Here is a 1,102,771-nt window from a genome sequence, read left to right as displayed (position 1 = left end):
AAATGCACTTACCTCTTTGGCTGACAGAACTAAAGAAATTAAGAGTTTTTGATCAAAAGTCTGAACCTTGTGGTTAGTACAATATCCTCAGAACACTTAAAATTTAGATGAAATTCACAACAGATCAGGCTCGTTTAATTTGCCTTTGAAATTGAATATGCAATTCATATGGTCATTGTATGCCCGTACAAGGATGTCATAATTTTTATTTATTGTGCAAACGTCTTGAGCCACCTCTCATTTCTTCACTTAACACTCACCTATGAATTTCCTCATACATAAAACAGACATCCTAACTCAAAGGATGAGCCGTGTTGTGTCTACACATAACAACTAAGCAAAGAACCAGTTTGAAATGTTATCTTTAGGCACTTTGTTACTAGGCGCCTGTTGCAAAAACATATCATTTGTTTCCTTTTTTTTTTGTTCTTGTATCTACAAATAATACCAAAGACAGAATAGTATTTCAGCACCAACAAGACCCAAAGAGACATTAGCCAAAAACTTGGCATATCTTGGCATAGTATGGAGTCTGTACTTAAAAAAACTGGACAAGCGGAGGACAAAAGAAGAAGTGGCAGGCCTAAATAAATATCTGCAAGAGATGAAAAGTATCTGAAAGTCATGTCCTTAAGAATAGGGGGGAAAGAAATCCAGCAAAGACTTGAAACAGGAGCTTAGAGATCCATCTGACCCTTTAGCTGATCCAGCTGTGAAGAAGGATGAAACAGGGAGAAAAGGCTGAGGTATAACAAAAAAAAAAAACAATAACTAGGCTGAAAATCAGTGACAACAGGTCTTATGGAGTGATTAATACAAATTTGAGCGTGTTAAAGTTTTTGTCAGTATGTATGGAGGAGGTCAGGAGAGAGGTACAGTGAGTGTCCACAGCTATCTGTAAAAAAAAAAGAAAAAAAAATGGTGGGTGGAGGCTCTGTGATGGTTTGGGGCTGCATTTTAGTCAGTGGTTTTGGGGATCTTGTCAAACATCATGGAATTATAAATGCAGAAAAGTATCAGATTTGTAGCCACCATGCTATATCACGTGGAAACTATCTTACTGGCAAGGCTTAATTTTTCAGCATGATAATGATCTCAAACTCACTGCCAGTGCAGTAAAAGTATATCTGTATAGAAATGCACACAATACATCTCCCCAGAGCCTGGAACTCAACATTATTTGTACTGTAATCAACAATACTGGAGCACCCCAGGGGACAGTGCTGGCCCCTGTTCTCTTCACCCTGTACACTGCGGACTTCTGCTACAACTCTGAGCTGTGTCACATTCAGAAGTTTGCTGTTGACACAGCCATTGTGGGGTGTATCAGAGATGACAGAGAGGAGGAGTATAGGAGCCTAGTGTTTGGTGCCACAGGAACCACCTGCAGTTCAACACTAAGGAGCTGGTCTTGACTTTAGGAAGTCCAGACCAAGGTCATCAGAATCAGAAGGTTTTTATTGCCATATGGGTGAACAGGTTCACAGCATTAGGAAATTGCTGCGGTACTTCGTGCTTACAGAAAAAAACAAATAAGTATAAAAACTATAAGACAATATACAAGTATACAAATTGCAAATATACAGAGATATTAGAGCTATAACTATAGCACAATATTACAAAATTACAAAATATACAGTGCAGAGACTAATTAAAAGATAAAAGAATGTAGACTATATTCCACTAATAGGTACATCAGTGCAATCAGACAGGTGCATAGACATAGGGTCATCAGCGTTTGTGGAGGGTGGTGGTAACAGTCTTAGGGTAATTGTTCATGAGTCCAACAGCAGAGGGGAAGAAACTGTTCTTATGGCGGGAGGTTCTGGTCCATACGGACCGTAGCCTCCTGCCTGAGGGGAGAGGGTCAAAAAGTCTGTGCCCAGGGTGAGAGTGGTCGGCTGTGATCCGACCTGCACGCCCCAGTGTCCTGGAGGTGTACAGGTCCTGGAGAGATGGGAGGTTACAGCCAATCACCTTCTCAGCAGAGTGCACAACGCGCTGTAGTCTCTGTTTGTCCCTAGTGGTGGCTCCAGCGTACCACACAGTGATGGAGGAGGTGAGGATGGACTCAATGATGGCAGTATAGAACTGCACCATGGTCCTTGCTGGCAAGTTGAATTTCTTCAACTGCCGCAGGAAGTACATCCTCTGCTGGGCCTTTTTGACAACAGAGGTGATGGTGGGCTCCCACTTGAGGTCCTGGGTGATGGTAGTTCCCAGGAAGCGAAAAGAGTCCACTGTGGTGATGGGGGTGTCAGTCAGGATGATGGAGGGTAGAGGGGCTGTGTGCTTCCTAAAGTCCACTATAATCTCCACTGTCTTCTGGGCGTTCAGTACCAGGTTATTGTGGCTGCACCAGGACACCAGACGTTTGACCTCCATCCTGTAGGCCGACTCGTCCCCGTCTGAGATGAGTCCGATGAGAGTCATGTCGTCTGCAAACTTAATAAGCTTGACAGACTGGTGGTCAGAGGTGCAGCAGTTGGTATACAGGGAGAAGAGCAGAGGAGAGAGGACACGACCAGTTCAAATTGAGAGAGCTGAGGTAGAGGCTGTAAACCAGGGGTGGCCAACTCCAGGCCTCGAGAGCCGGTATCCTGCAGGTTTTAGATGTGTCCCTGATCCAACACACCTGAATCAAATGGCGGAATTACCTCCTCAGTATGCAGTCAAGTTCTCCAGAGTCCTGCAAATGTCTTCTATATTTGACTCAGGTGTGTTGGATCAGGGACACATCTAAAACCTGCAGGAGACTGGCTCTCGAGGCCTGGAGTTGGCCACCCCTGCTGTAAACTCTTAAAAGTACTTTGGACTGTGGCTGGACAGCAAGCTGGACTGGACGTGCAACATCGATCACCTGTACAGGAAGGGACAGAGCAGGTTGTACTTCCTGAGAAGGTTGTGGTCTTTTAACATCTGCAGGAAACTCCTGGAGATATTTTATCAGACTGTCATGGCGGGTGTCCTATTTTACACCATGGTGTGCTGGGGAGGCAGCATATCTAAGAAGGACACATCCAGGCTGGACAAACACAATGTAATATAAAGCAGTACTGGACAATGTGCAACATCAAGGTGCAATACCACTATCTGCTAGACATTTTATACCCACCTTTTGTCTTTGTTGTTTTCTTACATCTTTGATTATTATTTATTCATTTATTAATTTGTTTATTTTTGACTACTGATGAGTTTGTGTGCCTACTGGAACTTTAATTTCCCTGATAGAATCTTCCTAAAGGGATTAATAAAGTAACCTAATCTATCTAACCTATTGAATCAGAGAACTGAACAGAAGGCAGGCAACATCCAATTAAAGAGCTTTGAATGTCCTTTAAGAAGCTTGAAGAACTATTCCTGAAGATTATTTGAAAGAAATTACAAGAAAGCTGCCACAGAGAGTTCAGACTGTGCTGGAATAAAGGTGGTCGTACCAAATAATGACTTTGAGGCTCGTTAGACTTGTACAAACTCAGTGTTTGCCTTATGCAGTATACTGTATTTCCATGTTTGCACATGTTTCAATAAATCACCCAACCATTTACCATTTTCTGGCAGAAATGTGCTCAAACTGTAAAGAGGTAGAAGGTAAAGCATTGTATGAAATACTGTAATAGACTGGAGGGAGCATTTCTTGCTTTATGATAATAAATAATCTATCTTGTGAATTATTTTTTAATTTGGAAAAGTAACATCATAGTATTTTCCTGTCACAGATACATCTACATATCCAAAACAACTCTATGACACTGTATGAAAAAAGATATATATTTTATATGAAAATATAGTGTATTTTGTGATCATTAATAATGAAGTATTTAAATGAGAGTGAACTATGAACGCACCATCGGTGTGTTGGTCCTCCAGTATCCCACAATGCACCGCTGCCGTACGCTGTGTCCACGTCAAACTTGCTAGCCTTCGCCACAGTGGAGCTGATAATGGCTGCAGTCGAGGTGGCACTTTTGGGTCGCTGTGGTGTTTAGACTGGCCTACAAACTGCGGAATAAAGCGCGCAGTCTGACCGCCAACGACACAGACATCAACATAAAGTCGTCATCTCGGGTATTAGCTGTCAGGCTTTGTGTCCGCTGAGCCGCCGGTCGTGAGGAATTCCTTCGTGCGGACGACCAGCTGTTATTAGCCGGGTTCTTTGCTTGCTAAATGAGCCTCCGTCGGCTTGGAAAGCGACTTTGTCACGCAGGGAAAAAGTGGATTTTAGAGTTAACGGGTTTCCCGTGGCAGGGCGTCTCCAGCTGAGCTTGATGACCGAGCTGACTTGATTATATTTCGAGTCAAAGCTAGGCTACCTGTCCTGTTCTCCTTGGCCCTGCTTTGTTTTTGTTTGGTTTTTGTCTTCTCCGAAGATGTCATCGTGGCTGGGGGGACTCGGCTCCGGCCTTGGCCAGTCTCTGGGCCAGGTTGGCGGGAGCCTGTCAACTTTCACCGGGCAAATCTCAAACTTTACCAAAGACATGTTGCTGGAGGGGATGGAAGAAGTCGGAGGTAAGTTTGTGTTCCTGGTTTGATCTCTGCGTTGTCCACATCACCATTTTAGCACACCTGAGTCACCTGTAGGAGACATGCTTTCTAGTTTGGGTATAAAACCCTTACTAAAGCTCATAAACGTCCAGAAGTAATTCCCGAAAACAGAAATTTTGGTCTTTAAGACGTTAAAATGAAGTACTCTTCTTGTATCTGCCTTTAAGGTCTTGCCAGAGTAGACCCAAAATAGAATTCATTTTAATTCATTTTTTCCCTGTAAATTGGCATTAAGTTAAAGTTAACCTGGCATCTGGAAACATATTTGGAGATGTTTAAAATATCAACAGGTGACATTAGTAAACACCATCTTATTTGCTTATTTTCAAGAGTCAATTCAGGCTGTACCCAATAATCAGGTTGTATCCATCAAAAAATAAACATTTGCTTTTTTTTTCCTGCCACTTTTGTTGAAAGAAATTACTTCAGCAAGCTAATTGTGTGTCAATTAACTAATCCTATAAGTGCTACAGTACTGCAGTGTACCTCTACACCCAGTTTATATCACTGTCAGAAATGTGTTGCCCTGCAGCAAAGCACATTTCAACAGCACCACAAACTCCATCCTGAAGTCGAATCATCTTGACTGTATAACAGTTTAAACTTTACTGACAACACATGTTTACAGCAGTGCTCTTGTGTTAAACTGTTATTTTCAGCAAAGAGTTTCCCATTAAATTGTCAAATGAGTGTGCAAATGCAGTTTCCTTTATTATCTAGGTCACTTCCAGTTCCAGTAAATAATATTAAGCTTTATTTGTATGGCACTTATCAAAGCTAGCATTGCATAGTGCGGAAACAACACATAATAAGCACAACGAAATACATAGCCATATATTAATCAGAGATGCATAACTTTAAAACACTGAATAATTAAAAACACAGAATAAAAGTTTAAAGAGTTGGTTTATTAAAAGTGAAAATAGAGCTCTGGAAAGCTCAAGTGCACTATCAAGTACAATATACGGTGCAACTCAAAAGTCTTTAGAAATTCATTGAAATTATAAGCATTTCTCTATTCTGCATTTACAGTAAAATATCTGGCAGGGTCTGTGTATCTAATCTAATAAAACAGCTGTGACCATCTAAGTACTGATTAACTGTTAAAAGTGATTCATGTTGTGTCGCATATAAATATATTTATGTACTATTAGTATATAAATTCTATTAAATAAAAGCTAAACAACTTTTTGGATCTCCAAAGGAGCTGCTCTGCTAACACTGGGACTACAAAAATGACAACAGTGTTTCAGTTTTATATCCAAGTGGTTTCATCATCAGTGAACTAGAAAATGTACGCATTTGACAGTGAGGTTAACATTTTAGAGCTGTGCACACAAATTCCAGTGACTAGATTTTCTTTGTCTGTTTTTCTGTATTTAGTTTCCAACTGTTGAACTGCTGATACAGCCAATGTGACTTACAGTGCACATTTTAGAGCAAGGGCATACTTTTTCCACATCACCACAGCACTATATTTAAGTTTGAGCTTTTGACAGCAGAAGCGCCGACAGGAAGGACTCCTGGTTCCTGAAAAATTTAAGTTTTCCTTTTGTGCTTGAAGCTAATTAAACACTCAATCCAGCCTGATCCAGAAAGAAAGTTAAACAAACTCTGAGGTGATCAACACTCAGATGGGAAACTCTTTGGTTCCAGAAAAGGCTGATCAGAGTTAGTCTGCTGAACTGTGTGGCTACAGTCTATCTCCAATACCATGATTAACCAAGGCAGCAGGTAAATAAAGAGCAGAGCCTCCATTTAAATCAAACAGAGCTGAAATATGAGAAGATTGACATTTATCTTAAAAAAACAAACAAACAAAAAAAAAACCGCAAATATAACATTTCATTCAGCTTTGTCCACTTTTATTAGACTTGAATTTTCCTTAATGGTTGGCAAAGCTGGGATCCTACATTATTGTCTCTAATATCTGAATTTAAAAATAAATATTCAGTTGTAACCTGACAGATAAAATCAAGATGACAGCAGCTGAATATGAAAATATGGATCAAATTAATTCAGCAGATTTTACTTATTGTAAGATAATAATCTGAACAATGATTTTTGGTGCTGTACAGTTAAAAATGTGTCACGCTTCAAAATGTCTGTTGTGGAACATGATCTGCTATGAGAACACATTCGGGCTATCTCCAGTGGTCAGAAACTAAGTTTAAACTACATTCAGCCCTGTTTTAGAATCTTAGTGGTTTCAGACATTACAAATATTATAAAATAAGATGTTTTTTTTTTTTTTTTAAAGGATGCACAAATCAAAAACAACCATTAGTGATGATGTTTTTTTTTTTGCTTCTTACGCATCTCTGTTGTTTTCCTGTTATGCTGGTGCATGTGTCATTTATGTAACACATATTCTTGTGTGTTGAAACACATTTATTCCCCGGCAGCCTTTTTTTTTTTTTTTTTTTTTTTTTTTTAACAATATTTTACAAATCCATGTTACCAAATATGTGCCTTGATAGAAAGCAGAGGTTATCTGTGAAGTAAAAGCTCCAGCTCTGAGTTCATTTAGGTGTAAAATTTTAAGCAAATAGAGTCCCTTCCTTTTTCATAGGCAGCAGAATTTTAGCAGTGTCATCAACACCAATAGAGGTATTGTTTGCATTCCAGATTTTCTCATGTTCATGTATTCATAACTGGATTTTGAACTCATCATCATTTCATTAATTTGCCTCATTGTTTACATCAAGACTAAACTGCAGAAACCCCCCCAGAGCATTGTAATCACTGAAGACTCCCCAGAATATTTTTGTTCTGTGAATATATACACACACACACACACTCTGTTGCTTAGTGTGAAAACACTGATGGCTGGAATATTTCATTAGTGTTGGGAAAGTGTTAAAATGCAGTTATTTTAGAGATTGCATAAGAGAAGCCATATTAAAACTGCCCAATTGAACCCTGAAGTGTCATCTTTGTAAAGCAAATAGTGACGAGTGATTAAATGCTGATGGAAAGAGAACTTTGGCCGCAGATTTCCAACTCACAGCTCCAGTCAAAAACAAGAGGCGTGAATTCTTATCACTGCAGGAAAGACTTTTAAGTACACTTTTATAGCTGAATATTTAGCTGAATTTGTCTTGTAGTGAATGTTAAGTGTTGGCTGAGATTCCTCCAGCTGTTAGATCACATAACATGACAAGAAGCCAAGGAATGTACAGCCTGCTCAGCCAAGCATGTTTATCATGTGAGCAAGTTTAGGCTCCAGTTAGTATCACTTGAATGTGCTGCGTGTGCCATGATGGATAAAATAGAAAAGCATTTCTCATTTAAAAAAAAAAATAAATAAAATCATGTTTATATAAATTGGGATAAAACTAATATATATGGATATTTTTTTTATTATGTTATGGTTACAAAAAAAATTAATCCATTAAAATCATGCAACACATTTACCATCATGTGCTGCATGATGTTTTTTTTTTTTTTAACACTGACGTGAATATTTTTGGTGTGATTCTCTTTCTGTTGTTACCTGCTCCAGTTTTTTATACTGTTTTTCCATGTAACCACAGATGCTGCCACAGAACTGCAGGTTTCCAATTCCAAGTTGGCTGAAGTTGAATCTTCCTTTGCTGCTCAGAAATCTGAGGTTAGATATTCTTTTTCCACTGTGTAATACTATGCACCTTTCTCACCAGGCTTTTTCACTTATAACAGGAGGTGAAACCCAGTATCGTTAACGGTGGGCTTGTAGTGTGTGTGTTCTGTTTGTTCCTCAAGCCTTGAGTCCTGGAAAGCCTTCATAGCTTTCATCAACCACAGTTGAACTTCATATGAGTACTATAAAATCAGGTTTCTTAGTTGGCAATAGGATCGTCCTTGATGGATTAAAATTAGCAGCGTTCTGTATTTTGTTTTACTGCCAGTTAAACCCATTGAGACAACAGTGAATTTGACCTACTAGCATTCACTGTCCGTGCATCCTAGGCTTCACATTGCTTATTCCTCATTTTCCCTTAAAACTATTGAAAACACATCGGTGAGCATTCGAATGGAAAGCAAAAACAATAAAATATCTAGGTGTAAATATTAGTAGTGACAAAATTAATTATGGGACTCTAAATCAAGAAATCCAAAAAGATATGGATAGATGGTCAATACTAACATTGGATTTTAGTTCCAGAATAGAAATCATAAAGATGAACGTTTTACCAAGAATCTTATATTTATTTCAATCATTACCAATAGACATCCCTACATCACAATTCAAAGAATGGAATAAAAAAATCTCACGCTTTATTTGGGGGGGGGGGGGCAAGGATAAAATTTACAACTCTCCAGATTCCCAAAGACAGAGGAGGGTTAGCTTTACCGAACCTCTTAGAATATTATTATGCGGCACAGATTTGACCCTTGGTGTATTGGTGTGATCCTGAATATACTGCAAGGTGGAAAGATATTGAATTGTCAGGAGAGGGATACCATATTCAGAGTATAATTGCTAACAGGGATATGTTTAGAAAATATAGGACTATGCTTGATCCATTTACTTTATTCACTTTAGAAATCTGGTTTATGGTTGTTTGGAAATATGATTTGGAGAGGGAAATAAAAATTCTGAACTGGTTGACCTGTGACTCTAAATTTAAACCAGGGGAAATGGATAGAAATTACAAACAATGGATAAACAAGGGGATTACAGCAATATGCACAATAATTGAACAGGGCAAAATTAAATGCTTTCAAAAACTGAAGAGGGAATTTGGACTGGAAGATTGTGACCAGTTCAGATACTACCAAGTTAGAGAGTACTTTGAGAAGGATATAAAGCCAGATCTTCCCCGGGAGTTGAACCAAATTACAGTAACAATATGTAAGGCATATAGGAACAGTGTGGGGAAAGTGGTATCATCATTATACCAGGGTCTGCAGAAAAACAGAAAAACCTCTACACTGTATATAAGAGACAGATGGGTAAAAGAAAGCAAAATACAGATATCTGAGGAGGAGTGGTATAATATTTGTGAAATTCAGAAAACCACTACTAACTCCAGGATGTGGAAAGAATTTTGTTGGAAAAACATTATCAGATTCTTTATCACTCCTAAATCAAAAAGCAAATTTTCAAGTACACAACAAACATGCTGGAGAGGGTGTGGGGATCAGAATGCAGGTCATAGTCATATATTTTGGGAATGTAATAAAATGGTTAACTATTGGAATGATGTATGGGTGGGCATTAGAACTTTTGGGGTATGAGATACCAAAGACATGTAAGATACTATACCTATGTAACCTGACAAAGGACACAATATAGCACGAGGACACATATTTAGTAAAAATTCTGCTGGCTGCAGCCAAGAAGGCTATCACCAGGAAGTGGCATAAAGAGGATCCTCCCACCCGGAGGAACTGGTTGGACACAGTTGAGGAGATCCTTGGAATGGACTCCAGCTGGCAAAATTCAATGGAAAATGCAAGAAATGGGACGAATACAAATCACAAAACAGAGACACCACTGGAATCTTTGAAATAGACGATGTTTGAATATTATCTTTAAGAATATGTATCCCACTGGCACTGCATTGAGTTTTGTGTTTGTTTTGTGTGTGTGTTTTTTTTTTTTTATATGTGTATATATAATAAAATAAAAACTTTGAGTTAAAAAAAAAAAAGAAAACACATCGGTGAGCAATATTGTTGGTATGTTTCTTTCTTACCATGAGCATTTGTCCTGTAGTTGATTTTCAGTCCATCACACACCATCCTGCTGCTTTAAATACTCAGTGCCAGATTTGTTGAAATCTGGCTAAAAATAGACCCAAACAAATGTACTACATTAGGCCTTCTTTTTTGAGTAACAGTTGCTCAAAGCTACAGCTGTCCACAACTGTTTTGTGGCCAGTGTTTTTTTTTTTTTTTTTTTTTTTTGTTTGTTTGTTTGTTTGTTTTACATATATGTATTTATATGTATATGTATACTGTATTTGTGATGTGGTTTTCATGGTCACAAACAGATTTAAGTCTCTGGTAGGATTAAATGAGCTTGTTGCTCAGTGCCTCTGACAGGGGGAGGGAAGTTGTATAATGGACAGAAATGCGTTAATGTTGTTTTTATTTTTTTTAGATAAAGTTTCGTTATAATCGAGAGAATGCAGCATTTTAGTGTCTCTTTAAGGTCCAGTGAGTCTGCTCTGTGGTTGATGGTGACCCCCTTCCCTGTAAAAGTTGTAAATAAATGCTGATTTCCTGCATGCTTCTGTATTGACTCTTTTCTCCTCCACTTGTTTTTGTTGTAGTATGAGAGACTGAGAAAGCTTCATGTAGAGCTTGAGGAGAAGCTGGAGGCAGCAGAGATCCAGAATAAACGCCAGTCTGCAGAATACAGGACCCACCTACAGCAGAAGGATGTAAGTGCACATGTATTTTACAGTGTTGGCTTTTAGATGGGCACAAACATCTGTAAAGTGAGGAAAGATTAAAAAAAATATTTTGGATACATTATTTCAGATCCAGCTTCATTAAAAAATGTTTTATAGAAACAACATATGTTTTCATACACCAACATATGCTGGCAGAAAGGGCAACAACATTGATAGTTTATTTTGCTTGTCAATCAGTGCATCTCTGGTCATTGGAATTGGAATGGAAAGCTGCTGTTATAAAAGGGATTTCAGCTCTAAATACACATGAATGTCCAGTCTAACGCCAACTCAGTTTTGTGCTTTCTTTAGAGTAACAGAAACCCAGTTTCATTTGGAAGTAATGTAAAGAAAGCCTTGTAATTTGTGTCCTTTCAGGTGGAGATCAGTCATCTGAAAGCTCGGCAGAGTGGGCTCCAAGAAGAAGTCCAGAAGCTGCAGCAGTCAGCACAGTCTGCCTCAGCTGGCCCTGCAGTCCTGCCCGTCACCACTACGTCCTCGACCACTACCTCCTCTTCGTCTTCCTCTTATCTGTCACGTCACACAGCCTCTCACCAGGGCTTCCATGGCGAAGAAATGGACCTCAGTGATGTGATCTGGTCACAGCAGGAGATCAACAGGCTGTCGACAGAAGTCATGCGTCTGGAGGCGGAGGTGGCACACTGGCGACGAATGTCTCAGGTAAAACTACCTGAATTGGTTATGATCTGTCCGGTATGATGACTTAAAGAGAAATTAACCTGAGTCTTGCCTTGAAAACAGTCCAAGACTTCTAAGGTGTATATCATTCTTTTTTTATTACAGGCATCAACAGGAGCTGGTAATGGAGACCAGAGTGAGATTCTCAAGCTCCAAAGGACAATTAAAGTAAATATTGTTACCTCTTATTGCTGCCAGTACAAATGATATTGCATTTTTTTTTAACCTTGATGTTGTTGGTTCTTCATTTCAGGAGCTACGAGATGAGATGAGTCGTGAGGTGGATGAACACCAGCATGAACTTGCAGCTCTGCAGGATGCCCAGCGTCAGAAGATGGCAGATGTTACCCGGCGGCACAGAGAGGAACTGGCAGAGTATGAGGAGAGGATAGAGGAGCTGGAGGAACAGATTCAGAGTAGTAAGCTCAATTATGAAACTTATTATGGCAACTTGGGACATTAGAAAATTGAGAGTTTTATTATGACAGTGATCTGCTATGACAAAAATTCGTAGACAGTGTATTAGAACAAGATTCTTTTGCTAAATGCATCTGATTGTAAAAGGAATCAATCCTATCAAAAAAAAAAGTATCTGTTGTACTACTGCAGTGTCACAGGTAAATGAAATTGCTCTTCTTAATCTTTTTCTCCAGGTGGTGGTCAGGCCAGCTCCTTATCAGATACCTCCAAGCTGCATGAACTCCATAAAACCATACAGTCCCTGCAGGGAGCAGCAGAGCAGCGTGAGAAGCAGCTGGCTGAACTGTCTGCCAGTCTGGAGGAGGCACAGAGGAAACAGGCCTCGCTGCAGCTCGAGAAAGATGATGCACAGGAAGAGAATGCCGGACTCCTGCAGAACTACACACGGCTGCAGGCCTCCGTGGCCGAGCTCCAGACACGAGTGCAAGAGCAGGAGGGGAAGGCTTTGCAAAAAGCCCAGCTAGAACATGAGATCCAAATGTTAAGAAATAACCTTGCAGGTAATTTTTGATTTGTGTTGATTATAGCTTCTTCATATGGATGTGTCTTATCTGCTTAATTAATGCTTATATTGATCACACTTGGATGCAGAAACTTGTCATAGACATCACACTTTTAGCCATTAGTTGTCTGTGTATTTACTCAAATTTCCATTTTCTAGCTGCAGAAAAAGAAATACAGAGACTGAAAAATCTGGCTGAGGTAAGAGTGAATATCAGTAATATGTGTAACTGGCTATAAAAAGCAAAAACTGTACCTGTTTCCAAGTTTGGATGCTCCTTCTTAAATGTTGTCTTCTTGTGAAGTGGCACACTGTTTTATGTGCACATGGTGTGTTTTGTTTCCGCTCTCAAAGTTCCATCCTGAACACTCTGCGTTTTCATCATGGACTTCAAACATCAGCTTCTGTGTCACACTGACTCAAGTTTCTTATTGAGGATTATCACTTGTGATAAGAGCTGGATTTCCAGCTATGACTTAGAGATCAAACAGCTGACTTCAGTGGAAAAGTTTCCACTGTCTAAGCACAAAGTCAACACATCAGGTCAGGAGTGCAAACAGGATCAGGCTTGCCGGGTTTCTCAGATTCAAGGGGGTTGTGTGTTATAACTTTGTTTCCTAGGGTGAAATTGTTGATGTAGAGTTCACATCCTGAGGTATCTGAGGGAGAACATTTGGCTCAAATAATCTGACCTGCAGTGGATAACATTGTGTGGCCATGTGCAGTGTATTTAAAAAAAAAAAAAAAAAAAAAAAAAAAAAAGGCATGGGTTTCTGGGAAGCATCAACAATATGGCTGTTCACCACACTCTCTCCTTACCAGATATGTCACATTGCGCCTTCATCCTTTGGTGTTTTGGTGCATTAAGAGGAGATTTTGTGCATGGTTAATGTGCACACAAAGAAGGACAGATCTTATAAGGAAGTGCACAAGAAGATGACCTTAAAGGGGAAAGCAGATACATTTAGATGGTGTACGGTTTTTGCTTTTGATGTCTGGAGTCACCTTTTAATTAAATATATTTTAATGACTCTTTTTTTTTTTTTATCTCAGGCACAACCAAAGGAAGAAGTTGAGCATGCAGACATCTTAGAACTGAACACCATTATTGGAGCACTGAGACAAGAAAAGGAAGTCCTAGAACAAGAAAAGGTTTGTTTATCTTGTACAGAAACATTATTTTAGTCACCAGTAAATGTGTGTATTTGACTTCATTCATTTCTTAGTAATTGTGTCATTTAGTGGTGAGAAAAACACAAGGGTTTTGTGTTGATCGGTTCCTCTCAATAATGGGTTGTGAAAGGTACACAGTCTCAGTAAGTGAGTTTATGGTTTTCTGTCCACAGCTTAATCTGCAAGAAAGACTTCAAGAGGCAGAAGAACAACTAGTTAGCAAAAATGGAGGAGAGTCTGATTCGGAGGAACTGGATGATTTGAAGGTAGAATTGGAGAGGAGAGAAAAGGTCCTGAGAGCTACTGAGGAGGAGCGGGACACCCTGATGTCTGAACTGGAGGAGCTGGACAGACAAAACCAGGAAGCTACACAGGTCTGCCTGTCTTTTGGTGCTTTATCTATTTATTTATTGTTTATCTGATTGAATTTTATTTCAGCATCTTGTTCAGAACTGTTTATCAGTACAGTCTCACATTTCAGCATGTCAGATTTTTAGATTCTTGTCACATTTTGACCTTTTTAAATAAAAAAACAAAAAAATGAAAAAATACAATAGATAACTCAGCGTTTCCCTCATCAATGCAGTCTACATAGTTTACCCTATCAAGAAAAACTGAAAATTTTAACACAAAAATATTAGGGTTTGAAAAAGAGAGAATGCATTGCAACTTGGCACAACAAAGCACAACAATATTAACACTTCTGTTTTTCTACTTAAGCATATGATCTCAGTGAAAGAGCAGCTCTCTGGACAGCTGAAAGAGGCCGAGACAGAGCTGAAAAGATTGACTGCAGAGCTGAACAGATCCAATGACCAGAAAAAGGCGCTTGAGCAAGAGCTGGAGACCCAAAAAGAGAAAATGAGCCAGAGTGCTTTCACCCTTAATGAACTACATATGGGGAAACAGCAGTTTGAACGGACAGTTAAAGAGCTGAAAGACAAACTGGGACATGCACAGGAACAGAGCCGGGATGCACGCAGGGAGGTCACAGAGCTGAAGAAGACCCTGCAGGAGAAAGAGGAGCGGTTATCTGCTGCTAAAGCAGAACTGGATGTGGGAGGGGAGAGAGCAAATGAGGCACAGGGTGCTAAAGAGGCACTAGCAGGGAAGGAGAAAGAGCTATCAGACCTCAGGAGAGAATTGGATGAGATTAGGAACTCTCATGAGAAGGTGATGACTGAAGACTATGAGTTGAAGGTGGAGAACAGGAGGTTGAAGGCGGATAATGAGCAGACCTTGGGTAAAGTGGAAGAACTAACAAAGCAGCTGAAGGAAAACCAGACTGTTCTGAACAGGGTTGTGAGGGAGAAGGAGACTCGTATTGAAGCTTTAAAACTGGAGAAAAATCAGCTTGAAGGTGAACTGATGCAGGCTGAGAACACACGAAAACAACAGGTAAAACAGTACCAGCAGACCATCGAGGAGTTAACTCGAGCCCGATCCATGGATGCCTCTGCTTTACAGACTGAGCATGAACGTGCTATCAAACTAAACCAGGAGAAAGACATGGAGATCGCTCAGCTGAAGAGAGATATGGAGCAGGTGGCAGCTGACCACAGAGACACCAATGAGATGCTTTCGATCACAGTTGCAGGGCAGAAGCAGCTGACGGATTTGCTGCAAGAGAAGGATGTCTTTATGGAGACTATAAAACAAAATGCTGCAGATTTACAAATGGAGTTAGACAATAAGGTTTCAGTTTTCACAAAGGAAGTTGAGACTCTCAAACAGGCACTAGATGAAAAGGATAAACAGCTCGGGGGTATGAAGGAGGAGAACAGCCATCTGAAAGAGGAGATTGATCGCCTCAGGGATCAGCAGAGCAGACCTCAACCTCTGGCTGAGCCCAGGACTCTGGACATCATCACCGAGCTGGAGACAGAAATCACCCAGCTCAAGTCCTCCCGGAATGCCCTGGAAGAGGAGGTCCAGACTCTGAGGACAACCACTGAGGGACAGCAGGCTTCTCTTCTTCTGTCTCAACAGTCTCTGCAGGCTCAGCTCAGTGAGCTTGAACAGGCCCGTGCGCACCATCAGCAGACCACACTAAATTATGACAGACTCATCCAGGCCAAAGATGAGGAGATAACCAGCCTCCAGCAAACGGTAGATCAGCTCAGTGAGAGTCAGGGCCGAGCCAACTCACCATCTGTGCAGGGTGAGGTCATCTTGCAGGAGGACAAGACCCAGACTCTAAATCAGGAGAATGGCAACGAGAAACACGACCTTTCTAAGGTAGATATAGAAAGACTGGTGAGGGGCATCAAGGAGAAAGAGACTGAGATCAGCCAGCTGAATGAGAAGAACCTCTCATTGACCAGGCAGCTGGATCAGCTGGTGGTTTCTCGTGATGAAGTGGGAAAACTGTCCCAGATGATCATGCAGAAAGATTTGGAAATTCAAGCGCTTCATGCCAGAGTCTCCATGGGAGGAGGTCACAGCCAGGATGTCATGTTCTTACAGCAGCAGCTACAGGCGTACGCTGTGGAGAGAGAGCAAGTGCTTGCTGTGCTTAATGAGAAGACCAGAGAGAACAGCCAGCTTCGATCTGACTATCATCGCCTCATGGATATCATGGCAGGAAAGGAAGCAGCCCTGTTGAAGCTTCAGCAGGAAAATCAGCGCCTCTCCAACATGAGTGATCCCTCAGGAAGCCAGGAGATGTTCAAGGAGACCATCCAGAACCTGTCTCGAATTATTAGGGAGAAGGACATAGAAATCGATGCTTTGACCCAAAAGTGCCAAACGCTGGTGACCGTCCTGCAGTCCACAGGAGGAGAGCCTGGTGCTTCCTCTGGAGGGGTCAGCAGCAACCAGTTTGAAGAGCTACTGCAGGAGAGGGACACACTGAAGCAACAGGTGAAGAAGATGGAGGAGTGGAAGCAGCAGGTCATCACAACAGTCAAGAACATGCAGCACGAGTCAGCTCAGTTGCATGAGGAGCTGATCAAACTACAGAGTCAGGTTTCTGCTGACAGTGACTGTAGCTCAAAGCTCTCAGTGGACTACGCTCGCCTGGTCCAGAGTTATGAGCAGAAGGAGAGGCGGTTGGGAAGTCTGAGTGTGGAACTTGCACAGGTCCAACAAACCATTACCCAGCTCAGCAGCACCAAGGACATCCTGTTAGGTAAACTGGACTGTGTTGGGCAGACACCTGAAGTTGTAGCCACTCAGTCTAGTGATCCCTCTCTAATTATTGATGCTTCAAGCTACCAGACAGATTCAGGTATAAAAGATGAGAAGCTGCAGCAAGAAATTGTTCAACTAAAGGCACAGTTGACTGAGAAGGAAAACATAATCAGGACTCTTCAAGAAACCAACCATCGCCTCTCCAACTCAGCGTCTGCCTCAGAAAGCGAGCAGAGAAATCAGGCTGAGCAAGCTCGACAGGTCAGAGAGAGACTGGAGGCCTTGCAGAGGTCTGTGAGGGAGAAAGACTTGCTCATCAAAAGCAAAGGAGACCAGCTGGCTCAAGTGAGTGAGGCACTGCGTAACCGCGAGAATGACAATGAGGTGCTGAAGCAGGCAGTGACCAACCTCAAAGAGCGAGCTCTCATTCTCGAAATGGACGTGAAGAAGCTTAAGGAGGAGAATGAGCTGGTAGCTGCACGCTCGCGAGAAAAGGAGTCAGAGTTTAGAGCGCTGCAGGAAACCAACATGCAGGTTTCCCTCCTGTTGCGAGAGAAGGAGTTTGAACTGACTGCAATTAGCGAAAAGTCTGCCACTGTGGAGAAGATGCTCAAGGACAAAGAGCAGGTCAGTTACTTTTTGTTTGCTGTTACTGTAGAGCAAAATATGGTACTTTGAGTAGAGACTTTCTGCTATACCTTTTGAATTTTTTTTTTTGTTTTTTTGGTGGTAGGATTTATACCATCACCAGTTCATAATGAAATTCATCCACAAATGTCATTTTAGACAGTAATCTTTGGGTTTTTTTTTTTTTTTTTTTTGTCATTTATTCTTACTTTTATGATTCACTCTATTTAATTATCTCATGTAGGGTAAATCTGGTGAGCTGAATCAGCTCCTGAATGAAGTGAAGTCCATGCAGGACAAAGCTGTGACATTTCAGCAGGAGAGGGACCAGGTGATGATGGCACTCAAGCAGAAGCAAATGGAGACAACGGCATTACAGACTGAGGTAAGGGGACAGTATTCACCCACTGCCCTTAATTTTAACTGTGGTGGTATTAGAACTTTATATTCACTACAGCTTTAAAGAACATGCAGCCCTCCAATTACTAAGTTGAATTCTTGTGCATCATCATACAAGTGCTCCTGTTCTCATTTCTAGCAAACGAGGTGGCATTCATTCGTTCCTAACACATTACCCAGTCCATATCAGTATTGATATCCAGTATGATTTTTTTTTTTTCCATTGAGATCTGAGGTTTTCAAAGTGTTCCTTAATTTTTTTTTTTTTTGAGCAGTGTAGTATCTGTGCTTCATCATGTTGCCCAACCATTGTACTGTCATATATGCTGTAAACCTGTATAATAAAGTGGGAAATAATACAGTTTGGTGATAAGACATGGCATTCTGCTACATCTACGTAAGTGACTGTTTTTGTTGTTTACAGCTGCAGCATATGAGAGATAAAGAGCAGCGCCTGAACTTAGAGCTGGAAAGGTTGCGTAATCACTTGTTGGAGATTGAAGATTCGTACACAAGAGAAGCCCTCGCTGCAGAGGACAGAGAGACGGAACTGCGCAGGAAGGTGGCTCTGCTGGACGAGAAACTGGCCACATCCTCAAGTGCTGTGGAAAATGCCAGGTTAGCATAAAACGGCCGTGTGTGTTTTGAAAGGAGACCAATAAAATCACCAGGAACTTCTCTATACTTTCTATAATTGGTTTAGATGTTTTCTCTCAAACAAAAATGTTGTTTGACCCACTTTTTTTTTTTTTTCTTTTTCACTCACTCTTTGCTTTGGTTTCTTTGGCCTTCCCTAACGAACCTGGTGAAAAAAAAATAGATTTAGCCATTCAGTGACTTGTTACTAAATTGGTTTAGGTCACACCTGTCAACTACATTTTACTTTGCTATGATGATAAGAGCCTACTTTTTGGGTCACTCAATGCCTCATCTTGACCATGCCTGTATGCACTGAGTTGCTGCCCATCTGATTGGCTGATTAGAAATTTGCATTAACAAGGAGTTCAACAGATATATCTAGCAGTGGCCAGTGACTGCATATCCTTACTGATAATGTTTGTGTTTTTAAATTGTGTGTGTCTGATATCAAATGTTCAAATATATTCAAAATGTTCCTCCAGTTCAAAATTTTAATTCCTTGTGTTTAACTAATTTCTTGCTGTGTATATATAACTACGACTTTCACGTGGGTCCAGCATCATTGAAAGTGGTTCGCAAAAAAATTTTTTTAAATGATTTTAATGTAATTCCTTTTGTGTTTCTTTCTTTCAGCCAACAGGCCAGCATGCAGGTGGAGTCTCTGCAGGAGCAGTTAATTGGTGTGGTGAAGCAGAGGGACGATGCACTGGCCCAGCTCAGAACCTCTCAGGATCAAGTCAACCAGTATGCAGTGTCACTTTCCAATCTGCAGATGGTGCTAGAACAATTCCAACAAGGCAAGTCGGAGGGCTTCAAAGTGATCTTTTCATGTTTGATGGAGATTCCTGCAGGCTGATTGTATCCGTAATGCTGGAATATTTTGAACTAAGTTTTTGTGACAGCACTTTGCAGTTGGTGTGCCCGGCAATAACATTTTACATTACTGGTAGTAATGCTTTTTAATTGTTACCTTCCCAACAGAAGAGAAAGCCATGTACTCGGCCGAACTTGAGAAGCACAAGAAGGAAAAAGGAGAGTGGAAAAGAAAAGCTCTGAAACTGGAGGACCAAGCATCTGCTCTCCAGGTAAACCACCAGTCAGCCACTTATCAGAGAATCATACCTGTGATTTAGCCAACATCAAGATTTAAAAAAAAAGTTGTTCAGTATCACATAGTTTCATTTTTTTTTTTTTTTTAAATTTCCACAAATTTCTTGAAGACAGTTGATGTCACAGTTTAATACAAATCAGTAAGACAAAGGTTATTTAATGCTGTCAGATGAACCTGGATGAAGCCAACGCTGCTCTAGATTCAGCATCTCGTCTCACGGATCAGCTCGATCTGAAGGAGGAACAAATTGAGGAGCTAAAAAAACAAGGTGAGGTGCAGCCAAGTGTTTTAACCTGCCAACTTCTATGTCTTTTTTGTTTGTTTGTTTGTTTGTTTTTTGTTTTGTTTTATCTGACTGTATAAAGCTCAACTTTTCCAGTTTTACTGAAAAATGAAAATATTGTCATGAATTTGTACTAAAATAAATGTCTTTAAAGGTTTGCTTGGTTTAAAGATCACAGCACTGCTCCGTTACATTTTAAAGATCTTATGGAAGGCGTCTGCCTGGCAGCCTTTGAAGAAAGACTTATCTTCCTTTCACAGGCCAAGTAAAGAACCAAATAAGTGAAACCGTAATCTCCACCCAATTGGGAATCCATTATTTGTTTCACACTCAGCAGCAGATTTCATTCCTATCTGATATGAACATTACATCACAGGAAATTCTGTTTGGTTTTTTTTTTTTTTCCACTGCTCTCTGGCTGCTTGTCTGGCTTTGTCCAGACCTGATATGACTGTCTATATTTTCTTTACAAATCAGTAACCTATAGGAAAATTTACATGACAGCTATTAATAGTTGATTAGCTGTGAGAATGCACTGAATAGTGACCTAACTTTGGTATGTCTGTGCTGCATTGCTCTAGTTTGTGCCTGTCATTTGAACCATAGATCAACATATCTGAAATTCAGAAAAGTAAATACCCAGCAATCTTTGTGAACCCAGATCATTTCACAACACTAACAGCTCTTCTCACAGTTTTTCTGACTCGTTTAAGACTTTGCCACTTTTTTTTTGTTTGTTTTGTTTTGTTTTTGTAATGTTGTTTTTTTTGTTTTTTTACGTGAGTGTATTTTCCCACCTTGGTAGCCAGGAAACACACATTCTTGTTTTTTGTGAGATGTATTTTCATACAAAGCAGCACAATTTCTTGCTCATGTTTTATAAGATTATTAAAGCCATTTGTGGTTACAGCTGTTTAGAAACAAGATAATCTTTTGTGTGTGTGTGCAGTGGACATGATATTATTTCGTTAACAAGGATTTAGAGGGAGTCTCATAGAGCAGCCGTAAAACATGTCACTATGGTTTGAATGCTGATGTTGATACACAGGACGCACAAACTGGGTCCATGTGCAGCAGGGGACTGTAGAAGAACTTCTTGTCACTGTGTGTGTGTGTGTGTGTGTGTGTGTGTGTGTTGCAGTGGATGTGAGACAGGAGATGCTGGAGGAGGCGCAGAGGAAACTCATGAACCTTTTGAACAGTACAGAGGGAAAGATAGACAAGTAAGTTCATTTCTGTTAAATCTTAGTTCTTTTATCCAGTTTATTTAGATTATGATTAAAAATTTCCATTGTTTTCAATGGACTGTTCTAAATTTATAAGCTAGATCTCCAAGTTTCAGGTTCTCTTTTTCTTTGAAAACTGTGAAAATGAGAGGATCAAGCTTATGATTGAAGCAGTTTGACATCAAGTGAGAACCATGTGACTTAAAATAAGATTATTTTTCCATTTAAACTGAAGGATTAAGCGATTCTTTCTGGATTGTGGAGAGAAAAAAAGGACTTTTTCCATCTTTAGCTACATAAATCCTTCTAAAGCGTACTAAATTTCCAGAAATTGGCCTGCGGCATTTATGGAAAAGAAATGTATCCTTTAGCGAGTTTAATGTTTTGTGCTATAAATAAACTTTGATAGAGACAGATATATTTTAGATTTGGGTATTGTTCATGCAGCTGCATAAAAATGGATCACAGCCACATTTTTTTTTTTTTTTAACCTTGAATTACATCATCACCCAACATTGTTGCTCATGTTGTTCTTTCTGCAGGGTCCTGATGCGTAACTTGTTCTTGGGATACTTCCACACACCCAAAACCAAGCGTGCTGATGTGCTGAAGCTCATGGGAAGTGTCTTGGGACTGAACCGAGAAGATGTTGAAAAGGTGAGAGATTTCTGGACCCACAATAATTACATAATTGCATCAGTCCGTGAGCATTGTTAATAAACAAATGACATGAATGGATACTAAACACAGCGAAAGGCTTGAATGTTGGTTATTTGCCAAACTAATTATGCGTTTAAGTATTTAGGATCCAAGGAGCCAGACTTTCCTGGAATTAATTTTAAAGTGCTCTTGAGCAATGGTTCTCCAGTTCTCTGAAGGTCTTCCAAAGTATTCACTGCTTTTTAACTCATTTTCACTCCAGTCCTTGTACCTGACCAGAGGACTATTTTTAGTTTGTTTAGCCACTTAACACTGTCCCATGGATCATTTAAACATTAAAAGGTACCAAACTCAAGGGATGAACCAGTGTTGTGTCTACATATAACAGACAACTTGGCAGAGAACCAAGTTAAATTGTGTCCTTAGGCACTTTGTTACTAGCAGCATGTAAAAAATACATAATTTGTTCCCACATCTTTGCCATTTTTTTATAAATTCAACTAAAGATAACACTTGTCCAGTTTCCTCAAATTTCTTTAAAGAACACACTGCACACCGTGCAGGTCAAAATAAGAAGTGGCAGGCCAAAAAAAAAAAAAAAAACTATCTACAGCAGATGAACAGTATCTGAAAGTCTTGTCCTTAAGAAATAGGAAAAAATCCAGCGAAGACCTGAGAGATGCACTTGATCCGTCTACTGTTCACCGAAACTCATCAGAAATGCTCTTTGTAGCACGGCTCTGTCTGCTGTGGGTTCACTAACACACTCAAACCCACTCAGCTTTCACATTTGCTCACTACTTTATTTACATATACAGTATACACTCTAGCACTGTGTTACACTCTTGTGTGCCCTTGGCACAGCCTAGCGTGGCTGTGCGCGCACAGGATCAGGCTTAATATGCCCACAGCTTCCCCAGCTGCTGTCTGTACTTCCATGGAGTGTCCAGGCCTGGCATGCTACTGCATAAATAGAAGAGACTGATTAGAAGATGTGCGACAGCTGTGCCACTCAGCTTTTCCTCAACACTGAACCCCTGAACTGTCCGCTGGCTTTTTCCCACTGCAGCTGAGCCAAAACCACAGTCTCAGTGGAAGGGTGGCTGTTAAGAAGCCCTTCTTAAGGAAGGGAAGCAAGGAGAAAAGGCTGAGGTATGCCAAATTACACAACTGGACTGAAAATCAGTGGCAACAGGTCTTATGGAGTGATAAATCCAGATTTGAGATTTTGGCTCAATCACATCAGTAAGTACAGAGGAAGCCAGAAGAGAGGTACAACAGTGCGGGTCTACAGCCAACTGTAAAACACAGTGGAAGCTCTGTCATGGTTTGGGACTGCATTTCAACCAGTGTTGTTGGAGATCTTAACATATTTCATGAAATGATGATCACAGAAAAGTTAGAAAAGCCATTTCATATACAAAATGTAAATGCTGGAGGCACGAGTTCATGAGCATCTCTACTATCCTTCCACGTGGGATGATGGGACTCCCAGACAGCACTTACGGATGGAGACTAATGCAACAGTAGGAAAAGAAGAGAATTTCTGCAGGAGGAAAAAACCACTTTCTGTACTCCCTCGTCCATCAGGATTTGAAAAGTATAGCATTCTACAGTAACACTTCTTATTTAGATTAAAACTCCAGCAAATTGAGCATAAATTTAAAACCTGCAATTAAATATTGATTGAAGCTAAATTGCAGCTGTGTAAGATTTTTAAATGCTTCACAGTTAACACTGCACTGGCAGTCTTTGCAAAAACAGCCACAAAACTTTTTATTAAAGGCTTCTTACCATTAGTTTAGTGCTAGGTCAATGGCTGATTCCATTGTTTGCACTCTCTGTCACAGGTCACTCTGACACTCTGTCAACAGGACTCTTCTTTTTTTTTTTTTTTTTTTTGGACAGAATTAAATTGGGTAATCATGTCCTTCATATACAGTTCAGTCAACCACAAAGCTGTCCAACAGTCTCTTTTTGACTCCAGCAGTCCCCGAAAATCCTCTCAGAGCTCAGCCCTGGAAAAAAAAAACATTTTCTTGTCCAGATCTTCTGGCAGGAGCCCTGTGGGAATCCCGCCAGAGTACTCCAAGTATATTACCCAACCCTCTTAAAGGAAAACAGATACAGAGTGAGGGGCAATGTGATTACAACTCCTCAGAAGAGCCATTTTTATTGTGTTGGCGATCATTCTTTTTTTTTCTCATCTCTTCATTTCCTGCTAATTCTATTTAAATTTTCCACTCAACTCGCGTTTATGGCAGCCAAGTGTCCCACAAAACCAGGCAAGTTTTCAGAATCTGTCTCAGTAGAGCAGCTATTCCCCTTTCTAGTCCCTTTTTAAGCCTAATGCTGTCATCTTTACAGTCTATAAAGGATCCATCCAGCTAAATCTTGCCAGAGAACTGATGATTATGATTAGGTATGACTGTGTGACAGTGAATGATAAAATTTCTTCTAAAAGTGTGGACTTGAAGTGATTGATAATGGGTAACTGTCCAGAAATTGTGGCACGCCCTGAAAGAAATACAGCTTTTTTTTTGAAAATGGCCTAAACAACAGTGTAATGTTTTCTGTGCCAGCACTATTCTTTACTGTTTTGTAAATAAGGGTTAATGTGTATTTGAGAATGTGTATTATTTAGTGTATTTGATGAAGTATGTTTGTATTTGTTCTAAAAATCCCAAATATTTATCTACACTTCTTCTGCAGATGCTGGAGGAGGACAGGGGCCACGGTGTTACTGGATGGGTTTCGAACTGGCTGGGAGGCAGAGGAGCACAAAGTGTCCCAAACACTCCACAGAGACCCACCAGTGGCCACGGGCTCAACTCGGTAAGAAACGACACATTTCTTACTGTATATGTTTTCCTCTGAAGAATAGGACCCAGAGGAAGGTCACATGTAATGGGTCCAACTCCTTAGACTGTCTTTCATCACCACAAAGCATAGCATTGATACAGGACTCATTACAGAGAAATACTGACACAATTACAAATAGGATCAAATAAAATGAATAAATAAGCAAAATAAATAATTCGGACACATAGAAGACCACACATGAACCCGCAGACCTGCTCAACCCAAGGTCTTAATTTCTAAAGCTCAGAGAAACTTGAAACAATTTTTTTATTTTTTTTTTTTGGTAGTAAATGTATCCATCAAAGTCAAACTTGTGCTCAAATTGTCGAAATATGAATTCATTAATTTTTTCAAGTATTAATGTAACTTATTCACACACATACAAACACAGCAGAGAATCAGCTTTTTAGTGAAGTGTATACTAATAAGGGGGGGAGGTAAGTAAAGATTGTGAAACTGCAACATGCAGTTTATCAAATAAAACTAATTTTACATTTCCCTTTTCCGAAAAGTGTAAGAAATTCTTCATTATAGAATATTGGTTCATTAAAATGTGATAACATTTTTAATAAATACTACCTTTTACACCATAAAGCCACTGTTCTTAACAATGAAAGTCTCGGTTTCCTGCATTCAGAATATGCCTGCGCTTCTGCAGGAATACACATTTATGGAAGCAGAGTACTTTTTTCTGCAGGAATACACAGGAATACACATTTATGGAAGCAGAGTACTTTTTTCTTTTTTTTTTTTTTTTTTTTTTTTTAAAAAAAAAAAAAAAAAAAAAAACTTCCACTCTGAAGCTAGCTCTTTACATTGGGCCTGAAGCTAGCTCTTTACATTGGGCCTGGAATTTCCCCATTTGGATCAGTAAAATGTCTCATTCACTCACTGTTATGTTCCTTGTTATTGCAGTCCTTCTCAGAGATGTTTGTAAAATTCCTGGAGATGGAGTCGACGCCTTCTCTGCCTGCACCAAAGCTTCCAGTCCATGACATCAAACCTCTGAGCGCCCCGCCTCCGGGAAGAAAAAATGGTGGTGCTTCCAGCACGGCCGCAGGTAAATGAACCGGTTTAAAGAACTCCTTACTCTTTATTTCTGTAAACACATCACACTTTATTTAAATTCAAGCCTCTCTCGCCTTAGGAGCTGCAGCTTCCCTCAAGCGAGCCGGTGATTCCAATCCGTTCCTGGCCCCTCGCTCTGCAGCAGTGCCTCTGCTGGCTGGTTCCGGCTCCGGGGGCTCAGGAGGTCACCTGCTGATGAAGCCCATCTCTGACACTCTGCCCACCTTCACTCCTGTGCCAGTCTCAGCTGAGGCCAGCGCTGGAGCCGTGCTCAAAGACTTGTTAAAGCAGTGATCAGCCCCATAAGGAATGCCACACAGTCTTAATTTAGCCAACATTAGTTTTACACTACACAGACTGAGACGTTGGAGCAGATCTGCTGCTTTTTGCTGCTTTCTTTATTTCCTGCAAAATAAATGAGCAGAGTATTCATAAAGGTTTAATATTACTGTTTCAGGGAGATGATTAAAACTGAAGTGTTTTTTTTTTTTTTTTTTTTTTTTTTTTAAAGATTCTCTTTCACTGCAATTACTGTTCTATGCAACAGACTCTCCCTTTACACATGAGTGAAAGCGTTTCCCACAGGTTATTGATAGGTGATCATTCAAAAAGGATGCAAGATCAGAGCACTTTCAAGTTTTTGAGTCATTCAGAGTGAGAGATTTCAAAGAAACTGTTCATCTGGTCATGAGTTACATTCTGATTTTTATTTATCGTACCACATATGAACACAAGTGACCTTTTTCAGCTCCGTGTGTGCAGTGCAGTACATGGCGGTTGAATCTAATTGTCACCTCTGTTAGCAAGAGGAAACGTCCTTCATGGAACACATTTTTATTTGTTGTACCCTTTTTTTTTTTTTTTTCTTTAATTATCTTTGCAACAATGCAGTGAGCTGTTTCTTATCCAGGACTTGCCTAAAATCCTCTGGCAGCAGCAGCCTGCATAGAGATTTATGTGGTTCAGTACATCTGTTAAAAGCATAAAGACATTTCTGCAGAAATCTTGTCTTTTCCAGACGGCTAGACTGTGATATGCAATAAGCGTTGTAATTATGGCTCTAACTGCTGACTGTGGTTGATCAGAAGCTTGAGACTGCTCTTATGTTCAAGTACAGTACTATTATATAGTTTATATATATATATATGTGTGTGTGTGTAAATGGGTGGTGTTTTTTTTTCTATTTATAGGCACTAAGGATGTTGTGGAAGTAAAAGTGCCTGTGTTTTTCTTAATCTCATAGTTGTATAATCAGGACTGTAAAAGATTAATATAAAAAAAATTATATTTAGAAGGACAAGAGCAGCCTGAAGCTGCTCCACACTTTTTTTTGTGTGTGTATAGACATCAATCAGCCGCTGCAGAAGGAATGTTACAGGGTTTCTCCAGGTGTAATGAAAAAATGTATAAACTGTAAATCCTTGAAAATAATTTTTGTAAATGTAAATTCTGAAACTCTGGCGTCAAAAAGGAGTTGGATTACCTCGGAGTAGGGTGAGCTTTAAGGTTAGTACCCGTGACTTAATTAGAATTTTAAATCAAATAAAGTTACCACTGCTGACCCCTTGCTGGTGTGCATCTTGTCTTTTTTTTTTTTTTTTTTTTTTGTACGCCCCAGCATCTAGGCATCTGAACCAGATGTGGCTACTACAGCCTGGATACGTATGTTGGCTGCGCCAGATGTGAAATGTCACTCAGCTCGGGTGGGGAGCTGTTTATGTCTAGAAAACACTGTATGCTTTCCTGTCCCCTAATCGCCCAGGAGAAGCCACTCGTCGGAGTGAGCGGGCCGCTGTGGGGCCGCTGTCTCCGTGCGCTCTGACCGGAGGGGGCTGGCTCTCCTGATTGAATCCAGCTGTTGGGAAAGTGCTCGGAGGGGGCCCGTTAATTTGCATTGCTAAATAATCTGTAGCGCCGACAGAGAGGGGGCAGAAGCAGAACAGTCCATTTTGAAAAAGCATTCCTCCAACACTTGGTCAATGTACCGAAGCTCGACCAGGCAGCGGTTAATGAAAACCTGGTGTCGGCTTTCGCGTAAAGGCGCATAGTTGGGGGTAGTGGTGAGAGCCCTGCTGAGTAGTGGCGAGGGGATTCGAATTTACGGGTCGTCTAAATCTTTCCTTTGAGAGAGCTCAGTTGGAGCCGTAAACTATGCATTTAGAAAGACGTGACTTCAGGTTTTGCTCTTCTTCAAGGTCAGTAGTCTCCACTTTATTTTCTTCGCAGTCATCTTTTGCGTAACGGACTTGTTTTTGCTTAAGTTACGTGTTTGAATGAATATGTGACGAATGTCTGTATCAAGTTCCTGCTTTCTTCTGCGAGAGGAGCGTAAAAACTTCAAATTTCCTCTTCGCAGGATGCTGACAGCTCTGGTATTTATTCTGCTTTGTGTCCAGCCCGGGTGCGGACAGGTAACGCAACACCTTCAGGGATTTCATCCATTTAGTCTAAAGCCGTGATCATCGACTACAAAGATGCTTTGAAATCTTATTTTGACACCCCAAAAGCAGTAAAGATGTGAATGCATCTTTGATATAATGTATTCAACTCTTTTATTAATGCATCAAACCCATATTTTTCGCGTTAGACGTGTCAGAATATCCCACCCCGTCAGTAGTGTGGCTCTAGCTTGTCATCTCCGCAGATCAATGCATTGAATTAAACATGTTCAAACAACATTTTTCATCATCTCTCTTCAGACCTGTACAGAAGGTTTTGCATTTGAGCGCAGGACAAGACAGTGTATAGGTGAGTGGCATCACACCTATGGCCTTTTATTGTGAAAAGTTACATTTATAGCACTAACAGGCGTGTCTGGAATGCAAACCCACTGTGTGCAAGAAAATCAAATCCCAAAGTACCAGGATTGGATGTAGCAAGATTCACACATGTTCTGGATGCAAGAATGTTCTTATCGGTGCACTGCTCTGTATTCCAGATGTGGATGAGTGCCGTATCCTGCCAGATGCTTGCCGGGGAGACATGCGCTGTGTGAACCAGAACGGAGGTTACCTGTGCATCCCGAGGAGCTTGTACAATCAGCCTTACAGACCGGAAGCTATACCACCTGAGCCGGTTTACCCGGACCCCTCAGCTGGATTTCAAGACACCTTTCTTCCGGGTCCCCCAAGATCAGTGGAGCCCAGCTACCCCAGAATGAGGAGCACTGTGCAATGTATCCTGGGATATGCTCTTGCAGAGGATGGCACCTGTAATGGTTAGTAGGAGTCTGGAGTTTTGTTCTCATTGGTGGAGGATTTAAACTAGTATAGTATATCCTAGTATTAGTAGAATATAGTACTGTGCAAACGTTTTGAGCCACCCCTCATTTCTTTACAGTTTGCTAGGAAAATGGGAAATAGGTGCTGTGATTTATTGAAATGTGCAAACATACACAGAAATACAGCCTATAAGGCAAAAACTGAGTTTGTACCATCCTAACGAGCTTGAATGTCAATATTCAGTATGACCACCCCTATTCTTCAACACAATCTGAACGCTCTTAGGCAGCTTTCTTGTAGTTTCTTTAAATAGTCTTCAGGAATAGTTTTCCAGGCTTCTTGAATGACACCCAATGCTCTTCTTTGGATGCTGGTGGGCTTTAGATGATCTCCCACTGCTTCAATAATGGTGAGGTCTGGGCTCTTGGGAGGCCAATCCATGGCTCATAGTGACTATCCAGGTTTGCTTCTACTGCACTGGCAGTGTGTTTGGGGTCATTGTCATGCTGAAAAATGAAGCTGTTGCCAATCAGAAACTTCCCATATGGTGTTGCATGGTGGATCAAAATTTGATGGTACTTTTCTGTGTTTATAATTTCATCAATTTTAGCAAGATCTCCAAACCACTGGGTGAAATGAGTGTAAATACTCACTGTTGTACCTCTCTCCTGACCTCCGTACATATTTACAAAAATTTGAACTAAAAATGTCAAATTTGGATTCTTCACTCTTCAGTATTGCAACTTAACATTCTACTTTACTACAGTACTGCAAGAAATGTACTGTATGACTTTAACAATCTGATTTTGTTTTCCATTTGTTCCATGTGGGTCTAGTCAACTGCTTTAAGCCAAGATTACACTTACACATCGATGCTAATGGGCAGTTGCTGACATCAAGAACAGTTTTTCTTATTATTCTACCTTTTTGTCCACTTGGAAGAAGCCTGTGCAGTTGGTACACTAGAAATTCTCTGCCAGTTGCGTGGTTAAATCTTGATAAATTGGAGAGTATGTGGTTGTCTGCACAGAGCCTCGTGTACACCCTCTGATGATGAAATTTGCATCCACTGGAAATTGATGTCACTTGGATGCTTGCATGCTTGTGCATGCAGAAAGTATTAACTCTGGGCTTAGGACAGCTCCTGTAGCTGCAGTTCAGTCATACATGACTGACTCATAAGAGGTTCTGCTGAAAACTTCATAATTCTTCTCTTCAAGCTAATTTTAAAAATGAGGGAAACATTGCTCGACCCAAGTCTTTTTGTTCTTGTTTATCAGGAGTCTCCAGAAGTTCAAAGCCGATGATTGTTTTCAGTCATTTGCTTACACCGGCCTGACAAAACAGTTGTTTGATTGTTCATAGTCGGTCAGTGTTTGCGCCCATTCATCACAGGCAGGGAATTTAACCACAAGTGCGGATGTGCATTTAGTGCCCAGCCTTTTTTTTTTTTTTGGATCCCTTACAAACAAACAATGTCCTTGCGTCTCATATTGCACAGAGAATTTTATTTTTGATTTTGCAATTCTGGGGACTGAAGATGTATAATTATCCATAAATCCACAATCAGCGTGGAGATCCATCCATTCTCTTCCGCTTATCCTTTTCAGGGTGGGGGGCTAGAGCCTGTCCCAGCTGTCATAGAGTGAGAGGGAGGGTACACCCTGTACAGGTCGCTAGCCTGTTGCAGGGCTAACACGGAGAGACAAACAACCATTCACACCTACAGCCAATTTAGAATCACCAATTAACCTAACCCCACTAACTGCATGTCTTTGGACTGTGGGAGGAAACCAGAGAAAAACACACGCAGACACAGGTAGAACATGCAACGTCTACACAGAAAGGCTTAGGCCAAGGTGGATTCAAACCCAGACTACCACATTACAAACGTTCAACCACAATCCCAGCAGATCAACTGATCTGCTGACACCAGCCACATCAGCCAGTGGTTCAGATGATACCCTTCTACATTTCCAATCTGGCCAAAGAGTGGCCTGTGTCTAATTGCTTGGAAAAAATGTAAGGGGTGGAAGGTGTCTGTCTTCGGCTGCAGCTGTTTCTGGTCTTGAACCTCTTTACTGGATTTCTGCAGAGGTTGAAAATGTGAATGTTTTGCAGAATATGGTCTTGACATCTGCCACCTGCTGCTGTTCATCAGATGTTAGAGTGACACTATGAAAGAGGTGACAGAAGTAGAAAAAGATAGAGGCTAGAAATTCACTGTGGTTGAAATCCAGCGGATTACATGAATTCATCACATCACAGGGACAGATGTTTTTCAGTGTTCTGTGTAGCAGCCTGTCTGTTGTCACCCAGCCAAACCAGAGGGCCGTTTAACTTTCCACAGTGAATAAATATCAACTTTTTTAATTGAGTCTTTTTAATTTCACAACTTCAAAGAGTTCCCAGCTGTTAGATAAACACTATACAGAATTTCCTTAGTGTGTCTCGCAGGGACAAGTTGTTTAAAATGGGTTCCTTAAGGTCCATTCAGGGAGTTTTTCTGTCATTTTGGATAAATTAGCCATGACTGCTCTGCAAGGAGGAAAATGTACATATGTGGTACAGTTTTCTCCCTCCAAAGAGAGCTTTAGAAGTATGCTCATGCACAAATATGGACTTTTTTTCCTCTTTGTAGGGGAGAAGGTCCTTGAGGGAATCGGCTCACAACCTTGTTTGGGTAAACTACTCCATCCGAGTGCCAAAAATGAGGTCATATGTTGCCAAATCTGTGCCCAGGCCAGGCCAAGAGAACAGGCATGCCTCTGTGAAGGCACCCCTGAAGGCTGGCATCTGGCATCTTTGTGTGGTGCGGTGATGTAATGAGCTGTTGATTGATGCTGCTGTAGGACAGAAACTACAGACTGTGACTTCCCGTCTGACCCTGAAACAAATGTGGTTTTGTCTCTGAGTTAATGACATAATACACTATCAGTGTTACAAATGGCACCAGTCTGGAGGAACAATAGAAATGATAAACTTCATCCTAAAGGTGTTGAATAAGGTGAAGGGCACAGATGTGTGCAGACCATTCAAGTTCTTCCACACCAGCCTTTTCTTTTCTTTTCTTTGTGGACCTACACAGAAGCACTGAGAAACTGACAAACTATCCCTTTAACTGGAATTGAGGGCCTTGCTCAAACCTCACTAAACAACTTCACTCTGTATAGTTTTCACTCCATATAACCACACCATCTCAATGCAATAGACCCTAATAAAAGTGTTCACGGTGAGCTTTATAGATGCAACGCATAATATTTGTTTCAGGGAAGATCATGTAAGCATGCAAACACATCAAATTAATATTGTAAACATGGCACCTGCTAAAAATCAGCATAATACTGTCATTATATGGTCATGGATGAAATCAGATTGCTTAAGCATGCTTTTCATTCACTACCAAATCAGAAAAAATACCTTTAAAGTTCAGTATTTTTGATCCCACTAGGTACTGTAATATTCATTTCTGCTCATAACTCAGTTTTAGGGATTTTCAGATTTTTACTTGAGTCGAGGGATTACAGGCTCTGCTGTGGCTTGAGAAAAATTTCCAACCTTATGGACTTTTGAAAGCAGTGGATAAACTTAAAAATATACAACAACACATCTGAAACCAAAGACATTTTTCTGCTAGTGAAGTGATAAACTCTGATCCTTTTTGATCATTTCACATTTCATTGGCTTGTGCAGCCATATGTGGTCAAGCTCTTCCTGCTCAGGTTTTTTTTTTTTTCATCTACATCTGACCATCTTTCAGCCATTTGAAGCAAAGCCTCTGTCATGTCTTCTCTGAAGCTGATCAGGAGTGTCAGCAACCCCAAAGCTTGTGGGCAGCTCATAAAACAGCCTATATAAGGAGGTGAACTGAAACACTCCTGCAGCTTGTGTGTGTGTGTGTGTGTGTGTGTGTGTGTGTGTGTGTGTGTGTGTGTGTGTGTGTGTGTGTGTGTGTGTGTGTGTGTGTGTGTGTGTGTGTGTTGGAGCTCTGCTGTAAGTTCTACACATGGGGTGCAGATGAGGGGCATTCAGAGAGATTTTCACTGGAAACTGTAAGCAGGTGCCGTGGCCGTGTAGCTCTTGGCTGGTGGCCTAATGCTCCGGGTCTCCTCCACCCTCGTGAAGGGCCAGTGGTCCCAGCTGGCACAAAGGGCAATGGTCCCACAGACATTATCGCTTATCATAGCTGCCTGTTCATACAAAAAAAACAGGCTCCCACCCACTTCCCCACACCGGTTTTCTAGAGATTGGTGACTTCATTGTCTGAGAACCATAAACAGAAGTTGGAATTTTTGATTTGTCATGTCCTCATAAGGAAATGTGGCCATTATGATGCAGTGCGTGAGCTGATCCAGGAGCGTTGATGGAATTCAGATTGTAATCTGAGAAATCTGTAATTCTGTGCAGAAACAATCGTAAGCATTAAAATGTTAACTGTTTGGTTAAGCGTTCTTATTTTTAAGCACAGGGTGGTGAAAATCTCAGTGTTGGATAAACAGGTTTTCAAACAGAAGATTGCTGCTGCAATCTCCAAGCCAGCAGGAAAGATAGTTCAGCAGTGGATGTACTTTTGAGCAAGGCACATAACTATCAACTCCAGCAGTGGAGTTAGTGACTAAGAGAAGAGGAGAGGGTCAAACCTGGATGCAAAATGGCGTGTTTGGAATGAAATCAACAGACTTCTGAGAAGTGCAAAAAAACCATAACTCCCACATGGAAATCAGTATCATCACTGTACTTCTATCACATCCGCTCGCTTTGATGTCATTTGATAAATATTAAAGATAATAAATAAAGTAAATAAATAAAGATAATAAATTACACTCTTTTCCTAAAAAAACAAAATCTTGAAAGTGCCTCTCCGGGTGTTTACTTTTGTGCAGCTTTGAAGGGCAGATGGCCAAAATGTAACTGAAAAACATGTATGCAGATATTTTTTGTGTCAATGTGCTAATCCTCTGTTTAATTTTTGTTTTTTGTTCCCTTATTTCCACCCTAATTTTATGTCTTATGACTCTTTGAATACCCTTTTTTAAATTTTGTTGAATTGTGCATCTTTTTATAGAAGTCCGTCATTTTTTTTCTCCTCTTTTACTTTGTTGCAGACATTAATGAATGCGAGACAAACTCTCACCACTGTAACCCCACCCAGCTCTGCATCAATTCAGAAGGTGGCTACACGTGCTCCTGCGCTGAAGGCTACTGGCTCCTTGGTGGACAGTGTCAGGGTGAGTGAGGTTTTTCCTGCTATATTTTTAAACATCAGCATACACACAATACACATTGGTTAAATTCACATTGGCACAGTGATGCACAGTGATTCACATTGCATCACTGTGCATGGTCTGCCATGCAAAACCAGACATTCATTACATGTTGGTATTAGCACCATGCCATTTTTATGATCACTGTTGGACAGTGCAGAAAAATCTCTGCATGTACTTGCCCTCATTTACAAAAGAAGAACAACTTCATGTTTTGTGCTCACAGATTCACAGTAAACTGACCTACAACACAATATATAATATGGTCCATAACTACCTAGTCGTTCTTTTTAATTTAATTTAATTTTTTACCAGATATTGATGAATGCCGCTATGGTTACTGCCAGCAGCTGTGTGCCAATACCCCCGGCTCATATTCTTGTTCCTGTAACCCTGGCTTCATCCTCAATCCAGACAGTAGGACTTGCCAAGGTACACACACAAACACTAAGCCACGGTGCGGAGGGATGACTCCCTTTTAACAGAAAGAGAAACACTTCCATACTGCGGTACCAGTGTTGCTAACGTCCAGCCTCTGTTGTTGCTCCAGATGTGGATGAGTGTGCAGACGAACCTTGCAGTCACGGCTGCTTCAATACCTACGGCTCCTACATGTGCAACTGCAACGAGGGATTCGAGTTGGCATCCGATGGTACTACTTGCATTGGTGAGGAAGAGTTTATTCTTTTGATATGTAAATATTAATCTATCTTTGGAGTGGTGTGAGGAACTGAGCTGGTAAAGCACCAGAAAATAGCACCAATTCACAACAAGAGTCACCTGAAGGAGCTTTATATTGTAAGGGAATGACTTTGCAGTGTTAGAGAAAGAACCCCAACAATCAGGCAAACCCTGTAAATGAGCAGATGCTGACAGTGTGGAGGAAGAACTCCCTTTTAACAGGAAAAGATTTCTGCTTCTGTCAGAGATCTTTGGGGAGAAGATAGCACAGGGAGACAACACAAAACACAAACTATGGGAGAGAGAAGACAGAAGTTAATGGCATGCAGTACAGGTGAGTGGAGAAGAAATGCTCAGTGCATCATGGAAATTCGTCCAGCACCCTGAGCCTATAGCACCATAACTAAGCAGGGTTCTAGCCAGAAAAAAATTTCAGTCTAGTATGTTTATTGTTGGGGTATCATTAGCAAACTTATGCTAATTAGCTTGCTAATGTTAAACACTAAATGCCACGGCCGCTTGCTAATTGAGTGATGATGAACAGGAACGCAGATGTGTGACAACACAGGGAGCAACACAAAATACAATATGCACGAGACAAGGGACCAGGACAGAGGTACGACATAGAAACCTGAACACAGGGGCGTGAGGATGGCACGAAGAATATAGGGAAACAGGAATTAAATACCAATAACAGAACTTCAAAAACACAACCACACTGGGCAAAAGGCCCAGGACTGTGACAGACATAATGAGGCAGGCTTGTTTCAGCTTGAACCCTGAATTCTGTTGGTGTTAATGTCCTTTTCTGATGAGTGTTAATTCTGTTTTTTGCTTCATGCAGACCTGGACGAGTGCAGTTTCTCTGACTTTCTGTGTCAGTACAGATGTGTAAACACCCCGGGTTCTTTCTCCTGCATCTGCCCACCTGCATATTATGTACACGAGGACAGCAGGAGTTGTGAGGGTAAGAAGATGAGCGCTCTGGCATACCATGCAGTTCACACACACACACACACACACACACACACACATACTAACACATCATTTCCTGCCTGGAGGCATTAGTTTAAGTCATTTATTGAAATACTGCTCTCGAGTCAGGACACATGCATGTGCTTTTCTTTAATATTAACATTGTTGAAGCTTCTTTTTTTTGTTTCTCTCATCATGATGATGTTTTAACTGACTTTCATTGTTGTGTGTTTGATTTTAAAGATATCAATGAATGTGACACTGGTAACAACACCTGTACAACAGCACAAGTGTGTTTCAATTTCCAGGGAGGCTATACATGCCTGAATTCTTTACAGTGTCACCCTCCTTACATCGTAGTTAGCGACAAGTGAGTTTTCCTTCTTTGTTTACTCCAGTAGTATTTTGCTGCTTATTTTTTTGTAATATATTCTCTAAAGCCTAAACTGACTGTGTGTCCTCCTTTACAGTCAGTGTATGTGTTCAGCTGAAAACCCTGCCTGCAGGGATAAGCCCTTCACCATTTTGTACCGACACATGGACTTGCCGTCGGGGCGCAGTGTGCCTGCGGATATCTTCCAGATGCAGGCCACCACGCGCTATCCCGGCGCCTTCTACATCTTCCAGATAAAGTCGGGCAACGATGGACGAGAGTTTTACATGAGGGTGAGTATTTCAGAGATCCAGTCACATGAAGATAGTAGTAGATAGTAGTAGTAGAGTGGTAGGCAGAGAAGCATAATGTAGTGAATTAAGTACCACATTAGCAACCTAAAGGGAGAAAGAAAACATTCTCATGTATTGTCTCATGGAAAAGCATCTGCCATAATGAAGTTTGTTTCCAACAACAGCTAGCAGCTTCAGTTTATGTACAACCATGAAAATGGTGACCCCCCCCCCCCCAACACACACACATAGAAACTCACTCTATTGATGAGGAAATTCAAGGAAACTGCAGAAACAGGCAGGAAAGGAAATGACAGTAATGTTTGGTTGTTAAAAGAATGCAGTGTAGAAACTCCACAGCTGTGACTGTTTAGTTACCAAAGATGTTTCCAAAAGCAGTCTTGGACTGGTCTTAGAATATCATTATTCATAATCTTAATAGGGAGCAAAATAGAATCACTCAAGAAATGATATGATATGATACATTATATATCAACATGCCAGAGGAAGATTTTTACTGCGTTACTTTTATCTAAAAGTAAGGCAGATTATAACCGATTAGAAAACAATATAGAAAATTCCCCACTGGCCACCTGCAACATATAGTAGTCTTATTGATTCACTAATATGATATAATGTAACAAACTCACATCAGTTTGGTCTGAGTGTTTCTATTCTGATGCATACATTTTTCAGATGATACTTTGATTTACTGGCAGCACCTTTACTCGTAATGTAGTATTTGTTCCATGTGGTATTACTTGATGATACTTAATGATATGAGGACCTTTCTCATATGAGTGAGGAGTAAGATGATCTGGATTTGTTGGCCCACAACATAGAGTAGGCTTGTTTTAAATAGTCTTGGATTAGTAGACTATGTAACAGAAAATGTCACTAAGATTACACACGTGATCTTCATCCCAATACAAACTGAATTTAAAAATAAACAAACCTATATTTTATTCAAAAAAAGAACATAGAAAACATATCAAACTTTTTACTACTTCATAAAAAAATATAAATTCAGTTTGAATTTGATGGCAGCAAAACATCTTGTTGTGTTCCCAAAAATTGGGGATGTGGGAAACAAAAGGCTGGAAGAGGAAAGCAAAAGGCAAAGGAACAGCTGGAGGAACATTTCGCAACTGATTATGTTAACTGGCAACAGGTCAGTGACATTACTGGATATAAAAAGAACATCTTCAAGTTTATCAGAAGTAAAGATGGGCAGAGGTTCATCAATCTGCAACAAACTGCATGTACAAATTGTGGAACAATTTCAGAATAATGTTTATTGATGTAAAAATGGGAATATCTTATCATCTACAGTACATAGCGTCATCAAAAGATTCAGAGTATCTGGAGAACTCTCTGTGTGGAGAGGAGAAAGCTGAAAAACCAGTACTGGATGCCCGCGATCTTCAGGCCTTCAGGTGGCACTGCATTAAAAACAGGCATGATTCTGTCACTGTCTGTGAACACAGTTTGCCGTGTTGTCCGCAAATGCAGGTTAAAGCGCTATCATGCAGAGAAGAAACCATATGTGAGAACATGATTCAGAAAAGCTGCTGTCTTCTCTGGGCCAAAGCTTAGTTGAAATGTACTGAGGCAAAGAGGAAAACTGCTCCGTGGTCAGACAAAGCAAAATTTGAATTTCTTGAAAACATGGATACCGCATCCTCCAGACTAAAGAGGAGAGGGACCATCTGGCTTGTTATCAGTGCTCAGCTCAAAAGCCTGCATCTCTGTGGTATGAGGGTACATTAGTGCTTATATGCAGGTTTTAGAGCAACATATGCACCCATCCAGACATCGCTTTTTTCAGGAAAGACCTTGCATATTTCAGCAAGGCGATGCTAAACAGCACAGTACATCTATCACAACAGCATGGCTTCGTAGTACAAGAGTCTGGGTCCTGAGCTGGCCTGCCTGCAGTCCAAATCTTTCACCAACTGAAAACATTTGTTGCATCATAAAATGAAAAATACAGCAAAGACGACGCGGTTGAGCAGCTAGACTCCTCTATCAGACAAGAATGGGACAACAATCCTCTCCCAAAAATCCAGCATCTGGTCTCCTCAGTTCCCAGATGTTTACAGACTGTTGTTAAAAAAAAAAAAAAAAAGGAGGGGATGCTACACAGTGGTAAACATGGCCCTGTCCCAACTTTTTTTTTTTCTTTTTATGACATGTTGCTCCCATAAAATTAAGAATGACCTCATCTTTTTCTTAAAATGGTGTATTTTCCCAGTTTAAACATTTGAATGGGTTTATGAGATTTATGGGTTTATGGGATTATGAGATTTGCAAGTCATTGCATTCTGTTTTTATTTACATTTTGCACAGCATCCCAACTTTTTTTGGAACTGGGGCAGTACTTGTTAAATAAAGACTTGAGTTTGTGCTCAACAAAAGAAAGAAAAAGATGGTAGTTTTCATCCTGGGTTAAAAGCAGAATTAAATCACTTAATAATCACTGATTATGAACAAATTCTGGATAGATGCCTGAGAAACATAAATCATGCAGCTTTAACGTCAGTTGTTTAAATAACAGGGACTATTTCCACTGAAGCTGCTTTGAAATGTCACACGAGGAAGAAACACATAAATTAGGAATAAAATTCACTCTGGATTAATGTACAAAAAGTGTGAGTTGGCAGAACCTGATTGTTGCAGTTGCAGAGTGCAGCCAGTAGATGGCACAATAAGTATTTGTAATGTATTTGAGAAGTTGATTTTGCTCCACAAACCTGTTAAATAGTGATCAATCAGAAACTGCTAACTGGATTTGTAAATAAATGTGTTTTTGTGTTTTTGCTGGAAGTTGTATATCCAGGCAATGAGTCACACGTTCCTTCCATCATGTGCAGTAGTATTTCCTGAACTTCATCCCTCACACTCCTCTTTTTGTCTCTGTCCTCTTTATCTCACAGCAAACCAGTAATGTGAGCGCCACGCTCGTCTTGTCGCGGCCAATCAGGGGGCCGAAGGAGGTGGTGCTGGACTTGGAGATGGTCACGGTCAACAATGTCATCAACTTCAGAGGCAGCTCTATCATCCGTCTCACGATATTTGTATCAGAGCATCCGTTTTGAGGGTCCCAAATGAACTTTACTGCCACAAAAGAAAGTCAAGCATAAAGTGGCTGTTTTCACCTTCAGCTGATGTAATGGTTTGCTTGTTACCTTTTTTTTTTTTTTTTCCCTCATTATGTCACCCTCAGTAAAGACACATCAGGACTCAGCAGAGATCCGCTGATGGGAAGGCATTCCCGTGCTGGAATCTCCACCCTGGTTTAATAGACACTGAGCTTTTATGACTGCGATATTGACTTTCAACAGACACACACACACACACACACACACACAGGGATATTTATGGTGTACAATTTCCGACATCCTCCATTCAGAGAATGACCTGACAACAGCTGAATGATCATCACTGAGTATCAGTGTATACACGCAAGCTTTTCCAGTTGTCTGTGAATCTTCATCACTTCACATAAGCTGTGACTTTTATATTGTCATTTCCTCTCAAATGCCATCTGATCTTTGTTGTCAAGAGGAGAGCCAGTTATCTGAAGCAGAAGTGTAATTGTGCATTTACAGAGGCAGTATTTGAAATGATGTAACAACCAGTCATTAACTGAATTATTGATCACAGTTTCTTTTTGACCAATAAACGTCTTCACCACACAACTGTCCCTGGCATGAGGCGGCTCCTAGGCTAATGCATCAACCAGTTCTGTGGACACTTTGGGGAATTAGGGTTACACTACCTTTTACTCAGTGGAGCTATAACATAGCTATATTTTAGGGGCATGATAGCAAAAACTCCTGAAACAACAGCCAGTTTTTGAATTATAGTGTACATTTACAAAACTTTAATTATTTCTGATGGACCAAATTTGTGGGATTTGGGCACACAGTGATAATTTTTAGGAATATATAAAAATGTAATGATACACATTTGACTGGCACAAGCAGAACAAATTTTAAGAACAGCCTATATCAGCAAATTTTTGTAGGCTGCACCTAAGCAAATTTTAGACTCAGCCTACATTAATTAATTGGTGGGTAATATGCCGAATATCGACGACTTGGGAGCACAACAGCAGCCTGAGTATCGCCTTTCGATTTCTTTGTATTTACGTCATTGTTAGCTGTAAATCTGTCAGTAAGCGCTGATCCCAGGAGGTGTCTGTTTGAATGTTGACCGAAAATGAAGAAAAGAAAATAGACCGTGAGCATACAGTGTCAAGTGACACACACACACACACACAAACAGAGAGAGAGAGAAGCGCTGGGATCATAGCTGTTCGGGGAAGGAAGCGCAGGCCACTGACAGTCCGGGAATGAAAGAAGAGGGAGGGAGGGAGACGTGCAAATAAAGTCAGCCATAAACCTGAGATCGGTGGCATTTCTCTCCGGTCGGCCGGTGAGAGTGAACTGCAGCGCTGGATGGTCGAAGTTTAAATGAAAGCATCGCGTCTGTCGGTAAGTTTACATTTTTTTTTTGTGTGTGTGTGTGTGCGCTTTATTTGGTAAGTTAAAGTTTGATGATTTGCTATTTTGACCGTGTGGCAATGTCACACCTACACAAATCCCTCAATGCACTCGCAGCCCAACTGGTTTATTAAATAACTTTTTTTTTTTTTAAAATTTATGTTTTAAGCTGACCATTGTCACTGTCTAACTCAAAACTTGCCCCTGAAGCACGGCAGTGACTGTAGAGCGCTATGACTTGTTCTTTTGGCACTGTAGCCTAATTTGAGGTTTGGTGGTGATTATGTTTTATGTTACTTTTGGCTTTGTTTTGTTATCTTTGAAATGATTATTTTTGTGTTGTGTGCTGTGCTCCTAATTTGAGCAGTTTTGGGTGAAACAATAACAAATTTGTGACAGTATATCAGATTTGAAAAGTGTGGTCACACTATAGCACAACTTAGGATCATACCAATAGTTATTTATACCACATTTTTATGGCACTGTTAAAAAGTGGGATGTTTCCAAATGAATTTTTTTTTTGGGGGGGGGGGTGTTTGAGGGCACCTTGAGATCTCAAATCATATCAAAGATTGGAATTCAACAGAACTAAAACTTTTTAAAACAATCTAGCCTACCAAACGCTGGGAACTGCAGAGAAGGAAAACAAATTCAACACATTCTGGGGCTTCCTGAAATTTATGGAAGTGTGAGCACAATATTTGTTTTAAGGGGCTGGCCGTGGCTCAGGAAGCAGTGCAGATCATCCAATAATTGGAAGGTCTTTGGTTTAATGCCCATTTCCTCCAGTCTGCATGATGAGGCTTGTAGAAAAAAAGTGCTTTGAGTGTTCAGCTAGAGTAGGAAACTGTTATAAACTTTGCGGTCTAGAGTAGTATACCTGGGTAATTTTGGTGGGTCCCATCACCAAGTTTTAGCTTTGAGTTTTGGGATTTTCATTGTTAGCCCTCGTGGTATTACTGCTTACGATGTAAACTGCAATTTCCACTTATTATTTCAGCATTTAAATATTTCGAGATACAGCTATGGAGTGCATCAAAAACTGCTGCAAGACCCTCATGAAGAAGAAAGGGCAGGAGCAGGAGACCCCGGGTAAGCTGCCGTTCTGCATAGCTGTGTATCAGACAGCTTTTAACAGACCTATTTGTGTCTCACCGAATCATTTCTTCTGTTTTAAAGTGATTGCACTGAAGATGCCTCCAAACAAAGCAGCAGGCCCAGGACAGAAACTGGCTGAAGATTACCTACTTTCCAAACTGCCCCCAGACGGCAGAGAGGTGCCCTTTGTCATCCCGTCCTTCAAGGCTTCCTACATCCAACCCAGCTACCCTAATCTGCAGGCCGAGCCGCAGAGTATGTACCTGTATTAATTAGTACATTTTAAGTCAAACAAGCTGTTGCATGTGAGAGGATAGTGTTGACTTAAAGGATGGGCTGGTAAATAATAATGCTAATTAAATCATAGCTGTGTTGGAAGGTCCCCACAGTATGAACACACAGCATGTCATGATACTTCCTGTAATGAGAATGAACATTTGGTTTCTGTTCACCTCCTATCACCATTTAAATATTTTTATATGAAATCTGACTCAAGATTTATCTTTATCTTAAAAGCATAATTTTAAAATTAGCAGAGAAAAATAAAGAAAAGATAACTTCTGTTTGAACCCATTATCAGTGGCTGTACTGGAATGTGGGTTGACAAAATGGCTTCAGTTAGTTAGTGATTTTTCATGATTTACTGCAAGGGGATCAGATGGCACACTTGACTGGTGTGGGATACAGAATGAAGTCTGGCCCAAAGCTGGCCTGAACTGCTTCTAAATGGGGCTGATTTTCTGCTAAACTCAGCTCAGGTTCAGACTCAGATTCCAGGGAATATTGCATCAACAAATATGACTGTGTTGACTTTGATTTGGTTCCTCACAGACAGATTACAGTCAAAAATTCAGACCTCAAAAAACAGCCCCTGGTGTATTTCAGCAGCCTCTTCTAGAAGATTAATTTACTTGCACTGCTTCAAATGAGTTAAGTATGATAAACCAGTGCCGCATTAGGCCATTCATTGGCTGGATTGGCTGTGCAAAAAGATCCCTGCTCAAGAAGTTATGGGAATACTGCTGTCAGAAGTGGAAACATTGACTTTTGATTACAGCATGTCAGTCAACAAGAACCCCCAAAAGACAAATGAAGGTTACATAACATGCTGTGAACAAACGGAACCTAAACTGCAGTAAAACTGTCTCATATCTTATCTGCTTGCACTGAGGTAAAGTATCAAGACACTTTGTTTCTTGATGAATTGCCGCCTTACTTTCTATAGATACTTAGAACACTAATGTGGTCAAAGCATGATAATGACCAGCTGTGCTGTTTGCGTGCAGGTTCAGCCCGGTGCACATACGCAGCAAGGAAGGCGGAACTGGCGGGCACCACTCCCTTCATCTACTACCCCGAGTCCTTCTTCCACCAGGGTCGCGTGGCAGAGCACATCTCCCCCGGCTCGACCCGCCGAGACTCACTGAAGAAGAGAGACTTTGGTCCGCAAAGCCCAGGTAGCACAGACCAGAAAGAAAATGTTACTTTGTTATTCAGTATGAAAAATAATTTGGGAATGATTTGACTAAAATTGTAATAAATATGTTCCATAATAACAAAATGGGTCACCGATACATGTTTCATCTTACTCTTTTGAATAGTCATGTAACATCATTCCTTATTTATGGATTAAACTTCTGTGGCATGTGCATGCAGGTACACACAGCATGTACACTTGCTGAGAAAAATGTTTTAAATATTTTCAAATTGTACCTAAACTTATCAACAGATTCCTGCAGACTGAAACATGAAAGCATAATTATCTCAGGATTGAAACCGCTTCAGAAGCACACTGATCTTTTCTTCCAGGTTGGAATCTGAAGTTGGGTGGCCAAGAGCGACTGAGCAGCTCCATGTTTGATTTGTCCAGCCCCCAGGGTCACACGCAGGTGAGGCTGTTCTCTATCTAATCTGCATTTACACAGAAATTCTCACCTTGTCTCAACTTAGACTAAATATAGTTTTATAGTTTCCACTGTGCTCAGCAGCATTGCAAACAAGCCTCAAAAGCTAGTAGTTTGATTTAAGGGGCAAAGTGCGGGGGGTCAGTGTGTGATGTCTCCATCTCTATATTTACCATACAGACATGAGAATGGTGTGAATCTTCTCATCTAAGAGAATGAGTGTGCTAAGATAGGTTTACCAAGTATTTAATGGCAAAAAATAATGTAAAGCCTTTTTTTTTTTGCCAACTAATCTGAGATTGAGAGAAAGATGAAATACTCTCTAAAGGATGTTTCCAGTCCATTTTAATTATGTAACTGTCCAATTCATTTACAAAGCACTCAGTACTCAGTCAATGCATTCAGTCACCCTGTTTTATATTTAAACGTGGCTCAGTGTTTTTCTGAACTAACAATGTATAGCTGAAACAAGCTTGTGACATATGATTAGGCTCCAGCTTTTCTGATTGAACAAACCTGCTGATTGCCTTTGATAAAGTGTAATTTAATCAGTAATCCAACGTGGAAAACAAAGAGCAGGTTGGGTTGGATTTCTTTGTTAAATAAATGTGGTGTGGTGTGTCTGTCATCAGCTCCTTATTACTTTATATTAATAGTTGACACCATCTTACAAGTGGTCAATCTAAAGTCTCATTCTAAACCTTGATGAGCATTACAATATCTTATTTAGAGCCTACGTTGTGAAAAATGTCAGAGCGGCTTCATATCAACACTTCTTGGAAACTAACACAGATGCTTCTATGTTCACTTTCCATTTCTCTTGAACATCTCACTGCAATATCCAGTGCATGCATGAGTGCAGTTTAAATTAGCTTGTGTGTTTAGTTTGCCAACATTATGAGCAAACAAAACTAAGATGAACAGGAAAGCCACACCACCTTTCGGGTAATAGATATTATAGTAAACAAAACTGCTTCAAAGAAACACTGATCTGAACAAGCAGAGTGTGGATGTGACAAAGAAGCTGAGGAGACTGCATCCCCAGACAGTGCTTTATCAATCACAGGGGAGCCTCGCCAAACATTAAACTTTGGTTATTGTCCATTTTACGCTAAATGGCATCATCATTTATTGTTAAAGAAAACTATTGATTGAATCCATCAACTAATCTTTCAATAAAAATCAAAACTAAATTTTTAATTTTTAGACCCATCCATCTTTTGTATACAGTGCTATGAAAGTATTTGCCCCATCCTGATTTCTTTTTTTTTCTTTTTTTTGCACATTTGTTACACTTAGACGTTTCAGATCATCAAACAAATTTTAAAATTAGACAAAGATAACCCAAGTAAATACAAAGTGAACTTCTTAAATGATGATTTAATTTATTAAGGGAAAAAAATTCCTCCACAGTGATGTGAAAGAATCACTGCTCGCTACTGCAAACACTTGATTATCGTTCTTGCTGCCAAGGGTGGCACAAGCAGCTAATAGGTTAAGAGGGCAATTATTTTTTCACTTAGGGGCAGGTAGGTTTGGATCGCTTTTTTCTCCCAATAAATGAAATTATCATTTAAAAACTGCATTTTGTATTCAAAATGTGTTTGATGATCTGAAACATGTAAATATGACAAAAATGTAAAAAAAAGAAAAAAAAAGAAAAAAGAGAAATCAGGAAGGGAGCAAATATTTTTCACAGCACTGTACAAACTGAGTAAACTGTGTTGTGCAGGAGACTGCAGATAGACCCTTCTCAGTTATCATTTAGCTCAAAGAGCTGCTATCATAGCTGTAACCTTTTTAAATGACAGGCTTTTTTGTTCCATGTTGTCCTGATTCTGTTTTGTTTGACCTGCAGCGCTTTGAGTCCGTCAGCAGTGCATCCTCCAAGATGAGCTCCATGGCAAGCAGCCTGGGTAAACACTATACAAATAATCCTTTTTTTGTTCTAACAGATTCCTGATGTATAGAGGAACAAAAACACTTTGAACCTCTGTTCATGATATATATTGCTTCATATATATTTTTTCATATAGTTAGGTGCATAATTTGTTGGACAAAGGCACAGTTCTGTAGTTTTGTCGCAAACAATCAAGATGTAATTGCAGTGCAGACTTTCAGCTTTAATTTAACAATTTTAATGAAAATTATTTAGGAAACTGTTTAGGAATTATATATAATCCTTTATTTTCAGAGGCTCAAAATTAACCGGACAAACTAAACAAACTGCTTTTAATACTCGGATGAAAATCTTTTGTAGTTAATGACTGCCTGAAGTTCCCCCCCTGAGATGCTCTGCCAGCCCTGTACTCTAGCCACCTTGAGTTGCTGCTTGTTTGTGGGTCTTTCTGTCTTCAGTTTTGTAAACTTAGCACAAAAAGAGCAACCAAAGAGTATCTCAATGCAAAGAAATGGGGTATTGTACCTGATCTCAGCCCAACAGAGCATGCTTAAATCAAAGCACCAAGGATCAGAGAGCTTCGAGTACTAACAGAACAAGAATTCTAAAATCAAATCAGAAATCAAAATCAACCAAACATAACTCATGAAACTGGAAAACATAATAAAATGAAGGCACAAGGCTCCAAGAAACACAAAACCTCTAATCAGAAGCAAATAATGAAAAACTGACTGAAAACAACAAAATCTACAAACCATGACAGGAACAGGTTTCACCTGCACATTAAACTGGTGTCAATGAACTGTATAATGAATTTTGAGCCTCTGAAAAAAAGAGGAAAGTGTATAAAAAGGACTGTAATTCCCAAACAGTCAATGCAAAATTTTGTTAAAACCCTTGAAATAAACCTGAAAGTCTGCAGTTCAATCACATACTGATTGTGTGATTTAAAATCTGTGGTGGTGTGCAGAGTGTCTTCACCCAACAAATTATGGACCTAACTCTATCACTAAGAAGATCTTTAACTTTGCTTGATGTTGGTTAGATAAACACGCACAGGTGAATCAGGAAATTAGATCTTGGCTCATAATTAAATTTGGCATAAAGTGTTTTAAAACTTTCCTCTACATCCCCTTTAAATACTTTAAAACATCATATACAGTAGCTGCTCTGAAGCTCAAATGGTTACACCACCTCCTGCTGTCTGTGTATTTCTAAATGTTACAGACTCTATCACCTTGTCTGGGGATGAGCGTGAGCTGGGAAAGGTGTGCATCCAGCTGAACTATCAGGAGGCTCTGGAGCAGGTGTGGATCACCCTGGTTCAGGTAAGGTTACATACAGTGTGGAGGAGGGGGACTCGGGGACAAAAAGCCCCATTGTGGTCACCAGTAGCAGTTCTCAATGGACCCTGTGTGTGCCCAGAATGCAGCTCTCTGTTAGCTCCTCTCAATGTTCTGTTAAGTTTTGCTCAGGCACTCAGGAGGAAAAGTCCTTTTTTTTTTTTTAAGGGAACAGGACTGTCCTGATTGATGTTACAACAGTTACAACATAGTGATCATTGTATGAGGAAGTGTTTGTTTATTCAGAAACCTACACTAAGTAAACTTCTAATGCAGTGATGTGCTCTGATTCTGCAGCTTTAATTAAGGTTTTGTTGTTGGTTTGGGTTCATTTTCATCCTAAGGTCACATTGCTGTGGCATTTGATCCACTTACTGTTACATTTAGATGAACAGGTAGGTCAATGTAGTTGCATAAAAGCCCCTGTTGTCTGACTTAATGACTTTTTAGAGCAAAAACTGAATGAGTTTTCTGTTAATGTCTTTTGTGCTAAGTAGAGAACTGTGTATAAAACCTTTGTTTTACTATACATGGATTGAACTATATCTCCTTTTCTTATCAGTGCTCAGACCTCAACCTTAGTCTGGATGCAGGGGAACAGCAAAAGATTGGTTTCAAAGCAATCATCACCACCCCCAAACCTATACAGTTTAAGAGCTCAATCAAAGAGTACTGTCAGGTATTGGTGCAACAAAACCTGATATATATTTCTCAAGTATTTATAAGCCCTGAAAGAACTTAAGCAGGACTATCTCATCTCTACTTTAACCTTCCTCTGCTTTCAGGATGTGTCCTTCATGGAGACCTTTGTGTTTGCGCTGCGTCTCCAGCAGTTGCGCTGCAGCGCCTTGGTGCTGCGGCTGCAGTCACACAACCCCAAAAAACGTACGGTGGCAGAGTGTGTTCTTTCCCTGCGACATCTCGGTTCTCAGGAGGCAGAACACTGGCTTGAACTCAACCCTCCATCCAAATCTTCGGTAAGAGTTCATTACATAGTTTAACAGGTGGGCCTGTAGCACTGAAATTAGGTTTATAGTGTCTGTTTGTGCTTTCCATAGCAAGCTATCCCATTTTGCCAAAATTTCATTGCAGCAACTCAAGATGGAATTCAGTAGTTCGTATGGCCCCCACGTGCTTGTATACATGTCTGACAATGTCGGGGCTCCTAATGAGACAGTGGATGGTGTTGTGGGGGATCTGCTCCCAGATCTGGACCAGGGCATTACTGATAACAGCAGTAATGCCCTGGATTGACTGAAACATAATTTCCCAGAGGTGTTCTATTGGATTTTATTCAGGTAAGTGTAGAGGCCTGTCAGTGGTATCAGTTCCTTCATTTTCCAGGAACTGCCTGCATACTTTTCCCACATTAGGCCGGGCATTGTCGTGCACCAGAAGGAACCCAGGACCCACTGCACCAGCGTAAGGTCTGACAGTGGGTCCAAGGATTTCATCCTGATACCTAATGGCAGTCAGAATGCCGTTGCCTAACCTGTAGAGGTCTGAGCATCCCTCCATGGATATGACTCCCCAGACCATCAGTGACCCACCACCAAACTGGTCATGCTGAATGATGTCACAGGCAGCAGAACATTCTCCACCACTTCTTCACACCCTTTCACATCTCTCACATGTACTCAGGGTGAACCTGCTCCCATCTTAGTGACAGTGGCGCAGTGAGTAGGCACTCGCCTTGCAGCTGGAGGGTTGCCGGTTCGAGCCCCTGTCCCTGCGCTGTGTCCTTGGGCAAGACACTTAAACCACATTGCCTAACGGTAGTGGTCTCTGGCTGCATGACCGCAGATGCTCGTCTCTGGATGAGTGATCTGGAACAATTATTTTGTTGTGTGCACAATGACAATGAGTTGAATCTAATCTAATCTAATCTGTGAAAAGCACAGAGCACCAGTTCTGATATTCTATGGCAAATACCAACCAGGCTCCATGGTGCCAGACAGTGAGCACAGGGCCCTCAGGCCACCCTCATGAAGTCTGTTTCTGATTGTTTGGTCAAAGACACAGTTTAGTAGCACAGAATAAATCTTCTGTATCTATCTCGGCCATTCCTGTTGCCATTTTAGAGAAATTTTGCATGAATGTTGCAGCTATTTCTACTTTTATCTTGACTCCAAAACACAAGGTTTTTGATAAGATTGTGGATTATTTGAAAGTTAAAAGTAAGAAAGGTCTTAGTCAACCATGTAAGTAACTTGTGCTTAGTTTGGTGTCCCAAACTTTCCAACTGCTGTGGCCAAGAGGAAAAACCTGGACTTTTACTATCTATTCTTCAGCATTTCCTATGTTGGCTGTTTTCCTTTGTAAAAGTACAGAAAATAAGGACAAAGTGCTGAATGTGCCTCGAAAACTGTCCCCATGATGCACTGACACACACTATACTTTAGGCCAGAACAGAAAAATATTGATGCTGCAGATAAATTTGTTGCATAATCACAGAAAAAAAGTGAAATGTGATTCATTTTTCAGGGAATATGGAAACAAGCTTTAACAATGAGAGAATAAAAAGCAGAAAGCATATCCTGGAAATGTGAGACATTGAAAGTAGGTCAGACCTTAAACCACTTTACCATTGGAGAGGGGTTTTGTTGATAAATGGATTTATGTCTAGCCAGCGATGGCAAAATATGAACTGTCTGTGTAGTTAGAAGATCAGAGGGTGACTCATCATTAGACCTCAGAGGGACAAATTGATTCTGTCAGTGATTTCACCCATCTGCTGGACACAAAAGAGCAAAATTGTTCAAATCACTGTCATTTAGAGGAGGCTCTTAAGGGCGAAGACGGCTGAACCAGATGAAGTCTGGAACAAGAAAAATAAATCAACAACATTTTCAAGAGAGAAAAGTGGTTTATAGCAACTTCAGGAGTTCTGAGTTCTCAGATAAGTCCATAAGGTTTGGACAGTGACACATGCTTTGTAGTTTTGCCTTTGTATACTACAACAGTGGATTTTAAATCAAATGGATGTGACAGCTTTTACCTTTAATTCAAGAGGTTTGACAAAAATATAGACCAACTGTTTAGGAATTACAGTAATTTAGTCCCCAACTGCCAGAGGCTCAAAAGTAACTGAACAAATTGACTAACAAGTGGTTTCATGGCCAGGTGAGGATGTAAGCTCACACATCAGGTTTTTGAGGTACACATCACTGACGTTTTGACACTTTTTAATATTAATATATCAACACAATGTCTGGAATTTTAAGTATTCCCCACCAAAATTAATTTAATATATTCATTCTGAAAACAAATCAGAGATTAGTTAAAGTATATTTCTGTCATTTTAACTCGAAATAAAATGAGGTCACAGTGCTCGAAAATGGTCGAGTCACTAGCTTTTGCACTCTCCATCTCTCTTTGCAAATAAACAGCAACTGGTAGCTGCAGTCAAAGTCTGGCAGAGCGTCTCAAGGAAACACAGCATTTGATGATGTATGTGGGTTCGAGTATTCAGGTAGTCACTAACCACGCATTAAAAACAATCCTTATATGTAAAATCATGTTAGCTTGTCCAAAGTGCAGTTGTAGCTGATGGGATGTCAGTTAGTAGTTCTGTAGGTATCAGTCAGTCAGTCAGAATACTTTATTGATCCCAAAGGGAAATTACTACTGTTACAGCTGCAACCGTTTCATTTAAACGAGTAACCCTAAAACACAATAACATACACTAAAGGCATAAAAGTATAAAGACTAAAGAGATATTTTGACTATATACACATCTAAATCTATACACATATGAGAATTGTGAGTGCAAAAATTTTTAAATAGGTGTCATTATATATATATGCACAGTCCTTTTTTGTACAATGTATAAGTGTATGTACAATGTACAATGTATATAGTGTATGTACAATGTATATGGAAATTTAAACAATTTTATGTACAATTGAATACTGATAAGTGAATGACACTGATGAACCACAATGTCACCTATTAAGGGAGGAGTTATAGAGTCTGATGGCCACAGGTAGAAATGACCTCCTGTGGCGCTCTGTGGTGCATTTTGGTGGGATGAGTCTTGCACTGAATGTGCTCCTGTGTCCCATCACTGTGTTGTAGAGTGGGTGGGAGCCATTGTTCATAATGGCCTGCAGCTTAGACAGCATCCTCCTCTCCGACACTGCCATAAGCGAATCCAGCTCCACTCCCACCACATCACTGGCTTTGTGGATCAGTTTATTGAGTCTGTTGGCGTCTGCCGCCCTCAGTCTGCTGCCCCAGCATGCAACAGCATAGAGGATGGCACTCGCCACCACAGACTCATAGAAGATCCTGAGCATAGTCCGGCAGATGTTGAAGGACCTCAGGCGTCTCAGAAAATAGAGGCGACTTTGGCCCTTCCTGTATAGGGCATCAGTGTTCTTAGCCCAGTCCAGTTTGTTGTCAATGTGTACTCCCAGGTATTTGTAGTCCTCAACGGTGTCCACACTGACCCCTCCGATGGACATAGGGGCCACCGGTGCCTTGTCTTTCCTCAAGTCCACCACCAGTTCCTTTGTCTTTGTCACGTTGAGCTCTAGATGGTTCCGCTTGCACCATGTGACAAAGTCCTTCACTGTCCTCCTGTACTCATCCTCATCACCCCTGCTGATACATCCAACTATTGCAGAGTCATCAGAAAACTTTTGAAGATGGCAGGTCTCTGAGCAGTAGCTGAAGTCTGTGGTGTAGAGGGTGAAGAGGAAGGGAGAGAGGACAGTCCCTTGTGGGGCTCCAGTGTTGCTAACTACTCTGTCAGACACACAGTGCTGCAGCCGTACATACTGTGGTCTGCCAGTCAGGTAGTCAACAATCCAGGACACAAGGGGGACATCTACCTGCATCGCTGTCAACTTATCACCCAGAAGAGCAGGCTGAATGGTGTTGAATGCACTTGAGAAGTCAAAGAACATGACCCTCACAGTGCTGGCCGGCTTATCCAGGTGAGCGTAGACTCGGTTTAGCAGGTAGATAATGGCATCCTCAACTCCCAGGCGGGGCTGGTAGGCGAACTGGAGGGGGTCCAGAAATGACTGGACCAGAAATGACTTGGGGTATTGGGGTATAAACCAAGGATCGAGCAAAATTGTACTACATTCAGGAAAAATCAGGTAAAATTCGTCCTCTGTAGACCACAAATATCACTGAGATGGCACTTGCTCTGTAAAAGATGCCTGTAAAGCATTATGAGATTTAGTATGCTGGTGTGGCACATCACACTCAGTGTTGACAATATGGTGGAAACAGCAACGGAGGGAAACAGAAGCACAGCACTGGATAATGAAGGAAAAGTGCCTGTGTCAATCTCTTCTTTGTTTTTACCTGTTCAACAGGAACGTGTATGACGTCATTCTATCAGTTATACATCTGTGCCCTCTAATCAAGTGGCTCTTGAGTCTTTAACTTGCTTTATTTATTTTGGATTATTAAATGACTCAACATTGCCTCCTTTGACAAACAACCTTTACATTGTTTTAAGTCTGACTTATCTTGAAAACTTAAACTTAATCAGGATTGTACCCTGTAAATGTATAATGTGCAGAAAATTCCAGTTTTCCAGGATGGAACAACTCAAATAATATTTAGAACATATGAATACTGCAGTTTATATATTCCTAGATTTTGGACATCAGTCCCAGCTCCACCAGTCCACATGTCAAACCATACTTGGTCAAAATACCTTACGCCATAACTCCTCAAGATGTTTCCTCAATCTGTGTGCATGTGTGTATAACAGAAAAAGTACTTAATGTATAAAAAATGGGTAAAAGCACCCAGTGGTGTAAAACAAGACCAGAAAAGTGCTATATACTTTAAATGTAGCCACTTTATCCTTATTAAATATCAATCTGTTGTAGCTTTCATGTTGCAAGTGTAACTAAAACCTGCCCTGAAAATCTTCACTGATAATTTTAAAGACAGAACAGTCATTAAAGGTCAAAATGTGCAATACTGTAGCTGCTTCAGCTCTAATTCACCTGAAACTCGATGACGGGTGTTTACTTGATGCTACTAACAGTGCTGGTGTTCATTTGCTGCTTATTCCAGATAGAACAATTACAATGCAGAGATGACTGCTCAGCTTTCTGTGTGCCAAAGCAAAAATATATCTGCAACTTGGTAGTGTTGATGTAGTCTGGCATCCTGATTACCTTGATTTGGGAAGCATTTTTTTTATTTCTCATAGCTGTTTGGGACCTGATGAGTAAATAAACTAAGCTTCCTCTTTGAACAAGAAGTTGCTACCTTCTTATGCAGTCGTTACATACTTAAAAATATTTAATTTTACACCATAACAAATAAAATCAACATTGCCTAATGAAGTGTAAGGTGCAGAAAAGCCAAAATGTGATGTTCCCATATGAGGACACAGGGTTTCAGGAGCTTCATAATTGCTTTCTAAATGTCAGCAAAGAAAATATAAATGCTTACTACACCATTTTCTGTATGATTTCTTGATTTACACACTGATTCACACCATTTTCTTACAGGTATGTCACTCTGAGCTGCATCTTAGTACCTGCTTTCAGCCGGTGAATGGACGCATCCAGGTCCAGGTCCTTGCTGCTCAAAACCTCCCAGCATCTTTGTCACCGCTCACTCAGTGTAAGTGCATCTGTATTTTGAATATTTATCCCCTAAAATGAACTGTGCAGCTATGATTGATGGTAACTTCTCTTCTCTTGCGCCTGTCCTCTGAAGCTTTTTTTGTCAAAGTGGAGATGCACCAGATGGGGCAGGTGGTGATGAAGAAGAAGACTCGGGCACTCAAGGTCTCAGGAGGTCAGTGTCAGTGGACGGAGACATTTCACTTCCTCCTAACCACCTTAGACCATGTCTACTCACTGTCAGTCAAACTCTACAGTCGCAGCTCAGTCAGGAGGAAACAGTGTCTCGGACAGGTGAGTTTATCAGACATGCCATCCTTTATTTTCAGTTATGAAAATGGTGTATTTTATTGGTCTATTCTTTTACTGCTAATATGATGAAAAAAATGTCCTAATCAAAGCGTTTTTAAACTCTGTTTGGAACAAACTGAGGAATTTCCTTCTTCCCTGTTTGTGGCAGATTCAGCTGGGATTTAATAGCCCTGTCCCAGAGGCTGTGGAGCAGTGGAAGGACACGATGGCTCACCCAGAGAAAGTGGTGGCCGCGTGGCACAGGCTGAGTTCTTCCTAAACCTCTTCTCTTACCTGCCTCTTTACGCACTACTGATGTAATGCTCTCATGGTGCACATCAGGTTGTGACTGCTTACTTTTCCAGTTGGCCAGCCACAATTCTGTACGTTGACTAAGCCAGCTCTGATTTACTGGACTGTAAACTGCTGAACGTGCTCTGAATGCATCGGGAAATTTCCGCAGAGACAGTTCATGTGTTCAGTGATTAGTTGTAAATAGTGGTTTCGAACAAAGTGTAGATGTTCAAAAGGCTAAATGAAGGATTTTTCATAAAAACAGTAGAGCATTTCGCTGTACATAATGCTGTTTTCTGTAAATTACATGACTTAGAAGTAGAACTGCTTTATCAGTCTGTTTCAATTTACATAGAAGGTTTACAAGAAGGAAAAAGGTGATCAGAAAACCAAATTTACTTAAGTGGTCTATTATAGTTTTAGTCTATAAAGAAGATTCATCTAATAGATTAAGGTTGGTGGTATTCTGTATTTTTCAAACCCATAAAAAGTCTGCTCCTAAATTCTTTTGCTGAACATGTAAATTGTTAAAAAGGCCCAAATATTTAGTGTCATCTGTCATTTTAAAAGCAAAGCTTTATTGGCTTTAACCAACATGACAATAGCATCACAGAATGAAGTTTCCTGCATCTAGCTACCAAAGTGCAATGTTAGATTTATAAAATAATAAGAATACAAAAAAACAAAAAAGTAATTTGGGTTGGAGAACAATTCCTGAAGGCCACTTGAAGAAATTACAAGAAAGCTGCTTATGAGAGTTCAGGCTGTGGTGAAGAATAAAGATGGCCATACCAAATATTGATTTTAAAGCTTTGCCTTATATACTGTAGTGACAGAGTAAATACAGACACAAAGGAGTGAACTGCATAAGGTTTTGGTTACATAAAGAATACTTACTAGTAAGATTGGCTACTAAGTATGTGTAAAATGTGAGCTAGAACGTTTTCCTTTACCTTAATTTAACTTTACGGGATGTCATGTTACTGGAAAACGCAGCATCTTATGTATCAAACATTAGCTGTGTGCTTTTGATAAAAGCCCTTTTTTATATATTGAATGTAAAAAATGTTTAGTGTAATAAAAAGTTTATATTGTTTTAAAATGTGTTTATTGAAAGAATGAAGAGTGAGGATGGTGCAAATAGGTTTTGTTTTTCAAGTGCCATATAGAAAGGAAAAAGACCATACTACTGCAGCATACACTGTATATTACACACACTCTGCAGCACTTGTAAAACAGGTCAACAATTATAAACCACAGTGTCACTGTGTCATTATTTATTGAAGAAACCACTGATTGAAAGTTTTCCAAGCAAACAGCAAGAGAATCATCCACAGTGCCTCTCCTCCCGGACTGGAACATCCTGTTTTCCCATTTTACTGTTACTGGAAATGCAAGTTAACTTTTAATATATACAGCCATTATCATTCTCATGTGTAGCGTGACTACAAAAAAGGGACAATTACTGTTTGTGAAAAAGAAAAACAGTTTCCTATGTCAGTCAAATTTTACTCCCCAGTAAATCTGACCAAAAAGAAACACAACAAATACAGTCAAATAAACACATATGTGACAATTTTGAATTCCTTAGTTACAAGAAATGTTCGTTTAGATTTGAAATAATGAGTGTGTAAAATTTTTATGTGAATTTCTGCCATTTGGTAATAAAACAGTTATCATCCCAAAGGGAAATCCTTTCTCTACTTCATAAGCATGAGCTTGACCAATGATGTGTGACCAGCTGTGGACACGCAAACACACACCCAGCGAACAATGATTCAGTGGACCAAGAAAGCAGTGAGTGTTTGTGCTTAAGTGTGTGTGACCAGGACAACCGGGTGTACCACGTGGGCTGACCTGCGTCAGAGCTCTTCACATCCTGGTGTGCCAAAACATCTTTTTTTTTTTTTTTTTTTTTTTTTTTTAAGGAATCATGTTTGATTTATGGTTAATGTTATACAGAAGGAATTCCAGACACACAATTACCTATCTATAAAGTGGCTTAACACTCAGCTTTTATCTCAGATAAGCATGTCTGACTCTGACTTAAGTAAGGCGGTTGTGTCTGAAAAAGCAGGATTTGGTGTTATTGTTTCTTCTGTATACTTAACAGATTCCTTTGGCTGCTTGCCATCCTGGGTCCACTGCACATTCCCATTTTCCCATGAATGCATACTTGACTGTGCAGGTTTTCTCACCTGGGAGACACAACAGAGTTTATAGGAGCATTGCTGCAAAGAGTAGAGGCCCTCTAAAATCCTGGTGCTTTTTTTTAAGCTTTTCCAGCAGCTGTAGCCTATCAGCATCTGCTACGCCTCACCTCCACTAATTGGGGTCATTAAACTGAAATTCTCCACCATGTTTGTGCTTTTTGGATCAGACTGTCCAAGAAATTTGTGCTCTAGTTCTGGGGAGTGAAATTCTAGTGTTTTCTTAGTCTTTTAATTATTACAAATTACCAGATTGCATCTGTGTGTTGTGCCCATCAGGCACGTGTGATCCCCTCCAAAAAAAAGAATGAAAGGCACAGTCAGTGCCTTTTGTCCTCTTCATGCTGCCAGAGCCACTAGCTTTTCTCTTGCTGGTGCCATTTTTCCATTTGGAAAATAGCTGGGTAGCTTTTCACATTATCCCCACTTACAGGGGATTTATACTTCTGTTATAACAGCGAGCCTTTTTGAAACCCTACAATGTAACCTGCAATAACCTGATGTGCACCTCTCCAGAAAAGTAACTACACATTGTGTTGATGCAGCCCACAACTACTGTGATTGGCCTGTTCAGTACTGTTGATTCCTTTTATTTATTTCCAGCGCCTTTTTCGCTGAAGTTGTTGAATGAATCAGAGAGAATATAATAATAATTATTGCCTCAATATGAAGATTCACAGATTCTGGAAGGGAGCAATCTCTTCCAGAATCTATTCTATTGGAATGGATGTTAAGTAGTGTACAAAGTGGAAAAGCCTGAAGGACAAATATGTTAGGCTCTAAAAAAAATTCACTGCAGGAGTCTAAGGCAGCTGATTGCAGAGAGACGGTCACCTTTTTATCAGGTCATCCCCAGCTGAACATGTTCTTGACCTCTGACTCACGGAGTAACTGTGAGTCAGAGGTCAGTTGCAATGACATCCAGGAGGATCGGCATAAAAAAATGGAAAAAGATGGGAGAAAAACAAAGAGGTGGAGGACTGATAAAAAAAAAGGCCAGGCATGAGAGACTGAAATCTCTCATGCCTGGCACTTACATTTTATGACTGCAACTTGCTGGCTTTGAGTGATAACTTTGCACTCCAGCCTCTCCTCCAAATATGGCAGCTAACATGGCCAAAACACTAACGTTGAGGATTCAAAAAACCAGTGAGTCCAAAACCAGTGACTGACCGTACAGCTGCTACAGCCACCTTTTATACAATTTATGGATACCAGAGTATACATAAAGTCAAATTTTTTACAAAGACAAAAAAAATTTCATGATGCATTTTGAAATGATTCGGGGACAACTAAGAAAAGTAAAAGAACTGTAATGCTTTTACTGTATTTTTTAAGTGAACAAAAACAGGGTACAGTGCAGTTCTGAGCATGTGGATCAATGCAGGTGTTGAATGTCATGTTTGCACATTATACTCATAACAGTGAGAAAGCATATTAAAAAAAAAGTTGACTGTGAAAGTACAATTTGTTTCTAACATTATCTGATTAAAAAAAAATCTGTGTGCAAATCAGACTTCATTACTTCAAGCATTACATTTCATAAAAGTATTACACGTATACTACAGTTACATATATGTAACAGTTACTAGAACATAGGGCTGGGTGATATATCGAGTTTTTAAGAAATATCGATATATTTTCATACGCCATATGAGACAATATCATTTATATCGACATAGTCTATGTTGTGTTGCACTCACACTTGTAGAGCCACCAGTTCACCTCTCTCTTCTCCCAGTTTGTCTCTGCACAACTTCACACTGCCCCGCCTCTCTCCCTCACCGCTTCACCTGTAAATGACGCAGGAAGCGACAGAATGGCAGTGTTGCCAACTTAGCGATTTTGTCACTCTGATTTAGCGGCTTTTCAGACCTCCCTAGCAACTTTTTTTTTCCAAAATGCAACTAGCGACAAATTCAGTGACTTTTCCAGTGACATTGGTGACTTTTGGAGTGTTTTGGAAACCTGAAGTCCTCTGCTGTTGCTGTGTTTTGTGTACATACAGCCTTCATACTGCGTCCATTTGTACGCTTTGGTATCGCTTGGACCCCCAAGAGTACCTGGCTGCAGGTAAGAGGACGCCGCCATACCACAACTCCATAGCGAAAGTTGGTTTGTACCATAAGTCACGTGACCTTAATAGCGGAAATGGCTCTTTTTCGTGTGTTCGTGATGCAGCGGGCGGATACGTAGACTCCGCAGTCAGCAGGTGGGCCTGTTGCTGTGATACGTCAGCGCATATGTCTATGGATTTACTGAGCTGGCTAAAACCCTGCTAACTGAAGGAATTTTGTTCATTCAGTCTGTTTACATGTTTTATTTGCACAGAGTACAAGATGTACAGGAGTACACACAGGAGGAAGCACTTTGGTGAAGTCTACTTCATTGCAGACTGGCTTTCTAAAGAATAAGTCAGCCTTTTGCTATTTTTGCTCTGTATCTTTTTTGTTTATATTTTAATAACACAGCTGTGAGTCTTTTGTTATGGGGGGAAAAAGTATTAATTTATTAGAGGAGCATTATTATTTAAATATGCCTATAATTTATTTTTGAGCAATTTCTCATGTACATCTACAGCTGAATGTTAATAAAACTGCCTGTGTGACATTTGGGACATGTAGCTCAGAAGTGCCTTCTTGTTTATATCTTTTGGGAAGAAAAAAATATCGGGATATATATATCATATATTGCCATTCAGCTAAAAAAATATCAAGATATTATTTTTAGTACATATTGTCCAGCCCTACTAGAACATTTTTCCTTATTTTAAAAATGAATCACCGCTGTCACAGATAAAATCTGGGACTGCGGATCAGTCAGAAATAAAATGTTCATAACATGTTTTTTTTTTTTTTAGAGTGCTTCTGTCAAGTGTTTGTTTTTAATATTATAACTGTGTTGTTTTAAATGTTGTATAGTGCAACAATGCAGTTTCTATAATATGTGGACCTTCATGTGTGCTTTAAAACTATACTGATGTCTATAAGTTCGACCACAAAAATCACAGTCAAGTGGTTTCTCTTCAGTGTGGACTCTAGTGTGTGTCTTTAGATTTCCCTCCCGTTTGAATGTGTTGCCACAAACACCACAAACAAACTGTTTCTCTCCCCTGTGAAGTGCCATGTGCCTCCTCAGATTACACCGATATCTAAATGTATTACCACAGTGATCACAGACAAATGGTTTCTCCTCTGTGTGAATTCTCATGTGTCTCTTAAGATCTGTCTTTTGGTAAAACTTCTGACCACAGACATCACAGCTAAAGGGTTTCTCCCCTGTGTGTACTCTTATATGTATTTTAAGATTCGCCTTATGGTTAAATCTTTGGCCACAATCGTCACAACCAAATGGTTTCTCTCCAGTGTGGACTCTCATGTGTCTGGTAAGATTTGTTTTTCGGCTAAACCTTTGACCACACTCAGCACAGCCAAATGGTTTTTCATCTGCATGGACTCTTATGTGCATCTTCAGATTTCCTTGATATCTGAATCTTTTGCCACAGTCTGCACAACCAAATGGTCTTTCTCCTGTGTGGACTCTCATGTGAACTCTAAGATCTTTCTTTTGGTTAAATCGTTTACCACAATCATCACATCCAAATCGCTTCATCTGAGAATCTACACTTTGCTCCACTCTAGATTTGTTATTAACCAATTTTGAATGACATGTCACATGTTTCTGTAGAGACAGCTTGCAGAGAAACCATTTACCACACTCAGAACAGCTTAAAGACTTTTTTGCAATGTTACCTCCCACATCATTATTTACACCTGACTCAGGTAATCTGCTGTCTTCAGTTTCTGATCCACAATCTGACAAGGGTTCCTGCCAATGATCATTGTCATCATCACTGACTTCAGTCTCAGAAGACTCTGAGGGCTGTCCATCTGTATTTGATTGTAAATGACGGTCTAGATGTGGGTCCCAGACTAGCTCTGGTGATCCACAGCCTTCTATTTTCATCTGTTCAGCTGAGCTGCTAGCTGGAGTCTCTTTCTCACTGTTGCTTTCAGTTTGGCTTTGATGAAGTGGTAAGGACTGAGATTTTTCATCATCATCTTCACTCTTCACTTGAACAACAGTGAATGGAAACTCTGTGATACTTTCCTCCAGCTCATTGAGCTGTTCTCCCTCTTCACTGTTCCAGAGTTCCTCCCGTTCCTCCTTTATGTGGGGGAGCTCTGAGTCGTGGTGGTCCAGACTGAGGTTGCATTCACGGGGAACCTCTTCTTTTATCACCAACAGCTGTCGGACATCTGCAGGGAACACTGAACACACACATAATGAACAAAGGAAACTTTATAATCACACAGTTATTGCTGGTGTTATTACTCCATGTGCAGATAACCAGCACTCTAGCATATCAAAATACTGAGAAAACAAAAAGATTCTGGCAGCAACCTTCGGGAAAATAAATTACGCAAAATGAAATGTCTAGCCATATGTCCACTTTGTACCACCAATCTGTGTGCTGAGGTGTATGCGATGAATAAAGTTCAACACAGTCTGGCTTTCTTTGCATTTGACAAAACCTAAAGTCCCTGCTGGGGGTGACAGGTATCACAATGGTGGTTATCAACTTTCTTTGTTAAGCAGGGTTTTCTGTTTCAGGATCTAAACACAGTCACATTAAAAAGGTTCATTTCACAAGTCATATGGCTCTTATTATACACAAAAAAATCCCTGTAAGTGCCACCTACTCCAATCAGAGATGTTATTAGATGATGCTAACGTCTGTTATTTTTTTTATGTTCTTAAAGAACATAAAAAAAATAACAGACTGATTTGGTGAATGGCAACAGGTGGCATATATTGTCACATGCTCAAACTATGAGCCACCCTGGCACCCTACAAAACTTTAAATATTTAACCATTAAAGGTTACTGTTACAAAGCATAATAAAGGAGATGTGCAAATTGCTTTAGTTTGTCACCAAATCAAAGTGAAATTAACTGGATTGACTGAATGGGTATTATTGGTGTGTTCTGTGTTCCAGTGGACTTAGCAGTACATTAGAATTAGATAATACAACATTCATACATTTTGCATACAGTTGTGATCAGAAGTAGTCGATTATTTTAGTAATCGAGTATTCAACAAATTATTCCATCAATTTAATCAGATAAGAAATACTTTTGTCTTATTGAGGAATAATAAATAATAATCAAAAAATATTCAAAAGAGAAAAAACACAGGTCTTTTAAACTGTTCATTTAGAAATATTTTTAATAGTTTAAAAAGCAACAAAAAGCAACCCTTTCATTGTATTTATGTGCCATATTTAAAAAAAAAAAAAAAAAAAATCAAAAAGTGTCACCTGGATGAGGTAAATTTGATGTGTGCTTATGAGTTTTTGTGTGTGTGTTGGAGTGTTTACTAGTGAATGAATCAGTATGCATGTCTGTAAGCCTTTAAAGCATGAACTAAGCATATCAACATTTTTAGAACATGGGTTTACCCTGTGCTTCGATGTAACATTTCCTACCTGCAGAAAACACACGTTCTGATGGTGTACATGTTAAAAATTAATGTTAATAATCCATCCGTCCATCCATCCATCCATCCATCCATCCATCCAGGGCCTAAGCAGAGAAACCCAGACCTCCCTCTCCCTGGCCACCTCCTCCAGCTTATCCGAGAGAACACTGAGGTGCCCCCAGGCCGGCCAAGAGATAATCTCTGCAGTGTGTTCTGAGTCTGTCCCAGGACCTCATCCTGGCAGGACATGCCCGGAAAACCTCACCCAAGAGGTGCCCATAGTTAGTTAATGTTAATAATAATTCAGTGGTCCAAGCATTTCAGCAGTTCCAGGTCAGTGGGTCAGAGTTATACTAGCCCATGTGTATTTATTACACATGGGCTATATTCTCATAGCAAATACTGGTGTCAGGTGTTCTGTTGGTAAGTGATGCATCTGGCCATCCATGTGACATAAAAGAAAACATGATTGATCAGACCTGGCCACCTTCTTCCATTGCTCCATAGTTCAGTTCTGATGCTCATGTGCCCATTGCTGGCGCTTTTGGCAGTGGACAGGGGTCAGCGCGGGCACCCTGACTGGTCTGTGGCTATGCATCCGCAACAAACTGCAATGCACTGTGTATTCTGACACCTTTCTATCAGAAGCAACATTAACCTTTTCTGCAATTTGAGCTACTGTAGCTCATCTGTTGGATCGCACAACACAGGCCACCCTTCACTCCCCACGTGCATCAGTGAGCCTTGGCTGCCCATGACGCTGTTGCTGGTTCACCACTGTTCCTTCCTTGAACCACTTTTGATAGATAGTGACTGCAGACCAGGAACATCCCACAAGAGCTGCAGTTTCGGAGATGCTCTGACCCAGTCATCTAGCCATCACAGTTTGGCCATTGTCAAACTCACTCAAATCCTTAAGCTTGCCCATTTTTCCTTCTACTGACATACCAACTTTGAGGACAAAATGTCCACTTGCTCCCTAATATATCCCACCCACTAACAGGTGCCATGATGAAGAGATAATTAGTGTGATCGGTGTGTGTTAGAAATAGGAGAGAATCTGGTTCACGTCATGGCATAACATGACATAAAGCAAACGTGACAAGCTGCGCGCAGTTTGGAAGCAAATGTGTAGATTTTCATTCACAAAAAATTCGCTGGCTTCACAGTTCGCCGTTAATTATTTTTAACTAATTTAAAACACTCACCCGCGGCCATTAGACAGCTTCAACTGCTCCTCTGGATCCGCCTGCTTGATCATGCGCCACCCATACCGGAAATACAACCTGTCTTCTCCCTGTGCAACAATACACCTACATCCGGTCTCTACATTTCATAATAAACGTTCTAGAGGCACACACTGCTTACTATTCTTTAAATTTATATAAATATGCCAGAATCTGTAGGGAAACGATCATCAGTTTCTATACCATAAGCAGGAAAACAGTCTGTGTGGAGCAAAAGAGGGACTGAAGGCAAAATGTAATCTAGAGACAGTCAGCTATTAATTTATCTGCATACAGTAAGTAAGTCTTATACTGGATATCTGTTATTATCTACTTTAATTAACAAGGTAACACAGAAGTAACAGATTCCCAGACTAAGTGCTTACCAGAAGGAAACTCACACATGAAGCAGCTTAATAAAGCAGTGTACAGAAATTTGTTTATAGCAGTTTCTGGAAACATGTTTTACTGGTTAAGAGCTATTCTTGTGAAATGAATATATATATATTTTTTTGGCTTGAAACAATTATAATATTTGGTACTAATAAGATAGAACACATTTTTAGTAGGCCTATACAAAGAATCGCTTTATTCATGTTTTGGTAAAGAATGTCTATAAAGCTAATTGTATCATCCACGAACAACAACAACAAAAAAATCTGTTAAAAGAAAGCACACTTGCCATTATTATTTATTAAATTATAAAAAAATGCAGGCCAGCATGGTGGTGCAGTGGTTAGCGCATGAATCCAAGACTCAAAACCTTGTTGTCTTGGGTTTGAATCCAGTCTGGGGGAGTCTGCATTTTCTCCCCATGTCTGTGTGGGTTCTCCCTGGTTTCCTTCCACAGTCCAAAGACATACACATTAGGTTAACTGGTGAATATAAAAGTAAAAGTCATCGTGGACATATTTTATCAATATGTAATACAAATATGTTGTAACTTCAGTTTAAGGTTTATTTAACAACAACAACAACAACACACACACACACACACAGAGCAAGAGAAGAGTGTTAATAGTAGAAACCCTAGCAGTAAAAAAAAAAAATCATTCTTTGCAGATGCAAACACAACAATGTATGTTGTTGCTGTGGTCAAAGGTTTAGCTGAAGGACAACATACATAAATTCAGCTCTATTGATGTGAACATTTTTACAAGTTCAGAGCACACTGTACATATTCATTTTAAAAATATAAATTTTTTCAACTCTCTTTCAAGTCTTTCATGATTTTGATTTGTTAAAATATTTGTTATTTGTTATTATTAATCTCTGGCTCCCTTCCACAGCATGTCTTTTGTCCTGTCTTGCTCCCTTCACCCACAACTGGCTACGTCAGATGGTTGCCTCTTCCTGAGGCTTGTTCTGCAGGAGATTTCTTCCTGTTAAAGGGAATTTTTCCTTTTCACTGTCACCAAGAGCTTGCTTTGGGTTTTCTCTGTATTAGTGTAGGATTGTCAAGGTCCTGGGTCTAGGAACCAGCATTTTCTGTTTGGACATTCAAATTCTGTTTTATGTCTGAGTATCATTTTTTGCAATTTTGTATCTTTTGTAGTAATTCCTCGTTGGTTTCTTTGTATCTTTAAATCTTTTTAGTTTAGTTATTTGGGTTATGTTCTATATAAGTTATAGGTTATTTATATTTGATTCCTGGTTTCCCTGTGTTCCCATGTTGGTTTGGGCCTTCTGTGTCCTAGTCCTCTGTCTCTGGTATTTTGTATTTAGTTTAACTTCCCTGGATTCCTCTGTGTGCTTTCCTCCCAGTATTGTATCAAGTCTGCATTTTGGTTTCCTGGTTTCCTGTCTTCCTGTTTTATTTTGCCAGTCCCTTGTTTTGTGTATATTGTGTTCAGTTTTGCTTCCCTGTCTCATTAGTGTCATTCAGTTGCACTGTTCTCTCCAGCTGTCTCCACTCTCACCTTGTTAACCTCTTTTATATATTGTCTGTGTTTTCCTCAGTCCTTGGCTTCCCTATGCTGTGTGGTCCCTTGTGTCTTCCTGGCTCCTGACCGTTTATATTTTGCATTCCTTCCCTGAGTTTAGCAGTAAATAAAGCTGCATATTTTTAAGTTCAGTCTTGTCTTTGGAGTCCTGCACTGCATCTAAATAAAACTGAATTGAAATGAATTTAAAATAATCAAACGTTTGCCATATCACATAAAATAAATTACCATTTTCTCTCATTGAGAATCTGAGCTTTTCCAGCTGTTTTGTTACATCAGCAAGATTAGGTGGGTTGGTGGCTTATTTTGTATCAAGCTCAACAAAATAAGTCTCCATGCTCATAATTGCACAAACTGAATCAGTGTATACTGATGACAATTCCAGGGTGGGTGTTTTCACCTCAAATAGTGCCAAAACTGAATCCACAGCAATCTTTTTTGCAGAACCTCCAGCAGAGTCTGAGATGTCTTAGTCCAAAAAGCTAAAACTACCTGGGCAGTTCCAGGATGTTATGAGCTAGAGAGACTAGACCTGGACTCCTAGAATTAATTCTAGACACTGCTAGACTCCTGACAAAGGAAAAGAAGAATCAGCTGCTTTCAGCTGCTCCCTTATCCACAAGGGGTTGCCACAGCAGGTAGCCCACATATTTGGCAATTTTTTTTTTACACCAGATGTCCTTCCTAACTTCACATCATTACACTTGCTATCTGTGCAGTTTAGGATTCTCTTTAAAATCCATTTGTTCATTTAAAAATGCTTGCATGGGCTTGCCTCTAAGTAGCTATCAGAAAGGTTAAAGTTTTACACCCCTTTTTTAAATGCTTAGTTAGCTATTCAGCAGCCTCCCCTTTTGGATAGGACTGTCTGCTTCAAATCTCAACTAAAAACTCACCTTTTTGCTTTAGTCTTTACAGTTTAGTTTTAATTTTCAACTGTGTCACTTTGTGAGCAGTATAGCCTATTTCTAATTATTTTTAAATTATGTTCTTACTGTTTGTAAATCTGTTTACTAATTTTTCTTGACTGTTGTGCAGCACTTTGGTTGATGTCTGTTGTGACTAAATGTGTGATATAAACAACCTTGGCTTGACTTGAAATTTTTTACTGAATTCAGTAACAAAACAAAACAAAAATTAACTATTGTACAAATTAAAAATTTTTTTAATGTATTAAAAGATCTGGCTCATGATTTATCACAATTTACAGGCTGTTGCGTGCAGAGTGACAAATGTGACCTTGACTTTAAACACAATTTTGGTGAAGACCCATTAGGTGATCACTATGTGCAAGTTTGACCAATACTGTAACAGGAGTGATGAATAATGATAAGCTCACTGTTCTGTTGGCTGGATGATACAATTAGAAATTAGCAGAAATCATTCCCTTAAGATTAAAAAAAAAAAAAAAAATGTTACCACAAATATATGCTTATGATACAGAGGTTTCCTTTGGCTGCTCCTTTCTTCACAAAGGGTCACCACAGCAGATGGATCCTCATATTTGATTTTATACAGATTTTTTACATCAGATGCCCTTCATGACACAACCCTCCCAAGAATTTGTGTCTCCTCCTGGTCTGGAGACACAAACATTTCATGTGTTAAGCAAATGTGTAAACCACTACCGAGCCACAAATACTGATCAATACTTGAAAAAGGAAAATAACAAAGAAATCAACAGCACCCCTTGGACTGTGCATCCATTTTTTTAATATACTACACTAAAATAAATTACAGTTTTGACAATAACAGAGCCCATCTTTGCATTCTTCAACTGTTCAAAGGGCCTGTGATGCAGTGTTGGCTGAATTTTCCATCATGACAAAAAATATGTGTGTTAACATTTCTTACTCAGTTTGGAAATGTGGATTTCAATGATCTTGCGTGACACAAAGCAAGTAAGGAGTTAAGAAATGAGCAAATGAAAACAATTTTGAAAACAGAAAGAGTCATTACTGACACCTGCAATGCTATTAATGATGCCCAAATCTACTGCCGGTGGTAAGCACTCAGTCAGCTGTTTAAATTTCTCATATTTTGGGGTCTAAAACATTAAAAGTGTTGGGAATTGGTCACGTTTTGAGCGAGAAAGCTGTAATTAGCAATCATAAAATTAAAAAGACTTTTTAATGTTCCTCACAGACTCATTTCAACAAGACTACAACTGTAACAGAGGTGGCCACAGTACTTGTGTAATTTGCAATTTGCAAATTCACATCTATGACAAGAGTGAAATCTTTGTAAAATACAACTTTACAGTTAAAATTTGCTCTGCGGTGAAGACGGAATAAAGAACATGTGACAGGACTGATTAACGAGACTCACCAAAAATTAGTTTTTCAGGAAGCATTACAATATAGTTACATTGTTGCAACTGCGTCGTTTTTTTTTTTTTTTACCATTGCTGCAGCATCAGACAGCATGATACATCTGAGAGCATAAAGTTATAGAGTTGTCCACTCCTGCGGCACAACAGCAGTAGTGATTACTGCTAGACCTGTTCAATCAAGAAATCACTTAAATAGAACCTGTCTGACAAAGTGAAATAGGCTAAAAGATCTCAAAAAGCAGCAAATCATGCAAGGCTCAAAAGAAACTCGAGAACAGATGAGAAACAAAGTCACTGACAACTATCAGTCTGGAAAAGGTTACAAAGACATTTCTGAGGCTTTGGGAACCACGGTGAGAGCCATTATCCATAAATGGACAAAACTTGGAGCAGTGATGAATGAAGCCATGAGGAATATTAAAGTGGCCTACGTCTGACTAACAGACTGCCATCGATTACCAGAATGATGAAGCCAGTTACATATTATGAAACAGATCTCCTAAAGAGATAACCGTGTTTGAGTGCCCCACTCTGAAGCCCGTTTCCAAAAAAGTATAGTTTTCACTCCATTCTCGTGTAAATGGGAGGCCGAAACGCATCACAACGGTGCCGTTTTCATTTTGAAACGGTATGGTGTAAACGGGGCCTAAAAGACTGAAAAAACAATCACTGGTTCACAGCTACTAGACCCAATTCCTACAAGACTGCTCAGACATCCTACCATTAGTTAATGCTTCCATCTTAAATATGACCAATCTATCGCTATTAAATGGCTATGACCACATGCCTTTAAGGTGGCAGTAATTAAACCATTACTTAAAAAGCCATCACTTGACCCAGCTGCCTTAGCTAATTATAGGCCAATCTCCAACCTTCCTTTTAGCTATAAAATTCTTGAAAGTGTAGTTGTGAAACAGCTAGCTGATTATCTGCAGAGAAATGGTTTATTTGAAGAGTTTCAATCAGGATTCAAAAGTCATCATAGTACATAAACAGCACTAGTGAAGGTTACAGATGATCTTCTTATTGCCTCTGACAGTGGACTCATCTCTGTGCTTGTCCTGCTAGACCTCAGTGCAGCGTTCAATACTGTTGACCATAATATTTTATTACAGAGATTAGAGCATAGGTATTAAAGGTACTGCACTGCAGTGGTTTGAATCATACTGATCTAATATATACCAATTTGTTCATGGGTGTCGGGGTCCCCCTTCAATTCAATTTTATTTATATAGTGCCAAATCACAACAGTCTCCTCAAGGTGCTTTATATTGTAAAGACCCTACAATAATTACAGAGAAAACCCAACAGTCAAAACAACCCCCTATGAACAAGCACTTGGCGACAGTGAGAAGGTAAAACTCCCTTTTAACAGGAAGAACCCTCCAGCAGAACCAGACTCAGGGAGGGGTAATCATTTCCCATGACCAGTTGGGGCTGAGGGGAGAGAGACAGGACAAAAGACACACTATGGAAGAGAGCCAGAGATTAATAATCACACACATTAATAATGATTAAATGCAGACTTTTGTATAAACAGAGTGAAAAGAGGTGAATGACTCATGGGAATCCCCCAGCAGCCTAGGCCTATTGCAGCATAACTAAGGGATGGGTTCAGGGTCATCTGATCCAGTCCTAGCTATAAGCTTGATCAAAAAGGAAAGTTTTAAGCCTAATCTTAGAAATAGAGAGGGTGTTTGTCTCCCGAATCCAAATTGTGAGCTGGTTCTGCAGAAGAGGCGCCTGAAAGCTGAAGGCTCTGCCTCCCATTTTACTCTTAAGTATCCTAGGAACCACAAGTAAGCCAGCAGTCTGAGAGCGAAGTGCTCTACTGGGGTGATATGGTACTATGAGGTCTTTAAGATAAGATGGGGCCTGATTATTCAATTAAGAGAGGAGCCAATGAAGAGAAGTCAATATGGGTAAATATGCTCTCTCTTTCTAGTCCCTGTCAGTACTCTACCTGCAGCATTTTGGATCAGCTGAAGGCTTTTCTGGGAACTTTTAGGACAGTCTGGAAGTAATAAATACATGAATTAGATTTTCAGCATCATGCTGAGACAGGATGTTTGTTTTTGTCTAGTCTTTGTGGAGTTTGATGTGTATCTTTAGATTACACTGGTGTCTAAAGCTTTTGCCACAAAAACCACAGTCATAAGGTTTCTCCCCTGTGTGAACTCTAATATGTGTCTCAAGATGTATCTTTTGATTAAATCTTTTGCCACAAAAATCACAGCCAAATGGTTTCTCTCCTGTGTGGACTCTCATGTGTATCTTTAGATTTCCCTCTTGGTTAAATATGTTACCACAAACACCACAAACAAACTGTTTCTCTCCCTTGTGAAGTGCCATGTGTGTCTTCAGATTACATTGATAACTAAATGTTTTACCACAGTCACCACAGACATATGGTTTTTCTTCTGTGTGACCTCTCATGTGTCTTGTAAGTTCTATCTTTTGGTTAAATTTTTGTCCACAATCTTCACAACTAAAGGGTTTCTCGCCTGTGTGTACTCTTATGTGCATGTTAAGATTTCTTTTATAGTTAAATCTCTGTCCACAAATTTCACAGCTAAATGGTTTCTCTTCAGTGTGGACTCTTATGTGTCTGTTAAGATTTGTCTTTAGGCTAAATCTTTTACCGCATTTATCGCACGAAAATGGTTTCTCTCCAGCATGGAGTCTCATGTGTACTTTCAGACTTCCTTGATATCTAAATCTTTTTCCACACTCATCACAAACAAATGGTCTTTCTCCTGTGTGGACTCTCATGTGTACTCTAAGATCTTTCATTTGGTTGAATCGTTTACCACAATCATCACAGCCGAATCGTTTCATCTGAGAATGGACACTTTGCTCCACTCTGCAACTTTTCTTATTCACCAAACTGCTCGAAGGTATTTTTTCTGAATGACATGTCACATGTTTCTGAAGAGACTGCTCACAGACAAACTGTTTACCACACTCTGTGCAGCTTAAAGACTTTTTTTCAGTGTTACATCCCAAATTATAATTTACACCTGACTCAGGCATTCCGCTGTTATTCAACCCACTGTCGCTGTTATCAGCTTCAAGTCCACAGTCTGACAAAGGTTCCTGCCAATCATCATCATCATCCTCACTGACTTCAGTCTCAGAAGACTTGGATGGATGCGGGCTCCTAAATGGCTCTGATGGTCCACAGTCTTTTTCATCAATTTCTATTTTCCTCTGTTCAGCTGAGCTGCTAGCTCGGGTCTCTGTCTCTCTGTTGTTTTCAGTTTGGCTTTGATGAACCTTTAAGAATCGAGGTTTCTTTTCTTCATCTTCCCTCTTCACATGAACAGTAGTGAATGGAAACCTGCTGATATCCTCCTCCGGCCCAATACTTTGTTCTTTCTTTTGATTTTTCCAGAGGCTTGAGTCCACACTGGGGTTCCATTCATTGGGAACCTCTTCTTTTATGACCAATAGCTGCTGGAGATCTGCAGGGAACACTGAAACACATTCATAATTAAGAACAATAACTTCATAATCAGACACTTATCACTGGTGCTTATACTCCATAGTAGTTAGATCAGAGACCACTGCAGATCCACAGCACTATTAAATATAATCTATTTTAATCTAAACTTATAGAAAATTACATTTCCATCCATCTGTTCACTTTGTATCAACAGTCTAAGCAGATTCGTCTAGATCTCTATCATGTTATTACACACTGTGGCCATATGTATGATAGTAGAAGTTTAAGCAGAAAAAGGAGCAAACAGTGTGAGTTTGCATCAGCCTCACAAACTTTGCATTCAGAATAGTCATTTGGATTGTGGGAGAAAGCTGAAGTACCTACTAGTGCTAACCACTCCAACACCACACAGCTTATCTTCAATTATTACATTCAGAATTTAGAATTACGATTATCTGGAGTGTTTTCTGTTATGGCAAGGCTACTCTGAAAACAAAAAAAATTATTTCAGTTGTGAGCATCCAACTGAATCTTCAGTTATCATCTCTGTAGAAAATACACTACTAAACACTTGAGCCATGTAGCTCCTCCTCTGGTATGTGCAGCTAGTGGAATCATGCATCTTTACGATTCCCCAAATTAATTCTCACCCTACCATTCTCCTACTACTGAATATTACGCCCCCCTAAAATTAACAACTACAGAAAAGTCAACAGGTTAGATTTCCTTTTAACTGCAGGTTACACTATTTGTATATGATGAAAGGTTATAATTTTAGCTGTAAAATCAGGTACCATTTTAGATCATTTCACTTTAGATGTGTGCTGTGTTTAAATGGCATAGTTAATATTAAACCATCACACAAGGAACTGACCCATTTTAGACTGGGAAATACAAAACCAAACATTTCAAGCAATCCTTTTGCCCAAAGAACCTGCAAGATTTTTAAATACAGGTGTACAGCTTTGTCCAGTATGTTCAACACTGACCGAGAGTGAGTGCAGAACTCTTACTGTTCGTTCACTTAGGACAGCTAATTGATGGGCACTGCCTTCTTTGCACAGCATCAATTCTCTGCATCCTATGAACCACAGTCCACTATGTTTTTTTTGCCCATAATCTGTATACTAGTGATCACAAATCACAGGAAAATCCATATGCAAACAATTAAAAAAAAGTTGGGTTTAAAATGTAAATAAACAGAAAGCAATGATTTGCAAATCTCATAAATCCATATTTTATTAACAGTAGAACACAGAAAACATGTCAAATATTTAAACATGTTACTTTAACGTAAAAATATCAGCTCATTTTGAATTTGGTGGCAGCAACAAGTCTCAAAAAAGTTGGAATGGAGCAACAAAAGCCTGGAAAAGTAAGTTGCACTAAACAGAAATAGCTGGAGGAACAATAACAGGTAAACTGGCAACAGGTTAGCTACATGACTGGGTATGATAAGAGCATCTAAGAGAGGTAGAGTTTCTCGGATGTAAAGATGGGCAGAGGTTCACCAATCTGCAATAAATGTATCTACAAATTATGGAACTATCATTGAGTAACTCAAATGATTCGATGATAAAAAATCCTCGACACAAATTTGTTGCTTCAATGCTTCGTTTAAACTGTGAGGCTCAGGTGTCACAGATTACTCGATTAATCAATGGAATAATTGATAGAATACTCCAGGGTTCTAGCCAGCAATTGATCGCCCGACGCTGTGCCTTGCTGAGGTGCCGTTGCGCCGCGCTGAATTTCAGCAGTTAGCTACCATACCCCCCCCAAGTCATACATTCGGTACCGAGAGACACCCCCCCCTTTCGTATTATCATGCCAGCCTGTAAAAATTTTCTGACTAGAACCCTGTACTCGCTTACTAAAGTACCGTATTTTTCGGACTATAAGCCGCTACTTTTTTCCCACGTTTTGAACCATGCGGCTTATAGCCCGGTGCGGCGTTTCTGTGGATTTTTCTTTAACCACCAGGGGGCTCTTTAGCAGGATATGAATCATGGGACGTCAAAGTTGGAAATCAAAGAAGAAAGCGCCAACAAGTGCTAGCAGCAGGCACAAAAGAGATTTTTTTCAAACTCCCTCATCATGGAAACCACAAAAAGAACTTCCTATGATGCCGCTTTTAAGTTGAGGGCTATCGACCTGGCACAACAGGAGGGAAATAGAGCCGCTGCACGTAAGCTCGGCGTGAACGAATCAATGGTGAATTGACTTGTTATAACTCAAATTTGGGGTTGTCTGTCCCCCTCTGCTGAGTGCCGAGTAATTGTGGAAAACCGAGAGCGGCGGAGATACCAGCGGCTTATAGCCCGGTGCGGCTTATATATGTACGTTTCCAGTTTTTTCCAAAAAATTTGTAGGTGCGGCTTATAGTATGGTGCGCTCTATAGTCCGGAAAATACGGTAATTGATACTTGCAGCCCTAATTTGGAATAATGTTGCTCAAAGTAAAATTTTTAAAAACTTTGAATATCTCATCTACAGTACATAATATCATCAGAATTTGGAGAAGTCTGTGCGCAAGGGGCAAGACCAAAAATCACTATTAGAGGCCCATGATATTCAGGCCCTTGGGAAGCAGTGCATTAAAAACAGGTAAGATTCTGTCACTGCGGGCGCCTGGGTGGCTTAGTGGTGAAGCCAGTGACCACATACATATGCCACGTTGCGGCACAGGGTTGAGTTCTGGCCCGTCGCCAATTTGCCCACATGTCTTCCCCTGTATCTTTCTCCCATTTCCTGTCTCTCTCTCCACTGCCGATAAAACCTGCTGTGGCCAAAAATGCAAAAAAAGAAAAAAAAAGAAAAAAAAAAAAAGATTCTGTCACTGCATAGGCTCAGGAACACTTCCAGAAACCACTGTCTGCGAACACAGTTCACCATGCCATCCACAAATACAGGTTAAAGCTCTGTCATGCAAAGAAGCAGCCATATGTGAACATAATCCAGAAACGCTGGCATCTTTTCTGGGTCAAAGCTCATTTAAAATAGACTGAGGCAAAGTGGAAAGAGGTTCTGTGGTCAGACAAATCAAAATCTAAAATTATTTTTGGAAAACATGCAAGCTGCATCCTCTGGAATAAAGAGAGCGACTTATTTTGCTATCAGTAAGGTTGGGCGAGATCTCAGAATTATAGAACGATAGTAAATCTGCGACAATGACATTTTAATGATATAGAAAAAAATATATCAGTGATTGCAACTTGCAGACAACAGCACTTATTTGTGCAAACAAAGTGAGTGGTATTTTCCATCCTTATTTTCCAATGAGCTACTGTCATTGATGACAGACTACCTAATTTGAAGTGTGAATCTACTGCTACAAGGTGCCCACAACAGCATTATAATACAATAGTAGTGACACAGCCTTATATACAGTGACATGGCACAAGTTTACACACTTTGAATTGGAATCAAATACTTGGCCAAACAATATTTAACCGAATCAGTAATTTCCATCCACCATATTTGTTCTTCCTGTGATACAGAGTGTAACTAGTGGGTTCAGCAATGGTCCGTTGAGCTGTGTTTCCTTTTGGGCTGTACATCATTTGCTGCTTTTATCTCCACCTTGGGTGCTGTGATAGTCTGGTTGTTCTCCAAGATGTGTTTTTACCTCAAATTGTGAAACAAGCTTGCCGTTTTCACCGTAAGCAGGAATAATTTTCTTGCATACTTTGCAAAACATTGTGCTTTGTTGGAGGACATTCACACCCAGGTTTGTCTCTTGTGTGTCCTAATTATCACCTCTCAATTAAGTGCCTATGGAATTGGCAGCTTGCACTTCCAGAAAGGCACTATCAGTGCTGGAAGATAAATACAGGTTTTAGAGTAACATATGCTCCCATCCAGATGACATCTTTTTCAGGGAAGGCCTTGCATGTTTCACCAATACAATGTTAAATTTCATACTGTATCTATTACATAGCTCAAAAGCACTAGAGACCCAGGACATTCCTCTCCCAAAAGTCCAGCAGCTGGTCTCCTCATTTCCCAGACGTTAAGGGACTATGGTTAAAAGAAGAGGAGATGCTACACAATGGTAAACATCTCCTTTATTTGAAACGTGTTGCTGCCATCAAATTCAAAATTACCTCTTTTTTTTTCTTAAAATGGTACATTATCTCAGTTTAAACATTTAATATGTTTTCTCTGTTCTATTATGAATAAAATACGGGTTTGTGAGATTTGCAAACCATTGCATTGTTTTCATTTTAAATTTTAAACAGCGTTGGACTGTATTTGTCAAATGAGCCAGCAGACTCACTGCCTTTACCGCTTCGCTGCCTCCTTCGGCTCTTTCTCGCCTCCTTTTGGAAGGCAGGTTTTCTCATGTAGCTGATTATATGTTAGGAGGGAAGCTTGCTCGGATTGGTTCATGCCACAGCATAACATGACATTAATGCCCGACATGATGCAAACGTGAGAGCTGCGCACAGTTTGGAAGCACATGTGGAGATTTTCATTCACAGAGATGGCTTCACAGTTTGCTGTTGATTATTTCAATAAGTTCATAACACTCACCCGCGGCCATTAGACAGCTTCTATTGCTCCTCTGGATGCTCCTGCCTGATGATGCGCCACCCTTACCAGAAATACAACCTGTTTTCCCCCTGTGCAATAATACATCTACTTCCGGCTCTACTTTTCATAATAAAAGTTCTAGCTACACAGTGCCGACGCTTCAAATTCACATGACTGTGCGGAATCTGTTTTTACCATCTACTAATTTACTAGAAATGTATCTGTATTTTAAACAATACAGTAAGTCTTGGTCTGCCTACTATTATGAATATGCAGAATATGCAAAAGGAAAATACCATCACTTTCTGTACCATAAGCTTTCCTGTACTTAGTGATTCTCCTGACCAGTCACACAGGAGGTTTTTGCTGCATGTTGGAAAAAAAGTCCGTGTGAAGCAAAAGTGGGGAATGAAGTCAAAAGGCAATCCTGAAATAGCTGACTATTAATTTACTTTTAATTTAAACCATCTGGATATATGTTATCCATTATCTGAATATGCAGGGTACACCAAAAGGCTTAAAACTTTGCCTTTGCATTTTCATGTGTGCACATCTTCCAGAAGACAGAACAGATTCCCAGTCTGAATGATTGCCAGAGGGAAACTCTCACTATGAAGCAGCCTAATATAGAAGAAGTATGCTGAAGCAATTTACAGCAGTTTCTAGGATAAAAAAAAAAAAAAATCACATCACAACTATTCTTGTGAAATAATTACAACATTTTCTTTGTAAACATCATCCAATATGTAGTACTATTAAAATAGTACCACTGTTTTTGTTTTGGTAAACAATGTCTGTGAAGCTAATTTCATTAACCATGAATTAAAAAGTCTGTCAAAAGAAATCATACTTGCCATAATTAATTCAATTTAAAAAAAAACTGTAATATGTTTATATTAAATGTAATACTTTTAACATAAGACATATTTTAAATTGATAAAGCAGATGATAATTTATTTAAAAAAATATTTTATCAATATATATTAAAAACATGTAACTTTAACTGAAGATTTCTTTAATAAAACACATGTGTGATCCAACCTTAAGAGTAAAGAAAGACATCTTTGCTGAGACAAGAACATACAGTACATATATAACACTAATATTGATATGAACAATATATACAGGTGTTGGGTATGCTTAATAGTCACGTGCCACAACCACTAATGTTTCAGCTGTCAGGCAAATGCAATGAAGTAAAAAGCGCATTATTTCCATCTGAAATAATACTTAGATATTATCCACCAACATATGCATCAACATAAATCCAGGAAAACTCAAATATAGACAAACCTGGAGTCAACAGAAGTTTTACTCAAACTGCACCCTGCATTTTTCTGTTTTCAATATAAATGTTTTGTAGAGGTGAATCTCACAGTGAAATATATGTATATACTGCTCAAAAATTTAAGAAAAACTTTTTGATCAGTGCATAGTGTCAGGTAACAGCTGTGTGGCAGGCAGGAAGAGGACCCCAATGCAGGATGCACAAGACGGAGGTAAAATATCAACTCAGCTTTTATTTGGCGAGTGCAAAACAGAACGCAGGGCTGGATCGGACCAGCAGCAAGTTCAGGAGAATAGAAAATGACTTGACTTGACTTGACTTGCCGTCCAAGCGCGACGGCAAAAACAGGATGCACACAGCAGGGGAACAAATAACAACAACAGGCAGCGAAAACACGGGACTTAAATACACAGGAGGGCTGATGAGGGAAGTAGAAACAGGTGGGAACACAGGTGATGCTGATTACCTTGACGAGACCAGAGGAAGCAAAATTGAACACAACAGACAGGGACCAGATGACTATCAAAATGACACAGGAAGACAGAAGGGGGAACATAGACGCAGACTAGATACCGGGAAACAAAACCAAACCAAAACAGAACAGACAAAATCAAGCAAAACAAAAACATGGGGTCCAGTGGACCCCAGACCATGACACATAGCATCAGTACAGTTTAACTTGTACTGATCTGGTCAGTTAAGTAGCAGTGGGGACTGATAATCAGTTTCACCTGCTTTGGTGTTAATGGAATTAACAAGAGGCGCACTAGTGAGGCATTAATGAGACAAGCCCCCAGAATAGAAATGGTTTGACAGGTGGAGGCCAGTGACATTTTCCCTCCTCACCTTTTCTGAATTTTCTTTCACTAGCTTTGCATTTGGGGCAGCACACACACACACACACAACCCTGAACAGGATAAGCAGAAGTGAATGGATGGATAGTTTTGCATTTGGTTAGGGTCAATGTCACTACTGGTATCACAAAGCATAGCCCTGGTCCAGACCTGGCAGGAGATCCCCCAGGAAAACCATCCATCGTCTCATTAGGAGACGACCAAACAAACTGAGTACCGTTTTGAGTTGCTGCAGTAACATTTCAGCAAAATGGACTAGCCTGCTGCATTTTTTCACTTTGAATTTCAGGGTGAATTCTGTAGGTTGATAACTTTCATTTTCATCAAAAATAAATAAATAAATAAATGTGGCAACCTTTCATTCTTCACACATTACCCAGTCCATATCAGTATAGACAGATATTTTTCCCCCAATTGAGATCTACTGCGTTTTTAAAGTTTTCCTTTAATTTTTTTGGAGCATTGTATTATTTTCCATGCAGTGTTACATCACATGGTTAATAACATAATAACCAATCATAGAGGAGCAGCTCTGCAGATGATGCACATGCAATTTGCAGCTGTGCAATTTCCATATTAGGTCTCAAAACAGTTCAGAGATCAGATCAGGGCAGACCCTAAACTGTACTGTAAATATATTGAAAACAATACACTGAAATAAATAAATACACTGAAAACATTAAACATACACATTTCTTACTCAGTAACAAAACAAAAATAAAACTGTAAACATTATATAGCACATTACACAGTAACATCAACATTGGGCTCATTGTTGACACTTCACCTCCTATCACACTGTTATAATCCAGGTTTAAACATCACTGATTGTCAAACAACAAAATAATGAATGTAAACTCATTCAAGCAAAATATCTCATAAATTTACAAAATACAAGACAAAGTGACATACACTGTATATATGTATGAACTTTATAGAAATTTATGTGCTATAAAGAAAAACAGAAAACAAGAAGATACATAGAAATTATGAAGGGAAATTACCAGAAATAAGTCCATTAAGACAAAACACAAATACAAAAGTATTGAAACTGTCTGCAGACAGACTGGAGGTAATGTTATCATCTGAAGTTACTTTGGTAGCCTGGCATCAACATACACAAAAACACAGGGACTGGGGTTAAAAATGTTGAAGGAGTTTTCCAAAATGACAGGACAATAGTCTTAGATTTTATCCCTGGTAGAACCCAAATGGATAAATGGTATTTATTCATCTATTATTCATATAAATTATAAATGGCTCCATAGTGTAGCAGTTTACACCTTTGCCTAACAAGTGAAAGATCCCAGTTTAGTCCTGGGAAGAGACATAAATACCTGGGTTGTCAGGAAGGGTATTTGGCATAAAAAATGTGCCAAATCCAGAGGTGGGAAGTAACAAAGTACAAATACTTTGTTACTGTACTTAAGTAGATTTTTCAGGTATCTGTACTTTACGTGAGTATTTATTTTTCTGACTAATTTTTACTTTTACTCCCCACATTTTTACACAAATATCAATACTTTCTACTCCTTACACTTTGAAACAGACTCGTTACTTTAGGTTTAACATCTGAGAGAAGTTTTTATTTCTGGTCACTGCGCCATCAATATCAAAAAAGCTGAGCCTAAATGGAAGAACCATAACACAAGAGATAATCCTACTAGCATATCCTCCATCTCTGGGGTTTATCGTGTACAAAGGGATTAAATACGCAAACCCATATAATTTATTTATCATTTATAGCGCTATAATCAGGGGTTACAGTGGGCCGGACTGAGGGCAGATGTCCATAAGTTGTGCTCACAGGACATAAACAAATGAGCTAGCGCTACTGAAGAGGAGTGAGCATAAAGGGAGTAACATGTGGCAGGTAATTTTAAATGCAACATTTCTAAATGCTCAACAAATATCAGCAAACACAAAAAGTTTCTGCAGTGAATCACACAGTGCGTCTGCTAGCTAAAAGAACAGCTGCTGTGTTTCAGGGAGAGAAAAGAAAGAGAGAGAAGTTCACTCATGTAAGAAAGAGAAGAGGAGAGGAAGAAGAGAGGTTAGATTTAAAGGTGAGGACTGCAAAACAAACTGAGGTATGCTAATGTGTAATTCAAAGATTGTATGAAAACAGGCCAGCTTACTGTACTGTATTTACAGTAAAGCTCTGTGTTGGTGCACAGAGGTTGTGTTCAGGTTCAGAGTTACAGGTTTCATGAAGTGTAGCAGAGATGAGTTTGAATGACAGCTGTTGATGCTTAGATTCATTTAATGAATTCAATATTTATAAAACCTGTATGCTGTTAGTATAAAGATAGTATAAACCATATGCTGTCAGTGTAGGGATTGGAAATCAGCTAAGATAGCTTGTGAAATACTGTGTTACATCTTTTTGAATTCAGTTCATCCACACAGAGCCGTAAACCTCAGAGCAGTAGTAGGTCAGCTGATCACAGCCTGCACACAAAGAAAATTTACTGGAGCCCACAATAGAAAGTTGTGATTCTTCTCCCCATGCAAAGCCACTACAACTAATCTTAGGGTTCCTCCACCTTATGAATCCCACTGTAACACCTGAATATCCTCATTTTTGTGTTTAGGTGGGGAGGCACAGTCACACTTTACAATGTAGGACACAGAGAATAGATTAGTTTTTAACTTCCCTTTCACAGCTTGTGTCCTACATAACAGATTCAAGCTGAGTACATTCATTAGAATTAAAATTTAGATTGGAATAACCTTTGTATTCTCATGTATTATTTTATATTATTACAATATACAATGAGGTTCAGTAAAATAAAATAGCTGGTAGAAACGTCCTCCAAAGAGCTGCTTTTACTTCTTACTTTGAGTACATTTCAGAGCCTGTATTTACTTTTACTTAAGAAGTTGAACCAGTACTTTGACTTTTACCAAAGTATTTTTTCTACTTAAGTACAGAATGTCAGTACTTTTGCCACCTCTGGCCAAATCACACAAGCAGAGCTACCTGCTATGGTGTCCCCTTGAGAATAAGGAGCAACTAAAATTAGCTTTTTATCTATCACTTAATCTGTGTGGCCTTTCATGTGTATCTTTAGATTACACTGATGTCTAAATCTTTTGCCACAAAACTCACAGTCAAAAGGTTTCTCTCCCGTGTGAACTCTAATGTGTGTCTCAAGATGTATCTTTTGATTAAATCTTTTACCACAGGTATCACAGCCAAATGGTTTCTCTCCTGTGTGGACTCTCATGTGTATCTTTAGATTCCCCTCTCTGTTAAATGTGTTACCACAAACACCACAAACAAAACGCTTCTCTCCTTTGTGGAGTGCCATGTGTCTTTTCAGATTACACTGATAACTGAATTTTTTACCACAATCACCGCAGACATATGGTTTTTCTTCTGTGTGAACTCTCATGTGTCTCCTAAGATCTCTGTTTTGGTTAAATTTTTGTCCACAATCATCACAACTAAAGGGTTTCTCTCCTGTGTGTATTCTTATGTGCATGTTAAGATTTCTTTTATAATTAAATCTTTGTCCACAAATGTGACAGCTAAATGGTTTCTCTTCAGTGTGGGCTCGTATGTGTCTGTTAAGATTTGTCTTTAGGTTAAATCTTTTACCACATTTATCACAAGAAAATGGCTTCCCTCCAGCATGGAGTCTCATGTGTACATACAGACTTCCTTGATATCGAAATCTTTTGCCACACTCATCACAACCAAATGGTCTTTCTCCTGTGTGGACTCTCATATGTATTCTAAGATCTTTCATTTGGTTAAATCTTTTACCACAATCTTCACAGCTAATTGATTTCTCTCCTGCATGGACTGTCACCTGAGAATCACAGTTTTGTTCCACTCTACAACTTTTCTCATTAACCAAACAGCTGGAAGACCTTTTTTTTGAATGACATGTCACGTGTTTCTGAAGAGACAATTTGCAGAGAAACCGTTTACTGCACTCAGAGCAGCTTAAAGACTTTTTTGCAATGTTACATCCCACATCATTATTTACAGCTGACTCAGGTACTCTGTCGCTGTCGTCAGTTTCAGGTCCACAATCTGACAAAGGTTCCTGCCAATCATCATCATCATCCTCACTGACTTCAGTCTCAGAAGACTCTGAGGCCTCTCCATCAGTATTTGATTGTAAATGATTATTTGCATGTGGGTCTCTGACTGGTTGTGATGGTCCACAGTCTTTTTCATTGATTTCTGCTTTTATCTGTTCAGCTGAGCTACTAGCTGGGATCTCTGTCTCTGAGTTGTTTTCAGATTGGCTTTGATGAAGTGGTAAGAACAGAGGTTTCTCATCATCATCTTCCCTCTTCACATGAACAGCACTAAATGGAAACCTAGTGATACTCTCCACTGGCCCACTGAGCTGTTCTCCCTCTTCACTTTTCCAGAATTCCTCCTGTTCCTCCTTTATATGGAGAAGCTCTGAGTCGTGATGGTCCAGATTGGGGCTGCAATCATAGGGAACCTCTTCTTTTATCACCAACAGCTGTTGGACATCTGCAGGAAACACTGAAACACACACTCATAATCACACAGGTGTCTCTGGTGTCATTACTCCATGTTATTGAGTTCAGACATGATGTGAATACATAGCACTGTTTAATTTGATCAAAATGTATTAAAAAAATTGCTAGTTGGTAGATTTTTCAAACCATATCTCAATCTCAGTACAAATATTTAGATGGCTGATGGTTGCTGAAATAGCTCAATTACAAAAAATCCTTAATGCAAATTTTTTGCTTTAATACTTTGTTTAATCCACTCTGCAGCGTTCAGTTGTCACAGTGGAAGCTTTTCACCCATATTTGCAACTAAAAATAGACCTGCAACAGAAATGCATTTACGAGCAGGCATGTGAATAAAAAGTATTACAACATTAAGCCTAAGCAGCCCCAAGTTTTCTTTATAAAAGACTGATAACACAACAACAGCAGTGACGATGGTCCTGTCATAGTTTAACATGGAGCTGGACTCTGTCTACACCAGGGCTCTTCAACTCCAGGCCTCGAGAGCCCCTGTCCTGCAGGTTTTAGATGTGTCCCTGATCCAACACACCTGAATCAAATGGCTGAATTACCTACTCAGTATGCAGTCAAGTTCTCCAGAGTCTTGCTAATGACTTCTATATTTGACTCAGGTGTGTTGAAGCAGAGACACATCTAAAACCTGCAGGACAGGGGCTCTCGAGGCCTGGAGTTGAAGAGCCCTGGTCTACACACGGTGAAGGGTGAAGAAACTGAGCTGTTAACGAGACAGTGAGCTCAGGTGGACTGAAAGAAAACATTTTTTCTAGTATCCAAAACAGCAGTGCTTGTTAATGTTATTGCCACCTTCATCAAACCACCTGTTCAGCAAGCTCCAACAGCTGCTCCCATCCAACCCCGTTTGTTTTACACAGCAAAAAATTGTCAGTAAAGCTGTATAAGTTAAAATAAAAGTGAATGTATGCAGTTAACTTATGTTAACGTAGTCTGACATGATCTGTAAATTAGGCAGCTTGTTGAAGGCTGACAGCAGCTGTCCTGCTTTCTATCACAGCGATACCTGCAGCAAATGGTTGAGTTTAAAGGGGGACACGGGGTGTACTAGGCCATAATTATTTCAAGGCTTTAGTAACATTATTTTGCAGGTTTAGATTAATATATAATATTAATTAATTAATTAAATTGTATTAATTGTATTAATATTTCAAACTATAATATTTCAAACTATAAAAAAAGCTTCTATTTCTGCAAGCCAGTAAAAAAGTACGTGGACCAGTAAAACTGAGCCACTGACTTGGGGCTGTTAGGCAGGACACTGAATTATTATTAACATTAATTATTAACATCTACACCATCGGAACGTCTGTTTCCTGCAGCAGGAAACGCTGCATCAAAGCAAACCTCAGCTCTGAGAAAATTTATATGCTCACTTTTCTTCATTGCAGTCGCTACATACCCCTTTAAAGGCTTACAACCACACATACTCACTCATTTATCAGCACACTTGCACACACATACATAAACACACAACAAATCTACTTCACCATTGAGATACAGTACTGTCAGCACCCTTTTTTTGCCTCCTAGTAATGTAAGAAATCCTTCCAAGAAGACAGAGTAAAGGCTATTTTAATTTATGCCTAAATTATGCAGTTAAACTATTACAAATACTGGAATTTCTAAAATGGATACCAATGAGCAGTTAATTTTAAAAGACCTGTCTTTTTTTGGCCACAGTGGCTTTATTGATAGCATAGGTTATGACAGGAAAGTGGGAGAAGAGCTGGGGGAAGACCTGCGGCAAGGTACACAGGTTTGAAATGCACTGCCAGCTTTTGCCTCACGGCATTATGTGGTCGCCTGCTCTACCACTGAGCCACCCCAGCACCCCACGACCTGTCTTTTTTCTCTTTAGAATGTTTACTATTGCTCATTAATAAGACAAAGAATTTCCTAACCAGTTAGGTGATTAAGTCAGTCTACACTCAGAAATTCACATTAACTATTTGCATTCAGAGTCCAGCCAGAACCTCATAGATCTGAAACAGAAATTCTGAAAATTCCTCCATAAACAGGTATTCGGCAACCTTTTTTTAATATAGAAATATAACCACAATACAACCAGTTGGCAACACGTTGCAGATGAGTTACGCTCACTGACATAGACTTTTTCCGACTGATTGCAACGTGTTGGCAATCTGTCTACATTTATGAATTAGATGGCAACTAATTTGTAAACCTTCATAAATCTGTCTGAAAGCATTTGCAGTTAGTCCAAGTCAGACAGTGATTGTTTGGAGACAAATTGCCAGGCACCAGGCAACCTGTGCAATTGCTTTTCAGTTGAAACTGGTCGCCCAACCTCTGGACAATGAGCTGGTTGATGCACCTACTGGCAATCAGTCACTGAATTTAAAAAAATTAAATGCAATCATCAGGCAACCCCTGATTTTTCCTACTTGCAAGGAGGTTGCCATCCCATTTTTACTGCACTGTGACTGAGCCATTAATAATTCCTAGTAAATACCAAAAATTATGAAGAAGGAAATTCTAGTTCTGCATGTAAAACCCTCAAACACTTATTGAACTAGTGATTTAGAGGTTAGATCCGTATCTAAAAGCACTCTTAGTATTATGTTAAATATGAAACTCTTTTAAAATACAATGCACACTTATCTTAAACTTCATATCCGTCCTTCATTATTTCTTAGATAGAAAACTCATCTTTTTTTCACAATAAAGGAATTACGCTTCAACCAAAGTTGTGCCTCTCCTGGCTGCCTTTTCCGTATTTTGAAGTCTTCCTTTGCAGCCTCTTTCATGTAGCTGTTTATGTGTTAGCATAGCACAATTGTTCAATATACGTGATTATTCGGAAGCGGATGTGGAGACTTTTATTCACAGGACATCGACTGACTAGATAATTAGTCGTCTTTATTACAGCATCTTTAAGAGACTCACCTGGAGCCATCACACAACGTAAACAACGCATCTGGATGCCTCAGCCCGCATCTGTACCGGAAACACAGCGGCTCCTCGATGATGAAGACATTTCCTGCTTCTACCTTTCACACTAAAAGACCCAGACACAGTGTGGCTATGATATGCATGTGCAGAATCTGTAGGTAAGGATCATGATTATTGGTATCGAAAGCCTTCTTATACTGACTGATTTGACCAAGCAAGAAAATATCATTTTAAATTCTTTCAGATTTTTATCAGCTTTATTATGTTATTACAAAAGGCTACAATAAATATTGTGAAGATGCAAGGAGTAGATGTAGTGAAGATAAAGGATTTTAAACACCTCAACAATTCAAAGCAATGGATAGCGCACAAGAGAGGTGAAGAAGAGAGTGCAGGTAGGGTGGAGTGGGTGGAGACGAGTGTCGAGGTGATTTGTGACAGAGGGATAGTAGCAAGAGTGATGGTAGTGAGACCTGGTATAATTTATGGTTTGGAGACAGTGGCACTAACAAAAAGTGAGGCTGAGCAGAAGAGGCAGAGTTGAAGATGTTAAGATTTTAACTGGGAGTGACCCAGATGGACAGGATTAGAGGATTACATCAGATTACTCAGGTTGAGCAGTTTGGAGACTGGCTGAGATGGTCTGAACATGTGCTGAGGAGGAATAGTGGATATATTGGACAAAGAATGTCGAATATGGTGCTTCCAGGCAGGAGGAAAAGAGGAAGACCACAGAGAAGATTTGTGGATGTAGTGAAAGGGGACAGGCAGAGGGTTGGTGGGACAGAAGAGGATGCTGGGGATAGGAGGCAGATGATCCACTGTGGTGACCGTAAAGGGGGCAGCTGAAATAATAATAATAATAATATGTTTAAAAAAAAATCAGGCCAGAGGAGATCAAGGCACGTATCTTCTTTTGAGTTCAAACATACTGTTCACTCTCTACCAGTGTTTCCAGGTTCCAGTTTTTCCTTCCCCCAGTTTATTTTCTAAGTTTAGGTTATTAGTTTGCATTTTGTACTCCTCCCATCAGCTCCTCAATAAAAGGCTCCGTTTTAGTTCACCTCAGTCTGCCTCTGCATGTCTGCGTTTGGGTCCTCATTTCCACAACAAGCCATCTCATAGCATTTTGTTTGTTTTCCAGCATTTGGACCCAGTCCATTTTAACTTGGGGATGGGAAATTTTGATCTGTAGTTGGTATACTCAACAAAAATATAAATGCACAAAACAGTTAATCTATTTCATCTCATAACTAATCAACAATGTATAAGCACAGCAATTTGTGTATACACCCAGTATCATTTCAGGCTTCAATAACAACCAGTGTTTAATTTGATTTGTGCAAAACATCTTCAACAGGGTAAATTAGATGTGAAAACTTGAAGCTCACATACAATGATTCCATAAACAAAAAGCACAGCAGTACGGTGGTTAGCACAACACAACACAAGAAGGTCCTGGGTTCAAATCCACCATCTGGCCTTTCTGTGTGGAGTTTTCATGTTTTCCCCATGTTTACGTGGGTTTTCTCTGGGTGCTCCAGCTTCCTCCCACAGTCCAATAACATGCAGTTGGTGTGATTAGGTTAACTGGTAATTCTAAATTGTCCATAGGTATGCATGGTTGTCTGTTTCACTGTGTTAGCCCTGCAACAGGCTGGTGACCTGTACAGGGTGTACCCTGCCTCTGGCCCTATGGCAGCTGGGTTAGGCTCCAGCCCCCTGCAACCCTGAAAAGGATAAGTGGAAGAAGATGGGTGGAACTATTAATACATTATAACAGAAATAAATTTAAATTAAAAAAAAAACTGAAATTTTATGCCTGTTTTATTGTATATATGGTATGTTTAGCTGAGGTTCCCATGTTTGAACATAATGTTAATTTCGTACTTTGCTAAATTTGATCACGTAGTGCTGATTAAAGAATTACAGCACACACAATAAATCTAACTTAAATGAAAACAGTATAATTGTTTTAATGTATTTAATCCAAAGCACCTCAAAAGTTATTAATTTCATGAGAAGCAAGAAAGGGAGATGAAGCAGACAGGGCCACAGATGGTTAAGCAGGAGTCTGAGTAAAAATTCTTATTTCTTAGAATCTCATTAACTGGGTAGATGTGTACTGTGCAGGAATACACATCTGAAGGAGACTTGAACCCATGTCTCCTCCTATTGGGTACAGCTGCTGCAGAGGAGGTGAGCGGTGGTAGACCTCCAGCTGGTGTTTTTTTTACATCATAATGGGATAAAATTCTCTGGTGCATCTGGAGGATGTTCCCTACAGTCACATTTCCTGGATCTGAATTTTTCACATACTAAAACCGATTGAGAGAAGTCTTGTGGATGCCACGTGCATGCCAGTCATTAGAAAACATCCTTACCCAGTCTCTAAGGGAGTCAGAGCACCCTCGTGTGATAATGAGTAGAAATTGCAGCATATGTGATAATTCGCACAGTGTTGAGCAAGCTGCTTGTGTGGGTGTGAAAGTGGGTGTGGATCGGGTGACACATATACCCTCTACATTTAAAACCTGAGCTTGCATGAACAGGCAAAGCTTAGTTGCCAAGCTCACACTGAAGAGCATGGATACAGACAAGAAGATCACTATTCTTCGAGAGGGATTTCTGGTGAAAAGGGTAAGATAGATTTAACTGAGTCTGGTGTATTGGGCGTGAATAATAACTTTTATAACACTGGGTCATCTCTTCACAGGGTCATGTTGTACACAACTGGAAGGCACGCTGGTTTGTGCTGACCCCAGACAAGCTGCTGTATTACAAATATGAAGGAGGTAAAAGGGACTCATGTCAGCGAGGGAAAATCCTGCTGAAGGACTGTGTGATAACTTGTCCTTTCCTGGAGTATGAAAATCGTCCGGTAGGTTATTGTAGACTGCATTCTACACAACCAAATTGAGAGAAAAAATAACAAAATATGAAAAAATAAAAAATTCAAAATCTTCAAAGTTTGAGAAAATGCTCAGAGTATTCACTGCTCAGAGGATGGGTGATTCCAACATTTCTGTTAACGTATGTATGTGAATTGAATTTAACTGTTTAGAACGTCTGAATATAGACATGTACCTTTTTTTCCATCTGATGTTTTCATACACTTCAAGCCAAATAATGTGACAAATTCATTGATATTTTTACCCTTAAACACGAAGGTTTGAGTCTGATAGAAGTCCAGACAGAGCAGAGCTATTTTCAATTCTAGTATTCATGAAGACTTTAATTCCCATGTAGAATATTGTATTTTATTTGTGATAGTTCCCAGTTATTGTCTCTGCCATTTTCTAGCTATTCTTTTCTAGCTAGAAGCCATTCTGAAGGTGTGTTTCTCCAGGTGAGGCTTTCCACCTCACTCAAAGAGATAATTTATTGCCCCAGGTTTCTGTTTTTTGCCTGGACTTGATCTCTATCATCTGCCGAGAACAGTTTGTTACCTTTTCTTTTCTTTTTTTTGGCACCAATAATAACAGTCTTCTTATTGTTTTGTCTAATAGTTGGTGTTGAAGCTCCAGGCAAAGCATGGGGTGGATCACTATTTGGAGGCTTGCTCCAGGGAGGAGAGAGATGAATGGGCAGCTGATATCACTGCTGCAATCAACAATCTACGCAAGACTGATGGCAAGACTGAGACAAACCAGAATGACCCTGCTGAATGCCAGTTGCACAATATCAACCTGAGGTAAATCCTCCTCACAAAAATCCTCCCACAGAGTTGCCCACAAGTTTTCACTGCCTCCTGTTTATCTGAGACTATATTCAGTATATCTCTTTCTGAAAGTCTCAAGCTTGTTTTGTCCTCTTTTTCAAAGCAAGGTGTTGGACTCAATGTATGATGTGCACAGTGGCATCAAACTGAGCAATCACGTGGAGCAGGGCAACACTTACCGCAACTGTTTCTCAGGTGAGTCTTTGAATCAAGTGAAACAAGGTGCACCTTTGAAATGCAAATGACTTGAAACAGTGTTTAAAAAGATAACGCAAAATATGGTGCAAATATTACAAATTATAATAGGAAAAAATAGACAAAAGGTTACTTCAGTAATATTTTTCATGGTAATATTATCGAATTGGTTGCAAAGCTGTTTCAAGCTAACTGTGGATGTGTGATGTCCCCGCAGGTTCGGCGGTGGTGGACTGGCTGGTGTTCATGCAGCTGGCTCTTACCCGTGTGGAGGCCGTGACGCTGGCCTCGGCCCTGCTGGAGGAGGGTTTCCTGTGGACTGTTGGCCTGAAGAGCGTGGAAGCACTCCGCACTGCCGGCCCCAGCCAACAGTTCGTGGACGACTCCACTGCTCTGTACAGCTTTGTATGTACCACTGGATAATGCAAAACTAACAGGATCTAAACACTGAGCATTTTAGAGTTAATGAGTTCATTGCATTGATCTGAGGAAGAAAATGAAAGTTTGGAGTTTTTCTTGGTTTGGAACATATTTTGTGATTTATTACAGTCCGACAGTTTAAAGAAGAGAGGCAGTGTGAAGGCAGAGACATCGCTGTCTGCGATGGAGCTAAGTGGGAAGGTGATAAAGAGAGGATATCTGCTTAAACAGGTAAAAACATTACATTGATGATGTGTTAAGATGCTAAAAATAATATCTACTAATTATATACTGTATAAGGAAATGACTTCTGAGTTATAAATATTAGTTTTGGTGATTAATAAATGATTGGATATGGTTTCATTTGTCTCTTAAAACCATTAATAATGACTTTGGGATTAGCAGGCTGTGAAAACACCTCCGGTTGATTGAACCATTTGAACACTTCCTGAAGAGATATTGCAGAATAGGCTGAAAAAAATAAATATATCAATCATTCATTAACATTTATCAACACTGTTGTTAGCAGCTCATAATTCAAGCTGCACCATGTACAAGCCCTTTGACTTAAAGGTGTTTGCATTGCAGTTTGTTTGCATTGTGTTTGAACAAATTACTCAAACCAACACTTTGTTAATCTTTAAACAGGGACACCGAAGAAAGAACTGGAAAGTGAGACTGTTTGTTTTGCGTTCAGAACCTGCTTTCCTTCACTACTATGATCCGACCAGGGTGAGTGCACAGTCAGTGCTAAAGAGAAAAAAATCATGAGAGTAAATACAATAATCCAAATCACCCAAAGAATGAATATGTTCAATAAAATAAACTGAGCTGATTGCAGACATGCCCAACCTGTTTTGTTCTCATGTGTTTGAAACTATGTGTTTATTCATAATTATCAGTAATTCTTCTACATGGTTGACTCAGTCTGATCCATTTCCTGTCTTGTGTCATTCCACAGGATGACATCAACCCCGTTGGTGGTTTCTCACTGAGAGGCTGCCTAATCTCTTCTCTGGAAGATAACGGAGTTCCCTCAGGTGAGTCACCTGCTAATATCTAATATTACTTTGTCACACAATTACAAAATAGGACCAAACAATTGCAGAAGTATGTAGTTTGAATCAGACTGTGGAAGTTTTTGTTATTTTTGGAGAAGACTGAAGAGCTAAATGTTTTCACTGATGCTGCAAACTTGCTCCTACTAACAAGTCTTTGCATATCAATGCCAAAGCCTGGCCTTGTTTGTGTTGTCCAAAATGTACTTGTATTTTGACACAGTCCCATAAACCCAATCCTTCTTATAATGCCCTGATGTTTTAAGCAGCTGTTACATATTTAAAAATTTGAGGGAAGTCCAACATACCACCAGACTTATGGTTTAAAATGTCGATGCAATCCACTCACAGATCTGTGCTCCTAATCATCCTATCTTTTATATTATTCAACACTAAAATGACTGATCAGTGAAATCAAAATGCTAAGAGTATGTTTCATCTTTTTGTCATTTTCTTTTGTCAGTTTTATTTGTCAGTCTCTCCATCCAAAGCAGGTTTAATATGTCTGCACATATACACTTCACTGACCCTATTTTCTCCTCTCACGCAGGTGTTAAAGGCAACATTCAAGGCAACCTGTTTAAAATTATCACTCAGAAAGACACACATTACTTCATCCAGGCGCCAAGTCACCAGGAGAAGATGGACTGGATAGACGCAATAAGATCACAGACATGATTCATGTTTAAACTTCACTCTTTCAACATATGAAGAAGACTTAATTTACACATTCAGAGCATGTGTAGCACCAAAGCTAGTGGTTCCATAACATTTCTGTGCTTTTCTGTCTTAAATGCAATTTTTGGTTTGATTGTTGTGTATCTGTGAGTTTGTGAAAGGAGGCTTTGAAAGTTGTAGCAGTTTATCTTGTAATCAGTCTGTTTAAGTTAAACTTTTTTAATGGATTAATAAAATATGAATAATTAAACATAATTATCTGAACTCTATGTCTCATGGTGAATTTTATCTAGCAAAGTGGTGAAAACTGCAAAAAGTACAATTATTTAATTACGGTGCTTTTTTCCCCCCTAAATTCTATTTTCTCCTACTTTATACTTTAAGCCTCCTCTCCTTTTATAAACTAAATACTAAATTCCCAAAAGTAAGTCTTTAAAAAATACAAAGTTGTGAAGACTTTAGAGATCTCATCATCTACAGTACATAATATCATCAAATGATTCAGAGAGTCTCAAGAAATCTCTGTGCAGAAAAACTGAAAATCACTTGTCTGCCTGTGATCTTTGAGCCCTCAGGTGGCATTGCATTAAAAACAGGCCTGATAGAAATCATTGCATGGGCTCAGGAACACTCCAGAAATCAGTGTCTGTGAACACAGTTTACCGTACCATCTACAAATGTAGATAAAAGCTCTATCATGCAAAGAAGAAGCCATAACTGACCATGATCCAGAAACACCGCCATCTTCTCTGGACCAGAGCTCATTTAAAATGGACTGAGGCAAAGTGGAAAACTGTTCTGTGGACAGACAAATCAAAATTTGTCACTCTTTTTCAAAAATATGGACACTGCACTAAAGAGGACTAAAGAGGAGAGGGACCATCAGTGCTCACTTCAAAAGCCTGCATCTCTGTGGTATCGAGGCGCTTTAGTGCCTATGGAATTGGCAGCCTGCACATCTGGAAAGGCTTCATAAAGGTATATACAGATTTTAGACCAACACATGTTCCCATGCAGACATTGTCTTTTTTTATGGAAGGCTTTGCATATAACAGCAAGACAATGCTAAACTGCATACTGTGTTTATTACTATAGCATGGTTTCATTGTAGAAGAGACCAGGTCCTGAACTGATCTGCCTGCAGTCCAGACATTTGTGGATTCTCAGTCATCCAGGTCATTATAGTCTCAAGAGCTTGGAAAAGGTGAATGGACTTCTTTCAGTTTCGCAGTGCGACGCAGTGGTAATCATGGCCCTGGCCAACTTTTTTGAGACATGTTGCTGCCATCAAATTAAAAATAATAAAATGGTGCGTTTTCTACTTTTTTTTTTTTTTTTAAATACAAGTCACTATTTTTTTTCAACTGCTTTAACAGTTTCACAACATCTCAGATTTACATCTGTGACTCAGTGAAGAAGGCCCAACCCCACTTTGTGAATCACTACACTAAACTGTAATAAATAATTAAACTTACTCCACCTCGAATAGCTTCAAAAGACTTGTTGCAATACTGAAAAACAATCTACTCATGCATCATATGATAACACATCACAAGTAAAACAAACACATTTTTGCCTGAACAAGACACTTTGGCTTTTGAGGCCTCCAAGAAAGACATTAGAAAGTATTAAACTGTGTTCAGTCTAATAAACTAAATTACATGTGTAAAAAAAAACGTGTATGTATCCTGCTGTATACTATTGTAAGATGTTACATACATATAACAAACTAAAAGCATGACTCTTGTGCCAGTGCATGGTGCTTCTGGAGCCTATTCAGTCATTTCCTTTCAGCACCATATGAAACCTATATGAAGCAGAGTTATTATAGATGTAGAGGAAGTTGTATCATAGGTGTGTATTTTATCAAAAGCATTACTAATTTGTCCTTTTTACTGGTAACCCCGTCCTTCATTTTTCCTACTTCATGTCCATAATTTCATAGTCACATACTCCAGGAAAACAATTATAGGGGACAGTATTTTTACTGAATTTCAATTATAGCTTCATACTTTGGTCCATGTGATCATGAAATAGGTGTTAAATTACACTCTATGTGATGCCAACATTTCTCAGAAAGTCATAAATCTGACCTGGCAATCCCTAAAGAGTGAGCTGTTGTCTCTTAAGTAAAGGGTCTGACACGAAGGGGAAGTTCAATACAAGTACAGACTAGAAAAGCCTGAAGCTGTACTTGCCACAGTCGTCTCTTTGGTTCAGGCTGGCTGCATGAGGTGCTCTCAGGAATCACAGACAGACACTCCCACTCAGCAGGCTGAGTTGAGCTTTTAACTGAATGACTCAAGCTGAGGTTTTGCTGTTTTAGAGCCTGCTGTCATCAGAATCATGACACAATTTCCCCACAAATATTACATGATGATGTAGAGATGATGCTGTGTTTTGGAAAAAAAATCCAGGCAAACAAAAACATAACAACAAAGGTGATTTATTGCAGTGAAATAAAGTCAATATGAAACATTTACATAAAAAGTGCTAATTGTAAATGAAGCACACAAACCGGTGGGTGTTTTCAAAGCCAAAGTTGGTGTAAAAAACAAAAAGTTGGACAGGATCTAATCCTTCCAGCGTTGTGTTTAATCAGGACACAAGCACACTGTGACACTGGCATGCACTAATGGAGGCTAATAATTATTTTTTTTTTACATTATTACGCCTGTTACAGTACTTAGTCGGGCACAGAATGACAATCTTTGTTAGGTATTCAGTTTCGGAAACATTCGTCTTCATGCAGGCGCTCGTAAACATAAGTGCTTTCAAAGGTTAACCTCAGAGAAATAAAGACAAAATGCCTGAAATCTCTTTCTTAGATCACAAAACACTTAATTTTTGAAATAACACATCATGTTTGTACAAATATTCATTCAGGAAAAATAGTATAGCTCAGATCGCGTTGTTTATAACTTAATTCGCTTCAGTTAAAATCACATTCCTCATTTGATTTGAGAGATTGATGACTTCAAGTCTCCAGACAGGTAATCTTAGTGAAGGCACTTTGTCTTAACACGTGATTACGAGGCAGGTATAACTTTGTCTGAAAATGGAAACACAACATCCCCCACATGGGAAAATTTATGCACTCAGAAAGTAGATCTATTCTAATGTCCCAGGGCATCCTCATGTTAGTTATCTGTGGATGAGACGCTGGTGTTAGGCCACCTTGGTGAGCTGTAGATCGCCAAAAACTCGTAAGGCTGTGAGGGAGGCGAGCTGGGAGAGCCGGTGGGTGAAGCCGCACAGAGGCTGTCCATCCACCAAGATACGAAACTGCTGGTGTTCACAAACTATTTCCATCTGAGGGAATATAGAGTCAGTCAAAGTTATTTTGTTACACATACGTTTATGTGAAAATATACATATTGCAACCTAAAGCACAAACTGAGGCTGCAACAGAGAAGCCAACAAGACGGGTCCCATTAAAGCACTAGAGTTATTTGCCACTATCTGCACCATAGAGAATTATCTCTGTGAGCAGGACCTATTTTGTTTTGTACATGAGCATGCAGTGACACAGTGGTTAATTCCTTTTGTACTAACTGACACCTGGTAACAGTAATGCGCCAAAAAAAGAGTAAAGCAAAGGCACAAATGAGGAAGACCCGTGGATGTGTAAGCCACCAATGGATTAGAGAGCTGGATCAGTTGCAGACAATTTTTCCCAGCTGTCATTCATGATATTACGAAAAAAGAAAAAAAAAAAGTAGACACTTTAAAACTGTGTGTAAAACTGTTGATAGGACACCTCCTACTGCAAAACAAGCAGTTTTTACTCAGTTTTTACTAGCAGTTTCTTTCTGGAGATTTTATATATATCACACCTCTCATCACACCTCTCCGGGACCAGCTCTTGGGGGCTGTTGTCCAGTTATTCTTAAAATATCCATCATATTCAGCAGTGCCACTCAAGCCTTCCTGCCAATATTGTAATGGAAAAATGATTTGTGGCACACAGAGTATTTTTATAGGCCACCAACATGAGCAAATGTGGAAGCTAGACAACTTTTTTGGAGAGCTGTTATTATTCAAGTGAGCAGTTGCCATCTTTGGCTCCAGTGCCCAGTTCTTATTCATTATGATACCCATGCAACAGGACTTAAAGTCTTTAACAAACATATTTTGCAAATGTTTTAGGATCCAAGAAATTCAAAACTGAAGCATAACAGACATTTCTTTCTACCAGTCATATCCTCTCTCACTCTGGGGAAACAGCGGCAAACAGTAACTTGTTACCAGGACAGCAAAACACACAAGTTGTTTATAGCGCAGCTGTAAATGCTGACTGTGTAAAATGAAGGTAAAAGTAACTATCATACACATTACTACCAGCCAAGATACAAGGCTGTTATGGCAACAGCTTGAACAAGAAAAATCAAGATGAAACTGTATAACTGTGTAAACCATGTTCTACTCTCACTTTTGGGTGCAGCAGTCTGAAATACATGGATGACATTTGCTGTTTCCCAGACTGTACTTGGACAACATGGGTTCACTTTGCCAATGCAGGAGTTGAAGCTTACTGAACTTGTTACTTGCTTTATGTAAGAGTGCCGCCTTAATTAATACAGTCTAAATGTAAAAGTATCAGAGATTATAAAAATACCTTGAAGGATTCTCCAGGTGCAAAAGGAAAGAAGGAGAGAGTATTTTCAGAAGGACCCCATTTTCCATCCAAGCGGGCGTTTCGTTGGACAGCCTTATCCCTAAAGCTGACCTTTAGCTGCAGACCCACATCCGCCTCTGTGTCTTCTTCCTGTGGCTTAGTGGAAAGAGTAACCTCAATGCTGCAGAAACAGAAATCAAACATAAACAGAGACAAAGTTTAAAGAAAGGAGAGACAGATTTTCTGTTATCTTTTCTTCTAAAGGAAGTGCGGTAACTTGGTTATCAACAGGACAGTGACATCTTCTGGTCTTTATCACAACTGTAGTTTGTCAATGAAAGAGGAGCGAGTGACAAATTATTTTGAGGTGGATAATTAATTTTACAAATGGACCACATAAGATACTGGGGCTGTTGTGGAGGGCAGCACCAATGAGCATTTAAAGAGATAAAATTAGTATTGAGCAGGATTGATTTCAGCTTATTGGCGCGGCCCTCCACTGCAGTCCCAATTTCTCACATGGCCCTTGGGGAAATGAATTGCCCACCCCTGAAAGTGTCTTGATTAGTGGTAGAACATTTTAGCACATGACTGTGATCATCTAGACAACAGGCAAAAGGCATGCTGGTTAATTCCTACAAAATAAAGGTATAATTTTCCGTTTTAAAATTCATATGAAATCTGTAGTTACTTTACAGTTGGACTTCTGTATCAGTAACATTTTGTAATTTGTCATTTTAATTCTTTAGCTTTTAAAAAAATTCAGAGAAAGGTGAGTGTGCTTGGCATCATGTTTTTTGGAGAATGAGGGTTTTAATTGTCAGGATGTAGTGTATTAATCCACAAGCAAAGAAAATCTATGGTAACTTTGATAAAAGTATCTAAAAGAACAGCCAGGATGTATCTTAATAGCATTTGGCCTCAAAACCCTCAAAAACCCTCAAAGATACTTCAGCCAAAAATAACTTTCTTGACAACAAAAAAGTCTGTCAGAGTTTATTTTGTACTTAATGTTGCTTAAAGTCTGCTATGTTTCTTTTTCTTTTTTAATTCTTATTGCATTCAGGCTACTGGATGACTAATGAATAATAGCCAGCCGATGTTATCAATCAAAAAAAATTCCACTGACTCTAGATTTCATGGGATTTGCTCCTCTCCCACGCACATTTCACAGACTAACCCTAATTAGGAAATGCATTGGCATTGCGAAGATATTTTCCCAAAACAGGGACTAGCTGGGTGGTTGACATAAGCACTCACAGACACCAGCTGCTTTAAATGTGCATCTTTCTCACTAAATTTCATTGGTTGTCCTGAAATGTGCTCAACAGTAACTTAGAAATAAAGTAATCACTTTTCCCCTTACAATTAGACGCTTAAAACGAGAACAGGTGTGCACTAACCTCTTGGCTTTTTTGTCAACAATTCCCATCACAACCAGTTTCATTGAAGGCCGCAGCCCACCTTTTATCTCTCCGATATACTCCCCCTGTGAAACAATAGAGATTAATACGGATCAGGATGAGGCCTACAAAAGCCAGCTCTTTCTCGGTTCATTGTCGGAAGGATACGTGTCTCTAAACGCTGGCTCCTCATCCCTGCACTGTGCTGTTGTCTTAATATGCGGTGAGTTGCAGTCTGTTGCACCGGCCGGAACAATAGCTTTATTGATCCCGGTTTTAAACAGTCAGTGACTCAGCTGCACAAACTATATTTGTATATGTGTATTCATCGTGCACTAATTGAAAACAATAACAAAAGGAAAATGCAGATATGTTGCTTACATGAACAAAACAAAGGGAAAAGCAAAAAAGGAAGCTACGTACATTTTCTTTATTGTCCTTTTCTTCCATTCCACTCAGGGCGTGATGCAGTGTGGAGATTTGGAGCGGCGACACACACTGAGGACCGACTGACTCTGCCTCCAGCCGGCAAACCCCGCCTGCACTGCGTTGTCATAGAGACTGTCTCTCACTTCGGCAGTGATGATGGTGGGAGAGGCAGACAGAGAGTGAGGGATGGGGCAGCTGAAAACACTCTTCCATCCACTCTTATTGATATGGAGAAAATCTGGGTGAAGGTCAGTCAGCCTTGGTTGCATCTGTTTACTGTTATCTCACAAATATTTTGCCTTTCTATTGTCATTAGCATTTTTTAATGATAAACTCATCAGTTTAATCAACCTGAGTCTGATGCGTTCACTGGCCATGGTTACACCATAGACCTCACCAGACCGCTGCATCAATGTTAATGGTCAAGTCAAAAATAATGATACAAAGCAAAAACGATTAGATGCACCACCTGCAAGAGGGCCCCTTATAAAACAATAAGTCATTGGGTCCATTTCATAAGAGCATTTCCAAGTTAGTTGAGTTATAATATCCCTATAATAAAGACTGTATTACTAGACTGAACTGGCACATTGCATTACAGGCTTTAAAATTAAATTTTAAAATGGACTTCTAGTGCTGCATGTTATTTTATTTATTTATTTTTAATGAATAATCTTATAAATGAGTACATCAGAGGGACAGCTCAGGTTGAGTGGTTTGGAGACAAAGTTAGAGAGTCAAGGTTGAGATGGTTTGGACATGTACAGAGGAGGGATGGTGGATATATTGGACAAAGGATGTTGAATATGAAGCTGTAAGGCAGGATGAAAAGAGGAAGACCCCAGAGAAGATTTGTGGATGTAGTGAAGGAGGACATGAAGCTGGTTGGTGTGACAGAGCAGGATGCTAGAGAGGGAGATGATTTGCTGTGGTGGGCCCCTAAAGGGAGCAGCCAAAAGAAGAAGCAGAAGATATGGTCTAATGCATAATCATGGTTATTCCAACCACTGAACCTTTTGCTGGACTGCTGTGTTTTATAGCCCAACTTACTGCAACATCATATTATATGTTAAAACCTTTTGATAGTTCACAGAAGTGTTGAGATTTTAAATTGATCATTCATTTAAAAACATGCTTTAAAAAGGAGAATATGGTTGATTTAGAAATATTATTCCAAGTCAAATCCCTTTCCTGTGATCCCCAGCAGCCTGATTTAATAAATAATTTTTAAGGAACCTGTTTTTTTCGACTGCACTTTAAGGTATCAACTAAAAAACGCCCTCCTCGCGCCAACCTTTGACCAACCAGCGTGGGAGAATCAGCTGATTTTGTCACATGACTTTCGTTACGCAGCCTGTCTGCAGCTAGCATAACAGGCCGAGAGACAGTCGTGGGTAGGAGTAACTTTCACCCAGTCTGGACAAAACCAGCCCAAAGAAATGAGTAAGTAACTTTACTGAATTTTGACTGAATTGTGTGAGTGCAAAGATATGCGCCTGCTAACTGTTAGCGAGGCTATCCGACTTTTTTCAGCTGCAGCCAGTCACAATGACAGTTACTAGTTAGCTAATGCTAACTAATAACTGTCAGATAAAATCAGAGACGAAAAAAGAAGAAGAAAACACTTTTGTAAAGCGAAGTTATGGTTCTGACTCCGGGAACCGGTTTGGTCCCACGTTTCCCTCTCTGCAGCAAATTCGAGGTACAGCTTACTGAAATACAGTTTGTAGATTTTCATGTGATTCAAATTCTTCTTTTGGGTTGCGTCAATTAAAAAAATAATAAATTCATAGTGTAAACACAAAGCGTGGATGCGATACCTAGACTGAAACTAAGAATGTGCAATACGCCATAAATGTTTAAACCTTATTTCGAGACGCAATGCCATACATGATCTCATATGTAAAAGAATGGGCACATTTTATACTTCTTCTTCCATACAGTTTGATTAAATACTCAGTACAATGTATAACAATGCCATAGATAACGTATAATACAGTGCTGTGCAAAAGTCTTTTCTTTATATTTTTTGCTTGGAAAATGGGAAATAGGTGCATCGATTTATTGAAACATGTGGAAACATACATGTAAATACAGTATATAAGTTAAAAACAGAGTTTGTACAATTATAAGATATATAAAACATATTTGGTATGACCACCTTTACTCTTCAAAACAGCCTGCACTCTCTTTGGCAGATTTCTTGTAATTTGTTCAAGTAGCCTTCAGGAATAGCTCTACAGGCTTCTTGAAGGACATTCAAAGCTCTTCTTTGGATGTTGGCTGCCTTTTGTATTGTTCTCTGTTATGATCCCACACTGCTTCAATAATGTTGAGGTCCAGGCTCTGACGAGGCCAGTCTATGAATCATAGTGGTCCATTGTGTGCTTTTCTATCCAGGTATGTTTTACCTGCATTGGCAGTGTGTTTTGGAGCATTGTCATGTTAAAAAATGAAGCCGTTGCCAATCAGAAGCTTTCTAAATGGTGGATCAACATCTGATGGTACATTTCTGTGTTCATAATTCTATCAATTTTGACAAGATCTCCAACACCACTGTCTGAAACGCTGCCCCAAATCATGACAGATCCTCCACCGTGTTTTAAAGATGGCTGTAGACATTAACTCTCCTCTCTCCTGACTTCCTCCATACATACTGATGACAATTTGAACCAAAAGTCTCAATTTTGGATTCATTACTCCATAACAGCTGTTGTTTAAGGACACATCTTGGAAAATTCCAAGATATGCCAAGTGTTTGACTAGTAGCGCTTTGGGAATCACCTTGTTGGTGCAAAAATATTATTTTTAATGCCTGTCAAACTGTGTTATTGTTGACATTTTTTGTAGACTAAAGAAATGGGAACAAATTATGCATTTTTGTGACAGGCTGCTAGGAACAAAATGCCTAAAGATAAAATTAAAAATTGGCTCTATGCTAAGTTGTCTGTTATGTGCAGATACAACACTGGTGGAGTTAGGTGCCCTTTTTATGAGTGAACGATCAGTGGGTCTGTGTTAAGTGGCTTAACAAATAAAAAAACATTCCGCTTTTAATGGTCAGGTACAAAAACTGGACTAGACTGAAAGTGAGTGAAATGGGAGCCAAAGAAAAACTTAGAAAGACCTTCAGAAAGCCTGGAAAACTGTTGCTCAAGACCACTTAAAAATTACAAGAAAGGCTGGTATCTTGGAAGCAAAATGCAAAAAAATAAAAGACAATGGTTGCCTCAAGACTTTTGCACAGTACTCAGATAAACAGTTTATTACCTGATTGTACCCAAAAGCTGTTTAAAAAGAGAGAAGTGTTGTGGGTTTCTGGACTAATGTAACAAAATTAATTTCATTTTGTGTTTCAGATAAAGAAAGCGTGCTCCTTGGCTACCTGGTAGTGAGGTTGTATCTTCAGGTGTGACTGCTGAGCAGAAAGTGTCACTGCGAAAGTGGCCATGCATCCCTTTGGCTGTGAAGCTGAAACCTCGCTTCAGGACCTGTTTGAGTACTTCAAGAGGTGCCTGCAGGATGGCGAGTGGGAGCTGGCGAGGGCATGTGTGCCACAACTGATTAATTCCGAGGGAAAACTTACAGAAAATTTACTGGGCATGATCAAGGCTATTGTTTGCCATCCTTACAGTTTAAAGTGAGTCACAAGTAAATTATAATAAGAATTAAATTTTATGCAGAATATTTTTATTTGAGGTTCTTTAAATGACTGAGTGTAATTTAATGGTTTTGATAGATGGGAGTCAGTAGGCAGTCCACACCGACTGGCTTGGTTTTGGCTGCAGGTCTTGGAGAAATGGGCAGAAGGACAGGTAATTGTCACAAAAGTCGATATGTAATAAGAGTGAGCATTTTAAAATTTATTTTCAGAAACTTTACAAACACATTATTTGAAGATTTTTTTTCAGACTAATATAGAAGACTCAAAATAGCACTTTGCTCTTGCAAAAAGAAGATAATATTTTGTTGTGAAGTAGGGTGAAAAGGCATTTGAAAAACCACAGCACAGCAGTGAGATAGCAGTGAAATACCTTTACACCTTTTTTCCTTCACTTTAGGTTACTCCTAATGTCAGAAGAGAGCTGGAGTTTCTGTTACTTCTGGAGGAACTGGGGTCAGAGGGCATACCTGAGACTGTTCTCAAGGTTAATTCCATTTTTATTGCTGCCTGCAGTTTAGCTCACATTTAAGAATGAAAACTTTTTTGTTCAGTAATTATGTAACCCCAATCTTTCAGCAGGAGTTGCAACATGCTTTTTTAAATAAACAGTCTGAGCAAATGGTGCCGGAGGATTCAAGAACAACAGCTGCTGAGTCTTGTTTGCTAACCCTGTTGGAGAAAAAGAAGCCAAGACTTGCTCAGTCTTTAGCACATTTTTTACAGGTAGAGTCTAACATGCCATTACTGTGTATGACTAAAAATACTTTAAAAATATATCAGTACAATTATCACATCTTAAAAAACAAGAACACATAATTTTCCTAATTTCCTTAATCTCCTACAGGAGCAGGCATGCATAGAGGACCATACTCTGCAGCATGCATTCATCCAGCACTTGATAAAGAAACTGGGAAAGCCGGAGAAAAGGCCAGAGAAAGTGGAGGAGTGGGTAGAGGAGATATACGCTGTGCTGGCTGTGATACCGTGGAACTCCCGTAGAAGCGATGGGCAGTTGGAGGCACTTTGTGAAGCATTATGGACAGTCAGAGAGGGCCCCCTCAAGGAGGAGAGGATCCTCAGCTCCTTGCTTCGCCCTCAATGTGACGCTCTTGTCTCAGTGTACTGCTCCACTGCTCTAAGGCTGCAGAGAGATCATCTGCTTAGGAGCTCACCTCACACACAAGGTAGTCCATTTAAAAAGTTTACATTATCCTGCTCACTGCTTCCAGTGACTTATAAATCTTATTCTAAGCCTCAAGGTTAGGATCATACTGATCCTAACCTTAAGGCTTAGGATCAGTATGATGGGTGACATAGTTGAAATAAACTGCTGGTTTCAGCTAGAATATTTGATTAGATAGCATTTTAATTAGTTTCCTTGTCAGTTAGACAGCTTTGTAGCACATCCACATGTGCCTATAAATCAGTTCCCCTTTTGTGGTTCCCTTGGCGTTTTGTTTTATAATTCTGATATTGATAAGGTATTCATAGTTTAAAAACCAGACATCCTTTCCTTATGCGTGTTTAAGGAGAAATGCTGGCATTACCCCTTTCCTCTTTCAGTCACACTTCTGCATCTGCGGGTGTAAAGCTGCAGCAGACTTCACTGGCTGTCAAGAAGATTTCCTCTTTTCTGTTTACTTTCTTTTTGTGTTGGTTTCTACTTTGACTATTTTGATTTAGTTTATTTTTGCTTCAGATGTGGTTGTTTGAATCTCACTAATGAAAGTATTTTACTAATGAGGAATAAAAAGCTTATGTGGGAACAGTGATATCTAAAAATGTATGAGGCACACTGAGTTTTTATTTACAAAGTCTTTTTTTTTTTTTGTTTAAAAAACACATTTTTTTATGAATTCATTTGCTATTTTTTTATATCCTCCTCTTAGTTGAGCTTCCTGAAGCAGAGCAGCTTGCCCTCAGTTTATGTTGCCACAAGGACCGTCCATCTATTTGGAAGGTCATTTACTTCGAGTGCCTTAGTAGTGGAAAGCACTTCCTGGAGCAAGTCTTGGTAAGTAAATCAATGGAAACTTGTAATACTAGTTCAGTAACCAGATTTAAATTCCTTCAAGACATAATTCAGAAGTGCGCAGCATGTTCCTTCAGTGGTATTTTCATACTGTGTACTGTATCTTGATGGTCAAGTAAACCAACTGCATGTGATAAAATGCAGTAATATAATAAGGCCGGATCCTTCCTGTAGGTTACTGCACTTGACCTGATTAAACACGAGGAATTCAGTCAGCTGAAAAACTTGCTGCAGCTGGAGTTCCAGCCCTTGTCCCGTCTGCTGCTGCTGCTGGGATGGACTCAGTGCCACAGTCTTAGCTCAGCTCAAAAGCTGCTCAGCATCCTTCACAAAGAGCAGGTGATAACCAAAATCATTTACCTGTCCAGACATCTATATGCCCCCTATCTTCTATAGCCTTTTAGCCATTTGCTGTAACAGATCAGCGCATTTTTCATATTTTTGATACTTGTCTGTAGTGCTTTATTGATACTGCTTTCACCTTCACAGGCAGCAGCCAATGACTCTGTTCTGCAGGAGTTTGCTAATCTTTTGTCATCTCAGCTTGGAATACTTGAATGGTGCAAAAACAACAATCCGTATGCATTGGCTTTATCTAAATTTAAAACTGTCATTTAATTCCAACCTAATCCTTTTTTAGTTTTTAATTATATTTGTGTTTTGTCTCTCCAGAGAGGTTTCCATGGAGGCACTGCTGGCAAAGCTTCACACTCTGGACAGTCACTCAGCCCTCTATATCCTGCATTCTCTGACTCCTTTGGCTCAGTTTGAAGAACGCAGGATATTAGATCTACTACAGCAACTGCCAAATTTACCAGAAGCAGGTTTGTGTTATTCATTCCTTGTCTTTTGTTCAAATTAGTCAAGAATAATGATTTTTTTTTTTTTTTTTTTTGGTGCATAGTATACAACTTTAAGGGTGACTGTGGTTCTTCTTTTGTGTTTCTTGCAGAGGGCACTGGGGCAGTCAGCACTCTCAGCCCTCCTGTGCAAAGAAACATAGTTTTGTTCCAGGGGTTCTGTGCTATGAAGTATGCCATCTATGCACTCTGTGTGAATGCACATAAATACTCAAATTGTACCAAGTGTGACCCCATGCAGCAGCACCAGCCCTCGGATGCAGAAACGGACCAAAATAAAACCTCAGCTTCCTCAGAAGGTACCAAGGCTGTCTTTCTTTTAGGCAGTGAAGCTTTACTTTGATGACAGATGATAGAAATGTCATTTTTTTTCTGATTATAATTTGTGGCAGAAACATAAATAGAAATGTGATAGCTGATGTTATTCTGAGGAATTTCTGGATTTTTTTTCTAGCAGTACAGAAATGAGACAGGACATTTAGAAAGATAGACAGAGGGAGCATGGGGAGAGAGCAGGGAATACAATAAAGGTCAAGCTGGTCAAAACAGGGACTTCCACTCCTACATAATTTCTTTATTGTGCTATAATACTGAAAAAAAAATACTGAAAGAAATTGTCAGAAAGCCATCAAGGTTGTTTATTGTGTTTCGTAGTGGTGTTTTGACTTTGTTCTTATTTGGTTGTGATCTTTTTCAGATTGCCATTTGGTGTTCCAGCATTACCTGTCTGAGTGTCAGCTCTATCTGGAGGCTGTGCCGGCCATGTTCCGCCTGGAGCTCCTGGAAAATATCTTCTCCCTTCTCTTTCTGTCCACCACTGACTTTGCTCAGCAGATTCAAAAAGATGCAAACTCAAGTCAGAACATGGGTAATGACAGGGAAGGACAGATGGATGACACTGAGGACCAAAAAAGGGGGAAGCAGAAGCTATCTTCAAGTCCAACAGCAGCCCACTGTAGTCACCTGGACCTGGGACACTTTATCCAGAGCTGCAGGGGGTTTCTGGTCGATGTGACTGCCATGGAGGGATTTCTGAAGCTGTTGAAAGAAGGGCTGGAGGGAATGTGTGTGGTAGGTCAGCAGGACGGACAGGAGGAAGGAAGAGCTTTGCCTCGAGAGGCAGAGGCGGCAGCAAGTCTGGGCTGCTCGGTGACTCCTGAGTCTTTTGGGGCGCGCTTACAGAGGTTGACAAAACGGACTGCGGAGGCTCAGTGGAGGCTGCAGATTATCACCAGCAACCAGGGCAGTGGAAGTGGTAAGCTAGCAATTTCTTCTGCTTCTTTGCTTTGTTCTTCTGTATGTATTGTTCAAGTAAAACATTTGACTGGGGGCTCTTCTTAGAACTGCACCCTGTACATGTAACTATGTTCATGCCAATGTAAGTGCTGAGCATAAACTCTTTGAGCCCTGATGTTGGATTGATGTAACTGCAGGTTCAGAAAGTCCTCTTACGATGTCATCAGTCGGCTGTACTGTCATTCCTCTGGGACACCCCAAGAGCTCGAGCCTGAGGAGGCGAAGGAAACCAGGAAGGCATAGCATAGAGAGGCACTCCTCCACAGAGAAACATAATGGAGAAGTCAGCACGAGTGCATCAGGTAAGAGAAAAACACCCTGCATTTAAATGGAAAATGTGCTGGTTCTTATATAACCCTTTTCTACTCTACTTTGAGCACTCAAAATGCTTTATGCAACATGTCTTCATTCACCCATTCACACATGCACTTTTTTCTACACCTAAGTGCTTTCTATCTAGCATTCACACACTCATTCACACTCCAATGAACACAATCGAGAGTGATTCAGGGTTCAGTATCTTGCACAAGGATACTTTGGTACACAGACTGGAGCAGCCAGGGATTGAACCACCAACCTTCCAGTTATTAGGTGACCTGCACTACCTCCTGAACTACAGCCACCCCACTTGTGGTTAAATCAGAAATTGTAATTGTTTTACATCAGTTAACATTTTTTTAGGACTGCAGGTCTTAGAAGCTGTAGGAGCAATTTCTTTGTGTGTGTTTTCCTCCGCTTTCATCTTTGTTGAGAAACTATGTGGATTAAGTTTTTAGGAAGGATGATTTACATGATTCTGTATTTCATGTAAAATTACTTCAACCTGGGCATTTGTTCTTCAGGAGAATTCAGAGTTATTTTTCTGTTATTATTGTTGATTTATTGATACATTGTCAGATGGTGGAGGAGGGATGGCAACAGGCTGTGTGGAATTGGAGTTTTGCCCATGTGGAGGTCCCCACAGCTGGTTGGTCCCTGCCATGTTGTCCCCTCCAGAGTCTCTGCTAATGTCCTGCATTCGACGAGGAAACTTCATGGAAGCTCATCAGGTGTGTGATTTAAAATTTGGACCCGAATATCTGCTCTTGTGTCTGGACAAAACCAAAATCTGAGTGTTTGCCACTCAGTCAAGTGGATTTCTTTGCTTCTTCACAGGTGTCTGTGGTGTTTGATCTGGAGGCGTCTGCCTGTTGTGGCGAGCTGGTGTTCATGGAGCGCTACAAAGACGTCCTGGTGGAGTTGGCACAGGTGGAGCAAAAGATGGAGGGTCAGTCCATGTCTTCATCGTCATCCTCATCAGAGGGCTTAGGGTCAGCAGCTGGGTCGGGCATAGGGAGGAGTCGGCTAGGCAGCAGTGGTCGCTCAACACTGCAGGCCATTGGAAGTGCTGCTGCTGCAGGTTTGACATTCTGTTGTAAAGCTTTCTTCCTTTCACTCTTTCTGTATATATTTCACTTAGATTGTAATGTTGCTCTTAAATCTCCGTTTTCTCCCTTCAAGTGAATGTGATTTTTGTTCCGCTGTGCATTTTAACTTGGATCCTGGTATACCTGCTTGCAGTTTTAGTTTACCCTCCTTTTATATTGGTTCTAGCAGAGATTGTTTTAACAATGCCCAGCGAAGGCACAGGAAACTGCTACAGGCAGCTGTGCAACATGTGAAGATATAGCAAATGGTGTGCAAAGATCTGACACATGCGTGTGTTTTTCTTCAGGAGTGGCTTTCTACTCCATCTCGGACATAGCAGCCCGTCTCCTCAGCACTCCTGCTCACCCTCTGCCCTCACTGGAGGAAGGCTACTGGCTGAGCCACTGCTCTCCAGATGCCTCTGGCCTTCTCTACACATTGCTGGAGGAGCTCAGTCCAGCAGCCATGGCTGCCTTCGACCTGGCGTGCTGCCACTGTCAGCTCTGGAAGACTTCTCGACAGCTGCTGGACACAGCTGAGCGCAGACTCAACACCAGCCTGGAAGCTCGAGGTATGAAGCCCAAATTTCAATCTGGAAGAATTTCTTTCAAAATAGAGATGGGAACGAGAGCAAATGATGTCTTGTGTTTATCCGTGTCTGCTTCCCCAGGGGTAAGAGTTGACCTTAAAGTGCCTCATTCAGAGGGGATCTGTGGATTTCCCATGGTATTACAACAGATCAACAAGATCCTGAATCATTCAACTGCCAATAAGAGTTCTGTCAAAACAGGTGGCTGCATATGCTCAAACACTTGAAGTTTCTACATGTAGCTTTATAAATATTTAGTTTGAAATGTTAAAAAAAGATGAGAAAATTATTTTGCTGACAGTACCGTGTTAATAACTCTGTAATTCACATAATATGATGCAAACCTCCTGACCAGAGATTCATTCTAATAATGAATTAAGTATACAGAATAGTTTCTTTGTTACTGATCCACTCTTCTTCATAGAAGTTGTTGGGGAAGACCAGGTGTCTGCCAGCCCATTTGGTTGCTGCATCCAGGAAGTGCTGCTCTGTTGCCATCCAGCACTGAGTGAGGAATTCATTTCTGGCAGGCTCAGTCTGGCGCAGCGTTTGGAAAACACCCTGCACAATCTGAGTTCTGCTACAGATGGCACAGGTTGGCACGGTTAACATGTGCTACATTTGATCAAATGTTTTCATTTAAATGTTTTTGGGCAGCTGCAATAACTTAAAAAGAGCTTCTTTTTTTTTTCCTCTTTCCTTTTGCTATTTTCTTTTTTTTAAACAATACTCTTTTCTTTTTCTGATGTCACCACATAACAGAGGGCAGTGCGGGAAGCGCTCTACTGGCACTTCTGGTGGAACAGGCCAGTCTGAAGCAGTCAGAACTGGATGCTCATGCTGTGCGCTCCAGCATGAAGCAGCTACTTCGTTCTCTTGACAGCCTCTGTCCCTTCGAGCCAGACAGAGACCTTGCCAGACCAGATTACGTGCGCAGTTTCTTTGACTATGTCAACACACTAGCGTCTGTGTTAGTGCGTAGCCTCAGTTCAGAAGGTAAAATAATTTGACTTGATACCCACTTCTCCCACCTATGTTATCCCTGATAGTTCAAGGACTGATGTTTACAGCTCTTTTATTCCAAGTTACGGCTGTCCTGTCTAAATTGTGACTAGTGCATTTCTCTTCTACTACCTGGTCTTGCTCTGATTTGCCTTTCTTGTGGTTTCTCTTAGACCAAAGCACTGAAGTGAAGCTTGGGAATCCACTGCTGGTGTTGCTTCAAGCCCCATTTCAGCTTCTCTCTCACTTGCTGTTTGACCGGCAGGTGTCTCCTGAGAAGTACGCACAGTGGTTACGCCACATCAGCATATACACACATACATAAGTCTGTAGTTTGTATGTTATCATGATCCTCTTTAACATACACAGACCTAAACAGAACAGCAGCTAAATTGTCCATCTCACAGCAAAGCTTTCCAATTAAGCAAGAGATGGTGTTTAAATGAAAGGCATCATCACTTTTTAAAAAAATAAAAAATCACATGGTTGCCCTGTAAGGACAGCTTGGGTTAAAACTACAGATATAACTTATGTTCAGCATACTGACCTTTTTTTTTTTTTTTTAATATCCTGTTATGTCTCCAGAGTGCTTTCCTTGCTGGAGCAGGAAGGGCTGCGACTGAGTATCCAAAAGGTGATTGTTCAGCGATGCTGTGAGGCTCTTCCTTTGTGGGTCTCCTACCCAGATCATGGAAATGTGTCAGATCAGGCTAGGAAAGATGACGGTGCTTTTGGAGTTGCTGCTTTGTCTAACCTGCTCCAATGCCATGCTCAAGATCACATGAGAGTTCTGGGACATCCAGATCCTCAGTCTGATGTGAGCTCTGAGTCTGAGGCCTCAGTGGAGGATCGTTCCTCTACACCCACCAACCTCTCCACATCTCCACCTTTGTCATCATCCTCCTCCTCGTCGTCGTCTTCTTCTTCTTTAAATTCTTTTCTTCTTACACCATCAGCTCTGTCTTTCCTTAAGTCTCGCTCCCCTTTATTGGCCACACTAACATGTTTGAGCGCCTGTAAAGGAGAAACTGCCCGGACACAGTCCTCTGGATGGTCTGGATATTTCCGCAGTGGACGTAAAGAGGCTGTCTTAGATGGTGACCAGATTTCTCGTGAAGCTGATAACCTCCTGAGGGAGTTCCCTATTCTTCAGGCTTACCTTCACACCATGGCTGAACCAGTGCTTGGCACACCGTTAAGCGAGAGCGAGGAAAGCTCTCTTGGACTGGGGGCAGTTGTCTGCGGGAAACCGCTCATCAGCCTCCTGCTGTCTGGGCCACAGGAAGTGGCGGCGCAGGCTGTAGCTGCTGACGCCTTTCAAAAGGCTCTTGCCTCCAGAGACCTGGGCCGAGCCCTCAGTCTGCTGGAGCTGTATGGTCAGGGCTGCAACCAGGAGGGGGTGCTAAGAGACCGCATACTTGCCTGTGCTGCTTTACAAGGTGAGGAATTAATTTTCTCTGCTTTGTAATGAGTGTCTTTGTAAAGAGTGTCTGTGTGTGTCTGTTGTTCACACAAAACTAAACATTTTAAGATACTGCTTTTGGCGCTTGGAAAGTTATTTTTTTTATACATTAACAGAATAGGTAGACAATAAAGAGATAAATACATTTAGTGAAATTGAGTAATCACAATTATGTAGCGTAAAACTTTAAATTAACAAATAATTATTTAATATAGCATTTAAAATTTTACTAAAATGTCTTTGTCCTCAGATGGAGATGAAGGTATAGGCCATCTGTTCCGAGTGCAGGATGCTAATCTGCGAGCCCGTGTTGCTCTCCAGGCTCTGGAGCGGTGGCCACTGTCAGCCTGCCTCGAGCTGCTCGAGTTCTGCCTTAATGACCCGAGCACAGAGACCTCACTGAAAACAGATCTAGAGCTCAAGAAGAAAGAATTGGACCTTTACTGCCAGGTAGTGCTAAATTTATTTTTGTTATTGAAAAAAAAAAAATCTGTACTCTTAACAAAGTGGTCACAGAAATACTGTATATACATTTCCTTCTCGTAGGCCTTCTTACAGAAAGCTTGTGTAACTTTGCAGATCAATACTTGTTGGTTTAGTAAGTGACTCCAGTTCTTGTTTTGCAGGATGACGTCATGAGTTGAGTTCAGCTTTCTATACATGTTTTTTTGTCTATTATATAATATATCTTTCAGAGACTTTATTTGACTTTCCATTGTGACTTATCAAGTGTTTGTGCTTCTCCTCTTCATCACAGATGTTAAATTTACAGCCTCCGTTGCCCTGGGCCACTTGGCAGGAGATGAGGAATGAATCCAAGGCAAACACTGAGTCGGTGTTATCTATGATATTGGAGGCAAAGGTAGGTGTGGCAGGCCTGCAGCAGCTTGGGTTGTGCAGTGTTATTTATGTACACTAAATAATAACGTTTTTCTTTTTCTTTTTTTTTTTGCAGAAGTTTGATCTTTGTGCACAGTGGGTTGAGCTGTATCCTGTATCAGATGAGCTGAGGCTGCAGCTGCAAGCTGAGCATTTGCTTTATCTACTGGAGAAGGAACAGACAGATGAGGCTTTTCAGGTCCAGACTGTTCAGCATCTTGTAAATTTAGAGTCAAATCAATATTAGGTTTTATTAACATTTGTTAGAGATTGGCCATGTATCACTAATCCTTGACCTGGCAGAAATCAGCTCTGTTCAAGCATATACAATTTCTTTCCAGAAAACTCTTTAGCTAAAAGTAACTTCAGACTGGTGTTTATGGTGTACTCATGGAAAAACAAATGATCCTTGCAGGGTTTTCTACCTTACATTAAGTAGAAAAACCATATGATCATTTTTTTAAAGCTCTTCTAAGATCTTAGAAGATCTTTTTAACATTTCAGAACTCATTTACCCTCTCAAACTGTGATTTTTATTATTATTTTCTACATTGCTATGTGTTCTTCTCTCCTTGTTAACATCCTTTGTCCCTCACTTGGTTTGCTTAGTTACTCGAGGGCCTCTCAGATTTTGCAGCTGGTCTAGATGTTTGTGAGCGTGCCCTGGATCGTTGCCCTGGATTGGATGCGTGTCACTTCCTGGCAGACTACCTCACCCTGCATTTCCAGAGGCAGGTGTCTCCTGCACGTCGCCAATACATCCATGCTCTTCATCTGGGCTCTAAGGTTTGTGATTGGGACCTTTGTGCGCTAGTATGTTTCATGCATGTTAACATATAGATAAAACAATAAACAGCATTAGTAAATGGAAGACTTATGATAGATAATACTATTAAACGATCATAACTGGGCTAAAATGTTTGTGATATCAGCTTTTGGATGTGTTAATTGATTTCTAAAACGTGTTTTAAGTAGTATTGTGTTCACACAGTGCAATTTAATTCATCATCAAAATAGAATAATAATAATACTGCATGTTGTTTTTGTGTAATTTATAATTTCCCTTCAGCTGCCTTGTAAATTTCCCTTTTTGCAACAGAGTCTTACCTAAGCCTGCTATGAACTTTTCCACAAAAAAAAAAACCCAGAAGCTCTTACAATTAATGTGGAAATATGTTAATATGCAGAGAGCATTCTTTTATTACAAAGGGCCAAAGGGATGATCATGTTTTCCAAATCTGATTTTTGCTCTGTAATTGACTGGATGATATCTGCATGGATTGGTGTTCTGTATCAGTGTTTTGTTTTTGTTTTGTTTTTTTGCATAACACTGAGACCACTTTAAACCTGTTTATTAATAATCATATTAATGTCATTATTGTCAGGCTTGAATGAATCTGGCCTGAAATTTTAGTTTTATTATATAAGATTTTTTTTTGATTGTTCTCCAAGTGAGTTGCTTCCTGTCTTTGGGTTAAATAAATGTGTATCCTCCTGCAGGTGTTGCTGACACTGCCCCCAGCTGCCAGGCAGGACTACTTCCCCCTGCTGTCGGACCCTTTGCTGATGCTCGAGCAGCTGTTGATGAATCTGAAGGTGGACTGGGCCGACATAGCAGTGCGGACCCTGCGGAGCTTGTTGGTTGGCCAGGAGGCTGGCTTCAGTGCTGAGGACATCGATAAGCTACTGGCAGACTATGCCTGCAAGGCTCTCAACTTCTCCTGTGCCCCAAGAGAGAGGACTCGATCTGGTCAGTGCTGATCTTACAGCGCACAGTGGCCATCACTGACTCAAGCAGACAAATGCGTCGGTGATGGCCACTTGAGTTGAACAAAAGGTTTTGATAAACTGCTGAAAACTGAATTGAATCCAGTCCAGACTCTTAGTATTGTTTATGTATTCTTGTCTTAGATGTTTTAGTTGATGGATGGATAAACAGCCATCCACCTTAGTGACTGGTTGTGTCTAAATATATGACACTTTATTTTCCAGACTCTGTAATTAGTCTTCAGGAAGCACTAATACAGTGTCCTGCTCAAGACAGCTCACTCTCTTCCAGTCGAACTGAATCTCCGGCACCCTCCAGAAGTGAGATATTTGGACACATTTAATAATGATACTACTGTAGTTTTTCTGTTTTTAATTATTGTGATTGTTTCTGTACTTGTGTTCAGGCAGCACCCCTACACATACACCCATGGGAAGCAGCACAGACCGGGAGAAGGATCGTGGCTCAGCAGGGAGAAAACGCCGCTCGCCTGCGAAGTTCCAGCCTCCAGATCAACCCCCAGCCCGCAAAGACTGGGTCCCGGACACCCAGCAGCATGTGTGCATGGTTTGCAAGCGTGAGAGGTTCACCATGGTGAGTGGCACTGTTATAGATAAAAAATAACAAAAGGAATAGTACCATAATGTCTAGAATGTATAGAACCAAATATGTAGAAACTCTGAGAATAACATGACTGTTGATGTGAATCTCCTTGACAGATTACAAAATCTAATATTTATGCATAGTTACTAATTAGAATTATGTAATATGTAATTAATTGGGATTTTTTTATCTTGCTTTTCTGCTCTTAGTTCAACAGACGCCATCATTGTCGAAGATGTGGCCGTCTTGTTTGTAATGCATGTTCAGAGAGGAAGATGCCCGTTGAGGGTTGCCCAGGAGAGGAAGTCAGAGTCTGTGACCAGTGTTTTGCTTACTTTCACCCAGAGTAAGACCCTTTTAGTATTGTAGCTAGAAGTGGATCCAGTTGCATATGAAATACGGAGACTAAGTTATTTTAAAAAATCAAAGGAAAAGGGAAGGGTCTGGATATGATTTCTAATTTACTTTGTTGTCTCCATTTGCAGTTCTGATGATGATCTGGAACCTGCTGAAGGTAAATTTTAATACTTTTATGTTGTTGTTTTTTGTGCTTTTATCTACTACTTTGCATTATTAGTTTCACAATATGTTAGGTTTGTCAGGTAAAGCAGGATGAAGGGCCACCTAACTGCAGTCATTCCCAAATCAGTAATTAATAAAGGCTGTAATGATCAGCTTTTGCCCCTGAGCCCCCATTCTCTTCTTTCTTAGCAGTGGCTGGTAGCCCTGTGGTCACAGAGCAGTCCATGGATGGGATGCTGCATCTGCCTGAAGTGGTCCATCAACAGTTCCACCTCAGCATAAACCCTGCAGAAAGCGAACGTCTGCGGAGCGAGTTCTACTATGAACAGGTCTGGATTTGGACATTTACCATTCCTCCCAGTGTGCAGGTTTACTTTTACATGTTAATTATAGAGCAGTGGGGATTTTTATAGAGAAAAAACTTTATATTGAGCTAGTGCCTCGGTTTTGTGGGGTTTCCATCTTTGTCTCCTTTATCGGCTTTAGGTTGGTGGAATTAACTCATCATTTTAACGTTAACAATGTTCTTTCACTAAAACCTGTAGGCTCCCAGTGCGTACCTCTGCGTGGCCATTTTATCTCTGCACAGCGACCAAACTGCCTGTGGTCATCAGCTCATTAGCCATTGCCGCTCCTTGTCTCGTAAACTGACCAACCCAGAGGTGGATGCCTGTCTGCTTACTGACATCATGAGGCGGTTGCTGTTCAGTGCCAAGCTGATGTTTGTTAAAGTAGGCCGCAGCCAGGATCTTGCGCTGTGTGACAGGTAAGAAGAAAGCCTGGGTAACCTACATTATGCAACAGTTGAAATTTGCATGTTTGTATGCACACTGGACAATTATTGGGAGGGTGAGTGAGAGAAATGAAAAGAAATATAGTACAAAATGTAGATCAGAAGGATATTTGACTGTGGTATAACATACGTAAGTTTTGTGAACTTAGTTGTTGTTTGATTCTTTCTTAGCATTATTTTAAATGATTGGGTTTTTTTTGGCCTTTTTTAAACTGTCACATTAGGAAGACAGGAAACAGAGAGTGCATGCAGCAAAGTCAGAAAGAAGAAATTCATCTCTGGCAGTTTGTGTGTGCGCAGAATAACAACAAATCAGAATGAGACATGCAGAGAAAATAATAAACCTTATAAAACTGATACAGCTAACAAGCCAACTAACAGCTTTATTTGTACACATCCAAATGATTCAGAGCAACATAATACAACATATACATCTGCATAACAACAGCATTCACTGTTTTGTTTTGGGTTTTTTGTGTATTTGTGGTCACCGGCTGATTAGAAGATATTTGACTTTCGATAAGCATCAGTTTCCAAACGGTGAAATAAGCTAACTTAGAACTGTTATGGGCACCATAAAAGACACCTGGCCATAGGACTTGAGTTTGCTCTAAAAATCTTGACTAATGGAGGGGAAGTTCAGATGATTCAGTCATGAAATCAGAGCAGCCAAGGTTACAGCAAGTATGCTCAAGTAGTGTGCAATCACCACTACTCAATGGATAGCCCTTTATTTCACAAGACTTAACACAAGATATTATGAAAGCAGGTGTTTGACTGTATTTCTTATTTCTATTTCCACAGTTACATCAGTAAAGTGGATGTGCTTAAAATTCTAGTGACAGCCAATTACAAATATGTTCCCTCTCTGGATGACATTTTGGAGACCTCTGCTGTGACACGCCTCCGCAATCAACTGCTAGAAGCAGAACACTACCAGCTAGCTGTTGAGGTGAGAGGTTGTTGGTGTTTGTTTTTATTTTATATTTATTTATTTTTTAAATCAGACTTTAATTTCAAATAAATACCAAGTTGTGGATTTAAATCCCAAATCTTTTGTCATCTTTTCTGCTTGTTTGGCTTCTAGGTGTCAACCAAGAGTGGCCTTGACCCTGGTGGTGTTTGGCAGGCATGGGGCATGGCATCTCTGAAAGCAGGGAACCTTTCAGGGGCACGGGAGAAGTTTGCTCGCTGCCTGAAGCCCCCAATGGACCGCAACCAGCTCAACCTGGGTCCCTTATTGTTGCAGGAGCTTGTCCAGCACCTTGAAACCACAGTGCGGCCCTCTCTGCAAGCAGTACGTAGACTCTTTCATCGTGACACTCTTCTTTTCTAGCCAAGCAATATTGCACCTGGAATAATAGTGTGTAGAGCCTTCAATATACAACATATAATAGCAGAACTTATTTGCTGAATTATGCTTTCAACAACATTTTACAACATTCAGTGATGCTGCACCAGCTGCAGAATCCTTCTCAAATGTTTTTATATAACCATATTAATTTTTTTTTTTTTTTTAACAGGACTGCACTGCTTTGCATGCAGCTAAAAGGTCAAACTGTACATGAATGCAAATGCTGAAGTACAGGACATTAAAAGAATTTTAAACTAGCTAAAAATGTCCTTTTGTGAAGCTAGTTAGGAAAGTATGCAGTAGCAGCTGCATTGCTGAAACTGGTAGCTCAAACAGAATCAAACACTGTCCTGGACAGTGTTAACGCAAATCAATTGCCTTTTAAATTGATTTAAAATCAGGTTTACATTATAAACACATAAAACAAGTCAGCAAGGAAGATCACAGGGGTGCATGTGGGTCAGGATGTAGAGTGGGTCATCATCTACCTATCAGACAGTCGGTGGACCGATTTTCTGGTTACACCGGTCTACATGTCAGAATATCCTTGGACAAGATACTGAATCCCGAGATGCCCCTGCTGCATCTTTCGGAGTGTGAGTGTGTGTGCGAATGTTAGACAAGGTGCTTAGGTAGAGAAAAAAGTGCTTGTATGAATGTGTGTGTGACTGGATGAATGAGGCTTGTAGTAAAAAGTAGAGTAGAAAAGTGCCATATAAGTACCAGTCCATTTACTATCACAAGCACACACACACACAAATTTATCACAAATCTGTTAAATGTTTGATGTAGCAGCAGAACAAACAAGCAGCACTCTGAGTGCAAACCTCTGCCAAGGCAGCTCACTGTCCGGGCAGTATTAAATGTTAAGGGAATAGTGTTGTATTTTGGACAATACCAAAAACATAACTCATCTCCATACTTCCCGTACTACTTATCACTGCTAGTCACTGTCTGTTTCCTTTTACTGGTCTGGACAGTGAAAGGAAACATGCATGTGACATGGGCTGAAAACATGTGACATGGGCTCTGTATGCTGACTCCAATAATTTTCTTTCACATAGGCAGAGAAAACAATGATAAACCCAAATCCAAAAAAAGGTGCCCATACATGTTTTCTGACTATTTACATTTTTTTCCACGTTTTAAAATAAGGTAATGAATTATAATTTTACCAATATGTATTTTTTTTTTTTGCGATCACATTTTTATTGCCTATATAAACATATATAAAAACTTTTCCCAATATGTATTTGTTCATTACATACAGCAGTGTGGAGGTCAGGCAGAGTTGATCTTCAGACAAAAAGTGTTGGACCAGCTCTGCTACTCAACACCTTAGGCATCTAGCACATATCATGCACTCTACGCGAACCTTGCAAGTTCTGGCATGTGAAGCAATCCGACACGTGTAGTGTTGGATTCTACTGCTTGTTAGCTTCCAGAGTAAGAGACAGTATAGACAGACCTGTCCTATCTGACCTCATCGTGTAGTGGTGCTTTGGATTAAAATGTAACAAAAAAGCTTTGATTTTTTTTTTGTACCTGCTTATGTAAAAAATTCATAACCCTTTGCATTAATGTTTATGTTCTCCTATATATTAGTCTTACGGTGAAGATATTTTGGCACCCCTTCGGGAGCTGGACGATGTCCTGCTGGAGGTCGGTCCTGTGGAGCGGCCAGAGGCACTGATGCAGAACAGCATCCTCCACCAGGAGTGTCTCTACTTCCTGAACACATACGGCACTCACCTGGCATTGATCAGCTTCTATATGCGCCATGACTGTGTAACAGAGGCTGTGACATACCTTCTTAAAAAGGTGAGGCTTAGATTGTTAACGGTTTCCATGTCCTAAAAGCATGTTTGGAAGCATTAATTAACCATTTTTCACTGTGAGGTATAGGTCTAAGTCAGAAAACAGAAATCTGAGTCCTCTTTTGTGATGTAGCTTGTGTGGGATCAGAGGATCATCTAACCCTCCTTCAGATATTCTTTGACACCCATCTGTTTCCAAGATCTCAAATCATGCAGGATGTCATGTTACCCAAACTCCCTGGGGAATGAGGTCTATGTGATATTGATTTATTAGCTGTGGTTCGTTTTGGCATACATACAGTTACATTTAATACACTTTGTAACGCGACCCTTTGTACCAAGAAGACAGACTGTAACTTGAGTAAGCAGCACCGCATTAAGTATATGGCCTCACTTGTCTGAAATTATTGCTGCATGTTTTATCCAAGTTTGTCAAGTTTTTGTTTTGTTTTTGTTTTGTTTTGTTTACTCTGTCATGGCTCAGGAGTGCCCAGAGGAAGTGTATCTAGAGGGTGTGTTGCAACCCAGTCTGGAACGGGGCCATCTCAGCAAGCTCCAGGGAATACTGGAAAAGCTGGACCCTGGCCTGGAGACATGTAGCCGCTACCTCATTGCTTCCTGCCAGTTTCTGCAGCGACGGGGATACTATCACTCTCTCTACCAGCTCCAGCAGTTCATGATGGTTGGAGGGTTTTTTTTTTTTCTCTTTATGCTCATTTGTAGGATATATTATGAACATCTAAAATGACTATTTGGCTATTTTATATTTCCATATGAATGTTCCAAAGTGTTAGGAGGAAAATTAGGAGGAGTACGATATAATTGTCAAATTTCCTGTTTCCCTTTTATATTGATAGTTTCTTGCTGTTGGCCTCTTAATATTAAGATATATTAACCTGCAGTTCCAGTAACAGTTTGCTTGCCCATTCCGGTTTTCAAAGAACGTGATTTGAATCATTTTTAGAGGCCTAAAAATGTAAAACTGTTCAATAATTTGCATGAAAAAGTGAAAATCGGAAGTCTGGAAGATCTGAAAAGGAGAGCTTTGTATGCTTTTCTGCTCTGATAGTCATATCCCTACCTCTTATTAGTTAAGTTATACTTTGGCAGTGCAAAGTGAGGTCTTCGTGATGTTTTTAGACTTCCTGGTGATGATCCTTTTGCTAATAAATAAAATGGTGATGGTGTCTGGACAGGATCACGTGCGAGCAGCCATGACCTGTATTCGATTCTTCACACATGGAGCCAGTTCATACCTACAGCTGGGAGAAAAGCAGGTATAACTCTTATTTTTCCCTCTACAGTCACACAGTTTGTAAAACTCTTTTTTCCACTGCTTCTATGAGAAAGTTGACCTTAAACTTTATTTTGTACAGCGTTGGTTGGTCAGGGCCAAAGAGCACTTAAGAACGTACTTGCAGGAGCACCAAGGCCGGGGTTCTGGGAGGAGAAAATCACAGCCCAATTCTTTCAGGAAGACGATGTCATCCAGTGATGTGTCCAGGTTATTTAACAGCTTTATATAAATTAATGGGATAGAAATAAATCTACTCTTGACTATTTATCAGCACTGATTAAGAAAAAAAAGAGTAATTTAACCCTGAAAACTTTATTTAAATGCTTCATTATTACCACTTTTCCTTCAGGCTTATTTTGATCTTTGCCTCTTGCATTTTTTTTATTATTATTAGGCATATGAATACAATTGAGCTTCAGCTAGAGGTGACCCGTTTCCTCCATCGCTGTGAAACTGCAACATCCTCCAAAGCCCCACAGACCAGTACGCCTTCCACCAATTCCTCTGCGCCCACCACACCACCTACGCTTTTTGGAGGAAGCCCTATGAAAGTTGAGGTTGCCTGCAAGGTGAGGCTGCAGTTTTTTTTTTTTTTGGTTTTTTTTTTGAAGGTTTAAAGTCAAATGTGATGGAAATATATAACGTCTCAAAAATAAATGTTTCAGGATGATTCAAAAAATATTGTTTAGCATGTTTGAGTCACTAAGCTCTCTATAGCTCTATATCTCCTTGAGGTGACTATTGTGAATTGGTATTATATAAATAACAATTTATTTAATATGTAGCTGAAAATAATGCTAAATTTGTTTGGCCTTGTTTTGCATATCATGTAGTAAAAAGGCTCTATCAAAACTTTATCAATACAATGTTATATGCTTGCAGGTGATGCTTGGAGGTAAAAACATAGAAGAAGGTTTTGGCATTGCTTACAGAGTCATACAGGTATGTTCATATGTGAGATGAGTAACTACTTTTTATGTTACTGTTGTGCTCTTCTTCTCATTTAAAAGTTGAAAATATGTCGGTCGTCTCCCTTTCCTTCAGGACTTCCAGCTGGACGCTCAGGCTGTATACGTACGAGCTGGTCAGTGGCTCATCCGACGCAAGCAGTACGCATCCGTGCGGCAGCTGCTCAAGTGTGTGGGCGAATCAGGCACTGCCACTAAAAACGACTGTGACACCCTGATCCTCACCTACATCTCCAGTGCAGAGAAGGGACCAGCTGATGTGAGTGACAGAAATGCTTTGGAGATGCATATGTAAGAGACATTCCCTATAATATAACCTTATGGTTCTGTGTTGTATCTCTGATCTGGTTTAGGCCAAGGAGCTGGAAAGTCTCATTCTGGACATAAAAAGCACAGAAAACAAGGTAGAGTAATAACTGCCTTGTTTTATTCTCATTTGCCTTCTATTATTGTTGCTTTTCTTGCCAGAGGCTTTTGTTAAAAAAATGCAGAAATCACACGACCCTCACTGTGCCTGTCATTTTATTTGGTTTTTACTTCTTCTTTATTAGTATCTTTAGATCTCAGTGAGTAAGTCTATTTGAAATGCTCCCTTCCAATCTTTATTTCTGCTCTTTCTGCAGATCAAGGCCTTCCTGATGTGCAGTAAGCTCAGGAAAGCGTACCTGCTGGCAGTCAAGCTGGAGCCGAGCCGGGCGGGCCCCTTGGTCCAGGATGTCCTTCAGGCTGCTGAGGGAGCACAGGACTCAGTAATGCAGAATATCTGTCATCAGTGGCTGGCTGAACATAACAAGTCACCTCAGCCGCATCAGGGCCGCACAAGGTAAAGGCACAGTGGACATAACAATGGATTACACTGGGAGCACACAGATGAGCCCCATTAAGGACAAATGAGAGGATTCTGCATTTTTGGGAAGAAATTAGTATATGTAATTGATATAAAGAGCTTTTCACACCTGCCATTTTATTAAAATCAGAGCCTTCTTATTAGATGTTTGGTCTAGACATGCACTGCTAACACTTTAGCATACACTTCTAGATGATCCATTGTGTTTCATGGAAAATGTACCAGTACTTCACAGTAAAGCAACACATTTAGTTAGATCTTATTTATATTTTCTCTGAATGAAGATTACACTAGACCCTTAATACTCAGAGATGTGTTGCTGTTGAGTTTGCATGGGACAGTGGAGTCAAAATGTGGAGGAAATTTGGCTTGTGTCAGTATATTGTTAAACTTGGAAAAGATGTCCTTTAAAAACCTGAAATCAGCTTCACTCTTTGGGTGAGTGACCTTTATGCCTCTGTAAAACAAACGTATCACCACTGTGCTTTATTTCCATTCTGGAAATATTTTTGTTTTTTTCTCATCTGGGCAGTATTTGAGATGGAACAAAGTTACTGCATTCAAGTGGCAACCGCTATTACATGACAGAACTGCTAACTAGTTGCCAATAGGTACAGTTACACTCTTGCAATATGAGCATATTCACAGTAAATCAGTATATGCTTAAGATTTGTTTCCTACCTCAGCTTAAAGGGAAAACTTATTGACTAGAAGGCCGCTGACAAATTTATTAACTGTGGATGGGTTTTTTTGTTCCGCTGTTCGTTTTTCTGTGCTAATTGTCTGTGAGTAGATGGGTTTATATTACTTGTAATGAGGTGGCCTCTGCCAAAAAATAACATGTTTAAACCTTGAAGAAACGGTCTTGTTTTTGTAACCCCTAATGAAGATGTTTACGTGTTGTACCCGTAAAGCACATTTTGTGGCCAGCTCCTTGTTCCTTTCTGATAAAAAAATAATTAACATCACTTTGAAATACGTGAGGGCATTTTGCATGAAGAAAACAACGAGACAGTTTCAAAGATCAAGTTTCATAAATTTTCAAGAAATTCAGATCTCGACAGTTGTTGGTTATTTTGGTCGCCGATTGTAGATCATGCTTTTTGCTTTGTTCTCATGGCAGATGTGAACCACAGCTGTCTGAACAATATAAACTGCTGAAGACTGACATATACAGATGAGTTAAACAATATTTGAAAAAGGGATTGTGCTGTTGCCAGATTTTTTTTTAATGTATTTGTGTTTTGTTTTTTTCTCTGGTTATACAAACGGGCAACCTGGAAGGAAAAAAAAAGAACAGCCATGATGCAGCTGTATAGTGACCATATATCACTTTTTTTTGGATAATGTGACAATCATCCATGATGCTGAAGCTGCCTTTTATGTGTACTTGGAAAGTTTTCTGATGACACAGAGAAGAATTATGTCTTCATTTAGAACTGACACTGTGGTGTGTCTCTGCCTTGCTTCCCTCTGCTGCACTAGTCAGAAGACTGAAATGAGTTTCCTGTAATTAGTGAGTGTGTCGAGCCAATTTAGACTTGAGATTCACTCTGATTCTCCTTAACTTTGACTGTTGTCTCATCACTGCCGCACTTTATAAATGGTACTAAAAAAAGTAAAGTATGTAATATTGTAACTGCTTTAAGGATGCGGAAACTAATGGGTCTGAAATGTAAGTGGTATTGCTATCCCTTGTCAAATAAAATGAAATATGTAATACTGCAGTTTACTGTTGTGGCTTTTTTTCCCCTCCAGCATTTTGGTGTTTGGGTTATTCACTGCACAGTTAATCTACTATTAAAGAACAAGCTTGTGAGATAAATTAATAATGAAAGCAGCTTTTGGTTCCAGCCTTGCTGCCCTGTGATGGAATTATGCAACCTTTCCTGAGGCAAACAGTTGGCAAAATTTGTTAAGCTTTTGTTTTCAACTGTTTTTAGCAAACTGAGATTTAATAGATGATACGGAACAAACTTAAGCAGTTCAGCAACTGTAGAACTATGTAGATATATTTTTAAAAAACAACAAACTGAAAACAAAGCTACCCATTTCACTGTGCCCTCATGGCACCCCTCCCATATAACTGCTGATGCTGGCTTTTAAAGTGTGCTGATAAGCTGGATGGAAAACGCAGCGTTCATGATTTTTAAAATGGGTTTCACACTTTTACTCACGAGACCACGCCACAGTTTTTCCACTTTGCCTCAGTCCATCTGAAATCAGCTCAACCCCACAGATCATGATTGTGGATGGTGCTGGAATAGCAAACTTCATAACTAAAACTGTGCAATAAACTGTGTTCAATAACAATAATTTTCATAAATGCTTCTGAAGATTTCCACTAGAGAATTACGCACGTTTGTAATGCTGTGATGTTCATTCATTGCTGAGATTAGTCACAATTCTCTTACATTATAGTGAAAATATGCACCACGGGCAGTTTTATGTTGAGAAACATTATTCTACAATTGTGAAACAGATGTGAAAGACTGAGGCTCTCTTTGGTGCCCTTTTCTTGCACTGTCATGTTTTGACGTGTTGCCACTTAAACAAAGCAGCTGCGATGCGGAGATGTTCCAAGTGATTTTGTTTCAGCATTACACAACTGTGGTAACTCCCCCTGCAGCTGTTAGAAAGCTGCATTTTCAGACACACTGTTACTCGCACAGTTCTTTACACACAATTGTTGGCAATCTCTGTGCCCGGCTGTGGAGCGCTGCCTCTCAGGCTCCCTGCTGAGTATCTTTCGTCTCGCCTCTCCAGCCCCGCACCTGCTATCAGAGGAGAGGTTAATTAGCCACCCTCATCACCGGGCACTGCTTCCCCAAACACATTGCTCCACCACTCCTTCCTGCGACTGACCCCACCACCACTACAACATGGTGACATCTAATTCAATATGAGCATAAATTTAAAAAAAATTAAAATTGTTTCAAAATTTGATGTATTGCCTTTATGCTATTTTTAAATAAATATAGGATTTTAATGATTTGCACATGTCTATGCATTCCTTTTTTATTTGAATACAAAAGCATCCCAGCTTTTTGGATAGGGGGCCCCTGGACATTTGCCTGGATTCACTGGTTGGTCATCCAGTCTTGGGGACATTTGCTTATTATCAATATTTTAACTTTGGGTGAAAATGTGACACCTTTGCTTTAAGTTCTGTAATGTTTTCTCTTTTACTTTATTTATCGGTAACAATGTGGTAGTGAAACCTGAATCATTTGTTCTGTGTAAATCATCTTTGTCCATCTTTTTTTTTTTTTATGTACTCATACATTTCATTCTCTTAGATGTGGATTTAAAAGGATTCAAGGATTCAGGATTTTCACTGGGAGTGACCAGGATGGGCAGGATTAGAAATGAATATATAAGAGGGACAGCTCATGATGCGTGGTTTGGAGACTAAGTTAGAGAGGTAAGGCTGAGATGTTTGGACATGTGCAGAGGTGGGACAGTGGATATATTGGGCAACAGAGAAGATATAGATGTAGTGAAGGAGGGTTTATGTGACAGAAGACAGAAGGGGGTTCAAGGGATAGGGTAAGATGTGGCAACTCCTAAAGGGAGCAGCCAAAAGAAGACAACCAACTTTATAGTAATATTTCTGTTTATTTACATAAAATGTAAACATTCAACTGGTAACATGAATGTAAGTGTAATAAAAGGCATGTTTCACCTGTATAAAACACACAATGTAAACTCCTGGCAAACCTGCATGTGAATGCTGCAAAGGAAACATGATTAAAGAGATCCTTAGAAATTTAAAACTGTAATTCTTGCAGGAATGTGCAGATCACACTGATGCAAATATGGGGTAAAAAATGCTAGAAATATGGACATAATCTTGGCTGTTTTATTGTCTAAAATAGAAAAAAGGCTTATCTTGTACGTCAACTAGTAGAGTTATGACAAAATACATGTAATTTAAGCAGTGATTTTTGGCTCAGACTCACGTGCATGTTTGATAGATCAATAGTTTTAATCAACCTGGAAACACTGTAAGAACCCCTGCAATTGTTTAAGAAAATGCTGGCACTAAAGTCAAGCACTTTAACTGCAAATTCAGGAAAAATCATTTCCAAATACACAATACTTGATAAAGATGCTGGTCTTTTACCCTGTGTTAACCCCACTCTGTATCCTACAGCATTACAACACATCAAGTTGCTTTTTTGCCTACACTATTCACATTGTGTCACAAAAAATATAAAGTCAAAAAGGTATTTGTGTTTACAAGATAATACAGTTGAGTGGTTTTGGTTTGAGAAGCTGTTGTAGAGCACCAAAAATACCCAAGTTATTATAATGTAATTAATATATTATTACACAAAAAAGCAACTTCACATTATAGTACCTCTTAAATTACCTGCTTATTAGGTAGGAAAGCACAGAACAAGAAAACGATAATGGAATAATTAAATTAATGAAAAAACATGACTGTTAAGGACTCCTTGGAGAGTTGAGATAGATGGCAGTTAGAGGCTGAATCAGTCCCACTCGATGCCAAGAAGCTCGCAGCTGACGTCCCACAGTCTCCTCGCTGTCTCCTCACTTCTTCCCTGTGGGGCCACAAAGGCAGGGGTGCAGTCACTGAAATGAAGGAGGAGTGCTGATTACATAAGAGTGTATGATGCTATGAGTCATCATCCTGGGGTGCATTCGTCTTTCACCTTGTGTGATATTATAAGCTTTAATATCAGATTTTTTCCCCCCCAAGGACCTTTTTTAATAATAAAAAGTAGCAGTCACTCAGCTCCAAACCCTAAAAAATAAATGCTAGAAGACAGTCAGATGTTCATCTATGTCACAGTTATAGACAAAACTCTGACTAAACTAATAACAGACAAACATTTGTACAGTGAACAATCACTTACACTGCAGACTGGAAAATCATTTAGCAGCAACAGCTCCCATCAGATGTTTTGTGGAGCTGCTCCTACAAAACTTTCAGTTCATCATTAGTTCTTCATTTTAGGCCACAGTATCTGAGCTGGGTTAAGATCAGGAATCTGACTTAACCATTTCAAAACCTGTTCCACTTTTTTCAGCTTGCATGCACTGTTAATTTAACCGCATGTTTTTTTTTTTTGTTTTTGTTTTTTTAAGTGACTTTGAAGGTTGCATGGTTGTTGAGTATTTTAGAAACTGCAGACATCTGCTGGGAATTTACCACACAACAATCTCTGGGGTTTACAGAGACTGCTGTGGTCTGAAAAAGAGAAAATATCCAGTAAGCGGCAGTTCTTTGGGCAAAAATGTCTCGTGCCACTCCTGTCAGCTAAGAACAGGAAACTGAGGCTGCTGTTCACACAGGCTCCCCAAAACAGGACAACAGAAGTCTGGAAGAACATTGCCTGGTCTGACGAGTTACCAATTCTTCTGCAAGATTCAGACGGCAGGGTCAGAATTTGGAGTAAACATCATGAAAGTATGAGTCCATCCTGCCTTGTATCACCCACAGGCTGGTAGTGGTGGTTTAATCATGTAGGGGATATTTTATTGGCAGATGTTGAGCTTCTTAGTACCAGCTGAGCATTGCTGAAATATCAAAATCCCACCTGAGTACTGTCCATCCCTTTATGACAACAGTGTATCCATCTTCTGATGGCTGCTTCCAGCAGGATAATGCGCCATGACACAAATCTCAAATCATCTCAAACTGGTTTCTTGGACATGACAACATGTTCACTGTGCTCAAATGGCCTCCACATTCACCAGATCTCAATCCTATAGAGCACCTCTGGCATGTGATGGAGCTGGAGATTCCCATCATGGATGTGCAGCTGACAAATCTGCAGCAACTGTGTGATGCCATCATGTCAATATGGACCAAAATCTCTGAGGAATGTTTCCAGCACCTTATTGAATTTATGCCATGAAAAATTAAGGCAGTTTTGAAGACAAAAGGGGTCCATCCCAGCACCAGAATGGTGTTAGATTACACACTGTGCTCTTGGTGCAAGCCACAGAATAGGCAGACTGTTTATGTTCTGTGGTGCAGCCTATGCAGACGACTGCTCTAAAGAGGAGTAGCCAAAGTCCTGAATTTCCTCCATTTGTAGACAGTTTGTGTTAATGTGGAGTGGACAACTTAGTTACCCAGATAGTTTCCTTTTCCAGCTTAGTGCTTCTTCAGAAGTCTGCTGACAGTTATTGTGATCAACGGATGGCCTATACCAATCAATCTTTTTAAGAAGGCCTCTGATTCACCTGCCCCCTCCTTTATAATGCTGTCCCCACACTGGTCTAAAAAGTCCCAGCAGCGTAACAACAAGCTAATAAATTAATTACAATGACTAAGTCTTTAATGGCAAAACCATGTTGGAGTCACTCATGTAAACTAAAAGGTGCCAAATGCTCTGTGGTCTTGATGCAACATTTTAAAGCAGGAACAAGTTCCAGTTTTGTGTTTATACAGATTTTTTTTTTTTTAAACTTTCTTTGTCTCCAACCTGAAATGTTTCCCAGAGATAGAGTGCAGTTCTTCTGCGATGGCACAGTAGATGCTGGTCTGTGCTCCTTACCGTGAAGTTTTCAGGAACATGGAGAACACAGTGAACAATATCGTCATAAGAGTCGAATGTCTGGTCAGGTCAGAGTTCACTGTCCCCGGGTGGACTGAGTTCACTGTGACATTGGTACCTGTGAAAGAAATACACCCACTGTTTGTCATAATTGAATTACCTAGAATTTAAGGTAAAAACATCTTCTGTGGAATTTCAGGTTTACTCCCATTTCAAAAACTTCCTTTTGAAAGACTGTGTTGTCACATTATAGCTGCCAAAGCAGGTCATGTGCAGTTTCTCCCACATTTTGTATGACTGATTACATGTTTTATGTTTGTGTACCTTTGAGTCTGCAAGCCAGCTCTCTGGTGAACAGCACATTTGCCAGTTTGCTCTGGCAGTATGCTAATCCGCTGTTGTAGCTGCCCTGGCTGTGAAGGTCGTGGAAACGGATCCAGCCAAAGTTGTGTGCCAGAGAGGAGACCACCACAATCCGGGCTGGAGCGCTGCGCTTCAAAAGCCCAATCAGGAGGGACGTCAACAAGAAGTGGCCTGCAACATGTAAGGGTCGTTCTTTCAGCGTATTATATTTCTGGAATAACTGCTCCCACATTAGAGACTGATTGATATACAGTGATTGTGGACAATAATTACAATGATTCACTGATTACAATAGATTCTATAAGAGCCCTACCCAAATGATTGACTCCGATATGCATCTCAAAGCCATCCACAGTTTTTGTGTAGGGGCACATCATCACCCCAGCGTTGTTTATAAGGATATGGAGCTGGTTGACTTCTGAAGAAGAAGAGAGCATCGCACAAAAAGATAATAACAATGCACTTTGGCTCTGTAGGTTGATACGAGTATGGAAAAGCTACCAATGCTCACCTCTGAGGAATTTCTGTGCAAAGGCTCGTATAGAACACGTATCTGCCAAATCCAGCTCTCGAACCTCCACCTGTGCTTTGGGGTTAGCTGCTCGTATGCTGGCTGCAGCTTCCTCACCCTTTTCCACATCTCGGCATGCCATAATTACCCGAGCTCCTGCCAACATGAAAAAGAAGCAGCAACTAAAGTGTTAAAAAAGAGATTGAGACAAAGATTGATATGTAGAGGCTTTTACTGAAGGTGACCTGTTAGTAAGTCAAACATTTTCACTGATGACTCAAGAAAGCTTTTAGAAAATGCAATTTAGTATTCAAGGTCTAGTATTCATTCAATCTCACATGCTGGAAATCTGGGAGAGCTTTGGAAGATTGAAATTGTTACAATGTCATACAGTAAAAAGTATTAAAAGCGCCCTTAAAGCTGCGAAGTATACAGTAGTGTGAAAAAGTATTTGACCCCTTCCTGATTTCGTATTATTTTGCATATTTGTCATACAAGTGTTTCAGCTCATCAATTAAATTTTAATATTAGACAAAGATAACCCGAGTAAATACAAAATGCAGTTTTTAAATGATGATTTCATTTATTAAGGGAAAAAAACCTAATAACTGGTTGTGTCACCCTTGGCAGTAAGAACTCCAGTCAAGCATTTGTGATAACTGGCAATGTCTTTCACATCGCTGTGAAGGAATTTTGGACCACTCTTCTTTGCAGAATTGTTTTAATTCAGCCACACTGGAGGGTTTTCCAGCATGAATGGCTTGTCTAGTGTCATGCCAAAGCATTTCAATTTATGTTGAGCCATTCAGAGGTGGGCTTGCTGGTGTATTTTGGATCATTGTCTTCCTGCATAACACGAGTGTGCTTAAGCTTCACAGCATGAACTGATGGCTGGATGTTCACCTTCAGGATTTTCTGGTAGAGAGCAGATTTCATGGATCCATCAATAACACCATGTTTGTCAGTTAGTATGAGGTTCTTTTTATGAAATGCTGTGTTAGTTTTTTTCTTCATTAAAACAAAATAGAACTTTATAACTCTTTTTAAGTGACATTACTAACCAAGAATGGTGACATATTGAATATCTGAAAATCATACAAGTCATAAGTATTTTGGGTTACTACATTTGAAGTGAGGATAACCTTGAAAGCACCACAACTAATTATGTCCGATCATAACATGGTCCATATTAGTTTGTTTTTTTTAAGCAATGACACTGATTTCAGCCTTATTGCCTTTGAGACTGCTGTTTTCTCTCAGTAGTAGGTTATGGCTTTAAAGCGGCACCTCGCATTGCCAGATCCAGGGCAGTCTCCTTCCCAATCCCTGTGTTGGCTCCAGTGATGAGGACCGTCTTCCCATCCAGACGACTTGTGGACTTGCACACTCCTCCTGCTGCATATTTTCTACACACACACACACACACACACACACACACACACACACACACACACACACACACACACACACACACACACACACCACTAATTTATACTACGCACACTTTGTCACCAAGTGCAGCAGTTATGTCCCCATTATTGCTGGCAATGTGGACAGCCCGGGTTAATTATTTATATAGAAACTTGGATCATGAACTGTGCAAGTGGTGCGAAACACACGCCATTGAGCAGGGCCGCCACATAACCAATAGCTGTCTTGGAGTATTGCATGCATATATAACTCCTCCCACGCGCAGGCTGCTGATAGGCCCGAGCAGCTCAGACGGAAGACACCCGGTTCATCTGTGCAAAAACTCCCACAGCTCCGTCTTTCTATTTCATTGATCAGCGAGCCTCGTGAGAATTCACTGTTAACGTAACACAGTTAAAAATGACGATCAGGCGGCTCAATAATCAAAATGAACCTCATCATAGTAACTACCCAGACCCTTGTAACATCTTGTTAACCAACTAACAACCTGCCCTGGCATCCAGTGTTAAACTCTGGATTTATATTACAATGACTGAGCGCGTGAATTGGCTGCTTACCTTATTTGTGGTGCGAATAAAATCACCAGCAGCGTCACCACTCCGAGGCCCGCGATAATTAATAAAAGAAACATCATGCTACGGATCTGCGCTCCTCTGCCTCTTCCAGCAGGATGCTACTGATGTGTAGGCGGAACAGCTGATGTCAAAGCAGAAAAGGGGGTGCGAGCTGCAGCGGAGGGGTGAAGGATGAACCGCGCATAGCATCATGGGATTGTAGTTCAATGCGTGACAAGACAGGATCTGGAGATGTACAGTGACATAACTGCGTCCATGTGTGTTGATTGTGTATATCTTCTGATTTTACAGTCGGATGTCACTACAAAAAGACACAGATGGGGTGGCTTAATTTCAGATGTTGCTGAATTTTTACTATGCACACACAGGTCATTTTGATTATATCATATCCCCTTCACAGCAGTAAAAATACCCACTTTTAGGCTGAAATGTAATGACATTTTCTGAAATAACCCAAAAAACACAAAACTTGAGGACGTTCTGGGTCAAATTGGACCAAACTTTTAGGGAACATCTGTTTGTGTATTTTTTAAGGGAAAGTGGTGACAGAGTTCAAAGGTGACCTTGACACTGGTGATAGATCTGTCTATGTTCCTGCAGAGACAGGCACCTGCTCGTCTTTGAAACAGTGAAACAGCATAAGAAGAATAAATAATGGGTGGAAAAAGGTATTACAGCCATGTGTATACTTATTAAAAAAGGGTCAAATGCAGAGGTTTCACAATCTGAAAATCATATACAATCTTACAAACCAGAATTTCTTTAGATATTTACAATTATGGGATTAATATATAAGCAACATAAGACAAATTTGAGGATAAAATACATCCCATTATAAAGACACTTGCATGAGCTTATCAAGAGGCAGCTCCCATTGTGCAATCAACTTTATAAAAAAAATGGGAACAAGAGCTGGAGGAAGAAATCCCAGAAGAAATGTGGAGTGATGTCTGGATAACATTCTACAACACAATCACTCAGTCAAATGGAAGGACTTTAGCTGGAAGAGCCAGATTTGGTATTTTGTAACACCTCAAATTAAAAGGCAAACAGACAAATACTAAACAACCATATTGGAGATTGTGTGAACACATGGAACCCCAATCATACTCATGTTTATGGATGTGGAAAAATAAAACCCTTCTGGGACAGTATTCATTCTATTCTTGGTGAAATATTTGGTTATATAATTCCCCAATCATGTCTGATCTTATACTTGGGTCACTTTAAAGGACATATGCATCCAAAACACCAATACCTGTTGAAGATTTAGCAGCAAAGAAAACTCTAACTAAAAACTGGCCAAGGATTGAAACACCAAGCTATAGACAGTGGTTCACTGTTGTTAAGAAGGTCCTGGTGATGGAAAAACTGACATACAGATTGAAAATGAAAAGGCAGACTTCCTCCACCACTGCAGGCTTGGGACTATTTAGATGATTTTTTTCAGTTTTTGGATAACTCCCAGTTTTGTTTTTGCTTTTGCCTGATCATCATTTGTGTTAATGCTCTTAATGTTTAAACAATGCAAAATAAAACAAAAACAGCATAAGTGATTATATGAGGTGCATGTGAGGAACAAAGGTCATGTAGAGGTCACAGGGTGCCTAGCCGTAGACATAAGATCTGTAGGGCTGCACAGCAGTACAGGAGGTAACACTGTCACATCCTGGCTGTGCAGGTTTCCTCAAGGGATTCTGGCCTTCTTTCAAAGATCTGGATGTCAGGTTAAATTTAATTTAAATTTATGGTTAAAATCCAGAAAATAGTGTACTTTATATTGTATTTGCAAACACAGGCACCTGCAATGTAACAATGTAACAAAATAATCTAAAAACCAAAAACAAAAAAACAAATTGGAATCAATTTATTCTGAGCTAACTGAGATTAAAACACAGACCAGGGAGGGACATAAGATTATGAAGGCACCTGGGATGCCATTTCAGTTTTTGCAATGAACAAGTTTTGTACACTAAGTGTTGATTAATGTCAAATTAATATTGATAAATATAAATGGTAGGACCTACCTAGGACCTACTTGCTGTGAAGCAAGTAGGTCCTAGGTTTGATTCCACCTTGGCTGGGGTCTTTCTGTGTGGAGTTTGCATGTTCTTCCCATGTCTGCGTGGGTTTTCTCCAGGTACTCCAGTTTCCTCCCACAGTTAAAAGACATGCAGTTACTGGGGTTAGGTTAATTGGTGATTCTAAATTGCCCATAGGTGTGAGTGTACTCGCACATTGGGTGCGAATACAAAAGGCAAATAAAGTCTCTTGAATGTTGTAAATTTTCATGAGGATGTTTTTATGACATAGCAGTGAGAACAGTGTTTAACAGTTGTAATGGTTATACATGGTTATATAAATCTCAACAGTTCCAGGCCATACTTGCCATTTTCACTTTCAGTAAAATATATTTAAACCATTATGGCTGTTATGTTTTGATGTCTTTTGTGTGATATCACATGATTTTCTCTTAAAACATGTCGTTAAACCTAAAAAAGTACACCTTCCAGCTCTCTGAAACATTAAGGATTAATCATCCATTTATTAGGTCAGATATGCTATTTATACATTCTAAATAGATCTGTAGTTCAAAATTTGCTATAGACACTTATTATGAGGGAATTCGTCTTCATCGATGAGGGGATCATATTTTGAAGGCATGAAATATGTTATAAGATATACATTTACGTATGGAATACTTTACTTTCAGTAACAGAGTAAACACAAACGTTTACCAGGAAGCGCGGTTTAAAAACTACATTCCCCAGAAAGCCCTGTTAAAGCTGTCTGCGTAGCGCCTGAGTAAAATAATCGTAAAAAATAATTATCCAAGTGATTTTAAAGATGCTTCCCTCTATATTTGGCTATTGTTCTAAAAGTATAACACAATACGTGGTGTAAATTTTTTCCAGTGTAATATCTAGTAAAAAATAATTACATTTTAATATGTTTGCGTTTGATTTTTGTTCCGGAGTTACGACGTTTGGTCAAAAATCATGCGGAAGAATCCCGAGGAACTGATTATCGTCAAAGCAAAACTGCATACCTTCACTTGTGACTGTAATCATTGTTGTATTTTACACCAAAATACAAAATAGTTTCTTAAGAAAGGACATCTAAACTATAGTTACGGCAAAATGTCGTCGGAGGAATTCGAGAAGTTGCACGAAATGTACCAATCACTGTATGATGAACTCAAGCTGATGCCAGAAAAGGCTCTGAAATCCAGCGGAGGTAAATAACTGCTCATAAATCCGAGATTAGAGAAATAATTACGCATTATAATTGAAGTCATGTGCTGTTAAAGTAACCCTTGTGTTGTCACCTCTGCAGAGGAGAGGAAGAGGTTGGTGAGGACCTTCGATGAGAGGCATGGAGAGGCTGAAGAAGTGGTGAGCAGCTTCTCTTCTCCCAGTTGCAGCTGGCCAGAGTTCACTTTTACATGTTAATACACAGAATTTCCCACTGAAGCTGAGGGCGAAATTAATTTTGAAAGAAACTGGGGGCAATTTCCCACCACAGAAATAAGTAGTGAACTACCAAAATTCCACTCCTTGTATCCCGTGTCATGATGAATAAGGTTTGTGGGCCATGCTACAATTTCAGGACATTTTCTGGCCCACCTATGAATTTGAAAATAATCCATCCGCAAAATACTAAAATATAAATTTGTTGTGTAAATTACACCAGTCCAGAGAAAAAAATGTTAACCTAGTTGTTGAAAAAGTGGGCCCAAAATGTTATTTTAACTACAAAATAGTCTTGAGAACCCTCCAAAAAAGTCCCAGCTTTTTGACAACAGTTAAATAAGTTATAAGTTCACTTTTTTGTTTGTTAAACCATTTTTTAACATCCACGTCATTGAATGTAAGTGTTTCAATCACTTCCATGGCCACAGGTGTATAAAATCAAGCACCTATGCATGCAGACTGATTCTACAAATATTCGTGAAAGAATGGGTCGCTCTCAGGAGCTCAGTGAAGTCCAGCGTGGTACTGTGATTTTGTATTTTTCCAGTCTTTTCTGACTAGATTGTCACTCTAACAATGCAACCCTGTCACCCATGTTACCAAAAAAAGGGACTTTCAAACGTCCCTTCCTTTATTTACATAACAACATTTATCATTGACTTTCACGGTGGGTTACATTCCACAGCTCAGATCTTTTTTCTGAGAAACCACTAATGCTAGCACTGATTTGCAACCCTGTTATGTGTAATCTTGTTACATATTTGTTAAAAACGTAAAATATATTAAACAACATTTCTGTGCTCCTGGGTATTTATGTCATAATCAATTCAGACATGTTATCTTTTGCAACCCCGTTACACTAAGTTTAACTCTGAGGTCACGTGCCTATTTGAAAAGGCATTTATGATGCTGTTGAACTGCAAGAATGACAAATTAAAGGAAAAAGCAACGTAGGGTCTTTTAGTAAGATGTTGGGCCTCTACATGCTAACAGAACAGCTTCAGTGCACAGTGGAATTGATCGTACAAGTCTACGGGAGGAATTAAATTTTTTTTTTTTTTTTCCAGTTTTGAAGATGAGGAACACTGTGGAAAATGCTGGTCCAGCATCTCCTGCAGGTGTTGAATTTGGTTGAAATCTGGTTACTGCAAAGGATGGCAAAGTGCAGTTTTAAGTTTTGCAGCTTCATCTTTGTTATACTCTGCAGCAATACTATATGTTATTATCCACCGGCCATTCTTGTTGCAGTTACAGTTTTAAAAACCCGAGGAAGGGTTGCTCTTCAGTTTGTTCTTGAATATTTAATGTATATTGTATGTAGATCGACAGATGGATGGATGGATGGATCTTTCATAGTCACATAGAGCATTTGAATAATGAGAATGAGAGCAGACAGAAAATACAAGAACCTCTCATTAAATGTAATTAACACCTCTAGTGGATTTTTAACTATGCATGAATTCAATCAGTATTTAAATGTTGTAACTTGTGGAGGTGGAGACATTTTATGAAGTTGATGTAGATTTGGTCGGTTAAACCTAGACTAGTGAGTAAATTGATGATATATGCTTGAGTAAATTCTGAAGTAAAATATCACAGAATCATGCTTGTACATATTACATCAGTTACTTGTTTAAAACTAGTTAGAATCAAACAGGAAGTAGCCTATTTTGACTTTGAAATCAGGTCACTGGCAAACATCGAGCTAAGTTGATCTCTGTTTCAACGTTGTTATCTTTGTTTCTACTCAGTGAGATCCTTTTTCCTCAAACAATAAAATTTTCTCATTTGTCTCCAGTTACAAGGAATGGAAGAGGAGCTGCGTGTTGCCCCTCTGTCCTACCGGAATGCAATGAGCACAAAGCTGCGTATGTACCGCCGGGACCTAGGCAAGCTGCAGAGGGACATGAAAAACTCAGCGCCTGGGTTTGGCTCCTCGTCCAACACAGTGCAAGGAAGTCATCAAGGCATCTACTCATCACAAAATCAGCACAGTGTGAGTGAAGGGCCTTTGGGTCTGTTTAGAGGAAGAAATAAAATACACAAAGATATTTAAAGCATCCAGTCACTGAGAGAGCTCAATGCACCATAATATAAGAAAACACATGCAAATAGGACATAAGAAACCATCATCAGTTTTACACAATATGCTCTGCAAATACTCACATTATTTTCCAACACCACTTACAGGTCAAGATTGCACTATTTCACATCACATAAAGACATTTACAATGCAGTTAGATAATAACAACAAATTAAAAGAAAGAAATGTTTAAATTATCTAAAATATAAGAGAAAAAGGTCAACCCTGACTGCCTGGTATATCTTAGGAATCCTAACATTAAGTTTGCATGATAACTGTAATGTATTATTTAAAGAAGTAAGTGTATTGCCAGAATAAATCTACTTTGGTTTTTCTAACTTTGATTTAATTTGTCACTTTTTTCCCAATCTATGCAGACACACCTGCAGTCCCAGAGAGCTCTGCTTCTCCAGGGTACAGAGGCTCTGAATAACGCCAGCCAGAGTATTGAACGAAGTCAGCGCATCGCTGCCGAGACGGACCAGATCGGCACAGATATCATCGAGGAGCTGGGAGACCAGAGGGAACAGCTGGACCGAACCAGAAACAGAGTGAGCTGTGAATCATTATTACTCTTGTGTTCATGAACAGTGCTGTGCAAAAATCTTGAGCCACCCCTTTCTTTATATTTTGCTAGGAAATGGGCTTCCAATGCTTCTAAATTGCCAGACTTGTTAGTAATTTTTTTAAGTCGTCTTGAGTAATAGTGCTTCAGGCTTTCCTGCTTTTCACTCATTTTCAGTCCAGTCCTTGCACCTGACTGTCATCAGAGGCATGTTTTTACCCCTCAGCCTAAAAAGGCTGACTGGGTATTGTCACCTCTCCGGGTAGGCGGGCAGCCAACTTTCAACTTTGTGAACGCGATAACTTGAGAACGATGTGACCCAGGATGTTCAAATTGATGCCATAGATGCATCTACGGTAGTTTGAATCTCGGCGTCCTTGACTTCAAGGTTGGAGGTCAAGTTTTCTGAAAATCTTGTGACCTTGATAACTGAATAAAGCTGTCATCTAGGATTTTCAAACTGATGCCATAGATGCTGTCATCATCTTGGGTCTATGACCCAGTGTTTTGTGTCCGTCACGTTGTTTTGTTTTCGTTCTCTGTGTATTTTCCCAAGTCTCTATCTCGGTTTGGTGTTAGTTTGTTTCTGCTTAATTTTGTTGGTCTTGTGTCTCGTGAGCGTTGTGTTTAGTTTTGCTTCCTTTGTCTTATTTTCCCCGATTAGTTCAGCCACATGCCATGTGTTTCTCGTTTCCGTAATTATTCACGTGCATGTTTAAGTTTTCCCACTGTTCTTTGCTGAGTCCTCCGTCTCTCCAGTTCTGTGCGATTCGTAGTTTGTACTTCTGGCTTGAGTCCAGCCCTGTCTGCTTCTGTAATTAGTTCCATCAGATTTTGATCCACCATGCAGTACCACCTGGAAAGCGTCTGAATGGCAGCAGCTTCATTTTTCAGCACGACAATGATCCCAAACACGCTGCCAATGCAGTAGAAACATACCTGGGTAGAAAAACACACAATGGAACACTATCAATCATAGATTGACCTCCCTGCACCTCAACATTATTGAAGCATTGTAGAATCATCTTGACAGAGAAACAGAACAAAAGGCAGCCAACATCTAAAGAAGAGCTTTGAGAGTTCAGGCCAAATATCGACTTTCAAGCTTGTTAGAATTGTACAAACTCTGTTTTTGATTATATACTGTATTTCCATGTATGTTTGTACCCATTTCAATAAATTACTGAACTTATTTCCCATTAACCTAGCAAACTATGAAGAAATGAGAGGTGGCTTAGACTTTTGCATGGTACTGTAGGATGAAGCTATAACCTGAGATTGGTAGGTTTGTTTAAATCTCTTCTGTCTGTTGTTTCTGTGTAGCTTGTGAATACTGGAGAAAACCTGAGTCGCAGTAGAAAAATTCTTCGTGCCATGTCACGTCGGTAAGTGTGCCCTAGAAGACATCACACACCATGTTTATCCCCTTTTTTTTTTAATGAGAATTTTTTTTTTAGTTTTATGGCAGAGCTGTGTGTCTGAGATGATTATATTAGGGACATCCCCCTCACTGACATCACACAGATCCAAGAGTAGAAAAATTTTTAATGAAGCTGATCATTTAGAGCAGTCTGAAGGCTGAACTCTTGGCTCCAGGGATTATTGCACATAGGCTGACATCTCACAGTGTAACAGTTTATATATGACAGAAAATATGGAAAAAGATAATAGGCCCATATTAAGTGTTCAGGAATATTTTATTGAGTTATTTTCCACCAATTCCACCAATAATTTCACTAGTATCTTATGATTCTGATGATTGGGGTCTATTTAAATCATCCTGGAATATTCAAGCAAAGTCTGAGCAGCTTATTGTTGTTTCTTTTCTGTCTTGCAGGCTGGTGACAAACAAGTTGCTATTGGGTGTCATCATTTTAATGGAACTGGCCATTCTGGGTGCTGTGATTTACCTGAAGTTCTTCCGAAAATGAGAAAACTTTGCTATAAGTTGTGGATCCGGGGCAAACTCAGACTCTGGATATCTGTCTCCACTGACTATCCAATAGCATATCAATAACACTGTCCTGCTGTTTTCAGTCAGCAGTTTCTCTGAGGGCAATGAAGGATGAACCTTTACTGAAAGGGGATTTTGTCCATCAGCAGGTGAAGATCATTTAACCTGAATGGCAATTTGCGAGCCTGTTAATGGACCAACCCTACAGAAGCTCTTAGAACTAAGATTTGCACTGTCACTTAATCCCAGTGATGTCCTGCAGGATGATGATCTGGACTTGTCTGCTGGCTGTTACAGATCCCACGGATGATTCTCTGTAAAATCTTGGCTGAGTCAAAACTACTTACCCCCCACATGTCTCTCTGATGGCAGTACTTGGGAAATGTGACTGATACTGGCAGCAGTTCTCGAAAATTCTCAGATCAGGTTACAAAACTGCTCAAATTCAACTGCTGATGTGTGAATGTCTTTTACAATATGATGAAATGGCACCTGTTGAAACCAACAGTGTTGACATGCCCAGTATTTACGTGGTTGTGTAAAAAATGGGACTAAATCAGATGTGTGAATAAAAAATGGATGCAACATCTTAATACAGATGCAATGTTCTTAACAGTTAATGTAAAACTACTGTACAATACAAAATCACTGTTAGAAATAGGTATCATGGTTTCTTATTTGGTGTTCTTCATTAAAGTTAATCTTTAACCTCAGTTTGCATTGTATCTGATATTTTCAAGGAAGGAAGCCAAACGGTTTAAACAGAAACATCCTCTGTGGAAACACCAGACCAGGTTAATGGAGGGTAAACGGCACCTGTTACTATGGAATTCATTCTCAAATAATTGGCCACATGATTTCTGCTTTGGAGTTAGGGAAACGGTACACCTGCCACACAGTTTTTTTTTCTGTTACATCATGCCTACCTGGTGTGCTGTGGAGTATGTGAACAGGTTTGTTGACCTGCTTGTGTCTGTCTGAGTTAGATTAGGAGCATTGGCAAAGGAAATATCTTTTAAACCCTTTTACTACCACAGGGGTCAAGGCCACCAGTGACCCCTTTTCCATAAAAAGCAGGACTGTATAAAATGTGAATCAAAACAGAATGCAGTGATTCTGAATCATTTGGTTTCCATATTTAGTTGAAAATATTACAAAGACAACATAAAATATTACAACTGAGAATTGTATTGTTTAACTTGAGCCTTGTTGACAGGTTTGGATTGCAGCCAGGCCAGTTTAACACTTTAATGAGTCATGTTGCTGTGCAGAGCATGTTTTGGCAGTTTGCTGAAAAATCCAGTTTTCATGTTCCTGAGCTATTTTTTAAGCACTAAAGGACGTTTCTAGACATGTTGCCCCTCCTCAAACTTTTTTGAGACAAGTTGCAGGCATGAAGTTTAAAATGAGTGTAGAATTTAAAAACAAACACACACACATTTCTCAGCTTCAGAATGTGATGTATTGTTTTTGTACTATTTTCACTGTTTTCAATAAAAAAAAAGTTTTTGAATTATTTGCAAATCATTTTTTAAATTAATCTGTAAATTTTCTTTTGTGTTACCAGCAACAACAATTTAACAGGTACTGTGTTGTTCAGACAGCAATGTGCATTCAAGTGTTGAATGAACTTTTTGTTGCCATTAATTATGGAAGGCTTCACTTTTCTGCTTGGAGGTCAAATGTTCCGGTTATCCTGTGAAATAGCTTAAATATGTTGATAATATGACTAATAACTTGGCTTTCCCTACAGAAGAGCCACCATGAGATTCTTTGTCAGGGTATTTGGTGATCTCTCAGCAACTTTCGGGTTGAATGCATGAAATGTTGTAGATATTCATGTTCTCTTTAAGGTGTCAAATTTGGTGTTCTTTGCTTACTTATTTAGTGCCATCATAAGAATTATTTGAGCATGTATTACTATGGTTACCACACTAAATTAAACTAGTGAATTTCACATATTGGAGTGAAACAGTGTAGCTATACTTTGTGCAAAGTAAGAAGACAGCTGTACGAACAAACAAAAAATTTAATCAAGACCAAAATAGAAGTTCTTTGTTACAAGGACAATAATCATTCAGTGACCATATTAAGATAAACATAGATAACAAGCCATATATCAGTTCAAACATAATGATTAAATAATTACTTTTCCAGGGATACTGAAATAGTCCAAATCACTATAGTCCATGTACTGATAGGTTCACAGTAAAAATACAAAAGTAAAGTCTAAAGAAAATACAGTAACTACAGCTATCACAAAAGTGATAGCATATTTCTGGTCTTAACTAGTGGCACAGCCTCTGATGCAAGTGCAAGTGCAAGAGTTCTGTCATAAACCAAACATGATAAATATGTGGGCAGCTGTGTCCCATACATTTCATTTAAACAGCCATCCATCATTTTGTAACTACTTATTGCAGGTTTGCAAGAAAGGAGGCCATCCCAGCTGTCAGGGCAGCGGCAGGGTACACCCCTGAGTTAAGTTATTATATATAATAGTAAAATAAGTTTATATTGCTGTATCCCGAATAAGTATAATGGTGTGTAAATTGTGTCAAATGCTTTTCTCCGCATTATTAACATGATTTAAAACTTTATAGTTTTCATGAATCCAGACATAATTTAGCTGTCAAAATGAAACATAACACCACGCAGCAAAAAGATCACCAAGGTCTCCTTCTAATAGATATAGTCTTTGTAGTCTTATATTTAAAACTGTGGAATGGTCAGGGATGACAGTGGTAAAGTCCATAGCTTTCCTTATGCTCTCAGAGGCGGAGCAGCTCTGTGTCCTTTTTCACAGCGGGAATTTCATCCATGGATGCGTGAGCACCTTCTCTCGTCTGCCCCAGTGACGATGCAATGACGTCAACCGCTAAAGAAGCGGTGGCCTCCACAGCTTCAGGGCTGGCCCCCAGGACAGGGTTAACTTCTACCAGGTCCATGACTGACAACAGACCTGCACATCAACACAAAGACCCTTAAGAAAAGGAATCTAGAAAATGTGCAGCTGCTGATTGAAAGTATTTCTTTGTCACGTGATAGTGTTTTTAAAAGACCAAAGGGATGATAACCATAACTGCGGTGATGTGTACCTGTGTTATGAATTTCCTCTGCAATGTAGATGCCCTCTCTGTAGGTCAGACCTCCATTCACTGGGGTTCCTGTGGCGGGGGCCAGAGATGGGTCGAATGCGTCGATGTCAAAGCTTAAGTGTATCGGTCGCTGTTTTCTATCAGGATGGTAAGAAATGAAACACTTCAGTTAATAACTGGTTTTATTACATCAATAAAAATACACATTAGAAATAATTACATTTTAAATTCAATTAACATTGCCATCTATTACAATCTGTTAATAATACCTTGCCAGAACGTGGTCAAGAGTGACTTCCATGACCCTTGGATGCCTAGTCTGTCAATATCTCTCATGGTGAAATACTGGATACCAGGCTCTTAAGGATTTGGCTGCAATTTGCAAAATAATTAAAAAAAAATTATTTTCAGAGTGCAAATCAGCTTTACATACTAAAAGTTTAAAAATGAGTATGTACTTACTACTCCCCAGGGTCTACATCCCGCAGTCCGATGTACACCAGGTCCCTTGAGTTGAGAAATGGCTTAGGTCCAGGAGAACCCAGGGATATCTGGCATCTGGTATACAAAAACAGGTAGTATAATACATCAGACGTCTATTATATGTCCTATATATGAATACAGAGACTGAAAGAAACAGTATTTTTTCATTTTTATGAAAATAGCACTTCACCTTCTGTAACTGCACAATAGCAGGGTTTTTTTTAAATATATTTTTTAGTGAAGCTGTTTTTCCTCACCTTGTCTTGCAGCTCTTTCAGCATGAATGCCACAGGTAGGCCATGGAGGTTCCTGATGGAGAAGTGTGGGTGTATTGATATCTGCATGAGCATCAACCCAGATAAGGCACAGGTCAGGACACTGCTGGGCATGGCCGCTCACTGATCCATAGCAAGGCTATAACAGAGGAAGAGCAGCCTTATAAATATACTTGCAAAAGGGCCCTTTGGAAACCTATCTAAATACTGTACTGCTTGTACAGAGTAGGCTATCTTGTCTATACTTACCTGTGATCACCTCCCAGCATAATGAGAGTGTGCCCAGCACTGACAGCACTGCTCACTGCACCAGACAGCCTCTTATTGCTGCACCCACAGTGCGAGGGAAATTACATCCATGTAGGGTTCATCCCTCTCCAGGTGGTGGAAGTTGAGATCGCCAAAGTCATGCACAGAATAGTCTAAAAACACAACAACAAACATTCATATATTTAAACTACTTCATGCTGTCTCACTCTTGGTGCAGTTTACAATGACTTATTGAACAGGAGTGCACTCCTTTCTCAGGACATGTGAAAAAGGGAACCTGCAACCTGACGGTTTTGAACAGCCTGAGCATTTGTAATTAGCAGGCCATACGTGTCATTTGCAGGTGTCAGCTGGACAGTCCAAATAATCCGTAGCTCCCATAGCATGACTTAACATGATTCGTCTGACCTTGCAGTCTCATGAATTTGAGTCATTCAATGCGGTGGAACTTTAGTGACGGAGCACTTTCCATTAGTCTCGTTTCTCACTTTGGGTCAGGTTCAGTGACTGCAGTTTGCTCTATACTAGGTGGCTGTAGAAAACCAAAAAGGTTTAGATATAGACTGTGAATAAACATGTGGAGTGTTTCACCATATTAGGGTTCATCTGGCTATATGAGCCTTGACGGTAGTGTAGTATTACTCCAGGCAGATCTAACGTTGACTACTGTGGCTCATGACCATTCGTAGACAGGACAGGATAGCCTTTGATGCAACTGTGAGCATCTTGCAGGACAATTCAAAGTTTGTCAAAAGGATGGGCTTTTCATTGTTTGCTTTTAGTGTTGGTTTCATGTGTTTTCTGTTAGTGACATAACAGCTAGATCTCTCAAAAACTTTTAGATATTAATTTTGCTTTTTAAAACCACTTTGAAATAAACAGTAAGGTTGTGAGTTTACAAAAAGGAGAACAGAAATGGCTTCAAAGTCATCACACAGAAAATAAAAAAGTAATATACAAAAGTAAAAGTAATACACACACAAAAAAATGAAAGTAGCTCAGTGATGCACTACAGAAATAGTGTTGCTGTTGCGCAAATGTGCTGTTCCTTTTGCATAACATGGTTACAACTGACGTCTGGAACAGAGCGAACTATGATTACATCGGATTTCAGGTGAAGATCTGCATTAAGCTGGCATTGTCACACACAACTGCATTCGTTTTTTCTATGATATGTCTAGAGACAGAAACAGTTTGTGGTACACATGGGCATCCTGGGAGCTAAAAAGTATCACTGCCTACTGCTGCCTACAGTTGGAGCCTGCTTTTTATGTGAAATTTCAAGACAGTACTTTGGGCATTTTTCAGTATATTAACCAAAAATAAAACAGATTAATTGGAAGAACTTAAACTTTTACTGTAACAATTAGCGGAGGCCATTATGACTTGTATTGTGTGTGCGCCATTTTAATCTACATTAACCTTATCACTCCAGAGGGACTTATCCACGCCTGGACCACAGATAGACTTTAAGTACCCTGGGATGGCTGTGCCATGACCTTTTCACAGCCTGCTAAGCAGCATTTAAAAATCTGGAGCTGAAGGCTCTTCTCACATTATTCATGAATGCTTTTCTCTGGTCAATCCCCTCCCCCGGCCCCCGTTTGGTGTGGAATTTCAATCACAATGGTACCTCAATGACATGCGCACAGAATGGATCCTTTCCACCTGCTGTCTCTTTCTCGTTCAAATAAGAACTCCTTTTCACACTGCACGTCGTGGGCACTTGAATTTACAGCACATAAAAAGTAAAAGAGCGCATGACTGCAGTGACACATTGGAAATACCATTCAGCTCTTACGAGCAGGAGCAAGAATCGCGGTGGGGGGGGGGGTTGGAATGAGTGTAACAAAAAAGAGCAAGAAACCAGCGTGCATTGTGAACAGTTATTACAACGCCCTGTAATGTGTGTGTGTGCTGGCGACTCAGTGACAAGTTATTGTATTGTCTGTTCTTTTCTTCCTGTGACCTGAGTTTGTAGTCATTAGGCAAGAATATTTTGATGAGGGTTTACATCAAACCCCGGAGAGGATGTTAAGTCTTTTTTTCGCTTGCATTGGCTTTAATCTGACATCCAAACATACAAAACATATTCATTCAGCCTACAAAGAAGTAATTTTACATCCTATTTTACACGTCGTATTATACTGCAAATCTGATGAGCAAAGCTTCAAACCGATTCAAACTGCACTTGCGCGTAAATCACTTTGTTCTCCAAACCCGGTCCCTCAAATAGCCTCTCCTAGGTTACATGTCATTTGTTATATTTACTGGCTCCCGGTGATGTAACAGGCTGGCTGAAGACCGGACGCAGCAGTTAATCTGTCTAAAAGTCTAACAGGCTGGAGGTTACACCCTCCGACAAGTTACATAACACAGCGCCTCGAGGAGCTCCATTATTATCCGTGCCCGTCACCTACCTAAATTTGAAAGCCTCTCGATAAGCCCCGCATCTCTGATGACTTTAGGGCCATGCTCCACACCTCTTCTTTTCTGTCGGGAAAAGAAAAAAAGCGAGTTATTGATTGTTAAAGATGCTAGGCTGTTAGAAATTATTAATAATAATAATTAAAAAACAACTAAATCTTACCTGTCCCTTCGAAAACGGAGCGCCAAGCACGGCCACCGATTGAGCTCTGCTTTGCTGGCAAGTGTGGTTGAGATGAGTTCTGAAAAGACGGGAAAGCGCTCCTCTCAAAGCCATTTTAGGAAGAAAAATCTCCCCGGTCAAAATGAACCCGACTCAAGGTCTGACGAAAGCTCAGTGAGATGTTGCACCGGAGGATGCTGAATGTATCCGCGTGGTGCAGGAGGGGGCGGTCTTTATAGCTTCCCGAATGCACTGAAAATGTATGAGACTGTAAGAATCAAAGAGGTTTCGCCCTAATTAAGTCATAAAATCGTTGTTGCTCACCATAAAATTTTTTAGATTTCTTTCAATCGTTTACAGCATGTTGTAAACTTTTATTTTATTACCGGGAGGCGTCCTGATATATATAGAGCGTCTGACGTCAAGTTGAACGACACACCTTCGTAGTAGCCAATAGGAATTATGGAAAAAAGTGGGTTCGCTTTTAGGCGTGTCCTGCAAGCTGATGTGGGCCATGGGTTGCTTTTTTGAAATGTTGGGAACCGCTGCTGCAGTGTCATCTACGTGGAAATTTCCACAGACGCAGCGTAGCGGGAATGATCCGCTTGTTTACAGTAAGGCTCGTGGCCGAAGTATTTGTCCACACGTGTCCCACAGCTCTGGGCAAAACACACCCTCTTTGATTTCAGGCCAACATGTAAACATGTTGTTATCTAGGTAACCTTATTATTACGGGGTTTATCTTTCTTTAGCGAAAGATGTTCCCCGCTGTAAAGGAATACAACAATCTCAAGTACAAGTTAATTAAAAAAAAAAGAAAGAAGAAGAAATCCTTTTATTGTACCACGATGGAAAAATTCAGTATAGCAGCGACAAAGGTGTAACAATGAGCACAAACAATAACTAAGATACAATAAGAATAAAAATAGAAAGCAGAACGACAAAAAAAGCAACCAAAAAACAAAAAAATCAGTGCACGATAGAATAGATTATATAACAGATTACGAAATAAATAATTATTATAAATACCTAAACAAAACCAAAGTAATCATAGGCAATTAGTGAAAAAATGTACTTAAAAACAGCAGAAGTTTCTAATAAATACAAATAACTTTTTAAAATGTCATGTTTATTTAATTGGTGAACTGTGAGTAATTTATAATTATAACTTTATTTTACAAGAAAATCAACATAGAATGGTTCTCGGACTTCCATCCCTTAACATCCAATCACTGCCGTTTATTACTGTCAGGTGTTGTAGCAGTGAACGGCTATGATGAATAAACCATATCTTTATGTAGTCGTACTCGGAGTTCACTTCATAAAACAATACACAGTGTTCAGGGGGAACACTGTGTATTGTTTTAGACACACTGTACCATTAACACAGGCATTTCTGGAACTTTTACCACAGTTGCTGTTGGAGACAACAAACCCGGGAGTGTTTTTCTCCTGACGTAATCAGCATGCCTCAGATCCGCAGCGTGACGCAGCGTATGAAAATAAACACACCTGAGAAGACCTGTAGTTACAGGACTTTAGCGCCACCAAACGTCTGAAAATAGAGCTATAGAGGATATATTTGTATTTTAAGCTCCCAGTAAAGCTTGCCAGGCAAACCTGATCTGAATGTGTAAAGATTTCGCCCTGATTTGTTTATGAGATAAATGCCTCGGATCTTATTTTGTCTATTATTGAAGGCTAGGTACAAAGCAAAGCTGGCACTTGAAAATGTTTTGTACTTGCAATACTGTGCAAAAGTCTCAAGCCACCACTCATTTCTCTTCATTTTACTAGGAAAATGGGAATTAATTGCAATGATTTATTGAAACGTGCAAATATAAATGGAAATACAGTAAACAAGGCAAAAACAGAGTTGGTATGTTTCTAGTGAGGTATGGAATGCTCACCTTAATTCTTCAACACAGTCTGAGCTCTCTTAGGCAGCTTTCTTGTAATTGCTTCAAGCAGCCTTCAGGAATTTTTCTGTCAGCTTCTTGAAGGACATTCAAAGCTTTTCTTTTGTCAACTGTGATCCTACACTGCTTCAATAATGTTGAGGTCTGGGCTTGAGAGAGGCCAGTCCATGACTGATAGTGTTCCACTGTGTGTTTTTCTACCCAGGTATACTTTTACTGCATTGGCAGTGTGTTTGGGATCATTATCATGCTGAAAAATGAAGCTGTTGTTAATCAGATGCTCTCCAGATGGTATGATATGGTGGCTCAAAATTTGACAGTACCTTTCTATGCTCTGGGGATCTTTTCAGTTCTGACATCACTGGGTGAAATGCAACCCCAAACCATGACAGAGCCTCCACTATATTTTACAGATCGGTGTATACACTCTCTCCTGATCTCCAAGGTAAACACTGATGACAATTTAGACCAAAGATTTCAAACTTGGATTCATCACTCCATGAGACTTGTTGTCACTGATTTTTGAGTCCCATTCTTGTGTGATTTGGCATACCTCAGCCTTGTCTCCCTGTTTCCCCTCCTTAAGAATGGCTTCTTCCACTGATAACATTTCTGATGACATTTCATGCCACTTCACTCAGTCTCAGCCATTTCTACATTTACAAGGACTGGACTGAAAATAAGTGAAAAAGCAGTCAATGTCCAAAGAAAAACTTTGAAAGACCTTCAGAAAGCCTGGAGAACTATTGCTCAAGACCACTTTAAAAAATTCCAAGAAAATCTGGCTCCTTGGAAGCAAAAGAAAGAAATGAGGGATGGCTCAAGACTTTTGCACAGTACTGTATATAACAAGGCACAGTGTATGGTCATTTTCAACAAATTATTAATTGTATTCTTAATGTATCAATTTTTTTCACTGATTCAGTAAGTAACAGTGTGTTCCCATTTATGGAAAATATTTTACAACATGTACTACTAATCTACTATAAATTTTCATGTCTAATTTTTGATGAACTCATGAAATTGCCCGGTTTTATGACTCTAAGAATTGTATAAAACATAAACATTTACTATTGAAGGGAATGGGGATTTTTCTTTACAAGTCTTTTTTGCAAGCAAAGTTCAGATAAATGTCATCTATATTCTACAGGACATTCGTAGGTCCCGTTATTTTAGGAATGCACATGGGCGTGTTTTCTGCCTGCCAGCCTGAAAACAGGGCAGTAAAGAGAACCCTAAAGCTACGCTATCCCATGATTCATTTCGAAAAAGAATAGGTGTCAGTTATTTGTATCCGAAGGGTTCCCGTAGCTCACCGATGAAAATTACAACGCTAATCATTAGCGTTCTGGTTTTCTGTCCACTGTATTTAATTGGAATTTATTTGGATCATTAATTGCGTGATTAGGCCCTGGTTTTGTTTTACTCTTGGTGTTCTAGGTGGGTAAATCCGTGGATGACCGCTGCAGCTAATGTTTAGCAGCTAATGTGTAGCAGCTAATGTGTAGCAGCAAGGCCAGAGAGAATGCGTTAGCTACTCTCAGCTAATTTAGCTAGTTAACGTGGCTGCTTTTACGTGACTGAGCAGGTATCCCACCTGCTCAGTTTGACTGCCATGTCAGCAGTCGTCTCGTCTGTCCGAACTTTCTCACTTGACCCGAGGCTGAACAGATAAATATATGTTCCACTGGTGTCTTGCTAGTTTGCTGAATATCTTTTCTCCTGTAGGTTTCTGGAGACTTCAGGATGTCGTACCCTCCTCCAATAAACCGCCAGCAGATCGGTATCCCACAGTTACCTCCCAGGATCCCCCCTCCACAGTATGGAGGCTTTGCCCCTGGAGTCCCACCAGGTACTGAACAGCTGTGTGTTTGTAAACTAGCCCTCGAGTCGGTTAAGGAACACATTGTGAAGTGCCAGCTGTGTGACACTGAAGGAGAAGCAGCAGTGATGTTACATTCCTGATAAAGCTGCAGCTACTGGCCTCACATTATGAGTGAAGCATCAGCTAATAGTAGAGTGATCACACATAACCGTCAAGAAGCAAGATATCTAAAGAGCCAGTAAACTGATATAACTTAAAACCTGTACCTTTAAAACAAGTGAAGAAAATTACGGGAAATTGCCCTTAATTAACATTCAAAGTTAAATGTTTACATAACAGATCACTTTCTTGTTATTGACTTTGGGAATTGTGTGTGCAGCAATATATATTATCTGTTGTTGTTTGGTTTAACTCCTGACTGAGTGCTGTATCTTATTTTCTGTTTCAGGTACTCCTATGATACCGGTTCATATGGGTGTAGTGACCCCCACACCCACAGTGAGTTTGAAAACAGGAGCTCCTACTGCACGACAGCTTCCTACTGCATTCTGAATAACCTGCTCTTAAAAACATAATATTTTCACATCACCAATGACACTTGGTGCAGCTCATTTTATTTCTTATTTAGTCAAGGAAGTAAAGCCCCTAGACCCCCTAGTAGCTGCTTATTGTGTTTGCATTTTTTTTGTTCTCATTGGTGTTACCCCTGCATATAAGTGACGTTTGAATACCACAAATTTATGTTGCAGGTTCTCGTTCCAGCCACAGTTGCTGTAGCACAGAAGCCGATGACTCCAAAAAAGGAGCCTGGCACAGTCAGAGCCAAGGATGCAGAGGACAGTGGTGGCCCCACCACCACTGTGTTTGTCGGGAACATTTCTGAAAAGGCATCTGACATGTTGGTCAGACAGCTTCTGGCAGTGAGTTGACTGTTACTGAAACAAAATAATCCTATGAATGTAAATTAGTGGTCTTTTGATGTGAAACGATTGTAAATTTGGTGTGAAAAATCTTGACTTTTTTTGTGACAGAGCTTTAAATATTGAGAAGCTGCAATCAGATAAATATTGAATAGACAGCAATGGTAAAAGAGTTGCAGGTGACATTTATTCTTGTTTGGTCACATGCAAATCTCCAACATATGATGAAGTTAAAGGGCAGTGAGGTTTTCACATGGTGTGATCATTGTTTCAGTCTCTCAAGTAGCCAATATCCAGGAAGTATTGTTACAGGGATACACAAATACTGTTTTCTATGTGATCAGTTAGTCATTAATTAATTGTTATTGTCATCATTTGTACTATGAATGAAATGGTCTTTTTTCTGTCCTTTTCCAATATAGAAATGTGGTATTGTTCTAAGCTGGAAAAGAGTCCAGGGTGCCTCTGGGAAACTTCAAGGTAAACACATTTTAAAAATCTTCTCTGGGGGTTTATGGTGCATAGTCCTAACACTCCTGGTATTTTAAATCCTTCTGATACTTCCCTTCCTTCAAGCTTAAATGGTCTATTTTCATGTGTTAATTTTCTGTATGTGGTTTTTGTCATTTTTCTATTAAAGTCAATAAATCAGTGATTTGGGGAAAATATCTTTTCCCCAAATATTTTTATTTAATAAAGTTATCAGATATTTTGGTATCTCTGCTTAAAGATCTCTTGAACTAACTTTATTTTATTCTCAACTCCTACAAGCTTTTGGTTTCTGTGAGTATAAGGAACCTGAATCCACACTGCGAGCCCTCAGACTTCTGCATGAGTTGCTCTTAGGTGATAAGAAGCTGTTGGTGAAGGTTGATGCCAAGACTAAGGCCCAGCTAGATGAGTGGAAGGCCAAGAAGAGGAGTGCAAATGGGGTATGCTGTTCATCTGTTGTTTTGATGATTGTGATAAATTGTGTTTGAAAGTTTTTTGTTTTTTTTTCTTGTTTTAACCAATAGGGAGTCAGTGGCAGTGGAAAAAATGGGGATGAAGATGAGGAGGAGGTTCTTGATGAAGAAACTCTGCGTAGGGACCAGGCTGTGAAGGGGGCAATAGATGTCCTAATCAGAGAGTATGCAAGTGAGCTTAATGCTCCCTCACAGGATCCTGACAGTCAGCCTCGCAACAAGAAGCGGAAAGAGAAGAAAGATGAGGTAGTCTTTGCATGATGCACATGGAAAAAAAAAAAGGCTGGAGCAAGACTCCAGGTGCTGTATTTTTATTTATTTATTTTTAATAGCAGTTGGTGAGTACTTAGTGTTCTTGTTTCTTGTCTTTCTTTCCTTTGTGTAAGGAGGATATCAATGCCATGGAGATGGAGGATGACAAGAGAGACTTGATTTCCAGAGAGATCAGTAAATTCCGGGACACACACAAGGTAATGTATCAGACTGTTCTTGCTACTCTGTAAATTAGGTTTTGAAGAAGAAATCCTCCAAATTTGTTAGTAGAAATTCCTCTAACGCAAACTGGATCTGCAGCTTAAGACTATTCTGTTACTGTCAACCATAGTCTCTTGGTAGTCAGTTAGTTCTTAGATTACCTTAATGAAACTCAAACAATCAAGGAGCAGAAAGTAGTGGATGTTGATTTTAATATTTAATATTATCCATTAATACTTAAGACACCCATTAATTACTTTATAGTACCTGTCAGTATTTCCAAACTGGCCAAGAGTTGTCACTGTTCACAATACTGATTGAAACTAAAATATTTCGCTCTGCACAAGCTAAATTCATCACACAGAGTGCATGGACACAATGTTAAATTCCAACTAAAGCTAATCTATTGATTAAACCCCACCAATATGGTAGAGTTCATTTGGTGACTAGAGCAAGATGAATCTCAGAATCTCAGCTTTGGAAAAAGTTGCGAGGATAGGATGTAAGTATGATCTTTCATTTCTTCTTTACTCATTTTGGGCGCTCCCTTCTGTAGGATTTGCAGAGGGGCAGCTGGCTCTCAGTGCACTTGTATTACATTTTTTCGCGGACTCTGGTGATTAAAAAGTGCCACAGCTATTGGTGCTGGGATTATAATGGACCAATTCCTAGTAGGTGACATTTCCATTGTCAGGTTGGGTAGCTCAGTGAACCTCTGCATGTCCTCAGATGATAAATAACGTGTTTGAAAAACACACAGACTGAAAGAGCCTAACCACTGCAGCAGTTTGAACTGCAGCCTGTAGTATTACTGAAGCAGGGAGCGCCCCTTCACAGCACTCTGTGGTCTGAAGACATGTGAGGTAAGTAATGGCTTTCCTGTCTCTCTTTTGTTTTTTTACCCTTAGACCCTCACGCTGCAATTTAGCAATGAGAGAATGCATTCAGTAAGTCAAGTTAGTAAATAAGGAAGCTGCAGTTTAGGATGAACACCATTTAGCGGCTTTATTTGCTGCTTTTTAAAATAAGGGATTTCCCATCAGTAGTATGCTGTTTTTTTAAGTAATAGACAACTAACAAAATAAAAAAAAAAAAAAAAAAAAGGTCTGATTATGTGTATCAGAACTGCAAGTGCCAAAAATAAAAATTTCTTAGTATTTCCAGGTGACAACCCCCCCCCCCCCCCCCCCCCCCCCCCCACACACACACACACACACACAAAACATAGTTGCTATTATATACCAAACTAACTGCCATCAACAAAGAGGAACAAACTTAACATCATATCAAACACACAGTATAAATTAGGAACGTCGTCATGACATCATTTTTGAGATAATTTTTAAAGTCCAATTTTTCACAGTCATCACTAAATAATTTCAAACATGAGGTAAGTTACAGGTTGGAAAAATTATGTTGCAAAACAGTGAGAGTGAACTGCCAGGTCTTCTATCGAAACTCTCCCTTAGGCATTAAGGTAAAAGTGCTAGAAATGGCGTTGAAGCAGACTTAAATGTAGTTAAATTTAATTGCTATAATTTCTGCCTCTGTGGTCCTTTTCTACTTTTTGTTTCCTAGTTAATAGCTGTCAGACCCACATTTTCAGTACCGTAGTTTAAATGTTAACTAGTCAAATCGTCAAAGCTACCACCTCAAACATTTGTCAGATCAGTCAGGAGTCTGTTTGAACTGTGGGTCTGACACTGAAGGTTTTTTTTCATTGGGTTGGAGAGACCAGACAGGCACCACAAGACAACCTGCTGGTAAGACTGCTTCACTAATTTCTTTGTGGCAAAATGAAATGCAGTATCTGATCTGTTTGAATTTAAAAACACGCTGATATTGATGTTATGTGGATGAGTTGTAATAAGATGAAACTGCTTCACAGGCATCGTTTGGACATTTTTCTTCCTGATTATATTGACTTTGCTCTTGACTTGCTTTTCCTTCCACATGTAGCCTGTAGGATGTGTAGGGGCAGAGAAGTGCTGAAACCCTAGTTCATCATCTGTAAGTTTCACACCAGTAGCTCCAGAACAGACTGGGGAAAATGCCATGATTTAAATGTTATTTAGTGAGAATGTAGATAAATGGTTCATACTTTGTTTACTCAGATTCTCAATGAGCAGCTGTGAGAACCAGTCAGCAGTGATTGGGTTTCACAGATATATAAAACGGGTTCAAATGATTGTTCAGTTGCTCGGCTTCATACTGAAGTCCCGCACTGCTGTGGAGTGGAGGGGATCGCTTACGCTGCAGTCTGGCATTGCTTTCTTGCTTCTCAGATGACCATGTAGAAATGACATGGGAACAGATTATGTAATTTACTTAGTTTGGCCATTCGCCGTGTTCAGCTTGGGCTTGTTTTAATCCACTTGGCACCTATATGTAAAGCCAGGGCATTATATTGTGGTGATCTTAAGTTTATAGTTGGATCTTTATAACCTTGGTGGACTAAAGCTTCAAAGCTGACTTTGCAGATACTTTCATTTTCAGAGCTTTGTTTTACTGAGCACAGTAAAAAAGACCCAGTTTCCAGTAAATTCCTATGTATATGCAATTTAACATTCAGGATTGATTACATAAGTTAAAATCTGTCACTTTTCTGCTTTCACATGAGTGCACTTTGATTTGGAAAATGACCAGATGTTGGTTTGACCGGTATTTATTTGCCTTTTGACATCAGATAATAATCCCAGATCATCATAGAGCCCATCATTACAGCAGAAGATGTGTTGACTTATTATATATGCTGGGGAAAAAAATGATTCAGTGCTAAATAATATGATAAAGAAGGGAGGCTGAATGCTGAGGCCAGAACAAGAAATGATCTCACGACACAGGAAAAGAAGACTGTAAGTGTTTTCAAAACACCTGAAATGGTTTCTTTGGTGGAACCCCTCATATAAACCCAGACACCCCCAATTTTTTAGGTGTCTTTCAAAAATAAACTGTCATTTATGGTTTTACATAAGTGTGTCCCGAAACGAGCATTATATACATTAAACCTGCTCAAGCTGTGGACCACTCTACCTGGAGGAAACCAGTTCCCGTCTTGGAGCAGCCAGCTTCTCCAAAACAATGAGTCATGGTAGTACGTGAGCATTTCTGGAACAGGGAGTCTAAACCATTTTTTTTTTTTTTTTTTTTTTTGCTGATAAATTGTTTATATTTGTATGTGTTTAGTATTTTTTGGGGGGGGGGGGGGATTTTGCATCCAGTAACACAATTTCCCTTTTTTTTTTCCCGTGTGGGCTCCTGCAGAAACTGGAGGAGGAAAAAGGCAAGAAAGAAAAGGAACGCCTGGAGCTCGAGAGAGAAAGGAGAGAGAGAGACAAAGAGCGAGAGCGCGAAAGGGAGCGTCGCGATCGCGAGAAAGAGAAGGAAAGGGAGAGAGAAAGGGACAAGGAGCGGGAAAGAGACCGGGATCGTGATCGTGACCGTGAGCGAGAGAGAGAGAGATCGTGAACGCGAGAGGACGAAGGAACGGGAGCGGGAGAGGGAGCGAAGTCGAGATGTCAGTGAAGCCCGCAGCAGATCGAGGTCAGTTCTAATGCAAGACAGCATGGACTGGCTCATAAAACCTCTGCACTGATTCATCTTAAAGGCTAAAAAATGTGTCTGTGTTTGTCCAAGGAGAGCCAGCTTCTTTTTATAGCACTGGCAGTTTGTTAATAACTTAATTATTAATACCTGTAAGCCCTTTCATAAGACACACATTTCTTTCTGTTAATCTGAATGTGTTTGCTTCATATCTGAATGAGCATTCTGGTCACTTGTGTTGGACTTAGCATCATTTATGTATTACTTTTATCTTGGGAGAAGTCTCAGTGTATATTGTTGTGTCAACGGTGATGCCATCCATCATTAGTGCCTGTCTCTTCTGCATCTTGAATTACCCAGCTCACTAAAAGACATGATTGTTTTGAAGAATGCCGTAAACATTGACTTTCATTTTCTGCCTGATAGTCTCGCTCTGCAAAGACTATTCTAAAGGAAGGCTAACAGACATTCCTTTATTTATTTATTTATTTATTTTTAAGTTATTCATAACACATCTGAAAATCAGGCAAACACCAGTACAAAAATAAAACATTGCACAGAACACAAAAGACAAAGTTGGTGTGCATTTAGTTTGGTAGGACATGCAGACCTCCCCAGAATTGCCAAACTCCTTTCTTATATGATGAGTTTTCTATTTACTTTGATTTGCAATTTTATATCCATGACAGATTGAAATGTTATAAATACAACTTTACGCAATTTATAGGGATCAAGACAGAGATTGTCATAGATTGGATTAATGACACCTATCTGTTATTAACAACAGTTTGGGATTTGACAAATCTCTGCCTGAAGCTGAAGTTAGATTGTTGCTTCCAGCTGTTTTTTGATGTCTTTCTCCTGAGTTTACAGCAGACATTAAGGTCCATCCATAAGTTTCTCCAAAGTGAGAGCGTCATGGCAGTCCCATCGCCAGATCTCAGTCTTAAGGGGGGCTTATGAAATCCAACAGTGGGGCACCACTATTATTAGCTTGATTAGTGATCTGGCTTGGGTGGGCGGGCCAGGGCGGCCCCAAACATATCAGCGGGCGGGCACGCCCCCTAGGGCCCAGCCATAGCGACAGGTCTGCGTCATGGGCCTGTGTGCATGTGGCAGTATTACTGGTAACTTAATAAATTACTTAGATTAAATTATCCATAACATAAAAACCTGCTAGATGTGTTCCCCACTTCAAACTTTCATAAGGTACAATTAAAAATTCTTAGATTTATTTAGTAGCTCTAAATGAAACCCAGGATATTTTGTCAGTAGTTGTTTGGATAATTTTGATTTTAGAGGCTGTTGTGTTGAATTGATTATTTGTAGAAAACAACTATATTATAAAAAAAAAATCCATATTGAAACCACTGTAGTGAAATGCATTTAGCAGTTGTTGCTGACTGTGGCCAAATATTTGCTTGACCTTTTTTTTTTTTACATTTTTCCCTGCATTTCAACTTTATTTAATATAAATAAGTTGGTCAGTAACCCATCATTTTTAACAGAGAGAGGTCTAGAGACAATAAAAAACGAGACCGTGAAGAAGATGAGGAGGACATGTATGAACGGCGGAGACTTGAGAGGAGGCTTAGAGACAAGGAGGCAGCTTACCAAGAAGTTTGTATATGATCTCTCCTGTCATTTTAATCTGATGAAAATTGCACATAAGTAAATAACTGTTTATATTTGACTGATTACTGATTTGAAATGCTTTTCTGTGCCTTCTTAAAGCGCCTGAAAAACTGGGAGGTCCGAGAGAGGAAGAAGGCTCGTGACTATAGCAAAGACGCCGAGCGAGAGGATGAGAGGCGTCGTGAAATGGTACACAAAAACGAATACCACACTGGATGAAACTGTTTTTAAACTATTTACTATTTATAGTTATGTGAAAATGTTAGGCTTGATTTACTGTTTAAATTTCATTTTGTGCATAAAATCAGATGAAAGAAGCCAAAAGGCTCAAAGAGTTCCTTGAAGACTACGACGACGACAGGGATGACCCAAAATATTACAGGTGACCGTTAATTTGCATTTAAAAGTGTGAGGTGCTTTTTTTTTTTTTTGTTTAATTACGTAACTTTCCAATTCTTATTTTCAGGGGCAGCGCTTTGCAGAAGCGACTTCGTGACCGAGAAAAGGAGATAGAGTTGGATGAACGAGACCGGAAAAGGGAGAAAGAGGAGCTCGAGGAAATTAGACAAAGACTTCTCGCTGAGGGTCACCCTGACCCTGATGCTGAGTTACAGAGGGTAAGTCCACCTGGAACTGTTTCTGTCCTCTGAAAAAGACATTTGAAAGATACAGAGAATTTTAGTTTGCTCCAGCAGAATTCCCATTTTTTCCTTTTTCCTCAATCTGTAAGGATGATAGTGCATTTATTATTAATATATAAATCCACCAGTCACCGAAGAGTTCCTGAGGTTGCTTATGTGTTGCATATTTATGTAGATGGAGGAGGAAGCAGAGCGCAGACGACAGCCACCTCTGAAACTTGAACCTGAGGAGGATGTGAAGCAGGAGAAAGCTCACAAGGATCGGGAGAAGAGAGGCTCCGGAAGGCCTGTAGAGCCGGAGCCTCAAGTTCCCCCGCAGCATTCAGATGATGATGATGTGGAAGAAGGGGATGAAGATGATTACCGCGATGGGGAGGACTCACAAGAAGCTAAGCCGCAACTCAAACCCGTCATGCGACCAATCACTACTGCTCCCTCGGTGTCCTCTGCCAGTGGAAATGTGACTCCAAACACACCCGGCAATGAATCTCTCTGCGGCATCATCATTCCAGGCGAGAATACTCCAGAGGTCCAACCTCCAGAGGAACACAGGCCCAAGATTGGCCTCAGTCTCAAGCTTGGTGAGTACAGCAGAAAAGCCAAGAGCACATACAGATCTGTTTCTTTAGTGGTACTGCTTTTTCCATGAATAAACCATCTTTCCTGCTCATTTTTTCCTTCAGGTGCCACCAACAGTCCCAGTCAGCTCAGTGCAGGAAAGCGAAAGAAATTGGCAACTGTGGACAGTGTTTTCAACAAGTTTGATGAAGAGGAGGCAGATGAGCAGCCTCGCAAACGGAAACTGGTTCCACTGGACTATGGTGATGATGATAAGAGCCTGGGACTGGATGGAGCTGAAATATCAGGGGCCAAAGGCAGCATCAACACAGAGGAGAAACGCAAGCACATAAAAAGCCTTATAGAGAAGATCCCCACCGCCAGGCCAGAGCTCTTCTCCTATCCTTTGGACTGGGCTATGGTTGATTCGGTAAAAAGCTTGACAACCTTTGGATTTGCACCTATTTCCATAACCAGTAGCTAAAAAATAAGCTATGTTTTGTTTTTTATGTACTTTCTATAGACTCTGATGGATCGTCGCATTAGACCGTGGATTAATAAGAAAATTATAGAGTATATTGGAGAGGAGGAACCCACGTTGGTTGATTTTGTCTGTTCTAAGGTCAGTTATCATTCTTTATAGAAATCCTGGAAACACAGTGTTTAACAGTTCTAAAGTTTCTGACCGTACCTTTGAAATTTCATGCCTCCTTATGCTTGTGGTGCTGAATTGTTTGGCATGTTGCTCACTCTTGATTTATTTTTCTTTTACGACTAGGTAATGGCACACAGCACGCCTCAGGGTATTCTTGATGATGTTGCTATGGTAAGTTAAACTTTTTTTCTGGATTCCAAAGCCAAGTCTTTGAACATCTCACATATGTAATCCATCTTTTGGGGAAGTTTGGTTGTTTGAAGTTCTTTGTAAAATGCCCTGTAGACTTGACTAACACAGTGCAACACTACAACAATTACTACAATATTTATTACTAAATGAGTTCTTGTTAATTTACCCTTAACATTGATGGATAGCAGGCTAATAGGCACAAAAGTAAAGTTTTCTTTCCAAGTAGAGAAGTGTCTTTTCAGCTCTGGCTGCTTCAGATTAAACTCGACTCCTGCTGCCTAACACTATATAACCACATTTGGTTTTTAAAGGATGCAGGTAATCGCCCACAGCATCCCTTTCCAAGGAATTACTACTGTCACATGGATGCAGGATATAGATACTGTTTGAATGCTGTGCAAATAAGCAATAATAGCCAAAAGCTCAGGCTTCTTACTGCTCTCATTGCTAAGTTTCTGACAGTTAAAAAAAAAAAAAAAAATATCCTAGCTGTATTATGTCAGTGAGTTTACATCCTTACTATGGTCATCTCAGGCTCACAGCTGACTGTGAGCGCAGAAGCCCTGCCCACCTGGTGTTCAAACCTTTTGTTTGCTCATTGGAAAGAAGGGGAAAAGGTGTTCAAGGCTGTATCAGACAGCAGATGAACTGAGGGGCGCTGCACCAAGGCCCAGTATAAAATAATTATGTATAATTTTGAAAGGTGAATCATGAAAATCTACTTTAGTAAAATCAAAGAATAAAAAAAAAAAAAAAAAAAAAAGAAGATGAAAGACTCATTTCATGCATTTATTCAGCTTTGTAATATATAATTTGTTTAACTGACCTGTTTGTGTTTAGGTTCTCGATGAAGAAGCAGAAGTCTTCATAGTAAAAATGTGGAGGTTATTGATATATGAAACAGAAGCTAAGAAGATTGGGCTGGTGAAATAAGTAAGCGCGTCTCTATGACTGACTTCCTGAGCTTTCAGTCCTGCTGTCTGCAGTTTTCTGGTCCAGCAGACTGTGAACATGCCACACGGCCCTCCATTCCATCGGCAAGGAGCTGCTGCCCTGTGTGTCTGTGTGTGTGTGTCTGTGTGTGTGTGAGTGAGTGAGTGAGAGAGAGAGAGAGAGTGTGACAGAGTCTAAATTGTGGACTGAAAGTTTTGGGGGAAAATGTGCTGCATGATAAAACTTTGGTTGTATTTCTTTTCTTTGTTAATGCCGTTCAGGAGGAATTTCATTCATCTGTTCTCCAACATGTTGGACACATTCTGCTTTAATTTAGTGGTGGTGTTTGGAGGCACTACTCCATGTGAACTAATAAACATGCATTTTTAAAAAAGGAAATGTCTGTTTTTCTTGAATCTGCTGTCCTTCATAATTAAAAAAAAAATTATAATGTTCTATTCAAACATAAAACTTCAGTGGATCAGACTTCCATATACAGATGTGATTAGTGTTGTAAAATGTTTATTTTTGACAACTGGTTTGCTCCCTCTGATGTTCTCTGTACTTCTCAATCAGCATTCTCAAAGCAAACCATATTTGTAGTGCCTTTTCTCTGCTTTAAGCTGTACTACTTTTCACTGATAACCACCTCTCTTCTCTTATTGTCTAGAGCAGTGGTTCTCAAATCCAGGCCTCGTGGCCCAGTGTCCTGCAGGTTTTAGATGTGTCTCTGCTTCAACACACCTGAGTCAAATATAGAAGTCATTAGCAGGACTCTGGAGAACCTGACTGCATACTGAGGAGGTAATTCAGCCATTTGATTCAGGTTTGTTGAATCAGGGACACATCTAAAACCTGCAGGACACTGGGCCACGAGGCCTGGATTTGAGAACCACTGGTCTAGAGCAAGGCTCTTCAGCTCCAGGCCTCAAGAGCCCCTGTCCTGCAGGTTTTAGATGTGTCTCTGCTTCAACACACCTGAATCAAATATAGAAGTCATTTGCAGGACTCTGGAGAACTTGACTGCATACTGAGGAGGTAATTCAACCATTTGATTCAGGTGTGTTTGATCAGGGACACATCTAAAACCTGCAGGACCGGGGATCTCGAGGCCTGGAGTTGAAGAGCCCTGGTCTAGAGAAAGCATGTGGTAGGGTACCAAAAGAGAAACTGGCAGGAAGTATGTGAGGGTGGTGCAGGACAGAGAGACAGTGGTAAGGTGTGCATTAGGTGTGACAGATGGGTTCAAGGTGAGGGTGGGATTGCATCAGGGATCAGCTCTGAGGCTGACAGAAGAGGTCAGGCCTGATGTTTGTAGATAACATTTTGATCTGTAGTGAGTGTAGGGAAAAGGTGGAAGAGAATCTGGAGAGAAGAGGAATGAAAGTCAGTAGAAGCAAGAGCGAATACATGTGTGTGACTGAGAAGGAAACGGGTGTAATAGTGAAGGTGGATGAGTTGAAATACCTTGGGTCAACCATCCACAGCAACAAACAGTGGATAGCGGAGGTGAAGAAGAGTGCTAGTAGGGGGTAGATGAGTGTCAGGGGTCATTTGTGACAGAAGAATATCAGCGTGAGTGAAAGGGAAGGTAGGTAGCGAGACCTGCTATGATGTATAGTTTGTATATGGTGACACTGACAAAAAGCTGAAGCTGTTAAGATTTTCACTGGGAGTTATGTAGATTGGAAATTAATACATCAGAAGGGTTCAGCAGTTTAGTTGGAGAGGCAAAGCTGAGCTGGTTTGGACATGTGCAGAGGAGGGATAGTGGACATATTGGACAAAGGATACTGACGGTGGAGCTTCCAGGCAGGAGGAAAAGAGGAAGACCTTAGAAGAAGTCCATGGATATCCCTAAAGGGAGCAGCTGAAAGAAGATGATTAAATATTCCCAATCAGTACATTATAAGTCTTATGTAATTAGGTTATACTTTACATTAAAGTGTATTCATTTTTTGCATAAATTAAATAAATGTGCGGGAAAAAGAAAAAAAATTCCTTGCAGAACTTTGAGAAAACTGTAAGAAATGCATTTTTTTTTAAGTGTGACTTTGCGCTCCCACCCCCCAGCGAGTCTCGCGGATACGTGGCAGGTCTGTCTGAGCGCCTGAACTCTAACCCGGAAGTACTTTGATCGGCTCCAAACAAGATGTTTCGTTAGCCGGGTTGTTGGACGCTAATTGGGTCGGGAAGTTGCAATATTATTCTGACAGCTGGACTTGACAGAAAATATGCGGGGTGTCGGTTATTTGCACTGGACGGTGAACCCCCCCCGGGCTCCATATGCTTAAATATTGAGAGTTAGATAAATACTGAAGCTAGTTAGCTTAGCTTTGTCTACGTTACCGAGGCCAAAGCGACACACTGACCAGTTAACGTGGATGTTTGGCACCAAACCGGGCTGATAACGAAACAGGGTCCTGACGTGTGTTAAATGAATAGCTGTCGTCCAGCAAAAACTAATGTTGTTGAACTTTACCTTTTACCTTTAAAAGTCCGTGCTAAAAGCGCAGGTGGAGGTTGGATTCGGTGGTGTAGCTTAGCAGTAGGTTTGCCGAAGAGAAAAGTGCAGTCATGGACGATTTTAGCTCGATCAGCCTGCTTTCCCTTGCGATGCTGGTGGGATGTTATGTGGCCGGCACGATACCTTTAGCGGTCAACTTTTCAGAGGTAAGTTTTTGACATACACAGCTTCACACATATGTGCATCATTATAACTGGAACTTTGAAGCAAACTATAGCCACACGTCCAAATTTTGGTGCGTTTAAGTGATAATATGCGGTGGGCTCAGATTTCAGACAATGAGAAGGTATTGTGCTTAAGGTCTGTGTTTCTGCTTGTCCAGGAGAGGCTAAAGCTGATCACTGTGCTGGGAGCAGGGCTGCTCTGTGGGACTGCACTTGCTGTCATCATCCCTGAAGGGGTCCACGCACTTTACGAAGAAATCCTTGAAGGTAGGGTTCCCCAGTAGAGGAAATGATGATGATGATGATTAAAGTCATTAATGGACAGAAAAAAGTATCAGCTACTGTAATAATAAATTTAAACTTATGAAATGTAAAAAAAAAAAAATTATGTATATGCTGTTTATCTTTTCTTATTGAGTGGATTGGATTTTTGGGATTAGGAACATTTGAAGACAATCATTATTATTTGGTTAATATTTTAGTCTGTGAACTATCAGAAAACAAGTAATGATGCCTTTCACAATTTTGGAAATTCCTGTGATGGACTCATTACCTCTCTAGGGTATACTCTGCTTCTAGGTGACTTCAGCCACTGATTGTTTGTTCTTAATGTACAATGGGTATCAAAGACTGCCTAGAAATTAGTACTGACTGTCCTGGTGAAATGAAGTTAAACAAATTAAATTAAACTAAATTAAGGGATGAACATCTCTCTTAATCCACTAGCAGACTGATATAAATCTATTGATTAGCTGTTTGATTATTGAACAAGAAAGCCAAGTTTTCTTTCTCCAGTGTCTCCTGTGTGTTGTTTTGCTGCTTTACTCTTTGATGTGTAATTAAAAATGTAATCTTTGTGAGTGTACACTGAAGATCTTTGGCCTTTGGGTTGTTAGTCGGACAAACCAAGTTGTTTAAACACTTACCCAAAAGTGGTCAAATGATGTATAAAAATTTTAAATGAGAAGCAAGTTTTGTCATCTTCTTTTAGCTGCTCCCTTTAAGTTCAGAAAAAAATATTCTTGACGAAAGACCTTCAGCTAGTGATTGTTTTGCCTTGTTGATGATGCTGATTATGTCTATGAGTCTGTTTTTTTTCTAGTAAACAAAATAGTGAACAGGACATGGTGACATATTCATACTTTTGCCTGGCTGACAATAAAAAATCCAAAGATATTCAGGTTTACCGTCATATTAAATCAACTTACTTCTTAATTTTTGTCTTTATTTACGCGTTAGTGTCCCACGTTTTTTGGAAACAGGATGGTAGATTAAATAGTTGATTGAACCTTTTTACAGATTAATTCTATGTCAGATAATTGATTATTTGAAAAATCTGTTCAGCTGTCATTTAAATTTATTTCACCAGGGCAAACCAGTCAGATTTAGTTCTGGTCTCCAGGCATTTCTTAGTACATGCATTAAGAACAAATATTAAAATAATAGGGCAGTTTAAATACTAAAAAACTGCACATTCTGTCTATTAAATACACCGGATTTGTTTTTTGTAGATCCATATAACTGATAGCAGTTCCTCAGTAGTACTGAAAACAATTTCAGGCTTTTACTTGACAAAAGTTAAACAATGTTTGGGACAGTTGGTGTTTTTCAGTTTTTTGGCAGTAGCTTGCAGGTTCTTCTATAGCTTCTATAGAGTGTATAATCATAACTGCATGGCTCTCCTTTCCTCATTTCCTGTCAGCTCACTTTTGTGTATGCTCTCTATAATGTAAAATCTAAAATAGTCTTTAGATTTTTGTCAGAGCTTCAGATGCCTTCATGCTTACAGCACGCGTGAGCTGAATTAGACCAGAGGAAAATTAAGTAGAGAGCATGCAGACAGATGGTATAGGTACATGTACTTGTGTAGATTTTAACAGTCTGAATCTTATTCAAACAGAGCAAAGTTTGCAAGTGGTAAAGTACAACCACTTGACATCAGTTTCTGTTGCATAACAGACTTTTTGAAACTTTAGTGTTTTTGACTTATCATTCTTTGCACATCAACTGTATTTGTAATGTCTCTGTGCTAAGTTGTTATGGGATTTTTAATTTAACTCACTTTGGTTCTGATGCATTAAGGTATTTGTGTCCTTAACAGTCCATGTTTCTGCTGTTTTTCTCTTTTGGCAGGTGGACACCAAAGTCATGGCCAGTCTGCAGTTGTAGAAGCATCTGAGGGAAAGGGTGAAGCAGAGGCAGCTCTTGCTGCCAGCGGGAAACATGAGCACAGTCATGAGCAGCTTCATGCCTGCATTGGAGTGTCTCTGGTTCTGGGCTTTGTCTTTATGCTGCTGGTGGACCAGATAGGCAGTTCTCATGTTCACAACACTGAAGGTAAGCATTCAACTATCCTTGGCCAGAGTTGGTTAAGGACAAACCGGTTTCTCATGATCCTCAGCTTGTGTTTTTCCTCTCAAGATGGATGGGGGAAAAAAAAAAAATAATTAAATTATACCCAAAACACGTCCAAATGTTTTAACTGCAAATTCTCACACAATTTCTGGATCTTTATTTGAGCAGCTAATGCTATTCAAACTGTTCACACAGTCTGCCAACAGTGTGATGCTATCCAGCTCTTAGTGTGGGGATGCTGTTCCATCAATATCACTCCACTAATTATTTCTTCACCATTTATTGTTTGCTCTTCACAAAACATGAGTGTTTTTTTTTTTTTGTTTTTTTTGTTGTTATTTGTTTGGTTTAGATCCAGAGTCGGCAAGAGTCGCCTCCTCCAAAATCACCACCACTCTGGGGCTTGTGGTCCATGCTGCAGGTGTGTCTGGTTTCATATCGTCTAGTAATGCTACTGTACATGAACTAATCTTAAGTTTCTGAATCACTGCTGTGGTTGACGAATAATAGTCCTCTCTACATTTTAGTTTTACAAAATTAACTTTTATACTTGTGACATTGTATAAATATTCATTTACATTTTGTCTAGCTTATGAAAAAGGTCTAATTTTCATCTATACTTAGTTTGTGTTAATTTAATTCATTTTTTTGAATTCCTTTTATTTGAAAAAAGTTCAGTTTTAGCAGTAGCAGTCTCTTTTTATTACAGTACTGGAATATGAATTTTATTAAGGTTTTAATGACAAATTACTGCTTCTAAAAATGGCTCAATAATTCTACCTTTTCTTTTCTTGCTGCAGCTGATGGCGTCGCATTAGGAGCTGCTGCCTCAACTTCTCAGACCAGTGTTCAGCTCATTGTCTTTGTAGCCATCATGCTGCATAAGGTAAGGTAAACACTCATCAATGCAATCAGTGGTTGACATCTTTGTGTAGTTTGATAATTTACACACTCAGGCATGTGAAAAAGAGTTCTCACACAACTCTGGGGTCTGTGAAAAACCTCATGATGCAGAACCTTGTGTAGAGTCACCTTTAGCAGTAATAACTTGAAGTAATTTTCTGTACAGCTTTATCAGTCTCTCACATCATTGTGGAGGATTTTTTTTTTTGTGTTGTGTTGAGGTCTAGACTTTGACTGGGCCATTGCAACAACTTGATTCTTTTCTTTTTCAGCCATTCTTTTGTAGGTTGGCTGCTGTGCTTGGGATCATTGTCCTGTTGCATTAGCCAGTGTAAGCTAAGCTTTAGTTTTCAGATAGATGGCCTCACATTTGACTCCAGAATACTTTGGTATACAGAGGAGTTTATGGTCTACTCAGTGTCTTCAAGGTGCTCAGATCCTGTAACTGCAAAACAAGCCCATATGATCACCTCACCACACCCCGCTGACATTTGGTATGACGTGTTTATTCTGTTATGTTGTGTATGGTGTTTACCAAATATCTCCACTTTGGTCAAGGACAAGCTCTTGGGTTTTTTGCAACTTCTCTGAGTGTTGCACAGTCTGACCTTGGGGTGAATTTGCTGAGACGTCCAGGAAGATTGGCAATTGTTTTGAATGTTTTCTACTTGCAAATAATCTTTCTCGCTGTAGAATGACAAAGTTCAAATTGTTTAAAATTGTCTTATAAACCTCCCAAAACTGATGGGCAGCAACAGCTGCTTCCCTAAGATCATTGTGTTAACACACACCTGAATGCTTCAGATCAGAAAATTGACAAAACTGCGGTTATAGAGGTGCTCACAGTGGTTGATTAGTTAATCAAGTGCATTTAATTAGCAGCACCTGGCTGCTATTTACCCTGTTATTTCCTATGGAAGCAGTAAGGCTGGATTTAGTTTTTCACAGAACAGCATATGAATTAAACTTGAGTAGTAGCACAGTAACAGAGTTTGTAATGCACAGAAGAATTTTTAGCATTAATTTAACCAATAATGAAATAACTGTTGGTTGCTGCAGTAAACCGCTATATTAACTCCTCGATTGTGTCAATTGCAGGCCCCAGCGGCGTTTGGCCTGGTATCCTTCCTGATGCATGCCGGTCTTGAGAGAAATCGTATCCGCAAACATCTCTTGGTCTTTGCCTTGGCAGCGCCGGTCCTTGCCATGCTCACATTTTTAAGTCTCAGTCAGGTAATTATTATATTTTTGCATTGCTCCATCATAATTTTGCTAGATATTTGATTGGTATTTGGTTCTCAGTGTGAAAAAATACAACTCTCTGGCACAGTGTAGTACTTTGAAAGACTACTTAGCACGTGAAAATCTATCTGTCATCTTACTAACTTGTGTTGCAATTTATACACTACAGCCAAAATACAACAGAGGCGACATTTCATCAACATTTGAATTACTAGAAAAACAGAATATTTAGCTTCACACTGTTCTTGTTTGTTCCCCTCTCAGAGCAGCAAAGAGGCCCTGTCAGATATCAACGCCACAGGTGTCGCCATGCTCTTCTCTGCCGGCACATTCCTCTACGTGGCCACGGTCCACGTTCTCCCTGAAGTGGGGGGCGGCGGCGGTCACAGCCACGCTCCCGCAGGAGGGAACGGAGGGAAGGGACTAAGCAAGGTGGAAGTAGGAGCTCTGGTGCTGGGCTGCCTCATTCCTCTGGTGCTCTCCATCGGTCACCACCACTAGAGCCACAGCTCAGGATGGGTTTAAGACGGGTGTACAGGGGAAAGAAGCTGAAACAAAGACTTCAGACACAGCAGATTCAGATGTCTTATTGCTTGGTGTCTGTTAATGGACCTCGTGCAGGGACTTTTTATGACTTGATAATGAACTTGAAGCAGGGAAAAAGTGAAAATCAGAGTTGCTGCAGTGACAACCAAGGCACATGATGATATTTTATGTACTGACTCTATCAACAAAAGATAATGCATCTACTGTATGTATGCATTAATATCACCTGAAGTCTTTTTTTTTTCTTTCTTTTTTCTCCAAGATGCCAGAGGTGGATCTTTTAGCTGGGTTCATTTAGGTCACTCTTTTCAGTGTTGCATTATCGTGCTTGTCCAAAGTCAAAAAACAGCCCTGATTTCATTAGTGGTCTTTTACTAGATGGCAGTTGCACAGTGAGATTTAGATAGTCTTGATTAAGCTTGTAATATTGCAAAAGCAGTGAAACTCACTTTTTTAAAAAATAACTGTACAGAATATAGATGTCTTAGCCACAGTACTGATGGACTGGAACTGATAAGTGCCATAATAGCCAGTCTGAAACAGATCTCTGAAGAGGATGGCACCAAAAGGACATCGGTTTGTAGAAGACGTTCTCTTCTTGCCAACAGAGGTTATGTTCTCACAGCAGATCAGCCACATTAACCAGCAAGATGCTTGTAACTATTTTTGCGTGGCTAGTGAGTTTGTCATAGCAAGTAAAGAGTCCAGTACTACAAGAAAAACCAGTTGCAACAAGCTCTTTCTTTGTGCGATGAGAAGCCTGTGTTTGAGGGATGCTCAAATGTTTCAGTAAAATCCTTTAAATCCTGCATAAGGACATACACAACTAGCCTCCTGTCTAAATGTCAACAGTCACTTTTTTAATTTCTGTAGTTTTCAGATTCTATAATTTGTTTATAATTTGTTCTGTTTTACTTGGAAAAGCTCTGTATTGTATAGAGAGTTGCTAGTTTATTTCAAGGTGGTGGAGGGATGGTGGAGAAGGAGGATTTGTCTTGTTGAGGCCATTAATTGTGTGAAACCTTTTGGGGACAGCAGAACAAACTTATTGCAGATTGTGTGAGGAGCATTATGAAGAACCTTTTCTTTTAAATTTTATTTAGATTAACTCTAGTAATTATACAAATAGCAATAACCATAAAAAGTGAAATTGAGGCCAGGTCACTTCTTTGCCAGCAGTGCAGCAAAGTTTGAAACGTGTACAGAGGGTTTGTCTTCATCATCAAGGCGCTCCTTATGCGATTCATGTACCAAGATCTGTCAGTTAGATGCTCTCGAGCGCAGCTCTGCCTCAAATACTTTTCTTCTCCACTACCATTAAAATGTAACTAGGCTGATTTTTGGATATCTTAATGTATCACTGTGCCTGCTCACTGCAGAGCTCATGTGTTTGTATATGTATGTATGTATACTGTACAGAGCAACTTCTTCCCTCCACAATCATCAGGACTTCTTGTGTGAGACAGAACTGCTTTCTCACAAATACTTTTTTTTTTTCCCTTCTGTTGAATTTTTGGACATTGATTAACTGGACTTCGCAGTACCAACTCAAGAGACTATGACTGTCTTGAGGAGTCTTTGATTTATGTATAAATTTAAGGTTTTTACACATGACTTGTGAATTAATTCCAACTGTATGAGAAGAAACACCATAATGTTTTAGGTTTTTTTTTTTTTTTTGGGTGACTGTTTGAAAAGGTGGGGGGAATTGCATGCAGACGAGAAGCTGCATGACTGTTTTGTTTTTCTGTGAAGCTGTTTGTGTGTACAAAAGGGAACTGGGAACCGTCCCCCTCCACTGTGATGCTTGACAACTTGGCACACTAGTAGGCAGCCTCATTATAAGCCATTATGTTTTTCTAAACAGTGCTGTGTCAGAGTCCCTGTAGAGTTTTGGAATCTACAGCTTTGCCATCCCTTATAAAAGATCATTAAATTTAATTCAGGGTTAGCTGGTATATATGCGTTCAAGACTTAAGTTGTTTTCAAATATCAAAAATGTAAAAACCTTAAATATATCCAGAAGACTTTGTAAATACATCAGTTACTTCCAGGAACTAAAATCCAGCAGATATTTGGCATTTTTTAACTCCCAAATTAAATAGCTGATTTATTAAAATGGACAGATTTTCTCCCTGTTGCAGTTGCTGTGCTCTGTGTGTGACTCGTGTAACTGCATTGAAAGAAGCTGAACACTTTAAATTTATTTATTTTTAATTAACACCTGATCATTTGGCGGGGGGAGCTTATCATCAGGGTTGTGCTTGTGTTGTTTGATTTACAGAACAAGGAAACGGCTGAATAATGGTTAAATTGCCTCTTAAATGTTGCCAAACCTAAGGAGTTGGCTACATACATGAGCTCTCTCTAGTTTTTACAGAATATAATTACAGTAAGAAGCCAACTGAAGCAAAAGGAGTCTTAAGTTTAAAGTTCAGTCATGCAGGTCACATGATTTCTATTATGGGGAGGATTAAGAAGCAGTGAGTTGATGCAGTTAAAATGTAATTTAAATCAAAGTTGAAAGGAAATGTGACTTATGTTGCTTAGTAACATTTCACTAACTGCATGCTGTGCTGTACAAACTGTATAATTTGATTTGCAGCTGTCTCTGTTAGTCTCAACCCTGTTTTATCTCTTACCTATTGTTGTGTTGCTTTGTTGCATCTTCATCTAGCGGTGATATCAGTAGGCTCTGGAGTCAGTGGAGTGGGGTGAAGAAAAAAAAAACTTACCAGATGAAGAAAGGGACAGGTGTTTTGTAGCTCAATGTAGGTTATTTTGTTTTGGGGATGTATGGCTTTCACAGGATGGTGACAGGGCTTTTAAAGTTTCATTTTTTTTTTTTTTTAATATTTTGCAACACGAGGCTTCGTTATCTTTTCGTAAACCAAAATATAGAACTTTCCCTTCAAATTAAAATGATCTAAATGCATCTTATGCTAAGAGATAATGGCTCATATTGAGGCTGATTGGAATCAGGGGGCAATCAGGCTGATAGTTGTGTAGTTAATTTCAGTGGAGGCTGGTGTGAATCCGTTTTATTTTCTTTTTCTATCATTCCAAAATGAGTCTGCCTTATTTCCATACTTTGATTGTGAAAATCAGTTGTAAAGCAGCGTGTTTTATGATGACTAAATTAAAATTTTTTAATTCCTGACAATGGCTGGGTCTAGTTCGATGATTTAACCAACAAACACGATTGGTCAGTAACCAGGGTACGCCCTGGACTGGCAACCTGTCCAGGGTGTGTACCCTGCTTCTCACCCTATGTCAAATGGGATAGGCTCCAGCTCCCTTCGTGACCCTGAAAAGGATAAGTGGAAGAGGATGGATGGATGGTGTTTTTGTGATTTCCTTAGATCTTTTGGTTTTGATGGGTTTTTTTTTTGTGTGAGTTTGTTTGTTGCCTTGTGTGCTGTTCAATGTGTACAAGGCAACAATTACGAAGCATTTCTCTGCCCTGGATGTCGAGGCTGAACTAGCAGTATCTATAATCGGCTGTCCATCCGCTCGGACACATGTTCTGTAAATTAATCTGATACCCGTGACACTAAAGCTGCATGACAAGTGCTCTTACTCTCCAGCCTCTTTACTAGAAAGTTGTGCGGCCATGCCTCTGCCAAGGCTTTCCTCCTGATTCACTGCTGGGGTGACAGATGGAGAGACCGGAGAGTTCATACCTGCCAATAGCTGGAAACTGCTGCTCTCGGCGAGTACTGTAATCTGAATAACGGCTTTTACTGGCTGGAATATATTGACCGGCTTCAGATTTAGCAACTCATTCCTAAAGCTTCTCTCCCTCCCCCTATTGCCTCCCAGTATCCCTCCTCATCCTCCGCCCTCTCTGTCATCCTGTTTTCATCATTGCTGTGCAGTCAGTCTCCCTCCAGCTGATGATCATATTGGCAGCTGCATCGTTCCGGCCTGCTGAGTTATTGGAATTTGTTTGCTGCTTTTCCTGCTTTGTATCGAAGCTACGCCTGCAGCACCTCTGTGCTTGTGCATGTGTGTTTATCGGGTGTTGTTGGTCTAATTGTTATTGACTGATTGCATTGTGCTTTATTTATTTATTTTTTTGTTTAATTGATCATTTTTGCTCCGCCTCCCAGAGTGAGGGAAGCCACAGAGGATGTTCTCGTCTTCATCCAGGAACTCTCTGTTCTCTCCCTGGTCATCCATGGAGCAGTCAGACTCGGAATTGCTGGACATCAGCACCAAAGTGCAGCTGCATGGCGTGCTGTGGAAGAGGCCATTCGGACGACCATCAGCCAAGTGGTCCCGCAGGTGAGGGTGAGGTGTGACTTTTTTTTTTTTTTTTTCTCTCTCTGTTGATGCCTCAGCTTTTTCTTTAGTTTACGGGCCGGCCATTGACAGCAACAAAATGATCATGTTTAGAAAATATAATTTTCTGTAAGCAAGTATTAAAGGCTGAACTAAAAGTTTTAATCAGCTAGATTATATTCTACAAATAAATAAAGCATTTATTGGCTATTTCAGCTATAAAATAAAAATTCTTATGTACTGAGGGTAAATTTAACTTTTTAAATTTGCGTTACAGCTAAAAATATCTGCATTGATTTTCCCTTTAAATTACCACAAACTACTGAAAATCATTCTTTTATTTATGATCTTTTATTAACTTTTATTGATAAAGCTTAATTTTTTTTTTTTTTTTAGCCCAGGGGAGATCCATGGGATTTTGTAACTAAACTGCTGACATGTCTTCTATCAGAGGATTGCTTTATATAATAACAGGAAATACTTATCCACACACACACATTTTCAGTATATCCTGAGAGCAGTTTAGATTTGGTTAAAGTGCCTGGATTGATACCTTGAGTCATAGTAATGCTCTTAGTTTACATAACAGTTAAAACGACAATATACAGTGGATCCAGAGAATCCATTTGCAGCACACTCTTTGTGACCTATCCCAGCTGCTTGTGTCATAAAGGTCACCGCAGTTTTAAATAAATTCTCCTTTGGATTTCTGTGCCAAATTAGGTTTAGTAGGTATTATTGTTGTTACCAGCTGTTTGATACAAATCTCCCAACCAGTGGGATGAAATATACATAAAGTCTTAATGGTCCAGGATATTTCACAGCTTCTTTTATGGCTAAATTCAGGATGAGCACTATACATCAACAGTCCATGTTGAAACATGTTGGAAGAGTTTTCTAAAAACAGGAACGTCTTGTATTGTTGGAAATGTAAGATGTACTCACACTAGGAACTAAAAGTTGGAAACATTAACATTTGATTCACCAGTTTTGACTATTTTCTAAAATAAATCTGTCTCTTATTAGTCCCTCAACTCCACTGAATGCCATACTAAATCACAAAGCTGCTCCCTAAACTAATGCAGTACTGTGCAAACATGTTGAGCCATTCCTCATTTCTTTGCATTTTGCTTCCAAGGAGTCAGATTTTCTTGTACTTTTCTATGATGTGATGAAATGTTTGTTTGTTAAACCATTTCAGACTGACCTATGAATCATTCAGATATTAAAATTTATACATAACAGACAACTTTGCAAAGAACCAGTTTAAAATGGTATCCTTAAGCACCTTGTTCCTAGCTGCCACAAAAACATTATTTGTTCCCATTTCTTTAGTTCAGTCTATAAAAAAAATGCCAAAGATAAGACAGTTTGACAGGCATTAAACAGGATTTTTGCAGCAACAAGGTGATTCCCAAAGAGCTGCTAGCTGAAAAGCTGTGATATGGTGTGCAGTGTGAAGGAGGACAAAAGAAGTGGCCGGCTTAAAACACTATCTCCATCAGATGAGCAGTATCTGAAAGTCATATCCTTAAGAAATAAGAAAATCTGTAAAGACCTGACGCAGGACCTGAGAGATGCATCAGACCCTTCGGTCGATCCATCTACTGTTCACTGAAGCCTCATCAGAAATGGTCTCAGTGGAAGGGTGGCTGCCAAGAAGCCATTCTTAAGGAAGGGAAACAGGCAGAGGGATGCCAGATTACACAAGAACTGGACTGAAAATCAGTGGCAACCAATCTGATAGAGGGATGAATCCACATTTGAAATTTTTGGTTCAAATTTTTGTCGATATGTACAGAGGTGGTCAGGAGAGGTGCAAAAGTGAATGTGTACAGCCATCTGTAAAACACAGTGGAGGTGGTGAAGACTAATTACCGCCTATTTCTCATTTTCTAGAAAAATATAAAGAAAGGAGTGGCTCAAGACTTTTGCACAGCACTGTATATGGACTACTTACTAATTTTACTGTGGATCTTTTATATGTGTCAAATTTAAATTCGTGCAATGATTCAGTGAAGCAAACAACCTCATTTTAAGAAGATGCTTCATGAGTCCAGTGAGTGTAATTACTGGACCAGAGGTGGTGGCGTCATCAAAAAGGAAACTTTGAATGGGACATTTGACACTACTGATTAATAGACGAACAAATGAGTTTATGCTGCTACAAAAACTGGACGTCTGAAGCCAATATCACAATATTTAAAAGAAAACTGGTATAAAATTGCTTAATAGATTTTATAATCATTAAAATTATAATTAGTATATCTCCAATAAATGTCACACCACTGGGACTATAATCTTCATTTTAAAATGTTTTAATAAAAATTTTTCTGTCTGTCTTACTACCCATTTCTCTGTGTATGTACACGTATCTAAAATGACACAGATGACCTCTCATTATTTAATGCAGCAGCAATAAAGAAAATGGCACTGCCAGACGTTAGTTCTTTCAGCCTCACAGAACTGACTCACTGCTGCTTTGATTGTCTTCCTCGGTACGAAGATTCTTCATCATCAAAGACAGCTTCTTGCTCTACTATGCAGAAAGTGAGAAGAGAAGCTTTGAGACCAACAGGTACTTCAACATCCACCCAAAGGTGAGCAGCTGCAGCATCTCTGGTACCCAGTAGGGAAAATGAGCAAAAGGTAGAAGATTTGTGCTTGTCTTCTAATGTTTTTATTTTAGATTTGAATGCTCAAAGTTAAAAAAACAAAAAAAAAACAAAATCTGTTCCTGTCTCAGGGAGTGATTCCTCTGGGAGGATGTGTGGTGTCAGCAAATGAGGACTTGGGGATGCCCTTTGCCATCATTATCAACCTTGAAGATTTCACTGTAAGCCCGTGATCCTGTCACACCTTCACAGTTTTGTTTCCTACTCTCCCCAAGTGGCTAACAAAAAACGGGGACAGATAGTTGATTGGACACTGGATAGTGGCTCACAACCATCACAATCGCAGCCAAAATTCATTTTACAGCATGAAACAATCATTGATTAGATGCTAACGTGTAAAACATATTGTGTCCGGCCCCAGGGCACCATAGTGCTGGCTGCTGAGTCTCAGGAGGAGCAGGTCCAGTGGATGGAGATGCTCCAGGAGTCGGGGAAAGTGTGCGTAACCTATTTGCTTTTGAAGGAATTATTATTTTAGATACAAGTTTCCACTGCCCTTTTAAAGGTTTGAAAGGGTTTGGCTTAGGAGAACATGCTTCCTTTGTTACCTGCAGCTTTTTTAAAAAAGATATTTGAATGTTTTAATTTTACTGATAATCCTCTGATTTTCTCAAATCACTGCATCTGACCAACAGCACATGGAAAAACGCCCAGCTGGGGGAGGCCATGATCGAGAGTCTGGAGGCTCAGGGCTTGCAGCTAGCCAAAGAGAAGCAAGAATACCTGGGTAAACAGGAGAAAGGTCATCTGAATAAAAGAGCTTTTCAAAGGGCCAACAAGTAGAGGCAGGCTATCAGCAATATATATTTTTTCTTCCAGATAAACTGATGGAAGAGACTGAAGAGCTTAGTCATCAAAGAGCTCAGAGAGAGGTGAAACTTTGAGGATTAAGAGATTTTTTTAAATAAAAGAAAATCATTTGATATTTGTTGTTGGGTGATAAAATGAAAGCTACAGATCATATGCTACCCAGCTTCATTGATATGCAGTTATTCACTTCACTGAAACTGGTTTGTGTCGGTGCAGGAGCTGGAGCGTCTGAACCAGATCCTGGAGGAGGAGAAGCAGAAGTTCGAAGAAGTTGTGATGGAGCTAAAGGCAGAGCAGGACCAGATCAAACTGTACACACTCGGCTTCATTCGTTTTCTGCTAACATTCACTGGTGCTGATGATGTGAATTGAATTAACTTTTTTCCCCCCTGTGTGTGTGTGTTTTCTGTTTTGCGCTGACTGCAGAGACCTGGATGGCACAGCTCAGTCGCTGAAAGGTGTTGAGCGTGAAAAAGAAGAGCTGAGCAGCTTAACGATTACTCTACAGAAATCCATTGAGGTATTTATAGAAAAATCTCTTTGTGTGGCCGGACTCTATTAACTCATGATACTCATGGTATCATGAAAGACCTATTGATGAGATGAACAGACTGCATGATTTTAGATCATGTAATCTTACAATGACTGATGTAACATGGTAAGTTACGCAAGATCTGTTAAGGTTCAATTATGTAATAAAATTGCACATTAATCAAGGGATTACCATCAGAAACTGGTCAATGGTTCCAGTAGAGAACTGGTTTGACAGTCTGCCTCTAAGTTTTACATTTAAAAGAATGTTTTTGGGGGAAATTAATATCAAAGATTAGACAAGAGATATTTTTAAATTGTACGTGAAATATGTGGCAGTAGTTTTATCAACTTCTTTTTAATCTTTTAAATTATTGAGATTAAGCAAAATCCGACTCTCACCTGTTTTTATTTTTGTTCAGGAGCTCTCTCAGGAGAAACAGCGGACGCTGCAACTGCTGGGGGTAAAGGAGCAGGAGGAGGCGGAGGAGGCAGAGGAGGAGAGTTCAGAGTCGGCCCGCAGGGAGTCTGAGGACGGTGACCTGCTGCAGGATCTGCATCACATTGAGGAGCAAATGAAGATCCTGCTGAAGGAGAAGCAGCAGACTGAAGAGAAGTGAGTGAAACCTCAAGAACAAACCAGTCAGCAAGGAATATTTTTGGGATTTTGGCGCCGGGGTGGCTCAGAGGTTGAGCAGGCGACCACATACATATGCTGCGTAGCGGTGCGGGCGGTGCAGGTTTGAGTCCCGGCCTGTTGCCATTTCCCGCCTGTCTTCCCCCGTCGCTCTCTCCTCCTAATTTCCTGTCACTCTCCACTGTTGATAAAAGCTGCTGTGCCCCCCCCCCCCCCAAAAAAAGGAATATTTTGGGACTTTTATTTTTTAAATTCTTTTTAGAGGCTACACGCAGTACGGCCATGTTCTGATTTGATGTTCAGCTGAGGAATTATACTGCATGTTACAGTGACTTCATTTAAAAAACAAAAAACAAAAAAAGAAACAGTCTGACATTTTCAGGGAACTTCCATAATAATGTAACACAGGATGTAACTCTTAGTGGAAATGTATATTGATCCTAAAAGAAGCAGTGGATTGATTGGCGGCAGTAAGTGGAGTATTACAGGCAGCTGTTATTGACTGTGCAGCACTAATGTTCAGTTATAAAATGCTAAAACATATGACTTGTAACATCGCCTTTTCCATATGCTTTGCCTTTACACAGCCATTTCTCTCAGCACCATAAACCTACCACATTAAAGGTATAGTACAGAGAATTCTGTTGGTGAGATTTAAAAGCCAAAACGCTCATAAAGGGGTCTCAAAACATTGACAAACATTGACTTTAAAGGCAGCATGGTTGTTGGTGCCAGCATTTCAGAACCTGCTGATCTGCTGTGATTCTCCTGCACAGCCATCTCTAGGGTTTACAGACATTGGTCTAAAAAAGAGAAAATGCCTAGTGAGCAGCTGTTTTGAATGCACAACACGTCGGTGCCACTCCTGCCAACCAAGAACAGGGCACTTAGGCCATAATTTGTACTGGCTTTCACTACATGATTTGGTCTGATGGGCAGCACGGTGGTGCAGTGGTTATCACTGCTGCCTCACAGTTAGAATACCATCTGGAAGGCCTGGGTTCGATTCTACCTTGGCCCAGGTCTCTTGCATGTTCTCCCCGTGCTTGCGTGGGTTTCCTCCGAGTACTCCAGTTTCCTCCCACATTCCAAAGACATGCACTTACTGGGGTTAGGTTAATTGGCTACACTAAATTGCCCATAGGTGTGAATGAGAGCGTGAATGTGAGGGTGAAAGGTTGTTTGTCTCTCTGTGTTGGCCCTGCGACAGGCTGGAGACCTGTTCAGGGTGTACCCTGCCTCTTGCCCTATGACAGCTGGGATAGGCTCCAGCCCCCCCGCGACCCTGAACAGGATGAGCGGAATGGATGGATTTAGTCTGATGAGTCTTGATTTCTGCTGCGACATTTGGATGGTAGAGTCAGAATTTGGCGTAATAAAACAAACAAAAACCATGAAAGAGTGGATCCATACTGCCTTGTATCAACAGTTCAGGCGGCTGCTGGTGGTGTAATGATGTGGCACACTTTGGGCCTCTTGGCACCAACTGAGCATCATTAAAATGCCACAGCCTATTGGTGCTGAACATGTCCATCCCTTTATGATGGTCATGTATGTTTTTGGTGTGTCTTTTACTTTGTGCATCTGATTCTTTTTGCTATGGAGGAGGAAATGAAGCCAAGCAAACAAAAAGGTAAGATTGGGGAGAATTTATTCCAGAGAGGTTTCATAACAATCACTTTGATTTCAGTTTTTTTTTCTTCACTCAGATCACAAATTTATACAATTTATTTTGAAACCCTGTTGACATAAGTTTGACGTTTTATTATGTGATTCCTTTCAGTTAGTTTCTTCCACTTTTCATAATCATATCATGATGAATGTATATATTTTCTCAGTTTTATCTGACATTCAGGACTTCAGTTAATTCAAAAGCAGATGAAATTATTTTACCCAAAGGGAAACAAAACAAACAGTGACCTGAAGTGTGCATTCATGCGTCTCCTGTAGAGCTCAGTGAGCTTCATGACAATAAGAAAACTGACAGCTGCATCTGCCACACAGGCACTGATGTTTGAAAACCAAACCAGCATCATTTCAATCTTACAGAAGTCTTAAAAATAGTTTTGTTTGTTTACGTTAGACAGGTTTTGTGTGTGCATTTGTGTTTAATATTAAATATGGTTTCTTTTTATTCAGGCTCCACGAGAATGAGCAGCTGGCTTCGGTCCTGCAGCAGGAGAGGGAGTACTACTCGTCTCAGGCCCGGACGCTGCAGCATTCGCTCTCTCAGCTCAGTGTGGACAAGCAGCAGACTGAGGCTGAGCTCAAGGTAACACAGTGTGACTCAGTGGCTCTCAGTCCGCATGTAAATGAAACACCTTTTCAAAGATCACTGCTTTAATCCGCACTCAGACTTTAGTCTTTAAATTGTTTTGTCCTCACGGGCTGATCAAATCACAAGTTCTCCAAATTCAAATGAGGTTGAGTGTGTGCGTGTGTTGATGTGTGACAGTTCAAACCCTGCAGCACAAGCTGCTGGAAAAATATAACAGCATCTGGCTGAGTATGGATCAGAACTAGTACAGTTAGTTAGTCTGGATCAGTTGGCCAAACAATCAGTTTAGTCTGACAGGCTGCCAAAGACTTAAGTCATCAATCACAGAAAAATTTGCATGCATTAGTCTCTTGAAGATACACATGCTCACTCCCCTGTTTCCTGTCTGCTCTGCTGCATCACCTGCTTGCAGACAACTTCCTCTGCCTGTCTTTTTTTTCAGGCCTCAGTTGAAGTAGATTATTTGAAAAGTGCAGACGAGCAGTTTCAGATGCAGAGTGCCCTCATGTGGGATAGCCTAATACTCTAGAGGTATCCATAATTGAGTTTTACAGAGATGTTTTTGGACAAAAGCTGTTAGTCAATATTTATTCTGTTTAAATTCAATTTTCAAACTCACATTTTAGACAAACAGACCAAAGACACATCAGCAACTCATCACGATAACATGGACCAATAATTTCTTTAAGGTATTTCGATCTGTAGGTCTTAAATAAAGTTTGCTTTCTGTTCCCATTCTGTCCAGGCAGAGATAGAGTCTCGGATGGAGCTGGAGAAGAGGCTGAAGGAGGCCGAAGAGGCTCTGCAGAACTTGGAGAAAAGCCTGAACTCGGTGGAGCGAACCAAAGAGAGAGATGAGAAGATGAAGGGAGACGTCACGCAGCTGAGGAGTGAGTGCATTCACTGGTGCCGTCTGTTTGGATGCAGTTACCTGGTCGATATGTAATGCATTAAGTGCACTGAAAAATTCAAACGGTCAAGTGGGTGATTGGAGAAATCTGACTGTGGCAGTAGATCATGCACATTTGGAACAAGTGGGAGTCGTGTTATTGCCTGACCTAATCTAGCACTTTTCACATGTGTGACTTTATATTTTCACCAGCTAAATAGGAATCAGGATGATGGATGTGTCCTTTCTTATTAAGTAATTGAGTAGATAAAGATGTAATAGATTTTTCTCCATCTCTACAGGAACTGGTTATGTTTTTTACATTTCATGTATCCAGGGTTCTTTGAGGAGTGTATCTGTGCAGCGGAGATTGAGGCGAAGCTCCCAGCCATAATGAAGAATGCAGTGTATCTTCACAAAGCTGCTGCTCGCAGAATCAAGAGCTGCCGAATCCAGAGGCGAGCTTCCAAGCGCCACTGGTGTAAGTCTATCATGAAATGATCATAGCACAATGATAAATGTGAGAAACATGCTTCCAAAGTCTGCTTTCAAGTGCCACAGTGTTTCTTTCTCAGGTATTCATATGCTTGATGCCATTTTACTCCATTTCTATTTGTTTTATTGTGGATGACAGAATTATATCTATTAATGCAAAACTATGTGTCATTAATTTATGATTTATGCACAAGAAAAGCACCTCTGTGTTGTATAAATTGTTCTAATGTATTGTACTTGACAAGAAGGAGTAAGAATAATTGAAAGCATTGGTAGTTGGACCAGTTGCAGCTGCAGACCGATAAATAATTAAAAAAAAATAATTTGAGGTTTTGCCATAGAGGCTGAGTAATTATTCAGTGAATACGTTTTTCAGAGCCTCGGTTAGCAGTCCAAGATCTTTGCTTAACAATATTATAAAAACAAAGAAAAGCAACATGTCACATTTGAGAAGCTGATACATGTGAAAATGATTTTTTTTTTCCTCAACAAATAGTTAAAACCATAAATTTTCCACATTTTGTTGCCTCTCTGCAGTGAAACACTCCAAGTCTTTTGCTGTAGCCAGCACTGACGGCGGCAGCATAGAGGAGCTGAGGGAGACGGCCCGACGCCTGACCTCTGACAGCAGCTTCAGAGAGAGCGTGTACAAGATCATGGCTCGCAAGGATTCCACGAACATAACAGACGTCTGAGAGGAGACAGAGCGAGGTAAAAGAAGAGAAATGGTCCTTAGCTTTACCTCCGTCTCACAGAGAGTCACCCAGAGATGCTGTTACCAAACTCACCTTTAAAACATTGTAAATGAATGTGCACAGAAATCTGTGTTATCTAAAGCCATGACAGAATTTTGTTAGTATGTAAGAGCACTGTTCCTGTGTTCCCTCATGGTCTGATGGCTTTGTTGTTTTTCTTCAGTTAACAGTTCTGGGAACAGTAGGGCCAGAGGAGATGAACCGGGAACTAAACTCCTGTTTCCACTGCAGCTACTTCTTTTTTGCGGTTACTGTTCATTTTTAGCACAACCTCCATGTAACTGTTAGGAATAATGTTATTTTATTCTTTTCCTTAGTTTAAAAAGCAGGCTTCATTTTTGTCCGAAATCATTATTTACTAGGTAATGTTGATTGTATCAGTTTTTTCACCAAATAGTGTCATCAGAAATTAAACAGCAGCAGTAGCCCGTGGTCTGTACAGTAGTTTCTTCTAACAGTCTTGACTTTATAAATGTGAAAACGATGGCTACATGGCTGACAGTGTTGAGTCAAAAAGAAAAAGGAAGTAGTGAATGTGTGAATAGCTTTATTTTCCAGATTCTTGCAGTGGAAATATCCTGATAGCTGCTGAGCTTTAGTTCCTGATGTTCATCAGTTCCTGGAGGTTAAAAAAACAACCATAAGAAAACTTCAGATCTGATTTAGCCATATGCGAATATCCTAGAGCTAAACTCGGACCACTTTATGTAATCAACTAGAGACTAGTTACTTTTCATGCTGAAAAATGAACAACAGAAAAGAGTTTTTTTTTTTTAAAGTTTACTGTCAAAATCTTAACCAGTGGTTCCGTGTCTTTGGTTTGTGGCCTCTTGTAGAAAACGTGTTTAAACTGTAGGTAAAATAGGTCATTTTCACACATTCACTACAGCCCTAAACCTTTCTTTAGTGGAGGTGGCTGTGAGAACAAAAATGTTTAACACACAACAGACATTAAATGGTCTTTAACCTGCCAGCCCCCTATCACAAAGTCTGGATGATTGCCGATTGTAGCAGTTTGCACTGATGTGAGAGCAGCTGCAAGTGATACTCAGGTGAATCCACTGGGAGTGTGTAATTGTCCTGTGTCCTGCTTCGTGCACACTATGGTAAGGTAGCACCCTTGTTAAACCACACGTGATGCAATGTATCTGTGTGCCACATGGGAGGGAAAAAAAAATGGGACAATGACCTGATTATCCTCACATTTCAAAGAGAAATAATTCTCTGACATCGCTCAGTTTAAGGCTCAGAATTGAAAACCAAATGTAGCAGAAACCTGACAGATTGATTTTGCAACCCTCTGGAGGAGCCCGGCCACTGGGTTGGGAACCACTTGGGATTAAAATACCTTGCTGTATAAAAATGTTGTAAAAATACAAAAGAAATATGATGCTAAATATAAATTAAACTCACTGTTAAAATTTGAATTACACATTTCTGCTAATACTTACATGTTTGTACTTAATATGATTAAGTCTCCCAACAATAAGATGCCATATGTAATTTTAAACTGTATTTCACACAACCAGTTAAGTGTGTAAATGTATGTGTAAGCATTTTCACCACTCTGTATTCCTAAAGAAGCTCCACACTAAATGAAGCAGATGGCACAGACGATGCAAATACAACTTGAAAAATGTGTTTTTATTTCTCCACATTTGATTGTAAGCACAGACCTTCACTTTAGAGGACTGACGGAAACGATGAACTGACAGATGTGTCCGATATCATCCATGACCATTTCATTATTGCTACATCTCAAAATCTTTTCTTGACAATGCAACTCAGTGTATGCACAAACGTCAAATAACTCAACACCAGAAATGCTACAGAAACGGAGCCCACATGTCACGGGAAGATGAGAAAAAACATATTGGACTAAACACCATGCCTTGATGCTAATAAAGCTGTGTTTGAACCTTGCACATGTTGTTTCATTGATGCAGGTAAGAAGGCGGTAGGGTTCTTCTTTGCAGCACAATAGTTGGCACTGTTAACGGGTACAAACTGAATAAAAACCTATAAAATAAGATCTGATATGATTGCATTTCCACCGGGAAAGACTTTGTTTTACATTTTGATAAAGCTCAGTGTGGGAGGAAAAGCTCTGACAGGAGGATTGTGGGTTACATCACCAGCTCTTGTTCACCACCAGGACCTGCAGCACAAAAAATAAGACAGTGATGAATGTGGGTATCAGCAGTACACTTTGGTCTTCAGTAAAACAGAAGTTTTACTGATTTTTTTTTTTTTTTTTTTTGGGCGGGGGGGTCACATACAGAAGTACAGTTAGAGGTGCACCTATAAGGCTAGTCTTAAAAATAAGAATAATAAAGAAATCTAAAACTGCAGTACAGTAAGTTTTAGGCACTGCATTGACTTTGCTGGAGATAAGAATGCACTCTTGGCTGAAATATCTGCCTTTTCTTGAATATAATACTCATAAATGGTACTCGGTTTGTGCTCTAAGTCCTTCCCACATGAGAAAAGACAAAAACACCCTGTGTGCAGCTCGTTGATCAGCTGAGGTGGGATTCAGTTATGTTTATGTTCTTTCAACCTCTCATTAATGTGAGCCTCTCCTCGCTGTTAGATCTGGATAATGATAGCGTTGGTGGATGCAGTTAGGCAGACACTAAATAGTTCCTGCATGAAACTGCTTACAGCGAGGGCTGTGGAAATTTTTCTGGCACTTTCAGCACAAGGTGTGGCATCTTTTTCCATTATATTCAAGAAAAAGCAGAATTAAAAAAAAAAATACAATAGCAAACCTGGGATGAATAGTCTCTTTAATGAGTTCCTGAATTTCCAGGGGCGTTCTCGGTGCACATGACTTAAGCACTGATTCTCTTCCTTCCAAGTTTTTGACATAAGCTCTGGCACACACAGACAACTAATTTGAGTTTTTAATGTGTCATCACTTTAAATCAGGTGTTGGCACATGTGCAGGTCAAATCAGGTTTTCTGTGTTTCATCTGAGGTCTGGAAGGTCTAATTTTTCTTTAGAGATTAGTCATACCTGCACTTATGTTCATAATTGCTAGACTCACTGCATTTACTGTATTTGAAAATAACTATATTTCAGATTGCTGACTTCACCTTCTGAGTCGCATCCTAAGCACCTACAGATATGCTGTCTCATCCTTCGACCTTACATCACCTCCCTATGATTACATGCTTGGAACACTGCGGCTCAGTCAGCTATAAGCCTGTCAGTCCTCTGCTGGCCATGTTTATTCTGGCTTTAGGTATCCGACACGTGACTCCCTAAAATGATCAGCTCAGTCTACTTCCTGGCTGCAGTTGCTGTGTAGGTAAAGCAGCTGACTCTCCGCATCAAGGTCGACTCCTGAATAAGTGAAGAGAAGGAACGCTGCAGTAATTTCCCACTGCCTCACACTGATTTTAACATCAAAGACTGACCTGAGTGGTCTTCCTGTAACGCCCTGCAAATAATGAGCTGCCATAAGAGCCAGATTCCCACAGACAGCCCCCTCAAATTCCCACGCACTCTTCGTTCTCAGTGGTTCACCTCCTGCTGCCTCATCCTGATTTCTATCACTATGGTAACAGCTACATCTGAGAGCAAAAACTATGCATATCCTCCTTTTTTTAATCTGAGATTGTAGGATTAGCACAGCCAAAGGCCTTTAAAACCTGCTGTTGGCTTCTATGTCGACTCATGCATTTTTACTTCCCTCTGTGCTGTTGAGTCAGGGTCAGTGTGAGCAAGGTTTTTTTTTTTATTTTTTTATTTTTATTTTTTTAATTGCAAGCACTTCAGGGCAGCAGCATTGTATAAACTGTAGAAGCAACAAAAAACCCGTACCTGTTGACCTTGATTGGTCACCAGGCAGCTGTGAGAGTAGATCGGTGGCCGGAGTGCTTCACTGTTTACTTTAATCTAATGTGACCAGGAGAATTGTGACACTGATGCATTGCACGCTGCTTATCCTCCCCCTTGTTCCCTTGAAAGGGAGGCAAAACGGGCCCTGCTGCGGAAGCCGGTGTCCTTCGAAGCTTCATCAGCAGAGGGCTCGTGCACACGACCCTCCAGTGCTGCATTGTCAGCGGTTAAGTGTCCAGCCCGGGGCTATTTTTCCATGCTGTGTCACAGTGCGTGTTCAAAAGGATCCCACATTTGCCCTGAGGGTCCAGAATCATTTGCGTTCTGCCTTTTCTTTTTCTTATACTTCTTTTTCTCTTACATGAGTGCGCTCTTAAAAGCCTCTGCAGTTGTCATGGAGTTGTGCTTCCTGGTAAACAATGACTCTTTTCATTCCAGCACAGCTTTCAGTCCAGCAGCTGACATAGATGGAGCAGAAGGCAAAGAGAAAGAGAGGGAAGGGGTTTGTTGCTGCTCAAGACTCATATCTAACATGAAGTCCACTGTATGTGTTTCACAGGTTTGACTGTTAGTTTGTAGTTTCATTACATACATGATACAAAATTATTTTGTTTGTGTTGCTAATAAAAATGATGAAAAATGTAATAAAACCAGCTGTTGGATAAAGATAAGTGAGGAAAAAAACAACATTGCAGGTGCTTATGGGTAGAACGGTAAAGCTGTTGAGTGACTGGGGCCATAATGAAGGCAAGAGCCAAGCACATGACCAGAAGTAAGGAGTCCACAACAAAGCTATGGTTATTTCTCATCGAGACTGGCTTTGAGCTGAGCTTCCAGAGCCATTTTATCAAAAGTACGCATGTTGGTCTCCTCCCGTACTTTGTCTCGCACGTGAAAAGAGGCTCTAGCCACGGATCGGGCGCTCTCTAACACTGCCTTCTTCTCTTTGAAGATCTGCTCACTCTTCTCCAGCTTCCTCTCAATGGACTGGAGCAGCTCCAGGCGCCTCTGCTTCTCCTCCTCCTCGACACGCTGCCTGTTGAGCTTCTGGAGTCTCTCCTTCTCCTGTCGGCTCTGGACTGCCCGCTGAGCTTTCTCCTTGGCCCTCTCCTCGGCCACCAAAGCTGCCTGCTGGGCTCGTTTTTCTGCTTCCTTCACACGAGCTTCCAGCAGCTGCTGCTGTTGCCTCTCGCGCTTCTCTGCTGCCTTGCGTGCTTTCTGGATCTGCTTCTCCTCGCGCTTGGCCTTCTCTCTCAGCTCCTTCCCTCGACGTTCAACTATCTGTTCGTAGTTTTCAAGGGAACGGCTGAGCTTCTCCTCTGCTGCCCTCTTGGCCTCATCCCTCTCCTCCTGCTCTCTGCGGGCGATTTCCTGTATCAGGGCGGCATGACGTCTCTTCTCTGCTTTGTTCAGACCTCGTCTCTCCTCCTGGGCTTGGTGCTCTCTCTCTTGCCTCTTCAGCTCAGCCATGGTGAGCTTCTCATTCAGCAGCAGCCTCTCCTGCTCCAGCATGGCAGCCCTTTCTTCCTCCAGGGCCTTCAGGTTCTGCTCCTGAAGAGCCTTCTTGTGCTTCTCTTCTCGCGCTGCCTGCTGTAACTTCAGCAGGCGATTTCGCTCTTGCTGTTCTGCAAGCTCCCTCCATCGCTCCTCGCTCTCCTCGGCCTGTCGCATTTTGGCAGCTGCTGATGCTCGCTCCTGCTGGCTGAGTCTTCGCTGACGCATTGACACCTGAGTCTGCCACACTCTCTGACACTGAAGCACGGCACGCTGCTTCTCTCTGTCCTCCTGCTCTCGCCGTAGCTCCTCCATTCTGCGCTCACTATCCCACTGAAGGTGAGCCACATAACGAGTCTGACTCATGATGTCTTCCTCTTGATATCTGGCAAGCATCAAAGCCGCAATCTTGCGGTCTCGCTCGGACACAGCCTTCAGGCCTCGGCGCTTCACCTCCTTCACTATGCGCTCCACCTTCTGTGTTGTTTGAGGAGAGTGGCTCAGATCGCCGAGGCTGAGGCTGCGGCCCATTAGGGAGTTGAAAGTGGCCAGAGTGCGAGCTCGAGGACTGGAGACTCTAGCCCAGTGATCTCGTGCACCATCCCAACTGTACGAAGAGGAAGCGCCCGACTCTGATGAGGTGCATGTAGTCGTAGTTGTAGTAGTGGAGGTTGAAGAGCAGATGGGATCCATCCTTCGCTGTAAAGATTCCAGCGAATGGCTTTTTCCTCGCACCTTGGAATGAAATCCAAGATGTCCATTGTGCTGTGAAAATGATCCTCCTGTTACACCGTTCAGAGGCACCCCAGAGCTCTGAACTGCAGGTTTTGACACTGATGGAGTTAAAGTGGAGTTGGCTCTGGGGAAGGAAGGGGGTTTTGGTGTCGGTCTAGGAAAAGTGTTTGAAGATTTGCCATCAGAGGATTTCCTAACTACTGGTGGGGGGCCAGATGAAAGTGGCCGTATGGGTTTTGTTAATTCAGGGGATGAGGACAGAGGATGCTTTGCAGATCCTACAAATCCAGTTTTGGAAGCTGGTGTAGAGGTTGTGGAGCCAGTTTTTAAGGATGTGGTAGATCCCGCATGAAAAGATTTAGGGGAGGTACTAAGAGTGGAGGGAGGTGCTTTGGATAAAAGAGCTGCACCTGTTTTAGAGGTTGGACCTGATGCTGTGGCTCTCGAAGCTGTTCCAGCATTGATGGCGGAGCTGGAGGTCACTGGCACCGACTTAGAAGCCTGGGTGGATCCAGAAGATGTTTTATCCACAGAAGATGCACTGCTGCTGTTGACTGCTGCCTGTAGAATCCTTCTTTTTTCCTCCCTGACAATCCTTTCCCTCTCTTCCCTGCACTGCCTCAGTTTGGCATGCCTGTCCCTCTCATAGACTTCGAACAAGCCTGTGGCGACACGCATGGAGCGGCCAGGAGCCTCCCGGGCAAAGTCAGAGAGCGGGCGGGGCAGCAGCTCCACAGGTTTGACCCCACATCGAGCACAAGCCTCCAGAGAGCGGGGGCTTGTTAACACGTAGCGGCTGCCCTCTGCGGCTGGCGAGTCAAAGTTGTACAGATCCAGGTGCAGTTTTGGAGACATTTCTGTGTCAGTCTGAGTCTGTGGTTGCTGAGGTGCTGAGCCCTCAGAGGTGACCTCTGGTGCTGCTGAAGATGCAGTGTGGCAGGGGCTCTGCTCAGAACTGCCAGTTGGTGGTGTCTCAAAACCAGCATCCCCATCTTCCTCTGTTGTCGTGCTATCCGTGTTTTCTGGCAGTCGAGGGTCTTCGGTGGCCACAGCTGGTGTGTCAAATTGTGGGCCTTTACATTTAGTCTGCTCCTCAGCCTCCGAGGGGTCAACCATAGTTGGCTGCAGGTACAGAGAGGGAGGTGTGCAGAGAAGGATGGATGGATGGATGGAGGGAGGGGGGATTGTATGAAACATGAGAGGAAATAGATGAAAAAAGTGGAAAGAGGTTTCAATTAGAGGATTATAGCACTGAGACAAGAGCTTAAGAGAGATGCAGTCTGTGGGGGGAGGGTCATTACAAAGGTCCAGAGATGCATGCACGCATGAACACATATTTGTGCACTTGCTGATTTTACAACAGATGAGACATTTTCCCTTCAGGGAACTGACATAACACGCAGAAAAACACCACAGTCTTTTAACAGAGAATCTATTTTTGGCAGAGTTACTGGGCTGAGAGAATCTGATTACTCATAGCAATATTTTTCACTCTACATCACACAACCTACAAATGCTTTAACGCACACAGACGCCTGGGATATTCATTATTAACCAACTGATAGTAAAAGCTTACTTGGAAAAAAAAAAAAAAAAGGGATACTATGGAGTCTGAAAGTAGTAAACAGCCAGTGCACACTAATATGCTCACTAACATGGACCCACACCTGGTAACAAACAGTGAAGGCCTAGACTTTTCTCCTGCATATCAGCAGAATGTTGGGAGACAAACCCCTCACCTCATTCTCAACACAAACAGCTCAGGTTCAGATTTTAACACTACAAAAAGAAAAAATACTGCTGATTGCTGCTGCAGTGCACAACAGTCATTACAACTGTCTAAACCCAGTGGACTGGCTTTAATTTAATGCGGTATTACATCGCGTAAACATGCACTGACCTGCCAGTTCGCAAAACGTTTTCTAAACCGGTGCTTTGTTCCCCTTTAATCCGTCCACCAACCCTCGTTTCCTGCATAATATCAGGTTTCAGGGAAAAAGGCTTCGGCCGTCGTCCCAAAGATGGAGCATCACATCGTCGCAATCTCCAGCGACGCGACAGACACAGACGGAGCCTTTCCCAGCCAGTCAATCTCTGTGCGGCGGAGCGCAAAATGTGCCCTCTCCGCGATCCGAAACAAAGATTAAACCCTCCGCACGGTCAAATCTGCTCCCTATGATGAACCTCCTATCCAGCTTCTTCTGATCCTGCCTCGGCAAAGGGCATCCTGTAAACATCAGCGGTCTCCACCTGCTTTTCAGCAGCATCCCTCCATCTCAGCCTCCTTAGCTCCGCCCGCTTGTGGCAAACATGCTAAAAATACTGAGTGCACCCTGCAATTATCCGAGCCCCTGTCCACTCCACTTACAAGTGTTGCAGCTGGCGTAATGGTGCTGAATGTCAGCCGGGAGCAAAGATCCTCCTGCAGGCCTGCTTTTCTACCACGCACGCACAGTTTATCCAAAGAAGATGAATTTGAGTTTCCAAAAATTTGTCTATTTTCCGCTTCTATAAGTTATTTCGTAAACTGGAAGATACTTCCAAGATCCTGTCGGAAGAAAAGGATAACGCATCGTATGAACACGTGTAGTTTTAAAAGAGGTGTTTGTTATTCTGCTGCTGGCCCATCACTTTCTGTAAAAGCTGACATCTGCCACCACTGCTGGGTGTGAAATCAAACTGCATGTAATTGCTCAAAATTAGCAGCAGAGGGCGAAAGAACACTGTAGATTTATGCTGTGGGTGTCTCGGCATCCTTTGCGCTCATAGAACTTGAATTATTACTGCCCACCCCTCCGTTTTTTTTGGCCTGAAAGAGTAAGTAATTATTCTCCAACATGACAGACGCTTTGACGGAGGATTTAGCTTTTAGTTTTATACATAAACACCACACATACAATAAAACTAGACGCTTGAAAACTTAACTATTGGATGAAATAAATTACAAATCACCCTAGTTTATAGCATCCATTACAGTTAATTTAGGTTTAAATGTTTATTTTCTTTTTTACAGGAGACATACTGATATATAGGAAAAACATAGATGTAAATAACCTAAATTATGGGAGTAACGTGCCATCTAGAGGTATACATGAATTGGTTCAGTGTCACAGTCATAAGAAAATTAATTAGAACCATCACAGATCTTATCAGTGTTCTGTTTCTTCTAAGACAAGCCAGCATGCCTGTTGTGAAAAAGGTTGCGTGTCAGAGATTAATGTCGGCCAGCTCGACTAACATTCCTGTATTTGGACTGTATGTGATTATTTATCTGTGTTAGGCCTTAAAGTGTGTGTAATCTCTTGGCAACACTTAAGATGCACTCCCAACATATACAATTGACGAGCATTTATTTATAGACTTTTAACACTCTATAAGAGAGTACAAGTCACATTCACATGAACATTAATTAGTGGGGGTATACAGCACTGTGCAAAGGTTTTGAGCCACCCCTCATTTCTTTATATTTTGCTACGAAAATGGGAACTAGTTGTAGTGATATATTCAAACATGCAGTATAAAAGGCAAAAACAGAGTTTGTGCAATTCTAATGAGCTTGAAAGTCAATATCTGGAATGACTGAACTCTCTTAGTAGTCTTCAGGAATAGTTCTCCAGGCTTTTCTTTGGATGTTGGCTACCTTTGTTCTCAAGATGATCCCACACTGCTTCAGTAATGTTGAGGTCTGGGTTCTGGAGAAGCAAATCCATGACCGATAGTACTCTATTGTGTGTTTTTTCTACCCAGGTATGCTTTTAATGCATTGGCAGTGTGTTTGGGATCACTGTCATGCTGAAAAATGAAGCTGTTGTAAAACAGATGCTTTCCAGATGGTATTGCATGGTGGATCAAAATCTGACTGTACTTTTCTGTGTTCATAATGTCATCAATTTTGGTGAGATCTCCAACACCACTGGCTGAAATGCAGCCCCAAACCATGACAGAGCCTCCACTGTGTTTAGGATTGAAGGCTGTAGACTTACAGTTGTACCTCTTTCCTGACCTCCACCATACATACTGATGACGATTTGAATCATTTCAAATTCAGTTTCATGTCTTCATAAGACCTGCTGCCACTGATTTTTTCAGTCCATTTCTTGTGTAATTTGGCATCCCTCAGCCTTTTTTCCCTGTTTCCCTTTATTAAGAATGGTTTCTTCACAGTCACCCTTCCACTGAGACCATTTCTGATGAGGCTTCAGTCAACAGCAGATTGAGCAACTGAAGGGCCGGATGCATGTGTCAGGTCTTTAGGCTTGCCACTTCTTTGTCCTCCGCTTGTCTAGTTTCCTCAAACATTTTTAAGGACACACTGCACACCATGCTGGGATGTGCAAAGTTTTGGGCTGATAGCTCTCCAGGACTCGCCTTGTTGGTGTAATAATATGATTTTATGCCCATCAAACTGTGTTATTTTTGGTATTTTTGAAGATTCAACTGAAGAAATGGGAACAAATTATGTGTTTTTGTGACAAGCTGCTACTAACAAAGTTCCTAAATATACAATTTAAAATAGGTTCTTTGCTAAGTTGTCTGTTATGTGTAAACACAACACTGGTTCATCCCATGTGTGAGGTGTCTTTTTAAATGTTTGAATGATTCATAGGTCAGTGTTAAGTGTCTCAACAAACAAATATAATTCCTCTGAAAATGGTCAGGCACAAGGACTGGACTGGAAATGAGTGGAAAGTAACCAATGTCCAAAGACAAACTTTGAAAGACCTTCAGAAAGCCTGGAGAACTATTGCTCAAGACCACCTTTAAAAAAAAAAAAAAAAAAAAAAAAGTACAGGTCTTGCTCCTTGGAAGCAAAAAATGAAGAAACAGGAGCTGATTCAAGACTTTTGCACTGTACTGTACATCACAGTGGATTCTAAATAGTTTATTAAAAGACTTTATTTTCAGTATCAGAAGGGAGATGAAGTATTATTGAAAAAAGACAAATTATTTACAGTGATTTATGAAATATGCAGTGACAAGCCTCTTATTCATCACTGTAAAGAAGATTTTGAATAAGAAACTTTAATACACCAGGTAGCCTCCCTACTTGACACTAGTAACCGTAGTGCAGTTACTTTTTACTATTGCTTGTATCTTTGTCATTACAAATACTGCTACTTTCACTTCACACATAAGTGCTTTACATTTATCCTAATATTGATGCAATAACATCAACAACACCTCTTACTGTAACACAATTGGCAGCAGCAGCAACACAATTATTTGTCTCACCAATCTAACAGAATTAATCAGAGTTTGTCTCTGTTATATTTTCAAACATCACACGCAACTACAATAATAAATGTAGTGGATTCATTGAAAGCCCCCTTCTGCAGACAGACTGCTCTGGTTCGGTCCAGTCAGAGTTTCATGATTAGATAACTCTGGGTGAAAATAGCTGTGATGATGACCCACTAAACTCCTGACCCATTGTGGGGAACAGTGCGAGTTTAATTGGCCCCACCCGCAAGCTGTATCAGGAGGACAGCGGGTAACAAGTGACAACAAGGAACATGCTGGCTGGCTTGTTAACTGGGGGCATGGGGTCTGAGAGGGGAGCCAAAGGAGAGTGGGGCATGGTGTGCTTGCTGCACAGTTCACTGGTGCAGGGTTATGCTCTGCAGAATTTTTGTATTTGTGATTTTGTTTTTGGTAGGGCATGCTCCCCACCACCAAAGCTGGACTGGGGGGTTCATCGAGAGGTGAGCTGCTTGGTGCAATCATGGAGACCACTACAAAGCCCATGTAGTGGTGAGACCAGCAGCATTTCATCACATGGTTGTGTAGTAGGATCCAGTCTGAAGGTGCCAAAATTCTGATTCTAGATCAGCTTTAAAAAGTATCACATGAGAAAAGAAGTTTGTACCAGTTGCTATTTTTTCTCAGAGGCAATACATAAATCCAGGCAGGAAATTATAGCAAGAGGGAAACTCAGATAATATGTACTTTTGACTACATGACTCACAGCCTCAACAGCCTCAGTTGAAATGAATTCGCCTATGTCATTTCCCTGCAAAGGCAGATCAGATTTTCAGCTGAACATGTGTGCGGAACTTTGACAAGTATGGATAGAGACACGGCAAACTGAAATAAAGAGGAGTCGGCCTCAGTACATTTCCACCTCTCCAGAGAGCTTCTGATTTTCCACATTATTATATTTTACTACTATTGTAGTGCACCACGCCAGGAGGACACTGTAATGGTGTGCACGCAGGTTTGAACACAAGAAGGGACTATGAGTCTAGACATGTTTAGTGAACAAAACTTAAGACTGGATATTATATACTTTATATTTTACAGTGTTTCCTATTTAAAGACAGCAAATGGGCAATGTTTCATACGACATATATTAGATCTGACAAACTTGCAGTAATATAGTTTTTCTTTTCTTAAATGTCTTTAAATGTTGACTTATATTTGTGATCTTTTTATTTATGAAACTTCCTCTAATATTTAAAAGGTTTAAGAGAATTTAAGGGATAAAATCATGAAGTAAATGTTGCTTTCTGATCCCAACAAAGTAATGTATGGATAATAATTCTTAATTTTTGGGATACATACTAATACACTGATAATTGTAGTGCTTTCCAACCAGGCAGCCTGGACACTTATATGGTTTCAGAAGACAAATATGAAAGGCCACATGATGATGACTGCAACAATAAAGCACAGTGAATTGAATGCTGTTTATTTTGTCAGCATTTCCACTCTTATTTGCCAGTTTTCTTGTAAATTACTAGATAATTTTCCAGTTGGAAATTATTCATATTTAGAGCATGACTGATATATTTGTTTGCCGATATTAAATGTCGATATTGGTCATTCATCCATCTGTGCTTATCTGGGTCCAGTTTGCAGGGGCTACTGGGCTCACTCTATTTGTAAGGCTGAGCCCAGACACCTTTCAGAGAAACCTTAATAAGATCACCGCCGTGATCTTTTGCTTTAGTCACTACCCAAAGATTGTGACCATAGCAAGGGAACGTAGATTAAGTGGTAAATTGACAACTTGGTTTTCATGCTCTCTATTCACCACACCAGATAGTTACAGCATCCACATTACTGCAAATAAGGCATCAATCTAGCCCAGACACTCCACCCTTTTCTGAGTGAAAACCAGGGTCTCAGCCTTGGAGGCACTAATTGTCTTCCCAGCTGCTTCACATTCAGCTGCAAACAGTCCCAGTGCCAGCTGGTGGACATAACTTGATGAAACCAATAGTCACTGATCTGTCTGAATATATGACAACTTCATCTTTTTCTGTCTGTCTGTCTTTCTTTTTTTTTTTCGTTTTTTTTTACATAATGCAGCTTTTATTGTTTTAGGGGAGCTGAGCCACTCTGCTGCACAAACTACACTATATCCCAATCCAAATAATTGAATTCAGGTGTTCCAGTCACTTCCATGGCCACAGATGTATAAAACCAAGCACCTAGGCATGCAGACTGCTTCTACAAACATTAGTGAAAGAATGGGTCGCTCTCAGAAGCTCAGTGAATTCCAGCGTGGTACCGTGATAGGATGCAACCTGTGCAACAAAACCAGTCGTGAAATTTCCTCATTACTAAATATTCCACAGTCAACTGTTAGTGGTATTATAATAAAGTGGAAGCGATTGGGAACAACAGTAACTTAGCCATGAAGTGGTAGGCCACGTAAAATGATAGTGGGGTCTGCGGATGCTGAGGCGCATAGTGCACAGAGGTTGCCAACTTTCTGCAGAGTCAATCCTACAGACCTCCAAACCTCATGTGGCCATCAGATTAACTTACCAGTGTGTTGAAAGCTTCATGGAATGGGTTTCCATGGCCAGGCAGCTGCATCAAAGCCTTACATCATGAAGCACAATGCAAAGTGTCAGATACAGTGGTGTAAAGCACGCTACCAATGGACTTTAGAGTGGTGGAGATGTGTTCTCTGGAGTGACAAATCACACTTCTCCGTCTGGCAATCTGATGGATGAGTCTGGGTTTTGCAGCTGCCAGTAGAACGGTACCTGTCTGACTACACTGTGCCAAGTGTAAAGTTTGGTGGAGGAGGGATTATGGTGTGAGGGTGTTTTTTAGGAGTTAGGCTCGGCCAAGCATTAAGAGTTCCAGTGAAAGGAACTCTTAATGCTTCAGCATACCAAGACATTTTGAACAATTTCATGTTCCCAACTTTGCGGGAACAGTTTGGGGATGGCCCCTTCCTGTTCCAACACCAGTGCACAAAGCAAGGTCCATAAAGACATGGATGAGCGAGTTTGGTGTGGAAGAACTTGACTGGCCTGCAGTCCTGACCTCAGCCCAATAGAACACCTTTGGGATGAATTAGAGCAGAGACTGCGGGCCAGGCCTTCTCCTCCAACATCAGTGTCTGACCTCACAAATGTGCTGCTGTTCCCATAAACACTCCTAAACTTTGTGGGGAGCCTTCTGAGAAGAGTTGAAGCTGTCATAGCTGCAAAGGATGGGTCAACATCATATTAAAGCCTATGGATTAAGAATGTGATGTCACTCAAGTTCATATGTGTGTGAAGGCAGACGAGTGACTACTTTTGACAGTATAGTGTAGTTTGTGCAGCAGAGTGGCTCAGACTTAGTTGTCCATAATAGTCTCTGTGGAGTAAGTATGTTGCTAATTAGGTTAATTAGTAAGTGAAAAGTTAATAAAGAATTACCTCATAATCCTTCCTTTACAATGTAGCTCTAACATAGTGTATATATAAACATGAAGAATATCAGCTGATGTATCGATGTCAGATTTTCTACTCTCTAAATATCAGGTGCAAAGTAACTAAGTACATTTACTCCAGTACTGTAATTTAGTCGACATTTGATGTGCTAGAAAAATACCCTTTATAAATTCTACTCTGCAAATGTATATTTCACATATTAAACATATTACAATGATCTTTTGAAATATATATTTTTATATATTAAACAAAAAAGGAGTAATGGTAAGTTGCTGCTCGTACAATTATAGATCAATTACATCATATAATCAGTCACGTAACATTTTTTTCTGGATTTTTCTTCTATAAGAGTGCAACACCCTGTCTGGCAATGTTTAAGACTGATCAGCATTTTCAACATTTTCAATTTTTCTTCGACTTTCCTTCTCCACTAACTTGCATGAAATTTGCCTTTGTAAAATTTTGTGTCTCATTGACAGACAAACAAAGAAAACACACTTGTGCTTCCTTGGTGGAGGAACAAGAAATATAACAGCAAACAGTAAAATAAAGTATAAGATTATTTACATGGATTGTGGGAAAGTTAATACTGCACAAGCACTCAAATAAATGTGTGTGTGTGTGTGTGTGTGTGTGTGTGTGTGTGTGTGTGTGTGTGTGTGTGTGTCTGTGTGTATGTGTGTGTGTGTGTGTGTGTGTGTGTGTGTGAGATACTACATGCCAATGTTGTGGATGTTCTCAGCAATCCTGCACACTTTACACACTACTGGAACTCACTGGCCCTGTGAAGACTGAGACCTTTCATTGCCCCCAGTTCACATTTCCAGCCTTGGTTTGCCAACAAAAAGGGCCACGTTTTCTAGACAGCTTCAACAACTCCCGCTTCTAACCCTTTGCTATGTTCAGCCACCAACCCCCTCTCTCCCTGCTTTCTATTCTGTGGGATGGTACAGGGGTCTCATGCGGGTGTGGAACAGTCCCCCCCCTCCTTGGTGGAAGGGGAAAAGGTCCCAGAGACATAGCTGTTAATTCAATCAGGAGAGCGGTATGCTCAATTAGGCATCCATAAGGGCCCTGGATGGGTCTGGGGGCCCTGTAGAGGGCAAGCAGCCCAGTCCCCAGGAGGTATTAATTGTGGATGACAGTGTGTAAACAGTGGGGTGAATAGACAGCGCAGGTGCGCGACACCCCATTCCAGACTCAATAGCCCTTTTCACACCCGTGGCTCTCTGTTGCCACTTTCTCTTTCACTCTCTCACTGCGTAAAAATCCCTCACATCTCTGATTAATGTCATAGATAATTTAGCTTTGCGGGCTTATTTATTTGTTGCTGTGCTTTTCCGTCACCAGGCATGCTTCTACATCAGCTTCAGTGTGTGTATGTTTATGTGCAAGTGTGTATTTGAAGAGGGTAATAAGAGGCCAGGTTGCTGTTGTCCAGAAGTTCTGGCCAGCCAAGGGCTATACAGTCCTCCTTGTGTTCAGGAGCTAGTGAAAATTGTGGCCAGTACATGTAAAATATATTGAATTTATGAAATGAAATCCAGCTGACACTTTAAAAGGAGAGGGCTTTCTATCTGACCTCCGATTTTTCCGTTTAGCACACCAGCCGCCCGCTTCCCTCTCTCTGTCTTTCATTGAGTGCTGCAACTGCATCCTGCTGTGTGTGACAGTACTCACTTTTTAAGTGAGTACTGTCACACACAGCGGCAGCATCAAAGAATTGCACTGCTAGAGAAAGCATTCAGACCCTGCACATGTGTAAAAGTAGTAACACCTCAGGGTAGTAATACAAGTAAACTAACTACAATTAAAGATAGGCGCAAGTGGAGAATATTTATCATGAAGAATGTGTTCTCTTTTTTAAAACATGTTAATAAACCCAAAAAATTGTTGATTTTTTACTGATACAGCAACATATAAGCAGAACTTTATTAAAGCTGATTATACATTATATTACAATTAAAACAATAACTGTACATGCATTTCTCAAAACTAACCAAAGTAAAATTACATTCTGTAACCTTTTTACATATTTTTTGTACTGATTTACAGTTAACCTAAAGTAAACCTCCTGAGACCCTGTGTCCTCATAGAAGAACATTACATTTTGGCTTTTTTGCTCCCTATGCCCTATGCTGATTTTATTGTGTTATGTAAAATAAACCCATTGCACCCACATGATGACATTATTTATTTATTTTTTTAAAAAAATTACTTTCTGGTCAAAGATGGTGCTTAGTTTTTAGATTTATTGGGTCCAACTAATCCATAATAGCGAGAATAACTTAAAACTACATCCCAAACAAGAGCTTATTTTGTCTTAGTTTAACCAAGGTGGTTAAACTAAGACATTTGAAATGGAATAAAAGCTACAGTATTTTACAGTGAAATGCAGGGAAGTAACACAAGAGTTGCAAAGACCTCAATAATTTGTGTGCGCTCAGCACCTGAAAAACCTCAGTGATGGAAAAAATAAAAAGCTTTCTTGGCAATGATGTAGTTATTTAGCATTAAATTGTAAAAAACATTTTTTTTGCCTATGTTCCAACTAACATTCAGCATACTATGTCTGAACTACATGTCCACCTAAACTGTACTTGCAGGCAGTGTAAGATTATGGCTGCACATCTGTACTAAACCTGCCCCTCTCCCCAGGTCGTCACATCTCTGGGTGGCCTCAGTACTGCTCCATCTGTTTCTGTGTCTACAGACACTCGCTAATTTTCGGCCGTATGTAGGTGGTGTAAGCCGGTGGGGGGGACCAGAGGCTGGGGCATCTTTGGAAGGGCCACTGCAGTAATTGGGAAGTACATTTTCTTTCAGCATGCCCATTCATTCCTCCCTTTGTTTTTGTTGTCAGAGGTTTTCTTTCATGTTCGGCCAAATGACAACAGAATTAAAGTGTCAAGCCATGCTTTCACTACAACAGCTTTACAGCCCAGAAAACTTTGTCTTCATTGTTCAGGGTGGAGGGTTGAAGTGAGAGGGAAGAGCAGATATAAACTGATCTCGTTAACATTCCAAGAGACACGCCTGTTGCCCCTCTCTGCTCCTCATCCTCACCTCTCACAGCATTACTCCACTCACCCAAGGACATGAGTGGACCGGCTGGCACAGAGCAAGGGGGGGTTGGGGGGTGGGGGTTGGCGGGATAAGTCTATGAGCTGGGAAACAACTTGGAATGAGGTGCATCCCGTCTCTCACAGCTCTGATAATGACACTACATGGATGGTTTACTGAGTCTCTATGGTGGCCTGATAAGCAAGAGTCCAGATAATTCACTATCTTGAGACCACTTAGGCCTTAGTTTTTCTTCCTTTTGTAAAACTGCCCTGTCCATTTTTATCTCTCCCATTTGTACTGACCCTCTTTTTGTATCCTTTCTGCAAACCGTGCTTTACAGAAACTGGCCAGAGCACAGAGGAATAATTAATGCTGACCCTAATTGTGCCAGTTCCAGAAGCTCAATAGCTCTAATTACAGGACTCTTCACTGAGGCACTCAAAAAGCCACTGAACTGTCAAAACCATCAATTAAAAAATATCTATAGAGACAAAGTGTGAGAGAAGGGGATTGGGAGTGGGGTTACCCATTCCAGGAAAGGGTGACTGGACACCTGCACTAAACACTGCTTCTCTCACTCTCAATGGGCCTCACAATTTATCTGAAAGCAAAAAAGATGGCAAAATGGAGAGCACGGAGGGGAGGAAGATGTGAGAGCCAGAAGCTGACAGGTTGTAGGATGATTACAGTGTGTTTTGTGAATGCATTTAGTGTGCTTTCCTGGTCAGGCTGGTGATAGTGCAGTATGATCCGTGGTGGAAAAGTACTGAAAACTTTTATCTTTCTCAAAGTAGTAATAACCTTAAGCCTCCCACTGAAATGCCAAAAAAGCAACGTGTTATTAGTAAAATATGTATAAAGTGACAAAAAGAGTAACAATGCTGCAGAAATGTTGTCCCTATATCAATGATGTGATGCACTACAAGCTATTGATGGGTGATTATAATTAATGCATTCATGTATAATTGTTGTAGGAGGTCGAAATAGAGCTAGTTTAACCTATATAACATCATATTTTATGTGCATTATCTCAATCTGGAAAGTAGCAGGTAAACAAAAAACACTTGAATAAAGGGTACAGTATTTTCCCCTGAAATAAAGCAGAGGAATACCTTTGATTATACACTGCATGAGTAAATGTACACAGTTACTTTCCCTGACTGAATGTAAGCATAAATCTGCTTTTGGTGAATTAATTAAGACAATATTATTATATTATTGACTTTATATACTTTATATTAAGGTTTCCTATATAAAATAAAAATGATCAAAAGGCATTTGTTTTACAGATGTAAGAAGTTATTTTCCTTTGTATTACAGTTTAGGACACATAATCATATTGATCATTAGTTTTATATATTACCGGTCATTCATTTGTTATGCATCAAACAAAGTGATAACCTGAATAATATTCTTCAGCATTTCAGTCTTACTTTTACATTAATACATCACAGGAGGTTTTGAGTATTTGCAAATACTTTTATCAAGTATGGTGTTAATATACATATTAATTATTTAGTTTTTTTTTTTTTTTTGCAGGTTATCTCAGATGAAGAAATCCTGATACTTAAGGCAGTCTAATTCTTTGCTATAATAACATAAAACTAGCTTCATATCAAATGGCCATTTGCACGTTTATTTTGAAAAAACAAACAAACAAACAAAAAACTCTCCACCACAGCTACTCCTGCAGAAAATAAAGCACTTTCACTTAAAAACGTGTTAAATTACGACCAGTAATTAGGGATAAAGTGACACAAACAGCTGTTTTTTGCTCTATCAACCTATGAAACCTCTGCCAACTAAAACCCACACAGGGACTCCAACACACTCAGCCAAATCTGCAAACACAGGCTGCCCCCCTGCAGTGCTTGTGACAGCTATTGACTTTACTCAATAGATGTTTTCCATTGTAACCCAAGTACGCAGGGTAAATGTCACGGCAGCAGGATACTAGGCTATTATGGAGCATTATATGTCTCTGAATGGGGATGAGAACCTAAAATTTGACCTCACAATTGCTCGGCTATTGTCTCTGCTCTCAAAGACTCGTGATAATACACTGAGTATTCTTGCAGCTGCTGCCTCTCCTGCTCCTCTCCCCAAACTAACCGGAGAAGCTCTTTCTCCTCTGCGGACAGTTAATCTTGGAGTGAGGTGGGCGTGGATTTGTCACCACCCGCCGCTGCTATTGGGCCCTCCTAGTGCCAGTTAGCGACGCTGCTCCCTCCTTTGCTTTTAAATGAAGGTGCAATGGATACAGGCGCGACTCAACCTGTGGAAGCCGCGATGAACAGCTGATCCTCCCGCAGTGGATAAAACCAGTCACAATGGTGACCGCCAAGTCCTGATTTCTGATCCTACGCATGGCACTATGTGAATAGATATTGGAAGAGTAGAAAAAGGAGAATTATTAGAAGGAAAGTAGGGTTAAGGAGTGTTTTGGAGCGTGTTATTAAGTTTTTTTTCTCGGTTTGGACCTGTCGATCATCGGTGTCACAGACGGACACGCTGTGCGCTCAGACTACCTGCCGCTCCTCGCTCTGCGCTCACCGACGCTCAATTATGTTATTGTCCAGTTTCCTCATTTTTACCTTTTCTTACTTTATGGCGCCTCTGTTCCTCTGCTACCTGCCTCAAGTGTCGGCACAGAAGTCTGGGTCACGGGTGAGTGCATACCTGTGGGTCTGCTGGCTCACACTTCCATAGAAGTCGCAGTTTGAAACATAATACTTGCATTAATTACGAAAGTAAAAGTGAGTCAAAGAGATTAGAAATGCTAGATTTTATCTTAATGAACGGTAACATAATTAATGGGATAAATAATAGACTTCTGGTAATCCTGAAATATGCTGAGATCTTCCTTTAATGAGCCTTTAGTAGAGATTTTTTTTTTTTTGCACAGTGAAAGACAACCTTTATCAACAATTTGCTTCAAAACAGTCAAGTAATTCAACATCTCGCATTAGATTCAAGGCCTTTTCAAACTCATGTTGTGTGGGGAAATTTGAGGACTAAATGAGCATCTTGGCTTTTGGTGTCTAATTTTAAGACTTCCTAAAGTTTTCATCTGATCTCACTCTTTAGCGATGGCAACTCAAACCCCGATCTTCATCTCCAACTGGGTTTGTAAAGCTGAATCCCACCAGTATGCTAAGTTTCAACCTTGTGTTTGGCCAAATCTAACTTATGCAATACAAGTGTAAGAGATGAAACTGATGGCAAAATCCTATTTGCCATGGAGTATAAATGAAAATTTCTCTTTTCACTCTGATCACTCACCAGAGCTTACTCAGCTTTTCCTTCACCACAGCATCCCTGCTCCCGTCCTCTCTCCTTTTCCTAGAACAGATCTTTGTTACTGTCATGCCTCTCAAGCTCTTTCTTTTCTCTCTCTCCAGTCTCTCACACACTGCTTTGCTTGTTCAAGGTTCTTTACAAATACCCATTTCACTGTCCTGGCACAGGGGGAAATAAGTGATGCGAAGTGAAGGGGAACACCATTGTTTCAGTGCACAGATGCACTGTAATATTTGTGGTCAGAGGCAAGGGGTGACTCACAGGGGGTGAATATGTAATGCTCTCACATACTGGAACTATTTCACAACATCTTTGAACCCCCCCCACCCCTGTCCTCCATACACAGTATGCTCTGGTCAAGACTGCTCTTTGGAAAGAGTCACAGTAAATTTTGCCTAATAACTTATTTGTTGCTCCCTTTATAACTGTTTTCCTACTGTTCAAATAATGACAGGATCAAAGTGGAGTGTGTGGTTGTACTGCAGTATGTACACAGTGCTTACTTTGAATATTTTGGGGCCTGATTCAGATGGCTGCTCTCAGATTAGCTTACATGCGCTAGGATGTTTAGGAAATCAAAACAAAGGGGATTTTTTTTGGATTTATGATGATTGATAATCTGAGCTGTCCCTTTGTAGTGAAGTTCTTTCTTCCTGTTGTAACTCTAGCTGAAGGATTTTATGTACTTCGCAGACTGTGAAAGTCTATCAGTACCAGCTTTAGTAAACCCTTTCAAAATCACACTGGATAAACTCCAAAACACAGGGTGGCCAATGTGAAAACGTAGTTTCTTGGTTCTCTAAAATTTGATTATTTATACACAAAAGCTTTTCATAAAAATGGGGATAAAGCACTGAAAATCTGAACAGGGTTCAGTGAACAACAAGAGCATCTCCATCAGCTTTATCCCATCAAATTAAACTCGCTCTGCATCCACTTCTTCCTCCTTCTGGCATGGATTAGGCCCCAAGGAGCAACAGTTAGCCTGCTGTACACCCCCATTCACTCCATAGTGATTACTTCTAACATTTCTCACAGCTGCTGTAATACCAGAATTCACACCCCCACTTTCCACGTTGATATCAGCAGTGAATGCCTGAGCTAATTTCACTGCGTAGACCTGCTCCTTTCTCATTTCTCTGGAGGGTCCATGATGCAATAGTACAACATTCCTCAGAACTGGGGAACACAAGTTATTGAGAGACTAAAGAAAGCCTTTAAAAAAAAAAAAAAATCTTGAAGTTAGTTAATGCAGTTTGGACTGTTAATGCAGTTTGGACAAGCCTGGCTGCCTCTTCATTCTTGACAGCGTAACTTTGACGAGTAGTTCAATAGTTTAATGGTGAGTTAGTGGGTGAACAGCACCCCTTGAGTGCTAAGGATGTGTGATTTTTAATCAATTGTAGGAAATTAGAGTAACACAGTTTGTGCCGAATTTGGTAGAAATAAAAGTTACAGTCTAAATTATTTAGATAAAAAAGGGTAATGGACCTTAAAACTGCTTCTTATGAACCTTAAAACAAAAATTATGCTTCCTTTACAGAGATAGGATTAAAGTTCACAAGGGGTTGGCCTTATTTATGAGTGCAACAAGATATTTCACAATTTTTGAATGCCGTAAAACCAGGAATGATCAATCTCATGTGGTAGGTGGTTGGCAGGGATAATTTCCTCAAATATTTAATACTAAGAATTCAGTTTTCCCAGTGGGAGGTGTGTTCCAAAATTATAAATGCTCAGCTCTGTACCCTTAATTCCCCTCATCAAATCAACCTGTCATTCTCAGGTTGCCCATAGGTTTGGGATGCTATGGGACAGTCTGCTTGCATTCTTTAGTGACAGCATCAGTGAAGACTCTTAAAATTTAAAAAAAGAAACAACAAAACAAACAAACAAAGAGACAGACAGCCTAAGCAGCAAAGCACCAAGACTGCATACCTTCAGCATGGGAAAGTAGAGTCCTGGTTCAAAAGCAGGAAAGACTTTTTATTGGTGTGAGGTAGATCACAGCAACAGTGCAGGTGTGAGTGGTCTGCGTGTGTGTGTGTTGATGCATGCAGTGTATGGGTGCAGGTGCCTGTGTAGTGAGCCGTGTAGTCTTAATTATGCTTACAGCGTACAAAGGAATGGAGGTCAAGAACTGGCCTGTTTTAAGTGAAAGAAAAATTTAAACATGAAAACAGAAGTGACTAAACTTCATCCATCCATCCATCCATTCGCTTCCGCACATCCTGTTAAGGGTCGCGGGGGGGCTGGAGCCTATCCCAGCTGTCATAGGGCGAGAGGCAGGGTACACCCTGAACAGGTCGCCAGCCTGTTGCAGGGCTGACTAAACTTCAGTGCAGTATTTAATTTTGATAAATTAGATATTATTTATTTTATATTTAACTATTAACTGCATCGAGTTTCGTGGTCCCGTGCCTTCTTAGCACAGGGAAATTCTCCTAACAGTACCTGCAGAGTGCAAAGTATTTCTGAACATTACAAAAAATAAAAAATCATCTTCTGTTTTATCTTGTGTTTGAAAAAAAAAAAAGCAATCATCAAATTAATATTTGTTATCTGGAGGTTGTCAGAAAGAATATGGGGAAACTGAAGAATTCAGACACTAAGGGCAGCAGAGGCAGATTAAGAAAAAAATTGATACACGAGAGACATTATTACTGAGTTTATACAATTAACATCAGTTTAGCTTTGTCTTTAAATATCTGTCTTCATACCTTAAAGTTCTAATCATAAAGGCAATAGTTACGTATGTCAGATTTATTTTCCTCTACAAGAAGCAGCTTGATGAAATCAAATCTAAACACATTAAGATAAAAAGTGAAGCATCAACAAGAGGCTGGACACCAGCAGAATAAATCAAAGATGAAGAAAGACAACAAATGCAGTGATTTTGTCAGTATTCAGGCCAGCTGTTCAAATGAGAACTGCAGGTTTGATAATATAAGTAGTGAAAGTAAAACCCATAGCAAACAAAAGCCATGTAGTCTTATTATGAAAGCTCTCTCTCAACTAATAAAGCAAAAGTTGTCAAAAGCAAACTTAACTAGATATTAACTAGATAAAAAAAAAAAAGATATTGTTCTGAAATATTTTAACAAGGTCCATTTGTAACCTTTATGCCTTTTCATCAGTAAAATACATCATACTGAAAATAAAAGCAGAATTGTTGATTAATAAAAATAATAAAAGAAGTTTATTTACTTCTACTTTTATTCTCTTAGAATATAATAAAGCGGTGCTTAGCAACAATTAAAATTGGATTTGAAGTTGTCAAAGGGATTAACAGAAAATAGTTAGAAGAAGTAGTCAACAGTTAATAAATGTGGGATAATTAGAACTAGAGAGATAAAATCTGCATAACAAAGAAAACAGGTGACACATATATAATTGAAAGAGATCAAGGACAGAGTGCGAAGTTTGTTCCTTAACCATAATGAACCACTGAGCTGCATATGAAGAAGAGCTGTTGACCATAATCATGCAGATGTGCAGCACACATTTCCCCATTTAGTCTTTATGAGGGGAAAAAAGATTCCTGGCAAAGTGATAAGGTCATAGTTTGGTTTCACCGTCGTCTGTGAAGAGAAGTCATGAAGTACAAACCTTTTAGATTAACTTTGTACTGACTGCTCAACAGCAGTTTCTGATTAGGCAGTTAAGGGAAGAATCCCGGCACACAGTCATTGATGACGAAGCTTGTGGTTTGGGGTTCTTTTGTCGTATGGTAAAGTACATTTGCATGATTACGCTAGTGTTAATCAAGGGTTAGTGTGGATCTGGGAGGTGGAGCACCACCCTAGTGGTGCAATAGAGAAAAATAACTCACCTTAAATTAAATTGGTGTGTACTCCGAGTGGATTTGTTGGCATTGAGGTTTACTGCTCTTGTGGATTTACTTAACTGCATTCTGCAATCTATTAACAAATCTTACATGAGCTATCATTCTATCAAAGTTGCTCCAGCCTGGGGCCATAAAAGTGGAATTTGGCAAGTGTTACTTAAGAGCATCAGCTTAAATTCAAATTGATGGCTGCTACCCTGTACCTAACCTACAAGTGAACGTGGACACTACAGCCTGCCGTGCACCACGCAAATCAGTCCCTTTTCTTTAAACTACCCAACTATATAACCTGCACTTGTTTGAACTCTTCAGTATTCTCACACAGTGGCCATGCTACACTATAAGGACAACAGCACTGGGCCACACCTCTTATTCTTTGAATTCAGGTGTTTTCAGTCCCTTTGTCACAGGTATATAAAATCAAGTACCTCGCCATTTGCCTTTATAAATGTTTGTGATAGTGTAATAGGATGCCACCATTGCTACAAGTCAATTTTGTCCCTCCTAGATATTCTACAATCAGCTGTAAGTGGTATTATTGCAAAGTGGAAACATTTAGGAACCACAGCAACTCAGCCATAGTGTGTCAGACCACATGAAGTTACAGAGTGCAGTCACCCAGTGTTGAGGCGCCCAGTGTGTAAAAATTGCCAATGCTCTGCTGATTCAACCTCCAAACCTGTTCTGGCATTAAGATCAGCAAATAAACTGTGGGCCAGGAGCTTCATGGCACGAGTTTCCACAGCTGAGGTATCCAGGTACTTTTGTTCATATAGGATATTTTAGTGGCAAAAATGACAGAGGAAAGACATTTATGGCCATATACAGGAATACAAATGGCAAATATTCTAAAATCTTCTAATATAGTTATTATGGCTCAATTATTTTTATGCAAAAATGGGTTAGCCATAGTTCACCCCAAAACATTAAAATGTAGTGATTAGAAGTGGAAAATTAGAATAAAATAAAAGCCTATATATAGAAAAATGAAGAAATGACCTCATATAACTCTCCTGTAAAAAAAAAAAAAAAAAAAAAAAAAAAAAAAAAAAAAAAAAAATATATATATATATATATATATATATATATATATATATATATATATATATATATATATATATATATATATATAACAATAGTACATGTAATTATTTGTCTGGGGACATAAATGATCCCACCCAGTCACTCGAAGGTTAAATCACCAAAAAAACATACATACAATTTAAAAAAACAATCTAAATCATTGACATTGCTTATGTAAGCCTTAAATTTCCTTATAAGTAATATGTGTTCCTCTGCTTCTGTTCTCTTTGTCTGCCATCTTTCTCCATCTCTGAAATTAAAGTTAATGCACACTAACCTTAATAACGTACTTCCTGACTGTGAACGTAAATTCAACTGCAACAGCAGACAGATAAGCCAAGCTGCATGCTGAAAACAATTTGTGTGTTTGTTGATATTATTTAAGCTTCTCAAGTTTTCTGTAGTTAACTGAGTGTAAGTACCACAACTCCAAATTTGCTGACTTATCCAGTACATGCACACATGAAATGAATAAAGACATAGATTGTTTTATTTGTATTCATTTTGTGAGGTGCATGAAGGGAAAACCTCTGCAACTTCAATTTAATTGCAAAAGGATAATTTTACTAAATTGTAATGTGGGTTCTGGGTGTAGGAGTGGCACTGTGAGGTGATTACTTTCTGATTTGTTGAGTGATTACCTCCACGGCATCAGTTGCAGGACAAGAAAAATGAACTTGCTAAGCATGTAACAGCCAATCATCATAATTTTTACATTAATCAAAAGTGCCAGAACACCATGCTGGATTGTTCTGGCTCATGACGATGGAAACACAAAATCCAAAATGATTCTCGTAGGCGGTGGATCCTGAAATGTGCTGCAAAGCCAAAAGCATTATCCATTATTGTGTCTGCGCATGGAAGGTATGTTGATGAAGTACAAATGATTTAACAAACCTTTATGGAAAACTCTGATTTTAAACACACTCATAAGCCAAGGGCTCTTATGACTAAACACCTAGGCTCCATCTATATCTCATTGACACTAACAGATTGCTTTAAGGGTGACTCAATAAGTGACCAAGCAAATTGCTTACATATGTTGATTCCCTCTCATGATTGCATGATCATCAGATGTATTTCATGCTCAATTTCAGGGCATTCTAATCAGTATAATGAAAAGCAGTCTTAAGCCTGTTCTGAGAATCAGTCCAGTGAGCTCCACTCACGGATCACCGCTGCTTAATTCGGCCTCTCTTTTCTTTTGCAGATCGTGATCAGTTTACTTTGTAGGGCGTGTTTGCATTTATGAAATCTATCCCAGTATGGAAGCTTGCTCTATGTAAATTTGGCATTATAGTGACAACCACAGGCTCTTGTTTGAGAGGAAGACTGCTTGTTGAAAGAGTTATGGCTCTCTGTAATCCTTCTGATTATCAGGACGGCAGAAACACTTCCTCTTCCCTATCAAACTGGTTCAGCAGATTAGCTTCTGCTCTGCCTCATATTTAAGTTTCCTTTGATTTAAGTGAGTGTGTGGTCTCAGCGTTAGTATGCAATGGCGACATGGAATCTATTGTAATGTGTGACGGGCACACACACACACACACACACACACACATACACACACATTTCCTGGGAACAGCAGAGACAGCTGACTGTTCTTTAGCCAGGATGTAGCATTAGTGACAAACAAGGAATGTTGTTAATCAGATTTAGGGCCATTTCCGAAAAGGAAGAACATGTCTCCCCCCTTCTTACTTAAACTTTGATTTAGATTTCTTCACACCACTTCAAAAGGAAAATAAGGATGGTTTCCACATTCATTAATCGTGTATATTTGTCCTGACCATCATCAAGGGGAAATCTGATTTCAGGATGGTGAGAAAATGTGAATTGTCAGCTCTTTATGGCTCTTTACTGAATCGACTGGACTTCATTTAAGTGATGTGTTGAGGCAACTATATTTTTATATTAACAGCAGTAATTGAAATGTAGTTGCTCATGACAAACCCACAGAAAGTCAGGGCTGTTTTTCCCATTTATAATGTGTGATAGCTGTAAAGTTGCCGGTTTTCTTTGTTTTGGGTCTTAGAGGCAGAAACTTCATCTCAGTTCTTTGTAGTCCTTCATTTCACAAGTTGGCATCTTCCATGCAAACTATAAGCATCAAGGACAATCTGCTAGTAACCAAAGCAATTGCAAGGAGGTTTTCTGTGCGGCACTGCTGGTTGCCAGATGGTCAGCAACCACCAGTGCCGCCTTAACTTTAAGGTGATTTTCTTCTGATTGGCTGCCCTTCACAAAAATTTTACATTTTAAGCTGCAGGTAGGTGGGGCTGCTGTGCTCATATGACAATATCAAGGGTATCTGCTCTTGATGACGCAATACAGTGCCATAAGTAGAAAAAAAAAAAATCAGAAACCAGGTATTTAAAGCAAAGTGAAGCTTGAGTTTTTGACTCATAGGGATTCTTGCTGAGATATAATATCTTACACCCAGTCGGTTCCTCCTGCTGTGGATGGCTCACAGACAAGTTGTCCACCTCCTGTAAAGCCTTCCAGTCCACAGAATGTTAAAATTGTGTCTCGAGCCGTTTAAAGCATTACACTAAAATTGGTCAGTTGCAGTTGTTTCTTTTTCAAGACAAACCTCAGAAAGAAGGGGCAAAAGCATGATGTAGCTTTTCATACATTCCTTTTATTTTCGACACTGTTTTTTTTAAAACATTTTGTGTTAATTCAAACAGCATGACGGATGGCATTCACTTTATAGATTTCCTGAAAACTAAATGCTAATTATCGGACAAAAGTGATTACCTCTGCCTGTTAAAAGCCCACAACAGTACACAATTAACTCTGACTTTGGTGGACAACTTTCATTGGCTCGTTACCTCTGTGGTTGGCTCACTTTCATCCTCCTTTTCCTCCATTTGACTAATCCCGTTATTTCCCAGTGAGGGAATGCCAAAACACCTGATGATTAATGACAGAGGGATGCATTAGATGGCCATGCATGTATGTCTTTATATATGAGTTGGTGTTGTTGTATTGTTTGTTGTTGTTATGCCCAAAGGGTATAATGAGCCCATCACACGTTAGCGTGGAGCTGGCACACAGAGTTCCCTCTCGCTGTTTTGCACACACACACATACACTGATGCAGCCCAGGCTGTAATGAATCCATCTGTGCATGCAAAAGCCTTTTCCTTAGAAGCAGTGATGTCATTCATGTTAAGGTGCATGGTGCTGTTAGTTAATCTGATGTAACCATCTCTTGTGATAGGGTAAGAGCTGAGGTTAACCCTTGTTTTAAAAAAGTGAGAGTGGGCTTTTCCAAGTAAAGAGTTAGGATTATTGACTACTGTATGTTTCAATCAGGGAAAAAAGAATGAGTGAAGCTGGCAAAATTTGGACCACTGTGCTGTATAATTACAACCATATTGCAGCCTGTATTTGTATTGCACTGCCTGCAATTCTACACAAACTAAACAGCCAAATATCCAAAATATGTTTTCTGTGTATGATTTACAAGTTTGCAAATCTCATAATTAAGGCAGTTTTGACAGCTACATAACTAACATATCACCTTCTGTTCTGTGACAGAACAAGCGGCTCTGGAAAATATCATCTCTAATTAACATGCAGAGATTTTCTGGAAAGCACATACGGAGATTGATGTCAATGATGCCTAATCACACTGAAACGTCTTTAAACATGTCAGCACTACAAATTTTCTTGTCCTTTTTTTGTTAATGTGCTCTTTTCTCTACAGTTATTTGGGAAGAAAAGTGCAGAGTGCTGGCAGTAAAAATCTGAAACCACACAGAAGTATTAAATATCTTCAGTGCACTGGTATGTTATATTTCACAGTTTTAACAGTGACACCATTACAGGCAGTGACTTCCAAATGTAACATCAGCCTCAAGTGCAACATCTTGCTTACTGGAAGGCCTGACTGCAGGTTTGAAACTTTATCTCTCCTGGCAGCTCATGAAGGCTTTTAAACAAACACTCAAAAGCTGAATTTTTATGCAGTCTTCCACATAACAAAGAAACACACAAACACGCCGCAGCTCATTGTTGCAAACTACAGCTGATAGTGGCAAAGCCACGGGCCATACCAGTAAATTCGCTCAGTAAGTGTTAGTTCCTCAAATCAAACAATCATGTTTTCGAAGAAAATCTTTTTAATTTTGGATTTTAAAGCAGTGTTCCTGTTAAACCAAGCCCTCAGCTGTTTGCAATTTTCTATATTTGTAATTTGTGAACCGCTGTTATGTTTTAGAAACTTGAATGCAGTTTTCTATTGTTCAAACCATCATAAAATGCCAGGCAGCTTAAAAAAATGTTAATGTTCACTGTGATCAGTTTTTAAAAGTGTTCCAACAGATTTTCACACTAATGAATGAGAACCACTGTTTATTGGTTTTACACACATATAAATGTGTAAAAGTTGCACAGTGGCGAAAGCACAGGTGTATTGTGTCCACTATCATTGTAGACATATTCTGCTTTGACTGTCTTCATGTTAGTTTTATCTTACTAAAATGCTGTATATTGATATCTATGCAAATTAGTATATGATTACCATAGTTATTACATAATTATTTGTGTATTTAATCTAAGATTAAATATCAAATATCAAATATAAAAATACTTTTCTTAATATAATGCACTTGCTTGGGGAACGTTTCACGGGATAGGTTTTTATTTTTTTTCTGCCCATAAACAATATCTTACAATAAAAATATATGGATTTTTTTTTTTTTTAACAACACATAGCTCCAGAGTATGAGTCTTCATACCCTCTATGTAACTTTACTGATGTGGAACCACAAATATTGAGTTTAGCAGCAGATGGATAAACTTTCTAGCTTTATACCTGTAAAAAATTCTGAAGGTTTCTACAGAGGGGTTTCATCAAGTACCATTCTGAGCTTAACTTATAAGGTGGCACAGTGGTGCAGTGGTTAGCACTGTTGCCACAAGGATTCATGGTTTGAACCTTGGTCTGGGCTATTCTGTGTGGAGTTTGCATGCTCATCCTGTGTTTCCATGGGTAATGTAGGCACCAGTTTTTGACAAGGAAGACAAACCCAGGGAATGAAAAAGACAATATCTCTGGTTCTAATGCCTCTGTTTAGATCCGTTGTTTATGATCTGTTCACTTTGAGTGCAATAATTTTGGTGGTGCACACATTTAGGCACATACAGTACCGCATCTGAGAATAAAAGCTATAAATAAAACACAGTAAGTATGCTGCTAGTGTTGTGCTGTGCAGCCTTCGGTTCATTTACGTCATCACAGCTCTATTAAATCTGGGAAATAAATCAGCTAAGTTGTTGTTAAACAAAACTTCAGCAAGTCTGTTCCCCATTAAAGCATTACCTGATAGAGGTGAAAATGGGCTCAGCCATTTATACTAAACTAATCTGTCCAAAGAAATGAGTTATACTAAATAAAAACATTTACTGTTGATATAATCTGTATATTACCTACTGCCTTGGTTCTGTTTCACATAGCCAACATTTTACTCCATTCAGCCCTTTCAGCATGCATATATAAAAATGATCATTTTCTAATCATATTCTTTCTTCTTGTTCCACTCCTGTGGGTTGGGCTGGACTCCCTGCCAGTGATGGTAAAAAAGCCCATTTTGCTAATGCTGTAATGGTTGCACAATGGGGTTGCATTTCACTTATTTTATGAGTGGCGGAGAGAGGGCTCAGGGATCTGTGTTATTCTGACTTAGATGCGTGTGTGAGCTTGTGTACTTGTGTGTGTTGGGGGAATGTGGCTTGTTAAATGTGAGAATCTCAGTGCTCATTGTTTTCCGGTCAAGATGTCAGAACCAAACCTTCATGTAACTCCCCTGGTGTTTTACCTTCAGCTAATCTTTCACTTCATCTCTTTGGTGGTCCATCAGGAAAAGGAGGATCTCACATCCTCATAATGTAAGGGAATTTATAAGCTGTCTCTCTGTCTATTAAAGGAACAAAAAAATTATGCATTTCTTTTAGTTCTCCTCTGGAAATTGAAGATAGTTCCTCTGAGTGGTTGTTAAAGTCAGATTATTTACTCAGGGATGTATATAATACTCCATTATGTTTGGCGATGTGGCTCCTCTATAAATCTTTGAGTATTGTCTGTTGCGCTATTATCAAATGTTTGCAAAATGATCTGCAGCAAAAGATTTAGGCAATAAATGCTATTTTGACTTATGCTTGTTCCTTAACAGTTCCAGTTACATGTTAGCGTTTTTAATTTAGATGTGTTTGTTTGGTTTTAATTACGGGGCGTCAACCCCAGCCATTACTGGCCTAACAGTTGGGGCTGTTTTTCCTCAGGAGATAATGCCATGTCCTGTCAGCCTGGTTTATACTGTATCAGCTGATCGCTGTCACACAGACCTGGGTCAGGCAGTGACTGAAAATAACTCTTAATGTTTGTTTTAACTTCTTTAGGCTGTGTGATCCGTGGGGTTAATCACATCAGAACAATTCAGATAGTAGTTGGTAAGCTGGAGATCTCAGGAATGAACTTTCCTGAAGGTTAAGGGCTGAAATTTTGTCCGGTGCTAAAAGGCAAACCTCACTTATAGTTTTATTGGTTAAGAGAGTTGTTTTTTCATACTAAGTAATATTCATTAATTTGACAGTATTTAAATATGCAGCATGTTCACATTGATTATAGTGAAAAACTGATGTGAGGAATCGAAATCAGAGGCACTGTTTAAGACAGTTTGAGACATTACTGTGAAAGAAAGCACTCATTAGATTAGATTAGAAAGAGTTTAGCATGCTACAGACTTTTTGATCTTCTTTCTAAAGGGTTTGACTCATTATTCTCTGTTAAGCTAGATGTTTTTCAGGTGGTTGTTTAAATCTACAGTACTGCAGAAATGAACCACCCCTCATTTCTTTATATTTTGCTTCCAAGGAGCTCGATTTTCCTGTAATCTTTTCTAGTGGCCTTGAGCAATAGTTCTCCAGGCTTTCTGAAGGTCTTTCAGTTTTTCTTTGGACATTGGCTGCTTTTTCACTCATTATTAGTCCAGTCCTCATACATAACCATTTTTAGACAAATGTGTTTTTGGTTTGTTAAACCACTTAACAATGACCTGTGTATAAAAAGTGTATATGAAAGTATAACAAAGGCACAAACTCAAGGGATGAACCAATCTCAGCATAACAATTATCCCAAACACAGTGCCAATGCAGTAAAAGTATACCTTGATAGAAAAACACACAATGGATCAGTCAAGGATTGGCCTCTCCAGAGCCCGGAGCGTGACATCTTGACAGAGAATGGAACAAAAGGCAGCCAACATCCAAAGAAGAGCTTTAAATGTCCTTCAAAAGCCTGGAGAACTATTCCTGAAGACTACTTAAAGAAATTACAGGAACGATTGTGTAAGAGAGTTCAGGCTGTGTTGAATAATAAAGATGGTCATACCAAATGTTGACTTTCAAGCTTGTTAGAATTGTACAAACTCTGTTTTTGTAAATTTTCTGCATTTGAGTGTTTGCACATGCTTCAGTAAATCTTTGCACCTATTTCTCATTGTCCTAACAAAATATAAAGAAATCAGGGTTGGCTCAAAACTTTTGCACAGTACTGTAAAACCATTCATTGCCAAATATATGTTATGGGCTTTAGGGTGTGTGAAACAGTAATTAATATTCATTTAAAAATGAAACAAAGTACATTACGAAGCTCATCAAAAGGATTTCATCAGTAACGAGTCAGCTGCTGGCTGAGGCTTCATGGCACAGAGACAAGAGAGCGGTATCAATCATTTCAAGTCACTCTGGGAAGTTAACTGATGATGTTTCCTTTGGGTTCTGTTGTTTGCAAGCCTGTTCTTGTGCATCTAGTGGATGCTTGATCAGATCGGTATGCGGGGCGTTTTAAGGTTGGTGAATGTCGGGACTAATGGTTTCCGAGCAGGACTTTGCGCTGCAACGAGACGATCGCCTGTCAGCAATTTTAATGTTTTGGCTGATTGGTGTAAGTACCTGTACATACCTTATGTTAACTTTCCAGGAATGCATTTCACCGACTAGTTACCAACTTACCGTGAAGACACCGCTGTGATGCTGATAAAGCTCAAAGAGTGACACACAGCAGTGCTCTCTGCGATGTGCTTTTAGTTTATCTTAGAATTTAAAGTGCTACTTGAAACATACTGAACAATAATTCACACTTGATAAATTTATATGCTGTCACATTGAGAGCCAAACAATGGGTAAAATGTTCCACTTACTGCTTGAGTCATGGTTTCCTACCCTTTTAGAGTACTTTATTAAAAAAAAAAATTAAAATAAAACTACTCTCAACCATAAATTGGGAGATGTCTTATGATCTGCTTCAGTGTCTGCTTTCACCTTTGCCAGAGACGAGTCTGTGGGTGGGACAGTATGAGTAAGAAATGTGGGAGACTTGGTAGAAATGTTTATTTCCCCTTACCAGACAATGCTGTCTCAAAATCTGTGATTTAACGCTTTATTATGACAGTGGAGGTAGAGTGGCTGCATCCATTAAGCCTGTGAGTCAGTGATGGGGAGGACAGGTCAGTCTGTGGGCAGAGGCCAGACTCTTTTGCTTTTAACCTGGAGGTAAAGTTGGATAGAGCTAAATATATATATATATTTTTAAATGGTTTGCTTTGGATAGTGATGTACCAGTTTAACAGTTCACCACATAGACAAACTGCTTTCCATCCACAGTCCTTTGGCTCAGGCCAGTAGACTATTTTTTTTATAATTTCTCCTGTGGAAGAAACAAGTAACCGCTCTTTCCTTTTCTAAAACTTAAAAAGAAAGTTGACGTGGTCGCTCTCTACCTGGATAATGAATAATAGTCATATGTCTGGTTATTCTGGAAAAAAGAACGATATAATGCAGATACATGCTTTTTTCCAATTACTGAATGATTGCTGTCCTTGACCAAAGCCAAGAGGAAGACACACAAGTTAAAACTTTAAATGATGTGCCACGTTTTTCTCCCTGTCTGTGCTTTCTCATGTAGAGGTGCGTCATGATTTAGTTTTACTCTGCGCTATCTGACAAGAGTTTCTCTCTCTAACAGTTCAGTGCCGAGGCTGGAATCACATTAAACTCTCTGCCATGTTCTAGAGATATTCTCGTGGCATGGCAAGCTGTATTTGTGTCTCACTGAAGTATTAATCCTTTAGTTTGAATTTCAATTCACCTCGAAGGTTCTTCTGCATGGGAAGTATCGACATTTAACTGAAAGAGTTTGAGGAGCCAGACATTTATGTCTTTGTTCAGAAGCTGGATACAAGACACAATGTTTGGAAGGGATTAAATCTGTGACAATCCAGCTTCAGAACATTTTCCTAAACTTTGTTTTCATCACCCTCTGACCTTAGCTTCTGATTTATCTGGCTGATAACCTCCGGTAGCTTTTTCTATTTCAGGGAAGATAGCAAATACTGGAGTATCCGAAGCTGTGATCATTTCAATAATATGGAAAAAGAAAATGCCCAAACAATCAACTTAATAATAAAATCTGATTTTCTAGGTACAGTTAAATATTTTGTAATGGAGTAAAATGATTTTCCAATTTTCCAAATGAAGCTATAAAGAAAAAAAAAAAAGCCAGAAAATCTCAGTCCTCTTCATTAATATGAAGAAAACGCTCCACGTAGTCTTGAAACCAGTTGATTTGCATTGGACACTGGTGATATTAACTCACCGTTTGGCAGATATTTTGTTTTTTGAATTTGGGTCTCAGTTTTGGATTAAAATGCTGAGATTTAAAAATTATGTTCTTGACTGTCATAACTGTCAGCGCTGGCAAAGATGGTTTTGTATCTGTAGAGTAAAAAAAACCGCAGAGACTGTAAATGGATGATTTTCTGACCTGCGTCTCATTTTCCTTACCACGTTTTGGCTTTGTACTGCAGACTATAACAAGTTTAAAATCCTGTTTTCTTTCCAGGTCACTGAAGAGAAAGAAATATCAGCCAGATGATGACAAAGAATATAAAATTCAAGTAGTAAGAGAATTTTGCCACTGTGGCTGAGTGATACTTCACTTTTTAACACCATACATAGCCAAGGGATGGCTATGTATTTATTTTTTTAAAGCGTCAACAACAATTACCATAATTTGGATGGACATTAATTATCCCCTCTGGATTCACTGTAATATCTCATTTATCCCCCTTGTTACCTTGTGTCACAATTAGGTCACAGTTTGTTCAGTACTGTGGTTTATGACCTGTTTAGCGCTAGCAAATATTAGCATCCTAACACATTAAACATTAAACTACATAATTAGCATTTAGCCCAAAGCAATGCTGTGCCCAAGTGCTGCCTTGGGCCAGTGTTGAACTTTGCAAATCCACAACTATGAGGAAATTTGTTTTGAGCTAGCAAACCTTTCTGGACAGTTACAACTCATTAAGGGAGCCAATTAAGTATGTGTCCCCTGAGTGGACTCACAGTATGCAAGAAAGTAAGATAAAGAATAACTCCTTGTAAAAAAGTGAGTATAATTTAGGCTTTACGGAGCTTGACTGCATATGTTTAAAATATATTTTGTGCTTCACAGTTTTTCTGTAGAATATACTATCCGAAAGTCTTGAGCCACCCTTCATTTTCTTTATATTTTGCTTCCAAGGAGCCAGACTTTCTTCTAATTTTTTTAAAGTGGTTTTGAGTAACAGTTTTTCAGGCTTTCTGAAAATCTTTTGTTTTGTTTTTTTGTATTTTTTTTTTAGATTGGCTGCATACTCATTTTCAGTCCATCCATCTGACCATTTTCAGAGGAATTTTTTTGTTAATTTTTGTTTTCAAGCATAAAAAATGCACCTCACTAAAGGGATTAACCAGTGTTGTGTTAACAGACAACTTAGCAAAGAACAATTTTAAATTGTACCTTTGCAAAATCAGTGGTAACAGGTCTTACAGAGTGATGAATCCAAATTAGAAATTTTTGGTTCAGTAGTTATTGATGTGCACGGAGGAAGTCAGGAGACAGGTACAGTAATGTGTGTCCACAGCCATCTGTAAAATACGGTAGAGGCGCTGTCATGGTTTGGGGCTGCATTTCAGTGTTGAAGGTCTTGCCAAACTGGCGGAATAATGAACACAGAAAAGCACCGTAGATTTTGATCTACCATGCAGCATCATCTGGAAAGAGTCTGATCAGCAGCAGCTTCATTATTCAGCAAGAGTGTTTCTAAGCACACTGCCAATGCAGTAAAAACATACTGAGATAGAAAAAGACACAATGGAATGAAGCAGTGGAGGATCCTCTCGACAGAGAACAAAACAAAAGGCAGCCAACATCCAAAGAAGAGCTTTGAATGTCTTTCAAGAAGCCTGAAGAACTATTCCTGAAGACTGCTTAAAGAAACTACAAGAAAGCTGCCTAAGAATAAAGGTGGTCACACCAAATATTGACTTTGAAGCTCATTAGAATTCTACAAACTCTGGTTTTTCCTTATATACTGTATTTCCATTTATGTTTCAGGAAATTGCTGCAGCAATTTCCCATTGTCCTAGCAAAATAATAAAGAAATGAGGGGTGGCTCAAGATCTTCATGTGAAACGTGATAGATTTTAGTATAAACTTAATACTACAGTAAAAATAAAATGTGAAGCTTTCTCACTCTATAACAACAGTAACACCAATGCAAAAGCACAGAGGAGTTGATCTGTTTAGAGCATGTTTGATGAAAACTTCTGGTTTGTAGATGAGATCCAGTTGTGTACCAGCTCATTCATGACATCAGAGGTTTGGCATAGTTACAATCTACACTTTGTTCAAGTCTGCCTGATTTTATGTTCAGAGAAAATCTGTCTCCAAGCAACATTTTTTAATGTTTTTCAAAATAAATTTTTTAAAAATGCGTTTTGAAATTGAGGACTGGGGCTGCGGGGTGGGGTGGGAGAAGCATGCAAGCTCAATGTAGATCACTTTGAAAATGGCCTCAGATTCTCTGATAAGATTTGGCAAGTGAAGGATGGAAAATTGTGTCCTTTGTTTCTGGGAACGTCTCATTTTCCACCACCTTCTACACACAGTACCTGCTCTTAATGCTGTGTTGGACTCAACCAAACCTCTTCTAGTCACTTTAGAGACCTTGGGTATGAAACACATTTGAGAAAAGATTTCACTTGCATGACATTTTTTTCCCATGTTTTGGCTTTTATGAAAAATGTGCTTATGATAAAGAAAAAGAGTTTAATTATCACCAGCGAAATGAGACAGTTCACGTGCTTCTTGGGTTTTCTTTTTGGAATCGTGAAAATAATTTCAACAAGAGTTGGCTCAGGTACACTACTGGGACACTTCTCACAGCAGAGGATTCTGTAGCTGCTCAATGCACACCTACTCTCGTCACTCACTAATGCACAACTCCATCCTTCTGGCAAAGTTTGTACTCCCCTGAAATCCTTTAGTGCCTAAATATATTTGAGGCTGCTGCAATGCCAAGGACCATTACTGCTGTCAGAGAGAAGGCCGTCTTCCAACAGTACAGTATAATCGACTCACTAATAGATCATGAGTGATCTTGGGAGAGGGGGAGGAAAGATTCCTATTGCACAGAGTGTGATTTGGCTACTTTGAAACTTAATAAAGGTTGAACTTGTCTTCGGCCAAAGATCAATTAGATAAATTAGCCTCTAGGTCAAGTGCAAAACAGGCTCACACAATCTCATTATGGCGGCCTAAACAATGCAAGGAAGCAGCTGACAAGTGTTTGAGAAACACAGAAATGTTTTAGGCAAAATGGGCAAGTGACCCATGAGTCCAATTTGTACGTTAGTTTGGCATAATCTCAGATTCAGCTGAATGCTGCCTTTGTTCAGACACAGGGGAGCTAGAAAGAGAAGTAGCCAAAAAGTAAGAACAAACCAATTTTTCAAGGAATGACAAAAAAGTTCCAAACTCACTAATCTCAAAATGTATCTGTCCTGTTATATAAAACCTGAAGTGAGCTAATCATGTGTTGCACCAGTGTTATGCTACGTAACATGTTGCTGCATTTCTCATTGCAGTGGCTGATTGGAGACAGAGACAGAGACTGTGGGATCGCCTGCTCACGGACGGGGAAGCCGGTGTGTGGTTCAGATGGGCGGAGTTATGAGTCCAACTGTGAATTGCAGAAGGCGCGCTGCAAAGACAAGACACTCACACTGGCACACCGAGGTCGTTGTCGAGGTGAGAGCTAAACTCTGGTTAGGAATCTATAATGACGCGCTAACAAAATCTTTTCTGCAGATACACAGAGCTATTCTATAACCAGACACACAACATATGACACTAAGTCAGGTACAGCATTAATGAGAGGAGTTGGGATGGAGGTTGGTTGCAAAGCGGCTTGCAGTGGCACAGCAACTGTGGGCTGACAACTTAAATAGCACGCTCTGTATAACATTTGCCAGGTGGATATTGCCAACTGAGCCATCGGCTGATGTGAGCTGGCACTAAGATTAGCTGATCTGCAGGATTACAGTTGAGGTTAACTTGGCCTACCTGCACTAATGCTATGCTCAAATTCTGGATCTACATCTAGGGCTGGAGAAGAGCTGCATAGAAAACCACCCTAAAAAACAAATGGTATACCATAGCATTGCCATTGTAGATAGTTTGAATGGGTAGATTGGTCTGAAATGTCAAAACAAATCAGCTGACTGTTGTACTAAAGCATACAAAAAAAAGGGAGTTAACAGTCTAAACCACACAGAACTTTTTGCGACTTTTTTGTCGTTCAGGTAAAAACTGGGTGTTGCCGGTGGCTCCAGCACCGACTGCCACATCTGAAGGGAGAGACCTCGAGCTCAAAGGTAAGAACTGTGACACTGCACACAGTTGAATTCAGGGCATGGGATGGATTTCTGTCACCAGTCTTCAAAGCAGCCTAAAATGCAAAAGTCTAATACTTCATCATAACCTCATATGGACACTAAGGACTGTAAACTAAAAAAGTTCATTTATTAAAAACTTAAAAAGCATATTTAAGTAACTGCAGCTTGTGGCCACAACACAGAGTTTGGGAAAAGTGGAACTAAATGAAAAGATGTCTTTAATTTTCTGCCTGTGTAGCCGTGTAAGTTTTAACAGACCAGGATCACACAGTTCCTCGGTCTCTGGATGCCAGCCACTCAGCAACAGCAGAGATTGATAGGTCTAAAGTCAAGGTTGAAACCTGGCATTTTACCCCCTTTTTTCCCCCAGCCCCCTTCTATCCATTAGGAAAACAGCAGTACAACCAAATCCATTTTTGGAATGAATTTGACTCCCTTTGTATGATAATATGTGGCTTTGTTTCATAATACCAGTGTTGTGCCAAGGGAAGGAAAGCCGGGCAAAGCTCACGCAGTCTTTGCAAATGCAGCAGGCCTGTGCTGTTGTAATGAAACTGCTCCTTTATTTAGGCAGGCAGTTCATGAACCAGTCCTTGTTTACAATGACAAAGCCAGGCAAAGACTGGCTGAAGTGTGCGTGAGATTCAGATTAAACACAACAGATTAATTTGAATACGAGGCTTATAAATTGCTAACAAGTACAACAAACAACCGCAAACAACAACAAACACAAAGCTGCGGCTGATTTAACCGGCAGACCTGCATATTCATCATTTAGCTTTAAAATCAACACATCATGCATGAGCTTATTATTCAAAGTCTCTCATAGGGAGATTTGTCTGTGTGCATATGCTGTATTTCTGTTTTGTTACAACTAACAAGCTCAGACAAGCACAAGACAACAAACTGCTGTGCTTGAAGTTGTTTTTACATTTACATAAATCAGACTTATTTTGGTTAGATTTTGGGGTTGCTTTTATTTCTTTCCATAAGATATGAGCGCTACAATATTCTATAAGAATTTTCTCAACACTATGATTTATAAATTTGTGCATTCCTGTCCTTCTCATTGACATCACCACCCCGTTCTGGCCTTGTCAGTCTTTTGCACTGAAGGAGACATCACGTCTGTCTCCTTTCTGGTCCAGAGAAGACTTTTTAAAATTTTTATTTATCCAGGAAAAATATTTGTAAAAAGTGGAGGACTGTGGTCAATTGGTCAGCCTGGTGTGACTGTGTATACAGAAACAGCTGAACATGAACTTGGGTCCACAGGATTTTTGAGTGCAATAAAAACAGTAGTCGCTGACGGGAGTTTGAACCAGTGAGCAGCTGGTGTGAAGCCCACTTCAGTCTCTGACCTTTAAAGCCGCTTCCATCTCTGTTCCTTGAGAGCAGGACTGGCTCATCGGAGCTGCAGGAACACAAGCTTATTTTCCACTGACATTTCCAAATATCAATGTAGAGTACATGACGCACTCCTCAGCACTAACAATGCAGTGCCCATAGCCTACATCTGGCACTAGCAGTGGTCAGTGTTGAGGAATGTGTTGTTTTAGTATTTTTAAATAGTGCTAAAAAGTCTCTGCCTTGTCTGGAGTGGAGTTACCTGCAGATTTTAAAATCAGTATGGATGGAGGGTTTTCTGAACTTGTGAAAAACCAGATGCTGAAAGGCTGATGAAGTGTTTCAAGGATCGGATTAAAAAAGAATAATGTGGAAAAAGTGAATAAATGTTAAATAATGTAAAAACATTTAAAATAACGTTTATTTTCCCTATACAACAATCACATGCCCTTGAGCAAGGCACTTCAACATCCGCTGTTGGCTCAGTGGCCACACATGTTCTGTGTCAATAACACTGTTTACAGGTGTAAACAGTGTTATTGACACAGAACATGTGTCTTCAGTACAACCTGGACGTGTGTGTATGCAGTGTTTGAGAACAGACGGTCCTTTCAATACTTTACAGATGCAGGACAGTCAAAGTGTCGTGTTGAGAGGAACCAGGCTCTGGAACAAGCCAGAAGACCTCAGTCTTCCGAATCCATGTTCATCCCAGAATGCAATGAAGATGGAACATTTGCCCAGGTCCGTATCCAATCATCCACGTTTTTTTCCTTCCGTTTTAAATCTTTCACGCTTCATCTTTCTCTTTCCATAAGTCTCATGTGGACCATCCTCTTCAACTCATCCAAACATTTTCTTCGCTGACAGAAATGTCCACCCCCTTGTTCTTTATTTACACTCTCGTGTGTTTTACCTCTTCCATCTGTCTTGCCTCTGCAGGTCCAGTGCCATACTTTTACTGGTTATTGTTGGTGTGTTACCAGCGACGGCAAGCCAGTGAGTGGCTCCTCTGTGCACAACAGGACCCCGGTGTGTTCAGGTACTAAACAGGGTGGGAAGCAGCCTGGCAACCTGTTGATGAGGAGCTTTTCCAAATCATCTTCAAACATCTGCTGTAGTACTGTGCAGATGTTTGAGATTATTTGATGGTTAATTATTTGTGGAATCCGAGCAGCAAAAGAGTAATGTTTAACAGTTTGTGTGACTAAACATCAGAGCTGGTTAGATGTATCCTCACAATTCCTTGTTTGCATGAAAAACAGCAAAACAAGCTTTAAGACATGATAGTTGTGGCTATGTTTGCTGGATCTTGCAGGCAAGTATGCTTGGAAGCCAAGTCACTGGGGTTTGGGGCCAGTCAATCATTTTAGGAAATGAACTACTTTCATAATTCAAAAAACATCTGGCAATCATTCATAGGCTTTATATAATTTTAGTATACTAGTAGAATTTAAACTGCAGTTTTCATTATACTGATATAAATGACATTCAGGAAGCCTGGCTGTGCTGATGGAGGATAAAGAGTCAACAAAGCCTTTGGATGATAGTTACAAAGCATCTGTCTGTAAGCGGCCAGCCATTCTATGGGCACATGTGTATTAAATGTCATGTGGCTTATAGCAGGTGCAAGGTCAACGAGAAGGCTAATGGCCATACATGTAGGGGCCTCTCGGCACTCAAACTCTCTCCCTCCCTCTAAGTGCTCTCAGCAGGCTGGAGGAGAGAGAGAGCGGGGTCCTGCGCACTCATCCTGGATGGGAACACTTTATGATAATCACCATCATTTTCTCTCAGAAGATAATACACAGCAGTCTTTGCCAGAGTTGGATTGCAAAGCCACTAGAGCATATGGTGCAAATTTTGTGTGGAAAGTGTGGTGAAAGTGGTCGCATGCCCCTCTGAAGCTCAGCAAACAGAGCACCCCCCAACCAAAACTCCCCTTTGGCTTTTCTCTTCAGTTCCTTTATCGATCGCTATCTGCCTAATCCTCTGTGCTTTCTCTTTTCTGTGTCTCTCTAACTTGTGCCACATTTTTCTGTTTGACCCTTTGAAGAAAATCAGTGAAGTTCACAAATGAATCACACTTATCTATGCTTAAAACAATAAAACCTCACCGTACTGCTTTTCCAGTTTATGAAGGTATTCTGTCACAAAGTAGCTCTAATTATTTTTTTGTTCTGTTGATCTCTGCACCAGATTTTTTTTTTGGAGCAAATTCTTCATTTTTCAGGTAAATGCTTCACAACAGAGTGACAGTAAATTAATTTGTGCAGCCACATAAAACATTTGGTCCTGAAAGCTTTGTGAGATTTTTGTATCTAACCCTACAAAAACCATTATGTTTTTTTTTTCTGTGCAGCTTTCTGTTTCCTTAGACGGCAGTGGCAAAACTGCATGTATTGCCAGACTTCAGCTAAATGCCAAATACCCCACATGGCTTAACTTCACCTCTGATAGAAATTAGACTGAAATGAATTTATTTGGGTGCAAAAGTCCATTTGCTCCAAAACAGAGCTGCAACAAGTCATATTTGCTGTTTTTGTTTCTTAAATTACAGGATTTGTAGCATTTCTTTTTATAAATGATAGAAAAGGAAACATCTGTGTTCTGGGCCATTGGTTTGACAAATTAAGCAATGTGAAAGTGTCACTTTGGCCTATATGAAAATGTAAATGATATTTTCACTACCTTCTGACACTGAATAGTCCAGAAATATAAAATATACTTCCTGGGCATCTTTTTTAATAGCTATCTGTCTGAGTATTTCTGAAACTTCTGATCTACTGGGATTTTCCCACACACCCATCTTTAGGGTTTATAGAGAATGGTCCAAAAAAGAGAAGATATCCAGTGAGCAGCAGTTCTCTGGGTGAATGCCCTTGTTGATGTCCGAGGTGAAGAAGCGTATCTCTGAATGCACAACACCTTGAACCTTGATGCAGACGGGCTGCAGCAGAAGACCACACCAAGTGCTACTCCCGTCAGCAAACAACAGGAAACTGAGGCTACAATTCAAACTGGCTCACTTAATTGGACAACAGAACATTGGAAAAACGTTGCCCAGTTTGATTAGTTTTGATTTCTGCTGCAACAATTTGGATGGTAGGGTCAGAATTTGGTCTAATCGGCATGAAAGCATGGATTCTTCTTGCCTAGTGGTGTAATGGTGTGGGGGATATTTTCTTGGCATACTTTGGGCCCCTTAGTACCAACTGAGCATCGTTTAAATGCCACAGCCTCCCTAAGTATTGTTGCTGACCATGACCATCCCTTTATAATGGCAATCTACCTATCTCCTGATGGTTGCTTCCAAAAGGATAATGTGCCATGTCACAAAGCTCAAATCATCTTGAACTGGTTTCTTGAACATGACACTGTACTCAAATGGGCTCCATAGTCACCAAATCTCAATCCTTTAGAGAACCTTTGGGATGTGGTGGAACAGGAAATTCCCATCATGGATCTGCAGCAGACAAATCTGCAGTAGTTGTGTCAATATGGACCAAAATCTCTGAGGAATGTTTCCAGCAACTGGTTGAATCTATGCCATGAAGAATTAAGACAATTCTGAAGGCAAAAGGGAGTTGAACCCAGTACTAGCCCTACCTAGTGGCCAGTGAGTACCAGATTAATTAAAAGCAGTTCATTTTTTAAAACTCTACTAGCACAGGGTGCAAAGTGTACTTTCATTTAACCAGGTTTAAATAGACTCTTTATAAAATCCTGAAATGTAGTTTATTGCACAACACAATCTCTACCCGTCTCCTTTCTGTCCTGCATAAGATCCAATATCTTCATTGTTTCTTGCAAAGGTATGTATGACACTGGAACCTGAATCTGGGCACAATAAACCTGATCGTGCATACAGATGCTAAAGTTACTATTCCTTCCCTATCAAATAACCTTTGACATGCTCAGATGCCCCTGTCTACTGTGACCCAAATCAATCATCTTGCATACATTTGCAGGAAACTTCCGTGAATTTATGGGAACTCATGCTGGGACAAGTGGATTGTCAGGTAGTAACTTTCTTTCTAGTTGATTTAACTTAATTAAAATCTCCCATTTCCTTTTCTGTTGTAATTGGTCGCACCGTTTAATTGTCCTCCGTGCATCTGTGCATCCGTGCATGACACCAAATACCTGCATGCACCAAACGAGAATGACATTCGGAACTTGGAATTTTTTCATGATTAATTTCCACAGATGAAGCAGATCCCTCAGGTTTGCGTTGGTCTGTATTATAATGATGCAAAATGCCTAATGTTTTAATATGTACCTACTAGTACTAACACTATGTTTTCATCCACCTAACCAAACCAAGACACCAGTGGAGTGGGTAATCAGTAGGAGTGCTTTTTTTCAGATGTGTTGACTGTTTTTAAAGAACTATACTTGCTGTAAGGTGGTTACTTTTTACTTTTTGAACAAATGAAAAGAAACTGTTTTGAAGTCAGATCCTTTAAATTTAAATTCACTGGCTGTTGCTGCTGTCTAGTCTTTGGTTTACACTGTCATGCTGTGTTTCTTCCTCTTCACAGGGTCAGTAACTGATAAGCCACCAGGGCCACCAAACTCGGGTAGAAAAGGTGAGTTGTGATCTGCTGTTATCTGCACATGTGCCCAAGCATTTCTATTTGTATGAGAGAGCATAAACAAGTTCAAAAAGTCTTTTGACCTGATTTTGCGCCATCTAAAAGTCAATATTTGTGCAGAAGACAAACTAACGTGTACAGGCTTTCACTGTTGAATTTGAGGGAAATCTAAAAGCTACAACACTAAGAGATGTTCTTCCCTTTTGTAAAATGCAAATGAGGCAGAGCTGCTTCAGTGAACAAGATAAAATCTCAAATACTTAAATTGTTTTTTCCTCGCACAGTTTACAGCTCATTGTCCAGGCTTGGATCAAACACTAATTAACAAATACTGTAAGTTACAAGTTATTTTGACATGCTTAGCACACTAGTAGGGTTTGCACAGAGAAGTCTATAGGGTAATTAAAAAAATGTGTAAGAAACGAAACAAACAAATAAAAAAAATACTGCTGTTCATTCTTTCACCTGGATTTGCAGAGACCAACCCAGTCACCGTCGCATTTCATTTATAGTTTGACCTGAATAGGTCAGTTTGACCTAAGATTATTCAAAATACTGACATGTCATCTGATTTAAGGACTTAACATTAGTGTTTACCTCCAGTCAAAGTTTCTCTGTTGTTTGCTTTTGATTGAATTATTTCCCAAGGAATTTTCCAGATGCTACAAAACTACACATGGGTGAGTATTCTAGGCAGTTCAATTCACAGCATTACATGAGATCCTTTCAAGTTCTGCAACTCTACCCATTAAAAACAAACACACACACGCAAAAAACAAACAAACCACAAAACAAAACTTTAATTTTACCAGGTTTCCCCACAAGGTTACCTCCTTTTGTACATCTGGACTACTTTCAGCAATTTTTAGAAATCTTCCTGGAAGTCCTGTTCTAACTGCACATATGTAACACATAACCATGGACTTCAAACTTTTGCAGGGAGCAAACATCAACTTCTGCGTCAGAGGATCATAACGGTGGATAATAACTGGGTCTCTGGCCCCTGAGACCAAACCCAGTTTTTAATAGAAGTGTCCACCCAAAGGCAGGAAATAACAGCAGGAGCACAGCCAGGGGCACTCTCATTGTTCACAGGGTTTGAGTTTGCCAGTATCTGACCTGCAGCACAGAGCTGTGCTATATGTTGTGCTGAGGGGAAAGATTAAGTGAACTGTGGTGCTTGCCATTGCGGATGCGCTCACAGTGAACTGAAATGCAGGAGTATTTTCACTTCACCAATAAAAGTTTTGCTCACCAGCTTAACAGATTTACTTACCTGCCACTTTGTTCTCTTCCCCCAAATGAAATTCAAATTGAAACAGTGTAGGAGATGTGGGCTGCATTGCAAACACAAAAGTCCTGAGGTGATAACAGAAGGGGACTTCCAGGAAGCGCTCCACGTGTTCTAGAAGAGGCGAATTTCAAATCAGCCGGGTTTTTATAGGTGGAGTTGCAAAACTTTATAATCACACCTTTACATGTAAAAACGGATTTAAAATGTTTCTAGTTTTTGTTTAATAAAAAAAGTGCTATTTTTTTGTTATTTATGAGAGAAATATCTAATATTCAGTAAATAAATCCAAGAAAATTGAAGACAACAGTTTATTCAGCCCTCTGTCTGGGAGCCAAGACACAAATATTTTACCTGTGTTTAACTGTAATGAATAATGAGGAATACGTGAATACTGTGATCTTCAATTATATTACTTGTAGTTTTGGTTAGTATTTAATGTGAGTTGCATGTTTTGCAGAGCCACAACAACTTTAAAATATCCTTCTATACTGGCATGTATTTTAATAAAAGTAAAATACTCTTTAAAAACAGAGAAAAATATAACTCTACAAGGTTCCTCTGTGGCTTGTTAGTGCTTTTTTTTTCGGTGTCTGGGACAGTTAACTATCTAATACTTCATGCACTTAGAAGACACATAAAAAAAATTACCCTGAGGTTGGTGCTTGGTTATGTTTAATGGGGAGAATAAATGCTCTCGTATTACAAATGACTAAAACTCTGGGTGCTGTAAAAAAAGATCTGCAGGAGGGAATTTTTTAAATTTTATTTGAAACCAGTTTTGACCAGTTTGAAGTCTTTCACCAAGGTGGGAAGGACCAATTTTCCCTTGTGTGGTGATGCTTGAACTAGTGATGAGACCATCACCAAAGTTACTACACCATCAGTATATCATTTCCAAATTTTAATGCAGCCGAGCAACTTGTTGAGATCTCACTAAAGACCGGCATTTTCATTGGACCAAATAACTGACCTACTTTGGCATCCTAGTTAAAAATGATAATGCTCACAGTTAAACTCCTTTGCATTAAATATTGATGCATCTTTCTGATGCCACATCTGTACTGCATTTGTGCGGGTCCTGAGGACTGGTGTCCTTCTCATATGAGTGCGTGGGTGTGTGGTGTACAGCGCGAGTGTGAGGAAGTGTGCTAAATGTGCAGCTGATCATGTTGGTGTGAGAATGATTTATTGATGCATGTGTGCAGAACCACATGTGGGTGTTTGTCTCTCTTGTTTTTCCCCTATATTATTCAGTCTGTTTGTCTGTCTGTCTTGGCCGGGCCATGTGCAAATCCCAACCATTCAACAGTTCTGGAGAGTAGATTGTATTAACCTCAATAATGGTAGTCTCTTTCCGTTTCTTTCTCACCCTCAACCCAGATGATGGCTCCAAGCCCACACCCACAATGGAGACTCACGTTCCCCCTGAGGGTGATGGTAAGCCTCCTCTAACTACTCCTCCTAACTAGTGTGCATACAGTATATTTATAATGACCCATGGGTTTAAAGGCAGCTCACAGCATTGCTCCTTTGTATGCTTACATCCCATTTCTTAAGAATGCACCATTACATCAAATGGAAAAGGCCAGATGTTAAAAATACCAGATGATGCATTTGATATTTTTGGAAATACTGGGATCTTGGATGCAATTTTAGCTTTGGTTTTGTGGGCAAAGCTTGGCTGTGCATGTTGCTTTTTCAAATAAGTAGCTACTGGTGAGGTTAAATAAAGCACAGCTGTGTGTAAAATTTTCTTGAGATCACCTAAATGTGTGAAAGCTATTTATCTAGAACTTGTCATTCTGTCACTGCAGAGATAACTGCTCCAACTCTATGGATAAAACAGCTGGTTTACAAGCAGAACAACTCCTCTTCCAGGAAACCAGGTAAGGGAAAGAAAATTATTCCACTTGTTTGCTTTGCATATTTATTCTCGGTAAAATTGTTCAAAAAAGGCATTAATATGGCATTCTATGCATTCATTTAGGAGTTTTTGTGTATAAGAAGTGAGCAAGGGACTGGATTCTTTAACACTGATAAATCCACCTCTCTTCTACTGCACTATTTACACACACAGGCTAAATTATTAGCTATATTGACCTTAGGAGGATATGAAAACTATACCAGAGAAGTTGTTAGAACTCTAAACAAAGCATATATCAATGTGGCTCCGGTGAAACCAGTTTCAAAACCACCAGATTGAGATGAAATGTAATCTGCTCTAACTTGAAGACAGCCCTACACTGCCAGGGTACTGTTTTGTGGTTTCTTTTCTTTGGTGTAATTTGTTTAGCTTTCTCTGTCTCCTTTTTGATTACGCCTTGACGTGTCCACTAAACTCTGGGCGGCTGGATGGCTGTACCAAGTCAAGGAGTGAATGTGGGGGTGGCCCGTGAGTGAGCATGTGTGTATTAGGCGTAGATGGAGTCCATGAAAATGGATGTGAAAGCGCCTTGAAGTATTTGCCATTAAAAGACTAAAAGGAAAAAAAAGAAAGAAAAATTTCACAGCAAGCAGGTTATCTGCCTGTCCACCTGCACATATCAGTAATTTGTATCTAAATATCATTGATGTATCCGTGTGACCTCTTCTTTCATTTCTAAGCCTTTTTTGTCTGCCATCTACCACACAATCTTATTCTACATGCTACACTGCGAACAATGAGGCATACAAATACTTGATTGTAACATGGGGTTTCTTGGGATTGTGAATGATGGTGATGTGGCAGGGGAAACTGTGGTCGGCATTGAGGGGTGTATTTTATCTGAGAGGTATTCGCTGTGACAGCTCTTTGAAACTTCTGTGGAAACACCAGCTTCCTGTTTCAAATTAGCATCCGGTGTCCTCAAAGGACAAGCGACAAGGCCGAGTGAGGGGGAGATGTCATCACATTTGAGACATGAGCGATGTGTGTGTCTACATCTGCATGTGATTGCAAACCGCACGCGTGTGTGTTTGTGTGTGTGTTGTCAAAGGAGATTGTGTGCCTGTGCCTAATTTAAAGTTGGAAAGCAAATAACAGTTACTGGTGGGAGTGTACTTAAACCTCTTCTCCTTTCAGCTGCTCCCTTTAGGGGTCGCCACAGCTGATCATCTGCCTACTTCTCACCCTATCCCTTGCATCTGCCTCTGTCACACCAAACCTCTCCATAGCCTCCTTCACGACATCCATGAATCTTAATGGTGGTCTTCCTCTTTTTCTCCTTCCTGGCAGCTCCATATTCAATATCCTTTGTCCAAACCATCTCAGCCTCGCCTCTGTACTTATTTCCAATCGTGTCCATCCTGGTTACTCCCAATGAAGATCCTAACATCTTCAGCTCTGCCTCCTGTCTTTTTGTCAGTGCAACTGTCTCCAAACCATACATCATAGCAGGTCTCACTACCATTTTGTAAACATTCCCTTTCATTCTTACTGCTATCCTTCTGTCACAAATCACCCCTGACACTTGTCTCCACCCATGCCACCTTGCCCGCACTCTCTTCCTCACCTCTCTTATGCACTGTTCATTGCTTTGGATGGTTAACCCCGGGTGTTCAAACTCTTCTATCCTTCACTATCTCTGCTCCTTCCATGTTCATCTTTCCAACTGCTTCCTTCTCATTCACACAAACATGTATTCTGATTCCACTGACTATCATTCCTCTTCTCTCCAGAGCATACATCCACTTCTCCAGGCTCTCTTCCACCTGCTTCCTACTCTCACTACAGATCACAATGTCATCTACAAACATCAAAGTCCACAGAGACTCCTGCCTGACCTCATCTGTCAACCATTGTAAACAAGAAGGGGCGCAGAGCCAATCCCTGATGTAATCCTACTCTATCTTGAACTCATCTGTCAGTCCTTCCCCTACACCTCACCACTGTCTTGCTGTCCTCATACATGTCCTTCGCCACCCTCACTTTCTTCTCTGTCACTCCTGGCTTCCTCATATGCTTTCTCCAGATCCACAAAGACAGAGTACAACTCCATCAACACTTTGAAAGCAAACATCACATCTGTAGCGCTCTTTCTCAGCATCAAGCCAAACTTCTGATCACTGATTGTCATGTCTCTTCTTAACCTAGAATCAACAACTCTTTCCCATAACTTCTTTGTATGGCTCATCAGCTCTGCACATCACCCTTGTTCTTGAAAAGCAGTACCAGTACACTTCTTCTATACTGAAGTGTACCTAAACCTGCAAAAGATTTTTGGTCACTTGAGGGCAGCTGAACCAAATTGTGAAAACAACATTGTCACATTATTATATTTTTAATTAATATAGTGACCTTATTGGCTAACAATCACTTATTTAGCAATTTCAGACATAATGTAATGTTGTCATACGTTTGATGTCATCTTTCTGGTGAGTTCGATGAACTCTTGGCTGAAACATCTGACTCTTTTGTAATTCTTTAAATTAACAAGCTAGTAACCAGTGCTGGGTAATTTTACTTTTAAGAGTATCTTATGTTACAAAATTAACACCCTATAAAGTAATTTCTTACATTACATTGTAACATTACATTGCTACCTACCTGAAAATCTAACTCTGTTTGTACTTTGCGTTATGAGAAGGAACAAGCCTTCACAATACTTTGCACATGTTGATGATATTGTCCATGTAGCCTGCTGTACATTTCAGATAAAGATAAGAAGCGATACGATATACTTTGTTTTGTCGGGAAAAACCCTTTGTTACAGTAGTTACAAGTTAGGGTAAACACAACAAACATAAACCGCTTTAATATGTTGCTCAATAACACAGAATAGAATATGACAAAACAAATGTTGAAATATGGTAAAAATGAATCTGAAATCAAAATTAATAAGATAAGTAAATTAAATAAATAAATACATTTATACAAATAAAAATATGACATAATATAACACAAATACAAAAAGTAAAAACCTACTATTGGCTGCTCCCTTTTTCACGAGGTGTCACCACAGCAGGTAGCTCCACATATTTGATTTGGCAGATTTTTACACCTTTCTGACTTCCTGATGCAACCCCCCCAAAGGGATTTGTGTCTCTTCTCAGAATCAAACCAATGTGTAAATCACTACACTATGGAGCCACGATAATATATAACAAACAAAATATTTCAGAATTAACAGAACAAAAACTGAATCCAACCTACTCTACTACAATTTTGTTATTTCATCATCATTTCAACTGCTGTAACAAAAGAATTTCCCAATTATGTAATAAATAAATTATTTTGTATCATATAAAAACAGCATAGAACATATAAAATGGCATCAAAGTGACAGAATAACAGTGTAATAAGTAATGGACAGTGCAGTACAGCAAACTGATTTACTGTGTGTTAAGTGCTGTGACAGTGTAGGGTTGAAATAAACTGTTAAGATGAGAGGACAGGACCGCCAAATGTAGTGACTTTACCTCACTGTAAAGCAAGTTGGTACTTGTAACATCTCTTCTATTAACTGTAGCAGGTGTAAGCATTGTTTGCAGGTACTCTTATCAAATTTAAGGTAGCTGACAGACACAATTTTAAACAAGCAGAAGAGCCTCTCTGAATGCACAACACATTGAACCTTGAAGCAGATGGGTTACATCAGCAGAAGACCACACCAGATGCCACTGCTGTCAGCCAAGAATTGAGGCTAGAAATTACACCAAAATTGGACAACTGAAGATTAAAAAAACATTGCCTGGTATGATGAGTCCTGGATGGTAGAATCAGAATTTGGCATAAACAACATGAAAGCATGGATCCATGCTGCCCTGTATCAACATTTCTGGCTGGCAGTGGTGGTGTAATGGGCACTTGGGGTCCCTTAGTACCAACTGATCATTGTTTAAATGCCACAGCCTACCTGAGCACTGCAGCTGACCATGTCCATCCCTTTATGGCCACAGTGTACTGAGCCACACCACAAAGCTCAAATCATCTCAAACTGGTTTGAACACGGCAGCAAGCTCTTTGTATTCAAATGGCCTCCACAGTCACCAGATCTCAATGCAATAGAGCACATTTGGAATGTGGTGGAACAGGAGATGCACATCATGGATGTGCAGCTGACAAATCTGCAGTAAGTCATTATGGATCAACATTTCTGTGGAATGTTTCCAGCACCTTGTCGAATCTATGCCATGAAGAATTAAGGAAGTTCTGAAGGCAGCAGGGTCATCAGGAGCAATTCATGTAAAAAAGGAAGAGAGAGTGAATAAATCAGGAGCCACTTGTCCTAGAGTCAAGTGGAGGGACTGTCTGGACTCATTATACAGACAAACTGCTTCCTTTCCTCCTTGACAAAATTGCTTGTAGGCAGAGAGGATTTGGTACATCAGTCCTTATTATTTAAAATTTTCGGAATCTGAGTCTTCCTGAATTTAAATATAAAGCTCGACAACCTGAGTCCTCATAGAGCAGACCTCCCGTGCACACATAAACTGCATTATTCATTTACAGGCTCCGTCTCTGGACACCCCATAATTCTGATTTAGAGCAACGTGGAGATTGTGCTAGTGAAATGTGTTTGCTTAGGCAAAGCAATGCAAGGTCAATTTTTCAAACAGATGCTTTGTTGCCAGACGTTGACGTGCTGTTGATCAAATGTTGCAAGGAGGGGGAAGCGCTCTGTCATGCAGCTCATTTATAAAAGTGTGCAGAGAAGCAGAAATTCACAAACCACCGCTTCTCTCTTGTGGTGAGGCAAACAAAAGAAAAACAAAATGCTGAGGAGATATAATGCGATCATGTCATTTATGAGCATGATTCTGTATAAATGTTTGCAGTTTTAAAAAGACTTTTGTTTCTTGTAATCCCATTTACATGTCATGCATGAGACAGGATACAATTGTTTAACTTTTAAGGACAATAAGTGTGGACAGCCACAGGTTTTGACCAGTGATATGTTCAAAAGTAACACAACTGTGTGTGCTGTTTTAACTGCAGCAAAGGCAGACAGACAATGTTGCAGTGATTACTCAACAGCTGAAAGCTATTGGAGTGAAGCAAAGAGGAGAGTGATGGGAGGGGTGAAGCAGGTTTAAAGAGGGAGGAATTAGGATGGAGGGAAGCAGAGTAAAAGAAAAAGAAAGAAAAAGATGTAGAGGAGTGGAGGAAGGGAGTGAGAAAGCGAGGGCAGTCACGACAAACAGAGGAATAAGGAAAAAAGGAGCTTAAAAATAGTTTTGCTACGGTCGGAGCCTCAGTAACAATGGGGCAAGCGTGTTATCAAAGATACTGCAGACAGCCATCTTTTGTTCATTATCAATTTGCCCTGAAGAAAATCACGACAACAATGATCACATTGTTACAACTGTTCCTGACTTCCACTTGTGTGGGTTTCTTTTCTTTTTTTTTTTTTTAACTACAATATTTGTTTTCTGAGGGTTTGTGTTTCTTGTCTTTCAGTTCCTGTCGAAGGAAGAGAAATAAAATTGAAAAAGAAACAAAAACAAAAAATAAATAGAGCAGAAATGCAGATTTCCAAGGCAGGCCTGGACGACGTCGATTGAATTTCATGTCCACACAAAACTGAAAGGATTACATTGCAAGCATTCAGCCTTTTTCCATTTATATGTACAAAAACAATTTTCTTTTGGGAATCCTAGTGCCTGGCGCCAGCATAACCTCTGTATAATAAACAGTGCTAAATAATTTGGATGTGAAGGAACCTTGGCGAGGACAGCACTAAGAACACTTGAGTATGAGTCTTCACAGGACAAAAAAATGTTCTTCAGTGTAGGGACACGTTTAGCTCTGTGTTGGCAGCAACGCTCAGGAAATATGACCTCCCCATCTCCCACTCTCCTCAGATAGGTCTCAGGCCTGCTGCTGAACCTGCCACCACTGTCATCCATCCATCTTTATTAACTTCACCATGGATTATGATAAGGGACTATTGTGTTTCACTTTATAAATACAATGTCTTAAAAAAAATAGTGATGTGCTATCTTCTTCATGATACAATGTTCTCAAAAAAGCCACCTATGGAGAAAGAGAGTTTTGCTGGGTTCATATGGATGACATCAGGTTGATTATGCCCTGATGTGGACAAAGTAGGGCGCTGGATCAGGCTGGGGATGAAAATGAGCATCGTGCACAACAGTCAGCATCACAGAAAGACTTTCATTTTAGAATCATTGTGGAAGATTCAAGACAATCCTGTCACTTCTGTAAAGTTGACTGATGTGAATAGAGTGCTTCACCAGCTGTTTTGACTTTTTCCACTGCTCAACTGTGCAAAATTGGAAACAAGGTAAAGCAAAAAAGATGAATAATGTTGGTGGTGAAAAGGAGCAACACAAGACAGCCAGTATCGTGATACTGTCTGGTTACCATTGGCTCCATTCTTTTCCTGAACCTCCATCCAGTGACATCAGGGACCTTGTGAAAAATGGCATGCATGTTTGATCAGGGACCAATGTATATCTGTCATGTGTCTCAGTCATAAAAAGACAAGTTTTTATGACTTTATAATTGCCCAAATGGATACGGCACCCATTGAAACAGAAAAAATATTGTTTATTCTGAGCCCAAACTTTTATGATTTAAAAGTCAGCTGTTAAATCAGCACTGTAGTTTTTATTATTATTCCTTGCTAAGGCTCCAGAATACTGTCGTGGAATTAGGGAGCAGAGTGGCCGTGGATGGATTTAATTCCCAGAATTTGGCAGAATGACCATGATGCCATCAGTTATATTTGCTATTGAAATAACTAGGTGTAGGTAAGGGGAGTGGGGGGCTATAACCATAAGTGTACAAAAGAATTACACAAGATGTGAAGATTTCATTTTTAAAAATCAAAAGTTCTTATCAATACTGCTATAAACTAACCAGGACTTTGTTAGGTACACCTTGCTAGTACTGGGTTGGACCCCTGTTTGCCTTCAGAACTGCCTTAATTCTTCATAGTGTAGATTGTACAAGGTGCTGGGAACATTCCTCAGGAATTTTGGTCCATATTGCCATGATGGGATCGCACAGTTGCTGCAGCTTTATCAGCTGTGCATCGATGATGCAAATCTTCTGTTCCACCACATCCCAAATGTGTTTTATTTGGTGACTCTTGTGACTTAATTCACCTTCCTTCCCCATTCTGATGGTCATTTTGAACTTCAGCAGGTCATCTTGACCATGTCTACATGCCTAAATACACTGAGTTGCTGCTATGTGGCTGATTATATGTCTGTGTTAACAAGCAGGTGTGCCTAATAAAGTGGAGTCTATATTAGTGAGAACTCTAGAGTTTTTCTAACATCTACCAGACTACTTACAAAGTTGCCCATCTAAGACTATTCAGTTATATGGTTTAAAGTCATGGAGGTAGCAGTACAGGCAGAGATGCACTGACTCCTCCATCCAGGAGTCAGATGCCTGGACAAACACAATCGGCTACTTTTGATTACTGTTGATTGCAGAGGAGCAGATCCCTCCCGAATGACTGAGCTCCCTATCACTAAGGCTGAACACAAAACTTTGTGTCCAAAATCTTATTCTTTTGCACACTGCCCACAATTTGTGGACGTACATGAAGGTAGGAAAGTAGACTGAAAGTAAATTGACAGCAGCAGAGTCTGAAATGACCAGGATGGTGAAAGTGATGTTATTCTGAGTTATTTTCTAGGGTGACCGATTGTCAATTTTATAATTGCTTTCCTTTTAGCTCTGCTTTGGTCTCCATCACCTCCTGAGAAAAATAACTCTGCTTTATTAGTTTATTCTCCACAAAGCCAAAACGATGAGCCAAAAAGATGCAAAAACTGTCCTGTAATAATTAACAAAAACAGTGAAGCTTTCACAAACAGTGATTTGCTATTGATTTACTTTTCTAATATAAAGGAGGTGTACACTCCCACCATTTCTGGGTTAGAGAATATACCTTAAACTACGCAGATGACCAGAAATCTAATTTCTATTTTCACAACTCTTCTTCTGATGCTGATTTGAATCAGACAAGGGCTGTTTTTGGTAACTAAATCTGAATAAGCTAAGACTGCAGGCATTGTCTTAGCACTAGTCAGCCCCTTAATGTGAAAACACCACCACATGAACCGAACCACACCACCGCTTGAAGAAAAGGCTCCTAACAGTCACTGTGGCTCTGTTCTTGTTACTTAATGCTTCATCATAACGCACTTGAATGTAAAATGAAGAATAGATTTGTAGTGGCAAAAGCACACTTCATCGCCTTGGTAACCATCTCAGCAGACAACTCTGTTGGACGTGGCTTAAGAGTGATCAATGGATTAAATGGATGTGAATGTAAATACAGTGCACTGAGACAAGGTGCTGCAGGAGCATCTCTCAAGGGCCGAGGCTTGCTTTTGAACAGAAATATGCAAGACTGCGGTGGGTAAAGCCCTTTGCTGCTAATGGCATAACTTTTGGGGTAGTCAAAAGTTGGTGATTTAGTCATAACTTATTTGATGAAAAAAAATCTGTGTGAGCCCAGCACCTTTGTACAAAGTTTGGGCTCACACAGACTTTACGCAAAGGTGCTGGAATGGAAAAAGGCCCTAGTTTAATATGATCAAGTGGGACACTTGCTTTCTCAAATACACCTCTGTCAGGTAATATCTACTGTTACGTCCCTGAATAAAGGCTAGGGGATGAGGGAGAGTAAGTTTTTTGAAAATGATAAGGTTTTATTAAAAAGGATTCATCTCAGAGAAACAGCTATGCTGCCATATCAGTCAAACAAAAATCGCAAACTAAAATATCCTGAAAAGGAGGGAGGTTACTAAACAAATCAAGTGGGGTGGCTGATTGTTGAGTGGAGCTAGCTGTGCAAAGGCTCCTCACAGGAAATGGGTGGCAGCTGAGTTCAAGAGAGAGACAGGATACACCACAACACTCAGGCCATAACAAAAGTTGTACTACAACAATGTTCTACTACATTTGTGTAAATTGCATGAACTTAGGCCTCAGTCACACAGACACAGACCTGTCGGTGACCTCCTGAAAACCACAGCTAGGGAAAAATGTGTAATGTGTGACCAGTTGGCAAGCGGTTGCTGGCTGTTGCCAGCTGAAATCGATTGCAAATAGGGTGCTGCACCAAAAAACAAGTTATGATTGCTGCGGTTACCTGTAGTTTGCATGGAAGACGCCATGTCACTTACTCTTAAAGCTGTAGGAAAACTTGAAAAAAGTGCAACATAAACCATTTGTCTTCAAAGTAAAAGTTGTCTTGCCACTGCAACCAATAGGTGCAACTTTTACTTTGAAGATGAACAGTCTCCGTTTGCACTTTGTGTTGCATATTTCAGTTTTACTACTAGTTGCAACATAGTTAGCATTTGCAGAGAAGCAAAATCTCGCTTCCATGCAAACTGCAGGTGACCACGGCAACCTGCAACAACAGTCACCTCAAGGCTACAGCAACCACTTGCCAACTGCTCACAGAGTACACACTGACTGGTCATGAATTGGACTTAGCAATCTTTTTCACAGTGAATGTCAGCAACCACTCACAGTTGGTTGGGGAATACGCATTTTTCCCTCCCGACTGGTGGTTACCAGATGGTTGTTGACAGGCCTCTAGGCCTGTGTGACTGATACCTTAAAGAGACAGTGCATGACTGAGGATTTACTGGGAAATGCACACAAGAACCTTTGGTTTGTGTTTAAGAATTGCGTGGTCAGAACATGAGGCTTTACAGTATGTTGACAATTGTCATGTGCTGAATGAAATGCACATTAATGCATTTTTCCCTTTTTGTGCTCACAGACTACATAAAATGTTACCAGAGGCCACTATCTGGTATGCGATGAACACTTTCAGAACCCTTTTCCGCAAATGTCACATTTAAATTTTGTAGCAGTAATTTTTCTGGATTTATGCAGTCTGCGTTTGGTTTCCCAAATCACTTTCTTGGTATTGAGTGTGTTTCTCATACTTTTAGAGAAAGTTCCCTCTTGTGACCAGGAGAGACAGGGCGCTCAGGAAGAGGCTCGGCAGAATTCCCGCGAGACCATTTTTATCCCCGACTGTGGGCCTGGAGGCCTTTACAAACCGGTCCAGTGCCACCAGTCCACAGGCTACTGTTGGTGTGTTCTGGTAGACACGGGACGCCCTATTCCTGGAACCTCCACCAGGTAATATATAATTTATCAGAAAAATCATGAAAACAAACAATATTGTTTGGTATTGATTTTTTTTAAATATGTGTTTGATGTCTTTGTCTGCCATCATAGGAATAACTGACATACTAGTAACAAGACTATTTTAATCAGGCTCAAACAATAATATGCCTAATTTTAAACAGAAGTGCTTTACAGTAGTTAATTTGAGGGTATCTGTGAATTAATGATGATGGAATCATTATCACCAGATATTCCTGATAAATTCCTAAAAAGCACATGCATATTGTTTTCAAATCTAGAGGAAATCAACCTGATAAATAATTCAGTCAAGGAAAGGAAAACCTGGACAAAAAGCATATTTTTTGCTTTAAGTCAGGCCGGCCTAAAGTGGTGCACCCACCAACAGAGTGGTCAGTTATTTGTTATCAAAAAAGCCCCAAGGTTTGGACCCGAGCTCTCTTGCCGGTTCACTTGCCAAAGCAATTAGTTCCAAGATGATGTGAATTTTGGTCAGCTAGCTATAAACACTCTGTTTCTGGGAGGACTTTGTTTTTAGTGCAGTTGCTACTGTTTACATTGCTTTGGGGAAAGCACAATGTTTTTTGTGCATGCGCTTCGTGTTGGGGGATCTCCAAATTAAAAACACGTTCGAAAAATGATTGTCCGCTGCTCATGTTTTGGTTCTGCAAAATGTTTTTGCGATTTGTAATCAGAAGATGAATATTACAACTTCAAACAAATGGCGAGACAAAGAAAAAGAGTGGACTGCGAGCATGCACGGGCGAAGAAACAAACTGATTCTGTTCCTAAAGGGGAATCATTATTTCCTCTCAGTATGACGTAAAGACATTTTTCAAATCTGAAGATATGGTCTTCTGTTTGAATACACAATAGCTCAAGTTTAGTTTAATCTCAGTGAGATAGCAGCGGGTTTATTTATTTATTTATTTTGACAGCCTAGGATAAATCACTTGCACAATAGGAAATTCTAGACCGTGCTAATTCTGATCTGCAGCTCAGAAATCTTTTATGAAAACCCTGTGGTGATTATTCCTTTACATAATAATACATTGCATTTTGGACTAGAGCTCATGTCACACATCCCAGTTTCTCTTCTCTGAACAGCAATGCGCGGAGTCATCCATCAGATATCCCAGCTTGGATCAGTTGCTGTGCAGACTGTGAAAAAAAAAAAAGAGCTGATAACTTGCTTTTGCTTTTAAAAAAGAAAGCCAAATGAAACACACATGCTCAATTTTCCATCGTATCCATGAACCACCGATATAATAGCCAGGAGAAAACGAGTCATGCCACGCGTAATGCTGAACAGTTTGTTATGGCTTTGAAACGAAGTTTTGTGCACTTCAAATCCAATTTATTTATCAAGCTGTAAAGAAAGGTTAATCACGGTCAATTGAGATCAAGAGTGGACATACTGATCAAAGACAAAGAGCAAGAGGTTTTAAAAAGTCAGAATTTGTATCATTTAGCATATAAATACATGTTGCAAAATAGATCAAGGAAGAGTGCATGTTTTTGTAATGTTTTATAACAAAGACGGAAAAACAATATCTCCTGGCTCCACGTCAGACTGTTCTGGATTGTGGTGTTTTTTTTTTTTTGTTTTGTTTTGTTCAGTTTTAGTTTCGGGCCATGTTGGAATTTTTTTTCCTTCTCTAGCCGTTCATATCTTTCGAAATCGACTGGGTGCACCCAGATTTTTCACACTTTGCTTGGACAGATTTACTCTTTTCCTCTTCAGCTTCTATCTCATGAAGCCATGTGCTTGCCTCTTTGCGACAGGTACCAGACGCCCGAGTGCGATGGAGCTGCACGATCTCGCGTCTCAGACACAGAGGAGGCATTCCAAGGCAGAGAACTAACAGGTTTCTTCCCTTTTTCTTTTTTACTGCAGCTCAATCCACTTTGGGTGTGGGAATGCGGAAACTTTCCATTTACTGTCTTGGAGAATTTTTATAGCCGATTTAGAGATTAAAGCTGCATTCCTTCAAATGCACTCCAAACCTGTGGTCACCATAATAACTGTCAGCGCCCTTTAGTATCAAAAAACTAGCAGCTAGCCAACAACACAGATCAGCTGAATGGGATACCATCAGTGTTTACACCCTGCCACCCTGTCACTAGCATTGGCCACTTGTGATGGGTAAATGGACGCTTTCTTCTGCAGAACGAAACGGTTAGCAGGTGTAGTTTAGTAGAAAGAAAATGATTCCTACATCAAACTCGTTATCTGGAAAAAGACATTGCTGCTGAGCACCACAAGGCAGCTACTGTTATATTATATTATATTACATTAAAAGAGAACTCAGACACTTCTACAGTCAATATCTCCAAAACTGAGAAACTTACACCAAAATAATCTGAATAGAAAATATCTGTTTAAAGCTATTCAGATATGATACACATGCATTTTATTTAATGTTTTACTGCCCTTTACATGGTATATGCTGTTGCTAACAAATGAAAAATAGTATATATTTATAGAGAGAGGTGGTTTGGATAACCTTGAAACTATGAATTATGTATCACTTTACTATTTAAGCTTATCAGATATAACATTTTGATTAGGAGTCAACCAGACCACACTCAGTGATCTTAGATTTCCTGGCAACATTAGATTAGACAATTTCCCCTGAGCCAGAGGTCATAACAGAGACTCATACTCCTTACTGCTCACTTTCTTTTGTTGCCCCTCTGTTTCCCCATCATTTAAGGCTGCATTGTAACTCTTATTTAATTCCCCATCTGGTGAGTTTACAGAGTCAAGCATACTCCTGACTGTGTAGCAGATGTGTGGTATGTTTTATGGAAGGTGTTAGGGTTGTGGGGTGTGGTGGCAAGGTGTGTGGGGGAGCTGCTGAGGGTGTTGGATACTGCAGGGGGCTGAGTGCAGATATTTTTATGTACTGTAGAGGGATGTTCTGAACCGCCACAACAAAGCATGATATTTCGCAGTCGTCACATCAAGGCAGTGGTAGGAAAGAATACTTAAGAGGGCAGTCTTAACAGCATGCAGCTACAAGTTCAGTCTCACCGTACACACACAGTCAAAAAACCACCTCTGTCTAGTTGAGCATTTAAGAGCTCTTCCTCTGAGACCAAAGACATCTGTTAAATTCAAGTTTAGTAATTTATTTCAGTCTTATTTAAAATAGAGCCTTAGATGCCTATAGCTACACTTTTAACAGAAGTGGAAAAATTATATATAAATTTAAGACCATGCATTTTGGAATGTGATAATGGTGTCTGTTCTGCAGGTAAAGCCTGACATCATCAGCTGATATAGATATATCAGTACTGGTGCAGTTGCAGAATATCCAACAATATTTAACAACCATGTTTGGGGTAGCTTTCATGTGCCCGCAGCCTCTTTTACGCTGCCAGGCATCCTGTACCACCTTGCCTCATAAGCTACATACAAAATAGCAGTTTGCGCTTCATAGCAACCCAATTTAACACTTGGATTAAGGCACAGCGAGGTAGAGATTCTTCGAGCTTGTCATGCTGTAGGAAATGCTAATTGGATTCACCTGGTGGGGCATCGGCCTACCTCCCACAGAACGACCTGAGCCGACACAAAAGGAAAGAAAAGACATGAATGGTGCAGGGGGCAAGGAGGTCACAAATCCTTAGAGAAAGAGGGAGGGGGATCTACAGAGAACGCTTGAGAGAAAGATGAAGAAACTGAGAAAAAAAAGGCAGAATAGGAAGATTAGTTTACAGTGCAGCTGCGTTTGAAGTTTCCCTTTAAGAGACACAATTAGGAGGGAAAAAATTTGCACTGGTTTTGCGTGCTTTTAAAGCCATACATCTGGGCAATTAAAAAGAGCTACCCAAGGTGTTCAAAATTGTGCCATAAAAGTTAACAGGTCTGCACTGCTCAACAAAGCTCTCTCATCACAGCACACTTCTGCCCCACCTCTTGTGCCCCCCATGTGCCTCAGCTGTTTTTTGGGGGTTTTTTTGAAGTCTGACAAAACAGCCAAACGGTGTATTTCACCTACATTAAAACATATTATTCACCTTGTTATTAGTCATATAAAAGATTCACTTTGTCATTAAGCTCTATATAAGGTTTGCTTTGAGGGTGTAATAAATGTTTTCCATTTGACATCTGTCACAGTGAAGGTTCTTCATTGTCGCCTAATGGCTCAAATTAGTTGTGGTAGGTAATTTTGGCTTATTTTTATCTTTTATTTTTACCAGGCTGCCCTGAGGGCAAGAAAATGGAATTCATTACAAGCTTGGTAGATGCCCTCACCACAGACATGGTGCAAGCCATAAACTCACCAGCCCCCTCTAGTGGTGGGAGGTAAGTATTGTCACTTACCACTGGAGACTGATTTATTGACTGTTCGTGGAAAACTTTGTTTCACTCTGGTTTCATAAATATGAAGTTCCGGTCACAGACAATAAACTTTAGCACTTACTGTCAGTGCTAAAGATGTGTATATGATGGAAATGAACGAAAGTTGATATCGTGTCATAATTCAAAGACAAGAAACTAAATTCAGGGTACATAGATGAGGACACCCAGTTATGTTTTACAATAATAACCTGTTAATAGAATGCACAGTAGAAACATTAAAATAACCGTAAAAGAGTCACCACACAGCTGGCAGTATTCTACTTTGGCACCTAAATTTATGCTAATCATTTTCAGTTTTAGAAAAATCTATGCTGCCTGTGATATCTACTCAGGTTTGTGGAGCCTGACCCCAGTCACACTTTAGAGGAGAGGGTGGTGCACTGGTACTTTGCCCAGTTGGACGACAATGGTAGCCAAGACATCAATAAGAAGGAACTAAAGCCTTTCAAGAAGTATTTGAAGAAGAAAGCCAAACCCAAGAAATGTGCCCGAAGGTTCACCGACTACTGTGACCTGAATAAGGACAGAGCCATTTCCCTGCAGGAGCTGAAAGGCTGCCTGGGCGTCACCAAGGAGGGTAAGAGAGAAAGAAAGATGCTGAGAAAAAAATAACAGTGAGGAACTTAGAGCAGCTGCAGTCCAAATATTTGGGAACAGAAGAAACTTTTTACTTGGTTTTGAATATTAAGAAATATTTGAAGAGTTTTGAAAAACCCTAATGAAAACTGAAACCTTTAATTCAACCTTTCAACTAAATATTCTCCCCCCCCCCCCCCCCCCAAAAAAAAAACAAAACAAAACAAAACAAAAAAAACCCCCATCTCCCATTAAGTTTTATCACTGTTCCTCTTTTTTGCAGGTAGCTCAACAACAAGTGGCAACCAAGGGACAAGGCAAGGGACAAATTTGTTCAGTAAGGCAGACTAATACACTTTCACTAACCCTGCCTGTTGCTTTGGGAGCTGTAATTGGCTTATTGCGTAATCCATTAACACACATGCATACATGTGAAATGTGTCAATCTGGCATAGTTAAACCTAATACCAATGCATGCAAAGCTTTGTGTGATTTGTACCAAACACAGTTAATTTAGCCTAGACTGTCCTTGAGTGTCTGTACGCACTTCTGTGTGATGTGTGTAGAAATGACATTCATATTTCTTTATATTCAAGCTGCACTTGAGCAGCTACCCAGTGTATAGTGGGCAGACGCTGTAAGATAAAGAGATGGTGTTAGCCACAAATGTAATTGATTATCATGTGGTTAAGAAAAGTGTAGATAATGTATTTGTGCAGTTATTGTGACTATAGGTGCTGATTTTGTGCAAGTGGGTTTGTGGTGTAGCAATCCGTCACCTGTTTGTGCTTTGTCTTCTCCGGGGTGTGTTTGGACAAATGTGTCCCCAGGGGTCTGAACACTATTTAACGTTTCTGGGAGGGACCACAGAGGAAATTGGGTGGGGGACTTGCTTGAGCTTTTTAGGTGTTTGGGGTGGATTTATAGGGGACTATGGTTTTAGTGTAGATATGGAGTTTATGGATATTGTTATATATAAATGGTTACATGTCTTAAATGCCTTTTTGGAAAGTGTGTAGACACTCCTGCAGGATTGTTAGCAAAGTGTGGCTCATCATCAGTAGGTAACTAGGATTACCTAGTTAGGGCTGGTTTTGTTTGTGCTGCTGGTAGAGGTCACATTTGCTTCACAAGGCAGCTGAGTTAAGTGTTGTAAATTAAAGCCTTGATAAATAAAAATGACAAAGCTTGGACTGTATTAAAAATCCTGTCTCTGCCTGCAGTGACTGAAGCCTTGCTGCTCAAAGGTCATTCCTCACACCACCTGATAGGTCATTTCTAGTCTAGACTTATTCAACACAGCAACAACAAAAGAATTATAACTAACCGATTAATCAGTCTTGAACTGCATCTTGTTCTCCCTTTCCATCTTTCTGTCTCCGTCTCCTTTCAATCACTCCAATGAGATTCCCCTCATTGAGTGATGATTAGTCCCACTGGTGCTGCTGACTCTAACCACCGGGACTATTCAACACCACGTAGCACTGAGGTCATGTGTTTACCCTGGCTCTGCCCTGCAGTGTCTGCAAAACAGTGGCTCCGAGGGGGCATAACGTCAGGGTTCTTGGACCCTGGGCATGGCTGCCAGGATAAACAGCCTCCCTTTGCAGGAGCAGAGGACCAGGCTCAGCTAGTGGTTTCACTACAGTTACTGAATCTATCACCTTCATGCTTAAGAGCTGGAGGTAAATGGCCTGACAGCTTTATATGGCTCCTAATGCTGCCACTCAGGCACTATAAGCTGCTGATGATGGTGGACAGAGTGAGGTATGAAATGAGGAAAGAAGAGGCAGAGAGCCTGCAGGAGAGAAGCTGGAGTCTGTAGGAACATATGGCACTGGTCTGCCTTGACTAAGATAGACAACCATTGTGTTCAGGTATGCCTAGCTGTTCCTTAATGGCCTGGATCTTTTTAAGTCAAGCTGCCTTTGTCAGGCATTAAATCTTATCATGCAGTGTGGCAACTCCGGATCGTCATCGGGTTCCTGTTTGATATATTTACTGCTTACAGTGTATGCTTTTTTTGCTGAAGGGATTTCACCAATTTGGGGTAGAGTGGCGCTCATCTGTATGAGGTTTTTCCCTCCTGACATGTTGGCAAAAGCAAAGGAAAACATCTGAATACCTTGTGTGATATTTCCTGAAGAGGGTGGCATCCATCTTGTGAAGACAGTGGAAACGTCATTACAGATGTAGCCAAGGGCAGTGATTTTTAGTCTCTGTAAACCCTTCTTACTGGTGAGCCATAGGTCTCGAAGTTGAGATAACTCCTGAACAAAGCACATGAATGTTTCACTGTTAAAACAAAAAGTTGAGCAAGGTTAACATTGTGCTTTTCAAAAAGACTTAATTCCATTTAGAAATACGTAAACACATTTTAGAGTAAGTGCAAACACATGGTGTTGTGCATGTATGAACGAGCACAAACACCTCACAGGGCCACACACAGTTAAAATATCTTGAGGATCTAGTGATAGTGACTGTAGAGATCTTAGTTTTCAGGATGTGTCACTTGTTGTCAAGAATAGCTCCAGCTTCGTGGATGAGGGTTTGCCTGAAAATAAACAGGCTAATCAACAAGTTCCACGTGTGGTGGTTTGCACATTGTCAGATTACCAGTGAACTGAAGTTGCTCCAGTTGCTTGCTTTGTGAAATATTTTTTTTGCCATGTATGTTAATTATAATCCTTTAATTAAAAATAAGTCTATGGTCATATAGATATTTTGTTTTATAGCATTTAAACAAAGATTAGGAAGGAAAATAATGAACACTGCCAGCTTATCATTGAAGGTATTCATAAACTTATTTCCCCTGGCAGAGGCCAATATAATTCTAGCGCTGTTATGAGACACGTAACAAAAACAGATGAGACAGTCTAGCACAGAGAATTATGCTTTTTCTTTTTTATGTCAAACTCCTCTCTTCCTCTTCTCGTTTCATGCTCTCCTGTGTTCCTCTCCTGTTTGTCCTGGCTGCGTCTGTCACTAGGCAGGAATGAAAGGAGGGCATTATTGAGCAGTCTTGGCACCAGGGCTATAGGACCATTAGAGAACTCCTGTCCTCTCAGAGCCAACAGTAATTACTCCACACCACTTGTGTTTTAATTACAGTAACATCAGCTTGACCTTCTAGACTGATGTTACAGAGGTCTTCAGAGAGGACTCTGACAGAAAAGCGTTATTTCTTTATATCATTACCTTTAGGAGTTTGCTACAAAAATCCTTCAGTGGGCTGTTCTATAGAGTTGAAAATAAACTCAAGCCAGAATATCTCTCATTTTAGTGTGATAGTGATTCCCCCCCCTCCTGCTGCCATTATGTACAGGTATACCATGATTCCCAGCTCTTGAGCCAAGTGTCTTTATTGGTCAGTCCCAGGTGAGCCCAGGCGATTCACTGCTAGACAGGATCTGCTTTCAGCTCTTTATCAGAAGTGGGGCCAAGGTGTCCACGGAGAGGCTGGTGAGCTTTGTGTTGTTAATGGCACAGACAGTGTCCTTAGTGACTGGGAAGAGAGGAGGGAGAGGACCATTCGCTGCTCTGGAGCCTTGTAATTGCAAAGTCAATTCATCAGCACAACTGTCGCTCAGCTCCTCACAACAGAGATATTTATCTGAGCCAAAGAGAGGAACAGCATGACTTCAGTGGAAAAAGCTCTCAGGGAATAATGTGGTACTGCCTTAACAGGTAGAACATGCCACTAATATTGCCAAGGTAAAGGATTTATACTAAAAAGAATAGTACCACTTAAAATCCATTAACATGAGAAAGGCCAAATTTCAATGGAAGATTTCATTATAGATCTAAAACATCCATCCATCCATGCTTATCCAGGTTCATGTCACGGAGCAGCAGTCTGAGCAGAGATGCCTAGACCTCCTTCTCCATGGCCACCTCCTAAAGCTTATCTGTTTCCAATCTAGCTGAGACATGATCTCTCCAGTGTGACCTGGGTCTCTCCTTGGGCCTCTTCCCACTAAGACATGCCCAAAACACCTCACCTGGGGGGCATCTAGCAAGCATCCTAGTCAGATACCTGAACCACCTCAAATGGCTGCTTTTCAATGTAGAGTAGTAGTGGCTCTACTTTCAGTCCCCCTCCCCCCAAAGTGACTGTGATCCTTACCCCATCTCTAATGGAGAGCCCAGCCACTCTGTAGGAAGCTTATTTCCGCTGCTTGTATCCGCAGTCTCATTCTTTCCGTCACTTTCAGAGCTCGTGGTAGGTGAGAGTAGGAACACAGATTGACTGGTAAATCGACAGCTTCATGCTCAGCTCCGTCTTCACCACACCAGGCTGGTATAGCATGCACGTCACTGCATACACCATCCTTTTTTTCAATCTACTGCTTCAGTCTCCTACTTCACTCCCCCCTCACTCATGAACAAGACCTTGAGATACTTAAACTGGATGATGACAATGATCTCAGATTTGAAGGTGGTGATTATCATCCTAGCCACTTCACACTCAGCTGCACACCACCCTAGTGCAAGCTGGAGGTCACCGCCTGATGAAGCCAAGAGAACCACATCATCTGCAAAGAGCAGAGATGTAATCCACTCTGGTCTACCAATATAGAGGCACTGTCTCAGACTTCCTCGTGATGTTGCAGAGACGTCAACCAGGAAACCCCTACAACATCCAGAACCTTTAGGAACTCAGGGCAAACCTCATCCACCCCAGGGGCCTGGCCTCCGGAGGACGTTTTGACTACTTCAGTGACCTCAGCCACAGTGATGGGTGAGTTGTCCCAGACTGTTTCCAGTAAGATGGTGTGTCATTGAGAATGAGGAGATTCTCAAAGTATTCTTTCCACTGTCTTACTATATACTCAGTTGAGATCAGCGGTACTGCCAGAACTGCCTTGAATCAGACCTAAAATCTTGTTCCATAAACTCCTCCCGCACCCAGGTTTTTGCTTCAGCTACTGCTAGAGCTGCACTCTGCTTGGCCTGTCAGCACTTGTCAGCTGTCTCTGGAATCCCACAAGCCAACTAAGGTCAATAGAACTCTTCCTTCATTGAAGATCTCATGGACCAGGGCCTCTGCTAGATGCCCCCAACACACCCTCATAATATGTTTGGGTGTGCCAGGTCTGTCCAGCACCCCCCCCCCCCCCCCCCCAGCACAGTATTTAAAGTGCTTTAGTCTGTCCACAGATGTGCTCTTGCACATCTGCAAACTGCCTTGCAACCCAACTCCTTCCCAGCTCCCCTTTTACATGCTGTGCCTACCTCAGTCAGTCCTGTCTGTTGTCACTGACCTGTTCTTTGCTGGGGTCTTGCTGTTCTTTGCTCACTGGTTTTCTATGTATGCACATAGAAGGGTGGGGTGTCCCAGAACAGATCCCAAATATAAATGACTAAACCTGGAAATGACACTAATCTTTTTACAGGTGGTCATGTAAGCCTCATTGCCGCTGTGCAAAGAGGAAGAAGAGGCTTTTAGCATTTCTGTTTCAAGCACAGAAACTATTTTTTTTATGATCTGGGTGGATACAAGATGATTCATTTGGTTCTGGTAACACATAAGACCTAAAGCAACATTTACTAACATAAAAGTGCCAAAGCTAGAACTGCAAACAGTAGTTACTTGGATTGAAATAGACTTATGGCAAGATTAGCTGGCCATAATATTTTATTTTGTACAGTTAAAGTAAAGGTGAAAACATCCACCACTGGACTTGCTCATATGGAACGTAACCAGTGATTTATGGAGTGGTGGAAGGATTGTGATGCTGAGTCTGAACTGAGTTCTTGGTTGTAAACGCATCATCTGAGACTACAGAAACCTCCAGAGTGAAATCAGCTGGCCTTCTTTTTCATCGCTAAGAAAGAAATCCAGCTTACTGACAGAGAATGCACCTGCACCACCCCACCCCCATGCTGCTCACAGAACACATGCAACACCTCATGCAGGCCAGTAAAGTCTACACATGCAAACAAACACTGCACAGAAAATGTGCAGATAGAAAAGTATAGATTTACATATGCATATATTTATACATCATCATTTGAATGCATGAAATGCAACATAGAAATGCTTGCATACAAAAGTGAAGACCCAGACACACAGCTTCAAACACAGCCTGAGCTCTAACAGGAGGACCTCTGCTCTGTTCTGACAGCCATCTGTAAGCAATCTAAGCTCTTGACCCATCTTCTTTTCTCCCAGGCCTGTTCTTCTTTCTTTCCTTCTTTATCGCTCTCTCCTACTCCCTTTTTGCCCCTGAATACACACATACCCACACAGACTCATCCGATTGATGAGTGAACAGCCTATCCCGTGCACAGTTCTCTGTCCCATGCAATTACAAAACAACACACAACTTCAGAGATTTTGCTGGGTTTTAACAAAATGGCAGCACATTTGAACATTTTTAGCTGGTACATATTCTTCTTCTAGTATAGTACAATCGAATGATAAAGAGACTGGGAGTAGGTATGCTGGTGATGGAAAGAAAAACTTGGGGCAAATGCAGCAGAAGAAAATGATTTTAAAGGGGTTTATTTTTTCTACATAGCTTTTAAATTAATGCAATATGAGAATAGAATTACAGTTTGACAAATTAAAATACAAAATGGATTAACTGAAACTAAAACTGCTTCATTTTTCCTGTAAAAACCTTGATGAGTAGCATGCGGAGGACAAATCTGCTTCCCACATGGTCATTCAGAGACTTTCACATGCACAAAAAAAAAAAAAGGAGCAACAGCATTGTCATGTGTTTGTGCACTGAAGGGCTAACTTTTATTGTACTCAGAAAGAGCCCACATCAGTAGTAACAAATTTCTACTTCTTACTCTGCCATTATTATAGGATTTATTTTGTCTTCCTTTTTCCCCACATGTTCCCAGTAGGTCGTCTGGTGTGAGAAGAGAAGGATCTAGAAGCTGAGACGAGAGCAGAGGGCACAGAGGGAAGGCATCTGCACGCTTGTTGATGGGACAGAGACAGGCGGAGCAGAACAATTAAGAAGTTCCTGAGTTTTGTAAATGAACAGAAAAAATGGAAAAGAAAAACAAAGTGGCGCCAAAATATTTGCACTTTCTTCTCCCTATGTTTGACATTTTATTTGTTTTTACTTTTTTTTCCCCCTCTCTTGAAGTGACTGAAAAATATCTAGGTAAGAATGAGAATATATTTGCAAAGATATGACAGGCTCACCACTGGAAGAGCAAGTATGTGTATATTACCACAACTCCCTGTGTCAAGTCCGATGTTTTGATTCCTTTTCTCTGTCCTCAGATAACACGAGGTACTAATACATGTTTTTTTTGTCGTGTGAATTAAACTTACTGGCCCTTTGTTACAAAAAGCACATAAGTCAGTTGCAACACATAAAAGAGGATCTTGCAGTGAGTCACATACAGGCTGAATAGTGCTCGTTTAAGATATATTCTAAAAGAAGATCTACAAGTCAGTCTAGACCAACTAAAACGAATGTGTAATGTTGTATGTGAGCATGCAATATTATGTGAATGGCATGTATTGGAATTAAACTGTGAGTTGAGTCTATGGAGTCTAATTTATCAGCACAGAATTAGCTGCATGAATCCTCTTGCATTGTACAGACCCTTCTAGATACATTACCATTTTGGATATCTGGTTTTTGTCAAGTCTCTCTCCCACACACACACACACACACACACACACACACACACACACACACACACACACACACACACACACACGTTTCGGATGGGGCTAGCTTGATAGGCATCATTATTTTACCTGCTTACTTTTTCTACAATCTAAAACCAAAACCAATGCAAGAACACTCTTCTTCACATATTACTAATTTATTTCCACACTCTGTAGTAGCAAAAACAAAATAAAAATGCAACCTGAATTCCCCAAAAGTGGGAAATGTAAATACAAACACCATGCAAAGATTGTCATAAACCCATATTTAATTCACAATAGAACATAGAAAACATATTGAATGTTTAAATTGAGAATATATATATATATATATATATATATATATATATATATATATATATATATATATATATATATATATTTTTTTTTTTTTTTTTAAAAAGCTCATTTTTAAATTTACTGGTAGTAACATCCCTCACAAAAATTGGCACAGGGCCATGTTTACCATTGTGTAGCGTCCCCTCTTCTTTTAACAGCAGTTTGTAAATGTCTGGGAGCTGAGGAGACTAGTCGCTGGATTTTGGGGGGAGGATTGTTCCTCTCTAGTCTTTCATAGGATTCTAGCTGCTCAGTAATCCTGGGTCTTCTTTGTCATATCTTTGTCATATCTTTCATAGTGCACCAAATGTTTTCATCTGGTGAAGGGTCTGGACTGAAGGCAGGCTATTATGAAGACATGCTGTTAATCATAGCTGCAGGATGTGGATTAGCATTGTTTTTCTGAAATGTGCAAGGCCTTCACTGAAAAAGACGTCTTCTCGATGTTGGTCTAAACCTCTATATACCTTTTAGCATTGGTGGTGCCTTTCTAGATGTGCAAGCTGACAATTACATAGGCACTAATGCACCCCCATACCATCAGAGATGCAGCTTTTGAACTGAGTACTAATAATAAGTTGGATGGTCGCTCTCCTCTTTAGTCTGGAGGACTCAGCATCTGTTTTCCAAAAAGAATTTGGATTTGTGTGACCACATAACAGTTTTCCACTTTTCCACTACTGATTTTTGGCCTTGTCCCCTTGCACACAGAAATTTCTCCAGATTTTCTTAAACTTTTGATGATGCATGTACTGTAGATGATGAGATATTCAAACCCTTCACAATTTTACATTGAGGAACATTCTGAAATTGTTCCACAATTTGTAAATATAACTTTTTTGAGACATGCTGCTGCCATCACATTCAAAATGAGCTAATATTTTTTAATGAAATAGCAAAAAGTTTCAACATGTGATGCTTTCAGTGTTCTATAATGAATAAAATGTGGGTTTATGAGATTTGCAAATCACTGCAATCTGTAACATGAGTGAGTCTCTAAACATTTTATACAGCATTTATACAACATTTTATACAGTATGCCCATACAACTTTACAATATTGCACCCAATGGGAGATATTTCAACATGTTTACACAGAGGTTGTAATATGAACAAACAGTATTAATATAATTAAAGGACTCAAACACCTGTCCACAAAGGCATTTTTAGTGCCGAGGGATTTTCAAGCTTCTTATTTGATGGGCAAGCTATTAGACCTTGACTGAAAGGTGCTCCTCTACAGCCAGGTAGAACCATGTAAACACTGAGCTGCAACTAAAATCATTTTAATGAGTGCACACCAATACAAAACAAAAAATATATGTTTCTTAAAAAAAATTTAAGCTATGCAGTAGCTAAATCTGTTTTCATTTTAGATTGATAGTGGTTAGTTTTTTTCTCCCAAGTTTCCAGAGGCACTTCTGTACTACGTACCTCTGGTTTGCGTAAAGTAGCATAGACCTCAACTTTATGTTAATGAGGAGCTGGCATTGCTGTTTACACTGACAATGAATTGGAAGTGTGAAAACCATCATAGGTGTAGCTGACACAGAGCAGCATTATTGTTCCATCAAATACGTCTGATAATAATCACTGGTTTTTGCTCTGCTTTGGTCTCGACCACCTTTTGGAAAGATATATGCTTTGTACTAATGGGCAGTATAAAGGTACTTTATCAGAGCTCAATTGAAAAACAGCTATAGATTACAATGGGAGCTGCATAACTGAGATTTGTGGGTGTTAGTGATCAACTGTTGCAATACATTTAATTTAAAGCTGAATAGGAATAAGACATTCATTAATGCAGCTTATGTGAAGGCCACAAATCATGCATCCCATTGTTTTATGTGTAAGGGTGTAAGTCATTTTGCAAGTTTTGTTACACTTTACTATTGTAATATTAGTGTTCATTTTCTACACAATCTGCTACAGTAATGCTTTTTTTTAAAAAAAAAAAAAATGTCTTCCACTGTTTACTGATCCAAATTGAACAAATCTTTGACTCTCTGGTGGGGATTCTAGTTTTCATAACAGATTACATTCCAGGAAAGAAGTTTTAAATATTATTAGTTTCAGAGAAAAACGGCTCCACAGTTGACTAAATCCAACCAGTAAATAGAGTAAGGAGTTTACACGGCTCAGTATCTTGTTAATCTCAGCCCATTTCATCTGTCATAGTCACGTTTACCTCGCCTACTGCAAGCAAGATGTGGCATGGTAGGGCATAGAGTAAATATTGGAATCTCCCCAGTAATATCAGACTATGTTGTGTGTATGTAAATACAATTATAGTCTGACCTCAAACAGCTGATGTCAGCCTTGGTCTCTGAAACACTTAAAACTACTCATACTGGAGCTTTTCCACTTTATGTAAGACACCACAGTAAGCCCTTTAAAATACTCACTGCTTGTCTGATAAATGCTAACATTTTCTGAGCAGTGAGAGGGAAAAAAACAAAAAAACAAAACTCCAGAGTCTTGGAATGTAAAAATTAAAAATTGAATCCTCACATTTGGGAACAATTGGAGAATCGTGCCTTTGCTGTTGTGGTTTGAATACTTTGTATTTGCTTTGAATTGTATTCCCCAATAGTCACTGCAGTGGCTCACAATTATGAGACGAAAAAAAGGCTCCTTTTGTAAATATGTACAATAAGCTTTGTTTTACTAAATGTCACTGTGGGGGTGTATGATTGTTCACGTACTTCACTGTCATTCTGGCTTATTGCAAAAAGATATGCTTTTCTCTCTGTTTACATCATGTCAAACATTAGGCTGTTACAGTAGCTAACTCACAACATGGAAATGCTTAGGCGAGACTGTATGTTGTCAGCTCCGAGGACTGTTTATTTTAACTATGGTGAGGTTATTTTACTATTTCAGTTTGTGTTTTAAGAGTCCCGTCTTCGTCGCTATACATAGTCAAGACTGTATTTGTGCAGTATCTGGTGCTTAATATGCTACAATCACAAGTCCAGTTGCATGTAATTTAAGCTGGACAGTTATGCCAAGAAACCAGAAAAGAAACCAGTCTTTCTTTGAGGGCTGTGCAGTCTCTCCTGTGTGCCTGTTTCAATCCAGGTTTGAACACAGTGAGCTTATGTGTGTCTGCTGAAGTGCTTCCAGACGCTGCAGAGCTGCAAATCACATGCAAGATCTAAAACATCCCATCAGGCTAGTAATCACTACAAATCACGGTGGGAAAAGCGTAGTGAAGGAGGCTTGTAGATGACTGTCAGCTTGCTAGGGAAAAGCCAGATTTTTAATTTTTTGTTTGTTTTTGCACTTCATAGGGTTGTCAAGATCATCCAAATGTGTTCTGATAATGTTTCTTATTCATAGCCAAGGAAATTAGATCCCGTTGAAAATAAAACTTTGAGATGTGTTATTTTTGAATAAAAATGATTCATGTGGACCATGCGGCTTTGGGTGCTGCTGTTTGCCCTAAATCGTTGACATATTCAAACTTGTGTCAAAACAGACAAAAGCGAAATGAAAAGAGCCTAAAGGGAAAATATGCTTTTTAAAATTTTAAATAAATCGATGGAGTCTAAACTGATAAAAATGCACATTTATGAGGTGCATCTTGGCACACAGCAGTAGCTTCCACCTGGGTTGTATCACTCTTGGATACTCCATGCTGTTTCCCACCTTAAGTGTGACATAAATTTCAAGCAGCCATCTAGAGGCCCTGTATTTGGAAGAACTGCAAAGAAAAACCTCCCAGAGATTTGTAATTTAACATCTCACTGTTGTATGGATGGAGAGAAGAACTAAATTCAGCAACAAGACACTTGAAATCTTGAATGATGCATTTATTAATTTCGTACAGTCGCATCAAAAAAATTAGTTACTTAGAGTTACTGTGCACCACTGGTTAGACTCATGCTAGTAGTCCTATAAACATAGAAGTGCTTTTAAAAGCTTGACAATGATGTTAGAAAACAATATGGAAATAATCCTGATAGTTTTTTATATTCTGGGGAGTCGAAAAGCATTTAGAGGTGACAAGCTTTCTGAGAGGAGGGAGAAGGAGTTCAATATTGACCCCAAATGGTGAAGATTGTTCACTGCAGGCTGCAGCTTCACAATCTGAATCCTGTTATCCATGTCTGCACGAGGAGTTTTCACGCATCAAGCAAGCCGACTGAATTTAATAAACTGAAATATTTTAATAAAGATACTGTTTTTGCTTCATTTCTCTGCAGACTCGTGTATTTTTGTGTTTTTAATATTTGCAAAAACTAAAAGACCACATCACAAGCCGCTGGTGGAATTTCCTGCTGATATATATAAAAAAAACTAAAATTAACTGTCCCCCATGTTTGAATGTTGAAATCTGCTATGTACAATTATTTGTGTGTGCTACCCTGATTTAGTGATGATACTTCAAAGGTGGAGATTTTATTAGTGCATGATGGGAGGAGGAGGGCTTGTGGTGAGATTGCTGGTGGTGTGGTTTGAAAAACGGTAAAGGGGGAGGCAGGGAGGGGAGAGGGGGGCTGGTATCATAGATGAAATTGGAGCCAAGAGGCAGCTGCAGTACATCTGTCTTGTACTGACACATGTGGCATTTGACTTCCAGTGTGAAGTTCAAAAGAGTTTTATAATGACGCAGCTGCTTAGGGATGTATGTGCGTGTGTGTTAGTGTGTGTGTTTTCTCTCCTTTGTTGAAGGGGGGGAGAAGGGTAGGCAGGTTGCCGGCGGGGTTTCATAGGTGAAGGCTGGAATTTGGATTTTTGAAAGTGACGTGGGCAGAACAGAAGCTGAATGATGTTTTAAGAGTTTTATAGTTTTGTGTTATCTAACTTTGTTAAAGGAGGGGTTCTTTTTTAAATCCTTTAAACACTATTTGAATGATGCAATCTTTTTTTTTTTTTTTATTACTTATCCAATTCAGGATAAGAGGTTAAGAAAGTGGACGAGTGGAATCTTTTGATTCTGGACTTGGAGTTGAAGACATCAATCTTGACTTTCTGAGATTTTACGCAAGTGACTGTTTTACAGCAATGTTGATAGTGCAGTTGACAGGAATGCATTCCAAAACAATTTCCGTAATGATCTAATGACTCGTCTATTTACAGGCATTATGTGTGGAAGAAATCAGTCCATGTAGTAGCTGTCCAATACAGTTACCCACCATCTAATATTTCCCACATGTTTTGGCAGTGATGAGTAAATTTGTGCATTTTTATCTTCCTTTGGTGCACTGAAACGCTTAGAAACAGATCAAAACCACCATTACAGGTAATTTAGAGAGAGCCATTAGCTTCGGTGAAAGCTAAACATTAGCGGTGGGGGGATGATGGTGCACACCGCTCACCATTTGTGCCCTTGTGTGCCTGCACAGCACCTGCCCAGTTGCTTGACTGCAAGGTCAAGGGGTTGCCTTCCAGGAGGCCAGGGCTCAGGGGTGAAAGGTCATGTTCCAGACAGGCGTATCCACACTCTGATTAAGAATTCAGCTGCACAGAACAGAACAGAGCTTGCAGGTGGATGATGCATTTAACCCCCACCCCCCTAAAAATACTTCTCATTTGTGCTCAGAAACTTCTAAATATAAGTATTTGCATGACTAGCTTTCCCTTGCAAATACAGAGTACCTTAAAAAAGTGTTGCAATTATTGCAAATTTCACTTTAAAAAAATAAACAAACAAGGATTTTATTCATTCTGAAGAAAGCACAAATTCTGTTTTGCTGTATCAAATGAGCAATCTCATGTACTCTAACCTCTCAAATAATCACAATATGGTAAACAAAAGTTAAACACTATGAGATTCCAATAATTGAAAAACTTTAAAATCAAAGTTATAATTTCTGCCAGCAGTTTAGAGCTTATAAGAAATAGTTTTTAAATATGAAGCTGGAGCTGTTTTAAGTATAAGGTTTAACTGAAGTTCATTGTGTTCAATCTCTAACAGAAAGCGCTTCACCTATGACTCAGTGTAGCTGGAATTATCTGCTTCTCATCACCTCCAGGCTCCAGGGGCCACTTAATATTTATTTGTATGCATTCAACTTAAAATTAATGATAGAAATTGTTTTCAAATGATGTGGATTATGCTGAGTGTGGGAAATGTTTACAAGATTCATATTAATTTGGCTCGTGGATCTCGGCAATGAAATACAGTAATGGGCCTTGTGGATTCGAGACAGGTGTGTGGTTAAGGTAACATGATATCGTCACAAAGATACACCTATAACCCACATTTTATTAGTGGAGATACATTCTGAGGGTACATATAGCATGTACAAGTAGGTGTATTTACTGAATTCCAGCACACAAACAAGCGCAGAGATAAATATAATTGCATGCTGAGTTGTGCAACAGTTATTCAATAAAACTGGATTGGATTAAATATTAATGACCCGTGTAAAGAAACAGGATGTACCAAAAAGAATGGAGCAATTCACTTACTGAAAATAAAGCAATAGAACAATGAGATTAGGCTTTTAAGTGTGATATGACTTCAAAGGTGAAAACTGGAGATGAGTTCATATTACCTGCAACATTCACACAATCATAAAGTTTATTTGGATGACTATTAGAACCCCAAGCAAGCTAATTATGCAAACATCAGACCACAATGACTTCAACCCTTAATGCTCCATGTGTCCCATTTTGTACATTTTCTCTCTTTGACCACCATCACTGTGGTTTGGGGAGCACTGGAATGTGTGCATAGTTCCTCTCTCAGCTCCACAATAGATTAGCAGGAACCATTTTAGAACAGTTTTTTACCCAAAGGTAAAAAAAAAAGCAGCACGTACCAAAAACCACAGAACAAAGTTGACCCATTAGACCATGAACTTGCATTTCTGTGTACAGGATATACCCCATCTTAGTACTGTCTGTAAAAGCCTTGAGGCCCTAAATTGTCACAGCATTGTGTTATGGGTGTTGCCTTTTCCATCCATGATAGCCCTACAGTACATATCACCTCTGCAGCAGCAGTTCTTGACCCATAATGTCAAATGAATTAACCTTCTGTTGCTATTTATCTTTGTTGCTTTGATTCAATTTCTCTACAGCAATGTGTTCTATGAGGGCAAAACCATAAAACAGGATAGGACACAGATTTATACTTCCAACAGACTCCATCCTGAAAAACTACCATCCACAGATGTGTGTCTCATTTGAAGGAATCCAAGAAGGAAAATGCTACCAGGTGCCTCAAGAACATATCAGCCAGAGCATGGGAAACCCTGCAAAGAATGCAATACAACCTCGTGATGATGATGATGATGCAGACATTTAGGCTGTGATAAACTTTAGCTAAATGCACTACAACAAAGTTTATTTTTTACTATACTATTTCCATCCTTCATAAACATGATTACAAACTGAGGGATAGGTCCCAAAATACATTTCATTGTTTGTTTAATCATAACTCTTTTTTAGTTTATTTTCACATTTGACTGTCAGTTGTGAAGTCTCTCTGTATCTTGATCGCTATGGGAAATATCTCACTGTTAGTTGTGTAATTTAAGAAATGTATGGTTCCTTAAATGATGTTATGAGACGCAAGATCATCGAGTACCTCTAAGTTTTCCGTTCAGTGAACCTCAATAAAGGGCACACACAAAGTTATCATATATGGCATACTGCTGACCAACAACACTGAGGTGGTGATGTCCTGAGTTACGTCACTCTGCAAAACACGCACGCACGCACGCACACACACACACAAAGCTAAAACCTATGGCTGAGTTATTGCCAAAATGCCTATTCAGAACTCCAGATGGTCCCTCTTAAGATCTGACTTGAGAGCAGTTTTGCTGTTTTGAACGTAATCTGAGGTTTGGGTGCAGCAGACCCAGAGTCAGTGGGAACTCAAGACGTCGATCAGCTGATTCATGAGAACCAGAGGAGGCCCACAGCTGGCATTTTATCAGGTATGCCCCAAATTCACCATCTGTGTGTGACTTCATCACTGTGGTCACTGACACAATATGTATGTGTGTGTGTGTGTGTGTGTGTGTGTGTGTGTGAGTTTTCAGCTGGTTGTTTAGATACACAGTCATATCTGAAATTCGGGGATGAAGACAGGATTGTTGTACGGCACTCAGGAACGGAGGTGAGGAAAACCTTATGTAGATTAAAGTGTTAATATAGATATGTTGTTTGCATTCTATACAGTCTTTTTGCCAACTTTTGCTTCTATACAAAACAAACAGTCTGATTAATGCAACAATGCAGGTAAGTTGGAGAGAAGCAAGAAGTGTGTGCATGCAACAACTATATATTTTTATACATCCTTGCTTTGTTTTGGTTTGATGAAACATGAAATGTTTTGTTGTGATGCAGGAGGGAGATTACACTAGTTTTAAAGTTTTAAAACTTCAAGTCACTGTTATAATTCATAATTTTATATTAAAGTCTTTTTTTTTTTTTTAAATAATTTGTGTCAGAATCCTATACAATTACTACTACTACCACTAGACATTAATTCTTCCACTATCTGATTTTCACAGAAAATAAAACTAGAAGAAAATAAATGCATATAGATCCTGAGGGAGTGATACACCATCTCAGACTAACAAATGGCATCCCAGGAGGTTTGTTTGAATCAACCCTTTTCTATGAATGAACATGGTCTAAACAGAAGGGGCAGTAGCACTTACTTGATTAAAACTCTGGACATCTTGCCAATGTGTGAAACTCTTGTGTTTCTTGCCAAGCTTGAAATAGTCATAGGATTGCACTTGTTGCTGGAATCCTGGAAGGGATCAACAAAGCTAGTCACTGAGCTGAGGTCATTAGGTCAGAAGTCAGCACAGAGGATTTGGGTGTAAAAGTGCAACATATATTTTTAATAATTTAGCTTAATACTAATTATAGCTATAATCTATTTAACTTTACAGATGATTCTTTTTAATGTTTGTAGTCAATCAAAAATAAGAAAAAATAAGAATGCAAAGGGTTAAAAAGACCTAATTAAGAACCATTTGAAACATTTTAATGTTGCTTTAAGGGGTAGGATTATCTTATACTAGTTATCAATTACAAAATAAAGAAATAAATGGTGCTAACCTCAATCCCATTACTGTTGTAGAGCCATTTGACAGTCACGCTCGTGACCTCCATCCTGGGAGCGGTTCTTGGCTCCCTGCAGATTGGCTACCACACCGGCAATGTCAACGCTCCAGCCAAGGTCAGCAGAACCTGCAGCAGCTGAGGGAGAGCACATGCAGTTATAATGTTTCAAACTGTATTATAAGTGTAATGTGTAAATTAAGATCTGTACAAAAAAAATGCAAATAAAAGGAAAAAAAAATGCATATGCATTAATCAATAGAATTATTATCACAAGTATAAAACTGCAACAAAACATAACTCCAGACATCAAAAAGTCCTAGTCTGGCTGATATTCCATAAAAGGCCTACATTGTCCAGATATAACAGTTATGCAGAAGGGAATGCTGGAAAGCATGCTGCCTGTCAAACAAATATTACAGAGCCTCAATAAAGCACTAAATAAGGTAACGTGGTCTCAGCTGCAGACCTGGCTCCCTTCTTTGGAAGGGTTTACCATTTTCACAGGTATACTGCTCTGACTTTACAAGAAGAGCACAGCTGAGCGAGTGCCAATGCTCGGCTGTTTTGGATCTGTATTGGGGGGAGGGGGTGTCTGTGAAAATGCTGTCATAGTAAAGTCAGTGTGAAGTTTGATGGATCTAGCTTGAGCAGTATGCATCTATAGTGTGAATTTGAACATCCTAGGTCACATCGTTCGAGTTATTGCACGCACAAGATTTTCAAAAAACCTCTGACCTTTACCCTTAGGTCAAGGTCACTGAAATTGGAATGCGTCAGATTTTTAGTAGATGCATCTATGGTGTGAATTTGAACATCCTAGGTCACATTGTTCTCGAGCTATGGGAAATGCTAAAGTTTTTGTGACACAGGTGCCACCACCACTGCCGATTCCGCAGCTATGACAACACCTCTACTTTTTCTTCAGCCGGGGAAACAACCGAGCTAAAAATGAAGAAGATCCACATTTAGTCTTAAACTTTCTACATTCTCCACCGAAAACCCTAAAAACATGCCTGCAATGTAACTTAAGTAACTTATGAAATACTTCTATTGGAGGAAGTTTTTCTGCAACATATAAGTGATTTAGAACACTGGTCGTCCGTAAAAAAAACAGGAATAAAAATACAACATTGTAAAACCTCCTGCACATGAAATATGTAATTGCATCTATTTACTGTATCCCTTTGCTGTTTAGATTATTGAAGAGTTTTTCAACCACACCTGGAGAGCCAGACACAACCAGTCAATGCCAGATCACAGTCTGACTCTCCTGTGGTCACTCTCTGTCAGCATAAAGGACTTTGGAGCCTTACTGGGGTCACTGGGAGTCAAATACCTGGCAGATTCTTATGGCAGGTAAGAAGAGAAGACAACAAAACTGAGTTTTGTACAGTTTCCACCAGCATTTTTTTTTCTTTTCTCATAAATTCTATTGTCTCCTCCAGGCGTAACTCCATCCTCATAGTTAACTGTCTGTCTGTGGTGGGAGCATGTTTGATGTTTGCCTCCAAAGCCAGCGAGTCATTTGAGGTCCTCATCCTGGGACGACTGGTGTTTGGTCTGTTCTGCGGCCTGGTGATGAGCCTTAACCCCCTCTATATCCAGGAAGTGTCTCCTACCAATCTCAGAGGGGCATTTGCTACACTGAACCAGGTGTCCCTCGCTGCAGGCATCCTGGTGGGAATGGTGAGTTGAACTTTAATTCAGAATTGACTTCCTTTTTACCACTCCTTTGCAGCAGCAGTTTTATCAAGAAGCAATGCTCATTAACGTCCATGACAGATAAATCATGATTCATATGATACACGGATGTCAGTGTAGATCCTCAGTCATTCAGGTCATGGTAGTCTCAAGGCTAACAATGGGTGACGTGTGGTTATCTCAAGTGGGTCTTCATCAAATCAGCTCCACTGTGAACTACCATCACTGAACAGAGGTGGTGGCTTATGATACCAGTTGTCAGCCACTTACAATGCAATGCTGAGCTCTCTTCCCACGTGCCTCAACCCCCACTTACACCTTACTTCAGGTGACCTCAATAGGTCCCATGATAGGGTGAGGCAAAGCCTCCAAAGGGGACAACCCCCACTAGGGTTTAAATACCCGAGACTCTCCACCTTTTGGCTTGAGAACTGAAGAAGGCTCCTTGATAAGAAGAAAAAATTTAAAGAAGTCCAGCTGCTTTTTTCAAGCTCTTGAGTGATACATGGATATGACATGAAATTTGTTTTTGCTTGTGCGCTGCAGGTGGCTGGTCTGGAGATATTGTTGGGCACTGAGCATGACTGGGCCATGATGCTGTCCCTGTCTCTCATCCCAGCCCTCACACAGTATGTGATCCTACCTTTCTGTCCTGAGAGCCCCCGCTACCTGCTAATCAACCAGCGAGAAGAAAGCAAGGCAAAAAGTGGTGGGTCCACTTTTTGATTTTGTTTTTCATATTATGTTACTGGTCGTATTATTTCCAATAAGTCACCGTGTGTCTAAAGAGATTACACTTTGTATTATGATTAGTTAGCTTTTTATGAGATTACCAAGTGGGTTCTAGAAATCTAAAAGTAAAATGTTACACTTAAATAGCTCCTTAAAATATGTCACAATTTGCTGTTTTAACTCTGCAGCTCTGCTGAGGCTGAGAGGCAGAACAAACGAGGTGTTTGCTGAGCTGGATGAAATGAAAGAGGAAGCTGCTCACACTCAGAGCGGTGTCACCATCCAGGAGTTCTTCACGAAGCGCACCTACAAGCAGCCGATCATTATTGTCCTGATCATCAGCCTGGGAAGCCAACTCTCTGGATTCAATGCGGTCAGTCATAAAATCCACTTTGTATGAAAAATGTTGATCCTCTCAACTTCAGCTTCATGAAGTGATCATTTTTAGACAGGATAGAGTCCTAATTTATTGGCTACTCAGTTATTATCTTGCCCAAGGACACTTCAGACAGGAGGAGCCAAGTTGATGGCATGCTCTATGTCCTGAGCTACAACCATGAAACTGCTGTCAAGAAATACTAATAATATACGTTCACTCGGCAAAGCTTGAGCACACACATGGACAGGCTGTACCACACAGGAAACTGTATTACTGGAAGATACTGAGACACTTTTGGAGCCTGTCTCAAGTCTCAAGGGGGCGTTAAAGGAATAACATTTTTGGCACTTTTGCATTGCTTTTATCTCTTTTCCAGTTTTGCACAGTTGTTGAAAACCTGAGAAGATTTTGAGGCAATAGCTTCGTTCCTAAAAACACTGAAAGACTTCTCCCTTTACCCACTAATCTAAATACATTCCTGTGCTTTTCTTCCAGATAATCAACTATTCCACCAAAATGTTTCAGGCCAAGTTTGACCAGGCCAAATATCTCACACTGGGTGTGGGGGCTGTCAATCTGATGTTTACTTTGGTAGCAGTGAGTACAAAATCTAGCGCTGATCTTTTATATTGCGCTTCAGCATTCCCTTGTGAGTGTGTGTTTTCTGAAAGCGTAACAAACTTATTTACAATATTTAATGGGCTGCCCAACCTAATCAGTAAATCAGCTGTGTTGTCTTTTGTTGATTTTGTCACAAAATGCATCAAAAACTCTTACATGGGGTCTAAGTTTTGTCATTATTTCTTCGCGAATGGTTTAACAGCATGAACCACAACAGGATAGAGTTGCATTTTAATTCCAGTGTGTTGTTTTTTCCTCTCTAGTTCTTCCTGATGGAGAGGGCAGGGAGGAGGAGGTTGCTCCTGACTGGTTTCATCTCCATAGCAGTGTGCAACTTAATCATGACCATAGTCGATTCTGTCCTGGTAAAATCATCTGTGTGTGTTTGTTTCCATTTATGCAGAAAAAGTTATGTGCTGGTTTTGAATGTATATCCAACATTTGAAAACCCTGAAATCTGAGCTCATGAAATTCTCCATAATATGCCGTAATAATAATATGTTTGAAATGGTTTAAACACATTTATAAGGTTACAGTCACCCCCTCACCCCCAACCTGACACATTTCTACATGCAACAAAACCCAAAAACATAACCTACAACCATCCTTCCAACTTCTCGTTCCACTGTACAGCATTTGGTCCCAGAGCTCCGAAGCCTACAAGTCCTCCTGGTTTTCTGCCTGACTTCAGCCTACGAGCTGGGCCCAGGTCCGATCTCCTGGTTCATTGCTGCTGAGCTGTTTGACCAGCCTGGCAGACCCATAGCCATGGCCTTCAGTAGCCTGCTCAACTGGGGAGGGAAGTTTGTTCTGGCACTTCTCTTTCCTCCATTACTGGTGCGTAACAGTTATACTGTTGGCCTGCATGCTGTATGACCAAGCAGGGGTCATACAGCACGCAGCGGAAACTTTAGAGCTGGATTTCTTGTTCACTTTTGTGAGTTTACTTACACCTCAGAGACATAGCCTTTAAATACAGGCTGTAAATCTGCTCCATCTGTTATTCTACACACATGTATCTGTCCTAAAACATATAAATCTACTGCTAAACCTTTTTAATACAGCTTGAAATCATTTAATAAGTAATTAAATTACAGTTAACAAAGGAAGCATCTGGTCCCTATAGTGCAGCAGGAATGGCAGCCAACCTGAAATTAATACCAGTGAACCAAATCAGTGCCTTTATCGTTTGCTTTCTTTCCTTCTCTTTTCAACATTGTTTTGCTCTTGTGGTATGAGAGTCTTATCTCAAGTGACGATTCGTAGGTAAGCAGAGGTCAAATAAAAACATTAAAATGGGATTTCTGTCTGTTTCTCTCATACAGAAAATCTGCGGTGCTTATGTCTACCTCCTTTTTATGATCCTGGCTCTGCTCGCCTTCACCTTCACCTGGATTCGCCTACCGGAAACAAAGGGTCGTACATTTGATGACATCGCGGAGGAGTTCAGAGGAGCAGAGGGCATCCCTTTGTACAATAAGACTGGATTCAACACTTTCACCTGAGGAACCCATTGCTTTTTATTGATTCTGGCTGATGATCAAAGTGTTAAAGAGTCAGTTTACAACAGAAAACTGTTTGGGTTAAACATGTAGTGCTCACAGCATTGAAAACGGCTTTCAAACAACTTTTTAAAAGAAATAAATATCCTATTTCAGAACCCTTAATATCTTTAACAAAAAATAAGCAAAAACCAAACAATTCTGATCTTAATTTCAGGTATACTGACTCGTTATCTTGGATGTTAATTGATCAGCGTTTTCAAGTAAATTTTAGAGGTCTATTGATTATAATATTGAAAGTCAATGACAGTTCATATTTATCCTTTGGATAGCTCGTACTGTAAAGAGGCCAGATTTGTTTTCTAACGATCAAAAACAAACACTTTTTTTATTTTAACGCAGAAGCTGTAATGTGACAACAAAATTACACACCAAAACTTTCAGAGTTCCTTTAAATTCCTGTTCTCTATGATATGACAGTTATTTCTGTTAAATATGCAAATTATAGTGTAAATCAATATCAGGTGTAGGTGACTCTAGCAAATGAGATTATTGCCATTATTAAAAATTATAACTGCTGTTGTGTTTGAGAGCTCCAAATATTCACATTTTCATTGCATATCTAAAAGTGATTATATGGCAATTATCCTTTTAAATATTTGGTCTGGTCTTTAAGTTTAAGGCACCATCTGTACCTGATCTCCCATCGAGTCTCTTTTGGTTCTCAGCTGTGCAGCCTCAGAATTCATTATTCATGTGTGAAATCGCACGTATCTCTGAACTGTGTATATTTGCAAGATGTCTGAAAACCAACCACAGCTCTGAGGATAAATATGTGATCCTGCATGATCTACTTTGACTCGCACAGACCACAGAGGGAGTGAGACGAGGCGATTAGAGGACAAGTTTGGGCTTTAAAACATCAGGGGGTCAGAATAAAATTTTAATGAATAATGCTGTACTTGTCCATTCAGAGTCAGTTTCTAATAACTCAAAAACACAGAGCCAGAACTCTGTCAGCTTGTAAAGTCTGTTCTCATTTGACTTGGGAAAGCTTGTTTTTCTTTTTAGAAACACAAGCAAAGGTTACTGAGACCATGATTTTTCCATAAAAAGGCAGAGATTCAATTTAGAATGGGATTTAAAAAAATAAAAGGCAGGATTTGATTTAATCTTCCAGCATTTTCTGTTGAAAAATATGAAAACAGTGCCATCTACTGGACAGAACAGTCTCTCATTCATCAATAAACTACATGCAGGTATATGTTGGTAAATGCAGAAGTTTTATGGGTTGCAGAGACTGAAGTCACTGGTGTAGAAAAAAAATGCAGACAACTGATCAAGTGGACAGTACAGTGGAAGGGAGACAGGAAACTGTTTTTAGAATGATATGTGTGGATTTCACCGTTTTGGAAAACACACGAGTTACTACAAGCAGCTGTAAATAAATAAAGTCAACCCTAAATTGTTATAACCCTTAAACTGTATTGACTTCCATTAATGTCATATATAAATATTGCTTCATGTTAAAAAAATTGTAGAAAAATTACAATATCAATTGATTTTCTCTGATAACCGTTTCTAATGCATTTGTTCTGCTTGAAGACATTTTCCACCACACGCTCGGCCGATACCATTTACCCACTGTGGTGTGACAAAAGCACAAAAGGAAGTGACAATCCCTCGAAGAAACGGAGCATTAATTATTCTCAGTGATAAAAACCAGACATGCAATCCTGCTTTACAAGCTGGACCTGTTTTCCTGTCAAGAATTTCATAGTCAGGCATATAAACTTTTAAACGATGATCAGAAAACACAAAATGTCCTAAAATCCACTTCCTCTCCCTTCATCTGGAATTATTTAACAGACCTGTAGGGGGACCAACAGTACCACACATACTCCCATCTACACTCAGAGAGACAGATTCATTAAGCAACAACTCATTAGGCAAACTCTTGATATAAGTATCGAAAGCAGCTTTTATCAAACAGAACATGGATATCTTCACCATGAACAAAGGAGGTCTTCTTATACTTTCAATCATTTTGCTGTCAATATCAGGTAATTCCCATTAACCCATTTATAATACAAATTCATCTCAAACTATTTCTTATTTTTGGAGGAATGTATTTAAATTGCCAATTCTTCTGTTTGAATAGATGTAGGATAACAATTTACACAATAACTTTTACTGTTACAAACAGGTCGAACTGATGGGAGTGATGTCACCCAGACCTCCATGCTGTGGAAATACCAGGGTGATAATGCAACAATAAACTGCAGCCATACCAAGGGTGCTTCCTATTTCCAGATGTACTGGTACAGACAGCTGCCTGGAGAACTAATGAAACAAATGGTATTTACTATTGCAAACACCAAACCTGACTTTGAACCAGATTTTAGGGATGAAAAATTCTCAGCCATCAAGACGGATGCTCTCAGTGGGACACTTATAATGAAGAATTTGGTGCCAGGCTTGTATTTCTGTGCTGTCAGTGAGCACAGTGATACAGTCACACTCAACACCTGAAAACCCCAGATCATGAACTGTAGGGGGATGTCAAGCTCCACAAATGCTCACAACTGCACTTTGAATGGTGACACCGCAGATAACAGGATGACAGAGTTGTCACCTCCCCTTTTATATTTTACCCATTACAAACTCCACAGAACAGAAACTGAAGGTGCTATGCTTAACATGATCTCCACAGTCTTCAAACTCTGTTTCCTTCATATGATGGTGAATAATGGTGAGTATTCAAAGACAAAGAAGAAGTCAAATAACTGATAATTTCATCATTTTACCATCACATATGTCCTTTTTTCTCCACATAGGTGCCTCCAGTACCTACACGGTGCAGCAAACACCTCCTTTCATCATAAAGAAAGCTGGTGAATCTGTTGTCAGTGAGATCCACTGTTCACACAGTGTGTCAACTTTTGATCGCATTCTCTGGTACAAACAAGACAAACAGAAAGCTCTGCAGTTCCTGGGATACCTAAATGGGAACTATCCCTATCCTGAGGATGATGTGAAAGGAAAAATCAGCTTTGATGGAAACGGCAGAAAACATTCAAATCTGACTATTTCCAATGTTTCAGTAACTGACAGTGCTGTGTATTTCTGTGCTGCTAGCACAGTAACACAGATCCCTTTAAACTCAATACAAAAACCTCTCCCAATGTCTCTGAGACAGATTAATATCTGAACACCTGCAGCCAGCCTGCAACTAAATCTAGCCTTTGAAATACTTATTCAAAGTTTTAAGACAAATTTGACCTTGTAAAGTCATGGTGCCTGTTTAAGTCAAACCTTAATAATTGGTGGAATCATTGGAAGAAACAAAGCATTAATTATCCTCAATGATAAAAACCAGACTTGTTATTCTGGTTTACAAGCACGACCTGTTTTCCTGCCAAAAATGTCACAGTCAGGCATGTAAACTTTAAACAATGACCACAAAACACAAAATGTCCTAAAATCCACTTCTTCAGCCCTCCTTGTTTATTGTTAATGAAAGTGATGACCTGTAGGGGGACCAACAGCACCACACATACTCCCATCTACACTTCATTGAGTGACACTCCCACCTGAAAGTCTTTATGTAACTATCTGAAACAGGTCCTTTTAAAAGACAACATTGACATCTTCATCATGAACAAAGGAGGCCTCCTCATAATTTTAGTCTTTTTGCTGTGTGTATCAGGTAATTCTCAATAAACATGTTTATTATACAAATTCGATTCAAACTATTTAATGTTTTTTTTTTTTTTAAAGGAATTTAGTTTGACAGCTTTTTTGTTTGAAGAAGTTTAGGATAAAAAAAAAATCTCCAATGCTTAGTAAAAATTAACATTATATGATAACTTTTACTGTTACACACAGGTCGAACTGATGGGAGTGATGTCACCCAGACCTCCATGCTGTGGATAAACCAGGGTGATAATGCAACAATAGACTGCAGCCATACCAAGGATGTTGGTCATAACCAGATGTATTGGTACAGACAGCGGCCTGGAGAAACTATGAAACTGATTGTGTTCACAACAACAGTAAAATCTGATCATGACTTTGGAGATTTCAGCCAAGAGAAATTCTCAGCCACGAAGCCCGACGTTTACAGCGGGACATTCACAGTGAAAAATCTGGAGCCGAAGGATAATGGCTTATATTTCTGTGCTGTGAGCAAACACAGTGATACAGATGCACCTAATAGCTGAACAAAAACCCCAGAACACTGTCAGCACAAAGCTTTAACTGCTAACCTCCTGCACTGTGGTACCCACCACACAATATATGCACCTGCAGCTCTTTATCTGTGACAGTTATGCTTTATATTTGATTTTACAGAGACGATCAAAAACTGTTTTGGCACCTTTTAACTGTTTAGTACAAAGAGAGGAGGACATGACGTGTGACTTAAATATATGTCAGAGAATAAGCAAGTGTTTAAAATTGTTTTAATGTTGTTTTGTATGGTAATTAAAGTATCAATGTCTTGTAATTTCTACTGTTTAAGATCCACTTTATTGAAATGAAAGGAATCCATTGTGCTTAATTACTTTCTTTTCTTCTTCTTTTTCTTTTCATTTTTATCTGTATAGAGCCAAATAAAAAAAAAAAAAAACACACACACACACACACACACACACACAAAAAAAAAACAGGCGCCTCAAGGTACTTTGTATTGTAGGTAAAGACCCTACAATAATACAGAGAAAACCCAAAAGTCAAAACAACCCCCTATGAGCAGCACTTGGTGACAGTGGGAAGGAAAATCTCCCTTTTAACAGGAAGAAACCTGCAGCAGAACCAGGCTCAGGGAGGGGCAGTCATCTGTCACAACCTGTAGGAGCTGAGGGGAGAGAGACAGAGATTAATAATAACTAATTATTAAATGCAGAGTGAAGTTAAAAACAGAGTAAATAAGGTGAATGGAAAGAAACAGTGCATTATGGGAACCCCCCAGCAGCCTGGGCCTATAGCAGCGAAACTAAGGGATGGTTCAGGGTCACCCGATCCAGCTCTAACTATAATCTTTATGATAAAGGAAGGTTTTAAGCATAATCTTAAAAATAGAGAGGGTGTCTGTCTCCCAAATCTAAATTAGGAGCTGGCTCCACAGAAGAGGGGCCTGAAAGCTGAAGTGCAATAAGCTGCCATTCTACTTTTAAGTATCCTAGGAACAACAAGTAAACCAGCAGTCTGAGAGTGAAGTGCTTTACTGGGGTGATATGGCACTATAAGGTCTTTAAGATAAGATGGGGCCTTATTATTCAGGACCTTGTAGATGAGGAGAAGGATTTTAAATTCTATTCTAGATTTAACAGGGAGCCAATAAAAAGAAGCCAATATGGGAGAGATATGCTCTGTCTTTCTAGTCCCTGTCAGTAGTCTAGCTGCAGCATTTTGGATCAGCTGAAGGCTTTTCAGGGAGCTTTTAGGACAGACTGATAATAATGAATTACAAGTCTAGAAGTAATAAACGCATGAATTAGCTTTTCAGCATCAATCTGAGACAGGATGTTTCTAATTTTAGAAATATTGTGCAAATACAAAAAAGTGGTCCTACATATTGGTTTAATATGTTTTGTATGCATTGACACTTCTAGTGAAGAATTTGGTGCCAGGAGATCAAGGCTTGTATTTCTGTGCTGTCAGTCAGCACAGTGATACAGCCACACTCAACACCTAAACAAAAACCCGAATACATTTTTAACTACTAATCTCCTGTGCTGTAATATCCACCACACAATATATGCACATGCAGTCTTTGTCTGATACAGTCATGTTTTATATTGACATTATAAAACTGTCTTTGCCACTTTTAACTGTACAGTGCTAAGAGAGGAACATATAAGTGCAATTTATATATATGATAGAGAATCAATAAGCAAGTGTTCAAAATTGTTGCAAATGTTCTGCTGTGTGCTTGTTAAAGTGTTCTGGTCATGTTTACTGTTGTAGTGCCAGGTGCATTGAAATGAAATGAAAGTGCTGAATCATTAAACAGTTATAGTGTGAGTCAGATCCTACAGAAAAATGAGTGCCAGGATCCAAATCCAGACGGTCATCACTCCATTTACAGCACCCTCAATCCAGCAGGTGGAGACAGACTTCAACAAATGAAATAATCACTTCCACAGACTGCAGTATGAAAATAGTGCTTTCCTCTGCTAGTTAAAGCAATGACGTAAACGACTGCTGGCACCTCCTCAGGTCATCATCTGGTAACAGCGCTCTATTCTCACCCACAGCTGATGAACTGACTACACTGAAAAGATACCTGGCTTGAAAATTCTCTAATATGATCTCTGTGGTCTCTATACTTTGCTTTCTTCACTTGTCAGGAATTAGAGGTAGGAAAATGAACAATAATGATGAGAGTATAATGCAGAGTTACTGATTCCTGTGTTTAATATCTTGTTTGGTTTTCCACAGGTGCCCCTGACACAAAAAGTGTCTACCAAACACCTCCTTCCATCATTAGCAGAATTGGTGAATCTGTTAAAAATGAAATCAAATGTTCACACAGCATACCAAGTTATCAGGTCATTCTCTGGTACAAACAAGATGAACACAGAGCTCTACAGCTTCTGGGATACCTAAATGTGGAATATCCAACGGTTGAGGAAAATGTCAAAGAGAAAATCAGCTTTACTGGAGATGGCAGAAAACATTCAAATCTGACCATTTCTAGTGTTTCAGTAAGTGACAGTGCTGTGTATTTCTGCGCTGCCAGTTAGCACAGTGCTGCAGATTCCCCTAAAGCCAATACAAAAACCTCCCGTAATGTCTCTGCAGATTAATATCTGAACACCTGCAGCCAGCCTGCAACTAAATCTAGCATTTGAAAATATTAATGATTGAACACAATTTTGATCTCCTCTGAAGTCATGGTGTTGATTCAGTTCCACCCTTAAAAGTTGCTATAATCAGTGGAAGGAGCAGAGCATTAATTAACCTCAATGATAAAAACCAGACCTGCAATTCTGGTTTACAAACTGGACCTCTTTTCCTGTCAGAAATTTCAGTGAGGCATATAAACTTTAAACAATATCAGAAAACACGACATGTCCTAAAATCCATCTTCATCAGCCTTCATCTGGATGTGTTAATGGAAGTGATGACCTGTAGGGGGACCAACAGTACCACATATACACCCATCTACACTTAAAAAGACAGCTTCATTGAGAGACACTCCCACCTGAAAGTCTTCACGTAGTTATCTCAAACAGGTCGTGTCAAACAGAACATGGACGTCTTCATCATGAACAAACGAGGCCTCTGTATATTTTTCATCTTTTTGCTGTGTGTATCAGGTAATTCCCAGTAAAGTTGTTTATAATACAACTTCAACTCTGATTTTGAAGGAGTGTATCTGAATTGACAGCTTTTTTGTTTGAAGAGATTTAGGATAACAAATAATCCTTAATGCTTTGTGGAAATAAATAAATTTACATGATACGGTTACACACAGGTCGAACTGATGGGAGTGATGTCACCCAGACCCCCATGCTGTGGATAAACCAGGGTGATAATGCAACAATAGACTGCAGCCATACCAAGGATGCTTCCTATTATCAGATGTACTGGTACAGACAGCTGCCTGGAGAACCAATGAAACAAATGGTTCTTACAGTAGCACGCTCCAAACCTGACTTTGAACCAGATTTCAGGGATGAAAAATTCTCAACCATCAAGACGGATGCTCTCACTGGGACACTTATAGTGAAGAATTTGGTGCCAGGAGATCAAGGCTTGTATTTCTGTGCTGTCAGTGAGCACAGTGATACAGCCACACTCAACACCTGAACAAAAACCCCAGATCATGAACAGTAGGGGGATGTCAAGCTCCACTAATACTCACAACTGCACTTTGAGTCATCATGTGAATGGAATAACCGGATCACAGAGCCCCACACAAAGCAACGACACCGTGAACTGCGCTCTTTATAGTAATATAAATTCATACTGCTTCTTCATCATATAAAGCATTTGTTCTCATTTGTCTAGAGACAGCCTGTTTGACATTTTATGACTGTAACCATAGTCTACTGAGACCATGATAATACTTTTCCCCATAAAAAGACACAGATTCAGCTGAGGAGGATGTTCAGAAAATGTGCCTCAATCTTTAACATGAATCACCATTATTTGCTTTTTTATTTGTGAAAAATTTTAAAAAGAGTGTTATCCAAATGCCAACAGTGTACCAAGGTTCATGCATTTATTCCACATCTTTATGATAAATGATTTTTATTAAAACTTCACAGAAGCACCAATTTTCTCCACAGTCTCAACTGTTACTGCAGTTTGACAAGAGATACAAACGTGGACAACTGTGTTACTCTAGGTAACCTTTGGATTTACAGTTTACTTTCATTTACTTCATTTTCATGAAGTTACAATGATAACAGCATGTGGAAAAAGATAAAATCAGAAGCGTTTTTTCCATCTGAGTGCAGAGATGCAATTAATCACTTGTTCAGCACACAAGCTGACAAACAGCTTGTCAGTGTTATAGTTTGAAATCACAGCTGATCCTGATGGCATTGATGAACTGTAGGGGGACCCCGAGTGCCATTTCTATTCCCATCTACAGTTAGACTGTGTAGATATGTACAGAGCTACTCATAGGAACACATCACACACTGTAGTGACAGTCCCACCTGCAGCTCTTCATCTCTCTGTAACTACATAAGATGCTGACACCTTCTGTTCAGTATAATATGGATACTGTTTTCATCAGACAGGTCGTTCTTGGATTATTCTTCATTTTACAGTACGCTCCAGGTAATTAAAAGTCTGATTGTGTTCATGTTTTTGCCAACAATGTGAGAGTCTCAGGGATTTTCAGAGTATTTCAGTGCAAAAACTGAGCTACATACATATGTCTGCATGTGGTAACATCTTCTGTTAAAATCATAGGTGATGGAAGTGATGTCACCCAGACCTCCATAATCTGGATAAACCAGGGCGAGAAAGCTACAATAAACTGCAGCCACACCAAGGATTTTACTTATAACCAGATGTATTGGTACAGACAGCGGCCTGGAGAAACTATGAAACTGATTGTGTTCACAACAACAGTAAAAACTGATCATGACTTTGGAGATTTCAGCCCAGAGAAATTCTCAGCCACGAAGCCTGACGTTTACAGCGGGACATTCACAGTGAAAAATCTGGAGCCGAAGGATAATGGCTTATATTTCTGTGCTGTGAGCAAACACAGTGATACAGATGCACCTAATAGCTGAACAAAAACCCCAGAACACTGTCAGCACAAAGCTTTAACTGCTAACCTCCTGCACTGTGGTACCCACCACACAATATATGCACCTGCAGCTCTTTATCTGTGACAGTTATGCTTTATATTTGAATTTATATAGATAATCAAAAACTGGCTTGGCACCTTTTAACTGTTTAGTACAAAGAGAGGAGGACATGACATGTTTGAGTTAAATATATGTCAGAGAATAAGCAGTTGTTGTTCTGTATGGTAGTTCAAGTATCAACGTCTGGTCATATTTACTGTTTAAGATCCACTGTACTGAAATGAAAGGAATACATCATGCTGAATTAATAAATAGCCATACTGTGAGTCAGTTTCAATAGAAAGATGAGTGCCAGGATCCACCTGCACAAATTCATTAGTTGATTTACAGCACCCTTAATCCAGCATGTGGAGACAGACCTCAACAAATGAAAACCATACAGCAGGGGTCATCAACTACATTTGTCCAAGAGCTGGAATTTTTCTCTGTAGACAGTGTGAGGGCCAGGTGCTCTGGTTAAGTAAAATAAAATTAATATTGTATCCAAAGTAATATATTATCATTTGATATATCAATTTTCCTTTCAAATGTATACTTTTTTTTAATGATATGACGTGTAAGTCTTGCACTTCCATGTTCTTCTCTGTTATGTTGAAGGTTGTTATGGAGACACCGCAATTGTGTGCAGATGTGCTCATTATAGATATAATGAGCACAGGAAACAATGAAATGTTACATGAGAGCAACAAATTTATCTCTGCACAATCTACTTTTCAGAAGATGTTTTTTTTTTTGTTTGTTTGTTTTAAATGAATATAGAAACATAAAGAGTTCAGATGCAAACCTTCTAAACCTGCCTGGACACTTTTCTTTTAAAAGAGCATTTTATTTTTTAATCTGGATCGTATGGTAAATTTTAGTAATTTCATTTCACAGGCAATGGTGAGGTGCCTTTATTCAAAAATATAAATATAGTAATTTACCTACTTTTTAATCAATATTTTGTTTTGAGGCAAAACCAACAAAATCTTCAGTCTGTCCTCTGCCCAGTGTGAATGAAGGCAAAAGGCCCAAATATCAGACTATGATAAAAAGATTTTGACACAGATTCACACAGTACAACTGTAATGATGGTAAAAAAAATGGCAGCACATTTATTTTAACAATAACAGAATAGTAGATACTAGGCCGTGGGGTTCGTGACACTGCTGAGCCACCTACCCGTCCAACACTCCCTATCCCAAAGTTCAACCTGTTGTGTATTAAGAGCTGCTCTTCTGTATTCCTTGGTTGTAACAACTGGTTATTTGAGTTACTGTTGCCTTCCATATTCCATATTCTCTTCTGATATCTGTAACCAAAAAGGCATTTTGCCCAGAGAACTGCTGCTCTATGCATATCTTCTCTTTTTCATGCTGTTCTCTATAAACCCTGGAGATGGCTCTGTGTGAAAATCCCAGTAGATCAGTAGTTTCTGAAATACTCAGACCAACCCGTCTGGCATCAACAAACATACCACATTCAAAGTAATTTAAGCAACATTTCTTACTCATTTTAATGCTCAGTTTGAACTTAAATGGGTCATCTTGACCATGTCTACATGCCTAAATGGATTGAGTTGAATGGCAGATAAAAACATTTGCATTAAAGGAAGACTGAACAGGTGTACCTAACAAAGTGGGTGGCGATTGTATACTCCCACCTAAACTTGGAGTGACACTCCCACCTGCAACTCCTCATGTAACCATCTCAAATGGTTTTGGTCACAAATCTTCATCATGAAGAATCAAGGAGGCCTCATTCTTTTAATCTGTCTGCTGTGGGGCTCAGGTAAGTCACAAAACAGAACTTATTTCATGCTAATGCTAATGTTTCAGGAGCTATTGCACGACAACAAATGTTATTGCTTAGAGGAAATTGACAAATTTAAATGACAACTTTTACTGTTACACACAGGTCTAACTGATGGGAGTGATATCATCCAGACCTCCATGCTGTTGAAATATGAGGGTGATAATGCAACTATAACCTGCAGCCATACCAAGGGTGAAAGCTATTATTATATGTACTGGTACAGACAGCTGCCTGGAGAACCAATTACACAAATGGTTCTAACTATTGCAAACACCAAACCTTTCTTTGAACCAGAATTCAGGGATGAAAAATTCTCAGTCAGCAAGACAGATGTTCACAGTGGGACACTTACAGTGAAGAATTTACTGCCAGGAGATCAAGGCTTGTATTTCTGTGCTGTCAGTGAGCACAGTGATACAGCCACACTCAACATCTGAACAAAAACACCCAATCATGAACTGCAGGGGGATGTCAAACACCACAAATGCTCACAACTGCACTTTGAGTCATCATGTGAATGATGACACCACAGATTACAGGATCACAGAGCTTCACACAAAACAGTGATGCTCCCACCTGCAACTCTTTATAGAAATGTAAATTCACACTGACATTTATTCATTATCTTTAACTTGTAGACCACGGACATTATCAAATACGATAAACTCAGCTATTTGATATTTCAATAAATTGATTGACTGATTTCCAGTCAAATGAACTAAGATTTCATTCATGGTGTTACCTACTTTAGAAATGGCAGAAGAAAGCATCTAATAATAAGGATAATGCTTTGCTATCATTACCTTTGTGTAAAAGTCATTGCAATGTGCTTTTTCCTTACAAAGCCACGTGTATGAAGCCTCAACATGAATGGGGGAAAAAAGAGTAGTTTGCACAAAAGTCAAACCATAAGTTCATATAAACAACATGAATCAATAAAATATTGAACGATCATTTAGTTGCAGCTTTAAATGGTCATCTGTGGTGTGTATGTCATATCAGTAATGGACATCAGCAAGCTGAAATTACTACCAGCCAAAGGGTTTAAAATCATCATTATTATAGACCCTTGCAGGAGGAGACAAATCTCAGTAAATGAAATGCACGCCCAAATATCCCAATGTGGATGAAATCACAGGTTTCACTTTGTATCTGTCACATCCCCTTTTATATTTTACCTGCAATGTACACCATGGGACAGAAACAGAAGGTGCTTCGTTTAACATGATCTCCAAAATCTTAGCACTCTGCTTCCTTCACATGATTTTGAATAATGGTGAGTATTCAGAGACTAGGAATAAGTCACACAACTGGTAACTGCACACATGGTCATTTTTTCACACAGGGGCCTCCAGTACCTACACTGTGCTGCAAACACCTCCTTTTATCATTAAGAAGGCTGTGAATTTGCTGTCAGTGAAATCCACTGTTTACAGTGTGCCAGATTACAAACAAGACAAACACAGAGTTCTGTAATTTTTTGGATTCCTAAATGTGAAGTCTTTCCCCAAATTCCCTTAAAGTCAAACAAACACAAAATTTCTCCTAATATTTCCAAGACAGATTAATATCTGAACACCTGCAGCCAGCCTGCAACTAAATCTAGACTTTGAAATAGTTATTCAAGGATTGAAGACAAATTTGACTTAATCTTAAGTCATGTTGTTGCTTTGCTGCAAAATGTAATAGATGGTGGAATCGTTTGAAGGAACAGAACATTAATTATGCTCAATGATAAAAACTAGACCTGCAATTCTGCTTTACAAGCTGGACCTGTTTTCCTGTCAAAGATTTCACAGTCAGGCATATAAACTTGTAAACAATGATCAGAAAACACAACATGTCTTAAAATCCACTTTATCAGCCTTCATCTGGGAGTGTTAATGAAAGTGATGATCTGTAGGGGGACCAACAGTACCACAGAAAACGCTTCACTGAGTGACACTCCCACCTGAAATCTTCATGTAGTCATCTTAAACAGATCCTGTCAAACAGAACATGGACGTCTTCATCACGAACAAACGAGGCCTCCTCATAATTTTAGTCTTTTTGCTGTGGGTATCAGGTAATTCTCAATAGCCATGTTTTTATACAAATTTGATTCAAACTCTTTACTTTTTTTTTTTAAGGAATGTATTTTAACAGTTCTTTTGTTTGAAGAGGTTCAGGATAACAATCTCTAATGCTTAGTAAAAATGAACAAATTTAGATGATAACTTTTACTGTTACACACAGGTCAAACTGATGGGAGTGATGTCACCCAGACCTCCATGCTGTGGCTAAACCAGGGTGATAATGCAGCAATCAACTGCAGCCGGATGCTATCAGTGGGACACTTATAGTGAAGAATTTGGTGCCAGGAGATCAAGGCTTGTATTTCTGTGCTGTCAGTGAGCACAGTGATACAGCCACATTCAACACCTGAACAAAAACCCGAGTACACTGTTAGGGCAAAGTTTTAACTACTAATCTCCTGTGCTGTGGTATCCACCACACAATATACGCACCTGCTGTCTTTATTGTCTGAGACAGTCATGTTTTATATTGACATTATAAACCTGTCTTTGCAGCTTTTAACTGTAGAGTGCTAAGAATGGAATACATTATATGTGCAATTTATATATCTCTATCATATATATATATGACAGAGAATTAATAAGCAAGTGTTGAAAATTGTTGCAAATGTTTTGCTGTATGCTGGTTATGTTTACTGTTGTAGTGCCAGGTGCATTGAAATGAAATGAAAGTGCTGAATCATTAAACAGTTATAGTGTGAGTCAGATCCTACAGAAAAATGAGTGCCAGGATCCAAATCCAGACGGTCATCACTCCATTTACAGCACCCTCAATCCAGCAGGTGGAGACAGACTTCAACAAATGAAATAATCACTTTCACAGACTGCAGTATGAAAATAGTGCTTTCCTCTGCTAGTTAAAGCAATGACGTAAACGACTGCTGGCACCTCCTCAGGTCATCATCTGGTAACAGCGCTCTATTCTCACCCACAGCTGATGAACTGACTACACTGAAAAGATACCTGGCTTGAAAATTCTCTAACATGATCTCTGTGGTCTCCATACTTTGTTTTCTTCACTTGTCAGGAATTAGAGGTAGGAAAATGAACAATAATGATGAGAGTATAATGCAGAGTTACTGATTCCTGTGTTTAATATCTTGTTTGGTTTTCCACAGGTGCCCCTGACACAAAAAGTGTCTACCAAACACCTCCTTCCATCATTAGCAGAATTGGTGAATCTGTTAAAAATGAAATCAAATGTTCACACAGCATACCAAGTTATCAGGTCATTCTCTGGTACAAACAAGATGAACACAGAGCTCTACAGCTTCTGGGACACCTAAATCTGGAATATCCAAACGTCGAGGAAAATGTCAAAGAGAAAATCAGCTTTACTGGAGATGGCAGAAAACATTCAAATCTGACCATTTCTAGTGTTTCAGTAAGTGACAGTGCTGTGTATTTCTGCGCTGCCAGTTAGCACAGTACTGCAGATTCCCCTAAAGCTAATACAAAAACCTCCCGTAATGTCTCTACAGATTAATATCTGAACACCTGCAGCCAGCCTGCAACTAAATCTAGCATTTGAAAATATTAATGATTGAACACAATTTTGATCTCCTCTGAAGTCATGGTGTTGATTCAGTTCCACCCTTAAAAGTTGCTATAATCAGTGGAAGGAGCAGAGCATTAATTAACCTCAATGATAAAAACCAGACCTGCAATTCTGGTTTACAAACTGGACCTCTTTTCCTGTCAGAAATTTCACAGTGAGGCATATAAACTTTAAACAATATCAGAAAACACGACATGTCCTGAAATCCATCTTCATCAGCCTTTATCTGGTATTGTTGATAAAAGTGATGACCTGTAGGGGGACCAACAGCACCACATATACTCCCACCTACACTTAGAGAGACAGCTTCAATGAGTGACACTCCCACTTAAATGTAAATATTTCAAACAGTTCTTGTTCAACAGAACATGGACATCTTCATCATGAACAAACAGGGCCTCCTCATCTTTTCAGTCTTTTTGCTTTATATATCAGGTAATTCACCAAAATGATAAATTGCTTCTAATACAAATTCAATGCAAACTATTTCATATTTTATAAAGATTGACAGCTCTGTTGTTCAATGAGATTTTGGACAACAAATATTATAATAAATGAGCAAATTTACACAATAACTTTTACTGTTACACACAGGTCAAACTGATGGGAGTGATGTCACCCAGACCCCCATGCTGTGGAAATACCAGGGTGATAATGCAACAATAAACTGCAGCCATACCAAGGGTGGAGGCTATTTCCAGATGTACTGGTACAGACAGCTGCCTGGAGAACTAATGAAACAAATGGTTTTTACTGTTGCAAACACCAAACCTGACTTTGAACCAGATTTCAGTGATGAAAAATTCTCAGCCATCAAGACGGATGCTCTCACTGGGACACTTATAGTGAAGAATTCAGTGCCAGGAGATCAGGGCTTGTATTTCTGTGCTGTCAGTGAGCACAGTGATACAGCCACACTCAACACCTGAACAAAAACCCCAGATCATGAACTGTAGGGGGATGTCAAGCTCCACAAATACTCACAACTGCACTTTGAATGGTGACACCGCAGATAACAGGATCACAGGGTTGTCACCTCCCCTTTTATATTTTACCTACTACAAACTCCACGGAACAGAAACTGAAGGTGCTACGCTTAACATGATCTCCACAGTCTTCAAACTCTGTTTCCTTCACATGATGGTGAATAATGGTGAGTATTCAAAGACAAAGAAGAAGCCAAATAACTGATAATTTCATCATTTTACCATCACATATGTCCTTTTTTCTCCACATAGGTGCCTCCACCAGTGCCTACACTGTGCAGCAAACACCTTCATTCATCATAAAGAAAGCTGGTGAATCTGCTGTCAGTGAGATCCACTGTTCACACAGTGTGTCAACTTTTGATAACATTCTCTGGTACAAACAAGACAAACAGAAAGCTCTGCAGTTCCTGGGATACCTAAATGTGAACTATCCCTATCCTGAGGATGATGTGAAAGGAAAAATCAGCTTTGATGGAAACGGCAGAAAACATTCAAATCTGACTATTTCCAATGTTTCAGTAACTGACAGTGCTGTGTATTTCTGTGCTGCCAGATAGCACAGTACCATAGATTCCTTTAACGTCAATACAAAAACCTCTCCCAATGTCTCTGAGACAGATTAATATCTGAACACCTGCAGCCAGCCTGCAGCTAAATCTAGTCTTTGAAAAGTTATTCTGTCATGTCCCGGGTCTAGGACCCAGTGTTTTTGTGTTTGTGGACTTTTGAGGTTTTGTTGCTTTATTATTCTGTGATCCCTGGTTTGGGTTTCCTTTGTTTCCTTTTAAGTTCAATTAATCATCTTTCCATTTGGGGTGCTAAGGTTAGTTGTGTTCTCTCATGTGCCTGCCTCCCTGTGTTGCCAAGTCTGCATTTCTGTTTCCCTGTTTGCACACTTCTTGTTTTATTTTGCCAGTCCCATGTTCACTGGGTGTTCAGTTTTGCCTTCTCTTGTCTCAGTTCCCGTGATTAGTTTCAGCTTCCCTCCCACCTGTTGCTTGTTCCCTTGTTATCTGGTGTGTGCATATATTCTCTTAGAGACACAAAGCCTTGAGGGAGCATGTGACAACAAACAGAGGGAAGACTTAGTGTGTCACCAAGTGGCATTATAGTTTGGCCTCCGGTTACAGCTACAGGTTGGTGTGTTTTGTAAGTTCAGCTCGTCCTCTGAGTCCTGAATCGTAGGTCCATTCTTTGCATTCCACACAGCTGTACATGACGTATTCAAAGTTTCAAGACAAATCTGACCCCCTCTGAGGTCATGTTGTTGGTTCAATTTAAACTTTAACTGATGGTGGAATCATTGGAAGAAACAAAGCATTAATTATCCTCAATGATAAAAACCAGACCTGCAATTCTGGTTTACAAACGGGACCTCTTTTCCTGTCAGAAATTTCACAGTGAGGCATATAAACTTTAAACAATATCAGAAAACACGACATGTCCTAAAATCCATCTTCATCAGCCTTCATCTGGTAGTGTTAATGGAAGTGATGACCTGTAGGGGGACCAACAGTACCACATATACTCCCATCTACACTTAAAAAGACAGCTTCATCGCGCGACACTCCCACCTGAAAGTCTTCATGTAGTTATCTCAAACAGGTTGTGTCAAACAGAACATGGACATCTTCATCATGAACAAACGAGGCCTCTGTATATTTTTCATCTTTTTGCTGTGTGTATCAGGTAATTCGCAGTAAAGTTGTTTATAATACAAATTCAACTCTGATTTTGAAGGAGTGTATTTTAATTGACAGCTTTTTTGTATGAAGAGATTTAGGATAATCTTTATTGCTCTGTGGAAATGAATAAATTTACATGATACTGTTACACACAGGTCGAACTAATGGGAGTGATGTCACCCAGACCCCCATGCTGTGGATAAACCAGGGTGATAATGCAACAATAGACTGCAGCCATACCAAGGATGTTGGTCATAACCAGATGTATTGGTACAGACAGCTGCCTGGAGAACCAATGAAACAAATGGTTCTTACAGTAGCACGCTCCAAACCTGACTTTGAACCAGATTTCAGGGATGAAAAATTCTCAACCATCAAGACGGATGCTCTCAGTGGGACACTTATAGTGAAGAATTTGATGCCAGGAGATCAAGGCTTGTATTTCTGTGCTGTCAGTCAGCACAGTGATACAGCCACACTCAACACCTGAACAAAAACCCCAGATCATGAACAGTAGGGGGATGTCAAGCTCCACAAATACTCATAACTGCACTTTGATTCATCATGTCAACGGTGACACCACAGATAACAGGATCACAAAGAAGTGACAACCCCCACTTGCAACTCTTCATAGGAGCATAAATTCATGTATTTATTTATTTTTTGCAATTTTGGCCACAGCAGTGGAGGGAGACAGGAGAAGACACAGATACAGGGGGAGACACGCAGGCAAATTGGCGACAGGCCAGGACTTGAACCCGCGCCGCAGCGCAGCATATATTCGTGGTCGCCGGCTTCACCACTAAACCACCTGGGAGCCCCTCATTCGTGTATTTATTCATGTATCTTAAACTTCTACAATATGGACATTATCAAAAATGATCAGCTCTGCTGTTTGATACTTCTGCTGTGGATGAAAGGTGACTTGGACTAAGATCACATTTACAGTGTTTTTATTTTAGGAAGAAGGTGGTTACAATTCACATTTCCCACTTACAAAGTTCATTTATAACTTCACTGATACACATAGGTCTGAAGGATGATAATGATGTCACACAAACCTCGATGCTGTAGAAAGACCAGGGTGCCACAGTAACAGTACACTGCCACATAGAAGGTCCTATGTATTAGGAGATGCACCAATACACAGCGGTGCCAGGAGAAACTATGGAACTATTCATATTCACAAGTACAGCAAAACATTGATCATGACTTTGGAACAGCAAAAATTGTTCCTTGAATTTAACTTTCATCTGGTGCAGCCTTATAGTTCATTATTTCTGTGTGAAATCTCACACATCTCTGAATTTCACAAATTTTAAAGATGTCTGAAAAGTAACCACAGCTCTGAGAATCAATACATCATCCAACATGGTTAACTACAACTGACAGGGCACCATAGAGGGAGAGGGACAGAGATTACAGGAAGAGTTTGGGATTATAAACACTGGGGAGCCACTTGTCCATTCAAAATCAGATTCTAATACCTGACAAAACAGAGCAACAGCTTTGTCATCATGTAAAACATATGCTCTCATTTGTCTAGAGGCAGCCTGTTTGACTTTTTAAAACTGCAAACCAAGTCTACTGAAACCATGATACTACTGTTCTAGATAAAAAGGCAGACATTCAGCTGAATTCTGTTGCATTATTTGCTTTTTCTGTGAAAAATTCTAAAACAGTGTCATCCAAGTACCAATAGTGCACTGAGTTTCATGCATTTGTTCCACATCTTTATGATTTTGAAAATCACAGCTATGTTGATGGGATTGATGGACTGTAGGGGGACCCAAAGTGCCATTTATATTCTCCTCTGCAGTTAGACTGAAAGTGTAGATATGTATAGGGCAGCTCATGGGATCACAGCACATACCGAAGTGAGTCAACAACAGCTCTTCATGGCTCTGTGATTATATAAGGCACTGACATGTTCTGCCCAGCATAACATGGATACCGTTTTCAACAAACAAGTCGTTCTCGGATTATTCTTCATTTTACAGTGAACTTTGGATAATTTACAGCCTGATAAAGTTTTTTATGTTTTTCTTCAATGTGAGAGTTTCATGAGTTTTTAATGTTTGAATGCAAAACAGAGCTACATACATACGTCTGCATGTGGTAACATCTTTTCTTAAACTCACAGATGATGGAAGTGATGTCACCCAGACAGATTTGGAAAAACCAGGGCGAGAAAGCTACAATAAATTGCAGCCACACCAAGGATGCTAACCATTACCAAATGTATTGGTACAGACAGCTGCCTGGAGAAACTATGACACCGATTGTGTTCACAACAACAGTCAAATCTGATCATGATTTCGGAGATTTCAGCCAAGAGAAATTCTCAGCCACAAAGCCTAGAGACGATCAAAAACTGGCTTGGCACCTTTTAACTGTCCAAAGAGAGGAACACATGATATGTTTGACTTAAATATATCAGAGTATAAGCAAGTGCTCAAAATTGTTGTAAATGTTAATACTATAGGATAGTTAAAGTGTTCACATCTGGTCTTTTTTCCTGTTTTAGATCCAGCTGAAACAAATTTAAATAAAAAGAGTATATTGTGCTGAATTAATAATCAGCCACAGTGTGAGTGAATTCCCACAGAAAGATGAATGCCAGGATTCAACCCCAGATAGTACTTTTACAGGCAGATAATGGAAAAGGTTTTTGTATTGACTTTACAGTGAGCTGCAGCACTGTGGCGTCTGGCAGCACAGAAATACGTCGCACTGTCACTTAACTTTAGATCATGAATGATGAGGGCTGACTGTTTTTACAGCATTTTTTACAGCATACTCCATTTACAGCACTCTTAATCCAGCAGGTGGAGACAGACCTCAAAAATGAAATATTCACCTCCGCAGACTGTAGTATGAAGGGAGAGATTTTCCTTCTAGTTAAAGTGATGACGTAGACAGCTGCTGACATCTCCTCAGGTCATCACCTGGTAACAGCGATCTATTCTCATCCACAGCTGATGAACTGACTACACTGAACGGATAGCTGGCTTTAACATGATCTCTGTGGTCACTATACTTTGTTTTCTTCCCATTCCAGGAATTAGAGGTAGGAAAAACAACGATAACACTACAATGTAAAATTGATAATTCCTGTGTTTAATATTTTGTTTGTATTTCCACAGGTGCCTCTGACACAAAAAGTGTCTACCAAACACCTCCTTCCATCATTAGGAGAATTGGTGAATCTGTTAACAGTGAAATTGAATGTTCACACAGCATACCAAGTTATGATCGCATTCTCTGGTACAAACAAGATGAACACAGAGTTCTACACTTCCTGGGATACCTGAATCTGGTATATCCAAACATCGAGGATAATGTCAAAGAGAAGATCAACTTTGATGGAGATGGCAGAAAACATTCAAATCTGACCATTTCTAGTGTTTCAGTAAATGACAGTGCTGTGTATTTCTGCGCTGCCAGTCAGCACAGTACTGCAGATTCCCCAAAAGCCAATACAAAAACCTCTCCTAATGTCTCTGCAGATTAATATCTGAACACCTGCAGCCTGAATCTAAACCTAACCTTTCAAAAAAGAAATGCTGATTCATAAACAGAAATGAAAGTCAAACTACTCCATGTTTTTGAAGGAATGGACTTTAATTGACATTTATTTTGTTTGAAGAGTTTTAGGATAACAAAAATCTTGAATGTTTTGTAGAAATGAACAAATTTACACTTTTACTCTTAAACACTGATGGGAGTGATGCCATGCAGAGCATGCTGTGGAAATAATAAACTGCAGCCATCCCAACTATGTTACATAATTCAAATGAACTAATACAGACAGCTGTATAGAGGCAGAACCAATAAAACAAATGGTTTTTACTACTGCAAATGCCAACTCTGATTTTGATCCAGACTACAGGAATGATACTTTCTCAGCCATCAAACCTGACTCTCTCAGTGTGACACTTACAGTGAGAACTTAAAGGCTTGTGTTTCTGTGCTGTCAGTAAGCCACACTCAAGACCTGAACAAAAACCCCAGATCATGAACTGTAGGGGGATGTCAAGCACCACAAATACTCATAGCTGCACTTCGAGTCATCATATGAATGGTGAAGTCAACATAAATGGCTTTTCTCTCCTAGTTAAAGTGACAGCAGCTGACACCTCCTCAGGTCATCATCCTGTAACAGTGCTCTAGTCTCACCCACAGCTGATGAACTGACTATACTGAAAGGACAGCTGGCTTTAACATGATCTCTGTGGTCTCTATACTTTGTTTTCTTCACTTGTCAGGAATTAGAGGTAGGAAAAACAACAATAATGATGAGAATATAATGCAAAGTTGATGATTCCTGTGTTTAAAATCTTGTTTGGTTTTCCACAGGTGCCTCTGACACAAAAAGTGTCTACCAAACACCTCCTTCCATCATTAGGAGAATTGGTGAATCTGTTAACAGTGAAATCAAATGTTCACACAGTATACCAAATTATGACGTCATTCTCTGGTACAAACAAGACCAACAACAAGTTTTGGAGCTCCTGGGACATCTCAACCTGCAGTTCATAAATATCGAAAACAATCTGAGTGGAAATATCAGCTTTGATGGAAATGGCCGTGAAAAGTCAGCCCTCATCCTTCATGATCTAAAGTTAAGTGACAGTGCAACGTATTTCTGTGCTGCCAGACGCCACAGTGCTGCAGCTCACTGTAAAGTCAATACAAAAACCTTTTCCATTATCTGCCTGACAGACCAACAAAGCATTCAGGCTCCTCAGCACCTGCAGCTAGCTTCCTTTTCAAGTTTGAATTTCTAAAATTTATGAACTGTAAGATTTTCAAATAATGTGATATTTTATATACAATTTGTTTTAGTAATGCTATCTATGCACTTCAAACAGCAGTAGAAAAACACTGAATAAAGCTAACTTTCATATTGTTATGATTAACTGAGCAAAATCTGAAAAATGCCAGCTCCCCAAGTCCCGAATTAGAAAAATCTCTGTCAGGTAATGTATGTAGGGGAACAAAAACCTCTTCTAATATCTCTGAGACAGATTAATATCTGAACACCTGCAGCCAGTGGAGATCGAGTCTTTGAAACAATTATTCAAAGTTTCAAGACAATTTCAACCCCATCTGAAGTCATGCTGTTGGTTCAGTTCAAACCTGAATAGTTGCTGCAATCATTGGAAGCAGCAGAGCATTAATGATGTTCAGTGATTAAAGCCAGACACATAATTCTGCTCTTTACAATCAAGCTGAATCTCTTTTTTTCAAACTTTTAAAAAATGATCAAAAAGCACATCATATCCTAAAATCCATCTTCATCAGCCTTCATCTGGTGTTAATGGAAGTGATGACCTGCAGGGGGAACAGCAGCACCACATAAACTCCCATCTACACTTAGAGAGACAGTTTTTTCAGTGACACTCCCACCTGAAACTCTTGATGTAACTATCTCAAACAGTTCCTGTTAAGCAGAACATGGGTATCTTCATCATGAGCAAACAGGGCCTCCTCATACTTGTTATCTTTTTGTTGTGGGCATCAGGTAATTCCCAATAAATCTGCTTATAATAAAAATTGATTTAAATTTTTGAATAAAGGTATGTCAGTTTTTTTTGAAGAGATTTAGAATAACAAAAAAATCTTAAATGCTTAGTAGAAATGAGCAAATTTACTTGATAACTTGTACTGTTACACACAGGTCTAACTGATGGGAGTGATGTCATACAAACACCCATTCTGTGGAAAAACCAGGGTGATGATGCAACAATAAGCTGCAGCCACACCAAGGGTGCATACTATATCCAGATGTACTGGTACAGACAGCTGCCAGGATTAAATATGGAACTGATTGTGTTCACAACAACAGCCAAAAAAGGTGATCATGACTTTGGAAAATTCAGCAAAGACAAATTCTCAGCCACAAAGACTGAGGCTGAAAATGGGGATTTCACAGTGAAGAACCTGGAGCCAAAAGACAGTGGCTTGTATTTCTGTGCTGTCAGTGAGCACAGTGATACAGACACATGTGAAAGCTGAACAAAAACCCCACTGAATGTCGGGCACAACTGTTGCAATGATTTCCCATACTGTAGGGGATCCCAAGTACAGAAACCTTCCATTTTCTCACCCACAGGGGGAGACAAATGCCAGCAAATGAAACCAGGGCACAAATATATTGCACACGCCCAAATATCACAATAAACTCAAAGCTTTTCTTTCATATCTGTCATGTTTTAACTGTGATGTACTCCACAGTATAGAAAAGGAAGGTTCTGTGTGTAACATGATCTCCACAGTTTTCATACTCTGTTTCTTTCAGCTGATAGTGAATGGTGAGTATTAAAAGATGAGAAAATTGCCACGCAGTTGTTATTTTCATTTTTTTTTTTTTTAATAACATGTTCTTTTTCATTCCCCGCAGGTGCCTCCAGTACCTACACTGTGCAGCAAACACCTTCATCCATCATTAAGAAAGCTGGTGAATCTGTTATCAGTGAGATCCACTGTTCACACAGTGTGTCAACTTTTAATCAAATTCTCTGGTACAAACAAGACAAACAGAGAGCTCTGCAGTTCCTGGGATACTTAAATGGGAACTCTCCAAACATCGAGAATGACGTGAAGGGAAAAATAAACTTTGATGGAGATGGCAGAAAACAATCAAACCTGACCATTTCTAATGTTTCAGTAGATGACAGTGCTGTGTATTTCTGTGCTGCTAGCACAGTAGTAGAGATTCTATTAAAGTCAATACAAAAACCTCTCTTAATGTCTCTGCAGACAGATTAATATCTGAACACCTGCTGCCAGCCTGCAGCTAAATCTATACTTTGAAATAGTTATTCAAAGTTTCAAGACAAATTTGCTCCCCTCTGAAGTCATGTTGTAGACTCAACTAAAACCTTCATAGTTGCTGGAATCACTGGAAGAAGCAGAGTATTAATTAAGATTAAAGCCAGACACATAATTCTGCTTCCTGCAATCAAGTTGGACCTGTTTTCCTGTCAAGAATTTCGGTCAGAAATATAAACTGAGTGTATGTCAAATACCACAATGACTCACACCTGCCAATGGTGACACCACAGACAGCAGGATCACAGAGCTCCACACAGAACAGTGACACTCCCACCTGCAACGTTTTATAGCGATGCAAATTCAAACTTTCATTTATTGATGTGTTCCTATCTTCTACAGCATGGACATTATCAGACATGGTCACCTCAGCTGTTTGATTTCTCTGCTTTGGATGAAAGGTGGATTGGATCTTGCAGATCTCACATATGCTGTTTATTTTTGTATTGATGGTGGAAGAAAGTGATAATGTGTTAAAGCTGTATAATCAAATCTTTCATTATTAACCAATCTGTTATCCACACAGGCCTAATTGATGCTGATGATGTCACACAGCCTTCCATACTGTGGAAAAACCAGAGTGACAAAGCAGAAATGGACTGCAGCCACACCAAGGGAATAAACTATTACCAGATGTATTGGTACAGACAGCTGCCAGGAGAAAATATGGAACTGATTGTGTTCACAACAACAATAAACACTGATCATGATTTTGGAGATTTCAGCCCTGAGAAATTCTCAGCCACGAAGCCCGACGTTTACAGCGGGACATTCACAGTGAAAAATCTGGAGCCAAAGGATAAAGGCTTGTATTTCTGTGCTGTGAGCAAACACAGTGATACAGATGCACCTAATAGCTGATCAAAAACCCCAGAACACTGTCAGCACAAAGCTTTAACTGCTAACCTCCTGCACTGTGGTACCCACCACACAATATATGCACCTGCAGCTCTTTATCTGTGACAGTTATGCTTTATATTTGAATTTATATAGATAATCAAAAACTGGCTTGGCACCTTTTAAATGTATAGTACAACAAGAGGAACACGTGACATGTGTGACTTAAATATATGTCAGAGAATAAGCAAGTGTTCAAAATTGTTGCAAATATCAATACTATAGGATAGTTAAAGTGTTCACATCTCGTAATTTTTACTGTTTTAGATCCAGCTGAAACAAAATTAAATAAAAGGAGTATGTTGTGCTGAATTAATAATCAGCCACAGAGTGAGTGAGTTCCCACAGAAAGATGAATGCCAGGATTCAACTCCAGATAGTCCTTACTCCATTTACAGCACTCTTAATCCAACAGGTGGAGACAGACCTCAAATCACTTCCTCAGACTGCAGTATGAAGGTATTGCTTTTCGCTGTTAGTTAAAGCGATGATGTAGACAGCTGCTGACACCCATGGTCATCATCTATTCTCACCTACAACTGACTATACTGAAAGGACAGCTGGCTTTAACATGATCTCTGTGGTCTCTATACTTTGTTTTGTTCACTTGTCAGTACTTAGATGTAGGAAAAACAACAATAATGATGAGAATATAAATGCAAAGTTGATGATTCCTGTGTTTAAAATCTTGTTTGGTTTTCCACAGGTGCCTCTGACACAAAAAGTGTCTACCAAACACCTCCTTCCATCATTAGGAGAATTGGTGAATCTGTTAACAGTGAAATCAAATGTTCACACAGTATACCATATTATGACGTCATTCTCTTGTACAAACAAGACCAACACCAAGTTTTGGAGCTCCTGGGACATCTCAACCTGCAGTTCATAAATATCGAAAACAATCTGAGTGGAAATATCAGCTTTGATGGAAATGGCCGTGAAAAGTCGGGCCTCATCATTCATGATCTAAAGTTAAGTGACAGTGCGATGTATTTCTGTGCTGCAGCTCACTGTAAAGTCAATACAAAAACCTTTTCCATTATCTGCCTGACAGACCAACAAAGCATTCAGGCTCCTCAGCACCTGCAGCTAGCTTCCTTTTCAGGTTTGAATTTCTAAAATTTATGAACTGTAAGATTTTCAAATAATGTGATATTTTATATACAATTTGTTTTAGTAATGCTATCTATGCACTTCAAACAGCAGTAGAAAAACACTGAATAAAGCTAACTTTCATATTGTTATGATTAACTGAGCAAAATCTGAAAAATGCCAGCTCCCCAAGTCCCGAATTAGAAAAATCTCTGTCAGGTAATGTATGTAGGGGAACAAAAACCTCTTCTAATATCTCTGAGACAGATTAATATCTGAACACCTGCAGCCAGTGGAGATCGAGTCTTTGAAACAATTATTCAAAGTGTCAAGACAATTTCGACCCCATCTGAAGTCATGCTGTTGGTTCAGTTCAAACCTGAATAGTTGCTGCAATCATTGGAAGCAGCAGAGCATTAATGATGTTCAGTGATTAAAGCCAGACACATAATTCTGCTCCTTACAATCAAGCTGAATCTCTTTTTTTCAAACTTTTAAAAAATGATCAAAAAGCACATCATATCCTAAAATCCATCTTCATCAGCCTTCATCTGGTGTTAATGGAAGTGATGACCTGCAGGGGGAACAGCAGCACTACATAAACTCCCATCTACACTTAGAGAGACAGTTTTTTCAGTGACACTCCCACCTGAACCTCTTGATGTAACTATCTCAAACAGTTTCTGTTAAGCAGAACACGGGTATCTTCATCATGAGCAAACAGGGCCTCCTCATACTTGTTATCTTTTTGTTGTGGGCATCAGGTAATTCCCAATAAATCTGCTTATATTAAAAATTGATTTAAATTTTTGAATAAATGTATGTCAGTTTTTTTTTTTGAAGAGATTTAGAATAACAAAAAATATGAAATGCTTAGTAGAAATGAGCAAATTTACTTGATAACTTGTACTGTTACACACAGGTCTAACTGATGGGAGTGATGTCACACAAACACCCATTCTGTGGAAAAACCAGGGTGATGATGCAACAATAAGCTGCAGCCACATCAAGGGTGCATACTATATCCAGATGTACTGGTACAGACAGCTGCCAGGATTAAATATGGAACTGATTGTGTTCACAACAACAGCCAAAAAAGGTGATCATGACTTTGGAAAATTCAGCAAAGACAAATTCTCAGCCACAAAGACTGAGGCTGAAAATGGGGATTTCACAGTGAAGAACCTGGAGCCAAAAGACAGTGGCTTGTATTTCTGTGCTGTCAGTGAGCACAGTGATACAGACACATGTGAAAGCTGAACAAAAACCCCACTGAATGTTGGGCACAACTGTTACAATGATTTCCCATACTGTAGGGGATCCCAAGTACAGAAACCTTCCATTTTCTCACCCACAGGGGGAGACAAATGTCAGCAAATGAAACCAGGGCACAAATATATTGCACACGCCCAAATATCACAATAAACTCAAAGCTTTGGTTTTGCATCTGTCGTGCTTTAACTGTGATGTTCTCCACAGAATAGAAAAGGAAGGTTCTGTGTGTAACATGATCTCCACAGTCTTTATACTCTGTTTCTTTCAGCTGATGGTGAAAAGTGAGTATTCTAAGATGAGAAAATTGCCACGCAGTTGGTATTTTAATTATTATTTTTTTTTAAATCACATGTTCTTTTTCATTCCCCGCAGGTGCCTGCAGTACCTACACTGTGCAGCAAACACCTTCATCCATCATTAAGAAAGCTGGTGAATCTGTTATCAGTGAGATCCACTGTTCACACAGTGTGTCAACTTTTACTCAAATTCTCTGGTACAAACAAGACAAACAGAGAGCTCTGCAGTTCCTGGGATACTTAAATGGGAACTCTCCAAACATCGAGAATGACATGAAGGGAAAAATCAGCTTTGATGGAGATGGCAGAAAACAATCAAACCTGACCATTTCTAATGTTTCAGTAGATGACAGCGCTGTGTATTTTTGTGCTGCTAGCACAGTAGTAGAGATTCTATTAAAGTCAATACAAAAACCTCTCCTAATGTTTCTGCAGATAGATTAATATCTGAACACCTGCTGCCAGCCCGCAACTAAATCTAGACTTTGAAATAGTTACTGAAAGTTACTTATGTTGTAGACTCAACTAAAACCTTCATAGTTGCTGGAATCACTGGAAGAAGCAGAGTATTAATTAAGATTGAAGCCAGACACATAATTCTGCTTCCTGCAATCAAGTTGGACCTGTTTTCCTGTCAAGAATTTCAGTCAGAAATATAAACTGAGTGTATGTCAAATACCACAATGACTCACACCTGCCAATGGTGACACCACAGACAGCAGGATCACAGAGCTCCACACAGAACAGTGACATTCCCACCTGCAACGTTTTATAGCGACGCAAATTCAAACTTTCATTTATTGATGTGTTCCTATCTTCTACAGCATGGACATTATCAGACATGGTCACCTCAGCTGTTTGATTTCTCTGCTTTGGATGAAAGGTGGATTGGATCTTGCAGATCTCACATATGCTGTTTATTTTTGTATTGATGGTGGAAGAAAGTGATAATGTGTTAAAGCTGTATAATCAAATCTTTCATTATTAACCAATCTGTTATCCACACAGGCCTAATTGATGCTGATGATGTCACACAGCCTTCCATACTGTGGAAAAACCAGAGTGACAAAGCAGAAATGGACTGCAGCCACACCAAGGGAATAAACTATTACCAGATGTATTGGTACAGACAGCTGCCAGGAGAAAATATGGAACTGATTGTGTTCACAACAACAATAAACACTGATCATGATTTTGGAGATTTCAGCCCTGAGAAATTCTCAGCCACGAAGCCCGACGTTTACAGCGGGACATTCACAGTGAAAAATCTGGAGCCAAAGGATAAAGGCTTGTATTTCTGTGCTGTGAGCAAACACAGTGATACAGATGCACCTAATAGCTGAACAAAAACCCCAGAACACTGTCAGCACAAAGCTTTAACTGCTAACCTCCTGCACTGTGGTACCCACCACACAATATATGCACCTGCAGCTCTTTATCTGTGACAGTTATGCTTTATATTTGAATTTATATAGATAATCAAAAACTGGCTTGGCACCTTTTAAATGTATAGTACAACAAGAGGAACACGTGACATGTGTGACTTAAATATATGTCAGAGAATAAGCAAGTGTTCAAAATTGTTGCAAATATCAATACTATAGGATAGTTAAAGTGTTCACATCTCGTAATTTTTACTGTTTTAGATCCAGCTGAAACAAAATTAAATAAAAGGAGTATGTTGTGCTGAATTAATAATCAGCCACAGAGTGAGTGAGTTCCCACAGAAAGATGAATGCCAGGATTCAACTCCAGATAGTCCTTACTCCATTTACAGCACTTTTAATCCAACAGGTGGAGACAGACCTCAAATCACTTCCTCAGACTGCAGTATGAAGGTATTGCTTTTCGCTGTTAGTTAAAGCGATGATGTAGACAGCTGCTGACACCCATGGTCATCATCTATTCTCACCTACAACTGACTATACTGAAAGGACAGCTGGCTTTAACATGATCTCTGTGGTCTCTATACTTTGTTTTGTTCACTTGTCAGGACTTAGAGGTAGGAAAAACAACAATAATGATGAGAATATAAATGCAAAGTTGATGATTCCTGTGTTTAAAATCTTGTTTGGTTTTCCACAGGTGCCTCTGACACAAAAAGTGTCTACCAAACACCTCCTTCCATCATTAGGAGAATTGGTGAATCTGTTAACAGTGAAATCAAATGTTCACACAGTATACCAAATTATGAGGTCATTCTCTGGTACAAACAAGACCAACACCAAGTTTTGGAGCTCCTGGGACATCTCAACCTGCAGTTCATAAATATCGAAAACAATCTGAGTGGAAATATCAGCTTTGATGGAAATGGCCGTGAAAAGTCGGGCCTCATCATTCATGATCTAAAGTTAAGTGACAGTGCGATGTATTTCTGTGCTGCAGCTCACTGTAAAGTCAATACAAAAACCTTTTCCATTATCTGCCTGACAGACCAACAAAGCATTCAGGCTCCTCAGCACCTGCAGCTAGCTTCCTTTTCAAGTTTGAATTTCTAAAATTTATGAACTGTAAGATTTTCAAATAATGTGATATTTTTAATACAATTTGTTTTAGTAATGCTATCTATGCACTTCAAACAGCAGTAGAAAAACACTGAATAAAGCTAACTTTCATATTGTTATGATTAACTGAGCAAAATCTGAAAAATGCCAGCTCCCCAAGTCCCGAATTAGAAAAATCTCTGTCAGGTAATGTATGTAGGGGAACAAAAACCTCTTCTAATATCTCTGAGACAGATTAATGGTAAATGGACTAGTTCTTATATAGCGCTTTTCTACTCAGTCAGAGCACTCAAAGCGCTTATACAACACGTTTTTTACATTTACCCATGCACACCCATTCATACAAGCACTTCCATGTTAACTAAGCTAAGTGCTTTTTTAATTATATAACATCCACACACATTCACACTCCGACGGAACGGTCGGGGAGCAACTTGGGGTTAAGTATCTTGCCCAAGGATACATTGGCATGTAGCCTGGAGTAGCCAGGAATCGAACCCCTGACCTTCCGATCAGTAGGTGACCTGCTCTACCTACTGAGCTACAGCCTGAACACCTGCAGCCAGTGGAGATCGAGTTTTGAAACAATTATTCAAAGTGTCAAGACAATTTCGACCCCATCTGAAGTCATGCTGTTGGTTCAGTTCAAACCTTAATAGTTGCTGCAATCATTGGAAGCAGCAGAGCATTAATGATGTTCAGTGATTAAAGCCAGACACATAATTCTGCTCCTTACAATCAAGCTGAATCTCTTTTTTTCAAACTTTAAAGAATGATCAAAAAGCACAACATACTAAAATCCATCTTCATCAGCCTTTTTTTTTTTTTTGAAGAGATTGAGAATAACAAAAAAAATCTTAAATGCTTAGTAGAAATGAGCAAATTTACTTGATAACTTGTACTGTTACACACAGGTCTAACTGATGGGAGTGATGTCACACAAACTCCCATTCTGTGGAAAAACCAGGGTGATGATGCAACAATAAGCTGCAGCCACACCAAGGGTGCTACCTATTTCCAGATGTACTGGTACAGACAGCTGCCAGGATTAAATATGGAACTGATTGTGTTCACAACAACAGCCAAAAAAGGCGATCACGACTTTGGAAAATTCAGCAAAGACAAATTCTCAGCCACAAAGACTGAGGCTGAAAATGGGGATTTCACAGTGAAGAACCTGGAGCCAAAAGACAGTGGCTTGTATTTCTGTGCTGTCAGTGAGCACAGTGATACAGACACATGTGAAAAAACCCCACTGAATGTTGGGCACAACTGTTACAATGATTTCCCATACTGAAGGGGGATCCCAAGTACAGAAACCTTCCATTTTCTCACCCACAGGGGGAGACAAATGTCAGCAAATGAAATTAGAGCACAAATATATTGCACACGCCCAAATATCACAATAAACTCAAAGCTTTGGTTTTGCATCTGTCGTGCTTTAACTGTGATGTACTCCACAGAATAGAAAAGGAAGGTTCTGTGTGTAACATGATCTCCACAGTCTTTATACTCTGTTTCTTTCAGCTGATGGTGAAAAGTGAGTATTCTAAGATGAGAAAATTGCCACGCAGTTGGTATTTTAATTATTATTATTTTTTAAATCACATGTTCTTTTTCATTCCTCGCAGGTGCCTCCAGTACCTACACTGTGCAGCAAACACCTTCATCCATCATTAAGAAAGCTGGTGAATCTGTTATCAGTGAGATCTACTGTTCACACAGTGTGTCAACTTTTACTCAAATTCTCTGGTACAAACAAGACAAACAGAGAGCTCTGCAGTTCCTGGGATACCTAAATCTGAACTCTCCAAACGTCGAGAATGACGTGAAGGGAAAAATCAACTTTGATGGAGATGGCAGAAAACATTCAAACCTGACCATTTCTAATGTTTCAGTAGATGACAGTGCTGTGTATTTCTGTGCTGCCAGTTAGCACAGTAGTAGAGATTCTATTAAAGTCAATACAAAAACCTCTCCTAATGTCTCTGCAGATAGATTAATATCTGAACACCTGCAGCCAGCCTGCAACTAAAACTAGACTTTGAGATAGTCACTCATGTTGTAGATTCAATTGAAAACCTTCATAGCTGGAATCACTGGAAGAAGCAGAGTATTAATTAAGATTAAAGCCAGACACATAATTCTGCTTCCTGCAATCAAGTTGGACCTGTTTTCCTGTCAAGAATTTCAGTCAGAAATATAAACTGAGTGTATGTCAAATACCACAATGACTCACACCTGCCAATGGTGACACCACAGACAGCAGGATCACAGAGCTCCACACAGAACAGTGACACTCCCACCTGCAACGTTTTATAGCGATGCAAATTCAAACTTTCATTTATTGACGTGTTCCTATTTTCTACTGTACAACATGGACATTATCAGACATGGTCACCTCATCTTTTTGATCTCTCTGCTTTGGATGAAAGGTGAGATCAAAGATTTCATTTATTATTTCAGGGATAGAAAAAGAAGGTGATTTTGGTTTAAAGTTTTATACTTAAAATTTTTATAATTAACCAAACTGTTACACACAGGTCTAATTCATGCCAATGATGTCACACAAACTTCAATGCTATGGAAAAACCAAGGTGATGATGCAACAATAAGCTGCAGCCACACCAAGGGTGCTACCTATATCCAGATGTACTGGTACAGACAGCTGCCAGGATTAAATATGGAACTGATTGTGTTCACAACAACAGCCAAAAAGGTGATCATGACTTTGGAAAATTCAGCAAAGACAAATTCTCAGCCACAAAGACTGAGGCTGAAAATGGGGATTTCACAGTGAAGAACCTGGAGCCAAAAGACAGTGGCTTGTATTTCTGTGCTGTCAGTGAGCACAGTCATACAGACACATGTGAAAGCTGAACAAAAACCCCACTGAATGGTGGGTACAACTGTTGCAATGGTTTTTCATATGGTAGGGAGACCCCAAGTACAGAAAACTTCCATTTTCTCACCCACAGGGGGAGACAAATGTCAGCAAATGAAATTAGAGCACAAATATATTGCACACGCCCAAATATCACAATAAACTCAAAGCTTTTCTTTCATATCTGTCATGTTTTAACTGTGATGTACTCCACAGTATAGAAAAGGAAGGTTCTGTGTGTAACATGATCTCCACAGTTTTCATACTCTGTTTCTTTCAGCTGATAGTGAATGGTGAGTATTCTAAGATGAGAAAATTGCCACGCAGTTGGTATTTTCATTTTTTTTTTAAATCGTGTTCTTTTTCATTCCCCACAGGTGCCTCCAGTACCTACACTGTGCAGCAAACACCTTCATCCATCATTAAGAAAGCTGGTGAATCTGTTGTCAGTGAGATCCACTGTTCACACAGTGTGTCAACTTTTAATCGCATTCTGTGGTACAAACAAGACAAACAGAGAGCTCTGCAGTTCCTGGGATACCTAAATGTGAACTCTCCAAACATCGAGAATGACATGAAGGGAAAAATCAACTTTGATGGAGATGGAAGAAAACATTCAAACCTGACCATTTCTAATGTTTCAGTAGATGACAGTGCTGTGTATTTCTGTGCTGCTAGCACAGTAGTAGAGATTCTATTAAAGTCAATACAAAAACCTCTCAATGTCTCTGCAGACAGATTAATATCTGAACACCTGCTGCCAGCCTGCAGCTAAATCTACACTTTGAAATAGTTACTGAAAGTTTCAAGACAAATTTGCTCCCCTCTGAAGTCATGTTGTAGACTCAACTGAAACCTTCATAGTTGCTGGAATCACTGGAAGAAGCAGAGTATTAAATAAGATTAAAACCAGACACATAATTCTGCTTCCTGCAATCAAGTTGGACCTGTTTTCCTGTCAAGAATTACGGTCAGAAATATAAACTGAGTGTATGTCAAATACCACAATGATTCTCACCTGCCAATGGTGACACCACAGACAGCAGGATCACAGAGCTCCACACAGAACAGTGACACTCCCACCTGCAACGCTTGATAGTGACGCAAATTCAAGCTTTCATTTATTCACGTGTTCCTATTTTCTACTGTACAACATGGACATTATCAGACATGGTCACCTCATCTTTTTGATCTCTCTGCTTTGGATGAAAGGTGAGATCAAAGATTTCATTTATTATTTCAGGGATAGAAAAAGAAGGTGATTTTGGTTTAAAGTTTTATACTTAAAATTTTTATAATTAACCAAACTGTTACACACAGGTCTAATTCATGCCAATGATGTCACACAAACCTCAATGCTATGGAAAAACCAAGGTGCTGATGCAACAATAAGCTGCAGCCACACCAAGGGTGCTACCTATTTCCAGATGTACTGGTACAGACAGCTGCCAGGATTAAATATGGAACTGATTGTGTTCACAACAACAGCCAAAAAAGGTGATCACGACTTTGGAAAATTCAGCAAAGACAAATTCTCAGCCACAAAGACTGAGGCTGAAAATGGGGATTTCACAGTGAAGAACCTGGAGCCAAAAGACAGTGGCTTGTATTTCTGTGCTGTCAGTGAGCACAGTGATACAGACACATGTGAAAGCTGAACAAAAACCCCACTGAATGGTAGGCACAACTGTTGCAATGGTTTTTCATATGGTAGGGAGACCCCAAGTACAGAAAACTTCCATTTTCTCACCCACAGGGGGAGACAAATGTCAGCAAATGAAACCAGGGCACAAATATATTGCACACGCCCAAATATCACAATAAACTCAAAGCTTTGGTTTTGTATCTGTCGTGCTTTAACTGTGATGCACTCCACAGAATAGAAAAGGAAGGTTCTGTGTGTAACATGATCTCCACAGTCTTTATACTCTGTTTCTTTCAGCTGATGGTGAATAACGGTGAGTATTAAACGATGAGAAAATCACCACACAGATGGTATTTTAATTATTAGTTTTTTTAAATCACATGTTCTTTTTCATTCCCCACAGGTGCCTCCAGTAGCTACACTGTGCAGCAAACACCTTCATCCATCATTAAGAAAGCTGGTGAATCTGTTATCAGTGAGATCCACTGTTCACACAGTGTGTCAACTTTTAATCAAATTCTCTGGTACAAACAAGACAAACAGAGAGCTCTGCAGTTCCTGGGATACCTAAATGTGAACTCTCCAAACGTCGAGAATGACATGAAGGGAAAAATCAACTTTGATGGAGATGGAAGAAAACATTCAAACCTGACCATTTCTAATGTTTCAGTAGATGACAGTGCTGTGTATTTCTGTGCTGCTAGCACAGTAGTAGAGATTCTATTAAAGTCAATACAAAAACCTCTCTTAATGTCTCTGCAGACAGATTAATATCTGAACACCTGCTGCCAGCCTGCAACTAAATCTAGACTTTGAAATAGTTATTCAAAGTTTCAAGACAAATTTGCTCCCCTCTGAAGTCATGTTGTAGACTCAACTGAAACCTTCATAGTTGCTGGAATCACTGGAAGAAGCAGAGTATTAATTAAGATTAAAACCAGACACATAATTCTGCTTCCTGCAATCAAGTTGGACCTGTTTTCCTGTCAAGAATTTCAGTCAGAAATATAAACTGAGTGTATGTCAAATACCACAATGACTCACACCTGCCAATGGTGACACCACAGACAGCAGGATCACAGAGCTCCACACAGAACAGTGACACTCCCACCTGCAACGTTTTATAGCGATGCAAATTCAAACTTTCATTTATTGATGTGTTCCTATCTTCTACAGCATGGACATTATCAGACATGGTCACCTCAGCTGTTTGATCTCTCTACTTTGGATGAAAGGTGGTTTGGACTAAGATCTCATATATGCTGTTTATTATTGTATTGATGGTGGAAGACGGTAATTATGGGTTAAAGCTGTATGCCCCAATTTTTCGTTATTAATCAATGTGTTACACACACAGGTCTTATTAATGCTGATGATGTCACACAAACTTCGATGCTGTGGAAAGACCAAGGTGATGATGCAACAATAAGCTGCAGCCACACCAAAGGAATAAACTATTTCCAGATGTACTGGTACAGACAGCTGCCAGGACAAAATATGGAACTGATTGTGTTCACAACAACAGCCAAAAAAGGTGATCACGACTTTGGAAAATTCAGCAAAGACAAATTCTCAGCCACAAAGACTGAGGCTGAAAATGGGGATTTCACAGTGAAGAACCTGGAGCCAAAAGACAGTGGCTTGTATTTCTGTGCTGTCAGTGAGCACAGTGATACAGACACATGTGAAAGCTGAACAAAAACCCCACTGAATGGTGGGCACAAGTGTTGCAATAATTTCCCATACTGTAGGGGGATCCCAAGTACAGATCAGAGCATTGTATGACGTTTTTCAACATTGCACCTTCCATCTCACGCACTGACAGAGACACTGGTTTCATAAAACAACTCAATTCAGTTTTATTTATGTAGGTTCAAATCACAACAAACATTCACCTCAAGGCGCTTTAGATTGTAAGGCAAAGACCCTACAGTAATTACAGAGAAAACCCAACAATCAAAAAGACCCCCTAAGAGGAAGCATTCGGCCACAGTGGGAAGGAAAAACTCCCTTTTAACCTCCAGCAGAACACGGCTCAGGGAGGGGCAGTCATCTGCTACAACTGGCTGGGGGGGGGGGAGGGAAAGAGGACAAAAGAAACACTGTTTTATTTTAGGTTCTTCAGAAGAACACAGTAAGGATCACAGGTGGTCTGATCAAGCAATATGCAGCTCTGTTCTTCATTGGAGGTACTGTCCATTATGAAGATGATGTGTACTTGTCACTCTGCTCACCAAATTCAAATTACACAGTGCATGCTGATCATTCTTTCTGCTTCAATCTGTGACTTAGCTGCACATCAAGAATCAAGAATCAAGAATCAAGAATGCCTTTATTAGTCCCACAAATGGGGAAATTGCAGTTAACAGAACATCCATCCAAAACAAAAACATAACACAGACAGGGGGGGACAGATGTCTGAGGTCATGCAACCGTTTCACAACGGCGCTACCTTTAGCAGAGAGACAGAAAGAGATACATTGGGATAGTTAGGTTCAAAAAAATCATCTCATACTGTGTTCATAAAGAACACCTTACGAGGTTCCAAAAAACACCTCAGCAAAAAGCATATTGCACATATAAAGCCGGGATAGCAGTATGGTGGGTAGGGTCAGGGTCAGGAGGGGACGCAGACGGAGACGAGAGGGTGGGGGCATTGTGGAGCCCAGATGCCAGCTCCCAGGCAAACAGTTTGCTGATAGTGATGGAAGTTCATCAGCAGCCTTGGTACACCAGATCCAGCTTCACAAATCACAGAGAGGGCTGAGGGGGATAGCGGCCTTCACACATAGTTCTGGAGAGATATGATTGCCAGCCAAGGCCGGCTAGGGAGCCGAATTCTGATAATGCAGGTATTGTTTTGGAACAGGCTGCTTGTTTTTTCAACAGCCTTCAGTCTCACTGGGAAACCATTCAATAAATCCAATAATCCAAATTCATTAGTTACCGTCCTCACTGAGCAGAACCGTACCTTATCTCCAGATCGAACCCCTCACACCTGCTACTCCCCAAGTCTACGGCTCAGGTTCATCAGGCTTTGAGTCTGAGTCTGTACCATTCTGGTCAGCCCATCCACCTGGGTCGGCAGCCTCTGCAGATGTCGAACTGCCATCCAGGTTTTCTTGATTTCACGGTAAATCAGGTATCCTCCAAGCCCAAACAGAAAAGATACCGCTACCAGATAGCCAAATATGTAAGCGTCTTCCACGTCTTCCACCTCTAGGGCCGAGAAGCACACAGGTCTCCACGAGCTCCAAGAGTCGATGACGTATCCAACCGGGTCTGTTCCACTCGGACACGCAGGCTCCCCTTTCCCAGATCTCATAGTGGAAAAAATTCGATCCATGGTCTTGAAGGCCCAGTTTGCCAAATCCATATTGCTCTCAATCTTATTCTTATTCGAACAGTGTGCAAGAGACGCTCTCACAGCAAGCAGCAAGCAGGAAAGATAGGGAGGGCAGGGAGAGAGATAGAATGCGACCGTCCCCGTCAGAGGCTGGAGCAAGATATAACCATATAACATATAACCAAATACAGGTGTCAGTAAAAAGAAGCCTGTCTCATACAGAGGGAGCTTTAGACTCAGTATCTGGAATGGTTCTTATAGACCAGGGGTCGTTAACCCGCAGCTCCAGAGCCACATGCGGCTCATCCACGCTTAATCTGTGGCTCTGTGCGGCTCACGGAAGTAAATTATGAGTATCCAATTGAAGTGCATTTTATTTTTGTCAGTTCGGTTTTTGTTGTAGTTTTAAATTGGAACATTATTGTGATCTTGAAATATTAAAATAAAATCATTTTATTTATTTTCGTTTCTCAATATATGCGTCACTTCCGCTAGTATTTGCGGCTCTCACTGTTTTTTTTTCCCCCCGTAGAAACCGGGTTCAAATGGCTCTTTCCGGATTACAGGTTGCTGACCCCTGTTATTGACTGTGGGTAGAACTCAGTATTACTATTATAGCTACTGTACAGAAAACTGTTAAGGCTGCAACTATAACTGAGAAGTTGTTCTGGTGCAGCAGTGGTAATGTCACAATACATAAAAAAGAATTGGAGATGAATACAGAAACTAGCACCATATACAGTACAAAGTCATGTGGGAAAGAAAGTAGATCCTCTTTCAGTTTGAAGGTTTTACATATCAGGACATAATAAATCATAAGATGCTAACCGGGTTTCAAAATTAGCTGAATCCAACCTCAGATGAACAGCAATGCATGGCATATTAAATTCTAATATTCTAATATACTAGTTCTTAAATAATATACTAGTTCTTAAATTTTATTTTAACATAGTTGCTTATTTCAATTGTTTGTAAAGCAGTCGCAAGTAAGAATTTCATTGCTCAGCATAACCACAGTGTTTTGCGGTGTACATGACAATAAACTTCTTGAATCTTGAATTCTGTTATTTATTTAGAATTTATTTTCCAAAAATTAGTAATTATTTTTAAATTGTATTTATTTAGCAGGGTCCATACAAAGGCAAAGGAGAAAATACATACACACATACAAGGACCCCAGATATAAAGCCCAGATAAAGAGAGCACTAGACTGAGTATTTATTTCAATTAAAACAATATTCACAAAATGTTCAGAGCAAGAATAAGATCACCAGGACTGATACACCTGTGATCTGAGTAAACAAAACTGATTCAGCTGTAAGGATCATGGACTGAGAATATTTCAATCATTCAGTGTGCTCAGGACGCATGTACAGATGAGCTTATTTTAAAATATTAGTTTATTATCATACTAGGAACGAGGTCTTTGATTTTTTTCTTCAAATTTGCTTGAATGACCTCTCCAGTGCTGTTGGTCAAAAGGGTGCTGGTGGAAACTGTGCTACTGTTGGCCAAAGACAATGAAAGAGGAGATGAGGAAGGCATGTTAGGAGGCAGCAAAGAAAATGCAGGAGTGTGGAGGTGAAAGTGGGGACGCTAAATGTAGGGACTATGACTGGTAAAAGGAGTGAGCAGGCTGATATGACGGAGAGAAGGAAGCTAGACATATTGTGGGTGCAGGCGACCAGGTGGAAGAGATCTAAGTTTAGGAGCACTGGAGGTGATGACCTTGTGATCTGTAGTGAAAGTAGCGAGCAGGTAGGTGGAGGTAAGCATTGGAATGAATGGAGGAATGAAAGTCAGGAGACGCAAGATGGAATAATTGTGTGTGAATGATAGGGAGACAGGTGTAACAGTGAAGCTGCAGGGACCAGAGATAGTGAAGTTAGCTGAGTTTAAATACTGGTGCACAGTCCATTGCTTTGGATGGGGCACAAGTGGTGAAGAGCAGACAGGATTTGTGCTAGAAGGATGGCAGCTAGAGTGAAAGAGAAGGTTTACAAGATGGCAGTGAGACCTGCTATATGTTGTTTGGAGAAAGTGGCACTAACAAAAAGACAGGAGGCTGAGCTGGAGGTGGCAGGTGGAGCTGAAGATGTTAAGATTTTAATTGGACATGACTGGGATGGAAGAATTATAAATATCAAGTATGTTAGAAAGATGGCTCGAGATGTCGAAGTTGAGATGGTTTGGACATGTGCAGAGGAGGGATAATGGATATACTGGACAAAGGATGTTGAAGATGGAGCAGCCAGGCAAGAGGAAAAGGGGAAGACCTCAGAGGAGGCTCATGGATGTAGTGAAGGAGGACGTGCAGAGGGTTGGTGCGATAGAAGAGGATGCTATGGGTAGGATGAAATGGAGGCAGATGACTGTGGTGATTCCTAAAAGGAGCAGCCAAAAGAAAAATAAGAAAAGAAAGCATTATGGCACCAGCCACTGACCATATCATATATATCATGAGACAGTATGAAGAATTGTTTACACATAATCTTAAACTCATTCACTGGCTGATTAATATAAGTTATTCAGTGGATACAAAAAAAAAAATATGAATCGGTAAATCATGGAAATTTAATTACAGGTTTAAAGGATTGTCTGTAGTCTTTATGTCCTATCAGTGAAGATATATGCACACTGAAATGACTACAACCATGAAGTTGAAAAAAATTCATTCAAAAAAAGTTAAATTTCATAAAACAGTTTATTTGCAGAGGACACATTGTATTTTTCACCCCACCCACAGGGGGAGACAAATGTCAGCAAATGAAATAAAGACGTAAACATAGCAGACGCCCAAATATCTCTGCATAGCCCACTGATAAACTCAAAGCTTTGCTTTCATATCTGTCGTGTTTTAACTGTGAAGGTTCCATGTTTATCATGATCTCCACAGTCTTCACACTCTGTTTCTTTCAGCTGATGGTGAATAACAGTGAGTATTCTAAGATGAGAAAATCACCACACAGTTGGCAGTTTAATTTCTGAATCATGTATTCTTTTTAATTCCCCACAGGTGCCTCCACCAGTGCCTACACTGTGCAGCAAACACCTTCATCCATCATTAAGAAAGTTGGTGAATCTGTTTTCAGTGAGATCCAGTGTTCACACAGTGTGTCAACTTTTAATCAAATTCTCTGGTACAAACAAGATGAGCACAGAGCTCTGCAGTTCCTGGGATACATAAATGTGAACTTTCCAAACCTCGAGGATGACGTGATAGGAAAAGTTGCCTTTATTGGAGATGGCAGAAAACGTTTAAACCTCACCATTTCTGATCTTTCAGTAAATGACAGTGCTGTGTATTTTTGTGCTGCCAGTCAGCACAGTACCACAGATTCCTTTAAAGTCGATACAAAAACCTCTCCTGGTGTCTCTGCAGGGAGATCAATATCTGAACACCTGCAGCCAGCCTGCAACTAAGTCTAGTCTTTGAAAAAGTTACTGCAAATTTGCCCCCCTCTGGAGTCATGTTATAGACTCAGTTTAAACCTAAATAGTTGCTGGAATCACTGGAAGCTGAATTACAGTAATTATTTTCAGTGATTAAAGTCAGATACATAATTCTGTTTCCTGCAATCAAGCTGAATCTCCTAAAAAAACAAACAAAAAAAAAGGAAAGGTAATAAACCCAACATGTCTTAAAATCCCTCTTCTTAGCCTTCATCTGGTATTGTTTATAGAAGTGATGACCTACAGGGGGACCAACAGCACTACATCTACTCCCATCTACATTTAAAGAGAAAGCTTTATTGAGTGACACTCCCACCTGCAGCTCTTCATGTACTCTTTCATGAAACTGTTTTTGTCAAACAGAACATGGACATCATCATCATGAACAAACAGGTAATTCGCAGTAAATTTGTTTAAAATTGAAATTTAACTCAAAATGTTATTTGATTTGACAGTTCTTTTATTTTAAGAGATTTGGGAAAACAACAAATCTTTAATTTTTTAGTAGAAATGAAAGAAAAAAAAAAAAGAGATAACTTTTACTGTTACACACAGGTCTAACTGATGGGAGTGATGTCACCCAGACCCCCATGCTGTGGGTAAACCAGGGTGATAATGCATCAATAAACTGCAGCCATACCAAGGATGCTACCTATTTCCAGATGTACTGGTACAGACAGCTGCCTGGAGAATCAATGGAACAAATGGTTTTTACTACTGCACGCTCCAAACCTGACTTTGAATCAGAGTTCAGTGATGAAAAATTCTCAGCCATCAAGCCAGATGCTCTCAGTGGGACACTTATAGTGAAGAATTCAGTGCCAGGAGATCAAGGCTTGTATTTCTGTGCTGTCAGTCAGCATAGTGATACAGCCACACTCAACACCTGAACAAAAACCCCAGATCATGAACTGTAGGGGGATGTCAAGCTCCACTAATACTCAGAACTGCATTTTGATAACAGGATCACAGAGCTGTCGCCACCCCTTTTATATTTTACCTATTATGAACTACACGGAAGCAGTGACACTCCCACCTGCAACTCTTCATAGCAACATAAATTCACACTGACATTTATTCATATGTGTCTAACTTCTTCAATATGGACATCAACCATGGTTACCTCAGCTGTTTGATTTCTCTCCTTTGGATGAAAGGTGAGATCACAGATCTCATTTATTGTGCTTATTATTTCAGGGATAGAAGAAGATGATGATTTTGGTTCAAAGTTTTATACTTAAAATTACTTATAATTAACCAAACAGTTATACACACAGGTCTAATTGATGCCAATGATGTCACACAAACACCCATTCTGTGGAAAGACCAAGGCAATAATGCAACAGTGAGCTGCAGCCACACCAAGGGTGCAGGCTATTACCAGATGTACTGGTACAGACAACTGCCAGGATTAAATATGGAACTGATTGTGTTCACAACAACAGCCAAAAAAGGTGATCACGACTTTGGAAAATTCAGCAAAGACAAATTCTCAGCCACAAAGACTGAGGCTGAAAATGGGGATTTCACAGTGAAGAACCTGGAGCCAAAAGACAGTGGCTTGTATTTCTGTGCTGTCAGTGAGCACAATGATACAGACACATGTGAAAGCTGAACAAAAACCCCACTGAATGGTGGGCACAAGTGTTGCAATAATTTCCCATACTGTAGGGGGACCCCAAGTACAGATCAGAGAATCATACGAATCTCCTCAGTGTCCTACCTTCAATCTTACAGACTGACAGAGACTCTGGGCTCTCAAATTTAGGTTCTTCAGACCAAAATAATGATCACAGCTGGTCTGATCCAGCTCTCGTTTTTTCATTGCAGGTACTGTCTGTTATGATGCTGATCTGTACTTGACACTCTGCTCAGTTAAATTCAAATTAATGAATCTATACTGATCATGCTGGCTCTATTCATAGGAACCAACATGACATTTTTTTTGCCTGTACATGTATTACACTGTCATTATTTATTTATAAAAACTAAGCTAAACATTGGAAATATCCATTCAAATTTTATTTCTATAGCATATTTCATAAGAAATGCAAAGTGGTAAAAATATATAGTGCTTTGAAAAAGCATTTGTCCACTTTCTGATCTCTTATATTTTTGCATATTTGTCACACTTACATGTTTCAGATCATCAAACAAAGTATAATCCTAGACAAAGAAAACCTGGGTAAATACAAAATGTAGTTTTTAAATTATTTCATTTATTAACAAAAAAAAAAAAAAATCAAAATCAAAATCTATATGCTCTTATGTAAAAAAGTAATTACTCTCCCTTGTAATATCATGAATTAAGTCCAAGTAATCACATTTCTTGGAAAGCTGAGTTTTATTTCATTAGCCACACTCAGGCCTGATTACTGCCAGACCTGCTGGATCAAGAAATCATTTAAATGAAACCCGTCTGACAAAAAAGAAGCAGATTAAAAGATCTCAGAAAAACACTGCTGACCAAAAAAGAACACAAAGGTTCATTTCACATTTACCCCGAAACATCTTGATGATGCCCAAGGATTTTGGGAAAATATTCTGTGGACTGACGACATAAAAGTTGAACTTTTTGGAAGGTTTGAGTCCCTTCACATTTGGGGTAAAATTAACACAGAGGTTCATTAAAAGAACAGCAAACTAACAGTCAAACATGGTGGTGGTATCATGGTGGTCTGAGCTGCTTTGCTGCTTCAGGACAACTTGCTGTAATTGATGTAACCATGAAAGTCCTGAAGGAGAGTCTCCGACCATCAATTTCTTCCCTGAAGCTCAAAGACACCCGGTTATTATCATACTAGGAAAGAGCTCTTTGGATTTATTTATTTTTTTTAATTTGTCTGAATGACCTACCGTATTTTTCGGACTATACGTCGCTCCGGAGTATAGGTCGCACCAGCCAAAAAATGCATAATAAAGAAGAAAAAAACATATATAGGTCGCACTGGACTATAAGTCGCACTTTTTTTTGGGGGGGGGGGTTTGATAGAATCCGAGACCCAGAGCAGAAATTCCATCTTGAACGGCAATTTAAAATAATGGATTAAAGAACAGGACGAACACGGTTACGCCTACGTTATGCTAACGTAGCACATTCAGCTACATGACGCACAACGAACACGTGTTCGGTATGTTAACGTAACATTAAGTTATTCAGATAACCATAGCATAAAGAACATACTAACAAGTTAACCAAACCATCAATCCATTGAATTCTTCATCCTCGGTGTCACTTCTAAACAACTCCGCACACTCCGTAGACGAAGCGCCGCTTCCTCTTCTGTGTCACGTTAGTCAGACTCGTCGTCAGCTGCAGTTCCAATTATTCCAGCCTTTCTGAATCCCAACATGATGGTTTGGTTGTCACTGAAGCCCAGGTTTTCTTGATCCATCCAATGACTTCCAGGAAAGTTGGGTGGCGCATTCTCCCAGTTGCCGTTAAGCTGTGCTCTCCATCCATCATCCACTGCGCCCACAGGTTTATTTCTGGGTAGGATGAAATGGAGGCAGCCTTTCTGAATCCCAACATGATGGTTTGGTTGTCACTGAAGCCCAGGTTTTCTTGATCCATCCAATGACTTCCAGGAAAGTTGGGTGGCGCATTCTCCCAGTTGCCGTTAAGCTGTGCTCTCCATCCATCATCCACTGCGCCCACAGGTTACGCAAGACTGCCTTAAAGCTGCAGTTCACGGAGATGTCAAGTGGCTGGAGTATTTTGGTTCATGTGTTATAAATGTCACATATACGTCGCTCCGGAGTATAGGTCGCACCCCCAGCCAAACTATGAAAAAAAGTGCGACTTATACTCCGGAAAATACGGTAGATTCCAACTGCTGACAAACTAGCTGTTCCAATCAGCTGCAGGAATTTCACAGAATATCTGACTAACTTCATCTAAGCATCTAATCGGGGAGCTCAGAACAACAGATGAACGCTATTCATATTCTACTAAAAGACCACGGTGCTGGGGTTCAGTTCAGCTCAAGTATTTTGATTCCTTTCGTCAGATGTCTTTTGCGTGCTTTTGCAGCATTTTTCTATCATACGTGGTGATATAAAATGCCAACCTCATACTTAAAATGTATGCATATGGTTCAAACATTAGGCACGTAAATGCACTTCTAACTGTGACCCACTGGTGTTGCTCAAGTTTTAAACATGAAACATTTGCTGTCATTATACTGTATAGGCTGCCACTGACTAAGATGAAGAGATGAAGATGAAGAGAAAAAATGTAAAATAAAATTTAGGAACACTACTGAGCCTCACAAAGCTTCACTGTTGGCCCTCCAACAAGTGCTGACAAATAACATTTTATTACACCGGGTTCAGGTCTGGTTGTTGTTATTTTGAGTCCTGTCATAAGGTGGCAGTATGTCAGCAGTTTAGTGGTTGTCCAGAATAGTGAAAAAAACAAAAAACACTTTCCAAATGGGAGGGGTTATAGGGAAATGAGATATAAATAATCAGTATCACTGAATTTACAGCTACAGTATGAAAACACAGAAGCAAAGCCCCTGAATTCAGCATGCAACACAAAATGCTGACCTGTTTGTTTTGTATGACCTTAAAAATGATGCTGGTGTCAGGTAACGTACATTTATTACATTTCCATTTTTGAAGATTCACGCTCATATTCCTAGTTTTACATTGTTGTGGGGTTTTGTTCATATGTTTTCACAGGTTCCTCACTCAGTGACCAAGTCGACCAGACTCCGGCTCATATGTATAAAAATCAAAAACAAACAGCAGAAATCCACTGTTCACATAGTATAGATGGCTATGATCGAATTCTCTGGTACAAGCAAATAAAAAACCATCTACAGTTCCTGGGGTACATGCTAGCAAACACAGGATATCCAGAGACTGGAGCAAATGTGGCAATAGAAGGAAACGCAAACAAAGGGCAGACCTGCACATTAACAATTAAAGATCTCACTGTGAACAGCAATGCAGTGTACTTCTGTGCTGCTAGATACCACAGTGGTACATTTTACTGATCCTCAATACAAAAACCTGCTTATCATATTTTATTTGATCTTTATGTAACCACTTACAGGCTTTCACAGGTGCACTACAATATTTGGATTATACTGATCCATTAGGGTGAATCTAAAAGATGTTTTCAGAAGCAGGTCTCAAAATGATCATCTTATTTCTTTGCATTATTTTAGAATGTGTTCTGGCTTCAGGTATTCCAGTGTTTAGCAAATTCTGTTTGTAAATCTGCAGTTTAAGTATGACATCATATTTCATGAGTTTGGCTTTTCAGTTTGGCACCGTCAATATTCATGCTCTCTTTTATCTGATTCTTTTTTCCCCTGTTTCTTTTCCCACAGGCTCCTCTCTCAGTGACAGAGCCTACCAGACTCCAGCTGACATTTACATAAATTCCACAGATAAAGCCAAAATCGACTGTTTACACAGAATTGACAACTATGATCAAATCCTTTGGTACAAACAGTTAAAGAACAAGCAGCTGCAGTTCCTGGGACGCATGCACAAAAGCCTGGGAAACACAGAGACTGGATTGAATGTGACAATGGATGGGAGAGCAGATAATGGCCAGACCTGCATGTTAACAATTAAAGATCTCACCCTGAACAGCAGTGCGGTGTACTTTTGTGCTGCTAGATACCACAGTCCTACATATCACTGATCCTCAATACAAAAACCTTATCAAAAGTGGTTTCCATGTCTTTATGACAGCTTAAAGCCCCTTGTATTACTTCCCTTCATGAGGTGGCAGCATATCCTCAAACAGGTTTTACTGAATCACCATAACAGTTGCTGACTTCACGACTGTAACTTTGAGAGGAGGTTCATACGAGTCCACCCATTTTATGAGTTCATGCCTGTTTGCTGATAGGCAGGTTGACTTGAAAGGAGGCCGGAAATAAAGACTGTAAGAACAACACTGTTGTTACTTATTTTTCTCTCTAACATTTGGAAAACAGAAAATGTTCGCCTTATTGCTCAGCATTGCTTTTAACACCATTCCGGTTTCAGGTAATGACATTTTTTTAAATGTACAAAATAGATTTATATTTGGCTAATGAGGCTTTTCTCCATTTGCTGCAATTACAGCATTTTAAGTTATTGCCTTGAATTAAGGCTCGTGTATTTTTTTTTTCTTCTGATTTTTGAACAGGTCTCTCTCTCAGTGATCATGTCCACCAGACCCCAGCTGACATGTACAAAACATCTAAAGAAACAGCCAAAATTGAGTGCTTGCAAAATATTGACGACAACCACGACCGAATCCTCTGGTACAAGCAATCAAAGAGCCAAATGCAGTTTCTGGGGTACATGCTAACAAGGACAGGATTTCCAGAGCCTGGACTGAATGTGACAATAGATGGGAGCGCAAGCAAGAACCAGATCTGCACGTTAACAACTGAAAGACTCAATTTGAGCAGCAGTGCAGTGTACTTCTGTGCTGCTAGTTACCACAGTGCTACATGTCACTGATCCTCAATACAAAAACCTCCCAATTGCCAATTTTTATCTTTTATAGCTCACAGCTCCTTGCACCTGTATCCTAACCAATACTGGTGTTCTGGTTAGAATCAGGCATTGAAATGGGAGGCCCTTATTGTGAAGAAAAGCACCACCTACCATTTTTAATAGGAGCAGGCTTTAAAATCAACAATGTCAGCTGTATCTCATCATATCACTATGCTTGCTCAAGTAGTCACCATATTTGTAGCCTCGTCTCTATGGCTTCAAGGTACATGGAAATGAGATAAATAGACTTTAAAGTTGCTGCTTTTTTTTAAAAAAATCAATTAATAACTCTTTTGTTCAGAGAATTATGACCGTAACATTGTATTTTCTTGTCACAGGTCATTCCCAGGGTGTGATTCAATACCCTGAAATCAGGTGGAATTATGTTAACAAAGCTGCAGAGATGAACTGCAGCCACAATAAAGATAAGGGCCATAACCAGATGTACTGGTACATTCAAAGACCAGGGAAGACCATGAGCCTCATCGTATTCGCCGTGTATGGTGGGAAGACCGACTACAGTGGTGCACGTGAAAATAAATATTTAGCCAACAGAAAAGAAATTGAGAGCGGGACGCTCACTGTGAATGACTTGGAGCTGAATGACAGCGGTGTGTATTTCTGTGCTGTCAGCAAACACAGTGATGTGAGAAGCTGGAGAAGCTGAACAAAAACTGCTTGACAACTCATCTGATATTAGAAATGACTTGACTTTTATGTCTTTCCAGTAGGTGGCACTGGTGCTCAAGAAATACTGACATCAAAACATGCAGTACTGTAGGTGATTTAAGGAGGTGGTTGTCAATAAGAGTCCATGGCAAAATGTAAAAGCCACTCAATGTTCTGTTTTCAGACAGCAGGTCAACCGGCTGGCATTATTCAAATTATTTGGGCTTAATCACATTCATATTTCAAGAATCCAACAATAATTTCTGTCTTTCTAGGTGTTTGTCTGGGTGTTGAAGTTTTCCAAACACCTAGAGACAAAGTCTAGCTGGTCTGCTGCCATGGAAAAAAATGACTTTATGCTCATGCAGTGGTGCCAGAAATTCCCTGTTCCAAGTCCTAAAATGAAGTGGACATCTGAATTATAGCAACAAAGGGCATGACAAATTGTTTGAGAAATAAAGTAAAAAAAAAAAAAAAATTCTCAGACTATATCTGCTTGTAGTTGACCTAGAGGCACCTGAGCACAGTGCAGTGTACTATATACACTGAGAGGAAAACCCCTCCCCTTAATACAAAACTCAGAACCATTAAAGTGGATGATTTTAAACTGAGCATACTCCTCCCACCTCTTGGTTAGATCTAAGTCAATATATTATTTACTTTATTCTGTAACCTGAGATAATTCAGTGGGGTCAGTCAGTTGATCTGACGTCAAATCCCAGAAATTTAAACCTCTAAAACTCTTAGGCACATTATCAAAGGAACGTCAACATGATTTATTTTCTCTTTTTCTGGTGCCTGACAGGTAACAACTTGTTAGCAAATAATAACATCCTCTGAAAGTTGAAATGGTCTCATTGAATGTAAATGTAAATTCTTTCTGTATCCAGGTGTCTGTGAGGGTCTTGAGGTCCGTCAGTCTCCCCCTGAGGTCATCACCGATGTTGGTTCCAAAGTGCAGATTTTCTGCACCCATGAAAAGACTGACTACAGAGTGATGCTCTGGTACCAGCAGATACCTGGAGACACGGCTATGAAACTCATCGGATTTTTAAACTTCAAAGCTGTCACATTTGAAGAGCAATATAAAGATCACTTCAATATCATGGGAGATTTGAGTGGGACTACAGCCAAAAACAGTTCTCTAATAGTAAAAGCTGCACAACAAGAGCACAGTGCAGTGTACTACTGTGCAGCTACAGAAGCACAATGACAAAAAGCCCCTCTGAACGTTACAAAAACTCCACAAGCTGGAATCATCAGTGGTTTGATGCAAAAATGAGAATAAACTGATCTCAGGCACCTGCTTTTGTGGTTTTGGTTTTCATATCTGATATTATTCTGGTAGTGTATTCTAATTATACCAGACTAATAACATTTCTAAAATCTAATAAAAATAAGTCAAAAGCAACAAATCTTTTGTGATTGATTCTGGTGAAATTATATACAGATCTAAACTGAGAGCATTATAGTGATCACACAGCAAAAAAAATTCCTGGGAAAACTCACCCCTTTAAGTTTCAGAGTACAATAAATCTTTGCATCTTGATGTAACTAATCAAAATTAACAGTCTGACATAGGCCTTCATATCTTGAATCTGAAGGTGCAAACAAAATTAAAATTTACCTCCACCTCACGCAAAAGCCTACGAGATCTCTTCACCTTTGCCTTTGGCGTACTAAGTATGTACTGGTTTCTACCCACATCCTACTGTATCCATCTCAGCCTCTGTATTTAAGATGACTGGGCAACATGGCGGCCTCTACAAAACTGCGCCCGCTAAAATGCATTTTTAATGGATTAGTTGAAAGCGTATGTTAATGTATTGGTTTGTTGGAAGACATATTTACACACTAATCAATGTGTATTTATGAGTGCAACATTTATTTATTCTAAACAAATGTAAAAAAACAAAAACACTGACTTCAGCTTAAAAGGCCGATTTCCAAACTGTCATTCATATAATAAACGAAACAAACCAAAACAAACAAACAAACGCAGCACTGAAACAGCATCGCTAAAAATTAGTTATGATATTCTTATGCGCTTCGATATGGGTGAATATACGGAGCTGGGCTGGCATCACTGCTCTCAGATGGTTATCATACTTACCTGACATTCATATTAACAACTGTGGGTCCTTTGTATGTGAGGCTAGACACTAAAGAAGAAGAAAGGACTTGTATTGATTGGCTATGCAGGGAAAAAAAAAATGAAAATTGTCCTGACATTTACTAAGGGAATTTATAGGACACGTCTTCAGAGAGGCCTAATTTTAGAAGTTAAATCCATCCACAACTATTATATTTGGTAATAAATATATTTTAAATTATTAGTGTGTCAGGACAAATTGATATAGCAATAACAAAACAGAAAACAAAAAGGACTTTAAAATTTTTGATCATGTTAAAAGCATGGCTGTGACTACGAAAAGAAAAAAAATGCCTTTTTTTTTTTGAAGCGGCTCTTACAGGTATGCTTGACTTTTCTTTAAAGCAGATCCTTTCCGGTCACCACCCACAGCTCATGGACATACAGTAGGTGCGGTTTGTTAAAAATGAACTTTGTCATAAAATTGTATATAGCAGAAAAGTGTAGTGGTATAGCTCGCAGCTCCTTGCACCTGTATTCTAACCAACATTGCTCTTGTGATTATAAGCCAGTGCTAGAATGGGAGGCACTTAGAATGAATTAAAGCCTTTAGCCTCCACCTACCATTATAAATAGCAGCAGGCTGTAATATTTACAGTGTCAATATGTCTATGATTGCTCACGTACTCATCACATTGCAGTTTCATCTCTGTGGCTTCAAGGTACATGCATGATATAGGCATAGCTAGGCTTTAAAGAATTTTGCTTTCATGCAATGCCTGAACAATTTTTCTCAAAGAATTATTATCATTGCCTTCTCTGCTCTTCACACAGGTCATTCCCAGGATGTGATTCAACACCCTGAAATCAGCTGGAGTTTCTTCGGCAAGGCTGCAGAGATGAACTGCAGCCACAGGAAAGATAAAAGTTATAGTCAGATGTACTGGTACATTCAAAGACCGGGGGAGACCATGAGCCTCATTGTCTACACACCCTTTGGTGGGAAGCCTGACTATGGTGGGCTCAGTCAAACTAAATATTCGGCCAGCAAAGAAGAAGTTGAGAATGACTTGCAGCTGAACGACATTGGTGTTTATTTTTGCGCCGTCAGCAAACACAGTGATGTGATAAGCAGGAGATGCTGTACAAAAACTGCCTGAGAATTAATCTGATATAAGAACTGTCTTGACTTTTATGTCCTTCCAGTAGGTGGCACTGGAGCTTTAGAAGTACAAACATCAAAACATGCAGTAGCTGGCAGGTTTTCAGACAGGAGCTCAAGATGCTGACATTCAGTTTATTTTGTCTTATTGGTAATCACATTAAATCACAAAGGCACCTGAGCACAGTGCAGTGTACTGCTGTGCAGCAAGTTATATACACTGAGAGGAAAGCCCCTCCCCTAATACAAAACTCAGAACCATCAAAGTGAATGGTTTTAAAATGAGCATACTCCTCCCACCTCTTGGTTTGACCTCAGCCAATATGGTGTTTACTTCACTTAACTCTTAAACCTTAGATAATTTGGTGAGGTCGCCAGTTAAATTCCAGCAAGTTAAATCCCTAAAACTCTTAGACACGTTATCAAAGGAACATCAAAATGATTAATTTTCTCTTTTTCTGGAGCCTGGCAGGTAATAAATTATAAAAACATCCTCTGAAAGTGGAAATTATTTAACTGAATGTAAATGTAAATTCTTTCTGTATCCAGGTGTCTGTGTGGGTCTTGAGGTCCGTCAGTCTCCCCCTGAGTTCATCACCGATGTTGGTTCCAAAGTGCAGATTTTCTGCACCCATGAAAAGACTGACTACAGGATGATGCTCTGGTACCAGCAGATACCCGGAGACACGGCTATGAAACTCATCGGATTTTTATACTTCAAAGCTGTCACATTTGAAGAGCAATATAAAGATCACTTCAATATCATGGGAGATTTGAGTGGGACTACAGCCAAAAACAGTTCTCTAATAGTAAAAGCTGCACAACATGAGCACAGTGCCATGTACTACTGTGCAGCTACAGAAGCACAATGACGAAAAACCCCTCTGAACATTACAAAAACTCCACAATCTGGAATCATCAGTGGTTTGATGCAAGAACAGGAATAAACTGATCTCAGACACCTGCTTTTGTGGTTTTGGTTTTCAAGTGTTGTATTATTCTGTTGGTGTATTCTAATTATACCAGACTCATAACTTTTCTAAAATCTAATGAAAATCAATCAAAAGCAACAAATCTTTTGTAGGTGATCAGGTGAAAATAGGAGCAGCTCTGCGGTATGTCGGGCGGTTCTTGGGCACCTAGGCCCTGGGGCCCTGCCGCCGGCCTGCACGGGGGGGGGGCCCTTGCCCCTCGACTGGGGGGGCTCCATCTGGGACCTCCCTCTCCCCTCTGCTGGGGTGGGTATGCGGTTGTCGCTGGAATGTGCGGCCGCGGGTTTTCGTGGCTTTTGATGGGCTGCGGATGGCTCGGATTTCCTGGGTCCTTCTCTGCCTGCCTCTGGCTCCTTGTGGGTGGAGCGGCGGCTTTCTGCCCTCGTTGGTAAGTGCATTCCATGACACAGACACTAACGCAATCACAGCATAACAAAATTGTTGTTCTTATACAACCATGCTTCATTTTGTTGTGCCTTTTCCACATAGTTATTTTTCCAGGTATTGCTTGTTCTGTTTTGGTATGTTGTCTTTTTTCTGTTTTTTTTTTGCAGTTGCAGCATTTGAATTGTTTTGGTTAGTGTAGTGGTGCTCTGTCCTCTTTTTCTGTTTTCTCCCCTCTCTCTCTTTTTTTTTTTTTTCTTCTTCTCCCCCAGCCTGTCCACTGGAATTAAATGTATATGTACACAAATAAATAAATAAATGAAATAAAACAAACAAACAAACAAAAACAACAAAAAACACAAAACACAAAACATTAACAAGAAAAGCTTATAGAGACTCTATAGAGCTTATCTTGGAAGAATAAATATGTTTGGCACAACAATGCATTCAGATCACAATTCTGCTTGCAAACAGTGCCAGACATGACAGGCTTTATAAAAAAGAAAAAAAAGAAAATAGGAGCAGTTTAGGGACTGCAGTCCCTAAACTGAAAGGATTGCAGTGATCGCACAACAAAAATAAACAGTGTGATATTATCTCTAGAGAATTTACACAATATTAATTAGCATTTTCCATGCTTTCTGATATTTTGCAAGTTAAACAGTAAATTAACAAAAGTATTTTCAGTTGCAGCTCGAACATAGAAGTCAAGAAGTATTTGGACATCGACAGGATTTTTGTCATTTTGTGTCTGTAAACCACCACAGTGGATTTTAGAATAATCGACATATGATTAAAGTGCAGACTTTCAGCTTGAATTCAGTGAGTTTAATCAGAATCAGAATCAGAATCAGAAGGTTTTTATTGCCATATGGGTGAACAGGTTCACAGCATTAGGAAATTGCTGCGGTACTTCGTGCATACAGAAAAAAACAAATAAGTATAAAAACTATAAGACAATATACAAGTATACAAATTGCAAATATACAGAGATATTAGAGCTATAACTATAGCACAATATTACAAAATTACAAAATATACAGTGCAGAGACTAATTAAAAGATAAAAAAATGTAGACTATATTCCACTAATATGTACATCAGTGCAGTCAGACAGGTGCATAGACATAGGGTCATCAGCGTTTGTGGAGGGTGGTGGTAACAGTCTTAGGGTTATTGTTCATGAGTCCAACAGCAGAGGGGAAGAAACTGTTCTTATGGCGGGAGGTTCTGGTCCGTATGGACCGTAGCCTCCTGCCTGAGGGGAGAGGGTCAAAAAGTCTGTGCCCAGGGTGAGAGTGGTCGGCTGTGATCCGACCTGCACGCCCCAGTGTCCTGGAGGTGTACAGGTCCTGGAGAGATGGGAGGTTACAGCCAATCACCTTCTCAGCAGAGTGCACAACGCGCTGTAGTCTCTGTTTGTCCCTAGTGGTGGCTCCAGCGTACCACACAGTGATGGAGGAGGTGAGGATGGACTCAATGATGGCAGTATAGAACTGCACCATGGTCCTTGCTGGCAAGTTGAATTTCTTCAACCGCCGCAGGAAGTACATCCTCTGCTGGGCCTTTTTGATGACAGAGGTGATGGTGGGCTCCCACTTGAGGTCCTGGGTGATGGTAGTTCCCAGGAAGCAAAAAGAGTCCACTGTGGTGATGGGGGTGTCAGTCAGGATGATGGAGGGTAGAGGGGCTGTGTGCTTCATCTCCACTGTCTTCTGGGCGTTCAGTACCAGGTTATTGTGGCTGCACCAGGACGCCAGACGTTTGACCTCCATCCTGTAGGCCGACTCGTCCCCGTCTGAGATGAGTCCGATGAGAGTCATGTCGTCTGCAAACTTAATAAGCTTGACAGACTGGTGGTCAGAGGTGCAGCAGTTGGTATACAGGGAGAAGAGCAGAGGAGAGAGGACACAGCCCTGAGGAGTTCCGGTGCTGATGGTCCGGGAGTCCGAGACATTCTTCCCCAGCCTCACGTGCTGCTTCCTGTTCATCAGGAAGTCAATGATCCACCTGCAGATGGGATCTGGCACGTTCATCTGGGACAGCTTGTCTTGGAGGAGATCAGGGATGATGGTGTTGAAGGCAGAGCTGAAGTCCACAAACAGGATCCTGGCGTAGGTTCCCTGGGAGTCCAGATGCTGTAGGATGAAGTGCAGAGTCAGGTTGATGGCGTCGTCCACAGACCTGTTGGCTCTGTAGGCAAACTGCAGGGGGTCCAGAAGGGGGGCTGTGAGGGACTTGAGGTGGGACAGCACCAGACGCTCAAATGACTTCATGACCACAGAAGTCAGTGCCACACACAGAAAGGCTCCAGCTGGCTGGTAGATTCCAACCCAGGACCTTTTTGCTTTGAGGAAACAGTGTTAATGACCACATCACCATTTTTTGATATAAATTAACTCCAAGGTCCATAAATGTAGCGTGTTATTTCATTGAAATTGACAGAATATTAATTAAAATTTACTACTCTCAGGGATTTGCTGCCTAGAGATAGAGACAGAAGTGATTCATCATCATCATCTTATTTTTCAGAAAACTGATCGGAATGTTCTGACTCACAGTCTCAGCTCTAATTCATCCCAAAGGTGTTCTATTGGGTTGAGGTCAGAACTCTATACAGGCCAGTCAAGTTCTTCCACATCAAACTCCCTCATCAATGTTTTTGCTCCTTGCTTTGTGCACTGGTGCGTAGTCATGTTGGAACAGGAAGGGGCTATTATCCCCAAACTGTTCCCACAAAGTTGGGAGCATGAAATTGCCAAAATGGTATGCCGAAGCATTAAGAATTCTTTTCACTGGAACTAAGGGGCCAAGCCCATCTCCTGTTAAAAACAACCCCAAACCATACCCCACCCCCCACCAAACTTTACATTTGGCACAATGCAGTCAGACAGTTCCGAAGTACCGTTCACTTGGCAACTACCAAACCCAGACTCATCCATCGGATTGCCCGATAGAGAAGCATGAGTCATCATTGCAGAGAACATGTCTCCACTGCTCTAGAGTCCAGTGGTGGCGTGTTTTACGCCAATGCATCTGACACACAGGCTTGGATGATGCTGCTCGACCATGAAGGCTATGCAGTTCTTGAGCTAATCTGAAGACCACATGAAGTTTGGAGATATGTAGTGACAGACTCTGCAGAAAGTTGGCGACCTCTGCACGCTATGCACCTCAGCATCCGCTGACCCTGCTCTGTGATTTTCACATCACTTAGGTACTTGGTTTTATAAAAAAAGAGCATTACATTAACTGTTTATGAATAGTAGCTATGAACAGCTCCCCATTTTCAGACTGTATTTCTGTGCTGCCCATTAACCAAAATACAGATAAATGTTTTGTCCTGTATCCTCTGACAGACATTATTTTCCATCATCTTAATAATCACTGGGACAGTGATATATAACAAATACACTTACCCACTAAAAATACATTGATCAGTTTTCAGCAGATTAGCCCAAGGGAAGGGCCAATCATATGAAACACAGCATCAAACATTTTCTAAGGTAACTTTTTAATGCAGTCACAGCAATGTGATCAACATGTTATTCTTGAATTACCCAATAACAAGCTGATAGGGAAAAAGTAGAAAAACGCAAAACAAAATAAAAGACAAGTTATTTGTCTTCAAAATGAATTATAATCTATTTACATTTGTGAAGTTTACACAATGCATCACTTCCTGTCCGTCCTTATGATGCACAAAACACTGCCTGACTATTTGGCTTCTAACATCCCTTCATTCCAGATTACTTTAAAATAGCCATCTTCTTCCCTCTGCTTTAAAAACACTCCCCAGATCCCACTGTAATAATTAATGATAATTAAAGTTACAGTACACAAAATTTCACTGCTGGATTTCAGTAGATAGATTACAGTCAATTGTACTGTACGACATGTTTTCTTACCCCTCCCAATTCAAGAGCATAATCCTAGCTACGGTGGCTGCTGTAGGACAAACATGTTTTGGTCAGCAAAGAGAGATCAAAAATCTGAAATCTACACTGTACCCCATTAGGGCTGCAGCTGGTCTGCATGTTTTTACTACTACTACTACTATTAATACTACTACTCCTTTAGCTGATTGAGGTAAACATTATATGACAAATTACAAAAAATTAAAAGGTCCATTTCCACACTGTTATTCATGTAAAAAAAGAAAAGAAACCACAGCATAGAAACAGCATTACTGACAATTACCTACGATGTTCTTATGTGTTTTTATATGGGTGAATATTTATTTTAGTCTTATTAGACTTATCTGCAGCCTTTGACTCCAGTGATCATACCATTCTTATTAACAGAATACGGAAATAGGTTGGCATTACTGCCCTCATCATACTTATGAGCTCATATTAACAACTGTGTGTCCATATGTGAGGGTGTCTTAACTATTATATTTGGTAATAATTATATTTCAAATTGTTTATCAGGAAACATTGATATGGCTTAAAAAAAAAAAGAAAAAACAAAACAAAACAAACTTTAAAATCTTTCATTGTGTTAAAAGCATGGCTGTAACTATCCATCCAGCCATTCTCTTCTACTTATCCTGTTCAGGGTCATGGGGGGGGCTGGAGCCTATCCCAGCTGTCATAGGGTAAGAGGCAGGGTACACCCTTTACAGGTCGCCAGCCTGTCGCAGAGCTACACAGAGATACAGACAACCATTCCTACTCATATTCACACCTACAGGCAATTTAGAATCTTCAGTTAACCTAACCCCAGTAATTGCATGTCTTTGGACTGTGGGAGGAGACTGAAGTACCCAGAGAAAACCCACGGGGAGAACATGCAAACTCCACACAGAAAGGCCCCTGGCTGTAACTAAGAAAAGAAAAGAAAAGCCTTTTTTTCTTTTACAGTGGTTCTTACAGGCATGCTTGACTTTTACTGGCTCTTCTTCATGGAAAGGTGCTGAGTCAAAACACCATTTTTGGACAAACTCTAAAAACAGTTCCTGTTCGGCAGCTTTGCTACTGAGTTTATTGGCAGTGACAGACAAATGTTTAATAAAATTAAAAAATCCAAATACATTTTTTTTTCCAGTCTTGTACCAATTTTGGTTGAGACCACAAGAAATTGTTTTGGAATATTTATTAAACCTTCTGATAAAATCCAATTTGATGGTTTTCAGCAACTTGGTTGGAATACTAATATTCAGGTTTATCTCAGAACCTGACAAAGTTTTTATCTTTGTCATAAAATTGGATATAGCAGAAATGTTTAGTAGGATATATTATAATGTACTTGGTGCGCGGAACACATCAGTACCCCATATTTAAGAAGGGGATGATTGTGCTGCCTTAAAGGCTTGACCCTCCAAAATGTGTAAACAAATAATATTCTATGAAACCAGATGTTTTGGACTCTCAGAAGGAGGCAGTATGTCTGTAGTGGCTGTTCAGAATTCAGTGAATCGCTGCCAATTTCCTGATGGGAGGGTTCATCCAGAAATGACATATGAACGATCAGTGGAACTGAATACACAGTTATGAAAGCACAGAAGACATACTGTAACAGCGTCATTTCCGAATTTAGTCATGCAACACAACATGATAATCACTTTCTTCTGCATAAGCTTTAACATTATACTGGTGTCAGGTAATGTGATCTTTTTACTTTTCAAATTTTCAGGATTTACTGTTTTAATGTTTTATATTGTTGCAGAGCTTTTGTTTATATTTTTCACAGGTTCTTCTTTCAGTGACCAAGTCGTCCAGACTCCACCTGAACTTTATAAGAAGCAAGAACAAACAGCAGAAATCAGCTGCTCACACAGAATAGACAACTATAATGTAATCCTCTGGTACAAGCAAGCGAAAAACAGCCAGCTACAGCTCCTGGGATACATGGTTGGAACCAGCAAATTTCCAGAGCCTGGAGTGAATGTCCAAATAAATGGGGACGCAAATATACGCCAGAAATGCACATTAACAATTGAAGACCTCACCGTGAACAGCAGTGCAGTGTACTTCTGTGCTGCTAGTTTCACAGTGCTACATATCACTGATCCTCAATACAAAAACCTCACTATCAGCTTTCATTTCCTACAGCTCGCAGCTCCTTGCATCTGTATTCTAACCAACATTGGTCTTATGATTGGAAACCATATGTGAATGGGAGGTCCTTACTGTGACGTAAACCCTTTAGCCTCAAGCTACAATTATAAATAGCAGCAGGCTTTAATATTTACAATGTCAGTTGTCTCTCATTGTAGTGTAGTAGTATGTTTTCTCAAGTACTCATCACATTTGCAGTTTCATCTCTGTGGCTTCAAGGTACATGAACTTTTTAACCATGCATGAGATAGGCATACCTAGGCTTTAAAGAATTTTGTTTTTATGCAATGCCTGAACAATTTTTCTCAAAGAATTATTATCATTGCCTTCTCTGCTCTTCTCACAGGTCATTCCCAGGATGTGATTCAGTACCCTGAAATCAGCTGGAGTTTCTTCAGCAAGGCTGCAGAGATGAACTGCAGCCACAGGAAAGATACAAGTTATAGTCAGATGTACTGGTACATTCAAAGACCAGGGAAGACCATGAGCCTCATCGTCTACACAGCCTTTGGTGGGAAGCCTGACTATGGCGGGCTCAGTCAAACTAAATATACAGCCAGGAAAGACAAGATTGAGAGCGGGGCTCTTACTGTGAATGACTTGCAGCTGAATGACAGCGGTGTTTATTTTTGTGCTGTCAGCATGCACAGTGATGTGAGAAGTTGGAAAAGCTGTACAAAAACTGCCTGCCAGTTAATCTGGTATTTTAAATGACTACAGTTTTATATTCTCCCAGTAGGTGGCACTGGAGCTCCAGAAATATATCAAAGCATGCAGTAGCATTCATTCATCATTCCATCTTCATATTATGTATAATTTCCCTGTTGATCATTCGTTTTCTCTCATTCTAGGTGTTTGAGTGTTGAAATGTACAAACAGCTGTGGAGGTTTTCCAAACACCTGGAGACAAAGTCCAGTTGGTTTGCAGCCATGGAAGGACAGTGGTACCAGAAATCCTGTGTACACCAAGTTCTGAAGAGCATTGGACATTTGTTTTACAACAACAAAGAATGTTATGATCCATGTTAATGTGCTGTTCATTTACATGTGTGGCTCTATAAGCCAGCAGTGAGATTACTAGTGGCAGTGAACGTTTGTGTGAGAAGCCCGAGTAGAAGCTAGTAATTGAATTGTGAGAGCAGATCCCTCTTTGTGGTTACAGTAGCTGAGAGCACTTTGTGAAAAGGGGGAGGAAATCCCCTCCCCTTAATAAACAAACTCAGAACCATCAAACTGCCAAAGTGGCTGGTTTTGAAACTGAACATACTCCTCCTATCTCTTGGTTAGATTCCAGCCAAAATAATGTTTACTTTACTTTTCTCTTAAACCTCAGAGAGTTCAGCAGGGCCGATCAGTTTATCTGATATCAAATCCCAGAAGCTGAATTCCCTAAAATTCTTAGATGCATAATTTGGCACATTATTCAAGGAACGTCAACATGATTAATTTTCTCTGTTTCTGGTGCCTGACAGGTAACAACTTATTTACTTAGAATAAGATCTGGAAAGAGAAAATGGTTTCATAAAGTGTAAATGTAAATTATTTCTCTATGCAGGTGTCTGTGTGGGTCTTGAGGTCCGTCAGTCTCCCTCTGAGGTCATCACAAATGTTGGTTCCAAAGTGCAGATTTTCTGCACCCATGAAAAGACTGACTACAGGGTGATGCTCTGGTACCAGCAGATACCCAGAGACACGGCTATGAAGCTCATCGGGTTTTTATACTTACAAGCTGTCACATTTGAAGAGCAATATAAAGAACATTTTGATATAACTGGAGATTTGGGTGGGAATACAGCAAAGAATGTCTCTCTGATAGTTAAAGTTTCACAAGAGCACAGTGCAGTGTACTACTGTGCAGCAAGCTATGCACAATGGCAAAAAAATCCCTCTCAACGTTACAAAAACTGAATAATCTTTTTTAATGATGGTGGTTTTGATAAGACAAGCTCTCAAACACCTGCTTTAGTGGTTATCTTGTGGCTTAATCCATTCATAAAAAATGTACTAATATACTCCTGTTCTATTCTCATTTTCCTAGTATGTGCTGTTTATCCAGGAAGGAAGCCCCAATTAGCAAAAATTAAGTACAGCTTTAATTCTCATAAGCAGTAAGATACCGCATAAATTCAAGCATATCCACCTCCAAGTTTGACTCAGTGGTGGTGTTTGAGGCTTGGACATACAGCTTGCTAAACAGACTCAAAAGGCTCTGTATAGACAACAAAAAATAATATGAAGATGTGCATGGAGAGAGAGAAAAACTCCATAAGGTGCTGACAAACAGGTTTTTGGGGTTCAACTCAGGTATTTGTTATATGAAGGCCTCTCATAAGGTGGCAGTATGTCTGTAGTGTAGTGGCTGTTCAGAATTCACTGCATCACTGCCCAATTTCCTGATGGGAGGGTTCACCCAGATATGACACATGAATGATCAGTAAAATTGAAAATGCAGTTATGAAAGCACAGAAGACTTAACAGCATCGCTCCCAAATTTAGCCAACATGATAATCACATTCCTCTGCATAAGCTTTAACATTATCCTGGTGACAGGTAATTCACACTTATTACTTTTTTGTTTTACAAGATTGACTCTCATTTTCCTTGTTTTATATTGTTGTGGGATTTATGTTGATGTTTTTCACAGGTTCCTCACTCAGTGACCAAGTGTCCCAGACTCCAGCTGAAATGCATAGAAATCAAGAAGAAACAGCTGAAATCAAATGCTCACACAGTATAGACAGCTATAACCAAATCCTCTGGTACAAGCAAACAAAAAACAGTCAGCTGCAGTTCCTGGGATACATCGTAGGAACCAGTGGAACACCAGAGCCTGGGTGGAACATTGAAATTAAAGGGAATGCAAACAAGAACCAGCCCTGCATGTTAACAATTAAGGAACTCCAATTGAACAGCAGCGCGGTGTACTTCTGTGCTGCTAGTTTCACAGTGCTACATATCACTGATCCTCAATACAAAAACCTCCTCACTGTCAGCTTTCAGCTCTCACAGCTCACAGATCCTTGCACCTGTATTCTAACCAACATCAGTCTTGTGATTATAATCCGGTGCTAGAATGGGAGAATTAATTAAATCTCCACCTACCATTACAAAGAGCAGCAGGCTTTAATCTTTACAGTGTCTCTCATTGTAGAATATAACTATGACAGCTCAGATAGTCATCACGCTTGTAGTCTCATCTCTGTGGCTTCAATGGATATTTCAACTATGCAAGAGATACCTTGGTTTTAAAGATTTTTTTTCCTTCATATAATGTCTGAGTACCCTTAGAGAATTATTAGTATTAAAATGAATTTTCTTCTCAGGTCTTTCTCAGGATGTGAGCCACAAGACAGAAGTCACCCCCAATTTCTTTTTTCTCATGTAATCCCTGAACAATATTTCTCAAGAATTTTTAGTACAGCCCCCCCCCCCCCCCCCCACACACACACACGTCAGTCCCTTATGTAGCCTTATCTCTAAATAATTTGGCTGAACACTGAATATGGTGGGGCCCCTGAAAACGAATATTAAAGCAGCAAACAAGACATTAACATTTTGTTCTCACAGTGAATGACTTTTTTCTACTGTCAAATACAGAGATGTGAGAAGTTGGAGAAACTGTCCAAAAGCTGCTTGATATTTAATCCAGTATTAGAAATAACCTTAATGTTCTTCCAGTAGGTGGCGATGGAGCTCAAGAAATACGAACGTCAAAATATGCATTAGTTGACTTAAAGAGGAGGGTGTCAATAGAAGAGTTCATGGGAAAATGTCAGTCACTCATTGTTCTGTTTTCAGATAGTAGCTCATCATGCCGACATTCAGTTTATGTTTGCTTGATGGTAATCGCATTCAGAACACATGAGGAGTGCTTTGAGAATCATTTTAACATTACTGGAGGCACCTGAGCACAGCAGCATGCTATGCACACTGAGAAGAAAACCCCTCCCTTTAATACACAAACTCAGAACCATCAAAACAGATGGTTTTAAACTGAACACACTCCTCCCACATCTTGATCCCAGCTAATATACTGTAGTGTTTACTTCACTTTCCTTCACTTCAGATAATTCAGTGGGGTCTGACATTGAAACAAGGCAATGAAAAATCCCCAAAACTCTTAGACACGTTATCAAAGGAAGGTCAACATGATTCATTTTCTCTTTTTCTGGTGCCTGGCAGGTAATGACTTGTTTGCATACAATGAGTCCCTCTGAAAGTGGAAATTATTTAATTAAATGTATCATCTGTTTTGGTTTAAACTGAATATTTTTTCTCATTCTGTATCCAGGTGTCTGTGTGGGTCTTGAGGTCCGTCAGTCTCCCTCTGAGGTCATCACAGATGTTGGTTCCAAAGTGCAGATTTTCTGCAGCCATGAAAAGACTAACTACAGGATGATGCTCTGGTACCAGCAGCCACCTGGAGATATGGCTATGAAACTCATCGGGTTTTTATACTACAAAACTGTCACATTTGAAGACCAAAATAAAGATCATTTCAATATCACTGGAGATCTGGGTGGAGATACAGCAAAGAATGGATCTCTGATAGTTACACGTGCAGGAAAACAGAACAGTGCAGTGTACTACTGTGCAGCTAGCGAAGCACAATGACAAAAAGCCCCTCTGAACTTTACAAAAACTCCACAGAACTATGCATCACTGGTGGTTTTGAAATACAAGCTCTGAAGCACCTGCTGTAGTGGTTGTCTTGTGGCTTGATCCATTGATATAAAAAATTACTAATATACCTTTGTTTCTACTGATTGTTTCATTAACAGGACGTGTTATTAACAGTAAATACTGTTTACATAATCAGGAAGGAAACCCAAATTAGCAAAAAGTACATGCAGTTTTCCTTCACATAACCAGAAACAGCACACATGCTCTTCCCAGCCTTATTTAAGTTTACTTTCATCTTTGTGCTGCTAAGAGTTTCAAAGACCTCTTCATGCAGTAAAACACCCTCACACAGTACTTGTGAAATATTCTTAAAGGTTGTGCAGAATAATTAATAACAATTTATAGTTTGTCATGAAACTCTGTGACAGGCAAGTTTTAGGACCCCAGTACAGGACACTTGAGACACAGGCCTAACTTTAACTTCAGCTTTCATTAGCTGGGAAACTGACTGAATTGGATGGGGCCAGTGGAACAAATTAGAAAACAAACTTGAGCAGACAGACAGCCGGCATAAACTGATAACTACAGCAACAAGGACACGACAGAGAACCAGGGAAAATACAACGTATTTGTTTAGGCAACTTGGTGAATTCAATTTTTCATAGACATATTACCCACTAAAAGTCAGTTCTGCAGTTTTCAGCTGATATGATGATGATATTATGGAACACAGCCTCAGACATTTTCTAACTTTTAAAGTTAATGCAGAGTCACAGCAATGTAAAAGAGCAACATTTCTCATAGCAGCATTTTGGTCCAATAAAGAAGAAATCCTTTATTTTTGGGGTTCAACTCAGGTATTTGTTATATGAAGGCCTCTCATAAGGTGGCAGTATGTCTGTAGTGTAGTGGCTGTTCAGAATTCACTGCATCACTGCCCAATTTCCTGATGGGAGGGTTCACCCAGAAATGACACATGAATGATCAGTAAAATTGAAAATGCAGTTATGAAAGCACAGAAGACTTGAAAGCTTTGTCATGCAACACAATATGATAATCACTTTCTTCTGCATAAGCTTTAACATTATCCTGGTGACAGGTAATTCACACTTATTACATTTCTGTTTTACAAGATTCACTCTCATTTTCCTTGTTTTATATTGTTGTGGGATTTATGTTGATGTTTTTCACAGGTTCCTCACTCAGTGATCAAGTGTCCCAGACTCCAGCTGAAATGCATAGAAATCAAGAAGACACAGCTGAAATCAAATGTTCACACAGTATAGACAGCTATAACCGAATCCTCTGGTACAAGCAAACAAAAAACAGTCAGCTGCAGTTCCTGGGATACATGTTAGCAACCAGTGGAACACCAGAGCCTGGAGAGAAAGTCCAAATAAAAGGGAGTGCAAACACACATGAGACCTGCACATTAACAATTGAAGACCTCACCGTGAACAGCAGTGCAGTGTACTTCTGTGCTGCTAGTTTCACAGTGCTACATATCACTGATCCTCAATGCAAAAACCCCCTCACTGTCAGCTTTGATCTCTTAGAGCTCACAGACCCTTGCACCTGTATTCTAACCAACATCAGTCTTGTGATTATAATGCAGTATTTGGATGGGAGGTCCTTACTGTGAAGTAAGACCCTTAGCCTCCACCTACCATTATAAATAGCAGAATACTTTAATATTCATAATGTCGGCTGTCTCTCATTGTAGTGCATCACTATGATTGCTCAAGTATTCATTACATTTGTAGTCTTAGGTCTGTGGCATCAAGGTACGTGAAACACTCAAGTGATACAGAAGCTTTCAAGAATTTTTTTCTTCCTGTGATGTCCTGAACACTTTTCGGAGCGCATTATTAGGATCGATTTATATTTTCTTCTCACAGGTCATTCCCAGAATGTGGTTCAGTACCCTGAAATCAGCTGGAGTTATGTTGACAAATCTGTAGAGATGAGCTGCAGCCACAAGAAAGATATAACTTACAACCAGATGTACTGGTATATTCAAAGACCAGGGGAGACCATGAGCCTCATCGTCTACACAGCCTTTGGTGGGGTGCCTGACTATGGTGGAGCACGTGAAAATAAATATTCAGCCAACAGAAAAAACTTGAGAGTGGGACTCTTACTGTGAATGACTTGGAGCTGAATGACAGCGGTGTGTATTTCTGTGCTGCCAGCAAACACGGTGATGTGAAAAGCTTGAGAACCTGTACAAAAACTGGCTGATAATTAGAAATCACTTGACATAGACTTCCAGTAGGTGGCACAAGAGCTCATGAAATACTAACGTCAAAACATGCAGTAGTTGCTTTAAAGAGAGTCCTTAGTAAAATGTTAAAATCACTGTCTATAGCTTCTTTGTATTAGAGATTATTCATTTTCTCTCTTTCTAGGTGTTTGTCTGGGTGTTGAAGTCCACCAAACACCAGAATTCCCTGGAGACCAAACTTTGACTCACATTGGACATTTGTATTACAGCAACAAAGAGTGTGAAGCAATATTTTAATATTACTGGAGATTTGAGTGGAGACAAAGCAAAGAATGCTTCTGTGTTTGCTGTCGACTTAAAGGTGCAGGGGATCAGTGCAATTCACTACTGAGCAGAAAGCCATGCTCACTGACAGGAAAACCCCTCCCCTTAATACCAAAGATCAGAACCATCAAAGTGGATGGTTTTAAAATGAATATACTCCTCCCAGCTAGTATATTCTTTCCTCATAACCCTCATACAACCTCATACAACCAAACCCCTAAAAAATTTTAAACACATAGATGGACATATTATCAAAGAACTCCTTTTAAGAAGGTCAACATGATTAATTTCCTCTTTTTCTGGTGTTTGACAGGTAATAACTTGATTACACACAATAAGATCCTGTGAAAGTGCAAATTATTTCATTAAATGTATCATCTGATGTGATTTAACCAAAATCTTTTCCCATTCTGTATCCAGGTGTCTGTTGGGGTTTTGAGGTCCGTCAGTCTCCCTCTGAGTTCATCACAAATGTTGGTTCCAAAGTACAGATTTTCTGTAGCCATGAAAAGACTGACTACAGGGTGATGCTCTGGTACCAACAGCCACCTGAAGGCACAGCTATGAAACTCATCGGATATTTGAATGTCAACAGTGTGAAACTGGAAGAGTCTGAGAAAAATGATTTTGACATGTCTGGAGATTTGAGTGGGAACGCAGAAAAAAACGGCTCACTGATAGTTAAAGCAGCACAACAAGAACACAGTGCAGTGTACTACTGTGCAGCAAGTAAAGCACAATGACAAAAAGTCCCTCTGAACTTTACAAAAACTAAATTTTTTTTTTTAATCATTGGTGGTTTTGATAAGCTCTCAAACACCTGCTTCAGTGGTTGTCTTGTGGCTTGATCCATTCATGGAAAATGTACTAATATGCCTTTGTTTCTATCTGATTGTTTCATTCTATTTTATGTAGTCATTAAATACTGATGACATAACCAAAGCTAAAGCTGACATTGGAAAAAATAAGTGATGTCTACCTTCACATTCCCAGTAACAGCAGACAAGTTCCTCTAAACCTTTTTAAAGATTTCCTTTTTCTGCCACTGACAGTTGCAAAAACACCTTCATCAGTACAAACATATGGATTCATATGCATCCTATCCAGTGCTAGAAATCCCTTTTCTAACTTTGTTCGGTGTTTCACAATGGGAATCACCTTGGTGTGACCAACCCTGGAAGCTCCAATGACATCATGTCTATCCTTGACAGACCTGTGGAGCCATGCTCAGGGCCCTGCCCCTCATACTCGCATAGCCAACCAGCCCCACACTATCAGTTTACATCTGTTACAGCTCACATGCCCTTGCCCCAGCATTCTAACCAATACTGGTATTGTGATTATAAGCCGGTATTGGAATGGGAGGTCCTTACTGTAACATAAAGCCTTTAGGCTCCGATCATAAATAGCAGCAGGCTTTAATATTTACAGTACAGTCAGCTGTATCTCATTGTAGAATATGACTAGGATTGCTCAAGTATTCATCACATTTGCAGTTTCATCTCTGTGGCTCCAAGGTACATGAACTTTTGAACCATGCGAGAAATAGCTAGACTTTAAAGAATTTTGTTTTCATTTAATGCCTGAACAATTTTTCTCAAAAGAATTATTAGCATTGCATTATATGCTCTTCCCACAGGTTATTCGCAGGATGTGATTCAGTACCCTGAAATCAGCTGGAGTTTCTTCAACAAGGCTGCAGAGATGAACTGCAGCCACAAGAAAGATATACGTTACACTCAGATGTACTGGTACATTCAAAGACCAGGAGAGACCATGAGCCTCATCGTCTTCACAGCCTCTGGTGGGAAGACTGACTATGGTGCACTTGATCAAACTAAATATTCAGCCAGCAAAGAAAAAGTTGAGAGTGGGGCTCTTACTGTGAATGACTTGCAGCTGAATGACAGCGGCGTGTACTTCTGTGCCGTCAGCATACACAGTGATGTGAGAAGCAGGAGATGCTGTACAAAAACTGCCTGACAATAATTCTGTTATTAGAAATGTCCGTCCAGTAGGTGGCACTGGAGCTTAAAAAGTACTAACATCAAAGCATGCAGTCGCTGCTTTAAAGAGGAGAATCCTTTATCTGTTCATCTCTGCTTACAGCAGGAACAGTCCAGTCCGTGTGTATTTGGACAATTAGGATAAAATATAAATAAAAAAATAATCAAACAGGACATTCAAAACTTGGGCTGTGGCTGTACACGTAAGTACTAATAAAAAAAAAAAAAGCTCCTTTCCCCCCCTTTTTAAGGTCAAAATATGCTTCTCTTTTATCGGTACATGTTCAGGAATGGGTGTAAGAGAACACGGCAAGTTTTTGGCCAAACTATTTAAACAGTTGCTCAGCAGAGACCATTTCCTGTTTTCCCTCTGTTGGCTTTGACTAGCTGTGACAGACAAATGTTTTATAAAATAATAATAAAAAAGAACCCCCCAAAATACAGAAATTACTCTGATTATAAAATGCACCTCCACTTTAGACCATATAGGTAGCACCTGAGTTTTAGACATAAAACTTGGTTAACAAAGACATAAGTTCAATTTCAGAACTATTCTGTGAGCTGCAATAGACAAAAGAGAAAGATGATGATGATGTGCAACAAAAGATAGGGATACTACGGAGGCCTTATGCAACCTCAAAGATTCGATAAGGTGCTGATAGTGTTCGAGGCTCAACTCAGGTCTTTATCATTTAAAATCCTCTCATAAGGTGGCAGCATGCCTGTAGTGTAGTGGCTGCATCACTGCCCATTTTCCTGAGGGGAGGGTTCACCCAGCAATGAAAGCAAACAATGAAAAACAGGGTCATTTTTGAAGATAGTCATGCAGCACAACATGCTAATCACTTTCTTCTGCATGAGCTTTGACATTATCCTGGTGTCAGGTAATGTGATCTTTTCACTTTTTCATGATTTACTCTCATAATCCATGTTTTACATTCTTGTGGGTTTCTGATGATATTTTTTCACAGGTTCTTCACTCAGTGACAAAGTGTCCCAGACTCCAGCTGATATGTATAAAAATCAAGAAGAAAAAGCTGAAATCGAATGTTCACACAACATCGACAACTACGATCAAATCCTCTGGTACAAGCAAACAAAAAACAGCCAGCTACAGCTCCTGGGATACATGGTAGTAAGCAATGGAAAATCCGAGCCTGAAGTGGATGTCATAATCAAAGGGAGTGCAAACAAACAGCAGACCTGCACATTAACAATTAATGACCTCACCCCGAACAGCAGTGCAGTGTACTTCTGTGCTGCTAGTTACCACAGTGCTCCATGTCACTGCTCCTCAATACAAAAACCTCATCATCAATTTGCAGCTCACAGACCCTTGCACCAATACTGGTAATTATAATCCAGTACTGGAATGGAAGTTCCTGACTGTGAAGTAAAGCCTCCATCTACCATTATAAATAGTAGCAGGCTTTAATATTCACAATGTCAGCTGTAACTCATTGTAGAATATGACTACACTTCCTTAAGCAGTCATCACATGTGTAGTCTCATCTTTATGGCATCATGGTAAATACACATTTTAACAACACAAGAGGAACCTAGGTTTTATCCCTACAACACTAAAGTCAAGTGATTGACTGCAGATGGGGCGCTGCTGACTTCAACTGCGGATAAAGTCAAGCAGTGGAAGGAATATTTTGAGAGCATCCTTAATCCCACGGACACATTTTCCGTAAAGGAAGCAGAGTCTGAAGACGACTCACCCATCACTGGGTGAGAAGTGACTTGACCTTCATGTCCTTCCAGTAGGTGGTGCTGGAGCTTAAGAAGTACTAACATGAAAAACATGCAGTAGCTGCTTTAAAGAGGAGGGTGTCAATAAAAGAGTCCATGGCAAAATGTTAAGAGTCACTCAGTGTTCCGTTTCCAGACCAGAGCTCATCATGCTGACATTATCCAGTTTATTTTGGCTTATTGGTAATCACATCATTCAGGAATCCCATTTCAAATTAGCCATACTTTTTATGTTAATTATTTATTTTCTCTTTCCAGGTGTTTGCCTGGGTGTTGAAGTCAATCAAACACCTTTGGAGGTTTTCAGAAGACCTGGAGAAAAAGTCCAGCTGGTCTGCAGCCATGGAAAGACTGACTACATACTCATGCACTGGTACCAGAAATCCCCTGGAGACCAAGCTCTGAAGCGCATTGGACATTTGAATTATGGCACCAAAGAGTATGAAGACCCGTTTAAGCAACATTTTAATATTAATGGAGATTTGAGTGGAGAGAAAGCAAAGAATGCTTCTCTGTTTATAGTCGACCTAAAGGCACCTGAGCACAGTGCAGTGTATTACTGTGCAGCAAGCTTTGCACACTGAGAGGAAAACCCCTCCCCTTAATACAAAAACTCCCAACCATCAAAGTGGATGGTTTAAAACTGAACATACTCCTCATACAGCCAATACAGTATTTACTTCATTTTCCTCTTAAACCTCTGTGGGGTCGGTCAATTGATCCGATTTCAAATCCCAGCAGATTAAATCCCTAAAACACATATTATCAAAATAAAGTCAACATGACTCATTTTCTCTTTTTCTGTTGCCTTATTTGTCTTACAATAAGTTGTTGGCGCACAGTAAGATCCTCTGACAGTAGAAATGGTTTTATTAAATGTATTATCTGTTGTGATTTAAAACAGAATCTTTTCTCATCCTCTACGCGGGCGTCTGTCTGAGTTTTGAGGGCCGTCAGCCTCCCTCTGAGGTCATCACATTCTCTGCAGCCATGAAAAGACTGACTACAACAGAGTTCTGCTGTAGTACCTGCAACCACCTGGAATGTCAACGCTGCCAAATTTGAAGACCAAAATAACAATAATTTCAATATCATTTAATATTTGAGTGGGAATACAGCAAAGAACTGACATTAGAAATGTCTTGATTTTTATGTCGTTCCAGTAGGTGGCGATAGAGCTCAAGAAACGTCAAAACATGCAGCAACTTATTTAAAGAGGAGGGAGCCAATAAAAAAGTCCATGGCAAAATGTTAAGAGTCACTCAGTCTCTGGTTTTCAGACCGGAGCTCATCATGCTGACATTATTCACTTTGTTTTGGCTTATTGGTAATCACAGTCATCATTCAGGAGTCACAATTTATATTGTCTTTAATTTATATGCCAATTATTTATTTTCTCTTTTTCTAGGCATTTGCCTGGCTATTGAAGTCAATCAAACACCTTTGGAGGTTTTCAGAAGACCTGGAGAAAAAGTCCAGCTGGTCTGCAGCCATGGAAAGACTGACTACACGTTCATGCAGTGGTACCAGAAATCCCCTGGAGACCAAGCTCTGAAGCGCATTGGACATTTGAATTATGGCACCAAAGAGTATGAAGACCCGTTTAAGCAACATTTTAATATTAATGGAGATTTGAGTGGAGACAAAGCAAAGAATGCTTCTCTGTTTATAGTCGACCTAAAGGCACCTGAGCACAGTGCAGTGTATTACTGTGCAGCAAGCTATGCACACTGAGAGGAAAACCCCTCCCCTTAATACAAAAACTCCCAACCATCAAACCATCAAAGTGGATGGTTTAAAACTGAACATACTCCTCCCACCTCTTGGTTAGATTCCAGCCAGTATAGCGCTTACTTAATTTTCCTCTTAAACCTCAGATAGCTCTTCAACTCTTAGACACTTTATCAAAGGAAGGTCAACATGATTCATTTTCTCTTTTTCTGGTGCCTGACAGGTAACAACATAAAACATACAATAAGCCCCTCTGAAAGTGGAAATGGCTTCATTAAATGTACCATCTGTTTTGGTTTAAACTGAATCTTTTCTCATTCCGTATCCAGGTGTCTGTGTGGGTCTCGAGGTCCGTCAGTCTCCCTCTGAGGTCATCACAAATGTTGGTTCCACGGTGCAGATTTTCTGCACCCATGAACAGACTGACTACAGGATGATGCTCTGGTACCAGCAGCCACCTAGAGACACGGCTATGAAACTCATCGGGTTTTTAGAATACAAAGCTGTCACATTTGAAGAACAGTATAGAGATCATTTTAATATCACTGGAGATCTGGGTGGAAATACCGCAAAAAAAAGCTCACTAAATATCCGAGGCATAGCACATGAGCATAGTGCAGTGTACTACTGCGCAGCAAGAAAAGCACAATGACAAAAACTCCCCCTGAACTTTACAAAAACTCAACATAAATTTTTTATCATTGGTTGCTTTGATAAGGCACGCTCCTAAGCACCTGCTTTAGAGGTTTTATTGTGGCTTGTTTGTTTCATTCTCATTTAAAGCCCAAGCAGAACCTTTCACATATCCCAAAACAGCTCCTACAAGCCAAGTTAGCATTTTCTTTTTTGCCACTAGGAAACAGATTCATCTTTATGCAATATCAGTACTTGTGAAACTTCAATTCACAAATCCTAAAAGACTGTGCAGTATAAGTAATCACAATTTTGGTTTGTATTGGTAACACTGTTTATTGTAAAGCCAGTCCATAAATATATTTTTCAATACAACATGTAGACTAGAGTGCACATTTACTCAAGTACCACAGAAACACAAACAGCTCAGGCATTCAAGTACAGTAATCCCTCGCTACTTCGCGGTTCGCTTTTCGCGGACTCGCTTGTTTCGCGGATTTTCAATCAATATTAGTGTAAAATATTTATTGCAGTATTTTCGCTGTTTCGCGGTACTCGTTCTTCACATGCGTAGTACGTGTTGTACAATAATGTACACAATAATGTGGGGAGGGTTTATAAAAACTTAAAATAGTGTATAACTACTAAAATAATGTATAAGTATTAAAATAAATATAGCGTCCCTACTTCGCGGATTTTCACTTATCGCGGGTGGTCCTGGAATGTAACACCCGCGATAAGTGAGGGATTACTGTAACTCGCAGCCACTAAGCCATGTTTCTAGTTTAAGCCATTTTCTGCTGCCTGCCAGGTAATTATTTGAAAAGGTGCTGGAAATAACTTTTTTTGTTAGTTTACCAACTGTCACAAACTAAAGTTCTCCTTTCTTCTTTGGTCTTGGTGTTTGTTGGGGGTCTGATCGTCCTCTGATATCATTGCAAACCCTGGTTACAAAATTCAGATTTTCTGGAGCCATGATAAAACTGACTGCAGGATGATGCTCCGGTACCAGCAGCAGCCTGAAGATACACCTATGAAACTCATTGGATATTTATACGTCAAAGCAAAAAAGGTGAAAGAGCTGTATAAAAACAAGTTTGATATCTCAAGATTTGACTGTGAATACATGAAGAAACAATTCTCTGATAGTTAAAGATGTACAAGAGCACAGGGCAGTGTACTGTGCACCAAGTCATGCACAATGACAAAAGTCCCTCTGACAATTGCAAAAATTACACTTTTTTTTTCTTTTTTCCATGAGATTCTGTCTTGTGGCTTGGTCCATTCATATGTATTTCAATAAGGAAGATTTAAAATCACTCATCTGCTTTTCCAGATGTTTTGGCATTTCTCTCTCACCACCTCCACTTTCCCACACTGTCAAACTCAGTGCTGACCTCATCTCTTCTACTCTAGTCGTCTTTCTGCCCCCCTTCCTGGAGCCAATCAGCCTCTGCACAGTGTGCTTTAAATATTGCTACTTATCTCTCATTCTCCCTTCCAGATTCATTTGTGCAACTCACCCCCCCCCCCCCCCCCCCCCCCCCCCACCACCACCACCACCACACCAGCCATAAGCTCCTTCCAAGCCTCCATCTTAGTCTCCACCACCCCCACGTCTAGACTCTGGGGTGCTCCTGCCTAATCCCTCTCTCTACTAGGATGCCGTTCAGCTTCACTGGGCCTTCGGAGTCCAATCACCAAACAGCTATTTGTATTATCAATAAATCTTGTTCAGTTTCTCCCTATGATCTCTCCTCATTGAAATAAAATATACTAATATACCCTTATTTCTTTTCTCTTTTAACTAGGCATGTTATTTAGAGGGTATACTGCTAATAAAACCAGGAAGGAAGCACAAATTAGCAACAACAAAAAAAGTGAGACATTCTTTCACATAACAGCAGACTTGCTTCTCCTGTTCTGCCACTAGGGGGTGCAAAGTCATCTACATTTATCTTATCTAATTCTAGTACAGTAACTTACATCCACTAAACTCTATTATAAACTGTCTTCTTTCTTCTCTTCTCTCTTCTGCTTCTAAAATCTGCCCTCTAATTTTCTGCTGCCTGCTAGGTAATCATTTCAAAAGGTGTTGAATTCTTTAATTCTGGAAATAATTTTTAAAAAACTGTAAAATTGGAAACCATCAGCGGGTTGAAAAAAGAAAGAAAACAAGCTGATATCAGACACCTGCTTTTGTGGTTCTTTTCTTTGTGATATTATTTGTTATTCCAATTACAGCAGACTAGTAATAATTCTAGTATATAATAAAAAGCAACACATTGTGTGTGGATGGTTAAAATAAGAGATCCAAGCTACAAGGATTACATTGATGAGCCACCACAAAAATAACCAGCAACATTTCCAAGTTTAAGTGTATTTCAGATTTACAGTGCAGTGCAATTTTCTGGTATTTTGCAAGCTAAACAGTAAAGAATTAAATCCAAAATGTTTTCAGCTGCATCTCTAATATGGATATTTGGTGTATATGCAGCCACTCCTCTTCTGCCTGCATCTCATTGGTTTCTTCCTCAACTGACAATTAGCTCAGTGAGAGAGCAGTTTCAGCACAGACTGTGTTTTTATGGTTTTATAGTCAGATCGCTACATGATGATTAGATTTATTTTCTTCTTTTGCCTCACAGGTAACTACTTCATGGTAAAGTGAAATGCACTGCATGTACGTACATTTTAAAAGCATTAATTTTTCTGTCTCTGCTTACAGCAGGCATTTCTCTGGGGATACAGGTCCATCAGTCCCCTTCTGCTGTCTTCAGAGAGGTTGGTGATGATGTACAGCTGACCTGCACCCATGAACAGACTGACTACAGAGTGATGCTATGGTACCAGCAGCCACCTGGAGACACGGCTATGAAACTCATCGGGTTTTTAAACTACAAAGCTGTCACAATGGAAGAGCAATATAGAGAGCATTTCAATATCACTGGAGATCTGGGTGGAGATACTGCAAAAAAAAGCTCACTAAATATCCGAGGCATAGGCCACAAGCACAGTGCAGTGTACTACTGTGCAGCGAGAAAAGCACAATGACAAAAAATCCCCCGGAACTTTACAAAAACTCGGCATCATTTTTATCATTGGTTGGTTTGATAAGACACGCTCCCATACACCTGCATTAGTGGTTGTATTGTGGCTTGATCCATTCATATAAAAACATAGTAATATACCCTTGTTTCTGTTCTCCTTTAACTACGCATGTTATTTAGAGGGTACACTGTTTATAAAACCAGGATAGAAGCACAAATTAGCAAAAATAAGCGCAGCATTCTTTCACATAACAGCAGACGTGCTCCTCCAAGTCTTATAAAAGTTTACATTTCCTTTTCTGCCACTAGAGGTTGCAAAATCATCTTCATCACTATGCATAGTCATTCAGTAAGACACCATTATGCAGTATTCGAGAAACACTGTAAATCTCATGTCCTTAAAGGCTGTGTGGTATAACTAATCACAGTTTGTGGTTATAAAGATAGATTTTATGGACAGCACTGTCATAAATTGCTTTTTCAATATACAGCGAACTAGAATGCACTTTTCCACCAATGCACAGAAACCTTTACGGAAACATCGTTCAAAGAGAAAATCCCCCAAAGCAACTGGAAAGTGATGTTTCTTCATTGTATGCATGTTCTCCTTAAATCTCAGTCATATCAGCTGGGCAGGTAATTCTTAGTGTAAACATTTGGCATAATCTAATTCTAGTGACTTATATCCACTAAACTCTATTATAAACTCTCTAAATGCTTCTAAAATCTTGTTTTATGTTAGTCCACACAAAATGATCTGCCTTATAATTTTCTGCTGTCTGCTAGATAATTTCAAAAGGTGTTTAATTCTTCAATTCTGGAAATAAGCCCCTCTAAAAATAAAAAAAAAAACTGCACATTTGGAAACCATCAGCGGTTTGAAAGAAGAAAGAAAATAAGCTGATAGACACCTGCTTTTGTGGTTCTTATATTGGATTGTGATACAGCAGACTAGTAATAATTATATAATAAAAGTACAGTATATAATAAAAGCAACACATTGTGTGTGGATAGTTAAAATAAGAGATCCAAGCTTAAGGAATACATTGATGAGCCACCACAAAAATAACCGGCAACATTTCCAAGTTTAAGTGTATTTCAGATTTACAGTGCAGTAAATATTTGCATCTTGAATTGATCAAAACAGTCAGTTATCATTCCCGTCTTAGGAAATGGTGATAAGAATTTTTCATATTTTCTGATATTTTGCAAGCTAAACAGTAAGGAGTTAAAACCAAAATGTTTTCAGCTGCATCTCTAATATGGAGATCAGTTTGGTTTATATGCAGCCACTCCTCCTCTGCCTGCATCTCATTGGTTTCTTCCTCAACTGACAATCAGCTCAGTGAGAGAGCAGTTTCAGCACAGACTGTGTTTTTATGGTTTTATAGTCAGATCTCTACATGATGATTAGATTTATTTTCTTCTTTTGCCTCACAGGTAACTACTTCATCGCAAAGTGAAATGCACTGCATGTACATACATTTTGAAAGCATTAATTTTTCTGTCTCTGTGTACAGCAGGGATTTCACTGGGGATACAGGTCCATCAGTCCCCTTCTGCTGTCTTCAGAGAGGTTGGTGGTGAAATACAGCTGACCTGCACCCATGAAAAAAGTGACTACAGAGTTATGCTCTGGTACCAGCAATCACCTGGAGACGCGGCTCTGAAACTTCTTGGATATGGATATACAGAGTTCAAAAACAACAGCGTGGAGGAACCATTTAGAAAACATTTCAAATTAGCTGGAGATTTGAAGGGAGACACAAAGCACGGCTCACTTTCCATCATCGATGTAAAAGCACCTGAACATACGGCAACGTATTTCTGTGCTGCCAGTCAACCACAGTACATCAAACACCCATCTGCTTGTGACAAAAACCTCTTCCCATGTATCCAATGACTGACAATATTATTAGTTATCATAATCACCAGCACTGAGTCCTGGGTATGGGTATCATTTGTCAAGGCAGCTTCCTGAATATTGCAAAATCTTCCAGAAATTATTGATCAGTTTTCAGTTGATGAGCTGGAGGGAAGTAAAAATGACACCATGAAACACAGCATCAGTATTTTTTTTTTTAAAAAACGAGATTTTAAAGTTAATGCAGACCTCGTCTTTCATATTCTTGAATTAAGCACTGCAGCAAGCATTTCTGCAAAAAAAATCTGACAGAATAACTTTTTTTTCCATTTTAAAGCCAATCCATTTGTCATAGAGGACACCCCAAAACACAAGCTGCTGCTAGACAGTTTGCTCATTTCTCTACATCACTTCCTGTCCCTCCTTCTGATTTGCAAAGCACTGCGGAGACTATTTGTCTCCTGACATCCAGCATGAAGCCATCTCATCTTATTGTTGCCATCCTAATTGTGTTCTGGATGAAAGGTAACACTGAACTCTTACAAAACATTTTAGTTGGAGCACCAAAAAACAGGCAAAGAAAACTAAATATTCACCCCTCTTTCTTCTTTTGTCCCTTCTCCAGGAGCTGATCTCAGTAAAGAGAAACAAGTGTCTCAGTCTCCAGCTCAGCTGTTAGGACAACCGACCACTCAAGTGAACCTGACCTTCACTCATGAAATTTCGAGTTACGATACGATTCTCTGGTATCAGCGCTCACCGGGAGAAACCTCCCTGAAGCTGATTGCTTATGTCTATTTTACGAATCTGAATGTTGAGAAGCCATTTGAAGGCAACTTTAAGGTGAGTGGAGATGGTAGAAAAACAGCTTATCTACACATCCTGAACCTAAGCCACCCCGAAGACAGTGGAGAATATTTTGGAGCAGCACGAATACACGGTGATAAAGATAATGACACTCTCATACAAAAACCCTCATACTTCAAACTGATCTGCCAGATATCAGCACCCCAACAGGAAACCACAGAGAAACTTTGTGAAACTCTACCAAATTAAAATACTGGAACTACAAAAAATGTCACCTTTTCAGACTGCCATTTTTATCCAAACTGTATTTAGCCTCATTAAAATGTAGTGAAGGCTTAATTAAATAGAAACAAGGGTGCATTACTTGCAAAACTTGGATCCCATTTCACCCAAGCTTTACAGTCATGGCAGCTGAGAAGTTTATATATGCATATTATACAGTATAGGCATTGATACTAACATTTCTGACACAACCACTAAGCTTTGCAAAGAAATATGTTGTTCAATCTGGAAACCACAGCAATACACATGCCATTTCCACACTGAACATCCATGCGCAGGCAATATGTTCATTAGGTAGGCACTACCACATGTGTGTAGAGCTTTTACAAAAGAACAAAAATCACAAAGTCCACACAAAGTGAGGTGGTCATTATGCAAAACACGCTAAAACATAATGTAGTGCTATCTATTGACAATTTCTAAAGAAGCTGTTGCATGCTGTTTTAGAAATCATCTGGATTTCCATTTCTGGAGGGCAGGTGTCAAAGTGATGGCCTCTGTATACGTATAAAACAAAAGCATGCATTCCTCACTGAACAGCAGAGAGCAGTGACAACACATGAAAATGGTAAGAACGCAGCTCCTCCCTCCTCATCACAAAAGTAAAGGAAGATGTAACGTCAGTGTTTTCATTAACAGCTCTGCAAAGCTATATCTAAGTCACAGTTACATAGAACATTGCAGATACATGAGGGTTTTCTCTTGCTAGTAAAAATATAAAATGTTTGTTGTCTTGTTGTCTTTGCTTGCAGGTAGGACACAAAAAACAAAGATGTGTGTGCTTTCTCAATATCAAAGTTTTCAGTGAATCTTCAGTTTTTGTTTTGTTTTTGTCCTCTAGACACTGTGCTGTCATCACTTGTGATTCAGCAATCACCTGCACATCTTCTGATAAAACCGGATCAACAAGGAGCCAGTCTTGAATGTTACCATGGAGACAATAACTATCTCTACATGTTCTGGTACCAGTACAAGACAGCAGCAGGAGGCCAGCGGACAATGGACCTGATTGGACGGCTTCAGTATAATTCACAAACTCTTGAAAAGAACTTTCAGAGCAGATTTAACATAACAGGTCATTCAAAGGACAAAGCCCAGCTTGTAATCTCCAACATTAATCCAGCAGACACTGCACATTACTTCTGTGCTGCGAGTCAGCACAGTGTTTCAACTCCTCTGGCTGCTTTACAAAAAGCTGGAGGCATCAAAAACACACCTGCATCACATGGTTGATAAAGGAGTGACACTTCTAATGCCTGCCTTCACACAGTTTTTCTCACTGCTCAGATTCTGATGTCATTTCCTCCCCAGAGAACCTACCTGAGTTGTTGACTCAGTCTATAGCCAACCATTTAATTTCCTCTTCTGAAGGGAAAATGACTCCCATCATCACCACCTTTACTTTCTTGATAATCTGGGCTGCAGGTAAAGTTTATAGATGCAAAGACACAAACACTCCCCTTTTTTTAAAAAATTTACTTGTATTAAATGATTCAAGAAGTTTAAATATACATTAACATATAAATGATATATTTATGCTCTCTGTGTTTCAGGTGTTTCTGAGTCTGTACTGATCACTCAGTGGCCCCGCTACATCTCCAGCTCTTCCAATGGCTCAGCAGAGATGCACTGTTACCAGAATGACACTGAATATCAATATCTGTACTGGTACAGACAGCTGAGAGGAAAAGGTTTCCAGCTGGTGGTGGCTACTGTAGCTGGCATTTCACAATTTGAAGAGGGATTCAAATCTGGTTTTCAGGCAGGGAAAAAGGAGAAGCAGTGGTCTCTGAGAATAACGAGCATTCAGGAGGAAGATGGGGCTGTTTATCTTTGTGCTGCAAGGCTACACGGTACTGTGGCAGACCTCAGGAGCATGACAAAAACATCTGAGTCAAGCATAAGTACTGATAAAAAGTTTGTGTAAGTGTGTGTGTGTGTGTGTGTGTGTGTGGGGGGGGGGGGGGTCAAACCACACTGTGCAGAAGATAATATCACCAATTTTTACGCTGCTTGTTTGTCATGTACAGTAAATAATAGGTCAGAAAATGGGAATGAGGAATAAACTGTATGATTAACACAGTTAATATGATTAATATGATTCATATCCTCTATTTTTTTGTTCAAAAAAATCTGAAAAAGTGGGCAATTTTATTCATTCATTTTCAATGAAATTTTTTTTTTAATGTCTCTAAATTTTGTGCAACTTTTTAAATTTTTAACATATGTACTTTGTCAGTTTGATTTTTTCTCTTTTTACTTTCAGTGTTAATTGGTAACATCGTGAATGTTACCACAGTTGGTTCCATAACTCTGCCAATATATAAATACTGCCCTCTTTCTTAAGCTCTCTTTGTTCTATAAAGTTCAAAAAATAAAAAAACTGAGAAAAAAACTCTAACATGGTTTATGTCTAAGATAAAACACCGAACAGCAGAGAGCAGTGACAACACATGAAAATGGTAAGAACGCAGCTCCTCCCTCCTCATCACAAAAGTAAAGGAAGATGTAACGTCAGTGTTTTCATTAACAGCTCTGCAAAGCTATATCTAAGTCACAGTTACATAGAACATTGCAGATACATGAGGGTTTTCTCTAGCTAGTAAAAATATAAAATGTTTGTTGTCTTGTTGTCCTTGCTTGCAGGTAAGACACAAAAAACAAAGATGTGTGTGCTTTCTCATGATAATATCAAACTTTTCAGTGAATCTTCAGTTTTTGTCCTCTAGACACTGTCATCACTTGTGATTCAGCAATCACCTGCACATCTTCTGATAAAACCGGATCAACAAGGAGCTCATCTCAAATGTTACCATGGGGACAACAACTATCCCTACATGTTCTGGTACCAGTACAAGTCAACCGCAGGAGGCCAGCGGACAATGGACCTGATTGGACGGCTTCATTATGAAACCCAAACACTTGAAAACAACTTTGAGAGCAGATTTAACATAACAGGTCGTTCAACGAGCAAAGCCCAGCTTGTAATCTCCAACATTAATCCAGCAGACACTGCACATTACTTCTGTGCTGCGAGTCAGCACAGTGTTTCAACTCCTCTGGCTGCTTTACAAAAAGCTGGAGGCATCAAAAACACACCTGCATCACATGGTTGATAAAGGAGTGACACTTCTAATGCCTGCCTTCACACAGTTTTTCTCACTGCTCAGATTCTGATGTCATTTCCTCCCCAGAGAACCTACCTGAGTTGTTGACTCAGTCTATAGCCAACCATTTAATTTCCTCTTCTGAAGGGAAAATGACTCCCATCATCACCACCTTTACTTTCTTGATTATCTGGGCTGCAGGTAAAGTTTATTGATAGAAAGACACAAACACACACTAGATTTACTCTAAATGTTAACACTTCACCAAGCCTTTTTTAATTTCCTGTACTAATCATTCAAGAAAATAATAAAATTAAAAAAAATATATATATATATTATATATATATATATGATTTAAGATACATTTCTGTGCTCTGTGTTTCAGGTGTTTCTGAGTCTGTACTGATCACTCAGTGGCCCCGCTACATCTCCAGCTCTTCCAATGCCTCAGCTAAGATGCACTGCTACATGTACCAGAATGGCACTCAATATCAATATCTGTACTGGTACAAGCAGCTGAGAGGGAAAGATTTCCAGCTGATGGTGGCTAGTGCAGCTGGCATTTCACAATTTGAAGAGGGATTCAAATCTGGTTTTCAGGCAGAGAAAAAAGAGAATCAGTGGTCTCTGACAATAACAAGCTTTCAGGAGGAAGATGAGGCTGTTTATTTTTGTGCTACAAGGCTACACGGTACTGTGGCAGACCTCATGAGCATGACAAAAACATCTGACTCAAGCATAAGTACTGATAAAAAGTTAGTGTGTGTGTGTGTGTGTGTGTGTGTGTGCAGATGCGTGTCTGCGTGGGGGTCAAACCACACTGTGGAGAAGATAATATCACCGACTTTTATGCTGCGGGTTTGTCGTGTAAATAATAGGTAAGAAAATGGGAATGAGGAATAAACTGTCTGATTAACAGAGTTAATATGATTAATATGATATAATGTTCTCACGCATGATATTCTCCCTATAATAACCACCTTGTGATCATGCAAACACTCTTAAATAAATTCCACCAATAGGTGGAAGCACAGCACGTGGAACGAGGCCCCTACAATGGGAGTGTGCTGACGAACTAAGCAGCACAATCTTCTCCCTTTTCACCCTGAGCCTTTCTATGAGCACTCTTCTTCTCACATCAGTGCTCGACAATGTCTTCACCTACTCTTCTTCTCATCAGCTGGTTTTCATGTAAGATCTCAAATTTCACCTTGAACTCCCAAAATAATCAAATACAAATACTGTATTTACTCATTGTATGCTGTTTTTTCCCCTTTTCTACAGGTCAGGTGAGGGCTGTTATATTTCAACAATCTCCTCCCCAGATAGTCAACGAGAAGCGTGAGGTCCAGATAAACTGCAAGCATGACGACACCTCCCTTGTAATAATGCTCTGGTATCAGCAAATAGAGGAGACTATGTCTATGACCCTCATCGGCTACGGATATGAGCAGGCACCAAATTATGAGGGTCAATTTGAAGAACAATTTAGCCTCACAAGGAGCAGCACAGTAGAAGGAACTCTGACTATAAAAACAGCAGATGTGTCACACTCGGCTGTTTATTACTGCGCTGCCAGCACACAGTGATGTGGTTTAATGCTGCTCCCTCACAGAAAACCCTCATCTTTTTCCTGTGAGTGAGGTGTTGTACATGTGCATATGTCTTTTCACAGATATTCCTAGAAGCAGCAGCACAAACCAGGAGGACTGTATTTTTCCATGGCTTGCTTCCATGTGTAATATCTTAAGTATTATAATAAACACCAAAACCTTGGTTTAATTTTGACTCATAATTATCTGCACCAAGGAGGTTATGCTTTTGGTAGTCTTTGTGTACACGTGTGTCATCATTCTGTTTGTAAACACAATAGCTCAAAAAGTTTTGAATGAATCCTGATAAAACTTTGTAGGGGTGTAGAGTGGAGTCATGTTAACAATCCATTCAAATTTGGCTTACATCCACCCAAGGTCAATAGATTGATGTGAAGGTCAAAGTGATAACGCTACAAAGAGTTATTGAATACTGTTTTTCCTCGTTGCCATTCTTTATATTGACAACATATACATGGAAGGATATATGGGGATTCTAAATATACTTTACTCTGGATCTCTGACCTCTTCTTCAAGGTCAAATAAGGTCATACTTTCATAAAATGTCTTATCTTTTAAAATAAGCTTAAAATTTTGCTGCCTTTGTTTGTATTACCAACTTTTAAGGAATGATTCTTAAAAGCTGGAGTCCATATGGGGACTCTAAATATCACATTATAATTTGCATTAAAATATGTCACATTTGACCTCTGATCACACTTACATTTCACATTTGTCTTTCTTTCAACTTGACACAAAATTAATTATATTTTTAAAGTATTGTCAAAAGAAAGAGAATGACCTGCCTTATTAGAAATATTCTGTAGTATAATAAACAGTTTATTCATGTGCAGTTATTTACAGATCAATACCCATCATCCATTACCTGCTCCTACATAATGTTTGTGTAATCAAAGTAAACATTTGCCATGCTGATTGTCACCTCTCTTCAACAACTCTTTCCCAGAGCTTCATGTTATCATCAGGCGTCATCACTTTTATCACTCTGTAGTTACTGCAGCTCTGCACATCTGTACCAGTGCACCATCTCTCCATTCCTCAGGCATCCTCCCACTGTCCAAGATTGTGTTAAATAAACCGGTTAAAAAGTCCACTGCCCCTTCTCCTAGACTACTCCACACCTCCACAGGTATGTCATCAGGATCCGCTTCCTTTCCACTGCTCATCCTCTTAATAGCAGCCCTTACTTCCTCCTTAGTAATCCTCTGCACTTCCTGATTCACTAACTGGCCTCCATCCATCAGCCTCACTTTCTCCTTTCCTACATTCATCAGCTCCTCAATTTACTCCTTCCATCTTCTCAACACACTCTGTCTAAAATGTCAAATTTTTAAATAAAAACAAAGGTGCAATAATACCAAAGAGGGGTTTTTAAATACATGCTGCTACTTTGTGGGTAACATTTCTAACAGTCATATTAAGCACTTCAAAAAAATAAGTCGTTCAATCTGGAAACCACAGCAATACACACAAAATTTACACATCCAGCATCCATGCACAGGCAATCTGTTCAGTAAGTAGCCACCACCACCACACACGTGTTGAGCATGTGCAGAAGATCAGGGCTCACACAGTAAGGTAGTCATTATGGATAACTCCCCAAAAACATAACATATCAGTTAACAATTTCTAAAGAACTTGATTGCATGCTGTTGTAGAAATCATCTGGATTTCCATTTCTAGAAGGCAGGTGTCAAACAAATGGTAAAATGGTAAATGGAGTAGTTCTTATATAATGCTTTTCTACTCTAATTGAGCACTCAAAGCGCTTATACAACATGTTTGCATTCACTCATTCATACAAGCACTTCCATATGTAACTAAGCTAAGTGCTTATTATCTAAGATTCACACTCCAACAATTGCGCCGGAGAGCAACTTGGGGTTCAGTATCTTGCCCAAGGACACTTTGGCATGCAGCCCAGAGCAGCTGGGAATCGAACCACCAACCTTCCAATTGGTAGATGACCTGCTCTACCAACCGAGCAACAGCATGAAAACGGTAAGAACACAGCTCCTCCCTCCTCATCACAAATGGTGTTTTCATTAACAGTTCTGCATAGCTATATCTAACTCACAGTTACATAGAGCACTGCAGCTACATGAGGGTTTTCTTTATCTAGAAAATATAAAATGTTTGTTGTTTTGTTGTTGTCTTTGCTCGCAGGTAAGACACAAAAAAAACAAAGATGTGTGTGCTTTCTCATGACAATATCAAACTTTTCAGTGAATCTTTGGTTTTTGTCCTCTAGACACTGTGCTGTCTTCACTTGTGATTCAGCAATCACCTGCAGATCTTCTGATTAAGCCGGATCAACAAGCAGCTCGTCTCGAATGTCAGCATGGAGACAGCGACTATCCCTACATGCTCTGGTACCAGTACAAGACAGCAGCAGGAGGCCAGCGGACAATGGACCTGATTGGACGTCTTCAGTATAATTCACAAACTCTTGAAAAGAACTTTGAGAGCAGATTTAACATAACAGGTCATTCAACGAGCAAAGCCCAGCTTGTAATCTCCAACATTAATCCAGCAGACACAGCACATTACTTCTGTGCTGCAAGTCAGCACAGTGTTTCAACTCCTCTGGCTGCTTTACAAAAAGCTGGAGGCATCAAAAACACACCTGCATCTCATGGTTGATAAAGAAGGAGTGACACTTCTAAAGTCACAATGTTACTCACTTTGGTCTTTTTTTCACTGCTCAGATTCTGCTGTCATTTCCTCCACAGAGGCCTACCTATACGATATATTTCTGCTCTGTGTGTTTCATGTGTTTCTGGGTCTGCACTGATCACTCAGTGGTCCAAATTTTTTTATACATTTTAATATAAATGAGTTTTTGCATGCACATCGCTACTCCATGGGTAACATTTCTGACAGTTCAAAGAAAAAAGTTTCCCCATGAACGCTTTATTATTACCTGCTCCAATGACAGGTGTAGAGAGGTTTTCTTTTCACTCCTGGTTGTTTGCTTGTTTGTCTGTTTTGTTATCAATATGACTCAAAAGGTTTTGAACCAAAATTAACAAAACTTTGTGGAAATATTCCTTGGGGGCCCAAGAACATACGATTTTGTTTTCAAGGTCAGATCAAAGGTCAAGGTCACTAAAGAAAATGTTTAAAAAAAATTGTAATATCCGTATCTTGTCATTCACAAATTTTTTAAAACATATCTCAGTGAATTTTTCATTTATCGCAATGAAAATTGGTCCTCTGGTATAAACAATTTACTTTTCATTTAGTTTCTTTAGAATTGAATTTAAAAAAAAAAAATCAAGACTATTTAAAGCGTTCCCAGTTCATGAGGATCTAATTTCTTAAATAAACATACAAAATCCTAGTTTACAGTTTGTAAAAGACAATAAAATAAATGTCTAGTCTTTGTGATCTAGTAATTTATGATGGAGTATCACAACATTAGGTAGTATTTACTGCTTTGTAGATTCAGCACATAGAAAACAACCGTGAACAAATGGGCACCTTTTTTAATGAATACATTTTTTTGCAGTATATAATTTCTTTGTTTCTTTTTTTGTTTTGTTTTTTTAACAAAGAATGTTGTGGTGATGGGCTACAATCGTTAAGATAGTATTTTTATTTTTTACTTTTTCCTGTACTGCAGATCAATTTTCGGTGTAATTGGTAACATGTAAAACTACCAAGAGATCCATCAGAAGAAGAAGAAGAAGAAGAAGAAGAAGAAGAAACAGCCTTTATTGTCCCACAGAGGGGAAATTTGGGTGTAACAGCAGCGGCAGTTATTATAAATATAAATAAAGATATAATAATTCACACTATTAAGAAAAGAATATATATAAAATCAACAAACAATATTAACCTTAATACTACTAATAATAACACTATATACAATGTACATGATGTGCCTGTGTGTTGAACCTTAACAGGCCGGACTATTTACAGTATATTATATATTATCCTACATTGTGTAGGTTATTGTGGTTTTTGTTGGGAGCAGTGATGATTATAAAGTCTTACAGCTGCTGGGAGGAAGGATCTGCGGTAACGCTCCTTTGTGCATTTAGGATGCAGCAGTCTGTCACTGAAGGAGCTCTCCAGCTCAGCAACAGTTTCATGCATGGGGTGGGAGACTTTGTCCATCAGTGATGTTATTTTGGTCAGAGTCCTTCTGTCTCCCACCACCTGCACTGAGTCGAGAGGACATCCTAGGACAGAGCTGGCTTTCCTGATGAGCTTGTCTATCCTCTTCCTCTCAGCTGTAGACAAGCTGCTGCTCCAACATACTGCTGCATAGAAGATGGCTGATGCCACCACAGAGTCATAGAAGGTCTTCAGGAGTGTCCCTTGCACTCCAAAAGACCTCAGCCTTCTCAGCAGGTAGAGTCTGCTCTGACCCTTCCTGTAGAGCGCATCAGTGTTATGAGTCCAGTCCAGTTTATTGTTTAGGTGAACACCCAGGTACTTATAAGAGTCCACTATCTCAATGTCCACTCCCTGGATGTTCACCGGTGTCCGTGTGGTGGGTCTGCGCCTGCGGAAATCCACCACCAGCTCCTTGGTTTTAGCGGCGTTGATCAGGAGGTGGTTCCGCTGGCACCAGTCCACAAAGTCCTGAGTCCACTGTCTGTACTCTGAGTCATCCTCACCTGTGATGAGGCCAACTATGGCAGAGTCGTCAGAGAACTTCTGCAGATGGCAGCGTGGGGAGTTGATGGAGAAGTCTGCAGTGTAGAGGGTGAAGAGGAACGGTGCCAGCACAGTTCCCTGTGGGGCCCCCGTACTGCAGACCAGCCTGCCAGAGACACAGCCCTGTGTCCTCACGTACTGTGGGCGGTCAGTGAGGTAGTCCAGTATCCACTCGGAGATGTGGTGGTCCACTCCTGACAGTTCCAGCTTGTCTCTCAGAAGTCCTGGCTGGATGGTGTTAAAAGCACTGGAGAAATCAAAGAACATGATCCTCACAGTGCTTCCAGGCTTCTCCAGGTGGGTCAGAGCTCGGTGCAGGAGGTAGATGATGGCGTCATCCACCCCGATGCCAGGCCGGTAGGCGAACTGCAGCGGGTCCAACGAAGACGACACCATGAGGCGTAGATGGTTGAGGACCAGCCTCTCGAGGGTCTTCATTAGATGCGATGTCAGGGCTACCGGCCTGTAGCTGCTGAGATCCTTTGGATGTTTGGTCTTTGGTACCGGTACCACACAGGAGGTCTTCCACAGTTGTGGTACTTTCCCCAGCTTCAAGCTCAGGTTGAACATGTATCCCATGATGCCACACAGCTGATCTGCGCAGCACCTCAGGAGCCTGGAGCTGATGCCGTCTGGACCAGCAGCCTTTCGCACCTTGATCTTACGTAGCTCCTTCCTCACATGATGAGTTGAGAGGGACAAGATGGAGGTGGGGGATGGGGGTTGTGAGATGGAGTCCTCAGAAGTGAAGGGGGTGGGTGATGGCTGAGAGCTGAGAGGTGTGAGGTCCCAAGAAGAAGAAAGGTTGGCAGTCATTAAAGATGGTGGGGCTGACAGCAGGGGGGACTGGGCTGGGGGAGGGGTGGGTGGCTGGTCAAACCTGTTAAAGAACTGGTTCAGGTTGTTAACCCACTCTAAGTCTCCCACAACCCTAGGGCTTGGTTTGTGGCCTGAAATTGAGTTCAAACTCCTCCAAACCCCACTGATGTTGCTCTGCTGTAGCTGGTCCTCCATCTTCTTCCTGTAGATGTTTTTTCCATCCCTGATTTTCCTTCTCAGATCCTTCTGCACGGCTCTCAGCTCCTCCTTATTTCCTGATCTAAAGGCTCTCTTCTTCTCCTTCAGGAGAGCCTTTATTTCAGAGTTGATCCAGGGTTTGTTGTTTGAAAAACACCGTACCCTCCTGGTGGGCACAGTGTTTTCCACGCAGAAATTGATGTAATCAGTGATGCAGTCCGTGATGCTGTCGATGTCCTCCCCATGAGGGGCACAAAGCTCTTCCCACACAGTGGAGCTAAAGCAGTCTCTCAGAGCTTCTTCAGTCTCCTCAGACCATTTCTTCACTGTGTGTGTCACAACTGGTTCTCTGTGTACCAAGGGTTTGTACACAGGCTGGAGATGAACCACGTTGTGATCTGAGCCCCCCAGGGGAGGCAGAGATGATGAGCTGTATGCCTCCTTGATGTTGGCATACAGTAGATCCAGTGTGTTGGTATTCCTGGTGTGGCAGGTGACATACTGGGTGAAGGTGGGGAGAGTGGAGGACAGGGAGACGTGGTTAAAGTCCCCTGAGATCAGAAAGAGGGCCTGTGGGTGCTGTGTTTGGAGTCTGCTGGTAGTAGCATGGAGGACATCGCAGGCTGCAGCAGCGTTAGCAGAGGGCGGCACATACACAGTTATCACAATAACATGTGAAAACTCCCGAGGAAGATAGTGCGGTCTCATACCAACAGCGAGCAGTTCAATGTCCTTACTGCAGAGCGTCTCTTTGATGGTTAGATGTCTGGAGTTGCACCATCTATCGTTTACAAACACAGCCAGACCCCCGCCCCTCTTCTTACCACTCTCATGAATGTTACCAGAGACACAAGTTGTTTTCATAGCTCTGCTAATATATAAATACTGCCCTCCTTTTTCAGCAGCTTTTCTTGTAAAGTAAAAAAATAAAGAGACTGAAAAAACTAACATGCTTTATGTCTAAGACAAAACACTGAACAGCAGAGAGCAGAGGCAACACATGAAAATGGTAAGAACACAGCTCCTCCCTCCTCATCACAAAAGTAAAGGAAGATGTAACGTCAGTGTTTTCATTAACAGCTCTGCATAACTGTGTAACTCACAGTTACATAGAGCACTGCAGATACATGAGGGTTTTCTCTAGCTAGTAAAAATATAAAATGTTTATTGTTTTGTTGTCCTTGCTTGCAGGTAGGAAGCAAAAACAAAGATATGTGTGCTTTCTCATGACAATATCAAACTTTGTGAATCTTCAGTTTTTTATTTTTGTCCTCTAGACACTGTGCTGTCATCACTTGTGATTCAGCAATCACCTGCACATCTTCTGATAAAACCGGATCAACAAGGAGCTCGTCTCGAATGTTACCATGGAGATAACAACTATCCCTACATGCTCTGGTACCAGTACAAGACAGCAGCAGGAGGCCAGCGGACAATGGACCTGATTGGACGTCTTTATTATCAAAACCCAGCTCTTGAAAAGAACTTTGAGAGCAGATTTAACATAACAGGTCATTCAACGGGAAAAGCCCAGCTTGTAATCTCCAACATTAATCCAGCAGACACTGCACATTACTTCTGTGCTGCAAGTCAGCACAGTGTTTCAACTCCCCTGGCTGCTTTACAAAAACTGTACCAGTGCAGATATCAATATCTGCACTGGTACAGACAGCTGAGAGGAAAAGGTTTCCAGCTGGTGGTGGTTACTGTAGCTGGTATTTCACAATTTGAAGAGGGATTCAAATCTGGTTTTTAGGCAGAGAAAAAGGAGCATCAGTGGTCTCTAACAATAACGAGCATTCAGGAGGAAGATGAGGCAGTTTATCTTTGTGCTGCAAGGCTACACGGTACTGTGGCAGACCTCAGGAGCATGACAAAAACATCTGACTAAAGCATAAGTAATGATATTAAGGGGGTAAAAACAAACCACAGTAGTAATAGTTCCTAATAGAAAATGGGAATGAGAAATTAATATGATTCACAATATTTCCCCAAATAATGTTCTCACATGGATATTCTCCCTATAATAACCACCTTGTGATCACACAACACACTTAAATAAATTAAATAAATAAATTCCACCAATAGGTGGAAGCACAGCACGTGGCACAAAACCTTTACAATGGGAGTGTGCTGACGAACTAAGCAATGCAATCTCCTCCCTTTTCACCCTGAGCCTTTTCTATCAGCAATCCTTTTCACATCAGTGCTCGACAATGTCTTCACCTACTCTTCTTCTCATCAGCTGGTTTTCATGTAAGATCTCAAATTTCACCTTGAACTCCCCAAAACAATCATTTTAAATACAAATGCTGTATTTAACAACTCGCTTTAATTTTGACTAATAATTACACAATGCACCCCAGCATAACTTATGCATGTCTTGCTTTTTAAACCCAAAGATCAGGCTAAGAGTGAAACAACACATCTCACCCAAGAAAAGTGAACAACAGAGAATGGGGAGGATTTCATATACAGTCATAACAATGATGCTTTTAGAGTAGTGTCCTGCTGTGAGCAAGCAGAGAGAAATTTCATAAACTTGAGTCAGGATCATAAAAACAAGTAGCTCTAAATATACAAACACAGAAAAACTTCATATACGAATTTTGTAAATATTCTCGTAACAGCAAAAATCTCCTCTGGTTTCCTGTGACTGCTTATGAAGTTTACACAGTAGTGATGGATACATTTTGACTATTACTATCAACAAAATTATTTCAGTTAATATTTCTGAATGGCCCTCTTCAGATCATGCCACAACATCTCAGTAGCGTCACATTGAGCACGTTGGCTGATCCAAAACATACATTTTCCTCTTTTCAGTCATTTTGTTGCTCTTTTATTTAGATTTTTCTGGTTATTATCTTTTTGTATCAGCCAACTCCTCTGAAGCTTCAGGTCATCACCTGCTCTGTCCAGAGAACAGAGAATTTTTGAGGACCATTCAGGTGTGATCCTTGCAAGATGTCCAATCTTAAGGAAGGTAGCAAAGGTCATAAATGTCCTCAATTTGAAGACAATTTGTCTCTTTGTGTCATTCTGAACAGTTGAGACTATTGGGGGGAGGGGGAGACTTGGACAGCATTTCCAGTTTTGCGTGATTAGTCTGAAGTCCTTTGAAATTTGTGATAGTCGTCAATGCATTTGATTTGATTTGATGTCAACCAACCTCTCTTGTGAGAACCAGGCTCCATCAGTAACCACACTTTGTAGGCTATGCCTTCATTTATAGTATTCATCTCCTTAACTGAACACCTGATTCCACAGAGTGGAGCTTCTGGACTAATCAAACAAGCAAATAAAGAGACTTTCTTTTTCCAGTCTCTGTGTGTGTCATTGTTCAGAGTGTTCAACACAGACATGGAAATAAGCTGACCTTCGCCTATGGCAGTGGTCTATATATATCTCTATCTGTACGTCTGTGTCACATTTTTGTGACAGAGGTAATATTGAGGTCAGAGGTCATTTGCAAACTAAATGACTCTTCTAATGTAAAGGTGTAGGATTGAAATTACCATGAAATATTTATGATAAAATATTACGGCTTTTAAAATGTAATGTAAATATGGAAAATAGCGTAGTGGCTATCAGCATATAATTGTACATACAGAGGAAATCTAAAGTAGAAATACAGGAAGGAAATACTTTATGTTCATCTGATCAGAGTTGTGGTGGGTCACAGAAGAATTTCAGGTCCTTGACGTTTTTTTATGTTGATATTAACTATGCGCGCAAAAACTGTCCAACCGACCATACATACAAGAGCAGACTAAAACCATCAGGCAGCTGAAATCAGACAGGCCAAATGTTATCTTAGCGTTCAAAACTTGATGAACAGAACCTAACACACGTTAGCAAAGTAAATGGGGGCTTACCTTGATTTTAAAAAATAAAGCAGCAGCTTCCAGTTTTTTAGGAAGAAGTATCCTTTCAGGAGAGCTCTGGTCTGCAGATGATTGTTGCTGTGGGACAAAAAGTTCCAGAAAAAACCTCCGAGGTGAAATGACAAAACTCTTCGCTGTGTGATACTGGATATTTAACACATCATTTATTTGTTGCAGTAAAGAGGTATAAACCAGCGTAGTTTATTTTTTGTAACGACCTCTTTTATTCAGAAAGGAATTCTGGCTCTGAAACTAACGAGGAAAGCCCTGCAGCCACGGCGCAGGCGCACGAAGCTGCGCCTCCTATGGCCAATTAAACAGCCCATTTCTCACTCACTCTTTGGGCTGTTCGCAGCAAGGTAATTATAGTTAACTAAAATTAAAGTAACTGCTAAAAATTATATATAAAAACGGACGCTAGCTGATGAGCTTTTTGTCAGTTTGGTCAAATATGTTATCACAACCTTTTTTTTTTTTGAGACCTGAAAGGTGAGTCACCTGACTGTTCTGTGTTTACTTTGTAATCCTGGTTCTGAACTTAATCTGAACAGGTGTCACACCGACCATGGCCTGAACCCTGAGCACAGTTTGGGTGAAGACCCATTAGTTGATTACTGTTTCAGGTTCCAAGTTTAACAAAGGCTCACCAACTTTTTTCTGATCTGAAAGACACTGATTATTATTTTCATGATTGCTGACTCATTTTTAACCAATTTCTGCTTTAGTTCTGTCATTTGTCCAGGATATTTGTTTCCAGTTAATCACCAACATGTTTTAACAAAATGCTATACATCACAAAATTACATAATTTTACTTAATTTGGAGATCAAGCCTGTCCTGTTGTCTGAAATAATTTTAATTACTATCATAACAGTGTTTCAATAGTAGTCTATCTTTACCATAACCGCTCCATACCTCTTTAACTATGAGAGTATCAGAGAACTTGGAGTAAACTTTGGACAGAAAGCACAGGGTTTTTTTGGCAAAAAAAAAAAGAAAAATGTATCTTTTTCCTCTTCTAAGGCTGACTTAGCAATTAGCAAATGAGAATCAGTTCCTGCCATGATTTTACACAACTGTCATCATGTGATCATGTGACTTCTTTCCTTTGTGCTGAACAGAGTGCAGTTTGGCATCATTCAGCTGAAGAGAGCTCTCCACTAACATGCCTGTCACAGTCTTCTGTCTGTCACTTCTTTTTCACTGCAGTGGGTGCTGCACATTTACTCTGAAAAGTTCAAGTTTCCATATCATTTTCAAACACAATGATCTGTAATGACATAAAACATTGTTCTTCATGTGTTGCAGGTCTCAGCATTGTAGTTCTTCAGTCTGAATATCAAACCTCTCACCCGGGAGTGGCCCTAACTTTGGAGTGCAGAATGGGTCCGGGGGTCAGCATGAGCGATTACACCTTTTACTGGTACCGACAAAATCACTACGGAGCTCCAATAGAGTTTCTGATCAAAGAGTACGACGAAGCTGTGGGGAACTTCCGATCATCTATCAATGCAAACAAAAACATCTTCTCTCTTCATATAACTGAGCTGCAGCTCAATGACAGCAGCACCTACTATTGCGCTGCTAGTCACAGTGAAACACACAAACCAGACAGTCATACAAATAACAAATCTGCCGCTCACAGATGACACAGCAGCAGGAAGGAGCCGTGGCTTCTTTGGTTTTTGTGTAGCAAAGAAAATTTTTCAGGACAGGAGATGCACATGGGCTGGTGTTGGCTTTTTATTGATATCACTCTCCTGTAATAAATCATAGCCTAATAATGATGGCATCTCCATTACAGTTTAAAATCAATGAATTGGTTATTTGCTGTCACCGGGCTGTCGATCGGGCAGTAGTGTAACACAATATCAAACACAGTAGATGACTACGTTCACTTAGGGCCCATAATTTGCTGGACAATGACACAGTTTTTGTACTTTTGCCTTTTGAAGGCTTTCACCTTTATAACAAAAGCATTGCATTAATTGTTTAGAAATTACAGCCATGTTTAGACATAATACCCCATAATAAGGAATGTTTTTGCTTGGTTGGAAATCTTTTTCAGGGACATCACCAAATGCTGCATTTCCCCCACTGAGATGCTCTGTCGGGCCTTTTAATGCAGCCGCCTTTAATTGCTGCTTGTTTGTGAGCTCTCTGACTTTAGTTTTGTCTTCAGTAACTGGACCTGAGTGAAAACACCACAAACTAATTTAAAGCTCAAAAAGTAAAATCTGTAATGTGCATCAAAAAGAACTTGAAAAGCAGCAATCATGCTGTTTTATCAAAAAAAAAAAAAAAAAGATTTTGTTGAAGCATTAATAACCATAAGCCCTATCAATACAAGACACTTGAAATGCAGTTGCTGCTCAGTGTCCACCAGGAGGTACAGAGAAACTTGTGCGAACCTACAAAATGTGATAGTGGGTGAAGGCTTCATGGCAAAATAAGAGGAGGAGGATGAACTGAGCTCATTTTAGAAGCTTTGATTGTAGAAGACGGTGAATTACACCTGCAGCTCTTCAGCCTGACAGAAAACTAAACAGTTAAACTGTAAATGAATGTTGATGGCCCTCACTTTTTTACTCTTAAGTGTATAATAACGATCATGATGCACATTTTTTTGGTTGCAGTACTAATCTTCTCCAGTAAGTTCTTTAACTTTAATTCTTAGATAAAAACTCCTTTGCTTGGGATGATCTCTGATTTGTGTTTTATCTGTTTTTTCAGATTTCTCCTTCTGTGTAAAAATTCAGCAGCACCCATTTATGATCAGCCACACGGGAACCCAGACTGCAACTTTGTCCTGTGAACAAGATGATGACGACTATTCCTACATGTTCTGGTACAGACAAAGTAGCAGTGGGAAAATAGAGCTAGTAACTTATTCTCTTGGTGAAAATGCATGGGACACTGAAGCTCCTTTCAACAAATCCAAGTACAGTATGTCCCGGCCTTCTGTCCTGAGCTCCTCTCTGCAGATAAACTCTGTCGAGGCTGGAGACTCAGCTGTTTATTACTGCGCCTCCAGAAGAGCACAGTGGTTCAGAAAGCCTCTGCAGCTAAACAACAACCTGCAGAGAACAGCAGGAGGCGCATCAAGTGGATTAAAGGGTTGGACTATGAGCAGAATTTTGTTGAGGGGTGAAGCATGAGACAAGACTAACATTAAAGCACTCAGTACTTTAAAGTAAATCTTAAAAAGAAAAATGTGCATGACCTTGGATAATTCTCCAAGTGTACAAAAACTGCCTCTCCACACTTTGGTGATGTTTCTACAAAGCCCACAAAGCTGATCTGTTCAGATAAGTGAGCAGGTGTGTTAACATTGTTGAGCTTTTACAATATTATGACCCTGCTCAGCATCATCTGTGTCACTCTGTGTTAAAGCCAGAACTTTCTTATATTTACCTATTATATTAGCCTGGCAATATAAAAGTATATCAACTTTACACTGACCTCTACAGGGTTAATGTGGGATTACACATTTAGATGATGCAGGGACTATCAAACTGAATGGTATATATTTGTTATCATGAACAGTCAATCTTGAAAATCATATTTTATAGTTTTATAGTACAGATCCTTGTAGATTCAGATTATGTAAGATTGTAATTGGTCCTATTAAGATATTATTTAATGGAGAAATTAATAAGATACAGAAATTTGAAAGAAAAACATCAGGATTCACAGACAGGTTTTTGACTTATAGAAATACATCACAACGTTAAACCACCATATGAAGTGAACAAAATTGAGCATGTCATTACAGTGGACATTAGTGGAGGGACACTTTGTCTCTGGGCATTTATGTGGATGTTTTGTTAAGCTGACATGAATCATCCATATAAACATTGTTGGAGACCAAACACACCCACCTGTGATAATGGTGCTCCCTGATGGCAGTGGTCTCTCCCATGAAAATAATGCACCACACCATAAAAACCGCACAGAAATGGCTTGATCAACATAATAAAGTGAGTCCCCACCTCGCAATTCACAGGACCCAAACATGTTTGTGGCCACGCGGGGGCAGAAGAACAAGCTGTTGTTCTGGTATTGTTTGGGGGAAAGTGTTGACTTGATGCACACCCAGGAGACACAGACCGAAAATTAGCGTTCATTTGGAGTTTTCACGCACCTCATGAATCTAAGTCAGTTTCTTTTAGCTCACAGGGATATATTTGGTTCTTTATCTTTAGTGTTCACCAGTCAGAGGAGAACATTGTTCTCTTTTTAGTGCTTTACAGCTAGTGTGCATTTTTACTTTATGAAACAGAAATTTAAATAATGAGACAACACCATTTTTCTAATTGCAACCATGACACCAGAAGAACAAGCTTAACAAATTAAATAATACTTCTGTAAGAGTCTGAGCTGCAGACTGTCTGTGGGTCACCCAGCAAATGATAGTCTGCCTATAACAATGTGCAGTTCTGACCTTAATTTGTGTTTTGAAGAATAAATGTGTATTGCTTTCTGCAGTCATTTGAAAGTTAAAATTTAGAAGAAAGACTGAGCAATTTAAAGGATAACTTATGGCATCTCTTTACTTGCTGATAACTGATTGGATAAAGAGCTGTGACCACCAGAGATGTCACTTCCTCTGAGCAGCTACAAACACAAGTAAAAGAAGTTTCTTTTTTTTTTTTTAGTTCCCTCCCTTCCTGCTTCTTTTCTTAGCTGTCACAGAAATAGCAGCAGTCAGGTCGGAGCCCGTTCAGCCGTCAGGCAGCCCGACCTGCGCAGCTGCTCTCACAGGCAGAGATGGAGGCTGAGATAGGGAGAAGCTGGGTGGGGGGAGGCGAGGGGAGAGAACGAAAAAGACGCGAGGTTTTTGTGTGATGCTTTTTCACCGTGGGGACAGGGGGCCACGGTGATACAAACCCATAGAGCCGCCGTACAAAAACCTCCTCCCATTAAAATCCATTGTGTAGACTGCTACAGGCAGCCTAAAATGCTGGGAGAGCAGAAAAATCACTAATCTGGAAGCGTCTGGGATGGTTGAACACTTTGGTAGTGAAAAGATGTTTATATGCAAAAATTTTTAATGGATAAAAGGTTTATTTTTAAAAACCTGTTGTTCATAAGTGCAACATTTGGATGTTTGTGTTGACACATTTTGGTACACATAAAAAATTCGGACATTGTGAAGCTCAACCTCCATGTTTAAAGTGTTTAAACATCATCTGGATTATTAGAATATGTGTAAAGATGATGTTACTGGAAAGTTTTGAAAGTTTTTGGTTGAAGAGGCCCTCAGTGTGACTCTGGAACTGAAGCTCACTTTGGAAAAGGAACAAAACTCACTGTTTTAGGTAAGTTGGAGATCTCAAAACTTTGGTTCACTCCATTAAACTTCAAATGATGTAAATGTTGGTGACAGTGCAGGAAAAATTTGTTCTCATAAAAATTAAAAATTATTGAGCTGAACACAGAGCACTGTGAGCTATAATAATCCTGCTTACTTCGGCCAAGGAACCAAACTGACAGTTTTAGGTAAATATTTCACTTTACTTCCATTTACTGATTAAGAAGACTTTGGCTACAGCCTTAGTATTAACAGAAGTATTCATAAAGTCTATGTTCAAAGATTATTCTGGTACAAAAACAGTTTCATGCTGAGTATTTTGCACTGTGACCAACGCTCAACCTGCTTACTTTGGCCAAGGAACCAAACTGACAGTTTTAGGTAAATATTCTATTTTACCACTATTTTTGCTAATTGTCACTTTGTTTAGAGCCTTAGCATTGACAGAAGTATTAGTAAAGACTTTTGTCAATAATTATTCTGATGCAAAAAGAGTTTCATGCTGAGTATTTTGCACTGTGACCAACAATCAACCTGCTTACTTTGGCCAAGGAACCAAACTGACAGTTTTAGGTAAATATTTCATTTTACTTCAATTTTCTGATTAATAAGACTTTGGCTACAGCCTTAGTATTAACAGAAGTATTCATAAAGACTATCCTCAACAATGATTCTGATGCAAAAAGAGTTTCATGTTGAGTATTATGCACTGTGACCTACTCTGAACCTGCTTACTTTGGAAAAGGAACCAAACTGACAGTTTTAGGTAAATATTTCCCTTTTCTGTTCCAATAAATGTACCTCTTTTTCTGAGCCTTAGTATTACCAGATGTAAAGATGATCCTCAGTGGTAATTCTGGTACATAAAGAGTTTCATCCTCAGTATTCTGCACTGTGACAATGTTAACGAAGCTTACTTTGGCCAAGGAACCAAACTGACAGTTTTAGGTAAATATTTCATTTTAATATCATGCTGTGGTAAATGTGACTTTGATTGGAGTATTAGTGTTGACAGGAGTGTTAGTAAAGACTATCCTCAAAGGTTATTCTGGAACAAATAGAGTTTCATGCTCAGTACTTTTGCACTGTGACAAACCAGTGAAGCTTACTTTGGAAAAGGAACCAAACTGACAGTTTTAGGTAAATATTTCACTTTACTCTGTTCCAATAAACGTACCTTTGTTCTGAGGCTTAGTATTAACAGATGTATTAATAAGGACTGTCCTCAGAGATAATTCTGGCACAAAAAGAGTTTCATGCTGAGTACTTTTGCACTGTGACAATGCTAACGAAGCTTACTTTGGCCAAGGAACCAAACTGACAGTTTTAGGTAAACATTTCATTTTAATTCTGTGTTTCGATAAATGTCACTTTGATTAGAGTCTTAGTGTTGACAGGAGTGTTAGTGAAGTCCTCAGAGAAATGTGTGGCAGAAAAAGAGTTTCATGCTGAGTATTTTGCACTGTGACAAACACTGAAGCTTACTTTGGAAAAGGGACCAAACTGACTGTATTAGGTAAGTGAAGGATGAAATTAATCATATAAATGCATTAAGGTAATCAGTGGGATGGCTGCATAAAGAAACAGAAGGTGCTTACATGTTTAGAGTGCTTTTTGACATTAAGCTTAAGCGCCGTGTCAATAGAGAAGCTTATTTCGGTCCAGGAACAAAACTGACTGTTCTTGGTGAGTAAAACTTTATCCACGATGGATTCATCACGAAAACATGTAAAACGTGTTAAAGGACACCTGTTGTTGCTTCAGGGGAAACATTTTGTTTTGTTTTATTTGTTTAACATTTAAACGTTAGTGTAACTGTGTTAGTCTGGAATTACATTAAAAATTAATGCTTTAAAGCTTAAAAGTTTATAGAAGCAAAGTAAAAGAAACATCTGGAGATGTTTTGAGCACTGATTAAGTTCACTGTGCCACTGGTGGTTATGAAGCTTTCTTCGGTGGAGGAACTAAATTAACTGTTTTAGGTAAGAAACAAAAATTATACGTACAGTTTGTAGTAAAGTTTGGGTCAAAGAAATAACAAATGTGAAAATCTTCCTAATGTGAGCAGTTTGTTCACAAACTTACTGTATTTGGACTCATTGTAGTCTCAGCTCAGTGCTTTTTGCTCTGAAGCTTGAACGCTGTGCCAATTATGAAGCTTATTTCGGTCAGGGAACAAAACTGACTGTTCTCGGTAAGTGAGAAAAAATCTACATTTCTTTTCATATACATGTTAAAGTGACACTAGTTAAACCAAGTCTGTGGGCTGAAAAAAGTGTTTTACTAAGGTGCTTGGCATTTCAACTTGTAAAAACTTTTAAACATGAAAAAAAACAAAAGTGGATTTTTAATTTAAAGCAAAGTAAAAGTAAAATCTTTAAAGCAATCAAAAAGTAAAGAAGCAGAGTAGAAGCAGCATCTTGGGCTGTATTGAGCACTGATTCACTTCACTGTGACTCTGGTGCTTCAGAGGCTTACTTTGGTGCAGGAACAAAACTAACTGTTTTAGGTAAGAAACAAAAATTATGTGTGGATATGTCTGAAGTAAGGTCTTAGATACATAAATCAGAACAAATGCAAAAACTTACTAACTTGAGTCGGTTGTTCACAAACTGTATTTGAGATCTTTCTGATCTCAGCTCAGAGCTTTTTGTTCTGAAGCTTGAACGCTGTGTCAGAATGAAGCTTATTTCGGTCAGGGAACAAAACTGACTGTTCTCGGTAAGTGAGAAAAAAATCTACATTTCTTTTCATATACGTGTTAAAGTGACACTAGTTAAACCAAATATGTGGGCTGACAAAGGTGCTTTGTACTATATTAAACTTTTAAAAAGAAATGAACTGCAGTGCAGCATATGTGGATGTATTAATTTAAAGAAAAGTAACATTAAGTCATTTTCAAAGTGACCAAAAAAATAAAGAAGCAGAGTCGAGGCAGCATCTTGGGCTGTTCTGAGCACTGATCAGGTGCACTGTGACTCTGGTACTGCAGAGGCTTACTTTGGTGCAGGAACAAAATTAACTGTTTTAGGTAAGAAAACCTTTTAAAGTTCACTAAATACTCCTGAGGACTGATTTTTGTTAAGATGTTTCTGAACTGTAAAATAACAGCAAATACTCAAGTTAAAGTCTTTACATGTAAAAAAGTGACAGTTGGAATAATTTCCACGTGGCACGGCTAAAGAGAGGCACTAGGAAGAGTTTTTGTCACAGTAGAGCGTCTCTGTGCTCCTACAACGAGGCTTACTTTGGAGCTGGGACTAAACTCACTGTTTTAGGTAAGAAAACTGCCAACAAAAATCATCTGAGCTTCATCTTCCTCAGTTTACACGCTGGTATCATAGACAGCATTTGGTAAATGTTTCATTTATATTTAATGTGATGGTAGTGAACAAAGTCTGCAGGTTTTAAAGTTAAAAAGATCTTTATGTGGAGGTTTATGTGTGTCAGTAGAAATGAGTGTTATCTGTGTTCTCCAGTTAAAGTAGTGTGGCTGTAAAACATTTGGCTCTAAGCCCAGAATATTGTTCTCACACTCAGTTCTTATCAGCTCTGTGAAATACTGTGAGTTTCCAGTCAGAGGCTTACTTTGGAGCTGGAACTAAACTCACTGTTTTAGGTAAGACTGTAAAAATTATTCGGACGTAAACCTAACACTGTCTACATAACAGAAAGGTATTTGTTTGATTCCACAGAAGATAAGCATGGTGCAGTATTTTTTTTAATATTTTAAATCATAATTATTTAGTAGTATGAGATAATCAAAAAGATTTAACTTGGTTAAATGATGTGTTTTATGTGAACCTGGGTGTTGTAAAGTTGCTAAATGTATCTAAAAAAGGACAAAAACGACAGACCAAAGCCGTCAGTGCTGAAAGCTTCTGCAGTTTTTTATGCAGCAGTTTATCAATGTGAACAACTATGACCCTGCTTACTTTGGCAGTGGCACCAAACTCACAGTACTGGGTAAGAAAGTGTTTCATACATAAGAAATCATGTTTTTTTATGTGTACTCTAAATCTGCAAAGTTGTTGTTGAGTAATTAATTGTGTTAATGTCTCACTCAGTGATTGCTGTGTTAATATGCTGTCGATATTTGAGAAAGAGTGCAAATATATAACAAGATAAATCTGTCAGTTCAGCTGCAGCATCAGTTTAAACATAAGAGTTTGTTATAGTTGATCAAATAATGTTTATAAGTTTTCATAAAGGTACAAAAAATGGCCAACACCGTCTTATTAGCAAAATGGTATGTTGGTTGATGCATTAGCTATAAAATGAAATGTGAAGAAAAAATGTGAAAACAGGCTGTAAAACAAGCAAACCAACCAACCAACAAACAAAATAACCAATAGAAATGCTCATTGTGATTGTGCTGGATGTGTCCTGGTATGAGTAATAAAAATTAAATTAAAATTAAATAAAAACTAATAAATGAAGTAGACAGTTAAAGTGTAGTCAGTTTTTAACACGGCAGTCAGCAGTGTGCTCCGGTAATTATCCTGCTTATTTTGGAGAAGGCACCAAACTAACAGTTCTTGGTAAGATCACAACAATAACTTCATAAAAACAAATGAATGAAATATGAATTCTTTAATCTGAATGCATCCTCAGTGTTAAAGAGTGTTTAAAAGTTCTCCTGTATCTTTTGTGCTCTAACAGTTATGTCTGACTGCTGTAAAAACGTACAGAAATGTTCTTCTACATATTGTTGCAGCTCTAAATGCATAAATATGTCCATGTGTCAAATTTTTGTAACAGTGTAATTTTTTCCTCTCTCTTTGTTCTTGCAGAGCAAGGGCGTACTCCCGTAAAACCAACAGTAGAAATACTGAAGCCATCAGAACGTGAGTGCAGAAACAACAAAGACAAAAAAAGGAAGAAGACCCTCGTCTGTGTGGGCTCTAAATTCTATCCTGACCACGTTAGTGTTTCCTGGGAAAGCGATGGGGAAGCCATCACTAAGGGTGTAGCAACAGATGAAGCTGCCCAGCGGGTTGGAGACTTCTACAGGATCACAAGCAGGCTGAGAGTCTCTGCTAAAGACTGGTACACGGAGGGAAAACCATTTACCTGCATTGTCAGTTTCTTTAATGGAACCAACACAAATGAAACTGCCACAATAATCGGTGTTAAAGGTATGTTTAGGAGCACAGAAATGATTCATAATGAATTACATGGGAGAAAGAAATTATGTTTCCTTTTCTAATTTCTTTTATTCTTCCATCAGGTGTTTCAGATGGAGGCATCACAAGAGGTAAATACATATTTTGTGTTTTTTTTTTTTAACCCTTCAAGTCATCAACACATACAAAACATTTCTTACAACGGTTTTAAGAAACTGTTAAAATCAGAATGTTCTGATCTCAACAAAATCTGCAACATTAATCTGCCTCCAAAACGTACACTTTTATATTTCCTCTATGACCTTTTTTGCAGAGAAATATTTGAACATCGCAAATCAAGCCAAACTCTCCTACTGTGTTTTTATCGTCAAGAGCTGCATTTATGGCGCCTTTGTTGGATATTTGGTGTGGAAGCTTCAGGTTTGTTGAACATGAGCTCCAGTTTCATCCCTTTCCCTGCAACATATTGTCCTAAACAACAAAACAGAAAGTAAAACGATTAACGCAGGCTTCCTTTCTCTGTGTTGCAGAGTTCATCAGGAAAACGCAAACATTAAGAGCTGAGCTGGCAACTGGCCAAAGCATCTTTGGGACATGGATCATTTAAGTTTTTGTAAATAAAACCTGTAAAATATGGTGCTTATACTGCCACAACCTTGTACTGCAGCACATTTGAATTCATATATACCTTCTAAACCTAGAGTAAAAGATCAATGCAGATTAAATTACAGATTAAAGCTGCTGTTTGTTGTTGTTGCTTTATGTTTTTTAGAAACCTTGGCTGTGTTCTTGTTGAATAATTTCCACTTAATGCTTAACTTTCTTATCAATAAACAATCATGAGAAGATCCTGTCAGTGTTCTCTCTTTCCTTTTGACTTTGCACCCACACTTCACCCCACACTGAACATTTTTTCCACAGACAAAGGTATTCTTAGTTTCTTGCCCATCTTCACTGTTTTCTGAGAAGTCAGTTTCTTTTCTTCCCACATAGTAATGAAACATTTCAGCTCAGAAAAGCTTCAGAAGCTGATTCATTTTGGCCATAAAATGTATTTAAGAAACTGAAAGGTGATGTAAATTTTCTGATTACCTTCACTATTTAATTAAAGTGGGCTGATCTACATTGCACATAAGATAATTTTATTATGTTTTATGTTCCCTTTATGTAAAAAAAAAAACTCTCAGTAGGAAAGTAACTGTAAGAATGTGAGTCTTCACATAACAGGAAACCAGCAATTCATCTGTGTACTGAAGAAGGTCAAAGCTGTTGTTGAGGGAAAGGTGAACCAGGCCATGAAACCCTGCAGAGGAGTAGAGTGCAACAGCAGGCGAGAGGATGTGGTCACAGATCAGCGTGCAGCTCGCTCTCTGTGCTAAGAAACGACGGCGCTGCAACCCTCCGCTTTACCACAACTTCCGGCTCACTGTGTGCACCTGCGCCTCTGCACCATCACCACCGCTCTGCACGTCTCTGAGCAAACAGCTGGGAAAACTTCCATTTCTGCATCAACTGAAGATGTAAAGTTAGAACACCTACAACAGCTCTTTACTGTAATCTGGAACAGACATTTGCATTTTAACTTTTTCATCGCAGCAGATAAGAGATGAAAAATGTGTTGCAGTCTAATGATAATCATTTGTATGTATGTAATGCATGTTTAACAAATAAAAAAAAAAAGTGTTTTAGTGAAGTCTTCTTACCATGTGACTACAGTAACACAACACATTACTGGATCTGAAACACTTTACAGCAATGACCTAATATCTTCTGTTTAAACAGTTCACTACATCTTATTTTTCTTCATCCAGTCCCACAGTGGGATGAAGAACATGTCCTATTTTCGTCATTTGTTTCCTTTAAAAAAAACATGTTTGCCCTCACTCCTGTCAGATAAACAGGAAATAACATCTGAGGCAACAACCGAAACTCCGAGTGGCAAACACGTATAAGATAATTATAGCTCCTTTGGCAAAACCTGAGCTTTTTAAGTTGAAAATATCCATGTTTCAGTATTTAAATATAAATATTTATGGATTTTTAATAACAGAGCAAAGTAAATGCATGACAAAAATTATGCAACTTTTTAATGAACCATATTTGAAGATGTAATCCATCCAGATGTAATGCATTCTGAGATGTCATTTTAGACAATTTTGGACATTTTCATATTGGCATTTTGTAAACAAAAACATCCTGTAACAAAAGTATTCAAACTGCATGAAATCAAACTGAAAAATAATTACAGCTATCATTACTGCAGTTATGTCTATGAAAAAAAAATGGACATTTTACTTCAGAAGTATTGTTTAACATCATGTATAAATGAGAATAGTGATTTGAAAGATTCCAGAGAAATGAAGGTTTGTGCTGATTCTGAACATCAGTATTTCATTTCTTATCTGTGACAACAAGAAAAGGTTCCTGACAATTATTCAGGAAACAGTTATTTTAGCAACAGATTATAGTTTATCAACAATATTGAACTCAAGTGATATTGTTTATAACCGTAAACTGAACTTGAAATCAAAATTTCTTTTTAGCAAAAATACAAACAAAATGTTGCACCCACGTGTTCAGTTTTAAGCAGGTACAGTCTTGTGCAAAAGTCTTGATCTGCTCTCGCTGCAGGAGTACTAACTGTATATGAGGTAGAAACAGAGTTTGTGCAATTCTAATTAATGTGGCAGTGTGTTTGGGATCATTGTCATGCTGAAAAATGAAGCTGTTGCCAATCAGATGCTTCCCAAATGTTACTGCATCGTGAATCAAAATCTAATGGTACTTTTCTGCATTCATAATTCCACCAATTTTTGACAACATCTCCAACAGCACTGGTTAAAATGCAGCTCCAAACCAGAATAGAGCCTCCACAGGTTTCCTTCACACTCACTGTTATACTTCTCTCCTACATATCAATGATGATTTGAACCAAAAGTTTGAAATTTGGATTCATCTCTCCATAAAACCTGTTGCCACTAAGTTTGAGTCCAGTTCTTGTGTAATTTGGTGCACTTCAGCCTTTCAGCCTAGGAAGGCCAACTGTTTTTCTATTTCTTAAGGATATGAATTTCAGATACTCCTCATTTGCTGTAAATTGTTTTGGTTTTTTTAGGCCTGCCACTGCTTCTTTTGTCCCCCACTTCTCCGGTTTCCTCATTTTTTTAAAGGACAGACAGCACACCAGCTAAGATATGCCACCTACCGAAATATGCCAGGTTTTCTGATAACAGCTCTTTGGGAATCACCTTTCTGGTGCAAAAAAGGGCTGCTTGTGACACAGTGCTGAAAGATACAATAAAATTCCACTGAAATTGGTCAGATAAGAACCGGACTGAAAATGAGTGAAAAAGGAGACAGTGAGAATTATTGCTCAAGACCTTTAAAAACTTTCAAAATAATATGAAAGTCTGGCTCTTTGGAAGCAAAATGAGGGGTGGTTTGAGACTTTTGCACAACACTGTAAATGTAACCTCAGTCGTGTTGCAGGACCCCTTGTGGTACAAACTCATCTTAAAGTGATGCTCAAAAGGAATTTAAAATTTAGATTTCAATTATTCAGAGATGCAAAAATAGTGAAAAGGGCACCATTCATCATACATTAGAAGCAGCACATTCAGGGCTTATGTATTTTGCACAGGCATGAAGTTGCATAAGTGTCTTCAGAATTTGTATTGATCTCTGTTGGAGAGCTGTTACTCTTGTTTAAACAAAAAACTCTGGGAAATTGTAACAGGGACACAGTCTGCTGATGCTTCATTATATGGATGTTTTTTAAATGATGTAAAAACTGACGCACAACAGAAGTATAAATTATATGAAAAACAGGATTTCTGCAACATAGTTTCTTCTTGCATTGTTACTTCTTCCTTTCCAACTGACTCTTCAAACCTTTAATCTCCATGTTTGGCACCATTTGACAGCATCCTGACAATTACACTGGGTATGATGATGTGACTAAAACTCATCTTAGATCCCTGACGCCTCATGGCTTGCTCTAACTGCTGCTCGGTGAAGCCTGTACATGTGTACAGAGCTCCCAGGGTTCAGCTTGACAGGTGTCAGGGTGCCCTCTGCTGGATGACAGCAGTTAGAGCATTTAATCACCGAAGTTTGAAGAAGAGTAGAACCAGAATTCTGCTTATGAAGACAGTGTTCATGTGTAAATCCCAGTTAAACATGGTCTGGTCATTACTGCTGTCATTACTGAGTTTAAGTATTCAAACTGTCCTTTGCAGCATTTTCGCTGATGAATTTAAGAGCTTGTCTGAAAAACAAATCCAATAAAAATTTGCCATTATGAAACACTGGCAAACTCCTGCAGCCATTTGAACAAGACTTCACACACTGAGTGTACCCGAAAAATCTTTCACACCTGCAGAAGATATCCTAGAAATAATAAAAGGACATCTGCTCACACTCTTACAGGTAATTTCACCATTATCTCTGCTAATAATTTGCTGTTCTGTGATACGCCCACAGTGACCTTTTCTCACACAGTGTCTTCTTTTTTAATTTATTGAAGAGTCTTTATTTTTATAATTTAATATGCACTGGAATAAGGGTGAAACACAAATACACATTCCTAATGTCAGTGTTAGGAAATCTGTTGACAGTGAGATCAACTGTGAATATATCATCTTAATGTTTACAGACAGAGAAATAAAGAGCTCTAATGCTTCTGATATACATCTGAATGTGAAGAAAAAGAAAAAAAAAGCTAATTTTCTTTAGTAGAGATGGGTGAATACAAATCAGCCTGCATGGATATATACTGTGGAGTTCCTCAGGGATCAATGCTAGGTCCAAAACTCTTCATATTATACATAAACAGCATATATAAAGTGAGCTAAGCTAAGGTGAGCTAAGGTGAGCTAAGGTAAGGTAAGATAAGATAAGATAAAATAAGATAAGATAAAACTTTAAACTTTAAACTAAGATTAAAACTTTAAAGTCTTGAACATACTGAAATTTGTTCTCTTTGTGGATGATACAAATATCTTTTGTTCAGGTGACAGTTTATATCAGCTTTTAGAAACAATATCAACAGAAATTAATACATTGAAACAAATCATTGTTTGTATGTAATGTAACAACAACAATAAATTAACATACTTTAACATCCTGACCATATGGCAGTTCAGCTTAGTTGCATTTTACAAAAAATTCCCTTTAAAGGACCTAGAGTTTACATTAAAAATAATCAGTATTGAACACCATTTTAATTTATTTAATTTAACGTATTAAAGGCAATCTTTGTTTGAGGGTTATTGGAAAATCTATGAAGTAATAAAAACAATGCACAATAATAAAATATAATCACATGTGAAATATAGCTTTAACTCAATGAATTTAAGCATATTTGAACTTATATATGCTTTATTTCCTGCAATAGACAATTGCCCTTAATAAAAAATTCTTATTATTATTAAGATTATTCAGGCTTGCTCACAACATTTAACAAAATCATAACCAGCCTTGGGTCCTGATGAGTGATTGTGCTAATAAGACCAAAACTATCTTATGATACAAGATCATTACTTTGATATTGATTTGGTAATTAAGAGGTGAAAACTCGCTACTTCCATATTATTGCCTTCTTGTTCTGGCTCATTACCCTACAATGGTAATGTTTATGTACTGGCATGACCTGTAGGGGGATCCACAGTACCACTACACTGTCAGACTTACTGACAATTCACAGTGCAGGGACACGCCCACCAGCAGCTTTTCATATAATCTGTGTGAGACTGTGGCTCAGTTCCTGTGCAACAAAAAATGGAAGTCATCATTAAAAAGGGTCTTTTCACACTGACACTCATTTTGCTGCAGACATCAGGTAAACAACAAAATCAACATTTAAGTTTACATGAACTTGCACATGTGACACTGCAGCAGTTATACTTTAATGATATTTTGGTGTGATATTGGGGAATCAAAAGTCGATATGATAGTCTGTATTGTTCTACACACACAGGTCGTGCTGATGGGAGCGATGTCACTCAGACCTCCATACTATGGAAATATATGGGTGACAGTGCAACAATGAACTGCAGCCATACCAAGGGTGATTTGTATTACCAGATGTACTGGTACAGACAGCTGCCTGGAGAGACAATGAAATTAATTGTGTTCACAACTACAACTAACAAAAAACATGACTTTGGAGATTTCAGCCAAGAAAAGTTTTCAGCCACCAAGCCTGATGCTCACAGTGGGACATTCACAGTGAAGAACCTGGAGCCAAATGACAAAGGCTTGTATTTCTGTGCTGTGAGCCAACACAGTGATGCAGATACAGCAGACAGCTGAACAAAAACCTCAGGGCACTGTTTATAACTGTTGATAATCATCTCATGCACTGAAGGGGGACCTCAAGGACCACACATATTTACAGTTACAAAATGATTCCCTGTGTGTATTGTTGGAAAAGCAACCACAGCATTAATTAGAGTACTTTTTGCTACATTTATACAGAAAGCAACAATCACCATAATGCACCATAATTTATTTTGGCAAAGATTAAAATATTATCGTGACTTAATATTTTGATTTAGGATTAATGTTAATATTATGGGGCCTGTGTGTTATTGTACTAATACTGTTATAATACTTTTCTCTACCCTGAAAAGGTTTTGTTTTCTGTTGACTTCTTCAGTTTTCTCATTTGTGAAATTTGTATTTCCAATTTCTTTAACATTAAAGAGATTCTGCTTTATAACTGCAATAATTGTACTGCATTATTTGATACAGTCCCACCATTGCCTGAATATTGAAATGAAACATAAAAACCGCTATCAACTTGTTGCATCCCTCTGGGGACAGTGACTACTGCTCGCACTAACCACATTCAGATATTCTCACTAGTTTTGATGAATTTTTAAATTGGGCTCAGTTTAAAATATAGCACATCAGCAAACCCAGCCTCCAGAGAGAAAGTATATTTTCCATCAGCCAACAGGATCAATGTGGCACAATGTGATGACACACCTATAGGTGTGTATCTGCAACTCTTCATATTAGTTTAACTACTCTGACAGGTGAAAGAGACTCTTAGTTTTAGAACATGACTATTATCAGACACAGTCTGCTCAGCTTGTTGGTAGTTGTGCTCTGGATAAAAGGTAATGTACTATAAGATTATCAGGTATATTCCATAAAATCAGAGATTTGGGAAACTGACAACTGCAAGAGTTAAGAACTTTACTTTCAACTTTCACTGTTATACACACAGGTCTGACTGATGGAAGTGATGTCCAACAGACACCCATAATGTGGGAAACGGAGGGTAAAAGTGCAACAATGCAGTGCAATCACACAAAGGGTGCTGACTATTTCTGGATGTACTGGTTCAGACAGCTGCCTGGACAAACAATGAAACTAATTGTATCCACAACAATAGGCAAAAAAGATAATGAACACGACTTTGGAGATTTCGACAAAGAGAAATTTTCAGCCAGCAAGACTGTTGCTGAGAGTGGGACATTTACAGTGAAGAAGCTGGAGCCAAAAGACAAAGGCTTGTACTTCTGTGCTGTGAGCAAACACAGTGATACAGACACAGCAGAGAGTTAAACAAAAACCTCTGTGCAAGGTTCCCTTTATCTGCTCTACTGTAGGGAAACCTCAAGTGCAACAACACACTGTCTCACTATAACCTGATGCTGTCAACGATATCTATAGTAATGCCAGAGCCCCCACCACTCACACTTATTTTTGTTCATGTAGGCACAAAACAGAAAATTGAAGCTTATGTACTGGGATGTCCTGAACGGGGATCCACTCCACTGTCAGAATTATTTAAAATTCACAGTGCAGGGACATGCCCACCAGCAGCTTTTCATATAATCTATGCGAGACTCAGTTCCTGTGCAACGAAAGATGAATGCCATCATCATTAAACAAGGTCTCTTCACACTGACACTCTTTTTGCTGTGGGCCTCAGGTAACAAACAACAAAATCAAAATGCAAGTTTACACAAACTTGCATTTGTGATGCTGCACTAATTATACTTTAATCATTTTTTGATGTGATGTTGGAGGACGTGAGCAATCCAAGTTCAGTATGACATTCTGCACTGTTCTACATGTCGTGCTGATGGGAGTGATGTCACTCAGACCTCCATTCTGTGGAAATACATTGGTGACAGTGCAACAATTAACTGCAGCCATAAAAAGGGTGATCTCTATTTCCAGATGTACTGGTACAGACAGCTGCCTGGAGAGACAATGAAATTAATTGTGTTCACAACAACAGGAAAAAAAGATGATCAACAAGACTTTGGAGATTTCAGTAAGGAGAAATTCTCAGTCACCAAGCCTGCTGCTGACAAAGGGACATTCACAGTGAAGAACCTGGAGCCAAAAGACACAGGCTTGTATTTCTGTGCTGTGAGCCAACACAATGATACAGACAAAGCCGAGAGCTGAACATAAACCTCAGTGCAGTGTTTACAACTGTTATATGTGGATTTCTGATACAGCTGCTAACAAGACCAGAGATCATCAAACGGTGAAAAGAGCTTCACGTAGGAATCACAGTCAATTAAATTGAAATATTGCGTTTCACTGTGAAAAAAAAACACAGTCACACAGGTGGTGATATTATTACAGTGAAGCACCTGGTCTCAGAAGATAAAAATGTGCAAACACACTCCCACCTGCAACTCATCTGTGCTGTAATATCACACCTCCCAACACAGAAAGAGTGAGAGTCTGGTCTCTTCATCTCATCAGAACACAGCGATGATCACAGCTGCTCTGATCAAGCTCTCTGCAGCTCTGCTCTGCATTGGAGGTACTTCACATCATAGTACTAACAATTAGATAAGCTGTCACTTCTTAATGCTAGCATTTCATGATGTTCTTTCAGCATGTATGTATCTGGAGGTATTATATCACAATGTGATTTTTGGCACCTACAGGTCTGACTGATGGGAATGATGTCTCCCAGACTCGTCTGTTATGGAAGTCAGAGGGCCAGTCTGCCACAATGAACTGCAGTCACACTAAGGATCATGGTTACTTACAGATGTACTGGTATCAACAGCTGCCAGGACAGAAAATGAAGCAAATTGTTTTCACAACTCCAAACAGCCGTCATACTTATGAAAGTGGCTTCAGTGAGGAAAAATTTCCAGCAACAAAGAACAATTATCAGACTGGATCTCTGACAGTGGAGAAGCTGATTTCTGGTGACAGTGGAGTGTATTTCTGTGCTGTGAGTAATGACAGTGATTCAGGTGGATTAAAGAGCTGCACAAATACCCAGCTACTGCTTTCACAATGAACTGAAGATGTCAGTGTGTTTTATTATCTGTAGGGGGAGCTCTATACCCAGTGTTCAGATTTACAGTCATATTCAGTATTATTTGTAGTAACAGTGGCTTTGCAATGATAAAATTCCTCTGTAATCCAGAAGTATGATTTTCTTTTACTGCTAAAGACAGAGCGAACAGATTTCATCATAAATCTACTTTAAATGCAAATAGCTACATTAATGTTCTAAGAAGTATACTCACCTTCACTTTCAACATTTTGATTTGGATTCCATTTGAATGTATTTGGAATGTGTATGCTCTCTCTCACCATGTGTGAGGAACATTTTTTAAACTGTCATTAAAAACAAATACCTGAAATAAAAACACCGCACTATTTATTTGTTTCTCTTTTTTTTTAAAAAAAAGCAATAATGTAAAAGGTACTCACTGAGCTCTCAGGCGCTCAGTGAGTACTGCTGTACAGTACCATGATGGGAAGTGCAACAAGTCAAGTAGTGAAATTTCCTTGCTACTAAATAATAACAGCAACTCAAAATGACAGAGCGGGTCCGTGGATGCTGAGGTGCATCGTGTCCAGAGATCACCAACTTTCTGCAGAGGCAATTATTACAGACCTCCAAACTTCACGTGGCCTTCAGATTAGCTCAGGAACAGTGTGTAGAAAACTTCATGGACTGGCTTTCTATGGCAGAGCAGCTGCATCCAAGTCTTACAGCACCAAGTGCAATGCAAAGCGTTGGATGCAGCAGTGTAAAGCACGCTGCCACTGGACTCTAGAGCCGTGGAGATGTGTTCTTCTCCATCTGACAATCTGATGGACAAGTCTGGGTTTGGCGGTTGCCAGGAGAACGGTACCTGTCAGACTGCACTGAGCCAATTTCACGCTTACAACTTTGTGAGAATAGTTTGGGGGAAGGCCTCTTCCTGTTCCAACATGACTGCACACCAGTGCACAAAGCAAGGTCCATAAAAACATGGATGAACAAGTTTGGTGTAGAAGAACTTGATTAGCCTGCACAGAGTCCTGACCTTAGCCTGATAGAATGACTTTGGGACAAATTAAAACTGTGACTGTGAGGCCGTCCAACGTCAGTGTCTGACCTCACAAGTGCAGTCCTGGAAGAATGGTCAAAAATTCCCATAAACACACTCCGAAACCTTGTGAAAAGCCTTCCCAGAACAGTTGAAGCTGTTATAGCTGCAAAGGGTGGGCTGACATCATATTAAACCCTATGGATAATGAAGATTTTACAAATTCATATGCATGTGAAGGCAGATGAGCAAATATAGTGTATGTTTGGTTCCGTTCATCAAATCCAACTTCTTCATCTCATCAGTGTGACCCGCTTTTGTCATCTATTCTTGACACTGTAGATTTACATAAGCGTACAGGATCAGAGAACGTCACACACTGCAGTGACACACCCACCTGCAACTCTTCATATCTGTATAACTACAGTTATGAGTTAATGAGACTCTTAGTTTTAGAACATGGCTATTATTATTGGACACAGTCTGCTCAGCTTTTTGGTATTTGTGTTCTGGATAAAAGGTAAAAAAAAAAAAATTCAGTATTGTTCTAATAATCAGAAGGTGACAACATTTATGAAGCTGTCAATTGCAAGACTTTAAATGTCCACCTGTAACTCACTCTTATACACACACAGGTATGGCTGATGGAAGTGATGTCCAACAAGCTCCCATACTGTGGGAAAGGGAAGGTGATAGTGCAACAATGCAGTGTAACCACACAAAGGGTGTTGGCTATCGCTGGATGTACTGGTTCAGACAGCTGCCTGGAGAAACAATGACACTAATTGTGTTTGCAGCAACTGGCAAAAAAGATAATGAGCACGACTATGGAAATTTCGACAAAGAGAAATTTTCAGCCAGCAAGACTGTTGCTGAGAGTGGGACATTCACAGTGAAGAAGCTGGAGCCAAAAGACAAAGGCTTGTACTTCTGTGCTGTGAGTGAGCACAGTGATACAGACACAGCAGAAAGTTAAACAAAAACCTCTGTGCAAGGTTCCCATTATCTGCAACCTCAAGTACAACCATGCAATGCCGCACAATAATGTGACACTCCTACCACCAGTTACTCATACTGTGTGGTTTTTATTTCAGTTTGCACATTAATGATCACAGCTGTGTTTGGTCGATTTTTGACATCACAGGTCTCACTGATAGGGGTGCACTGGTATCAAAAACTGCACTGGGAAGACAGATACAACTACATGAATATAAACTTCACTTTAATCAGGGAAAACATCCAGCACCAAAGCTCAGACTGGATCTCAGAGTGTTGAAGCTGCTGTCTGGAGACAGTGCAGTGCATTTCTGTGCACATATTCAGCCAGTGGGGTCACAGTGAGCTGAAGACATCAGTTTGTTTAACTGTCTCTAGGGGGAGAGCTATACTTGTTATGCATGCAGGGATTTTGTTTCATATTTAGCATTATAGCATTATTTGCAGCTCTGTAATGAAAAAGTTCCTCTGCAGGCTTAAAGTATATATTTTTTTGGATTGTTGGTGTCTGAGTGAACAGAACAGAAAAACAAGAACAACATGAGGACCACTAGGATCAACATGAACTGTTAACCAAACAAAGAATTAACTAAAAACAGTAATTAAGAAAATAATTAGGGCTGCAACTATTATTACCATCAATTAATCAAGTAGTCTGATAAGAAATACAGTTCATCTGCATATTTCAACTTTCACAAATTTACTGCAAATTTTTCACTCTGTGAAAGAAACAGCGGTGATGGAACAGATACAAAGTTCTCTTTTCTTCACATTTGCTGATCAGATGGTTGATGAAGGACCTCCAGCTGTTTCCCAGTTACAGGTACAAGTGTTGCTGTTCTGGATGCTATAAAAACATTTCGCTTCACCTGAACTCACCGTCTCTGTAACTGCTCCGCCTGTTTGCGCTTGCCCTGCGTGTGCAGACAGATTGCACGGAAAGCATGCTAATGATGTAATGCTTTGTATCCACACTCATTCTAAATAAGTCTATTGAGCGTCTTTATTTAGTTGCTAATTTGGGATTAAAGAATAAAAATGTTTTAAGGCAACAAATATTTTTTTTATAATCGAATTATTCGAGGAATCATTGCAGGCCTGGATCCATTTAAGCTAAAGAATTTTAAATGACATGACAATGCCACTTCTGACCTGCATTGCTGCCTGTTTTAACAATTCTCCAACCCAGGCACCCAACTGTAAGCTCTGGGGAAAAGTTTACTCATTCGCCAGTTCTGTGGAAAGTGCTGAGGCCAAAGCCATGACACCAAGATCTAACTATATTCTGCCAATAGAACAAATAATATCTGACTTTGATGTTAAGCCTTTGATAATATTTGACTAAAAAAAAACATTTGCAACAGGTATAACAAACGCACATTTCAATATCTGAACTGATGTTAAAATTTTTCATCACTGCTTGATATTTCATTTATCGCTTGATCTTCCAGAATGTTAAGCTCAGCACTTCATACTGTTCAAACCTGGCCAGTTGCAGTAAGCAGTGTTACTGATCTGAATGTAGGGGGAGCTCCTGCACAGGTGTTGTCTATGCATTCACACTTTGGCACAAGTAGAAACTTTTTTTTTTAAAACATCAACTTACAGATCAGAGAATGTCACACACTACAGTGACACACCTACTTGCAACTCTTCATATTTGTGTAACTATAATGGCAGATGTGTGAGACTGAGTTTTACAACATGACAATCAGACATCGTGTCCTCACCCTGTTTGTACTTGTGCTGTGGATAAAAGGTAAAGTACTGTAAGATCAGTAGATACCAGCTTTCAGAAGGTGGCAAAATTAAAATATTAATTTTTGTTAATGCCCATTTTTTATACACACAGATGGTACTGATGGAAGTGATGTTCAACAGACTCCCATACTGTGGGAAATGGAAGGCAGAAGCGCAACAATGCAGTGTAAACACACAAAGGGTGCTGGCTACAACCAGATGTACTGGTATAGACAGAAACCAGGAGAAACTATGGAACTGATTGTGTTCACAGTAATGGGCAAAAAGGATGATGAGCATGACTTCGGAGATTTCAAGACGGGGAAATTTTCAGCCAGCAGACCTGATGGTGACAGTGGGACATTCACAGTGAATAACCTGGAGCCAGAAGACAAAGGCTTGTATTTTTGTGCAGTGAGCCAACACAGTGAAACAGACACTGCTGAGAGCTGAACAAAAACCTCTGTGCGTCCTTCCCATTATCTGCTCTACTGTAGGGAAACCTCAAGCACAACCACACAATGTTGCACATTAATGTGACACTGCCAAATACAACTCTTTATAAATCTGTTGTGTTGTCAGACCTCTCACTCTGCTCTACTTGGGGGTACTTTACATTATGATACCAGTGAATCAAAAAATGTATATTAATTGTATTAGTTCAAAATTTAAAGTAATACAACATAGTGATTATTTCTCTAAGCTCCCTTATCATGCACATGAAACCATTTTGGAAAAATAAAAAAGAAAGAAGGAATGAAAACTGATAAACTTCCTTTATTGGTGAACACATAATTTAGTTTTAATACAAGTATTTATAACAATATAGATACTCCACCTATGAAAGACTAATAAAAATAAAACATATCCATGAACCACCACTGATTCTTTGCATAGTTCAGTTTTCTATTTATAAAAGACCAATAACATTTACTGGAGGCATTTCAATATTTGAATTGACATTATGTTAAATATATTTTAATACATTTGCTCAAGTAGACCTCAAGTGCATCCACACACCGTCTAACAATAATGTGACACTCCCAAAAACAGTTCTTCACACATCATCCGGTTTCTGTCTCAGTTTACTCAGAACACAGCGATGATCACAGCTGCTCTCATCAAACTCTCTACAGCTCTGCTCTGCATTGGAGGTACTGTACATTATAAAACTAAAAAAGATAAACTGTTACTTTATGGCAGAAGTTGTTATGCTGTTCTTTTAGTTAACATATAGTTCTTGGAGGTCTTGTAACATGTTATTTTTGACATTCCCAGGTCTGACTGATGGAAGTGATGTCTCCCAGACTCCTCTGTTGTGGAGTACTGAGGGTCTGTCTGTCACAATGAATTGCAGTCACAATAAGGGGGCTTCATATCGGCAGATGTACTGGTACCAGCAGTTGCCAGGGGAGGGAATGAAGCAAATCGTTTTCACAACTGCATTCAGTGCTCACAAATATGAAAGCGGCTTCAGTGAGGAAAAATTTCCAGCAACAAAGAAGGATGATGAGACGGGATCTCTGAGAGTGGAGAAGCTGGTGCCTGGAGACAGTGGAGTGTATTTCTGTGCTGTGAGTGAACACAGTGATACAGGTGGATTCAAGGGCTGCACAAATACCCAGCTTCTGGTTTCACAATGAACTGAAACCATCAACATGTTATCTGTAGGGGGAGCTCTGTACCTATAAGCAATGTGAAGAACTTGGCAAGCTTCAGTAATCACCTGGAATGGCTTAGCACAGTTACACTGCATATTTTTTAACAGCAGTCATGTTGCTTAACATTTGTTTAATTGATTTAGTTGCTAATTTAATTGTTGCAATGTATAACTCAGCAACTTTCGTAAACTTATTCAACATCTCAGTTTCACCTTACATTGCCAGAAATAAGTGATTTTAGACAAGTGGCTTAATTGGAACTGCGTACAGTAGGACTGTATCACGACTGTGTGTGTGTGCCATCATAATAATGATTATAGCATCATGTGACTGCTTTGTAAAATATTTCAGTGTGCATTGTCACCAGTTCTGCTTGTGCCCCCCCACCCCATGTTAGCCACCAGGTTTTCACTGTAATGTAGATGAGTATGATCCTTCCTACAGCCAGAAAACAACAACAAAACACATGTTAGATGCAGCTCCTAAGCATGATGCCTACATAGACAAAGAGTCATGTGACCATACTCTTTCAATTCTTAAGTTTTACATATCAGGACATTAAATAAATAAATAATCATCTGATCTGGTGTATTATGCAGCCTACACCCCCTCCGGTGACATACCCTGTTTTAGTATATATTTTATGTTTTGACTATATTTGAATGGATGGATCTTAGTTTATATTTCTGAGTATATTTTGATTATATTTGTAAACTATTGTATTTATATCGTTTATATTGTATTTATATTATTGAGGATCCCTGGGATAGAATATGTCATCATTGCCCTTCAGTGTGGTGCTGAGACGTTCCATTGGAAACACCTTGAATGTCTCACTATACCCCTTAGTTACTGACGGGAGTTTCTCTCTGATCCATTGGAACAGAACACATCACCATGCCAAAAGGAGAAGTTTGCCCATTAGGGACAGCTGTCCCGCAGATAATGAGAGCTGACCCGTAGGCATGTTTAGAAGAAATGAAACTGGTTCTGCTTTTATCGTTTTGTGGAAAATTGAGCTGAGTTCTCTAGTAATTTTTTTAACAGGCACTGCCAGATGCAGTGGAAGTAGGCTGCCACCTCCTTTTTACACTTCACACAAAGGGGAGAAATTTGGGGGTTGATTTTAATTGGAAAGTAAGGAGTGCGCTGCACCCTCTGTAGTATTCTATACTGGCTCTCTCTGAGTCTGTTGCAAGTACTTATTTTTTTAACAGATCCAAAAGCCCTTGACCAGACACTGACATCAAGTTCAACTTCCAAGTCTTTATTCCATAATTCTATGTTCCTGTTGGCAGCAGTAGAACAAATAGAGCGTAATTCAGCATAGAACAGGGAGATGAATTTCTTGCTATTCTAAGCAGCTGAATTAAATTTGAGAAGAAAGAAGTTGTGTAAATTACATAAAATTACCATCTTTAACTTCTTTGAGTGCCATTCCTTGAATATGCTCAATTCTACAGCTGGAGGGAAGGCTTTATTCTGAGTTAGAGGCTGTAGCACTGTTGAAAACATTCCCTGGCTAGCATGCCTGGCTATATTGCAACAGCTTAAATGTGTTAATCATGATATTATTTTTTTACCTCAGCAGGAAGTTCACTTATTTTAGTTGAGATAAAGCCGAGAGGGGAGAAAGGGGCACAACACCAAGCATCCACAGGGAGCTCCTCCTGATGTAAAAATTGTTTGAGCCAGTCCGATATTATCCGGCATGCCAGACCTAATTACAATAAAGAAAGTTAGGGAAGTCCTGACCCCCTTCACTTATTGGCGGCTGTAGTGTCTAAATTTTCAATCTAGCTTTCTTTCCATGCCATATAAAATTTGAAAGATATCTTTCAATGTCAAAAATAACTCTTATTAATTATAAGTGGCAGCATCTGCATTGGGTATAGATTAGATTAGATTAGATTCAACTTAATTGTCATTACCATGTACAGTACAAGCAGCAAAATGAAGTTTAGCATCTAACCAGAAGTGCAATAAACAGTAGTTAAACAATAGTCAAATATAGTAAATATACATGTGAGTATGTTCATGTGAATATATTAAGAGGTATTATAGTCGTAATATACAGATGTAATATAGAATTTCTCTAAGCATAATATACAGTTGAAATATAAAATGATACAAAATGCTGTATGTATGATATGTATTTCAGTTCAGACGTCGTAAACAAAACCGTCGTTGAATCAGCTTTAGGACATTGCTTCAGCCATTTCCCCGCTTCATCCAAAAATCTTGTTGTCCATACACAGATTAGTTGATACCGATCGATATGAGACACGATCATATTGTGTTATTATATCTCTCTCATTGACCTTTGTTTACAAAACAGCACACAGAAAGTGTGTTGCGTGCTATAACAACACTTTTTTTCCCACCCACACACGTATATATTTAATCAGACTAAACACACCTAGTTTGATTTCACTATAGTGGTCTTAAGTATTTTTCAGAGTAGCATATCACTGTTTGTTGTTGTTGTTCAAAGTCTGCAACAAGATGTTTTTTTAAAATAAAAAAAGTTGTAATGCAGTACTGGTGAGACAGCTGCAGTTTTATACACAAAACTTTTTTTTGTGTATTTCTGCCGTGTGGTACAGAGGGGAGCATTGAGCTTAGGAAAAGAAAAGTCGACACATACAGACCGCTACTCATAAATCCTAAAGGTGTTAAAGCATCTTTGTACTTGAGCCCTGCTGCAGCATCTTCGCTGTATAGCTGTTATCAACATTGTTCTTAAAAGATAATTACCCATCTATTCATCTGGTGGTGATCCATAAAGACTTCAGATGTTTTATTTGCATAGATGTGTTCATAATATATCTGTAGATTATCACAGCATCCATTTTACTGTTTCACAAATTCCAAGTTGGGCACACAGGACTAGTGGCTGTGTAGACACACAAAATATTTAGTTTATCTCCACAGTTTGTATAACACCCCTACTGTATATGATTTTAGTTTAAAGCAGTGTATAAAAGGAGAAAAAATATATATTCTAACAGCACACTTGAAAGAATGCTCAAAGTTTTACTTAAACTAGCGTTGCACCTCTCACATCTACTATGAAATGGTGAATAACAGATAGGATTAGCTACCAGGCGATGTTTTTATGAGTAAAATCATTGTATTGAATTGCATTACTTAAAATTAAGAGATGAAATCACACACATGCTTGTGATGTTTATGTATGCAAAAATCAAAACACTGAGTGCTCTGAAAACATTATTGCTGGTGGTTCCTTCCATCCTTTATACACACATATTACAAGTTTGACCCAATAAAGTTCACAGATATAAAGATTAAGCAAAAACGGACTGTAAGCAATGTAAAATCCCACAGACTGGAGGAGATAACTAAGAAACCCTCAAACACACAGATCAACAACTACCCCCACCCCAAACCCTATAACACCAACAGTACTCCACCTATTGTAACATCCCCTATTATGTAATCGCACCCATCAGAACCACATCAGCACCTCTCCTCCCCATCAGTGCAATACTACCCCCACCACATCCCATACCAACAGTCCTGCGTTTGATTTAAACCTACTTGAAGCACTCTGAAGCTGCTGATTGTGTCATGGTCCTGGGCCGGTGGCCCAGTGTTTTGAGTTTCTTTTGAGTAGTTTTCTTTGTTATACTTTTTAGGTTATGTTTCTCAGTGTTTCTTATAGTTATATTGTTTGAGTGTGATGTTTAGTTTCCCTTGTTGTTTTTGTGCATGTTCCCTTTGTCAAGTTTTCAGTATTAGGTCTGTGTCTGTTATGTTTAGTCAGTTCCTGTTTTATTTTGACAGTCTCGTGTTCCCTGTGTTTTGTGTTTAGTTTTGCTTCCCCTTTGTCATTAGGTTCATTTGGTTCACCTGTCGTCCCCTGTTGTTTCCACTTGCCCTAATCCCCTTGTGTGTATTTAAGCCCTGAGTCTTTGTTTCCCCAGTGTTACCCTCTTAGCTGTGTGTTTTGTTTTTGCTTTCTCCCAGGCTTCTGGTTTGTTTATTGCCTTGGTTGAGATTTCGGGTTTTTGTATTTTTCGAGTCCCTGCAAATAAACAAGTTTTAGTTTACGTCTACGTATGTCCTGCACTTGGGTCCTGTCCCTCCGCACACAGCCCCTCACCGTGACAGATTGGACAACTATTAATTGAAATATGTGATGAAATTGATTAATGTGCTGCAGTGATCATGAATATGTTTTACCTTGAAATAAAAATTATTTAACAAAATACAAAACAAATGTTTAACGTCTTGTTTCTGTAGAAATTAAGGGTTATGAGTTTTCTGTTTAGTCAGAAATCTTATGCAGAAATTTACAGGAACAATGTTTAGACAGTTTATGCTGAAAACCTGTTTGTTTTGAGAACTGATAAAAAAAAAATACAGTGACTATATACACTACATATTTATTTCATTTAAGGTTAGATGTAGAAACCGCACACAGGCGAAGGAAGAACCTGCCAACACCACATAAAAAGACCCCACCTAACCAGGAAATTCAAGCAAGAGACGTTCTTGCTTCCTTATTTGCATATTCTCATGCTTATTTCCTTTGTATCACAATTTCCGTCTCCTCACCTCTAAGTAATCACGAACATGTCTTCAGCCTGTCACTCAGTGCAGATACAAGGAGGAAGATAAAGACATGATGATGAGAAACCTTCTTCTGCTTCTCTGCTTCTCCTGTAGGTTTGAAACTAAACTTATTACTTTATGTTTAGTTCATTCATGTTCCATTGATATTGTTTTTTTTTCTCTCAATGCAGGTCATTCATTGTGCACCAGAGTTCATCAGGTTCCATCATCTGTATTAGAAAGTCTTCATGGTCACACAACAATCAGTTGCAACCATTCAGTCAGTTCATACAACGTAATATTGTGGTACCAGAAGCCAAGAGGTGGCTCTGCCCTTAAACTCATTGGACATATTTTATATACAAACCCAACCGTTGAGGGTGAATTTCAGCAGACGTTCAACATTAGTGGAGATGGTGCAGCGAAATCTCAGCTTCATGTGCAGAAACTCAAAGCCGAAGACAGCAGCGTTTATTACTGTGCAGCCAGTAGACACAGTGACTTAGTTAGTGTCTTGCTCCTACAAAAACCCTCCATGACATTATGCCACATAAATAAAGAAGAAGAGCACACCTGCATCCAGTTGCTGTTTATGGCAGGAAATCAGTGATATCAGCATCAAAACCTTCTCTTCCTGTGTTAACCCACACAGACGGATGCACTGATGAAAATGTGACACCCATGATGTAAATCCCTCCTCTTCATTTACATCCAGGCAGCTCTGTTCATATTCATTAAACTTTTCTTTTCATCCACGTAAAGATCATGATCAGACTCATCATACAATTTGGAGCTCTGTCCTTCTGTTTAGCAGGTAATCTTCAACTAATACATACAAATTTGTGTTAAAATATTTGATTTTCTTTTTTTTTTTTTTCCACTGTTAAAGCTTTTTCAACTCTTTTCTGCAGAACTCTCAAAATACAGTGTTCATCAGACTCCCACTGCACTCATTAAAGACCCAGGAGAAGAAATCCAGATAAACTGCAGTCATTCAAACAGTAATTTTGATATGATCCAGTGGTACAAGCAGTCTCCTGGGAAAAACGACATGGTTCTACTCGGTTATGCACGATTCACTTATACCACTGTTGAAGATAAATTTGAAAACACTTATTATGTGAGTGGTGTAGGGAGTAGTCTGTCATCTTTTCAGATTCCAAAGCTGAGAGAGCCTGAGGACAGCGCAGTATATTTCTGTGCTGCCAGTGCTGCACAGTGTTGTTTATGCCATTCTTCTTCAACAAAAACCTCCTCTAATGCAGGCAGTGGTAATCATTCACCTGCTGATAACAGCAGGAGCACCAAATAAACCACATTTCAAAGACTGAGCAGACAGCTGCCGTGCATGAAACTGCTATACTTATTTCATCTGCAAGGGGGCAGTGTTTCTCTCCACATTGTTTAATGTAGTATCATTTCAACTGGATTTGATTTTTGAGCAAACAACCTACCCATATAAAAACAAGGACAAATTTATTGTTCTATATTAATTCTTTAGGTCCTTATGCTGTGCAATAATCTGAAAGGTAACCCAAAACGTAATGAATTCAGACAGGAAATGAGAGAAGGAAAGAAAATGGAGGATGAAAAGAAGAAAAAGTGGAAGAGAAGAACTGAAGGAGGGGAATAAAAAAAAAACGTATAAGTATGAAGAGAAAAGATTTTGATGATGAAGACGTAAGAGGTTAATAATAACAACTGAATTAATAATAACTGATCACCACAAATTATGCTGAAAATTCAGTTCTTAATTTGTAGTTCACAATTTCTAACTATTTATTTATCCTCCCACACACCAGTTCTCAATGAATTTCAAGTCTATTACTAAAAACTCTCACCTTGTACAAACACTCCCATCACAGAAATATGCTTTTGTTATCATGGAGAATCTTGAATGTGGACTCTCCAGGAAATTGACACTCAGAGATTTTAAGATGGCTGTTCTGATTAATTTTGCTACTTTTTCACCTCATCAATTTGTGAGGTGACCACATGTCCTTGACTTCCTTTTGCCTCTGTAGTGGCAGCAGCCATGACAGGCTGCAATGTTTGAAGTAGAGCAGGGACAATGACTCCACCCACCCACCATGGTTTTCTGCATATTAAGTGGTGAACACACCACTAGAAGTGAGTTCATTCAGAATGAGCAGCTTGGTGATGCTAACAGTATGCTGCATAACTTTCAATGTCATACTGGTTTCAGGTAATGCCTTGAAGACTCGTTCAGATTTTATTAGATGTTTAAAGAAAAGAAGGGACCATGTTTCACATTTCTTTCCAGAACTTTAACTCAGCCATGTTTCCATCACTACAGTCATTAAAAACTGTGTGTTCTTTTTTGTTGTCTTTTCCCACAGGTTCATCTCTAAGTGACCAAATTTTGCAAACTCCAGTCGACACTCTGAAAGAACTTGGAGAAAATGCAGAAATTAAATGCTCACACAGTATTCAGAATTATGATCAAATTCTCTGGTACAAGCAATCAAAGAACAATCACATGCAGCTTCTTGGATACATGGCAGGAAAAACTGCGTTTCCAGAGGCTGAAGCCAAAGTAAAGATGAGCGGAAATGCAAATAAAGACGAAACCTGCACGTTAAAAATTGAAGGACTCAACGTAAACAGCAGTGCAGTGTACTTCTGTGCCGCTCGTTACCACAGTGCTGCATGTTCCTGCTTCTCAGTACAAAAACCTCATAATTACCACTTTCATCTCATACAACTCAAAGCCCCTTGCACCTGCATTACCATCTTTGCAGGGGTGGCAGCATTTCTCTAATTAGGCTTTCATGCTGGGCCAGCATCATATAGTGATTGCTTAAAACCTTTCTAATGATGAGCTAATCATTAATCTGACATTTTCATTTTGCATTATGCTTTATGTCCTAAGGAGTAAAAAACATTCAGCACTATGATGAAATCCTCTGGTACAAGTTCCTGGAATACAGGAATGTAACTGATGGCTATCCAGAGACTGGAACCAATGTGCAAATAAATGATAGTGCAACTCAAGGATGGGCCTGCACTCTAGCAATTACAAGAGTCAGTATGAACAGCAATGCAGTTTATTTCTGTGCTTCTAGTTACCACAGTGCTACGCATCACTGCTCCCCAATAAGATAAACCTTCAAATCACCAGTCAGCATCTCTTCTTCTCACAGCTCTTTAAGATTTCCTGTCATGGGGTGGCAGTATATCTTTGCTCAGACTTTTACACTGAACCAGGCTAAGATTGTGATAATTCTAAAAATAAAATGAGGATTCACTGAGACTCCGCCCACTGAATGATGGTTTGCTCAAAACCAAGTTTAGTCAGAAAGGTTGTAAATGATCAGTTGGTCTGAGAACATCTTTCATAGCAAGACATCATGATTATCCTACTCCTATTCATCTATTTGAACTGTATTCTGATTTCAGGTAATTTACACAGAGCCAGTCAACCAGTTCAAATGTATAATTTTTGGGGTAACTCTTATATGTTGTGTCTTTGTTGATGTCTATTCAGTAGGTTCCTCTTCAAGTGACGAAGTCAACCAGACTCCAGCTGACATTTACACAAAAGGAGACAATGCTAAAATCATCTGCTCACACAGCAATCCAAACTATGACCGAATCCTCTGGTACAAGCAGTCAAAAACAGAACTACAACTACTCGGATACATGTATGGAGGCAAAGGTTCCCCGGAGACTGGAGTGAATGTGGCGATTGATGGGGCAGCAAATAAAGGCGAAAAGTGCACATTAACTATTAAGGAAATTGAACTGAGCAGCAGTGGAGTGTACTTCTGTGCTGCTAGTTACCACAGTGCTGCACATCACTGCACCTCAATACAAAAACCTCCCCAACACATTTTTAATCTCTGTATTACAGCTCACAGCCCCACACACCTGGAATCAGCCATTATAACCAGTGTTGGTCTCACAAAGATCAGATATTATATTAGAAGGTTTCTTGTGGGAAACAATGCAACATTTAAGCTGATACATCTTGTTATAAAGCCCAAACTCCAATATTAAATATATCTGCAGTGCATCATTATTAGCTGTTGACTTTGAACAAAACAGTTTATGATTAAAATGCATTTAAGTACTATTAATTATGTTTAAAATGTTTGATCATTTAAATATACAATATTCCTGTAGTACTACAAAATTAGTGATTCAGTTATTTAAAATATATAAAGACCAATGAGGAAACTGATTCATTTTGAAAAATTTATGAAAGAAAAAAAAAAAAAAAAAAAAAATACAAGGTCAATACAATTCAGAGATTGATTTTTAAAAATTACTGTGACTGTTACATACTGATAATTGTTGTGACACCACTTCTTTGCTAACTAAATGCACACTAAAATAGTACAATATCATCCATTATAAGTCATACGAAATAAAAATCAGAACTGTAAATTGTGAATCAGTGCTGGTATTACTCTCCAATATATTTTAAAACTTTTAGAAAATATGTAAAAATAACCCTTGACAAATATATGATTTTGCATTAATAGTTCAAAAGAAGATCCATGCTGATTTGTTTCCTTCCATGTGAGGACAGTGCACCTTTGACCTGAGTGGTGCAGAGGGGAAGTTGAATGATTTTAATCTTTAGAAGCACTCAGTTATAATCCACCTTAAATGGTTGGGTCTGTGTACTAAATGGGAGGGTTTCCTCAGTGATAGAAATAATCAGCATATCAACATAAAATAGATGGAAACGCATCATTTGAACTGATATTCACCTTATTATTGCATTTCACTTCTTTACCTCTTAATTACTACAGATACTCAATAACACTGCTCCAAAATACAAAAATATGCCAAAGGTTTTCATCTCTTCTTCCTCTCACAGCTCTCAGACCCTTGCAGCTGTAACATTTCCTGTCATGAGGTGGCAGTATATATCTTTTACTTTTGCACTGAACCAGGAATGTGATTGGTGGTTGTGAGTGGCACAATCCTGTTTATACAAATCAAATTGAGATGCAACAGCTCTCCACCCACTGAAACATGATTTGCTCATTAGAGACTTTCATTAAAAAAAGTCTTCAGCACATCTCAGGAAATTTGTCAGAGAAAGGCATCATGATCATTCTGCTCCTAAGTATCTATTTTAACTCTATTCTAGTTTCAGGTAATGCTATGAATATGTTCAATATATTTTAGAACAGGTATTCATAACTGCATTGAAGCTGCATTTTATTATACTTTTTGGTGGGGCTTATTCTGATGTGATGAGTCTTACTTTTGGTTATCTGTTCCGCAGGTTCCTCTTCAAGTGATCAAGTCTACCAGACTCCAGCTGACATTTACACAAAAGAAGGAGAAACAAAAATCTCATGCTCACACAGTATTACAAACTATAACCAAATCCTCTGGTACAAGCAGTCAAAAACAGAACTACAACTACTCGGATACATGTATGGAGGCAAAGGCTCCCCGGAGACTGGAGTGAATGTGGGGATTGATGGAGGAGCAAATAAAGGCGAAAAGTGCACATTAACTATTAAGGAAGTTGAACTGAGCAGCAGTGGAGTGTACTTCTGTGCTGCTAGTTACCACAGTGCTGCACATCACTGCACCTCAATACAAAAACCTCACAAACACATTTTTTAATCTCTGTATTACAGCTCACAGCCCCACACACCTGGAATCAGCCATTATAACCAGTGTTGGTCTCACAAAGATCAGATATTATATTAGAAGGTTTCTTGTGGTAAACAATGCAACATTTAAGCTGATACATCCTATTATAAAGCCCAGACTTCAATATTAAATATATCTGCAGTGCATCATTATTAGCTGTTGACTATGAACAAAACAGTTTATGATTAAAAGGTTTTTAAGTTCTATTAGTTAAGTTTTAAATGTTTATTTAGGTAAATATACAATATTTTATTTTGGTAGTACTACAAATAGTACTAGAAAAATGTCATGTTATCCATTATAAGCCATACTAAATAAAAATCATAACTGTTAATTCTGAATCAACACTGGACTTAACAAAATAACATCTTACACTCCAACATAATTCACAACTATTAGAAAATGTGTGAAAATAACCTTTAACACATATATGATTTTGCATTAATAGTTCAAAAGAGGATCCATGCTGATTTGTTTCCTTCCATGTGAGGACAGTGTACCTTTGACCTGAGTGGTGCAGAGGGGAAGTTGAATGATTTTAATCTTCAGAAGCACTCAGTTATAATCCACCTTAAATGGTTGGGTCTGTGTACTAAATGGGAGGGTTTCCTCAGTGATAGAAATAATCAGCATATCAACATGAAATACATGGAAATACATCATTTGAACTGATATTCACTTCATTATTGCATTTCACTTCTTTACCTCTTAATTACTACAGATACTCAATAACACTGCTCCTTAATACAAACATATGCCAGTCAAAGGTTTTCATCTTTTCTTCTTACAGCTCTCAGACCCTTGCAGCTGTAACATTTCCTGTCATGAGGTGGCAGTATATATCTTTTACTTTTGCACTGAACCAGGAATGTGATTGGTGGTTGTGAGTGGCACAATCCTGTTTATACAAATCAAATTGAGATGCAACAGCTCTCCACCCACTGAAACATGATTTGCTCATTAGAGACTTTCATTAAAAAAAGTCTTCAGCACATCTCAGGAAATTTGTCAGAGAAAGGCATCATGATTATTCTGCTCCTAAGTATCTATTTTAACTCTATTCTAGTTTCAGGTAATGCTATGAATATGTTCAATATATTTTAGAACAGGTATTCATAACTGCATTGAAGCTGCATTTTATTATACTTTTTGGTGGGGCTTATTCTGATGTGATGAGTCTTACTTTTGGTTATCTGTTCCGCAGGTTCCTCTTCAAGTGATCAAGTCTACCAGACTCCAGCTGACATTTACACAAAAGAAGGAGAAACAAAAATCTCATGCTCACACAGTATTACAAACTATAACCGAATCCTCTGGTACAAGCAGTCAAGAACAGAACTACAACTACTCGGATACATGTATGCAGGCACAGGCTCCCCGGAGACTGGAGTGAATGTGGGGATTGATGGAGGAGCAAATAAAGGCGAAAAGTGCACATTAACTATTAAGGAAGTTGAACTGAGCAGCAGTGGAGTGTACTTCTGTGCTGCTAGTTACCACAGTGCTGCACATCACTGCACCTCAATACAAAAACCTCCCCAACACATTTTTAATCTCTGTATTACAGCTCACAGCCCCACACACCTGGAATCAGCCATTATAACCAGTGTTGGTCTCACAAAGATCAGATATTATATTAGAAGGTTTCTTGTGGGAAACAATGCAACATTTAAGCTGATACATCCTATTATAAAGCCCAAACTCCAGTATTAAATATATCTGCAGTGCATCATTATTAGCTGTTGACTTTGAATGAATCAGTTTATGATTAAAATGCATTTAAGTACTATTAATTATATTTAAAATGTTTGATCATTTAAATATACAATATTCCTGTAGTACTACAAAATTAGTGATTCAATTATTTTAAATATATAAAGACCAATGAGGAAACATTCATTTTGAAAGATTTATTATAAGGAAAAAAAAATCAACCAAATAAAAATACAAAGTCAATTCAATTCAAAGAAAAACATGAAACTTTAGATTGATTTTTAAAAATTACTGTGACTGTTACATACTGATAATTGTTGTGACACCACTTCTTTGCTAACTAAATGCACACTAAAATAGTACAATATCATCCATTATAAGTCATACGAAATAAAAATCAGAACTGTAAATTGGGAATCAGTGCTGGTATTACTCTCCAATATATTTTAAAACTTTTAGAAAATATGTAAAAATAACCCTTGACAAATATATGATTTTGCATTAATAGTTCAAAAGAGGATCCATGCTGATTTGCTTCCTTCCATGTGAGGACAGTGCACCTTTGACCTGAGTGGTGCAGAGGGGAAGTTGAATGATTTAAATCTTCAGAAGCACTCAGTTATAATCCACCTTAAATGGTTGGGTCTGTGTACTAAATGGGAGGGTTTCCTCAGTGATAGAAATAATCAGCATATCAACATGAAATACATGGAAATACATCATTTGAACTGATACTCACCTTATTATTGCATTTCACTTCTTTACTTCTTAATTACTCCATAACACTGCTCCAAAATACAAAAATATGCCAGTCAAAGGTTTTCATCTTTTCTTCTTACAGCTCTCAGACCCTTGCAGCTGTAACATTTCCTGTCATGAGGTGGCAGTATATATCTTTTACTTTTGCACTGAACCAGGAATGTGATTGGTGGTTGTGAGTGGCACAATCCTGTTTATACAAATCAAATTGAGATGCAACAGCTCTCCACCCACTGAAACATGATTTGCTCATTAGAGACTTTCATTAAAAAAAGTCTTCAGCACATCTCAGGAAATTTGTCAGAGAAAGGCATCATGATCATTCTACTCCTAAGTATCTATTTTAACTCTATTCTAGTTTCAGGTAATGCTATGAATATGTTCAATATATTTTAGAACAGGTATTCATAACTGCATTGAAGCTGCATTTTATTATACTTTCTGTTGGGACTTCTTCTCGTGTGATGTGTCTTACTTTTGGTTATCTGTTCTGCAGGTTCCTCTTCAAGTGATCAAGTGTACCAGACTCCAGCTGACATTTACACAAAAGAAGGAGAAACAAAAATCTCATGCTCACACAGTATTACAAACTATTACATAATCCTCTGGTACAAGCAGTCAAACACACACCTACAGTTGCTCGGATATGTAAGTTATGACAAGAGTTATCCAGAGGCTGGAGTGAATGTGGCGATGGATGGGGGTGCAGAAAAAAATCAGCGCTGCACATTAACAGTTAAGGAGCTTGATCTAAACAGCAGTGGAGTGTACTTCTGTGCTGCTAGTTACCACAGTGCTGCACATCACTGCACCTCAATACAAAAACCTCACAAAGAATTCTTTTTTTCTTAAATATCTTTATTACAGCTCACAGTCTCTCACACCTGGAACCAGCCACTGTAACCAATGTTGGTTCAACAAAGACCAGATATTATAATAAAAGGTTTCTCATGAGCGGCAATGCAACATTTAAACTGCCATATCCTGTTATAAAAAGCAACCTCATACCTAATAGTTACACTGTAGCTGATGCTCAATATGAAGTTTTTTTTGGGGGGGGGGTGTTAAAGTGTCCTGTAAACTTGAATATTTTTTAATCATCTAATTACAGAAGTTTTTTTTTCTGTTATCTAATAGCACCAAAGTAGTGATAAGATATTTCTTTCAGTACATACCTGAAAATGTAGTAGTTACAGAGGTCTACTGTTTAAGGTTCATATAAGAAGAAACTGTGTTATTAAATTTCAAAAAAAGGAAGGAAACTAAAAGTGATGGTTATGGGGTTGCTGTGTAAGTAGTGGGCCAGTGCTGGACTGTTATTGGGCTTAAACTGCTTTATAACTTAGTTATAACACTACATTTGGAAAAGACATGCTGTAACACATAGATACAGCATACAGTATGATGGAGACACAATAACAAGTAAATTGATGTTCATTCAGTCAGAAAACACAACATCATGATTGCCTTCCTGTCAGCTAACAGCCTATCACACTTATAACACTTCCTCTCAAAAGGTGGCAGTATATATATATATATATATATATATATATATATATATATATATATATATATATATATATATATATATATATATATATATCTTTTCTCAGACTTGTATACTGAACCAAAAGTGTTTATTTGTGGTGACTGACAGTGATGATTATAATAATGAGCTCTGGATATAATAAGACTCCGCCCACACAATGAAGGTTTGCTCACAAGAAAGCTCATTCGTTAGAGAGAAATAATCAGCACAACTGAGCTCAAAGCATCATGATCATTCTGTTCTTAAGTATCTATTTTTACTGTATCCTAGTTTCAGGTAATACCATTAATATGTTAAATATATTTTACAACAATATTATACAGTTATTGTTATAACTGTATCTAAGTTGCATTTTTTAATATAATTTTCTTATTTTTGTAAAATTGTGTCTTTGTTGATGTCTGTTCAGTAGGTTCCTCTTCAAGTGATGAAGTCAACCAGACTCCCGCTGACATTTACACAAGAGGAGAAGATGCTGAAATCATTTGCTCACACAGCAATCCAAACTATGACCAAATCCTCTGGTACAAGCAGTCAAAAACAGAACTACAACTACTTGGATACATGCGTTTTGGCACAAGTTCTCTTGAGACTGGAGTGAATGTGGCGATTGATGGAGGAGCAAATAAAGGCGAAAAGTGCACATTAACTATTAAGGAAATTGAACTGAGCAGCAGTGGAGTGTACTTCTGTGCTGCTAGTTACCACAGTGCTGCACATCACTGCACCTCAATACAAAAACCTCCCCAACACATTTTTTAATCTCTGTATTACAGCTCACAGCCCCACACACCTGGAATCAGCCATTATAACCAGTGTTGGTCTCACAAAGATCAGATATTATATTAGAAGGTTTCTTGTGGGAAACAATGCAACATTTAAGCTGATACATCCTGTTATAAAGCCCAAACTCCAATATTAAATATATCTGCAGTGCATCATTATTAGTTGTTGACTATGAACAAAACAGTTTATGATTAAAAGGTTTTTAAGTTCAATTAGTTAAGTTTTAAATGTTTATTCAGGTAAATATACAATATTTTATTTTGGTAGTACTACAAATAGTACTAGAAAAATGGGATATTATCCATTATAAGCCACACTAAATAAAAATCACAACTGTTAATTCTCAATCACTACTGGACTTAACAAAATAACATCTTACACTCCAATATTGTCACAGTTGGATGGTGTGGCGAACAGGGTGGACCCAAAAGCAGAACTCAAAAGGCAGGACTGAATGAACGTGATGAGTTTAATTACAGAAAATAATCCAAAATATACAGAACTGAGGTAGATGACGAGGCGGTAAAACAGAAACAGAACCACACCTTCATGAGGGAGGACGCGACAAGGAACAGAGGGAAATGCAGACAATAAATACACTGGGAGTGACAAGGGAAAACAGGAAACAGCTGGGGAGAACAGGTGGACAAAATCATACTAATGAAACACAGCAAGCAAAACTCCACACAACAGACAGGGAACATAAGACTGTCAAAATAAAACAGGAAACACCAAACAAGGAACAGGCAGACTTAACACAGGGGACTGGCACAGAGGACTATTACACATGGACCAAGGAACAGGGAAAAATACAGAAAAACAGGCACAGGGGAGACAGGAACAGAGGGAACTAGAACCACAACTGATAAGGCCAGAACTAAGCTGAATAAGGAAGATCAAAACAAAACTAAAAAATAACAAAACCCAGTGAAAACAGAACTAAACACAAAATGCTGGGCATACGACCCAGCACCATGACAAATATAATTTACAACTATTAGAAAATGTGTGAAAATAACCTTTAACATATATGATTTTGCATTAATAGTTCAAAAGAAGATCCATGCTGATTTGCTTCCTTCCATGTGAGGACAGTGCACCTTTGACCTGAGTGGTGCAGAGGGGAAGTTGAATGATTTTAATCTTTAGAAGCACTCAGTTATAATCCACCTTAAATGGTTGGGTCTGTGTACTAAATGGGAGGGTTTCCTCAGTGATAGAAATAATCAGCATACCAACATGAAATACATGGAAACGCATCATTTAAACTGATATTCACTTCATTATTGCATTTCACTTCTTTACCTCTTAATTACTACAGATACTCAATAACACTGCTCCTTAATACAAACATATCCCAGTCAAAGGTTTTCATCTCTTCTTACAGCTCTCAGACCCTTGCAGCTGTAACATTTCCTGTCATGAGGTGGCAGTATATATCTTTTACTTTTGCACTGAACCAGGAATGTGATTGGTGGTTGTGAGTGGCACAATGCTGTTTATACAAATCAAATTGAGATGCAACAGCTCTCCACCCACTGAAACATGATTTGCTCATTAGAGACTTTCATTAAACAACGTCTTCAGCACATCTCAGGAAATTTGTCAGAGAAAGGCATCATGATCATTCTACTCCTAAGTATCTATTTTAACTCTATTCTAGTTTCAGGTAATGCTATGAATATGTTCAATATATTTTAGAACAGGTATTCATAACTGCATTGAAGCTGCATTTTATTATACTTTCTGTTGGGACTTATTCTCGTGTGATGTGTCTTACTTTTGGTTATCTGTTCTGCAGGTTCCTCTTCAAGTGATCAAGTGTACCAGACTCCAGCTGACATTTACACAAGAGAAGAAGAAGCAAAAATCCACTGTTCACACAGTATTCCAAGCTATTTCGTTATCCTCTGGTATAAGCAGTCAAATAAACAGCTACAGTTGCTCGGATACATGCATTATGACAAGAGTTATCCAGAGCCTGGTGTGAATGTGGCGATGGATGGGGGTGCAGAAAAAAATCAGCGCTGCACATTAACAGTTAAGGAGCTTGATCTAAACAGCAGTGGAGTGTACTTCTGTGCTGCTAGTTACCACAGTGCTGCACATCACTGCACCTCAATACAAAAACCTCACAAAGAATTCTTTTTAATCTCTGTATTACAGCTCACAGCCTCTTACAGCTGAAATCAGCCACAATAACCAATGCTGGTCTCACAAAGATCAGATATTATAATAAAAGGTTTCTTATGAACAGCAATGCAACATTTAAATGGCCTGTTCAAAAATAATAGCCTCAAACAGCAAAGTATCTGATTTTAACATGATACTACTACAATTCAAAATCCAACTTTCAGTTAAGGATTTAAGTATTTGGGAGTGAAGTGCAGACTTTCAGATTTAATTAAAGGGGTTTAACAAAAGTACTGTGTTAACTGTTTAGGAATTAAAGTCAACTACCATAATTTTAAATATAAGCAGTATTTTTAAGCGTTTGCCATGAATGCCTGAAATCTACAACCCACCAAATGATTCATTTCTTTCCATTGAGATGCTCTGCTAAGCCTTTACAGCATCCACCTTCAGCTGCTGCTGTTTTTGTGTTTCACTCTGCCTTTAGTTCCATATTTAGTACCTAAAAATTATGGCCCTTTGGGTCATGATCAGATGGTTATCCTATTTCTTTGCCTTGAGAATCTTGGGTTGTTTTTGCAGTATGTTTTGGGTCATTATCCATATGCAATTTGAAGTGCTGTCCCAGTTTTGCAGCATTTGGCTGAATGTGAGCAGAGAGTGTATAGCCCTGTACAACTTAGAATTCATCCTGCTACTTCTATCAGCAGTAAACACTAATGCCCCACTAACACTGACAGCCATAAATACCTATGCTGTAACACCACCTCCACCATGTTTAACAGATATTGTGGTATGCTTCAGACCAGGAGCAGGTTCTCTCCTTCTCCACACTGTTCTCCTCCCATTATTCTGGTACAAATTCACCTTGGTTTCATCTGTCCAAAAAGAATTTTCAAAATTGTGCAGGCTTTTCTATATTGAGTCTGGAAACGTCTAAACTGGCCTCTCAGATTGTCATGGCTTGTGTGTGGCAGGAGCAGGAAAACCCAAAATGCAGGACTCGGAAGTGATGAACTTATTGTAATTTAATGAAATGAAGATTTAAAAAAAAAACTAAACTGGGCTGAAGCCAGAACTAAACCACAGGATACAAGGGCCAGAGAACACACACAAACAGATGCATTGACAACAACACAACAAAGAACAGAAGAAAACTGGGGGCTTAAATACACATTAGGTAATCAGGGCAAGAGGAAACACCAGGGCACAGCAGGTGAAGCAAATGAAACTAATAACAGAGGAAGCAAAACTAACCACAAAGCACGGGGAACACAAGACTGCCAAAATAAAACAGGAAGTGACTAGACCAGGTACACGTAGACTTGACACAGGGAAACAAGGGACTAGAAATAAACAGGAATACAAAACAGAACCAAACATAATCCGAGAAAATAACTGAAATAGCAACAAAAGAACACAAAACACTGGGCCACCAGCCCAGGACCATGACACAGATTACCAGCTTCAATTATCTTCTGTGGTCTTTCAGGCCTTTTTGGGGTAACTGAGCTGCCCAATGCATTTCTTATTTCTAAGAATGTACCAGATTGTTGATTTGGCCACCTTTGGCATTTCTTTTGTTAAAGTCCTTGAGTCAAAGCTGAAAGTCTGTACATTAATGGCATATTGACTGTCTGATTTCAAATCCACTGTAGGTGGTGTGCAGACAGAAAATTACAGAACTCGTGTCATTATCCAGATACTTATAAAGCTAAATATAAGAAAAAAAGAGCTTCCTGTATAGATGGGAATGCAACTAACTGGACCTGCACTTTATTTCATCTCTTCTTTTCACAGCACACAGCCCCTTGCACCTGTAACACTTGTTGTCATGAGGTGGCAGCACATCTGTGACTACCGTATTTTTCGGACTATACGTCGCTCCGGAGTATAGGTCGCACCAGCCAAAAAATGCATAATAAAGAAGAAAAAAACATATATAGGTCGCACTGGACTATAAGTCGCACTTTTTTTTGGGGGGGGGGGGTTGATAGAATCCGAGACTCAGAGCACAAATTCCATCTTGAACGGCAATTTAAAATAATAATGGATTAAAGAACAGGACGAACACGGTTACACCTACGTTATGCTAACGTAGCACATTCAGCTACATGACGCACAACGAACACGTGTTCGGTATTGTTACGTTGTAAACACACTTCCAAAGTCGGCGATATTCACAACAAAGGTTGTCTTTATTAACAGAAAAACGGCTGCTGTAGGCCACAGCCACGCCAACCACAACTACAACAGCGGAACAGCAACACACACACACAGGCAAGCTCTCGGTCTTTTTCTCTCTCTCCATGCTGCCTTCACGAACCTCCCGAACAGTCCGAAATCCCACAACATCAACACGCTCTCTAACTAAGAGAATCGCTACAGTATGTTAACGTAACATTAAGTTATTCAGATAGCCATAGCATAAAGAACATACTAAGTTAACCAAACCATCAATCCATTGAATTCTTCATCCTCGGTGTCACTTCTAAACAATTCCGTACACTCCGTAGACGAAGCGCCGCTTCCTCTTCTGTGTCGCGTTAGTCAGACTCGTCGTCAGCTGCAGTTCCAATTATTCCAGCCTTTCTGAATCCCAACAGGATGGTTTGTCACTGAAGCCCATGTTTTCTTGATCCATCCAATGACTTCCAGGAAAGTTGGGTGGCGCATTCTCCCAGTTGCCGTTAAGCTGTGCTCTCCATCCATCATCCACTGCGCCCACAGGTTACGCAAGACTGCCTTAAAGCTGCAGTTCACGGAGATGTCAAGTGGCTGGAGTATTTTGGTTCATGTGTTATAAATGTCACATATACGTCGCTCCGGAGTATAGGTCGCACCCCCAGCCAAACTATGAAAAAAAGTGCGACTTATACTCCGGAAAATACGGTATATCTTTGACTTTTACAGTGAACCAGCAGTGTGAATTTGTGGTCATGTTTGACATATTGATGACTACAAAACATAACTGAGGATATAATAAGACTCCACCTGCTGAATGATGCTGTTGTTCAAAGGGGCGGGGGAGGGGGGGGGGGGGGGGGGGGGGAGGGGGGCTCATAAATAAGGATAGAAATGATCAGCACAACTGAGAACATCTTTCATACCAAATCATCATGATTATCATACTCCTAAGCATTCATTTGAACTGTGTTCTAGTGTCAGGTAATGACATGAAAATGTGCTGTATTTTACTATTATCCAATGATACAATTATAACTGTACATTTGTATAGCTGCATGCTATAATTTACATAATTTTAAGGCTTATTCTTACATGGTTTGTCTTTTGGTTGATGTCTGTTCTGCAGGTTCCTCTTTAAGTGATCAAGTCCGCCAGACTCCAGGTGAAATTTACACAAGAGGCGAAGAAGATGCTAAAATCATCTGTTCACACAGCATTTCAGGCTATGACCAAATCCTCTGGTACAAGCAGTCACAAAAGCAAGTACAGTTGCTCGGATACACGCGTTATGACAAGAGTTTTCCAGAGCCTGGAGTGAATGTGGTGATGGATGGGGATGCAAGACAAAACCAAAAATGCACATTAACTATTAAGGAAATCGAACTGAGCAGCAGTGGAGTGTACTTCTGTGCTGCTAGTTACCACAGTGCTGCACATCACTGCACCTCAATACAAAAACCTCCAAAACACATTATTTTATTATCTATATTATAGCTCACAGCCTCTCACACCTGGAATCAGCCATTATAACCAATGTCGGTTTCACAAAGATCAGATACAATATTACAATAGAAGTTCCTTTTGAGCAGATAAAGCTCAACATTTAAGCTGTTATAAAAAGCAACCTGTAATATTAAATGTATCTGCAGTGCATCATTATTAGCTGTTGACAATGAATAAAACAGTTGATAAAAAAAATAAGCCTTTTAACACTTATTATTCAAGCTTTTAAATAATTAGTCATTGAAATATGCAAGGCTTAACATTTGTAGGACTACAAAATTATCAATTCAATTATTTTAAATACATAGACTAAGATGTAGTTCATTTTGAAAGACATAAGAAAAACCTGATTCAGTAAGTATGAAACTTTAAATGGATTTGTGGGCTTTATTCAGCAGTCATGGGTTGTGATAATTGATGTTGTAGAATTACCCTCAGAGTTATGTATTGATAATTGTTGTGACACCACTTCTTTGCTTACTAAATTCACACTAGAAAAAAAAAAAACATTACATTATCCATCCTAAATAAAATCATAACTGTAAATTCTGAATGGATGCTGAAATTTTAACAAACTAACGTCTTATGCTGCATTACAATTTGCAACTACTATACAGTAAAAACTGTATTAAAAAGTAACCTTTAGCACATACACCCCACTCTAAAAGTTTACTGCTATTTATTGTTTGAATAATCAATGTAACAGGATACATGTGAGCAACCAATCACACCTGTCAGTCACATGCTCCAATACTTTTGGAGGGGAGTGTATATCGTTTTGCATTAATAGGTCAAAAGATGATCCATGCTGATTTTCTTCAATTCATGTGAAAACAGTCTTCATTATTGCAGCATACTTCTTTACTTCTTAATTACTTTAATTTCATCTCTTCTTCTTACAGCTCTCAGGCCCTTGCAGCTGTAACATTTCCTGTCATGAGGTGGCAGTATATATCTTTGACTTTTGCACTGAACTAGGAGTTTGATTGGTGGTTGTGAGTGGCACAATGCTGTTTATACAAATCAAGCTCAAGATGCAATAGCTCTCCACCCACTGACTGATGATTTGCTCATTGGAGACTCTCATAAAATAGGTTAGAAGTCAGCAGCACAACTGAGGATATTTGTCATAGCCAGAAATCATGATCATTCTACTCCTAAGAATCTATTTTAATTGTATTCTTGTTTCAGGTAATGACATGAATATCTTTGGTATATTTTAGAACAGATACTCATAACTGCATTGAAGCTGCATTTTCTAAGGTTTTTCAGCTTGTTCTTATGAGTTTTGCTTTTGGTTGATGTCTGTTCAGCAGGTTCATCTTCAAGTCATCAAGTCTACCAGACTCCAGCTGACATTTACGCACAAGGAGAAGATGCTAAAATCATCTGCTCACACAGTGTTACAAACTATAACCAAATCCTCTGGTACAAGCAGTCAATGAAACAACTGCAGTTGCTCGGATACATGCGTTTTGGGACAAGTTCTCTAGAGACTGGAGTGAATGTTGGAATTGATGGAGGTGCTGAAGAAAAAGACAACTGCACATTAACAATTAAGGAGCCCAAACTGAACAGCAGTGGAGTGTACTTCTGTGCTGCTAGTTACCACAGTGCTGCACATCACTGCACCTCAATACAAAAACCTCCAAAACACATTATTTTATTATCTGTATTACAGCTCAGAGCCTCTCACACCTGGAAGCAGCCATTATAACCAATGTTGGTCTCACAAAGATCAGATATTTCAATGGAAGGCAGACATATTTAAAATGGAGCTCAATTTTAAGAAGGAAGATCTGTAATCACACATCTGTCTTTCCTGTGTCTATTCTTTACATCACTTCCACTTACCCACACTGTCAAACTCAATGCTGACATCATTGCTGTAGTCTAATCACCTTTTTGTCTGCATTCTTCAAGTGAATCAGCCTCTGCTCAGACTTACCCAAGTCACTCACTGCTCCATCCAAGCCTTTATCTTCATCACCATTAGGGTGTAGACACCAGGGGGTCCTGCTCTATTTCCTATGATGGCCTTCTGGAGTGTAATCACAAAAAAATCATGTTCAGGTCCTCCTAATAATCTCTATTCACTGAAATATCTGCAGTGACTGATTTCAACATGAGTGAAATAATGGCACAAATTCTTACATGTACCTGTCGTGTGCGGCAGGAGCAGGAAGACCCCAAAATGCAGGACTTGGGAGTAATGAACTTAGTGTACTTTTATTGAGGTGAAGATAAACAAATAAACTGGGTTGGGCTGAGGCCAGAACTAAACTATGGGACACAAGGGACAGAGAACACACACACACAACAGGTACATAGCCAACAACACAACAAAGAACAGAAGAAAACTGAGGGCTTAAATACACATCAGGTAATCAGGGCAAGAGGAAACAGCAGGGCACAGCAGGTGAAGCAAATGAAACTAATAACAGGGGAAGCAAGCTAAACTCAAAGCACGGGGAACACCAGACTGTCAAAATAAAACAGGAAGTGACTAAGGAAGGAACACGGCACAGGGAAACAGAGACACAGACGTGGGACAGAAACGCAGACTAGTCACAACACTGGGAATAAAACTCAATACGGAAACATAGAAGGTCAGGGGTAAGACAAAAGGACAAACAGACACCAGAACACCGATGCCGGGGAGACAGGGATGAAGGAACAAGAAAACCACAAATGATAAAGCCAGAACTAAGAACGATGAAAACCAAAACAAACCGGGAAAACACAGGGAAAATAAAATTAAACACAAAACGCTGGGCAGACGGCCCAGGACCATGACAGTACCATCATCTATTTGCTGAGTTGTACTCAAGTGATAACTCTAAATAAAGTAGTTCTTATTTAAAAGAAAAAGAAAATAAGCTTCCTGTAACCTTACAAAAGGCTATCATTTAATTACACAAGACTTTAGTTTCTATTATTTAACACTACTGAATCAGTGATTAGTGAATTTTTTCCATGTATAGTTTAAGACAAAAATGTCTGCTGTTAAAGTATTATTGTTAAAAAAAAAAATCAACTCTCCAAGAAATGATAAAATGATGGTCATGCTGTGTAGCTCTACAAATACTGGCTCAGTGCTGAGCTTACAGCAAGCTCAACAAAAACATGCAGAATATTAAAAGTTCTGCATGTTTCCCTAATGGGAGGATTTCTACAGAGGCAGAAAAAAATCATATTTGCACATAATAAAATGAAAATGCAGAAGTCATTAATCTGGATTTGTTAAACTTTTGTTAAACCACTGAAGTCTTTAAAATTTTGCAAAAAAAAAATTGAAAAGCATGCACGTTTTGTTCAGTGGTTTTTGAGAAGCAGTGAGGACGCTCCTGTTAACTCTTGTTAAACTTCCCAATCATCAGTTTTCAGCTCTTCTCACAGCTCACAGTGCATTCCACCTGTAACACTTCCTGTCATAAGGTGGCAGTATAGCTTTGAGCTTTACAGTGAACCAGTAGTGCAAATTTGTGACTGCCCACTGAATGATGGTTTCATTATTCATTTTTCATTCATTAGAGAGTTTATACATCCCGACGGCTCGAAACAATCATCACAACTGGCAACATCTTTCACAATAAGACATCATGATTGTTGTACTCCTAAGTATCTCTTTGAACTGTATTCTAGTTTCAGGTAATGCCAAGAATGTTTTGAATTCAATTTAAAACAGTATAGTTTCAGCCATATTTAAGCTGTATTTTTAACACCTGTCTGTTGTTATTATGCTGTGTCTTACTTTGCTTGACGTCTGTTCAGCAGGTTCCTCTTCAAGTAACCAAGTCTACCAGACTCCAGCTGACATTTACACAAAAGGAGAAGACACTAAAATCAACTGCTCACACAGTATTACAAACTATGACCAAATCCTCTGGTACAAGCAGTCAAAGAATCAGCTACAGTTGCTCGGATACATGTACATAGGCAAAGGTTATCCAGAGACTGGAGTGAACGTGGCAATAGGGGTGCAGAAAAACTCGAGAACTGCATATTAACTATTAAGGAACTCAAACTGAACAGCAATGGAGTGTACTTCTGTGCTGCTAGTAACCACAGTGTTGCACATCATTGCACCTCAATACAAAAACACATTTTTTAATATCTGTATTACAGTTGACATCCTCTTACACCTGGAACCAGCCACTATAACCAATGTTGGTCTTACAAAGATCAGATATCATGAAAGAAAATTCCTTATGAGGTTTTTTTTAATTCCCACTGCCGCCAAGTGCTTGCTAATGGGTGTGTGTGTGTGCGTGTGTAATTTTTTTTTTTTTTTTTTTTTGGGGGGGGGGGGGGGGGGGGGGGGGGGGGGGTTCTGCCTATTATTGCAGGGTCTTACAATATAAAATGATCTGAGGGCGACGTTTGCTGTTATTTCAGTGCCATAAACAAAATTGGATTAAATTGAATTATGATCAGCTATGCAATATTAAGGAAATAAAGCTGCCAGTGTGAGGAGGCTAAAATTACACTGTGTCACTGTCTAAAATCATACAGACCAAATTACATGGATTACATTCCTGTTGCTGTTATGAACAATAAGGTTGTTAAGTATTCCCAGTCACACATTTTCATCACTTCCTCGCACAGGTCACAGCCTCTTGCACCTGTAAAACCTCCTGTCATAAGATGGCAGTATATCTTTGACTTGCACACTGAACCAGTAGTATGACCTTGTGTCCATGGTTGACACAGTAATAATTACAAAACTCAGCTGAGGATATAATAAGACCCGCTGAATGATGGATTGCTGAAAAGCGAATTTACTCAGCAGAACTGAGAACATCTTTCATAGGAAGGCATCATGATTATCCTACTCCTAAGCATTCATTTGAACTGTATTTTAATTTCAGGTAATGACATTAATATAATATTTTAGTATGATGGCTGAATTTTATAATTGATTTACTTTTAAGGCTTCTTCTTACATGTCGTGTCTGATTTTTGGTTGATGTCTGTTCAGCAGGTTCCTCTTCAAGTGACCAAGTCTACCAGACTCCAGCTGACATTTTCACACAAGAAGAAGATGCTAAAATTAACTGCTCACACAATATTCCAACTCATAACCAAATCCTCTGGTACAAGCAGTCAAAGAATCAGCTACAGTTGCTCGGATACATGCGTTATAGCCAAAGTTTTCCAGAGACTGGAGTGAATGTAACGATGGATGGGGCTGCAGAACAAAATAAAAACTGTACATTAATGATTAAGGAACTCACACTGAGCAGCAGTGGAGTGTACTTCTGTGCTACTAGTAACCACAGTGCTGCGCATCACTGCAGCTCAATACAAAAACCTTCTAAATCACATTTTTTTTTACCTCTGTTGCTGCTCACAGGCTCTTACACCTGGAATCAGCCATTATAACCAATGTTGGTTTCATAAAGATCAGATATTACAATACAAAGTTAAGCAGAAATTTAATATTTAAACTGCCATATCCTGTGATAAAAAGCAGCCTCCAACATTTAAAATATCTGCAGCATCTGATTTCAACATGAGCGCCATGATGACACAAATTCTCACACCTCATTTTCAATTTGCTGAGCAGTGATGATGAAAATAGTAAGCTGAGGCTATTCTGAGACTCCACCCACTGAATGATGATTTGCGCATTTAGAGAGTTTATTCATAAAGATGGTTGGAACCAACTAACACAACTGAGAACACGTTTCAAAACAAGGCATCATGATTATTCTGCTCCTAAGCCTTCATTTGAGCTGTACTCTAGTTACAGGTAATGTCATGAATATGTTGCATGTATTTTAGGACACTATTATACAGTGCTACTGTTAGAACTGTATTTCAGCTCTTTTTCTATTTTGTGTCTTATTTTTGGTTGATGTCTGTTCAGCAGGTTCCTCTTTAAGTGACCAAGTCCACCAGACTCCAGCTAATATTTACACAAGAGGAGAAGAAGATGCTAAAATCCACTGCAAACACAGTATTAGTGGCTATTACCAAATCCTTTGGTATAAGCAATCAAAGAAACAACTACAACTGCTCGGATACATGCAATACAGCAACAGTTTTCCAGAGAGTGGAGTGAATGTGGCGATGGATGGGAGTGCAGAACAAAATAAAATGTGCACATTAGCAATTAAGGAACTCAATCTGAACAGCAGTGGAGTGTACTTCTGTGCTGCTAGTAACCACAGTGCTGCATATCACTGCACCTCAATACAAAAACCTCCCAATCACATATTTTTTTATACTTCTATTGCTGCTCACAGACTCCTACACCTGGAATCAGCCATTATAACCAATGTTGGTCCCACAAAGATTAGATATACAATAAAAGTTTGAGCAGAAGTGAAATATCAAAACTGTCGTATCCTGTGAAAAAAGCAACCACCAATATTTAAAATATCTGCAGTGTCTGATTTCAATATGAGCATTGGGATGACAGAAATTCTCTTACATATAATTTTTAGCTTGTTTAATATTGGCTCAGTGCTGGCTTTTGCACAAGCTTAAACTGCTTTATAAGTTATAATTATAACACTAGCTTTATTAAAAGACAAGTTATAACAACTAGATTGTTTTGTGTAAAGCTTTATAGAAGTAACACAGGTCTTTGTTGGTTTTGGTTCTATTTAGAAAAAGGTGTTAGATGTTTTTATTGTGTTCTGTGTGGCGCTAACTGTGAGGCAGCAGTGCTAACCACCTCGGCACCATGCTGCCAAATCTGCAATTCAGACTAGGCAATGTTTTTCCTTCTATGGTCCAATTTTGGTGAGCCTAAGTTTATTGTAGCCTCAGTTTCATGGTGTTAGCTGACAGGACTGGCACCCAGTGTGAGCTTCTGCAGCTGTAGTCCATCTACGTTAAGGTGTGACATGTGAATTCATGGATGTTCTCGTGCATACCTTGGTTAACATGCACTTATTTGCATTACTGTTGCATTTCTATCAGTTTGAAGCAGTTGGTCCATTCTCATCTGATCTTGAGTATCAAATAGCAAGAACGGTGTATATCCCTGAGAACTGGATCACTGGATATTTTCTCTTTGGACCATCTCCATGAACCCTAGAAATGGTTGTGTGGGAAAGAACCAACCAACAATCATGTCACCTTAACAGTGATTTAAATCACGTTTGTTCCCCATTCTGATGCTCAGTTTGAATTTCAATAGGTTGTCTTGACCATGTCTACTGTACATACCTAAAAACATTGAGTAGCTGAGTATAATTTATAGTTTCACTTTATTGTTTTTGTTGTAACTTATACAAACAGGAAGGCTGCTCATGTTGATTCTTGTTAAACCTTCCGATCATTAATTTTCACAGCTCACAGTCCATTACAGCTGCAACACTTCCTGTCATAAGGTGGCAGTATAGCTTTGAGTTTTACAATGAATAAGTACTGTGAATTTGTGTCTGCCCACTGAATGATGGTTTCCTCATTAGAGAGTTTATACATACTGAAGGTTGTAAACAATCAACACAATTGGGAACATTTTTCATAACAAGGCATCATGATTATTGCTCCTAAGCATCTCTTTTAACTGTATTCTATGAAAATTTCAAATACATTTCAGAACAGTACTATACAGTTCTACTTTTTTTTTAAATTTCATATGCTGCGTCTTATTTTTGGTTGATGTCAGCAGGTCCCTCTTCAAGTGACCAAGTCTACCAGACTCTGGTCAACCTTTACACAAAAGGAGAAGATGCAAAAGACTCACAAGATACAGTTATATTCATTTCAGATAAATATTTATTTAGTGTTTTGCTTTGTTGTTATTGTAGTCACTTTTTGAAACATGGATGTTGTTGTTAAGTCCTATTAAACTTCCCAATTTCCAATTATAATTTCTTCTTTTCCCACCACACAGCCTCTTGCAACACATCCTGTCACACAGTAAGTGGCAGCAAATCTTTGCTCAGACTTTTACATTGAACCAAGAGTGTCAGTTGGTGGTGGTGGTTGACACAGTGATGATGAAAATAGTAAGCTAAGGCTATTCTGAGACTCCACCCACTGAATGATGATTTGCGCATTTAGAGAGTTTATTCATAAAGATGGTTGGAACCAACTAACACAACTGAGAACATTTTTTTAAAAACAAGGCATCATGATTTTTCTACTCCTAAGTCTTCATTTTGGCTGTACTATAGGTTCAGGTAATGTCGTAAATATGAACATTATTTTAGGACACTGTTATATAGTGCTACTGTTAGAATCGTATTTTAGCTCTTTTTCTATGTTGTGTCTAATTTTTGGTTGATGTCTGTTCAGCAGGTTCCTCTTTAAGTGACCAAGTCCACCAGACTCCAGCTAATATTTACACAAGAGGAGAAGAAGATGCTAAAATCATCTGCTCACACAGTATTACTGACTATTATCAAATCCTTTGGTATAAGCAATCAAAGAAACAGCTTAAGTTGCTTGGATACATGCAATACAGCAAGAGTTTTCCAGAGCCTGGAGTGAATGTAACGATGGATGGGAGTGCAGAAGAAAATAAAATGTGCACATTAACAATTAAGGAACTCAAACCGAACAGCAGTGGAGTGTACTTCTGTGCTGCTAGTAACCACAGTGCTGCACATCACTGCACCTCAATACAAAAACCTCCAAAACACATTATTTTATTATCTATATTATAGCTCACAGCCTCTCACACCTGGAAGCAGCCATTATAACCAATGTTGGTTTCACAAAGATCAGATATGATAATTTAAAATTCCTTGTGAGCAAGAATGTGACAATCCTGGACTTTTCGGTTGCGATCAGGTGACTTGGCTCTTAAAGAATATCCCATTTCTTTGCTTTGAACATCTCTTGGGTTGCTTTTGCAATTTGCTTTGGGTCATTGTCCATTTGCACTGTGAAACATTGTCCAATCTGATTTGCAGCATTTGGCAGAATCTCAGCAGAGAGTATAGCCCTGTACACACCACAGTCACTTCTATCAGAAGTCCCACAAATACCCCAGTTCCAGTTGCAGCCATGCCAAGACATGTCCATGCACTGCCTCCATCATGTTTAATATATGATGTGGTACACTTTTGATTAGGAGCTGTTTCTCTTCTTCTCCATACTGGAAGCCATCCTGAACAACTCTGATCACCTACTTTATAACATCTTTATGGGAAAAAAATGACCAGTACTGGAAGACTCTTCTTTCTCTGTTGTAAAATGGAGAGATTCAGAAAATCATCTGTACCCACTCCCCATAGCCATCAGACTTTTTAGTTCTAATACACATGGAAGATGAGCTCTGTTGGACTGTTTGACTTGTTCTTATTTTCTCTTTCCATCATTTTGTAGCAATTAATCTCGGTTTTCTTTTTTTTTTTTTGTCAGAATTGTGTAGGCCCTTTTATATTCTTCTGGAAAAGTCTAAACTGGCCTCTGTGGTCTTTCAAACCTTTTAATGTTGCTGATCATGCATTTCTTCTTTCGAAGAATGTACCAGATTGCAGATTTGGTCACCTTTGGTATTTCTTTTGGTAAACCTCTTGAATTAAAGCTGAATGTCTGAATGTGAGTAAGCAGTAGGAGTGGCACAAAGTGTGGTCTTCTGCTGCTGTGGTCCATCCATATTACAGTATGACATGTTGTGAATTCAGAGAATTGTATAAACAAGATTTTATTCATATCACTGCTGCCTTTCTGTCAGCTTGAAGCAGTCTGTCTTTTCTCATCTGATCTCTAGCACCAACAAGAGAACAAAAAACATCATCATCAAGTTCTTGTGCATAAAAAGTTATTCTGGTTTTGCTTTGCTGTTTTAGTAGCCACTTTTATAAAGAATGAGGCTGCTCTTCTTAACTCTTTCTAAAGCCCCCAATCACCAGTTTTAATATCTCATGTGCACATTTCACAACCCTGTAACACTTCCTCTAATAAGGGGAAGTATATCTTTGCTCTGACTTTTACTGAACCTGTAGGGTGAATTGGTGGTGGTGGTTGAGACAGTTATTATAATAATAAGCTGAGGATTTCCTAAGACTCCACCCACTGAATGATGTTGCTGTTTCTCAGACAGAAGGCAAGAAATAACTAACACAACTGAGAAGAAGCTTCCAAAGCAAAGCATCATGATTACGCTACTCCTCAGCATTCATTTTAACTGTATTCTAGGTTCAGGTAAAACCACGAATATGTTCAGTCTATTTTCAAATAGTATTATACTAATCTATAGCTGTGTGTGGCATAATTTTTTATTTTTATTTTTTTTGCTTATTCTTTCAGGTTCCTCTTTAAGTGACCAAGTTTACCAGATTCCAGCTGACATTTACACAAGAGGAGAAGAAGAAGCTAAAATCTACTGCTCACACAGTATTCCAAGCTATGAACGAATCCTCTGGTACAAGCAGTCACAGAAACAGCTAACATTTCTGGGTCACATGTATTTAACAAACAATAATCCAGAGACTGGAGTGAATGTGGTGATGGGTGGGAGTGCAGAAAAAGGCAAGAACTGCACATTAACAATTAAGGAACTCAAACCGAACAGCAGTGGAGTGTACTTCTGTGCTGCTAGATACCACAGTGCTGCACATCACTGCACCTCAATACAAAAACCTCCCAGTCATTTTTTTTTCAATATCTATATTACTGTGAAGTTCACAGCCTGTTACACCTGGAATCAGCCATTATAACCAATGTTGGTCTCACAAAGATCAGATATTATAATAGAAACTTCCTTATGAACAGCAATGCAACATCTAAGCTGCCACGTCCTTTTATCAAAAGCAACTTCCAGTATTTAAAATATCTGCACTGTGTGATTTCAGCACACTGAACAATCAAATTTTTATATATATCCCCTTCAACCTGCTGACTTCTGTTCTTTAGCTGGTTGTAAATAATGTTTTTGAGCTTCCTGTGCTGAGAAATTCCTTAAATATTCTGTAATTATCAGGGTATACAAATTAACTTTTCTTTTAGCAATTACTGACAAACTAAATTATAGATTCTTGTAGACTAAGATGAAGGAGCTACCGTTGTCTAATGTTAGATTGTTATGTACAAAATAAAGGTGAATAATCTTAAAGTGAAAAGGAAAACTTTAGGATGATGGCTAATCTGCTCGAAACATGTTAAAATTGTCATGGTCTCTGGGTAGTTGACCCAGAGTTCTCCGTTTTGGTCTTCCGAGTTCTATTGATTTTTAATCTTAAGATTATTGTAATTTTCCTGTCTTGTGCTTGTGTTCCTGTTACTGTTCCTTTCAGTTAACCCTGCCTCCCCACTGTTCCCCGTGTATTGTCAAGTTCCCATCTGTGATGTGCCCCTGTTTAGTTATTTCCTGTTTTATTTTGGTAACCTTTGTCTCATGCGTTTAATATTTAGTTTTCCTGATTAGTTCCTTGGTCTATTCCATCTCCCTAATTACCTGGTGTGTATTTAGATCTGTGTCACAGACAGTTAACTGCAAGAGTGAAAGTGAAGGTTTAGAAGATGGCAGTGAGACTGAGGCAATGCTGAGATGGTTTGGATACATGCAGATGAAGGGTAGTAAATAAATTGGACAAAGAATGTTGAATATGGAGCTGCCAGGCAGGTGGAAAAGAGGAAGAGTGCAGAGGAGATGGATTTGGTGAAGGATGTGCAGATGGTTGGTGTGACAGAGGAGAATGCTAGCGTAAGATGGAGGCAGATGATCTACTGCTGCAACCCCTTAAGGACTCAGCAAAAAGTGGATGAAGAAGCACACAATATGATGGAAAGACAGTATTAAGTAGACTGATCAGGCACTTTCACATTTTCAAATAATGAGGTTGGTTTTGTTAACTGTTCCCAGTCACAAATTTTTATGTTAATCATGCAGCTTCCAGGCCCTTGGAGCCATAATACATCTTCTCAGAAGGTGGCAGTATATATCTTGGTACAGACTTTTACACTGAACCAGTGGTGTGAATTGGTAGTGGTGACTGACACAATGATGATTATGATTCAAAGCTGGGAATAATATGACTCCACCCACTAAATGATGATTTACTCATAAGAAAGAAAGAAGAAATAAGCAACACAACTGAGATCATCAAGACATCATGATTATTCTACTCCTGAGGATCTATTTTAACTGTATTCTAGTTTCAGGTAAGACCAGGAATATGATAAATATATTTGAGAACAATATTATCCAGTGCAACAATATTTTGTCTTAGTCTCATATGTTGTGTCTTACTTCTGGTTGTTGTCTGTTCAGCAGGTTCCCCTTCAAATGACCAAGTCTACCAAACTCCAGCCAACATTTACACAAAAGGAGAAGATGCTAAAATCTCATGCTCACACAGTATTACAAGCTATGACAGAATCCTCTGGTACAAGCAGTCAAAAAATCAGCTACAGTTGCTGGGTTATTTGAATATTGACCGAAGCTATCCAGAGCCTGGAGTAAATGTGGTGATGGATGGGAATGCAGAAAAAGACAGGGACTGCTCATTAACGATTAAGGAAATCAATCTGAACAGCAGTGGAGTGTACTTCTGTGCTGCTAGTAACCACAGTGCTGCACATCACTGCACCTCAATACAAAAACCTATCAACCCCCCTTTTTTTTATTCTCTGTATTACTGCTCACAGACTCCTACACCTGGAATCAGCCACTTTAACCAATGTTGGTCTCGCAAAGATATAAATGAGTAAGCACACATCATGCAGTTTGTCCCATTTCAGCCACCAAACCTCCCCATCAGAGAATGGCTTAATGTTTTTTGCAATTTCTTTTTTTTTTACTACATGCATCCAATGATCCAAGGATTAGACTTCTTCAAGATGTATTGCATTGAATTATAATGCATGTGGAACTTTCCACACCTTTGTTTGAGGAAATTTTCTCTAATTGGACTTTCTTAAACTTTAATTCAATGCCCTGCCTTAAAGTTAAAGTACTAACTTCGTCTACTGTTCCTTTATTGTTTTTGTCATCAATTTCACAAACAGCGAGGCCGCTCTTGTTGACTGTTGTTAAACCTCCCAATCATCAATCTTCAGCTCTGCACCTGTAACACTTCCTGTCATAAGGTGGCAGTATATCTTTAACTTTTACACTGAACCAATGGTGTGAATTTGTGGCCATGGTTGAGACTGTGATGATTACAAAACTGAGCTGAGGATATAATAAGAGCTGCTAAATGACAGATTACTGAAAACAACATCTTTCATAGCAAGGCATCATGATTATTCTATTCCTAAGCATTCATTTTAACTGTATTTTAATTTCAGGTAATGGTATAAATACATTGATGCATTATAACTGTATATCTGTATAGCTGCATTTTAGAATTTACATACTTTTAAGTCTTCTTCTTATATGTTGTTTCTTACTTTTGGGTGTTGTCTGTTCAGCAGGTTCCTCTTCGAGTGACAAAGTCCACCAGACACCAGCTAACATTTACACAAGAGGAGAAGATGCAAAAATCAACTGCTCACACAGTATTCAAAGCTATACCGTAATGCTCTGGTACAAGCAGTCAAAGCAAGAGTTAGAGCTTCTGGGATACTCATATTTAAACAACCACAATCCACAGCCTGGAGTGAATGTGGTGATGGATGGGACAGCAAAGAAAGATGAGAATTGCACATTAACGATTAAGGATCTCAATTTGAACAGCAGTGGTGTGTACTTCTGTGCTTCTAGTTACCACAGTGCTGCACATTGCTGCACCTCTATACAAAAACCTGTTTTTTTTAAAAAAAAAAAAAACATATCTCTATTACATCTCACAGCGCTTCACACCTGGAATCAGCCATTCTAACCACTGTTGGCCTCACAAAGATCAGAGATCACAATAATTCCTGATGAGAAACAGAGCAACATTTAAACCACATCCTGTGACAAAAATGCAACCTCTTATATTCAAAATATCTGCAGTGTCTGATTTCAACATGAGCACTATGATAACACAAATTATTACGCATTGTTATGAACTTGCGGTACTGTATCTGATGACTCTAAATGAAGTAGTGCATTTAAAATCTTACTTAGCTTAAAAGTTATCTCTGGTCCATGTTGACATGCTATCATGTCAACATGGACCAGATAGCATCACACAGTTGCTGCAGATTTGTTGGCTACACATTCATGATTTGAATTTTTGTTGTACCACATCCCAAAAGTGCTGTGCTGGACTGAGATCTGGTGACTGTGGGGGCCATTTGAGCACAGTGAACCAGTTTAAGATGATTTGAGCTTTATGACAGGGTGTGTTCCTGCTCAAAGTAGCCATCAGAAGATAAGATGGGTACACGTGGGTCATAAAGGGATGGATATGGTCAGCAACAATACTCAAAGCTCTGGCATTTAAACAATGTTCAGTCGGTACTGAGGATCCCAAAGGGTGACAGAAAAAGAAACACCCTATTACACGACCACATCCAGTCTGTAATAGTAGCTGATTGGTTAATTTTGAAAAGAGGAGGAAGCACTAAGAGACACAACACGTCTTGGAAGGCTGTGCTGCTTCCCTGATGGGAGGGGTTCTTAAGATGATGAGATGGAAATGATCAGTATGAACTGTAATGGAAACAGTATCAACTAAACTGATGTTCAATTCTGCCAGAAAACGCAACATGATGATCTTTTATTTCTGTGTAACCTTTGAAGTTTTTCTGGTTTCAGGTAATAAAGTCTTACTTGTTTTTTGTATTTCGGCGTATGTTGTTATAGCTAAAGTACCGTACTGTTTGCTATGAAAAAAATTCTTAGATCTCAGAAACTAAAAATGTGTTGATGTACATCTACTGATCCAAGAACTGTGTTTCATGTAAAGAATAACTGTTCTTATGTTATTTTCATGAACTCATGTATTCAAAAAATAATTTTTTGTTGAAAGGTTCTTCTCTCCTCAACCAAGTCCAACAGACTCCTGCTGACATATACTACAGGGCAGAAAAAACAGCTAAAATCGAGTGTTTACACAGCATTCAGCACTATGATAAAATCCTCTGGTACAAGCAACCAAAGAATGATCAGATGCAGTTCCTGGGATACATGAATGTAAAGGATGGATATCCAGAGACTGGAGCCAATGTGCAAATAAATGGGAGTGCAACTCAAGGAGGGACCTGCACTCTAACAATTACAAGACTCACTGTGAACAGCAGTGCAGTTTATTTCTGTGCTGCCAGTTACCACAGTGCTATATATCACTGCTCCACCATACATAAACCGCCCAATCACTAGTTTTCATCTCTTCTCCTCACAACTCACAGCCCCATGCACCTGTAACATTTCCCATTATGAGGTGGCAGTATATATTTGCTCAGACTTGCTCAAACTTGATAATTCTATAATAAGCTGAGGATTTATGATATACGGAGTTCAGTTAAGCTATTTGTTAATTAGACTCCAATGGGCCCACTGAAGCAGAATGGAATCCCAGCAATGATAGGAATTGGGGCAGGAACCCCCAGAGTCTAGATTCTGGTGGTGGTGAAGATAAAGATGGAGGCTTGGATAGTGCACTGAGTGACTTGGAAGTGAGATGAGGTGAGATAGGGAGGAGGTGCATTGCACAAATGAGTCTGCAAGGAAGAGTGACAGCTAAAGTAGTGTGATGATGTGATGTGAAGAATAAGCTTGCAGCCAAATACCCAGGAAAGCACACAGAGGAGTGAATACAGATCTTCCTTGTTGAACTTAGGCTTAAGCTTCATTAAACAATAGTGCCCCACTTCCACTTCTCTCCTTCGCAATACATTTTCTCCTCCCATCATTCTGGTACATCTTGGTTTCTTCTGTCCAAGCAATGTTTTCAGAACTGTTCATTGTCTCTTAGATTGTTTCTGGAAATGTCTAATTTGTCCCCTAAGGTTATCAACTTTGGCTTCTTTGGTCATCTTCTTTGGTCTTTCAGGACTTTTGATGTTGCTGAGCTGGCCAATTCTCTCCATCTTCCTAAAAATGTCCCAGATTGTTGATTTGGCCACTTTTAGCACATATTTTGTTTTATTCCTTTAAATTAAAGCTGAAAGTCTGCACTTCAATTCCATCTTGGCTGTTTGATTTCAAATCCAGTGTAGTGGTGTACTGAGACAATGTTGCAAAAATTGGGTCATTGTCCAAATACTTATTAATGTAGCAGTATCAGTGACAACCTACACTGCAGCAGTTCATTAAAAAAAATCAATTGAAGGAGTCATTCTGAAAAGCAGTGCAGTTTACTCCTACGGTGCTAGTTACCACAGTGATTCATCAATACATATATTTCCTGAACATCATCTCATCTCTCATCATCTCTTCTTCTTGCAGCTCACAGCTCCCTGCACCTCTAACACTTTCTGTCATAAGGTGGCAGCATATCTTTGACTTTCACTCTGAACCAGTAATGTGAATTTGTGGTCATCATTGATGATAACAACAAGCTGCACTTGCTGAATGACAATTTGCTCATTGGAGGAGTTACTCAGCACAACTGAGAATATCTTTCATAGCAAGACATCATGATAATTCTACTCCTAAGCATTAATTTGAACTGTATTCTAGTTTCAGGTAATACATTTAATGTGTTCACTATATTTTAATATGATACAGTATCACAATTATTAAGTGTCTAGCTGTATAGCTGCATTTTATAATTTACATAATTTTAAGGTTTCTTCTCATTTCTTGTGTCTTACTTTTGGTTGATGTCTCTTCAGCAGGTTCATCTTTTACCAACCAAGTCCACCAGATTCCAGCTAACATTTACACAAGAGGGGAAGAAGCTAAAATCCACTGCTCACAAAATATAACAAGCTATAACCAAATCCTCTGGTACAAACAGTCAAGAAAACAGCTTCAGCTTCTGGGATACATGGTTTTAACAGCTGGTAATCCAGAGCCTGGAGTGAATGTGGTGATGGATGGGAATGCAAATCAAGGACAAAACTGCACTTTAACGATAAAGGAAATCAATCTAAACAGCAGTGGAGTGTACTTCTGTGCTGCTAGATACCACAGTGCTGCACATCACTGCACCTCAATACAAAAACCTCACAAGCACATTTTTACAGCTCACATCTTCTCACACCTGGAATCAGCCATTGTAACCAATACTGGTCGCACAAAGATTGGATATTAATATAAAAGATTTCTTATGAACAGCAATACAGCATTTAATCTGTCACATCCTGTTATAGAAAGCCACCTGCATCATTCAAAACATCTGAAGTATCTCATTTTAACCTGAGCACTATGATGACACAAAATGTAACTATTGCTACAAGGTTTTGGACAGTGATACAATTTTTGTTGTTGTGCCTGTTATGACTGCGCACCACCACAGGAGATTTTCAACCAATTTTCACCTGTTTGAAGATATTTTTCTGGAAAAGTCCTTTTTTTTTTTTTAATCCACTTTAGTTACCTCATGTGGTTTTGCAGGTGTTTCAGTGTTGCTGAGCTTACTAATGCATTCCTTTAAAAAAAAAAAAATAAATGTTCCAGATTGTTGATATGGACATTTTTTATCCACAGCATGTCTTTTGTTCTTTCTCCCTCCCCTCATCTCCAACAGGTCATGGCAGATGGTTGCCCCTCCCTGATATTGGTTCTGCTTCTGCTAGAGGTGCCTTCCTGTCAAAGGCTCCCTGTGCTGTTAAAAAAACACAGTTAGTTATGGTTATACTGTGTAGCTCAACCCACCTTGTCTATTTTCCCAGTGGGAGGGTTTCTTCAGAGGTAGAAATAAAGAGCGTATCAGTGTACAGTAAGGTAAATACATGATTTCAACCTAACAGTTGAGTTAGAAAACAGCACCATGATCATCTTCCTGTGCTTCACCTTTCGACTGGTTTCAGGTCAATATTTATTCACTGATTCTTTTTCTTTTCATTACTTACTAATTTAACTGTATGTTATCTGCTCAATATTCTATAAATAAGAAATGCTGTTAATTCTGTGATTATGAAACAGTTTCCCATCTGCAACTGGAGTGTCAAGAAATTAATTTTCTTTTACTTTTGCTATGATTCACATTTAATGTAGATGTTTATTTCATTTTTTTTTTCTTTAAATCAACAGGTTCATCTTTAAGTGACAAAGTCCACCAGACTCCTGCTGAATCATTCTACACATCTGAAGAAACAGATGCCAAAATCAGTTGTACACATCATATTCAGGACTATACTCAAATCTATTGGTACAAGCAATCACAGAATAATCAGTTGCAACTGCTGGGATACATGAATGTAAATAAAGAATATCCAGAGACTGGAGTAAATGTGACAATGACTGGGCGTGCAACAAAAGGCGAGACCTGCACACTAACAATTAAAGGACTTAACCCAAAAAGCAGTGCAGTGTACTTCTGTGCTGCTAGTTACACAGTGATATCTATCCCTGCTCCTCAATACAAAAACCTCACAGTAACTTTTTTCATAGAGATTTTGCCTCTCACAGCCCTGTGCACCTGTATTACACTTCAAACCAATGTTATCTGTCCTCTAACCCAGATCAGATTTTATAATAAAATTTTATGAACAGTAATGTCAAGCTCCCACATCCTGTTATAAAACACAGCCTTCGATATTAAATATATCTCCAGTTTAACATAAGTACTATGGCTCCAATTCTCAAGTATGTCATTATCAAAATGCTGAGTTTTGCTGTAGCCAATGATTCTAAATAAAGTCGTTTGTTATTTGAAATAAGAATAAACATCCTGGACTGTAAACAAGCCTTATTTATTCATCATCTAAATACAAGTTTAACTCTACATCACCTAATACTACCAAATTAGTACAATGAGTGATTGAAGTTTTTTTTCATTACACAAACTAAGACAAAGGAGCTTAAGAGCCAAAGTAGTGTACTGTTAAACAGCTGTATGTAAAAAAAAAAAAAAAATTAAAAACTTTCACAGAGAAGAAGAAAACTTTAAAAAGAAGGTCATGTTGTGTATGTAGCTGTGAAAATAGTGACAGTCCTGGACTTTAAAGCTTATACTGCATTATAACCTGAATTTATTATATCACCATCAAAACTAAAAGACAAGCTTTATGAAACAGATTGGTTTGTGTGGAGATTTTTTTCTTCTTCTTTCACAAGATAACAGCACATTTTTGTCCTCAATGGGGTGTAGGGGAATTTGGGTGGCTTTAATGTTTAAACAGGAAGTACTAAGACACAACCCACCTTTAAAGGTTGTGTCTGTTTCTGTAATGGGAGGGTTTCCTCAGAGGCAGAGACACAGTAATCGGCATACAACATACAATAAGATGGAAACACAGTATCAGATAGACTGATGTTCAGTTCAGTCAGAAAACTCAGCATCATGATCATCTTCCTGTGTGTAACCTTTAGATTGATACTGGTTTCAGGTAAACATTGTTATTGTTTCTTTTTTGTTTTCATGAACTATGAGGATGCTCAAGCTATTTTATTTGCTGATTAATTCTATAATTAACGCATGCTATCAATATATAATTTTTTGGACTCAGTCGCACTTAATGTAAAAATATTTATTTCAACAGGTTCATCTTTAAGTGACAAAGTCCACCAGACTCCTGCTGAATCATTCGTCACATCTGAAGAAACAGATGCCAAAATCAGCTGTATACATCATATTCAGGATTATAACCGAATCTATTGGTACAAGCAGTCACAGAATAATCAGATGCAGCTCCTGGGATACATGAATGTAAATAATCAATATCCAGAGACTGGAGTAAATGTGACAATGACTGGGCGTGCAACAAAAGGCGAGACCTGCACATTAATAATTAAAGGACTTAACCCAAAAAGCAGTGCAGTGTACTTCTGTGCTGCTAGTTACACAGTGATATCTATCCCTGCTCCTCAATACAAAAACCTCACAGTAACTTTTTTCATAGAGATTTTGCCTCTCACAGCCCTGTGCACCTGTATTACACTTCAAACCAATGTTATCTGTCCTCTAACCCAGATCAGATTTTATAATAAATTTGTTATGAATAGTAATGCAACAATCAAGCTCCCACATCCTGTTATAAAACACAGCCTCTGATATTAAATATATCTGCAGTTTAGCATGCTGGCTCTAATGCTCAAGTATGTCATTATCAAAATGCTGAGTTTTGCTGTAGCCGATGACTCTAAATAAAGTTGTTTGTTCTTAAAAATAAAAATAAGCGTCCTAGACTGTAGCGTACTGTTAAATAGTTGTGTGCAAAAAAAAAAAAAAAGGATTAAAAACTTTCGCAGAGAAGAAGAAAACTTTAAAAAGAAGGTCATTTTGTGTAGCTGTGAAAATAGTGACAGTCCTGGACTTTAAAGCTTTTACTGCATTATAACTTGCATTTATAATAACACCATCAAAACTAAAAGACAAGCTTTATGAAACAGATTGTTTTGTGTGGAGATTTTTTCTTCTTCTTCTTTCACAAGATAACAGCACATTTTTGTCCTGAATGGGGTGTAGGGGAATTTGGGTGGCTTTAATGTTTAAACAGGAAGTACTAAGACACAACCCACCTTTAAAGGTTGTGTCTGTTTCTGTAATGGGAGGGTTTCCTCAGAGGCAGAGACACAGTAATCAGCATACAACATACAATAAGATGGAAACACAGTATCAGATAGACTGATGTTCAGTTCAGTCAGAAAACTCAGCATCATGATCATCTTCCTGTGTGTAACCTTTAGATTGATACTGGTTTCAGGTAAACATTGTTATTGTTTCTTTTTTGTTTTCATGAACTATGAGGATGCTCATGTTTTTGCATTTGCACACTATCTGTATAATTAACATATGCAATTAGTATATTTTTTGCACTCAGTCACACGTAATGTAAACATATTTATTTCAATAGGTTCTTCTGTCAGTCACAATGTCCACCAGACTCCTGATGAATCGTTCTACACATCTGAAGAAACAGATGCCAAAATCAGCTGTATACATCATATTCAGGACTATACCCGAATCCTTTGGTACAAGCAATCACAGAATAATCAAATGCAGCTCCTGGGATACATGCACCTAGATAAAGAATATCCAGAGACTGGAGTAAATGTGACAATGACTGGGCGTGCAGCAAAAGGCGAGACCTGCACATTAACAATTAAAGGACTTAACCGAAAAAGCAGTGCAGTGTACTTCTGTGCTGCTAGTAACACATTGATATCTATCCCTGCTCCTCAATACAAAAACCTCACAGTAACTTTTATTTTCTTTTTCAGTTCAGTTTTGCAGCTCACAGCCCTGTGCACCTGCATTACTCTTCTAGCCAGTGCTGATCTCCAGATCTGATATTATAATGGGAGGTTCTTATTTGCAACAATGGAACATTTAAGCTGTCACATTCTGTTATAAACAGAAACCTCAGAACTTCTGTATCTGTTTAAATTCAAAAGTAGATTAAATACTGTCAAATTAATCAAATGTCATGGTCCTGGGTCTGCGACCCCTTGTTTCTTTGGTTATGGTCTTTGTAGTTATGTTACTTTATTGTTACTGTTTTTTGTTTTGTTATATTGTTTCATGCGTTCCTCTTAGGTATTCCTAGTTAGTTCCGTTGCTTTACACGTTCTCCTTCTGTTCCGTCCCAAAGTGTTTCTCCTCTGTGTAGAGTTTCTTTTGTTATTTTTTACAGTGTCTGTCTTCCTGTGTTGTGTCTAGTCTGTGTCCTCCTTTTGTGGTGTCAAGTTTGCATTTGTGTATCAGTCTTCTCACTTCCTGTTTTGTTTTGACATCCCCTGTCTCTTGTGCTTTGTGTGTTTACTTCCCTGAGTCTCCTTAGTGTCATTCTCTTCACCTGTTTGCCCCAGCTGTTTCCACTCACCCCTCGTTCCATTTGTGTAACATTTTATAACAGAGAATAGAGCATGCCATAGGTATTACAGGTACTGCGCTGCAGTGGTTTGAATCATATTTATCTAAAAGACTCCCATTTGTTCATGTAAATGGGGAGTCTTCTTCACACACAAAGGTTAATTATGGAGTTCCACAGGGGTCTGTGTTAGGACCAATTTTATTTTAATTTTACATGCTTTCCTTAGGCAGTATTATTAGAAAGCATTGCATAAATTTTCATTGTTATGCAGATGATGCTCAGCTTTATCTATCCATGAAGCCAGATGATACACATCAATTAGTTAAACTGCAGGAATGTGTTAAAGACTTAAAGGCCTGGATGACCTCTAATTTCCTGCTTCTAAATTCAGATAAAACTGAAGTTTTTGTGATCAGCCCCACAAATCTTAGAAACATGGTATCAAACCAGATACTTATTCTGGATGGCATTACCTTGGCCTCCAGTAACTCTGTGAGAAATCTTGGAGTCATTTTTTTTTTACCAGGATATGTCCTTCAATGTACATATTAAACAAATATGGAGGACTGCTTTTTTGCATTTGCGCAATATTTCCACGGGGGTTCTCATAATGCACTGTTTCTTTTTATTCATCTCTTTCTACTCTGTTTTTACTTCACTCTGCATTTAATAATCAGTTATTATTAATCTCTGGCTCTCTTCCACAACATCTTTTGTCCTGTCTCTCTCACCTCAGCCCCAACCAATCATGGCCGATGACTGCCCCTCCCTGAGTCCGGTTCTGCCGGAGGTTTCTTCCTGTTGAAAGGGAGTTTTTCCTTCCCACTGTCGCTAAATGCCTGCTCATGGGGGGTCATTTTGACTGTTGGGTTTTCTCTGTAATATTGTAGGGTCTTTACACACAATACAAAGCAGATTTGTTGTGAATTGGTGCTATACAAATAAAACTGAATTGAATTGAATTGAATTTATTGTCTCACCAGAGTACCAGGAAAACCCCACACAAACACAGGGAGAACATGCAAACTCCACACAGAAAGGTCCCAGCCTGTATTCAAACCCAGGACCTTCTTATGAGGCAACATTGCTAACAGCAACGGTGCCACCATGCTGCCTTCGACTATGACAAGTAATCATTATTGATTTAACATTAAACTTGCATCTCCTCATTGTATTTGACTAACAAGGAGGTTGGTCTTCTTCTGAAGTGACCAAATGCCATGCCCAAGGAGCAGGGATTTTTTCTTTTTTTTTTTTTTATCTGCAATAAGCTGCAACCATTCACTTAGCTAATATATAGCCTCACCCAAAAATAGACAAACTATAGCGCAGCCTTTTATTAGTAAAAAGCTGACAAGCAACTTGTATGTGAAGCAAAATGTTCATATATACTAATGGAAAAATGTTAAACTTTTATAAAGAGACTGTTTTGTGGCTATGGCTGGCAGGCAAAGGTTGGACCCCAAATGCAGGACTCAGACAAAGAACTGAACTTAAAGTAGTTTACTGAAAATGATGATTGTACTACAAATAAACAGGGCTGGACCTAACACACACACAGGGGAGACAAGGACAAAGGGAACTAGAAAACCACAACTGATAACAAAACCACAACTAAGATTAACAATGAAAACCCAAACAAACTAGGAAATAACAAAACTCATTGAAAACAGAACTAAACACAAAATGCTGGGCACACAGCCCAGGACCATGACAGTTTTGTGCCTAATTTTGAAGATATTATCAGGTTTGTTTTGCCTTCTTTCACAAGGTGGCAGCATATCGTTGCTGAGGCAGTGGTGTATGGTGGTTAGGAACATTTTATAGCACATAGATGAGGAGGCACTATGACACCACCCACCTTAATAACTGTCTCTTGTAATCCTGACAGTCTTGCCTATAACCAGATTGCTCTTAAATTTGGTCAGCGAGCACAATGATGATCATTTTCTTGTATATAAGTTTTTGCCATGTTTCAGGTAAGGAAAAAAATGTATTGCATTTATTCTTTAAAACATTTATAGAGAGGTACAGTACTTTGGTTGCAAGCATGTGAATGCTGTGGTCTCTGAAATGTGGACTGGTTAACAGAATTTGAGAAAAGTAGATGGGCTGGATGCAATTAAGCATCACTCCTGGTCAATTTTCTAGTCTTCAGCAGCTGTTTTCCAAGTACTGAGCAACTGCAAATGTATATTACTTGAGTTATTGAAGTCCATCATATTTGCACAAACTAATTTGAAAAATTTGTCGCATTTCCATTTATGAGGTGTCACTTTCATATCTTGTGTTTTATTTTTGTTGTTGTTGTTGTTGTCTTTTCCGCAGGCTCCTCTCTAAGCGCCCAGGTTTACCAGACTCCAGCCCAGCTGTTAATTTTGAAGGAAACTGAAGGATTCGAAATAAACTGTTCTCACAGTATTCAGAACTATGATCGAATCCTCTGGTATAAGCAAATAGCCAACACATATCTACAATTCCTGGGATATATGTATAGAAACATGCCAAATCCTGAGGATGGCCTCAATGTGACAATAAAAGGAAACGCAAATGAAAACCAGAATTGCACATTAAAAATTGAAAAACTGAGCCCAAACAGCAGTGCAGTGTACTTCTGTGCTGTTAGTCAGCACAATGCTAGAAAGCACTGCTCCTCAATACAAAAAGCTCCCCTTCTCCACTCAGCCCATGCTCCTGCACCAGCACCTGTCAAAAGTTATGCATCTGATTCTGCAGAGATGAACTGCAGCCACAACAAAGATTTTTCCTGTTTCCAGATTCACTGCTACATTTAGCAACCAGGAAAGCCCATGACCTTTATTGTCTCCAAAGCTCTTGGTGGGAAGCTTGAATATTGAAAAGTCTCTGAAGCTAAATATTTAGCCAGCAAAAAAAAAAACTTTGACATCGAGACTCTCACTGTAAAAATTTAATGACAATGGTGTGTATTTTGGTGCCATCGGCAAATACAGTGTTGTGTGAAGCGTGAGAAGCTGAACAAAAATTGTTTGCCAAGCAATTTTGTGAGTGTATTAGAAAAACAAAAATGTTGTCATGTCAGTAGGTGGCGCTAAGGCTTAAGAAATAATACACCTTGACATGCAGTATGTGAAATATGAAGCAGATGGCTAAGATTTAAGAGGGCAATAACAAAGACTGCAAGCAAAACTACTTAAATGTCAGCAGTCTTCTCGTTACCTTTATCCTGTGGTAATCACTTTTTTTAATCAAGATATTAATTCTATAGCTTCTGAGTTGATGAGAATCTCTTCATCCGTCTCCCCCAATCTCAGCACGCAGTGTCGATTCTGTGCAGCTACAGAATTAGATATTTGCCTCTCCAAATTAAGTGTAGGAAAAAAAATCATTATTGCTGATATGGGCTGGAGCTGTAATGACATGTTTTTTTTATTTATTTTTTTTTTTCAGGCCACATAAATGCAATTGAGCTGCTGGCTCCTCCCCGTCAGCTGAAGACGTCATCTGGCTGGGAGTGTTTCTTCATCACTTTGATTTCCTCTTTAAAAGCCGTGTCAGTGGAACCAATCACCATTGCTATCAGCCAAAGTCACTTTAATTTCATGCTAAATCCCATGTGTAGTCTGAGTAGTTTTTTTGAGCAGTTGCTCAAAATGATCGGTTTTCTTTTCTTGTGCCTGGCAGGTAAAACCTTGTTCAAACAGTATTTGCTGTTGTTTGAATGTGCTAGTAATGTTTTTCTTCAGAACTGAGTACAGTGTAACTAATATTATTCTCCTTTTTTTTGGTACAGGTGCCTGTCAGGGTCTCAGGATTCATCAGACTCCCTCTGATGTTATCACACACCTTAGTGGCAAACCCGGTGACACAATTGAGATTTTTTGTAAACATAATAAAACCGACTACTGGGTGATGCTCTGGTACCAGCAGACACCTGGAGACACAGCTATGAAACTCATTGGGTATTTATACTCTAATGATGTCAACATGGAAAAGCCATATGAAAAGGATTTTGATATCTCTGGAGACTTGACTGGGAACACAGCAAAGAGCAGCTCTCTGAAAATTCAACTTGCAGGACAAGAGCAAAGTGCAGTTTACTACTGTGCTGCTAGAGAAGCACGCTGACAAAAAGGCCCTTTGAACCTTACAAAAACTGCACAATGTGGAATCTTCAGTGGCTTGAAAAAACAAAGGGAATAAACTGATCTCAGACACCTGCTTTTGTGGTTGTACTGTGGTTTGATGTAATCATGTTCACACTAGGGGGCAGCATGGTGGTGTGGTGGTTAGCACTGTTACCTCTCAGCCAGAAGGTCTGGGTTTGAATCCCCCTTGGCCTGGGCCTCTCTGTGTGGAGCTTACATGTTCTCCCTGTGTTTGTGTGGGTTTTCTCTGGGTGCTCTGGTTTCCTCCCACAGTCCAAAGACATGGGGTTAGGTCAACTGGTGATTATAAATTGCCCATAGATGTGAATGTGAGCATGGATGATTGCTTGTCTCTCTGTGTTGGACTTGTAGAGGGTGTACTTTGCCTTTTGCCCTATAGCTAGGATAGGCTCCAGCCCCCCACAACCCTGGGGTGGATGGATGGATGGATGGATGGATGGATATAAGGGAATCTGTCCAAAGCAAAACATAATTTGTTTAAAAAAGGGAGGGCGTTTATAGATAAATCACATGAAGCCACTCCTCCTCTGTCTACATCATGCTGGTTTCTTCCCACAGTGACACCAAGTTCTACAAGAAAGCATCTACAGCAGAGACCCTGTCTTGACTTAAGTACTCCAATACATCCATGATTTTATAGTAGTTCATGTCAAGAAATAATGATCAGAATTCTGTTTTGCTTTTTCCTCACAGGTAACTGCTTCACACTGAAATGAGATGTACTATGGTTACTTTTGAATTTTAAATCATTAACATGTCAACCTCTGCTTACAGCAGATATTTCTCTTGGGGTTCAGGTGCATCAGTCTCCCTCTGCTGCTATCAGAAATGCTGGCGATGATGTGCAGATAATCTGCACCCATGGAAAAACTGACTACAGAGTAATGCTGTGGTACCACCAGTCACCTGGAGACACAGCTCTGAAGCTCATTGGATATGTGGACTATAGAACAATAGGCTATGAAGGAGCATTTAAAAAGCATTACAACATCACTGGAGATTTAAGTGGAAATACAGCTAAGAATGGATCTCTGTTTATAGGAAGTTTAAAAGAGTCTGAGCACAGTGCAGTGTACTACTGTGCAGCGCGGTATGCACATTGAGGCAGATCTTCCATTACCTACACAAAAACTAACTTCCTACATCTTTTATCAACTGTGGTTTTGTGTCTTTAAACAACCTTCAGCCATCCAGGTGCCCCCGAGGTCTCTGTCATGTGACACCTACATCATTTCCTCATGTCTCATTTTTACTTGTGCAGACCATTCGTCAGTATCACATTTATCTTTCAACTGCACAGAGAACTAAAATGATAGTTTTTCTTATTTCCTGTTATCTTATAGGTAATTTTAACTTTCCTCTTGATCAAGAAGTTTCTATTTTGTGTCATTGTTAAAGAAAATCTCAGTTTTGTTTTGTTTTTTTCTGTTTTTGTAGGTTTTTCACTCGGGGTTCAGGTCCATCAGTCTCCCTCGTCTGTCATCAAAAAGGCCGGTGCTGACGTTCAGATTTGTTGCACACATGGAAAATCTGACCACAGAGTGATGCTTTGGTACCAGCAGTCACCTGGACAAAGAGCTCTGAAACTTATTGGATATGGATATGCAACATTCAACAATGACAGCGTGGAGGCGCCTTTTAGGAAGCATTTCAGATTAGCTGGAGATCTGGAAGGAGCGAAAAAAAATGGCTCGCTTACCATAGTTGATCTCAAACCACTTGAACACACCGCGACTTACTTCTGTGCAGCCAGGGAAGCACACCACCTCAAACACCCATCTACTCTTAACAAAAACCTCTTCCCTGCTTACCCCTGAATGTAGGTTAAAGAGTAAATTATCTGCCACGCAGTCATGTGATCTTTTGTGGTTTACTGATTTTCCAGTTTGTTACACTTCACTTCCCTGTCACCATCCAGACACAGCAACATGTGTTTGAATCACAATTACAATTCTGATTTTGTGATCATATTTATTCCTCAAACTTACTCCTCACAGGAAATATCAGACCACAAAACAATTGCAATGAACACATTTATGCCCAATGCTAGAAGATATGTGAGGAGTGAACACTGGAATCAGTGTCTTAAATGAGGATTTTAGCACAAGAACTCCTTCTTGAGGAGTAACTACAGACCATATACTTTTAAAAATATTTTGCTAGGAAGATGGAAAAAGGTGCAGCGATTAAGTGCAACATGTGCAAACATACATGAAAACGCAGCACAGAAGGGAAATACAGAGTTTTTTTACAATTCAATTATGACCACCTTTAGTCTTCAACACAGCCTGAACTCTCTTTGGCAGCTTTCTGGTAATTTCTTTAAATAGTCTTCAGGAATAGTTCTCCAGGCTTCTTGAAGAACATTCAAAGCTCTTCTTTGGATGTTGGCTGCCTTTTGTTCTGCTCTTAAAATCATCAGGTATAATCACTGGACTGAAAATGAGTGAAAAAGCAGCCAGAGATAAACTCTGAAATACTTTCAGGAAGTCTGGAGATCAAGACCACTTTAAAAATTAAAGGAAAGTATGGCACCTTAGAAGCAAGAGTAGGGGTGGCTCAAGACTTTTGCACAGTATTTTATATCTCAGCTTGTACACTGATCTCTCTACATCACTTCCTGTCCCTCCTTCTGTTTTACAAAGCACAGTAAAGGCTCCATTTGGTTCTTCACATTCAACATGACACCATCTCATCTTATCATCAGCATCATCATCTTTCTCTGGATTGAAGGTAAATGTTTAATGAAGTTTCTTCTTTAATTCATTTGTAAATTAATCTACTTCAAACTCTTTAAAGATGGAGGAACTGGAGGTGAAATATTTACATTCATCTCCTTTTTTTTTTCCAGAAATACAGCTGAAGTGCACAGCAGCTAACAGTGTTTCTAAATCTCTTTACAGGAGTTTACCTCAGCAAAGACAAACAAGTTTTTCAGTCTCCAGCTGAAGTGTTAGTACAACCAAACATTCCAGTAAAGCTGACCTTAACTCATACCATCCCGAGCTATGACACAATTCTGTGGTATCAGCGCTCAGCAGGCGACACCTCCCTGAAACTGGTTGCCTACATCTCCTATAAAAGCCCCTACATTGAGAAACCTTTTGAAGGCCTTTTCAATGTGAGTGGAGATGGAGAGAAAACTGGTTTTCTTCACATCCTGAAACCAAAACACCCTGACAACAGTGGAGAATATTTTGGAGCAGCGAGTATGCACAGTGATAGACAAACTCATTCTCCAATACAAAAACCCCCATAATGATCCAGCAGATATCAGCATCCCTACCAGGAAACCACAGATACACGTGACACAGTATCAGTGCTCTAAGAACAGTCTTTATTAAAACTGGCAGTGAGCTTTATAAATGATGATAACAATCACTACAATTGGTGTTTTAATAAACTCTTTGGGCCAATATTGTCAATTAAAAAAAAAAATGGCAAAGGACAGCAGGAAATCCTTCCCATTAAAAGATTTACAAATGACTGATAAATTATCATGATTAGTTAACTAACCAGCTGAGCAACAAACTTTTTTGAACTCATGGAGAAATAAAGTTTTGCAGCACTTACTACTTGTTATGGATTTATTAGAGAAGAAAACAGATAACTTTCCTCACTAAAAAAAACAGGTGGAAGATGGTTGAAAGAAAAAAGCACATCAGGGGCAGGATTGAACCAATTCAACCGATAGGTGGAGGCACAGCACGCGGTATGAAGCTTTTATCATGAGGATGTGGTGATGAATAAACCCGACGTGGTACGTCTTCACAGTGAGACTTAATCTCAGGGAAATACGTTTTTCTCATCAGTGCCTGAAATGTCTTCACTGCTTGCATTTGCTTCTTTCTTCATCTGCCTATATTGTAAGATGTCAAACTTCAGATCTTTGTGAAAGTCTTTATTTATTTTACATAATTATATGTTTTAACAGCAATGCTAAATATATATATATATTTAATTTTTTTCATTCTTCTTTTTTTTTTTTTTTTTTTTGTCCCTCCATGTAAAACATGTTTATTCTGTTTTCTCCACAGGTCAGGTGAGTGCTGTCACATTTCAGCAATCTCCTCCACAGATAGTCGCAGAGAAAAGTGAAGTCCAGATTGAATGCAGCCATAATGATGCTAACCTTCCTCTAATGCTCTGGTATCAGCATACAAAACAGAGCAAGTCTATGATCCTCATTGGGTATGGATATCAAAATGTCCCCCAAACATTTGAGGGTCAGTTTGAAGAACATTTCAAGCTAAGAAGAGGAAGCTCGACATCAGGAACACTTATCATTGAAAGAGCAGAAGTGTCACACTCTGCTGTTTACTTCTGTGCTGCCAGCACACAGTGATGTGGCTTAATGCCACTCCCTTACTAAAAACACTTTTTCCTATAACCGCAGGGGTGATGTGTCTCTCAGACCTTCGCTGAACAAAGCTGCGTTTATCTTACAACAGCACAAACTTGGAAGATGTCAGCTGTGATCGCGTTTCTTCTCATCTTGCTTTCAAGTAATTAATTTGGTTGTTCTGCTACTTTTAGACAGCAATTATATTATTTTTAATATGCCTTCTGCATTAACTACTTTTAACATTTTCCTTTTTCCCCCCACAGATCAAGCCGAGAGCGTTACCTTTCAGCCATCTCATCCCAGAATAGTCAGAGAAACAGACACAGTTGAGATTACATGCAGTCATGATGATGGTGGCCTCAATTCAATGCTCTGGTACCAGCAAAAAGAAAGTGGTTTACTGAGCTTCATAGGATACAACTACATTGGCAGTGAATCTGTCAATGAGGAGCAGTTCAAAGATCGATTTGAGATTAAAAGAAATGGTGTCCAAGCAGGAGCTCTGAACATTAACAGTGTGATTCCATCAGACTCAGCTGTGTACTTCTGTGCTGCCAGCACACAGTGATGTGTTTTGGTCTAACGCCAATGCTAAAAACCTCATTGTTTCTGCTCCAGGCTGCTGGGATGGGGCTCAAAACAAATGACAAGTGATTATTTTGGTACTAACAACAGGGTGTAGTTTTCAGTGGATGGAGAATAATGTCCTTTGAGGCAAATATTTTCAGTTCTGTAAGTTGTGAGGTGGGCCTTCCATTGATTGTTTTTCCATGGGCCAGTATGAGCAGTCTTACATGAGTTCTCACTTATTTGTACTGCAGTAGCTCTTCTTTGGCATCAAACTCACAATGCCTTTACTACTCATGCATACCAATGAGCTTTGGCTGCCCATGAAGTAGTTGTCTGGTCACTGGTTACCCTTCCTTTGACCATTTTGGTGGATGCTAACTACTGCAGACTGGGATCACCAAACATGACGATGTATTTACTCTGGCTTTGTTAAATAGGAGTTCAGTCCTCATCAGAGTCCTTTATATTCTTACACTCTCCAATTTATCCTTCTTTCAACACATCAACTTCAAGAAGTGTCACCTCACTTGCTGTCACATAATAAACTCTTCGATTGGTGTGACGATAATCAAACTTATTCGCGTCACCTGTCAGAGGCTTTAATATTTTGGGAAACTGGTGGTACATGTTGGAAAAAAGCATCCAGTGTTTATCTTGAAAAGGTGAAGCTGCAGAGAGCCCCCGTTAAATTACTGAATACATTTATGTAGCAATTAGTCTGAACATTACTTAGAATTATGTTTTTTTTTCTTTTTTTGTTTGTTTTATTGAATATTTTGCATACTCTGTTGTCTTTTATAATTAAAATACTGCATTTTCACTTATTTTCACTTACTTGGGATGCTGCTGCATGACACTGACAACAGCAGATGTAATTAAATGTCACTCCACCACAGAATACTAACAATACTTCATAAAGAAAAAAAAACATTTTCAAAGTGGTAGATACTAAGGACAGTTATAGATAATACTTCCCCCTTAAATCATGTGATCATGTGACCTCATCTTTCTTTGTGCTGAATTTAGTGACGTTTGCATCAGATGCATCATTCCACTGAAGACAGCTCATCGCTTAACATGGTTGTAGCAGTTATTTACCTCTCGTTTTTGATTCACTCGGGTGGGTGCTTTGTTTTTATTCAAGCTTTTTTTTCACTAGCCAATCAGTACATAAAATGTCTGGATAATTTCAAACTGACAAATGCAAGTAAATTCACTTTTCTCTGTGTTGTCTCCCATGGTTTGTAGGTCTCACTGTTGTTATTCTTCAGTCTGGAGATCAAATGTCTGACCCAGGGGGAACAGTGACACTGGACTGCAAAATGGGTTCAGGGTTCAGCATGAGCAGCTACACCATGCTCTGGTACAGACAGAACCACCACGGAGCTCAAATAGAGTTCCTTTTAAATGAATATGATAAAACTGTGGGGCGCTTAAAATCATTTCTTGATACATCTAAAAACAACTTCTCCCTACAAATAAGTGAGCTGTCCCTCAATGACAGCAGCACCTACTACTGTGCTGCCAGTCACAGTGATACACACAGAACAGACAGTCATACAAATAACAAGTGTGTCTGTCACAGATGATGTAAAGCAGGAAGGAGCTGTGGCTTGTTTGATTTTAAATATCAGTGATTTTGTCATGGTGGAAATGCAGGAATAAGATGGAGCACTCACAGTCCTCAAACTGATACACAATTAGGCTGGTGTGGGAGAACAATTTGGTGCATTTATTTTTAATAACAGATAAAAGCTGATGACTGATATCAAACATCTCGTACACAAAGAATAAGCAGACAGAAACATTTTAAAGTCACGTGGTGCTGTCCAACTACTGCATCTGAATGTGCTCACCAAAGTTTAGCCCATGCAGTATTCATTGTAGGGAATAGCTCCAATACTGCACAAAAATCCATTGGTCCAAATAGAGGATGAAGACAGCAGGTTAATGTTGGACTAGTAGTGGAAGTAAAATCGTGAAAGGAGCATACAATAAACTCAATGATTACAAGACAGAAAAAACAAGACCAAAGAAGAAAGAGAATTCACATAGTTCGGTCCAGGTGACCAGCAGATATAGTGGTTAGTTCATTTAGCAGTAAAGTGATATAAACTGCCTCCTTCAGTCCTGTACGCACGGCTGTCACAGTGCTCTGCAGAAAGGAAATGAAGCTGCAGTTGGCTTGGTGGCCACTGGGAGACTGTTGCTGTACAAAGGAAGCCCTTCAGATTCTCTGAATGAAAAACTGTGGGTTAAACACATCTTGTTTCACAAGCTTTGACTGCAGCAGTGCAATAAGTTGCATCACTGCTGTGCCTGTTCAGCCTGTTGTGAATATAAATGTCGAAAGTTGATTCATTTTTATATTTGTATTTCTTATGGTATAATCTCTGTAAAAATGAAGCTGCTCTTGTTTGGGCTTCTCGTATTCAATGGTAAGAGTATTTATACTTATATTAGACAACTGTAATTTCTCTGGTCATTCGTCATTATTTTTAGTCATTGAATTTGTTGATTTGTCTGTTTTCTGTGTTTTCAGGTTTTCCAGATTTCTCCCATGGTGTTAAAATTCAGCAGTCTCCGTTTATTTTCAGCCATGAAGGAACCCAAGATGTAACACTGCAGTGTGAACAAGATGACAGTGGTTATTACTACATGTTCTGGTACAGACAAAGCAGCAGCGGGAAACTGGAGCTAGTGACATTTTCTCCTGGACAAGGTTCCTGGAACATTGAAGCTCCTTTTGAAAAATCAAAGTACACCATGTCTCGACCTTCCATACTGAATTCCACTCTACAGATACGCCTTGTTGAGGCTGGAGACTCGGCTCTGTATTACTGTGCCTCCAGTATAGCACAATGATTCAGAAAGCCTCTGCAGCTAAACAACAACCTCAGGAAAAAAATCAGGAAGAGATGATGAGGAGGGATAAATGTGAAGGCTCATGTGTTGAACTCTGAGGGTCCCTTAAAATTAATTTCAGTCAAATACCAATGTGACGTGGAAGAATAAAATAAATCTTGTTAAAAAAGACAACATTTAATAATACATATAAAGTACAAGAACTGCCTCTGCGCACTTCATGCATGTCTCTGCATCACCACAAATTTGATCTGTGCAGATAAGAGTGCAGGTGGTACAGTAAAAATATTTCACCACATTCAGTATTGTTATTCAGAACAGTTTATAATCTATGTCACTGTACTTTAGTTTCTACTTTTTTTGGTATGTGTTAAGTTTGATAGGATCAAGTTTGGAGGATTATCTCATGCTAAATGAGGTTTACTGGGTTTATGCTAGATAACAATTAATCCTAGTAAAGTGCAATTTACACTTAACAGCTACAGAGCAGTGACATGCTGTCATAAAAATCCTCACAGTTTGCATTAATGAATCTGTACTTAATGAAATTGTTGGTTTAAGTGTGAGAACAGTCACAGCAGGATGTTGTGATTGATAAATCTACCCAGACATTTAAGATCGGCTGTGAGACTGCTGCACACTGTTGCAACATTACGTAAACACAACTCTTCATTATTCTGAAATGGTTCATTCAGCATCCGAACTATAATTACTTTGCTGCTTTGCTGCTCCCAGGAGGTGAGATCCCTAAAGTGACAACACTGAAACCACCTTCTTAATAATGATAAAACACTCTTTGTGCCACCCAAACTGCTCTGACCTGTCAAAGCTTGGAATCCACAGAGAGGTCAGCATGAGCAGTCTTACCTCACATAAGTTCTCACTCATTTGTGCTACAGTAGCTCTTCAGTGGCATCAAACTCAAAATGATTTTACTCCCCGTGCACACCAACGAGCCTTGGCTGCCCTTCGTTTGAGCGCTGATGCTGGAAACACCAAACAAGACTCTACATTTGCTCTGGCCTCATTGTATAAGAGTTTGGTCCATGAAATTATATTTCAGGTTAATTTGCACATTTGACTACAGCAGCAGAGAGACACCCAAACCACTCTGAAATATTGTTAGTTAGTTGATAACAATCATACAAAAAAAAGCAGCCTCGCCCACCCATCTGCTAACCATGCACACAAAAATACACTAATACTAAACACACATGTTCCTGATTGGGAATGTGAAGATGTGATTTCTGTCATTTCTGATAAGAAAATTAGTTTGTTTTTAAAATAATTCTGAACCACAATTCAAAAGCAATGTCTGATTTTCAGTAGTTATTTATTATTACTTTAGTCAGTTTCAAGTTATTTCAGTGACCACTGAGGGGTTTTTCGTTCTTTAACAAAAGAGTACCAACAATTTCCTCCATGTTTGTAATTCCCCTACACAGAAATCAGCATCAATGAACTGTCTCGTACCTCTGAAATATGAAAAAATGAAAATAATAATAAATGTAAAGAAGAGAACTGAAGTCATTTAATTGCATTACTATCAATAGAAAATATTTGATAAAGTTACATAAAATATGTCATGACGACTTCATTTCAAGGCCACATGTATGATATGACAGCTTATGCTCTTGATGGGAATGTAAATCCATATTCAGACAAAACTGCCAACTCTAAATTGACTCAAAATCAAAAGGTAAAGAAGTTTTATATAAGTGGTAAACATAAATTTCAAATATTACACAGCAAAATTAAGCCATTAAACTGTCTGCTATATGAAGCGTAGTTTTCTGAACTTACATCTTTTGGGCAGCAGTTCTTACATTTTTTTGAAATTCTTTTCAAAATCACTCTTTAATGAATTGTTTTCAGTGGCCATGAATGAACATATGGATCAAATGAAATGTGAGCAGTGGAAGAAGGCGGGACAGAGGAGGAGGCGTGGTGGAAAGAAGAGAAAACATATGAATGTAACTTAAAATATATAAATTTATTAGACAAGAGCAACATGATGTTCTATCTCTGATATGACACTTCTGTAATTTTGCTGTCAAAGCAGTTCATTTTGTGATTGATTGGGTTTCTTGATTTAGGTTTAGTTTCTAGAATGTCCTCAGCTTTGTACACATTTGGATTTTTACTCATGGTGCTTACGAGTCAGCTTAACTTTATTTTTCTTGTTTTGTTGAATTGCAAAGCTCAGATTCACCTCACATTAACTTTTTTTTTCTCACAGGAAAAGTGGAGAGTGTGAACTTTGAACAGTCCTCTGCTCGAGTTGTCAATAAAGGAACGAAGGAACTCAGGATTGACTGCAGTCATGATGACAGCAGCTTACAAGTAATGCTGTGGTACCAACAGAGTGCTCAGTCTATGAGCCTCATTGGGTACACAGTGCTCCAGAGTACCCCAACCTATGAGAACCACTTTAAAGACCGGTTTCAGATAATCAGAAACGACACACTGAAAGGCTGTCTGATCATCAGAAACCTCAATCTATCAGACTCAGCCGTGTATTTCTGCGCTGCCAGCACACAGTGCTGTGGTTTCATATCACTGCTGTACTAAAAACCTCCTACAGCAAACTAATGACAGCAGCAAGCAGTTTCTGTTATTTGGAAGAGGAAGATGTTCTTTTTATCAGGATAAAATTGGGGTGTATATAGGTAACAAATTTCTTTTAAATTACATCAGTCTGCTGGCCTCTATTTTCAACTTCAACTATTTTATACAGTTGGTATAAAATATGAGCTTTACAGTATAGCACTGTTTTTTGTTTCCATTCTGATGCTATTTTTGAGTATCTATTGTAAACAGTTTAAAAACACGTTTTTAGGATCTTATAGCTTCTAGCTAGTTGGATTGATGCAACCTGACTTTGCTCATTTTTAAGGCAATTTATTAATAAAGTGTTTTTAGAGTATTTTGGAAACAAACCTTTACCAAAATATCACATTAAAAAAATATCAGTACGATTAACTTGATCAAAAACAATAAGTTTTTTTTATGTAACCTTGTTATAATTTCTCAAGGTAATAAGATACCATATAATTAGAGTCTATGTAATATAGCAGTCATTTTGACCATTAGATGAAATTCTGTTTGACTTTTCATGTTTTTTTAATTAGTTTCCTGGCCGATTGTTTGCTTTAAATATCAGTAAACACCAAATATGTGCACAAAGTTAACATGTGTTATTTGTCAAAGTGGTATTCATAAAGGAGACTTACGGATGATACTTCCCCTCAAATCATGTGATCATGTGACCTCGTGTTTCCTTTGCACTGAATTCAGTGACGTCTGCATCAGATGCATCATTCCCCTGAAGACGGCTCATCACTAACATGGATGTGGTAGTTATTTACTTCTTGGTTTTAATTCACTCTGGTGAGTGCTGTGTATTTACTCAAGCTTTATTTAATAGCTAACAAGTACATGAAAGTACATGAAATTCACTTTTCTCTGTGCTGTCTCCCATGGTTTGTAGGTCTCACTGTTGTTGTTCTTCAGTCTGGAGATCAAATGTCTGACCCAGGGGGAACAGTGACACTGGACTGCAAAATGGGTTCAGGGTTCAGCATGGGCAGCTACACCATGTTCTGGTACAGACAGAACCACCACGGAGCTCAAATAGAGTTCCTTGTAAGAGAATATGATAAACCTGTGGGACGTTTACAGTCATTTATTGATACATCTAAAAACAACTTCTCCCTACAAATAAGTGAGCTGTCCCTCAATGACAGCAGCACCTACTACTGTGCTGCCAGTCACAGTGATACACACAGAACAGATCGTCATACAAATAACAAGTGTGTCTGTCACAGATGATGTAAAGCAGGAAGGAGCTGCGGCTTGTTTGGTTTTAAATGTCAGAGAGCATTTGTCAGTGAATTAGATGGAGCACTCACAGTCTTCAAACTGATACAGAGTTAGGCTGAAATGAGAGAACAACTTGGTGCATTTATTTTTATGTCAGACACATGAATTAGATAAACCTCTATCGCACAAATGAGCACACCAAAGCATTATAAAGTTACATGTTTCTGTCAGACTAATACATCTAAGCATGCATGCCAAAAGTTTAGACCATGCAGTATTCACAAATGAATATTGGATAAAAATCTGCCCTCACTCAGCATATAGATTCACAATTAGTCCAACACAGGATGCAGACAGCAGGTTAACTTTAAAGCTTTTACTACAATCAACTGTAAAACTATTAAAGAGCACAAAATAAACTCAATGATCATGATTACAAGTTAGAAACAAACAAGACCAAAGAAGAAAGAGAATTCACATAGTTCAGTCCAGGTGACCAGCAGATATATTGGTTAGTTCATTTAGCAGTAAAGTGATATAAACTGCCTCCTTCAGTCCTGTACGCACGGCTGTCACAGTGCTCTGCAGAAAGGAAATGAAGCTGCAGTTGGCTTGGTGGCCACTGGGAGACTGTTGCTGTACAAAGGAAGCCCTTCAGATTCTCTGAATGAAAAACTGTGGGTTAAACACATCTTGTTTCACAAGCTTTGACTGCAGCAGTGCAATAAGTTGCATCACTGCTGTGCCTGTTCAGCCTGTTATGAATATAAATGTAGAAAGCTGATTCATTTTTATATTTGTATTTCTTATGGTATAATCTCTGTAAAAATGAAGCTGCTCTTGTTTGGGCTTCTTATATTCACTGGTAAGAGTATTTATGCTTATATTAGACAACTGTAATTTCTCTGGTATTTCTTCATTATTTTTAGTCATTAAATGTGTTGATTTGTCTTTTTTCTATGTTTTCCAGATTTCTCTCACAGTGTTAAAATTCAGCAGCCTCTGATTATTTTCAGCCATGAAGGAGCCCAAGATGTAACACTGCAGTGTGAACAAGATGACAGTACTTATTACTACATGTTCTGGTACAGACAAAGCAGTAGCGGGAAACTGGAGTTAGTGACATTTTCTCCTGGACAAGGTTCCTGGAACATTGAAGCTCCTTTTGAAAAGTCAAAGTACACCATGTCTCGGCTTTCTGCGCTGAATTCCACTCTACAGATACACCCTGTTGAGGCTGGAGACTCGGCTCTGTATTACTGTGCCTCCAGTAGAGCACAGTGATTCAGAAAGCCTCTGCAGCTAAACAACAACCTCAGGAGAAAGTCAGGAAGAGATGATGAGGAGGAGGGATAAATGTGAAGTCTGATGTGTTGAACTCTGAAGGTCTCTTAAAATCAAAATCAGAGAAGTACTAATGTGACATGAAAGGATAAAACTAAAAACAAATAAAGAACATTTATTAATACATATAAAGTACAAGAACTCCCTCTGCACAGTTCAGTGAAAATGTCTCTGCATCACCACAAAGTTGATCTGTTCAGATATGTGAGCAGGTGTTGGCAGCAGGGTAAAGATATTTTGTTACATTTAGCATTGTTGTCCTGAACAGTTTGTAACCCATCATGCTGTGCTTTAGTTTCCACTTTATGTGTTCAGTTTGATATGATCATTTTCAGAAAATTATCACATGCTCACCCCGACTGGACTTATGTTGAATAACAGTTATTCTGAATAAGGTACAATTTACAGTTATCAGCTACAGAACTGTGAAATGTTCATGCTGCTAATCACTCAATAACCCTGAACAGACATTACTGTATTAAGGTTTTTTAAAAATGAATTAAGCATGTATAATCTTTGAATATGTTTTTTTTTTTAACACCAGCATGGCTAAAAAATTAATTAAACAAAGCATACATTCGATTTTACTCTGTATTCTCAAATTGCACTGAGACCATTTGTTCTCAAATTGTTCCAATGCAAACAATCTCATGAAACCAAAATTAAATTCAGACATGAGTTTGTAAATGAGGAACTTTAGGGCAAACGTGTACGTAATATCATCCACTAAAGAATGTGATGTAAATCAAACAATCACGATCTGATTTAAATGTAGACTTTCAGCTTTAATTCAAAGGCTTCTGCAAACAATTTTTGCCTGAACTGTTTAAAAATTACAGTTTTATAAACAGACCATTTTTAGAGGTTCAAAACCAATAAGACAAACATAAATGTTCTTGGATAAACTAATGTCTGCCTGAAGTCTCGAACCCATGGAAATCACATGGTATACGTTGGTTGTTCTGCTACAAGGTAACCATGGTTTCATCTGTCCAAAGATTTTTTTACAGAGCTGTTCAGGCTCCTTTGTTTCTGACCTCCTCCTTCTTGAGTGTAATCAGTGTTTTGCACCTTGTTGTAAGCCCTCTTTATTTCCGTTCATGAAGGTGTCTCTTGATTGGAGACTTTGGTAGTGATACATACGCCTCCTCAAGGGTGTGGATATCAAAATGTGACAGGCTGAGAAGAAGAAGCTCGACATAAGGAACACTTATCATTGAAAGAGCAGAAGTGTCACACTCTGCTGTTTACACACAGTGACTCCCTTACTAAAAAACTGTTTTTCCTATAACCACAGGGGTGATGTGTCTCTCAGACCTTCACTGAACAAAGCTGCGTTTATCTTACAACAGCACAAACTCGGAAGATGTCAGCTGTGATCGCATTTCTTCTCATCTTGCTCTCAAGTAATTAATTTGGTTGTTCTGCAACTTTTAGACAGCAATTATATTATTTTTAATATGATTTCTGCATTAACTACCTTTAACATTTTCCTTCCCCCCCCCTCACAGATCAAGCCGAGAGTGTTACCTTTCAGCCATCTCATCCCCGAATAGTCAGAGAAACAGACACAGTTGAAATTACATGCAGTCATGATGATGGTGACCTCTATTCAATGCTCTGGTACCAGCAAAAAGAAAGTGGTGTACTGAGCCTCATAGGATACAGCTACTACGGCAATGTCCCTGTCAATGAGGAGCAGTTTGAAGATCGGTTTGAGATTACAAGAAAAAGTGTCCAAACAGGAGCTCTGAGTATTAGCAGTGTGATTTTATCAGACTCAGCTGTGTACCTCTGTGCTGCCAGCACAGAGTGATGTATTCTGGTGTAACACCAATGCTAAAAACCTTATTGTTTCTGCTCCAGGCTGCTGGGATGGGGCTCAAAATAAATGACTGTTTTGGTATTAGCAACAGGAAGTAGTTTCTAAAGGTTGGAGAGTACTGTCCTTTCAGGTCAGAGTGTCTCAGTAATTTACATAAAAACACTTACGTATAAGAAGTGTTTAAAGCATCAGTGCAAGGGAGTAAATGTCTCCTATAAAACTGCATTTAAAATAACTTCTTTCTGTATCTCTGGTGGCTGATACTTTGTTACGTGCAGGAGGTAAAATACCAAAAGTGACAACATTAAAACCACCTCATTATTGTTAAGACACCCTTTGTGTCACTAAAACAGCTTTTATCTGTCAAGGCTTGGACTGTATAAGACCTCTCGTGGTGTTTTGTACTATCTGGCAGATCCTTTCACTTCTATAAGATGTGAAGGGAGTCTTCCATTGGTTGTTTTTTCAGAGGTCAGCGTGTGCAGCCTAACATAACTTGTGCGAAAACACACCAAACAAAACTCTATATTAACACTGACCTCATTGTAGAGTTAAACAAAGAACGTCATGACAAGTTTATTTCAAGGCCACACGTGTGGAGACAGCTTAAGCTCTTGATTCAAATATAAAACCCTGTTCAAACAAAACTGGGTACTATAAACTGACTTAAAAATCAAAAGGCAAAGGAAGCTTTATGTAAGTTTTAAACATAAATTTCAAATATTACACAGTAAATAAAACATTGCTACATGAAGCTCAGTTTTCATTGTTCTGGAGTTGCGTCTTTTTGGCAGCATTTCTTACATTTTTTATTCTTTTCAAAATCACTCTTTAGTGAATCGTTTTCAGTGGCCATGAATGAACATATGCATCAAATGAGATGTGAGCAGTGGAAGAAGGCAGGACAGAGGAGGAGGCGTGGTGGAAAGAATTGATATATGAATACCATGATGTAACTACAAGTTTATTAGACAAGAGCAATATGATGTTCTATCTCTGATATGATGCTTTTGTAATTTTACTATCAAAGCAGTTCATTTTGTGATTGCACTGATCTCGATTTATGTTTAGATTTTAGAATGTCCTCAGCTTTGTACACATTTGGATTTTTACTCATGGTGCTTACGAGTAAGCCTAACTTTATTTTTCTTGTTTTGTTGAATTGCAAAGCTCAGATTCACCTCACATTAACTTTTTTTTTCTCACAGGAAAAGTGGAGAGTGTGAACTTTGAACAGTCCTCTGCTCGAGTTGTCAATAAAGGAACGAAGGAACTCAGGATTGTCATGGTCCTGGGCCGGTGGCCCAGTGTTTTGGTTTCTATTTGTGAAGTTCTGTTCTATTTCTAGTTTTGGTTATAGTTTAGTATTTGAATCTTAGTTTCTTTGTTTTCTGTTTTTCATGTTCTGGTTTTCCCTATACTCCCGTGTGTGTGTGTGTGTGTGTAAGTCATGACCCTCTTGTATTTAGGTTCCCTTTGGTTTAGTTCTGTTTCTTAGTGTCTCTCCTTTGTCCCAGGTCTGGTTTAGTTGGTCATGTTCTCACTCCCTTTGTCAGTCTGTTAAGTCAGCATGTTTTTGGTTAGGTCAGTTCCTGTTTTATTTTGACAGTCTTGTGTCCCTTGTGCTTTGTGTTTAGTTTTGCTTCCCCTTTGTCATTAGTCTCATTTGGTTCACCTGTCATCCCCTGTTGTTTCCACTTGCCCTAATTCCCTTGTGTGTATTTAAGCCCTGAGTCTTCCTTTGTTCATTGTTGCGTCGTCGTCATTGTTTCACCCTAGTGTTCCCCTCCTAGCTGTGTGTTTTGGTTTTTGGTTTCTCCCAGGCTTCTAGTTTGTTCCTGCCCTGGTGGAGATTTAGAGTTTTGTATTTTTTGTATTTTTTGAAATAAAGTCGTTTTTAGTTTACATCTGCGTCAGTCCTGCACTTGGGTCCTTTCCCTCCGCACCCCGCCCCTCATCGTGACAGCACGACGCAACCCCCATGGACCCCGCGGACTACCCCTTTTTCGAGCCCGACATGTGTGAGCCGTGGCTCGCTTCTGAATGCGATTCACGGTACGTGGGCACTCGCCTGGCCCTGGGAGGGCCCGGCTGGAGGAAGAAACCTCAGCGTCGCCGCCTCCCACCTCTGTCTCAAGCTTCCTCACAGCAGCTGCCTGCCATGACAGCTACCACCTCTCCCTCTGCCATTACAGAGATAGGTGTGGGTGGCTATTTCTCTTCCCCTTCGCAACGGAAGACGCCACTCACACCACCCCCACTAACCTGCTCTTCGCCCGCCGCGTTCTTGGCTCAGATGTGGGACGTGGACGAAGAGCCTAACACCACCGCGCTTCCTGTTTACACAGGCAGGAGGAAGCGCGGCTCTCGGCGGCGAAATTGTCAGCCTTCGCCTGCCGCAGCTATGGACTCTGTTCAGCCCCAGCTCACCCCTGTTTCCCCTGCCAGACCACCAGTTAACCGGCTTCCTGTGAGTAAACATGCCCCTTTGTTGCATGAAGAGCCTTCGTGGGAAAATACGGGCTATTCGTGTTTCGTGTCTCCGCAAGGAGAATGTTATTGGTATAAGGACAGTGTGGAGATACTGGACTCTCCTTTGCTAGTGGAAGCCTACGACTCCATAAAGAGTGATCAGATGTCAAGTGGCTTTGTACAACTGAACCATACTTTTCCTGCATTCAAGCCTGATACTGGTAAAGACCTCTTGTCTTCTTCTGCTGAGACTGCTTTTGTTTGTGAGACTCCTACAACCCATCCTGCAAGATTCAAGTTATCCAAGACCATTTCCAACAATATAACCACTGTGAGAACTGAGTTTGTGGAGCCAGCTAATAGTGTCAGTTTGCATTCTTCTGATAGTCTAAAACAGGACCTTTCGGATTATGTTTCTGAACTATGTGAACAGTGGCTCAAACAACCCAGTGAGGGAAACAAGAAAGCCACTGTGCATTGTTTAAACAGTTTAGTGTCAGGTTTTCCCTGGCTTCTGGACTCCTTGCCTATTTTTGTTAAAGACTTTGTTAGTGAAATAATTCCCTCTGTGGTTAAAGTATCGACATCTGAAGAGACTGTTAGACACCCAGAACCTGCACCCATTCCTGCTCCTCGGGTGAGGAGCACCCAGCCCTCGTCTTCAGTCAGCACTTCAGAGCCCTTAGCTCCCTCTGCTCACTCAGCTCCCTTAGCTCCCTCTGCTCACTCAGCTCCCTCTGCTCACTCAGCTCACCTTGCCCCAGCTCCTTTAGCCCCAGCTCCCTCCGCTCACCTTGCATCAGAGCCTTCAGCTCCTGCATCAGCCGCCTCAGAGCCTTCAGCTCCCTCTGCTCGCCCTGCTCGCCCTGCATCGGAGCCTTCAGCTCCCTCTGCTCGCCCTGCTCGCCCTGCTCCCTTAGCTCCAGCTCCCTCTGCTCGCCCTGCTCGCCCTGCTCACCCTGCATCGGAGCCTTCGGCTCCCTCTGCTCGCCCTGCTCACCCTGCATCGGAGCCTTCGGCTCCCTCTGCTCGCCCTGCTCACCCTGCATCGGAGCCTTCGGCTCCCTCTGCTCGCCCTGCTCACCCTGCATCGGAGCCTTCGGCTCCCTCTGCTCGCCCTGCTCCTTTAGCTCCGGCTGCCTCTGCTCGCCCTGCTCCTTTAGCTCCAGCTTCCCCTGCACCCGTACCTGTTCCGCGGGTGGGGGCAGCCACGGACGGGCTGACCTCTGCACCCGTACCTGTTCCGCGGGTGGGGGCAGCTAGGTCCAAGCCTTTGTATCAGTTTTCAGCGTTAGCTGCAGCAGCAGGGACTCAGTCAGCCTCTGTGGCTCTCCCTCTATCCCAGTCAGCTGTAGCTCCAGCCTCCGCTCTCTCCAGCACTCAGTCAGCCCCGGTGGCTCTGCCTCGCACTCAGTCAGCCCCGGTGGCTCTGCCTCGCACTCAGTCAGCCCCTTTAGTTTTGGTTCCCCCTGCAGCCTCAGTCCCAGTCCCTTTGGTCCCAGCTCCCTCAGCATCAGCTTCAGTTCCTTTAGCGCCCTCAGCTCCACTTACCTTAGCTTCGGTCCCTTCAGTTTTGGTTCCTTTAGTCCCCTCACTCCCTCCTATCACCTCAGCTCCTTCCCCTTCGGCCCCTTTGGTCACTCCCTTAGCTCCCTCCTCTGCTCCGCCTCACCCTGCACCTGCACTTCATCTGCCTTCACCTCCATCTTCAGACTCACCCGATCCATCTGCAAAGCAGCCCCAGTCGTCGGAGGAGATGGCTGCGTGCCCTGCAATGCAGCCAGGGAGTCTCGCTCAGTCCGAGCTGCCGGAGAGTCCTGAGGGTCCTGCGCCAGAGCCCGTGCGTCCCGCTCAGTCCGAGCGTCCTGAGAGTCCTGAGGGTCCTGCGCCAGAGCCCGTGCGTCCCGCTCAGTCCGAGCGTCCTGAGAGTCCTGAGGGTCCTGCGCCAGAGCCCGTGCGTCCCGCTCAGTCCGAGCGTCCTGAGAGTCCTGAGGGTCCTGCGCCAGAGCCCGTGCGGCCCGCTCAGTCCGAGCGTCCTGAGAGTCCTGAGGGTCCTGCGCCAGAGCCCGTGCGTCCCGCTCAGTCCGAGCGTCCGGAGGGTTCCGCTCAGCCCGAGCGCCCTGAGCCAGAGGGTCCTGCGCCAGAGCCTGTGTGTGCTGCTCAGCCAGAACCCGTGCTGGAAAGTCACGCTCTGTCCGAGCCTCCTGTCCTGTCTCGTCGCCGCCGCTGGGATCACGGCCGGCCTCCTGTCCTGTCTCGTCGCCGCCGCTGGGAGCGCGGTCGGCCTCCTGTTCGGCAGCATGGCTCTTTCGAGTTTCCTGGCTCCTTTAAGTTCCCTGGCTCTTCTAGTGTTTCTGAGCCTTTCAAGTGTCTGGAGCCTTTTGAGTACCTTGAGCCTGCTCACCTTCGTCCTCTCCGCCGCCGCTGGGAGCGCGGTCGGCCTCCTGCTCGCCTTCGTCCTCTCCGCCGCCGCTGGGAGCGCGGTCGGCCTCCTGCTCGCCTTCGTCCTCTCCGCCGCCGCTGGGAGCGCGGTCGGCCTCCAGACTTGTGTTTTCTTTTGTTTGGACTTTTTTCCAGCCGTGTGCTGCCGCCTTCTGTTTCATTCCTGGTTTGTTTTTTGGACATTGTTGCTCCTTGGGATTTTGTTTTGTTTTTGTCTCGAGCCCTCCGTCCTGGTCCCCCGCCGCCCGCCCAGGTCTGGCTTTTGTTTTCGTGTTTTGGGCCGTCTGGAGCCGGCCCTTGAGGGGGGGGTACTGTCATGGTCCTGGGCCGGTGGCCCAGTGTTTTGGTTTCTATTTGTGAAGTTCTGTTCTATTTCTAGTTTTGGTTATAGTTTAGTATTTGAATCTTAGTTTCTTTGTTTTCTGTTTTTCATGTTCTGGTTTTCCCTATACTCCCGTGTGTGTGTGTGTGTGTAAGTCATGACCCTCTTGTATTTAGGTTCCCTTTGGTTTAGTTCTGTTTCTTAGTGTCTCTCCTTTGTCCCAGGTCTGGTTTAGTTGGTCATGTTCTCACTCCCTTTGTCAGTCTGTTAAGTCAGCATGTTTTTGGTTAGGTCAGTTCCTGTTTTATTTTGACAGTCTTGTGTCCCTTGTGCTTTGTGTTTAGTTTTGCTTCCCCTTTGTCATTAGTCTCATTTGGTTCACCTGTCATCCCCTGTTGTTTCCACTTGCCCTAATTCCCTTGTGTGTATTTAAGCCCTGAGTCTTCCTTTGTTCATTGTTGCGTCGTCGTCATTGTTTCACCCTAGTGTTCCCCTCCTAGCTGTGTGTTTTGGTTTTTGGTTTCTCCCAGGCTTCTAGTTTGTTCCTGCCCTGGTGGAGATTTAGAGTTTTGTATTTTTTGTATTTTTTGAAATAAAGTCGTTTTTAGTTTACATCTGCGTCAGTCCTGCACTTGGGTCCTTTCCCTCCGCACACAGCCCCTCATCGTGACAAGGATTGACTGCAGTCATGATGACAGCAGCTTAGCAGCCATGCTGTGGTACCAACAGAGTGCTCAGTCTATGAGCCTCATTGGGTACACAGTGCTCCAGGGTGAACCAACCTATGAGAACCACTTTAAAGACCGGTTTCAGATAATCAGAAACGACACACTGAAAGGCTGTCTGATCATCAGAAACCTCAATCTATCAGACTCAGCCGTGTATTTCTGCGCTGCCAGCACACAGTGCTGTGGTTTCATATCACTGCTGTACTAAAAACCTCCTACAGCAAACTAATGACAGCAGCAAGCAGTTTCTGTTATTTGGAAGAGGAAGATGTTCTTTTTATCAGGATAAAATTGGGGTGTACCAAATGTATGCATTCTTTATGAAGTGTAGTGTAACTATACATATGTCACAAATATCTCTCTGGAATTTTATCAAACTGCTTGCACCTATTTTCAAATTTAACTACAGTTTGGTAGTGTATTTTTTTGTTTATAATTTGAGCTTTACAGTAACAAACTGTTAATTTTTTCCATTCTGATTTTGCTTTTGAGTTTCTGCTGTAATCTCAATAACACTGTTTTATAACAGTGAAACGTATTAAGGCACACATGATCTTATAGCTAGTTGGACCTGATCCGACCTGATCCAACCTGGTTTTGCTCTGATGAGTTGTTTTGAAATAATACATATTACTATTTATTTTAAGGCAAATTTATTGCCATGCATAAAGGCAAAGGGTGTTTGTAAAACATTTTTTAAACTGTAGAAAAAAATCCTACACCAAAATATGACATTATAAAATATTAACTTATAAAGCAGTAAAATTAACTTGATCAAAACTAATATAGATTTTAAGAGAGCTCTTACACATTTTACCGTACACGTTGTTATAATTTCAAAAAGTAATATGACAGTGTTGTTGTTGCTGTTGTTGTTGTGTGGGACATAATTTTACCATACAATTATAGTGGATGTAATATAGCAATTATTCAGAAGATCTGAACTGGAATTGGACATCAGAATTTTGTTGACTTTTCATGTTTTGTTTATTACTTTCATGGCTTATTCTTAGCTTTAATTAAAATGTATATACACTTACTTTCACTTGCTTAGGATAATGCAATAAATACAATGAAATAATTGTCACTGAAGGCTAATTATATGTACAAAATATTGGTAACATCTGCCAGTTTTCACACTGGTAGCTGTGGCTTGTTTGGTTTGATATTTATTAAGTGTATCTAAGACAAAACAGTAACACTCTTTAAATTAATGTAGAATTAGGCTGACATATGAGAACAATTTGGTGTATTTATTTTTAACTTCAGAAAGAAACTAATGGCTATTACCAAACACCTATCACACAAATAAGCATGCACTAATATTGTAAAGTCCAACTAGTACATCTGTGTGTGCACACCAAAAGAGTTTAGATCATGCAGTATTCATTGGAGGTAGCAGCATCATTTGGAAATCCTAATATTGCATAAAAATCTGCCCTCACTCAGCATGCACGTTCACAGTTAGTCCAATAAGGGGTGAAGACTGCAGGTTAACTTTGAAGCTTTTACTACAAGTAAATCTGTGAAAGGAGGACAGAATAAACTCAATGATCATGATTACAAGTTAGAAACAAACAAGCCTAAAGAAGAAAGAGAATTCACATAGTTCAGTCCAGGTGACCAGCAGATATAGTGGTTAGTTCATTTAGCAGTAAAGTGATATAAACTGCCTCCTTCAGTCCTGTAAGCACGGCTGTCACAGTGCTCTGCAGAAAGGAAATGAAGCTGCAGTTGGCTTGGTGGCCACTGGGACACTGTTGCTGTACAAAGGAAGCCCTTCAGATTCTCTGAATGAAAAACTGTGGGTTAAACACATCTTGTTTCACAAGCTTTGACTGCAGCAGTGCAATAAGTTGCATCACTGCTGCGCCTGTTCAGCCTGTTGTGAATATAAATGTAGAAAGTTGATTCATTTTTATATTTGTATTTCTTATGGTATAATCTCTGTAAAAATGAAGCTGCTCTTGTTTGGGCTTCTTATATTCACTGGTAAGAGTATTTATACTTATATTAGACAACTGTAATTTCTCTGGTCATTCTTCATTATTTTTATTCATTGAATTTGTTGATTTGTCTGTTTTCTTGTTTTCCAGATTTCTCCCATGGTGTTAAAATTCAGCAGCCTCTGTTTATTTTCAGCCATGAAGGAGCCCAAGATGTAACACTGCAGTGTGAACAAGATGACAGTAATCATTACTACATGTACTGGTACAGACAAAGCAGTAGCGGGAAACTGGAGTTAGTGACATTTTCTTTAAGTCAAGGTTCCTGGAACATTGAAGCTCCTTTTGAAAAAACAAAGTACACCATGTCTCGGCTTTCTGTGCTGAACTCCACTCTGCAGATACACCCTGTTGAGGCTGGAGACTCGGCTCTGTATTACTGTGCCTCCAGTATAGCACAGTGATTCAGAAAGCCTCTGCAGCTAAACAACAACCTCAGGAGAAAGTCAGGAAGAGATGAGGAGGAGGGATAAATGTGAAGGCTCATGTGTTGAACTCTGAAGGCTCCTTCAGTGATATACCAGAGTGACATGAATGAATAAAATACATTTTATAAACAAAAATAAAAAACATTCATTAATAAATATAAAGTACAAGAACTGCCTCTGCACAGTTCAGTCATGTCTCTGCATCACCACAAAGTTGATCTGTTCAGATAAGAGAGCAGGTGTTGGCACAGTAAATATATTTTTGCTACAGTCAGTATTATTGTCCTGAACAGTTTGTAATCCATGTCTGTGCTTTAGTTTCTACTTTATTTATTTATTTGTTTATTTATTTGTTTAGGTATGTGTTCAGTTTTGTGGGATCAAACTCAAAAGATTATCACATACTAACCTCTACTGGGCTTATGTGGGATAGCAGTTTTCCTGAATGAGGTACAATTTATACAGCTACAGAACGGTGACATGCAGTCATAAAATGATCAAAGTTTGCACTATTAACTCTCTATTTAGTGAAATTGTGGGTTTAAGTATGAGAACCATTCTTGTGCTTCTAATATCTTAAGATTTTTAAAAGATAAATTAAGCAGGTATAATAAGTAAATACTTTTTGAATAACCCCAAAGTGTAGCCCAAATTTTCAGTGGACCAAATGGAACTAAGTACATTTATTTACACCTAATTACAGTTTTACAGTAGTTGTATTTCCCTGTTGGGTTCAGTATGCGACTACTTTTCTTAGCTGTAACCTTTGTGGTGCAAAATCTCATGAATAAAAGTTTAAAATTGGCTATAACATTGCTACGCACACTTTGATTTTATTCTGAAATGACTAATTCTGCATCCAGACTATAACAACTTTGACACTTGCAGAAAGTGAGATACCAAAGAGTGACTACATTACAACTAACCTGCTTAATATTGTTAAAACAGTCTGTGTACCACCAGAACATCTCTGATCTGTCCACAAGCTCTTTAGTGATAAAGTATCAGGCAGAGTCCATCAGGCTGGCCACCTCCTGATTGCATACAGGGCTTTTCCTCCCTAGAGTCCCACAGCACACAGGTTCCTACAGGTAGTTTGCAGTCCAGTCCGTTTACAAAAACTCAACACATGCCCTGATTAAAAAATAGATCCTCCTTCCAATAAAAATCAGATGAATAAATAATCAGCCCGGCCAAGATGAAAATTATTTTCGTTTAAAGGTGTGCTTACTTCCTGTGTCTCCACCCATGGGTTTCCTCCTTTCTCCCCCTTTAATAGAGAAGAGTCCAAACCCACACCAATCAGCTTCCCCCCAGTACTGAACTCGAAAAACTGGAGCTCGCACCTGGACTAGAAGAATCTCCACTCCCACACGGGTGTGGGCTACATCTCACATATCATGATCTTCCATTGATTGCAATAATAATAGTAAAAATAAGTCAAAAAAGCAGCCTCACAAAGCCAGAATTAAGATATCCAGACAGAGAGACTGCAAAGGTAATCAGGCCCATAGTGTCAGTAAAATCTGCTAACCACTGGCTTAATCCCAAATCATGTGATCATGTGACCTCATCTTTCTTTTGCACTAAATTCAGTGACGTTTGCATCAGACGCATCATTCCACTGAAGACAGCTGATCGCTAACATGTTTGTAGCAGTTATTTACCTCTCATTTTTTATTCACTCTGGTGGGTGTTTTGTATTTATTCAAGCTTTATTAATCGCTACATTAAATTCTTAGATAACTTCAAATTGACAACATAAATTCACTTTTGAATAAATTCACTTTTCTCTGTTTTGTCTCCCATGGCTTGTAGGTCTCACTGTTGTTGTTCTTCAGTCTGGAGATCAAATGTCTGACCCAGGGGGAACAGTGACACTGGACTGCAAAATGGGTTCAGGGTTCAGCATGAGTGGCTACACCATGCTCTGGTACAGACAGAACCACCACGGAGCTCAAATCGAGTTCCTTGTAAAGGAATATGATAAACCTGTGGGGCGCTTAAAATCATTTATTGATACGTCTAAAAACAACTTCTCCCTACAAATAAGTGAGCTGTCCCTCAATGACAGCAGCACCTACTACTGTGCTGCCAGTCACAGTGATACACACAGAACAGATCGTCATACAAATAACAAGTGTGTCTGTCACAGATGATGTAAAGCAGGAAGGAGCTGCGGCTTGTTTGGTTTTAAATGTCAGAGAGCATTTGTTAGATGGAGCACTCACAGTCTTCAAACTGATACAGAGTTAGGCTGAAATGAGAGAACAATTTGGTGCATTTATTTTTGATATCTGATAGAAACTAATAAATAATAATAAATAAGCACAAATAAGCATGCCAAAACATTTTAAAGTTACGTGTTTCTGTCAGACTAGTACATCTGAGTGTGCACACCAAGAGTTTAGATCATGCAGTATTTATTGGCTGTAACAGCTTTTACTGTAAACACCTGTAAAACTGAGAAAATATAGTGAGAATAAACTCAATGATCATGATTACAAGTTAGAAACAAACAAGACCAAAGAAGGAAGAGAATTCACATAGTTCAGTCCAGGTGACCAGCAGATATAGTGGTTAGTTCATTGAGCAGTAAAGTGATATAAACTGCCTCCTTCAGTCCTGTAAGCACAGCTGTCACAGTGCTCTGCAGAAAGGAAATGAAGCTGCAGTTGGCTTGGTGGCCACTGGGACACTGTTGCTGTACAAAGGAAGCCATTCAGATTCTCTGAATGGAAAACTGTGGGTTAAACACATCTTGTTTCACAAGCTTTGACTGCAGCAGTGCAATAAGTTGCATCACTGCTGCGCCTGTTCAGCCTGTAATAAATATAAATGTAGAAAATTTATTCATTTTAATATTTGTATTTCTTATGGTATAATCACTGTAAAAATGAAGCTGCTCTTGTTTGTGCTTCTTATATTCACTGGTAAGAGTATTTATACTTATATTAGACAACTGTAATTTCTCTGGTCATTCTTCATTATTTTTATTCATTGAATTTGTTGATTTGTCTGTTTTCTTGTTTTCCAGATTTCTCCCATGGTGTTAAAATTCAGCAGCCTCCATTTATTTTCAGCCAAGATGGAACCCAAGAAGTAATCCTGCAGTGTGAACATGATGACAGTAATCATTACTACATGTACTGGTACAGACAAAGCAGCAGTGGGAAACTGGAGCTAGTGGCATTTTCTATTAATAAAGACATTTCAAACATTGAAGCTCCTTTTGGAAAATCAAAGTACACCATGTCTCGGCCTTCCGTGCTGAATTCCAGTCTGCAGATACACCCTGTTGAGGCTGGAGACTCGGCTCTGTATTACTGTGCCTCCAGTATAGCACAATGATTCAGAAAGCCTCTGCAGCTAAACAACAACCTCAGGAAAAAAATCAGGAAGACATGATGAGGAGGGATAAATGTGAAGGCTCACGTGTTGCACTCTGAAGGCTCCTTCAGTGATATAGCAGTGTGACACGAATGGATAAAAGAAATCTTATAAGCACAAATAAAGAACATTTATTAATAAATATAAAGTACAAGAACTGCCTCTACACAGTTCAGTCAAGTCTCTGCATCACCACAAAGTTGATCTGTTCAGATAAGTGAGCAGGTGTTGGTACAGTAAAAATATTTTTGCCACATTTAGTCCTGAACAGTTTGTAATCCGTGTTGCTCTACTTTGGTTTCTGCTTTATTTGTGTATTTATTCATTTTGGTGAGTGTTAAATTTGATGGAATCAAGTTCGGAATATTATCACATACTGACCTCTACTGGGTTTATGTGGGATAACAATTAAAACAAAGAAAGTGCTGTTTTTAAAGCTACATTTAATGAAATTGTGGGCTTAATTATGAGAATAGTTCTTGTACTGCTAATCATTTAGTTACTCTTAAATGTCAAACATGTAAATATATATGTCAGCTACTAAAAATGTGATTGATCAGATATTTCATTATGTAATTAACTAAGTTATGAAACATCCCAAAAATATATTGTAAAGCATAAATTAACAATGTGAAACAGCATAATCAAAATAAACCCAAAATATAATGTACTATATGTTAAGTTTACTCCAGGCTCGGTTGCAATACAGCTTTAAGGAATTTGTACTAAACTACTGTGTTCAGTTTATGATTACTTTGGTTAGTTGTAAGCTTCATGGTGTAAAATATATCAAATAAATGTTGGGATTTTACATCAGTACCCACTCGCAATTTTTATATTATTCTTACATGGCTCAGTCTGCAGCCACACTATAATTACCTTTCGTGCTTAATTCATGCTATGAAGGTAAATGTTGTACTTTTCCTTTAGGAAATTTTAGACGGTATGACATATATTGTAAGTTTTGTTGTTCTAGTTTAACAGCTTTACACCTACACAATTCGAGATGATGTCATAATTTGTCAAAATGTCCGTTAAATTATATAAATTGTATCACTTATGTGATTAATACATTTTTACGCACTGGACCGTTGCCGCATAAATTAGTTCATAAGTAAAGACGCATTTAACTCTTTTCTGGTACAATGATAAAACTAACTTCACATAAAATAGCTTCTGTTCTTTATTCTGATACTGTCTTATTATTTTATACTAAATTTCTGGTTCAACTTACAGTTTCCTTCTTAAGGTTACAGTACCAGACGGAGTGAACGCGTTAAAGGATCACTTATAGCGTCTGTCACTTTACTTGCTGATAACTGATTGGATAAAGGGCTGTGACCACCAGAGATGTCACTTCCTCTGAGCAGCTACAAACACAAGTAAAAGAAGTTTCTTTTTTTTAGTTCCCTCCCTTCCTGCTTCTTTTCTTAGCTGTCACAGAAATAGCAGCAGTCAGGTCGGAGCCCGTTCAGCCGTCAGGCAGCCCGACCTGCGCAGCTGCTCTCACAGGCAGAGATGGAGGCTGAGATAGGGAGAAGCTGGGTGGGGGGAGGCGAGGGGAGAGAACGAAAAAGACGCGAGGTTTTTGTGTGATGCTTTTTCACCGTGGGGACAGGGGGCCACGGTGATACAAACCCATAGAGCCGCCGTACAAAAACCTCCTCCCATTAAAATCCATTGTGTAGACTGCTACAGGCAGCCTAAAATGCTGGGAGAGCAGAAAAATCACTAATCTGAACGCGCCTGGGATGGTAGAACACTTTGGTAGTGAAAAGATGTTTATATGCAAAAATTTTAAGGGATAAAACATTTTTAAAGTCCTGCAATTTATAAATGCAGCTTTTGGATGTTTGTGTTACCACCTCAACAAACGCATAACAAATTCGGACATTGTGAAGCTCAGTCTCCATGTTTAAAGTGTTTAAACATCATCTGGATTATTAGAATATGTGTAAAGATGATGTTACTGGAAAGTTTTGAAAGTTTTTGGTTGAAGAGGCCCTCAGTGTGACTCTGGGAGTGAAGCTCACTTTGGAAAAGGAACAAAACTCACTGTTTTAGGTAAGTTGGAGATCTCAAAACTTTGGTTCACTCCATTAAACTTCAAATGATGTAAATGTTGGTGACAGTGCAGGAAAAATTTGTTCTCATAAAAATTAAAAATTATTGAGCTGAACACAGAGCACTGTGAGCTATAATAATCCTGCTTACTTCGGCCAAGGAACCAAACTGACAGTTTTAGGTAAATATTTCACTTTACTTCCATTTACTGATTAAGAAGACTTTGGCTACAGCCTTAGTATTAACAGAAGTATTCATAAAGTCTATGTTCAAAGATTATTCAGGTACAAAAACAGTTTCATGCTGAGTATTTTGCACTGTGACCAACACTCAACCTGCTTACTTTGGCCAAGGAACCAAACTGACAGTTTTAGGTAAATATTTCACTTTTGTACCGTGTTTCAATCATTGTAACTTTATTTAGAGGCTTAGTATTTACCCAAGTGCCAGTAAAGACTCTTGTCAAACATTATTCTGGTACAAAAGGAGTTTCATGCTGAGTATTTTGCACTGTGACCTACACTGATCCTGCTTACTTTGGCCAAGGAACCAAACTGACAGTTTTAGGTAAATATTTCATTTTAATATCATGCTGTGGTAAATGTGACTTTGATTGGAGTATTAGTGTTGACAGGAGTGTTAGTAAAGACTATCCTCAAAGGTTATTCTGGAACAAATAGAGTTTCATGCTCAGTACTTTTGCACTGTGACAAACCAGTGAAGCTTACTTTGGAAAAGGAACCAAACTGACAGTTTTAGGTAAATATTTCACTTTACTCTGTTCCAATAAACGTACCTTTGTTCTGAGGCTTAGTATTAACAGATGTATTAATAAGGACTGTCCTCAGAGATAATTCTGGCACAAAAAGAGTTTCATGCTCAGTACTTTTGCACTGTGACAATGCTAACGAAGCTTACTTTGGCCAAGGAACCAAACTCACAGTTTTAGGTAAATATTTCATTTTAATTCTGTGTTTTAATAAATGTGACTTTGACTGGAGCCTTAGTGTTAACAGGAGTGTTAGTGAAGTCCTCAGAGATATGTGAGGAACAAAAAGAGTTTCATGCTGAGTATTTTGCACTGTGACCACCGGCAATCCTGCTTACTTTGGCCAAGGAACCAAACTGACAGTTTTAGGTAAATATTTAATTTTAATTCTGTGTTTTAATAAATGTGACTTTGACTGGAGCCTCAGTGTTGACAGGAGTGTTAGTGAAGTCCTCAGAGATATGTGAGGAACAAAAAGAGTTTCATGCTGAGTATTTTGCACTGTGACCACCGGCAATCCTGCTTACTTTGGCCAAGGAACCAAACTGACAGTTTTAGGTAAATATTTAATTTTAATTCTGTGTTTCGATAAATGTCACTTTGATTAGAGTCTTAGTGTTGACAGGAGTGTTAGTGAAGTCCTCAGAGAAATGTGTGGCAGAAAAAGAGTTTGATGCTGAGTATTTTGCACTGTGACAAACGCTGAAGCTTACTTTGGAAAAGGGACCAAACTGACTGTATTAGGTAAGTGAAGGATGAAATTAATCATATAAATGCATTAAGGTAATCAGTGGGATGGCTGCATAAAGAAACAGAAGGTGCTTACATGTTTAGAGTGCTTTTTGACATTAAGCTTAAGCGCCGTGTCAATAGAGAAGCTTATTTCGGTCCGGGAACAAAACTGACTGTTCTTGGTGAGTAAAACTTTATCCACGATGGATTCATCACGAAAACATGTAAAACGTGTTAAAGGACACCTGTTGTTGCTTCAGGGGAAACATTTTGTTTTGTTTTATTTGTTTAACATTTAAACGTTAGTGTAACTGTGTTAGTCTGGAATTACATTAAAAATTAATGCTTTAAAGCTTAAAAGTTTATAGAAGCAAAGTAAAAGAAACATCTGGAGATGTTTTGAGCACTGATTAAGTTCACTGTGCCTCTGGTGGTTCTGAAGCTTTCTTCGGTGGAGGAACTAAATTAACTGTTTTAGGTAAGAAACAAAAATTATACGTACAGTTTGTAGTAAGGTTTGGGTCAAAGAAATAACAAATGTGAAAATCTTCCTAATGTGAGCAGTTTGTTCACAAACTTACTGTATTTGGACTCATTGTAGTCTCAGCTCAGTGCTTTTTGCTCTGAAGCTTGAACGCTGTGCCAATTATGAAGCTTATTTCGGTCAGGGAACAAAACTGACTGTTCTCGGTAAGTGAGAAAAAATCTACATTTCTTTTCATATACATGTTAAAGTGACACTAGTTAAACCAAGTCTGTGGGCTGAGAAAAGTGTTTTACTAAGGTGCTTGTAAAAACTTTTAAACATGAAAAAAAACAAAAGTGGATTTTTAATTTAAAGCAAAGTAAAAGTAAAATCTTTAAAGCAATCAAAAAGTAAAGAAGCAGAGTAGAAGCAGCATCTTGGGCTGTATTGAGCACTGATTCACTTCACTGTGACTCTGGTGCTTCAGAGGCTTACTTTGGTGCAGGAACAAAACTAACTGTTTTAGGTAAGAAACAAAAATTATGTGTGGATATGTCTGAAGTAAGGTCTTAGATACATAAATCAGAACAAATGCAAAAACTTACTACCTTGAGTCGGTTGTTCACAAACTGTATTTGAGATCTTTCTGATCTCAGCTCAGAGCTTTTTGTTCTGAAGCTTGAACGCTGTGTCAGAATGAAGCTTATTTCGGTCAGGGAACAAAACTGACTGTTCTCGGTAAGTGAGAAATCAAAGTTTCTTCTCATAAATCTGTCAAAGTAAAATTAGCTAAAGGAAGTATGTTTGCTTGGAAAAGGTTTTTGTGTTATATTAAACTTGTAAAAGCTTTTTAAAAAGAAATGAACTGCAGTGCAGCATATGTGGATGTTTTAATTTAAAGAAAAGTAACATTAAGTCATTTTCAAAGTGACCAAAAATAAAAAAAAAATAAAGAAGCAGAGTCGAGGCAGCATCTTGGGCTGTTCTGAGCACTGATCAGGTGCACTGTGACTCTGGTGCTGCAGAGGCTTACTTTGGTGCAGGAACAAAATTAACTGTTTTAGGTAAGAAAACATTTTAAAGTTCACTAAATACTCCTGAGGACTGATTTTTGTTAAGATGTTTCTGAACTATAAAATAATAGCAAATACTCAGGGAGACAAAGTTAAAGTCTTTACATGTAAAAAAGTGACAGTTGGAATAATTTCCACGTGGCACGGCTAAAGAGAGGCACTAGGAAGAGTTTTTGTCACAGTAGAGCGTCTCTGTGCTCCTACAACGAGGCTTACTTTGGAGCTGGGACTAAACTCACTGTTTTAGGTAAGAAAACCGCCAACAAAAATCATCTGAGCTTCATCTTCCTCAGGCTGTTTACACGCTGGTATCATAGACAGCATTTGGTAAATGTTTCATTTATATTTAATGTGATGGTAGTGAACAAAGTCTGCAGGTTTTCAAGTTAAAAAGAACTTTATGTGGAGGTTTGTGTGTGTCAGTAGAAATGAGTGTTATCTGTGTTCTCCAGTTAAAGTAGTGTGGCTGTAAAACATTTGGCTCTAAGCCCAGAATATTGTTCTCACACTCAGTTCTTATCAGCTCTGTGAAATACTGTGAGTTTCCAGTCAGAGGCTCACTTTGGAGCTGGAACTAAACTCACTGTTTTAGGTAAGACTGAAAAGATGGATTAAAATAAAAGTAGTAATTACTGATGTCATTTGCTTTGGGATCATACTGTAAATTAGTTGTTTTTATGTCTACCATTTTATAGTTGTGCTTTTCAAAACATATGTAGACAAAATCTGCATTATAATGCAGATGTTTGGCTACATTATGTTTTGGCTGTAAAAAGCTGTTTAGTTCTGAAAAAGAGCACAAAGACAGACAGCAGCTTTCTGCAGTGAAAGCTCGCGTAGTTTTTTCTGCAGCTGTTTATCAGTGTGAACAACTATGAACCTGCTTACTTTGGCAGTGGCACCAAACTCACAGTACTGGGTAAGAAAATGACAAAATAACATTTACATTAATCCTTATTTTTAAAGTTGGTCGTCATCCACTGCTGTAAACCTTAAAACTGCATTTTGGTGATGTCTGAGTCTCTGTTCTGTGACAGAAAAAAAGTGACATCTGAAAAGCTGAATTTAAGTTTCACATGGCTGAGTAATTGTTTGGTATGTGAACTCTCAAATGCTGTGAAAGAAACAAGCTCAAGGTGTATCCAGACGTTGTAAGTCTTGTGAGTTTTTGTGACTGTGACTTGGCATTGTGCTCTGGCACTTATCCTCCTTATTTTGGAGAGGGGACCAAGCTAACAGTTCTTGGTAAGCTCGCTGCAATAATTTGATTTAAAAAAAAAGAAAGAAAGAAAGAAAACAATGTGAGTTTTGTAATCTGGATTCATCTTTTGTGTTTATGTTTTATGTTTGCCTGGTGTAAAGATGTCACATGTGCACAAGATTGGTTATCCAACATTTGTTGTAGCTCTAAAGGCAGTTTGATGCTGTATATGCATCAGTATGATTTTTCTTTGTCCTTTGTCCTTGCAGAGACAGGCAGGGAGATCACTGAACCAGAGGTAGAAATACTGGAACCTTCGAAACACGAGTGCAGAAACAACAAAGACAAAAAAAGGAAGAAGACACTCGTTTGTGTGGCCTCCGGTTTCTACCCCGATCATGTCAGTGTGTCATGGACTATCAGTGGGATTAATGTCACTGATAATGTGGCAACAGATGATGCTGCCCATAAGAATGGCAGTACCTACAGAATCACCAGCAGGCTGAGGGTCTATGCCCCAGAATGGGAAAATCCTGGAAATACATTTAAATGCACAGTCACCTTCTTCAATGGCACAGGATATACATATCATTCCAATGAAATCAGTGGAGTTGAAGGTAACTTCTTTTGGAACTTAATCTTTTTTGCTTTTATTAATATATGCAAATATATGTTCATCATTCTGTCATCTCTTGCTGACTAATAATTTCTTCTTTTTCAAACAGCTCAAGGAAAGGGCATGACAAGAGGTAAATACTGTAACTTATTCCCTCAGTGCATCAGTTCTACCATGATTAACATCACTGACTTTGTTGTTTCACTGCTGTTTCACACGCACTGAATGTTTCTTCTTTGCTTCTCTACAGACACATTTATGACAACAACACAAAATTTCAAGCTCACCTACGCTGTGTTTATTGCCAAGAGCTGCGTCTATGGAGTCTTTGTTGGATTTTTGGTGTGGAAGCTTCAGGTTTGTCCAACACTTACTGTTCTTGACACAACACCTGTTGCCATCTATAATAATAATAGTGATACAAAGGGTTTATTACTTTCTTTCTATATTTTGCAGAGGTCTGGTGGAAAGCAGAGGTACTGAGACCTGAGATGAAGCCTCAACAAATGAGCTCAGATGCAAGTTACCTTGCTCTCTGTAAATATTATTCACAAGCATAGTTTTTCTGTTGCTACAAAACTCTGTGTTAAAGTGCACACTTATGTTAACTGGCCATTCAAATTCTGCACCAAGGGGATTTTTATTTGCTTATTTTTCTTTACATAATAACTGCCTTTCAAATAAACTGATGTTCATTTTTATGGCTACAAAGTAATTTCTGTTTGTGAAATGCTTGTTTGTTTAATTTTCTTCTCAATAAAAATATGTTGGAGTATTTTAAAGTTTGTGTTGTTCTTTTGTAATTTGTCCTGGAAATTATTCTTCAAGTTGTGAAACATATAATATCAGACACTATTAATTTAAAAATAACAATTTGAAAAAGTTATGTTGAGACAGATGAATAATAATATGTCATTTGCTCAAACTTGTGACTGAAATGCTGCAAGAATATCATCCCCCATCTTTGCTCTTATGTCTCAAGTTTTTCCAGAGATTGTGTAAGAGCTGTTTTTTAGCAGCTCATCTTCCAGCCTGTTTTCTGAGAAGTCACGTTATTTTTCTCCCACATAATCTTGAAACATCTCGAGCTTATGAGTCATTCATTTTGCTCATAACAAGATTTTCCATTCAGAAAACAGATGACTAAAAAAAAAAAATTCTGGCGAAATTTATTAAATTAATTTTCATCCAGTAATTTGATTTTAAAAATATTTTCTTGGAATTCAAGTAACTATTTTTTTGAGTCACTTTTTCCACAAACACAAACATTCCTCTCTTAAACAAAGAATATCTTTCTTTAGCTCCGTCAGTAGCAAAATAGGAACATGAATCTAACCCATAACAGGAAATCGGCATTTCATCTGTGTACTGAAGAAGGTCAAAGCTGTTGTTGGTGAGAAGCATGAAACCCTGCAGAGGAGTAGTAAGCGACAGCAAAGGGGAGGATGTGGTCACAGAGCGGCGTGCAGCTCGTTCTCTGTGCTGAGAAACGGCAGAGGTGCAAGCTTTCCGCTTTACCACAACCTCCGGCTCACTGCGTGCACCTGCAGCTTTGCACCGACCCCACACACACACACACACACTCTGCACATCTATGAGCAAACAGATGGAAAAACTTACATTACTGTGTCAACCGAAGCTGCACATTGTAGTAAAACCGTGTCATACATTTTGCAGTGATCTGGCACAGCATTTTGCACCAGATAAAATCAGACTTCAGGCAAATTTCAGCAGCTGGTTTAAAAAAAGAGTCTCTGAGAGACTTAAACGTACAGTGTTTTCTGATCTGTTTCGCGTATACCAGCATAAAATACAGGTTAATATGTGACTGTGCTCAAGAGATAACCTGGACTTTTATGAAAAGCCTCTGCCCAAAGACACTCAAACTGTCAGTTTACATGTTTCCAAGGAGAGAAAAGTTTCTGCTTTTTCCGTTTGTTTCCTTCAAAAACATGTTTTCTTGTCCTCAGGTCAGATAAACAGGAAGCAAAGTCTGTGAAGCAGCAACAGAAATGTGGCACAGCTGCCGTCTGTCAGCAAGATCATTTTGTTCTCTCCTGAATGTGATCCTTTAATGAATTTATAAGCTGCTAATTTTATCACTACATCTGTGGAGTTCATAAAGAAAAGAGCCGGATTTAATATCAACTTTAAAAACACAGTCATAACTGATACGTAGGTGCAGTCATGGTAAAAAGAAAGCACACCCTTTATAAATTCTAAGATTTTACATGTCAGGACATAATGAAAAAAATCTAGCACTCAGGTCTTAAAACTAGGTAAATACAACCTGATGTAAACAATAATACATAGCATATAACATCATGTCATTAGATTCAAGATTGTTTTTATTGTCATGTGTACAGTAAACAGTCAGTTACGCTGAACAATGAAATTCTTATTCTGCACTTCTTCTGCTCCGGTTCAATAATAATAAATATGAAAAAAATTATATAATATTAAAAAGAAGAGTAGAAAAAATGAAATAAGTATTAACAAAGGAACCATACAAAATAGACAATCTATATACATGTTGTTGGTGAGAAAGATAAACCAGGGCATGAAACCCTGCAGAGGAGTAGTGAGCGATAACAAAGACTTATATACAACTTATATTATTCGTTCATAAGTAACTAAGCCAAAGTGCAGAAGCAGAGTGTGTTTCTGTGTGACTTAATCAGTCTCTTGCATCATTGTGGATGAATTTTTGACCACTCTTCTTTACTATGTGGCTTCAGTCCATGGAGGTGTGCAGGCATTTGTTCTCTGTATTCATTTCATTCAGGATGAGTTCAGGCTGGTCTGGGTTGTATCACCTTGACTCTTTTTCTTTTTCAGTCTTTCTGTTGTAGATTTGCTGCTGTGTTTGGGATCATTGCCCTATATTATGACCCAGTTTCAGCCAAGTTTTAGGTATTGGACAGACGGCCTCATATTTGGTATACAGAGGAGTTTACATTCAACTCAATGACTGCAAGGAGCCCAGGTCCTGTGACTGCAAAACAAGCACAAATCATCACCCCTCCACCACTGTGCTTTGCTGTTGGTGTGCGGCGTTTGTGTTGATTTACTGTGTCTGTTTTTTGCCAAACATGGTGCTGTGCATTATGGACAAATATCTCCACTTTGGTCTCATCTGTCAAAAGAACATTGTTCCAAAGGTTTGTTCAAATGCATCTTTGCAAATCTAAGCTGTGCTGCCAGAGAGAAGAGATTTTCTCCTGGCAATTCTTGCAAACAATCCATACTTGTCCGGTCCTTTTTTTTATTGTAATGTCATGAACGTTAACATTTAACATGCTAACCGAGGCCTGTAGAGTCTGAGATCTAAGTCTTGGGTTTTTGCAGTTTCTCTGAAAGTGGGAAAGTCTGACCTTGGGGGTGTTTGCTGGGACGTCCACTCCTGGGAAGATTGGCAGCTGTCTGTAATGTTTTCCACTTGTGATTAATCTTAGAATAAACAGTTTAAAATTGTTTAGGAATGGCCTTGTAACCCTTCCCAGATTTGCTCCTCAGATCAACACTGCACACTAATGGAAGTGCTCACACTCAATTCACAAACCATTTTTGCACATTTTCTTTAAAAAAAAATTTGTTTAAACAGTGACACAATGTAACATGTCTTATTCATCTGAGGTTGTATTTACCTAATTTTAGAACCTGCTAAGGACCAGATTATTTTTATTACAACCTGATTTGCAAAACCTTAGACCTGAAAAGGTTGTACTTTCCTTTTACCATGACTGTAAATCTAAAGATTATTAAACAATTAGTGTATGAAAACATGGCTACATTAAGTAAAATATTAGATGGTATTGTTTATATTCAAATCCAATGATCAATGTGCAGCCTGAAGTACAGTGAATTTGGCTTTATAAATATAATATTTTTAGGAGGTTGTGTGTCTGTGGGTACAATGTCAAACTGTGCTGAGCCAAATCAGCAGACTCCAGGACAAAACTCTGACTTGGTCTTGATTCCAAACCTGATGTGTTGCAGTGTAGATCACACGTGTACTGAAAACTATTCAAGATACTGTATATAAAAGAGAACGCTCCACCAATATACACCTCTCCCTGAGGAGATTGAAGACTGTTAGCTTTGTTTGTAGAGCCAGCGATGCCATCTTAAAGACAGCATTAGAGCATTTATATTGCATTTATGAAAACAACACAAGAACAAAATGTGTGCTGATTGCTGACTGGGATGCTATTCTTTACACATTTTATCTTATTGTTAGAACAGACAGCTGATAGTTACATTAGATATCTCAATAATCCAGTGGAAAACCTTATCTGTCCTAAATTTATGCATTTCATATCTTTTTAGCAATGTCACTGATTTGTTCTGCAAAAGAAAAAAAAAATGTTGCAGTTGTATTCATATTCAGTTTCCAGCAAGTGAATGAGAACCTTTAGTACTCATGTTGGGCGACCCCTTGTGGTGCAAAGTGGAACATTCAGCACAGGTGCATCAGATACAGTCATTAAAGTCAACCCAAGTTGTAATAAAATATGACCTTTATTATCAAATAATTACACAAAAATAAACAATATAAAAAAGTCACATAAGAGCTCTTTATATGATACAGAATCTGCAGTGAGAGCAGTCTTGTATCAGCAATTTACTGACATGAAAAAAAATCATTTCACAATTTTATTGCTTTTAATAACATATATGGAAGTTAAATCATCATGATTCTCAAAAAAACAGAGAACATGTAGACACAATGAGCGAATAACTTATTTTAAAGGTGTGGCAGAGTAAGAACGAGTTCATCACCTCATCGCATTCAGCAGTCTTTATAGGTTTATGTTTCATTTTAAGCTCCCTGTTTAATCTGTCCAAACTCATCTTTTAATGCAGCAGACTCCCTGAACACAGTGCTCACTGTTGAACACCTCCTACTTTACAGGTTTATCTACTGTGCATCTACAGTAATCCCTTTTTTATTGCATTATTTAATTAAATCTGTTCAGTGTTTTGAGTCCTTTTGGCAAACACAGCAGCTCAGAGCTGACAGCTCAGGTTTTGTAAGAATGCAAATGTCCTCCAAAGCAATTCCAAGGTTTCAAATACCCACCTCAGAGTCCACCACCACCCATCCCATAGTTTTTACACCCTCCGTCGCTTTAGCCTAATCGACCAAACCTGTCGTTCCTCTGTGAATGCCTGGTGCAGCTGGCGCAGCAGAAACTGGAGTAGTACAAGTTGGAGCAAAGTCGGGCGTAGACGATCAGCTCGCAGTTGGCAAGCTCGGGCTGGTCCACACATTCTGGCGGAACATCTACGCCTGCAAAGGCAGAGTTGAGAGACTCTTTTCATCTTATAAAGTCACATCAATATTCAAAAAATGTATTTTTTATTATGTCATATAAAAAGTATTGCTAATTTTATTTACTTATTTATTTGCTTTGATCATTTTTTGGGCTTACAAACACTTCTAATGAGATAAAAAAATAATAATAATAACTGTTTAAACTAAAAAAAAAACACACACATATGATGATATAAATCTGTTCCAAGTTTATTTTTTCTAAATTCACTCTACAGTGCAGATAACAGCACAGGTCCAAGTTTGTTTAGTATTCTCACCTTGTTGTGTTTCCTTAATGACCCTTACTTCAGCTGTGGCACTCACAGAGTAGATGCCGGTATAAGCATTGCAGGTGTAGGTGCCCTCATCAGAAGGCTTTACATTATTAAGGATCAGGCTGCCATCAGATGATGTGAGGATGTTGTGCCCATCTGGACGCACCGGTACACCATTTCTGTATTTAAAGAGAACAACAGGAAAGTTTAGTTTGGGGTACTTGTTTTGTAAAATTAAAATGCTCCTTTTTATGCTTATATTATAACAAAGTTATTAAAAACAAATGCAAGTAACAGAGACACGATCCCTCTTTTTACTCCTGAACATTGGGTTCATGAATGTGTAAATAATGTAAATGATGACAACAAGAACTGTTTTTTATACATATTTTTGTAGACAAATGTCACTTCATTTTACTTTTAAAGCCTTAAAGTTAAACGATGTATTTTAAAATATATATTTTTATTTTTATTGGTGCCCCTCATTGATTGTTAAATAGCTCACTTAGAATCAAACACTTTAACAGAAGTTTCTGTGTGAGGCTGTGAGCTGCACAGTGTTATTTTTTTTACCTTGACCAGCCTATATTGACATTTTCTCCTGACACCACACAGGGGAGCAGGGCCGTGCTGCCCTCAGTCACCTGGATGTTATTGGGAGCTGTGGTGATCTTCAGGTCAGCTGGACAAAAAACAAGAGAAAAGATAAAAATCACTTTTTTCTTACATTCAGTTTTTACATTTTTGCTGCCTGGGTTTGAGACTCTAATCATTATTGACAGTGAAACTTAATTATTTATATGGGTCAGTCTTAACAGTTTTTTGAAAAAGGCAAAAACAAGAAAAAATGCCCAGAAAAATAGATTTTGAAAACAATTAATTTAATTAAACAATTCATTTAATTAAGCAGAAAGAACAAGTTTAGAAAGAACAAGTTTAGTTGTTTAGTTTATCACACATACCCTTTTTTACAGCACATATTGTAAATTGCAAAACTTTTAGAAGTAGATTTAATTAAAACAAAGACAAAAAAATTTAATTTAATAAAACAAATAGAAAAACTAATGTTTCATAAACAATAATAATCACAATCCAGTTTTATATTTGTTTACTATATTTTTAAAAATGTTAGCAAACTAAAATTTTACTTCCTCATAAAGCATGGCATGTATCTTTGGTTTTATATAATATTGCAATCATTTTGGACATTTTAGTTTTTACTATGTTTATATGATATTTCAGCATTGTTCACTATGATTGACACATTTCCTGATATATTCTGATAGCAGGAAGAGGGAACCAGGCGATCAGTGACACTTACTGATCTCTGCTGGTGACTATGTGAAATTACAGCATCGGTTTCAGTCATTCAGTCGTAATGGAAAGACGGGGCGTGTTAGTATCTGGGTGTTATGTTTAAAAAGATGATGAAGATGTGAATAAAACCCACCCTGGACTCTGAGCTGCATCTGTTTCTGTTCTAGCTGCTGCTGGTTGGAGACTGTGCACGTGTAGACACCAGAGTCGTCAGACGTCAGAGGGCCGATGATCAGGGTGCCGTCTGAGCGCTGCGTAAACCTGCAGCACAGCAGTCAGTCAGGACCTCAATTTATACTGACTTCTACATGAATGACTCATCTTTATGGTTTAAAATGACATTTGGCTTAGTTCAGATATTTTGCACCACAGACCGTGAAGATGAATAATTATTTTCTTTCAACTCCAAAATTCTACTTGAATCAGATTTAGACAAAGTTGGCTAAATATGCTAAGTGACATCATAGAGGAAATGGATGAAAAAAATAATAGTTGTTATAGTACTAATAGTAGTACTAATAGTGGACAAAATCAAGGAACGTGCACTGGAGGTAAAAATTTTAATATGAGGTTCATAAATACCTGGAGTCACTGAGCATCTGTCCATCTTTAGTCCACTGTATGCTGACAGAGTGCCGAGCTGAGGAAGGGACAACAGTGCAGGACAGTTCTGCAGTTTGTCCTGCTCGCATTTCCACCAGAGGTGAGCTTATACGCTCTATACTGAACCTGAGAGAAATTACAGGGAAGCAAAGCCAGTGCACAGAGATCTATTTCTTCTTTCGCAATCTCACACGAAAGACATTAGACAAGACATTAGTGTCCAGGTCTGGCTCTTAATATCTACAGAAACAGTAAACAACCATCTTCCAGGAGATATTCCTCTCACCTCGGAAATGGACCGTCTCTGGGAAGTGAGGTAGGAGATGGTCCCTCTGTGGCCACACACAAAAACACAAGCACATATGATTGCTCGTAAACAGTTCAGCACAGCACAGCGCAATGCCACGTTAACGTGGCATTGCATAAACACCAAGTGACTTCTCAAGATCAGCATGGTCTGACACAACCTATGACATCAGAGCTTTACCCCAAACTTTCTACATGTTCATGTGACAGACTAATTGGGGTCAAAGTCGGTCAACTTAGCGGTTTGACCGACTCCAGCCCCAATTAGCTGATTGTATATCACGGTGTGAGAAAGCCATGAAAAATCAGCTATTACCTCCCAGCTGACCCCTTTAGAATCAGGGGCTTTTTTTTTTTTTTTTTAACAACTTTTGTATATTTAATTAAACAAAATTTTACAGTCATACTGTGTCAACATAAACAGGACTTGGTCAAAGTTTTTCACATTATTTTTTTTCCAGCAACTGAAATCTCCCATAGCTTTATAAGTGCAGGGGAGCCTGTACTTAAATGTGTTTTTCACTGCTGACACAGCTCTACACTACACATAAGCTTACACCCCTTCCAAGTGACCCTGTTATGAGCAGGGAAGGTCTCAGAACAGCAGCATACCACCAAATGAAGACTTCAGATATAATTGCGTCTAAATACAAAAATGAATAAAAGGATATCAGGTGAAAGCTCTCAGTGCGTATGTTATGATAATCAAATGGTTTTCACTTCAAATCTCACACTGAGCTTCTTCCAAAATATGTTTTGGGGGGTTTTCTTTTTGGCAAAAACCTCTAAATGCCAGTTCCCTTTGTCAGCAAATGTCACTGTTGACACTATCACCAATCAGAAGATGCAAATCAGGTCATGTGGCATTCAAACAGGTCAAGTCCCACATATCAATTTAAAGTCTGCAAATTTATGCACTACTTTGTATGTTAACTTACTTCACATGACAACAGTATACTCTTCTAAGTTATTTTTTTAGACATGATACAATTTTATATCAGTTTTTATTTATTTGGAGGCAAGTGTATGGTGAAGTTATGGTATAATGTCTTGTTTATTGTTTATTCTGTTATTTATTCTCAATAAAGTGTGCTTTCTTTTTGTGTAATTATATGTGGTTGTACTGTGTGTTTATTGCTGATCCTTTTCTTAAGTGTTTCATTTTGATTTCTGATTTCATAATTTCTAATGTTTCCAGTTGCATCTTTAGTTTTTTTTCCAACGGCTTCCTTTGGCATGTCCAAAAAAAAAAAAAAAAGCGCACAGGGTCAAAGTGGATTTTGCTGCAAAAGACAATCAAATTTACGTAGGAGCCTATTAAAAATTATTATTTAAAACAAAAAAATGTCAGATGGACTTTGCATCTGAAGTCTTCAGATGTAATTATGTGCAAGTGGAACTACTGATATGTATTTAACAAATCTAAAGGGATGTAATTACCTGAGACAGACAGGTAAATGTAGCGGTGGTCTCTCTCCCGTTCACGAGTGGCCACACACAAGAACCAACCAGAGTCTAACTTAGTGACAGGACCTACTAATAGAGAACCATTGGGCTGTTGGTGATGCCTGAAGAAAATGTAATAAAAAAGACAGATAATAAACAAAAACAGGGACAGAAAAATAACTTAAATGTGGATTAAGCCACTGAGTGAGTGTTTCTCCACAAACCTGTGAGTCGACAGAGGTGTACCATCTCTCCTCCACTCCACGATGATGGTGGATGAAGGTGGAGGGCTGACTCGGCAGGGCAGCACAACTGTCTGGCCAACTAAAGCCTCAACTGTGGATGGGTCAGCCTTATCGATAGTTACTCCTCCCAGGGTCAAACTGGGGAAATGTGGGGGGATACAAGGAAGGGAAACAGAAAGAAAACAAAGGGGAAAGAACAGGAAGAAGGAAATGTGAAAGAAAAGGACAAAGGAAAAGACGTTTGAAAGAAGGAAGAGAATAAAAGTCACTTTATGCTCCACTGTTGGTACTTGTATTAGTAGTCACCAAAGCAAGCATAAAGAGTGCCCAGACCCTGGCTTTAAGAGTTTGTCAGATGGAGCTCAGAGAAGAGAAATCCATTCAAAAGTCCCTTGCAACACAAAAAGTGACGAGACAAACGGTGCAAAAAAACCCCCACAATGCTACTGACATACAAGGAGACAAGGACAATCTTCATATAAAACACCCAAATGCCACTAAAGAAATCTAAATCTATAATAAAGCTAATACCAGCCAAACAAGAGAGATTTAGTGACCACACACACAAGATGACATGAATTATCACAGCAGAACTTTTATTAGTTTGATTTAATGACAACAAGGTGAAGACACCAAAGCCCAAAGGTGATGAGGTGACTGATACAGAGAGGTAGCATGCACAAATAAGCACCGACAATAACTACTGACAGAGAGTAATGAGTCCCAGAAGCATTAAACCCCAGAGATATCTGCTTAGGGTCCCTGTGAAGATTTGTGACTTCTTCCTGATTTGGTTGAGGTTAAAGGCAGAAATAAGGTGTTGCGAGGTGTTAGAGTGAGAGTCTGTGGAGATGGAAGGAGCTGTGGCTTCATTAAAAAGCAAAAGTTTTGATTATATTAGCATCACAAGGGTCTACACAGACAGCGTGTTGCACAGAAGCACAATACATAAGATATTTTGTTGCACAAAATCCACAAAAAAAGGGAATGGCTGTTGAAACTTAACACCAGGCTGGAAAATAGTATATTTGCCCACAGCCAGATTTACTTGTGGGCGAGGTTGGGTGTGATCAGAAGTGTGCTTTGTTGCACCTGAAGTGACAGGACAATGACAAAACCTACATCCCTGCGTCAGAGCGAGACGTTAACCCCATGGAAAGTAAGACTAAGCTAGCTAATGTGTCTCAAAGGTTAGGGGACAAAAAGAAGTTTTAGGTTTCACTCCTGTATTTTACTCTGTGTTGCACCCTGATAGATTTTACTAAAGGAAGTTAAAAATCTGGATTGCATAAAATATATTTGTTTATATATGTTTTTAGGATGTTGCAAGTTAAGAATATTTATACAGCACTAATGAAAAAACTTTAACATCAGCTCCACCATTGTATTTCCAGGATGAGTGAATGAGGCACATGAATTGTCTTTGGGTTGTGTTTCCATCTCCTTCAGCCCACTCTTTGGCCCTGCAGGGCAGAGTGAACTAGGGCTCTTTCAGCAGGGAAAAGAAGGCTGTAAACAGCACTTAAGGCCAGTAGTGGCAGTGGTGGGGCTGGATCAGTGAAGGTTAGCATTCACCGCTCTCCCTGGCTCTCCGTCTTACCTCGCAGCTGGGCCGGTGTGCTGTGCAGCTGTGGCAGTTGAAGGCCAGCGTACCCGCAAATAGACTCTACCTCTGTGGGCATGTGTAGCTGCACTTGTACCCTGTCTTCCAGTGCTGCTGGTCGAGCCACGCTGGACTACGAAAATTCTCCCCATGTTGCGTGACCGCCCATCTGTTGTAGATTCTCTTCCTCTTGAATTTCCTCCAGCTGCTGTGCTTCCAGGGGTCGCCTGTCTCGTAGACTCTCCAGCGGGAGCGGCCGGCTGTGGGGCCTGATGGCTAGGTGCAGTCACCTGACATGCACTCTGGCACTCTGCTTGGGTCATGAAGTTGTTGCTGTTGCCATGGCATCCTCCATACCAGAAGTGCACACATTTGGAGGTGATGATGTCAAAGTGGTACCTTGCCACCCAACTGCTGCAGGATCCGGCAGCACGGGGAAGGGAGCAGATCGATCGCTCAACTGCACAGAGACACCAAAATGCACATCAACTGTTTGTTCTATTACATATTTTCTCTAAAGAAGAGTTGCCTTGCATAGATGCACTGTGCAAACACTGAGGAAAAACAACATTATACTAATTTTATCTGGTATAATTAGAATATGAGAGTGCTTCAGTCTGACTACTAAAATGTTTACTGAAGCCACATCTTTGTTATTGTCAGCATTCATTCTTGGAGCCTTTCAGTAACCAACAGCAGAGGTTATATTTTCACTGGAAATAATATTAACATAATAAATGGTCTCTCTTTATCGATACAAGATTTCAAACTTACTGTGATTTGGAGGATTGGGGCAGCCCTCCCCATTGGGTCCTCTTGCAGGTGTGGTACGGTCATAGCAGCAGCCATAGGTGGTGGTACGGCACTCTACTGCATTCTCAGTTGGGAGAGAAGGAGCAGGCTGAAAAGGTATGACATATTAATGAGAAGAAAGGCAGTATTTTCTCATTTCTTCAATGATTTGACTTGAAAAGGCAAAAAAAAAAAATGCACCAAAATTGATTTAAAGGCTGAGAACATTTTTCTAATTCCTTTCACTGTACCCTACCTAGCATGTGAAAGTGAAAGACTAAAGACTTTATGTGTTTTTGCTTACAGTTGGTGCAGGGTTCACATATTCCACACAGCCCTCCTTATTGGGACCCTGAGCAGCCGTCACACCATCTTGACAGCAGCCATAACTGACAGACAGGACAGGAAGGGAGCAAGTACAAACAGTCGGTATTGATAGTTCCAACCCATAATAATGCATATGTGTTAAAAACTCAGCTTCAATCTGGTTACGAGCAACCTTCTGCTCATGCATAATGCCACATATTAGTACTGATTAGTAAGCCAGGCAACCATAAAAGTGACACCCAGGCAAAGCCCTAAAAGAGGTTCCATATGTGACCTCAGCCACAGTGCACTGAGAGTGCAGGTGGATACCTGGTTTGAATGCAGGATGTCGGGACAGGGGTGGGAGCTGGAGCCGACGAGCAGCCCAGACCCTGGGGACCGCTGGCTGAAGTGCGCCCGTCTGAGCAGCAGCCATAATAGGACTGACTGCAGTGGAGAGCCGGGGCGGAGTTATGGGGGTCGTGAACCGCGTTCGTCTGGGTCGGATCTCTTGTCTCTGGCCTGCGGGCTACAAATAAAACCACGTGAAAGGTGAATTTACACACTCTACATGCAAAACACACCCCACAGTTCACAACACAAGCAATAGAGGCGTTCGCACGTTGGTTTGCAAATGAAAAATATAGCCTGTCATTGTGTTTGAGACCACACGGTAAGTCTGTGCAGGATGCTAAAACACAAAGAAATCTTTCCATGCTGCTTGTTTATGGAATAATAAAGCATGGGACAGTAGAAAATAAATTATGATCAGCAATCAGATGAAGCAATCTCACGGGAAATAAACACACACAACGTCAAACTTAAAATTCCTGACCACTGGGATGGCACATGATGCTGAAAATGAAACACCGCAGCCAGAACTAGCACACTTCAGTGCTTCGGAAATATTTTAATCAGGCCAACAATGCCGGTGGAACCCAAAAAACATGTCAATCAGGCCTGGATAATTAGTGCTGGGACAGGCTGGATGGGATGAAGGGGGGCTGAGGGGCTGCTGGGGACAAAGTGACAGGAGTTATATCAGCAGAGAAGAGGGGATGCTGAGCAACAGAAGGGCAATCACACCTACAATTAGCTTTTAATGTTCGAACCTTAATGGAAAGATTATATTTTTCTTGGTAGTTTTAATTGTTAATAACTGGCTAGCAACACATTACATTTAGTCATACTGTTTTTGCTCACTTTCTGAGTAACTACGTGGCTCAATAAATTTATGCACTGGCTTAGGTTCAAAGATACTGTGAGTGTAAGATGCCATTGAGAGAGGTTGGAGATCTAACCTGTTGCGTGATCTGGCACATACGGCTGGAAGCCAGACTGAGTGTTGTCGTGTCCCCGTGGGTCCTGAATGCTGGGGACGACTGCACAAAGACGACAAACACAAAATGCAAATGTGTGGTTGCAACTTAGCTGAAGATCCACAGTAAACAGAAGATTTAAAATACATTACTTAGCCAGTAAAGTTTAAGCAAGGCATTTACACAACTGCAAGAAAATAATGAACCAACTAAATGTAAACTTAACAACTTACAGTGAGAAATAGAGCAGATGTAAAGAAACAACAACAGAACAAAATAACATAGTGTGTATTGTTTTATTTAGTGGCTCATTTTCCATATGCTCACCCTGTGGCCTGTAGCATGGCTGGGTGTTGCAGCGCTCCACGGTGAGTGGTTTGGGCTGGGCGTTACATTGGTCCACAGGGTATAAGTTCCTCTCCTGATCGGAGCAGATCACTTGGCGCTCTCGTGAGCCGGAGCCACAGCTCTTAGAGCACTGCATGAAAATGGAGAGTGCTTTTCAGCCATACAGCCACCATAAATACATCTATGAGTTGTTTACTGGTTGCATGTGTGCATTCAGTTTACCAGTCCCCACTCTCCAACATGCCAGCTGATCTGTTTCGGGCAGGGGGCCATCTCACATGGCTGGACGACAGCCGGGCGTAGCAAAGCACTGCAGGATGTTTCATCCAGCCTCACACCACCTGAACCCACACAGGTCACTTCTCTGGTCTGTTCACCTGAACCACAGGTCACAGAGCACTGCAAACCAGCGATTATATATCATACATGAAATATATTAAAACCAGCTTCTCTGCATTGTAGTTACCTGTATTCATACCTCTGTTTGGGTTGGTTCCTTCTTATCAGTGGACATATTTATGAAACACTCTCACAATATTTTACAAATGTTTGTCCTCAGACTCAGAAGAGAATTGGGGGGAAAAAAGGATTTTGAGTAGTGGTTATGATGGAGGAGTTTAAGTTCATTTTAAAGGATCGAGAAAATAGTTCTCTTGGTACATGAATATGCTCTTAAAGTTGTTCTTGTTCTCGATATCTTTTTCATCAGTTCTGCATATTAGCTTTAATCGCTTTTACTGTGTGTCAGTTATATTTGTTTCTTCGTTTATGTTTAAATTTGATACATGCCATTCTTAAGAATTCTTTTTAATTGGGATATATGAAGGATTATACAGTTCACGCACCGCACTCCATCCAGTCACGTGGTATTCTGTACATTTGTGCATGTTGCAGGTCTGCAGAGAGGGAGGAGCATCAGCATAGGCGGCACAAATGGCATCCTCCACCACGCGGGGTCCTGAGGCATCATGGGAAACACACTGCACACTGCGTACCTGAGAGCCTCCACCACAGGTAACTGAGCAGGCATTCCACTCCCCGGTTCTCCAGCTGAGAAATCCACCAAGAGCGGTGAGAGACAAGAAACAGGAGTCACTCTCTTTACCACTGATATTTACACTGTACAACTTCACATACAGCAGTCAGGAGATGAGTGATGGAAAGAGTTTCATTCCAAAATTAGGAAAAATAAACGAGTTGACTAACTTAATACTGTCCAGCTTGACTTCACTGCTCTGCAGATCTGGTGCTTCAGTGCTCAAAATTTTTATTTTAACTATAAAGTAAACATTTCTGAGCATCGTCAATACCTGACCTGGGACACGGTGTTGTGACGAGATTCTGTGATGCAAAAATCTTTGGCTAGTCAATTATAATTAAATCACGTAGATTTTTAATTAAATATAAAGCAAAGAATTCTTTTTATTTTTGGTTGATTCATGTAACATATCAAACAAAAGGAAAGTGTTATACTTTCAAATTCTTTGTTTTATCTCATCAAAAGTATGAAATACAAAAACATTCAAATTCCAAAAATGTTTTTAAAAAGTAAAAAAAAAAATAGAAATGCTGGGGCCAGTAATCCTTTAACCTTTTGACATAGAAGCTAAATTTGTTTGTAGACTCATTCATAACCAGTAACATATCAATTATATTTTAATATTATTTCCAAATCAGTGTTTGGAATGAAACCACGTGATGTAATGCATGCCTTTAAAAGTCTGCGTTGTTTTTAACAAAGCTTTTCATAAGCAACTAGAAAAACTACCTAAACTACTAGATGCAAAGACGAGTTAATAAAAACACTTTTGGAGACAGACACCAGTACAGCAGATCCCAGATTCTCATCCCTGTAGGTTAGAACTGGCACTAATTGGGCTGCTAAAAGCATAGGCAGAAATAGGAAGAAGCAGCAATTTATTTTCCCAAATCTCCTCAAATTAAGCATCTACTGATTTGGGCCTTAAATGTTAAATTTAACAGATACTGAGAGTGCAGTTAGTCACTTCATAAATATCTCAGGTTTCTGAGCAGCAGCAGCATCAAAGAAAGGAAGCAGGAAATACCAGAAAGTCACTGACTAAAGCGACTATTTACTACAGCATCCGCTGCTGTGTCCTACTGGAAAGTACACAAGCCCCAACACCCCCAGCAAAATGACCTTTAACCTACAAGCACCTCACAACACATCTACAATACTACACAGGGACAGAGAGTTTTACACTTGGCTAAAGAGATCAGGCAGCAGCCCAGCTCAGGAATCAGAAACAGGTTGAAGGATAAAGTAGAGTTAGGTCTTTGAGAGAAATGTTGCATCCAATCACTGCTCTCTCACTGGATGTGTGTCTAAGACCGATGAGGATCATTAAAGGGTTAAAAAGGACATCTGAGCTGGACAGTTGCCCCATGCCTTCATCCTTATCTCACATGGTACAACAGACTTCTAACTAAACAGAGTCAACTGGAGTCAAACACTTCTAAAGGGGAAGAGATCATACTTTCAATCAACATTTATGACATTTTTAGGCAAATTTAGCCCTTTTTTTTTAGGGACAAGTAACCAAAAAGGATTTATTTTAAAGGTGATCTTTTGAGATAAAGTATGGAAATCATCTGAGAGAATTAATAAAAAAACTTTCCATGGAAATTTATGAATTTAAGGATTTAAATCTTCCCCCTGTGTTTGCAGTCACCTAAAACTTCTCTACAACCATAGACCCTAGGTTACCTGAACACATAGGCTCTGGGCCTCTCTGAGGATCTCAACAACTGTGGTGGATACAGGTACGCCATCCTTTCAGACAGGCATAACACACCAACAACAGTCAAAATGCTGCTCAAGGAGCTATTTTTGGTACTTTTTAATTCATTCAGTCAGAGTGGAACAAAAGTTAACCCTGGATTCTTGTAAAATTTAAATCTTCTAAAATTTACTGAAATAACACATTTCATTTGTTTACCTGCGGATTTGTGGGCATGCATGGGGATTGCATGTACGGTTGCTCTGTGGCCTCGGCAGAGAAGCACAGAGATAGTCAGGGTAGGCCTCGTTATCGATTGTGCAGAAGACCAGACGAGACTGGTAGCCTGATAAAGGAAGGCGTGGAGTTGTTTCACATTCCAACAAGCAGGATGCTTAAAAATCCTTAAATAAATCCTTAGATAAAAGCACAGTAGCAACAAACAAAAGTTTCCAGTGCTGTTCTGTAGGCTGACCTGATCCACACTCTTTGCTGCAAGCAGACCAGGATCCATAGCTCCAATAGTAGCCCTCTCTGGAGCGTCCATTTGGAAGGTAATATTCATATTCCACTCCCTGGTTGGGCTCCTGGCTGATCAGCTGAGGGTTAAACATAGACACTGATGAGGAGTTGGTTGAGGATTGTATGACGTCTGATTCATGGTGCCCAAAACTCAAAATTCCACTTGTATTCATACATCTAACATACACCTTAATTTTTACATTTTAAAGACATTCGATGTTGGCTCTGACTGCCAACTTCACTCACCTTCTTTTCACTCCCTATTTATATACCACTCTGCATAGTTATTAATCTCTGGCTCTCTTCCACAGTATGTCTTTTGTCCTGTCTCCCTCCCTACCCTGCCTCTTCCCCTATGTCAGTTGGGATAGGCTCCAGCCCCATGACACAACAATGCCGCATGATATTAGACTCCCAAGATTCAAAGCAAGTGGAAATGGTGAGCAAATCAAAGATGTTCATATGTTGTGCGTAATAGATAAAGTTTGAAATTCCAGTTTCTGTGTGATTTTTACCTCAAGAACAAGTGGTTCAGTTGTGGGACCACGGCCGATGATGGTTTCAGGGATGTTGTCACCCTCAGCACCTCTCTGGTAGTACAGCATAGTGCCACCAATAGGTGTGGCTCTGGAAAACTCAATTACCCAGTGACCATTGAGGTAGTACTCTCCACGGAGGTTCTTGATAGCTGGTCATGCAATCAAGTAAATGTAAGATATTTTTTTTGATCATTTTGTAATTTATTTTCAAAACAGTCACGACACAAACCTACCAAGGTAGTTACGTGTGGCCCGTGTCTCTCTGATGCTGATGGTGGTGGCTCCAACAGGGATGATGAACATCTGATTGTAGCCTCAGATGAAAATGGCACAAAAAAAATGTGGGTTTAAACACCAGGAGAGGATTTAAGTGGCACAGATTTAGACGATGATGATTTCTGACATTTGTCTTCCAGGTTGAAAGGCAGGTACATGTACTCCTGTGATAAATATATCATTTGGCAGTGAATCAGAAATATGAATCATACCGGTTGGCAGGTCATGTACAGCGAAGCTGTTCTTGACGCGGTAGCAGGACTGGCCGTTACCCCCACACTGCAGGCAGGGGTCCTCCTGCTGAGGGGACTCCAGCATGTTGTCGCAGCCCAGACGCTGATGGAGGGAAAAATTGGGGAAAATTTTTCAAACATGAAGATGGCGTCCATATTTCATCTAAACTTTTAATCTGTGTCATTTAGGTTGTCTTGTGCACATATAAAAGAGGTTCATCCAAGAGCACAGATAACATTATTTAATAACCTTAAATCTTGATTGATCCAATCAATTAGATGTGCTGTGATGTTACATCTTGTAAAATTCCTGTCTCTGTATGATAACTGTCAAATTCATTAATCCACTATATATTAAATGAGATTATAAACCATCTGCCATTAGTCTGCTCTTAAAAATGCATTATGTGAGCCCTTACAGGTGCTAGAATGATAATATATTTCTATATTTTTGCCATATTTTTCCATGGAAAAAAAATCAACATTTTTGTTCCACATCAAGCAACAACTAACAGTTATATATAAAACTAAATTCTGCGTCTACATCAATACATAAGCAAGAGAGCAAATCATGAGAATATATGTTGTAAAACATTATTGTTGTGAAACAAAAACATCCCAGAACTAACAGAGTGGAGAACAGAGTGGATTTGGGACAGCTGTTCCCTTCAGAGAAGGTGACAGAGACATGAAGTCAGAGGTTAAATTGACAAAGTTATTCATGAGGAAAAAGTTGCAGCAATAATTGCATGAGGAAAGAACAAGAGCAGAAGAAGTGTTTGACATTACCGCAGAGTGAAACTAATCTTTCATCCTGCTGCTCAGCTCCACTGATTGTGTCCTCTCTGATTAATGAAGTGATGCTGCGCTCCAGGAGCTGGAGTCATCAAAACCCAAATCATGGATGGGCAGACTAATCAAGTCATTGGACCTAACTGGCCTATCTGTTGCATGTTTTAAATTAAACCTCTATAGCTCTTCACGTCCCTGCAGTATGTGGTAGATGCTCCATTACATGTGGTATAATTTGAGCTGCCACCTACAGGGCAGAGGGCAAAACTACATAACATTTGAGAAAAATATAGATAAGAAAACTTTTCTACTTAGTTAATGCCGCTAATTGATAATTTCTGCACACATTTAATAAATGCAACCAATATATTATTATTATATTATAATGTTTTCCCAAATATAGTTTGACCTCTACTGATCGCAGCATATTCTACCTGCAATCATAAGGTAAGGTACCTTCAGTTGCTCCCTTATTTCCAAAGAGATTGCCACAGCAGATGGCTCAGCATGTTTGATTTGACAGATTTCACACCAGATGACCTTCTTGACATAACCCTCCCATTTATCCAGACTAGCTTGTGCCCGCCTGAGGCTGGGTTTTGAGTCATCTTCCATTCTCAAATGTGCTAACAACTAAACCATGCAGCCACTATTCTATTTCCAATTATGAGACGCTTTAACACGTGTTTTCATGTTCATATAGAAACCCCAGATACAAATCACATGTTCATGTCAGCTATACCTGGGGTAAAAATGTCAGCATGGATTGCCCTGAGCGTAGGTGCTGAAGAGAAGCCAAGAAAAGCATGTTGAGACTAAAGAACTTACAGCACATTCATGTTTGGAGAGTTGAGTACTTAAAACACTAAAAATGTAGTGCCCCTTACATAATCTCTGCCCAACAGAAAAAAAAAAGAAAAAACTTTATTATTATTATTAGAAACATCTCAAGAACTGGGAGGTATGAAAAGTGTCAAAAAGTACCTTAAAAAAAGGGTATTTTTTTTTTGTGTAAGGTTTTTTTTTCAAGAAATTTGATTTTGGAAAACAGACATTATTTGTCTCGAGCCTTCTTTCTGCCTTCTGTGTTTTTGTCACCTCTCAGATATTAATTTCTCCTCATGTATGTGCAGTCTCTGGCAGAGAAACCTACCCTGCAGACTCCATCCACACAGATATCCCTCCGCCCCGGGTGACAGGGTGTACCATCAACCACAGCTCTGCGGTGGCGGTAGAAAAAGTTTTCCCCTCTTGGCATGCAGTTCAGCTCACAGGGGTTCTCAGCTGTCACAGAGATGAGGTTGATTTGAACAATTTAAAGTACTTAGAAATAGAAATACTGACAAATAGTGGCTGTTCAGGTTATATCACAAGGGAAAATTAAATCAATATTATGTATAATATTGATTTAATTTTGAAGTCAGTGCCAAAGTACTAAACTATGAAGTCAAAGCAGCCTCTCAGCTCTGCTTTTGCTTCTGACCTCCATAATAAGGAAGCCACTTGTAGCGTTTCCCGTTGAAATCTGACCCATCAAACTGGGAGCACTGCTCTTCACGGAAATCCCTGGAACCCTCTGGACAGTCCTGAGTTGAATAAGGAGAGCCAGCAAAGAGGTCAAAGGTCAGCAAAGCAGAAAACAGGTTTAACACAAAATGAAAAATCCAAAACTCAGAGGGAGTCAAAAATTTGAGAAATTTTTTTTTTTTACAATGGCCAATTTAAATAAGACACACAATCTTTGCAGATAATACTTTGATTTACTTTAGCGCTGGTTTTAATATATGATTGTGATTATTGCTATGGATTTATCACACCCATAAACTTCTTAAAAAGCAACACTGATATAAAATAATGCACAGATCTAAATATAAACATATACACAAAAATAAGAGCTTGACCAAATCAAACTGAAGCCAAATTAGTCTCAGATGTGAGCACCTGGATGTTGCAGGACCGATATGACTTGTCTGGTCCCACACAGTTGTGTCCTCCATCCGCCCTGGGTGCATAGAAGAGAAAACATGAATATGACACTTCATGTAATAGTTTCATAAATTAACTCTGATGTTCTGACCAATGAGGAGACAGCATTTCCCACATTAGTAGGAAAGGTTAAGACCTCCTGACTGATTTTTATCCTGGCTTCTAGTACTCCTCATGCTCAAAATTAACACAACAGCATAGCCTCTTTCGTTAGCTGCATCTCTGCTTCTAAATGCCCAGTTCTTTAAATCTCCACCTCATTTCAACCTCCAGACTCTATGTTAAATGAAGATACAATTTTTTTTACATGCCAAGAATCTGTTCTCTTCACATATAAGTTGACAATCAAGTATAAAGCCATTGCCCTTGTCTTCCCATCAGACCCATTGGTGCTGAAAGCCCCACTTTTATATCTTTCCTAAGTAAAGTTTAATTAAATCTTCACAGCTTCCCGTTGTGGGACAAAAACAGTTAATGACTAGGTGCCGCGAGTGTATGCAAATACAGCAGAGACCGTGCGTGTGTAGAAATAACAAGTTTCAGCTCTGAAATTAAACAACATTCCTCTTTAATCTGTACCTGTCTAAAAAGACCTCTCAGCACAGCAGAAGCCTCAACATCAACACTGCTAAACCCGAGCTTTGCACAGACATCCGCGCACATGCCGGTAAACTGTGAGATAGCAGACTGCCATTCCAGCACTGCTGATATCTCATGATTTAGTCACCTCCAAAAGTACCTTCCCTTAAGCCTTAAAACAAAGACATGCTCCTGTCAGCACGCCTGAGCTGAAACTAAAACATGTCAAAACAACAGCTTTTCACACAATAATGGCAAACAGCACATTCCCAGCATTAAACACTACTTTCTGTTTAAAATGATGCAAAACAGAAATGTGGCAAAGTGGCAGTTACTCATGCAAAATTATTGATTGCACAAAATTTAAACTGATTATAGCCCCAGACTGGCAGAATGACAACCCCAATCATGCTTGTTTTTCTTATGAATGCATGTACTTTTTTCATGTATGGTGAAATGTGGGAGTTCCTGTAAAGCACAGAATGAGCCCGTCTGTCAAATCACAGTGTTTAAAGGGGTGATTCAGCAAGCCTGGCAGACAAGATATGACAGAGTTCATCTGACTGGCAGTGGGTAGGACCTCTTTCCTATTATTCATCATTTAGCTAAAGAGGGGCAACAGACTCAGTATAAGGCTGTCTGACTCACTGACTGACTGCATGGGCATGTTGAAAACAAGCATTGAGAGAGATTAGAGATCAAAACACCATCAAACTTCTACAGAGATGTGCTCTAGTCTGCACAAACAGCTACTGTATATCAGCACTCCTCCATCTCCTACAGTTTGTAGTCAGCTAAATGCAACAAAATATGACACAAAGCAAAACAAAAATACTTAGACATGTTTAAAAAAAAAACAGCTCCTTATAGGATTGTCTGCCTGGTGGGAATATTAATACCATTTAAGATTTATTTTCAGACACTTTTTTCTCTGTTTCTGAAAGGGACAGTGGAGAGGAAGAGAGGAAATGCAGGAGACAAAGCAGGGAAATGAAATGAGGGTGAGAAGCAGGTTGCCAGTCCAGGGCTAAAACAGAAAGACAGGCAATCATTTTTGTTTACATTCTCACCTACAGCCAATTTTAGTATCTAACCTAACATTCATTTCTTTGGACAGTGTGAAGAAGCAAGAATACCCAGAGAGCCACAGGGAAAGCATGGAGGTGTCCAAACAAGGGGGCTCGTGGATTCCTGTGAGGCGACAGTGCTTACCACTGCAACATCTTACCAAACATTAGTGAATCTGAAACGCTGATATGAAACACTTGGAAGTATATTCACTTACAAAAAGTCTTTCTTTCACCGTGATTGGACCAGAGTGACACCTGAAGACCTCCAATGCAAGATTTTATGTGTAATGTAGTATCTTTACATTAATTTATCAATATTTGTACTTCTGTAAAAGATCTGAGTACTTCTTCCAAATGAACCAAAGGAGACATACACCACTTCCCAGCTCCTGAATACAGATAACGTTATGTGTTACATGAGGCAATATGCCAGCAGGCTCCCAGCAGCAATGGAACATTTACAATGAAACCTGGCAATACACTTAGATGTTAGTTATATGTAAGAGGAGAAGCTTTACAAACCAACCCAAAATTGGAGCAAAACTGTACATGTTACTTTAAAGTAACAACACATGTGCTGCAAAGGAAACCTAACACTTTTAAAACCACTCCTGAAGCCAAAAACGGCAGCTTGAAATACCGATTTCCCATCTGATCTGCTTCAGCAGCCAACCAGCAACACCCAACACAGAGAAGTCCTTTTAATATTAAAGGGCCCCTCCCTGCAGTGTGTTTTGGATGTAAGACAAGCCAACATCCTCGTGACTTCAAGGCATTCTTTTACTATAAAGATACAAAGTCTGTGCCCATGAACCTCACAATTAGCTTTATTCAAACAGGAAAAAATTGTGTGTGTGTGTGTGTGTGTGTGTGTGTGTGTGCGCGCCTGCGTGCGTGCATGCATGCGTGTATGTGTGTGTGTGTGATTGTGTATGTGTTCAGGGATTTGCAATGAGGTGCGGTTGTCAAAGAGTTTCCGTGGGTTCATGGGGTGTGAGTTCATACATGTATTTATGTACGTGTAGGTGCACGTATATGGGCAGGAAACTTACCTGTGAGTGACACATCGCCTGGTTCTCATGGTTACACCGCCACCACAGCTGCGACTGCATTCGCCGTAAGGACCCCACGAGTCCCAGTAATCCACACTGGGCCCCTGGATGCAAAATTGGATATCAGAATTTGTCAAAAATGACTGTGTATGCAAGTGTCTTCTTTTTTTCTGTTTTCCTGGATCAGCTGGGAAGTTACCATGAATGCTGGAGTCAGGAGCAGCTGTAGGATTACCAGAGGAAGGAGAATCCTCATTGTTCCCTGGAAAAGAAAAAAAAAAAAATGAAAGGGTGTCCAGAGTTAGTCACTGTGACTAATAAATATGACTGCACATGCAGCAACTTCTTCAGAAACCAAGAGTGAAAGAGAAAAACAGTAACTGATTTGATGCATGACAAACAGGCCAAAGCAAACAAAACAGAGCCACAAGGAAGGAAAAAAAGTCTCCAAGCAAAACACTGCTGGCTGACAGGTGGTAGACATCAGTTTTGGTGCCTTCCAGCGTTTCCTAAGACATTTTCTAGTACATAAGTTTTTTTCTCTTGCTTGGTTTGCAGTCACATGCATCAGATGAAGCGCTTGTACTTCAGTGCTGGGTAGTTTGACAGCCACATTAAGTTATGGTTGTGGAGCTGTTTTTGAAAGAATAGCAGAATAAGCTGTTTAGCATTGGCAGAGAAGATCTGGCAAGTTTTTCATGGGTGCAACCAACATACATTCACACTCCAAAAGCCACATTTGGTGACACGAAGAACGTGAACATGAAGCATGCCTCTTTAGGGAAAACACTTTTTTATCAGATATCCAACACTTTAAGCGCCGGCCTTATCCTTTCCCTCTGCTATCTCATTGCTTAATTGCTTAACTGAGCTAAAATGTTTCCTTTGTTGTGTGGTTGTTTGTTTTTTCCAGGGCAAATTGCATGTTTCCTGCCCCTCTGAGAGTGAGAAGGGGGCTGGCTGTAGCTGCCAATCTACCCCTGACCTGTTACCCATGACCACCAAATATACGAACTGAGCCAGGCGAAGAGAATACAGGGAGTCAGCTGGTCTGTCTGAGACATATATACATAAACACTCATGGAGCCATAGGGACAAAATTGGGCAACTTAATGAGGCGTGGGTGGGGTTAATCTGGGGCTGTTCTGTCTGAACCCGCAGCAGTCCTTCTGATGAAGCCAACACCTCCACAAAAACTGACAGCTAAAACAAGCAGGGAAGCAGTCAATATGTCAGTCATTTACTACTATAACAGTTAATAATGCCATTAATAATATACAACCATAGTGAAAGATGTCCAAGATAACTCTTTAATTTGTTTGTTTTGTCTGATCCAAACTATGCAGTGATTAATTTACAAATTGCTGGCTTCAGGTAGTGGTTTTGTCATTTTGCCTGATCTTTAAAAGAAATAAATTCCACTCATTATACACACATCAACAAACGGATTACTTTCATTGATTTCAGCGGGTTCAGCCATGTGGGTCAGTTATAAGTACTAGATTAGATATCAAGTTTGGAGAGGAATCTTCCAAATTAGGTACTCTCAAAAAGGGAGAGATGGTTTTGATAGAAGTGCACCCCAAAACACATCTAATTAAAAAAAAAAAATCATCGTGATATCATAACTTTACACTACCCAATATTAAACAGACAATTGTATGATGAAATAATCAACTAGAATCACTTAATGCCTGTACCAAATTTTTGAGCTAATAATTCTTAATTATTTTAACAGCGATTGTAAGCTGATCCCGACTACAATCAGCCGCTGATCTATTTCCCTGCGAGATTCCTGTCCCGCTCCCTTTTTATTGTGCCAGCTCATAAAGCCTTTATCCTCGGGCGATTACATGCTTTTATCCAACCAAATTAACAATTATTCGCCAGTCAGCCAGGGCATGCAGTGTCTTGTGTCCTGTCTGCCGTGGGACACCCGGCCAGCCTGGAAAAGTGTCGGTAAATGTTAAAAAAAAAAAAAAAAGAAATTAAAAAAAAGTCTGACGGTGCTTCAGGTAAAATAATATTGGACACTCACTGTTTTCAGTGGATATAATAGCGTTTTCTTGGAGTTCCAAACCCTCGGACCGTGCAGCGCGCAGCAGATCTGACAGCTGATTTCTCTCCGGAGTTTTGACCTGAAGTTTTGACCTGATGCGTGGGGTGCGGTGTCCTGGATATATGAGGAAGGTTATCTGCGTGGAAACCTCTCTCGCGCCCTCTCTCTTTCTTTCTGCCGTGCGCCCAGCCTACGAGAAGAAGAGAAAGTGCCGTTGGTTAAACCTCCTCCGCGTCATCACCGCGCCTTTTAACCAGCAGCTCATCCAACCCGACAACAGCCCCCCTGACTGAAGGGGTTGGGACATTTTACTCGCCATCTCTAATTTCAGACTGTAATAATAAGAGTTAATCGGTATGTTCGCTTGTTCTAGCCAAGGCAGAGTCTATTCCCACTTTGCTGTAACCAAACACGTTATTATCATGCTCTCCCACAGTATGCACCCGAACATGTAATACCAAGGTAATCATCCAAAGTTATCTCTCCTGGAAGATGTGGGTCTATTTTAGAGGCTGAGTTACAATTTTTAAACTGAAAATGGGTCCCAAATGTTCACTTGATTGTATATTCAGCAGGAATGTGATGGTTTAATTTTTGTTTTTTACACTTGCCTTCATGGTTTATTTTTTGTTTTTGTTTTTTCTTGAGAAATTATACATCAGAAACAGTTGGCAAAATTCAAAAATAGCCTTGTTATTACATCCACTGAGAAAACAGTTTATGGTTTATATTATATGGGCAATAAATCTTCCACGTTTCAGAAGAATAATTGTACATTGTGTTTAATTCTTTGTGCAGTTGGTTGGACTGTTACTGGAAACTCCACTAACAAAAATCCAAGTAGACTAATGTAGAAAATGAAGCCACCGTCGACACCAATCTCAGAATTTGTTAATTTAATTTCCAGAAACTGTTGAAAATATTAAAACTACAAGATAAGATAAAAAGTGTTTTTGAGGTTTTAAAGAAGAAACCACCTCAGAAATAACCAAGGCTATATTTAAAAATCTCCAAGTATGTAAAATGTATTTTTTTTTCCCTCTCACTTCTTCATTTTCCAACCACCTTCTGAAAACTCCCCCAACCATCTAAAATTATGTAGTTACGGGTTTATAAAAATACATCTTGGGTGTGATTTGTAGTTGTTTTGAGCCAGCTTTCTACAGTTGACATCATTTTTTTTTTTTTTTTCAGGCAGAGAGCCGTTGTGGTCCAGAAACTTTCCTTACATGATCATAGACCGAAGAAAAACAGTTTTGCTGCTGACTCTGGCACCAAAAGCCTGCTTGCTCTTTTCCTTACAATGAAACATGGTTTTACGTCTTTGAGCCAGACTGATTGGCTCACATTGAATGAATATTCAGAATTTCAGGTATCTTTAGTGCAAACTTGGCATCGTCTCAGCCTCATGTCAGTCAAAAACTCAATTTAAATTCAATGGACCATCAAGAAGACACTGAGTAGCCTCCTGCGGTCCAAGCTTAATCTTCTAGGTATAGCTCTCGAGAAACTCAATCTCCAGTCAAGTGTATAATATCTACTTCTATACACCATCGGAGAAAGCTTTTATTTTACTACTGTAAGGCCATGGTGTAAAGAGACCAATTCTTTACTCAAGTAACAGTGACAATACCCCAACGCCGCCTATTGTTAGTAAATGTACTTAAACATCAAAAGTAAAAGTACTCAATGCCATATTGTCACTTATATGATTACCATACTTGTCAGTATTTTTCACACTTTACATACCCCTGCAACTCTACGGCTAGTGTTACTCTCTGAAACAATGGGTCTATGAACAGGTGCTTAATGTGGACCTATTATGCCTTTCCTGTTAGTGCCATATACTGTTACAATTATTAATATGGCTAAAGTTTCAAATAATAAGCATATTCTCAAGTAATCCCAGTGAGTCAAACGTGCCAGCTTCAGACTGCCCCGTGTGCTTTGAGCAGTTTTTTCTACATTTAGATCCAATTTAATGTCAGTCAGAGTAAATATCTTTAACATGGTCACCTCAGGCCACAGTCAGTCCCACCCACCTGCTGTTTAAGTCCTTTTTTGTGAGGGGCAGTAAATCAGAAGAAAGCTTGTTTAATGTGAGGGGGGAATGCAGCTAAAAACAGCTTGTTTTTGGATAACGGATGAACTGAGAGGCTACAGCAAGACACAGTAAATAAATAAGGATCATTTTTAATTATAAATCATTTACCTTTCATGTACATGTAAACACTACCCAACTAAACTGCAAAAATGTACAGTGGCTTGCAAAAGTATTCATACCCCTTGAACCTTTCCATATTTTGTCACATTACAACCACAAGATCTGTAAAAAAATGTTTTGAATCATGTATAATTTTCTTTCCACTTCACAATTGTATACCACTTTGTGTTGGTCTTTCACATTAAATTCCAGTGAAATATATTTATGTTTGTGGTTGTAATTTGACAAAATATGGAAAAGTTCAAGGGGTATGAATACTTTTGCAAGCCACTGTATATATATGGAGCTGGAAATGAGCACAACAGGTGCACTTTAATTCATCTGTGCTTAACTTAATCCGCGCTTGACTGTCATCTGGTTCACGGTCATTACAGTTACTCTTCTTAACATAGTATCTTAAAGTTGTTGTCATGGAAGAAAGCGTGTTGATTCATTAGTGAAGTTATATGCATCGTTAGTAACCTCCCTCAAAGTGTTACAACATGTCCTGGAATTGTGTTATATTTGGGGGAAATTGTATTTTTATCCCTGAGCTCCAAGTTTGTTCCAATATAATTTACTTTAGCCTACAAACTTCTTTGAACTGACCTTTTTTTTTGTCTTTTAAGTATGTAATGATACGTATTTTTATAATGCAAAAATAAAAGAGTTAAAGACACTCGCCTTGTGTAAACTCACACTCACAAGTATTGATTAATGTTAGATTTTTAAGACAGTTTGTCAGGAATGCTGAAGAGAGGACCCAGAGGCAGGATGCAGAGCCCAGTGAAACAAACCTTGATGACTTAAGGCTCCTCTTCTTATTGACTGTTCCCATTCTAGATTTGCAAATTCTGTAAAAGCCCTAGTCATTAATTCTGTTGCATAATAAGAATGGGAAGAGATCTTTTACAATAATATTCTCTATGGTTTTAAATACATGTTCTGTCCTTGAACACTGATGTAGAAACATCAGTGATGTTTCTACAAAAATACACAGTAAAAGATGAGGAAAAGCTCTGCTCCACCTCTGATTTGAGTTTTTTACATACAATATGTGAATCACAGTGCATACTTGAAGGTTTGTGCCGGGGTTCACAGCAGTGACCTCAGTCCTTAATGTGTTGTGTACAATATATTAACTGCACATTAACATGTAAAGACGATTTGAAGTCAAACTTGTGGAATGCACTTTTTGTGTAGTGTCCTGCAAGATGTTGGCAGAAATGTAGCTGTTTGTCAAAACAGCTCTATGGCATTTTAATTTTATGGGGAAAAAAATACAAGAAAACATCAAAATCCTGCATATAAAATTTGAAAGAGAAAAATGTTTGTATGCCTGTCAGCACTGAGCCTGCTCCTTATCTCTGCCTACATAAGGCTACATCAGCCACGCCCATAGACTGTTTTGTGGATTGTTTTGAAGCCTTGTGGTGAATATCCCTATCTGAGTTTGTTAAAACCAGGCAAAGGGTGGATATGACTAAAAATCCAAAAACAATGCACTCTGAGTGCCAACTGTTAATTACAAAGTTGCCGCACCCTAACACATACCCTGATATATCATCAGTTTTACTTTAAATGTGACTACAGCTTACAAAATGATCATGAGGCTGTGCTCCATGAGACTTTAAACTAGCAATTGAAAATGTAACTCAAGAGGAAAGTGCTTACAGAGGTAACAAATCAAGTGAAAATTAGAATCATTTCTCAGGGCCTTTTATGCAATTGCTCTTCTTTTTGCAACCAGCGAAGTCGCCACCAGCTGGCTTTCAGAAGGAATGCAGGTTTAAGGCACATAAACGTTTGACCACATCAGCTTTATTGTTTACAGCCTATAACTGTTACTGGCATAACATGCTTGAATCTCTGACCAAACTGGCAGGGGTGATGTTGCATTATGGGCGATGTAGGCACCAAGTTTTCACAGGAAAGAAACATTCACAGAGTAAGAAAGATCTCTCCAGTTTGCATCTTCATCTCGGATACTTTTTCCAACAATGCGGCAGGAGCGAGAGGCTAAATTAGTGTTTTCAGTAGCATTGATCGGGTTCGTAAATATACATGATGCAAAAAGCCTTCAACATAAGCAATTGTTAGCTCTGGAAATCTGCTTAGGATTTGCAGAACTGAAACATACTGAACAACAACAGGTTTTATTATGGGACATAAATAACAAATCAAAGCACTTTTTTTCTGCTATCCTTGTACTTGCACTCCTTCTGTGGGGCAGGAGGGATAACAAGTTATTTTTAGCACGTGACACAACCAAAAATAGGTGACCACCCACTTAAAAATAATGTCTAATGGCTTTTATCCAGTAAAATTTTTACAGGGAAGTGCATCCTAGCTTCCAGGAATGTTGTTTTAATTATAGAAACCTAATGAGCATAATTCTACTCTGTGCAAAGACACATTTCTTGAATTTTTATTCCTGGTCATTAAGTCTTGCTGCAGCTTTAAAAGGACTCTAAACCACAGGATTTAAGTTACATTCAAATTACTAAGCTTTACAGCCACCCCACCACAGGCATTAAAATGCACACATATGTTCACTCTGAAAACTCTATATGTTAAAGAAAACAGCTGTGCCCAGTTTAACTTGCATGCCCACCCAGATTCTAGAAATAATCTCCAACAAGCATTTTTCCCATTCTGCCTTCCAGTCTGGTTTTCCTCCAGGATTCTGTTTTGAGAGCCCCCGGGTCACATCAGATTCCCACTGTACGTGTGGCCCTCAGAGCTGCCTGCTGAGCTTCTGTGCTTGCCTTTCTTTTGCATTGAAGGCATACTTTGTGTCCTGTAGCTGTTCTATAACTTCTTTGGCCTCCTTCATCTCCACAGCGAGTTGGTTGTACTTCTCCACCAGCTCCTGGTTCTCTCTCCGGAGCTCCACCACCAGCTGGCTCAGCTCCTCGCTCTGCCTTCCGCAGTGCATTTTCAGCTGCTCCATCTCCGAGAGCGTCTCCTCCATACGCTTCACGAGGCTCTCCAGCTTGTCCTTAGACATCTTTGATGAATATTTATTCAGGCTTTACAGGCTTTTGGGCTCTTTTTGGTCCAAGCTTTGTGTCCTTTCTCCTGAGTGCCGGTGCTTGTCGAGTGTGTAGAGTGATTAATGAAGCCTAATCCTCAATTTCTTGCATGTCTCACAAGGAGCAGACGTCCCTCCCTGTACCGTAATCCCATTAGTAGAGCTATCCTGGGAAACCTCTTACGTGCACAGGTGTGACACACAATCACAAAGTCTCCTGGCTAAGTCCACTCCTACAAGAGGATGACAGTGACTGGCAGATTACCTCAGTTCACTTTGTGGTCATTAAAGAAGCTTAAACGCCCACAAAGAAATGTAATATCTATTTTGAACTCAAAAACTGCAAAGTTTCTCTTAATGTTCTTAACTTTATTTAAATCTGAGTACAAGGCATCACCGTATCATGAGTAGTTTTCCTGTTGGAATAGGCATTTTAAACTGGAGTGATGTGGAAAGTTTTTAATGTTTCTGTCACCTTTTTAATGTTGCCTCTTCTGTCAGACTGAACCACAGGGACCAGACTTTACACCAGACACTGATAAGTCGTGGTTGCCCGTGACACTGTCACCAGTTGACTGGTTGTCCTTTCTTTGACCACTTTTGGTATGTACTGGATGCTGGGAAAACCTAACAATATCTGCCATTTTGGTGATGCTGCTGTCCAGTCATCACAATCTCACTCTCATCAAAGTGTCTCTCACACTTCCCTGATTGGAAACACTGACTGTTCATATGCTGAGTTATATCTCACAACTGTAACAAGAAAATCAGTGTTATTCACTTTACATGTCAGTGGTTTAAATATTGTGGCTTATCAGTGCAAATGCAGTGTACATGTCTATGAAGGGATTTGCTCCACTTTGACCAGCAAATATTTGCACATCCGTGAAGATTTTTGATGAAAATCACCAGTGGGGAAAAAGTCTTGAACAAGTTTGGATCTTTTTTTTACTTTCTTGGAAGGAAGCCCAAAAGAGCTTCAAGTGCAATGGTGTAACCTAATCTGAACAGAGCAGGTTTCTGGAATCAGCGCAAGGGAAGCATTATGGAATTAACTCTGTAGCTGCTCACCGGCCGAGCTGCAGGATTCACATGTCAGGGGAGGCCTCACCCAGGGCTTGGTAGGTAAGTCACAGTGTGAGGCTAAACATTCTGGGTAAACTGCCATACTGTGCCGCTGTCCCAGCCTGCGAGGCCAAACAATCCCCATGGTGACAGCAAAAGCGGCCAGTGCTCCGGGCTACGTGCCAAGTGCGTCTGTCGGCCAGCTGGCTTCAGAGGATGCTGAGCGCGGGATGCCAGTTTACCAGCACGCCGAGGAATTTCCACAATGTTCCCACCGGCCCGTGTAGTTCTGCGTCAGTCTCATGAGGGACTGCTCACTGAAAATCAGAAAAGACAAGAGAAGTTTTTAACAATGTGAAAGTTGTAAACCACTTTGCTGTTGATCCTGACCTCTGTAGGGAGTGGAAATGAAAGAGAATGATACAGTTTAATAGAAATAAAGGCTTTATCTTCTGTTTTGCACTGTTTACTAAACATCCTGTTTTTGTTTGTGTCCTGATTATATCCTGATTCTTCTACTTGACAACATTTCTGAGCAAAATGCTCTTTTTGTTTCTTTTTTTGTTAGTTTTTTAAATACCTTTTATCCTCTACTTTATATACATTTTGCAAGTCACCATGTATTGCTTTTGGAATTTCGCTAGTACTTAGTTGGCCATTTTTCAGTTACACATAAAGGTATTTGAATTAGGGACATTTACAGGATTTTTATTTTAACACATTTGCATTGTAAAAATCGGCAAAACAATAAGTAACTAAAGAGCATGGGATACTGTATATATTCCAGGAAATCAAAATTTTGTTCACTACATTCACACTAGCCTTGATGTAAAAGGAGTTTTATAAACAAAGGAGGTTTACCTGCACGCCTCAAAGATCTGACCAACACAATCACCATCAAAACCAAAATGTTTTCAGCTCTCACCACTTCCAGTGCTACGTCGGTCCTACCATTTGTACAGGTTGATAATGGATATAAAACCAGAGGTATCATAACTGCATGCAGCAATAAAACAAACGCTATTTTCAGTTTTATTGTTTATTTTTAAAAAAAGAACAAAATCTGAATCAGAATAACCTTGCATAACACACATATGCATGTGAAGGACAGAAAAAAAGCCAATCACCCAACTTATTCCCAAAAACCAAAGTGGGGGGGGGGGAAATTGTCTTAGAAGAAATATTATGTTGTTGCTTCTTGGATTCTTCTCTTTGCAAGCATGAACCTCTAATGGAACAACACAAGAGCAGCCAGTGCAGCTGTTCCATCTCCAAAGTAATCTGCCAAGTTGTGGTTCTTACACATCTCATATCACCTTTTTAGTTTTCGATTTAAACCATTTTGTCTGTTTTTAATCCGACTATGATGGTCCGTTGAACTGATAATGCTTTGTAAGCGGAGATTAGGTTGTTCGCAGATTCAATTGTCAAATGGAAGCAAATGCACTCGTTCATTTATCAGGATTTAATGCGCCACAACTGCACGTCAATGTTTTCACACGCTCACGGATTTTAATGATCTGGCAGGAATCCAGTTAATGCAGTCCTGTTTTTAAAAGTACTAAGTTTCTTTTCTGCATATGTTGGAACCCCCCCCCCCCCCCCCCCCCCCCCAAAAAAAAAGAACAGATAATTGTATCTTTTTGTAGTTAAAATAATTTCAGTATTGATGTAGCATAGATCCGAAAAGCACCAGGCGAGCATCATGAGGGCAGCTATAGCCTAAAGGTTCAGAATTTGTGACCAGATGATCACAGGTTACAATCCCTGGACAGGTTTGGAAAAAAAAAAAATTAAAATAAAAACAACAAACTTTGAGTCAGGAAAGAGAACAAAGAGCATGTTTCTGTCCTACAGCAATCACAACTATTTAAATGCCCTCGAGCAAGGCACTGAACCACCGGCTGCTCCAGCAGAACTGCTCGGTGGCTGACAAGTCTCAGGTGTGAGTGTATCACTGTAGTGCTCTTTTTCTCCCTCTTCAAGCTGTGAATTCACGTGATTTCATTTAAAACTGGGGGCAGAAAACTTATTGAAAAGGTCTGATGTGTTGGGTGTCACGATAACACTTACTATTCAGTCAAAGAGAGAAAATTCTCCACTATTCACATAAGGAGGAGCCTCACATGTTCAAAGCATCCGTTTCAGTGTACATCAGTGTAAATCACACCTGCTTCAGACTTCTGCGTGTCTAAAGTGAAAAAAAAAAAAAAAGGTAACCATTCTTAGCAGTGAGAAAAGCACACTCTGGTGACTGATATCTTATACACAATCAAACTACACATTTCTATCTATTATCACTATCATCACTGAGTGTCCATTAGTTTGATGAAGGCTTTGCAATCTTCGGTTTAGTTTGGGGCCAGTGGTAGCTCTGGAGTTATGCAAACAGACATGTGACAGGAAAGTAGTTCAAAGTCTTTGAAGGGAGATTTCACAAAAATGTCTCCCTTTGCTCAACAGCTACCGCTAAGGTGTCCCTGAGGAAGGCACCTGCTGTAAAGCCACAGCTGTAGAAGACTGCGGTTGGACTGGGCATCAGCCAGGTATGAATGTGTGTGGATGCAAAAAAAAAAAAAAAGGGGGCGCTGCTGAAAAAGAAGCAGATGAGCTCTTGTAAAGCTTCCCTGGATAAATAAAAGTAAAATCTTCTCACTGAGACCGTGTGATCAGCAAACAAACTGAAGATGAGGTCCCAAGCCGAGCGAGAAGTGTCACTTCTTGGTTTAACACAGAAATACAAAGGTTAAGGAACAGCTGTCATGGAGAATATGCTCCCTCGGTGCCAGAAAGAAAGGCAGAGCAAAACAACTTGTGTCCCAGCATCATGAGCTCTTAGGAGGGGATGTGGGGGCAGGAGGGGGTCCCAGCATCGCCCTTTGTTCCCCGGCTATGAAGGGGCTGCTCTCATGTTGTTGGCCGGAGAGCTATGTGGGTGAGGGTTATCAGGGCAGCGTCCTGCTAAATGTAGAACTGGTGTAGCGCCAGCTTGTCCATGAAGGGCCGTACCAAGTTGTCTGTGGCGAAATAGAAGACAAGGCCGAAAAAGATGGAGATGGGCAGAGCGGGGAGGGCCTTCTTGAATATGGCGAGGAGGAGCAGGGTCAGACACAGGCCCTGCGGGGACAGAGACAGACAAAATAAAACACAGGAAATAACACACTGAGTAACTGTAACAAAATCAGCTCTGAAAGAGATTTTTTTTTTTAAATTACTTATTATATAATCAAGAGGTTTACATAAAGGAGGGGGTGGATACTGTGCACAGAGACAGAGTTGAAGTTGCGGTGAGTCGATTTTGACACCAAAATAAACTGCTGATCACTCACAATGAGGATGGCTACGAAGCAGGCGAGGGTGGTGTTCCAGTCGCCGCTGGCTGTGGCTGAGGCTTTTCCCACCAGCATGCTGTAGAAGATGAAGTCTCCTAGTCCCAGCTTGACACCCCCTGAAAAAGTAGAGGGACACCACATTCAGGGTGGAATCAATTCAAACACAAGTTTTGGTTCAGCCACACACCCTCTAACCCTTATAGAAACCTTTCCTCGTGTAATTACTGCACAAAAAAGATCTCCAACCCCATATTTACTGAAGCTTTAAGTCGAAAGAGCACAGCCCCCAAAATAGCACAGAGATGAAAACTAGCAATTGCCGTGAATAATCGCTTCCTAATTCTCTTGAACCAAAAATGGCTGCATTCACACATGCCCTAATTTCACAGAAAATGGAACACTTAAAAACGCTCCTAAAATGTTTTATGGGTGCGGAGAAGAGGAAACTGAAAGATGATGATTAAACGCTAAGAAGAGGAAAGCAGAGAATCTGAGGATTCACAAGTTTGAATGACCGAGCCCAACTTTTAAAGTTTTTATACTTTTAAAATCTAACAAAGGTGATTTAAAGTGAGGTTTTCCACTCTATGGAGCACTACAATGTGTTCTGACTTCAGTTTTGCATGACTGCCACTTTGCTTTTCAGCAATCCTACTTCTGCTCTGTGTATTTTCCTAAATGCCATCCGGTAGTGACTGGATTTAAACTACGAGGTTTATTACTCAAAATGTTCAATATTCTTTCAACACTTACTCTCTTCATCATCCTCTTCAACAGGAGGACGGGCCGTGGGCATCTGCTGGATCTCCCGTCTGGACTCGTCGGTGGACTGGAGCGGCCCCAGCTGATGCTCCTGCTGGCTGACCCAGGATTGGGTGAAACCTCCGTCGTCTTGTGATGGACTCGAGGGGGCCGGAGACGCCACTGGTGCTGCCAAAAAGATACCAGTCAGGTTTGGCAACAGTCACACAGTTTGAAAAGTAACCACCAAGCACCAAATTTAAGCTCAATCAATCTCTTTGAGTCGCCGGTTACCTTCTTGAGGCTCCTGTTGAGGTGAAGCTGCTTCTGTCGTATTCCTATCTGGCCTGTCGGTGTCTGCCATGTTGACGAGCCACACCATCGTAGCTAGAGAAGAAGGGAGCTTGTGTTAAAAAGAGCTTTTAAAATCTAAGTCTTAGTTAGTAACAGCTGACATTAGAGCACTATAACAGCACCGTAAGATGAGCTGAACTGGTTTCGAAAAACAGAAGCACTACATGAAGTGGCTGTTTTAACGAAAGCACCATACGCTTAATGACTGCCTGAAGTCAAGAACCCATGGACATCACCAAATGCTGCATGTCTTCCTTTAACATGCTTTCCTAAGCTGCTCTGTTGGGCTGAGATCAGGTGACTGACTTGGCTGCTGAATAATATGCCATTTCTTTGCTTTGAGAAACTCTTGGGTTGCTTTTGTTTTGGGTCATTTTCCATTCCATGGGAATTGCTGTCCAATCGCTTTTGCAGCATTTGGCTGAATCTGAGCAGAGACTATAGCCCTGTACACTTCAGAATCCATCTTCCTGCTTCTGTCAGCAGTCACATCATCAATAAACATGAATGGGCCCCTTCCACTGGCAACCATTCTTGCCCATGCTGTAACACTGCCTCCACCATGTCTGACAGATATTGTGGCATTCTTTGGATCGTGACCCATTTCTCTTCTTCCCCATACTTTTCTCTTCCAATCATTCTGGTTTCGTCTGTCCAAAGATTTTTTTTTTTTTTCCAGAACTGTGCCGGCTCTTTAAGATGTTTTCTGGCAAAGTCCAATCTGGTCTTCTTGCTCTTGAGTGTAACAAGTGCTTTGCACCTTGCTGTAAACCCTCTATATTTCCACTGATGAAGCCATCTCCTAAATGTTGATCCTTATAAATGACATGCCTACCTCCTCAAGAGTATTTTACACTTGATGAGATGCAAAGTTGTTTTTTTAATCATGGAAAAAAATTCTGTAACTATGCTCTTCAGCTGTCTTCTGTGGTCTGTTCTGAAGTACCAGTCAAAGACTTGGACACACTTTTGACTGGTACTGTATATATTAGAAGTTTAAGACTTTGGATCAATTTCAGATATTATGTCATTTGTCATGAAACAACAAAGGACCATGCCTCACCTGGCTATGAAAAGTCTGCACTTCAACAACATATTGACTGTTTGATTTAAAATCCACTGTTGTGGTGTACAGGGGCGAAACTACATAATTTGTCTTTGTTCAACAAATTAGGGCCCTAACTGTAACACAACAGAAATTTCAGATCAGCTCATTACAGCAGAAGTCGAATTTCAGGTGAGTAATTAAAGTGATCTAAAGTGGAAGTGCTAAAAGAAGTGGAATAAAATGTTTCAGTGAAAGCACTAGAGTGGAAGAGTGAAAGTGTCAGCTGAAAAATAACATTTTATGTAAACGTGCTGAGAGCGACTGAAGTGCGAACACTGAAAGGAGAGCACTTGGCCATTAAAGTGAAAGCACAGAAAGTGTTTGCTGTTATAAGAATCTGAAATATCAGTTGATATCCAGATGTCTACTTTAAGCTTCTGCATGTTTTCTTTACAACTGTGTTGGAAATGCAAGTTATTTTATTAAAATAAAATGTTACTCAGTGCAGTCGTGTAGGATTGTAGTGAGCGTCCATCTTACAAGAATAAATGAGAGCTGGAAAGATGGGCTCATTCCTCTCCTGAGCGGTCTCCACCAGAATCCTCAGAGGCCCTTTGGGGCAGAGCACCGCCAACAGATCTGCGAGAGAAAAGAAGACAGAGGCCAGAAAAGTGATGTTAGCCACTGAACAAAGGGCTCTTTGAGAGGCCAGAAAGCCTGACGTGGTATCTGTTATGAACAAGTGGCAGGAGTTTAAGTTAACATGCACAATTTCTGGCAGTTACAAATCTCTAAAGGGTTTTACTTCCTAGTTTACTGAAACTACTGAGTACTTGCAAGGATTGCACAAGATTGTGATCTACGGCTAAACTCAGATTGCCAGTTAAATTGTTCTGGGAAAAGGAAACTGCCGCATTAAGAGGAAATCTAATTTGAATATGCTAAATATACCCTGGACTTTGTCCGTGTGCATTATCTTTGAGGGAAGACGTAAATCAAGACAAAAATATTAAGCCAGCTTTTTTTACACATCCCATTTCATTATCCATGACAAGTGAGCAAAATGATCAAAGCTTTGAACCGTAACTCAAAATTCCTCTGTGATTGATACCTAATCTATCTAAACTTCTCTTGTTACCCCCACTGATTTGACAATTTGAGCATCTGCGTGTGCTCGCTGGATATCAGGTTTGGCTTTCAGCCTTTCTACCCCCACATTTCCACCCCTCACACACATTTCACCCCATTTTTCAAGTATCTGCGTAAACATTTCAGCTCTTGAGAAATATCCTTCCTTTAAGCAACCAGTTATGTCGACACTTGCATGCATACCACTGGAGACAAACACCTTCATTATAAGTAAGAATATATATACAGGAGTGCTTGGTAAAATTTGAACTGGTGTAGGGTTAAGAGTTAATTATTTGGCTTTATGTTTCATCATAATTGATTAATTTAACTTAAATATAGAAAAAGTTTAATGGCTAAAATATTTTTGTTTAAAAAACAAAAGTTAATATATCTTGAAAAAAGGCATTTTAAAGTTTTGCTTTCTCCCGATGCAAACGCTAAAAGAAACCAGACGTCTTCAAAGGCTGGATAAAGACTTGAGCTTTCTTGCTTTAAAGCAAGAGGTCAAAAAGCAAAGTGGAAGATTTACCATAGACAGATATGACAGCTAATATGAGCCAGGCAGTCCACTCTGGCAGGTACTTGATGAAAACCAGGGCCATCAGGGCGCTGATCATGATGAGGTAGGCCTGCTGGAGCCGCAGAGGTCCTTTCCAGTGAATACACATCATGCCCACCACTCCGAAATTCCAAATTATTATCGCCAGAGTTATGTAGTCCATGGCCAGATTGTAGGTCTTGAAAACCTCTCTGTTTGGGGGGGAAAAGAAAAGATGTCACCTAGGATGACAAAGAATTAAACTGATCGACATTTTGACGATTGCAAGTTTGATAAAAATGTAATTAAATGTTGAGTTGTGTGGCTTACTTGAGGTAGATGTAGGAGAAGAAGAAGAGCAGGAGGAGGGAAGAGAGGAACAGCCAGCCTTGGATCACCTGTGAAAAAAAAAAAAGAGAGAGAGAGAGTCGTTATTTACAGAACGGTTTCACCGAATCAGTACTTGCAAAAAAACTGTTTCTAAAATGTATTTTAAATTACAAAGACTACCATATGGGTGGTGTTTACCAAGCAGAGTAAAAGAGTTTAGTTTAAGGGTTTAAAACCATCGTCCTGATGTGCTAATATCCAACTGTCTCATGCTCTAGTTTTCTATTTTAGTTCTTTTTTTAATACAATAAAAAAAACTAAAGAACAAGCACACATGCCGTTTTAGCTCACAACCCCTTCTCACTAAGACAACTGTCTTCTAATTGGCTGCTCCTCGCAAACAGATGGTTTTAAAAACTTAATTTTTATGTATATTTCAACCTTTATGCATTTACATATAAAATAACACTTGTTTTGCATTTTTAAGCCACACCTACACTGTCTGTATCTGGAGAGTTTGGTACATAAAAAAAATATAGATAATGAAAATGATTGAACAGAACAGCTAAAGTATATATGCAGATTGGGGAAATGATACAAAATTAAACAGACAAATTAAAGTAAAACAAATAAAGAAGAAAAATGACAAAAACAGCTGCAACAAAATAAAAAATAACAGTGTGAGAGAGAGAAAAGAAAGCACGAGGAAAGGAAATGCCTCGATGGTGTTTATGTGCATGAGCAGTAAGTAACTTTATAGGACACAGATGTGTTCGCTGTTTCGGATCTTTAAGTAATTCCGATCAGTACACTAAATCATAGCTGGCCTCCACCGTTTGATACCTCTATCCCTTTGAAGTCTCAGTATGTTATTTGTTCCACCTGATACGTTTCCCGTACCTTCTCAGCCGAATTATTATAAATTGGGGAATCACGTTGGAGTCTCTTACAGTTGTGATCAGAAGTTTACATCCACTCATCATGGACATGATGAGTGGTGATCTCAGGGTAATTTGGGGCTTTAAATGATTTCTTTGAACTGTTCTTTTTTCAGGGTGGAATGATTGTACAGCACACATCTTTAATGATTTTTTTTTTTAAAAAAACAAGAGTTGGGTGCATATGTTTGAGTTTAATTTTTGATTTTCTCTGATCCACATAGGCTCAAAACTATACGCACAGGCTCAAATATATACATACACTCACTTAAATCTTTTAATAAGTGGTGCTGAAGGTTCTACAATGTCTTAACTTGACAAGCCCGAGGCCTATTAACCTCTTGCTAGTGATCATGATTGATTATGACTGGTAGTTTCTTTTTGGCAGCATAAGAAGGATTTGTTTGGCAGCACTCATTGGACTGAACAATACTCAAAATGATGGGAAAGTCCAACAAACTCAGAGAAGATCTAAGAAGGAGAATTGTAGATTTACAGAAGATGGGAAGGTCCCTTGAAGCCATTTCTAACAACTGCAGATTCCAGGATCAGTTCAAACAACTGTACATAAATACAGATTATTCACATGTGTCACCACTTTGTTCAGGTCTAAAACAAGACCCAAACTGTCACCCTCATATTAGAGGAAATTGGTTAGGATGTTCAGGAACAAACCAGGACCCACCAGGGCTCAAGCCTGCCATGAACTGTAAACTGCTGGAACACCAGTATCACTGTCCACAGTGAAGTGAGTTTTACATCACCATAAACTGAGAAGGTCCCAACCAAGAAAGAAGCCCCTGCTCCAAAATTGACATCTTCAAGCTCAACTGAAATTTGCAGCTGCCCGCATGGACAAGCTAAATGCCTTCTTTAGAACAGTTTGACACTCAGGTGAGACAAAGATGAGGCTATTTGGCTGCCAGTGGTACTGGTAGATTTCACAAAGTGGATGGAATAATGAAGAAGGAAGACTACCTCCAAATTCTTCAACTTCACCTCAAATCACGAGTTGGATGGTTGAAACTTATGCACAACTGGGAGTATCAACAGAACAAAACTGGTTTTGATGTGTGTTTGGGGCTAATGTTAAGCTGGAATGGGCTTCCCAAAGTGCCGACCTCAACACTGTTGAAAAGTTGTGGACTACACTTAAAAACCAGATTCATGCCAGGAAACCATGTATATGTATATGTATATGTATATGAATCTGTATGCATAGTTTTGACCCTGTGTGGATTCAAGAAAATCCAAAATAAATTCTAACTTATGCACCCAATTCTTTTTTTTTTTTTTTAAACCATTAAAGATGCATGCCGTACAATCATTCCACCCTGGAAAAAGAGCAGTTTAAAAATAAAAAAAACTAATTAAAAGCCCAAAATTACCATGACATTTACGCCCATGATGAGAAGATGTAAACCTGACCACAACTGTAACTGTGATACACTTGATTCCCACAGTCAGCAGAATTCCTAGAAGATGAGGTTTAGCATTTACATCAGTGCCCTCTGGTATCTGACCCAAAAGCGCCACCTATGGGTCCTCTACAAAATTTTGGTGGAATAGCTCTGAGTGACTTGAATCTCTCCTCCCAAAACATTCTTGGTCCAGGGCATGACCAAAATATGTGAGTATGGTCGCCAATATTTCTCCCACATTTTCTCCAACACTCAGTCAACTGTGTTGCACTAATTTTTGTCACCATTTCTGGCATCCAGGAAATCTCATAAGTACCTTCCATCTGAATTCCCTCCATGTACTGGTGCTGGTACTGCTGAAAATATTTCTTACCACCTATCCTGTGGTAAAGCTGTACTCATTTTGCGAACAGAAGGTTTTAACAGCAGGTGGGTGGGGCTTCTGTGTTGGCAGGCAGAGCTGTGTGCCTGAGATGACCATATGAGGGATGTTCTTTTATTGACATCATACAGAGCCAAGAGTAGAAAAAAATAGTCAGTGTTTACAGCAGTTTGAAGGCTGAGCTGCTGGCTCAGAGGGTTTACTTGTGCATCTTTTGACCTCATTATTGGAAACTTTGGTCATGCTTAGTATGAGCTTAACCACTGGAGTGTTATGTATATGTCAGAAAATAATGTAACGTAATAGTAACGTACCCCAACTGGGCCTTCATCAAATCAGCTAAGATGCACAGGAATGAAGGCCAAACACAAACTACAGAGAATGGGAAGGACAAGAGGAACAACATTGTCATCCCATATGTGGCAGGCTTGTCAGAGAAACTCAGAAGAATTTTCTCCAAGCATGACATCTCAGTATACTTCAAACCAAGTCACACCCTAAGACAAAAACTGGTTCATCCCAAGGACAAACCCGCCAAACACAAGATCAGCGATGTAGTGTATGCTGTTCAGTGCAGTGAAGAGTGCTCGGACCTCTACATTGGTGAAACCAAACAGCCTCTTCACAAACGAATGGCACAACATAGAAGAGCCACTTCGACAGGACAAGATTCAGCAGTACATCTGCATCTGAAGGAAAAAGGGCACTCTTTTGAGGATGCCAATGTTCACATTTTGGACAGGGAAAACAGATGGTTTGAAAGAGGAGTGAAAGAAGCCATCTATGTCCACTGTGAACAACCATCATTGAACAGAGGAGGTGGATTACGTCACCAACTTTCCCCCGCTTACAGTGCTGTCCTGAGCTCCCTTCCCAGACGTCTCAACTCCCATTCACACCTTTGTTCCAGTGACCTCAATAGGCCACAGGAAACAATGGAGCGGAGTCCTAAATTGGTTTCAACTGAAACCACTGATTAAATATGACCCACGCCCCCTTCACACCTGGGCACATGTGTTCACGCACATGATCAATAGAGGGTCATAACCACCTCCAGGGGACTACGCCCACAGGGGTTTAAATACCTGGGTCTCTCCACCATTTGGTTGAGAACTGAAGAAGCCTTTCGGATGAGAGGTGAAACGTCTTCAAGAAACAAAAAGAAGTCCAGTCGCCTTTTTCAAGCTCCAGAGACTACTATGACCTGGATGACTGAGAATCTACACAGACATAACGTAATAGTAGTAGAGTCTCAAATAGACCTCATGAATGAGAGCGACATTTGAAATCACTCCATGACTAACTTACTCCCTGCCATGTTCTCAAACTGAATGTGTAAATGTGTCCACCATGCTGTAAAAAAATAAAAAATACATTTCTTGTAACTGCTATCTGCTAATTCAAGACATGTTAAAAATGCAAAAGTAAAGCATTCAACAAAAACTGCACCTTTCAATAATAATGATCATTTAAGCAGCTATGATAGAGGGAGGAGTGAATGAGTGACAGATGGGCTGATTTTGAGCAGCACTGTACCATTTTAATTTGTTCCTGACACAGTTACAGTTCCTGAAAACATATTTTTATAACTTGATTAGCACTCTACACTGACTGACAGACAAGTTATGACATGTTTAATTTTTTTTCATGAGAGATTTCTGTATTTGTTGTGCTTTTTACCTGAGCTGAACAGGTAGAACTAATAACGTGAAATTACCATGGACACTGTGTTCCTAGTACAACTGTGTCTTTCCTACTTTAACAAGTCTAAACACATCTTGTAAAAAAAAGCCCTACTTGAAACATCGAATGTTGTTACACTTGAGGGTACAGCTACTGAGACTGTGTGTGTGTGTGTGTGTGTGTGTGTGTGCGGTGCAGAAAGATGTTAGAAGTGTTAATCTGTACCTTGTAGCAGCGATACTTGTATAATAGCACCAGCACCAAAGTCATAACGATGATTACAGTGATCATGATGGTGGCGTTCAGGATGGAGTTGAGGGCTCTCTGTGCTACTGTGTCTGTGTCTTCGGGGAACGGTGTGTAGATCCTGAAGGGACAGATTATACACACGCATCAATAGAAATTAACACAAAGAAAATGGAATATAATAAATTTACAGATGGACTTAGCTATCTCATATTATCATTTTAGATACAAAGTAGTTATTTCAGATACTGCCTGTATGCAGCAGCTTTTATTTTAGCTGTTGTTACAGTTTTGAAGCTGCTAAATTCAGGGGTGTTAAATTGTTCAGAAAAACCAAAAATACGTAATATTACGTTTCTGTGGTTTGAGCCAAATTCAGACTCTGCCATAAAGATCACTAAGCATTTATATTACTGTCTTCATGCCTAAATGATGGAAGAACAATATAAGTACATTACATTAACTCTACCTAGTGGCAGTGCTGCTGTATTGCATTTCATTCAAACAGCAGCACTAGTATTTCCCTATTACTATCAGTCTGAAATGGGCCATAACACTCACAATCTCTGCCCGTCATTCTGGGTGTAGAAGCTGACGGATTTTATGGTTGCCACGACGACCACCATGCAAAGTGTGACGGGAACAAACAGCATGATGACATGCTTGGCCCCATATTTCAAGGTCAACTCCTCATCCTCTTCCTCCTCTCTCTCCACCACTCTTGGAGCACTGGCGGCGGGGGGCTGGCCGTTCTGCTCCGGGCCGCTGCCACTGCCACCTCCTCCACCACCACCACCACCACCACCACCACCACCATCACCCGCTCCTCCAGCTCCAACTCCAGCTGCTGAACCTCCTCTGGACCGTGCTCTGGGCCCACTAGCTTCCTGTGGTTGCTGGGTGGGTTCTGGGACTGTATTGGTCTCCTGTTGGTCCTGTCAATGTGATAGAACAGCCACATTTTTTCTGAGCACACTTAATGTTTAGAAAATTTGTAAAAAAAGAAAAAAACAAACAAACAAACAAAAAAAACATGTTTGTATATAAAGCTGTTTATGAGATCACAACACCAATATATGAAATTATATACTAATAAGATTACTTATGCTTCCCACTACTACAAAAATCCCTGTCAGTTCTATCAGCCTGTAACTACTACTATCATTTTCAAAAATTTGTTTTATAGGCTGTGTGCATCAGAAACCAGACATTATGAAACTTCTTACCCAAGATTTTGCCACACAAATGGGTAATGGTTTTACACATTCACCTAATAAGTGAACGATCCCCCTTAGGGGTTGCATCAGGAAGCGCATCTGGCATAAAAATCTGCCAAATCAAACATGCTGAGCTACTGGCTGTGGTGACCCCTTGTGGAAAAGAGAGCAGCTGAAAGTAGCTTCTTCTTTATATTGGCAAATTAAATTTAATCTGACCACTTCAATTGAAATCAAATGCCTTTTAAAAGGTGAAAGATTAAAACTAAATCAGACCATCCATATTTTCACTTCAGAGCTTAATTGGCTCACTGCCACTCTTCCTAAATGGATAACAGCAGCGTGCTTGTTCCCACTCACCCTGAGGGTCTGTCCCGTCAGGACAAAATAAGGACACAACTCAAGGAGACTGTGTGAACTAAAACTGTCAGGCTGCCAGACGAGTCGAGACATGCGGCGGCCCAGACATGAAGCAATCACACCAGGTACGCCGAAATGAAGACAGGAGGCATCTCCAGAGATCTGACTAGTGAAAGCTGCCACAGCTCTTAAACAGGCTGCTGTGCAAAATGACCTCACTGTGTGGTACGCTGCTTTGTGTCTCAGTCCTGGGAATAAGGCCAATGTTGGTTCCAAGGACAAAAGAGATAGAGACTGCTTTCCTGAATAAATTAACCAGGTATGTAGTGATACTGTAACAGCATGCCCTTCCTAGCCAGACTTGTCACTCTGACAAATCTGGCTGGAAGACAGAAACAAAATGTTCTCTAGGCTGACATATAGTTGTAGTCCAAGAGTTTAACTGCTGCAGAGTACAAGGCTAAGCGCTATTAAGTGTACTATGACAGTAAAGGGGGACTTTGACTTTTTCCACTCCGCTAAGGAGGAAACGCCTTTATTTACAGTAACAGCAAACTCCAGAGAATGAAGCCAACCTGTTCCTAATGCTACTTCCTGTGACTTAAAAGCTAATGGTTCTGCTGTCACAGCTTATCAGGGAAAATGCACTGATCCTCATCAGAATATGATCACTTTTGTCCTGAGTAATTTACTGCAACAGAGACCAAATGAAATGATTCAATTAAAACTCCTCCACAACACATGACGTTACAAAGTGACTAAGAAACAGATGACTCTTTCATTACTTCCCTCTCACTGAAATCCTTGTTTGGTAATCATTAACCAATACATTAACAAAGACAGATACAGCATTAGAGCCACTGTGACACTTTCTTTCATACTGACCATATTGTTTTCGATATCCTCTGTAGTATTCGCCATTGTTGGCCCAGTGGACTCTTGTCCTCACATGCAAACTCAAACTCTTTTACCCTGATGAAAGAGAAATGGGTCAATAATGTTAATCAACACCAACACAGGATTTTTTTTTTTTTTTTTTTAAAGGGTATAAAGACAGAGGCGGGTATGGGTTGTGAAGAGTTCTGAGTGTTAGGCAAATTTGTCATGTAAAAATCATTGGATGGTGATAAAATAATAATTCATTAAATGTGGCGCTTTTCCATTGTATGTGCATGTTGTTGTTACAAAGCATAACACTAATATTAGATTCTAAAGTAGCATAGATTTAATGTTGGAGATCTGTGTGCCACACTGTCATCAATCATGTTAAAGGACTACTTCACATTTATTAAGTATAGTGTTTGAGGTACATAAAAAATATTACCTGTGTAATCATTCATAGCGTTCAAGATTAAAACTGACATCAGGCTTGTAACACTCTTGGGTGTGTTGAATCAAGCGGATATGTCACTGAAACTCTTCATGCTTCAACTGAGAGGTCTTTCTTATTGTAAAATAAGGGGGAAATGGGATTTTAAAAGACTTCAGTTTTAGGAGATAGCAAGATAACGTGTCAATATAACATTTGGACCTCAAATTAGCCTTGGCTGAACTTTAAAATCTATTTTTTTGCATAGGACAAAGACAAAGTGTTTCTCCACTTCACAACCAGTGTGGACGGGAGGAAAGACTACAGTGATTAGTAACTCGTCTTGTGCATACATAGACTCGTGGGGATTGTGTTTTAACTTGTATTTAGACTTGAAAATATCTTTGAACGCCATTAAAAAAAAAAATCATGTGGGGATGTAACGTTCACGTTGCTGAATAAACGCCGGGAAATCCTAAATCTTTATTATTTGATGAACAGATGAAGACTATACCTGCTTCTTGCTGACGTTACATGCCTATCACATAGAAACCAGTGAGCTGTAACGTTCATTATCTAGCTGTATTCACTACTCACAGAGGACGTATTTTACCATTGGAGAATCGCTAAAATGGCTAGTTAACGATAGCCAATAATGTAATAACGGCGGAGCAGGATGCGGCTGTAGTGGGAGGTAAGCGCTGGGTAACATGCGTAGCCCAAATTTAATATAGTCTGAAAAAGACTCTTTAAAGAATGACACTCACCTGCTACCAACGCAAGATAATTTCCTTGATTTTGGTGTTCTCGAGTCGGTTTAAAGCCCGGGTACTTTCTCCTCTTTGTTGTTCCTGTCTTCTCACAGTACATCCGGTTGCTGCTGGTAACTGCTTCCTGCGGAGTGGGCGCGTCCAGGATCAAATCCGTTGTTTGAGATTTGTTTGTAGTCTTAATGTTTTAATATTGCAGGCGAATCAAATAAGCTGGCCAGCATGGGTGTAACCTCGCCGATGCAATGCTAGCTTTCAAATTGAAGCAGGCACAGGAAAGCGAAACAGGTAGCTTGAATTAAAATAGCGCATGTGGGATTTAGATAGTTGTTCTTCCGGGTACCAAAGGTCAACAGAGGAGAAGACGCAAGTTGCGAAGAAAATCCGCTGAAAGCTACTCAAAAGCGACTTGTAACATGGTTGGTACCTTTTAATGCCGTGTTCGCAGGCAATATTTGTACAAAGTGTATTCAGAGTAAAACCTGTGCGTCGGTTTTTGCGTGTCACTTCAGCAGAGCGGGTGTTTCATAGAGAAACGAGCTTTTAGGCTCAGTTAGCACGAGTGGGCGTTTGGCTGGAGCAAACCTCCGAAATGAGGCACACATTTACGGCTTAATAAGCCCCGAGCTCAGAGGAGGAAATACTATTTGTTTTTTTATTACTTCTTTTAATTATTTTCCGTTGCTTGCTTATTGCTTAAAGGGAGTTTCACTTAGCACATTTATTGAGATGAATAGCTAGCTCAAGGCTCAGGTGTGCGTCTGTTTGTTTTTTTTTTTTTTTTTTTTAAGGGCTGTTTGGATTTTGAAATATTTTTGTCTAGTCTGTTATTATCGCTGTGGTTGGCAAGATACTTGACCAATGGTGACATATTATAGGCTATTATTCCTCTATTACTCCTAAAATGTCGTGAGAATTGGACATTCTAGGTTAGTTTGTACAAACAAAAACAAAATATTGCATTGTAAGATCGTAAACGTGCACATAATTTTTAACAAAAGTATAGTAGATCATTTTTCACTGGTAACTTCATTGTAACAGTTGGATATATTTGCTGCATTTATGTAATTTATTTAAAACTCAACACACCTTACATTGAAAAACAAAATAAAACTAAAGAAACGTTTGAAAACCAGCAGCACAGGTAACATACAGTGCTGTGCAAAAATCTTGAGCCACCACTGATTTCTTCGTTTTGCTTCCAAGGAGCCAGACTTTCTTGTCCTTGTTTTTGAGTAATAGTTTTCCAGCCTTTCTGGAGGTTTTTTAAAGTTTTTAGAATATTGGCTGCTTTTTCACTCATTTTCAGTCCATTCCTTGTACCTGACCATTTTCAGATCAATGATTTCTATGAATCATTCAAGTTTTTAAAAAGGAACCTAGCTCATTGATGAGCCAATGTTGTGTCTGCACATAACGGACAACTTAGAAAAGAACCTATTTTAAATGCTATTGTTAGGCACTTGGTTACTAGCAGCCTGACACAAAACAGATAATTTTTTATTCCTATTTCTTTAGTTGAATCTACAAAAATTACCAAAGATAACAGTCTGACAGGCAGTTTGACAGCAGCTGAACAGTATCTGAAGGTCATGTTCTTAAGAAATAGGGGGAAAATTTTCAGCACAGACCTGACACAGGACCTGAGAGGTGCATCTGGCCCTTTGGTTGAGCCATATACTATTCACTGAAGTGTCATCAGTGCCACATTACACAAGAACTGGACTGAAAATCAGTGGCAAAAGGATTGATGGAGCAAAGTGTTTTTGTTTTGTTTTTTTTTGGGGGGGGGGTTCCCAATCATCAATATGTACAGAGGAGGTCAAGAGAGAGGTACAACAGTGAGTGTAGTGTGGTTTGGGGCTGTATTTCATCCAGTGATGCTGGGGATCTTTTTAAAATTGATGGAATGAACACAGAAAAGTACTGGCAGAAAGTGATCCACCATGCAAAACCATCTGCAAAGTCTTTGATTAGCAACAGCTTCCTTTTTCAGGATGACAGTCATCCCAAACACACTGCCAATGCAGTAAAAGCATAACTGGATAGAAACGCACAAACACACTGTCAGTCATGGACTGGCCTCCCCAGATCCCGGACCTCAACGTTATTGAAGCAGTGTGGGATCATCTTGACAGAGAACAGAACAAAAAGCAGCCAACATCCAAAGAAGAGCTTTGAATGTCCTTCAAGCAGCCTGGAGAACTATTCCTGAATACTACTTAGAGAAATTACAGAAAGCCTAAGAGAGTTCAGGCTGTGCTGAATTAAGGTGGCCATACCAAATCCATCCATCCATCCATTCTCTCTTTTTTTTTTTTTTCCAAGATCATCAAAATTGTACAAGCTCTGTTTTTGCCTCATATATTTGCATGTTTCACTAAATTGCTGCATCTATTTCCCATTTTCCTGGCAAAATATAAAGAAATGAGGAGTAGCTCAATACTTTTGCACAGTACTGTAAACACAAATGTTTAAGTTGGATTGATAAAGCATATTCCCAGTGTCCATCAAACACCCCACAGCAGGACACACAAACCACCAAAAATAGACAATTTCAAGATGTTTAACTGAGGTGTTGAATGGTTTAACCAGACTAACAAAATGTTTGGTTTTTCAGTCTCACACCATACTGCTGGTGCAGCCCACCAAGAGGCCAGAGGGAAGGACATACGCTGATTACGAATCAGTCAATGAGTGTATGGAGGGTAAGCTGATGGTCCTTTTGTGTGCTACCCTTTAGCTATCACATTCCCCCAGTGACAAGTAACTACACTTCCAGGTTTTTGTTGTTTACATGTACACAGTTTACCTGTGTCCACCTGGAATTTTACAAGGTCAAACCTAGTAATGTTTCCATAAAATTTACAATCACGCTTGAGCCTGCAGTGGTATGCCTGGTTATTTTCACCTGACATGGACACAGCTTGTGCTCACTTGCATGAGAAAACTTTTGGTTGTATGGGGTCAGGCACTTTAAGTAGCTCTGCCCAGTAAACTGGTCATTTAACGAGTATATGTCAAATAGGCATTTCACATGGTAATAATCTCCAGTTTCTAATAACACAGTTATTGTAATGTGGTATCTTGACTGCAGTATTCCTAATCATAGATATTCACCAGGAATTTATGTTGTAAGAAATGATTAGTCATTGAGTTGCATTATTTTTATTCTGTAGATGATTTGGTGTGACTTCTTTGAGAGAGGGGCAGTCTGTTTTACAGCGAGGAGTTTTATATACCATATTTTCCTCCACACAGGTGTATGTAAGATGTATGAGGAGCATTTAAAGAGAATGAACCCCAACAGTCCGTCGATAACGTACGACATCAGCCAGCTGTTTGACTTCATCGATGACCTGGCTGACCTCAGCTGTTTGGTGTAAGTATCATGTAAAATGTTTAAATTGTTAGACTTATGCAGCACTATGCATGTCTTCTAAATCTATATATGTGTAGTTAATATTACCTTAAATGGAGCAGAGAATGACCAGTTTAAATTTAAGGACAGGGGGATATTCTATGAATGAAGTTCAGCATAGCCAAGCTTCCTTTGCCTTAACTGGCTCGACAAAACCTAAAACCCGATTTGGAGATAACGACAGTGGATATCAAGTTCCTCTGATAAGAGGGGCTTACAGGTCACATGACTCTTACGAACAAAATTATCCTTATGAGTGCCGCCTACTTCAGAGACATTATTGGTTGATGATGATAAAATGTTGATTTAAAAATCTATAAAGAACATAAAAATACAACACTGTGGCAAATAAGATAGAAGAGAAAGGCAGAAAGTCATTCATCTTGGGAGTTATCACACAGCAATAAAATAAATATTTCAATACAAGTGAATTATTTTATTGCTGAACAAGCTCTCTGTGCTGCTGTTTATTTCTAAGGTGATGGCTGCACAACTTTAAATTGGATACGTTTAAACATTAAATGCTACTGACCCACAGCCTAGTAATAGAGATGAGGGTATTGCTTTAAATTGATAACAGATCAAACTGTAATTGTTTTTATTGTTTGAACCTGTATTCTTGGTGTGTGTTCTTTGTTCTAGTAGCTGCAGTTCCAGCAGTGTAAAGCAGACTAAGCAGCAGATTAGACTCAAGTATAACAACATTTATACACTTTCTGCAGCACCAAATGAATACATGAAGATTTAGGTTTTTTGTTTGTTTGTTTGTTTTAAAGTAACAACTGCACATATAAAACATTCCCCCAACAGAGAATCTGTATTGCTTTTAAAACATTCAGTAAATAAAAGAATCACTTCCAGGTGATTTTAAACCGAAACTCTGTGCACAACCTGCTCTCGACCAGGTTATGCGTTCAGCATAAGTTACTACGAAGAGAGACATTTTTATGACAAAGACAACTCCAACTTTAAGCTCAACATAGCTTGCTAACATATTAATCTCAGTTTGTAGTACGCCCCTCAGGTGACAGAATTTAAATGAGCAATGTTGACATACTTCCCAAAAATTTTTTACAGTTATCATAGCAGCACACATTCATGGTGTTTTGTCTTCTTGGGGAAAAACAGATCAACCCTTCCTCAATCCAAAATCTGTTGTCAAATTATTCCGAACCCTTATATTTTGATGATGATAAATTGATGATGGCACTTTTTTCAGTCTTTTTCTATCATCTGCTGGGTTGTGTTATTTCCCTCATTTACATCTCTCCATTACAAAGCTGCCACAACATTTATATTATTCATAGAGCAACCCTACAGGGGTATCGCCAGCTGTTTTGTAACACAGTGTGATTTGACACAAAGTTTTTAGAAGTAAGTTTGCCTTCTAAACAGTGTTTGTTTCCAGCTATTTTCTGGTGCATCTAGCAACGGGCAAATCTCTGCTTTCATGTTTTGATTAATATTTCTATTAATGCTCATGACTGTCAATGTAGAGCATATCGAGGTTTGTGGAGATGTAGAACAAGCCAACTGCAATGACCTGCATAGAGGAAGCCCACAGCTGATTTAGGGCAATTTGTCCTTCTTAATGTGGGAGGTTCAAGCCCGTTTATTCAAGCAGACACTCTGCTTGAGTGCCCTCGAGCAAATCACAGCCCCTGTCAACAACCATAATGGGTCTCACTCAGAAAAAGGCAAATCTATAAGGGGTCATTATAAAGGGGTCCTTGGGTCATTTATTTGCTAGTGTTTTAAAAAACTGAGCATCCTGAGCAGACTAGAGAAAGAGGGGAAAAAAAAAAAACAACAACACACTGAAGCTGATTATAATTTCTCATGTTGCCTCAGGTATCGTGCCGACACACAGACGTACCAGCCATACAACAAAGACTGGATCAAAGAGAAGATCTACGTGCTGCTGCGGCGTCAGGCCCAGCAGGCAGCACAGTGAAGCTTCTGAGGAGGAGGGTGGGAGTGTGGGGGGGCAGAATTATTTTTCCTGTCTGGAACTCGTTTTAAAACTTTGGAGTAACTTGTTTTGAGATCTTTTTGACTTTTTTTTTTTCTCATCTCATGTACGGAGGTGTATTTTGTATTTTATGGTTGGACTTAATAAAGTTTCCCTTTAAATAACAAAACTCTTGGCTCGCGTCTTATTGTCCTGCCTTCTTTCTTTGTGTCCTTTCTTTTCTTTCTTGCACTGAATCATTTTTTCCCATCTTTTTGTTTTTTTTCTCTGTCGTTTCCCCTTTAGTCAAATTCTTTTTCTCACTAGTTTTCTTAATATGTCATCTTCAGTTACACGTTGACTGTAGAAAAGTGCTAATAAAGATCTGCATTAGAATAAACATGCTTTCCCCTTTTTGCTGCTTTTATTCTTTTCATTATAATTCCTTTTTGTAATTGTGTTCTTTTACTGCCTTTTGGGACTCAATTAATGAATAGTTTGGAGGGAATTTTCAGCCTTGGTGGAGATTTGCAGTCTCATATGGCACATTTGTCCAACCGCCTTTTTTTTTTTTTTTTTTGGCTGGTCCCTTCAGGGGTCACCACAGTGGATCATCTACCTCCATCTCTCCCTGTCCCTAGCATCCTCTGTCACACCAGCCCTCGGCATCCTCCTGCCTGGCAGCTCTATATTCAGAATCCTTTCCCTCCTCTACCATCTCAACCTGGCCTCTCTAACTTTGTCTCCAAACCACTCGACCTGAGCTGTCCCATCTGATGTACTCATTTCTAATCTTGTCCATTCTGGTCACTCCCAATGAAAACCTTAACACATTCAACTCTGCCATCTCCAAATTGGGCTCCCATCTTTTTGTCAGCACCACTGTCTCCATACATCATAGCAGGTCTCACTGCCATCTTGATTTCCCTTTCACTGTTGCTGCACTGTGTAATTAGCTCTTTATTGATTTGCAGTTTAGTCCTTTTAAAATATCGAAAAGAAAGTTTCCTTCTTCCAATGATATTTTTTTCTTACGCTCACTCCCCTTTGGCAGTATAATGCATAACTTGAAAACTGTAACTAATTATGTTAGTTTGCTTTGGAGTCATCACTCATTTCACAGACAAACACACACACACACCCATGGATCATACTTAAGCAGACTTCACTTTTTTCTTATTTCTCCTTGCAGCCTGCATTTAGTCTTTTTCCTCATTTTCTTAATTTCTGTACTGTTTTAATTTTTCATTTTTTTAAAATTTTTGAATAAACAGGAATATAGTTTTTAAAAAATAAAACTCTTTCCCAATTATTTTATTTGTTTACTAATGTTTTCTCGTTTTCTTTTTGTACTTCCTCCCTCCTTAACATCATAAAATCTACAGGCATGCAGTTTGATCTCCTTCCACAGTTATTTCTCCCTCCTTTACCATGTTCATTGTTTTTTGTTTTTTTTTTTTCTTTTCTTACAATTGTGAGCTAAGAATGCATTACAGTTATTAGGAATAAGTGAATAAACGATGCATAAAATGCAAGAAAAACATGAGTAATCAGGATGAAGGAGCTTCACGGTGAAGTGCGGAAACATTTGAGGCGTCTGCCGCCTGACGGAGCGCACGGCGCGGCCAACCTCCGCCTGCAGTCGCGCCGCTGAAGCTGGATACTTGTCTCCTCTCAGCTGTATTTTCCTCTTTTCCACCTTTGTGCTGTGATCGGCTCTCCCAGTCTGTTTCTCACACCCACCCCGGTACCCCCCATCCGCACCCCTCCTCCTCCTCCTCTTCCCCACCTCCATCCCACCCTACCCTACCCCATCCACCGCCACCCCCTCCACCACCACCACCACCACCACCACACCCTCTCCTCCTTTTAGCATCTGAAAAGACCACTGAGTGAGAATCGATGGCGCAGAGGCCCGCTTGACAGGACAATAAACCACAAAGAAGGGGTGAGTTTTTTTTTCCCTCTCTAGGTTGTTTTTTTTGAATTGCGGAATTAACTCTAATGGCACAACCATAAGGGGATCGCTCGAGGCTGGCTGCGTGGAGATGATATTTTAACACACGGCATCTTTTGTTACCGCGATATGATTTACAGCAGGCGTCAGCTGCCGTGGTCCCACTCAGGGAAAAAAAATATATATATAATTATTAAAAAAAGAAATCAGAAAATTACCATAAGGAGCAACCAGCGGCTCTGCATCCTGCATCGTTTGGGACATTAATTTCACATGAACACACATTCACCTTACGTAACCTATAAATGCATCACAGGATCCAAGAGAATAGCATGGCACTTGCCGCTGCAGCTTTAGATGAGGGTCGTTTGCCTGGATTTCATTGGGCGATGCGGTACCTTGAGGGTGTTAATGCGGTTGTCTCTTGTAAACAAAAATATGTCAGCGGAATCGGAGAGGGAGGATTGTCTTGTTTTTTCAGGGACCTCCCCGGGAAATTGAGCGCAAGGCAGTGAGTAATGTTATAATTGGCTTGCTCTGCGCCGAGCTTTTCCACATTGCTTTCCCTTTTCAGCCATGAGGAGAGAGGACGAGTCACATCCAAGGCGCAGGGGGAGCCGTCTATTTACAGCTGAGGCGCTCAGATCTGCCTCTCACGTCTGTGAGCGCCACAACAATAGCTTCCATTTTCCTCATCAGCCTCGGGCATAATCGATAGTAAAAAATAATAATTACATATAGATTTATAATATTTGATACTATTATTAGTGCCGATTTGGTCCAGTCTCCCCAGGTGTCTGCAACAAAATCACACCAGCACTGCCCACAGCTGAGGATAAACTGATGAATCATATATTGATCTTATGTCTCAGCGCTGAGATGAGAATGTGTTTTTGCTGCTGGTAACCTCAAGTGACCTGACAGCATGTGGTGGTCTGTTTGTGCCCCCCTCATCACATACAGCCTCCTCACCGGCTACCCGCACTGTGAGACGCAGCGATGCCCCAGCAGAGGGAGGTCTCGTCTCCGTCCCGCCGCCTCGGCCTGGCATCCACCCGCCTCCAGACACTGATGCCCGACCACGACTTCCCATGAGGCCACCACCAGAACTCAGCTCGACCGCTCTGTATGGGGCCTCTCACATATGAAGTAGGTTGACATATGGGTGAGATACATCAAGTGCTCGTGTATGTTTTTCATTCTGGTGTGTTAATGGGAAATCTATGACATGGTCCAATGTTTCACATTTTCAGATCAAGACAGATTTCTGGATTCAGTTTTCTCACATTTTTTTCTGGAACACGTGGCACTTTTCCTCCTTCAGATTTATAAAAAGAAATATTTTAAGAAATAAAATCATTCTTTGGTCGAACCATTAAAAACTAGTAACCACACACATTATGTTTCCAATATTTTATGACTTTTATTTTTTGAGCTTTGGCATTTTATTGCACCATTTAATGCAAACACTGTTAAATGTCCTTTACATCATAATACCGGGATTAAAAAAATGTTTCATAAGGACATATGGTACAGTGTATAAGTCTTAAGCCAACCCTTATTTCTTCATATTTTGCTTCCAAGGAGCCAGACGTTCTTGTATTTTTTAAAGTGCTCTTGAGCAATAGTTTTCCAGGCTTTCTGAAGGTCTTTCAGAGTTTTTCTTTGGACAGCAGCCTGTCACACAAAAACACCATTTGTTTCTGTTTCTTTAGTTGAATCTATGGAAAATGTCAAAGATAATTCAGTTTGACAGGCATAAAATAGTAATTTTGCACCAACAAGGCAATTCCCAACGAGCTCTTAGCTAAAAACCTGGCGTATCTCATCATGCTTTGAGTCCTTAAAAAAAAAAAAACGAGGAAACTGGAGCACGGCAGGACAAAAGATGAAGAGGCAGGGCTAAAAAAATATTTACAGCAGATGAACAGTATCTGAAAGTCATGTCCTTAAGAAGCAGGAAAGAAATATCCAGCAAAGACCTGAAACAGGGCCTGATGCATCTGGTCCTGCAGCTAATCCGACCACTGCTCGCTGAAGCCTCATCAGAAATGGTCTCAGTGGGAAGGGAAACAGGGTAAATAGGCTGAGGTATGCCAAATTACACAAGAACTGGACTGAAAATCAGTGGCAACAGGTCTTATGGAGTGATGAATCTAAATTTGAAAATTTTGGTTTAAATCATCAACATGTGCAGAGGTCAGGAGAGAGGTGCAGCAGTGAGTGCCTAAAGCCATCTGTAAAACACGGCTGAGGCTTTGTCATGGTTTGGGGATCTTGTCAAAATTAATGGAATTATGAACGCCGAAAAGTACCATCAGATTTTGATCCACTGTGCAGTACCATCTGATTGGCCACTGCTTCATTTTTCAGCATGACAATAATCCCCAACACACTGCCAGTGCTTCAAAATCATACCTGGGTAGAAAAACATGTAGCTCTGGACCTGGGCCGCCATGGAGTGCAGATATTGAAGCAGTGTAGAGTCATCTTGACAGACAATGGAACAAAAGGCAGCCAACATCCAAAGAAGAGCTTTGAATGTCCTTAAAGAAGCCTGGAGAACTATTCGTGAAGACTACTGAAAGAAAGCTTGCCTAAGAGAGTTCAGGCAGTGTTACTGAAATATTGACGTATTTCCTCGTTTCATTAATCACTGCACCTATTTCTCATTTTCCCTGCAAAATGTGAAGAAATGATGTGTGGCTCAAAACTTTTGCACAGTCTGGACAGCAATGCAGAAGCAAAAGTAAACAAAAAGATGGACAAAGAGGTTTTTAAATTTAAATAAAGAATGAACATTTTAGTCTAGCAGTGTTCAGGGAACACGAAACAACTCGACTATGTTGGGTTTAAAAACTGAGAGCAGGTATAATGTGTGCAGTGCAGAGGCTCTTAGAAGTTTAGTAGGAATGAGCGAGTCAAACCCCATCTAAATCTTAATCTACATGCTTAATATTAAAGTCCTCCGAGGAATTAGCTGTTAAAAGTGTTTTAGTGAAGCAAGCAAGCAAGTGAATCACCATCTGAATGAGTTCCTGCTCTTCAGTGGAGCGATGAGGTAACTATAGTAAATCTGATGCTATTGTGAGGTGTGCAGGACAGAGAGCACAATGGGAAAAACTGGACTTAAATGTTACTGATAGAAAAAAGTGTCAAAATGATCACCGTTTCCTCCTCTTCCTCCCAGTTGACATGGAGGATGAAGATGGGACTTGTCTACTTGATGTTTTGTGGTGAGTTTCTGATCCTTATTCGTACAGCAGGAGAGAAAAAAACACACTAAAAACCAAAAGATTAAATTAAATTGAGCATGACCTTGCTTTTTCTGTATATACAGTAGTTTGATTTGATTTCATCCCCTGAAATGTCACATCACAGTTCAAGTATTTAAAATCCCATTTTTTAAAAACCTGCCAGGATATTAACTGATTTTGATTCTTTGTCTTTGTAGTGACCCCCAAGCCCTGAACGACTTCCTTCATGGGACCAATGAGGTAACAAAAGACTAAATTGAGGGACTCCAATGAAAAAGAAAAAAAAAATCAATGTTGCTAATGATAAATCTGAGTTGGAAATATTTCTTGGCACATGGTAGTGAGAGATGTCTGGAGGAGCACAGACTGTGTGAAAGAGACTCGTTATATAGTACTGCGTGAATTTCTCACCACATTTGCGTGAGCCCAACTTAAATTTGGCTGATTTTATTCCACCAGCTGCAGACTGAAGACCTGCTCATTAACTCCTCCTCTGGGGAGCCCTCCCTCTTCACAGATGCCCCGGTGAGTGTCTGGATCCACAGCCAGGAGCGTCACAATAAACCGCATTTTTCCCTCAGGAGAATTATGTTTTTCTCCCCTTCTGTGCCTGAAACAGCTTCCTGTTAACTTCTGCTAATCCCACAATTCTCCGCCATTTTCACTCGGCTTTCTCTCTCTGTTGTCTGTACCTTACTGTTTATCTCCTACTGCTTCTTCCCCCAGAGTCCTGTCTCTCTGCTGGGAGATGACAGGGACTCTCCAGACACGCCTCCGCCTGGATGTGTGGATCTATCCTTCCTGGAAGAGGCCCTCCTGTCATCTCCAGAGGGTGGAGAAGACCCACAGGTGGTGCAGGGTGAGCCACCTGTGGAGGCAGCTTGTGAGGCAGAGAAGAGAGAAGTGGAGGAAGCGGAGGAAGCGGAGGTGGCATGTGATATCCTCCAGCAGAGCCTACAGGAGGCTGAGATCACTGAGCAGACCATGGCTCTGGAAGCAGGTCTGGCACAATCAGGGGACAGCCTGTCCCTGTACTCACCTGCCCCTCTCCTTTCTCCATCCACCGCTCCATTCATACCCAAATCTGTGACCTTGCCTGTTACCACAGCATTGCCCAGGGACACCCAGGCAGCAGTGGAGCCTCCCCAGCCCTCCCTACTGGCTGTCGGGCCTGGATGTCCTTCTCTAAAACCTGCTGCCCCTCCTCAGCTGATGGGGCTACTACCTGGAAATGTGTTTCCTGCTCCTTCTCCAGAGACCTCCTTCTCTCTAAGTCCTGCCCAGGGCTCAAGTATGATCATTCACAAGGCTGTGCCAAGTGTCGCCAGTCGCCCTCTAATCACTCCAACCCTGAGAGCAACAGCAGCAACAGCAGCAGCACCAAGCATTGTCCTGCAGCGTGCCCCTCTTCCTATACAACCCAAGCTACCCATCAGCATTCAGCCTAGACTGGTTCAAATTAGCCCCAAGCCCTCTGGGCAGAAACCCACTCCTGGTCTTACATTCGTCCCTGGGACTGCCTCGCCAAATATTCTACTGTCCCAAGCACCGGGCCAAAAGACTGTCGCTCCGCCACCGCAGCCCACCCAACAGCTCCCCAAACCAGTCAGCCTGCAGCTGGTCAATCAAGGCGGCTCCTTTGTGCTCCAGCCTCAGGGACTCTTCCAAGGCCAAAACCAGTTCCTTCTTCCGGGCCAGTCTCCTGTTACAATCTCCCAGCCTGCCAGTGCAGCACGACCACTGCTGACCCCCAGTCACCAAGTCCCATCAGTTCACAGCATGACCCCCTCCACTGGGCAGCTTGTAGATGGCTCACAGATCCTAACTGTGCCCCAAAGACAGCTGAATTTCAGTCCTGTGTTCACCACTCCTACTGGGCAGCTAGCGCTCCGCCAGGCCACTGTGCTTTCAGGACCTTTGCAGCTACAGTCAGCACCTGCTACTGTCTTCCAGATGCCAGCACAGCTGGCTGGAACCTATGCTCCAGGAGGGCAGGGGCAACGTGCCACCCTGGTCCACAGTCCTGCTCTTGGAAACCACATTACCTTGATCAACAGTTCAGGGGTGCTTCCCCCAGATCTTACTTCTATCTCAATCGTTAATGGCCCCTCAATGGTTCAGGGGATGCCTTTTGCTACCCAGGGTCCATCTCCTCAGAGAGGAGTGACAGAAGGACAGCTGAACCTCCAGCAGGCCTCTGTGGTCCTGCTGCCAGAGAGAACTGTTCAAGAAGAGAGGACCACCTCTGAGGAGACTTTTCACCAGCTACCACAGGTGAGCTGTCGCTAGAGTGTAGAGGCGGAAGATCTGCATGAAGGAGTTTTTGTTGTAGATATTCACAAAGGTAAACCGAGTAGCTACTTTGAGATAAAGTAACCACAAAAAATGTCCTCAAAATCCTTAAAATCCACCACTGCTCATTGTATGCTATTGTGCCCACAGTAACAATGTACAGAGATACAGAAAACTACAAGTCTACATTCCTTATTATTTATGCATTGCAGACTTTGGTGCTCTTAAATTTTATTACCACACAATAATAATTTACCTTTGATATCAAGACTTGATAGTCACTATGATGGATTACATAACCCAAGCACCTTTCAAAAGTTCAGTTTTAGTGTAGTTTTATCTGACACTAATGTCTCCTTCTGCAGCCCTATGGACACACTCTCCAGCACGTCTCTGTACAGCCCACCACTTCTGCAGGGCTGCAGTCCTCATCTCCTCCTGTAGTTACAGTTCTACAGCCACCTCCTGAACCACCTTTGGCCCCAGACCCAGCAGAGATACCCAAACTCTTGTTGCCCCCATCAGACATGACCCAAGTAGTGGAAGAGGTGACCCACTCGATGAGTCAGAACCAGGCCTTTATGCAACATCTGCAACAGGTCAGAGCTTGAGCAAACCCCTACAGCTTTCTGTGAATTTTACATTAATATGAGAGCAAGAAAGTGCTGCTTCTGGCTGATGAAGATCAGAAGAGTCATGAAAGCCACGATGATAAGATTCTTCCTCTGTTCTCATTGCAGTGTATGCACAGCAACGCAGCAAGTTAAATACACTCCCATCTGTCAAATTCAATGTCTCAAACAACAACAGTGAAAGCTCAGCATTACCATTTGATTTGAAGAAATCAATCATACCTACATAGTTTTTGATGTTAAATATGTATAGAATCAATTTTTCTTTTACTTTCTGGCTGTTTATCATGTGGCATTGCAGAAGCATTCTTCTTTATTCACATTTGGTGCAAATGTGTGATGATGTTTCTGAGTTTGCTCATTGAGCCACTGCTGTTTGATAGGCTTGCTTCTGTTTAGGTTCCTCTGGACCTGCCACGATGTCTGGTTTGGAGATTGTGGTGCTTTTTTTCAGTGCCACCGTCTCCAAACCATACATCATAACAGGTCTCACCACCATCTTGTAAACCTCCCTTTTCAGTCTTGCCAAAAGTTAAGTTGTGCCAACATGTCAGTTGCCTCAAAACAACAGAGGCAATAAAAGTGCAGTGGAGAAAAACAATCTAATTTGTCTTCTTTAATTATCGTTTCCACCACAGCAAGCACTTAGTCCCCCGATCTCTTCTGATTTGTTGGTTGGAGCACTGCCGGTGGTGCCAATGGAGTCGCTCACTTCACCAGTCACCAGTGATAGAGAGACCCAACCTCAGACCCATGCAGTCTCTGGTCAGGACACCCACACAACGATGTCAGACCAATGCGTTGAGGTTTCTCCACTTCATTCGGACCCTGAGGAGACAACGCTGATCTGCTCCCCCCCTGGGATTCAGGACACTGGAAGACCAGCACCGGCAACCTTCTCCCCTCCATCTGGGCCTCAGATTGCTCTGCCAGGACCTGAGAATTCAGTCCCCCAGACTACAGCTTCCCAGCGGCTCATCGAACCTCTGGTCCAGTATCAAGTCTCTCATCAGCTACAGGTCTCACAGGCCTTGTTTGCCCACAACCAGGTGCAGATCCATTCAGCTGTTCCCAAGCCTCTGTCCCAGGCTCAGGCCTCAGTTTCACGGACCCAGGCCCAAGTCTCAATTTCCCAGCCCCAGGTCCAGGCCCAACTATCTGTTTCCCAGCCTCAGTCCTCAATCCATACTTCAGTCCACAGCAGCCTATCCCCTCTGCGTGTCAGTGTCTCGGTGCCTCAGCAGCAGCATAATCCCACAGCTGCATCCGCAGTTCTCTCCAAAGCAGGAGACGACTCCGCTGTCCAACAGCACACACAAAACAGTGAGTTATCTGCTAGCTGATAAACAATATGATTCTTAATGAGCTTTTTTCCAGTGTGATTCTATTATCATCGCCACCGCTGTTGCTATTGCTGTTATTATCTTTCATTTCCAATCATTATCATTATTGGTGCCACCATTTCTGTCATCATTGTAATTGTGTCCTCTATCAGAGCCAACAGCTGCCTTGGCCGTGGAGAGTAAGGCATTTACTCTCGATGTCCATCCACCCTCTCCTGCAGCCCAGGGGGTCCAGGGGCCCCCTGCTCCCGTGGAGTGTACCCCCATCCAGACGAGTCAGCAAACCAGCACCAAGGTGAGCAAAACTAACATCAATTTACTTTAAGTTCAATTTATTCTTCAATACAATGTAATTGTTATCATCAGTTAATATTATAATTATTTTATCAGTGTATTAATTCCTTCGTTGTTTGTAAAATAATTAAATTCTGACCAATGCCTTTGACTATTGATTTTATTTCATGAAATAATCTTTAGCATGTTTTGTAGGTTTAGTGCTACTTAAATCCATAATCAATCTAATCTAATCTAATTAGTCAACATAATTTCTTCTCTGTACTGAACTGAATGGGCAACAGTCTTGAATAAAAGATGACAGGCCTTGAAATGATCATTTGTTTAATACTGCAAACTATTGACATCAAAATACACCCGTCTCTGCCCTTTGAACTCATCCAAAATGTTGTGTGTCTGCCAGCTGGCAGGTCCTCTGGAGCTGCAGAGAGAGGAGAGGCTCACACCAGCAATGCGCAGGCACAGGTAAGAGGAACAAAGCAGCAATTAACATCCTTTTCTGTACTGCTGAATGTTACCATGTGATAGGCGATAATAGCTTAATAGCTGTTTGTTGGACTCTTATTGTGAAAACAGAGCATCGGACACCGTGATTCAGTATTTGGTGCTGCTGACAAAAAAGATTAACAAGTTAACACAATGAGAAATGTCTGTTGCTTCTTCTGCTGTTGTTGATGAGTATTGGATGAAGTATGACATCTTAAGTTGGTACACACCTGCTGAATTGTGAGGCTTTGTGTTTTAAAACATATTTTGATTATGGGGGGGGATGTGGCTCCAGACCCGGTTGTCTACTATTTGCAAGGTCAGTGGCTCGATCCCTGGCTCCTCCAGTCTGCATATGTTGAAGTATCCTTGGGGAAGATTGTGAACCCTAATTTGCCCCTGATGCCTCCATCAGATTGTGAATGTATGAATGTTAGGTTAAAAGCACTTATGTAAAGAAAAAAGTGCTTGTATGAGTGTGTGTGTGACTGAGGTTTGTAGTAAGAAAGCGCTTTTCGGTACTCAAATAGAGTAGAAAAGTGCTATATAAGTACCAGTCCATTTAGTGTGTGTAAGTATCGCCAGCCCTGCACCTACTGTATAAAGAAGGAGCGTTAACTGGCAAATGTGCAACAGGTGTGGCAGTCACCTCACCTGGCACAGCTCCCTAAATCACTCTGTCCCACCCTTCCTCCTGCAGCTAAGCCTAAAACCACACAACCACAGCACTACTCCATGCTCACTATATGTTAGTCCTGTCTTATAAAAGGGCCTGAAAAATGTCCTCACAGGGTGGACATTTTTGGGAATAATTTGAAGCTAAGACATAAAACATGACGATTCCTGTAAATTGGTACTTTTTATGGATCCGGATGTGATGAAACAAGCAAAAAGCACAAAGGATTATTTGGCTCTTACCAGCTGGTTCCACCTGTATTACTGTAAGTCCAAGTTAATGCAGAGTTTTCCCCGCACCCTTCAGGTTCCAGCAGCAGCTTTGTTTGGACCATGGAGCAGTGCAGGCCCCATTCACTGGCCCAGCCTTCTCCACACTGAAGGATGCTATTAGACGCCTGCTGCCATACCACACCTGCACTGGTCACCTGCCCACTCAGGATGACTTCAATTTAGGTTAGCTTGATCTTTGAACAGATTCCCGATTTTCCTTCTTTTAAATTTATGAACTAAGCATATGCTGTACATAAATGCACCTGTAAGAAGAAAAGTCGCACACTAATGTCTCTATAGGATGTAATTATTTTATCACGTTATTAACTGGAGTGGGATGATGTTCCTCTTCACAGTGGACCAGGAGTTTGACACTGTGTCCGGTTTCCTGCTGAAACGCACCAAGGACATGGTCAACAAATACAGGCAGCTATTGGTTAGAGAAGCCCAGGTGAGGAGTTGATTCTCTACAATTCTCTGTGCATCCGTCTTCTCAGTATTGTTTGGAGCTGTGTGTTTAATGGGATTTGAACTTGTCTCCACAGCAGGAGAGTCCCTCGGCAGAGATGGTGATGCTAGAACGTCTCTTCCTCCAGGCCGAGCGATACGCTCTAGCGGAGGACAGACGGCGAGCCCGCAGAGACCCAGGTCAGTGTCACAGCAGGAGAAAAGAAGCATCACTGCCTATTATTGTTACTATTATTAAATGGAGGCTTGCTGTGTGTGTGTGTGTGTGTGTGTGTGTGTGTGTGTGTGTGTGTGTGTGTGTGTGTGTGTGTGTGTGTGTGTGTGTGTGTTTGCCAAGATGTGGTTGCCAGCACTGAAGTAAATCTGAACCAGCAGGGAAAAAATGAATTAGTGACACAAGCTTATTAGCAGTGTCTTTAACCTCCGTGTTTGCTCCAGAGCAGCTCCCAGGTGTTAAGATGTAATTAAAGGGTGTAAATGTGGAATAGGGTTGTGCTGAGAGAGACTCAGCATGATGACGAAAAACACAGTTATGTTAATTAAAACGTTGGAAAAGGGGAAGGAGGCTGTTAAAAGCTTTTACTAAAATTAAGACTTAAAACTGTTCATTTTATGTCTATTTGCATGTGTTCTCTTAAGGCGTGCTGAACTATCAGGCTTGCCATACACCGGTAACTGATCAACATTTTATTTATTTATTTCTACTCCACTTTAATCTCGCAGTTCTGTAGCTGGAGTAAAACATTATGTTTTAGGGTGAAGGCAGAAGGCAATTAAAATCACAACTTTGCGCATAACTGGACAAAGTTGTTTGGGTAATTTGTTATTCTGTATGAAGTGAGCCTTTAAAATTTTATGCTTCACAACATGTCTTTGCAGAATCAAACCTGCTAAACCGAATAATATTGTTTCATCAGCTCAACTATCCTTTTTCTAGAGTCCTTTATGAAGGCCTTGGCTACGTCAGCGTCTTCCCCTAATGGTGCCCACTCCTCTGGCAGCCCCTCTTCTCCCCCAGCCTGGACCCAACTGTCTGACAGGCCTCCGGGACTGAAGACCTACCGCTCCAGCTCACGGGGGGCTCTCAGACTCACCATCAAGCAGGAGTCGGGCTCTCGTAAGGTGATTCACAACTCGGCCTATGATCCCGGACTCAAAAGGGACCACACAGGGCAGCTGACCAACGGTGGCGGAGCTGTGAACGAACGCCACACTCAGGCACCCAACGGAGAACCCCAGCATCCTCAGCATGACGAGGAGATGACCAACGGAGCTCTGCCTGGTAACACTGCTGAGCAAGTTCCAAAGACAGCACCCACTTCCGTAAAAAAAGTCCTAAATCCTCTTTCTATGCCAGAGCCACAGGACGTCTGCTTTGAGTTGCCTCCCAGAGATGTCAGCGCCCCAAAACTGAAATGTTACAGGTTGGATGCATCACCTCAGCTTGAGCAGCGGTTCAGCCCGCCACCTCCGCCGCTCCAAGAGGATAACATGCTCAGTGAACATCTACAGAGTGCCATCGACAGCATACTGGAGCTTCAGCGCCTGCAGGGCCCCTCTGCAGCCCCAACCAGGGCCACGTCAGGCCCTTCATTGGACCAGGCTGTCACCAGCATCCTGGAGGGACACCTGTGAGGTAATCTGCCTTGACAGACACCAACACAGATCCTAAAACATCTGTCTGAGGTGGAGTAAAGCAAAGGAAGGTGGATGAGACTTCTTATCTGTTCCCAGAAGGGGTTCAGATTTTACTTTTAGAGAACTGATTGTTGGAAAGAAAAGAGAGGAAAAAAGTTAAGAGGCACTATAAAGAGATGCATACCAGACAACAGCACTATCTATAGTCCGATAGATGTTAGATACTTCATTTTGATGTACGTTTGTGGAAAAAAAAATCTATTTGAATAGGAGCTATATTGTTTCAGTGGTAGTTGAGTCATTCAGAGGTTTACGACACTGGTGTAACCTTCATCAGCATATAGTATATAAGTAATAGTGAGGATAACGAAAACGTGGAGTAGACTGAGATTATTCAATAGTTTTTATAAGATTTCTTTCAAAAATGTGAAGTTTTCTTTTGCATAGTGCCAAGCTTCCAGGGTATTTATTTTGATAATCTGTGCCAATTGTTTTTTGCGCAGCAAAGGTGTGTGTGTGTGTGTGTGTGTGTGTGTGTGTGTGTTTTCCTTTGCATTGGTTTGTGTGGATCTGAAAAGTGTATGTGTGAGAGAGTGTGTGTGAGCGAGAGAGAGAGAGAAAACATTGCATCCTGCTATGGGACAGTACACAAAAAAAAAAAAAAAATCCCGCAGGCTCCATCATCTCGGCTTAATGAATGAAACTCCAAAGAATTTGTGCTACATCCTGAATACACCAGCAAACGTCCGTGTTGTGTCTCTTCCCACAGACTGGAGTGTGTCCTTGTTAAAACAGAAAGAACGGGGGGGGGGGGGGGGGGGGGGGGGGGGTTACAAAAACACATTAGGCAGTCATGCTTTTTAAAATTTTTTTGGACCCTTGCTGTCACTTGTGCTGGAGTGTAACTGTGAAAATTTCTAGTTTTCCCTTTGTTTGCAGAAATAAGAATGGTTTCCCATACTGTGTGTATTAACATGCAAGCAATAATAAGTTGGGGTTGTTGGGAGCAGTGGTGGTGCACTGAGGAGGAGGAGGAGGAGGAGGAGGAGGAGGCAGATCTTTGCCTGTTTGCTTATCGGTGTCACTGAATGAGAACAAAGATTATTTATCAGGATTGAGACGCTTACTCCATCATCAGAGCCCGTGTAGTTTAGAAATTACATTTCTGACACGTTTCAAGGGCTTGAGGGTACTTAACTGCAAACATGACCGTGTAAATGTCCAATTTAAGAAGAAAAACCCCACCAAAACATACAGAAATTACAGATATTGAGCCTCTCTGCATCATCAAACAGCCTTTGACCAAAAACTAGGGGAACCATCCGCTTCTCATTTAGAAATCTCTTTGTTTATAGTCTGCTGTCCTAAAACCGGAGCTTTATTTTAACACAGCCATTGTGGAGCAATATATGATTTTTGCGACATCTTATGTTAATGTGACAATCTTATTGGGCCTGTGTGAAGATGTAAATTCTGGTCATACGAAAACAGAGCTGGGGCCATCTGTAACAGCTGTACGACTCTCTCCCTCACGAAACACTTGCAAAATGTTCCTTGTGGATTTTTGCCTCGAAGGTCGAAATGTACAAGCCGCAAAATGTGTTTAATTTCTTTGTGATATTAACTGAAAATGTGTTTCAAAATTTAGCTCTTGCAGATCCTGTTAGGGCTCAAGGTTTGACTTGCAAATTGGAAATGTTTAGAAAATGCCTTATTTTCATTTCAGTGTACCTGAATCAGAGAAAAATATGATCAGTGTGTTTTGAATACTTTTGAATAACATCTGGTGTTCTGAAAGTGAAAGTAACTTGTCCCTTCAAAAAAAAAAAAAGTATCCAGAGAATTGGGGCTAAATCTGAAACTCATTTGTTGAATTGTATTGTTGTTTTTTTTATATGTAAAAATGATCTTTTGTCACAGTGAACAAAAGGAGTTATAAATATGCAGTAATTTAGTGTTGAAACTCTGCAGGAGTACAGGTGGACACACACAAGAGGATTCACAAAAGACTTTAAATGAAATCACTTTCCTGTTCAAGATTAGAAGATTAAAACCACTCATCTGTTTGCCACCATAGGCTGTATATAAAAGATGGACACCTTGACACCTCGCACTGGTTTTTGAAGTCCCTTTTTTTTTTTAAGCCTCTAGCTGAGTGTTGTCACTGTAGCCATCTTTAAAACCAAGCATCACAATGTGGGATAGATCCAAGTGTTAAACAGAGGAGCAATGGGGGCGCCCAGGTGAATTAGTGGTTAAAGCTGGCGACCACATACATATGCCGCGTTGCGGTGCGGGCAGCGCAGGCTCGAGTCCCGGCCCGTCGCCAATTTGCCCACGTGTCTTCCCCTGTATCCATCCCTAATTTCCTGTCTCTCCTCTACTGCAAATAAAGCTGCCATGGCCAAAAAAAGCAACAGAGGAGCACTCATATGGAAGACACCTTTCTATCAAAAGATAGGCCTAGGATATACAGGCACTGATTTTACAGCCTTTTGGTTGCTAATTGGGATGATAACTTAAAATTAGGCTCAAAAACTAATCAGGAAAATGTTTACTGAAGGCAGGAATTCAAGGAGCTGAAGGCTGTTTTCTCTGAAGTTTTTGACTTAATTTAAAATTATTTTCTCAGAATTTTCAATTAAGTCCAAAATCTGTGATAATCTGAAATTTTAACTTATAGACGGCAACATTTTTTTTTCCAGTGGCAGAAAGAAGCTTCCATAGTTTTCCAATATACAAAATGACTCAAGTCACCACCTGCTGACCACTGAAACAAACAAAAAAAAATACTGCAGTTTTAAGGCACGTCTGCATTGTGCCAGAAGTTACAACCATCTTTTATATACAGTTTATGTATGCTAACTTAGCTTAGCATAAAGCACATCCATAGGGGAAACAGCTAGCCTGGCTCTGTCCAAAGGAAAATGCCTACCAGCACCGCTAAAGCCAGGTTTGCAGTCTCCTTGCAAAGAAATTTATTTCCCAATATTCATTAAACAATGTCCCCAAATAAATGCTAAGCCTTTCTGAGAATTTAAATTGAATCTTCAGGTGTGTTTCCACCCTCAGAGGTTTTCACTGTAATGCAGTAAAGATGTCAGAGTGTCTTTCACAACACAGGATTGCACTCTATCACCGCTAGACTTTGTCAAAGGGTAATTCCACCAAAATTTACTTTAATTTAAAAAATAAAAATCCCAAAGTCAGCCCTTATTTGTCTATGTTAATAAATCAAGGGCACTCAAGAAATGAAGAGTCAACTTTGATGGAAACCCCTTGGATGAAGCAGCCTCATGTGCCATTGTTATTGTTGCAGTGTCAAACACTGACCGTTAGAAATACGCTTAGTTTGTCAGCGTCTTAGGATAAAGGGATTCTGCATGTTGAGCCGTTTTATTTGTAAATGTGTTTTAATTTTCCTGACTGAACTGTGAAACCAGGGGAGCTCATAACTAATTCAACTTCAGATACAAAACATTTGACTGACAGATTGTTTCTGATGCCAAAATCAAGAGGCCTTAATTCAGCAAAACTAGATTGTAGGAAAAAAAAAAATCCACTTAAAGACTCCTTTGACCTGAAAGTCACGAGTGATTCATATATGAAATGTTAAGAAAACCACTTTTGTACTCATTTTTACAGACTATTTATTAAACTGTGATTTTGTAAGAAATAAAAAAAATAATGTGGTTGTGTCTTCTTTTGGGGAGGAAGAGGAGGAAAGGCATAGATGTGTGTTCAATAAGTCAGAACATTAACAAACATCACCTTTATTTTATTTGTATTATTCACAGGAAAACATGAATAAATACAATGTAGCTGCTTCCATAAGGTAATTTTTTTTCCAAAAGCCTTGCAGAGGATTGATTCCTATAATTTATAATTATCACGGTTGAGTTGGCAGCTTTTCTTCACTGTAGTTTGGATTCTGTGAAAAGACGTCATTGTGAAACTGGAATGAGCTTGTGTCCCGACGCTGTCTCCAGTCAGGTTTGGGGGTTAAGAGGCACGTTCGAATACGAGCCATGGAGAGGTCCCCAGCCATCAGGAGAACCGGCACCGTGACAGAATCGGGAGTTTAAATGTCCAAATGAAAGATGCCAACTTTACTCACATTTGTCTCCCCCTGCTGCGACACATTCAGGCCCAGAGACACCCTGACAAACTCATCTTTGAAAAAGGGAATAGAGCAAAGATGAATTTGATTTGGCATTCCTGGAGAAATTCATTTATCATCTGTTGACCTAAACCAGACAACAGACTGAAAACAAAAGCTGGGTGAAGAGCCAGATATTTTACAGTCATATTAAAACAACCTTCTCTCTGCAAAGCAAAAATCACATCTCAGAAAATCAGTGATATGGTAATAAGCTGCTGACCTGCAAAAGGTGGGGTGGGGTTTGTTAATTGTAGGGAAATTCAGAGCAGAGAGCAGCTTTTTCTAAAAATCTGTTAACTTTTATGATCTAGACATAAATCATCATGTCATAATTAAAAAAAAAAAAAAAAAAAAAAAAAAAAAGTCCATGTGCAATCAAACTGTCCATGATGTAGGAGGGTTAGTGTTTTACCTAGATTTTATCTCCACAGTTGGAGTTAAGTTAATTCATCTCACTGGCACTTGGCATCAAGGGGAGAAAAGAAAAAAAAAAAAAAAAAAAAAAAAGTGCAATGTCCATTGCCAAGTAGAGTCTTGACAGCAGCCACATGCTGGTAACGTTTCCATTCCTGCTGCTTAATTCGTGCGTTCGCGCACTTACAACAAAACAAAAACAAAACAATTCAGGTTGGAAAAATTGACGAGTGGCTGTCAAGGTTTCAAATCCAACTAGTGGAATGAGTAAAATCCAGGTTTCCTGTCCTGGTGCGAGGCTGCTCGTCCTCTTCGTGGAGACGCACAGTCAGTTGAGTTTAATGGGCAGGTCCTCTCCGTATTTGCGAAGGAACTTGCTGTGATTATGGTCGACAGACCACAGAGGAGGGAGGTGGTGAGGCTGCATGGTGGTGAGGAAATGCTGCCTCCAGCGACGCTCCAGGACCATCAGTCCCCGCAGGCCATGCTCAGCGTGCGCTCGCACCACCTTCAGACCGTGAGGCACGTACGCCTCGTTTAAAATCCTTCAGAGGAGAAAGGAGCCGTCAAACTGAGTATAGACTAAATAGATAATAAATAAATCCCTACATACAACTCAAGATGACTATGCAACCTTTTAAACAAATGGTGACAGTTAGGGTTCAACCAATAAATGTTAGCGACGAGCAAACTGCCAAAACATCTGCTCACATTTGATGATAATCAGTTAATCAAGTATATTTGATTAGCACCACCTGGCTGCTACTTACCTTCTTATTACTATGGAAGCAGTAAAAGGTGTACTTACCTTTTTCACACACTGCTTTTGCATTTTGGCTTAACCTTTGTTAGTGTCAATAAGTGATTACATCAGCAACAGTTCTCACCATTTAAGTTTTTCATTCCATGGCTCATGCAGTACTTTTACACTTTAGATGTATAATAATTCAATTACACTGCTTATTATACTCACTTCGTCTCCAAACTGGCTGCCTCCTGCAGCGCCTCCTCCGTCAGCTCCTGCTCGTCGTTCGTGTTCAAAAAGCTCCTGACCAATGCCTGCAGCTCCTCTCGCCGCTGTTCCGGGAGTCCTTCCCCAGCAGTGAGCAGAGCCCGAGCCGCCGAGCGTACTTTCCGTCGATCGGAGTCCTCAAACGTTCGAACTCCCTCCTCGCAGCCCTGAGGGGCGGAGAACTCTTCGGCCAGCTGCTGCTTCAGGAAGCTGTCGTGCACATTGGAGGCAGCGTGGCAGCTGGTGCAGAGCAGCAGGATGTCGTGGGAGTTGTGGTCCTTCATCTCTGTGGGAAAATGCCGTCTGTACTCATGTGGCACAATGTTTTTCCTTTGGGACCAGAGGTAGATGCATGTTAATCACTTGTGCACACTAATTTGGTGCCACTACAAAATGAGACAGTTACACTTAGAAAATCTGTCATATGTGTTAAATGCACAAAGGAGCCTCTGAATTTTGGAATAATTGTCTCCATTGCAAATCATCATTAGTCAAGCAAATTTCTTTGGTTTTATTGGTTCTGTGATTGAGATCAGACAAGCTGAGCAATTTCAAAAGTAAAGGATCATTTTCACAACACCTTTAACTTAAATCAAACTATAAAAAGGTGAGTAAATGAATCAAACCTGATGTAAGAATCTGCTTTTCCACAGACCACACAAAGATTCTCCTTGGCAGTCAGGTAGTAATCCTGCTGCGAGTCAGGACGTCCCGATGGCTCAAACAGCAGCCTCACAATAAAAGGCTCTTTACTCTCGAGCACTGCAACGCAAACAGAAGAGCAGCACGTTTGTAGTCTATTCTATGAACCTAGCAGGAGTGGAACTCTATGACAGCATTTCTAGAACTTGAGAAGCTGAATCATGAAGAAACTACTTTTGTATAGTACCTAAATACTACTTTATACTTTAAAAAAAAAAAAAAAAAAAGAAGGGGGGGGGGGGGGGGGGGGGGGGGGTATAAGTAAGGATGCTGCTGGGCACTGATTTTCTTTTCATAATAAGTCCTGAGTACAATCTGATTAAACGTTACAAATGTTTTACAACTTGTGTATTTAAGAGCCATTTAAAAACATACATTGATAACCAAACACTACCTGAAATGCTGCTGACATGTGTGGCACTGTGCACCATGAATAACTCGTGAGCTTACTGGGTAAACCCACGCCACAGGCATGTCATAACTGCAAACCCATCTGATGTAACCTACATCGCAGCCTGACCTGCCCCCCCCGGAACTTGGCGACGGGGGTAGCGGGCTGCATTGCGTCCAAGGCTTCGACTCGAAGCAGCCCGCCACTACTGTGATTGGCCGTTGATTCCTGCTGTGCACGACCAGTGACTTTTTTGCAGCAGCTTTTTAATTTATCAAAGAGAGAATAACGATCACTATGTCAATATAAGGAATAATAATCATAGTATAAATGTAAGGACTCATAGATGCTGGCAACAACGTTAGCCACTTACGACTTATTTCTGGTACTGAGTGGTGAGATCAGCAACGTTTAAGCGTCTAACCACACACATCCCTGCTTAGAATAAGCATCACAACCAATAAAAACAGAGTAAACTAAATGTAAAGCAAGTAATCATACATCATGATCATAATCCCATGTGTTCAACCTGTTTTCAGTAACATATGGTACAAAGGAGCTGCTGCAGGTGTAGCAATACAAATCAAGTTTGGCTGTTTAAGGGGAGTCGCTGACAGCAGAGAGTAAAAACACAGTGCTGTGCAGCTGCTGCAGCAAAGAGCAGTGAGGCTCAACATGTAAGGGGGAAAAAAACATATTTAGGGTGCATTTAGAATGGGTGAAAAGAGATAAGAGGGAGTTATTCAGCATACCTCCTATTCCTTTATCAAGGTACCATTTAGCTTTCTTCTTGTCACAGGTACACAGGGGTTGGCCATCTGGTGCATGGAGGAAACAGTTATCATAGAGGGGAGATTTCCTGGAACAGGCAGAGAGACAGTATAAACTGGCATCTAGCAGTTTATTTATATTTTGCTGTGCAAACTATGCCACAAACTCATATGTATAGTTATAAGTATGGACAACAAATACCTGGCTTATCCTTAAATGTTATGGCAGTCTGCTTCTTTGTCTTTGGTGACACTCACCTGGCAGAATACCCGGCACCCAGCGATTTCCTCTTGGGATTCCTTCGAGGGTCTGAGACTTGCTGATCTCCAGACTCCGGGTTTTCATAACCTAACGACCTAGCCCTCTTCTTCCTGTCTCCATCACCAGCACTATCATCCCTATCTCCTTGGCCCTTGAACGGCACGTCAACCAGACCCTGGCAGCGGGAGGACAGCTCAGAATAGGAACTCCCACTGGAAGAGGCGGGACCGGCTTCAGACTGAAAGCCGAGGAGATGGAGGAAGAGAGCAATGGAAACCTGGGCATCTCTAGCAGCATAAGTCATCTGGAGTGCGCAAAGGGGGAAAGATTTAGAGAGGTGGGTGGAGCTGCTGGTTCTGAGATCAACAGTTTTTATTATTTAAATTTTGGGAATGTGTGTTTTTATTCTGTAAGTTTGGAATGGCAAAAACTGCTGTGTCATATCTGTGCTTTCCATGGAGAAGAAGAAAAGACAGGATTTGATCTGAACCCATTTTGTATTTGCAGTTGATAACCAGCCCTATAATTTTCCACGTCTAACTCTGAATGAGAATACATCAGTTAACAGTGGCACAAATTTTATCTTTAACCAAGTGAGTGCAAGGACATAACAGAGTTTTAACCTCTGCACTTCAGACTGTTTGCCTCTTTGAATTTTATATAGAGAGACAAGTTAAAACCTTCTGAAATGTGCAATTGTTGGTTTTAATACAGTGACCATACAGTAAGAGTACATCTGACAAAATAGATGAAAAGCATAGAAGTCACAACACAATAGATCCCCCACCTGTTCCTGTGTCAACTGATCTGCTTCCCAATCACTGCAGCGCACCTCTGGAGATTTATCTAGAGATATACTCAGGACATCTGCTGCCAGTGACTTCAAACTGAGGCCATTATTTACTGAAGTTTGCCTAAAAGAAAAACATCAGTAAGGGTGTATTTGCAATTTAAACAAATGGTTTAATCAAATTCTAAGCAAGAGCATAATTATTTTTACTTTTGCCGCAAGGCAAGGTGACGCAGGTCAACTGTGCACGTCAGCGACAGGCCGTAGTCACGCGTCAGCCGCTTTCCGTCTTCGTAGCAACCAACTCCGACTTTCAGAATGTGTGGGTTTCTGAGTACTTCCACTAAGCTGTGCGGGAAAGGCTGCTGCCTGCTGCGAAACGACAACAGCCTCACCAGGACGCACAGACCCGAGTACGAGGCCATCTGTAGCAAGGAGACCACAGCGGCTCTGCCCTTAGCAGAAACCTGCATCCAAATAACAGGAGCTGGGTCAGAAAAGATGGAAACAGTCATGTGAGCTGATGATGCATGATTTTAAAAAGGAAAAATCCACTAAAAATGTCTCTTTTCGTTACGGTTTCATAAAGCTGAAGGTGTTTGCTTGTTGTGAGTTTGAGGAAACCAAATTTTTATTTATTTTTTGAATAAGCAGGAATTCAAAACTGGGACGCTAAACTCTATTCAATTTCTACACCCAAACTCCTACTTTTAGGGCGGAGTTTTCCTTTTACCAAAAATGTGAAAACATGCAAAAGGTATTTCTTACGGCGGATATCTTTACCCATTCACAGTCAAACCCCAGCACAGGGAAGACCGACAGCTCCTTTTGCATTACTGGCCACAGCTGCTGCCACTCTTCTTCAGAGCTCACGATCACCGGTTTGATTCCCAGCAGCTGATCAGAAGACGGGATCCGGGCAGGAAGTGTGGTCTGACACTGGACAGTCTGAAGTCCCTTCTCTACAACACGTGGAGGTTGGATGCATGTATACTCCACAGCTGTAAATTCCGGGACCTTTTCCTCAGGAGCGTGCAGGGAATCGGCCACCTTCTGGATGGAAGGTAACCTCTTCCTTTTTGTTCGATACACTCGCCATATGAGCAGCCCTCCCAAGGTTGCCCCTAGAACTGCTGTTATGACAGCAGTTAAAGGTCCTCGATGAGACATGTTGACTTGCAGTGATCTTAAACAGACTGAAGTTCAAACCTAGAACCACAACACAGGAGGAGCAGTCAGTGGGTAAATCTGCAAGTTTTATTGAGCTGTTAAAACAAATTTCGAGATGATGTACCTTTCCTGCATCACTGAGCCCAGTTGCTGCAATCTGGACAGAAGCTGCACATCTTTGGAATAAAACCAGCAAACACAGTTTATCATTTCATAAATACAGTTCATAAATATACCTGTATCTAGGTTTGATATTGTCCAACGACAGACAAATACTACTCACACCATCAACCTCTCCATGTTAACATGCAAAATCCAGGAAATCTTTGGCCACATTCACCATTTCACCAAATCTTTTTAGACCCTATGACATACGCTACGTAAGCGGTTGATGTTATTGCCGACATTTATGCTTGTGTGGGTAAATTAAAATTTCCCTCACATCCATTCCAATCTTCCTCTGGGAATTTGCTGACATTTGAACATCCTTATATTGATGCTATGAATATTATTCCTTATACTGAGAAAGTTCTCTCTAGAAAATTCAAAACTTGGAAACAGATGGGAGGAACAGATTGGCATGTTTAATACAATCTCAATAGCTGCAGGCTGTGCTGATGCATGTATAGTTATACATTTATGTACCAACAAAGTGATTCCCAAAGAGCTATTAAATTAAAATTTGGCACATCTTGGTAGGGTGTGCAGCGTGGCCGTATATTTAATAAGAAAAAAAAAAAGCTGAGGAAACTGGACAAGTTACACAAGAAGTGGACTAAAAATCAGTGGCAACAGGTCTTATCAATGATGAATCCAACTTTAAAATTCTGGTTCAAATGATTGTCAATATGTAGAGAGGTGGTCTGAATAGCGGTACAACAGCGAGTGTCTAGAGTGGAGGCTCTGTCATGTTTTGGGGCTGCATTTCAGTCAATGCTGTTGGGGATCTTTTCAAAATTGATGGAATTAAGAACACAGAAAAGCATTGTTACATTTTGATCCACCATGCAATACCGTCTGGAAAATGTTTGATTGGCAATGGCTACAATTTTCACCACAATGATCCCAAATACACTACCAATGCAGTAAAGCATACCTGGATAGGAAAACACACAGTGGAACACTATCTGTCATGGATTGGCGTCCCCAAAGCCCAGGCCTCAACATTATCGAAGCAGTGTGGGAACATCTTGACAACAAAAGGCAGCCAACATCCACAGAAGAGCATTGGATGTCCTTCATAAAGCCTGGAGAAGTATTCTTTAAATAAGACTACTTAAAACAATTACAAGAAAGCTGAGTTCAGGCTGTGTTAAAGCATAGAGGTGGCCATACAAAATAATGACTTAAGCAGTACTGCATTTCCATGTATGTTTGCAGATGTTTCAATAAATATTTGCTCCCATTTCCCAACAAAATATTAAAAAAATGAGGGGTGGCTCATGTGTAGTTAGTAACCTTCCCTCCAGTGTAGCTGCAGGGGGGTACTTGGTATGATGGCAGTCTTGCCATTAAACACTCACTCGTGTCCTTTCGGGTCTGTGGATGGTCTTGGGGCCAGGACAGGTGGGCAATCAAGGGGCAAAATGAGAATAAGAATAACGTTACTAATCCCAGAGGAAGATTCACATGTCTGGCATAGCTCATCTGCTATTTGAATGAGAACTGAAATGCCTGATGGCTGTGGGTACAAATGATTTTGAGACAATTTATGATCCCTTTGAGGACAATTTAGCTTAATATCGGTCAACTTGGCTCACACTTGTCTGCAAACGACAGGCTGGGTTATCAGGTCAGTGCAAAGCTAAAACAGAGTTACTGCTGTTCCAGACAAATTGCGAACACCTCTCGGCCAGGTGAGCATCCAGCTGTTCCTAAACCGTTTGTTACCACAACTTTTGCTAGCGTCCCCCGCTACCTAGCTCTGGCACAAGTGTCAAAATAAATACTGATAAATCCTTGTTCTTCAAATGTCCATCTCATGTAAACGTAAGGTTTACAGTGCATTACGTTCTGCCTATACTCCTGTTCAGTGTCTTCTTGTTTAGTTAAGCCAAAGTTTTATCAACGTTAGCTTGGCTAGCTGCTGGAGCTAGCCGGTTAGCTCGTTAGCTCTTCAGCCTAGTGGGTACCTTGCCTGCAACCTGGACGCTGCTGTTTAAGCGCAAAACAGCACACATGCATACCATCTGATGTATTCTGCATCTTACCTTTACACGTTCGACCAACACGACACCACTTTCTCCCACATGCACTTGTTTGCTATGCTCACCCCTCTTCTAGGCTGCATTTATAACAAAGTTGCAGCGCCGCCTGATGGACGGACGGACCAACGCCACAGCAGGAGCCGATAGAAGCTTAGATGTATTGTATTATCTGACAGTTCTGATTGTGTGCATGCGCTTGTAAAACGGCTTTTACACATTTCTCTAATTATTTAATATTCATTCATGCATTGACGATAGAGTGGCGACTAATTTTCTCCTAAAAGAGTGTGTTTCATCCAATGTGAACTACCAACTGACCAGATATTTGATTTAGAATCATAAAACCAAAAATGCAGCAGGTTCTCATATTTGAGAAGCCCAAAACAATGAATATTCCCAATTTTTTATAAATACGTGAATATAATTCCACTTAACTGATTCATAATTTAAGAAATAGTACCTAATTTCTCCTGTATTAATAGACTTCACATATATATTGCTTATAATCAAGAACACACACACTGGTTTTTCCTCTACCACCATAAATTTATTCAATCTTTTAGCTTCAGTATTTCTCCAAAGAAGTTGAACAAAGTAATGAAATAATTACAAAATGGAAAAATAGATCAGAGAATAGATCATATTCACAGGTTTGATTTAAAAAAAACATGACAGAGAGAGAAAAAAAAAATCACGTGGTGAGAGATGAAACCATTTTTATCTCCCTGCATTTGTCTGCTGTCCATCAGAACAACAGCAGGCTAACGGAGGTCAGGGCAAGTCAGGATGCAGCTTCTCAAGCTCCTGCAGTACCACAACTGACAAACCCTCGAGGTCACCGGGAGGTGATTCAAATCATCTACTTTAGTGCTTGTGCATTAAAATAAAATTAAAAAAAGACCTAAAATTACCTACTTAAAAAATAAAGAGGTGGATAAAAACAAGATGACACATCCTACCGTGTTAAATAAAAACAAATAAGATGGTTACCACACACAAACACAAAAAAAAAGAAGAAAAAAAAAGACAAAGACATTGAAGTAAAACTATTAAAAACTGAGCACAGGTAAGAGAGGCAACCAGTTGGGCACCACCACCATTGCTAGGTCCACATTGGATGTAAAGCATCTCACTGTAAATAGGGTATCATTGCAGCAACAATCACGGGATGCAACAGACGGCAATAAAGAGACTTTTCTTCAAAAATAAAACCAATAAACACAAAAGTAAAGCAGCTGTCCCTTCACAAAATCTCTTTACATCACATTAAAAATTAGCACTGCTGTGAGCTGTGTGTACAGTATAGATTCTTTATAGATATATATATATTTTGTATAATATATACGTTCATTTCTTGTATACACAAACATAAACTTGTTTCATTGTAGCTAGCCTGTGCCTTTGGCAAGATTACTTACAACTCCTCTGTGAGATTCCAAAGCTATTTAAAATATACTTAATGCATAAAAATAAAGATTTTGGCATCGTCTCACTCTTTTCTAAAGATTGGGAAGTTATTAATGTGAACTTCTCATCTGGAAGCTGAGTTCTCTCAGTGCTGCTGCATTCCCCTGACAGCTGAAGGAGGTCTTGTCCTGCCAACAGGGGGCGCTGGGGGCTGGACCTTGTGAAGGGAGCTGCCACACCTGGGCGAGTGGAGGGGCTGATGGGAGTGGCTCGGCACAGATATTCCACAGAGTTATGACGACCTTGCGCTCCACAGCACAAACAAAACAATACAGACAATGCCAATGAAATGCCTGGGGCCGAGGGGGCTACAACCTTGTAAACAGCAAGCTGTTCTGTTTTTTGTTTTTATTTTTTTTGCCTTCTTCTTCTCTTACTGGGTTCTGCTCCCTGCTCATTCGCCCGCTGTTCTCCACAGGCTCCCCCAGCTGAGTTCGGCCCTGCTGAGATTTTCCATTTAAACAGAGAGTGAGGAAGGCAGGACAACATTCCAATCTCTCTTGTAGTCAATTACCCACCTGTTCAACCAATTCAAGTCTTTATTGTCCAGTTCTTTCTAATCTCAATCTTAGTGTTCAGAGCTGGATCTCAAAGGTTTTCTGTAGCTCAGTAGAGAATGGATTTGTGGGGGAGGGTGTGGTGCGTTGGCGCGAGCGGCTCTCCAGGGCTGCCCACTGGGCCTCAAAGGCATCTTCTTGTTGCTGTGGGGGTGGCTGCGTGGATGGGGAGGATGGAGCGATTTGAGATGGAGCAGCCCAGCTGTCCGCCCCATTAAAGGGCACACTGCCATTGGATGGCTGCAGGGGAGCGGGGTTTACCATGGTGGACTGCGGTGGTTTGATGAACGGGCTGATGTTACCGGCCGGCTGACCATCGTGCTGGGGTGTCGTGGAGACTGGTGCGGGGAATGGCTGCGTTTGTGCGGCTGAGCCAAACACATTAGCCACCATCTGTGAAGGAGTGATGCCAAACACAGGAACACTGGGCTGAGGAAAGGGCAGCCCATTAGCCATTGGGTGGGAGGCTGGAGCCTGAGTGTGGAAGGCAGGCTGGCGAGGGGGTACCACGGGCACAGCAGGGGGTATAGAGGGCACGAAGGCCACTGGGGGAACAGAAGGTACAGAAGCCACGGGCATCGGCACAGGATTAATGAACGGCTGGGAGGGAGGCAAGGCTGCAGCTATGATTGGATTGGGCTGCGGGGCTCGGACAGATTTGGAGACTTCTTCTAACCACCGGTCTGCTTCTGAAGGTGTGCGTTTGTGGGAGGAAATGGCTGGAGAAGATGTGGGGGGGACTACAATCACCGGGGTAGGTGTCGCCCAGTCACCTCCTGTCAGCAGAAATTACAAGAATGAGCCTCAACCAAACATTTAACTGGAAAAACATGAGACACTGACAGTGAGACAGAAGAGAGCAAAAAAAGTAGCATGCGAAATAAAAGTTGATCATGCTGACTCATGCTGGCTGGGAATGAGAATGAATGAGAACCTCTGAAAGACAAATGCATTTTCCAGGTTCTAATCCTTGAGTTAAGTGATCCATTTATGCACTCATGTTCAGTGTATTTTTTTTTAATTCTTTTTACATCAGAAACCAAGTGCTCTTGCTCTAAAGTGTTACAAAAGATTTGGGCACCTCACCTGTGTCTGCTTGAAAATAACGGGGGGGTGGGGGGCAGCTATCTTACCCCACACCATTGTACTAGTTAGGAGAGCAATTCTATAGCAGGATATGACTGTTTGGCCAAAAAAAAAAAAAAACTTTAGGGAAGGGGATGTGTTCTAATAAAAAAATAAATAAAAATCACTTTTTCCTTAGAGGTCGCTGATCCTACTATGTGCTAATCTGTAGTAATCCACACCACCTTTTAAGCAAGCCTTTCAAATTTGAATGGTTTGATCAAACCTCGTCTTCCTTTGACTTTGACAGACTTTATTGTCATTCAAATTTACACAGTACAGTGTGCATAAGAACGAAATTTCGTTGCTATGGCTCGACATAGTCTAAAATTCTAAAATTTAAAAATATTAATATTGTGTATAAAATATAATCCAAAAATTTCGCAATAAAACATATAGACAATATAAACTGTAGCAGCAATCTCACAGCAACATGCTACAAAATAAGTAGCATGAGGTAGTTAAGAGGAACATATATCCTCCCACATATTCAGTTTAACTAGAAAGAAATTAGATTGATGTTCTAATGATTATGATGAATTTTGGCTTCACGCTGCTTACCTGTCTGTGCCGAGGCTGTTGCACCTGCTGGGCTCTTGGCCCATGGGTTAGTTTCTCGAGTGGGCAGAGCAGGGGGTAGAACTGAGGGGTTAGCAGTAGCAGCAGCAGAGAAGGCAGGAGTTGTGCCATTCACTAAAGCAAATAAGAGACAGAAGCTAGTACAAGCAAGCCTGTGCATTGGATGATGTGCACTGGACATGCGCAACGTTACTCTGCAGTTAACTAGCAGTCTAACAAGGTGTAAACCGCATGTAAGATAAATGTTATAAACTAAGCTATGTGAAAATGTGAGCAGGCACACATTCTGTAACTGCAGATTTAAATTGCAAGCAGCACATTCATCAAGTTATTGGAAGCTGGTTCAACTTCTACAGAGCAGAATTACAAGGAAATTCAGCAAAACTGTGAATAAGGAATAACACTGACTAGAAAAGTGAACAACCAGGGTATTACTGTGGGCTTCTATGATTGTGCACTATGAACAGCTGATGGAGCTAAACCTTCAAAGGTTACAGTGGACCCATTATGCTTTTTCTTATGTTTTGTCATATAATATTATATATACACACACACACACACACGTAAATACACTGCACCTCCTGCGCAACTGTTCATTCGCACAAATATCTAATCAATTAGCCCATCACATGGCAGAAACTTAGTGCATTTAGGCATGTAGACATGGCCAAGATGACCTGCTGAAGTTCAAATTGAGCATCAGAAGGTGATTTGAGTGACTCTGGCGTGGTCATTGATGCTAGACGGACTGGGCTGAGTATTTTAGAAACTGCTGATCTACAGAAATTTTCCCACACAACCACCTCTATGGTTCAGAGAGAATGGTTCAAGAAAAAAAATAAAACCTACAAAGTATCCAGTGAGTAGCTTCAACAAGGCGAAAATGCCTTGTTGAGATATCTCAGGCACATAAACTCTGCCCACTTGCTGATCAACCCCTCTGATTACAAGGGGCGGCCAAATAAAAGAAAGTTAGCCAAACTGGCTTGTTTGAGAGAGAAGATGAACTGAGGGGCTGCACCAAGACCCTGTGTAAGATACATAATGATTATTTTGAACTGTGAATCATACAAAGCTACTCTATAAGAGAGTCCAAGAATTAAAAAAAAAAAAAATATGATATTGGAAATGAACATAATAGGTCCCCTTTATAAACTTTATCTGTTTCAGTTATTTAGGCGACTAATATGACTTTGGTGACTTTCAGTTAATGTTGGATGGATGGATGGATTGACTTTGGTGAGTTTCAGTTAATGTGACTTCATAAACACTGTTTAACTGTCACCAGGATCTAACTGAATGTAACTTTTATACAGCAAACAGCAAAGTTATTTCTCCACTATTTTTTTTTTTAAATGCAGATTCATTCAGCGCTTCTCGAACTACACACAGCTGATCAGAAAGTTTTATAGGTTTACCCGGTGCTACAGGAGACTGTGGGGATGAAGCCGGTTTAGGCATCGGAGCTGAGGAGAAGGGATCCTCTGGCGGTCCACTGAAGGCCGAGGTGATCTGGGTACACAGCGAGCTGATGCTGTCACCTTCTCCTTCTACCTCAGGGACTGGAAGACGAGCACAAGAGAAAAAAGTAAAAGGTCAAGAAAATAAGATGAGGCCCATCACTGATAGAATATGGTATTTTAGAACTTTTCCTTATTTTTTATATTTATTGGGTATATTTGCAATGACAATAACAGCTGGACGGCATCCTGGACTCACCTGTGTTTTTGATGGGGAAGTCAGACTTGCGCTGCATGGTGGAGGGCAGCTCATTCATGCGCAGTGACAGCTGTCGTTTGAAGGGAGATGTCTTCTGACTGAGTGCCGGGAAGCCTCTGAAAGAGCCCTGCCTGGCAAGAGCCTCAGCCGGTGCGTGTCTGCGGGGTATCGCCTGAGGTCCCAGTGTGGCCACCGACAGAGGCGGGGACGACGAAGGGGACGGCGAGCTGGCCGCCTGGTGGACTGACGAGTTCGTCACACTGGCGGTCGAGTTCCCAGCAACCTTTGTGTCAGTCTCCGCTGTTAGAAAAGGGCAACATTCAGGCAATACACCTTCAGAGAAAATAACTGCAATGGTAAGAAATCCCAAACAAAATAGAGTAAACTGTTAAAATACATGAACACATTAATTATTTTATCAATCTTATCTTCTCCATCACCTTGCAGCTGTGGGGAGTTTTCCATATAGTGAGTAATTTGCATGCAATACTACATGCCCTCACAGGTATAGGGTCTAGGAACTTCTCTAGTTGTCCTTCTTCTGTTTTTTTTGGGGGGGGGTGGTGTATTACCGCCACCTTGTGAATTGGATTATTAAGCTGAGACATGTGAAGAGGGGGATATTTTCATGGTGATGTGATTAAAATCAGTTAAAGTCCTTATAAATTAACATATATATTAGCTCATGTGTATTTATGACATTTTAAGACTTTAAGGACCAGTGGCCACCCTGCTGTCATGACTTTGTAAAAGAAAGGAGATAAATAATGTAACATTAAACTACTATATACCGTAGTGGTTATCATACACCTCATTTAAAAATATACTAGTATACTTTAAAAATACTGTCAACCGCCAGAGCTACCCCTGGCAGTAGAACCTTTAGGTGGCACAATTCCCTGGAAGTACAAGCTCTAGAACACATAATTACCAGGTCTCAGTAGATCTTAATGGGGTGCATATGAGCCTTAGTGACTATATTCACCACAAAAATCAATTGAAAAGCAAATGGCCAAGTAATAACCAGGAATATGAAATGCTAAAATCATAAATATAAACCACTGAGAACACTGTCATCTCCTGTGATTGACATTATAATAAGAACTAACTCCTCTGAGATTTTTAGTAACTACCCCTCATATCATACATAAAAACCTTTTTTAAATAACGCGGAAGACAAATGGCACTCTAAAAATACAGACCTTTTTTAGCATCTTGTAGCTGCCTCATGACTTCTTCCCGCTCTGCTGCCTCTGTTGCTGTAGTAACACGAAAGGAGCCCTCGCGAGTGAAAGTGGTTCTGTTAGTGTCAAAGGTTGCCGTGACCCCACACTCCTTTTCCCGTTTCTGTTTTCGTTCGAGACAAGCAGCGAACGCACAACCCACAGCATGGCTGAGACGCTCTCCCTGAAAGAGATCATTTAAAAAGTACATTGAAGTACATAATGTCAAAACAGCCATCTAACCCTACATGATTCAGGGTCATTACGGTCTTTAAAAAAAAGGTTAATTGTAAGCATGACCAACCTCTGAATGTGCACTCCAACATTTCTACATATTCACTGTCAATGATTATGAATCAGGAAAATAAACTGCAGCTATAAAAATGAGTTCTTACTGAGTCTTTAATGGCCATAAAACAGTGGCAGATCCAGCGTCGTGTGGTGCCATCCCTGCAGATGTAAGAGAATGCCCGCTCAAAGTTCCTGTCTGGAGCGCAGAAGGACACCTTCTCTATTGTTTGGTCCAGAATCAGGTCCTGCAAAACAAACCACACAGCCTTATCATCATCGCACTAAAACCTGTAGTCACAGTTAAGAAACACTTGGTCTCAATTTTAAAATGTAGCCCCAAAAACAAACAAACAACGAACCAAACTATCAACACTGATAGTCACCGTGCTCTGTCTGTGTGTGTCTGTGTGCTGGCTGTCAGGAAACTGAAGCACACATTACCAGTTATTTCCAGCAGGTGTCAGTGTAACCTCTAATGTGACACTGTTTACCTCAGTCTTATCTACAGGTGCACTGAGTACATACTTCCAGGGATCCGCCTTTTGGAGGTCATTAGACTACAGTTGTAGTAGCTTGGCTGCTATTCACTGCTGGAGCTTAGCAGCTTCCATCTTTACAGCTGCTAAAACTAGTTCTAATTCCTCCGTCTGCTCTTTCCTTTTGATCAAGGTGCGACAGGCGACCGGAGGGACTCATTACCTTTGTTTTGTCGTCTACAACACGAAGACCATCTGCCGACACCCACAACACAGCTCGTACTGGCTTTTTCCCAGCCTGCAAACATACGACAGGGACGGGAACAAGTTAAGAAACAAGGAAGCTTTCTATAGTCTCAGTATTTCCATATCCCCCAAAATTACTTCCTTTTATATTATTCCTTGGAACCTATTTATAGAGGGTTAGAGAAAAGAAAAGAAAGAAAGAAAGAAAAATCAACACACACTCACACACGCACAGCACACCTGTGAAGAAAGAGAAATCAGCAGGTAAAAAGACAAAAAAAGACAGAATGCAGGAGTTGATTTTTTAGTGCTATGTCACAGTAGGATCCAATTTTTGATAAAAGAAACAAGAAGGCTGGTATGAGATTTCTGTGAGCTGATGCAGTCGACAGTGGTGAACCCATTGGTTAGAACAATGACAATAAACAAGGAAACGTTCATTCAGAAAAACTGTCCATTGTTCTATTCTTGGCTCAGGGAAGAAGAGCTGAAGGGAGAGAGGCACGCATGTTAATACAACACAGACACACACACACACACAACACAAAAGTGCCCTGCCCCAGCCTAAACCACCCCACCTGCTCACAGCCACATGCATCATTATGTTTGTCTCTCTCCACACAGATTTCCCCTGTGTTACGAACGTGTGTGTTTGTGTTTTCTTCCAGCCTTCAGATGTGATCAAAGAGTGAAGTGTGAGAGGGGGGGAAAAAATAATAATAATGATGCTAATAATAAAGAGTAACACACTCAGACACACAAAGCAATAACTTACTTTTGCAAAGAATCCTTTGAAGAATTTCCTGTCCTGGAAGTGGATATGGTAAAAAGGGAGGGTGGGTGAGAAGGGCGGAGGAGGTGGAAGGAGGAACAAGGCATGAAAATGTTACCTAGGAAGTCTAAAAATTGTCTGGAGCCGAAAGAAAGGGATTGGACTTGGTTTATTTTTGGTGAAGCTGGGTTATGTGTGTGAGCGAGTGAGTGGGTGAGGCAATGGATCGAGTAGCTCCATGTGATTCCACAATGAGAAAGATGTTTCGATGAGCGATGGTGTGTTTGATGATTACTGTTAGTCCCACAACAATGGAAGCAAGATTCCCCCTGACAGCAAGATTTCAACAGCCAACCCCCCCCCCCCCAAAAAAAAAACAAAAACAAGACAACAGAGAGCAGTCTGGACAGAGGTGACCATCAGGTTTCTGTCTGTGGATGCAAAAATCACAAATCGCTTTTTATTCTCTCTCCCCTCTGATTCCTGGACCGAGTCATGGTCCTCTTCTGCTGTTCAGCAGACAGAAACAAATTCCCACAGACAGCAGTTTGACCTCTGAGTCAAACCTGTGACTGTTCCATGGTCAGCCTGAGTCCAGAGTTTAGGTTTCCGCAAACCACATTAAAAAAAACAAAACAAAAAAAAAAAAAAAACACACACAACCAGACTCAGCCTAGTCTTAGCCGCTCTACCCTCCCTCTTCTTTCCCCCTCTCCCTGAGAGTTCCTTGCCTCCCCGTAAGCTGTGAAAAGTACCATCCCACTCCTGTTACACAGCCATGGTGGAGACGGCACTCCGAGCACCATGTTAATGCATGATTTAACATGTTAACCAGAACTGGAGATTCATTTGGAATGAGCTAAGCGATTGTTAGGGTGTGTGTGTGTGTGTGTATATGTGTGTGTGCATTTATGCTTGTGAGAACCACACAGACATGCTGATGATAGCAAAGCTTGCAAAGTTAGTATTAGTAAGCTATGGTTAAGAGGAACAAATCTAAAAAAGGGTTAAGAATGGGAGTGTGGAGGGAGAAGGATTTGGAGGCATTTCTCTGCATTAAAAACCTGCTTAAAAAGACAAAACAAAAAACAAAACAAAAAACAAAACCAACAAAAACACACCAACAAAAAGGTAACAGAACATTCAAGTATTCAATGTGTGAAGTGAGATGGAACTACAGTGAATGGGAGGAGCTTTGTGGACAGAGAGGATAGTTTTGATAGATGAAGGTAAATCCAAAAAGGCCAAAAAAAGAAAAGAAAAAGAAAAAGCCGGAAACAAAATTTAAATCAGCTGAAAACAGAGTATTTTAGCTCTTAGCTGACTGCTACCCACAGTTCAACCCTTTCAATGTCACAACCAACTGGTGGTTCAAAGCCCTCAAAACAACAGTAGCCACCAACAGGATGTGCAACAACGTATCGCACAACTTGTGCAACATCTGTCACGCGCTTACTTTCTGCAGCAGCTCACACCTTACAATTTCTGCCACAAGCATGAAAGAAGTTTCAACTGCAAGACGGAGTGTTCTTAATCCTGGACGGCAGATTTTAGCTGACAGTAGAAAAGAAAATGTATCCGTAAAGAGGATTCTTAATGATGATATGTGATTGAATTGTTTAATTTACCTTTTTTTTTTTATTAGGTCAGGTTTGTGGTTTTAAAAAAAAAAATGGCAATGAGACCAGAATATCTCTAGTGGGGGGTTGGGAGTTAAAAGTCTCCTTCAAAAGCACATCATTTGATTGTTTTAGATCCACTGTCAACGATGCATCCTGAGGCTACTGGGTGTTCATGACCCAAATACGACTAATACTCTTTTAAATATGTCAGCATTTCTTGGTGGAGTGCCCCACCCAGTCTGCACAGAGGTGGCACTCCAACACACTATGATCTCCCGAGTAACAGCAAAAACATTCACACTGCTAAAACTCAGAATACACCTCGACTCCCCAGGCCACCGGCCAACAGCAACAGGAAGTGATGTCATGATGACATGGACAAAAAAAAGGGCAGGCTGGAGGTTGATGGTGCTGCAGTGCAGTTTTCTTCTCCTCTTGCCTCCATCCCACCTCCCTCATGTGAGTGAAGGGTCGAAAAGCTGTGAGAAACCTCTTATTATTGCCCCAATGTCAGCTGCCACACATACAATCACACACTAGCTAACAGACTGGACCACCAACCAACACACCCTCAAACATAGAGCACATACAGGGACCTCTAAACTCAACAAATTTCTTTCTTTCCAGCTATTCCTCACAGCACATCAGGTTATTGTTGCTGTTCTTCATTTTTTTCTCTCTGATTCAAGACTTTTAGTGCTGATGCTGCCAGACTGTGTTTGTGATGTGGCTGCAGTTAGCTGACTTTCAGAAAACAGCATCCTCTCATCGGCCAGCAGCAGATATTAAGTGCCTACAGGTGTGGAGCCTGGTTCCTGACCAATTTAGTTATTAGTTTCTGGAAATAGAGCAATATTAACTCACATGTCTTTCCAAAGGTAGGGACTGTATTTGTTGCCTGGCAACAGTCTGCTTATTACAGCATCAGTGAGGATGAACTTAGATCCATCCGGACTTTACTAATTGTATTTTTGTTTAAAGGGTGGCCTTGGTCTGGTCTGGTCTGACAGTCTAGCTTCGATGAAGATCATTGGCACGGGGCTGTTCTCTGTAAAACTGTTTACACAGACTTCAACTGGCATTAGGGCTGCACCCTGAATGTCTGTATTTCAAATTATCCATCAAGAACCTCTCAGTCCAACCTCATTTTCTCAGTAAAATGCACATTTTTTGGTGTTGCATCACAGGATCTCAATATGGCAGGCTACAAACACTACAAACCTTCCTTCATTTACTGACTGAAGTGGAAAGAGAATGATGGAAATGAGGGGCAGACTGACACAGTACAGCAAGACTCATTTCTGTTTGCTGCTCCACTGCTTTGAGCTACAGCACTGAATGTTAATACCAGAATATTAACACTCCTGTATTGTGAATTTTTGAACTGTGAAGACTTAGTACCACAATGTAAAGGCTACAGGACAACATTAAGGAAGAAAAAAACAATGTGCACCTTAAGAAGGTGGAACTACAATAAGCAAACCTGAGGGAGGAAACACAAGTGCGCATGTTCCTTCCTCCATTAGGAAGGAACATGCACCATCTTGGAATGCAGTTAAAGCTACTGACAGATTGTTTTCCGGCATTTCCCATAAGACAAGCCATTCGTGGCACAGGTAAAATGCCACGTTTAGGCCAGAGCTCAACATTTAGCAAGCATATAATGGCAGCAGTTAAACTACAAACATCAACTGCCAGTGAAATACAGTTTCCAGAAGGCTGGTGTTAAATACCAATCCTGCTTGTAAATGCAGATCTATAAAGCCGTGCATGTACCCATTTATACAATAAGGCTTCTGGCCAGTGAGAAAGTGAGGGAGGGCAGCAGCGGAGGAGACAGGAGAGGAAATGTCATTAGGCCGAGGAGGGTCAGACAGTCGCAGCCTGCAGGAGGACGGGAGGCAGAAACACCCGCTTCTCCTCTCGAGTTGGCTCCATTTTGTCCGCCTTGTTAAAACGACTGTAACTCAATAAGACCTCATGGCTTCGGGCTCTGTGTACGCCACGTGACCTCATCAAGCACAAGTGTGTGCATGCTGCAGTGTGTGTGTGTGTGTGTGCTGTATCTGCATTCGACCTTTGTGCGTTTTCTGTAGACTAAAGAGACCAAGTGTGTTTCAGGGCGTGTGGGTATACATGTAGCGCGTCTGTCTGCTGTGCCTCTGGGTGCACTTTGCCCTGTGTGTGTACAAATTATCCCTCGATGAGCTCCGTCTCAGTGTGCACGTCGTGCACAGAATGTCGACAAGTGCATCCAAATGTAAGCAAATTTAAAAACTGTGCTGTATGTGCGTGCGTGTTTTATGACACTTTTCTCTCCACAAAAAGTGTGTATGATCCTTTTAGTGTTTTCTAAAAATAAAAGCATGTGGAAGTGAGTGTGCATTCTCCTATTTGTCTTGCACTCACACTAACAAATGTCTGTCATAGCTCAAGCAGTCTTCAGCAGTTTGTTGAACAAGACTAAAAGGCCTTTTTCACAATAACAAGAAGAAGAGGCATCGATAACAAGTGAAACAGGGTGTGAATTCTCCAATTATTCTGAGTCACCTCAAACTGAAACCAAAAGCTGACAGCAGGCTGGAGATTCATTACCTTTGTTGGCAAAGGAATCAAATTTTACATCTGAGCATGACGTGCTCCTCATTATGCAGAGGCCGACCCTAGCAGCAGACCTGCAGACTCAGGTTTGGCCCTGACTACAGAGAATCAGCCTCTTTTGCCCAGAAGAGTTTATGACCTGGGTGGGGCCTTGGCAAACAACTGACAGCATGGAAAAGTAATAGCTCCGTTGCTTCCCCTCCTCCTGCTCCTCAAACTGGAATTTGTTCCTTTTTGCGCAACTCCGTCGGAATCTGCTCCAGCAGGAAGTACGTGCCGGCCTGCTCTGGCTGAGAGTGTACGGGGAGAGCCAGAGACAGGAACAATCAGACACGCTTGGCCCTCTATATACTAGAAAGCTAAGTAGGAATAAGCAATGATGAAACACTAGGAAGAACAGAAATGATAAATAGAGGAGGGCTGCCTCAAAGAAAAAGTCAGTAGGCTGTTGAGGAAAAAGAAAATTAATGGAGGAAAAGTTGAAAGAAAGAAGCGGTGGAGAGGAAATAACCTCATTCCTAGAAGTACAAAAGGGTTTTCTAGTGAAACATACCGTCTTCAACCGCTTTACTGCATCTTCACAGATGTGCATGCCTCTGGATTCCTCCACCTCCACATGTCCCAGGTACTGCAGGGTAGAGAGGAGCAGACAGAAAAAGGAAAGAATGAGTAATGCCGTGACAAACCTTTCCTGTGGCTATCTCTGTTGAAGTTTAAGTAAGGCTGCAATAATAAACTCTGGAATGAGATTAGGTATTTAAATGAGCCCAGATTGTCTAATATCCCCTGGTACCCTAGCGCTGGTGATTTATACACCTAATTAAATTCTGTTTTGAGGTCAATTGCAGTCAATAGCTCCCTAGTTGATCTCTAATTTTGTCCATGGAGAAAATGATAACCCATTCCTGAGAAATGTGAATGGGCAAGTGAGTAGATTGTAGAGTGTGATCCTGTGAGGGGACATGAGGAAGACAAAATAAACACACAAAGTGGCAAAAAGAAGCTGCCCTTTCCGCTCACTTTGTGAGCTGACAAAAACAACGTAGGCTGTATATTTGTCCTCTTACGCTTCACCAAATTCCAGTTATGGCTGGCTCATCACAACACTAGACTAAGACTATGGCAGGTAATTCATTCAAATGTTCCTGTTTATTGTGCAATCACTTGGCAGGAGCTTTCACAGAATATTACTCCAAGGTTTCCCACGGTGCATTGCTGATGGAGCAGGCTGCTTCACATGAAACAAAATTGCCTGTACGAACACTGAAAGTATAAAGAATAACTTTGTAGTGAGAGCAATGCATTTAAGTTTGTGGCCTTCAACAGGATTATCTTTATCTACGGGTTAGCAGTGCAAACATGCTGGTTTTACTGTGAAGTGGCTGATAAAGCTGCAGTGGTGACCTTTTTGGACAATTTTCCTTCCCTCTGTATTTTGGAAGTAAATAAAATGCCTCCACTTGTGTTAGACAAAGTCAGTATGCCTCCTAAATCACACAGCATTACAGTTCAGGGGAAAGGTAGTCTTTGCATCAATGCCAAACATTCATTGGGCAAATAAATGAGACCAGGATATGGTAACTAATTAGAGCCAAGAAACAAGATATGTCAGGATTTGTCAGATTCAGCACCAGAAGCTGCACTGAATGATCGTTCACATTATACCTTTACTCCAATTACCAGTTTCCCGGGGGAAACCCTGTGCTCCGATTACGGAAATACTCACATCAGGAATGAAAATCTTATGCGAGTAGGCTGAACTGCGGCTGAATGAACATAAAAGGTTGCCTCTTCCTGCCAGAACCTCCCTGCCCTGCTCAGACCTGAAGCAGGATCACGCCCTGCTGTGTGTGTCACTCCAGAGGAGTCACAACCTTGACTACCCCAGAAGCCATTGTGCACGCTGAGCCGGAGAGGAAGTCCTTACCCTTTCCTTATAGATACACATGCTGACCCACGCCTTTCACCCCCACCCTCTGGCCCTGCTATATTAAGTGTGTGACGCAACTGCTGTGAGTCATACTGTCGCCATATTAGAATACACACATCTACGCACTCATGCACGCAAACACACATCAATGCGCACAAACGTGCAAGGTGTTAGGGACAATACTGATGTGATGAGGCAGCTGTGGATAGTGAGGACAATGAAAGCAGCGGGGCTGCTAATCGGGATCCGCCAGGAGATGTGGCAGAGGTGAGATGAATAAATGCAGGGGAGACTTAAAGTGTCACAACAGATTCTTCATTATAGCATCTTACTCCGCTCCGTTAGTAAATAGCTGGCAGCAACAATCTGGGGGCTGAAACATTCACATTTAACAGAAGTGCTCAACCAAACAAACGGAAAATAATATCACTTGAAGAGATTTTCGCATGTGTTGTGTAATTCGGTTCTGAAACCCAGATTTGTTTATGGGCCCACTCCAGGATTAGATTCACTTGGCAGTAATCCTACAGTGGGCCACGATTAGACGCAGTTTAATAAATCATGATAGTTGAAGAAATATCCTTTAGCTGCAACTGCTGGTTTTTTTCTGTTTGTTGAGGAATTACTTAAATTTTACAGGCTCTCCAGGAGTAAAGGGCCTACAGGGCTACCATAAACACAGAAAGTACAAGGACTGCTCGATAATGGAAACAACCATAAACATGACTATTTTTGGTCAATAACTGTAATCTCTTAACATGGTTATTAACTGACTTCAAAAGCAGCAATTATTGAACTGTAAAAAAAAAAGGTTTTTCTTGACACACACACATTCACATGTATATGTCAAATAACCAAAATAAATAAATGATTCAAAGGCGGAGTTTTGAGGTCTGTCAGCTCAGAGTATAAGGTGATTTTGCCCTGGTCCAGACCGCAGCAATGAGAGCAGACTTTTGGGAGACCTGTACTGTGGCCGCAGGGAGGGCGATGGACAGGTGACACTCATAACTAACTAACAGCTCTATCACACACCGACAGGCAAAATTGCCATTGAAAATAATGTCCAGTTCAAGCCACATTAAGTACAGCACTGGGATAAAAACAACCAGACAGGTAAGAAGAGCTATCCAGCATTCTTTAAAATATATCGTTGGGAAATACCTAATGGAATTAGCCTTGCTGCTGAGAATTAGAGGACAAACCCGACTCGTTTCTGGCTGCATGGTGAATACAAAGCTTTTAGATTTCCAGAAAGATGAGAACAAAACAGAAGGAAGAAGCAAGACTAGCTCTGTCCAGAGTTTAAAAGCTATGAGGGCTGTACAGGTGAAAGGTTGGATTTTACATATGACCCCAAATTCAAAAAAGTTTGGGCGCTGTGTAAAATGTAAATTAAAACAGAATGATGACATATTCAAAATCTTTACAATTTTAAGTTGAGGAACATTATTTTGAAGTTGTTCCAACATAGTTTTTTGCAGATTGGTGAACTCTGCACTCTAAGATGCTCTTTTTACACCCAATCATGTTACTGACCTCTTGCCAGTTAACTTAATTAGTTGCAAAATGTTCCTTCAGCTGTTTCTTTTTAGTTCCACTTACTCTTCCAGCCTTTTGTTGCCCCTGTCTCAACTTTTGAGATGTGTCGCTGCCATCAAATTTAATATTTTCCATGAAATATTCAAATGTCTCAGATTAAACATCAAATCTCTTTTTCATGTTCTACTGTGAATAAAATATGGGGTTATGAGATTTGCAAATCAATGCAGTCTGGTTTTTGTTTGTTTTGTTTTTTACATTTTACACAGCATCTCAACTTTTGGGAGATGCTTTTTGGAATTGGGGTTGTACACACACACACACACACACAAACAAAATCCTAAGTACCAATTAAATGGATCTGAGTTTGTAGTGTATATCTTGCAGGATGTGACCTGGGAATTAATTCAGAGAACTTCCCATAAATCAGTGTCAAGTGGCACTGCAAAAAAATTCATTCTATAAGCAGCCTCACAAGCCTGTCCTGTGGCCTTAGCAGTCATAAGGCCAATATTTCTGTATAAAAGTCTACATTTTTATGCCTTCCACCATGACCTTGAATCATAAATAATTGTCTGTCTAGACAATTTTAACTTTATAACAATTTGCTCAACACTTCCAAAATAAACACAAACACTACCTATTAGGAAATGATAATAATTAAGTAAAAGCAGAGGCAAAAACTCATTATTCTTGCTAAAGGCACTACAGAGTGGATGAAGCCCCAAGCCACAAAAACTAAAGGCTAATTTCAACCAATCTGAACTCCATCACTGTTTTCCCTGAACCACCTTGATGTAGCTTTTCTTCTCCTTCCCTGCACATCCTCTCCTACCATCCATTTGTTACTCTGTAGTGCAGCAGGCGGTGATAATTTCACTGCAACTTCCAACACGCGCACACACGCGCACGCACAACTGGGCTCCTCTGAGGCATCAAGAGCGGGAGACAGGGAGCAGCAGGAGGAGGAGGAGGGATACAGATGAGTAGCATGGTAGGTTGCACCATTGCGATGAAAGCCATTGTAGAGGGGGAAAAAAAAATGCTAGTGGAGAAGTATGTGTTTGGCTGCAGAGGTAACATAAGGAAAGCATAACAGTCAGATGTGCTTTTTTTTCCTTTTATCCACAGTGTCTGGTTTGTAATTCACTGACTACTTTTATTGCTTCACTGCTGCAATTATGACCAGTTATTAAGTTTCAAATAGATACAACAGTTTATTGAATGGGACAAACCTTTTTCTGTGTTTTTAGTCAATCAGACTAGAACAGTAGATAAATGTCTGTTGAAGAGCTTGCCTTATGTGGGTAATCCAGGGATTAACATGTCTCTTAAAATATGGACTAAGGGTTGTATAAAAAAAAAAAAAAAAAAAAGAAAGAAAATTATGTTACAGAAATCATGAAATAGTGCTCAGAAGACCTACATTTCTTACCAAATAGGTCATATGTAACATACGAGATAAACTTAAAAGATTTTCGGGTTAACTTGCTGGAAAAAAATTAGGATCACTACCATCTATTCTGGACTTGTGTGTTGCTTTGCACACTCTGGTAAATTCATAACATGACTGACATTAGTGCGATTAGTAAAATTAATGCAAGTCTCTGGACAAGTAATCCCCATTAAACTGAAGATTCTTTATGCAATCCAAAGAGCCAATTCCAAGTATTTATTCAGATAGCAAGAGGACAATTACTACTAAGTGTTTAAACTTGAAATGACTTCAATAGGTGAGTGGACTAATTTGACATAAAAGGACCATTTAACAGTTTAGAGGAGATCTAGACTTGCTGGCATTTTACACAGTGGCTGTTCCACTTCAGCGCTCCATCTGGAACTACCTCTTCACGAGTCTCCATCTGTACTACTTAATAAATAAATATCTAACCTTCCTGCCTCACCTTCCCATTACTTCCTCTTCAGCTTTATATATTACACCATTATTGCTCAATGAAAACAACATAAAGGGAGCACACAGGTAACACAAACCTACACCTTGTACATTTGCTTATGCTCAATTCACATACACTGAACAGCCGCCAAGTTTATAAAGGCAAACTTTCTCTTTCGTGACTGAAGTCTTCAGTTCCCTTTTATCCTGAGTAAAGGGAGCATTTGAACCATTGTGATGGGAGGAAGTGTACCGTTGCATTTCTGTTTGCAAAAGTAGAAGGTTTTGTTGCCAAAATAAGGTGAGTTATTGAATGCTGCACAGCAGGGCTGACTGCCATTTCACCATGTCCCAGAATTATGTTGCCAATAGTAATAAAACATTTTTTTTCAATTGTGCATATTTTACTGGTGACTCCAGTGGTTTTGACACTCCAAATAGACAGAAAGTAACTGTGCATGCACATCACACAGGTTTGATAGGCTACAGCAGATAATCTTGCAACCTAGATAAAAGCTGTGCTCCAACTCTCTGAATGGTTATGATTAATCACAAGCAATGTCCTTGGGGACAAAGGTGGTATGAAGAAGTTTCTCAGAGGTAAGAACGCATCAAAGTAAGGTCAATGCTGCACTCCATTTCTGTGTCTGTGTGTATGCAGGTGTGTTTGCGTGTGAGGGAGAGTCACCTTGACTGCAAAGCTGCATTTGCCGGTGCGGACCGCCTCTTCGTCTGTCTGCCACTGGTGCGGCCGACTCGACTCCGGCACGTAAACGTCTTTCTTCCGGCGGAAGCTCTGCCGAAGCTTATTCATCGCTGAGCTCCCTGTGAGTGGTGAGAGACATCTTATTAATCCCACGGTGAACACCTAGCTGTCAGCAGCATTAAAATAAAAAGGCGCAGCACAAAGACACAAGAGATTCATCCAATTCAGGTTAAGTTTAGTGTTTTTCTACACAGAAATTACACAACTTCCTGTGTTTGATAATGGCCAAAAAAAAGCTGGTGATTGTACAAACCCACAACGCCAGAATACCACCAGCGGTCTTGTTTAGTGCCTGTAAATAGGAGTCCTTTAAACTCTGACATCAGTGCAAAACACAGAGAGCTGCTGCGTCTCTGACTCACCAGGAGAAACAAAAGAGGCTGAGACTCTGCAGTGTTTGGAGTCAAGGTGGTGCAAATAAAAGGGAGCAGTCTTCCCTTTACTTAGAGCCCTTTTTACCACATTTCAACAGACAGTGTTTGCACATTTTTAATTTAGATGGTCTGACATTTCCCATTAATATCTCAAACACTGCCTCTGGGGAGAATTTAGTAAAACAAATGTTTTCAACTCTAGATCACTTTGAAAAACTGCAAACTTTAAACTGCAGTAGAATACAAAGCTGACTCAGAGGTCAAAGTATGGCAGGCACTGTATATTAATAATAGTTTGTTAGAGCATGGTATTTATTTTCTGTGCTGTATTGACAGTCTGTACTCATTAAAGTAAATTGAGCAAAATTAGGAAAATAAACTCTCAAGTCCCAAGTAAAGGTCAGAAGTGAACTTATCACCAGGTCAGGTATAAGCAGTCTTGGAATAATACATTTGCCTGTTACTCAGCAAAAACGCACATCTCCATTCTTAACTTCTCATTATATTACATGAAGATCTTCAGTTAGCTCAGTGGTTCGCAAACTTTTTCCGTGATGCCTCACTTTGCTGGATCAAATCTTTTCACTCCCCACATGAAGCGAGGTCTTTTTTTGAGGTGGGTGTGGGGGGTGTCTTACCAACGTTTCCTTGTTCCAACCTGAGAATTAATCTGATATTCAACATTTGTTCCGCATGACTTTTCTCCCAGGTCGTTCGCGCCCCACCTGTTATGACCCTCCACCCCACAGTTTGAGAAACACTGAGTTAGCTGCACAGTAGATAAGAGGAGCCCTGTATAATACATTATTTGTCTAAATAAACATACTGTATAAACCCACTTCCTCATTCAACTTTGAACTGCTTGTCAAGTTGCAAGTTGTCCTCAATACTGGCTTAACTTCCAAATAAAGTTCTTAATCATTCGAATGCTTGGCGAACTTGACATGTTGCAAGTCCTTTATTGATCTTGCTGCACTCTCAGATGTAAGCAGTTACTTAACTAAAGTATTATTAGGAAATAATCCAGCACACAGAGTAATGAAAATATAACCCAGATTTGTAGTTTTCCTTAAAAATGTATTCTTACTGCTGTCTTAGATTTGAACTTAGCACAGGTTCAAACAGCAAAATGATTTGGAATTAAGAAAAAAAAAAAAAAAAAACACAGAACGGTTAATTGGGCTAACAGCACATGTATGTCCTCTTGGCTTTGAGGGGGGATTAGGAGGTACAAAAAAAGCAAAGACCCAATTAAAAGTCGCTGATCCAAACTAGAACTGAGAGGTGCATCAATCATTGAAAGCCCGACTCACGTCTCCTGGAGCGACTCATTCCTGGGGACCAGAAGTCATTGAGCCATGCAGCTCCGACTTTTAACACGTGAGCAGAGCATACTCCTGGACTAACAAGTTGTACCCACTAACTTCTTAGCTGATGAGGATCTAGTGGAATTAAAGGACTTTAATCCAGTAGAGCTGACTGTCTGCACACATATAACACACAAGGACAAGCAGCAACATACCAGCACACACACACTCACATAAATGCACCTACTTAACACACAAGTATACACAGAGGACCTTAGCTGTCTCTTTGCATAATGAAACCTGTCCTGAGAGTACAAACTGTGTTTAAGGTGAGGCTCACTTATCTGTCCATGCTAGGCTCCAGGGCCATAGGCAGGAAACAATAAAGCTTCCAGTCTTGTCCAGGTCACAGAAGCACACATAAACACATCAAACGTAACTACTGTAACCAGAGTAGGACACTCGAGTTGATCATTGACTAAAAACGTCACGTACTGGCATTTCTCCACAAGACAAAAGATACCTTAGAAAGTTAACTTGCTGCACAGGTTACAGGCCAGCTACATTTTCATGACTTTAATATCTAATCAGTTGATCAAATGAGTTAGGTGTGTAGACAAATTCAAGCAACGTGTACTCTTGTGGATTTTTAATTTGTGGTGCAAACTCTGTTTTCTACAATATCAAAGAAAGGCAGTGATAAAGTGGGGACATCAGACAGAAACAATGAGCAACCACATAGAAGCATTTAAGCCAAATACTTCTGCAATCTAGTGCATATGTCTGCATTAACTGTGCACATACGCATGCACGAGTTGTAGCCTGCAGAAGAGGAGTGTTTGAAAACAAGATGACTTGAGCTACTAGAAAAAAAATATTGCTTCATCGCTCACTCCCGCTCTCTCCTAACACACTCGTTTATTTAGGTCATATCATGTTTGGGCTCACTGCAGTGCCACTGACAGGCTGCATGCTTCCAGCCTGCAGAGTGAAGAGGAGGAGCGGGAGGGAAAACACATTTGTCTGTACACACACCATGCGCACATTTTGAGTAGATGTTCTCACCTTGAATGAATTTGTCATATTTTTTCACTTGACACAGCACACCATTCAGTACTGATGATTTAAACACATCTTTGAGATAAGTCAACAATGCTGGTTTTCTTTTTTTCCTTTCTTTTTTTTTAGATATATAGAATATATGCAGCTTTGTTCTTCTATCCTTCCACACGTTTACCAACTTGTAAACTACATATTTTCTGTAAATAACTACTATAATGAGGTCAGTTTTAGAACAGCAAACATGTTCATTTTTAGTCATGTCCAAACCTAAACAGACAATTTAATCAAAGATAAGGAGAAATACAACAAATCCTTTTACTTGCCGCAAAAAGAGAACCTTGAACATGACCATTACGAACAATCTTCCACATGGAATTATCCAAAAGCTATTTTGAACTTTTTTAGCTCATTGTCATTATTGTGTACAAGGCTGGTTGGTCAGAAACGCAACTGAAAATACATTCATACGTTGTTCTGTTTGAGGTTGACTTGACGACTCAGTGGAAAGGGTGTTCATAGCAGGGAAATCCCCATGTTTTCTTCCCCAAATCATCTCTACCGTGCTAGATAAATAAAGATTAAACACGTGAAAAACAATAGCAATAATAATGATGATAATAACTACTCACCAACATGTTCACCTTACAGCAATGACTGTTTCTGTTATAGTTTATGCTGCAGATTAATTCTTGGATTCTTTGATTAATTACTCAAAAAATATATACAAAAACAGTCTTGAGTTCTTTCATGACAGAACATTAAGTTTATATCTTCAGATAGCTTTATAAAAAAGATAAATATGGGGGTTTTTTTTATTTGTTTTTTTTTTTTACTTTTTAGACTGAGCCAGAATCAAGTGCAGGATTTTGGACATTTTGAATTCATCACAGGGATAGATGGAGAAAAAAAAAATATGATCTTGAAAAACAGTTTTGATATTTTATTTTTGTTTTTAGTCTCACAGTCAAATGTTTGCCTACTAATGCCCCCGTAATTTTTGCCTCATCTCACAGCACCTCGCTAAACTCACCCTCTAAATCACTTAACACTTCCTGCCAGCTTACAACCCACACACATTCTGTACTGTAAATGGCAGGGTCTAGAATGCGGGAATGTAAGCAAATGCACATATATTCATATGCGTGGGAAAGAAAGCATACGCTCGCTGTGTTTATGTATATATGGTGAGTGCTGGTGCTCAGCCAAGCATACGCACCTTAGGAGTGCACGACATGTGTAACCGTTTGCAGGAATGTAATACAAGTAGTCTTGCCAAAATCTGTATGTTTCAAACAAGTAGCATTAAGAAATTTTAAATTCCCTAACGACATGTTATTGCTGGCTGCTATTAATCCAGTTTGGAGTTCCTACTAATGTTCTTTGTGCTTTGACCCTTTATATTACCTTCAAACTGAGCCAGAGAATCAGGATTTGCCAGGGATCTGAAGCAAAAATTTCTAACACACAGTAAGGTGCAAGATGCAAGTGTAAGCCTCAGCGTAGGTTTATTAACATCAAAATACATCACACAGCTCCTCTCCAGTATGACATACTTAAATCACAATACTCTTTAGGCACAATAAACCATGCTTTATTCACAAAGATGTTTTGCTTAGCTTCATGAGAGAATTTCTACTGCACTTGCTCTGGACCTGGGATTAACCCTGGTCTGTCTGACACTAGTCAACTTTGATATAAAATACTTCCAGAGCAGTGAAGACAAGAATAATTCTACCTTCATGTTGAACCTACAGATTATTTATATTAACTGCAGCAAAAACATTTAATAAACTGATCCAAGACAAGTGCTTTTTTCAGTAAATAAACAGCATGTAAATTATTACAGCATTGTACACAGAACTAAAGTTGCAAAGGGTGTCAACAATGTAAACTAGGTAATCACAGATGAAATTTGCCTTACCACTGGCATTAGATAAGTGTATTGTGTGTGTGTTAAATGGCAGGAAGGTGAGCGTGGAGGCCAGGCAGTGCAAACCAGGGAAACCAGAGTGAAGTGAAAATCTGCCTGTGTCTGCCTGCTGCAAAGAGCAATGAAATATGTTCAGCCCTATGTTTGGCCATAAGCCAGAAGGACGAAGGGACAGACTTAAGGAAGGTGGGAGACAAAGACAGAGTGGCAAATTTAGACAGGAAGGGGAAAGAGTGAGGACAGGGGAAATAACTGGGAAGTAAATGATTAAGTAAGGGAAGACAGAGAGCAGGCTGGAGATGAAGATAATTTTTCCTCAGTGCAGCAGTAAGACTTCTCAATCTATTTTTGACTATATTCAAAAAAATATATGATCAATGCAACTTTATGATCTCAAGGAAGAAAAGCAAAACCTGCAGTAATAAATCTAATAATAGCTTCTAAATCAGACAAACACATCACAGTTTATGAAAATTAATAGCGACCGTTAAAGAAGAACACCAGCGTTATCTTAACAAGTGAAGCTGACAAATACTGCTAAATATAAAAAGAAGCGACTTCAAAATGTTGCTGCTTGCACTTCGACAAAGTCAAAGCAAAAGTCACAGAGTACCATTTTCCCCCACTCAGGCTCGTTAGGTGACGAGAAATATGTTGCGTCTGCTCTGTGTTCTGCAATAATGAAGTTGCTGTCTTTGGAGAAATGTATTTCCATTCTGAGTGACTAACATTTATATGAACCTTTTCATTGCAACTGCACAACAAATGCTTAGCTACTTAGCCAGCAAGTAATGGTATGATTTTCATTCCAACAACACAACAGATGCAAACTGTAAAGAGTAAAAATATAACTGTGCTCCTTGACAGCAATTAAGTATGTTGTACCCATTGTTAGAGCTTAATAAATAAAACTATACTTTTTTTAAAACAACAGAGGGCATGAAAAGCATAAAGCACAGGCTGAAGCCAAAAAGTTGTGTATTGAGGTAAGGGCTATGGTTTAGGAAAGCAGGATCTGAACCCCGTTGGAGCTGTCATAGTTCTACAGCCTATTGCTGTGAGGCTCTCTGGCTGTTTTCCTAGAAGCACTAATGAGGACAATTACACAAGGACCATTTATACTCTCTCTGCAGTCATATACACAGAAAATACCACCAGTAATAATAAAAAGTGCAGCGCTCTCCCAAAGATTCTCACATGCAGTATCATCAACATGCTCAATGGACAATTACGGACATAAGCACACACAGAATACAACAAAGTAAACAGTGGTGGTAAAACGTAAAGAGAGCGAGACATACTGGCCAAACAGAGGCACAAACTGCAAGAAAAACTGCAAGAATAAAGGAAAACAGAAAGAAAGAACACGACTTTTTCCTCAGTCAGTGCTGTACTGCTGCCCGGGAAGGAGGGAAGGAGTGCTGCTGTTGGCTGTGCATGTAACAGTATTTGAATAATCTCTCCAGGAATGGAAAACTGATTAATCCTTGCAGAAGGATCCTAGGGATGAGTACAGCAGTTGGGTTTCAAAGAAGAGATGGGGCAAGGAGGGAGGAAGAGGCTAGGAGGGAAAAAGCGTAAGACCAAGAGAAAAAGAAAAGAGAGAACAGGCAGCAATTCAAGACAAAAAGGCCCCACTGTCTCCTTTCATGACTTGCTCCACCACTCTGCCAGCTGATACTCTTCATCCTATTTTATACTCCTCAGTTCAGGGATTTCCACATTGTGTATATTCAGTTACTTCAGTTTGGGGACAAACAATAAGATAGCATATGCTCATTTAAATAAGGCCAGCTATCACTAATGCAAAGTATGCCTGCAAAAGCATATCTACTGAGCCATGTTATCAGGGCGCCAGCCAACTTGAGGTGATAGTGCCTCTGTTCTGCTCCAAGACAGCCATATGAATAGGGAATTTTAAAAATGCTGTTACCGTGGTAATCCAATTTTCCAGCCCCAGTTTGTGGCTTGGCATACTTGTATTTAAAAAAAAAAAAAAAAGGGGGGGGGGGGGGGGGCACCCAAACAACAAACAAACAAACAAAACAAGGAGAAAAAAAGTGCAACAAACGAATGTTGGCCTAGAAGTGCACAACAGTAAGAGATTCCTAAAGTCCAGGACAAACAATGGGACCGAGATCAGGGTAAAAGGTCAGGAAAATGTATTTTCTGCCATCAGTTTTTTGGCATCCCTGCCAGCCTTAACCAACCTGGATGCTGTCTCATCAGTGTATGATGATGCCATAAACACAGAGTAAAATGAAAAATCTGGGTCAAAAAGAAGCTGCTCTACACTTTTCTGCGAAGCCTTTCCTCATCATTCTCCTGCCACGAACAGAAGAACCTCTCATTCATCGACAGCTCTGTTCACGTTGGAAAAAAGCCTGCACCGGTCTGCAGACCTTGGTTTCTCTGTTTTTTCTTAGGACACTAAGAAAAGACTACATGCAGCTCAGATGTTTACAGTATTAAAATGAATTCATAAATGTCACCTGGTCCAATATAAAAAGAATGTCATCTCATCTTTCATGAAAAAGTGACCCGGGTGCTCACTGAGATTAATGGAGTGTACACCTGAAAGGGGCATGAATTTAAAGTGATAACACTGGGGGATAAGTTAGTCAGATAATCTTGCAATAATTACATACATATAACTATGCACTGATATAAGACTCACAAAAACTTCACAAAAGACATGTAACATCAATCCTTGGGGCTATAACTCATTAGAAACAAGCTGGCATTGACATGCAGTGTTCAATTAGAGAATCCGTGTGTAATTAGGCATCAAGCTGTACCCTTCATTAATGCTAACCCCTGAATTTGATATTCTGGGTCACATGCAACTGTATAGAATTAATTACAGTACTACAAACAGCCACTCAGGGAGAAATCTGACCTAAATAGAGTCTATTCAGTAGGGCTGTGCCATATCATATCATTCACGATATTACCAGTATAAATCATATCGTGGCATTGCTATATCTAGTGTACAACAACAAGACAAGCCTAGGGATGTCTGAGAGCAAAGTTGTATGTCAGCCTCCAATGACAACTTAGTACATAAAAAAAGGAAAGCTCCTTCAACAACCTCAAAAAAAAAAAAATAAAACACAATACTTCACAAAAAATGCAAGAAAGCTGTTCCCACTAAAGGTGAAAACAACTTGTTTCACCACTTGAGGCAAAAAAAAAAAAACCCAAAACAAAAACAAAACACACCATCAAGTACAACCAGGCTATGAAAATACCAGCAGCTGGTGATGTGCAACCCAAAGTAAAGAAATGACTCCACCAAGCATCGCTGAAGCACTTGCTAGCTGCACTCCAAATGACAGAAAGAACAAACAGCGGATGAAATTACTGATGCGGTTACATGATGAAAAAAGCAGGGAGTTTAGCAGCTGGTTCAAAAGATCGACCCAAAATATAACATCCCAGGTAGAAAATATTTTTCTATCTTTTATTATGTGGCAATATTATGCAGGATCCTGACAAGTTAGAAGGTTAAGTTACTTTAGTTATTGCTAAACTAAAGTGTGAAGCAGTTATTTTCACTTAAAATTCTTAGTGAAACCACCTAGGCTACTTTACACTTGACTTATGCTCTGTTACTGGATATAATGCTGTCACTACTATTGCACTATAATACTGTTACTGCTGGCACCTTATTTCAACAGATTCACACTTCAAATTAGGAAGTATGTCTTCAGTGACAGCGGAAAACGCCCTTCATTTTCTTAAACTCATAAATGCTGCTCTCTGCAAGCCTCAAGCATCAATAAAATGTTTTTCAGTATATTTTTTTCTATATCATAAATATAATTATCGCAGATTTTCTTATATTATTTTAAGGCTATATCAGCCACCCCTATTATTCTGTGTCCATCCATTCATCTTCTTCCATCTGTTCAAGGGTTTGTGGGGACAGAAGTCTAAGCTCTGCCTCCACCTCTTCATGGAGATATACACAGGAGTCCCCAAGCCAGCTGAGGTTGAAGGTAGGTTTTGTAGATTTCCCAGTAAATCGATCAATCGGTCGTCACACTTAGCACTCTTTACCTCAACCCACCAGCCACATCACTGTACCAATCATTTTGTCAAATCTTCCACTCTCCCCCACTCATGAACAACACTCCAAGATACTTAAACTCCTTGACCTGAAGCAGAAACTCAGTCCACCTTTCTCTAGCAGAGTACCATATTGTTTCAATTTTTCTGTATTTTGTTTGCTGATGTATGTATGCACAACACAATTGCAAATGTGTTAAGGTGTAACATTTATTTTTATAACCTTTTTTTGAGTAGGTGCATGTGAGAACACAAATCAGCAAGCATTACACCTTTTAGCAAATTCTCCAGCATGTTCTGAGTAACATTTTCTAAACTTACATCAACAAGCTCAACATAAAATAACTAGCACAAAAAAATAGTTACAGCATGTTTGCAAACAAACGTAACCCATTTCCAGCTGCTCTGGCTCAGCGCACTGCTCTCAAATATGAATGTCTGTACACTCTGCATCATTTCACCTGTCAGGTACATCCCCTGACATAGCGTGATGAAAAGATGGATGCAGAGAAGTAGTTGGCAAACGCAGTCGGCAATACTACTTTGAGAGAAAACAAAGTTAAAATATTTCAACATGTCAGCAAGAAAATGAGACAGCAATTTTATTTTGGTAAAATGTCTATTTGGGGATATTCAAGATGCTCAGAGTGAGCCAACTTCCAAAAAGAGAGGCAGAGAGTGCATGAGTGAGACATGGTACATGGGTAATGGGTGGTACTCAACACAGGAAGGAAATGATGGGAATAGGGTTGGTGGCTACTGTTTGCACTGCTCTCCCTGCTGCCTATCTGCAACTGAATAATTTCAGAGTCCTCAATCTGTTCCCTGCCCCTAGCTAGACATGATGACCCCTCTTTCCTGAGTACATGTGAATAGCTGGGGCTAGGGATAGAGCCCAGACTGCTGCACAGGGGATATTATGTTGCTCCTCTCTCCAGCAACTTCTAACTGTGTGTGTGTGTGTGTGTGTGTGTGTGTGTGTGTGTGTGTGTGTGTGTGTGTGTGTGTGTGTGTGTGTGTGTGTGTGTGTGTGTGTGTGTGTCTAGAAGGATCACAGAGAGGAAGACCTAAGCGATAGCAAATTCACCAGTCAGCCAACCCTTTACACAGAGAGCCACACATCACTTTGGGAAGCTGATGCTACATATAAACACCCAGGGCAGTCACCTTTCACTGGGGAGTGGCAAATCACTGTCACTGTATCATCTCCCCTCATGCATGCCCCCCCAATGATTCACAGACTGAATCAATAGCCAGGACGTGGCCTGGTTTCCACCACTCAAGGCCACAGAGGTCATCAAGCGAGCATCCTTAAGATTTATATTCCTTGCATTTACGCCAAAACAGCATTTAGTCATTGTTTTTTCAAAATTTCTTGCCAGAGGAGTTGGCATGCCAAATGTAGTGCGGTTTCAATTAAAAGAATAGCTCTGGAAAAGCTGCAGTGATGTGCCGAGAGAGGCTGCTGATTCAAAGTACTGGCCTGCAAGGAAGAGTTTGATGTAGAGTTTTGAGTGCCCCAACTTCATTAATCCTGGACCTTCTTTATGGCTGCTACAAACTCAATAGCTATCAACTTACGTGGCAGTCATGGAGCAATGTCTTTATGAAGCAGCTGTGAGTCTGTGCATCAGCTAACAAAGTGGCTGTTTGTATGTACGCTGGCTGACCTGAAAGAGCCACAGCTTTCATTCCCTTCAAATGAGAAGAATCAGAATAGTCTCTCTTTGTTGGAAACATGAGTTTTGTGTGAACTGTGGCACAGATGCTTAACCTTCTCACGGGGCGATCACTCAGAGCTAACTGCAACACGTTGTCCCCGACTCTGGAAGTGAACTCTTCTGGGAAACTTTGAGTAAACCTCTGAGCAAAAAAGCTACTCATAGAAGCCATGTTTACTTTTTCCCCTTGACATCACTCGCATTACACACACACACACACACACACACACACTGCAGCAGCACTTCAGAGAGCGAGGAAGCAGAAGAAGATGCACGCTGAAAATGGATGCACACAATGCTCATGAAAACACACTCTCCCAAGTTAGACAACCACAGCTTTCCAAGGCCCCAGAGCCAAAATAGCACTATTATTAAGCTTTGATATTCTTGAGATAAATAAAGTACCGTTAGTAGGGCTTCAGCAAGGTAGAGAAATCAGGCCAAATTGCATGCACTGGGTATCCTCCATGAGGACAGCACTGACCTGAGGACACACAGCCAATGTTACACATTTACTGGACTTCCAGAAAACAGTTAATACATGACCTATTAATCCTTTTTATGGTCGACTCACAACAAAAAATAGCAAGCCATGGCACATTTACTATGAGCCTCAGAGGAAGAGTGCTGATCTCAGATTTTTGTTTTATTTTTATGTTTTATCCCTGGGCTAAGACCATACCAATGAGATATCAATCTAATCCACCAGAACACTAGCTGACAAAAAGTGTTAGTGATTGACATTCTTCTTTTGATTTTGTGAAGCCGGTGCAAGGTCCTCGTGGATTAGTGACTTGTTGAAGTCCTGTGTGTCAACATACACTATACATAAGGCCACAGAAAATGTCAAGCTAGAGCACTGTCAGGGTCAAGAGAAGCTGAGAATTTAACCACAAACTGACAGGCCGTTTTGCCAAGAAGAATGGCTTGGTCTGCATCACATCAAATCCAGCACAGACAGACACTGTTTCTGTCAAGTTAAACAGGGGCGAGTGAGCCGGTTAGCATGCAGTGTGGGAACATAAAAACCGACACGCACCAGTGAGCACTTGATGTAGAGCTGCTGATTCAGAAGATTAAAATAAAATATCTTTTTAATGGTTAAGCAATGAATTAAAGGCAGTCTGTGTCTTTCAGGCAAGGATGCTGGTTTGATCAATCACAAGTCTCAGTTAAGATTCAGCTTTTTCTGCATATCAGCACCATCATGCCTAATTTAAAAAGCAGCAGGAAAGTGACAGTCTATAGTTGTTGTCTTTTTTGAAACACTGTAATTACTGCTGACCCACACAGACAGCTACCAACCCCCTGCTTCTAACTGTAAAAATGCTTTCAGCTTAACTGCCAGCCGACCATGCAGTTTAACTCCCAAGGAAGTGATCAGAAACACAAAACACACAATGAGCAGGAGTCAGTGGTTAAAAAATCTTTGGCCAGGTTTTGTAGCATGGCAAAACACCTGCAAAAGTATATTTGGCAACTCAGCTACATAATATACTATGGATTTAACTCTAACTTTGAAAGTTCAGTCACTGCTATTCACCTGGCCCTTCATTGATTAGTGGAATAAGCCATCCTTCCAGTGAATTTCCTATCCTGCAAACAGACCAGAACTCCAACATCTTGGACTACAGCTGGCGGTAGTACTTGTTCTGCATTTAAGATCCAGGCCACTCTGAGACAGTGGAGAACTGGATAAAGCAGTGCTGCAATGAGCACTGAGACTGCAGAACAGAAACAGGGCTAGTGATGTCAGCTGTTGAAGCCCAGGTGCAAAGGTGGAGAAGTTCACTGCAGAGACAAGTGATTCTATTAAATCCATTATTCATTTGTCACAAAGTATTTGGTTTTTAAGGTTAAAAGGAGTCTATATGCCTTGCTTTTAAATACATTTACAAAAACAAAATTGACCGCAACAAAGAGTGAGGGATGCAGGACTGGAAAAAGTCCCAGCATTTTGTTTGTTTCTATCATGGCTGGCACCGCATATAAAACACCAGGACACGACCGCATGGTAATTAACACATAATGAACCACACACAAGCATAAATGCCGGGAATGATGTAGGTCACTTACGTAGATTAAGTTGTAGGCTCTACAAAGATTCAATGCAGAAGTCTAAATCAAGCCTAACTGTGGTCACTCTTCTTATTTTCCTTGTAGTCTGCTTGTACTTCACCCCTCCCTTCAGTTAAGGTGACCTAAAGCCATATCTGCCTTACAGCTGCCAAATGACTCTGCTGTTTAAAAGAAGTTTTAATAACGGGGCGTTGACTTGCAGCAATGAAACTGGCCTAACAGCTGCAGGCAGATGATCAGTTAACAGGAACATTTATTGATTAAATGATCTGGCTATTATGGGGTCACATTCAAAAGAAGTAAGACAATTTAGGCATCAAAGTAAAACTACAAAGAACAAAAAATTATGCAGTGATCAGAGCCGATTAATGTGTTCCCCAAAAGAGCTTGTGAGTCAATCCAAGAGGAATTAAGCTTCATGGGGAATATTTTCTCTATCTTTTGTGTGGTGCAAAAACAGTAAGGGAAAGTTAAATTGAGCTGTCTGCAGCATTTAGAGAACCTGTTAGAATCTCCTGCCAATTGCTGGGGGTGACTAAAAGCTAGTCATTTTTGTCATTATCATTATTACAATCCGCTCTCTTGGTAAACAGTGATTATAAAGCCACCAGAAACATTTAACAGTAGCATTATGTTACTACATAGCATGCAAATGAACCTGTGCCTGTGGGCCTATATAAAAACTAAGCTGAGAAGCGATGTGGATGCAAGATGCAAAAAGAATGCAAACGAAAACATCTCTTTAACCCTATAACTCCGAGTGATTGCCGCTGAAGCGCCGGTTACCTGCCCTTACAAGCTACAAACAGCTTGTTAAGACATAACGTATCACCTGTTCGTTGACTGATCAAAGGAACTTTGGCTTTTTATCGTAACTCCGCGACCGTTTGTCCTACTGGAAAAATTCAAATGGTTCCTGAAAGCCCAAAAATTGCACTTCATGGCCATATGGGGTATTACGGTACTTGTTGCCGGAAGTCCGCGAATGGCGGAACTTTTGAAGTACATTGCGCCACGGCCGACGCCTTCAAGGTCATAGGGTAAACAATCAAGGTTAAAAACATCCTTATCCATTCTTCAGTTTAATCTAAGTGTCCAAAAGATCATTTAGGTTGGCAATCTGGGTGTAAATGGTGCCGAAAGCCTCACAGTTAGAAATGTGTCAGTATGTGTGTTCATTTTATTCACTGAGTGATGAAGGCCTGTCACTCTTCACTGCTCTCCCAATCATCATCTAGAGATGGCTGCAGGGGGAAGCACATTCTTCTGGGTCTTTCAAAACTGCACTGTTGGCTTTTGACATTCATGCACACACACACACATTCACTTTGACACGTTGTAATACATCATACACAGTGTTGAACATGTGTCACTGAGACATGCCCAAACACAAGCCCACAGGAAGGCTGAGAGCACCACACTCACAAGTGACGGAGTTGAAGGCAGAGAGCAATATCAGGAAAAAAAAAAAAAAAAAAAGGAAGGCAGCGGTGTGAAAAGGATATAAATGAAAGAGAAGGACAGGAGAGAGAAAGACATGCAAAAAATGACTGAGTCAATGTCATGTCAATAATATAACTGTTTATCACAACAGTGCTATTTGTAAATGGAAACATAGTGCCGTTGGTCAGTAGCTGTGTGTGTGTGTGTGTGTGTGTGTGTGTGTGTGTGTGTGTGTGTCAGTAGCAGTATTTGTCTAGCAGCAGGAGTGATGAGAGGATGGAGTGGAAGAGGAATTTCCTGCTGAGTGAACAGACATACAATCACTTCGCTGCCCCTTTGACCAGGCCAAGACACACAGGAACACACGCATCATCCAGTGGAAAAAAAACAAAATTACATACACGAGCACAAGTCATTTTATGGTTATCCATAAAATCAACCTGCCCTCCAGCTTGGCTGATCTAAGCAGAATGATGACAAACTAAGAATAAAAACTGACTTCTTTAAGGATGTGATTCTATAAACTACTGTTCACTGAGTTTCAAGAGAAAAGGCAGACTGATTCAAGCAGTCTGATGAGAATTGTACTGACGTCAGGAACCCAACCAAACAAGTCTTCTGAGCACGACCGCAAATGCACCTGTAGGAATTACTGCAGCTGTATGAGCTGCTCACTAATTTCTGGAATTCTCTGCACGTACGCCTTTGTATCCTAGTTGGGCTATTTGTCAAGTTGAGCATGACTGTAGAATACCAAATTACGCAACAGATTAAGGCAGACTGGCGGTGCTGCCGGGCTATTTACCTAGCAGATTTATGGTTTTTCTCAGACAGGGGTGGAGCAGAACTTCATTTCTAGAAAATGACACTAAGAGGTTGTACTTTAAATCTATGGCTATTCAGTGTATACTCTACTACTTAAGACTATACCGTGTTACTTAGCAGTATTATCTGAAGTCTGGAACTGTGCTGTGTTAGCCTCGTGGTTAACAGGAAACTGCCTCTGGAAGCACAAGGAAGGTTTCAATCTTGGTCAGTTTTATAAGTATGTGACTATAAGGCTCAAGGAAAGTCAGTAAGAATGAGTTTATGACAAGCTTTACACCAAAAGATTTTTTTAAATTTCATCGATACTAATGATTGTGTAAGAATGGCAAGACTGTACATCAATGGTACAGTTTTATTCCAGTGCCAGCAACTATTCAGCAGTCTACGCCTTCTTTTGCCCAAAATGGACTCGTTCACAAGCGTTGTCCAAAGATGAGGGCTGTAAAACAAACATAATAAATGATTTCACCATGTCCATTCGCACAGCCAACGCACCCAGGCAAACAAGCTCTTCTTCGGCAGCCAAAAACTGGAGACAAAAGCCAATTTACATTTTAGGATTGGACACCTTTTACAGGGAAATCATGCAAGACCATATTATAAATCATGTTTGATGGCTTAGTATGAGGATTGCATGGTTTTAGGTTTTCACACCAAAGAAAAAATAGGTGATGTCATTAACCACCACATACAGAAAAAAGACCAACACAATCAGTAGAAGAGAATCTAGAGTTCAGATGAACTGAAACTGTTAATGGCACATGACTGAGGTGTAGGTGTCACTAAGGGAAGCTGTGCCAAATCACACAGCTGGTGGATACAATGTGGACTGAGGGCTTGAACTTGACTTTCCAATATTAATTGATTTTGAGAAATTGAGCTGTACCCATCTTTCACCATTCATAAACTCTTATTAACAAGAAAGGAAGCAGTTTTATTTTTTTTGAAAGGGCAAGGAAAGGACAGCCCAGCACTGTCATGTCATATGAGAAAAGCAGGACTAATAATGGGTAGAGACATCAAGCCTTTCACTCTATGTCCATAGACAGAGTTGGACCAGCCAAGCAAGTAGAAAGACAGATGAACAGGCAAGTAGGCAAAAACTGCAGAGCTTCAGAGGATGGAAAATTACCAGGGCTCCACAATCAGCTGGGCACCTTTGATCAGCCAGAGCCCAGGCACCAATTACTGCCGGATAATCGGCAGCCCCTCAGAGGCTTGACGAGCTGCAGGCAGTGTGGGCACAACGGGTCAGTGACCACCAGGCAAAGGCCTGGTCAACAAGGCTCACAGAGCCAAAAGCTGATGGTGGCCCTTGCTGAAATGCTGCATGAAGGCGGCCAAACAGAGAAGCAGCACAGCGAAGGCATTGTTCCCCTCCTGTCGACTCAGCACACTGGCACTCTCACAAGCCAGACATCCCTCTCTGCAGACCGCTTAGTAGTGAAGGAACAGAGCTATGGTGTGGAGTGTGTGAACCTGCTACTGCACATGTCGTAGTTTTTCCACATACTGTCCCTGTGTCTGCGATGACACATACGTAACATACGCAGAACAAATGTGCACATGCATGCTGCTCAGACACCTGTCCCTGTAACTCTGTGGTAAACAAAACGCTGCAGTGCACAGGGCACCACGAGGTGCACAGTGATGCAACACACATGAAATGCGTTCCTCACTGCCTTCCTGCCCGATAACCCTTTCCTAAGCAGGAAAAAGGCCAACCGGCCTGTTCCTGACTTACTACATGTTATCTGAGAGGAATGTGGACTGACAAAGAAATTTAAATCAAACTAGCATTTCAAACACAATTGTTACATTTTTTCCTATCATTTACACTCATTCATACTTACTGATCAATGTAGAGCAGCAGTGATTTATAAACAATAAGACTTCACTTGAAGCAAAACATGATATTCAACTCATTAATAATTGACATCTTTACTGGGGAGTGTGCATTATCGATTAGGCTAGGCAACAGTGTTGGTTACTGTGCCGGCCCTCCCTTTACTGTCAATAATAAAGCAGCCTTAAACAGTTCATCTGACCACTACAACAATAACACCTGCAGTGCTGCAACAGAAGAACAACTCAGTTACACTATTGAACTTGAGTGTCTCATCTCTGATTCCTCTGCTTGCTCATAACATACTGTTATCTAACAAAAATCCCAGCAGCCAGTGGACTTTGGATGAGGCACACTGCAGTTATGCAACAGGCAGTGCCGGTAAAAGCGGACCCATATGGGCCAGAAGGAGCTTCCCTGTAAACCAAGAGTTAGAAGGAGAATTTGCTCACTAAGCAGCAACATCTGAGCATACGAGAGATGTTACACTGGAGGAAAAGAGCTTGTTTATGAGGCCATAAACCAGACAGCTTTAAGGAATTGTATCACTCTCATACTTGCAAGCTGATTTCAAAAGATCTTTCTTGGTCTTGATACCACAGCTGCACCTCATTTGGCATGTTAATTTATTATTTGGCTGTGTGTAAATGGATTTTCTGCAAAACTGGTATTTACATCAAATAAGGCAAGCCGGACCTCAGGAAAGCACCACTGCTTAGTGCTTTTTTCACACAAATATAACCAAGAATAAAATACAGCGTCATTTTATATACTTGTGATTTACATCACACATGTTAGTGCAAGCTTTCAATAGCTGTCCGTTTTCAATCAATGCTATGCTATGAACACAATAAAATAGCTACCGATTAAGATAACAAAAAGCAAACAGAATAATTGATTCTGGCTTTTATGTGTTGGATAATGTGTGAATGATAACACACCAAATCAATTAAGCCAACTTCCTCTGTACTGCAATACTACTATGGTTTAATATGCTTCTTTTGACTTGTGGATGCAAAGGGAATTCTTATCAAGTACAGCAAAACAAAAGGGGATTTTCAAATAAACCTAGAAACCAATAACATTGGCATCTATTAGATTTAAATGTATTAAAGTTGCAAGCAGTGATGATAGGGCCCTCGCACCTGGGGACATGTTGAGCTGTGATGCGGTCGAGCCGTGCTACGGTTCGTGGCTGCTACAATCAGGAGCGTTATGGGGTAGCCCAGTAGGCTACTTGGATGTTGTGTCATTCGGCCACTGAACATCTCCTACGCCCACTAGGTGGCATTGGCAAGTGCCCACTAATTACATGTCATGCTGCTGTATATAATGGCTGCACCCAACAATGAAAATGTCATGCTCTTGGGATGATAAGGAAATATACTGCTGATTTCCTCATCATTCCATGATTTCTCATCATCCTCAGTAGCAGGACCTCTACTGCTGATTTCCTGGTCCCACTAGGTGGCATTATGAGCATGTCCAGACTCACTCATCAAGCATGTGAAGTTTGGGACAGATTGGACAAAGTATATCAGAGATGTGACAATTTGGTGTCCTGTGGTGAATGATCGAAATTCGGCACACCGCCACAAACACGTCCTTTGACAAAAACCCAAAAGCTTCACAATTTAATATCATCAAGTTCTTTAGATTAAACTCACCAAATATCATGTTGATCTGATGAAATCAGTAGGAGAAGTGTTTAATATTCTACAAAACTTTCAACTACTGATGGCCCACTTGTCTAGATGATGTTGAGTGATTTTGGTCACACTAGGCTGAATGCCTGACACCTTTCATCAAGACAGAGGTGTGTGCCAAATTTCATGACTTTGAGCTCTCCAAGCTCATCTCCAAGCTCATCAAGGACTTCTTGTTTCATGGTGAATCAGCTTGCCACCAGGGTGTGCCGTTGAACGAAAACTCACAATTTTCACATTGAATCTTCATCAGGGTCTCATGTTTATTCAGATTACTTTTGAGGTTGATGGGGCAAAACTGAGAGGAGCAGTACATCAAAGTATAAATATGATATTTCCAGTTCCTACTAGGTGGCGTTCTAACAATTTCTGACTTTTGGCTTATTAATGTGTTCAGGGTGGGACTCTTATCAAACCACTAAGGTTTGGTGTGCTCGAGTTACAGCAATTTTGTGTTTCATGACAAAACATCAAATTTTGCCATGATGCCCAGGGCCACACCCTTTGACAAAAACTCACAGTTTTCACAATAATTCCAGACCAATTCCTTAAGGCTTTCCAGTCCAAATCTGAGATGGTTCCGCTTAACCACCTTTAAGCTGTACCTTAAAGTGTAAAACAATGACATTTACTGGTCCCACTAGGTGGCGCTGCAACTATCATTAACTAGTTTATATGGATGTGTTCAGCATCAGCTCCTTATCCTACTGGAGAAGTTTGGTCCAGATCAGATAATGTAAGTATGAACATTAAAACAGCAATAGCAAAAATCGCCTAATTAATTCAAAATAGCGGACTTCCTGTTGGGTGTAGGGCATCGTTTCCAACAGGATTTTTTGTGCGTCTTGACATGTTACATATTTGTACCAAATTTCATACATGTAGGTGAAACACAGCGTAGAGTCTCCTCTTTAGGTGACACTATAGAGACATTTTGGAAAGCCTATGTCTGAAACCATTAAAATACATAAATTTTCACCAAACCTAATGCATGTGCAAAATTTTATTAGTTTTTGAGCATGTTTAGACCCCCAAAAAGGCAATTCCTTTGACAAAAAAAGAGGGGGGAAAAAAAGAAAAGAAATGGAGCAGATAGAATAGGGCCTTTTCACTCTCAGCTAAGGCTCTAAAACATCATTAGATTCTGATGTACCTAAAGCACATGGAGCATATTTAGGCCGTTTAGGTGCTACACTGTAAATGTATATCTAATGTACATTTTTTTTCTATTTTGTATGCAGGGAGGTTTTTTGTTCTGTGAAACCAACTTTGAACATTTTGTTGGGTCATCTTGCTTTTACTGCTGTATCATCCGGCAACCACTGCGGTGGTTACCAGGAAACCGGTTCCACAGCAACATTGATACATCATGGTGACGAGAGGAGGCGGGGCCAAGAAAATCCATGACTATAATACAGATTAGATAAAACTATACTGAAAGCTGCCTGCAGATGGTCACAGTGTGTAAGGGAATGGTGTAACTGTCACCCATGCTATGGACAAGCAGTCATTTGACATAAACACAGACACATACACACATATCACTTAGTGTTAAAACAAGTAGTAATTATACCAACCGCACTCTGAGTTCACGTAGTGCACACACAGGAACTGAGAAACGGGATGCAGAGAGGTGGTTTAACAAGATCAATACCGAAACCTGATTCTGCGTCAGAATCTTTAGTCATGTTATAGCAGCTGTAATCTTCGCTTAAGTTGCTAGTGAATTTCCTGCTATAGGACTAGATATACACTTTTGCAATAGCTCATAGTAAACATGGTTAGAAAGTCAAATAATGAGGTCAGTGTGTCTGAACTCCTGAAGCACAGGCTTCAGACTGCTCAAAAAACTCCGTTTCAGGCAGTTTTTATTTCTCTTAGCCCTGTATGATGTCAAGGGGAGAAGTATTACCCAATATGGCAATGTCCGTGCAAAGCTCTGGCTGTGAGCACAGTAACTCTACCCACCTGTTGTTGAAATCTTTTATCTGAGAGGGGCAGATAATCAGAAGAAGGGAGGATGCCTTATAGGCAGGGTGGAAGGGAGCTAAAACAGCTTGTTTCAAACAGTTACATGAACTGAGGAGCTGCACCAAGGCCCGGTACAAAATTAATAAGGATTATTTTGAACTGTAAAGCTACATTACTTGAAGAATTAAAAATATAGACCTGGAAATGAGCATAAGAGTCCCCTTTAACAGGCAAGTAATATCGACATCTAGAAAAGATCACAAATATAAAAAACTCCTGAAACCCAGATTGAAACCACTTCCAGTGGCTATTTTTATACCTTATTCAGTGTCATTGTGGCCTACTGCTAACATTTTGGTCATTGCTGTTTTCTTTTAGAAATAAATGTCTCTTAGTGAAACAACAAGCACCAAAGCAAAAATGCTTAGACATCTTAGCACACTTAACTAGAACTGGTTACTCCCAACCTGTGAGATACACTAGTGGTCACTCCATTCTAGGACACTCATAATTAAAGCAGAGATCAGAGGGCTGAATAAAGCATGAGCTGTTCTAGTCCAGAAGGCTCAGGTATCACCATTATAGGGGCCTAGAGCGAGACAAAAGGAGTCCCTGAGCCCCATACTATATCTAGGGAGGAGTCACACAGACACTAACCTGAAAGGCAACTCCTTGCATACAGTGATGCACCCCCAACCCTCCTGGCCCTAATCCACAGTTTCAACAGCCAGGGCAAAATGAGGAGCTCAAAGCCCTTTGGACCTAATTACAAGCTAAAGATATTGTCCCTAATGGGGACACTTAAAGAACTGAGTTCAAAGCAGTAAAAAAAAAAAAAAAAAACATCTAAGGCCCCACCTTACACTGTTATATTTTCACTTTCTTAAAGGAGTGCTAACAAAGCCAAATGCTGCCACTAAGAAAGAGCCTACAGATACAAATAGTGCACAATTTGCATAAAACAGGTTGAATTACACTATTTAAAACCAGACTAGAAATATGATTTTTTTAAAAAGCCACAAGAATTTAAAACACTTTATCTTTTAACATGTAGCAATACTGAGAATTCTCAGTTGCGCTAATACAGTTATTTCTCTAAGTGATGGGAAATTACTTTTTTGCCTCTTGAGCAACACAGGTACATTTGATTACAATAATTTGGTTACAATACAAAAAATCACATTACTGAAACTAGGATTTGCATGTGGTGTGCATGTAAACATACTTTAAAATGCTTATTTGCCTTGATTTTCTATTTATTTCTTTACAATCTGGAAAAGATTTTCCCGAGCAGCTGATTTGTGTGAAAATGTCTTGAATTGTCCTGCGTTAGAAGACAACACTGCTTACCAACAAACACTGCTAAACACAGAAGTTCAAATAAACTCCACACAACCTATTTTAGGCTACTTATGTTGAAATGGGGTCAGCGGCACATTTGAGATCCTGCTTCTAAAAACTCCCTTCTGATTAAATCCTCTCAGAGTGTCTTTGCTGGATCTAGTCCAGTAGAGAATATGAAGCTACAAAGTGCAGACAGTGTAACAATTCAAAGGCATCAAATGTCACATGCACCTGGATGTTAACCCAGGGGGGACGGGCATTAAAATACAAACTTCCTCTTTGGTTCCATTCATTATATGGGTCAGTTTCTCTGTGCTTATTCAAAGCAGAAGAGTTTCCTTTGGCGGATTTTATTCATCTTCAGACACACTGTCCAAATAGGGTTTATAAATAAAAACTTCCAGACTGCAAGCAGCATTCTTCGTGAGCAGCATTCTGACACTTGTAAAACAGGAGGGCGTCAAAACACATCTCACTATAACGTTTGATGTTAATGACAGTTTTCTCTGCATTGTCATGTCATAATCTCGCACATCTACATCATCAAAAGACCCACGCATCTGGATTACATTCTCACTTCTGACGAGAAATAACTTGGAAGAGAATCAGGTTTTCTTAAGGAATCTTGGTTGAGATGAGTTTACATACCTCGCATTCCCACAGATTTAATAAGTAAACATCTGAGCATTTTATTTAATCACTTCACCGCTTCTAGCAAGCATCGGTGTTGACAAAAACCCCTGAAACTGGCTCAGATGACATGCATATCGCCCTGATCCAGACTGTTTGACGAGAACACGAAAACAAAAACCCAAAGAGGCCTATCTGCCGTTTCAGTCATCTCTTATTGATCGAGGTAACACTGGAGTGACCGCTAAGCTGAGAGTGGCATTCACTCTGATTTCACCACGAGCAGCAAGGAGTTCAACTATCACTCTGCTATCAGGGTGCTATCAGGATAAAGCCTTTAGAGTGCATCGTCATCACAGCAAATTTATCTACCTGCGGTTGCATCACTACTCAGTATTCACATGTACGGCTCACTGCCAAGTGAAGGTCCCGCCTTTGAGAAGAGAACAAAATGCTGAGAGTTAACGCTAGATTCTCCCACAGAGTGAATCACAAAGCTCAGGACAGAGACTTGCTCCTGCATTCTCCTCCTCTCTCAAACAGCTGACAGGCTTACACAGTAGGTTCGGTGGCAGGTAGCCAACACTGCCTCCCTCATCCTGTGAGATGAGCTAAGCCGTTTCTTTCAAAATTTGGAGGAAAAAAAACTCTTCTCTATTTGTAAGGGCGAGACATCAAAGTCCCTTTAAAAAAAAAAACATAACGAGGTTTTTCATGGCTCAAAATGAGCCGTTAGAGGCTGCTATATAAGCACAAAAGGGTCTACATGAGCTGACCCTACAAAAGTCTTTAACTGTATTTTAAGGTTGAGTAATTTAGACACCACAAGCAAAAATATTGATAAAAATCAGAGTCCTGGTGATTTGTAGGATGAAGGCTAAATTCTCTTTGGTGGGTGCATGCAGGAGAAGTCCTGCATCAGAGCTGGCATCAAAACAAGCTGCAACTATCTGCTTGTTACTAGCCTACCACTAGGGATGGATAACATTAATGGCACTACGTCTCTTTCCGAAACTGCTTATTGCTTTTGGTTTTTTAAGGGTTTTTGCAAATTAATAACATTAACAACAATTAATTAAGACTACCTTTTTTTCTCTAAGAATTAATCTGTATATCCATCTAGTCCAATACCATTGTTAAAAATATCAATTTGGCAGATATTTTTTGATAGTTTGCTTTGTTTTTCTTTACTACCCCCTTTTTCCATTATATTAAAAAAAAAAATCCACTTATCTATTTCAGCTCTTTAACACACTATCATTAAACATTTACCCTGTGCAAAACTGACGTGACACAACAGGTAAACATCCCCTGCTATCAGTGAATGTCACCTTCCTTGCAGATAGGCTGATAGCAGTCAACAGCCGAGTGCGTGTGCACTCCTAATGTGCTCTACGCTCACTTTATTAGGTGCACCTGATAAACTGCTTGTTAATGCAAATAGCTAATCAGCCAATCACGTGGCAGCAATTCAGTGCATTTTGGGTATGCAGACATGGTCAAGAGGACCTGCTGAAATTCAAACATCAGAATGGGGACTAAAGGTGAACATGTCTGAGTGTACAACACCATGAAGCAGATGGGCTACAGCAGCAGAAGACCACATTGGGTGCCACTCCTGTCAGTTAAGAACAGGAAATTGAGGCTATAGTTTGCTCACCAAAATTGAACAACAGAAGACTAGAAGAGGGTTTTCTGGTCTAATGAGTCTTGATTTCTGTTATGACATTTGGATGGTAGAGTCAGAATTTGGCATAAATAATATTCAGTTAAGGTTGTTGGTGGTGTAATGGTGAGGTGGATCTTTTCTTGGCACACTTTGGCCCCCTTAGTACCAACTGATCATCATTTAAATGCCACAATATTCCTGAGTATTACTGCTGACCATGTCCATCCTTTCATGGCCACAGAGTACCCATCTTCTGATGGCTGATACCAGCAGGCCAATATGCAATGTCACAAAGCTGAAAGCATTTCAAATTGGGTTCTGGAACATGACAATGAGCTCACTGTACTCAAATGGCCTCCACAGTCACCAGATCTCAATCCAAGAGAGCACCTTTGAGATGTGGTGGGATGGGAGAGTCACATCATGGATGTGCAGCCAACAAACCTGCAGCAACAGTGTGATGCTTATTGTGTCAGTATGAACCAATATCTCTGAGGAATGTTTCCAGCAAACTGTTGAATATGTGCCACAGAGAATTAAGGCAGTTCTGAAGGCAAAGGGGGCAAACCTGGTACTAGCAAGGTGTATCTATGTATATAAAATGGCAAAAAAAAAAAAATTAGCACTGTTATGAATGAAAACACTACATCCACCACTGCTCTGAGCACTCTGAAACTGAGTGAGTACTGCAAGTAGAATAAAATAAGCAATACGAGATGAATATTTGGAACGCTTTTAACTATATTCTGATATTTACAGTCAGATTTCAGCACCTCTATTGGAGACCAATCAGGGCCTTGCACCAGTGTTTTCCAAACAAAAACAAATAACTCATCCTGTGTATTATTTCAGGTCACAAACTCCACTGCTGCTCCAATAATAAAATGACTAATGAGAGAATCCAAATAGAATTACTGTCCAATAAACAGGATGTTTTAACTGTCTGGCTGTGCTGCTGAGGGCATTGCACAATAAATCATGTAGTTATCTTTGTAAAGTCTGCATGTGGACGGTAATCTGACCACTGATGTTTATCTGATCATGAATGGTTAGACCTCTTGAGTTCTCTCTTGCTAGAAAAAAAAAATCCAGCTGCCATATAAGACACATTATCACACTTCAGAAATATTCAAAGTGCTAAGACTGTGAGTCACAGTCTATATCTTCATGGTAATCAACCTGTCTGGACGGCTGAGTGTTAAGAAAACCCATCTTGTGACAGGACATATTTTTTGGCAAACTTGCCAAGTCACTAAACTGAGCTGCCAATGAATACCATTAGTAAGGATGGTATTACACAAGGGATCCGCGTGACAGCGTCTAAATAAATTTCGTGACAAACTGTCTGCTAAGAGCAAGCTATACGATGAGTTTAGGTCATTTTGCTGAATAACGTCCATCCCCCTAAAGTTATCCAGGTAACTTGAGTATCGTTAGCTACTTAACTAATGTTAGCTATACCTCTTACACCCCTTAGCTTATTCGTCAAGACAGAAGCAGACCTTTTCCAACAGGTGATAGAGATGTTAGATATCTTAACATCTTCTGTTTTGCTCCAGCTTGTATTATTTGTGGGGTTAGCAAGCGAGCTAAGCGCCGTGTTAATGGGAGCTGCCATAGCTGCGTGTGCCGCATCCGAAAAGCACAAGCTAGTGCTGCTTAGCTCGGAGGGCTAACAAGCTTATCAAAGTGCACACAGGACGCTTTCAGCCTACCTGCGATCACTACTGCGACCCAGAAGATGCTCCGTGTATGCCGTCACCAGTGTATCACGAGCCGTGCCGTGCCGAAATAATTCAAATTCCACAGAAAGTGTCGGGAGAGACGCTCGCAGTCCAATCGCTTCAGCCACCGCCGCTGAATGGCTGCTACTCGGAGCCTCAATCAAACTTCCTCCTTAGCAACGGACCGCCTCCGCGCGACCCCATTGGCCGGCGCGTGTATATCGCAGGTGATCGATGGTCGATAGTGCAACCTGGATCGAACCTGAGTTTCACTCTTTACGCTGCATGTCTTGTAAAAGGCGTGAAAAGTGACCGTGAGATACCCCAGCTTCTCTCTACATCTGCAAAATACATACATGCAAATAATCTGACCTAAAGATTGTGTGATAAAAATGTTTCTCATAGATTATTATTACAAACATACTGAGTTGTAAGCTGCACTTTACCTTTGCATTTCGTTAGCGTGAGGCTTATTTTTCTTATCTAAGAATACATTGATGCTTTTAATGCTCATTATGTTGATTATTTGTATCCTATATATATATATATATATATATATATATATATATATATATATATATATATATATATATATATATATATATGTGTGAAAAACTCTCACATTTTCCCCTGAAATTTAGGAAAGTTGAGGTATAATAGTAATCTATGTAAAGCACCACAATAAATGTTAAGTGCCACTACTTATAATGAGCACCCTCATTATAAATTCATTGTCTAGATTATATGCAAATATAACCCTGTCAGTGAGGTCACTCCTGAAACAAAAAAATATAGGGCCCAGTTACATCACTTAATGTTATCCCAAATTGCACCAAAATCATCCTTCCTGTGTAGGCCATGTTATTGTTTCCGGTGCCCCCACTTTATAAATAAATTAATAATAACAATAAAAAAGACGTTTAAATGAGTTGAAGCTTGTTTCTTGTCATGTGCATCCAGCTGAAGGCTCCCTCTATTCCTTCTGTCTCTGCTGACCCTTTGAAAAGGCCACAAGTTTATCAGCATTAAGCTGCATTCCTCACATACCTTTAAACCCTACTAAGCTGCAGTGTAGCATGTATTGTGTCCTCAAAGGTTATGAAACCAACAAGGAGGGGGGGACAAAACAAAAAAAAAAACCTTTGGTTCACAAAGTTGTCAAGCCTGTTAAGCAGCCCTGTAACTTTATTAATGTTCACAGTGTCCCTGCAGTGACCTCCTGTCTCAAACACATTATCATTGTCTCGCTTTTTCCTTGATTATCTAAACTCTTCGAGGCACTTTTTTAAAATTATTATTATAATTTTAATTCATTTTATTTTATATTTATATTGAAGAAATTTACCAAGGTTAAAACAAAATAGTTAGCATATCATGCCCCCTGGTGGTCACTTTGTGTAATTAATAAAATTATTGAATGGTTTCAGTGATGCAGTCGTGTATTTATACATTTTCCCACTTATTGCGTTGCCTAATTGTAATTACGTGATAGGGGAGTCCTAATTATTTCAACTCATGTCCCTTATTTCCAAATTGAATGCACTCTTAACTATTGAAAAGCCACTCACGTTTGTGATGAATAAGAAACAAGCTCGACAATATAGACATTTCAATAAGTTTCCGCGGTAAACATTGGCAAAAATAAGTTAACCTATTATGAAACAAAATGCGGCAAATTGACATAGCCGTCACTGTCTTTTCAGGGCACCTTTGCTATTTTTTTTTTTTTTTTCATGTTCAAATTTAATCTGAGCTTAGGCCAGATTCATCAAAAATACCTGTTTTCATGCAAAGGGGCCTTAATTAATAAGAATAACTAATGCACTGTGACAATGGTGAATAATTCCAGGGTAGCTAAGCCAAGGTACCACTGAAGTTAGTAAACTGTTCACTTAATTATTTTTACCTGTACACTCTTGTGCAATTGCTTTGGTCAGTTTAACACGACGTGCAGTCTTAACTGGTTTTAAATTAAATTAAAACTTTCGATATGACAGTTGAGGGGATCGCTCATTAGGACTTGTCTTCTGGGGAATATGAAAATGTGCCAAATATTATACCACATCACATAATACAAGCTGAAATATTTCATACTTGTCCCAAGTAACAGATTAATGGACTAATCTATGGAAACTGTCTGCATTTGAAGCACTCCATTAAACTATTTGGATATTTGCTGTATATTTAAACATACAATTCAAATAAGTGTCTCAAACATAGTTGTTATGGCCCTAGCAGGGCCTGCTTTTTTTTTTTTTTTGTTACCTAATGGCTGTGGCTTGCTCTTTCTCCCACTTTAGGTGCCACCCTTTTTGTACAGCTGGCTCAACTTGGCAATTAAGCTGGTGTACTTAAGGCCAGAGAGAGGTGCTCTCCAGGGTCACAGATTGCCAGAGAGTTGTTGTGATGTTTGCTCGTGAGTGTGACGTGTTGTGGTTGTTTACACCTGCTCTGTGAAGAGGAGGGTGTTTGGGGCCTTTTGACTTACTGTTGATTTGGTGACTAACTTTGGGGGGGGGGGGTTCTTTTGAAGGTGATAGCAGCCTGCCCATCTCATTTAGTTAAACCATTTATAAAAAAGTTTTGCCAACCTTTTTGTCAACCTGGACACTTTTTGTTGCTTCCCCATACCCCCTGGACTCTTTAGGGCAGTGGTTCTCAAATCCAGGCCTCGTGGGCCAGAGTCCTGCAGGTTTTAGATGTCAAATATACCTGAGTCAAATATAGAAGTCATTAGCAGAACTCTGGAGAACTTGACTGCATATTGAGAAGGTAATTCAGCCATTTGATTCAGGTGTGTTGGATCAGGGACACATCTAAAACCTGCAGGACACTGGGCCACGAGGCCTGGGTTTGAGAACCACTGCTTTAGGGGAAAGGAACAATAATGCACGTTAAAGTGGACCTACTATGCTTTCTGGCACGTACTGTTACATTGGTGGAGGCTCATATTCAAATGGTTAAACTTTCAAATAAACCTGTATGATGTCAAGGAGAGGGAATAGCCTTAATTTGGTTATATGCCCACTGCTTGCCTGGGGCAACCAATCAAAAGAAAGATGGCTTAAAAGGAGGTTGGCCTTAAATGGAGAGGAATTAAACCTACCGTTTGGCCACATTAAGGAATAAAAGGATTCTTTTTAACTGTGAATCATGCAAAGTTACTCTAGTAGATTCCAAGAATTAAAAATGAACTTGGACATGAGTATAACAGGCCCCATTTAAATATTCAGATGCCAATTATATCAATTATGAACTAGAATGCAAACATGTATTTTGCAATATACAATGCAGCAAAGAGTTTTTGCTGTTAAAAAATGATGAAGAGTGGTAATAGTGCAATATTCCAGTTTATTTTACAAATGATCACAACAGCAATTTCTTCATTACCACATTTTATTTTTTCAAACAACATATAGAGAACTTTACACAAAACAAGCCATTACCTGCTTTAAATATTTACATAAAACTTTGTAGAGACAGAGAGGAAAAAGAAAAAACATTCTTTGGGTCTGACCATGCAAAACAATAAATAATCTTCCTGACAGTGCTTTGCATGGTGCTTTCAAGCCTGCCATTCAGCAATAAGAAAAAAAAATCTCAGATTTTAGTTGATTACACATACATGTAAAGCTGCCCCGGTCCACACAGTCATCAGACATGCTTCAACGCCCCAACAACCTCAAGACTCATAGTGGGTCAGGTGCAGGTCAGCATATTAGCAACAGTACATTATGCACTCTTTCTTTTTGAAATAATCTTCACTATTCCAGATTTAAGCAACCTGGGGACCAGGATAGATACAGAAATTAAAAAGTGGGATGTGCGACAGTTTTCTGTGAAAAGCTTAGATTACGTAGAAGAACTAAAGCATCCCGGAAGGATGAAGCACTGTACACAGAAGACCTTAGATGTTTTCTTCAACAAGGTCTTAAAATGTTTTCAGCGGCGCTCGTGTCTTCAACACACAATGAGCAGGAGCTAGAAGTTGACTTCACGACAGTAGAGTTCTCACTCCTTTTATCCCTCAGCAAGGCGACAAACAGTGTGCAGACGTGATACCCCAATTCCTTCTGCAGGCTGGGTCCAGAATCTGCTCCTCCCTCTCCCTCTTCCCATTTGCTGTGGCTCAGGTAATGACTTGTGGCTCCCAGGACTGGCTGGCCATCTGGGGGCGACACTGTGAAATGACTGGAGGTCCCGTTGGGGTCTGACTATCCAGGCAGAGGCCACTGACCATGTGCTGCAGAGCTGTGCCTTTTGGCTTCCACTTCTGGAAAGGCAAAAAAAAAAAAGACAAGAAAATGATTAATACTGTAAATTCATCCCGGTTAGTTAGCACATCCTTGCACATTCACTCATTCCTGTTTTTCCCGGTTCATAAATGATGTGCATCAGCACAGGAGGTTCATGTTAGCAGTGAGAAATGAACTGAGTCCGGAGTGGATTACAGTAAGTGGAAAAAATCACAGTACAGCCAGCTGCAGAGCGCGGCAGCCTGCCATCCCATGAGAAAAGAAACAATTTGTTTCTGCTGATAAGATGCCCTGTGTATGAGCCATTTTCAGTCATGTGTACATACTGTATTAAATTATTTATTTTTGCACCTCCAGAGAGTTAAGGGGGTTTCAGATATGGATACAGATTTGTGAGAATGTAAACATTTTTTGCACCCCCCCCCCAACATTCTTTGCTCTGATATCACCAAGTGTACCGAATTAATCTACATAATGAATATAACCTTTAATCATAGACAACATAGACTCCATTTGTTACTGCATTTGGCAGATCTACAGGATAATTCAGAACATCTATTCTCATACATTATAGCAAAAGTAAAATTATATTTACTGAGTTATGGTATGGCTAATGACATTTAATTATAAATCAATAATATGACATAATAGAGAGTGTGTAGGAGCAGGTGTGTCAAGAGTTTTTTAGGTTAATACTATTAAAAATTTAGATAACAATACAGTATTTTTACAACGTAGACCTCTGCTCTGTCTATGTGCATGTGAATATTTGTGGTTTAAAAAAAAAAAAAAAACATTCTCCACTCGCCCTGTGGGCGGTCTTTGTCCTCCAAGCTCAGGTTCGCTACCAGAGGCCTGGGAGCTTGAAGGTCCTGTGCAGTATTTTAGGTGTTCCCAGGACTGCGCTCTTCTGGACAGAGATCTTGGATGTTGTTCCTGGAATCTGCTGGAGTCACTCTCCCAGTTTGGGGGTCATTGCCCCAAGTGTTTTGATTACCACGGGGACCACTGTTACCTTCAACTTCCACATCCTCTCTAGCTCTTCCCTCGGCCCTTGGTATTTATCGAGAGTCTCGTCTTCCTTCTTCTTGATGATGCCATCACTTGGTATTGCAACGTCTATCACTACATACAGGACAGTCAAGGCTCTTCTTTGGATGTTGGCTTCCATTCTCTATCAAGATGATCCCACACTGCTTCACTAATGTTGAGGTCCAGGCTCTGAGGAAGCCAATCCATTTCATTGTGTGTTTTTCTATCCAGGTATGCTTTTACTGCATTGGCAGTGTGTTTGGAGTTACTGCTGTGGTGAAACATTAAGCCATTACCAATCAGACATCTTCTAGATACTATTGCACTCTGGATCAAAATTTGATGGTACTTTTCTGCACACCATGCAGCTATAGCAAGTTTTTGAGTAATAGTTCTTTGGGATTCACATTGTTTATGCAAAAATACTAATTTATGCCTGTCAAACTGTTATCTTTGGCATCTTTTGTAGATTCAACTAAAGAAATTGGGACAAATGATGTGCCCCAAGATACAATTTAAAATTGGTTCTTTGCTAAGTTGTCTGTTAGGTGTAGAAACAACACTAGTTCATCCCTTGAGTTAGGTGTCTTTTTTTATGCTTGAATGTTTCATAGGTCAGTGTTAATTGGCTTAAAAAAAAACATTCCTAGACAGAAAATGAGAGAAAAAGCAGCCTTTCAGAAAGCCTGAAGAACTATTGCTGAAGACTACTTCAAAGATGCACTTTCTATCTAATTTCTATTTATGGTTACCATTAAATAAGTTTACTTGCATGCCATCAGATGTTTTAGCTCCATATTTCTAGTTTTGGACTGTACTGGAACAGTTTGCATGAGTTACATTTCAAAATAATCCTAATTTATCTTATACTCGGCTTGCAACTCCTCACTTCATCCACTGTCTTTAACAAGCCATTTTAGCTACCTTCCCTCTCACAGCCAACTTTAAACTTAAACAGCAGGTGGGTGGGGCTACTGGCTCACAGCCAGTGAGGATATACACTATCAGTGACATCATACAGAGGCAAGCTTGACTACTGCAGTTTTTAACTTACTGCTACACTATAGTATTTTTGTGCATTTAGTATGTTTTTGACTGAACAAGTAATCTGGATTTCTTTGATATTACATAAATCTAATATTGTTTTCCACATAGATTCTCCATCACAGCGTGTAAAGCAAGTTTGACAAGAAAGCTGAAGGCTGAAGACCGTCAGAAAAACCTGCCCCTCAGGCAGGATGTCTACAAATCAGGTACAAGAGTTTCTCTTACTAGGTCACCGAGTAAGTAGTCAGAACTGAATTGAATGCTAAGTACAGATTTCTGGGGGTATATGGAGGCTTATTAAAGTTTGTAGGTGAATGAGCGGTTAATCTTCTAATCCCAGAGAGAGTGTATCTGTGTATGCACATGTTTGTCATATAGTAACTGCTCGAAGGGGGTGATCATTCCGTGCAAGAATTTTTGTTCACAAAGGAAATGATATGTCACTGCGCCAATGCATCAATAAACAGGTCATTGTGCAATATGACAACTGACACCATTATATTTTGATATCTTAAAACCCAGTTCATGCACAGAGAATCTCCAAGCGTTTAATTATATTTATTAATTTTGGCCTTGGCTCTAAAACAGCCTTTAGACCACCACTGGATCTGATATCACCAACAAAGGCCTAAACATAATGACATTCTTTTGGAATTGACTAAAGAACTGAAAATGTCAACAAGACATTAATGATAGAAAAATAAAATATTGCCACAAATCATTTCAGACTGTTGTTTAATGTTGAAATGTATATTTTTAAAAGGATTCCACCATCACCTAATGCTCACAGTGTTAATTACTTCTGTGCTACAAATTCAAAAATACAAATATTATTTTTCTTTCTTAAAGTCTCGGGACAAAGAGACCAAATGTCTCCCAAAGCAATAGCTAGTTGCTTGTTGATGGGCATCTTCCCAAAAAACTCTCAAAGGACTGTGATGGGCCAGCTGAGAGATGAGAGGAAGGCCTGGCAGGAGTCCTGCACATGCTTTGAGTTAATAACTCCCTCTTCAATGTAATAAATCACCATGCAGCCAAATCTGGTCCACATGGGACGCTAGCATTAAACATTCACAAAAAGGAGAATGAGCAAAGAGCAGGGTGGGGTCTGAAGTTATGGGAGTGCTTGTTCTACAGCATCTATAAAGCCAGCTACTCTTCTTTGGCAGGATCTGCATCAGTGCAGCAAGGCCACTCAAACTGTATCAGCCCCCTGGAATCATCAGCAGGAGGGCTGCTGAGCATTTGTCTTGGAAATACCTCTTATAGCCATATCTTTTTATGTTTGACTTCAATACTGTGAACATCAGTATTCCATCAGAGTGCATGAGCAGTTTGATGCCAAAAGTGAAATAACCTTTTGGAAAAACTAAGACCTGCTGTTAACTGTGACTGATAGCACAAGATTAAAGCATGTCCTGTTTCTTTTGTTAACCCTTAGTTAACACAAAGACAATTGCACAGAATCTTTTTAATGTGTGGATACAGGAGAGTGAAAAAATGTAGTACAGACAGACAGACATCACCAAGCTCAAGGTAAATACACTAAAAATCACCCATACTATCCTTTAAAGTTATTATTGTAAAGCTTTTACAGCGTTCTTCATGGACAGCTACCACAGACTGTTCTGTTCCGGTACTTTATGTCTCTGAAAATACAATTTGAACAGCTAACACTATTTTCCTCTTACCTGTCGTGGCTCTTTTGTATTGCAGAGCTCCATCTTGACCTTCGACCCTGCTGTGAAGGCAGAAATTGCCAGACAAAGGTCCTGCTGCCGGATCAGAGGCTCTATTAACTCCCATCTCTGCAAAAAAACAGAAAATGGATGACCGCTATCATGTGAAGGAAGAATGTGAAATAGAGCAGTGGTTTTAAACTGTCTTTTGGGTTTATTTATTAAACTAAATGATTTGTGTAGACACCTGTGGACAAGACAGTTAACTTCAGTGGATTATGAATTTCCACAAATACGAATCAGAAATCATTTTCTGCCCAACTGGTTTCTAAAGATGCAGTCTTAGGACTTACTTTCTGGGATCATAATTATGTTAACTCAAATACCATAAGTACACCTTTTACTCTGCAGTATATACAAAGGAATAATGTGAGAATGTGCATATCTCTTGCATACTTCAGACAATATGTACCAATGCTTTTTTTTTTTTTTTTTGAAGAGCAGACCAATCACTTTACTTTTCTCCTGTCCACACATGCACACAAACACACACACACAAACATGCTTCATTGCCATTTCTAATAACCGCACTTTTATATGCTTTGTGCATCCATCCATTTATTGCTAAAGTTAGTTGTGGAAATCAGACTTGTGTATGTGCATACAATTTCACGATGACAGAGATTTATGGAAGAGGACCGTGTGTGCTCACGGCTTAAGAAGAGAATATGTATTCGCATTTCTGTCTCCGTGCCCACAGACAGTCATAAATGTCATAAATTTACAGTTTTATTCACTGGTCCCTGGAATGAGAAGTCAACAGCTGACAGCACATTTCAGTAAGATATACTTGTATCTTTCTGAACTTCTGTAGAGCCTTTATCTGAACTGAAGGTTACAGGGCACAAATATAAAAGAATAATAATTTTCGATGTCAGGGACATGAGTATCCACCGATTTAAGGACAGCCATAAAACTGAAACAATGACTAAAACAGTGCTTCAGGCATTCCTGTGTGGAGTCTGCCTGTTCTCTCTGTGCATTTGTGGGTTTCCTCTGAGTGCTCCAGCTTCATCCCGCAGTCCAGAGACATGCTTGTCAGGTTAACTGATGATTTTAAATAGGCTCTAGGTTTGTAATGGGATGGATGGATTTAAAAATTTTGTCAAAGTTTATTTCTGACATGACTGATATTTCTACTGAGTGTGGCATATTTCTAACAATAACTGTGTGCCACAAAGTATCGCCCTCTAGTGGCAGAGTCCTGACCTGTGCCTGAGGCCTGTTGGCTCCGAGGCCCCTACACTCTGCCAGGCCGAGGCCGTCGGTCCCACGGGTCTCCAGACACAAACCGCCCTGTTTCAGCACACTGGACACAGCTTCCTGCTCAGGGACCCTGTAGGGAACCAGAGACAAGACAGGCGCGAAGCCAGTGAAAGGCTTTAGTACAACAATAAAGAACAGATGGATTGAACCAAGTAAGTAAATTGCACCACTAAGTAATTTGCCTTATTGCAACATGTTCTGATAAAGAGATACAATTACACTATGAAACACCAGACATATTTGGAGCAGATACAGCTGGAGAGGCGAGGGAGTTGCTTAAGAGAAAGGCTTGTGGGATTCACACTGATAATCCACTTGGAGGTTCCCACCCAAATCAGTTATATTTAGATGACTGGTTCTGAACTTTAGGGTAATGGCACCTCGAGGGGGTTTCAAGATTACTTCTGAATAAAAAGGTTTTATCTTAAAGAAAATAGGGCTTGAATTTTATTTCCACGTCATTGCAGCCTCTTCCAGAGATCAATAAAAAAAATAAACACACAAATAAACACTTTGACAAAACATTTCCATTTGTTGGATTTTAATGGTGTTTGGAAAATATATTTGTGTCTCTTGCATAACAGATAGATAACAGAAAGTTCAAAACATCACTTCCATTTTCCCACACAGTTAAAATCAGTACTGACATCATTACTCTAGTTCAATCATTTTCTTGGTTGCCTTTTGTGAGCCAATCAGCATCTGTTTTGTGTGCTTTAAATCTCAGCACTTTTCTGTCATTCTGTCTTTCAGACTCTCGTTCGTGCAACGTCCTGCTTAGTTTGAAAGTCGTACCTCAGCTCTGGATAGACGTTCTCCATGTACCAGCGGAAAGGTTTGCAGTTCAACTTCCGTCGCAGCGCCAGACGATCTGCGATACTGCAAGACCAGATAACAGGAAGATTTAGGGATGGAGAGAAGTCATAGAGAGAGAAGACATGGACAAGGATGAAGAGTAAAGAATGAGAAAGGAAATGTGTATCTACCCTTATGGAGCCACCATCAACAGCTTATGGAGTCTGAATTACAGACTCAACTAACACAGGTTTTCTTAAGTGTTAAAGCAGAGTATGTGTGTGTGTGTGTGTGTGTGTGTGTGTGTGTGTGTGTGTGTGTGTGTGTGTGTGTGCGCGCGCGTGTGTGTGTGGAGGGCGGCGGGGGGTTGCTTATAATGCACACTCACAGCAATACGTCTTTGTGTTTTTACTGGTGTTGGGCTTATACAAAAAGAACTGAACTTGTAGGTCCAACAGAATATTACCTGGCAACAGTTTTGTAACTTGATTTACTGCTTTGGTAATCTTTAACAATAAGCAAAGATCTTCTGGTTCCAGCTATCAAATGTGAGCGTTTGCTGTCCTAACTGGGCCACCTTGAACTCAATAACATCACAACAGGCATTTTTAATTAGTTTAACTGATCAAATAAATGAATCCCCTGATTAATCTGTAATTAAAATTCATGTTAGTTCCAGTCCTCAACACATACACATTAAAAAGCATTTATGAGCAACTTTTTTCACACATATCTTGCCGGACTGGAACAACTCGGTACCTTACAGACACCATAGAAACTCAGGAGAGACTGAATCGGTGTATGAAACATAAGTAAAATCATATCTGCATGGTGCATGGAGGATGACATTATAACAGACAAACCTGCCAAAGGCTTTCCCCTGAGCCGACGGCCTTGCAGAGTAGTAGTACTGTTTGTACTCATCCATCCACACCTCAGCGGCCCGCCGGGTATTCCTACATGGACAGAGACGCAACACCTGCTCAGACATAGTAATGACAGTGCTGCCAGCATTCCTGCAGTCATCTCTAATGACAGTGGGACACTGCTTGAGGCTTCATATATCAGCTCTGCACCACACTGCCATTAGAAATGTTCTTGTGCTTTGAGGCCTTGCATTTTATGTGCATTTTCAACATGTGAAGTTGGGTCTATTTCATAAAAATCAACATTATCTCAAGAGACTGACAACAACAATAAATTATAGACAATTATACAAAAGTATGCAAGTATTTTTAACCTAAGTTCATTTGAAATGCTTGTGGCAATGCTTGCCTGTGTAGAAAAAAACCTTTGCTTTAGTCTTCCCAGACAGAGCTAGATCTTTGTCAGCCTCTCCACCTTTACTTGATACTAAGAACAATAAATTTAAAATGAGCTCTGCAAACTCTTTCATAGTTCACTTACTTACTCATCTCTCACTGACACTCAAGATGTGTGAAAAGCATGAGTTTATCTGGTGAAGCATTTAACTTCACACTGAGTGGAGCTGAATCATGTGACATTTGAGATTTTAGGGCAAACAACAAGTGGAACCTTCTTTGCAAACTTCCCCATTGTTGCTGGGTAATAACCATGTACAGCAGTCAGATCAGCCCACTCACTTAATGTAAGTAAGAGCATTGCCCTCTGGGAAATCGTATGGGTGCCGTTTCCTGAACACATGGCCCACGCGGCTGCAGGGAAGAATCTCCAGACTTCCTCCGCACATCCATACCCGGAAGGAAAGCTCTGCAAGAGGAATGATGCAGATGGTGAGTCCAAGAATGCTAGCATGCCACTGAAGATGTGTCTGTCATTGTCAGTCTATCTGAATTACAGCGTCTAATGAGCATCAGTCCAGTATCAGCCTGGCACACCTGCGACTGTTTCCTGCAGCAGATGGCTGTAAATCATCAGAATGAAAGCTGTTGTAATGGATCATTTAAATTTCAAGGACATGTTTGGAGATGTCGGACCTCTGCAGCATCCAAAAGAGCCAGGCACGCAAACTAAACACATGAAATTAAGACATAAAGATATTCTAGTTTTGTTACTGATTAAATATTTGTATTTTCCAAATTGCTTATTATAGAACTTAATGTGACAAAAATATTACTTTCTTTACGACTGAATAAAAGTTTTTTTGTCAGAAAACTTTGCAAACACAGGGCTCACTATTTATTTTACACTGAAAATTATTACAAACATTGTGACTTTTATTTTGGAAAGTACATGTGCTAACTCTGATCCTCCCACATTCCTGCTTACAGCCAACATTAGGAATCCTTTATCTTAAATAAAGTTGTGAATATTTACATTGTTAGAGTCTTGTGTATCTTTGCCAACAGAGTAAGGCTCAGTTTTATTTAAAGACATCTGATGTGGGATGCCTGTGGAGGATGATATGATAATAAAAGTCATCTGATTCAAGTAGGGTTAGAAATCATCGATGAGCTCACCAAAGTTCTCCCCTCCCCAGATGTCCATGTGGGTGTCATACTGGCCGAGGTGATTGAACCAGCTCTTGTCCATGACGAAGATTCCACCAGCAATGACGGGAGTCCTGCAGAGTGGAGGGAGGAAAGGAGTTACGAAACTTCAGTCACACAGTTATTCAGAGACCTCACCAGAATCACCAGAAGGGAATATTTTCCAGAAAGAAGGAACAAATCAAAAGAGCTTAAATTTTTATTTTGCCAGTATGTAGCTCGGCAGTTGTTATCCATTAACTACTTTGCTGAACATGTTTTTGGGAAATTGCACCACAAAAGTACTGCAAATACTAACATAATAAGGGCCTGACTATGATGTTTTATCTTGAAGTTTAGTACAGTTCCTGTGTCTCACTATGGTTTTATGATCATTTTATCTTTAGCCTACTCCTTCAACAAGTCCTTGTGAACTGTAGTCTCAGTTTCCTGTCCTTAGCTGACAGGAGTGGCACCTGGTATGGTCTTAACTAGTATTGTAGACATACCTTATTGGCTGTGTGGGGTCACTTCTTGCCATTTTTTGCTCAATGGGAATCTGCTCCCACTTGAAGTGGAGACTCCAGTCAAATCCTGACAAAAAAGAGAGCATGGGATATAAAAAGTCATCTCTGGTTGTCAAATTTACAACCTCATACTCTAGACATGAGTCCTAAGCGGTCAAGATGACAGATGTTCTGGCTGACCTCAGTTACATGATTATATTTGCAGAGTGCTTTTAGATGTCTTTTATATTTCAGTCATGGGTATTGAATTGTGGCAGAAATCATGATGTCATGTACCAAAGGTTTGTGAAACCAGCGACTGTCTGCGTTATCACTATGTGTGATGTTTATTGTGCCCTAACCTCCTCTCAGGTCAGCAGAGGCAGCCAAGTAGGCAAAGTTATCCAGGCTGATGACGTCAATGATGGGGCTGACCACTCGTGTATGATCCTGCATGGGAGGAAAACACAATAAAATATTATTATTATTTAATCATATTAATTATTCAGTAATTAAAGTCTTAAATATATTTCAACAGATCAAGAAGGATTAAAGTTTGTCCCCTTCCTCTTGTGTCCAGTCTTATGTGTTAAGTTCATTCATGTGTCTGTGTAGTTCAGTTTCCATCAGCGTGCCTGCCTTCCTGTGTTCTATCAAGTGTGCATTTCTGTTCCCACCTCAAGTTATTTCCTGTTTTATTTTGCCAGTGCCTTGTTACATGTGCACTGTGTTCAGTTTTGCTAGTGTTCCGTGTTTCCTAGTTTCCTCCTAGTTAGTGTATTTCTGACTCTTGTCCAGCCCCGTGAATGTTTAGTATATTTACCCTGTGCTAACCAGCAGTAAAACTACCTTTAAGTTCAGTCCTGTCTCTCGAGTCCTGTGTTGGGGTCCTTTCTTGCCTGCCACACAGCGGCCCATGACAAGAACACACACAGCTTAGTATTATTGTACAATTTTTTAAGGGGAGATGGTTTCTGGTCTAGTTGAACAGTGTACTGTACTGATGGGTTTATATTTTTGAAGGGAATAATAACAAAAATGTTCTGATTACTTTTGAAGAACATAAGCTGAGTGTACCAAACCTTCCCATTAACCCCTTGAATCTGACCTCCTGCTGCAGATCCAACACAAACTCTAAGAGACAAAACTGTTGATTGCGTTGATTGGTTTGTGTGCATTTGTGTGTATGTGTGCTCTCTGCAGCTGTCCGTGAATGAGTGCGTGTGCATGTTCATATGGTCAAAAGAGCTTAGCGTCGGGACAATCCAAATTACTGTTTCCAATTTGAACCATCCCTCTCTTTATCAGAGATTGAACCCGTTGTGAACTCTGTGTTCATTGCACCAAAGAGTGCGGGGGAAGAGTGAGTGTGAAAAGCCACTCTGCCAGAGAGCAATTTGAAAAGTGATGCTCTCAACAGCTTTAAGCAATAGACATTTATTGGGCTTTTAATGAGCCTCTGTGATTTGGTAATGCACAAAGTGGGTGCACTTCCGAAATCAGCGTCACCATTGATCCCTCAGCGTCTCTAGCCCTTTTTCTCTTTTCGTCTGTGTTTGAATTTATGACACTGTCTCAGTGCTGTGATTTTGCATCTGGAGTTATTTAATTCCACTGATTAAGAAATTTAAACACTTTCATGTGAAATAGTATTTGTTAAGGAGGAAAGGTGCAATAAGTAATATATGCTGACAACAGAACAAATAAACTGATTCTGTGTATTAGGCTGCAGAGTTAGTCTCATCCTGTCTCCTAATACGACTTTGTATTTCACAGAGCCCAAAATGAGTCACTGCAGTGTCATGTCTGCTGTCAGTCCAAATATTTCTTTCATCGTCTATGATTTTGACCTCTGTCAATCATCCTGAAGAACAGGCAGACAACGAATGAATTAACAATTTGCTCTTGAAATTTGATATGTCAGGATCGCTGTTCCTTCACTTTATCATCCAGGAATGCCTTTTCAGTCTTTGAGCAATGAGGCTAAGACAATGCATGCTGTTTTTAACTGTTCATCTGTACGACTTTTCTGTTTTTCACTCAATTTTATGATGAACTTTCAAGAGAAACTGAGTTTGTGAGAAATGAAAAAAAAAAATAAAAATAGAAATCTCTCTGGAATCGACTTACGATTCCTTCTCAAGACAGACATGAAAAGGCTGTAGAGTTGCAAGATGATTAGCAAGATAACATGATTCTGCAAAACACAAGTTTATTTTTTCTGACTTTACTTTTTAAAATCACAAACGAAGCCACTGCACCGATCATGTGAAGAGAAAAAGAAAAAGAGAGGAGGGAGTTATTCTACAACCAGAGGGAGGATAAATTATTACTTACTAATGTAGCGATTTTTCCTCAGTACATTACAGTTATTCTTTATGATTTAATAATATGTTTAAAGAAATTATGCCAACCAACCTGAAGAAACTACATAAGATAGGCTATACTTTTCATTGAATCTCAACATCATATTCCCCCTGACATTTGTGAGTGGGGAGCTCATTGTTGCGCCTTTGATTTACACTGTTACGCCTGCTGAAATTATTTAACAAAGGAAAGTGTCATTATGTTAAAACAGAAAAGATTTGTATTCATTATTATTCCTGTTCCCAGAGGTTTTAATAAAACCAGGGTTGTGGTCTCATGGACACTAACAAATCCAAGGCGGGGTGCAGCCGAACTCTGGGGCTGGTAAATTATCACTGAGGCCGGCACTCTCATGAATGCCAGACTAAAAGACTGTAATGCAAGCTGGATGAGTCACAGCTGCCCAAAGCCAAAGAAACACAAACAACATGTGCACACACCCACAATGTGTTGAGACTTATGAATATAAACTGCAAGATTTGCACTGAAGAGGAATGATATGTAGCTTGAATATGAGTTGTACTGAATGCAGAGTTTCTGAATGGCTGCACTTTTTACTGGTGTACTTTCTGAACAAACAGAAGACTTTTGTCCTTCAGCAAAGAAAAGGCATATTTCATATGCTGCAGATAAATACTGACTTTTCTTTTAAAGGAACGGCTGGGGGACAGGGATATATCTATGAATATCAGTCTTTTTTGGGAGATATACTACTTTTCTTGCCAAGAATTAAATAAGATGACTTTTATATCTCTGTCTGTGGAATTAATATCAGGCTACAGAGAAGATTGTAAGCTTAGCTTAGCATAAAGGCTAAAGAAAAAAAACTGGTCTAACTATTAAAATCCAAACGATCATGTCTTAAGCTTACTAATCAAACCTTCATGTTTGAGCAGGAAACAGTCCAACATGTAATCTACATGGATTTTGTTCCAAGCTAGCTGTTTTTTTAGTCTTTATGCTTTGAGCTGAGATAAGCAGCTACTGATTTTAGCTTTTAATATTTAGCACATAACAGACATTTTTCAGTGAACTCTTGGCAAGACATCAGTTTGTCTTTTATTGGGCAACTAACCACATATGGTGATTTAAACAGACAACAAAATTGGCCTCCCCATGCCTCTGTGTAAGGTTGTAGAACCACATGGATTTCTCCCAGCCAATCAGCAAAGATCAGGCTACTGTAATTGCATCTGACCAATCAGCAGTGGCCTGGAGCTTTTCAAACTTCAGTGTTCTTCCAGAATTCAGGAAATTCGGTTTTTCACACCTACCTACTCCTACACCTGTGGTCATAGCATCAAAACTAACAATGGTTGATGAAACTCACACATTATATAGTTGATTAATGTTCACCTAAAACTAGTGCAATTGTTCCAAGTCTAGTTTTAGACATACACCAGATATGTGGAGAAAATCATACTTAGGTTATTTTTTTTAAATTACACTTTCATATTCAATTGTGTGGAATGTAGATTAATTTTATGGTCCCATGAGCAGGCTGCAGGAGATGGAAATCAAGGGGCAAAGCCAAGTGATCCAAATATAAAAAAGGAATAAAAACTCAAGAAGCACAGGGAATACACAACCAGGAAACACACAGCTACGTGGACGCCATAACAAAGGAAGACTGAGGCAATACAGGCACAAGAGGTAATGAGGGAACAGGAAAAGGGTGGGGGCAACAGACATCTGAAAACAATCAAGACAACAAGCAGGGGAAGTAAAACTAGACATGATACAGAAGCCTAAACAGCTACCAAAATAAAACAGGAAATAAGACACAATGGAGAAACAAGATTAACTAAACAGAGGGGAAGATAGAGGAAGGCAGGGGAGCACTGAAAGACAAACAGAGACAAGAGAGAAGGAACAGAATGGAAACAAAAAAGGAAACTAGCTAAATACAGACCTCAAAGGCATCAGTTAGCTAATACAGACCCCCCCAATCCAAAGATAACTAAAATGCAAAACTCAAATGACAGAATAACATATACATAGGACACAGGGGAAATAAAACAGAACCGAGGCTCAAAAGTGACAAGAACCATGAATTCTACAAAACCCAAAGAACCATAAACTGTACAAACTCAAAACCCTGGATGACCCACGGATCATGACAGACACATTATATCCTAGGACGGTTGTACTCAACAGATGGATGTTATTTACCTAATTACAATATTCCTTTGAGGTTAATAATAAAAATTTTGATTTGGCACAGATTTTCATGCCAGACATCCTTCCTGATGCAGCTTTCCCATTTATCCAGGCTTGGGACCAGCAGCGGGAGTACACTAGTTTGAGTCCCCTCTGCATGAGGGTAGGGGTGTGTTTCCTCCATAGACAGTATAAAAACATGGACACAGCTTCTGGTTTAGAAAAAACAGAAAAAGCCAGTGCTAAAGTGCCTTAAACTGCCTTAAACCCACATTCTGTCTGAAGGCCATCAGACGGCAATAGGTGTGGTTGCAAAAAGACTTCCGGACCTATAGAAGTATGTGGAAAAATGGCTTTCCATTATGACCTCTGTAAGCACTTTCCTGTTGAGTTTATGAGGTCAGTCACTTATTTTGGGTCATACTGAGTAAAAAATTGTCAATTTTATAAATCTATTTCAAAATGAAGGATTATCTGTGGTATGAAACCACAAAGTCATTGACTAATACTTTGTCAATCACACATCATTTGCTGGTGAGCTTACGGTTTCAGAGTCAGACCCGCCCCTCCTTGTCACATCTGGTTTAGAAAACAGAAGGTGTTCCTATAATAGGGGTTAGCACATTCATCTCACAAGTGAAAGGTTCCTGGCTTGCACCTGGGGGGAAATCACAAAGCCAACTTTGTGCATAAATATTTGTGCCAAACCAAATATGCAAATCACTCCCCCTGTGGGAACGGAAAGGCAGCAGCTCAAAGTTGTGAAGGCAAAGTTTTATGTTACTGATGAGTTTACTCAATAAAAAAGTTTTGTATTTTTTTTGAAGGCAGAAATATACTGAAACTAGAATTTCAATGTCAACCTCACAGGTATATTGTAATAAGGTGAATGAGAAAATTCAAGTTGCCAGAACTCTTGTAAAGTAAAGTAAAAAACCACAGTGACAAGGTGAGAGAGATTTTAAAAATCTATTGAATTGTTTTGCCTTGATATTTAGAATTTTCAACCTTTTTCTCACAGTGTAGGACTGGAGAAGCACTTGCTTGCTAAGCAGCCAATGCATTGCTGATAAGGGAGACACTGCAGCATACTGGAAGCAGCTACACCACAGTGTCACATGAGAAAGCTGATTACTAAGAGAAATATGTAATGAAGCAGCTCCTGCTGACCGTAGAGTCATTGGGACTACCAGGGACGGCAGCAGATTTGGAAAGCAGTTGTGCTCGTTCGTGACCAGTCACAGCAGACTAATAACGTCAGGGGAGGGAGAAGACAGCCAGCAAACAGTCTATTATTCATTATCAGGTGATGAATTTCTTTCCACAACTATATCAAAACAATCATTTCTTAGGAATTAAACATGTTCTAGAAATGCTTATGCGTCTCTTTGTTTTTCCATTCTTTGTGCACCTCACTTGTGTGACTTTCTGAGAAAAAGAAAGCAGTTGGAACAGAAACAGACAGGGCTTTCAGCCAAAATGCCCTAGAAAGTTCACATGGAAATACCAGCAAAATTTTAAAAAGGCAGAGAAAAAATCCACCATGTAATGAAGACGGGCTCACATTGCATTTCACCCTCTTCATATTTTGAAGTGCGAAATATTCAAGGCTGGATGTGATGTGCCCCTGGTGGATGGCCTAATTTGTTTTTTTTAGGAATCAGTGTATTACGATTGATTTAAAGACTACCACATAAGAACAAACATCACTGTGCATGGCACCACAGCAGCTACACAAAGCAGCCAACTCACTCTGTGAAACTCTCTAGGACACTGTTAAAAACCACTCCCTCATTATCTGATTCACAGTTTCCTCTATAATAAAAACTCAGGTTTTGGCCACTCAGTAATCATCATTTTGTCTCATCAAAGTCAGCTGCTAAGTGTCATTCATTTATGTATTACCTAACCCTAATAATAAAAAAAATCCACAATTATAACAAATAAATTATAATAAAAAAAAAACACACACACACAAGTGTAATGGCAGTGATTGAATGTAGTGCACTATATGGAGCGATGTCAGACATAGACTGGAGTGGAAAACAGACTGAGGGGGGAAAAGCCCACCAAACTCTTTCCAGCTGTGGCAAAGCAGAGTGTGACATCTGGTATAGTATGACTTAAATCTTAGCTGAACAAATTGAGTGTTTATTTAACAGCATGCAATGCCAACATATTGCATCACAGCCAGTAAAATCACCCTGAAACGCAGCAAAACCCCCAGAAACAGAACGCCACAGAGAAGAAAGTAACTGCTGCTCCACCTCCGAGCATATGCATGCGACTGTGTGTCTGTGGATGTGTGCAGCATGGATTAGGTGTGCGTGATCCTGTGCAATTGTACCTCTTTGACTCTCTGTATCATTGGCTGCAGCCAGTCAGTGTTGACCTCACAGTGGCTGTCCAGAAAGGTCAAGATGGACGCAGAGGCCGTGTTGGCTCCTCGCACACGTGATCGGATCAGACCTGAAGGAAACACATGGCACTGAAGTCTCAAACCGCTCAGATGTCCACAGTATTATTATACTGGATGCTGTTTACTGCACGCGGGGTTGTCTGGAAATTCCATTTTCTGGTCACATTTTGGGTTGCTATTACAAATGCATTATATTGATTTAAGACGTTAACAATAACTGTTCTTCAGCCTGTGGACAGCTATGCGTCACTCTAGCAGCTGTTCTGAATGAGCTTTGTCATGTTTGGGCAAACTTAATTATTAATTCCTTTATGTAATCTCCATGTCATTGTGTTCTGGCTGTTTCTCACTCCAAAGGTAATGAAAAGTGATATTTACATCTAAAATAATTGTATCAAACTGATGAAATGTGGTCGGAAGTATTTAATTCTTTCTGATCCCACTGCAGTTTGAACATCCCGACACCCTAGTAGCAATTTTGGAGGAATACAGTATCTTTAAAGACACTTCACTTCACAAATGTCTTCAGAAGAGAAGAGCTTGTACCCTGGAATGAACATGGAAGAAGTCGTGGTTTTGTGTAACATTCTTCTGGTTGCCTGCAAAGTGGAACTTCTTAGTCGTGAACAGACAGAAGGGATATAAATGTGATGGAAAACCTGATGTCTTTCTTGAGATATAAAGAGAAGTGCCCTTATTAAATGGATGAAATGAATCACCATCACTAAGATGGTGATTCATTTCAAGGATGAGGTTGCCCTCATATTTGGACCTCCATAAATTGATAAATGCAGACACAAAGTCAGAAAGAAAAAATGCACACCCTACTTAGGTCTTGTGTTTTGTTTTTTCCCCCATTCTTCCTTCGTTTTGTATAATATCCTTAGATTATTAGAAATGGGAAAAAACATGCCCATTTTATCCTATGCTATATAGTACTCTGTACATATGTGTATATAAGGTCATGCTGACCCAGTGAAATAAATTCAGGATATTTTGACATCTGCTACACTACTACAAGTTCTCCATTTCTTTAAACCAAATCTGTCACTCACCATTTTATCATTAAACATAGACCAAACATAGACCATGGCCACATTGTTTGTGGACACATTGGTCTTCAATTCATCATTGGCTTAAAAATAGCTGCAGGTGAACAGGTGTGGACTGTACTACAACCCCACTTACAAAAAGGTTTGGATACTACTTAAAATGTAGATAGAAATATAATGCAATTATCTGCAAATCTCATAAACCCATATTTTATTCACAATAGTACATAATTGCAAATGTTTAAACTGAGATATTCTGCTATTTCATGATGGCAGCAACATGTCTCAGAAAAGTAAAGAAACAGCTGGAGGAACAGTTTGCAAGTAATTGGGTTAATTGTCAGCAGGTCAGTAACATAACCGGGTAGAGTTTCTCAGAGATAAAGCTGGGCAGAGGTTCACCAATCTGCAAAAAACTGCATCAACAAATTGTGAAACTATTTCAGAATAATGTTCCTCAGGGTAAAATTGTGAAGACTATCTCATCATCTGCAGTACATAATATCATCATAATATCATCAAAAGAGCACTCAAAGAAATCTGTGCACAAGGTACAAGGCTGAGAATCAATACTCGATGCCTGTGATCTTTGGGCCTTCGGGCAGCACTGCATCAAAAACAGGCATCATTCTGTCATGGCAATCACTGCACAGGATCAGGAACATTTGCAGAAATCCTTGCCTGTGAACACAGTTTGTTGTGCCATCCACAAATGCAGGTTAAAGCTCCATCTCATGCAAAGAAGCTCATGCAAGAAGCTTATGCAACGAAGCTCTAGCTCATGCAAAGAAGAAACCATATGTGAACATGATTCAGAAAAGCTGCTGTCTTCTCTGAGCCAAAGCTCATTTAAAATGGACTGAGGCAAAGGGAAAAACCATTCTGCAGTCAGAGAAATCAAAATTTGAATTTCTTTTTGGAAAAATACATCCTTTGGCCTGAAGAGGAAAGGGACCATCAAGCTTGTTATTAGCACTCAGTTCAAAACTCTCATGGTATGGAGGTGCATTAGTGCCTATTGAATTGATAGCTTGCACATCTGGAAAGGCACCATCAGTGCTGAAAGGCATATACAGGTTTTAGCGCATATGCATTTGCTCCCATCCAGATGACATCTTTTTTAGGGAAGACCTTGCATATTTCAGCAAGTCAATGCTAAACTGCATACTGCACCTATTATAACAGCATGCTGTCATGGTCCTGGGCATTTTGCCCAGTGTTTTTGTGTTTTGCAGACTTTTGAGGGTTATTTTATGTCACCTTATTTTGTGATCCTTGGTTGTTTAGTTTGTTGTCATGCTGCTCTACAAGTCTGCATTTGGGGTCCTATCCTGCCTGCCACACAGATATGTTTTCTCTGTTTTATTGTGAATAAAATACAGGTTTATGAGATTTGCAAGTCATTGCATTCTATTTTTATTTACATTTTACACAGCATCTCAACTTCTTTGGAATTGGAGTTGTATGTATATGTAAGGGCTGCAAAAGTTAACTTTTTTCCATTTTTTTTTTCATTAAGCTCGACTGAGGTGACTGTTGACAGAAACAGAATTAGCTTCTTTTTCACTAGGTTTCTTGTTTTATTAGGGAACATCATTACAAAAATTAGGCTGGTGTTAGAACAATGGCTGTCAAACTTTATTCAAACGCCAGATTACAGTGTGAGCAGGTGCCTTAGGGGTGAAAGTCAGCAGCCCGAGTTAGAGTCCGACCCGCGGCCCTTTGCTGCAAGTCTTGCCCTGCTCTCTCTCTCTACTGTCCTTTCTACTCTTCACTGTTGCATCTAATAAAGGCAGAAAGGCCAAAAAAAAAAAAAATGCATTCAAAGGGTGTCATATGTTGCTGTGTGGTAGGCAGGTTGTGGACCCAAATGCCTCACAAGACAGGAATGTGAACTGAAAAAGGTGGCTTTAATGTTGAACTGAGGGAAACCTGAGATAATTAGTGAGAGAGGACACAGCTGGGGAAAACAAGACACAAGGGAACAGATACTAATAAGACAAGGGGAAGCAAAACTAAACACAAAGCACATGAGACAAGAGGCTAGCAAAATAAAACAGGAAGTAGCGAAACACGGGGAAAGCATGATAACTGAAACAAGGAATTAAATATGGATGCATGGATAGATGGAGAACCCAGGCAACATAAACTAAGAAGGCCTGAGGATATAGATAAAGAAACTGAGAAATAACTGTAAAAAGGTACAAAACTCAAAACTGCAAAAACTAAAATAAACTAAGAATGTTTATTATTTATTGTAAGTCTGAAACCTAAAGCACTGGGTCAAAACCCCAAGTTCATGACAACGGGATTTCACAGGTCAAGGTGTCTTTTTATTCCAGAGGGAATCATCACAGTTTCTGGAATATTTACTATACTTAAGCTGGACAACTACACTGCCTGGCCAAAAAAAAAAAAGTCACCACCTGGATTTAACTAAGCAAATAGGTACGAGCCTCCTATTGGATAATTACTGCATGGGCGATTATCTTTCAACTGGCAACAACTTATTTAACCCCAACTAGTGCAATGAGTTGCTTCTCATTTCTTAAACAACCATGTCAAAAGACACATCGCGTGGTCGTGGAAAAAAATGCCAGTTTGTTTGAGAAGGGTCAAATCATTGGCATGCATCAAGCAGAGAAAACAGCTAAGGAAATTGCAGAAACTACTAAAATTGGGTTAAAAACTGTCCAACGCATTATTAAAAACTGGAAGGATAGTGGAGACCCATCGTCTTCGAGGAAGAAATGTGGCCGGAAAAAAATCCTGAATGATCTTGATCGGCGATCACTTAAACGTTTGGTGAAATCAAATCGAAGAAAAACAACAGTAGCATTCAGGGCTATGTTTAATAGTGAAAATAAGAGCATTTCCACACGCACAATGCGAAGGGAACTCAAGGGATTGGGACTGAACAGCAGTGTAGCCTTAAGAAAACCACTAATCAGTGAGGCTAACCAGAAAAAAAGGCTTCAATTTGCTAGGGAGCATAAAGATTGGACTCTGGAGCAATGGAAGAAGGTCATGTGGTCTGATGAGTCCAGATTTACCCTGTTCCAGAGTGATGGGCGCATCAGGGTAAGAAGAGAAGCAGGTGAAGTGATGCACCCATCACGCATGCATGCTGTAATCAAAGCTAAAGGCGGTCCAATGAAATATTAGTGTGTGACCTTTTTTTTGGTGGCGACTTTTTTTTTTGGCCAGGCGGTGTATCTAGAGAACAAACAACCTTTAGAAATGAAACTAATTAACTGGATTAGTCTGAATTAGATACCAGATCTTGTCTCACTCTTTGCCCTGCCCTAACTATAAAATGCTCATAAAATAGTGTTCATTTTGAAGATGAGTGTAAAAGCTACTTTAAAAGAGTTCATATTTAAATCAGACTTGCTGGAAGCAAGGGAGCACTGAAAATAGTTTTCTATTTCATCAAAAGTATGCCTCCAATTACAGTAATTTACATTTGATACGGGGAGCTGTGGAAAAGGTTAATTGTCTTTTTTATTTTTGCCGCATCTATAAACAGATGGAGCTCATTATCTTAAGAGTTTTGTTCTAAAGTCAAAGATCAGTAAAATACCACAAAGTTATGAAACTGTTTGTGCTTTTTTTTTTTTTTTAATGGCGCAAAAGCTTCAGAACTTAATTTTGAACTGATTATGTACACCCATAAAGTTTGCCTTTAATAACCTCAGTGCTTGATGAGGAGGTCATGTTCCTCGAAATACTTTAGGGGCTGAATTTCAGCATTAACACCTTCCTTTTACAACAGAGAGAGAGGAAAAAGGAAATATACATTCACCAGAGACTATTGCTAATACCAGGATCAACACCCCTTTGCCTTCCAAATAGCCTCAATTCTTTGGCATAGATTCAATGAGGTGCTGGAAACATTCCTCAGAGATTGTGTTCCATGCTCACATGCTAACATCACACAGTTGCTGCAGATTTGTCAGCTGCACATCCAGGAATCTCCTACTATTGGATTGAGATCGGGTGACTGTGGAGGCCATTTGAGTACAATGAACTCACTGTCATGTTCAAGAAACCAGTTTGAGATGGTTTCAGCTTCTCCCCCACACATTACACCTCCAGCAGCAGCCTGAACTGTAGATACAAGAATGGATGGATCCATGCCTTCATATCAGATTGTGACCCTACCATCCAGACTCTCCAGACCAGGCAACATTTTTCCAGTCTTCTATTGTCTAAATTTGGTGAGCAAACTATAGCCTCAGTTTTCTTTTAATTAGCTGACAGGAGTGGCACCTGGTGTGGTCTTCTGCTGCTGTAGTCCATCTGCTTCAAGGTTTTACATGTTGTGTGTTCATAGATGCTCTTCTGCATACCTTAGTAATAATGATTGGTTATTTAAGTTACTTCAGCCTTCCTGTCATCTCACAGCAGTCTGGACATTCTCCTCTGAGCTCTTTTTCACTAAGAGAACTGCTGCTCACTGGATATTTTCTTTTGTTGGATTCTACTGGGTAATATCCCAGCAGCTCAGCACTTTCTGAAATTTTCACTTTTCACTTTTCTCAGACCAGCCCGTCTGACGCCAACAAACATGCAACGTTCAAAGTCACTTAAATCACCTTTCTTCCCCATTCTGATGCTCAGTTTGAACTTGTGTTGAGTTGCTGCCGTGTGATTGGCTGATTAGACTTAACCTACCTAGGTACTTAATAACGTGGCTGATGAGGCTATATTTGTGCGATGTTGAAAGAAGAGCTTATTGTCTCTATTTTACATGTAGTTCCGACATCTTTAAACAACCTGTATACATCACAAAGCTGTGCAGAATAAACAGGATTTCACAGAAGCTGGTGGGAAGAAGCTTAGCTCAGCATTGCTCACTGCAGTTTAAGCAGCACGTTGTTTACACAAACACACAATTCTTGATAAATTAACAGCAGGTCCCAACATACATCATCCTACCTGAAATACTATCCTTTGTTCAACCAAGGAATGAGCTTAAATCAGGCCAGTTCACATTCCATCCTTCCCCAGTATATCCTCAGCAAAGTAGGATCATGTCCCTGGTCAGGTGAGGCTCTTTTTACAGTAAAAATGATCCCTTATCTTCACCTCTTGGGGAGAAACAATAATTTATCTGGTGCTTTGTTTTTGGTTGCCTACCAAATGTCAGGCCAATAAATTACTCATCTGTTAGCTCTGTTTTTAGTCTACACCAACACATGAAGAAAAAAAATCTGCATATTATTAAATCTGCATATTGCTAAATGAAATAATCTATATTGTGTGGACCAGCTACCTTTTACTGGGGAAACAGAGTCGAGAAAAACAGTGCTGATGTGAAAACAGTGACCAAACTAAAGTTTCTTTATATATTAGATTCTCGCCCATAATACAAAAAAAAAAGTCTTCACGCTCATGCTTGTTATGTTGTAATTGTGGGTACATTTAATGCTTCACTGCCTGATGACCTCTGGCAGCAGTTTGACGCATTAAAGCAGAGAAACTCAATGATGCCCGAAGCTGTGAAGCCATTAAGAGCTGAAAATCAATTCAGTCACAAGGACAGGGACTATTTGTTTTTACCTTTTCTGCTAAAAATCTCTGAGGGTTGTATTTTCCTCAGGTCATCCTCTTAAAACACTTTTTAGCTGAGACTAAACTTGATGTTATAATTTGTTGATATTGATTTTAAGGATAGTGGTAGAGAAAGCTAAACTTGGGCTTGTGGGCTGTTGCCAGACATTAACAGTATGTGGGTCCTATAAGCCCAAACAATTTGAGCGCAGGAACCTGAGAAAATTGGATTATAAAACAAAATCAGTAACACTGCTTCTTTTTGCTCTTATTTTGGCTGAACTCCCTGATTACTTCCCTGATTTGGAGCAGGGTATCAACCTCATTTTGGCACAATTTAATCTCAAGTAGGCCAACAGACCATTCCACAGTGACATGTAACATCAAAGGTACCACTGTGCTGGTAACACAATAACTGCAGAGTTCCAAACCTTCTCTGGCATTAACATCAGCACAGAAACACCAGGAGCTTCAGGGCATGGGTTTATATGGCCGAGCAGGTCTTGGAGGTGTTACTGTATGTGTAGGTGTCCCAATACTTTTGTAGCTCTCAGCCCTCAGCGGGTATACAGTGTCATGAAAAAGTATTTGCCTCCTTCGTGATGTCTTAGTTTTCTATATATTTGTCACACTTACATGTTTCAGATCAACCCGAGTAAAACCGAAGGGCAGTTTTTAAATGATGATTTCATTTATTAAGGGAAAAAAGCTATCCAAACCTACCTGGCTCTGTGTGAAAAAGTAATTGCGCCCTAAACCTAATGAGGGGTTGTGCCACCCTTGGCAGCAAGAACTGCAATTAAGCGCTAACTGGAAATGAGTCTTTCACATCACTGTGGAGGAATTTCCTTTGCAGAATTGTTTGAATTCAGGAACATTAGAGGGTTTTCCAGCATGAGTGGCCTGTTTAAGGTCATGCCAAAGCATCTCAGAATTAAGTCCAGACGTTGACGGGCCACTCCAAAACCTTCAGTTTATTTATTTATTTTTGAGCCATTCAGATGTGGACTTGCTGGTGCGTTTCAGGTCATTATCTTGCCACATAACCCAAGTGCATTTGAGCTTCAGGGCACACGCTGATGGCCTGAAGGCATAATCCTTCAGGATTTTCTGGTAGAGAGCAGAATTCATGGTTTCATTAATTTCAGCAAGTTGTCCAGATCCTGAAGCAGCAAAGATCATCACACTACCACCGCCATGTTTGACTGTCAGCATGCTGTTTTTATGAAATGCTGTGTTAGTTTTATGTCACATGTAACAGGACACAAATCATCCAAAAAGTTCAACTTCTGTCTCATCAGTCCACAGAATATTCTCCCAAAAGTCTTGGGGATCATCAAGATGCTTTTACTTTTTCACAAAGGCCGAGGTAGGTTTGAAACTAACTGCCCTTTGCATTTACTCGGGTTATCTTTACCTAATATTAAAATTTATTTGATGATCTGAAACATGTACGTGTGACAAATATGAAAAAAAAAACTAAGAAATCAGGCAGGGGGCAAATACTTTTTCATTGCACTGTATATACTGTATATCGGCCTGTATTTCCTTTGTTATGCAGTCTGTGTATGCTTCTGTTCCTTCTTGTGTGTCCTTGTGTTTATCTTTTTGGATTCTCAAGCATTCTCTGTTTTTCACTATGTGTTCTGATGTTATTGACTAATAACTAATTATTAATTAGTAAACTGACACTTCAGTTTTTCTTTTGGTCTGTTTTAGTTTGTATCCATTTGAAAAGGCAGTTTCAATGAGTATCTGCTGTCATGTGAAGCACTTTTAGCATCCTGTGTGGTAAAGCTTGCTTTCACTTGTCTTTCTATAAAATCGTACTTAAACACACACACACAATCTATCCCATTTCAATTCAATATCTTTTCCATTAAGTCATTTTTTCCCTTTTCCACCTTTCCCCTTGTCCCCACACACACTCACCCTCTCTCCTGCTGTTCCTCAGGCAGCGCACTTTAGGGATCTGAGCGAGCAGCTGGCAGTCATCAGCTGGAGGAGGAGAGCAGAGGAGATGGCATTTTATGGTGGAAGCCGAACACACACTGAGAAAAACATTTCTCCTCGCTGCCTCATCTCACACTCTGTCACTCACCCAAACCCACAAGCAAACCACACTGCCACACTTACACAGATTTAGCGCACTTAAACAGACATAAACATAGACAAACAAGAGCATAGTTACAGATATACACCCTCAATGAGCACACTACTTCGCGCTGTGATAAAAGACACTTAACATTGTAGTATAATATGAGCTAAACACATTCAAACATGGCATCCATCAGTGCATCCATCTCACTTGGATTGTAATACATGTAAACACACAAAAAAAAACAGCGCACAGGTCAAAGTTACAGAGTGTTCAAACAAAAGAATTACATTTCACTGCATAATTCAATTCAAAATCCTTTTCCCATATACAAATCCAGCTACAAGCCTTTTTCCATGTTTCTACGTGAGCCATATCTGGCGCAGAGATGTTGTTGTAGTGGACGTCACTACAAACAACACACAAAGAAAGGTACACACACGCATACGCACACACACAGACACACACCCTTGGGAGGATTAGCATTAGCAGCAGAGTGTGTGTCTGTGTGTGTGATCTTGCTGAAGGATTGTTGGGAGATCAAGCAGACCCCCTCCCAGGCAGTGATACAACCTTATGGTGACAGAAACAAGCATGACAAGTTGTAATCCTCTGTGATTAACTTTGCAGTGTTTACAAACCTGTTTGTTTGCATGTAGACTGTAGAGTCAGAGGGCGTGTGTGTGTGTGTGTGTGTGTGTGTGTGTGAGAGAGAGAGAGAGAGAGAGAGAGAGAGAGAGAGAGAGAGAGAGAGAGAGAGAGAGAGAGACAGACCAGGAGTGTATTTGTTCTTTAGTGGTGCTCCTAACGGGGGGACAGCTGGTGTGTGTGTGTGTGTGTGTGTGTGTGTGTGTGTGTGTGTGTGTGTGTGTGTGTGTGTGTGTGTGTGTGTGTGTGTGTGTGTAGAGAAGACTACATCGCAACCACTCAGGCAAGAAGAGCAAAAAGTCACGGATCACACCCACTGTTGTATACTTTTAGGCAGATTGTGTATAAGCTTGTATGCATGTGTGTACATATGTGAGAGCTTGTTTGTATTTGGACCTTTTTTTTGCCAGACTGCACACAAAAATTTATAATTTAAAAAAATACTATCCTGTTTTTCTGAATTATGAAGATAATTATCTTATATATATCCATCTATTTTCCTCTGCTTATTCAGTTCAGGGTCATGGGGTGCTGTAGCCTAACCCAACTGTCATAAGGCAACAGGTGGGATAAACCCTAGACAGGTCAGCAGTCTATCGCAGGTAACGCAAAGAGACAAACAACATTCACTCCTAAATCCACTTTAGAATCACTGATTAACCTAACCCATGTAGGTCTTTAAACTTTATTAAGTTTAAACTGAACCTTTTTGATTTAAAGCAGGGCTAGGTTTGGGTCAGACCTTGCATGATGAAGTATCAAATATTCAATCATTTTCTTCTAAAACAGAGTACTGTAAACATTAATTAATTAAGTATATTCTTGTCTTAATACTGTTGGGAGACACATGCGGGCTTGCAGTAAAGATCACTGTCCTTGATTGAGCACCATGTCCTTGTGATTAAAGCAGGCGAGCCTTAACAGGATTACGCTCAGCCAGGACAATCCCTCCTGCTGCTGCTGCTGCTGCTGCTGGCCGACATCCTCCAACACCGTCACGTCTACTGACAAATCAGCTCACACTCTCACTGCATCAGCTGACTGCCTGTCTAAGTTCCACCTACACACTGGACATTGTAGCTCAGATTTAAAAATATTTATTCATTCATCTACATTTTTTCTTGATAGTTTAATAGAAAAATAGGGATATATAAATCTATATGGGCATTTGGGGGGATAAATACACAAAGAAAAGACAAAAACATACATGTGTCATAATTTATGCTGGTGAACTGAACCTTTATGATCCAAGTCTAAATAACAACTGTTGCTCGGGATGTATAATTTTAAGTGGCCGCAGCGAGAGCGTGTGAATCTGAGTTTATCTAAGCCTGCAATAACTCTCTCACTTGGGGGTTGCCAGCTGTGACCAGCTGTGATGACAGCAGCGAGACTTCACCAAAACAGAAGAGTTGTCAGACAGCTAACAATGAGTTGAAACTTGCTGTAAAACACTGTAAAAGCACAGGGCAGCTTCAGAATAAGTGTCAGGTGGTATATCTGCTGTAAAAATCCCCAGAACGCACCCTGCTTTACTCTCCCAATGATTTGGTCAGAATCATTGCAAGAACATTGGATTTAAGTGGTGAGTCAAACTACTAAGTATACAAAAAAAATTACAAAAAATAATCTCACTTACTACCTCACAGAAGGAATAAAAATAAAAATATTTGAGGAGTAAAGCATGGTATGCACCTTGCTGTTTCAAAACTGCAACAGCTGTTGTGTTAATTTTGTCAACAGTGGCGCCAATTAGAAAGCAGCAACCTAGGGACGCCACAGAGAAGAGCTGGAGGAAACAAAACAGTCATCCAATAGGAGGCTCATTGGCTCACTGTCAGAATGAGTCAAAAATAAAAGCCACAAACTGGAACCAAAGTGTGTTTGAGACTGGTTCACATGATAATTAATGCTGGGAATTGAAATCCAAAACAGGGAGAAGATTAAGACTGTAGCTTAAGAACCCTTTGTTCAATACAGGCCACTATGAACCTTGTTAATGGTACTGCCAGTTCACCGTGGGTGCAGGTAGACTGGCAGCAGGAGACAAGGGATAAATGAGGCATTAGTGGGATAGAGAACTCCCGCTGCTGCTGCCACTGAGACACTACTGATTAGACGTCTGGCCAGCTTTGACACCTCCGAGTGTGACTGCATGTGTGCGCAGGTCTTAGCACACCTTGAGTCTAGGTGTAGTGCTGTTCCCACAGACAGAGGATCCATGTGGTGGTAATTACAGAAAGCACTGTGGCCGTGAGCTCATGAAATTTTTCAGCCTGACGCTGAGAAAGAGGAATCATTACTAAAGCATGGTTATCCTATCCTAATTCCACTGTCCCGAACAGCCACATGAAACACATCAGCCACTGTTTATGGTGCTACTAAACTCCTAATTTTCCAAATGCCGAGGTCAATTAAACTGCTAATTCTCTTTCATGTTAAAAACCAGGCCGTTACTTGTGGGTTTCTCCAGCTCAGTTCTGCTGTTGCTGTTGTTGATGTTCATATTTCCCTCGGTTACATGAGATGCAGCCACCTCTTATTCAATTTCTGATTTCCTGTGAGAATTTCTTCAAACCCACTCCTTTCTCTTGACATTATTCCCCTCTTACATTTTCCAATTATTTGGATTCCTGACTGGTTGGAAATCTATGATATTTTTCGTTTCTGCCCAAATTCCCTTAGTGACCAAGTACTTCTGGTTCTTTTATTGCTGTTGTTGCTGTTGTTGTTATCACTACAAACAGCAAAAATAAGTTAATGTTACAAAATTGTTGGTCAGGCATACATTCAACAAGCACACAGCATTCCTCTGGAGATGTGTTTCTGACCACATGGTGAATGTAAGGGAAATATCTGGCTCCACTCTTTTCACATCATTTGGTAATGGGCTGTAAAACCAAAACATTAAGCTAAAGCAATGACAATAAGCCATAACTGTAAGAAATGTCTGTAAAGTACTGGCAGCTACATTTGACTGCATTAAACTTATTTTTTCCTGTTTTAAAATAAAAAGTTCTTACTGTAAAAAAAAAAAGTTTACAGTATAAAACAGTTAACCATTTTGATACCATCACACTGTGAACTATTGCTCAACACCACCTTAAAAGTATTAGGGGAAAGTCTGGCTCCTTGGAAGCAAAATATAAAGAAGTGAGGGGTGGCACAAGACTTTTGCACAGTAATGCACATTTACATTTGCATGAGTCTTTGCACATTTCAGCTGCTCCCTTATCTCCCAAGGGATCACCAACAGATAAAGCTGTATGCTTGATTTGATTGATTTTAAGCCAGATATCCTTTCTGAGACAACCCTCCCATTTATCAGGCTTGTGAACAGCAGGAGTACACGGTCTTGAGAGCTACCAAAAGCAAAATCACTGCATTATACAGTAAAATTCTGGAGTAAGCTGCAGCTATTTTTGTCTGAATTTACAATATATGACTGCACTTACATGCCCCAAATTTTTACAGCACTTTTTTTTTTACAATGAAGGAAAACTGCAGAATTATAATTCATTTCAGTCACTGTTGCCATGAAAGTAGCATTAAAATATAAATTCTCAGAAACAATTAAATTACAAAATCTTTACCCAAATTTAGCTTCCATATTATATTCATATTTAATTCAGTTTTCAATTCCTTTGTTTTGTTTGCTTCAATTTATTCTTTTTGTCATGGAGACAGAAGCAAGCTGAAAACTCAATAGTAGCATGCTTTTTTTAACAGTTGGCTATTCATACATTTAAAAGGCACAGGGCAATAGTTATTGAGTATGCATCTGAAGTCTTTCTGACCAGCAATGAAGAAGAAAAAAGCAAACTCACGGTCAGAGCTGAAGTCATCTATCAGGATTATTTCGTGAATCAAAGATGGGGGACTTCGCATCAGGACACTGAGGGGGAGAAGACCGATGATAGGAAAAGAAGATTAGAGGAAGCACACAAGTTGGCGTAATTTCTCCTGTCTAATTAAGTCACTTGTGTCATTACCTTTTAATGGTGCGAAGAAGAGTAGAGCGGGCCTCGTTGTGGAAAGTGATGATGATGCTCGTGGAGGGAAGGTCTGTGTCATAAGTCAGAGCTGCACACCTGCAGACAGAGGGCAGACACGAGGGTGAGAAGGTTAGATGTGTTGGATCTTATACAAGCCTATACGCCTTGTATCCACACACATACTGGACACAGTGTTGGGCAGATGTGATTGGCCGCAGTGCCCCGCAGAGTTGTTTCATCATTGTTGTTGTAGTGACACAGAACTTTCCAGTTGCCCAGCAACAGTTGCATAGATATCTGACCCTCTGCTTTAATCGGCTACCTGTTGCTGGGAGCATTAAGCCTAGGTCTTAAGGCATGAAAATGAAATATCATACACTGCTGAACTGTAAAACAAATCGCTCTTTGTTTAGGGCAACAAAACAGGGAGAAAAAAATTTGTTTCTTGCTGAATAAAGGCAGCTAAATATATCCACCAAGGAGCCATTATTACAAGATTAACAGTCATTGCAGGAGCCCAGCATTTGTTTAATTTGTAACTACATACTGGTATGCTCATATATTAAACATGCTGCCATTTGATGTAATTACATATGAGATATTAATGTCATTTTTGTAATGAAATAAGAATAAAATGCTACAGCAGCTTATGACAAGAAAATAAAAATGGAACTGGGAATATTATAGCATGCAGATGCCTTCTCAGAAATTAAATGTAACATTGTTTAAATAGTTTGATGTTCAGTTTATATAAACAAATGATACAAAGCCACTGCTGTAAAAACAGGGAATTTCTACTGTGTGATCTACTGTAAAAAACTGGCGCTGTTGAAACAAACTGCAGCCCCCTGTTACAGTATATCACCGAGTCCTATTACCTCGTTTTAGCATGCAGTCAATGCACAGAAATTTAAGCCTGATGAAGTTATTATTTAGGGACTCACTGGAATATTCAGATATTGTACACAAATATTCATGACCAAGACTCTTGTGGGGATTATTCTCATCTGGCCAGTTATTATCTTCAGGGTGTGGGGCTTATTTTTAAACCACTGAAAACAGCAGCATTACTGAAATCAGGGGGAACAGGGACAACAGCTTGACTTTTGTCGTAGTTAAAATGGACATAAAAGTAAGGAAGAGTCCTGTTCCTGATGGGATTGGAGGTCGAATCCTTAAGAACTGCTCTGAGCAGTTGGCAGATATATTTTGTTTTATTTTTTTTCAGCATCCCTCTAGCTCCACAGTGTCCCCCACATTTGGAAGGACGCATTGATTGCTCCTGTACCCAAAGTTAAATGACTACAGACCAGTTGCGCTCACTTCACTTGTTGTGAAAGCATTTGAAAGAACTGTGAAGGAAGAACTGTTGACTGTAGTTCAGGTTGATCTGGATCCCTTACAGTCTGCCTATAGGTCTGGTAGGGGGGTGGATGATGCTATTAGCACCTTACTAAATATGACCCTGTCACACCTGGAAGGTGCTAAGACCTTGGTGTGACTGCTATTTATTGACTTTTCATCTGCTGTTAATTGTATCCAGCCTCATATTTTAGCACCGAGGCTGAAGACCCATAATATCTGTCCCAGAGTGATATGTTGGTTGCTGGACATTTTAATACATAGGTCACAACATGTGAGGGTCAATGACATTTTATCAGATGTTCTTTTATCAGATGTTCTTTTATAAGGTTGTGTTTTATCACCACTTTTATTTGTTTTATATAAATGGTTGTCGGAGCCGGCACACAGGGCATCACATACTGAATTTTGCTGATGATTCTGTTGTCCTCTCTTTAGTGAGCCATGGAGACTCTGACCATGGCCCGGTGGTTGATGATGTCAGTCTTCCTTTCTTGATATTAATGTCAGGAAAACAAAGGAGATGATAACAAAATTTGTTAAAAAAGAAAAAAAAAACTGTCATCATTTCTCCTGTAACCATCAACAACCAACAGTTGAGGTGGTTAATCAGCATAAGTGCCTTGGCACCCTGATTGACCATAAACTCACGTTTGAGCCACAGGTTGCCGTGTGCAAGAAAGCACATCAGAGACTATATTTTTATCGTAAGCTCTGAAATTTTAATGTTGATCTTACTTTTATGAGAATGTTTTATCTTTGTTTTATAGAATCTGTCTTAACGTTTTCTTTTATTTGTTGTATGGGCTTCTAAATTTGAGGAATAGAAATCGTCTCCAGGGAATTGTTAAACTTTGCAGGGGTTTCACTGACCAACCTGGGGGATGTGTACAATGTCAGGACCCTAAGAAAAGCCTCTCCGTCCTGGCTGATTCCAGCCACCCTCTTAATGGCCACTTCAGGTTAATGTGGTGCTGCGGTCAAGGACCAATAGGTTCAAAAACTCTTTCATTAAGTTGGAAATAGGCTTATTAAATAACATGAGGTGATTTTAATTCATTTATTTATTTATTTTATGTATGTGAGACTGCAGCTGTGTTTTGTTGTTGTTTTAATGTCACTGCTAGCTGCAAAACTATTTGGCCCCAGAGGATAATAAAGATTTCTTTGACCTTTGGCCTTTTATACTAATTTCTCTCTGATAATATGATTTCACAGGTCAAAAACCAGCCTTTTGGGCCAGCTTTCTTCTGATTGACTAGCTCTTGCAAACAAAAGGTTTAAACAGTAGGTGGGTTAAGGCTAACTGTTCACATGCAGACTGGGAACCTGTTCAGCAGAATTATACTGTAAAGCTCCCACTTTTTACAGTACAGTAAGGTTAATTTTTCTCTGGCAAAAAAATGTTGTAAAATACAGTACTTACTCTCTAAACAGCAGTTTCATTAAGTGAAACTAGATGTCACTAGTTTACTGTAATTTAACAGGGAAATTACTTGGTGTGTATAATAATTTTTACCTGCTTTTAACAGAGCTTGCGTTTTGCTTATTGCCTATTATCCTCTTCTGTTTATGACTCATTTGTGTTAGTTCCTGCAATTTTATGCTTCAGTGAAACAGTGAGCAGATTGCTGCTTTAAAAAGGAGCAACCTGCTCTGCACAAATAAAATACATTTTTAGTTGGCTGCCAGTTAGCGGCATTTGCCAGATATAAAGAAGCCCAACAACTGTTGATAAGTGGATTTAGCAATATGAATAAAAAACAAAGCTCAAAAGAGGCAAAATATGTTCTGAGAAAACCTGAAGGTTTATTTTACTTCAACAAAGCCTGGAGGAGACATTATACACACTGTGAAAAGGGTTCTTTAGCGCTGTGAGATAGCAGATTGTAGCAGCGCCTGTAGTAACCACTGCAGTGTTTAAGAATTCTAAATATTTTAAGGTACTAAAAGCCGAGGCCACTAAACTAAGCAAAGAAAACGTGTTTGAAGATTCATTCTTGATCTTGAACCCAGCAGACTCCAAAACGTTTCAACACAAGGTCCAACTTATTTGGCAAAACTTTACATTCGATCTTCCTTATTGTTTGCCAAAATGAGGTTTAAGTCATGTCATTATCTGAATCGCAGCAGATTAGAGTAAATGCTGCAGGTCAGGTGACTAAATACCAACATAAAATCAGCTTTTAAGACAGATCTCTGACCACCTCGAAGTCAGTGTTCAGCTCGTACAAGATTAGCCGCTGATCCACTTGTGCAGATCAGAGCAGGCAGACAGTACCTGGACTAACCGTGCTCACCTGTAGTGCCGAGTGTCTCGGATGGTTCGCTCTCCGCCCAGCCGGTCGCTCTCCTGCAGGTTGAAGGCATGCTCCCTGTACGGGTCATCGCCCGGTTTCAGCTGCTTTGCCACCAAGTAAGCCTTCTCATCGAAGCTGCCCAGCAGCTGGCCCTGCTGCTCGGCCCGAGGGGGCTGGGTCACCTGGAGAAGACGTTAAAAGAGCGAAAACAAGGGATACTGTGAATGACTGATGCTCAAAAGTGTGCAAGTGTGTGATTTAAATTATATACACACAAAAAACTCCCACTGTCACTCAGGCATGTACGCAAAGGTGAAAACACAGCTGCACAAGTTGTTTTGAGTGTCAACACGCTGCTCCCTCACAGCCTTCGTTTTTATAATGTCTGTGAAAGTGACACACCAATTTTAGTTTGTCTTCTTTAACTGTCTGTCTTAACAGTTGTGCTTTGCAATTCTGTAAGACGCCTGTCTGCCTGTGGGAACAATTTAGGATTTAGGATCCTCCTCAGGATAAGAGAAAAAAAACCTCAAACAACACTGGAAACAGCTTATCTGATATTCTCATGCCCTTGTTCTGTGCTGTATAATGGTTTTTTACTAACTAAATGTAATCTTACATCCTTGTCTTTCTTAGGGTGACTTTGTAACATCTGTCCAGGGACATTCCCAAAACCCTCTTGGCAAACTCTGGCACATTTGCTGCCATGATTATTAATGTGCAGTGCCCCTGCTAAATAAGCCAAAAATAAATAAATAAATAAATTGCTTTAACTTTTAATCCAATGTGAAGAAAAGTATCAGCCAAATTATTAAAATGTAAATGCTATTTTCTTATTCAGGTCACCGTGTCAGTGCTAACAGGGCAAAATGGGATGGGCACTCATCAAATCGGAATACATAGTCCATAAATCCTCAGTAATTAATGGATTTTCTCCGCAAGGAGCTTTAACACTCGCTGACAGCCTGGGTGAGTGGGAGGTTAAAACAGCTGATGAATACATAAAGGGAGATGAGAGCAGCCCTCATTAGAGATGCAATAGCAAAATGGACAGAGACAGAAAGGCAGCGGGTTTGTATCGCGCTGTTTTATTAAAGGTCGGTGTAAGTCGAGGGATTTAGAGAAAGCTCCTGAAGAGTTTCAGGTGAGACTGACCTCATTTTCAGTCACCCCAGAGGAACAGCATGACCCCGAAAGCCTCAAGGATTCACACTCAAATATATCTGCACTGCACAGCTACGGAGAAAGACAACTGAAGGGTACACTAACTGTACAGTAGTTGGGAGACCTCTGATTTTAAAGCTGTAATTTATATTTTTTTGGCCAGGCAGTGTATATTTATATCTAGTAAACTAGGAAGAAAATTGATATAAAATAGGCATCAATTTATTCTATGAACTTCCTCAGTGTTGTATCTTATACAATATTTATTTATATTATTTTTCAGAAAGGTGCTAAGTTGTAATACATTTTCAATGGAAGAAAAAATAAAAGTTAAAGGTTACCTCCTTAAAATAACTCAGTGGTTAATTATATGTGAACTACACAGGTTTCTATTATATATAGTTGGATCCAAACAGAAAGATGTAAACATGATGTTGGGTATATGTAAAGTGATCTCTTCATGCTGACCTGAGTGTATAATTTAATTCAACCCACTCAAATGCTCATTAAAATGTAAGTAAGTAAGTAAGTAAAATTTTATTTATATAGCACCTCTCAAGACATAGATCACAAGGTGCTTCACATCGTTAAAACAAATTACAATTGGAGTAAGGAGGACAAAAATATATATATATATAAAATAAAATAAGATAAGATAAAATAGAAAATAAACTAACCAAACGCAAGCCTAAAAAGATGAGTTTTTAGCTGTTTTTTAAAAGACACCACCGAATCCGCAGTTCTTATACACAAGGGGATAGAGTTCCAGAGTCGGGGAGCTACTGTTGCAAAAGCTCTATCACCTTTAGTTTTCAGCCTTGTGTGATGTAAGGCCAGTAGACCTTTATCACATGACCTCAGAGACCTGGTGGGAATGTAGGGATGCAAGAGTTCACTGATATAAGGTGGGGCTTGACCGTGAAGACCTCTATAAGTCAGGACCAGAATTTTAAACTGAACTCTGAAACTAATGTGGAGCCAGTGCAGCTGGTTGAGTAACGGTGTGACATGCGAATACTTAGAAGATTTTGTCAGAAGCCTTGCAGCAGCATTCTGAACAACCTGGAGACGCTCTAGGGAGCTTTTGCTAAGACAAGTAAATAAAGCATTACAATAATCCAGACGTGAGGAAATGATGATCAAGATCTTTGACCTCACTCTGTGCACCCGGTACAGTGCACCATAATAAGGAAATTCAATTTTCTATCTTCTTTGCATTATGTCAATTAGATTTAGATAGATTTCCAATAATATTACTCTTCTATATGCAAAACAGGATTAATCCTAATTGTAATTTCAGAAGCATTTTGCAGATGGTAGGAGTATAAAAAGAAAATAACCAAACAAAGCCCAAAAGCTTGAATTTTGCATAATGCATATGCATAAATTGCATACTTTTATAATGTAAATAATTTGTCTTTGGTAAAATTTGTTATCTGTGCAAAAAAATCTAATTGAAACAAAAAGACTGACACTTGTTATACAAAGTACATCATAATTCATAAAACTATTATGTATATTTTACTTAAGTATTTGATTGATGTTGAGTAAATTGAGACAATTGTTTTCTGGATTTACTAAAAGCAAACTGGACTCAATGAAAGGTTAATAAATTTAACCGACACAACTGAATGAAATTTAACTGACAAATGTCTTGTTCATATAATTTAATCAAAATTGGTTAGGTATACTCGACTCGTTTAGATGGAAATATGGTGGCATGATTAAAACTATGTTAATTCAACAGATTATTTTTCTTTTAGTGTAATCAATTCTGTTAAATTTGCAATCATTTAAAAGCAAAGAACACAAACCACTCTGGCTTTTTACACCAAAGACACTCTATGTAATGCATGCTCGTGAAGCCCAAACTGTTATTATTTGAGAAGGTAAACAACCTGTCCATTAGCGGTCTCTAAATCATCTTGGAGGGGACACAATTGGGGCTATGGGCCTATATTTGTCACTGCTATTAATTTATCTTTACGGACCGGAGCCAAGAGCTCTGAGATGACAGAGTCAGGCCATGGACTAGAAAATCTGCAAAACAAGTGGCAAGGTTTAATGAGTATACTGTAGATGTTGCGCTGTTATATATTACATGTGAAATTCACTACTATGCAAGTAGTTTCTTCTACCATAACACGATATTTTGACAGTTTTACTCTTAGTGTGGTTCTGATCTCTTGCCAAAATCATCTGTGATGTATCCCTTGGTTATCGTCAAATATCATCATGACTAAATATTAAAAGCTACAAAAAAAATGGTACTCAGAGGATATTAAGACATAAATAACAGAAGGCGCTTTGAGGCTCGGTCCACTGAATTAAACATGAACTTCATCTGGAAGATGAACACATGTCCGCTCTTTCAGGCTGAGTTAAAAGACTCAACAAGTCTCACACACACACAAGTGCAATCTGCCTGATTGCCCGGAGACGGAGCCCCGCTGTGGCTGCGGTAACAGATGAGTGCATCCACAGAACATCTATGTAAGTGTGTAAACTAATTTGAATATATTTTATTTTAGTTTATCCCATATGTGAAGCACTTTGTGTGCTCAGTAAATAACATTATTATTATTGCTTAGGCAACAAACTGAAGTAATTTCCTTCATCAGCAAAACTGGCTCTTTCCTCTAAAGAGTATTTCTGGTAGTTAACAAAAATGATGAAAATTTCCAGGCTTGCCTATTTGATATATGTTTGCATACCCACAGCTAATAGGGAATTATTTAAAAAGCTTGCAAATCTCATTGACCACAGTCATTACAAAATTCATGACTGTGAAGATAATTTCTTTTCAAACCTTTTCTTACTTTAAACACATTCAGCTTCCAAAAACGTGAACACATTTAGGAGTTTATAACATAAAAATTAATATATTTTCTTCTGTCACACAAACTAAAAAACGCAATGTCAAGTAAAGGTACACGGTAAAGATACACCCATGGACACTATATGAACAAAAGTACTGGGCCACCTACATGTTAAGCCTACAGGAAACCTGTGATATGAAGCTCCTAGCATGCATTTTTTGTGTTGATGTTGATGCCAGACAAGGTTTGAAGCTTTTCACACACTGAGTCAGCAGACTGTTGACTTTTACACACTATGTACCTGAGCTCTCTGTGACCCCGCTCTGTAACTTTACATGGTCTGCCACTTTGTGGCTGAGGTGCTGTGGTTTCTAAACACTTCCACTTTGCAATAATGCCATTTACAACCGATAAGGGAATATCTAGGAGGGAAGAAATTTTACAAACTGATTAATGGGATGATAGAGTCCAATTAAAGCACCACACTCACATTCAGTGAGTTCTTTAGACAAACCCATTCTTTCACAAATGTTTGCATAGCCAGACTGCGTGGCTAAGTGCTTGATTTTATGCACCTGTGGCAATGGGACTGAAAACACCTGAATTCAAAGATTAGGAGGCGTGGCCCAATACTTTTATCCATATGTATCTATGGATATAAACCCTTTCTTTTCAGAGAAGGATGGGTGGGGCAATTTAGAAATGACATCTTTGTGTAGTTTGTCCAGTGAAGCAGCTTAAACATCATTGCTCACAATACTCTTAGAGTTGACTGTGGTACATGTAGCAGAATAGCATCACAATTAAAAAGACGACTGTGTAGGGTTGAGCTGTGTTCTCACTTTAATATTAATCTAACATAATGCTTCTAAAATATGTATACATTGAGGATAAAGGCCAATACTGTTTTATACCCTAAAAATCTGTAATGCACAGAAAGCACAAGCCTGACCTTAAGAAAAGCTTAGAGCTTATCAAGGATCCTACATGAACACATAAGTTTGGAACAGTTATGGAGATTTTTCTGCATTGGCTCCTTTTTCTTATTTGTCTTGATGTCAGCTGGAAAAAATGATGTCATGCATTTCTTTGGACCCAGCAGAATCTAACAGGGTTTATGTCGTGCACAATCAAATTTAAACAAGCCGCACACACTCAGCAGATTAGACGGGTTTTGGAGTTAAAACGCTTGATGAATATGAACAAAGGAGTTTTTTTTTTCTGAACAGTAACTTGGATTGTTGCGTATTTTTTGCAATGTTTATCAGGGTTTTAAAAGATTATGTGCTTGGATTGTGAAAGTTGCCAAACGGTGAAGCATTAGTGGAGCTCTGCACTCTCACAAAGTCTTCAAGTTCTGTATGCATCACTGTAATGGAATATGTAGTTAATCCCAGCTCAGAGAAGATTGCTAACAGCACAGTTCTCTCATGAAGTGGATGTGGTCATATGTCAGAAATAAAGGTTGTCCAAAAAAAATTAAAAAAAATAATAATAATAATAATGTCTGGGCATTCAGACCAGCAGCATGAGCTGCTTCTAGGAACTGACAACTTCTTATTCATACATTTAAAATGTGAGAAACGTGACCGCATGTATGAAACACATAACAGGGGGACGTGTTGCAAGGAAAATGGCAAAGTAATTGGCTGATTGGGCTCTATGATGACATGTTATGAGAGCAGGTCAGAGAGGGTGTTGATTACTGTGAACGCTAAAAATTTAATTAGATGAAGAACGATGTTCACACACTTTGTAACTGCACAGAAACCGCGGCAAGGCTGGGAAATTAAGAGGCTCAATGGGGGAAATATGGAGAAAAAAAAGCAGAGCCAGTGCAAACAGCTTTCAAAGATGATGTCATTAGTGAATCAAATTCAACTAATAAACATAAGAGGCAAGAAAAAGAAACATAAGAGTAGGGCTGCAGAGAATGACATAAGAAAGAAAGAAAGAAAGAAAGAAAGAAAGAAAGAAAGAAAGAAAGAAAGAAAGAAAGAAAGAAAGAAAGAAAGAAAGAAAGAAAGAAAGAAAGAAAGAAAGAAAGAACTGTTAAAGGGGCAATGCAAAGAAAAAATTGAGAAATAAAGAGGAGGAAAAGATAGTGTGGGAAAAGAATAGATGAAGAAGGAAGAAGAAAAGGATAAAATAAAGACACAATGGAAACAAGGAAAGAACAAAGGATAAGTGGAAAGATCAAGGAAGTAAGGGAACGACAAAAAGAAAGGAAGGAAGGGAAAAATTAAGAATAGGGAAATCTGTAAGAAAGAAAGAAAGCCCTCCTCTGTACCAGCCTGCTCTTGTTGAACCATGGGACCCTGCTGTGCTGAGCTGGCAGCCTGTGAGCTTCAGGTCAGATTACCAGGACAAACTACAGCTAGAAAATCTCAGTTTGGTGATAAAGGTGAACGACCCCGCTGAGTAAATCAAAGATTACACATAGGAAAGGCTTCAATTTCAAAACTAAAGCAAACAGGTCAAAGAACGATCTGATTGGAAGTAATGCCTGTTTGTGGTTCAGCAGCAGTTTACAGTTTATGGCATCAGCTTGTAATCTATGACAGGGACATGATACTGTACACCTCCCTCTCTTCTAACTGCAATCACAACGACGATTATTTAAACTGCTTCCATATTTGTTTGCACGCATCCTCCGATCATCACCGTACTCTTGGCCTGTGTTCACACACTAATGCAAACCACAGCCTGCTCTCTCCTTCTTGTTACACGCTGCTTCGGAGGGCCTTCCTGCATAGATGCCACATCAGCCCGACTGTTTGGTATTTGCCCTGAATGAATAAATCCTGCAAGCAACGCTTTAATGATTCGGCTGCTGCTGGAATGAAACACCTTGACATGTTGGCACACAACCCCAGCCACATCTGAGGCAATTTTATTGGTCTAGTAAATTGTGAAAGAGGCTGGAGTGTGCAGTATTTTAACATTAATTCCTGTCTCCTCAAAATTGAATTAAATATTCACACTTAAGTGAATTTTCTATTTGCTTATTGGGTGGCATAAATAGCTGGGGAAAAGTGATTGGTTATGCATTTGCCCTCAAAATATTTTATTAAGATTCACTTTTATTTTAAAATTGACCCTGAATCTCTTATTATTTAAGCAAAAGATGCACTCAAACTTTTCCACCTTTTGCCAAGATTTAAAAGGAGCTATTATTGATTTATGTTCAGTCAGTGACCAGTCCGTTATCTCCTGGGCACAAGGACACTAGATTATTTTTCTGCACTGCTCTAAAGGCACAAACTACAGGTCTTGTTTCTCTTCACATTAAATGCAACACAAAGCCTGCAGCCCGACTAGACCAAATATTCTAATCTGAGCTGGCACGCAGCCAGCTCCAGCATATACCGTTCAGACCGTGTCTGTAGGCTGTGTTACTGAAAGCCAAGCCTGGCGACCACCACACCTGCAGTCACAGTATTTACCAGAGGTTATTTTTTTCCTTCTTCGCCCAGGCAACAACAGGCGAATACAGACATGACCTGACTGAAACAGGCCCTTTAATGACAGACTGCCCGACCTGAAAGCCCGTGTTTTTCACCTCACATGTGCAATCCGGGAAAGGTCGCTGCATAATATGGTTTACTAGGCGTTTGCGCACGACGCGCGGGACTTATGGAAAGCCTATTATGGGTACTTGAGGTTCTCTAGGCGTCGGGTATAAAGCACAGAAAGGCGGGGAAACACAACAAAACAAGGCAATAAACAGGCTGTAGATTGTTCTGTAAGCTGCGTCCACCTGACGAGGTTGAAGACGGTGCTCATGCCTGCAGCAGCCTACATGCCTATTCCAACTGTGACACTCAGCTGTGCACCACCACCTCCACCTCCACCTCCATCCTCATCATCCCAGGGTTCACACACACATGCACATCAACATGCAGCACACACTCTCCTGCAGCTCGGCGCCTCCAGCAACAGCGACGCTCTCATCCCCCCTTTCCTCTTTATCCCTTACAGTCGCGCTCACTCACTATCAGCGGGATGGTCCTGTCATCCCGGTGAATCTCCAGTCGACCGGGGACCACCTTTTGCCCATGGCCCCTGCCGCGAGTCTGCGAAGCCGACGACGACGGCGACGACTGGGGCTTGTTGTCCTGCCACAGGTAATAAAACGTCCCTAAGATCCATGCAACGGTCAGAATCGCGATGGCGTTGGCCCGTATCCTTCGCATGGTGAGCCCATATGGAGGGCTCCGCAGCCCGGCAGGTTCAGGTCCGTGCGCCGTAGAAGGTGCAACCTCCCACGCCGGTGATGGGTTGAACCGCAGCGCCGACAGACAGCCTCTGTCTCTCCGCGTACAGCCTCTTCTGCCGGAGCGCTGCCTCTCTGCTGGGATTTGCGCACTGACAGAGCCACGGTCCTAGCGCCGAGTCATATCATCTCCCTACTCTCAAACACTCGCGCGCTCGCGCACACTCACGCGTTATCCATCCGCTGGCTGTAATGAGGAGAGCATGTCCAATCTACAACGAGCAGCTGACATGCACGCCTGGGTGCAGATCATTGGGGAAACAAAGGAAAGAACGAGATGAGATATGAATATCTCGACTTCTGGTCCTTTCAACCTTTAATTCGCGGTTATCCTTTGGTTTTACTCCCTCTGCGCGTCACTGAAGCGATGCTGTTTGGTTTTACCTACAAGAACATCACCTCTTTCCCTTTAAAACCAAAAGCAGCTTCCCCTTATTTGTATAACAGCCAAAGCATTAAAATCATGGGTAGGGTGGCTAAGTCGACCTCCACCGAGCGCTGCACTTGGAACAGATTTGAGGAGCTATGTCATTATACTTCGATTTACTAAATGTTTTACCTTTAGCTAAAGGTTGATCAGTTTAAATAATAAGAGCCATTTTTGGAGGTTCAATGTCCTAAAAAGAGAAAATCTGGGGCCAAACAGACTATGCAAATGTTTTTATGAGCGTTTAATTTAATTATAATCTGCTGATAATTAATAGAACAACACCAAGTGGACAATAAAGAATATTTGATTGATTGATTGATGATTGAACACATTCACATGCATTTTCTGATGTTATTAGTCAAAGAAAAGCAGCAAGATTCACATTGGAAAAACTATAATTTAGCAATTTGTTTGAATTTTTGCACAAAGGCAACAAACTTTAAAATGAAAATCAATAAAAACCTTTCATCTTATTGTAATTTAAGTAGTCTGAGAGGGAACTAGCCTCCTGGACCTCACTGGGCTTTCAGATTTTATGACAGGAGTCTTTTGGGCAGATCAATGCTGTTTTCAAATCCTGGATTTAGATATTTACATTCTTATCAGAATAAGGTGTGGTTGAGCAGTAGGTTCAGTATAGGGCTTTCATCTAGTCCCCTTTATATGAAGCACATGCAAATGCCCATCTGGTGGGCAATGCTCAGAACAAAGATGGGAGAGCTGTAGGAGAAGCTACAGCTGTGGTTTTACTAGATTTCTACCTTCTGTAGCATGAGTGCACCACTTCAATTCAATACCTGTGATATGTGTGATTTTGCTGTCTCTCATAAAAACGGCAACTCCAGCTATGCAGATAATTAGGTTTCATCAGAGACAATATATGTCTCTGAGTTTTCAGCAATTTATAATGGAGGTCAGTGCAGTTTCATCTGTGATTTTTTCCCTTCCAGAAACAGTGTCTCTGTTATTTCTTAATTTGCAGATTTGAATGGGTTTGTTTTTTTATGGATAAAGATATGAATCCATATTAAAATCAAATGCTGGCCAAATAAAACCAGAACTGTTGTTATATATAAGGAAAACAAAATCTGTTCATTCAATGTACTGACCCTTTCACTTCTTCAATACAACATCTGCTTCATCCAGAATCTGAATAAAATATGCACATTTGCTGCAACATACTTTTCCTCATTGTATAGGTAGACTCACTTTTCTGCCTATGCATATTAAATAATGCATTGAAACTTGGAGCCTCCAGCTCTCCCAGAGTAAATTAAGCAATGCAGCTGAATTGCTCACGAGGGGAAAAGAAGACTTTGTAGCAGCATGAATATTCATCTCTTGATTCACACAGATGACCTTTGCAACTATGACTTATTCTGTGTGCGATTAAATCAGTGGCGTAAGAAAAAGTCAGAATACATTAGCTTGAGAGAACCCCTCTCCAAAATCCATAACAGCCTTTAAACGGCTTCAGACACCAGCAAAGAAATCGGAGCAGCGCAATAACACCCCAGAGGCATAACAGAGCTGAGGAGGCTGAAATTTCTCATCTTAGTCGCTCTGTGCTACAAGAAACACGCACACGCACAAAAAAACAGCCCACAGTATGAGCTCATCCAGCCCCACCTAATATCAAAAATACTGTGTGAGGTGTCCTCACACAGCTGGGTCCATCACCACAACACTGGGAATCAGGAATGCCAAGATTTCCTTGTCAGAAGAAAATAAAGAAACATGATCCAGCAACAGTGGAGGGATGACAATACAGAGTAAGATGAAATCAATAGATGGAAGACAAACCCTTCTGCAGCTGTGCACTGTTATGTCTTTAATTGATGATGGATTCAAGCAATTATTATGTGATGAAACATGCCTAGAAATACCAGCAGGCTTACTTTTCTCTGTTAGTTCCTGTATTTAGTAGGACCACTTCCCAATGCATTTATAACTCCCATGGCCTTACTTTCTAAAAAAGTAATTACATGCTTTTTGCATCAGTTATAAGTGTGGTTGAGAGCTTATAAAAAATTCCCTTTACCTCTATGGTGTATGGCCATTCCACGAGGAACACAGAGAGCCATTCACACTATTGGCCAATTAACCTAGTGTGTCTTTGGACTGTGTGAGGAAGCCAGAATACAAAAGCAGGCACAGGGAGAAGATGCAAACTGCACACAGAAAGGCTCCAGTTGGGAGGTGGATTCAAGCCCATGACCTCTTTGCAGTGAGGTAGCGGTGCTAACCATTGCACTGCCCAGAAAACAGCTGTACCACATCAAATAATTCAGTATTTATCAACTGGTTATTTAGTATAAATGTGCAATCATTAAACAGGAAAGATGAATGCTAAACACAGGGATTTACAACCTGGCAACCCAAACCTGGCTGTTATTCAAGAGAAGGCATGCAAAGTTAAATTAAAGTCGACGTATCATCACAAAATAACAGCAGGCTACTGAGTAATCCAATAAAGCTACTTTTGGCTGCTCCCTTATTCACATGGGGTCACCACAGTGGGTAGCTCCACATGTCTGATTTTTACGCCGGATGCCCTTCCTGATGCAACCCCAGAGGGATTTGGTCTCTTCCCAAGATTATATTGGGGATCTTTTGGTTGTTAGGCAAACATGTGAGCCACTACATTATGGAGTCACTTATTGTGCAGCCCCATAAGAATAAAAAAAAAAACAAAAAGCACTGGACTCAAGTTTTGCATTGATTTTCAATATTCATTGAAAGGATAAAAGAGGGTAAAAGACTGGCAGCAGCTTCAAGCAACAGAAAACCTTGAAAACCTCCAGCTTCCCACAACCATCAAAGGTCCCTCATTTTCTTCTGAGCCTCTTCTTCATCTGTTAGTCACAGGGGATCACTACAATATAAATGCACTTTGTAAAATTTGAAAAGTCTAACAGACTGTGTCTGCTGTCTCCCTGAAGCTTGGTGCTTGGAGGTTAATCTCAATATACACGCAAGCCATCTATTCCCTCTCTTCTATCCCGTCACAGAGAGACCCGTCAGGCAACAAGATCCGCCCTGCATCCAGCCTGGGTATATAGAAAGGGAAGGTCAGAGGGGTCAGAGCCACATCTGGCTCAAGGCTGGGAGATATTTGTCTTCATTCGTATGGACAGGGCTGCGCCTCTCGCAGCTCTGCTGTCACAGTTATCTTTGGGAAAGACAGTGATGCCCCAAAGCAGGGAGGGAAAAGCCTCTACACATTCAGACAAGGAGAGGATAAAAGAGGATAAACACACACAGCAGCCATGGTGAGGTGTTGGTACTGCCAACTTAGCTGGGAACACTGCACACTCTAATGTCTGATGGCATTTTCTTCTTTCACTGGACCCAGCAATCCAGCTCTTAACTGGCTTGTTAAGGGTGCAGAGAGGAAACGTTGGCTGGATGTGGAGCTGACAGCAGCGTAAACATACTGCTAAAGTCAACAATGACTCTCCTGAGATGCCCGGAAAGACAATGCTCCACATTCCCACAACAGCTGTGAAAAAAAAAAAAAGATGGAAGGGTGAACTGTATTGGGTGGGGAGCAGGATCAAAGAGCTGTCTTCTAATGAGACTGATCAAGCTGAAAATCTTTTGTTGTATTATTAGAAAACAGCTACAAAGTTATTGCAATGTTACCGAAAATGAATGATGAGTAATAAACACGGTTATAATTGAAGTTATCTGCAATTAAATAAACAATAAACAACCTGTTCAAACTGGTAACAGTTATCAGGAATGGATGGCTGCCTGTAAGGACTCTGCTGTGCCCTTGAGCAAAAATCTCTGTACTGCTCATGAGTGCTGACCTCTTGAAGGCAATTTTAGAAGAAAAAAAAGTACTGCATCATGTGTGTTACGCAGCACAAATTTTGCAGCAAATTTTTGCAGTGTGCATGTTTGTATGTGTTACTTGTGTTGGAGTCCCACCTCTATCTAGATCTGAGAGGGACAAAAAGCAATTGCACATCCATAATGTAAATCATTGCTTATTATTTTAACGTAAATACTTAATTTAGGTTGGGCTCATTCTCTGGGAAATGAATGCATGTCCCCTGAAGTGTTAGAAACACAGCAGTGAGTGCGTATTTATCGCAAACATGCCCACAGACTGTCACCAGCACTTTTAGTTCCAGTGAGAATCACTGCTGGCATTTCTCACAACTTGGCAATGCAGTGAAATGGGAAAAGTGAGGAAAGACAAACAGAACCAACACACATAGCCCCCACACCCCCCCCCAAAAATCCCATAAGCCTCTCTGGAATTCCACTAAAATAATAGTGGAAACTCAGCCAACTGAGTCTCTGCTGTATCCAGTGATCATCAAGCTCTAAAATGTACAAGTTCAGTCTTGTGTGTGTGTGTTACATGTGTGTATATTATGCAAATACAAAGCATCAGAACGCAAACACAAAGCAGGAATTTATGTGAGCGTCTGTCCTGATGCATGCAGAACAGGGCAGAGGTCGACTCACAGAGATTTCGACTTCCGGTGCTTCACTGCAGGCCAGAGGGGATGTTAACGAGTCAGCGCTGGATAACTTGAGTATTTTTACATCAGGTCACATAAAAGATTTCAAGTCATACTCCACCTAAAATACATCTTTTAAGTAAGAAGCAGGGAGGCGTGGTGGTGCAGTGGTTAACACTTTCACCTTGCAGCAAGGTTTAGTCCTGCTGGCCTGGTGGGGCTCCTTGTGTGGAATATTCTCCTCTCCAGGTTCTCTGGCTTCCTCTCACAGGCCAAAGACATATATATTAAGTTAATCTGTGACTATAAATTGTCCATAGTGAGCATGAATGGTTGCCTGACTGGTGAACTGTCTAGGGTGCACCTTACCTCTCACCCTATGACAGTTGAGATATGCTCCAGCACCCTTACAACTATGAAATTGGCAAGCAGTTAAAAAATGGATGGATGGCATAAGAAGCACTCCATGTAGGCTTGAGAAGGGCACATAAAAAAACTGAGAGATTGGAGACTTAACAGTGAATTCAGCAAAGTCTTCAAGAAAGGAAAAAACATAATAATTTGCTTTATCGCCAAGAAGCAAAAAAGTCACGATTTTCCTTCTCTTGAATATGACGCTCTAGCTATGAGTGTGAGTAGTTTTGCATAAAGACTGGAACATAAGAAAAAGAGCTAGCCCAGCTCTATCCAAGGACAAAGATAAGGTTAACTGGTTAACAAATTACACCTTGGATTAAACATTTGCCTAACATGCAAAAGGTCATTGGTTCGAGATGGGGAGAAAACACAAATCCCTTAGGGGGTTGCGTTAGGAAGGGCACCTGGTGTGGTGACCCCTTGTGAATATGGGAGCAGCTGAAAGGAATTTTAAATTCAATTAGCAGAATCCACATTATAGCTCCTCTAAAGTTAACTGATAATTAAGATATTAGATATTTCGCTGGTTTAATCTTTAGAAAACTGTTAAAAAATCTAACAGACACAGCTAGCTGTTTTCCACTCTCTAGTCTTTGTGCTTAGCAAACTTTTACTGGAAAGATCATGCTGACTGCACAGCTCCAAGTCTGAGACTAAAAGCTTGCTCTCAACTGTAAACTTTGAGACAAGATCTATTTAAAATTTGAAAAGAAGAACAATGAATTTGCTCACAAGTGTGATATAAAGTCTGTCTGCTATAAAGAGCTCATTCTTCCAAATGGTTCTTGTGTCTTGGCCAGTATACTATCAGGTGGTCCAGTTTCATTTAACTGTTAAGTCTTGGGTCCAGCAGTCAGTCTGATCAAAGTGTAGCTACATGGACAGCTTCTGTTGGAGTTTAAATGCTTTCAAGGGCGGTGTTGCATTTACTCAACATTTCTAATAATAATCCAGCATGAGAAAAGCTCATTAAAATGACTGCAGTTCAGTCAAGAAGAGAAAACGTCTGATTTCTGAATTTGAGGAACTTGGCAGTCCGGCATAAAGCCTGTAGATGTCTGACCTCAAGATGCACTGCATATCCCAGCAAACCAAACCCAAAACCTTCAAATACTCAACTCAGAGTTGTTTTTCTCAGGATGGAGTCCCTCTGTAAGCCACAATACCAACTATCCTTACAACTGTTTTCTTAATCAGTCATTCAGTGAGAGCAGATACAGCTACTTTCCGAATGGTGACGTCTGATGGAACAAAGCATTATTTGTGTTTCTTTAATGCAAGTCACACCAGACGGGTGGAGCTTCAGGATATGGAGACTTATGAGCAGGAAAGTACACTGACCTGATGTGAAGAGAATGTTAAGCTGTTTAACCAACAGGTGATGTGAGCCATGTTGGCACACACACCTATAGTAAACACATATCTGAAACTTAACGAAACAAAGGGTAGCAATCGCATCATACATCTCAACCCCTGCTGTAGCTTAGCAGTCAGTCCACGGTGCTTTGAGCCACAGTCAGGAAAGCACTTCTTCAACCACCAAAATGTGAGAGTCAGTATTGAGTCTGTAGGCTGGATGAGTTACAGATTCACAGAAGAAATAAAATGAGACCAAGCCGTGCTAGATGCTCCATGAGGCTGAAAAAAAGAAGATATTTAATTAATTTGTTTTCATTCTACATCAACAATTCACCCAACAGCTATTGTAGTATTTTATTACAAGCTTAAAACTTTTTAAATCAGGGGATCACGAACTCTTAAAGGTTGTCCTTGCCTTAAGATATTTTTAACCTAAAACCCACAGAAGTCAATGTCAAAACTTGTTGGATTTATCCATTTGGGAACAAGAATGCCTGTACAAAATCTAATGGCAATAAAGGTACTGAAATACTTAAATTTGAGGCAAGCCTGTGCATCACAGTCCAAAAATCACTCATCAGATTTATACAATAAATCTTCCACTAAAAACTGAGGAGGTATTTTCTCTGTGCCAGCAGCGCAGAAAAGAAAGCAGAGGTGGATTGGCTTAAACTGGGCAAACTCTTGCTGGATAGGCAGCTTCCAACTGGAACATCTTTTCCATTTGCACACTGCTGCAGCATTCCAAGACATGACACCATCCCAGTGCTGGTGCTGGAAACGCTCTCTCAGTTTCTTCAATAGACTATTACTGGCAAACGGGACAGTACAGTGTTGCTGGATGTAGAAGACACACTAAAAAAAAAAAAAAAAAGAGCTACAGTTTGGAGATTGCTGAATTATTCAGTGCTTCTCTCAGCCTCACAGACACTGCTGTATTCAAAGTCGCTGGGGACCTGCGTACTATTATGTCAGAGCTCTCCATATGCTCCCGTGATGCTTCTATCAGCCAAACATATTCTGCTGGTTTGGGCCCTGTTCTCAAGCTGGATCCTGTCTCCCTGCCCAGACGAGGAAGTCATCAGGAACCATCCAAGGCCCCAATGTAGAAAGCAGTTGGCAGACATCACTGTTAGTGTGTGAGACTCACTGCGTTGCTGAGCAGTCGGGCTGTTGTGATTCTGTTACTCCAGCTGGCTTGGCTCAGTGTAATAAGTCCATTAGCAGGACGAGTTACAGTGCAAGTATTCTCTGGTGCCCCGGCCCTGAGGATAATGGGCTTATCTGGGAAAGGACTTCCAGATGAGATGGGAATGCCTGACTGTTCGCAAATAGATAAGGAGAGGAGCTGCTCTTGTTTAAGTGCTTAAAATTCTAAAATTTTACACACATTTTACAAAAAAAACTGATAAGCTCATTATACAGTCTGCATGTATGTACAGCCTCAAATGTTACCTGTATGTCTGTATTACATAGATTTTTTTCCTTAAATTGGATCATAACTCATGTTATGGAAATCTGATAATGTCAAATAAAAATAGAAAATATGTGAAAAAAAAAAAGATTTTAACAGTGTGTGCATATATATATATATATATATATATATATATATATATATATATATATATATAAAAAAAAGAGTCAAGGTGCTATAAGCATGCCTCAGAGATTTTGGTCCACATTGCGATGGTGGCGTCACACATTTGCTGCAGATTTGTCAGCTGCACATCCTCCTATTCCACCACATAGCAAAGGTGTCAATTGGATTCTATTGGACCTACATAGTGAATATGAGTATTGACAGTGTGAAGAGGTGTCAGGCAGAGTGCTGTCACACAGGTACAAACATGAGCGGAAATGCACATTTATTACTGATTATAGCCAAACAGACAGATGGCGCCGACGTGCTGGGTCGCTCTTCAGGAGCAAATAACTTCAGTGAGAAATACGTCATCGATCCTCTCAGTCTTTATACAGTAAACACACAGTGGTACAAATATTTCCACAAAAATAATAAGACAAACATACATCTGAAACAGTCTCAGAGAATGTGTGCAAACCTCTAAAATCAGAAGAGGGCATTTCAAGGAAGAAGGGATGCAGAAAATGCTACAAATTACAAGAAAGATCACTTTTGCTCTTCAAGTCATTGACAACAGTGTCACCGTCAATGTAGACCAAGGGGAAAAAAAACCAAACAAAAACCATACATCCATTGCTTTAACTTTATTAATAATAAACCGGGGGAGCCCTGCTTTTTGAAATACCTCCCAGGTGGACACCAACCAGACACTTTAACATAATATTGTTGTAGTACTCATGTCAGAGTGAAGAGAATGAATCAATAAATGTAATATTTACATCAATTAGCCTACAAAATAGCAAAGAAAGCCTTTAAGAAACCCAAATATATTAAATTTCATGTATGACAAAAGGAAGAAAAGCAGTTTTTAAAGTTTTCTTGGAAAAAAAACCAACTATAATGACCAATTTTTAAATAGAGCTGTAATTAAATTTTTCCTCACTGAACCAACCACATCATCAAAACTTCTGCCAGGATCAAGACTATACACTTCACATAATTTATCATCTCCAGTGGCAATGGCACACCCTGACAGCAATGGCTTCCTTCTTCAGGACAGCGGGACAAACTCAAGGACAGCTGAAGGTACAGACCCAGCCCAGTCCATGTGGGCTGCACCCTGTAACCCAGAGGACCCAAAGGGTCAGAGCAGCACAAAGGAGACTTAGACAATATAAGGCAGGTGGTTTTAATGCTGTGGCTGATAGGTGCAAAATGAAGTTAAGCAGGAGGGTCAGAAGAGAGAAAATGTGAGTGTTGTTCAAAAGTTACAAGGTTTACATTAAAAAATTTATTTCACTTCATAAAGAAGACAAAGAACACAACAGAGACAAATGAGGCATTAAAACAGTAAAGAGTGAATAGAGCAATAATAATTAAACCGTAAAAAGAACGCAACTATCAATGATGTTAGCCGCAACAGATGATTGCACAGAAAAACGACAAACGTGCTGTAAAGCTGTTTTTGTAAGTACCATCACTTGCTAACAAGTCATGAGAGACATCTGACTTCACCGCAAGTACAATCTTCAGAGTCACAGAAGGTGTTCGTCGGCACTCCTGCAGAGTTTATATGGCATATCAAGCAGTGTTTGAGGCCTACACAGTGTAACAGGAGGGAAAGGAGACAGCGTAAACCAGGCTTGTAATCATCTCCTGGTGAGTGCATGCACAACTTCTGTTATAGTTGTCAATAGCGTCCTTTTTTCCTCAGAGGGAACATGTACTGTAGAGCTGTGAATCCCTTCTAGCATTACAGCGACACATGCTTTTCAAATGTCAGCGTCTACCTCCCTCGCTCTGTTTCTCTCTCCCCATCTGTTGAATGACCCTGGACATTCCTACTGCTACTCCATGCACAGAGAGAGAAAGTTGCAGGAGCTTCTTCTGCTCATCTGAGCTCCCGTTCTGCTCTGTGTTTGAGCAGGACAACGAAAAGGTCAACTCAGGTTAAAAAGCATCTGCAAGCAAAATCCTCTGGGGTGCTTTGGACAAAGGCGTCCTATTCTAAACATCTCCAACTACCACGTGTATTTCTAGGTCATAGATGTCCAAGGAGTGAAGTCCATGGGAAGAAAGGAGGGCAATTTATTATTTCTATTGAGAAGAGGATGTTACTGCTCAGTGGGGCAAATGTTGCGATCTTTGCAGCAGAAGTAATGCACCACCACACCATTGGGATACCTGGCAAATGCACTGAAAAGAGAATAAAAATAAATAAATGAGTGAATGCTTTAATGCTGGCAAGATTGTTACTGCATTACAGCAGATAAACAAGCATTTAATGAAAATTAAGGAATAAACTAAATGTGTACATGATATGAAATTAAGGAGCTCAGGCTTTAAATAAAAAAAAAAAATACAACATTGTGTCTAAAAAGCATGCACTTTCAGTTTTAAGATTCAAATATGCATTTGTCACTCAAATTTTCAGTAAACAAATGGAAGGAGATAAAATCGGAAAAATGATGCAATTTCAAATATAAATTCAAATAAAACACAAAAACAAAGTGAATATAAGAAAAAAATCTGAACAAGACAGTCCTACCTGTTTCCTATTTTCTTCTTGCAGACTCTGCAGGTCTTCTCTTCTGTAATGACACATTTAACCTGCTGGTGGAAGATCCGCTCCTCCTGCACCTGAAATCAAATGACACAAACACAGACACTAACATCAGCTTTCTGTGGCACAGTGGCTCGATTACAAGGTACAAAACAGTCATCTCCAACCCTCTGTCATCCATCACTTCAGCACAAACAGTCAAAAAATTTAAAAAAAATACAGCATGACAGATGGAGGACTGTGGCTTCTCCTGCTTTGTTAAAGGGACATCACGAATACTGTCAGTGTTTCTTTATACCTTTTAGTATCACAAGGAGGAAAATGTCTTGAGTAAAAATTTATGAAATTATAAAAAGTAAACAAACTTGAACTGCTGCATACAGTGTATTTACACTCACTGGCCACTGCACTACAGGCCATTACTACTGTGATATTGAACCAAACCAGCATTTAATGGCACCAAAGTGACATCTGGAGGTATGTGTGCAAGCCGTTTAATTTTGATGCAAAACTAAATATTAGGCAAATGTGGCCCTCAGTTAACAGACATGCAACCCATGACCAGGGACAATAACCTACACATTGCTGTGAATAAAAGGAGCATGAGAAGGAAGGCCAACTACATTTGTAAAATAGTGCTTTTTGCACATCAAGAACACATACTCAGCGTGTCATTTACCAGAGTGATCCAGGAACACCCATTAAACTGATCTGGTTTGCTTTGTTCTTTGAACCCACTATAGAATTTACATCATCTATCAATCGCCTGAAATAACTGCACGGTCACATATTCACTGACTAGGGAAGATACAGTATCTCAGTACTGAAAGCTAAAAGAGTAACTCTGCCTGGAGGATTGATTCAAGAGAGCAAAAATCTTCACCCTGGAGCCTGTTTTACAAGCAATGAATAATATGCATGATTATAACTAAATGGGAATATCACAAAAAGGAGCAAAAATAAGAAAGGAGGCAAAGCAAACAAGATAAAACAAAACTTAAAACAAAAATACAGCTGCAAGCAGCAATGAGGGGTCAAGCAGTGAGACACAACAGTTGCTAGGAAACAAACTGTGAGAATAGCAAGAAAGATGTTAAGATCGGCCAGTAAGTTATATGGTAAAACACACTTTTGTTAATTACAGCACCCTCAAAAGGTATAATGACACCAAATTCCTTGTCCGTCCTCCTGGACGGATCCAAAAGACTACTGTGAAGTTTTGTATTGATAGGCCAAAGCACTGGTGAGATATAAGCTCACTTCCTTTTTGGTGGCTCTGCCATTAAATTCAATTAATTAACCAAAATGAAATATAATCATTTTTGTGAAGCCTGCTCTGAAGATCATGTATACCAATTTTTGTGAAAATCTGAAAGAAAAAAAAAAAAAAGGACCAGAGACAGTATTAGCAGGCACACAAATGTCATTGTAAATCCAAACACACGAGCTGTTACTGGTCAAAACACCTTTTTACTAATTATAGCGTCTCCTAAAGGTCAAATGTCACCAAAATTCTTGTGCATTCTTGCGTGTGGTCCCAAATCTACATACCAAGGTTGGCTTTGATATAAGGTGATTGGCTCTGATGGGCAAGCACTTTGGGAAAATCAACAATCCATCAGATAACTTTTGTGAGGCTTCGCCTGGACAAACTTTGTGACCTCTGAAAATTCTTGAAGGATTTCAATAAAATCCAATATGGTGGAAAATGATGTCACAGGGTGCATTAAACTCTGTGTGATCCAAGGATTCCAATGGTGCCTCGATTTCCAAAATTGGCCACATGGGTCACAAGTTACAGTCGCAAACGCAAAAGTCCAACTTTATTCTGAAAAAGTGCCAACACAACAGAGATCTGGTAACAAAAAAGTAGGAACACAATATAATTAAGGAAAATAAAGCTGCAGAGCTGCCCATCTACCAAAATATTCATTTCTAGTTTTAGTGGGAAGGCCACTGAGCCACTTGTAGGATGCAGCAGTGGTTACTTCATTTCAGATGAAGTAAGCTTGTTGAACATCCTTGCTGTTTGTGTCCTATTACAGGCCCAGTGGTGTAACGTCTTTATTTTCTTCATTTGACTCACGGGTGCTAATAAATTACATATTTAAACTATTCTCTCCCATCTGAAACTGTACCTCTCTAAAACACCTACTCTCAACTTCAAGTGTTCGTCTTGTCAGTGCACCATTACTTCAGGTTCCTCCCATGTGAAAGGTGCAGCATGGTTGGGCAGATTTCTTCAAACGATGCTGTTTAAGTCTATTCTCTAATCTTGTTTAGATTGGATAAACCTACCTAGGTTTGGCCTAACAGATATGTTACTGTGACAACCAATCACATGACTGTTTCAAATAACTGAGAAATCCAGGATCATGCCAAATTGTTGTTAGTTTAATCCAGCTAAAATGTTAATCCGGTGGGCTCAAGCCCAGGACTCAACCAGAATTACTGAATTTATCCACATTATTATTAGAATTCCTTCCTAGCACACAATCATGAACTCTAACACCACACAAAACAAGAAAGGTAAAAACTGCAATATTAAAATTCAGAAGAATTTGTATCCAGGACTCACCCTGAGGAATTCGGCTTGCAGTAGACTTTTCAGCACCTGGTTGCAGCGCTTCCTCTGAGCCTTCTCCTCCAGGACGCTCTCCAGGAAAACCCGGATCTCTCGGATCTGAGTGTTTGCTGGGAGCAAATTGATGGCCTGAAAGAGAAAAAATAAATACATTTAAAAAAAATAAATTAAAAAAATCAGCTTGTTTATACCTCGCTACTTAAAAAGGTTTCTACAGTTTAACTTGGTAAATTTCATAAATTTTAAAAGTACACCCCCCTTCAAAAGTACTGGCACTTTATTTTGCTGTAGACTGAAAACCTTTGGGTTTGACATCAATACTCATTAAACATGCATGATGGCATCGGTACAATGAACTCAGAACTCTACAGAAACATTTTGTCAATTTGAAGAAAGAAAACTAAACTGATTGGGAGATCCTTCATCATGCAGCAAGGTGACCCAAAACACACTGCCAAAACTACAAAGGAGTTCATCAGGGTCAGGAAGTGGAAGGTTTTAGACCAGCCTAGTCAATCTCCAGACTTAAACCCTATAGAGCATTTTACCTACTAAAGGGGAGACTGAAGGGAGTGACCCCCCAAAAAAAAACAACTGAAAAAGGCTGTGGTAAAAGCCTGGAAAAACACCATAAAAGGAGGAAACAAATGTTTAGTGATGTCAGTGGGTCACAGGCTTGCAGCAGTTATTGCAAGCAAAGGATTTGCAACTAAATATTAAGTTTTTCGTTTATCTGTTCCAATACTCAAAAGAAAAAAAAGATGGATTCAGACAAAAGGTGCTATTTTCTGAACTGTGACCCAGATGTAAATACCTGGAAATAAAAGCTGAGATGCTGATCTTCTGTCTCATATTGATTTTTTGATGTCAAACAAATGTTTTCAGTCTACAGTAAAAAAAAAAAAAAAATGGCCTCACTGTTCCAATACTTTTTTTTTTTTCCAAAAAAAAAAAAAGCATCTTCTCCAGCAGTGGTGGCAATTTTCATGTTGTGGGGCAACAAAATTTCAAAGGAAGCAAAGACAGAGACATGTAACAGAGTCATTCTCAAATCCATTAGACTTTTTTATTATATACACTTGTTCATCATTTCAAAGTCATAACAGTAAATCAAATTACCTCTCTTGGAAAAACTAATTTATTGTCCCACTTTGTGTTACATGATATCCTCCAAACTTCTAACTGCATCTTCCACTCCTTCACAATAATTAAATTACATCTCCTACGTGCTTTTACGTGACTGTTTAGGACAACTAAACACAATCACGGTTCAGTTCTTCTGCTGTCCTCCTGCTTGAGTTAATGTAATAAAATTAGTACAAATTGCCTTGTTTAACCCAAACAGCTGGCACAGAGTGAGTGTTTTCTGCTGAAAAACAACAGGAAGGAACAGCACTGGGATTTGGATTCAACAGCCTTTTTGTATTTAGACAGAAATGCAGTTCTTGTGTTTAATTACCAAATGATACATCCAAACTCTGAGCTAATTCACTGCTATTAAAAACAAAAATATTGAGACACTTGAAATACAAATTATGACATTAGGTAGTCTGTAATTTCCTTAAATAATATGCATCTTTAAATACAGCATAGCCTTTCTGATAATTACCGTTCCATGTTGCCACTAGCACTTACACTTTTCCTGTGTCCTGTGTACACTGAGTCAAAAGCGCTACCCTTGAAAATGGTCTATACCTCAACAGCTGTGAGACCAAGATCGCACACATCAATGCACTGGACGACTGCTTCGTTCTACTCACCAAGGACGGCTCTACAATTAACATGTAGACGGTTTTAAATACCTTGACAGTTACATCATCACCATTTAAGACATTAACTGCCAAACTGGTGAAGCTTGGGTATCTTCTTGTGCCCTTACCAAGATGTAGAAGGGTCTGATACAAAAGTTAACCAAACTTAAAGCATTCAAGTCATGCATTGAGGTGATCCTGCTCTATGGGTCTGAATCATGGCCATTGACCAAATTGCTGAAGAACTGGATAGAAGCTAAACTTGGATGCTTCGTGCCACCCTAAATGTTTCCTGGAAGAGCAACATCACCAACATGAAGCTCTACAGCAGAACTATCAAAGATCTCGAGTTTCATCCACAATTACCATATAGTTTTCATGATGTGTTATCAGGGGAGGTGAAAACCTGCCTGTGATAGAAAACAGTGAAGTGCGATACCCACTTAAATGTGGATAATGCTGCACTATGAAGGCCGTATCCACTGTAATATCCATCCAGTCAAAATATATTCAACAACAGACAAATGAAAAACACAGATTTGGGCTTTTGTTATCTATTCTGTGAGTAGACTTTTGTTTGGCTGACTTCGTATTCACTGAAACTGCTCATTCCTTTGAAGGAAAATAAAACCCATTTTTGAAAAGCAAACCTGTATCTTTTGACTGCTAGGTGACTGGCATGTACAATTAAAGAGTCCTTGGGGGCTCTTTAAATGACAATTTGCATAAAGAATGAAAAGGAAAAAAAAAAAAAAGCATGATTAGATTCTTCCCTTCAAACAAATGTGCATCAAATATTATATATAACTAAGTAAACTACAAAAAAAAACTTCACATCAGATGTTCTGCATAAAGTTTTCTGTCATCTTCTCGCTTGGCAAGGAAGATTCTGGGACAAAGGCCAGGGGAAATGAAAGCAGGGTGCCAGTAAAGTGAGGGAGTGCAGCTGAGAAAGACGAGATTGAGCGCTCCGGTCTACGAGATCTAAACCCCAAACGTGCTCATAAACCCGCAGCGTTCCCCTTGACAGTCTGATTGAACATATCTGTGATCTGAAATCAGCAGTGCCTTTCATAAACAGTCACACATCTTCATTAAGTCATAAATACAACACAGGCAGTTATAGTGCATTTTCCAACAAGAATATAACTCAGAACAGATAAACGTGCTTGATTCATGTGTTAAACCATTACCAGTGACACATTAGGGGTCTTTCAAAAGCCATGCCTCTTCTCCTTTGTGTTAAGATAGAGGGGTTTGTTTTGTGCAATTCAATTTTTTGACTGAAATCATATCTGAAAGCACTCTACTTGCAGCCTTATTAGCCTTACTAAAGTAACAAATAAAAAGCTGCTGTTCACAGCATAGTAAGTAATTTTGTCAGTTATTTTATACTAAAATAAAAACAGATCCAGAGCTGACCAATAACCCAACCATGGGTGGTAACAAGCCGGTGTACAACTAGTGCTGGTCACAAGAAGGGCATCCAGCATAAAATCTTTGCCAAATCAAACATATGGAAGTACTCTGCTGTGATGACCCCTATGAGAAAGGGAGCAACACAAGTCTCCATATCATCATATTCATATAAGATATTTCTTGGCAAGAATGGAAAATGTATTACAACACAAACCAGGTACTCTCAGCTGCTCCTTTACTTCCCATGGGGTCACCACAGCAGATGGATCCACATTTGAATTGGCACAGATTTTATACTTGATGCCCTTCCCGATGCATTTATCTAGGCTTGGGACCAGAACTAGGAGTACACTTGATTGTTGATGGTCTCCTTCTGGAACTGAACCAAGGATCTTTTGCATGTAAGGTGAATATGTTAACCATTACGCCGCAGAGTTGCAAAACGTATAACACCAAAAGCGACACTTCATATTCATGCAGACACCCCCGTCTGTAAGATTAGACCAAGTTGACTAAGCCAATAATATATAGAAGAAATATCTTCACTTAACTAAAATTACCTAAAATGTTTCTTAGTTTTACTTTTTCTTAATTTATTTAACTGTAATGACCTTAATTGTGTTAATCAGTCTGACGCTGTCCATTAGGGTCAATAAGTTTAAAGTGGAAACCTTTTCAAAGGGAACCTTTTCCTCCTGTGGTCAAAAATTGATCAATTCAAGAATTCAGCTATTGATGCAGCATCAACAATCGAACCAAATTAAAGTTTGCCTGGATGAGTGCTTATTAACAAAAAGAGTGTGGCAATATTAAAAACAAAACAGCTTTATAAAGCAGTCTTCAAGGGATATTTTCTTCACTAGACAGCATTTCGGGAGGGGGGAATGACATTTTGACAAGCAAAATGGGTTATGAGCCAATCTTTTATTCAATTAACTCTTTGCTATTTTGGTTTTGGGTACGGGTCTTTTAACAAGTTGCACAAAATAAGTTTTAGATATGCAAACAGCACCACAGATGCCTCTCGAGGGAGCTCAGCACTCTGTTGGACATGTTCTTCTGCTTTGGTGGATCTTTCTGTCAAAAGGCAGCAGCTTGGTTACCCCCGACAGTGCGAGCCGCTTTCATTTAGTTCTATAAACAAACTAAATCTTTAAAAGAATCTACAGTCTGTTCAGCTGCTGCTTTCTTTTTACAAATGTCAGATTATTCATTTTGTGCATGACACTGAGTGCACGTCACTGTTAATGTTGTTTTTAAATCTCATTTTAATCCAGCCTCAACAAGCCGACTGTGCCCTGGATTGAGTTAGAAATTATTTTGAGTAAGCAGTTTGAAGGTTTGTGAGTTACTGTGAAGCAAAGTGGAATGACTTTATGTCAGGGGACTCACAAAAATCTAACTAAATTACTGTCACGTTACTATGACAGGCCTTACGCTGGACACTGACAAAGCCTGATCTGACTTGATGTTGTTAAAAATTTCATACTATACAAAGAAATAACAGAATTGTTACCAGAGACCAGAGTGCAGTTTGTCACTCTGGTGCGAAACGCCCTGCTTATGCAATCACTGTTTACCTTGGTGGTGTTGAGCTTGCTGTGGTGCAGCTCCAGGACCTGCAGGGCTGCCTGGAGGTTGGCCTGAGGCTCAGATAGCTCCATCTTAATGGGCCCCAGGCAGTGGACGTCAGGAGGTGACAGGTACATTCGCAGCAGAGAAAGATAAACCTGCAGAGCACAAATACAGCTGTTATTAATGGCCTTAGTCTAGTTTTGACTGCACTAGTGGGTACCAAAGATGAGCCACACCAATTCAGTATCTAACCAAATGTCTGTTCCAGAGCTGGAGCCTTGAATTTTGAACCAAAGAGTGTTTTTGTAGAACATTACAAACTGACCCTTGACCTTTTGAATATAAAATTCCAGCAGTTGCTCATTTTATCCTGTTAGAAATTTTAGTGTAATGTGCCATAAATGGCATAGTAATATCTTGAGTTATGGCCAAAAAAGCTGTTTTGTGAGGTCTGATTGCTAAAATTCAAAGCACCTCATCCTCAAGTCCAAGCCAACGTTCCTGCCAAACTTACATAAATTTCCTAGAGGCATTCAAGAGAATAAGACGGGCAGACAAGCCAACAACATGCTGTTGTGTCAGCTGTCATTTCTGGTTAGGTGAAGAAGACAACAGAAAATATCTTTTATGTAAAGCTGGCAATGCTCATGTAGCATAAATAATCCATTATAGATGTATAGCACGTTCTGCATGCATAAATGCACTTATCAGAAGGCAGCAAAGCATACAAAATGAAGTACACAATAAAAAAATAAAAAAAGTAACAACTTTAATAAAATACAAGAGGACAAACTCAAAATCCAAGAGGAAAAGGTTTAAAAATAAAAACTTGCATTAAACTGAAACCTACTTACATCTTTGTTTCCTTCGACTGAACTGTTGTAATGTCCATGACAGTACCTGCAAAGAGGCCACAGAAAAACATTAGCACATTCATGATGTTATAAGATTACAATGTTTAATGCCATGATGCTGCTGAATAATTAGACAAACAAAACTGCAGGTATTCACACTAGCTCTTCCTTGCAGAAAATGTGGATAAACAAAGATACTTATTCAGAAGGGAACACCACAGCAGGTACACTGCATATTTGATGTGGCGGGTTTTTAATACCGGATGCCCTTCCTGACACAAGCCCAAAGGGATTTGGGTGTCCTCCCAGGGCTGAACTGGGGATCTTTCACTTGTTGGGCTGGATGTGTAAATGACTACACTATAGAGCCAAAATGCAGTTAAATGAGATTTCATGTAGTAGTCAGAAAATAGTTTACCAGTTTAACATCAGTCAAATTAACTTGCTGGAGTTTCCAAACTTTAGCTGGTGATTGGTATTACTTTCAGACATAGTTGTGCAGGATATAGTGGTGCCTGCAGGAGTACTCACTCTTCAGCCATGCGGGTGTCTTTCAGGACGTGTACATAGATGAAGAGGGCCTGCTCATGTTTACCCATACGACCTAGAAGCAGAGCCCGTTCCTCCAGCAGGCCTTAAAGATGGAAACAAAGTCAAAGGTGCACATCATACCAGTTAACCTAAACAGATATCTCCTCTACAACCGAGAACTGACAGTTTATACAGTATGCATTTGAGCTAATGGAAAATGTGTAAGGTACTTCCACAGGTGTTTTTCCTTACTGACCCATTACATTAATGTACATATATGTATGCATAAACATTTTTCTAATTGTACTAAGTTAAACTCACATCACATTGTCTTTGCCAAGCAAACAGTAGATGTATCTCAGGAGATGAAATCTGTCATCTAAGTGTAAAGCAAGTTCCTACCATCAAAGGGGAAGTCACTGATGAGTCTGGCAGGTTCGTAGCATGTAGAAATATCCAGGAAAGTCAGCAGCTTGTTTCTGAACTCTCCCAGTTCACCGTCCTCTTTCCCTGCAGGAGCAGCTGGAGTCCCTACAATAACAGAGCTTTTTATTACAGAGCTGAAGCAGTTGTTCAGGTAACTGATGAGCCCATGAAAAGAAATTTAAGGGGAAAAAAATGCTAATAAAATCAACAGGCTACTTCTACTTTCTTAAAAGTGGATGCTGTTCTTCATATTTGTCTATGGTGGTTATTGCAGTTTTAGGAATTTCAGATCATTGGTCACCTCAAAGAAGCATTTTGAGGGCATTTCTCACCCTTTGACAGATGATTAGCAAGTTAATAAAGGAAATGAATAACTGAATAATCAAAGTGTTAAATCTTTTTTTTTTTTAAATGTTAAAAACAAACCCATTCAGAATCTAACTTTTTAAATCACTAAATAAATAAATTTACATCCCAGAGTCCAGAAAATAAATATCAAGATGATTAATCATATACCCAAAGTAAAATCATATTTAACCACACACATTAAACGTGCTGTAGCCAAGGATCACAATAAGCTTAGAGAAACGCTTGCATATCAGCCTTGTGTGCTTGCTGTCCAATTCATCACAAAATGAAGAAAAAGCCTGCCCAGGTACTGGTTTTTATTTTATTAGTTTTATTTATTAATTTTTTTTTATTTGCAAACAGAGTGCACATTAATGAGCATTCCTCATTGGAGGAGCATTAAAAGGTGTTTCAAGACTAAGAGATAGATGGACCTGATAATAAAACCTGACAGACTTTATTGGCAAAGCAGTGAGAGCCTACTCTCTGCATGAAGAGCCAGAGTGAACCCACATACAGCTTGGTAATGAAATCAAATGAAAATTCTAAAACAAATTAAAAACAAATAAAAGATCCCCTTTGAAATTGAGATCATTTTTTAAAAAGGGCAGGTTTGTTAGAACGACTTTAAAGCTCCAAGGTCATATTCCCCTGCAGTTCTGATACTACAATAATACTCTTCCACTCTTTTTTAAATAAATGCCATCATTTCTTGTTGAAATGTCCAACATCGTAACGTATTTTCATAGTTTAAGTTGTAAAAAATGCTTACTTTAAAACCTTTAATGCCCAGACACTTAGTGAAGTTTATTCTTGCTCGTACCTTTAGGCAGTGTCTTGAGGTACTCCTTCATGAGGACTTGAACCCTGCCCAGGTAGAGCTGGATTAGCACGTTGTGAAACTCTGGACCCTTCTCTTCCCACACGTAAATGATGTGTTCTAAATACGGGATGGCGAGCTCCTTAAAGCCATCTTTTAGGAACTGCAGCACCTGGTCTCTGGGCAAAGACTCCACCTCTGTAAGGTCTTCTGTAAAGATCTGGGCAGGATGAAAGGTTTTGACACCATTGTGTAACCAAAAGAACTATATAAATGTTAAGCAGTGTGGAATAAATGGAGTAAATGAGTGGCAAATGTGTGTAAATATCTCTGTTTACCTTCAGGCCATCGTCAGGACAGGTCTTAAGCACCCAGGGAGAAAACTCAAAGATTATGCCCAGATTCTCCGCTCCTGTGTGCACAGAGGACTTAAGATTGGTAAATGGGTTTAACAAATCATTAAGTTTATAAATTGTAAAAATTTTTGATTTTATTGTCATTCACTGATTAAGAAAAATTGTGGGTCATTAACATACTGCTAGACTAGAGTCCAACGCAATAACGTAAATACACTTCTGCAATGGAACATGTTAAAATTTTTTAATAGTATATTTTTAATTAAAATTAAAAAAAAAATAACACTGCACAAAAACAGCAAGTAAGTTTTACTGTTGTGTCCTGCATGTTATCTTAAAACAAATTATTCTAGTTAAACTTGGGTTTTTGGGGTGCGACTTTTGTTGCTTAAAAAAAAGAGCAAGAGTTTAATTTTGTTGCAAATGGGGACAAAAATACCTCCTTTTTTGATCATCTTTTCCTTTCCAATATTTATGCATGGGTAATTAGAGCAAATTATACTGCCCCAAAGAAGCTAGAAGATTCCACATAGTTTTACAGGATTGTTGAGTTTAAAATAACATTTGCAGGCAACAAAGACACAATCAAATGCTAAAAGAAAACCTTAAAGCACAGTCAAAACACAGACACTACAACTACTACTTAATAAAATGATTTTTTATTTTTTTATTTTTTTTTAAATCAGGGCTCTCATTTTAGTCGTTATCTTAGTTAACTCATAGAAATAATGCATTTCACAATATGTCATATGGCAATTTGAACTGCTGAACACCCATTAAGCAAGTGGTACACAGATGTAAAGCTTCACAGCAATACCAAGGAAATACTGAAACAAACAGTAACAAAATACTATTTTTTAATTTATATCAGACATGCAAAACACTTTAGATCAGCTATAGCTGACATCCATGATCAGTCAGCATGAACGTTTTCTCAGAGGACTTCCCAAAAATCACATCAGCTAATTTAACAGGCGTGAGCCAGCTGTTGATCCTTACCGAGTCTTTGGAGGTACTGCACTGTTCGCTCGTGGCCCTTCAGTGGAGAATTGGCCTTGGTGGACTGGTCAAGCAGCACCTGCAGAGCTGCGAGAGCGTGAACAGGTTGGAGACAAGTGATGAGTGGTGAATGACAGATGAGCAAGATCAAAAGTGAGATTAGTCTGAATGATGGTAAGTAGCAAGATGTCATCTGCTCTGGAGTTCTCTGCGTTACATAAGTTCCCCATCAACAGAAATTGGTCGAGGCACATGCAGAGTGTTAATTGTTGTCCAGAAACAGCTGGTTTGAATTGGCAGACGCAGAGAGAGGCAGACTTCAGCAGCATGACATCACAAGCCCAAACTACAGCGGGGCGATTAAAACCATCTGGACTCACTGTGAGAACAGCCGCAGAATACCACCAGAAACAAAGAAAGTTAAGACAGCTCTGATTCGCGAGGATGGCGAGTCAACCTTATGCAGGAAACCTCCTCTGAGATAATCTATGCTGGGACAGTTTCTGTGAGATTGCACACAGCTTACAGCTACAAGCTCTTAACTTAGACATAATGAAACAGTTTCGCTCACAATGGCTTTTGTGTTTGAATTGGGAGGTACTGACAAGACCTCTCACAAAACGCAGAGCAGATCTGTGATCAAATGAGCTGCCACTTAGACAGCAAACTCCAAACACAACAACCGAGACTGGAAACAGACGTCTTATTGCATTTTATTTTATGTATTCAGTCGTCATGCTGAGGTCTGCAACAGATAAAAACACACTGACAAATCACTTGAACTGTGATAGCAGTCATTATTCAGCTGATTGGCAGGTCTGTTCTCTGCAACTCGATGACTCACTTCCCATTTCTAACTACATTCATCGCAAATGAAATTACACAGGATCACTTACATTTTAAACAAGTATATAGACATCATCTCAAAAGAAACAAAAAGAAAACTAACTTGCATGTATTAAACATTGACAGTAATTTGAATTTTCTCAAAGATGAACAACCAACTAAAGGAAAACCACTGAGAAGGTTTGATGTACAACAAGCCATTGTTCAAGCTTTGTTTCTTGATTATAAAAATACGAATGAGAAAAAATAAATACACTAGTCTTTTATCTCCAGTTTTAAAGTGTTTGTCAAGCAAGTCAACATGCTTGAGAGAATCTCTGCAGCGTTTTAACCCCCCCACCCCCAAAAAGAGACATGACTTTGAACTTGCACTTGAACTCAAAAGTGTGATAACTGCCAGTTTTCCAGAGAAGCCAAACACAGCTCAAAGTGGTGTATAAATCTTGTCTGTTTCAACTGAATTATTACACTCCAAGTCACATATAATCACATGGAATTCAATTTGTTACTGCAAAGAAACAGTTCGGTGCAAATACATGAAAGGATCCAGTGATTTATATTCTGTTTTTAAGATGGAGACTGATCCCTTTCTTAGTGTGTGTAAAGGAAAATGTTTTAAATATTTTACCTGAAATGAAAAATGAATCCACCACTCTCATTTATCATTACTAGAAGATAATAAATAAGTACCCTAATGATACAGAGCTCCTCCCCAAATGACATGGAAGATTTGTGAGATTTTAGGACTTAAAAGTAAGCAGCCGGACAATTACCTTTCTGGTGCAGGCCCTTCTTTTCATAGAGAATGATAAGCTCACTGTACTTGTGAGCCTTCTTCAGGACATACTCGCTCTCCTCGATGTGGCAATGATTGTTCTCCAAACGAAGGAGGGGGGACACAAGGGCCACATTCGTCTGCATGAGGTGAAGATAAAAGCAGATCACTGTTTCTGTTTCTCTTGGTATTTATTATTAAGAAATCTAGTGTGCACTCCTGGCCGAAACACACATGATCTAATAAGATTACCTAGCACTCAAATTAAATGGAAGCAAGCTACAGAGGACTTTAAGGCAAATTCAGACCATTTAGCTCTTCACGCAAAGCTCAGCCAGCAAGCAGAGAAACATGCTTATATGCATCTGAGCTTACCCCTTATTCCGACAAAAGTTATCATTTGTCCATAGATGAGGGCTGACAGTTTGTAAAGTTTTGTTTTGTTGCACACATATCTGCTGAACTAAATCAACACTGGACCCACAGTGCTGCAGCTATCACACTTGAATGACAACCAAACTAACGCTGCTTTTAACTGTGACCCAGTTTTTCTTATGTTCATTTAAATCCACCAATGAGCTGTTTAACACATGACTACATATGAACTACAGTACCTAATGTTGCTGCCAATTCTATGGAAGTAACTCATGTGTTATAGAGCCTTCTTCATGTCTGATGCAAACTTGGGCAGTGATTACTTAGCAGGCTCTCTTTGACAGAATTTGTGTTTACAGTGTGTTTGCTATACGAGTGTCTGCACTGTCAGTATTTTGAAGGGAACATCTTAATAAAGAAGACACTGAATGTCACCTGTTGAAGAGCTGTCTACGTAGCTGCTAGACCAGTAAGGGCAGAACAGTTATGAATTACTGACTTATGAGATCATTTCATTTTACTGTAAGTGGATAGTGAAAGCTGCCAAGTTTGTAAATGCTGATATAACTTACAACACCAAGTATAAACATTCAGAGTAGTAGTAGTTGCCGACAATAGCAAGATGTTCAGTAAATTTAAAGAAAAAAAAAAATATGGCATGAGACACAAATGGCCAGCCCGAGAGAGCGTGAGTGTGTGTATTCATTTATGTGGAACAAACTGCTAGAGAGGATTATCTGAAAAGTACAAAAAAATGTCTTACATGAAGGTAACATTTCAGCAAGGTGGTATCAATGATCTGCAGGAGTTTTTTGCGGCTTTTAATGGTTGGTGTGCCCTCCATGAGCGGAGACGTCGTAGAAGGGTCGGAGTCATTCAGCTGTTTCACAAGGTGGCTCCGTTTCTGTGAGGACATTAGAAAAGAGAAACATTTAAAATACATCTATAATAATCATGGTTCACTTACTTTTTGTAGCACCTCCTTAAAAGCCAAAATGTTGTATAACTTCCATGGAATTTTCTACTTCTCTCTGTTGTAAAGATACCATACGCACACGTGTACGCACGAACGCACGCACACAAACAAACAAACCTACCTGTGTGAGATAATCAATAAGTGCAAGATGCGCCTTTTCCAGCTCTGCCCCTGACAGAGCAGGCAGAGGGTTGGGGTAGTGCAGTTGTTTGCGGTAATCACCTGGGAGCAAATCTGGATAAAGTCCAATCACGTGTGTGGGATCTGCCAAGCAAAGAAGGAAAAATGTGTTCAAATTTTTACCGTGCTCAAGCTTGATCAAAGGAAACCGTTTTGATTAAAATGCTTACAACACAATGTTGTGAAAACTGAAATTCTTTCATCAATATATACATAATGTATAACATATTGAATGAATTCCACAAAAAAGAACATGATGATTAGAATTTCATAAATGGTTCTTCACAGCAGAACAAATCAGAAGACTTCTTTAACATGGACAAATTATTTTCAATCAGCACTTATTGCTGAGTCTAAAGTCCACAAACAATTTGAGGCATTTGTCAGAAAGAACAGCCAAAGGTGTCCGTGCAGATGGACAGGAGTCCTACCTGTGCCGAGTTTGGCAAACACCTGCATTGAATCATCAAATCTCTTCTGGCAAAACAGATTAAAGGCATATAAATTCTGGATGTGATGTATCTGCTGCTTCTTATCACCATCCGAGTCATCCTTCATCTTCTGGCAGGAAGAAAAAAAAAAAAAGAAAGCCAAAGAATTAATCATGCTACAGTAAAAGGTCCTCGACATGTCCCTGGACAGCTAGATTGCTAAATAAGGTAACTAAAATACAAAGTTAAGAGCATTTTTACTGTTTTGGTTTGGTGCTCCTAATCAAGATAAATGATTTTAATGCCCTGTGCTCCAAGCTAAAGCACAAATTGAATCCTCAGGAATGTAATAATTGGGTTTAATAGTAATGCAAGTGGTTTTGCTGCTCACCGCCAGCTGAAGAGCCAGCTCAAACTGCTTGTCCTGTAGAAGCTGACGGATCTGGCTGGCTATTGACACGGGCACCAGGCGCCACACAAAGTGGTTGCTGGCAACATACACGATATTTGGCCTGTAAAAGATAAGATAAGAGGAGAAAACAAGATTAGAGAGCAAAAGTGCTTTTCTTTCAAAAAGGATGGACCAATGTTATCGGCATCATTATCATGGGAAATGGAAACCAGGAGAACCGATGAAAGCAAGGATGTTAGTTAAATGATGTTATACAAGGGAACCAGTGTGAAAGCATCCGAAAAGGCCAGCATTCATTATCAAATCTGCCAAGATACCACTGCAGTCTTTTTCACAATACTGTACTACTAAATATTTTCTAAGTCTCTGCTTTCACAAAGAGTCTCCTAACAAGAAGCCCTTTCATCTTTTGACATGTTTTGTTGTTATTACTATATCCAAAATATTCAGTCTTTACAACTGACTACATTTTCTAATATTTAAAGTAATACAGTATAGAAATAGATCCATCCATCCACTTCCTCTTCAGGGTTAGAGGGATACCTGCTGCCTATCCCAGCTGTTACTGGGCGAGAAGCAGGGTCTCGCCATTTCCTTCAAGGATACCCTCCCTTTAAGCCAATTTTCTTTTATTTTTTATTGGCTGCCCTTTCTAAATAGAAGGTTTGGACAGGAGCTCACAGCCTGAGATGACCATATTAGGGATATCCCCTCTCTTTGAGCCAAGTTTATAGATCCAAGAAGAAAAGGAAAAAAAACGAAAAACAATACATTGAAAAAGCAATGTTGAGAGGACAGTCTGAGGACTGAGCCTTTGGCTTATACGTATTGCTTACACATCCATTACTCAAAACTATCTGTGTTTTTAAATTTATGTATATAACAGAAACAAAAGGAACAGTATAATAGGTCCTCTTTAACTGACAAAAATCATGTGTCTTCATGCTAGAAGTAGGAAAATAGATTCACTGGAGTATTGTATTTGGGCCACACAGGATGCAGGAGGGTATATGAAGTACGGAGAGTGGATAGTGCACATTAACCCACACTCTCTCACAACCCTGCATCCATGGTATCAGTAATTGTCGATCTGACAGGGGAATGATAGCATGATAGCATAGCACCACCAATCCTAGTTAAGGGTCAGGTTAAAAACAAGAAACATCCTTTACGAGTTGTATGGCAACATGCAACTCTACAGTATTTTTATTCTGCAAAAATTAAATCTTTAATCAATGCGTGACAATGCAGCTAATTATGATAAATGGTCAGACACCGATCTACATAAAAGTAGGTTACCCTGCCTCACCCTGCTGAGGAGATGAAGCGAGGTCTCTGCAGCTCCACGCTCTGCACCAACAGCCTTGGCTCAAAGGTCCGTATCTCCACGTATCGAGGAAGAACTGCTATGATGTAGGGAGGCTGGTGTTCTGGGAAATAGTTCATATCAACCAAAATGTTACACATCTTTGGCAAACGCTTATAAAATGGGTGACATGTATACCAATTTGCTTGCAGCGTGAGTAAACACTGCCCACATTATGTCTGGTGACATCTGTAACACATGCAGGACTCATAATACAAAAGTAGTGCTAACAGTACAGTTGCCGTGATGTTTGAAGGCATATTGAAGGCAGATGTGATAAAAGGTGAAAAGATCTTCACACAGCATCTGTAAACTATAGGCAGGGGACCACTATTATCATTGAGATTTAAGGTCCTTAGAAAGAAATCTAACCAGAGACTGCAATCTAGTCAAGCCTGTGGTTGGATATGGGACAGATGATGCCCACAGCAAAAAGCCCGGGCCTTCTTTTCCAGTTGAGCAGTTTGGACACACTGTTAGAAATATCCTAAACTGACCAGCTCTCATCTTCTACTGATGCTTGCCAATGCCACTATGTTGCCTATATCAAAATGAGGAAATTGCTGGATATGAAACCACTGCTTGGAGGCTTCATTTCCCCTTTATAATGTTCCTTTCAGCATGCCAATGAGCAGAGAAGCAAAGGCCCTTCAAAACAATGCACAAGCTCATCTGCATCACTTCTGTCACAAAATTTCCTTAGACCTATGGTGTCTTAGTCTTAGATCAGCCTTTTTTATCCCGTGACTGAGCTTTGACTTCTGACATGTGGAAAACAGCATCACAGCTCAGACAGAGAGGAAGGGAAGGAAAGGAAAGATTGGGGACGAGACAAGACAGACAGCAGCTGGATAAGAGCAACTGAAAGAACAACGGCAGAATTTAGGCCAAAAGCTTCAACAGGTCTTTGGTTGATATGCAAACTGCTGCTATGTGAACAAACCTGTCACTGTGGCAACAAGAGAGTAGACTGTACCATTACAGAAAAGCACAGGCTACATACATAACATTTCTTAATAAGTCTCAATTGACATTCTGAAAACTTCCCACAGATCCGTGAGAACTAAGTTCAATAATTATCCATTAATAAGAGGAGAACTGAAATCTTTACCTAAAATTTAGCAACTAGGAGAAAGATTATTCTCAGATTATGGTCACGGTCACACTTTTGCTGAAAGAATTCCAATTCAATTTATTTATTTAGCATGAGTCACAACAATAGTCACCTAAACGTGCTTTATGCCATCGGGTAAAGCACCTACAGTAGTAGAGAGAATACCCGAACAATCAGATGGTCCCCTATGAGCAAGAACTAGGTGACAGTGGAAAAGAAAAACTCCGTGATAACAGGAAGAAATTTCCAGCAAAACCAGGCTCAGGGAGGCAAAGCCATCTGCCAGGACTGGTTGGGGATGATGGGAAAGAGTAAAGAAAAAAAACTTTGTCTTACTGTGGAAGCAGTAAGACAAATTTAATGACATGCAGCAGTGGTATATAAACACCTGGGGAGTGAAAAGAGGTTAGTGGAGAAAAAGCCTAAAGCAGCATAACTAAAAGATCCTTCAGGGTCACCTGATCCAGACCCAACTATAACATTTTATTCCTTTTATGCTATTTTTCGATACCAACTATGCTGTGGAATTTATGAGCAATACAGAAAGCTGAATGTCACTTAGAGAAAATAAACTATTTAGTACTGTGGTTTCCTTGTTTGGTCTGCTGCGGTCTTTCTTGCTAGTGAAGCACTGATTGTGGAGGGCAAGCTTGTTAATGTTAGCGGTCAAATTTATAGAAATGAATGTCCTCAGAGAAACCAACTGATGCTCTTCCTCAAGAAAACATAAACTTAAGGAAACTATAGTGTATGCTATTGAAATGGATGAGTTTAGTTTCTGTAAATCTGTGAATTTTCTTAGGTTTTATTGTATATAATATGTGAAATGAAATCCCCTAAGAGGAAAAGATTGTGTGCGCACAGTTTTTCCCTGGGTAATATAACTGCCAGGGGTGACACCTTTTTGGCAAAACACCTTTGTGTGATCTCTGGGAGTCTAACCCACACAGAGAGCTGAGGGAGGATTTTTGGCTCTTGTTTGCAGATTGGTTTGTGTCCTTTTGACTTTGCTGTCAGTTTATATCGATATCAAAAACAAATACACTCTAGCAAAGACATTATGAGTCAGAAATAGATAGAAACAGAGACTTGGACTGGGCTTGAGCTGGTGTGTGGGTTTTTTTTCTTCATTTCAACATGCTTTGATGCTTAACAGCAAATATATTTTCTGCTCACAAGCTGATAAATAAAATGATAAATTTGGACATAAAACATAACAGTATATAAGCTGTTGTGTCTTTTCCTTACCCATGGCTATAGGGATATCTGTCCAGTTCAGGGCACACTTCTGGGTGCAAACTCCCTCTTCATTAAGCACCACGGTTAGGTCATCCTGCCCAACAGCCACCTTCCCATCTGCCAGTGGGGCAACCAGAGGCTCTAACTGCTTCCCAGTGGGGAAGAGCTCCTTGATGGAGCCACGGCCATCCATCTAGTTGACAGCAGATGCAGAACAAATGAGTCAGGGCAATTCAGAACCTAATAATAATATCCTAGCAATGTAAAAATTTTCTGTAAGCCAGTAAAGTGCTTTACATATTAGGGAGAGAAAACTACATTACTAATAAAGTCCCTGGCTGTAGCTGATAACGTGGTAAAAACATAAGGGAGAAGCATAAAGGAAAAAGCCTTAAAAAAAGTCAAGGACAAAAAAAAAAAAAAAAAAAAAAAAAACAAGCAAAACACAGGAACTCATTATGTAACAGTCTGCTTTTAGAAAGTGGTGTAAAAATGTCACCTTCAGTTATTAGTCCTAACTTCTACTAAGCAATCCGGACAGAGATAAACAGAGAAGATGTGAATTATGAAGGAGGTTTCTATGGATATTTGTTTTGGATGAGTTTTTCAACACTTAATCCTAGAACACTAATGTCAGGTGATTTTCATTTACGTGATTATAGACACATAATTTTCATTGTGTTGCTGCTGTCTGAGATCCATGCAGAATTCATATGGTCAAAAAAAAAATTTCAGAGCCAGCTGGCCATTTTTCTCCACAAAAAAGGAGACATTTTTTTTTTGTTTCTGTCTCCCACAGTCGTCAGTGATGCAGGGAGACTTCCTTCACTGGACAAGGCTCTCATTCATGTCCCAGGAACAGGTGGACCGAAGAACAAGTTTTTCCAGCATCAGCGGGGAAGCTGGAGCTTATCCCAGCTGATAGTGTTACAAAATTGCATATTAGTGTTTTAGGGTTAAAAAGGCAGATTATGAGTGGAAGTATTACTTTAAGTTATAAGTACACGCAAGTAAGTTAAAAAGTAAAGAAGCTTTGCATAGCCGTTTACTGTGACACATACCCGAATGAGGTAATAGTCCCTCTTGAAACCAACACATATGGAGTTTTCACACCAAGCCATGGATTTTGGAATATCTGGTGCACCAAAGTCCCCCTGACAGATAAAATGAAAACATTAAGATGGCTACATGTGCACTGGAAAACACTGTTAAATTTGAATCACACTGAAGTGAGTCACATCTGCAATATACTTTACCTGCAGCTCATGAAACTCTCTGTCCTTCCAGTAATACAGCTGGAGTTTCTTTTTCACTGCAACACACATTCTGAGTCGTTCCTCCCCCGAGCTGGTTTGCTGAGGACAAAAGGAGACAAAATATACAATTCATGAGAAGTAATGTGAGGCAAAATATGGGTGCAGCACAGAAATGTTAAATTATTAAGACAGTTTTTTTTTTTTTTAAATATATATAAAAGCTGCAAAATGAATAAGTGTTTTTAAAATCCATCCATCTTCTTCCGCGTATTCAGATTCATGGGAGGGCTGGAGCCTATCCCAGCTGCCATAGGCTGAAAGGCAGGTACACCCTGGATAGACTGCCAGGCTGTCGCAAGGTTAACACACATTCAGACAACCATTTGCACTCACATTCACACCTATGGGCAATTTAGAGTCACCAATAAACCTAGGTCCACTAATTGCATGTCTTTGGAGTGTGGGAATAAGCTGGAGAGAACCCTCACAGACACGGGGAAAACATGCAAACTCCACAGGCCCTGGCCAGATGGTGGATTCGAACCCAAGGCCTTCTTGTTGTGAGGAAGCAGTGCTATGTTGTTCATGTCAATTCTTCATAAGCAAGCCAATTTCCTGTTTTCAAGACACCCACTGTTGCTTTAAAGAAGACAGACTTGAGCTGAGAAATCATACTGCTTGTTATTTTCATTGTTAAAAACTGAAAAAGAAGTCTAACATTAAAATATTATGGTGATATGCAGCACCATGCTAGAGCTCAGAATTACTTCAAGCACTGAAACCATCCGACAAAGGGCAATGAAATCTTGAAGACTAACCACTTAGGTCCTCGAATTGATTCTGTAAAGTGTTGTGAATTGTTTGAAAGCACGTTCAGAAGTCTCCTGGGAACAGTCAGTAGTAATATGAGTTTAAGATGGTCTAGGCAATTTCAATTTGATTTCACTTGTAAGCCGGTTTCACAAATCAAATCTCAAATTTTAAATTTCATGGCCACAAATAGCTCCAAATTTACTATTTATTTCACTTTTGATTCAAATGGTTCACAGTCTTGCAGGTGTATGTCTAGCAGTTTACATAACTGTTCAAGTGGCAATTTTTTCACTTTCACTTGTAATGGGAAGCAATACACCCACGAATATGACTGCAGTAACAATACTGCTAGCAGAAGGAGAACTGAATACTGGACTAAAAGAAGAGGCCAGCTCACTTGAATAAAATCTGTTTGACTGTTAGACTAAAAAGGTTCAACCAATCTATGTTTCCCCAGCAGTTTCCTGCTCTAGAATTCACATAGTTATGACATCACAAAAAATGAGGGGAAATAATTGTTTGGTTTTTTATTGCAATACCACAATTCACCACTGGGAAAAATTGACAAGCGAGAGGTCTTATCTATCCTCTCTTACCACATCTTGAGTTGCTGAAAGCAGCGGTCTGTTACTGACCTGCAGGTCACATGCAAAAAGTGTGGCCCCTTTGGCTTTGGACACCACAGTGATCTGCTGGAAAGTCAGAAGGTCATGGACGTGGATGTTGTTCTCTGCAGAGACGTTCAAAACAATTTGTTTATCTGTCATGATAATAAAGAACTGATAATAATAAAGATCATGCCTTTACAAAGCATGATCTTTAAACTCAAGGTTCGCCCAATTTTTACTTTACAGGAGATTTTAACTCTGTAAAAATGAGGGAAACTTACCCAGGAGACTGACAAGGATTTTGTACTGTGAGACAACATACAGCTGAAAGAAAATGGTTGGAAAAAAAAAAAAAGACAGTTAAGTGTCAATATCAAACAGTAAAACACACATGTTGGCCACATGGTAGAACTCTGGCTTAAAAACAGATAAAAAATGTTAATTAAGATCTAAATTTAGAGTGAACAGAGGGATAGATCTATGATCTATTATTAGAAATAACTAGTCAGTACAGGAAGTAGATCTAAAAATTCTGGGAGGCATTTCAGTTGCATTTCTACCCATCAAACTGCAAATGATTGTTCCCAATATGAGTGTTTGATTTATGCAGTAATTAAAACTAAATCTAAACCTAAAAAGTCAGCTACCTGCTGAATCTTCTTTGAGAAGTTCTTATTGGATTTTTCCAGTGTCACCTCAAACCGGTTGCTGCCTAAGAGCAAACAAAATGTATTAATCAGAATTACTTCTTTATTTGAAACTGCCAACAGTAACTTGAGAAGCTCTGCAAATACACAAGGAACCACACACCCCCTTGGTTCTTCTTACCTGCATCCTTTTTAATTCGATACAGAAGGAGATGGCCTGGTTTTGTTCCTACAAGCAGCCAGTCCTCTGTGAAGTAGGCAATGCAAAAGATGCCGTCAGTCACTTCATACATAACATTTTCAGACAAGTCTGAGATGTGATCTGCGTGCAGTGGTGATACAACTCATCACAGTTCAATAAACGCCCAGAGGGTCTGCTTCAAAGCCACGGAATAAAAGAGGAGCTGTGGGACAGAAGTGTCAACAACTCACCCCAGGCCGCAAGGCAGTCAATCTGAAGAGGAAGCTTTTCCAGAATAGGTACTGGCTCATACGCGTCGTGCATCTTGAAGCAATTGTTTTAATTTAATCACACACCCCTCTGATATATCAATCCCTCACGGCGTTGACGCCTAATCGCTAATAAGTCTGTCAGGGTGGTACAGTTTTACATGTCGCCATTAACTAACTGAACAGTTCCGTTTTTTAATGGCCAATGCGGAGAACTGGTTTGGTAATACTATGCAGTTTGACTTGTACCTTCCCGACAAAAACAACAGCTGATCGTTAGCCTGTTAGCTAAGAAGTGAGCATATATCGGCTCATTTCCTCTTACTGCAAATGAAACCTGAGCGAAGGCTGTGAGTTAAGGACCAACGTAACTGCATTTCACCTAAATCATCCCACCACAAACGCTTTATTAACCGCAGCAATTAGTTTTCGTTAGCCATGTAGCTTCTCGCTACTTCCTCAGTTGTTTTGAACACGACTGCGCGAGCTGCTGGGGTTTGACAGGCACGTGACTGAAGTACGTGAGCTCACGAGGAACGCATTAAAGGCGCAGTGGCTCGTTAAACGGGTCCTTCATACTCTCGCGAGGTTTCCTTCGAAAAGAAAATCAGTACTTTAATTTCTGGCACTAACATTTAAATATTATATAACTTTTTAACTTACATTTCTGGATTTACAAGACGGAAAGGACACTGCCACTTTTTTTTTTTTTTTAGATTTAGCAAGAAACAAGTTTAAATGTTGTAACTGGTATATATTTACATGTCCTTTAGTCATAGCTTTCCTAATTTTATGAATAAATTATTAATTTTTAAGACACCGTTGAGTGCACTAGAGAGGTTTAGGATATTCGGTCTTTATTTTTGTTTCATTTTTTTTAATCAGTGTTATGTCACAGTGGTTCGTGATGGTTGTTTCAAAGCAAACCGTTATATTTTCCAAAAATGTGGGGTTTTTTTTAAGTTAGACCTGATACAGAAAAGTGCTCAAAGCACTTTTCCAAGTGCACAATATAATTTAAAAGCAAAAACCAAACCACCAAAAAAAATCTTAATAGGATCTCTAAATTAATCTTTTTTTAAAAATGACATTTTAGCCATCTTTCAATATAAATTTTATTTGCAGGACATACGCAAAAAGCCATACAATATTATCAGCTTCACAATACGATGCAGACTCAAATCCAGAAATAGGGTTTTTTGTGTCTCTCTGAAATAAAATATTATCAACACTAAGACAAATATTAAAAACAAAACAAAATTTGGGAGTTTTAAATATCCACACATACTGCAGTAGATTGCACAAAGATGAGGATATATTTCTGCCAGATAAGGCTATTTTGGAGTGTAGCTGGGAAAGGCTCAGAGAAATCTGTAATTATGGTGTACTAATGCTCCCCTGCACAGATAGCCAGTCTGTAGCAGGGCAGACTAATAAATTAAATATATTTAAAATATATATTTTATTTTAGTCAAATTTCAAGTTGCTGAAACTCATTTGTGTGAGGATGAAATCCTGGACAATTGACTTGCCTTGTGTCTACAAGCTGAACAAACTGTTTTATGACAGTTAATACTTGGCTTTGATAGAACTCCATAGCTATCATTACATTCTCCGAGCTCAACAAATGTGGCTCATTTTCTGGACAACTGTGATATCCTTCAAGCATCAACGTGACAGATGTTAACAGTGGCTTAATTATTTTGATATTCAAGATTACTCAGTTAGCCAGACAGTACAGGAGTGATGTGTTAACTATAAAACACACGCATTTGTCGGTTAAGCTTTAAAACACTTGCTTTTAGTTGTCTGGCTAAATCGTTAATTGTACAATAGAGCTACTCACACATTTAAATACTAAAATATTCAAGTGACCAAATAAATATTTAACATAATAAAGCTTTTTTTTTTTAACATATATGGCACAGCACATTTCTGAAGATAACCTACTGTTCATTAAGATGCTGCAATGGCTTAAATATAATCCTATTACAACACTACCTTGATGTTTTCAGCATGTTCATTCACTTCTGATTGTAACATCATCTGATTTCTTGGCTGTGACGATGGCCAGGCATCACGAGTCATACCCGACTGTGCTCCAAAGGGGACCTCACATGTCTACAAATCTTGCTTGTCAGGAGTCATCTGTGCAGTTTGAAGTGGGTGGAGAAGCTTTTACCAAATGTTTTCATCAACTACCCCTTGCTCTGGAAATCACATGTCCCATTAAATACCATAATAGCCTAAAAAAACAAAAAACACAAAATTTTGATAAATCTTCTGTTACATTACTCCTTCATTTTGGTCAACAAATAAAATAATTATAAATATAAATCCTATACTGTATAACTTTTTTTACCCTAATCCCAGAATGCCAATCGTGGCATCAACAGCCGACCCATCGACTGTGGGCTGCACAGTATTGCGTTAATATAAGAGCATATAATAGCGTTACCCAAAAACCTGTGAAATAAAAGTAAAAAACTGAAGAAGAAAAAAAAAAAAAAAAGATTCTCCCCCCACGTTTTTGGTAATCAGATCCCTCAGAATGCATTAATTCATTGGTGCCTTATTTAAATTTTTATTCTCAGATCATCTTCTACTCCATTTTGGACCTCTCCATCTTGGTTTTCAGGATTTCCTAGAAAAAAAAAAAAGAAACAGCAGTGTGGTTGTTAAATGAAAGCACAGTAAAGGTCAGCATTTTAAATAGATTAAAATGTGACTAGAATCATGGGACTAGCATGTGTAAAGTAAAAAAGGGCTCTTTACCTCTTCCTCATCTAGCATTACAGGGAGAGCTCTGTATGGAAAGGGGGGGGGGGGGGGGGGGGGGGGGGGGGGGGTGGGCAGAGAAGGAGGCCAATGGATACATCACACAGGGCAGGAATGAGTCAAACATTTCAAGATACTTGGTTTTCTTGGGCTTAGATGCTGTTTGAATAATAACAATATAGTACCTTTCAAACCTGGTGTGTCTATATTAAGCTTACGCTTTGAGGCCATCACCATATTCTCATCCTCATTCAGTCAGTGCAGGCCTTTTATCACCAAAATTAAAAGTTTACTTTACTTACACATCAGCAACAGTAGTAGGAATATTCTCCTCAACCCATTTTAGATCTTCATCCTGACAAAAAGCACCATTTTGAAACAGAATTAAGTATGAAAATCGTGGCAATAAAGAAGGAGAGAAAAATGACAGACGTCAGCCTACCTCTTTACTCAACACTTTCTGGGAGCCATTAGTATCAGGCTTTGAGCCTCTCATCTTCATTCCCTCTGGGAAAAAAAAAAAAAAAAAGCAGCTAAGATCGCATACATGTCTCTTCTCTGATAATAATAACATAACTAAATTTCAAAATTTACTTTGATGCTAAGTACACTCCATGATTCAGTAGAGCTTGTAGAAACAGCCAGTTATTTCACAGTAGTAATTTGAAGTAATCATGACTTTATCAGTCTCTCACATTGTTATGGAGGAATTTTGTGGGCCTTCGTTTATGCACAGCTCTCTTAAGGTCAAAACACAGTATATCAGTCAGGTTGAGGTCTGGACTTTGACTGCACCACTGCAACATCTCGATTCTTTTCTTTTTCAGCCACTCTGTTTTAGATTTGCTGCTGTGCTTGGGATCATTGTCCTGTTTCATGCCAAGGTTTAGCTGTCAAGACTGTCAGGCTGATTCAGTTAGCTTCAGTTTACTTTTGAACTCATCGTCAAGCATGAGTTCACAGATTTCAAGACCAACAAAAACAGCTTCCTTAAATTTGGCTTCCTTTTTCTGGAGACCAAACTTCTTTCTTAAATGCTGAAATGCATCACAGTTTCTAAATCATCCTAATTGTCCAATACTTGGAACATCATAACTAAAAAAAACAGGATGCGCTAGACAAAAACAATTTTCAGATTTGGAGTCGGCATATGAAATTTGTTGAAGAACAGGTGTGATGCAACAGCCAATATCCAATATCCAATATGGTTGTGGCTCTGAACAAATAAAGAGCACTGACATAAATCTCATCAAGTTTTTGATGGTCTCCTTTTGGCATTTCTGTTGTGAATTTTGAGCATTTTTACTTGGCTGGAAGGACATCTAAACTCTGCAACAAATGAGTATTCAATTTCAAACACTTTTTAACATGGCAAACTCCTGTCTTGTGCTTTAACTGAAAACAGGAGTCACATGTCTTACCAAAAGCTTCATTCAGCATGGGCTCCTTAGCTTCCTCTTCTTCTTCATCATCATCATCAATGAGTGGGGAATGGGAGAACCTGAAAGGAAAAACAATATGGGCTGAAATCTATGAATCGTGTTTAATCGTGAATTTGAACAGAGGTACAGCAGTTTGGCCCAAACTCTGACCTCTGGCTGTTGGCTGAGGGCCGCAGTAGCACCATGATGACCAGAAGAATAGTGGAGAACAGGAGGCGCCAGAATGCATCATCTACCCACAAGTCCCGCCAACCCTGCAGAAAGAATAAGGACAGATTTCAGGGGAAAAGCAATGAAATCCAATCTAACGTAAATAAATCTCAATCAAAACAGAAACTAAACTGACCCTCTGGCAGTCGACCAGCTTGAAGACTTTGGTGGTCCAGATGATGAATATGATAGAAGCTGTCGACACAAAGCAAATACAAAGTATTTTGATGACTGTAAACAAAATACAGGTTTCTCAAAAAATACAGCACACAAACAAGAAACTGACCCAAAAGTAATTCTAGCCATAGCATTGGCAAACTGGAGGAGATTTATTTGAAATGAAACAGATGTGTTCAAAGAATATTTGTCATGTAGAAAGATACACATGTTATCTTTCTTGTAAAGCGTTTGCTGTGAAGATCTTTCCAATCTGACATCTATAGAATAAACACAAAACAGGAGCCGGCGGCTAAAAATCCAGAGTGGAAACGGGAGGAAATAACAAGCTTGGTTCTACCCAAAGGTAAAAATAAAGTACAAAAAGGTAATAAAGACAATATCAGCCCTCCACACCATTAACATATCATTAAAATTTTTTAAAGCAATAGAAAAACCTAGTTTTGCTACAAGGAGTGAACAATTTGTTTTTTTAACACACAGGGTTTTTGCATGGATTAAATGAAAAAATAAATTGTTCATTTGTAAGTTTATTTATCTTGGTTGATTCACCCTGATCCATGTCTTTATTCTAAGCTTAGCTCACTAGCTGTTAGCAGCCCCCACAGTAAATCATATTTCCCATGTTGAACTGTCCGTTCAACCACATCTTACAAAGGAACCGCTGTAAAATATTTCATGATTCAAGTTTACAATGAACTTTTAACTGATGAAAGTGTAGAAGCTTCACTTGTTTTCTCGTCCCAGCGCTGCCGTAACTCACCGACAACAGAGAATATGAGCGTGTTAGTGAAGTGCTGATATAACGAGAGCTTCACTACATTTCTGCGGAGCTTGAGGAGACGAGTGGTTTGAGACAGGCTGATGAAAATGTAAATGCAAATTAAGGAAAACATTGTGTTTATGCACAACCTTTAAATAAATATGATCAAATGCTTAAAAGGTGCCGATAATACAAATCCTAGTGAGACCTGAGCAACCGTCTTGGCTGGCTGATTAAAGGATATCCACCACATGACACAGGAGTCAATGAGAGAGAGGCTGAGATTAGCCACAAGGGCAACTGTCCCATAGAAACCCTGTAGGAAGACAACAAGAGACACATTTAATTAAGAAGATCAGCCCAAAACCTAGAGCACAACAGAGAGCAAAGAGTGACTATAAATCAAGCAGCTACCTCTTGAGCTAAGAAATTAAGCCAACACTGTAGCCATTTGAGGCTGACTCCAAAGATGAGACAGTCTTCTTACTGATACTGATAAGATACTGATAAGTGAATGACACTGATGAACCACAATGTCTCCCTTAATAGGTGACATTGTGGTTCATCAGTGTCATTCACTTATCAGTATTCAATTGTACATAAAATTGTTTAAATTTCCATATACATTGTACATACACTATATACATTGTACATTGTACATACACTTATACATTGTACAAAAAAGGACTGTGCATATATATATAATGACACCTATTTAAAAATTTTTGCACTCACAATTTTCATATGTGTATAGATTTAGATGTGTATATAGTCAAAATATCTCTTTAGTCTTTATACTTTTATGCCTTTAGTGTATGTTATTGTGTTTTAGGTTTACTCGTTTAAATGAAACGGTTGCAGCTGTAACAGTAGTAATTTCCCTTTGGGATCAATAAAGTATTCTGACTGACTGACTTATAGCTCAGTCACATGAGAGTAAAAATAGGACGGCAAACTCCTTGCGACTAGGAAATGTGGTTGCCTAGAATTTGCACTGCATTTTTTTTTGCTGTAGTGAGACTGAAAGCATGTAATTTTGTTGGAGGTTGAGCGTTTAACACCCTCAACCTCTGGGTGACCACTTTCGATCACAAGGCGATTGCACAAACGACCTAACTGGTGTCAGACTGCCAACATGTTGCAGTCAACTCTGCACCAATGAGCCCATCTTATCTGTGATGCATCTCTTTGCAGCTGGTTGCCAACTGGTTGTATTCTGGTTATATTCCTATATAAAAGCAGGTTTGCTGAGCATTTATGTCATTTTGCAATTAAATCACAATCCTGCAACAACTAGGTCACTACTGATGAAGGAAATTCAGAATTTCTGTTTCACATCTATGAGGTTTATTTGGACTCTGCAAACATGTTTGTTTATGCTGTAAAGTTGAGCATTTTAACATGAGTGTCTACCTCCCCCTTCATGACAACATGACAGGGAGAAGTGATTTTTTTGTTCTAATAACTCACCTGTTTCAACTGTATTAAGGCTTCAAGTTATGCACCATTATGAGTGTGGCTGCTTTGTCTGACAGGCAGATGTAGCTGACAGCTTTCTGGTAGGCTTCACCTGTGTTCATTCAAGTCACTGAAGTGGAACTCACAACTGTAGTGGTATTTATGGTGCTTTTCAGTGCACTTTAAGTTTTGATATGGTTTTCTGCATGGTTAACTGTACTAAGAGCTCATCCAAGAAACTTAGCAAATATCTATCCCTGGGGATACAGAGTGCTGCCCCAGCTTGCAAACATTAGCTGATTACTTGGCACTCCACCTTCTTGTTCAAATATGATCACCTCTAGCACATAAGAAGCGAAGTGAAGAGTGCATGTTGTAAAAGTGTTGGGTAAACATAAGCTTTTGTTAAGAGCACAAAAAGCATACCAAATCAACTGCAGAACTCCATTCTCCTTGCTGCCTTTCCTATCTTACGTTTATATCGCTTTTGCTGAACTTGCTGCTGTGTCTTTGGCCTCTTTTGAAAAATCACTCTTAGATCAAATTTGTCATTCTCAATCATAATCACTTGTCTGCCTCCCAGAGACTGAATCCCTCTGTAACGTTCCCTCTCTATGGTCTCCTGCACTCAAATCAAATTTATATATAGAGAGTGCTTTCACTGCTGCAAGATTTTTATGCAAAAATACATCACAGCCATCAGCTTCAATCACTCTCCAGAGTCTGCAACAAATAATGTGAAGCCTCTGGAGTGGATTCATTTTATTTGCCTGGATAAAACTAATGTGAGGCCACTGAAACTTAATATGTGAGGCCTAGAAGTGAAGTATAAAAGGTGCCCTAATCAGCAGAGAGTATGCCTTCAAGTGACTCTGTTGAGTGTTTTTTTATTTAGGCCCCGATTTATTTCTCTTACATTAATAATTCTTGCTCGTCTTTCCTTGAAAGAAATGTCAATATCTATATATTTAAAAAGGGTAAATGAACGAACCCATGTATGTGTGATTTTTTTTTTTTAAATCCTTGTAAGCAAAGCACTTTGTAACATTGGTTCTGAAAACTGCCATACAATAAATATTTACTTAACTCAACAGGCTTTTATTGTGTGAAATGTATTTCTAATGGGGTTAGCCCTGACAGCAAGGCTTCATCAAATGCAAAGAAGACATCTTTCCTTTTTGGCATAGGATAGGTTCTAAATTTTTCATAAAGTTATGGAAGACAAACAGTTGCTGGCTGACTCAATATTAGACACTTACACCAGTTACTCGCAGTACACCTTCCACCGAGGAGAAGAGAAGGTAAAGAAGTCCAACAGCTACCAGTCGATGTACAGTGGTACCCAACCTGGGCCTAAGCAGGAGGGAGAATAAAATGGTCCATAAAATGAGTAATAGCAGCAAGTCATTTTCAGATGCTGTACTACCAACTCAACTCACTTGACTATGCCATAGCCAAGGCTGACAATGAGGACCAGGATTCGAGCCAGAGATCTTTTGAGTGCAGAGAGCAGCTCGGCAAATATCACAGCCCCTAGAACTGCAAAAAGAAATAAAAAGACAAAATGGATCCTAAAATATGAAAAGAAAAAAAAATTTATACCAGAAACAAGAAAGTGCGCAAAAATCCACCAACCGAAGTCTCCTTTGTAGCGGATGCTCTGGTACTCGGAGTAGAAAACCGCTTTCTCCAGCATACCGAGGATGATGACGGCACCTATCCAGAACTGGATCCGCAGCAGGTCCCTCCAATAACAGGCACACCAGAAGAGCCAGAGAGCCCCAAATAATACATACACAATGCACATGACCATGAAGAACTGTGATGGGTGGAACAGAGGGAGACAGTCTCAGCTTTGGTCATCAATAACCGGTAAGGTTTACACTTAGGCTGCACTATCATGGTTAGAAATTTAATATATCTGAATTTCTTTTACTCCAAGTTATACCAATTAAATATAAAATAATGTACAGATGTATTAAAAAAAACATAAATTATGATACATACCATCATCAGGGGCCAGTCTGCTGGAGAGGAGTAGTCATGTGGACCTTTCATCTCCACTTTCACTAGAGAATTAAAAAGGGGGAAATAAAAATCAGGACGTTATTGTTGTGACCTTTTAAAGAAATAAGATTCTAAAGCTCTTTATGCAAAGCAGTCATTTCTCACTTGAAAAGGCAAAGTTGGGCTGCTCTACTCCTAATTCAGTTTCATCATCAGGTCCATGGAATAAAGGCTGCACCTTCACTATGAACAGATAGGGACTGTCTTCCCAAGCTTTGGCCACTGCACTGATATCCTAAAAAACAAGATTTAGAGCTTTAAATCTGATAGATGAATATTTATAAAAAAAAATAAAATAAAATTTAAAAAACAGAAAGAACATAAGGTTTCTTAGAAAAACAAAAATATAAAATTAATTTACCATAGTAATGTCTTACCGGTTTTTCAGACCAAAAAAGGCTCTGATTGGATGGGTCACTCTTGGAAAAAAACAAAAGAGTTTTAGGGTAAACATGATAAGAACAATGTAAAATCACAGGTTCATAATGAACTCCTAAAGATTCGTGTCAATCACACACCTTTGGGCTAGTCAGTGGCTGATAAGGATTGAAGTCTGGGTAATAGACCTAGAACAAAGGCCAAAGTAAACAAATATGCATGAACAGATATAATAAAGTGTATGCAAAAAGCTCTGAAAGAGCAGACTCACATGTAAGTCAGATATTGAACATCAATATTGGATAACTGCTGCATAGAGATTGGACTAATACACATGCAAGAACCCCTGAGTTTATGTGCCGTCTGCAGTGTTTCAATCACTGACCTTTGGTAAGAAGAGAGAGGAGCAGTTGTCGAAGTACATGTAGCCCTGACTGTAGAAGCCGCTCCAGCCGTCTTTCAGCATATGCTCCATACCAACCATGTTCATTGCTTTGTTGTCCTGCAAAACAGTCAGTTACAACATGCAGTTTAAAGTTATGCGTTTAAAGTTATGAATACCTAAATAGACCGAATGTTATTTTTATATCTGACCACCATAGCAGTAACAACAAGCTGTGTACAGTTATATGGAGGAATGAGAGGTTTACCTAATTTTCTGTTCTCAATTCTGCTCTCATTTCATGTTCTGGTATACAGAATATTAAATTTAAATATTTAGATTGCACACCATATAAAAAGAGGATTATGACCACATTTTACCGCCAACTGAATAATGGCAAATACAAAAGCCGCACATGACACAGCATTAAAGTCCAATTTGTTTCAAACAAATCAATCATAGCTGATTTTTTAAGAAGTTGGGAAAGTGCATTTGAGTTCTCCAAAATATTTTCAGCTTGCACCAGACTTCACTGGACTCATTCAGTAGGGGAAACACATACAAATAAGTGGAACCTAATTTCAAAGTAAATATGTTTAATGTAAGAAGAGTAGTTCCAAACATCCAAATAACACACAGGGTTTATTTTCCCACTTACAGAACAGATGCGTGTTCAAGTTTCACATCAAAACCACAAAAATAACACAGATTAAATCTGAAGGCATTCATTACATTTAGATTTTTATTTAATAATAATGTAAAGCACCCTGCGAAAAATTGGCGACCTGTCCAGGGTGTACCCTGCATCTTGCTCTGGGATAGAATCCCGCTCCCACAACCATGAATTGGATAATGGATGGATGGATGGATGGATGGATAGATGGATAGATGGATGGATGAGCTCAGTCATTCAGGAGGGGCTCAGATTAGAGCCACTGCTACTCCATGTTAAAAGACACCAGTTGAGGCTGTGACCATTTGTTTCTGTGTTTATGCTTTAAACAAAGTTCTATCTTTTGGGGCGTCTCTCTCCTGACCAGCAAAATTTTACAGTTTGGTTACCTTACAGACCTCACAAAGGATCTAAGTAACTAAGACTTAACACCCTAAACACTGAATGAAAAAAAAACAACAACAAAAAAAAAACAATCATTAAACTCAGGTAATTCAGTTCAAGATAGTCCACTATGTTTCAATTCATTTTAAGTCCTTCGGTTCATTTTTAAGAACAATCTAAACAAATCCACAGTTCACTTCAGTCAGTTCAAAGCACAGCACCCACACGCACCAAAAAAAATAAAAATCCTCTCCTTTCCATGCAAAGCAGGATCAAAACAAGGAAGTGTGCCCGGCACTTTCAAACAGTATATGTTAAAGTTTTAAAAACAAACAGGAATCCACCCAGATCCACCAGGTTTAACCAGCTGGCCTGACTTAATGCACCAGGGTGATTTGGGGTTGTCCGCTCCTGTCTTTATTGAATTCCTGATCAGGCAGTTTCTCCCAGCTGTGTCCTGATGTGAGGGTAAACTACCTGCAGACTTACTAAGCGAGGAGGATAAATATGCCATGTGTCAGGCCGAGATACACTCCGAAGGACAATTCTTCCTGCTTCCTTACCAGCATTTTTTCCACACTGAGCCCCAGCTCATAAGAAAATGAGTAAAGCAGCCGAACACCGATTGAAACGCCAAATCTGTGGAATCCAACTGGTCGGCACCTGGCGGGGTGTGGAGGTATGCTCAAGGGAACCAAAAAAAAAAAAAACCACAATCATATGCAGGGCATGTTTAAAGGAGGGCCATCTGGCTGTCACAAAGTGGTTGGAGCATCTGACTAGGATGCTCCCAGATGCCTCCTTGGTGTTGTGTTTTGGGTATATATACTTGGAGGAGGCCCGAAGCAGACCCAGGACACACTGGCGATGTTACATCTCTTTGTTTCTTGCTTTTTAATGCCTTAGTGTCCCCCCAGAAGAGCTGGAGGAGGTGGCTCAGTAAATGGATGGAAAGAAAAATGTAAAGTTTATTTATTAAAGTGTATTTACTTCCTGGTATGAAACAGTTTTGGACTTGCGCTACTTTCTTTCTGACTTGTCTCCAGCCCTTGCAGTTGTCCTTGAAGAAACTTTTGAGCCTGAAGAAACCAAAACACCTCTGAGTCAAAAGTCTTCATTGTGCTACAGGTGATCTCCACATATCCTTGCTTTCTGACCCTCGCTATAAATCTGACAACAACAAAGTGAAGTGCAGCTGAGTCTGAGATGCCCTTGGACAAGGAGCCAGATGGAATTGGAGTCGAAGGCCAAGAAATTGCTTCAGGAAGAAAAGAGCAGCTGCTCTGACTGAAAAAACATTTGTTGAACAATATATCTACATCTTGATAAAACCCAAATCTATCTACAGCATATCTTATTTACAATCATGGCAAAACATATAGTCAAAGATGTAAAAATATATACTCACTGGTGTGTTAAAGACTTCATTATAGCAAACAGAGGAGCGCAGGTACCAGCTGATGTTGAAGGCCAGGTTTTTGTCGCACGGCCTTGTGTCACTCTGGACTAAAAAGAGAGGAAAAGAAGAATTATAAAAAGTATTATAGGCACTTAATATCCACTAGTTAATGCAGACAATCACATGTCAGTCTGTGGAGTTCAAAGGCGTCCTACTGGTGCTAGGTCAGTACTACTTTTTGTGTAAATACTTTTCAATAGGTGAGTTCCAGCATTTCCCTTGGGGCTATGTCTAAAAATAATAGATACTTTATTTTACTTTATTTTCTCTATTAATGAATTCTTAATTTTGCATAGGTTTAATTTGCTAGCATATTTGACAAAGACAGGAACCATATTATCAATATATTCAGCATCTTGCAGACAAACACCAGCAAGCAATTCTACAATACAATCTGTACTGTGGAGATAAGACTCTTTCCAACAATGTTTATCATTTCAAACACTGACATTTTGCTTTCAGTCCCCAGATGTTCTCTTTGTAGGGCATCCAGCTTATCTGCAATGTTTGGACACCAGTTAGAGCCATAAACATGCTGTGGGATGTAAATTTCAGCACAACAATGCCATTCAGTCAGCATTTAAGTGTGAAACCTAACGTCCACGGTCCTGGCCATCTGCACCTTGGAGAACGTAGGCTACTTACACTTCATGAAGATGGTGGTGTTGGCATACAGCGTCTTCCGAAACACAACATCTTGCGTCTGAAAAGACAACAGAAAAAATATCAATCAGCTGCTATTTTTGCTCTTGTGTCAGGTGCTGCAGCCCCTCATCACTGATCACGATACATTTCCAGCTTTTAAGGAGAAACACAAAATGTCACCTACTGTATGTATATATTCTACAGATTGCTATCAACTCTCTGTATTTTCATGGCATAAAGAGTGCACAGTTTTTCACTGTACACTTCAAAGTTTTGCTTGAAAGACCATGCTATTGAGCAAAAACCCTAAAGCTCAACCAGTGCTGGATTTCTCGGGCCAATTTAAGTTTTTAGGGAATAAAACATTCTGATTGAGGGATGGTATATATTTTCACATTTAATTAAAAAAAAAATTCAAGTCATGAAATTGAAAAACTTTTTTTCATTTTTTATGTTTATTTTTAGAAAATGGCAAATGATAAGCTCATTTTTTGCACACCTTCCAGCAATGTTGTTCACAACCTAGTCTGCAAGTTAAAATAAAGACATGACTTTATGCACCACCATCTGCTCACATGTGATGCAGACAGTGCTGAGTGTTGGATGCAATGGAGCTGCAGAGGCTGTGCTAGACAAACTGTGTGATAACACAATTTTTAAATCCCCCAAGCATCTTTTCCTGAATTATGTTCTATCAAAAACTACCTACACTATATTAAAATTATATGCAGCAAATAGGGGCAGTGATTTATTGAATCATGCAAGCATACATAGAAATACAGTATATAAAGAGAAAAGCAGAGTTTGTAGAATTATGAGGAGCTTGAATGTTAATATCTCATATGACCACCTTTATTCTTCAATATGAGACTTCAGTCTGAACTCTTAGACAGCTTTCTAGTAATTTATTTTAGCAGTATTTTGGCAGTGTATTTGGGATCACTGTCATCCTGAAAAATGAAGCAGCTCCCAATCACACGTTTTCCAGATGGCATTGCATGGTTGATCAAAATCTCATGATACTTTCCTGCATTTATAATTCCATCAATTTTGGCAAGATCTCCAACACCACTAACTGAAATGCAGCCCCAAAGCACAACAGAGCCTCCACCATGTTTTACAGATGGCTGTAGACACTCACTGTTGCACTTCTCTCTGACCTCCTCTATACTGTTCATTGTGATGCAATTTGAACCAGAAATTTCAAATTTAGATTCATCACTCCATCAGACCTGTTGCCAGTAACTTTCAGTCCAGTTCTTGTGTAATTAGGCATACCTCAGCCTTTTCTCTGAGGTTTCCCTTCCTAACGACTGGCTTCTTGACAGCCACCCTTCCACTGAGACCATTTCCAATGAGTCTTCAGTGAACAGTAGATGGATCAGCTGAAGAGCCAGATGCATCTCTCAGATTCTTTGTTAGGAAAAAATCCACCCAAGACCTATTTCTATTTCTATTTATTTTGTCCTCTGCTTGTCCAGTTTCCCCAGATTTTTTAAGGACACACTGCACACCATGCTGAGTTATTCCAAATTTTTGGCTAATAGCTCTTTGTGAATCACCTTGCTGGTGTAAAAATAGTATTTTATGCTGGTCAGACTGTGTTATCTTTGGTATTATTTGCAGATCCAACTGAAGAAATGAGAACAAATGAATGCTAGTAACAAAGTATCTAAAGATAAAACTGGCTCTTTGCCAAGTTGTCTGTTTTATATATACAGCCAAAACCTCCCTTGATTTAGGGGGCTTTTTTTGTTTGTCTGAATGATTCATAGGTAAGTGGCTTAGTAAACAAATTTAAAAAAAATCTTTCTGAAAATGGTCAGGCACAAAAACTGGACTGAAAATGAGTGAAAAGGCGGCAAATATTCAAAGAAAAACTTTGAAAGACCTTCAGAAAGCCTTAAGAACTATAGTTCAAGAGCACTTATAAAAATACCATAAAGGTGGCCCTTTGGATGCAAAATGGCTCAAGCATTTTTCTTTTTAACAGCACTGTGAATGCTGACACCACTATATCTACCCAGGTATCAATAACATGCAACGCATTTTTTTTCCCTCTCATATTGGTCTAGTAATTTCACAGGGAGCTGTTTTGACTATTGAGAGATTTTTCAAAAACTATGACAGATTCACCTTGAACAGCAGTCCTCCTGTCATGCAGTAAGGTAATCTATCTGGCTGAGCCGCCCTCACATCACAAACCCTCTGTATATTCTGCCTCCTTTTCTGGAGCCATTCTTTTAATTACAAATTTGTTTTTCCTGTGTAACACATACAAAAATAAAGGTAATATGATGCCACCACCTGCCTTTACACAGTTGCATGGGTAAAATACAACATTTTGAATGTCCAGACAGAGATAGTAACATTAATGAAAGGCATGAGCGACCTGTCTTTTCAAACTATCCAAACGAGAGCTGTCAAAACATAACGCCAGTGTTTGTGCCAGGTGGAGCTTACAGAGGAAAGAAGAGGCTAGTTAGCTTCTTTAGCTAACAGCTGCCGTGGGAGACTTAGCCCGAGAGCCTGTGTAATATCCGTAAAAACACATATGTTAAAGACACTGACCGAGTTGATGTTCACGCTCCACACGGAGACTTCTGCCGCTGTCCCGGGACGGAAAACTAATGCAAAAAGCAGCAAACATAACCAATGCACCTGCGCATCTGGCATCTTCATTTGCGCGTCTACTCCAGGTCAGCAAGGATCGTGTCCGCATCCAGTTCCGGTTGGTTCTCCTTGTAGTTACCACTGTCGGCACCAGAGTGCGACATAACACTGGAAACAGCGTTTCATAGACGGAGTTCACGGGACGCAAAGTAATAACGCAACACACTGTCCTTTCTTCACTGCTAGAAAACTATTTGTTAAAAGTACCTTTATCAGTACTGGACTATGCATGCATGCAACCCATGCATGCAAGTGTGTCATTCCAGGAAATGGTTGAATAGACTTCACTATGGAAAAAAAAAAAAAAAAAAAAGCCTTCAATGTGTGCAGTATGCTGTGTGCTGTGGTCTGCTGGGGGAGCAACATTGAAACTGGTGCCACTAACAGACTGAACTGAATTAGGGAGGCTGGCTCTGTTTCTGAGAGGAGGTCAGTGATCAAACATCATGGATAATCCTGACCACCCTCTGAACAAATTACTGGTCAGGCAGCAGAGTACTGATTCAGCTCCGCTGCCACAAGGACAGATACTGGAAATATTTCACACCAGATCTGCCTCTATAATGCATTATATCTGTCTGACAGAGAGGCAGCTGCCAGAAATGATCAGCTACTGCAACAAAACATTTTCGCAAATATGGGATAAATAGTAAATAATTTATAATTCTCATTCATTCCTACTAGAGATGGGTAAATAAGCCTTATTTTAACATGCATCACAAGCCTGGAATAACCTGCCAGGCTTGGTAGAGCCTATGTGTTATTATTTAATACATAGGCTCTACCATAGGATCCACACATTAAGGTTTAAATCATAGGCATAGGTTTTATATAATTTTTATATTTTGATAAATTCAATAAACGTGACAACTCACTTTTAAGCACAATATTGTTAAAATATTTCTGTATGTTTATCTCGGTTTAATTTTTGTTCGTTTTGTTTTAATTATCTGTGTTTTTCTGGGGGTGGGGGGGTTGTTTTTGGGGTTTTTTTTGTTGTTGTTCTTTTGTTTGTTTGTTTTTGTTTTTTTTTTTTTACCTGTGCAAACTAACATGGATACGTTTTTAACAACTCCAGAAAGAGGCGTTATTCGCTTCAGTGAGCCGTTTATTTTGGAAATCCACACCGGAAGTGAAGATAGTTACTCGTATCGGTGACGTCTTGATTCAGAGTTCTCCTGTACGTGTTGTTTCTCGAGCTGAAACTGTCACGAAGCTCTTCCTGGTTTAAACAGAAAACAAATGTAGCTGGTGCCCAAACACGGAGGCCACAACGACTGTGAAGGACCGAAGGTTTTTGTCTCCGTCTGCTTGAAATGGCGGATATGATCCAAACCCTCGCTAGGTATAAACATATGGGTATAAACACGCTGTTTTCAGACCACTCTCTTACGATGACCTTTGACATTTCCACATCGAACCTGTATGAATAAAGCCACATAAAGTAGGACATCAATGTAGTTACTGTATAGCTACTGTCTAATACATGGTAGCTGAAGCATTGAAGGATGCATGCAAGTATTTGAACTACGGGAAGTTTTTCTGTGACTTTTTGATTTGTGTGTACACTCAGGTTACAATTTTACTACCAACTGAGGTATTTTTTCCGGAAAAAAGTACTTTCCATGTAAAATATTTAATTACAAAAAAATATTGAAATCCTTGTACCATGTGTATGATGAGCGTATTTCACTTTATTTTTCCTTCTCTCTTAGTGTTGTCCCTAATGATGAGGGGAGGGACAAGTTCAAGAAGAGCGACCATGTTGCTTTTTACAGGTATGCTGAATATCCACACAGTTAAATTAAATTTTTTGTGCTTTCTTGGGATTTGAGTGTCCTTCTAAAATGTATTTTGAAAGTCATCGCTGATGTTTATTGTCACTTACTTTTGAGGCGGCAGATCCAGGGTCCAAACATGCAGTATCGAGCCCTGTTGGACACCATGGTGCTCACAGAGAAGGGGGTATGTTTTGAACTGCTGGAATCAGACTCACAGGTCAGTATACAGTGTCTTTATTCACATTTGACATTATTCATGCTGTACAGTTCTATGTTTTGACCTTTGATTAAGCCTTCAGTAAGTGATTACACTTGAAGAAGGGTTTTTATTATCTTGTTCTTTTCACAGACAAGGCTACTTCTTTCTTTGTCACCGTCCAAACACGACATTGTAAGGATACTGATAGATGAATTCCAGCCAATTAAGGCACGCTATCGAGTTCCAGATGTTTTAACTGGGGAACCTCAATGTGAACAGTAAGAGATGCTTCATTTCTCCATTATGATGTCAGGTTACACCAGCAATGTTCTTCTCTAAAATCCACTCCCCTTTTCTTAAGCATTTCCGACACTTAAAAGCTTCTAATGTTGTGTTTGTTGGCTTGGAAAAAGACATAAATTATGAATTGTTCAGATCAATAAAAGACAGATTTATGGCTGCAGGTTTTATTTGTGGGATTGCTGCGACTGAAAATTAGTTGACCTTTTCCCCTCATCGTTTGGCAGGTTAAGAGTGGAAAAACAGACTAAGGACTCAGTCACACTTTCTTGGTCTTCAGGACGTTATCAGCTGCGCGTGTGGCGTTCCCCTTTCCGACTGGAGATCCTCTGTGAGCAGGAATTGATGGTCACATTCAATTCTAAAGGCAACCTGTGGTTTGAGAGATTACAGCATCCACCCAGGTGAGGGATGCAGGAAATATATGTGCAAACCAAAAACAACTAATTGTTTATATTATATAAATTGCTTTTTTTTTTTTTTTCCTTTTTGTATTGTGCTGGGCCACATCTCATGGTAGTGAGGTAAGAAAACACCAGTACTGTTGATAAAGCAGTGTAGTCTTGCTCCTAATTAAGGCTTAATCAGGTCTATGAATGCCTTTGTTCTTTGTTGCTTTTATTTCAGCCTCAAGAAGAACAGAAAAGTTCGTTGTGGAAGGAGACATTCAAGCAGTTTGTGGATATCAAGGCTAATGGTTTGTGCCTCTTCTTAAATATTTTAAAAAGGCGCCCAGTCAGTGATGTTGTAACAACCTAACATTGCCTTCTGGGTAGTCTGGTATCTTTCCTGGGTTGTTCAAATAAAAAAGAGAACAATAATGGGCAATAACAGTTTTCTTATTTCATCCTGGCATAATTCCCATTAATGTGTCCATTGTGGTTTTATGCCTAATACTATCTTCACTCTCCGCCTCTGTTTAAGAGCACAAATCCCTTGAAATGTGCTTAGATCACCAACTATTTATTTACCAGAAAACACAGTTTAGGAGACTCCTCATAGTGTAACCCATAAACCCACAATAACCCCATTACGGTGAAATATTTTTTAGTTCCTTATTTTTTATTTTCAGACAACAGTTTATGTTTACAAGACAAATAACAAGACTGTCATGTCTTTTTCTGTCAATGAATTTTTACAAATCCAAAATATTTTGGGAGACAAAGTGTACACACAAAGTAATGAAGAGTTTATCAGAGACTAAAAAACAGAAAGACTTGCTGAGGAGGAAAAAGGAAAAGTCACACTTCTCATTCATACCTTCACTGGTCATATAGGCTCAAGATTTGACCACACTTATCCCACAGTCTAGTAAACACATGTTAGAATGTTGTTATTCCTTTTCAGTTCCAGGATTTTAATCTATGATTCATTTCACTGGGCTTAAACAAAGGGACTCAGGCACACCAAGTATTTGTAATTTATCACCTACTTTATAGTCTTAACATATCCCAGGTTTTCAGCAGAGCTTTGATCCGTGGATGTGAAATATGCTATGGTTAAATAAAGCAAGTTATCCTATAAATAGATCGTTTTTCTCGTCTTCTAGAAAGATCAGTTTATGGTAATGAAAAAATGTGATTCCAAAACACAAACATAAAAGATGGTCAGTAAACTGGCTTACATTATATGCAGATCTATCCAACAAGCTATAAGACAGCATTAGATGGCATTTGATGGGTTTCCTAATAATTTTCTAAAAGGCACTAATAAATAAAAATATCTCAATTTGGTTCTGACAAATAATTTATTCCAGATGATTTCTGTCATTATTGGTTCCAATTGCGTGTGTACTGTTTTCAGCTTCTTTATGATCATAAATTACAGGTAAGCATACACTTATGGAGCATAAAACTTCAGTAATTGAGGAACTTCTGTACATCATACTGAGAGATACATGTGCATTTCCAGGTCCCAGCAGTGTTGGAGCAGACCTCTGTCTTCATGGGTTCAGGCATGTTTATGGTCTGCCTGAACACTCAGACAACTTGCAGCTCAGAGACACGAGGTACACGTGATGGAGTTTGCATCTTTATTTGTGACAGTGTAATTTGTCTTTGCATCCTGCAGGCAGGAGGGAGAGTTGACAGTTTTGTTTTTTTTAAAAATGTGTGTCATTTCACAGAGACGGCGAACCTTATCGGCTGTACAACTTAGATGTTTTTGCCTATCAACTGTACAGTCGCCTTGGCCTGTATGGATCTGTGCCACTGATGGTGGCCCACAAGCCAGACAGGACTCTGGGTGTATTTTGGCTGAATGCTTCTGAGACTTTTATAAACATTCAGTACTCCCCCACTGACCATCAGGTGACCTTTGATTCTGTACTGTTCTCCCATCAGCCTTCCTGTCTGTCCTAGACATCCAGTGACCATAATGCAAAAAGATGTTTACCAACCACACAATAACCCTCTGCTTCACACAGGATGATCAAACTCCCCCAGTAAAACGGAGGCGGGCTGAGCCTCAGACTGATGTCCACTGGCTGTCAGAGAGTGGTGTGATTGACTGCATGGTTCTGCTCGGGCCCAGTCCACAGCAGCTCTTCACCCAGTATGCCCAGCTGACAGGTGAGGATACAACACTGAAATTATGCTACCCAAACATTAAAAAAAAATGATAAAATTAAGATCTCAAAGTCTCAGACATTACTCATCCGTCCCCTCCTGTGTCAGGATATCAAGCCCTGCCGCCTCTGTTTGCCCTCGGCTACCACCAGTGCCGCTGGAACTACATTGATGAAGCTGACGTGAAGTCTGTGGATTCCGGATTTGATCGTCACAAAATTCCTTACGATGTAATTTGGCTGGACATTGAGCACACAGATGGGAAGCGGTACTTTACCTGGGATCCTGTTCATTTTCCTGAACCAACCAGGCTGCAGCAGCACCTAGAGAAGAAAAAGAGGAAGGTCAGTTTTACAGGGCAAATCATTCATCGTCTAGAGCATTTTTTTTTTTGCTTTAATATGTTTTCTGTTCTATCTCTTCAGTTGGTCATTATAAGTGATCCACACATCAAGGTTGATCCTCATTGGTCCCTGTACTGTGAGGCCAGAGATGGAGAACATTTTGTCAAGGACAGAGAGGGAGAGATCTTTAAGGGCTCATGCTGGCCGGGTAATGGAAAACCTCTACTGTTCAATGTTAACAGATGTTATACACACAGTCCATAAACCCACTTGAACATTATAGTTTAAGTGGACCTTTTATGCTTTTCCGTATTTTCCATCATATATACCATTACTGTGGTGGATGCTCACATTAACCATAGTTAAAGATTAGTAATAGGGCAGTGTATGTGCACAACTTGGTGTTCTTGGCTCTGTATGGTGTCAGTGAAAGTATATGGTCATCTTAGGTGCACCTCTCTGGCTATGAACACAAAGCCTCACCGCCCTGCTGCTCAAACCCTCTGTTTGCAGCAGGCATCCAATCAGAAGAAATCTGGCTTAAATAAAGGTGAAGGGACTGAAAATAGCTCACTTCAGACAGAGGAGGAACCGAGAGGCTGCATCAAGGCCTAGAATAAGATACATATTAATTATTTTGAACTGTGAATCATGCAAAGATAGTAGAGTCCAAGAATAAAAACACGGAGCTGGAAATAAGCATCAAGGTCCATGTTAATAGACGCTGGGTCTACTTGATGTACATGTATGATGTTGTCATATGCATCTTCTTTGTAACTGGAGTTATGTTAATCTCTCTCACAGGTGAATCCTCTTACCTTGATTTCAGCAGCTCAGCTACTCGAGCATGGTACTCCAGATGCTTCAGCTTGGATAAATACAAAGTAGGGCTCATAAATGACCAGCCATGCTCAAAACAGAGAGAATACATAATGAAAAGCTACTCTAGAGCAGAGCAGAGTAGCACTAGGGCAAAGAATAATCAAGCTGTATTTTCTTCTTTTTTTGTGGTACCTGTGAAATAAAAATTTTGGTACCTGTGAAATAAAAATTTTTGAAAATTTTGCAAGCATCTCAAATACTTTAGTCCCTGACAGAGATTTGCCTCACTTGGACCTTGTCCTGCATAACCTCAAAGCAAGCATACTTGTTAAAGTGTTTATATGTGTTACAGGGATCGACACCTTCGTTGTTTGTGTGGAACGATATGAACGAGCCATCTGTGTTCAGCGGCCCAGAGCTGACAATGCCAAAGGACGCTGTGCATTGTGGGGGCTGGGAACACAGGGATTTACACAACTTGTATGGCTTTTATCAGGTATGAAGCTGGTGAGATAAGATTTGGGATAAGACTTGCACATCTTTGGCTCAAAATAAAATAAAATAATAAAATATACTTCTTTTTTTTTTTTTTTTTTTTTACAGCACATGGCCACAGTGGAGGGTCTAATCACTCGCTCAGGTGGCTTAGAGAGACCTTTCGTCCTCTCACGCTCTTTCTTTGCAGGGTCACAGAGACTTGGTGAGCTATTTGTATGGGAAAAAAAATGCCACCGCCCTGTGCTGTTTGCTGTAATTAGATTTGTTTGGGATGTAGGTGCAGTGTGGACTGGTGATAATGTTGCCAACTGGGAGCATCTGAAGATCTCAATTCCAATGGTTTTGTCTCTGAGCTTGGCAGGCATAGTGTTTTGTGGAGGTGAGCACATTATTGTGAATGGATTAACTGATTTAAACATTTAAATCACAACTAGAACTGCTGACTAGTCAGAGAAATGTTTTTATCCTTCTGTTTCAGTCAACATGCAGTCATTTCCTCATGTTGGTAGAGAAACACTCCTAAAGTACATACTATAAAGCTTTTAACTTGAATCTAGTTGATTAGTTGAGTAGTTTCTTATATGCGGATAAGTACAGGATACATTCCTACACCCTGTTATGTGCTGCTTTTCTGCATTATTCTCTGTTCTTGGTATTTCAGCTGATGTTGGTGGGTTCATTCAGGATCCAGAGCCGGAGTTGTTGGTGCGCTGGTACCAGGCGGCAGCCCTGCAGCCATTTTTCCGCGGTCACTCTGCAAATGTGACAAACCGTCGGGAACCCTGGCTTTTTGGGGACGAGGTCACTGCAGCAATCCGCACTGTAATCCAACAAAGGTACTGCAAGAGAGGTGCCAGAGTTGGTTGCTTCAACACCATGTAAAGTTTGAACAGAACCTTTAGAGGACAGTTTGTGATGTTAAAGAATAATAGCAGAGCCCCAGTAAGAGACAACATTTTAATTTAATTCAAAGTCAGAGTCCACATGTTGAACATTTTTCTTTTCTTTTTTTTTTTTTTTTGCCTTTGGTGAAACATGATGCTACTTGCTTTTTTCTGCTCTCAGGTACAGCCTGCTGCCTTATTGGTACACACTGTTTCACCAGGCTCACACCTCTGCCTTGCCTCCACTCAGGTGAGTCTTGGTGCCATCTGTTGTTCAAATATTGTAACTGCATCGACACCTCCATCCCACTTTCGTCAGGATTACATGTGTGGAGACCAGAGGTTGTTCTTTTTATGTTCGCTTTAGAAGGCTCTCATTTTCAAGTCAGTTTAAAACGAATTTGACCTCAAAGTGAATTATAGATGAATAGAACACTAATTTAATTTAAAACTATACAGACCTCTGTGGGTGGAGTTTCCAGAAGAAGAGAGCACCTTCAGTGTGGACAGCCAGTACATGCTTGGTAATGAATACTTAATTTTGCATCATTTCCCTGTTTACCCAGGAATTATTGCTTTTTCATTAAACTGTCCTTCATTTTATGCAGGAGGAGCACTGTTGGCATGTCCTGTAACTGAACCGGGTATCCAAGAAGTCAAAATCTTTCTTCCTGGATCTGGCGAGGTAGATTGTTTATTTATTGTAATATCCTCATGTTACACCTCACTGTGGATGATATATTTTTTTCTGTTTTAGATTTGGTATGACATCCATTCTGTGCAGTCGTACGAAGGAGGCAGGACTCTCAGTCTTCCTGTCACCCTGGACACAGTTAGTTTTGACCAGGATTCTACTTGCATTGCTTGTTATAAACTCAGATAATCTGTGATTGAGGACGTTGACTTTGATGCTTACTCTGTCCAGGTTCCAGTGTTCCAGCGTGGTGGCTCAGTGGTCTGTAGATCAGTAGGAAGTTGCTCCTGTACAGCTGAACTTCAGCAGCTCCCCCTCTCTGTCACTGTGGCTTTAAGCTCTCAGGTAACACCTGGAGGATACTGGGATCCTGCATTTAATGGAATCTTATTTCCATACTGATAAAACTTTAATTTTGTCCTTGAGCCTGAATTTCACCCAGTGGAAATGTTCAAGAATACCACAAAAATAGAGAAAAAACCTACTGTCTTTTTCTTAAGAAATATTCATTCAGGCTGATCAGTTTGCTGCTTTTGTGATAGCTAGTTTGCAGTCTCTGGATACCTATGAAAATAAACCTTTACATTTTACAGTGTAACTACAATATAGAGGAAGTGATTAAAATTATTAAATACTGTTTTATCTAGCATTGACTCTAGTCTGTTTCAGTTGCAGTGGTTACAGGTGTATTCACTTTTTTTTGCCCTGAGGTTATACTTTGAGGCCCAAATTGCTAATGTTGAAACAGTCCCCTCCAAAATGGAGGGAAGAGGGAGAATGTAATGAGTTTGTTCTGCTATTTTAGTCAATTCCAACAGAGGGTGCCACACTTACGTGGAGCTCTTGGAGTGCTTTATGATGCCAGAAAAGCTCTAGCATCAGCCCATTTTTATGGAAGCTTGTTTCTGCCACTGGAAAAAAAACAATAACTTTTTGCCGTTCATAAATGAAAATTTGGGGTTATTTTCTCAGCATTTCAACTTAATCACTCAAAATTTCACCTTATTTTCACATAAGTTTAATTTAGTAAGTCGAAATAATGAGGTAATAACACACATTTTTCACTTATGGAGGGCAAAAAAATGTTGTTTTCAGTGTCAGAAACATATCGTTTACCATGTGGCTGATCAAAACTTTCCCATAATGACATTCTACAGATTACACATCATGACTAACAGATAAACATCTGTCTGTGCCATGTGTTTCAGTAACAAATTTATTAATATCTTAGTCATAATTCAAAGGTTTAATTACAGTTTCAGGATTAAAAAAGAAAGGAAGTTAAAGAATGTATACTTGTTAATGAAAATATTTTTTGTAAATTGTAAATATTTGCCGTGCGTCATGTTTTGATGTTTGGCTCTTCGCTTACTTTACTTAAGTCATTTCAGCCTTTCGGAAAACTTTTTACACATGTCTGATCAAACCTCTTTATATTCAGTTTTGTTACATAATATAGATGCTAACTGAATATAGGTTTATTTAAGTGCCTGCTGAAAGATTTGCATTTAAATTAATACTTACATTTGCTATTGTCTAAGCCTAATACTGTTACATATAAAATGACTTTTAGACAAAGACAAGTTTAGTTTTTATCATGCCAAATTTTTAAGCAACAACTATTGAGTACTTTATATGCAAATTGTGACATTTGCATCTTTTAATTAGTGAAGTCCTGACTGCAATCTCCTCTCTCTGCAGGGCATTGCTGATGGTGAGTTGTACCTGGATGATGGCCACTCATTCAGATACCGTGACGAAAAGGCCTTCTGTCTGCGCAGGTTCAGCATGCTGTCAGGCCGTCTGCTCTGCCGGTGAGTCACATTCACACTCCCTGAGGTGGGCTCCAGTTTTATACCATGTGTGAACCCCCCCCCCAAAAAAAAACAAAAAAAAAACAACAGGCTACTTATCATATTAAAAAAACATTAAACTCATGACGATATGATTTACTGTTGTTGGTGTTGCTCGTCTCAGTCCTGCCAGTGAAGAAGGAACATTTGACTGTGAGACAGTCATACAGTCAGTCACCATCCTGGGGCTGAAGAGCAAACCGTCCACAGTGATTGTGCATGCATCAGGTAAGGAGCTCCGGCACTGATGGAATCTTTATGGACAACTGACATTCACAATAGGAGTAACATCCCATTTATACCAGCATGACTCCAAAGAACATGCCTCCAAAACAACCAGCATCAAACAACAGATGCAGTTACTGTGTAAATGTATTAGGATTTTACAGCCACTGTAGTATGTTGTGGCCTGAAACAGTCAAATGTCTTATCTTCCTGTTGTCTGTTTTGTTTAGTATATTTCCCTGTATGCATGTTCTACACATTTACTCCCTATTTGAATATAGGAAGACGATAACATTGAGTGTTGCAGCTCATTTTGAATTTGATGCCAGCAACATGTTCCAAAAAAGTTGAGACCATGCAACAAAAGACTGGAAAAGTTACAAGTAAAACTAATATACTCATTAACTAATCAGGTTAATTGATGAAAAGTCAGTAGTATGATACTCTACATGTCCCTGTCTCTGCTAAATTATTTTTGTCCCTGTGGGGAGAAAAACACTAAGAGAAACCAGAATACAATGTAACAAGAACTAAAGAGTAAGAACCCTAAAGGGTTCATACAAGTTAAAGATACAAAGGAATGCAATATTTAAAAGGTAAAGCATCTCCTGTTTTCCTTTTATCACCAGGTACTAAGGACATGTCAGCTGCATTTCAGTACATGGAGACTTGCTGCAAGCTGACTGTGAACACTGGAAACCTCAGAGTGGCGATGGACTGGGAAATACAGATAGGTTGATTGTGAATATGCCAGAGTTCTTTCACCAGATTTTTTTTTAATTATGAAGAATTCAGAATTCAGAATAGAGAAGGGCATCACATGAATTATGAAACTTACAGACAAGACAGATTTGGTAAAGAAAGTAAAAGAGGGGGTAATTGTAGGTGTGTGTAGTGAGTATGAGGGTGCTCATTTCTATTCAGTCCAGGATTAATGCAATTGATAGGGGTAAAATGGAGGGATTATAACAATAATAGTGATATAATAATAAGAAAAACAGCATTCAATTATTATTATCAAAATCATCACTAATAATGATAACAAGAATGATGATTATAACAACAATAATAACAGTAATAACAATAATAATGAAAACATAAGGGAGTAATTGCTAATTGTCTGAATACATTTGTTTGATTGTGTGGACACTGATGGAGTTCAAAGCATGTACTCATTTATGCTGTTAACAAAAACTCTTCTTAAAGTGAGAGCCACTTTATACAATTAGATCCATTTATTTTTGGATACTGACATAAATCCTGTTATTTTAGCTGTTTACCAAAACCTATTGAAGTTATATGATAAATATGGACTTAAATTGTAGACTCTCTCCTGTAATTTGGGCAGTTAAACACATATATTGCATTAACCACGAAAGAATTACAGCCATTTTTATACATAGTCCCCTGTTTTCAGTGGTTCAAGTGTAATTAGAAAAAAAATATTAAATTTAAAAAAATAAAGTTATTGGAAATTTTGGAAATATCCACAGAATAGATTCTTTTCTTACAAATACTGTGACCTTGTAGTGAACCCACTGCATTTTCTCTCTTGAAGTCTCTTATGGGTAGACTTGGATAACTAATGGATTTTTCTTAATGGAAAGGATCCTGTGATCATCACCCACTGCTTTCTTCAGTGGATTGTCAGTCCTTTTAATCTTGCTGATCTCGTGCATATGGTATTTTTTTTTCAGATTGTACCAAACTATTGACTTGGTCACTCCTAATGTTCCCATTCAAATGGATTTGTTTTGTTTTTTCAGTTTAAGCACAGCCCAAGCCAGTCACCTGGTGCCTTATCCTCTTAATTTTGCTGAGCTAGCAGGTTCAGTGGCAATCATGGATGTATACATATCAGCGTCTAGAGTTCTCTTACTCTCCAAATCCAAAAACATAAATAATTTGTGGAGGAAAATAGAAAATTTCTGTGGACAGATTGCTATCACTGCCGGCTTTGCTGTGTGCTTGACCTGCAACAAGAAAAAAGAAAGTAATGTGCTAAGACATTTCCAGAACAGGCAGGATATCATTGTGTTATTAGGTCTGAGAGTTGATTGCTCTATGTAGCTGAAGAAAAAAAAAGATTGTCTGAGCTTGACCTTAGCCAAAATTCATATCAAACTGGCCTATTTTTTAATATTTGTAATATTTTTAAAGTTGACTACTTTAAAGTTGACTGCTCTATGATTCATTTACACAAACAGGTATAATTCTTAGTGGCCTGCATAGATATATAGCCACTCAGTTTTCTTTATTTTAGTTGGAAAAATTCATAAATGCAACAAAACATTGTATTATTGTAATGAAAATTCAAAGTACCAAATAATCAGAAACAGTGCACAGCAGAGTCGTCATAAGTGGTTGAAGATTTTAACTATTTACATCTATTAGTAAAGTTGAAAGGCTAATCTATTCTTAATAGCTAGTGCCACCCTAATTATAATGCAAATATGCCTCACTGATTCTGCTGGTGAAAAATTGCTTAAAATAGCTCTTTTGGAAGTAGAGATTGCAAACCCCTGCCTTAAATGGGCTGTGGCCATGCGGGTCGTGGGTTCACAGCATCAGCTTCCAAAATGTAAATACTACACTTGGAATCATCTGCAGACCTTTTCTCTGCTTAATTTATGAATAAACAGTGAAGAAATACTCAGCGTCTGCCCATTAAAGTCCAATCACATTTGAGCCCCTGAAATTAGGTGACTGTGTATAAAAAATATTCAGCATATGGGTATATTCATCAGGTGCCTGTAACTGTAATGCTTGTATTCAACTTCAGGTATACCATTGTCCTGTGATTATGTGTTGGCACCTCTTTTTCTTTGAGCGCTGTCCTTTATCTGACACTGCCATGTCCCTGCTGACTGAATCCTGCTCTATAAGGACAAATATTTTTTTTTAAAACCCATCAAACTTGTTATATTCTAAGCTGTGAACATTAAATTAATGTTTAATTGAATAAGTTTTAAGTAATTATCAATTAGAAGTTATGTTTGATTCTGAACTTTCTTTGACTGAATAAACAGTGATGTGCAGCTTCTAATGTTGATGTATGTATTTCTTTTATTGCTGCTGTGTTGTCATATTTAAAACAAAGAGACAAAACATACTTTTTTTTTTTTATCCCACATTTGCATAAAGGTGCAGCAACAAATGCTAGAACAAGCCTAATTACCAAATGAGACATTGTACACACTGGTGCTCTATTCCTTATCTCTTCTATTCAACAAAACCCAAAAGATTGGATGGAGTTTTTACTTTTCCTACCAGAGCTAAAAATGTATGGCTGTCTATAGTATTAGCCTGCTCCAGCTTTGCTGAGACTGCTCAATACTGAGCTCCATTGAGAATAGGTTTAAAAGGTTTGAATGCCTTCTGCTGAGGCAGGGCATCTACCAACCACTCTTTACATGCCCTCTGTTGCAGCCCGCTGGCCTTTGTGTCACCCAACAATGATGGCACCAGAGCGCCACAGCCGGGGAAACATCATTGTTCGCTTTGGCCAATGGGAATGCATCAAATGGACATTTACGTGATGTGTGAGTTTCTGCGCATATGTGTGTGTGTGTGTATGTGTATGTTAATGCAAAGGTGAATGCATCTGAAGTGAATGTCTCTTTCACACCAAGCATTTGCACCTACCTTGTGACGAAGAGGGGGGTGTGGACGTCACACCAAGAGAGAGCCAATCACATATTAGCTGTTTGGATTTATGCCAGGCCTTTAGGCTTGTAAGACTTTAGTACAAGTGGCAAAAGCCAGTTTTTTCAAAAAAAAAAAAAAAAAAGTCTGAGACGAGATGCCTTATACACCGTCGGGCTTTTTTTGCGACCGGTTGATCCGGGAACGAGAGAGGAGAGATGGGGAAGGATCTTTGAACAAGCCCCTCCGCTTCAACGGCCAGGATTATAACAACCTAAGACAGGAGTGCCTTCAGAGGAAGACCTTGTTTGAGGATGAGACTTTTCCGGCCACTGTGGAGTCTCTGGGCTTCAAGGAGCTGGGACACAAGTCCAACAAGGTCAAGAACATCGTCTGGAAGAGGCCCAAGGTAGGATGGGGACTCTGTTGGTACACAGAGAGGCACGCTCAAGTTAAATAAAGGGGATGGACACACATGTGGGAGGTGGGACATTATTTTCGATACACAGCAAATCAAACCTGCAAGGAAAAAGTGCATTTTTCCAACCAGAAAAGGGATTATATTATGGTGAAAATTGTGTACTGCTGTGGAAATTTACCTGGAGATGGGATGAAATACTCCCCACCAGTTCTACTTGGATGAAATGGAATTAATGTACTCCATTTCCACACAAACTCTTAGTGATTATGTCTGTTTCATGTTTTCTGGTTCAATTTCTCTAATGGATGTTTTGCCAGTTATTCAGAGACACGTTGACAGTACGCGGAGAATACAACAGCCCTACCACTCAGAGAATCAGATACATAATGGCTATAGGAGCTAATTCTTGTTCCTATTTAAACTCAAGTAAACTCTGTGTTTATTCTCTGCAGGAAATCTGTGAGAACCCTCAGTTCATCGTTGGAGGAGCCAGTAGGACAGACATCTGCCAGGGAGATCTAGGTAAATTATGGTTCTAGCATTTTAGGCATGCAGGTAGATCACAAGACTGAATAACACGATAATCTCTTTATTATGTGAAGTGAGCGTTTTAATAAAATTCAAAAGAGGGAGTTCATTTCAATTTCTTTTCAGCAAACTACACTGAAATAGCTTCTGATTTTTGACAGGTTTGGGACGAGTATAACAGCAAACTTCATTAACAGGGTAGCAAAATATCCCAGCGATCCCCTCCACACGGCCTCTCAGCCTGCAGTGGCCTCCCCATATTGTGCTTACTCTTTTGGAAGGGAATCCATCCAGCAGCGCTTCTCATTGTTGTTTTGTTCAGACAGCAAATAAAGGGGACCAAAGGGACAAAGGTCCTGGCAGACGCTGTTAATGCTAAAAACTTACATTGTTCACAGCCCAGCAGCAAACACCCCGTTACACACCTGGACGAATTAAAAAAACACAAAGATCAGCACTCAGCAGTGATTTTTTTACTCCTGCAAAACAAAACAAAAGATGTCCAGGAGAGAATTTCCTGTCAGTGTTTGGTTTTAGAGATCCCACCACTGTCAAAAGGCATTTTACATAGACCAGTCTTGTAAAATTTAGAAAAAGGTGTTTGTTTTTTTCCTCACAGTTTGAAGTGCACTGGAGCAGATTTTGAAATCACATTTAGGAGCGGAATAGATGTTTTAAAAAACCATAATTATGAGTCATTTTCTGTGTCCAGGTGACTGTTGGCTGCTGGCTGCTATCGCCTGTCTCACCCTGAATGAGAAGCTTCTGTACCGAGTGATTCCCCCAGAGCAAAGCTTTTCAGAGGGCTATGCTGGAATTTTCCACTTCCAGGTCAGAACCACCCTGAACTTATTTAAACAATACACTTGGTTGAAAATTGTAATAATAATAATAATGACAGCAACTTTATTTGTATATCACTTTTTAAAACACACAAAATGCTTTACAGTTTGGATAAAACCACACATTAAAGATAAGTGTGCATGTCCCAGCATAACAGATGCACAGTCATACATTCATTCCTGCATACGTACTTCCACACGCTCATTAGGTGTGAACCATAGCCAACAATAATAGGCAAAAGATTAAGGAAAGCTATAAAAGTGAGTTTTCAGCAGCTATTTAAAACAAATCACTGATTCAGCCGACTTGATGGACTGAGGAAGGCTGTTTCAAAGTTTAGGAGCTACAACCTCAAAAGCGCAGTCACCTCTGGATTAAAAATTTGAACGTGGAACAGTTAAAAGATGCCGTTCAGATGATCTGAGAGCCTGACTGCTGGAATATGGCTTGAGTTGCTCTGCTATATGTGAATATATAAGAATCTGGCCGTGTAGGGTTTTATAGCACAAAGACAACATAGTAAAAATGTTATTGTTTTTTTGAAAAACTGTGCTTTGCTACTTTTATGGTGCATGGGAAACAAAAGACAAAAATATCATCTCGTATTTTAGCTCATATCTGAGTTCATCCGATAGCGCCAGCCTGTGAAATTTTCCTGGCTAGAAGCCTGTCTTCACTCTCATCAAAATACAAGAGAAAGTGATGTATTTTCCTGAAAATTTGATTAAAAAAAAACATAACACAGGCTGTTGGCTATAAATTGCTAATACTACCCAGTCATATATAAGTTCTAATGGCAGTATGTGCCCCACTTGCCATCGGGACACAAACTTCAGTACAAGAGCAGTAAATTTAGGTCAGAGTAATGAGCAACATCACAAACTAACCACCTCCTATTACCAGTTTTAATTCACTTTTTATATAAATAAATATATTTATGTAAATATGTAACTAGTAATTTCAAACTGAAGATAAAACACTGCCATGCAGGAAAAACAAACAAACAAAAACAAAGTAATGCAGACAAAAACCAGAAACAACACTAAACATCACCAACACTGTGTTGAAGAAGACACTAATGTGTTGCTGGCATCAACTTCACAAACTAGTATATGTTTTCAAAAAACATTCAAATTTCACATTCTGTTTTATTTACATTCTCCACAGTGTCCCACTTTATTTGGTCTTTTTTAGATTTAAAGATGAATTAATTAGAAAAGAAAAGAATTGGAAGATTTCCCAAGAATGAAAATAATCATTTTTTGCAGACCTGGGGGGCCATTTAGGATTTCTCAGAACTTAAAAGATTCCTGGCAGCACTTGTTAATGTTAATTTGTGTGAAGTTGAAGAAGCATCATTGTCCTCCGGTTCATTTTAACACTTAATTCTCGGGAATGTTTCTCCTCCCTGATGTCCTTCTGCTCATCAGTTTTGGCGTTATGGTGACTGGGTGGATGTCATCATCGATGACCGCATCCCAACTTTCAACAACCAGCTGGTCTTCACCAAGTCCGCTGAGAGGAATGAGTTCTGGAGCGCCCTGCTGGAGAAGGCCTATGCCAAGTGAGTGTCTTTATGCTCGAGTGGAGGATATCAGAGCATAAAGTTCTTTGTGGTAGTTTTATTCAATAGTACTTAGCTCAGATCACCATATCATATTAACACAGTATAATAGATCTTTATATTCACTCCCATTTTGTAGGAATGACAGCTCGGTCACACTCAGCAGGTTGTTACTGAATTGTGGCTTCATCGTTTAAACATTCTGTTAAATGTGTTTGGCAAATATTATATATCCTTTTATACAAAACTAACTTCATAAAATTAATTTAAGGGCTTTGTGTATTGTATCTAAGTTGCACAGATAAGGTATGTCTAAATGGATAAAAACTAAATATAACATCTATGCTCTCTCCTCTCTCTATTTTCCAGGCTGCATGGTTCTTACGAGGCCCTGAAGGGTGGAAACACCACTGAGGCCATGGAAGATTTCACTGGTGGAGTCACTGAGTTCTATGAGATGAAAGAGGCTCCCAAAGAACTCTACAAGATAATGAAGAAAGCTCTGGAGAGAGGTTCACTCATGGGCTGCTCCATCGATGTGAGACATTATTATTCCCTCCACAGCTCAGCATGTCTTGATAAATTTGCATTGAAGTGGCTGATGCACCTTGTTGTGTTTGCATTGTCGTAGTTTGATTTTATATTTTAAAGGAATGCGTCACAGACTCGCTCATGTCTTTTACATTTCGAAGTCTACTCCACTGTGAAAAGCACCTAGTCAGGGTGTGTTGTTTACAGCCTGCAGTACCTTACCTTCAGCCACCAGGTGTCAGCAAATTAAAGCAAGATTTTCAGCTGCTATTAGGCTCCTCACTCAGAAATGTCATCCTGCAAATTTGTGATGTTGCTGGTATTTTTTCTTTTTTCTTCTTCTTGTTTTATCTTCATTAAATCTGTTTTATTTATCTGCAGTCTTTGGTTCCTGCTCGCTTTGAGACTCGTACAGTGACGGGACTTGTGAAGGGTCATGCTTACTCTGTGACAGCAGTGGACGAGGTAAAGCAGTGTGTTTTGTGCAGTGAGACTACTTTGTATAATGGAGACCTGCTCAGCAAGCCACCAACTGGAACAACACAATAATACGACTGTACACTTGGAAGCCATGAATGCTGCATTGAGCAAAACAGTAAGATGATGTGATGACGCTCATATTAAATCTGAGGGTCTCCCTGTATGCAACTTTGTGTATTACCACAGTGCCGACCATCTCAGCACAAGGACTCTAAAGTTCGTCTGGTGCGTCTCAGGAACCCGTGGGGTCAGGTGGAATGGAATGGTCCCTGGAGTGACAAGTAAGGAATTTTAACCATCTCTTGATGCAATTAAATATTTTATTTTCAACCCTATTTTAGCAATAGGTTCACTATTTTATTTTATTTTTACTATTGTAACTTTAGACTATTTTATTATATCTGACATTTTCCCCAACAGCTCCAAGGAGTGGGCCACACTTTCTAAGGCTGAAAAGGAGAAGCTTCAGCACCAAAGTGCCGAGGATGGAGAGTTCTGGTAAGTGACATAAGGCATTTACCAATTTCACCGTAGCTGTCAGAATCCATAATCTGTCCTGATTGCTTTTATTCACGTCCAGGATGTCATTCGAGGACTTTAAAAAGAACTACACCAAGATTGAGATCTGTAACCTCACCCCTGATGCCCTGGAGGATGATAAGATCCACAAGTGGACGGTTTCTGTGAATGAGGGGCGCTGGGTGAGAGGCTGCTCCGCTGGAGGCTGCAGGAACTATCCTGGTAATCTCACAGGAGAACAAAGAGTGGTCTTTCACTTTACTGAAGAATTATAAACCTTTTTTTTTTCCCCTAAATACTTAAAGAACCCGACTGTCTTCTTCTTAAATGGTGCATTTGTTATTTACAGTACAAAACATGAAAACTAAAAATAATTTTGGACAATTAATTTCAGTAAGAACCAGAAAATAGTAACCAACTCTCTTGCAGACACTTTCTGGACCAACCCGCAGTACCGCCTTCGCCTGCTGGAGGAGGATGATGATCCTGAGGACAATGAGGTGGCCTGCACCTTTGTGGTAGCGCTGATGCAGAAGAACAGAAGGAAAGAGCGGAAGATGGGAGCCAACCTCTTCACAATCGGATTCGCCATTTATGAGGTGTTCCCTTTGGTTCTTAATCACCATTCAAAGTCAGTTCCATTCCCTAGCATCTGTTGCTAATTTAATTTTAGGGTTTTCCTTTCTTGTTTTTTGTTGGTTTTTTTTGGCAGACAAGTATATTTGATTTTGCTCTAGTTAAAATTGCTGATGTTGCTTCTTTTTCTCGGCAGGTGCCAAAGGAGGTAAGGAAGGCATGAATGGGATTCTCAGACTGGAACAGGAGTTTGCAAGTTAATTCCACCCAACACTTTATATTTCCATATCCATGCCTCCACTTTCCAATGTCATCACCCACTTTTAAACAGTAGTGCTTCACTTTAGCTTTGAGGGGAATCTTCTGTTTTATTTTGCATTTCTTGCTCTTTACATTGTGCCTATCCTATTCCAGATGCATGGAAACAAGCAGCACATGCAGAAGGATTTCTTTCTATACAACTCCTCCAAGGCCCGCTGTAAGTCCTACATCAACCTGCGCGAGGTGACCCAGCGGTTCCGCCTGAGCCCCGGCGAGTACGTCATCGTCCCCTCCACGTATGAGCCACATCAGGAGGGAGAGTTCATTCTGCGAGTCTTCTCTGAAAAGAAGAACACCTCAGAGTGAGTGGGTGAGGGTGATCAGGGTGGCCTAAGATGCCATGAGGTGGGAATGGGTATATATTCTAGTTTTCCTTCTAGCATTATACAGAATTGTAGTTAGATATGTTCTAACCTTTTGCTTCAGTGACATTGATTTTATATTTCTTAGTAGGGCTGGGTATTGGAATACAATGTGTTGGCTTTTGGCTTAGATAGTTATTTATCAACCTGTTCTCATTACCAGGGCATCAACAATGCTTTGTCAAAGCAGTCTTTAATAACTCGGGCAAGGTTTAATCTTTACGGCAATAATAATCTTGTCACACATGCATTATTATCACATGAACCCATTATATTAATAAGGGTTAAAATATATTAAGAAGTATACAAAAAAAATGAAAATAAATTAAATTAAATTAATTATATTGTAGCATCCACATGAAGCTCAAGAGGATGCTTTGAATTTGAATACTTCTGGGCTCTGTTCTACATATCCAGGTTATCTTTCTGTATGTATTCACTTACCCTAACCTCAGGAGTCAGGATAAGCAGTCACATGAAGCTGGTTATTTGACCAACCATAATTTTGGATAAGTGTATCAGCAGCATAGCAGCTGAGTTTACAAAGGAAGATAAAACTATAATATTTGAAAAATATAGAGGTCAAACACAATGCAGACTGAAGGCAACATACTGTAGCTGCTGCAGACAAAGCAGTGGGGTGAGTGCATGTGAAGCACTGTAGAGTAGTATTAAAAGCACTGTATGAATGCACAAGTGCTTCAAACACTTTGGTTAGTAGGTCTGCACAAGATCTACTATTTTAATAAAGTTTAGCCTATTTGAAACCAGGATAGGAAGCCAAATGCTTTCTGGGTGTGTAAGTGAACAGGTTTAAAAATATCACAACTCTATCATTAAGACACAGGAGACCATGTGCAATCATGGAGAGCACACATGGAGAATTGATGGTGTTTAATGATCTGAGAGTAAACACTAAATATAAAAACAGAATTCAAACTTTAGTCTACATGCAAATTTGATATAAGATCAGCAAGTACAAATAAGTGGCCTGTTGATGAATCATATTTTCAAGCTTATAGAGCAATAAAATTGTAAAATTTTTGGAACCAACAGAAAAAAAAAGAGAAAAAAAAAAAACCCCAATAAAGTTGCATCTAAGAATACTGATACTCATTAGGGAAAACACAAAGACTTCTGATGCTATTGAAAAACTTTAGACCCTCCTACTCTCCATGCACAGAGGTCTAAGAGACCTTCCAGGAATGCTGATACGTTTTTCCAGAGAACTGATTGGTCAGTAGGTGGTGTTCTCTATAGTCTCTCACTCAGAGAACCAAGGTTACAACGTAACTGTACGATTTCATACTTGTTACCATGGCAATATACCCTGGTGAGAAGTAGTAGGCCTCATAATACAGAAAACCTAAGGTTATCCCTGATCCCAAATAGTTAAAATACTTTGAAGGGCTGCAACTAGCAAATATTTTACTGTTATATAAATGACATAAAAATATATGGGAAAGTATAATTTTCAAAGTCTGACCAGCAGGCCCACACATTGGTAATCATCAATATGTTGATTTTACTATCATATCACACAAAGAAGTACACATGAGAAGGAAGAAGCTGTAAATTTGAGGAAATTTTTCCCTTATATTTTTTTAAATTTTATGTTCTGTGGATAAACAGTTTAAATAATACTGTCAAATGTTCCCAATAAATGCCTACTTTGTTGCATGTGCAGAAGTAAGTTCTAGGCACATGATTTTGTTTAGGACTACACTAACTTCATTGCATCAGGAAAGGGGAGACTGCAGAGGGCCAAAAGCAGGATGCTGGAAAAGTCCACAATGAACAGGCCAAAAATGTGCCCATCAACTAAACCAGTCATAAAGATCGTGCACGCACACACACAAAGAAGCCAAACAGCCAATGCTCTGATAAGCAGCCATTTATACACTGAGGTCTCATTAGCTACCAAAAAACAGGTGAATACAGTTAACACAGGTGACAGTAATCAGGCAATCAGGGGAAGACAGAGACAGAACCTAGCTTTCAAAGTAAAACGGACTCAGCATGGATAAAAGAAGTCTAACATCAAATGTGAAAACAGGAAAATAGTCATTTTAAAAGAGGGTTTAGCTGTCGTCATCGTCACTACATTTTTCCGCACTCATTTGACATTTATGCATTTCAAAAGAAGCCTGGCACAAACTAATACCGATAAAATTACAACAATACCCAGCCCGCCTGTATGTGTAGTTAGGGGTATCTTAAGTTTCTGAGGCATTTCTCTACCCTATGTGTACATTTTCCAGTGCAGGTTTGTGTGTCTGTTAATGAGGGTGGGATTTTGTCGGAGTGCTTGGTGGGTGGGGCACAAACCACCAAGAACAAACAATTTTAACGGCGATTTGATTTGTAGAATTGGAAGAAATCGGCCCGAGTTCGAAGCTGTTATGGAATCTTTTTTAGGACAAGCGTCTTCAGATTTGGGGACGATCTGGTAAACTTTCTAAATATTCAATACTGCATACTCAAGCCTCAGCAAACCTCCGTATCCCGCCCCCAACCCCCCTGCTGCCCAGAGGACCACACAGCATGCAAAGCCAGCCTGCACTCTGATGGACCCGGACCTGGGTGTGACTCAGACTGTGGGACAGATGGCCTTTGAATTACCCAACATGCCTTTAGATCATAGCTTTCAATGACACCATTTGTTATTCAGGTCACAAATTAACTAAACTAACTAAAAATGGAAAGTTCTGGTAAGTGACAATCAAGCGTACCCAAAACAAGAGCAATCAGGAAGAAAAACACTTGACTGGCAGAAGCAGCAGGTGGTACAAAACTAACCCAGCTTTATTTAAGTGCAATGTGACTTTGGGACGATAAGCCTTTATAAGCCAGTATAATAAAGCTGACAACTCAACACATCAGCATCATTTATTGGCTTTCTGTTCAAAATTCAATGAGAATAAATTTGATAGCTGCAGTAAAAAGAGTACAGGCTTATGGTCCAGGTGAGATGATGATGTCACTATGGTGACTGCTGTTTGTTCGTCTTCACTCAGGGAGATAGAGAACAGGATCGAGGCTGACCATCCAGTGGTAAGTGTCTTCTTAGTTTTCCAGAGTTTGCTGAAGCTACTGCAGCAAAGGGATTTCTCAATATCTTGACATTTCTCTATTAAGTATACCTGAATTGTCTGATTCCTTTGAAAGAAAGAAGCTGCAGCAGGTTTCAACTGCTCTACTTTATCTTATTTTATTCTAGAAATATGGGTGTAGCCAGTTTGGCATACAAACTAAGTTAGTAATTTAAAAAAGTAAATACTTTGGAAAGGATCAACTTGAGAGTTTTCCCTTGTTTTCCTTTGTGGCTCCACAATGCCTCAGCCGGCACCAGCCTCAGCGGGGGAAGAGAGCGAGGAGGACCAGCAGTTCCGGACTATTTTTCAGGAGATAGCCGGCGAGGTCAGTACAGAAAGACAAGGAGTTTGGCTTTAATTAAAAAAAAAATAACCATTTTGTTTTTTCAGCAGCAATAACAGAAAACGAAGTGATTGCTGTACTTTGGAAAGTTATTTCCTCTCTCTTCTTTATTGGGGTCCTGCTCTGCTCTGCTCTCACACAGGACATGGAAATATCAGCCAACGAACTGAGAAATGTTCTCAACAGAGTGATCACCAAACGTAAGTCAAGTCTGATAAGCTGAACTGCACTGTTTCACACACTGCATCCGCAGATGCATGAGGCAAGTATAGAGACACTGAGACAAAGTATTTATACACATGAGAGTAATAGGTGAATTGAACACATGAGGGCAATGAGAGGAGGGTAAAACCCATCCATCATCCATCTTCTTCCACTTATCCTTGCACGAAGAAGTAAAATTAAATCCAAGACACAAGAGACAAATGACTACCAAAATAAAGCAGGATTCAACTAACAAATACAGAGGTTACACACACATATACACAGCACCTTTCCAATAAGGGAAACACTGGGGAAGGCTAGGAAACCTATACAAGTATCTCATAATGACTAAAAGCATGAAAATAACAGAAAAGCTCTAACAATCCAAAGAAATTCTAATAAACAAAAGCACAAAATTTCAGGATCATGACACACATTATATTAACAACTAAGGTAATTACTGGATGCATACAGAACACATCTTACTGGAAATGAGGCTGTTTTTATGTCAGATTTTTGCTATAGAATTATTGTAGTAAAACAAAAATAGTAACTATGAAATACAGCATATATTAAAAACTGTGCTGTCAGTGAGATTCATTTTTAACTTGTGTGTTTGCAGACTGTGATTTGTAGTGAGAGTAGGGAGCGGGTTGAGCAGGTTGGAGACAATGTTAGAGAGACAAGGCTGAGATGGTTTGGACATGTGCAGAGTGATAGTGGATATATTGGACAAAGGATGTTTAAGATGGAGTTGTCAGGTAGGAGGAAAAGAGGAAGACCTCAGAGGAGGTTTATGCATTTAACGAAGCAGGATGTGCAGAGAGTGTTGGTGTGACAGAGGAGGATGCTAGAGACAGGGTGAGATGGAGCCACTGTGGTGACTGCTAAAGGGGGTGTCCAAAAGAAGTTGCCTTTTTGGCAAATGAATAGGATACAATATTATATGATTAGTTTATTGTCTCTCATAAGAGAAAAACATACTGGATTAGACATCTTTTGTATCTGAAAATAGAGGTCTGATCTCCACCTGATCTGAGATCTACAATCATTTCTTCAGTTTTTCATACATGAATGGACAAGTAATGCTCGTCACACCAGTTCACGAGCCTCTCCACTCCGGCTTTATGGCTGGAAATGTCAGCGTTACTTGTGAGTAAACTGAGAATAAGGTTTCCAACACACTGGTCAGACTAGGAGCTAGCACACTAATTTGTATACAGAGCACACAAAAAAAGGAGAACTAGTGCCAATGTGCTACTTACCCTTATGTTAGAAAGAGCAATATTAAATTTCACTTGTTGTATTTGATAAAAAGTAGAATTGGTCCAGCTAAAGGATTAACTTTTAGCTGGCCAATTTTCTATGCAGAATATTTGGTTAAATCATATGAAAAGCAGAATTAAGAGCATTAAAGTGCATTATTGTAGAAATGATGTTACTTGTGCTTCTTTTATAGGTAAATCAATATAGCAGAAAATCGCAAAAAAATAACAATGCCACAATTATTTACAATATCATTATATGTCATGTTATTGTGACACTGCTTACTGGAAGATAAATTTAAAGATAAAAATATTTTATCTGCTTGAGAGTGAGTGCTTAAAGACCAAAGACCAATAGCGGCCTGCTCTCTTTACTTGTCCTCTAAGTGTTTTCACTCTGTCTGTGTTCCCCAGATAAGGACCTGAAGACTGAGGGCTTCAGCCTGGAGAGCTGCAGGAGCATGATTGCTCTGATGGACGTATCCTTTGTATCGAGTGCCTCGGGCTGGCTGTGTTGTCTATAGGAGGCACAACCTGCCGAGACCCATGGCAGGGTCTGTGATGGATGCTCACGGCGCCTAGGCCTCATTTCAACTATAAAAAAACAGTGACGTTTGCTTTTAACCTCTGACTTTATGAGGGTTTAAGCAGAGTGTGTTTATTTCTGGCCGTTTATGATTGTTACACCACTCAAATGTGACAATTATATTATTTTATGTGAAAATACAGTGTGTATATGGCTCATAAAGGCAATACTGAGACACAAAGACAGATATTTTTTCTGAGTTGGCGTGGACTGACATGTTACACCATTTTAGTCTTAACTGTGTCTCCTCAGATGGATGGGACAGGTAGACTCAACCTTCAGGAGTTCAGGCATCTGTGGAATAAGATCAAACAGTGGCAGGTGGGAAAACAGGTTTAATTTTTTTATAATATAAGAAATTTCAGAATCATTCTTTAATAAGCTTCCTCTTAGTTTATTGATATACATACAAATCATAGCTGCTTTCTTTCAGGGAATTTTTAAACACTATAACACCGACCAGTCTGGCATCAACAGTTATGAGATGAGGAATGCTGTCAATGATGCAGGTAATAACACATAAAATGCAAATGCAGTGCAAAAGTATTGAGCCACAACTCATTTCTTTATATTTTGCTTCCAAAGGGTCAGACTTGTAATTTTTTAAAGTGAACCTGAGCAATAGTTCTCCAGGCTTTATGAAGGCCTTTCAAAGTTTTTCTTTGGACATTGGCTGATTTTTCATAAATTTTCAGTCCAGTCCTTTTACCTGATCATTTTCAGGGGAATGATTTTTTTTTCTTTGTTTATTAAGCCAATTAAGACTGACCTATAAGTCTTTCAAGCATGAAAAGGCACCTAACTTAAGGCATGAACCAGACAATTTATCAAACACCTATTTTACCAATTGCCAATTACCAATAATTTAAAATTTACCAATTTAAAATTATATCTTTAGGTACTTTGTTACTAGCTGCCTATCACAAAAGCACATCTGTTCCAGTTTTTTTGTTGAATCTCCATAAAAGAATAAAATATTTTTTCACAGGGTGATTCCCAAAGAGCTATTAGCAGAAAATTTAAATAGGAGATGAACAGTGTCTGAAAGTCATGTCCTTAAGAAATACTAAAGAATCCAGCCTAACACAGGACCTGAGAGATGCCTCTGGGCCTGCAGCCGATCCATCTACTGTTCACTGAAGCCCCATAAGAAATGGTTTCAGTGGAAGGGTGGCTGTGAAGAAGCCATTCTTAAGGAAGGGATACAGAAAATGCTGAGGTATGCCAAATTATGCAGAAACTGGACTGAAAATTAGTGACAACAGGTCTGATGGAGTGATGAAGTTTAAATTGTCGTCAACATGTCAAGAGGAGATCAGGAGAGAGGCACAATAGTGAGTGTCTACAACCATCTGTAAAACACAGTGGAGGCTTTGTTGTGATTTAGGGCTCCATTTCAGGTGGTGGTGTTGGGGATTTTTTCAAAATTGATGAAAATATGAAGACAGAAATGTACGATCAGATTTCGACCCACCATGCAATACAATCTGAAAAGCATCCCATTGACAACAGCTTTTTTTTCCCAGCATGATAGTGATCCCAAACACACTGCCAATGCAGTAAAAAGGTAATGCTATCGGTCATGGATTGGCCTCCCCAGAGCCTGAACCTCAATATTATTGAAGCAGTGTGGGATCATCTTGACAGTGAACAGAACAGCATCCAAAGAAGAACTTTGAATGTCCTTCAGAGAACTAATCCTGAAGACTGGAAAGCTGCCTAAGAGAGTTCAGGCTGTGCTGGTCATACCAAATATTAACTTTCAAGCTTGTTAGAATTGTACAAACTCTGTTTTTGCCTCATATCCTGTGTTTCTATCTATGTTTGTGCATGTTTCAATAAATTCTTGCACCTATTTCCCATTTTCCAAGCAAAATATAAAGAAATGAGGGGCAGCTCAAGCACAAAATATGTTAGTATGTTATGTTAGAATTGGTTAAAGCCACTAAAAACAATGTAAAGCTGTATTTTCAGTTTGTAACACTAATGTTTAAAAAGCATAACCCTGAACTTGATGCATCTAAAAACATGGGGAGTAGTCTTTGAAAGTGGAAGTTAGTAATGGATGTACAGTCCTCAAGCACTTTACTTGTAACACTTGTACTACGTCTTATACAAGTCAAGTCATTCTTAGTAATATAGCACATTTGGAGTTGGAACAAAATGCTCTTCAGTTGAGAAAAATGGATTAAGTGTGCAAGTTTGCAAAAATACACAATATAGGAAGTACAAATAAAACATGGAATATATAATTAAGGAAGAAAGAACTGCATGATTTAAATACAAACACAGGATGTGAATTAAAAATGGGAAAGTTTAAAAGTGCAATCCAAAAATGCTGCCAATATCCTTATTTTAGAAACTTTTTTATGTTTCTTATTAAGGTCACAGCAGATGAGAGCAGTGTATTGGATACGTTCTATCAAATTACATTAGATTGCACAGGTGTCCCAAGAAAAGTGCTCGAGTGCCAACATCACATTTTCTCATTTTTAAATTCAGCTGATGATTTGTTGAGTCTTTGCTGCAGAGGAAATTACAGCTTGAACTCATCCTGTAAATGTCCTTGTCAATGTACAGTCATGTGTCTTATGCCCCGCTCAGGCTTCCGTCTCAACAACCAGCTGTACGACATCATCACCATGCGTTACGCAAACGAGAGCATGAACATCGACTTCGACAGCTTCATCAGCTGTCTGGTCCGGCTTGAAGCCATGTTCAGTAAGTCAGTGAGATGGATTTCACATTTTGTCTGAGATTTTAGAGACTAAAGACCTATTTTTATTTCAGAGGAAGTTTCCAAGGATGTCAAAAAATTCAGTTTGAATTTTGAGAAATTTGTATATATGAGATGAACCATACTTTTATGGTGAAGTAATGAGATATAATTAAAAGACAGTGGGTCTACTTACCTTACCTTAAAGGAAACTTCAATCAAGATACAGCCATGACCAAAAGTTTGCCACTTCAGACTCAGGGCAAGAGGTGGGGTACACCCTGGACAGGTTGCCAATCTGTCACAGGGTAACACATAGAGACAGACACACATTCATGCCTACAGTCAGTTTAGAACCACCAATTAACCTAAATCCACGTTTTTTTTTTTTTACTTTGGGAGAAAACTGGAGTACCCACACAGACACAGAGAGAACATGCAGACTCCATACAGAAAGGCCCCTGACTGGACTCAAACCCAGGACGTTCTTGCTGACAGTGAACCAACAGTGCTAACCACTGCACCACCATGCTACCCTCTTTGCATAAATTAGATTTATGTGCCAATGAAAGTCTTTGAAACTTATGAAATGGTTAAGAATGTTAAAAATAAAAAAATCTGAAAAACTGAAGTGGCACAGAATATAAAACAAAAAATTTATGCTACTGCCCAAACATGGCCATGACTGCACTCTATGCTGTCATGATCCTTAATCACAAAGCAGGGCTATAGGAAGTGAGACCTCACAGATTCAGTCAGTTTGATCAGATTAGATTGTGGTGTCTCTACATACTTTAGTATTTTTATTCAAACTTTTCTTCTGACAGTTGACAGGCCTACTGGATTAGTGAAAACTGCATTTTTAGCATCCAAACAATGTTTCTGAGACTTCCTTGTATTTATTTCTTTTCCTTCTTATGTGAGATAAACCACACTCGTGTTGAATTGCAGCTGCAGTGTGATGTTTCTCTTCTCAGGGGCGTTCCAGGCCTTTGATAAGGACGGAGATGGTACCATCAGACTCAGTGTCCTGGAGGTACGAGTCAAGGCAGAACAGTAGTCTTTGAATAGAAACCACAGATGTATATGTATTTATTTTTAAGTCCAGAACTGATAGCTCTGCAGTCCGATGAACCTCTTCCTTGTGTCCATCTGCAGTGGCTCCAGCTGACCATGTATGCCTAGAAAGGCCAATCTTCTACCAGGTGAGCTCCACTCCACACAAGGACCGGACCTGCCAGCCTTTACCTCAAAACTCAGTGTGCCTGACCACCGTTAGCCTTCATCCACCTCGCCTCAAGCTCCGCTCCTTCTGCTCCAAAATGTATTTTTCATTTGATCTTTTCCATTTTTCTCTCTCTACAGCAGGTCTCAGGCCTTTTGCATTTCCTTCTCTGCCTTTGTCCTCCCATTATCATCAAAATATCAGTCTCGGTCGTAAGCGCTGTTCTGATTTTTTTTTTTTTTTTAAATACATCCTTACCGTAACATTTGTACCATCTCAGGCAACAAACACACACAACCTCTTTTTTTCTGTCATAATACCTCACAGAGCCTTACCCAGCAACCCATCTCTGTACTATTCATATCTCCTGCTAATATCTCCTCCTTCAGCCTCCCTGTGTTTTCTTCTTCTTTTAGCAAACTGAGCAGCAAGGGCTTTCTTCCTGTATTCATTCCAGTGAACTGGGCTCTCTAATGGACAGTGAATAAAAATTGTGAATTACTCACTAACCTGTAAAGATTTCTGATGCAACTAAGAATCTGTACAAGCAAGGCCTAACAAGGATTGAAAATACCACTGTTTCCTCACTGAGGTATTTATTTGCTGATTTTTATTTATTTATTCTTGTAAATTAATCCACCTGGATTTACCATCAGCCTGGAATCAATCACATCTCACCGGCCAGTAAAAAAAAAGTGTTCTCTGGTGGACAAACTCAGGCTTCTTCTGTTCAAGTCAGCTCAAAAACTGTCACATGTGGATGGATGACAAATAAGAAGAAAACTAAGGAGCCAACGAGGTTTTTTTCCAAATTAGAGTTTAAAGATTAAGGCTAATAGGCTGGACTGCAGCTTTGTTTTTTGTGATTTTCCTCTTAAGGCTTTGGTCTAATGAGTGTACTGCATTTTTAACCACTTTAACCAAAAAAATAAATGTGTAATTATTGGTTTGACTGCGTTACCAGTAATTTAGTTGTGAAACTGTGGTGTTTTTAACCTTGAAATGTGCTAGATTTCACTAAATCAAGAAAAAAAAACAAACAGAAATGCAGTTCTTTTTTGATTTTGCAAACATTTTTTATTAACTTGCTCTTTCTTAAAAAACATCTCAACTTCGACAGCAACAGAAAAACTTGAAGAAACTCAGGAATGCCAGGTAAGAGGTGAAGTGCACGCTTTTCTCTGTCATAAATAACGAGTGAGAGAGGAGAAATTTGAAGATGTCGGCTGCGAGAACGTCAGGTTAATTCGGCTAAGAGCAAATCCTCGAAAAGAGAATGCAACCAGGCGAGCTGCAAACCAAGTCTTCCAAAGAGAACATCAACTGGGCTTTTAATAAAAGCAGATTCAGTTGCCTGTTTTCAAGAGGGTGAAGTATGGCATGGGAGATGAATCCTAAATCTTCCCTTCAAGATCTTCCATCGAACACCTCCTTTAAACATCCTTTGCCTCCACACTTTATTAGAAAACTAGAAAAAATTGAAATAAAATACAGCTCTGGTACCTTCTGCTTGACTTGCCAAATACAAAATAAATCCACAAGAATATGACACAAAAACAGCACCTCACACTCACGCTTAGAAAACGAGAATCACCAGACACGATTAAAACACTGTCAACAATGACAAGGAACTAATCCACAGATTAACGCACACACACCACATCCATGTATCGGCTTTGTTTTCACTGCAAATGTCAATTCTCAAATGACAAATCCTTCAACACAGTCCCTATTAACACACTATTACTTGACTGAGCAACAACAAATAAATAAATGTAATCCTAATAACCCAAGGAGACTGTTAGAACTTGGGTCTATTTTTTTTTTGTTTTGGAAAATAAAAACCAAACCATAAATAATTAAGTTTTCAGTTAAACTCCCGCAAAACAAAAATTACACTCTTAAACATGACCTCAGAGACTACACCAAGAATTTGCAAAAAAGTTTAAATCGCTTATTGTCATAAACAGTATGTCACTTATGTGAGTGTATAATGGCAACTTAATACTACAGGTTGCTCAACGTGACACTTCACAACTGCACAACAATAAAAACATCTCTTAATCCATGCCATGTGGCAGCCAACCAATCTGGAAGATGAAAATTGTTTCATCGGAAAAGCGTAACAAATCCCTCGGGTACCGGCCACGCTGAAGTTTCTTCAATAAACAAAAGTCACGTGTTTCTTTGTCTTTCTTTGGTCAGTAATAAGAGGAACTGCAGTGGTCAGACGGTAAAAGGGGAAGGCGTGTTTTGTAGAAAGTTTAAAAAAAAAAATAATAACAGCACAACCAACCCTCCTTTTTGTAACTGTAGTATGGTTGGATTCCAACACGGAACATAAAGGATGGAGTTGTCAGACAGCACTTGTCAGGCTCGACGAGAGCGCTGCTAAAGATAAGTGGGTCCCGAGAACATGCCTCCCAATATGGGAGGGCAACATTAGGGTAATAAAGATTACAGTAAGGGAGAGAGGGCTCAGGGAGAAACGATGTTCCCACCAGAAGCTTTAAGGCTCCACTCCAGTGTCCTCCTCAGCATGTTTCTGCATGTGCACCAGCATTCCCTGCAACACACAAAGTCACAGCCTCCAAATCAGCTTCTAGTCCAGTCAAAAATGGGCAACCCTGTTAAATATGTAAGGGTCTGTATATAACACATTTATGGGACATTACATTGCACTGCATGTTTATACAACGCCACACACCGAAATCTAATCAGAGAGCCAATCAATTGAATCATTCATAGATAGATACAGTCATAGATGCTAACATCACATGATGTCTTTGTACACTTTATTCATAATTGTAAAAAGGTTAATATGGTGCTATTATGCCTATTTGTTAAAAAAGCATCAATTAGCTTGGCTAGATTTACAGTTCAAATTAATAAGATAAAGTAAGATAAATAATGCATAATCTTCATTTATCTTACAGTGGGCCATGGTGGTTTGCCCTCTGACTGAAACAAGCCATTTTAAATCTGTCCCTCCCCCTTTTAGGAAACTTTCTCCTGATTGGCTGCCATTAGCAGACAAGAGGTTTGAACTGCAGCAGTAGAAGAAACAAGAGCGGGGAAAAATGAGCAGACTGAAGTCTGAGCTTTTGGCTCATAAAGAGTACCTGCACATATCCTGACCATGAATATTTGAAACTTGGGCCATGTTTAATATGTGTATCAAATAATGTAACAATACATACAGTCAGGTTAAATACAAAGTGCATTCTTACTGTTTCCATAGGAATTAAGAGGGTAAGTATCAACCGGGCTATGCTGCTTGATTAACTGATCATCTGCAACTGAGACCAACTCTATAAAAGCAGAAGCTTTGGGAGTTTGGTCGTATGGAGATCTGGGCTTGTGCAGCCACAGCACCCAGGCACCTGAGTTTTGCAATGGCCCAGCCAAGGTCAAAACACTGTGGAGGGGGCACATGCCTGCAAACCTCAATGAACTGGAGCAACATTGTTAAGAGGAGAGAACCAAAATTCCTTCATAAAGATGTGAGACTGATAAAGTCATACAAGAAATAATCAGTCATTGCTGCTAAAGGTGGTTCTGCAAGCTACTGAATCATAGGGTGTACTTAGTTCTTTTTCACGACTGTATATGAATTATTAATTCCTTTTTGGGAAGCATGAATGATTTTGACTGCATCTGTCCAAACTGAAGGAAAATATTCCAAAACAGTGTTGACTTCTGCTGAATGTGTTTATACCTGCTTGGAGGTGTTGCGTGCACAGAAAAGCACTTCACAGTTTTTCCAGCGGCACTTGAGCGTCTGAAAGTTGGGTCCGGTGTGGTCGTTGATCAGGTGCTGCTGCAGATGCTCCATCAACCCGAAGACCAGCGAACAGCCATGCCACTGGAAACACAACATGCCATTAACCACTCAGAATCAGACACACACAAATGTAGAAGTGTGCGGGATGAGAGGCTCAGAAGGGAAAAGAGCAGAGGGAATGTAAGCAGTGTTGTATATTACAGTGGCTTTGAGGATAAATCAGCCTCATTGCAAAGTATTTAATGAGATACAGAAGCGCTGGAAATGACTATTTCTGTTTTGCAATGTCATGTTTTTATTTACATATCAGGCTTTTCAAAAATATTCATCTTAAATATGGTGTGAAAAGGTTTGTGATGTACTTTTGTGACACGTAAACAATATTAAACAATCTTCTACTATAGCACCAAAATATAAATCAACTTTGTGCATAAAACATTTTATTGAATGAAAAAATATAAAAAATAAAATAAACCCTTTAAATACAAGTTATTCATTAATTTCTCAGCTCTGCTATGGGACCCACGTCTTACCCAGCAGCGGTAGTTCTGCATTAGGTTCAGCTTCACTGCCTGCACGCTGCCATCATAGCAGCCTGTATAGATCTGAAACAGACAAAGTTAGAGCTAGCATTTAATCTTCTAAGATAAATCATGCATATACTCCTTGGGCAAAAGTAATCTCTCTCAATCATCACTCAGGGCCCAGTAGAGGTGTGTGACAGTGTATTCATCTGCAGAGATGCCGCCTTCTTCCATAATTTTTTTATTCATACAGAGCAGAGAAGCTACAGTTGACAGGATGAAGAGTGTGCTTTGGCCACACTGACAAAATCTGGCTATGTAGCACCTTGTGTGGGAGATTTTATTTGTGCTTTTGGAATCAGATAAAATGGTTTCTGGAATTCACTGCCTTATTCATGTTAGAGGTACGCCTTCTCATCATTCCCTCGCTAGCTCACTCCTCCATCCTCCAAGTTCGTGTTACACACAAAAAAAGTCAAGGGCCAAAGGTGATATTTCAACTGCTTTTTGAAAATGTCCAGAGATGAGCACCGCAGATCTCAGAGGGGAGCATTTTTACAGAGAGAGGGGGAGGAGTGCTGAAGGCTCTCTTCACAGAGGTCTGGAGTTGGGTGTGGGGGAGAAGACCCTTAGCTGAGGAATGTAGAGTCTGAGATGGGGTGTAGGGGAGGTGAAGGTCTGATAGGCAATGTGGAGCAAGCGCTTGTAGGTGAGGAGAAATATTTTATAGGAATACAGGGCTTGACCAAGAGCCAGTGGCGGTGCATAAGGGCGGGGGTGATGTGTTGCCACGACTTTGGGGAAGACGTCTGGCAGCTGATTTCTGAACATACTGCAGCATGTCCAGAGCTTTGGCAGGCAGACCAAACACAACACCACTGCAGCAGTCCAAGTGGGAGGTGATGAAGGCGTGAATGAGGGTTTCAGCTGCAGAGTCTGAGAGCGCACGCTGAAGTCTGGAGTTATTTTTAAAAACAGTAACCAACAACTACAGAATATTAAAACTATACATTCCTAACATAAGGAATGAAACCCTCTCTCTTAATGCATTAAAGTAAAACAAACCATAATTTGTTTTTGAAAAATCCAAATAGCCAAATAAATGCAATGAATTGCAGTCAGGAACAATGTTCGCTGCAGCTAAAATGGGTGTCTAAATCGACAGCAGCATATAGCACTGGATGTAACAGGTGTCTCACCATGTTCTTGTGGATAGCCATACACATCACCATGTCCTTGTGTCCTCCATAGACCTGCAGTTGGTCATGAGACTGTGGAGAGAATATCCCATCAGATTTTCTTATGTGATGGCATGAAAACATTTTCAAAAACAACTCATGTTATTAAAAGACAGATGGCATGACGATGCTAACCTGCAGGTCGTAGACACGGACCAGTTTGTCCAGGCAGGCGGTCACCATCACTTTCCCCAGGATGGCCACTACAGTAACAGCATGACTGTGGCCCTTATAAACCTGTACCAGCTCACCTGTCTGTGGCAAAGTATTACAAAAGTATTTAATAATTTAATTAGAATTTGTGGCCGAACTGCACTATAACTGCGTATGGCTTCTTTTTTTTTTCTTTTTTAATTTTGAATAACTGAAATTAAAGATGCAAAACTGTAACAGCGACTCACATGGATGTTGTGTGCGTACACACATTGATCACTGGATCCACTAAATACAAGGTCATTGACCACCTGTAAAAAGAGCAGAAGAGAGAAAATAATGAGAATTTAAAATCTTTCTGAAAGCAAATAATTCTCACTACAAAAAAAAAAAAAAAAAAAAAGTTGGTTAACATGTTAACATGCCCTACTACTGCTGGAGTGTGCTTCCAGAAAAGACACAAATTTGCATACAACATAGATACATCTGTGTATTAAATATCTCTTAATATTACAAAACATCAAGCCTTATAATATGGCATACAAATATGTTTTGTAAATTCTGTCCTTGTTGCTTTCCAACACTTTTTATGTCTTAAACATCATAAAATTTATTCCAGCAGTAATGAAGTTGCTCTGTTGGAGCTCAGACGTAACCTACCTTCATGCAGAGCACAGTTTTGGTGTGTCCCTCCAGAGTGCGCAACAGCAATCCGTTCTTGGCGTCTCTCACACTGATGGTGCTGTCGTAGGAGCCCACCAGCAGGATCCTCCTGGCTCCCTCCTGCGATGAGGCCAGACAGCTCACGGCCCGCGGCCCGTGACACTCAAACACGTCCATCTGCTTGTTTGTCTAAACAGACAATTGTAAAATGAACGTCACCTTGAGCAAGTGGAGCGAAGCACATTTCATGATGATGATTTTCAAACAGGTTTCACTTTTTCTGAAGTCAGTGATGTGTGCAAAAAGACTAGAGGTATGTGATGGATGCATTTTCTGTCACATATTGATCCTCATACAACTGGAATTCATCTGAGCAAACAGAAGAATGTACACGCACTGTGGCAAATGACATTCCAGCTTATGCTTCATTTCTCACCTTAAGGTTAAAGGTCACCACTGTGCCATTCGCTAGACCAGCGTACAAGGTTTTCCAGCGGCTGTGTAGGCAGAGGACACGGTCCGACAGAGAGAACTGCTGCTCGAGTTCCCGTGTCTGTGGACAAGACAGAGCATTATGGAGTGTCAATAATCCAATATTACTTTGACAGTAATATATGGCAGTTTAAGCAAAAGACCTGCGATTTTACCCTGAGACTGTAGCAACGGATGATCTGGTCACTGGAACCAGAATAAAGGCGATGATGCAGGCTCGGAGCTGCCGATACCAACAGGCAGCTCACTTTGGAGCTGTGACCCTCGAACGTACCCACACATTTATGACTCTACAACAAAATTTTAAAAAGACAACACGCAACATTGCTCTACTTTTTTTTAACTGCGTTTGAATTATTAATAGATATTCATGCAAATCCTAATAAAATAACAGCAGTTATTTTATTCACGACTCACCACCAGGTCAAAGGCTTTGACAGTTCGATCTCCTGAGCACGTGTACAGCAGCCCGTTGTGGATCTGCATGGCGTTCACCGCCTCCTGGTGGCCCTCAATCACCCCCTCAGTGGGCATCTCATCTTCACCATGATCAGATGATGCATCTGGGGAACACAAACAGAGAGGAAAATATTAAAAATCAAACAGAGTAGACACGGAGAAAAAAAACTAACTCAAAATGTTTCTACCTAACCTTTGCAGATCATTTGAACATTCTCAATCAAAAGATGGATCCAGTCATTTGCAGAGCATCTTGTCCATGTATGTGTCATTTTTTATCTTCTACTAGCTACATCTACACACTCATAATGTTCTCAGCTGGCAGCTCTATGAAGATGGTGCTCATAAAAAGTAATTTGGGCACATAGGAGTCTATTTTTATTTGGTCTCAGAGTATGGAATTTCTCATTCTGGCCACTCATTACATAAAAATATTATCACTTTCTTTGTAAGTTCCTGTGTACAAGAAGCACCTCCCCCACATCCTTCTGTTGCTGGATCAGTGGGGATTCGTCTGACCATTCATTTATCTTACCTGAAATTCTTACCCTCTCTAGTAGTAATTTTGTTTGGTTAAATATTACCTGATTCTAATCACACAAACAGCTCTTCAGAGATGAACGTACCTGATGAGTTTTTGGGCAGAGTGATGGCAAACGGCATGTCACTGAGGAGAGAAAAGTTAGAGTTTAACCTAAAGGTTTGTTATTATGAACCCTGACATTTCTAAGTTGTGGCATCTTATAATTTAGTGGAAAAAAATTGTATTTTAAAATTAAATTGTTTTTCTGGCAATCCAACCTTCCTATCATTTTAAATGTAAGTCTGCAGGAAGAAACATGGGGCAAACAATCTCTAATAAAAGTCTGCTTATTTGCTTGTTCTGGGTTTCCTCTACTGTGATACCAAGGAAATAAGTGGACACTGGCCTAAGACTGTTTTGATAACGACTCACCTCTCAGATGATTTACACAAATCCATGTCACTCGTGGAAGACACCTCGTTGCAGGCCAGGCTCTGTGGCTCAGGTCTGGGGGAGTCTGGGAATGGGGCTGGATGGGGAGCTGGAACTTGAACATCCACTTGGGGCTGCTGTCCGGCAGCGGTGATTTCCATGTTTTCCTCTAAATCCAAATGCAGTGTGAGATCGGCGGGGGCCTCTTGGAGAAGCTCTGTTGGGGACTTTAGTTCTGCCTTCTCTAGTTTGATACTTGGAAACAGCCTCTTGAGTGCCTTCTTATCACCCTCTGTGTTCATGTCAGCCTCTCTGTCTTCTGTAGGGAGACTGGATGTACTGACCTGAGAGCCTCCACTGGGTCTCCTGCGCGTTCGGGGCCATCTCGGCCGTGAGGCCTCTTCATCCATCTCAGTGTCACTGCTTTCAAGCTGCTCCGTCCCCTGAGCCTTCTTCAATGACTTCCTCTTCTTCAGCTTCCTCACACGCTTACCAGTCCTCAGCTCTGATGGAGAGGCAGACATATTAAGGACCGAGGGTGCTGATGGGAACTTAAAGGACGGAATGCCTGCACAGTCATTAACCTCAGAGTCTCTATTGGTTAAGAGAGGCTTCAGGGGGCTTTTTGAGTCAGGCAAAGAGGTGAGGCAGTTCCTTGTTGCCTGTATGGCCTTCTCTGTTGTCTCAACAAGTGTTGGCAACTTCTCCTTGCAGTCTGCAGGCTCTCCAAAGTTAGTTTGGTACAGCTCAGGATTTCTTTCAGGAGAGGCCATGAAACCGATAGAAACATCTGCAAAGAGCAGGAAAAATAATCCATGATTGTCTGTTCCTCTATTTAGTCGATCATACTAAATAACAAAATCACTTTATTTAAGCAATAAAATTACAAGAAGAAGTATATTTAAAAACTATCTTGTAAAGATTTAGATTCATATGCAGTATTTCTCTGGATAAACACACATCCAACCTGCTTTTTCCTGTTATATTGCCATGTTTGTTAGCATAACACCAACAGTCCATAACACACCAAGAAAAGTGCATTGCATGAGATGATATTTCATACTTTTTACTCTGTGTTTGATCTTTTAGATACCTAACTTTGCCCATTGGCATCATCATCATCATCATCATCATCACGTAGGACAGTAATAAACATCAATGAAATATTAAGAAATAAAGACTGCTGGTCTTGTTGCTCATGCTATCAAGTTGTTTTATGGTCTGGGACAAGCAACAAGCTATGTTACCTGGTGAGGAGGCTTTGGCAGGAGCGATCGGCAGCTCTGGAGTGGTGCTATGAGCACAGTTGCTCAAAATGTTTGCAGGGTCCGGCTCTGAGCTGACATGAACAGGGGACAAGGGCTCCTGTTTGATGGCTACGGACATGAAGGGAAGGCTGGATGAGGGAGGAGAGCCGCACTCTGCAGCATGATTAGGACTACGGGCAGCTGTTTCCACAACAGAGGAAAGTGTGGCAGAGGATGGTGTGTGAGCCTCAGTTTCGAACGAATCCATCTTTTCTTCTTTCAGTTTGATTTGAGGTGTTTCCTCCATCGTACCTGTATAAACATTCTATGAGTAAAACGCTTTGCACTCATTGTAGGCTATTCTGTAAAACATACTGCTACAGTGATTACAGCTACAAATATAATGAGCTTATTTTTAACTATAGTAGCATACAAACTCACTTAAATGGTTCCAGTTGAATCCCATGAGTAGTAATGAACAGTAACAAAGCTCAATGCAGATATTAAAAATGAAAAAATTTATTTTGCACAAGCATATGCGGTTACCTTGCATCCCTTTTAATAACTCAATCCGCTTGTTTCTTAATGTGCTCATCTCTACAGTCATCTGAGGAAGACAAAGCCATACAAGACAATGGTTAAGAAGAGAATATATTATCTCGTAACATAAACTGGATTTTAAAAAAGACATCAATCCCTGTGTTAACTCCCTGTTGTGAAAGTGAATTCTAAGCGTCTACTTGTTTTTGTTATAATTTGTTGGCATGAGACACTAAACATGTAACTGTGCAAAGATAGTCTTCAAACAATGGAGTACAGCTATCTGCAGACCTGCTGTTTAACCACCATGAGACGCTGCACTTCCATGTAGGCGGCCTCCAGTGCAGCCCGAGCCTGGATCAGGCTGGTGTCCACAGTCTGCAGGGAGCGACTCAGTTCTTCCTCCCGCAGAGACACTGCCAGGAGCTGGTCAATATGTGAACGTTCTGCACCAAGCCCAAAACACACATCTGAAACATGAGCAGCTGGAACATAACAACTATCTGACAATGAAAATAGAGTATAGCCTCAGAGATTCATTTTTTCCTCTGTAAACTAACCTCTTTTGGATTTGACCTTCTGTCTTTTGCTATTGTGTTCTATGCAAGAAGACTCTGTATGTAAAGAATCCTACAAAGAAGAAAGAAAGCAGTCACAAACACATTCTGCTTGTTCTTTCAAAAATTATGCACAAATATAAAAGTGAGAACACTGTTTCCTAAACTCACTCTGGCTGCTCTCCGCCTCTTTCCTGTTCCCAGACCATCACACTGCTCCGTCCCTGAACTGCTGTCCCCGAGCAGTGAGTCAGAAGGCTGGAGGTCTGATGTTAGATTGTCTGGCTGGTTCAGTGCTTTGGCCTCAAACTGAACAAGTATCTGTCCAACCTCTGGCTGAGAATGACTATCTTGATTTCCTTGAGATGTGTGGTTGGGAAATGTAGATCCCTGCTGCTCTGAGTTGAGGCTTTCTCTCTGTGACATTTCCTTTGATATAAGGGATGAAAACAGGGTGTGTGTGGATGCAGGAGCGAGGCTGCTCTCCGATAAGGAGCGTTTTCGGGTGGGGTAAGAGATATCCATCAATGACTCCCACTGGAAACCCTCCAGCAGCGGTATGTCACCCTCCTCTTGGCTCTGGTACTCCTGTTCATTTGGAACCATCTCTATCCCAAATCTGGAACACAGAACATAAACTTGATTTAACTGAAATCACAATATTTTTAAAAATGTTAACAAGAGAGCAAAATTTCACCTTGGCATGCCTTTCCCCTTGTCTTGTTTCTTCCTGACCTCCTGATACACCTGTTCCCAGTTCACATTGCGCCGAGACCCAGAAGAGCTGATGAGCTGCCGTACAGTTGGCTTAAGCCCCGAATCCTTTTCGGTGTCACTTCTTCGCGACTCGCTCACGTTACGCACCCGTCTGGCAATGTTCAGGTTGGGCTCGTGGCCAACTGTTTTGCACTTGGAGCTGATGTGTTTGGTGAGGTCACGTTTTAAGACTGGAGGTAGGTCAAATTTGGACAGACTTGACGTGTGTGTTTGCGCTTCACCACTTCTAGAGGTGTCACTCTCTGAGCTCTGCCCTGCCTCAGTAACCTCCATGGTCTCATCTGGGACAACTGAGCACGTTTGCTTTTCCTCCTTCTTACTGTTCTCTTTATAATCCCTGTCTGATACTGCCAGCTTAGAGGTCTCCACAGTAGAGGTGCTAACTTGCAGTGACTGGAGAAACTGGCTGCTCTCTGAAGATGTCAAAGGAAGCTTTTCTGGCCTGACTGCATCAGGAAACATCGATTTAGCTCCATTCTGCCTGCAGCTGTTTTCTTTGTGCATTCCAATCTGACTCTGTACCTGATTCGTTTGCTGTTCCTCCACAGTGTGCTGTGCCATTTCCACTGTGTTATTACCAAAGGTATTCAAAGAGCCCTTCTTTTCTAACACAACCTGTCTGGCTTGCTTGAATGATTCTAGGAGCTTCTGTGGTGGGCTTGACTGAAGGAGCCCAGTCTGTGGAGCCTTGACTGCATTCTTTATTCCAGTTTGTTTTGACTGTGCTTGAGCCTGACTGGAGATCTTACTGAGATGAGCTCCACTACCGATACCAGGAACTGAGGACATTTTCCGATCTACGTGTTGCAATGCCTTATTTGCTTTCTGACTAGACAAATTAGATGCTGAGTTCTGGTGACCATCTCTCTGCGAACTGCTGCTTCTACTGCTACTACTGCTTCCATCTCTGGGTTTGACTGCACGGTTTGTTTTATGCCTCCCTTTTTCTTCTACACTTTGTCTACTTAAGGCCAAAAGACTCGATTCCTGTTCAGGTCGTGACTGCCCATTAAAACCACTGGTTTCTGGTGCGTTGTTTTGCTTTTGAGGTTTGGGTGCTCTTGGGTACTCCTCAGATGATTTTGGACTGGTATCTTTATGAGGCACAGATTCAAAACTCTTCACTGGATAGGGTGACCAACGACAGGTTTTATCCATCTTTGGATTACTGCCAAAAGTCTTGGAGCTTTTACTGCTGTTGTCAGATTCTGCTGGTTGGCCCTCCCCCTTCTGTAGCTCAACACTGACCTGCCCTGGTTGGCCATTACCTTTATTCTGAAACCGATTAACAGCCTGGGTCAAAGAGACAGGCGGAGCTGGATACATATGAGGAGGTCCAAATAGGCTCAATGGCCGGCTCTTTTGAGTGTACTGGGAAATATTGTTTTGGCCATAGAGCCCATTTTTACTGCCTCCATTGCTGAGCCAAGGAAATCGATTTTCATGTCTGCCAGAAAATGCACAATGACCCCATGTCTTGTTGCTCCGAGCTTCCTGACTATATGAACTTCTACCAGCAAAATCTCCAGCTGCCCACTTCTCTAAGTTGGGGGGCTCCTGAGCATGCCAGGTGGCACTCGTTCCCGGTTTCCTCTGGTTCCAGGGTTGTGTGTCCCCTGCTCTAGAGCCATACCGGTTGCTTCTGTACAAAGACCTGTTGTGGCTGGACCCACCAAATCCCTGCCCCGGCTGCTGCCAGCCACCCTGTAAGCAGTAACGCTCTTTTGCTTCCCTCAACCTCTGCTGAAACTCCTCCTTTCTCCTTCGTTCCTCTTCCTCTTTGGCTAGCTTTGCAGCAGCAGCAGCAGCCTCCTTCTCCTTTCTGCAAGTATAAATCAAACATAAGCAAATATTAACAGCTGTCCTTAGTCCGCTTGCTCATTTATAAATAAGAGATTACTATGACAAAAAGGTAAAAATAGATGTATCTCAAGATCAAAATACAGTACAAAATGGGAATAATAACATGATGATTTCAGACACACTGGGATCTGTTTAACAAGACTCAGGAAGTCTCCATGACAGTTATATGCACCGACCACCAGAGGGAAAATATCTGGTATGTAACAAGCTGACAGTTTGCATCAAATATTTCCACACACATCAGATTCTCCCAAAAGCTCCAGTCACACATTATTACAAGGTTTGTTCAGGGATTATACCAAATATCCATAAAAAAGGCTTATTTAATGAAATAGTCTACCAGTGCAGTTAATTTGAGATTCTTGTTTTGGCTTAAAATAAACCTGTATTTTATAAATTAAAGTACAAAAAAGGGCTGGAGTGAAGGTTTTGTGTGTTTAACTCTTTAATAGAAGCCTGCGTGTGTCTGAACGCTGTGTGTGCAGTGATACTTTTTTTTTATATAGCCTCCAATCCTGACATACGACTCCAGCCGGGGCCTAATGTGAAGCTGTGGCTAAAAGGGGAGCACCACTGAACAAAATGACTATACATGGAGGATGTATACACACACACACACACACACACACACACAAATATATAAGCTTTTTAAGGTATCGCTACTATTTAAATTGGTGCCTAAATCAGAATTTTCACAGATGTCACGTGCAACTGTAATACTGCTGAGAGGGTTCATTAAAAAAAAACAAAACTTTTTTGTTAATACTAGATATTTTTGTGTTTAAAGCAACACAACAGATTATAAGAACTTTTTTTTTCTTTTTACCTGATCTTCTCTTTTCTCTTTTCAATCAAGTCCACCAATTCCTGGTCGAAGTAGTCTTCTTCATGGTCGTGCCCAGCAGGCTTTCGATCGGCAGCCTCCACCTTTTGCTTGTGTGTGGGACTGGAAATGTGGCTGGCATAATCAGTCAGGCCCACCACCTTTACCTTACACACTCTGCACTCATGTCCGCAGTCCCTAGGGAGGGAAGGAGAGAGTGGACGTTCAATCATTCCTTCCGGCATTGTTCTAATCTTGTCTGATTTGGTCTTCCTGCCTGCAGAGCTTGCAAATATATATTCTGGCTCTACTTTCTGTTACTTTAAAGTCTTGATAAAATGAGGAAAGGAGAATACTCTACAATCCTTAAAAGAATTACTTGTCCGAATTCTCTATCCGTTACAGATCAGGAGGTAGCTAACTTAGAATTTTCTCTAATTAAAAAATAAAAATCTTTATCATCCTGATCTTGTTTTCCTTTCTTCGGCAGGCCATAGGTGGCAGAGTGAGGACAGGAAGAGGAGCAGCAAGGCTGGACTCAGGCAGCATGCTAATCTAGCTGTCCCGCTTATGTCCAGCCATGCAGCACAGCACTGGGACGCGTGGAGGGGAGAGTAGCCCGGCGTCCACAGCCTAGTGCGCTCTCATGATGGTGTCCGCTGCGCTCTGAGACTCTACAGAAAGCAATGTCTGTATATGACCTCACTCTGTGCTCCAAGAGCCAGGACCCAGCCCCCTTTCAGGCCGGCATGTGTTATTAAGAACAGGCCTGTGGGCTCTACTGACCAATCCCATTAAAAGCCTGTGTAACTGGAGCTGTGTGCAGCTGCTTCTAGCCTGCACTTCAAAACCTCTCCCAAGTATGCCATCCTGTGATTCTGATAAGGGCAGTGACTTTGCTGGCTCCTTCTCAACTTCTTTTTCAAATCTGTGTCATGGCATGGTGCCTTTTTGTGACCTCTCGTGCAGCTGGCACACTCTTCATCAATATTTTCTGAAGTATTATTTTGCAGCTACAGTTACAGTATGTAGAGACACTGCTGAAAAAGCAATTTGTGGGTCACTAACCTCACAAAAATCTGTATCAAGCTGCAGCAAATTTTAAGCTCACCAGTGCCATCATATTCACACACAGGCTTTTTAGAAACATATCTGCACACACACTTTTCCTTGATTATTACAAACATTCAACTTTAGGTTATCAACACAATAAGATATCATATTTACACATCAACAACATGAAACTCCAGTAACTGAAACAGCATTAGCTCCTCTCAAGATTCTTCCATCTCAGCGATAGGCCACATGCTTTTAGTAATCTACATGTGAGTCACAAGATAGCCAGTTGCCTTCTAACGGTCATGCCTGTTGTTCCAGAGAGATTGTGTCTAAATATATGTGCAACAGTTGAGACAGCTGCCCCTATATCCACTTGCTTGATTACGGTGTACACGTGCCCATGTGCACACGTGCCTCATGACCCAAATAATCTGGGCAAAACTCTTTAAAACAAGTTTAACTTTTGAAATTAAGATTGACGGCTCATTTATAAACCCAGTATTAAATAGGATGCAATAACCTAAAAAATAATAATTGTTATCTGTCTTTTACTGGGACTAGAATTTTAATTATTGTATGAAACTCATGTGATTTGTGATACATTATTATGATGCAGGGGTTTTAGTTTATCTTTGAAGAAATGTAACCAAAAGAAAAAAAAGAAACTCACCGGCCTTTGAGATTCTCCAGCTCACGGTGGTGGAGCATGCTTCTCATGTGCTCATCCATCTCCTGCAGGTACATATTGAAAATTAAACATTTTTTATTAAGGCAAAAACCACAGACACACACATCAAAAACACCTAGTTTGAGTTTATTCAGACAATTTAAAACACCTAAATGATCCTCATAAGGGGCAGGGGGTTTGCACATCACAGCAATGAGCAATGATAAAACTATCTAAGAATATATTAAATCAGAACCATGCATATCATAGTGCAGATACAGGTTTGCAACAACATCATATAAGAAGGTGATCAAATGCTTAATAATTACTTGGTCTTTAAACTACTCACATACTTATAGCTAGTTACCTGCTTGGAGATGTAGACTGTTTCACAGAGGATGCACTTTCTGTCTCTCGCCATTTTAAATGCAGATAATGTAGATCTTAGCCCATTACTGTCTAAAGAGAGAATGTATTCAAGTTTAAGGAGCTGCTCAACTCCAGTGACACCTTCCTGGGTGGTTTTACCTTAGTTTGATGTCATGAGAACACACACTTATGGGCAGTAACAGTTTCTGTACTGTATGTAGAAAAGTGACACGTCAACCAACACAATAAAAGAAACTCAAGGCTTATTTTCTCTGAACAACCACACCTAGCTATTCAACAACATGCTTTGGTACCACAGCCCAAATACCAACATAGTTCAACCTGATCACTAGTCTAATTACAGTCTGCTGATAGAGCAACTCTAAGGCCAGAAGGCTGAGCAATGTCTGGACTTGTTTAACACACAACCAGGGTGAGAAATAAACACCAGCTACAAGTCAACTGCTGGTCAAGGTCTACACCAACACTACCCTCTTTTAAGAAGGTGACCTCACGGAGGATTTTATTCTATCCCCAAATGCTGCTGATTTATGAATTTGTGGATCCAACAAAATGTTCAGATAAGACTGAAAACTTTGCAGCACCTCTATCAGCATCTAAATAGGACCACAAAGTACTATCAGGGTAGTATGGAAAAACAAAATACTACTCTGGAAACTGGAAAAACTGGCAGTCAAACCTTTCTATGGACAATGACAAGGATCTGACGTGAACAATGAGTGGTTAAGGACACAAACAGAACGGCAACTCTTATTTCTCTCTCTCACACACACATACACACACGGTACAGTGCTGTGAGAAGATATTTGCCCCCCTGCCTTGGCTTATGTTATAATTAAATGTTTCAGATCATCACACTAATTTAAATTACACGAAGATAACCCAAGTAAATACAAAATGCAGTTTTTAAATGATGACTTCATAAAGCAGAAGAGAATGGATAGATTCATTTATTAAGGGGAAAAAAAGCTATCCAAACCTACATGCCACTGCATGAAAAAGTAATCACCCCTAAACCTAATAACTGGTTGTGCCACCCATGGCAGCAAGAACTGCAATCAAGTGTTTGGGATAACTGGCAGTGAGTTTTGGGCCACTCTTCTTTGCAGAATTGTTTTAATTTAGCCACACTGGAGAGGTTTTGAACATGGACGGCCTGTTTACGGTCATGCCAAAGCATCTCAATCTAATTTAAATCTGGACTTTGATTAGACCACTCCAAAACCTTCATTTTGTTTTATTAAGCCATTCACAGGCGGTGTGTTTGAGATCATTGTCCTGCTGCATAATCCCATGGGTGCTCGGGCTTCAGAGTTTAGTTTAAGAGACCAGGCAGCTGTGCTACTATACTTGAAAACAGACAGAGGGGCAGTTAAAAATGTTTCATGTCAAATCAATTTGTTTACTTGCCACAGAGTTAGCATCTCATCTGCTCTCAAACACAAACCAGAGATCATCTGCCATTGAAGTTTCCTCAAGTTCACCACAACAGGTACTTCAAGTTCAAAGCTATATAGAAATGAATACTTAAAAAAAAAAAAAATCAAAAGCGGCAGATCCCCCAAATACAAACTACAAACTTAAATCAGTAATTTAAGTTAGCCTGCTAACTTTGTGCAGAAGTTTTATCACCAGTCGCAAGGCATTTAAATCTGATGTTATCAAACAAACAAAACTTGCGAAATTTTACAATAACTATCAAACTACAGCTTATTACAGTTTAAATTAACTTAAAGCAGTTTTAAACAGAGTCTTGGATCCTGTATTGTTGTTAGCTTAGCTGCAGCTAGCTGCTCAATTCGCTGTTGTGAAGTATGCAAAAACGTGTAATAACTGGACTGAAAAACGAGCAGCAAGATGAGCTGACCATCCGACTACCAGAACAAAAGCCGTTAATGCGAACTTACAGCAGAGGTATTTGAACTGTTAGCTGAAAGCTAAGCTAGTATGTTAGCGAGCTAGCAACAGCATGATAGTTAGCCACATGAATATGACGCCTATAATGTCCTTGAATTATTAACAATTAACAATTATTAACAAGAGTTGAGGGAATCCAACTACAACAGAATGATTGGACACTCTGTAGACACTTAGATGTGACTGACAACTACCTTCACAACATCCAAATGTGTGTAGTACTGGATTTTCGCATCCATCGCTGAAGCTAATAACAACATCCGCCTCCTTGCCGCGCCCCCAACAGGAGCTTGCCAGGAGGCGTTCAAAGACCATCTCAGACTTAGGAAAACAGGACACCGCACATGCAGTCTGTGCCAACAATAAAAACCTTTTATAGGAATAAACGCTATTAGAAAAAGTCACTGTAAGGACAGTTTTACGGAAAAAGAAATCTCAAAAAGCCTGATTTTAACATTTAAAGGGGATTTATGCATTATGCTCATTTTCAGCTAACCCTACTTTCTTCAGATTGGATGCAGCTTACAGCTCACAGATCTGTGCTTGTGCTTCCACTGACATTAATTATACCCGACATTATGTCCTATAATTAGTATACAGAGGAGTTCATGGTCATCTCAATGTCTGCAAGATGCTCAGGTTCTGTGGCTGCAAACAAGCCAAAATAATCACCCCTCCACCACCGTGCGGACAGTTGGTATGACGTATTGATAAGCCGTGCATTATGGTCTCATCTGTCCAAAGGACATTGTTCCAGAAGTTTTGTGGTTCAAATTGTTATCTTACAGTATAACCCTACCCAGACTGATGGGTAGGAACAATCATTTCTTTAAAACCATTGCTGATGTCTTTCCTCCTTAGGATTGTGTTAATACAGATTATTTTTGATTATGTCCTAATACATAAAACCCTAGAATTTAAATAGGGTGTACTTTCTTTTTACTATGAGTGTATATTTTTAATTATGTATTTCCATATTATTCAACATAAAGCAAATTATGACGATAAACACAAGTATCAGTTTGTTTGAGTCGGATATATAGTCTGTGACAGTCTATCCATTTTTACCTCGTGAAATGAAATTCAACTGTAAAATTCAGAAATAAAAATCTTTTTATTTTGAAACATCTCTAAAACATAGCATTTTAGATATAACATTGACCAATTCAAATAAATTTAAACAGCAAGAATACAACATACTGAAATGAAAACAGTAGTACTGCTACAACATATATGCTACAGAAACAAACTAAAAATTAAAAACAGTTCTTGGTAATCCCTTTAGAGTTCTCAACATTTAAAAAAAAAAAAATTAGTATTACCACTTTCAGAATTGAACCTGTCCAAAATCCAACACTAGAGTTCACATTTTATTTTAGTTTTACACTCAAAAACAACCTTTAAAAAGAAGTTTTAAAAGTGTCCTGGCTTTCAGCAACTTATTTTGAGTGTGCGTGTCAAACAGCGTCTAAGGAATGTTTCAGAAAAGGTTTATGAAACACATCTTCTTTTGAAATGTAACAACTATATATCACCACCAAAGGAAAATGCAGTAATAATCAGTTATAACTGTGGGTTTACATGTGAGAATAGAAGCAATAGCATCTACAAATGTAATTGATAAGCATCTCCTTGTGCTAATATTTCTCACCATTGATTAAAAAATGGGGCCTACAGTGACCTCAACAAAAGCACCTGCGCGAGAATAAAGCTCAGATCACTCACTTAGATCATTTGGATCTTGTCAGATTGTGTCACTGGTGCTTTTCTACAAAGTGTTTCAGTTTACTTGGTTCAGTTCCCGTGCTTTATTCCTCAGATGCCTCTTGCGCATCTTGATAATCCACTTAATAGTGAGTTTGGCAAAATTAGCAGCTTTGAAGAGAGCCATGAAGACGCCACAGAGGATGGCTACAGAGCTCCAGGCATTTGCAGTCACTATCTGTTTGGAAACAAGCAAAGTTGTGTGAAACAATAATAAGGTGGTGCGAGCACATTCATTCAAGTGAGGAGAAATTGTCTGGACGATCATACCAGTCGGATTTCCTGCATAAAAGGATCTCGCCATTCAAAGACGGCAAAGAAGAGCTGATTGGTTTGCTCTGGCACAGGCCTTTTATCGTTGAATTTCACCACAGAAGACTAGAAGTCATAAATGATCAAATTAAAACCTTAAAATTCAACTTTAATCGTGCATGGAAGCATGTGTAAACTGTTCGGGGATAAATACCTCTTGTCGAAACTCAATAGCTTCATTTTTTTCCCCAGAAGTCTTCACTAATGACATTTTGACCCAGGTCCTGAAGCCTCCAGAGAAGGTCCACATGGAGTAATTCCTCTCACAGTCCCTCATAAACTCGGATTTATTTGCACTAGAGTCAGAAAAAACAGGTAAAAAACACATACTGCTATCACACTGGCCAGACTGGGTCAAATACCTTTTTTCTTCAAATCATTGTTAGTACTTTGCAAAACATCAAGCTAGAAGTGACAAGCTAACTATGTAAAATATTATGTGGTTGTTATGGATGATAGTATCAGTGCTTGTTATTTTGTGTTTACAGTACCTGTCAATCAAGTCACTAAACTTGGCAAAAAGCATGTAAGTGAGAGCACTGAAGTCCTCCTCTGTTTCATTGTGGCTGAATTGCATGAAGATCAGTTCTTTATTCCGGACGTCAGATGGGCCGCGGACCACCAGAGTTTTCTTCTGTAACAGTAAAAAAGCATGTATAATATTACAGGAATTCTGTTGATGAAACAAATAATTCTGCAGTCTTTGCAGTCCAATCTTTTTGTGCATATCTTTTTGTAATGCTTAGACCTCTGGGTCATGTCTGAGAAACCACCAAATAAACAATTTTATATCCGACCTCTGTTTCATTCGTGAATGGCCCAAAGTAAGTCACTTCTGTAATCTCACAGTCTCCTTCTTGAGGTTTTCCAGGCTCCACTAAAGGCGGGATGTAGTCATGGTAGTGATGCCTGCAGCTGAGTAGCTGGGCTTTACCAGGGTACAGAGCTATGCCTGCTCAAAGAAAGTAAACACAATAAATAATGGAACTGCACACCAATTTATTTATACAAGGAGAGCTTAAATTCTACTCACTTCAGATAGCTTGATTAAAAACATTACATACATAATACCTCAAGCTCTTACAAACATATAATAATAACAGTACTATGCAGAAATCCTGAGACACATCTCATGTTTTTACATTTTGCTAGGAAAATGGGAAATAGGTGCAGGGATTTATTGAAACGTGTGCAAACACACATGGAAATACAGCATATCACACTTTATTTTGGTGATAGGGAGGAGGACGCTTAATGCATTTCAAAATTCTTCCATGTGTCTCTTATCCACAGAGAACAGCATTTGCTCAGCTGTTGCTGACTGAATTCAGGGATGTATTTTCAGATGGAGATTTAAGGCTTAAGGGGCTAACTGGATGAACCAGAAAAAAATGATTGTTTAGAGAATAAACATTATCTCTTAAAGAAAAAATATAAAACAAATTTTAAAAATACACTTTGCATTGCATGTCTGTAATAACTGGCCAAGTCACATGTGACAAGCTGCACATTTTTGTCAAGTCTTGAAGATTAATTAATCTTTATATACTCAACTTACCTTAAAACCAAAACAACCTTATGAGACTGTTGCATTTTCAAGCCTATTTTCATACAATGCAACATACAACTGTTAGTCTTTTACAACATGGTTGTCATGACATGACAACCATGCATTGCTCCTTCCTGTTAAATGCTACAGTAAGGCAACTTAAAATATCTACATTAAAAAAATGGGACATCAGAAGTGCTGCTGTGTAGTGTAATAGGTATTTTCAGCCTGGATAAAATGTGTTACCAGCAGTGCAGTGTTTTTGGTATGCTTAACACCCACTAACCCAGTAATAGTCCTAAAATATCCCCCAAAATTGCTCTGACTGTGTATTATTTATACTAACCAGGAGGTGAAAATGAGTCAACCTCTTCATAGATGACAGACATAACAGGATTGTTTAGTTTCTCCAAGAAGTCAGAGATCGTCTGGTAGGCCAGAAATACTGCCACCGCAGTCAGCAGCAGGTAGATGAAGATGAGCACCACCGTGAAGACATTTTTCAGACACGTTTTACTGAATCTCATAGGCAGACTGGTGCCCTTAAAGGAAGCCTGTGCTGTAGAGAAAAAGGGGGTAAATACGGTGGCCCTAAGAGGTAAAAACACACTGCAACTTAAGAAAACCCCAGCAAACAGAAAAATGCTGCAAAAGCACACAAAATGCAATGGAAACAGATAATAAACAAAATCTAACAAAACACAATATGTTTTTGGAGGAGACAACAATGTGATGGAACAGCTGCAGAAGAACAAGCTAACAGTAAACGTTAATAGCAATTATATGAATCATGCGATTAAAATACACATCACCTGCATCTTTTTGTCCCTCACAACACCAATTTTCTGGCTTTTAAGGGGGCTTCAGCACTCCTGACTTTGGGAACCACTGTAAATAGTGCATCGAACGTCCACCATATGGTGCAGAAGCACTTCTTCTACTACCTTGTGAGATGCTGTCGTCAGGCTCTTCATGTGTCAGATCTTCAGCGTCATCATCAAAAAATACTGGAGACTGTGCGTTTCCATCATCCTCATCCTCTTCTTCCTCCTCCTCTTCCTCATCATCATCAAGCTGTGTGGTTAAAAAAAAAAAAAAGAACATTTAAGTTAATTTAAAGTATTTAGTTACACCCTAAAAGTTGGGATTCATAGTCTAAGATCCAAATAATGTAAAATTCTAATAATCATTAAGATGAGTCACATTTGTATCCAGGGGCTAAAGTGGACTGGAAGGATCTGGAACAGTGCTCTGGCACCTTCAGTCAATGAGTAATCAAATCTAATAGGCAGTTTAATAATACTGTAAAGAAAGTTAATTTTTCATCTGCTGCAACCTGCCGTTGATGCCAGCTGACACAATGAAGATACTTGCTCAGTACTAAAGGGAAAAAAATTATACCCTTACACCCTCAACACATCCTGTGTTCATCCTGCAGCCGTTAATAAAGGTTCGGCATCTAACTGAGAGTAACGTTTATAACTGGGAGGTAATTTAAAATATTTTGAATAGCTCAACAGTTTCTGTGCAGTTTGGACCACAATGTGTCTGCGAATTAAAGGTTAAAGGTACAGTAGCTGTATTTCCCATTCTCATTTGTGCCTCACGTTATGCCCTCTGTCTCAGGAGAAATGGCAAAATAGAGACAAACAGTAACATTTAACTTCTTTTGATTTCTACACACCTCACATTCTTATTTTAATGAGTCACAAGAACTAACAGTGATTACAGTTTCTCAAACAAAATACATTTACCATGGATTGTACTGCAATCACACACTCCAAACAATTTATCTGGTACTGATCTGTAGGGATAGTGGTAATAAAAGGGTAAAAGGTATCAGCGGTAATGTTTTAATATGCCCCCAGTGGCCAATTTATTAGGTATCGTTAAAACTAATGTACTCACAACAATAAAACTGCATAATTTTTAAAAAAAATTGAAATGCACCACCCTGTGAGCTGTTATATTCTGTCCATGACATCCTTCAAAAAGGAGAAGGTAAATAATAGAAACACCTGACAGCACCACAAACTACACAATGGGCAATTCAGCGCTTGCACCACATGGCTCCATATTGGCAATAGGTTTTAATCTTTTTTCTTTTCTGATTTTTTTTTTTCTTTTTGGAGCACCAGTTTAAAACCGAAAATAAGAACAGGCAACTCCTGTAAATGAATCCTGCAACTACAGCTAAAATCCAAAGGAAACATCAAGTCGGGAAGTTTCTGCTTAGTCACATGATGTCAGATGTGCCCGACAGGAGCGGGCACACGGAGAGAAAATGACTTCAACACCTAACTCCTGTCCCGAGAGACAGTAAAAAAAAAAAAAAAAAAAAGAAAGAAAGAAACAGAATTAGAAGAAGCCTACAGTCTATGGTAGTCCTGTGATTACTAAACAAACATTAAAGACTTTTGACTGACATACAAACACACAGGAAGTTGTAACCTTACCTCCTGGTATGACAGGGACCTTTCCTCTCCGAGCATTCCTCTGCGGCTCTTACACTGACTTTACCTATTCAGAATTTTAGTGCCGACTCAGCAAAGGACTTCTAATAAATCTGACATTTTTAAGGACACCTCATCCCACCGACCTCAAACCTCATGTTTCAGCTTTTAAGGAAGACACACACACACACACCACCCACCCCCGGGTGGTTTTTGGAGAAGGCGATATAGGCCCAACCCACGATAATAACAGGGGACCTATGGGCTGCGAGTCAATGCAAAATCTTAATTCCTTGTTGTGGTTTGCTTGTTTCCTCGTTCCTTACCTTGGGTTGATTCCTAAAGCCGGTAAAACGGTAATAATAGTGAAAAGGATAATTCATCATTCAGAGGACCCCACAGGAATCTTTATGGTGGTCTGTAAAGGTTTGTAGCCCTGTCTTAAATATGAATAAAAATATCTAAATTCAGCTTGCATTTAGGCTGGTACACTTTGCATGTCAGGTGGTACAACCAATGTAAAACTAGGAAAATGTTAACTTATAAAAAACAAACAAACATTTCATTTAAAAATGATATGTATGCACATGCTGTGTATTAAATGTATGCAACCAACTGGTTAAAAGCCTGTATAAAGTGCAAATTATTGCATAAGTCAGGTGGTGTAGATACAAGAATGAAAAGAAATGAGTTAAAACTCTTTGTTTTCTAAGCCCCAGCTGTGAAACCACATCATTAAAATGGCCTGTTCTCATGTTAGAGTGGTACAGACATGTCCTGTCCACTCTGTTACTTGTGTTTTTCAAAAAATTCTCATTATAATAAAGCAATGTTGCGCGTTTCTTTGTGGATAACTACAGAGTAGTTCATTGGTTAATTGTAAAAATTGGACCAAAAGTCAGGGACATTTTAACTCTTAGAAAATGTGAACATGAAAGTGAATTTATATTCAAAACATTTATTAGATATGAGAATGTGTTTTAATAGCTTGTGTCATGTGTAGAGAATGTGGATAAAATTATTATAGCATAATGTCCTGAACGTGGACCAACATATTCATATAAGCTGTCTCTCAGATGAAATGATAAAAGCCGTTCAACCCCAGCACTCCACCTCTAGGGGACCCTGCCCATAGGGGGTAGAGAGTCTGGGCTCTCCCCACAGCCAAAACTGTGTGACCCTCACACTATCAGAGCTTTGTGTCTTCTCTTATAACACATGCTAATGTACTGACAAATCAGCTACATGACGCTCTTTGGGAGAACTCAGGGTAGACCCAGAACCCACTGGAGAGATTATATACACTATATTGCCAAAAGTATTCCCTTGTCTGCATTCACACCCATATGAATTTAAGTAACATCCCATTCTTAATCCATAGGGTTTAACATGATGTCAATCCACCCATTGCAGCTATAACAGCTCCTAGGAAAGCTTTCCACAAGGTTTAGGAGTGTTTATGGGAATTTCTGACCATTCTTGCAGAAGCACATTTGTGAGGTCAGACGCTGATGTTGGATGTGAAGGCCTGGCTCGCAGTCTCTACTCTAATTCATCCCAAAGGTGTTCAGTCAGATTGAGGTCAGGACTCTGTGCAGGCCAGTCAAGTTCTTCCACACAAAATTCACTCATCCATGTCTAAATGTACCTTGCTTTGTTCACTGGGTCACAGTCATGTTGGACCAGGAAGGAGCCATCCCCAAATTGTTCCCAAAAAGTTGAGAGCATGGAATTGTCCAAAATGTCTTGGTATACTGAAGTTTCTTTCATTGGAAGTAAGGGGCCGAGCCCAACCCCTGAAAAAAAAAACAAAAAAACCCACACCACAATTCTCCACCACCTCCACCACCAAACTTTACACTTGGCACAATGCAGTCAGACAAGTACCATTCTCCTGGCAAACCCAGACTCATCCATCAGATTGCCAGATGGAGAAGTGTGAGTCATCACTCCAGAGAATACGTCTCCAAAGCTCTAGAGTCCAGTGGTGGTGTGCTTTACACCACAGCATCCAACGCTTTGCATTGATGATGTAAGGCTTGGATGCAGCTGCTCAGCCATGGAAACCCATTCCATGAAGCTCTCTATGCACTGTTCTTAAGCTAATATGGAGGCCACATGAAGTTTGGAGGTCTGTAGTCAGTGACTCTGCAGAAAGTTGGCGACCTCTGCACACTATGCCACTCAGCATCCACTGACCCCTCTCTGTGATTTTATGCTGCTTACCATTTTGTAGCTGAGTTGCTGTCGTTCCCAATCGCTTCCACTTTGTTATAATACCACTAAGTGTGACTGTGGAATATTTAGCAGCCAGGAAATTTCACAACTGGACTTGTTGCACAGGTGGCATCCTATCACAGTACCACGCTGGAATTCACTGAGCTCCTGAGAGCGACCCATTCTTTCACAAATATTTGTAGAAGCAGTCTGCATGCCTAGGTACTTGGTTTTATATATCTGTGGCCATGGAAGTGATTGGAACACCTGAATTCAATGATTTAGATGGGTGAGTGATTACTTTTGGCAACATGGTATCTCATATGGCCTGGGAACACCAGGATCCCCAGGAGTAGCTGGAAAATGTTGCTGGGGAGAAAGAAGGCCTGGAATACCCTGCTTAGCCCACTGAATCTATTTTGGATATGTGGAAAATATTGATGTGGAAAAAATCCAAAGTCACCAAGCAACTCCAAAAAGACACCATGTAATTATGAAGAGGTAAAAACTATGGCAGCAATAAACTACTTCAAAAATACACAAAATGACTACAAAGACAATAAAATGATCTCAAAGGGACAACAATAAAACAACCACGTAAAGTTACAATACAGAGACAAAATAATGCAAAATGCATGTACAAAAGGATGACAAAGAAAAAAATGAGAGAGAAAATGATTACAAAAGGGTATGAAATAAGCAGAAAAACATCTAAATCATCTCAAGGACGTGCAAAACAAGCACACCAAGACCTTCAAAATGAGTACAAAGAGACTGACTGCAACAATGCAGCAAATTTCAGTTTGTGTAGAGGGTGTAGGGGACCCAAAGCCTTATAATCTGTCCAAGCAGGTATGTTTCATCAGGTGGTGGTATGGTCTCATCAGCTCAGGTGGTGGAGCAGATTGTATCTTAATCATAGAGTTAACAGACAGAGCCCTGAGTTATCCTCAGTGACATGCCTGACAGCTCTGTAACTGGGGCATGTGTGAATGAGAAACACATCTTCGTAGAATGGTGAAGTTTAAAATAGTTTGGATTTAGAAAACACTTATTTACTGAAATGCCAAACCAATCCTACAAGTTTATTCGTGACCTAGAAAAAAAGTTTAACAAAACTGGTACAGTTTTTTTTTTCCCCCTGAAGCTTTCAGTCACATCACATGGTCTTCACAGTTTAATGGACAGTTTATTGGACTACAGTGTTACTTTTGTTATGCTTTTCACAAGCTGTTTGTAATTTTTTTAAATTTATGCCACTCACATATGAGTAAAATCTATGCAAATGACAAATAAATGTACAAAAATCACATTTTCACAGTATTAAAGGAATTCATTGATAGTTTTTCGTGAAATCCAGTTGTTCATAACAACACAGGCATTTCCTCTTCTGAAATGTAAACACAGCAGCGAGCAGAAGGTTTAAACTGCTGCACGAGCGCTATCAATAAAATTTCCGAGGTTAACAAATGCATCACCACCAGAGTACCTGCGCGTTGAAGGGGAAGTGGATGAAGAAGTTTCCGCCGGAAAACTTCTGGTCTAAACAACGACCTCGCCATGGCAACAGCGCGGTTTTGTGTCTTATTTTTTATCCTTTCTGTGGCTTTAGCGGAAGATGCTAAAGTAAAGCACAAAACAGCTACAAAACCTGTCCGTTTATTCACCGAGGAGGAGCTGAAGAGATACGACGGCGGCGAGGTAAACTCCGTTGGAGAACTAAAATCCCGGAGTGTGTTCTTGAAGATGAGCTTGTGTGTCTGTGCTTGTGCGTGCATTTGTGGTAAAGAGTCAATTATATTTGTCATTTGTTCCTATTTTAGGAGGGCCAGCCAATTTACATGGCAGTAAAAGGAGTTGTGTTTGATGTCACCAAGGGAAAAGGTAAAAAATAAAATCCAACACCTGAATTCAAACCAGTCATTAAAGTCAGTTCAAATTAAAGTGATTTGGCGCACAAGAAATCTTTCCAGCCTGTCTACAAACTAATCTAACTCAGGCCAGGCCTGTACCTTTTTTTTTATTAGCTTTTGCATTCAGTGCATAATGTGCATTTTATTTTTTTTCACTTATTTCAGAGTTTTATGGAAAAGATGCTCCATATAATGCCCTGGTTGGTAAGGACTCCACTCGAGCCGTGGCCAAGATGTCCCTGGATCCCGCAGACCTGAAATCAGACACTGTGAGCTTAAGATGTATTTTTTAGGTCATGATTATGATTTATTGGTGAGAATGGCACATTCAGTTCAATCAATGTATTATTATTATTAATAATAATAAAAAACACTGATTAATGTTGCTTTCCTACCTTCACATCCACAGACGGGCCTCACTGAAGAGCAGCTGAAGTCTCTGGATAGTATATTTGAAGGCACATACAAAGCCAAGTATCCCATTGTGGGTTACACAGCGTCCCGTATTTTCAATGAGGACGGAAGTCCCAACAAAGACTTCAAACCAGAGGACCAGCCTCATTTTCAAACCAAAGATGAGTTTTAATGTCATTTTGTGTGCGTGGTTACAGATGAGATTCCTGGTTTCTCTTTACTTGACAAGAACTGCGATTAAAAAGTTTAATGCATGTTGACTTGAACTTGAAGGTCTGAACAGTGCTTTAATAGCTGTGACAGCTTTACTGTGCACCAACTACTTCGATACCTGTTGTATCATCTGATTGTGATAAACATCAGGGACTTTGGAGCAGATTATTAAAGATCTCCTGGAGACGCATTTGAAGAAGTTTAATCAGACACAGAATGCCTCCTGCTCCACTCACATGTTCATTCTCAGTGCTCTTGGCCATCTAATCTCACACTCTGGACATTAGGTGCTCAAACAACAGACTGAACACTTTTTCTTCTTCTTTTTAAACTTCAGCCTTTATATAATGTAGCTGTATTAGTGTTTTACATTTATCAGAGCACATGGTAACAAATAACATTTAAAAACCCACAAACAGATTTTAATCTGATTTGCAGAAAGCTATATGAGAGTCACATAAATCAAATATTAGTATGCTGTTAATCATTTAGTCTTTAAAAACACCCAAGAAATTTGGCAATTTAGAGATATTTTTTGAAGGTTTGAAAAGTTAACAAAATACCTGAGCCTTTTGAGAACAGCGGTACCGTAGCTGATTATTTTTCTCGCTAATCGATTCATTGTTTTAACTCTGTGTTTTAGTATGAAATTAGTATGAAATGAATGTAGTGGAATATTTATGTTTGAGAAATGGTAAATCTGCAACTTTGTGATTGTGTACAAGTCCAAGATTGGTCCACATGTATTTGACCTGACTTTTGATTATGTCCAATTATCATTAAAATCTCAAATGTTTCTAATCTTTTCTTGGCCTCATTTGTGTTTTACCACAGAAAACTCTGTTACCTTGATACAGTCTCTTTATGGCAGCCCTCACTCCTGTCACCTCCAAACAGGCATAAATAGTACGTCCGGCCCCTTATAGCCTCGCTTGCTCTGATCAAAGGTCACAGCACTTAAGGTGCTGAGGCAGATGATTGTCTTTGGGTGGATCTACGTGTCTTGTCCTGCCAGCAGCCACACTGGAGGTAAATCTGTCAGTTTTGTGATAGTAACTCCCACGTTAGTCTGCGTAATCTGCTGCCAAGTTCAAAGGGCACAAGCCCTGCCCAGGAGTTCGCAAGCAAGAGCGGTGCAGTGTTCTTTATCAGGTGCAGGTTCAGCTGGGAGACTGTCACTGCAACCTCTGACAATCTGGAAACCACTTGGTTCTAATCATCCACCAACCACAGCCAGGATGCCCAAAACGGTAGGACTCCCATGATTTAAAGGATTCTGTGTCACTGAAGTGTTTCTTCCTGTTCCGTAGTCAGAAAATGACAGCAGTGGGTTTATAACTCAATTTATGTGGTTTGTCGTATTATTTTTTTGCTGAGAATGTGCGAGAAAAAAGACACCGAGCATTAAGCAAATTTAAGAGGCATTCACATAAATACAGATAGTTTTATTAAATGTTTTTAACAAAAAAGAAATCTGACCAGGCATCTTGTTTCCAAGAGTCCAAGATCCTTCTTGGTATTTACTCATTAACTAAGTGCAGAGTTTGACCCATGCTGGGTTTGACATTCCTGACAGAAAAAAATGCTACTTCATATCTACATCCAGCCTGTCTGTTGTTTGACTGGGCATGCATAATGCATCATAATCATATTAATTCCCTTTAGTGGCACTGGAATGATTTCTAAATGCTGAAAAATGAGCTGATGACTACACACTTTAACTGCTTTTCTCCGCTCCTTTGGATTTTCTAAGACACCCTGCAGTAATCATTCCTCTATCTTAAACAAAGAAAACTGTTATGTTCTAAATGTCCTCAGTTACTTAAGAGTTCAGCATCAGTCTGCTGGAAAACTGATAAGAAAGGCTGGCCTGTGCATTATGAAAGCAACTCTGTGCTTATATTGACTCTTCAAGGAGAAAGCCTCTCTTAGGAGGTCGTGCTGACGTCTGCACCCATTTGTCTGACCTTAAACTAACTAGAAATCAAATAAATGTATGAGTAGTGGTAGCAGGTGTTGTTTGCGTTATGGAAAATGATTTTTAAACAGCTAAACAGAGGAGGTACCAAAAAGCACAATCCAAGTATAAACAAATGAAGATAATCCTACAGAGTTTAATGTCATAATCTAGTGACTGATTGTAATGGATTAGTGATTCAGTAGTGATGTCCACAGTCAATGATTAGACGATTAAAGCTGTGGAAGGCAGCGTGACGAATGCACCTGCAGGATGTCAAGGACTAGTGAAATTATCTTATGTATGCCATCACTGAAGGTGGAAACAGTTGAGTAACATGTCAGAGGTTTCACAAATGGATGTTCCACTATTCACTGCTCAAGTTTCAGTGGGATTATCTTTACGACATCCTGGGGTGTGCTCTAATATAACTTCATAAAACAATTATGTAACTGCTACAAGCCCAACCCGGCCCGTGGTCAGGGCTGTGTTATTACTGAGAACAACCTTCTTTGGGAAATCTGTTCTACAAACACTTTAAAGTGCCATTTCTTTTCTATTTAAATTGTTGCTGTTGTACAACAGGCTGATCTTGACTAACAATGGTTAAGTCAACTTGGCGAGAATTATAATCTGCGTATGTGCAACCTTGTGAAACTTCGCAAGAGTAGTTCAAAGTCTAATGAGATAGTGAGCAATTATGGTTTATGAATAATCCACTTCACAGCTCCTTCACACAAAATGACTGCAATATTGTCTTTTCAGAAAGAGATCTAATCACTACAAACTAATCATAAGATGAAACTGAAGTATTTCTCCCTGGTTACAGATTCTCTGAGAAAAGGAAATGGATTGTTTGCAAATAGGATTCATGTGTATCCAAACAGAAATCTCTGTCATCATGTGACTAAACTACCTTTATCCTGCAGGTCAATGTTCGCGTCACCACAATGGACGCGGAGCTGGAGTTCTCCTTCCACCCCAACACAACAGGGAAGCAGCTCTTTGACCAGGTCTGTCTGGTACACTTTACAAAGCACATCCTGTTATAGTTTTATGGATCAGAGATGATTTTATGTAGATGGAAAAGTTTCTGTTTCTTTGTTTAAAAATGTCTTCTTTTGAGTAGTTCTGTTCATGTATTTAAAAAAAAAAAAAAAAAAAATGTCAAAGTGATGGATTAAGGCCAAACAGCAGCAGTGCAACAGTGTAAATATAGGCCTTTAAAAGTCCTTTACTTCAATAGAGAAATGCTCTCATACACTTGCTCAAGTATTTGTTTTGCAGATAAATGGCCTTAACTGCTACTAATGTAACTACATCATAATCCAGTGGGTATTTTAATCCATAGCAGCATGTCCTTCATGAGCTGATAATATATTTGTAGCACAAACTCTTCATCAGCAAAGTATCTAATAACTACAGCTGCCACACAAATCTAGTTAAGTCAGCCTGGTAAAAGTTAATGCTAAACGCCAGCTTAATGTACTCCCAAATTTGCATGATCTTACCCAAAGGTTTTATTCTTCAGAGAAAGATTATTGCAAGTGTCAGCGAAGAGGTTTTGATTAAGAAATGAAGGAGTTGAGAAGATGTGCAGAATTTTGTTATCATGTCTCCACTCTGAAGGTCGCCAGGACCATCGGCCTGCGTGAGATTTGGTACTTTGGACTGCAGTTTGTTGATACCAGAGGATTCATGACATGGCTGAACTCAGAAAAGAAGGTGAGGATTTGCAGTGATATTAAATTCTGTTTAATGCCGCTTTTAGAACAGCTGATGATGATCCATCAAAGATAGATTTGCTTTCTGTACAATGTAAAAGCCTGGACTCCTGCTACAACTCTGTTCTTCTACATCTAACTTTTTGGGTTTTTTTAATTTTTATTTTTAATGTTAAATGTACTGTATTATTTGTATTCATTCTAAATCAAATTTGTGTCTTATTTTATTGTGTTCTTTCTGTATTTTGTGCAGACGAGCATTTGATTGTTAAATCAGGAGTTTAAATAAGTGAATTCTATGTTGTTTGCAAAAGTTTTTATTGATTATTTTATTCATGCTAGTCATTGTTATGCTGCTTTTTGTAATTTCCTGTTACCTTGAACTTAGAGTGCCTACACACTAATTTATCTATTCCACTGCCTTTGCTACTCTGCTGTAGGTACTTTAATCATATTTAATTATTATCTGCCAAGGTGATGGCTCAGGAAGTGAAGAAAGAGACTCCCCTGCAGTTCAAGCTGAGGGTCAAGTTTTATCCTGAGGATGCAGCCGAAGAGCTGATTCAGGACATCACCAGGAGGCTCTTCTTCCTGCAGGTGAAGGAGGAGATTCTGGGAGAGGACATCTACTGCCCTCCAGAGACCGCTGTGCTGCTGGCCTCTTACGCCATTCAGGCAAAGTATGGAGAGTACAACAAGTCAGTGCACCAACTACGTTACCTGGCCTCTGAGCGTCTTCTGCCCAAGAGGTGAGTGCGAGTGGATCTGTGGGAGCTGCCCAGAGATCACCAGGCAGGCAGGTCACTGCAACTCAGTACAACTTCACTGGTCCTTGCAACGGCAGTTTTGTGAATTTTTACAATTTGGGAGTTATGATGTTTCAACCTGTAAACAGAAAAATCTCTGCAACACCACAACTTCATTTGGCTTTCACAGTTTGATTACCACATGTGCTATTCTCTTATATAACTAACAGACATCAGCTGCTTTGATAGTAAGTACCAAAACCTTTTGTTCCACACATGTAACCACATGGATGAAGCAGCTCCTTCTCTTTACCTGGCTCAGCACACTTAAAAAACATCAGGGCTAAATGCGAATGGTTGCGTTTTCCATCAGCTTTGCACTGATAAAGTGACAGAATGGCTGCATCACAAACTATATTTTTGTATAAATGGCCTGCTTTCCTTTGCATAACCTGGAAAACAAATTTCAGCATCATCATCATCCAAGCAAATAGCTCCCTGAATAACCAAACTCTTAACCCCTTTGTTATAACACCCTTTCAGCTCCAAACAAAGGATCGTCTAGAAGGACACAACAATACATCATGCGTATGATTTAACCCTGTATGTATACACAGACTGTTTACATACTGATAGCTTGTTGCTCCCCTCAGAGTGCTGGACCAACACAAGCTGTCAAGGGAGCAGTGGGAAGAGAGAATCCAGGTTTGGCATGAGGAGCACGGATCAATGCTGAAGTGAGTGAAGACTGAGTGGCGTAAATCTCCTCCAACGAATGAACAGCAGTCTTAGTCTCACAGCATCTCAGAGTTTTAGAATGAATGAACTTTTGCAAGCAATAAAGTTCAGTAGAGCCTGAAGTACATGTTCTGACTCATGATCACTCCACATTTATAGATACTGCAGTGTAACTCAGCATAATGGATTTCAGCTTTTATGAATTATACAGAAATTCAGCAGCAACTATTTTATAACTGATTGCTGTCTTTTTGATGTCACAAAAGGCTTCAACTTCTCCAGTGTAATGATTCCTTTTCTTTAGCTCATGTTATATTAAACTGGAGAGGCGTTTAGGAAATGGTCACTTTTTTTTCACTCTAAGTGGTTAAGAAGGGACGCGGATCATTAGCTGCAGGCTTGCTGACTTTATGTGGTTCTGTTTTGATGACCTTTCAAATAAATGGTTTTGCCACAGTTTAAACCCAAATATTACAGTAAAAGACAAATTAGTCTGTTGAGCATGAAATAATTGATTTCTTTATCTAATCTGATCAGGGAGGAGGCCATTATTGAATACCTGAAGATCGCCCAGGATCTCGAGATGTACGGCATCAATTACTTTGAGATCAAGAACAAGAAGGGCACAGACCTGCTCCTGGGAGTCGACGCTCTGGGGCTCAACATCTATGAGAAGAACGACAAGTAAATCAGCGTTTATATTAGTAAATCTGCATTTATGTTGTTTGTTCCCTGTTTCGGTTCACTGTAACATTGTTCTGTGCACTGACCTGATAACACACAGTTGTAGACAGGAGGGCAATGCACGAGTGGTCAAACACCTCAGTGGTCCACGTGTTTCACCTTTCCTTTCAGTCAGTTTGGTTTTAAATAACATAGTTGACCATGTCGATGTTGCTTTGAAGAGGTCATTGACCTAATTCTTTTGATAGTCCTACAATATGAACCTACAAGCCCTCACTGGCCTCTTCCTCTGATACCACATGTGTCATCCTGTCCCGCTGTAAACCTTTTATGCAAACAAACCTAAAGCTCCTACCATTCTGTTTACAAGGTTTCTTTTTTCCCATTTTCCAGGCTCACTCCAAAGATCGGCTTTCCCTGGAGTGAAATTAGAAACATTTCTTTCAATGATAAGAAATTCACCATCAAGCCCATAGACAAGAAAGCCCAAGTAGGTGTTTGATGAGTCTAATAATCTTTGTACCGCGACTCCCCACATTTCAGAAACTGCAGCAGTTATCAAATAAATTTTGCTAGATTGAGAGATTTTAAATGAAGTCTACACCCTTACCCCCCCTATTCTTTTGTCTTTTAAAGGACTTTATATTCTATGCTCCACGCCTGCGAGTCAACAAGGGCATCCTGCAACTCTGCATGAGCAACCATGAGCTGTACATGCGGCGCCGCAAGCCCGACACCATCGAGGTTCAGCAGATGAAGGCTCAGGCCAGACAGGAGAGGCTGCAAAAGAAGATGGAGAGGTGGGTGAAGCTAAGTGCCCAATTAAAATGATCTAGACAAACTTAGAATTGGGATTTGAAATGTGGGCTGTGATAAAGGTGATAAAGGTGTGTAATCAAGCTTTTGCGTGTTATGCAGGGATCAGCTGGAGAACGAGAAGAAGAGGAGGGCGGCCATCGAGAGGGAGAAGGAGGAGATGGAGAGAGAAAAGCAGAACCTGATGGCGAGGCTCCACCAATTTGAAGAGACAACAAAGAGAGCAGAGAGGGGTGAGACAGAAAATCTGACACGCAAGCTGCGTCGCTGCAGAACTTATCCACTGTACAGTGCTATAAAAATTCTTCCCCTGATTTCCCTAAAACTATCATTAATCATCTGTTATCACCCATAGAAGATTAAAGGCTTTTTTTGTGGGGTTACAGATTTCAGACTTAACTCCATCCATCCATCCATCCATTTTCTTGGGTTCTGATTGAGGGTTTACGCTTAACTATTTAAAACACGTTTTTACTGCCCTCTGCTGTTTATTTGTTTGACAGAAAATATTACGTGTGAGCAAGAGTGACAAAAAGGTGTCTTAAAGTGTCCCAGGTGATTAAAGTAAACATTTCCTTCTTGTTTACTTTACTTTTTTGGCTTTTCATGTGAAATCTGCATAGTTTAACTATTAATGGCTCTTAATAATTATCCAAATTAAAAAAGAAAAAAAAAACTAAGAAAAAGGAGGGCCACGTCTATATCAATGATTGGTGGTATAAATATGGTAAAAATGAATATCTTAACAAAATTTCTATAATCTTATCAAATACATATTTCAGAGTAAGAAGGGCAGATGCTGTTTTCACAACATGGTTTGACAAACGTGTGAGGAGGATAGGAAACCTTTATTTGAATGGCATTATGTTTGGCGAATTTTGTCAAACCTATGATCTTCAAAAAAGGCATTTCTTTAACTATATACAGATAAAAAAAAAAAAAAAACCCCAATCTTGAAAATTGAAAAAAAGAAGGTTCATATTTCTATGTTCTTCACAGCCTTGCTCTCTTATTAAAACATCAAGGTTGTGAAGAGAGCACCATAGAGGCACAGAGTCTGGACTGGTTGAAGGAGATGGTTGCTTACATTACACTGGAGAAACTGACTTATGTAATCAGAGGGAAAGCAGCAGAATTTGAAGATGTTTGGAAACCTTTGTTAGAGTTTCTGAAGTTTGTATTTACTGTTCAATGTTTATTATTGTTTATGTTTATGTTGTAGATTTAAAAAAAAAAAAAAAAAAGTGGCAAAATTTATCAAAAATCTGAGTTGTGAGTTTCTTATCCTGCATTATTATAAAAGTGTACAGTGCTTTATAGATTTCCCCATGTGCTGACTTTGTCACGCAGAGCTTCAGGAGCAGCTGGACCGGGCCATGAGGCTGGAGGAGGAGAGGAGGAGGGTGGAGGAGGAGGCGGCCCGGCTGGAGGCTGAGAGGATGGAGGCTATAATAGCCAAGGAGGAGCTGGCCAGGCAAGCTGAGGACCAGTTAAAGAGCCAGGAGCAGCTGGTGAGTGTGGAGCACATGAGGGAAAAAGTCCTGATAAAGCTTATCTGCTGTTCTAATGGCAGATTAAAGTAACACGGTCTTCAGTATGTGTGGGGGGGTCGGGTTGAGGAAATTCTCTAAAATTTGTTGTAAAACTTGTCAAAAATTTGATCACACAACTCAACTAATACAGTCATATTTTATGATATAAGATCTAAAAATATTTTTAATGAAGGTAAGCATAGGGTTTTAAGATGACACGTCACAATGTTTTGCTTCCTCCTTCAGGCTGCAGAGCTGGCCGAATACAGCGCCAAGATTTCTGCACTGGAGGAGGCCAAGAGAGCCAAGGAGGAAGAGGCTGAGACATGGCATACCAAGGTGGGTTTCCAGCATACAAGTAAATGATGCACAAGTCACAGGGAAACCTGAAAAATGTCACAGTACAGTAGTCTATTACCATCCTGTTTCCAAAACAGGGTGGCAATAGATCCTTTGAAAAAAAGAATGTAAAGACAGAATGCAATGATTTGCAAATTCTTGGAACTTCACAAGTCTTACACAAAATAACAAAATATCAACTGTTTAAATGGACAAAACTAGCCAAGAACAGTTTTGATCTTTCCAAATGTAAAAATCTAAAATCTAAGTCTAAATTTACTGTTGTAAAGAAAGAAAATTATATATCTTTATTAGTCATCCATAATCTGAATCTTTTGCACTGCAATTCATATTGCATATTTTCACTTGTGACATAAATATTTTCCTCAAAAACATCACATGGAATCTGCTACAAACATACTAGAACCCTTTCATTTTTTTCATATTTATATATATTATATATATATATATAAATAATTTTTTTTTTTAAACTGTAAATCAAGCAGTATTAGGTCTAGTGGTGGTGGAAAGTTCACAGACACATCCAGGTTTTCAACAAATAAGAAGTGAGAAAGCTTGGTTTGGTCCTTGCACAAATTGATCCTGATAAAACACCTACAAATCCCACATTTACATTTTAATCAAATGTTCAATGATGTAAACAATCAGCAAATCTAACACACACTCCCCTTCTTTAAAGGCTATCGAAGTGGAGGAGAGTCTGCTGAGGACGAAGGAGGAGCTGCAAAGTGTGATGCTTTCCGATAACTCAGCCTCTGTTGCTGTGCGTGCTTCCTCCTCCTCCTCCTCCTCCTCAGACAGCGAGAGTGACCATGAGCACAGTGAAGAAAACAGCACCTACAGTGCCGAGCTGCAGACACAAGGCATCGACAATGACCGCAAGGAGGAGGAGCGAATCACCGAGGCCGAGAAGAATGAGCGCCTGCAGAAGCAGCTTCAGGTGAGTTCAGGGACTAAGAATACATCTCAGATCAGCTGGAGTCTGCATCAAAGTTTAGTACTTTTGCCATGTTAAAATACTTCTGGGCACCTTTTTGATTTGTGAAGGTTTACAAGCTGGCAGTGAGACCTGCTATGATGTATGGTTTGGAGACGTTGGCACTGACAAAAAGGCCAAGCTGGAGGTGGCAGAGCTGAAGATGTTAAAGTTTTCATTCGGAGTGACCAGGATTACAGGATTAGAAATGAGTAGATCAGAGGGACAGTTCAGGTTGAGCAGTTTGCAGACAAAGTTAGAGAGTATGGTTTGGACATGTTCAGAGGAGGGACAGTGTAGATACTGGACAAAGGATGTTGAATATGACAAAGGAGGATGCAAGGGATAGCAGATAATCTGTTGTGGCAAACCCAAAAGGGAGCAGCCCAAAGAAGATGATTCATTTAGAGATATCACTTTCTCCCCATTTTTTTTTTTTTTTTTTTGGATGGAGCTTTAAAATAACTGCACAAATAACTGCATGGAGGTGTTGCCAAGATGGCTGCTGAGTCGCAGTACTTGCTTGTTGAGGTTCTTTGATAAACAGATAAAGTGCATTCTTTCTAGTTTAATAACTGAACCTGACTCCCCCACAGGCCCTGAGCTCAGAGCTGGAAAAATCCCGAGATGATGACAAAAAGACCCAGAACGATTGGCTCCATGCCGAGAACGTCCGCGCTGGCCGTGACAAGTACAAGACCCTCCGTCAGATCCGTATGGGCAACACCAAGCAGAGGATTGATGAGTTTGAGGCCTTGTAGAAATCCCAGAGACCTGAAGCTCTCTCCCAAATACCTCATGAAGGCCTTGTTCAGCATTTTAATATAACTGAAGCCACATGTGATCCCAAAGACCTGGAAAAGGTGCAGAGCTGATCTGTGTAATAATTTCTCCATTTTACTTTACTGGCTGAAACTGGCACTGTGGGTCATTTTGCTTTATTCTGTTTTGTGTACCACTCAAATGTTTCCAGTGTGCTGTTTGGCCCCATTAAAATGTAATGTTGATGTGCATCACTCTGGAGACCAGATATACTGTATGAACAAAGCTAGTACGACAGAGTTATTGCAATTTACCTTTGCAGGTTTGTAACGATAACAAACTGAAGTGGCTAAATTTTGATTTATTTAAATGAATGCCTGACGTTAAAAAGACCTTTTTATTTTATTTGTTCGATAGTTTTGGCTACAAAATGTCAGCAAAGTGCAGAAAAGTTGCAACTTTTGTTCCAAGAAGCTCAGTGTAATGCCTTCATGCATACTGAATCTCAGTTTGTAATAAAAATAAAACTAAGACAATATTTCTGTTGAGCATTAGTTCTTTTAACTCCCCTGCCTCATACTCCTGTATTTTATGTGTGTAAATAATAGTGCAGCTCATTTCATTAATATACTTATACAGTATAATCTCTCCTGTTTCAAATGTATTATTTTTTATGATTTTCATAAATTACCTACGGGGATTACTTTTTTTAAACACAAAGGAACATTAAAATGAAATCCATGTATAAAATCAGTGGATAAGACCTCAAACTCAGAATTAACTAAACGTCCCCTTGTGCAGTTTCATATATTCATGCATGATAGAAAATAAAGGCAGTAAAGGCTTTTTATGAGGCTCTGGCATCTCTTGCAGGCATTAAACATTAAAGTTTGTAAAAAAAACAAAACACAAATTTTCATAATTGGCATGATTCTATTCCATTAATATCTGTGCAAGGAAAGAATAAAATTGTATTTCATTGCTGCATTAATGCAAATATTTTTGTCTTTTGTGTAACTTTCACCATTTAAAGGGGAAAAAAGCTGATGTGAGTGCAATAGATGTTTTTCATTTTTCTCACAGAAGAAAAGCTTGAGCGATGCCTGCTTTCCACTTTGACTCCCTATGATGCATGCGAACACTAAATTCAGACATCATGCGGCTCCCTGCGGTGACAGGTCAAAACATCCGCAGCTGAAAGTGCCCATTATAGTAAGATGGGAGGGCGAAACACTCAAATAGTAATTCCACATTTTTTGCTAATTAAAGCTCACAGATTTTCTGAAAAACCTGTTTTTTTTTTGTTTTTTTTCCTAGTCTAAATGATTCTTTTCTTGTAGTTGCAATTGAGCTGAAGAATCCTGCAGCTCACCGGGAAGAGGATGCGCGTCTTTTAAATATTTGCACAAAATGGTTATCATCAGGTTGCTAGACAACTTGGAACCAGAAGAGTCGGTCTGTTTAAATAGCCACTAGGTAAATATTTACGTGAACGATCACATGGAAATCAAGTTGTTTTTTTTCTTCTTTTTTTTTTTTTTTTTGGGTCCGCGTTCTGGCGCTCTTCTTGGAAGCTGGACCAACGTGTTCATCTTGGCCCCAGAGACGGAGGCTGGACGTGCGTTTGTATATTTATTGCAAAAACTCCTTAAAGATGAGCGCTTGCTTTGAGCTGCTACTCCAAGAAGCCGCCTCTGACAGTCTGTGGGATTGCCCTGTGTTCCTTTCCTGTGCAATCTATATATAAGTCGGTGACAAATAGTCCAAATACAGTAGCAACCCAACTGTGATGTGGGGGTGGTGCTGAGAGAACAGCTCCGTCTCCAAAGTCCCCCCTCTGTTGGATCCGGAGTCCGTCAGGAGAAGGTGGCAGAGAGCCTCAGCTCCCACCTGCGCTCTATTTTTCCCCCTCTCTTTATTATCATGAAGAGACAAAACGCCCGGACTCTCGCCCTCATCATGAGCATCCTCACCTACTTGGTGGTCGGAGCGGCCGTCTTCGAGACCTTGGAGTCGAAGCAGGAGAAAAGTCACAAAAGGAAGCTCGACGCCAGAAAGTACGAACTCATGCGCAAATATAACTTGACCAAAGAGAACTTCGCAGAGCTCGAGCACGTCGTTTTACAGCTCAATCCTCACAAAGCAGGGGTCCAGTGGAAATTCGCTGGGTCCTTTTACTTCGCCATCACTGTGATTACGACAATAGGTGAGCAACACGTATTTAATCAACATGTCAACTGAATGTATTATTGCAATTCATTGAGAGATGTTGAGCGCAGGACCGGAGGCAGGATTTTTAGTGGTACTGGAGTCACGGTCCCCTTTGCATTAGTTTGTGTCTCTTCTTTAAAATAACGGATTAAAAAAACACCTATTTCTTCCTACAATCCCAGGGGCTTCTTCTAACCACCTAGACAAAGCATATCCTTTAAAACATTTTTGAGTTGCAAGTTCTGTTTCCTAAGAGCCCCCCCCCCCCCCCCCCACCACCACCACCACCACCACCACCACCACACACACACAAAAACAAACAAACCAAAAATGTTTAACTTTCACTTGTATAGCTCTGTGCCAGTCTGTATTTTAAATGACAGGGTGATAATTTGAATAAAAAGCTTGATATACACACACACACACACACACACACACACACACACACTACACATTGTGCATTTGCTATGTCCATCCACGCTGATGTTACTTTAATATTCTTCAACAAAATGAAGTTTTGCTTATGTTTAGGTGTCATCCCAAAAGTGCCAGGACAGATGCAATTTCATTCCCCCCCCCCAGTTAGATAACAGGTTTCAAAAAAGCATCTTCTCGTGCAGCAGATCTTTATTCTTTGAGCTATATCTTCAGAGCAGCTCTCATTGGCTTATAAATCAGAAAACTGATTTTTTTTTTTTTCTTAAATGTAATTGTAATAAATGAAAAATACAAAGAGACACCTGGACACGGAATCATTATTATGGCTGTCTATCTTTGCCAAAAATAATTATGTCATTGTACCTTTCCTGGGTGATTAAAGGGTAAAAATAAATATATTTCATTTCTGCCAAGACCAACCAACACCAGGTGTAATTATCAATTATTATACAATGTAAATACCATGTAATTATGCCATGTGAAGAAGAAAAAATATGGAGATGTCTATGGCTTTGGTTCTTGTACATTTCAGCACAAGTTATACAAAGAAATTGTGATCCCCTTTTTAAATATATTTCCAGCATTTGTAATATTTATACTGTCAACAATGTGGGAGTTATAACACAAATAAATGTTAGTTCACTACATTAAAGTGAAGCTGAATTGTCTTCCTGGGCTTTCCCTTTTTCCCTCAGTGGGTGTGTGTTGGTTTCCTGTGGATTTAAGTCAAGCTGCTGCTGTTCTTAAATATTTATATTAGGTGAGATCATTGCTGTTACTTGCTATGACTCACCATAGATAAAGAGTAGGGGCAAAGATATCTAAAAATATGTAATATTCCCTGTCTCAGGTTATGGCCACGCGGCGCCGAGCACCGACTCAGGGAAAGTGTTCTGCATGTTCTATGCCCTCCTGGGGATCCCACTGACCCTGGTCATGTTCCAGAGTCTGGGTGAGCGGATCAACACGTTTGTCAGATACCTGCTGCACCAAGCCAAGAAGTGCCTGGGAATGCGTCACACTGAGGTCTCCATGGCAAACATGGTGACGGTGGGCTTCTTCTCCTGTATGAGCACCCTGTGCGTGGGGGCTGTGGCGTTCTCTCACTCAGAGGGGTGGAGCTTTCTAAATGCCTTCTACTACTGCTTCATTACACTCACAACTATTGGGTTTGGAGACTATGTGGCTCTGCAAAAGAACGAGGCCCTGCAGAATGACCCTCAATATGTGGCTTTCTGCTTTGTTTACATCCTCACGGGCCTGACGGTGATTGGAGCGTTCCTAAACCTGGTGGTGCTTCGCTTCCTCACCATGAACACTGAGGATGAGCGCAGGGATGCCAAGGAGAAAGCATTGCTCTCTGTCAGTAAGTCCAGAGGAGAGGTGACTCATCTGTTACCAGTCTCAATATCAGCTTCCTCCACACCTGTAGCAGATGACGCCACAAAGGCTAAAGATTTAAAAGGTGTCTACACTGAAGTGCTGCAATTCCAGACTATTTGCTCCTGCTTGTGGTACAGGAGTGAGGAAAAGGAGCAGGACTCCATACCCAACATGATCCCTCAGGAGATGACATTCTCCGATGCCTACTTGCAGCAGAACAATGACTGTGCTCACTACATGGAGCCTGGCTCAACAGGCTGCGTTTGCAGTCCACGTCAGTGCACGAGCATAAGCCCAATTTCAGGCCTACACATTTTCTCTCCGTTCAGGATGTTTAAGAGACGCAGCTCCGTGTAGCCTTTCAGCACAACAGATTTCATTACAGCATAATTTGTCTATAACTGCCAAGTGGGCAACAGATACTTGGCAGTCCTCAGCAAATACATGACTGCAAGTCGATGTTTGTGGTGCTACAATCCCAGTAATCCAGAAGCATAACGTGCAAAAAGGGAAAAAGCACATACAGTACTGTAAACAACAAGGTCTTACGCAAGCAGATATTTGAGCAACATCACGCAGTGTTTTTAACTGGGGTCTTATTTCAGGGCATCCTGTATGCTTTGAAGAGTCCTGTAGGTGTGTAGAAATTGATCTGGTTCACCACACGTGAATAGTATGTGTGCACAGAGTGTAGGTAAAAGCAGAGCGTTTGTGCAGTGGGACAGTAAAAGGGTGACATAAAAATAATTAAAACCTGTCAGTCAGCAGCTCTAAAATATTAAACTTTGTGTTTTTGGTAATAACCTCAGAGGTGCTGGTTCAACTCAGGAGTTATTTCTTACTGTTGTAGTTTGTCAGCTGTTTTCCTGTGATAGGCACATGTCTTGATGATTTTCTGGACATTTCCACCATCATATTTGTGACTGGCCTCATATAAGTTGCCTTAAGTCACCCTGAAACAAATCGTGATTGTCAAAAGCTCCAAAAAGCTGACGCATACCAGTAATTTCATATGATTCATGTGTAGCTGCCCCTGTTTTTATGACTTCCAGGGCTCTTTGCTCAAAGTGCAGGTACATCACAGACATGGCTAAATTATGTAATGTGACAAGTGGATAGGTTAAAAAAAAAATCATATCTCAAACACAGTTAAAAATTCCATTTGGAAATAAGTACAGTGATCACAAGTAGACACTTACCAGCTCTGACTGAAACACTCAACTGGATTAGTTGTGCAACACTGAAAGCACTGCTTTAAAAAATGACTAGTGGGATGAAGCAAGAACTCCAACAGCTGCACCAAAAAATGAGCTTCACCGCCTTCCTATATGTGCTATTTTCATTTCCCCGTGACCATTAAAATCAAAGCTCCTTTGTATTTAGATACAAGACTTCAAGATAATTTTCCAAATAAATGCCTAGTGGCATTACCAAGATGGCTGCTAAGTGGCAGAACTTGCTTCTACAGGAGTTTGTCAAAACACTGATACCTTTTTACCATCTACCAAGCACCTCTAAAACTTCATTAATTAACGTGCATTGTGTCTCGTTGATTTCATTTGTACAAAAAAAGTGTGAAAATGTCAAGAAGCGAACCTCTCTTTTTAGTTAATGTGCCAAGCAAAGTAACAGCCTGGCAGACAAACTCCCATTAAGTGATAAGTTGCATTTTTTGCACTAATTAAATAAAAAAAAAAAAATCTTAAAATTTGTTCATATTTGAGTGTTATTAGCCTCCGAGAAGCAATTTAGAATTAAGAAAACAGATCTATCACTAAGCCTAAACCTTTAAAAACCTATCACTTAAGATTTTAGTCATTTCAAAAAGCAACATAAAAACATACAATATATGAACCACTTAGAGATTCAAACACAGATTATAATTATCTTTAAGGAGATGTTGTCACCACTGCTTTCTTTTGACTAGACAGAAATCACTGAATAATCAAAGCAAGCACATCCACTGTTCAGATATGAAGCTTGCAGGGCACCTCTAGATCAAACAGTAGAAGCAAGCTATTTGAGTAGCAGCTTGGAGTGGCAGGTGGGAGGGGGGTTACTATGTTGGTACAGTGGATAATAAGCTGGTTGTCAATCACAGATAATTATGTTACAATGGACTGAGCCTGGGTGATTGATGGAAAAGGAAAAATCCACCCTCAGCTAGTATTTCCTGTACTTCTGAACCCCGTTTGGTACTTAGTGGTGTATTTTTCTGTGGGCGACATGATGTGATGTCACAATCGGTTTATTTCAAGCACCTACAACAGATGATTAACCTCTTAAGATATTTTATTTATTTAAAAAAAAATTGCAGGAAATTTTTTGGTTTGTATGCCAAAGCAAAAAGTTCAACAACAATACAGGAGGTGAAGTTACACCAACAGAAATTAATGCATATAAAATTGAAGACTAAGACTGCTTCTAAGAGTTAATTGTTATTCTTCAAATTGCCGTAAAATAATAACAAATTTCTTTTATATAATTTCTGACAACTTAAAATGACGTTCAGATCACTCGTGACACCAAAAAGCATCAAATCTTCACATTTGAGAAGCTGGAAGCTTTGAATATTTGACTTTTTTGCCTAAAAATGACAATATTGTGCAAAAGTCTTGAGCCATCCCGCAATTCTTTATATTTTGCTAGGAAAATGGGCAATAGGTGCAACAGTTTATCAAAACATGCAAACATAATACAGAAAATAAGGCAAAAACAGAGTTTGCAGAATTCTAAGGAAAGCTTGAAAGTCAATGTTTGGTGTGACCAACACAGCCTTAACTGACTTAGGCAGCTTTCTTCTAATTTCTTTAAGTAGTCTTCAGGAAGAGTTCTCCAGACTTTCTGAAGGACAGGATGACCCCACACTGCTTCAATAATATTGTTGTCCGGGCTCTGGGGAGGCCAATCTATGACTGAGTGTTCCACTCTTTGTTTTTCTACCCAGGTATGCTTTCACTCCATTGGTACTGTGTTTGGGACCATTGTCATGCTGAAAATTTAAACCATTGCCAGATGCTTTCTAGATGATATTACATGGTGGCTCCAAATCTGGTGGTACTTTTCTGTGTTTATAATGCCATCAATTTTGACAAGATCATCAACACCACTGGCTCAAACGCAGCCCCAAACCATGACAGAGCCTCCACTGTGTTTTACAGATAGATGACTATAGACACTTATTGAATTTGCTCAAGTTCACTTTTAAAAATTAAAACAAATTCTGGCTCCTTGGAAGCAAATATAAAGAAATGAGGTGCAGCTCAAGACCTATGCACATACTGTAACTAAAATGACTTATTAATTAACCAAAATGTGGGATTGTCTGTTAATCAGGTAATAGATGACATAATTATTGTAAATGTATCCATCATGAATCCATTTTCTTCTGCTTATTCAAAACACAAAAGCAGCCAGATCCTACCTGTTCTCTCTGGATTTTTGTAAGATGTGGGAACTGTCCACCTGACGCACAAATATATGAGTCATGATTACCCCACCCCCGGAGGGGAAAATGAGTATTGTTTCCTATGATGCATCTACTAAGCATCTCAGACAACTTAGTTTTTACCATAATGATGAAAGTGAGAAAGTGACAGTATTCTCAGTGGTTTATATTTATTATGATTTTAGTATTTCTTATTCCTGGTTCTTACTTAAACATTTGCAAGTCACTAAGGCTCATATGCACCACCATTAAGATCTACTGAGACCTGGTAATTATGTTCTCTAGAACTTGTGCTTTCGGGGGATTCATGCCACCCAAAGGGGGCTGAGGGGCAGCAGTAGCAGATGACAGTATTTAATGTTTTTTTTGCTCAGTCATTGAAAGCATCTTCTCTTAAATTTGGTTTAAAAATGAAATTGATCCAATCCAGGTTCTGGATTTGCAGGCTACTTGAATTTAACACGAGAAACTCTGTTTACATTCATAAAACAAAAAGTTATTTTAGTTCAACTTTTTAAGCCTTGGAAAATTATGGGCGTGGACAATAGGACCTGTGTGTTATCTCGGTGTTTCAGTGTTTGGAGAGTGACATGACTGTGAGATGGACGTTTAAATCTGCCGGGAGCAGGGTTTACTGTGCCCAGCACCACTTGTTTAATTTAGTGTCACTCTGGAAATAAAATGAATGTCACAAATTATTGAGGATTGGGTTGTTTTGTTTTTTTCTTTTAATTTTTTTTCTTTTTTGGCTTAGGAGGGAAATCAGGCACACTGTTTTATCTAAGCCTGGGTCTGATCTCATCTGTGTCATTGAAATTGACCGTTTGCGGGGGATGGAAATAAATAAGTGCTGTTTGCACATGGTAATGGAAGAAAAACAATGATTATGATCTTTTGTCTCTGCAAATAGTCAAATGTACATTTCATGCCTGTATTGCATCATGTTGCAATAGCACAAAGGTGTCTTTGTTTCTTGCTGTTTTCTAAGGCTAAATTAGTACTTGAACACTTAAAGAGTACTTGAATTTTTTTTTTTTTTTTTACATAACCTGCCAAGGATTGTATGTACAATTGAGACTATTCATTTGTCTGGCAATACAAATCCCTCTAATCAAATCTACTGGTAATATTGTACTGTTTTACCCCACTATACAAAAACATAACAACCATAGCAACATTGAAAACTTGAATATTTTATCCAATAAATGACTATCACTGAGTTTTAAATGTTGTTTTCCTGGATGTCCTGATCACAGAATCACCATCTACAGGCCATATAGGCTTTAATCATGTGATTTTACGATCTCCATGCTGTTTAGCAACATGTGCTGTGTGAAAAGGAAAAAAAAATCCTGCTGAATGTATAGAAATGACTGTTTGGTCCAGATGGTTTCCCCCTGGGAATTCTGACTTCAGTCCAGTTCTGGACAACCTACAGCAGGTTAGTCACGAGCGAAAGTTTGGCGGCGCATCGTTATGTCATGTTTTGTGGTATATGTGTCAAAATAACACGAACGCTTCACTTTGAAGAAGGTATTGATGTTTGAGCTACCAGAACACCACGAATATTGTTTTCTTAATTTTAATAATATTATTTGGCTATGACAGACCAATAATAGAAAGTGTTACCAACTGTTTCCTTGGCAATATGTGTCATCGTTAACTGAAGTCTTAAACCACCATTTTCATGAATGAATATAGTTCCAAGGAGGCCAGACACTGGTTGCTTTAACTCTTAATACATTATTGGTTCTGCAAAACAGTGCAGTGTCTAAAATGAGAAAGTCTAAAATGAGAAAGTCTTAACATTTACTATTGTTTTAACCAAGAAAGGAATCAAAGAAAAATTATAAATAACCCCCGGGGCTGAATCCACAACATCAAAACTGGACTAGCATATAGCTTTATGATTGTTTTTCTTATTTGCAATAGTGCAGTAGAATAAAATGCTACATGCAGAAGTAGGGGTTTTCAGATCTTTGGGATTATTATTGCTTGTACAAGTCCAAATTATATATATATATATATATATATATATATATATATATATATATATATATATATATATATATATATATATATATTTATTTATTTATTTATTTATTTATTTTTTTAATCTATTATAAATACACGGCATATATAGTACTCTGCAGAAGTCTTTCTGTATTTTTTGCTTCCAAGGAGCTAGACATTCTTGTAATTTTTTAAACTGGTCTTTAACAATAGTTTTCCAGGCTCTGAAGCTCTTTCAAAGTTTTTCTTTGGACATTGGCTGCATTTTCACAAATTTTCAGTGCAGTTCTTATGCTTGACTATTTTCAGAGGGATATTTTTTTGTTTGTTTGTTAAGCCGCTTAAGACTGACCTATGAATCATTCAAGCATAAAAAGGCACCTAACTCAAAGGATGAACCGGTGTTGTGGCTGCACATAACAGACAACTTAGCAAAAAGCCTATTTTAAATTATATCTTTAGGCCCTCACTAGCGGTTACTGGCAGCCTGTTGCCAAAAACACATCATTTGTTCCCATTTCTTTAGCTATTAGCAGCAAACTTGGCATGTCTCAGCATTTTGTGTAGTGTGTACTTAAAGTTTTTGAGGAAACTGGACAAGTGGAGGACAGAAAAAGAAGTTACAGTCCTAAAATATTATCTACCACAGATGAACAGTATCTGAAAGTCATGTCCTTAAGAAACAGGGAAAAAAATTCAGCAAAGATCTGACACAGGAGCTGTTCACTGAAGACTCATCAGAAATGGTCTCACTGGAAGGGTGGCTTCTTAAGGAAGGGAAACAGGAAGAAAAGGCTGAGGTATTACACAAGAACCGGACTGAAAATCAGTGGCAACAGGTCTCATAGAGTGATGAATCCAAATTGGAAATTTGGTTCAAATGGACTTACAGAGGAGGGTAGTAGAGGGGCACAACAATGAGCGTCTACAAGCATCTGTAAAACAGGTGGAGGCTCTGTCATGGTTTGGCGCTGCATTTCAGCCAGTAGTGTTGGAAATCTTGTCAAAACTGATGGAATTATGGAGAAAAAAGAAAAGAAAATATATTAATCTACTATGCATCTGGAAAGCCTCTCACTGGCAAAAGCTTAATGATCCCAAACACACTGCCAATGCAGTAACAGAAAAACACCCAAGAGCCTCCCAAGAACTGCCTTCAATATTACTGAGGCAATGTGGGATCATTTTAATAGAGAACAGAGCAAAAGGCAGCCAACATCCAAAGAAGAGCTTTGAATGTCCTTTAAGAAGCCTGGAGAACTATTCCTGAAGACTACTTAAAGAAATTACCAGAAGGCCACCTAAAAGAGTTCAGACTGTGTTTAAGAATAAAGGTGGTCATACCAAAAGTTGACTTTCAAGCTCTTTAGATGTGTGTCTGCATTTTTCAATTAATCTTTTCATCCATTCCTCATTTTCCCAGCAAAATATAAAGAAATGACGGGTGGTTCAAAAGTGGTTAGCACAGTCGCTTTACAGCATGACGGTTCCTGTTTATATCTGCTGGTCAGGTCCCTCTGATTTATCTTGAGCCGTGTTGTTATATTTCTACATTGGAAACCACTGGCTTGTATGATTTTATGTGAAAGCAATGTTCCAATTTTCCAAGATGAAGCACCATTAAAGTGGATTAGAAGCCAAATAACAGGAGACAAATCATTTTTAGTTACAAATGTATAAAAACACAAATTGCTTAAGGCACCAAGAATGGAATTGATACATCAAAGTGTGCTGAGGGCAATTAGGACTGTATCTCGTTATCAAGATTTGCCTGCTATTGGAACATCAAACCAGCTTGTATAGCCTGGCCCCTTGCCTGTGAATCTGCCCTCAGCCATTAGACATGAAGCACAGAAAAGCAACAGAAGGACTATCCATTTGACAAATCCCTGTATTGACCCCCCGTGGCTGGAGCATCTGCTGTTTTCTACTTTGGCCATAGACCTGAGTATCTATGTCAAAGACAAAAATAGTTTCACTGAGAAGGTCAGCTATGACCTTACGTCACTTGGTTTCTTCTCCTGTTTCTGGAAAAATTCTGAGCAGGTTAAAACTGAAGGTGTACTTCATATATCGCTGCCAATTAGACAGATGGTCTAAAGTGCTCTTGGTGTTTATGTGATTTTTTTTTTTTTCTATGTTATATATTTTCCAACATAATATTTATTTGACAGACTGAATGTAAAAAACTTACCACGGGCCTCTTAAAGTTACAGGTTATGGAAAAGAAGGAAAATTTGTGACGCATGATGTTGGAAAACTGAGAGGTCTGCAGTAAAATATATAGTAAATTTGTGGTAAGCTGTGAAAACAAAATGAAAGAAGCTGTCCTTGCTGGGTCATGAAGGCGCCCAATCAGTCGGAGCAGCTGAAATATATCATGTTAATAAATCTGTTTTCCTGCAGCGTGCTGCTGATTACCCAGTGTCTCTGAACGTTGCACACAGGGGCTGCTGTCACTTTAACAAAAGTTCAAAGTCCTAAAAAACTCTTCGAGGGGACAAAATGGATGTGAGAAAGCTGGCTGCGGACGCGCTGGCCCAAAATAAGAAAGCCGCTCTTCTGATCGGCGGAGCCGGCGTTGCAATTCTGGGACTCGGTCTTGGATATAAATACCTGCGAAAACCAGAAAAAGCTGTTCGTGTGGGCGTCGTGTCGCAGCTCCTCATTCACCCTCTCAAGTCTGGCAAAGCGGTGCCTGTGGCGCTCGCAGAGTGCCAGAAAATGGGGCTCAAGTTCGGAGAGCTGCAGGACCGGTGAGTGTTGCGCACAGGAAAAAAAAAAATAACAAAACAAACAAAAACACTGTGGCACTGTTACGTACTTCTACAATTTAGTCAAATTAAGCATATTTACTGTTGTAAGCAGGCTCCTTATTGCAGGTCTCCTGTTTATAGAGACGGGTTTATGCGCTCATATAAATCATAACAGCTCACTGAATTTTCAGTTTTCACGCGCTTTTGTGTTTGTGAATGAATTTTATGTTTTTTCCCATGGAGCCTCCCCGTGTCACCTGTTCATTCATTCATTCATTCATTCATTCATTCATTCATTCATTCATTCATTTTCTTATTTAAAGAAATTCTGGAAACACGTCTTGTACAGAAGCCCCAGATGATAATAACTTTATTTTATTCTAAGTGTCTCTGCGGAAACCTGGGCAAATGTGGTGGCAACATGGATAGTGATTGTGCAGTGACAGTTCAAGGGGGGACTGTCAGGATGGTCACAGGTGTGAGGTGTATAAATGTTTGAAGTGTATGTGAAGCGATGGTTAAAGTTTAACTCAAGCAAGCACATTACATCTGCACCTAAGTATCCATAGACATCAAAGGCGGGAGGGGTCATAGGATTATAAAATCACCTGAGCTGCCATTTCAGTGAGAGTGGGAAACATATGTGCAAGTCCCACACTCACAAGGTGTCCTAACACTACTTTGAATGCACAGACTAGTATGCAGTTCAGAGTTTTATGTTCTAAGTGTTGATTAATGTTGAACTAATATTGATAATTCTAAATAGTATGTATAAGGATTTTTTTTTTAATGATACAGCAGAGAGGACACTGTTTAAAGTTTGTAATGGTTATATAATAAATCCAAACAGTTCCAGAAAGTTTGTTCCAATTTGACTTTCAGTAAAATATTTCAGTCATTATGGCTGTTATGTTTCCCGTCTTTGTTAAAGCAGGATGTGATATTGAGTGATAGCAGATGAGTTTTCTCCAAAACCGAGTTGTAAAACCTAAAAATTACACTCCCTGCTTTCTGTAACATTAATTAAGGATGTCAGATAGGCTATTTATGTTCTAAATAGAGTTCAGAATTCGGTATAGGTGTTTAGTATGAGGGAATTCTTACTGTGAAGGTGTGAAATAATTCCTAATTTTTCATATCTTATGACTCTATGAATGCATGTGATACTAGTGCTATCTTGCATCAGTCTTTCTGGTTGCTTTAAATTGTAAGAAAACATTTTGCAAAAATACCCAGAACAATTATCAACCAGTGGATAAAAATAAATTGTGCTGTAAATCTGGGATTTCTGTATGAGTCAGTTTCTCCATGGCAACCTGTGATGTCACTGATCTTGTTATCTGTTATTCCCTTTCTTTTAATATTGTCTTGAGCCTGTGTGAGCTCAGTATGCAGGGTTATTTGCCAAATTATGGAATGCCAAATGGTGCAGATGGAGGAAATCCACCTTATTTGTGTATTTTTTTTGTTTGCAGACACTGGATGATGGTGACAGAGGACGGTCACATGGTGACGGGCAGACAAGAGCCTCGTCTGGTTTTGGTGTCTCTGACCTGCGAGGGAAGTCAGGTTTGCTTGAATGCACCAAACATGGAGGAGTTGAGGTTCCCCATCAAACAGCCCGACAACCCCGTACTCAACTGCAGGTTCAACATCTACCTTTAATTTGGACTCCTCAGTTGTCTCTTAGTAAATAACTCAGTAATTTTTTTTTGTCAATTTTGACAAAGTTTCACACTATGTCTTATATGGCAAAATTATGAAATGATGGCATTTTAAATCCAAAGTTTAGTTTGGTATGATATAAACTGAATCTAGACTGATTGGTGAATAAATACCAAACAATTGGTGGCCTTTGTTTCCAGCTCCGTTTTCAGATTTGCATAAATGCTTGTTGTTGTTTTATTGTTTTTTTTTGTTGTTGTGTTTTTGGGTGTTTTTGGATCCTATAGAGTGTTTGGGGCTGACATTCAGGGCCGGGATTGTGGCGACAAAGTGTCTCACTGGCTCACTCGTTACTTTGGAGCAGAGAAAACTTATCACCTGGTGCACTTTGAACCTCACATGAGGCCCAGAAAACCAGTCGACAAAGAGGCTGCTTACCAAAAATTTGAGGTAATGATCTCCATGCATCGTAGTTTATTTTTCCTGCCAGATTTTAATTCTTAAACTTCATGCCATTTCCGAGCCTTAAGATCCTTATACCGTTGTGATGTGTTATCCAGCCTGTGGCCTTCCCAGATTTTGGACCTGTGATGCTGTTATCGGAGGCCTCCGTTAAAGATCTCAGCAGCAAGTTAGAGAAGGCCGTCACTGTGGAGCGCTTCCGCCCAAACATTGTGATAAGTGACTGTGAACCATTCGATGAGGTGTGTTGTTCAGTCTTTGTCATCAAGAATCACATCTACAAAGGCTCATACCTACTGATTCCTCTCTTTGTCCACAAGCTTGCATAAACAAATAAAAGCATACCAGACGAGCAAAGATTAGAGCCAGTAAAGGTCTTAAAAATAATAAATCATATGTCTCTCCGTACTACTGTTTTTTGGGCTTTTGTTTTATCCTGGCTGAAAAATGATCATTTGGTCCTTTTCACTTGTGACTAATAACTCACCCTTTTCAGTGTGAACAGCGTGGACTAAATTTATCTCCAACTCCAAAACCAACTGCTTTGCTTTTTCAGGATTCGTGGGAAGAGCTCCAGATTGGCAGTGTGCGACTGCAGCGTGTAATGTCATGTGGAAGGTAACACTGGTGGATGCTTCGTGCAGATTTTAATCAGAGACAGAAGCAGTTCATTTTACCAACAAAAGTAAATTCAAAGCAGCACTGTTGGACTTCGGGGTTAAAGTTAGTAAGTTAAAATTATTTATGGGTGCATGGATGCAAACTTGGCTGTAAATTTTGTTTTTGCTAGATGTATTTTCACCACAGTTGACCCTGAAACGGGTATAATCAGCAGAAAAGAGCCTCTGGAGACCCTGAAAAGGTAAACTTTACTTCAGCATTATTATTATTATTATTATTATTATTATTATTATTATTATTGTCAAAGTGTTTTTGTTTTTGCTTTTTTCATTTTTGGGAATCCTTTTTTGAGTAATGTTATGTTTCTATGTATAATCACTGGCTGCTTTGTTAGGTACACCTGTTCAACTGCTAGTTAATGTATCTAATCAGCCAATCACAGGGAAATTCAGTGCATTTAGGCTTGTAGACATGGTAAAGACAACCTGAAGCTCAAAGTGAACATCAGAATGGGGGAGAAAGGTGTTTTTTGAATGTGGTTGTTCTTCCAGACAGGCTGGTCTGAGTATTTCAGAAACTGTTGATCTACTGAGATTTTTTTTTTCCAGCAACCAGCTCCAAGGTTTGCAGAGAATGGTCCAAAAAAAAAAGAAAATATCCAGTGACAAAAAAGCCTTGTTGATACCAGAGGTCGGAGGAGAATATCCAGATTACTTTGTCGCTAATAGAAAGGCAACAGTAACCATAATGACCACTCGTTACAACCAAAGTATGCAGAAAGCATCAAAGCATTAAACCATGAAGCAGATGGCCTACAGTAGGCACACAAGAGACCACTCCTGTCAGCCAAAAATAGGAAACTGAGGCTACAATTGACATGGGCTCACCAAAATTAGACATTAAAAGATTGGAAAAATATTGGGGGGAGTGGGGGGGCATGAAAGCATGAACCCATCCTGCTTTCCATCAGCATTTCAGGTAGATGCTGTATTGGTTTGGGAAATATTTTCTTGGCATACTTCAGGTCCCTTAGGGCCAACTGAAGAATAAAGGCCATTCTGAAGGAAAAAGGGGGTCCAACCTAGTACCAGTAAGATGTACCTAATAAAGTTGCAAGTGAGTGTGTGTTGTAACCTCACAGCAGTCTATCTTCCTGTCAGTCACACCTAAATATTTTTGAACTCACAGCTATCGCCTGTGCAAACCGTCCGAGAAGCACATCCACAAAACTGCTCCACTGTTTGGACAGCTGCACAACGTGAAGAAGACGGGGATCTTTCAGGTTGGTGATGCGGTATACAAGATCACCCGTTGATACGAGTCGAAGAGGGGGCAAACCTGACGGCAAAACATTCAGAAGTCAGGAGGGGGTTTCTGATAAAAGCATACTGTGCAAGACCACGCTCAAGAAAGCACTTATATACATGCAGTATAAGTAAACTGTAAATGAATAGATCAACAGTGTTGTAAGAAGATATTTCAAATGGACAGACAAATCCGCTGAACTGCTTCACACATTAATCAGTAGTATTAAGCATGTGGGCCTTTCTTTTTTTTTTTTTTTTTGTTTTGTTTTCATTTTCAATCCACTTGACTACCTCTTAACAAAACCTGAATTAAACACAATGCTAACATCTCTTCATTATTCCAGCTGGTTATTGAATCCTGAAATAATCATTTTGTTATTGAAGAAAGAAATAAAATTGCCTGAAGTCTTTGTAATATAATGCTTCCTGAATGAACAGGGCAGAGATGCACTGCTGTACTTTGATCACCTCTGGTATTAAAAGTTGCAAAACAATTTGTAAATTATCTGTCTCACTGCTCCTAATTGTTTTTTAATTCATATACTGCAATGAACATCCTCCCTTCCACATCCCCTTTTTTTCCATTGTCATGTTTTGCTATTTTGTATTTTTTATAAAGGACAAGCCTAATTTCACATTGTAAATTTTATAGTTATTAAAATTTATTAAAAGTTCTTAGTCTCATTCTCAGGCGGATAAAATGGTAATTAAAGACAAGTTAGATAAATGTATTTCAGACCAAGATTCACAGGCTGGGTTTTCATACTTTGTCACATACTGTATATGTTTAAAGACAATAATCACTACTTTAAAATTAAATAAAAGAAATCTTGCCTATTCTGTATCATCACTCCACGTAAACATTTTGCTGTTGGCTCAAAACTTATGTTTAAAAATGACTGTGATGCAGTGGGCAGTGATGGAAAATGGAGATCTTTCAAATAACCTGTTCACCTCCATTTTAAACCAGCAGGTGAATAAGTTGCTCATGTGGCTGGGCAGATTTGGGTCTCTCTATCCCCACATTTTGGAGTCCCATGAGTCTGCATATCCAGTTTGCCTGTTTTAGTTCTGGATGTTTCACTGGCTTAATTTTTTTTTCTTCCTAGTTCTAGTTGCTTATAATGGCCAGCAGGGAGCAATATGACTTTACGCAACCATGTTGATTCTGTAGTATAAAATACTGGATTTACAGCTGGGTTTTTAGATAACAGCGGGACTGTGTGTAACAGAAAAATATATATTGTACAATGTCACTAATTACGTCTGTTTCTTGAGGAATCTTGCAGTAATGCTCCCATTTGTCACAAAAAACATTTCTAATGTGCAGAAAATTTAGAAAAGTCTCAGTAATCTTGAAACTTGGCTTGAATGTGATGACATGAAGAGGTGCTCTATGCACATTTAAGCAAATTACTTCACCAGAAGCACCCTGACATCAGACCAGAACGTCAGCTCATATTCACATCTAGAACCAGACAAACACAAGAGAAAAAAATAAATAAATCAGCTCTTCACTGTATTATATATATTCCATTGTATGTTGAAACTGAGTTTTCTTTACATAAACATGTTTCTACCATAAACTGAATTGTGGGAAAATGGTACAAAGTGTTGCATAAATATCCACCAGAATGCAGGAAATGACGTCCCCCACCCCCACCCCTGCTTAATGACAAATCTGATCTGCTGGTGTAGCTAGATATATATTAAAAAAAAAAAAAAATTAATATGGGATCACTAAGGCTAGTGATTCATCCTTGGGGATGAACGGGCACAGAGAAATCATGGCATTAATGTAATAGATATTTTTAGTCTGCACAAAATCACCCAACAGATTGCTCTCCCTTATGGCTTTTATAAGATCATTTTTTGTTAAAGATTTGTGAGAAATTATTCAATAAAGCAAAGTTGTCTTCCTGTCTTGTGATTGCATGTCCACAGGTTGCAAAAGAAACCGAGGCTATGTTTATTTACTATTACATTTCCACCACTTTACAGTGTATTGCTAAATTATTTGTAACTATTTAAATAGATTCATAAAATGACTAAATGGCACTACAGGATGCTGGTACCCCTATCATGGACACAGGCTGAACCGTAAAGAGGCACCATTTGTTTATTTATATAAATTAAAGGCAGGTTATTAAATTAATTTAAACTAATTTACAATCAAAAATAGATAACTTTATCAAGTTTTTTGCTTTATGGATTCGAAAGGAAACACTATAGTGCTCGTGTTTTCGCTGTACTTAATTCAGGATCAGGCGGCTCATTACATGTAAATCTTGTAAGGAATTCAACCAAAAAAGCCGACCTGGCAAAAGGAGTCGCAGGGGTTAATTCTTGGGTAAATAACACATGAATGAGCGGGTCATTTCCGGGTTCACGGGATGTTAACAATTGTGAGATTGCTTACGTGTTTTGTACGCTATTATCGTCTACCAGTGATGTCATCATTAAAATTACTTTGCGTATTAGATACGCATTTGCGTCACCAAGTCCAACCACTTTGGTTGTTTGAAAAGTGCCATCATTCCTACTGTACCTGTTAAAGCAGGGATCCTCAAATCCAGGCCGCGAGGTCCGGTGTCCTGCAGGTTTTAGATGCATCCCTGATCCAACACACCTGAGTCAGATATAGAAGTCATTAGCAGGACTCTGGAGAACTTGACTCCATACTGAGGAGGTAATTCAGCCATTTGGTGTTTTGGATCAGGGACACATCTAAAACCTGCAGGACACCGGACCTCGAGGGCTGGATTTGAGGATCCCTGTGTTAAAGGTCATCCCTCTAGATCCCTGGTTCCCAAAGTGCGGGCCGCGGCCCCCTGGTGGGCCACGAAAGTTCTGCAGGGAGGGGCGCAGGAATAATAGAAATTCAGTTTAAAATTACACACAAGTATATAGTTACATATTTATATAAATTAATTTATATAAAAATCTAATTAAAACCGCTAATAGGAGGTTGTTAGTTTGTGATATTGCCCATTACTCTGACCTAAATTTGCTGCTCTTGAATTGAAGTGTGTGTCAAGTGGGTCACATAGTGGGATCAGCACTTTACATATGACTGAATAGCAGTTAGCAATTTATAGCCAACAGCCTTTCTTGCTAATGTTTTTTTTAATCAAATTTTCAAGGAAATACATCACTTTCTCTTGTATTTTGATGAGAGTGAAGACAGGCTTCAAGGAAATTTCACAGGCCGGGGGCATGGGATTTTCTGGTTTTTAAGTGGACCAAAGCACTCTTGACTTTGAGAGCCACTGCTCTAGATAAACACCTTCAGGTAATTACAGAGTTAATAGAGACTCTTGCACAACAGTATGAACTACATTCAAATGACTGTTCAGCCCCTTAACTGTTACAAAAGGGCTTCTTTTGAGGAATGCATGTGCGTGTGTGTGTTTGTGTTGAAGCAAAAAGTAGATTTGTGTAGCACCACCCAGCTGCTTGAACTGGGAACATAGGTCTGTAATTTGTAAGGAATCTGTGGTTTTAAGCGACATATAGTAGACTTACCTACACATTTAAACTTGGCATCACTTGAAATTACTTCTTAACCAAATAATTATAATTTGATATGGGACCTTTAATGTGGAGTTCTTACAGTCATGATACTAAATTTCAGCCAAGCTTTAACTGTTGGACAGATGGTCTCACATTTGACTCCAGACTGCTTTGTTATTCAGGAGTTTATGGCCAACTCAATGACTTCAGGGTGCCCAGGTCCTGTGGGTACAAAACAAGCCATATTCATCAGCCCTCCACCACCATGCTTCACAATTGGTATGAGGAGTTTGTGCTGATATGCTGTGAATTATGGCCAAGCATCTCCACTTTGGTCTCATCTATCCAGAGGTCACTGTCCCAGAAGTCTTGTGGTTTGATCAGTTTCAGTTTTGCAAGCCTAACCTATGCTGCCATGTTTTTAGAGAGAAGAGTCTTTTTTCTGTCAACCCTTCCAAACAAGCCGTACTTGCTCAGTCCTTTCCTAATTGTACTGTCATGAACTTTGAGATTTAGCATTCTAACTCAAGCCTGTAGAGTCTGAGATGTCACTTGTGGGACGACTGGCAACTGTCTTTAATGTTTTCCACTTGTGAATAATCTCTCTCACTGTAGAGCGATGGAAGATGGTGTTAAATTAAATTCTTTTCACATTATGTCATGCATGCAAGTTTATACTGTGTCTTATAGTACAGTATGGTACATTTACATCCTGACATCATAGATCGACATCACTGTGTCTCGTGATAGTGTGTTATAGTACAATATAGTAAGTTTAATGTAATGTCACAGCAGTATGTCAGTGTCTTGGTATAGTAGGTTTATATCATATAATGCCTTTTTTTTGTAATGGCATTATATGGGAAGCTACAGTATGTCATTTTATCACAGATGGTATGGCTGCAGGATTTGTTCCGTGACTGGGCATGCACATGTCATATGACAAGTAGCAAGGATGAGTAACTCCTTGATTTGTGAAGCACCATACAATTTGTTGACCTTGCTCGACTCTATGACCCAGTTTTTGTGGTTTGGCTTTTGTGAGATATTGTCCTCCCATGTGTACTTGATTCACGGATACTGATGAGCAACCGTGAGCTGAAACGATCACTACAAAATCACTACAATTACATTACCATTAGTCACATTTAAAGAAGTCACTAGAGTGAGATTATATAGCACTATAGTTGGGATAGTGCATGTCTGTATTTGATTTTTGTCATGTTTTATCATGTGTGTTGCGAAAGCAGTTATAGTGGCTCATTGCATTTTTAAATGACCTTTCCTCCACAAAAGTCGAAACACACCAATTTCAGCCACTTTACAGAAATGATCAAATATATTACAGCACAGGCATGAAGTCCAGAAGCCAAGGAAATGCTGGATTATGAGATTTTTGTAACCACTGCATGTGGAAGTCGGGGCGACTTGATGTTTACAGCATACATTATACAAGTCATGGTCGAAGTGGTTTCAGTTAGGATCAGTGGTGCAGAGTTTAATTACAGAGAGCTTCTGAGATTCAAGGACACTTGTTAATGTTTATTTTTATCACTTGCCTATGTTGTAAAATTAGAGCAATTTAAGAAAACTGGGCCTGGGTATAAGTAGAAGTTATGTTTTTTGGTGTGTTTGTGGGTTATTTTAGACTTCAGACCAAGGTGATGTGTTCTAAATACAGACATGGGGAGAGATTAAACTTGGACCAATGAGTTTATGACAGTTAAAGCAGTGATTATCAAACTCTTTTTAGTAAAGAGTCAGATGTCCACTCCTGGGAAGATTGGCATCTGTCCTGAATGCTTTCCACATGTAAATATTCTTTCTCACTGTGAGGTGTTAGGTAGAATAATGGACTCTTTCCAGACTGACAGGTGGCAACAATTGCTTCTCTATGATCCCTGCTGAGGTCTTTCCTCTTTCACAGCATTCAGGTGTATTAACATACACCTTGATTTGATTAGTAGCACCTGGCTGCTCCTTACCCTCTTAATTCCAAAATAAGTAGTAAGTGTGTATGTAAGTTGCCACACAATGCTTCTGCATTTTGGCTTAATCTTTGTTAATAAATAATGACAGTGTAATATGTCGTGTTTTTGGTTTTTTTTTTAGCTTATCTGAAGTTGTATTTACCCAAGTTTAACACCTGCTAAGAACCAGATTATTTATATTATGTCCTGATACCTTGGGATGGAAAAAAGTGAACGTTCTTTTTACCTTGACTATAAAGGGGTACAATATGGCCAACATCCAATATACAAAGTACAATTTACACCAGGGCTCTTCAACTCCAGGCCTCGAGGGCCGGTGTCCTGCAGGTCTTAGATGTGTCTCTGTTTCAACACACCTGATTCAAATATAGAAGTCATTAGCAGGACTCTGGAGAACTTGACTGCATACTGAGGAGGTAATTCAGCCATTTGATTCAGGTGTGTTGGATCAGGGACACATCTAAAAGCTGCAGGACACTGGCCCTCGAGGCCTGGAGTTGAATACCCCTGATTTACACCATCAATGACTCAGTCATTAAACAACAAACCTGTAACTGGAAAAAACAACAAATGCTACATTTCAAATGTTCAAAACTGGTCACTAAATTGAGAGCAAAGCAGCATTTTGTCAACATACAGTATCCTCTTGGCCTTACTGCATGTTGATGAAATGCTGTCTTGCTGTTAATTTAGGGAGCATTTTTAAAGTAAGAGGATACTGAAGCTGCAAAAGAAAAGAAAGTCCTACCGGAACATGTGGAGCACTTAATGGTTGCTGTTTCTGAGCTGCATTAGTGTAATATTTCAACGATGAATCCATTTTCATTTTGATATACTTGAAACTGGCATCCTGCTCACTGTGTGTGTGTGTGTGTGTGTGTGTGTGTTTGTGTGTGTGTGAGGTTTTCAACAGCGCAGCAGTTACAACAGCTAACAATTGCACTGAATACACAAGGACTGAATATAAAAGTGGTTTAGTGAAGTTACATTTTTATTGAAGTTTATTTTAGGAGATGTGCATAATTGATATTTAAATGAATATAAAAAACTCAAGTACCCCCTGCAGTACATCAAAGTACCTCTGGGGCTACTGGTACCCTAGATGAGAATTGCTGCCATAGTTCAACATTTTGGTGGATGCTGCTGTTATTTGATTTCTTGTCAGTCTGTGCACATTTTGGTTTGTATCAGAGTTGAAGAGACTCCAGTGTCAACAAACTGATTCAACAAACAAGATAAAATAATAATTAGCGATCTTTAGAAGTGCTGGTGAATTGATTCTCTGACAGAGCCGATCTTCAGCAGATTGCCTCTGTCACCAGTGAGAGTGGCATGAATCTTCTTGTAACTCTGAAAATAAGAGTATTTCAAAATGTTGAACTATTGCTTTAAGATGTTGATGATCATTTCATAAAGAGGAAAAAAGGGATTCAGTCATAATCAGATTGCTTTAAAGTGATTTGGTATCTCATATTTTCTTGCTCTTCACCTTAAGCTGTGCTGTCACTGTTCTGTTGCGTTTTACATTGAGGTTTGTCTTAGTTTGTTTCACAAAGGCAGGATACTCTTTTGCAGATTCTTTAATGTTCATCTTTGGTCCGCTTTGCTTCTGTGCAGCTTTCCTTTGGGGGATCTTTCTCTTTGTGTGGATTTTGTTATCTTTCAGGCTATTGTAGGCTTTTGACATGTTTAAAGTGTCTGTGGCAGTTTGATTCATCTTTGATTTTAATTTGTCTTTGACGCTGACAGATGTCTTCTTAGCATTCTGCTTCAAAGTATTCTTCTCCATTTTTGTGTTGGCTTTCTTCTTGTTCAGCATTTTGTCTTTCTTCCATGGTTTCAGCGTATTTTGCTTCCTCGCTTCCTTGTCAGATGATTTTGGTTTCACCTTTACACCAGTGCCCGCCGTCGTGTTGCCGGCTGCGGTTGTCGTAGGTTTGGCCTGGCTGTTCTTCACCGGCGGTTTTGTGGTGAGTTTGAACTTTCTTGGTGGTGGTCTGGTTGGTTTTTCATTTGTGCCCAGCACAGTCACTGAAACAGTACAGTTGTCAATAAATATGCATTTTCACCATTTTACTCTTCTACAGCTACACCCACATGTGTTGTGTTTTATAAAACTGGTGTGCATATTTGGCTGAACCTAAATGTTTGGAATGCTTGTCTCTATTTTAAGTATGTTTGATGTAAAACTGGATGCTGCTTTTTATAGTTTTATGTATGAGCCCAGTGTGATTATACAAATTGGCAGCATATAGAACGTAAATGCAGAGGGGAGAAAGAGCAGGTTCTGCTCAGGACATGCATGCATGAGTAAATAGTGAACATAGGCAGTTTGTTGGCCTGCCAGAACAGATTTTCCTTAAATGCTGCATTTATAATGCTTACACTAACCTCTAACATCAGGTTAACTGACTTGATAATATGGTGTGTGTGTGTGTGTGTGTGTGTGTGTTTGTTTATATTTAATGCACCTTGACTGATCCTAAACTGTCTCTGAATTTGGATACATTTCAGGTTAAAATAAATGTGTCTTCACTTTCTTAGACAACCTCAGTTCTTTAACAGTTCTGGTATGTGCACACTATAAAAATGACGCATTAAAAAGTGACTGAAATGCAAAGCTCAAGGTGTTTGAAGTTACTTACATTCCCTTGGCACAAATGGAAACTTTTTCCCCCTCACTTTGACAGGGAGCGGCTTTTGCTTGCATTTCCCAGGAGGTGCTCTCCTACAACATTGAGGAATTAAGCACTTTATATTATTATCATCATCATCATCATTATTAGTAACAATGTGATGAATGTCACACAATATTAAATTAGTTTTTATGACATTTTAAGCTATTAAAATAGATACGTCAGATGAACACGCAACATATTACACCGTGTCATTATTTATTTAACAAAAACTAAGCCAAAATGCAGAAAGTGTGAAAAATGAAATACACCCCCGAGCAGCAATAATATTTTAAGTTATTGCTGCATGTAGAACCACTTTTAGCACCAATAGCTTAAAATAACCATTTTCTCTCTGACTTTATCAGTCTCTCTCGCATCGTTGTGGAGGAATTCTGGCCCACTCATCTTTACGACATTATTTTAGTCCACTCAGGTTTGCGGGCATTTGTTTATGCACAGCTCTCTAAAGGTCCTGCCTGTTGTTTCAATCGAATTGAGGTCTGGGCTTTTAATGGGTGATGGCAACACCTGATTCTTTTCTCTTTCTGTTTTATGACCCAGATTGGGCCCATCTTTAGCTGTTGGACAGATACCCTCACATACTTTGGTGTATGGAGGAGTTTATGGTCGATTCAATGACTGCAAGGGGCCCAGGTCTTATGGCTGCAAAACAAGCCCAAATTATCACCCCTCCACCATTGTGCTTGGCAAGTGGTCTGATGTGTTTGTGTTGATGTACTGTGTTTGGTTTTCTCCAAACATGGTGCTGTGTATTATGGTAAAACATTTCCACTTTGGTCTCATCTGTCCAAAAGACATTGTTCCAGAAGTTGTGTTGTTTGTTCAGATGTTTTTTTGCAAAGCTAACCCGTGCTGCCATGTACTTTTTAGAGAGAAGAGACTTTTCTCCTGTCAACACTTCCAAACAAGCTAATCTAATTGTACTGTCATGAACTTTAGCATTTATCATGCTAACTGAGGTCTGTAGGGTCTGAGATGTAGCTCTTTTTTTGGGGGGGGGGGGGGGGGGGGGGGGGGGGGGGGGGTTGCAGTTTTTCTGAGTGTTGCATCATCTGACCTTGGGGTGAATATGCTGGAAAATTAGCAACTCTCGTGAATGCTTTCTACTTGTGAATAATATTTCTCCCTGTAGAATGATGGACTTCATTTGATTGTCTGGAAATGACCATATCACATTTCCCAGATTGATGGGTAGCAACAGTTGCTTCTCTCAGATCATTACTGGTGTCCTTCATCCTTGGCATTGTATTAACTAACATACACCTGAATGCTCCAGACCACCAAAATCCTAAAACTCACACTTGCTGATGATCAGTTAATCAAATGCATTTGGTTAGCAGCACCTGGCTCCTACCTACCCTCTTAATTTCTATAGAAGCAGTATAAGGATGTGCTTAGCATTTTCACACATCGCTTCTACATTTTGCATTAGTTTTTATTAAAAAAAAGAATTAAATGGTCTAATATGTCATGTGTTGTCTGAAGTTGTATTTACCTCATTTTGGGACTTGCTAAGGACTAGATAATTTAAGAGGTAAACCTTTCAAATTGAAAGAGAGTCTAGAGAGTTTTTTTTTCTCAAACCATGCCTTAGTGGGAGTAATTCTGTGATTCAAGTTAGAATTGAGGTGCTCATCAAATGGGATTTTTATCAATTCAAAAATGAAATAAAGAAATCTAAGGCCTTCTCTTTTTGACAATAATAAAATTGCCCTATTATCAAGGCCTGATCAAGTATCAGCTTGATACAGTTTTATAATCCCTCATTTAATTTTACTTGAGTTGAAAAAGTGATGTTTGCTTGTCAGGGCTTGCCCCAAATTTTGACCTTATAGAAGTTTAAGCAAAAAAAAAAAAAAAAAGCTATAAAATCCCCTTTGAGTTGTCATATTGTACTGTTGGCAATTCAAGACTTCTCTGCTTAAGAGACTGCCAGAGACAGTAAGAGGCATCCTTTTTGTCCCCTATGCACTCCTGGCTCCAGGGATTTTTTTATAACATTTTTTTTTTTTTGCATAACTTGGAACAAAGCCTGTTTGAGTAGCATTCCTGTCTTTTGAATAATTGCTCCAAGCAGGTGTGCCTATTTAACACAGCATACACACATAGTTAATATAATATATATAATGTAATATATACGCCTAGTCTGATACTGCACCTGGAGGGGTCCATGAATTTAAACACTGTTCCAAAAGGAGACATGGCACTGGGGTATGATGTGGCCAGAAAATACAACTCCCCTGGATAACAAAAAGAGTTTGTCAGCAGTGTCACAAGCATCCATTCCTGTGCTAAACACTGTAAGGGACTGATCAAACCTTACCTGCTTCATCTTCAGCAAATGAGATGATGAACTTGTGGTGATGATTGATGAGTCCAGGAAAAGAGCAAGTCTGTGTATCACCCATACAGACACTCCTCTCTTTCCAGTTTCCTGTTGTCTTGTCTTCCTCTAACGCCATGATTCGGCTGAAAGGTTGACAGGAATCATTTATAATGTTATAGCGAACCAAGCAACTTTATGCAGCTTTATGTCATTTAGGGCAGTCAAATTCAATTAAAAGTGTAAAGGTAACTTAACAGGCAGACCCGTTTTTTAATTCACTCCTGAAAGCTGACAAAACTAAGGTTTTTTTGAAGTACATAAACACAATCTTACCCATTCATAAAGTCTCCAAAAATGTACAAGCCATTCAGATTGGGTGATTCACATCCTCTGTAGACATACCCCCCTGTCACAGACTTTCCAACATGATGGCTGTATGCAAATATAGGGAGGATGTCATCTGTTGTGGCAGAGAAAGACAAACTGAATTTAACTCTGAGAGTGAAAACAATCAAAAATGGAGAAAAAAACTCTTATTTATGATGGAAATCACATGTGACAAAAGTTTCAAGCAGGCAGAAAATAACTCTTGACTTGTATCATCGGGGAAGTTTCATATCAACTGAAAACTTACTCAGGGAGGAGTTTTGGCACAGTTTCATATCATAGCACTCAAAGCCCTCTTTGGCCCTCCATCCATAGTTCCCTCCCTTGATAATAATGTCAATCTCCTCATAGCGGTTTTGACCAACATCTCCGCAGAATATCCGACTCCTGCCGTAGCCGCTCACCGGGTCGCCACGGTCCACAGAACATCGCCACATGTTTCGCACCCCGTATGCAAACACCTCTGGCCGAGCACCTGGGTCCCCGAGGAATGGGTTATCCCAGGGGATTCTGTATGGCTTCCCACTGGGGTCACTTTCATCCACATCGATGCGAAGCACTTTTCCCAGGAAAGCACTCCTGAGTAACAAAAGAAAAGCAATCTTAAGTTCTTAAGTTCAGCTTTAAGTTCAATAATTCCCAGGCAATAGAAAGCTGTAGACGAATAGATAGTAATTCTAATAGTGTTTAAGTAATGTATTAAAATGGATTGTTGCTTGAATGTAAGGTCAGATTGCATAAATTGTTAATAAATTGTAATAGTTTAAATAGCTGAAGTATTTCATAAACAAGCACATTCATAAAGCTGGGAATTGGACTGCCAGGGCCTCCTCCCTCAACTGCCACCCAGTGTACATTGCACTTAACCCCTATGACACCTCCTGTCCATGTTGCTTTATTGGGCTCTACTCAACCAGACCCCATGTGCTAAGACCCTCCCACAAGGCGCTCTCCCTTGAACCCTCTCCATGGGCTCCAGGATGGGGATGGGGCAAAAGCCCCTATAGCTCCTGGGGTCACTAGGATACACAAATCCCTCAACTGTGATAAGGTGTGATTTCCAGAGAGGGTCCCACTTAGAGTCAGGGATGAGTTGTTGCATCAAGTGGAGGAGTTTAAGTAGCTTGGGATGGATGGATGGATGGATGGCACATTCACAAACACAACAAAACTAGTAGTTAGCATTTTATTTTGAAGGTTGCATCTTAAATCTGACTATAAACGGTCTGAGTGGTTCTGTAACTAACTATATCCCTGCAAACACAGGACTTTGGGAGAGTACATATGCAGAACTGGAAAAATAGGATCCCAGGGACATAGGAATGACTCAGATGAAAAAGCCAAAATTAAATGTTTGTAGTAGCTGTATTATAAACATCTGAAACAGTTACCTTAATGTGAGGAACAAATGGTTAAAACATGCAATGATATATTATTAATAATAAAGTATATTCATGTATACATTGAGGGTAGGTGGTTGAAATAAAGAGAAGTAATGAATAAATGTAGTTGAAGGCTATGGACACACAGTTAGCTTAAAGTATGGCTAAATAGTTGAAACTGCTAAAAGTAACAGCAAACAATGGTAATACTCAGCTTAATGTAATGGCTTTATGGTTGAAATACTTACATATCTGATATAGTGTTCACACATGTAACTAGATTATTATGATCACTTGGCACAACCTTAAGCACCTTACTTGTTTTGTGCGTTGCCATACTTCCCAAATGGATCCCCAGCTTTTCCACCATCGCCAGTGAAGATGTACAAATAACCATCTACACCAAAAAGCAGCTGGCCTCCATTGTGGTTCGCAGCTGGCTCCTCAATCTCTAATATGACCCTGAATGTAAAAACAATGCATTTCAGAACAATTACATATACTCTAAACTGTGTTAAAAAATTTTTAAATATAATTATCTGGTTGTCATGATTCTTAAGTGCAAGCCAAGGATGGCTTTAATCCAACATTCAACTCTTCAGCAGTTTTGTTGCATGTCATTCACTTCTTATGCAATCAAATATTTATCCTATAGAAAGAAGTGATGAAAGAGTAGGCTTGAAGCACTATTTCCTCAGAGTTTCTCGCCTACATAAAGTGATTTCTGGCACCCCATTTCTCAGTGCTGGTTGCCTGGTGCGTGAAATCAAAACTTGTCATTTTTGTGCATATTGAAGGAAAAGGGATAGTAAAGTGGTATTGTTTTTGCTTTGTTTATTTTTGTATTGTTTTAATTTCACTTTTGCTTCTTTTTGTCATGATGACTTTCTGTTTAGCTACTTCCTGTTATATTTAAGTCTTAGTCTGTTCACACAGGTGTTAATTTTACTACCTATCTTTGTCATTTTCCCTCCTTTGTAATTGTTTGCTCCAAACCTCATTAGCGTCACCTGTATATGACCTCTTGGACCTTTTAACCGACTCTGACTTTCTCCTGCTCTTCTCTGGATTGTTTGCCACTCTGACTGATCTTCTGTGTATGTTCGTCTCCTGTTTTCTGGATTAGAAAATGGATTTTGTACTTTTTTCTACCCCCTGTGTGTGCTGCATTTGAGTACTCTTCTTCCTGGCTCCACACACTTGCTTTCATTTTAAGTTCTATTTTTTAACTTTACTTTCTTAAAGCAGTTTAAGAGGCCTAAAACAAAGTTAAAGACTGTTTCTAAAAAGTGTAGCATCACATGGCCTTTGTGTTTCACTGAGATATTTTAATTGTTTCACACTGCACACTGCAAGGTTCAGTGTAGGTTCTGAATTTTAATGGTGCTCAGAGCCCCAGAAAAGCATAAATTGTTAAGGCCAGAACATGTTTACACAATGTTTGATGCAATTACAGACCCTCTCCTGAATGATAATAAAGTCCTATATGTCTTTTAACATGTATTCTGTGCAGACTTATATCATCAAAGAAACCTTGACGCCAATAAAGAACTATGAAGACCCTCCCTCTGCATACCTCTCTGAGTAGGGATCAGCCACATTCATGTCATAGGCTGACACCTTCATCTCACTGATTCTGATTTTCTCCAGCTCACTGTTGACCTGGATGGAATAGTAAATAAAGAAGCGTCCATTATCCCGATACTTTGGGTGGAAAGCCATTCCCAGGAATCCTCTCTCATCCCCCAGCCACGGGGTGGTCAATACCTCTCCACTCATATCCAGGAAAGGCTGTTCCAGCCGGCTGCCATCACGCAGGTAAACCCAAACAAAGCCTACCTGTTCTGCAATAAACATTCGGTGTGTGTCATCACCGCTGTGCAGCATCAGCACTGGGTTTCTGAGATTATTGGCCACCTCAGTCAGACACAATTGTAGGCAACCTCTGGGGTCCTCCACTACTCGTCCCAGGTTACTATTGAGATCAGGGCTCTTCAAAACATTGGGGTAGCAGTAGTCTGGGTCAGACAGGTCCACCATGCTGCAGAATGTGGTTACGTCCTGCTCTGAGGCGTACAGCAGCAGCTGGTTCACTGTTAAATATTTAAGCACATGGCGACATTTGCCATGAAACTCAGAGCAGTAGTCAAAGCAAAGACCAGGAAGTTCTCTGACAGGTGTGTAGGGGTCCTCAGCGTCATACAGGTGGGCGGCATATGGAGAGCATTCCTGAATAGGTCAAGCACATCGGTTTATCATTAAGACTTTTTAAGGCAGTGCCATGCAATGATGAGATGATTGATTGAACTAAGAGTTTTAGAAATGTGGAAATGTTTTGTTGTGAGTTTAATGTACATTTGTTGTAGTCCAAATGTGCAGACCATAATCTGATGTTGTTGATAATTACTGGAAATGTAAGCATATTCCCTTGTAAGCATTATAAAGCACTGTGGATTTGAACTTACAGTTAGCTAATATTTGGTTTTGTGAAATAATAGTTTATCAGTCACTTTTAATATCCGACTGGAGCTGTAGCCAGTTTTAGTTTGCATTAAATCTGAGCAAATTTTCACAGCTCTTTGTGTTCAACCATTTACCAGGTGTTGCCTTAATGTTTGTCTTTTTTTTCTTTAATAATTGTAACCCTATCTTTTTATTTAATCTTGGATTTAATTAGATGAAACTAAAACAAATCAAAAGGTAAAGTTGTGTATGTCTAAATGTTTAAAATACTTCTTTAGTTTGAAATAGCGAACATTGTCAAAATTGCAGCAGGCGTAAAGAGACTGCAGTAAATCTAATAGTCATCATGAGTTTTTGTTTTTTTCGGAGAACTAAGTTCATCCTCAAACACAAGAAAAGAAAATATATTTACCTGGCACATAATTTCCTTCAGCATGTCTGTACAGAGCTCATAACCTGCCGTTTCCAGCTGTTCAATGATGTCCCAATACCTTTCTGCGATCATGTTGTCTGTTCTCTGGTCGCAGCAGCCAAACTGTTCATACTGTCTGCAAAACTCCAGGTGCCATCGAGGTTTAAAAGGTGGCTTGAAGTCCAAGCACTGAGGATGAGCTGATGTTGACTGGATCGAGGACAGTAACATCACTGACACGATCAAGATAGACGCAGGAAAGCTCGGTGTCTTTTTAGATGACCATAGAAGTGCCGCCGCGCGTAAAACCGCGCAACCGGCTCCGCTTGGATAGAGCGCAGCATCGCTCTTACCTGTCATTTTTGCCGTCTGGCCCCGAAAGAATTCAATGACTCTTCCTTTATATAGGCTTCAAGCCAGAGTTTAAGTATGCGCGCGTGCATTTGAATGCATTTTACGCGTGCGCAAAAGTATGTGGATGGAGGGGCCTCCCAGTCAGTCATTGCCTTGTTCCCCTCCTCATCTGCTCCATCCAGGTCACTGTGTCACCAGTTCCGCCTCTCATCGGGCTAATTAGTGCCAATTAAAACTAAACATATTTGTAAGGATTTTATTGGGATTGCAATTTCAATTCCCTCAAGTTATTTTCAGCCCAGCATCGATAATGGCAGCAGTAATTATCTATAAGAGGGCACGCTCTGTAGTATGCACCCACGCACGCACACGCACGGCACACATACACGCAAAACAGGGCACATTGTGGAGGCATGCAAACATAAACTTAACCACGACACAAGCTGTAATTATGTCTCACTTCCAAGTTCTAGCGCCTCGAGGCAGTGGATGTTTGTGCAAGGCCAGCAGCAGCTGTAGCTTATTCATGCTTCTCAGCCACTGTCCCAGCAAGTCACTTTTAAATTTGAATATAACATCAGAGATGTCTGTCAGCAGTTTAGGCCTGTGCCAAAGAAATCCAGCCATTCAAAGAGACTGGGTATTATTCATTCAATACTTTGTCTTACAAGGCTGGCAAGCAAGGACAATATAGCTAAGCTTTCTTTAGGTAAGCTGGAGATGTGGTGTGAGACCTGATGATAAAAAGAGCATCATTAGAAACCTGAGGTTATGGATATAACCCTGGGTCTCTGAGTACCATGAGTGAGCCTAGGGGAAGACCTCCAGCATGACTTTATAAGAATCTCAAATACCATGACACCAACCCCGCACAGCCCATCTGCTTGTCTTAATGTGCTGTGTGGGGCTGGCGTAATGTTAAGTGCCAAGATGATTAGGGTGAATTATACATTGGGGAAACAAAACAACCTCCGGCTGAGTGGATGCCACAACACAGAATAGCTACCTCTTCAGGGCAGGACTTTGCCATTTATTTACATCTATAGATTAGTGACCAGATGAAATAAAAGTTGATGCCTCATCATTAACTTTTATGTTGAAAGGGAATGGCCATTGCTGAACAGAGGAGGGGGCCTAAGAATGCATGCTTCACCATCTTACAATGCTGTTATTACTAGGGATGGCACGATACCACTTTTTTATGTCCGATACCGATACCGATATTTTACATTTGGCTATCGCCGATACCGATACAAATCCGATCTTTTTGTATTATTATTTTTAAAAATTGTTTTTAAATGCCTGGATCAATTTTAAGTAAGTCAACAGTCTCTCACACAACAAAATCAAAATCTTTTAGTTGTCCCACATACAAGACTAAGGACCAGGGGGGCAGAGCTTTTCAGGCAGTGGCACCAAAGCTCTGGAACTGTTTACCACTCCATCTCCATTTAGCTGACTCTGTGGAGTCTTTTAAAAAACAGCTGAAAACTTTTCTGTTTAACCAGACTTTCTCTTGACTTTGTTTTTATTCTTTTTCTTTTAATATGGTAATGTTACATTTTAGCATGGTGTTTTATCTGGTTTTTTTGGGGGTGGGGGTTTTGGACATTGTGTTTTAATTATTGTACAGCACTTTGTGACTTTTTGTCTGTGTAAAGCACTATATAAATAAACTTTACTTACTTACAACTAGGGATGGCACGATACCACTTTTTTATGTCCGATACCGATATTTTACATTTGGCTATCGCCGATACCGATACAAATCCGATCTTTTTTGTATTATTATTTTTAAAAATTGTTTTTAAATGCCTGGATCAATTTTAGGTAAGTCAACAGTCTCTCACACAACAAAATCAAAATCTTTTAGTTGTCCCACATACAAGACTAAGGACCAGGGGGGCAGAGCTTTTCAGGCAGTGGCACCAAAGCTCTGGAACTGTTTACCACTCCATCTCCATTTAGCTGACTCTGTGGAGTCTTTTAAAAAACAGCTGAAAATTTTTCTGTTTAACCAGACTTTCTCTTGACTTTATTTTTATTCTTTTTCTTTTAATATGGTAATGTTACATTTTAACATGGTGTTTTATCTGGTTTTTTTTTTTTTTGGACATTGTGTTTTAATTATTGTACAGCACTTTGTGACTTTTTGTCTGTGTAAAGCACTATATAAATAAACTTTACTTACTTACAACAATCGCTCTATCACCTGAATCCTGTTGCTCCTATGTGAGAAGTTGATGCATTGGCTTATGGTATGTTGCAAATTTCATTAGGGCTGCAACTATTGATTATTTTAGCAGTTTAGCTTAGAGTCCCAAAATGTTATTGTGAACAGGCTTCTGTGAAAAATGAAAAGAGGTTGTTGAATGACAACTGGTGCTGTCAGCCTATTATGTTGAAGCGTCTCATGTGACGTCATGCTCACATTACTGGAGAGTTGTCCACCATGTTGGATGTGTGACTGGGGCTGTATTCACTTGATCCTATATTGTCACCATGATTGCCACACATCTAAAACAGTAAACAAGTTAACATCATGTGGTTAGTGGTCATGTGTCTCTCAAACCACAATAAAGAGGCCCTCCTGACATGGGCATCAATGAGCCAAGCAGGATTTTGTTTCATGAGTTATTTTCTTCTTACCCCATTTGTGGGTTGGTTGCCAGACTCTTACTCTTACTAAATGCATCTATATATATATTTTTTTTTTAAATCACAAATTTATTTTGTACAGTCAAAATATTACATTCACATACACTGTTTTGCCAAAACCAAGCAGCTAGGCATACAGACTGCTTCTGCAAACATTTGTGAGAGAATGTGTCACTCTCAGGCGCTCAGTGAATTCCATAATGGTACCATGATGGGATGCCACCTGTGCAACAAGTCCAGTCATGAAATTTCCTCACTACTAAATATTCTAATTTAATTTAATTTTTAATTTTTATTTATTTGGGACAATGCACATTAATAAAACAATCAATACTTAGTACAGATTGTAAATGAGCCAGATTATAGCATATTTGCTAATTTGCATCTGTAGTCCCTAGGCAGAAGGACAAACAACAGAAAACATCATGAATATACAATAGTAGTAAAAGACAACACATTGACAAACATTAAAACAATATACAAATGGAAAAAGAAATAAAGGAGAAAAAAGAAAAAAATAAAATAAAATAAAATAAAAATTAGTGAAAGTGCGAACATGTCTGGGAACTTTTAATGAACTGCTTAAGGTGCTTTTTAAAAGTACTGTAAGTGGAGCATTCTCTGATGTTAGTCGGTACAGTATTCCAGAAATGACCCCCTCTGACTGACAGAACCGTTTGTCCAAAGGTTGTTTTTCTACGGGGGATCTCAAGGTCTCCTCTGGAAGAGGCTCTGGTGCCAAAACCTCGGTCAGTTCTTGATTTAATGTATGTTGAAAGTGGAACTGGAGCTAGTCCATGAAGAACTTTATAGATCAAGCAGCTATTTTTAAATTTAATAAAATTTTCAAAATTGAGCATATTGTATTTTTCCAAAATATTACACTGATGATATGATAAGGGCTTTTGATCAAGGATTTTTATAGCCTTTTTAAATAATATTTCTATTGGTTTTAAGAACGTATCTCCAGTGAGTGACCAAGATGTAATGCAATAATCTATATGTGATAATATCATTGAATGTAGAAAAACCTTAGCTGAAACAATTGTCATTGATGGTCTAATTTGTTTGAAGTTATTTAAATTAAATTTAATTATGCTTGCTGTAAGTTTTATATGTTTTTTAAAAGACAGTGTGGGATCCAGTGTGACCCCAAGGTACCTGAAATCCTGCACAAGATCAAGCTCTTCGCCCCCCAGGAACACACTAGACCGCTCCAGTTTTATAGGTTTTTTTGTAAACATCATTGTAACTAACTATTCTAGAGTCAACTGTTAGTGGTATTATAACAAAGTGGAAGCAATTGGGAACAACAGCAACTCAGCCATGAAGTGGTAGGCCACAAAATGACAGAGTGGGGTCAGCGAATGCTGAGGCACATCGTGTGCAGTGGTCACCAACTTTCTGCAGTCAGTCACTACAGACTAAACTTTATGTGGCCTTCAGATTAACTCATAAATGGGTTTCCAAGGCTGAACACCTGCATCCAAGCCTTCATCATCACCAAGCACAATGCAAAGCATCAGATGCAGTGGTGTAAAGCACGCTGCCACTGGACTCTTGAGTGGTGGAGATGTGTTCTCTGGAGTGACGAATCATGCTTCTCCATCTAGCAATCCGATGGACGAGTCTGGGTATGGAAGCTGCCAGGTGAACAGTACTTGTCTGACTGCATTGTGCCAAGTGTATTTTTGGTGGAGGGGAAGATTATGGTGTGGGGTTGTCTTTCAGGAGTTGGGCTCGGCCCCTTAGTTTCAGTGAAAGAAACTGTTAATGCTTCAGCATACCAAGACATTTTGGACATTATCATGTTCCCAAATTTGTGGGAAGTTTGGGGATGGCCCTTTCATGTTCCAACATAACTGCACACCAGTACACAAAGCAAGGTCCATAAATACATGGATGAGTGAGTTTTGTGTGTAAGAACTTGACTGGCCTTCACAGAGTCCTGACCTCAACCTGATAGAACACCTTTGAGATGAATTGGAGCAGAGACTGAGAGCCAGGCCTTCACATCCAACATCAGTGTCTGACCTCACAAATGTGATTCTGGAGGAATGGTCAAAAATTCCCATAAACACACTCCTAAAACTCGTGGAAAGACTTCCCAGAAGAACTGAAGCTGTTATAGCTGGAAAGGGTGGGCTGACATCATATTAAACCCTATGGATTAAGAATGGAATGTCACTGAAGTTCATATTCAATTCAATTCAATTTTATTTACATAGCGCCAAATCACAACAAACAGTCGCCTCAAGGTGCTTTATATTGTAAGGTAAAGACCCTACAATAATTGTCTCCCTTCATATGCATGTGAAGGCAGATATGCGAATACTTTTGGCAATATAGTGTGCCTCAAACATCCGCATGTCCATTACTATCTGAGGAAACAGATTTTTAAAAATGAATCAGTACGGTAGGCAGGAGTCAGGGGTTTCATAGCAGCAGGGACCTCAGCTGAAGTGATCTATAAAATGAAATGCACTGAGGAATGGACACACCCTTGTGGAGATCCTGTGAATCTGCAGATAAAATCAAAGGGATGGGGCTACAGCATTTACAACAACAGGCATGTGTTCTATTACTCAAAAAATTATGTTCTGTTTAAATAAATGACTGAAATCTTGAAACTTAGTAATTTGGTAGCAGGATATGGGGTTGAATTTTGCTGAATTCTCAAGAGATGTTGCCTGTTTCAAGTGCAATGTAGTGTACATTTTTCAGGTACAGCCAAGAAAATCTCCAGTACTTTCTTTTTGGCCATAACAACTTTATCATACACATTTCAACTAAAGATCAATTTAATCAGTATGTTATAGTTTAATAAGCATTTTTATTAACATATGACATTGAGATAGTTTCCACAGTTGGATTACCAGCAAAACAAATACAAAGGGGCCCATTTATCTGGGGGTCACACAATCACAAAGGGGTGTCAACCTCTCATTTCTTTATATTTTGTTTCCAAAGAGCCATTTTTAAAGTGGTATTGAGTAATTGTTCACATTGGCTGCTTTTTCACTCATTTTCAATCCAGTCCCTGTACCAGACCATTTTTTAGAGAAGTTTGTTTGTTTGTTTGTTTGTTTTAAAAAACTTAACATTGAACTAACCATTCAGGTATCAATAAGGCATCTAACCAGTGTTGTGTCTACACAACACAGACAATTTAGGAATCAACTTAAAATTGTATCTTCAGGCATTTTATTACTAGTAGCCAGTCACAAAAGCACAATGTGTTCCCATTTATTTAGTTGAATCTATGAAGATGTCAAAGATACAGGTATAAAATAGTATTTTTACAAAGTGATTCCCAGATAATTATTAGCTGAAAACTTGGCATATCTCAGCACGATGTGCAGTGTGTCCTTAAATATTTTGAGGAAACTGGACAAGTGAAGAACAAAAGAAGGCTTAAAAGACATCAGATGAACAGTATCTGAAAGTCATGTCCTTTAGAAACAGGAAGAAATCCAGCAAAGACCTGGCACAGGAACTAAGAGATGCCTCTGGCCTTTCAGTTGATCCATCCACTGTTTGCTGAAGTTTCATCAGAAATGGTCTCAGTGGATGGGTGGCTGTCAAGAAGTCATTCTTTAAGAAGAGAAACAGGGAGAAAAGGCTGAGGTATGCTAAATTACACAAGAAGTGGACTGAAATCTATCTATCTATCTATGTAACTATCTATCTATCTATCTATCTATCTATCTATCTATCTATCTATCTATCTATCTATCTATCTATCTATGTAACTATCTATCTATCGATCCTTTTATACTGTATTTTTAGCACTGTCTTTATTGTTGACTTTTTTATGATGATGTCTGCTTTATTGACCATCCTGCGATGTTTCCACCTTAAATGTTTCAGCTTTGCGCGCATCCATTTAGTGAAATATTTAAATGGATTTGTATTTATTTATTTATTGCCACACAGCAAACCTATTTATTCAGCAGATGGCAGCAGCCAACCTGTTAAGAAGAGGAAACGGAACTTCGTCATTTTTATTCGCATTTGTTTTGGTGCGGGGAAAAAATCAAGTTATTTGAAAGAAACACGAATCTTCCGCCTGGACGTTTCAGCTCTGATTCCATTAAAGAAAACAGGCTCATTGGTACGTGTCGTAATTCGCTAGAAGCAAATAAAAACACAATTTAAGACTAATAAACGATGCTTTTATTGTGGTTCGTTTTAAATAAGACGCACACATAGTGTTTAAACTTGTATGCGCCTTTATTTTGAAGTTTAATCCGTCCTCTTCCGGTGGCGTTTACGCTCACTGTTTTAACGGGTGGCGTTAAGGCGCTGCCAAACCTGGCAACAAAATAAATTTTGTCTAGCGTAATCTATGCAGCTGAAATCCCCTGCTATGGCTCCTTAAAGGAGTGAAGAAAGCGGCGGATTCATGCTCATTAGGTGACCGGAATCAGCCTTCTTTTCGAGACTCTGCACCCCGAAACGCAAACGTCTGCGCGGACGCTGGAGAAGCTACAATGAGCTCGGAGCACCAGAGCGACAGCGAGGACGCCGACGATTCGCGGGACAGGCCCAACGGCGGCAGCGTCTCCGACAAAGAAGAAGACCCTGACATTGACGATTCAGATGAGGAAGATGACATCGCTCGGAGGGCTTCTCCTTCGCTGCCGGCTAGCAGCGAGCATCTACCGGTGCCTAGCGCAGGGTCTCCCGTGTTGGACGAGCGAGAGCCCCGCTGCCGACCGGCCACCGCACCACCGAAGGAGAGCGGCGGTGGTTCCGACGCTGACAGCGGTAGGGGGATTAGCCTGTTTTCCTGGTTGCAGAGTAGGACTATAAGACGAGGGGTGTTTGTGGACCCAGCAAGGGATAACTTCAGGACAATGACAAGCTTGTACCGCTCTATGAATCCGGCTGTAGAGTCTGTCAACCTGAGCACAAAGACCCATGGAGCCGTCTTCAACCTGGAGTACTCCCCGGATGGGTAAGATTTGTCTGCATTTTACGATTTGGAGTTAAGAGATTTTCCCGAGATTTTTGCATTAAAAGCTCGAATTTAAATGCCAAATTCATCCTGACCTACTTAATCTCCCATCAAGTCTCACGTGCAGGCACTGCCTATTGTTCAGTCATGACATAGTAGTGGTTTACAGACAGCCACATGATTTATTCATTGATAATTTAACAATACATTCTTGAAATTCTCTAAACAAAACCTCGAAGGTCTTGCGCAACTCCTGAGTACACCTAGGACTTAAGCCAACAGACAGCAGATGTAGGAAGCAAATCCTGCAGACAAACCAGGTCAAGCTGTGCCCAGTCTGGGTCACATTTGTTTTGTGGGGTCATGAGACTTCCTGGCCTTCCTGCATAGTGATGTGGTGTTGTGGAAAATAGTCCTCCTTTAGCATTAGTTGAAAGTAACTTTAACAGCCGTTTACCTTGTGTCTGCATTTTTTAAATTTACTTATTCTTAAGCCTGTTTTATGTCAGTTTTATTAATATTGGCATCATAGCAACTGGGTAAAGTAGAGTAGTGTTAATGCAAGTAAAATTCAGTCTACTAATTGGATTGACTATAAACTAAATGCTTAGCTGAGAAAAACATTTGTTCTTCTTTATTCTTACTCTTGGGATGCTTCCATTTACAACTGCATTACTTCTTCTTGTCCCACACGGCCAAAGAGATCAGCTCTTCTTTTTTTTTTTTCTCCTCATGTCTTCTGATTAGGTCTGTGCTGACTGTGGCCTGCGAACAAACTGAGGTCCTGCTGTTTGATCCAATCTCATCCAGACACATCAAAACCCTGACCGAGGCCCACGAGGATTGTGTCAACAACATAAGGTGCATTCCTCTAATCTTAAATCTTTGGGGAAAGATTTAACAAAGTGGGTCTGTAACACAGTAAAAGAGCAATAGACTGGTGGGTTAAGGTACTAAAATATAATAGAGAGTCTGAATTACAACATGAGTCTTTAAAATCATTTTTAAGTATGACATGCAGAGACCAATAAAAACAACTTGGATGCTTTTTATTGGGTCTCAGCACTTCCCAGTGAGGATGTGAGAGAGAGAGAGAGAGAGAGAGATGTGGGATGGAGGAGCTGAAGGTGCCAAATTAGAAATCCTGCATACAGTCATGCACACATGATATATTATCCAGTGTCATTATTTATGTGACAGAAATCAAACCAAAATAAGGAAGCAAACATTTACTGCATCCATTGGAATTTAGTAGCAGCCAGGTGTTGATAATCATTCAACGGGCAGGTAGTGCTTTTCTACTCTACTTTGAGCACTCAAGGCGCTTTATACAACATGCCTCATTCACCCATTCGCACACATTCATACAAGCACTTTTTTCTACAGTGCTTTCTATCTAACATTCACACATATTTGTACTCCTACGGTTGCATGGGAGAGCAGCTTGGGGGTCAGTATCTTGCCCAAGGATACTTTGGCATGCAGACTGGAGCAGCCAGGGTTATAAGGCCATTTCCCCCAAAAAATTGAAGTCCATCATTCTACAGTGAGAAAGATTATTCACAGGTAGAAAACATTCAAGACAATTGCTAATCTTCTCAGGACTGAATATGCCAGCACATTCACCCCAAGGTCAGACCATGCAACACTCAGAAACTTAAAAAAAAAAACCCAAGAGCTACATCTCAGACTCTACAGGCCTCGGATAGCATGTTAAATGTTAAAGTTCCTGAGAATACAATTAGAAAAAGACTGGAGTATGGCCCGTTTGGAGGGGTTCCCAGGAGAAAGCCTCTTTTCTCTGAAAAGAACATGGGCAGCACAGCTTAGGTTTGTAAAGTCGCATCTGAGGAAACCACAAGACTTCTGGAACAACGTCCTCTGGACAGACAGGGCCAAAGTGGAGATGGTTGACCATAATGCACAGCACCACGTTTGGAGGGGGGTGACCAACAACCTTGTAGTCATTGAATTGACCATAAACTCATCTGTGTACCAAAGTGTGTGAGGCCATCTGTCCAGCAGCTAAAGCTTGGCTCAAACTGGGTCACAAAACAGGACAGTGATCCCAACACAGCAGCAAATCTACAATAGAATGACTGAAAGAGAAAAGAATTGAGGTGTTGCAGTGGCCCAGTCAAAATCCAGACCTCAATCTGATTGAAATGCAGTGGTGGGACCTTTAGAGAGCTGTGTATAAACACATGCCTGTAAACCTCAATGAACTGAAGCAGCGCTGTCAAGGAGATTGGACCAAAATTCCTCCACAATGATGTGAGAGACTGATGATGTCCATCCATCCATTTTCTTCCGCTTATCCGGGGCCGGGTCACAAGAAGTCATACAGAAAATTATAACTTAAAGGTAGCTCTTCAAGCTATTGAATCATGGGGTGCACTTGGTTTTCCACACACTGCTTCTGCATATTGGCTTAGTTTCTTTTAAATAAATAATGACATGGTGTGATATGTCACGTGTTGTTCTTCAGTGGAGGTTGTATTTAAATAATTTCATAATGTGCTAAGGACCAGTTTATTTTTATTATGACCTGATACATAAAACCATAGAATTGAAAGAGGGTGTACTTTTTCTTCCATGTGACTGTAACTTCATTCAGCAGCATCAGTTACTTATAAAGATGCACCATTTGTACATCATCCCACTTGATAAGACATCTATGTAGAATAGTGCTCTTCTCACTCCTCACAGTGTAATTAAGGGATTGAATGATTTTCCATAATGATGGAGGAGCTACAGGAGGAGAGCGGCATGAGGAACTAAAAGTTAGCATTAGGAAAAGCACCCCTGGTCAAACTGCTGTCAGAATTACTGTCCACTGACATTGTTAAATCAGTGTTTCTCTCCATGTAGGTTTTTGGACAATCGTTTGTTTGCCACCTGCTCCGACGACACCACAATTGCATTATGGGATCTGCGTAAGTTGAACTCCAAGGTTTGCTCCTTACACGGCCATGCCAGCTGGGTGAAGAACATCGAGTATGACACTAACACTCGTCTCCTTGTCACATCTGGCTTTGATGGTAATGTCATCACATGGGACACTAACAGGTCAGTCAGAGTAAATATGAGAAATTCATTGCTTTTAATTGCATTAAAAAAATAAATATTAGAAACCATTTAAATGTCCATATGCTGATTGTGTCTTTGTGCTGTGTATAGTCATGGTAAAAAAAATAAAGTATACCCTCCTTACCAGAGACCTGTGCTATGAAGTGAGTTCATCGTACCCAGATGAGGTTTCTGTTATCTGGATTCACTTATCCTAATGTCGGCAATCAGGATAAATGGTCACACAATCTGGTTATCAACTCACTTAAGTTAACCCAGAGTCATGAACAAGTGATCCATATGAGCCAAAACCTCAGGCTTTCAGACTACAATAAATGCAATCTTTCAGTCAGTTTGTCCCCATCTCAGATCTATATGATTTCAATGCGGGCAGATATCCCTATTAAGATCATCTCTGGTTCACAGCTATGGCTGAGAGCACAGAAGCCCAAACCACCTGCTGGTCCAGCTTTCTGTTTACAAAAGGCCACCCATCAGAAGAAGTTCATTCAAAGGGAGGGGGACGGGAACTAAAGCAGCTGGTTTCAGACAGTAGAAGAACTGAGGGGCTGCACCGAGGCCTGGTATAGGATAAATAAGGATTATCTTAAACAATGAATCATGCAAAGCTACTTTAGTACAGTCCAAGAATAAAAATATGGAGTTGGAAATAAGAGCATTAGGTTGAGTCAAGATAGATTATGAAATAAAATTATATAATATATAAAAAAAAAATTCTTTTTGTTGATCCTTAATTCTTGTTTATGAACTTACTTCATGTACTTTGACAGTTACAGATCAGTGCAGGAAGGGTAATATAGGGCACTGTCATCTAACTGTCTGTTGAACCTTACTTACTGTTCTTTCTTTATAGGTTTACAGAGGATGGCTGCCCGCACAAAAAGTTCTTCCACACTCGCTACTTAATGAGGATGCGCCTGACACCTGACTGTTCCAAGATGCTCATTTCTACTTCCTCTGGGTACCTGCTCATCCTCCATGACCTAGACCTCACCCAGTCCCTCGAGGTGGGCAGCTACCGCATGCTGCGGGCACGACGGACTCCCCTCAGCTCAGGTCAGATCAGATTCTAGTGCAAATTAAAGGAATATTGTATTCACATTTTTTTCATCTTTATTAGCTGAAAATTTGTGCCTTTATTAGGTTAGATTGGGCAAGGAAACAACTATAAATGCCTTTTGTCATTCTCTAGACGGAGGCACATCAGCATCAAGATCAGCTGGTACTCCTCGCCAGGGAAATGACTCAAGCAAGATCCACCCTCACAGAGAAGGTCAGGAGGAATCATGATATATAAAATATAACTGATTAATTTCTGACACCTGAGGTTTGGTCTATAATGTTATGACAATCCTTATCCTTGTAGGTCTTTCTCCCAGAAACAGCCTGGAGGTGTTGACTCCAGAGATCCCTGGCGAGAGGGATAGAGGGAACTGCATCACTTCCCTGCAGCTCCATCCTAAAGGCTGGGCCACTCTCATCCGCTGCTCCAGCAACATGGACGACCAGGAGGTGAGAAACATTTATCTGCACGTGAAGCTAACATAAAGTTTGTTTATTAAAATGTGTTACACCACCAGGCTTCCTCTTCATGCTTTATAGGTCTGAGAACAAGAGAAACCAAGAGACACTGCATACTCACGTGGCAGTCACAAAGTAGCCACACCCCTAAAGCACAGGACAATGTTTATTGATATTAGGATCATAGGAGAAGTAGACTTTTTTTATGCAGTCAAACTTCTTTTTGCAAGATCGACCCCTCTTGGCTATAAGAACTAATCTTCTGAAATCTATCTGAAACTGAACTGCATTAATCTTCAAAAAAACAGAGATCCAGTCTGAGTTGACCTGAGCACAGACACACCATACCCGAATACATCTGAGGATCAGTTTTTTTACATTCTGCTCTAGAAATATAAATAAATCTCCTGTACAAGACAGAATATGATATGTAACTGAGTGGAACCAAAAAGAAGTCTAGTGTGTTTCAGTTTGTACTTGTACATACAGTTGTGGTCAGAGGTTTACATACACTCATCATGGGCATCAATGTCACGGTAATTTTGGGCTTTAAATTATTTCTTTTAATTGTTGTGAAATGAGTGTACAGCATACATCTTTAATACTTTAAAAAACAAAAGTATTGGGTGCACAACTTCAAATTTATTTTGGATTTTCTCTAATCCACAGAGGGTCAAAAGTTTGCATATATGCTCAAATATATACATACACCCCACAGTAATATTTGGTTAAATGACCCTTAACAAGTTACACCTCAACCAGATGCTTTTGGTAGCCATCAACAGGTTTCTGGCTGGTTATCTGACCACTCTTCCTGGTAGAATTGGTAGTGCTTATTTAAATTGGTTGGTTTCCAAGGATGGACTTTGCTTTTAAGCGTAGTCCACAAATTTTCTGCAGGGTCGAGGTCGGTACTTTGGGAGGAGCATAATGTTTGTTTGCTTTATCCATTCCAAAACGTCTGTTTGGGATCAGTGGCCTGTTGGAACAACCAGTTTTGTCAGAGTTTCAAACATCTAGCTTCTGATTTGAGATGAAGTAGAAGAATTTGGAGGTAGTCCTCCTCCTTTATTTTTCAGTCCACTTTGTGTAATGTACCAGTATCACTGGCAGCAAAATAGCCCCAGAGCATGATGCTACCACTGCCGTGTTTGACAGATGGTACAGTATTCTTAGGGCTGAAAGCCTCATCTTTACTCCTTTAAACATACCTTTTGTCATTCTGGCCAATTAGCTCAACCTTTGTCTTGTCTGACCATCAAACTCTTCTCCAGAAGGCATTTGGCTCGTCCATGTGGGCAGGCGCAAATTTCAGTCGAGCTGGAAGGTGTTGATTTTGGAGCAGGGGCTTTTTTTCTGGGTCAGCAGCAATGCTGGTGTTTCAGCAGTTTTCAGTTCATGGCAGGCTTGAGCCTTAGTGATTCCTGGGTTGTTTCTGAACATCCTAACCAATTGCCTCTCATCTGAGTGATAGTTTGGCTCTCCTTCCAGATCTTGGCAAAGTGGTGACTCATTTGAATAACAAAACTTAACTAAAAACTAAATAATTATGTACTTATCACCAGTTTGTACAACTTGTTTGACTGGTGATCTTGGAATCTGCATTCCCCAATTCTCCTTCTTAGATCTTCACTGGATTCCCTGAACTTTCCCATTGTTCAAGCCAGTGAGTGCTGCCAAACAAATCCTTTTTATGCTGGCAAAGAGAAACTACCAGCATAAAATATAGCCAATCATAGTCAATCATGATCGCTAATGAGAAGTTAATAGGCCTTGTCAAGTTAAAAGGTGTTGTAGCACCACTTGTGTGTGTGTGTATGTATGTTACATTTGAAACTAAATGTATACTTTTGACCCTTTGTGGATTAGCAAAAATCCAAAATAAATTCAAAATTGTGCACTCAATTACTGTTTTTTTTTTTTTTTTTAAGTCATTAAAGATGTACCCTGTACATTCATTGCACCCTAGAAAAAGAACAGTTCAAAGAAATTACCCTGACATTTATGAAATGTATGAAAACTTTGTATCATATCTGTACATATGTTACAAAGTTTAATCACATTAAATACAGCATTATACTACATGCCTGACTTGGTACTGATAAGCAAAATGTCACTAATTGTTATCGTTCCAGTGATGACACTGGTGTGATTGTATATTTAAGAATCTGTTATTAAACTAACTGCATCACCTACATATCTGCCATCTTTCTACCTTTCTTTCTTCAGTGGACGTGTGTGTATGAGTTCCAGGAGGGAGCACCTACTCGCCCGCTGGTCTCCCCCCGCTGCTCCCTCCGCCTTACCCACTACATCGAGGAGGCCAACGTGGGCCGGGGCTACATCAAGGAGCTGTGCTTCAGCCCAGATGGACGGCTCATCTGTTCCCCTTACGGCTACGGCGTCCGCCTGCTGGCCTTTGACGAGCGCTGTGGCGAGCTGGTCGACTGCCTGCCCATCCAGACCAGCTGCCTCAGGGAGATACGCTCCATCTACTCGCACAGTGACGTCGTGCTCACCACCAAGTTCTCCCCAACACACTGCCAGCTGGCCTCTGGGTGCCTCAGTGGGCGTGTTGCCCTTTACCAGCCCAAGTTTTAGTATCCGGTGCTGTTGAAGAAAGATGAGCTACAGGCCTCAGTAAAGAAGTACTGATCAAGGTTTCTGCACCGAAAGTCTAAAATATATCAAAGAGGCATTAATTTATTAATAATCACATAACAATCTATTAAAAAAATTGCATTACCCTAGTGTAAATTATACAGCTACATATTTTCTTTGATTTTAGACTTTTGTCATCATATCTTTATGGATTGTTTAGCTACTGAAAAATATGGCATCCTTCTGTATGTCATAACTATTAAAGGAAAAGTAGTTAAAAACTCTAAAAGAAAAATAACATGTAGGAATCCTAAATCAGATTCCTGGCATTTGTTGGTGGATCAGATGAGCGAGAATTTCCAAAAAGTGTGAGCGCGACATAAACGTCAATTTTTGGAGGCTCCAATTGTCTTTAAAATACTCAGTGAAATATTGTGACTTTTTTTTTCTCTCTTTGAGCTTTTTCCCAATAAACTAAGGAATGAAAAAAAACCTTAAAAGTACTTCTTAACCCAGGTCTGCAGCAGCTAAGCAGGCTGAGTTTGTTTGGATTGTAGTTGTCAGCTGATAGCCATTGACTTGGGAAAACAAAAATTAAAAAGAGGGAGAAGACCAGACTGCAGTGGTAGTTGGAAACTTTCAGCTTCTCTGTCTGAAAAGATGCAAAAAAAAAAAAAAAAAAAAAAAGGCAGCAAAACAGGAAAGATCAGTTGGAGTTTGCAAACTAGTCTCCCTGAGGACCGGAGAGACGTGGCATCAGTGAAAAACAAACTTCTTTTTCATACTAAAGATTCATTCTCTATAGCAGTAGAAAACTTTGACTTTGTTGAGACTTGGCACACCCAGATGTTGCTGTCTCAGGACAAAAACACTAAGGATGCAAACAGACATGAATCCTAAAGGGACGAATAAGGAATGGACGCTCGCGTCTGTCGTTGATTGTCTCGATTCGGCGTCCTCTGCTGCACATTGTGTCGCTCTCTGCTGCTCTGCTCATGCCTTTTCTCCACAGGTGCTGCTTCTCTGCTCATACAATCTGAACTTTAACCCCTCACTTTAAGTACTTCAGACAGTTTTGTCTCTACCCTGTTTCTGCCTTTGTGGTCGTTGAGTTTTTTTTAATTTTTTTTATTTAATTTAAAGTGGTTTTAATGGTATATTAAAATGGCACTACTTGTAGCACGATGTTTGATGCGATACTGCGGTCATTTCTCATCATCACTGACGCTGAGGCTACTTTAGGACTAGTTACATCAGCCACTTTTTATTTCCTTACATCTTTTATGTGTGTAAGCCTGTGAATGGAAACTGCTGAAATCCAGCTGCTGTCAGTATCTCATTATCTGATTTTTTTTTTTTTTTTCTTCCCCCAAACACACTCTTTGTACAAACGAAAATGTAGTAGCAGCTAAATATTTTTCCCTAAAACATGGCTGGCATTATTATACAGTACCAGTCAAAAGTTTGGATGCACTTACCCAGATTGGTACTGTATATTTTCCACATTAGAGCATGCTACTTTAGCTCCCCTGCCTGCATCTATCAACACCTACATCCATTACTTTTTACCAAAAATGGAAATTAAAAAAAAAAAAAAATCTTTTCTCATTTCCTTTTTTTTTTTTTCTTTTTTCCCTTTCCAGTGTTACTCAAGCAGGAACTATTTCCAGCAGTGGAATAATACACATGAACAGTGCACTAAAAGTATTTTAAACTACAGGAAGTTCTAGCTACAGTGTCTATGTTCAAAAAGTGAGCCTAACTAATGTGTTCTTAGTGGGTTTTTTTTTTTTTTTTTTTAAATACACAGCATTGGAACTCTGACACACATAAGATGTTTCATTCATGCTTGCTGTAGAATATTGCCAGCCTTTTTCTTTTATCAGTGGCTTGTTCACTTGTTGACTGAAAAAGCTTCTTTACTATTCTTTATTTAACATTTACAGTATGAAAGTTTTGTGTTTTTTCTACCCCTGAACCTAACTTTGTCGGTTTTTGAAGAGTGCTATTCCACACCATTGTCACATCCAGTATTTCACTTTTACTTGTGTTGGCATAAAGGTGTAAAGCAAGGCTCTTCTCCTCTTTAAGGAACGAATTGCTTTGACTGTTCTAGTAACAGCAATGCTTTTGTGTTTTGTATAGCTGCTGTAAGCACATGCCTGATTGTTACAACTGTAATGTATACTGGTTACAGTACAAACTGACTGACTGCAGAGTAGATAGGAACTTGCTGTTTGGGAAACAAAAAAAAAAGAAGACAAAAGCGTATACTACTATGCATACCAGCCTTTAAGATGAATATTCTTTCTTATTTATGCTAGACTCTGTGTTGAGCTCTTAGATGCCAAATGTTTGGGGGGGTTGGGTTTTTTTGGGTTTTTTTATATTTTTCTCTCTTCTTGGACTTGTGAGCTTAACTGAGCTAAGAGCTAACAGTAGGTAACTATGGTAGATTTGTAAAAATGTCCACTTTTGGACATTTTGGGGAACGTGTTATGCACACTTTCTGGTGGGGCGTTCAGATGAAACTACATTCATGCCTTCGGTGTTTAAGGGGGAGCTGTTGCTTTACTATTATTTTGAACATGGTGTATATGACAGTGTTTAGATGTTCTAAATTCTGACCCTGTGTTTTGTTTTGTTTTTCTCTAACCCTAAATATAAAAAAATACTGCAAATACAAGAGTGCAGTAGCACCCCCTACAGTCACAAAATATTAAAACGCTGGCTAATGAGTGCAAATAGTTGGTGTGATCACTAACTGCATGATGTTAACTTGTCGTTTTGGACACACCTGGAGACCGGTCCTTGACCGTCTGGCAACCACCAGTTGTAAGGACAAAATGTTTATTTTCAAACTGGTGGGTCAGTGGTTGTTCAAGGTTGATGCCAGTCGCTGTGACATTGATTGCTAAAGCTCCAATCATGGCTCCATTATGCTTGCCACATTGGTCACTTCACATGCAAACAGTAACATCACCACAGCTCCGTACCATTCATACCAGCACTCCCAAACAACAGGTGTCGTCACTCAGACAAAAGCCTCCACCTCAGCACTGGTATGAGAGGGGAAAGCCTTCTCTTTGCAAAGTCTACCAACATCTCCTGTATAATCTGTGAATCTCTGAGCTTCTGTACTGATCTATCATTAAAATGACAGTACAAGCCGACACGATTGTGGACTCGTGTCTTCAACCGCATCAGTTTTGTTATTCACGCGCCGTTCGCCAAAGTTTGAATGGTGAGCATAATGGCTCCATCACACAGCTTTAGAGACCACTCAGTGACACCACCACCCACCTACCCCCTGGAAACCACCAGGCACAAGGGGGAAAAAATGTGTATTTGCCAGCTGGTTGGCAAAAACCCTGTGATTACTTTGGTTGCTTGCAGATTGGCGCGGTTGTTTGCATAGAACACAGCAACTTGTCTGCAAACACTCACCAACTGCTCTGAGTGGTAGTGAAACTGTCAAAAGTGTGGCATAAACCACAAACTGAGAATGTTCACCTTCAAAGTAAATGTTGTACCGTAGACAGTACAAAAGGTGGACGTAGCTACCGTGATGTCATCTCTTGGTTTCTGACGTCTCGTTCTGATGTTTTGAAGCCTCAAGATGAACATTTCCACAGTGGTTACAAAAAAATCAGATTTATCTAGAGAGGTGGGTCTGAGTGTGAAATGGTTTGATTCCACAAATAATCCTCTATTATCTACCTATACAAATAATCAGCTGTGCAGCCACAGCCATCGCCATCTGGTGGCCTTCAGATAGAATGCAGGCTTAAGGCAATTCCGCATTGTCTTCATTTTGTGACCCAGAAGCTACGTCCCTGTTTTATACTGTCTGTGCAGCCAACACTCTTCGAAACCTTTACTCTGTTTCTGGTTTGTGTTGCACTTTTTCAGATATTACTACTGCTCAGCTTATTAGTTGGTGAGCGTTTGCAGACAAGTTGTCTTCCTTGAAAAGCACCGTCAGCCTCGGCAGTCTGAGCGACCAAAGCCATCACAAAGAGATTTTTGATGCAGTACTTGAGAATTTAACTTAATTTGGGTTTGAGGCAATAACACAAGTTGTTTCTTAGATTCCAGTTCTCAGCATGGTCCTGCAAGTGATGTGAGAGGATGCTTTTAACACTTTGTACCTCAGTTAACTGCTCAATGTGTTTTTTTAGTATGTTGTAAATGGAGTCCATTTCACCTTCAGCTCAGTCACTTTTCTTTCTTTTAGAATAATTTCATTTCTCAACTTACTGACTTAAAGTAGAAATTTCTTCAGCACACAGCTACTTTCAAATAAACTGACTGAACTGACGGTTAAAGGATGCTGTATATTCACCGCTGCTTTTATTTCAATAATTATACTCACAAGCCCTTTGAAGAAAAGTGTCTTATCTGCCATTTTCACTTCAGGTATAGTAACTAAAAGCCGGGTTCATTTTTAAGAATTTATTTGTTGTTTTATTGCTCCTGTTCTGGGTTTTTAACCTGTTTTCAGCTGTTGGTTAAATGAATGTTCCCAGTAGTTGTGGTGTTATATGTGCACCATCACCTCAAGAGATCACATCTGGGGGAAGGGTAGATGCACTGTTGTTTCCTACATGGCTATACACAGCAAGTAATTCTGACAGTGATATTAAAAATGGTACTTATTATCAGAAATAAAAGGTTAGCTTCTTTTGCATTGCTGACTGCTCTGTGTTTGGGTCCTGTATTGTTCATTTTCTTTATTTTTATATTTTATTCTCTATTTTTTTTTTTTATTCGAGATTTTTTCCACTAGATGGCAGTCAAACACTTCCTCATCTGCTGCAATCCCAACACTGGGAATGATTTTCCTCATGGGATGATTGCGAAATTAAGAAAGAAGAACCCATTTTTGTTTTATGATTTTTTCTTTTGAGTTATAAAATAAATAATTTAAAACTTAGACGTCATATAAGAAGTATAGCAATCATATTCTGGGATAATTGCTTGCAGCTTGTAGAAGTTCAACCTCAAAGATATAAAGACAAGCTCTAGCACCCTTTTTTTAAGTCATGACTTTTTATAGCAACACAAAGCCTTCTTGCAACTATTTCACTTTAGTACAGTGGCCGTAATAATGAGCGTCTCACTTTATGTTGTACATGTATATTGTTCATGATCCCCAGAGGATGAATTTAATCTACATAAGAGATCACTTTGATGATCTCATGGTGTTTCTTGTAGAGAAACAATAAAACCAGAACACATAAGAAATGCCAGCAGGTGCTGGCAAACAGGTTAATGTTTCCTTTATAGTTAAATATTAATAAATTCAGTGATTCTTTATTTTTTCATCTAACAATCATGAGGTGACTGGGAATCTTGACAGATTCTTCTATACTTTGCATTTTTAGTACTAATTAGCAAATGTAATATACATAGCCACATGTTACCATGGCTGAGGATATATAGATTTCCCTCTTTTCCATCATATCCTATTCATGTAATTTTTTAGAATTTTAATGTAAAACCTAATGTCCTGACCTTCAGGTTGTAGCCCAAGGCAGTTTCTTTAAGTAGTCCTACTTCTGTTAACCTCAGGTTCAGATTAAAGATACTGGATAACACAGTCACTTAAACTTTATTGGTCCAGTTGGACTTTAGTCAAATAACCAACAACAAAAAAAATATGACATCAGGCCAGCTGACACTGAAATCCTCAACTCAGTTAGTGTACAAAAGAAGAAAACAGTACATTCATCATTTAGTATCTGTTTTGCATAGCATTATTAAATAATTGGACCAGTTTGAAAGCATGTTCTGTAAGAATATTGTCTCTAAGAGTTTGTGTGCCTGTCTTAGCCTGAAGGGTCACCATCCTGAAATACAGTGATGCGTGTTAAAGCTGAGATTTCAGTGGTGGAGCAGCATGAGAGACATAAAGCCTGTGTTCAGATATTTGGGAAATACTTTTGTTAACCAGGTGAGCTCCTTTAACAGCAGAAATGTAATTTTGTCCCAGAGGGCAGTTCCATCAGGTTGAGCATTACTTCTTCAGCCTGTCACCTCTCATACTTTCCAGGCTTGAGGGGATTGAGCTCTTCTCATCTGACTCTCCCTGCGGCGGTTGATGGCCTTGGTGCTAGCCCGTAGTTTACGGAGCCTCAGTGCTCGAATACGCAGCTGAAGGTCCTGTGGGATCTTCCCTCCATTGGCTCTGATCTCCTTCAGCCTCTTGATAGGTGTTTTGTTGAGGGTGAAGTCACAGATGGTGGGATTTGGCTCCATGCCTACATTGCACCGTCGCATGGCTGGGAAGTAACCCACAGCCCAAACAATCACCTTGTACTCGCCTGGGTTCAGAAGACGCCAGTAGTCCCCATCAGCAGCTACAGGGGGGAAAAAATGAGGTATGCAGAATTTTAATGTAAGGTTCCTGTTAGGCTTAACAGGTTAATTGTCTCTCACATTTAAATACATATTTTTGAGTAATTTACCTAATAGTGTACGTTATAACATCCAGTTATATGATTATTCAGCTTAGTCTTAATGCAAAAGAAAAGGTAACATAAATAAAATAAAGTGACTGACCTGATCGGATGTCGTGGTCGTGGTCCTCCACCTTGATTATTGCATCTGCTATTCCTTTTTTGGTGAGCTTATCCCTGACCACACCTTTGATCCCTCTGTGAACCTGAAAACAGAAAATGCTGCACTGTAAGCTGCTGCTCAGGATGTTGTGGCTTTGAAAACCAGCTGATAACTAGTGCCATTTGCTTTGTACAGATTGCTGCTGCCATGGCAGACTTACCTGCTCCATGTAAACCAGCAGAGACTCCTTGTTGTTCTCCCACTCGATGGGGAGTTCACTGACATGAGGAAACTTGTCACAGGACAGCTCCACGGTCACCTCAAAGCAGTTGGTGTGCAGGTAACTGAAGTCATTCATACCTACATGAAAAACATACATAGAAAACAGAGTGAATATTCTGTATAAAAAAAATGCATGGAAAGCCTTCTTTTACAGTAACTCCAACAGAATGGTGAAAAATAACCAGTAGATATAGTAAAATATAAAATATCTTGATCTGGCATTGCAATTGTGGTCAGGACATCTGTCAGTGATTACCATGGTTTAATATTTAAGATGTATTTTTTTAAGCTTGCAAATTAAAGCAAAATTAAAACTAGACATTCACTGGAGCCTAGTCTAATTTAAGGGGCGTGTAATCTGAAAGGATGTTTGCACATCAGTAGTAAAATTTTTGAAGTGTTTCAATCTGCTCTCTCATTTTATAACACTAATTGAAATCAGACAACATCCTCTGCAGAGCACGACGCAGCATTTTTTTGGGTCTGATGAGTCACAGATGGTGGAAGTTGTGCACAGAACAGACTTGTGTGACTCACTGCCGGGAACAGTGTGCCAGGCTCCGCCGTTGATGATGTTGTTGTGTGACTGAAAGTCCTCGTAGTGACAGATACGCCGGTCTGGGTTGGCCATCACCAGGTGAGTTGAGGCGTAGACGGAGGCCAACCAGCGAAAGTAGGCATTGTCTGCTGTTGGCGTGTCTTCCTGTGGGGCCCAGTCACGGGTGCAGTCGAAGGGATAGGTAACAACCAACTCTCCACCATGGAGGTTGGCACTGAGCACAAAGGGAATGTCCTGCATCCAGCTGATGACGGCACGTGTCTCTGGTGCAACCTGGGCAGAGGTGGAAGGAGTTAAGTTAAAGTAACTAAAGCCCATGTTTGGAACACTTAAATATTGTAATCTGCATATTTGCACATATTGGTGTTAAAAATTCTTGGGCTCTATTGTCAGATAATTAATGGGGTGAAGAAGAAGAGGAAAAACTCAGATATTTCACACAAAAACTTGTTCTTATTTTATACGTTGGTGCTTTTTTTCTTGAAATATTGAAATGTTATGGACTTGCATTTAAACAGGTATTTAACTCTTTAACCTTCAATAGCTTTAAAGTCTGATTAAAAAAAACGGAAATACTTCATTAACTCTATGCAGGATTTACACTGATAGAACTTCTATCAACTCACAGACATTTAAGCCAAAAGGCTTGTTGAATCTTTTGCTTTACATCTTAATAAGGTCATCATATGTTTTGTTTTGTTTTTTTAATTTAAACCTGTTTTGTGAAGTAAGTGAAGTAATTTGGGGCCTTTGAATGATTTCTTTGAACTGTTTTTTTTTTTTTTCCCAGCGTGGAATAATTGCACAGCATACAACTATAATGACTTTAAAAAATAATAATTGTGTGCACAAGTTTGAATTCATTTTGGATTTTCTCTAATCTATACAAGGGCAAAATGTATAGATTAGACACTTTTGGGTCTCCTCACCCAGACACTTTTGGTAGCCATTAACAAGCTTCTGCCATAATTCTGGCTGGATGTTTGACCACGCTTCTTGGCGGTAGAGTTCTTTTAAACTGGTTGGTTTCCCGGTACAACCCTGGCTTCGATTTTCAGCACAGTTTGGTTGGAGCTTTGGGAAGGCCATTCGAGAAGCTTAATGTTAGTCTGCTTTATCCATTCCAAAGCTAGTTTTAATGTGTGTTTGTGATCATTGTCCTGATGGAACACCCAATTGCGTCTAAGTTTCAATATATATTGTTTGAACTGATGATCTTGGAATATGCATTTGTTTAGAAATGGCTACAAGAGACTTTCCCAACTTGTGTAAATCTACAATTCTCCTCCTCAGATCTTCACTGAGTTCTTTGAACTTTCTCATCGTTCTGCGTATCAGTCAGTTCAGTGAGTGCTGTCAAACAAATCCTTTTTATGCTGGCAAAGAGAAAATCCAATTAGAGAAAATCCAAAATAAATTTAAACTTGTGCACCCAATTCTTGTTTTATTTTTTTTAAGTCATTAAAGATTTATGCTGCACAATCATTCCACCCTGGAAAAAGAACAGTTCAAAAAAATAATTAAAAGCCTAAAATTACCCTGACATTCATGACCATGGTGAGTTGATTTAAACTTCTGACCACAACTGGAGGTACAGTTGTTGAGTGAAATATTCAGACACTGATTAATGTGAAAGATTTCCAGAATAAAACACAGATGGCAGGATTAATGTTCATATTGTGCAGTTAAATAAATAGATTTGTAATAAACAGAGTTTTAATTATAGTGTTGAAGTGTTATAAGCTGTGAATGGAAAACATCTAAAACACAGCCATGAGCAAATTCACCCAGAGGAAAGCTGTAGATTTGGTGATCTTTTTCTGTCATTAAGCAGAGTTTCAGCATGTGTTTGTTTGTACCAAACACTGAGTGACAAACAGGGGCGGGCTGGGGTTAAAATTCAGCCCGGAAGCTTGGTTTGGAGAGGCAAACGGACAAACCATCATTTTAAGACAAGAGAACTTTATTTGCAGGTGCGGACTGCACCTATGGCCAGGAGAGCTGCAGCAGCCAGCGCTGCTGTGCTTAATTGGGTAAAAAAAAAAAAAAAATTCTGATCACTGGCCGTTCGGAAAACCTCCCGAACCTCCCGATGGCCACCATGCCCCTGGTGACAAAGCTCAGGCTTCCAGGAAAACCAGTTTCTCGCCTCAGAAATGATTTCCTTATCTGAGGCTTGTGTGCCACTAAAATGAAAACAGTCCCATGCTGACTAAAGCTGCTTTTCTTTACAACCTCCATAAGTACAAAACAGAGAGTATTGTGACATCACAGTTTTAAGGTGAAGTCAATTTTGATGCTGTAGTCTGCCTTTCCTTTAAAACAAACACAAAAAAAACAAAATTTACACTGTCATTCTTAAAATAACCTCGAGGTGGTGCCAATGAAAGGAATTTTTCAAATGTACAAATGGGCTGCATCTCCTTACTGTGGCGTCTTCCTTGGTGTAGTACTCTGGGATGGGGATGTAGTGGTTGGGCACTTTGGACTGATCTGCTGCCTTCTCTTGGGCGTCCCACATAATGTTGTTCAGGTCTGGAAAGTTATGATTCAGGTCGATTCCTTCAAAGCTGTAACGTCCCTCAGCCCACCCAGCCAGTTCTGAGCCCTGCAGCAGACCAATAAGTACAATGTGGGGCAGGTTTTTCCCACTCTTCTTTAAATATAAAAAAAATTCAAAATCAAAAACGAGAAATGCGCCTAATTAAGAATCACCCACCTTCACATAAGCCTCTTCATATCCATCTGGATTCATGGACGCCAAGAGGTGGATTCGCGTCTCAGTGACCAGCCGTACAATACGCTGGTTGCCCCTTTTGTATTCTTTGCACATATACTGCATGAGGTTTAGGACAAGCTCTCGGCCAAGAGCTTCGTTTCCATGCATTCCTGCCACGTAGCGAAACTCTGGTTCCCCTGCCAAGAGGAAAATTTAGAGTCACTTTGCATGCCAAGGAATAAAAAACAAAATGTGACTGGGACACTTTGAGAAGGAGGTCACATTAAACATGATTTGAGATTTTAAGTCTGATTTTGTTTTCTAAAGCTCAGCAGCACACCAGGAACACATTTAATCACTCAGATAAAGCATTCAGTGTTAGGCAACAGTGTGGTGGCAGACATTTCTGAGTACAGGAGTCCAAAGATCTAAATTCTGGGCTTTTAACACAAAAATAAAAAATGTGCAATGCTTCCATGTTTTCTCTTAGACTTGGCACTGCTCACTAACCCATGAAATCAATCAAATAGCCGCTGACGCATAAAAAGCAAAATTCCTGTTACTCTTCCCTGGGAGCAAAGTGATTTTGAAATCTGTTTATGCCATTTCTCTGAAGAAATCAAGACAAGCTGTACCATAGTTGTTTTTAATTCCCTGTTTTTGGCAGATGTGGAGTGGCCACAGATCACATTTAAACCCAATTCTGCATCTAATGGCAGTAACTCAAAGAAATCTAATCATTTGTTTACACAAGAGAGACCTCCACAGGACCCCCTGCCTCCGTGTGTGGTGCTGGTGGAGAAATCAGGCTGTATAAACAATGGAGGACGTTGAACTGGGCGTTGGAGCTGCTAATCTCGGGGAAATATTACATACCAGAAGGTTTCATCTGAACTTGAGCTCTGAGGTGATACAGTAAGTTTAGTGGCTCTTACCGAGTTCATGTTTGCCTGGGTTATCTGAGATCTCCATGACGTAGAGTTTGAGGCCCATGTAGCTCTTCCCTATAGTGTAGATGCGGGTGATGTCCGGACACTCCTCTGTCACAGACTTCATGAGCTTGAGGGTTAAGAAAACAAGCTTGAGTGTAAGGCTTAAAGGGCTTAAAATCTGAACTCTTATTAAATCAGCAAACTGTTAAGAGAATGAGTACAAAGCCTGGCGTTTATGGGAAAGTTACTCATCCTGTAACTTTCCTAACCTTTCTCATCTCTTTGTAGTTGTGGTGTCTGAAGTCCAGGGCGTCCTTAGATCCTGATTCATGCTCTGAGTAGATGTCAGATGGCTCTACAAGGAAGTAGCATGAATTTTGAGTTACTTAGTTCCTTTTTATTGACTGCCAGAGGTCAACATCTTAATGCATTTGAACATCCAGAGTAAATGTTGTGTCCCTTTATACTGCTGCTTTTCTGCCTACCATGAACACGACAGCCAAGTATTTCAGCCCTGAGGCAGATGGTCCCGTTGGAGTACCAGGTCTGTGGGTTGATGCGGATGAAACGGGCAACAGTGGGAACAGGAAGGAGCCCGAGAACTGGGGTCTCAGGATTCTGGTTCCCTTCAAATATCTGCACAATTCAATATGAGGCCACATTTGAATAGTCATAGTAAAACAGAAAAAAAAAAAGGACGCCCTCTTTAAATTTTAAGGTACATCCTGATGACAGGACTGATGATTTTGGCTTGTTTTGCAGCCATAGGACTTGGACACTTTGCAGTAATTGAGTCCATCATGAACTCCTTCAGAGTATTCTAGAGGCAAATGTGAGGCCATCTGTCCAACAGTTAAAGCTTGGCTGAAATTGGATCACACAACAGGACAGTGATCCCAAGCACAGCAGCAAATCTACAACAGAATGACTGAAAAAGAAAAATAATCAAGGTGTCGTAATGGTCCAGTCAAAGTCCAGACCTCAACTCATTTATTGCAGTATGTTAAGAGGGTGGTGCATAAATAAATGACTGCCTGCGAACCTTATTGAACTGCAAGAAGATTGTAAAGAAAAGTGGGCCAAAATTCCTTAGCAGCGATGTGAGAGACTCTAGCATTAGCTTTCAACCAAAACAGTTCATGATCGCAACACACAGATGAAGCTGAAAACATCATTTCGTGTTGGCCTCAAAATGAAATGGAAAACTATGAAAAGATTTTTGAATTGCCTCAGTTTCCTTGGAAAGAGATCAGACTTTCCAAAAGTATAAATCAATACACTGGTATGTGGTCAGGCAACCAAAAAAAAAGTGATTAAATTGCAGTTTTCAGTTAAACCTTAAATTTCTTTGTATTTACACTAAATGTTGGAGTGCACTTTAGTTTGTTTATATAGTGTGTTATAATGAGTGAAATACCACCTGCACATTTCAGTTTGTTTTCATTCTGATTTCTCTCTAATCTGCACATATAGTTAATGTTTTGGTTCACAGTATACATTTCACTTTGGCACAAACTCTTCCAAATCTGTTTTCCATCTATGCTCCTGAAGTCACAGAATACAAGAAGTAGTTCTTACCGCTTCTTGTGTTCCATTCATGGAGGTATGCCAGGTTACAGAGTCATTACTCAGCTGAACTTTGTAGGTTTCGACCCAGTCCCAACTATGACAGACCAAAAAGGAAAAGAAACACATATATTTTCAATGACTTAATTGTGGTGGACAGACAAAAATATCACTGCGCTTCATCTTTGCTTGTACATAATTTAGACAGTCTATTAAATGAAGAGTTGATTTGGATTTACAGTTTTTAATCCTGACACTACCTGACCTCCAGATGGAGTTTCGGCCCTGCAGAATGACTCCAGTGAACAGAGTCAGATGAATGGCATCCACCTCAAGCCACTGGTGCCGGTCCTTATACTCGGCACACCAAGCGCCATCATACAGGTCCCCATCCTCAATGCCAGACTAAAAAAAAAAAAAGAAAGAAAAAAGAAAAGAAGCATGTTAAACAGAATCCATTAAACACACCCTGAAAGCTTGAGGCTTGGCCTTCATGTGAAACATTACATAAGAATTCAGCGCTGACCTAATTTTTAAATAATTGCTTTCAGACTCCAGACTGAAACTTTTGGATGGGAGAACAAGAGGAGTACATGGCTACAGTGCTAAACAGCAGTTCTGACTCTGAATTAGCCAGATTATTTTACTTAATTTTTTTTAAAAGAGACTTTCTACTTGGAAAAAAAAATAGAAGTGCTCTTTAGGCACACTTTCTAAATAGATTTAATTGTATTGATCATTTTACAGGCCAAGTATGGCAAAGTGAACCTACTAAGTTAATGGGTGGATACCTTATAATTTTCTAGTTCCCAAAATATACAGTGGAAATTAAGCACATAAATAAAATGTGATAACATGAAAAGAACAACTAATGACATTAGGAGATGCAAATCATCCAAACAATGTTCAGGTAGGCTGTGGTGTTTAAACAATGCTCAGTTGGTATTGAGGGCCCCAAGAAAATATCTTCCACATCATGGAAGCAGTCTGACCCTTCTCCTCTGACCTCTGACATCAACAAGGCATTTTCCTTCAGAAAACTGCCACTCACTGGATATTTTCTCTTTTTCAGACCATTCTCTGTAAACTCTTGAGATGGTTGTGTGGGAAAATCCCAGCAGATCAGCAGTTTCTGAAGTACTCAGACCAGCATGTCTGACACCACCAACCATGCCATGTTCAGCTTCACTTAAATCACCTTTCTTCCCCATTATTTCACAACTCATCATGACTTTGAAGTGGCAGTCAACCTAAAATAACTGACAAAGGTAATCTAGCATTCAAGTGGTTTTTTTTAAATTTATTTGTTTATTTATTTATTTGATTTGTCAGTGGAACAATGTCAGTGGAACAACGTCTGAAATATTTTGTGCATTTTGGTTGCATCGATAAAATGTAACAATTGTTTCTGAAATGCTGAAGGGTGCGTTTACTGTCCTTGGTGTCTGTAATAACCTCTGACCCACTGACCTGGATATTCAGCCGCCCCCTGTGAGGACCCAAACCCGTCCGCTGATAGGACGAGGCTTGAATCTGGTTGTCATCAACCCGCAGGGACTCCAGGCCGAGGGGCGGACAGTCTGTAAGGAAAACAGAAATGAGCTGTGCGATAAGATCTGCTTTAGGGTTTCTGCCTCCACATGTTGATCCTCAGCAGAAACAGCTCTGGCTCAGAAAGCTGAAGGGTTAACTGTTCTCTTTGTGGTTTTTCTGAGTAAGCAAACACATGGCAGATGTAAAACAAGCTCCCAGTGGTCGTTATGTGGAATATCTCTAATCATCCTGGGTCAGTTCAGTGGAAGTTTGGAGGCCCTCACCTCGTCCCACCCCTCCTCTGCCTGTTTCGGGGAGTAGAGGAAGCTGCAGATATGGTAATATCTGGAGAGTTTAGATGAAATTTGAGACATGGTGGGGAAAAGTCAAATGTTCAACAGATCAGGGAGGTTAGAGCTAGAGCTGTAGGGAATTCTTTTGGTTTTGGGAACACCTAATAACATTCCCACCAGTCACAAATACCCATATTGACAGGTCAAAAACAGCTAAATCCAGCATATAGAGCTACAGGAAATATGACAAGGAGTAACAAATGGGTGTGTAGAGGCCATTTTATTCATTCATTTACAGCTGAAATAACACTGGACCTTTACTGGTTTTCTGACCTTTTATGCTGGAACTCTTTTCCAGCATCTTGCAGTTCAATACGATAATGGTGGTAAAGATTATCTACATCTACTTTTGCAGCCTGATTTGTTTTACAGGTTTAGAAGAGTGAGCATCACCATTTAATTACCTCTTTAATTAAAATGGAGTTAACACTGGAATCAAATTAGGTCATAGCACAGCTTTATGCAAAAAGTCCATGTGATCTAAGAAGCAGAAGTTCAGCTATTAAAATGTTTTTCATTTTTCCTACCCAGATTTGTTTTGCCATCGTCAGTCTTGCGGTCACTTGGGTCTTTCTCTTTCTTAATTATTTCTTCTCTCTTTCTCTCTTTGCTGATGTCCGTGGTGTCGAACTGTTTGTCCCTGACAGTGGTGGTGAATAACTGTGGCTCTTCTGTTGCTGGAATTGCTCCGTCCCTGCTCTCTTCCTTCACAGTCACAGCTTTGGTCCAATTCACAGTCAGGCTTATAGTTGTGGAGTTGATTAATGCATAACTCTCAGTCGTTGCTGGGTCGTTTATCAGTGCTGCGGCTCCGTGTGAGAAAAGTCCCAGAAAAAGCACTGCAGCCAACATGCACAATGACTTTTCCATCTTGTTCTTTGTTTGCTGCAGAAGAGTGAAGGGGGAAAAAAAATCCCCTTTGGTTTATGAGATGACAGCCAGACCTCCATCCGCCTCCCCTCCTCCTCCTCAGTTCCACCTCCCCTCACTCCCTCACTCTTCCTCCTTTCCTTCCAAAATTCCAGCTGAAGTCCTCCGAAAATCGGGACCGAAATTACATTTGTGCACAGTTAAAATATAGGTTGTGTGCCCCGTGATCCATACACTGAACTGCCAACAAAAAAAATAGCTAAATAAAATATGATTATAAAGGTATTTATTATAACAAAGTAAGCATGCAGTTTTAAGCACTTGGTAAGTAGGTTATTCCAGTCCTCTTGTAATGAGTCTGACTCATTTTGCTAGATCTTTTGAACTGCACAAGTCGGCAAAGATGAGTTATAATGTAAAATGTTTATGGTGTATGACAATTGCCTGTAGCTTGTAGAACCACCTTTAGCAGCAATAACTTGAAATTACCATTTTCTGTATGATTTTATCAGTCTCTCACATCATTGTTCATCACTGTGGAGGAATTTTGGGCCACTCCACTTTACAGCATTGCTTCTGTTCATTGAGGTTTATGGGCCATTTCAGTAGTTTGATTCTTTTCTTTTTTTCAGCCATTCTGTTGTAGATTTGTTGCTGTGCTTGGGATCGCTGTCCTGTTGCATGATCCAGTTTCAGCCAAGCTTTAACTGTTAGAAAGATGGCCTCACATTTGCCTCTAGAATACTGTGAAGGAGTTCATGGTCGACTCAATGACTGCAAAGGTACCCAGGTCATGTGATTACAAAACAACAGGAAGAAACCTCCAGCAGAACCCGGCTAAGAGAGAGGCAGGTATTTTCCACAACCAGTTGTAGAGAGCCAGGGATTAATAATAACTAGAGTTAAAAGTACTTGATAAAAATAAAAATGATCAAATTAAGGGATTTTCTAATCTTCTAAATCACAAAATGTGTAATCTGTATGCTTCATATTTTTCATATTTTTATGAAAAAACAGTTCAAATTCAGCCTGACCTAAAGACACATATTCCTGTCTGGCAGGTGCATCCTCTCACTGGTATTTTAGCAAACAGTCAGAATGTGCTGGTGTATACTGTATGATGCTTTCATCTGATATCATCCCACTCAGGATATCCTTTGAAACATTCAAGTTTCATTTTAATTTCTTACAATTTAGCAGCTTTATTCTCTGTTTCTTTGTCTTCCTGATAAGTTCAGGATATCTTGGAACTACAGCCTGAAACTGATGAGGACCTGAAAAAAAAAAAGGGTATTTCTCATACTTCTCAAGGTTTGTTTGGACTGCTGATTTAAAGCAGTGTGTGCAATGTTTCCTGTCTTTTTAACACTCACTTTTCAGAAGAACACTGATTTCAGAAGAACATCTGTGCCATTTCAATATATTTGCATTCACAGGGAGTCTTTTCTTTCTCGTGACTCATGTTTCCTCCACCTCCGTCTGGTGCTATGATTGTGAGAAAAGCTCTCTCTTTTGTGTGTGTGTGTGTGTGTGTGTGTGTGTGTGTGTGTGTGTGTGTGTGTGTGTGTGTCATCAGCCTGTTGTGTTCCTGTTTCATGACTGTTAGTAGGTCATGAGATGAGCTCCTGTTACATTTCCCATATAAAATCATCTAATATAACACAGCTGAGACAATGTTACCCGTCTAAACATCCAATATGAATTGTTGGTGATTTATCTTTGTCCATCTCATCTTGCGTGTTGTATATTGATGTGACTGAGGAGAAGCTGAGGTCTATTAGAGCATGCTCAGAGTTTGTGTAAAGACAAATGCATTGAGTATACATCATCCCCCTTTGTTTACTTCTATGTAAACCCCACAGTACTACACTCAAACATCTGTATTGAATTTGAACTTTACTCACATGGCTGTCACAATTTAGTGAATTTAATGATGTTTGTTGGCATGAAGAAAAACAAGGAGTACTTCTCTAAAGTGTAGATGATTTGTTAACGGACAGAAACAGTGTATACAGCAAGGCTGCCTTTGTTTATCTTCCCAGGCTGGGCTGCACTTTTTTCTGCCCATCTCTTTTAGATAATTTTAGCATAGTCTCGTGTGTCCACTGCCATAAGTTCAATGAAAATATTCCACCTGTTGTCACAGACTGGTTTTAATGTCAGTTAAATACAGTTTGCAATTTAAGAACAGCACAATGAAAAAAGAAGTTATAGTTCTTGAACAGGTTCTATCGAGTACGTGCCCTGCAACTACAGTTTGTGTGAAGATCTTTCTTTCTGCAGAAGTTGCATTTCTAAAAATTAACTTCCTTCCTACCTACAGATAAAAGTTAAGGCGACTTGTTGCCCACACAGTCAGGAAATTCCACTTTCTTTCTTCTTTTTTTTTTATGAGAAGCTGTAATGCATTAGTACTTTAGAGCCACGCGTCATTACCCTAAAGTGATGGTCCTAATCCTTCTAGAAATTAACAATAGGTGTTAGAGCCTGAAATTTAAATTTATTTTAGTACTATAAAACGTCCCTCTGAAAATGGTCAGGTACAAGGACTGGACTGAAAGTGAGTGAAAAGTTTTAAATTTTTGTCCAAATTTAAAAAACAAACAAACAAACAAACAAACAAACAAACAACAACAACAAAACTGAAAGACTTTCAGAAAGACTGGAGAACTTGCTCAAGAGCACTTTAAAAATGACAAGCAAATCTGACTCATTGAAAGCAAAATATAAAGGAATAAGAGGTGGCTCTGAATACAATGAGCATTTATGTCATTTAAGTTACACTTTTGTATACAATAATTACCGGGAGCATTCACTGCTGAGAAGTGCAGTGTGAATTCCATTTTCTTCTTCTTCTCAGTATTACTGGACGTAGTAGTGACAGCCGTCGTCAAAGGGCATTACTTTTATTTTGAAATCAAAAATGCTTAAACCTGATTGGTGCATTTCGACATGACGTCTATACGGGAAATAGCCACGCAAGCCAGTGAAATCATCATAACATTGAATTTGAAGAGTCTTACTCACTCTGACATGATGTTTTTAGCTTTTTAATTTCGCTTTTTCCGATGACGACTATTTCCGCTCATCTAGGACAGGCGGAAGTTAGAGAAAAACAAAAATATTTGTGCGCACTGCTACTAAAACATGTGGTTGGTCGCCGTGAAAGCAGCAACCAGCGATAGCTAGCAAATGGCTCCTCGGCTGTGATGTTTGTTACTGTGCGAAGTAAGTGTACTACTGTCACTTTGTACACTGCAGCTACTTAAAAATGTGTTTAATTCGTAGTATTACTCATGCATCTCCCCGGCAATGAATAATAATTGCTGAAAATGAGGCGTAAGCGCAGCTAAATAACGGCCTGGCTGCTCGCAGAGGAAATCTGGGGTCCTTCTCAGTACCCAAAACTGTCTTTTTGTGTGTTTTTCAGATGACAAGACGACGAGCAAAATAGTTGTGAAAGTGCTGGAAGCCTGTGACCTGTACAGTGAAGCTGTTAGTTAACAGTATGTGACACATTAGCGCTCTGCTTACCATAAAAGTTGGTTTAATTCAAGATGCCTCGTCTGGAAGAGCTGGCTAACGTTGCTCTCAGGGTGCCGAGCATACTGGTGCTGGACCTGCTCTACAAATGTGACATTGAAGGTTTAACGGAGCACCTCAAGGCCAAAAATGAAGACATGCTCTTCAAATACAAGTATGTCATCTGGAACATGTATTACCTTGGTAAGTTTCATCAAATAAGGACCTGGGAGAACAAGCAGTGTTGTCTTCTAGAGCTGCTGGCTCCAGAAGAAAAAGCTTAGCGTTGGTTTTACTGGAGTTTCTTTACTCTCCTGTGGTGGTCTAAATCAGGGGTGGGCAATTCATTTTCCCAAGGGGCCACGTGAGAAACTGAGGCTATCATGGAGGGCTGTACCAATAACCTGAACTCAGTTTTGCTCAATATTAATTCATTCATTCTCAGATCATCAAATTTTCTGCTCAGCCATCTCTGATTTGCTTGAAGTTTTTATGGTTTAAAATTTGGACATATCATATAGATAATGATTGCTGTAAAATTTTATATATCAAATGTTTTTTTTTTTTTTTGCACATTGAAATCTGAGGCAGTGTTTGAACATGAATGTCTCAAAAACGTTTAAAGATAAAAGCCTGACATTTTCATTGATCCTTTTTACCAAAAAAAAAAAGAAAGAAACAGAACCAGGATCTGTAATTTGGGACAAACGCATCAAAAATGTCTGCGTATGGGCTAGATAAAATATGAAAATGAATGAAAGCCGTCCTGTAAAGTCCCATATTTGAGCTCACACAAATAAAAACAAAAACAAAATAAAATTCACATTGCAAGAAAGAACTAGTGACAATTTCTGAACGGTATATAGTTGTATTTCACAATAATGCAACATAAAACATGAAGAATACTTTTAAAAAGTCTTTATTGGGATTTTTCCATTAATTAGAATATTATTTTATAATATTGCGATAGGGCTTGGATTTCCTGTGTTTTCCTGGTTTATGTAACTGTAAACTGAATCTGTTTAAGTTTTGGATTATTGGTGGGACATATGAGATTTCAAAACCAAATTCTTAATTTAAAAATAAATAATTTAAGCCCTTGGCATAGTCTTAAAAAAAGAAAAAAAAGAGTTAAATACAACTTATTTTTGTATTTTTGAACTCTCTTGGAAGCTTAGTCACCCTGATGAGTCAGCTTTGTCATAAGTAGCTGTATCTTTTCTATGTCATAATGTGTATATATGCTATTAACTGTGCATCAAATCTATAAAACATCACATTGATTCTTCTTTGTCTTTCAGGTCATCTGATAAATGTGGTGGTGTTAATCCTGCCATTGAGACACATCGTGACGCTCTACCTCCATATTCTCACTGCCCTGCTCCTATACATGGGGCACCAGATTTCCAAGTGAGATGCTTTAGCACTACTGTTGCTATTCCTAGATGCATTTTTGACTGGATGAACTTGTTTTCTGTCAAAAGTTGTCAGCAATTACAGTACTTCTCCTTTCCATGAGTATTTAAAGTACTGTGCAAAAGTCTTGCAAAAACACATAATTTGTTCACATTTCTTTAGTTGAATTTAGACAAAAAAAGGCAAAAAAACACAGGTTGGCAGACATGAAATAGTATTTTTGAACCAGCAAGATGATTCCCAAACAGCTATTAGCTTAAAACATGGCATATTTCAGCATGGTGTGTATCATGTTCTTGAAAATTTGAGGAAACTGGACAAGTGGAGCAGCAGTTTAACAGTACAAGAAAGCTGCCTAAGAGTTAAGGCTGTGTTGACGAATGAAGGTTGTCATACCAAATAATGACTTTCAAGCTCATTAGAACTGTACAAATTTAGTTTTTGCCTAATATATTCTGTATTTCCCATTTTCCCTGCAAAGTATAAAGAAATGAGGGGTAATTGTAAAGTTTTGCACAGTACTGTATCTGTTAACAACAACAAAAAAAAAACCTGCAGTGATCATAAAGTCATTTTTTTTCTGTTCTTTTTCTTTTTGATAGGGATTACGTTCGTGAAGAGCTGCAGTACGGTTATGAAGGAGCAGTGTACCGTGATTCTTTGGCCTTCAACAGATTTGTGTCTGCAATGACTAGTGAGTAATACCATTGTGGTTCATATAGGCTCACATTCTAAAAAGGCGTGCAAAAACAGTTTATCCAGTTCAGGGGCTGCCAGAGCCTATCCCATGTGTTATTGGGCAGAGGAATTTGAACAAATTAAATTAGATGTAACTAGTCAAAGTTTTCAATAAATTCCAACTTTATTCAAAAACTGAAATCATTTGTAAAATAATGCAGAAAGCATCTATTTTATTTACTTTTTAAAGATAAAGTAACCTAGGCTTCATAGTTGTGAAGTTGTCCTGTTATTTTCTGCCAGGTCAGATTATTCTCAGCACGCTGTGTGCCTTCCTGATGAAGACCAGAAAGGTGTGGCTGTTCTCTGCTCACTTGCTCCCTCTGCTGGCCCGACTCTGCGCCACGCCTCATGCCTCGCTACTAACGGTCAACACTTTCTCCATGGGCCTGACTGGAGCAGGGATCATCGTGTTCCTCCTATCAAATATCTTTGTGCCATACCGCCTCGCAAGGGCTGCCTACTCAGAGTTTCTTCACTTGGAGGTTCTGTTATTCTGAAATCTTTTTTTTTTTTAATAGATGGCACATTTGTTTGCTGAAGAGCTTGTTGCTTTTTTTTTTAAATTTCTTTTACACAACAAGTCTGTTCTTACAGGTGTAGAGATTAATAAAACCTAATAAAATTTGATTGGTGTAAACCATTTTAAGCTATTTAATTGTTTAACTTTGTTATAAGAGGTAGTTTTTTTTTTGCCTTTTTATATTTCACACAGGATTGTTGCTTCATTTCCAAGGTTTGTGTCTTTTGGCGCAATCACCTTTTATTTGGTTACAATCAATTATGTGCCAGTTTCCTAAATGATAAAGTCACTTCTTTGCCTTTTACTTTTGGTTGTGTTGATGGACTGGAAAACAACAAGTTGATGAACGGTATTAATTTTTTTTTTTTTAACACATTCCTGACCTTTCGTGTTTCCTGTCCTCAGGTGATTGAGCTATACAGACTTCTGGGTGTAGGAATCTCTCTGTGGAACCAGTTTGCCGTCCCAGTGCTCTTCAGTGTCTTCTGGTTTATTCTATTTATTGTCCAGCTGTGCTCAGACATCATGTCCGCTGGGCCTTCGATAGCCCATCAAGGGATTATGTTCTTCCTGCTCTCAAGGTGTGGTGTGGTTTATTACATACGCTTCCTTTGTGTATGTGTTTATCCCTGTCAGTATAAACGTTATGATTTGTTTCTTATTTGCGTCAACCCTACAGTGTCTCTGAATGTTGTGCGACACCGTACTCTCTTCTGGGTCTGACCTTCATGGTGTCCTATCTGGCTCTGGGGCTGCTCAATCTATGCAAGTTTTACCTGGGAGGCTTTGCTGCTGTTCAGAATGAGAATGTTATGCACAGGTACAATATTATTACCTTTGTTCCATCTATAATAGCTGATTTTTGGGTCACTTTTTAAGTTGGTATATCAAACAAATGAGCAAATATTTGATTATTTAAAACATCCAGTACTTGTGGAGCAACATTATGTTAATTAAAGTTTGTTCTTTCCATTTTGGTGAATTTATGTTCAATATTCAACTTTTTAAATCAAAACAGAAGCTAATGAAAAGGTGCCAATGGCAACAAGAGTCTATAAATGTGAGCCAATAGTGTGTTTGTTTATATTATACACTGACTGGGCAACTGCTGTTTTACACAAAAATCTATTTTATTAAGGCAGTTTTAAAGTACAAGCAAGATGTACCTACTAAAGTGTACGGAGAGTGCATTTGCCAAAATCGTAAATTCAAAAAGTTACAGCACTCCATCTGCAATTTATATATATATAATATATATATATATAAGAAGTAAATACACACTAAGCAAACACAAATTAATAACAGTCTGATATGCATCCATAAAGGCTGTAAATTCAGACTGCAACCTTTCACCAGTCTCTGGATCTAATTTGTGTCAAGTGAATCTACATTTGGGAAGATTTGATGCAGAATGTTCAGTTTTGCCCAAGTTTGCAGTGGTAAAGAATCCTTCCAAATATTTCTGTGTCTAAATCCAGATTTGGGCCAAGCCATGTTAAAAAGTTCATACAGATCGATCCTTTATAGGAGTAATCCTGCTAACAGACAGACAAACCAAACCAGTCACATCACCATAATAAGCTGAAGTCACCATCATACTGTACAAGTCTAAAGTCACAGCTGTATCTCTGTGTTATACCTGCTTTATTTGGATTTAATCTCAGTTCTTTATTCACGTTCTCAGAGGTGTGACTGAGGGCGTCACTCTGCTCCTCCTTGCCCTTCAGACAGGCCTGTTGGACATGCAAGCACTGCAGCGCACGTTTCTCCTCAGCATCATCCTCTTCATCGTGGTGACTTCAACCCTGCAGTCAATGATAGAAATAACAGATCCAGTTATTCTGGCACTGGGTGCGTCACGCAACAGGTAAGTGCAACAACAGTGAAATGTTTGTTTATGCAGAGATAAAACATATAAAAAAATTAATAAATACATTTTCCCCTTTTTCATTCATTTCTGCTTAATATATGCTTCTAGGAGTCTGTGGAAACACTTCCGTGGCATCAGCATGTGTTTGCTTCTCCTGGTTTTCCCAGTGTTTATGGCTTACAAGATCTCCCAGTTCTTCCACATGGACTTCTGGCTCCTCATACTGGTATCCAGCTGCATGCTGACTTCTCTTCAGGTAGGAATGATTTATGTCTGTCTTTTTTAATCCAGAAGTTATGTTGTAGCACATCTGTTTAAAGGTACAGTAATTTTTTTAGGTTATTTAATGGAAAGGATATTGTACTCATAAGTGTACATTGATTAATGTCTAGTTACATCTTTCAACAAATTAATGCGATCTAATGAACTTGTAATTAATTCATTAAAATTACATAGGCGTGGGCACCGATTTGTGGAAGCCGCCATGTTCTCCCACCATATTTGAATACAGTGGCCGGGAAGGACCTCTCCCAACCGGCCACATCTGTAGTACGCCAAAGGCGGAGGAGAAGAGAACTCACAGGCATTTGTGTGCTGTGTAGGGACATTTAAATTTGTGTCTGCACCTTCGGACTCAAGATATGAAGGATCACACCTAGGTTTTATCGTCGGAAAAGGGGTCCCCTTCACCAAAGAAGCAAAAACACGAAGGAAAGAGACAATGGCACCAGCATCTTCAGAAAATGTAATTCTCTTCCTCCTCATCTCCTGAACTGAAGTCAGGGTCTCTCAAATGTTCCCCACATCTGATAGTGAGCCGACTAAACAACAACAGCAGCTGTTTATAAGCTAACTTTATGCCAGCTAATGTTAGGCTCAAGTGTCCTAAAAATCACATTATCCTCTCTGATAAACAGTTTGATTACATTTTCACATTGTATGAGAGTTTATTCCCTAAGCATCGGTCCAACAGTGTCCTCTTCAAAAAAGGTTTCACTAACGTCAACTAATAGCTCACAGAGACAGAAACAGCAGTGCTTACCAACAGAAAAGTTCAACTCTTATTGCAATCTTTTCACAAAAATTTACAGCCACTTCCAGAGTAAATAAAGGTGGACACTTCTCACCTGCCATTGACCACTTAAGTAAACAGTGGACTGACAAAAGAATAGGAAGTCACTGTAGTGCGCTCACTACAGATGAACAGAGTTTTTGAGGTGGCTTAGGGGTAAAAACATAAAATACTGCACCATATTTAATTGACTGTCTCCATTTTTGTTTCCTATTTTATTGCTACGTGTTGGTAGTATTCAAATATGTTAAAATATATTGTGTACAAAAATTTATGTTTTACGCAAACGGTAGTAGAAACTCGCCGGCCGGCTGTGGCCATCATGACGTCTAAATTTAATGTTTTTGATCTCTTTTTTCTGACTAAAACATGTTTGTCCTATAACAGCCACCGTAGCTAGGATTATACACTGCAATCTACTGCCATCTAGCGGTGAAAAGTTTACACGCTGTAACTTTAAAAGTTGTTTGTGTTTTAGGCTATTCAGTGAATAATCTTGAATGCAATTGTGGTTACAGACTTTCCAGAAACTAAAATACATGGTTAGTTTATTGATATGCTTTTAAATCACTAGGTTTTCATACTATGACATTTAAAATACAACTACTGTTGGGTTTTGTTTCAGTTCTAAGTATTTGCAGTCATGTTAAAACAAAGCTGTTAAATGTGGGGAAAAAAAGCCATGACTTTGGCTCCCCCTACTGGAGGGCCGATGTAGTGCATGCCTACATAGTTTGTACCATATGTTTGTTTGTTTTTTTAATAATATTGTCATGTTTCTGCAAGGCTCTGCAATAAGAGTGAGAGATGTTATAATCATAAATGGAAAAATGCGCTTAGTAAACAACATCAGCTCACCTTCACAAACTCTGAAAAACAAAGAAGCTGGTAACATGGCAGAAGCTACAGATTGATACAGGGAGGAGGCCAGAGTGGCTGCCTGGGAGACGAGGATGACGGCTGTCTTGCACATAAGAAATAATGGCCTTTTCTTTTCCCAGGTTACAGGCACTATGCTGATCTACTCCCTCTTCATGGTGGAGCTGTTTCGCAGCGACCCGATTGAGAGCCTGGACGAAGTGATTTACTGGGTGAATGCCGTCAGCAGGGTGCTGGAGTTTGTCGTGGCACTGTGCGTGGTGGCTTATGGTACCTGGGAGTCGCTCTTTGGAGAGTGGAGCTGGATGGGCGCCTCTGTCATTATCATCCACTCCTATTTCAATGTTTGGCTCAGAGCTCAATCTGGCTGGAGGAGCTTCCTGCTCAGACAGGAAGCAGCTAAGAAGATCAACTCCCTGCCCAGAGCCACAGCTCAACAGCTGCAGCAGCACAACGACGTCTGCTCCATCTGCTTTCAGGTCAGTCACCCTTGTAGGTTGTGGTTGCAGAACGTAGTTAAGGCTGAGAACCAGCTACGTAACACTGTAAAATGTCAAACTCAATCCTAACCCTCATTTAACTGTGAAAACTGATTTTCAAACTCATGTAGTGACACAGGGCATCGAGTGAACTTATATGTTTACTTATTGCCCTTTGATTTAGATATAGATCAGCTCTCATGTTATATTTATATCAACAATGCATAATGTTGTTTATTTATCCTCTGCTTCTTGCCCCATGTCAGTTGGGAAATAGTCCAGCCCCCCATGAAGGGGATGACATGTTAAGGAAATGGATGGATGCTTAATTTCTTTTGTGTTTTGTCCTCTGTCTATATGTCCTCCTAACTACCCCTTCTTTTACTTCCTGTAAGACACTATGCTAGGAAATATTTCTAAAACAACGGTTACCAGAAAGTATACAGTCTCATTTAACTCTATACAATCACAGTGTGGGCGTTTTGGCTTTTCCAAATTGTTCCCCCAAACCTCGGCATTCAAGGGACAAAGAAATGTAGATTTTTTTTTTTTTCCCCAAAGAACTCTCCTCATCAGTGATAAACAGGTAAAACTTACAGAATAACACTGATGTTAAAAATTCAACTAAAAAAACTTCACATCCCAAGTTGTCATTCAGAAAAAAATTCTGGCATGGTTAGGTGTAGTTAATAATTAGATTATGTGGCGTATGTAGCAAGAGGACTGTGTTGTTAATATGGCTATATGAGCCTTCAGTCCACCATATCAGACACAAAGGGCTTTGTTGTTTGCATTATTAATACATAAATTACTGCCTCATAAAATATACTTTATCTCCTTTAACAATTTGAGGCGTTTCAGTTTTGCTAAAATTATTCAAGCAATACAAAAAGAATGTTTAGTGAAATTATCCCAGATAGAGATTATAGTGCATACTGATGCATTTCAAATTAACAGTATTGTGACATTAATTAATAGTTGTCATGTCATGATACTTGATATTTGACAGTGTTTCCCTTTTGTTGACCTATGACTGCTACTTTGTATATATAATAAATGTTGTGTACCTTTTGAGGCTTGTTATTCCCGTTTTTCCAGTTTGGCAGTCAGGACAGTTCTTCGGCCTTGAATTTGTTTTTCTTTTTCTTTTTTTCAGTCAAAACAAGTTAATATTACCTCTTCCTGTTTGAAGTTAGTTGTCAAGGAAGTCCCTACATATGGAGATTTTGTTACTTGTGTTAAAGCAGCACAGAAACAAGCTGAAGGGGCAAGAAAACTGTTAAATGACTCATTGAGTGAAATTAATGCAAAACAAAATAAGAGATAGATGAAGAGAGGTCACATGAAAAAAAGAAAAATATAAAAACAGCACAATACTTTTGACTGTGTAAGTGAACACCACAAATGTTTATATTCACAGGAAATGAGCTCTGCTGTGATCACATACTGCGGACATTTCTTCCATGGCAACTGCCTCCGCAAATGGCTGTATGTTCAGGAGACGTGCCCCATGTGTCACCAAACGGTACGACCGACACCACCGGGTCAGAGCCAGGCTTCAGCTGATGCTCCAGCTGCTCCACCTCAGAGAGAATCTGGGCCAGATACAGCTGCACCAGAGGAAGATCAGAACCTGGATACGGGCAGGAACAGGCAGGAGACACAAAGCAACAATGTAACTCCTGATGCCACTGAGCAGTGGGAGGAAAGGGAAGGCTTTGAAGATGGAGAAAATAAAGAGCAGCCGGCTGAACCTCACAGTGAAGACCACCAAGGGCTTCATTTTGGCCCCAGTGGAGACTGTGCTGAATGTGTCCATGCAGTGTCTTCAGGGAACCTCTCTAGTTCTATTATGCCATTGAGTAAAAGTCCTCCTAACACTTCCAACCAAGCTGAGGAGAGTGATGAGGACTTGATACTGCCATCAACCCTGGAAACTGTTACTGAGAACACAGCGGAGGGCCGGTCTGTGTCTGAATTAGGAGGACTTGAGGACAGTGTTCATGTCCATCCTAGCTGTGATGGGACAGCTCAATCATGGAAAAGCTTTGATTCACCAGTGGCAAACAGTACAGAGAAAAATCAAGAGCCAATCTCATGTGGCAAAACCCTTGTTGACAGTCCAGCATTTGTCCAGTCGTGTAATAAAAACTCAGAACTTTGCATTGACTGTTCTCAGCTTCATAAAGGTAGCTGCGCATATACAGACTCAGAAAGGCTCAGAGAGGGTGGACCTGCTCCACAGAGCCTCGGGCTGTTCTCAGACACCACCATCCCATGTACAAGCACAGACACCAGTGACTGACTGCCCTGTATCAGTGCCTTGAAGGGTATGAAAGTATAATAGGAAATTAAAAAATTAAAAACATTTGGCTTCTCTATGCGAATGAGTAGATTTAACAAAAAAAATAAAATAAAAATTACCTGACAGTATAATGAATGTGCTTCAGTTTAGCAAATGTGTAGCTGGACTGAATAATGAGATTAAATTGTGTTGGGTAATTGTACAATTGTAAAAAAAAAAAAAAACTGTTAAAGATTGTTTAATAAAAAAATATGTAGCTATAAAGCAATGATCTTGGATCAATATTTACTGAATTTTAACAGGTTACAATTAAAGATGCTTTCTTAGAGAAATCACATTTGTTTCCTTTACATTACAGTTTTAACAGTCATGGTTGTGTAGCATCTTTGGAAAAGAAATGTTGCAACAAAAAAAGTGTTGTCTTTTCATTAATGAATCTATGCGGTCTGTCATAAAAAAAAAAAAAGACAGGTGCACAATGAGATGGCATATTTCTAAGCAGAAGTTTACTTCTATGACTAAGCTATCAAAGTCCAGCTGAAAAATCTGGCTGCTTCATTCATTTCAATATTTGTTCCATTGTCCATAGGCTAAAAAAATCTTTGAACACACAGCACATAAAGATGTGTTATGCCTTAACCATAGGCTTGAGAAATTTGAACAGTCAGTAGGCTCTCTTATCAGAGTGTGGCCTCTCGTACGGCATTCAGAAGCAATCTGTGTCTTGTGCTATTCTTCCTGCTTCCTAATGTTTCTGTGGTTTATTTCTACCAACTTGTTCTTGGTCTTCCTCGTCTCCTTGTTCGAGGAATGCTAGATTCACTGACTGCCAGGGTCGACACAAATGGTTATCCTTGTGCAGGACATACAATCTGATTTCTAACTTTTTTGTGCCATCTAGAAATTCATCTGTATCAGGAGGTGTTCCCTGATTTAAATTACTCAGTAGCAACAAAAAGAGGAGCTGTAATGTGTGTCCCCAAGACGGACAGGAAGATGGAGTATACATGCATCAAGTGCAAGAAATACAAATGCAACACACAGCGAAACGGTCCATCTTTTATAGGGTACCCGCCTTCTTTCCTTCTAGGGGTCACCACAGTGGATCATCTGCCTCCATCTCATCCTATTTCTAGCATCCTCTTGTGTTACACCAACCCTCATCATCATCTCCACTACATTCATGAATCTTCTCTGCGGTCATCTTGTAAACATTTTCTTTCACTCATGCTGCTATCCTGTCACAAATCACACTGGTCTTCACTCAGCTTTCACCTCTCCACCTCTTTTATGCACTGTATGTTGCTTTGGATGGTTGATATTTAAACACATTTACCTTCACTACCTCTGCTCGTTGCAATTTCATCATTACAAATATTATATGATCTGCATTGCTGAGCAACAAATACATGAACAGCGCACAAGGATTAATGGCCTAAATTATGGCTTTTCCTTCTCTACGTGTTAAAATGTCTCCTTTGGAAAAGGCCATTCCCACAAATCAGTTACCACATAGGCCCCTTGAGGTCCAGGAGCCTCGAGTTGGTAATCCAGCCTCGTTATGATTTAGTTATTGGGATTAATATGAATACAGTCCGACTTATATTAACACGATGAAACTTTCGGTACAAGATAAGTCAGAAGTTGCGAACCCGCGTGTGGCTTTTATCATTACAGGAGAAAAATTATAAAGAAAAAAGAGTCCAAGTTTAATTGCGTCAAACAGTAACTAAAGGCTGGCATGTTGTGGCTGGTCTGTCACGCATATTGTTTTTCTTCAGCAGCAGCAGCAGCAGGAACCAATGTGCCATCACAAACGCCCCGTCACTCAGCAGCCGACTGCACCGCCTTCACAACCCAAAGCTTCAAATACATGCAGACTGACGCTAGTTGGCCAGCGGCATCGACCGAAACCAACAGTAGAGAAGAGCCTCGTCGACCGGGTTACGCCACCTGGCACTCACACTTATCCAGCATTAATTGGGGGTTACATTTAATCCAGTACAAGACGGTGAATTCACGGGGAAAGAGAGCGTTATCGAGGGACCGTGTAACATTTGACGTTTTAACACCGCGCATACGTAGTTTTGGCTTGCTAGCCGGCTAACTGTGCTAGCCAGGGAAGAAAAAAGCCGTCGAGTTGACCTAGCGTCAGTTATTTCACCGAGAGCGAAGCATCTCCGCGTTTTTGTTTGTTTGGATTCGCAACACCGTCAAATTAAAGAGCAGAACACCAAGAGAGGATGGCTCTGAAAAGGATCCACAAGGTAAGATAACGTCGTGAAGGTTGGCTAGCTGTATAAGCTAGCTGCGCTAGCCTCCCACAATGCAGCGAGCCGCTGTTATCGAAACAAGGCGGCGAAACATTTTCGAGGATATCAACCTTCCGGCTCGTTTTAATAAAAATTTAGTATGTTTTGAGCTGAGTGAACTGATGGTGATGTTTTTTACTGCTTGCACCGGTTAGCACAGGCGGACACGGCTTAACGCTAGGCCAGCTGGCTAACGTTAGCAGTTTCACTTGTGGAAATTGTTTGACGACGGAAGGAGGCCGCATGAATTTCCCAACACTTCATACCTTTACACGAAGGCACATATGTTGCCTAGTTGTAATACGAAACTTTTAACCTGGCATTTTCTTTGTTGTTTAGTAGCTTATAAGTCGTTTATACGTGAATTAAAGCGGCAATAATCATTGTTGGAGGATCTATGACTCATATCAGTCCATGAATTTGTTAGTCAGAGCTGCGTTCATGATACATTTCCTTGGTATGTAGTCGTATTTGTTCTTAGTCTGTACTCGTTATTGAGAGAAACTGGCAGCAACAGGATAGCGTAACACTTAGGAAGTGCAGACACCTGGTTTCATTGCTTCACTCTGCTCTCTGCTAGAATTTTCTTCCAAGGAAATCACACACTACCACTTCTCTGTAAGTTTACGGAAGGCCAGAGTGGGGATGTGGCCTTCACCTCACTCTAAAATAGTGTATATCCCAAAAATAACACAACACGTGTCATGGTATACACAGTATATACTTGGTTAGTGTCGTCTTCTCAATAACTGGCATGGAGTTGAATTTTGAGCATAGTGCCCGGGTGATGACAACACCCAAAGGAAGGATGGCATGAAATATATTAAGTACACACCTGTCAGGTAGCACTACCCCCCCAACACCCTCCTTCCTCAGTTTCTATTTCAGCATGTATATCAATACTGTTAAATGGCATTCAGACCTCCAGACAGATTTTAAATCATGGCGTCTCATTGTTTTGCCTCTTGAGGTTACTGTGGTTTAACTGGTTATTATTTTTCCTTATAGGAGCTTAACGACCTGGCTCGTGACCCTCCAGCACAGTGCTCAGCCGGCCCAGTGGGGGATGATAGTAAGTGTCCCATTAAAATGCCCCAAAACAACAAAAAATCTGTGACCTAAGGTGTTATCTAATGTAGTGTTGTTTGAGATGTGTGGTCCAAAAAGAGGGGGAAAATCTTCATATGTGCTCAAATATAGCATTTGTTTTAAAGTCAGCTAATTTTTGCAACTGTAAATGTTTTATTTACTTATTCTTAAATATAATACTACTTGGAGGTTGATTGAAATGGTAAAACACTTGCGGTTGTGTTTTTGAAAATTCATAGCAGGCATATTTAAATGGATTTTAAAATGGGGAAATGGTGTTACTGGGAAGCTATGAGCAAGGCGTCTATGTTTAGAAGCCTTAGTTCCTGTCAGATCACATACCTGTGACCTTCTTGTGTTTTGTAACTTTTACTTTCTGTTCTCTGCAGTGTTTCACTGGCAAGCCACAATCATGGGACCTGTAAGTAGATATTTTATGACACAATAGTTGCCCTTGTCAGCTTTATAGCTGTTATGGTGCTGAAATTTGGTGTTTAAGTTGTGTTCCTGGGTGCTTAAAAATGTGTTTGGAATAAAGGTTGAAATTTGACTTGATAATGAGAAGCTGTGTGTCTTCTGAAATATGTAAATGTCCCCTCCCCCCACCAGAGTGACAGTCCATATCAGGGAGGTGTTTTCTTCTTGACGATTCATTTCCCAACAGACTACCCCTTCAAACCCCCCAAGGTAAGTTGGTGTATGTGTGGTTGATCTGGCCAAACCTTAAGAAAGCTTCCTGCTTTGATAATTTAAAGATAAATCTGTTATGCTGTAGATGGATCTTAATATTAAAAAGCACCCAATTTACAGTATAAAGAGGATGATGTCTTTGAAAACACATTTATAGTAACTAAAAGGAGCCTAGTGGTCTTGCACCATGAACACTGGTCAGTAGCCTGCATAATGCAATACTTGTCATTCCAGAATTTGATAGCCATGAGTGTCGCACGTCACTAGTTTGTGTCAAAGCATTTGAGTTGCGTAACACCAACATGTTGTGACTCTGTCTTGTACGGCTTTTCACTGTTTATTTTTCTGTCTCAGGTTGCATTTACGACAAGAATTTACCACCCAAATATTAACAGTAATGGCAGTATCTGTCTGGATATTCTCAGATCACAGTGGTCTCCTGCTCTTACTATTTCTAAAGGTATGAGGACATCTATTCATGAACAGCCAACTTCTATAATTTACTTAATTATATATGCACACTTTTAACTGGGTATTTCTTTGCCTATTTGGATCAATAAGAACTGTAAAAGAGACAAAATTTCATGTCTGCTATTTGGGTTTGTGCGTTTTAATTGAATACCATGTCTCTACCTCCAAAGCTAATAACTTGTGTAAAGAAATTGTGTGGGGGTGTTTTTTTTTTTTTTTTTTTTTTTTTTTATATATAAATAAAAAAAAATGTTTAAAAAAAAAAGTTAAAGAATGACTTAGTATACATGTTTTCTTGCAGTTCTTCTCTCCATTTGCTCACTCCTATGTGACCCGAATCCCGATGACCCGCTAGTGCCAGAGATCGCACGAATCTACAAAACAGATAGTCAGAAGTAAGTATAAATTTTATGTGTGGAAAAACTGACCCCTAAATAAGTAACCTGACTAGTTCTGTCTCCCAAAAGGAACAGCAAAGTTTTATGGCACGATTTGCAATAAATGTTGCAGTTTTAAAGCTGCTGATTTGTATTGATGTAAATTCACCTTTAGTATCTCTGGGGTGTATTATGTAACCTAGTTTTATTCTGTCAGGTACAATAAACTAGCACAGGAGTGGACAACTAAGTATGCCATGCTTTAGGGTAAGGCCAAGAGCCATCGCTGCATCTTGGCTACTGCTAAGTGATCAGATTTGTTGTGATGCTCTGCTCTCAGTAGTATAACTATAGGCTTGGATCTGTGTTATAAAGTGACTACAGTGAGATGTTGTACTAATCTTTGTCTCCACATGCAGATTAACTTATTGACCCTACTTGGCTCTCAGGGTGTGGGTTTGGCTTTTTATGTGCACCTTGATTCCCTGTAGGAGGAGTCTCCTGCTGAAAATTAACAAACGTTCTGCCTGTGGATATAATGAGAATTGAGAATTGTTTATCACTAACACAGAGAAAACCAAGATTTAATAGAAAACCCAATTTACAGTTCCATAAAATTATGGTCAGATAATGAAGCTAGAAATCTCTTGTAAGGTATCTCAGTTGATTCTTTATGATTTGCAGCATCAACTTGCAGAGACTTGATGTGGACAAATGAGTCAGTTAATGAGTTGCCTGTATTTCTCAGTAGTTGTTGCATTTTAAAACGTATGTCACACCACTGTTAAAAAAAAAAAAAAAAAAAAAAATGTTCATGGCGATATATTTAAGGACGCAGCACCTGGCTGTCACAACGAACTGCATTCATGAGCTACAGTGTCTAAACCTGAAGCCATTATGAAAAATAATGCATGATATGATGGTTAGGTTTGTTGGATAAAAGCATTGTTAATGTGCCAGTACTCAAACATACAAGCTCTGGATGGTGTAGAGAGAATCAGGTTGTCTAAGTTGCACTTTTGTCGTGTAGCACACAACAGGAAATGGTCTGCTTCAGATGTGTTCTTGCTACAGAGACTCCATTTGATTTAGATGGCAGTGCTTTCTGGGTTGAACATGCAGGAGGCAGGACATGACACCCACTCGATTCTCACATGTGCACAATTGGACATCACACAGGCTTTGACACAGTTGACAATATAGTGTCTGGTCTGACAGTGGGATTTTTTTTTTTTTTAATTATTCTCGCACTTCAGGTAATGCCGAAGTTCAGGGCTGCAGTGCGGTGTGAGAAAACAGCTTACGCAACAGCCTGCATTGGAAGTTATATCACCACAACAGTGTAACACATGATTATCAAATGCTTTACTGTGATCATTTTCAAATGAATGACAATTTTTATTATTAAAATGAACACACCAGTTGCTGCATAGATCAGTCTAAATGTGGTTTAAAGATCAATTAGGAGGATACACTATTTGTGGGGTTAAGTTAAGAAGCTTAATACATGGAAACAGATAAATGTTTTGGGGCATATGAATAGATATTTTAAATACTGGAACAAGAAATAAAACTCCCTAAAACAGGCAAAATAATGCAAAGTCAGCTCAATCTGACTAAATACTGTTGTGTATTAGAAGGCTGAAACTTACCAAGGACTGAAATGCTGCATTTGTACTAGGATTTATTTAATCTCAGTGGTGGTCTGATGGCTTGTCCTACACTGACATCACTCAGCCAAGTTCAAAAACAGTGTCTTTGCATGTAAACACAGCCGCTAACTCCAGCATGAAAAGGTTTGTTAAGCCAAAAGAGTCTTGTTGATGTGTTAAGATTGCCTTAATTGTGAAAGGAATGTTTTTATTGCCTCAGATTAGGACATTTAGACAACATCTCTTGTGCAAATGTAGACACATTCAGTTATGGCGCTGACTTGGCATGGGCTAAAAGCAATGTGCTCAGGTGCATGCTCGTCAAGAAATCCTGCTGATATTTGGAGTTGTGCACAAATATTTCACAATCTGACTTGAAGATGGTAATTGTGTGTTCATTTGGTAAATTTATTATTTATTTTCTTTCTCCACAGATACACCAAAATGGCAAAAGAATGGACACAAAAATACGCAATGTGATGGCATCGTTTGGAAACCTGGTGGAAAATGTGGTTGCTGGTTCAAACTTAAAATTCTGGGATTCTGTTTTACTTTTTCACTTTATTATTATTCTTTTTTTGTTTGTTTTTTTTTTTTTGTGTTAATCAGAGCATTTTACCCCTCCTTTTCCCACCTGCGCGCTCATAAGAAGATAGTGTTTTCTCTCTAGGACATGTGCCAGTTTCTGTCAAGTTTCGGCTCCTGTTTTATACAGGGTTAAAAAAAAGTATGTAAATCACGAAAATATCGTGGTCTATACACCCGGCTTGAGCATGCACCAGTAAGAGTTTTCAACCCAAAATTGGTGGTGATAGTAATTTACTCTGCACACACTTAGTAGAATCTGATGCAGCTGTTCTCCTGATGGTGAGTGGCATCACCCATATGATCTAGTTGTAGACTGGCTGGATCCTCTGGGGTTGCTACTTGGCCATAGGCTGGGCTTTCGTGAGCACTTGAGGCAAAGCCTGTATGTCATTGTGAATTTTAAAATTTGCATTATTTTGCTACATTTAGGGGGGGGGGGGGTGTCTGAGAAGGAAGAAACTGGTCAGTGGATTCTGTCTCTGCCTCCTGGACTGTTGTAATGTCAGTTTGTTATGATGAATGGTAAAGGAATTTATTACCCAATAAAGAAGTGTATCTTATTCCACTATCAGTGTGTACAGAGAATCACAGCAGTATATATCAATGTTAAGGAAACAAATATAAGAACTTCAATGTTGTATTTTATGCATGTTAATAAAGGTAGGCTATTATATCTGATATGTTCCTGCAAATTAAGTGAATTGTTGGTTGAACAGTTGGAAAAAAAAAAAAATTGGTTCCCCTAAAAGGCCTTTTTTTTTTTTTTTTTTTTTTTTTTTTTTTTTCCTTAATTTAGAAGCCAGTAGTTAAACTCTTTAGTTTTACACCCACTCAAACACTGTCTTCTTGTAGCCCTAAAAATATTGAGGCAAAGCTGATGGTTGATAATCAACTTATGGCTCTGTTTCTTTTTAGTTTCCCTTCAATAAAGTTGCTTAAACCATAAAACAATCAGCGTGATGGGTTTTTCTTTATTTGAATTTAAGTTAAAATCCCTTGAGCACAGCTACACACTGCAATCCAATACTGATGTTTGACTTTTCTTCTATCCTCACAAACACTTGGAGGTGTCAGCTAGGGTTGTTTTTTGTTTTTATTTTAAAGTAAAGCAATCACTGTTTTAAGTACAGTACTATGCAAAAGTTTTTGAACTACCCCTTATTTTTATTTCTGGGGAAATTGGTGCAATGACTGCAGTGGTTCCCAAAGTGTGGGCCATGGCCCACTAGAGGGCTGCAGTAATAACAAAAATTCAGTTTGAAATTACTGAAGTATGCACACATGCATAATTTTTTATATAAATATCTAAACCTGGTAATAGGTTAGTTTGACAATGCTCATTTATTTTGTGTGTAAACTAAATTTTAAAGGAAATGCATCACTTTCTTGTATTTTGATGAGTGAAGACAGGCTTCTAGCCAAGTGGGGCTGCAGCACGCTTGACTTTTTCAGTAAGTCAGAGATTCCCAAACATAAGAAAATACAGCATATAAGGTAAAGGCAGCCTAGCTACATCTCTCAGGTCCTGTGTCCGATCTTTGCTGTATTTTTCCCTGTTTCTTGAGAACATGACTTTCAGATAATGTTCAAATGCTTGAGATGGCTTTTTAGGCCTCCACTTGTCAAGTTTCTTGAAATGTTTTAACGACAGTGCACACCATACCGAGATATGTTTTCACCTAATTGCTTTTTATTTGGTATAGAAATACTATTTAATGCCTGTCAAACTGTTATCTTTGGTAAAAATATATTTTTGTGACAGGCTACTAGTAACAAAGTGCCTAAAAATACAATTTGAAATTGGTTCTTTGCTAAGTTGTCAGTTACGTCTAGACACAATGCATTCCTTGAGTTAGGTGTCTTTTTTTTTATGTTTGAATGATTCATCAGTCAGTCAATCTCTAAAGAAAATCTTTCAGAAAACCTGGAGAACTTTTGTTCAAAAGCACTTTTAAAAATTACAAGAAAGCCTGGCTCCTTGGAAGCAAAATATAAAGAAATGAGGAGTGGCTCAAGACTTTTGCATAGTACTGTATATTCTTCTGATTTAATTATTGAAGAGTCTTTACCTTACTATATAAATCTCCTTGAGACGACTGTTGTGATTTGGCACTATAAATAAAATCGAATTGAATTGAATTACAGAAATTTATTTTAAGAGGACTGCCACACAAAGGAGTTCACTCACTTCCATCCATTGTTATTTTACTGTGCAGTTTTCAAGCAATATAATGGTAAAAGTCTCTCACCATGTCACAACCAGTGCTAAATTTTGCACAGATGGACTACCTTATTTAATCTCTTTAAAACTGACGGAAAAAAAAATTCCATGTCTACATTTATTATTACAAAGGTGTACCGGGGTTTTGTTCAAAGGTCAATTACCAAAGCTGTACCTCTTCGCGCCATAACTTCCGTCCTACAAGCAGCTGACTGCCACGAGTGGGTCACGTGAAAAACAAGGAAGCGCAGTATCGGTAAACAACGCTAAAACAAAAAGTGCACACGTTCACAGAGGATTTGGTGTATTTGCAATACCTACAACAATGCCACTGTGTGTGCGCCTTTCTAGCTGGGCTTTTTTGTGTTTGTTTTCCGGAGTTTTCGCGGTATTTTTTCATCAGCAGCATCTCAGCATGAGTCTGAACGGCAAATGGAGGCTGTCAAACTCCAACGCTACACTATCACTGCCTGCACAAGTGCCAGGCTGTGTCCACTCAGCTCTGCAGCAACAGGGATACATCCCGGTAAGATGAGCCACAGCATGGTTTTAATGTGTAATTTTTAATCTTTCATTTATATGCAGGTAAGTTTTTTTTTTAACTTAGATTTTTATATTATATTGTATGGACAATGCTGTTTAGAGATTGCAGGCATTTTCAGTTGTCTAGATTCTCAGTTGTATGCAAAGAAAATTAGCAGTCTGAAAATTATTAGGTAGGCTTGCATGAGAGGAAAAGGTGAAGGACATTTACAGGTGGCACTAAAGATGAATCCCAGTCCCAAGAAACTTGGAAAACGAGGACCTTTTTTAGCATGCCAGTGATAACAAACGCACAAAAAAGTCAAAACAATGACCTGACCAAGTATGTCTTCTGTATGGAGTATTTGCTGTAAGGAGCAGCTCATTTGTGACAGGTAACAAATGGTTGTGAGCAATATTTATCCAGGCTTTCTGAAGGTCAGAGTTTTTTGGGCATTGGCTGCTTTTTCACTCATTTTCAGGCTGGCCCTTGTGCCATTTTTAGAGGAATGCTTTTGTTCATTTATGAAGCCACTTAACACTGACCTATGAACCATTCAAGCACAAAACTGGCACCGAACTCAAGAGATGAACCAGTGTTGTGTCTACACATAACAGACAACCTGGCAAGAACCAATTTCAACCACAGTCTGATACAAACACATAATTTGTTACAATTGAGTTTGTTGACTCTACAAAACATACCAAGATAACACAGTACAGTGAATAGTATTATTCCAGCAACGATGTGATGCCCAAACTCAAACCTGGGCTGTGCTACTTGTGTACCAACAAGGCTCCTTTTCTTTGCTTGGAAATGTCAGTGCATGGCTGCATGTGCTGGTAAAAGCTCGAACACATTTGTCAGCCAAAAACTAAGAGTGGACTAGCATTCTGAAATGATCATTCCTATCAGATAAAACTTTGTACTCGCTTCTCTCTCTTTCAGGACCCATATTTCAGGTTCAACGATGTCTCTTATCGATGGATTGCATTTGACAACTGGACATACACAACCACATTTACTGTATCTCCTGAGCTGAGGTGGCTATAACAATATAGACTTTATGTGCTCTCTAACTAATCTTTGTGCTCTCTGTCTAACTAATTTGTGTAATCTCTGCATTGATAGGATTAAACAGAAGGTGCTTCTTATGTTTGACGGCGTGGACACTGTTGGGTCAATTTCACTCAATGGGATTGCTGTTGGAAAGACAGACAACATGTTTTGTCGATATGTATGTTAAATTAAAAAAAAAGCACACAGTATATGCCCCACATGTTCTTGCATATGCGTGCATCATCTGTGTGCTGCGCTTCTTTGGCGTGTAGGACTTTTCAGTGAGAGATTTGCTGAAAGACGGCGATAATGTCCTTCAAGTTGTTCTGCTGTCTCCGGTTCTTTACGCGTCTGAGCGGAGAAAAGCTCATTCGTCGTACAGAATTCCTCCTGAATGTCCTCCTGATGTCCAGAAAGGGGAATGTCACGTCAATTTCATCAGAAAGGTATGTTCCACCATGCTGTACCTCCCTTCTAGAAAATAAATCTGCTTAAAATGAATAAAAACAGAGACCTTTAAAAAACAAAACATTTGTAAAATGCACTGTTGATGTGTACCTAACTGTACCTGTGTTGGTGCAGGAGCAGAGCTCTTTCAGTTGGGACTGGGGACCTTCGTTCCCTACGATGGGACTATGGAAAGGAGTTCAACTCGAGGCTTTTGATGTTCTGCAGCTCATCCAGGTTTCCTCTGTTCCTTTCTACAGTACGTCCCATCGGATCTTCACCGTCCTTTTCTTGGGGCAAAAAAATGTTTGATTCAGCAGTGGGGGGGCTTTCAGACATAAGCAGAATTTTGCCAAAACTTAGTATCTCTTCTCTGGTAGAGAGTGGTGCATTATTTATCTGTTGCATAAGAGCAGTTGTGTAAGATGCAGCTGCTCAACACATAAAGGAATTTTTATTTGTTTATTTATTTACTGGTTCGAGCTCCACTGAATTTAGATTTTTGCAGTTCAGTGTTGTGCTGTAGCTCCCTCGGGAAGGGTCTTGGGCTTTTAGGAAATATTTGTCAGATGGTTCTGAGAATGTTTAAGATGGTTTCAAGAATTAACTCCTCAGAATTTCCTAAACCTTTAAACTACTTCCTGCATGCAGATGAAAACAAACACAAGACATTCTTAAAATGGTTTTCTGACTGTGTCATCTGTGCTGTTTTCTATCAGGAGTTGATTTCAGATAAAAAATTGCAAATTCTTCCTCCCACTTCCTCTCCTCAAGTATTCCTTGTGTATTTTACTTTGTGTCTTTTTGTGGATAATCTATCTGTCCAGATTATAGCTGCTCTCAGTGGAGGGTGCAGGTTGAGCTTCATATTGATGCAGTTCAGACAGCACACGGCCAAATCACACTCTCCATACCTGAACTGGACTCGGAGCAAACCTTCCAGATGCAGTTTCTCCCTGGAAAGACCAAGAGCAACTTCACCTTATTCATCAACACGGTGCTTGAAATGACCCAGTCCCACTGTTTTGTGTGTGTGTGTGTGAGAGAAAGTTTAGAGATTTTTAGATTTCCAGTAGGTCAGAAAGGAATCAGCAGTGCTTAATGATAATGTGATATCAGTTACAACAATTCTTTTCATCCCCTATCCACACTTATGCTTTTTTTTTTTCCTCTTCTTTTTTTATTCAGGCGAGTCAGCTGAAGCTGTGGTGGCCAAACGGATATGGTGAACAACCATTTTATCGTCTCACTGTCAGAGGATTTCAGGATGGATTTTTAATCTTTAACACACAATCTAAGGTGAGCGTTTGCTGCCTATCAGCACTTACAGTTTTATTCCTGTTTTGTTCATTCACAGTGCAACTTATTGTAGTCTCCCAGTCTGAAAAGTGAAGCTAGTGTGAATGCCTTAAATCTGTAATCTTTCTAAAGGCCAGCAGGGGAGTTGAGAAAATGACCCTATTTCTCACATGATTTATGACTTTATTAAAAATGTTCTTGAATAATTTATGGTTCCAGTTACCAGTTTTAAGTCCTGTCTATCTCTAGTGTCCTATGTCTACTGTATGAGTGAGCACAAATCAACAGCTGATGGCATGATGGCTACATCTTTTATATACAGTTTATGGTTCAATATAAGATTTAGGTCATTACAAAGTTAAATCACATGGCAGGACTGCTGTTTAATTACAGTTGTAGTTAGACATTTATATACACTCATCATGGGCATGTAATGGTAATTTGGGGGTTTTATTTCTTTCAGCTGTTCTTTTTTCAGGATTGTACAGCATACATCTTTAATGACTTTAAAAAAAAACTAGAATTGGGTGCACAAGCTTAAATTTATTTTGGATTTTCTCTAATCTACACAGGGTCAAGAGTATGCATACAGGCTCAAATATATATACACTCCCCCACTAATATTTGGTTAAATGTCCCTTCGTAAGTTGCACCTCGATCAGAAGCTTTAATCATAATTCTGGCTGGATATTTGACCACTACACTTTGCAGAATTGATAGAGTATCATTTAAACAGGGTTGAGGTCGGGGCATTGGGAAAGCCATTACAGAAGCTTGGTATTATTCTGTTTTATCCATTCCAAAACCAGCTTTGATGTGTGTTTGGGATCATTGTCCTGCTGGAACACCCATCTAGATCCAAGTTTCAACATCTAGCTGCTGATTATAGGTGAAGTTGAAGAATCTGGATGTAGTCCTCCTCCTCCATGATTCCATCCACTTTGTGCAGTGTACCAGCACCACTGGTAGCAAAACAGGCCCAGAACATAATGCTACCACCACCATGCATGACAGTTACAGGTGTGAAAGCCTCATCTTTACTCCTCCAAACGTACCACTTATTGTGGCAAAATAGCTCAACCTTTGTCTCATCTGACCATCAAACTTTTCTCCAAAAGGCTCGTCCATGTGGGCAGCTGCAAATTTCAGTTGAGCTTGAAGGTGTTGATTTTAGAGCAGGGGCTTCTTTCTTGGTTGACACCCTCTCAGTCCACGGTGATGTAAAACTCGCTTCACTGTGGACAGTGACGCTGGTGTTCCAGCAGTTTCCAGTTCATGGCCGGCTCATGCCCGGATCATCAACTTACAGAACCCTGGTCACAAATGTTTCGTGGGCCCATAATATAGCTTTTTTTTCTCTTTTAATCACTAATCAGACATATCATAAAGGAATGTGTACATACAGTATTTGCACACAGAATAGGTTGACCAGTACAGCTTCACTAAAAGCTCAAAATTACTCTATATTAAATGGAAAATGAAGCAGCCAGAGCTTTTTTGTTTTCACAAGTTTTCACTTGTGCACACACACCTCCATCTTGTCTCCACCTTCTCTTATTCCCTGTGTTTGTCTCGCCATCCCCCTGATGATCTCCTCCTCCTTTTCCTCTTTTAAGTGCCTCTTGCCAGTACCACAGTCCCTCTCCCGGATGGGTGCTGAAATAATAATGAAGTAAAGTTCAGCGAGCTTTTCTCAAGAAAAGCACTTTATCACATGTGTCCACTTAGTAAAGGGAAAAAATATATTTTACTTTGTCAAAAAATAAAATACTTTTAGCCTGTGTGGATTAAAGAAAATCCAAAACAAATTCAAACTTGTGCCCCCAATTTTTGGGTTTTAGTCATTAAAGGTGAATGTTACACAATCATTCCACCCTGGAAAAATGAAAAGTTCAAAGAAATCATTAAAAGGCCAAAATTAACCATGACATTCCTGCCAGTGATGAGTCGATGTAAGCTTCTGACCACAGCTGTATATATTGCGCACAGCCCAGCTTCCACCCCATTTATAAGGATCATGTAATAGTCCTGATTCAGTTTCAACTTTGTAATAAGTTCTGATAAACTGACGTATGTTTCTGCATTTAGGAAATTAAACCAATGAGTCAATTTGTTGTGTGTTTATGTATGTTTATATTTCCATGCTAATTGCCCCACACTGGATGGTACATTTGAAGTTGAATTCATGGAAGTCAGTACTTTTTTTTGCCATACATGTTTTCCCTGCCCTTTAAAGTAGTTTTTTTAGTAAATTCAAAGTTCTCATAAAAGCCTGTGCTGTAGGTGTATTTTCGAACGGTGGAACTCATCCAGGAGCCAATTGTTGGATCGCCGGGCTTGAGCTTTTATTTCCGTATCAATGGGAAACCAGTTTTCCTCAAAGGCTCCAACTGGATCCCAGCCCACTCCTTCCAGGACCAAGTCACCTCTGATGTGGAAGTTGAGGTTGTGAAGCTACATTTTGCCTGATTTTTTTTTTTTTTCCCCCCCTTCTTTTTTTGAGCTCAGTCAAGTGATCGCTACATATTTCAACCTCTATTCCTCTCTTGCCTGTTGCGTGTTAGTACAAGTCAGGCCTTTATAGTATATTTTTATCCCATTAATGCTGGATCTGTCTGCTTGTCTGTCTTACAGCTTAAAGAACTTGTTGCAATCAGCGGTAGATGCTAACATGAATGCTCTCAGAGTTTGGGGAGGAGGAGTGTATGAACAGGATCTCTTTTATGACATCTGTGATGAGCTGGGGATCATGGTAACTGAAGCTGCCCTCTAATGTTTTAAAGCAAAACTTTTAAATCATAGTCTTTCTATAAGACATGACATGTACTATATGTTTGTAGTGATAGCTACCTCAGTTACATTTTGGCATTACTTATAAAACCGGAGACTGACAGTTATAATAATTCCGCATTTATTGGAGTCTTGATATATTATACAGTATGTTTTTATGAGTCTTTGAAGATATTCCTATGGTACACAAACACTATCAGGACATAATGAAAATAATCTGGTCCTTAGCAGGACTTAGAATAGGTTAATATAGCCTCAAATGAACAACACCTCATGGCATATTAAACAGTGTCACTGAATAAAAATTAAGCAAAATGCAGAAACAGTATGTGGAAAACTAAGTACACCCTTGCTGCTTCCACAGGAATTAAGTGGGTAAATAGCAGCCAGGTGCATCAAATGCATTTTATTAACTGATCATCAGCAACTGTGAGTTCCTCTATAAAGGCAGAACTTTTGGCAGTTTGTTGGTCTGGAGTATTCAGGTGTGTTAGCACAATGCCACAGAGCAAAGCCATCATCAATGAGCTTCGAGAAGCAACTGTTGTTGTCCATCAATCTGGGAATGGGTTTTAAGGCCATTTCCAAAAACTTTAAAGTTCATCGTTCTGCAGTGCACGCAGCATATCAGCACAAACACCTCATACCAACTGTCAAGCATGGTGGTGGAGGGGTGATGATTTGGGCTTGCAGCCACAGGACCTGGACACCTTCCAGTTATTGAGTCAACTATGAACTCTCTATGAACTCTGTATACCAAAGTATTCTAGAGTCAAATGTGAGGTCATCTGTCCAGCACCTAAAGCTTGGCCACAAATGGGTCATGCAACAGGACAGTGATCCCAACATAGCAGCAAATCTACAACAGAATCAAGGTGTTAGTCCAGACCTCAACCCAAAGGAAATGCTGTGGTGGGACCTTAATAGAGCTGCCCACAAACATCAATGAACTAAACCAATGTTGTAAAGAAGAGTGGGATGAAATTATTTCACAATGTGAGAGACTGATACAATCATGCAGAAAATACTTCCAAGTTATTGCTGCTAAAAGTGGTTCTACAAGCTACTAAATCGTGGGGTACACTTCTGCGTTTTGGCTTCATTTCTGTTAAATGACACGGTGTACATTGTTCATCTCAGATTACATTTATCTCATTTTAAGACCTGATAAGGACCATATATTGTGTTTACCTGAAATGTAAAACCTTCAAACTGACAAATAGTGTAAATACTTTTTAAAATTTTTTTTTTTACCATGACTGTATATAAATAACTCAATGAAGTTCTTCACTAAAAGTTTTAATTTTCATAACATCAATAAAAGTTGCCTCTTCACAGTAAATATAAAGCTAATAAAATGTTTTGTAATCAATAGAAATTAAGATAAATATGTATCAAGCATACAGTGTGTTTACTATTTCTTTGTGTAATATGGAGTCCAGCTGTATGCCAATCTTTGTATTTTTGCACATCCTGTTTGTTTTTTCTGATGTATGTAACAGTTTGTGCTATTTTTAGATGATTTTTGGTTGTGTAACACCACTGAGCATATTGTAAACATGTCTTTAGGTTTGGCAGGACTTCATGTTTGCTTGTGCAACGTATCCCACTGAGGCCGACTTTATACAGACAGTAAGAGAAGAGGTCGTTCAGCAGGTGAGTTTATATAGAGATGTCACTTCTGTTTCCTGAGGGTGAAAAATACTGTATAAACAAACCAAACACATATTCATTTTTTTTTTTTTAACCTAGTTTCTGTCCACAGGCTGTGACGAAGATTTAAAATGCTAAAGAAGTTTCACCTGATTTTCCTTTTTAATTAAGTACATGATCAGTCTTATATGTATTGCTCAGGTTCAGCGCCTGAAGTCCCACCCCTCTATAATAATTTGGAGTGGGAATAATGAAAACGAAGCTGCTCTGGCAACAGATTGGTTCAACATCCCAGCTTCCCAAAGGCTGACGTACATCAAAGACTATGTGATGCTTTATGTGAACAACATAAAGAAGATTGTGCTAGAGGTGAGTCAACTTGTGACACATTTAACGTAATTATTGTAAATTAGTGATTGATTAGTGAAAGTCTCATCTGTATTGTAATGTTTATTTGTCACATTTATATGGTTCAGATCATCAAACAAATTTTAATATTAGACAAAGATAAAATAAGTAAATACAAAATGCAGTTTTTAAATGATTTTATTTAATAAGGGGGGAAAAAAGCTACCCAAACCTACCTGGCCCTAAGTGAAAAAGTAATTGTAACCCCACCACCACCACAGTTGTTAAATCATGAAAGAACAAATGTGATTAACCACATTTTTTGGAAAGCTGAATTCATTTTCACTAGCCACAGGCCTGATTACTGGCAGACCTGCTGAATCAAGAACCTGTCTGATTAAAGTGAAATGGGCTAAAAGATCTCAAAAAGTAACACATCGTGCCACAGTCTGAAGAAACTCTAGAACAGCTGGGAAACAAAGTCCCTGACATCACTTTGGAGTGGCCGGCCTACCAAAATTACTCTCATGAGCTCATCGACTCATCTAGGAGGTCACAGAAGAATCTAGAACAACATCTAAAGAACTGCAGACCTCATTTGCCTCAGTTAAGGTCAGTGTTCATGGTTCAACAATAATTCAATTCAATTTTATTTATATAGCACCAAATCACGACAAACAGTCACCTCAAGGCGCTTTATATTGTAAAGTAAAGACCCTACAATAATTACACAGAAAACCCAACAATCAAAAAACTCCCTTTAAACGGGAAGAAACCTCCAGCAGAACCAGGCTCAGAGAGGGGCAGCCACTGAGATTTTTGGAAAATATTTTGTGAACTGACGAGACAAAAGCGGAACTTTTTGGAAGGTTTGAGTCCCGTTACATCTGGTGTAAAACTAACAGAGTATTTCATAAAAAGAACATCAAACCAACAGTCAAACATGGTGCTGGTAGTGTGATGGTCTGGGGCTGCTTTAGAATGACTTGCTGTAATTGATGAAAACGTGAATTCTGAAGGAGAATGTCCAGCTATCATTTTGTGCCCTGCAGCTCAAGTTCCCTTGGGTTATGCAGCACAACAATGATCCAAAACACACCAGCAAGTCCACGTCTGAATGGCTTTTTTTTTTTATAGTGGCCTTTTTTTGGAGTGGCCTAGTCAAAGTCTGGACTTTCTGAAACTTTGGCATGACCTCAAAAATGGCCGCTCATGCTCAATGAACCCTCCAGTGTGACTGAATTAAAACTGCATTTTGGGGCGCCTGGGTGGCTTAGTGGTGAATCCGGCGACCACATACACATGCCGCGTTGCGGTGCGGGCGGCGCGGGTTCGCGTCCCGGCCCATTGCCAGTTTGCTCGCGTGTCTTCCCCTGTATCTTTCCTCCATTTCCGCTGTGGCCAAAAGTGCAAAAAAAAACCCAAAACAAAACTGCATTTTGTATTTACCCAGGTTATCTTTGTCTAATATTAAACTTTGTTTGATCTCAAACATTTAAGTGTGGGTAATGCAAAAAAGTAAGAAAGCACAAAGGGAGTTAATACTTTTTCACAGCACTGTATTTTCCAGTATTACTCCTCCTGCAAATCAGTAGAAACAAGAAGTCCTGTCTCCTTCAGGAGGACCAGAGTCGCCCATTTCTTGTCTCCAGTCCAACAAACGGGGCTGAATCGGAGCAGGAGGGATGGGTGGCAGAGAATCCCTATGACCCTCACTACGGAGACGTTCATTTCTACAGCTACATCCTCGACTGCTGGGACTGGAGGACTTTCCCTCGGACACGTTTTGCCTCTGAATATGGTTTCCAGTCCTGGCCTTCCTTCTCCACTTTGCAGCCAGTAACTTTCTTTCCATTTTACTTGGAGATTTGCATTCAAAAACTGCAGTGTCCTCTGAAGTAGTTAAAAGAGAAATTAAGACGCATAACATTTCTGTTTTCTAAGCCAGTTTACAGGGAACATGGTATGAGTAATACTAATAATTGTTCATTAAGCAGCAACAGAATAAAAGAAGCATATGTTGCAGTAATATAATAACGCAGAAATATCAAAATGAAAGGAAGCAAACATGGATAAAAATGATCAATTTTAATGCTTTAGGTTTCCGTTAAAGAAGACTGGAGCTACGACAGTAATTTCACTTCCCATCGTCAACACCATGAAGACGGAAACCAGCAGATGATCCAGCAGGCTGCTCTGCACTTCCACCTGCCAAACGCCACAGATCCCTTGAAGAGATTTACTGATACTCTGTATATCACTCAGGTGAGGGGGCAGCCCACCCTGTCCTTGTGTCTGATATTTTTAAAGTAGCATAAGCCACGTTTGTGTGCAGGTTCAGATGGTGTTTATTTAGACTAACAGAGAGGAAAGAAAGAGTGGTGTTTCAATCAGATTTCTCTGCTGCCTTCATGGAGACAGGATGTCAGAGTGCCATCAATAATAAGACATTTACTGTATCAAGAGGGGAACTTTCAATGTGGGGCAAGATTCTTTATCTTTGGGCTTCACCTTGATTATGTCTCATACTACTTAGATTTTGCTGATTTTATTTAATGTCCAGGTCATGCAGGCCCAGTGTGTGAAGACTCAGACGGAGTTTTATCGGAGGAGTCGGAGTGAAATTATAGAGGGCAAAGGTCACACCATGGGTGCACTGTACTGGCAGCTCAATGATATTTGGCAGGCGCCTTCCTGGTCGTCGATTGGTGAGCGAGCTCTTTTTTTTAAGGCTTTCTGAGACAACTTGTGTAGTCTTTAACTGCTTCCAAACTTTTAGTTTTTAGCTTTGATAGAATGTTATACCAGAAATCCTTGAATCATTTTAAACTTAGAGGTAAGTGTTCTAAAATACTTATATAGTCTTTGTTATCTGTGTGTACAGAGTTTGGTGGGAAGTGGAAAATGCTGCATTATTTTGCACGGAGCTTCTTTGCCGCCGTCCTTCCTGTTGCTTTTGAGGAAGACGACACATTGTTCATCTATGCCATTTCAGACCTGAGCCGTGACCTGAAGCTGAGGGCTGTGGTATGCTTTAGATGGGAGCCACAGCAATTTATTATAATATTATTAAGCATAAATAACTGTTTCATTTATCAGTCCTACTTCCTCACTGTGAATCTCCCATTTTTACTGCCTATTTTCAGTTTTCAGCGGAGAATGTCTTTAAAATATAAACAAATACTATTTTAGCTGCTATTATGTGATAGATGCTTCATGCTAAAATGAGGCTAGAGACATGTTGGCATATTTTCTGAAGCCTGAATACTTGTAGCGGTGTGCAGATGATTTGAACTGTAAATTTAAACCAGCATTGTTACTGTTGTGATATTTTTTTTCTTTCCTGTTCTTTTGTCCATCAGGTGAATGTGTTCTCCTGGACTGACCTGAATCCAGTCTGCACGCTAAGCTCAGACATGCTGCTCGTGCCCGAAGGCAGCGCTGTGGCCATCTTCAAACAGCCTGTCGCCACCCTGCTGGCAGGATGTGGAAACTGCACGCGTCTCACCTGCCTTCTCACCTTCCACCTGGAGGACAACAGCAGCCAGCAGGGTCCCACTAACCACCACTTCTTGTGCTCGCCCAAAGATGCTCAGGGACTCCACAGACCCAACATTACAGTAAGGATTGATTTTTACACAAAGATCAGCTTTATTGGCATAACATCATCAGTAAATAGTCTTTGGAAGACTTAAATCTGAATATTTAAAATAAAAATGTGAACACTCTCAAAACAGGGATATAAAAAAGAAAATCATTAAATGGTTGTTTAGCAAAATATTTAACTTACTTTAATTATTTCAAAATGTAAAAGATTAACCAGAAAGATTTGTTACATTATTACATTGTTTTATCCTGTATGATTTTTCTCATACATGATGGGTGAAGTGTGCAGTAGGAGTGACTGATGAGTTTAAGGTGGGGGTGGGATTACATCAGGGATCGGCTCTGAGCCCCTTCTTGTTTGCGATGATGATGGACAGGCTGAAAGATGAGGTCAGGCAGGAGTCTCCGTGAGCTATGATGTTTACAGATGACAATCTCTAGAGAGAGTAGGGAGAAGGTGGAGGAGGAGCCTGGAGAGGTGGAGGTATGCTCTGGAGAGAAGAGGAATGAAGGTCAGTAGAAGCAAGACAGAATACATGTGTGAGTAAGAGGGAGACAGGTGGAAAGGTGAACATGTGAGAAGTAGAGAGTGAAGGTGGATGAGTTTAAATACCTGGGGTCAACCATCCAAAGCAATGGACAGTGTGCAAGAGAAGTGAAGAAGAGAGTGAAGTGGGTGGAGGTGATTTGTGAGAAGAAGTTTAGCAGCAGGAGTGAAGGGGAAGGTTTACAAGATGATAGACCTGCTATGATATATGGTTTGGAGATGGTGGCTCTGTTAAGGTTTTCATTGGAAATGATCAGGATGGACAGGGTTAGAAAACAGTACATGAGGGACAGCTCAGGTTGAGTGTTTTGGAGACAAAGTTAGAGAGACAAGGCTGAGATGGTTTGGACGTGTGCAGCGGAGGGATAATGGCTATGTTGGACAAAGGATGTTGAAGATGCAGCTGCCAGGCAGGAGTGGAAGAAGACCATTACAGAGAAGATGCATGGATGGAATGATGGATGTAATGCAGAGGGCTGCTGTGACACAAGAAGGATACTAGGGGATAGGGTGAGATGGAGGAAGCTGATCTACTGTGGTGACCCCTAAAGCCAAAAGAAGAATTCTTAGTTCAAAATAATCTTTATCTTCTAAATAAAGATTTTGACTATTTTGGTGTAGCTGTTCATTTGAAACGAGAGATTTTGACTCCTCTTTAAACCAGCCTTTGTCTGACTGGCTGCCCTTCGCAAACAGAAGGTTTGAACAGCAGGTGGGTGGGGCTTCTGTGCTCACAGCCAGAGCTGTATCCTTGAGATGATGATACTAAGAATATCTATTTCCACTGGCTTCATACACACTGGATAGAGCAGTCTGAAACCAGAGTTTTTTTTTTACCTCACAGGGATACATTGACTGCATACACTGACCTCATTATTTGAAGGTCCTCTCCTCAGACATGTCCAGACAGCTTCCAGTGCATCTGCTATTTTTAGATTGTTCTCTGCACGTCTGGCCTTTATTCATGAGGTTGTGCACCCTGAATTTCTCCTGTCAATGCAGAGTTCTTCTGAGGTGTCTGAGCATATTATAACATTCAGAAGAGAGTCTGAACTCTGATGATGTCTCAGAGTGCATCTCGCTGAATTTGCCTCCCTGCGACGTCATCCACTTCCCAAAAAAAAAAAGAGAGGGGACAGAATGGGATTTCCACAGAGATTTAAAAATAATAGCACTGATGAAAACATCAAATAATCTTGAACCAGATCTCAGCCAAATTTGTTAATTTTCTTATTCACATAACGGCTATGTGATCAACTTTAGGAGGGTGGCATAGCATCGAACGATTGATTTGTCCTTCCCTACAGGCAAAGGTGCAGGAGAATAAGATCGGCTTCACAGTGACCCTCCACTCAGACTCCGTGGCTCCGTTTGTCTGGCTTGATGTGGGAAACATCCCCGGACGTTTCAGCTCCAACGGCTTCCTGATGGTTTCCAGAAACAGGACAGTTGGCTTTAACGCATGGCGTCCCACCAGTGTTGCAGAGCTTACTGCATCTCTTACAGTCACATCTTTAAGGGATATTTACTGACCTGAGACCAGCCACCTTTCATGCTGAGTTTAACTAAACTGCAAAGAGTAAAACAAAAGCAGAGGGAACAGATGCAGGAACTGTTCACAGGACATTCAGATCTCTACTAAAAACACAGAATAGATTTTTTTTTTTTTTTTTTTGCTTTGTGTTTTGATATTGTGTTAAAAAAAAAAAAAGTTTAAACATGCAGGTACAAAATACATTTCACTGCACATTGTACCATGTATAACTGTGCATGTGACAAATAAAACTTCTTAAACTGTATGTAAAAGCAATTTATTTTTGTGGAAAGTGTATTTTCTGCACAAGAAGCATCATGGAGACTAAGCAGACCAGAGACAAGTCCAATGCTGCTGCTCAGAGGTGTCACCCTCTGCTGGCTTTAAACAGGCAAGGCAAAGCCTGCAGTGGAAAATTACTGTAGACAAACTAAAGCCTTTTTCAGTAGTATTTATTTGCAATCCGTGATGAACCCTGATGTTAATCTCTCTCCACACAATCCAATAGAGCACCTCTGGAATGTGGTGGGAGATTCACATCATGGATCTGTGTGTCAAATCTGCACCAACGGTGTAACACTATCATGTCAATATGGACCGAAATTTCTGAGCAATGATTCCAGCACCTTGATGAACATCTGCCATGAAGAATTAAGACAGCGCTGAAGGCCAAAAAAGGGTGTCCAACCCAGTACTAGTAAGGTGTAACTAATAAAGTGGCCAGTGAGTGTATACTCAACTTTTATCTGCATGTGATGTGAATTCTAACTACAACAAAATTATCTGAGCTGCACTCTGAATGGGCTGAACTGCACTAGTTTGGCAAATTTGTGATGAAGTTGTTTCTCTGTTGCTGAAGCATCAGTGATGTATTGATCTTTTCACGGGGTCTTTGCTGCTGGTCTGCTCAGTTTTATTCAGTATCTCAGGGTGCCATGCTCAGAGTGACAATTTGCCTCGTTTCCACTTTCTAAATATAAGAGAACAAAATGAGGAGAAATGAATAGTTCAGTACAAAATAAGACTGGGTGATTTATTAATCTCATCAAGACTATTAATACAAAGCAGTTAAAAGGCCACATACCATCAAATAAACCAACTGCTGGATCAAGCTGTTACACTGCCACCAAAAAATAAAAATAAAAAAAGTTCCCCAACAATCCTGACATGGGAAACTTGGGACAAAAACAAACTGAAACAGTCAAGCGTTGTCACTTCTGTTTACAGAAATCCTCCTATGCACCCCTTTCATCCCTAGTTTGATCAAAAGCTGAATTATCTACCATCTTCTGCACAATACAGAGCACGAGGAAGAGAGTGGCTCTGTATTTTCAGAGCAAAAGCAAGGAGACAAAAGGGCTTGAGTTTTTTTTTTTTTTTTTTTTTTTTTAAACAGTTCTGCTCACGGTGGTTGAACATGTTTAATGTTCCGGTTTACTAACGTCAGACCCAGCACGGGGGATCAAAGTGAGGTGGTAGGCGTGTGTTTATTCTGCCCTGATCCACGTAGAAAGCAGGTTTAACAGTTGCATAGGACCACTGCGTTTAACACACATGACCTATAACAACTGTGGCTCTTCAACAGTACAGCCTAAAGTGCACAAAGTGTGTTTCTCAGGGGAAAAAAAAAAATCTCCAATTCTTCACTATGCTCCAATACTTGCAGTTGAGTGCATGTCTGCATATATTCAACTGGAAATTTAATACAATTCCAACCTCTGTTTAATAAGTGTAACCATTAAAAAGTCTTGGAAAAGGAGAAAATTAGTAGGATGTACAAAGTGAAGTTCATGTTAAGTACTTGGCATACTGAACTGTATTTTCATTGCTTTGAAACACCTAAGGGGTGGGGAAGAAATAATGGCTTTCCTCAATTAATAAACTGGAGATTGTAAGTAAGTTAGTGACAGTGACCTGTTTCTTTGTTTGGTCTTGTTTTTTTTTTTATCCGACTGTGACAGCAGTGGATTATTAGGCAACATTTGACTGAACAGATGTGGATGAGGGTAAAATACAACAGAAAAAAAACGTGTCACTTTATACAAATTATTTAGTTAGTGTATACATGTTATATATACACAGTATCCACAAACATGTACAATTTCATAGTGTATAGCTTTGTTCTAAACATTATATAGGCAACTTTATTTTTTTAGCATTTTAGACACCGTTTACTTATTTCCGTGAAGTAGAAAACAAAATAAAAGGCACATTTTGAGCATGATGCGAGGATTATTTCAGTCTTTCCAAAGGAAACAGAAATGTTTCGAGCAAATTAAAAGGGAAAAAAAAAGAAGCTGGGTTAAAAAGTTCCTTTTTCATGGGGTTGTTTTTAGGCCTTTAGAGCAGCCAGCCACTGGTGGCTCAAGGGCAGACCCAGCTTTGGTGGGAGGATGCGTGCTTCCAGTGCTAAGTTTTAATACCAAAGAAGAAGAGTTCGCCATGAGAGTGGCTTCTGGAGGGGAGCACAGTGTGAGACAGCAGCGCATGTCCTTAAGGGGTTCAGTTAAGACATCGGCTTTTGAAGGAGGAGGATACATCAGAGTCCTCGTCTTCCATGTGGAGGTGCTGTTTGATATCGTGGCAGACTTCCCTCTGTCATACAATGCAGAAGGATTTTTTTTATTTACTTTTTTTTTTTTTTTAAATAAGTCCAATCAAAACCTGCTGACTTTACCCAAACTTCATGTGCAAATGGAGTGTTCTCAGCTCTCGTTTTTGTATCTGTGCTGAGAGAACTGAAGCCTAGGGTCAGAGGTCACCACTGTTGGATTGATTGATTTATTTATTTTTTAAAGGCAACGTTTTGTGGCTGTGGAGAGGCCTGTCTTCAGACAAAAACAAAAACAACAACAACAAAAAAAAAAGTTTGACTCGTGTTTATATAGTCACAGTGTACAGCTGAGTTACAAGGTGGGAGGGGGGATTCAGTGTCACCTCCTTGGTGTTTCTGTTAATGTCACATTTGTTTTTTGTTTTTTTTAAAAAAAAAAAAAAACGAAAAAAACAAAAAAAGAAAATCCCTTATCCCCCTACATAAAGTAAGACTTTGGCAACTGTTTCCTCTCAGTTAATAGGAAAAACAAATAAATGAAAACATCTGCTGCTCACAGCCACCGTGAAAGAGCTACGTCTGTGAGCTGCAGCAGGACTCCAGATCATGTCAATGCCCAAAAGAAACAAAAGCACGACAGTTGAAGCTACAAAATCCAAGGCCCCCATATTCACCCCCCCCATCCCGACTGGTGATGGAGGTGTGGGGTAAGTGAAGTGTGTGAGACGTGAGAACTTTTATCAGGAGCAAGAGGTATTGCTCCAAGCCGACAAACACTCCTTGGTGTTTAATAGCTGGCACACCGGTGTGGGTTTCTTATTGGCACGGTGGGTTTTAACGATGGAGGTGGCGCTACTGATCCCCCTGAGAGGCACAGCGGGGTCGGGGTGGATGCAGAGGAGGATGGGTGGAGTTTGTGTGTTGAGCAGTGTTGTTCTTTCAGATCAGTAGCTTTGAGTCATCTGCGTTGTAGTTTGAAGGCGATTCAGAAGTTTGCGTTTTTGGTGGTGAAGGAAAGCAGGCTCAGTGACTGCTGTCGGTGTTCTCCACCAAGGAGAGGCCTTGTACTGGTGGCTGTAGCGGCTCCCTTTTGTATGTCTTTGGTGGGAGTTTAGGAAGGTGTGGGCTGGAGTTGTAACGAGGGGGGACAGGTGGAGCGGAAGTGGGAATTGAGAGAGGGCAGAGGCTATTCTGGCTGGCGCTGAGAGGGCAGCTCCGCCTGGAGATGCGAGGGGACGGTGTGCTGGGTGGTGTGTTGGGGGAACTGGGGGAGCTGCCGAAGTCCCAGTGATATCGGCCCACGGGTGAAGGCTGGTTGACAGGATAGTTGATGAAGATCTCCGGGGGCCGCTGGGGCACCGGGGGAGGCGTGTCTGGTAGGGGGTCGCGGGGTGGTGGTGGAGGAGGAGGGCTGGGCAAAGGGCCATCATTGGGAGGTCCATTGTAGACTGGGGGACGAGGCTGGTTCCTGTGCAGAGGAGGAGGCACTCGGGGAGGGATGGCAGGAGGGCTGTCAGACCTGGAGCTCAACTGAGAAACGAACAGATCAGAGGTGTGTCAGAGGCTGCCCTGTTATACACTGTGGAGTTTATGAAATACTGTACATGAGTGGTTCTTAACAGCGCTCTACATCCCCAAAAGGGGGTTTAAGATAGAGCTGGGAGGTCTGAGATGTTGAGAAGAAAATATCAGAAAACATTTATGCCATGTAAAGTTAGTTCTGGGCAGTGTCTGCTTTTTTTTTTTTTTTTTTTTTTTTTGAGAAGTTACTATGTGGGAAAAAAATGGTTAAAAACCTGGATTTGTTTATTCCAGCTCAGTTAATTTAAAATGCATTACAGCCCTTTCACTAAGGCCTCAGTCACACAGGCCTTGAGAGTGGTTAGCAATCATCTAGCAACCACCAGTATCAAGGGAAAATGTGTATTCCCCAACCAGTTGCGAGTGGTTGCTGGGTGAAATTGGTCACAAAGAGGATGTTGCAACAGAAATCTCCATGTGATTACTTTGGTCACCAGTGGATTGCCATGGTTCCCTGTAGTCTGCATGGAAGATGCTGAGTTGTCCACAAACACTCGTCGTCATTAGTGAAACTGGAAAAATGCAATGCAAACCTTAGCACTGCAACCAACACATTTCAAATGGTGCAGCTTTTTACTCTGAAGACGAGCATTGTATGTTTCCAGTTTGCGTTACACTCTTCCCAGCATCATAAACACTTGGCGAGTACTTTGCTTGTGCAAACTAAAGGTGACGGTGGTAACCCGCTAACAACAAAAACAACAGCGATTAGATTTTCGGTGCAGCACCATATACCTCTTTTAAACCATGGCTCAGGAGACTGACATTGTAGATGACTCACTCTAAGTAACCCAGAGTTGCCACCATCGGAGTGAGAGTGTGAATGTTAGGCAAAAGCAAGTGCTAGGCTTTGACTCAATGAGGACTGTAGTAAGGAATCCCTTTGAGTGCTCAAATGAAGTAGAAAAGTGCTATACAAGTACCATCCATTTACCACAGCAGCTGGTAGTTGTCAGAGGCTTAAGGAGGCCTTTTGACCTTTTAATTGTTCCCCTTTGGATTCATCTGTGATATGGTACATCTTAAGTGTCAAAAGATGGGCTTAAAATGCCTCCAAGTTGTCACCTCCTTAAAAATAATCTTTACTTCAGAGAACTGTTATTCGCACCCTAAGAAAACTGAAGTAAATCTTTATAAAACTCATAATGATGGGGAAATTGTCTGAAGCTAAAGTAAGAGCAGTGCACTTACTTTAGCTTCAGACATTGTGTCTTTCCTTCGAGGTGGCAGAGGTGGTGGCTTTAGCTCCTCTCCAAGGTGGTGGAGGCTACCGCAAGACACAGACTGCAACTCTGAGGAAAACAGACAACACAGATAAAAATGGGTGAAAAGCAGCCGAGCATTGCATCTCTAATTATTGGCAGAATAGCAAAACTAGAAGGAGGAAAAAAAGCAATCAGAAGCTATCAAAGAAAAAACAAAAAAAACTTCACACTCACTTGAAGGCGGCAGGAGAACTGGAGCAAATATGGAGTTAGTGCTACCTGTGAAATTCAAGCAGAAGATGAAGACCTGATTTGTGTGAATTCTTTTACAATATGCCTTTGTAAAAGAAACTAATTTCTTAAATTGAAACTTAAACTCTGCTATCTGTGGGGGGAGATGTGATATAGCGGCCCAAATGCCCAGTGTAAGATAAAATATTAGCAGCTATTACTTCTCTAGCTAGATCTATATCAGTTGGCTGTGCTGTTTTCTTTGTACAGTACGGCATGATATGGGCTGACTTCTGCAGAATTGAGCATCAGCTTAACTCACCGCCATAGGAGTTGCTGAGCTGGTCGTGCTCCGTGAAGACTGAGCTAAGGTCAGAAGAGGCTGACTGTGGGGGAGTGGGCGTGTTCGGAGAGGTGGGCACCGAGGCTGATGCCGGAACCTCCGGATCATTCTCATTGATACTCCGGAAGGTGATCTTGTGTGGGGGCTCCCTCTCAAGTGGGACAGGGTGGCCCTTTAGGGTGCCAGAGGTAGACGTTCGCACGGGGCGGATCCCTGGGGATTTCAGACTGTACATGGTCTTCCTAGGCTGCAGTGGAAGAGTAGAGAGAGCGATTTAACCCATCCCGAGCAATGTATTTAATTTATTTAGATCCACTTCCATGATAATGCTTGAGCTATCTAGTGTGCCACATGGAGGTAAATCCAAATAATCAAGATCAATAAATGATGATTACTTATTACTTAATGATCAAAGACCTGAACAATGTTTTCGTTTTCAATCTACAGTGAGTAAATATTTGGAACTTGTACAACACAAACATTACAATAGTAAAAAACTAAACACTCACAAATCGGGGAGGCTGCCTGCAGTTCCGAGGCTCTATTTCCAGAGACTTCCTGAACAGGTAGTCTGTGAATTCCTTCTCACTCTGGTTACCCATTGGATTCAGGTTCTCAAAGAACTTCTGTGGAACACAGGAAACAAATATCTGAATTCAGGATCTGCGCATTAACAGTAAAGACATGCTGAAACACAGCTAAAAGAAAATTCTAGAGAGGCGATCTCTCACCCTCATCTCGGGCTCCACTTTCAGACAGTAGGGCTGGTTCTGATACTGCTGGATCTCTCCTGTGATTTCCGCCACTTTCCTCCTCTTGCTGAAGTTGATCAGATCCTTTCCGTGGCGTTTCAGGAAGTCTGGATTGCCTTCCTCTGTCTTCAGTATGTTGGTTAAATAGATACCTGGGAACCAAAATAAATAAAACATGGCAGAGACTGAAGTGCTTATTTGTTCAGTACTTTGTGAATGATTTCACCCGTTAAGTCAACTTATTATAATAAACAACTGCCTTGACTAATTAAAAAACAAACAAACAAAAAAAAAAAAAAAACTTCTGGGAAAAATTAAATTGTTTTCTGATAAATAATAGCGACTCGCAATAGATAGGATCCAGACAAAACATTTTTATATAAACATTTTTGTCTTGTCATATTAACTAACGCCGTCAGGGCAGAAGACTTACCAAAGAAAGGCACACAGGGTGGGTTTATTGACTTGAGTTTAGCCAAGTATTTCTTAAAATGGTCCTGGCTCAGTTCTGCAGCGTCTTCCAGGATTTTCTTTTTCCTCTCTGGTACTGCCTGCAGGGGTGAGGGAGAAAAGGTCAAGACTGATCATCACTTCAGCCTTAGACAGATGTTTTTCAAGTGCCAGCAATTTCTGTCTGAGAAGCTTAACACACACACACACACACACACACACACACACACACACACACACACACACACACACACACACACACACACACACACACACACACACACACACACACACAGCTTTGAAAAAGTCTCAAGTCACCCCTATTTTCTTCACATTTTGTTAGGAAATGGGGTATAAGTGCAGAGTTATTGAAACGTGCAAACATACATGGAAATACAGCATATAAGGCAAAAACAGAGTTTGTATAATTGAAACAAGCTTGAATGTCAATATTTGGTATGACCGACTCAGCAAAAGTTCCCCAGGCTTCTTGAGGACCTGTTGCAACTGATTTTCAGTCCAGTTCTTGTGTAATTTGGCACAGCTCAGCCTTTTCTCCCCATTTCCCTTAAGAATGGCTTCTTCACAGCCACCATTCCACCATGAGACCATTCCTGATGAGGCTTCAGTGAATAGTAGATCAACTGAAGGTCCAGATACATCTCTCAGGTTCTGTTAGGGCTTTGCTGGATTTTTTTTTACCCATTTCTAAAGGTTATCACTTTCAGATACTGTTCATGTGCTGATAGTTTTTCTTTTTTTTTTTTAAGAACACACTGCCAAGATGTGGCAGGTTTTTGGCTAATAGCTCTTTGGGAATCATCTTGTTGGTACAAAATATTTTTTGCCTGTAAAACTTGTTATCTTTGTCATTTTTTTGTAGATTCAACTCAAAAATTGCGATTTTTCTAACAGGCTGTTGGTAACAAAGTGCCTAAAGATACAATTTAAAATTGGTTCTTTGCCAAGTTATCTTTTATGTGTAGACAACGCTGGTTCATCCCTTGAGTTTGGGTGCCTTTTTTATGCTTGAATGATTCATAGGTCAGTGTTTAGAGGCTTAATATACAAAAAAAAGAAAATTCCTCTGAAAATGGTCAGAAGCAAAATGAGAGGGTAGCTCAAAACTTTTCCATAGGATAGATAGAAATAATGGTGGATGCTCTTATTAAACATGGTTAAAGTTTTAAATAATGACGGCAGCTCGTCCAAGTAATCCCGCTCAGGCTTCAAACTAATCTAAACAGATGCTTCAGATAATTTTTATTTGTGATAGCTCTCTACTCACTACCTTGTCAGAACCTGGCTCATTACCCACAGTGTAACTGGAGCGCCAGCAGTTCAGTTTGTTAAACCAACATGGCTAATAATGTTGTGGGTTTATAGTTGACGAGCCAGCTAGAGAGGTCAATTAAGCTCACTCCTTTCTAACATCATCCTTACAGATGTTTATATTAAGCTTGTGGCTGAATTTAATTTAATTTCTGCTACAGTTTTACACGTAGCCATGGTTTTCTCCTCATATCTCACTCACCTCATAGGTGTGCTCGAGCCTGTAGACCGCAACAGAATTGATGGCACTGAGCACCTCCAGCACACCATTGAAGTTGTTGAGCTCCTGGAAAACCTGCAGAATCTCTATGACCCGTGTAAACACTGCCACCCTCTCTTCCAGGTTCATTGTCTCTACAATACACCTGAAATACACCGACACAAACATAGTTAGAGAAAATGGGACCTGAAAATCAATGCTGTATTTTCTTATAGGTGAAGTGACTCACTTTTCAAACCAGAGAGTGAGGTTAGTGGTGTGGCGAATCATGCGGAGCAAGTTTGGAGAGTGCTTCTCTTTGTCCTCTTTGGTCCAGACGCTGCCGACCAGCTCAGACGGCCGAACAGCTCTGCGGAAGAAGAATGTTTTTATTTTTTTATGTAAAGAATCTGATTGCTACACTTACACTTTGACTTAAACTGATACTTCCACTTCTGTGCGTATCAGTGTCTAACCTGTAGAGCTCAGACTCAATCAGTGTCAGCTGGCGTGCAATCTCTATGGGGTGAAGGGTCATGAGGTCAAATGACTCCAGTTGGCCGGTTCTGCAGATGTGCCACTCGATGGGCGGAGGTGAGCTCTCAAAAGTGATGCTGGGACTGACACCGTTAGTCTGAGGCTGCATCTTTCTCCTGATGATCTTATTAATGGACTCCACCCATTTTCTCATGGACTTCCCTGAAAAGAAAATATTCAAAAATATGCAATATCACCGTATTCATGTTACATAGGTAATATTACACTAGAGAGTACATCAAGAAGCTCTGAGGCTTTGCTCACATCCACATTTTGCTTGTATGGCTCATATACCATTTTATTAAAGCAGTGCGAGCACTTGGACACATTTGTACACATCAGTGAAGTGGGCTTCTTCAAGCAATAAACTATATTTAAGTCAGGGACAGGACAAGAGAGTCAGTGAAGGCACCAATTTTTCTGATAAAGATCCTGTGGAGTCAAATCAGGCTTCTAGATTAATGTGCAAAAAAACAAAACAAAAAACAAAAAGCAAACAGATTCTATCTTTGATCATTTTCTATGAACAACTTGGGACATTAAACTGTGTCTGCTCTTTTAATTACTGTGGTTTGGTGTTGATGCTAATATAAATACTCGTTCAAACACTCATGATAGAAACTGGCAATCAACCACAGCGTTATTGTCACAGGCTAAAGGCTGAAACTTCATTAAGGGGGCATTTCACTGGCTGACTGGCCAGATTGCACCTGATACATGATTGGCTGTGTTGGGCAGGGGGTTTGCCCTCATAGCTGAGAGGTTTGCTGGATGAGGATTTGGAGCAAAATGGTTTGCTGTTTATTTGCAGTTTATGCATCAAAAACTGCTCACTGAGGTACACTTTTTAGATATAGTTCTGATAGACATTTAAGGCAGTTAAGATAAACACTGGAAATATTGCAAAGTTCAGGTGTTCTTCTTGGGAAGTCTATCTTTGGTCAGGCGTTTCCTGTGCTGCGTCACATATTTGTTTATGGAAGCATTTTTATGACTGACCTCGCAGTTGAATTTTGGTGGTGAAGTACTCTTCTAATCGACTTCTAAGCGCTGCATCGTTCTCAAAGTCATAGAAATGATGTTCAACCCACTGACGGAAAACATTGAGAACTCTGTGAGGATTAAAAAAGATAAAAGTAGTTAGAGTTAATTCATTATTATAGTGTCACACGTTTATTGGGACACTATGCATAAAGGAAAATAAACTTTGCAAAATAAACTTTAATGCTCTAATTTTATTTAGGATGTCAAAGAAATCTAGAAGCTTATTACTAGTTGACAGACTATTAGAAAACAGAAGTCATAAATGAGCAGTTTTATTGTTTGGTGAAAATAGAAACCGGACTGATATTTCAAAAGGAAAATAGTAATGTCTAAAGAGGGATGGCTGTTCTAGGAGTGCCTGTTTTAAAATAAACAGTGGGACCACATTTAAGTGCTTAAAGACCACCCAAACTTTTGTCCTGCATGTATACTCAAACAGCCTCAAGGCCAAGTTTAAGACAGACACTCAAAAAATGTTAAACTCTTTCTCCGAGTTTCACATAATACCATCAGAGGACTTGAATTTCACAAGGTGAAATTAAACTGTCCACTCATGTTTTCATTGTTTCTGTGACTAACATTAACAGAATTTACACCAGCATGTCTAACATCAAGAAGCTCTCAGTTTTTAAATGGTACAAAATTAGAGCAGACACTGCTGCTCCTTATAAGGCTACACAGTCTAATGCAAAACTAATTCTGCAGCATGGTGAGAACATTCAGGCCCTTAACGGGAGAGCATAAAATGGGAGAACACCAACAGAGATGAACAGACACTCTTTTATGGCATGTAACAAAAAATACAGATAGCTCAGCTGGCCCAATTCCAGCTATGAATTAAGCTAGAAGACAACTTGGCGAAGAACCAATTTTAAAATATAAAAATAAAATTGTATTTTGCACCAACAAGTTCTGTGTTGAAGAATAAAGGTGATCAAACTTTTTGCCTCGTTTACTGTATTTCCATTTATGTTTCAACAAATCTCTGCACCCATTTCCCATGAAAAATCTAAAGAAATAAGGGGTGGCTTAAGACTTTTGCACAGTATATTATTTCTTTCAGTGTTCGTCTTTTTACTTTCATTCAAATAAACACTAACCCACACATGAGCAAAATGTTACCTGAGCTGGACCGGCTGCACGTATTCCTTTCGGAACCTCTGGAGATGGGCCACCATTGGATGATCGCTGGTCATCAGTATCTGTTTGTCCTCCTCTGTTGGTTCTGGATCAGGAATCTCAAGCCTGAGAAAAACAATGTTTCCAGTGTCCTGATGTCAGTTATAGTTGAGCTAAGTGACAAATTATAGCAATCGAATTACTGCATTCAAGGAAAGGAGTTGTTTTCTTACTGTACCTGTCTATCAGCAGGCTCAGAAGCTCCTGTGGTTTGCAGAATGATCGGTATGTGGTAAGAAATGTGCGGACAAAGTTGGGATCTAGAAACAGATTAAACAGATAACGTAAAGGAAACTGGAATTGGAAATGTTTATATCAACTAATAGAACTTTTGCAGCGGCTTACCAGCATACATGTGGTAGGTGAGCCTCTCTATGAGCTTGTCCACTGTGCCGGCCTTAATGATGGGGATACCCGTTTTGCTCTGCACTTTGTCCTCAAATACTATATTCTCCTCAGAGTCCTGTACTGCAAAACGGTAAACCTCTGGGGAGGGCAGTTTTAGAGGCTGTGCCTGTTCCTCTTGCTGCAGCTCCACGTCCAACATGCGATCCAAAGTAGACCGGTATTGCAGAGTCACCAGTGCTGCCATCCACGCTTCCTTCTCCTCTGCTGTCCGAGCACAGAAAACTGCACAGTTTTCATCTTTGCCTACCAGTTCAAAGGCATTCCGCAGCTCTGGCGAGTCCTCACGGTCCATAATGCGGACCTTTCTCAGAACAAACTTCTCTTTCAGGCGGTACTCCGCCCCACTGCCCGCCCCTGGGAGCCGTGAACTCTGATTGGCCTTACAACTGATCATCAGGCCATCAAAAAGGAAGTTGTGTCTCTCATGTTTAGCACCTGCTCGTATAAGCGGGCCCTCCAAGATGAACTCGCTGCAACACTGACCGATATCTTTCCCCTCCCAGCCGTCGATGCTTTTCTGGATCTCATTCATGCGCTTGATGGCGAGTTGTTTGCTACGAATCTGCCTGCTGTACAGACGATACATGGGCTCACTGTGCGGAGGAGTAAAATTTAGTCAGAAAGCACCAAGGCTCAGTGCACAAGTTTTAAAATTCTTAACCACTGAACTATTACTAGATAAACATATGCATGAACCACTGGATTTATTAACTAAATTGCTTTGTTACATTTACATTTAATGCCATGTAGATAAGTAGCTTTGTCATTGTACAAAAGAGTACAATGAAATTTCATAGGATTAGATGTTATTTGATCAATATGAAGAAAACAAAATAAACGTATTTCTTATCAACAGTGTTCTGTAATCTAAGGAGGAGGTGTACCCAGGTTTACGTCGAGGCTGGTGTTTGGCATAAATTCGCTCCATACTAGACTGAAGGTTAAGCAGAGCTGTGATCGCCTGTTTCAGACATTCTCTGTCATCTTGGTCTTCGCTGCGCTCTTGAAGTTGCTGTAAAAGTGTCAGCAAAACACAACAGAAATATTCATAATCACATAATATCAACATCTTCTGTCTTAACAAGACAAGCACAGGTGTATCTGATAACACCAGTGGCTTGATGAATGGCTTACTAGGACAATTAATTGAACTGATTGAGTTATTTTAATCATTAGAGCATTATTGCTGAGCAGTAGGTATGGCTTTAATGTTGCTCAATGATGAGTCAGTCTGTACTATTTATGGCCATGACCTATCCCAGACCAACATGTTAGACAATGCTCAGCCAATCAGAAGTTGGCATCACAGGCTAATCAATAAGGGTGCATCCTAGAACTGATGTTACTATAAACAGACTGGGTCTTTACCTAGAAATTTATGACACTCAACCTACATTAACTCTACACTGTCACCATAATTGTCACATGTCAAAAACAGCAAATATGTTAATGTCATGCAGTTAGCATTCACAAACCTCAATATCCATCCAGGATACTTATCATTAACAATAAATCAGGGATGTGGTGACAAATTTGAATAAAGTAAAAAAGTAAAATATTAGGACAAACCTGCAGTAGCTCAAAGTAGTGCATACAGTGGTACACCGGGACCATCATCAGCTGGGGAAGGATATATTGAACAGCTTCTTTAAAGCCATCTGCAATTGACTGGAGAAACCAAGAGGAAAAAAAAAAAAAAAAAAAAAAAAGAACTGTTACCAATGATGACATGAATACATTTGACCAACCAACGTGACAGCAAATTTTGCTACTTGTGTACAAAATAAGTCTTTTTTTCCCACCTACAAAGCATTTAACCCAGTAAAAACATTTCAAAACAAAATCAAACATTCCATCTAGATCAAAGCATTCAGAAAAATAATATCCATTTATGGAAAAGTCACAGAGAGCTTTCACTTTCACTTCAGAGTAAGTGTTTATATTCCAGTTATCCAAACCACCACATAAGTTGTTGGATGTGTTTAGACGTGTCTAAAGCTTGCCTTCCCAAGTAGAGGCCAGTGTACAAGTGTACGTAGTCATAGTCATGTCAACTTAAATGATTTTAAAAAAAAAAGAAAGAAAAAAAGCAAAATCATAAGTGACAGAAAATGTTGGCCCTTACTAAAAACAAAAAAAAAAACCACAGTCAACAAAGACAGTTAAAATGGGTGTATTTGAGTCTATTAATGTGAAATTTAGACTAGACAAGAGGGTACAGGGTGACCAGTGGGAACAAGAAGCAGTTGATCAAGTAAGGCAGCAGAGGTAACTGGAGAGGGGGCCGTCATAGTATCCTTTTAAATCTCCTGTTCCCCAGATAGATGACTCAGAATCAATAAGTTCGTACTCAGACTCCACTGAAGCGACCACAGTGTCTGCATGCGAGGAAGAAGCCTGAGGAGGAGGAGGAGGATGATGATGATGATGAGGGTCGTGTGCATTAGAGAAAGGCATCAGCTGCCTGATGCACCCTGATGGACAGCAAGGGAACAATGATCCAAGTTTAAAATCATATTATTGATACGTCAGCATCCTGACGGTTTGCAAAGTGTATACGTGCTTTTCGTCATAGTTTTGAGTCTTATCATGGTTTTAACATGAGACACCCAGGTATTTATATCATGTTTGTCACCTGTGCACTGGTGTGTCCTGATTCCTGAACATGTACTCCACTTATTTCTGTCCCAACTGGCTGCATTCACACAATCATCATCCAAAAAAAAAAAAAAAAAAAAAAAAAAAGACAAATAGACTTTGTTAATTGAAATTGATTTATGTTTTACTGACTACTACATAACTGAATCTGATGTCATCAGAAATCTGGATAAGGTGTTTACGTGCCACAGGATCCTGCTTTCCACTGAAGCAATGCAGCTATGCAGGTATCACAAAACCAGAATGTGAAACCAGGATTTTCATGCACAGCATATAATCCCCAAAACTCAAAGAAAAATAGTAAACTAATGCTGATCTATATGCTTTTCCACCTGGTGAAAATACTGATGTTATCATCTTTAAATAAAGCAAAGCTGGCTTTGCATTACTAATAATAATTTAAACTTAGAAATTCTCTTCCTTTAATCGTACACCTCTAAACGGGTGTGCATCATTTTCATGTGGAAACTAAGTGCAGCTTAGTTTCCACATGAAATGTGCTTTGGGCCACCGACCCTCCTCCTCCCCAGGAGAAAAATGTCCCGCAGTGTGGCTGGCTGTTCTATTTTTAAAAAGACGATGTAATTTACCCACAATAGCAGACGCTGCAGAGTGCAGGGGCTGAGTGCTCGACAGACGCATCTCGCTGACAGAGAGGAGGGGCAGAAAGTCAAGAAGGGTGGAACGAGAAAGATGAAGCACTTGCAATGAGACAAAAGCTGAAGAGGAAGAGCAGAGGACCAATGAGGCCACTGCCACAGCTTTAATCCAAGGGACAGCAAACACAGAAATGTGTGTTATAACAGGTGTTCTGGATCAAAAATGTCCACATAATTTACCGTGCTGGATGAGCAAGGTAGAGAAAAGATGAGATGAGTCATTGGTTGGTTGAGAAACGACATTACATCATCAGTGGCCCCAGTAGGACCACAAATGATCAACAGACACACAAGCACTGTACACTCGAACAAAGTGGATTTGCAAGATATCGTTTTCGATCAGATGCAGTAAAAGCTGAAACAATTAGTCAATGAATTTCTAAGCTGTTTTGCTGACAGAAAAACACTACCATTCCTCATTTCTTTATATTTGCTTTTTTATATTTTGCTTGTGCAATAGTTTTCCAGGCTTTCTGAAGAGCTTTCAGGGTTTTTTTTTTTTTGACATTGGCTGCTTTTTCACTAATTTTCAGCCCAGACCTTGCACCTGACCATTTTCAAAAAGGAATTTTCATTCAAGCATTAAAAAAAAAAAAAAAAAAAAAAAAAAAAAAAAAGGCACCTAACTCAAGGAATAAACAGACAACTCGGCAAAGAACCAATTTTAAATTGTATCTTTAGGCATTTTGTTACTAGCAGCCTGTCACAAAAACGTGTTCCCATTTCTTTAGTTGAATCCACAAAAAAAAAGCCAACAATAAAAAAACATTTTTGACAAGCATAAAATAGTATTTTTGCACCAACAAGGCTCACAAAGAGCTGGTGTGGTGGTTATCACTGTTGCCTCGCAGCAACAAGGTCCTGGTTTGAATCCACCTTGGAATGGGCCTTTCAGTGTTGAGTTTTCTTTGGATACTCCGGTTTCCTCCCACAGTCCAAAGACATGCAGTTAGTGAGGTTAGGTTAACTGGTGATTCAAAATTGCCCATAGTGTGAATGTGAGTGCGAATGGTTGTCTCCCTGTGTTAGCCCTGTGACAGGCTAGCAACCTGTCCAGGGTGTACCCTGTCTCTGGCCCTATGACAGCTAGGATAGGTTCCAGAACAAAAGGCAGCCAACATCCAAAGAAGAGCTTTGAATGTCCTTCAACAAGCCTGGAGAACTATTCCTGAAGACTACTTAAAGAAACTACAAGAAAGCAGCCTAAGAGAGTTCAGGCTGTGCTGAAGAATAAAAGGTGGTCATTCCAAATATTGAATTTCAAGATCATTAGAATTGTACAAACTCTGTTTTTGCCTTATATCCTGTATATTTGCACAACAAATAACAAAATATTAAAAAAAAAAAAAAATGAGAGGTGACGCAAGAACTGTGCAAAAATAAATAAATAAATAAAAAAGGGAGCATGTCTTCATCCTCATGGAAAAGCTGAAACTGGACAAACTTTATTTTTAGTATAAATGCCAAAAAAAGATTCTGAACATAGTTGCCATTTTCTGTTGACTGAACTGATTGATACTTTCAGTTCTTACAAATGTAAATCAGTATAAGCAATCAGGCGACAACGCTATTTTCAGGTATGTGCTGCTGGGTTGGCTTGTGAAATCATGCATTGTGTGTGTGTGTGTGTGTGTGTGTGTGTGTGTGTGTGTGTGTGTGTGTGTGTGTGTGTGTGTGTGTGTGTGTGTTTTTTAATGAATGGTGTTATCAATACGGTGCACAACAAAGCCATATTTTTAACTCCAGTGCCCTTTTCCTCACTCTCATACAATAAGTATATGAAAATAAACACCGGGTGTGAGTTATCAGAGGTCAGTGCCAGCACTGTTGATCTAACTGGGGTTAGAATTGTGGTTCACGAGTAAACACAGCAAGGCCTCAATCTGAGGTACAGCAAGGCGGCAGGGTACTCACTCAGCCAGACTGAGATACAAATGAGGACTATAGGTAGATGATTTGTTACAAATAGAAATACGAGTTGAACAAAACGGGATGTTTGTGTTGAAAATCTTAAAAAGAAAGCAGAAAATAGCCTCAAACTGAAGGTGCTGTTACAGTTAGTTTGGAGCTCTGATGCTGCTTCATGTGAACACCCGACCTCACTGGTCTTTGGCCTGAGAAAACACCAGAAAATATTTCATCTTCAAAGGCTGCCAAGCTGCACCCCACTGAGCATAATTCAATGCTATTCTTGTGAGGAATGTCCAAATACAACAATGCAGCAGCAGTGAATAAACTGTACACAGGACGCTGGATATGTCATGACATGCACTCAGCGATATTAGGAGGAATTTCACCTGGAATGCAGGCTGACTTCAAAGAGGAACGGGAACATATACTGAAACACTGTTTTCTGAATGTAAACTCATAATGACCTACTTGCACCTTTATATTAATATTACACATTTTTTTCTTTTTTAATTTAATGGCAGTTTTCAATTTATGAGATTTATATTTGGCAATTTTTTTTATTTTTTATTATCAGTTATAATAGCTGTAAGTGAATTCTCAATCCTAGAGCATGATAATTAAGAGTCTCAAAGTGAATAACACTCAAATACAAAATACAACCACAGTTCCTAAAATGTTGGGACACTGTGGAAAAGGTAAATAAAAGAATGCAATGATTTGCATATCTCACACACCCTTATTTTGTACAAAGAACAACACAGAAACATATCAAATGGTACATTTTCTGTTTAAACTGAGTTGCTGGACTTTCAGCACTGATGGGGCCTTTCCAGATGTGCAAGCTGCCAATTCCATAGGCACTAATGCAACCCCATACCATCAGAGATGCAGGCTTTTGAACTGAGCGCTGATATTATTCAGATGGATGCTCTCCTCCTTAGTCTGGAGGATATAGCGTCCATGTTTTTTGTTTTTTCGTTTTTCAAATTTCGATACTTCTGACCACGGAACAGTTTTCTAATTTGCCTCAATCCATTTTAAATGAGCTTTGGTCCAGTGAAAGCGGAAAAGCTTCTGGATCATGTTCACATATGGCTTTTTTTCTTTTCACGATAGAGATTTAACCTGTATTTGTGGATGGCACAGTGAACTGTGTTCACCCACAGTGAATTCTGGGAGTGAGAGATTTCCATGACAGAATTATGCCTGTTTTTAATGTAGTGCCACCTGAGGGACTGAAGATCAAGGGCATATCCCTTGCATGTGAAGAATCCCCCAGATTCTCTGAATCTTTTAATATTATGTCCTGCAGATGATTACAATTTTGCACTGAGGAACATTATTCTGAAATTGTTCAAAATTTGTACCTTTTTTTTTTTTTTTTTTAATAGATTGATGAATATCTGGATATCTTTAGAAACTGTGTGGCATCACCTCTGAGAAACGCTGCCTCTGAGGTTTTTTTTTTTTTTTTTTTTTTTTTTTTTACACACACCCGATCCTGTTGCCAATGAACCTAATCAGTTGCAAAATGTTCTTCCAGCTGTTTCTTTTTGTAATATCACTTACTTTTCCGTTCAAACCTTTTTGACACATGTTGCTGCTGTTGAATTCAAAATCAGCTAATATTTTTCATAAAATCGTAAAATGTCTCAGCTTAAACATTTGATATGATTTCTATGTTCTACTGTGAATAAAATATGGATTTATAAGGTTTGCAGATCATTGCATTCTGTTTTTATTTACATTTCAAACAGTGTCCCACCTTTTTTGGAAGTGGTTATCATGTTCCCAAGTTCCAATCAAACATCTCACCTGGAAGTAGAGGCAAACTGTTGGTCGCGCCATCAGGTTGTTGAAATGTGAATGAAATTTCCCACTGAGAATATCCTGAGACAGGGTCTCGTAGGGATCGAATGCCTGCTCCTGCACACACATCCAGAATAATCCAAAAGTTAACAGTGGCAAAAAACCCATCACAAAGATGGTGGTGTATCCGAGACACCAGTTCATTCTACATCACAGCTGTAAGTTACAGGAAGTAGTTAAAGAAATAATAAATTAACAGTAATTAGTGTTTTTACACTTACAAACAGGTTTTATGTAAAAGGTTTTTTAGTTAATATGCCCTAGAAAAAGGCCCTCAATAAATTCCCTCTTTTCCAGCCATTCTGTTGTTGATTTTCACACGTGTTTCAGCTCACTGTTTGTCACCCACCCTCTGCTAAAGCTTCAGGTTATGAACAGCTGCATCAACATCCTCCTTTAAAATTTTAATATCATTTTTAATCCATTATTCCCCCAATGACTGCAAGATGTACAAGCCCTAATGTAACAGAGCAGCCCGAACCATGATTTTACCAGCATATTTTATATCATTCTAGATGAGGTTTTGGTGTTAGTGTGCAGTCTTTTTTCCTCTTCAGTGATAGCACTGTGGTTTTCAGAGGTGTGATGGTAACTCCACCCAGAAGCATGGTGGTAAAGCACATTTCAAGTTGCTTTCTCAAGAAACCAATCTGAAACTTGCCTTCTTGAGAAGAGCAGATTTTGCCAGTAAGCAGACCATATTCTTTATTCAAGCTGAAATTTCAGAAGTGATGCACTCATACTATCATGCTGGTTTAGAATGAATGCAACTCCAAACCATACATCACATTTTTTTTTAACAATCACATGCCAACCCAACACAAAACCAAACAAATACTAAAATAAATTTCAGTGCAATTTATTGTGTACACTCGGTGATTCAAGTATTTCCCCATTCATACTAACTCAGAAAAACATTTGGCATTGCATTATGAACTCATACCTCTGCTAGATCTTCAAAGCAGCTGCCCACCAATGGATGAGGGCTGCCATCGGCAGTCATCTCAACAGCATCCTCAATCAGCCCAAGCAGCTTAACTGTCAACTCGTGGATGTCTAGGATGTTACTGAAGATCACCTCCACGTCCTGCAATAGCAAGACAACGAGCAGCTACAGGTAAGTGTAGGCAGTTGATTTTTTTTTTTTAATTACCCAATTTGCCTGCTCACCAACCAAATCTCAAAGTTACTTTAAATGTGATTGACTGCTGTGACTGAGGATCTTTATCCTGCAATGCTGAAACCACAGAGATGACTGAACTTTTTATTTATTTTTGGTACAAGTCTCATTAAGGGGTCCACATGACAAGGTTGTGCAGTATGGCAACATATGGATTGGGCATAAAGAATGAGGGGAAAGGGACAATGTTAATAGGTGCTATACGTGACATTAAGAACCACTGGATGTCACACTAGAGCACCTTTATCTTAGACCAAAACAAAGACGCATGTCAGCCACACTTCTCTCCTCCTTCCTTTTGTGTCTCATTTAAAACCAGAAGACCTGTTTACATGGGAGAAAAAAAAAGCCACAACCATCAACCCACACTAGCACTGAAAATATATAAATGACTGTGATATAATAAACCCTTCTATGCTGCCTTTTCCTGTCAACTTTTTTTTAATTTATCCAGACCAAAAAAAAAAATAAATTTCAGCCTGTGTAGATGTTTGTAGGTGATGTCTCAGCTTGATTAATGCTTGCTGTTCAGCTTTTAATGCACCCACAGTAACAAACCAGAATGTGGTAAATTCTAGTAACATTACTTTTACTTCAATGCTGAGCGGATAGAGCGAGTTATCTACTAGCTGGTGGTTCAGTCCCCAGCTCCCCTAGCTCTGCATGGAGCAAGATGCTCAATTCTGAGTACATCAGAGTGTGAGTGCATGTGTGAATGTTAGGAAGCACTTAGGTATAGAAAAAAAGCACTTGTATAAATGTGTATGTAAATGGGTGAAAGAAGCTTGTAGTGGAAAGGGCTTTTAGTTTGAATGTGTTTGTTTTGCTGTGACACACATCTTCAAGGTGGCTGAATCAGTAGGCCAGAGTGCAATAAAGTAACAGCATTTAGTGGCAGTGACAACTCCTAGATGCAATTAAGATGGACACAATGTGTGCCAAAAATCATACTCTGACATGACAGCACATATTTATATTTCAGTCATTATGACTTAGAATTTTGTGTGCTCTACAGTAACTGGCTCATTTTCCCTAAGAAAATAATAGCTAAGAACCCTAAAACAGCATATTGTGATTGCTGACAGCTCAAGCCCGAATAGAAGTTCAGCCCTGTCATTATTTGACCATAACACTTTCTTGACATCTCGGAGTAACTTCAAATTGTGCTGTGTTTCAACAGACATAATTGAGGTTATTCTGGCAGGGGCTGGTGAGGCTGTTCCTGTCTCAACATAATTGCATGTTCCGCATTCCACTGGGCCTCACAAAGTTTAATCCTCCTCACCCAAATGATACCACAAATTACCCAACCCAAAATATGCAAAGCCACAGCGACCCATTAAACTCTACTTTCCACTTGGTTCCTCTCAAACAGTAAATACATTGTTTAATTCCTTCCCTTACCTACATGTTTCCTCCTCCACCACTTTTGTTTTTTTTTTTTTTCCTTTTTCAGGGAATTTAGAGCACTTAAAAACACACCTGAGTTGCTCCTTAGGGGGATAGAGCGGGTTGTCTACTAGCTGGTGGTTCATGCCCCAACCCCCCCTAGTTCTGCATGTCAAAGTATCCTGGAGCAAGATGCTGAATTTTGAGTACCTTGGAGTGGGAGTGTGTGCGTGTTTGTGTGTGAATGTTAGGAAGCACTTGGGCATAGTAAAAAAGCACTTGTATAAATGTGCATGTAAATGGGTGAATGAAGCTTGTAGTGGAAAGTGCTTTGAGTGCTCAAACTGAATAGAAAAGCACTATACAACTACAGTCCATTTACATTACATATTATATTATTAGTATTTTTCTCATTCCCAGGATTTGTTTCTCACTATGGGATGCACCTCTCTGCGTATTCCTCAGAAGCATTTATCTCGCCTGATTGGCTAGTGGTCGCAACAACCATATCGGGCAGAACCACCCACCCTTATGTAGCTTGCATTACTACACAGTCATGATTCAAACACCTCTTCTCACTTCAGAGCACTGGAATATAGGGTAGCTAGCTTTACTATCCATAAGCAGGAGTGTTTAGCCAACTTCTCAATCACTGGGTGCTAGCTGCCTTTTTGACTCACCTCATCCTAAGCACAAGTCTTCACACCATTTAGCTGTGCAGTAAGGTGGTTTCTTTGTAAAACTGAGCACTGAACTAAAGCTATATTTTGTTGTAACACACACACACACACACACACACACACACACACACACACACACACACACACACAGTTGTGGCTGCAAAGAAAACGCGGTTCTCTTTGCGTGATCAAAGCTCACAAGGAGTCTCTGCAGGAAATCAATTTAAAGCATCTGTGTCTGATGACAATATTGCTGCTGGCTTCAGCCTCTGCTAAGTGTGTCAGTGACATTTATACACTTTCAGCATACCCTTCAAACAATCAGTTTGCCCCCAGGCAGGTCAGGGTGTCACAGAAGCCCAACCTGGTGTTTGAGGTAGTTGGTTCACGTGTGCCTCTTATCTTGACAGCATTTTCCCCGTCTCCCTTTTTGTTCATCTGAAGAACAAAGGTTACACATGCTGTGTCCTGTTTGTGTTTTGCATGCTTATTTGGGAGTTTTCTAAAAAGTGACCAGCTTTTCGGTTCCTGAACTGCCTCTCATGCAGGCCAATCACTGAGCAACAGCTCTCACAATAGACTGTGGAGGCAACCTCTTGGGTATACGAGTCAGGGACTGCAAGAGGCAGGAGGCCTGTGAGCTCACTCCACTCCTGTTTAAGGGGGGGGTGGGGTGTTAATCCAGGACGTCTGTGCAGAAGCAAGCTGGTCCTCACTTTGGTCTGGTTCTACAGACTGAACATCTCTGCTCCAAGTGTAGCCCAAGCAGTACTAAACTCTGGGTCGTAACTTGGATAAGGGGGTTACTTGCTAACTGAAGACTCCATAGACACTGAAATTAATGCTAGGTATGACAACTTTAGGTTACTTGCGTAAGACTGAAAGGTTGAAGAAGAGTTTTTACCCACAAGCCATCCGTCTGCTCAACTCTGAGCCCTAACTGGACTATCATTGCACAATGTAAATATTATAATTTATAACCTATAATTCCACGTAAAAGTGTGTATAGTGTATAGTATATAGAGTATAGTGTGAATTACTTATTCTTATTTTTATTTTTATTCTTCTTATTTATATGTGTGTATATATATGGTTGCAGGTACAAAATACATTTCACTGTGCATTGTACTGTGTATAACTGTGCATGTGATGAATAAACACTATCTTATCTTATCCCCCTGTTCTCAGAGTAGCATGAGTGAGAGGTCTTACCAGACAGTCCTTCTTGCTGGGGTGTAGCAGGAAGAGGTCCTTAACTTGAGTAAGGACTGTATAGTAGTGCAAGCTGCTAAAGAGTGGGTGGTTATACAGTACCTGATGTGGTCGTTGCGATCCCCAGCCAACCAAGAATGGTGTAATGTGACAAACGTTTCTGAGAAATACGCAGGGAAGCACATCCCACAGTGAGACATGTCACTCATGGAACTCTGAGAATCAAGGTTACACAAGGAACCTAAAAGTTTCTCATTTTTCTGAAAAGGATATGAAATGCTATTTAATGACAGTTTACTGAGTAAGAGGGAGGAGACAAATCCTTTTCGGGTTGCGTCAGGAAGGGTATCTGGTGTAAAAACTGCTAAATCAACCAGCGGTGGCAATCCCTTGTGACTAAGGGAGCAGCTGAACGTAGCCTTACTGTAGGAATCAGAGAGCATGGGTCATAGCTCAGGTGATGAACAGGAGCCCTAACCTTTTAAGGCTGAACTTAATGACATGCACCTGTATGCTGTAATATTGCTATTCACTGACAAAACTCTATCATGATAATAAAGTATTGCCAGAGAGGTAATGATTTATACATTCTGACACATCATACTGCAAGCAAAGCAATATTTATAGTTTTCTTTTAAAATAAGCCATACTAGAAGACATAAATCCACTTACACAAAAGTGAAGCTGACTCTGACATAAAGTACTGTAAAATCTGTTTGGGTAATTCACACAGCTGCATTATGCTGATTAACAGTTAGTCAATTACAGAGTTTCAATTGTAATCTTTTGATACTCTTAAGGCAGATTTGGCTGAAATGTCTTTGATGAAAACCTGACTGTTTTAGTTGATTAAAAACATTTTCAGAACATAAAAAAAATGTGTGCAAATAAGAATCACAAGCCTCATTCTTTTTTGGTCAAACTGAGAAATAACCAATGTTGAAAAATGGGTACATATTTTATTTCAAGTTCCTCACCTCATTTGTGAAAATTTTGGCATGAAGGAAGTGACTGCGGAACACTTTGACAATGAGGTCCAGCTCTCGCAGGTACTGCCGCTCCTCTGCGATTTCAAGCCTCACCAGGTCATCATACGTGAGCTCCCCGGAGGACAGGGGCTCCTCTGCGCCCTGCGACATCAACCCAATATCCTCCTCTTGGTCAAACATGTCCATCAACACCTGGAAACAGGCAGCAGTGATAACCAGTCAGAGCCAATCAAAAGAAATTGTTCCCTTCTAATGATGTTTGACAACTTGAGCTTCTCACTTTGTCTGCACACATGGACACTTTGATGTCCTGCTGAGTGATTTCAAAGTGACGAATGTTGCCAACATAGTTGCCTGCCAGTTTCAGTATATCTGCTGATATGTATTCAAGCACTGCCACAATGTATAGGGAAACATGGTAGTCCACTTTGTAGCCCAAAACTTCCTGTTGAAAGAAAAGGGAAAAAAACAGAAAGAACATTAACAGCTGTTCAAAATCATTTGGAGATCATATCAGGGACAATTAGTCCAAACATGCTGTGAAAAAGTAAACTGAAGAGGGTTGGAAAATTTTCCATCAACAAACTGTCTTATAAGAAAGTGAACACTGCTGAGGCTGAGCAGGATAGTGGGCTTTTTAAGCATCTTTACCTTGAGCAATGGGTGTATCTTATCCACAGGAAGAAGTAAAGGGTGTCTTCTCCTGCGTTTCTCAATGGCTGACTGGGCGTCTGCGATTGCCCACTTATCTATAGGATGGGGGAAAGTTTTCTGGACACGTTCCTGATATAAGAGGAAAGGGAAGGTTATTTTTCTCATCTAGAATATGAGTACAAAGCATTAAGATGAATGAACCTGTAGTAGAATAAAGTGAGTTTGTTTGAAACTCTTCTGCTGAATCATACGTTTCTTGATTGGAAAATGCTGGGACACCCAGTGGGAAAAAAATTGATCAGGTTGTGTTTTACTGTGGTACTTCACCCCCCCACCCAATTTTATATGTCATTGGTTTTCTATTTAGAATAGAAATACTAGGCGAGAATGTAAATGACTTACCTCTACATCTTGTACAGTGCGAGGCTGGGCCACACACAGCATGTTGAGAAGCTGCAAGATCAGCTCCTCAATATACTGGAGGGCATCCTCCTTTGCTGTCAGGTTCGGATGGACCTGCTTCTGTACCTGAATGTTACAGAAAAACAAATGATTAGCAGATATGGTAATAACTCCTCATTTACTAAAACCTGGAATTAAATTATTATTAAGTTTTATTTGGGTTTTTATTTGGTAGGACACACAAAAAAGTTTCTGACACTGTTGACATGATGTAAACTGAAACTGCATAATATGTGAAAGTGATGTTAACATCTGGTATGATGCAGCTCAGTTGAGCTCACACACATCAGCCAACAGCTACAGTGACTGACTGAACATAAACACCTTTTCTTGGGGTTAACAAGGTGATTTTTCACATTTTAGCCCACACACTAAATACACTACTTCATTTTCCTTTAACAACAATTTGAATATGGTGGAAGAACCAAATATTTTCTTTATAAATCACTTAACACTGAACCAATCTGGATAAGTTGGAGTTAGCAGGTTCTGCTCGCTGCTGGTGCTGGCATTGAGGCAAGGCACTCTGGTGTAAGCATAATCATCATATCCTGTGTTACTTTCTAAAATCCCACACCCTAAATTGAGGTTTATACCTATAATATACCTACATTCATCCAATCAACTGATTTCATTTGGGGAGAATAGCCACCCCTGCCAATCTTATAAAACCACTATTGACTATGAGCTCATGCACACCGAGTAGAGTGACATCATAGCAGGAGGTGAGTGTTTAGAGGCCACCTGGTTTTAAAAAAAAAGTTTATATTTCTAAAGAATGTGGTTGAGGTTTAATTTATTAATTTCTTCCTCTGGCTCTGGAGGTATAGGTTCAAGACTGCAGCCCTCTACAGATCCATATTTGGTAAGCAATACCAAAAGAATAATCTTTATTTGTTATTTACCATGAGTGTCAACTCCAGATATTTGTTTTACTATGCACTGAAAGATACGAGACAAAATGACTACCTTTAAGGTTAGCAACCAATCTAAAAACATACCACTGATTAGGCTATAGCACACAAATCCACAAGATTCCTATTAAAATCAGGAATGAGCAATCCAACACATGAAATCCCTCTCCTAAAGGTGCAGCCAGCCTGACAGAAGGTGCAATTTTACACACTGACAGTAGAGAAGGTGTGGCTGCATCAGGTCTGCAAGTGGAAAGAGAGCACCCCCCCCCCCCACACACACACACACCCCCAAAACTACCCTCCAGCTTCCCAAAAGATGCTGTCATTCGGGCCGTGCCCTCTCACAGAAATGCTGTCAGTTAAGATACAATTATAGTACCCAAAGCAGACTTAGAGGAGGAGGGAAGAAAAGCTGTGGGAGAAAACACGAAAAGAGAGGTGGATAGAGAAGAGAGCCTGCCTTCTCACAAAAGCCTGGCCTGTTCACATGCTAGTGATGGAATTACCCTGGCATATAGTAAAGCAGTGCATTATGATGACAAAACTTTGCCCCCGGATTAAGGAATGTGAGAGGAGAGTTAAAAGGTCAATTCAGATTGCACTTCATGCATTCCTGTTCTCTGACTTATCAGAGATGCAGCAAAAGCAGGATGTTCCCTGGTCTCAAGTTTGAGTTAATTTATTACATGAGTGTTTCTAAGGGATTGTAAAAGACCACTTTCTTAGATCTGCTTTTAGTTTACATTCTGATTAGCTGCATTCAGATGCTTTTTTAAATGAGAGGAGTTGGAAAATCTGAAACCACAGCTTGGTCTCATTTAGGTTTCTGTACATCACTTCTGTTTTGATGCACACTCACAAGACCTAACAGTTAAAAATATCCCGTGCATATAGGTTCTACTCGGAAAAAGGCAAAAAAAAAAAACATATCAAAGCAGAAGTATGTTATGAGATAGAACTTTTCAACCACAAATAAGCATTTGACCAAATTCCACAGGACACCAGGAGCTGTGAGTCACCACACTGAAACTACGGGGGTTTCCCCTGACTCCATTCACAGAATAGTTGCCCATTTCTGAGAGGCCCATATCCAATCGCGTCATCTATCGCCAACAATGTCAGGATGGGAAACACGGAAACAAAAAGACATGAAACTGAATGTTATATGAATAAAACATAATTCAAAGACACTACACATTACTAGGACACAGTTTAAAATGTAATAAATAAACTGCTGCATCCACCTATAGTACTAATCCCAACACAAAAACTGTCCAGTGTAAAATTTAGTATGTTTATGTTTATATATAATATATATATAATATATATATATAATATATATATAATAATATATATATATAATATATATATATAATATATATATATATATATATATATATAATATATATATATATAATATATAATATATATATAATATATATATATATATATATATATATATATATATATATAAATATATATATATATATATATATATATATATTATATATATATATATATCGTATATAATATATAATATATTATATATATATAATATATATATATATATATATATATATATTAGGGGTGGGACTTTAACGCGTTAATTTCGATTAATTAATTACGGGGAAATTAACGCGTTAAAAATTTTAACGCATTTTAATCGCACTTTGCACCGTGGAACGTTTCTCAGTGCACGAGTTCCCGGCATACAGATTATATCGACGCACAATGTCCAAATTAGGGGACCGCATCCTGCGAAGGACCCGGCCCACGTCTTTCGCAGCCCACGAACACCACAAAGGCCAGAAGTGAGCGGCTAGCCTTCATATCAGCTGCCGTCACCTCTGCGTAGCTCATGTCGCCTAGCAACCCTGAGTGCGAAGCACAGCTGTGTAAAAACAGCTGGTTAAACGGAGAACGAACTTTTTCTCCTTTTTGTGGTTTAATTTTAAATCTTTAATTCAAAATAAGCTGTTAAACCAAGCGTAACACATTTCAACATCAAGGAATACAGCTGAGAGAATGATTAATTTCCAACTATAACAAGTGAGACATTAATGTTGAATAAAACTATCCAGTTATGATGCTTAACTTTAATTTCAGGAGTTTGCTTATCACAGGAGCACTTCCACCCTTCGTTGGTCTGTGTAGCAGACTGGTGGGAAAATGAACAAAATTTTGAAGTTTAAGCTTATGTATATTGATTTATTCATCAACCAAACTTAAATTAATATTTATCATGTTAAATATTGAAATGCGATTAAAATGCGATTAATTTCGATTAATTAATTACAAAGCTTGTAATTAATTCAATTAATTTTTTTAAATCGAGTCCCACCCCTATATACCGTATTTTCCGGAGTATAAGTCGCACTTTTTTTCATAGTTTGGCTGGGGGTGCGACCTATACTCCGGAGCGACGTATATGTGACATTTATAACACATGAACCAAAATACTCCAGCCACTTGACATCTCCGTGAACCGGAGCTTTAAGGAATTCAATGGATTGATGGTTTGGTTAACTTGTTAGTATGTTCTTTATGCTATGGTTATCTGAATAACTTAATGTTACGTTAACATACCGAACACGTGTTCGTTGTGCGTCATGTAGCTGAATGTGTTACGTTAGCATAACGTAGGCGTAACCGTGTTCGTCCTGTTCTTTAATCCATTATTATTTTAAATTGCCTTTCAAGATGGAATTTCTGCTCTGAGTCTCGGATTCTATCAACCCCCCCCCAAAAAAAGTGCGACTTATAGTCCAGTGCCACCTATATATGTTTTTTTCTTCTTATTATGCATTTTTTGGCTGGTGCGACCTATACTCCGGAGCGACGTATAGTCCGAAAAATACGGTATATATGTATATATATATATATATATATATATATATATATATATATATATATATATATATATATATATATATATATATATATATATATATAAACCTACTCTGCACTGAAATTGAACTTGAATCCTGCAGGTGAATCTGTTTAATCTCCTTGTTCAATGAGGATGTGTAACAGGAGGACTGACAGCAGAGCAGTGCCATGTGCAGGTATGACTGTGGCTCTGTATTATTTACAGTACTGCTGCAACTTGATCCTAATAGGTAGTGAATGTAATAAGGTCTAATATAGTTGGCGGCATACACTGAAGTAAACACATGCAAAGTGAAAGTAATCGAGTGGAAAAATAGCAGGGGAACTCCTGAATTTGAAATGCACTCAGCTCAACTCAGAGATACGAAGCACTGGATTTCTCAGGGTAGGCATAACAACAGTTTAATCTGACAAGCACTACAGAAGGTGAAGGCAAAACACGATCCAGACTAGGGCTGTGCAATTATTCTAATTTTAATTTCAATGTCAGTTTTAGCTTCCAGCAATTATTAAAGCAAGCTGCTCAAGATAAAGCGATTACTGTGACACATTGTTTTGCAATCTTATTTTGCCTTTCAGTGGATCTCTTTCCCTTCTGCATTCTTAGCCTATCCATAATAACCCAATATAATTAAAACTGAAGGAAATATACCAAATTAAAAAGATGTTTAAATCCTCCATAGTAATTGTGTTAAAGAATTGTGATCAGTATTGACCAAAGTAACTGTGACAATCTAGCAACCCCAGTTTAGATGCAAGACCAAAAGATTTGTCAAAATGTTAATTGTAATTTCCACATCGTGGGATCAATAAAGTATCAATCAATCAATCAAAATTCGAAAAAATATTTGATACATCCCATATTCCTTGGAGTGAAAAAATTCAATAATCAATAAATTACCTTTTTAGTCAGTCAAAAAGAGTATTTAATGGTAACTTTGATAATGCTTTGCCATTTATCAAGCAAAAAATGCTGCCTTCACAATATGAGTTGGGTGGTGTTAACGTCGTAACTGTGAAAAAGTGATGAGAAACTATGAAGAGTATGGTATGCAACAATGTTTAGGTGGATGGTAAATCATCCACATCGGATTGCAATGAGATCATCATCTCCTTTTGGCTGGCCTCTTTAGGAGTCACCACAGTGGATCATCTGCCTCCATCAAACCCTATCCCTAGCCTCCTATTCTGTCACAACCCTCTGTCTTCCTCTTTCCTCCAGTCTGTCAGCCATAATTTTTATATATCTATATCTATATATATATATATATATATATATATGAGATATCTCATATATATATATATATATATATGAGATATCTCATATATATATATATATATATATGAGATATCTCATATATATATATATATATATATATATAGATATAGATAGATAGATATAGATATATAGATATATATAGATAGATATATATATATATATATATATATAATATATATATAGATATATATATAGATATATATATAGATATAGATATATATATATAGATATATATATAGATATAGATATATAATATAGATATATATATAGATATAGTATATATATATCTATATATATATATATATATATATATATAGATATATATATACTATATATATATATCTATATATATATATATATATATATATATATATATCTCTATAGATAATATAGATATATATATAGATATATATATATATATATATATATAGATATATATAGATATATCTATATATATATATATAGTATATATATATATCTATAATCATATATAGATATCTCTATATCTAGTATATCTATCTATCTATATATATAGATATATATAATCTATCTATGATATATCTATATTAGCTATTCTATATAGATATATCTCTATATTATATAGATATATATATATATATATAGATATATCTATATCTTAGATATCTATATCTATATCGATATATCTATATCTCTCTCTATATCTATATATATATATATATCTCTATCTATATAGATCTATAGTATATCTATCTCTATATCTCTATCTATATCTATATATCTATATCTATCTATATCTATATTCTATATTATATCTATTATATATATATATATAGATATATATATATTATATATATTAATATATATATATATATATATAATGATGAAGCAGTCAATAGAAAGTTTATTAGATGGTTAGTTTACGCTCAACTGCTACAATGTAGGCAAAGATAAAATCAAAAAAGCATCTCGACCATATGTGCTTCATGCACACCCTCCTGTGCCATGTTAAGGTGTTCAGTTTCATGGGTCAGCTCCATTAAGATGGGAAAAGCTGGAGTACAGGAAGTCCCAGCGCTCACTCAGTCTCACTTTCCCCTCTTCCTCCTCCCCCCTTCTGCCTTGTTCTCCACCCGCACAGAACAAAGCCTCCAGGGAGAGCAGCTCATAGCAGCTGACAGAGATATTAATGTGTGCGTAAAGGTGGCAGCAGTAGAAGCAGGTTCATGCTACACACAGACTGGAGCTGGTCCAAAAGGAGAGGGATTCAGAGGCACACAAAACTTTTAAAAGTCAACCATGCACATAGATTGATTGATTTGTTGAGGCGACCTAGTACATAATTTAATGAAAACGTTGTCCAACAACACTTTTGATTCTGTATAATCATTTGTCTGACATGGCTTCTACCAAAAAACTGATTAAACCTGGAGGCTGGGACAGTGGAGTTAGGTGGGTTGGTTCAATTTAATGTTGTACAGGATTAATGTAGCGTTATAAACCCACTTTAACACTAATCTCTAATTGTGCAGCAGAACAGACAGAAAAGAGTAAGCTGTGTATGTGCAGCTCTACAGAGGAGGAGAGAGGAGCAGGCAGAGATGCAAGGTACGATATCGCCAGTATATGTACTAAAATCATATTTAACTTACATGCAGCAATGAATAATTTAGACTTACTTGATTAGTGAACAGAAGGATGGATATCATCTGAACAGTGTTTTATTACGTTTTAGTCAAGCTTTTTTGTAAAGAAAAAAGTTAACAGGAACAATAGGCTAATGAGGTACATTAGTTAATGCAACATTTGCAACTTTGGTCAAAAAAATAAATAATTAAAAATCCCCAGTGGGCCCCAGTGTGACGTCAACTTGACTTGCAATAAGCCAGTCTTAAAATAAACTCAGGGAAACCCTGTCTAGAAGGAGGAAGAAACATAAATAAATAAAATAAATGAATTCACTGGTTAAGCTGAAGTAATTTTGTAAGTTTAAGTAACATCTATAAGGATTTTACTTACAATGCGGGTAAGTAAATGGGATTTAGATTTCAGGAAATTCATAAATTTTTTAATGTCAAGTATCAATATTTATACAAGAATTCTGTTGTAGTGATGATTATAAAAAAAATATTGGGTTAAATGGATGAGAAACTCTGAAAGTTTCTGACTAATAGATGAAATGATAAACTGAATAGCTAAAAAGGAAATAACTCATCAGATTAACTGGCTAGAAAAACTGTTATTCACTTGTCTCCAGCAATAGAAAATCTGTGCAGCAACTCAATGTGCAGTGTGCGTAAAAGGCAAAAACAGATGCTTCATCGTCCTTGTTACAACTCAACTATCGTATGAGTGTCTGTGCTGTGTGTCTTCATAATAAGAGAACAGAAAAGTAATAATAGAGGCAGGAGGGTGTTGATACAGGGTTAACATTTCTAATTCAATTGATTATTCTCCTGGCTGTGTATATATGCCCTGCATCAGGCTCAGGTTGCAGGTAATGTGGCGTGTGTGTGTGTGTTAGAGAGGTGGGAGTGGGGCTTGTTATTATACCCGAGCATGTGTCACTGTTTGTGATTCATGCCATGACATCATCTGCCATTACAACCAGACTGTCTGAGGAACCATGGGGCAGAGATCAACTCTGAGACAACAGGCACACACGCAAACATATTAAAAATACACACTGACACAAAAGATGTACAGATCTGAGACATAAACGAATACAACATGCATTGCAACACAAAAAGCAAGCACACACACACACACGTCACCTATGCCTGCTAACATTCAGATAATAAAGACAATAGGTGGTGGACAAGCTAACCGCACGTGACCACGACTTGACGCCAGGCTTATGTGACCCAGTGCCCCCAGCCGCCTGCCTGCACCCACCCATCCTCTGTCTGAACTCTGTGTGAGGACAGGCTGACATTCAAAGCCCTGATTCAATATTCTGGGAAGGGCGGGGAACCTCTGTCTTAACCAGCACCATCTTTTTCTCTGTAGTAGGCCTGGGGCTGGTGCACAGGAAACACAACCTGTTACCAGAAACATCCTGCCATCAACACAAAGGCTCATCTTGGAAATGCAGCAACTCACTGCTGGACATTGTCCTTCCCACATATGTTTACCATTTATGCTTTGACAGGAATAAAGCAATCAACAGAGCCAAGTTCATGTGAACAGGCATTCACATTCAACAACTGTCAGCAACATTCATATCCTGTCCAGTAACCATAACCACTTACTAATAATTACTGAGTATGAGTGCAGTAAATATAACCATTTTTAGTATTGATTTTAGGGCTGCAACGATTTATCGATTAATTCGATTCTAAAAAATTAGCGACACAAATTTACTGTTTCGATGCTTCCTTTAAACTCTGCAGCGCTCAGTTGTCTCCGTGTAAGCGGGGCTCCTCACGAGCATTAGCAGCATGATAGTGCTCCGTCGTCTTTTTGTGGGTTTATTGGTAGCTGGCAAACCAACATAGAACTGCATTACCGCCACCTACTGGACTGGAGTGTGAATCAGGCACACACGCACGAACACACACACACAGATTCTAAAAAGCTCTCCGTCACTGCGATGGATTTCCTTTAACACAGAGTGGATCATCGCTAGATTTGCCATCTGTCTCGTAACATACAGAACCCCGTATGTTACGGGACTCCGTGGAATACGGCTCCGTAACATGTGGCTTCCGTACTTTACGGGACGGGTTGCAACTATCGCTGACGTACATTTCCACGCCTCCACTGCACTCTGTGTGTGTTGTGCTTGCTGAGAATTTCAGCTGTTATTTTTGTCTTTACTTCAGCTGTAGCTACCAGAACTGGTTTGCTAGCGAGCGCGGGCCATTAGCACTAGCGATGGTTCGGTACCGGAAGGCCCGCCCTCCAGGACCGAGGGGCTCCGTCAAAATATTTTTTACACTTTAATCCCTTATTAGTGACTAAATACAGATCTGCAGTAGAAACGTATTTTCGAGAATCCTTGCGCCATGGCTCCCGCAGCCACTAGTTTTTCAAAAACACTCATAGGAAGCAGCAGTTTTAACTGCGCAAGCGCAAAGAGACTGAGCTCAAGGAAACGTTTTTCCAGCGTCCAAAACAGCAGCTTTTTCTTTTAGTAATCACCATTAAAATCTTTACTGGGAAACAGCTGGAGGTCCTTCATCAACCACCTGATCAGCAAGTGTTTAAGTAAAGAAAAGAGAACTTTGTAGCTGCTCCATCCACCGCTGTTTGCTCACACGGCGAAAAACTGCAGTATGGAAGTTAAAAATATGCAGATAAACTGCTAATAAAAAAAAAGTATTTCTTATCCGATTACTCGATTAATTGATGGAATAATCGATAGATACTTGATTACTGAAATAATCGATTTATGCAGCCTTGATTGATTTACTAATCATTTGACCATGAAATTTTTTTTTAATTCTTAAAGATGTCTTTTAAAACTTATTAAATTCACACTGATATCACATACAGTATCTTAGTTTGCAGCAAATCTCCACAAATGAGAAACTGGAAGTATGATTATTAAATAATGATATCAATTATTACTATCAAAAACAGTATCGGTGTTTTTTCCCAGGCCTGTGGTGCCTTTTCAAATTCTTCATTCTGTATTTAGTGGCAAGTTGAACAAAATTCCATTGCAGACACAAATTTTGGCAACACATTAAACAAATGCAATGGAGAATGTAACATTATACGAAAATCAAAAATTTAGGATTTATAATAAATTTTTTTTAAAAACGTATAGATGTCAATAGTCACTATATGCGTGACGATGTTCATGCAAAGTTTCACTCTGATTCTCCCACTGTTAAAGAGGAGATAGGTTACATACAGACATATATGCATACATATGCTACGATCATTATAGTATGATTATTATGAATATTGCAGCTATATTAAGTCTTTGGGCCTGGTTTATTTTCAACCTTTGTTCTTGCACATCACCATGTATACAAAGTTTCAAGTCCAGCCCAGGACCTTTGCTCAATTAGATCACCCTCATCTCTTTTTTCATCAATTTCTCTCCCTGTCTACATTTAATCTCTCATTCAAGGCATCAAACACCTAAAATTAAACTACACTTTTATGCAGCGGTAAACACAGTTTTATTATCCAATAGTTTTAAAACTCAGTCTAATGAAACTTGACATTTTAACCCAATTTCAGTTGAAGAGATTTGAAAACAAACCAAAAGGGGGAAAAAAAAAAACCACTTTGATTAAAACTCTACACACAAAAGGACCCTCACAAAACACCCAATTCAGACAGGATATTATGACTGGCTTCAGATTACATACAAAATAATTCAATTAAAAAAAAACAAACACTGTGTCCATTGTCTGCACATGTGAAATCTATTGGCTTATTCTTGGCTTCATTATACAAAACTGCCAACTTTATAAAGCTCATCCAAATATTACAAATCACATAACAGCGACTCAGTACATTTAGGCATGTAGACATGGATCAGACAACCTGCTGAAGTTCAAACTGAGCATCACAATAGCGAAGAAAGGTGACTTTAAGTGACTTTGAATGTTGGTGCCAGACAGGCTGGTCTATTTCACATATTGCTGCTCTACTGGGATTTTCCCCACATAGCCATCTTTAGTATTTACAGAGAATGGTCCAAAAAAAAAAAAAAAAGGAGAAAATATCCAGTGAGCAGTAGGTCTCTGGGTGAAAATACCTTGATTATGCCAAACGTCAGGGGAAAAAAATGACCAGACTACCTTGACCTGATAGAAATTCAATAGTAACTCAAATGACCACTTGTTACTACTAAGGTAAGCAGAAGAACATATCTGAATGCGCAACCTTGAAGTAGATTAGACACACAAGACCACACTGGGTGTCACTCCTGTCAGCTAAGAAGAGGAAACAGAGGCTACAATTCACATGAGCTCACCAACATTGGACAACAGAAGACTGGAACAACATTGCCTGGTCTGATGAGTCTCAATTTCTGCTGCAACATTTGGATGGTAGTGTCAGAATTTGTGGATCCATTCTGCCTTGTATCAACAGCTCAGACTGGAGATGTAATGGTGTGGGAGCTGTTTTCTTGGGACACTTTAGGCCCCTTAGTACCCACTGTGCATCATCTAAACAGCATAGTCCATCATAGAATTGTTGCTGATACATCTTTTTATGACCAGCCTGTACCCAATTTCTGATGGCTGCTTTTAGCACAAAGCTCAAATCATCTCAAACTGGCTTCTTGAAAATGACAATGAGTTCACTGCACTCTGATGGCCTCCTCAGTCACCAGATCTCAATCCAATAGAGAACCTTTGGGATGTGGTGAAATGGGGAGATTTACATCATGAATGTGCAGCTGGCAAATCTCCAGCAACTGTGTGATGCTGTCACATCAACATGGACCAAAATCTCTGAGTACTTTGTTGAATCTATGCCATGAAGAATTGAGGCAGTTCTTAAAGCAAAAAAAAAAAAAGGGGGGGGGGGGGGGGGGGGTCCCAACCTGGTAGTAGCAAGGTGTACCTAAAAAACTGGCTAGTAATTGTAGCATTCAGCAATCATTTAAAGTTACCAAGTCAATCAATTTCTTAAAGTGAAATCCTCCTTCTGCAGGATGACAAAGAAAATGTGGAGGTGAGGTGAGGTGAGGGTAATGTCTTATTTGGTTTAAAATGTTTTCTAATACATTTTTTTTCCTGTTAAACACTTTTTACTTTAAGACAATAACATGTTATAAAGACAATAACATGTTATAAAGACAATAACATGTTATAAAGACAATAACATGTTATAAAGACATTATTAGTCATACACACTACTGAAACTACTGAAACGGTATACATTTTATTAAAAATTTGTTTTTTGCTCAGTGGGTTACTTTAATTTACACTTACAGAAATCTACTACACCATATAAAAGGAAAACAATTGCATAAAAGATCTCATCTGTTCATGGGAAATGCAGAAGAGCTTTCTTTGGCAATGTGCTTACTAATTTCACAGTAACTTCTGTGGTTGCAGCAAACGAATTCAGAAGTATGTTTTTGCACATTACTTCCTGCCTGTGTATCACTTTCAATTACTACTCTACCACTTGATTTTAAATGTCAAGGTATAAAATGGGACACTTAAATGGAAGACGCAGGTTTGTAGGTTTGATGACTGACTGGATTCGAGCAATGGAGTAGAGGCTTGCGATAACACTCTGACGCTGAAGTGACAAGAGCTCAGTCTAGTCTGAGTAAAAAAAGCAACAAAAACATGTGACTAAAATAAAACAACTCTCTCAGCTTTGGCCTGAAGTGAAGTCACCCTTTCAGAATTTAACCAACTGCTCAGGCTCAGAGTATAAAAGAGGCAACACACACAAACATACAGCAGGCTTGTAACCTGACCAATCACAGATTTAAATGTTGGCCTGTGAACTCAACAGCACCACGCTGCTCTAACTCAACAAGGCAATGGAATGAAACTGTATCCAGCAAACCTCTGGCCTGTCTCTCAATGCCAACAAAACAGCAGACCTGGGGAATGCACAGTTATTATTAACACCAGCATGTCAGGGTGAGATGATGAGCTTGCACTGCACCAAGCATGAGCTCCATAATCAACACCAGCTAGAATACACAGACGCAGTGATATGAATCAATATGTTTAGGGTGCAAGGTAATACATGGCATATCTCAGTAATACAAGGTTCTAGCCAGTGGTTGATCACCCAGCGCTGTGCCGGGCTGAGGTGAGGTTAGGTAAGCGCTGAAATTGCTGCAAGTACCATTTTATGCAAAGCAACATCAAACTTTATTGCCATAAACAGTATTCTCTATTTTTTTTTTTTAAATATACTGATAGTTTTTTTTGTTTTTTTTAAAAAAAAGAGGTTAATCTTCAACCTTAGCTAGGAGACAAACACTGCACCTGCACATTGTGAAATATTAAAATGAACATAAACGACAGATGACAGCAGGAATTGAACCATTATATTTTATATATGCATCCCTATGAAAAATGCTCCTTCACATAGGTATTAATTCAACACCACAACTTCAGGTGCTTCGCACAAAGTAACCACGCACCTTACAGGCATGCATTTAAACTTGCATTTCTTAAAGGTAAAGACTTCCTGAGAACTGTCATTGCAGGTAGCAACTGCCAAATACAGTTATTAATTTGACATACAAATGCCCCAACATGATGTCTTCAAATCAGCTTTTTTGCCTGACTTACAGCATGAAATGCAAAAATATTAAATTAATTTAAAGAAAAAAATACAACAAGAGCAGCAATATATCATATTTGAGCAAATGTACGCAGGAGACTTTTGGTATTTGTTCTTTGCAGGTGATTCATTTTCTGTCAGACAAGTAACAGTTTCTGCCCTAAAACTAGGGCTAAATAGTTCATTGGATTTTAGTCTTGCTCACCATTCTGGTCTCCCCAATTAAATAAACACGTTTGACTGATGTTGAAAATGCATGCTCCGCAGACAGACACAACTGATAACAGACCACTGAAACAAAAACAAAACAAAAAAAAGTCCGGCACAGCAGAAGGTGAAGAGCTTGTCTCTAGAAGTAGATTGCCACTGGTTGTTTGGAAATTCCTGGGATTTAGGGCAAGTGATGTAAACCAAGAACAAACTATATGCAAAGAGTGCATCCAAGCCCAAGAAAAACAATGCAGTGGTGGCTAATGTGAACCATCTGTCAACTCAGACGTCCACAAAAGTGAGCCTATGCAGTGTGTCGGCATATCTATCAATATGCACTGAATTTAATTGCATTCCATTCAGCAAGAGTAACAAAGGATTCAGGAAAATGGTCAACTTACTGGACAAAATATATATCATGCTCTCACGCAGTTACTTTTTTAAAGTGGAAATACCTATGTGATGCAAAGAATTTAGGTGGAAAAAAAAGAGGACCAATTCTATGTTGAAACATCAGCAGGAATGGATATTGAAGCAGTGTTATGTTAATGTAGGAGAACATTTTTTTTTTTTAAATCAATGAATAATTGTGATAAATAATCCATCAATTTTATTCTGATTATCCAGGGTTGGGGGGGGGATTGGAGCCCCAGCTGCCATAGGGCAAGAGGTGGGGTACACCCTGGACAGTTCAATCTGTGGCAGAGTGTGACAAATAATTGTGATCTCAATATTGATTAAAATAACCTTGATAATTCTGGCCATAATCATGCAGCTCTAGCCCTAATTCCATTCATCTGACATCAAAGTTATTTTTTAAACCTTCAGTAAATATAACTGTCTCAATCATGATCCACATATATCCGAAACCAACTACCACCTGGTGACGCATCTGAGAACTACCTCCCTGCTTGATAACAAACTTACTTCCCTGATCTGGCCTTGAGAAGTTATCCACAAGTTTTCTTTATTTATTTCATTCTTAAGGATGGAGTCATCCACCACAACTCCTGGACAGCTGTAAAAAAACAGCGAGTCACAGTCAGTCAAAACCATAACAAAACTCTTTTGCGTCAATCTCTGACAGGCTCTCCCTCTGGCAGTCATGTAGCAAGTTGAGACAATGACACTGTGGCACTGCGGACCACCACCTGCTTTCTCAGTTTCACCTGATTCATCACACCATTTCCACTGTAATACAGATAACTGACAAGAATAGGGCTGTGTTATTTATAAACATGATGTTGCCACACAGCTAAATCCACGGATGGTAACTTCTGTACCACAGTGCTGCTAAAATTAAAACATGTCACAACAAAAATCTGATTAAATTTAAGTTCAGGGCTTGTTTGTCTGATACAAAACATGACTAATAATAAAGTTAAGCACAGACATCTTTCAAGCCTGAAGAAGAAACTTGTTCTTGATATTTATTTTAAGAATACAAATATTTCATAGATACTTTATTGATCCTGCAAGGGAAATTATTATGTTACAGCTGTGTTAACAGACAGCTAAAATAAACATAAATTGCCATTTTTCAGCGCACCCTTGTTGTGTAAGGGCCTTAGCTTTAACTTGGAACAGAAATACTCAAAACACCAACAATGAAATGTGGTTTAGGAGAAGAACAAGCCCCCAAAAGGTCACCTAAATAACCAACAGTTTGCTGTTCAATACCAACATACTGTACTGTAAATCTTTGGACAGTATATTTCATACAGAGTAACAAGAAGAAGAAGAAATGTCCGGTCTTTGCTTTGAACAGCAACAACTTTTTTTGGGACTCTTCAGCCACATCAAAACACTAAAATTCATGAGTAGGTCTTGACGGGACATTGTAAGTTTATACACACACAGCCAGTTCAAAAGGAAACACAGCATGCAGATCATTGTGCACCTTCCAGTTTCTAAACAGTTGGGCTTTGCATGTAACCTTACAGAAGAGCAAGGCAAACAGTTGACAGCAAAAGAGAAAAAGCAGTGATGTGTGTGTGTTGGTACCAGGCTTTCATGACTTTTCAAGTCTGAGCAGAAGAGTTAAGGGGATGTGGAGAGGCCAGAAAACAGAAAATAAATGTGGGAGAAGCCAAAATGATGCAAGAAAAAAAAAGAAAGAAAGGGACAGTTAAAAAGGAACTGATACAGATCTGTCCTGCTGACCAAGGAAATTAAAATGCAAATGCTTTCTTTTTCCAAGAATTAATTTTAGGTTTATGCCTTAAGTTGCATTTCATTGGAAAAGGCAGAGAAATATGACCAAAAAGCACCCGAAAACAGCTGCAGAAGCTCTCTGCTCAGCAATGATGAGACATCTTTTGCTGTTAAGATGAAATGAGGAACAAATAAAGAAGAAGGCAACAATATACTCAACTCAAGCTTCATTGGTATTCACCCTGGATCATGCAAGTCGTTAGCACACCCTCAAAACTATGAAAAACTGGTTACAAAGGAACAACTTCTTCAAAATTACTGTGGGAAGTCATTATAGGGAAGTTGGGTGACGAGAATATTGAATAAGCACAATCTAGACATGTCAATAGGTGCAGAATATCTCCAGAAGTCTGCAAAACACTAAATGTTTTCTAAATACCGCGCCTCACCAATAAGTATATTATTAATATAAACACTTTAAAGTTTTTGCTTTTGGTCTGACTAATGTCAAGAACTGTTACCAAAACTTTGGTGCTGGCTAATGTACACACAAACACACAAAAACACAGATGAAACCAGTGCTCAAATCGACCCCTCAGTATGAGTGTTTTGGTTTTTAACAGTGGTTAAAGGGTGTTGGTGGTCGAAGTCATACCTTTCGTAAAGCTTGCACGAAGAGGCCTCTCCATTTGTGACTGTTCTCGTCACTCGAAAAGTCGTATATCTGCTGGGGCTGCATTGCTGAAGCGGCTCCTGGTGTTGCCGTGATCCGGGCTGAACCGTCAGCATCGGCCCCGGGTAAATTGTCCTTAAGGGTGGGTCAGTCCCGGCTTACAACGGTGAAACAACACAAACTGGCTCGCTTGATTAAAAAAAAAAAAAAGTAACTAAAGCAGACTGCGAGTCCGAGGTCAAGTCCGGTTAAACAGTGGGGGGAAAAAAATAGCTAAAAAAGAGGGGAAAAAAAGGCGCATGTAGCAATAAAGTTATGTCGCTAGCTTTGTGGCTAATGTGGCCAGACTGCTGCTCCTGTAAACACCCAGCAACTGCTAACTGCTAATAAGAATGCTGCTAAGTGAAACACTTGCTACTTGGTGTTTGCTTCAAAAGTTTATAGCAGGCACACTGAGTTCAATGTTAGGTCAAGACGTGAGAACCGAGGTTGCTGCCAGGTAACTAGAGCTACAAGTAATGTTACGTTGTTTACAGCCAAAACACCTGCACGCTAGCGTTAGCCGGCCAGCTAACTAGTGCTACAGGCTGCTGGGGCTGGCCTCGATGCGCTCCGAGTACTATGTTGTGGCACACGACCCGTTCAACTCCAAACAAGGCACACTTTCTCTTGCGCTGCTCGCTCTGAAATTGCTCATCTTCTCCGCAGCAGATAAGACGCTAAATCCGGCGTATACCTCCAAAGCAGCGGCCGGTCTGAGGCATATTTGCGAGCAGAGCCGCTGAAGAGCAGCCGAGGTGGTTTTGGTTTGTGAAGTCGAAGATGTTCGTACCAACTCCGCTGCCTGCCTACAGCTTCTGCTCCCTGCGCCGTGCGTCCCTGCGTAATTTCACATTTTATTGGACTGAAAAAACGAGGCTGGACTTTTTTTCTCTACACACGGAGTAGAGCCGTAGCGGCGGAGAGGAGCGTAATAGATAGCTGAAATACAATAAACCTTTATTTATTGACTTTCCCGTTGAAATGTGGACAGCACGAAACACATTACTAAATACATTTTATTTGATAAGAGGAGTGCATTTATGGAAGAATATGCGTTTATACAAACATTAACAGGACAAATATTTAGAACAACTTTTTTTTTTTTATCAAAAATCATCAAATTTTAAGGTGCCTCGTACATTGTCTTTCTTGCTGTGATTCAGCACAGGAACAATGAAATAATTAATTAAATTGTGAAATAATTAAATATTTCATGCTCTATTTATTTATTTAATTTTGCCACCATTGGAGGTCCTAGTATGCTGCCTCCTTGTGCCCAAATTGTATAATTCATTGACTGAAGAGTTACTGAAGGGCTGCCAAACATTTTCGACACACCCCTTCTGGGGTCGCCACACTGGATCATCTGCTTCCATCTCACCTGTCTCTAGCATTCTCCTCTGTCACAACAACGCTCTGCATGTCCTCTTTCACTACCTCCATGAATTTTCTCTGTGGTCTTCCTGTTCTCCACCTGCCTGGCAACTCCATATTCAGCATCCTTTCCACCATCCCTCCTGTGCACATGTCCCAACCATCTCAGCTTTGCCTCTCTAACTCATAGCAGGTCTCACTACCATCTTATAAACCTTCCCCTTCACTCTTGCTGCTATCCTTCAGTCACAAATCACCCCTGACACTTGTCTGCACTCACTCCGCCCTGTGCTCTCTCCTTTACCTCTCTTGTGCATTCTCTCTAACTTTGGATGGTTGGCCCCAGGTATTTAAACTCATCCACCTTCACCACCTCTGCTCCTTGCAGCATCAGTTAAAGCTGTCTCCCTCTCATTCACACACATGTATTCTGTCTTGCTTCCACTGACTTTCATTCCTCTTCTTTCCAGAGCATGACTCCACCTCTCCAGGCTCTTTCCACCTGCTCCCGACTCTCACAACAGATCGCAATGTCATCTGCAAACATCACAATCCACAGAGACTCTTGCCTGACCTCATCTGTCAACGGTCCATCACCACTGCAAACAAGAGGTCAGAGCCGATGTAATCCCACCCCCACCTTGAACCCATCTGTCACTCCTATCGCACACCTCAGCACTGTCTTGCTGTCCTCATACATGTCCTGCACCACCCTCACATAGTTCTCTGCCACTCCTGACCTCCTCATGCGGTACCACAGTTCCTCTCTTGGCACCCATTCATATGCTTTTTCTAGATCCACCAAGACAGTGCAAATCCTTCTGACCTTCTCTATACTTCTCCATCAACACACTAAAAGCAAACATATCTGTAGTGCTCTTTCTCAGCTTTATCCCTCTGTAACTACTACAGATCTGCATATCACCTTTGTTCTTGAATTATTTTGATGTCTGAATCAGGCAAAACTACTCTAGCAAAGTGAATTAATATGGAGCTGAAAATAAGTACCAGTACACTTCTTCTCCATTCCCTAGGCATCCTCTCACTCTTCAGGATTGTGTTAAAGAGTCTGGTTAAAAAAAATCCACTGCCCTCACTCCTAGACGGCTCCATACCTCCACAGGTATGTCATGTGGACAAGTGCATTTCCACTCTTCATCCTCTTCAGTGCTGTAAAACCTGGAAGTTAAAAATAAACTTTAAACACAGTAAAGTTGTATTTAGTTGGTGTTTCACTCATTATTGACCTTGGATATGTAAAGGTAATAATGAACCCTTGTATCAGTTGTTAGATTAACATACAGTGGTGTGAAAAAGTGTTTGCCCCCTGCCTCATTTCCTGTTTTTTTGCATGTTTGTCACACTTAAGTGTTTCGGAACATCAAACCAATTTAAACAATAGTCAAGGACAACACAAGTAAACACAAAATGCAAGTTGTAAATGAAGGTGTTTATTAGTAAAAGGTGAAAAAAAATCCAAACCATCATGGCCCTGTGTGAAAAAGTGATTGCCCCCTAAACCTAATAACTGGTTGGGCCACCCTTAGCAGCAACAACTGCAACCAAGCGTCTGCGATAACTTGCAATGAGGCTTTTACAGCGGTCTGGAGGAATTTTGGCCCACTCATCTTTGCAGAATTGTCCTAATTCAGTTACATTAGAGGGTTTTCGAGCATGAACGGCCTTTTTAAGGTCATACCACAACATCTCAATAGGATTCAGGTCAGGACTTTGGCTAGGCCACTCCAAAGTCTTCATTTTGTTTTTCTTCAGCCATTCAGTGGTGGACTTGCTGGTGTGTTTAGGATCATTGTCCTGCTGCAGAACCCAAGTACATTTAAGCTTGAGTACAGGAACAGATGGTCTGACATTCTCCCTCAGGATCTCTTGGTAGACAGCAGAATTCATAGTTCCATTTATCACAGCAAGTCTTCCAGGTCCTGACGCAGCAAAACAGCCCCAGACCATCACACTACCACCACCATATTTTACTGTTGGTATAATGTTCTTTTTCTGAAATGCAGTGTTCCTTTTACGCCAGATGTAATGGGACACACACCTTCCAAAGAGTTCCACTTTTGTCTCATCGGTCCACAGAATGTTGTCCCAAAAGTCTTGGGGATCATCAAGATGCGTTTTGGAAAAATTGAGATGAGCTTTAATGTTTCTTTTGCTCAGCAGTGGTTTTCTTCTTGGAACTCTGCCATGCAGGCCATTTTTGCTCAGTCTTTTTCTGATGGTGGAGGCATGAACGCTGACCTTAACTGAGGCAAGTGAGGCCTGCAGTTCTTTGGACGTTGTTGTGGGGTCTTTTGTGACCTCTTGGATGAGTCGTCGCTGCGCCCTTGGGGTAATTTTGGGCGGCCGGCCACTCCTGGGAAGGTTCACCACTGTTCCATGTCTTCGCCATTTGTGGATAATGGCTCTCACTGTGGTTTGCTGGATTCCCAAAGCTTTGGAAATGGCTTTATAACCCTTTCCAGACTGATAGATCTCAATTACTTTCTTTCTCAATTGCTCCTGAATTTCTTTGGATCTCGGCATGATGTGTAGCTTTCAAGGATCTTCTGGTGGACCTTACTGTGTCAGGCAGCTCCTATTTAAGTGATGTCTTGATTGGGAACAGGTGTGGCAAAAATCAGGCCTAGGTGTGGCTAGGGAAATTGAACTCAGGTGTGAAAAACCACAGTTATAGTATGTTTTAACAAGGGGGGCAATCGCTTTTTCACACAGGGCCATGATGGTTTGGATTTTATTTCACCTTTACTAATAAACACCTTCATTTACAACTTGCATTTTGTGTTTACGTGTGTTGTCCTTGACTATTGTTTAAATTGGTTTGATGTTCCGAAACACTTAAGTGTGACAAACATGCAAAAAAACAGGAAATGAGGCAGGGGGCAAACACTTTTTCACACCACTGTATAAAAGAATGTAACCTACAGCTTTAATAAAATTCATAAGACAGAAACCACAAAAATTAGTGAATTTGCTTTCAAAAAATATATATTTATGGAAAAGTACTTTAACATTCACTTGTCATAATGGGATGAAATGACAGAGAGACAAATTTTACTGGATCATTATGAGAACAGTTTCAGCAACATGCGAAGACGTCGAAACAAAAAAACAAAGCTTCAAGAGAAATCACCAGCAGCTCCATAAAAAAACGCAGACACACACACACACACACACACACAAATTTGCCTTAATGTAATATAAATAAGACACAGACACTATTTAGTCATGCTATAATTTAACAATCATTTTGCCACAGCTGTAAGAAGAACTGGTCTTTCTTGGTAAACTATGTGTTACGACATACTGACTCCTGGAAAAATTTAGTCTGGATTTACAGCATAGTGACACTGAAACTCTTCATTCATTTCCAGCAGACCATACAGTCATCAAACTCCTCTTTTATACAGCCAAAGGTTGAACACATCCAGAAGTAAAAGAAGAAAATGTACTGAAATGTAACCATTAAAGATCCCTTGTTTAAATCAAAAGTACACATTCACAGACTGTTGGTATAATGTTAGAAACTGAAGATAGTGTCATCAATGTTAAATTTTTAAAAAGCAGGTCATGACTTACTTTATTTTTAGACAGAAATGCAGTGCATTAAAAAAAAATGTACTCTGATACACGGTGGAGTAAACATACAACCTGAAGTAGCACCACAAAAGTTGCAAACAGAGAAAAAACGTCTCAACAACAAAATCGTGGCAGATATGTCACTTTCTTTTGTTAAATTAAGGCCTGGCCTGTAATAAAAAAAAGTGATGACAGCTGGACTTTCTTTGGTTCTCTCTTCTCCCTCCGCTACAGCGCAAAGCGGCTCTCCACCTCATCTGCAATCATTTCAGCGATGGCGAGAGAGGAGGTGGCCGCCGGCGAAGGAGCATTACGCACATGGAGCACCCGACTGCCCACGTCCCCGACCCCACCGTCAAACACAAAGTCATCCACGAGGTTTCCGTCACGGTCGAGGGCCTGCGCTCGAACTCCTGTAGGCCCCCTGGAGAGGAAACAACAGGGTTTTACAGAAAACTGGTCCCAACATTTATCCTAATACTGCGTAACAAGCACCAAGAATGAGTTCTCTACCTGATCACATCACTCAGGGAGAGTTCAGGGATGTACTTCTGCAGAACTTTAACCTGTGCACCAATGAAAACCCCTCTATACATTTCTCCAACTCCATACGTAATGTTCCTCAATATTAGCTTCTGAAGGCCTCTGCAGGTCAGAAAACAAATTAGCATCACACACCATGCAGCAGTTACACTGTGAGTGTAACTGTTGCAATCTTCCAGGACAAATTTCATACCTGAAAGAGAGTGCGTCAGCGAAGTCTTGGGCATTGAAGTCGTACATTTTGTAACCCTCCCTTTTGAAGGCAAGGACAGCGTTGGGGCCGAGCCAAATACTTCCATCCATCCTCGGGGTGAAATGAACTCCAAGGAATGGGAAACGAGGGTCAGGAACCTAATGAAAGACTTTACAGAATTTATCTGAAAACAAGGATATCTTAAACATACAACAGGTACTAAAAAAAAAAAAAAAAAAAACTCACAATATCAAAATTTTCCAAGATTGTTCAGTTGCATCAACAACTCAAGGTCTCCTCTGTCAGCCTGTGATGATGTTTTTAAACTAAGAGTTTAAAAGTCAAAATATGCTTCAATTCTTTTAGATGATAAGAACACTTATTTAAGATTCTATAAAACCTATATACAACTGTGGTCAGATGTTTACACACAGGGTCAAAAGTATGCATACAGGCTTAAATATATACATAAACCCCCACTAATGTTTACTTAAATGTCCCTTAGTAAGTTGCACCTTGACCAGATGCTTTTGGTACCCATCATTTGTTTCGTCTGACCACGAAACCTTTTCTCCACAAGGCATTTGGCTCGTCCATCTGAACAGCAGCAAATTTCAGTCAACCTTGAAGGTGTCGATTTTGGAGCAGCGGCTTCTTTCTTGGTCGTCACCCTCAAGACCATAGCGATGTAAAACTCACTTCACTGTGGGCAGTGACACTGGTATTTGTGTGGCCGATGATCTTGGAATCTGCAGTTGTTTATAAATGGATCCAAGAGAAGCTTCCCAATTTGTGTAAATCTACAATTCTCCTTCTCAGCTCTTCACTGAGTTTGCTGGAGCTTCCCATTGTTGAGTATCAGTCAGTCTAGTGAGTGCTGTCAAACAAATGCTGGCAAAGAGAAACTACCAGTTGTAGTCAATTATGATCACTAACAAGTTGTTGATAGGCCTTGGCCTTGTCAAGTTAAAGGACATTGTAGAACCTTCAGAACCACTTATTAAAAGATTTAAGTGGGTGTATGTAAATATTTGAGCCTGTATGTACACTTTTCCAACCTAAATTCAAACTTATGCAATTCTCATTTTTTAAAGTCATTAAAGATGTATGCTTTACAATCATTCCACCCGGGAAAAAGAACAGTTCAGTGAAATAATTAAATCCCAAAATTACCACAACATTTATGCCCATGACGAATGTATGTAAACATCTGATCACAACTGTGTATTTTCTAGATGATAAGAACACTCATTTAAGACTGTCTGAAACTCCTACAGGTTTGATCAAACGTCCCATAGGGCCACAGATTTTGGAGGTTTTGGTCTCTTGCAGAACTTCTGGTTATATGTTCAACCTAAATCCCAGTGTAGGCCTGAAAATGTTATGGATCCAACCAATTTTCTCAAGCTTATTATACATTACCAAGGATCTGCTTGAGGAGATTCAAGGACTGGAATCAACAGAAGTTCAGTCTTTTGCAATTTTTCCTCCTCAAAGCATCTCCAGACAGATAGGAAAAAGAATTCTGTGGGCTATAGTTCACTTATACAATTTACAAATGTATCTGGGTTGTTCTGCCACTGAGATTGCCAGAAAATTATTTAAGCAAGTAGAAAACAACTTCAGTGCCTGCACATGATTGCACCGGTAAAAAACTTTCAGCAGACTTACAGGGTAGATATTTCCTTTGACCAGATAATTTTTCTCGGGTTTCAGGACTAAATAATCTCCTCTGAACGGAACGATTCGTGGCTCTCGACTGCATCCAGATATCTGTGACAGACGGTCTGAGTACAGCCCCCCACAGGTCAGGACGTAACGGCACCGCACCTCGTTACCCTGTGAGAATGAAGCAATGCAAAAACTGTAAACAACAGAACACAATCTAAACGTGATGCCTTTGTTCCAATGTGTCTTACCTGCCTGTCTCTGACTGCAAGTGGATATTTCATTCCTGCAAATTAAATTTAAATAAGGAAGTAGTATTTAAATGAACTATACAGATTTTATGATGAATTATGACACTGATGTGCAGAACCAGTTCGTTACCTTCTGTACTTCCCACTGGGCTCTCCTTGACCATGGAAATGTCATTGACTTCATATTCAGTTACCACGGTGCCGCTTGCTTCCTCAAAGTCTGCACCATAACTGAGAGCCACCATCCTCCAGTCGACAATGCCAGTGTAGGGTGAATCCAAGGCCATTATCCCCTGAAAAGTTGACATACTAAATATACTGCTTTCCTTTGTTGGGATAAAAGAGAGATTTTATTTTATTTTTTTTACCCTGCAGTACGGCTCTCTCTCTCGGATTCCCTTGGCATCCACAATACTGAGGTCACGCACGTTGTTCTTCGTGCCGCGCTCATATAAAGCCTTCAGTCTGGGAATCTCCTCCTGCTCCACAGCGACGATGAGCTACCAGTTCAAAAATACATGGTTGGATACAAAAAGACATACTATATACTTCACTAATACCAACCAAAATGTTTCTGAGAACCAAAAATTCATGAAAACTGCAAGCAGGTATCAACTTATTGCTCACATACAGAGTCCTCTTGTATTCTAAATAAATATAAGATATTATTATTTCTTTTTGACAATAAAGAACTGTCACTCAGTGCTTTTCTTTACTCTGCATGGCAATAAAAATTAACACCCATGACAAGGATCTTGGTGGGGATGAAATTTTTAGGGGAGACATCAAAGCTGTGTGAGTTCAAACTTCCATCCTTCCATCCACCCATCTTCTTAACCAGAAGGGCAAACAGCCACACACTCTCCCAGCCTACACTGCAAACTCGGGATGATGACCAGGAGATTTCAAGCAGGAATCTTATTGTTGTGAGGTCACAGGGCTAACCAGTGCCACCTACTTCCACAGAATATAAACCTAAGGTTATAAACCTTAGGTTTATAACCTTAGTTTACTTCTTCAATTTCAGTGGTTGTTAGCTTTCATGCTGCCCCCTGCTGGAATCAGTTCCCCACAAAACTTAAATTCCAACTGTGGCTATTTTTAAAACAAAGATGAAGACCCTTAGTTTTTTTCCCCACTGCTTTTAATCAATATGCCATTTTACTTATTCTATAAATTCCCTGTACCTTTTTTTTTTTTTAATAAACCCTTTTGTTCTTTATTATTGACAGTGGCTCTGTAGTGTAGTGGTTTGCACACTTGCTTAAGAAGCAAAATCTCCAGTTTGAGCAGCTGAAAGTAGCTTCTTCAATTGTTTTATTTTTAATTTGCTTTTTTAACAATATTGTGCTGTTTTTCTTTCCTTTCAGTATTTAAATGCATACATGAATCACTCTGAATTGCCTTCGTGTATTAAATGTACTACTGAAATATATGTGCATTGCTTTATTTTTTATGATTTTTACTCTTGAAACACTACTAAAGTATCTTTGCATGATTTGAAGTTCAAAATCATCTTTATTTACTTATACTAGGTCTTGCCGCAGCCCATCAATGCATTATGTCTGAAACAAGATGTTTTAGCTCCTCCCTTTAAGCCACATTTCTTCTGATTGGCTACCCCTCACAAACAGAAGGTGGGTGGGGGACCAGAGCTGTTTTCTAAAATATGAAGGATACCTGCTTTCACTGACATCATACAGAATCAAGAGTAGAAATAAGAGCACTGAGTAAAAATGGGTAACAACAATTAAACTGCAAATATGAACGCAGCTGAACAAGCAGCAGCATACTGTAAAATACACTTAAACTAGTAGCATAATTACATGTATTAAACTAGTCCCCAGTCCTGTTTATTACAAATGTATGTTTGTCTGCTGTAATGCCAACCACTCAAGGTGGTTAGTGAACTCTACACCTATTAGGTTAAAGTACTGAGGCAGACCTTTCCACATCTCTTGTAAGGAAGTCCTTTCTTCTCACAGTACTCGTAGGCTAAAGTGGCTCCTCGCACACACAGACGAGCTTTCAGGGATCCCGGCGTGTAGTAGATCCCGCTGTGAATGACTCCACTGTTATGCCCACTCTGGTGTACAGCTGGTAAGACAGAGAAATTGAAAAAGAGCTTAGCATAAAAGAGTGGAAAACAGTGGTTAACAGTTAGCTGGGATCAGTGTAAAGGCAGTAAGTCCACCTACCAACACCCTTATAATTCTCCAGCACTTTATAGCTTATTTGTTCAATTCTATAAAACATATTGGACGTGTGTTTAAACCCAAAGCTTTTTTCTGCATTGAGTTCTCTCAAAAAAGATTTCATATCAGCACATCCAGAACAACATACAGTCCTGTGAAAAAGAAAGTTTTCATTGCACTGTACGTAGTCCTGTGAAAAACTAAGTACACACTTACTTCCAAAGGAATTAGGAGGGGAAGTAGTAGCCTGGTGCTGTAATTAAATGCACTTGATTAATTGATCATTAGCAAGTGTGAGGACTATAAAAGCTTTAGTTTGGGCAGTTTGCTAGTCTGGAGCGTTCAGTATGTGTGAACGCAATGCCACAATCTTCCTAAGAGTGTGCATCCCAGCAAATTTACTCCAACGTGCAACACTCATAGAAATTACCAAAAACTTAAGAGCTACATCTCAGACTGTACAGGCCTCAGTTAGGATGTTAAATGTTGAAGTTCATAACAGTACAATTAGAAAAAGAAGTATGACTTCTTTTGGAAGGGTTGCCAGAACAAAGTCTCTTCTCTCTAAAAAGCACATGGCAACACAAATTAGGTTTGCAAAGTTGCATCTGAACAAACTACAAGACTTTGGACAGACAGACAAAGTGGAGATGTTTGGCCATAATTCACAGCACCACATCTGGAGAAAACCCAAACACAGCATATCAGCACAAACACCTCATACCAACTGTCAAGCACGGTGGTGGAGGGCTGATTTGGGTGATTTGGGCTTGTTTTGCAGCCACGGGACCTGAGCACCTTGCAGTTATTGAATCAACCATAAACTCCTCTGTATAACAAAGTATTCTAGAGTCAAATATGAGGACACCTGTCCAACAGCTAAAGCTTGGCTGAATTGGGTCATACTACAGGACAATGATCCCAAGCACAGCAGCAAATCTACAACAGAATGGATGAAAAAGAAAAGAATCAAGGTGTTGTAATGACCCAGTCAAGGTCCAGACCTCAACCTGACTGAAATGCTACCTTAAGAGAGCTGTGCATAAACAAATGCCCACAAACCTCAAACTGAAACAATGTTGAAGAGTGGGCCAAAATTCCTCCACAACAATGTAAGAGACACCAATCATACAGAAAATGATAACTTTAAGTTATTGCTGCAAAAAGTGCTTCTACAAGCTACTAAATCATAGGATGCAGTTAGTATGCATATGCCAGTAAAAATATATTTGGTTTAGGCATGAATGCTGCAGTAAGTTTAGAAAACAAAGCAGAACCATTTATCAGTGTCCCTATGTTTGCTGATTTGTTACATTTTTACAAAGTTTTGGCTCTGTACTCCAGGATATTTGATTATAAATGAAATAGTAACTTTGAAGTGAAAGGGCTTTCAAGTGTAAGAGTCTTTGAGGTATTTTACTGAGTAAGTGGGTCAGGAGTTGACACAGAACATTGCAGTTTCCACATTGGACATAGTTTCATGTCATATTTGATGAGCTGGAGAAATGAATAAAACGGCCACATCCTTGTGTGGTTCGCTGTATTTAATCACTGACATGCAGAACAACAACAGCAGCTTTCAAAACCCCACTCACCAAGCTCCTTTTCTTTCTCCAGGAGGATGAAGCTGAGTGACGGGTGTCGCAAAATCAGTTCTCTGGCTGTGGCCAAGCCCACAATGCCAGCTCCTACCACGGCTACGTCATATGCGCTGAAAGAAAAAAAAAACAAAAAAAACAAACAGGAGGCAATTTAAGGTGGCTATTAATGATCGACCAGCTGCACAGACTGCAAAGGTAGAAAGAGCAGAATATTTAGGCCAGTGGTTTAATGTCCAAACATGGATGAGAAAGAGACCTTTGACACAGATCAGTCCAGAGACCTATGACACAGATGTTTGAGTTAAAGGGCTATTTGTAACTACAAAGAGGATAGAAGACCCCTTCACCATAGAGTACTTTCTAGTGGGCAAGCTAGATGTTTTAGATTTCCCATAATCGAGAATTTGCCAGGATCTGAAAGAACACAATGTTCAAGAACATTTAAATCTCGTAACCACGAAAGCAGAGGACATCAGTAATAGCCGACATCTTGTTACATTTTTGAAAATGACAGCCAGGGATCATGTCACAATGTCCCACAAAGGCTTAAAGCAATAAATGCACCTGGAGAATAAAGCGGGGAGCATCACCAACTTGTCCAAAGAGTGTCTGTGTTCAGAGAAGAAACTTTGCTTGAGGGTTTTTTCATTTTATTAATTTGCATTCGAGTAACTAGAATCAAGACTTGTAAAAATGTGTACAGGTGTAATTAGTTAAACCTGCCAAACATTTAACCTGTCGGCCTGAGGGTTATCTCTGAAGAAAAGAATTCAAGTGGAAGATCTAACCTGCTCTGATTAATAATTAACCTTAATTTCCTGCATTTCACTGCTAGCTTAGAGTAAACTGGAGACGGAGACATCATGACATAAGCTGTGTGCAGTCTCTGTAAACATTGTAACTCTGACACTAATAATTATCTCCTTGCTGGACACTAATAAAGAAAACCTGAGAGCTTCTGGAGCATAAACTGTCAAATGACACTTTATTCTAAGTTAATTGTGAATGGAGTAATGATGACAGGAGAGGCAGACAGATGTTTTCTGTATGTAAACAATGTGGTGTGAGGATCAGGTTTATACAAAGAGTACAAATGTGCAATCTTGGAGAGCTGAGGGTCCTTGGCAGTGACTGAGATCAGTTAAAAGTGGTTTGTTTTAGGTGGGTACCAGTTTCTCTGCATCTTTCCCCTAAAACAAGAATTATACAAATTAGTCCTCATCACTACTTCTCACATATGACTGACCTGCTTACACTTCTGCAGAAGTCTTTGTGTGGTAAGTCTTACCTGTGTAGCTGTCTGGTCTTAATATCCTTCAGCAGTCCACCAGCAGCCTTAAAGGACACACCGCTTAGGATCCGGATCATTATCACAGAATTTAATAGCCGCTCAGGCGATCTTCTTCATTGTCTAAGAGTCAGGAGCGACTTTCCTGAGCTCTTTGTATTTCCTCCTCTTGCTCCAGGACGCAGAGCCGCAGCGCTCCGCTCTGACGTAAGCGCGTCCAGCCAATTGAATAACACGTTTTTTTCTTACGCCGCAAAGGTTGAAGGTTACAGCTATGGACGCGTCCTGAACGTAAACAGTCTTGTTTGCTTGTGGAAGGGCAGGTGAGAGATGGAGCCTTTTGTCTGTTTCTCAGTGAGAGCCAGCAGAGGAGGTAACGCTGAATGCGTTGTTTGGTTTTTCAGATATGAGGCTGCTGTCGCAGGTGGTGCAGCTCGCGGTGAGTCACCGGGAGCGGAGCCGCAGACACTTCTGGGGGTGGCTCAATGCCGTTTTCAACAAGTGAGACACCTTTAATTAATTAACTTCCACATTAATGACACATTACTGTGATAAAGTCTTGAACCACCCTTCACTTCTTATATTCGAGTCCAAAAGTAGTTTTGAGCAGTAGGGGGGAATTGAGGAAACTGGACAAGGGGGGGGACAAAAGAAGTGGCAGCTGAATGAACAGTATCTGAAAGTCATGCCCTTAAAAAACAGGAAACGAAATCCAGGACCCGAGAGATGCATCTGGTCCTTAATTTCATCCATCTACTGTTCACTGAAGCCTCGTTAGAAATGGTGTCAGAGGAACGGTGGCTGTCAAGCCATTCCCAAGGAAGGGAAACGGGAAGAAAAGGCTGAGGTATAGAGTGATGAATCCGAATATGAAATTTTTCTTTCAAATCGTTGTCGGGATGCAGAGAGGAGGTCAGGAAAGAGGTCCAAAAGTGAGTGTCTACAGTCATCTGTAAAACACGGTGAGGGCGCTGTCATGGTTTCAGCCAGTGGTGTTGGAGAACTTGTCAAAATCAGATTTTGATCCAGCAGGCAATATCATCTGGAAAGCATCTGACTGACAACAACTTTATCCCAAGCACACTGCCAATGCAGCAAAAGCATGCCTGGATAGAAAAACACACAATAGAACACTATCAGTCATGGATTGGCCCAGACCTCAGTATAATTGAAGCAGTGTAGGATCATCTTGACAGAACAGAACAAAAAGGCAGCCAACATCCAAAGAAGAGCTTTGGATATCTATCCTTATTATCTTTTGTTTCTTTATTTATGGTAGACAGTAATACTATAGCTGACACACAGAAAATAAAATTTTACTTTATAGAAGAAGAGCTTTGAGTTTCCTTTAAAAAGCCTGAAGAACTATTCCTGAAGAATACTTAAGGGAATTCTGGCTATGTTGAAGAATGAAGGTGGCTGTGGTCATACCAAATATTACAAGTCCTCCACATCAAAAGGAGCCAGTTGAGGTGGTTTGAGAATCTGACTAAGATGCCTCCTGGGTCCCTCATAGGTAAGGTGTTCTGGGCATGTCCTACCAGGAGGAGGGCTGGAGGAGACCCAGGACACACTGGAGAGATGCTATATCTTGGCTGGCCTGAGAGTGCTGTGGTGTCCCACAGATAAGTTGGAGGAGGTGGCTCAGGAGAGGGAGGTCTGGGTTTCTCTGCTTAGGCTGCTGCCCCCCCACCCCCAGCGGAAGAAGATGGATGGATGGATGTTCCAATAAATAAGTGCACCTATTTCCCATTTTCTTATTAAAATATAAAGAAATTGAGTGGTGGCTGAAGACTTTTGCACAGTACTGTATGTGTTTTAGTTTATAAAGTAAAAATTTATTTCCTGTGTGTCAGCTACAGTATTACTGTCTCCCATAAATAGAGAAAAAAAATACTAAGGATATATATAACTTTATCTAACAAGATACAAAGATAAAATATAAACAAACACATAAACATACAGAAAAGCATTTATAATTCTGCATTTTTTAAAATTAAGTTTCACTTATATTTCATTTAGAATTTTATTTTTAGTTCATTTACAGAAAGATTGTTTTTCTTTTGGTTGTTTCAGTTTAGTTATTTAAAATATTTTAGTTTTTTTTTTTAATTTTACTTTCAGTGTTTAAGTATTTTATTATATTATAGAGTGTGTTTTTTTAGGGGCTGAGTCGGGGCCCTGAGATGAGGTATTACAATGCAGTCACACTAAAAATACTTTCCATGCTAAATATGTTGACTACATGAGCAAAATGTACAGCTAAAGACCATTCATGTGTATTTGTCTTCTTTGTTCAGGTTGTGTTTTTAAAGACTAAACAATCACATAATATCACATCAGGTTTTTAGATTTTTTTTGGACAAATTTAAATTTTTATATCAGTCAACTAAAATATTTTTCACAACTTTTGTTGAGTGTGTGGTGATGGTGACATGAACAGTTTTTCTAATATTTAGTCCACGTGACTCACATATTTGAGGGTAGATTGAAGTCTTTTGTGAACATGTAAATTGTGGGTGATTAGCTCAGGTTTAAACATTTGCCCCAGTGGGCAAGTTGCCATTAGGACTTTAACTTTTTGTTTTTTGACCCTTCTTCCCTGTCTGCACCCAACAAATGTGACCTGTCACATTTCCTGTTATCAGCATGTGCTGTACTTTGAATGTTTATTTATCTTAACTCAGGGTGGACTATGAGAGGATCAAAGCTGTGGGTCCAGACCGAGCTGCAGCAGAGTGGCTGCTGAGGTGTGGTGCCAAAGTGCGTTTCCAAGGTTTTGATCGCTGGCATCACGACTACAACGCACTGCCAACAGGGTCTCTGGGCAGATACAAGATCCAGGCGATTGACGCCACTGAATCCTGCATCATGTACAAAGGGTTTGACTACCTGGGTCAGTATGGAGAACATCATGTTCTTGTTCTAGTCTTACTGACATTTTCACCTAATGATGGATGTTCTCTCTCATACCAGAAAAAAAATTGGGGGCATGAAAAAAAATTGAAGAAGAATGTGGGGTAATAATATTGTGTTGTCTGATCTCATATATTGGAAGAAAAAAATCCACATTCTTAGATTCAAAGGGTTTGTCCTCTGCACTTTAATATGTTTTGGACGTTACACTTAGTTTTTTGGCTAAGTGCTTTGTTAGCGTCAGAGAAAAGTTGTGGTCAGGTACTTTACATCCACTCATCATGGGCATAATCCACACAGGGTCATCAAATATAAACAAATATAAGCATGACTGACTGTGAACTTAAATAAGGAACACTTTGAGGGACAGAATTCAGCATTCAGTGCTTCCAGCTTCATAATGATCTTGTTGAGCTAATGGTGGCGCAGAGTGAAAAATCCTTAGTACAAATCTTCTGTTGCTACCACATTAAACTGCAGTGAATCCAGATGTTAACAGCATATGCTAATATAGGCTATTTCCCTTTGAACTCACATTGGATTAACAGAGTAAAGAGTGTGTTCAAATTAAAAATTAAAGCCGAGTTCAGAAAGTGTAAATTTTGCATTAGCTTTGACCTCGACGGTTGACCTGAAACAGATTCCCTTCTGTGGTGTTAACAAGAAAGGCAAGGCGAAAGTGCACCTCTCTTAGACTAATTATTCAAAAGTGACGCAAGTGACTGGGATATTTTACACCAAGCTGGCATGTACAGTTTCTTTGACCTTGTTGGCTGCTTCACTCCAGTGTTTATATATATATTTTTTTAAACCAGAACATGCCCAAGTCCCTCTTTTCTCTTATGTGCTGATGCCAGTTTTGTGTTACTTTTTCTAGATGGTTTAAAACATGTGGAAGAAATCAAGTTCAGTAAGTGTATCTACATTGAAGACACCTGCCTGGAGAGGCTGAGCTCCGTAGAAAACCTGCAGGAGAGCATGTACATGATGGAGGTGGTGTCGTGCGGAAATGTGACAGATAAGGGCATTATCGCCTTACACAAACTCAGGTCAGTGTTTTATTCTGTCAAAATAAAACTAATTTCAAAGTACTGTTTTAATGGTGCTTTTTTAAAAATCGGTTTCATTAAAAAAACAGTCTCATAACGAATGCAGTAATTGGGTGATGCTTCCTCTCAGGAACCTGGAATATCTGTTCCTCAGTGATCTTCCCGGAATCAAAGACAAGCAAACAACAGTTGACAGGCTGCAAACGGCGCTTCCACGCCTGGAGATAGAGCTGGACCTGGACTGATTAAGAAACAACTTTGTACTTGGGATATAAAATTTGGACACCTCCTTAAACATTTTCAAAGTAAAACACACTGCTTTGATGGACTGAACTTGCAGAGGTTTGCAAGCTCAAGTGCATTTGTGTGCTAATCTTACTCCACACAACATGCATTATGCTTAGGTTTTTGGGGGTTTGTCATGAGAAGGTGTGGAGCAGTCATTCAAACAGTGCGGCAAAGAGTCCAATTAAATCACTCATGACACTAGTTCACGTTGATATTTATTCAAGGTAACTCCATATGTGTGTACATAGAGAAAGCAGTTCATTAGGTTGATGACTTTGAGAGAAATTTACATCTTTTTTAGATTATTTTGGCATTTATCATAAAATATTTGAGGACAAACGGATGGCTGAAAACATCCTTAGCACCAATGTTCCAGAGAAGTTGAGTACAGTGTGACTGCTGCAAGTAAATGCTTGTGAAGGTGGGAGAAAGGATGTTAAACTTCTGTATTCACTCCTAATGTCAATAAATAATATTTTCTGAAATGCTCATGAGTGGTTAAACTCTGCGTCCTGTATTATAATTTACTCAAATAAACAACAAACAAGTTGCTCTTACAGAGCCCGTCATTATATAAAAATACATTTGGCAAACCAGGCAAGGCAGTACATTGGAGTTTAACCCTCAGTCTACTCAGCAGCTACGGTGGAGCAGCTCACTGCTTCTTGTCTCTATACAAAAATCAGTCTGAAACGTCTGCAACATACATAAACCAACATGTCCCAGTGGACCTGCTGGGGATAGTGCATAGACTGACATCAGTGGGGAGATACTGGACACACCTCGTGATAAATATCTTAAAAAGTGGTCGGAGCTTCATCAAATGTGTTTTAAAAAGTGCTACCAGAGTCTGCTTCGTGTTAACTGAACTGTTGATGGTGGTCAGGATGAACTTGGATCAGGACCGGTGAGATTAGATGTTCGGTAGGTGATAGTTGAACTTGCGCAGGTTGTTGTAGTACCTCTTATTGTCCAGAGCTGGAAAGAAGCTGCTGCCAGTCAGCTGTGGCAAATACTGTAGAGCACAAAAAGTTTTTTTAAATCGGCTTGTTTTACATGGATAAACTTATCTGTTGTAGATATAGATTTCCTGCAGTTTAAGTAAATCGTTTAAATATTTAGCAGCAACTTGTTTCATACATTTATTGCACTTTGTGGTTGTTGCAGATGTTTATTAAACACGTTTCTGTTTAGTACCCAAGCAGCCACCACAACTGGCAGATATTCCAAATACGGCACCAAAGTGGTGTGAGCTTCATCCTTATTATTCGTACAGAAGGCCGCTTACCCCGGGGGGAACGTGTCTGCGAGGTAAACGTGTCCTTTTGTTGCCGGAGCGGTCCTGCTCTCGAGACGTGCTCTCGTTTCGTTCTCTCAGGCTGTCGAAGTACGGATGCTGGAGGAGCTGCTCACAGGTCAGCCGCTCAGACGGGTCCATCCTCAGACAGCCCTACGCCGTCGCATGTGGAAACAGTACAAAATCTTCATTCTGGTAATTAAATTTGATTCTGATTATACTGTAAAAGAACTACTTTACCTTCATCAGGCTCAGGGCTTGATGCGAGAGGTTTGGATATTTTTGCTCCAAAGGTTCCTGCAGAAACCGAAACCCAAACAGACTTGTTGAAAAGACGGTCACAAGTTTTGATATTTCTTTTTTGTGAACGTATTATTTCATTGAAATTGTCATTATTTGGCCTCTGGAGCTTGAAAAAGGCGACTGGACTTCTTTTTGTTTCTTGAAGACGTTTCACCTCTCATCCGAAAGGCTTCTTCAGTTCTCGACCAATGGTGGAGAGACCCAGGTATTTAAACCCCTGTGGGCGTAGTCCCCTGGAGGTGGTTATGACCCTCTATTGATCATGTGCTTGAACACATGTGCCCAGGTGTGAAGGGGGCGTGGGTCATATTTAATCAGTGGTTTCAGTTGAAACCAATTTAGGACTCCGCTCCATTGTTTCCTGTGGCCTATTGAGGTCACTGGAACAAAGGTGTGAATGGGGGTTGAGACGTCTGGGAAGGGAGCTCAGGACAGCACTGTAAGCGGGGGAAAGTTGGTGACGTAATCCACCTCCTCTGTTCAATGATGGTTGTTCACAGTGGACATAGATGGCTTCTTTCACTCCTCTTTCAAACCATCTGTTTTCCCTGTCCAAAATGTGGTTCTCTCCACCAGTTCACCACCAGTTCTCTCCACCATTGGTCGAGAACTGAAGAAGCCTTTCGGATGAGAGGTGAAACGTCTTCAAGAAACAAAAAGAAGTCCAGTCGCCTTTTTCAAGCTCCAGAGACTACTATGACCTGGATAACTGAGAATCTACACAGACATAATGTCATTATTTGGCCTTTTGTGACTGAAAGAAAGCAAGTAAAACTCCTTGAATAGCGAGATGGAGCCTCACCATCTGCTGTGGCTCTGGAATGGAAACACCACAGAAGAACTGGTTGTTGCTGAAGACCTGCTGGTGTCGAGGAATCAGATCTCCTGGAACATAATCCCACAGCGTTGAGCGAGTATAACTCAAAATTAGGGAAAAAACTGACTATGAGCTTAAGGTATTATTTATAGAGTGATTCACAGCCACTTTACACATTCATCCTGTTCTGGGAAACATTTAAAACTGATTTAAAAACCACAAAAATCCCCGCACTGATGTATTAACGTAACCTTTGTGTAAAATGGAATTTCTCACTCATTAAAGCTGCACATTTCCCGAGTTTCTCCTCAGATCTGCAGCAGGTTGATCTTACCGAGAGTCTTTATGATCAGATACAGCTGATCCATGTCTGACTTCCCCGGCCACAGAGGCGTCCCCGACAGGAGCTCGGCAAACACGCAACCGATTGCCCACACGTCCACTGGGGGGCCATACTGAGTGTCTCCCACCAGCAGTTCGGGGGAGCGATACCAGCGGGTTGCAACATAGTCTGTGTAGTAGTCACACGGTCCAGCTGCAAAACACAGCAAGTTGAATATTTTAGGTTTCTCGTTGGGAACTTCGTTTGGGTTCTACCATAATTTCATTTAGAGGATAACTTGTAAAAGAATAACTATTTTTTTCAAGCCTTGAACTCTAACTGAATCTTTGCTGAAGTACTTAAAGGATCCTCCGTTTTGTCTTCTGTCATGCTTTTAATAATTAGAGCCTCACCAAGGGGTTCTAACCTTATGTTGGTATTATTTTGCATTTTAACTACTTACAGAGAGAGCTATTGCATTTCTAATAACATTTCATTGTTTGTAAAGCAGGTGAAGTGCTGGAGTAGCCAGAAATGATCATATTACCAGTTTTAATCGAGTGGTACAGCAGTATGAGTCAACAGTAAGTGCATATCTGCTCCCAGTGAGACTTTCCTAAGCAATCTATAACTTCTGATAATCTCATTAAAATATAAACATTTTCAACATTCACTGATTTATAAATATTAATGTTGACCTGTAATGCTAACAGTGATCACTAAGTGGCAGTGTCAACGCTGCCACAGCTGCTGATCAACTTACTGAGAATCCTGGCGAACCCAAAGTCGCAGAGTTTGATGACTTGATGCTTGGTGATGAGAATATTCTCCGGTTTGACGTCTCTGTGAATACACTGCAGAGACAGAAGGAAGAGAGTTACACCATTGTGTGAACTTAACCACCTGCTGAAAGCTTGTGCTTTCTGCTGATCACAGTTGTGGGGGAAGAAAGGGATTGTGGACTTCAAGCCACACTGTTATATGGGGGCCGTTATAGCATTTGCTGTGCCTTGGTGATACATTAACTCCTGGTCAGCCACGGGAATGGAATTCTTGTTATAAAAAAAAAAAGAGCCATAAAGCAGAGCGTTTGGTGGGAGCTGGAAGAGGGAGGAGAAAGACTTCAAAAACAAAGCCGAGGGCTAGGTCTGACAACTGGGAAATACACTACATGATGTGGGAGAAGGGAGCATGAAGTCACTTACGTTCTGTTTGTGGCAGAAGTTGACTGCTTGAAGCGTCTGCCAGGTTATACTTTTTACGAGATGCTCTGGAACGCTGCAGGACAAGGAAGAAATGAACGCGTCATAAACATTTAACTGATGGACAGAAAATTATTCAAGCTTGAAGGTTTATTGTTGACCTTGGAAAAGATTCTTAGAATAAAATCCAGTTTATAAGTAACAACATCGTTACAGACTGAGCTTGGAGCTTCATGGTCGACTGCTACAGAAGCTTTGCCTTTTTTAATTAAGGCCATTAATGGAGGGAACAAGCTCTATGATACTGTGAAAACATGCCAAAGTGATGCCAAAAAAAAAAAACAAATATTAAGATACCTGCCAATTGTACTGGATTGAGTATATCTAGTACAATAAAGTGCTTCCTTTTTTCAACAACCCCCCGATCTCATGGTTTGGAAAATTCAGGAGATCACTAAAGTCTGCAAGATGCATCCTCTGGGGGCCATGAATGTCTGCACAAAACTTTCATTGTAGTCCATGCAGTCATTGTTGAGGTAAGGCATAAAGTTAGTAGACTGACCAGCAAATAAGACATGGTGCTGCTAAAGAAGGTAGTTATACACTATATGGACAAAAGTACTGGTCCACCTACACCTACGGGAGCTGCTTGACATGGAACCCGATGCTGCGAAGCTCCCGGCGCACAGTTTTTGTGCTGATGTTAATGCCGGAGGAGGTTTGGAGCTCTGCAGTCAGTGAGTGTCGGCGACCTTCACGCGCTATGCACCTCAGCACACAGGTACCCCACTCTGTAACTTTATGGCTGATACTTCATGGCTGAGTTACTGTGGTTTGTAATGCATCCACTTTGCAATAACACCACTTACAGTTGATAGTGAAATATCTGGGAGGGAAGGGAACTGACTTGTGTGCAGAGCTAGTTTTTTAGAGACTGTTCATTTAGGAATGGAATTAACATAGCTGGCCAGGAAAAATGTGGATAAATGCATAAAAAAATAGTAAACAGTTCCCTTTTCTGCTCTTTTTGCCTCATTTCTTGTTTAATTTTCCCTCTTTGTTTTTTAAAGCTGAAGATGACAGTCAGCGACGGCCCTGCCGTTTCCTTTGAGCCCCCAGTGTTCAACACTGAGGCTTTGTTGGTCAAGGGACCGCCATCTACCAGTGTTGCTAGGGAAATGGCTAATTCGAGCCTTGTGACTGGCAATTAATAACAATCTCAGCCTCTTTCTCTGTATTTTGTTGTCTCTTCTTTTGAACCCGCTGTGGCCTGAAGGCTATAGACCAGACAGCCAAAACACTCCCTATAAAATGTGGCTCTCTTCCAGCAAAGCATTCTGGGAGAGCATCACTGTAAGCATGCCACAGGGAGCTGGTCAGCCTCCTGGGAAACGAGCGTTGTGCGCGTCAGAGCTGGACAAAGCAGCATGTATGCTGCTCTATATGTGTAATGTGGAGAGAACAGAAAACACACAGCACTGTATTTACTGCTAACACGCCACACTCACATATATGCTCCAGCACGTGTAGTACATGGAGCTTACTATACCATAGTTTTAAGCAATGATGAAATGTGTTTGACATAATAAACACAAATCTGATGTAGCAATAGTGTTTGCTACATCTCTTAATCACAGCCTTTTCCTCTTTATATGCACTGACAATATAGTCTTAAATATGTATTCAAAGTTTTTTGTGTAAGTTTTAGTTTGCAGTGTTATTATTTAAGTACGTGCAATTACAAAGTAACTACTCAGTAACTGCACGTATCTCTTAGGTTTCAGGGAGGTTTTGTGAGGAGACACACCCACCCTCTGGGATGGCGGTCCAGCTCGTTGAGGACGGTGTGATCGCAGTACTCGAACACCAGGTGAAGCTTTCGTTTGCGTCGAAACACTTCGATCAGGTTCACCAGGTTGGAGTGTTTCAGTTGCTGCACAGACAGAAAACACAGAAAGAAAAAAAAAAATAATCCCAAACAAACATTACAGGCAGAAGCTGCTGCACAGAGGAGCGGCTCATCAGTCTCTGTCTGTATCTCAAACAGACTAAACTGTTAAACAGAGGGTAATAAACATGCTGTTGCCCCTGACAACCTGTCCTATTTATGAGTTCCTGATGTCCAGCAGGCCACTAACGCTCCCACCCACTGCATGACTAATTAAACCACCAACAGACGCACCAGTACATCTTTGACAAATATGTGCATCTTTAACAAAAGACAAGAAAAACAGTCATGACTTAACTATAACATTAAAAAAAAAAAAAGCAGTAATGAACAGCTGAGTCTAAGCTTCTAATTTACAGCTTAAAGATATTCAGCTGGTGCCAGAGGCTTTTTTTTTTTTTAAGATAACTAAATGTTCACAGACATTTCACGCTGTAACTGAAATACTGACCCTGCAGGGTTTTCCCTTCATTTGATTACAGCCCTCTAAACCTTTTCTCAACTCTGCTGTTTTGAATGGGAAAAGCGTTTCCCCCCTGTCTGCAGAATTGATTGCATGGTGTCCCTCCCGCTGGCTGCAGGAGACGAAGAACATTTTCTATTTCCTTGCATTAAAAAAAAACAGCCTAAAATCCTCTAAACACAGAACTTAAAGCGTATTAATTGTTTGGATGAGATTTATCATAAAAACTTGCTTGAAAATTGATTTGGTGAGTCAAAATTTTGCCTCAATATGCAGAATTTTTGATAAACATGACATAATTAGTCCCAGAATTTTGACATTTTATCTTACAATTCTGAATTAACAAACCTGATTTTTATTATCATTTAATTATTCTGACATAAATTCTTCTTTTTTAAGGGTTTTAAGATAATTTTAACATTAAATGTCTGTCTTCTAATTTTATCTTATCATATATGGTAAATCATAAATTCAACTTTTTCTCTTACAACTTCTGTACTAATTTTGCGGGATTCGTAAGTTTCAGTTATGAAGGCTGCGTCCTTACCTTGAGCATCCTGATCTCCCTCAGTGCAATTTTTTTAATGATGGGATTATCCTCTGACTCCACAAACTTCTTGATGGCGACAATCTGCCCTGTGTCTTTGTTTCTGCACTTGAACACGACGCCGTAGGAACCCTCTCCGATCTTTCCAATCTTCTCGTACTTCTCCATACTCGGGAAGAAGCGGCGCTCCTCTGCAAGGAGACAAAACAAAACAAAAGAATTTACAAGCAACAGCAGCTTCATGGGGAGGCAGGGTCTTTTCTGCAGCCTGAAAACAGACAGAGAGAGAAAGGAAGGGAGGGAGGAGGGAGGTGTACCTAACAATTTGATGCTTTTATGATTGGTTTACACAAGTGAAGCTGCAAAAATGTGCTTTTTAAAAAAAAAAAAAAAAAAAAACTCCACTGAAAATTTTGAATACATTTTTAAAGGAATTTATTCTGACGTATAATACCTCATATTTATGATTAAAAACAGTTACTATAATCCGAGATCTGAGGAAAGTTGACTCCTGAAACAAGCAAACATAGTTCAGTATTTATGGGAACAGAAATGTCCACTTTGGGAACATTGAGATGTTTTAAATTGTATTTATTTTTCTAACATTTAAACTTATTACATGACTTTGACTTCATGCATACACAAAAATGACAGCGTAATGATTTTTTTTGGTGTGCATTTATTTAAAGAGCACACATGGCATCTTTTTGAAAGGATTTTCTTAAATATTATTTCACAAGCTCCTCAGCACGTGCAGTCCGAGTCACTGAAGAATAATGACAGTGCCGCAGACTGGGAGATTATCTTTTATTTATTTCAGTCAGGTTTAATAAAAGTGTCATTATGACATTTGTTCATTTGCACACCAAAGAAAGCATTTCAAAAGCAATCTTTTAAATGTTAATCATTAAGTGCAAAATGCAGTGGATATAAAATTATCATCATGTCAAATGTGACACATGCTGCTTACTCCCATTTAAATAGTAATGGCTGCACAGTGAGGCTCACCTTTGATTTCTCAGCTGCTGCTACAGGAAATGTCAGTAAACACATCCACCAGCTCATAGATTACTGACTACCTGACAGCCAGGCTGCAGTATGTGAGACTGGCAATGCTCTGTCTGATTTGGTGATGTACAGCACAGGAGCGCCACAGGGTACTGTGGCATCTCCATTCCTGTCCACCTCAGACATTTAGTACAACTCCGGGCCATGCCACCTACAGACCTACTCTGATGATTCTGCTGTGGTTGGATGCATTAGTGACGGGCAGAAAGAGGAGTACAAGCGCACCAGTGGATGATTTTGTGGAGTGGTCAGGGAGGAATCTGCTTCTGAATGTCAATAAGACCAGAGATGGCGATCGACTTCAGAAGAAAAAGGACACAACCTGTGTCTATCCTGGCACAGGATGTTGATGTGGTGGAGGAGAACAAATGTGCTTTGCTGTGGTTTCTGGGAGGGCAGCTCTGGAGCTGGTCACACCAGCAGACTATGAACTGATCAGGAAGGCTGGCTCAGCGATTGGCTGCAAACTGGAAACACTTTGAAGCTGTGGTGGTGAGGAGGTCACTGGAGAAACTTAAGGTTATGTATATAACCCCGGTTCTCTCCTGACCACAAGATTTCCTCTATATATACACCAAGGAGATATAGAGGAAATCTTTTATACCACATGCAATCACACTCTATAACACAATATATGTCTGGCTCAGATGCATATCTGTCAGATAATATTTAGTAGTAGTATTAGCATTTCATCATCATTTCACCTGCTGTAAGAAAAGAATTTCCCAAATATGGGATAAATAAAGTACTTCCAACTCATCTTATTACACTTGACTTCTGCGATGCTTGAAATTCTATATACTTTAATTATAAACAAATATCGCTAAATTGATAGTTTAAGAGGGTTTTATTTTAACAGAGATAAACTACCCCTGAACTGTTTAAGTGTAATATTTCTGTAAAGCCTAGAGACAGAAAAAACGGACAAAATAACCCCCAAATCTCTCAGTTAAATCACATCCTGTTTCTTATGAAAATTACATTTATAAACTTACTTTCTGTTAAAATGTTCGCAGATGTTTCTAAAGGAAGAAATCCAGACTCAGGAGGATCCTCTTCTTCCTCCAAACATCAACACGTAAGGTGGAGGATCACAGCACAACTGCTCCTGCAGATCCAGCGAGCTCCTGCTTTAACCTGTCAAGGTAGATAAATGAAATACACATCCGGGCGGGCTTTTCAAAATAAAAGAATCTAAACGTCACGCATTTTCCACAGCAGTAACTCGCTCTACCTAACACTTTTAGTACGTTTTATACACTAGAGAACTTGTTAGTGAAAAAAAACAAACAAAAGGGCTTTAGTCACTTTTTTTGAGACTGTCATTTTATAAAAAGGTGACACTGAACAATTATTTTCCTGTTATCCTTTGCTTGCAAACCAGTTACAAAATAGGTTCCAGTAGTGCATTTTATTTTGAAATACACTATTAAAAGATAAAGTAGATAGAACATAATATAAACATGATACAGTGCACTCAGCTCATTTTGGTGACTCAGCTGCCAATATTTAATTTTGACAGCAGGATGACCTGACTCCTGGTGCTACCCATTGACTTGCTCCCTCAACAACTTGACACTTCTTTTTCCAACCTGGTGCCCATAGGAACAGCTTACTCCACCTCTAGAGGAAAAGGGAAAGCAGGACTCATGTGGGTTGTCACACCTGAGCCAGTTAACTTTGACTGTTTACCTACAAATGTCATCATTACCATTACTGATACCCAGAGTAAATACGCACCCATATTTAACATTTCAATCTGCTCTAACAGGAGAGCTCACAAACTGACACATGGGAATCTTGTTAGAGCTGATTTCTTACAAATTAGAGTCCATGTTTACCTGACCATCAAAAACCCTTAAATCACATCAGCCCGACAACATCCAACACGCGTCGCTCCAAATTTAGTCCGTCTCACTGCGGCCAATTAGCTCAGGGAGTCAGGTCATATGGAAAGCAGAATGAAAAGAGGAATAATGGAAACTAAAACTCACCATTACCTGTTTCTCCCATGAGATGGATGATCTCACAACACAAGAATAACCCACAGTCCATTCATGTTATGTTAACAACAGCTTTTATTATAAAAACAGTACACATTAAGCAAAGGGAATGCAGAGATGTTAATAAATCCTAGCAGTCCCTCATTTTGTCTTATTTTAAATAAAAATGTACAAAAGTGCTTACATGGTGCAAATAATAAGTAAAAGGTCTATAAAAGAGGAGGGTAAAGGAAAGAAAAACCATGTACATTATATCCAGTTTCTAAAAATGCAGCAGAGCAGGAGATGCAACTATATTACAAAGCAGTAAAAATAACCCAAAGCTGCTTAGGTAGTTAATTTTCACACACAGACTGCTGTCACAGTGTATAAATCAAACATACCCTCTTATGGAAGATGAGGTTAATAAATATTGCTTAAATAACCCACAATACTCGTGGGTTTCTTTTTCAACTGATCTATTAATTTCACTACAGAGCTTGTAAAATCTCCTCTCAAGCCTACTAAATGCTTACCTCTGGCAGTAATTATTAATGACAGACAATAACACAATAAACCTCCCATGTTTCCTAATACAATCACAATTCTTGTGAATTTTAATGGCACTTGTCTTATAATACCTCTACATAACTTGTTTGTAACTCAGTCCACAGTACAGAAAAGTGAGAAAAAATAACGCTAAGCAATGATGATTATTCGAGCTTTTCATGCTTCTCCTCCTGCTTCGTAACAGTCCTCTCAATGTTTGAGATGAAGGAGGCTACAGTTAACATCTTGCTGGTGTAAGGCTACGTATGAATCCGGACTGAAGAGGCTCTTCATTTACTGACCTGCAGATCCTGTGATCAGTAACAAAATCTCCCAAAAAAAAAACTCTTTCACACCAGACGCTTCTTTTAACAGACACGCAGGTCAAAAAGTGTCATTTTCTCCCAAAAGTGAGGCATCTTATCCACTTTTCAAAGACCTGACGAGTCTCTGGCTGTGGATCAGTAACTGTTCTCGTGACCTGCTAAAATGTAGAGGTTGCTGAAGGCCGTGGGGTTTTCGGTCGGTCGGCTCTCTAACACCACCACCCTGCAACAGAAATACAGAAACAGCAGTTTACTAACACATAATATCCTGTTTCTTTACACTTTGTAACAACAGTCATTTGGCACAAGGAAGCCGTTTTCCCTCACTTTGCTTCCATCAGGAAATCCCTGCTGCTCTCCTGATTTTCCACTTCTGTAACTTCCTCTTGTTCAAACATTTCTGACATCAGTGTATTTTTTCAGCTGTCACTTTCCCAAAATCCCTCACACAACCCTCCTATTTCCCCATCTCCACCTTCATCCGCAGGTGTTTCAACTCAATCGTTTTCCCACCATGATCATCGTCTAAAACCTACTTCCTTCTTGTGTTTTTTGAGAACTTTAAAACTGCTGATGCTATTTTAAAAGAAATCTTTAGGCAGTTGTTTCCAGTCCAAGCTCCACATTTACCATATACAAAGATATCAGTGGCATCGATCCACTAATCTAACAATCAGACAAGCAAAAAAATCCCCACAAATGTGAAGTACCTTTGGCCCAAGTTGTTACTATAGTGAGTGTCTGCTATACATAGTGTGCTTTGCAAATGTTCTTCAATAATGAAAATTATAAATGCTTTATGTGTGTAAGAGTTTAAATAGCAGTTTGAAAAATGTAAAGAAGCAATAAGAAGTCAGCTGGCTGACTTCATTCACCCACAGCTATGAACAAAGTTTAGCTTATTGATAGTCTGATAAAAACTTAATAAAAACACCTGAACTGCATTGTAAGTGACATCCAACGACATGTTACATAATGTTTCATGGTTTCAGTGTGCAGAGTCATGCATGTTAAGTAATCAACAGTCAGATGACGGCCAGATCAGGACGGCAGTGGGTGCATCTTCAGATGCCATCGGTCTCGTGGCACTGACAGGTGAGCGGAGAAGCTGCGGTCTATACTGCCCGTTCCATCAGATGAAATTACAGAGGCGCGGAGAGACACTCAAACCAGGCTGGCAGTGCCCAGGCAGCAGTGAATAAAACATGGCGGGCTGGGCAGCAGAGAGAGTGGGCCTCGCTCTGGTGCCACAGGCAGGGCGGCTCCATCAGGAGTCACTGCTGAAGTGGTGAGTGGTGCTACTGAGAGATCGTCCTCCAGACTGAGCATGCCCCGTCTGACTGAGTCTAAAAATCACATCCTGTGTTGTCTGCAGCTGAGAGCGTGTTTTACGTGTGACTTTCAGTATCCTACTGACTACCATCATTATTGCACAGTTATCTGAAGGTAATTTCTTCAGTTTAGCCTAAACTTCAGGTGCCTGACAACACTTCTACTGTGGAAACTAAAAAAAGGTAAGGTGAAAAGGTATTTAAGGGTACTGTCTGGGGTGGGACCACAGCTATTTAGAGTCATCAGAAAGTCATATCCATAAACAGAAGGACTGATGAACTTTGCTGTGGGTGTAAAGTGGGAGACCAGTGCAGCGAGAGATGAGAATTATCTGCTCAAAACACAAGGGGTGACCCGAAACAAACCTGAGGGAGGACAATTATAATCCAGAGGGACAGGTATTAAGGAGATTACTTGATGAATAAATAAAAATACCAATAAATAACCCCTAAGATTGATTAGTAGAAGGGAGATGATAATCAAGCATAAACGCTGTTGGTTCTCCTTTCCATCATTTGTCATTCTGTTAATCCTTTGAGATTTTTGTTGTATGTGCTCCTCTAGTAATGACATAACTGAAGTGTAGGTTAGCTGTACCAACCTGTCAGATCCAAGGAGGCGGAAGGCTCTGCTTGGATCAGAAATCTCCTGGGTCACCTTCAAAAGAAAGAACACACACTTTCATGTGACAACTGGCTGTATATCGTAAGTAGTGCTGGCAGCAAGGGTACACTGCCAGAGTAATGAAGTATGAAGCATCTTAAAATCCACAGGGACGTACACAAATATCTTCAGGATAAGTGCAGCTTGGCTCTGTTGTGTTACAACACACCTTTCTCATTAATATAGATTTCCCTGTTGTCTATTAAAGGATCTGCAGGACCTCTGAGTCAGTCCCTCTCCTGTGTTTTCATTTTGGTGCTCAGACATCTGCTTACATTGAATTCATGGATTGCCTCTTTAATAACAGAACATCTAATGTTCTTAACAAGCTTTTAGTAAATGAGTACCAGATCTACTGTGTACCTAGAAGCCTGGAGCTTATCTGTTTCCTCTAGTCACAATATGTAGCCTGACACCATTCAGGGTAAAGGACACGGGCCCCTTCAAAACACTCATATGCTGGCATGTCATGAAAACTTGTTGACAGATGTGAGATAGTCAGTGGGTGACACCTGCTAGGTGTAAGTCCTTGGCCCTGGGAGAGATCTGATCTGTTTAAGTCTAAGCGAGAACAAGGTCTCTGGTGTTCAGAGATGCACCCACCGAGGCAAGCACGGCTCACCAGCCGCGCCCCCCTTGAATGCCTTCGCTTTTGAGAGGAATCATAACAAGACAAAGGCTGAATTATTTAGTGGCTGTTCCCTGTTGTGCCATGGGTTTCACTTATGATTGAGCATGAATTTTGCATGACTGCTGACATTTCAAAAATCCTTGCTATGGTAGATCTGTCAAGCTGGGCTGGGCACGGACTCGGGAAACAGACCTTCTGTTTCATTCGAGTGCTGCTGGACCACGTCGCACACAGCCAGCTTTCAAAAGGGCAGCCCCTACTGCCATATCAGTTTTCATTTAAGCAGAATGCTTCACCTCCCTGTGGTCTCTTGAACTTTTATTGTACCGCTGAGCGTGTCTCGTGATCGGGTTAACATGGAATCCCTCCGTGAAAAGGTGGACAAACTCATTACCTCGGCCTAATACAAAAACACACTGTCTGGCTCCGTCTGAGGGCTAATCTCTTGGGATCGCCTACAGCATGTAGCCACACACACAAACAGGGAGGACTAAGGGTCCTTGTTGACAGGAGAGAGAGGTGTTTGCTCATATGTACAGCACACAAGCCTGCATTGAGGAGGTTAACACATGCTTCATTCACTATTGAGGACCCATGAATATGATGAAATTTCAAGACTGTTGTTAAGGGGAAAAGCATCAAAAGGGAGGATGACTCATTTTTTCTTTCTTTCCCTAGAGTACCATCTCATTAACATGATTATATTTTACCTCATTAGACTTGAAGCTCTTTCCCTGCATGCCATGTTTCCAAAAGGCCAGGACGCTGTCTTGAAGGCACACTGTTATAATACAGAGAAGAGTGTGTGTTAATGCACAAGGAAGTCAAACATTACCCAAGATAATCAAGCTGAACATGTTGCGTTGGCTAAGACAAACAGAAAGCCCTACTCAATTCAGTGTGAACTTGTAAAAAAGCACTTTTTGGGGTGCTGCTATATAGTTGACTTGGTTGGATGGGTGACCCATGTACTTGGCTCCTGTCTGCTCTCTAGTGTCCCTGTCTGATAAAGGATAGACGTGTTCAAAAATAATTATACATCTGTCTGCTTTTCTCATTTTAAAATGAAAAATTTAAAACTTATACTAACAGTAATCAGTTTCCACACCCAAAGCTGCATTTACTTCTCTCTCTCTCCTTTAAAAAAAAAAAAAATCCCCACAGATGCCTTGATGGAGAACTTTTCAGAAATCTTACCAACAGATTCGATGCAGAAGTCAAAGCTGAGCTCAGAAGCCAGCTTCTTGTTGGACTTCAGTCTTCCCAGGAGATTAACAATCTTCACATTTTCTGGGGAGAAGATTTAATCAATCGATTATATTAATACTACTGTCTAATACACTTACATCTGAACTCGATAAAACCTGACAACTGTACTTACGGTCCAAACACACCAACACTGTGTCTCTCTCCAGCTGGGTGACATGGATTGCATCCACCTGCTGAGTACCTGTGGGGAGAGAAGTGCTACAGTGGCAGTCCTGCTTACCAAATCCTTGTGGCGTACCACTTATTTAAACCAGATAATATTATTTCTTCTATTTTTCTTCCCTTGGTTTGCTATGTTACTGGATGCCATCAGTTCAAAAAAGACATATCATACTGATATTTTTCATTTATTCAAGCATCTAATGGTCCACCTATTTCCACAACAAGGTTCATCTTTATATTCTCAATAACAGAGCACACGTTTGACTTACATGCACCTATCTCTGTGAACCAGGAGGAGCAGGAGTTCAGGTTGAGTGTGTCAAAGCAGACCACCTGACCCGGCTCTGTGCCCTCACTGAGGGCCACACACACCAGAGGATACTCCTGCTCTGGAACCACCAGCATCTCAAACACCTTTAGCGGGTTGGGAAGAGGGAAGTCAAAGTGCTGTGCCAGGAAGAGAGAGATAACACGTTATCCATTATCACTGGTGCTCTGCTGTTTAAAAGCACAAGAGCGTCAGTTTTATACGATTATGCTTTCAGCATGAGTTTAAGAGCAAAGGAATAATAGGTATTTTTAAAAGCAACCTACATGCGTGTGAGTTATGTAGCACAACCTTACTGGAAAACCGCTGGCTTAATTAGAGATTTTATGGAAGAAAATATGTTTGTGTTGTGAGAAAAATAACCAACTGACCTTGATGAGCATAAATCTCTGCATGGGCTCATACCACTGCAACAGAACAATCCCAGAATAAAGTGCTCCACACAAGTACTTGTGGCCGGTATATGGGTTTCTCACTGTGAATCAGAAGAACGTCAACATGTGCAGTTAAACTGAGCAGTGCTGGTCCTCCATAACAGAGTATGCCTGCTTTATATACATTTATGCTACGAAAAGTCAGAAGGGTTTACAGAACAAAAACGTTTTGGCAAAATAAGGGAGGCCACTATGTCACCTTTTATTGACACAATTTAATATGGTGGGTTAGGGAACTAAAAGGATGGTTTTAAGGGGAAAGGCCACTCACCAATGCAGCACTTGTGACAGCCCTTTGTGTCAGGGATTTTAGTTGTCAAGGCAAATCTCCTGAGGAGAAAAACAGTCAAGTTGTCGTGACCACAGTCTTAAAAGAGCTGATGACGTCTAGAATCAGGGAAGTTGGCTGACGGTTCTCCTTTTCTCTATACTGCTGCAGCAGTTTGTCACAAAGGTAGAAGAACAACAAAAAGACTGCACAGCATGGGTGTAGCAACAATGCTTTAAATTAGAAAAGCCGCGGTGGGATCTTATCACAATGTGTCAGGGTGTTGCTGAAAAATGTGGTTAGAGAATGTTATTTATGAGATTCGGGTCCCAAACCAGGCCTTTTGATCTTACTTGGGCAAAGGGAAGCGATGAGTCTGGAACTGAGCAGCCAGGCCGGGCTTCTTCAGCTGCTCGAATAGCCCGATGAGATTGTGCGAGTACAGCTGGAAGGATTTACCTGCAGCAGACACAGCATATCCCATCATCAACTACATTACAGTCATAATTTCTAAATATTTTGGATCTTGTGAAGCAGTTTTCACATATAGAAAGGTTAGACGTGGACAGGGGTAAAAACAGAAATGTGATGATGATGCTGAGAGCCATGATTACCTTCTGATGAAGCCAGTTAGTAGAATATCAAATCAAGCCAGGTGAGAGGAGGATGGACAGTGTCCAAGGGAAAAGGAGAAGAGAACAGAGGTTAAGTATACCAAGGTGCAAACTGCTGAAGGTAAAACCGAAAGTAGACCTGATGCTTTGTAATCCCATCCTCAACTCTTAAGACGAGAAAAGGATAGGTCCTTAGGACATCCAATGGAAGACAGTTGGGTTTCAAATGATAGCTAGCACATCTGATTTCTATATGGAACAAACTACACTTGCCTTTGGAGATAGCATTATAACCTACAAAGATCAATATATCTGTTGCTTCAGTAAAGGGAGGGGCTGTAAAACCAGATGTGCCCCTCCTGAGTGACTGCTATAAGGATAAAGCTCTTCGAGAAGCTCTTTGACGGTAAATAAATTAAACAGCTATTTTAGGGCACAGATACAGAGCGGCTGTATTGCCTCAGGGGCAGCAAGATAACACAGCACAAAGAAGCAGCAGGTTATGAGAGTGACCAGTAAAGCGGGAGGTTGTGATAAATCCATCACTTACCTGATAAAGACATCAGGTTGTTGTTGATAACGTACAGCCACGTACATCTCCTTGGGAAGAGCTAAACAGAGATTCAAACACAATAATTGTACAGTTGAACATTAGCTTGTAAAAGAACACCAAAGAGCTGACTGGACATCACTTTTTTCAACTGAACATTTCCTGAATCCTTCCAGTGAATTGTCCAATCACTGCTCAGCAGGCTTTCAATTAAGATGTACCAAACCCTTCATTGTACTTGGGTTGTTATGCTCCAGGATTATGATTAAGGATGAAAATTGATGAGACTGATTCTGTTTATCAAATGTTTGATTGCTTCCTACCTACACATATTTTCAGTGAAACAGCTCATTATCTCTTAACAGCAGACCTCCAACAGTCTGATTAAAGGTCATAAGCACTTACTTAAAACAAACAAACAAAAACTATGATGCATGCACAGCTGATTATTTAAACAAGGAAGTAGTATCATCAACTCTCAACTCACAATACTTCTTAGCTCTAAGTGGGTCCCTTAACTACATCAAAACCTAATGAGTTCTTCCTCTGTTCATGACCCCCTCTCTAGACCAAGTTTCATGAAGTTAAACCTCCTAACTTCCTCATAATCTTCGTAACACAGAGACAGAAAGAAAAGGCATGCATGTCATTGAGACGTTGAAAGCTCATTTCTTCTTCTCTGCCACAACTATGCTGATGTAAAGGTTTGACCGAATTGTTCTGCACTGGGCTGTCAGAAAATCCCACCAGCATTGAGAAAAGTGATCAGCTTGGAGGAATATGATTCAGGAGTGTTTAAACAATTTCTGATGTTTTACCAAGGTTACAATTGCCAAAATCTCAAAAGCACCCCCCCCCCCCGTTACATTAAACATCATGTTTGAAAACAAAACAAAAAGTACAACAGCTATGGCACCACCCATGATGCATGGGATATGAAGCAGTTTTTGTGTACTTCTGCCTGAAACCAAAAAACTGTTGTTTCAGTGTTGTGTGTGCCACAAAGACTTACAAGCAAAAGAATGAGGGTGGAGCTTAGCAAAAACTACAATTTAATTTTCAAGAAAAGAATCAAATATGCTTTAATTTAACAAACTGCTGGATTTCAGCTGCTGTTACCTGCTCCATTGTAGCTTCATGCAACTCATTGAGATTCAGAGTATAGATGCCATCTTCTGTCCCAAAGATTAGGTACTGATCTAGAAGAGGGATTAAAATAATTTGTATTAGTAAAATAAATTTAGCAGAGAAAGTAAGGAAATTTGTGTTTGATCAATTGTCTCTTTGCTGTAACAATGCTTCTTGGCAGCAAAGCTTATACTGTTGGAAAGCCTGTTTTATTTCCCCTTAAATGGAGCCACATTAGTAAAGAAATGGATTTGTGGGTTGAGCAGCAGAGTGGAGTATGTGGGTTGCACCCATGAAAAACTTGCCAAATCTTCTTTGCCAATGCCAAACAGCTTATTCTGCTTGTTTGGTGTCATTTATTGGATTGAATGATTGAAGTGTGAAGAAACAAGACATATTGCCGATTTAACAGTTTATTCATTTAACAAACAGGGGCCTCAGCAGCATGTGGAAGAACCATACACAGCCACAACAGCCTGGCACCTCCTCCTCATGCTGGTCACCAGCTTGGTCATACACTGCTGTGGGGTGACATCCCATTCTTCAACCAGCATTTGTTGCAAGTCAGCCAGTGTGGTTGTGTTGGTCACTCTGGCATGAACAGCATGCCCGAGCTGATCCCACAAGTGTTCAGTGGTTCAATTCCATCCTCTCCACTTCCAAATCCTCTGGTAGTCTCTGATAAACCCCACTGTGAGGGGGCGAGTGTTGTTATCTTGGAGAACAGAGTACAGTCTCAGACTATGGAAATACGAGATTGCCAGTGGTTGCAGAATCTCATCTTGAGATCTCTCTGCACTGAGACTGCCTTTAATGAAGACAAGCCTGATTTTCAACACCTGGGGTAACAGGAGCTCAAAACAAAAGTCAATAGCAGAATAAGCCATTTGGCATTAGCATAGAAGATTTGGCAAATTTTTCATGAGCGCAACCCACAAATGCATTTTCCTTACAAATATGGCACCGTTTAAGGCGGGGCTCTTCAACTCCAGGCCTCGAGAGCCCCTGTCCTGCAGGTTTTAAATGTGTCTCTGCTTCAGCACACCATCAAATATAGAAGTCATTAACAGGACTCTGGAGAACTTGACTGCATACTGAGGAGGTAATTCAGCCATTTGATTCAGGTGTGTTGGATCAGGGACACATCTAAAACCTGCAGGACAGGGGCCCTGATTTAAGGGAAATAAACAGGCTTTCAAATGGTAAAAGATTTATTACCGAGAAGCATTGTTACAACAAAGAAATAATCAACCAATTACAAATTTCCTTAGTCTTTGTGTGGTATGCTTACTGCTCTACATGTACCTTTGGTGTCTGGATGAATCCATGATGTGGCACAGTTGATCTTCAATGGACAGCCATCAAACACTTTAGAGAAACAGGCTCCCATCTGCAATGAAAAGCAGCACAGCTCAAAGCAGGCAGCCTCTTAAATGTCAGCCTGAGTTTAATGGGCTGGAGCAAAGCTGAACCACAAAGCAGAGAGCTCTGTGGACCCCAAATATCTACAGAATGTACAGCAGCAGCTCAGACTAGAGTTTAATAACAGTCTCTATGAAAGTGGGTCGGCAGGAATTGTGAAGGACAATACAAATAATTCACTCACCAGCACTTTAGGAGTGGGTGGCAGGCCGTTGATAGCTGGTTTCTAAGAAGCAGGGGAGGAAATGAAAACCATAAGATGCCATAGATGCAAGAGACAGAACAATTATCCTAAATTTAGCTCCATAATTTTAAAACCAGCCAGAACAATAAGCAAAAGAAGAAAATGCTTGTGTGAGTGTCCTGTCAAAGTCGATTAAATGTGAAACATGAATGGATGCCAAGTTTCCCTCATTAACCGGCCACATTTGGATATAACAAAGGAAAAACATCATATTTGAGGTTTCAGCGTGAGGTCAGCCAGCCAAGTTGGAGACATAGCACGCATCAAATGTAGGCTGTAGGTTGTAACATCACATTACATTTTTATCCTTAATCCAATGACACTAATTATAGATATCATGCGTTAAAGACAATATCTTTAAACTCACAGGGAATTCCTTTTTCTCCTTCTGGTGTTGTTGGTCAGATGGTGGCTTGGGACTTCCTCCATTTACACTGCCATCTGAATCATTATCTGTAATGAAAAACCAGGCAGGTAAAATTACACTTGCAGTATAAATATCAGTTCACGCTATCAAACAAGGAGGGTGTGAATCCAAAGATCAGCCATGTTTACATCAGGCTTCCTTACCTGTACGTTCAGATTTACTGAGAGCTTGCAAAGAAATAAAATATGTAAGCACTCACAAAGACAAATGACGAGGGGAACACATGCTGATTCATACTGTGAACAGATTTGGGTTCAGAAAGAGAGAAAGACATGCGCAGACTCACCAGGATCTGAAGAGTGAGACAAAAGGCCAGGGCTACTGACGCTGACTGACAGGAAATCTGGAGATGAGTGCTCCACCTTGTTGCCCTGCTCGGGTGTGCTCTGTCTGCGAGCCACTTGGCTAGGTCCATTTTCAGAGTTAGGGAACCTCTTTACTGTCAGAGACTTCTCATCATTAAGGCCCATTTCCTCTGATGAGCTGCTTAAACGTGGCTGAGAAAGAAGAGGGAAACAATGCAACAGTTTTAATTTTTATTCAAACCTAAAAATAAATAAAATAGTAGACACTCTTTCATTTTAGGCTTTACCTTTGGAGGTAGAGGAGGAGGAACACCTGGCTTGATGGTTGATCTGAAATTAAGTTTTAAACAGAAAGATGTAAACCAACAAAATAAATGCCCATTTATGATGACATTTGAATCTACTGGTACAACTCACCGCTCTGCATCTTCAAAGGCATCTTCAAGATGGGCGACATGTCCCCTGCAGGAGACAAACACAGTAATGAGCGCAGAAACCAAGACTGATCAGGTTTTAGGAGAAACGCTGATGGTGGAACTTTCTGTCTTATTACAGACCTTAAATCAACTCTGAGGTTTCCCCAAAACATGCAAACCAAAATAAGCTTTGCAGACTATCACTATAAACTATACACTACTACTGAAAAGTAGGTTTCAAACAGGTTTGTGCAGTCCCTTCAATGCAGATTTAGCTTCAAGTGGTCATTTTACTTCAGTGCTACAGACTGACAAATACAGCACTGTCTATCTCATTTTACATCACAGGAGTGCACACAGTTTGATTCTACGATCATCATCACACCACACATGGTGAATGGAAGGGGGGGGCCCCCGCTGAAAAAATGGTTGTGGCCAAGCGAGGGGTGGATTGGATGGCGAAGCTTATTACACAGCACATGCAGTGTTAGTGTTACCGTTGGAACAATTCATCCTCAACGCTTTTGAGAAGGCTCCTTCGAGGGACAAGACGAGAGAGACAGCAACAGCAAGACGGGGACACAGAGAGAGGGTGAAGGAGAAAAAAAAAAACAAAAAAAAAAACACACAGTCAAAGCACATGGACATGTGACAGGGAGCTGAAAGACCAAAGTGACATTTCAAAGTGCAAAGGGGGTAGGGGTGGGCTTGTGTACAGGCACAGGTTAGGTCCAGTGAGCAAGCATGTTAATGCGAGAGACCGTGAAGAAAATTTCTAGACACAGAGTATCAAGAATGACTAATTACAGAACGAAACGCATTATGTTTTTAGGGCTAATGAGCTTAGACTGTCTCAAAGTAAACAGACTCAGAAGATGAGAAATACATCCAACAATAAAGCTTTAATATGCATTAAATCCCTTTCTCTGGTTAAGTCTGGTGAGACACATTTATCTAACCAGGTAAAGAGAGAAAGAGAACGACTGGGGGTAAATGGGAGCAGTTCCCATGACAACAGTTTCCATGGATTACCTGGTTGTTATTCCTCCCTCTGCAAAGGGACTCCAGTGGGAAGAGAAGTCATTATCCTTGTTCACATCCTGTGGAAAAGCACACATTCACAGAAATAGATATTTATATAGCCGCAGTTTGTTTTTTTTTTTCTCTAAATGTGCTGATTTGTTTTTACTCTTTACTACACACTCAGAAAAATACTAACATTTGTGGTAACTAGAAAGTGGTTAAACTGAATATGGTAATCACCATTTCATAATGAGCCGCAGTTTCCTTCTGTACTGGTGCTTCGAACTGGAGCTTGTTAACTGTGAACAACAAAGATTGTGTTTTTTTGTTTTGTTTTGTTTTTTTCCCTTTGCACAAATCTTTGACACTAGAGGGCATCAGCATCACACTTCAAGACACACAAACCACTGGGAGTATCAACTTTGGGCATTAGTACCAGAAGCCTTAGGAAAAATTCCCTTCCTAACCTAAAAACAGGTCTAAGAATGAGCACAAAGCAGATCGTCTGCTTCCACAGCATTGAACCTGCCAAAACACTACCGGGCTCCTTCACTGATTTATGATGCTGCGACTTGAATGTTTGGTCTGCAGCCTCAAGACGCGTTGCTCACTAAAGACAAACACAGATTAAACTTGACAGTGACCAGACTTGTTCACTTTGGGGAAATATTAGTGAGCGAGAGCATGAATTACAAATAAATCACGGGATAGATTCTTCCCAGTTTAGATTTGAGGTTGCATTCTGTCAAACAGTTGATCCAATCAGGGAGTCTGGTTCAGTGTCCAGTATAAACACTTTGTGATCTGGCTGTAATTATGAAGGTGAAAGAAATCCACCCACATAATCAGCTTTGCATTAACAAAGACACGTTGTACTAAAGAATTCAGACCACAGCCCCCCCTCCACCCCATGTTTTTCTTCTTGAGGTATACAGAAAATGTGGAGGTAAGGAAGTAAGACTAATAAGGAAAAAAAAAAATTCAAGAAAGTGCACCTGAAAGATCAGGTGAGTTTTATGAGTCAAGCGTCACTTTCTTGTCAGGGTAAGATTAGTCATCTAAATGCAATTTCACGTCAGGCAGTCTGACAGGAACCAAAATGTCACCATACCCAAATTATTCAGTCTTACAAAAAGCTGAAGTCACATTAGGCAGCCACTCCATGCAGCGAGAATCACCCTATTAGTGCCATTTAAATCTTAAACCCAGTGCTCTGTTTCTACAACATTATCCTATTTCTAAGGAATTCTTAGGGGTGAGGGTGGGAATTAGACAAACACACACTGTCTCACTACTCTGACACTGACCTGCATCCCCCCTGTGTCCCTCAGTGAAGCTAGGACTTGAGAATGGCCCTCTTTGGTCTTTTCCATTGTTTGCTTCATGGTGGAAGGAAGGTCATATAATAGTGAGAAATTTACATAAGAAAAAAAACAAACCCCCAGACAAGAAGTACATCGGATACAAGTGATCACAACACAGACAAGCACAAAACACAATGGAGCACGTTATGGATGCTACAGGTAAACACCACAAATATCTGACAGACACCTTTCTGACCACCAGTCTGCTATTAAGTCATTCAAAGACGATGAAATGAAGAATGGCCACAAACTACTGACACGACAGGCACAACACAGCATTCAGCTTTATCTACAACTAATAGCAACACAAAAACACAACTTCTCTGAAAAGGGGTGGGGGGGTGTTAATCAAACTGAAAGAACTGGACCCATTGCCAAATTCTTACAATTTCTGACTAAAAATGTAAGATTTTTAGTAAAATTCAGACCCTTCAGACAAGCTATTTTGTAGCATTTATTAAAGCAAAGGATAAGACAACACATAAAACTAACACAAGCTACTTAGAGGCATCTTACAGGACTCTAGCACATTAACTTTCTCTTCCATGAATCCACAGACTTTTTTTATACACCCTAACACATGCTGTGGCCTGGAAAAGCACCAGCCTGTGCTTCAGGATTAAAGGAATGAATGACCCTTAGTAAAGCCACCAGACCTAGATCGAACTAACAAGTCACGGTGACTAGCATGCCAACCAATGACAGGACAGAAGCAAGGCTTGGGGAGGGGGGCTGGCCTTGGTGATGGGTTCGGTCTGTTCACTTACAGTCTATCTCTGAGCGCGTCCTCTCAGCTCTGGCGTGTTTGTTGGTGGAGCGGATGGTGTGTCTGATTTCATGGTTTGGCTGAAACTGACAATGAGAAAGAGACTGGTTTTATTGGGGGAGAAGCACTTCAGAAGTCCAGTGTACAGTAAAGTGTTAGGAGCCTATATAATAGTCACAGTGTATTATTATTTTTAGTTACGGCATAATCTTTTTAGATTATATGTAAAAACTTCAGTTTAGTTAAAGCTGAGCTGAGACCAGCTTTTCTGGAGCACCATCATATTATTATGCATCCCAGTGGCTGTTTGTTTCCAACAAGCTCTATTGCTTGCAGTCAATAGCCTTTAGAGTTTTTTCACTCATCGTGGCCAAGACAGTGCTACTGCTGTCAGGGGGAGAAAAGCACAATGGTCCTTTAAAAGGGGCTGGTACCACCTCTTTGGCTGACACATAGATGTGATGTTGAGTCCAGTGGGAAAAATAATGTCAATGGAGAGAATCAGGAAGAGGGGGAAGGGAAGTCTTAGGGGAACATGAAAGACTTGAACCAAGCTTCCTGATTATATTTCACTGCTGAAAACCTGACAAAAGTTTTAATATTTAAATTCACTATTGATAGAGTTTGCCAGTGTTTGCAATTTTGTTACCAAATTTGACAGCAAGTGATAGTCTGATGTATGATTTAGTTTCTTTTTATCAGTTCTTTGCAAAACTTTTGTTTGGTGATGAAAAATGAAAAACACAAAGAACTGCCTTACAGGTTTAATATTTTTGTTTTTATTTTTGACTACTGTCTTGTTGACCAGGTAAGCTTGGATTTTATGTTCTGAATTTTTTAGAAACACACATTTCCATATATCACTTAGATTTGGACATTACCTCAAGATCATCGTCGTCTATTTCACCAAAATGTTGGTGGTTGTCTGGGTTGTTCATCTTATCAAGAAGGTCCACGGCAAGTCTCCTTGTCAAACCCGTCTGAGACACAAACAAATGCTGGAAGAAACAATCAAGGATTAGAGATCTTTACCAGGATCATAACAAAAAGAACTGTTCCTGTTAGCCACCTGACATTACTAATCTGACAAGAGTGACGAAGGAGTAGAAGCAAAACATTCATACAGAGAGATTGTGAACTGCTTTATAGAGGATTTCTACAGACTGCATTATTCCTAAAGTCATGGTAAAAAGAAAAGACACCTTCCGTTAGTTCAAAGATTTCACATATCAGGAAATAATAAAAATTACCTGGTCCTTAGAAGGTCTTAAAATTAGGTAAATACAACCTGAGTTGTTAAATAAAAAATAACAAAATAATATGTCGTGTTGTCGTTCACCTGAGGTTGTACTTAACTAATTTTAAGACCTGCTAAGGACCCCATTAGTTTTATTATGTCCTGATACATAAAACCATAGAATTTATAAGAGGGTGTACTTCCTTTTGATGATGACTCTGCATGTAGCACCTCACCACTTCCAGACAAAATTTTCAGAATAAAATCAAAGCCAAATGTAGGGTGCTGATATGAGGAGAAATGAGATTGTAACTTGTGATTCTATGAATAAACTTTGTTACAGATCGCTCATTCCTAGATCTACGTCTTTATTTCACTGTTAAATAGCAATTAACACAGTCTTCATAAATTACTGCATTCCAGGACTTCTGGGATGGGACAACTATCCTTAGAAATAAACACTGTGTTAATGATAAAAGAACACATTGTAGAACTGTGCTCACATACCTAAAAATTAAAAACAGGTGCTAACTGAACTTTGGCTCCCTTCCTAAAGAGCTGAAGCTAAGATAAGCTTTAATAAATAACTCTGAACTGTTCAAGGCCAGAGTCTGACGGCAAGCCAAACAGCGAGAAATTTAGCCAAACCACACAGAAGCTCAAAGGGCCAACTGAGGTTCATAAGGCTGTGCTGGATTTGGATAGAATGACAACTTCTACTTGTTTGTCAGGTGTTTTAAATTTGCAAATGAAAACAGGCCAACAAGCAAAAAGAAAAAAAAAAAGAAGAAGAAGAAACAGATTCTCCAAACATTCACTTAAAACAAACATTTAGCTCCAATACTACAGTACAATTCTTTATTTTGCATGGAAAACCAGATTAATATTTATTACCCCCAGAAGTTTTTCTGCATTGGGCCGCTTCTTTGGGTTCTTTGTTAGGGACACTTTAATAAAGTTATGGAAGGCAGCTGACCTGGTGGATAAGATAAGTTTGTTTTAATACAATGATTATTTCGTTTATCTGAGACCAATGTATAAAGAATTATATTACAATTGCATAAAAGTGTAGTGATTATTCTGTGACACACACCATTTGTTTTTGTCTTTTAGCTTCGGAGGCTGGAAGCTACTCTTCGACATCAAAAACAAGGCCCTACAGAAGACAAAGGAATGAGTATTTAATGGAGCCAAGGAGGAAAATGTATTAATATGTTATGTAAGGATGCTCTGACTGATCTTTTACAGTGGGAAGTAAAGCATACCTCATTGGATGCAAGTCAAACATTGGAGGCTGTAGCTCAGCCAACTCTATGGAGGTGATGCCAACAGCCCAGATATCACACAGCTGGTTGTAGCCCCCGTTCTTCTCCACTGCAGCTACTTCTGGAGCCATCCTAAACAAAGTGAGGACAGAGATTTAGTGGAGACTCATTAATTAGAATAAAAAGGAGAAATCAGCTTCAAGGAGAGAGCAGAGGACACTATAATGTGGGACACTGAACTGACATCTTTCATCTGGAAAATTTGCCAGCATAGAGCTGAAAGGGCTCAAAGTCTTTAACCAGTGCTTTTTTGAATAAGGGCCCAACGACTTGTTTTATATGGATGACACACTCACCAATAAGGTGTTCCGATAAAGGACTTTCTTTTGGCAATGGTGGCTGTTATTTTGGCTGCAACTCCAAAGTCAGCTGTAAGAAGGATAACAGGGCTTTTCAGATTATGTAATGCACATACAGATGAAGCCTGTTGAGGAGTTCAAGTTCTTAAGATTTAAAACGCTGAAGAGGAACTTACCCAACTTCACATCTCCGTTGTCTGTCAGCAGTATGTTAGCACCCTGTAAAGACCATTTGATTTACATTGAGGTAAATAAATTCAAAAGACTACAAAAAATAAATTATTAACACAAGACCAAGGCATAAACAGGACTTTACAATGGTTGATGCTCATATTGAAGTTTCAAAAAATTAACTTAGTAACTCGGACTGGCCTAAACAATGATTCAGACAGCTTTATCTATCATAGATCTCAACTCTCACACCTCCGGCTGTGAGCACAGGAACTCCACCCACCTGCTGCTCAAATCAGTGTGTGAGGGGCAGCCAATCAGAAAACGTTGGTTTAAAGGGAAAAGAGCTCCAACAGCTTGTTTCAGATAGCGAAATGAGGATTATCTTATGCTGTGAATCATGCACAGCTGCTCTAGTAGAGTCTAAAAAGAAAAATACAGAGCTAGAAATAAGCAAAAATGGGCCCACTTCCAAATTCTAAGCAGATGTTTTGCCCAACTGGTCCATAATGAGGTGCTATTTATGAGTAAACATTTCTCAGGAACTCCTGGCATGTTACTGATCCGCCTTCTAGTAAAGCTGGACTAGTATCACAGCCTTTGACAGTTTCACTAAAAGTGTTTCTGCTGGCTGTGACTGACAGCCTCTCTGGTGGCATCCTGCGGTGAGAGTAGAGGAAACAGGAAGTGCTTGCTGTGTAGAGCTGAGAAAAGATAATAGATCCAGCCCTGACCTTTATGATAACATATGAGAGAGAGGTTCCAGCCTTTTGTGCGTGCATCGAGCGCATTTAACTTCAGCTCAAAAGTGCAAAAAGTAGCATCAGTCACATGCTTCCGAGAGAGCACACCCAGCTATGCTTTTCCTGTGACTTTGGTTTACACCTCCGCTGCTATGTCAGACCTCTGCACAATTCTGCGGACCACTAATCACCATTTACACTGATGTTAATGGTGTTAAAACTGTGCAATCAGTACTGCTTCTTTTTCTTAAGACTTTCTGAAATTTGCTGCCTAAAATTTAGTTTTAGTCTGTGCTGTAATGAGACAAAGTGTTTGTATGCAACACATTTGAATGGCCATAATTCAAGGTCAAATAAAATAAAAGATGATACCTTGATATCACGGTGCATCTTGCCCTTGCTGTGCAGATATCCCAAACCCTGTAAAGGAAATCCAAGTATTATGAAATAAGTCCAACTGAAGCCAAAAACTCTAACATTCATTCAAAATATTCCAAGTAAAATTACCTGTAAGGTCTCTCTGCAGACATATGCTATTTGTTGCTCCAACAGTGGTCCAGTCACTATCACACACATTCAGTGTTAGTAGGGTAGAAGACAGAGAAGGCCCAGGGTACACAGCAAGAAAAAGTATTTTATGTCTGCGTCTTACTATGTAGGAATAAAATCAAAGCTCACCATGATAGATGTCCTGCAGCGATCCTCCCCCGCAGTACTCCATGCATATCCAAAGTTTCTCTCGACTGGAAAAAAAAGCAGACAAAACTGCAAAATTAAGAACATTTCTGCCACTTATCCTGACACAAAATACAGCAAAGTATCCAGATATTCAGACAAGTGGCAAACCATAATTAATGAGGACAAGCATTCAGTAATTCTTCAATAATAAGTTTGGAAAATGTATTTGCAAGAAAGGTTGAGAACAAAAGAAAGAAGAAACATTAAAAACTTTGTTTTTTTCCCAGTTGCTGTGGTTTTAGGATGTCTGTCATGCTCCCTCACAAAAAAACTAAAAATAAGGGGTGTGTCTGTTCTGAAACTGAAAATGAATCCTCAATACAAAGATTCTTCCCGTTTCACATGAATGTTTAAAGATCCTTCAGGTAAAGCAAGTACTGAAAAACTGTTGATTTAGAGAATGGTTGCAGGCTGCTCACTACCACGTTTCACTAATCATTTAGTTGGACATGGAAACTATTTCAGGTAAATAAAGGGGCCAAAAGGAAACTTAAAATTTCCCCAAATAAACTGTGGTTCCTTTGATAAAAAAATTACGTTAGTTTTATAATAATTAATGCATGGTGCATTGCTCATTAACGTTTAACTGTATCCCTGTTGAGCACTGTGTGGCAACACTACACAAGACATGCCTGCTGAGATAAGACATGTAGCTCTCTGCACAAATAGCCATATAAAACAGTTCAGAGGCTTTTATTCCATTAAACCTGCTGGAAGTCTGAGGCTGATGTGGGTGGACCGGGCCTACTTCCTCTTAAATACAGCCACAAATCATGGACTCCATTAAAACAGAAGAACAGCATCCTGGCACCGAAGCGCCCAGTCAGCAACTCTCTCCCAGTTGAAGAACCTGAGTCATACTTTCACACACAGGTTGACTAAGTAATTAAATACATCATGCGAGTTTCAGGTAGTGGCTTGTTAAATCCTTTTGACAGTTAAATATGAATTCCACAAATATTACATACTGGTCTGGCTGTGAAAGCGAGGGAAAAAACAAAACAAAAACAAAAGGCAAACTCTGATTGTGAAATGACTACGCAGGAGCATTTTGTGCTGGCTCTTACCAGAGGTAGCTCCCAAAGTAGGCCACAATATTGTGGTGCTTGCATTCCTTCACCATGAAGATTTCCTGCTGTATGATGGAAAAGTCATCCCCTGGAAACAGAGGGAGAAATCACAGACACGTGGACCCAAAGAAAAAAAAGGGTTTATTTCATTTTTGTGTTCTGCTTCATTTTAAAATGAGAAATGATTGCAGTCTTAAAATATAAAACACTTAGTTTAAAGGTCATGTAAAAACTCAGAAGTATATTTTTTGGGCACTTAAGAGTGTTAACACACACCACTCAAAGCAACAAGTTTGTGACAATACTTGCATTTTTCTTAAACTCTAGGTTTAAAATCAACCAACAAAAACACCTAATTCTTCTCTCTCTCTCTTTTTTTTTTAATTTATTTTTTTTACGTTTTTCATTTTGGTAAACAAAAAAGTCTTCCCATGTTTGCCAAAGTTTGACCTATTTCATCCCCGTGTAAATACAGCAGGATACAGAACAGCCAATAACATTAGAAGGAACAGGTTGAGGTTTTACAGTTTATGCGGTATAGGCCAATTTCCAAGCAGCATTCCAGTTCAGCAAAGAACTCCACTACATCTCAACCAGTAGGAAGTAAAAAGACAAAAATATGTAAGCCCAGCTGCCCCAGCTGTATATAGAGACACAGCCCTGGAATACATTAACATCAGGTTAGGATCTACTAGACTCTATATGACTGTCATCACTGGCAAGACTTTAAAATTACCTTCATACATACATACATACATACATACCCTCTCTGCCTAAATAAACAGTAGGTTTCACATTAATGTTATTGACAGGAAATGACTGAAAGCAAACTATTATTTCCTTTTTCAGCCTGCGGTCAAATGTGTGAAGTCTTGTAACTGAGGTGTCATATGAACACAGTTCACCGACACTGAATCAGGTGATTTGGAGTCAACTTTTCTGATAAAGGAGCAGTTAAATTCCAGGAGCACAGAGGCTCTTTATTGTGAAACAGCTTGGAAGCAATTAGGCAACTTGTGTACAGCCAACCTGTTTTCACTGTGTCTGGGACGGTTTAGGCTCTCTCACGTGAAAGTCTGAATTAAAGTCTGCCTGGAATGCAAACAGGACTCAAACTATCCAAACACACAACAAAACTGTAAATTTTCTTTTGCTCCGATCTAAACCTAATCACAGATTCAAGTCCCATACCTTTTATTTTTCTTCATATCACATTATTTTTGAGAAGAGGTACAGAAGGATACTTTATTTCCACTGACTCATTCAGTCATAAAGAAGGCATGGCAGAAACTATGTGTACAGATTTTATATAGCTGAGATGTCCAAAAAAAAAAAATGATCAGAAGGAAGACATCCTGTGAAAATGGAATACACATCCAACTGGTTTTTACATGCACCCTGGGACACACCTATTTATATGCCTTCAAAAAGCTTAGTCCAGATTCCTAAATAAATCCTCTTGACATTTTATTTACTCATTTACTCAACACACTGCCATAGATTTGTACTTCAGTGCTTTGTGTTACACACTTGACATGTGTAAAAATGACGACTGAATTACTTGATGCTCAATATGGTTCCCAGAAGCTTCAACAGGAGGAAGTGGCACATTGGCATAATTCTGTTTGACTTCCTCCACTCTATTTGTTAAATGTCTTGTATATAACAGGCTATAATAAGAATATGATTAATGTCGCCGTCTCACAGGAACTTGTGAAAGCAGCTACTTGAAAGCTTAAAGGCAAAGTTCAAATGTTTTTCCTGGAATCTTGCCACATTAAGAGATGCTAGACGATGCCTCACCTTGGTAAACTAACAAATTAGGTTATAACTATGTAATATCGCATCTGTACAGAGTGAACTTGTGTGGGTCACAAACCATTTTAAATATATCTGTTGACTGACAGCAAATGGGTTGAAGAGCCACAAAAATTTGAGCAAGAGTAATTTTAGAGTGAGCTTGGTACAAAAAAATATAACAAGTCACCCCACAATCTTCTCTTCTTGGTGAGTAGAGGCCTAAGAGTTTAGCCACTTCCTCTCAGAGCCTCTCAGTGCTTCCCCCTGCTCTGAATACACATAGTGTCACTCATCGTGTTTCAATTCAGTATGTTGGAGTTATTCGGTAACAAGTTTTGATAAATCTCAGAAATAGACAGTTTTCAATTTAAAAACATTTCTGAATGTAGAAGATGATGTTTTTTTTAAACTGACTGCCAGCTGGAACCATCCAAAGATGAGATTAGGAAACATTAAAAAGGTCCTGCTCGTGCACTGAAATGAATAAAAATAACCGAACTGCTCACATGGCCATGAGAAGCTCACGCTTAACTGGCTTACAACAGAATTTCTAATAGAAACTGCCAAGAGGTTTGCACAAACACACAGAACTGAAAAACTTTACACACACAAGAGGAACAGAGGAAGGATTAAGTGTTTAAGTATTTGTACAATGTTAAAAAAAAAAAAAAAAAAGAAAAAAGAAAAATTTCCCTCCTCCGTCTGCCATTAATGGTCGCACAGTGAGGGCCCACACCGATTTGGTTCAGTGGTTATTTTTCTTTTCATGCTGCAGTCAAAAGCCCCACAGTCTTACCGCTAGAAGGCTTTACCACTCCTAACTCTTTTCTGTCCCATTTTTCATATGAGTGTCACTCGTTCTGGTTAAACCTGTTTGATTGCATGGTCCACCCAAAGCTGTTTACCTCGAGCACAGAAAGGAGGGCCTCTTTCGAAAGCTTGGATAAAGAAAAGAGAGTCCTAAAGCAAGGTAAAGCAACTACAAATACAGGATTAGATCACATTAATAATCTGTCTAGTTAAAATGTAACAGTTTTTTGCTTTTAGGCTTTAGCTGTGCAACTTCCTCACTGCTAATATTTTCCAATTTCTAATCATTTCTATACTATCCATCAAGTCTGCACTAGTTATACGTACTATTTTGCACAGCCCATCATTAAAAACAAGGAACATGCCTCACTTGCCAAGTCTCTCTTTCCACATGCAGCTCATCTTCCGGATCTTTCACAGGTTAAACATGATGAAAAAGAAAAGCATAAACACTGAAGAAACATGGTCCTGTATCTGTTTATGACCAGCTTACCCCTGCCAGTCTAACAAAAAACAAACAAACAAAAAAAAGGCATTTGCCAACTTTACCTCGAGTTGTCAGACCTTGTGATGGATGTTTTTATGACTACTTTTGTTTCAGTTTAACCAGTTACAAACCACGAAACTCAAAGAAAATAAGTCGCAGCTCTAAAGCATTACATAACAAGATGAGACATGACTTACAGTTTTGGCCCACAACCAACAAAGAATGTGTTCACCTTTGTGAGAGGTATAGTGAAAATATTCAGTTTGTGGTCTCCATCAGACAAACTCAGCACCATTACACTCTTGAGTAGCGCCTTAATTATCGATTTCTGTCACCATCATAAGTCGAGGTCACCAAGTCAGGATGAATTCATACTTTAATCCTCCGTCATTTGCTATTCCTGCAGAATATGTATGTTTCACATTCTTAGAGATGAGTAAACCATATTTTTAACCTAATCTCAAATTTGTGGATTAAACAGCGTCCAAGTTTTCAGTTTAAATACTTGACAAGAAAGACAAGTGTAAACAGTGATAGTGGGCCAATTACTCTTCACTACCAACTTGACCCTTACAGCGATCTGATGAATGAAAGAAAAACATGAACAGGAGTGATGTCCTCCTTCAGTAGTAATCAGCTGAGCTCTGTCTGGTCACTGGTGGTACAAAGCTCTCTCCGTAATCCCACTAATCTGGATCGCGCTAACTTTGTCACTAGGTCATTACAAGCACAAACCCAAAAGTGGACCCAGTCAAAGCGTCTTTCTGTTTCTCGTACACAAAACCTCACATCACACTGCTGCTGGGAATTTAGAATTTTAGAAATTTAGAAATTTGCTGCTTCTTGACTTTGATCAATATTTAAAATAATGTTTCATACAATTCAGGACCAGAGCTACTAATAAATTCATCAGTTCACATAAGAAGTCCAGTTTTAGTGCGGTAAAAAAAAAAATAAATAATTTTTTTTTGACATTTTAGGAGGGTTTTTTTTTTTTTTTGGTCAGGTTCTGGAAAGCTGCATGTATTCTCTTCACTGTGATGAGATACTGAAATAAAGATTGACAGCTCTTACCTGGTTCCAACTTTATGACCTTCACAGCAGCAAGCTCTCCTGTTTTTATGTTTCGAGCCTGAAAGACACAACAACATAATTTTGAGCGAGGCCACAAGTACTGAAAGCTTAAACTGTAGGTTGGTGATTGCCTGTTAACTGTACTGACAAAACACTGATGATAGGCAGCAAATAGATCTCCCATTCTGAGTATTAATCCTTCATTTATTCTGGTTCAAGCTGCTAAAATCGTGAGGATTTACTACTTCTGTTAGTTTCACTGGATTTTAGCACACATTTTTGGGAGGGTTTGCGGCAGTTGGCTGAACAAAACATTTTGACAAAAGATTTCACCATTTTTGGATATTCTATAAATCAATTTGTTGATCTTATTAGCAGATTAATCAATTTGGAAACTGCTGCCACAGCCCATCAATGTTAAACGAACACATTTGGAAATTAATCAATCACAAACCTCAACAGAAATCAGCAGAAATTTTAATAAAGAAAAATTGCAGCCAAATAGCATTAGATAAGAGTTTCATTTGGATAATTTTCTTGCCTTTGTGAACTAAAATATTCAGCTTGGTAATATGTGAGCCCCAACAGACAAATACTGCAACACCGCAATCTCCAGCAGTGCCTCAATAATTGATTTCAGTCATTATTATAAGTGGACATCAATAAGGTAGCCACTAAAATAAAATGAATCAACAGGGAAAGGCTGGACACTGTCTGTGACTTATGAGCAAACCTCTAAATATCTGAATGACTGGTGAGTAGTTCAGCTGTGTAAATGCATATTTTAGTCATTCCTGAGTCAAATTTTTATTTCTCCTCTATATCTATGTCTGTGAAGGTTCTCAGTCATCCAAGTGTTTGTATTTGTATTGTATTGTTTGTATGTAATTTGTATTTCATAGAGTTTGAAAAGCATCCATCATTTGTAAAAATCCTATGCTTACAGCAGGTTTCACTGACATCCAAATCCAGGTCAAGACAGGATGCTCCCTAATCTGTGTGTGAGCGAAATGTCTGTACGAGCAGCTAAATCGGCCATAAACCACAAAACCCTCCAAGCCTGGCCACCTTTCAGTAGTGGAATGTGGTGGTGATTCACACATATAAACAGCAACCCAAACAAAGCTGAAAACTGTTTAAAATGCAGCTGCATGTGCACAAACTCAACATTTAAGAAAACAGAGCTGTTTCCCTGCTGCGTACATATCATGAAAGCTTGTGACTGTTCTGCTTTAAAGTCAAGTATGTTTACTATTTGTGTTCAACCGGTGTCTCGCTATCCACTTCCTGAAGCAGCTCTAACCAACCTGAGAAATAAGCCACTAAAAGGGGAAGTTCTCTTTGTAACTCTCACATGTGCGAAAAAACAGATAAGACAGCTTTAATTAGGCAACTTTTGATTCAAGGAATCATTTAATGCAATATGTAACAGTGTTTCTCAAAGGCAGACTGCTTTTTTATTCAAGGAGTACACCCACACCAATGAACTCCCAGCGATGAGGGGGGAGGCTCAAGTCTTGCCACTTGGCAATCATGGTGAAACTCCTCTGCGCATTTATTGGGGCAGTTATTTTGCAGCTTTAGATGGATTAACTTCGAGTGGTTTTTGGGGACACACAAACTGCACGTATAGACTCATGAGTCAAATCAGAAAAAAAAAATGCTTAAAGATTTACTGAATGTGCCTTTTTTCCTCCTCCTGGAAATTCTAAATCCACCATCATTTTGCTGCTGTTAAATTCTCCCGTCGATTTCACTCAGCATTCTTTGAAAGCCAGCTCTCTCTCATGTTTCTGCTCTCAGGTTTGCACAGATTCAGAGTATCTGCAGTGAGAATGATCCCATCATACTGAACTTAGAAAAACTTCAACATTGCTTTTACATTCAAAGGCTTGTTGAGGGAGGCTGGATTACAAACTGCTGACCGAACACTGTACAAAGTGAGTAGACATTATAAGACAAAGACATGGCCAAAGTCCTTCTAGAAACTCGTCTCAACCCAAAATGCCTTCAGGCACTTGACTGGGGGGTGGGGGGTGGGTGAACAGAAAACTTTTCAAGCATATTTTTAAGTCAAATTTGATTAGTGATTCTATACATGCAGTTAAAGGTCTTGTGACTATTACAATAAAGGTAATTTAGATGAGGTTTTAAAATAAATGCCTGGATGTGTAACTAAGATGGTTGCTGAGTGGTGTGACGTGCTTCTGGAAGGATTTTGCTGCAAGTGACTGACGATTTTCAGGATTCATCAGTTCCCTCCTTGTTCCTCAACATCCAACTTTAATGCAAACATTTACAGAGCTATCAAAGTTTACAAAAGCTTTCAAAGTTGCTTTTCATTTACTAAAGGAGTTATATAACAGGGAAACAAACAGAAGACTAATAACTGCCAGAATTACTCTATAATTACAGGGGGGAAAAAAAAACAACCTCCACAGTTGTAACAAAAAAAAAAAATTATAATCACATATAACATAAATAAATAATCAAAGGTGAGGAATGCCATGCTGAGGACCTTTCCCAGTCTGAAGCGTTTTCCTTGCGCGCAGGGCAGAACACACCCATAGTGAAACGCATGTTTAGACAGGGGCCTGATCGTATTTCAGCCCACTGCAGCTCTGAGCCTGTGAGCTCTGGGAGAATACCAGGCGCAGCATACCACCGGTAGCCAGTCTGGGGGTGGGTGGGGGCTGGCCAGGAAGGCTTTGTATGGAGGAAGGCCATGTCAGCCCAACTGAACCATCACGTCTAGATCAGATGGTTCATCTGTTTGTGTGCGACAGATGGATAAACAAGAAAATGCTCCAGTAAAACGCACATTGCTGCAGCCAGACATGCACAAAACACATGCACTGCTTTCACTTGAATTAAAAACACCAATAAAGCAATATCTTTATTGGAATCTCTATAATGGGACTCTCCAAATGTTCGAGGCACTTCTTTGTTTTAGGCCTGCAGATAAACTGTCCTAATTATCAAAGCCGTAAACAAACAGAAAATATCCAATAAATGGTAATAAAACAAAACAAACAAACAACAAAAAACTCTGCTCACAATAATCTGACAAAAAAGGGAGCAAATCTGCATGAATGGGAAGCTGGAAAAAATGAACATGAAGAACCTGAGCACAAATCACCCAGTCAGTTACTCTCGTTTGTACTTCTTGCATTAAAAAAACAACACCACATGCTTGTTTTAAAAAAAAAAAAAAAGTCTCAACCCAGACTGGCTCTCTAAAGGTTGCAAAATAAACAGTACATGAATGGTTCCTTTTTCTTTAGTTGCATAGATAAACATAAGTTATTGCTGGCAGTCCTGCCATCTCACACGCACATGTTGATAAAACTGCACACAAAATTTACAGCTAAATTCTTATTCTGAAAAGTTAAATATCACATATCACACAATATACATTCACTGGACACTTTATTAGGCACACCTTGCTAGTACCAGGTTGGACCCCCTATTGCCTTCAGAGCTGCACTAATTCTTTGTGGTAGTGATTTAACAAGTTGCTGGAAACATTCCTCTGAGATTTTGGTCCATACTGACATGATAACATCACATAGTTGCTACAGATTTGTCAGCTGCACATCCATAATGGGAATCTCCCATTGAGATCTGGTGACTGTGGAGGCCATTTGAACACAGTGAACTCACTGGCATGTTCAAGAAACCAGATTCAAATGATATGAATTTCATGACATGGTTATCCTGGTGGAAGCAGCCATCAGGGTATATTGTGGACTTGATCAGCAACAAGACTCGAGAAGGGGCCCAAAGTGCACCAAAAAAATATTCCCCCACACCACCAAAAGGGTGAACTGTTGATCCAGGATAGTATGGATCTATACTTTTATCTTGTTCACGGCAAACTCGGACTCTGCCATCAGAATGTCACAGCAGAAATCAAGACTCATTAGACCAAGGAATGTTTTTTCAATCTTCTGTTGTTCAGTTTTGGTAACCCCTTATGTATAGTATCCTCAGTTTCCCATTCTTAGCTGACAGCAGCAACACCTGGTGTGATCCTCTGCTGCTGTAGCCCATCTGCTTTAAGTTTTGATGCGCTGTACATTCAGAGATGCTCTTCTGCATACCTTGAGCATGATGAGTGGTTGAGTTACTGTTGCCTTCCTATCAGCTCAAAGCTGTGTGGCCATTATCTGTAAACCCTAGAGATAGCCGTGTGGGAAAATCCCAGTAGATCATCAGTTTCTGAAATATTTAGACTAGCTCGTCAGACACCGAGAACCACATTCGAAGTCACTTAAATCACCTTTCTTCCTTATTCTGATACTCTTTGAATTTCAGCACATTATCTGGACCATGTCTATATGCAGAGTTGCTGCTGTGTGATTGTCTGATTAGATACTCAGTTAACAAGCAGTTAAACAGGTGTACCTATTGAAATGGGTGGTGAGTGCAGTTATGATGTGCGTTGCCTTGTCTGCACTAAAAGCAGTAGAGCAAATGGACAAGAAGGTACAAGCATTCACCCGAGCACAACAAACCGGATCAGCAAGCTGGAAAAGACAATCATAAACCAATGCAAGCAATAAAACAATAATAGGGGAAAAAAAAAAGGAGTATGAAGCAGCACATGCAGTTATTTGCGCATGAATGAATGCATAACTTGGCCCTCACTCAGCAGCTCCTGTCAAATGCGTTTGCGACATGTTATCATGATTAACAAAGCAAACACCACTCTGGCTTAAAGGCTGATTAGTCATGCGGTGGGTTATGTTATCTCAGTTCTAATGACAGACTGTGGGAACTTCACTGTACCTTATACACGTCTCCATATGTTCCACTTCCCACCCTCTGAATGAGCTCGAAGTCATGCTGAGGGTTCCTTCTCTGGATTTCACTGCTTGGCCGTTGAAAGACATCCATGGTACCTTGACCCAAAGACGCCTTTACAGTTATTTGGATTGATCAACTCTGTTGTCGGTGATCTGATGAAATAATCGATTTGAGTCAGTGTTACTCAAATTGCCCTTCCCCGCGGTCCATGTCCTGAAAGGGAGAAAGTTTTGGGGAAAAGTGTAAAGACGCAAAACAGCCAGTATTAATCTTTATGATTCAATAATACTAACACTGGACTAGCTTAGCTTTGACATCTGTCACCCCAGCACCAATAAATTTACCTCCTCTCGTTATTACTCAAAAGTAATAAAGAGAAACACATTTGAAAGCGGTGACCACTATAATGGCATTAGCATGCACGCTGTAGTCAATCCAGCAAATAGCCAGAGCCAGTGAGAGGCTTAGCACCCGGGTGGGTCAGCTAACGCTGGCTAACTAGCTAAAGTTAGCTTCGCGTCTGGCTCTAACTTAAATAGCGGATACCTTTAACAACACGAACACAGCGGTGGAGCATGTCTTGTACCCCGAATCGCTTCCAGGCCTTTAACTGTGCGATGGCGTCGAATAATCGTCCAAAAACAAACGTGGTCCCCCCCGCTTTTTGTTATCGAGGAAACTGTAATAAACTTCAGTCTCTCGCTTCTGCTGCCGTTCACTCCTTCAGCGCATAAGCGACACAGTCAACTTCAAATCCCCGCAAGCCAGCATTAAGTTTTGCCGTTGCCGTGTCATTTCCCTCGGCTGACAGTTTCAGAGTAACGTCAGGCTCACGGGTTGAATACTAACGTTAAACTACATGAACAATAAACTGCTGGATTTACTGAAATAAAACGCTGCCTAAAGCAACAGTGTGTTACTAATCTTTGTGGAGTCTCAGTTACTGGACTTGCTGCATTCAAGAGCATCACGGAAAATCCTACATAATGACAGTTCGATACAAAGAGTTTGGTCCTTCTGCCACAAGCAGCTATAGCGTAATTTTTACCACATTAATAATACAGCTTAAGTTTTTATTGTATTATTGTAGGTTTTACATGCCTTACAAACAAAAATATAATATAAACATGGCATAAAAAAAACAGGAGTACAAAAAAAGTGTGGACACTTGTTTCCACTGTGGTCCCAAAGGACTATCCCAAACAGCCCCCTCTACTAAAATCAATTTTTAATAGATTGAATTTCAAAAAATGACTAAATAGCACCATTAAAGTTATCTGATTATTATGTGCAGGAATTACTTCAAAATTTGAACCAGATATCTATCTTTTCCTCTTTTAAATTAATTTAAATTAATTTTAAGACAATTACTGATATTTATTCATGTGGGTGTGTGTGAGGTTTAAGTTGGAGAGTAATGTATGTACTTTTTGTTAAAAATATATCAAAACTCAGGAACATCTTTTCTTTACATGCTGTATTGTTAAACCCTTTTACCTGTGTTGGAATATGATATGGTTAAATTTGGTGTTTTTACACGTGGAATTCTTGTTTAATAACAATAATAATTATAATAATAATAATTCCCAATAATATTAGAAAATTTTGTATTCAGGTGAAAAAAAAATTTCAAAGATTGCTTCAACTTTTCTTGCATTTTAAAATGATGCAAGAAGTTTTTTCAGACTGAAAAGAGAAATTTCTTAAAGCTTTTAGAAGTACTGACAGTATGTATAGAATAAGCCCCCATTCTATTTATGCTTAATTTAATTTAAGGTATTTATTTTCTGTGCGTTTTTGTTGAATTTTGTTGTTCTTTGCTGCTTGAATTATTTAATGGGTATGGTTTGATAATAATACCTGTTTGTTTATTTAAAAGCAGTTCCATAAAGAGGTGAATGTTTTTCAAAGTAGTATTTTTAAGATGTAATACTGAATACTTCTTCATTCACTGCCATAATGGTCACCCTCTTGCAGTTTACATTTTTACAGAGACGCACATGAAGGAGGCATATCTTTCATCTTCTGTGTAATTACCGCCACCTGCCGATAGAAGTTGAAATTGCATCACAGAACTACGACAAAGAAATTCGTTTCTGGTCTCAGTTTCAAGCACATATTCGGAAATCGTATTTGCTTTTAAACAATGTAAAATAGCCCGACGGCATTCATCCGTCGACCCGTGCCTCAAGCTGCTGCTTTAGAACTGCGCCCCCTAACGAGATACGGCATCACTGCGTCGCGTTGAGGATAAAAGCTCCATCATCCTTCTGCGATACGAGCATCGTTTTGGTGGAGCCAGGGCATTCTCCCAGCCCCCCGACACACACTCATGACTATCGACTAGGGTCGCTCATTAACCCACAATCAGAGGGATATAAGGACAGTATTATGGCGAAACACCGTCCAGAAAGAGACAGCTGGGGTGAGTGTACGTACATTTAATATATCAGTGCTTGACGGCACGTAAGGATTTTTTTTTTTTAAAGAAACCCCTGCTGAGGAGGAGAGGGTGAACGCCTGTAAGATGTTTATCTTAGACTCCATGATGAAAGGCTTGGTTTCGTTTCGACTGTGTCATGACCAGTGTTTATTTATTTTGATGCAGCAATGCATGACGCCATTTATAGTGAGAAATACGCGTTTCAGTGAGTCTCCGCAGGAATATTGGTCAGTCAAGCTTAAGAAAACACAGACATATATTTCTAAGATATGTTATATATGTATTCACTGATCAACGTGCAGGAAATGTCTGTTAGTGCTCTCTGGACCTCCCAAAACGCCAGAACCCCCCTTTGATTTTATTTTGTTTATCACAGTGAGCTTTTTGTGATGGTTCTCTGACATACAGTTATGTAACGTTGCATCAGAAGATAGCCTCTGATCATCCTCAGGACTACCATCTGCACCCTGGCCATTAATGTCATCATCACTGATGATGATCGTCACTGACATCACTCTGTGTTAACTTTAAATTCAGGCCTGCAAAGGGAAGGAAGGGGCTGAATGACTGCATTGGGAGTGTGAGGGAAAGGGGTGAAATGCTGCTGTTTGTCATCAGAGAGTTTATCTGGTCTGACCCACTTTGAGCCGACTGCTTCTGACGTCTTTGGCTGTTTTAAGGGCAGCAGCAGCAGCAGCTGAACATGATCAGGTTAACCAGGCAGGCTCATGATGCCAGGCCAGGCCTGGCTGAAGAGGCCTTTGCAGGAGATGTGAAGCCACCCTGACAGTCCCCTTCAGGCCTGAGACGAAACCTTGGATGATTCCTATCTGAATTATTTACCGTTGCATTCTTGGCACCCTTCATTAATCATTTAGCACATCCTTAAAATTTTGCCTGCTACTAATTAATCTGTCACTGCTGCATTTTTGACAGTTGTATCCATGCTTTAATTTGCATTTATATCATTGAAATGAACACTGCAGCCACAGTGACTGGAAGGAGTCGTGTGTGTTCGCTTTTTTTTTCTTCTTCAGTGAACAAATGTTACAGTGTGGAGAATTTGGGAGCTCAAAAAGCCTCCAATTGTTGCAGGAAGCTCATTCTGCCTGCACATCCTACATGAGACAGCAGCAACTGGAAAGACACTGAGTCACTACATGGAAAAGTACGGAAAAAGCTTTGAATGCACATGATCTCATCTGATACAAACAGCATGGCCTGATTCAGTATAAACATTATTAACAAGCTCACAGGCCATGCTATTGATCTTGAGCTGAAGCAGGAAGGAATAATGGACTCAACATTCCTGTTTCCTCACTTAATGGACTGCAAAGAGCGCTTATCATCACTGTGAAGAAGTTCTGGCTGTTCAGTCACTCACGCAACAACATTTTAGCTGGTGTTTCATTGACTAAATACACATCAGCTGCTTTAAATCAAACATTTTGCCTTCATCTCTCTGCTAAAATGATATTTCATGTAAAAAGCTGCCTTGTCCAAGTTCATTTTTTCAGCTTTCAGCTCATTCCCTTGCTTCAGGTTTTGAATGATTTCCAACCTCTGTTTTCTTGTCCAGGGTCCCTCAGTGATAAAAATGTCTATGACTGGAGCTCAGAGGAGGAGGAGCCAGATGGACGAGCTCGGCCCATCCAGGTGCTGCTGGTCAAAGATGACCACACCTTTGAGCTGGATGAGACGGCACTGAGCTGCATCCTGCTGGCTGAGGAGGTCAGAGACCGTGAGGTGGTGGCCATCTCCGTGGCTGGGGCTTTCCGCAAGGGCAAGTCTTTCCTCATGGACTTTATGCTACGTTACATGTACAACCACGTAAGTCTCTGCAGAAACATTACTCCAGTATGCATGTTATGGGTCATACAATCTGTGTGCCTGAAGTTTCCTAATAAGGCGCCCAATATCTAATGAATGAATTTAATATTGCCAGGGTGAAAAGGTTCCCGATTTAGCTTGTGAGTCGGTGTAGTACATAAAAAAAAAACGTAAATATAACAATGTAACTGTTGAGGACTGGCTGTGTAAGGCAGGTAAAGCAGGACTTGGAGGATGAAAAGTAAACTTAAAGTCAGCTTTTATTCACAGGAAAAATATCCTCGATATTCACAGGCCTGGACTGGAGCCAGTACATTAACAAGGAAAACTAGGAACACACACACAGTGTGAGGGGAGCCAAAGATGAGGGCACAATAAGAAACAGAGGAGGACATAGATAACATATGCACACATGAGGTAATCAGGAAGATAAGACACCAGGGAGCATAGCTGAAACTAATCACTGAAGATGAGACAAAGGAAGTAAAACTAAACACAAAACACAAGAGACTATCAAAATAAAAGCAGGAAATAACTAACACAGAGACCAGAAATAAGACCCAAAACCAGAGGAAAATAAATATAAAGAAACAAACCAAGAACTGCAACTATAAGACTGCGGCAAACTGGCAAAAAAGAAAGAAAATGTTCATTATGCAGTTGCAGTCAGAAGTTTACATCCACTCATTATGGGCATGACTGTCATGGTAATTTTGGGCTTTTAATGATTTCTTTGAATTGTTCCTTTTCCGGGGTGGAATGCTTGCACAACATACATCTTTAATGACTGTAGAAAACAAGAATTGGGTGCACAAATTTGAATTTATTTTGGATTTTCTCTAATTCACACAGAGTCAAAAGTATATATACGGGTTCACTAATATTTGGTTAAATATCCCTTAGCAAGTTACAACTGGACCAGACGCTTTTGGTAGTCATCAACAAGCTGGCTGGATATTTCACCGCTCTTCTTGACAGAATTGGTAGAGTTCATTTAAATTGGCTTTTTTTTCCTGGTTTTTGAGCATTGTGCGCAAATTTTCAACAGGGTTGAGGTCGGCACTTTGGGATGGCCATTCTGGAAGCTTAATATTAGCCTGTTTTATCCATTCTAAAACCAGTTTTGATTTGTGTTTGGGGATCATTGTCCTGTCGGAACACTCAGCTGTGTCCAAGTTTTAAACATTTAGCTGCTGATTTGAGGTGAAGTTGAAGAATTTGGAGGTATTCCTCCTTCTTCATTATTCCGTCCACTTTGTGCAGTGCACCAGTACCACTGGCAGCAAAACAGCCCCAGTGGATGATGCTGCCACCACCATGCTTGACAGTTGGTACAGTGTTCTCAGGTTTGAAAGCCTCACGTTTACGCCTTCAAACATGCCTATAGTCATTGTGGCCAGATAACTCAGTCTTTGTCTCGTCTGACCATCAAACTCTTCTCCAGAAGCCATTTGACTCGTCCGTGTGGGGAGCTGCAAATTACAGTAAAGCTTGAAGGTGTTGATTTTGGAGCGGGGGCTGGTCTCTTGTTCGGCTCCCTCCATGGCGATGTATAACTCGCTGCACCGTTGACAGTGATGCTGGTGTTTTAGCAGTTTGCAGTTCATGGCAGGCCTTGGTGATTCCTGGGTGGTTCCTGAACATCTTTACCAATTTCCTCTCATCTGAGGGTAACAGTTTGGGTCTTCTTCCAGACCTTGGCAAAGTGGTGACACATCTGAATAGCTTGCACTTATGTTTGAACTGCTGATCTTAGAATCTGCAGTTATTTACAGAGACCTTCTCCAAGAGATCTTCTGAGCTTGTGTAAATCTACAGTTCTCCTTCCTAGATCTTCAGTGAGTTCACTGGACTGGTCAATCCAGTGAGTGCTGTCAGACAAATCCTTTTTATGCTGACAAAGAGAAACTACCAGTTGTAGTCAATCTTGATCACTAACGAGAATTGGACTTGTCAAGTTAAAAGACATTGTAGAACCTGTAAAAGATTTAAGTGAGTGGATGTGAATATTTGAGCCTGTATGTATACTTTTAGACCTGTGTGGATTTAGAGAAAATTCTAAATAAAATCAAACTTGTGCACCCAATTCTTGTTTTTTTTAAAGTCATTAAAGATATATGTTGTAAAATTATTCCACCCTGGAAGAAGAACAGTTCAAAGAAATTATTAAATGCCCAAAATTACCATGACATTCATGTCCATGATAAGTGGATGTAAACTTCTGATCTCAACTGTATCATATTTCATATTTCAACCTACTCATGTACAGTAATCTTGCATAAAAATACCTATACATTTGTTTTTTCTCCATATTTATATGTATTTTTGTATATATTGTTTAATTACATTTTTTGTACAAAAAAAAAAAAATATATATATATATATATATATATATATATATATATATATATATATATATATATATATATATATATATATACATACATAAATACATAAATAAATAAACTTGCACTATTTCAAAGCGATACAGATTAAACTAACCTGTTAGATTAAATTGTGATACGTTGCTGCTCAGGCATCTGAAAACTGGCTCGGCGATCCAGAGGAGCCTCTGACCGGCTTCTCCTGGAGGGGTGGTTCAGAGAGGGAGACCACTGGGATCCAGATCTGGAGTGAAGTCTTTCTGGTGGACAAACCAGACGGAAGAAAGGTGAGACTGTGTTTCACCCCACGGCTGGATAGAAATTAGGCTATTTAAGTGCAATTAAGTGTTTAATTAAATATCACACAGATTATTGTTTAACCTCTTTAGGGTGATGCCTTAATATTTCAATAAGCTTGGCAACAGGTTATCTTAAAGCTTCTCACCTTCATAGTCGTAGTTGTAGCTTTGGTTGGGTAACTGGAAGGGAGTTGTTTGTGCATTGGGACATGTTTTTTTATACCTGCATCAGCCAACTGTCTCTCTTTCTTACCTTTTACATCAAAGGTCGGCCGTTCTTTTAGGCTTCATTCATTCAATTGCTGAACATGAATGGTTGCTTTAGGCACTTTCTGTTCCCTGGAGTGCAAACATTTACCTAATCCTCCACACGCTGTATCAAAACCCACTTTCCTCACCGCAGTAGAGCCATGGCAAACATACAGGCTCCTGCAGCACAGGTGAATGTGTTCATCTGTCTCCTACACAGGTCGCTGTGCTGCTAATGGACACGCAAGGCACGTTTGACAGCCAGTCGACGCTGAGGGATTCAGCGACTGTGTTCGCCTTGAGCACCATGATAAGCTCCATGCAGGTGTGGTGACCTTCACTCATCTGACCCTGTTTTGCTTTAGAAAAAACTCTGCGTATTTATATGAATGCATGAATGTATTGGTTGTCTGTATTTTTAGTAGTACGGATGGTGAGTCAGGCAGCTATCTCAGTGATATTTTTTTGAATGGAATTGCCATGGAATTCTAAAGGGACATTAATGACCCCAGATAGCGTATCCTACTGACTTGATTTTTCCTTTAGCGCCACCACAAGATTGACTTGTGCAGTTTTGGGTGAAAAGTCTCCACAACTACTGGATGGATGTCTGTAAACCTGTTGTTGTTGTGAGTACTTTCATGTAGTAGCTGTTTTCTTTCTACTGAACTACATCTCTGCACCGCATCATCATTCAGAAGAAATGTTCAGCCTAACCCTACCCTCTTTCTCCCTTTGGCTGAGCTGTAATGTTGATTAGCTACATCCTTATTTTGGTTGGTAGAAAGAAAATAGTTCCTACTTGAAAATGCTCAAAGCAAGTTTACATGCTAACACATCAGACTATGGTATAGGTGCTACGCATTATACCTGCTAGACATCAGCATGCTAGCATGGGTGTAGATTTGCAGTCCCATGTGGTTCTTAATGCAAATAGGACTACTTACTTAATTTAATCTAGATACATATACTACATTCTTCAATTTTTCCACTTTTTAACAAAAGAATCCTCTAAATTAATGGCTTCTCTCAGGTTTACAACATCTCACAGAATGTACAAGAGGACGACCTTCAACACTTGCAGGTAAAACTGTGTTTCAGTTATAACAGAAACATTGTAACAGGCTTATGACAGGAACATACAATACTGTGCAATAGTCTTGAACAGCCCCTCAATTCTTTATATTTTGCTTCCAAGGAGCGAGGCTTTCTTCTTCTTCTTTTTTAAAATGGTGTTCAGCAATAGTTCTCCAGGCTTTCTGAAGATCCTTCAAAGTTTTTCTTTGGACATTGGCTGCTTTTTCACTCATTTTCAGTCTCGTCCTTGTACCTGACCATTTTCCAAGGAATGCTTTTTCTTTGTTAATCCACTCAGCACTGACCTATGAATCATTCAAGCACAAAAAAGACACCTTACTCAAGTGATGAACCAGTGTTGTGTCTAAAGTAACAGACAACTTAATCATCCAAATCATTGAATTGCTGTGTTCCAATCACTTCCATGGCCACAGGTGTATAAACTCAAGCACCTAGGCATGCAGACTGTTTCTACAAACATTTGTGAAATAATGGGTCGCTCTCAGGAGCTCAGTGAATCCCAGTGTGGTACTGTGATAGGATGCCACCTGTGCAGCTTCATGCAATGTGTTTCCATGGCCGAGCAACTGCATCCAAGCCTAACATCACCAAGCGCAAAAGAAAACATTAGATGCAGTGGAGTAAAACACACCACCACGGGACTCTAGAGCAGTGGAAACGTGTTCTCTGGAGTAACAAATCAAGCGTCCCCATCTGGCTGTTGACAGGAGAACGGTACTCGTCTGACTGCATTGTGCCAAGTGTAAAGTTTGGTGGAGGGGGGATTATGGTGTAGGGTGCTTTTCAGGAGTTGGGCTCAGCCGCTTAGTTCCAGTGTAAGGAACTCTTAATGCTTCACCATAAGACATTTTGGACATTTTCATGTCCCCAACTTTGTGGGAAGTTTGGGGATGGCCCGTTCTTGTTCTAACATAACTGCACACCAGTGCACAAAGCAAGGTCCATACAGACATGGATGAGCAAGTTTGGTGTGGAAGAACTTGACTGGCCCCCACAGAGTCAGGACCTCAATCCAATAGAACACCTTTGGGATGAATTAGAGCAGAGACTGTGAGCCAGGCTTTCTCGTCCAACATCAGTATCTGACCTCACAAATGCAGTTCTGGTCAAATGGTTAAAAATTCCTACAAACACACTCCTAAACCTTGTGGAAAGCCTTCCCAGAAGAGTTAAAGCTGCAAAGGGTGAGCTGACATCATATTAAACCCTACAGATTAAGAATGGGATGTCACTCAATTCATATACGTGTGAAGGCAGACAAGCAAATACTTTTGGCAATATAGTGTAACTACAGCAGATGAACAGGACCTGAAAGCCATGCTCTTAAGAAACTGGAAAAGAATCCAGCAAAGACCTGACAGCAAGTTCAGGCTGTGTTGAAGACTTTTGCACAGTTCTATAAATCTTGTTATAGACTTATTTATATATTTAAATTCAGAATTAACAGGCTCCTGCTTTAGTTCTTCAAAGTGTTTGTTAAAGTATTGTTGCTTTATTTCAGCTTTTCACTGAGTATGGCAGACTAGCAATGGAGGAGACTTTCCTCAAGCCATTCCAGGTACATGAAAGTATTTTCTAGCAATCAATAGATTAAATAGAAATGTCTTTGGTATGTCTATTAGGATATTAATTCTGTCTCAAAATCATTTGCAACTGAGTGCAGTTTACAGCACAAGATGGCATTAACAAAAGTCTTGTGGTACATTTTCTTTCTAGTCCATGATTTTCCTGGTTCGAGATTGGAGTTTTCCATATGAGTTTCCTTACGGACAGGAAGGCGGCATGAAGTTCCTTGAGAAGAGACTGAAGGTCAGTCATCACAGATGTTACTGAGGCAGATGATCACACCGCTTTCAGTCTTGATGTGATGTGGCTGACACCTCACTGTTGCTGAGACTAGCTTAACTGAATCACATCTTAAGGTAAAGGTATTCGTATTCGTATTAAATCTGGTGCATGTGGCTGTGTTTGCGGTGCAGATTTCAGAGAACCAGCACGAAGAGCTGCAGAATGTGCGGAAACACATCCACTCCTGCTTCACCAACATCTCCTGTTTCCTGATGCCTCACCCTGGCCTCAAAGTGGCCACCAACCCACATTTTGATGGGAGAATCAAAGGTACAGCTTTTATAGCTTTTCTTCATTACTCATACCATATGGACCTTTTATTGAGGAATAGTATAGTTTATGCAAGATTGTGCAAGAACTCCCCAGCTAAATTTCTTGGAACTTGGTGAGGACATGGAGCACAGGCAAAAATAACCTGCCTTGGTGGAGCAAATTCCCTTCTAATTTAAATTGTAACATCAGTCAGGTGTAAAAAAAAATCACAAAATGAGAAAAGTTTTGGTAATATAGAGTACATGGTGAACCCACAATAAGGCATTAAAATGCTTAATAGTTTATAGGTCCCCCTCTTCAATCATGACATGGAAGCTTTTGGTTCGTCCTGTGGCGTCTACAGCATCAGGGAAATGCTCAGATTGGGATAAGAAGATTGTGGAAGCCAAGTTAACAGCTTGGTCTTTTTCTTTTTTTTAATGCTCGTTGAGGCCTTGCTGGGCAGGTTTTGTGGTGTGGCACATTGTCCTGAAGAAGTCTTCTGCTGTTGGGGAGGGACTTTGCTATGTTGTACACACTCACCGTCTGTTGTCCTCTTTGACTAGAGATTGATGGTGAGTTTATAAACAACCTGAAGGTCTTGGTCCCCTGGCTCCTCAGTCCTCGTAACATCGATGTGAAGGAGATCAACGGTAGCAAAATCACGTGCAGAGGCCTGCTGGAGTATTTCAAGGTCAGAGCAAAGGACCATGGTGATGTGCACAAAGAGCCAACGCATCTAATGTTTTCTTTTGCGCTGTAAAATCAGCTTGAAGTGAAATCCCTTTGCAACAGATATAAAGTCATATTGTTAGGTGCATAAATAAAAGTTAATATTTCTGCATGTGACAGATCAAATCTATGTTATCGTTTCTCTTTATATATATATTTTTTTAATTTTCAGGCTTACATCAAAATTTACCAAGGTGAGGAGCTGCCACACCCAAAGTCAATGCTACAGGTACATTTTTAATGACTACTTTGTTAACATACAGTAGAACCTTGCATTCAAGATATAGTTGTGGTCAGAAATTGACATACACTCATCATGGGCATGAATGTCATGTAATTTTTGGACTTTTATTGATTTCTTTGAACTGTTCTTTTTCCTGGGTGGAATGATTGTACAGCATACAGCTTTAATAACTTTTTAAAACAAGAATTGGGTGCACAGGTTTGAATTTATTTTTCTTTAAATCCACACTGGGTCAAAAGTTTACATACAGACTAAAATATTCACATCCACTCACTTAAATCTTTTACAGGTTCTACAATGTCTTTTTTATATATATATATATATATATATATATATATATATATATATATATATATATATATATATATATATTTATTTATATATATACACTCACTTAAAACTTTTAATAAATGGTGCCAAAGATTCTACAATGTCTTTTAACTTGATAAGGTTGTGCATCCACTTCTTGGGTGCACAAGGATTTGGTAGCTTGCTTGCTAAGGTGCATTTGACCAAATATTAGTAAGGGTACATGTATATAAACGTAGCACAAAAAGTAAGGAAATTGGCATTTGGTCAATTATTTCTCTGTTGCAATAATGCCTCTTGGCAATAAATCTTATAATGTTGAAAGCCTGTTTAGTTCCCCTTAAATGGTGTCACATCAAGGAAAAAACATTTGTGGGTTGAGTATGTGAGTATGTGGGTTGCGCACATGAAAAATTTAACAAATCTTCTCTGCCAATGTGTTTTAAAGTTATTATCGATGTATGTTGTGTGTATGCCATTCCACCCTGGAAAAGAGCAGTGCAAAGAAATCATTAAAAACTCCAAATTAACATGACATTCATGTACATAAACCTCTGACCACGACTGTAAGCTTATTCATGTTTCTAATTTTTAGATGATGACACTATACACTATATATTCCTTACATTATATTTCCATTTGTTTCCCCTCAGGCCACAGCAGAGGCAAATAATTTAGCAGCTGTTGCAGCGGCAAAAGATCTGTACAACAAGAAAATGGAGGGGGTAGGTGCAAACAGGATTTTCTAGTGACTGAATACCTGTCCGTTAGCTGCCTAGTCTTCACTGACCCGCTCCCTTCACCTCTCACAGGTCTGTGGAGGTGATCGGCCCTTCCTCGCCCCCAGTGAGCTGCAGGCCCGACACACCGTCATCAGAGAGGAGGCTCTGCAGGTGTTTAAGGGTGTGAAGAAGATGGGAGGTGAGGAATTCAGCCGCCGCTACCTGCAGCAGCTGGAGGGAGAGATTGACGAGGTGTTCGTCCAGTACATCAAGCACAATGACTCCAAGAACATTTTCCACGCAGCCCGCACACCGGCCACGCTCTTCGTGGTCATCTTTGTCATGTACGTGGCTGCAGGTATCACAGGCTTTGTGGGTGTGGACATCATTGCCAGCTTGTGTAACATGATCCTCGGTCTGGCACTGATCACGCTGTGCACCTGGGCCTACATCCGGTACTCTGGGGAATACCGAGAACTCGGCGCCGTCATTGATCAGGTTGCCGGTGCGCTCTGGGACCAGGTAAAGAAAATGAATAACATTAATGAACCTGTAGTTAGATGGTAATGCTGGCTGCTGAGAGTTTCTACAACTTATAAAACTAAGAAAACTCATAAGTAGGAAAATAATTAATTTAGGATTGAATTTAAAGTTCTGCAGTGAGTGAAAATCACTACATACATTCAGGTTTTGAGCACTTACAAAGCAAAGTAAAATGTACTGGTATCAGATCTGGTATCTCTTGAGGTTTATGTGGTTCAGAAGGAGAACTTTAACATCCTTAGCCTTTAACAGTAGGCAAAGAAAATATATCAGAATTGATATTAGTGATCAAACCATGTTTTTTTTTTTTGTTTTTTTTTTACAGTCACACTGCAATGAAAGCGTATAAACCCAAAGTTTATTTTATTTTAAAACTAACCAGCAAAGACAAATACAATACATCCAGTATCCATCCAAATCTCTATTAGAAATTAAGATGATACAGTGAGTTTAAACCACTAGGGGGCAAAAGTCTTCTTTATCAGTGGCAGCAAATCCATCCAAGCCAGCTCCATTAGAGCAACAGTGCATTGTTATTGAACAGTCTTTGTGTATGTGTTACGTGTTCATTACATGCGCTCACATTGTATATGTTTGTTTTCTTTTAATGCCTCTGCAGGGGAGCACAAATGAGGTAAGTGGAGCAGTTCAGTTGAGAGGATTTATAAGAACATGTTTTTCAAAAACATGAAGAGGCCTTCAAAATTATTCTTAAGTAAAAATAAAAAAGCCAAACAAAACTGGATGCCATTGATACATTTCTATTTGACTATTTTTTTTTATCAAACGAGCAGCTCTGCTCAAGGTCCCTAAACTTCAGTTCCACCCACCTCATGTTACCTGAATGAAGACGCGTCTATTTACATCTTAAGGCAGATGGCCTGTGAGCACATACAGTATGTGAACTAATTTCTGAAACTATGTGATCATAACCACAGCCGTAGCAACTCTGCAAAAGGCCCCAGGGCAGATATAGATATATTTTTTATGTTATATAAAAAAATGAAATAAAATTTAGGCTTTTGTTCACAAGATAGAACCATGAATTAAACATAAAATGGAACTCCTGTAGTGTTTCCACTTTACCGCAACACTGTGAATACAAGTATTCAATGTTATGTAAAGGAGGGTCCCCTTTGATGGAAATTTTGACTGGGTCCCACCAACCTTCTGGGCCCCAGGGTGTTGCCCCAGCCTCCCCATCAGATGTTATGCTGTTGATCACAACTCACACCACATTCTGTATGTAATTTGCCCTAAATCATAAATAGAGGTCTTGTGTAACAGAAATTCTAAACATTTTTCAAGGAATATGCACCCCACGTGCATTAGAGTGCAAAGTTTACATTTTATGCTTGTATGTTTCATAATTTTTAATGACTTTATTTAACTGTTATGATAAAAATCCTGAACACAGGATTCTTCTGCTTAAGGAACCATGTCAGTTTTTTCCCCCCGAGGCTGATTAGCAGATAACATGGCCTCTGCTCGGATCTACGCTTGAAATCAGATCTGCCTCATCTGTACTACAGTATACTTTAGACTTCAGATGATTAAATGTTTCCCTTAAGGATCAAAATGTGCCCTGTTATGTTAATCTGTGAATAATACTTATTGTTAAGGAGGTCAGCACTCTGTTTATGGTAATGATGCAAACAAAGCTTTTTCCAAGCAGGCCGCTTTCGACAACATGCCGCTCTCCCTGTGTAATCTTGGTCTAAACTCCTGAAACACAACTTGGGTGCAATTCAGAAAAATTCACCCACTGGTATTCTTGGTTATTTAATCGATTTAGATAAACTGACTGGACCCCGATACACTAAACTGGATACACGATTAAGAAAATGGATAGATGGATGGAAACGATGAAGCCCAAATGTATAAATCCATAAAATTCAACTTTACAGCAAATTGTTCTTTGAAACTTGAATAAAAAAACTAACAGATTTGCACACAACAGATGCTCTGTAAGCTGTAAGTGTTTGTTTTCATAATTTGTGGCATTCCAGGAGAATACATACTCAGATATTGCTGAAAAAAAAAAGATACATTTACAGTCTGTTACAAAATTTAAAGCTTAAATTTAAATGTAAACAGTGGACAAGACCCAAGATTACTTTCACACTTTTACAGTTAACCTTCTGTGCACGCTACTATACAGCTATACAACAGTGTTCAGGGAACTGGCTTTCTTTTTCCACTTTTTGTTGTCAGAATAAACAGATACAACATTTATGAAGCACTTGATATTGCACTTCAAATAAATTATGAATAATAAGAAAACAGATAAAAGTAACCACTTGTGCCTGCTGCGCATCTTTCAACAATGCAGAAACATAGAGAGTGAATAAAGTGAATAAGTTATATAAAACTAATTTATTTTCTGGCCTACAAAAGCATGAAAGGAATCAAGGAAAAAAAAAAATCATTATCAGTGATGAAAAACATCTGCTGTGTATGACTACATTAAAAAAAAAAACCGAAACAGGACTCTTCAGTTTGTTTCTAACAGCATTCTCAAAATACTCCAGATGTAGTTATACACTTGATAGAGCTTGATCATTATACAAAACATGTATGAACAACTTTAGCTTTACTAGCTTCTATTGATAATATATAAGTATATGCATGTATGATGGTTAACTGAGTGAATGTACTTTATTGGTGTGATTTTATGTTTGTGTAATTTGTAACTCAGGTGTCTCCTGAAAAAAGAAATATTGACGTCTGCAAGATAACTTCATGCAAACTAATCAGCTCCATGTTCACTCTATAGGCTCTCTACAAGCTGTATAATGTAGCAGCCAATCACAGGCACCTGTACCACCATGCGTTCCCTGGGCCTCAGGTAGAAGAGGTGCCTGAAGAGCAGGACAAGAAGAGGGACTGATTAGTTAAAAGACAAACAGACTTCCTCATGATGGACAGAGGGAGGAAGTTGAGGAGGAGGAAAGCAGAAGAATGCCCTCACCCATAAGGCACTCTTTAATTCTGGTACTTGCTTCTGCAGCCTGCCAGTGCATTCACTTCTTTAACCCTTATAACGGACTGTTTAATGTTCATGCATATGTTGAGAGCATCTCCTCAGTGGGTCACTGCTTTCAAGCATTGGATGCAATGTGTCTCGCACCCTTAGTTCGTGAAGCAAACACACCTGTACAGATACCATGGGCACTCCTGCTGGAGGAGAATTCACATATCCAACCTCCAGTCAGCTGTTTATTTCCCATCAGGCATTTTCTTTTTTTTTTTTTTTCTTTTTTTTTTTACATTATTTGTTATTGATGATGATTTTTAAGGTATATCCAAATCTGTGAAATCCCCATTTGTGACAATTGTTCTGTTCTTTGAAGTTTAGTGCTGTTTATAAGGAACAATATCTATGACCTGCAATGTTTGAAAGACAAAATATGTACTGTATATTAAATAATGACACATTACAAGCATCATCAGCATGGTAAGTGGTTAATGTCTGTCATCTTTAAGCTCTAAAAGCAGGTATACTTTATTTAAAAAAAACAAACAAAAAAAAAATAGATGAATGGTTGTGACTAAACTGGTATTGTGCCATAACATGTAAAAATGATTTCTCACCTGCTGCAGCCTGGCTACATGCAGACACTCCATGGCACATGAATTTGTTGTATACGGTATGTTTTGTTGTAGGGGTTGGTGTTACTTTTGACATATCAGGGAGTAGCTGTGTGCTACAGCACTGGTGGGAGAGACAAAAGTTTACACAACATAGCCGACATCATCTCACTTTATAGTCCGCTTGCAGTTTTGTAATTACGAATCGTCCCAGTGATCCTCTATATGTGCGTTTGGCCTTTGAGGTCAGAGGAAAGAGCAGGTTTTGGTTTCCATTGTGATGTAGAGGCGGCTGCCAAAGCCATTGTTGTGCTTCTCACTGAATGTTCGAGCAAATCCGAGGAATGTAGCTATTCTGTGGCCACCGGGGAATCAAAGCTAGATGCTATTAGGCGTGGCGACAGGCCTGCTTTGGAAACGGAGCCTCATTCCACATCTCTTTCATCATCTTCACACACTTAAACTGAATCATCTGTGCAAAACTGCTGCATGGTGAAAGAGGCTTTTTGTGTTTCCAGGACAGCTTGCATTTTTAAACTAAAGGCTTGTATTGGTGACAACTCTTTTTTTGGTGTTTGAATACTTCGGCTTAGTAGACTGTTACTGTATATTTGTACAGCTGTGGTCATTGTTTTAACTCCTTCAGTCATTGTGCTGTAAAATGTTTGCATCACATACAAAGCTGCAGCAAAACTTTTTTTTTTTTTGCCCATTTAGATCTGCTCACCAACCATACAGGAACACTGTCATGCATATTTAGCAAGTTTATAGTGAGGTTTGACCTCAAAGCTTGAAAATTTAAAGGCACTGCAACAGAGTGGCTTCTTGAGTCTTCCACAATGTATAATCAACATCAGCGAGGCCTTCACACAAAGAACCATCCCAGACCAGTTTAAGATTCGTGAGGTTTTGAAATCCCATTTTATTTCATGTTTGTGTTTTGGGTGTTGTGTCCATTGATAAGTCAGAGGAGCAGTATTTGTTTACATGTTGGAATATTTTGTCTGTGAGAAAAAGAACAAGGGGGGATAAAAAAAAAAGAAAAAAAAAGTGCTTTTCCTGGATTTATTTCATTCCTAAAGCATCACCTCTGGACATGGTGGGAGTACTGAAAGCTCAAAGGAATCAACATTTTTGTGAGCTCCTTCAAATAGACTCTGCTTAGTTTCAGCACATGCATTGCAAAAATTTCAGTTGCAAAGAAAGACCTAATAAAGGTGGACCAATTTAATGAAATCTAGACTCGAGTTTTCTTATAGTGAGACATGTTTTAAATACATAATGAATGATAAGCTGGTGGCTCTTAAGCAGCTGCCATTATAAAACACTCCGTGGGAAGACATGCAGGCAGCAGAAGGCAACAACTGTACATCCATAAGTGTATTTTCCTTCACTGCAGACTTTATTGTTTATGTCCTGTATTTGCAATTCACAAATTAGGTATGAACAAACTTGACATTGTTCTGAGAAGATGTGATAAGACGCCGTCTCACAAAGAGAAGCACAGTTTTCTGTACAAACCTATTCCACTGCACCCATTTAGGACATTCAAAAATGTTTTAGGTTCCTCTGATACACAGGTCTCATTAAACACATTTAAACTATAATAGTTTTCATTTTATATTTTTGAAAAAGGTGTCTTTCTTCACCTTAGTGAAAAATGACTTGTCTCCAGTAGACAAAAACAAGTAAGAAAACATTTCTGAGTATCTTAAGAGGAGATAAAGATAAAGCTGATTAGTGATCAGTAGAATATGTTCTCAAGAACCAGCACTTCCATTATATCAGTGAAGCAAGGTGTCAGGCCATAAACATAAAGCATGAAAAATGAAACAAAGAGAAAGTGAACTGCACTTGTTTGGCAAAACGAATGTCTCTCCTGAAAGGTTTAAAAGGTTCCAGTAGCTTATTTGCGTTTCATTAAATGCACAAAAACATGAATATTCCTAACAATAATGCCAAGAGCCGAGAGATGCTCAAACCACCGCATCAAATGTGATGCTTCATCCATCAAAGGTCTTTAAATAAAGACGTGTTTCATATCAAAAATTAAATATCTGTTAAGGTTTTGGTGGATTGTCTTAAAGTATGTGATTTCTTTAAAAAAAAAAAAGAAAAAAGGAACAATGCACACTTTCTGTGTGTGGTTTTCAGTTTATGAGTGTAACAGAGCAAAGGAAAGAAGTCATGAAGTCAAATTAGAAAAAGCTGCCTGTCGCTCTCTCCCACAGGAAAACATGACGGAGTAGCTGGCATTTACATGATATGAGCAGACGTTGTAAAACTGCCGCACTTTGTTTTTATTAAAAGGCACAATGTCAGGAAGTTTTTGCAACAAATATCCAGAGTAGCTTTTTCACACTCTGTGCTTCTCGGTCTTTAAAACAGGGATTCAAACAGAAATTTAGTTCCCAGGTCAGTGGCTATAAATGGCACCACAAGCAGTTTCCCAAGATGCAGCACATTATTTCTTCATTCTAGCGTTTTTATTTATTTTTTTTTCAGTCATTCATAAACTGAGTGTCACATGGGTGGGTACAAGGCCCCCACCTCGGCGAATATGTGTCTTGACCTCCCGGCTGATATATTTGGATCAAGCAAAGGCACAGATGTGTTTGGTAAAGAGGCAATTAAGAGTCAATCATGATTTCAAAGGAAACTCTGACCGCTCCCAAACTGAGGAAACCTCAGAGAGGTGTGGCATCGAGACGTCCCTACTGCGCACACACACACACACACACACATGCATGCACGCGCACACACACACACACACACACACACACACACACACACACACACACACACACACACCTCACATGTTTCCTTTGAAGTTCTTGTTGGACTGCTGGGCGTACCACTGCTGCCGATGTTTGCGTGCCTCCACCTCAGACAGCAGCGCCTGCCGGTACGCCTCGTAGGACTTGACGATGTGTTCGAGCTCCTTCATGAAGAGCAGCTTCAGCATGCCCTGGTATGTGTCCAGATCTGCCAACTGGAAGAGCTCCCACTTCAAGATGTGGTCGTACCTGACGCAAAGGAGAGGAGAGTGATTGCATCTTTAAAGTTACATCGTGGGCTGGTTTAAAGATCTACGGTACCAATGAATACAGAAAAGGATGCATACCAGGAGCACAAAACACTTGATTATATGGTAGCAATACTCATGAAAAATTCAAATAATAGTCATTTCTTTGGGAGAAAAATACTTTTATTTGGAAAGATTTTTTGTCAGGGCTTCTATATTCAATATGCACAAACTCTGAAATAAACACTGATTTGGAATATTGAATGTTGCAGGCAGAAATCCAAGGAAATGTCAAAAGTCTGATAGTCCCAACTCTGGCTGGTTGTGCAGATTTCCACAAATAAAAATATATGTTTTATGGAGGTATAAAATATAAATATATAATATAATAGATATTTGCATACCTGAGGATAATTACTGTACTTTTCCATTTTAGTGAGTTATAAGATAATTTTACCATTCGATTCAACACTTTTGGTAAGAGCTGAGTTGCCTGTTTGATTACTATCAAAGTACCTGATCAAAAAATTTTTTTCCAGGAATAAAAAACAAACAAACCATACATTAACAACAAATAGAGGGAATGCACTGAAAAAAGGTCAGGGGTTTAGTTGCCAGGTCTAACAATCCTGACAACACTAAATGTGTACATTAAGAAGTAAATTAAAATATGTATGCTCTGATTCCTACGGAAGCTCATTTCCACCACTGACTCTTTTTTTTGTGCCAGTTTCATGTTATTATCCTAAAATTTTTTACTTACCAACTCAAACTTTTGACCAAGTGGAAATTTTGATTTATTAAGTTGTAATTTTGAGATACTAACCTGAAAAAGTTAAGTTGTGGATGGCAATTTTTTTTTTTTAGTGGCAGAAAGAAGCATCCATAGATCCTCCTGAAATTCCTCAGATTTTTTTGTCCACCCAAGTGCCTCTTTCTACCATTAACTTACCCTGATGTGTTGCTAAATTCACCTCTTACTGACTGACTTGACTTCAGGTCAACTGTCCAAAACACTAGACTAATAATAAGACTGAATCAGACTTACTTTAGTGGTGCGCGAGCGTACACCTGCAGCCAGTCTGGGATCTCGGCTGTGTGGTATGGGTTAGCTGGCACGAGGACTGGTTGGTTCCTCTCTGCAGGACGTGGCTGATAGGTCACAGGAGGTGGTATTGGAGGAGGCTGATCATAGCGGGGCACACTAGAATAGAAAGAAAAAATATCTATATTGTGGTGAGATAACTTTTCTACCAAGTAAAGAAATAATAGCATTAAGTTTGTTGCTTAAAGGTCTAAAAGAAGAACACCGCACCCACAAAAAACAAACGAACAAAAAAAAAAAAAAAACCCACCTTTATCAAATGCAACAACTTTCACTTTTCTCACCTTGGAGCACATGGATGACGATACTGTGCCCTCTTGTTTATGTGATCCACATAATAGACCCCAAACTCAGCGGACTCCACCTTCTCCCAGCCTGGAGGGAGCCCCTCCCTCTCCAGAGGGTGGCTCCAGTGTGTAGTGTTAGTGTTGTGGTCAATGTAGTACTTCCTGCCACGGATGGTCCAGTCAACAGTCCAACCGGCCGGAAGAGGGAGGTCCTCTCCCGTCAGACTGGACAGGTTCCCCAGAGACTTGGCCTGTATTCGACCTATGCCTGAGGAGAACAAACATTTCTTTTTTAGAAACCCTGAGGGAGAGAGAGCGATGTCTGACCAACCATACTGAGGAGCAGCTGCCGGCTAACAGCACCCCTGGGAAAGAAGAAATATTTGGAGAAATTTCTTAAAAACTGCCTGTGTGGGAAAGTGTCATTTAAAGCAGAGGAATGTACAGCATTTAAAAGGTTACTGTGATGTGGCAAATGAACTTACAGCAGGATAAGATAGGAATGCAGTGAATCACGACCTAAAGTATGACTGAAGCAGCTTTAAGTAATGCTGAGATTGTCCGACTGTCAGAGCAGTGACAGAGGGGCATCTTATTCTGACTGACACTATGTGATGAATGGTAGGAAATGGGAGTGTTGATACTTTTGGACAGGAAGGCAAAAAGCTCTGCATGGCCAGGCATACACACAGGGCCTTTCACTGGGAGAGAACAAACGGCTGTAATAGCCAGCAGCAGAGAGGGTTCATGCAGCGGGTCCTGGAGAATAACATCAGCAAGGAATGTCAAGTCGACAGCTGTGTGGATGTGGATGAGTGAGAAGTATCATGACTCAAAACAAATGAGCCTGCAGGAACCAAGAATTCAAAACACCGGAGAATGCTCAAGGATCTCAGCGAAATGGCAGCTACAATCTGATAAATTCTACAACAGAGTGACAGCAACAGAGCTCGAGCTCTTTGCCAGCTGCTGAATGAAGGGAAGGAATGCGAGTGCTCCACAGAAATGTACTCCTCCTCCTCCTCCTCCAAATCATCATCATCATCAACATCATCTCAGCCCTTTCTGTCAGAAAAAAAATATTCACAGAAGGCTTAAAGCTCAATACATCACAGGAATTTCTCTGGTTACAGTGAGGAATAATAAATCTTACATCCATGCCTCGTGAGCTGTTGAATGAGCTGAATAAAACAAAGATTAATAACATCAAATTACGGAAAACACCACCACAAAAAATAAAATAAAATGGAAAGAGAGGAAAACTAGGATAGTTATTAAAAACACACACACAAAAAAAAACTAGAAGGGCATTCAGTAGAGGGCACACCCCGCCCCCTCCAAATTTTCTATACTACGCTACTAAAATTTAATGCTCACTTACGCTCATTTCCAACTCGGTCTTTTTATACCTGAACTCTACTAGAGTAGCTCTGGATGAGTTCAAAATAAGCCTGATTTATCTTATATTAAACCTTGACAAAGCCCCATCAGTTCATCCACTGTCTATTTAAGCCACCTTTCTTCTGACTGGCTGCTCCTTGCAAACAGGGGGTTTGAACAGCAGGAGGGTGGGGCTTCTGTGCTCACAGCCGGAGCACATAACATGAACATCCCTGACTACAGGACAGTATAGAGCCAAAAATAGGAGGGGAAAAAAAAAAAAAAAACTTTCAGAAACTGAGCCTTCAGGGCAGTCTGAAGGCTGAGCTTTTGGCTCAGAGGGTGTAAAAGTCAATGATTTCATAATCTGAAACTTTGGCCATGTACAGCACTAGCAGCCACCACTGTAACAGTAAGCAGAAGGTACTTTCGGTTGCGCTTTTATTTCCCAAGGGGTTGCCACAGCAGATCTGCAGGTCTTATTTGGCACAGATTTTACTCCAGGTGTCCATCTGATGCAACCCTCCAATTTATCTGGGCTTTGGACTAGTACAAAGTACACTAGCTTGTGTCCCTCTGAGGCAGGGTTTGTGTCTCCTCCTGGAATCAAACATGCGCAATGTGTAATTTATGGTACTGCAACTCTCCTGTGCAGTCCTCCAAAATCCCAACTGCATGTTACTCGACACGGATGACGCTGCCCGTGGATGTTGATGTCCGTCGGTCGAATCCTGACTGACTGACAAGGTGGTCAGAACAGGGAAGAGTGACAGCGGAGTTCGCCAGGAATGGGAGAAATGCGAATAACACATCAAAGATCAAAAATACAGCATGAAAAGTATAGACAGTTGCTGCAGTGGACACTTTTCATTGTTTTTAACACTCAGTTTTACTTCAGTTCTTTGTATGTTATAACTTCGCTCTTTGCTGCCACTGGCTGATGGACCAACAACAGCACAAGCAGAGCTGCTGTACCGCATACTTTGGACACTGCCTCCATCAACGACAGACGATCTTTGCAGGTAGATGGGGCCAGCTTAAGGCAAATGTGTGACCCACTACACCACGGAGCCACATCAGTGCATTCTGTTTTGAAGTCAAAATTTTCAAGTTCCCAGCAATACGCAGAACACTGACCAGGCTCTACCCATAAATGTGCTGCAGCTGTGTTTTTTTAAGTTAAGCTAGTGATGCATGAATAGCTCTACCTTGAGAAGGAGCAAAACAAACCTTGTTTTTCCTCACTTTTCTGACTTTACTACTGGAACACACTCCGCTCGAGAGTGATGTCAAGGCAAACAGAACGCAGCATAAATGGAATAAACATAAGGAGAAGCCTTATATGTCCCATTTGAGACCATAATGACAACTAATAAATAACCAGGAATATTTTCAAACAACTTTGAGTTTGATGATTTTCTTGTAAACACTACAGTACAAAAATAGGCTAGTTATCAAAAAGAAAAAAAAAATCTGCCAATGTTCAATGGGTGACTGCTCTCAAACCTCGCTGATTAAACCTCACAGTGTGTGAAATGAAAGTATAAAGAGAACAGCGCATACATACAAGGATGAGTCATGCTAGCAAGCAGTTTGAGGCTGAGACATTTGACTGGGGGCAGTGTACAAATTACTAGTTTGCTGGCAGAAAATGTCAGCAAACACAAGAGGTGAAAAATGCTGAGCCTCTAATGCTTGTTTAACTTTACCCCAAACAAGACTCCATGATATGCAATAGGCAGGCCTGACATAATACTAAAACGTATACACGACGTTGACCAGTCAGCCACAAAGTAAAAGGCTCTTTATCGTTTAAGGAGGGCAAGAAGCATTCCTGTGACACCCCCCACCCCCACAAAACACACACACACACAGACACACATATATCTCAATCTAATTACACACTTACATCATAGTAATGTTTACAACACAGAGGAGTAAAATAAAGACTGAAATGAAATTGCTCTTTTCAATTTGACAACTAGTGGCCTGCATTCCTTTCAGAGTGGCCTCTGTGTGGTTGGACACCCATCCATAATACTCAAAAACAATAATAAGTACAGCCACTTACACTGTTACATCGCTCCATACCTCCAAAGTTGCAAATATTTTCTCCAAGAAAAAGAAAAATGAAAATTCTGAAAAGTTGTAGATTTGCTGGTGTGACTGCACTCATATTCAAACTGAACTACATCATTTTTAAACCCAAGAAGTCGTAAAAGGATCCATTTTAGTCCCTCAAAGAGAAACTGTTTGTCATATACTTACTGAAAATATGTGTGTTTCTTATTTCTATCACTACCCCCCATTTAATCCCTTAACAAACTATCTAAATGAATAGTGTAAAAAGGGAGGAGCAAAAATGTTTCACATTTACCTGAAGGGGGTCTGTTTGGAGCTGGGGGAGTGTGTTGTCGGGGATGTCTTTGGAAATTGTGCTCATTGTGCTCATAGTATCTATAGTCTTCAGGAAAGCGGTCTGCGACTCTCCTGGGCTGGCGCTGCTGGTTGTCATAATAAGGTTCAGAGGGGTAATAATACCGGGCAGCGTCTCCATTCTCAGACATGGGGCTCACGTCTGTAAGGAAGGACTGTGACGAGCCTCCATACTCGTGCGAAATGTCTCCCAGGCTGCGAGGCAGGTACGGAGGTGCAGATGAGCGGTGGCTCTCTGTGCGGGCCACCTCATGTGGAGGCCTCTGCACATGGGTACGGAGGACACTCTTGTTACGGGACACCCCTGGTTCCCGACTGGGTGCCAAAGGGTAGGAAGAAGGCCCCATTTCTGGCAGAGGGACCTCTGTGCGTCTGGGTATAGTGGGTCCATGACGGATGAAGGAGGGCATAAGATCTGCAACCAGGTCAGAAGAGCAAATGTTAACAATACTCAACACAATATATGGCAGTTACTCATGCTTGATGGCTTGTATTAGCTGCACTTGAAAAAAACTACAATAATCAATTTTAAAAATATAAAAACCAGATTAACTCACTGATTAGTGCCATTATTTTTCCATATGGAGAACTTCTACTTTTGATACTTGAATCATAATGCTTACTTACTTTAAAAGAAAACTTTTACAAGAGAAGGTTCTTCAGTAATGTCCACATTTCTACAAAATACTGCTACTTTTCACTCCATTGATCGTTCATAGTACTTCTACAGGTACTCCAATACTAATAGGTAACAGCAGCTATCACTGTAATTGTAAGTCAGTACAGACACACACACAAAAAACTTTTAAGTAAACTAATTGACTAGTACAACATGCCTTTAGCTGAGGAGTTTAAAGATGTAGGCACTATCTTACAACTTTAAGCACTGCAGCTGACGTTCATGTAGCATTTAGCTACAATGAACTACCATCGTAGCAGTGTGTTTGGTTAGACTTTACATCATCAAACTGTTGTTTAGAGTCGTGAGAGTTTTAATAATATGGCTAAAGCGTTCCACACAGTCGCTTTAGAGAGCTTGTTAATGTTAGCTGACTACGGTTTAACAGAGTTTAACTACGAGCTCACTGATGCTACTCGGAGCTAGCTCGGAGCAGCTAACTACTTGTTGCGCTTACTTCTCAGGAGCGGCGACGTTTCCTTCTTCACATACTTCCCGTGTACCTCGGCTGGTTTGGACGCTTCGTTCTTGCTTTTCTTTCGTGAAAGCATAACTCAAGGCTCGGAAAACATCAACAGCACGGTGAGGTAAAGTCATGGCACAATCCTTCGACTCTGCAACCATACCGGCCAGTTAGCAAAGCGCGGAAAGTCAACATTTTTTTTTTCCAGCTTTGGATTAGCTAGCCGCAGTTAGCCAGCTAACTGGAGCCACTGGGAGCGTCTGAGTTGCTGCGGCGGGTCCAGTCCCACCACCGCCGCTGGGAAAGGTTACTGTGAAGTCCGCCCATCTGAAAGAGGAGGAGAGAGAAGCACAAACCTCCGCGGGGCCCTTCACTAAGATAAACACAGTATGAGCAGTTCTGTGTGTACATATGATAAGCGGAAGAAAATGGATGGATGGATCTGGTAATGAACTGATATGAAAGAAAAGTTGTTAGACTTAACTAAAACTAGGTGTGAATAAAGTTATTTAAAACAAAAATTTGGTCAGAAGTTTTCATAAACTCATCCTGGGTTTAATTATTTTTTTTCTTGTTCTTTTTCCAGGATGGAATGACTGTACAGCATACATCTTTAATGGCTTTAAAAAAAAAAAAAGAATTGGATGCACAATTCTTGCACCAAACATAATCTATTCATTTTATTTATACTTGTGTCACAGATATTATTCTGCCTTAACTTAAGCATGTACTCTGTAGTAACTGCAAAGTAATTACAATGACAAGGTCCTTCCTTTCAAGACAGAACAATCATAATGGCACAACCTTCAAATGCAGCTTTATATATTGCAACAGATCATGGGATTTCCTTTAAAAAGGAAAATTAAATGTAAAAGTATAGCCACTTGACAGAAATTAAAGTCTTTTCAACTTTAGGTAGTGTTAAGCAAAGTATGATTCGACTTCTGTTTACATGATTTTACAACTAACAGACAGGTTTCTCTTTATTTTTACATTAGGGCTAGAGAAAGAAAATGTACACATAAATGACAACTTTTGGGCATCCCCAACAGAGAACACTTGTATTAAAAATACACTTCACAATTGTTTTCTCTGTCTTTGGACAGAGACAAAATTTAAAAGGTAAAATATTTACTAGTAACTAGTAATAGTGCTTTAAAAATATAAATAACTGTAGAAAGACATGTTTTCTTTACAGTTTGACCTTTTGGTTCTTTATGGGTCCATCTAATTACTGGTTAGACTCAAACAAAAATACTGCATGTTTTACACAATAAAACTGCCAGTTCTTGTGCATTTGGCTGGATCTGATGCATTATCTTTGCAGCAGAGATAAATATAATAAAAGACAAAAATATTTAATAAAGATACAGTGCAACGATTGACTTTGACACTCTACATTTCAAGTAATCATTTGATCATTTATAATGGTATGGTAGTGGTGGAAGATGTGATGGGTTCAGGTCACGCACTATCTTGTTGAGGCTAGAGATCTTCTCCTCCAGCAGGTAGTTCTTCTTCTCTGCGATTTTCTGCCGTTGCTCAGTTATCTCCAGAGCCTTCAGCAGCTGGGTGTTCTCCACATACAGGTCTTTGATCAGCACATCTGCTTTGCCATTCTTGTGCAGCTAGAAAAGTCAAAGTAGATAATTGATTGTTATGGGTTACCAGAGCCTGTGTTGAGTACCACAAAGGTAGAAATGAAAGGAAATGGACTGCACCGTTTTGAACAATTTCAAATTGTTTATATAAACAATGAGTTTAGTTATGGAGTTCCACAAGGTTTTGTGCCGGGACCCGAAATCTTCCCTGAGGCAGTATTGAATGCACTGCTATGAAGATTATATGCAGTTAAGATTTATCAACAAGCCAGATGACACAAATCAATTAGTTAAAATTCAACCATATCTTATTTACAAGTATCCTATATCTCAAAGTGATGCTGAAAGACTAATTCATACATTTATTACTTCTAGGCTGGACTAATGTAATCCCTTATTATCAGGCTGCACTAAAAGCTCCCTCAAAAAACAAACAACAAAAAAAAAAAAATCTTTTCCCTCCCTTCTTCTCCTCATATGATGAAACTCCCATCAGACTTTAAAGACCTGATAATACTATATTATCTCAACAGAGCACTTCACTCTCAGAGTATAGACTTCCTTACTTCCTAGCAGAGCCTTCAGTGGAACCAGCTCCCAGTTTTGGGAGTCAGACTCTACTTTTAAGATTAGGCTTAAAACTAAGCTTATCATCAGGGCTATATCAGATAACCCTGAACCATTCCTTAGTTATGTTACTATAGGCTCAGGCTGCTGGGAAACTTCTCATGAAGCACTGAGCATATGTTACTATTGAATGTCATTAACCTTTGTTTGCCATCGCCCACAGCTTATGTTCTGTCATTGTTGCCATGAGCGCCTCTTTACCTACCTAACCCCGTGCTCCGGGCAGATGGCTGCCCCTCCTGGAGTATGACTCTGCTGGAGGTCTCTTCCTGTTAAGTGAATTCTTTTTCTCCACCATTACTAAGTAATTGCTCATGGGGACATGTCGGACTGGTGTTTTTGATATTGTAGGCTTTTGCCTCACAATATAAAGCGTAGTGAGATGGGTGTTGTAAGCTGGCAATACATGGTGAAGTTTTTGTTTAAGAATTCAAATTCATTAATTATATTTTAGCTTCAAATAGCAGTCCAGCTTTGTTGGCTATAGCACCTCAAAAACAAATTTGTGGACACCATTGGACTAAAGCTGAACTGACCTGGTCTTTGAGTTGAGCAACCTTCTCTTTGAGCAGCAGCTTTACGTTATGCAGAGACAACTCAATTTCCTTCATCCGTTCCTCCATGCTCTTCATCTTCCTCTCCCTTTCATCCTAGGGAGAAGACAGACGAGGATATCGTCAAACTGCTGCTGGTGCAATATTATTATACAAAATGTGATTTTTTTTTTTTTTTTTTTTTTTAGATTTTGAGTGGGTGTAAATAAAAAATGTGAACGTGAGATGAGTCAGAAACAACATAAAGACAGCATTTCTTATTAGCTAGTTGCTTTATTTTTCATTAACGGGTTTCTGTTACATTTCTAACGAGAGGATGATTCACTGGAAAAATAGATAAAATAATTAGGTATAAAATGATGACATATTCCAGATACCACTACAAAAAATAATTTAATGCATAAATAAAACAAACCCTCAACATGACAAAATAAATAAATTAAATTAAATAGAACGAACGAACAAACAAAAACAAACTAAATGATTCAAAAACCAAAACACAGACATAAACATTGTACTACAGACACACCAACTACCACAAAGACTTAATAAATACCAGACAAACATTGAAAAATAATTATCAAACATGTCTGATCAGCCTTTGCTTAAAAACTAAAAGATGTGATTCACTTTGGGTGTTCAGCAGCAACAAAAGAGGCCCAGAACACAAATAAACAGTAGAGGACAGTAAACAACTAAAAACTTGGTACTTCCATTGAGAAATCTCTATGAACCCTGACTGCACACAGATAGCATCATCACCTGACAATAACAGGTGGGAATGTTTGACTTTTAGAAAAAGGTTCAGAAGGCTGTTAAACACCAACCCCGCCTTCATGATGACCATGAAGCAAACTGTCCTACAAGATTATTCCTCTGAGGATACATACCCTGTTTACCCCCCCCCCCCAAAAAAAAAAAAAAGTAGAAGTGCATAACAGTCATTTGCAGAAAACCCCAAAAATCCTGCATGGTAAAGTAATCAGGACTTACAATTAATCCACCGGGAGACATGTTCTAGTTCTTCAGTAGATGTTAAATTTCTTAAATGAAATCTATTAACTGTCAATGCAAATATCAGTGTGATCAAAATCCCATTGGGAAAACAGCTAGGAGGCTTTTCTGTGTCTTCCTGCCACCTAGCAGCAGTGAAATACAACTACAGCTTCATGCCTTTTATATCAGGCACCATGTTTGTTTACAATCTCATAAAGATGCAGACAGCGGGGGCATCATGTGTTAGTCAGAAACAGAGGGAGAGCAGAGCATAAGCAGTCTCTACAGTGAAGAGCAGGAAATGACGCCGGCGTTATAATCCACCGATCCGCCGGCAACTGTCTGCGTGTGCCGCCCGTTGCTCCGGCATCGCCCCCTGGAGAGAAAAGGCAGGTACACTTCACCAGGGCTCAACCCTCTCCTCTAAATCCTAAAGAAGGGTTTTTAAATGGCTGAGATGTGTGCAGACTATTGAATAAATTAAGCTAGAAGAATTCACTCCTCAAAGTAGGCACTGTGGATTTAGACAGTGCTACAGCCAGCATGAACAGCAGGACTTTTTGCACACAAAGAAGTACAAGTACTAAATAAAATATCCATTTCAAGATTGTATTATATATTTTCAATATTTGTTGATCACTTCTATTTCTCTGAACATTACTTCACTCTGTAACTGATCCTCACTGATAAAGTGAACAAAGATGTAGGCAAACTACGACTAAATCAGCAGTTATAAAAATCACGAACAGCAAATTTTCTAAAATGTTTTGTTGATAATAAACTCCACTGTGTTAATGGCAACCTGGTGATGGTAGATGAAGGTGGAAGATGCCACATATCGATATAACTATATGGGCAACCTGTACTTGTTGGGAGAAATGGAGATTTATGCAATGAGGATGACTAAATATTGGGGGGGGGGGGGGGGGGGGGGGGGGGGGGGGCAACTACTTCAGCCCCAAGGTGGAAAATAAAATAATACAATGACTTCAGGAATAAACAAAGACACACAGGCTAAATACCAAACCCATAAAGTAAACTCTACACACATGACACAGGGAGATGAAGACAGGTGGTTGTCAAGATGGATCTACGACAGGCACAAAAGACAAGCAACACAGCAAACCCAGTTTTTAAAACAACAAGGAATGGAAAACAACAATTAAATGAGGATTTTCACAACTAAAAGAGACTCAGCTCAGGTTACACATTTTTTTTGTTGTTGTTGAAAATTGTAGTGATGTACTGTTTTTTCATTGACATTTACAGCCACAAAGCAAATAAAATGCTGTACATTATTTAATACCTGAATTGGGCAATTTATTGAAGTCAATTTTTTTTTAAACAGCAGTCATGACATGAAGGTAGGTAAACAGGTATTTCTAACCACATTAATGAAGGCGTCGTGCATAAACAGAACCTTCATTAACTAGAAGCACCTGTGTTTACCTACGATTTCATGGCAAAATGCCGCAACAAATGCTGTGACAAAAGGTCTGCACATGTAGCAACTCCCACTCTAAAGTGAACCAACATGAGAAATAGTGCACAGGCTTAACAAAACAAAATAACAGAGTGAGAAAAGAATGGCAGTCTATGAATGTAATGCAATACTGTATGATGCAGTGGTACTAAACCTTTAAGCTTTTAGCAGTTTCAGGCAATTTGAAAAGGACTTATTTATTTAAAATATCTTGCCTAAGCAGAATGCTGCTTTTCTTTAGCTTTCCAACCTCAATAACAGTTATACATTTAAACACGTCTGCTATTGTCGGAGTTCTGAATTGCACCGTACCTGCATGTTGTCTGGATCTTCGCCACGATGCTGTCCCCTGGGCATCCTGTGAGGTGATGGCGGCAGGAGTCCCAGGAATTGAGCCTGAAAAGTCTTTATCATGAGAAGGAAAAAAAAAAATTCTATTTAAACTATTGCAGGCAAAGAAAACTTAGAACTATAAAAACTTTGAAGAAAAGGTGCCATACTTCTAGCAGCTGTGTTGTTAGTCGAGCCAACTGAGCCTTGAGCGCCTCGTTTTCTTGCTGAAGGCTCTCCAGTTCAGTGTGTGTTTGTCCACCTTCACACCCCTGAATAAAAAGCACATGTAATATGAATGTGAGGACACCATATAATCAGAACATTTTCTGGTTATGGTCAGCAGCATGAATGCATACCATGGTCAGCTCTCTTTGTGCTTCAAGCTCCTTTTTCAGAGAGAAGTTCTCCTGCTCCAAGGCCTTCACCAGGGAGGACTGATTCTGATGTTTATGCTGCTTCAGGGACAGGATGGTAGCATCAAGCTGACGGACCTGCAGACACAAAATAAAATGGCTCACAAAACTAACAGAGAGAGAGAAAAGAAGATGAAAACTCTTCATGCCACTTTGCTGTGGCGCTCAGCTCACTTTTTCTCTGGACTGTACAAGGTCTCCTTTGATGCTGCGCACTTCTGCTTGAAGTCCGTCGTTTTCTTGCCTCAGTAGCTGCTGCTCCTGCTCCATCAGCCGAGACATCTCATCTCTGTACAGCTTCTTGCTGTGATTCTGCAGACCGCTCGAGTGCAGAGCCATCTCCAAAATACGGTTCTGAGATTAACAAGGGCAAAAAGTCAGTTTGTTCTCCCCTCAGCTTGTGTGTTCAAGCTTACTATAGAGAAAAAATTAAATCTCACTTTATCCATGGCATTCTGCAGCTGTTTGTGTAGCACTGCAGCTTCATGTTTGAGGGAATCCCTCTCTTGCTGCAAGACACGAAGGTCTGACTTCAGGTGAGCACTTTGATGGTTGACAGTCTGAAGAGCTTCTTCCATAGCCTTGACCTTGAGTGGAAACATACATTAGTCCAAATTAACACACGAGTAGGAGTTCATTTTGTGGTTTGTTATAAATCTGTAAATAACAAAATAAGATTTATACACTATCTAAAAATTAACACAAAATTTATATAATTTGTCATCTGTCTGGTAACTGAGTGAGATCATTTACATTACAGCAGAGTCTTACCCTCTCTTGAGCTTTGGCTAGCTGGTTGCGCAAACCTACAGTCTCCTTATCCACAGTCTTCCGCTCCTCTACAAGATGGCTGAGGTGACTCTCCATTGTGTCTGCCATGACCGCCTGACAACAGAAAGATGCCTACAGGTGTAAGGAAGCAATCTTTTACATACCTTTAATGTTAAAGGGAGATAACACCCAAACACCTCAGCAGATCATAGCTGCCTGGTGAAATAACTCAGCGATATGGATAAACGTGGGCATTTAATTGCAAGAGAAGGAAGTTTTGAAACTTTGTGTCTGTGGCATACTATGCTGGAGTTGATGTGATGTGTTTAGGTGCCTGTAATCTAATGCTCACCTTCTCTCTGAGGTCAGAGAGCTTCTGTGACAGCTGGATATTCCTCTCCTCCAGCTGTGACGTGTCCTCCAGAGCTTTGGTCAACTCTGCCTCCAGAGCAGACACACAAGCTGCCAGCTAACACAAAACAGCCACCAATTAACTACCCGCTACCACTGTTACCACACCATGACGACTATCAGTTGGTCATTAAATGCCGTTTACCTTGTTTTTCTCTTCAGCAGACGATGCTTCCCTGCTCTCGTTTTCCTTTATCAGTTCTGCCAGCTGCTGTCGTAGACTCTCCACAGCGGCAGTGTTTTGGGCATTTTTATCTGACAGCATCCCATTCGCATCCTCCAGCTGCTGGCTCTGCAAACGCAGCTCTGCAATCTGCAGGAATTCATTCTTTTAAGTAAGCATCTGATTCAGAACGAACAGAATTCAATGAGTTTTTACCCCCGCCCACCAATAGGTGGAGGGAGGTTATGTTTTCAGCCGCGTTGGTCTGTCTGTCTCTTAGCAGGATAACTCAGACAATTATGAATGGATTTTGATGAAAATTTCCAGAGTTGTTGGGGGTGGTGCAAGGAGCAATTATTTAAATGTTGGTGGTGATCCAGATTACGATCTGGATCCAGGACTTTGTAAAAGGATTCTTTACCATTGTGAGATAGGGACAATATTAACATATTTGCATCTAACCTTATGAGGATAAGTCCTCTAATGCTCTAAAAAGAATTAGGGTGCAACATGACCGTAAGTTCTGTCATACAGCAAAGTTTGTTCATGATCGGAGGAGGATTCTGGATCTACTGATCCAGAATGCTGAAAATTATGATCGAGTATGACAACACTGTGTGGCAGCGTAGTATCAGCACAGAAAATTTGGGGTGGGCGAGGGCGCTCTGAGTGTCCTAGCTTTGTATATTTTTTTTTGTTTATTTATGACATTACCTGTTTCTGGAAATTCTCTGCTGCTTTTTGAGATGCTAGTTTCTCTTTCTTCAGGTGCTCCCATGTTTGTCTGTAATTAAGTGTGAGAAGAAAAGTTTGCAGAAGTTTGAAGAAGAGTTTGCATTAAAAAAAAAGCCCCCCAAAACAAAACAAAAAACCCAACAATATTTATATTTGATGCTTCTTACGTCAACTCTTCGTGGACCTCCTTTAAGTCCTCTTCTTTCAATGCAGCAATTTTTTGCTTGAGGATGACATTTTCTTCTGCAAGTCGACTGGCTTCAGATCTAGAGACAAAAAAGGCCAAAAATATATATTCTGTGAAACTGTGGAAATCCAGTGCACACGATGCATGTTTAGAACATGCAAGAATCAGCAACAAACAGACTGCAACACATCAATTATAAGCAATGCCATGGTTTACAAACACTAAACAACTTCTTGCTTTTCCACTGATGACCTACAGGGACAAAACTGTCAAGATCTGGTACACTGCACAGAGGGTTTAGAAGCTTAATCGCTGCTAGAACATCACGGCACTAAGGGATGGGGTAACGCAGGCCACAAGAGACATGAAGGGTCGGGATCTTAGTTTTCTCCATGTTACCTATGAGCCTTCGTCGCTTCATTTAACATCTGTGATTTGTCTTGTAGCTCTGTGATGGTTCTGCGAAGTTTCGTGTTCTGCTTCTCAAACCCCTTGCAGCAGTCCTCAAGGTGAGTCACTGAATCAACATTCAGCTCAAGCTCCCTATCCAAATCCAGAAAAGCCTCCACTGTGGGGCTCTCCAGTCGTTCAGTGTCTAGGCCAAAGACTGAAAGTATCCCGTCCTGCCTTTCCAAATCACTGAACAGCTTGGACAATTTAGTGTTTTCTTCTCTCATCCTGGTGATCTCAGCCACAAGCGAAATCTGCTGATCTTTGAAACTGTGGAAAATATTGATCCTGCTTTCAAGGCTCCACACCCTTTTTTCAAGTTCACCATTTTGCTCCTTCAGTTTGGCATTTTCACACATGCAATCTTCATACCTAATCTGAAAATCTGTCATTTTTAAGGCCTTTACCTCCAGCTCTTTGACATGTTCCATTAACAGCAGCATTCTAACTTTGAGGTTGTAGTTTTCCTCTAACACCTGATGACCAGCTTTGATCTTTTCATTGTTATGAGCCAGTAGATTCTCTAGTATTTCTGTCTTCTGCTGAAGCAAAGAAATCTTCTCGTGTAGGAGTATGTTCTCTTCTGTGGTCGTATTATAGAGAGCCTGCAGATTCAGGAAAGAGTGCTCCTGTTGTTCACAATCAGAGTCTTGATCCACACAGTAATGTGCACATTTATCCTCTTCGTCCTGTATTTCTGTGATTAATTGTTCACAGTCTGAATCTTGAGAGTTATTCAGTAAACAGTTAACCTCAGCATCCTCCAGGCACACTTCACCAGGGTCACTTGCCTCCTCCGGCATTGAGAACACAACCACGGTCTCATGATGCTGCTGATCTTCCTGGGAAGAGCTTTCAAACCCCACTGCTGCTACATCCTGAGGATTGTTCTTACATAATTGAAGAGTTGCTTTGTTCTCACCATCATCAAAGGCCTGAAGTGATGAGGTGGGTATACACAGCATCTCTGGGAAAACTGCCTCGTTTTTGTTTTCTGGGGATTCAGGACTGGGGTGATCACAGGGTGTCAATTCACAGCTTTTGTGATAAAGTTCAACTTGCTTAGGGAAACTGGTAACACTATCAACTTGATCACCACATCCCTCAAACCAATCAGCATTTGCAGGCCATAATTCACTAGTTTCTTTCATCGCTTCTTGCACGATATTTTGTTGGTCTCTTTCTTGGTTTTCAGTAGCACCCACTAACTCCCTGTACCCTTGATCATTGGTAGCACAGCCATCTTCATCGTTTGTGTCAAAAACATTCATATTTTCAGCACCTTCATCTCCTGCATAAGCACTCCCTGTTAGAGTTTCTTCATTGCCATCTTGCTCATCCAGAATTTGAGGCGTTTTATCGCCGTTTAAAGAAATACATTCTCTGTTTAGCATCTCCTCCATAAATGTGTTAATTCCATTCATTTCAATCATCTCTCTGTCTTCCACTTTTTCCACAGAAGGCAAAAGCTGTTGGACCTCCATCTCCAGTTCTTTAACTCTTAGTTTAAGCACATCTCGTTCTGCTCTAAGCGCTTCTACATTAATCTCAACAGTATCTTTTAACTTTTGCTCAAGAATGGACACACTTTCTTGTAGCTCCCTCTTGTCAAGCTCAAAGTCCACTGCCGCCTGCTTAAGAACAATTTCCAGCTCTTCGATCTTCATCTTTAAATCATCACGCTCATTTATGAGTTCAATCCTCTCTGCAGTCTGCCTTTCTGAAATAGAAAGCATCTCATTGTACTTTGCCTCAAGTTCTGAATTATTACTAAGAAGTTCTTCCCTCTCCTGTTTAAAATCATCAACTGTTTGATTTAACAGGAGCTCAGTCTGAAGTCCTTTGTTCTCAAACTGAACGAGAAGCTCTTGTTCGGTTTTCAGGCTTTCCTGAAGCCTGCTGTGGAGATCATTCAGCTGTCTACTGAGCTCTATTTCTTTAGTCTGGGCCTTACTAATCAAGTCATCCAGCTCAAGTTGCAGCTGCTTGTTCTCTTTCATCAGTGCTTCCATTTGCTCGTTGTGAACACTTTCTACCTCCTGTCTTTCTTTTGTCCACTCCTGATTTAATCTCTGCCTTTCCTCCTCCTCGGCCTCCTCCATCATTTTTCTTTGTTCCTCTGCGCTCTCGAGAGCCTTCTGCATCAGTGCTTCCCACTGGAGCTTCTGCTTAACATGGCTTTCAGAAAGAGCCCCCAGCTCTTTTTGGTAGTGATGTTCAAGTTTCAAAACATCAGTTTGAAAACGCTCTGCAACAGATTCCTGATCACATGAGAAACGATCTTCCACTTCTTTGATTCTCAGGTTGAAGCTGATCTCAATGTCCTTCCTGCACATGGTCATTCAAGGGTTGTTACAGCAACAGTTTGGAACATAATGGCATAATAATTACTGACAATCCTCAACAAACTAACCTTTTCTAAATAGTTTAAATACTTGATTACTTTGCAAAAATCAGTTCAGTTGTTCAGTGTTAGATTGGTGGCTTAATCCAGCTTTCATATGACATTAGCTTAGCAACTCTGGTTTGGTTGAAGAAGAAATTATGAGAAACTTAATTAGGTCAAATGTTGTCTCTTACCTCTCCTGGGCGATGTCATCTCGTAGTTTGTCCAACATGTTGCTGAGTGTGTCCCTTTCCTCTATGTGCTTGACACTCAGCTCCTTCATGGCTTCTCGATGGCTCTCATCTAGACGCGCCTTCTCCTCTGCCATCACACTTTCCAGTCTTTTCTCCACCTCCTCTCTCTCTGTCTCAAACTTCTCCTTCTCCTCATTTATCCTATCCTCGATCATTCCTTCATAATCCTCCTCTAGTTGGAGTCTCTCCCTCTCCCACTCCTCCTTCAGCCTCTTCTCCCTCTGCTCAAACTTCTCCTGTAACTGCAGCCTCTCTTCAAGTATTTTATCGAGCAGCACTGCCTCGTGATGCTCCTGAAGCCGAGCTCGTTCGCTCTCCCACTGCTCCCTCAGACTGCTCTCCTTCTCCTCTTGTTCCTTGACGAGTTTCAGCATCTCTTCCTCCAGCAGCATCTGCAGAGACTCGTTGTTCTGCTGATCCAACTGAGCCCTCTCTTTCTGCCACTCCCCTGTCAGCATTTTCACCATTTCATCACGCTCATCCTCAAATTTCAATTTTGCTTCCTCTAGTTTGGCCCTTAGTTTGTCCTCATGGCTTTCTAGCAACAATTTCTTCTCCCTTTCCCAATCATCTAACACTCTCGTCTCCAACTCAGCCTTTTCATCCTCCAGTTCCTTTCTCTCTTCTGCTAGTCTGGCTTCAAACAGCTGCGTATGCTCATCCTTTAATTTCTTAATCTCTGTGGCATGTTGATTCTTCAGCTTCTCCATCTCAGTTAGGAAATTTTCACCAGTCTCTTCCTGTTGTGCTTTTAGGGTCTTCAGCTGCTTCTCCAGGTCTGCAGCGTAGGTGTGGGCCTCCAGCAGTTGGTTTCTTAGTTTTACACACTCTTCTTCTTGCAGGTTCTTAAGCTCTTCCCTTTCCTTGGTCTGCTTCTCCTCCTGAGAACTCCTCTCCAGCTCTGCCTGTTCCAGCTGGCTCTGGAGCTCCTGTGCCCGGCTCTGAATGTTGACCATCTCCTCTCTCAAAGCCCGAAGCTCCTGCTGGTGCTGGAGGGCCAAGGCAGCTTTCTGGTCCTCATGGTTCACCCTCTGCTTTTCTACCATGTTGTTAAATTCATTCATCTATATGTCAGGGTAAAAAGTTAATTGTTATTTTGTATCCACCTTAAAATGTAATGAACATTTGAATAAATACACCCCCCCCCCCCCCAAACTTGTCCATTTTACTGCTTTTTCTATATACTTGTGGGATATTGATCTGGTCAGTTAAGTAGCAGGGGGCCATTAATCAGTTTCAGATGCTGTAGTGTTAATAAAATTAACAACAGGTTCACAGGGTGTCAATTCATGAAATGAGAGTATGCAGGCAGTTCCTGAAGAAGAAATTGATACAGTTGACTGGCCCTCCTCACTCGCCTGACCTAAAGCCAGAAGAACACCTCTGGTGCATTATGTTTCAGTCCGATGCCCCCAGGTTGCACCTCAGACTGTCCAGGATGCCCTGGTCCAGATCTGGGAGGAGATCCCCTAGGACTGATGTTGTCAGGCATGCATACAAGTACGTGCGGGCCATACAAAACTACTGAGTATAAAATCAAACAATGCAGCATTGTTTTGTTCCTAAAACGTTACCCAGTCCCTTTCAGTATAGAGTTCCAGCATTTTTTTCCCCCATTGAGCTCTGATGTGTTTTCAAAATCTTTTTGAGTAGTGTAATAGCTGCTTCATTTTTCTGCTTAAGTTGCAAATGTTTGTTTGTTTTGGTTTTTTTTTTCAGATTTGTGCCATCTTATTAGAAGTCTTTCCTGTCATCTGTAACGCAATTTGCACTAATATGCACTTGTAATAAAATTGCAATGCAAGTAAGCCTGAATAAAATCTGATTAAATGTCACTTACATTTGCTGACTCTTATGTCTCTTTCAGCTTAAGACAAAACATGGGGACTTATGGTTGCTGGTAATATTAGCTTGAATTTTTTTTATTTATTTTTTTATTTCTCCATTTGCTTTGAATTTTATTACATTATTGGCCTTATGCGTTCATGTGTGTGGACCCAAGCAAGAACAGCTGCTACATTTGCAGTGACTGATGAAAATCTAAAGCAATTTTCCACAATTAAAAGTTAAATGCCAACAGTTCACTCACAGACTCACGTAGCCTGGAGTGCAGATGCAGAGCAGGCTGCAGAGGTCTTACAGCCTTATTTCTTTCTCACTCTAAACTTTTAATTTTCTCCAACAAAATTACACATTAAAAACCGGTGGCGCTACCATACCTTGATTTCCAGCTGGCTGCGCAGTTCCTCAATTTCATGTAGGTGCTGCTCTTTCAGCTGCTCCAGCATCATCTCCGCTTCTAGGCTCATACTGAAAGGCTGAACCTCCTCTGAACCAAGACCTGCAAGAGGTCAAGTTAGAAGGTATTTGACATAGGGTTTCGTTGTTTGTATGCACTGACTGAATAGCTTTGTTGTTATTCTAAGCAAAGGAAACAACAAATTTGGAATGCAACTCCAATATGGTGTTTAAAATCAAACATAATGCACAGGACAACACTAATAATAAAATACCAATAAATGACCTGTAAACCAGAACGAAAGGAGCAGCAGCACAGCAGCATGAATCTATTATCAGTGCATTCATTCAGGACAAAGATGGACTTTGGAAAGAAAGAGTCTCTAAAACTATAGGTGTGTGTTTTGGTTGATCTGTATCGTCTGCCTGAGGGCAACAGTTCAAACAAATGGTGACTGTGGTGAGAGCAGTCCCTGATGATGTTTTGTGGTCTTTTGTGGTAGCATGACGTTGTACTGTTCTCCAGGGATGGCAGCTGGTAACCAGTGAGGTTTTTCCACTGTTCACATCACCCCTTGTAGTGCCTTTTTGTCTGCTACAGAGCAGCTTGCATACCACACTGATGTGCAACATGTTAGAACAGACTCAAATGTAGCACAGTAGAAAGAAACGAGCAGTCGCCGCTCCATGTTCTTCCCAAGTAGTCTCCGATGTGCCTTTTTCACTGCTGCAGCAGTGTTAGCTGAGAAGGAGAAGTCCTCTGCTAGGAGGACACCAATGAATGCTATACACACTCTCCATTGATATAGAATGGGGCTGGATCTGAGTCACACTGAGTCACAAGTGGTTTAGGTATTCTTTAGGGCTACCTGGGTCAGACTCCATGCCAGGACTTTTGCTCTCCAGCTCCTCAGAGAGAGGTTTGTGACAAGGCTGATGAGTTCGGCCAAGGCTGTGGAACTCCCGCAGCTCTGACTGCAGCTCATCGATACGATCCTGCAGTTCCTACCAAATAAGAATACTTCAAGTTAAACATCTGTGTAATGTCAGCACATTTTACGTGCTTTGATGTGAATGAATGATCTTTGGAAGTTATTCGCAGTTACCCTGCACTGAGCTTCGTAGCAGCTGCGTAGCTGTTTAATGCGCTCCTCTTGGAGAAGGAAGTCTGCACTGCTAGGGTCCAGGTCACCAAACTTAAATAAGAAAAGATCATATACTAATTAACATGATGCTTGCACAGAGACAGATATACACATTAAAAAAAAATTACCCAGAAACTCAAATTGCAAAGCAACTAAATGAAAACTGAAAAAGACAGAAGAAAAATGTGAGCATAGGCATTTTTATACTCCAATAATGGAAACAAAAAGAAAGTCCACATTATGAAAACCCATCTCAAAACATCTTAAAATGTCTCAGCACCTTATCTTTCATAATGTTGTCCAAACTTGTCTGGAGTTTGGTAATTTGGCTTTGAGCTTCGGCTAGTTTTTCATTGCTGTCCAGTAACTCCATTTCCAGACGCCTGTTCTCCTGAAAATGTACAGGATGCAACATCAAATGATGCGTTTACATTTTTTAATATTTATTCTTTTTGGATAAAGACCATATACTGTACATTAGAACCACTGATCTTATCAGCCTTAACAAAAAACACTCAAAGTAGCTAAACAATGAAAAGCAAATACTGTATATACAAATGTGAATCCACAGCCTCCATTCTCCATGCACTTGCACGCCATGAAATATTACAGAAGTATTTTAGGTACCTTCACTGAGATGGAGAGGTGGTCTCGGAGAAAAGATTCATCCTCCCTGACCTTCTCGATCTCTGCTTCCAGCTCCTCACGCTGCAGGCAAGCCTGTTGCTGGATCTGCTCTATCTCCTTCATCAGCTCAGATCTTACTGCTGCTAGCTTCTCTTTCTGATCCTGCTCAAGCTTCCTGCACATGATATTCAAGTGAAAGTCAACATTTAAATATCATGTAGCGCTTAAATTTATTAGATCACCTGTCATAAAACATGAACACGCAAATTTTAGAAATCTGAAAATACTTGAAAAACTAAAAGTTATATTGTTATTTATTGAATTCAAGCTGCAGTCATGTCTTTATATCTAAACTTGCGTTGGCACACTTCTCTGAAAAGTTGTGGAATACAACAACTGTAATTTGAAAATTTAATCAAAAAATAATAACATGCTTTACTATTTTTTCTGCTATATTTGTAAAACAGTAAATTTGAAAAATTCATTAACAATTATTACATTTTTACCATTAAAAAAAATATTTTGATTTGATTAAAGAGCTTGCACATACTGGTGGATTAACCATAACAGAAACAAAACAAATATTTAGGTAATTACCAGTACTGTTAATTTAGGGCAGCTGTGGCATAAACTTCACATCGGGTGGTGGTCTAATAAATTTGTTAAGCACTATAAGTAGCTCACCACTTTCCTTCACATATCGTATTTGCTGGATGGTTTAATTAAAAAAATAAAACAATTTATAAATTAAAGTGAAAGTATGTTGAGTCAATTAGGCTCAACTGCAGTTTATGAATGAGATTAATACAGACAACAGCTTTAATGCATGAGTATTTTAATCCTTATAATCCACCTCAGTCATGAGGCCTATAGAGGAGACAGACTGACACAAAAGATGGTACAAATTAAATATTACAAAAGTGTTTCCCAACCTTCTATTTAGTCAGTGGACTTAATTAAACTTAAGGAAAAGCGTCTCAAAGGATAAAGAGTGTCATGTGAACGATAAATGACCTGAGATTGAGGTTATTCATGTGCTCAATTGCAGAGTGATGCTCGTCCACCTCAGTGGCAAGCTGTGTTTTCTGCTTCTCTGCTTTTTCCAGATCAGATCGGATTTTCTCTTTCTCTCTGAGCTCTCGGTCCACACGCTCTCTGACATAAAGACAAATGACAAGAGCAGTAACTGTGCAGGAGTTACATGATGTGACAAACAAACCAACAACAATTCAGCTTTTGTCCCATATTTTTTCAATTTCAAAACTATCAGCTTTAAATAGTTTACAATCCAGTTAATCATAGATTAACAAATGGTATTAAGATCTTCATAAGCTGTATTATAGCAATGACTCATACTCACAGGAGATATCTGATCTCAGCTTTGAAGCTCGCCAGTGCCGCTTGGTGAATCCCATTCTTAGTAACAAGCAGTTCATTTTCAAGTGCCATGGTGAGATCACTAAGACTCAGTTTTCCATCCAGCTCAAAATTCAAAGCCTGCAAAAAAGTTGCCTAGCTATAATCCTATTTGCTATATTCCAATTATATTTTGAAAATCAATTCACAGTCAACTACTTCATGAGGCACTGTCTGTTTCAAAAGAAGTGGGAGTGTAACTTCAGTAATGTACCTGCAGGATCTCAGTGCTGTTTTCTATTCCATCTTCTATCCAGGCATCCAGGATGTATTCAACAGGAGTGTAACCGGTCCCATCATCAAGAGAGGAGAACAGGCGCATTCCAATGGTGCTGGTTAAAGCAGATGGGGTAGCTATCCTCCGTCCCCCCTCATCAAAAGGCTGCAAGTAGAAGAAAACTGTAGTATTTTGTGCTACAATGTTAAAAGAACAAAAAAAACCCCTCCAGATTTAGCTTTCACTGTATTTCAAAAAAGCATTAAAAACAAATCTGAAATTAACCTCAAATCTCATAACCTGGTGAAACTCAACAAACAAACAGCATACCTGAGTGGAGTGATGCCGTTTAAGCTGTCTGTAGGGCGTTGAGGCAGATGGCGTGGGGGGTTTGTTGTGGTTTGTGACCCGGGAAACAAACTCCTGAACAGTCATCACTCCATCAGCAGTTAGGTTCAGGAGCACATCCCCATTCACCTGATTTTTGTTTTTGAATTGAAAATGGAAGATTTTTATTAACATAATTACACTGCATTTTATTTAAGTAACAGATTTTTTGGATTTCATAACCTTACTGAGAAAAGGCCTAAGAATTTAGTTTATATACACTCACCGGACACTTTGTTAGGTACACCTTTTTGGCTGATTAGTTATTTGCATTAATGAGCGGTTAATCACATGGCAGCAACTCAGTGCATTTAGGTATGTGGACATGGTCATGTTTACATTACCTACTCAAGTTCAATCCAAGCATTAGAATGGGGAAGAAAGGTGATTTAAGTGACTTTGAATATAGCTTGCTTGTTGGTATCAGACAGGCTGGTCTGAATATTTCAGAAATTGCTTATGTACTGGGATCTTCCCACACAACCATCACTAGGGTTTACCGAGGATAGTCCAAAAAAGAGAAAATATCCAGTGAGCAGCAGTTCTCTGGGAGAAAATGCCTCGTTGAGGTCAGAGGAGAATGGCCAGACTACTTTGTGCTGATAGGAAGGCGAACATAACTCAAATAACTACTTGTTACAACCAAAGTATGCAAAAGAGCATCTCTGAATAGAAGAAGACCACACCAGGTGCCACTCCTGTCAGCCAAGAACAAGAAACATGGATCCATCCTGCCTTGTATCAACCTTTCAGGCTGGTGGTGGTGGTCTCATGGCATGGGGGACATTTTCTTGGCACATTTTAGGCCCCTTAGCAGCAAATGAGCATCATTTAAGTATTATTGCTGACCGTGTCCATCTCTTTATGACCACAGTGTGCCTATTGTCTGATGGCTGATTCCAGCAGGATGATGCACCATGTCACATATCAAAGTTTTAAGGCCAAAAAGGGTCCAAACTGGTATGACCAAGGTGTACTTAAAGTATCCACTGAGTTTATATGTAGCAGTGCAGTGATTAGTTTATGAACAGACAGAAAATTTCCCAACAACTCTAGATAATTAATGATCTCTTATAAATTAGGAAAGCTCTGCATTTGTATCTGCTCTTAACTCATCTCCTCAACTGTTCATCCACTAAGCTTTCCAGATGTACTGCTGGGGACACGATTAAGCGCGGTGCCAAATCTGAGGTGGTTCGAATGACGGGTGATCAGTGGATGCCTTTTACTAGGAAAAAGCATTATCATCAAAGGCTCTTAAGTCATTTTGGAGTTTTGAAGAGCCATTTGAGGATATCAGCTTAGTCTCTAAACTAATTATAATAATTATATTAAAGTAAAAATGTAAAGAGTAGATATCAGAGTAACAGAGTCTGTGGAAATCAGAAAATTTTTTAGGTTCCAACCATTAAAAGAGCCCTCAGACAAAGAAGAAGAAAAATAAAACAAGCAAACAAGGCAATGCAGGTGAACATGGTTATTTTAACCACAATAAATTATAACCATCAATAATATCAAAACTTTACTCAAGCATTCATAATTACCTTTGAAAAAGTGAAATAAAAATCAATCTCTCTCCATTGTGGCTTTAACATACCTCCAGACCCAGACGCTCACAGAGCGCAAGCAGGTCACTGTGACCAGCACATCCATCCCACTGTATCGCCATCTCCTCACAGGCGTCACGCAGTCTCTCCTCTAAATGCGTCGAGAGGGGAACAATGGATCCCCGAGGCGTGTTCGGCTCATCCGGGTTCCAGAGATGCATCTGACCTGCACACAAGACCAAGGTTAGATCATTTATTAAAAACAAAACAAGACAAAATGATGTCCTGTGTGAGGTGAAGGTTCTGAAAATACTGAGAGTCTGACATACCCTCTGCCTCATACTCCTCTGTGCTTGTTTCATGAGCATTCCAGCGCTGAAACAAAGAAGATAAAATAATATCACAAAAAGCTAATAAACTATAATCAGTACAGTTTTGAATCAGTTGTTAACTATTAAAATATCTACTGGGAACCTCCTGTCCAGACTGATTACCGATTTTCTCACCAGACAATCAGCAGTGTGTGTGCGTTCAAGCATGTTTTTTAAATTAGATAAGTTTGAGTTTGAATGCGGGGCGGGGCGAAGGGTGTGGGGGCTGCAAAAAAGAAACACACACAAGGGAGCTTTTGTGATGGCACGGGCCTGGACCCGGGGGCGGGGGGGGGGGGGGGGGGGGGGGGGGGCCTGCAGGATGGTAACAATAAAGAAAATGTGTTGTGCACACACACATTTATTTTCTATTGTAGGGCAAATAATTTATTCTTCAAGCCAATGTGCAGCGTAAAATCTTAAAGGATACAGAAATCAAGCAAACATAATTATATAACCTTAACCATGTGCAATTTAGTGGAAATTAAACAATGAAAGTAATGTGTAAAAAAAAAAAAAAAAAAGTAGATGTGTATTGGACTTTTTGGGGAAACTAGCCTCACAAAAAGGTTTAAAATGATTTTCAAATGACGAAAAAAGATAGTCAATAAATATTAAAGAAGAACTTAGCTGCTGAGTGGCAACTCAACCCCAGAATTCCCATCTATTGTTTGGAAAGCCAACAGTGAGGGAATGAAGAGCAGATGGGATTCTGCAAGTGGCATTTTGATACATGAAGTGTGGGCATCCAGGAGGGAAGGGGTGGTGGGGCTCATTGTTTCCCTGACACAGGCCTACAACCTCCTCCTCCCAAAGCACCGGGCCTACAGTCTCTGAGGCAGAGCGCCCCCCCCCCCCCCCCCCCCCCGACCCAGCCCCATCTGCTGGTCCGCAGGCTGAACACTTTTAGCATTGTTGCAGCCTAGATTATTCAATACCAAGACACGCTTCAGTTCAGCATCTCCAACAGTGTTTACCTTGGTGCTGTTGAGCGTCTCTGGGTGGAGTCACAGACAAAACACAGAATATTAACATCTCCATCCAAGCTTAAACTCACCATCATTGCACTGTTTTGGTGAAGACTTTCTCCTCTGCTGCTGCTGCTACTGCTGTTACTGCAGGACAGCTTTGCAAAATTTTGCACAACTATAAGAAATTAATCTGCTGTCTGAAGACAATGGAAGGCAGTAAACTTCACAGTTGCCAAGAAACTGAATGCTAAAGCCATTATCTTCATTAATCAGCAACCTACTGGTCCTTTTGTTCAATTAATCCTTCCATTATTAAAAAGGTCAGAAGGAGTAAAAGCTGCATATTGAGTATTATATTTTTTAAATGTATTTTTTTATTTTGTCATTTTTAGCTGCTTGTATGCTGTTTGTCATACATGTTAAACTGAATATATTTGTATTTGGAGAGTGCCGAATTCACATTTAGAGTGTGGCTGTCCTGATGCTGCTGCCTCCTGCCTTACTCAAGCAGCACCATCACCTAAAGTTTTTCCAGTGGTGAGAATCTCTGCTGTGTGCTTCGTTTGAGAAATGACGGATGACAATGTCCCGACCTCTTTCTCCCAACAATATTTTGGATCTTATATGTGGAAACATTATGTCAGAAGTGAGTCAGACTATCCAAGAAACAGATCTAGAAGATCAGAGGAACCACACATACTGTTCAACTATTCATGGCCATAAATGACCTGATACTCTACAACTCTGATAAGTCCCTTTCCTTTTTGGTAGGTGCTAAAAACACAGGATGTACATTTTTAAAACCCTCTATTCTTAAACCACCACACAGCTGCCAGCATATTCAGTCAAGGCCAAGTCTAAATCCACACTGACCAGCGTTCAGCAAGCACCGAATCGCCTGATGAAATGTGACATTACACAAACACACTGTGGTTCAGTGTTAATCACCCAAGGCTTATCAAACAGCAATTATCCTCACAATGTTATTTACAGACAGTTCTAATTTGTTATGCAACTAATAGGACCTTGCGAATCCTGTGTTGGAGCGCTTATATTACATTTCAGGATCTGCCTTGCATGCCACTAAGCTGATTAGCTAAGGATACCGCCTGAATGCTGGCGTGTGGCTGCTGGGAAACGGAGTACATGCAAGGACAGGAAGCGATAAGGATGGCACTCGAGATGAAAAACCGATCAGTCTCAGCCTTTTACCTCCCGTTTCCTGGGAACAGCTGAATCATAGTTCTCCAAATCCTCATCCTCATCCTCCTCAGCTGCTTTTACATATGTAACCTCAGACAAGTCTGAAATAGGCTCCATTAACTCTGGCGTGGACCGGCGGCCATAACGTTTACCGCCCTTCACAAACTTTGGTTTGATCTCGGGAGACTCTGAGGAGAAATAAGGACAAGGAAGTGCCAAATCATCTGCGTGGAGTCAATTATATGCATTAAAAATGAGAACAACAAGAACAGTAAAATAAAAAACGTGATGACTAACATTTGGCTAAGCCTCCAATATCTACTTCTCCAAAAAAACTTCTCTAAAACTTGTAACCTTAGGATATTTTTAAAGCTACTCATGTTTCAGTAAAACAGACATGAACTTAAAGGCCAGCCTTTAGAGAAGTTAACAGGAGCTACACAGGCTCATACTTTATGCTTCACTGAGGCATATACATTAACAGTGTAGTATTTGCTTTGATGAGTTTCGGTCTTCGTGTTGTCTTATGACAGGATCTTACATAATATAATGACGACAAGGCTGAACTACCATACCCTCTCACCCCCTTCTGTCATCATCTACACAATAAGAAATATGATAACATAAACCATTTCAGTGGTTTGCCTTGGTCCCTGTGCCCCTGCTAACAGGTTTATAGCTGAATCAGCATAGGGGTTGTTCCACTTATTCAGTTTATACAGTCACAGTCAGTGAATGATAAACTGGCATAATTCAAATTAAAAACATGACATCGTGCTCTGTGCTTTCTGGCCAACGCTGCAGGTATTTAAAGGTTTCTTCAAAACATTTGTGCACAGCCATGGAGACTTTACCTGGTTCTGGCGGGACTTCCTGTTCTGCCTCTGGAGGCTCAATGGATGATGACAAAACCAGAATAAGAGCATCCTTGAACTGTTCAAAGTCAACCTATAAAAGAATTAAAGAAATATGTCTTACAGAAAGTTCATGAAATTCCTTAGAATGGGTGCAGGTCTCTGTGGGTGGGGTGGAGTCTGGGTGTCTGGGTGGAGGGTTTGAGCAGGAGCAGCGAGGTCACACTTTAAGAATCAACAGCTGCTAACCCTGAATATGGTGATTTTCTTTGTGCTTCATAAGCTGACAGCTAGCGGCTTTAGGTGGTGTGTGTGGGGGTCTTTTTGACTTTATTGTTGGATGCTGTGAGTAACCAATCAGTTCAGTCGCCCCTCTGCTAACATTTACCCCACCCACTAACACCCACACAGGCAAGACAATAGACACCCGTCTGTCCACACACTTACATACAAACAAACTAACATGCCAACAATGTGGAGGTAAGCTGTTTGGATATCCCTTATCTTTATTTAAGGGTCAAACTATCAGAAGCAGAGTTCTTAATCTTTATTTCTACATGGAGCTCCTCAAATAAAAACATGTGTGATCTGTGATTAGCCAGGTTCACTGTTTTGACACCTGCAATGGGAGCTGACAGGGGACAAAAAAATCTTAAAAAAAATCCCACAAATGCTAAAAAGCCTAGAGATGCAATGGGACTCTGCACAAAGAAAGGCCACAACTGACACATGGACGTACAACCCCGATTCCAAAAAACTTGGGACGTTGTGTAAAATGTAAGTAAAAACAGAATGCAATGATTTGCAAATCTCATAAACCCATAGGTTATGCACAACATTTACAAATAGTGGAACAATCTCAGAATGATGTTCCTCAATGTAAAAATGTGAAAAGTTTGAATATCTTATCTGCGAATCTATAGAAATATATGTGTGCAAGGGACTAGGCCAAAAATCAATGCTGCATATGGACATCCAGACAGTGGCTCTTTCAGGGAAGGCCTCGCATATTTCAGCAAGACAATGCTAAGTCGCATACTGCAGCTGTTATAACAGCATGGCTTCCTAGCGGAAGAGTCCAGGTGCTGAAGTGGCCTGCCTGCAGTCCAGACATTTCACCAGCTGAAAATATTTGGAGCATCATGAAATGAAAAATTAATCATAGAACAGCAAGGACTGTTGAGCAGCTAGAAACCTACATCAGACAGGAATGGGACAACAGTCCTCTCCCAAAGGTCCAGCATCTGGTCTCCTCAGTTGCCAGACACAGTGGTAAACATGACCCTGTCCAAACTTTTGAGATGTGCTGCTGCCATCAAATTCAAAATTAATTAATATTTTTCATGAAATAGTAAAACGTTTCATGATGATGTTGTTTTCTATGTCCTATTGTGAATAAAATATGGGTGTAAATCATTGCATTTGGTTGTTAGTTAAATTTCATACAGACTACCACACAGCGCAGAATTCAGATTGTAGCATGTATTTGACACTAGTAACAAAAAATAGAATAATATTGCTGAATAAATAACAGCTTTTAGCATTAAACTAAAAAAAAATGGAACAAAACACCAGGATTTGAATTAACAGTGTTATGGAGCCAAATGGCTGTAAAGACAATACAACAAGATTCTGACTCGTCAAAGTGAAATGTAAAAAAAAAAATCTTTGAAATGCAGAGAGAAAATAAAAACAGGATGATGAGAAAATTTAAGGACAAAACATGGAGATGCGCTATTACATAACTATAGACTTCATATGAGCAGAACAATCAAGGTATGAAGTTTACAGCGACCTCCTCAGTGGGCATTTTTTCCAGAACTATTTGGTGTGAAAGCGGCTGCTCAGCGGCAGTGGAAGAAACTCACCCTGGCAGTGAGATGGTCCTGGTTCTGCAGCAGTGTCTGGAGAAGAGCTGGAGCAGTATCATTCAGGTGCAGGGACTGACAGAGGTCAGAGAGTTCCTCTGGGCACAGAGAGCCGCAGCCACTGGTGTCAAAACTGTTAAAAACTTCTTTTAGCCGCTCCTCGTACTGGTCCTGCTCTTGGCCGTCATCCATCCCACAGGACAGCACCCTGCCCTAAAGAAAGAGGGGAAAGAAATGCCATGCTTTCCATTACAATTCAGCTATTGGACCTCTCTAGGATGATACGACAAGCAATAGCAGACAAAATAGAGGCAAGACTTTAAAATACCTTCTTAGAATTAACATTCAGTCACAGTACTAACAGACACTTACAAACAGGATGGATTCATTGATCTCAACAGCGTCTGTTCGCAACAGCAACTTCATCTGAGAGCACTGCTCTGCAACTGAGCTTTCAACGCACTGCTCCAGCTTCATTTGTGGCGGAGGCTTTAGGTAATCCAATTACAACGATTAGACAGTCGGGTAAATTGACAGACATCAACAAATCCGACTATGACCATGACTTTGTTTTAATGCTTTAAATAAAATAATGATTAAATTATTTTACTTTAACTGACAAAAAAAAAAAATTATAAAAAAATGAAGCTGTGAGTCTTTAAATTATATGCTATTCAAACAGCGGATAGAAACAAGGACAAACAAAGTGGAACTGGGCCAAGTGGCATGAGCAGCCAGGGACTAATTGAGAAAGTTAGACAAGAGCAGTGTGCCAACATTTACAGGCTGGTAGCTTCAGTCACAGACACATGGCCCGAGTTTTTGTTCTATCATTTGGGCTGCATCATTTCTGTAATTGAAAAACAATAAACACAACTGGACAGAGCGTGAGGCCCCAAAACACAAGTGTGAACTTCAGCTCAGCTGTAAGCCACGTTCCTCAGAAGCAATGATAGAAATGCAGACAGTCAACCTTGGAAAATTATCTACAAGGCTAATATTTTATTGTGGTATTGAAGTAAGAGGAGAAGTCGACATCGGTCCAAAACAAAATGATGGAGTCTCACTAACTTAAGCAATGACGTAACTCAGACGCAACAGCCGAGGTCAGCCACATGAAGCTTAACAAAGGTGAAGCTTCATGTGGGCTGAGCAGAGTAAGAACACATATGGTTCTAGTTTTCTTACATACAAGTCAATAAGTTTTGTGTCTGTTTAGTGCATCATTTAATTTATAAACACATTTCTTGAACTATTGTCTACTACCTTCATGATTTTCAAAAATACCATTTTTTAATCCTCCTTGCATGCCTTTGTGTACTGATATACACTTTTTTCCAGTGTAGCTTCTATTTTTAATCATTTTACTTCAGTTTGTCCAAACACAGTGAGTGCAGACGCGCATAAGACAAGTTCAAAATTAAAAACATACCAGTATGTCTAATGAGTTGAAACTCTGCTTTCAGGGTTCATCTATACAATAGATATGCTGCCTGACCCTTTGCTCTTCCAGCTGCTCTCACTGAAATCATCAAGTGCTCGGCCAGGTGTCCCCCACACTCCCGTCTCGGGGTGTCCATTCACCGCACACAATAGGCTGGCCACAAAAGCCAAATCACTATTCTACATCTGCACATTTGAGCAGCTTATGACATGCAGGAAAATAATGGCTCTGCAGTATGGCAGCTTACGGAAAGCTATAGTGTTTTGTAAACTTTGAGAAACAGGGCGCCAATGAGAAAGCAAAAACAAGCACTGGACAATTACTTAAGATCAGTGCAATTTTACATGCATGCCTCCTGAACAGATTTTACTAAACAATATTCAATATTTTCATCTTGCTGGCGTTGCTGCACTGATTTAGGTTTCTGCAAACAGCTTCTGAGCCAATTATCCCTGCAGCCCTTCATCCCAGCTCTGTCACAGAGGCTCAAGGTGGCTGTGGGTCGACAGCTGCTGGGGCCAAAGTATAAAAAACAGTGCGTGCGAGAAGGAGGAGGTTAATCCCAGCACCATCCCAGCATTCACTGGTAATGGTGTTAACTATCACTAACAGATGTTAGCCAGTAAAGATAATAGTTCTCAAAACTTCAGGATTAGCCAACTGAACGAGATGAAGGCACCGCATTTAAATCTGCTTTCTCTGAGTACTCGATATTCTCTCGCTACACAAACCTTCTGTCCGAGGGGGGGGGGGGGGGGGGGGGCAAAGATAACAAGCATTTTTTTTTTTGGTGATTTTCTCCCATTTTTTTTTTGGTAGATCTTCGTGAGAACCGTTCAGCAAAGAACCACAAACCTACAAACTACCAAATCAACGGGATCAGTCACATTTTCAGCAACTTTCAGCTCTCCACCTGATTAATTCTTGGTGATCTCCACTGCAAAACAGTGCATTTTTTCCCACTACAGTGCTTACTTTAAGATATGAAAAATCTGGTGATATAGATTTATTTAATTTTACCCGAAGATAAACTCTTAGAAAACAACCTTTTAAGGCTTCTCAAGTGAAATGTGAACGCCGTGATCAGTCAAACTCGGAAAAAATTTCCATTTAGTGCAACTGTATCCACTAGAAACGCTGTCAGCTGCTGCCTGTGTGCGTTTGGCTCCACTAACTTCTCCCTGACTTCACCTGAGTGAAGGTGAAAAGTCACCTGTGAGTATGAACTGCCTGTAAAGTACTTCAGCTAGCTTCACCAGTCATAAGGACAGTGATGGGCTAGGCTAACCGCGCTAATTCATTTGGGAATGGGAGGAAACGGTTTGCTTCCTTCATCCTAAGAATATTAAGTTATAAGAGCTGGGAAAAGAGGAAGAGCTTACACGTTGTTGGCTAGAGAAAAACTCACCAAAGTCTCCAAACTTTGCCGACAGCTGAGTCCTTCCTCGAGTGAAATTTGGTGATAAAGAGCGGCTCTAAAACAAAGTTTAAACTACAGCATTTTCCCCTGTTACAGCGACGCGCTCCTCCCAGGTAAAATCCTCCGCTCCGGTGAGTTTGACGAGCAGCTAATCTGCCGATAAAAGCATTTTGTTTCCTAAAAAAATTACAGAGTGAGTCGCTGTCAAGGTCTGGCTACTGCTTTGTGTCTGCGGCTGTATCATCCTCCTCCGGCTTGTAGCGGATTTTGAAAAGCGGTTGTAAGAGGAAGGGGCGGTGACCGAGAAGCTGCAGCGGCCCGACTGTCTGCTCTGCAAGCCCCCAGTGGACCAAACTAAAAAAGATCCAGAAGTCACTACAATCTTTTCAACAGAAAGTCATGTTTTGTTGCTAATAATGTCTGTTGCAATGCTATGTTTTAGGCAATATTCACAGAGGGGGGAGTTTTCCTCAGCAGCCACTGGTTAAAGTTCAAAGCAGAATGCGCCCCTCTTTTCTTTATATTTTGCTTCCAAGAAGCCAGGTTTTCTTGTCATTTTTTTAAAAAGTGGTCTTGAGCAATAGTTCTCTAGGCTTTCTAAGGTTGGCTGCTTTTTCACAAACTTTCAATCCAGCTTTCAGTTAGCTGACCATTTTCAGGGGATTTTTTTTTGCTTTTTGCTTTTAATTCTTTTTTTTTTTTTTTTTTTTTTTGCTTTTTTGTTAAGCCACTTAACCTATGACCTATGAATCATTCAAGCAAAAAAAAAAAAAAAAAAAGGTACCTAACTCAGTGGATGAACCAGAGTAATGTCTACACATTATAGACAATTTAGCTAAGAAATAAATTTAAATTATATCTTTAGGCACTTTGCTACCAGCAGCCTGTCACAAAGACACATTATTTGTTTCCATTTCTTTAGTCAAATCTTTGAAATGTACCAAAGATAACACAGTCTGACAGGCATAAAATAGTATATTTGCAGGAACAAGGTGATTCCCAAAGATTTATTAGTGGAAAACTTGGAATTTCTCAGCATGGTGCGCAAGTGTGTACTTTTACAAAAGTGGAGGACAAAAGAAGGGGCAGGGCTAAAAAGGGATCTACAGCAGTATCTACAGTATCTGAAAGTCATGTTCTTAAGAAATAAGAAATACATCTGTCCCTTCAGTTGCTCCATCTACTGTTTACTGAAGCCTCATCAGAAATGATGTCAGAGGAGGGGTGAATGTCAAGAAATGATTGCAATTAAAATAAATGCAGTAAAAGCATACCTGGATAGAAGAACACAAAGTGGATGACTATCAGTTATGGACTGACCTCCCCAGAGCCTGCCCCTCAACATAATTGAAGCAGTGTGGGTTCATCTTGACAGAAAATTGGAATAAAAGGCAACCAACATCCAAAGAAAGCTTTGAATGTCCTTTAAGAAGTCTGGAGACTTCTTCCTGAAGACTACTTAAAGAAATTACAAGAAAGCTTGTACAGACTCTCTTTTTGCCTCATATACTGTATTTCCATTTATGTTTGGACATGTTTCAGTAACTCACTGCACCTATTTCCCATTTTCCTAGTAGAATATAAAGAAATTAGGGTTGGTTCAAGACTTTTGCACAGCACTTATAAGCTTGAACACTGCAGCTTGTTCCAGTAGTTTGTTCTGATAGTGGTGAAATTTGCCCATGACCATTAAAAGAATGGCTCCCAAGTAGGTCTTCATTCATACCAAAGAGCAATTTCAGAAACAAGAATAAAGATCATTCCTGAATATGTGTGTCAGTATGTCAGTGTTTCCTAAATCAACAATGGAATCAAACAATTGCATTTATTATAATCATAAAAATGCAAATTACAAAGCTGTCAGCTGCTGCAGTAAACCTCCATATAAGCTTGTACATCTATGTTATTGTGTTATTATCCTCTGAGAAGTGGCAGTTCTTCGCCCAAATGTTTGCTGATGATATTGTGTTTGCCTTTATTTTATTAACATTTGGATTATTCATTTTTATTAAGAACAATGTGAGATATTGGACACGAACCTTTTTTAACCTTAAAATACTACTGTTGCATGTTTATACTTTCTCTTACACTCTATCTTTGTTTAAAAATTTGCCCTCAGCTCATAAAACAAGATTTGAAATATGGGCCTGGCTTAAACCATGGGGTAAAGATGTAATCTTAGGACCTCTCCGTTTCATTTTAATGTGCTTTAATAGTAGAAATAACTAAAAAAATGTGCAATTATTTTACATTCAGCCCTCATAATGTGCAACATTTACATTCCCAGCCTGGCTGATATTTCAGCCTTCGTTAGTAAATCCACTTAAAAATTTACAGGTGGTTCAGAAGTATAATTTTAATGGTATATAGTAGTGTTAATGTGTTGACAGTGAAAGGAAACGTAGTCATGTAAACGTCTAGCGCGTTAATTTCAAGGAACTTCAATACCCACAATGCTTTGCAGGGACCTATCAGCTGGGGTTGTTCCTGTTTTGTTGAGTGCAGTGGCAGTGAGGACGTCTGTGTTACTAAATATTCCTTCTGCCATCGTTTTTTATTTATTTATTTATGTATTTAATTTAAAGAAAGATATTAGGTAACTGATCCCAGGCATGGAGTTTTTGCTGTTTTTGAAGTCACTGCACTTTGCTCGACACCATTTGTACGTGTTTGACTTATTAACCAATAGCAGTGAAGGAAATGATTAGTCTCAGAAGAACGTTGACCTCTTTACTGTATTTCACAATACTCCTATTGTCAGGACAAGAGCCCTGCTGGATTCAGTTCACTGAAAAGCGGAAAAAGCACAGCTGATGTGGACAGAAGGGCAGATTGTGTTTCTGTAGACTGGAAATAATTTCACCTGTGGCAGAAATGAAGAGAGGCATTTCAGTTCTGCTAACAGTCTATGCTTCAGTGCCTGTTATTTTCTACCTGTTCCCTTGGATACTGGGCCATGCCATATTTGCTCACTTGTGTAAGTAATGTGTCTCGAGTCTTGAATGTTTATTCGGTGTCCAGTTGTTACGTCAGGTAGGCATAGAGCAATAGTTGTATCATTGAAACGTTTGTTAGAATCACATAATAATAATAATAATAATGAGACCAAATGGTCATACACAGGTCATATACACTGTTTCTGCCAAATGTTCTCATGGGAAATGGGTGAAATCTTTGTAAAAGAACATCATTAATCATTTTACAATGATAAAACTGAAGTACGTTTAAAAAATATTTTAAAAATTTATGGTAAAAAGAAAATGCACCTTCTTAAAATTCTCCCACAACCAGAATAACACGTTTTTTTAAGTATTAAACTTACCATTAAATGTGTGCCACAAACCTTAGTAAATCAGGTTTCTGTGATTCATTTAAATGTTCCCTTGCAAAATGTTGTGTTGTGCTAGAGAAACTCCAACAAATAAATTCTGATATAAGATGTATAATATAACAATCAACATTTTAAATTGAGCCACACAAGACTGAAGGATAGTGAAATACAGTGTGACTCAATAGTTAAGAAAAATTTAAATAACCTAAAAATAACCTAAAATCTTGAGTCACTTTCACCAGGTACACCAGTTCAACTGCTTGTTAACAAAAATATCTGATCAGCCAATCACTTAGCAGCAACTCAATGCATTTAGGCATGCAGACATGGTCAAGATGATCTGCTGAAGTTTAGACCAAACATCAGAATGGGGGGAAAAAAGTTGAATCAAGTGACCTTGAATGTGGCATGGTTGCTGATGCCAGACAGGCTTGTCTGAGTATTTCACAAACTGCAGCTCTGCTGGCATTTTCCCAAACAGCCATCTCTAGGGTTTACAGAGATTTGTCCAAAAAAGAGAAAATACCCAGTGAGCAGCAGTTGTCTGAGTGAAAATGCCTTGTTGATGCCAGAGGGCAGAGGAGAAGCTGATAGGAAGGCTACAGTAACTCAACAACTCATTACAAACAAGTTATGCAGAAGAACATCTCTGGTTATTATAACGCTTTCAATTCAGTTCATAGCGTGAGGGTGGAGAGAAGGGGGTTGATTGAAGGAAAAATTGAGGGAGAAGGTAGTAAGGTAAATGTAAAGACCTTACAATATTAAAGAGAACACCCCAACAATCAAATTATCTCCTATTAGCACGCACTAGGTAAGAGTGGGAAGGAAAAATTCCCTTTTAACAGGAAGAAACCTTTGGCAGAACCAGGCTCAGAGAGGGGCAGCCATCTACCATGATCGGTTGGGGGAAAGGAAAGAAGAAACAAAAGGGTTAGAGGAAGGAGAGAACAGGAACGAGAGCAGGGGAGATAGACGGAGGCAGGAAAGAGGGGGAATTTACCAATCTATCACTTTCTGTGGAATGGATGCAGCAACAGCACAGCGTTTTGAGGAGGTTTTGGAAGAAGCCCATTGTTTTCTTCTTCTTCATGTACAGGTTTTAGGGTAACATACTCTCCCATCCAGATGGTGTCTCTTTCAAAAAAGGCCTTGCATATTTCCACAAGACAATGCTAAACCGCATACGGCATCTATTATAACAGCATGGCTTCATAGTAAAAAAAAAAAATCCAGGTGCTCACCTGACCTGACCAACTGAAAACATGTGACATATCGTGAAACAAAAAATATGGCAAAGAAGAGCCAGGGCTTTTGCACAACTAGAATCATAAATGAGACAGGAATGAGACAACATTCCTCTCCCCAATATCCAGCAGCTGGTCTCCTTAGTGTCCAGATGTTTGCGTTGTTGGATAAAGAGGGGATACTACACAGTGGTAAAAATGGCCCCATCCCAACTTTTTTGAGATGTGTTGCTGGCATCAAATTAAAAATGACCTTGTTTTCTTCTTAAAATGGTACATTCAAACATGCAATGTTTTCTGTCTTCTATTGTGAATAAAATATGGCTTGCTGAAATATAAAAATCATCACATACTGTTTTCATTTACATTTTACATGGAGTCCCAACTTTTTTATAATTGGGGATGTCCATGCTATTTTAAAATATATTCCACTATGGTACAATTTGATATGTTACAATCTAATAAAGTATCATGACATACAATGCACTGCAACATCATTGGACATAACCTAATAAATTATATGACTTACAAAAATATACTGACCTTGTGTGCTCTTGTTTGCTGCAGTGAGGTTTCCATTCTTTGTGGATCTTGGCAGACCTGAAGACGTCCTGAACCACACATGCAACTTCTACCTCAACACAGAGGAGGGTATCTCAGTCGGAGTGTGGTAGGTCATTTTCGGGATCCTGTGGCATGTATTTAAGAGTATCTCTCGAAAATACCATGTGCATATTGGGTACAGGTGGCTCCGGAGTAAATATAACAACAGTGTAATCATTTAGCTGCATGAGACCCACTCAGAATCTGCCTGTGTATCTTTATATCTAAGTGGATTTGTTTGTATTGTTCACTCTTTCCCTTTTGTCCCCCTCTGTCTTTGTGTCTCATAGGCATACACTCCCTGCCAGCCAATGGGAGAAATCCGCCAGGAGAAGCCCTGAGTGGTACCAGGAGACTCTGGGAGACGGCACTCCTGTTATTATCTATCTCCATGGCAACGTAGGGACCAGGTGGGATAAGAGCAGCAGGATAGAGACCCTTGAATTGATCCTAATGGAGTCTAGTGGGCATTACAGGACTGCTCAGGCCCCTGGTTTTATTCGCAGAAACAAAGCACTCAGGGGTTTGTGGGTCAGAATAAATGAGACTGAAAACCACTTGATTATTTGTATTCATTGCTCTTATTTTGTTTCTGCAGGGCAATAAATCACAGAGTACAGCTGGTGAAGGTAAGATTAATAATCTGAAACATGTTTGTTTTTAAATTGTGGTAAATGTTTTTGACTTTGAACTTTAAGATAAAATTCAGGCCTTTTTTTCTGTTGTAGATCTTAAGTGCTGCAGGGTACCATGTCTTATCTTTAGACTACAGAGGTAAATCTTCTGCTGCACACAGTCTTCTACAAACCTGATCTTCTGGTTATTGATTTGGGGCTAAGTTTAACAGCTCAAAATAAACACAATAATTGTTTGTCATATTTACATGATGTAATTTTTACTACACCCATGAGGAATACTGAAAAATTTAACTTTCATGAAGTGTAAAATGCAAAATTATGCATCTGTTTTACCCCGTAAACAAGTGGGATTCATATTTAGTGTATCTGTGATTGGTGATGACAGTACTTTCCCCAACAAATGCCTGATTTGTATCTTATGATTCCTGTTATTAGAGCTTTATAGCTGTTAGTTTTTAAGTCTCTCTGGGATAGCATATAATACATTTCTTTGTCTGACAATTTATTTTTTAAAACAACAGGAATACGTACTGTATTTGTTCAAGCATAGCCAATACAATGTTCAGTCATGGAAAAATTAAGTACATCCCATGATTTGGCTTGTAGAACCACTTTTAGCAGCAATAACTTGAAATAATAATTTTCTGAATTACGTTATCAGTCTCTCACATCATTATGTAGTGATTTTGGCCTATTCTTATTTACAAAGTTGGTTCAGTTCATTGAGGTTTGCAGATATTTGTTTATGGACTGCTCTCTTAAGGTCCCACCACAGCATTTCAGTCAGGTTGAAGGTCTGGACTTTGACTGGGTCATCTTGATTCTTTTCTCTTTCAATCATTCTGTTGTAGATTTGCTGCTGTGCTTGGGATCATTATCCTGTTGCATGACCCAGTTTTTGGGTCATTTGATTCTAGAATATTTTGGTATACAAAGGAGTTTAAGGTCAACTCAGTGGCTGCAAGGTGCCCAGGTCCTGTGGCTGCAAAACAAACCCAAATCATCAGCCCTCCACCACCGTGCTTGATAGTTGGCGTGAGGTGTTTGTGTTGATATGCTGTGTGTATTATGGCCAGACATCTTCACTTTGGTCTCATCTGTCCAGAGGATGTTGTTCCAGAAGTCTTGTGGTTTATTCAGATGCAACTTTGCAAACCTAAGCTGTGCTGCCATGTTCTTTTCAGAGAGGAGGTTTTCTCTTGGGGAACTAAGATAGCTGGGATGTCACTACTGGAAAGATTGGCAGCTGTCTTGAATATTTGATTGTGAATAATCTTTCTCTCTGTGGAATGATGGACTTCAGATAGTTTGGAAATGGGAGATCCTTAAGATCTTTGCTGATGTCTCTCCTCTTTAACATTGTGTTAAAGCTCCAGACATAAAAATTTCCAAATCTTTAACTTTTATAGAGGTGGTCACACTTGCTGATGATCAGTTTAATCAAGTGCACTTGATTAGCAGCACCTGGCTGCTACTTGCCCTCCTTATTTCCATGGAAGCATTAAGAGTGTACTTACTGTTTTAATTTTCTTTTTTCTAGGTTATAATAAGATCAGAAATAAGAAACAAAGTAAAAAAAAAAAAAAAGTGCAATTATTATTAATAATAGTGCAAACACCAGATTCAGTTCTCAGATGGTATACAGTGTCCTGTCAGTCAATGTACAGTGCAGTGTGGTCTGATCACAATAATGATTTTAAGATTTTAAAAATATCTTTTTAACAAGGCTTTGGAGATTCTACTGGGGAGCCCAGTGAAGCCGGATTGACCAATGATGCCCTCTACCTGTACCACTGGGTAAAGAAACACAGCAGGGGGAGTCTGGTCTGTCTGTGGGGACACTCGCTTGGCTCTGGGTCAGTTTGTTTCAATAGTCACTCTAAGCAGTCATGTCCATTGCTCATGACACAAAGCCAAATGAAAGCTATGGTAAGAGATGAGTTTTAAACCTAATCTTTTTTGTAGAGTGGCAACCAATGCAGCAGTGAAAATACAGGAGCAAGGTAGTGTGTTTCACCTTATGTCTGTGTATGCATGTACAGGCTGTAACTGACTGGCTTCTTCATTGTTCTCTTTGTTCAACTCCACATGAACTGCTTTGTTAAAAAGTTTTCTTTAAAAGTGCAGCTATTTAGTCAGCAAGAACTCACCATAAAAACACACACACACACAAAAAAAATCAACCCTGGGCTCTGAAGATGTTAGTCACAAACAAGTCATCAGACACTGATGTTCTAACCCATCTACTACACTTGTATCTGCACAAATGAAGCCCAGCAGTGGTATACCTTTTAGATTATTGTAGAGTCAGACTGCCTGGTTGCTAAATGCAACTCTCTGCAACGTTCAGAAAACAGTACAGCTCAAGTCTATAAATGTAGTTTTTAAACCCGAACCATTAATTTTATTTTGCATTTTGTTAATTGTACTTTAATGTCTTTAATCAGGGTCTCCTGTTGATGCTTTGATCCTTGAAGCTCCATACACGAGAATTGGAGAAGTCGTAGCCAACCATCCGTTCACTAAGGTGTGGCCAGTCATTGCACTTTGGTCTGTCTGCAGCTGCAGCCCTTGGGGGGTATTTACAAATCCACAAAAACACAGATCTGTTCGCTTTTGTCTCATTTGAAAAGAATGTCGTGAAATTACTGAGACATTAATCACTTTACTGGAGCTCTGGCAGATGTTTGTGGGAAAATGTAAACAAAATGATTAAAAAAAAAATCACTGGGCATTTTTAATGAGGTACTTTAGAATAAGTGAATGAGCTGTGAGGTGTAAAAGAGGAGACTACAGAGGCACCACAGCTCATATTTTACTTCTCAAGCCCAATTCATTCCCTGTTTAACCTCTACTTATGAGGCTACCATTACATAATGTCAAACTCTGTAAATTGCTAATATTTATTTCAGCTGGGACACATTCATGAAGTAGACTGATGATTCTCATTGAGCCTTCTCTGTTCTGCCAGTAATTTTGTATCCTGTTTTGCTACACAGGATATTGCAACATATTTGTGCACAAACTTTTTCCATCTTTTCTTCCAGATGTACAGGTTCCTTCCAGGATTTGAGAGCTTGCTGTGGAACGTACTGGAAAGAATCAACATAGTATTTGCTAATGATAAAAAGTAAGTGTGGTTAAAAAAAACAACAAAAAAAAAAACTGGCTTGTTTAGGTTTGTGTTAATTTGATATTTTTTACTAACTCAAAAAAATGAAATGCCAAAAAAGTATTCTGCACGGCATAATCTGGACTTCCATTTTATCTTTGCAGCTTGAAGACACTGACCAGCCCACTTCTTATTCTGCATTCAGAGGATGATAATGTTGTTCCTTATCACATGGGCCTGGAGGTACAGCTGGTACTCTTCCTCTCCATTTAGACAATTTCCTCTAGTGGACTTTGCTGCTTTCTTGCTGAAATACTGTGCATTTCCTGTCTCCAGCTGTACCAGATATCACTCCAGACTCAGAGAAAACTCAGCACAGATGCGCACATTGACATGATCTCCTATAATGCAAATCTTGGATTCTCCCACAGCAACATCTACTTAGATCCCAATTTGTCAGCTGCAATTAGGTAATAGTTAAAATGGGTTAATGATAAAACAGGTTTCTGTTTGTAATTTAAAGACCCCATATTATGCTCATTTCTAGATTCCACTAGGTTTCTGTTTTTGTTGTTGTTGTTGTTGTTGTTGTCGTCCTCTTCTAATTCCAGGTCAAAAAACACAAACAAATGAAAGCTGTTTCTGTTTTGGTTGCAGGAAATTTCTACAAAACCTGAGACATTAGAGTGGCGTTCCCTCCCGTGGGCTCACAATTTCTTACGTTGGTCGTTAATGCTTCGTACATTTTGTGAAGGGAAAGAAAAAAAAAAAAGTCTCAACATACTGGCTAATTCCCAGTACAAAACCTTTTTTGTCTTCAAAAATGTAAATAAAAACACAATACTGTATCTCATTACACTTTGTTTTTATTTCAACACTGAGAGGAACAACTGTTGATCACAAATTTAAATTTGCATCCTTAACCAAGTTACAGATGCTAACGAATCCTTGAAATCGTTTGGTGTTGTACAGAAATGGAACAAAAATCTGAGTTTCCCACTGGATTCCTGAAACCTCCACCCACTTGCAGATTGTCAAATACGAGCAAGCTATTTAGAAATATTTGAGCTTGCTCGACACAGTTTAAGCCTACTGCATGTGCTAAAGATGCATAACAGTGCTTTGACTCATGCTTTAACAACAAAGAGAAAGTGAAAAATAACCCATAATCCTCAAAACAGTCCAGTGATATGCATGTTGCAGGTTTAAAGCAAACAGGAACACTTAATATGTTGTAAACAAAAAGGCGGCCTTTGCTTGTGATACAGTTTCACATTTTCTTAAGAGCTTTGACGGTTTCGTCAATGGCTTCTCTGGGCTCGCTTGGTGGTGGGATCTTGAGGTCAGTCGGCTCCACCCCCCACACCTCGGTGGCGTACTCTGTGATGGTTCGGTCGCTGGAGAATTTTCCCGTTGCAGCGATGTTCTTGACCACCATCTTTGTCCACGCCACCGGATTCTTTTAGAGAGAGAGGGGGAGAAAAAAAAAAAAATCACATTTTTAACTTTAGGTTTTATATTTAGTCATAAACACTAATGTGATATAGTGGATACTTAAAAAGTGATTATTATTTTGTGCTTGAGTGTGTGTGTATTTGTGTGCACCATGGCACAATGTGGTCCTGGTTCAATTCAATTCAATTTTATCTTTATAGCGCCAAATCACAACAGACAGTTGCCTCAAGGCACTTTATATTGTAAGGTAAAGACCCTACAATAATTACAGGGAAAACCCAACAGTCAAAACGACCCCCTATGACCAAGCACTTGGCGACAGTGGGAAGGAAAAACTCCCTTTTAACAGGAAGAAGATCCAGGCTCAGGGAGGGGCAGTCATCTGCCGCGACCGGCTGGGGCTGAGGTGAGAGACAGGACAAAAGACATGCTGTGGAAGAGAGCTGGAGTGGTGACACTTTTATGGGTGTGTCTATCAGTCAGTCTGTTTCAGCCTGCATATAAAAGATGCCAAAAGCCTCGTTAAAGCTAATATAGAAGTTCCTTAAACTTCCATTCTTTCTAATGACCAGCAAATGGGCTCTTTTGGTTGCAAAAAAGTCCAACTGCTTAATTTGTTCTTGACCTCAGTGAACACATATTTAGTGAGTTTCTGGACGCAGTTGCACTCAGTTTATGCAACCTTGTGATTGATAAGCTGCAGGCGTATAGATGTGAGAACCCTCAGTTTCTCAGTCAAATCTACTCCTCACTGTTTGGTTTAGAAAACCAAAAAGAACCTTTACAAACCATCACAGTTTCTACGTCCATCTTTCATGTGCAATATATTGCAAATCTGGTTTTATTAACTGTGCAACCGTGTAGTTAAGATCAAAGTGAAGGCTGAGCTCAAAAGCTACTCGTGGGCTGGCATACCAACAAATATCAGCTGGCGTGTTGCACTCCATGCAAGATGTTCTAAAGTTTTTGCATTTAACAACAAGATCTTCTCACTGTGGGAAGTGGCTATAAACTGTGCAAAAAGATAGTAAATGTATGTAAATGACAATGGAGTGAAGTATAACTGTTAGTAAAGCTAAATGTTCTTTAAATTTATTAAATGTTTGGATACTGTCTGTAGATGCTAAATTGGGGACAAAAAAAAACAAAAACAAAAAAACAACCTTTTTGTGGAAAATGAAACGAGCAGACCAATGTAAAATTTGCAAATGTGACTTGAAGCAAATATTACCTTATAGAGCTTGCTGACTTTTTCTTGGCATTTCACGTAGTCTTCAAAGTCAGCAAACACTTTGAAACTGGAAAGAAAAAAAAAAAGGAAACAAAGTGTCAGATTTTTATGACATTCAATTGCAGAATTGCAGAAGACAGAATGAGCTGATTGCGTTACTTGCAGTTACCCACCGGTCATGTTTGAAAAGCATTTCAGTGAGGTCTTTGAAAAGCTCTGGATTTTTGGGGCTAAAATATCCACTTGTGATCTGATCCATCACTTGTTTCAGCTCAGGGATCTTGCTGTAGTATGACATGGCGTCATATCTAACAAAGGACAAATGAAGAGGTGGGTTTCACAGCATCAAGTTATCCATAAAAGATCACATAAAATCTGTGAGAGAGACTTATTTACCCCTTTTTGTCCAATTCAGCTACATCCTTCACCCTCATGCCGAAAATGAAGATGTTCTCCTCTCCGGCCTCCTCGGCCATCTCCACATTTGCTCCGTCCATGGTGCCGATGGTCAGGGCTCCATTCAGCATGAACTTCATGTTGCCTGTTCCTGAAGCCTCTGTGCCAGCAGTGGAGATCTGCTCTGACAAATCTGTGGCTGGAATCACTGAGGAAGAACATGTGAAAATGTAATCATTGTCAAAATATCCCTCTCATTTTCTCTCTTTTTAAAAAAAAAACAAAAACAAAAAAACAGATGAGTGGTATTTTAAGATGAATGGTACCTTTCTCTGCTAGAGACACTCTGTAATTTTCAAGAAAAATGACCTTCAGCTTGTCACCCACCACAGGGTCATTGTTCACCACATCAGCCACTGAGGTGATCAGCTTGATGATCATCTTTGCCATGTGATACCCTGGTGCAGCCTGCAGAGGGTGACAACATATGACTCGCTGTCAAACACAGACATTACCCTTCTTGGCCTGTTCATTGCACTAGCATGAATGATGTGGCTGAGCTGGTACCTTTCCACCGATGATCACAGTTCGTGGTACAAAAGGTGCAGTAGGGTTCTTTTTAATGCCTATGGGGCAAAAAAAGAAACTCAATATGAGTTGTGCAGTTTTAAACAAACACTATCTGAACTCTATTAGTTGCAGATTTAACATACTATAACTGTTCAGAAAATTACTTCATTAAAATCTGCTAACACATTTAGGGCATAGAGCCAAACACAGAAAAGCTGCATTTGAAACACACTTGATGTGTTATCTATCCATCCATCCATCCATCCATCCATCTTCTGCTGCTGAAAGCCTCCCTTTTCTAAAATTCCCAAAGAAATACATTTGGGAAATAAAACTATTTGCTTTCTTGTTGTGATTTAAATGAGAATAATTAAAATTATGTTACTAGTAAATTTCATTTAGTGTAAAAAGCAGAAATGGGTGGAAATAGCTTCAAACTGAAGGCCTAAAAAGTGTAGATCTGCTAAGCTGCTGCCTGCTCCGGCTGTACATCGGTAGTTATCAAATTGAGGGGAGCACAGAGCCACTGCAGGTGGAACAAACAGGGAAAATACAGACTGAATCTATGCTTAAAACAATTTGAGTTATGTTGGGAAAACAGTTAACTCAAGTCTCCTGATGCTTACTTCACTAAAATTCAGCTCAGATGCTTTTTATTCTCAATATTTAATAAAAACTCAAGTGTGGGGAGTGAACAGGAAAACTAGCTCCTGCCGAGATTTAATCTCATTCAACTTGTGAAGCTCCTTGGATTGCCATAGTGTGTGGCATATATGGCACGTGTGTGGAGAACGTTCCCCCCCAAAAAAGCAAAGGGCTTTGAATGCAGGTGTAGTCAGCATCATCTTGCACAGAAGAGAAGTGCTGATGAGACTGCTGTCCTGTTTTTTACAGCCTCGGTGATGCCCGGAAAATTGATTTAGATGGCTGCATTCTTCATGTTTGCTTAAGCGTGCACAGAGCACAGCTGGGTGGGGAATCTGCCACATCAGGACATGTCAGATTGTGTCATGTAAATTATCACTCAGAGAACCAGCCATTCTGACACCTTTTGGCACTTAGCAATCAAACACGTGTGCTGCACATACGGTTGTACATGGTGATGATGTGCAGGCAGTTAAGGAGCTGCCGCTTGTACTCGTGGATTCTCTTCACGTGGACGTCAAACATGGAGGATGGGTTGATTTTCACCTGGTACTCTTGCTCCAGGTACTGGGCAAATTTCACCTTGTTGTCCTGTGAGAAGATGAGAAATACGTGACTTGGCAGGAAATCAATGAGGTGAAACTGCTGAATAACGGTCGAGTGCTGTCTGGACACGTACCAGGTTTAAAACCACAAAATGCAATCTTGCACAACACAATCAGATTGTTTCAGCCTGCTGTGACGTGCGCAGGCATTTAAAGAAAAAAAAAAGTGAGAGATGTAATTTTCCACTGATGTTTCCATTGAGCTACATGAACACAGGGACTAATATTTAGAAATACATTAATACACAAATGCCAATGCTGTCTGATGATTTTCTGTTTGATAGTGGTGCAAGGAGTATATTCTAAAGTACTCATACAGCAGAAAAATGCATGATTCATGAGAGATGATTTCAGGACAAAGTTCATACTGATGCAACAGTGATAAATCCCAACCACGACCAGTCCTGTGCTTTATAAACTAGGGTCAGATAAATCTAAATTGATTTCAGAGAGCACAAAAAAAAAAAAAAAGGTTCTGCATGTTTTGTTTTGGCACAGTTTTTTACGCTGAAACCCTTCCCATTTACTCGGGCCTGCACTACACTAGCTTGTGTCCTTCTCAAATAGGGGATCTTTTGCATCTAAGAGAAATGTGTTAACCACTACACCAAGCAGCCACTCCCACTGAGGCTGAGATATAAACATTTTTTTCCCTTTTTTATGCACAGTACTTGAATCAATCTACTCAGGTACTTTGCACCAACACCCTCCAATCTACCTGTTTCACTTTAGAGACATCACGGATGAAGATAATATCATCAACAAGGTCATTCAGCTTCCGTAGCTGACTGAGGTCCTTCACATAGTTCTCCCCGATGGCCTGAAAGACATTGTCACGGTAAAGGTCACAGTAAAATATGCAAACACACATCGATAGTTTATACTTCAACAGAGAGTTTGTTAAACAGGAAGAGAATGCACTGCTCATGGCACAGCTGCAGTATATATCTCTAAAGATTTAGAGGTCTTAAACTGCCTCATGGCACTCGATTACTCATTGCAGCTGAAACAGACCTCAGCTATTAGCTCGGCCAGTCCGGGGTTGCAGAGGAGCAGCCAGCGTCTAGGAGTGATGCCATTGGTTTTGTTCTGAAACTTATCTGGTTCTAGTTCGCTGAAATTACGAAACCTAAAGAGGGAAAGAGAGAAATGTTCAAAAGGAAGAAGAGCATGAAGTTTTTAAATCAACAGAAATACCAGAGTATTGCTAATTGCCTCCTTAACCATAGAGCATTTATATATGTTTTATTGGAAATTTTTAAATAAAAAGGTAAACATTTTTGACCTTGTGCTTCTGTTTTGGGAACATTAGGAAAAATTATACATCAATAAGCAGACACCTGAAAAATGTGCTTCAGCATCACAGTACTGCCATGTGGTAAAGTGGTCAAAGTACAAGACTGATCTGAAGAGTTCGCACCTCATAAAGTTAACTCAAGAAATTGTTATTTGTAGAATAAACTCAAGATACAGTGGTTTATTTATTTTTTTAAATCCAGGTTCTTGGCATTTCTGTCTTGGTTTTTTCCTTTGAGAGTTTCAACATGCAGCTAATGGTGAGGGCGTGTAAAAGGGGTAATGATTCAGTTCTGTGGTAACATATGAGGCCACTCTCATGTAGCAACTACTGTTGCAAACCTTTTGTCTCTCTTTTCAAAGAGTTTGTTGTAACGACATTTAAAGATTTCTTTTTTTAAAATCACCCCATTTAATGGCAGCTGCAGCACTCATTTGGTCTTTTGTTTGAGTTTTGATTGACTGCATCCAGCAGCAGAAGGCTTACACTTCTGTCTTGATGATGTTGGAGTGTATCTCAGCGACTCCGTTGACAGCGTGCGATCCCACGATGCACAGGTGTGCCATGTTCACCCTCTTGGATCCGTCCTCTTCAATCAGAGACATTTTTCTCAGCTTGTCCATGTCGTTTGGATAGAGAGCTACAATTTTCTGCAGGAACAGAACAGGTGTCAACATATCCAGCTCATGAATCATGAGTGTAGTTTGGTATTATCAGGCACTCTTAGTGCAAAGCTAAAGAACAGAATAAAACAAAGAAAATCTGACAGGTGGATGATTCTCTCATTTTTTGACTAATGGAGACTGAGCTCCAGTATACGTACATCGAGGTGGGCCTGATTGATCTGGTAAATGATTTGCAGGTGTCTGGGTAGGAGATGCTCCATCAGCTCTACAGGCCAGCGCTCCAGAGCTTCAGGGAGGACTGTGTGGTTGGTGTAGGCAAAGGTGCGCCTTGTGAGGTCCCAGGCCTGCAAATCAAGATGGAGTTTATCATTTTGCAGTTATTTACACACTGTGATAAGTCAAAATCTTTGCCACATTCTTGATATCATCCCTTCTTCCAACTGATTAAAAAACAAAACAAAACAAAAAAACCTCTCCACCAGTCTGCATTTTATTTCTTAACATGGCACTCAATTTTTTCTGCTGTGCTTAGGAAACACACAAACACAAGTGTTTGTTTCTTGTGCTACTTTACTTTCCCATATTTGTTCATGATTTCCTGATTAAAGTTTGCTATAAGTCAATCTCTACCAACCGTGTCCCAGTCAATTTTCTCAATGTCCACAAAGATTCTCATCAGCTCAGGGATGGCCATGGCCGGATGTGTGTCATTTAGCTGGATGGCAACCTGGAAAACATGGCATCCTGCATTTATATGGCAGTTTCCTTCCTGTTGACCTCCTTTAACTGTTACTATAATCTCTTTGAATGAAAGAAACACTATAGTGCTTGCATGCATTTTGTTTTCAGAAAAATTATGCATTTAATATGCACGATGAATATCTTTTTCTCTGTTCCGGTTTAATCTTCTATGAAACTCTATTGTTTGTGCTAGTTAAGCGGTATCTTGTGAGAAAAACTGACCAGTTTGTGTTGAAACCTCAAAATAACTGGCACCTTGTTTGGTAATGCACCTCAGATCCACTGAGACAGGTACTACCACTTTGCCTTTTGCATTCATTTTTGCAAATATTAGAAAACTGAAGCTCACTTTGTCTGGGAAGCTCTTGAATGAGGTGCGACCTGGTACGCCCTTCCTAGTGGTCTTGAAGCGACGGATGATGTCTTGGAGTGTGGCTGCCACGACAAAGTATTCCTGTTTCAGACGGAGTTCTTTTCCTTCGAAAAACTACAACATTGGAACAAGTGGAGGAGGAAGGACCACAATAACTGCCAAGAATCCAGTAATGCACATGGAGAAAAACATCTCATTTCTTGGAGAACAACAAGAGTCTTTGAATTTGCAAAAGGGTATCTGTGTTAAATTTAACTGCTGCATATAAACTTACATTGTCATTTGGGTAGAGCACACGGGAGATGTTCTCTGCCAGGTTTCTGTCCAGAACGGCCTGGATGTAATCTCCTACATTAACTACAGACAAAGAATATTATATATACAATTTTTTAAATTTAAAGTAAATCAAGGAAACATGCTGGAGAGAGAGAGAGATTTGTCAATGCACACATCTTGTTGCATGTCGTCAGTCTTGCAGCAGTTGTGCAAAGTTTTTCAGTTGGAAACTAAAGGAAATGCAATTTCAAGCCAATTTGCATTTGTGAAGACATGAATTGTAATGTCCGATTTTGCACTTGCAATTATGAGGAAACCTTTCAAAACTTCCTGGAAGTTGAAGCCTCACACCACCACTGGTAAATTTTTCAAGCAACTGTCTCACATAGACAAAATGAATCAGTCACACAGTCGGAGGTAATACAATTCACCACTCACAGTCTTTCAAGTTAAAGTCATTGGGGGCGCGGGCAGACCACAGCCTCATGGTGTTCACAGTGTTGTTCATGTAGCCAGGAATGGGTGTGTCATAAGGCATTGCCAGAACCACCTGCAAGACAAGATATTCAACAGAAATCTAAGCTGAAAACATTTATAAGTTGCTGTAGTAACACTTTACTACATTAAACATTCCCACAACCAAAAACACACTATAAATTTACAGTTTTTCATACATTATTAACACTCTTCCTATAGTAGAAATAGTAAGTTGGAGAGCTGGTGTGCATAGATTTCAATGTCTTCACTGTGAAGTTTTGTTACTGCATACCCCTACATAATAACAAAATCTCAACTGCGTTTTACTTCATCAATAATTCAGTATCAGTACCTGCGTGTTAACCCATTTTGGCCCATCTCTTGTCTCCTCCACTCGTCCATAGAAGTGAACGGGCAGCATGTACTCGGGGCGAGCTTTCTCCCAGGGGTTTCCGTGTCTCAGCCAGTCGTCTGCCTCCTCCACCTACAGTAGGTCAGAACAGGGCCAAGAGAAGTTAGAGCTCCAGGACAAGAGTCACCGACCGACACTTGAAAACTTAACTTTAGAGGTCCCTATTCCAGGGAGCATGTTCAACAAACTCTGAGTTCAAAAATAAACTGAATTGATCAGCTCTGAGATCAGAGCTGACAGTCAGTTCAATCAGCTCTGAGTAGGTTCACCCTGCATTAAGCACATGCATGAGTAGAGGTTTTCAGGCCCTTCTTCTGTGGAACCAGCTCCCACTTTGGATTCATGAGACGGACACACTCTATACTCTTATTATTAGGCTTAAAACTTTCCTTTTTGATAAAATTTATAGTTAGGGCTGACCTTGAACTTAATATTTCAGCATAACTTTACTTATGCTGCAATAGGCCTAGGCTGTTGGGGGCTTCCCATGATGAGTGTTTCTTCTTCACTCACCTCTTTCTCCACTCACTCTGTGTTTGTACACCACTCCGCATTTAATCATTAGTTATTATTAATTTCTGGCTCTCTTCCACAGCATGTCTTTTGTCCTGTATCCCTCCTCTCATCCCCAGCCAGTCATGGGACATGGCTACCCCTCCATGAGCCCAGATCTGCTGGAGGTTTCTTCCTGTTAAACTGGAGTTTTTCATTCCCACTGTTGCCAAGTGCTTGCTGATTGTTGGGGTTTTCTCTGCATTATTGTATGGTCTTTACCTTGCAATATAAAGTGCCTTGAGCTGACTGTTGTGATTTGATGCTATATAAATAAAAAAAGAATTGAACTGAATTGAAAAGAAAGCCATCATCACCAATTTACCCTCAAGTTAGTTTTTTAATGAAATGTAATTACATTTTTGTAGCATTTTATGACCATTTTGTTTTATTAAAAATTATTCAGCAAAAATTTAATGTACTGACAGAATGAAACTACCTATTTTTTTAATAGAGAATTTCATTATTTCTGCAATTACTGGATAAAAATGCTTAATGAAATTTACAGAAAAACTCTGCTTTCATGTTTCCCAGTTTAACCATTTTTAATCTGATCCAATATTAGCCTTCACTGACAGATGATGGCTCTCTGACAGCCACAGCAGAAATGTTTTACTGAGTTACTATTAATACTAAGAGTTAAGCAACAGTTTCACATTTAACTGAAAAAATTATTTAAAAATGTAAAGTTTTATCTGGAAGTGTGAACATGTTACAAGAAATGTCTCAGCTTTTACACATTTGAGATATTTGTTTTGAAAGGATGGGCCATTTTAAATAAGGAATACAGGCCAGATGGTGACAGAATAAAGACGATATGAACGGATCCAAAATGGATCAGGACAGGAAATGACTGGAGCTGAAGTAGATTCAGGCCTGATCTTTGTGATCTAAGTGATCCTTATCCGTTTTGGATGTGTCCTGCCGTGCAAGCGCACCCTGGCCTACATATGGGTTGCTGTTATGAAGCGGATGATAGGCCTGCCTTCAGGCAGAAAACTCACTTTAAAATACATTTTGTTCATTTTTAGAGCCTTAAAGTCATTTCACCCTCATCTTCACTCCAAACGGTGTGACAGATATTTTCCAATCAGTGTGACAGATTACAACACACAATGATTGATCACAGATCAGTACATTACAGACCTAAAGGTTTATACAGATAAGTCTTATTTAAACAGTGATTGCTACAGAAATGTAGAGTAAATGTCTCCACAGTGTAGCGGAAGTGGCTGATAGTCTGACAGCTGCAGTACTGTCCACAGATTCACAGTTACAAAGATGCAGACTATAGATTTTACTCTGAGCTGATAATAAGTCTGCAACATAATTAATGTCTCCGTCCTTATATAGTGATTACTGAATGATTATAAAAGTGATCATGTTAATTTTGTACACAGTCTGTTACCGCCGTGATTGACATACAGTTGAAGTTACCTCTTTCTGCAACAGAAAACCTGAGTTTTCCTCATTTCAGGGTTAACAAACTCAGAGTTGTTTCAGGACTAATATATTAGATTTTGTGTTAACACCGTTCATTAGCATCAGGGATTTCGTGTGCAGGTTCATCCACACTGTGCATGTTTCTAGGTCGCTGTTCAGAAGTCCATGTTTACACTGAAGGTTTGAACTTCAAATAAGCAGCAAAAATCAAAAAGGGCAAAAGCCTTTCGCTTTATCATAAGATACACAATGTTTTGTTTTGTTTGTATTTCAATCAACCAACCAGCTTCTCGCACCATTCCGGCAGTGCTAAACGGAGCTGAACCACAGGTTTCAATTAATGATTAGCTTTAAAACTATTCTGACCTAATAATTTATATTTTGGCTTCAGTCAACTTTGAGAAGCTATGAGCTCCTGAAAAGTCCAAGCTCAGGCTGAGTTTAATTAGTTTAATCAAAATAAAGACAGGAAGATTCCACAGAAATAAAAAAAAAAAAAAAAAAAGCTCATTTAATGTTAAGCTTTGTAGAAAATAAGGTGCAGGTACCTGCCAGCCATCTCTTATCTTCTGGTTAAAGATCCCATATTCATACCGAATGCCATAGCCGTATGCTGCAAGTCCCAAGGTGGCCATTGAATCCAAGAAACATGCTGTGTGCAGAAAAAATTAAGACATAAAATCAGAAATGTAAAAACCCTGTAGTGCTGAAATTAGATAGGAAAATTATTTGTGGTGCTGGCTGCAATATTTTTATGGCTGGAAGCTGCTTGAATAGGCCCACAGAGGTATTTGATGGGAAATTGCCAAACCCCTCCCGGAAATTGTAATTAGGTATTGCTGTAGTTGAGATAAAGAGTTTGCCTGCAAAATGACTCTTCTTTAACCCTTTTGCCAAGTTACAGGACACACAAGCTTTGTGCTGTGCTTGTTAGTTTATAAGCACAATGCAATTATTTTCTGTCTTCCATTTTTTACCTGCCAGGCGGCCGAGGCCTCCATTCCCGAGCCCCGCGTCCTCCTCCATCTCTTCCAGCTCTTCCATGTCCAGGCCAAGCTACAGCAAAGCAGTTAAAAATCAGCACAATCATTATTTGCAGTCAACTTGTGCAGTTGTGGTTGTTGCAGAAATTGTTGCTATAAACTAGACCTGATAGATGGCTTCATCGCAGGCGTTCTGCAGCCCGAGGTTGATCATTGTGTTTTGGAGTGTCCTTCCCATGTAGAACTCCAGAGATAGATAGTACACCCTCTTGGAACATTAAGAAAAACAAAAAAAAACACAACAGAAACAGTAAGTCTTTGCAGCTGCTACATCTTTTTAATGCATTAATCATCAACGACTGCAAAATATTTGTATATTCTTTGTGTGATTGTGGCTTAAAGGTGCAGAAGCAGCAAGTGCATGAAAGTGGAACAAGCAGCCATGTTTCTGCACAAAAACAAGAACAGTGGCTCACTGTAACATGGAACGTTTTATGCAACATTACACTACTTTCCACAAAAAAGAAAACATGCTAAAGCATATAAAGCTGGAGTTTTTTTTTTTCTTCCTTTTTAAAATTCATGAAATACACTCCCAATGGAAACAGTTTGCATGTAGAGATATTTTAACCCGTCAAACTCCCACTGAAGCACAGGTTGGATGCGCTGTGGCAGTTTAAACTTTCACGGTAACACTGTAACCGCTGATCTTTACCTTTGGGTCCACTTCATAGTAAAACTGCTGTGTTCTGATCCATCTCCCCACCAGGTGATCTCTCACGGTGTGGGCCAGGGCAAAGTAATAATCCCTGGGTGTTGCAATGTTTCTGTCTTTCACCAGAGTGAAGTGCAGGTGACGATTGAAGCCCTTCTTCAGCTCTGCCACATTCTCCACTCCCACGATCCCCCTGATACTGATCTGCTTGCGCTTCTCCTGATCGGTGAGAGGTGTCGCCATGGTGGATACGCAGTTTCGGCCCGAGTTACCGTACTTGCCCTGGCTGGAAGTGAAGTTAAAAGGGAAGAGAGTTGCAGTTTTGATGCCTTAGTCTCCTCCTCACGCTGGTTGTCATTGGTGAGTGCAGGGGGAGGGTGTTTCCCTGTCGCGTCCCTGCTGAACAGCAGGAAGCAGAAACACTGCAGATAAAGAATGAATAGCTCTTTATCTACAGTCTTTTGTCATGTTTTCATATGATATAAAGTTGAAGTGATATTGAATAGAGAGTATAGAGAATAATCAAATTAGATAAAGTCACGCTGTATATATAGTTGCACAAAAATTTTGTTAACAAAATGTATTCATGCATGCATGCAATAAATGAATAAAATGCATGCATTTCATTCATATTTGTTGCAGGTTCTTAGTGTAGAGCTACTTTCACAGTACTTTGGGTACTTTCCAAACTCTCTCTGGCTCCTCCAGTAGGTCACCTAGAGAAATACCAGGCAAAATTAAATGAAGAGGAAAGACCAACTAATGATTAAAATTCTCTAAAAATTCTCTCTTCTTCAAATAATTATTGAGGAGTTTATTTTAACACACAACAATAACACCTTGTTGACACCTATTTATTGAATATTCACACATACAGAAAACACAAAGGCTCATATTATACTTCAAATCATCAGAGTAATAGCAGTAATATGGTAATGATAGACATTGGAACAATCATAGTAATCATACTTTGATAAAATCATAGTAATACATTGATAAAAGTTCTCCACAGAGATATTTCAGGTTCACTGGAAATAATATTAAGTAATGACATTCCACCTCGGATCAAATGGGGCAAAAAGAATCACTTTGGAGTTGAAATGAGGTCATAATGCAGTTAATACATACACACACATTCACAGGCGCGCACACACATACACACACAGACTGTATGTATGTACATTTGGAGATATAACACCCAGTGTCGCCCAGCGACTGAGTGTATTCCATTTAAGAAACATTTTCCATATTTGGTGAGGCTTTACAGTAGACTTAAATCATCCCCGGGTTAATTTAATTATGTATAAGTATATATGGCTGGTTTAGAAATAATAAATGTTACAATCACATACTTTTGAATGTCAGCACCCTATGTGTTCAGTTCAGAAACACAGATTCAGGTCATTTTTTTTTTTTTTTAAATCAAAAAAGTTGACATATTCTCACAGAATATTACAGAAGTGTGCGCAATCTCACATTGTACATATGGAAAATGCCTGTCATGAACTATTTTGCTGAGATAAAGTCACATTGTTCACATGTCCTGGATTCTGAGGTTGTGTAATGCTTAGATAATGGCTGCACTTGTCTGTGTATGATTCAAGAGAAGTTCTCGTTGCTCAGTGACCCACTGGTGAATGCGTTATTTTCCACTGTCGTAATTATGGCTGAACGAAGGGCTTACCTTGAAAAGCAGCCAGTTAAATGTTGCATAAATCAAAGCTTGAATTCAGCCTTGCAGCGAAGGCTGTGCAACTAACTGAATGCTGCAGCCAGTACACATGCACATACACTGTCATTATATATTTTTTTGTGCAGCCATTTTAGGAGTGCCATATGATTTACAGTCACTGTAATAACAGGGGAAGAAAAAAATGAGGCAATATCAGACCTGACTGATTTTTTTCTCTGATACTGTGGTTAAATCAGTAGCAAACATGACTATTGTTTAATTTTGCCCTTTCACAATATAAAAATATGTAGCAGCAGGTGAAGTCAGGCATCACGGATGTTACAGTTGACTCTGCTGAAGCAATGAATCTAGTTTGTAGCAAAGTTTCATAAATCTTTTGGGTATTAAAGAGGGGGAAAAGGCACACCCATGAAGCTCAAACACAGGATAGCACCTTCAGTATACTAGACACGTGATGTATGTCTCAGGGCTACGATGCTCAGGGAAACTTTACAGGCAACCTGAAGGGCCAACAGTTCCCTCAAGCAGATCATTCTACATTTTGACTTAAGCATCGACTGGCAGCGTCCTTCAGTTGGTCAACCTCTTTAGCTTAGAAACATTCGTGTTCCTCTCAGGTTGTTCCTCTCTGGTGCAAGTCATTAAGCACACTGAGCGAAAACTAAATCCAACTAACATAGGAGTCCTGAAAAGAATCCCATCATCCTGAAGATTATGGTGTTCGGATATTGATTAAATTGAGATAGTGATTCAACTTTATGGAGGCCAAAATTTGTAGTGTTATTGAACTGTGTCATGTTTCAACTTTGCACTGTCTCGACCCTCACTGTTAGAACTAAGGCGAGTTGTGCATTGTTTGCCATTTATCCATTCCTGTGTTGATGAGGAGCTCAATATAAAAATCTACTTTTAGGATCATTTACAGTACTGTGCAAAAGTGAGCACAGTGAGCTTGAGCTACTCCTCTAGGGAAATGGGAAATAGGTGCAGTGGTTTACTGAAACATACAAACATGTGAGACGTGCGTCAAGACACACACAGCTTTAATAATATTGAGGTCTGGGCTCTGGGGAGGCCAATCCATGACTGAAAGTGGTCCATTGTGTGTTTTCTACTCAGGTACGTTTTTACTGAATTGGAAGTCAGAGGCTTTCCAGATGGTGGATCAAAATCTGCTTTTCTGTGTTCATAATTTCATCAGTTTGACAAAATCTTCAATAGCATTGGCTGAAATGCAGCTCCAGACCGTGATGGGACCAAAAAGAAGAAACTGGAACAAAATATGTGTTTTTGTGACAGGTGGTACTAACAAAGTATCTAAGGATACAATTCAAAATTGGTTCTTTGCTAAGTTGTCTTTTATGTGTAGACACAACGCTGGTACATCCCTTGAGTTAGGCATCTTTTTTATGCTTGAATGATTCATAGGTCAGTCAGTGTTAAGTGGCTGATCAGGTAAAAGGAGTGGACTGAAAAGGAAAAAAGCAGCCAATGTCCAAAGAAAAATCTTTGAAAGACTTCAGAAAGCCTGGACAACTTTTGCTCAAGACCACTTTAAAAAATGACAAGAAAGTCTGGCTCCTTGGAAACAACATATAAAGAAATGAGGGGTGGCTCAAGACTTTTGCACTGTACTGTACAGTCTCCTCATGATATGCATTTTCCAAAATAAAGTTGTATTTAATTTAATCACAAATTATGACATGTCTGTTTATGGGAACCTGGAGGCAACAGGGTTCATATTTGGAGGGGATCAATGAGGACCCCCCCCCCCCCAGGAGCCCCTAAACAGGTTAATCCAACCATGATTTAATGTATTAGTCATTTTGAATAGTTCAGAATAAAATTTGGTGATAACCTAACTTTTTTGACCAAACAAATGCAAACTAATGACAGTCACCTCAACCTCAAGTGTGCCTTTTCAGTGCTAATTAGCAAATGTTAGCACTTTTGAGCTAAACTAAACAAAGTAAGCATTATCCCCGCCAAACACTGCCTGTTGGCATTTTATTTGTCATATTGTCATCCTAACATTAGTGTTTAGCACGGGTTAATCTTGAATGAATCAAACCGCTGGTCTGACATTGTGGCCCACTGAGGAAGCCAGATGTGATGCCACAAAAACAGCCCAGCGTCTCATCTCCTCTCCTGTTGCTTTTTATTGAAATAAAACCGAGAAGCTTCCTCAGCACAAGAACAAAGTACATTTTTAAAGTGACAAAATGTTTCTTTCTGTAATAGCTATGCATCAACTGAAGGAATCATGAAGATTTTTCATTGAAAAACTCTGAACATCAATAACTTATTTAGCTATACACCTATTTGCAATAGATCATTTCTATAACAATAATACAAAACTACCGGTACTCAGTCACCTATATTTAAAAAAAAAAAAAAAAAGCCAGAACTAAGCGAGCTGCTGTAGCACCTTATTCAAACATCTTATTTAACCAACTCACTTCTATGTGATACATTAATTCAAAACCCCTCCTTCCTGTTTTGAGAGCTGCACTGCAGAGAAAGGGTGCATGAAGGCCTCGCTTCCAGGAGCATTTCAGGCTATAGGTCGATACTGTAATTTTTCTTTTTTTTTTTTTATTCCTTTTTTTATACAAATGATACAGAACATTCACACAAGCTAAGCCACCAAGAAAAGCATCTCATTCATACGGATGAGGATATGACAGTGACAGAGTCAGACTCGCATCCGTGGATCATCACAGCTGCTGATGCATTTCAACCAATCCTCACATGCTTTCATACAAACGACCTCTCATTCTACCTCCCTGTAAGTATGTTTATGAGGAGGAAAAGATTTAATTTTGAAAAAAGAGAGGGATGAGCATGAAAAATAGAATATATTTAACTTTATGTGGATGGTGTGATGGGAGCTCTTTTTCCCCTATAAACTCATTTACAAAACAACCTGCTTCCTTTAAAAGAGGAAATGGAAAATTTCACTAATATTTGTTTCAAGTTCAACACCACTTTCTTGGTTATTCGCTAAATATGAAGCTACAGCTATTTTAGCTTAGCATAAAGACAGGAAAAAGGGGGAAACAGACAGCCAGATTCATTCAATCATATTTTTTACACTGCATTAGTTGGAAGTTGGTGCACATGCTAGCTTCCCCTCGTTATTTTCAGTCTTTATGATAAGCCATGTTAAGCTGGGCTCCATAATCCAAATCCAAGTCTCAGAAAAAAATAAACAAGAAAAAAAAAAAAAAAAAAAAAAAAAAAAAATCCCCCATATGAGTATATTTTCCAAAATGTCAAACTATTCATTGAAGCCCATATTATGAACACTGGTCTAAAAACATTCCAAGTCCATTGGCTGGGAAATTTTCTTCAACCAACTAGAACACATCAAAATATCAAAATACACGGCACAGACAGCACCGTCCATACTGACATGTCCTAAGGATGGACCATGAACCCAGGGTTTAGGCATGATAAAGGCATGGCTTAGTGCTGGATGGGACCTCTTCCATAGTGATTGGGGTCAGTTGGTCAGGAACACCTTAGAAGGTGAAGGGAAGAGGGAGGCGAATGGGTTTTTTTTTTCTAGTTTCTGACTGCCAGGAGAAACCTCGGGAAACGCTGGGGAGGTTCCCCCAAATCGGGTGGCGTTGAGTTTTCAGCACACGGAACCAGTTGGATCGGCCTCTCCCGGAGTGTAGAAATCAGGGATAGGTAGACCAGTGTGCAGAGTGACCTACAGAAACACACATTTACACACAAATAGGTTGATAAATGAAGGTAAACATATTCAATATATTTTCTTCCCGCAGGGGGAGCTGTGGAGCCATTTTTTTTTCTGGGAGTCATTTTGCTTCCTGGATGCAGCACTACAAATGAGAAAACTGACTGGGAGCAATAAGAAATTCAAAGCCGCTCACTGCTGTTGACTCTTTGAAGCTTTTTCTCTGTTAAGATTTAATCTCCTGAGGCCATATTTGTAAAAGTTAGATACTTTTAATGAATAATAACTGAACTCATGTGATGCTTTATTAATTCACAAGTAGAATCCTCACTTTGTGTTTGTTGCAATGCTCAGGGAGAATGTGAAGACGGAGTTAGCAAATTAAACAGCACCCCTTAGTGCTGCTCAGGACTCACTGTATTTACTCAGTAATGTACACTGCTCAAAAAAGGGCCACTTTTTAATCAGAGTATAGCATCAAGTCAATTAAACTTCTGGAATATTGATCTGGTCAGTTAAGTAGCAGAGGGGATTTTTAATCAGTTTCAGCTGCATTGGTGTTAATGAAATTAACAACATGGGCACTAAAGGGGCAACAATGAGACAACCCCCAAAACAGGAATGGTTTTACAGGTGGAGGCCACTGACATTTCTCCTTCCTCATCTTTTCTGACTGTTTTTTCACTAGATTTGCATTTGGATAGGGTCAGTATCACTGTTGGTAGCACAAGGTGATATTCTGACCCTACGTAGTTGCACAAGTAGTCCAACTCCTCCAGGATGACACATCAATACGTGCAAATGCCAGAAAGTTTGTGGTGTCTCCCAGCACGATCTCAAAAGCATGGAAGAGATTCCAGGAAACAGGCAGTTACTCTAGGAGAGCTGGACAGGGTCACAGACGGTATTTAACCCATCAGCAGGACCGCAAGGAGGAACAGGATGAGTTCTGCCAGAGCCCTACAAAATGACCTCCAGCAGGCCACTGGTGTGAATGTCTCTGACCAAACAATCAGAAACAGACTTCACAAGGGTGGCCTGAGGGCCTGATGTTATCTAGTGTACGCTGTGCTCCATTGTCCAAAATATGTTTTGGCCTATGTCAAGGTTATTCAGTGTATTCCAACAACAATATGCCTTTGTATGAACTAGAATTTGAAGTTCGAGTGTATTGTTTAACTGAATGTAAAATATGCCAATAGAAGAAAATCCATACAAGATTCAAAATTCAGTTGCAAGCAGTGAAATAAATTTTTTTGTACGTGCATAAACAATAAACTATTCTACCTGGACATTTCGGTTGAGACTGATAGCGGGGTAGTAGGCACCCTCCAGCCCTTCGAATGCCACTGGGCCCTGCTGTTCATCGTTCACAAGGAAGATGAGAATCCCACGTGAAAAGTCCAGCAGCACTCCTATTGTAGCTCCTTTGGTGATGCCACCGTCTGTCCTGTATGGTCAGTGAGGAAAACCAAAAAACAACTGTAGTATTAATTTAGTGTGGTAATCCTGAACCCTGCTGTGGTGATATCAGCAAATAGTACTTTTCTGAGAGATGGGGTAACAAGTTAATTTTTGGATTTTCCATCAAAACATATGTTAAAAATCTAAAATACCAAATATTTTAAAGATTTAACCTGTGTGTCTCACCTATTTTGTCTTGTGACCTCTTAAAAAAAAAAAAAGCAGTGCCTTGTTGGAGGGCTTTGCCGCTTTAGAGTCTGGATTCTTTCCATCCTGCTAATCACCTTATCAGTCCTCATATTTATCATGTGGCCCATAATAACATTAAACTACAAAAAAAGTAACCACACCATGACCACGTTCAAAAGCCATTTAAACATAATGTACAGTTATATATTCTCTGGCCACTTTATTAAGTATATCTGTTCAGCTGCTTGTTAACTCAAATATCTAATCAGCCAATCACATGACAGCAACTCAGTGCATTCTGGCATGTAGACATGGTCAAGATGGCATGGTTGCTGGTGCCAGATGGGCTGGTCTGAATATTTCAGAAACTGCTGATCTTCTGTGATTTTCACACACAAGCATCTCTGGGAAAGCAGCAGTTCTCTGCCTTATTGATGCCAGATGTCAGAGAAAAATGGCCATACTACTTGGAGCTGATAGGAAGGCAACCCCATAACTCAAATAACCACTTGTTACAACCAAGGTATACAGAATACCTCTGAATGTACAACATGACAAACCTTGAAGCACAAGAGCACAGGGGATTCAACTCCTGTCAGCTAAGAACATGAAACTGAGGCTACAATTTACACAGGCTCACCAAAATTGGGCAATAGAAGATTGGATAAATGTTGCATGGTCTGATGAGGCTCGATTCCTGCAGCAACACTTTGGGCCTCTTAGTACAGTTCTGAAGGCAAAAGGGGGGTCCAACCTGGTACTAGAAAGATGTACTTAATAAAGTGGCTGAGAGAGTGTGTGGGGGGGGAGACATGCAGCAAATGGCCCAAGGTGGATTCAATCCTAGGCCTCTGCATATGGGTGAGCTAAACCAGCAGCCTCAAAGTAAGATTGGAGCACCTTTTCCCAAACACTCATATATCTAAAAACAGAAGACTTTCATTTTTCCATTCATGATCTAAGAAATTCTGCATTAGTCATTTGTGTTTCTTCTTTATTACCTGTTGGTGTGCGAGTTGTTGTGCATGAACCAGGAGCGGTTGTTGTCCACATACATAGCCCAGGCTTTGTCGTCCTTCCCCAGCATCACATCCTTCAGGACGTCACTCCGAGCGATGCCGAAGGCTGGGTCAGGGTGGTTGTCATAGCGGTCAACAGTCATTTCCCAGTAATGAACACCGCGGGAGAAAGCAGTGTTCCCCATGACCACTCGGTCATCATAGCTGTTGCAGGTTACCGTCAGGTTGTCGTTGGAGAAGATGATGTCAGGGTGAGCGGACACCGGGTCAAAGGTGAACCAAGCAACTGCACGCAGGAAAATTTGCACCATTAGCTGTTTGGCATTAATAACATCAATGACTGCGACACGTGAGGCATGATTGTGTCTTTATAAACACGACATAAAACCAGAAGGTAAAGGTTAGATGACATGAACTTACACTGTAAAAATATCTAAATGGATGGAACAATAATAATATGAAAGATGAAAAGAAGACTCACTATAACTGTTATGATCAAACATGATTAATAATCTTTAAAATCATACTATATAACTTAATCTATAACTTCATAAAACTTAAATAAGCTTAATCATTTTTAGATTATCAAACCTGTGTCAAACAGTCTGCAAATCTTAACCGGTGCCTGCATGGAAAAGCAGATGAGGTTTGAGAATTATTGGTAAGGAAATTGTTAATAATAAAAAAGTAACTTTAAAATACATATCTAGCAACTTCTAATAATTATTATGATAAGAGTTAAGTTCACCCAAACTACAAAAAAAGAGAAGAAAAATGAAGCGTAAATGTTCATTTAGAAGCCTGCTTAAGTCGGCTTCTTCTGGAGCTTTCAACCACCAGAGCAGCCTCCGCTGTGTTGGTCTCCATGAGTTAAAGTCATTTGATCAGTTGCCATGACAGATTAAATTACACTTAATGAGGATTGTAAGATGAAATTTATAAAACTATTAAACAGATGATTAAATACACGTTATGTGAAGTTTTTCCTGCAACAAAAAACGTTTCTAACTTTTTCTGTATTTACTGAGGCTCTGAGGTCACTATGGCTATATGATGGCATTCAGGACCAGCCAAAGAGGTCACTGTGCCCCCTCAGCTAAATTCTGACATACTTTTTACAACTGTAGGTAACATGCAGTCATACAATTGTTCAGTTTGGTAGTGAAAATGTTAAATAGCCACATTGCTGAAAGGAAGTTTCTTAAATGTATCTGGAACTAATAAAAAAGCTTGCAAAGCTGTCTTTAAAGCATGAATGGTTATTATGCATACTGGTTCATGATGTGGTTTCAGATAGGTTTATATGAATTAATCTATTAAAAAAATTAAAGAACAATGTGAGTTGAGCCTAATATCCGCCTGTCAAGTTGGTTCCATCTGTTCTGGCGTTGACACCGCCGTCAGCAGCCTTATCAGAGCTGTGCTAGACAGCAGAAAACAGCGTTAGTGACTCTATAAATTTATACACATCACTGTAATGTTTTGAAGGCAATGCTCTCAAAATCCCAGCAAATAAAACCCAAACTATATGCACAGCTTCGTCGATACTGACCTGAATTGGTAGAAAAATATATTTTATTGTAATTTAGGTGAACTGCTCCTTTTCTCTATTGCAGCACATTGCTTTTAAGCTTCTTAAACCAAATGCTAATGATAAATTTGCAATACTGCTTGACTCACTGTTGAAAGATACAGTAACAGATTTCTATAGACTATACAGGGAGGTAAACAGGCGGGCATTTGCAGTTTTTGTGGGCTCCACTGGACCTGCTTTTACTGGTGTCACCGTGTGCTGTGAGGTTCCATCACATTGCTTTATTTCCCGAAGGAAATAAGGCAAAGACATTTATTACAGGCCTGTATTGTACGTTTAATGAGTGCAGCCCACAAAGGAGCAAACTGCCCACCTGCTGGGTTGAGTGTGAAGACCTCATTGATGAAACGAGCAATGGCCTGAAGGGGATTAGAGCGGAAACAGTGAGCAATGAGAGTCATCCATACCTGTGCCTATAGACTGAATATCACATGGAGGGAGTCCAGCTAAAATGTGAAATGGTGGGAGGAGGGGGGGAGTAGAAGAAAAGAGGGAAAAGAAAAGAGGAAGAGGAGAAGGAGAGCAAACCGAAGCAGTGAAGCGATGTAGAGGGGTTGGGAAGGGAGGTGGAGAGGGTAAAAAGCAGATTTGATCAGGGAAGCTGGTTCAGCTCAGTGGCCATAAGACCAGAGAAGATCCCCAAAACGAAACAAAAGAGCTCCTAGAAACAAACCAGTGCAGACTTAAAAACCAGTGCAGACTTAAAAAGAGCAACAGTGAAAAAAAAACCAAAAAAGATTGTTCTGAATAATAAAAAAAAAAAAAAAATCACGGGGTGCATAAAACTGGTAAAAATCAAAGCACATTCTGGTCTGGATGAAGGCTGCAAGAACACTGAGAATGTCTGAGTGATTAGATCACGTTGTACGCCCCCCAACAGCTGCTGAGTGCTCTCTGTGTCAGGTAGGGAGGCTGTCTGGGCCTTTCAGGTCCACTGATGGATGACAAGCTTCCCCATCTATGCAGAGCAGCATTTAACTAATGGGAAAGCAGGCACATGGGTGGATTATACACAATCCAGCTGCTCCTTGCTGCCACTGGGTTAAAAGCTCAAACACACCCTCGAACAGAATTCACATCCTGCTACTGCCATTGGACAAAAATCTTGTGTATTCTGGAGGCCTTTACTGTGATCATTTATTGTGCTACATGAAATATAAAACAGACTGAGGATGTTTCAGGATCTTTTAAATCCCTTTGAACTTAACTATCTCAAAAAGCATTGCTTGGTTTCAAAGAAATATCCAAGAAAGCAGTTTTTCTCTGCAGCATTGTGCTTAATAAAAATACAAGGCTTTAGTCAGGCAGCAGCAGGTTGTGATTCTTTAGATTCTCTGGAGTTAAGAGTTATTTGGTATAAACCAAAGCTCACAAATGTAGAAAGAAACTGAAGTGAACCGTGATAATCATTAGGAAAATAAGTAAGTAAGCCATTAAAAGTAAGTAAGGCATTATATATTATTAGAAACACCTGCCAGCTCTTTGCCAGCACATAAATCTTCCTCATTGCATTACACTAGCTAATACAATCACAGCAGTAGTTACTCTTTTATTTGGGGGGGGTTCACAGAAAACACTGAAAACAATTCATCGTAACATTGCAATTTAACATAACAGAAAATGTAACCAGCAGCATAAGATCATGTAAAAAAAGCGTCATTCAACATATTTGGGAAGATGTCAGAAGAGCTGCATTTCAAATGCACCTGTAAAAAAATCCACCTGGGGAACAAGAACATGAAGACAAACGTGGCAGTTAAAGTGGTTTCTAGTTTCTTTCATTCCCCCTGTTTGTCATGGGAGCAAACAGTTCTTATATCATTAAGAACATCAGCATTATTCTTTCTGTTAGTTGTGCTTCTCACCTCTTTAACTGCCAACACACATCTGCTCATTATTCCCCTAATTAGCTCCCCTTGTAGATTCACTGACTAGCTTCTGGCTGTTACTGCCCCACAGACACCATTGCATGCATGTCCAGCTCTATTTGATTTGTTTATTTGGTCTGGCTGCGTTTATGTTGCCAACATATGAGTCCATTACCTGCAACATGGAACTTGTTGGACTTATTATCAAGCCAATATTGATATTGATTTTTTTGGTGTTCAAAACTTTGATAATGGTATTTTGCCGTACGAGTAATCTTGATGTCTTATACTGGTGATTTTAAAGCTCAAGATACAAACTGGGACATTTTATAGCGTAATTTGCGGTGTTGTCATTTTGCAGTGATGGCAGTGTTTCAATTTCCCACAGTGGGTGAAGGTGGTGATAGTTTGACCATCTTTATTTATAGTGTATAATAAAAAATCAAATTGTCAATGTTCTCTGGTGGGCAAACTGTGTAATGGAGACGCTGCAATTTTTTGTTATTTATTGTCTGACCTATAAAGTTCACTGCCACTGATAATTAAATAATACTAGCACTGGTCTGAGCAACCCATCATGTAGCTCTACTTTAAAAAGAACAATATTTTAAAAATAAAATTGCTGCTTGGCTCTTTCTGGATTCTACCTTTCCAGGGAAGAAGAGCTTTAATCCAAATACTGACTTACTCTCCAGGATAAGAAGCACAAATGATTTACAGAGAGAACAAGAAGGAGGAGGAGGACATGAGGCTCAACGTACTCTCAGAGGTCTGCATGATCAGCGTCTTGCTGTACTGGCCCACTCCGCTGGCATTGAAGGCCTTTACTCTGGACTTGTAAGTGCTGTTGAAGTGGAGCCCGTCCACTGTGCAGATGGTCTCCGTCCCCACATACACTTCCTGTAAAGACACGCAGTGCTTCCTGTTAAGCTGGCAGATGCAACAAGTGTGTAACTATGACACTAAACAGAGTCCATTTCTTCTGAAGGAGTGTCCCATTTGAATTTGTTGGTGAGGGTAATAAGAGAGATTTCGAGTTTGCACAAGCGAACGTGGGCACAGCAGCCCACACGTGAGTATAAATAGACGTGGGGACACAACTCGCCAGGCTCAGCAAGGCGCTGCGTAGGTGTGACTCAATGAGTCAGAGAATAGAGGAGGAAGAGAAAACTTCCCTCAGAATTTTTTGGCATAGTGCTGCATGAGACACAGGTATGGCATTCAAGGATCTGAGTTTATATTATAGAGACCCACTGACCAGATGGCAAATTAATATTTAAAAACACATGCAAAAAAACCCCCAAATCATCACAGATGCTACAAAACATTCTTCAAGACTCTCTTCTTGGTGTATTTCTGTTGAAGATCACACGCTAACAGAAGACAGAAAGTCTCCGGGCTGTAATACAATTTGGCAACGACTCTCTACCAATTAGCAGTTAGCGGATACAGTTTGTGAGTCAGTTGGCAGATTGGATGCGAATGATCACCATGTTAGTCAACACTTGTAATTAAGAAACAGACAATTACAGAACACAAAATGAACTGGAAGGGTGAAAGATTACAACCAGCTGCTTTTAGCTTACAGGCTGCACTTAGGACGCAACTTTGGGGCAGTGCCTACTTTTCATAAATTAAAACAAAAAACAGGATACCTTAACAAATAGCTGCTGTCCATTTTCAGTCTCCTTACAAACCACTGAGTAATGCAACAGTTTTACAGTCAAAATCTGCGAGGGATCGCTGCACAGCAGGGATTAAAAAGTCCAATATTTTTTGAGTGAAAGGCCCTGGTTACTGCTGTCGGGGGTGTGTGTGAAATACTTTAATTATGCTGTACCAGCTGTTATAATGAATATAATGGACATGTAGTGCTTCTTTTTTTGGAGTAATGAGAGGATGCTGACAGTCTAACAGAAAGAGCAGACTGGAATATGTAAGATGAGATGTGTGCGAGGTGGTCCTTCAAGGCTTTGCGGGCTGCTTTTAATTGTTTTTTGCTTAAAATTTCCAGGGAAACACTACCTACGCTACTTTTGTGCTTACATTTGACTTATGCTGTGTTATTGGACATAATGCTGTCACTACTAGTGCACTATAATGTTGCTACTGCTGCTGGCACTTTGTTTCAGTAGAGTCACACTTCAAACCAGGTAGTCTGTCATCAGTGACAGTGACACACTGGAAAAGAAAGATGGAAAATGCATTCATTTTGTTTACACAAATAAATAGGTGTCGCTACCCACTGTGTCGACCTGTAGTGAATGATGGAGTGGCTACTTATTCTTACTCATCAGAAATATCATTATTGGAAATTTCCTTGAAATACTGAAATATAATTTTGAGGCTTTATCGCCCATCCCTAATGACAAATCCCATTCAAAAGGCTTAGAGTCTTATCACAGCAGTACGTGCCTGCAAAGTCTGAGAAAGTATCAGTCTGAAAAATTGATGTGATGGGATACAAATATACTGCTCAAATTAATGGAACTCATAAATTGAAAGAAATATTCAAGTTGAAATATTTACTGACCTACATTGTGTAATTTGTTGAGAACAAAATGACATTTTTGTTCAAGGTTACAGACTTGTAATCATGTAAAAACAAGTATTTCACAGAATTTGAAAAGTTTCAAGCCCATTATTATATAACTTCCAGGCGTTTTATCCTGTTCAAGAGGAAGCTATGGGGGGCACTTTTATCTCCATGCTCTCTTTATGTGGAGACACGTGCCACTGAACAAAAAAAATTTGGTTTTTTCCCCTCTGCATTTCTTTTTATCGAGTATTGCTTTTCTGTCTGCATGTAAAGTTTTTAAAGTCTGAGCCTCAGGGCTTTGTTAGTGTAAAATCACATTTATTCCCCAAATCAAGTAACATGACTCATTTCTCTCCCCCCCCTCAGTGAGCACTAATATCAGATGATTTAAAATACCTGGTTTGGCGCTACATCCTGTATGTTACTATCACTTCCAGACTGATTGTTACAAGACTCAACAGGCCTACTGTATGGAGGTTTAGAATTCAGACACGGATATCCTTTGCCATTGTACTGAGGGAAAGGCTCAGGAGGTATAAGTTGCTGTCGTAACAAAGCAGAGACCTCAGTGAATAGAAGCCTGGGGAGGATCTTATAGGCTGGATTACAAGCTAAACCTCTGTGAGGGTACGAAGACTGCTTTGATGCCGGATCACGCTTTCTGCGGGATCATCCCAGCTGTGGTACAAACTCGTACTCCTGATGCCGTGTCATTCAGTGCCCTGTTACACTGTCACATGACCTGCTCTCGTGAGTCGGGCTGCATTACTGTCACACATTAACTTGAGGGATATCAGCTGCAAAACACTGCTGTCACATTCCCCTGTTTGAGCCGGTGGCCTCCTTGGCACCAAATGATCAAGTCTTTGTCAAGACAGTAGAAAAAGGTGTCCCGTAAAGGTGAATTATTACTCTACTTTGTCCTCTTTTTCCCTTTTTGTTTTGTGATCTAAATGTTAATTCCACAGAAGTTCTCATTTAAAGGAGAAATACTGTTGTCGTGTACTAAAGAAGACAGATAAATCCCGGCTTGCAGGGACAAAAGAGTACCTGCAAAGGAAAACCTACCCTGAAAGGCCCCCCATTTCCATCGTCCAACTCCAGGATGTATCCATCCACAGCGATGGTGGAGAGTGGTGGCTGTTTCCATGACAATGTGGCGCTGTTGTTCTGAGTGCAGCATTCCTCCAGCTGGAGCATGGGAGCAGCTGGGACTGAGAAGGGGAAAAAAAAACAGGCCAGATTACAGCCCAGTGAGGTATGAAGAGACACACAATCCCTCCCCAAGTGGATCTGACTTTGCATTGCAACAAAGACATCTTAAATTTATATCTTAAATATACTGTATTATTTTGCAAATTTAAGAAGAGCAGGTACTTAAAGTAGTATCAGGCTCCCAGCCTGTGTCATATACCTTTCATCTGTACAAAGTCCAGCTGGTGAATTGTCTGCAGGAGGGGTCCACTGTCCAGAGTAAGGTCAAAGTCACTGGTCATCCTGGGGGTGAGGGTTCCTTTCCCCCACTGGCTTTCTGTCATGTGAACCCTCCGGATCAAAGCATCAGAGATCTGTGACACAAAGTACAGATTAAACTACCTGTTACTCATTAATATGTATATATGGGAACCACAATATTTCAGCCTTGGTTCAGATAAAGATAAAGATGCAATGACGCATACATACAGTGATAGGATTTTTTTTTCTACATTTTCTCTCAAATATTTTAATCAGTCAAAGAATTTTGGATTGTGTTAAAATTACTTGCTGAATAATTAAGACGCCCATTTAAAAGGTCTTCAAACACGTAAAACTTGACTGGATGCCACATACAGTCATAAAGTGTGACACAGCATTCGCTCATCAACTCATCAGATTGAAAACTTCAGTCAGAGGCAAAGAAACACAGAAAGGTTTTTTTTTAGCTTTTAACATTTCAAAAAGGGTTTGATTTTAATAAGGCAAAATTGTTCCACTGGAGAAGAATCTCTTCACCAAAGAAGACTTAAAGTTTGGAAGGTTTTGGAAGAACTGTGCATTTATTCTTTCCTTATGAATTTATGGATGAGCTTTCCAACAATTTAAATCCTGCACTGGCAAGAGAAGTTACTTTTTGGTGTAACTGATCCCAATCAATAAACATATCAGCATGAGGAGTCACATTATTTTGTTTTAAAGAGCTGGGAACTGGTGCTTGAAGAAACATTTTGCACCCTGCTCTACTTCAATATTTGGAACTTGGGAAATAAAAGCTGTAGCTTCTAGTAAGAAACAAGACCTCTTGTTGTCATCCTACCTGCAGGAAACCACTGGGGTCATTTTCCTTGATGACCTCCAAACAGTACTCCATCAGTCCTGTGGTCTGACGCAGCTTCACTGTACAGTGGGAGATCTGATCCCGCACCACCTGGAAAAACAAGGTGAAAAGAGGGATGATAGAAAAGATTAAGAGTGTATAATACACTTACAGATGATACTCACATGCTAATCATTGCTACTTAATATATACGATGGTGGTGAAATAAAGAGAACAGAAAATGTGTGGAATATAAAATTGGCTGAACACAAGAGAGAAGGGAGTGAGGCAAACTGCAAGTGTAACTGAAGCTGGGTAATTTGCAGAAAGATGCCAAAACCTTGATAAATGGCTAAAGAAGAGAAAGAAAAACCAACAAGAAGAAGGATGCATGTAGACAGACCCAAAGAAAGCAGGAAAAGAGAGGAGAAAAGACTGAAAAGTTCAGAGGAGTGAGGAGGCTGTGAGAAAGGAGGGAGGGAGAAGAAGCTGAAGGGACACCTGCAAATGATCCTGTAAGTGACGTTAATGGAGGGAAAGTGACACTTTGTTTTCACATGAAGGCGGCCTGAACAGTCATCACTTGTTACATCAGAGTCTTGGATGAGACAAAGTCGCCTTAAAATGTCTTTGAGTGATGACACGGCACTCAAAGTTTTCAGATTTTCTGTCCTGTATTTGCGGTTTTTGATCTTGTATGGGGTATTTGATTTAACAAAAATTATTATTAGGATCAGCTCCATTAATCTTAATCGAGGGAACAGAATCAGAAACCCTTCTATAGTAAAATGTCGTCTAGAGAGTCCCTCTTTCTTATTGATACTGATGTCCGCAGCGTCTTTGCAACAGTGTGAAATAAACACAAGTGGTGGACAGAGGGTTGCTAGGAAACAGAAACTTCGCCGCTGCACCTCCAAGGCTGAACGGAGAGGAAAATCCTTCCTGAAGCCGTTCGCCGCCCAACAGTATGCATAAAGATGATTTACTGATGACTGCAGTCAGTGCACGTTGACACCCAAGTACTGTAGCACAGGTGCACAGTGACTGCAATATAATTACACATGATTATATGCGAATTAAATGGCCTATTACTGACTTAATCGTTTTTTTTTTTTTTATTTTACTGTGATTATTGAGGCAACCATTACAGAAGAAGACAACTGCGATACATGTAACACTGCACCATTTCAGTGCAGTAATCCATGGAGGCACAGACAGTACAGAGAGCATCCCAAATGTAGCAAGTTAATTCATATTCATATAAATATTTATCATGATTTATTGTAATTTTGTTATTTTAACTGAGAATTGAGACATATGGACACACTTTGGAGTTCTGTGATAGTTTTGGTTCTTTTGTGTGTTGTGAGATCATGTCTCATATGTTTCTTAACGTTTTCCCCTACTTTCAGTGCTTCCTTGCTTCACTTTGGCTGTGAGTTACATTTCCTTCTCTCACCTCGTTCTTACTTCCTGTTTTATTTTGGTAGTTATATTTTCTTGTCTGCCCTTTAATTTTACTTCCCATCTTAGCCTTTTCCCCACCACTGTGTGACTAACCTGATAGTTTCCTTACATTTCCAGTTACCACAGTTACCTTGTGTCTCTCTCTCTGTCTTTGTCAGTATGCCTTTCTGACCCTGCATACCTCCTTTTGACCTACCATTCATTCCTTAAGCCTGAACTGTGATTTTTTGTGTGCATGTCTCTTTTAGTCTGGATTTTTGTTGCATATGTTCTCACCTGCAGCAACTTCAGTCCTTTATTCCTTAATTTTGAGGGCTCATTTAAGTTGGTTATATTTTGCAACCTCCCACCTGCGTCCCTGGTGTACCGGATTTGCATCTTATTGCGAACACACACGAACCACAATTGATGCAACAGTCTTGGAAGCCCAATAATGTCATGAAGCATTTAGAGGTTGTGCAAGCAAAGTCACCATGAGAAGATGTAGCCAAAAGGGGCTGATTTGGAGGTTCAAACTCTCTACTCCTCCTTCACCAAAACATTTAGCATATCAATCTTGTGCATCCATGCACAGTAGCACAAGGCAGTCTGTTTTTATGAAGAAAGCCAACCAGAACTAGAGATTATCATGTGATGGGTCACACCAGAACCTGGTGTTATGATTGAAGTATCATCTGTATGCATCACTCATAATTTTTTAACAAACATTTCAATGGTTTACAACATGTTTTAAGTACATAATGTTTGTAACAGTGACATGTTTATCTTGTGAGGCCATTAGAATTGTAAATACATAAATAAACACACATACTGCTACATTATTAGGCTGGGTGCTGTTGAGATACTGGAAGGGAACAAAAGCTGAAGATGTGAAGTCTGCCAGCAGAAGATTCTCAGCATTATTTGCATTAAGCTTTTCTGGATTGTTAATGCATGACAGCCTACCTGACTCCATGTTAACTATTCTATTGGTGCCCGCAGTCAAAGACAAAACTGGTAAAGTACCCAGCATAGAAAACTACAGCCCAATTGCTCAGGCTAGCATACTGTCAAAGGTATTAGAACAAATTCTTTTGGCTAGGTTTTGAAAATATGTAACAACCACTGACAATCAGTTTGGTTTTTGAAAATAAATAGAGCACTGATCTGTGCACATATGCTCTAATTTATTTAAGTTGTTTCTGAGTACAACAGATAAAACATGACTATATTCATGTGCTTCCTTGATGGATCAAAGCTTTTGACTTTGTTAATCATGGTAAAGTATTTATGAAGTCCCCTCATATCTGATAAGCATCGTGCATTATTGGTATTCACATTAAACTATGCAAGTCCAGTGGAGTAGGAGAACACCTACATCCTTTTTAGTAACCAGTGGGGTTTTCACTACACTAAACACTAAACAAACTGAATAATGAATGCATGATGGGGAGAGCCTTGTTAATCATATGGGCGCAGTTTCCTGTACAGGGATTATGTCTAATCCTGGACTAAATACTTTTTCCTATTTTGGTCTTCATTGACTTTTTCCTTTTAGTCTAGGACCATGCTTACCATGACTGGGAAACCGGCTGATGATGTTTGCTGACGATTTGGTTGCTTTTGCTCCTTATGGTGCTGGATATAAGGGTGTGCTCAAGTTTGTAGTATGATTTGGAATTCAGCCCTAAAAAGAGGATCGGAAGCACAGTTTTCCCTCATTTTGTTTGGGAGATAAAGTTTTAAATGTGGTGACTAAAGTTAGAGCAGGCGACCACATGCATGTGCCGTGTTGAGGTGCAGGCGGCGCAGGCTCGAGTCCCAGCCTGTTGCTGATTTGCCCGCGTGTCTTCCCCTGATTTCCTGTCTATCTTCTCTTGATAGAAAAGCTGCTGTTGCCAAAAATGGGAAGAGTGAGCACTTACAAAGCCTCGGTCCATTCATACGGGGAGCAGTGTGAACTTAAATGAACCACATTTAAAAATTCAGCTTCATCTCTGACTTTCATACAAATGACAACAAAAAGCAGGCCTGACTGCATGCCTGGTGAATTCATATTTACTAAGGCACACTGAATCATTTTCAAATAACTCCCTGAAATCAATCAACTTTTCTCTCTCTGGTGAGAGAAGATTTCATTTCAGCTCTGACAGTTTAGGTTTATATTTCTGTGGCTGAAGGCCAAACCATCCCTGCTGTGACAAGCCTGGAACATCCACACCCCTGCATAGGCCTGGCAGGGCTCCAGCAAAAGGTTTCTTACTGCCGTCGCTGCCTGCTTAACAATTGCTTAGCTGTCCCTCCTCTGCATGTGAAATCTTTTAATTCAGAGTACAGTGCATAAAAAAATATCTATCTTGAAGGTGCAAAAAAAAAATGCTGCCAGCTTTCATTGCATCCTGTCCTTATTGTCGTCCTCTTCCTTTCTCTCTCAGATTCGATGCTCACCGAACAGCTTCTCTCAGCATTCCAGTCATCTTCCCTGAAATCTGCTTTAAATCAGCTTCCCAATAAGATATAAAAACTGCCGCCGGCAAGACTGCTCTGCCAGATGATCACTGGATAATCAGTGCAGGGAAGAATCATTCGTCTGAATTTAACCAAGAATGAAGGGGCTGCAGCAGCTTGAGGTGGGATCGCAGTGGAGCAAATTTAGCATCTTGATGAGAGAAATTAATTGGGAGACAGAAAAAGAGAGTGAGAGATGGCGGATTGAGAGCCAAAGACACAGTGCAAGGCCGAGGAAGGCAGCCTTCTGTGTAAGTGGGCCACAGCCTCTGCACAACGGAAACAAACTGTGTCCTCTCATGTGGCTGGTAGGGTGATCAAGCATTTTGTCACAGAAGTGCCACAGCAATGATAAAACAACTGAGGGATGATGAAAATATAAGAAACTGATAGTGCTGAAACATGCAGCAGTATGTTCCCTGACATTATTCATAGTTTGTGATGGCAGATTTGATTTCTTCATGGTAGGAACTTAGTGAGAAATGTGTTCTCTTGCAAGTGAACAGATGTTTATTAAGTAAATGAGCACCTTTTGTTGTCACTAAGTGCTCTACAAATACTACCTTAATAAAACACACTAAAACATGTAAATGATACATTTTACATGGCAAATAGACTGACACATAGTGCTTTTCTGCTCTATTTGAACACTCAAAGCGCTTTCTTACTACAAGCCTCATTCACCCGTTCACACACATTCATACAAACGCTTCTTTAACTTCACATACATATACTCACACTCTAATGGATGCATCGGGGCAAACCCCGGGTTCAGTATCTTGCCCAAAGATACTGCAGCATGCAGACTTGTGGAGCCAGGGATTAAACCGCTGACCTTCCGATTGGTATACAACCTACTCTATCTCCTGAGCCACAGCCACCCGAAGCTAAAGCCGCAATAACTGTTTCATTGTTGTTTGTTCAGTGCAAATAAAAGTCTAAAATCCACTCTCCTACCAAATACTGAGGGAAAAAGATCTGTCTTAAATCCTTCACTTACTTCAGCAGCTACTGTTTCTCTCTGCTTTTTGGTGCTGAGGAGGTAAAGCTCCTTCTACCATCTTCTATTTGTATCTGCTGTAGTTATTAGGCCACTGCAGCACTTCTGGTTTGTGAGATACTGTGGCTGCAGTCTTTGAAACTGTCCCCTTACAGAAGCACACAGGGCACAGGAATTTGGAGTTTGAGATATGGGGAGTGTATGACGATGATTTAATGACTATCGGATAGAAAAGATTTGCTGTTAGAAACTTTAAATCAAGATGAGGGGAAGGGATGAATAAGAGGAGGATGTTGCACAGTGCAGTGATGATTAGAGGAAGTGACAAGTGCCACATCCACTGAAACTCAGCTGTCAGTGAGAATCTATTACCTTTTACTGAGAACTGGAGGATGCAGAACAAACACAAGAGTAAGAGCTGCATGCAAACATGACGACAACAAGAGCAGAGGTCAAAATAACAGATTTGAGATGCATTTCCTTTACTGAGCAATCTCAGTTCTCTTTTCACTCCTTAGGGTAATGTCTTCTTAAAAAATGTCTGTACAACAGACAAAAATCCAAACATATTTACCCGGCAGTGAAAAGCTGGAATCAGATGACATTTTTAATGTTTGCAACAAAAGAAGCAATCATCAGCCAATCAAAAGAGAAATAATGAGCAACTACACTGCTTAAAAAAAAAAAAATCAAAGAACATAAATCAGATTTCTCAGTAATGTGTTATGAATGAAAGGATTCCACATTGTATGATGAAAATGATCAACCTACAGAGGGCTGAATTAAAAGACACCCTGAAAAATGATGCCGCAGGCTAGTCCATTTTGATGAAATTTCACTGCAGCAACTCAAAATGGTACTCAGTAATTTGTATGGGCCTCCAGGCACTTGTATGTATGCCTGACAACACTGGGGCAGGCTCCAAATGAGATGATGGTTGGTGTCCTGGGGGAGCTCCTCCCAGCTCTGGACCAGGGCATCACTGAGCTCCTGGACAGTCTGAGGTGCAACCTAGCGATGTTGGATGAACCCAAACATAATGTCCCAGAGGTGCTCTCTTGGATTTAGGTCAGGCGAATATGTGGGCCAGTCAATGGTATCAATTCCTTTATCCTTCAGAAACTGCCTGCAAACTTTAGTCACTGCACTAGTGCAGGGTCTGACACTGGGTCCAAGGATTTCATCCCGATACCTAAGGGCTTTCAGGGTGCCGTTGCCTAGCCTGTAGAGGTCTGAGCATCCCTCGTCCCCAGACCATCACTGACCCAACACAGGCAGCATAACATTTTCCAAAACTTCTACAGACCCTGTCATATCAGACACATGTGCTCAGGGTGGACCTGCTCTCATCTGTGAAAAGCACAGGGCGTCAACTCCTGTATTCTATAAGGTAAATGCAAGTATGGCTCCACTATGCTGGGCAGTGAGCACAGGGCCCACTAGAGGATGTCAGGATCTCAGGCCACCCTCATGAAGTCTGTTTCTGACTGTTTGGTCAGACACATTCACACCAGTTGCCTGCTGGAGATAATTTTGAAGGGCTCTGGCAGAGCTCATCCTGTTCCTCCTTGCACAAAGGAGCAGATATCAGTCCAAACACCAAAGCAGCTGAAACCCCCTCTGCTACTTAACTGACCAGATCAATATTCCAGAAGTTTAACTGAAGTGAGGCTATACATCATTAATAAGTGTTCCTTTAATTTTTGAGCAGTATACTTTCAGCAATTTTTTAAGCAAAACTACCACCTAAACTTCATAGTTTTCAGCATTTTACATTTTATAGGGCTGTAATTGTCATGGTCCTGGATCTCAGACATTAGGTTCTGAGTTGCAAGTGTTTTTTTTAGTATCGTTGTTTATTAGGGTTTTTCTGTCTGTTTTCATTGTGGTTAAAGGTTCTCAATTATTATTGGTTCAGGGTCTGATTCTCATTTTACTCTGTAGCGTCTTGTTGTATTTAAGCTCTAGTTACAGCTGAGGGTTTTTGAGGTTTCTGAAGTTTTGACTGCTTTGAGTTTTGCTCCCACTACCTTTGTAATCTAGTTACTAAATTTGGCTCAATGTGTTTTATTTACCATTTGTGTCCTTTTGTATGATGTTTTAGTCTGTTCTTTGGGTTTTGTTTTCTTGATTATCTTTAATCATTTATACAGTCTTTCTGGGTGTCATTTTTTTCTTTCCTGCTTATCCATTATACTATTCTGCTCAAACCTGTTCAGTTCCCATCAATTCTTAAATTTTAATTTTGGCTTTTCAAATTTTTTTTTAGATTAGTTGAGCTAATCTTCCCATGATCCCCCTGACTACTGCAGAAGTACCCTTTAAGATTCCTGGTTGGGACTCACTGGACTGAACTCTTAATGGAAAAAGTGATTATACATCTTGAACATAAATAGCCTTTAGTTGAAGAACTTCTTGTTGATTACTCCTCTATTGATTGCCAGGATCTGACAAAGAAACCACAACTGTCGTGGCGATTAAGACCCTGATACTTAATTCAGCAGTCTCAACATTAACAAGTAATCCTCCCACACTGAATAACAGGTTCTACTGCAGATCCCACTGCAGTGACAAAAGCTGTCATTCACTATAAGAAAATTAATCATTTGATATCTTCCTCCACTCTTCTTTGTGTTTCCTGTGTTCATCTCTAAGCATCTATTCAATCCAAAATCGCTCCCATGTCTTGTTAAAAGTGAGAAGGACCCCAGGAAGAAGGGATCCCTGGAGCAAAACAGTCAGCTGACGAGGGGTCAACGGGGAGGAAAGCAAGTCACTACAGTGGAAATAAAAATAGCCTCAGAGCGCCTGTACTCATTAACCAACCAAGCTGGGTGACCAGGGGACCTAGCAACCAGTGACAAACTTTGCAGCAAGCCGGAGAAGATGCAGACCGACTTCGTTTCTGATTCACTTTGTGTTGCTCTAATCAGCCCTCATCACTTAGATGCTGAATCCGTTGGCTTAAAGAAATCCTAAGAAAGAGACTGAGAGCATAAGTGTGTGCCTCGTTTTGATCATATTTAATAGAATCTTCACATTATATTGAAAGACCACGCTGATGTTTTTTTTATGTTTCCATCAAATGAACTGTGCTTTGCAGAAAGAAAAAAATTCCATCACAGTGAATTTAATTACATTCAACATTTTTGCTGAGATGCATGCAGTTAAAATCATCAACTATATCAAAGGAATAGTTTGACATTTTGAGAAAAACCAGGCTTTCGTGCCAGGAACAAGAAGATGCACATCTGTGCACTATATCTGAAGCTAAAGCCAAGAGACAGGTAGCTATAGCATCAAAATAGGGTCAATCAACCAAAGTGCCCAAAGTGTCCACAAAAAACTGAGTGATTCATGTTGTTATTCTGATGTTGCAAAGCCCGGGAGCTTATTTCCTATGAAACGACTTCAAGTTCTGAAAAAATAAAATAAAATAAAGCCACCACAGAAGCGCCAGAACTGCAGTTTCTCAAATGGCCAAACAGAAGTCATGGCTCCTGTTGGTTCAAGGAGCGAAATTATATAATTTTATTTGAAAGTTAGAAATTATTATTAATAAGCATGTATCTGTGTCTGCAGGTATACACCTTGCTAAGGCTTCCGTCACACAGGCCTATGAGGTCTCGAGAGAAAAATGTGCATTCTGCGACAAGTTTGTGAGTGGTTGCTGGCAGTCACTGGGTAAAATCGGTTGCAAAGATGGCGCTACACCAAAAAAAAAAAAAAAAAAATCTTTATAATTGCTTTGGTCACTAGCCAGCAACCTCCAATAACCTCTTGCAAACAGTCAGGGAATACACATGGTTACCGACAAGTCTCTTGGTCATGTGCCTGAGGCCTAGCCAAGCTTGCTGCATTACCTGATAACTTAACACTCCACCCTTTTGCTTAAATATTGACATGTTTGTCTCCAAAAATTCAAGCGTCTGTGGCTTCATAGTCTGATGCAGAACAGCAGCTTTTTATATTCTGGCATTACACGCTCATTTTACTGGTAGTTTGAGAATCCAAAAAAAATTTGTTCGGCAGTTCACTCCAGAAAACCACACAAGAGCTCCTGGATGCACAGTCCCTACTATTTAGAGTGAAAAAAAAGAGGAAAAAGAAAGAAGCTACAAAGTGCTTACTGTGATGGATTATCAATGAAGCCAGTTTAAAGGCGTAAGATCGTAAGATTATTTTCTTTCTGATGGAAACTGAGAAAAATTACTGCCTGGAAGACAGAAAATCTGTCAAAAAACTTTGAAGTTATAAGATTAAGCATGCAGCTTTCAGCTAAAGCCTACAACACAATCCTGTAAGCTACAGAGAGGGCTGCAGCCTGCCCTGTTCATGTCCGGTTGTGTGTCTTGGAACCTGAGGCTGAATGATTTGAAGTGGAAATTATATTAGGTTGTTGGACATGCATGTCAGATGGCAGGATTTGAAAGGTGACTCAGCTAATTTTTAGACTATAAATCTTTCAATTTAATATTTCTTTTACAAGACATCAAAAAGATATTAAGCATGTAGTATATTAGTTGTGCAGAGATGGTTTGAATCAGCATTTAGAAAGATAACATTTACAGACTGGCTAGTTGGATGGGTTTTTGTATCCACTCCACGTGACAAACCTGCCTCTGCTGTTTCTCTACACAAACACATGGGTCAGTCTTCCTGATGTGCTGCAATAAATGAACCTGACTCATGCTATGAAGGACTACTTCTCGCCTCCACAGCTTCAAACAACAAGCTCAACGTGCCTCAGTCACCATGGCGACCAGGCTTCCTTGTCAGCAGCCAGGACCAGAGGAGAGCAGCAGGAAGCACTGCTGGAGATGCCAAGTGATCTGCAGCAGCCTCGTTTTAAAATCCGTTTCAATTCATTTTATGTTTTTTGTGCTTTTTATGGATTTACTGTGAGCCTATTATGATTAAATGAGCAGCATTTTTCAGGGTAGTTCATTAGCTTCTTAACTGGGCAGTATGTTTCATGGAATCACCTGCTTTTAGGAGCACATACACAAAGAACTACACCATCACCAAGAGTGCAGTGTGCCAGAAGTGTTTCTCATTCAGCCACAGCTGCAGGATGACTGCCAGTACTGGAGTTACCACAGTTACTGGAGATGGACTCATGAAAACAAGCTTTATCTCAAGTGATTCTTTCACACCTCCTTTTTTTTGTTGCTCGTATCTACACAAGTGAGGTACGCTGCCCTCCAGGGGACAATAGGAAATAAGAAAACACATGAAACTTCGTTTTCTTGCATCACCGACTCTGTGGGAAACTCCTATGATTGAAGAGGTGCCCCCGAGTAAGCGAGAAGCACGTTCACATCTGAGATCAACACAGAAAACGCAAGAAAAATCTCAGCTTTGCGGTGGAGAAATGTGTTTCTCCTGCATTAAGATTCAGAGTACAACACATGCAGACACCGAGCTGACAGGCAGGATCAAATCTACACTGACATGCATTAAAATTCCTCTGTGCTGGAGGTGCGAATGTGTCCAGTGTCCCTTAAGATCCATCTGTCTTTGAAAATCCATCCACTGACGGGACAGATTTCGTTTTTAGAGTGCACACTGCTGCAAACTCCTTGCAGTTAAAACATAAATTATGTTATGTCTCCTATAGGCAATAAAACACTGCAGCAGTTATGGCACTTGTAATAGCTGTGTTGCTGCGTGTCATTTAAAGGTAGCAAAAGTAGAGAAAATAAAAACTTCTGAAATTTTGACTCCGATGACACCGACTTAAAACGGGACAGTTTTAAGTCATCAAAATTACCGGTAAGAAACAACTAGCAAGATTTACAGATAAAAATGAGAAGGTGCTGAATCGAGTGGTATTGTAGAAGTAAAGGTGCTCCAAGGTTCCCAAGTAATTCACACACATTAACCAATCAAAATGCTGGCAGAGTAGACTCCTGTAAAAGGGAACAGCACTTTGACCCTAGAAGATTGCTTTTGATTTACTGTATTTTAGCCAGTGCTGATGGGTTGGTATCCCAGTTCTGTTCTACTGCAAATCATTAGGAGTGTTTGACCATGTGATGTTTATTGTGTGCATTTTTATTTGCATGTTGCACAAAAATGTAGCAGATGAACTTTGCATCTAAAACAAAGCAAAAACATATAAGCAGGACAAAAAGAAATAATAATTTAAAAAAATGCTTGTTGTCGGTCCTGTACGCTCACATGTTGTCATGCACAGGCCATGTTTCTCAAACCACCTACACGTGTGAAACCTCAATTCTACAGAGCAACCAAGTGTGAAATTGGATGCTGTACAGCATAAATGTATCTCTCCATCCTCCCATCTCACTTATGTCCTCATTCAATGTGCTGCAGATGGCTTACAAAGAAAATGCAGCACTTTATGCATCTAAAATTGGTGGTATGGAGCATGATTTCTCATTAATCTCCATCAAATTGTTAAGATTCTGTAAAATATAAAAAAAAAAATGCAACTGGAAGAATACATAAATTTAGATTATGTTAGTGCAAAGAGATTTTCCTCATGAGTTTTTATTTTTTTCCACCACAATATGAAACTTGACTTGCAGCGACAGCTCATCCATCAGTCACAATCACCGCCCTCATTTTGTCAAACCTACACTGCAAAATGAATCAGTGGCAAACAACCGCTGTGAAGCATATCAAATTCTAAGTCCCAGCCTGGCACCTTCTAAAGGTAAACAACTATATTTTTAAGATAATTTTGCTTAGATTTGTACTCATGTAGCTCATGAATCAATACCGCATTAGTGTTAACACCTCATTATCCATTTAACACATCCAGTCTTCTGCAGCGTGCAAGTGGTTTCCACTCATGCTCACTCACCTTCAGCTTGTGTTCGTGCTCTTTGTTTACTTGAGCCAGCAGCTGGGCCTTGCGCCGGTTCAAGGCGTCAATGAGCGCGTCGCACTGTGCCACCAAACAGGCCTCAAACTCGACGCCGTTCTCCTACAGGACAAATGCACACAGAAGCTGGAAACATCACGAGATTTCAGTGAGTGAAAAGCTGTCTAAAGATGGAAAATGCAGGAATTTTTAGTTGGAAAAAAGAAAAAGAAAAAAAAAATCCCCAAAGATAGAAGATACTTTTAAGGCCTTGGGCACCAATTTAACAGCAGGACTAACATTGAAATACAGAGATAAGATTTATAGACTTTAATGAGGAGATGGCTGAGTTTGCTGAGATACCTCCTCTTCAGAGGAGAGTGAGTAAAATCATCACGAATCATGCATCAGCAGACTAATAAACTTGTACAATTATGCCTCATGCTGTCACTTTTTCACACATCTTCATTTTTTTCTGCTCCTCTTCACCTCCTCTCTACTCCTTTAACTTACTCTTGGATAGGCTCACTGTGTGACAACTATTCACGAGGGGATTTACCCCCACCTTCCTCCTCTAATCACCCTCCTAAGCTGACCAAAGCTTTGTCGCCACACGAGCACCTAAATTTAGTCCTGATCAATGTGTTAGAGGGAAGCAGATAATATGGATGAATGTGAATGGAGAGACATTCCCATTAAGATTAATAAAACTGCTTACATATTTAGAACAAGTTCACTAAAAGTGAGAAATGGTTCGCTGGCACACACCTCTTTCAGTGGATTTAACTCTATATTTTTTTTTTTTACATCATGAACTCAACTTTGATGCAAATAAACTTTACAGTTTTATTAATATAGTATTATAGTAATATAGTATTACAAAATGTGAAGAATAAAACTTAAACGAGTACAATAAGCCTTTTTGGTTCTGTTGCTTTTTCTGTTCCTCTGTGAACTCAGTAGACAGTCTGGGTTCACAGAGGGTTACAGTTTGGTAAAAGAAAAAAATTAATTCTGATTATGCGTGAATGCAATAAAGAAAATGAACTGTATCCTACATGTTTGCCTGCTTAGAGTGTGTGCGCATACCTGGATGTGCTGGACCATGTTTCTCAGCTGAACCAGGAACTCTTTGGCCTCAGTGGCTCGGTCTGACAGGCCATTTAGAGCCTGGGACAGCTGACCCTGTGGAAAGAGACAAAATAAAGTACATAATTACAGGGTCATATACAAAGACTTCATCTAATGAAGTGTAGCCCTAATTTTGGGCCAGTTCCTAGTCATACAGAACCTGATCCTCAAGCCTCTATTCCATTAGTCACTTATTTGGTCAACAAAAAATATTCAGTAGCAATTTTGTTTATTTGCTGCTTTCTTTGGGCTTTCGGAAAAACAGTGGATTGACATCGTCGCCTTGTCCTTTTGAAGATTCAGCTGAGCATTTCTCCACACAATTTAAACATTTAATCAGATTAATCAAAAATGATGATCATCATATAATTAATATGCTTTGTGGACCATCAGCTGCTCCCTCTCCCTCTCACACAACCCTGCTTTTAGTAGTTTTTCAACCTTGTTGAGCGGGGGCTGACAGTGAATTTTGTTGTCTTAACTTTTTAACTTAAGCCCCACCTAAATGTTTCCAACCCCAACATCCTGTTTAACACAGTAACTAAGGCCCCCAAAACTATTTCATGAGACCTTTAACACTGACAGGAAAGACACATGGAGGCAGCCCAGCATGCGATTCCTAGCTTTGCAGAGTTCCAAATGTGCTACAATCCCAAATAAGCACAAATTAGGACAACATTGAAAAAGCTGATTTAAAAAAAAAAAAAAAAATTTACTATGACTTTTCTTTGATTGCAGACAGTATGAACCAAAAATATTTAATGTTTTGTCTGGTCAGCTTAATTTCATTCTTGCATTTCAGGCCTGCAACACATTTCAAAACACAGTCGTCAGCTGGTAACATTGCTGTTCCTTCTCACAGCACTTACAAGGCATTTTGCCGCAGAGGATACCAAATAACACCTGAAACACTTTGTTTCAGGTGTTATTTTGTACCGTTCTTCCTGCAAACATGTCTCAAGATGTGCAACAGCATATGGTCACTGTTGCTGTATTTTTTGTTTTAAAATTCTCCACATATTTTCCATTGGGGTCAGGTCAAGACTGCAGGCAGGTCAGTCCAGTACCCTCTTCCTCTGCAGCCACGCCTTTAATGTGGTTTTGCACTATTTTGTTGAAAAATGCATGGATGTGCCTGGAATATCTGTTGTCTTGATGGCAGGATATGTTGCTCAGGCTCAGTGTACTATTCTGTATTAATGCTGCCATCACAGCGATCATGCCTTTCCTCAAAGCTCGTCTTTGGTGGCATGGGAATGGTCTTTTTGGAATGGATGTATACTAACAAATGAAATGAAGTTGACCAGACGAAATGTGAAATATCTTGGGTTCATACTATCTGAAATGAATGCACTGAAATGCACTGAATTAACTCAAAGACGCTCAACAGCAGCCCACTTACAAAACAAAGCTACTTTTGATTGCCGCTGAGAATCTGACATTTTAAACTATCAGAGCTTTCACTCCTGAGACAAAATGCACTGACAGCCTAATTTTCTCACATGAAATGTCATTTGCAGCTTAAACTGAGATAATCTGTACATTTATAAGCATTTAACTGTTGCACTGGTAATGCTACAGTATAACTTGGCCTCTGGGTATGGAAAGCAGAGCGGAGCACACGTGATGGGAAATGCCATTGCTGTGCGTGTGCGCTGACACAGAAACACTTCTGAGACGGCTTTTTCATGTATGTGAAACAAAGGTTGTGTGAAAATGGAGATGACAGAGAGAGAAGACTTGGCTTGACCCTGTGGGAACCTCATTCGCTTGAGTGAATAACCGTCAAGTTTGTGGGTGTATTGTCTTCTGGGAGTAAACGAGGGCACTGGGCCTTATCTGACCAGAAAGAAAAACTCCACTTCAACTCAGGAAGAGAGCAATAAAACCAGCTGATACAGTAGAAAACGCTGTGAAAACAACTCATCACAAGCAGCCTGGTCCTCTCTGTCAGCCCAGCTTGTGGAATCTGACGTTAGCTGGACGACTGGGAATCAGTCTGTGGGGGCCAACAAGTGACCTTCGACCTCAGCGTTTGGGAAACCATGACAGCTGCCGTTAGCATGAGTCTACTGCAACGGGGGGGCGGGGGGGGGGGGGGGGGGGGGGGTAGTCAGAGCTTGTAACAGCTGAGCAAAGACCCAAATGCAAACTTTCTGGGATTGTGTGGGACTTCAAAAACCTGCCTCTTTGTTATTTAGGGCTGCATATTTCAACCCCTCCAAAGAAAAAGAAATGAAAGAAAAGACATGAAGTGTAGTTGGAAAGACAGACATTAGACACACTTCTACTGTATGAAGTCTGAAAAACTGTTTGGCTTCTTATAAGACTGTACTTATTTAATACACAGTAGCAGTCAAAGGACAAATCTGACAAATCAGAAAGTCTCAAAAGGAAAAGTTGATGTCTATAAATTGTTCATCTTGTTTTATCAACTAAAAAGTAATATTTTTTTACAGTGCAACAGAACAATTAAAATGCATTCTGAAATTACAAATCAATGAATCCTGAATACTTAAAATGACCAATATTTCGACATACAGTAGAAGTTTGTTCTTCACCTTTGGGAACATTATAGATGGACAGAGCATACTTTATTAACCCCCCCCAAAGGGAAACTGCAGTGTTGCAGCAGCAAATCTAATGTTTTAGACTATTTCTTGGTTGAGCTCAGTGACTTCCTTAAAAGTTGCGTTTTTAAAAACTTTGTTTTGTGTAGGGATTAAACAAACATGATTTAATGAGCTTTGGATGTGCTGGTGGGCAGATTTCCGTGGTTTCTGTCATCTTTATGCAAAGCTCTCCTGGCTCCAGCTTTATAATTACTGCTCAGATATGATAACGTTACTAGTCAAACTCTTGGCAATGAAGGAAAAAAGAGAATTTACCAAATGTCAGAATATTCTTTTCAGTAAAGAAGACATCTTGTGATTTGAATTCAAATCCACAACAGCGAAAAAAAAAAAAAAAAAAAAAATATAATATATATTTTTCACTCACTCTTTCAGGATAACCCTATCGGGTCTCTGAAATCAATCAGTTCCACTCTGCCTGGATCACTAAGCTGCCATCGTGATTTAAGATCCTGCCAATCACACTCAGACCATCCAAAATGTTCACTCAAACTCTAGTGGTTTCATCACAGATCAGCTGGTCCCTCACACCTGCCCTTTCATCTGTCCTAAACGGGGAACTGATTTTCTCCCTCAGTTCTCTCATTTTCCTCTCTGATACAGTGATGGACATTGAAGGAGCTCCAGCCTCGCCTAGTTAACAGTCAGCTTGCGTTTAGTGACAGAGAAGATGAAATGAAAAGCACTTGATTGTCTCGAGGCATTTTTCTGCAGTGTCTGGTTGAGAGGCTGCAGAGCTCAGTCCTCAAAACCAGGTCAAAAAGTGCCACGAAAGTGGAGGCTGGTTTATTTTTGCACAGCTCACGGCAACTTCCTGCTCTGTGATGTCCACAGTGCCAAGACTGGCAGGTCGGCATATGGGAAGACAGACTTTAGCAACAAATCAAGAGAGCGATTGAGGTCAAGTAGGAAGAAAAATGATTGTTCACACCCCAATTTCTGTTGCTGATTTATACATTTTGAATGGTTTAAGTAACAGCTAAACTGTTCACATGACAGCAAAATGATAGGCTAAAAGACTGAGGCTAAAACTACATGTCTAAGGCAAATATATAATCTGCTTTCTTCATCCATGTGCTCTTCAGATGGTTTTGCAACTTTGCAAAGTGGGAAGCCATTTTCCAAATCTGGCATGCTTGTGTGCTTGAAAGTCAGAACATGGATGCTACAAAGAATAGCAGAATTTATGAATAAGAGCTTTAACAGAGCTTTGACATTTGTTTCCAATATATTAGTTTAGATGACTTATCAGGATTACTGCTAATAAATGACCTTTCCAAAAAAAAAAGTAAAAAGAAAAAAATCGGTTGACAAATATTATGAATTATGCTAACAAAAATTCCATATGTAACATGTGAATATCCCATTAATCAAAACAATTTCATATCATTAACCAACATTTACCTTTGCTTGCCATGTTTCAGCCTACGTAAAAAACACAGCTCAGCATGTTGTGCATCAAAATTTCTTCCTTCTTCCTGAGATGTTCCGGTCATTCATATGAGTTTTTCCAGTTGAGAACTTATTCCAATTCTACCACATGAATGAAGGATAAAAATAATAGACATGTTCCTGCTCTTTGGTGGTTTGTAAATAGTCAGATAGACACACTAAGGTTAGCAAAGAAACACACTCACTTCTCTATGTGGACATAGTTTATAAATGTTGCCAGTGCTCTGCTGATTAAATAACTGCAGAGCTCCAAACCTCCTCTGGCATTAACATCAGCACAAAAACTGTGGGCCAGGAGCTTCACAGCATGGGTTACCGTGGCTGAGCAGCTGCATGCAAGCCTTACCTTACCAAGTACAATGCCAAGTGTTGGATGGAGTGGTGTAAAGCACACTAGTACTGGACTGGAAACGTGTTCTATGGAGTGACAAATCACACTTCTCTATGTGGCAGCCTCATGAATGAGTCTAGGTTTGGTAAAAGCCAGGAGAACATTACCTGCTTGACTGCATTGTACAGGGAAATCAGCTTATCAAGATATTTTGGCCTATTCTATGCTTTCAATTTTGTAGGAACATTTCTGGCAAGGCCTTTTTCTTTTCAAGCATGACTGTGCCCCAGTGCACAGAGCAGGTCCATAAAAGCATGGCTGAATGAGTTTGGTGTGGAAGAAATTGACTGGCCGGCGCAGATTCCTGACCTCAACCCCATCCGGCATCTTTGGGATGAAGGAGAACAGAGACTGCGAGCCAGGCACTCTCGTTCAGCGTCAATGTCTGACCTCACAAATGCTCTTCTGGATGAAAGGGCAAAAATCCCCACAGACACAGTCCAAAATCATTTTGAAATATTTCCCAGAAACAGTTATAGCTGCAAAGGAAGGGCCAACTCCATATGTGTATCCTACGAAAACATCACTGTATATGTAGGGCTTCTTAATGGATCTTGTAAATATAATACATGGTATATCATGTATTGCTGGTGGTATCTGAAGGAAATATTTTACTTTACCCATTTGTTACATTTTTATTCTAGTGATTTTGTTTTTTAAATCAGCAAAGCATCAGTTGTATGCAACATGATGGGATTTTCAGCATTTCTAAAATGACTGATGAGAAACATTTAGTGATAGCTTAAAATGCATGACATTTACATAGCATCTTCTTGCATTTGCATTTTCATTGCTTTTAAAGGAGAATATATTTCACTGTCATAGCATGATTCATGGTACTGTGATTTTAGTTCTGGCTGATACCCTCAGAGAGAATATGGCTCTCTAAAAGTTTCAGCTGAATCCTCCACTTACATTAATGCAATGCAACTTTAAGCTGGCCCTGGGGATAAAATACATCTTGTTCAGGGACAGTGGAAATAAAAGAATCATGCAACATTAGACTGAAGAAGAGGATGGTGGAATGTTTTGGGATGAGCTTCAAGGGTTTGTTGAGGTAGTGGGGGGGGGGGGTTAGGATGTCCCTGCTATTTGGGAGTACTAATCATCTTAGTAATTAAGCCAAGTGGGAACACGTGCATAGCATGAATAATTCACCACCAGCTCCGGGGCCATTCTGCATGTTTCATTTTCTCTCCGCGGCCGAGTGAACTAGCCAATCTGTCACAGGAAAGCGCGAATGTGAGAGAGGCGTCAGAGCCAGTTTGGATTAAAGCACCCACTAGGAAGTGGGAAGTGCAAGGACAGTAGGAGGAAGGTATAATGTCACTGCAAAGCTCTTAAAGTCGCACAAGTAGAAAAGTAAAAGCACTCAACTCCATGCTAATTAAAAACACACATGCACGCAAAATGTTCCATCACTATCACTGCAAAGATAGCATTTGAGTTCCCATAACCTACTTTCAAAAAGCTGCGTTACCTCTCAGTGAAATGCTGTGCTCTCTGGGTTAAGTACTTTCTTCATGTTCTTTAAACACTCTCTTTATGCACACTTAATCCTGTGTGTAATACACAATCATTTTTTGGCTATATGCTGTAAACATAAGTTTATAACATAAGCTGACATAAGCTGACAGGAAGGTCAACATCTGGTTGACGAAGACACAAAACAAGTAAACAAAAATAAATAATACATTCCCCCCACCCCCCCACAGCCTCCAGATGAAAGAATGTGAAAATTAATGCAATTTTACACAGCTTGATTACTGATTGTGCGTTTCTCTACAGAGACCCTAACCGGAGACTCTAACATGAAAGGTTGTGGTTGTTTACATGAGCTGCCGCAGTCCTCGGAGAACACAGTTTGTAATATTCAGCAGGCGACTTGACGATATTTTGTGTCATGGGAACCCTTTGTTGTTAAAAAATTAAGCTTTTACATGTTGGAAGAGTTAAGAGTTGGCACAGATTGTGTTTCTCCTCTGTGTTTAACAAGATCCCGTACGACACTGTCTTCCACAAGGGGAACTTTAGTGGCTGGTGCATTATTCATCGTTTAAGTCATCAATAATGCACAAGGAGTCATTAACTATCCACACACATACAAAAAAGACAGATAAAACTCCAGTAATTAGAGGAGGGGTTTTGAAAGTTGCCACAGTTTCTCCATGTGAGAAACCGAGTCCTCGTGTGAAGGACCCCTGGGACAGCACCGCAGGAAATGGGGCAGAAGTGATCTATTCTTATTAGTGAGGCAGACGTCTGCTGGATGATCAAGAGGCTTACTTGCTGGTCTAATTGAAAATGTCAAATAGATAAAACTGTCCAGAAAGGACATACTGTAATGACTGGAAATCCTGTACTTTTTTACTAACACGTGCTGGCAAGTGTTTGGATGGTGTACTCTTACTGGTCAAAATGTTGGCGATCGCCATCTTGGCTACGTAGGGGAACTGGAGGGACCACCAACTAATTTTTCAACAAACAGAAGTATACACTAAGTAACTAACCAACAGCAGAATTATATCCATCCATCCATCCATCCATTCTCTTCCGCTTGTCCGCGGCTGGGTCGCGGGGTCAGGAGCCTAAGCAGAGAAGGCCAGGCTTTCGTCTCCCCAGCCACCTCCTTCAGCTCATCCGGAGGGACCCCAAGGCGTTCCCAGGCCAGCCGAGAGATATAATCTCCCCAGCATGTCCTGGGTCTACTCCGGGGCCTCCTCCCGGTGGGACGTGCCCGGAACATCTCACCCAAGAGGCGGCCAGGAGGCATCCTAATCAGATGCCTGAGCCACCTCAACTGGCTCCTTTCGATGTGGAGGAGCAGCGGCTCTACTCTGAGCCCCTCCCGGATGGCCGCACTCCTCACCTTATCTCTAAGGGAAATGTGCTGTAGTGTTGGTTGGTGTTCATGCATTTTGAATTGTTGTCTACAGAGTAGAAGGATGCAGTATTAGAGGTACAGTTTACAACTTGTAGAGTGAGCGACTCAATAAGTTGCAAACATTCACCAAAAGCAGCGCACAACTTTCCGTACTCAGTTCTCTGTTAGTAAGCACTACGCCATGTACATAGCAGAGTATTCATACGCCGAAGAATGTGCATGAGGAAGAAGGAAAGTGTTTTTTAAAGTGTGCTTTAATCTCTTCATTAAAGAGGGCATATTGCCTAAGGTGGTGTCTATTAGGTAAATAGACTAGTACTTATATAAGTGCCTTTGAGCACTCAAAGCGCTTTCTACTACTATCCACCCAGTCACACACATATATTCATACAGCGCTTTGTTTCATTGATAAACACATTCACACTCTGATGGATGCATCAGGGGCAATTTGGGATTTAGTATCTTGCCCAAGGATATTTTGACACGCAGACTGAAGGAGCCAGAGATCAGTAGATGACCCACTGTACCACCTGCGCCACAGCCACACCTATGTTTCTGAGGTGTATTCATTCATTTATCTGATATAAGGAGTTCATTAAAAAAAAATACATATATATGTGTCACTGAAGGATCTGAACATTGGTAATGTAAACTTGTAAATGTTCTTATTAAATTAATTGTTCAGCTACATCCACACTTCAAGCTAATTAGACAAGACTTCAAGAACAGACTGATGATGATTGCATTAGTGCCACTTCAAGGTTTGCCACTTTATGGTCAGGACAATGACGTTGATGATACTGGTGATAAATCTGGGAGTGACGCTGATAAAAACAAGGTCAGCACACGCTTTAACTTGTGCTGCCCACATTTCAGTTTGAGCTCACTTTTTTCAGTGTCCTTATTTAATAATGTGGGCTGACTGTTTCAGAGCAGCCAGATGTAGCGGCGAAATGACACTGTGGATTTTCTAGGCATTTATCTCTCTCCAGTTCCACGCCTGGAGCAAGCTAAAATATTCAGACAGTCTGTGTTCTCACCCAGAGAAGTTATATAAAAATATGTCAGTGTTTTCTGTGCGAATTCAACTCATTTACCTCACTGATGAGACCTTCAGCACTGCTCTGCCGCTCCTTCCTGCTCGTTCTCTGCTTCACTTCCTCTCTTTGGGGTGTTTGGGGTCATTCTGTCGCTCCCATTTTGCTGCTCTTTATCTCCCTCTTTCATTAACATTTACACAGATAATCTCTTTACATGGCAGCTTGAGGGGTAAATATCTGTCCCTTTAATGGAGCAGCATCAACATAAACGTCTTTGAGACATCGACGCTTACGCCCACTGTGAAAATTCATTTTCTGTAGACCTCAGGCCTGACTTTACCCTCTGTCTCATCTCATCTATTAGTGCTTTCTTAAACAATTGAGCGACCATGTATTTTATCTACACAGAGTCACTTATAATAGAGACATATTTAAGGGTATAGTGAGCCGTATCACTACCGGGTGTTGGATTATAAACGATTTGTCATTACCAAATACACTTACACTCATTGGGCACTATATTAGGTACACCTGTTCAACTGCTCATTAACACAAATCTCTAATCAGCCAATCACATGGCAGCAACTCAGTGCATTTAGGCATGTAGGCATAGTCAAGATAACCTGCTGAAGTTCAAAGTGAATATCAGAATGGGGGAAGAAAGGTGATTTAAGGGACCTTAAATGTGCCATGGCTGTTGGTGCCAGATGGGCTGGTCTGAGTATTTCAGAAATTGCTGATCTGCTGGGATTTTCCCACACAACCATCTCGAGGGCTTTATAGAGAATGGTCAGAAAAAGAGAAAATAGCCAGTGAGCAGCAGTTCTCTGTGTGAAAATGCCTTGTTGATGCCAGAGGTCAGAGAAGAATGCAAGACTGCTTTGAGCTTGTAGGAAGGCCACAGTAACTCAAATAACCACTCATTATTTAAGCATCTATGAATGCATAACATGCCAAACTTTGAAGCAGATGGACTACAGCAGCAGAAGACCACACTGGGTGCCACTCCTGTCAGCCAAGAGCAGAAAATTGAGGCTACAATTCACAAATCTCACCAAAACTGGACAAAAGAAGACTGAAAAAACATTGCCTGGTCTGATGAGTCTCAATTTCTGATACAACATTCAAACTGTAGGGTCAGAATTTGGCATAAACAACATGAAAGCATGGATCCATCCTGGCTTTTTATAAACAGTTCATGCTGCTGCTGGGGGTGTAATGAAGTGGGGGATATTTTCTTGACACACTTTGGGTTCCTTAGTACTAACTGAGCACCATTCAAACACCACAGCCTACCCGAGTGTTGTTTCTGACCATTTCAATTGCTTCATGATCATAGTGTACCCATCTTGTGATGGCTGCTTCTAGCTGGATAACATGCAATGCCAAAAAGCTCAAATCACCACAAACTGGTTTCTTGAACATGACAGTGAGTTCACTGTACTCAAATGGCCTCCACGATCACCAGATCTCAATCCAATGGTGCACCTTTAGGACTTACCTTGTTGAATCTATTCCATAGAGAATTAAGGGAGTTCTGAAGGCAAAAGAGGCTCCAACGCAATACTAGCAAGGTGTGCCTAATAAAGTGTTCAACAATGTGGAACACATTTGGGCTGAAACATTTTCTAATAATTAACTATAAGCATGACACATTCTTCTCATTACTAATTAAATTCAGTAATGGACAGTTTTCTTTCTTCTCTTTGTGTGGCTGTCCTGACAGTCACTGTAATTACTATCAGCAGACAGTGGTTAAAGAAGAAGAGGACAAATAATCTGCTTCCTCTGTCTGACTTTTCAAGGCTTTTCGTTTACTCCCGCTGAGTTTAATGGAAGCTACAGGTAGCTCATCGAGAAATCATCAAGAAATTACACCAGCATCAAGACTCAAACAAGACTTTAAAATTTGTCCCAGCAACGTGACCTGCTCTGTTTGTCCTCATTAGCTTGCTTTCGGGGCCACCTTGAATGAGAGCTTGTAGCTCATCGGTCTGTGTTGACTTAGTGTCGGCTTGTGTTAGGCCTGTTTTTTCTTAAAAGGAGTAAAGATAAAAGGTAGCACATGTGCACACCCTCAGATTCTGGGTTCAGACCTCTTGATTTATCTCTCCTCTTGTAGCAGGAAAAAAAAAAAAAACTGCAGCAATCTGTTACTTATTTTCTGCACACTCATGCACAAACACACACGCATGCACCTAATACATTCAGTTTGATTAATCACCTTTGACTGTCACTAAACACACTGAGGTGGCAGAGCGTGACGTGGAGTGCATTAAGTGACCTGTTATGACATCCATGAAGAGTTTTTTTTTTTTTTTTTTTTGCTGTCACCACATAAAACCTTCTCATACAAATCTTAAGAGGCAGACATATGCTGGACGAGTCACTCTCTGCAGCTCATCATCATATTTCTGCTCATTTTTGAAGACTATTGTGGATTAGAGTGTCCAAAAAGGGAGCTTGGAGATAAATCACGCTGTATTTTATTGCCTGTGAGACTAGAAGAGAAGCCAAGAATGCGTGTGATGAAATGCAGTAAAGGAACATGTAGAGCGCAAGTAATGATCTGAAGCAGCATTCATTTTAGTACACAGCAGAAGGAGGAGGGGAACAGTGCAAAGCATCTGGGATGGATTCCTTATGTGGTCCAGTATCTTAGAGACCTTTGCGGCTTTGTACTACAGGATTTGGCTGCTATGGCAGCAGGTAGTTCAAGGCTTTTACCAAAAGGAGAGAAAATGTTACAGAAAGCTAGAGAGAGCACAATTTTTCCTCAGAAAGACAAGAAAAAAAAAATCCCGCTGAAAAATAGAACAGATCTTATTAAATGATATCACCAGATTTCCAGCTCTGAAGTGTAAATGCTGCAGGTGTGGATTCAACATCCTTAGTGTGGCACTTTGTGCATCAGCATTAGACAGCAAAGATGAAAAATGCCCCAGCCCAGTCACAAAAGCGCACAGATCAAACAACCAAAAGCTTTGATCAATTTAAGTATGAAGGGAAAAGCAAAATGTTTATGGGCATTTTTAAGGTGGAATAAGTATATGAATGAGCAGAACATGCTTTTTGAATACTGGCTGGTTTTTCTATGGCTACAACAAAATCCTTAAAGCTCAACTAGTTTTCTTGAGGTCTGCAACTGTGCTGGTTTGATTCACTTTCATTAACTCTACTTTTCAGAAGCTCCTTCAGTTTCCCTTTGCAATGTAACTCTAACTTACTATATACACATTTTACGTTTATAATAATGAATACTGGCTCATAAATCTATATCTGCAGTTTGGCATTGGCCTGAAAAATCCAGTTTTGGTCAGGCTCTGTGTCACACTAAATAACAAATAGCAAATAAGCTGAAATAGGCTGATATTACTAATCATTACATAGAATGTTTGTATGCGTGTAATTTAACTGTAAATATATATCAGGATATGAAAAATCTTCTCATTTTTTCCTCCCGTGAACATTGTGAGGAACACCCCGAAGCTCCCAAAGATGACCATCCTCAACTCTGCCAACTCTGAGGTTTGAGCCATCTGTCACAGCTCTGTGGGCAGCAGCTTCAGATGATAGATCAGAAATAACCAGGTACCATGATGCAGTCAAAAAAAAAAAAAAAAAAAAGCCATCGGCTGGATATTGGCACTAAAATACCTGGTACCATGCATTGATTAGTTTCTAAAAATACTCTTTTTCAATTTTAGATGCAAGAAAGATTGCATAGAACAGATTGGCAACTTTCAACCCCATCTGATATTTCCAGCAATTTTACAGTTGTCTCATGCATCTGAAGTGACATGCTATCTCCCTAGAGGGGATAATTGGACTGGGGCCCTGTTGAATTGCTCTTCTGGAAACATAAAACCAGTTTTATGCATGTAAATGAAAAGGACAGTCTGTTTACAGGGAGATAGTGATGTACTTGTGTTGCTTGTGCACCAGCACACAAGGCATTCACTAGTTTTTTGGCTTTATAATGGAAACCAGGAGACACCATCGCTACACATCACTCTCCCTGTGTGTATGTGGGTGTGTGTGTGGGTGGGTGCATGTGAGTTATATCTAGCTCTACATGCGCCTTCTTCATTGAAAGCTGGAGTGGAGGTGAGGGTTGCTGGTGCAGAGGCGTAGATAATCTCAGTTCTGCCTCCCCTGCCCACAACAACTCAGCTTCCAAAATAGCTTTTCAATCCATACTACAGGCCTGCATCTGCTGACTCTTAATAAAGCATAGCTCCAGCGTTAGCCATGCCTAATGATCTCCAGGGCGCCTGTGAGGTGTCAAAGCACAGACGGAATTTGTTGTTGGAATCTCGTGAGACAGATGGTCAAGAGCTGAAATCACAGTACCACTTAAGTTTATCATATATGAGAAACGTACTGCAGTCAGAACAGCAGTTTCTGACTGCTCAGTCCGAAATTGAAATTCAAAAAGAACGGCTGCCTTTCGGGTTTGCGTATCGAAGACAGTGTTTGGAAAAAAGACAGTGCCACATGAAGCTGGACTGTGTCAGGCACTGACATGCATCCTCCTACTATGTATCGTTAAGAACTCATTTAAATCCGGAGCGACAGAATGAATATTCCCATAGCTACTGGATGCTAAACAGAGCTGACACGACAGCGCAAATTATTTTCAACACGGACTTGTTGCTCAGCTCAGAGGATCGTAAATCATTGCACAGAAGCCACATATAAGAGCACACACAGAAAAAGACGCACTTTTAAGCGGCAAACAAAAATGTTGCACCTTGATCTGTTTTACGCACGTACCTTGTGCAGTTTCCACATTGCGCCCAAAGCTTTGACTTCGTGCGTGCCGTGTTTTCCTTCTTCCAAACACTGATAACATACTGGCATCTTGCACTGTACACAGTACATGCTGAGATTCTCCAGTTCGTGCTCTGTGCAAGTGGAAATTTTGCGTGGACTGGCGCGGCGACTTATCCGCCCCTGCGCCGGCGGCACCAGGCGATGCTTGGCGAGAGGACCGCGGGGAGGATGGCAGCGCAGGCGGCACGGGTCACAGTAGAAGACGTCGCACTGCTCGCACATCACGGTGGCCTCCTTGGGACTCTTCTCGCAGAGCTGACATTTGAGAGCGGCCGCTTTGCTCTGCTGATACCTGTCCACCACCCCCTCCAGCACCCTGTTCTTGGGGAATCCGCGGAGTCCCCTGTCGTCCAGGATGAGGCTGCGGTGACACTGCGGACAAGTGATGCAAGAGTTACGAGGGATCGGAGTTAAGGAGCCGGGGTGCGGTAGAAGGTGCTGCTGCTGTTGCGGTTGAGGCTGAGGGACACTCGGGGGGAAAACCCGAACCCCGTTTGGTGATTTTTGGCAAGGGGTGGTCGGAGCGCTCACGAAGCCCCCGTAGGAACCGTAGCCACTGTCCGCCTCACTATACAAACTCATTTTATCCAAATCCAGATAATCATAATCTGAGACGCCGGACCCAGAGGCTCGGCTGCTCTGTGGAGACTCGGCGTCGGGGGTCTGGACAAGAATATTCCGAGCACAGGCTAAGCAAATGTTGTGTGAGCACGGCAGTATGATGGGCTCCCGGTAAAATGAGCCGCAAACAGGGCATTTTAACTCTTCCTCCATTTCATCCATTGCTGCTCCTGAGAGGTGAGAGATTCCTCTGTGGTGTGCAAACAGAAACAGGAGAAGTTTCAGCAGAGCCTCGGCTTATTAGACTGCTCTCTGTCTGCGCGTAAACGAGGATCCAGTCGCGTCCTGCTGCTATAACTGCAAGTGCAACCTTGACCAAATGAAAGGCATCAGTGAAGAGGAGGCAGACTAACACTGCTCACCAATAGGCGCGCAGCGTCAGCTCCGACTAGATTACTATTGGGTAACCAGTGGATTCCAAACAACCATTGGACAACTGAGCTGTCGGCGTGAAGGTCCGTTAATGCGCTTTACAGCGGTATACACAGCAGACACTAATGTGTTTAGACGTCAGTGAATGTACAGGCTAATTGTTCAGGGGATTAAAAGGAAATCAATATAATAAAGAATAAAATGATAAACACAAATTGAACGTACAGCATTAGAGGAACTCAACATCCCTACTTTATATGCTCAAATTTGAGAACCAAACCAAAGAAAATATTGTCAGAAAATGTTCACTTAAGCCGATTAGTCTTGTGTTTAAATTTGCTTTATAAGTATTCAGAGTATTTACTTAATAAAGAATAGCAGTGCCACGATAGAAAAAAAAGCAAAATGTATTTAAGTAAAATGATGATGATGTTACCATGTGGGATTATTACTGAAGCATTCATGCATAGCCAACATTTTAATATTGCAGCCACATTTAACTTCTTTCTGTACTGCAGTGTAGTTTAATTTGTCACAATTATAAACTCAACAGAATATTTACAGGCATCTGTAAATATTCATACACAGCTGGAGTGTTTCATACAGTATAACCTTAGAAAAGTTGGAACCACATTTTCCCTCAGTAATAACAATTATTTAATTTAATTCACAAATTATTAACAGATTTTTCCAAAATGTCATAATTAATATCCTGTATTTAGCTCTCTGTAGCTGCTGCGCAGTATAAACCTCCAGAATCTGGACTGTTTGCTGTTTGAAAAGCTCCTCCTTTCAGCCGCAGAGGGGGCAAAGATCACCCGTGAAGCTGAGTGAAAACGTGGAAACCGACACCTTGTGAGTTAAGATAAAGCAGCAGCTCTCCACTGCACTCCAAAGTGTTTTTTTTCCTGAGTATCCAGAGCTTCTTCATTTCTCTGGCCAAATACCTCTGTCACTTCTGAGACATCCATGGCAACATGAGCACCCAGTCTTCAGTGAAGCTGTTGATAGGGAAATGAATCGGAATAATCCTGTTTAAAGGAATACTTGTTTCTCAGAGGCTCAGAGGGCAACGTGAGGCCACTTAGTGTGATCATATTAGCACTGAGCTTTTGAACATCACTTTTGCAACACTACCAAAGAGTTATTGGAGTTTTGCCAGAGCTTCCTGTGCTGTTAATGTTTCTGCTCATTATCTTCTCAGATTCGTGAAAATATACAACAAATGGTGAGTTTATCCTTGTAAATACATCCCTGGATTAAACCAAATACAGTGTTTATTCAAACCAAATGTTTGTGACAAGTCCATTAGCTATTTTTGGATGCATGCTTGCTGACTCCTCCGGCATGATGGCATTCTTCTCTGAGTAATCGCCTCAGTTGGGGGCTACAGTGCAGCTTCCTGTTTGAGTAAATCTTTATCTCGTCTTTCTTTTTTTGTTCTTCATTGCCAACACTCTCCTTCTGCCCTGACTCACAGGCCAGGCGGCTCTCACCGGGAAATCTTCACAGATTTCTTTTTTCTTTTCAGTGATCACATCCCAGAATGCTCCTGCGTCTGTGATCATGCTGCCGTTTTTGGTGGCCTCGAGTGCACTAAGATGGGAGAGAAAAGACAGCAATACCAAACAAACATTTAAAAAACAAACAAACAAACAAGTTATGGGAAAATATAATATCAGTTATGAAACAGTTATTAATTATTGGTTATAAACCAACTTAATCAGAATTAGGTCACTTTTTCAAAAGTAGCTTTGAAGAGTTGATCTCATTTCTTGTTGTTATGCCTGCCAAGTTTTAGTTAATGATGGCAACTTCAGATTCACCTCAAATTTTTATTTAATTTAAGCCTTTTAATTCCTGTTACTCTTATTGCTAATTCTTAGCAAAATACCAAACCCTATCCAAAACAGCAGGTCCATGATATTCAGCAAACATAACTTAAATCAGGCCTCTCATTTCTAGTTGACCCTCAGTCAGTGCTTTGAAAAAAATCTTGGACTTTTTTTTCCATAAAATTCCCATCACTGAGTATTTAAACATTCCTTCAAAAACAGCCCAGGTGTATTCATAAGTAGATATCATTTTATTACGCATACAGTACGGTACAAAAGTCTTGAGCCACCCTTATTTCTTTATATTTTGTTTCCAAGAAGCCAGATTTTTGTTATTTTTAGAGTTCTCCAGGCTCTCTGATGGTCTTCAAAATTTTTCTTTTAACATTGCCTGTTTTTTTTCCCCCTCATTTTCAGTCCAGTCCTTGTACCTGACAGTCTTGAGAGGAACTTTTATTGATTTTTTTTGGTCCGTTTGTTAAAACACTCAGCACTGACTGATGAATCATTTATGGAAACTTTATTTCCATTTTTTAATTGAATCAACAAAAAATACCAAACATAACACAGTTTGGCAGGCATAAAATAATATTTGGTACCAACAAGGTGATTCCCAAAAAGCAATTTGCTGAAAACTTGGCATATCTTAGCATGATGTACAGTGTGTCCTTAAAAACCCGAAGAAACTGGACATGTGGAGGACAAAAGAAGACATGGCAGGCCTTAAAAAGTATCTGCAGCAGATGAACAGTGTCTGAAAGTCATGTCCTTAAGAAACAGGAAAAAATCCACCAAAGACCTGACACAGATGATTTGGCCCTTCAGCGGATCCAACTACTGTTCACCAAAGTCTCATCTCAAATGATCTCAGCAGAAGGTTGGCTGTCAGGAAGTCAACAGGTCACACAACAGTGAGTGTCTACATCTGAAAAACTCTGTAATGGTTAACTGCTGGACCTTTATGGATGCAAGTGTGTTCTTAAAATGATATTGCAATTGAGCATGTGCCATTATTGATTAATTGCAATGTACCAAGAATCTAAGGTGGATGTGGAATGTAGGGGTAGACTATTGTGCCCTGACTAAACCCGTGCAAGATTTGTATGCTTCCCACACGAAACCTGGAGGCCATTAATCCAAAAGTTACTTCACCAGCATGGGAACATTCTGCAACAACATCTATTTTGCACTAATGTGACAGTAATGTGGTTTTCAGCTGGACAGTAGCTACATTTATGTGGAACCCAATCTGCAGATAATGATCTGGTTAAAAGACCAAATAGATACTAATGCTCCATAAAACACCTCAGTCAGAATGAACCACTTAAACCGATTGATATTTTAATTGGGGTGGTTGGAACCTTTTTATAAACAGATAAAAAGAAAAACAATACCAATCATTTAACCTGAGCTCTGTGTTATACTTATACATGTCCTCCTACTGGATGTAAATGTCCAGGAAAGCAGGTTTCCTGCCTTCCAATAGGCTTCCGCTGTGAGCAATAGCAGCTCACAGTGGAAGCTACCATTCAGCGCTTACAGTAGGAGGAGGCATGTGTTATCAACAAGATATTTCTGCATTAATAACACAATAGTAGCAACTGCTGCACTGAACAGATGCTCCATCTTCAGGGAGCTGATCAAACACACTCCAATGAGACATACAAAAGACAAACACATATTCATCACGTTTGCTGTGTCACACAGTGGTTCTGATTAAATGCTTTGCTGCATGTCTGTTGTATAATATTAAATGACAGGCTTGACTGGCTCTGAAAGCCATGTGTATTCATGGGCTGAGGTATGCATTAGGGCTACACATTGTCACCACATATTCTTCACATATAAATATGTGTTGGAAGGTGTACATATTTTTCTGTTTACTGTACGACATAAACCCAAGTGTGATACTGGGTAGTTTAGTTGGCTTTTGTTTGAATATACAGCTGATAACATTTAAAGCGGGTGAAATATGCCATGAAGAGGCGTGTCCAAACTTTTGGCTGGTATTGCTCTTAAAAAGTTTGTTAATGCAACAGTTTATCATTTCACCTTCAATACCTTGATCCTTAACAGAGGTAAAAAGCCCCTTTGTCACTTGAAACTGTATTCAGCTCAGAGTTCAGTCATCCTGCTTGGAGTCTGCACTGCCATCGATAAGGGATAAAGTCTCCATTGTGTGTTACTCTGAGTCTATTACCTCTTTTCTCCACAGACTCCCTCTACAGCCCCAGAGGCATCCCACCATCTGTGTAAAGAAGCACACAGATTGCAGGATTTTTACAGTACACAGCTCAGGCTTGATAGCAATCTCCATGGGACGCAGTTTGCGATATTGTCAAGATACAAATAGAAGTGGCTGGTGTTTTTGTCACTGAGTTCTGGCATGAAAAATAAAAATGTGGTTTAATGATCCTTAAGGAATGAAGATAATGTAATTTAGAAAGTCGAATGGCTACACCAAATCCAAAAAATGTCCAGCACAGCAAAGAGTCTTTATAAACCACCTTTAAAGTTTATTTTATTTTGAATAAAAGTTAAAGAGTCAGAATCAAAGTTCTTGTTGTCCATGTACAGTAGATGATACCTGAAGGGTAGGTTCCTCATAAGAACCTGTAGATAAAAAAAAAAAAAAAACCCCATATGCATAGTAAAGATTTTGCGCAGTTATGCTGTTTAAAGAGCCTCTGCCTTTCCAATTGTGGCTGCTGTGAATCTATTTGATACAGCAACAAGAACATTAGTCACATTTAATCAACTTTGGTGCTCATCATCTAAATGCTTTAGATGGACCTGAGGTCAGATACAGTCATGCATTTTCTGGTGCAAAAGTTAAAAGCCTTTTACCATATTCTTGCCACTGAGTTGCAAACATACTAATGGCATAAATATTTTTCAGTATTATACATTATTACAATATTGTCATTTGGCTTTATGATGAGGAAATACTGCTGAAGACTCACCCCATCATGGGCTGAATGGAGACAAAAAAATGTCCTACCAGTGGCTAGAAAAGGCCAACCTAAGGAACAGCACAGAGGCTCTCATCATGGCAGCGCAAGAACAGGCCATAAGCACCAGGTCTGGAGAGACTACGGTGTACCACAGTCAACAGTACCCAAGTTGCAGGCTATGCAAAGGTGATTTTGGTTCATATTAACATGATAGCATCACACAGTTGCTTCCGATTTGAAGGCTGCACATCCATTCCACCACATTCCAAATTGGACTGAGTTCTGGTGATTGTGGAGGCCATTTGTGTACAGTTAATTAATTTTCGTGTTCAGGAAACCAGTTTGAGATTATGTGAGCTTTGTGACCTGCTGGAAGCAGCCATCAAAAGATGGGCACACTGTGGTGATAAAGGGATGGACATGGTCAGCAACAATATGTTACAACCGATTGATAAACTGCAACAAAGAACGGGGAATTAAATATCCTCCAGATTTTTTGCACTCTCCCGCATCAAAGAAGACACTCCTGCAACAGAAAAGCACACACACAGAGCAAACATTGTAAAAAGGCTTGGCACTGTAACACAATAGGCTGTGGCTGTTAAACAATTCTCAACTGGTATTAAGGGGCCCAAAGAAATCCCCACCATTACACCACCACCATCACAAATCAAAAGCATTGATTAAAGGCAGGATGGATCCATGCTTTCATGTTGTTTATGCCAAATTCTGACCCTCTGAATGTTGTATCAGAAATCGAGACTCATCAGACCAGGTGACATTTTTCTGAGCTTCTGTTGTTCAATTTTGGTGAGCCCGTGTGAATTGTAGCCTCAGTTTCCTGTTCATAGCTGACAGGAGTGGCAGCAGAAGACCATGGCAGATGTGTTATTTGTTTAAAGATGTTCTTCTGCATACCTCTTGGTTGTAACTTGGTTATTTGAGATACTGTGGCCTCCCTATCAGCTCAAAGCAGTCTTGCATTCTCTTCTGACCTCTGGCATCAACAAGATATTTTTGCCAATTTCTTTGGTTCTCTTTCTGGGACCATTATCTGTAAATCCTACAGATATTTGTGTGGGAAAATCCTAGTAGATCAGCAGTTTCTGAAACAACCTGTCTGGCAACAACAACCATGTTTAAAGTCACTTAAATCACCTTTCTTCCTCATTCTGATGCTCAGTTTGAACTTCAGCAGGTTGCCTTGACCATGTCTACATGCTTTAATGCACTGAGTTGTTGGCACGTGATTGGTTGGTTAGATATTTGCATTAGCAAACAGTTGAAGTGAATACAGTCGTACCTAATAAAGTGGCCAGTATGTGTAGTAGCAGAGTGTAGGATGTAAGCTGGGAGAGTGTGCATTGATAGGCATAACCAAATTTGTAAGTTAGAAGTCCCCAGGTCCAGATGGTACACAACACTGAAAGTATTTTGAGAACAGCAGAGCCGAGTGCCTTCAAGTCCCAGACAGACAAGCAGCTGGTGGCTTACCAACCAGACATAGTGGTGGTTCATATGGAGCAGAAGAGAGCAGTAGTGATAGATGTGGCATTCCGGGTTAAAAGTAACATGAGCAAGAAGGAGCATGATTAAATCTGGAAGTATCAGAGGAAGAAGGAACAAGTGGAACTGGTGTCAAGAGTAAAGTCCAAAATGGCTTCAGTGGGGTCATCCCAGGATGTCAGAGTCTGTTATATCTGTTTTTCAGATGCTGCTCTTATTTCAAAAACTATGCATAAGGAATCCTTTCATGCTGCTGCCTTACACACTTATTAGTTAAGTTTTTCCACGTTTTTTTCTCCACTTTCACTTTCTGGTTAAGTTTAGGCACCAAACACAGGTTAGATATAGGAAAACATTGAGGTTTGGGTTAAAATATGTTTCTTCACAGAATTAACTGACTGCACTGGGTTCAGTGTTTTCAACATGTTTACCCAGTGCATTTTAATGTAACTCCAAAGGCTTCTTCACAAACATCCACGAGCTGTAACGGTGCACCAAGAGCCACTAAAGCACACTTTGTGTGTTTATAAGAGATGCTAGCAGATGTATCAGAGCTGTTTCTTCCAGGATGACAATCCAGTAGGTGTCAACAATTTGATGAATATGAAAAAGCTGTGAATCATGTGCTATGCTCTTCAAAGCTGAACTCACTTGAAAACCTATGGGAGATTATGTACTAATGTGTTAGACAGCTATTTACTACCATCATCAAAATATACAGTAGAATCAATGCCAAGGTGCACTGAGGCTATTCAGGCAGCACACAGTGTTGCAATGATATGACACTTTATGTCTATTTTTCCTTTAATGTGTCAGTGAATATCAGGAACTTGATACTTTTTTTTGCTGATGCCTTTAGTTTCTCCCTCCTTGCATACATGACGCACTGCTTCGTGCCCTGCTTCTGAACATTGGCACTGGACATAAAAAGTGACAGAATTATCCCTACAGTACACTTAAGCAATATTAGTCACCGTTTTATGTAACCTTCAGTGACTATCAACAACTGCCTTGAAGGAGATGGCACCTAAAAGTTATTTTACTGACCTTCACTAACCCTCTCTTATGCAATAGTTTGTATATTTTTACCATCTGCTATTAGGATTCACAGCAGGAGAAAGGGCACACTAGATGACCAAAACCTACTGTCACTGTTCTTGACATAGCTGCACAATGCAGCACCTTCCCAAACCTCAAATTAATTCATGTTTATGGATTCAGAACCATCTGTGCCCTTCACGGTGACCTGAGAAATGCATTTTCCTGATGCAGTATTTGTAAATTAGGTCTTCAGGGGAAAAAAGTAACAGAGAATGAAGTTTTTCCCCCTGTAATAATTTATGCTGATGAAGTCTAACTCAATATGCTTCAAGATTCATGACAGGAAACACAAATTTGAGGTGCTTTTTTTGCAACTAGTAGTGTACTTGTGTAAATGTACTTTCAGTCCATCTCTTCCCTCTTCTTTAAGGAGGAAGAGGGAAGAAAGGGAAAGTGACTGTGAAGACTTTATTGTGACAGTTGAGCAAGACAGAGGAAACAAGAGCAGAGACAGAAGGATATGAAGCATAACAAAGGTCAAGGGTAATGCATCTTAACAAGCCAGACACTTGCATACATCAGCTGAGTAGGAAACAGGTTTCAAAACATGGCCTGCAGACAAAATGCAAAGTGATACAGGTCACATGATAGTTCTGTCCAACCCACTTACCTTAATTCAGACAGATTACACCTGATGTCATATTCACAAGAATGAATGGACTCAAATGCAAGATCCAAAAGATTAATGCAAGTTTTAGCTCTTTATTTGCACAAACAATGATGAAATCAGTATTCAGGTAAGTTTCCCTCTGTTAAGTATTACATATAAATACCAAGCAAGGGGACACCAAAAGATTGTATTTTCCGTGTGAACTTGCAGGTGGAGGAGGCAGGCAAAGTTTCCAAGTGACAGTGATGGTGGAAACTGGACAAGAACAAACTCACAGGTAAGTGAGATGAGATGATTGACAGCCAGCCTGGTTTTTCTGGTAAGTCCTAACTTGTCAGATGAAACAATTTGGAAATTTCTTGGTTTGCAAGTTCAGTTCTTGATCTAGCCAAAGCACACACTGGGAGGAGAACTAGTAGAAGAAGGTGAAGTCAGATTACTGGAAATACTAATGTAAGTAACCCACAGGTAGGGAGTCTGATTACCACCACAAAGGTGACAATGATCTGGCAAAGAGTGGTTTCAGTTGGCTTTTTGAATCCCAGGGTAATGAGCAGATGAAGACAGGTGTGCTGGCAGGAACATGAGGCAGAAGCAACTTTGCCCAAGGGGGTGAGGGTGGGGATGGTACAAAACCAGAGCCCTGCCCCCTCCCACCTGAGAGCAAAGAGAGAAAGATGATGAGAGAGAGAGAGAAGCAAAGAAAGAAGAGAATAAGCAGGAGCCTGCTGGAACCATGACATATTACATCTCTTATCTAGGAAGAATGATCCAAACCAAAATGTTTGTGGCATTTGTGTCTGTTTGACTTCACTCACCTTTTAAGCAAAAGTCAAAACAAGTAATATTTGCTCACTAAAAGTCAATTATTTTAGTGACTCTATAAAAAAAGAGACATTTAGAGTTGCTCTTTTAAAGTTTTGAATACTGCGTTTGCTTTTGTTTGCAGTAAGTGAGACAACAGGAATGTTATAATAATGTGTTTCTTAGCCGCTGATTTGGTTTGGTTCCTTGCCCGACAGCGCCATGTTCTCAGTATAAATACACAGGCCAGAGCAGCTGAAACTACACAAGTGCTGGATGTTTTTTTCCCCTCTGTATTTTCTGTACACAGTCTTTCTATGAGAGAGGCCAAGGTTGATGCTACTGTGAATTTCCACAAAAACAAGCAATTGAGAGTGCACTGCATCACTAATGGAAAGCAATTTCGCTGCATGTGTGGGCTGTCTGAAGAGACATGTGGGTCCCCCACGTGCCACATCTCTTTGCACCTCTCCCGTGCAAACTGTCCAGGCTCCAAAGGGAATCTGTGCTGCAATTAATAGCGTAATGATTTTTTTATATTCTAAGTGGGTTGGAGATTTGCTTCTAAACCCAGCTCTCCTGTTGCACAGGGACTCACATGGTGTTCTCCTAACCCAAAGAAACCAGAGGAACTGAGCACAGAAGGGAAAATATTCATCTCTTCTGTGCCTTTAAACATGCAGTCAGTCAAATTAAATCAAAAAAATGTTTCTGAGCTGTCATGGGAAAAAGAATACAAAGTGCGTGACATGGAATCAAGAACAAAAACAAATCAATGCATCTTAGGGATGAGTTTTTTGAATAATAAAGCTATGTAGTTCAGTGAAGGCAGCTGAACCTTTCTCCTCCTAAGACTCATGGTGTTGTTCAGTGTTTTCTGTTCTCCTTCCCTTTGTTTTGGCCAGCACCCCCAACAAAAACAACACAGTTGCAATTTGGCACACAATCCACAATCTATAAATTTTCTCCATCTCCCAACCCCCATCGAGGATCCAGCAGGGACCCTGCTAATGGCACTAGCTCTTGTTACTGCAGGGTGTACAGCTTGCTTGAGGACTCCTTTGTTTACCTTTAATTTAGTAAAAGCAGGTGGTGGTGGTGGTGGTATATTCTGCTTTCACATGGTATGCTTAAAAAAAAAAAATCACTTGTAATCATTATTCCTTTCTTTAATTTCTTTAAACGTGGTAGGCTTATGGGTGATTTCTTACAACCTATACCTGTATGCTGGTAAAATGTTCAACTTCTTACATTTTTTTTTTACAAAGATGTTGAACTTATCCTCAGAATAATAAAGAAAATAGAGAAGCTTGTTGCAGACAAGCAGCAAAACCTCTAGGACTGAAAAAAAGAAAAAGAAAAAAGAATCAGCCAGTGTCAGAGGCCAGCCACTTATCTGTTAGCTCCAATGTTTCATCCCGGGGCATCATAGTACAATTTTGTCAGATACAACCTGCATCTCCTTCATATGCACAAGGTGTTTTTTGATGTTGGACCTTGAGACAAAGGGCACTTAGGCGGTACTGTAAAAAGTTACAAGATAAAGTTTTCATTTGCAACATTTTACAAAAAAAATTTAAAAAGGAGCAAAAGATTCTCTGTTTTGATGACTAATGAAACCCCTTGTAGTCCCTTTCACCTGGGCTGTCATTTGGCCATATTTGGTTGGTCTGATGGAACAAGATAACTCCTGTCGACATTACCTTACTGCTAACCTTGAATGGATTTACTGTGGTAAAGGTAGATCTTATATCAACTTTGAAGACTCCTGGAAACCTTTCTTGAAAACACTGGACGGATCATAATCTGAGGAGCTGTTTTATGCTGCTGCATGTCTTCTTTTTTTTTTGTACTTGTACAGGTCTTATTTAACTTCCATTCCACCCATTGTTTATTCATTTTTTCTTATTTATCTTGCAAAAAAGAAAAACAAAAAAGAAAATATTAATATTGCAAGGCCCTTATAGTCACCATTTTTTGTAAAAATACAAAATAATACAGATATCAGGATCTAATACACTGTAATTTTTTTCCCTCAGTGTAGCACCTTTTTCCTTGTTTCTTTGTCTCCTTCCATTATTCCTTGAATTACAGCCAGCAGCATCCCTGCAAGTCTCCCTTTTTCCCATTGGCAGTTGACCTCCAACAGGCACAATAGATGAGACTGCAGAGGTTGGTGTGGTGACCATTGATCCACTGGGACTCTCACTGATGTCTCCATCATCTCAGTAACATCAGCACCCCTTGAGGGGGGTGGGGGGTTCATGTTCAGTTTTTTTTTTTTTTCTTTTTGTGGGAAGGATGAATCATTTGGTTTATGGACACACAAGTCAGTTGTATATTCAGTGCTTGCCTTGCCATTTTCTTAATGCTTCAGTGATATCATGCAGTATGCTGTATCTTCATCATGAAGGTACAGGAGGGCTTAAAATGATTTTTTTTAATTTTTAAATGCTGCTGGTGCTTTTTTTAATAACAGATATTGTTCCAGTACTTCAAACTCCATTGTAAAAGGGTTGTAATAATTGTCTGTGCATCTAAAACCTGATCTACTAGATTATTCCTCTGTATACCACACCACACCATGTTGTCAAAATCTATTAAAAACAGTTCTTGTGTTAAGTAGATCCACATCACCTTCATATACAAGGCGCTATTCCCGGCCTTTTGGGGGGCAGTACACTCAAAAATAGCAGCTGTAAATGGGCCAGAGGCAGCTGCAAGTAAGCTCCTTTTTAATGGACTACAAAGAAAACCCATCAGCATCACTCAGAGCTGCCAAAATGGTGGCGATACAGTAGGTGTCACCTCATACTGTACTGCAGGGAGACACTGAAAAACAAAAACTCAGACATATAGCCTGGGGTCCAGAAACATGAGGGTCCAATTTGGTCCGCTGGAAGGCATCACACAGTGAAAAAACTGTATGAACTGAATTCATGCCTTTTCACTGTGATGTTTAATTGGCCGATACAATGACAGTGACACACTAAATATGGAAAAACTCAGACATGTTGTTGAAATTACACTTATTTTTGCTCATTATCTGTTTTGGAAATGAATGAGAATTTACTTCTTTAAACTTATTTAAAAAAGGAACAAACAAGGATGATTTTTTTCATATACAGTCATGGAAAAAAGAAGTTACACCCTTTGTTACATCTAAGGTTTTACACATCAGGACATAATCAAAAATTATCTGGTCTTTGTTAGGTCTTAAAATTCAGAAAAACCCACCTGCGGTAAACCACAACACATTACATATTACACCATGTCATTATTTCTTTAACAAAAACTGAGCCAAACTACAAAAGCTGTGTATGAAAAACCTAGTACACCCAATGACTCAGTAGCTTGTAGAACCACTTTCAGCAGCAATAACTTGAAGTATTCATTTTCTGTATGAATTTATCAGTTTCGCACATTGTTGTGGAGGACTTTTTGGGCCACATTGCTTCAGTTCATTGAGGTTTACAGGCATTTGTTTATGCACACCTCTCTTAAGGTCCCACCACAGGATTTCAGTCAGTTGAGATCTGGACTTTGACTGGGCCGTTGCAACACTCTTTTTTTCAGCCATTCTGTTGTAGATTTGCTGCTGTGCTTGGGATCATTGTTGCATAACCCTATTTGGGACATGCTTTATCTGTCAGACAGACGGCGTCACATTTGACTCCAGAATACTTTTGGTATACAAAGGAGTTTATGGTGGACTCAGTAACTGTAAGTTACCCAGATCCTGTGGCTACAAATCAAGTATAAATCATCAGCCCTCCACCACCGTGCTTGACAGTTGGTATGAGGTATTTGTGCTGATATGCTGTGTTTGGTTTTTCCAAATGCGGTGCTGTGCATTATGGTCAAACATCTCCACTTTGTCTCATCTGTCCATAGGACATTGTTCCAGACTTTCTCCTTCTTTTTCCAAATAAGCCATATTTGTTCAGTCTGTTTCTTATCGTACTGCAATGAACTTTAACGTTTAACACGCTAACTGAGGCTTGTAGAGTCCAAGATGTTGTTCTTGGGGTTTTTTTGTATTTTTTCTGAGTATTGCATGGTGTCACCTAGAATGGTGGAATTGCTGGGATGTCCACTCCTGACAGCTGGCCTGAATATTTTCCACTTGTGAATAATCCTTCTTACTGCAGAATGATGGACTTCATGTTTTTTGAAAATGGCCTTTTAACCTCATTCCCAGATGTGTTAATGCACACCTGAATACTCCAGACCAGCGAACTAACAAAAATCTTTACAGAGGTGCTCATGCTTGCTGATGATCAGATAATCAAGTGTATTTGATTAGCACCTGGCTGCTACATACCCTTTTAATTCCCATTGAAACAGTACAGGTGTACTTAGTTTTTCATGCACTGTTTCTGCATTTTGGATGAGCTTTCTTTTTAATAAATAATGATACAGTGAAATATGTTATGTTTTGTAGTTTATTTGAGGTTGTATTTACCAAATTCTAGAACTTGCTAAGGACCAGATTGTTTTTTTTTATTATGATATGTAAAATGTTAGTGGTCTAGTCAGCTTAAGCTCCAATACAGTTCCATATATGAACAGCTGTGTGTGTCACATCACAAGTAAGGACAGCTTGTTGTGTAAATAATATGTTGCACAACAAAATGTAAAAATATGATTATTTTTTATTTAAGATTTTTATTCTTACTGAGAGGAAACTCTAAAGGAACAGTAAATTCTTCAAACTTACATGTGTAGATATGTAGCTATGTTACTATCTGCACATTTTCAGTAATCTGTCTACATCATTCTGAACTTCATCAAGACTTCAAAAAGCTAATGTCTAATCCTTACTGGCATCAAAAGCAGACTAGTACAGCAAACACTACCCTGACCAGACAGGCTTTGAGCAATATTTTGAATTTAAAAAAAAATTGTAAATACAGTTGGCTTTGTCTCAGTGGTGAAGGATTGCAACAGATTGCAACAGAGAAAGAAAAAACATGATGACAGACTGCATCAGCCTCATGTTAGCTTTGGCTGAACCATTTGGAGATTTTTCTTGTATCACTTGAGGATTGTGAATTTGTGCTGGTGAAGCTGTATGGAAAATTAAATTACCTTGCTGTAACTCATAAGATGGCATAATAACACCAAGGCTGTTATTTTTGAACATAGGAAGGGATGACATGGTGAACATTTTCCTTTTGAACTTATATATACACTTACTGGCCACTTCATTAGGTACACATTGCTAATGCTAGGTTGGACCCCCTTTTGCATTCAGAACTGCTTTAATTCTTCATGGCATAGATTCAGTAAGGTGCCGGAAAGGTTTCTCAGACGTTTTGGTTCATATTGACATGATAGCATCACACAGTTGCTGCAGATTTATCAGCTGCCCATCCATGATATGAATCTCCCATTCTACCACATGCCAAAGGTGCTTTGTTGGATTGAGATCTGGTGACTGTGGAGGCCATTGGAGTACAAAGAACTCATTGTCATGTTCAAGAAACCAGTCAAGATGATTTGAGCTTTGTGACATGGTAAATGATCCTGTTTGAAGCAGCCATCAGAAGATGGGTACACTGTGGTCACAAAAGAATGGATGCAGTCTCCAACAGTACACAGGTGGGTTGTGGTGTTTAAGCGATACTCAGTTGTGACAAGAAAATATCTTGCACACTATTACACCACCAGCAGCAGTCTGAACCACTTATACAAGGCAGGATGGATCCATGCTGTTTTACACCAAATTCTGAACCTGAATGTTGCAGCAGAAATCAAGACTCATCAGACCAGGCAATGTCTGTGTAGGTTCTCAGTCATCCAGGTCATAGTCATCTCTGGAGCTTGAAAAAAGTGCGACTGGACTTCTTTTTGTTTGTTAAAGATGTTTCACCTCTCATCTGAAAGGTTTCTTCAGTTCTCAAACCATAAGGTGGAGAGACCCAGAAATTTAAACCCCAGTGGGCATAGTCCCCTGGAGGTAGTTGTGACCCATTATGCATAATCACATGTGCCAAGGTGTGAAAGGAGGCGTGGTTCATTACAACCAGTGATTTTGGGTGAAACCAATTTGGGACTTCGCTCCATTCTGACAAATGACCTATTGAGGTCAACTGAACAAAGGTGTGAATGGGGGTTGAGGTGCCTGGTGAGGGAGCTCAGGAAAGCATTGTAAGCAGGGGAAAGTTGGTGATGTAATCCACCTCCTCTGTTCAGTGATGGTTGTTGACAGTGGACATAGTCTCAGCTGTACATCTGCATCTAAAGGAGAAAGGGCACTCTTTCAGGGATGCCAATGTTCACATTTTGGACAGATGGTTTGAAAGAGGAGTAAAAGAAGCCATCTATGGCCACTGTGAGCAACCATTCTCCATAAAACCCTGGAGATGGATGTGTGGGAAAATCCCAGTAGATCATCATTTTCTGAAATGCTCAGACAAGCCCATCTGGCACCAACAACTATGCTATGTTCAAAGACACTTCAGTCACCTTTCCCCCCATTCTGGTGCTCTGTTTGTCTTGACCATGTCTACATTCCTTTATGCACTGAGTTACTGCCATATGTGTTCATATAAAGACAGTAACCACTTTTAAATCCTTAAAAAAGATAACACATAAACTAACATAATTTTATTGCGCTGAATGTGTTTTTAACACTCAGCCTTTTTGCTGTTAATTTTGGTTATTATGACGGATCAGGCAAGGCTGATGAACATGTTTAAGCCATACATTAACTGCTGTTAGTTTTCTATTTAGATTATTTCTGTTACTGTGGTACACAAATCCTTCTATCTGGACTGAGCTATATTGCAATGATATACATAACACTGTCTAGTTGATCTTTGACTGCTTTCCATTCTCTACAATATATATTGTATAGGGAATTTAACTGGGAAGCACTGCAAGTCTTGCCTGTTATTATTTCTGAATCTCTTAATATAAGCCCCTGATTGATTTGGAAGCTGGCTTGCACAGTTAAAAGCATTAAAATTGAAAACTGAAAATTCTATGGTGACAAACAATTGTGCAATTTACTTCCACAAAGCCAAGTGGTGGAAGAAAGGGAGCGGACATTTTGCAAGTGCTCTCAGTCCCTGCATTGGAGACAGCATCTTTCAGGAGACATCTCCAGTCACGGCTTACTTTAAATAAATGCCATCTTGGCATCTTTGGCATCTTGACGCAATGTAACATATAATGACAAGTACAGCAAAAAAGAGGTTTTACGTCACGTCCGAAAGAGGCATCTGTTTTAAAAGATGCGTCTATTTTTATTAAGGAATAGGATCTACTCCTGTACTTTGCTCAAGGCAGGAAGCCTGTTACATAAATACATTTTTTATGGGTTTCGATGAGTGTGTGTCTGCGTGGGTGTCCATTGGTGAATGATACGCCATTGTGTGCCTCCCACCCCTTGCCGCTTGCAATGTTTCCTCACGTATGCCTGCCCTGTCCTCCCACTGCTTCCGACAATCCATCCTCCTTCTCAGACACCAGTAGAGGCCCGCAAGTGCATCATCTGTCACTGAGTCATGAATGACTGTACTTGCATGGATACCAGGCTTTTTCAGAAACAAGGAAATCCAACTTATATAACCTCCTCTTTCTGTTTATGGACAAACATGAAAAAAATTGGTGGTATATTGGCAGCACAGACCCGAATGGAGTATAAACAACATCATGTAGGATTCTTTAACTAAGTTAGCCACACCAGATTACACTGAATTATATTTGAATACAGTATATTGGGTCTGTTTTTCAAATGTTGAAATGCATTATCAATTAAAAGAGATGAAAAACAATATTTGACTGTATGGATAAGAGACATTTCTCTTTGGTAATTTGTTGCATCAAAATCTCTTGTAGGTTCAGCTAGATGCTCCGTGTTTTTTTTTTTTTATAATAATCAAACTACCCCGGGACCAGTTGGGGCTGTGGGCAGTGTTTTCAGGAGAGAGATGTTCCATTACAGGGTGAAGGTGATCAGGATTGACTTTCAGGATGTTAACCAGTGCAATTTCCATATTTGTCAAAAATCTGACCCAGTGTCCAGCTTTCTATCAAAACAAGCCTTCTGGTATGCAGTAAGTCGTCATCTTAATGTGTAACTGAGCAAACTGCATGGAACAACTGATTTCCAAAGATTCTGGAAAATGGTTTTGAAGTTCAGATTATTGCTGCAGGTGGTGAAAAAAATGTTATCACAAATTTTGAGCCTTTGTTACAGGTTCATCTGCTTCTTCCTTTAGTTAAAAATTGAGTTGATTTTCCTTTCTTTGCCTTATTCTCACCTCTGTGATGCCATAATTATTTTGTTTTCTTTTATCAGTTGGCTCCTGTTTCCAGCTTTTGCCCTTCCATTTCCATCTTGGACTTTTATTGGATTGATCATGACACAGAAATGAGTGAGAATTGCCATTTCCTGTTTTTCCTCAGTCTGAAGAGCATCAGTCTGCCCTGTCAGCTAATTGAGGAAAAATACAATTTTAAAGGAGAAAAATGCTTTCTGCCATTGATTATTCTTGACATATCATCAGCTCAAGAATGAGTAACTGCAACTGAATAGGTAGATATCTTCTATAACTTCACTTTCAAGCCATAAAATGCAGAACCGGAAACAAGATTACCATATAAAAGAGATCAACACCAAGCACATTTTTAAAAAAATCTGTTTTGTTAAGAGACAGAGTTTGCCTGCTGTCACCATTACCAGCAAATGAGATATCACAGTTTGCTATTTGTTTCGCTGTTTTTATGGCACACATATTCAGTACTTCTTGCTTTCACCTTCAGATCTGCAGTGAGCCAACATTAATGATGTGTGAGTGTTAATGGCTTCAGAGCTCCAGAGGCAGGGAGGTTAGGTTCAATTTGGTTGATGCAAAATCATATGCACCGTGTCCCAAATAAAACAGCGAGAAAAGAGTTTTCATTGTAATCACTGCCTAAAATACAGACTGATTGTTTGGGAACACTGTGAGCCAAAACAAGGTGTACACAGTGTTGTGTTGCCTCAGGGAATTAGAGTATTCAGGTAAAAAGAGCCTTTTAGGTTGATATTAAGAGGGAAAAAAAAAGGGGGGGGGGGGGGGGTACAATACATTCAAAATACAAATTATGGTCCAAAGTAAAAGCAGAAAGCCTAAAGTTAATGTAGTACACAGCCAAATAAATCCAAATCTGTAATCATATTCATTTATTTAACTGCATATCTATCTATCTACACACACACACACACACACACACACACACACACACACACACACACACACACACACACACACACACACACACACACACACACACACACACACACACACACACATATAAGCAGAGTGAGAACAGATGAGTGGAGGTGAGAGGAAACTGAAGAACTAGAAGAGCTGCTGTCGATAGTTTCCTCTTTTAATGCGTCATGTCAATCTGCAGTGGTTCCAAGAAGGGCCTGTAGGAAGAAAAATGAATTTGCAATTGAAGAAGAGTGGTGGAATCTTCTTTAATACTAACATTACCTTGTTCAGTTCTGATAGCATAACAAGTGAGCTGATTCTTAGCTGATTCTTGAATCTTTTCCAGCGTTTTACTCAGGTAATCAAAAATGTAGAACAATAGGATGGACTGCGTAGGACAAGCAAAATAAAGACTTTTGTTCCAAATGAATCCAGGCCTTCTACCACACGTGCAAATCCAATTAGGGGAACCAGAGGAGCTGGCTTTCCCTTGCTACTGTCTGACACATTTACAGAGCCTCATAAAGAGGCATCCCAATTTCCACACCATTAACCATGAACGCTCCTAAACTAATCTATTGCATGCTAAATTCCAGTGAATCTGTCTCCACTACTTTGTAAAAAACAAACAGAACATGGAGAATGCACTTTATTTATCATTAAATGAGCATAAACCACAAAACTTGCAAAATTATTTTTGCTCTACAGACAGCTAAACACAACAACACAAACAGAGCAAAAGATGAAGTCACTCTCATTTGAATATTACTGACCTTGTTTTCTCTGTTGCTACACATTACTGTAAAAATATTTTCAGGAATGTGGGAGCTCTGCATCCTCTGACTGTTACCTAAATATATAACATACATATTTGGGAAATGTATAAGTTCATCTGGCATTAACAGTTACATATAAAGTGAAATGCAACACATGATTCAAGCTTTCTGGTGGTTGGTCAGACATAATAAAATAAAAGTTATTTCACTCTGGAGAACCCAGGGGGAGTTCATCTTGAGGCCATGACACATTCAATTACTTTTGAAGCAATAATTTATGCCCTTCACAGCCTCAGTAGAAATAATAAAGTGTGAGTTGAAAAGTGTTGGTCAACGATGAGTCAGCGTGTCGGGATGTAAGCTGAGCTCAGCAGAATCAGTGCTACTCCCCAGCCCAGTGACCCACTGTCCGACTGATCCAGTTTTAAGAGCACCTCCTCCTGTGTCATTCAATCCATCACCCCTCCCTTTCAGTTCCTTGCACGCCACACTGCGACATGGCCACTTTGCAGACTATAAACTTCAAAGCACTGCAGTGATCGAGGGAATCACACTGCAGCGACTCACTTGGCTAGGACAAACATATGTAATACATAAAGACAAACATAAACGAGCTCTTTAGCTCTTGAATTCATGGTCAATCATCACATTTAGGAACAGCTTTTTACTGTTCAGAATTGAGTTGCACCAGCAATTTGTAAAAGCATCAAATCCACCAAGTCCTTCCCGAGTTCTTAATAACCTTTTGCTGGCTTCAGAGAACTGAGTGCTAATTAATATTGAACTTTGAAGGGTTTATCTGAGGAGTGTAATTAATGCAAACATCAGAAAAACAAATCATTTATCATACAATGTGCAACACATCCAAATGTGGCACATTGGGGCTGAATCCGTTATAGTCCCTCAGGGAACACAGAAGAGAAAACAAATGACAACCAAGTGACACCTGAGGAGGAATGGAGACTCATTAATCACTGGCTGGAGGCTTCAGTAGCTCGACACTTTGGCACTTCTGTAGACTGCTGACCTGAAGGCAGCAGAAACTGTGTGTACTGACTTTTGTAAATGAGAAAAGACATTTTGCTGCAGAGTCTTTAATGTGGTTTGGGTATGAAGAGTGATTTATAGCTCTTATGAGAGGAGCAGGAGGTGTTATTTCAGTTACAAAGGCAATTACTGTAGTTTGGATTTTACACTGAGGAAGAAAACTCATAAAAGTGTAATGTTAAAAGGAAGAAGGATTGGTAGAAAGCAATAAAAAAAAAATCAACTTTAGAGTTTTTCACCACGGTTCCCACTTCACACATGACTCAGTGATGACACTGGAATTAAGCTGATCACTCACTGACTGAAGTTTTAAAATGTCTAAGTTTGGCTTTATTGTGATTTGAAGAAATTTTAAGGCTTTAGATGTTTAAAGGTTGATATAATCATAGCAGTTCCAGAAATGTTCAATTTAAAAGAAAAGAAAAGAAAAAAGAAAAGAAAATGAAAGTGTATTATAAACATCAATCTGATTTACTTTACTGACTTAGATAACTAATATCAAATTCAGTTATCCACAGTCAACTGTTGTGTTGCCTGAGGAGTGAATCCCTCTGGAGAGTGAATCACGGGAGGTGCTCATTGTGACAGTGAGTAAGATGTATGAGAGGACATGGGGCAAAATATAAATTCTCACAGGTGATTAGGACCGCTCCAGTGGCTCCAGATGTTGAAGGGGATGTTGGACCAGCTGGTATTTAGATGCAATTGCCAAGGTGGGCTTTTCTGCTCTCAAGTATGTCTAACATTCTTCATCCACCAGCTGGGAAATATCTTGTTTCTGATTTTGCTGACACAACACCTTAGAGAGGGGCTATGGGAATGAATTCACTCCTGTAGCACTCACAAATTTACTCACAACACATTTGTGTTGTCTACTGTTTCCAAAAAAATGTTTGCAGCTCAAAAGTGTGCTGACTGTCTTATTAAGGCAAACTGAAACAAACTGCGATGCAGAGGTTAAACTTAAAGCTGCATTTATTACATTTCACCCAGCAGAGGGCAGTCAAACAAGCTGACAGACACAAAGCTCTGACAAAGCCAGGGAGACACTCTGCTGGGGTCAGGGTACATGGTGGGGGTAAAAAAGCAGAGGAGACACACTCTGGCAGCAACTTTCTGAAAAACATTACATTTTACATGAAGATAATGAGCAAATTAATTGCACGTCCAAGAAAAACAATTACAGCTCAACACTAAGAAATGTTACATTGAGGTTTATAGATCGCTACTCAGCATCCCTAAAATACTGCTTTTGAAGGAAAGCATGTTAAGCAGCAGGAAGTCTGATGCACTTCAGGACTGTATCCTATCCCAGCTGTCATGGGATGAAAGGCAGGGTACACCTTGTACAGGTCACCAGGCTGTGGCAGGGCTAACAAAGAGAGACAGACAACCATTCACACCTATGGGCAATTTAGAATCACCAATTAACCTAACCCCACTATGTCTTTTGACTGTGGGAGGAAACCCACGCAAACACAGGGAGAATATGCAAACTCTGTACCGAAAGGCCCGGGCGGATTCGAACCCAGACTTTCTTGCTGTGAGGCAGTAGTGCTAACCACCACGTCTGCTGCCCCAAACTGAACACGGTTCTCCAAAAAGATCACAGTTAATTCATGATTTAACAAAAGGGGGGGGTGGGTGTAATTTTATATTTACTTGGGTTATCTTTGTCTAGTATTAAAATTTATTTGTTTATCTTAAACATTTAAGTGTGAGAAATATGACTCTGAAATACTGGGAGAGAAACCACAGGGTACAAGGAAACACAGATACTCCACATGGAAGGGTCAAACACAGGATCTCCTTGCTGTGCGGCAACAGTGCTAACCACTGCAGCACCATGCTGCCTAAGCATCTGGCCAATTTTCTAAATAAAATACCCAATGCACACTAAAAGCACTTTCACCTTCTGAAATACTCCCAGTGTGATTTGAAGTTGTGCAAATGACAGTACAAAAGTCCATTATCCTTCTACAAAATCTCAGAAAAAGAAAAGGTATTTTCACTGAATACGTTTAAATGCCTCCAGAATTGCAATGTGGGCGAACAACTTGATGCTCAGCTGTAATGGAGTGTGCTGGAAAAACAAAACAACATGTGGACACATCACCAATCAGCTTGTCACTAGAGATTACTGAAGCATTTAATTACAATATTTAAGTGGAACAAGCAAAAATGAATAAGAGGTTAGGGAAAGACACAGAATACCCAGAGAAGCTGGTTCCACCTGAGTGTTGTGTAGCTGGTTTGAGAGGCTCCACCGTGATGTTCTATCGCCTCACTCCCACGCTATGCCACTTCTCACTCTTGAAATTACTGGAATCCATTAGCTGTCACGTGGACTGTCTGAGAGCGTCATGACAGTACAGTTGCACATAAAATGGAGCACCGATGGCCTTTACATCCATACAGAAGTGCAGCTGCAAGAACATGTAAGTAAAAAGAAAAAAGGAAAAAAAGAAAGAAGGTTGCCAGAAAGACAAACATCTACACTTGTTGATGCTGCAGATGTTGCATAATGCTGCAATTTACCGGCATTTTACATTTCACATTTTACATCACATTCAAACACCTTGTGAAAGTTTTGCTGTAAATTAATTTGTATCAATTGGTAAATAAAATTATAGTTATAAACACTTAAAACACTCAAAGTTGACGAAAATTATTTACAGCATGACGTTTATGTATTACTGCAGCTGTTAGCGTTCAAACCAGGTAGTGTTTGCTTGTACCCTCCTGTCAATCATATTGAAGGGCAGGGAATAAAACAAAACAACATTAGAGAGAAGGTTTAAAGAGAGAACTGAGGGTTTCAATATCAATTCTTAATACAAAAGAGTAAAAAAACGACCTTGTTTGTATTTGCAGGTGTCTTGTTGCTATTATGAAAATTATAATGCAGAAATAATTGCTCAGGAGACACAGATTGACAGTATAAAATTGCTGTCTGCTGTCCAGATAAGAAAATACAGCACATCTCTGCACTATGGAAACGCAGCCAGGCTGACCTTGAGGCCTTTTGCAGAGCTAAATCAAACAGCAGCACAAAAAGAAAAGAGAAAAAAAACACAGCTCACAGTGCTCTAAAAGGCTTCATCAGGCTTGCCCTTTAAAATAGTGTAATCTCATCAAATGCTGCGATTAACTCCAAAAACATTACATTTGACAATTTTAAATATTGCAGTGCTGGGGAAAATACATTGCAGTCTATTAAATGACCAATGGGAAAAGTTGGCAGCAAATATGACTGTCATTCAGTGCTGTTATTAAATCCAGGACACATTACTGGTGCTATTGTTTGAGAGACGACAGAGAAATCTTATAGTTTGATTTTAGAATGTAACCATTTTGCATTGTCTGTTTATCTAATGAAAATGACTGGAGAATTGCATTCACCCACATGTGAGAGTGAACCAAAGCAATACAGCTGCAGACCAAGAAAACCTAAACCTTGTAAGTGGAGCAGCACTGTTGGCTGGAGAACGGGGACGATAGTAGGGGCACAAAAGGATGTCATCTGAAGGGTATTTTTAGAGTGTGAGGTGAATTGATAACCAGAAGCTGTTGCAGTTTGCCTGCAGGTTCCCAACAATAATAAGTGTCTTCATTTTGCAGATTTGCTCAGAGTGACATCCTCTCATGAAGGGAAAGGGGGACTGTCTCATACACACTGGTTTACCTGTTCAGCTGAACAGACAGGTGGGAAGCATAAAGACAGTTTTGTTTTATGCGGTCACGGAGCAAAAACAATAGTTTCCAGTGTGTTTCAAAGCAATGTTAACAAAACAGCAAACAAATGACCACCCAAAAGAATCTAATGTACTTCATCTTCAAGTGAAATCAAATTCTGCATATGGTACAACTCACCCTGGGGAGACAGATCTGGGCATCTCTACTTGGGCTCAGGGATGGATGGATGGATGGATGTGCTTCCACACATCCTCTTAAATATTCTTAACTTAATAACTTAAATATTCTTCACTATTAGTTCTGTTAGTTAACTGATATGCCAGTTTACTAATAATCGATCAAATATGATTTACAGCTGATAAACAATTTATATAAGATGTCTTGCAAGAAAAAGGTACCCAGTTAATACAAACACACATAGCAACAGCCTTTCTTTTCTTTTTTTTAGACAATAGCACCACCTGGTGGTAATAGACGTTTATGACATAACGAATATTTTAAAAGCGAGATCATACGATGTTTGCCTTGAGTGTCGATGGAGAAGTATAAGTATGGTCAGAAGGAGTTGCACTGTGTCTTTGTGGATCTAGAGAAAGCATATTATAGGGTGCCAAAAGAGGAACTGATACTGCATGAGGAAGTCAGGAGTGGCAGAGAAGCATTTGATGGTGGTGCAGGACATGTATGAGGACACTGAAACAGTGAAGTGTGCGGTAGGAGTGACAGATGGGTTCAAAGTCGGGGTAGGATTATCAGGGATCGGCTGTGAGAAGAAGGGACTCAGAGCTATGATGCTTGCAGATGGCATTGCGATCTGTAGTGAGAGTAGGGGGCAGGTGGAAGAGAGCCTGGAGAGGTGGAGGTATACAGTGGCAAAAAGTGGAATGAAAATAAGCAGAAGCAAGATAGAATACATGCGTGTGAGAGAGAAGCAGGTGTAACAGTAACGCTGCAGCCTGCAGGAAGCAGAGATAATGAAGGTAGATGAGTTTGAATACCTGGGGTCAACTGTCCAAAGCAATGCACAGTGCACAAGAGAGGTGAAGAAGAGAGTGCAGGTGGGGTGGAGTGGGTGGATATGAGTGTCAGGGGTGATTTGTGACAGAAGGATAGCAGCAAGTGTGAAAGGGAAGGTTTACAAAATGGTAGTGAGAGTTGCTGTGATGTATGGTTTGGAGATGGTGGCTCTGACAAAAAGCTGAGGTGGCAGAGTTGAAGATGCTATGATTTTCATTGGGAGTGACCATTATGGACAATAGATCTTCTTCGTCTTCGTCCAGCTGCTCCCTTTAGGGGTCGTCACAACGGATCATCTGCCTCCACTCCATCTCATCCTATGCCTGGCATCCTCTTCTGTCACACCAACCCTCAGCATGTCCTCCATCATTACATCCACAAACCTCCTCTGCAATCTTCCTTTTTCCCTCCATATACAGCATCCTCTCCCTCCTCTGCACATATCCAAACCATCTCAGCATTGCCTCTCTAACTTGTCAATAAACACATTTCTACTTCCCTTTGTACTACTACTACTACAACTGCACTACTATATATATATATATATATATATATATATATATATATATATATATATATAAACCTTGCATACATGATAAGTTAAGCCAGGTGGACTCAAAAAGTAAGACAAAACAAAACAAAATAAATAAAACCTAAAACCCATGAAGCCAACAGGTATTACATGCGTTCCTAGTTGTTTTAGTTGTTTTTTGTTTAAGTTAACTCAGACTTTTCTCCTTCTTCCAAAACAAACAAAAACAAAAACGAATGGTTCCAGCAGTACTTTGGAAATAAATTAATAAATAAATTAATTAATTAATTTAAAATTATTTGACTCGTCAGCTGACCGGTGACGTTTAGGCGCACAGCGGAAGTCAGCCATGGCGTGTTTGCTAGCTAGCAGCTCCAGCAGCAGAGGCTCAAAAATGTTTTCTTTATTTCTGCAAACAAAGCAGCGGTCATGGATTTGCCTTTTACTGCTGGGAATGTGTTTACTGTCGTCTTCAGTTTCGACCAAGCCGGACAGTCTCAAAGACGTGACCGATGCGAACTGGGAGGAGATCCTGACTGGAGAATGGATGATTGAATTGTCAGTGTCTTGCTAACGTCCGGTGCTAACAACTAGTCAGCTATATTTAATTTTGAACTCATAAACGCGAGTCCAGCCGTCTTCAGGCCAGAATCATCGTTTTTATCTTTTATGTCCACATTTAGTCGTGAGAAATTACAATTTTTCAGGTCTGCTAGGAGCTACTATTTTTAGCTAACCAGCTTACATCAGAGTTGTATGGGCTTCAGTTTGCTAAATAACAGGTTCATAATAGCTCGTAGATTAGTGGTCTGTCTGCACGTTGAAAGTAGTGATTATTCTGTCTGTCTAAGCCTTTCTTTGTGAAACTCCATCTATCAGCTACGCACCCTGGTGTCCAGCATGCCAGCAGCTCCAACCAGTGTGGAAGGACTTTGCGGACTGGGGAGAGGACATGGGGATCAACATAGCAAAGGTGGATGTGACAGAGCAACCAGGTAGGTCTGAATGAGCCCTCCCGGTAGCCAACTACACAGTAACTTGGAACACTCGTAGCAACACAAAGCTTTCAGGGGAGTTCAGGACACCTCTCTGTACTGGAATGCATGATATCACAGCTCCGCAGTGAGTCAGTGTTGTATTTCCAGCCTTGTGTAAGTTTAACAACAAAGCTGTAACTGTGTTGGCCTGTAGCTGAAGATTGCTGATTGAAGATCAGCTTCACTGGCAAGCTCCCTCCTGCAGACTAACTGCACTTGTCTCCTCCCTCTCTAAGGTCTGAGTGGGCGATTCATCATCACCTCACTTCCTACTATTTATCAGTAAGTTCTTGGCTATTTTGTGGGTTTCATTACTTCCGCTTTTGTATGTGTTAAACCTAGTTGTGAAAGAAGCTGTGCTTTAACATGGTTTGAACATGGTGTGGACAGCAAAAAAGTTTGTATAAGGAATGGTCTAATAATTATGTCCATTACTGATTTGTCTGCTGTTACTTAAAGCAGTAGAAATAGGATAGGATCCATAGGATTAATAGAGTAAATTCTGTTGAATAATTTATTCTATGATATCTCAATTAAATACCCATTTGAGGAGCGATTCTGTTGTTGACCTTTTGCTGCAAGTAAAATTTATTTCTAAAAGTGATTTTCACAGGCAAGAAGTCACAACGCGCCGAACAGCAAAATAAAATAAATAAAAACTAACAATAATATGTAATAGAAAATTAAAATGCTGTTAACAGCAAAACAAAATCAGGTTAAAGTGCAGCATAAAATGGTTCAAAAACTCTTACGCCCAGCAAAAGTCTTAATAGAAAGTTTAGTTAAAAAAAAAAAAAAAAAGGTTTTAACTGCTTTCTAAACGAATCCACAGAGAGACACAGTACAGGCAAAATGCCAAAAATGTTTTTAAAAATGACTCAGCCAAATTGCCAGTGCTGGAAGTAACGTTTTCAGGAAGCTGTTTATTTTCCTCCAACAGTCCAAAACCTAAAATGATGAAACACTGAGACTTCTACAGTGCCCCTGAGCTACTATTGTTTCCTTTCCTTTAGTTCCCAGTGATTCATATCGAAAGGAGGAGCTGTATCGTTTATTTGGCTGCTGACGCTGACTAAAACATAATTATAACAATGGCTGTGCTTTAGCCGTTCTGGCTGTGCCACCTGAGTTTATGTGTGTAATACTAGCTATATGCTGGGTGTGTGTGTGTTTGTAGTAAATTGACAAGTTTGTACATGCTAAGCTCTTGAATTCCTGTGGTCTATTAGTAAGACATCTAAATTTATCCTTCTGAAGCACTGCCAGTTCAAATTCAGGGTTAATTATATTAGGAACACAAAAGAGGAGTTACAGCTCAGCTCCTGGAAGCCATCAATAGGATTACTGTTTGCAGTTACCAAATCTGCAGCTTCACCTGGCAGACAGGTCAGCTGCCACTTTTTCTTTTTTCTTTTTTTTGAAGGATGAGCAATAAATGCAGTACCTCATATCTTCGTAAATTGGAAATGCATTTATAAGTGGACCTGTGTGTCAGAGGGAATTCAGAAATCTGCATAAAAATGCAAAACCTAAGGCAAGATAACACAAAAGTAGTTTCTGCTACATTGAAGTACTTGTTTGATAAGCTAGAACCACAAACAAATTAACTTTGCCTTGATGCAGTAAATTACTTGCAATGAATCATCAGTCCTTCATTTGTTTTTTTAAATTTTATTACTTTTTTGACTAAATGTCTTCACAAAATGCATATGTGTTGTAATTTGAATAATTTGGTTGTTGCACTCAGATTAAACACTTTAGTGGAGAAAATCTGCATCTTTATCGTATCGCTAACTTTGCTGCCTTATCCTGCAGCTTGTCTTGTAACATAAGCTCTCAGTGTCAGGCTCACAGCCACTGTAGGCAGCTAAATACACACATTTCTTTTGATGGTGTGTCAGTCAGTAAGATCCCTGTGTCCCTGTGTGTTTCAGCTCTAAAGACGGAGTTTTCCGGAAGTACCAGGGAGCTCGCACTAAAGACGACTTCCTCAACTTCATTCATGAGCAGAAATGGAAGGCAGTCGAGCCGGTTTCCTCTTGGTTTGGACCATCCTCGTTTTTGTAAGTTTGCATCTTAAGTCACTGTTTGATGCTAGAGATGTATCAAGCTGGGTTATTAGATGGCTATTTTTAATTAGTTTCCATGTTCAAGCTAGCTCACCCACCCTCCATTTAACCATTAGTCCAATAATAATGAGTCACAGTTGTAGATTACTCCTTTGAAAGAGCAGAAAAATGACTTCAGGCGTTTCACTCTTTCCTCTATGATGCTTTTAAGTGAGACACAAACACACACCCTCCTGTGCCACTCATGTTATTTTTGTCTATTGGCTTTGTAGTAATGTTAGAGATTGAAACAGTGTTAAATTACATGCTGTCCTCCCCTCCTCTTTTGACAGAATGAATTCAATGTCTGCTTTGTTCAAGCTCTCCATGTTTATCCGGGTAAGTGAGGATTTCTCTCTGGGAAGCGCTGTAGGTTATTATGCATATTAGGGATTTGTTTTGTGTGCATGCGACGCCTAAAGTGAAATTACATGTTGAAATTAGACTTGCTTTCATGTGGCAAGTAGAAACTTCTAATCCAGTTTTACGGCCTTTTACTGAGTTGTAGGGCTGGCACGGTGGATGTAAAACAAAATGTAAGTGAAGCTCACAGGAAGCACAGATGGGACACATTGTGGGCCAGAAAACTAAAGTAACAAGTCAGCGTGAAGCCAATTGATATAAAAATTCACTGAGCACTGTAGTTTTTTTTAAACATTACTCATATAAGAGGAAAGTTTTGGGGGACTCTTGACCAGACCAAGGTCAATGGAAGTCCTTAAAATGTCTTAAATACACATTTAGTAAAGTGGAAAAAAGGCCTTAAATATTAAATTGTCTTAAAATCTGTTTGGTTTCAGAGGTTTTTTCTTTTAGAATGCAATGCTGCTGTTTTTGCCTCGGATACAGAAATGCGTACAGCTAATTTATCAGTTGTGGTCTAAGTTAAAAAAACAACAACAACTTTTAAAATACAAAATTCCTTTGAGCTCATTTCTGGTGGTTGCAGCAGAGGTTCTTATGATTATGAAGAACAAGGCTTTGCTCTACTTAATTGAAGGGGGACTCATTCTTAATGATAAATGGCTTAACCTCCTAAGACCCTGCATCCACATATGGGGATATTACATTTTGGCTTTGCTGCACCTTATACTTCATTCTACTCAATACCAAAAACTTCTTTTTGCTTTACTGTTCGTTTTGAACTGAAATTGATGTGTTTGAAATATATTTTGTGTATTTCTGTTGCTGGTTTGGTTTTAAGTACTTTTTCAAATGCTGCTAAAAGTCTTAAAATGAACTTCTCTATAATATGTGGGGATTTACTCAGTATACTCATCATACTTTTATTCATACTAGTGAAGAAACATACACTACAGTGTTGACTTTTTAAAATAGTTATTTGAAAGAATTGGACATAAGGCTTTGGGTACATAAACCATGTTTAGTTGTTGGTTTTTTGATTAGTTAAAGATAAATATTGCCAGATTTACTTGAGTTCAGCTGTGATACAGTACTGTGCAAAAATCTTCAGCCACCCCTCATTTCTTTATATTTTGCTTCTGTGGAGCCATAGTTTCTCATTTTTTTTAAAATTGGTCTTGAGAAAAATTTCTCCAGGCTTTCTGAAGGGCTTTCAAAGATTTTCTTTGGACATGGACTGCTTTTGCACTCATTTTCCTTGTCTTTCTACCTGACCATTTTCAGAGAGATGTTTTTATCTTGTTAAATCACTTAACTCTGACCTATGACTCATTCAAGCATTAAAAAAGGCACCTAACTCAAGGGATGAACCAGTGTTGTTAGCAGAGGACCAATTTTAAACTGTATCTATGAACCTACAAAAAAACTTCCAAAGATTGTGCAGGTATAAAATAATATTTTTGCACCAAGGTGACTTTGAGTGATTATCAGAAAACTTGGCATGCCTCTCGGCATAGTGTGCAGTGTGTCCTTAAAGAAAATTGAGGAAACTTGGCAAGTGGAGGACAAAAGAAAAAGCGGTAGACCTAAAAAAAGAAAAAGAAGGAAAAATATTTAAATAAGGGAAACGGGGGCGGGGGCTGAAGTATGCCATATTACTGCCCTGAAAATCAGTAGCAACAGGTCTGGAGGAGGTCAGGAGAGAAGTACAACAGTAAGTGTATACAGTCATCTGTAAAACACGGTGCAGGCTCTGTCATGTTTGGAGATCTTGTCAGAAATGATGGACTGTGTTCAGTAAATCTCTGCACCTCTTTCCCATTTTCCTGACAAAATATAAAGAAATGAGGTGTGGCTGAAGACTTTTGCACAGCACTGTAGTTGTTAAAACATGGGCTAAATTGTATTTATAACCTGTAAAAACAATACACTTAGAAGATTTTAAAATCTTCTGCACTGCTGTATTTGTAGAACCAGTTTAATTTGCTCGGCCTGATGGTGCTGTCGGAGGCTCATTGGACTTCTTCCTCTTGAAGAAATGTAAACAGAAGCGTGGGCTTAAAACTTCGAAAAACTAACCGGCCTGCTTTTGTCAGTGCAGGTAAATGTGCTGCATGTAAACGGTGTCGAAAGATCTCTGAGTAGCGTGTTTTGTGATTTCCAGCGTTGTCATAACTACATGACGGAGAAGCTGGGGATTCCCGTGTGGGGTTCGTATGTTATCTTTGGCTTGGCCACTCTGTTCTCTGGCCTCGTGTTGGGTCTGGTGAGTAATTTTGCTCCACTTTGTCATTATGAAACCAAAATGATGCTGTTTAGAAGGTTGTTCATCGGGTATGAATGCACGCATTGCCGGTGGTTTAACGGTTATTGCTGTCATGTCTGTTGCAGTTACTGGTGTTCATTGCAGATTATGTCTTCCCCTCACGAAGATTTTCCTCCCCTGATTACTACCAGAGTGAGTTTCATGAGAGATTATACTGATTCACCAGGCTTCATAATTCACACACATGTTATACATGAATATCTAAAGCAGATGGTTTAGATATGTGTTCATACACAGACACTGACAGTTGCTCTAAATGTTACTCTACAGAGAAACAGACTATGGAGCAGGCGAGGTTCATCAAGCAACAAGAGGACGCCCATGAGGCCGATGGCGAGGAAGATGACGAAGAGGAGGAAGAAGAGGATGGCGACCAGGATGAGGTCTGGAGAAAGCGGAGAGGGTCTCCTGAGGGCCGCCCTGAACCTAAGGGGCAGGGTTTCCCTGACGATGCCCTGAGGAAGCGGGCGGTGGGTAACAGGAGGGAGGAAGAGGAGGAGGACACCTAGAGAGGGCCTCCTTTTGACGCGAGTACTGTGGAGTCAGCAGAGTTGAAGGAGCCGTGGTCCTGAGCAGCAGTGTTTAGAGCCGAGAGTCCAAAATCTTCCTGCTCACCCTCCTCACCTAACTCCTTGATCCTCAACCTGTAGACCCTAGAAACACCTCACGTCTTTTCTTCTTCCTCCACCACGTTTTATTAACAAAAACAAACAAAAAAAAAAAAACAGGAGCGCTTCAGACTCTCGCTACTGCTCTTTCTCTCTCTCTGCCTGAGCAGCAGGCTCTACCTGGAAAAACAAAAGCACTCCAGACACCTATTTTTACTTGTGGAAACAAATGGTCTGGCTGAGGTTTAGGTATGAAGTGCAGTGCGACTGGATTTTTGCAATGATGTTTATGCTATGCATCGTTTTTTTTTTTTTTTTTTTAAAAACAAATGTGTGTTATATTTTTATCTTTGAATTATTATACCAGGGTTGTGGTTTATGAACACACAGACAGGTAACGTCATTTAATTTGCATTTAAACCCAGACACTTTAACTCAGCCCAACCTTATGTTCACACACCATTCCATTTTCAGTTTATAATAAAAGAGAGCAGGACAAAACAAGATGCCCCAAAATGTTAGATTTTTGTCCTTAACATTTCAGAATGTTGCAGAATTAAAAATAAAATTATCCAGTGAGCGCATAGTTTTTTCCACATTGAATTTTCTGGGCCTGCTTCACTATAAAAACCTCCTTACCAAATAAATGCTCCTAAATTGAAGCAGCTGTAGGGCCCTTTGTCTGTATTAGCAGTAATGTTACAGCTTTGATTTAGACTTGGTGTGTGTGTGTGTGTGTGTGTGTGTGTGTGTGGTTGTGGGTGGTGGGGTGGGGGGCAGCGATGCTCGTTTTTTGTTGTGCATGTAAAGTTAATTTAAGCTCAACCACAACCTTTATGGTAAATATTTTAAATATACCAAATGCAAAATGTAAATGCATTTGTGTTTGTGACCCTCTATAGAATATTAATTGAATTTATTTTGATGAAACATTTAACACAGCCCGCTCTGTATTACAGACGTCCTCCTGACACAGGTACGTTCATGGCAGGAACCCTTCAGATAGCATCTATGCCACGCTTTCACTTTGACTTGATTTCTGTTAGTTAGCAAAGAACTAGGCCATCCTACATAGATGCTGTAATGAGTTTCAATTAAAGACGTGGAGAATGTTTTTCAGTAGATTCTATAGTTTCATATAAGTTATCCTCAATCTATTAATGTTATGCTTGATTTATTGTCTGTTTCTAATGTTTTTACTTGTGTTTCTCGTTAAAAAGATATTCACTTACATTTAAGAAAAAACAGACCTTTGTGCTGTCAGGTCTGTAGTCGAGTATGGGCTTAATGCAGTTAACAAGAGGAACAATGTGAAGACTGAATTGTTGTATCCGGAGAGACGTGTGGTATATCTGTACTAATGCTGATCTGCTTTGTGGAGCAGTAATAAGACGGTTGTCTCTTTTCCCCACCACTTGTAAAAATGTCAAACAGCTGAGCTTCTTTTATATGCATGAGTGACACTTTTTGTACACTGATACCACATTAAAATGTATGAACAGTGGCACTTAAGGAACATTAACTCCTTTTTACATTTCCTCCTTTAAACTCGACAACCAACCCAACGTATGACAAATGTTTTGTTACACGTTTCTGTTTTGAAGGGGCTTATAATGACTTGCATTTATTCTGATTTCTTTCTATGCTGCTTTTTATTACTAAAAAGCTAATTAACCATTTAGGTGATGGATGAAACTGGTTGTCTATTTGACTTGTAGCATTCTCACTTTACTGTGAGTCACCTGTGATCCTGATTGTTTCTTTGAATAAAGGGTTAACTCTAAAATCTGTTGTTTTGCTTCTTGATAATATTCTGTGAAATATTTATAGTTTAAGGATGCAAAAAGGAAATGAAGCAGGTAGTTTGCCTTCACAACTGCCTTAATTATTTATGGTGTAGATTCAGCAAGGTGCTCAGAGACTGAACTGATAGCATCACACAATTGCTACAGATTTGTCGGCTGTACATCCATGATGCAAATCTCCCATTCCACCACATCCCAAAGGTGCTCTATAGGATTTAGATCTAGTGACTGTGGAGGCCATTTGAGTGCAGTGAACTCATTGTCATATTCAAGAAACCAGCTTGAGATGGTTTGAGCTTTGTGTAGTCACAAGGGGATAAAATTGGTCAGCGACTGTACTCTGGTAGGCTGTGGTGCTTAAAAGATGCTCAGCTGGTACTTAGGGGCCCAAAGAAAAATCTCCCCTGCAATATTATACTACCACCACTAGCTTAAACCACTTATACAAGACTGGATGGATTCATGCTTTCATGTTGTTTCCCATCTGAACACCAGAAATGAAGACTCATCAAACTAGCAAGGTTTTTTCCAGTCTTCTGTTGTCTAACTTTGGTGAGCCCATGTAGCCTCAGTTTCATGTTCTTAGCTGACCGGAGTAGCACGCGGTGTGGTCTTCTGCCACCACAGCCCATCTGCTTCAAGGTTTGACATGTTGTGCTTACAGAGATGCTCTTCTGGGTACCTTGGTTGTAGAATTGCTGTTGCCTTCCTATCAGCTCGAAGCAGTCTGGCTTCCTTCTTCTCTGCCCTCTGACATCAACAATCCATTTTCACTCAGAGAACTGCTGCTCACTGGATAATTTCTCTTTTTTCTAAACCCTATAGATGATTGTGCAGGAGAAATCCCAGTAGAACAGCAGTTTCTGAGATACTCATACTAGTCCATTTGGCACCAACAATGTGCAGACCATTTACCATTGTTTAAAGAAATGCATCAGCATGTAGCTGAATTTTATTGTTGTACTCACTTCTTCATAAGGTTAATATTGTCCAGCACTTCCCCCCCATAAAGGACCACAAGACAAAGTCTGAATGAGATGATTTAAGAGGCACAGGAACCAAAGTTCTACTACATATACTATATTATTTTTATACAAGAAAAAGTGGCTGCGGCTCAGATCAAGTATTTTTTTTTTTTTTTTTTTTTTTAGCAATCTCTTAGATTAAAATGTAACCAGTAATAGTCAAATAAATGTATTAAATGGGTGAAAAGCGCAACATTTTCCACGGAACTGCAGTTTAACCTTCTTAGCTTCCTTTCTGTTTACAAGATATTCAGACTTGAATTAATTTGAGTTTTAAGCTTGCTGGACTGAGCGAAAACGGATGTCTATGCTGATTGTTCAGATTTTTGAGGAAATTGGGCAAATTCATTGTATGTATGCTACACAGCATAATCTAATCAGTGAAAATGTAAAAATGAAAACATTTAAATGAACAAATGTTATAATAACCTCCAATGTCTGCCAACAGATGGCACTGTCGTACGCATTTTGGGTTGTTCTCAAAGAGAGTATTGACCTCAGGAGACACTAGTAAACACTGTCTGACAACAATGCACCTCAGGAAATAGTGACAGGAAATTTAAAGTGTGCAGTTTTGAATGTAAACACTGCAGTTCACATTTTCCCTAATTTGTTCTCCTGGGGATTCCCATTTCCTTTCTTGAGTGGCAACTCCTGTATTGTATCTTTAATCAGAGCTATAATTGCAGCTTGAGTAGCCTTGCGCACACGCTCTGTTTAGCAGGGGTAGGTTTCTTGGAAGAAGAGAGATAGGGGAAAGGTGTTTGATGGGATTCCCCTGACGTACTGTACGAGCCTGCTACAGGCCCCTCGGGTGTTTCAGTGCGGCAGGGTCATCCTGTGCACATGAAGAACACGGAGCAGATGCCTGATAAAAGCTGAATACATGCTCAACTGAAGCTGCCATACTGGGTTTGATTTATCGGGCACATACACAGATTCCTCTACGCTGAACATGGTCTCGGCTGTGTGCTGTTCTGCAATGTAAAGTGAAGGCAGATGGCAGCTCAGTAGTTTCTGTTCTTGTTCATTTAGCTTGCTTTGGTCCATATGGTTTTCTAGTGTCCTTCCTATAACTTTACCAGCAGTCTTCTTCTTAAGTGCCATGTCTGCAGCAAAAAGAGTGCTGGATTCTGTATGATAACACTAAGCTGTACTATCACATTTGTAGAGAGGCTCTTTCATTCTCCTTTTTAGGATGGCAGTGTCTATTACAGTAGTTCTCCACTTTGTTCCAAACTGGAATATCCCAACATCTGGATGGATTGTATAGAAATTTGGTGCCGACTTTCATGGTCCCCACTGAGTGAATCCTGTAGACTTTGGTAAACTCTGACTTTTTCTGTTGGAGAAATAAAAGGGGAAACTGTATGACAAGGTGTTCAGTCTGCTCTGTTGTCAGTGTGGTGGGTGTGAACCATCAGTGCAGATGAAAATGGCCAACAGACACGAAGCATTTGTCAACTTGTTGGTTTATTTAGAGCTCATTAGATTAAGACTCTTAGTGAGACTATCAGCTTAGTCTTGGTCTCAGGTGAAAGAAATTTTTAGATAATTAATTCGAGACAAATATGCAAAAATGGTTTTAAGGTGGTATTATGCTTTGATATTACTAATGGGTAATATACAGTGTTAACTCACACTGGTTATTTTTAACATAGTGATTTTAAATGTATTATATGAGTTAAGAAACAAGTTGCCCCAGGCTTCAGCCACATGAAAGGCCTCTTACAAAGGAGCCTTCATTTTATGTCTTTTTGTAGTTGTTTACTGTCTCTTTGTTCTGATTCTGGATCTCTTTGTAGTTGAACTGAATCTGGTTTACTTTTTTTCCCCACCAGAAAACCAAGTAAGAGAATTCTAAGTTTCAAGCATTCTATTTAATTTTTCTTCTTTTTTTCTTCTTTTTTCCTTAGCATCCTCTTCTGTCACACCAACTCTCTGCGTGCCCTTCTTCAATACATCCATGAAACTTCTCTGTGGTCTCATTTGCTCCTGCCTGGCAGCTCCATCTTTAGCATCCTTTGCCCAATATATCCTCTCATGCACATGCCAAAACCATCTTAACTGTGCCTCTCTAACTTTATCTCATTCTATTTGCTTCAGTATCTTAATATTTTCTTAAGACTGATGGAATTACATGAGGCATTTATGGATATTGCACAATAAAGCATATCCACTGATGCATCTGCAGATACAAGGTCTTACTATTTTGTGGTTCCCAAAGAGGAACTAATTGTTTGGGTTTCAAGCCTCTTTTTTTTGTTTTATGTGAAAACAGAAACAGTTCAAATTTAGGTTGGCAGACCAGAACAGCTGAGCACATCTGTTCAGCACATCTTAGTAGCGATGGTCCTTCAGATTTACAATTTGTAGTTAGTTTATTTCTCTCTGGGGAAACTGTGACTTTTGCTTGTTTTTGCCTAATTTTTTGCAGATGAATAATAGGAAATTCAATACATTAGCCCCCCTAGGCCTGTTCTAACCATGAGTATGTGTTTACTTCACATAAATCCCAGCATTCATAGCTTTAGATAAGCAGCCAGTAGCTGCTAGATAAATGTTAAAAGTTGAGAAGAACCATAAATTAAAACTGTTGAGGTACAAGCTTTGAGTAAATGGGCTTCAACCTGTGTCTGTGGGAGGGAAATGAAAGGTCTGTGTGCCACTGTGGGATTTTTTTTTTTTTTTTTTCTGCTCTCACTGAAAGGATATACATGTTTTAACCTCTCTCACCTGACAAACACAAACAGAAACATTCAAAGTCTTGTTTCTCACACTCTCAAATTCTATTTCCATAAATCATCTGAGTCTCAGTATGAAGCAGTTCCATTTTCATTTTGGCAACTTAATTTTGTGTCAGACCTGGTAATGATAATGGGTAGTGAATCTAACAAATGATTAATTACAGTATAATGTATGAACGTGATTGTCGAAGTGTCTGTTCTCCTCCTTGAAAGGCTTATCATATAATAAAGACGAGGCAGTTCTCCAGCATGCAGAAAGAGGCAGAAGCATTTTTGGATCGAGCTCCTTTAAAAAAACAAAAACAAAACATAAATAAATAAATCCCTGCACCAGTGGCCAGAAGAGGTTTTTGCTCAGACCACAAAAATCCATGAGAAAAACAGGACAGTGTTATATGATCTTGCCAGTCCCTCTGGTCTACTGGACGCCAGCGAGGTACAAATGT

The 1,102,771-nt window shown here is 39.8% G+C and overlaps 53 protein-coding genes and 6 gene segments (V, D, J or C); 33 read left to right on the top strand and 26 right to left on the bottom strand.

Annotated features, from left to right (window-relative positions):
• The first annotated feature begins 3,900 nt into the window (after positions 1 to 3,900).
• On the top strand, positions 3,901 to 27,351 carry trip11 (thyroid hormone receptor interactor 11). 2 transcript variants are annotated; one of them, XM_030718471.1, is made up of 21 exons: positions 4,371 to 4,509; positions 8,082 to 8,158; positions 10,809 to 10,919; positions 11,310 to 11,612; positions 11,736 to 11,798; positions 11,884 to 12,049; positions 12,284 to 12,610; positions 12,772 to 12,812; positions 13,666 to 13,764; positions 13,959 to 14,159; positions 14,506 to 17,544; positions 17,789 to 17,929; positions 18,368 to 18,561; positions 19,216 to 19,379; positions 19,564 to 19,667; positions 19,862 to 19,961; positions 21,118 to 21,199; positions 21,745 to 21,859; positions 24,575 to 24,697; positions 25,640 to 25,784; positions 25,872 to 27,351. In XM_030718471.1, exons 1-21 carry the CDS (start codon positions 4,371 to 4,373, stop codon positions 26,084 to 26,086), a joined length of 5,949 nt encoding a protein of 1,982 aa, XP_030574331.1. In that variant the 3' UTR covers positions 26,087 to 27,351. The 2 variants fall into 2 exon arrangements, with proteins under 2 accessions (XP_030574332.1, XP_030574331.1); XM_030718472.1 differs by lacking the exons at positions 21,118 to 21,199; positions 21,745 to 21,859; positions 24,575 to 24,697; positions 25,640 to 25,784; positions 25,872 to 27,351 and having other exon boundaries at positions 3,901 to 4,509; positions 19,803 to 19,933.
• A 204-nt stretch (positions 27,352 to 27,555) lies between these two features.
• On the top strand, positions 27,556 to 40,294 carry fbln5 (fibulin 5). Its single transcript, XM_030718473.1, has 11 exons — positions 27,556 to 27,987; positions 28,149 to 28,203; positions 28,492 to 28,540; positions 28,731 to 29,009; positions 34,119 to 34,241; positions 34,593 to 34,709; positions 34,828 to 34,944; positions 35,803 to 35,925; positions 36,177 to 36,303; positions 36,404 to 36,599; positions 39,536 to 40,294. The coding sequence occupies exons 1-11, from the start codon at positions 27,944 to 27,946 to the stop codon at positions 39,695 to 39,697; spliced, it is 1,392 nt and encodes a 463-aa protein (XP_030574333.1). The 5' UTR covers positions 27,556 to 27,943; the 3' UTR covers positions 39,698 to 40,294.
• Positions 40,295 to 40,977: 683 nt separating this feature from the next.
• On the top strand, positions 40,978 to 56,192 carry tc2n (tandem C2 domains, nuclear). The gene is made up of 12 exons (XM_030759098.1): positions 40,978 to 41,098; positions 42,108 to 42,199; positions 42,287 to 42,460; positions 43,492 to 43,662; positions 44,015 to 44,094; positions 45,968 to 46,025; positions 47,237 to 47,337; positions 47,915 to 48,031; positions 48,138 to 48,329; positions 53,841 to 53,955; positions 54,052 to 54,251; positions 54,418 to 56,192. Exons 2-12 carry the CDS (start codon positions 42,133 to 42,135, stop codon positions 54,526 to 54,528), a joined length of 1,386 nt encoding a protein of 461 aa, XP_030614958.1. The 5' UTR covers positions 40,978 to 41,098; positions 42,108 to 42,132; the 3' UTR covers positions 54,529 to 56,192.
• A 3,080-nt stretch (positions 56,193 to 59,272) lies between these two features.
• LOC115772958 (oocyte zinc finger protein XlCOF20-like) lies at positions 59,273 to 63,497 on the bottom strand. The gene is made up of 2 exons (XM_030719423.1): positions 63,442 to 63,497; positions 59,273 to 61,023 (listed from the first exon to the last, which is right to left on the bottom strand). The coding sequence occupies exons 1-2, from the start codon at positions 63,449 to 63,451 to the stop codon at positions 59,690 to 59,692; spliced, it is 1,344 nt and encodes a 447-aa protein (XP_030575283.1). The 5' UTR covers positions 63,452 to 63,497; the 3' UTR covers positions 59,273 to 59,689.
• Positions 63,498 to 69,724: 6,227 nt separating this feature from the next.
• LOC115772957 (zinc finger protein 501-like) lies at positions 69,725 to 75,799 on the bottom strand. The gene is made up of 2 exons (XM_030719422.1): positions 75,716 to 75,799; positions 69,725 to 71,210 (listed from the first exon to the last, which is right to left on the bottom strand). The coding sequence occupies exons 1-2, from the start codon at positions 75,723 to 75,725 to the stop codon at positions 69,814 to 69,816; spliced, it is 1,407 nt and encodes a 468-aa protein (XP_030575282.1). The 5' UTR covers positions 75,726 to 75,799; the 3' UTR covers positions 69,725 to 69,813.
• Positions 75,800 to 80,774: 4,975 nt separating this feature from the next.
• LOC115772956 (zinc finger protein 501-like) lies at positions 80,775 to 85,381 on the bottom strand. The gene is made up of 2 exons (XM_030719421.1): positions 85,308 to 85,381; positions 80,775 to 82,371 (listed from the first exon to the last, which is right to left on the bottom strand). Exons 1-2 carry the CDS (start codon positions 85,336 to 85,338, stop codon positions 80,900 to 80,902), a joined length of 1,503 nt encoding a protein of 500 aa, XP_030575281.1. The 5' UTR covers positions 85,339 to 85,381; the 3' UTR covers positions 80,775 to 80,899.
• Positions 85,382 to 87,830: 2,449 nt separating this feature from the next.
• On the top strand, positions 87,831 to 91,656 carry plek2 (pleckstrin 2). Its single transcript, XM_030719247.1, has 9 exons — positions 87,831 to 87,953; positions 88,030 to 88,194; positions 88,823 to 89,007; positions 89,138 to 89,229; positions 89,447 to 89,634; positions 89,779 to 89,880; positions 90,298 to 90,381; positions 90,611 to 90,689; positions 91,258 to 91,656. Exons 1-9 carry the CDS (start codon positions 87,858 to 87,860, stop codon positions 91,383 to 91,385), a joined length of 1,119 nt encoding a protein of 372 aa, XP_030575107.1. The 5' UTR covers positions 87,831 to 87,857; the 3' UTR covers positions 91,386 to 91,656.
• A 2,159-nt stretch (positions 91,657 to 93,815) lies between these two features.
• Positions 93,816 to 97,972, bottom strand: LOC115772880 (galectin-related protein B). Its single transcript, XM_030719309.1, has 4 exons — positions 97,830 to 97,972; positions 97,407 to 97,492; positions 96,004 to 96,184; positions 93,816 to 94,697 (listed from the first exon to the last, which is right to left on the bottom strand). Exons 1-4 carry the CDS (start codon positions 97,854 to 97,856, stop codon positions 94,554 to 94,556), a joined length of 438 nt encoding a protein of 145 aa, XP_030575169.1. The 5' UTR covers positions 97,857 to 97,972; the 3' UTR covers positions 93,816 to 94,553.
• Positions 97,973 to 99,183: 1,211 nt separating this feature from the next.
• On the top strand, positions 99,184 to 122,710 carry zfyve26 (zinc finger, FYVE domain containing 26). Of its 5 annotated transcripts, none has more exons than XM_030718842.1 (43): positions 99,184 to 99,278; positions 101,195 to 101,475; positions 101,575 to 101,650; positions 101,897 to 101,983; positions 102,079 to 102,222; positions 102,344 to 102,683; positions 103,389 to 103,513; positions 103,706 to 103,870; positions 104,021 to 104,109; positions 104,204 to 104,355; positions 104,484 to 104,690; positions 105,089 to 105,646; positions 105,825 to 105,989; positions 106,585 to 106,736; positions 106,843 to 107,086; positions 107,402 to 107,665; positions 107,765 to 107,884; positions 108,108 to 108,278; positions 108,446 to 108,679; positions 108,859 to 108,964; positions 109,271 to 110,124; positions 110,398 to 110,597; positions 110,905 to 111,009; positions 111,103 to 111,225; positions 111,636 to 111,812; positions 112,527 to 112,776; positions 113,019 to 113,114; positions 113,201 to 113,388; positions 113,607 to 113,743; positions 113,883 to 113,911; positions 114,112 to 114,248; positions 114,465 to 114,685; positions 115,517 to 115,664; positions 115,800 to 116,009; positions 117,672 to 117,887; positions 118,368 to 118,565; positions 119,080 to 119,160; positions 119,260 to 119,387; positions 119,575 to 119,749; positions 120,063 to 120,122; positions 120,225 to 120,407; positions 120,502 to 120,552; positions 120,772 to 122,710. In XM_030718842.1, exons 2-43 carry the CDS (start codon positions 101,285 to 101,287, stop codon positions 120,973 to 120,975), a joined length of 7,761 nt encoding a protein of 2,586 aa, XP_030574702.1. In that variant the 5' UTR covers positions 99,184 to 99,278; positions 101,195 to 101,284; the 3' UTR covers positions 120,976 to 122,710. The 5 variants fall into 5 exon arrangements, with proteins under 5 accessions (XP_030574702.1, XP_030574699.1, XP_030574701.1 ...); XM_030718839.1 differs by having other exon boundaries at positions 114,109 to 114,248; XM_030718841.1 differs by having other exon boundaries at positions 102,076 to 102,222; positions 108,111 to 108,278; positions 114,109 to 114,248.
• A 1,912-nt stretch (positions 122,711 to 124,622) lies between these two features.
• rdh12 (retinol dehydrogenase 12) lies at positions 124,623 to 130,521 on the bottom strand. Its single transcript, XM_030719371.1, has 7 exons — positions 130,391 to 130,521; positions 129,690 to 129,808; positions 128,403 to 128,558; positions 128,205 to 128,309; positions 127,853 to 128,062; positions 127,457 to 127,646; positions 124,623 to 125,594 (listed from the first exon to the last, which is right to left on the bottom strand). Exons 1-6 carry the CDS (start codon positions 130,465 to 130,467, stop codon positions 127,525 to 127,527), a joined length of 789 nt encoding a protein of 262 aa, XP_030575231.1. The 5' UTR covers positions 130,468 to 130,521; the 3' UTR covers positions 124,623 to 125,594; positions 127,457 to 127,524.
• Positions 130,522 to 133,414: 2,893 nt separating this feature from the next.
• vti1b (vesicle transport through interaction with t-SNAREs 1B) lies at positions 133,415 to 139,920 on the top strand. Its single transcript, XM_030718208.1, has 6 exons — positions 133,415 to 133,645; positions 133,745 to 133,803; positions 135,680 to 135,877; positions 136,342 to 136,515; positions 137,853 to 137,914; positions 138,367 to 139,920. The coding sequence occupies exons 1-6, from the start codon at positions 133,549 to 133,551 to the stop codon at positions 138,458 to 138,460; spliced, it is 684 nt and encodes a 227-aa protein (XP_030574068.1). The 5' UTR covers positions 133,415 to 133,548; the 3' UTR covers positions 138,461 to 139,920.
• A 574-nt stretch (positions 139,921 to 140,494) lies between these two features.
• arg2 (arginase 2) lies at positions 140,495 to 145,562 on the bottom strand. Its single transcript, XM_030718209.1, is given in 13 exon segments — positions 140,495 to 141,445; positions 141,582 to 141,718; positions 141,851 to 141,890; positions 141,893 to 141,937; positions 141,940 to 141,953; positions 142,044 to 142,108; positions 142,110 to 142,139; positions 142,322 to 142,373; positions 142,375 to 142,478; positions 142,585 to 142,690; positions 142,692 to 142,761; positions 145,030 to 145,102; positions 145,200 to 145,562. Coding segments are annotated over 13 exon segments (1,041 nt in total). The 5' UTR covers positions 145,314 to 145,562; the 3' UTR covers positions 140,495 to 141,254.
• A 2,823-nt stretch (positions 145,563 to 148,385) lies between these two features.
• On the top strand, positions 148,386 to 159,858 carry rbm25a (RNA binding motif protein 25a). Its single transcript, XM_030718250.1, is given in 19 exon segments — positions 148,386 to 148,558; positions 148,847 to 148,970; positions 149,392 to 149,441; positions 149,693 to 149,863; positions 150,286 to 150,343; positions 150,635 to 150,795; positions 150,880 to 151,074; positions 151,215 to 151,298; positions 154,567 to 154,751; positions 154,753 to 154,845; positions 156,354 to 156,465; positions 156,580 to 156,669; positions 156,789 to 156,862; positions 156,947 to 157,097; positions 157,297 to 157,702; positions 157,805 to 158,109; positions 158,203 to 158,301; positions 158,458 to 158,505; positions 159,367 to 159,858. Coding segments are annotated over 18 exon segments (2,481 nt in total). The 5' UTR covers positions 148,386 to 148,558; positions 148,847 to 148,864; the 3' UTR covers positions 159,460 to 159,858.
• Positions 159,859 to 161,585: 1,727 nt separating this feature from the next.
• slc39a9 (solute carrier family 39 member 9) lies at positions 161,586 to 169,908 on the top strand. Its single transcript, XM_030719425.1, has 7 exons — positions 161,586 to 162,132; positions 162,309 to 162,417; positions 164,284 to 164,487; positions 164,858 to 164,926; positions 165,306 to 165,391; positions 166,507 to 166,641; positions 166,915 to 169,908. The coding sequence occupies exons 1-7, from the start codon at positions 162,037 to 162,039 to the stop codon at positions 167,149 to 167,151; spliced, it is 936 nt and encodes a 311-aa protein (XP_030575285.1). The 5' UTR covers positions 161,586 to 162,036; the 3' UTR covers positions 167,152 to 169,908.
• Positions 169,909 to 171,090: 1,182 nt separating this feature from the next.
• Positions 171,091 to 182,215, top strand: plekhd1 (pleckstrin homology domain containing, family D (with coiled-coil domains) member 1). Of its 2 annotated transcripts, XM_030718258.1 has the most exons (14): positions 171,091 to 171,204; positions 171,309 to 171,483; positions 173,987 to 174,080; positions 174,227 to 174,316; positions 174,517 to 174,593; positions 174,791 to 174,882; positions 174,975 to 175,027; positions 175,182 to 175,276; positions 175,392 to 175,485; positions 175,919 to 176,112; positions 178,273 to 178,405; positions 179,157 to 179,301; positions 179,638 to 179,781; positions 180,333 to 182,215. In XM_030718258.1, exons 2-14 carry the CDS (start codon positions 171,329 to 171,331, stop codon positions 180,488 to 180,490), a joined length of 1,524 nt encoding a protein of 507 aa, XP_030574118.1. In that variant the 5' UTR covers positions 171,091 to 171,204; positions 171,309 to 171,328; the 3' UTR covers positions 180,491 to 182,215. The 2 variants fall into 2 exon arrangements, with proteins under 2 accessions (XP_030574118.1, XP_030574119.1); XM_030718259.1 differs by lacking the exon at positions 171,091 to 171,204 and having other exon boundaries at positions 171,351 to 171,489.
• On the bottom strand, positions 182,168 to 188,947 carry ccdc177 (coiled-coil domain containing 177). Its single transcript, XM_030718257.1, has 3 exons — positions 188,527 to 188,947; positions 184,380 to 187,748; positions 182,168 to 182,708 (listed from the first exon to the last, which is right to left on the bottom strand). Exon 2 carries the CDS (start codon positions 187,740 to 187,742, stop codon positions 185,196 to 185,198), a length of 2,547 nt encoding a protein of 848 aa, XP_030574117.1. The 5' UTR covers positions 187,743 to 187,748; positions 188,527 to 188,947; the 3' UTR covers positions 182,168 to 182,708; positions 184,380 to 185,195.
• An 11,700-nt stretch (positions 188,948 to 200,647) lies between these two features.
• Positions 200,648 to 252,169, top strand: smoc1 (SPARC related modular calcium binding 1). Of its 14 annotated transcripts, none has more exons than XM_030718493.1 (16): positions 200,648 to 201,037; positions 219,581 to 219,743; positions 220,298 to 220,369; positions 222,363 to 222,481; positions 222,680 to 222,779; positions 225,709 to 225,759; positions 226,282 to 226,329; positions 229,010 to 229,066; positions 229,444 to 229,515; positions 239,329 to 239,361; positions 239,504 to 239,696; positions 241,488 to 241,570; positions 243,912 to 244,017; positions 244,407 to 244,651; positions 244,934 to 244,967; positions 251,509 to 252,169. In XM_030718493.1, the coding sequence occupies exons 1-16, from the start codon at positions 200,936 to 200,938 to the stop codon at positions 251,546 to 251,548; spliced, it is 1,518 nt and encodes a 505-aa protein (XP_030574353.1). In that variant the 5' UTR covers positions 200,648 to 200,935; the 3' UTR covers positions 251,549 to 252,169. The 14 variants fall into 14 exon arrangements, 12 of the variants coding, with proteins under 12 accessions (XP_030574353.1, XP_030574350.1, XP_030574348.1 ...); XM_030718490.1 differs by having other exon boundaries at positions 228,977 to 229,066; positions 251,512 to 252,169; XM_030718488.1 differs by having other exon boundaries at positions 228,977 to 229,066.
• A 9,010-nt stretch (positions 252,170 to 261,179) lies between these two features.
• On the top strand, positions 261,180 to 266,687 carry slc2a1c (solute carrier family 2 member 1c). The gene is made up of 10 exons (XM_030718917.1): positions 261,180 to 261,194; positions 261,692 to 261,790; positions 262,871 to 263,031; positions 263,121 to 263,361; positions 263,923 to 264,085; positions 264,297 to 264,481; positions 264,983 to 265,084; positions 265,372 to 265,473; positions 265,742 to 265,945; positions 266,434 to 266,687. The coding sequence occupies exons 1-10, from the start codon at positions 261,180 to 261,182 to the stop codon at positions 266,611 to 266,613; spliced, it is 1,452 nt and encodes a 483-aa protein (XP_030574777.1). The 3' UTR covers positions 266,614 to 266,687.
• A 34,298-nt stretch (positions 266,688 to 300,985) lies between these two features.
• On the top strand, positions 300,986 to 301,495 carry LOC115772770 (T cell receptor beta variable 29-1-like). The segment is given in 2 exon segments: positions 300,986 to 301,049; positions 301,158 to 301,495. Coding segments are annotated over 2 exon segments (396 nt in total).
• Positions 301,496 to 334,753: 33,258 nt separating this feature from the next.
• Positions 334,754 to 337,488, top strand: LOC115772769 (T cell receptor delta variable 1-like). The segment is given in 3 exon segments: positions 334,754 to 334,839; positions 334,962 to 335,269; positions 337,342 to 337,488. Coding segments are annotated over 3 exon segments (513 nt in total).
• Positions 337,489 to 346,826: 9,338 nt separating this feature from the next.
• LOC115801375 (M1-specific T cell receptor beta chain-like) lies at positions 346,827 to 371,030 on the top strand. The segment is given in 8 exon segments: positions 346,827 to 346,875; positions 347,004 to 347,303; positions 363,749 to 363,759; positions 368,633 to 368,675; positions 369,850 to 370,194; positions 370,287 to 370,313; positions 370,496 to 370,602; positions 370,713 to 371,030. Coding segments are annotated over 8 exon segments (909 nt in total).
• Positions 371,031 to 377,184: 6,154 nt separating this feature from the next.
• On the top strand, positions 377,185 to 377,757 carry LOC115772768 (T cell receptor beta variable 29-1-like). The segment is given in 2 exon segments: positions 377,185 to 377,306; positions 377,417 to 377,757. Coding segments are annotated over 2 exon segments (399 nt in total).
• Positions 377,758 to 380,954: 3,197 nt separating this feature from the next.
• On the top strand, positions 380,955 to 381,471 carry LOC115772766 (T cell receptor beta variable 29-1-like). The segment is given in 2 exon segments: positions 380,955 to 381,015; positions 381,131 to 381,471. Coding segments are annotated over 2 exon segments (402 nt in total).
• A 1,940-nt stretch (positions 381,472 to 383,411) lies between these two features.
• On the top strand, positions 383,412 to 465,861 carry LOC115772764 (T-cell receptor beta-1 chain C region-like). The segment is given in 6 exon segments: positions 383,412 to 383,661; positions 464,134 to 464,181; positions 464,733 to 465,080; positions 465,189 to 465,212; positions 465,330 to 465,436; positions 465,536 to 465,861. Coding segments are annotated over 6 exon segments (804 nt in total).
• Positions 465,862 to 469,647: 3,786 nt separating this feature from the next.
• On the bottom strand, positions 469,648 to 491,008 carry paplna (papilin a, proteoglycan-like sulfated glycoprotein). 2 transcript variants are annotated; one of them, XM_030719565.1, is made up of 28 exons: positions 490,785 to 491,008; positions 488,946 to 489,008; positions 488,747 to 488,850; positions 486,001 to 486,061; positions 485,543 to 485,645; positions 485,213 to 485,343; positions 483,247 to 483,370; positions 482,992 to 483,072; positions 482,735 to 482,907; positions 482,173 to 482,296; positions 481,917 to 482,043; positions 481,685 to 481,750; positions 479,802 to 480,006; positions 479,179 to 479,355; positions 478,936 to 479,086; positions 478,591 to 478,671; positions 477,620 to 477,818; positions 477,288 to 477,372; positions 476,966 to 477,092; positions 476,189 to 476,651; positions 474,568 to 474,726; positions 474,338 to 474,465; positions 472,878 to 472,923; positions 472,571 to 472,717; positions 472,122 to 472,249; positions 471,245 to 471,353; positions 470,675 to 470,850; positions 469,648 to 470,372 (listed from the first exon to the last, which is right to left on the bottom strand). In XM_030719565.1, the coding sequence occupies exons 2-28, from the start codon at positions 489,000 to 489,002 to the stop codon at positions 470,212 to 470,214; spliced, it is 3,693 nt and encodes a 1,230-aa protein (XP_030575425.1). In that variant the 5' UTR covers positions 489,003 to 489,008; positions 490,785 to 491,008; the 3' UTR covers positions 469,648 to 470,211. The 2 variants fall into 2 exon arrangements, with proteins under 2 accessions (XP_030575425.1, XP_030575426.1); XM_030719566.1 differs by lacking the exon at positions 481,685 to 481,750.
• A 7,714-nt stretch (positions 491,009 to 498,722) lies between these two features.
• Positions 498,723 to 513,054, bottom strand: psen1 (presenilin 1). Its single transcript, XM_030719293.1, has 11 exons — positions 512,905 to 513,054; positions 511,714 to 511,800; positions 509,813 to 510,186; positions 509,231 to 509,372; positions 504,582 to 504,649; positions 504,243 to 504,463; positions 503,123 to 503,221; positions 501,475 to 501,567; positions 501,193 to 501,369; positions 500,437 to 500,555; positions 498,723 to 500,224 (listed from the first exon to the last, which is right to left on the bottom strand). Exons 2-11 carry the CDS (start codon positions 511,747 to 511,749, stop codon positions 500,069 to 500,071), a joined length of 1,485 nt encoding a protein of 494 aa, XP_030575153.1. The 5' UTR covers positions 511,750 to 511,800; positions 512,905 to 513,054; the 3' UTR covers positions 498,723 to 500,068.
• A 128-nt stretch (positions 513,055 to 513,182) lies between these two features.
• LOC115772873 (enhancer of rudimentary homolog) lies at positions 513,183 to 518,469 on the top strand. Its single transcript, XM_030719294.1, has 4 exons — positions 513,183 to 513,326; positions 515,528 to 515,615; positions 516,169 to 516,289; positions 518,180 to 518,469. The coding sequence occupies exons 1-4, from the start codon at positions 513,324 to 513,326 to the stop codon at positions 518,280 to 518,282; spliced, it is 315 nt and encodes a 104-aa protein (XP_030575154.1). The 5' UTR covers positions 513,183 to 513,323; the 3' UTR covers positions 518,283 to 518,469.
• A 1,646-nt stretch (positions 518,470 to 520,115) lies between these two features.
• LOC115801400 (BRD4-interacting chromatin-remodeling complex-associated protein) lies at positions 520,116 to 532,363 on the top strand. Its single transcript, XM_030759194.1, has 14 exons — positions 520,116 to 520,227; positions 521,200 to 521,385; positions 523,427 to 523,472; positions 523,691 to 523,733; positions 523,953 to 524,018; positions 524,220 to 525,767; positions 526,151 to 526,384; positions 527,056 to 527,740; positions 527,913 to 528,055; positions 528,458 to 528,519; positions 529,523 to 529,671; positions 529,845 to 529,939; positions 530,034 to 530,136; positions 530,894 to 532,363. The coding sequence occupies exons 3-14, from the start codon at positions 523,432 to 523,434 to the stop codon at positions 531,589 to 531,591; spliced, it is 3,867 nt and encodes a 1,288-aa protein (XP_030615054.1). The 5' UTR covers positions 520,116 to 520,227; positions 521,200 to 521,385; positions 523,427 to 523,431; the 3' UTR covers positions 531,592 to 532,363.
• Positions 532,364 to 535,351: 2,988 nt separating this feature from the next.
• exd2 (exonuclease 3'-5' domain containing 2) lies at positions 535,352 to 543,585 on the bottom strand. Of its 3 annotated transcripts, none has more exons than XM_030759130.1 (10): positions 543,478 to 543,585; positions 541,392 to 541,443; positions 540,866 to 541,306; positions 540,308 to 540,564; positions 540,095 to 540,221; positions 539,304 to 539,611; positions 539,028 to 539,134; positions 537,809 to 537,944; positions 537,144 to 537,512; positions 535,352 to 536,715 (listed from the first exon to the last, which is right to left on the bottom strand). In XM_030759130.1, exons 3-10 carry the CDS (start codon positions 541,265 to 541,267, stop codon positions 536,499 to 536,501), a joined length of 1,923 nt encoding a protein of 640 aa, XP_030614990.1. In that variant the 5' UTR covers positions 541,268 to 541,306; positions 541,392 to 541,443; positions 543,478 to 543,585; the 3' UTR covers positions 535,352 to 536,498. The 3 variants fall into 3 exon arrangements, with proteins under 3 accessions (XP_030614990.1, XP_030614991.1, XP_030614992.1); XM_030759131.1 differs by having other exon boundaries at positions 540,881 to 541,306; XM_030759132.1 differs by lacking the exons at positions 541,392 to 541,443; positions 543,478 to 543,585 and having other exon boundaries at positions 540,308 to 540,584; positions 540,881 to 540,964.
• A 1,365-nt stretch (positions 543,586 to 544,950) lies between these two features.
• On the bottom strand, positions 544,951 to 588,162 carry numb (NUMB endocytic adaptor protein). Of its 6 annotated transcripts, XM_030718642.1 has the most exons (12): positions 587,981 to 588,162; positions 573,155 to 573,233; positions 562,207 to 562,343; positions 556,706 to 556,780; positions 551,933 to 551,965; positions 551,135 to 551,209; positions 550,540 to 550,680; positions 550,124 to 550,328; positions 548,922 to 549,221; positions 548,621 to 548,764; positions 547,185 to 547,316; positions 544,951 to 546,274 (listed from the first exon to the last, which is right to left on the bottom strand). In XM_030718642.1, the coding sequence occupies exons 3-12, from the start codon at positions 562,330 to 562,332 to the stop codon at positions 545,517 to 545,519; spliced, it is 1,989 nt and encodes a 662-aa protein (XP_030574502.1). In that variant the 5' UTR covers positions 562,333 to 562,343; positions 573,155 to 573,233; positions 587,981 to 588,162; the 3' UTR covers positions 544,951 to 545,516. The 6 variants fall into 6 exon arrangements, with proteins under 6 accessions (XP_030574502.1, XP_030574501.1, XP_030574503.1 ...); XM_030718641.1 differs by lacking the exon at positions 573,155 to 573,233; XM_030718643.1 differs by lacking the exon at positions 573,155 to 573,233 and having other exon boundaries at positions 548,922 to 549,218.
• Positions 588,163 to 591,367: 3,205 nt separating this feature from the next.
• Positions 591,368 to 633,422, bottom strand: galnt16 (UDP-N-acetyl-alpha-D-galactosamine:polypeptide N-acetylgalactosaminyltransferase 16). 2 transcript variants are annotated; one of them, XM_030718866.1, is made up of 15 exons: positions 633,016 to 633,422; positions 625,038 to 625,219; positions 621,373 to 621,471; positions 621,208 to 621,275; positions 616,567 to 616,632; positions 607,955 to 608,076; positions 601,443 to 601,530; positions 601,084 to 601,168; positions 600,566 to 600,669; positions 599,729 to 599,855; positions 598,988 to 599,080; positions 598,125 to 598,208; positions 597,273 to 597,399; positions 596,016 to 596,132; positions 591,368 to 592,262 (listed from the first exon to the last, which is right to left on the bottom strand). In XM_030718866.1, the coding sequence occupies exons 1-15, from the start codon at positions 633,214 to 633,216 to the stop codon at positions 592,119 to 592,121; spliced, it is 1,707 nt and encodes a 568-aa protein (XP_030574726.1). In that variant the 5' UTR covers positions 633,217 to 633,422; the 3' UTR covers positions 591,368 to 592,118. The 2 variants fall into 2 exon arrangements, with proteins under 2 accessions (XP_030574726.1, XP_030574727.1); XM_030718867.1 differs by lacking the exon at positions 596,016 to 596,132 and having other exon boundaries at positions 591,368 to 591,936; positions 597,370 to 597,399.
• Positions 633,423 to 641,932: 8,510 nt separating this feature from the next.
• On the bottom strand, positions 641,933 to 667,772 carry vps39 (VPS39 subunit of HOPS complex). 2 transcript variants are annotated; one of them, XM_030719042.1, is made up of 24 exons: positions 667,259 to 667,772; positions 667,008 to 667,073; positions 666,827 to 666,891; positions 666,461 to 666,503; positions 666,207 to 666,301; positions 664,759 to 664,857; positions 664,564 to 664,656; positions 663,512 to 663,695; positions 661,093 to 661,213; positions 659,763 to 659,883; positions 659,372 to 659,501; positions 658,882 to 659,024; positions 658,548 to 658,688; positions 657,408 to 657,549; positions 655,789 to 655,875; positions 654,772 to 654,845; positions 654,437 to 654,653; positions 653,242 to 653,370; positions 652,840 to 652,942; positions 652,309 to 652,354; positions 651,460 to 651,609; positions 646,704 to 646,838; positions 644,111 to 644,202; positions 641,933 to 643,758 (listed from the first exon to the last, which is right to left on the bottom strand). In XM_030719042.1, exons 1-24 carry the CDS (start codon positions 667,329 to 667,331, stop codon positions 643,677 to 643,679), a joined length of 2,631 nt encoding a protein of 876 aa, XP_030574902.1. In that variant the 5' UTR covers positions 667,332 to 667,772; the 3' UTR covers positions 641,933 to 643,676. The 2 variants fall into 2 exon arrangements, with proteins under 2 accessions (XP_030574902.1, XP_030574903.1); XM_030719043.1 differs by having other exon boundaries at positions 659,372 to 659,498.
• A 631-nt stretch (positions 667,773 to 668,403) lies between these two features.
• Positions 668,404 to 682,802, bottom strand: LOC115772847 (transmembrane protein 87A-like). The gene is made up of 20 exons (XM_030719258.1): positions 682,664 to 682,802; positions 680,093 to 680,150; positions 679,397 to 679,494; positions 676,935 to 677,051; positions 676,690 to 676,737; positions 676,549 to 676,590; positions 676,277 to 676,406; positions 676,112 to 676,173; positions 675,740 to 675,923; positions 675,544 to 675,643; positions 675,364 to 675,457; positions 672,891 to 672,962; positions 672,647 to 672,755; positions 671,843 to 671,901; positions 671,647 to 671,750; positions 671,476 to 671,555; positions 670,497 to 670,561; positions 670,357 to 670,409; positions 670,052 to 670,082; positions 668,404 to 669,920 (listed from the first exon to the last, which is right to left on the bottom strand). The coding sequence occupies exons 1-20, from the start codon at positions 682,772 to 682,774 to the stop codon at positions 669,879 to 669,881; spliced, it is 1,659 nt and encodes a 552-aa protein (XP_030575118.1). The 5' UTR covers positions 682,775 to 682,802; the 3' UTR covers positions 668,404 to 669,878.
• A 1,152-nt stretch (positions 682,803 to 683,954) lies between these two features.
• ganc (glucosidase, alpha; neutral C) lies at positions 683,955 to 696,130 on the top strand. The gene is made up of 25 exons (XM_030719184.1): positions 683,955 to 684,110; positions 684,481 to 684,543; positions 684,661 to 684,763; positions 684,896 to 685,023; positions 685,273 to 685,449; positions 685,566 to 685,569; positions 685,673 to 685,742; positions 686,957 to 687,053; positions 687,171 to 687,354; positions 687,471 to 687,615; positions 687,721 to 687,956; positions 688,038 to 688,164; positions 688,761 to 688,840; positions 689,131 to 689,274; positions 689,382 to 689,478; positions 689,554 to 689,655; positions 689,938 to 690,112; positions 690,342 to 690,410; positions 690,620 to 690,684; positions 690,769 to 690,845; positions 690,918 to 690,992; positions 691,086 to 691,199; positions 692,556 to 692,668; positions 692,832 to 692,935; positions 693,562 to 696,130. Exons 1-25 carry the CDS (start codon positions 684,082 to 684,084, stop codon positions 693,669 to 693,671), a joined length of 2,688 nt encoding a protein of 895 aa, XP_030575044.1. The 5' UTR covers positions 683,955 to 684,081; the 3' UTR covers positions 693,672 to 696,130.
• A 449-nt stretch (positions 696,131 to 696,579) lies between these two features.
• capn3a (calpain 3a, (p94)) lies at positions 696,580 to 713,089 on the top strand. 2 transcript variants are annotated; one of them, XM_030719186.1, is made up of 21 exons: positions 696,580 to 696,986; positions 697,451 to 697,520; positions 698,239 to 698,357; positions 699,800 to 699,933; positions 700,303 to 700,471; positions 700,846 to 700,929; positions 701,131 to 701,225; positions 701,365 to 701,442; positions 701,525 to 701,685; positions 701,893 to 702,062; positions 702,236 to 702,247; positions 702,454 to 702,662; positions 705,740 to 705,776; positions 706,065 to 706,142; positions 706,303 to 706,360; positions 708,044 to 708,108; positions 708,468 to 708,536; positions 708,649 to 708,724; positions 710,820 to 710,936; positions 711,909 to 711,967; positions 712,090 to 713,089. In XM_030719186.1, exons 1-21 carry the CDS (start codon positions 696,735 to 696,737, stop codon positions 712,114 to 712,116), a joined length of 2,139 nt encoding a protein of 712 aa, XP_030575046.1. In that variant the 5' UTR covers positions 696,580 to 696,734; the 3' UTR covers positions 712,117 to 713,089. The 2 variants fall into 2 exon arrangements, with proteins under 2 accessions (XP_030575046.1, XP_030575045.1); XM_030719185.1 differs by having other exon boundaries at positions 708,044 to 708,117.
• A 157-nt stretch (positions 713,090 to 713,246) lies between these two features.
• znf106a (zinc finger protein 106a) lies at positions 713,247 to 730,536 on the bottom strand. 2 transcript variants are annotated; one of them, XM_030719182.1, is made up of 22 exons: positions 730,459 to 730,536; positions 728,325 to 728,416; positions 727,961 to 728,022; positions 726,235 to 726,429; positions 723,466 to 725,367; positions 722,940 to 723,387; positions 722,772 to 722,841; positions 722,503 to 722,657; positions 722,218 to 722,278; positions 721,672 to 721,983; positions 720,425 to 721,214; positions 720,096 to 720,136; positions 719,428 to 719,573; positions 719,166 to 719,300; positions 718,955 to 719,071; positions 718,516 to 718,707; positions 718,104 to 718,166; positions 717,838 to 717,957; positions 717,664 to 717,735; positions 716,474 to 716,545; positions 715,875 to 716,021; positions 713,247 to 714,722 (listed from the first exon to the last, which is right to left on the bottom strand). In XM_030719182.1, exons 2-22 carry the CDS (start codon positions 728,376 to 728,378, stop codon positions 714,666 to 714,668), a joined length of 5,211 nt encoding a protein of 1,736 aa, XP_030575042.1. In that variant the 5' UTR covers positions 728,379 to 728,416; positions 730,459 to 730,536; the 3' UTR covers positions 713,247 to 714,665. The 2 variants fall into 2 exon arrangements, with proteins under 2 accessions (XP_030575042.1, XP_030575041.1); XM_030719181.1 differs by lacking the exon at positions 728,325 to 728,416 and having other exon boundaries at positions 730,459 to 730,532.
• Positions 730,537 to 731,410: 874 nt separating this feature from the next.
• pacc1 (proton activated chloride channel 1) lies at positions 731,411 to 736,569 on the bottom strand. Of its 2 annotated transcripts, XM_030719232.1 has the most exons (8): positions 736,346 to 736,569; positions 734,834 to 734,963; positions 734,236 to 734,448; positions 733,138 to 733,292; positions 732,832 to 732,974; positions 732,495 to 732,636; positions 732,299 to 732,406; positions 731,411 to 732,206 (listed from the first exon to the last, which is right to left on the bottom strand). In XM_030719232.1, exons 1-8 carry the CDS (start codon positions 736,379 to 736,381, stop codon positions 732,045 to 732,047), a joined length of 1,089 nt encoding a protein of 362 aa, XP_030575092.1. In that variant the 5' UTR covers positions 736,382 to 736,569; the 3' UTR covers positions 731,411 to 732,044. The 2 variants fall into 2 exon arrangements, with proteins under 2 accessions (XP_030575092.1, XP_030575093.1); XM_030719233.1 differs by lacking the exons at positions 734,834 to 734,963; positions 736,346 to 736,569 and adding an exon at positions 734,702 to 734,804 and having other exon boundaries at positions 734,236 to 734,443.
• A 3,485-nt stretch (positions 736,570 to 740,054) lies between these two features.
• Positions 740,055 to 741,863, top strand: nenf (neudesin neurotrophic factor). Its single transcript, XM_030719153.1, has 4 exons — positions 740,055 to 740,260; positions 740,383 to 740,443; positions 740,638 to 740,741; positions 740,882 to 741,863. The coding sequence occupies exons 1-4, from the start codon at positions 740,120 to 740,122 to the stop codon at positions 741,056 to 741,058; spliced, it is 483 nt and encodes a 160-aa protein (XP_030575013.1). The 5' UTR covers positions 740,055 to 740,119; the 3' UTR covers positions 741,059 to 741,863.
• Positions 741,864 to 742,061: 198 nt separating this feature from the next.
• Positions 742,062 to 751,893, top strand: LOC115772290 (ezrin). The gene is given in 15 exon segments (XM_075074344.1): positions 742,062 to 742,349; positions 743,986 to 744,069; positions 744,686 to 744,781; positions 745,255 to 745,529; positions 746,180 to 746,263; positions 746,802 to 746,948; positions 747,342 to 747,438; positions 747,585 to 747,748; positions 747,867 to 747,997; positions 749,115 to 749,275; positions 749,543 to 749,635; positions 750,336 to 750,401; positions 750,403 to 750,445; positions 750,448 to 750,596; positions 751,229 to 751,893. Coding segments are annotated over 15 exon segments (2,031 nt in total). The 5' UTR covers positions 742,062 to 742,073; the 3' UTR covers positions 751,394 to 751,893.
• A 982-nt stretch (positions 751,894 to 752,875) lies between these two features.
• On the top strand, positions 752,876 to 757,062 carry kcnk3b (potassium channel, subfamily K, member 3b). Of its 2 annotated transcripts, XM_030719061.1 has the most exons (3): positions 752,876 to 753,600; positions 754,894 to 755,738; positions 756,328 to 757,062. In XM_030719061.1, the coding sequence occupies exons 1-3, from the start codon at positions 753,318 to 753,320 to the stop codon at positions 756,361 to 756,363; spliced, it is 1,164 nt and encodes a 387-aa protein (XP_030574921.1). In that variant the 5' UTR covers positions 752,876 to 753,317; the 3' UTR covers positions 756,364 to 757,062. The 2 variants fall into 2 exon arrangements, with proteins under 2 accessions (XP_030574921.1, XP_030574920.1); XM_030719060.1 differs by lacking the exon at positions 756,328 to 757,062 and having other exon boundaries at positions 754,894 to 756,300.
• A 6,301-nt stretch (positions 757,063 to 763,363) lies between these two features.
• marc1 (mitochondrial amidoxime reducing component 1) lies at positions 763,364 to 768,200 on the top strand. Its single transcript, XM_030718909.1, has 7 exons — positions 763,364 to 763,643; positions 765,119 to 765,289; positions 765,596 to 765,758; positions 765,869 to 766,012; positions 766,327 to 766,388; positions 766,561 to 766,632; positions 767,580 to 768,200. The coding sequence occupies exons 1-7, from the start codon at positions 763,393 to 763,395 to the stop codon at positions 767,704 to 767,706; spliced, it is 990 nt and encodes a 329-aa protein (XP_030574769.1). The 5' UTR covers positions 763,364 to 763,392; the 3' UTR covers positions 767,707 to 768,200.
• Positions 768,201 to 774,670: 6,470 nt separating this feature from the next.
• On the bottom strand, positions 774,671 to 783,231 carry hhipl2 (HHIP-like 2). The gene is made up of 9 exons (XM_030719138.1): positions 782,872 to 783,231; positions 781,573 to 782,225; positions 780,315 to 780,458; positions 778,862 to 779,193; positions 778,561 to 778,687; positions 778,225 to 778,370; positions 778,060 to 778,141; positions 775,848 to 775,930; positions 774,671 to 775,233 (listed from the first exon to the last, which is right to left on the bottom strand). Exons 1-9 carry the CDS (start codon positions 783,229 to 783,231, stop codon positions 774,671 to 774,673), a joined length of 2,490 nt encoding a protein of 829 aa, XP_030574998.1.
• Positions 783,232 to 790,128: 6,897 nt separating this feature from the next.
• wdr32 (WD repeat domain 32) lies at positions 790,129 to 798,742 on the top strand. The gene is made up of 7 exons (XM_030718960.1): positions 790,129 to 790,843; positions 791,591 to 791,704; positions 793,715 to 793,912; positions 794,787 to 794,989; positions 795,126 to 795,206; positions 795,300 to 795,445; positions 797,684 to 798,742. The coding sequence occupies exons 1-7, from the start codon at positions 790,377 to 790,379 to the stop codon at positions 798,053 to 798,055; spliced, it is 1,581 nt and encodes a 526-aa protein (XP_030574820.1). The 5' UTR covers positions 790,129 to 790,376; the 3' UTR covers positions 798,056 to 798,742.
• Positions 798,743 to 803,695: 4,953 nt separating this feature from the next.
• On the bottom strand, positions 803,696 to 813,479 carry cpxm1a (carboxypeptidase X (M14 family), member 1a). Its single transcript, XM_030718667.1, has 13 exons — positions 813,091 to 813,479; positions 812,148 to 812,257; positions 810,943 to 811,082; positions 810,690 to 810,774; positions 809,597 to 809,747; positions 809,381 to 809,466; positions 809,115 to 809,238; positions 808,180 to 808,376; positions 807,889 to 808,068; positions 805,439 to 805,733; positions 804,840 to 804,979; positions 804,620 to 804,722; positions 803,696 to 804,417 (listed from the first exon to the last, which is right to left on the bottom strand). The coding sequence occupies exons 1-13, from the start codon at positions 813,431 to 813,433 to the stop codon at positions 804,098 to 804,100; spliced, it is 2,274 nt and encodes a 757-aa protein (XP_030574527.1). The 5' UTR covers positions 813,434 to 813,479; the 3' UTR covers positions 803,696 to 804,097.
• A 2,927-nt stretch (positions 813,480 to 816,406) lies between these two features.
• LOC115772525 (RING finger protein 145) lies at positions 816,407 to 826,532 on the top strand. The gene is made up of 11 exons (XM_030718821.1): positions 816,407 to 816,661; positions 816,864 to 817,159; positions 818,257 to 818,365; positions 818,974 to 819,065; positions 819,353 to 819,594; positions 820,038 to 820,213; positions 820,312 to 820,452; positions 821,317 to 821,499; positions 821,611 to 821,758; positions 823,576 to 823,932; positions 825,353 to 826,532. Exons 2-11 carry the CDS (start codon positions 816,991 to 816,993, stop codon positions 826,235 to 826,237), a joined length of 2,502 nt encoding a protein of 833 aa, XP_030574681.1. The 5' UTR covers positions 816,407 to 816,661; positions 816,864 to 816,990; the 3' UTR covers positions 826,238 to 826,532.
• Positions 826,533 to 828,052: 1,520 nt separating this feature from the next.
• Positions 828,053 to 834,364, top strand: LOC115772261 (ubiquitin-conjugating enzyme E2 D2-like). Of its 2 annotated transcripts, XM_030718351.1 has the most exons (8): positions 828,053 to 828,504; positions 829,558 to 829,621; positions 830,028 to 830,059; positions 830,248 to 830,325; positions 830,683 to 830,788; positions 831,101 to 831,194; positions 831,394 to 831,443; positions 833,263 to 834,364. In XM_030718351.1, exons 1-7 carry the CDS (start codon positions 828,481 to 828,483, stop codon positions 831,440 to 831,442), a joined length of 447 nt encoding a protein of 148 aa, XP_030574211.1. In that variant the 5' UTR covers positions 828,053 to 828,480; the 3' UTR covers position 831,443; positions 833,263 to 834,364. The 2 variants fall into 2 exon arrangements, with proteins under 2 accessions (XP_030574211.1, XP_030574212.1); XM_030718352.1 differs by lacking the exon at positions 831,394 to 831,443 and having other exon boundaries at positions 828,055 to 828,504.
• A 942-nt stretch (positions 834,365 to 835,306) lies between these two features.
• manba (mannosidase, beta A, lysosomal) lies at positions 835,307 to 849,558 on the top strand. Its single transcript, XM_030718973.1, has 17 exons — positions 835,307 to 836,163; positions 837,109 to 837,203; positions 837,292 to 837,397; positions 837,492 to 837,665; positions 837,802 to 837,925; positions 838,494 to 838,663; positions 838,855 to 838,965; positions 841,249 to 841,400; positions 841,600 to 841,717; positions 843,325 to 843,411; positions 843,610 to 843,777; positions 845,377 to 845,595; positions 845,857 to 846,021; positions 846,320 to 846,464; positions 846,641 to 846,783; positions 847,119 to 847,376; positions 849,217 to 849,558. Exons 1-17 carry the CDS (start codon positions 835,963 to 835,965, stop codon positions 849,439 to 849,441), a joined length of 2,661 nt encoding a protein of 886 aa, XP_030574833.1. The 5' UTR covers positions 835,307 to 835,962; the 3' UTR covers positions 849,442 to 849,558.
• Positions 849,559 to 850,455: 897 nt separating this feature from the next.
• Positions 850,456 to 892,104, bottom strand: sos2 (son of sevenless homolog 2 (Drosophila)). The gene is made up of 23 exons (XM_030718828.1): positions 891,234 to 892,104; positions 874,862 to 874,987; positions 874,457 to 874,588; positions 874,086 to 874,250; positions 873,794 to 873,997; positions 869,299 to 869,442; positions 868,302 to 868,412; positions 862,828 to 862,926; positions 862,143 to 862,270; positions 861,196 to 861,851; positions 861,029 to 861,110; positions 860,794 to 860,916; positions 859,627 to 859,739; positions 858,567 to 858,789; positions 858,341 to 858,460; positions 858,094 to 858,256; positions 856,543 to 856,660; positions 856,089 to 856,261; positions 855,867 to 855,983; positions 855,337 to 855,604; positions 855,018 to 855,062; positions 854,770 to 854,870; positions 850,456 to 853,527 (listed from the first exon to the last, which is right to left on the bottom strand). Exons 1-23 carry the CDS (start codon positions 891,315 to 891,317, stop codon positions 853,021 to 853,023), a joined length of 4,002 nt encoding a protein of 1,333 aa, XP_030574688.1. The 5' UTR covers positions 891,318 to 892,104; the 3' UTR covers positions 850,456 to 853,020.
• Positions 892,105 to 895,674: 3,570 nt separating this feature from the next.
• Positions 895,675 to 904,182, bottom strand: l2hgdh (L-2-hydroxyglutarate dehydrogenase). Its single transcript, XM_030718990.1, has 10 exons — positions 904,004 to 904,182; positions 902,710 to 902,825; positions 900,865 to 901,016; positions 899,288 to 899,419; positions 899,050 to 899,212; positions 898,920 to 898,954; positions 898,672 to 898,839; positions 897,001 to 897,158; positions 896,778 to 896,909; positions 895,675 to 896,688 (listed from the first exon to the last, which is right to left on the bottom strand). Exons 1-10 carry the CDS (start codon positions 904,081 to 904,083, stop codon positions 896,493 to 896,495), a joined length of 1,332 nt encoding a protein of 443 aa, XP_030574850.1. The 5' UTR covers positions 904,084 to 904,182; the 3' UTR covers positions 895,675 to 896,492.
• A 46-nt stretch (positions 904,183 to 904,228) lies between these two features.
• Positions 904,229 to 908,688, top strand: dmac2l (distal membrane arm assembly component 2 like). Its single transcript, XM_030719380.1, has 5 exons — positions 904,229 to 904,326; positions 904,408 to 904,504; positions 906,691 to 906,899; positions 907,797 to 907,968; positions 908,099 to 908,688. The coding sequence occupies exons 2-5, from the start codon at positions 904,410 to 904,412 to the stop codon at positions 908,211 to 908,213; spliced, it is 591 nt and encodes a 196-aa protein (XP_030575240.1). The 5' UTR covers positions 904,229 to 904,326; positions 904,408 to 904,409; the 3' UTR covers positions 908,214 to 908,688.
• Positions 908,689 to 908,704: 16 nt separating this feature from the next.
• Positions 908,705 to 917,355, bottom strand: cdkl1 (cyclin dependent kinase like 1 (CDC2 related kinase)). Its single transcript, XM_030719379.1, has 10 exons — positions 917,219 to 917,355; positions 915,156 to 915,346; positions 914,009 to 914,130; positions 912,201 to 912,273; positions 911,759 to 911,849; positions 911,008 to 911,208; positions 910,659 to 910,741; positions 909,794 to 909,850; positions 909,545 to 909,706; positions 908,705 to 909,271 (listed from the first exon to the last, which is right to left on the bottom strand). Exons 2-10 carry the CDS (start codon positions 915,321 to 915,323, stop codon positions 909,170 to 909,172), a joined length of 1,059 nt encoding a protein of 352 aa, XP_030575239.1. The 5' UTR covers positions 915,324 to 915,346; positions 917,219 to 917,355; the 3' UTR covers positions 908,705 to 909,169.
• Positions 917,356 to 918,333: 978 nt separating this feature from the next.
• map4k5 (mitogen-activated protein kinase kinase kinase kinase 5) lies at positions 918,334 to 947,932 on the bottom strand. Of its 6 annotated transcripts, XM_030718231.1 has the most exons (37): positions 947,536 to 947,932; positions 946,972 to 947,202; positions 942,181 to 942,238; positions 938,007 to 938,097; positions 936,880 to 936,944; positions 936,709 to 936,764; positions 936,574 to 936,621; positions 935,464 to 935,506; positions 935,285 to 935,357; positions 934,929 to 935,060; positions 934,757 to 934,819; positions 934,558 to 934,639; positions 933,308 to 933,424; positions 932,428 to 932,512; positions 931,604 to 931,675; positions 930,537 to 930,595; positions 930,306 to 930,373; positions 929,771 to 929,809; positions 929,275 to 929,319; positions 929,145 to 929,187; positions 928,839 to 929,049; positions 928,696 to 928,719; positions 928,493 to 928,578; positions 928,066 to 928,107; positions 927,765 to 927,849; positions 926,451 to 926,530; positions 925,332 to 925,392; positions 924,782 to 924,784; positions 924,521 to 924,626; positions 924,171 to 924,229; positions 923,837 to 923,940; positions 923,407 to 923,584; positions 923,088 to 923,156; positions 922,904 to 922,996; positions 922,417 to 922,487; positions 921,014 to 921,069; positions 918,335 to 919,303 (listed from the first exon to the last, which is right to left on the bottom strand). In XM_030718231.1, the coding sequence occupies exons 2-37, from the start codon at positions 947,077 to 947,079 to the stop codon at positions 919,216 to 919,218; spliced, it is 2,763 nt and encodes a 920-aa protein (XP_030574091.1). In that variant the 5' UTR covers positions 947,080 to 947,202; positions 947,536 to 947,932; the 3' UTR covers positions 918,335 to 919,215. The 6 variants fall into 6 exon arrangements, with proteins under 6 accessions (XP_030574087.1, XP_030574091.1, XP_030574086.1 ...); XM_030718226.1 differs by lacking the exon at positions 929,771 to 929,809 and having other exon boundaries at positions 918,337 to 919,303; XM_030718227.1 differs by lacking the exons at positions 924,782 to 924,784; positions 929,771 to 929,809 and having other exon boundaries at positions 918,334 to 919,303.
• A 1,313-nt stretch (positions 947,933 to 949,245) lies between these two features.
• Positions 949,246 to 964,654, top strand: atl1 (atlastin GTPase 1). Of its 2 annotated transcripts, none has more exons than XM_030718740.1 (14): positions 949,246 to 949,414; positions 951,012 to 951,262; positions 953,799 to 953,933; positions 954,415 to 954,519; positions 955,228 to 955,278; positions 956,794 to 956,850; positions 957,009 to 957,101; positions 957,272 to 957,410; positions 957,959 to 958,086; positions 958,297 to 958,353; positions 959,331 to 959,402; positions 959,490 to 959,921; positions 960,562 to 960,576; positions 962,719 to 964,654. In XM_030718740.1, exons 1-14 carry the CDS (start codon positions 949,381 to 949,383, stop codon positions 962,830 to 962,832), a joined length of 1,683 nt encoding a protein of 560 aa, XP_030574600.1. In that variant the 5' UTR covers positions 949,246 to 949,380; the 3' UTR covers positions 962,833 to 964,654. The 2 variants fall into 2 exon arrangements, with proteins under 2 accessions (XP_030574600.1, XP_030574599.1); XM_030718739.1 differs by having other exon boundaries at positions 949,246 to 949,420.
• sav1 (salvador family WW domain containing protein 1) lies at positions 964,425 to 973,180 on the bottom strand. 2 transcript variants are annotated; one of them, XM_030718742.1, is made up of 6 exons: positions 972,903 to 973,180; positions 971,708 to 972,181; positions 967,948 to 968,218; positions 967,607 to 967,762; positions 966,345 to 966,559; positions 964,425 to 966,302 (listed from the first exon to the last, which is right to left on the bottom strand). In XM_030718742.1, exons 1-5 carry the CDS (start codon positions 972,994 to 972,996, stop codon positions 966,346 to 966,348), a joined length of 1,209 nt encoding a protein of 402 aa, XP_030574602.1. In that variant the 5' UTR covers positions 972,997 to 973,180; the 3' UTR covers positions 964,425 to 966,302; position 966,345. The 2 variants fall into 2 exon arrangements, with proteins under 2 accessions (XP_030574602.1, XP_030574601.1); XM_030718741.1 differs by having other exon boundaries at positions 964,425 to 966,559.
• Positions 973,181 to 974,326: 1,146 nt separating this feature from the next.
• On the bottom strand, positions 974,327 to 997,551 carry nin (ninein (GSK3B interacting protein)). Its single transcript, XM_030718738.1, has 29 exons — positions 997,489 to 997,551; positions 997,117 to 997,329; positions 995,249 to 995,342; positions 994,404 to 994,582; positions 992,179 to 992,224; positions 991,900 to 992,075; positions 990,246 to 990,392; positions 989,913 to 990,080; positions 989,643 to 989,779; positions 989,297 to 989,437; positions 988,283 to 988,457; positions 987,936 to 988,046; positions 987,617 to 987,706; positions 987,380 to 987,515; positions 986,492 to 986,613; positions 984,213 to 985,336; positions 981,582 to 983,960; positions 981,163 to 981,261; positions 980,975 to 981,044; positions 980,243 to 980,410; positions 980,039 to 980,155; positions 979,687 to 979,800; positions 979,356 to 979,502; positions 979,090 to 979,269; positions 978,859 to 978,993; positions 978,670 to 978,771; positions 978,482 to 978,574; positions 975,673 to 975,786; positions 974,327 to 974,536 (listed from the first exon to the last, which is right to left on the bottom strand). The coding sequence occupies exons 1-29, from the start codon at positions 997,540 to 997,542 to the stop codon at positions 974,327 to 974,329; spliced, it is 7,041 nt and encodes a 2,346-aa protein (XP_030574598.1). The 5' UTR covers positions 997,543 to 997,551.
• Positions 997,552 to 1,002,500: 4,949 nt separating this feature from the next.
• LOC115772424 (lysophosphatidylserine lipase ABHD12) lies at positions 1,002,501 to 1,009,755 on the top strand. The gene is made up of 13 exons (XM_030718671.1): positions 1,002,501 to 1,002,642; positions 1,002,742 to 1,002,957; positions 1,005,126 to 1,005,228; positions 1,005,452 to 1,005,571; positions 1,005,760 to 1,005,790; positions 1,005,890 to 1,005,935; positions 1,007,526 to 1,007,655; positions 1,007,765 to 1,007,802; positions 1,008,247 to 1,008,326; positions 1,008,847 to 1,008,929; positions 1,009,076 to 1,009,154; positions 1,009,248 to 1,009,381; positions 1,009,569 to 1,009,755. The coding sequence occupies exons 2-13, from the start codon at positions 1,002,855 to 1,002,857 to the stop codon at positions 1,009,594 to 1,009,596; spliced, it is 975 nt and encodes a 324-aa protein (XP_030574531.1). The 5' UTR covers positions 1,002,501 to 1,002,642; positions 1,002,742 to 1,002,854; the 3' UTR covers positions 1,009,597 to 1,009,755.
• Positions 1,009,756 to 1,009,759: 4 nt separating this feature from the next.
• On the bottom strand, positions 1,009,760 to 1,021,951 carry pygl (phosphorylase, glycogen, liver). Its single transcript, XM_030718670.1, has 20 exons — positions 1,021,709 to 1,021,951; positions 1,021,160 to 1,021,261; positions 1,020,988 to 1,021,066; positions 1,020,559 to 1,020,662; positions 1,017,956 to 1,018,087; positions 1,017,565 to 1,017,676; positions 1,017,125 to 1,017,207; positions 1,016,827 to 1,016,964; positions 1,016,371 to 1,016,463; positions 1,015,934 to 1,016,080; positions 1,015,597 to 1,015,760; positions 1,014,828 to 1,014,942; positions 1,014,532 to 1,014,633; positions 1,013,652 to 1,013,799; positions 1,012,561 to 1,012,619; positions 1,012,320 to 1,012,461; positions 1,011,994 to 1,012,201; positions 1,011,771 to 1,011,905; positions 1,011,598 to 1,011,664; positions 1,009,760 to 1,010,370 (listed from the first exon to the last, which is right to left on the bottom strand). Exons 1-20 carry the CDS (start codon positions 1,021,949 to 1,021,951, stop codon positions 1,010,182 to 1,010,184), a joined length of 2,562 nt encoding a protein of 853 aa, XP_030574530.1. The 3' UTR covers positions 1,009,760 to 1,010,181.
• Positions 1,021,952 to 1,026,701: 4,750 nt separating this feature from the next.
• On the bottom strand, positions 1,026,702 to 1,065,101 carry trim9 (tripartite motif containing 9). Of its 2 annotated transcripts, XM_030719426.1 has the most exons (11): positions 1,064,164 to 1,065,101; positions 1,050,946 to 1,051,041; positions 1,049,857 to 1,049,979; positions 1,038,074 to 1,038,184; positions 1,037,195 to 1,037,348; positions 1,036,849 to 1,036,994; positions 1,034,003 to 1,034,141; positions 1,031,781 to 1,031,819; positions 1,029,762 to 1,030,065; positions 1,028,395 to 1,028,557; positions 1,026,702 to 1,027,119 (listed from the first exon to the last, which is right to left on the bottom strand). In XM_030719426.1, the coding sequence occupies exons 1-11, from the start codon at positions 1,065,004 to 1,065,006 to the stop codon at positions 1,027,042 to 1,027,044; spliced, it is 2,196 nt and encodes a 731-aa protein (XP_030575286.1). In that variant the 5' UTR covers positions 1,065,007 to 1,065,101; the 3' UTR covers positions 1,026,702 to 1,027,041. The 2 variants fall into 2 exon arrangements, with proteins under 2 accessions (XP_030575286.1, XP_030575287.1); XM_030719427.1 differs by lacking the exon at positions 1,031,781 to 1,031,819 and having other exon boundaries at positions 1,064,164 to 1,065,006.
• Positions 1,065,102 to 1,090,646: 25,545 nt separating this feature from the next.
• Positions 1,090,647 to 1,098,514, top strand: tmx1 (thioredoxin-related transmembrane protein 1). The gene is made up of 8 exons (XM_030719177.1): positions 1,090,647 to 1,090,864; positions 1,091,186 to 1,091,301; positions 1,091,580 to 1,091,625; positions 1,093,278 to 1,093,406; positions 1,093,745 to 1,093,790; positions 1,095,979 to 1,096,080; positions 1,096,206 to 1,096,272; positions 1,096,411 to 1,098,514. Exons 1-8 carry the CDS (start codon positions 1,090,656 to 1,090,658, stop codon positions 1,096,647 to 1,096,649), a joined length of 954 nt encoding a protein of 317 aa, XP_030575037.1. The 5' UTR covers positions 1,090,647 to 1,090,655; the 3' UTR covers positions 1,096,650 to 1,098,514.
• Positions 1,098,515 to 1,102,771: the final 4,257 nt, after the last annotated feature.

The sequence above is a fragment of the Archocentrus centrarchus genome, chromosome 22 (assembly GCF_007364275.1).
Source record: "Archocentrus centrarchus isolate MPI-CPG fArcCen1 chromosome 22, fArcCen1, whole genome shotgun sequence".
In the NCBI taxonomy this organism is placed as follows: Eukaryota; Metazoa; Chordata; class Actinopteri; order Cichliformes; family Cichlidae; genus Archocentrus; species Archocentrus centrarchus.
This window is presented reverse-complemented; position numbering and strand designations above follow the sequence as displayed.

Bases quoted from the DNA above. Each gene is read 5' to 3' on its own strand.
- trip11 (XM_030718471.1), top strand. From the start codon at position 4,371: ATGTCATCGTGGCTGGGGGGACTCGGCTCCGGCCTTGGCCAGTCTCTG. The intron at 18,562-19,215 runs GTTAGCATAAAA...TCTTTCTTTCAG, and splicing joins AGTGCTGTGGAAAATGCCAG to CCAACAGGCCAGCATGCAGG. The intron at 21,860-24,574 runs GTGAGAGATTTC...CTTCTTCTGCAG, and splicing joins ACCGAGAAGATGTTGAAAAG to ATGCTGGAGGAGGACAGGGG.
- fbln5 (XM_030718473.1), top strand. From the start codon at position 27,944: ATGCATTTAGAAAGACGTGACTTCAGGTTTTGCTCTTCTTCAAG. The intron at 29,010-34,118 runs GTTAGTAGGAGT...ACTTTGTTGCAG, and splicing joins AGAGGATGGCACCTGTAATG to ACATTAATGAATGCGAGACA. The intron at 35,926-36,176 runs GTAAGAAGATGA...TTGATTTTAAAG, and splicing joins GGACAGCAGGAGTTGTGAGG to ATATCAATGAATGTGACACT.
- tc2n (XM_030759098.1), top strand. From the start codon at position 42,133: ATGGAGTGCATCAAAAACTGCTGCAAGACCCTCATGAAGAAGAAAGGG. The intron at 46,026-47,236 runs GTAAACACTATA...TAAATGTTACAG, and splicing joins CTCCATGGCAAGCAGCCTGG to ACTCTATCACCTTGTCTGGG. The intron at 54,252-54,417 runs GTGAGTTTATCA...TGTTTGTGGCAG, and splicing joins GGAAACAGTGTCTCGGACAG to ATTCAGCTGGGATTTAATAG.
- LOC115772956 (XM_030719421.1), bottom strand. From the start codon at position 85,338: ATGCGTTGTTTACGTTGTGTGATGGCTCCAG. The intron at 82,372-85,307 runs GTGAGTCTCTTA...TGTGTGTTTCAG, and splicing joins ACGTTGTGTGATGGCTCCAG to TGTTTCCTGCAGATGTCCAA.
- plek2 (XM_030719247.1), top strand. From the start codon at position 87,858: ATGAACAGGCAAAGCTTAGTTGCCAAGCTCACACTGAAGAGCATGGAT. The intron at 87,954-88,029 runs GTAAGATAGATT...ATCTCTTCACAG, and splicing joins AGGGATTTCTGGTGAAAAGG to GGTCATGTTGTACACAACTG. The intron at 89,008-89,137 runs GTAAATCCTCCT...TCTTTTTCAAAG, and splicing joins TTGCACAATATCAACCTGAG to CAAGGTGTTGGACTCAATGT.
- LOC115772880 (XM_030719309.1), bottom strand. From the start codon at position 97,856: ATGGAAGAAAAGGACAATAAAGAAAAT. The intron at 97,493-97,829 runs GTACGTAGCTTC...ATTGTTTCACAG, and splicing joins AAAAGGACAATAAAGAAAAT to GGGGAGTATATCGGAGAGAT. The intron at 94,698-96,003 runs GTATTTTTATAA...ATATTCCCTCAG, and splicing joins CACCTGGAGAATCCTTCAAG to ATGGAAATAGTTTGTGAACA.
- zfyve26 (XM_030718838.1), top strand. From the start codon at position 101,285: ATGCATCCCTTTGGCTGTGAAGCTGAAACCTCGCTTCAGGACCTGTTT. The intron at 102,684-103,388 runs GTAGTCCATTTA...TCCTCCTCTTAG, and splicing joins GAGCTCACCTCACACACAAG to TTGAGCTTCCTGAAGCAGAG. The intron at 113,389-113,606 runs GTGAGTGGCACT...TTCTGCTCTTAG, and splicing joins AGCGTGAGAGGTTCACCATG to TTCAACAGACGCCATCATTG.
- rdh12 (XM_030719371.1), bottom strand. From the start codon at position 130,467: ATGATGTTTCTTTTATTAATTATCGCGGGCCTCGGAGTGGTGACGCTG. The intron at 128,559-129,689 runs GTGCCGCTTTAA...TCATGTTGGCAG, and splicing joins CCTGGATCTGGCAATGCGAG to GAGCTCGGGTAATTATGGCA. The intron at 128,310-128,402 runs GTGAGCATTGGT...CTTCTTCTTCAG, and splicing joins TGCACAGAAATTCCTCAGAG to AAGTCAACCAGCTCCATATC.
- vti1b (XM_030718208.1), top strand. From the start codon at position 133,549: ATGTCGTCGGAGGAATTCGAGAAGTTGCACGAAATGTACCAATCACTG. The intron at 135,878-136,341 runs GTGAGTGAAGGG...CAATCTATGCAG, and splicing joins CATCACAAAATCAGCACAGT to ACACACCTGCAGTCCCAGAG. The intron at 137,915-138,366 runs GTAAGTGTGCCC...TCTGTCTTGCAG, and splicing joins CTTCGTGCCATGTCACGTCG to GCTGGTGACAAACAAGTTGC.
- slc39a9 (XM_030719425.1), top strand. From the start codon at position 162,037: ATGGACGATTTTAGCTCGATCAGCCTGCTTTCCCTTGCGATGCTGGTG. The intron at 162,418-164,283 runs GTAGGGTTCCCC...CTCTTTTGGCAG, and splicing joins TTACGAAGAAATCCTTGAAG to GTGGACACCAAAGTCATGGC. The intron at 166,642-166,914 runs GTAATTATTATA...TTCCCCTCTCAG, and splicing joins CATTTTTAAGTCTCAGTCAG to AGCAGCAAAGAGGCCCTGTC.
- plekhd1 (XM_030718258.1), top strand. From the start codon at position 171,329: ATGTTCTCGTCTTCATCCAGGAACTCTCTGTTCTCTCCCTGGTCATCC. The intron at 175,277-175,391 runs GTACACACTCGG...CGCTGACTGCAG, and splicing joins GAGCAGGACCAGATCAAACT to AGACCTGGATGGCACAGCTC. The intron at 176,113-178,272 runs GTGAGTGAAACC...CTTTTTATTCAG, and splicing joins AAGCAGCAGACTGAAGAGAA to GCTCCACGAGAATGAGCAGC.
- ccdc177 (XM_030718257.1), bottom strand. From the start codon at position 187,742: ATGGTTGACCCCTCGGAGGCTGAGGAGCAGACTAAATGTAAAGGCCCA.
- smoc1 (XM_030718488.1), top strand. From the start codon at position 200,936: ATGTTATTGTCCAGTTTCCTCATTTTTACCTTTTCTTACTTTATGGCG. The intron at 222,780-225,708 runs GTACTAAACAGG...ATACATTTGCAG, and splicing joins CAGGACCCCGGTGTGTTCAG to GAAACTTCCGTGAATTTATG. The intron at 239,362-239,503 runs GTATGCGATGAA...TCATACTTTTAG, and splicing joins TTACCAGAGGCCACTATCTG to AGAAAGTTCCCTCTTGTGAC.
- slc2a1c (XM_030718917.1), top strand. The intron at 263,032-263,120 runs GTAAGAAGAGAA...TGTCTCCTCCAG, and splicing joins CTGGCAGATTCTTATGGCAG to GCGTAACTCCATCCTCATAG. The intron at 263,362-263,922 runs GTGAGTTGAACT...TGTGCGCTGCAG, and splicing joins CAGGCATCCTGGTGGGAATG to GTGGCTGGTCTGGAGATATT.
- paplna (XM_030719565.1), bottom strand. From the start codon at position 489,002: ATGAGGATTCTCCTTCCTCTGGTAATCCTACAGCTGCTCCTGACTCCA. The intron at 480,007-481,684 runs GTAACCTAGGGT...TGGATTTCTCAG, and splicing joins CCCAGAGCCTATGTGTTCAG to CTGGAGAACCGGGGAGTGGA. The intron at 471,354-472,121 runs GTGGGTTTTATT...TTTTTTGTCCAG, and splicing joins GATGCAGCTCAGAGTCCAGG to CTGACCTGAAGATCACCACA.
- psen1 (XM_030719293.1), bottom strand. From the start codon at position 511,749: ATGGCGAATACTACAGAGGATATCGAAAACAATATG. The intron at 503,222-504,242 runs GTAAATCTTCCA...TTTCTCTCGCAG, and splicing joins AGCTGTCATATCTGTCTATG to ATCTGTTGGCGGTGCTCTGC. The intron at 501,568-503,122 runs GTAAGATGGACG...CTTCTTCTCTAG, and splicing joins TCCAGCTCTCATTTATTCTT to CTACGATGGTGTGGCTCGTC.
- LOC115772873 (XM_030719294.1), top strand. The intron at 515,616-516,168 runs GTAAGCTGATGG...TCCTCCACACAG, and splicing joins AGTCAATGAGTGTATGGAGG to GTGTATGTAAGATGTATGAG. The intron at 516,290-518,179 runs GTAAGTATCATG...ATGTTGCCTCAG, and splicing joins GCTGACCTCAGCTGTTTGGT to GTATCGTGCCGACACACAGA.
- LOC115801400 (XM_030759194.1), top strand. From the start codon at position 523,432: ATGGAGGATGAAGATGGGACTTGTCTACTTGATGTTTTGTG. The intron at 528,056-528,457 runs GTGAGCAAAACT...TGTGTCTGCCAG, and splicing joins GTCAGCAAACCAGCACCAAG to CTGGCAGGTCCTCTGGAGCT. The intron at 529,672-529,844 runs GTTAGCTTGATC...TCCTCTTCACAG, and splicing joins TCAGGATGACTTCAATTTAG to TGGACCAGGAGTTTGACACT.
- exd2 (XM_030759130.1), bottom strand. From the start codon at position 541,267: ATGTCTCATCGAGGACCTTTAACTGCTGTCATAACAGCAGTTCTAGGG. The intron at 537,945-539,027 runs GTATGCTGAATA...TTTGCGTTGCAG, and splicing joins CCTTGATAAAGGAATAGGAG to TGCTCGAGAGTAAAGAGCCT. The intron at 537,513-537,808 runs GTTTGATTCATT...CTGGTCCCAAAG, and splicing joins AAAGCAGATTCTTACATCAG to GAAAAACATTGTGCCACATG.
- numb (XM_030718642.1), bottom strand. From the start codon at position 562,332: ATGAATAAGCTTCGGCAGAGCTTCCGCCGGAAGAAAGACGTTTACGTG. The intron at 550,329-550,539 runs GTAAGAACTCAT...GATCTCTTTCAG, and splicing joins TTATGGCCATTAAAGACTCA to GGAGAGCGTCTCAGCCATGC. The intron at 548,765-548,921 runs GTGAGTCCAGGA...CTCGTCTTCCAG, and splicing joins CTTCCCCATCAAAAACACAG to TCCCTGAGGTAGAAGGAGAA.
- galnt16 (XM_030718866.1), bottom strand. From the start codon at position 633,216: ATGCGAAGGATACGGGCCAACGCCATCGCGATTCTGACCGTTGCATGG. The intron at 600,670-601,083 runs GTATGTCTACAA...TCCACTCTGCAG, and splicing joins GACCCCACACAGCCAATAAG to GACTCCCGTCATTGCTGGTG. The intron at 599,081-599,728 runs GTGAGTGGGCTG...CTGTCCATGTAG, and splicing joins AATGCTCTTACTTACATTAA to GAATACCCGGCGGGCCGCTG.
- vps39 (XM_030719042.1), bottom strand. From the start codon at position 667,331: ATGCACGACGCGTATGAGCCAGTACCTATTCTGGAAAAGCTTCCTCTT. The intron at 666,892-667,007 runs GTAAGAAGAACC...GTTTGCTCTTAG, and splicing joins TCGAATTAAAAAGGATGCAG to GCAGCAACCGGTTTGAGGTG. The intron at 661,214-663,511 runs GTAAGGAAAAGA...ACTATTTCCCAG, and splicing joins AGATATCCCTATAGCCATGG to AACACCAGCCTCCCTACATC.
- LOC115772847 (XM_030719258.1), bottom strand. From the start codon at position 682,774: ATGAAGATGCCAGATGCGCAGGTGCATTGGTTATGTTTGCTGCTTTTT. The intron at 679,495-680,092 runs GTAAGTAGCCTA...CTCTCTTTTTAG, and splicing joins CACCACCATCTTCATGAAGT to TCCAGAGTGACACAAGGCCG. The intron at 670,410-670,496 runs GTAGGCTGACGT...GCTTTTTGTCAG, and splicing joins AGAAAGTGTTGAGTAAAGAG to GATGAAGATCTAAAATGGGT.
- ganc (XM_030719184.1), top strand. From the start codon at position 684,082: ATGGCGGATATGATCCAAACCCTCGCTAG. The intron at 684,764-684,895 runs GTCAGTATACAG...TTCTTTTCACAG, and splicing joins TGCTGGAATCAGACTCACAG to ACAAGGCTACTTCTTTCTTT. The intron at 687,616-687,720 runs GTGAGGATACAA...CTCCTGTGTCAG, and splicing joins CCAGTATGCCCAGCTGACAG to GATATCAAGCCCTGCCGCCT.
- capn3a (XM_030719185.1), top strand. From the start codon at position 696,735: ATGCCTTATACACCGTCGGGCTTTTTTTGCGACCGGTTGATCCGGGAA. The intron at 696,987-697,450 runs GTAGGATGGGGA...TATTCTCTGCAG, and splicing joins TCGTCTGGAAGAGGCCCAAG to GAAATCTGTGAGAACCCTCA. The intron at 702,663-705,739 runs GTGAGTGGGTGA...GTCTTCACTCAG, and splicing joins GAAAAGAAGAACACCTCAGA to GGAGATAGAGAACAGGATCG.
- znf106a (XM_030719181.1), bottom strand. From the start codon at position 730,524: ATGTTGTTATTAGCTTCAGCGATGGATGCGAAAATCCAGTACTACACA. The intron at 728,023-730,458 runs GTAGTTGTCAGT...ATGTACCTGCAG, and splicing joins CACATTTGGATGTTGTGAAG to GAGATGGATGAGCACATGAG. The intron at 721,215-721,671 runs GTAACATAGCTT...TGCTCTTTGCAG, and splicing joins TGCCAAAGCCTCCTCACCAG to ATGTTTCTATCGGTTTCATG.
- pacc1 (XM_030719232.1), bottom strand. From the start codon at position 736,381: ATGCTCGGAGAGGAAAGGTCCCTGTCATACCAGGAG. The intron at 732,407-732,494 runs GTATTTATCCCC...TATGACTTCTAG, and splicing joins CTATTGAGTTTCGACAAGAG to TCTTCTGTGGTGAAATTCAA. The intron at 732,207-732,298 runs GTATGATCGTCC...GTTTCCAAACAG, and splicing joins TTATGCAGGAAATCCGACTG to ATAGTGACTGCAAATGCCTG.
- nenf (XM_030719153.1), top strand. From the start codon at position 740,120: ATGGCAACAGCGCGGTTTTGTGTCTTATTTTTTATCCTTTCTGTGGCT. The intron at 740,261-740,382 runs GTAAACTCCGTT...TTCCTATTTTAG, and splicing joins AGAGATACGACGGCGGCGAG to GAGGGCCAGCCAATTTACAT. The intron at 740,444-740,637 runs GTAAAAAATAAA...CACTTATTTCAG, and splicing joins TGATGTCACCAAGGGAAAAG to AGTTTTATGGAAAAGATGCT.
- kcnk3b (XM_030719060.1), top strand. From the start codon at position 753,318: ATGAAGAGACAAAACGCCCGGACTCTCGCCCTCATCATGAGCATCCTC. The intron at 753,601-754,893 runs GTGAGCAACACG...TCCCTGTCTCAG, and splicing joins CACTGTGATTACGACAATAG to GTTATGGCCACGCGGCGCCG.
- marc1 (XM_030718909.1), top strand. From the start codon at position 763,393: ATGGATGTGAGAAAGCTGGCTGCGGACGCGCTGGCCCAAAATAAGAAA. The intron at 765,759-765,868 runs GTAATGATCTCC...TGTGTTATCCAG, and splicing joins CTGCTTACCAAAAATTTGAG to CCTGTGGCCTTCCCAGATTT. The intron at 766,389-766,560 runs GTAACACTGGTG...TGTTTTTGCTAG, and splicing joins CGTGTAATGTCATGTGGAAG to ATGTATTTTCACCACAGTTG.
- hhipl2 (XM_030719138.1), bottom strand. From the start codon at position 783,231: ATGACAGGTAAGAGCGATGCTGCGCTCTATCCAAGCGGAGCCGGTTGC. The intron at 780,459-781,572 runs GTATGCAGAGGG...TTTTACATTCAG, and splicing joins GCTGATCCCTACTCAGAGAG to GGTCATATTAGAGATTGAGG. The intron at 778,688-778,861 runs GTAAGTTTTCAG...CTGCCACAACAG, and splicing joins GTGCCAAAACTCCTCCCTGA to ATGACATCCTCCCTATATTT.
- wdr32 (XM_030718960.1), top strand. From the start codon at position 790,377: ATGAGCTCGGAGCACCAGAGCGACAGCGAGGACGCCGACGATTCGCGG. The intron at 791,705-793,714 runs GTGCATTCCTCT...CTCTCCATGTAG, and splicing joins GATTGTGTCAACAACATAAG to GTTTTTGGACAATCGTTTGT. The intron at 793,913-794,786 runs GTCAGTCAGAGT...CTTTCTTTATAG, and splicing joins ATCACATGGGACACTAACAG to GTTTACAGAGGATGGCTGCC.
- cpxm1a (XM_030718667.1), bottom strand. From the start codon at position 813,433: ATGGAAAAGTCATTGTGCATGTTGGCTGCAGTGCTTTTTCTGGGACTT. The intron at 810,775-810,942 runs GTCAGGTAGTGT...GGTCTGTCATAG, and splicing joins GGCCGAAACTCCATCTGGAG to TTGGGACTGGGTCGAAACCT. The intron at 808,377-809,114 runs GTAAGAGCCACT...TCCTCTTGGCAG, and splicing joins CCCAGGCAAACATGAACTCG to GGGAACCAGAGTTTCGCTAC.
- LOC115772525 (XM_030718821.1), top strand. From the start codon at position 816,991: ATGCCTCGTCTGGAAGAGCTGGCTAACGTTGCTCTCAGGGTGCCGAGC. The intron at 821,500-821,610 runs GTAAGTGCAACA...ATATGCTTCTAG, and splicing joins CTGGGTGCGTCACGCAACAG to GAGTCTGTGGAAACACTTCC. The intron at 823,933-825,352 runs GTCAGTCACCCT...TTATATTCACAG, and splicing joins TCTGCTCCATCTGCTTTCAG to GAAATGAGCTCTGCTGTGAT.
- LOC115772261 (XM_030718351.1), top strand. From the start codon at position 828,481: ATGGCTCTGAAAAGGATCCACAAG. The intron at 830,060-830,247 runs GTAAGTAGATAT...TCCCCCCACCAG, and splicing joins AAGCCACAATCATGGGACCT to AGTGACAGTCCATATCAGGG. The intron at 830,789-831,100 runs GTATGAGGACAT...GTTTTCTTGCAG, and splicing joins TGCTCTTACTATTTCTAAAG to TTCTTCTCTCCATTTGCTCA.
- manba (XM_030718973.1), top strand. From the start codon at position 835,963: ATGCCACTGTGTGTGCGCCTTTCTAGCTGGGCTTTTTTGTGTTTGTTT. The intron at 838,966-841,248 runs GTGAGCGTTTGC...CCTGTGCTGTAG, and splicing joins TCTTTAACACACAATCTAAG to GTGTATTTTCGAACGGTGGA. The intron at 843,412-843,609 runs GTGAGTTTATAT...TGTATTGCTCAG, and splicing joins GAGAAGAGGTCGTTCAGCAG to GTTCAGCGCCTGAAGTCCCA.
- sos2 (XM_030718828.1), bottom strand. From the start codon at position 891,317: ATGCAGCCCCAGCAGATATACGACTTTTCGAGTGACGAGAACAGTCAC. The intron at 874,251-874,456 runs GTAAAGATGCTT...TTCTTTCAACAG, and splicing joins AGATACACCCATTGCTCAAG to GAAGTTTTGGGCTACAAAGT. The intron at 858,461-858,566 runs GTTAGACACTGA...CTTCTTCCGCAG, and splicing joins ATTGAGTCTGAGCTCTACAG to AGCTGTTCGGCCGTCTGAGC.
- l2hgdh (XM_030718990.1), bottom strand. From the start codon at position 904,083: ATGATCCGGATCCTAAGCGGTGTGTCCTTTAAGGCTGCTGGTGGACTG. The intron at 899,420-900,864 runs GTCTGCCTCAGT...TTGAACTGGTAG, and splicing joins CTTACAAGAGATGTGGAAAG to CTCATCGTCGCTGTGGAGCA. The intron at 897,159-898,671 runs GTAAGTCTGCTG...GTCTTTCATTAG, and splicing joins TCAAAGGAAATATCTACCCT to GTTCCTGACCCTCGTTTCCC.
- dmac2l (XM_030719380.1), top strand. From the start codon at position 904,410: ATGAGGCTGCTGTCGCAGGTGGTGCAGCTCGCGGTGAGTCACCGGGAG. The intron at 904,505-906,690 runs GTGAGACACCTT...ATCTTAACTCAG, and splicing joins CTCAATGCCGTTTTCAACAA to GGTGGACTATGAGAGGATCA. The intron at 907,969-908,098 runs GTCAGTGTTTTA...GCTTCCTCTCAG, and splicing joins ATCGCCTTACACAAACTCAG to GAACCTGGAATATCTGTTCC.
- cdkl1 (XM_030719379.1), bottom strand. From the start codon at position 915,323: ATGGAGAAGTACGAGAAGATTGGAAAGATCGGAGAGGGTTCCTACGGC. The intron at 914,131-915,155 runs GTAAGGACGCAG...CTGTCTGTGCAG, and splicing joins GGGAGATCAGGATGCTCAAG to CAACTGAAACACTCCAACCT. The intron at 909,272-909,544 runs GTAAGCGGCCTT...TGTGCTCTACAG, and splicing joins GCAGACACGTTCCCCCCGGG to TATTTGCCACAGCTGACTGG.
- map4k5 (XM_030718231.1), bottom strand. From the start codon at position 947,079: ATGGATGTCTTTCAACGGCCAAGCAGTGAAATCCAGAGAAGGAACCCT. The intron at 932,513-933,307 runs GTAATGTCCAAA...TCTCATTGTCAG, and splicing joins TAGACGACGATGATCTTGAG to TTTCAGCCAAACCATGAAAT. The intron at 926,531-927,764 runs GTACATGTAGAG...TCCCTCTTCTAG, and splicing joins GATTCATCCAGACACCAAAG to ATCAGTACCTAATCTTTGGG.
- atl1 (XM_030718739.1), top strand. From the start codon at position 949,381: ATGGCGAAACACCGTCCAGAAAGAGACAGCTGGGGTGAGT. The intron at 951,263-953,798 runs GTAAGTCTCTGC...GTTGCTGCTCAG, and splicing joins TACGTTACATGTACAACCAC to GCATCTGAAAACTGGCTCGG. The intron at 957,102-957,271 runs GTCAGTCATCAC...TTTGCGGTGCAG, and splicing joins TCCTTGAGAAGAGACTGAAG to ATTTCAGAGAACCAGCACGA.
- sav1 (XM_030718741.1), bottom strand. From the start codon at position 972,996: ATGCTTTCACGAAAGAAAAGCAAGAACGAAGCGTCCAAACCAGCCGAG. The intron at 972,182-972,902 runs GTAAGCGCAACA...ACCTGGTTGCAG, and splicing joins AACGTCGCCGCTCCTGAGAA to ATCTTATGCCCTCCTTCATC. The intron at 966,560-967,606 runs GTAAGTCTGATT...CCTTTGCGTCAG, and splicing joins TACGCTCGCGCACCACTAAA to GTACGACCACATCTTGAAGT.
- nin (XM_030718738.1), bottom strand. From the start codon at position 997,542: ATGAAGTTGCTGTTGCGAACAGACGCTGTTGAGATCAATGAATCCATC. The intron at 987,707-987,935 runs GTGCTGAGACAT...TTCTTATTTAAG, and splicing joins ACAACATTATGAAAGATAAG to TTTGGTGACCTGGACCCTAG. The intron at 978,772-978,858 runs GTATGCATTCAT...CTTTTTATTCAG, and splicing joins CACAAAGAGAGCTGACCATG to GGGTGTGAAGGTGGACAAAC.
- LOC115772424 (XM_030718671.1), top strand. From the start codon at position 1,002,855: ATGAAGAGAGGCATTTCAGTTCTGCTAACAGTCTATGCTTCAGTGCCT. The intron at 1,005,229-1,005,451 runs GTAGGTCATTTT...TGTGTCTCATAG, and splicing joins GGTATCTCAGTCGGAGTGTG to GCATACACTCCCTGCCAGCC. The intron at 1,007,803-1,008,246 runs GTAGTGTGTTTC...GTCTTTAATCAG, and splicing joins AGTGAAAATACAGGAGCAAG to GGTCTCCTGTTGATGCTTTG.
- pygl (XM_030718670.1), bottom strand. From the start codon at position 1,021,951: ATGGCGACACCTCTCACCGATCAGGAGAAGCGCAAGCAGATCAGTATC. The intron at 1,014,943-1,015,596 runs GTAAGCCTTCTG...TTCCCTCTTTAG, and splicing joins AACATCATCAAGACAGAAGT to GTTTCGTAATTTCAGCGAAC. The intron at 1,010,371-1,011,597 runs GTAATATTTGCT...TCTCTCTAAAAG, and splicing joins AAGTCAGCAAGCTCTATAAG to AATCCGGTGGCGTGGACAAA.
- trim9 (XM_030719426.1), bottom strand. From the start codon at position 1,065,006: ATGGATGAAATGGAGGAAGAGTTAAAATGCCCTGTTTGCGGCTCATTT. The intron at 1,034,142-1,036,848 runs GTAGGTTTTCCT...GTGTCTTTACAG, and splicing joins GAAATGGGGGGCCTTTCAGG to GAAGTGTATGTGGGGACGGA. The intron at 1,028,558-1,029,761 runs GTAATAAAGAAG...CTGACCATACAG, and splicing joins AACAACTCGCACACCAACAG to GACAGACGGTGGCATCACCA.
- tmx1 (XM_030719177.1), top strand. From the start codon at position 1,090,656: ATGGCGTGTTTGCTAGCTAGCAGCTCCAGCAGCAGAGGCTCAAAAATG. The intron at 1,096,081-1,096,205 runs GTGAGTAATTTT...TGTCTGTTGCAG, and splicing joins CTGGCCTCGTGTTGGGTCTG to TTACTGGTGTTCATTGCAGA. The intron at 1,096,273-1,096,410 runs GTGAGTTTCATG...GTTACTCTACAG, and splicing joins CTCCCCTGATTACTACCAGA to AGAAACAGACTATGGAGCAG.